The 1,153,433-nt window shown below is 45.9% G+C and overlaps 8 protein-coding genes and 7 long non-coding RNA genes across 38 annotated transcripts; 12 read left to right on the top strand and 3 right to left on the bottom strand.

The window, feature by feature from the left end:
* Positions 1-13,247: 13,247 nt before the first annotated feature.
* On the top strand, positions 13,248-27,030 carry LOC128121544 (uncharacterized). Its single transcript, XR_008222214.1, has 3 exons — positions 13,248-13,342; positions 13,493-13,692; positions 26,478-27,030. It is a non-coding gene; the product is annotated as an uncharacterized LOC128121544 (long non-coding RNA).
* Positions 27,031-131,146: 104,116 nt separating this feature from the next.
* Positions 131,147-141,325, bottom strand: Rpusd4 (RNA pseudouridine synthase D4). The gene is made up of 7 exons (XM_052756256.1): positions 141,092-141,325; positions 140,535-140,700; positions 139,049-139,250; positions 135,341-135,434; positions 135,121-135,265; positions 133,797-133,894; positions 131,147-132,061 (listed from the first exon to the last, which is right to left on the bottom strand). The coding sequence occupies exons 1-7, from the start codon at positions 141,278-141,280 to the stop codon at positions 131,822-131,824; spliced, it is 1,134 nt and encodes a 377-aa protein (XP_052612216.1). The 5' UTR covers positions 141,281-141,325; the 3' UTR covers positions 131,147-131,821.
* A 46-nt stretch (positions 141,326-141,371) lies between these two features.
* Fam118b (family with sequence similarity 118 member B) lies at positions 141,372-192,732 on the top strand. Of its 5 annotated transcripts, none has more exons than XM_052756303.1 (8): positions 141,372-141,462; positions 165,246-165,338; positions 172,046-172,298; positions 184,248-184,475; positions 186,207-186,335; positions 188,051-188,327; positions 191,959-192,018; positions 192,224-192,732. In XM_052756303.1, the coding sequence occupies exons 2-8, from the start codon at positions 165,253-165,255 to the stop codon at positions 192,235-192,237; spliced, it is 1,047 nt and encodes a 348-aa protein (XP_052612263.1). In that variant the 5' UTR covers positions 141,372-141,462; positions 165,246-165,252; the 3' UTR covers positions 192,238-192,732. The 5 variants fall into 5 exon arrangements, with proteins under 5 accessions (XP_052612263.1, XP_052612254.1, XP_052612246.1 ...); XM_052756294.1 differs by having other exon boundaries at positions 186,162-186,335; XM_052756286.1 differs by having other exon boundaries at positions 186,159-186,335; positions 191,962-192,018.
* A 231-nt stretch (positions 192,733-192,963) lies between these two features.
* Srpra (SRP receptor subunit alpha) lies at positions 192,964-198,868 on the bottom strand. Its single transcript, XM_052756214.1, has 14 exons — positions 198,639-198,868; positions 197,975-198,058; positions 197,543-197,706; positions 197,157-197,317; positions 196,738-196,894; positions 196,459-196,612; positions 196,183-196,271; positions 195,960-196,078; positions 195,746-195,832; positions 195,295-195,467; positions 195,001-195,214; positions 194,349-194,512; positions 194,167-194,265; positions 192,964-194,045 (listed from the first exon to the last, which is right to left on the bottom strand). The coding sequence occupies exons 1-14, from the start codon at positions 198,753-198,755 to the stop codon at positions 193,917-193,919; spliced, it is 1,911 nt and encodes a 636-aa protein (XP_052612174.1). The 5' UTR covers positions 198,756-198,868; the 3' UTR covers positions 192,964-193,916.
* Positions 198,869-199,049: 181 nt separating this feature from the next.
* Foxred1 (FAD dependent oxidoreductase domain containing 1) lies at positions 199,050-206,743 on the top strand. Of its 3 annotated transcripts, XM_052756224.1 has the most exons (11): positions 199,051-199,234; positions 199,928-200,148; positions 200,970-201,083; positions 201,345-201,463; positions 202,539-202,633; positions 202,929-203,030; positions 204,121-204,197; positions 205,017-205,177; positions 205,329-205,458; positions 205,641-205,745; positions 205,980-206,743. In XM_052756224.1, the coding sequence occupies exons 1-11, from the start codon at positions 199,150-199,152 to the stop codon at positions 206,232-206,234; spliced, it is 1,464 nt and encodes a 487-aa protein (XP_052612184.1). In that variant the 5' UTR covers positions 199,051-199,149; the 3' UTR covers positions 206,235-206,743. The 3 variants fall into 3 exon arrangements, with proteins under 3 accessions (XP_052612194.1, XP_052612184.1, XP_052612202.1); XM_052756234.1 differs by lacking the exon at positions 199,928-200,148 and having other exon boundaries at positions 199,050-199,234; positions 200,992-201,083; XM_052756242.1 differs by lacking the exon at positions 199,051-199,234 and having other exon boundaries at positions 200,123-200,148; positions 200,992-201,083.
* A 3,328-nt stretch (positions 206,744-210,071) lies between these two features.
* Positions 210,072-225,978, top strand: Tirap (TIR domain containing adaptor protein). 2 transcript variants are annotated; one of them, XM_052756196.1, is made up of 6 exons: positions 210,072-210,184; positions 210,719-210,822; positions 220,419-220,480; positions 220,623-220,769; positions 222,138-222,773; positions 223,349-225,978. In XM_052756196.1, the coding sequence occupies exons 4-6, from the start codon at positions 220,703-220,705 to the stop codon at positions 223,366-223,368; spliced, it is 723 nt and encodes a 240-aa protein (XP_052612156.1). In that variant the 5' UTR covers positions 210,072-210,184; positions 210,719-210,822; positions 220,419-220,480; positions 220,623-220,702; the 3' UTR covers positions 223,369-225,978. The 2 variants fall into 2 exon arrangements, with proteins under 2 accessions (XP_052612156.1, XP_052612164.1); XM_052756204.1 differs by lacking the exon at positions 210,072-210,184 and adding an exon at positions 210,264-210,603.
* A 6,859-nt stretch (positions 225,979-232,837) lies between these two features.
* Positions 232,838-277,293, top strand: Dcps (decapping enzyme, scavenger). The gene is made up of 6 exons (XM_052756184.1): positions 232,838-233,506; positions 234,984-235,158; positions 264,129-264,274; positions 271,211-271,324; positions 275,072-275,182; positions 276,837-277,293. The coding sequence occupies exons 1-6, from the start codon at positions 233,309-233,311 to the stop codon at positions 277,101-277,103; spliced, it is 1,011 nt and encodes a 336-aa protein (XP_052612144.1). The 5' UTR covers positions 232,838-233,308; the 3' UTR covers positions 277,104-277,293.
* A 9,203-nt stretch (positions 277,294-286,496) lies between these two features.
* St3gal4 (ST3 beta-galactoside alpha-2,3-sialyltransferase 4) lies at positions 286,497-327,609 on the top strand. Of its 6 annotated transcripts, none has more exons than XM_052756142.1 (12): positions 286,497-286,684; positions 295,033-295,231; positions 319,709-319,784; positions 320,026-320,125; positions 320,540-320,620; positions 320,776-320,873; positions 321,168-321,228; positions 322,107-322,202; positions 322,312-322,501; positions 323,304-323,447; positions 326,212-326,355; positions 326,659-327,609. In XM_052756142.1, exons 3-12 carry the CDS (start codon positions 319,769-319,771, stop codon positions 326,743-326,745), a joined length of 1,017 nt encoding a protein of 338 aa, XP_052612102.1. In that variant the 5' UTR covers positions 286,497-286,684; positions 295,033-295,231; positions 319,709-319,768; the 3' UTR covers positions 326,746-327,609. The 6 variants fall into 6 exon arrangements, with proteins under 6 accessions (XP_052612102.1, XP_052612115.1, XP_052612108.1 ...); XM_052756155.1 differs by having other exon boundaries at positions 286,498-286,684; positions 320,050-320,125; XM_052756148.1 differs by having other exon boundaries at positions 286,498-286,684; positions 320,050-320,137.
* Positions 327,610-338,097: 10,488 nt separating this feature from the next.
* Positions 338,098-907,888, bottom strand: Kirrel3 (kirre like nephrin family adhesion molecule 3). Of its 6 annotated transcripts, XM_052756044.1 has the most exons (18): positions 907,569-907,888; positions 904,681-905,115; positions 466,379-466,456; positions 436,038-436,187; positions 430,260-430,409; positions 380,792-380,949; positions 370,949-371,099; positions 365,134-365,239; positions 359,460-359,608; positions 357,824-357,951; positions 356,876-357,002; positions 353,608-353,708; positions 350,292-350,490; positions 348,851-348,886; positions 345,442-345,624; positions 344,032-344,141; positions 340,084-340,170; positions 338,098-339,555 (listed from the first exon to the last, which is right to left on the bottom strand). In XM_052756044.1, the coding sequence occupies exons 2-18, from the start codon at positions 904,733-904,735 to the stop codon at positions 339,112-339,114; spliced, it is 2,412 nt and encodes an 803-aa protein (XP_052612004.1). In that variant the 5' UTR covers positions 904,736-905,115; positions 907,569-907,888; the 3' UTR covers positions 338,098-339,111. The 6 variants fall into 6 exon arrangements, with proteins under 6 accessions (XP_052612004.1, XP_052611995.1, XP_052612022.1 ...); XM_052756035.1 differs by lacking the exons at positions 904,681-905,115; positions 907,569-907,888 and adding an exon at positions 730,508-730,846; XM_052756062.1 differs by lacking the exons at positions 904,681-905,115; positions 907,569-907,888 and adding an exon at positions 730,508-730,819 and having other exon boundaries at positions 345,517-345,624.
* On the top strand, positions 371,107-379,590 carry LOC128121418 (uncharacterized). The gene is made up of 5 exons (XR_008222191.1): positions 371,107-375,594; positions 375,954-376,017; positions 377,003-377,122; positions 377,430-377,616; positions 378,500-379,590. It is a non-coding gene; the product is annotated as an uncharacterized LOC128121418 (long non-coding RNA).
* LOC128121402 (uncharacterized) lies at positions 451,929-546,074 on the top strand. 6 transcript variants are annotated; one of them, XR_008222177.1, is made up of 6 exons: positions 451,929-452,346; positions 502,153-502,316; positions 505,409-508,856; positions 528,453-528,802; positions 538,319-538,377; positions 538,913-546,074. It is a non-coding gene; the product is annotated as an uncharacterized LOC128121402 (long non-coding RNA). The 6 variants fall into 6 exon arrangements; XR_008222183.1 differs by lacking the exon at positions 528,453-528,802; XR_008222179.1 differs by lacking the exons at positions 451,929-452,346; positions 502,153-502,316; positions 505,409-508,856 and having other exon boundaries at positions 527,758-528,802; positions 538,913-539,150; positions 542,844-546,074.
* On the top strand, positions 553,136-567,322 carry LOC128121422 (uncharacterized). The gene is made up of 3 exons (XR_008222192.1): positions 553,136-556,651; positions 558,911-560,076; positions 562,863-567,322. It is a non-coding gene; the product is annotated as an uncharacterized LOC128121422 (long non-coding RNA).
* Positions 672,949-699,339, top strand: LOC128121428 (uncharacterized). The gene is made up of 4 exons (XR_008222194.1): positions 672,949-674,098; positions 674,752-675,186; positions 695,258-695,359; positions 697,563-699,339. It is a non-coding gene; the product is annotated as an uncharacterized LOC128121428 (long non-coding RNA).
* LOC128121429 (uncharacterized) lies at positions 882,508-885,958 on the top strand. The gene is made up of 2 exons (XR_008222196.1): positions 882,508-884,863; positions 885,257-885,958. It is a non-coding gene; the product is annotated as an uncharacterized LOC128121429 (long non-coding RNA).
* Positions 907,889-997,373: 89,485 nt separating the features above from the next.
* Positions 997,374-1,013,311, top strand: LOC128121373 (uncharacterized). 2 transcript variants are annotated; one of them, XR_008222160.1, is made up of 4 exons: positions 997,374-998,152; positions 1,000,762-1,000,960; positions 1,008,243-1,008,566; positions 1,009,757-1,013,311. It is a non-coding gene; the product is annotated as an uncharacterized LOC128121373 (long non-coding RNA). The 2 variants fall into 2 exon arrangements; XR_008222159.1 differs by having other exon boundaries at positions 1,008,243-1,013,311.
* Positions 1,013,312-1,153,433: the final 140,122 nt, after the last annotated feature.

Below are 1,153,433 nucleotides of genomic sequence, written 5' to 3'. Positions count from 1 at the left end.
AATGGCCTCGAACCGAAGAACTTCTGCACAGCACAGGAAACAGAATGAAGAGACGATGACCCCACAGTTCGGAGAAACTATTAGCAGCCATACACCTGACAAAGGGCCAGATCCGAAATACATAGGGAATTCAAGGAAATCAAATAATCTGGTTAAAAAATGAAGAAAGAATAACTTAGAAATTTCTCAGAAGAGATATAGATGAGTGACCAACAGAGTAATTTTTTTTTTTAAGTTTTTCAAGACAGAGACAGAGTTTCTCTCCTTGTAGTTTTGGTACCTGTCCTGAATCGGACTCTGTAGACCAGGCTGGCTCTGCCTCCCGAGTGCTGAGATTAAAGGTGAGCACCACTTCCGCCTGGCTCAGAGTAATTTGTTTTTTAAGCTCAATGCCTCTACTTATCAGGTAAATGCTAATGAAACCACAATGAGATATCAACACACAGCTGTTAGAATGCATGTTATCCAGAAGACAAATGTCAATGCTGGCAAGCATGTGAAGAAAAGGAAACCCTTGTGCACTGTTGCTGAGGATGTAAGTTAATACAAAACCATTATGGACATCAGTGTGGAGGCTCCCCATAAAAGCAAAAATACAGTCATTTGTGGGAAAATAGATAGAGCCGGAGATGACCATGTTAATTGTCTAAGCCAAATTCAGGAAGGCAAATGCCATGTTTTCTTTCGTTTGTGGCCTCTGGGGTGGGAAAGATGACATGAAGTGGAACAGGGGTTATTAGAGAAGGGGACCAGATAAAGAGGTAATGGGGCTTAGTATAGTTAAAGAAGTATATTATAGGCATGTATGAAAATGTCAGATGAAAGCCATCATTTTCTACAATTAATTTATACTGATTAAAAGATAGAATTATCACAAAATCTAGCAATTCCACTTAGAGATATGCACATGTGAGCACTTGCACACACACACACACACACACACACACACACACACACATCCACAAGAATTAAAAATCAGCATGCTCAAGAAGCATCTATACTCCATGCTCATTTCAACATTACTTACAACAGTTAAGACATGGAAGTAACATAAATGCCCATCAGTGGAAAGGTGGACAAGAAATCTGTGGCATATGTGCACAACAATACAAGCACACACATACACACACACACACATACACACATGTAAATTTATGGACTTTTGGTGGTGGTGGTGTTTTGAGAAAGAGTCTCACTATGTAGCACTGGCTGTCTTGGAACTCTCTGTGTAAACCAGGCTGCACTGGAGCTCACAGAGATCCACCTATTTCTTCCTCCTAAGGGCTGGGATTAAAGATGTACACTACCACTTCTGGCACAATAGAATTTTTAAAAGAAGGGAATTCTGTCATTTACGATGATGTGGGTGGACAGAAAAATAGACATATGGGATCTAAAAGTCAGAGACAAAATACCTGAAATAATCACCTTATGAAAGAAGGGGGTGATTTTGCCTCATAATCTTGGGGGTTTCAGGGAACCATGTCATTTGGCTCTGTTGTTTTGGGCCAGTGGTGCCAGAGTTGCATCATTGTGTGGAATCGTTTTTCTTGTGGTGGCTGGGAAGCAAAGAGAAAGACAGGGTGGCAGAGGTCCCAACACCCATTTTAAGGGCAGGCCCCCAATGACCTAACTCCTTTCCACTAGGCCCGGCCTCCAAAGGCTCCAACACCTTCACTCCCCACCCCCATAGTGCTAACTGGCTGGTGAGCAATGCCTCTAGTACAGGAGCTTTGGGCATTCTATACCCAAACTACAGCAGTCTGTCTTTCAGGGCTGAAATAAAGTGGGTGTGTCAAATTCCTAGCACAGCCAGGTCTCAGGCAGGTGGCTTCAGTGGAGGAAGAACAGATTCCAGAAGGAAGGAGAACTTAGCCTAAACCAAGAGGCAGGGAGAGAAGTTGGGAGCTTTTCAACAAAGGAGATCTGGGAGGAACAGTAGGAGCCAAAGAGGGCGGGAAAGATGGAGGTGAAGGCTCTGGACCCTGAGTGGCCCTGTAGTTGAAACAAAGGGTCACAAAGAAGCAATTATGAAACAAGTGAGCAAGAAAGGGTGTAGCTGCCCTGCTGAGCTTTGAATTGTGGGTAAGAGTTCAGGAGTATCCTTGGGTTCCTAACCAAAATAATTGATCTTTACGTTTGCACTGCATACTTACGGCTTACGAAACGTTAGTTATTTGTTTCCTTATCTAGCAGGAATGCAAATCCTACTGTCTGCAATTTGATGCCGACTCAGATTAATGTCTTGAGCCTTTAGAACAGCAGTTCTCAACCTGTGGGTTATGACCCCTCTGGGGCTTGCATATCAGGTATATCCTGCATATCAGATATTTACATTATGATTCCTAACAGTAGCAAAATTACAGTTATGGATAATTTTATGGTTGGGGGTCATCACAACATGAGGAATTAAAGGGTTGCAGCGTTAGGAAGGTCGAGTTCCACTGCTTTAGAATATTTGGGGGCTGCAAATAATGGGGGAAATGTGGCAGCTATCAGAGGGTGCCCCATTTAGTGACAGCGAGTATGATCAGAGGTAACTATCACCAAACTGACTCAGTCTGTTAACAGTATACAAACTAAACAGCAATTCCCCATGTTTAGCTCTTGGCCACGACTTTGGGTTTTACTTGATCTTATTTATATAAAGAAAAAAAGCATTTATCAATTTGAAACCGAAAAGGGGGAGGGAAAGTAACCATAAGTCAATTGCTTTATGGCCTTCCTTTTTCTCTCTTTGCTGAAAGTACCAAAGTTCAAAACAACAGCAAAACCCCACAGTAAGTTGGACCCAGAGGGCTAAACAATAACAGAAGTCACTTGTCTCCAATTTGGATAGCTTCCAAATTTATACAACGAAGTTCCCATTAAATATGCAGGAAGTTCTGATTATTTATGATGTAACTTAATATTGACATGTTATTAAGTGACCTGACTCCCCCCGCCCCCCAGTCATCGGAATTCCGTGACTAATGACTACAGAATCCTGACTGCAGAATAACCTTCCTAACAAGGCTAGAAGTTGGCAATCAACAGTTTGCTTCTGCGATCGGCTTCTCCTCCTGCTCCTCCTCCTCCTCCTCTTCCTCCTCCTCCTCCTCCTCCTCTTCCTCCTCCTCTTCCTCCTCCTCCTCCTCTTCCTCCTCCTCCTCCTCCTCTTCCTCCTCCTCCTCCTCCTCTTCCTCCTCCTCCTCCTCCTCCTCCTCCTCCTCCTCCTCCTCCTATCCCTATTCCTTCTTCTTTTCAAAAGGGATTCCAATAGGTTGACTGTATTCTTGCTGTCTTCTACATTTCCTGAACTGTGTGCCGGAGGATTTCACGGAGAGAGGGATTTCTATGGCTTTTTTATGCTGGACAGGCTAAGCTCCGGAGACTCACTGCCTAAACCTATTACACACAGCTCACCTAACGCTGTTATGGGTTTGTAATGCTAGATTAATTCACCCATACAGCAGGTTGGAGAAAATGACTTTCCACATCTCCTTTGCACTAGCAAAGAATGTGCAGATCATTTTACAGGAAAGAGAAAGACAGGTCCCTAACCAAGCCCGGGGCTGAACAGACGCGGATGCCACCTTCCATGTCACTCAGAATGTTCAGCAAAGGAGCCCCTGTCTGAAATATGAAAGAAAGCAAAGGGCCTGAAAGAGAATGGCAAGGAATTGGGCATATTTGCCAAAGATAGGCAGCTAACGAATGAGTTACTTGAGGCTGGATGGTCTCATAGAAAAAGCACCGAGCAGAGAATTGGGAAACCTGTCTGGTATAATGTATTCCTGGCTCCCTCATTATCCTCCTGTCTGCTGTGTGGACTTGGGCCAACCCCTTAGTCTCTGCGGTAGAATTTCCCTTCTTCCCTCCCAAAAAAGAAAATGAGCTACAGTATATCAAGGTCTCTGAGGGGCTGGCATTGTCAGAGAAAATTCCTGCAGCCATAATGGCTCCAGTGTAGGTTGGACCAACGTGATTTTGGATTTTGATATGATGTCTTAGCTCTGCTTAGAGAATTTGATTGTAAGGTCTCCAGGACATCAACCATCTAAGGCAGTTCTGACCCTACTAACCCTGAGGGTAGCAGAGATCTTCCAATGGGCCCACCATTTACTGTACTTCCTCGAGCAAGTTTCTTGTCAGCAAAACAGGAGTAAATACACAGTAGGTTGATAGCATGTTTTGAGGACTGCAGGTGTATCACATGGGTGTATCAGGCACTCCATACACAATTGCTCTGACTACTCACAGCTTGGTCTGAATAATCAGTTTCTTAGTCATTGTGAATACTTCTTAGTTTGGAAGCAAAGAATGTCATTAAAACTAAATTACATCTTGGACAAGTCTCTTTACGTGCTTTGCACTTTGGTGTGCTCGTCTGTGAAATAGTAATGGCCCTCGATAACTGTTGTGGGAACGAAGTGTAAGAATGCTTCTGAATCACTTTGCCCAGATGCAATCAATAATAAAGTAAGACATTAAGAAGTTTATAATCAATAATAAAAATTGCCCAAATTTTACCATTACCACCGTCATCACTTGTGGTTAAAAAAAATTAATACTATGTATGTTTGCTCTATTAGCAATATTTATCCATAGAGGATGTAGATGGTAGTTGTGCAGATTGGATGCGATTGATGCATGGTAAGCATTATTTAAGTGCTGATAAACAAAAGGAACACATATATAAAAAGACAAGGACGCCTCACGAATCTCTACCATCCATTGTGCTTTTACATGACTTAAGCAACTATCTCTTCTTCAGATGTGAGTTAAAAGTACCTACAGATAATATCAATGCCAAGAACCCTTAAAGGAAATAGCCCTCCAAGTCAGGGGCTTGGGTCTTCCCCCAGCAACATTCCCCCAGCCAGCCCATCACTTCCCAGTTTTGTTTCCTCTTCTCCGACCAGCTCCTTGAGCAGCTTGCTTACCAGCAGCCTGCTCCCCAGGAACTTTCAGTCCAGTCATGACTTTCTTGGAGTCCTGTTTTCCTGGAGAAATGGAAGTGTTATGTTGCTAACTTAACACCTCCTTCTCACCATATAGCTTTCCTGGAGGCTGGTGAGAGAATGGACATGTGAGGAGCATGGGCTGTGAGGGGATACTGTGAGAATTTAAGACTCCTCAGGGGCAGAGGTGGAAGACCCAAGAAACTATTGAGGCTATTGATTCCCCAACTCAGTGTCCTCTTCTTTGTGGTTTGAATGTTAGCGTCCCCAGAAATTCATGTTGGTACCTGATACCAATGTGATAGTACTGCGGGGAGCCTTGGAGGAGCTGTGAGGCCTCTACTGTCTCATGAATGGATGAATGGGATTAGTACTCTTACTTAAAAAAAAAAATTCGAGTGATCTTTGTCCTACCACCAAGTAAGGAGGAAGTATAAGGTACCATCTTTGAAGCTGGTATTTCTGTTCGCATTCATGCTAGAGGAAGGGAAGTAAGGAGGAAGACTGTATGTGCATCCACACATACACACACACACACACACACACACACACACACAGTACATATACGTGCACACATGGACTTTAGACACCTAAGGGAAGTTTACAGGAGGTGGTAGAGATTGAGACTAGCCATCCCCTTGCCTCTTCCAATCCCCTCCTCATGATGGTATCATTCCTCATTCCCTTGCATCGATCAGGGGGCTGCTTTAATGAGGGAGTGTTGTGGAGCCAGATTTCTCCAGGAGGGAGCTGTGAATTGGCTATAGGCTTTTCAGCCTGTTTTCTAACTGAGAAGGCTCACATAAAGGAATTTAAGGTAATGAAACTGCTAATGGCTTTACAACTTGATCTGCTAGCATCCAAGGAGATGGACTTCACTGTAGGAGTAAATTCCAGCAGCTGTAGCAGATCCCTGGATGGAGACCTCCTGTCTCTCCACCTTTCAGACCACAGCACTCCTTTGGCACTCTGTGCTGCCTACATTTGAAGGCCATGATACTTTCACAGCTTGCCCTAAAGCCTCCCTAAGGACCAGCAGTGCTCCAGGGCCAGAAGTGAAAGATCCTGACTGTAAGAAAGACCCCAGAGTGGGAGGGGCGGGAGAAGACCTGCCCACATGCTCCTCATTCCTTCTGAGACCCCCACCTGCCTCCCTCGCCTCTGTCCCACTCCTGTGTGGTATTTATTCATTTCATGGATCTGTCAGGAGTTCAACACTGAGCCAATTCGTTCCTCTTGCAGCCAAACTTCTCTTGGCCCCTCACAAAGGGCTTCCACCTTGATTAAAAGGGGCTGTGCCTGAGAAGAATGTGCTCAACATTCTTCCTGGAAGGCAGAGGGGCCTGAACTTTAGAAGGAAGGAGTGGAGGTGGGGGAGTAATGAGCTAAGCCCCAAAGAAACTAAAGACACAAAAGGTTGGGACATGGGACTTCATTCCAGAGTGAGAGGATTTTAATTGTTTACCAACCATCGGGAGCTGTGTCTTGCGGAGAGCATCAGGTCCAGTCTCCTGCCTCTGTAAGTGAGAGTGGCTTAGAGAAGACTGGCTATACTTTGGAAGGCCTTACCTCTTCTCTCTCACGTGTTAGTGTCTGCCTCTCCAGACATACAACACTGATGGTCCTTTCCGAATGCAGAAGTCTGGCTTCATCATCTTTTTTTTTTTTTTTTTTTTTTTTTGGTTTTTCGAGACAGGGTTTCTCTGTGTAGCTTTGCGCCTTTCCTGGTACTCGCTTTGGAGACCAGGCTGGCCTCGAACTCACAGAGATCCGCCTGGCTCTGCCTCCCGAGTGCTGGGATTAAAGGCGTGCGCCACCACCACCCGGCTGGCTTCATCATCTTTAACCCCGGTGTTTCAGAGCCTCTTTAGGATGTTCATCTCATCTGAATTCCTGTCTGTTGGACAGAGGTTTCCAGAAGAGTGACCATTCCTGGCTTCTCTGGCAATATTAGCAGCTGCTGTCTGAAACGTGGCTTTGTGTTTTTCTCCAGTGTCTAGATGGGTTCAGACTGCTACTCTAAGGCTTTCCACAAAATTGCTCAGACAGTCCTACTTCTCAACAAGCTGAGCCCCAAGCCCTAAGAAGGCAACACTCCTTCATATTCTTCATATTCTGTTTTCAACTACCTTTAAAGCCCTGAAACCACCATAGTTTTTGCTTTTGGTCAAATTGCTAGTAATTTTAAGAATAGATTATTCATGGAGCGGAGAGGTAGCAGCTCAAAAGCTAAGAGCACTGTTTGTTCTTTCCCAGGACACACATGTCAACTCACAAACACCTGTAACTCCATTTCCAGGAGAGCTGATGCCCTCTTCTGTTCTCTACAGGCACAAGGCACACATGTGATACACAGACATACATGTAGGCAAAACATCCATACAAATTAAAAAATTATTCATTAAAAAGAAAAATAGAGGCCGGGCGTTGGTGGCACACGCCTTTAATCCCAGCACTCGGGAGGCAGAGCCACACAGATCTCTGTGAGTTCGAGGCTAGCCTGGTCTACAGAGCAAGATCCAGGACAGGCACCAAAACTACACAGAGAAACTCTGTCTTAAAAAACCAAAGAGAGAGAGAGAGAGAAAGAGAGAGAGAGAGAGAGAGAGAGAGAGAGAGAGAGAGGTTTAAAATATATTACCCCATCACCACTTTTTTTAGCAGCCCAATACTCAGACAAGTGTTTATCAAACTTCTCCCTATTTGCCATTAGCGTGACACCTGTAGAAGGCTACAAAACCATCTCTTGCGACACACCTACTCTTTTTGGTAAGGTAAGTACATAACTAGCTAGATAAGTACATAACACTCAGCACTCAGAGGTGGAGGTCTTGTAGATACCTTTGTCACAAAAATGCATAGAGTGAGTGGCAGTAGCTGAACAGGTGTCTTTGCAGAAATATTTTGTGTGTGTGTGTGTGTGTGTGTGTGTGTGTGTGTGTGTGTGTGTGTGTGTGCAAGGCTGCGGTAGCCTTTGTGCAATGTTGTAGTTTTAGCAGAATCTTTTCTTATTCATTCGTTCATTCATTATTTATGGCAGGACACAAGCTACACTGTGCCTGTCAAGGTCAGAGAACAACCTGGAGGAGTCGGTCCTTTCTCTCTGTCATGTGGGCCCTGGAGATTGAACCCGGAGGCCAGGCTTTGCAGCAAGAGCCTTTACCCACTGAACCATTTCTCTGCCTGCCCCCTGAATATTTTTGATAGTTTCTATTATCAAGAAAGGATACATGAAGACCCCCCCACACACCCACTTCATGCTCTCCTGGCTGTTTTGCTAGGGCTTGGCATAAGTGACTCCATTTTGATTCTAATACATTTCAGAACACTCACTGGCTGTGGTGTAGACACAGAAAAAGCTACATGAAGACATTCACAGGAAGGTTGGGATGGACAACCTACAAAGAGAAGCTGAGAAGCGGAGTGCCCATCTTGCCTGTGTTAAAAAAAGGAAAACCATTTTCCTCTCTGCAAAATGTCAATAACAATAGTGCAGAGTAATTGTCTCTGATCCAAAAAGTCCCAAATGACCCAGGAATTCTAAACTTTTTGGTTGCCAGCATGATGCTATGAGTGGATAGTTCCACACCTAACCTCACACGACAGTTCACAATCAAAACACAGGCAAACTGCAGGTTGTGTAACATCGCCTTCAGGCTGTGTATACAACATAGGATCTACATATTTAGACTTGGGTCCCATCGCCAAGATACTTCATTATATATATGCAAATGCCCGAATCCAAAACATGTCAGGTAAGGGGTTCTCACCCTGTACGTGCCCCATAGTTGTTGTGAGTTGTAGAACACTGCCTTGCACCTACTAACTTCAAGTAATTTCTATGCTGGTGTTGGCTGTAGTCTTACTGTTATTGTTCTTGGATGACTTGCTTCATTTCAGGACCCATTAGGGTTGGGGAGAAGGGAGCCTGGCTTATATTATAGTGTCTTAGGTTAGTGACTGAAACACACTGAAAATCTTTGTTCCTGGCCAGGCAGCTCCATGCTCTCATTTCAATCCCACTTATAAATCCTGCAATGGAAAAAACGGAGCTAGCCCTTAGGGAACTCACTATAAGGGCCTGAGACTTGAGCCACGCTCTTTCTAAACCCTCTGGCGGAAGACCTTTGGGCCACCCAGCCCCACCTGGAGGTGGAAGGCAATTAAACGGATGATCTCACCGAGTCCCTTTTGACCGAGGAGAGGGCTGTCTGTGGTCCTGTAAACAGACTCCTATGCATTGCAAACCATGGGCGTTTTTGTGGATTGTTCTTTGTTCAGAAAAAGCCAGAACAGTTTTTGAGAAAGCCTGCAGAATGTTAGAGCTGTCACTTGGAAAGTAACGTAACTCCGTGGCCCCACCGATCAGCAAAGCAAGCAAGGTATATGTCTCCATGAGTCAGGGTTTATTTAATATGCACGAGCCTGGCAGTTTTTGACTGATGAAAATGCTTTGCAAACAGAGCCGGGTCCTGTTTCCCACCCCCTACACTCCTTTTCCCCTGCCAAATGCAGAGTGAGAGCCTGGCAGAGGCAGAGCTAAGTTGGTCGTCTAATGGGATGCTATCTCCCTCTCCGTGTGACAGAAAACATCGATTTTGCAGGGACTGAACAGAAAACTGCAAGGGGCCAAGAACCCTGGGAGCAGGAGGCTCGGCTTCCCCCTCGGTTTGTTGACTTTGCCTTTGTCACCTCCCAAGCCAAGCAGGAGCTCCACCTGAGGCACATGAGGCTGTGCGGCGCTGCTGGGAAGGCCACGGCCATTCGAGATGCTCCAAACCTCCTTAGGGAAACTGCAGGAGCCGTGAAGAAGCCCAGCCAACCTTAAGCAAATGAGGTCAGACTTAGTGGTGACTCCCTTCTGCCTCCGTCCTCTAGCTGTCCATGGAGAGACTTAAGGTCCCGGGGATGGATGTCTCCCAAAGCAGACAACAGCTGGGAGATTCAGTGAGCAGCTAGGAAGAGACAGAGCCCTTTAGCCTGACCTTGATGCTACCTGAAGACAACACATCAAGTCTATGGCTCCATGGAAATCCTGGTTTTAACTCAGTAGGTGGACTGGATGGTTTTTCATGTCAACTTGATACAAGCTAGAGTCATCAGAGGAAGGCCCCTCAGCTGAGGAAATGCCTCCTTGAGATCCAGCTGTAAGGCATTTTCTCATTTGGTGATCAATGGGGGAGGGCCCAGCCTATGGTGGGTGGTGTCATCACTGGGCTGTTGGTCCTGAGTTCTATAAGAAGGTGGCTGAGCAAGTCATGGGAAGCAAGCCAGTAAGCAGCACTCCTCCATGGCCTCTGCATCAGCTCCTGCCTCCAGGACCCTGCCCTGTTTAAGTTCCTGTCCTGACTTCCTTCAGTGATGAACAGCAGTGCTGAAGTATAAACCTAATAAACCCTTTTCTCCCCAATTTGCTTTTGGTTATGGTGTTTCATCACAGCAATAGAAACCCTAAGTCAGTAGGTGACTTTGGGCAAGTCATTTAACTAACCTTCATTGTGCCTTAATTCTTTATCTTCAAATTGGAGCTAAGAACCATACCCACCTCTTGGGGGTATTATTAGAACGAGAATCCAAACCCAATACAAGTGTTAGCTGTTTGACCACTCCTGTTTTTTCCTGTGTGTGCACATTTACCCACAGGCCAAGAGACATCCACGCCACGACTGGGCATTCCCTCTTTTAAGTGTGTGTGTGTGTGTGTGTGTGTGTGTGTGTGTGTGTGTGTGTGTGTGTATACCTGTGTGTCTGTGTGTCTATGTGTGAGTATGTACATGTGAGTCCAGATGCCTGCAAAGACCAGAGGTGTTGGTTCCCTGTCAAATGGAGTTACAGGTTGGTGTGAGTTGCCTGTCACTGGTACTAGGAACTGAAGCAAGGTCCTCTGGAAGAGCAGTACGTGCACTTAACTGCTGAGCCGTCTTTCCAGCCCTCCAGCTTGTCTCTGTCCTGCTTCTTGTGTGGGGCTCCCAGTACCACCTTTGCCCTGTCTATTCTGCTATTAAAACGCAATTACAATCCAAACTCTTCTTGTTGAGCAAAGAGAATTGCCTTCAAGCTGGTCCCAGAGGATTTAGAACTTCAGTACTATAATTCGGCTACAAAAAGGTACAGTCTCTTTATAAGTGTGGTTTTTTTAGAGCATTTATTGATTGCTCATGTATGTTGTTGGGGGGAGGGGAGCACATGCTCTGATGCATGTGTAGAGGTCAAAGGACAATGACAACTTTGTGGCAGTCCAATCTCCTACCATATGGGCTCCATTGATCAGCATCAGGTCACCAGTCTTGGTGGTGAGTGTGTTTACTGGCTAAGCCATCTTAGTAGCTCTTTTAAATCCAACTCAGATCTATTAAGCAGCATTAGGTAAAAACCTGTCAACTCAGCACTATTGTCATTTTTGGACAGAATATTTGTTGTGAAGGCTATAGTGTGCGCGGTAGACTGCTCAGTAGCATCGCTGGCCTCCACCCACCAGATGTGAACAGTACCCATTCCTCCAGTTGTGACAAAAGTTCTCTAAACATTATTCTTAGACTAAGGTTGTCAAATTCAGCAAATAAGAATATATTTCACCGGGCAGCCCTCCTCTGGGGTAAAGTGTCACCCCAGGTCGAGAGCCACTCCTTTCAATGCCTATTCTGTTGATGCTCACTTGCCCACCCCATACCAGTGCAGAGCAACTGTAAGCAGCCCATTCTAAAGGTGAGGAGACTGAATCGTGGCGAGGGGCAGCAGCTTGCACACACTCACCCAGATGGATGACTGATGTCTGCCTCACCCAGATGGATGACTGATGTCTGCCTCTTCATTATCTACTACTACACTAGCTCCAAGTGTCTCCTCTTCTTACGGTACCTTGTATGTTTGTGAACATCTAAGCCACCTTTCCCATCTCATTTTGACCTTTCCATTCTGATGCCCTGGTAATTGGGGCATTGATTACATGAAGGGCCAAGCTAGACATTTTCCTCCAAATCCACCTCACACAGCTCTGTAAGTGTCTCTTGGAGAGAAGGCAAAGAGTAGAGAGGAGGGGGAAAGCAGGGGATGCAGGGTCCCTGCCTCCCAGATCTCTGCAGCCAAACCTGGAGAGACAAAGGACAGCCTGGTGCAGGGACGTTATTTCCCCTGCTCTATCACCCAGCTCAATGGGGTATTCTGGATCCCTGCCCTCTAAAGCTCAGCGGCCTTATTAACAGACCTCAGCTGTGGCCCAAAGCCCTTACCTCACCCGAGAGGGCTCTATTTGCATGATAATGCCCTCTTTGGGAGAATTATTGCTTAATTAAAGAACAGCAATCACTTTAATTAGCATGTCTCCTTGCTCCCTGGTACTTTGCATGGATTCAAATGAGCTGCTCATTAGCCATTGGCACTTGTACAAATCTGGGGCCTCTGGCTGGGAAGGGAGGCTCCCAGGGCAGCAGCCTCAGCCAGGACCTCAGTGGTGGGGAGGCACAGCCTGGCCAAGAGCACAACCCAGGCTTTGTGAGGGGAGCAGCAGACAGGGCCCCAGCCAGTGCCCTTTGGGGCCCAGGAACCCCACACGCTGGGAAAGCCAGGCCCTGGAAGATGGCTTTTGCTAAAGCTCCACAAGGACTTTCTCTTGCCTCTGTCTGCACACTTATGCTGTCCCTCCGGCTTCAGGTCCCCTGCTCTTAGTGTCTAGCTGCCTGACCCATCCTCACCTCCCTACCCTGCCTCTCTCTCACACACACATCTGACTCTGGCTTAATCTCACCTCAGACTCTTCCCATTTGGGGGTTCACTTTTCCGTTCCACCCAACAATGTGGAAACAGCACGTGTGTGTGTGTGTGTGTGTGTGTGTGTGTGTGTGTGTGTGTGTGTGTGTGACCCAAAGACAGCATCTCTCCTTGGGTTAGCTAGCAGCCTTGTAGCTTCACTTTCTGAGATCTATAAAGGTATACAAGAATGACTCTGCACAGATAAGGCCTGAGTGGATTTGCCGAACTCTGAGCCATTGTGGACCCTCACCAGAACTCATCATCCCCAGTTGTTAGAAAATATAGGATGATAATGATAATGGAAGCCGCTGGAAAATGCTGTCTGTGCACTAGCTATGATGTCCACCTAATTATACTCTGGTATTTCTCTCGGTGCTTCTGTCCACTCGCTCAGCAGCCTCTGAGAAGAGTCATGTCTCTTCCATCCACTAGATGTTAGTGTACCTGATCCTTGAAGCTCAGCCTCCTTCCTGTCCCTGTGTTACCATCCATGTAGAAGTGCATGGGTGTGCGCGCACGCGTGCATCCACACACAGAGAGAGAGAGAGAGAGAGAGAGAGAGAGAGAGAGAGAGAGAGAGAGAGCGCGAGCGAGCTGTATCTGGGATTCTTCTATCACTAATGATAAAAGCACACATTTAAAGCAACAAGGTAAGACGGGCCTTAGACTTGCATTCAGATCTGTCTTATAATATCCCGTTTTCATTTTCTGGAACTTTCAATAATTGCTCCATGGCTTTCTGAGCCCTGAGGAGGAAAAACACAGCCTCCCCCTTAAGTCAGCATCTTCTTCTCCTGCAGCCGTGGCAACCCCACCTCCCGTGCCTCCACACTCCCAGCCTGAGCCTGATCAGTGACACTCTCCTATCTATGAAGTCCTCACTTTTGTCGGAATAAGGAGCAGAAGGTAGCTGGGAATGCTGGCTGTGGAGAAAGGAAAAGGAGCGAGTAGTGAAGATTGAGACTCTCATCATCCTGCAGAGAGAGTAACAACAAATCAGGTAAATCCACTTCCTGGCAGGAAGCTGAGCCTGAAAGCAGACGAAGCCACAGCAGTTCAAAGGCAGAGTGACACCCAAACAAGAGGCCAGCCTCTAATCCCCATGGAAAGATGAGAATGGAGCTCTCAGCCCAGGAGGGAGACCGCTGGGCTTTGTTTAATCAGGATTGAAAACACAGACCCATTGAGAGGCTGGGGCTTTGAGGCACAGACCCTGAGGGGCAGTTGCCAAGCTGAAGGCGGCGAAAGCCGCTAGCGTTCACCTCTTTAGTGCTAGGCTTGGCAGTAATGAGGCAAGGGCTGGGACTTTTAACTGACTAGGTCAAAGAGGTTTCCTTATTAGACACACAGCACAGGGCTGGAGGTTGGAACGTGGAAGCTTAGAACAGGATCTTCAGAAAAGATGCGTCCCCTGAAACCTGTTTACCCACCACCACTGAGGTCCCTGCTTGTCACCTCACTCCCAAACCTTCTCTGGCCCGTTCTTCCCACAACTTAGAGAGGAATGTGAGAGACGTGTCCACTCTGTCAGAGAGAACCTGGACGGATAAGAACAACAAACAGGTGGCAGGGGAATGAGCCTGCCCCAGGCTGGTTCATGACCTGCAGGTTAGCGCCTGGGATATGGTAAACAGGGGGGCAGCCCACAGCCCATGGGCAGATACCCTGCAAATGAACTATTCCTCTTTAGGACTGTCCTGTGCAGTGCTGTAGCCCCCAAACTGCCATGGTGCTGAAGGCCCAGGCCCTGAGGGGTTTTTTAAAGCAGTACTTCTCCTGTGCCCTTTAGAGGTTTAGGAGCTAGAACTAAGGAGGAAGGTGGGTGGGAAGGGGAGTCTCCTGTGTCGAGCTCAAACATCACAGCCACAGCGGCATCTTTTTTAATCTGCTCGCTGTGTGTTTCCATATAAGACTTCATTTGAAGAAGCTGTTACGCAACCCAGCAAGTTCAAAAGACACTGCCCTGTGAATAAAAAGATGCTCTAGAGGGAAGGCTCCTGCGTCTCCCTTTCCATCACGTTGCCACTCAGACTTGGCATCCAACCTAATTCACTCCAAGAGGGCCCATTGAGCGCCTCATTTGTATGCCTACTAATTCCACAGAAGCTTTGCAGCAGCTTGCAAAGAGATGTGCACAATGAAATCGGGTCAGTAGAAATGGAGACAAGTAACCAAGCCAGAGCAAACAGACATGATGAGGTGAAGTTGAGAGCAGGGAAGAGAAGCGCACACAGGCAAGCGATAAACGCATTTTTCTCTCTTCTTAGACTCCCAATTGGCCTCTGGGCTTTTCAGAAGACAAATCTCTAGGGAGATGGGGAGGACGGGGAGAGTTAGGAGGGGAGAGAGGAGAGGGGAGGAAGGAGCAAGAGACAGACAGAGGAAAAAAAGAGAAAGCACTCATGTATCTCATTCTTTTTACCTGGGTACAGAAAAAAAAATATGCCAATTTTGGGGATTAGGCTAATTTTTTTTCTAGCTGTACATTTTAGAAGAAAAGTTTCACAATGAACTGAGTGATGGAATTGGCCATGTCTTTGGGTCACTACCTACAGCAACAAGACTCCTGTGGTTTACTGTGGGGTTGCGGGGGGGGGGGGGGGGGAATTAAAGGAATTAACATTAAAAAAAAAAACTCAGTAAAAACATTTCATGTGAGGGAGCAAAATAACAGAACTCAAAAGAGTGGCCTTACGCTGCCTTAGTTCAGTCAAGCATACTCCACCCATCTTAGTTTGGGGTTGCCCCAAAAGCAGGCCTTGGGGAAAAGATAGAGGTATTAGTTGTCTGCTTGGGATCCAACCCCAGTAAATGTGTAGAAGAGTAGACAGTCAAGGTGGAAGAAGAAAACAAGCCCCTACAACAGCGGTATCAGGCTACTTAGTGCTAAGGGAAACCAGTGCCTACTCGTGTTGGGAAATTCTGGGAGTGCCAGAACAGATTCAAGATCAACCCAGGAGAGCAAGCTGGGGTGTTCACATGCCCCATTTCTGTCAGTCTTGGTTGAGAGCTAACCAATTCCACATCAGTCTTTGATGGGGATCCACTTTCATAAGCATTGGTTTGCCGATACTTCCGGTTTACCAATATCTCCAGTTTACCAAGTATGCAGGCCGCACAGGCTCCAGCAGGCAGAGCCGTGTGTGGACCAGAGATGCAGGTGCCTGCAGACAGATGTCACCTAGCATCCTATGAACGAGTGCAGTCCACTGGGAGGCAGGGAGGCAGACAGTATCAACTGAGCTGTTCCGTTCTGGTCACATCAGATATCACTCCACACACTCCTAGCTGTTGCCCAAACTTGCTGAAGTAGAACACTAGGTTCTCTGTGAAACCCATCCATAATTACACCTGGGAGAACCCAGGGAGTGTGTTCACTGGGCAGCCCAGCCAGCCACCCTGTCACGTTCACCGGGCCCTGATAGCTGCCTTAAATAACTTGTCCTAACTTTCAGGTCAATTGCCTCTTCTTCCTGGCATTGGCATCCTCACAGGGTAAAAGCAAAAGAGATCAGCATCATGGTCACCCTTTCCCTCACAGTTCAGACTGTGGAATTCTCACAGTCACTCAGAACATCCCACTGGGTTCCCAGCTAAAATGGAGAAAACGCTTCTCTCCACATACATACAGTCCCGTGTCTCTATAGTGATGGTGGGTTTTGTTTGTTCATGTTGAAGTATGTGTGTGTTAGGGGTGGGGGAGTGTTCTCAGTATGTAGCTCAATACAGTCTCAAATTCTTGGGCTCCAATAAACCCTCTGCCTCAGCCTGAGTAGCTAGGAGTACAGGTGCACACCACCCTGATCAACTGGTCAAGATTTTATTCTTTTTAAAATATTTTATTTATTCTTTGATTCTTTAGTTGATCATGATTTTTTTTTTTTTTTTTTTTTTTTTTTGGTTTTTCGAGACAGGGTTTCTCTGTGTAGCTTTGCACCTTTCCTGGATCTTGCTCTGTAGACCAGGCTGGCCTCGAACTCACAAAGATCCGCCTACCTCTGCCTCTCGAGTGTTGGGATTAAAGGCGTGTGCCACCACTGCCCAGCCTAGTTGATCATGATTTTAATGATCAGCTCTTGATTTTTATGTGACACTTTCTTTCTTCCTTCTTTGGAGGGAACAAACCCAAAGAATATTCTGCACAATATCCTTGCTTCTGTTCAACAAGCTATATTTAGACATACTCTTGCCTCTTCCCCTCTCACAACGCCTTTTGACTACGCTTGGTTTTTTTTTTTTTTGTTTGTTTTTCGAGACAGGGTTTCTCTGTGTAGCTTTGTGCCTTTCCTGGAACTCGCTTTGGAGACCAGGCTGGCCTCGAACTCACAGAGATCCGCCTGGCTCTGCCTCCCGAGTGCTGGGATTAAAGGCGTGCGCCACCACCGCCCGACTACACTTGGGATTGTTTCCTAAAAGAAACCTCAGTCCTTTGTGCAGATTCAGGACTTGCTCCATTTCTGTACCAAGTTTGCTTTGAAATGTCTCAAATACAGTGGTTGATACAACTTAGAATAGAACTGGGCATCTACCTCACATGATAGCAGTTTAAAAATTTGATAAAATGGATAAGTCCCACGTTCTTCAAATAACCTCTCACAAGTACTACTTTTGGTAGCTGCTGATGAACAGATGTATCAATATTATATTCCATTGAGAGATCCTGGGATACTGGTATTCTTTATTGATGAAAGGGAAGAGGTCCGTTTGGAAAGCAGATGAGCAGGCAGCATTTTTGATGATTTTTAGGTAACTGACCAGAACTCTCAGCTGTGTGGAGGCTGTTGCACTTCAGCATGAAGAAAGGCTAGAGAGGTACTTGCAGAGAAAGAAAGAATTTTTCCTGAGGAACTGGTCCATCTTGGTTTTTTGTTGTTGTTATTGTTGTTTTTTCTGAGCAGGGGTGTCTAATAGGGAAATCATGAAAATATAAAAACATAATTAAAGGAATCAGAATGGTCTAACTATGATATCTATATTGTTTTAAAATTTTAAATGTTTATAATGTCACTTTGGTCAGAAAATAATCCCTGTCTACAGTGAATCTTGAGATGTTATCAAAACACAGGTTTTTGCTTGAACATCAGCATCCAGGGGTCTGTACTCTTTTCATATCTATCAAGTCAAGGCCAAATAAGGGATATTAAAACCTCAACCTTAGCCGGGCAGTGGTGGCCCATGCCTTTAATCCCAGCACTCAGGGGACAGAGGCAGGTGGAGCTCTATGAGTTCAAGGCCAGCCTGTTCTACAGAGTGAGTTCCAGGACACCCAGGGCTGTTACACAGAAAACCCTGTCTCGGAAAAAAACAAAACCAAAACAAAACAAAACAGAAAAACAAACAAGCAAGCAAACTCTCAGCCTTGTACTGGATACTGAAAGTAAACAAGAGATCAATAATCGCATGACTTTTGAAAACTCTAACTGCTTCCTAGGTCAAAGCATGGACAAGGAAGACACAACCACAATCTCATTCTATACCATTTGATTTCTGTAACAGGAAAGATACTCCATGTTATCCAATGTGGCCCCCAAAATGGGTAAGGGGAAAGCTAGAGAAAAGTGGTTGAAGGGCTCTGGGGTAGAGCACTGGTGCAGCATGCCCGTGGCCCTGGGTTTGATCCCCAGGACTGAGAAAATAAAGAGCCAGCTGCTTAGCAAGGCCAATTCGTAGCAATTAGTGGAAATATAGTAGTGTGAATAGTTAAATAACAGATTAAATAAAAAGGATGAAGTTTTGGGAACTGGGTACATTGTTGTGGGATATTTATACACTGTGTAAAGATATATTACTGTGATTGATTTAATAAAGAGCTGAAAGGCCAAGAGCCAGGCAAGAGGTATAGGTGGGACTTCCAGGCAGAGAAAAGGAAGTAGGAGATGAATCTAGGCCTGCATCAGACATCAACGAGACATGGAGGGAGTTGGATATACAGAATGAAAGAACTGTAAAAAGCCATGAGACAAAGTATAAATTAATATAAATGAGTTAATTTAAGTTCTGAGAGCTGGTGGGAAAAACCTAAGGTAAGGCTAAGCTTTCATAGTTGATAAGAAATCTCCGTGTCACATTATTTGTGAGCTGGCAGCTGACAACAAAGCCTGCTACAAATGGCACCCAATGTGTGGCACATCATGGAGCCCACTGCTCACAGCCTATGGAGGATCTGCTCTTTTAAGAGGCTCTGCTGTGCAGAAGAGTACTCAAGCAGCATGCAGCCAGTGTAACCACTGACATGTGGTTAGGCTCTCAGGGAACTGAGTGGGAAGAGCCAGATACCAGAGCTATGCAGCAGTAGCCTAGCAGTTTAAGGTTTTCCTCACATGTCAGAGAATGCCACAAGTTTGAGACTACAGGAGCTTAGTAAAGTCAGGTCCTAACTGAGAAAACCTTTGAACAGGTATAGTCTGTTTTAAAATGTGCCTAGATGTTAAAAGAAAAGAAAATGGATAGAGACAGTCACAGAAAAAAAATAGTTTAAAAATTAAAGTTTTTAAAAAAATAATATAAAAGGAATAAGCCACATAAAGATGGGAAATACATAGGGTATCTGGATCCTATATGGTGCTTTGTTGACTTTGAATTTTTTAATGCTAATGTATGAAAAACAACTACTGAGACACATCGGGTTATGGAAACTGCTAAATTAAACCAACCAATATGTTTTTAAAATATCTTAATTTCAAAATAAAGGCCAGAAAATGTGTTAGGGGAGAGGTTATGCCTTTGTTTCCCCAGGAAACAAAAAGTTATGGTTCTCTTCAAAATTAATAAAGGTCAGATTTGACTGGGAGGAACCTCCTGAGGATATTGGCTGCAGACGTGAGGGGAAAAGCCAAGAAAGACTACAGGATGGGTGATATATAAGCTGATCCCTTGACATGGGAACAGCTCTGAGACTAGGTGAGACATGGTAAATCTTGTAGGCTACAGAGTCCTCATGATCTATTATTACATGCCATCCTTTCACATGGCATGGATAGAGATTGGGTTATACAGTCCAAACAGACTTATAAAGTTGACAGATGCCTTTTACCTGCTCAAACATAAAACAAAAGAAATCATCTTTAACTGACTTATGCATACTACACGTTCCATACTTGTGTTAATACAGATATGTATGTTACCTTTAAAAGTTTGTGTGTTTTCAGAAAGAATAAAAGGACCAAACACCAACAAAGACAAGTAACCCAGGTGATCCAGCCTCTCAGAATGCCTCTGCTACAGTTTCCTCAAAATCTACCTCCAGAACATTTTCAAAGCTACTAGCTATGATTGTCCAGCCTCATGTACTACTCCAGCCAGGACTTCAGATAAGCCCTGCCTATTATACAGAGACTGGCAACAAATAATACAGCTAGTTCTCCCAGGACTTGAATATTATCCCAATTTTCGCAGGGTCCCCTAAAGATGTCATTGCCCCCAGATGTAGCATGAATCTTAAAAGGTCTTATTGATAAAAACAAACCTAGTGCCAGTTACCTGAGTGAATGCTGGAAGATCAGAGAAGCAGGACAAGCCACAGCCACCTCACCTTGCCAATTCCTCAGCTGATCCTGTTTCCTCAGACTGGAAGCCTCCAGAATGAATCTCAGCTGAACTGTTGCTCAAAAGCCTAAAAGTTTAAGCAGCTCCAGTTCCTGGTCCTCACGCCTTATATACCTTTCTGCTTCCTGCCATTACTTTCTGAGATTAAAGGCATGTGTCACCATGCCTGGCTGTTTCCAGTGTGGCTTTGAACTCACAGAGATCCAGACAGATCTCTGAGACCTTCGGAATGCTAGGATTAAAGGTGTGTGTGCCACCATTTTCTGGCCTCTGTATCTAGTGGCTGTTCTGTTCTCTGACCCCAGATAAGTTTATTAGGGTGCACAATATTTTGGGGAACACAATATCACCACATCCAGACAACAAAAAACAGTCTAGAGAACACAACACCCACATTCCCAAGAGGTGGGGCAGGTGGCTTTTGGTCATTTGGTGGGTTGTGAATGTTTGCCACCAATGAGGGTGGTTGGTTGCTAATTGTTGCTGGTCATGGTAAGGGAGGAAAATAAGCAAGGGAGGTAGGATTCAGAAATCTCTTTCTCAAAAGAAGGGGAGGGGGGATACAGAAAGGATAGGATAATGGGTAGATTATTGAATCTGCTTTAAACTAAAAAAAACTATTAATCTCAAATAGTTTATATTGGTATGGATTTTGTATATTGACACAAATGTCTAATGTAAGGTTATTTTTGTTATACTATATATGTTTCTATTCTTGTTTAAGGTATTGTATCTATGCAGATCATTTAAAAATGTATATAATTAAGAAAAACAGGTTAGTAGTTAGTCATCTATAATAATCAAACTTGTAGTTATGTTAGGTATGTTTTCAAGGTAAAACAGAGATATATTTTAGATAGATAGGTGGTCTTCAAACACTTCAGAGACCTACAGAATATGACTCTGAGACATGTCTGCTCCTGGCAGCACCAATTTACTTAAAAAAAAAAGATGATGACCATCAGAGAACCTCCATGTGGAGTTAGCCACTGGTCAAGAAACTGCCCTAGCCTCAACTGCTGACAGTTGCTGTCCAAACTGAACAAGCAGGACATGAACGTGACTGTAGCTGGAGTTCTCCTGCCTGGCCCACAGTCAGGACAAATCTCTCTCACCCGCCAGTCCCACAGCCGCTCAAACCCGACCAAGTAAACACAGAGACTTATATTGGTTACAAACTGTATGGCCGTGGCAGACTTCTTGCTAACTGTTCTTACAGCTTAAATTAATCCATTTCCATTAATCTGTACCTTGCCACGTGGCTCATGGCTTACCGGCATCTTCACATGCTGTTTGTCATCGTGGCAGCTGGCAGTGTCTCTCTGACTCAGCCTTCCACTTCCCAGCTTTATTCTCCTCCTTGTCCCGCCTACACTTCCTGCCTAGCCAATGGCCAATCAGTGTTTTATTTATTGACCAATCAGCAACACATTTGCCATACAGAACATCCCACAGCAGGTGACTGCCAAACATTGCCAGGACAAGGTAGGACAGTCCTTCAAAATTTTTGCTTCACAGAAAAGTCTGTCAGATATTCTAGGCCTGTAGGCCAAAGATGGATGCCACAATATTACAGAGGAAACTTTGGTGACTGTCTAGGCAGCCAGCTGCTTCTGTCATTTCTATAGTTTTGGAAGTTGTTTGCTCGGCACTTACTGTTTACTCAGGTAATATTATATCCTTCTTGGGTCTCTGATGGAGTTGAAGATGAGATAGGTATAGTTACAATTTTCACTGTTAACAAATACAAAAAAGAAACTCAAAAAAGAGGTATAAAGTGTATAAGGTTGAGGAAGAAAGTAGATGAATCTAGGCCTGCATCGGACACCAATGAGATATGGAGGGAGTCGAATATAGAGAATGAAAGAAAGGTAAAAAGTCATGAGTCAAAATGTAGATTCATATAAATGGGTTAATTTAAGTTATGAGAGCTAGTGGGACAAGCCTAAGCTAAGGCCAAGCTTTCATGGTTGATAAGAAGTCGCCCTGTCATTATTGGGGAGCTGGCAGCTGACAACAAAGCTTGCTACAGTGCATAGCTCAGTTGGCAGAGTGCTTATGCAACACGCTAACACTCACAAAGCTGTAGGCTGGAATCCCAGCACTGCCTAAGCAGGGTATATTGATACACACCTGTAATCCCAGACTCCAGAAGCAGAGAATGAGAAGGTCCAAAATCTCAAGATCTTCCTCAGCAAAAGGGAGTTTGTGTTTGGCATTATGAAAAGTGTCTGATCTTCCTTTAACTAGAAGAGAATGTCTGAGACTTGATACTCTCTTGAGAGCTGGATCTTGAACTACCTATTGTCTAGTTCTCCACAGCTGGCTAAGACCATGGGAATTTGGTGACAAGCTAAGTAACTCAAATTATAAACCTAATTGATGCATAAAGTCTGAGGTAGCTTAACTCTAGGAAAAGGATGTGAACCTTATGGTACTCTCAACATATAAACCATGTGGTACTCTTATGGTTGTATGGCCTTGGCAAAATCATTTATCCTTTCTTTCATGTGTAAAAAGAGGGTAATAACAACCTTGCAGGTTCGTGTGGACTAGAGCTATTGCATGAACAAAAGGAAGATGGCTGTTTTTGATTCACAGAGCCCAGCAAAGGACATGCTTGTTTTCATCACCGAGTGAGGAGGCCTTTGAATGGAGATGTGATTCCTTTTGATTGACGTGCCCAGAAGTACACTCAGGGGATGTTGGGCCCTGATATGTAATCATGCTCAGAAAGACTTAAGGTTATTAATCAATTTAGCAATTAAGAGGACATTTAGAATTAATTTTCTCCTAGAGTCATCAGAGCACAGCTCTGAGCTAGGTACTCCAGAGAGAATTTTTTAGATTTTTTCTGTGGCTGTGTGTGGCAGTTGACCGGCAGCCTTTCCCTCTGGACATTGTCAAGGCCTAAATAAATCACATCACTCTTTTATGGTCTGCCTTTGCAAATGGAGTTCATTATCTCCAGGGACACCTTCAACATGCCGGAGGGGATATATAAAGCCATTGGACAGAAATGGCTATTTCTAAGGGGATCCTTTTAGTAAAGACCTTCAAGGGAAATTGAAAGTAATCAGTCAAAGGTAGGTTTATCACTCAATCTTAAGATAAGGTATGAAACTATGAAGTAATGTCACACTAATGGTGGGTTTGTTACCTGTAAGTCTGAACTTTAAGCTACCCAGAAGGTTCCTCTTATCTGAGGATAACTGATCCATGAACAGCATTCCTGAAAGTGAATCCACTTAAAATAGGGCCCATATGTACCATAGTAAATACATAAAAGGAAGTGTGGGTTTGGATTTTATGTTGAAAATTAAACCAAAGCAAGTTACTACACAGTATCATCCTTTCCTATCTAAAGCATCGTGTAATTTAGAAGATTCCTGTCTACCCTAGATAGAGTTACTATTGCTGTGATGAAACACCATGACCAAAGCAACTTGGGGAGGACAGGGTTTATTTGGCTTATACTTCCACATCATTGTTCATCATTGAAGGAAGTCAGGGCAGGAACTCAAACAGGGTAGGAACCTGGAGGCAGGAGCTGATGCAGAGGCCACAGAGGATGCTGCTTACTGGCTTGCTCCCCATGGCTTGCTCAGTTTGCTTTCTCACAGAACCCAGGACCACTAGCCCAGGGTGGCACCACACACAATGGGCTGAGCCCTCCCTCATCAATCACTAATTAAGAAAATGTCCTATGGCCAGACCTTATGGAGGCATTTTCTCCTTTCAGATGACTCTAGCTTGTGTCAAGTTCATATAAGACCAGCCAGCACACTGTGTGCCCTTGTTCACCTGTGCCAAGGAAGGCACAGACCCTCCAAACACCCCTTACATTAGCCTGTCTTATGAGTAGTTCAACTTCTTGTCCCCAGTGATCAGTAAGAACAGGATATTTTATTTATTTATTTTTTTATTTATTTTTGTTTTTTTTGAGACAGGGTTTCTCTGTGTAGCAGCTGTCCTGGAACTCACTTTGTAGACCAGGCTGGCCTGGAACTCAGAGATCTGCCTGCCTCTGCCTCTCGAGTGCTGGGATTGAAGGCGTGTGCCACCACCGCCCGGCTAGAACAGCCTATTTTCTTAACCAAATTTCAGTTAAGATTCTCCTTTTTCTCAGGTCTCCAGAGTGTTGCCAACCCTCTGTCCAAGCCAGATCACAGCATCCCAGAGCACAGGCTAGCCCAAGTTAAACCTTTTATTTACAGACACTCAGGAGGCCATATCATCCACCCCAGTTCCTCACACCTGCTCCTTTTAGCACTCCTTGCTCCTCCATAAAAGAAAGGCCCTTTTTGCCCGAAGTGTAAGCCAGTTGCTGCTGTGAGGGTCAGAGCTGTCTCCCTGTCACAGTCACCATTTTCCCCGTGACAACCTTACAACAGTCTTTGGCATAAAGATCTATCTTGGCGTGACCTGATGACATGTCTTTAATCCCAACACAGGGAGACAGAGGCAGGCAGATCTCTGTGAGTTCAAGGCCAGTCAGAGCCACACAATGAGAACCTGTCTTAAAAAAAAAAAAAAAAAAGTTCACTTTTTCCAAATCCACATTTGTTCTTCTTTTAACTGTAGTAATATTCCACAAAAAGTGAGGAGATGGCTCAGTGCGGAGAGTGCCTACTGCAGAAGCATGTGGACCTGAGTTTGGATCCAGAGCACCCACATAAAAGCTGGGTGTGGCAGTAGGTGCCTGTAACCCCAACACTTGTGGGTGAAGGTAAGAAGTTGGAAACATTGGAAAATTAAGAAACAGAAGCCCACCCTGCAACATTTGGACATTGTGATATACTGTAATCCCAGAACTCGGGAGCTGAGGCAGAAGGGTTAGGAGTTCAAGGCCAGCCTGTGCTTCATAGTGAGACCCTGTTAAAAGAGGTGGGAAGGGGGAAGGAAGGAAGGAGGGAGAAAAGTTGAGCAAGCCAGTAAGCAGTGTCTCCCTATGGTCTCTGCTTCGACTTCTGCTTCTGCGCCTGCCTCGGCTTCCTTTTATAGTAAATTGTAACCTGTAAGCAGAAATAAGGCCTTGCCTTTTCAAGTCGCTTTTGGTTATGATGTTTATCACAGCGACAGAAAAGAAAACTAGAACCTACGGTAAATAAGTTGTGTGTGTATATTAAACTCATTTGTTTCGTGAAACATCCAATCAGACCAACATTCTTCAGTCCATGTTCAGTGTGCCCTTTGCTTCCATACCCATAAAAACATGACATACGATGGGAACTCACGACAGAGGAAGCCTGCTCATCCAATGGTCAGAATGAGAGAGAAGAAGGGGCTAGGGTCCCGGTATCCCCTTCAGAAGCACATCCCCATATGACCAGAAGACTTCCACCTTGGCCCCACCTTTGACAGGCCCCACCTCCCAACGCAGCCATGGAGCTTTTAACACATGGGCCCTCTGGGGACACTGATCCAAGTCATTGCACTCTTGGCCTTTGCTGCTTTTTTTTAAAAAATCAGAACCTTTCATTAATGTAGTTTAAGGACACCAAGAGTTCTGCAAATATTGATAAGGAAGACAGTAATCCTTCCAACTCCCACCTCAATACCTACTCCTCCACTCCTCAGGATGACCTACTCAACTCTTTCTAATGAATTCCTTTCCTTCTTCCTCCCTCCCTCCATCCCTTCCTCCCTCCTCCCCTTCCTTCCTTCCTTCCTTCCTTCCTTCCTTCCTTCCTTCCTTCCTTCCTTCCTTCCTTCCTTCCTTCCTTCCTTCCCCCTTCCCACCTCTTTTAACAGGGTCTCACTATGAAGCACAGGCTGGCCTTGAACTCCTAACCCTTTTGCCTCAGCTCCCGAGTTCTGGGATTACAGTATATCACAATGCCCAAATGTTGCAGGGTGGGCTTCTGTTTCTTAATTTTCCAATGTTTCCAATTTCTTAGATTTCCTTATTTTAGGCATTTCTTCGTTTCCCAGGTGGAAAAGGAGGATTTATCACTGCCTCGCCAAAACTCGGGACCTCACCACACACATCTCTTGTCCCTGCTCAGCCTGAAGTTTCCCCAGTATAATTAGATCATAATTCTCATTAGATCAACATTCAATATTTACCTTAACAAGAATACATAAACATACTTCACAGCCAAATACTTCACGATTGTATAGTGATTATTTTTCTTTTCTTGCTAAATTTTCTTCCTAAGGTTGAAAATCATTTTGATTTTGTTTATTTGCTTAGCTTTCTATATACTTGACACTAATATATTCCCAAACTCTCCCTAGGTTGAGTGTGTGATGTGCTCTCAAGTCTCTGAAATGCTGCGATGCCTTCAGTATTGTGGCCATTTCCTTTTCTTGAGGAGACAGCTCTGGATCTTATGGCTGGGCCAGTTTGGGTTGCTGCTCCGAGACCTGCTGCATAGCTCCTGGCTTGAGAGCTCTCCTGCCATCTGACCAGAGTCTTCTTTTCCAGGAACCATGCCTGCCCTCTGATGTGGGCTCTTCTTCCCCACGGACTATGCCTTCTATTTTTCTTTGGTTGAATAGATGGTATCATCACAGTAGCTTCCTGAGACAGAGTCGCAGCAAGACAAAATTTGAGACCACTCATCTCTGAAGACGTTGCCATTCTACGCTCACACTGAATTGAGAGTTTGGGTGAGGAGGGGATTCTGAGTTGGAAGTCGCTGGCCATTCTGACTTCAGTGTTGTTGGAAGGGCTTCTGCTCGTCTCCTTCTTTTGCATGAAACCTGCTTATTTGCTCTGGAATCTCTAGTCTGTTCTCTTCATTACTAATACTAAAATGCCATAGGAATAAACCTTCGTTTTACAGGATTGTTTTTCTTCATTAATTATTCTGGGCATTCAGTGGGTCTTTTTAGCCTAGAAACTCATTTGTTTAAGACTGGGGGTGGGATTTCCTTGGATTATGCATTGATTTATTTTTAATATCTATCTTCTCTATGCTGTTTTGAATTCCTATAATCTATAATTTGAATGCTTTCATGAACAAGTCCAATTCTCTCTCTCTCTCTCTCTCTCTCTCTCTCTCTCTCTCTCTCTCTCTCTCTTTCACACACACACACACACACACACACACACACACACACACACACACACACACTTACAGTGTAGCTGGCCTCAACCTCTCCATCCTCCTGCCCCTGCCTCCTGACACCATGCCACCATGCTTGACCTCTTCCCTTTACCCTGAGTAATTTTTCTTCACCTTGGTTTTCATTTCCACTGATTTAATCTTTTTTTTCTCCTATCATATTTGATTTAGGAAAGCTGTTCTTTTTTTCCCCTGAGAATTCCTTTTTAATAGCATTCCATTCTTGACTTTTAGATGCAATATCACATCTTCTTAAAATTTAACTTTCTTATTGTTGTGGTGTGTGTGTGTGTGTGTGTGTGTGTGTGTGTGTGTGTGTGTGTGTGTGTGCAGGTGCACACGTGTAGAGGTCAAAGGGTGATTTTCAGAAGTCAATTCTCTCCTTTTATCATGGCTTTTTCGGATCCAATTCTGGTCATCAGGCATACTCTGCCTGCCAATCCTTCTCACTGGCCCAATAAGATCATATTTTTGTAAGTATATTGTGTTTGTTTACTTTTCATTGATGTGGTCAAAATCGTGAACACAACTATTTTATAGAGGAAGGTTTTATTCCGTCTTACAGCTTACAGTCCATCATCAAGGGAGGCTAAGGCGGAAACCGAAACAGAGACTGTGAAGAAATGCTGATTATTGGCTTGCTCTCTATGGCTCTTACAGTTTACTTTTTCAAGCAACCCAGAACCACTTGCCAGGGTTAGCACCGCCCACAGTGGTGATTGACCATTGACCATTAATCAAGAAAATGCTCCCTACATACTTGCCTGCAGGCCAACCTTATGGAGACATTTTCTCAATTGATGTTCCCTCTTCCCAGATGACTCTAGCATGTGTCAAGTTGACAAAGAAGTAGCCAGCACGTATGTAAGCTTTCTTCTTCATACCTGGTCTCTGCTTTCTCCAAGATGTTTTTACCTTCTGAGTGGGCCTTGTTTTCATGGTATCAGTGTTTTCAAATGTCTAATGCTACTTGACGGAGTGCTTATAAACAGAACACCAAACTGCCGTGCTGCGGTGCTGACTCCGGTGGGTCTCATCAGTTATTAGTGTCACTGAACTGCAGCCTATCAGGGCCATTTCCTCAAGAAACTCTTAAGGTCATTTGATACAGCCATTTTTATCAAATCTAATCTTTATCAAAAGCTTATCTAGCCTCCTGCTTGTGGAAGGACAAATGTAGCTCTGACTGTTCAGAGGTAGAAGATTCACAGTCTCAGCATTTGCTGTGGAAACTTGCATTAAGTTCCGTATTTTCTCTAAGCCCCATACCTCTGCTTGTGCTTTCTAGCCCATGGTCTAAAATGGCCTCTTTGATCATCGCTAGAGAATGGGGGGATCTAGGTTTGCTAGGAACAAAAGCATGGAGGAGTGAAAGGACCCAAGGGCCACTTGCATTTTGAGAAAACAGTCAACCAATCTTGGTTTTGGTGCTAATTTCCCCTTCTCTTCCTAAAAGTATCCATTTCACTACTTCTTGAGTCTTTGAGGCTTCTGAGACAGAATCCTGAATTCTGAACTTAACAGTCTCAGGCCTGCTAGGTCAGTTTCCACTTGTTAATATGGTTCTTATTAAGTGAGCTTTCTAGCTTCCAGACTTTGGTGACTGCTGTCTCTGTTGTATTTCCTTCTTTTGTTGTTTTAATGGGGTTCCAGGAAGTTAAAGGGCATGTGTACTTTTCGATCTTTAACGAGAAGTTCCAGCCGGTGCTTGAACTTGAACTCCATATTGCCTCCCCAGAAGCAGACCCACACAATAATATATTGCTGATAAACAATTTTGAAGCTTTTATGATCCATTGGACACTATTTTAAGTACATAGGCACTAACCTTATGCCAGGAGGATAGTTTATTGTGAAAGCTTGGTGGCCCATTTGGAACCTTCTCCTGTCCCAGGGAAGCCTGGAGGGGTGTTCTTAATAGTAATGATACTGGGACAGGTTTTTTTGTTTTTTGGGGTTTTTTTTGTTTTTTTCAGTGCTAAGGATCAAATCCAGGACCTTGCCCATGCTACACAGGCACTCTAATGTTAAACACCAACAGAAAACATTCTTGTCTGTGGGAGAGCCTGGAACAGACCACACTCCCAGCTTTTGACTTTGCCTCTATTAGCTGTGCATCTACCCCTAGAAGAGGCAACCACTGAACTGTGTCTCTCGCTTCTCAGGATGCTGTGGAGCCCATGCAGTCAGACGCATGTGAGTTCTCAATATGGAGTTCTCACTGTCTCAGATGGTGAGCATCCAGAGAACAAAAAAGGGGTGTGGGTAGGGGGTTAGGATCAAGAAAGCAGAAGGACCCTCCTCACAAGTCATCTGCATGTCTTGGGGAGAGTGTCCACTCACCCATGTCCGTGCTGGAACCCTGTCTGGCTTGAACCTGTGCAGGCCTCGTGTGTGCTGCCACAGTCTCTGTGAATCCATGTGTGTGTCAGTCTTTTTTTTTTTTTTTTGGTTTTTCGAGACAGGGTTTCTCTGTGTAGCTTTGCGCCTTTCCTGCGACTCACGTGGTAGCCCAGGCTGGCCTCGAACTCACAGAGATCCGCCTGGCTCTGCCTCCCGAGTGCTGGGATTAAAGGCGTGCGCCACCACCGCCCGGCTGTGTGTCAGTCTTGTCGTGTCTCGAAGACACTTTCCTTGGAGTCAGCCACCACCTCTGGCTCTTGCAGTCTTTCCACTTCCTCTGCCACATAGATCCCTGAGCCATGAGAGGAGGGATTTGATGAAGACATCTCACTTAGGACTGAGTGTTCCAAAGCTTCTTACTCCCTGCACATTGTCCAGTGGTGGGTCTCTGTGTTAGTTCCCATCTGCTGCAAGAGGAAGACGCTTCTCTGATGAGGACTGAGCAAGGCACTGATCTTGAGTGCCAGCCCAGTGTGGCCAAGAACAGAAATTTCACCACCCTTTGCAAATAAGGAAACTGAGGCACGGGAATCAGTTAACAGATGCTAAGTCACATGTTTACAATCGAGACTTGGAACTGGTGACTTGGTATGGAGTATTTGCTTTTGACCCAGCCTGGCCTCATTTCCCTCAACCATCTTGTCATCTGTCATTTCAGCCCCTTCTGTCACCAATCCATTGACTTGTTTTCATTCTCATTAGATGCCTTTTCTTTTCTGTGGCCTTCTCTCCTCATTGTTTCACCTTGTTCCTGGCTTCCAGTAGGGTTCTCAAACACTCTAGTACCTGGAGTCTAAGACTTGACTAAGTTGCAGGAAGAGTCCCTCAAGGTGTGATTCCCCCTTAAGGTGTGATTCCCCCTTAAGGTGTGATTCCCCTCAAGGTGTGATACCCCCTCAAGGTGTGATTCCCCCAAGGTGTGATTCCCCTCAAGGTGTGATTCCCCCTCAAGGTGTGATACCCCCTCAAGGTGTGATTCCCCTCAAGGTGTGATTCCCCAAACCACAGTGCTGGAGCACATGCCTCATACCTTGCTGCAGGTCTCATTATAGATATAATAAAGATATAGATATAGATATAATATAGATAGTGGGACAGCCCCCCCTTCTTCCCTTCCCCAATCCTGTTTCCACCATAGCTAAAGCCTCAAAGTCTTCACTTCATATGTTAGCCTGAGACAAACCGAGTGCTGAGCTCAAGACCTGCCGCATCAGCTATGACCCTGTCCAACATGTACTCACTTTGTTCGTCCCTTCAGTAACTTGCCTGTGTTCCCATCTCAGTGACTTGTACCCTTCCATCTGGCAACTGTGGAGCTGGACCCCACTTCACGCTTCCCCTCCTGGGGTAGCCTGCCTCTGGGAGTGTTGTGAGCCAGCTGCCTGTTTTCTCTCACGGCAAACCCCCTGATTTCAGCCCTCCAGCCCTCTCTTTGCAGCCACCACCTTGTCCTTTAGCAGGTTCCTTCCCTTCATTAACTGAGGAATGAGGCTCAGAGGGGCAGAAGAGGTAAGGCCTGATGTTTGGCTCTACTGCAGGCTGCACCACACAGATGTTACTTCGGTTGCTCATCTCTCTAATCCCGCTCTTACACGGTGGGAAACTAAAGCCCAGAATGATGTCTTAAGACACCTGCTGCAAGTGCCATAAGGTCACTGCCAGAAAAAATGTGGGAACTGGAATTTCCCTCACATCTGGTTTCAGAGCAGTTGAGATCAGATCAAAAAGAGATAGAATTCCTGTAAGGGGAGGCTCATGATAAGGAGGCCCAGCAGGACCCAGGAAAAGTCTAATTGCAAAGGTGGTGATGGAATCAGAGTCACATTGGACTAGCTAGATGACGGAAATGCCTGAAGTATTGCTACGTGGGGAGAGGGGTGTGAGCATCTGGTCGTTGGGTCCTTCCATCCATCATTCCCCGTATTTCTGGCCTATCAAAGCCACCATCTCCCTCTGTCTAGTCTCACAGTGCCTGGCAAAAAGCAGTAGAGAGAGGAGGAGTGAGCATGGACCATCCCGGCTGCTGAAGGCTCAGTGTCAGCAGAACCAAAGGGCAAGAAGGAGCCGGGCTAAGCCACCAGCACTCCTACATGGGGCCTTTCCCAACCCCCAGAGAAAATGGTTGTGGCCTCTACAAGGCAACAACGCTAGGAGTCGGCCTGTTCTCTTTTCTTTCCTCGGGGACTCCAGGGCCAGCAAAGGGGAAGGGGCACTGGGTTAGAGACTGGTTTGTATTTCAGACAGAGATTCTAATTGGTTCTGACCTGAGTCTCTTCACTTCTCATTACCTCCTGGAGTCACTGAGTCCCTTTCATGTTTCAAGAGACCAAGTCCTCGCCCCCTCCTGCCAAGGGTCTGGATTAACCTATTCCTGACCCTCAGATATCTGTGTTCCCAAGCCAGCACACGTTTACAGGGTAGGAGTATTGGGAGGTGCCATGGCATCAGCAAAACAGAAAATCAGCACCGAATCTGTTCCCCAACTCCAAACATTGCTTCTTCCTCAATGTGACATGCCCCTGCCACCCCTGGCCTGTATTCCTCTGTGGCCTCCCCACCCCACCCCAGGCTTAGCACTTAGAAGGTCCACTTCCCAGGGTTCTGAAGGTTCCTTCTCTGTGTGTGATTTTATGTGGGTAATTCAGCTTCTTCTTACTGCATGTTCCTTACCCAAAATACATACATTGAACTTTCCTTTCTATTTACACTCATTTTTTAAATAAAAAAGTGACATATGACTGGGCATGGTGGTATACATCTACAATCCCAACACTTGGGAGGCCAAGACAGGAGAATTGTGAGTACAAGGCCACCCTGGCTACATAATGAGACCTTATCTCAAAACAAAACAAACAGAATAAAGAAAAACATACTTTTGGTTTTTAAAAGTTTTAAAAATTATTAAGACTATAAAACCTTTCATACTTATAAAAATGAATTTTAAGTTCATGTATCTATAAGTTATTCTGCATAGACTATTCAGAAGTACGTTTTTTTTTTGTTTGTTTTTTTTTTTTGTTTTTTCGAGACAGGGTTTCTCTGTGTAGCTTTGCGCCTTTCCTGGAACTCACTTGGTAGTCCAGGCTGGCCTCGAACTCACAGAGATCCGCCTGGCTCTGCCTCCCGAGTGCTGGGATTAAAGGCGTGTGCCACCACCGCCCGGCCAGAAGTACGTTTTTAAACTTAATACACTTATGAAGATTTTTCCATCCAGAGGTATATATAGACTTTTCAAAAGCTGCACAGCACTCCCTAAAAGATATCATAATGTTTTCAGCTATCTCCCTGTTGATACACATGTGGGTTTTTTGTCTGAGAGTTCATTACTACACACTGTGCTGGTCAGGTTTTGATAAAAATGAGAGTCACCCGGGGAGAGGGGTCCTCCACTGAGGAACTGCCTCCATCAGATTGGCCAGTAGGCAAGTCTGTGGGGCACCTTCCTGATTAATGATTGACGTGGAGGGCCGAGCCCTCAGTGGGGAGCTGGAGGAGGCGCACTGTTACTCCTGGGTAGTAGTAGGTCCTGGGGTGTATGAAAGCAGGGTGAGCAAGCCAGAGGGAGCAAGCGGGAAGCCCTCTCTAGTCTCTTCTTCGGTTAATTCCCTGTGTTCTACCTTGACTCCCCTCAGTGATGGACCAGGGTTGGCAGGTGTAAGATAAAACGTTTCCTCCCCAAGCTGCTATTGGCCACTGTGTTCGTCACGTCTGGCCAACCGGCCCCCAGCCCCGCTGTGGTGAACTTGCTCTATAGTGGACTCAAATTGGGGTGATTATCCAGCTCATGATACTCTTGGGGGCAATGTCTCAGGAAAACTTTCCTCCTTTTGAATTCCTTAACCTGCAGTCCAGATATTCACTGGGTCATCCTGTTTCCAGGATCACCATGACTGGTCCTGGTGTGAGCCAATGCAGACAGAATCCTTCCCAGGAACATTTGCTCCAAATTCAGTACAAGCAGTCCCCTTTCCTCTCCTCTCCTCTCCTCTCCTCTCCTCTCCTCTCCTCTCCTCTCCTCTCCTCTCCTCTCCTCTCCTCTCCTCTCCTCCCCTCCCTCTCCTCTCCTCTCCTCTCCTCCCCTCCCTCTCCTCTCCTCTCCTCTCCTTTCCCTCCCCTCCCCTCTCCTCTCCTCTCCTTTCCCTCCCCTCCCCTCCCCTTCCCTTCCATTCCTTTCCTTTTCTTTTGAGGAAGAGGCTCACATTGTAGCCCAGGCTAGCCTATAATGCACTATGTAATCTAAGCTGGTCTTGAACTCATGAAATCCTCCTGCCTTTGCCTCCGGAGTGCTGGAATTTCAGGTGTGAGCCACCATGCATCCAGCTTTCTTTTTTCTTTCTTTTTAGACATCTGGGATAACAAAAATCCAGGAGCTGCCAAAGGGCAAGAACACAAAGCCAACAGAGAGAACAGCTGAGGATGGGGCAGTATCTTTATTAAACGAGTTAATTTACATCAGTCTATTTAGGATATGATCTGACTCAAGGCTCCATTTGTGCTAAACAAATGCTCTACCACTAAGCGGTATCCAGGTGCGAATGGTTTGTTTGTTTTGTTATGTAGCCCAGGCAGGCCTGGAATTCACTATATAGCTCAGACTGGCTTCTAACTCATGATCTGCCTCCCAAGGGCTGGGATTATAGGCATGGACCACCACAACTGGGCAGAGTCCGTTTTTTAACCAGAAGTTAACTTATTGTTGAGGTCCCTCTGCTCTAGTGGCCTTTGACCATGGGAGAGATCATGGGATGAGCCCATTCCTTTCCACTATTTAGCTCTTCTCTCCAAATCCTGCCAAAGCCCCTGAACTCTCAGAAGACCAGGGGTCTCGATGAGGGAAGCCCTTCCCTCCACCCTCACTTTGTATGTGGCTCTTCCACACTGTAAAGCTCTCTGAAATCGCACCTGTGGCACTCCATAGCGTATAGCTCTACTGTAATAATAGCTTAGGCTCTTTGAGAAGTGTCACCCGCCAGGAGGTATCATCTATATTTTCTTGTGGCTGTCAAGTGCTTTGGCGACAGCAAACTTTCTTAAAGGAAAAGGTACAGAGTAGAACAGTAGATACACTCAAGTGGTCCACAAAGGTTCCTTAAATACCTCCACATCTCCAAGACCCCTGTTAGAAACTGGGGGTGGAAAGATGGGCAGAGAGTATCTTCCAACCTTCCACTACTGCCCTTCTTGTGGACTTCTTTCACTTCCTTAACCACTGGCATCTCCCCAATTCTGCTCCACCCAAAGGCACAGCATCCTCCAGAGCTTCCATGTGCTACCTGCCATCTTCCTTTCTGCATACAAGGAGGGGAGGGCCCCCACACTTCATAGGGCACTAGTGAGGCTTCAATGAACCAATAGTGCTTTGCAACCTGTAAAGACCAATCATTTTAGTTATACCCAGGAAGAGAAGGCATGCAGGGAGCAGAGAAAAAGGATGGGGAGTAGGCAGGGGAAAGGAGCAATAGGGTAACTGGGAAGGCCGACAGGGCAAGCCCTAATGACTCCAGACTAAGAGGAAGAGATGTGGGGCTCAGGGTAGAAGAGCCAGGAGCTTAGAATGCAGCAAGATTCAGATGCCCATGCCTGGAGTCTGGGCCCCCCAGCTCCACCATTATTCATCTCCCTGGAGGTGGTGGCCTCAGGAGGTTTCTTTGACCTATCCTGAGCAGTGGCTGTCCGCAGCCTGGCAGCCTCTCCTGCATCTGCCTGTCTATCCATCTATACCCCCAGCCCTGAGAACAGAGAGGAGGCTCAGCATGAGTCCGCTTCTTTCCCTGCTGCCTCCTTCTAAGGCTTCCCAGGGTAGAGATAGATAGGCAGGGGATGCTGGCTTCTAAGAGTAATTGTGGGATTGAGGAGGGGCACCACTTGGAGCTCTCTACTCCACACCCCATCACTACCTCAAGGGCCACAGCAGGGCAGGGCGGACTAGACAGCTTGGGGATGTGTGGCTCCCCCAGGGAGGGGCTGGGATATCAAAGTTGGAAGTGCGGGGGCATGTCAGCCCAGCTTTGTGAACTGGACTCCCATCAATGCATGAAAGCCTTGCTCAACAAACCACATTCGCTGCGCTCCCAACCTGCATTCCCAATTGGTCACGGCCTGGCCCCCAGCTGCATTCCTGCGCTAGAGGAGGCAGAGGGCCCTGGCCTCTTTGTTCTTCCCAAATCAGGGCTTAGAACCATGACAGGCTGATCACATTACCCAGCTGAGGTCAGCCCGGCAGGAATGACCCCTCCTCCCCCACATCGCCAAGACAGACACTGGCCCTACCTTACCCCGCTACTTCACCCTACCCTTACCTGTGCTGGCTTTTCCTAACAGTCCAAGTTGGACCCTTACAGAGGAAGAAAAATGCATAAACTACAGCTCTGCCGCTTCATCCAGAGTTAGAAGCCAGGAGTGGTGCCCAGACCCTGATTCCAAGGCTGGTCCAATTTCAGGCCATCTCCAAGGCTTTGCAGCTGCTCTAAAATGGACCCAGCTGCCCTACTGGCTCAGAACTACATACAGCTTACATATAGATAACATGTCAAACCTGAGATCAGTACCAGAAGAAGGACAGCTTTAGTGTTAGCATAGAGAAGATGCTTTCTGTCCTCGGTACCTCACCAGCCCATTTAAGGCACTGCCCTTTTGGCCTTGGAGGGACATCTTCTGACCTGCCTGGTTAGACTGTGGGCTCTGCGAGGTGACCTTGGCTGACTTGATGTACTTCTCTGGATTTCAGTTTCTTCCTCTTCAAAACTATTATAACCATGAAGACTTCTTTAGAAGGTACTCTGCCATAGGTTCCTCAGTTGTCATGGCTACATGACCAAAGAGTAATTGTGGGATTGAGGAGGGGCACCACTTGGAGGTCTCTACTCCACACCCCATCACTACCTCAAGGGCCACAGCAGGGCAGTGCAGACCAGACAGCTTGGAGATGTGTGGCTCTTCCCTCCTCTCTCCCCTCCCATCTCCCCAAATACCTGGCCTCAAAGAAACTTCTCCCTACACACCCTTTCCTGCTTTCTCTGAATTCCTAAAGCTTCAAGAAACGGAGCCAAGCTCTCTGAGACAGCTCTGCTCAAAGCATCCTGTATTATTCTGAAAAGCAGTCCAGGTTGGACACAGGCCCTAGTTAATGATGCAGTGGTTTCGGAGGTTTTGATGGTTTGTTTGTTTGTTTTTCCCAATCGCAATGAACAAGAGGATGGAAAAGCATTAGCCATCAGGAGAACATGACAGGGGACTCCAGGAAGGCTTCTCTGAATAAAGTATACCTGAGCTGAGGCCGAGGGTGCCAGGGGACTGGAGCAAATGGGAAGGAAATAGCCCTTGCCAGAGCCAGAGCCTAAAGTGGGGGTACAGGTGGATGGGGAACCTGAATTGTGTTCTAAGTGAAATCAGAAGCCATTGTGGGGCTTTCAGCAGGAGCATGATAGACACCAGAATCATCGGGCAGAGGAATGGAAGGAAGTCTAGTGGCCAAGAAAGATGCTGATGCTGTGTTGCTGGAGAAAGTCCCTGCTGGAGGGGATGCTTGGCTGAGTCCAGCTTTGCAGGAGCAGCAGGGAGGAGACACACCAGGCACCCAATTGTAAGTGGGGGCTTGGTGGCCTGGCAGCCATGATTGACCTGGTCTTGGATAATCAAGAGACCCAAACACCCTTGGAATGGCCCGTTCTTCTCTGCTGTCAGGGTACTACGTCAGAGATTTCCCACACCCAAGACTCCTTTCTGCTGTGCTCACTCTCAGCTCCCCAAGTTGTGTTAAGAATTGTTGTTTACTAGACAAACCAAATTCATTACATTACTAATGAACTCTGTTGCTTTGTGTTTTATTACTCAGGCCTATGAGAATGTTCGTCTGAGTTGCTGATTGCAGATTAACACTGTTTCCATTTGGAGATGATTAGTTTCCAGCCTAAAACCCTCCAGTGCTATGACGATGCCATCCATTCAGTTAACCAGGGGTGGATAGGCATGCCAAGAGCATCCCACATAGCCTTAGGAGTATGCTAGATCTGTCCCTTCAGGTATCTCTATCCTCACTCTGTGAAGCCAATTCTCCGAACTGTAGGACAGCATGAATAGAGTTTCTCTGCCCTCTTGTTTCCGCTTGGGGTTTGCTAATGGAATTCACTATTAGGAGGAGGAGGGGGTCTGCTCCCTCTCTGATCAGCCACTGGAGCTGCTGTGGCTGTGTCCTTCTAGTAAACACCACAGGGCCTGTCCCTGTGTGTAGCTATAGAAATTGGAGGGTTCTGCCCTGTCCCCGCACCATCCCTTCAAACAGATGCTGCTGCTGATGGTGCGCACTGCCCCTTGCTTCTGTCTGTGAATCCTGTCAACAGCACATCACTGGTTCCTTCTTACACGCTCCTGTTTGAGTGAGCTATCTTTTTGAGAGGGAATGTGACTGGTACAAGAAGTGGAGGAAAGTGTCCTAGATGGCTGGCATTTAAGGGGAAGGGTGAATTGAAGCCAGTCGTTATGATGGTTGATCTTCATCATCAACTTGGCTGCATTTAGCATCACCGTGGAAACACATCCCTGGGTATTTCCAGGAAAAAAAAAAATGGCTGAGGTGGGAAGACCTACCCTGAGTGTGTGCATCTGAGGTCCCAGACTGAACAAAAAAGAGAAAGTGAATGAAGAGCTAGTATTCATCTATCCCTGCTTATGACTGTGGACACATGCCACCAGCTACTAGTGCCAGGCCTTCCCCACCGTGAGGGACTACACCCTCAAACTGTCAGCTACAGCATGCCCTTCCTTCCTAAGTTGCTTTGTTGGGTATTTTGTTATAGTAATGAGAAAGCACATTGCAAAAATTACATGATTCCTGTGGGCTTTGAAAAATAAATATGAAAGTACCTCCCCAATTGTCATCGTTACTACCACAGACAGTCAGAGCCTGGGGATGTCCAAGTTAGGAATCATTAGCTGAAAGGACAAAGAGGCTACACAAACCTCCATGTGGGGGCCTGGGCTTTCCCCTCCCAGCTGGACCCTAAGTAGGAAGAGAGAAGGCGGTAGGGCCCCACTGAAGGCTGGATCCTATCAGTCCCTCTCTGGAGCGCTCCCATGACATGAACGGAACCCCCACGCACCCACCCAGATCCAGCCTCAGAGCCAGGTTGGCTAGAGCCTGGTGGGAATGGTGCCTTGGAAAGGAATGTCCCGAGGTCCACCAGGCAGAGGGGGACAGCTGCCTGAAAGATTGGGTTTCAGGAAAAGCAAGCCTAACTCCTCCTGCCTGCAGGCCTGGGCTTCTGAGGGCCTGGACACCTGCTGGGACCACCCCAGCCCACCCTCTCCCTACCCAGTCGGAGATGGGAAAGAGCAGAGCCGGGAAGTAGGGCTGTCACGCTCCCACCCACCCCATCTAGTCCCTCTCCTTCTCCCTGTCACCTTCAATTAGACAATTCATGTTCATGCTTTTCAGAGCGGGGCCTTCCCACCAGCTGAATTCGGCACCTGCCCATGCCCCGCCTCCCCCTCCCTGCACTCCAGCTTCTGGGGCTTCCTTTTGAGATTGCGTGCTGACCTCACCCTCCTGTCTCTCTGTAGGGAACACACTGTGCTTATCCCTGCCATCTCTCAGCCTCTAAACGCTCTCCTCTTCCCAGCTACCCCCTCGCCTCCTCATTCCTGCTTCCTTAATCCCATTAGCATTTATTACTCATAACCCTAGTGAGAAGGGATCCATTATTATTTGTTATTTAAATAATAACACCAAATACTATTTCTCACTGTGCCCTCTCTGCCTGACTCTCTGGAGTGAGCCAGTCCTCACCATAAACTTCTCAGGCAGGAACCACTATAAGTTCGTCAGTGTCAAGGTAACTGAGACCGTAGGTAACTCTTTAGGCTAAGGAGGGTGGCAGGAAACTGGAATCCAGATTCTTCTGTCTTACCTGCTCCGCCACTGTCCTGTCTTATTCCCCTAGGACGCAGTACATCCCCGAGAGACCTGACACTGTGCTTCCAGTATTCTGCAGGCACTGCCCACCACAGTGATGTGAGCTGTAGTCTTCAGAGAAGCCCCAGTGAGCCACTTAGTGCTTAAATCACATCGTGTCCACACTCTGCTCAAAAGGCGACATCTGTTGTTGCTTGCCTTTTCAAGATATCCAGCAGTCCTGCAAACGGTCTTCAAGACCCTGAGTGATCGGCTACTGATATGCACTCTGTCCATTCTCTGTTCTCCTAGGATCCCACTGGCTCCAAGCTGCTCCCCACACATCCCGGTGTGCCCCAGAGTCTGACCAGCAGGGACTGGCAAAGTCCTGTTCACTAATTGCTTGTCAATGGCCTTACTTCCTGTGGGTGCCACAAGTGCTGCATCATTTCCATACCAACTCTGTCCTTGAGGGAACAGCCTGGGCACTCTCCCTCTCTCCACAGACAGAGCAGCCAAGGCCTCCAGGCAGGCGCCTGCATCTTTCCCTGACTGTGTTCCCCTTCTTTCTTTCTTCTTGTCCTCCTTTACACCAGGCTCCCTATCCCCCTACAGCTGCACGAGCTGCTCCGGCAGTGAACTCAGCCTTTCCCTACCAGGCCTGGGTGGTGCCATTACCTCCCTCCAGACCTCTTGATGTTTGCCCATCCAAGTCCTTGACAGCCTGTTCAAGCTTGCCCGGCCCGGGAGCTTTCTCAGTGTCCTTCCGTCTCTCCACTCCATCAGTCTGTCTGTCTCCTTTGCTGTTCCCCGCGGTATGTGCCACACCCCTCCTCTGTGACTGTGACTTTTCCCCCCTGTTTTAAATTTAACTTTTATTGACTACTATCATGCACACCTGCACACACGATGGGGGTGGGGCACACGCCTCAGCACACGTGTGGCAGTCGGAGGATAACTTTGTGGAGTTGATTCTCGCCTTCCACCTTTATTCGGGTTCCAAGGATTGAACTCGGGTCGTCAGGCTGGGGCAGCAAGCACTTTTACCCGCTGGGGCATCTTGCCTGCTATGACATTTTTCTTACTCAGCCTTTGACATCCCTGTGTTTCAATCTTAGTCTTTGGACTAGGTCTTGTCCATGCTGTGTGCACATAGCAGTTGGTACTCAGTTCCTCCATGTGGGTTTTAAAGAAGTGAGTTCTCTGAGGGGAAAATGAAGGCTGAGAAGAGAAGAGTTGTCCCTTGGGATGAGGCAAAGCCCCAGACTCCCAGGAGAGCTTCCAGGTGCCATCCTGTGGGATTCTTCATTTGGGAGACGCAACACAGAAAAATTTTAGTAGACTTTAACGTGCCCCCATGTCTTTTGCGATTATGTTATGTTGGGGGCAAAAGAAAGATCTAGCCGACTGCAATTTAATCTCAGAAGCCCTTCAAAAGCAAAAAGGACTCTCTAGTCATGGATTGGAAGAACTTCCCGGTCAAGGGTTCTACATTCAGGCATTGGCTTACGGATGGAGAAACACTTGGTGAGGAATGTGGATGGCCTCAGACACTGAGAGCAGCCCTAGCTGAGGGCCAGTAAGGAAACGGAAGCCTCAATCCTGCAGCCACTAGGATTTTAATTTGGCCAAGACCCTGATGAGGCTAAGAAGCAGATATGTTCCCAGACCTTCACAAAGGGAAACAGCATGCTGCGAAGACCACCATTCCTGCTGCAAAACTGAGGAAGGAGCTGGGATCTGCCAGCCTCTCACAGCCTCTGACCCAGGGCCATCGGAGCTCTGCGGTCTGTGTGGATTAGTTACTGCAGTGAGCCTTTTCACCGCGATAGAAGAATGAGGTGATGTGTCTTGAATATCAGAGGGACACACACTAACATAACCATGCACTGCAAATCTATAATTAAAATTTAACTGGGATTTTTATTGTTTTATTTCATGACTCTTGTTGCTTTAAATCTCAAGGAGTAAACTGGATATGGTGGCCTATAATCCCAACACTAGAAAGGCTGAGGCAGGAAGATGGAAGGTCTGAAAACATCATGGGCTACATAACTTGTCTTAGTTAGGGTTTCCTATTGCTGTGAAGAGACACCATGACCACAGCAACTCTTATAAGGAAAACATTTAATTGGGATGTCATCTTGGGTTTCAGAGGTTCAATCCATTATCATCATGATGGGGATCATGGCGACGTGCAGGCAGACATGATGCTGGAGCTGAGAGTGCTACATCTTGCAGGCAACAGGAAGTCAACTGACTGTCACACTGAGTAAAGCTTCAGCAAAAGAGACCTCAAAGCCCGCTCCCACGGTGGCACATTTCCTCCAACAAGGCCACACTTCCTAATAGTGCCATTCCCTTTGGAGGCCATTTTCTTTCAAACTGCCACACAACTCTATCTCAAAATTAGAAAAACAAATCTCAGGGTTTGCAGGGTAGACTAGCTGGGAACTGGAAGCAGGAATCACTTGAATGGCCCCAGCTAGCAGAGTCTCATCATGGACATGGTTTGCATATCCCCTCCAGTGGGGCAAGAAAGCTTCTGAAGCATCCATCCAACACCCCCACACAATCTGGGACAACTTCCCTCTGACATCATAACAGCCTGGGCTATATGAGATTATGTCCCAAAAGAAATAAAATCAAATTATAGCTTTTGTCAATATTAGATCTCTATCCATCACTGTTTTGAAATTACAGTGATATTAGATCTTATCAATAAAGAAACATACAGTACTATCTCACATTTCTTTAATGTTTTGATAACTATTTGATAAAATTGGGGGTTTTTGTAAATCTATTTTTCATTTTGGAGTATGTGTGTGTGTGTCTGTGTGCATGTACATGTGTGAGTGAGTGAGTGAGTGTGTGTGTGTGTGTGTGTGTGTGTGTGTGTGTGTGTGTGTGTGTGTTGCTGGTGATTGAACCCACAGCCTCACATATTTCAAGCAAGCCTTGTACCAAAATGTGTTTTAAAGGGAACATTATTCTGAGAGGGTCTTGTTAAAATTTGGATCTCAAATGTTGTTTGAAATGTTCATGATTTGAAGGCTCGGTCCCCAGTGCTGCTCTGTTCAGAAGTAGGGCTTTTGAGAGGTGACTGGTTGTAGGTGTTGACCCCAGCGATGATGGAGTCACCCAGTGGCATTGACTCCACTTTTCCCGTCTCCCTGGACCTTATCACAGCTGCTCTTTGGCTTCCTGTTCCGGAGCACTGGACAGTGGTATCTCGTGCCCCATATAGCCACAGCTCCCACCCTGGGTCCCACAAAGCCCTGGTTAGCTCTTCTCACTTCCTCTGTCCCCTATTTCAGCCCACAGGATCCCACAACTGCCTACCCACCATCCAGCAAAAAGGATAAAAATATACATCCACCCATGGTAGCAATGTCCTGCTGTTTGTGAGAAACAGGTAGTAACTTGTCGTGCTCAAGGCAAAGAGGAGGGCAGAGCCCACCACTGCCAAAACCCACATTCCCGCGGTGCTCCTGGGTGCGAAGGATTCTCCACCTAGATAATTCCTTGGCTGTCAAGGCCTCAGCAGAGTGGGTCTCCTCCTCTACACCACAGTCCTTCCTGTTCTGGGTCACTGGACAGTTTTAGGGTGTGGATAGAAGGCCAGCCAAAAGCCTGAGTCACTGGACGGGACAGATGAGTCTAGGGTTGTGGTCTCTGTGGGGAGAGCTGAGTCTGGCAGTGGTGGAATGTTCTCATTCCCCTCCAGAGTCATCAATGGCTCACTGTGAGGGAAGCCTGTGCCCTTAGCTTTGGAGTCTTCTGTGACCATCTCAAACTTCACTGCCCCTCTTTGTCCCCCAGGCCCTACCGTGTCCTTCAGAGCACCTATTTTTCCTCCTCACAACCTGTTTCCTCCTCATATAGCCTCCTTCGTCAAACAGAGATTCTGAGGTTCATGGGGAGAGCTGGCTTACCAGGTCACAAAGCAGTGTGAGAACTATAGTCCATCACTTGGACTTGGAGTTGCTGATTCTGGGTGTATCCTTGGCACTAGACAGAGGGATGTCCCAGAAGCTAGGGTGATACAGCCTATGTCTACATAGCCAGGACCAGTGGCCATTCCACACCCGGACTTGGAGACACCAGGGAGGCAAAGCCAGACCCAGTAAGTAACTGCCCTGTGACTCAGTTTCCAGCTAGAGACTCTACCTAACTCCTCCCATTTATAGCTGCCCTGTGTGTTCCCAACCAACCCCAAATATCCCACCCGGCCTCTCTCTGTTCTGAGGACTCAGTGTCTAAGAACCCAGTGTCTGTCCTCAGCGTTCAGCATCTTCCTCCTGCTGTGACCCAGACAAGCTCTGGAATTTTCCTGAGAATAAGAAGCTCATCAGTCTTTGATGAACCTGGAAACTTTTTTCTTAGGAGTGGAGAACTGTATTAAGCACCTTCTGTCAAACACTGTTTCTAGAATTTCCCCATGGAACTTGTCTGTTTTCCACAACAACCTGGTGGAACTGGCTCTGTCTCTAATTAGTGAATTTGTTTGTTTGTTTGTTTATTCTGTATGTGTGCGTCCCCACAAATGTGTGCACTTGAGTAGCATCCTTAGGGACACTGTCATCTCCTTTGAAACCGTCTCTCATTGAAGCTCACCCAGTTAGGCTGGATTGGGTAGCCAGCAAGCCTCGGGGATGCTCCTGTTTCTGCCTCCCCATGCTGGGGTTAGTCCATGTATTTGTTTTAATTCTCATTTTTTTAAAAATTTGGGGACAAGGGCTGGAGAGATGGCTCAGTAGTTAGGAGCACTGGCTGTTCTTCCGGAGGACCTGGGTTCGATTCCTAGCCACCCAACGTGGCAGCTCACAACTGTCTGTAACTCCAGTTTCAAGGGATCTGGCACTCTCACACAGACATACATGCAGGCAAAACATGGATGCACACAAAATAAAAATAAAAACATCTTTAAAAAAATTGGAGAACAAGGTTCTTAGGCTGGTTTTGGACTCACAGTGTTACCAGAGTCTAACCCTGAATCCCTGATCTACCTGCCTCTACATTCCAAGTGCTAGGATTATAGCCTTTTACTACCACATTTAGTTTGGACCTCTATTATAAAGGCACTAATCCTATTCAAGAGAGTTCCACCATCATGGTATAGTCGCATCCCAGAGGCCCACCTCTTAACACTATCAATTGGTAATTAGGTTTTCTTATTTTTTTGTTTAATTTATTTAACTTTATTTTATGTGCATTGGTGTGAAGATATCAGATTCCCTGGAACTGGAGTTACAGACAGTTGTAAGCTGCCATGTGGGTGCTGGGAATTGAACCTGGGTCCTTTGGAAGAGCAGCCAATGCTTTTAACTACTGAGCCATCTCTCCAGCCCCCGGTAATTAGGTTTTCAACACAGGAATTTTAAGGATAGACATGTGGCTATGACACCTTCCAGTATGTCTGGATCCCCACCATACCCCACCTAATTCTCAACAGTCCCTTCTCTTGCTCCCTGTGGCCCCCAGAGCCCATAGGGTCTCTATCCTATTATCTGACCCCATGATCAACGCTGCTTCTGCCCTTCCTGACTGTCTAGCATGCTACTCTGTTCTATCCATTGGGTTGGACATCCTTGAGAAGACACTGTGTCAAAATGCAGATCGATATGCTGGCCAGGGGGGCCATAGAACACCGTTCTCAGGTCCACCCAGGGGCTGCCTAGTCCAGCTTTTCACTTCACACCCCAGGCCTCACCATGCCTTAAACTGGGGTTACAGGAGCTAAGGAGGACAGTTTGTGCCCTGATGTGAGTTCTAGGCACTATTTCCTTTATCTCCCCCTCTTTCTCTGATACGTGCAGGTTATCTGCCCCCATGGTGATCTGGGCTCATCACAATTCCCAGGCCTACCTTGTTCAGGGATAAGTCTGATAAGAACAAATTTGGAAGCTGAAAAGATGTCCCAAGCAGATGCCAGAAGCTTGGTAGACTGTGACTGGCAAGAGCTGTCCGGTCCCGGCTTGAGACAAGAGGTGAGGCAAGACCTGGAGCAGAGATGGCCAGTAGCCATCCTCACCTCCCACGAAGGGGCCTGTTTACATTCTGTCTGCGCGGAGTGCCTTCTCCAGACGGCTGGCCCAGCTCCCTCCCATGCTGTTATTGTCAACACCTTCCCTGTTGCCTGGTGCTTCGTGGAGGGACACCGCTGTCTGACATAGATCTGCCACACCCCAGTGCCTCTTGAGACAGGGCTGAGAAGGATGGGGGCCCCTGGGACAGACCTAAGTTCTTCAGTGCCGGGGCCTTGCCCCCTCCTCTACCCTGAGTCTGAGCCTCTTCCTTGACCTTCCTGAAGTCACTGAGAGGTAGATCCCCATCTACCGATAGGAAGGCAGGATGAAGTATCCAAACCCTTCTGACTGGTTCACCCAAATCCCAAGCCCACTTTTCCCATGAGGCCTTCAGCCCTTCTCCCTGAAGTAGCATGGCTAGGCGAACAAAGGCCTTCCTCCACAAGCAGTCTTCATGTGTCCTGAGGCAGGCTTAATCAAAGGCTTGTCGAGGGAGGGTTTGGGATGGATAGCACGGGCCACTGTCTCTACCCACGACACTATATCTCTCGGAAGCAGCTATTTCCTGAAGGGAGAAAAGGAGAGACCCAGAGAAAGACTGGGGAAAGACAGAGAACGACAAAAAGGGAGAGACGGAAAGACCTGAGCCTGGGAAGACAGACAGACCAAAATGCACCCAGAGGCCCAAATTGACACCACATGGCCACCAAGCTGGACCCCAGGGCCTGGCAAGCAGGGTTTCGTGCTGAGTCAGTTCCCATGGTAACAAACATGCAGGAAATATCCAAGATAACCAGAATAGTGGAAATAACATGTGTTTTGGATAAACTTCCCCTACCCACCCCCTCCCATGTATCCATCACATTTTTTGGGATAAGCTTGGCTTTTCATACAAGGACCTTCTCTGAGTGGCTGGGCCTGGGGAGTTCTAAGGTCATAGGGCAAAAGCCTTTAAAACCCCAAGGGCAGGATACGAAGGTGTATATTCTGTTTGTCCCGCGATGCGTCACTGAGTCTAGATTTGGATACTCAGATGCTTCTCTCCACAGCACAGAGGCCAGGAGGCGTCTGAATTCCTTTCTGAAGTCACAGAGCCAGTCTGACGAGAGGGGGGCAGGGTCACAGAAAACTTCCCTCGGGTCTTCAGGATCTACAACAAAAGCCAGAACTACAGTGAGGCCACAAAGGAGTGCTGATACCTCCACAGAGGTATTTCCGGTTCCCATACTGATAGCGAGGGCATAAATATCCACTGCGAGGGGGGTAGAAACTGGAAAGAGGAAGAGCTAGGCTCTTGGGCAGGGAGAAAACTAAAAAAGGAGAAACTTTAGTCTGGCATCTACCCAGAGAGGTCGCTCTTTGCACCTGATTAGTGGAAAGAGTCTCAGGAAGGAATAGTGATTCCCAGAAGTCACCCAAGGATCTGGGGTGATTGAGGTCACCACAAAAAGCCCATTTAGGAGCCTGTTCCTTCCTGCCCTCTAGACACCGGGTGTTCAGATTCCTCCTGGCGGACTCCACAGAAAGAATGTAAGATCTCAAGCTAGAGGTCCCCATGCCTGGCCGCCTGATCTGGCCCTGTGGCCTCCTGAGGCCTCAGTGCTGGCCTCTGTGCTGGCCCCAGATGGCTGGACTACAGGTCTGGCAAGGCTGTTAGGAGGAGTAAATGCCACAGTGCACGTGGGAGCACTTGGCACATCGCAAAGCTGTGTGTCCAACTTGTTGATTGCTGTCGTGACTCAGGCAGAGAGGAGCGGACAGGCCAAGGGAGCAGGGAGAGGTTGCAGGCAAAGGTTCATGTGAGGAGACTGGGCTTGCTAATGCTATTACACCCAGATTTTCCGATCTAAACACCCAGCTTCAGCCGTGAGTTCCCATCGCGGAAAGTTTCTGTGAAATGATCCGTGATAAAAATGGGTTTGGGAATGATCCACCTGGACGCAGAGGACCTTGCTTGGCTTGGAGCATTCCCCCACAGAATATCAGAACCAAATCATGACCTGAGGAGACATGGTATGGCAGTTGCCTCTGTGGACCCTCATTGCTTACCCTCTCTAGGTAATAGAGGACCACCTTAACTCCTGCACAGGAGAGACCTTTAAATAACTCCTGAGGCCCTAATGATGCTCATGGCACCAGTTCCCTTAGGAACATAGAGCTCTTACCAACCCAGAGCAGATTTCCTTCCTTTTTGGCTGTCAGGAAGAGTGAAATCCACCCCACTCATCTCAACTTCAAAGCCTTTCTTTGGTACCACACAGTGATGGATGATGGTGAAGGCAGAGCCGGCAGGGATAGGTACGGGAAATAAAAGAAAAAAAGAGAAGAAATGGTTCACTTCTTGATGCCTAGCACGCTGTTGACAGCCAAACATGGGGAAGGATTGGCTTGGGGTCAGGAATCCTATTTATCAGACCTGGAACTAGAGTAAGACCCCTAGAGAAGCAGGAGCTGGCAGCCCCTTGCAAGCGACATGCCAAGGAGGCATGCAGAGGAGAAGGCAGGCCAAGGCTGGGCCTGAGCCCCTCAGCCATCCCTGGCTCCAAGGAGGCCAGCAGGAGGGAGCACCACCTCCCTAGCTGGCTGCCTTCTCTAGATCTGCTTTCACTCTCCTCCTCGGTTTTTCCACAGATTCTCTTTGGCCTTAGGGTGATTTTTCCAACATACCATCTAGTTCTATATGGCACCCAAAGAGGCAGCCTCAGCGGCAGAAGGCTGACTGTGTATGTGTGTATGAAAACATGTGTGTGTCAGGGGCAGATAGGTGATGGGGTGAGAGGAGAAAGAATTAGTAGCCTCGATCCCAACCTCAGGTCTTTCTCCAAACATCTACAAGCTAATCAGAGCTAGAGAAGTCTGAAGCCTGTAGGGGTCAAAATGCCTATCTTCCTTCTGGCCTCATAATGCGCTAGTTCTGAAAGGAACAAGAAAAGATGATAGATAACATAAGAGTCTTAACCTCAAAAGTGGAAGTCAGGGGGCTGGAGAGATGGCTCAGGGGTTAGGAGTACTGGCTGTTCTTCCAGAGGCCCTGGGTTCAATTCCCAGCACCCACATGGCAGCTCACAACTGTCTGTAACTCCAGTTCCAGGAGATCTGACACCTTCGCACCAATGCATATAAAATAAAGTTAAATAAATTATTTAAAGAAGGAGAAGGAGAAGGAGGAGGAGGAGGAGGAGGAGGAGGAGGAGGAGGAGGAGGAGGAGGAGGAGGAGAAGGAGAAGAAGAAGAAGAAGAAGAAGAAGAAGAAGAAGAAGAAGAAGAAGAAGAAGAAGAAGAAGAAGAGGAAGAGGAAGAAGAGGAAGAAATGGAAATCAATCTCCCTTCCCTACCACTGGGACCCTAGCCCATGCTCCCTGAAGAGTAAAGGCAGAATGCAGAGGCAAAAAGCCTGCCGGGAAGACATTGGGGTATGGTATTCCATGGCTCCAGGGTAGAGGCACAGTGCTGGCAGCCCTATTTTTTTTTTTCTGTGTGCCAAGGAGCTTTCTCCTGGGGGATTAACAGAGCCCTCCTGCCACCCCATCTGGCTGGTACTGGAGCCAGAACACCACCCTTGGCTGCCAGCCAGCCTGTGTCTGGGAGCCAGTGCTCCCTCAGAGACTAGCAGGCGTGCTGCTGGGGCCTTAGGAAAGGGGGAGGGAGGGAGAGACCTTTGGGGAGTCCCTGGCCCACCCAGCTGAGACAGACTGACTTTGAAACTCAGCCTGTCCTAGCTGCTGACCTGAAGCTGGTTATAACAGGAGAGTCTCTTATTGCTCTGTCTGTCTGTCTGTCTGTCTGTCTGTCTGTCTCTCTCTCTCTCTCTCTCTCTCTCTCTCTCTCTCTCTGTGTGTGTGTGTGTGTGTGTGTGTGTGTGTGTGTGTGTGTGTGTGTGTGTGTCTGTGTCTGTGTGTCTCTCTCTCTGTGTCTGTCTGTCTGTCTCTGTCTCTCCCTCTCTCTGTGTGTGTGTGTCTCTCTCTCTCCCATTCTCCTCCTTCTCCTCCTCCTCTCTCCTGGAGACAGGGAATATACTGCAGATCTATAACCTGGATGACACATTACAAAGACAGTAGGCTCAGTCTTATAAAAACAAAACCAGATCACCAATTAGAAAGGCTGAGCCCGAGCCAAGGGGTGGGAGAGCTCCAGGGCCCAGCATGGCAGGGGACTGAGATGGCAGCAGGATCTGCACTGGCAGGTCCCGTGGGGTACAAAGAAGCTGCTATCTAGCTTCAAACACCCTTTTTTCTTTCTTTCCTCCAGTCCTGAAGGTTAAACCTAGGCTCTGAGGCAAGACTCTGCCGCTGACCTACAGCCTACCCTCTCGGAGTCCTCGGAGTCGTCTTGACACTGTGTAACCAAGGAAACCTTAAAACAGCCTCAGTCTGTAGTTCGGGAATGGGAAGCCCAGTGAGGCTGAGCAACTTGGTGACTGCCAGGCACCGGGTGAGTGGAAACCAGAGGAATTAAGCAGCCAGACAGTCCCCAGGAAAGGAAGACAGGGCAGCCACCTGCGGAGACTAAGAAATTCCACCCTCGTGAGAGAATCTCAGGAACAGAGTAGTTAGAAAGTGAAGAGAGAGAACCAGAGGCTGTCCCAGAAGGGGGCTCTTTCCATCCTCAGGACCAAACACTGAGAGTGGCCCCCAGCAACGCTCCTGCATGTGGTCCCCAAGACAGCCATAGCCTAGACTTGTCTCTCCCCATGTCCTTCTCTGCATTCCCCTAAGTAAGCAAACAGCACTCAGGCTGCACTCTGTTGGCAAACACCTCCAACTTAGCAACCTCTCCCAGAATAAATAAACACTGCCCCTGCACACTTACTCACTCACACTCGGACACACTTGCTCGTGTTCTTAGCTGGAACCTGAGACTGCTCCCTACCCCCATACAGCTCCTTGTTCTCCCCAGCCCCGGCCTCAAACAAGCTAGACTCCAAGCTCTAACTGAGACTGTCGCTTTCTTCCAGGGTGGTGTGACAATCTGGCACCTCTGGTGCAGAATAAGGCTCAGACCCAGGCTTGCTCTCAGAGTCCATGGGCCTGCAGAATGTGACATCTCTCTTCCAAGAACCATTCGTTCTGAAGAGAACACAAGACTAAGACTCTAGACCTTTGGAACATTGCATAAATAAGGGAGTTTGAGATGATATATAACTGGTTCAAATAGAAATCCTGGAGGAAATGCGGCTTTTCCCAAACAAACTTTTAAAGGACAAACAAAATTAAAAACCTCCCAGTTTTACAAAAAGCTTCTCTGTTCTGGTCTTTGGGTCATTTCTCTAGCTGGCTCTCTTTGTGGCTGGTATCTGTGAAAGGGGAGGTGATTCATCAAGATGGAAGATACATTCTTTTCTTTACATAATAGTATTTTTTCCAAGGCTGGGCGGTGGCTCCAGGAGTTCATAGCACATATCACTTTTGCAGAGGACCCAGGTTTGGTTCCCGGCACTCACATGAGGCAGCTTACAACCTCCCTTAAGTTCAATTCCAGGGGACCCAACACTCTGGCACCTGCACACCTCACACACATCCACACACACACATCACATAAATAAAAACTAAATAAAATCTTTAAAATGTTTCAATAAATTTTTTTTGAAAATTTCACACATTCATATAACGTATTTTAACCATAAACACCCACCATTACCTCCCTTCGGTTTCCCCTAATGCTCCACAGCCTCCCAGCTTCATGTCCTCCTCTTTTCATTGTTTATTGATATTTTCCTGACTCCAGTTAGTGCTACTTGTATGTGTGTGGGTGTGGGGCTAATCACACCTCCCAGCCGTCATGTGCCCAAATGAGAGTGCCTCGCTCAGCAACCGTTGACTGCAAGAGGCAGACACCTGAGAGATGAGAGCTAGTTAGGTCTTCTACTTAGCTCTGGAATGACATTTTCAACAAGTCCCCACTGGCATGGGGAGTTTCCCAGGATCTGCTTTTGTCTTCTCTGTGGAAAGGGGTAGCTTCTTGTGACATCCAAATCACCCACTAAGGGCCAGTAGCCTCCCACCAGCGAGTCAGATGGGAATGCCAGCTACTGAGAGCCTGCACTATGGGGCAGCTAACAAGGCAATCACAGCAGGCCAGAGGCCCCGGAGGCTGAGCCCAGGATAGCACACTGATACAGGACCACTGAGCAGGAGTGGTGCTGTCTAATCCGGTGTTGAAGCCCAGAGCACAGAGGAGGATAAGCGGAATGTTTACCGACCAGATAGGCCAGTATTGGGCAGAGCAGTGCATGAGCCGTAGCGTCAGGCATATCTGGTTTCAGAGCTCAGATTTTCTGTTATTAGCTGTGGCTCTGGTGATTTGCTTGTTTCCGTCGCCAAAGTGGAGAAAATGCCCATCTTTTGTGGTCGCTGTGAAGATTAGTAAAAGAACATATATTATGTCCCTAGCACTAGTGCTGTTGTCCTCACAGTGATTGACAGGTGTGGCATAATTTACACACACACACACACACACACACACACCTTTTGTTGTAGGGGAAAAACATATTTTCCAAGTTGAAACAAGATTGTACGTAGCAAAGTACATTACAATAAAATAATTTGCAAAACTGAGGCATTTCCACTTAAAGCAGTTTTATTATCTGGATTAATCTGGCCTCTACATATTTTTGTATTCCAAGCCTTATTTATTAATGATGCCATATTAATATAATATAGCCTACTCATGCCACCCGTGAGGGATTGGTTTCAGGCCCCAAACAGATACGAAACTCTGCAGGTGCTCAAGTCATTTAAAAAATTTGGAGTGGTATTTGCATATAAACTATGCATATCCTCCCATATACTTTAAATCATCTCTAAATTACTTTTAATCACCTAATAAGATGCCAATGCCAGATACATTACTGCTGTACTCTATTATTTACGGAATAGTGACAAGGAAAAAGTAGGTTCCTGTTCAGTGCTGATGCAGCTTTCATCTGAAGTTGGTGAAGCTTTGCACACAGAATCGGTGGACATAAAAGGACAATGTTGTGGTCAAATACAGGTGATCCTCACTGAAGCAATAAAAGCAGAGTGCCATCTTTCTCGTGTTAGTCGATAAAATGTCGCTTGGCTTTTACCTACATTGTACCTTTGCCAGGATGAAAAACTAACAGTGCCCATGCAGGAAGCAGCTGAGCAGGCTTGACACTGAATTGGAAATCAGGTGTGTCACTCAAAGGGCAGGACCAGCGTGAGAGGTGAGGAGACAGAGGGCTCTGTCGCCTTGGACTCTTCAGTGTCTGTTTCCCTCCTAACTGACACTGTGGACCTTGTCTGAGGTCACTTTCCTTCCCTCATTTCTGGCTACATGGCATGTGAGCTGCTGTTCGCATCAGCAAGTATCAGGGTGCATACTCAGCGTGAGGAGACTCAAGCACGGTGTCAGCAGGCTGAGATACTGGGTCCCACAGAAAAGTCAGTTCTGAACTGAATTTGGAGAGCAGGCCTGCTCCCTGGGGCTGGAGACCCAGTCAACTGCTGGCTAACTGAGTGTGAAAAATCAAGCATGGGGACGTGTTGCTGATTACAAATCTGCCTGGGTAGGAACCTGTCACACAGGATTCGCAGCCAGGAGCCAGGTCAAAGAGCTAGGAAGGATCTGAGGAGCCACTTTGAGAAAGAACTGAAGACCAGCTGACCTGAAAATGTTGGCATTTTGCCTAGTTCTGCCTCCACGTCTGAGTTCATGGGTAAAGGTCCGTGAGAGCACTGTATGGGCTGGGCTATGGAAACAGTGTATAAGGCAGCTCCTGCAACATCCACCTAGAACCCCCTATTCCAAATCCGTATCAGAGCAAATGACTGCAAATAACTGAACATCCTCACAGTTAAGGGTTTACAGCCTTTCTGGACCATAGAACATACTCCCAGCACTTGGGAGGCAGAGGCAGGTGGATCTCTGTATGTTTGAGGCCAGCCTGGTCTACAGAGTGAGTTCTAGGACAGCCAGGGCTACATAGAGAAACCCTATCTCAGGGAAAAAAAGAAAAAAGAGTTACCTAGCCAGTCTACGCCTCAGTTTTCTCATCTTTATTATAGGGATAATGACACTTAGCTAATAGGATAATTGTGGTTGTGTGAAGTAAATGGCGTCACAGATGTTAAAGTGCTTAGCATTGGCTTGGCCTTAAGGAAAGCGTACAATAAAAGTTAGGCATTATTACCAATTAAACAGTAATTGACTGTCTATTCTAGTCCACACCCTATGCTTTCTGTTGGAAATGAAAAGATATGAGCACTGCTCTCAAGGAGTTTAGGTCTTAAGGGTTGGGCAGAGGTTCCTGCTTCGAATGAACAGCTATACTAAATTATGATATTTCCACAGTATGGGGCACAGCAGGGGACGTGGGAGAGAGCTTATGCAAGCTTGTCTCGAGAAGTCAGGAACTGCCTCCAGGAGGAGGTAAGGTATGAGCTGAGCCTGGAAAGAAGAATGGGGTTTTTCTGGAAGATGAGTCAAGGAGCGAAAACGAGCCATGGGAGCCTGCTGGGAGTCAGAGTGATGAGCTGCAGAGCGCCTGGACAGCTAGGACGCGTGGAGACAGCGCGATGGCTAATCTTGATTGTCAACTTGACTGGCCTGAGAGACGCCCAGCAAAGTTTTCAAAGCACAGGTCTCCATGTGTCTCTGCAGATGCTTCCTGAGATGATCGTGTGTGGGACAGCATCTGAGGGAGAAGACCCATCCTGAATGTGGAAGGTAGCACCAACCAAAAGGCTGTCCTGGGAGAGAGTAAACTAACAGAAGAAAGCAAGCCTGTCCGCATATCCAAACTCAAATCCTCTTGAGAGGGGGCATCGATTGCCACTGCCACCTCCTGTGACCATCAGACTCTAGCTCCTTCAGTCTGAACATGGACTTGCATCCGTGACTCTCCAAGGCCTTCTAGATACTCAGCCTTGGCCTTGGACAGTATCACTGGCCACTCTTGTTCTGAGGCTTCCGGCTTCTTGGACTGAGTAGCCACTAAGCTTCATCGGCTCTCTAGCCTGCAGGTGGCCATTGTGAACCGATTTGCTGTCATCTTACGTAAACAAATGTAAAAAAAAAAGACTCATAACTCTTTAAAATCACAGGTAGATAATTAGATGGGAACCAAGTCATAAAGGATTTTTTTTTTCTTCTGTGTTGAAGAATTTTCCTCTTTCCTGTGAGTGAAGAGAAGCCACTGAAGAATTTTAAGTAAGGGAGCAGTAGAAGAGTTCTGTGGTAGAAAACTACTACTCAGGCTGCGGTGTATAGAATGGATTGGAAAGGTAAAAACCCACTGGAGGGGGACGAGGCCAGAGACTAGAGCAGTGTCAGGAAGCAAGTGCCTGAGGAAGGAGGCTCGGGGCTGGGCAGAGCAGATGAATGTTTCAGTAGTGAAGCAAGCAAGACATGGTGAATGACTGGGGAGAAGGGGAGAGACTCGGGAAATATTGCCCCCCACTTCTCTCAGATGAGATCTTCACAGAAAGTGTATAAAAGCATATAGGCTAATGTGAGTGAATTTAGGCAATAAAAGGGGTCCTGCCTCGTGAAACCTGTTAAAGGTAGACGTCACATACTGGCTAGGAGTGCAGATCTGGATGTATAGGCTTGAGGAAATAGCTGAGACAGAAAGAAATGTGTCGTGGGAGAAGAGAAAATAGTGTTGGAAAGTCAGGGTCATCTATCAGACATCCCACCCAATGTGTGTGGGTCTAGTGGAGATGAGGAGGCACAAGGAGACTGAAAAGAATCCCCCAAAGTAGCAGGAAAAGCAAATCCAGAAAAGGTGTCCCACCAGGAAGGAAGGCAAGCCAAGAGGGTTGAATGCCACTGACAACTACAAAGACCTAAGACAGCTACTACATTTGTTCCCTGATGATTTTCACTGTTGACGGTGCCAAGCCATGCCAAACCACCGTGAGGGAGACAGGATGAAAGGAGACAACTCAGGTTACTCTTTCGAGAAGCTTGGCTCAGAGGTAAACTGGCTGAAGTGGAAGGAAAGTAATGTTTTTTTGTATGGGAAACTCATCAACATAGGTATATGTTAAGGATAAATGGAGTCTGATGATTCAGGGAAAACCAAACCAAAAAAAAAAAAAAAAAAAAAAAAACCAGAGCAAGTTTCCCCCAGGTAGGATAGCATGACATGTTACCGCTGCCTGACAAGCCATTCCTTAGATTTGACTCCCCCAGGAAATACTGAGACACTGAGATTTTCATGGAGAACTATTAGGGTACCACCCTCTTGGGGGTGCCTTGTGTGAGGGAGCAGCGAGAAGACAGCCTCTGGTGAAGCAATGAAGTCTAGAATAGCTTTGGGTGACAAACAGGAATCACACGATAGAATCACTGTGTCTTCTGGAGACTCCAATAAAGACCAGATGTCATAAAGCTGCGCTGTCACCAGCTTCTAGGCAGAGTTATTTTCCTCAGCAGGGCTCAGCCCCCCAGAAGTAGAGGCAGAAGAAGCTGGGGGAGGGAGAGGTCCTGGCAGGCTTCCTGTCCCGAGGTAGACCTAGGGAGGGACCTGCAGGTCATGCCTCTACTTGAAACTTCCTTTTCATACCTCTCAGGCTTGTTACTTATCGAGCCTTGGCTAATGCAGCCTTCCAAATGGTAAAACAAAACAAAAACAGAGTACACATCCACTCATTCCCAGAATCAAACTTGAGAATGATTTAGAGATGAGTGAGTCAGATACATGTGGACTGAATTTTCCTCTAACTACACACGCCATTAGAAAACCCTAGACTGGGGTTTGGAATTGACGGGTCCCGTTTGGGACACCCAAGTTGCAATAAAGGGAGTAAAATGTGTGTTCATTTTCTGGTGCCAGATCATCACACAAGTTGTGAAAACTTCTGCTAAAGGCTACACAAATTCTTACGACTACAGACTACTGGGACATACTCCTAGGAGGCAAGACTTGGGCACCCAGGTCACAAGCCAAGCCCAAGCTCGCATGGGGCCATCCCAAGGTATGGGCTGGCTTTGCTGTCTTCGTTCACCCTTCCTGTTTAAGTGAGGGGCAGCTTGAGGCCACTAGGAAAATGCCAAAATGACAGTGGGCTTCAGGTAAGTTTAGATTGCTTCTTTAGTTCCCAAAACACAGCTAGATAATGGATGCTTTTCTTGAGCTAACGAGTTTAAGGTGAATGTGAAAGAGAGAGCAACATTACATGTGGAAGAAAATAAAGAATCCAGGGGGCTAGAGAGATGGCTCAGCAGTTAAACACACCGACTGCTCTTGCAGAGGACCAAGTTCAATTGCCAGCACCCACATCAGTCAGTTCACAATGATCTGTAACTCCAGCTCCAGGGGATCTGATGCCTCTGTCTTCCATGGACATCGGCACTCATGTGCACATGCCCACATACGTGCATACACATAAGTAACAACAAATAAATTTAAAAAAAAAATGAAGAGCCAAGATACGTAGTCTTTCATGTGCCTCTGATGTCAAGGAGGTAAACATCATCTTGTTTTCTGTGTCACCCACTGAAAGGTTTGGATTGGATGGCGACAACTAACCTTTCATCTTTGGACCTTCCTCTCCAGGTCTAGGTCATTTAGGCCTCTTCCATGCTCATCTTTCTTCTTCTCAAAAGACATGAGGGCACTGGTGAGCTAAGATGTTGACTTTTTCTTCCGCATCTTACTCAAATTTTGGGCAGTTCTCTAAGCTACCATTAACTTGTCAAGCAGACGTTCATTGACACCCATTTCTTTTCACTACTCTATGTAGACTGGGTGAAGAGACACAGCAATCTCCTACAGAAAAGGAATTCTACCAAGGGCCCAGGGATCAAAGGATTGAACAAAAAATAGGGTTAGGGGCTGGCTACCTGTGAACCCCCCAACTCATCCTAATCTGCCACCTAGTGAAGTCTTTTCCAAGTCTCACTTCCCAAGATATTATCCAAGATAGAAGGAAGGAAAGACCCACATTCTGACCTCATGGCAAGGATGGAGAAGGCCAGGGCAGTGAGGGTTCATGGCAGGTGGCAGTAACTGGCAGCTCTCTACGCCTTGATCTCAAGGCTACATCCTCTCAAAGGAATGATGGAGGGAGCCAGGAAGAGAGCCTTGAAACGGAATGCTGGACCTTTGGGGTTGGATGGAGCTTATTAACAGCTGTCCTGCAGATGGGGAAGAGCATTTAAGTCTTGAGTTTATATTTCTAGAAAAGCTTCCCTCCCCTCCCCATCCCTCTCTGCTCTCTTTCTCTCTCTTGCTGTATTATGGGGTTTTTGTGAGGTTTAGAAAAATAAACAGAATCTAACCATAACTGTCTGGAAGTGCTAAATTACCAAGAAAGACATAACAGATTAGCAGTGCAAATTAAGCCTGGGTAGGAGATGGTCAGGACACTGGGGAGCTGAGAATAGCCCGCAAGAGTAGTGGTTTTGGTTCATCCTCTGGGAGAGGCTGCTTCTGTAGACTGTAGGCTTCATCTGACTGTCTAAGAGTCTTGGACTTAGAAATGGGGGAAGGCTTCACTTGTGCTTGTGAAGATTTGGCCAAGGCCGGGTAGCTCATCCGTTGTTTCCAGGTAAGACTGCCCCTCATTTATCCTGCTGCAGTTGAACCTGACTTCCAATTTAAGAAACCATCCTGGATGAACCTGAAGGCCAGTGTGTTGGTTAGTATAAGCCAGGCACAGGAGGGCGAATACTGCATGAGCTCCCCTGTATGTGAAATATTTGGAAAGTCAAAGTCATAGAAATAGGGAGTGAGATGGCTAACAGTGCCTAGGAGGGGAGGCACTGAGGAGATGCCACCAAAGGACAGTGTTCAAGAGATCAGTTTTAAATCATAGTGATGACCCAAAAAAATATATTATACACTAGAAAACTGCTCTAAGAGTAGATTTCAGGTGCCCTTACCACAGTCCAAACCTGAGGCGATCTATTTACTAAGTACCTCGATCTAGCCATTCTGTAGTGTATACATGTATCAAAGCATCATGTTATATATATACACCAGAAACATGAACAGTTTTTACCTGTCAGTTAAAAAGCAAAGGAAAGGGGGAAGGCTGGCGGGGAGCAGGAGGAGGGATGACAGGGGAATCTGTGGTTGGTACATAAAATGAATTTTAAAAATTTCTTTAAAAAAAAAAAAAAGCAAAGGAAAGAAAAAGAGACAAGTTTCATCTGCCTTCCAGGAACCTATTGGTGGGGACCAAGGGATGAAACTCATAGTTATCTCGGCCTTGAGAAGGAACATAGAACAAAGGTCCGGGCTTTCATTTGACAAATGAATGAACTCAAGCTGGTGAAGAACAAGATCCCTCTGCCAGTGAGCAGCAAAGTTGAGAGCCCAGCTCTCCAGAGTCCCGGGACAAGCGTGTGCCTTCTAAATCAGATACCGACCATCTCTCCAGCTAAGAAGCCAATTCCCGCTTTCTCACTCTTTTCCAGAGAGTCATGGATTTGCATGTATGCCACTAGTCGGCAGCTGCAGCTCCTACAGCTTTAAAGCTCCCATACCTTAATCTTAAGGTCTCTACAGTTCAAGTCCATAGTTTATACTTACTGAGCGCCTGGCATTTGTCAGGCAAAGTGTTAATTACCAATAACTCAAAGGTGAGTACGATACAGACCCCAATCCTCAAGATTACTCACAGCCAGCAAGGAAATGGTTGGGGTTCTTTCTGAACAAACAGTTTGACCCCCTTGGCTAAGCATACCCACCCCCCACATCCATACCCAAATCTTTACAATTCATGCAGGGTGGGTTAGGCAGTATAAGTTACTGGGGTAAGCTGCGCCCTGCAAAGTGCTCCTCTGGCTTCCCGAAGGAAATCGCCTACCTCCTCCCCACTCTAGGCACAAATGCCATGGTTTGAGTATGAAATAACCCTCACAAGCACATGTACTGGGGGCTTGGGTGCCAGCTACTGGTATTTGGGGAAATGAGTGAGTCCCGAGACCTTTGACCTAAATGATGGATTCATTCTTTAATGGATTCATTATATGATAGCATTATTGGGAGGCAATAGAAAATGAGGTAGGGCTTAGTTGGGGTAAGTAATTCACTTGAGACAAGCCCTGGAAAGATGTATCTTGCTCCCTGCCCTTTCTTCTCTCTGCTTCCTGAGTACCATGGGGTGAGCAGCCTCACTACATGCTCTTACCACCACAGTATTCTGCCTTACCTCAGTCCTAACACAATGGATCCAATCAACCATTGACTTAGCCTCTGAAACCACGAGCTGAAACAAATGATTGCTCCCTTTTAAGTTGTTTCCCCTGGGTATTTGTCACCACAACAGAAAGCTAACACAATACCAAAGGGACATTTCTAGTTCCTAACACTGAGGGATGGTTAGCCTGGACTTGAATCAGAGTTCTACCAGCAGGAAGCCAGTAGATAAATTGCCTTGTATTTCTGAGCCTTGGTACCCACTTTACAAAACTCTTGTGAACTCTGATGAAGTTCAAACACAGTCACTAAACTACCCAGCTCCATGCGTGGCTCACCGGAGGCCTCAGTGAATATAACTCACCATCATTGTCTTGAGGGCTCTTTTCAAGTAACCAGGTATCACCTAGAATATGACAGACACACACGTATTGACAGACTGTCATAGCCAATACCCTTCCAGAGCACATAGAAATTGACTTGCCATCTTCTCCTTGCTCAATGTGACTTTCCTCCTCAAGTCTGCCTCAATCAGACCCCTAAGCCTTAGGCAGCAGGACTCCCCTTCCTTCTGGCTCAGCTTCTGTCCCCATTGCCAAGGACAGAACTCTCTGATCTAAGCCACATCTCTGTTTCAGAGTGAGAAGCTGTGTGGGAAATGCAGTCTCTAATGAAAAAAAAAGACTAGTCTGTGACGGAAAAGTTGCAGAACTCTACACTTCTGTCCCTGCGCATCACAGCCCTGGTCTGCCTCTGTTTCTTCATCTGTAATTTGGGAATACCAAAGGTGCCCCTTTCAGGTGTGAGGGTGAGATTGGCAAAGACAAATGAATGTCCCCCCAAAGAGGAGAGCAATACATATATACGACTATTTTTTGTTCTCTTATTTCCTTGACACATCTCAAGTACAAATGGGCCGAGATGGATCAGGAAAGCAGTAGTCTCACTTACTCTTAGTAAGTAGCAGTATTCTATCTCATCTTTTCCAATCCACAAAAGCAAGGTTAGATGCTGTCAAATCACCTCCTTAGTATTTATGCTTGTACCCATAGATTAGCGCTGTTCTCAATCTTGGCCAGGGAAGTGTCTTCCTGCAGTGAGCAGGAAGACAACACAGTGCCTCCCGACTGGCCAAAGTGCTCAGAGTGCATGACTCGGTGCACAGCACTAAAGGGAACATCTTTGTGTTCGTTTGGTTTTGGTCTTTCCTGACAGTGTTTCTCTGCATAACAGCCCTGACTGTCCCGGAACTCTCTTTGTAGACCAGGCTGGCTCTGAACTCACAGAGATCCGCCTGCCTCTGCCTCCCGAGTGCTGGGATTAAAAGTGTGCGCCACCACCACCCAACTGAAAATGGAATATCTTTATCAACCCTGTGCCCCCACTCCCGGGCTCTAGGGACGTCACAGAAGAGGGGGCAGAAAGGAAGAGCTGGAGGATGAGGAGGAGTCCCGTGAAATGCTGTCTTCTGGTCACGCCATAGGCACAACTCATGAACTCACTGTAGCTGTGCTCGGTTACCTGCACAACAACCGCACAGGTGTAAGCCAGCTAGATCCGTCAGCACTCCAGCAGGCAGCCCCAGCTGGACCCAGAGGGTTGCAAACATGAAGAAAACATGTTGGAGGGTGTCCTAGGAGAGTAGGAGGGGTGAGCTGGGAGTGGATATGATCATGATACATTATATAGACGAAGCTGTCAACGAATAAACAAAACATTTTAAAAGGCAAGGTCCTCCTCTTTCCACCTGAGCCGAGGGAGGCGGAAAGTTAAGGGTGGATTCCAGGGCTGAAGCCAAAGCTGCCTTCTCAGCGCGTTGTGGGGAGTGAGTGCTCTTGGCAAGGCTCCCTGTGCAGTGCCGAAGGTGAAATCCATCACCAGTGCCGGGGACTGAGATTAGATAGGGAAAGTAAATCAAGGCTCCCCAGATAAGAAGACACAGCCTGGGGCCTGAAAAATGCAGCTCTCCTGCCAGCTGTCCACTTCTGCAAGCTGCAAAGCAAAGGTTAGGTAGAAAGCAGCTCCAACCCAGGCAGGCCCCCTCCTTGAAAAGCGGGAGGGAGTTCCACTCCTCCCTCTAACCCCAGGCCCATCTGGAAGGAGCAACAGGCATTTTTATTGGACTTTCTCAGCAAACACACACTCGTGTGTGTGTGTGTGTGTGTGTGTGTGTGTGTGTGTGTGTGTGTGTGTGTGTGTGAGAGAGAGAGAGAGAGAGAGAGAGAGAGAGAGAGAGAGAGAGAGAAAGGGGGGAAGAGAAACAGATACACACACGCACACACACAAGGGGGGGAGAGAAAGAGAGCATATCCATTGGCATCAGAGATTAAAAATAAAAGTTTAGGTTCAGGATCAGTCTGAAATCAAATCTTGATTCTAAATGCTTTTTAATTTTTAAATTTTATTTCTCCTCTTCCTCTTCCTTCTCCTCCTTCTTCTCAATGGAAAGGATCAAACCTGGGCCTTTATCAGGACATGGGTGGGTCACACCTGTAATCCTAGCACTTTTGAGGCTTGGGAGGTAGAAGCAGGAGGATCATGAATTTGAGGCCAGCCTTGGCTACGTAACAAGAGAATCTCAAAAACGAAAACAGTAGTCAGGGCCACACCAATGCTAGGCAGATACTCTACCCCAGAGCTATGTCTCCATCTCTTACACTTTATGTATAATCTTTAACCTGCCTCATCATGATGAGCTTTGGTTTCTGATAAGGATAATGTAAATAGTACTTTATGGAACTTTTTTTGAAAACTAAACACGATCATTTCTGTAGAGCACTCAGTAGAGTGGAACACAGAAAGAGCTTGATCCTTTGAACCCAGCTTAGACACAAGACCGACATAGACTGAGAACACAGAAACCTCCTTAGCTTCCTTTTCTTCTCCTTTGTAATGCTCTGAATGCTACTCCCAGCATACAAATCTGCTCACATCAGCCCCTCTTGCTGAACATTATTGAGCAGTAGATCTTTCCTTTGGCCTCTCTTCCTGAGTCATTGTTATGAGTGTTTCTAAATACAAGAATTCTTCCTACCTCCCAAACTGTATGTGAAATGCACACCTGACTGACTGTCTGAGATGGGAGTGATTATAAGAGGCGCTCTGACCAGGAGGATCTGGTTAAGAAGAGGAAGAAGGCTGGGCAGTGGTGGCACACACTTTTAATCCCAGCACTCGGGAGGCAGAGGAGGATCTCTGTGAGTTCGAGGCCAGCCTGGTCTACAGAATGAGATCCAGGCACCAAAACTACACAGAGAAACCCTGCCTCGAAAAACCAAAAAAAGAAAAAAGAAAGAAAAAAAGGGAGGGATCATAAGAGCCACTTGAAGGCCAAGATGCTTTGAGAGAAGAGAAGGGAGTGTCTAGGAAGACAGGGAGGAAAAGCAAAGAATGATACAGGCAGGAAGTACCTCAGATAGAGGGCTCATTGCTGCTTCCAAAAGAGGACCCGCCTATCTCTGCATCCTCCCAGCCTGGCCTTCCTCTTTCCTCTCATTATTATCCACTAAGCCACAAACATGTCCTCTGTCCCTGGGGCTGGAGTGTGATAGAAGACATTTACACTCTGCCTCCTGTTCTAAAGTTGTCCACAGTCTAATTAGAGGAAACAACCCCACCTGGGGGATCTGGGGAGTCGGGGAACCTGCCCTTGTTCTCTAGTTGAGATAGGCCCTAGACAAGTACTGAGGAGCTGGAAAGGGTAGGCCGCAGGGGGGCTGGATTGAGGTGGTAGTGAAGAAAAGCCTGCATGGGAAACCTCATGAAGAATGCTGGGAAGAAGGGAACAGTGCAGGCCAGACCAACAGCCAATGCAGGAGAGCAATCACGTGACCCACCTTCAAGTCTTGGCTTTGCAGCACTTACTAGCTGAGCAACACCGGACAAGTCAGCTCTTTATTTGGGTTTCTCATGTGGGAGAATAAAGCCTCCAAGGTTTGCCCTGAAGCTATGAGATGACAAGGAAGGTTACTTTATGCAAATGCATGGGTTCCAGGGATGGCAATGGGTGTGCTGGAGGGAGGGCCACTGCAAGAAAGAAGACATTTGGAGATGAGAGAAGAAGTTGCTTGGCAAAAATAAGGTGGGTTGAGGGGGGGGGGGTTGAGCCATTTTCCCCCTAGCGTTCCTTCTGCAGCCCACTGGGGCTGGGAACTCTATGAAGAAAGTCAGAGAGAGGCACACGGACTGACACCCTCCCTTAGTGGAAACCAGACAGTGAGAGGCAGACAGCTACGATCAGGGAGTGACAGAACATGAGTGGATATACAAATAGACAAGATTAACTATCCCCATTGTATACACAAGAGGCTTTGCTAACACTCGGCCAATTAGAAAACTAATCTAAACAGCCACCGGCTTCCTGGCTCCTCTCAGAGCACTTCGAAACAGCTGTTCGCCTTGCACTTGCTGCTGGCCCGGCAAGTGCCAAGACTTTGTCTTGGGGCTGGGTCCCCACTTAAGCTTCAAGGGCTCCTCAAGAGCAAGGGATTGTGTCACTTCCGTCCCCTGCATCCCCTCTCGGCTCTGCTGCTGTTACATAGAGTATTCCTCCCCAGGTCGAGGGCTCTGAGTAGCCCAAGCAGAGGAGCCATTACGGCACTTTCCACGTTACTTGGCCATTCATCTGGGAGCCATACAACAAGGCAGAATCCTTTGATGTCTGACAAGTTGGAGTACAAACAACTGGCTGTCTCAGCAATAAGATTCCCCTCCATAAAAGAGGATAATCATGATACGTGATACATGTACATGATAGGGTTAGAACATGCATGTATATGTGCGTATATATATGTTTATATGTACATGTATGTATATGCCTACAGTTCCTGACACTGTAAGTAATCAATGTATGGCATTTCCAATTATCATTATTATTATTAATATACTACTACTCTTTAATGGCCATTATTGCTGACTGCCAGTTACCTGAGAGCCTGAGGAGCAGGTAGCCTCTAAAACAGTCCTTGATTGTCTCTCTCTGGGAACACCTACAACTCATGAGAGTTGCAAACAAGAGATCAACCTGGGCTGCAGAGTGAAAACCTGTCTCCAAAAAATCAGCTCAGTGATAGAATGTGCAAGGCCCTGGGTTCAGTGCACGCGTGCGTGCGTGCGTGCGTGCGTGCGTGCGTGCGCACGCGCGTGTGTGTGTGTGTGTGTGTGTGTGTGTGTGTGTGTGTGTGCACATTATAGTAATTTGCTGCACAAAGATGGAGAACAAATACAAGTTCTTTGTGTTCTTAGCACAGCATATGGCATATAGAATAGAAGTCACATTAAATGGATGGACAAACAGATAGATGGATGAATGAATGAGTGAGCAGTAACAGGAAGAGGCATCCAGCCCAAAGAAAGGTCCAAAGAGCTAGTTCCAAAACAGGGCTCCTTCTTAGTGCCCTCTGTCCTATTCTCATTTTCGACCCCAGATCCCTGCCCCCTGCTTACTGCATTTAGTCATTCTTTGAATTTTTATTTTCCTCCTTGAAAAAAAAGAAAGAAAGAAAGAAAAAAGAAAAAGAAATACAACTCTCTAAAATATCTGATCCGGGTGAACTGGAATGATTTCTGATGGAAAGCAGTCTTGTCCAGAAAGGCTTTACCCACCCTGCTTAGGAATGTGGTTGCTGCAGATATTAAAACAGACCTGCTGGCGTCTGCACTGAGTGCTGAGCCCTGCCAGAAATGACCTCAGCCTGCACAGCAGGCTCTTACCTATGAAAAGCTGCTGCTCTGGGCTGAATCATAACAAAAATCTCCTTCCCTAAACCCTACTCCTTCTAGAGACCTCAGGCTGCACCCTCTACAGCAGTGCCTGAGGGACAGTAGCCCCTGCAGCCTGGAACTCCAAGTCAGGAGTGAGCACCCTCGGACTCAAGAGAACGCTGTGAGGCCCATTGTCTGTGAGTGGCTTTGGTTGAAGGATGTGGGTTCGCAGCTGACAGACCTCCATTTTTCTCCCCTTCTCCTCCCTTAACAGTTCTGAGGGACTTTGTTCTGGTGATGTGTGCTATAAGGGACACCCTCCAGGAAAGGCCAGGACTCTTAAAGTAGAACCGGAGACTAGAAATCCTCATAGTGAAGACTCCTCACCATGAAGCCAAGCTTCCACCCTGGGCCTTGGGTTTCACCCTGCTTCACTCAGTTCCCATTGTCAAGTGTGGACACATCAAAGAGGACGTGGAGATTTGTCTGATACTAAATTTCCTAGCAGAATCTCCACTCTAACATATTCCAGTCTCCGAACCCAACCCATCTCTTTATACTCCCAACAACTATAACAGCTAAGATTTGTCCATCTCGTTCTGTGATGCAAAGCACTTTTACGTTAGTTATTTCTCACAAGAATGCTACAAAATTTTCAGGCCCATTTAGCAAATGAAAATATGGCAGCTCATACTATATCCCCCCCCCCCCCCCATGCTTGTCTTCTGCCCATGTCTTCTTCCATGCTGGCCTCTAGAGAGCTGAGTTGAGTAGACTCATGTGTGTGACTCATGAACTCACATGGAGTGGACTGACAACCGGTCTCTGGAGACCAGGGTTTTAAGTTCTGGGCCTGCTACTAAGAGGATGTGTGCCTTTGAGTGGCTTGCTCCATTTGACTGGCTGGAGAGCAAGAACGGTTCAATTACCGTGAGTACCTTACAGCAGGAAGTGATCGGCATGCAAATGAGATGCGAAGAGGGAGGCAAATGACTACTGCAGATTGGGGAGTCACTTGGGGAAAGAAGCTGGGGTTCTGAGTCCGGAGATGATGCTTAGGGTCCTGCTTTACCCTCCGCTCACTGTGTTACTGAGAAACCCTAGTTTCTCTGAGCTATCACTTTTTCACTCATTATAAGTGATGAAAGGGTTGACGTTGACAAACTGGATGACCTTTGGAGTTGCTTCTCGATCCAAAGCATGGCCCTTTGATTCAGTTTCCTCTTGGGAAAAAGAGAGTTTTCCAACTCAGGGGGCAGTGCTTGGCTATTGCACAATCAATGCCATCTGGAGCTTAAGCAGGAAGTAAGGACCCCTTAGCCAGCTCCTCTGAAGAGGCCAGGAGAACCCTGTGCCTTAACTCTACCTAAACATGCTCCCCCATTCCTGGCTCCTTTCCCTTTCAACAACATGACATTGGGACCTCCTTTAGGTAAGAAGATGAGCTCCCAGTGTCCTGTGTCCTTGACTGTCACCAGCCAGTGATTATTGCCCAAGTCAGTTACACTCCAGACAGACTGGCACTTGGCTGATCTCTTCCGGAAGTCTGGAAGCCTGGGCTGAAGGTTAGTCACAATCCCCAGTGCCCAAGGAGACCCAGGGGAGGTCTGCAGCTGCTCTCAGCTGTCAGTGGAACAATGCAGACCCTGTCAGGTCCCCAGCTGAGCCCTCTTTCAGGGTTGTTCAGATTGCAGTATTAACTGGAGGCCACTCAGCTGCTTCCTGTTCCTTGAGCCTCGGCACAGATGCCTTAGCAAAGATGCTCAGCTAGGTCTTCACCTAACCGGAGCTCCCAGCTTGGGGAATGAAAAGTTTCAGCACCATCTCATAATGTAAAGCCTAATGTCTCCCATTGGAAAGGACCCCAGGGACCCACGGCCTCTATTTTCACACATGTCGGCCAGGCCCAGGGACAAAAGTATAGCTCGGTTTTCAGGAACCTTTAGGAGATAAGTTTATAATTTTTACTATAACAGTAATCTTCTAGCAAGTGTCCCCCATAGTCATACACTTGCTGAAAATATCTGTGCTAGTGAATAGCCTGCACTTCAGCAAGGCATGTCCTGCCTGCCTGTAGAGCTCAGCTGTCCCCAAGCTTAAGTGTCCTCTCCCATCTCCACAGCAAACCCAGTCCTCCCAGTGGCTAGTCTAGTAGTTATTATCAGCCTCTACCCCAGCCCTCCACCTCTCACTAGTGTCTGTCCAACACATACCTGAGAGACCCTCCGGTGTGTAAGGTACATCTCTTCCTTCCCTTTGAACTGTGGTGGGTTCTTGCTTCCTGATTATTGACTATCATGAAGTCCCATCTGGGAGCTAACCCTGTTAGGGCACCCAAGGCCAATTTAGGGATATGTAGGGCGAAACTGACTCCTATTACATAAACCATGTTTCCAAATGATCCAGAGTAGGAATCCTGGTCCTTGCCGCCACCGAGTCCACTCTACTCTCTTCTCTTGCAGGACTGGAGAATGGGCTGTACAATAAGGACCATAGCGAAGTGGCACTCAGATCTGGAGACACGTGGAATGGAGTGGCCAGGCACGGCTGCGAATGGTCAGTGAAAACGAGACATAAGCCGAGAGTCTAGCTCCGTTCTCTGCGGCCTGCAGAGCAGGCTGGTTTCCTTGATGCTTTTCTCAAGTCCTAATGAAAACAAGTTGGAGTTATGGCTGGGGGAGGGGGCGGGGGTGGGGGGACCAGGGGCGCACTGCAGAGTGGAGTTTATAGGGACTTGCATTTTCTTAACAGCTCCCTCTCACTCACACATTCTTCTACATTTTTCCCTTTTATTAATGTGGCATCCTTCCCAGGCCACTTTATGGGACCATGTGTGTTTCCACTTATGCCTTGATTGAGTTTGATCACATCTCTCCCTATGAAGAACCTTAGATCTTACTCACGGCCTTCCCACCTCGCCCTGCAGGGTCTCATCATTTCACTTGCTCCAGGGTTCTTGTGCTCATCTCTTAACTCAGTCCCGAGTACCCCATGGTGTTTCTCACCATGCCTCTGCCTCAGGGTCATACCTCATCCGGACCCTGAATAAGACAACCCAATTTGATGACTCACCCAAATCTGCAATGACTCCTGGAAGCTTGCCCAACAATCAGATCTGCCTCAGAGGATGAAAAGGAAGATTTGCTACAACTGAAGATTTTCAAAGGAATGTGCTTCGAGCCCTGAAGGCCATTGCCAAAGAGCAGCTCTGAGAGAACACAGCTTTCCAAGGGGCCCGCTTTCAAAGGCATGGTATGCGTTTTTGGAAAGTCAAGCTTTGGCGTGCTTATTAAAACAGATATTCGTGGTGCCTGTAGCAACTCTGCACGCCGAGCGTTTCTGTCCTTGTCAGCTCAGTTCCAGGACCCAGGACCGAATCTGCTGCTTCCCTGCTTTCTTCGAGCTCCATTTCCCTTTATCCACCCTTGGTATCTGGGAGGTTGCTCTATTTCACTAAGATATGAAGTGGCAGGCTTGGTGGCAGCCCTGTGATCTTTGAAAACGCCTCTGGGAGCTTCAGTTCCTTCCTCTGTAAAAGGAGGAAAGGAATCCACACTCCTCAGAATGGTAAGAAGTGAGGTTGTGTTTTTTGGAGGCCTGGCATACGGGAGACCCTGGCAAGTGTTAGAAGATCATTACTAACACTAAACAATTAACCACTATCTACTGACATGTTTGTGAATTGCTTTTATTTTCTAATTGCCTACCTTGTTCCCTCTGACCTTCCCCAGAATGTCTGTGGATGGCCTCAGATTCCCCATTCCCTGTTCCAAAGTGAGAGTCCCTGGGCCATTTGGGAAGTGCGGCCCTGGGATCATTTTCCCAGCAGGCTCTGAGAGAGGCATTAACCCCACAAGGCTTGATGTGGGAAGTTTTTACAGGTACTGTTCATCTGGTGGGCAGATGGAGCTTTGTTGCAAGATACACTTCTGTCTTCCAGATGGGAGAGTGCCTGGGAGTCCTGAGCTGGGACTAGCCTATCTCTTCTCGGAGGCAGTATGGGAATATACACGAGTCTGTGACCCCTAGCGTCCTTGAGCCAATGGACAGCTGGCTACGCCTTTGACCCCTGGAACTTATGTCCTGTCAACTGTTTGATAATTTCCTTGGAACCTCCACAGTCTTTCTCAAATATTCTCTCTCTCTCTCTCTCTCTCTCTCTCTCTCTCTCTCTCTCTCTCTCTCTCTTTCTCTCTCTTCCAGGAACAGAACAATGCCAGTCACAGTAGTGATCATGCTGGCTGTTTCCCCATCCGGGTGTGTGTTTCCTGCATTAGAGTGTCTCTCAGGGAGCTGCATCATGACACAGAGGGCTTCTAAAAATAGTGACCCCACAACATTTGAGTATTTTTCCTGAAGGAAGATGGAGTTAAGGAGCAGTTGCTAGTGGCTCCCCTGTCCTCCCTTAGTAACAAGCCATTGGGTAGCATCGATTCCTAATTCTCTACCCCAGAGGCCTGGTCTCTGCCTTAGCAAAGCAGGAACAGTCCTTGCCTCTCATTAGGGATGTCAAGCCTTTCTTGAATTGAGCTTCTTTGGGATCCCGTGCTAAAGTGCTCCCTCTCTCATCTTTGGGATCCCGTGCTAAAGTGCTCCCTCTCTCATCTTTGGGATCCCGTGCTAAAGTGCTCCCTCTCTCATCTTTGGGATCCCGTGCTAAAGTGCTCCCTCTCTCATCTTTGGGATCCCATGCTAAAGTGCTCCCTCTCTCATCTTTGGGATCCCATGCTAAAGTGCTCCCCATCTCATCTTTGGGATCCCGTGCTAAAGTGCTCCCCATCTCATCTTTGGGATCCCGTGCTAAAGTGCTCCCCATCTCATCTTTGGGATCCCGTGCTAAAGTGCTCCCCATCTCATCTTTGGGATCCCGTGCTAAAGTGCTCCCCATCTCATCTTTGGGATCCCGTGCTAAAGTGCTCCCTGTCTTATCACTTCTGGTCAAAGTGCTTTTGGCCACAAGGGGCAGAAGCCTGTTCCCAAGAGCACATATGGAATGCGATCATTGTAACAAGAAAGTAATGTCAAACAAACGAAGTATCACGTTTCAGTGTGGCTTTAAATTAAGTCCTTATTGATCGTGGACGTTTCATTTAGCTCCTTACAACTCAATGACTACAGAATTTGTAGGCCAGGCTGGCCTCGAACTCACAGAGATCTGCTTGCTTCTGCCGAGTGCTGGGACTAAAGGTGCTCGTCACCACTGCCAGGCTTCTCATTCTTAAGAGAGAAAAATGGAATAATTGTTTCTGACCAGCACACTGGCTGGCCATGAGTATCACTCCTAGTTGGAGTAGCTGTGGTTCAGGGTTGGAACACATGGTAAAAGCATGTTTAAGGGGCCGGAGAGACGGCTCAGTGGGTGAAGACCCTTACTATTAACCCTCACAACTTGAGTCTGATCTTCAGAAGCCACATGGTAGAAGGAGTGAGTCAACTCCCACAGGCTGTCCTCTGACCTCCACACAGACATGTGACACACATATAGACATATACATACACACATGCACACATACTAAATAAATAAAAAATAAATGAAATGTGAAAGCATATTTAAGGGGCTGGAAAACTAACTCAGTAGTTAAAAGCCCTGGCTGCTCTTCCAAAGGATCCAGGTTTGATTCTCAGCACCTACGTGGTGGCTCGCAACCATCTATAATTCCAGAGTACCTAACACCCTCTTCTGCTTTCCAGGGATACCAGGAATACATGTGGTGCACAGACATACACGCAGGCAAAACACCCATACTCATAAAACAAAATGAAAATGAAAAGTTATTTAAAAACAAAACATGTTTAAGGTAGGGAAAGCTGCCTCCACAGTGGCACACAAGTGTGATCCCAGCACTTGGGAAGCGGATGCAGAAGGCTCAGGAAATGAAAGACATACACAGTGAGTTTGAAGTCAGCCTGGCTTCCATGAGACCTGGTCTCAAAAATACCCAAACCCAACCATACAAACAGAGATAGCAAAACCTGATAGTGAGAGTGATATATGCTCTGAGTAGCAGCCTGCATGTCTGGTACACCCCCTTGCAGTCCGGGGTTCAGCTGAAGGGACCACTAGCATTCACGCCCAGTGAACAGCCCATCTCGGTGGGCGCCAGGTTGGAGCCCAGATGCTGCCGATGCACAGTCCTACTGAAGCAGCTGCCGTCTCACAGCACTCTGAGGGAAATGGTGACGCTTCTCGAAAGAGTACTTGCAGAGATGTCTTACGAAAAAGAACTTGGAGTTAGAAGCCCAGCTTCTGATCCAGCTCTGGCCTTAACTAACAGAACCCCCCCGGGATTCACTCTTCTTCCTCTAGGTCTCAGATTTTCATAATATAAAAATAGTAAGTTTTTTTGTGGATAATAATTACTAGGATGTTTCCTAAGACTGTATCTTTGTCCTTTCTCGCCTGGTTCACACCCCATGACATCCCAGAAATACACTAGATTGGAGTTGTTTGCCCCATGTATTTGTTTGGGTCTCTGCCAGCTACCTCTCTTTTGTGACAACCCACCCAGCCCCACAATTAGTCCCTGTCAGAGGCTTTACAGCCATCTGAAGGGGGGGGGGGAGGCAGGGTCTTTCTGGGGAGGAGGATGGATCTAAACCTTTGCTCTCCAGCCACACCAGCGAGTGAAGACTGGGCCAAGGGCTCATCTAACTGGGAGGTGTCCAGGTAGATTGGGGAGCATGAAGCAAAAGCCTTGGGCAGGTGAGGACAGTCTGTGGAGCTAGAAAGGGACAGTGGAAAACGTTATGGGTTCCCAGGGGAAGTGGCAGGGGCAGAGGAAATGGTTTGTGCCACTTGGCATGAAATGAATAACCTTGAAGGATGTGCAAAATGCCATGCTAATCGGCACCTGTTCCTTTTGGAACCAGCCACTAGAGGCCATGGCATCTGAGGTTGAATCTGGTTTTGAGGCTTGCCAGGAGAGGAAGTATAATACATTAAGATCCACTCTAGTGTTGAAAGATGCACTGGTCCTAAGTGGGATGCAGAGGAGGAAGGTGACCTCAGCCTCTTTTGCCCTTTCCTGGCCTCAGATGCTCTGCCACACATTCCCAGTCCAATCCCAGGCAGATGGCTGAGAATTCTACAGGGGCCTCTGAGTATACCCTTGGCTAATAGCCACATTCCAGAGCAGCATATGTTTCATCTCAAGCCCACAAGGTTTGTACTTCCAAGTGGAGCCAAAAAGAAAACCTTGGCCCAGGCTGCAAATTTCTTCAGAGAGGTGGGGGTCAGGGAGGCCCTCTGGGAGGCTGGAGCTCTTTTGTTGAGGATATTTGCGTTTATGTGAAGCAAAGTCTCAAATCAGTGATACTCTGATTCCCCAATGCATGCATCCTCAAGTCCTCAAAGAACCTACGTGAATGGATGAGCAGAGCTGCTTGTCCTCACTCTTCTCCAAATGCCTCTCATGGCCCCAGTCCCCACACCCTATGGCTCTGTGGTACCAGTTCCTCACCTTGGCCTGAATTTCTGACCAGTACAAAATCAACAACACACAGCCCAAGGGCTTTAAGTGAGGGGAAAGCGGGGAGGGGGCCCTAGAATCCATCTGCAGGTGCTCTAGGCTCCCTACCCTAAGAGGTGCACTTCTGCCCAGTACCAAGTCTTCATGCCTCAGAGTTGAAACGAAGAGAGAGTGGAGGTAAGAGAAGAGAAGAACAGAAAAGAACAAGTCAGTGCCCGAGGGACTGAGGAGAGCCTGGAAGAGTGGGTCCCTTCTGGTGGGTGGTGATGCAAAGCAGGAATGGTGGGAGTCCTCATCCTCTGGGGTTCTGCTCTGTGGCAAGCTCAGGGATTTCTGACAGCAAAGTAAACTGTGGTGTGCTGAGTTTACCCAGCTCCAATAAGCAGCATTTGGAGTGTTTAATGTTTCCTTCCCACCGAATTGGTTGACAGGCCCTGAGACGCAGCCGGCCCCTTTCTGTCTTTTGGGAAAGAAGGGGATGGGACAGGAGGTAGAGAGCTGTCAGGAAAGCCAGCATCGATGATTCCAGTTCAGTTTGGACGCAAGCTGGAAAGATCTGCTCTCCTAGGCCAGAAGTCCATAAAGATGGAAGAGCCTGAAAGGCAAACCGATGCCTTCATGCCACTCATCCAGGCTGGGCCTGGGCACCCACAGTAGCTCTGACCCTCCACAGAGCACAGCCCAGCACATGGACCCTTCTCCTTGTGCTCTGCATGCCTCCATACAGTGTGTTTCTGTGGATTGATGCAGGGGACAGTCTGACCACAAAACAAATCAGGAAGACCCCAGAACTCAGCACGAAATCACAAAATAAACTCAATCTGGCAGGATGCCCAGTCTAATGTACTGGGGGGTTTTGCACTAAGTGAGGGTGAATGCGTTGAAATGTGGGCGAGAATAGCTACTCCACTTCTGTCCAGGAAGACTCCTGGGAAGAAACTGTTGCTTCTTGATGGCATAGAGGACGAAGCTGAGATGGAAGGACCATCCAATGAAGTCAGGGGAGAAAAGGAGAGGACCTCGGAGGAGTGGGTGCTGTTCAGACAGCTAGGATGGAAAAAAGCAGCCGAGACCAGCTTATGAGGAGAGGAAGGAGAAAGGGGGATTTGAGGATGAGGACCAGGATGAAGAGGGAGAGAACAACAGGGTAATGGCTGCATCAACTGTTGCATCAACTGTTGCCCATGCCCATTGCATGCATGCAAAATCAGAGAACAGTCTGGGACCATAGTACAAGAGCCAGTGACCCTGGGATGAGGAACATCAGGGGTGGTGATGACAACCAGGCAGCATCCAGGCCAATGACCAGAAGATGAGAGCCCTACTAAGTGGTTGGCATGAAGAGGAAAGTGTAAGATGACAACATGATCGATATGTTCCTCTCAAGGTCTGGGAGCAGCAAGGCTAAGGGGGGAAAACTTTTTTTTTATATATTTTGAGGCAAGGCCTTGCTGTGTAGCCTAGACAGGCCCGGAACTCACAGCTATTCCTCTGCCTCAGCATCCCAAGTGCTGGATTTACATCCCAAGTATGTACCACTATGCTCAACTCAAAAACATATTTTTAATCTATTTTTTTAAGTAGGTATTGGGGCTGAAGAGATGGCTCAGCAATTGAGAGTACTTCTGCTTTTGCAGAGGACCTGGGTTCTATTCATAGAACTCACATGGTAGCCCACAAAGACCGGTAACCCCAGTCTCAGGGGATCTAATGGGCTTCTGCACACACATGGTGAACATATACTCATATAGGCAAACACACATATACATTAAAAACAAAAAAACAAAACCAAGCAAAAAAATAGGAGGCATTTGCTGCCTGAGGTTATAGAGGCCAGACAGAATTTAAGGATGCTAGTCAGGGTAATGATGGGGGTGGGCAAGCCTGGAAAGGTGACTGAGGCTGCTAAGATTTTTTGTTCAGTTAATTCAATCATATTGTCCTGGGTTTCAATGTCTTCATCTCTACAAGACAATTTAAAAACAGTCAGGGATCTGGGCATGGTGGCTCAGTGTTTGTGAGCTGAGTCAAGGGGATTTCTGCAAATTTGAGGCCCAGCCTGGGCTACCGAGTGAGATCTTTTCAATAAATAAATAACAATAAAACAGCCAAGGAAGTAACATAGCTTCAATAAGTTCCATGGAGCACGAGGGGTTGCTGGATGCCAGCAGAGTGCCGGGAGAGGCAGAGGGAAGCATGGGAGAAAGGGCACCAGGTGGGGCTCTTTTGCCCACCCCCACTCCAATCGCAGCTGTTGTACTGCTGGCTGTCGTAGCTGACTGTGCACCTGTGCAGCAGTTCCTTGAAGGAAAGACTTACTACTGTGTGTCTATAAAAGGATTGCTTGAAAACCACCAAGGTACGATTTCTCCTGGGAGTCTCCACCAGCTGGGAGAGCCACTCTCCTCCAACGGGACTTGCAGGGAACACATGGAACAAGTTTGGGGCCCAGGTCCCAAGGCAAACATTCCAGCCTGTGGTCAGATCATTGGCTCTTGTGTTTGGCTCAGAAACACGCACGCATGCACGAACACACACACACACACACACACACACACACACACACACACCCCCCTAGCACAAGTATTTGTTGTTCTTCTCATTTGGTTCAGGAATGAGACAAACAGCACCAATGGGGCAGAGCACTTTCCCTGGGGCTAGGCCCAGAGCTGCCTCCATGAGTCAATAATAACACTTGGAATAATAAATAACAAACACCAGCCGCAGTCTTGGGATCTTTCTAAACAGAGCACACAGCTACCCACCATAAGGAAACATTGCTACACAAGCTAAAACCCCATTTAAAAAAAAAAAAAAAAAAAAACTCAAATCCAGGTCAGTTATCTCTAAAAATAAAACCCCACCTTCACCACCCACCCTGGAATCCTTCCAGGCTCCTGGGAAAGCAGAACCTGTTTTCAGCAGAGAGCTAGGTCTGGCCTTTAGGAGATGAGACCACCAGCTTCCTCCCTAGCCGGAGAAAGAGGTCTGTAGCCCAGAGAGAACATGGCCGTTCCCCACACCTTGCAATCTATTCCAGGTTCAGGAACTGTCGACACACACAGCTTTGAACTCCAGTTTTATATCTTCATACTGTTCCCGTCTGTTTATTCTCTACAGTTGTGGAGAAAGAGATTCTTCAGGGAATCTGTAAAGGACTTTGAACTTGTTTAAAAGGGAGGCATAAAAAGGAGCAGAGATTGATCTGCATTCCAAATCCAGAGCGGGCCAGGGAGGAAGCGCGCCCTCTCCTGGAGGAGTCAGTCAATGAGGAGCGCAGGTGGCCTTGGAGCAGTTCTGGGGGTGACGGGGTCAGTGAAACAAGACCAGGTGTGTGTGTGTGTGTGTGTGTGTGTGTGTGTGTGTGTGTGTGTGTGTGTGCATGTGTGGGTGCATGGGTGTGTGCGTGCATGTGTGTGTGTGATGTGTGTGAGCACACATGCCATGCCACAAAAGGAAAACTTTGTGGAGCTGCGTTTCTATTTCTCCCTTTACTTGAAGTCCAGGGATCAAACTCAGCTTGTCAGACTGGCAAGCACCTTTACTCACTGAGCCATCTTACTGGCTCTTTTAATGTTTTAGACTGAATTATCTTTTGAAAAGAACTTGTCCTCAGAGTCTCAGGAGAGACACTCATCAGGTAGAAGCAGCTGACATACCAGAGAACAGACTTATCCCAGGGCTCTGCCACTTCTCCCCGGGGCCCCAGTCACCTGACAAGCAGGAGGCCTCTCAGGGTTTGGGGCTACCATGAGTTGACCACAGAGTGTCAATAACACCACACCCTGTCAGTAACAATATGAGTCCGCTGCTTGACAGACCACTGCCTGTCCAGTGAGTAGGATGGTGTCCTGACGCACAGAATGCCCTGGTCAACATTTGTGGAAGATGGAGAATATAACTAACTACATTGTGTTTATGGGCCTGCTCCTGGGCTGGATGGCCGTGTGGAGCTCACTGTTGGTGGGGAGCATGGCATCAGTGCAGACCTATCCTCAGAGCACAGGGCGGGCGGGCGCTGGCAAGAGTTCGGAGGGAACACTGAGCATGCGTTCTTGTGCCTTCCATCTCCCAGGGCCTTCCAGAGCGTAGAAACCCAAGGCTTGCCCTACTCATCTTCATTCTCGCCCTTGCCTGGTCACTGAGCTGCAATCGAGCCTAGAGACCCTTGGTGGCTTCCCTTCCACTCCCCACTCTGTGCCTTGAGCAAACACTTGGGAGAGCTAGTAAAGAGAGTCCCTGTAGGAAATGGGGACATCTTGAGTGGCCCAGGGAGAGAGGGCCCTGGCCATCTGTGGAAGTGGCTAGTCTCTGCCCCATCCACCTTGAAAAAGATGATAGTATCTACCCTAGGTGCTCGGGCTCCTACTTCAATCCTCTCATCCTGGGCACAGGCCTGTCAAGTTTAGGTCGAGAGAACAGGCCAGGTCCCCTCTGGGAAGTCCAGGGGGGGTGGAGCCGGGCCTGGCTGGGCCTCCAGGTTGGCCTGCCCTAGCCCCAGGGTTTAATAAACTCCGAGAGGGGTTTTCAAAGGCCGCTTGATCTTCCCCATCAGGCAGCTCCTGTCTCCCTTTCAGAGCCGCAGGACTGGAAAGAAAAAACGCTCAATGAACAAGGAGGCCAGAGAAAGCTGAGCCGCGGGGCACCTTCTATGAATTTCTGATGAGCACAAGGCCCTGACTCCTGGGTCCCAGCCCAGTGCAGTCAGGGCTGTTAGTTTAAGTCATTTCGCACGGTTCACTGGCTCTCTGAGGGCAGCTTGTCTCCAGCCCGGGCCTCACTAACAAGCTCTTTTTCCTGAGGGTTTCTCTGAGCAGAGACCTAACAATAGCAGCTTTCAAGGGGCTTGGCCCTCCCCTGGCAGCTTCCCTCCCAGCCCCAGTCTCCTGCCCACCTGACAGGCCGGAGAGCCAAGGCCTGGCCCCAGAAAGGCTTCTACTCTTCTCTCCCTCCCTTCTTTTCTTCCCTCTCTTCTCCCTTCCTTCTCCCCTCCCACCCTTCCTTCCCTCCTTCCCCACTGACCCTGCTCTTCCTTCCTGTGACTCCGGGTGAGCATCCGGGTTCTCCAGAGCTGGCTACTTTTGCACGACACTGTAACCCAGTGGGCAGATGCTCCTGGGGTGCACAGGGCAGCGCCGACCAAGAGCAGCTCAGCCTGACCCTCTACACCTTCTAGACTCCTCAGCTCTCCTGAATTCTAGCAGGTCCTCTTCCCTTAGCCAGGAGGAGGCCTCTGGCTTCCTCCACAGAGGGTCCTCCAAGCCTGGTCAGGTGGATGGAGGAGGGGAAGCTGTCACGGGGCATCAACAGGAGGGTCCCCCGGCACAGGCCATAACCTTAGGCTTCTTCAGTTAAGGGTTCTCTTTGCACATGCTGGCTGCTTGTCCTCTGCTGGCTGCTCTCCTCAGCAGGGTAGTGAGGAGAGCGTCTCTTCTCCTTCCTCCCTCTGGTCTTCTCACCAGGGCCTCAGAAGAGACTCCTGGGCAAGGAGGCTAATGAACCAGCAAGTGGCAGTTGTCCCCATGTTCAGACCAGAACAAGAGCCCAAACGGAACAAGTCCGTACTGAGACAGGACCAAAGCCTCCACTTACCGAGAGCCCATCTTTTATGTCGTCATCTTTTGATGATGACTCTTCATCTAGGGGACTCCGAAAGGCTTTGAGCTGCCATTCCATGATCATTCCAGGGAGGGATTCTAGCTCCTTCCTAAGGCACCTGTTGACAATTAAAGGACCCCTGGCCAGTGACCAAGACTCCATTTCAGGGCCATGGGTCTTTCACCCTTCAAAGGCCAAACTACCTAACTGTCTTGAAAACCTTTTAAAGGAAGCCCTGTTGTATACAGACACCTCATGACACCCAACTGCCCTGCCCTGCTTCCCCCAGACATATTATTACTCCTCATAGGAAAGAGAAACCCAGTGACAAGATGAAGGATGGTAATTGGGGATAGATAGGATGCAGAGCCTAGCTGGGCCCGAGATTACCGTGCCCAGGCAGGGCTGTCCTGTTCTCCTGCATCGCTTCCTCCTGCTGCTCCTACAGGTGCTGTACTCAGTCCAGACCTCTGAACGGGTTTGTCTCTTGCTGTCCTATAGTCCTCTGTTGGACTTCTGAAGCTTGCGGACTCAAGTTCTCCCCCCAGGCCCTCAGCTAAAGCAGGATTTCTGGAATAACACGCAACCTGAGTGCCAGGTGGGAAACAGGCCACCTGACGGCTGAGAATGCCTGTCCTAGTCATTTGCAGAGTACAGCAGCAACTGACAATCTGCCCGTGTGCTCAGTTCAAAACTGCTTTAGATGCTTTCTGGGGCGGGTCACCCAGGACGCTGCTAGAACTTGCACAGGCTCCTGTCAAGTACTTGAGAGAAGTCCTGGCAACTTCCATTCACATCTGTGAATTTCTGTATCTAAGCTGCATTCCTAACCACTTCCCACTACCACCACCATACATAAGAGCTCAAGCCTCAAAGCCGAGCAAGGTGGAAGGTGACATGTCACAGAGTTGGGGCCCGTTGTCATCCCTGAATGTCTCTAAGGCTGGGCTGCTCCTCAGTTTCTTCCACATTCCCCATCTCTTGCAGTCAGATATTTGCATAGCACCAGCAGTGACATTAGCTCTCACCATGGCTTCTCATCCCTGAGACCAAATTTCAACGACCTGCTGTGGCCAGCAGTATACATAGTTCCAGAGTGTATTCCAGGCTGGCTGATATGGATAAAACCCAGTCTCTATTTGGGAAGAGGTTAGTTCCCAGAAGTCAGACTGTAGGTCAGACTAGGCCAGGGAGAAAGTCAGGTCCTGACTTAAAGCTAATCAATTATCCTATCAAACCAGATTTGGGTTCAATTCTTTACTTGGCCTACTGTCAAATGAATGATGGGGAAGCCTAAGACCCCTCTGCCACAAAGAGATAACGCAAGTTTTCCTAGGCAGTGGTGAAAGGGAGTGTCAAGGCATAGTTTAAGATGTGGCTAGTAGGGCAATATGGAGGCAGAGGCGGCTTGACACAGGCGGGGTCAGAGTTTGAACCGCCTAGTATCAGGGGTCATGCATGGACCATGTCAAGTCCTTCCAAGGTAGCCCTGGCTCTGCTGCAGATCAGGGGCCACACCCTTGCCCACCAGGCTTTGGGGAGTAAGTTTTCCACCCAGCATCATCCCGCTGCTGGCATTAAATAGATGCTCTGCCATGCACTGCTGTCCCTCACTCCTTGGTGAGGATAGCAGGGCTGGGCAGGGAAGCTGAGGAGAAGAACAGGATGTGGGTGGAGGGCCTCTCCTCTCCCTCACCCCCTGTAGCCCTGGGCAACTCAGGGGGAGAAGGAGGAAGGGAAGGAAGAAGCCACATCTGGTTTGAGTGAGGCTCCCAGCAGGGAGCGCAGGGTCTTGGACTGGCCCCCTCTTGTTGGGGGAGGGAAGCAGAGGGTACTGGCACAGGCCCTGGCTGGCCCAGGAAAGCAGAGGGAAAAGTGGTCGGGGTTCGGAAAAGGTAAACAAACAGAACGGCTGAGGCGATAATAATGAAGAGAAAGAGTCATTAAAGTGAAGAATGGAGATTGTGTCGCCCCCAAGACAAACAGAAAACAAACGGCCAGTAGATCGTTCTACAGATGTTTTACAGAGCAAAGACAGAGTCAAGATGTGTGGAAGATGCCAGAGCCCGCCAAGACTACTCCAGGAGCAGCTGGTGAGCAGGTGGACAAGGACCTCAGCCAGAAAGCCCTTCACAGTCGAGGGGAGCCAGCCACAGAGGCCACTACAGCCTCAAGCGAGCGGGACCCACTGCTGTGGGTGACACCTGGACAAACGGGGTCATGGAAATAGAGGAAGTACTCTTCCTGGATAAGTTGGGTCTCTGTGTCTGTGCCGACTGCCACTTACAAGAGGGACCCCGGGCATCCCTGTGCTGGTCGACGTCCTTCAGAGAGCCTTACTCATCACTGGTTCTTCGCTGGTTAGTCAATGACTGTGCCCATTTGAGTGACTCTTCACTCAGTCCTCTTTCCTGACACCTCAGCCTCTGATCTTGTTCTCTATCAGCATGAAAGGCAGTAAGGCTCAATGCCTAGGGTCTCATCTTCAATAGTTTACTTTGTGTGTCAGACACCACAATAGACTCCTCTGGGGTCACAAAGATGAGTAAGATACCTTTCTTTCCCCCCACATAATAAGCACTTAAATGCTCTGTTCTGCTGTGTCTTCAAGCTGTATTCCTTACATGTTACTCACAGGAACCCTGGTCAGTCAGAATTATTCCCTCCTTGTTCTTACAGATTAGAAAGACAAGGAAAATTTGGCGCTTTTTCTTTTTCAGTGTGTGAGTGCACAGACGCAATGCGTGTGTGCGTGTGTGTGTGCGTGCGTGCGTGTGCGTGCATGCGTGCGTGCGTGCGTGTGTGTGTGTGTGTGTGTGTGTGTGTGTGTGTGTGTGTGTGTACGTGCATAATTGTATGCGTGCATGCATGGGGGCGGGCAGCCAGAGGACATGTCTACCTCTACCACTCTGACTTACTGCTTTGAGACAGGATCTCTCTCTAAACCTGGAGCTCACTGGTTTTCAGCTAGATTAGTGGCCAGCAAGCCCCAGTGACCTTCCTCTCTCTGCCCTGTCCGCCCGCCACCCCAGCACTGGGGTCACATGTACAGAAGCCATGTCCAGCTTTTCATGTAGCTGCTGGAGATCTGAACTCAGGTCCTTGTGCTCACACAGCAAGCCCTCTTACGCACTCAACTCCTTGATACTTTTTCCATAGTCACCAAACTAGGAGAAGGATACTCTAGCATTCAACCCCAAGCTCATCAGATTCTAAGTCCAGTGCTCTTTTCCCAATACCACAATCATAAGGTGGAGCAGAGTTTGACAACCATGCCCCCAACCCCCCGCCAAAGAATTATGTGCTCTTAAAAGATTCAAGAAACTGTTCCTGTCTCACACCCACCCCTGCTCCCTGCCCCCTTAATTAGAACCAAACTTTGGCTTTCTGTTCTCCATCAGGGAGGAGCTAGTACATCCCATGGCCAGCCAAGTGCCTACAGGTGTCTGAAGAATGTTGATGGCATGAGCTGGGGGGAGGGTACGCATAGACCCCGCTAAAGCATTTGCTTCCCATTAAGTCTCCTGCTCTCTAGACCCTCCTGCCCCCTCCAGCAACTTGCAGCTTTCATGAGCCAATTATCATGCCCAGGTTTCTCTGTCCTTCTGAAGCCACTGACACTGCTAACAAGACACAAATGCTGTAAGATGGGCCCTGATACTCACTGCAGAGCAGGGGTTCCTTTGCCCTAAAGGACCATAGTAGAGAAAAGCAAGGTGGGGTAGTCCAGTTTCAGCTTGGCTCCCAGGAGGGTGTGGCCCCAAAGAGTGATAGTGGATGGGTTTAGGGTTGAACTCAGGATCAGGTAGCTGGCTTGTACCTTGCGCTCACAAGCAGGGCAGAGGGTCCAGATAGGAAGAGCGAAAAGACACAGCATGAAGTAAAGATTCAGGCCAGGAGAGGGTCCCCCAAGCATTTATTAACACACAGGCATCTAGAGTTGAGGTAACTTAATTCAAAACAAATTGTGTTAAAGTCAGACTGGCACCTTATATTTCTTAGGCCTTCCCCCTGCTTTACCACACTCTCTAACTCTTAAAATATTACTTGACTTTCAAGTCTGTTTTCTATGAACTTTCCAGGATATTCCTGGACAAAATTACTCTCTCCTTTTGCTTTGATCCCTTAAAATACTAACTAGTTGTGTCTCTTTAAATCCATATTATATTCCAGATGTATTCTTATATACCCACCTCAAAACTTGCAATGTTTTTTGTTTGTTTGTTTAATCTGAGGATAAATGTTTTCCATCAGTCCTAGGAAGTTAAACGTGACTGTTCCACTATTCTCTACAAGGTTTTTCTTCCACAGTTATTTGCAAATGTAACTTGGATCCTCTTGGTCTATCTAAGCTCCTCTTAGCTTCTCTTCCACATGTTCTCTCTTCATCTCTCTGTGCCGCGATTGATGTAATTTCTTCTGCTCTATCTTTCAGTTCACTAATTCTCTGCTCAACTTCATCTAACCGTCTGTCTGATAGATCCAACGAGCTTTTATGTTGTTACTTTTTTTTTCCCAGAAAGTTCAACCTGGCTCTCTGAAACATTCACTGAGCAAAATTTGTTTCAGTGATTATTGTTTTCATTTCTAGAAAGCTCTAGTTGGCTTTTGTTTATTTATTTTTGCGAATTTACACGCTATCTTTCACCATACTCTTCTGCGTTTCTTTTCTGATCTTTTGAGTTATTTGAAACGGTCATTTTAGTTTCTTTACGATTGTTACTTTATGTCACTGGAATATGAAACCAGTCTGACTTGCCTGCTGACTTCCCCTAGCAGCACGCCATTGCCTTGCGGTTTGTAGTTTCTTTGTTTGAGCAACTTCAAAGGGGATTGTTTTTTGCTGCGAAAATGCTGTTGTTCTAGGGTGCATTCCTTCTGAATAGTTTTACATTTTCTTCTCTTGATACTCTCTGAGTTTGACTTGTCTGGAATCTATTTTTACATTGATTTCTCAGCCTGGAACAGACACTCCAGTCACATATGTTTCAAGCCTGGAGCCTCTATTTCTCACAGAAGACTATATTTTCTATTCAGAGTTCTAGCAAGGACACCACCTTACATTTGTGAGTGTTAGTCCCCTAGTCCTGGTTTCTTGGAGGATTATCCCTTGTGGTGTCTTAGTTTTTGCAAACACTTTAACATTAGCCATCTGCTTTTTATGGACTGGAGATCAAGAACCCTCCCCGTAGTCCCTAGGATCTAGACTACAGTCAAGCTGTCACTCCCAAGGCATCATGGCTTCAGCTGTACAGTTTACCATTCAGTCTCCTGGTTCTATGCCTGTCTACTGGTCACTTTGTTGTGCTTTACACTCTAGTCCGTGAGCTTGTGAACACAAATCAAATGGGCCTGTTTAAATCTCTCTTAGTGCTTAGCAGAGTACAGTGTCACTGCCCACTTTATCTGTCTGCTCAAACACAAAGCATCCACAGACACCCACAGTAACCCTTGAATATCTGCAGAATCCCACAATCCAGGGATTGTGAGAGGTTGTAGATGGAGGGGAGAGGCAGCCTGGGAGGAGTAAGCACAAAAGCAAGGAATAGCTTCCCTGATCTTTTCCACATCATGGTCTCTTAAGATCCAGGGAGGCTGTTGCAGGTCCTAGGAAACATTTGGACTGGGAGCTATACCTGCCTCTAGTCTGATCTCGGATCAGCTAGATGAACTTGGAAAAGACACTTCACTTATCTCAGGCATCAGATACGCACCTGTAAAATGGAGACAGGTTTGGCCCATGAGATGTACAAGATCTCTTCCAAGTCAAACAGCTTTTGGTGCTGCTACTCAAGGACAAATACTGGATATAATTAGCCAGACTTTCTGACTCAAGCGTCTGCCATCTTTTCCCATTCCAAACCACCCAGTGAAGTGTCTTCTTCTCCCTTGTCCTTTCTCTGTCACCTTTGCCTCTCTTGTTTGCCTCTCCCTCTCCCTGGTCTTGGTCCCTGCTCCTTACTGCTCTATGTGCACTTCACTAAGGCCTTGGTCCTGTGACCCTATCTTAAGAAAGATCGATGAGGGCCAGGTAGTGCCTGTGTTTCCTCCAGAGAGTAGATGCAGTGATCCAGCACCTAGGTGCACAGAGGCCCCATCTGCGTCCAGCTTTGGGGGCTGGACTGGAGACCTCGAATCATAAGGAGCCTCTTGAGCCAGATTCAGAAACAATGAATCAAAACCAGCTGGAAGCTGCCCTCTGACCCAGCTAATGACTTGTTTATTGTCAGAGCAGCAGTGCGTCATATAAGGGAATTTCAAAGTGTCACTAATTGGCAGAGGGCCAGTAAATAGCACCGTATAAATCTGAAGGTGCTTCCACTGGATCTGAGGATTGTGGAACAGATAAGAGCAGAACACAGGGAAGAGGTGATCAAGGAGCGTACACCATGTGGCAAATGCCATACCCCGTCAGTGACTGCCACGTCTACCCTGTGTCTTTCCTACCCCCATGGAACTGAGTATCTGCCCCATATCTAGAGAAGAAAGGCAGAACAATATGATGGCTTTAGTTCCACCCTTGGTGACACCATAATGCTATCACCAGTCCCATGGCATACTATGAGAGAAGGGACCCACTCCTTGGAAAAAGTACAACTCAGGATCATGCTGGAATGGACCTAATGGATCAGACAGACATTAAGTGTAAACATGATACATTGTGCAGAAAGTTCTTACTTCAGTGAGTCTCAGTAACAGAGCTTGGGGAACCAGGAGGGAAATACTAACGGGATTAAAGGAGCCCTTCTCAGGCATCTGAGAATAGGAGATGCTCCTCCCTGTCTGTCCCAAGTCCTCGAATCCAGGTGATCTTGCCACCTACTCCTCCATCCACAGTTCCCCACTAAGACAATTTGAAGAGGAGGAAAGGAAGAATAAATGAAAACTGAAGGAAAACACAGCAGGAGGCCAGTTACTCTCCTTTCCTGTCGCCGTGATCAGACACTAGGCAAGAAGCAGCTCGCGGGAGGAGTTTCTTGCCATACAGTCCATCATAGAGGGGAAGAAATGGGGCAGGAGAGGAAGTGACTGGCCACTCTGGTCACGCTGCATTGGCAGTGCAGGAAGAAGGAGGATAGGAAGTGGGTCAGAGCTGTATAAAACCTCAGGGCCTACCCTGAGACCCTCCTGGTGAGTTTTGGCCCCCTAACAGTTCCATGGCCTCCCACAACAGCACCACCACCTGGGGACCACGTGTTCAAACACAAATGTTCCTGTGGGGGACATTTCACAGACAAACTACAACAGAAGGAAAGTCAGTTCAAGTACCATTAACCTGCTTAGAAATGGGTGTTCCCCAAAGGCCTCGTCTATCCCCCTCGGGCTCTATCTCCAGGTACTTCTTTCTGAATGTTCACAGGTAGAGCCAGCACAGGGAGCTTTTGCCTTGGTGTGCAGCTGCAGAGGAGTGGGGCATACATCCAGGAAGGGTTTACAGCGTAGCAAGGAACTCCTAGAGTAGCTTAGCTAATCTCTTGCTGGTGGATTCCTTTATTGCAAATCCCCATTTTACAGGTGGAAACCCGAGGCGCAAAGGAGCAGGGCATATCTGTTCCTCTCTAGGGAGTTTTGAGGTCTAAAAGCATCTTCCTCACTTGCTACTGATGGAGAATGTGTGATGCTCTGGGTGCTTGGCTAGGGCTTCCAGTACCTGCAGATGTGCATGAACTGCTGTCTTGGTCCTAGGTCTTCAGAGCTGGAAGTGGGAAACGGCATCAAATGAATAGGGATATTATAGAGCATGGTAGAGGAAAGGTAGAGTGGCAGGGTGACCAGAAGTTACATGAGCAGAGAGCAGAACAGGGTAAGAGGGTGAGCTCTGATCTGACAGGCACCGGAGAGATTTACAGAAGGGTGGGATGGGAGTGGCACCTTGAGGAAAAGACAGATTTTTTTTTCCTTTTTATTTATTCTTTTGAAGGGTGGGTGGGTCTGTGTTTAAGGCATGGCCTTAAACTCCCAATCCTCCTGTCTCTGCCTCCCGGGTGCTGGGATTACCACGCCCGGCAAAAAGACAAGTGGGAAATGCCCACTAGAAAATCAATAGCAGCCCAAGGACTCTCTTGCCCAGGTGGCTCCAGAGCAGAGGTCACACTTGCTTGCCATACTTACAGCACACAGATGTTGGTGGTTTGAGTCTAGACCACAGGACAGTCATTGAGATAAGACACTTAGACGGAAAGCAGCCATCTGCAGAAATTACTTCAAGGAGATACATAAGACTCCCTTCCAGCTTTGGGCCCTGGAGTCCCAGCTCACCACCTCTTCTCCTCAGTCTTTTACAGTCAAGCACCTTTAGGTCTACCATTAAGCCTGGCAGACTTTAGATCTCTGTATATCTGCTTTATTACTTTCCTAGCTTTAAATTTCTCTATTAGTTAGTTTTATTGTAAGATGATGATACTTTATTGGAACATTTTCCTCTGTACACAATCATCTGGGCGTTCCGCCGTGGCACTGCTGAGGTCATCTGTGATGTTACAAGAGTGGTCCCCAGTATCTCCTTGATGGTTCCAGAAAGTTCTCTGGCTAAAAACTGGTGTTGTGTCTGTCAAGCCGTGTTGACAATCTCACCAAGTGATAGATATTCTCACTGTGTGTGAAGGGTTTCTGTCTTGTTTTGCCTTCCGTGATGAGGGCAGAGGCAGAAGTTTTGGGGATCTGCCTGCTCTGAGTTGTCAGTATCACTGGTTGCCTTGGCAACATCACTGACAACCTTTTTTTGGAGGCAGACCCAGAACTGATCTTGGAGCCAGGGAAGATGTGTCACCAACCTCAGCACTGGGGGTAGCTCAGGGGCACACATGACATTGACATTGCTCTGACTGGCATTAGACCTGGGCAGCATGATAGGCATGGCAGCTGTCAGATGAATCCCAATGCAGGATGATTGGCAGTGCTGTGCCTTGGCCCCTTCCAGCCAAAGCCCAAAGAGAATTGATTAACTAAAAAAAAATATAATCATTGTTTTACGTATTTTGCCTTCATTGTATGTGTGTGTACCACATTCACGCAGTGCCCACAGAGGCCAGAAGACATCAGATGCCCTGGAATAAGAGTTACAGCCTATTCTAAGCAGCCATGTGGGTACTAGGAATTGAACCCCAGTCCTCTGGAAGACCAGACAATGATCTTAACCACTGAGCCATCTTTCCAGCCCCATAATTGTATTTTCTGAGACAAGGATCTCACTGTGTAGTCCAGACTGGCCTCTGACTTGTAATTCTCTTGCCTAAGGCTCCTAAGTGCTAGAGATATAGGTATGGATTACCATGCCTGTCTTAAAATTGGTTTGGTATGACAAAGACATAGATCAAAAATCAAAAGACTATCTGAAAAGCATTCTTCACATCTCTGGCCGCTTAGTCCCTCTTCCTGTGTTCTGTGATTATCAGGGTCCTGCATGTCTTTTCTGAGACTTTCTACTTGTTTTACCTGTTTTTTGAGACAAGGACTCCTGTAACCCAGGCTGGCCTCAAAGTTGCTGTGTAGCTGAGGATTGTCGGGTCCCGAAGAAACTCAGGACTAACTGTGGTACCATTAACACACCAAAGCACATGCTGGCTGCCAGGCTCCCTCAGTACCTGGGGCATCTCTCAGGTCTTCTCACCCCATCCCCTGCCCTAATTGTCTCCAGCCCAGGGGTTTTGCTTCCCTTCCCCCAGCTTTGGAGTCCTATAAAAAGCCTGCCATTACAGCCGCATGCTCTCTTGCCTCCCTTGGCTCTCTCTTGTTCCCCTTGGCCCTCTCTCCTCTCTCTTCTCTTCCTCTCTCATCCTCCCCCAGGCCCAGTTCAGTCTGGACTCCTCCAGAAGCCCCTGGATGTCCCTTTCCCTCATTTTCATTCAGAGATGACCTTGAACTTCTAATCTTTCTGCTTCTGCCTCCTAAGGACTAGAATTGTTAAGTATGTGCCATTATAACCCATTATGCAGTGCTGGAGGACTCAAATGCAGGGTTTCCAGCATGCTAAGCAAGCATGCTACCAACTGAGCTGTAGCCCTAGTCTCCTGCAGGTCTTCTTAACGAAAAATACCTTTCCCCTACAGAAACCAACTTTTTAAAAATTATCTATTTATTTTTTTTGGCTGTTTGCAACTTCCCTGTATAGGAGCAAAGGAGACCAGTCCATCCATAGTTCTTGACCCATACTGAAAAGCAGAATCTTTCTTCAGACTCCACATACAAATCTGCCATGCTCGTCCTCAGGTTAGTTCTGTGCACCCCCTCTTGAAATGTTTGTACTAACTTTATGGCCAGTGTCACTATCATCATGCCCATTTTCCAGATGTACAAACAGAGGCTCAGACACTTTCCCCATCACCCAGCTAGTAGTAGGAGGCAACACCAGGATTTGAAGCTGTGCCTATCTGACTGCACATCGCTGACTCTTAACCACCACACAACTCTTTCTAGAAAGAAATCGAATGCATGCTGAGCTTTACAGAGGAGTGGAGGATCCGCACAAAGAAGAGAATAAAACCCAGTCTCCCACTCACGACACTGAGAAATCTGCCAGCGAAGAACAGTCCAAGTTTCTTCAGAGATTTTTTTTTCCCAACCAGCTCAGAATTGGCATTGAGTCTGAGAGAGGGAAAGAGTTACACCAGGAACCAGAACTCTGTACCCCAGAAATATCTTAGGACAGCCTGAGTTTCTGTGTCTCCCAACGGCAGGTGGCCTGAGGTATCACTGTGCACGGAGGACTGGAGCTGCCTTTCGGGAGACAGGACAGAGAAACTCGCTATCCTGGATCTGACCCATCAGTAGCTGCCATTACGACGCCTTATAAAGGCCTGCAAAACACCCCATGCCCACAGCCTGTGTGAGGGGAGGGGAGGGCCTGTGTGCAGACAAGCTTCCAAGGAGAAGCTTGGCCATCATGCCAGACAGAGATGATTGCTCTAATAAGGGCAGGGGTGACGAGTAGAGCCCTGCCTTGGCCCCAAGCCTAGGGTTAATGAGACTTCCCCAGAAGAAAGTGTCTCTTGGGGAGTGGGGGTGGGGCTGCAGGGGAGACAGATCCGCTGGAAGCTGGCAATGGCCCCGGCTGTTGATCAGGAGACAGAGAAAGAATTCTGCTCCCTGCACCGAGGTCAGACTCCAGGTATCCAGGGGAAGGGCCCAGGAATTTATGAAGTGAGGAGGCAGCGCATTTGACAGGCTATCGGCTGGCCCCTGCCCCAGTGCTGCTGCCCCAGCCCCCTTCCTCTCTGGTTGAAGCGTTCACCTTGGTGGAGCAAGGTTTTCAAGGGACTTCAGGGAAATGATGCACACAGACCTGCAGCGCAGGTCACAGCACTGGCCGGAAAAGGAAGGGACAGTGACAGCTTTGTACTACAGTTCAAATCACCTACCACACACTCCGGGTCGGTCATATGCAGATGTTACCCAGGACTGGACACCCCCTGGGATGGGCGAATGGCCTCCAAAGACAGGAAGTTAGGTCCCAATTTTGTGACCGGAAGGTCGTGAATGAAGAGGTATATTTCCCACATACCACTTCCTCCCTCCCCACACCTTTTTTTTTTTTTTTTTTTTTGGACATTTGAAAGGAAGGTTTATGTATTTGAGTGTATTTGAGTGTGAATGCTTATATGAGTGTGTATGGGTGTATTTGAGTGAGGTGTGTGTCTGAACTAGTGTGTGTGTGTGTGTGTACATGAGAGTGCACAAGTGTGGTGGGTGAGCATGTGAGTATGTAAGTGAGGGATGGGTGGTTAAGTGTGCAGGATCGTGTTTAGGCTACGATACAGGCTGGTAGCACGATAGGCAATATGTGCTTTGCCTTCACACCCCATCATCCTGTCCCCACCCCCAACTTGCACCCCATACTACAGGAACAGGACACTGTAGGAAGAAGGAACCAACCTAGGTGACTGGGTGCGCCTCCTACCTGGAGCCTCTTCTCCCGTCCCCTCCCGCCAGCTCATCAGCAGGAAAGATGCTGACACCCTCCTCCCATCGCAAGCCCCGCCCAAGCTCCCAGTAGCTCTTTGGCCCTTGCCTGACCTCACGGTGCAGAGCTAAGCCCAGGACTCCCCACAGGGCAAATGAAGCTACTGCCAGGGCCTATCCATCAGGCCCAGCACAGCCTCCCTGCTCAGCTGCCCCCACCACACAGAGTCAATGTCTGGGTCCACTGGAAGGGACCCCCATGGTCTATCTGCCGCCACTCCCCTTGGCTGCCCCTCTTTGTGACAGCTCCGGAGTGAGAAAGTGATGACCCCCCCCCCCCACCCTCGGTCTAAGGCTAACAGCCTCCCCCCTCCCACCTGGTGACCTGCTGGGATCCAGGGAGACCAAAGCTTCAGGTCAAAGATGACAAAGGCTGGGCTATTGACTAAGACACAATCACGGGGCAATCTGCATGTTGTTTACATAGCTACTCAATACTGAGATGAGATGAACCCCGCATCCCACTGCAGTGGTCCTGATCTCTCCACGCCTTCCCAAGGCTCCTCCATCTTCTCCAGGCCCTGCAGAGCACAGGGCTGCTTCAGGGCTAAGGTGGCGCAGGTCTGTCCCTGCCAAGGCACAGCCTGTGGAGAACAGCCCAGTGGCCCATCTGCCAGTGGCCTCTGGTCTCCTTAATGTGTTTTCACATCACCCTGAGAAGAGCCAACCCCTCGCCTGCTGCCTCCCTCTTCCTGCCCCCAAACCTGCTGTGTTTGTACAGAACCCCAGAGGACATAATGAGAGGCCCACGTGGCTGCAGCTGGCTGTGTCTGGGCTCCAGCAAGGGTGAAGGGAGGTCAGCAGGGTAGGTCTGGAGAGTGGAGGGAGGGTGGCCCGAGGGCAGAACGCTTGGGGCCCAGCGGTAACAGCTTACACATGATTTCTCCTCTCCACAGTGTTCTCTGCTCCCAGCTTGTGGGCCCCCGAGTCAGAAGCTTCCAGAATGGTAACAAGCTTTAGTTTATACACAAACAGCTGCATTTTCCTACTACTGTTTCCACAAAGGGAGCCCGCCCAGCATCCTCCCTGCCTGCATGGCCTCAGCAGCGGGTTCAAGCTGGGCTCCTGTGAGAGCTGGAGAGAGAGTGTCTGCACAGATAGTGAGAACAAGCAGGCCCCGACCTTCTGAGTCTGTCACTCAGTATCTACGGGGTGTCCCCACTCCTTTAGACTGAAGGGTCTCTTCTCTCTACTATCCCTCATCAGACCCGATTATAAACACAGCGTTTGAGAATGGCCAAGCCAGAGATGAGTCACTTGCAGCCGAGGTTCTCTAGGGCCTCGGTGACCAAAAGAGATATACTGAAGCTAGGCACATCCCTGCCCTTCCCTTGTCCCATCTAGGCCACCTCCCTAGCTCTGCTTTTGGGGGAACCTCTCCCAAGGTAGATGGACTGAAACAGAGCCGCTGTTTGGGGAAGGAGCCCAGAGAAGAGTGGCCTGTAAGAGAGGGAGGAGGAGAGAGAACAGGAGCTAGACCCAGACAACTGTGACAGGGACCTTGGTAGACCACCAGGCTATGACTCAGCCCAAGCCAAACAGGCAAAATCCCAAGCCTGCTCATGAAGGATGGGCCAGGCTAAGGCCTTGTTCTGAAGTGCTAAGAGAATGCCCCGCCCTGCTCACCTGGCTGCCATCAGGTTCCAGGGTGACCCAAAAGAGGAAGGTGACTCTCAAACACAGTAGAACTAAGCTTAGGGCCTGTGGGACCAGAGGATGTGATCGTTGTGGGATATTTTGATCACACTGTGATGCTCCAGACTGTCAATAAAGTTTACCTTTGAATCAGGGGGTGGAGTCAGTGACTAGCTGAATTAGCCACAGAAAAGCCAGCAATTTGGATAGAGAAGATACACAAGAAGGAAGGCGGAGTCGCCAGACAGACGCAGAAGAAGCAGGGTAGGCAGTATGGATATAGAGTAGATTAAATAATGTGGGTCAATTAAGAACTAATCAGGAACAAGCCTAAGCTAAGGCTGAGCTTCCATAATTAATAATAAATTCCCATGTTGTTATTTGTGAGCTGGTGGCCCAAAGAAAAATCCGACTACATGTGCTCTTATCCCTTACCCCTTCCAAGTCTCCTGGTCCTTGTTAGGTTCCTTGAGAAAGAGAGGCAGGAGGGTGCCTGGTAGCAGACCCCCCCAGGGATGCACTGGCCGGAGAAAAGTGTCAGGAAATGGAGGCCCATATCTGACTATCTGTGAACATATCAGTTAATACTGCTGTATGTTAGTGTCTCCTCATGCAAATGGGATAAAGAACTCAACTCTTGAGTACTGGGATGACTCAGCTGACAGAGGTGCTAGTACATGGGCCTATCAATCCGAGTTCATCCCTGGGTCCCATAAGCTGCTGGGAGAGAAGTGACCTCTGACCTCCACATGAGTGCCAAGGCACTTACACACACACTCAAAAATTACAATTTTATTTTAAAGAATTTTTTCTTTTATTTTGAGGTTATAATATAATTACATCTTTTTTCCCTTCCCTCTCCTCTCTCCAAACATTTCCATATGCCCCTCCCTGTAACATTAAACAGACAGAGCAGGTTACATTTAGGAATACATGTATATGCACATATACATGCATATACATATATATCAATACATATACTTATATATGTGTAATAAATTTTAAAAGGCCATGAATTTGAAAAATAAAAGTTTAAAAGTACTCAATCCTTTCAAGTAGTTTAACCCATGTGAAGCAGTTTGAATGGTCTGACCCATACATTAGGTGTCTCAAAATTGGCAGCTTTTGAAACCTCAACAGAGTGGAGCTGGGCACGAGAAGGGGAGCAGAGGCTTGAGGTGGACACACGGTCTGCATACCGCTGGGACTCACCAGGGTGACTTCACAGCCCTCTTCAGCCTTTCTTCAGAACTGAACTCCAGATGAATCAACTCCTCACCACTGCCCATCCTTTACTCCACTCTCTCATTCCCTTCGTTCTGCTTCCCAGCTCATGGGGAAAAGCTTTGGAGGCAAACAAACCTGGCTTCAAACCCAGTTGTACCTGATGCTATCTGTGTGGCCCTGAACTGACTCATAGGTCCTAATTGTCCTGAGTTTTAAAATCCTTGGTTAAGCACCTCTCCCTCCTAATGGGACCTGACAACCAGCAGACACTTAAGTATCAGGGTGCCCTTCCCCACTCTGGGTGACTCAGGACAAGACAGGGGAGTTAGGGCTTCTACGTATTCTGCTTAGATTGAGGGTGATATTAGCCAGGCATGGTGGTATATGCATATAGTTTCAGCACTCAAGGAAGCAGCAGAAAGATGGCAGGTTCAAGACTAACCTGGGCTATATATAGCAAGATCCTGTCTCAACAACTTTCCAAAAAGAAAGAAAGACAGAGAGAGAGAGAGAGAGAGAGAGAGAGAGAGAGAGAGAGAGAATAGAATAGAATAGAATAGAATAGAATAGAATAGAATAGAATAGAATAGAATAGAATAGAATAGAATAGAGAGAGAAAAAAAGCAAAAGCAATAATATCTACGAGGTTGATGGGGAAGAGTATTTCAGCTTTTACTCTAGATGAACCTGGAACCCAGAAATCCCTTGTTCACTCTCCTAAGAGAAGGCCAGGCCCCTGCCTCAGAGAGTGGGGTGGTGCAGATGATGCCCTTCAGGGAGAGAGACTGATGGCACTTTCAGCTTCAGGAAATCAGCATATGGCTAGATCAGCAATCACTGGCTCTCCAGAGGACAGCATTCTCCCAGGTACACAGTCAGCTAGGGCCTTCCACAAAGATCCTTATGATCAAGCTCTCACGGCCTGATCTACACACACACACACACACACACACACACACACACACACACACACGTGCATATACACACACACACACACACGTGCATACACACATACACACACTGCACCAACTGTACACACTGCATGCATTCAGGCACAGAGGCATGTGTACACACACACACAAACACTGCACACACATGTGAACACAATTCACTCACACACATACACACACCACACACACACAAACACACACACACAGCACAACCATGTCTACCTCTAGATATGGCTACAGTGGGCTATGACTGGACAGGTCTCTAAGCCCTTTCGTCCTAACCTTTCCCCTGCAAGGGAACGGAAGCATGAAAGGGTAGCCTGGTGGGAGAACAAACCATGGATTCATTATCTCCCCCACCTCCCAAGGATCTCTGCTCCCTGCACAATTAGAGGTTTCTAATCCCTACTGAAAAGTAAACACGAGCTCTCCCTTGTACACACACACACACACACACACACACACACACACACACACACACACACCCCATCCCCTAATCAGGGCCCTGGTGGCTCTGGCTCCTACTTTTAATACAGATACTCAATTAAAATTTCTTGGAGGGCCCAATAATTGGGTCCTCAAGACAGTGAGGCCCAAAATGTGCAGGTATATCTGGAGAGAGCATCAGGCAGAGAGAGAGAGAGAATGCAGAAGGGCACCCCCAGAATGTCTTCAGATCATCCATAAGAATGTGGAGGCACTCCGCAATATCTGTGTACCCACCAACTCTGACTTCCTCTGAACTGGCTTGAGAGAGAAACCTCCAAAATTGGACTGTGGAAGCTACTGGGAGCTGCTTGTCCTTGCCACCCCAACTTCCTCCAGTCTGCGGCTTTGTGACATCAGCCTGGGTTCACTGAGGGCAGCATTCTCCCCCAGGCACTGAGCCACCAAACCCTGCTGGACCCCTCCAGTCTCAACGTGAAGTGCTGCTGGGCATCACGCACCTTTTCAGAGAACCCCGAAAAGCAGCACTGTCCTGTTCCTGTGGGAAGGCCAGGAGGAAGACGATCTTGTCCAGGTGCCCTCCCTGTAAGAGACAACCTGAGCGTGATCAGCCCCTGGGGCTCTCAGTGGCCTTCCAATTATTCCCACTCCATTGCTTCAAATCAAAGGTGGAGGATGGGGGCTGTCTGGCCTCCAGGCTCAACTCCAAGATTGACCTGCCGAAACACAGGAGAAAGAGACTGTTCCTCATCCAATGCCCAGGAGTCACGTGGCACCATCAGAGACCTTCTCCTACAGACCTGGAGGAAGGAGAAGGTGCAGCGAGGGGAATGGCTAGGGGCTAGCTGTTCCTTCCTCCTCACCTTCTCCTCTTGCTTCCATCTTCAAGAAGTCAGCTTGTCAGTCAGCCTGGGGGTGGGGCAGGAGACCAAGGCAAGAGCCCAGCTGGCCTTCCTAATTAAAAGCCCCAAAGCTCCCTTGACAAATCTTCCTGGTAGTGTGGGGTAGATTCCTTCAGCCCAAAACACTCTTCCCCTGGAGGTCTCTGTTCATGACCTCTAGACACAGGAGAAGGCTGACTAGAAAGGAATGTATGAGAAGAGGGGTCAGGAGCCCCCTCACTTAGAGCTGAAGAGAGAGAACCTCCTGGAAAGCTGGTGGGAACTCACGGGGCTGGCATCCTGAGAGGCCCCACAAGGATGTTAGAGCATCCACTTCAGGAAAGGTGACATGGGGAGATGCCAGCTGAACATCTAGTTTTCCTCCTCCTCATGTAACCTCACAGGCCACAACCTTGGCTACCTGGGAGTGTTCCACAATCTCATCTATTAGACCTTCCCCCAAATGCTGGGCTAGCACCTCTGAACCCAAGTTTCAGAAGGACTTGGGTGCTACCGTCAGCCCAGAGATAGCAAGCCACAGCACCCCAAGCAGGCTGACGACTCAGGCAGGTGAGGACCCAGGGTGCCCAGCACAATCTGAGCTCATCCTGTGGAGGCTGCAAGGAGAGAAAGCAGTTTGGGAGACACTCCTGTGGCAGGGAGCCCAGAGGCAAAAGCTGAGCCAGGAGCTTCCAAGGGAGTCTGGCATTGGTATTTATGAGTCTCTTGTTCCCATTAAAAAAGAAGGGCTCTAGGCCTCAAGTGCTCTGGAGACCAACCTCTGGCCCCAAATACAATGCATAGGGAGGCACTATCCTTTCCCCTCTGGCTAGATGCATGTTACCCAACTCCTATGCTCCTGATGTAGGAGAAAAGATGTACAGAAAAGAAGAAAGATGTATAAAAGAGAAAGGACCATGTTGCCTGGATCTTGAGCCCAGGAAGTAGCCTCAAGTCATTGGAAAGTAGTAGTGAGAACCAGAAGTGCCGTGGTTCTTGTGCTATCTGACTAGGATTGGAAAAGTCACTCGGGAGGACCTTAATGTCTTTTTCGGGGACTTGAATGTCTCTTTTGTTCCAGAAGTAGCCCATCATAACTCACATTAGGCTAGCATTTTCTCTTCTTCTATATGCCCCCACACTATCATTTAGGTCTCCATTAACATATTTCATTAATCCTGACCTGACACCAGATTGTCAGACAGAAGGGGACATGGGAGTGCTGAGCTCTGTGTGATGTCCAGTCACGTGCTGATGGATGCTGCTGCTGCTACTGAGGATGATGTTGATGATGATGGTGATCCTGCTGCACCTACTGTGCTGAGGATGATGATGGTGATAATGATGATGTGTGCTGCTGCTGCTACTGAGGATGATGGTGATGATGATGGTGATGCTGCTGCACCTACTGTGCTGATGGTAATAATGATGATGGGTGCTGCTGCTGCTACTGAGGATGATGATGGTGATAATGATGATGGGTGCTGTTGCTGCTGAGGATGATGGTTGGTGGTTTATTGTGTATTTGTTGGAGATGCTCTCAACTACACATCCTTACTGGAAACAGTCACATGATGACTGGGACTGCAAGAGAAGAACAGAGAAAGACATGAATGATCTACCCCACCAGGAAACAAGCTGTTAGTGGAGGAAGAAGAACAATGCCAGGAGTTCTAGAGCAGACTAAACATTGCCATTTGTGGAAAAGGGGAAAGAAGCAAGAAAGAGAGAGTGTGGCAGTTAGAGGAAGGGCCTTAACAGGTCCCTCACCATGATTCTATTGAATAGAAATGCAAATCTACCAGGGCATGGGAGTTATTACTGGAGATCATTTTCAATGCAATTAAGATGCCAAGAGATGTTGGAAATTTACCTTCTAATCAAAAGGCATGACCAACTACAAAATATTTACAAGAATCCATGGTAAGAGAAAAAAAATGTAAGGAGAGGTATATCAGTGCCCAAGTTCTGCTCTTGACACCTCCACATCTTTGCACACTGTTCTAGTTTGCATTCTGTTACTATAATAAATGTTTACCAAAAGCAGCTTGGGAAGGAAAAGGCTTTCTTGGCTCCACTTTCAGGCCCCAAATCCATCACTGAAGCAAGCCAAGGCAGAAACTCAATGGAGGAACTTGAAGCAGAGATCATGGAGCAACTCACGCACCTTACTGGCTTGCCCTTCAGCTTCTGCTCAGTTAGCTTTCTTACACAGCCCAGGACCGCTGCCCAGAGATGGTACCACCTACAGTGGACTGAACCCTCCCCCATCAATAATCAATTAAGACAGTTCCTCACAGACTTCTTCACAGCCCAAGCTGGTCCAGGCAACTCCTCAGTTGAGGCTCCTTCTTCATGGGTGACTCTTGGTTATGTCAAGTTGACAATAAAGACTAACCAGTACACACATGCATTCCATCTGCCTGGAAGACCCTCTCATCTTGATCTATCTGTTCCCTGCTTCCCACTCCCTGCTGAGTTGGGAGGCCCTCTTCTATGTTCATTGGGTTCTTGAGTGAGTTAGCAAATGCAAGCTCCTTAGATGGAACGTGGGACATAAGGACATATAAGCAACGGTCAGTTGCTGTTATACCATGATATTGTTGCTGATCTATCATGCATTCCCTTCTGAGCCTCTACATGAATTGCATGAGTTGGTGGTCATGTGCTAGTCTATTGCACTCACTGACTGTGAGAACTTGTTTAGCAGCAAACATCCATGGAACACTCTTGTGTACTTACACCCTGATATAGTAAGTGAAGTAGAGGGGCAGTTCAGAGCCTGGTACATGCTAAGTTGAAATGTTGACTGAATGTATTAATGAAAAATGAATGCCTATGCACTTTCGAGATGGCGTATGAACAAAACATGTGCCTGCCACCAGCGGTGGTCATGTTCCCTTGGACATGTGTTCCTTCACCCCTTACACTACTTCAGGCTCTCAGCCAGGAGCCTGTGGTCCACTCTCTTTGGAAGGAGTTCATTTTGCTTTGTTCCAAGGCAGCCAACATCAACAGCAATGTAGAGATGGAAAACAGACCAGGACCAATGAAAGTTGTTCCTTCTCCAGCTGAGGCTCCAACCCGTTTTCAATCTGCTAATGAGACCCAGCTAGAAGTAATCAGGAAGTGTCTAAAATTAGCTGTTTTAATTTGAGCGAGAGGGAAGGGACTGGCTCAGAAGGGGGCACAGGCTCCAGCGGAGAGTAGGGTCCTAGGAGCCTCCGGAAAAAAAAAAATAAACCAGAGAATCATCTGGAGCTCCAGTGCCCAAGAGAACACCCAGAATGAACCAGGGTCCCCATGCCTCAGCACCTGGTCTCAAAATTTAAAATTTCATGGTCTATTTGTCCCAGAGAATCCATTGTGCTTTCATGTTGGGGAGCAGGGGCTGTGGGCTGCCACCTGCAAACCATTAACCAGGGTTGATTATGATTACCACTTTCCAACTTCATTATTTTGGTTCCTATTTCCCACCCCAAGAAACTAAGCATCTAGTAAAGTGTTTCACTGCCCTTGACAAACTTTCTGGCCCCCAGGAATCCCTGTGTCTTCTGAATGTCTAAGGGAAACTCATTATCTTACTCTTCACGTCTCAAGCTCCCTAACATTAACTGAACACCTGTTATGAGCTAGGTCATGAGGTAGGGCTCAGGGATTCACACAAAGAGGAAAAGAACCCTTTCCCTTGTGATTTTATTTAAGGAGCTTAATCTATTATCAGAGAGACAAACATGGAAATCACAAGTGCAAAGTCCTGGCATGAGTGCTCCCTGAGAGGCAACAAACTTCCCAGACCAAAGAGAAAGCTGCCCTTGAACTTGAGATCCACCTACCTCTGCCTCTCCTGTGCTGGGATTATAAACATGTGTCCCCAGATCCTTCACTGGCCTTCCTCTGTCCTTTCCTTGTACTCGTACATGAACAAGTTGTGGTCAAAGAATGCGTCTTTGCGTTCTTTCTCTTCTCGGTTACAGACTTCACATCCTGGGAGTCCAGTGCATGTTTTGCCGTTGGTGATTGCCTAAGAACATGGCGATCTGGCATTGCAGCAGATAATGACCACTCCTTGAAGAATCCACAGAAATAGGCTGAAACTGAGGAGGAAAGGAGGTAGGAAGATGCCTCCTGAGTCAGTTGAGAGTGACCCAGTAAGGCTGTAGGTCTCCTTTAAAATGCTCCATGCAAGGCTGGGGAGTGCTTACCTAGGATGAGCTGCTAGAGTGCTTACCCAGGATGCACAAAGCTCTGGGTTCGATACCCAGTACATAAGCCACATAAGCCAATACTGTGGGGTGAAGGTAGAAGGATCAGAAATTCAAGGTCATCCTGGGCTACACAGTGAATTTAAGGCCAGCCTGGATGACACGGACCCTGTCTCAAAATAATAAACAAACAAATAAATAACAAAAAAAAATTAGAAAAGTTACCATTGGCTACATAGCACATTGAAACTAGTCATGGCTACATAAGATCCTGTCTCAAAAGGAATAAAAAAACGAAAGCTTCAAGCATAGCAAAGTCTTTCCTGTATAATTATCTATTATCTATTATCCTAGGATAATTTAGATATGGTGGTCTGTGAGGACGAGAGATTAGAGAAAACTTGCAAAGGCCTTTGGTGTGAGAAGGCAATGCCCAGATGCTGTGAGAGGAGGATCGTAGGCTTAAGGAGTGCTACCCTTTGGACCTGGGTCCTTGGCTTGGCGTTCACAGCTCTTGTCAGCTAGTTCCTGCTCTCCACTCCCTCAGCCGCATCCCTGCCACCAGGCATATCTCAGTTGTGGCCATTCTGAACATCCCACCATTACCTAGACTCAACAGGTCCTCCACCTCCACATACATTTTAGATGCTGTCCCTCTTCATCTGAGAACTGCTGTCCATCTTCTAAGTCCCAACTTACTTCAGTAAAGTATCTCAACGTTCTCCAGTAGATCCAGGCATGTGGTCCTCTTGGCAACTCTGCATTTCATTTCTATCAGTGTGGTGACACTAGCCAGCTTGTGTTGCTGTGTGAGTAGTAAGAAGAAAACCCTGGATTTTAAAATCCTGGAAGATCTTCAGGGCCCAGCTGAGCTCATATAGCAGATGGAAGTACAATAGGAACACCTACATAACAAGCCCTCCTGGCAGCCCGTGGCTGGATACCTCCCCTGGTCTTCTCCACTGACATCCCTCACTTTGGGCTCTTGCATCCTAATCATCTCTCCCCGCCCACTGCCCCATCCACTCAGCAATCAATGGCACCAAAGAGCTATAAACTAAAACCTAAGGTTTCCCACTGTTTTGACTACCACCACCTAGTCCATGGTTCCCAGCTCTGGATCTATAGCAGATTCACCTGGAGAGTTGCTAAACCATGTCTCCTCTCTTCTTGGGTTCAGGCCACCCCTCTACTTTGGGGCCAAGGCCCTGGCAGTCTGGTCCTCATCACCTCTCCAGCCTTAGCTCTGGCTTCATTTTTCATCCTCCACCATACTGACTTTGTGTCCCTGCCATGATTCGGATGTGGTTTGAATCTGTCCTCTAAAAGTTCATGCATTGGAAACTCACAGATTTGGGTAGAGATGTTGAGAGGTTGTAGATGGGATCTTTAAGAGACAGATTATAGCTGGGAGTGTTGGCATACACCTGTAATCCCAGCATACTGGAGGCTAAAATGGAGGATTTGAATCCTGTGCCAGCCTAAGATACACAGTGAGACCTTTGAGAGAGAGAGAGAGAGAGAGAGAAAGAGAGAGAGAGAGAGAGAGAGAGAGAGAGAGAGAGAGAGAGAGATTTCATTGTTTCATCATGATGTCACCTGTCATGTTGTCATACAGCCAAAAGATGCTCACTAGAGGCCAAGCACATAGGGCTAATCCTGGACTTAGGTTCTGTATTAGTTATGTTTCTATTGTTGTGAAGAGACACCATGCCAAGGCAACTTATGGCGATGGTGCACACCTTTAGTCCCAGCACTTGGGAGGCAGAGGCAGGTGAACCTCTGTGAGTCTGAAGCCATTCTGGTCTATAGAGTGAGTTTCATGGCAGCCAGCTAACTACACAGAGAAACCCTGTCTCAAAAAACAAGAAAGAAAGAAAGAAAGAAAGAAAGAAAGAAAGAAAGAAAGAAAAAGAAAGAAAGAAAGAAAGAAAGAAAGAAAGAAGGAAGGAAGGAAGGAAGGAAGGAAGGAAGGAAAGGAAGGAAGGAAGAGAGAGAGAAAGAAGGAAGGAAAGAAGGACGGAAGGAAGGAAGGAAAGAGTTCATTGGGGGCTTGTTTATAGTTTCAGAGGGTTAATTCATGACCATGATCATGGGAAGTGTGGTGGCAGGCCGTCAGGCATGATGCTGGAGCAGTAGCTGAGGACTTACATCTTGAGACAACAACTACAACGCAAAGAAAGAGAAAGAGGGAATGCTAACAGGGAATGGCATGGGCTTTTGAAACCTCAAAGCCCACCCCAGTAACGCACCTCTTCCAACAAGACCACACCGCCTCCAATTAAGCCACACCCTCTAGTCCTTCTAAAACAGTTTCACCAACTGGGAACCAAATATTCAAATATATGAGCTTTTAGGGACCATTCTTATGCAACTACCAAAGCCTCCAAAACTGTGAACTAAATAAATCTCTTTTCTTTATAAAGTGCCCAGCATCAGGTATCCTGTTATAGCAACAGAAAATGAAATAAGCTATGTTCCATGCTTTCTTCCCTCCTTTGAACCTTCTCAGGTGTCTTTTCTTCTATACAGATTTCTTCCCTTTCTCTCTGCCTAGGCAACTTCTCCTTCCATACCTCCTCCTCCTCCTCTTCCTCTTCCAGGAAAGAAAGGTTAAGAATACACACTCCAGAGCAAAATGGCCCATAACCTGATCCCAACCACATGACTGTAGCTGCTGCAGAGGTGGCTTTGAGCCTATTAACTGCTCTAAGATGAAGTTTCTTCACATGGGGTTGCTACTTAGGGTTCAGCTTCAGAGGTGACTGTTTGTTCCTGGTGCCGGCTACTGTACTCAGCACTTGTGAGGTGCTCAGGGTATATTCTGTGAAAAAAGAACAAATGTCTCTACCTCTGTTCCGAAGATAGACCCCTGCCTGGAGTTCCCTCTAGACTTCTGGGATCTGAGGTATTAGAACCATCCCCAGCTTTCCCAAAACTGGATAATTTATAGCCAAAGAATCGTGACTTCCCCTCCCTACCCCCATTAAAAAAAAAAAAAAAAAAAACACAGAAAGCAAGTTGGACATCAAAAGCCTCTTTAAAACCAACATTTTGATGACTTAAGAGTATATGAATGAGAAACATACGGCTTGAATTTCCTCTACGATACACAAGGGCTCTTTCTGGACTCACTTTCCATTGCTGCCAAGCTAATGATGAGGGTGGAAGTTGCCCAATTCTCACATCATCAACAGATGGCTCCCCATATTTGGAAAAATTTCACGTGGCACAGGAAGAAAACTGCCAGCTCCTCAAGTCAGTCTCATGCCTGGTGGCTCTTTCACTGCCCTCCGTATCTCATCCGGGGTCAAGCGGAAATTCCATAGCCAGCAGCCTGGAGGCCTGAGGAGGTAGGCCCTGTCTTTCTGGGGCTGGCAGTGGGTAAGCAAAAGGAACTTGAGAGTAGGCAAAGATCCTAGGCCAGGATCTAGTCCAAGTTTTCCCACTGACAAAGCCATATAAGCTTTAGTTTCTTTACCAGCAAGGTGGCCTTGCTTGGTCTCTGCTAAAAATGTGCAGATAAATGGAATGGACACTATGCAGTGTCCAGCACAAGACACACAGGCCATATTCCTTGGCCCTAAAAGGGACAGAAACAGGACACAGCTGGGCACTTCACACTGTGTGAGGAACAAAGCAACAGCTGGCTCCTTTTGTCCCTCCTGGTTGGGGTAGTTGGGACTGCGGCAGTGTGATGGCAGGAGAATTCAGGATGCTTGGTCCTTGGTTTTGGTACTGTGGGGAGGAACCCCTGCCCTAGGAACAAAGTTTGACTGATGATGGCAGGACACATTTATTCTCAATGCAGTGGCAGTCCCCCATTTTCCTAAGGCCAGCCCTCACTTTCAAAGTCATTGAGAGTTGGGTGATAATCTTTACAACTGCTTATAATATCTATTTCTTTGTACGCGTTGGGTGATAATCTTTACAACTGCTTATAATATCTATTTCTTTGTACGCGTGCGAGTACACACATGTACTGTGTAAGCATAGGTGTGCCATGGGACACAGGTGCCACAGTGCATGTGTGGTGGGCAGAGGATAACATGAAGGAGTTATCTCTCTTCTTCTACCATGACAATTCTAGATTCAAACTCAGGTCATCAGGCTTGGCAGCAAGGACCTTTACCTGCCTAGCTAAAGGCCCAGGGTGACATCTTTAAAACCTTTCCAACACCCACTTGCTTTAGCAGACAGAGATGCCTCAGAGTCCCAGGAGGACCATGCAGGCAAGTCCTGGGACAGGAAGTGCCCACCTGAGAGAGCAGCGGGTGAAGTCTGTCTGAGTTTCTGTGGCAGAACCAGGCCCGGTGGACACACACCTGACCACTGTGGGTCCAGCTTCCCCTATTAACATTTCTTTGTGATGAATGGGGCCGGCGAGATGGCTCAGCAGTCACAGGAAACTGCTGCCAAGCCTGACGACCCAAGTTCAATCCCTGAAACCCGCATGATGGAAGAAGAGAACCAACCTGTGGGTTGTCCTCCGACTTACGCATACATGCTGTGGCATGTGTGGACACACACACACATACAAACACACACACACACACACACACACACACACACACACACTAAATGAATGTAATAAAAAATATAAAGATGTCATCCAAACTCTCAACCATCCAGTAATGACTTTTAAAGTGAGGGCTGGTCTTGGGAAAACAGAATATATATTTAATATACATTTAATATAGATTAATGTAACATATAAATAATATAAAATTTTTATGATGAATAAACATTGAGCAAGAACGTGAGGATGGGGTGGGGGAAAGTTAGCCCAAATAGATGAGTGGCTTCGGTATGGCACTTGGCCGCTCACTGTCTTTCTTAAGAAAAGGATGGGGATTGCTGCCTCCACCTAGTGCTTTCAGAGTCTGTGCACAGACCACTAAGAGCCTAACCTCAGCTGGATGGGTGGGGCTCAAAGGGCCGCAGAGGAGTGTGGAGTGGTGAGGTCAGCACTGGCAGGTGCTGGGTATACAGAACACACAGGCTGGGGATTTCGGAGCCCCGTTGACAGACAAGCTGACAGTAACTGCAAACTCATTGGGTCGGCTGTTCTTGGTGGGTGGGATCTATGGCCAAATCAGTCGAGATGAAACTGAGTAATATGTAGTAAGTGCTAGGCCCTGTACTTCATCTTTCATCATCTCACACATATGAGCGTGTACGCGCGCGCGCACGCGCACACACACATACACACACATACACACACACACACTATATATATATATATATATATATATATATTATATATATACACACTCATACACACACATGTGTATGCACACACACAGAGTTTTAAAAGAGAGTGAAGAAAGACAGAAGGGTGTTTCTGGGAGAAAAGACCTGGATTTTTATTAAATTATAAGCACAAGAGAGTACTAGTTTTCTTTAGCTGCTGAACCCTCAGGTTGCTGTATGCACAGGAAAGTGGTCTCTGTGAGCCATGACTCAAACCACTCTGGAAAACTGCATTAAGTTCTGGTGTCATATTTTAAGAGGGAGAGACTTGGAGCAGCTAGGGCAGGAGGAGTCCAGCAAAGAAAAAGCGAGCTGCTCAGGGAAGGCTGGAGGCTCTGGTATTTGCAGCCTGAGAGTGTCGCCCTTCATTACAATGAAACACTCGTGAACCGCCAGCACAGTGTCAGGTCATAGTTGATGTGTTGCCACGACAACCAGTTTCAACCAGACACTCTCTGACTTGGGTTTTAACTCCAAGGTGGATTACTTGCCTAATGTGCACAAGGCCCTGGGTCCATTCCCCAGCACTGAGAAAAGAAAGAATAATAACATTAATAACGACAAAAGAGAAGAAACTGTTTTCAAGGTGTTGGTGGGTGCCGTGGTTACCCACCTGGCCTGAGACAGTCCCATCCCCCAACTGTTGGCAATTTCAGTCGGTGGCTCATTCTGGGCCTTGCTGGGAAAGCCCTGACCCAAAGTGGTGCTGCATTCTATACGAAAGAAAAGAGAGGCCCAATGTCCTCGTCACAAACTGAGACCCAGCTCACAATGCCTTGGGGACCATGTTTACAACCATGGCGGATTCTATTTCCCCTCTGCCAAATCCCACCATTTCCATTTTCCTACAAGGATGTCTCATCATCAGTCAGGCTAGTGGCGAGAGGGCTGCACACAAGCAGCAGGCGATCACAGCCCAGCTGGGAGGGCTAGCAATGGGGAGAACAGGGTGTTATAGGTGCAGCTAGGAAAGACACCTAATCCACAGCCAGAGGAATGTCTAAGCCACTTCCCATTGCTATAACACAATGCCTCTAACTGGATAATGTATACAGATTTACAAATATGTTAAAAAAATAAAAATAATAAAAAAAAACATAGCTAGGGCAACTGGAAGAAGGCCCAACAGTTGAGAGCACTGGCTGCTCTTCCAGAGGACCCGGGTTCGATTTCCAGCACCCACATAGTGGCTTACAACTGCCTATGACTGCAGTCTCAGGGGATCTGATATCCTCTTCTGGCCTCGGTGGACACCAAGCGTGCATATGGTGCACAGACACACATGCAGAACAAAACAAGCATACACATTGTGTGTGTGTGTGTGTGTGTGTGTGTGTGTGTGTGTGTGTGTGTGTGTGTGTTGTGTTGTGTTTTTCGAAGTAAGGAAGTACAAAAAAGTTAGCTTCAGCTGCTTCTAGTCAGGGCTTTCTTACATGGAAGACAGGGCTAGAATGCCACCATAGGCTTCTCTTTGGTTTTTTGTTTGTTTGTTTTGTTTTACAAATCTCTAATGCCATTGTGGAGGCCAGACCCTTAGGACCTAATCTAATTACTTTCCAAAGGCTCCACCTCCAGATATATTAACATATGAATTTGGGGATTATTGTTCTGGACACATGAACTTGGGAGGGCACATTTAAAACATAGCAGAGAAGCAATGGGGCTTCTTAGAAGAGGTAAATTGATATGAGACCCAACATGGGGAGCATGGAGTGAACAAGAATTATTTTCAAGATCCAGGTGGTACCACACAAAAAGCTCAAGCTCTTCATTGGGAGCTCAAGGCTGTGCTGACAGGCCTCAGGGAAGGAGTCTGGCTCTGCCTGGGTTCTTGCTGCCCCCTGGATCTCTGCTCAAGACTGCTCAAGGCTACAGGGACAGGCCCCCTGGTTTTCCATTGCTGGACACATCAGAAGTACGTAGGAAGAAGACAGAATCTGCTTTGGAGGGATTCAGTTTTCTTAGCTCCCATCCAAAGTGAATTTGAGCTCAGAGATTAAAAACTTATTCCTTTCCAGGAAATGAAGAGTTCTGCCAGGACCGCCCAGTCGAGAGAATAGGAACAAGATGCCTCGTGCTGTTGACGAACTCCCAACTCTTAGAGCCTCGAGGGAAGGCAGGAAGATGGGCCCGTATCCCAGGCACTCCCATGTTTGTTCTCGGCTGGGCTTCACCCCCAGAGTGTGGGAAGTCCCCGGCAGCTATAGCTTCGGCAGCTAGAAACTGTCCTGTGACTAAAAACTGTCTCAGTCAAGGGCAGAGAATGGGAGTGGTAAGGAGAGGGTACTTTGTTCTAGTCTCTCTTGCAACCAACCGACTGAGTGACTGTCGGTGAGTCTATTCAGATTTCTGCAACTTGTTTTTGTTGTTGTTACTTTGTTGGTGTTCTTTACTTTTACCTTTTCCTGGTGTTGGAGAGCAAACCCGGGGCCTCCCACACCGCCTACCACTCATGCTATTCCCTCAGCCGTGGATCTTGAGGTTTTCTTTTATGCCTTTAATGGTTCGGCTTGTCTTTTCTTTTCTTTTTTTTTTCAAGACAGGATTTCTCTGTGCAGCTTTGGAGCCTGTCCTGGATCTCGTTCTGTAGACCAGGCTGGCCTTGAACTCAGAGATCCGACTGCCTCTGCCTCCTGAGTGCTGGGATTAAAGGCATGCGCCGCCACCACCACCCTGGTTTGTTTTTTAATCCATGTAAGAAATTATTGGGTTTATGACTGGATAGTTTTTTGCATCTAATTATGGTTTCTGAGGAAGGAAATAAGTGAAGTTTACCTATGAGCAGGCTCTTGTGTGATGGCTGAGATCGCTAACTCAGCAAGGCTTCCTTTTCCTGAGGCTCTTGGACACCCAGGGAAGGCAGCAAGATGTCACTTCAGGGCCGTTCTGACGTTTGCCTCTGGATCCAGGCACGGTGAGAGGCAGTCTCCTGGCCAATGGGATGCAGGCAAGTTGGGGCGTGTTCTAGCTGGAGTCTCTTGTCTGAATTCCTCCTTCGAGGTTCTCAGTACAAACTTTCTCTATAGGGACAATATGACATCTGCTCTTTCTGCCGAACCTTTGACGGTGGCAGTCACCTGTGACGGAGTCTGCTGTCCTTCATTAGCCCCAGTCTTAACTCAGGAGTGATTATAGCAGATGAATCAGCAAATATTGACTGAGTGATCACTAACTGCAGGCTTACATACCAAAGAACAGGAATGGTTTCTACTGTGCCGAAAGATGAAGGGAAATGTAGAATATTATCACTTCTCTATTTTAAAATGTTCAATTGATATTTGTTGGCATGCATGACTATGGGCAGGTTGGTGTGCCACGGTGCACATGTGGGGGTCAGAAAACAGTTTTGGAGGGGTGGGTTCTGGGGAATCAAACTCAGGAAAACAGGTTAGTTCAGCAAGTGCCTTTACCCACTGAGCCATCCTGCCAGCCCTACTTTTCTCTGCTGCCTATTACCATAAACCATACCAGATTGGCAGTTCCTGTCTTCCCACGCTAGGACTGGCCAGGCAGTCACATTTCTCTGGACGGCTCAGTAGCTCAGCTACGATAAGACTCTGTCACACAGATGCCACTTAGGCCAGGATACACACTTTCTTATTCTTTCTTTTTTGGGGCACTCCATGAACTGTTTTTATTGTGTTGAAGCAGAATGTCTCACACAGAGCATAACTACAAATGTACAAGTGTGCAAAAGAGGGGTTAGTCTTAGAAACAAACAAGAAGGTATGATTCTTGTTTTCAATGAACATGTCAACACGGCTTGGGTCTTACATGAGTCTGGGCCTGAGATCTACATGATGGGACTGCCTTGCCTATAGATTCAAAATGATGTCACTCTCTACCCCAGTAATCAACACATGGAACTAGGGTGAACATGAATTGTTCAGGGACATGCACAAACCATGTGGAGTAATATGGGAACTGCCTACCTACTGTTGTGCACGTGCCTCAAAGTAACATTTGTTCATCATGTCCCAGCCTCTCTTGATCGGAGGTTAAGCACAACACTGTTAGGCCCTTTGATCCGGGCTTCTCACAAGGATACAACCAAGTTTTTGGCCAGGGTTAGGGTCTCATCTAAGGCTCAAGTGAGGAAGGAGTGTTTGCAGGACTCAATCCCTGGGGACTGCCAGTCTGAGTCAGTCTTCATCATGCCTGTGTGACTCCCAAAAATGCTCACTTCCTTTATCAAAGGGTGAAAACCAAGAGGGCAGAAAAAGTCAGCTAGCAAGGGGTGAACCATACTCTCAGGTAAGCAAAGAAATAACATTCCATCATCTTCGATGTTTTTGTTGTTAAAAGTGAGGTCTGGGGCCCCACTCATACTCAAGAGGGTAAGTGTGTAAAGGTGAATACCAGCAGATGGGGACCATTGAGGGCCACCCTAGAGGCTGTCTGCCACAAGAAAGGAAAGAGAAAGTACCCATTGAGCCTCCGAAGAACGGCACAGGCAAGCACCATGGGTACAAGTGTCCCAGGCCAGGCTGAGTTGGGTATGTGTGCTGGAGTTGAGACCCAAAGTAAACATCTGCTTTGCTTTCTCTCTCTCTCTCTCTCTCTCTCTCTCTCTCTCTCTCTCTCTCTCTCTTCAACTTGACACAAGCTAGGGTTATCTGGGAAAAAAAAAACCTCAGTGTCAAGTGCAAACCCCTCATTCACATAAAGTATGTCTTAACCCACCAAAGGAGCTCCTGAGCCCAGAATGCCCCCAACACATTGGAGATGCTTAAGAAACAAAAGCAAACAGCTGCCTGCTCTCCTGAGGCTCAAAATATAAAAGGGAGTTGTTTTCCGAAGGGAGGGTCCAAAAGAGTTCCAGTGGAAGGGCTTACACTTGCAAGGGTGTGCACGTCAAATGCTGAGGGGAAGAATAACAGACTGTACCAAGCAAAAGGTGGTATGGCCCCGGTATGTGAAAACAAGGAGCACTTACATGTTTATCCGTGGTCTCCTTCATCATCTGGAGTGCTCCTCACATCATGCCAGACAGCAGCTGTAGATATATCTGCCTTATATTTACAACGAAAACCGAGGAGTCTGAGACATACTTGATCAAAGTTATATGGCTTAAGCAGTGCTCTGGGATGGGGATACAGACAGGAAGAGAGAAAGAAGGTGCAAAGAGAAAGGGTGTTTTCCAACAACTGGTGCTGGAACAACTGGACACCCGCTGGCAAACACACAACATTGCCCCCTATTTCATGCCCTATACAAAAATCTACACAAGCTGCATCAAAGTCCTAAATGCCACAGCTAAACCTACAAGGCTCTTCAGTGAACAGTCAGAAGTAAGCAGAAAATTTTGTGGGGTTTTATCTCATGGATAGGATGGAAGCCAGGGCATGAATCTCTCTGACAACATCCCCAAGTCCCTTTGTGATCTTGAACTAAACATTTTCTTAAACACTGAAAGCACCAGCAACAAAAGAAGGGCAGATAAATTGATCACCACAAATATTTAAATCCATTCAATGGGGGATATTCAAGAGAAATGAAGTATTTATGGTGCTACGACATGGATCGGCTTTGAAAACACTCTGCTAAGGGAAAGCAGGTGATTCTGTTTGTAGGAAATGTCTAAAACAAGCTGATCTTTAGGCAAATAAACCTGAAGAAAGTGGGAGGGTTGAAGGTGGTGGTTGCATAATTCTGTGGCTATCCTAAAGTCCACAGGGTTTTTTCAGAGGAAGAAGAAAGAGACGGAGGCAGGTAACTTTCCTAGGACAGCCACTCTTAGCTTGGGGTTCTGAACTCCCCAAAGCAGCACATAAGGGCATCTGTGTGGTTTGGGGTTTTGTTTATTTGTTTGTTTGTTTTCTTTTTAGGACTGCAGCTTTCCTCATACTTCCCAGAGAGTCCAACCACAAATCCAGAATTCCCACCCTCAAGCGGGCCTGGAGGGGCTCTGAAGAGTGGTGGTGATTGGGGGCTGCATCCTCGATGAAGCCCCTTTGAATTTCCCTCCTGGTTTCCCGTAGGTGGGCCAGGCTTCAGGGCCAGATTTCACTTTCTGTCGTCTGTTTAATCTCCACTTGGCTGTGTGGAGTTGGGCTAGCCAGCAGCCCAGACCCTTGTGCTTCCCAGCCCCTTGCCCTCTGTGGCACTCTGCCACTCAGCCTTCTCCCAGATGTGCCTGCATAGACCTTCCTGCCAGGCTCCCCGGAAGTGGATAGCTGTTCTCTTTCCAGCTTTAAAGGGGGAGAGTAGACAGCTAGCTCTAGGGCCCTGGACTCCAGTGTTGGAGTTGGAATGACGCACAAGTAGGATCACAGTTCAGCTGCAGACAGTCTTGCTTTTAAGGCTGCCATCTTTTTTTTTTTTTTTTTTTTTTTTTGGTTTTTCGAGACAGGGTTTCTCTGTGTAGCTTTGTGCCTTTCCTGGAACTCACTTGGTAGCCCAGGCTGGCCTCGAACTCACAGAGATCCGCCTGGCTCTGCCTCCCGAGTGCTGGGATTAAAGGCGTGCGCCACCACCGCCCGGCAAGACTGCCATCTTAGCATGACTGAGGAGTTCAACCCTCATTCTCACAAAAAACACCATGGTGTTAAAGTTCCCTTAACTGTCTCCTCAACCAAAGGGAACGGCCGTGGCCGCACGGGAGCAAGCAGCGCTCAGCGGGCCCTAGCTGGGTTCACTCACTTCCTCAGTAACGGGCTTCATTCTCTTGGAAGCATCAGTAGGACTGTGCTTCTTTCTCTCCAGGCCTCACTTCCTACCTCATCAAAGATCCTCATGGAGGGGGGCCTCAGCCTCAGCCTCCCACTACCTAAAGACAAGGCTAACATTTCTCAATAGTCCTGGCAACACTTAGCCTTCTCTTCCCTGGGCTAAAAAGTCCTGCCCAGATTCTCAACTCTTTTTTCCTCCACCCTCCAAAACATCTCTCTTCCCCTAAAGATGACAAACCACATCTTTAACATTTTATGATGTAAGCCAGGCATGGTAACACACACCGGTAATCCCAACACTGAGGAGGTTGAGGCAGGAGGATCAATGCAAGCTCTCCAGTTTTGGCTACAGAATAAAACCTTATCACACACACACACACACACACACACACACACACACACACACACAGGAAAATAAAAAATCTATTTTATACTTCTAGTGCCTGGTAAAAAGTGGGTGGCCTTGCATTGGTTTGTTTTTTCTTATGTTTTCAAAACAGAGTCTTGCTATGTAGCCTTGGCTGGCCTGGAACTTGATATGCAGACCTGCTTAACCTTGAACTTGTGATAATCCTCTTGCCTCTGCCTCCCAAGTTGCAGATTAAGGTACACCACCATGTCCAGCTAAAAATTCTTCTCAGTAAGCAACTTTTGGATGAATGAAGCCCTGGAATGGTTATGCTGAAGGTGCCAACTTATTGCACAAGACCTCAGACCCTGCAGAGCTTGGACCTCTAGGTGTAGGCAGCCTGAAGCCACACTCTCCACGGAAGTAGGACTAAAGGGCAGTGCTCACTGAAACCCCCATTGAGGGCCAGGCAGGAACTTACGAGGCAGAGGGAAGAGACGTCCCTTTCTGCCTCAGAGCTGCTTGTCTGCCCGTGTGCGGAACCCTTCAGCAAAGCCCGTTTCCTCTGCTCCAACCAGAAAGGAAGCACTCTTTTCTGAAGAGGTATACGATGAAGATGGGGCTGCCTGATTTTAGGTTAAGGGCTCTTCTTATTTTAACATGCCACTGTGAACACCACAGACACCTCCAGTCATAGAGGATTGTCCGTAATCATAGTGTCCATGACTGGCCCCAGGACCACAGTTAGAAGAGAGCGAGATGATGACTTCTTGGTTCACAAACACTGGATCCCTGGATGCTAATGGCTACTATTATATAAGGGGTGTGTGTGTGTGTGTGTGTGTGTGTGTGTGTGTGTGTGTGTGTGTGTGTGTGTGTGTGTTGGGGGTGAGGGGGTAGAGGGGTAGCTATGACATTGTTTGGCAGAACTTTCAGAGTCATGAGGAATTGTTTCCAGATCTCAGTTCTGTTTCCTCTTAGCAAGCTGTTGGCTCTCCATCTCATTTTGCAATTTTGATAATGCTGTTATCACACAGGGTTTGGAGGCTCTGATGGGGATATGTAGTGAAGAGTCAGGAACCAGAACACTCAGGAGGCAAGTGTTGGGTTTTTGCATCCCCAGTTCTCCAGTTAGCCTGAGGCCAATTGGTCTCACTTTAGGGCCCAAGACCATGATTGCTAAGCATGGCTGGTTGAAGAATCACCATGGGAGTTGTTTTCTTAATTACAAATTTCTGGGCTGGGGAGATGGCTCAGCAGGGGCAGTGGTGGCGCACAAGCACAAAGATCTAAGTTCGGATCCCCAGCAAGCACATGAAAAGCTTGGCGTGGAAGTGTGAACCTGTTGCTTCTGCGCTTGGGAGGGCACAGAGACAAGGTGATCTCAGGGGTTTGCTGGCCAGCTAGTCTAGCCAACTGGCAAGCTCAAGATTCAGTCAGAGATCCTGTGTCACACAAGGTGGAGAGCAACAGAGGAAGACACAGACGTCGACCTCTGGTTTCCACGGGCACATGCATGGATGCTTTTATCCATGCTGTCCCACACACACACATACACATTACACATGCACACAACTAAAAGAAAAATAAATGTAAATTTCCAGCACTCAACCTCCAGCCTGTTGATAAGAGGCCTGGGAATTCATGTTTTTGGAAGTCTCCAGGTTTGTGGTCTGCAAGTACCTCCTCTCAAATCCAAAGCAGCCATTTATCTATCAAAAGTCCTGTGAGGGACAAGAGAGGCCCCGGAGATCCACTAACTGCTAGCCCATGTCTCCTCCCCACACTCTCTCCACGCCAGCCCTGGCATCCTGGCCCAGGCTGTGGTGGGTCTCTTCTGAGGGAGGCACCGCTCTTAATGAAAGGCAAGACTGACAGGAGGGGTCAAAGTTCACACAAGCTGCACCACCTTCTGTTTCATTTACGAGTGGCAGTCACCTCATTAAACCCGGTCTCCCTTCACCCCACCCACCCTCACCCCATAGCCCACCCCTCACACCCCTCACCCAGGCCCCTCCTTCCTCAGCTTAGCTGGGCAGCAATACAGAACTGGATTGGCTATTCTGGGGCCCAGAGGCAGAGAGAAGAACTCATGGAGATATTTGCCCACATTTCCTTTGGCAAGCTCACTCCCATGTCCAAACTTTCACAACATCTGGCATAGGGAAGGCACTCAACAGATGTTTGTTAAACTCAAGCATTTATGAATGCATACAAGTGGCACTACAACAGCCATGGCACAACCTGGACCTGGGAATCAGCAAAGACTCCTTCAAGTAGAGTCCTATAAAGCAAGAAAGACACACACATACACATCTGGAGGTGACTGGACTCTGGCGACCTGCTATGTGCCCTGTGCTTATTTCTTTGACCCTTTTGGTCTATGATGAGGAATAACTCACAAGAAAGAACCCAGATTAGCATGGCACATTGTAGCTAGTGGGTGAATGCTGTTCCCCTGAATCCCGAGCATTTAATGGGTACAGAACACCACAGAGTGGGCTTCAGTTCTGGGACTGCATGAAGGCCTCTGTGGCTGGTGAACGACACAGAAAGACCAGGGAGGCCTGAACTGAGACCAGAAAGAGAGATATTAGCCAGGTCAGGCAATGACAGGGTTGGTGCAAAGAAGCCCTTCGTGAGGCCTTGGGCAGGACAGGGGCTGGCATGCCAGCGTGGACTTGGGGAAGGCATACCTGGGTGTCTTCTGTGAGTGACAGGTGAGTGACTGGACCTGAACCAGGGGAAAGTCAAGAGGGGACAGCTGGATGCACATAGCCCCTCCAGAACCTAAGGAAGAACTCCAGGTTGCAGTTAATGTGCAGAGGAAGCTGCAGAGGTGCACAAGGTGGGGATTTTTAATTCCTCCCCCCCTTTTTATTTTGCTCTTCTTTTCTCTTTAATTTTGTTTTATTCGGAGGGGGCTAGGCATGCAGGGACAGAGGGCAGATGTGAAGGGATGGGAGATGAACGGGATCAAGGTACAAAGAAATATCCTCTCCTCCCAAGCCTCCCACACCCACAGCTGGAGAACACCACCTCAGCTCTGCCTCCTGGGGCTCAACACAGGGCTGATGCCAAACTGGAGAGGGCCACTGAGCATTTGCATGCAGGAGGTCCCAGTGGAGGGGCTGCTGAACCAAAGGTGGGGGTGGGGGGTGGTCAGTCTGTCCTTAGAGTCTGTTTATTTATTTGGGGGGAGGCGGGATGGATCAGGAGCTAAAGTGCACACAACCCCATGTAGAATGGAGCTGCAGCATGCTGAGGAAGATGGTACCATTCCCACCATAGTTTCTGCAAAGGGTGTTCTTCAGGCTGGGGCCAATGGGGCAAACGAGTCTCCTAGAGTCCCGGACCAAAGCTCAGCCGAACCACACCACTGTTTGATCAGGGCTGCCAGGTACATGGCCCAGAAGGACATAGAGGCAGGATCCATGTTCCTATCTGGTTGGGGCTCAGCATAAAAAGGTAGCAAGTGTCCTTCCCAATGTTTGAACACCTATTGCAGTTTTTATTTTATTTATTTGTGTGTGTGTGTGTGTGTGTGTGTGTGTGTGTGTGTGTGTGTGTGTGTGTGTTTGTGTGTATCAAGTCATCAGGCTCGGGACCAAGCAGTTTTACTCAGTGAGCCATCTCACTGGCTCCAAGTCACAGACATTTGTTGTCATCTGTTTAACATTGAAGCTTGTTTCTGTTGTCTCTGTTAGCAGCCCTCAATGGCAAGAAGACCCCAAAGTCTTCTCCAGGGTGAGCTAGCTTTCCATAAAAGCTCAGACTCTGGCTCCGGTGAGCATTGAGGGTACACTCTACGTGCAGTCAAGTGTGGTCCCAGGCCTGGGGTCTCACAGCATCCGCACAGGACAGGGATGGAATCCCCTTGCTGAAGAGGTGCACAAAGGTGGCTGTGTTCCTATCCACCCCTCTCCCAGTGGTCCTTCCCAGGCCTGTCAAGCTGTACGTATGGCCTTTTCAGGGATTACTGGGACAAGATACCAGCACTGACAGTTCTTGTCACAGTCCACCCCTGCTTCGTCCATATTAGAAAGGGAAGGACAGCTTAATTCTGTGGCTCAGACACAGGGATGCCTGCCAGATATGGTGAGGCCACACTGACCCGCTGCCCCTCCTCCCCATAGAGAACAAAGGCTCTGGTGTCCCCTCTGCTCTCCTTCTTACTGTGGCTCTCTCTTCCCTCTTCCAAATGAGCACTGATAACAGCTAAATTGTCCAGGGATGAGTGATGCTAGGTTCTTAGGAGGATGGGAAGAAAAACATGACATGTTTAACATAGCAACTTCAGCCCTCCCCCATCCCACCATTCAGAGAAAAGGGGAAAGACTGATGTCAAGTCTTCGAGTAGGGGTTCCCTTAGCCCCAATATTTTGGGCTCTGAACATAAAGGCAGAACCAAAGTGGTTGTTTTGGGTAGTGGTTTCAAACTACCTCCCTGCCCCCAGATATACATCTCAAGGAACTGTGGGACAGTTGGTGACACCGTGTACTTCATTACATCATCGGCTTCCAGAGTGGGGGTCACCCAGGCTCTCCGCCTCCTCAGCTCCATCTTTGGTGGGTGATTCCTATTCTCAGGGCTATCTCCCAAGCTAGCTTGGGTGCTCATCACATATGGTCCCAAATCAAGGATACTGCGTGCCTGCTTGAATCCCAGATTCCACACACACTGGAGGTGGGGTGCGGAGCCCCTTCCCTTTCCTTTGTGTTTCCTCTGCTTCTCCCCCAAAACTAGCAGAGCTGCTCTGCATTCTCCCCAGAACTCTAAAAGGCAGAAGACCCACCCCACCCCAAAGAAGGTAGCCCTGAGACCCCTGTTCTTTCTAGGAAGGTTGGTGGACCACTTCTCCAGATGGACAACAATACAGTGCCTTAGTACACAAGCTCCCATCTCATCCTTCTCATTTCCTAGCAGCAAGACAGAAGACAAACGGTCCAGCTTGTTTTCCCCATCTCCAAAACTTCTCCTTCCTGAACTATGGTGAAGATTCGGGGAGCTCTCACAGATACGGCACACACCACCTGATGTGGCATTTGGTGTAACAGCCCCGGGTGTCATCCACAGCGTGAACCCACAGCCCTGAGAATGGAGGGGCATCCAGGAACCACACAGGAATAGTCAGGACCTTGTATCTGGGGCCCTCTCTGGAAACTGAATGTACACAGAGTCGGGATCTTAGCTGAGCCTAAATATCAAGTCCGGCTCTGTTCTCTGAGATGATGGAATCATGAAGTCCAGGCAGTGGCTGAGGGTATCATTCCTTCTCCCAAATAAGTCATCTCAGCTACCAAACTGAGGGTCCTGGAAATAGAAGGGACTTCAAGGATCATATTATCCAGAGACACAGATCCTAGCCTCCATCTCATCCTCTCACTTGACGGGCAAGGATCTTGAGGCCAAGAGAGGCTGTGGCACAGCCAGCTAGCAGCAGAATGGACATAGAGACCCAGCTGGCTTGTCTCCATGATGGGTATGATGCTCCTTCCTGCTCTAGCCACACACCTCCATCTTTGCTCAGGGCTCTGTCTACTTAGCCCCAAGCTGGGATCTGGAAAGGTAGGAAAGAAGAAGCCTTTGTGGGTTCCTAAGATGGGCTCATCAAAGCAGCACAGGCTGAGAGGAAGGATTCCCAAGTGAATCCAGACCTAGTTCTGCTACATACAGCTATGGCTTTAAGATGTCATTTGGTCCCTCTTTGGCTCTGTGTCTTCCCGCAGTGAAATTGAAAAGGAATAGTAAATTCTTTGCACAGTTACTATTGAGAACTTGAAGCAAGCTAATACATTTAAGATGTTCTGACAGGTAAGGGATGCCAAGTATTGAAATCCCATTCCTATTAATTTTCCAGGTCTTGATGAGTGGGGAAGGCCAGGCTCCACTGTGATCACAGGCCCTATAAGCTTTCTTCCCTTCTTGACTTTTCTTCCTAGATCATAGAAGTAGGTGGACAGGGGAAACTTGGTTTAAATTTTGGGGGGTAGGCAGGGAGGTACCGGAGAGTTAGCAGTTAAGAGTGCATTCTGCTTTTCCAGAAGACTCAAGTTAGGTACCTAGTCAGGTAGCCTGTTAACTCCAGCTCCAGGGGATTTTACATCCTCTCTGGCCTCCATGGGTACCCACACACATGTGACATATACTTGAACACACACACACACACACACACACACACACACACACACACACACACACTCACACAAATATATTTTAAAATGAATAAAAATAAAACTTAAAAATATCAGAGAAACTTCTGGAAATTTCTGTAACCTTAGACAGAGAAAGAGCCAATCTCAATGGCAGTCCCCTCCCCATCTGTCCTTCCTTCTCCCTCCCTACTCTCCTCTATCTACCAGTGAGGGTGGGGGTCCTCTCTAGTTGGTGAGTTTCTTACAACTGCTGGTGTGAAATCAGGCCTAGTTGGTGCCAGTTAAAAGCAGAAGTAAAGGATCCCAGCATCCAAGGCAAGAAAGCACCCAGTCCCCTGCAGCCCCTCCATGCACTGGTCCCCTGCAGCCCCTCCATGCACTGGTCCCCTGCAGCCCCTCCATGTACTGGTCCCCTGCAGCCCCTCCATGCACTGGTCCCCTGCAGCCCCTCCATGCACTGGTCCCCTGCAGCCCCTCCATGCACTGGTCCCCTGCAACCCCTCCATGCACCAGGATTCTCCACTTCCCAGAGAAAATCATCTTCTCTGGCTCTAAAACTTGGGTGTTTCCTGCATGAAATGTTCACCATGTACCACTTAATGTCCACTGTACATGAAATAGGCAGGTGGGTCTAGCCACCATGCACAGGTTGGAGATTTAGAACCAAGAGTCCCACACTGCTGCCTAGTACAATCCCGAGGTTGGGGAGGAGGAAGCTGGTCACAGAGAATCAAAAGATGAAAGGGGTGATGAAGACAGACTGGCGTCTTCCCCAGAAGCCCAGGATGGAAGAGAAGATTGTGTTCAGAATCCCCCCTCACCTCCTGCTCCCTCCCTGACCTTGTGGCTTACATCAAAGTCGGGACCTCTTCCCACAGTCTGAACTGTCCAGGTCATCACTCCTGGCTCCTTGATGCCGCTGACGGACAGATGGTAATAGCTCCCAGAGTGCTGAAGGATGCAGACTTCAGGTCAGGGACAGCCCCTGCCTGGCTCTGTGCTGGGGGAAGCTGCTGGCTTCACTGCTGAGTCTTCTGTCCATTCCCAGGGTGCCCTGGGTCAATCTGGCTAGCTCGTGCTGGGGAAGGGAGTGCGTAGGTAACCCTGAACCTGTAGGTCAAAGGCCACAGATGCAGAAGTTGAGAGGTGCAGAGAGGCCTGAAGAGCGGAGAATTCCTAAGTCCATGTCAGACAGGCATTTGGAGCAACAAAGATCCTGTGGAGAGAAACACCCACTTCCTCTCCCAAACCCCATCCTTGGATCGGGAGCTTCCAAACTCCTCTCCTTCATTTTCTCTCTGCTGTTTACTAACTGATAAACTAATCATTTATCTACACAGCATTAGTCAAAGTCATACTTACCTATCAACTAGTACACCCAATCCGCAGAGAAGGCAGCCTTCAGACAGTAAGCCCTGGTTAACTAGTCAAGAGCTACAGGCAAGGTAACCTTCAGACAGTAAGCCCTGGTTAACTAGTCAAGAGCTACAGACACGATGGGTGATTTAAGCTGCATAGCCGAGCGGCGAGCGGACATTCCTGCTAGGCCTTTTGTTAGTTGAGAACAGCTGGATCAAACTCTCCATGTTTTCATTTCATGAACCTCTTATCACTGAGTCTGAATCAAGTTTTATTTCACATCCTCTTCAGAACCCAAAGCGTGGCCTCTCCCTATGAATTTCACCTCTTCACCATGGAACAGAAAAATCAGGTTCAAGCTAGCTAAAAAACAATAAAGGAATAAGATTCACAACACTGGAGCAGCCAAAGCCAAGTTCATGAGGAGGGTGAGAAAGACAAAGAATGACTTGTGAGGGGATTTGGTATTTGGTTAAAATCTAGTCCCACTTTTGGGGTAGTAGAAAGAAGACCTAGGCAAAATATGGGGCGCCGCTGCCATCTGGTGGTAATACTGGACAATTCACGCCACTTGCTCGCAATGCCAAAGTAACACGAAATCTTGCCCCATGACAATGTTTATATTCAATCCACTGTAACTTTCAAACAAAACAAAGCAAATTTTATCAAAACAACACCACGGGGCAATGAGATTCTTTCAACAAGTGGTTTTAGGATGATCATCTGCCTATTCAGACTGCTGGGCATTATAGACCTAAAGGTACTGAACCTAGAAAAGTCTTAAAACTGTAAGAGCAAATATCTATGGGTTTGACAGCAGAAACTCAAGCGGCTAGTCACATCACACCCAAGAGCAGAGAGAAACAAATGCACCTACACTGCCTGATTGTTTCACTTAGCTTATCCTGTCCTTGATAGTTCAGGGCACCCTACCTAGGGAATCGTGCTGCCCACAGTGGGCTGCCCCTTCCTACATCAACCAACCATCAAGACCATCCCCCACAGACGTGCCCATGGGCCAGTCTGATCCAAGCAATCCCTGAACGGAAGCTCTCTTCTCAGGTGGGTTAGGTCGTGGCAAGTTGATAACTAAAAACTAACCATCACAGATGTTGCTTCTAGGCCACTATGCCCCTCAGTCTTCCAGAACTAGCCTGTCGCAAGAAGAGTGGGGGCCATGAAGGTGATGCTCTTCAGGGGTTGTAGAGTGAAAGATAGAAGTTCGTTTTAATTAAAGAAATTAGATCAAGCCAGTATGAACTTAGTAATTGTGTTGGGTCTTGTTGCCATGATAAAACACCTGACCAGAAGATTTTAAAGGAAAAACATTTATTTTAGCTCACCGTTTCAATCCACAATAACTTGACTCCACAGTTTCTGAGATGAAGCGTCATGGCAGACAATGTGTGGTGGGGCAAAGCTGCTTACTTACTTCATGGCAGACAGAAAAAATATAATTGAGTAGGATGAGGGGCTAGGTTCAAAATCATGCCCAGTGACCTACTTCCCCCGTCAAGACCCCATCCCCTCTTTTTTAAAATCTTATTTATTTTACACCCTGCCTACGGCCTCCCTGCCCTACTCTCCTCCCACTCCCTCCCCTCTTCCACTCCTCCCATTGACCCCCTCATCTGTACTCAGTCAGAAAGGGGCAGGCCTCCCATGGGCATCAGCAAGGCATGGTTTATCAAACTTCGGTAAGATTAAGCACCTCCCCTGTGTATTCAAGCTGGGCAAGGCATTCCATCATGAGAAATAGGTTCCCAAGAGCCAGCCAAAGCACCAGCATGAGCCTGCTCCCATTGTTAGGAGTCCCACAAATAGACTAAACTACACAACTGCTCCTATATGCAGAGGGCCTAGGTTGATCCCATGCAGGCTCCCTGGTCGTTGGTTCCTCGCCCACACCTAATTGCCCATTTGGCTATGAACTCATCAGTGGATTAACCCACTGATAAAGCCAGATCCCTTCCCGAGCTAGTCATCTCTCAGTAACTCTACCAGTTGAGACCAAGTTTTCAAGACACGAGCTTTTGGGGAAGAGAATACACTGCATATCCAAATGGATCTAGGGACAGGTGTAAGAGAAGAGAGTTATCCCCAGGACTCTTGTGACATCGTTTAACCATGGCAGGTGACAGGAGAGGAGGAGCATGACTGAGGTGAAGTGATAAGCAGTCTTCATGATGTGAGGGAGCCAATGGGGAGCTCCCTAAGGGACAGGGCAGATGGCTGTGGAGATCTAGAGCTCAAAGAGACAGAGGTCCCAGCATCAGCACACAGGCGGAGGTTTCCAAGCTTGCCTGTATCTGCAACTCTTGGAAGGAGGCGGGATGTAAAAGTGGAGCTCAGCGGGGTATCCACCTAGAACCCTTCAAGGAGCCTAAACGCAAATCAAATGAGAAGGCACAGCACACATTCTTGAATCAAAGCCAGGAGCCCCTGAGCAGGAGATCTACTTATCAAACGTAAAGGCACATGTGGTTTGAAGTCTGAAATGTGATTTGTGAGCTTAGGTTGGAGCGTGCTCAGGTTGCAAAAATCCTAAATACCCAGGAGGCAAGGTACTGCTCTCAGAGTGGGCATGGGGTGAGCCATCCCCCTCTCCAGCCTCTTGAGAGCAAGAACTTCTAGGAGGCACAAACACACATTTCATATAGCCCTAAGACAAAAGCTCTGCTTGGGCAATGAACTGCCATTTCTCATCATAAGCCTTTCATTTTCACTTTTAATTATGTGCATGTAGAACTTTAAGGGGAAAAAAGAATGAAACAACACCTCCACACACTAATTACATGATTTCACTGCCGATGATCAACATTCTAAGCAGGTGAAGTTCATCTTAGGCATGTCACAAGTTCCTTTGCTGTATAACTCCAGTTTCTCAAACCACACTAACAGGTCCTCTTACTATATCTGCAACAATTACAGATACCACTTTATGCAGACAGACCTGCTGCTTAGCAAGCCAACCCAGTGAGGATAAGAGAAATATTTAATTCCTTTGTTAGTCATAAAACAGAGGGAGAGGGAGAGGGAGAGAGAGAGAGAGAGGAGAGAGAGAGAGAGAGAGAAAGAGAGAGAGAGAGAGAGAGAGAGAGCCATGGCTTTCCCTGCCCCAAACATCTACAACCCGCGGACGAAGAGACACCATGTTTTTAGATGACCCAGAGTTACTGAACCTTTTTTGTTGTTGTTGTTACTAGAAAGGTATCTAATTAACTGAGGACAAGGGGCAAAGGAAAAGACTTATCCAGAATGCCAGCAAAAAGAGAAGATACCAGGGTTAAACAAAGATCATAAAGATCTTATCGCCGATAAAGATCATCTCAGCTCAGTGTGTTTTGTGGCCCTTCTATCCTTAGGTAAACACTGAGGCTTAAGATAAACTCGGTTATTGGAGACTTCTAGTTGTCTCCAGTGGACTATCCTGACGGTTGCTATGCATGTTGTCACAAGGTTATGCTGCCTCCATAAACACCGAAAGCATCTTAATTACCCTTATTTTAGATAGGATAGAAGTAATCCATTGACCTTAGGAGGCAAAAACTTTCCTGCCCTTTAAGGGGCAGAAAAGAGATTAGAAAAGCTAGGACTCCCGGTCCTGGACAGACATTTCCTTAAATGACTAAGATGTCTGCATGCTGAGACAAGCAGCATCTGGCCCAGCGATGAAGGCAGCAAAGCAAGCAGATTCGGTAAGAACGCAGCAATGCCAAGCTTTTAACCACCCTAGGCATCTAGTAGCCATGTGTCTAGATGGGCATTGCTATCAGCCAGAAAGCCTTCTCATCCCTGAAAGGTAACTTAGGCAACCATTGTCATCATAACCCACAGCACACTGACACCTACATCTAGGCTAGTGGGAGACTAACAACGCATTGCTCAGCCACGTGGCCACCAAACTTACCCATTTTACAATCAACTGAAAGCAAGAATAAAGGACGTTTTCTTGATTAATGATGGATGGAGGGGTTCAGCCCCCTGCAGGCTGTGTCACCGCTAGACAGGTGGTCCTGGTTCGCACAAGAGAGCAAGATGAGCAAGTCATGGAAAGGAAGCCTCTAAGAGTCCTTTCTCTGCTCTGTTCCTGCCTCCAGGTTCATGTTGTAGCTTCTCTCACTGATGGACTGTAAGCTACAGGATGAAATAAATCCTTTCCTCCTCAAGTTGCTTTTGGTCACGATGTTTATCATAACAACAAAAGGCAAACTAGAGGAGCTGGAGAGATGGCTGAGTGGTTAAGAGCACTGACCGCTCTTCCAGAGGACCTGGGTTCAAGTCCCTGCACCCACACGGCAGCTCACAACTGTCTGTAACTCCTGTTCCGGGGAACCCGGCAGACATGGCAAAACACCAATGCACATGAAATAAAAATAAATTGCCAGGCATTTATTGTGGTACATGCCTTTAATCCCAACACTCTGGAGGTAGAGGCAGGCGGATCTCTGTGAGTTCGAGGCCAGCCTGGGCTACAGAGTGAGTTCCAAGACAGGCTCCAAAGCTACACAGAAAAACCCTGTCTCGAAAAACCAAAATAAATAAATAAATAAAATTAATTAATTAATTGACTGATTGATTAATTAATTAAAAAAGAAAAAAGAAACCCATCCATGGGATTAAAAAAAAACCTGGAACATACTGTGAGTGAAGACGTTAGATTTTTTTTTTTTTTTAAGATTTATTTATTTTGTATACAGCATGTATGACCAGAAGAGGGCACCAGATCTCATTACAGATGGTTATGAGCCACCATGTGGTTGCTGGGAGTTGAACTCAGGACTTCTGGAAGAGCAGTCAGTGCTCTTAACCTCTGAGCCATCTCTCCAGCCCAAGATGTTAGATTTTTAAATAATTTTTTAAAAAATAAAAGAATAACACTAAACAACAGACTCATGCTCTCTGCCTCCAGCTTCATGTGTTAAACCCTGTGGTGGTCCAAATGAGAAATGTCCCCAGTAGGACAGGTTTGTGTATCTAAACACTTGTTTCCTAGTTGATGGCACTGTTTGGGGAGGCGGTGCAGCTTTGTTGTAGGAAAGTGCATCCCTGGGAGCAGATTTGGAGTGTTCCAGTTTCTCTGCTTCCTGCTCCAGCTGCCTGCTGCAAGGCTGTCCCTGCCAGTATTGTCAAGTCCAAAGGAAACTCCATTTCCTCAAATTCTGGTGGTTAGACAAAACCCAGCATTCCTCAGGAACTGGTGAGGCTGGTTCCCCTCTCCCAAAGGAGCCATTTCCCTTGACACCGCAGAAGTGGCAAATGGCGTGTGCAGTGCCTATTAGCATTCCAAAGTGCACACTGGCCTCCAGGCTCCCTCAGTAGGTCAGGTACCTGTTACATATTTCAGAGTCCTGCTGCCACCCTGGCTCTTCTCACCTCCCACCTTCCCCTGACTTCCCCCAGCTCAGGAGCTTCCCTCCTTCCTTCCTTTCCGAGGTTTACTCTCCTTATAACTCTGCTATTTCAACTGCACTCACTCTTCGCTCTTTCTTATAACTTCTCTTGGTCCTCCCTCTTGGTATTTTCCCTCTCCTTGGCCTTCTCTTTTTCCTGCACTCTTCTTCATCTCTTGCTCTACTCTGTTCCTGTTTCTCTTCCTGGCCAGGCCCAGGTCTGTGGGCCATGTTCAGTCTACAGTTTTCTTTCTCTGTGCTAGAATCTTCAAGATGTCTCTGGCAGTTCTCTCCCTCATACCTACAATAACCACCTTTCCCTCAACCCTACCATGGAGTGGTCATGTCATCAATTTATACAATTAGGAACTCTAAGCCTCTTAAACAGTAAGCTAAATAAACTCTTTCTCCCATAGTCTGCTTTTGGTCATGGTGTTTTATCCCAGCAACAGAAAAGTAACTAATACAAGCCCTAAGTCAAATTGTAACTATATTTGTAGAAAGGATCTTTAAAGGGATAATTATGGTCAAAGATGCCATAAGGACAGTACCTTGATTAATGTGACTGGTGTTTGTGTAGAAAGAGATGTCAGGGACAGACATGGACAAACAGTCAGCCATTTATAAGGCAATGAGAGAAGACTGAAGGGAAACCAGACCTGCCCATACCTGGATCTTGGACTTGTAGCCTCCAGAGCTGTGAGAATTAAATGTGGACTACTGAATCCACCCATCTGTGTTATTCTTCAATGGCAGCTTAAGCTAGTACACTTACTGACCCATGAAAATTACATACACCTTTCATATTCCAGAGTCCACTAATAAAATTTTATTAGAGTACAGCCTCACCTATTTATTTACATTTTGTCTGCTGTTAGTTTCCTTGACAGAGCAATCAAGCAGTTAGTACAAGGACCTGCATAGCCTGCCAAGTCTAAAGTATTTGCTACCTAGTCATTTGCAGAGAATGTCTGTTGACTCTCCTAGTATCTCACTCACTTTGTCAACTTGCAGCATTTGGCATCCAGGGACCCCTTCAAACTTCTCCCCCAGGCTCCACGTCCAACTTCTCTGGGATTCACCACTATAGAACATGTTCCTTGCTTGATGGCTTGATAAGCAGATAAGACTCAACATCTTATCTTCTCCACACATTCAGAGCAGAGTACATCCTCACACCAGATTGCCCCTGGAATTCCTGAAACTACACTCTGACCTGTAACTCACTGCCACACCTTGAACACAGCTGTGCTGCCTAGTCTTTTGTCAACTTGACACAAACTGGAGTCATCTGAAAGAAGGGAACTTCAACTGAGGAAACACCTCCATAAGATCTGGCTGTAAGGCATTTTTTAAATTAGTGATCAGTGGGGAAGGGCCCAGCCCATTGTGGATGGGGCCACCCCTGGGCTGGTGGTCATGGGTTCTATAAGAAAGCAGGCTGAGCAAACCATGCAGAATAAGGCAGTAAGCAGCACTCCTCCATGGTCTCTGCATCAGCTCCTGCCTTCACGTTCCTGCCCTGCTTGAGTTTCTGCCCTCAATGCTTTTGATAATGAACTGTTACATGGAATTTTGAGTGAAATAACCCTTTCCTCTCCAACTTGCTTTTTGGTCATGGTGTTCATTGCAGCAATAGAAACCCTAAGAGAACAGTCCTTTCCTGTGTGGGGTGCTGGTCAGCAATGGTTTCTTTTCTGCTAATGCTTAGCTGGCAATAGTTTCGGATGGACTACATCATCCAATATTTGGTACTTCTTATGGTATGTTTAAATGTTAATCTTAAAGGATAATTCTTAAATATTGTAAGACATTATATCTTAAATATAACTGCTTTTAAAATCCATGCTTTTTAGAGTTGGCCAAGTGATATACTAGACAAAAATCACTTGGTCTTTGTTTTCCCTCTACTCAAAAGCTGCACTTCTACTAGGCTGTTCAGGGTCTCTGGTCATTAAGGCATCCCTGTGACTCAGGCAACAAGGAACAAGACAGCCATTTGGTAGAGAGCATCATGAAGATGTTAACTAACATAGCTTCATGTGGAATGGACACTGTCTTCAGTGGGGACACCCAGTTTTCTAGGGGAGTTTAACAACTCTCAAATTATCAACTTCACTAGCTTGTTATCCGACATTGAAGAACTGAAAACGTCAGAATGCCAGGCATGTTCTGTTACAGATGCACACATGTAACACCAGCACTCAGGAGGCTGAGGTAGGAGGACCATGAGTTTAACACCAGCCTTGGCTATATCGTGAGACCTCATATCAAAAAATCAAAAATTGCTCACACCTTTAATCTCAGCACTTGAGAGGCAAAGGCAGGTAGATACCTGTGAGTTCGAGGCCAGCCTGGTCTACAAAGCAAGTTCCATGACTTTTAGGGATACACAGAGAAACCCTGTCTCAAATAACAAGACATTTACAATTAATTTTCAAAAGCTGACAGAGAATAGCAGTGTAGCATTTCATGGTGATACTGAGCAGGATAGACAATGCAGCTAGCTCTCAGTCCCCCTCTGAGGTTGTACCAGCCTAGGGGACAATCTTCCTGGCCCTCCATTGTTTGAACATCGGGGAGCTAATCACATTTCCCCATTTCTTGAGAAAGCTGCTGAGAACTGTGAACAGTCTCAGGTACTCTCAGCCTGCTAATTATTCAGTTTGCCAAATTAAAGAGTGGGGTCCCCGTTTAGGAGACACCAACAGGACAAATGAGGACACAAATCCAGTCATTTTTTTTCTCTTGTGCCCTGATTACTTCACTCCCTCTTTTCTTCCCAATGAACTTTATTTCTATCATCTGCTCTTCTCCATTTTAAGGACATTCCTGTTCAACGAGTTCCTCAAAGCAGGCATCAACAGTTCCTAAATGTCATTCTTACCACTTTATCTTGAGAAACATGGCATGCTAAACAAGGGGAAAATTCCCCAAATATCTAAGCCTTATATAACAGAATATAGTCACCTAACCTAGGTGGGCTATCACATTCATTGTGAAGAGTAATAGGTAGCAAGAAAACAGGGAAAGGGATTGGAAAGCTGCATTTTCAATCCAGAATTCTTCAGTCCATGTATTCCAAGACTCTCAGTGGATGCTCCAAATCACAGCTTTTGGGGCAAACGAGACGGCTCCGTAAGGGTGCTTGCCACCAAGTCTGACAACCTGAGTTCAGCTCCCAGATCCCAAATGGTGGAAGGAGAGAACTGACTCACCCAAGCTGTCCTCTGCACTCAAGTTCATGCACACTCACACACACAATTTTGTTTGTTTGTTTTTTGAGACAGGGTCTCTCTATGTAGCCTGGAACTCACTATGTAGATCAGGCTTGCCAGCCTGAAACTCACAGAGATCTGACAGCCTATACTTCCTAAGAGCTGGGATTAAAGATGTGTGCCACCATGCCCAGCTTCAGAATTTTTTATGTTAAAGAGAAAGAAACCACAGATACTACCAAACCCCACAAAAACACTTTTTCTTTGCATACCTAAAATTGAGTTTAATCTGCAACCCAAGCACAGTAAGAGATTAATAAAAAGACAATTATAACATACTATAATAGGGTTGGGGATTTAGCTCAGTGGTAGAGGGCTTGCCTAGCAAGTGCAAGGCCCTGGGTTCGGTCCTCAGCTCTGACAAAAAAAAAACAAAAACAAAAAAAAACCCATACTATAATAAAACAAGTGAATGTGGTCTTTTGAAAATGTTACTTGACAAACTCGGTGACAGTCAGACAACTGATCTGATAAAATCTGGTAACTAAGTGGCTACAGTGACTGCTGGGGAGTGGTAGTACATACAACACCAGCATGCTGGCAAAGGGAACATCCACCACCCAGGCAGCATAAGCAGGGTGGTGAGAGTTTCCATCACACTATTCAGAATGATGTATAACATAAAACTCATCAATTGTTTATTTCTAAACATTTCCACATCATCTGTTCAGATTACAGTTACCTATAGGTAACTAAAACCGTGGAAGATGAAACCACAGCTAAGGTGGGGCTACTCCATAGAGAGAGCATACAAAAGCTGTCCTGGAGCCTTTCCCAAGTGAGCTGTCACCCCAACTTTCTTAAACTCAGTCCAAACTATGAGTTGCATCTAGATAAAACAGTGGTTTTTCACCTTCCTAATACTGTGACCCTTTAATACAGTTCCTTATGTAGTAGTGACTCCCAACCATAAAATTATTTTTGTTGCTACTTCCTAACTGTAATTTTGCTACTGTTATGAATCATAATGTAAATATCTGTGTTTTCTGATGATCTCAGGTGACCCCTGTCAAAAGGTTGACCCCCTGAGGGTCGAGATCCATAGGTTGAGAAATATTGATGTAAAAGATTGTTTAAAGACCAAGATAAGAGCTGGTTATATCAACTGACAGGGAGCCCAGTGAAATTCCATCTCTAGGGTACTCAGCATGGCCATCTCCTTCCTGAGAAACAAGAACAGGAGACTTTCCAAACCAAGGACGTATGAAATGGCAGCACCCTTATAACCACAGTCATGAATTAACCAGAGCCGTCCCTACTCTAGAAAACTAAGCACTGCATGCAGCAGAAACGTCAATCCTAACTTTCAGGATGTCTCTCCCTAAGCTTCTAAATCACTCATTTAAACAGATTCAAACTAGTAATCCACAGACCAAATTTAACCTGCAAATATGTGCTTAGCTGCATAAAAGTGTGTATGCAAGTGAATGTGTCCATCTGTGTGTCTATGCATGTATACGCACATCCAGGTGCATGATCGTGTGAAGGCCAGAGGATGACATAGTCTTCCTCAATCATGCTCTACATTTTGAGATAGGGTCTCTCACTGAATCTGGAACTTAACAATGCGACTGAACTGCTTGGCCAGCAAGCCCCAGGGATCCATGAGCACTAGCCCCAGGGATCCTCCTCAGCACTAGCTATGTTACTGTGCCTGCCATTTATGCAGGTGCCGGGGCTTCAACTCAGGGCCCCTTGTTCACACAGCAAGCACTTGACTTGTGCCTTTTCCCAGCCTCACTGAGTGTCTTCCATTTTTTCTTAGCCACTTTACTAAACCAGCATAATCCCTAACTACATTCTAAATATTTGTCCTTATACCCAGAGATAAGTATTCTTACCCCTCATCAAGGAAACTTCTCTTTCCAACAGATGAAAATCATTACAGAAAACCACAACCAATCAGAAGTAGAGTTGTGGAGGGAGTCCCAGTGGATACATCTACAACACAGCTCCTACTCCTAAGGTTCAGGGATTACTGTGGAACACGGGGAGGAAAGACTGCAAAGGCAAGAGGGTCGGGGTGTACTATGAGATCATGTCTCTTAGAAATGTCAGAAACTACATCCATGAAGTCTTAGCACCATGGTTGCCCTAGCATGACCTGAACAAGGATGATACCAGTGGATGTGCTAATGTGGAAGAGAGAAAGCTCACGAGGCTTTAACCCTACACAAAGAACTACAAGCAACTAAGAAATGCTGAGATTGGGAGAAATAGTGGCAAGAGCATTGTAACTCGAATCTTAAGATGGTCTTTTGATAAAAAAAACCTCGTACCAGATATTTGTGCAAATGCTGAAAGATCAGAGAGACAAAGGAACAAGCCACCTCTTACCTCTAGGACTCCTCAGCCAAAAGACTTTAGTTCCTGTCTCCTCATGCCTTACATACCTTTCTCTGCCAACCCATATCATTTTCTGTCTCAACTTTCCTAGTGCTGGGATTAAAGGCATGTGACTCCCAATAATTGAGATTAAGGTGTGTGCCACCACAGCCTGGCTGTTTCTCTCCTAGACTGAGTCAATCTCATGTAGTCTAGGGTGGCTTTGAACTCACAGAGATCCAGACAGACCGCTGCCTCCTCAGTATTAGGATTAAAGGTGTGTGCCTCGTTTCTATGTCTAATTTAGTGGCTTGTTCTGTTCTCTGATCTTCAGGCAAATTTACTAGGGTACACAATATATCACCACAGAGCACACCAATTGGTTATCCAATACCAAATGGTCAGCCCTGAAAACATATATACAAGTAGCATTATATAGACTTAGCAGGTTGTATTTATGTATTTAGGAATGCGCACACACACACACTCTCTCTCTCGTGCAATAACAATTAAAGAAAAAGAGGCCATAAATGTGAAAGACAGTGGGGGTTGTAACCTCAAAAAAATATTTTTTTTAGAATGTTTTTATTTAGTTGGCAACAGGTTGGGAGATTTCACAGAAATATCTAGATTTCCTGGTTCTCTACAAGAAAACAGAAAATCTGCCCACAGGGCAACCATCAGCCGGAGCTAATGTGTGTGCTTGGTCTTTGTCCCAGTCACTGCCTTTCACCCTCCCGGCTTCACTCACTCAGGTTAGCTGCCCACCATTACCTCACCTAAACAACCCTTTCACAGGTTCACAGCATAGCACCCATGTTCTAGCTGACAAAATCCCTGGGTCCCATGATGCATGTTTATCCAAGACATTCTTTCCAAGGGAGCACTCCTGAAGGCTCAGAAGCTTTTCTTCCTGTTGGATGAAGATAGGCCCTGGCCACAGATTCCATCCTTTGGTTCTCCTTTACTGGTCCAATCTGTCTGGTCCTAGGCTCTCTTCCATCTTGGCAAAGAGACCTATCGAGGAGAGACTTCCAGCAGGCTTTCCCACACTACAGCCAAACTGGTAGGAAATACGACTTCATTCTCCATTAAAGTTCTGAAGTGGCCAAGTTTCTTCACCTTATCCCACCTGGCTCTTCTGTAGTTTGTTCCAGATGAGAAGGTAGCAGAATCCATGGACTACAGCAGAGCTCCGGGGCCAAAGTGGACAACAGTTTTCACTGTGCGTCTACACGCTTGGCCTCCTTGTCTCTGCTTTGATCCTGATTTGGCATCTCTAAACCCAGACGGTGCAGAGAACATGCAAAGAAGCGAGGCAGCTTGCAGGCCAGGAGGAGTTCCTCTGTTCTGGAGCCCAGAGCAGGCAGGACGAGCTGCCTAGCATGCAGGTGAAGGGGGATATAGCGGGCCTTTGCCTGCTGCAGCCCCAGCTTCTTCAGTGTGCCAGCAGAAAGCTTCTACAGAAAGCAAAGACAAATCCTTAAGAGCACAGCCAGCTACTGCCTGTCTTTAACTAGACAAGGTGCCTGAACTAACCTCTGCAAGACCCAGTAATGGCTAGCTTGCCTAAGGGGCATGTCTAGGAAAGGCTTAGAACCTCGGTAAGAAAAATACAATCATACCAGAGAAACTCTTATGGGTCCATTTTCTGGCCCTTTAAGAGAATGGGTGCTAATATCAACTAATAAAAAAGACTCCCCCATGGTTCTTTAGATAGCATGAAAGGCAGCTGTTATCATAGCCTCCCAACAATATCCGAAAGTAAACAAATGAACCACTAAGGTTCTGATAGCATATCCTGTGGCTCCATGAAGACAGCAACTACTCTGATGCCTCTAAAAGCTAGAAGCATGTTGCCATGTCTAGAGACAATACTTTGTCATGACCTACTTCAGGGTTTTAACAAAAGAAAAGAATAAAAGGTAAGTTTACCAAAACATCTTTTTTAATCTTCTAAATGCTTTTAACAATGTAATTTCAGAAGCACCCCAAATCACATATACTGCTATTGTTAAGACACTTAAATGTCACATTTCTTCTTTGAACCTTCACTTACTCTAGGGGATGTTCTCTTCCCCAGTGTGTTCTCTCTCTCCCTGTCTCTTGATGCCCATGTTTGTATCTATAGTAAAACCACTTATTAATAAACTCCACTGTTGCTTCAAAACAAACAAAGGAAAGAAAGACGTGCTTGCTGGGCATGGTGGCCCACACCTTTAATCACAGCACTTGGGAGGTACAAGCAGGTAGATCTCTGTGAGTTCAAGACCAGCATGACCTACAGAGGGTTTCTAGGCTACACAGTGAGACCCTGTCTCAAAAAGACCAAGGGGATTCAGCACTGACACAGCAAGGGCAACCCTGTTCATTTGTTTATTATCTCAATAAATATTATCTCCCAAACCATAAAAAAGGGGGGGGGGGGGTTCTCTCTCTTACCTGTAAAGCAGCTGTACACAGAGTTAAACCAATGGTGGTTTGAAAGTGTCCCCCCACAGTGTTGGGCATTTGAACAGTTGATCCATAGTTGATGGTGCTATTTGGGGAGGTTTAGCTGGTACTAGAGGAAGTGTGCCACTGAGGGGCAGACTTTGGGAACTTAAGGTTTTGCCTTACTCCCAGTTTGCTCTTCTGCTTCGTTGCTAGGATCTGAGATATGAGCTCTGAGCACTTACTTCCTGCCACCATGCTGGCTGCTTGCTGCCATGCTTCCCCACCATCATGGGCTCTTATGCCTCTGGAACAGTGGGGAGGGGGTTGGGGGGCACTACCCCCCCCACATTTCCCCAGAGTGTTCTTGAGTGAGAGTAGTAGGAAATATTAGATAGAAGGAGTTAGAGTGTGGAGATAGAAAATACAGAATAGCCTCGAGAGGGCCTGGAACCTATTCCAATGGGCTCCGACTGTCTTTGCCCTAGAGTATTCATAGAAATGCCAAGGGGTGGAGCAAAAGACCCCACCCCCACCCCACCCCCGCCCTCCCAGCACAGCCAAGTGTAGACCATCTCAGACACCTGCACTCAGGCCCATGGTCCTATCATCATCTCTATGCAGACCTGCTGGGTAAAGCCACTGGGAAATCTGAAAATGGGCTCCCACATAACAGTAGCCAAAATAAACTCTTTTATATATAAGTTGCCTTGGTCATGGTGTTTTATCACAGTAACAGAAAACGAATACAACCAGTATTACCTGAGGGGCCAACCTACTCCAGTCTGAGTACTTGTGATCACCAAGGATTGGGCAATCCAACCCAAAAGACAGGTGAACTCGAAGCTGATGTTTTATTCCTTAGGAGAAAAAGGAAAGAAACATTTATGAAAAGCAATAGAAACGATGCTACTGCTGACATCTACTTCAAATCCCATAAATCAAAGCACAGTAAACTAGCAGCACCAAATGCAATAAGGAATAATGGAGGAAACTCTAAGCTAGGCAGTACCGGCCAGCTTATGAAATAAACATACATATTCTGGACAACCATTATCATGGCCTTTATGTCTACAAGTACCCTAACTTTTTATAATTTTACTATATGGTAGTCAACTATTATTTTGTATATTTCTTTCTTTTTTTCTTTTCAGTACTGGGGATTGAACTAAGGGCTTTGTGTATGCCAGACAAGTGCTCTACTACTGGGCTAAGTCCCCAGCTCACATTTCTTAATTTGCTATATATATGTTTCTCACTTGAGCCACTGAAGTTCACAGTGCACAGCTCAGTAGCATCAGTTACATTACACTGTTTTGCAACCATCAACATTATCTATCTCGAACTTCCCATCCTCCCCAACTAAAACCCACTGGCGGAAACAATGGCTTCCCATTCCTCCCCTCTGGCTCCCTTCACCACTAGTTTTTGGCAAGCATCATTCTACTTTCTCTATGAATCAACTACTCTAAGTATATCATGTGAGACAAATCATACAGAATATATCCTTTATATCTAGTTTACTTCACTTAGCATAATGTTTTCAAGGTTCATCCATGTCAGAATTTCATAATTCTTCTAAGGCTAAAAATAGCATTCCCATGTTATTTCTCCATTCATCCATCCTGGGTTACTGCTATGAACATAGGGATGCAATGTCTACTTTAGATTTTTTTTTTAAACTAAAGAAGAGAATTGCTGGATCAAATGCTATCTTTTTTTTTTTTTTTTAAAGAAATGCTTTGTATGTTTTTAAATAAAGCTATTTAAGCTGTGTTCTCCTGAAGCTGGTCACAGTGGCACTTGACTATAATTCTAACACTTGGGAGGCTGGGGCAGGAGGATCACAAGTTCTAGGCAGTGTAGGATACATAGTGTATTATTTCTTCTATTCCTCTACTCCCCACAATCATCCCCATGGAGACCCTCGTTTCAGATCTGCACCAGAAGCACAGACAGGGTCACACAAGGCAGCTGTACCCACAGCCTACACACAATACCAGTGGCTCAGAATAAGGGGAGAATCCAGCACAAGGCCCTGGACAAAGCACGACGGTCACCTCACAGTGGAATGGGGCATCCTCACCAGTGATGGGCTGCAGCTCCACGAGGGCGGAGGAGGGAGTGCTGCTGAGCACCTGGTACTGAGTCACAGCAACATGGGCATTCCGGTTGGCCCGCATCTTTACCATTTTCCCATTGTCCATACGGTAACCCGGAGCCAGTGTCATCTGAAGCCAGAGAAATCAAGACATGATTCCCAAGACAAGACAGAAACCCATGCCTCAGGGAGGCAGCTCACCTACCTTGTGGTGCTGCTGCTGGCCTTGCACTTCCTTCTCCACGATGGGAATGTCCACGACTCCTGCCGAGGGCAAGGGGACACGCACAGTGATGGCCCTGGGGGTGACAATACAGACTGCTGCTTGAGCCAAAAAAATCAGGAAGGGGCTGCTGGGAGTTGGGGGCTTAAGACCTCACCATGGACCATCTTTACTACCATTTTTGCAGCTTCTTGTCTATGTAAAAGAGCTTTAGAATAGGTCACTGAATTATGGCTGTGATTTCATGACTTCTTTGACTAGCAAACAGGTAGGGACAGTCCTGTGAGTTTTTACTATATTCATTCTGTCACTCAGTCACATGTTTGTTCACTCAGCATGAGATAAGAACCCACTACTATTTATTTATTTTACTAACTTTTATTGATTCTTTGTGATTTTCACATCATGCATCCCAATCCCGCCCATCTCTCCAGCCCCCAATCCGCCCTTGCAACCCCCCCACTACTATTTATAATCAAAAGAGAAATGAGATACAAAATCCTTTTATCTTGATTTTCTTTTAATTGTACATATCCATGAAAGATCATTTAATTTTTTCCCAAAGTATTCTACAATCAATACACATGACTTTAGCTTAGAAGATTTCAGTTTAGAAATACCTAGCTCGTTGAGCAGTAGTGGTGCACACCTTTAATCCCAGCACTTGGGAGGCAGAGGCAGGCGGATCTTAGTGAGTTCGAGGCCAGTCTGGTCTATAAAGCTCCAGAACAGTCCTGGCTCCATAGAAACCCTGTCTTGAAAAACAAAACAAACAAGTAAAGAGGAGTATCTAGCTCTCAGGCTAGGCGCTACATCATGAAAATCATATGGGACCGCCCCCAGCTATTCCAGTAGCTCTTAAATTTGACTGTATATTCCAGTTATTTATGGAACTTGTTATGCTTTAGTATGAGAACCAGTTCAGGGCTTCATGCATAATAGATGCCCTAGCTCTGCCACTAAGCTTTTAGAAACTTTAAAAGACACAGATACTAAACCCCCAGCCACCAGACATGAATGAACCACTGTGGGTGGGTCACAGACGTATCGCTTCTCAAAAACAAAAAATATTTTTATTTCTGTATGTCTGTATCTGTCAAACAAGCGCAAATGCCCATAGAGGCCAGAGGCAGGTGATGGATCCCCTGAAGCTTAAGTTACAAGTGGTTGTGAGCTGCCAGTTATGGGTACTGGGATCCAAACTCAGATGTCTGAAAGCAGCAAGTGGTCTAACCCCTGAGCCACCTCTCCAGATCCCATGTAGATTTTGTTTGTTTGTTTGTTTTCTTTTCTTTTGGTTTTTTGAGACAGGGTTTCTCTGTGTCCTGGAACTCACTTTGTAGACCAGTCTGGCCTCGAACTCACAGAGATCTGCTTGTCTCTGCCTCCCAAGTGCTGGGATTAAAGGTGTGTGCTGCCGCCACCCAGCTCCCTATATCTTTTTGTTTGTTTGTTTGTTTGTTTTTTAGGGACAGGGTTTCTCTGTGTAGTTTTGGTGCCTGTCCTGGATCTTGCTCTGTAGACCAGGCTGGCCTCGAACTCACAGAGATCTGCCTGGGTCTGCCTCCTGAGTGCTGGGGTTAAAGGTGTGGGCCACCACCACCTAGCCCCATATCTAGTTTTTAAAGGGCTCCCTTGATCACAAAGTTAGTGCACAATTTCTAAAACAAAAAGGACTACATGTGCAATGCATAGAATAATATTTATAAATCAAATGTAAAATCAAAACCCAATAGGAAAATATCTAAGGAGAAATAGTCTGATCTCAGAAAGCGAAATTCAAATAGAAAATAAACACAAAACCCCTATCTGAGTGGCTTTTTTTTTTTTTTGGTTTTTCGAGACAGGGTTTCTCTGTGTAGCTTTGCGCCTTTCCTGGAACTCACTTGGTAGCCCAGGCTGGCCTCAAACTCACAGAGATCCGCCTGGCTCTGCCTCCCGAGTGCTGGGGTTAAAGGCGTGCGCCACCACCGCCCGGCCCTGAGTGGCTTTTTAAAAATGCTTGGAGTGTACTCAGCACTGCTGGTGAGAGCGGAAACTAACAGCTATTTTGGAGCAGTTTAGGTACTATTAAATTTTTTTTTTTCCTTCGAGACAGGGTTTCTCTGTGTAGTTTTGGTGCCTCTCCTGGATCTCACTCTATAGACCAGGCTGGCCTTGAACTCACAGAGATTCGCCTGCCTCTGCCTCCCGAGTGCTGGGGTTAAAGGCGTGCATCACCACCGCCCGGCCCTATTAAATTTTTAAGCATGAGGCTTGAGAGATAGCTCAGAGGTTAAGAGCATTGTTTGGGCTTGGAGAGGATGTAGGTTCAATTCCTCACACCCACATGGTGACTAACAACTATCTGGAATTCCAGTTCCAGGGGATCCAATGCTTTTTTCTGGCCTCCACAGGCACTGCATGCATGTGGTGCACAGACCAAAATCCCCATATACACATGAAATAAAAATAAATTTCAAAAAAAAAATACTAAAAATTTTTTAACATGCATACCATTCAAATCTGCAATTCTGTTTTTAAAGGAATATACTCTAAAAACAGCGCTAAGGAATAGGGTGTGGTGGTGTACACCTGTGATTTCAGCAGAAGGATCAGAAGTTCAAGGTCAGCCTGGGCTACATGAGACCCTGTCTCAAGAAACAAATCATTGCCCATTGAGATGGCACAGCAGATAAAAATGCTTGCTGCTAACCTTGACAATCTCAGTTTGACCCCTAGTACCCACATAATGGAAGGAGAGAACTGACTCCAAGTTGTCCTCTGACCTCCACAGATGTGCATGCACAAACACACAGAAACACGAATAAATAAACATTTAAAAAACAACAACACAGGGGCTGGAGAGATGGCTTAGAGGTTAAGCGCTCTTGCAGAGGTCCTGAGCTCAATTCCCAGCAACCACATGGTGGCTCACAACCATCTATAATGAGATGATGTCCTCTTCTGTCATGCAGGCATTCATGCAGACAGACACTGTATACATAATAAATAAATAAACCTTTAAAAAAAACAACAACACTGGGTTTAGTGGTTGCAGGCCTTTCTACCCAGCATTTGGGAAGCAGAAGCAGGTATCCCTGTCTATGTAGCAAGTTCCAGGCCAGTCAAAGTTACGAAGTAAAACTTTGTCTCAAAACCAATCAAACAAACAAACAAATAAACAACAGCAGTTGAGGAGATGGCTCAGCTGGCTTCACATGCATGATGATGAGCTCGGAATCCTAGCAGCCATGCTAAGTCCAGTACAGCAGTGCACAACTGCGACCTCAGTGCTCAAGGGGACAGAGACAGGCAGAGCCTGGAGTCTAGCTTTTCAACTAGTCTAACCAATCAGTGAGTTCTAGGTTCAGTGAAACACCTATCTCAATAAAATAAAATAAGAAGTGATAAAGAAGTCTGACATCCTGCTCTGACTTCCACATGTACACACAATCACACACACACATAGATACACACTCGAATCACTATTTTATCCACATGTACACACAAGTGAGCATGCACACAATCACACACACACATAAACATATGAACCATTATTTTATCACTCAATATTCTAAGTATTTAAGCTATTCATATTCTCTTTATATCCTCATGTGTCCTAGTACAATGCCTTCTATTAATAGTTCCTGTAGCACAATGGACAGATAAAAGAGATGTCTTCATTTCTTCCACTAACAGGCCGCCTACCAGTACTTCTTTTCCACCTGGCGGGTTCTAAACAACTCCTGGACTTGATGTGCCATATCCTTCTCCCAGGCCAACACCATTACACCCGTGGTTTCTTTGTCCAGACGGTGGCACAGATGCAAAGGCTCTGCCTTGTGGCCACGAAGCATCTTTGCCAGGATGGGCAGGACATCAGTGATGCAGAGCTGGACTCCAGGGCCACCTATGAAAGAGCCAGAAGCTGGAGTTTTCACTGAGGAACTCTTCTTGAGAGAACACTCCTTACTGCGTAAGTTATCCCCATTTCCTATAGTTGTGCTATGACCACATGGCAGGGATTACTAATATTAATAGGTCCAGAGCTCTCATTAGCTATAAAATGAACTGCAGGTCCCCAGTCCAGATTACTAAGTCAGAACTCGTATTTTAACAAGCATCCCAAGGACTCACAGTAACTAAAGTCTGGGAAACACCGTGGCTTTCTCTTCCGATTCTGTGGGATGGAGAAGCTCTACTGAGGCATTACAGAAGAGAAGTTAAGAGGGGCTCTGAGATCAGACAGCCCTAGATTTTATTCTTTGTACCCTCCATTTGACCTTAGAGAGATCACTATCTTTCCAAGTCTGCTTTGTTATCTAAAAAATATAGATATCTACAAAAAAAAAAAAAAAAAAGTAACCCCAACAACCAAAAACCTCATCACAGAATAGTAAGGCAAGAACCTGCTAGGGAATCAAGAAGGGGGGGAAAAAAGTCACAGACGCATTTAACAATGCCTACTTTATTTCTCTGTACTGCCCACCAAAGAAGCTATTTACTCCAATAAAATTCTTATATTCCCCTTGCAAGTCTTTGAATAAATACGTTCCTTTTTTCTCTCTCTTTTTTCCCTTTTCTTTTCCTTTCCTTTCAAATTCTGATTCACTTCAGCTATCCCCTATCACTACATTTAGCAGAATCAGGACATCCGTTAAGTTCCAGACATATCACTCCCTCCCCCCTCTTATATATTAACTTCCTCTTCCCCAATGTTTTTGTTCTTGTTTCCCTACCTCTCTCAGTTTGAAATGAGGTTTTGCGGTTGCTGAGACAGGTCTGAACACCTGATCCTCCTGCCTCAGCCTCTCCTAGACCTGGCGCCCAGCTCTTCCTCCCACCCCACCCCCCTTTGATGGAGAATAATCATTAAGACTGTCAGCACACAGCGTTTTGTATTCCTCTGCAACAATCTGTGTGGGAGGCTGCACACAACCCACAGTCAGAATTCAGCTTTTGTATTTCTCTGCAATAATCCCTGTGGGAGGCTGCATAAAGCCCACTGTCAGATATTTGGAAGAGGGGATTAGGCACTGGTTTGTGTTAGCAGTAGTCGTATACATGGGATACTACTATACAAAGACTAAATTAATTGAATTCAAGAGGGCCTCGCAGGTAAGGCTTCAGAGATGCCCCTAGTTGTAGTAGGAAGCAGCAGCAGGTTCCTTTCCCTTGCCCACGTGGTTCTTACCGTGGACAGGGAGACCATAGGGTTTATTAATGACCACAAGGTCCTTGTCCTGGTGGAGAATCCCTCGGCTCAGCTCCTTAGCAAGCACATTGGGGTGAACTCGCTGTAGCTGCTGTGTGAATCGCACTAGTTCCTGCACCCTCCGCTGAACAGGGTTTGTAGGGACCTAAGGAGAGAGAAGGGCGGCAAAAGCTTAACGGGGAAGTGAAGCGCTGAGGATGGCCTTAAATGAGATTTAGGTTTCGTGGGGGGGGGGGGGGGGGGGGGGGATGACTGTGTTGTAGAATTAGACCCATGCCTTCCTTTGGGACCATACATCGGTATCCATCTCACCTACACACCCACGCGGTGTTTGGGTCTGAGCCTGGCAGTAGCAAAAGTGCCCACAAAGACACTGTGCCAGCATTGTCCTTTTCTTTCAGTGGTATTCGGACTATCACACTGTGATATCCTCAACACGGACTTACTTGCTGTTACAGAACCTGCCCACGGCACCCCACACCTAAGAAAGCCGTAAGAGCATTGCCTCTTGGGAGTTGTGGTCTTTCCAGGCTCACCGGTATTTTCTTCGTCTTTTGCTCTTGTTTCTGGGCTCGGAGCTTCTCTGCCAACCTCTGAGCACTCAGGGGCCTAGAGGTAGTAGCACTGGAACAAAACGGCTTGGACCTGGGAATGAACAGTCTCCCGGGACGCGAGTTCCTACTCAGGAGCCGGAGACCAGGCGCACCCAACCTGGGCGCCGCCATCTTGCCGAGGGCGGGGTCAGACCGCACGGCACGATGGAGAGCGACCCGAGGCCGGGGGGTGAGGGGCGGGCTCTGCTGGTCACGTGGGCGGGCAGCCCGCAGGTCACGTGGGCAGAGCGCGCTCAGTGCGGCTGCGCCGGCCGGTAGCTGCAGCTGGAGCGGTGGCGTTTGGAGCAGACGCGGTGAGTGTGTGGGGAAGCCAGGCTGGGGCTGGGAGATGCCGGTGCCTCAACGGTTTCCGCGTGGCCCAGCTCCCCGTTCTTGGAGGGCACTGCCCTGGGGACCGTGTCTCGCTTGGGGACGCGACCCCACTCAAAAACACTTCCCCGCCCCCGCGCCCTTTAGAAGAGAAGCCGGAGAGACGCTGGCTCCTCAGCCTTCATCGGCATCTGTCTCGTCCCTCTTAGCAACCGGGTCCTCGGCGGGTCCTCAGAGGGACGTGTCGTGTCCCCTTTTATATTCTTGCCGTTCGCCCTCCCGGAGATTCCCGGATCTCTCGTATTCCAACCTCTCACTTGGCGACTGCCAACCCCTTTGTTTGTAACCAGTTCCTTCTCCCGAGGATGACGGCTCTTTACCTTCATCCAGGACCCCTACCCCATATGACCTACCTCGAGAGAACCACGGTTGTGTTTTTTTTTTTTTTTTCTGACCTTCCTCGGGAGCTCGTTTCTTGGGGTCTACTGTCCCTTCTCTACTCTTCCCAAAGAAAGGGCAGAAAGAACAGAACACAAACCTTTTCCCTTTTGCCTTCTTTAGTTTTTCCTTCCATAGCTTGAAACTGTCCAACCCTCTCCCTTTCCTACAAGGAACTCCCATGTCGGAACTGCAAACCACAGCTTTCCTATCACCAGAGAGCAGCTGGGAATATGAACAGCTATTTGGAATGGTAATTTTGAAAAAACCTTGGGATGCTCATGCCATTTGTTTTGGAAGCTGATGCTAAAAGGATGTCATGAGAACTAGTGACTCTTCTCTGACGAGAGAGGGATTGCATTTCAGTTGGAGAATAAGTAGTTGAATTAGGTTTGGGTCCTTCTTCCTCCAAAAAGGATTAGCAGAGGGAGACCACATTACGTGTGAAACAGTTGAGCAGGTGGATAGCCTACAGAGGACTAGAAGTTGAAGAGTTTAAACTTTATGTGTTAGGTAGTTGAGCGCCTTTGAAACTTCTTGAGAAGTTCCTTGTAAGTGGAATTGTAGATAGGAATCTGATAATGCAGTTCAGGACAGATGGAAAAGAAAAGGGTTTGTAGCTGGAAAACCATTTAGGGTATAGGTGATCATTAATGAGGTCATGTCCCATCCCGTGGTCTTTTTCCCTCTGCTCAGTACTGTCCTTGGAATGTGAATTACAATTTATGCATTCAAGTTGTACCATTGTTGATGAGAGTTACTTGAGGACTTTTTTTTTTTTTTTTTCTAATCCCCAAGCCTGTTGATATAGTAAGCTCACAAATATTTGTATGGCTACAGTGTTTCTGAGTTGGGTTGGATTTTTTTGTCTGTCGATTTGTTTTAAGGGTCTCACGTGGTAGACCAGGCTAGCCTTGAATTCACAGAATTTTGACTCTGCTTCCCTAGTGCTAGGATTAAAGACTATACCTCCACACCCAGCCTGTTTCTGAGCTTTTTATTTGTCAGTTTTTGACATGAAGAAGGAGAGCAGAGAATGGTGGAAAGAAGACTTGTCTGTGTGTCTGTAATAAGATAAGTGGTCTGGATACAGAGTTCCCTGGGAGCAGTTTGGGAAACTATTAGTGGCTCTGTTCCATCTGAACAAGAAATTCACAAGTAGAACACCTATAAAAGTTGAGAAATTCCACTCTAAAAGAATTATTACCCGCCTTTAATCCCAGCACTCGGGAGGCAGAGGCAGGCGGATCTCTGTGAGTTCGAGGCCAGCCTGGGCTACCAAGTGAGAGGCGCAAAGCTACACAGAGAAACCCTGTCTCAAAAAAAAAAAAAGAATTATTACCCTTTCTGATAAGCTGCAGTTGCAGGTTCTAATGTCACTGAACTATTGAGCATCACTTGTTAATCATATAAGGCCCCCTTCCTAAGACATGGGCATCAGGCCTTAAATTCACACCTTTAAGTGAATTTAATTACATACCTGTACCAGGTATAGGACCTTTATGGTTTGGGGAAAGGGGTGGAAGAACCTGTATATGCCTTTCCCTTTCTTGCACTGTTCAAGATTAATGCTTGTTTGTATAGAATTGGCCTTGTGTGGCAGGAAACAAAGCAAGGAAGCAACTCAGATGTCATTGCTAGTGACACAAAGCTGTGTTCTTGGTTTCAGGTTAACTCAAGGCACACTCTATAATGCCTGGAAATAAAGATGCTTTGCTACTCACTGTATTAAAGAAGAGGCTTTTAGGTTTTGTTTTGTTTTTTGCTGAAGAATTTAAAGAATTCAGTTTTTCTGTTTATCTCTACATGTGGTTACAAAAGTTACATTTCCTTAATGCCTCTCCCATGAATCTTGGCATTTCACAATTTAAAATAGAGTTACAGCTGGGCATGGTGGTGCATGCTGTTAGTCCCAGCCCTCAGGAGGCAGAGGCAGGAGGATCTCTGAATTCAAGTCCAGCCTGGTCTACATAGCAAGTTCCTGTACAGCCAGAGCTACATAGAGAGACCTGTCTCAAAAAATAACAACAAAACAAAACAAATAGAGTTACTGTTTATAAACAGTTTATGTGCATACATCCTCTTTCCTTCACATCTGTATTATCTTCTTCCTCTTCCTTATCCAGTCAGAGCTATTTTCAGGCCTTCTCTTTCCTACTTCCTCACCAACTTCATGTTGACTTTTTGATTAGAGACACCTCTTGTCCAAAAGGTTTTCCCAGTCCAAGGGAGGAAATAGAAGGACATTCTGTTACTGGGTCACCATTTTTACAGAGTACAGATCTGTTCAAACATGGCTTATTTATATAACTATATAAAGAACTTGATTGTTGGCTCAGCTTGTACTGATGACCTGAGTCCCACATAGAAGGAGGAGAACTGACTTCTTCCAGGTTGTCCTTTCACCTCCTGAGTTCGTATGCACTTGAGCACATTCAGGCTTGCACACACACACACACACACACACACACACACACACACACACACACATACACATAAATACAATAATTTTAAAAAGTACATAATCTTTTAAAAGAACCTTTTAAAGATGTCTATTCTATAGAAAAGCAAAAAAGTTCCCTTAGTATTTCATAAATATAGATAATAACTAATTAATAAGAAATCTTAAGCAGCATACATGGAAGATTGATTAGTTCACAGAAGGCTAAGTTGTGCTTCCTAAAACAAAGATTTGCCAGTTGCAGATTAACCAGGGATCCTGTTTGCCTGAAGACCAGGAAGTACTTGGATATTATTTTATGATTTTAGGGAGATTAAGAGAAGCAATTAGGAAGAACTCACTGCTGGTTTCCTGGAAAGTGTGGTCTCCAGAGCCAGGCGATCTGGGGACTGGTCCCAGTTTAGTTGCTATGAACTTGACAGGTAATTTGGGTTTTGATTTTTCATCACTTAACAGCTGATCTTTTTTCTACAGCTCTAAGTATCTGTTCTGTGAAGGTTTTCAAATGGCACTTCAGAAAGAGCCTCTCTTTTGACCTTAACAAGTGAAATTTATTTCAGACTTACCTTGAATGTGTTTAGCGGCCTGCACAAAGAATCTAGATTCTGTTCCTCCCGAGTGCCCCACCCCAATTGCATCGACTGAGCTGATGTTTGTATTTGGAGTTTACCTAACTGAATGGTATTGGGGTGATACTTAGGATTTCCCAAGTGGGGGTTGGTGAGATGGCACAGCATGTAATGGTATTTGCCTCAAAAATGTGGAACCTCATAAAGGTGGAAGGAGAAAACCTACACCATGAAGTTGCCTTTTGACCTCCATATGCTTGCTATGGTACATATGCTCCCTCCTCCCCAAATAAATAATTAAAGAAAGAAAAGCTTTCCTGGCCTGGGTGGTGACACACACCTTTAATCCCAGCACTCAGGAGGCAGAGGCAGGTGTATTTCTGTGCATTTGAGGCCAGCCTAGTTGGTCTACCCAGTGAACTCCAGGCTAGCCAGGGCTGCCTCATGGGACCCTGGTTTTTTAAAAAGAGAATCCTATAATGTAGGTTGTGGATAGTAATTATTTTTTCCAAACCACCTTACTTTTTTTAAATTTTTTGAGACAGAATGCTTACCACTATGAAACCCATGCTATCCTAGAATTCACTGTACCTCCCAGACTAGCCTTCAGCTCGTAGCTTCCTGAATCAGTCTTCTCCTGAACGCCAGCATTACAAGCCTGCTGCCACACCCAACCTCAGACAGGCAGTTCCAAGAAATTCCCTTGTTCTGTTGCCTCATACTTTTATCTACCTTTTGACCAATGGTCCAGAAGGTGTAACTTAAATTAGTGCTTCCTGGACTTTGGTGTTTCATGAAGCGTGAATAGTAGCTATGTCACTAGAGAATGCTTGAGATGGGCCATATGAAGCTACTAGCCTCCTTCTGTCTGTCCACAGTTACCAACCTGATAGGTTGAGGAGATAAAATACATCCCTACCCTGATGCCTGACTGCTTTGCACATTCAAGGTCCTTACTGAAAACTGACTGACTTATAGAGGAGTTGTGCCATGGATTGTTTTTCTCAACTTGGTCTTGTTTGTCATGCTTGTGCCCCTGTTAGTTACTCTTGGTTAGTTTCTCTTTACAGGTCGTACTTGTTCTAGTACAGTGGCTTTCTAAAAGTGTACGCATAGCAGTAACCGATAAAGAGATGAAAAGTGGTTTTTGCTGTTACGTTTGACCTTGTGAGACTGTGGGTGTGGTCTTGGTCTGCCTATTTAGAAAAAGTAAAGACTACCTAAAATCAAAGACGTACAAAGAATGGATGTTTCTTTAAATAATTTTATTTTATGCTTTCTGTTATAAAAGTAATAGTTATAGCATGAAAGTACAAAAGTTAGAACAGAGGGAGCATTCATAGTTCTCTTTTCAAGCCATATTAATATCATGGCTTGTCTCCAGTTTTTTATGGACTCTTATTTTTTTCCCCAACTGTGAAAATTTAAATGAGCAAATAGAAGTAAAGTGGGTGTGGTGCATGGCCTGCCATTTTTGTCATCTCAGAACACCAGCGTAGGAGGATGTGAGAGGTTAAAGGTCATCTTCAGCTACACAGGAGAAAAAGGGCAGGAGCAGGGGAGCAAGTGCTAAACTCCCATCTATGGTCAACCAGCTTTGACAGTTAACCAACATGGGACCATTGTCCTCCCATCCCCAGATGGCTCTGGCTGAAACCCCACACATATTTCATCTGAAACTTTGTTGTCTATTTGTTTTTAATACAACCACAATCCATTATCCTTTTTTTGTTTTGTTTTGTTTTTGAGACAGGGTTTCTCTGTAGTTTTGGAGCTTGTCCTGGAACTCACTCTATAGACCATGTGGCCTTGAACTCACAGACGTTCCATGCCTCTGCCTTCTGAGTGCTGGGATTAAAGGTGTACATCACCACCCGGCCCATTATCATATTTTTTTTTTTTTTGTTTTTTGAGACAGGGTTTCTCTGTGTAGCTTTGCGCCTTTCCTGGAACTCACTCGGTAGCCCAGGCTGGCCTTGAACTCACAGAGATCCTCCTGGCTCTGCCTCCCAAGTGCTGGGATTAAAGGCGTGCGCCACCACCGCCCGGCCCCATTATCATATTTTTAAAAAAAGAAGAATTTATTAATGTTGCCAAGCAAGAAACTAGCTCCTTTTAGTTAAAGAGACTCAAGATGCATCCAAGAAGGAGCTGCATATCTTGCAAACACTTGTTTTGTTGCTGATGGGAATCAAATTCAGTGCTTTATGAATGTTAGCAAGCACCTTAAGTCATATGTTTTTTAAAAAATAATTTATTTTTATTTTTATGTATTGGTGTTTTGCCTGTGTGTCAGATGCCCTGGAATTGGAGTTACAGATAGTTGTGAGCTGCCCATGTGAGTGCTAGGATTGAACTCATGTCCCCTGGAAGAGCAGCTAGTGCTCTTAACCACTAAGCATTTTTTAAGCCCAAGTCGTCTGCTTTTAACTAGGGAAACAATATACTTTTCATTAGATCACAGAATGTTGATCCAGAAGAGACTTGTGGCCTGTAAGTCTTGCAGATGATAGAGTGCATGGTGGCTATATAATATAATCTTCCACTTTTTTGGTTTTTGGGTAATTTATTTGTATGTTGAGATCAGGGGCTTGCAGTTAGTCAGGCCTGGGCCTCGTAGTCCCTATGTAACAGGCTATCCTCAGTTTTAGATAGTCCCCTTGCTTTCGCTTCCTGAGTGCTAGGATTTCCCATGCCCAGCTGGTTTTTGTTGTTGTTTTAAACTAGGTCTCACTGCATAGTCCAGACTGTTCTCAAACTCAGTGCCTTAGCCTCCTCAGTGCCAAGAGTACAAGTTTGAGCCATCATGCCTGGATGAGTATTTTATAACATTGGTCTTTACACAAGCTAAACCTGTTCCTATCCATTAAGCTACATCTGCAGCCTTCTTTAGTGTGTGTTTTAAACTTGTTTAAGTGTTAGCTGCTTTAGGGCTACTTGAAGTTTAAATTAATGCATATTAAAGCACTCTTGTAAAGCCTAGCACATTGCCAGTATGTAAAGACTATCAGCTAGTCTCAGCACATAGTATAGGACCAGGTGCACAAATACTTGTCAGATAGTTTGTAAATGAGCTAGGAGCCAAGAAATACAGAACTCAGTCTAATTTTGTCTCTGAGGTTATTTACTTCAAAGTTTTCTGCCTTAAATTTCTCATCCATGGAAGAGGGTAGTGTAAACAACTATATGATACTGAAATTCCTGTGCTTACTTGGAAGTAACAGATTGATATTTAGCAAAGTGAGGAGAGATTGGGAGGGCTCAGTGATGTAGAGAACTTGTTGCTCTTGCAGTGGGCCTGGGTTCAGTCCCTAGCACCCACCTGGTGGTTCATAATCATCCATAACCCCAGTTCACGGGTATCCAGCACCTTCTTCTGACCTCTGCACAACACCAGGCACTCAGGTGGTACACATATATCCATTCTATCAACCACTCATACACACAAAAAGAAAATAGATTGGGGGTTGGGGTCATCATTGACAGCATTTAAGCTCCACACCTTCATTCTTCATTTGTAAAATGAATTAATAATACCTACCTAGTAAGGTTGATAAGCAAGCAAGATAAAGATATGTAGTGTCTAGCATGCAGTAGGTACTCAAATTACTAGTCTGAAATTGTATTAGACTTTTGTGACTATGACCAAATACCTAAATACAGTAGCTTAAAGGTGAAAAGACTTATTTTGTCTCATAGTTCCAGGGTTGAGTCCATCATGGTGGAGGGAGCTTGGTGGAGCTGTTATGTTGACTAGGAAATAAGAAGGAAGGGGCCAGAGCAAGATATAGCTCCCAAGGGCATGCCATCAGTGATGACTTCTAAGTAGGTCTTGTTTCTTACTTTTCTCCACCTCCCATTAATTCTGTTGCACTGTGAATGTATCAAGGGATGGACTCATTGATTAGGTCAGAACACTTACGATCTAGTCGTTTCTGGAAACCCCTCATAGACATACTCAAAAGTGTACTTATTTCTTGGGCCTTTGTTAAATGAATTAAGTTGATACTCAGGATTAATCATCATGCATCACTTCTCATGCAGGGCCTGGCATGTGCTAGGGAAGCGCTCCCCCATGGAGCTACATCCCTAGCCCAGTATTTGCACATTTTCAAAATTGTAAAGAGCTATATATTTTAAGGTATTATGTAAAAATCAAAGTAATCTTATTGGGAAATGAACATACAACATAGTTTCTAGACTATCAACAGAAAAAAAAATTATGGATTTTTAAAACCACTTGGTTGGATAAAAGCCAGATGTTAAGACCCTAATTAAACATGTATTTTCAGCAGGGTTTTCCTATTTGAGTAAGAACAATTAAAGATGTGGCTCATTGTGTATGCTTTAGTTGTTAATGGCTGGCATGTACTGATAAGTTTGACCTGATATCATTGTTATATGTACTATATATATATATATATATATATATATATATATATATATATATAATTATCAATCACTAGTTGGTATTAGCAGAGTTAAACTATTAACTGGTTTAGAGAAATTGATCCACTCAGTTTACCAATCCCAATATATTGGTCCCAACATTTCTGAAACTTGGTAAGAGTTACGGGAAGCACTGAGCATAATGGCTCATGCCTGCTATTCCAGCACTTGGGAGGGTGAGGCAAGAGGATTGCTTTGAGTTCATGGCCAGCCTGGGCTACATAGTGAGACTGTTTCAAGCAAGAAATCAGTCATTAGATCTCTGCTGTAGAGATTCTGATTGGGTGACTTGGAGTCCAGGAAATGGTTTCTTTTTGCTTCCCCAAGCTAATACTTTGTTTATGGATATACCAGACGAAGGTCAGGCTCCTAAAAAAAATGTAAGAAAAGTCATGGCCAATGTTAAATATTGCTACTTGGCCTCTCTGCCGAATAGTGTTGGCTGTAGACACATACAGTCTCTTCCACCTGTGCTCCTCACTGTTTAGGTTGGCCTACACTTCAGTGTTCACCTGCCTGCTGTTAATTTCCCCCAAGTGTGCCAGCATGCTTCTCACATGCTTATCAGTAACATTGTGAGCTCAGCTGGATCACCCTGGCTGTCGGCGCCCTGCCTCTTCCTCCTACCTTCAAAGTTCTTTAGGAACGCTGCCCAGCTGCTGTCCTGGACCTGCTTTTCTCTCACCTCCTTCCTGTGTGGAACCATGTCCTTTTCTGGCTTGTTTCCTTGTTTTATTGAAGCATACACTCCAGGAATTTCCTGAGAAGTATTTGGATGACTTGATTTTGCCTGCCCATTTGGTTCAGCAGCATATAGAAATGAAAGTTTGAAGTAATTCTCCCGTAGAACGTTGAGACATTGCTGTACTGTCTTCAAGAATTGGTTATTGCTCTAGAGACGGCATTCACATCCTTTTCACATAATCTTGTTTCTCCCCTTTCTCCTTCCTTGAAAACTATGAGTGTTGCATGAATCCTCAATGGTCTTACAGTAAAAACCCAGAGCCAGGTATTGGGGTAAATGCTGAAAGATCAGAGAGACAAAGGAACAAGTCACAGCCACTTCTCACCTTGCCAACTCCACTAATCCTCTGACTGAATGCCCCTGAGTCTGCAGTTGAAACCTCTCTAGTTCCTGTCTAGCCATTTCACTTCCTATCTCAACCTTCCTAGTGCTGGGATTAATGGTGTGTGCCACCACTGCCTTGCTCTGTTTCTCTCTTAGACTGGATCAATCTCATGTAGCCCAATGTGGCCTTGAACTCACAAAGGTCCAGATGGATCTCTGCCTCCCAAGTGCTAGGATTAAAGGTGTGTGCCACCACTGCCTGACCTCTGTGTTTAACGCTGTGGCTGGCTCTGTCCTCTGATCTTCAGGCAAGTTTTATTAGAATACAACAAAATATCACCACATATGTGGATGTCCTCTATCCCCTACATTATGCAGTTTCATGGTGGTGTACAATGGGGTGGGGCTTTGCCCAGTGTTCTCGTCATGTTATAGTGGGCTCATTCATACCCTTCAGTTCTAAGGCATTTGCCAGACTCTTCTCCCATCCTTTCTTTGATTCTTTTGTTGCTGTTCTCTCCCTCTCTTCTCCTTCCCTCTCCCCTTATCCTCCTCTCCCCCACATCTCTCTCCCCTCTCTCCTCTTCTCTCTCTATCCCACCCTCCTATCCTCTCTCCTCCCTTTCTCCCCTCCCCTTACCCACTCCCTTCTCTCTCTGTAGCCTAAGCTGGGGAACTCACTAAGTAACTGAGTCTGATCTTGAACTTTTGATCCTCCTTTCCCTCCTAAGTGCTAGGAATTAAAGCGTGTGCTACCATGCCAGAGTTTTAGTCTACTCTTGCTATATGGGTATGATAGGCTGCAGGTGGGTCCATCATAGTTCTTTATAGATTGTTCTCAGAACTTTGCATTAGCTCCATTTCCTACAAGTGATTGGAGGGTTTTCACCGGAAATTCTCTGCCTGATTGTATCCTGCCTCTGATAGGCAATGACATGCTTCTTCTCCAGGCTGGCCTCAGAGCACCTGGTTGAGGTGCCCTCTCTGTTTAAAGTCAGGCCCTGTCTCCTGTTTCCTGGAGCATTTCTTACCTGGCTTATCCTCACTACGACTATGGGCTTCACCAGGGCATGGGGTTTGGTTTTGTTCTGTTCTGTTACCATTGTAGAGAAGGGCCTTGCACTTAATAGGCACTTAGTAATTTGAGAAACAAATGAACTCCTTTATCTTGTGATTTCTTTGCAGGTCTAATGATCCTGGTTGTATTTGACTCAAGTTATTTAAAATTCCATTTTGTTTTTCTCTAAATCTTTGATTTGGGAGGTGGAGAAAATGAAATCGTTTTCTGACTTAGCAGTGGGTGAAGAAAATTGCAGTGAGTAGACTTTATGATAATCCATATATATCTTTAGATCTGCATTAAATTTTCTGTTTCCCATCTCCAAAAATTGATTGAAAGTCCTTAGCTGCTGCAGTCTTCTCCCCTCTGTCTCAGTCTTGGTTTTATAGTTTACAAAATTCTTATCATTTTAATGATAATACTTGAAAAGAAAGTATTAATTGCTTAAGGACGAAAGTCAGGGGAGTGGGCACAATGATATCTGTACATAGCAAAGAAAAACACAAATTATCTGTAAATTTCTTTAACTGTTTTCAGAAGGCCAGTCAGCACAGCCTTTTTAACACTGCCTGAAAAGCTTGAGATTAGAAGTCACTGGCAAGTGCTTCTTATTGTTCCAGAATCCATAGGCGTCTCACCCTTGGGATGGAGGGAGAGAGCTGCCTCAATGGGCTCCCTCTCATCCTGGTGCCTCACAGCCCCAGCCAGCTGGAGCAGTGTACTGCTGCCCTGTCCAGCCACTGCATGGCTTCTTCCTGTAGCTATGGAGATCAAACCCTAGAACTTACACTTTCTAGATAAGTTCTCTATTACTGAGCCATACAGACCTTTCCTCCATTATCTTATAGAAACAAGATTCTTGCTAAATTGCCAGGCTGGCCTTGAACCTGCTTGCTTCTACCTCTGTAGCTGGGATTATAAGTAGGTCCCACCATATCTTGCTCTGTTTAAATTGTATTTGTTCATTTAAGCCAGGGTCTTGTATAAAAAAAACTGGCCTCCACCCTTAAAAACATTACTTACAGCTGAGCAGTGGTGGCACACGTCTTTAATCCCAGCACTTGGGAGGCAGAGGCAGGCAGATCTCTGTGAATTCAAGGCCAGCCTGGTCCACAAAGCGAGTTCCAAGACAGCCAGAGCTGTTACACTAAGAAACTCTGTCTCGAAACACTGCCCACCCACAAAAAACAAAAACAAAAACAAAAAACCAAACCATTACTTACTTTTACATGTATGAGTGTTTTGCTTGTATCTATGGACATCTGTTCACTACATACATGCAGTGCCAGAGGAGGCCAGAAGAGGGTATCAGATCCCCTGGAACTGGAGTTACAGACAGCTATGAGCTGCCACGTGTGTGCTAGGAGTCGATGTGTGTCCTCTGGAAGAGTAGCCAGTGTTCTTGACTGCTGAGCCATCTCTCCAGCCACTCCAGCTTTTGATATTCTGCCTTGGCTTCCTGAGTATTGAGGTTAAGGTGTACACAACCCTGCCCAGCACGGAATGTTTTTAAAAGTTAATTTTGCTAAGATACTGAGGTCAGTGGAGGAAAGCAGGAAGATAGTATGAAAGGGGTTGTAAGAATATGATAGCCTGAAGCAAAGGCACTCTAAGGAAGTAAGTTTTGAATTGGTATGAACATGGAGCCAAGATTATCAGGTGCTTTGCGCTCCTTTTTGAAAACATTATATGTGTATGAGTGTTTTGCCTGTGCGTTTGTGTACCATGTTCATGCCAGATGCCCTCAGAATCAAAAGAAGACATCAGATCTCCTAGAACTGGAGTTATGGATGGTTATGAAGCACCATGTGAGTGCTGGGAACCGAACCTGGGTCTTCTACAGAACAATAAGTACTCTGGCCAGGGAGCCAGTGAGCCAGCCCTCTTGCCTTTTCTGCATAACTACTTCATTATAACTTTATATTTTTTCCTTAATGTCTACACAGGATCTGTTCTCCGAGGTACAGGAGAGGTGCCAACTACCCTCTGTGGCTGCTCACTGCCTGGGAGTCCCTCCCTTGTCTTCACTGGCCTCCCAAGCTCTTTGTTATACAGTGTGTTTGTAGGTTTCCCTAGCCTGCTTTTCTCTCATAATTTTCCCCCTTTGGTTATTTTCACAGGCCACTTTGAGACTGCTGTTGCCTGCTGGGCAAAGCAATGCTTTTGGAGCTGTTTCTTCTGAGCTAAAACTTGGTGGGGTCTATGGAGATGATAATCTCTTTTTTGTGTGTGTGGTGCTTTCAGATTCTTTTTTCTAATCTAAACAATACTTTAGACTCTCAGCTTATTTATATATCACATAAAATACTATTTTTTAAAGTTGATTTTTTGTTTGGTTGGTTTTGGTTTTGGTTTTGGGGGTTAGGGTTTTTCTGTTCAACAGTTCTGTGTGTCCTGGAACTCACTTTATAGAACAGACTGGCCTCCAACTCACAGAGATCCACCTGTCTCTGCCTCCCACGTTCTGGGATAAAAGGTGTGCGCCACCACCACCCAGCTAAAATTGATTCTTATTAGGACAGAAGTCCTGCAGAGATTATCATGGTAGTTGAAGATGGCATGTTTAGTCATATCATTCTTTTGTTCTTAAAGGATTGTTAAAATGGTTTTTACAAAATCAGTACATACTTAGGTTGGTATTTCAGACCAAAAGAAAGAGGCAATTGTCCATAATTTTAACATGTAGAGATTATCTCTGTCATTCAGAGGTCTGTGGCACAGAATAATTTTTAAACTATTTTGACCTTTAGTTTGACATACTGTCTGTCTCCAAGAACCACATGTGTCTAAGTACAGTCTCACTGAACTTGAAAGTTGTGTCTCACGGGCATGAAGCACAGTAGTGACATGGGCCAGGAATCTCTCCAGGTTAATTGGTACTTTAGACCATAAAAATACTGTGGTGGGAAGGGAAAGAAATGTGTGGAGTTAGAGGAGGATTCCTTCAGACCTTGAACCTTGGAGGCTAAAGAGAGGGTGATTGCTCTTTCACTGGGGGATGGAAGGGAAACTAGGAAAAGATGAGAATGGAATTAAGTGCTAGGTGCTTCCAGAGGGAAAGGAAGATAAACAGCAACACAGTCTCAGTGAATTTTGTCTTTAGGATTTCATTTCCTATAAAGGGTTCAATGAGCACATGTTCCTCCTCAGTGTTAGTGTGTGTGTATTCAACCTGCATGAACATGTTACAAGTACTGACTATGGTGTTCTGTCACTAGAGGCTAGACTTTCCCAGGAAATAGCCTATGTCTTATTCATCATTTGAGATATTATCACATGTCATTGTGTCATAACAGGGCTGACTTTGAAGTCAGTGTACTATGTCTACTGTGCTGAGACATTATTGCACTGTCTTAACAAAGTTGACTCTGCAGTCATTGTTCCCTGACTACTGCATAATAGTCAGGTGACTTTTATTTAGCAAGCTTTGTAATCAGTTTCATTGTCTAGGGTATTTGTCATACATAGTGATAACAGAATCTTCTTCAGAGAAGAATGGTATTGAACAAAGTGTAAATGCCATGTAGTGTTTTGGGGAGGTAAACTGGATGCAATAATGGTAATTTTAACACTATGTTTGACATTTAATATATATTTGAACATGAAAATTCAACAACTTATGACTAATAAAATGATTGTTTTGAATCCTACAGGCATATGCAGAATATAATCAGAGGCAGCTACAAACTAGAAATAGACTAAGTTGAGTGCATGTAGCCCTGTTTTATCAAACACATCCGTAGACTGTCAACAAAGTTTTATGTGACCTTATTCTCTCTTCATCAGTTTATCTTCTAGACTTTAACTGTCATAGTAGGTACACAATTGTTGAATCAGCAAATATTTGAACATTTACTCTGTTGCTTAAAACACTGTGTAATAGAAATGGGCCTAGGAACAGATGATAGAACTTCTCCTTATCCCGAAAGAACAGTTATTCTTGTGGGAGAGGCCAATAATTGCAAATGTTAAAAGATACAAATAAGGGGTCAGAGTATATAGCAGAGGCACTTAGAGGAGAAGGGTGGACAGGCAGCCTACTGGTAGCATTGAAACAAGAGGGGCTCCAGAAGAGGAGAGGGGGCTGAATGAAGTGCTGATGGTGGGTGGAGCTATAACCATCATAACCATGATGAGGAATTTAACTTTATTAATCACAGATGAGAAGTCGTGGAATGCTTTTATTTAACCCAGTTTGTTTTGAGATAAGAAACACTAGTTTCTTGTCCCCAAATACTAATACCCCTGAGTCACTTGACAGAAAGAGTTCTACTTTTAAGAATCCACTTTTGGCACTGGAAAGATGGCTTAGAGGTTAAGGGCACTGGCTGCTCTCCCAGAGGTCCTGAGCCCAGTTCCCAACAAACACATGGTGGCTCACAACCATCTGTAATGAGATCTGGTGCCCTCTTCTAGCGTGCAGGCACACATGCAGGCAGAATACTGTATACATAAAAAATAAATAAATCTTAAAAAAAATCCCTCTTGGCTGTGGTGATAACTCAGAGGACAAAGTGTTTGCTGTGTAAGCATGAGGAGCAGTATTAAGCTTCCCAGAGCCCTTGTAAGTCAGACACAGGAAGGTAGTTCAGATCATCAGGTTCGATTTGAATAAAAGTTTGGTGGCCTATACATATAGACGGGGAAGAACATTCTGAGTAAAGACAGACCTCAAGGCTAGAGTGCACAAGCCTGTTTGAGGAATTCTGTAGAGGCTTCAGGGAGGGACTGGATGTGTCAGCTTTCTAGAAATGAGTTTCTCTTGAACTTCAAAAAGTTCATACGTCAAAGTAAATCAGTAGTTAGGGGTGGAACTTCCAGTCCACAAATATTCTACAGATACAATCTTTAAATACCTACACTCATGTCTTAACTTGAAATCTTAACAAAGTAATGCAGTTTAAGTTCACTTCATTGTACAGCTGAACAAACAGGTGTCCTGTAAGTAAATCGGTGGAATTGGATTACATGTGTACAGACCCAGCATTAAAAAAAAAAACAAAAAAAAACAACAAAACAAAAAAGCCCCCAAACTAAAAATTCTACCATTCTAGAATGGGGATGTAGTTCAATGGTAGAGTATGTGCCTGGTGTGCCCAAAGTACTGTTTTTCATCTCCTGTAATTCAGAGAGGGAAGAGTGGATTCGATCATTTCCACTTACAGATTGCCAGATTATAAGGCTAAAGTCTGTTTTAAGGCAAAGATGCTAAGGACACTTGTTGATAAGACAGTGAGAGGGTTAAGATTGGGTTTAGTAAAGGGGAAAACTGCCTTTTGTTTGTTTTTGTTTTTCAAGACAGGGTTTCTCTGTGTAGCCTTGGCTGTCCTGGAACTCACTCTATAGACTAGGCTGTCCTCGAACTCAGAGATCTGCCTGTTTCTGTCTCCCAGGTGTTGGGATTAAAGATGGCTGGGCATATAGCTCATTGGTAGAGCATTTACCTAATATGCATAATCAGGTTTTATCATGTTCCCTGTTCTTTCTAGCTCAGTAGTACCAAATCTCTTAAATGTTTTTATTTGGTGATAAGTATTTTCTGTTTTCATACAGTGAAATTTTCTATGTGCTTCTTAATTTTTAAGTCTTGAATTGGTCACACTATCATCACTGGCCATAGTAGAAAATCGACAGAGCTGTGTGTATCAAGTGTGTTCTGTGCATTGAAGTGCCTTTTTTCAAATGTCCATGCTCTTTATAAAGAACCATGCCCTGTAATCTGCTCAAAGTGATCCTGGGGCGACTCTAGCCATCATGTCCCACAGCTCATCTTTTCTTAATGTTCTGAATTTTGTGTCATGATTATAGTGGCCTTTTGTACTTAGTAAAACTTCTATATGCTTTCTCCATTTATCACTGTTTTCTATTGGAATCCTATTCTGCAAATTGCCATTCATTGTTTCTAGGTTAGTTTGCTGGGAGGTTGGAGCTGAAATAAAATTACTAGAGAATGTTCAGAAACATGGGTCTGAAGCAAAACATTATTCTTTCTACTAATAGCACACACACGCACAAAAAAAAAGGAAAGTGACACATGTTCATATAACTAAAAATTAGAAGGACTCTTGAAATTCAACATACCTTTTCTCTCCCCGAGACAGAACTGTTACAGATACTACCTCCAGCTCTAATAGTTCTCCCACTTTTCTTTCTTGGAGCTAGGGTCTCTCTACGAAGCCCAGCTGGCTGCTACCTCAAGATCCTCTTGCTTACATCTTTGGAATGCTGGGGTTACAGGTCTGTGCCACCATGCCTGGCTACCCTCTTTCCTTAAAAGGACATGTAACAACCTCTTTAACTTCCAGTTCTATTTCCATTTGAAGTAGAGAATTCAAGAGCATAGCATGTAATAGACATTTAAAGCTGCTAAATGAAAACAAAAAATTGTACTCAAATAAGCTTATTAGTAAAACCCTTTGTGTGTTCTAGAAATTGGTTTTTATACAGAGCAAGCCTGTGATAAGTTTCTGACTTATCTGTTATAATTATCATGTTTAATATATATAATATATATATATGAACTCAAATGTAAGTAGTACTGTAATGAGTAAATTGGACTTGATTGTATGTATGCATATGTGCATCTTCCCCCCTCCACCCCTCATGTGCATGCGTGCTTAGGTGCACATGCACATTTGCCCGTACATATGAAGGCCAGAGGTCAACCTCAGATATTTTTCCTCAGGAGCCATCCACCTAGTTTGTTGAGACAGGATCTCTGATTGGCCTTCCTCAGTTGGAATATGCTAGGTTTGCTGGCCAGCAAGCCCCCGGATCACCTGTTTCTGCCTCCCTGGTAATGGGATTACACGTGTGTACCACCGTAGCTGCTTTTTAAAATTGTAGGTTCTGAAGGGTTGAACTAAGGTTCTTGTGCTTGCAAGGCAAGCACTTTATTAACTGAGCTATCAATTTGGCTTTATAGTTAAAAATAATTGATAAAGGAGCTAGAAAGATGGCTCAGTGGTTAAGAGCACTGCTTTCTATTATAGAGGACCTGGGTTCGATTCCCAGCACTCACATGGCAGCTCACAACTATGTGTAACTCCAGTCCCAGGAGATCTGACACCTTCTGGCTTCTGAGAGTAAGCACTCTATATACATGCAGGCAAAGCACCTACATAATTAAAATATGACTGATAAAAAGAACATCCAAGGTCATGATCCTGAAATACCAATATGATTTATTTGGGGCTTGAGTGAAATGACTTACTAGAATTTGGGGTCTTTCAGAAGCCTTGCCACTAATGAGGCTCTTTTCATATTGGATGTGAGTGAGTGTTGGTAAAAGAATAAGTAACATCAAGCTATCATGTTACCAGCAGCAAGTTTTCAAGAAATGAGTTTTATGTAGAGATTATATGACAAAAGTCAAGGGTTTCTGGCATGCTGCTTAAGAATAATGATAGGAGCTAAGATAACCATGGGTAGAGGAAATATTTCAAGTCTGGGTTACAGAGAGCAATCAAATGCCTGCTCACTGGACGTCATTTCTATCTCTGTATGGATCTTAGGAAGACACAGCAAGCTTGCTTTTGTACACGGATAGGAAAAACTGCACTGTACATTGTGGACTGAATTTATCAACTATCCAGGCAAATATTTTATTGAATATGTTCCATTCAACAAGCTTGTAGAATGCTCCTTGGTGGTGCCTTACTTATACTGGGCATCTTTTCATTCCTCCCTTCCCTGACAGCTGCTAAAACATAGATGTGTTGGAATTAGTCCAGTAGCCACAATCAGAGGGGTTTTGGGTTTTTCTCAAAACATAGGATGACTATCGTTTCCCTTAAAAAAAAAAAGTTAACCTTTTTTTGCTGTAGAAGTAAATGTGTTCTTTTTTCCAGTTAATGTTTCATTTTTCATAAACAAAGATAGAGAAGCTTGATGCAAGGAATGTGCCAGTCTTTTATACTAGTTATTTGTAAATCCTTTGCTTTCTGGCAATCCCCCCACCAAAATATTGGACTTTCCCTCCACTTGACTTATTCCATCTGCCCATCTATCACATAGTGTTATTCCAAGTTCCTTGTAGCATGGGGCTTGGCTCAGTTGAGTACTGTGCATATGCTGGAAGCCTGTGAGAATAAGGAGGCAGCTTGAAGACCCAGCTGAATGCTGAGTGCAGGGAAGAGCCAGGGTTTACCCTTTGTGCTGCTTCCAAGATGCTGGGACAGCCAGAGCTCCTAGGATTCTGATGGTTTCAGATCCTGGGTCCGTTATTAAATGTCAACCTATCTATCATCCAGATAACCAGTCCCTTTTCTCTCTACTCTCTATTCCTCATTTCTTTCAGGGTTTTTCTTAGGTTATCTTGAATCCGCCACCTCCAGCTCTGTTTCTACCAAGATGACAGGTTGCAAATTATAAATGCTCTGACTTTCTTTGATTTTTAATTGGGAAGGTCTCATGTGGCCCAGGTTGACCTTGAACTCACTATGTAGCTGAAGCTGGCCTTGAACTCGATCATTCTGTCTCTGTCTCTACCACTCAGGATCAGGGATTACAAGACTGCTAAGTGTTCTATCTCATTTGAAGATTTTGGCCTGAAAGTTTTGTAAATGACATCACTATCACCTTTTTTCAATGTTCAGTCGGCATCTGACTGACTTTGCTATGCTCTGTTAGCCTTGAAGGATTTCTCAGTAACTTAGCAGTCATTGGAGTATTGAGGACACTGCCACAGGTAATGCCACTGTTTACTTGTGTCAGAAAAGTGTTTCCACTTCAACTCTACATAGCTCCTGTATTCTTCCTGGCTCCATGACCTGACTAGGGCAGCAAGGAAATCAAGAAAAGACAGACACACAGAAAGAAAAGCTGGGGTTGGCTGATCTAGGGTCTCTAATGGAGAAGCCAAAACCAGCTCCTCACCCCCAAGCTCAGTGTGTTTACTCTTATACAGCTAAACAGGGAGGAAGAGTTATTCATACAGCTAAACAAGGAGGCAGGTTTAGTTAATCTCAGTAGGAGCCATCTCTGGGAGAGAAGTCTTCAGGCCTTAAATATCTGAAGGTGGAAAGCTATAATGGACATTTTCTGCAAATGCTATTAACTTCGACAGTTAGACCAGAGGAAGGCTTTGCCATTGAGCCTCACCTGGGGAAGGCTTTTCTACTCCTATTGGGGTCCCTGACAGACCCTTGGCATGACTGTACCCATGTCAACAACATACATTCACTCAGGACTTCACTCACTCCTTACACATAGCAAATTCCACTGAAACAGAAGCTGAAATAATCTCATATAGAGAAATTCATGTGTGAACTAACTAGTTGATACATGTTAGGAATGCTGTACCAGATTTCCACACTTACCTTTGAGGCTTTTTAGCAGCACTGCATACTGTTTAGGATAAATGATAAAAGGGAGTCCCCCACTGAAAACAATGCTCTAGAATGAATAAGATATGATTTTTGTAACATATGCACTGGGATATACACTTGGGAGATATCTCATATGAGACATCCTTGACTGAGAGTAAAATATTAGTCTATTGGAAAACAAGATGAGTGGATGACCAGTTGTGATAAGGGCATACAGAATTACTTTTCATTCAGCTTCTCAGTAATAGAACCTAAAACATTCCAGTCAGAGCCTGTTGTGCATGTTTAATTTTCTTAAACTATAGCCGCTGAAATGAGCTTGCAGAAAGGTTCTGTAAAGAAAAGCATCAGAAATTAACCAGTGGTCTGGATGAGAACACAGCAAAGCTGATGATGCAGAGAAATGGCAGAATTAGTCTAGAGTTCTGTTGGTGATCATCAGCAGTGAGAGGTGTGTAACAAATAGTTCTTCCAACTTCCAAACTGAGCAGGCTGCATGAGTGCATGCCTCCACCATGACTAATTATGACATGCCCATTGAGATCTACACAGAGTTATTTTAAGTAAATCTGTTTGCTACAATTTTAGCACTTAAAAAATTAGTTTCGGACTTCAAAAAATATTGTAAGACTGAGAAACTAGTAGTTGGAGAACATTTTAGTTGGTAGTAGTGTTACTGAGAGCATGGCGGGCATTGCAAGGCAGAATGGCTGTGGTTTGAATTCTGGGACTTAAGTACCAACCTTTTGTGTCACAGGTTTCTCATCCATAAAGTAGGCTGATGATGCAGGCTGAGACTCCTTTAAATGAAATATTTGAGACCAGAAATGGTTTGTTTGAGTTTTTTGTTTTTTGTTTGTTTTTAATATTTTTTTTATCACATAATGAGGTATCTTAGAGATGAGACACAAATCTAAAACACAGTATTAATTTATTCTTTATATACATATAGCCTGATGGTGTTGTATACAGTTTTCTTAGTGTTCCTGCATTTTTACTATAACATAATGTCAAGTGTGAAATTTTGTACTTGATAGCATCTTATCAGCGGACCAAATGTTTTAGACTTTAGAACATTTTGGATTTTGGATTTTCAGGTAAGAGATATTCAATCTGTGATACCTAATAATAAGGTTGTAGGAATTAAGTGAGCTAATATTTATAGATTTTTCGTGGCCTGTGATAAGTAGTGATATTTTTTAAATTTGGTTTTGTTGTTGGTTTTTCAAGACAGGGTTTCTCTGTGCAGCTCTGACTGCCCTGGGACTCTTTCTGTAAACCAGGCTGGCCTCAAACTCGGAGATCTGCCTGCCTCTGGCTCTTGAATTCTATTCCAGCACTGCCCAGCAATTTTTAATTTTGCTTTTTGTTTTGTTTTAGGTTTTTTGAGACAAGGTTTCTTTGTGTAGCCCTAACTGTCTTGGAACTCACTCTGTAGACCAGGCTGGCCTCAAACTCTGCTTACCTCTGCCTTTCCACTACTGGGATTAAAGGTATGCATCACCACCACCTGGCCTTTTTTTTTGTTAATTTTTAAACAAAACTGGGTTAGTATTTGAATTGAACACTAAGTTCTGAATATTCCAGGCTTCAAAACTTACATTAAGTTCCATTTACTTTACATTTCTTGGTGCTCAGTGATTAGGCTTAATTTGGTTTTTGTTGTTTTTGGGGGGTGGGGTGGGGAGGGGGTTCAAGACAGGGTTTATCTGTGTAGCCCTAGCTGTCTAGGAACTCGCTTTGTAGACCAGGCTGCCTGGTCTCAGAGATTTGCCTGACTCTGCCTCCCAAGTGCTGAGATTAAAGGTGTGTGCCACCGCGACAGGCTGGGTTTAATTTGTTTAAGTGATGGTTTTACAGAACCGTGTTTATGAGGGCGAGGGGACATAAATATGCTTGCCTTCCCTTAGTGTTACTTTAAATCATATCCCCAAACTGAGAGATTGTGGTATGTATGAAAGAAAAAAAACACTTTTTTTTATCACTGGTTCTCCATAAAACATAAATGTTCGCCGGGTGGTGGTGGCACACGCCTTTAATCCCAGCACTCGGGAGGCAGAGCCAGGCGGATCTCTGTGAGTTCGAGGCCAGCCTGGGCTACCAAGTGAGTTCCAGGAAAGGCGCAAAGCTACACAGAGAAACCCTGTCTCGAAAAACCAAAAAAAAAAAAAACCAAAAACCAAAAAACTTAAATGTTAGACAGAAAATGATTTCTATAAGTTAGAACTTGATGAAAATATTTTAGTGATGATCAAGTCCTGACTGTCAGCAAATAGGAAGCTTTTTAACCTCTAAGTAGTGAAACACACACTTAAGAGAAGGAAGTCTGTCAGTGTATTCTTTGATGTTGCTCATAGATGCCGCAGTAGAGAAAAAAGCTCACCCAAAATGCTAAGCCTTCATCTTCCGAAGGAGCAGAAGGGTTCAGCATTCTTAAAAAAGACTGACACCCAGCTAGCTCACTCCAGTTACTTTATTCAAACATACACAAGGTTAATAGGGGCTGGGAAAGGCTCCAACTATCAATGTCATCTTGCTCTTGCTGCCGGTGAGAGCAGACAACCCACAGAAATCTCAGTCTCTTTTGACTATGGCAAGACATAATCAAAAGTAAGAATCCAGGTCTGCCAGGAGTGTTTTAGGACCAAGGTCAGTGTAGCTGTAAGCTCTCATGTAGCAGCACCAAATACAGAGTCTCCAGAAAGACAGCAGTTCTTCAAGATTTAAACAGTCTGAAAACAATTTCTCAGCCTCTACTGATTAACCCAAACATAACAAAGGCTTTCTGAAACATTCTGCTCAAAACCAGACATAAAGGCTTTACTTTACATATTGCTACAGAGGTGTACTTACTGAGCACCCAGCATTCGCAGAGTGTCTAGGAAAGTTAAATTTGACTTTATTTAGCTGTTTCCTACTTGAAATATTAGAAGAAGCCCCCAGAGATATTCTGTTCTTAGAAAACATGTACTTTTGTTTAAGACTGACTTTATTTTTAAGAATTTACAGTATCCTTTTAACAGTCATAGCAGATATTTAAGTTAAGGCAAGATTTCCAGCTTTGGTGATTGACCTATTTTCCCAGGACCTTGCTTTCTTGTGATCAGAATCAAAGATTTTTCCAGAAAGGTGATCTATGTCCTAACTTTTGTAGCTTTTCTGTTCCCTAGTTCCCTGATGACTATAATATCAAAGAAATGTCATTATGTGAAATGGAATATGGGATAAGGAGCTAAGCCTTCTGTTTACAAGAGAAAATTCTACACATGGCTTTAATAAATGATGAGCTTTCTAATAGTGAAGTCCTGATAGTAACAGTGGGACATAATAACATATCCAGAACTCTGTTATCTTCTACATTGTCAGTGAGATGCTCAGCAGGTACAGGCACTGGCTGCCAAATCTGACAATCCGAGTTTGATCCCTGGGACACAGATGGTGGAGAAGAGACTAGACCCTGAAAGCTATCCTCTGATCCCACACACATCCCGAGACACACCAACATATGCATACTCACACACAACTAAAAAAATAAAATAAAAAAGCCAAGCGGTGGTGTCGCACACCTTTAATCCTAGCACTTGGAAGGTAGAGGTAGGTGGATCTCTGTGAGTTCAAGGCCAGCCTGGTCTACGAGTTCCAGGACAGCTAGGGGTATTACACAGAGAAACCCTGTTTCAAAAAAACAAAACAAAAGTTGCTAATATCAGTCTTTAAATGTTACCAGTATACTAAAGTTTTAAGCAATTAAAATCCGTTGTAGCTCTTTTGTCTGTAGTGACTCTTGTGCTGGGTATCCTAGCAACTGATGTTCATTGTCTTTCACATCTCTTTGCTTAATACCTCTACCACTTACCACGGTGACTTGACTAAAGTCCCCTCCATGTTTAGTAAGAGAGACATGTCTTCAGCCTGTGGGGACAGTTAACAACAAAGAATGTCTAACAGTGAACAAGTGGTGTTGCTCATTGTATTGCCAAGTGTAGGTGGATAATTAAGCACTGTTAGCACACTGATCTGTGGGTTGTTTGATGTCCTCAGTGATTCCTAAGTGTCTTATGTCAGTTCCACAGAGTGATGGCCAGTGACTCGCATGAGTTGTCATAGCTGGGTTTTGGTGGGAGTTGGGGGCAAGGGATTCTCAGAAACAGAAGCAGTATGCCAATATGGGGCACTGATACAATGAGAGTTGTAATTTCAAGACTACTTGTCTTAGACTAATTTCATTCCTTAATCTTGGTTGCTCATTAATTAATGGATTTCTGTTAAGCAGAGGACACCCTATAATACCTTAATGGGTATATGACTTATGAAAATGCTTAATATATGTGCTATTGTAAATGATGTACTTTACAGATCTAATCATGGTACATGATGTTTAATCTATTTTAGAAACTGGATGGCTTCTACAGGGAGCCAGGCCTCTGATATAGACAAGATTTTTGGATTCTTCAATGATGGCGAACCCCCCACCAAAAAGCCCAGGTAAACAAGAGAAAGGGAATCAGAGGAACAGAAAATTACCATTAGTGGGAGATACTTACCCTGAATTATAGGTGTTTTCACTGATTAATATGGCCTTCATTTAAAAGACTAAATTATTTTTACTTTGGATTTAATTTTTTATTAAGGTAAATATATGTACATAAAATTTTTGTTACTTTAAAGCTTATAATATGCTACTCATCAGAGATATTAGTTTTCTATTTTTTCTAATCTTGACATCCGTTTTATTTTTGATGTGAGACAGGGTCTTGCTACATAGCCCAAGCTGGTCTAGAACTTTTTTTTTTTTTTTTTTTGGTTAAATATTCTGTTTTTGTTTGTTTGTTTGTTTTTTGGTTTTTCAAGACAGGGTTTCTCTGTGCAGCTTTGGTGCCTTTCCTGGAACTCACTCTGTAGCACAGGCTGGTCTTGAACTCACAGAGATCTGCCTGGCTCTGCCTCCCGAGTGCTGGGATTAAAGGCGTGTGCCACCACCGCCCAGCTGGTCTAGAAGTCTTGCTTCAGCCTCCCAGATGCCGAGATTGCAGGTATGAAGCTGACAGCACACACTTTAAAGAATTTTTTTTTTTTTTTAGATTTATTTATTTATTGTGTATACAGAAGAGGGCGCCAGATCTCATTACAGATGGTTGTGAGCCACCATGTGGGTGCTGGGAATTGAACTCAGGACCTCTGGAGGAGCAGTCGGTGCTCTTAACCTCTGAGCCATCTCTCCAGCCCAGCACACACTTTAAATGCTATATTCTGCTGCATGCTTTCTAGTAACAGAAGATAAGGACTCCGTTTGCTTTCCTGCATCCTCCCTCTCTGTTGGGGCCCCACAGGTTTCACCCTTATCTCCGATATGTTTATCTGTATTTGATCAACCAGTTTTCAAGATTTACATTATTATGTCTTTATACATGGTATTCGTAAGCTGGGCATGATGCTTTTAATTCCAGCACTCAGGAGATAGAAGCAGAGGCAGGCAGATCTCTGTGAGTTCAAGGCCATCCTGGTCTACATAGCAAGTTCCAGGACAGCCAGAGCTGTGTAATGAGGCCCTGTCTCGAAAAACCAAACAAACCATAAATAGTATTAAAATGTTATGATTTTATTTCCTTTTGTGCATTTTTTTAACCTCCATATTACTGAAGAGTGTCTTGGGTTTTTTTTTATTTTCTGTGTTCCTTTCCTCTTCAGATGCTGACAGGAAAATTAATCTGTCATATGCTGAAAAATGTTGGAAACTTTAAAGTTTAATTGATTCCATGGATTCTTACCTCTGGACTCAACCCTGGGACAGTCAGCTCCTTAGTCTCCTGCATTTTATTTGACCGTGCTCCATTTTGCTGAAGCACACTCTCAGGTGCCTTCCTTAGTAAGAATACATAGGGAAGAATTGTGGAGATACTGAAATGACTTTGTCATGTCCTTACATTTACTTACTGGTATGGCTGAGAATAGAATTTTAGCTAGGAAATATTGTTTTCTTAAAATTTTGACAGTGCCACTCATTTCTCTGGTAACAGAGAAAAGTATTCTTACCAAGATAGACAGTCTGTGGTGATTAGCAGTTGTTTTAGAAATGAATTTAAAAGAGGAAATGGTGATTTGGTCACAATTTCAGAAATTTTGGCTTATGGTCTGTTGGCTCCATTTCTCTTAAGAGTATTGTGAAGTGGATTGCCATTGAAGGACGTGTAGAACAGAGTTGCTCATCTTTTGACTGCTGGAATCAGAGCCAGGGAAGAAGGGTCCAGAAACAAGATACCGTTCTTTCAGGTCTCATCTCTAGTGAGTACCTCCAAGTAGGCCCTGTGACTCATTCTCTACCAGTCTCAGTAATACCTTCTTCACATTACAAACCCATCAGTGGATTAACCCAATGATAAGTTACCTTCCCAAAACCCAGCTCTGAACACTGCTGCTGCCTTGGGAACCAAACCTTTGGTGCTTGAACCTTGCCAGGGGGTGTTCCAGACCCAAATCAAAACACCAGTTTTTGTATTGTGTGATCTCTTTTGTCTTTGCACACTAAAATCTTACAAAAATCACATTATTCTCAGTAACACAAAAAAATTGTACAATACCATATTGTGTGAAACTAAATACTATGATGCCTTCAAGCTACTTCCTGATAACTTCATTTTGAATTATCCTGTGTTAAGCTGATATTATTAAACTCTCATTAAACATTTGTCTTTTGTTCAGATGTCAAACCTTCTGTCATTAGTGTGTTCATGTTTTCTCTCCACCTCCCACCCCCACCCCATCTCTCACTATTTTTAACAAGGTCTTTGTATATAACCCATCCTAAACTCTAGCTCTATCCTCCTGTATCAGCCTCCTGAGTTCTTGGATTACAGGCATGTACCTATGTGCCTGGCTCTGGGTTTTGTGTGTGTGTGTGTGTGTGTGTGTGTGTGTGTGCATGTGTTATTTGTTTCAGTTCTACTTTCTTAAAGGTTTTCTCAGTTTTTCTTATGGGTTTTTAAAAATTGCTGTTACATTTTTAATTTTCTTCAATTTTGTTATTGTTACTGTTTTTGTCTTTTTGAAGACAAGGTGTCACTAGGTAGCTCCAGGCTGGCTTACAAGTGTGATCTTCTTGCCTTAGCCTCCTGAGTGATTGTTTGTATGTACTGCTTATCGTGGGCCTTTTGCAAATGTAAAGTGACCATATAGTTTGTCTATTCATATTTAAGCATGGAAAAGCAGTTAGGAGTCTTATGTGAGTGTGGATATTAGTCAGGGTTCTCTAGATCAGTGGTTCTCAACCTTCCTAATACTAGGACCCTTTTTACAGTTCCTCATGTTCTGGGGACCCCAACTATAAAATTATTTTCATTGTTATTTCATAATTGTAATTTTGCTACTGTTATGAATCGTCATGTAAATATCTGATATAGAGGATATCTGATATGTGACCCCTGTGAAAGGGTCATACAACTCCCGTAGGAGTCACAGCCTACAGGTTGAGAACCACTGCTCTAGAGGAGTAAAACTGATAGAATGAATACGTATTTTTTTTTTTTTTTTTTTTTTTTTTTTTTTTTTTTTTTTGGTTTTTCGAGACAGGGTTTCTCTGTGTAGCTTTGCGCCTTTCCTGGAACTCGCTTTGGAGACCAGGCTGGCCTTGAACTCACAGAGATCCGCCTGGCTCTGCCTCCCGAGTGCTGGGATTAAAGGCGTGCGCCACCACCGCCCGGCGAATACGTATTTTAAAGGGGGGTTATTAGGTTGGCTTACATGGTGTGGTCTGGGTAGTCCAACAGTAGTTCAAGTCACATTGGAGAGGCAGAGAAGCCAGGAGCTTCTCAGCAGTCTCAGTCTGGTGTTGAAGGCCTAAGGGATAGATTGCTGGAAAACCACCGGTCTTCAGTCCACACTGGAGGACAGAAGGAGATGATAATGTCAGTGAAGAACTGAAGCATGGACAGGGTAGATGAACTTGTCAGCAGGATGGGAAGGCAATGCTGACCTCCTTTTTAAAATCTGGCTGCCACCAGGTACCACCTACATTTAGGGTGGATCTTCTCACTTTGAATAATCTGATTAGGAAGATTCCTTACAGGTTTGCCCAGGAGCTTTTCTTTTAGTTGATTCTAGATTCTGTCATATTGGCAACCAAGTATTCATCATCACAATAAGCTAATGAGCTTCCCTCTGAATATTAAGCCTGGAGTAGGTTCAGCAGTTGAGGACCTCTATCCTGTCTAAAGCTGGGGCTTTTCTGCCCCTATTTCCCCAGAGAAATCCTTCCATTTCTTGAATTCGTGGAGAATGGGTAGAGAGAAAAGGTTAAAGCCTAGTGTCTGGGAGGCTTGCCCCAAGGGAGACTGGTTGGAGAAGTCTTAGATTTCATACAGAGATTCTTCCTTAATCCCTCCCACCTGGCACTGTGCACAGTGTTCTCAAATGCAGCGTCCTCTGGCTGACTTTCTGCAGACTTCTAGCTGAGTTTTAGTGCCACCTGCCTGCCCACCTGAACATGTGCCTGAACATTCCTGAGCTTCTACAAAGGGAATTGGGTTTTATCCTGAACTTCTAAAATGATGTTGCCTTCTGATGTCTGTTGTCTGCTCGCTGCTGTCATCTTGTCCTACCCTACTTTTTATACATGCTGTAGCAGGATGTTACAGCTCAGCACTGCTACCATAGCCCGAGGAGTTACACTTTAGAGACCTCCGTACAGGAAGAGCTGCAGAGAAGAATTTCGGGTACACCATTTTAATTTAGTATGGGGACTTGTGGGAGGGGGCTTTATTTGGGGAAAGGACAGTACTCACTCAGTGTAAGCTCCTTGAGAACTGTACTTAGGTGTCTTTACAGTGGCTGGTCATATGAGCCTATGGCTTTTTTTTTTTTTTTTTTTTTTTTGGTTTTTCGAGACAGGGTTTCTCTCTGTAGCTTTGCGCCTTTCCTGGAACTCACTCTGTAGCCCAGGCTGGCCTTGAACTCACAGAGATCCGCCTGGCTCTGCCTCCCGAGTGCTGGGATTAAAGGCGTGTGCCACCACTGCCCGGCTGAGCCTATGGCTTTTTATGTTATATTTCTCAGAGTATAATTTACCACAGGGGTTAAAGATTACATAAAGCTTAAAAATTAGTAAAGTTTGAGCTGAGTAAGGTGGTGCATGCCTATAATTCTCACACTTGTGAGATGGAGGCAGGAGGATCAGGAATTTAAGGACTCTTGGGCTATCTGAGACACTTATCTTAAAAGCACACTCTTGAGCACACACCTCAAGCGCGCGCGCGCGCACACACACACACACACACACACACACACTGAAATGAGCTAATTTTACTTATTTTTCTTCTTATTGAGCTTCCTTTTATAAGTGTGAGGTAGTTTTATGAGGTGTTTTGTCTAGATTTGGGTATGGAAGAGGCATAGTGTTACTATCTAAAGTCAAGATGACAAACCTCCTAATCTTAAGTAAGTATGTAGTTTCGTTTGTTGTTTAAATATCCTTGTTTGACATACCTCTTAGAAAAAACAATATTGGGTCTATAGAGAATCTTGGCTTTGTCACTTGTGACCAGGTTTCTGACACCCAACCATATTCTTCAGTGAAAGGTTTTTTCCCTTCCCATGACCCCCTCATTTTCCCTTTCTATCTTGCCTTAATACTGTCTTTAAAAATAACTACTAGGGCCATCGTGATGGCTCCGCAGGTAATGCTAAGCCTGATGTCCTGAGTCCAGTCCCTGGGATCAACATGGTGAGAAGAGAGAAACAACTCCCCAAATTGTCCTCTGATCTCCACACACAGACACACTAAAAAGAAATGTATGTTTGGGATTTTATAGGTTATTTAGTGATTTAAGTAGAGATCATAATTGCATTTTTTTTCTTTTTTTACTGGAAGCCCTTTTGTGAAAGTATTCAGTGGTTGTGTATATTTGCATGTGTGTTTATATGCCATTCACTACCTTTTTTTTTTTTTTTGGAGACAGGCTTTTCTGTAGCTGGCCTTAAATTTCTAATCCTTCTGTCAGTACCTCCCAAATTCTGGGATTATGGACTTCAGCCTTCACATCCATTTTTTTTTTTTTTTTTTTTTGCAATACAATTCAGTTCTACATATTTTGCCACATCCAATTTTCATTCATCATCTTGATTCTTCTTTTTAAAACACACTCAATTATATGCTTCTAATAGCTGTTAACAATTTTTTTCCCAGTAGACAAGCTATTTTATATACGGGCCCATCTCTAGTTTCTGCGTGTTTCAGGGTTTTCCTATTTGTTAAATGACTGAATGTTGAGACCCGAGTAGGACAGGCAGTTGTAGAGGTTGTCTCCCAAGACTTCAAAGTGTTCTCTTGTTTTTGGGTTTTGTCTAAGTGTTGACATGTTTCTATTCATTGTACTGTTTGGAAAAAGAAGGGTAAGGCAAGTAATGATTGCAATGTAGTCGTAGAGTGAGAAGGAAGGGAAGCTGAAACATGCTTGTCCTCATGCAGTCTCCCAGCAGGACTCTGCTCATCGCCGTGAGAAAGGGCTGTTTGTTGTGAGAAGAAACACCAGGCACTCATGTTCTCAGAAGCCTGCTGAGAACTTTTTTTTTTTTGGCTCAATGATATCTAGAACAAAACCATGTACAGATTTGTCCCCTGGATTTGGCTTTCATGCTGAGTTTTATCTTTGCTTATAAAATCTGGAATCAAGTTTTTTATTGTCTTCCTTATTTTACATTCATATCTCAACAAACAATATCAATTTGTATGAAAATATTTTCTTTTTGAAAACAAACATGTCCTTTTGAAATTACCATTGGCTTGAAGAATAATTTAGTTGGCAGAACTTCAGCTGTAATACATTTGAATCTGTTGTAATATTAGTGGTTTTCTTAGCTGGAGAGGACAATGGAGGAGAAAGTTGGTTTTATGATTGTTTTTCAGGATTCCTGAAATAGTTATTACTTATTCTTCCTGCAAGAACTGGAATAATATTATGGTCTTTCGTTATAAAGTGCACACTTTTAATCCCAGCACCGGGGAGGCAAGGCAGACATCTCTGTGAGTTCAAGGCCAGCCTGGTCTACATAGTGAGTTCTAGGCCAGCTAAGACTGCACAGGGAGCCCCTGTCTCTCCAGCTGTTGAGTAGTGAGAACCCACCACATGTTTGTCAGATGTCTTCAAATGCGCCTGGTGTCTGCTGCATGCTCCAATCCTCTTGGGCCTTTTCCTTTTCAGGAAGCTGCTTCCAAGCTTGAAAACCAAGAAACCTCGAGAACTTGTGCTAGTGATTGGAACAGGCATTAGTGCTGCAGTTGCACCGCAGGTCCCAGCCCTGAAGTCCTGGAAGGGGTTGATTCAGGCCTTGCTGGATGCTGCTATTGATTTTGATCTTCTAGAAGATGAGGAAAGCAAAAAGTTTCAGAAGTGTCTCCATGAAGACAAGAACCTCGTCCATGTTGCCCATGACCTCATTCAGAAACTCTCCCCTGTGAGTAGTCGGCTGTATGCCAAAGTTCCTGAAAACATGATTGGTGTGCTTACTCTAGCAGGAATATTTGTTTATTGCTTGTGTGTTTATAACATTTGGCTCTTAGAGCCTGTTCAGAGTAATTATCCTGGCCCCATTTCTTTTTGTGATATGCTGAGAACTTTGAATGTATGAGGACAAGGCTACTAATACACTTTGGCTATGTTCTGAATTTACTTTTTCTATACTCACTATAAAAGGTGCCCTGATTTCCATGACTTTAAGGAAATATTGGAAAGATTTAAGTTGGGATTTTGTTTTTGTGTTTTGAGAAAGCATCTTGTGCATATCATACTGGCCACAAACTTGAAGTCCTCATGCATCAGCTTCCTGAATGCTAAGAGTATAGGCATATGCCCCTTGCCTAGCTGGAGATAATTCTTTATCATCAAATAGATAAAATGAAACCAATTTTTAGTGTTCTTTTTAGAGGCTGTAACTCAAAATATTCACAAGGAATTTTATCAAATTAAGTTGGATAAAGAACCTAATTGTCTTTCTTGCTTCACCTGAAAAATTATTTGAAAATTAGGATTCAGTTATGCTAGGATTAGTGGTACATGTGTAAAATATTACATCAATGAAAGCAGGGGGATTGTGATTTCCAGGCCAGCCTATGATGAATAACAATTCTGTGGCACACACACACATACACACATACACACACACACCCCACCACCACCACCACCACCACCACCGACAACAACAACAAAAACCCCAAAAATAGGCAGTGGATGTGGCTCAGTTGTTGGACGCTTACCTAGGATGTATATGTCAAGGGCCCTAGGTTTGATCCCCAGCACTATCCCACTGAAAGCTTAGAACATGTTTTGGCTACTGTATTACTTCCAAATACATCTTCAATAAATCCTGATTTGGTTTGTTATTTGAAACAGTCTCATGTAGCTAAGGTCAGCCTAAAGCTCATTGTGTAGCCAAGGATGGCTTAGAATGCCTGATCCTACAGTCACCACCTCTCAGATGTTAGGCTTACAGGCTATGTGTTGCTTGGGATGGAACCACAAGCCTGTACCTGAGCCCACATGTTCCACATTTTAATAATTTAAATGCACCGTGAAAAAGAAATAGGGCACTTACTCCTTAAAAATTAGCTATCAGGGGGCTGGAGAGTTGGCTCAGCAGTTAAGAGCACTGGCTGTTCTTCCAAAGGTCCTGAGTTCAATTCCCAGCAACCACATGGCGGCTCACAACCATCTGTAATGAGATCTGGTGCCCTCTTCTGGCATGCAGGCAGAACACTGCATACATAATTAATTAATCAATCAATCAATCAATCAATCTAAAAAAATCATCCAATTTGAAAAAAATTAGCTATCAGTAATTTTTATCTCTTCTCCCAAGACTATAGAAAGAAATGTTCCTAAAACTTACCATAGACCTTAAGGTTTCATACTCCTCCTTTTAGTTCCTTGTCCTTAATGAGTTTTCAAGAAATCATAAGAAACCAGATATAAGTAGTGCATGCCCATACTTCCCACACTAGGAGACTGAGGCAGGAGAATTGCTACATGTTTCAGGCCAGCTTGGAATAATGAAGAGTTTGAGACCAGCTTGGACTACATAGTGAGGCCCCAACTTAAAAAACAAAAACAAACAAACAAAAAAACACACATGCCAGGTGGTGGTGGCACATGCCTTTAATCCCAGCACTTGGGAGGCAGGTGGAGCTCTGTGAGTTTGAGGCCAGCCTGATCCATGAAGTGAGTTCCAGGACAGCCAAGGTTACACAGAGACACCCTGTCTCAATCAAAAAAACCAAAACAAACAAACAACAAACAAAATAAGAGTTCATGAGATATTTTATTTTAATTCCAGAGCTGTGCCTTTATTATTTTGTGTGTATGGGTCTTTTGTCTACATATGTATATATGTGTACCCTGTATGTTCAGTGTCCTCAGAGGTCAGAAGAGGGAGTTGGATCCTCTGGGACTGGAGTTATAAATGGTTGTGAGCCACTGTGTGGTTGCTGGGGATTGAACCCAGGTCCTCAGGAAGAGCAGACAGTGTTCTTAACCATTGGACCATCTCTCCAGCCCATGAGATTTTTATTCAGTAGGTAAAATTAATTCAAAATGAATCCCGAACCTAATTATCAGAGTTACAATTTTAAAATTCTTAGAAGAAAACAGAACAGAGTTTGGCAGTGATTTAGTCATAAACTGAATAATCTGCTTTTTAGAGGACAATAGGCTTGAATAGACATTTCTCCCAAGAACAATAGATAGATATAAAGGGCTAATAAGAATCCAGGTATGGGGGCTGGAAAGCTATCTTAGCAGTTAAAAGCACTGGCTGCTGTTTCAGAGGATCCAGGTTCAGTTCCCAGCACCCATACCATTTATACCTCCAGCTCTAAGGGTTATGATGCCCTCTTCCAAGGGCACTACACTGCATGCACATGGTACACAGACAAATATGCAGACAAAACACCCATGCACATAAAATAAAATTAAAATCTCAAGAAAAATACTACCTACATTCTTTTTTTTAAGGGTTCCAAATATGATGGTATATGCCTATAATTCCAGCATTAGGGAGAGTGAGGCAAGTGTACTGTGAGTTCAAGGCCATCTCTGGCTACCAAAACCATAACTACTTCACACCCATAGATATGACTAGTATCAAGAAAACAATAACAGGTATTGATGAGGCTGTAGAGAAATTGGAATTCTCGTTGTTTGAGGCAATGTAAAGTGGCTCAGCTGCTTTAGATAATAGCTTTATAACTTCTTGCCATGCATGGTGGCGTACACCTTTAATTTCATCACTTGTGAAGCAGAGGCATGCAGATTTCTGTGAGTTCTAGGCCAGTATGGTCTACATAGGTTAGACAAGATTATATAGTGAGACTTTGTCACCAAGGTGGGGGGGGGCAGGGGATACCAAAACATACAAACAAAACTAATCTATAGCTTCATCACCTTAGATATATACTCAAGAGACCTGAAAGCATGGTGTGGACAAGATGGTTCAGTGGGTAAAGGTACTTGTTGTGCAAGCCTTGCATCCTGGGTTTGATTCCTGGAAAACATGTTAACAGTGGAAGGAGGGAACAAAACCCACAAAGTTGCCCTCTGACCTCTACATGAGTACTGTAGCATATGTGCCCACCTACACAAATCATGCACACTATAATAAAAGCTTCTTAAAAGCATGTTCGTGTAACTCCTGCTCATAGGTGCTAACAGCAGTGTTATTCATAATATCCTAAAAGTGGAAACATGTCAAATCTGTCAACTCATGGCTAGATAAATAAAATATGCTGTATCCATATACTATTATTTAGCCTAAAAAGAGTCCTAGCACATGCTACCACATTGGTGAACATTGAAACCAGCGCTAAGTGAAAGAAGCCATACACAAAGAACATATGATTCATTCATATAAAGTGTTCAGAATAAGCAAATCCACAGAGATAGGAAATAGATTAGTGGATTCCAGGGCTTGGGAAAGAGAAGAATGTGTTGCAAATGTGATAGGCAGAATGTTTCCTTTTGGGGTGATGAACTGTCCTAGAATTAGGTAATAATGGTGGTACCTTATATGGATATACTGAAAACTAGTGAGATAATACACTTTGAAAGTGAATTTTATGGTAAATTACAACCAAAAATTTATATGTATGTAAACATTTAAGTTGAAGGTATAATGAAATTTTAGATTTCTTCTTAAATTTTAAATGCTTTCCAGACTACAAAAAATAGGAAGGAGGCTAGAGAGATGGTTCAGTAGTTAAAAATGCTTGCTGCTCTTGCAAAAACCACAGTTCAGTTTCTAGAACACTTGTCAGACAGCCTGCAACTCCAGTTCCAAGGGATCTATGCCCTCTTCTTGATTCTCGGGCACTCACATACATGCACACATACATACATAGATACATGTACCACAAATAAATAAAAATAACCTTTAATAAATTAGGAGAGAGCTGGGCAGTGGTGGTGCATGCCTTTAATCTCAACACTCAGGAGGCCGAGGCAAGCAGATCTCTGAGTTCAAGGCCAGCCTGGTCTACAGATTGAGTTCCAGAACAGCCAGAGCTGTTATACAGAGAAACCTTGTCTCAACACCCGCCCCGTCCCGCCCCCCCCCCCAAAAAAAAATTAGGGAATCCCTCCAATTTAATTTGTAAGGCAAATATTAGCCAGATAACCAGAGTATATGTGAGCGGGGGCGGGGGGGGGGGGGGGAGGCTGCTGGAGAGAGAATAGGAAGACAGATAGGCAAGAGACAAGGAGGGAAGTGGAGGGCAAAACGTCAAATCAAGTACTTAAAACATCCAGCAAAAACTGAGTGAGGGAAACCCCTTTTAATGCAGCCAGCTGGAGTTTCCAACAGAGGGAGTCCTGGGCAAAGCAAAGTATCTCCTCAGATCCGGCTTCCAAATAAAAGAACATGAAAGAGCATCATCAGGTCAGGCACTGATGCTCATGACATCCTGAAGAAACTGACTGGGGAAGTTGAGGGAGCGTTCCTTCCATGGTTGAGCTTCCATGGGCTGGACTTCCAGCTTCTCTTTCCCACTGCAGATGCTCTTCTATCATGGGATAAACAGTAGGAACTTCTGTTAGAAGTGCCTTATGGCCTAGCTAGTCTCAAGGGCTCTTTTACTGTTCTCTTCCCTATCACGGAGTTATGGAGGTTAGCCTACCTAGCTCAGATCTTGGAGGACAGTTGGAAACAAGCATGCTTGGGTCTGAAATAGGGGAGACCCCGACTCCCAGAACGAGCTGCTCAGTGAGTTCCAACAACATATGACAATTTACCAGTATTGTACACTACTTGCCACTATCTCTTATGAACATTGATGCAAGGATCTTCAAAAGTATATAACTAAACTTAATGCATCATATGAAAAAGAATTTACATAATGAGCATGGGTGAACTTTCCTAGGAATGCAAAATTGATTTAACATGTGAATGTCTGTATAATGTACAAAGAATGTCTATAGCCAGCCAGTAAGAAGTCAGGTGTATATATCTTTTTTTAAAAAAAAATAATTATTTTTATGTACATGAATGTTTTACCTGCATGTATATCTGTGTACCATGTATGTGTGCCTGGTGCCTGCAGAGGCCAGAAGAGGGCATTGGTTCCCCTGGAACTGGAGTTACAGATGGTTGTAAACCATCAAACCTGGGTCCTCTGGAAAAGCAACATGTGCTCTCAACCACTGAGCTATCTTTCTAGCCCAAGGGTCTTTATCTTTTAGGAAACATAATGAAGTATCTATGAGTGAAATTATGTAATACTTTGATATCAGCGCTCAACAGCTCAGTAGAGTTAGGAAAAAGTCATGATACATGGGAGTTTAGGTTAAACAAGATTGGCCATGTGTCATGATTACTGAAATTGGGTGATTGGTATGGGGGGTGCTCATTTATTTATGTATTTGCCTTTTATCGCAGTACTGTGGATTGAACTTTTCACAGTCTAGGCAGGTGCTCTGTTTTTTACTTTTGTATGTTTGGGAAAATAAAATTGTTAGATCATTCAATAGTAACACGGCATGGTTAATTGGTCCCAATTATTGATCCAGTTTCATATAATAGAGAAGTAACATTGTGAATTCAAGGCAGAGAACTTAGCTGTCAGAATCAACAAAACCATGCCATTTCAATGCACTGGAATTCTGGGCAAATCAACTGACTTCTCACCATTTGCTTTTGCACAGTAGACCTGGGATCAGGACGCCTGGGGTCATCGCACTGTCTAGAGCATGATTGGGTGGTTGGATCCACAGCACCAAAGAGAAAAATACAAACAGCTTGTTGTATTACTTACTTCATGGTGTTTTGTGAAGACTAAATGGCACTAGCCACGCTTGAGTGACTTGGAGTTGAAGTTGGAGGGTGGAGCAGCCTAGCCACCTTTTTTCATCAAACATCAATTTTACTTGAAAGAATGAGACGAGTGCTCAAAGTAAATGCAGTAGGAATGTTAATGACCTTGGAGAGGATGTGATCAGGAGTGCTTGATTTGCTCTATGTGGGACTAGAAAGATGAGTTACAGGGTAAAATAAATGATGTAGTATGGGATTTGCGGCACTGTTTGAAGTGAAGGAGGAAAATTCTTAGAGGTTGTGTGGGAGTTTGGCATTTCCTTTTGACTTCTGAACTCCCTGTTTATGTTTTTTTCATTCCTTTGTCTCAGAGAGGCCACTGGTGGGAAATTTAGTTCTAAGACAAAAACTTTGATTTCAAATTAAGGAAATCAACACGGTGACAAAAGCATCTTTCGAAGCCCAGAGTGGTGGCTGACACCTCTAATCCCAGCATTGAGAAGCTAGAGGATCACAAGCCCAATGCTAGCCTGGGCTGGATAGTGAGGCCACGTCTCAAAACAGAATAAACAAGCAGAAATCCTCAGTCTTTAATATTGCTATAGAAAATTTGGTAATTCACAGAACTGGAACTAAAAGATACTAAGCTAAAACAAGTGACTCAAGGAATTTCCAAGTTTTAATTTTTTCATAGAAAAACAAAAAACAAAACCTCATGTTCTTCATCCATGACTAACATGGTCTACCTAGGCCCTTCTACTTGTGCTCATAGTAAGCAGGCTGGTATAGGAATATAGCATGTATGATTGTAAATATGGATGAGCTAAGTACAGTTGGAGTTACAAAACACAACAAAGAACTTCTTTATAAGAAATCACTATATTTATTAAATCTGAAACTTAGTTCTGCTTTTTTTTTCTCTTCTTTTTTTTTTTTTTTTTGAGACAGAGTTTCTCTGTGTAGCCCTGACTGTCCTGAAACTATGTAGACCAGGCTGGCCTCGAACTCAGAGATCCACCTGCCTCTGCCTCCTGAGTGCTAGAATTAAAGGCGTGTACCACCACTGCCCGGCTTAATTCTGCTTTTTTGAAAAAGTGTTGGTGTATACATTGCAAAAATCAAAAGGATGTAGTTATTTATATCTACTGAGATATCTTGCTCCTGCTGGTATATTTGTCTTACCTCCTCTCTGCCCAAGTCACAGTTCACATATTTTTTATGCAGCCTTCCAGCTTTGCAAATGTAAGCAGAAGTATATCTATCTTTCCCTCACTGTTGCCATCTCCAAAATCAAAACTAAGATCCTCTAGTTTGTCTCACCTAGCAGTGTGTTGTTCTCCTGTATAGAATGTAAGTCAGTGTTGTCTATAACAAAATAACCTACTTGGCTTATAAAAAGAAGAGGGGGTAGGAGAAGGTTCCACTCCATGGTCAGTTATTCCAGTTGCTTTGTTCTTGTGGTGAAGCAGTGCATCATGACAGGAGCATGTAGTATAACTTTACAAGACAAAGATTAAAAAGCTGGCCAGGGCCCCAGAGCCACCTTCTAGAATATGCCCCCCAGTGACTCAAGGACTTTTCACTTGGTTCTACAATTTCTTAATGGCACAGCCCATGTTCTCACGCCTTTGGGGGTACATTCAAGATCCAAATGATAAGATATGGTCCTGGGCCATACCAGTCTTCTATATGGGTGTGTAGTCTATTACTATTGGAGATAACAAAGCAGTGATAGCCTTGTATATGTCATTTTATCCAATTGCAGTTATATCTGCAGGGTTCCATCCTAGAAATGGAATAGCTGTGGCATGTTGGGTTGGCTGAATAGACTTGTGGGTTTGATAAAGTAAGGGAGCATCATATTTCTTTAATAGTAAATCTGGTACTAGCATTTATAGTAGTTGACTGCTGTGTGTCGTGAACTCAGTAACTAGAATTAATACTCATCACTGTTTTGGTAGGGAGTAGATTTTTATGTTTTATTTCATATGAGTTTTGCTTGCATGTGTGTATGTATAATTTGTGTGTGCCTGGGGCCTGTGGAGGCCAGAAGAGGGTATCAGATCCCTTGGATCTGGAGTTAGAGATGACTGTCAGCCATTTGGATGCAGGAAACCTAACCTGCATCCTCTGAAAGAACAGCAAGTGCTTTTAATAATTGAGCCATCTCTCCAGCTCCCTTCCACTGTTTTTGATTGGGTTATGCATCTAATTAAGTAGCATTAGAGTCTCCTGTTGACTGCCTGTGTGCCATTAGTGTGATATAATTATGTGATTGTGTAATGAAACTAGATAAACTTCGAAGACTAGGACTTGCATTCTTAGCCAAATGAGTTTCAGATCTATTTACACACCAGGAAAGAATCTTTGCAGCTGCTGACAGCAGGGGGCAGTAAGAACTCTGTGCTGTGCTCTGCTGTGCTGTAGTGCAGCACAGAACCGTGATGGACAGAGCCCAGATAAACCATGGCTTGTATCCAGCGGGCTGAGAGACAGTTTTAACTGTGTTCTAATGTTTTCACTGAGGAAATAGCACTTATTTGGTAAGTATGACCAAAAAATTGGTTATTTTATAAAACACTGTGTCACGTTAGGAAAGGGACACTGAAATGTTTTGTGTGTATCTGCTTAAGAGGTTCCATGGAAACCTAAGTATTTCACTCCTGAGCGACAAGGAAACCTGGAAGGTATAGGGGGCCTGCTTTGAGGGAACCTAAAAGGAGCTCTGTATTCCAAGGAGCTTGAAACTCCTTGGTATGCCCTTGTAGCTAGATGCAGTAACTCATAGCTTGAATGGCAGCCAGGCTTGCTGACTTGCACGAGTAGCCCTAGCCTCTCTGGATGCTGAGGGAGGAGGATCATTTGAGTATAGAAGTTCAAGGGCAGCTTGACAAAAGTAGCAGTTCTTCCTCGGAGCTTATCTAGTGGCTTAACATCAAAGATAGACTAGTTAGTGATCAGGTGTTTGTTAAAACACTTGACCTAGTTACTGTCTCATTTCAAATTTCTTTTGCCCCAGGGGTCACTGTGTCCTTGGTTATAGAACCAACTTCTTATCTGAAGTTGGCATTATATTTCCTCAATCCTCACAGATATTATTCATTCATTGCTTAACAGTGGATATATATCCTGAAAAACGTATTATTAGGCGGTTTACTGCTGTACAAACTTGTAGAGTATACTTCTACAAATCAAGATTACTCTGACATCACTTACATGATACAGTTGTACAGGACCAGCTGTAAATGTGCCATTGTTATGCAGCACAAAATTTATTTACACATGTATCCTGAATGAAGCTAGGGAGGTAGTTAAACCATATGTTAAGTAGCTTATTTCAAATTGATTAGTGGTTAGTAATTTTATTATTATTGTCCTTTTTTTTTTTTTTTTTTTTTTTTTTTTTGAGATAGGGCCTAGAACTCACTATGTAGACCATTCTGGCTTCAAACTCACAGAGATTTGCCTGCTTCTGATTCTTGAGTAGTGGGATTAAAAGTGCGTGCCACTACACCTGGTTCTTTTTCTTTTTTTTTTTTTTTCCCCCCGAGTTTTATTTATTTTTATGTGTGTGTTTTGCTTGCTTGAATGTATATGCACCACATATGTTTCTGGTGTCAGCAAAGGCCAAAAGAGGGAATTGGATCCCCTAGACATAGAGTTACAGGTAGTTGTCAGCTACCCGATGTGGCTGCTGGGAACTGAACTCCACTTTGCTATCTCTCTAGCCCTGTAAACTTTATTTTTAATTGTGTTTATGTGGGTGTGTGTATAGGTGAATGCCAAATGCCTGTGGTGTCCAGGAGAAGTTGCCGAATTCTATGGTTCTAGAGCTCCAGGTAGCTGTGAGCCACCTGGCCTGGGTGCTATGAACCAAACTTGGATCCTCTGCATGAGTAGTGCACAAGCTTAACCTTGGAGGCATCACTTCAGTCCCTGAGTTTAGTATTTTCAATAATTGATAGCTGTGGATATAGTCCAGTCGTACATGTCCAAAGCTCTAGGTTTCATCCCTAACACTGTAAAAACATACAATTGCAAAACACAAGTTTTTAATCATGAAACTTATTTTAAATCTCTTGTTTTGTCATATAATAGATATTCTTCATAGCAAGCCTATAAACAGATCGCTGAATTAGGTCAGGCAAAACAATACAAGAAAGTAATAAATGGTTTTCATAACTCCATAAGCAGCCAAGTACCTGTAATTAGAAAAAGAGATGTTAAATTGGATGTGGCAGTACATACCTGTAACCTAGCACTTGGGAGACTGAGGCTAGAGGATCATGAGTTGGAGGCCAGTGTCAGTCAACTACATAACGAGTTCAAAGCCAGCATGGGCTGCTATTGTTCCCCTGTTCCCTGTTTTCCCTCTGTCTTAGTTGGGGTTTCTCTTGCTATAATTAAAACACCTTGACCAAAAGTAACTTGGGAAGAAAAGGTTTATTTCAGCATACAGCTTGTAGTCCACTGTCCAGGTTAAGTCAGGGCAAAAACTCAAACAGGGCAGGAAACGGCAGCAGAGGCATGGAGGAGGGCTGCTTACTGGATTACTCCTCATGGCTTTATCAGCCTGCTCACTTGCTTGCTGGTTTTGGTGCTTTTTTTTTCCCCCTGGTGGGGGTGTCTTTTTTGTTTTTGAGACAGTCTCTCAATATAGTATTGGCTGTCCTGGAAATCTCTATGTAGAAAACCAGGCTGGCCTTGAATTCAGAGATACTCCTGAGTGCTGAGAGTAAAGGCATGCACCACTATGCCCTAGCCTGCTTTCATATACCACTCAAGACCACCTGCCCCAGGATGTCATCACCACCCACCCACACACACAATGTGGGCTGGGCCCTCCCATATCAATCATTAAGAGAGTGTCACCGTGCAGTGGTGGTGCGCACCTTTAGTCCCAGCACTTAGGAGGCAGAGGCAGGTGGATCTCTGTGAGTTCGAGGCCATCCTGGTCTACAAAGTGAGTTCCAGGACAGCCAGGGCTGTTACACAGAGAAACCTTGTCTCAAAAAACCAAAAAAAAAAAAAAAAAGAAAAAAAAAGAAAAAGAAAAGTGCCCTACAGACTTGCCTGTGGGCATTCTGATGAAGGCTTTTATTCAGTTGTTGTCCTTATTCCCAAATAAGTAGCTCATGTCAAGTTGCCAAAAAAGCAGACTTTAAAAGAACAAAAGAAGGGCGGTGGGGAGATAACACTACACCACCTTGGATCTGAGTGTCACCTTCTTATCAGAGGCCTAATTTGAGGGTAGTTAGTGCTTCACTTTCTACCCTCGTCCTTTAGTCATGATCTGTTAGTCTTATCCATTTTCTTCCTTATATAAAATAACTATTTAGAAGGTGGGCATGGGGGCTGGAGAGATGGCTCAGCGGTTAAGAGCACTGGCTACTCTTCTGAAGGACCCAGGTTCAATCCCAGCACCCACATGGCAGCTCACAACTGTCTGTAACTCCTGTTCTAGGGGATCTGACAACCTCACACAGACACACATGCATATAAAACACCAATGTACATAAAATACAAATAGCCGGGCGGTGGTGGCGCACGCCTTTAATCCCAACACTCGGGAGGCAGAGCCAGGCGGATCTCTGTGAGTTCAAGGCCAGCCTGGACTACCAAGTGAGTTCCAAGAAAGGTGCAAAGCTACACAGAGAAACCCTGTCTTGAAAAACCAAAAATAATAATAATAATAATAATAATAATAAAATAAAAAATAAAATAAAATACAAATAAATAAATGTAAAAACAAGAAGGTGGGCATGATGACACATGTAATCCCAACACTTGGGAGGCAGAGACAGGAACATCACTGAGGACATGAGGCCAGCTTGGACAAAGTGAATTGAATTCTAGGCCAGCCAGCAATCCACAGCATGACCATTTCTCCAGTTTTAAAATGTCTATTTCAAAGGCTTATTATGCTCATGATCACTTACTGTTACTAGGCATTGTGTTTGGCATGTACCATCCTAGTTTCCTTATTACAATGAGAGTGATGATGTTTTAAGTATAAAGTACTCAAAATTTGTAGTTTCTGCACATGAAACAAGTTAACAAAGCACTTACGAAATTTTTTTTTGTCTTTCAAATCTCCCACACATGCAGCGTACCAGTAATGTTCGATCCACATTTTTCAAAGACTGTTTATATGAAGTATTTGATGACCTGGAGTCAAAGATGGAAGATTCTGGGAAACAGCTCCTTCAGTCTGTTCTCCATCTGATGGAAAATGGAGCCCTCGTATTAACTACAAATTTTGATAATCTCCTAGAACTATATGCAGCTGACCAGGGAAAACAGCTTGAATCCCTTGACCTTACTGATGAGAAAAAGGTAAAATGTTAACCAGTAGTCTTCTCTTAGGGTAGGTAGGTTTTATCTTCCTCAGAAAAGCTGCCTTCTGGCCAGTATGTTAGTATTTCTGTAGCAGAAGTGTATTAGTTATTTTTCATGTTGTTGTGACCAAAATATCCAACAGAAACAAGATAAAGGAGGAAAGGTGTGTTGCTCACTATTTCAGGGAGTTTTAGGCCTCACAGTAAGAAGAGCACAGTGGAGAGGCTTTTTGTGGTGGTGAGAGCATGTGGTAGAGACTGTTCACATCATAGCAGAACAAAGAGCAAGAGAGTGGACCAGAATCAGGACCAGGTTATAATCTTCATAAATCTCTCCCCGAGTGGTCTGTTTTACTGGCAAGGTCCCACCTCCCAAAATAGCATCATCATGAGTTGGGGACCAGCACTTAAACCATGAGACTTTGATGGGTATCTCCAGCCCAAACTGTAACAGTGAGAAAGAAAGCTGCTTTCCCTGCTTATATTTTTGGGGTTGGTTGGTTTTTTTAGGTAAAGTCAGTATACAATAAAATACAAAGACTTTAAAGTTATGAGTATTGAAAGTTTTGCCCAGTCGTAAGGGTGAGATTAGTCATTTGAAGAGACTGGAGCAGTGGTTCAGCAGGTCGGCTCTCCAACCATGCTTTGGGACTTTCCAGCCAGTAAGGCAAAAAAGAGAGAAATCCCAACTCACAATTTTAAAAAGAAACATGGGAGTGAGCTGTGACGTGGTTCATTGGGCACTTAACCATCAAGCCCAATGACCTCAGTTCAATTGCCAGGACCTACATGGTGGAAGGAGAGAACTGACTTTTGTAAGTTGTCCTCTGACCTCTACATTACATGTGCACCATGGTGGTACACCGTCCCCCCAAACACACACACACACACACACACACACCACATAAATAAATAAATCTGAAAGATGTTGATGAAGAGATGATTCCTTTAAGGTCATTTGCTCTGCTCTGTGATTTTGTCATTTTCATTGTTTTCTTTCCTTGGAACCTGCCTTTGTGTCCAGATTAGTTAGTGCCCAGCTGAAATAGTCTGAAGAGATAAATGACTCCCCAGTGCCGCAGGCCTGCCTCTGCTAGGGTAGTAGCTGGAATACTACTTGTTTTTGCTGATCTGGGACTCAGATTGGGAATTGAGCCAGGTGTGGTGGTGTATTCCTGTAATCCCAATACTTAGAATGCTGAGGTGAGAGGATTTTAAGTTGAAGGCCAGCCTGGGCTAAATAATAAGCAAAAGAGAGTGAAAATAAAATAAGCTGGGTATAGTGGTACATACCTTTAATACCAGCACTCAGGAGTCAGAAGCAGGTAAATCTCTGAGTTTTGAGGCCAGCCTCGTCTACATAGAGTTTCAGGACAGCCAGGGCTTCATAGAGCGATCCCACGGCAGAGGGAGGGAGGAAGGAAGGATGAATGGGAGGATGATACCAGAGCCATCACCAGAGGAAACTCCTTATTTTTCTGCAAATGGTGACAAATTCTAATTGCTGATAGTGACTTTCAAAGAGAAGTCACTAGATTTGCTGCCATCATTCCTGACAGTCATAACATAGGAACTCGGGCACATCAAGTTTTCGATTCTTGTCCTTATGATACCGTGAAGCTGGACAGTTATATCAGAAGTCTGATCCTCAGGCAGCCTCTTACACCTTGTGACTTTGAAGCAGGTGCTCGCCTTGCCATCCTGGTCGAGCTGTGTATGTATTGTGCAGGTCCTGGAGTGGGCTCAGGAGAAGCGGAAGCTAAGTGTGTTACACATCCATGGGGTCTATACCAATCCTAGTGGCATTGTCCTCCACCCAGCTGGATATCAGAACGTGCTCAGGAACACTGAAGTTATGGTAAGTGGTGCTGATCTAGCTGGGCTCTCGCTCCTGAAGACGTTTCTAAGCATATTCTAAGTATTAACAGGGGAGCATTTACTTCTCATTAATCAAGACAACTAGAAAGTCAGACCTTACTCCCTTGTCTGTTAGCCCTGGGTGTGCATGCCATCCTGGGAAGTGCAGAAATTTTACTTCAGGTGTAAGGTCTTAGGGCAGGTATTTACCTGTGCTTGGTGAACAGCCAGCAGAGGCACGACCTCATTGGCATCACCTTCACATACCAAGAATATATTAGTCTCCTTCTTCATTTGGTTTCTTATTTAGTCAGCTTTTTAAGAAACAGTTATAGTTGGGGCATAGATTATTGAAAGACTGTCCATTTATTCACACTTGACTGTTTACTTGGAAAAATTGAAAAACAAATTGATTAAAATGACAGAATGGAGGTTTTCTTCTTTGGGTCTGTTGATCTTTGGGGTTCAAGTTTTGGACTTGTTCACATATACATGTTTAAACTGGAAATGCTTCTTGGGTCCAGCTCAGTGCTAGAAGTTTTCAGGACAGGGTCACATGGAATCTTTACAGGACGGGGCCAGAGAAAGACCAGGAAATGTAATGCTTTCTGAAGTGTAAGGGCCTTATCCTTCCCTGATATTTACTATAAGTATATCCATTGATACTGAAGCAAAATCATTTCTAATTTGTGTGTGTGTGCTATATGCACAGACACAAATTATATATACACACACAGCAATGTTTTAAGTAGTCAGATTTCTTTGACCATATCTAATGATAGAATTACGTTTTCTGATGATCAGTTTGTAAGGCAAAAATCATTTGAGGGCTGGCAAGATGACCCAGTGGGTACAAAGCACTTGCCTCACAAAGTGAGGAGCTTAGTTCTAGCCCTACCACTGACATAAATGCCAAGGACATTACCATGTGTCTGTAATCCCAACATTTGAAAGGTGGAGACGGAAGGAGACCCTCTGGGTCAGCTGTCTAGTTAAGACTAGCTGAATCTACAAGTTAGGGTTCAAATAAGAGACCTGCCTCAGTATATAAAAAGGATAGCAACATCAGCTTCTAACCTCTACATATTACATGTAACATGCATGTACACATACTCACTCAAAAAATAAAAATTTTGAAGTTGTCAAATTTTTGCAGAAAGTAGAAAGGGGTAAGATACATCAAAGACCCATTGGTTGTCTAATTAACCAAGAACATAACTCTAAAAAGTTAACCCTGCACGACCATTAGACTAGTGCCAATGCAGTGAAACTGTTTCAACAAAACAGAAGGACCAATGAGACAGCTCAGTGGGTTAAACCCTTGTTGTGCAAGCCTTGCAGTCTGACTTCAATCCCTGGAACCATGTAAAGATGGAACAGAGAAAGATGACTTCATGGTTGTCCTCTGATTTCCACATGCATTCTATGGCATGCACCCTCATGTACATACATCATATCCACAAAATAATATATCTTTTTTAAAGAAACAAGAACCTTCAGAAGAATGTCAGTTAAGAAGTGCAATTTTAGACTAAGCATCACATTGTAGTAATAACTAGGAAATCAGACCTTCTTGTAATGTCTTTCCCTCTTCAATCTTCATCAGTGGGTCATTGCAGTTCGCTAAATGTAGCAGTTATGGACTGTTGACTTTTTTGCTTCAGCTGTCTTGTCTGTCTTCTGTGTCATTAATATGTTGTTTTCTTTTCCTTGAAGAGAGAGATTCAGAAACTCTATGAAAACAAGTCATTTCTTTTCTTGGGTTGTGGTTGGACGGTGGATGACACCACTTTCCAGGCCCTGTTCCTGGAGGCTGTCAAGCACAAATCTGACCTAGAACATTTCATGCTGGTTCGAAGAGGAGATGTAGATGAGTTCAAGAAGCTTCGAGAAAACATGCTGGACAAGGGGATTAAGGTCATCTCCTATGGAAATGACTATGCTGATCTTCCGGAATATTTCAAGCGACTGACATGTGAGATCTCCACAAGAGGTAAGGGAAGGTCAAAGAGCAGCAACCCTTTGGCTTTGTGTGTGTGGGTGTGATGAATAAAATCACTACCAAGACAGGGAATGTGTAGTGTCTGACCAGTATGGGAAGAGGAGAAAGTGTCTTCAGGTCACACCAAAGTGCCATTTTGATATTGGGGAAATAATCCTAATATATACCCTTGCAAGTCATCATATACATAGAGAGTAAGAAAAACATGTAAAGATTCTTAGCTTCAGGCTAGCTTTCCTCAGCAGGAAAAAGCACTTGCCACTCGAGCCCGATTACCTGACTCAGTCTCTTAACCTACTGTGGAAAGGAACCTACTCCTGAAAATGGTCCTTTGACCTCCACATATGTACTGTGGCACATGCATGCCCTACACATGTATCATACATACATATAATAAAAAATCTTTGAGGAGCTGGAGAGACAGCTTGTTAAGAACACTTGCTCTTGTTCCAGAGGACCCAAGTTCAGTCAGTGCCAGCAAAACCATGTCAGGAAGCTCACAACTTCCTGTAACTCCAGTTCTAGGAGATCTGACCCCCTCTTCTGGTCTCCATGGGCACACACATATACACACACAAAATCCTAAAGAAAAAAACATTTTTGAAAATGCTTAGTTCAAGTGAGATGCAGTTGAAATTCAGGTTTTACAGTGACTGTTCAGCCTTGGCTAAGTTTATGAGGAAATTTCTTTCATGTATGTATCAAAAATTTCAGGACCTTTTGTTTCAGAAATTCTACTGATAATATTTATCCTGTAAGAAAGTTTCCCTTAAGAAAGTTTCCCTAAAGAAATAATGTGATTGCACACACTGTTGAATTAAAGATCAAAGTGTGACAAACCATAGTGGCACCTACCTATAATCTCTGCACTCAGAAGGCTGTGGCTGGAGGATCAAAAGGTCAAGGCCAGCCTGGGTACATAGCAAGAGCCCAGCTTGAGGTGGGGAAACCTGTGGGACTTGGGGGAGGAATAAGGCCAGGGTATGGTCATTCACTCACTCACCCAATTCTAAAGGAATTTTCTTGCTGTTTGTTACAGATTGTTGCTAAAGAACCTGAGTTTATTGGTTAGTTGATTTTTTTTTTTTTAATTTTGGGTGGTTTTGTCTTTTGTTTTTAGTTTAGTTTGAGACAAGAACTTGCTATGTAGACTAGACTGTCCTCAAACTCAGAGACCTACCTGCCTCTGTCCCCTGAATGCTGGCCTTGAAGTCACTATGTAGTCCAGGTTGGCCTTAAACTCTGAATCATTCTGTCTCAACTTCACAACTATATAAACACACACCTACTATGCCTACCCTGCTTCAAATATCTGCGTGTGTGTGTGTGTGTGTGTGTGTGTGTGTGGTTTTGTTTTGTTTTTTACTTTATGTTTACTGTTGTTTTTGCCTGCATGTGTGTCTGTGTGAGGGTGTCAAGCTCTGGAACTGGAGTTACAGACAGTTGTGAGCTGCCATGTGAGTACTGGGAATTGAACCCCGGTCCTCTGGAAGAGCAACCAGTGTTCTTAACCGCTGAGTCATCTCTCCAGCCTTGCTTCAAACTTTTTAATGAGTATTTCTGTTACCAATTTGAATGTATCTTAGATGACACGTTAAAATACAGGTAATCTAGTATATGTCCCTAAATCTAATTGCAAATAGAATTCTAATTTGAGTTCTGTCATGGCAGTGCTTGGTAGGCTGAAGCAAGTCTGTTGAGAGTTCTGGGCTAAAGTAGACTTGTCTTTTATTTAAAACACTGTTACTATAACTGAACACCAAAGGCTTCATGTACTCTTCCCCTCTCTCCAGAGGCTTAGAAACACTTAGAAAGGCAAATCTTTGAACGTGTCTCTTTTGTGAAATGAGCTGCCATCTTTTTCTTGAGGACAGTTTTTCTGGTGTCCCTCAGTGTGACAAACCTTTAGGCTGTTTGCAACATTGAGTTGAATTTTTCTCTTGCATGTGCTCTGGTTATATAAACTGGAGACACACACTCAAGCTCTACACAGTTAATTTGATCTATACTGGATCCTCTACCAGGAAAAAGTGCTGTGTAAAACAACAGTCTGAACAAGAGTCCCTTCTGTTGCACTCAATTTTATGTTAACCTGAATATTGTAGAGTGGTACAGATAGTTACTAGCTGCCAGGCTCTCTAGAGTACCTTTCCATTTACCAGTCAAGAAGCCATTCTGTGTATTTTTCATTTGTTTTGTTTTTTGAAGACAAGGTTTCTCTTTGTAGCCCTAGCTGTCCTCAAACTCAGAGATGGGCCTGCCTTTTTCTTCCAAGTGCTGGGATTAAAGGCATGCACCACCACCACCACCCAGTCTGTTTATTTTTAAATCAAGGGTTTTCCATATGATCATGGGGCTCTCCACTGGAATTGTCTGTCAGGTAACTTCCAGTCTACCAGTGTAGTTTTTCTTCATTTTGTATGGAATCAAGCCTGTCTTCCATCTATTATGATTTAAGTCTCAGTAGATACATGCTGCTGAGAAGTCATCCAGGGAACAGAAGAGTGTAAAGCATTACTATACCAGCAACTATTTTAGTACAATGTTATTTCAGCTACTTAACCAGTAACTGATTTAACCAAACTGATTTCTGATTTAACCAATACATTTTTTCACAGTTGTAAACAAAGCTTAGTCTTGGACACCTTAAAAATAAAAATAAATAATAAAACCAGAGGTTTTGCTTTATGCTCTGTATTTGCCTGAAAGTAGCTGTGCAGCCCAGGCTGGCCTTGAACTAATGATCCCTCACCCTCCTGAAGCCTGCATCACCATGCCCTGCTTTGTATTTATTAGTACATACATATTGACCACATGAAATATAGTGAAGACTGAGGTACAGAATTTTTAATTCAAATTAGCTGCATGTGTGTACTTGCTGGGAATAGAGTAAGCAGCCACATTTTGTCTATGTAAAATGTTCTGGGGGCTGGAGACACAGCTCAATTGGGTAAGAGCTTAGACTGCTCCAGAGGACCTGGGTTCGATTCCCAGCACCCACATGATGGTTCACAACCATCTGTAACTCTAATTCTAAGGGTTCTGACACCCTCTTCTGACCTCCTCAGGCACCACCTATGCACGTGGTGCAGAAACATATATGCAGGAAAAATATGCAACCTAAAAAATTAAAATAAAAAAATTGTCTACAAGCAGTCTTGCAAAGTCTTTCAGAGTAGTTCACAGCTAGAATTCCAACTACCAGGGAGGCCAGAGCTTAGAAAATCTGGAGCTGTAACCCTAATGTGGTAACAGTGATATCCATTCAGACAAAAACCAATCTTAGTGCAGTAAGGTACCCACTGCTTCTGTTCGGTATTGATAGTCTGAAGGTTACTCTTCCTTATCTTGTGTCATTCCTAAATGTCATCTTTAGTTATTTCTGTGCCCTTAGCTCCCCTTAGTTTTCATTTTTGCCATTAATAGTTTTAGCTTTCCCAGAAACAGCAAGATGGCTGTGGGTAAAGGCATTTGCTGCCAAGTTTGACAACCTGAGTTTCTTGCAATCCACACAGTGAAGAGAACCACCACCCAAAGAGCACACAACACACAAAATGAAAATGTAAAAAAAAAGTTTCTGCTTCTTCACCTAATGCCTCTACCAATGTTCTTCTGTTTTTAGCAGGGATGGCAAGAGAAGGCCAGCTAAATGGCTCATCTGCAGCACACGGTGAAATGAGAGGTATACTACTTCCTATTCAATCTGTCAGCAGAAAAATTTCCTAGAACTTTGAGATTGTGGAGAATCAAAATGTGCCTTTCCTACCTGTTTGAGATTCTCTGAATCTGCTTTCTGAAAACTTAAGACTGACTTAAGTAAGCACCTGCAGCTTTAGATGCATAGACTTGCTTTGTAGAACTTCATTCTCTTCTTTGTTTCCCCATAGGCTGTAGTACATGAGCAAGCTGGAGAAATCACCATTAGACCACACTGTGGGGCCTTCCTGTGGATGTGTTTAACATGCAAACATACAAGAACTCAGCACCGCTCCCAGGAAGTACCAATACCCAGAAGTTGAAGCTTGGGGTAGAATAGGGGTGGCAGTGTTGCACCTTCCCTTCATGCTGGCTGTTTCTTGAAACTCTGCTGCCTGGTCCAGTTTAATACCCAATGACATCAGGACCCAATGTAGCCCCTACCTACCCCAAGGCTGGACATGCTTGTCTACACAGCAGACCAATGTGATGGCTCCTGGCTATGGCTGCAGCTCTGCAGGACTTGGGGAGCAAGAAGTCATGGAGTCAGTGGGCTCTTGTTGCAGTTTTGTACTCTACTTGGTTTTTTCAATTGAGCTTATGGCTTTTTTAAAACATGACTTGAAGCTCTAGTTTTCTAGATCTTTTACAGTGTACAGTATTTTACATAACTGAGCTGTATTAAAAGCCTGTTCATTTACTTGCCAGGGCCCTGGCTCTACTTCGAAGAGTTATCTGTCAAACTTGAAACTTGCAATCTACTTTCATCTTAGGCAAAGTGATCTTTGTTAGGGCAAGCAGTTGTCCAATTCCTCAGAGGACTGTCAGTTCCTATCATGCCCTTCTTGCCAAAAAGAAGCCCAAGAACTACAGCTAGTATGAGTTAACATTTTAGTTTTAAATCCTATATAAAATAATGTAGACCTAAGAGGCAATTTCCTTATGAAATTTATTTTTTTATATAAATTATGTATTTCTCTGGGCAGACAGCCTTCACCTTATTGCACTAGTAGCACATCTGTAACCAAACTACAGGACAAGTCTGAACAAGAGGTTTGTGTTCTTCAACGTAGCACTTGTCTACCAGGCACTGTAGAAGAGGATGAGGAAAAGCCAGGACCTGTTCAGGAGGCGAAGGGTTGAGTGGGGTGGGGTATAGGATGATAACCCTTCTGACAACTGCTTTTCTCCCAGGAAGGTAAACATGCAAAGCTTACATCAGGATTCTGGGAGCAGGGACAAGTTGGAAGGCAACTCAGCTCCCTTTGTTTCTGAGAAGTGGGCACTCACCTTTCACTCATTTGTAACAAGGTCTAACTGATGCTTTGGGGCAACAATCAGGTGTAGAGTTCATCATCAGATTTAGAATTAGCAGCAATTAAGAATGGACCACCATCACTGCCACAGTGAGGTGGCTGTTACCCTGGCACCAGGGACCCGAAAGCTATATTCTAGAGAGAGGTGCCATTAAGACCCAGAGCTGGCTCTGGAAGTAACCCAATAGAGCTGGGACTTCAAACTGCTCTTATCTCAGATGGCTCTGTGATCACACTAGTTAGCAATACTCCAGGTGTTGGGTTTTCCAACCATTGGTCAAAGCTATGATACTGAATCTGTAGGCAGAGTGAAGGAGATGCCTGAGTAGGAAGAGGGAGGCTTGTGGTGATAAGGGTCATCGGGCAGTGATTGTAACATGATTAGGCCCTCCTTGCAGGAGGTAGGGCTGAACATGGAGTAGGGTTAGAGCTGCAAGTCTCCAAAGCTCCCCTCACTCTGCCTTTGTACTACACTGAAAACAAGGTGCTCACATACTCTAAAGCACATTCTTGATAGAGGAATGGGGACTTGGGGCAAGCGGCGATTTGGTATTAGGCAAGAGCCACATTAAGCCTTCATGAGGGCAGCCACCACAGCCTTGGCGTTGAGACTGCGTAGGTCACAGTAGGTCTGGCCAGTGCCCACAAAGACGATGGGTTTGCTTGTAATGTATGTCATAGAAATAGCAGCTCCCACCTGAAGAAGAAAAAAAGGATGGCCAATCAGCTCAAGCCCTGTTTACACTAAATGCCTCAGCTTTCTTTTGTAAAGAAGCCCATTCCTCCTTCCAGTCTCATCCAGTGTCAACCACCTTTACCTTGTCATCAATGGTGTCAAATTTGGTAAGAACAATACCATCGATGAGCCGAGGTGTTTGAGCCATAGAATGGTCAGCCAAGGCTCTGTTGAACTTGACCTGAAAAGGGAAAAAGTAACATAAGGACCCATATTAATTTGCCAAAGTTTAAGTTGTGAAGGGAACTAGGCCCAAGCCCTCACCAGCTGATCCACGGCTTCATTGCCTACTAAGGCCTCCCCCACAAACAGCACCAAGTCAGGTGTATTGACAGTAATGAGTTTGGCCAGGGCAGTCATCAGGGGGGCATTGTCTTGCATGCGGCCAGCTGTGTCCACCAGCACCACATCAAATCCTTGGTTACGTGCTAGAGAGAGAAAAAACAATCAACTCCAAGCACACAACTGTCACTCATACTAGCAGCCAACTTGTGGAGATTTCCTACTCTGGCTATGTGAAAAGCCACTCAACTGTCACTCATTCTCACTGCCAGCTTCTTGAGATGTCCCAGTCTAGCTATTTGAAAAGCCTATCCTGTTTACTTACTTGGACTCTGGATTTAGTTACAAGGTAATGTAATAAAAAACTTGTCCTATTCTTGGCCACACCAAAACCGTGCAGGGAAAGGACATAAGTAGGATAAAGGTGACCACATTCAGGTCTATGGTTAAGATACACTAGCTTTTTTTCCCTTCAACTATACACATTACCACCCAAAAACATCACCCACACAAGTAACTTACCCTGACTTCTCTGGTAACCTTGTAGTAAAAGTTTTATAGTAGCCTAAGTCTGCAAATTCCCAGGGAATACAAAAAAGACACTATAAGACCCCTGGGTCCCCCCACACTGTACCAAAAGCAATGGCTTCCATGGCAATGCCAGCAGCGTCCTTGCCATAGCCTTTTTCAAACAACTGCACCATCGTACGACCACCATGCTTCTCAGGGGGATGGAGGGCAGTCAGACGCCGGGTGTGTGTACGAAGCTGCTCAACAGCCCCAGCCCGAAATGTATCACAGGCAGCAATGAGGACACTGAAGCCATTCTCTAAGAGCCAGAAGGAAATCTGCAAAATAGTTAAGAACACTGTCACTCTAAAGCACAGGGTGAAAAGGTAAAAGCAGCAGGCTGGGGAGCTGAACTCACCTTGGCAAGATTAGTAGACTTCCCCACTCCATTAACACCACAGAAGGTGACAACATAAGGGCGCTGGCGACGTTGGGCATCCATGATATCCCGGAGCATGTCTACGCGACGCTGTGGCTGCAGAATCTGTACCAGAGACTCCTGCAGAGCTTGCTTGACTGTGGAAGTCACGGCTTAAAAGGGTGATGAAGGGATTCAGTCAGAAAACCAAGTATCATACTTGATACCCAACATCTTTCTATCTAAAAGATTTAAGACCATGTAGTTTTTCCCATGAATTCAGATCATACTGTTCTAAGTACTTGATTAGCTCATTTAACTGATCTATTAAGTTCTAAAGGCTGTTAGGGCAATTTAGAAATGAAGGTGTTTGCCAAAAGGCACATACCCAAGAGGTCTGACTATCACCTCTGAAATGCATGTGCACTTTATGACGTGTGCAGATACTTACTGCTGAACGTCCCCATCACTTTCCCTTCCAGCTTGTTGGCAACAGATTCACAGAGCTGGACAGCAATATCTGCAGCCACATTCTTAGCTGAGAAGAGAGGGACAGCTGTGAGTTTTGTGTTAGCAATGATCAACTCTCAGAGTACAGCTTAGAAAATGGTTCTACCCATAATCAACTCTATGCCACATAAGTCAGCCCAGTCCTCCAAACTCACCAATGAGATGATCACGCATCTTGTCTAGCACAGACTCCATGTCTTCGCGACTTAAGCTCTTGGAACCCACAAGGCCCTTCAGCATCCCAAACATGCCACCCAGAGTTCCCTTGGTAGCACTACAAGCACAGAAGGTCAGAAACACACATAAGGTCCACAGACAGAAGTATGGCTCATCAATACTGCAGCCATCCAGCGCACCTCCCACCTGAAATCCTTCTACCTAGGTTTGGTGTTTTGAGTGGCCCCTTCATCATCTGAGCTGCTGCAATCCAGATCTTGAAGCTGCCCCCCAGGCCCAGTTCCTCGAATCTGGAGGACATGGGAAGGAGATGGGATCAGGAACACTAGCAGCTGAGGGAAAAAATCCTATACCCTGTCAACATTGCCTGAGACCTTGAAGAAACTCCAAATATAGTTCGCTCCTCTCAAATCCAGGTGTACCTTCCAACTCTTTCTGGTTAACGGTGACCTTTGCTCTGATCTTTATGCTTCTTACCAAGTTGATATCTTCTGACAGGGTAGCCTCTGGGGTTCCATTGGTGGTGGGAGCACTGTAATCCAAGACTTCCTTGTTAGCACAGCCACCTAGTTCCCACACCCGGGGTGCTTTCTTGCCCTTCTCCTTTGGAATCTCTGACTTTGTAGACTTGCTGCAAAGGACCATATGAGAAAGAGTTATGGTAGAAAAGTAGAAAAGAACATAAGACAAGGCAGTTCCCTGACCTCTAACACAGCTGGGTAAGTCACCAGAGAGACTGACTAACCAAGTGCTCACCTGGATTTGTCCAGACCCTTCCCATGCTTCTGAATGAACTCCTCTCTCTTCCTGCGTATCAGCTCCTCTTTGGAAAGTTCTCCATTCTCAGGTCCCACTGGGAGACCTGACTTTTCTGCAGGGGCTGTTTTGCTGGCAGCCAAAGGGCCATCAGAACCTGTTAAGAGAAACCTCACTGGAGAAAAGGAGAAAAAAAAAACAAAAACAAAACACAAGCCCCAAACACCCAGATGATGACAATCCTTCCAAATCCTTAAGAGCAAACTTGGACCAAACACCTTGGTGACCACAAGGGGACAAGGGGATGACAGGGCGGTGAGCATTTACACTGAGGGAAGCAAGCAATGACAAAAGGAACACCGCAGACCTTTAGCACCATCCTAACCTCCGTGGCCTAGCATGTTCATGCTCAAACACACCTTCCTTTTTGGCCCCCTTTTTTTTGTTGTTTTTTGCTTTTTCCTTGGTCTTTTCCCCCCGTGTTTCAATCATGGACCTCACAGGTTTCTTAGCTTTTTCAGAATCTTCAAATTTCTTCATGGTAGTGGGAGCACGGATCTTACTGCTCTCCTCTGCTTCACTAAAGAGAAAAGAGAATGGTTGGTCTTTCTACCCACATACGAGGGGGAAAAAAACCCCAAAAACCTGACTCCAGAAAAAGGTCTCACATATCAAAGGGATAATCAGAGATGAGCTACAAAATGTGACTGCTATGAACCCATAAGTTAATATTGTTGAGCCACCTGCAGGCAGGGCACTTATCAAACCACAAACATTGATTTTAAAGAGTTGGGAAGCCTCTCACCGAAGAAGCCGCAGGAAGTCATTCTGGAAATCAAAAGTGCCATTCAGTAGACTTAAAGCACTTTGTTGTTGGATCTCTGTGCGGTATTTATCCCGAAACAGCCGATGTACATCATCTATCAATTTGTCTACATAGGTCAGTGTGAGGATCTTCTGAAAGCCAACCTGTTTATGGAAGGAAAGAGGGCCAACAGATCTCCTTACATGTCAGCCCAGAATGGAGGGAGGCCAACTCAACCCAGGCCTCCAGGGATAGGTTTCCTGTCCTGAGAGGTAGCCAAGCTTCCCACCTTGCCCAGAAGTTGCTTTCTTTCTCCCCTCCACATTCCAAATTTTTAATCTATTTATCACATATACAATACAGTTAATTGGGTTCATCAATGGGGATTCTGTTGAGAACATAACTTTTCTTTCTAGAACACCCTCCACTTACCACAAACACCAGCTCAAATTGGTTGTCCAGTTTATACTTGAGTGTGAGGGCCTCATGAGTGAAAGAGTTGTTACCTCCCCGTTCCTGGAAAAAGAGTGTTTCAGTGTTCAGGCTATCCATAGCAAAACCAGACTTTGAACTACGTTCGGGCAATAACCAGGTATTATCCTGGCCTCAGTAAGGGAGTACTGAGACAATTTCTCTCTAGTACCCCACCACGGGAGGAGACACCAAGTTGAGGCAAAGGGTAAAGTTGGGAGAGAGGGCATGACACGTGGGAGCCAGAAGATAAACAATCATACACAAACAAGCAGATCTTCCAGCAGCTGTGAGCCATTTAATGTTCCTAAAAGGTGTTCTCTCATCCACAGTCTCACCCAGCCTCAAAACAACAGAAAACCAAGCTGCCCCGGTTGGATGGAGAGAGTAATAAAGTCCCATCAGAAGCCGGAATACGGATACAGTCCCAGATATGGGAGGTGTGGGGGGGCTTCGTAAAGTTTCGGGATATACTGTGATGCCAGGCAAGGAAGTTGAGTCTAGGTGGCCAGTAAGTGGTCAGTTTGAGGAGGGCAGGGCGGAAGGCGCAGGATGATTACTGGAAGGGGGAACTAAAGACTGGCTCTGAGGGACAGCCCAGAGTTTTGCCCCGCGGGGGTGGTACCTGCAGCAGCACGGAACGAATCAACGCGTTCACGGGCCCGGTGCACGAGTCGCTCACGCCCTGGAAACACCAGAGCACAAGCCCGCCCTTCGAGAAGATGGTGAAGAAGTCGAGCATGACGGAAGCGGGAGAAGACTTGGGGCCGAAGCCGGCGCCGGGAACTCGGGCCGCGTCCGCCGCCGCTTCCTGCTGCGCCAAGCGCGGGACACGTCACACCAGCAGCCCCCGGAAACCGGCTCAGCCGCACTTCCGCTACGAGCCGCCGGGGTCCCGCCCCCTCCCCGCCCAGGGCGCGCGGGACTGACGTTAAAGCAAAGCTGACCAATAGTAGGTGTGGGCGGGGCTCCCGGGAAGCTGGCTCCCTATAGCGTTGGAGGGGTGGGGCCTGAAGGGCACTGCGGGCTAATCGGCACATTCGCGTCAATGCCCGGTGGCGCGGAGCGATGACTAGAGGGCCGGGAGTGGGGCTGAGCGGCACTTCAAGCTGGAAGAAGCCGGGCTCTGTAAGGCCATGCTTCGCAGATTGCTGCGTCTTGGCTTGGGCCCGGGCCTCCCAAACCGGGGGCTACGCACACGCAGAGGAGGCTTTACTCTGGGTAAAGCTGAGGGCAGCAGAGAGTATATTATACAGCGTGATTCTGGGGTACCCATAACCTCCACATATGTGACCTTCAAGGTTTGACACCCTGCCTCATGCTGGCGGGACAGCGAGTTAGCTGGGGAATGGGGTAGGCTTGCCCGCTAAAGATTAAAGAGCCAAGGCAGGTATATGGATCTCAAGGAGGCACTTTCCAGAGGACAATTCCATATAAATGGAAGCTTGCTGGTGGTAATGGATATTAAGGATAAGGGACCATATAAAGTTGACCAGCTTTAGAAGGCTGTGTGGTAATGCAGTATACTAGGAACTCATGTTTCCTGGGCCTGGGATACCTGAGTGGGCTGACTGTGCAGTTGAATATCTGAGAATGGATTCAGGAGGGTGAGGTCTCCAAGAGCTAAATATGTGAGTCATCTAGCATGTCCAGGGAAGTAGAAAGTGTAATTTTAGGAAATCAATCTTTCAGTGCTAGAGGAGGTGCATAATAGTGGGGACTGATGGGGCAAAGACCGATCAGCAAAGTTGTTACAGTACTGCTGCATGTGAGTTGATCTTGTGAGGAAGGATGACATTGGAGATATGCCAACCCACATGTCTATTTAGGCCACCTTTTTCTGTGCCCATCCTCCAACCCCACAGCACGTGGGAAGGAAACCTAAGTCCCTCTAACAGTAACAATGTCCTGCAGACTGGGATGCAAAGCTGTCTGAGTTTAAGAAGAAGATTGAGTGCATCCTGCCTGGAAAGCAATGGGAATTGCTGTACGACACCAGCCACCTGCCCCCAAAACAGTCGGATGTGGTCATCGTAGGAGGTGGGATCCTTGGTCTGTCTGTGGCCTTTTGGCTGAAGAAGCTGGAAAGTAGACGAGGTGCCATCCGGGTGCTGGTGGTGGAACAAGACCACACGGTGAGGTCAGGGAGTAGGGTAGTCATCTTATCAAGGACACAACCTGTAGAAGTTCAAAGGGCAGGGATTGTGCTTTAGACCTTGAGAAATAGTCCCAGGTTCTTCCTCCAAGAAGACCCTTGGCAATAAGATTGTTTTGTTGAGGGAGGGGAGGAGGTCTTGTCACAGTTGTTTAATCTCTTTGGAGGCAGGGTCTCAATATATAGACTAGGCCAGTCTTGAACTCCACATCCTCCTGTTTCAGCCTCTTAAGTGCTGGGATTACAAGTGCACTCCTGCACATTTGCCTAGACTTTTGCTTGTAAAAGCAGATTCTACAGTGATTGTACTTCAGTATGTGAAGGTCTGTCCAAGATAGCTTGTACTTGGGCTACTTATTAGTGCAAACAGCTTCCTCTGCCGCCTTTTAGGCTCTATTGTTTCTGAAGTCTTAGTTGTTCTTGTTTGTGATTGGCTGTTAGCTGCAAATCTCATGTCTGTCTTCATTATAGCCTTCCAGTTTTGTAAACTGTTTTGTAAACTTGTTCCAAAGTTAACCTCCTACCCTTGGACTTCCAGGCCATTACTATTTGGTCTGTTATGTCCAGCCCTGTAAGACAATTGACTTCTGCTCAGTTCATGTGTCATTGATGATTTAGATGATTTAAAACACTGTGTTTATCTTTGAGCTGTGAGTTGGTTGACTTGCATACAGGTTTACACTTACTTGCTCCTTGAGAAAGGATTCCCCTTTAAGTTTAGGTGTGTAACTGAGAGCTTCCATTGCAGGATTCCATTACATATGACATCATGACAGTCTACCTCAGTTTTTCTTTTCACAGTATTCACGGGCTTCCTCCACAGGGCCTTCTGTGGGCGGGATTTGGCAGCAGTTTTCTGTGCCTGAGAATGTCCAACTCTCCCTCTTTTCAATCAACTTTCTACGGAACATAAATGTATGTACCATGAGATTTGAGGGGTTGGGGTAGGGAGCCCTTCTTTAGCATAAAGAACAGAAGCCTAGCTGGCAAGGGGAACCAAGGAGAAATAGTGTTAGAGGCAGCAAGACATTGTGATCCTTGACAGTCTTCCAGTGTTGGTGCCTAGAGAAGGGTTTGTCCTGATCTGGGGCATTGACCCCGAGAGCTATAGTGAGAAGGTCAGGAGGCTCCCCTTTATGCCAGCCTCCTTGGAGAAGAGCTTTTCTTTGTACACAGGAATACCTGGCTGTAGTGGATGCCCCTCTTGTGGACCTCCAGTTCAACCCCTCAGGCTGTCTCTTGCTAGCTTCAGAAAAGGATGCTGCCACCTTGGAAAACAATGTGAAAATGCAAAGGTGGGTATGTAGCACTGCCCTGAGCTGCTTGGCTTTGCATACTTGATGAGCTCCTGTGCCAAGCTAGAAATGGGGAAGCTGAAGGTGATGTCACAGGAGCCTCCTCTCTACTAGCTCATATTATCAGGAAAGATGGACCTATTCAGACCTTCAAGGCCCATGAGGAGTGCTATAACCCAGTTATGAACAGAATGTGGTTCCTACATTTACTAGATCAAAACATACATCCCAAACCTAACAAACCAGAATCTCTAAGGAGTGGCCTGGGGACTGGGCTTCTAACAAGAATCCTAATTTAGGGGTCAGCAAAATTCTTTTTATAAAGGTCAGACAGTAAATATTTTAGGTTTTGCTTGTCATTTTGTCTATGTTACAACCTGTCTGCTCTGCCATTATAGCACAAAAGCAGCCACAGACAAAAAAAATATATAAATAATTGAGTGTGGTCCATATATAAAAGTAAGCAGCAGGTTGACTTCAGCATGTGAGCCCCACATCGGTTAAGGATTGGGCATCTTTGTGATACGTTATGTATAGGCTCTCTTTTGATATGCTATAAATCTCACTAGTGACAACAGATAAATGTTTGCAGGCGCTAACTCATTTAATCAGAACATCCCATTTTACATGTGGGGAAACCGAGGCAAGAAGATCTAGTAAAGCTGGCACTGTGATTCAGTTTAAAATAGACACTAGCTCATAGGAGTGTTTCTTAGCACTTTCATTCCCCAGCCAGTAAGTGTTCCAGAGGAGACACTCATTCTGAGGGACAGGGTTGTACTAAGCAGTAGAGAAGAAGGTATTTACAGGAGTTGATGGAACATGGTTCCTCACCATGTTGTGAAAGGAGATGGAGTAGGCTGGGGCAAGAAGAAGTTGAGAATTCTGAAGGGAGACAGGAGTGTAGAGAAGGAAAGATAAGCTGTCACATTCAGCAGTCAGGAGAAATGGGGCCATTTGGGGTAGAGAGGGCTATCAGTGAGCTGGACTTCCACCTCATGGAGTCGGGGTCCATGTTCCCCCCCTATGAATACTCTCCCTAACACAGTAACTGAGATGCACACATTTCTCTTAGGCAGGAAGGAGCCAAAGTCTGTCTGATGTCTCCTGAGCAGCTACAGAACAAGTTTCCCTGGATAAACATAGAAGGAGTGGCTGTGGCCTCTTATGGTGAGGTTCACCTGCAGAGCACATGGCTTTCTTTCCATGAAGATGGGGAATGAAGAGCTCCTGGGGTTGGAAGTTTCAGTGTGCCTTCTCCACACTGAAGGAGGACCACTTTACTCCTGAGTAACATAGCCTGCCCCAGACCATGCTACTTTTCTAGCCTTCAGCATGACTAGACTCCAGTACAGTTGGTCAAGATGACCTTCCCTGCTTCTAAAGCCCTAAAAAAGTGTGTTGGGTATACAGTAGGAAAAGGAGGGTTCCAGTGCTTCATGAGTTTTCTTTGTCCTTATGTCAGGGATGGAGGATGAAGGTTGGTTTGATGCCCGGTCTTTGCTCCAGGGTCTTCGTCGAAAGGTCCAATCAATGGGAGTCTTACTCTGCCAGGGAGAGGTGACACGTGAGTCCAAAGTCTCATTCCTTCAGCTTATGTCTTGCAGCCAGGACGAGGCCTAGACCAGGCTCTGCCTTTTGGCTCACAGGCTCACAGGATTGATGTAAGGGGCTGTCTTCTGTGAGAGGGCTACTACTAAACTGCTTTCTCCTCGCTACACTGCCCTGTTCTTGTGTGGCCACGTTCATTCAGGTTTCTTGATGTCTGTTCACTTGAGTGTCTGTGGGAAAGCACTTATCCTTCTCATCTTCTTTCCTTGAGAAACCAGTGTTCGTCATGGAGCTAGGAATGTAGCTGTTAGTGGGATGCTTGGCTAGCATGCGTGAAGCACTGTGATCCATCTCCCTCGGTTCTATCCCCGGCATCATAGAAACCAGGCACAGTCATACATTCCTGTAATCTCAGAACTCTGGAGGTGCAGGCAGGAGAATCAGAAGTTTAGTGTTATCCTCCACTACATAGCAAGTCTGAGGCCAGTCTGTGATACGTGAGACCCTTTCTCAAAAGAAACCAGTGTGATTCCCCCATTTCCCTCAAGGGCTTTGTGTGTGTGTACATGTGTCTTATTTACTGTTCTACTGCTTTGAAGAAACACCATGACCAAGGCAACTCTTATAAAAGAAAGAATTTAATTAAGGGCTTGCTTATAGCTTCATTATCAACATGGTGGGGAGCATGGCAACAGGCAGGCAGGCATGGTGCTGGAGAAGTAGCTGAGAGCTATATCCTGATCCACAGGCAGCAGGCAGAAAGAGAGAGAGAGAGAGAGAGAGAGAGAGAGAGAGAGAGAGAGAGAGAGAGAGAGAGAGAGAGAGACACTGGGCCAGTGTGGGCTTTTGAAACTTCAATGCCTATCCTTGGTGACACACCTCCTCTAACAAGGTCACACCTCCGAATCCTTCCCAAACAGTTCATCAACTGAGACTAAGTATGCAAATATATAGCCTATGGGGACCATTCTCATCAAACCCCCACTGTGTGTGTGTGTTGATGGGAGCACTGGGGATAGAATCCAGGGTCTCATGCATGCTAAATATATGCTCTACCACTGAGCTAACCTTTCCTGGAGGGCTTATTTTTATTTTCTTTCCTGCAGGTTTTATCACTTCATCTAGCCAAGCAGAGACCTCAAGTGGGGAACCGGTAGTCTTGAGAAGAATTCACAAAGTCCATGTGAGTCCCAAGTTCCATTGTGCTATTTACTACAGTAGAGGGGCAAGAAGGGTGATAATCTGCCCAGATGTAGGTCTTCTGTCTGCTTCCCAGTTATAACACAAATCCTAAATGGTCTTACAATAAAAACCCAGAGCCAAATATTGGGATAAATGCTGAAAGATCAGAGAGACAAAGGAACAACCCACTGCCACGTGTCACCTCGCCAACTCCACGAATCCTCTGACTCAAAGCCTCTGAGTCCTTAGCCGGAAGGCTTCCAGCAGAAAAAGGGCTTCAGCCAAAAAGGCTCCTCAGCTGAAAAGCTTTAGTTCCTGTCTCCTTACACCTTTTATGCCTTTCTCTGCCCAGCCATATTACTTCTTTCCTAGTGCTGGGATTAAAGGCATGTGTGCTTCCCAAATACTGGTAGCAGAGGCATGAGATCTCAAGTGTTGGGATTAAAGGCATGTGACTCCCAAGTACTGGGATTAAAGGTGTGTGCCACCACTGCCTGGCTCTGTTTCTCTCCTAGACTGAGTCAGTCTCACGTAGTCCAGGGTGGCTTTGAACTCACACAGATCCAAATGGATCTCTGCCTCCTGAGTGCTAGGATTAAAGGTGTGTGCTACCACTGCCTGGCATCTATGTTCTGTTCTCTAATCTTCAGGCAAATTTTATTAGGGTACACAATATGTCACCACACCAGTACTGATAAAGTTAGGCTCAGGAGGAAATAAACATCTCAAGAGTCTATTAGGTTGTGTCATCTGTCATGCCCCCACCACACACACAAACACATGCCCCAGCTTCCTTCCTCTTACCCTCTGTTGCCTATAGGTAAGAATGGACAAGAGCCTGGAGTATCAGCCAGTGGAATGTGCTGTCGTGGTCAATGCCGCAGGAGCCTGGTCTGGGAAAATTGCAGAGCTGGCTGGTATTGGGAAGGGACTGCCTGGTACCCTGCAGGGCACCAAGCTACCTGTGGAGCCAAGGAAAAGGTAGCTACCCTCAGGGCAGCTAAGGAGGATGAGAAAGAAATGATATAAAAGTTTAGGATGTGTTTGTTTGTGTATGTGTGTGGTGTGTGTGTAGTCTGGACAGAGGGTTGGTGTTAGTTCTGCAATGTCTTAACTCCCCTGATCATGACAGGTATGTGCACTTATGGCACTGCCCCCAGGGACCAGGTCTGGAGACACCGTTGGTTGCAGATATCAATGGAGTCTATTTTCGACGGGAAGGATTGGGCAGCAAATATCTAGGTGGCTGTAGCCCCACTGAGGTAAATTAAGTTGCAAAGAGACATAGACAAGATGCCATTAAAGAGGAAAGCCTTTGGGGGGCCCTATGTTGTCATTGAGGTTAGAATTGGGATCCACTGAGGAGATTGATTATAGGAATCAGATCCCAGTTTGCCCTCATATTACAAGCAGTATATAAGCCTTGCCTCTACCTCTCACTTAGGAGGAAGAACCAGACCCAACAAATCTGGAAGTGGACCATGATTTCTTCCAGAACAAAGTATGGCCCCATTTGGTCCAGAGGGTGCCATCTTTTAAGACTCTGGAGGTAACTAACAGAGAATAATTGCTCCTGTTGGGTTTGGGAGTGAAACAGGATGGATGATACTGGAGCATCTTAGTCTCTTTGACCTCTCCCTCTCTTGTTCCCTCCACCTAACAATCGCTAAGGAATCTGTGGGTCCCATCCCATGACCCCTTTAGCAGCTGATCTCTGAGCAAGGCTGTGGGTTGAGCATGGCTGTGGCTTTGCCAAAAACCTCATCATCTTTTGCATCTGCAGGTACAGAGTGCCTGGGCTGGCTATTATGACTATAACACTTTTGACCAGAATGGCGTGGTGGGCCCCCACCCACTAGTTGTCAACATGTACTTTGCTACGGGCTTCAGTGGTCGGGGACTTCAGCATGCACCTGGCATCGGTCGAGCTGTGGCCGAAGTGGTACTGGAGGGCCAGTTCAAGACCATCGACATGAGCCCCTTCCTCTTCACCCGCTTTTACGTAGGAGAGAAGTTACAGGAGTTCAGTATCCTCTGAGCACGAAAACTTCTGTGGGCCTCGCCAGCCCAGGCGTTGTCCTTGCCTCACACTGGCTGTGGTCACTGCCTGAGTCTCCCCAGGACGGTGACACGGCTCCATCCCTTCCCTCACCATCCTCTAAGCCGGGCCACTCTGCCCCAGTGTCTCTGGACAGAGAATGCGCACAGGCACAGAGACCCAGGCCAATGGAGAGTGATGAATGGGACCCCAGGACCGACTGTAGCCCAAGCTGATGCCACCATCCAAAACACTTCGGCTGGCATCCTGGGTCTGGGGCCCAGGACTGGCCTCCTTCCTGGTACAGGAAATGGGTCTCTGACCCTCTGGCCAGAACCCATGCACACAGCATTCTAGGACTGCCTGGACCAAATTTATCGACTCATCTGTTAACCTTGTCTCCAATCAGTATATGTGATTAACCCTTTCCCTCTGCTCTTGTATTCTTTCTGCTTCTCTTCTCAAGGTAGAAGCTTTTGAAGTATTGCCATTAAAAAGGCAGCCTCGTCCTCATGGGAGTGTTTCTTAGATCCCCTGTAGGAGGCATTTTGTTTTCAAGCTAGTATCCCCTGTTCCTGAGTTCTACAGGAACAAATGGTTCTAGAGGGGAGAAATGGGATCATTCATCTAGTCAACTTATAAAGCGCAGCTTCTGGCTCCCAACATTCAGTCTATAGCAGGATTCAAAGTGGCATTCTGACTGGATCATGGAGGGAAAGAAGAGGAGCCAGGGTCTGAAGAGTCACGCTAAGAAGGGTGGCTTTTGTCTCAGCAGAAGCCCAGCAGAAGAGTTTTAAGTAGGGAAGAAACATGATCAAATTTTCCTTTCAAAAATCTCCCTCGGGCTGCCGGGCGGTAGTGGCACACACCTTTAATCCCAGCACTCGGGAGGCAGAGGCAGGTGGATCTCTGTGAGTTCAAGGCCCACCTGGGCTGCAGAGTGAGTTCCAGGAAAGGCACAAAGCTACACAGAGAAACTTGGTCTCCAGAGAGAAAAAAAAAATCGCCCTCTGGCTAAGGGTGGTGGTGGCACATGCCTGTGATCCCAGCATCCAGGAGGCAGAGACAGGAGGATCTCTGTGAGTCTGAGGACAGCCAGAGCTACACAGAGAAACCCTGTCTACAAAACAAAACAAAACGCCCTCTGGCTAAGGGTGCAGCCTGGTGATAGAGTAATTAGCATGTGGATGGCTCTGGGTTTGATCCTCAGAACCAATGCAAAAAGGGATCTGGGGGGAAGTCACTGTGGGTCCCTAGTAGAGAACTAGTTCAGATAGCAAGGCCGGAAACAGGTTCTAGATGAAGGCTGTTGCAGTCCGTATAGCAGATAACAGTCATGATGGGAAACAGAGCAATGTAGTGACATTGACAACATGAAATGGAGTCAACATTTCCCAAGTTTCTGGCTAAACAGCCAAATGGGTACCATGTTTCTTACAGAAATGACACAGGGAAGAACAGCAAAATGAGTAACCTGGTGTGGGATATGCCGAAAGGAAAGTGCCTGTGAGAAGTGTAATGAGTGACTGGACTAATCGGGGTGGGCAGTCTGGGTTGTAGACAGGTGATAACCAGCATCATCAAAGGAGAGTGGGGAGTTTGGGACAAACACACAAAAGCTGGAGGGACCAACTGGCATTTAGAGAAAACTGGATGAATACTGAAGTGACCTGTGAGGCAGGAGAAAATCCAGGAGTGTAGAATCATGAAAACCAAGAAGTAGGCACCAGAATGAAATGCCACATGCCAGCTGGGCTCAGCACCTACCACGTCAGTGGTGACCAGGGAATGCAGTTAAGCGGCAGATGGTTGCAGAAGAGTGAACTTGAGTAGAGCTTCCTGGGAAAATGGCTCCATCCTAAATCCTCTGGAGAGAATGAAAAGTAGAGGTAGACATCACACAGGGACAGACAGGAGAGACGGGCCTGCTGGAAGTGTAAAGTGTGTGGCTTGGGGAGAGCCAGGCCTGAGGCAGTAAGCAAAAGGAAAGCCATCAACAGGCAGTGCTGAAGTATTAGAAGGAGCTTGTCAGGAACCTAGTGGGCAGGCTTTAGCCACCAATGGGACCAGTCGGGCCAGAGAACTGGTTAGCCCTAGATGGTAGATCTTTGGGCCCCATGGTGATTTTGGTACAGCCATCACAGTCTAAGGGTCCAAAGAAATAGGTGCTATAATCATGAATGCCTAAGGAATCCTCTGCTCCTGCAGGACTTGATTTGATCCCATGGGAAAGCCTTTATGGGCATGGGATTACATCTGTCTTCCCCTGCAAACCGAGAGAAGCCAGGCCAAGCCCTCATCTTCGCCCCCAGACCCAACCATCCCAGAGCTTGTCCTGTACTCTGAGTGCCCATCCAAGCATTTCTGCTGGACCCCAAAGGTCCTTCCCTGGCCCCAGGGAGTCTATACTGCAATGAGAGGCAGGGCCAAGGCAAAGGGATTTCTGGGGAGGGCAGAATTCAAAAGGCTTTCCATGGGCTCCAAATGCTGTTCGGGCCCGACAACTTAATTTCAATCCCAAGAACCCAAGTAAAAAAGCATGGTATGGTTACATATGTCAGTAATCTCAGGAGTCAATCTGTCAAGAAGGGAAGTGGAGACAAGAAGTGCCTGGGAGCTAAAGAGCCAGCCAGCTGTAAGTATATAGCATGGTGGAAACGAGAGAGCCTGCCTCAACAAGGTGGCAGAGAACCAACTCCCAAAAGCTGTGCTCTCACCTATACGTATGCAATAGTAATAATGTTTAAGATTTTTATTTTGTCTGTGCGTTTATGCTGTGGGGGCAGAGGAGTGGAGGCCAGAAGAGGGAGTTGGAAAGCTGGAGTTACAGGTAATTGTGAGCCACATAATAAGGATGCTGGGACTCAACTCAGGTCCTCTGGAAGAGCAGAAGATGCTCTTAACCACTCTTCAGCCTCAATTTATTAAAAGGCTTTCCTGGCCAGGCAGAGTGGCCCAAGACTGTAATCCCAGAACTTGGGGGTGGAAGCAGAAGATCAGAAAAGTTCAAGGTCCTTTACATTACAGAGCAAATTGGAGGTTAGCCTAGGCTATTGGAGACCCTCTCTTCAAAAACAAACAAACGAGGAGGAAGAAAGGCTTTCCTAACATGACACAGAAATGAGCCTGGCTAGAAGCACTCTTTTTTTTTTTACAAGCATGGCTGGGCAGGGATGGAAGGAAGAGTAGAGATGTCCTCACCAAGGAGCAAAAGCATTCACCACGTGTGGGCAACTGCTGGGACCCACAGACGACGATGACACAGGACAGCTCTTTCCATAAAGAGAAGAAGAGATGGTCTATTCTTGAGCCATATTTGAGTGACCATGGCCCAGAAACACAGATTTAGGTTACCCCAAATTATATATTCCAATGTGGAAGTCGCTTCACACAGTTTTTGTTGGTTTGTTTTGAGACAGTGTTTCTTTGTGTAGTTTTGGTGCCTGTCCTGGATCTCGCTCTGTAGACCAACTGGCCTCGAACTCACAGAGATCCACCTGGCTCTACCTCGGAACTGCAGTTGAATGCCCATCCGGGAATCCCTGCTTTGAGGGCAAACACTTTTGGCAAGACTGATTCCAGCCTGTGGGCGTCAACATTAAAGGGACCCCCCTCCCGAGGGCTGGCCTGAATCATTTGTACCACTTAACCTACCTTGAGAGACCTTTGGTAAAAATTGCTGGAGGAGTTTTCTCCCCGTTCCCTTGCCTTCAGACGGGACAAACGGGCTCAGGGCTTCACAGTGAGGAGCTTTGGCCTAAGCGTGGAGGCGGCCGGGCGAGCGGGCGGCCGGGCGAGCGCCCCCTAGGGTCGCGCAGGAGAGCGGGCGGGCGGGCGCGGGCAGGAGGGCGGCTGGTGCGGGCAGGAGGGCGGCGACCTAGGAGCTTCCGGAAGCCGGGGAGCGGGCACTTCCCGGGCGAGCCTGCAGCCCGCAGCGCGGGGTCGCGCAGGTAAGCGGGCGGCGGGGCGGTGGGCGGCCGGGCCCCGGGGGTCGGGCCCTTATCCCGGGACACCGCTTCCCTGCCCCGCCCCTTCCAACCCGCGGTCCAGCACTCCCGGGAAAGCCGCCACCTTCCTGTGGCACCCGAGCTGGCGCGGGGCTGTTAGTATGGCAAGGGCTTCAGCAGCCTGGCCCCGTCAGGTGGCTCTCTCCGGCTCCTGGCAATCTCTGCTCTGGTCCCAACCTGGCCCCTGCTCTTGGGTTTGACTCTGTGACACTGTTGTGTAAGAATGTCACCTTATTTAGGGTTAAGAACCTACCGGGCGTTGCTACCACGGTCACTTAATGGGCGTCTACCAGGGACGACTACCGTGCCAAGAACCAAAGGGACACGGGGAGTAGGAACAGTGCGGTCCTTAGGTCCACTGGGTAAGGTAATCTAGACACCCGAGAAGTGCCAACTAGAGAGGGAAGTAGGGAGTACTCCAGCTGACAGACCTACTCGGGAATGACTCAGAGGAAACCTTGTTTGCTTTGTTTTCAGACTGTAAGAAACAATACATAACAAACACATGGAAAAGTGCACAGATCCTGAGTCCTGCCAAACCGCTTTTCACAGGCTTGCTTGTGTAACCTGCATCCAGAACAGTAAGTCTATGTATGCTCATTGATGTATAATACTCTGCAAAAAGATGGACTGTGTATTGTTTATCCGTTTTACTGATGGACATGCTTGTTTTCATCTTTGGCCTATTCTGAGTAGTGTGCCTTTTGTGTGTTTGCTCGGTTCGATTATATAGTGTGCAGCAGCTTTCCAAAATAGTTGTGCTTGGGGCTAGAGCAAAGGCTCAGTGATTAAGAGCACTAGGTGCTCTTCCAGAGAACCCTGGTTCGATCTTCAGCACCTTCATGGTGGCTCTCAAACATCTGTAACTCCAGTTCCAGATGATCCGATACCTTCTTCTGGCCTCTGCCGGCTCCTGCCATGAAAGGGGTACATAGACATACACACAGGCAAAACATCTAGACACATTAACATTTTTTTTAAGTTAAAAAAAAAAAAGTTGTGCTTCCTGGGTACCACCTCAGCACTCAGTGGTGGAGAGGAGAGGAGGTAAGTTGAAGGCCAGCCCGGGTTAGCCCCACACTCCCAGCAGCGGGGTGTGTGCTCCCTCTCTTCTGACTTTATTAGCCAGGGTCCAGCCTGTAGCTGTTCTGCTGACTGCACAGCTTTGATGCCCTGAGGTTTCAATTTGCATTTCTGTGAGGACTGGTAAGCCGAGCATCTTTCTGTCTGCTGGTCATTTGAATATCCTTTCTGTAAAATGACTGTTCAAGTCTTCTCCCCATTTGTGTCTCTTAGCAGTTTATGTGAGTTCTTGAAATATTTGGGATTTAAGGCATTTGTTAGATACGTATTTTTAAACATTTCTCTGTCTCAGTAGATTGCCCTCCTCACTTTCCTAACAATATCTTTGGGGGCAAAAGTCTTCACGTTAATGTTTTCCAATTTATCATTTTCCCCTTATACAGACTGTATTACATTTGAATTTTTTTTAAACAAAATTTTTTTTATTAAGATATTTTCTATTGATTTTACATACCAACCACAGATTCCCCTGTCCTCCCTCCTCCCATCCCCCAGTCCTCCCCCACAATCCATCCCTCATTCCCACCTCCTCCAAGGCAAGGTCTCCCCTGGGGTGTCAGCCAGCCAGGCACACTCAGTTGAGGCAGGTCCAAGCCCCTCCTTCCTGCAGCTGGCTTGGTTTTTTTTTTTTTTTAATGCCAAATGCCGTTTATGGAGGGAGGAGGTCTTAAATAATACAGGCTTACAGCACAGTGGGAGAACCCGGGAGGGCAGAAGTTCGCTACCGATGTTTTACAGTCTTGCATCTAAGCTGTTAACACCCATTATGCAGGATACACAGACAAGGATCTTCCCTTAAGCCTTCAGGAGGGTGGAACCCAGCAGGGAATTAGCATAGGGAGGATATCAAGGTCAAGGTCAGCAAGCAAGGCAACAGTTACCCAAGGGGGGGGGGGCAGGGCCCTACAGGTCCCCCTTTTAATGAAAAATGAGCTTCTGACTTAGGTTGCGGGAGAGTCAGCAGGTCACCTTACCCATCATGGAGACACCTGCCCAGGCCACACAGGCACTCTGTCTTAGGTTGGTGAGCGCCCCCCAGGCATTACCCGTCTCTGAATACTCATTATCATATAGGCTCAATCGTGTGTGAGCTGCAGGGTTAACTGCTGCCAAAGATCTCAAAGTGGCACTGGGCTTGCAATCTGTGCAACACAGAAAAGACCAACAGAAGTCCTAACCCACCCATAGCAAGTAGGCTAAAGGCAACTGAGCCTTCATGTTAATGTTTTCCAATTTATCATTTTTCCCTTATACAGACTGTATCACATTTGAATTTTTTTAAGCCAGACATAATGGTTCTCACCTGTACTTTCAGCACTCAGGAGGATTGCTGTGAATTTGAGACCAACCTGGCCTACATTCTGAGTTCTAGTCCACCCTCTGCAGAGTGAGACCATGTCTCAAATTTTTTTTTTCTTTGTCTACTCCAAAGTCAGAAATCATGTTATGTTTTCCTATAAGATCTTTATTGTCTTGCTAGTCACAGCTATCTCTAATACCCATTTAAAATTTTAGCCCGGCAGTGGTGGCACCCGCCTTTAATCCCAGCACTCGGGAGGCAGAGGCAGGCGGATCTCTGTGAGTTCGAGGCCAGCCTGGGCTACCAAGTGAGTTCCAGGAAAGGCGCAAAGCTACACAGAGAAACCCTGTCTCAAAAAAAAAATAGTTTGTATGTCTTGAGATGTAGATTGAGATTAATATCCCCACAGTACTATCTAAGTAGACCTAACACCATGGATTGCAAAGAGCGCCTTTCTAGGGCTGGTGGTGTAGCTCGGTTTGTAGAATTCTTCCCTGGCATGCACAAAGCCTTGGGTTGGATCCCCAGCGTGGCATAAAACTGGGCTTGGTAGCCCCTGCCAATAATCCCAGCACTTCAGAAGTGGAGGCCAGAGGCTCAGAAGCTCAATGTCATCCATCCTCAGCTACATAACAAGTTGAAGCCGGCCTGGGGGTCAGACAAACCTCATCTCCAAATAAGGAGGAAGAGGAGAGAAGGCCATCATCTTTTTCTACGGAACCTCAGTGTCACCATGGTGGTAAGGTAGGAAACTGCTGAGATGCAGGTCTGTTTAGTGACACTCTGGTTTTATATATATTTATATTTTTCCCTTCCCCGTCAGTCATTCTGCCTTAGCTGCTGTTGCTTTACAGGAAATCCTTACAACTCTGGTAGTACACAAGTCAGCAGTTGTCTTTAAAATCTTAGGTACTTTTCACAACCTTTACCCACAAAGTCTTTTTAAACGTGTATTAAAAGTACTCATTTGGAGCCGGGCGGTGGTGGCGCACGCCTTTAATCCCAGCACTCGGGAGGCAGAGACAGGCGGATCTCCGTGAGTTCGAGGCCAGCCTGGGCTACCAAGTGAGTTCCAGGAAAGGCGCAAAGCTACACAGAGAAACCCTGTCTCGAAAAACAAAAAACAAAAAACAAAAACAAAAAAAAAAAGTACTCATTTGGGGATTTGAGATGTAGCTTAGTGGTAGAGTGCTTAGCATGTGCTGGATTCCATATCTCCAGCACTACTTAAAAAGGGGGGGGGGGACCATTTTTCAGCTCAAGGGGCATCTAATGTCTGAAGACATGTTTTGTTTGTTTGTTCGTTTTGTTTTGTTTTTAGAAACAGGTTTCTCTGTGTAGCCCAGGCTGTCCTGGAACTCGCTTTGTCGACCAGACTGGCCTTGAACTCAGAGATCTGCCTGCCTCTGCCTCCTAAGTGCTGGGATCAAGGGTGTGCACCACCACCTCCTAGCTGGTTTGGTGTTTTAAGACAGGGTTTCCATTCTGCGGTCCTGACTGGTCTGGAACTCACTATGTAGACCACACTGGCCTTAACACACAAACACACACAGAGATGTTCCTGCCTCTGTCTCCTGAATGCTGCTGACACAATCTATGTTGAGTGCCTGCATATTTACACAAAATCCACAGCAAAATAAAAACAAGACAAACACACCATTTAGTTATACATCTATCTATACATGTGTGTATATGTATATATAACATACATATTTGCAGAACAAAGGCAGTATTTTTGAACTCAGAAACTGAAGCATACCAAGGGTCAGTTTGAAAAATCTGGCAATATTAAGTATGCTGTGACTCCTGTTTGGCTGGTAGGGTATGTTTCTATATGACTAAATATAGCTAAGCGTTTATATTTTCCTGCCTTTGAGGAAATCACAATCCTCCTTCCTTAGTCTTCCAAATGCTGAGATTACAGGCATGTGTCACAGTACTCAGAAAAACCTTTAAATTTATAACTAAGTTAAAAGTAGTGGGTGCTTTTATTCATGTGGACACATACTTTTTGACATTTTTATTCTTCAGAACTTATAAATTGTAGTATGGAAAATAGTTTGGAGTTTATCTCACAATCATGAAATTTGATGGGCACTTTTAATTTATTCACTGCCAGACAGGAAAGGAGGCGCATGCATGTAATACCAGCACATGGGATGTGAAGGCAGGAAGATCTGGAGTTCAAAGTCACTCCAGGCTACAGAGTGATTTGGAGGCCAACCTGTACTACCTTAACTCCTCCCACAAAATAAAAATAAAGAAGTAAATAATTTCACTGGTTATAAATATCAGCAATTTGTTTGCTTTTAAAATTAGAAAATATGACGCACGCCTTTAATCCCAGCACTTGGGAGGCAGAGCCGGGTGGATCTCTGTGAGTTCGAGGCCAGCCTGGTCTACAGAGTGAGATCCAGGAAAGGTGCAAAGCTACAAAGAGAAACCTTGTCTCGAAAAACCAAAAATAAATAAATAAATAAAAATTAGAAAATGTATTAGTAGTGGGGGGTTGGGGGTGTGTGCACATGCCACAGTGTGTATGGAGACCAGAGGACAACTTTGTGGAGTCGGTTCTCTTATGTGGAGTCCAAGGATAGAACTCGGGTCACCAGGTTTGTGCAGAAAGCTTTATCACCTGAGCCATCTTGCTGACCCCCCCACACACACTTAGGATCTCAGTATATATCCAGACTTGCCTCAAAATCTCTACGTAGCCCAGGCTAGCCTCAAACTCATGATCTCCCTGCCTCAGCTTTCCTAGTGCTGGGATCATAAGCATACACCACTGTTGTCAGCTTTCAGGTTTTTTGTTTTTGTTGTTTTTTGCACTTGGGATTGACCCTAGAGCTTCATGCATGCCAGGGAAGCACTGTATCACTCACTGAGTTACATTTCCAGCCTTTCACTGCTCATATAAATAAGACCTGATGTGGTGTCACACACCAGTAGCTCTAGCACCTAGGAAGCTGAGGCAGGATCAAAATTTTGTTTTTATGGTTTTTAAAGTTTATTTTTTATTTTGTATGCATTGGGTGTTTTACCTGCATATATGTCTGTGTACCACATATGTACTGGAAGAGTCTAGAGGAGCGTCTTGGATCCCCTAGAGCTGGAGTTATAGATGGTTGTGAGCTACTATGTGGGTGCTGGAAATCAAACCAGGGTTTTCTGGAAAAGCAGCCAGTGCTGTTAACCCTGGAGCTATCTCTCTAGTTCCATGATTGCAAATTTAAAACCAGCATAGACTACATAGCAAGAGTCTGTCTTAAATATTTATGTGTGTACATACATATATATGTATATATATAAGTATATATGTGTATTTTGTGTGTTTATATATGCATATTATATATACATATACACATAAAAATCACATCAAGTATATATATGTGTGTATATATATGTGTGTGTATATATATATATATATATATAGAGAGAGAGAGAGAGAGAGAGAGTTTACCATCTAGGCTAATGCTTCCATGTATCAGAATTTTCTAGAAAAACTCATAAAACTTAGGCTTTCTAAACCACCCAATAAGAATCTCCAGGAGTGTCTTTGTATTTTGCTTTGCTTTTCCCAGGGGGATTGTTTCGTGTGTGTAAATAATAATAAATAATATGTTTTGTTTTGTTGAGGAGGAGTTTTAATTTCTAGCCCAAGCTAGCCTGAGATTCACTATGTAGCCCAGGTTGACTTGAACTAGAAATGATCCTCCTGCCTCAACTTCCTAAATCCCTAATAGGATTATGGGCATGTGCCACCATGCCCATTTCTCATGCTGGTTCTTTTTTGAGGGCGTTCCTTGCTAATTTTCTATTAAATCTATGTCATTCTCTATAAAGTGAGTCTTTGAGGTACATGTCATTCTGCTTTATGCGTGTTTTTAAAAGAAAACGTGACTTCTAATGAGTCCCGGTGAATCAGAGATTAGACAAAGCTGGTGAGTAGACCTTCCAGCTGGAGGGTTGGGTTCACTATCTTATCTGCCTGACGTGTGTGACTTGCTATGTGGTGACTGTCACTCTGCGTCTTAGAAAAGTTAAGTCATGTCTGATTGCGCCCCAGCCTTGGCTGCAAAAGAACTCACAGTGAAAAAGGAAGGTACATGAGGTTTTATTCAGGAAGTGTATGGTTACTGGAACTTATCTGCCATCTTGCACAATTATCCTCACAGATGCTGGTATTTCCCGTGCTTACACTTTTCCATAATGACAGTTAAAGGGCATATCGTACCCCCACCCACCCACCCCTGCTTCCAGTGGGTATGCTATTAAACAGTTGACTTGATGTTCCTCCTGCTCCTTTTCCTTCTTCTCCTGTTCCTCTCCCGCCCTTCCTCCCCTTACCTCCACAATGCTGGCCTCATCTATGCCTGCTGAGCAAGCACTCTACCTCAGTGCTACATCTCCAGCCCTAGTTTTTTTTGTTTGTTTGTTTGTTTTTCTGAAACAATAAAAAAGGCACTTGCCCAAAATCAGGATGTGCTGTGAAAGGGTAAGTTATTTCAAAAAACTTGCTTCCTTCCTTCCTCCTACCCCTCTCTTCACTCTCCTTCCCCTCCTCTTTCCTTTCAGTACTAAGGATCGACGCAGGGCTTGGTATATGTATGCTAAATGCATGGTCTGTCCCTTAGCTACACCTCCAGTCCAGCTTCATAAAACTTTTACATCTCTATGTTCAAGTTGAATATCATATCATGTGATTTTCTTTGTTCCCATATTATTTTTTATGTTATCTTAAACTTCAGAATATTGTTTTAAAAAAAATTAAGTGATTCTCCAGTTTGTATCAAAGGCAAACAATACATTTTCTATTAAAACAGAAATTGAGACAATCTTTAGAGAGTATCAGAGTTGAGTGATCTTATGTGTACTGCCAGAGAGAAAGACATCTTTTTATTTATTATTTTTAAGGTTTATTTTGTTTTAATTTGTGTGCACATGTCTGTGTAAGTGTATGCTACGTATGGGGAGGTGCCCTTGGAGGACAGCTGGCGTGACAGGCAGTTGTGACCCACATGGCAGCTGGGAACCAAACTGGGTTTGTCTTGAAGGAGCAGCAAGCTCTCTTAAGCACGGAGCCATCTCTCCAGCCCCTGGAAGAGGTATCTTGAGTGGTTTCCTGAACGAGTAGAGAGATGGCGGCCCCTGACCAGGAACAGGCTTTCAAAACCTGCCAATGGTCTGAGGCACTGCAGAGACGCCACCTCTCCTAGCTTGTCAGAAACCCAGAGCACATGACGAAGGAAAGGATCCCATCAATACAAACAGTCCACTGAGGGACAGCCCGCTGAGTGTCCTCCTCTGTGGTCTGACTGCTTCTCTCATTCAGCACTCTGACTCCAGAATTCATTCCGCTCCTTTTTGCTCTGTGTTAGTCAGACAAGTACCTTCGAGAGTTACTTACAGGAGGAGTTACTACATAACGCTCCTGGCCTCAGAGCATTGAACTCATTGTAGTGGGAGGGTGTGGTGGAGCAGAACAGTTTGGGTCACGGTAGCTCTGAAGCCAAGAGAATGCAGGAAGGGGACAGGGTAAGATCTAACCCAGGAAGTGGACAGGGCAAGATCTAACCCAGGAAAGGGGCAGGGCAAGATCTAACCGGCAAGGACACACCTCCAGTGACCTGCTTTTCTCAACGTGGCTGCACTTCCACCTGTCCACCCCCCAACCATGTCATCAAATTCTGAATCCATCAAAGGATTGACGCATTCATTACATCAGCGCTCTGTGTTCTCATCATGTCGGGGAGCACCCTCACAAAGCCCCCCCATGGGCTGCCTTCCTAGTCTCTAGGCATTTCTCGTTCTAACCAGGCCAGCAGTTAAGATAGTCGCCACATGGCCTCCGTTGCTGTAGCAGTGTGCATTTCTTGAACTGAGGTACTTGTTCATTAAGGTCCAACACATACTTAAACATTTTTTAAATTTATTTATTTTGTTTTGTTTTTCAAGACAGGTTTTCTCTGTGTAGCTTGCTTTGTAGACCAGGCTGGCCTTGAACTCGGAGATCCACCTGCCTCTGCCTCCCAAGTGCAGGGATTAAAGGCGTGTGCCACCACCACCTGACTTACATTTTTAAAATGTTGAAGCCTCTGACAGTGTGTCTAATTACCAGATTTGCTTCTCTATGAATTCCCAGAGGGAACTTTGTTATGACTTCTACAGATCCAGCAAAAAGCCAGAAAGCAGCCCTGTGGTCATTACTCCAGCTCCTGAACCCAGCTCTCGACCAGTCCTTCAGCTGGAGAATTTCCTCCAGAATGCAGGGCTCCCCTGCAATGGAACAGGCACTGCCCCCACAGAGTCTTCCCCCTAAAACCAAAGCTCAAAGAGCCTCCAGCCTCAGAACCGCTCTGACCTTGTAGTGTGAAGAGAGCACAGCAGTGCATTCCTGGTCCTTCGAGTTTTCATACAAATTCTGAAGCAATTTCATAACCTACCCCCCTAAAATAAATAAAAAAATTAAAATAAACCTTCTGGAATCACAGATAGCACTGAACTAAAGACCAGTTTGGGGAAGATTAACATTGTGATATTGAGTCTTATAAACCAGACACACCCCTCCTGTGCCTAGGGCAGTGGCTCCATGAATAAATGTGCTTGCTGTGCAAACCTGGGGACCCGGGTTCCATCCCCAGAACCTGTGGTGGAAGGAGGAAACCAGCTTCCAAAAGTTGTCGTCTGTCTTCCACAGTGTGCTGTGGAATACCGTGTGCCTGCACATATCACACACACATGCACACGCACACACACTTTAAAAGAATGTAGGACTAAGGGATAAACTCATAAAAGAATTGGGTTTTAAAAGTACTAAGGACTGCCAGGCAGTGCCACCCTTAATCCCAGCACTTGGGAGGCAGAGGCAGGTGGATCTCTGTGAGTTCTAGGCCAGTCTGGTTTACAGATTAAGTTCCAAGGACAGCTAGGGTTACACAGAGAAACCTTGTATCAAAAATAAATAAATAAAATAAAGTAAAAAATAAGTTAAAAAATAAAAAAAGGACTAAGTTCCCTCCCATAGCTAGATTATTTGAGACAAGGCCTCACTCTTTATCTCTAGGTAGCCTGGAACTCACTATGTAGCTAGCCCAAGCTGGCCTGAAATTTGCAGCAGTCCTCCTGTGAGGGCTGGGATTACACGTGTGTACCACCACACCCTCCTGTTCGTTTTCTTTTAAAATAGGATCTCAAAACTGCTGCTGGTGCACATCTGTAATCCCAGCACTCGAGAGGCAGAGGCAGGCGGATCTCTGTGAGTTCGAGGCCAACCTGGTCTACAGAGCAAGATCCAAAGCTATACAGAAAAACCCTGTCTTGAAAAACCCAAACAAACAAACAAACACAAACAAAAGATTAGGGTCTCAATAGATTTCTGAAGCTGATCCACAATGCTTTCTTAACAATTTTTTATACACGAAGTCCTGTTAGTACATTACATAAATTCCTTCATGGTAATGCTGAGTTGCAGTTTCCAGCATCCAGATGGAGACACCAAAGCCTGGAAAGACTGTTGAAGGCCACGGTCAGCATGAGGTGCAAATCCATGAAATCTGTGTGTAGCCGGCAGTCGTCACCATTTTATGACATTGTCTCCCTAGCTGAGGGGTAAGGGCTAGGTGAGTGGGTGGATGGGGTTAGGGGAAGACAGACAGAGGAAATGTAAGACTTGCTTCAAGTACTCCTACTGCTTAGCACTCATCCACCTGTCCAAATGGCCAGTGCTTCTCCCATTTCAGCACGGACACAGGAAGTCCTTCTAAAGAGCTGCCTGTCTTCTCTCTGTTTTCCCAGATCCCAAACGCACTCCTGGCCAAGTGAAGCAGAGAACAGTCACTCTACCAAGTTTGTACCTTGTAAGTCTGGTCACACGTCACAGATCTGGGTCATTTCCCTGGTCCCATGAACCTATGTAGAAACTGCGTCATTAGGGACTAGGAGAAAAGCAGAACTTCCAGGTAGGTAAGCACCACTTTTGTGATTCTCTGTCCCTGGCAGGATGGCTGTTCCATGGCTCTGTCCCCTCCTGCCACTCCCCCGATGCCTGCTCTCCCAGGGTTAGTTTGGAGGCCTGCGCTATGGCTTCCTCATCCTCTGTCCCAGCCTCTCCTGCTCAGTCCAAGAAGCCTCGAGACAAGATAGCTGGTGAGTGGAGCCTGTCTCCTAGTTATGCTCTGGTTCCTGAGAGAATAATCCCCAGTCTGCTGGTGAGGTGAGAAGACTGACTTGTCCCAACTCAGAGGAGAGATGCAGAAAGGCTGGTGTTGGGGACAGAGCTGCCGGTGAGATGCCCCAAAGCGTCGTGGAGAGGGGGGAATAAGGGATACGCAATGGATTCGGCAGGCCTTTGTTTCACATGTTTTCTGGCCTGCTTGGCCTGCAAACCATTGTGCTGAATGCTAAACATGGTGTATCCTGTCATCTGAATCCTTTCCCAGAACTGTTCAAAGAAAGGAAACAAGAACGAAAAAATGAAACAATCCCCAGTACGGCTGTGTTTTAATAATATGGAGTACTTACAATTTATCTTCAGGAACTAAACAAACTCATTTTATAGATGAGGCAATGGAGACCTAGGCCACTTTGCAGAAGGTCATAGAGCAAGCAGTATGGCAGGTCTACAGTCACATCTGGGGCCTGGCACATGGGGCTTCTGAAGTACCAAGCTCTGTGTCACCTGGGAGCTCTAATAGTCCTTGGCCTCTGAACAACAAACAGGACAGATTCCAGTGCCCTGGCCCTTTTTCTTCTTTTATGGTTACTCATTTGTATTAACCCAGGCTGCCTTGAACTTGCCATTGTAGTTGAGGTTGACCCTGAACCTCTGATCCTCTGATTCTATGTCCCAAGTTGTGGGATTACAGGCATATATCACTGTACCCATCTTCCCTGACCCTTTCAATTCTTACCTTATCTAAATTCATCTCCTCTCAGGGCTGCAGCTAGGCCTTGGGCCTGATTAATGCTTATCTGTAGATGTCCACTTACACAGGTAGTTGACTACTCTGGTTGCAGAGCCTTCTGATCAAAGTGGGCTCTGGATAGCAGATACCAAATTTTTCAGAGAGGGTCTCACTATGTAACCCTGGCTGGCCTGGAACTCACTATGTAGACCAGGCTGGCCTTGAACTCTGCCTCCCAGGTGTTGGGATTCAAGGCATGGGCCACCATGCACAGCAAATTTTACTTTATTTTTTTAAAAAAAATCTCACTGTGTTTTTCAGCCTGGCCTTGAACTACCCCTCCTGGGTAGCTAGGCCACAACAAACACTACCTCACCATGGTGACCCCATTAAGGCCGCCTCACTTGGACAGGATTCGGGTTCCCTCGGTATTGGGGAACCTTTAAAGATAGCAGGAACTCTTAGGCAAGACCTGAGGGGTGTGCCCAACAGCAGGGTAGCAGGACAGAGGGTAAAGTGAAGCTGGCAGAGTCCCACCCATTTTCTTTGGGGGAGGGGCTTCAGCTTGCAGGCAGCAAGTCTCAGTCAGCTCTGTGTTTCCTCCCTGTAGACTGGCTCAGGCAGACTCTGTTGAAGAAGCCCAAGAAGATGCCGGTCTCCCGGGAAAGCCACCCCAGTGATGTTTCACAGACAGCCACACAGGACGGTCTCCCATCCCCAAGCTGCAGCTCACCCCCGAGCCGCAGCTCACCTCCTAGCCGCAGCTCACCCCCGAGCCGCAGCTCAGGATTGTCTCCTACCCTGCAACCAACACACATGGACCCCAGCAGCAGCAGTGGCCGCTGGAGCAAAGACTATGATGTCTGCGTATGCCACAGTGAGGAGGACCTGGAGGCCGCCCAGGAGCTGGTCTCCTACTTGGAGAGTAGCAAGGCCAGCCTGCGCTGCTTCCTGCAGCTTCGGGATGCAACTCCAGGTGGCGCCATTGTTTCTGAGCTATGCCAGGCCCTGAGTAGTAGTCACTGCCGCGTGCTACTCATCACCCCAGGCTTCCTTCGGGACCCCTGGTGCAAGTACCAGATGCTGCAGGCCCTGACGGAGGCCCCGGGGGCGGAGGGTTGCACCATCCCCCTGCTATCCGGCCTGACCAGAGCCGCCTACCCGCCGGAACTTCGATTCATGTACTATGTGGACGGCAGAGGCCAGGATGGTGGCTTTTACCAAGTCAAGGAGGCTGTCATACGCTGTAAGATATAGGAGGGCCTGGAGGTGGGGAAGAGTCAGCCAGTGTCTATACAAGGACCTTAGGAGATAGTCTCTGTAGCTCCAGGAATTGAAAGAGCTTCTGGAGAAGACTGGATTTGTAGCCTGGCACCGTCACCCGTTAGCACTTGAGTTACTTGGGCATGTTGCTTAGCCCCTCCGAACCTTGGATTTTTCATTGTTCATTAGGACTCCCTTACTGCAGAATGAGCACCTGTCAGGTGTTCATAATGGGCAGGGCCTAGCACAAACGGAGTCCTCAGTGCACATCAATTAGCAAATGGTGATAGTGATAGTGATAGGTCTGTCTCTGAAACTGGAGCAGAGGTGTGTTCCAGCAGCTGGGCAGACATCGGGGGTGACATCAGCTCAGCACTGCGAAAACGGTAAAAAGGTCAAAAGGAACCAGCTGCGGCCTGTAGTGTATCCCGGGAGGGACATGCTGCAGGGGGCGGGGCGAAAGCATGACAAAACAAGGGGGGAGGACCCGATGGGGAGGAACAGGTGCTGGGTTTGGGGAGAGTGACAAGCCTTGTGATTCTCTTCCGTCCCTTTCAGATCTGGAAACACTAAGTTGACACTGAAGTTGTCACGAGAAAAGCCGGAAATAGCTCACACCAGGTGCTGGATTCCAGTAGCTATGGCAGGAGGCTTCAGGAGCCAGAGCCAGCTGTACTCTGTTCAGGACACGGGATCAGATTGCCACCAGCTTCCATTACTGTGGGCTCCAAAAGAAGATGGGGACCTCCCCCAAGGAGACCAGGAGGAAGATGGGGACTCCCCAAGAAGGGCAGGAGAAAGCCAGGGACTCCCCCAGGAAGGCAACGAGGAAGTCATTGAGTTGCCAAGAGACTGTGATATCAGGAGGGTCAGCAGTATCTTGTCTGCTGCTTCACTGGACAGGAAGCTGACACATAGCTGTCTTCTTCCCCCTAGAATTAGGCACTGGGGTAAACAGGTACCATTCTTCAAGAGGGATGAGCCTGATTGATGAGCTGGAAGTCAATGCTCTTCCCAGTTGCCTAGGGAAGCTGGGAAGAGGTGGCCGGTATCAGGTCCTTCCCACACACTCACACTACTGTAGCTCCTTCCCAGAGATGTCAGCCCACTTCACAAAGCCGGAAGAGAGGCACATCCAGCCTCACACTGGATTTCACTTACTGACAAACGTCATTTGAAATGCAAACCTAGCCGGGCAGTGCTTCTACCCTAGCAGGGTGCAGGGCTCAGCTTCTTCACCTGGACCCTGTGACACATAGGACCTGTCTTTATGTTGAACTGGCAGGAACCAGTGTGTACTCCCAGGAAGGAACAAGGTGTCACCTATATTCTCAATAAGAACAGAAACGTGGTCAACAGCCATTGTCTCCCCTGGTGTGTACCTGGAGCCTCTTCCTTTTACCATGTCCCCTTACTGAAAACAAATTGTTTTTAAATTATGATTTTTTTGGTTACATACAAAATATTCTAAAGGATATGATACCATACTCATGCACCTACCACCTTAATATATAAAATACAATAAGAACTTTGCCAGGCGGTGGTGGCGTGCGCCTTTAATCCCAGCACTCAGGAGGCAGAGGCAGGTGGATCTCTGTGAGTTTGAGGCCAGCCTGGGCTGCAGAGCGAGTTCCAGGAAAGGTACAAAGCTACACAGAGAAACCCTGTCTCGAAAAACCAAAAAAAATAAATAAATAAATAAATAAATAAAATAAAATAAAATAAGAAAACCTTATTCCTAACATGCTTATTTTCTTCGTGTTCTGAATTCCAGGCCCCTCATGTGTCCTAACAAAAATAACCAATATTCTGAATTTTGTCTTGAGCTTTTCTGTATGAAATTTCTGTAGATATATGCATCCCAGCAAAACATTATTTATTTTAATGACTTTATCTTTTATGTGAATTGCATGACGATGCACATTCCCTTTGTGTGACATGTTTGTGAGGTATGTCCACGTCGTTGTGTCACTCATGAGTTTCCTTTTGTTTTGGGTCAGCGTTCTCGGACTGTGGGTCCAACAACCCTTTCACAGGGGTCGCATGTCAGATATTCCGCATGTCACATATTTATGATTCATAACGGTAGCAAAATGACAGTTACGAAGTAGCAATGAAGATAATTTTATGGTTGGGGTTGCCACACCATGAGGAGCTGTATTAAAGGGTCACAGCATTAGGAAGGTGGAGAACCACGGCTCTAAGATCACTTTAAAGGAAATTCCAGGTGCTTTCCCCCTAAACATTGAGTTACAGACCTCTAAATCATGAGGGCTTTTTTTTAAGCACGACAAAGTTACATTTTCACCTTAATGTAAAATGCTGTCTATGAAGCTGTAGTCAGTGCTTTTTGTGTCTTACAAAATCCTCCCTGTGTGGTTATTCCTACCTTCTACATTCAATCTTGAAAAAAAAAAAGTTGGTTATATTTTCTTCCACAGTATTTCTATTCATATTTAGATCTTTACTTCACTTGGGGTTGTTTTTGTTTGTCTCTTGTTTGTTTTCTTTCTGGCTTTTTGAAATGGTCTCTATCCCAAACTGACCACCAACTTGAGATCCCCCTAGCTCAGCCTCCCAAATGTTGGGATTTCAGGCATGATAAGTTACCATGCCTGGCTTGTTCTTAATTTTCAAGTCAGAAATCCAATTCTTTTCTCTCAGTTTCTATCAGTTACTCAGTAATCCATCCTATCCCCACTGATAGCTATTTGTTAGTTTCTGTCTGTCTGTCTTGTCTATGTGGCCCTGGCTGGCTAAGAATTCACTCTGTAGACCAGGCTGGCCTCGAACTCATAGAGATCTGTCTACCTCTGCCTCCCCAGTGCAGTGCTGGGATTAAAGGCGTGCGCCATCAGACGCAGGCTGGTTCTCTAGTCTCCTTCAAGTAGACCCTGTATTAGTGCCAGAGGGTCTTTGAAGAAGCCTTAATGCCCTGTGGGTCAGTTCTTCCTGCTCTTCTTGTTCTTCTAAATCATTCTATCATTTCTTAATTCCTACTTCTCTACCTTGTGTATTCGTACTGTGAGGTGCCCAGGAAAAGTCTATATTTTTATTCGAGTTACACTGAGTTTATGAATTTGACTAGGAAAAGCAGGTACTTTTATGATAAAGCCTTTCTATCCATAAAGGAGAATCTCCACTTATGTCTTTAGATGTATTTCAATAAAGTTGTATAATATTTTTCATATTAATAATCTCATGTTTTATTAGATTTATTCTTTCTCACTTCATTTTCTGCTGCTACTATAAAGAGTGACTTAAAATTATACATACATATGACTATCAATAGCATAGATATAATACGTTAGTTTAACAGTAAGTACCATACTGCATTATTGATTTTAAATGACTATAGATTTTATTTGGTTTCGGTGTACCTCCCGTGCTATTGTGAAGGAATTCATAACAACAGCTATTGGTGAAATTATTAAGGCCACTCCATGTAGTTAAAAGAGAGGTTTATTTAGTGGCGTAACTTACAAATGAAGGGATAGGTAGGTTGCAGGGGCTGGGAAAGATGTAGCGCAGTCCGGCGGTGTTCTCTGGAGAACTCTGCTCGGTCTACCTCCAGCATCCAGGGTCCAGGAACCAAGAGAGGCAGTGCATCCGGATCTCGGGATCTCGGGTCTTCAGGGTCCTCTCTTGGCCCCGCCTTGTAGGCGTGACAGTTACCGAAGCCTCAGTTGGGGTTGGAACTTCCAGATCAAAGCTGGAATGGCTACCCACTACAAGCAACCATTCAGGCATTGATGTCATACTGCTTAAAGGGAATGGGTCAGTCATTTCACCACTAAACTGTGCCTGCTGTGGGTTTTTACAGAGGGGAGGGCAGTATGACATGAGTGCACGTGGCCTTGGCATCCAGAAGGGATCCCTGGGATCCCCTGGAGCTGGACTTACAGGAACTTGCCACATGAGTGATGGGACTGAAGTTGGGTCTTTTGGAAGAGCAGAAAGCACTCTCAATCTCAACCTCCAGGCCAGGTTTCCAGCCCTGCTTTTTGTTTTCCGAGACAAGGTCTTACTCCATAGCTCAAATGAAATAAATGCAACTTATTTTTTTTTAACTTTATGTTTTATTTATTCTAAAGATTCTACAGGCTATTTGACAAAAATTAGGACAATCTGGGCTGTGAAGTTCTTTATTACTAAGCACTACAAAGCAGATTGAACTGGGAGATGGTAGCAGCAGCGCACGCCTTTAATCCCAGCTTTCCAGGAGGCAGAGGCAGGTGGATCTCCATGAGTTTGAGACCAGCCTAGTCTACAAAGCGAGTTCCAGGACAACCATGGGGTTACACAGAGAGACCCTCTAAAAGAAACTTTTAAAAAATTGTACCACCCTTTTGTTGAATAACTATTGCTTTCAAAATCAAGTGGTAGCCAAATCATGTCAGTGGACAAGGACCCTTCCAGTTCCGAGTGTCTACAATTTAAAGCCATGAGGGACAGGTTGAATGAGTGCCTATGGAGTCATCAGTTTCTCCACTTCCTCTTCTTAGGGCAGGCTCAAGTGCTGCAACTGCCCTCCTGGCCCTAACAGAATTGTTCTATATTTGACGGGCACTTAGGTGGGTCTGTCTCCTAAGCAGAAGACTAGAGGACTATTCCAGGGAATCGAAACTGCACAAGAGAAAATTCTCACAGACTTTGATGCTGGTAACGCCAAAGTTGCCCAAGGTGAGGTTTAAAGGGGACTAGCTCTGCTACTGCAATAGTGGCACAAAGCTTGTGGGCGTAACCAACCAATACCTGATTGGATTTAAGTCCCACTCCGTGAGATGGAGTTCAGAGACTTTTTGGACTCAAACACATGGTGATCCTCCTACCTCAACTTCCAAATGCTGGAATTATAGGTTTAATCTGTTATTTCTTACAGATACATTCCCAATTATGGATTTATGAGATTATATTAGTCACTTCCTATTGCTGTGATAAAACACCATGGCCAAAGCAACTTTAGAAGGAAGGGTTTATTTGGGCTTATGGCTACAGAGGGTTCATCACAGCAGGGAAGCTGGCAGCAAACAGGAGGCAGGGAGCAGGATGCTGAAGGCTCACACCTTGAACCACAGGCAGGTAGCAGAGAGCAACTGGGAGTAGGTTGAGGCCTTAAGCTCTCAAAGCCTGCCCTTGGGGACATACTTCCTCAAGCAAGGCCACCCCTCCTAATCCCTCCCAAACAGCTCCATCAACCCGGAGTCGAGTATTCAAATGCCAGAAACTATATTCATTCATATATACATTCCTATATAATTATATATATTTATCATTTAAACTCTCCTATTTGGTGAACCAACCAGGAAATTCTGGGATGTTTCATTTATTTTGGGACCCACAGATAAAACCCTAGAAGAACTGGCAGAAGTCAGCAAGAAAAAAAGAGGGGGGCAAGGTGTGTATTTGTTTGTTTTAGATAGAATCTCACTACCTTGCCCTTAACTGCCCTGAAACTCATGGTGTAGATCAAGCTAGTGTAGCCAGAAGTTTCTCCAGTCCCACCGGCCCCATAGTCCCATACCTGCTTATAAAATAATCACTCAGAGGCTTAATAATAATTACAAACTGTATGGCCTATGGCTTCTTGCTTCTTGCTAGCTAGCTTGTATAACTTAACTCAACCCATTACTATTAATCTATGTATTGCCATGTGTTCCATGACTTTACCTGTGTCCCATTACATGTTGCTCCTCGGACAACGGATTGGCATCTCTGACTCTGTCCTTCTCTCTGTATCTCTGCCTGGATTTCCCACATGGCTGTATGCTTTCTTGCCATAGGTCAAAACAGATTTATTTATTATCTAATGGGAGCCACACATACAGCATACAGAAAGACATCCCACAGCAGGCTAACCTTAGACTTGTGGCTGATCTTCATGCCTCTGCTTCCAGAGTGGTGGGATTACAAGTGTACACCATCATACACAGCTCTGAAAAGTGTAAGAACTCTTACCAAATTTCTAGCTGTAGTACCTCCTTGAGAAGAAGACATCTTGATCTGTTTTCTACACTATAACACAATACCTGAGCCCAGGTCCTTTGTAAAGAAGTTTATTTAGTTTGGTTTTGGAAACTGAAGTCCCAGATCAGGTGGTCATATCTATGCTACCTCTCTGGTGCTAGCCTCTTGACATGGGACATCATAATGACAAGAATACATGGGTATAAGATCTCATGGAAAGACAGACAACTAGAGATTGGGAGGTCAGGCACAGCCTTTTTATAATAATCTTTTCTCATAAGAACTAACTGCAAGAATGAATCTGTAGGAGGGTGTAGTAGAGTTTTTCTTGAGCATGCATGCTCCCCCATGTTTTAACCCCAGACCCACAAAGGAAAAAATACATTAAGTCCTTCCAAGAACAGCGCCAAGGTGACCTTCCAGCCTTCCAGCAGTGTGATGGTTTGGATGGTAATGGCCCCCACAGGCTCATCTATTTTAATACTTGGCCTCCAGTTGGTGGAAAGATTAGGAGGTGTGCCCTTGTTGGAGGAGGTGTGCTCTGGGGTTGGGCTTTGAGGTTTTAAATGATTTTCATCTTTCCCTGTGTCTCTTTCTTTCTTTCATTCTGCCTCATAGGTCTCAAGATATGAGCTCTCAGTTATGGCTCCAGCACCATGTCTGACTTCCTACTGCTGTGCTCCCTGCCACAATGGTCATGAACTTTAACCTCTTGAAACTATAAACCCCAAATAAACTCTTCTGTAAGTTTCCTTGGCTATGCTGTCTTATCACAGGAATAGGAAGTAACTAAGGGAAACAGTGTGCTGGCTAGTTTTATATCTACTTGACACAAGCTGGAGTTACTTTGGAAGAAGGAACTTCAATTGAGAAAATACCCACACCAGATTAGCCTGTAAGCAAGCCTATTGTACATTTTCTTGCTCAATGATTGATGTGAGAGGGCCTAGTCCATTATGGGTGGTGTCAACCCTGGGCTGGTTGTTCTGAGTTCTATAAGAAAGCAGGCTGAGAAAGCTATGAGGAGCAAGCCAGTAAGCAGTACTCCTCCATGGCCTCTGCATCAGCTCCTGTCTTCAGGTTCCTACCCTGCTTGAGTTCCTACCCTGACTTCCCTCAGTGGGTGATGGATTTACCTGGAAGTGTAAGATGAAACAAACCTTTTCCTCTCTAAACTGCTTTTGGTCATGGCGTCTCATCACAGCAATAGAAACCCTAAGACAAGTCAGTTCCACCTTTTGGTGTTTGTATGTTTTCTGTTTTTTTGGTTTTTTGTTTTGTTTTGTATGAGACAGGATCATTCTATGTATCCCAGGCTGACCGTCAACTCATGATTCTCCTGCCTCTGCCTCCCATGTGCTGGAATTACAGGCACATACCACCGTTCCCAGAACTTTGACTCGTTTGAATTTTGTTTGTTTGTTTGTTTGTTTTTTCGAGATAGGGTTTCTCTGTGTAGCTTTGTGCCTTTCCTGGAACTCACTTTGTAGATCAGGCTGGCCTTGAACTCACTGAGATCCGCCTGCCTCTGCCTCCCGAGTGCTGGGATTAAAGGCGTGCACCACCACGGCCCGGCTTTGTTTGAATTATTGATAAACCCCAGCTTGACTTCTAGGAACCCACTGGGCAGCTTATGTTTCTCTGTATTGTCTTACCCAGTGTGCTCCTTCAATTTTCTGTCTAGTGGAGACACACAGAGGTTCTGAGGCCCTAGTGTGCAGGTGGCCAACCAATGGGCTATGACCCTTGGGAATGTGGCCAATAATGTGGGTTACACCCCCTTATTGGATAGCACAGCTCTCTTTTCTTTTTGGCTTGAATGTATATAAATAAAATTTCAAGAGAGATAGCTTGTTGGTTTTGACTAGAAATGAATAAAAACAAAAGTTAAGGAGATGGGTTGGTAGAGCTAATTTTTATCTGCAAGTTTTGAATTTATAGTGTTTCATCCCAGGTATAAAACCATTTTTCTCCAAATAGCTTTTGTACCCATTGAGAGTTGTAAAAGAATGTTCTATCATTATTTTTGCACCCCTGCACACATACAATAAATGAATGAATAAATACCCCAAATACAAATTATTTTAGTGCATGCCTGTACTCATCATATTGGGTTCAGTTTGAAACCAGCCTGTCTCAAAGAACCAAGACACAAATAAAACAAAATCCCCACATTTATCATTGTTCCAGATTTAGAATCATCTCTGAAATAATTTAAGAAACGGCAAGTTTTTTTCTGAGTATATCACTCCATGTTAGTTTAGGAGAAGCAAACTAAAAAAGCTTAATTCACTAGAGGGCACTGTCACAGCTTGCTGTCAAACAGCAGGATACAACAGTGGCCCCATCCAGCTCTTAAAAAGCCCTTCTACTTAGGATTTCTACTCTAGCTGGCTCATGGGTAACACCTAGGATTGTGGTGAGTAAAGAATATCACTTTCTGCCAGGAGCAGGGGCGTCAAGACAGGAATTCACACAAGCTCTACTAATGAAGTTTGATGAGCACTTGACTTGGTTTCTGTCTCTGGAAGTCAGAAGCCTACTCAAGGACTGAGGGTGTATTTCTGTGGCAGAGCACATGCTTAACTGCTCAAGGTCCAATCCCCTTTAAGACATGTGTGCACATACATCTAACAGAAAAGCAGTTTCTGGGAGGGCCATGAACAGAAGACATAGTCCTTGCAGTAGCTCCCTTTTCTGCATGTACTGACTGCTCAAGGTTCAGCCAGTTGTTTACTGTCTGGGACCCCTCACCAACTTAGAGCTACGTGCATGAGTCAAGGACAGAGCCTGGGCCACTGAGAAGCCCCCACAATCAGTATGTGCTAGGCCAGCCAGCTTCCATGGCAGCTCAAGAACAAAGCCTGGGACTTGTCCAGGCCTGCCCCAAAATGGTAACTGTAACCCCCAACTAACACTAGCCAATTAAAAGTTACTAACATGATTGCCACTGGAATAAATCAGTCCTGAGTCTGTTCCTATGTAGTCTATAGACCCCAAGCCCCCCTTGTTTTAAAAACCCTGCCCCATTGCTACTCTGGGTCTCTCCTGCTCTGCTGCTGCATCAAATGGACAGAGTCCAGAGTTAACTTGTAACAATACAAAGACTCTTTGCTTTTGCATCGGATTTGGTCTCTTGGTGGTCTTTGGGGGACTCTGGGTACAACACTGGTATTCAACACATCATGCTCGGCCATTTTCTTTCGTTTTTCTGAGTTGAAAAAAATGTTCAGATTTTTCATAAAAGTAATGTCCTAGAACTGAGTAGGTTTTGTTACTGCCATTGGTCTTGTGGGACATTTTTTTCTGGTCTTCCATACAATTGATAACCTCAGATTGTGGATGCATAAAAGGTGAGGAAGCCTATGGACAAGTGACAACCTGCAAATGATTATACCAGATTCCAGGTCCCCTGATAAGCCCCTCTACTTCTAAAATAGTCATATCCAATTCATGTTCCTATGGAATACTATCCAAAACTCAATCTATTATTAAAACATGGTACACTGTTAGTAACTCAAAAGCAGATTGAAAATTACATCTTGTTAATATTAAAAACTGAAAAAAGTTTGCCACATCCATTACATTGGTCTAAAAAATTAGAAATATTGACAAAAATAACATTCGGCAGACTATCAGTTCTTGACAATATTTGGAGTTGCCAAATTAAAGGGAAGGAAAAATGGGCTAACCAGAACGAATGACCACACAAGACACCTACAAAACCCAGAAACTACAAGTTTTATTACCACTCCTCCAGCTGCAATAAAAGAATAATACAAATCACATCCCAGGGTAGCAGGACAGAATTACAGGCAAACTGGATTTGGAGGGACGAAGCCTTTAGGGTAGAAGGAAGTGATGGAAAGACCCGTACGATCCACCCTGTTAGCTTACTTTTTCTTTTCAACAAAAAAGATATATATATATATATATATATATATATATATATATATATATATATATATATATATATATTTAAAAAAAACTGATGTAAAATTACGAAAGTTGGAGAAAAATGGAAAATGGTCTAAGTACCCACTGTTAAAAATTAACAGCCAAGAAATAAAATGGCTTGCAGATTTATTTTAAAACATTCCTTCCACGCCTACTCGTGAGTAGGGATGTTAATGTAAACCGTCACTATTCCACCCTGTGCGTCCATCATACAGAGCCCAAAGGTGTTTTCAGTTTCCCGCCCTAGGCGCTGGGCAGAGGTGGGCCCTCTTCACTGCCACAAACAGGTAGCCAGCCTCTCTAGGACCTTGCCGCCTTCCTTTCCCTTCCCCACTGCCTGCCCACAGGACCAGGAGCTCAGTGACTCGAACTATATTTGCCCCTCCACAACAGTCATTAGTAAACTCTCCACCCAAGCAGGTGCAAAACCTGCAGAAGCCCAGACGCGAAGCACGCCGGGAAATGGAGTAGCGGCCTTGCCTGCCCGGAGCATGCCGGGAGTTGAAGTCCGGCCCCCTCACAGGCTGTGAGGGAGCGCAAGGGGCGTGGGCAGCGGCTCAGACGTGCAGGCGGGTACGGCTCTTCCCGGGCAGCATGGCGGATACGGCCCCTCAACTCAAAAGAAAGCGCGAACCCGAGGCAGAGGAGGCGGAGACCCCCAGCAGAGACGAGAAGGAAGCAGGCGTTGGCAATGGTGCCTCCGCCCCCGTCCGCTTGCCGTTCTCCGGCTTTAGAGTACAAAAAGTGCTGAGGGAGTCTGCGCGGGACAAAATCATTTTCCTGCACGGGAAGGTACCATTAAGCACCCGGGGGGCGGGGGGGACGCGGGAAAGAGGGAACCAATCTTCGCGTGAGAGCGGAGGGGTTTTTTTTCCACTCCCGGGACTGCCAATCACGTTAGTCGGGGAAGGTGGAGTTACCACCACTGCGCTGCATGGAGCGACGAGGTTGCCCGCGGAAGTCAAGGAATGCACACATCTAGGTCTGATTGCCCCCATTTCTCCTTCCCTACAAATATCCGCCAGTTTTAAAAGCACGTGTTAAATTCCCCACGCCATTCGTCATCATTCATTGTGCGTATAAAGGCGGCAGGACCTCGGCAAATATGTGCTCTGGGCCCTGTCCCTGAAAATGACGAGAAAACTAGGAGATGTGGTCCCTGCTTCCCAGGACTTGAGCCTACGTTGTTAACCCATTCCACACGCTGTGCGCTCCCATGTGTGACAGGGACCCAGGCGTGTGCTTGGGATGTGGAGATGATAAGAGAGTTCCTGGACTGCAAAGCGTGTCTGTGGAGGCAGATAGGCTGCTGGCTCTAACACTGTGTGCTTCGCTGTCTAGCAGCAGAGTTGGAGACCATCCCAAACTACTGAGGCGGCCTAGGCAAGGCAGATGTCAAGGTTTCTCTAGAATGGACTGCCTACAACTTTTGCACTCGTGACTTCATTCTGCAGAGAAAGTTTTACACAACCCTGGGTATACAGGCGTATAAAATAGATATTCAAATCAAACATTTACTGATAATGACTCATAAGGAAATTCTTTTGTTTTGTTTTTTTCAAGACAGCATCTCTGTGTAGCCCTGGTTGCCCTGGGACTCACTGTAGACCAGGTTGGCCTTGAACTCAGATCCACCTGCCTTTGCCTCCCAAGCATTGGAATTAAAGGCGTGTGCCACCACCGCCCAGCCTGGAAATTAATTTTTAAACAATTCTTTGGTGTCTATATAATTTTTATTAAAAGATGTAAACAAATTTGCATGCTAATGAGATGGATTGCTTGCTTATAAAGAATGAGATCTTGGCTGAATATTTACTACTGCTGAATATAGAGCATCTTATTAATTTGTGTGTGTGTGTGTGTGTGTGTGTGTGTTTGAATGTGTGTTCATGTGGAGACCAGAAGTCAACCTCAGGTATTGTTTCTGTCTTGTTTTTTTTTTTTTTGCTTACTTGTGTTGGATTAGGTTTCTCACTGCTGAAGAGCTCACTAATTAGGTTGGGCTGGCTAGCCAGGAGGTCCCAGGGGTCCACTTATCTTTACCTTCCCAGTTTAGGATTTTAAATAGCACAGTCACACCCAGCTTTTTTACATGGGTTCTGGGAATGGAACTCAGGTCTTCATGCTTACATGGAATGCGCTTTACCAAGAAAACAGTTTCCTAGCCCCAAGTGCTGGGATTTCAGAGGCTTTGGAGGCTTCTGCTTGTGGTGTACAGCTTTTCTAGTGGTGGCGTCCGGGGACCCACTGCTGATATCTCTGCCGGCAGGTGAATGAGGACTCTGGGGACACCCATGGAGAAGATGCTGTTGTGATCCTGGAGAAGACGCCGTTTCAGGTAGAACACGTGGCGCAACTCCTAACAGGCAGTCCTGAGCTCAAGTTGCAATTCTCCAATGATATCTACAGCACCTATAACCTGTTTCCTCCAAGGCATCTGAGTGGTGAGCACATAGTGGTTGTATGTGGGGAGAACAGGGTGGTGGGAAACTAAGGGCTCTTTCAAATTTGAAAATTCTAATACAGTAGTTCTAATTGAGAGAGGGAGGGCTTTTCCCTCCAGAGAACCTGGCAATCTCTGAAAACAGTCTTGGTTGTTGGAACTGGATGTGTATGTGCTACTGGCATCTAGTACATGGAGGATAGGCATGCTGTGAGACATCCCACAATTCTTAGGATGGGCTGCCCCAACAAAGAACTACCATGACCACTAAGGTTGATACATACTTCATGGTGCAGTATAACTCAGAGAGACCTGCCTGCTTCTACCTCCCAAGTGCTGGGATTAAAGGTGTGCATCACTATGGCCCAGCAATAAATTCATCTATTAATGAACTTAACTGATAATTCCCAACACTTTCAAAACCCTTACTGTTGTACTAACTCGGGATGTATCATTTTGATACATTTAATCCATGGAACAACACTATTGTGAGAAGACTTTATAGGCGAGGAAAAGCTAAGTAACCAATTCAAAATCACAGAGCAGTAGGTGGCAGGAAAATGAAGTATTTCAGTAGACTGAGATCTCAGCACACTTATACCATGTACTGTTGCAGCGTGCTGCAGACTGCACAGGTCGTCACTTTCCTGAAGAACCCCACTTCCTGGTAAGAGAGGCAAATGTATGATCAAGCAGGATGAACTTGGGTAGGGCAGAAACATATGGGTAACAGAAATTTGTTTTGATTAAAAACATTCGTGTGTGTATGGGTGTACGGGTGTTGGTGTGTATGTCTGTACACCATGTGTATGCAGTGCCCACAGAGGCCAGAGTGTTGGGTCCCCGGGACTGGAGTTACAGAGACTTAAGAGCCTCCATATGGGTGCTAGGAATCAAACCCAAGTCTTCTGGAAAAGAGCAGCCAGTGAATGCTTAAACAGAGCCAGCTCTGAAAGCATTTTTTAATTCACTAAAAAGGCAAACATTCCATGCCCCAATCAAGACATGATGTGTCAAGATTTTTGTAGGCAACACATGAGGGAAAAGGGTTGACCTTAACGGTTCCCAACCAGGAAATTCTAGACTGTGTTTTGCACACATGGTGATTTGGTCACATCCTCGTGTATTCTCATTTGACCCTTGGCATTTAAGAACAGTTTGGCTTGCCAGATATCCTGTCCCAGTGTCTCTTTCGTAGTATTTCCCACAGCTCTATAAATGAAGACTATTGTTCTTTGAAAATACATGTGATCACTTGATGTGAGACAAGCAAACCTTTCAGAGCAGATCCTGCTCTTCACTCAACGATTGCCAGATTCTTTGCTTTAAGTTGATGGAAATGGGCAGCTGTATTTACTTTCTTAAGCGTTGACCTTTAAGTAAATGTGTTCCTTGACACGGGGTAGCAGAAGCATGACGGATGGCACCATAGCCAGGCGTGGCTCACAGAAGCCACCCGACTATAGACGGTGGGCCATTACTTGACTACCATCCTCTTTTCCTCCTCCTCCAGCCTGTCCACGCCCTTTCCCACTCCTAGCAAGAATTCAGTAGGTTCTGTTGCTGGGATCAACCTGCGGCATCCACAGAGCCGCCTTTTGTTGTTGTTGTTGTTGTTGTTGTTGTTGTTGTTGTTGTTTTCCCTTTCAGTAGTACTTCTGTGACACCGCATGTAAGTGGTAGTGATCACTGCCCTCTGCTTTTCTTCCAAGATGAATACTGATAGTGGCAGTTGGTGAGGGCTCCTCCCCACCCAACCCCACATGTTTCTATAACCCTTTCCTCATGATCACCCCTACCTACCTGGGAGCCTGGGATGGGAGCTCTTCTTTCCCTGCTTTGCTAGCACATGTGCCATGTTTTGTGGCTTGCCTTCCCTACCTAAACGTGGCCTAGAGATTTGGAAGTCACAACAGTTGGCTTCAGGGCCTGATCTGTGTTCCTTCCTTGTTTGACTCTTTGTCCTGTCGCTGGTGACTTCATAAATACTGAGCTGGAAGACTCTTGGTAAAGAACCGAAGTAAATGTTCCACGCTTTGAGGCACGGATGGTCTTGAACTCCTCATTCCTTCTCTTCCTCCACCTCTTTAAAAATTAATGTATCACTTCCAGATGCTGGGTGTTCACTCAGGTAGCGGGTCAAATAGAACCTGCAGGCCATAGTTTCTCAGTCCATTTCCCCGGGTTTTGCCATTTGGAATGTGATCTGTGGAACAGTACTCTAAGCACCGCCTAGGAGCTTTTCATGCACAGAATCCCAGACCCTAATGCAGACTACAGAACTGGAGCCTGTGTGCTAGCTAGATTTTCTTCTACAAGTCATATGCACATTATAATTAGAAAGATAATGGTTTTTGCTCTTTGCTGGGGATGCCTGCTTTTATTTCTGAGTCTTTGGCCTCTTCAAGAACTCCCAGCTGGTATTGAAATAAACATCTACTTGTGGTTTGCATTTGAAATTCTCATAGGTACTGCGTAGGTGAAATTCAAGAATACAGTATGTGATCTATTCAGAAGCAGTCAGCACCTATTTAATAGTAGCTACTGTTACTATTTTAGTGTGCTTGGCCCAGTGCTAAGTACCATTGCTTCAGAGTCCAGTAAGATGCCATCTCTGCCCGTAGGTATGTTTAGGGCAGTGGCAAGAGGGCCACGAATTACTGTGAAGAGATAGACAAATGCTGTGGTTCCTTCTACCTGGATGGAGACTGTAGGTAAGAATCCAGCTTTGGGCATAGGCCGTAGTCCTAACTACTGGAAAGCTGAGGCAGAGGCTCAAAAGTTTAAGGTCTGTGTGGGCCATAGAGCAAGTTCAAGACTAGCCTGGACCACTTAGTGAGACCCTATCTCAAAATAAAAGTGAAAGAACACTGAGGTTATAGCTTAGCAGTAGAGCACTTGCACAAGTGTGGGCGGGCCTGAGGTTTAATCCCCTTTACCACACAAAGAAAGAAAAGGAATCAAGTCATGGGCGGTTGAGGAGAAACTCTTCGTATGGGTCTTTGGCGCTTCTGTATCCCCAGTGTTTGACAGTAGTGAACAGTAGCAGTAGGCATGCAGATGGAGCAGCACAGGTACCCTCTTGGTGAGAATTTAGTGCTCCCATCCTTGTTCAGGCCTCAGGTATCAGACTCTTAGCTCAACAAGTGTTAGAGAGCTTGTGTAAGTCAGGATTCCATAGCATTTGATACCAGCCAGTCTTAGATCTTTTGGCCTAGGGTGTCGGAGAAGGTTTGTTTTAATGAACTGACAGTTTTCTGGAACTCTTCCAGCAATCAGAGTCTGCAGTGTTTCTTCTCTGACCCTTGTAGTCCTTTATCCCCTCTCACCCCCTGCCCCTTCTTGCCCTCTCTCTACTTAAAAAAAAAGAAAATGTTTATTTTTATGTACGTGGGTGGGTGTTTGCTTGCATGCATGTCTGTGCGCCACCTGTGGTCAGTGCTCTTGGAGGCCAGAAGATGGCATCGGATTCCTTGGAACTGGAATTACAGGTGGTTGTAGGGACCAAGTGGGAGCTGGGGACAAACCCCGATCCTCAGGAAGAGCACCGAGTCACCTCTCCAGTCCCCTCCTCTCTACGGCTTGTTTCTCTCAGCCTTCTTTTCTTTGTCTGTCCACTCCTGAACTATCCAGCTGCTGCTTCTACTGTGTGGCAGCCAGCCGCCTTGCTGGTTCTGCAGCGCGGCCTGTGGGCTGGTCTGCCGTTGCCAGTCTGCTCCCTCTGTGGTTGCTGCCATGCTGCTGTGTCTGTTGCTTCTCTCCCTGTGTTGCCAGCTCAGCTGCGTTAACAAAAGTAGGCAAGAAAAGACCACTCATGGGAAGACATTTATTGGGTCTAATTGGGCAGAAGAGTGTCCCTTAGCCTGTCTGCTCATATAGCCGAAGAGGGGATGGTGCCTCAATTATGCAAATGAAGGTTTGTGTTTCCCATGAATCATGGCATTGTCCCTTTTGTACCAGTCACAGCCATCCCTCTGCCAGCCCATCAGGATAAATGCTCCTTTTCTAGCCTGGTTATAGGATATCACAGCCCACTGAGGGTTGTGATGGCAAAAAGCCTGGTGCAAACTCTGAAATGGTTGTGGCTGGGACTGTACCTTCAAGAACTGGCGATTGTCTCTCAGTTTGCTTAAGTGAACTGAATTGCTGCTCCTAGCCAGAGAGGGGATGAAAAAAAAAATCACAGCACACCTCACATGCAAATGAAGATTTGTGTTTGTGCCAATTACAAGTATTCCTTTGGCTGGGCCGCTAGAATAAATGCTCTATCTATGGCCTATGGGTAAATGGTTGCAGAGTCCTCTAGAGTTCAGCAAAGCGTGTGATAGCAAAAAGTCTGTTTTAAACCACTTGAAATAGCCAGCGCTAGCTGAGTGAGGCTGCCCATCAGGAACTCTTAGCTGTGATTCTTGTATAGTTTCTTCACTTCATCTATGTAGCTTTTAAAATGGTCAGTGCTGGCTGGCTGTTCGACTGAGAGCCCTTTTGCCTAAGGCAGCCAGGGCAGCAGGAGTCCAGCAACTCACAGTTATGAAATAAGGTTGCCCCATTAACCAGTGACTTGGCTTATTTACAGAAAAATGAACATCAGAGGTAATGCTTACTATAGAGACGTACCAAAATTATTATTAGCACTGACAGTAGTTTTAACAGATTTCAACAGTACAAAGAGAATTAACAAGTGATCTATCCATAGATTCCTTTTTTCTGTGGGACAGGCATTCCATAGCCACAAGGTGGCAGCGTTACCAAAGTATTCCACCCACTCTCCAGCTCCTGGCATCCTAGTCAGGGCCTACCTAGAACCTTGTATGGCCCCTGCCTCTCCGTTCTCAGTTTCAGATTTACAGCTCACCATTGCTACCCCATGTCCCTTACAGTGAAGTTCCTGCAACCTTAGTCCTCTGTGCCCAGTACACAGTTGTATCTTTGAAGTTTTTTTGCTGATCTCTGGCTGCCTCTCCAGCCGTCCTTCCCATAATATCACTTGACTAGGAGAACCCCACCCCTTATTTTCTGAGCTGGTTGCAATCCTGGACTCAGCATAGAGCATGTGTTTGGCTGATTTCTTTTGTTATTTCTTCAATGACTGGTAATGTTTTCCTCTTGTTCAAGTCTGAGAGTGTGCAGTCTCCTCTCTCATTTATTCCCTCCACATTCTCAGCTGACCACAAGGGGCAGTCTCTGGAAGCCACTCATGGTTTCCTTACACCAGGGACACCATGGTGGGAGCATAGGCTTAGGAACTAGGCTTACTTAAGTTCTGTCCCCGTGCTAACACTTTCCTAATGGTACAGGGTAGGAGTAAGTATTGGGTCAGGCAGATTAGGTTTGGAGTCCTGGCTCCAGCCTTGGCCAGTGAAAAGCCTGGGGCATTCTTTGTTCACTTAACAGTTGTGAGGTTCTGCTCTGTCCAGTTGCTCTAGTGGGTGATGCAAACAACGTGTCCGTTCTCTTTTGGAAGGGAAGACAGACAGCAAACAAGTGAACAGTGTCTCAGTTGCCATGGGTCAAGAGCTGCCCAGACTGGGGGCCCTACGGGGCTCTGCAACTAGACGTCATACACGAGCAGAGACCTGATAGTTGAAAAGGAACCAGCTCAGGAAGGATAAGGTGAGAGTGTTCTAGGTTCTGAGCACAGCATGTGGTCTGGAGAAAAAAGAGGAACAGAAAAGAGGCTGTTGTGTTAAAAATGCAGGTGAGGACAGTGGCTGAGACGTGGGGCACAGAGGAAGTTGGTGAAGTGACTTTAGCTGTTTTCTTTGTTAAACGGGATTAGTAACTGAATACATCTCGATGGGACAGTTCTGGGATAGATAAGGAAGTATTTTGCAACAGTTTCTAGTCTCTGTCCTCAGTGAGAGGTACATTTTATGTTATGATTCCGAACATATAAATAAATGTACATGAATATAAGCAGACCAGAAGTTTCACAAGACAAAAGGCCAAAGATAGAGCATTAATTCTAGTGACCTAGCGAGACTTTATAGTGTAATCACCAGTCTTATTTTCTACTTATTTCTAGTCTTACTTGTTTCCTTTTTGAAATGCTGGGTTAATCTCCTTAAAGTGATGTCATAGGTTCCAAACCACTGAGATAAGTCAGTTGTACAAAACTCCTAACACCATGGCGGGCATATGGTACAGATCTAAGAGCGTCACTATCATGTTACCACTTACTGTTTTTCAGCTTTCTCTTATCTGACCCTTGAGAGAGAACACAGGAAGTGTGGCTGGCTCTGGTCATGGCAGGTGGCAAACATGAAGAGCCTGTGGGTCATCCTGTTGGCATCTCACATGGTTGGTCTTCCTGTGCCATCCTGGTAGGGCAAAGCCTGTGTTGGCTTCTCCTGTGTTGACTCCTGCAGACTGATAATGGAGTCTTTCTCTAAGGCCTATGTTCCCTCACCCAGGGAAGAAGCAGGGGAGATAATAGGCAAGAGGTGTGGCTCAGAAATACAGGCTGCCTTTTAAAAGGCCAATTGTTTACCTGTTATAAAGCAGGGTGTGGAATCTCAGGTTTACTGGAGAAGACAGGAGTCTGTGTGTGAGAGGCCAGGCCAGGAAGCAGAGGGATGGGATCCTGGGAATCAACTCTGTTGGTTGCCTGGAACACTCAGTACTTTAGCCACAGGCCAGGTTTTTCTGCTTTGTCTGGAGGGAGGATTTGTTTCCAAGGACCATTTCATTTTTTATTTATTTTTTTGGCTTTTTGAGACAGGGTTTCCCTGTGTAAGAGCCCAATCCTAGAACTCGCTCTGTAGGCCAGGCTGGCCTCAAACTCACAGGGATCCTCCTCCTGCCTTTTTGTCTCCTGAGTGCTGGGATCAAAGGTGTGCGCCACCGTGCCCACCCGGCTCAGGGAAGAGCATTTTAAAAGATTAGCTATTCTCATAAGAGTTTTTCTGGCTGAGCTGTTCGTGGTTTTAAAAAACAAAACAAAACTGGAGTTAGTCAAGGAGCAGTGTCAGTAGCCAAGGTCAATACTTAGTCTGTAGCCAAGGTATCGTCCCAATGTGGACTCTCTGGCAACGGAAATGAACTCTAGCTGCATGTATCCATGGTGGCTAAATCACCAGGTGGGGCAAGAAAGCCAGAAGCACACATGATGTGATTCTGGCCACGTAATCAAGTAGATCTAAACAGCATGCCACTTAGGCAGGCATGCATTTGTAATCAAGTAGATCTAAACAGTATGCCACTTAGGCAGGCATGCATTTGTAATAACACTGTGAGGACAACAAAGAAATGATTAACCCTGAAGTCAAAATGGTGGGGCGAGGCCAGGAAGTTCAGGTAACATTCTGTTCTGAATTGTGGATATTCTTTTTATTTTAGTCTCTATGTGACACGACTCTCTCCCTCTCCCTCTCCCACCTCCCTCACCAGGGATGGGGGTTAGAGTTAGAGGCCAGTCATAGTGAGGCCCTGTCAGAAAAAGAAATTAAGTCACCACCACAAAAACAGCAGTAGCAGCAACAACAACAACAAAAACAATGAAGTTCCTGGGGTTTGTGCTCCTGCTGGCTTCCTTCAAACATTAACGATCAATCTTCAATTATTCAATTTTTTTTGTGGGGGGGGGGGTGGTTTTTCCAGATAGGGTTTCTCTGTGTAGTCCTGGCCATCCTGGAACTCACTTTGTAGACCAGGCTGGCCTCACACTCATAGATCCACCTGCCTCTGCCTCGCAAGTGCTGGGAATAAAGGCATGTGCCACCACTGCCTAGCAATTATTCAGTTCTTTCTTAATTCATTAAGAAAGTAAAATATTGTTGGGCTTGGTGGTGCACGAATTTAATCCCAACATTTGGCAGAGGCAGATGGATCTCTGAGTTCGAGGCCAGCCTGGTCTACAGAGGGGAGTTCCAGGACAGCCAGGGCTACGCAGAGAAACCCTGCCTCAAGAAGAAAGGAAGGAAGGAAGGAAGGAAGAAAGGAAGAAGGAAGGAAGGAAGAAAGAAAGGAAGAAGGAAGGAAAGAAAGAAAAGTATCGATTCCTTTTCCTTGACCCTCATTCCCTGCACTCCCGGTGTATATCTGCCTTTGGAACCCCAAGTGTCTTTAAACCTACCCTTTTTTATGTAAATCGGGTGAAAATATGAGCGTGGGCAGCTTTTCCACCGTCTCTTCTGCCTTCCACTGTCTCTTAACTTTCCTCACTGTCTTTTGAACTTTCATCTTTCTTCACATTGTCAGTGTGTTCTGGTAGATGGTCTTTTCTTGTCTTTGTAACACAAGGGATTGAACCTAGGGCCTCGAGCATGCTAGGCAAGTGCTCGACCACTCAGCTCTCTCTCTGGCTCTGTTGGGTGATCTTCCATGCTTTGTCTCAATGTCGGTTCTAAGTTTCAAACCACTGAACAGTGCCTGCCTTATTTTGGCATATTAATATTTGCTGCATGTCCAAGCAGAGTGCTAGTACTGGAGCTTCTTTCCCACCTGCATAGTGAATATCATAGTGAATATCACTGCCGTGCAGAGTGCCTGTGATAGCCCAGGTCAGTGATTGTCATTTCCTAGGTCCCAGCAGTTCCTCTGAATCCCACTGCTTTTTAGTCTGAGTAATACTTGAACCACTGGTTTTTATCCCCGTTGACTTTTCCACGGTGTTTCTGATTGCCTCTTTTCGATGTGTTTGAAAGAGCACTCTACCTTTTCCTCCCTGCTCTTGAAGTGAGTCACACATTTGGTTTTAGTTTGATAATTCATTCGTGGCCTCTCCTTTCCGTTTGCAGAAAGCTCTTCCCTGCTCCTCCAGTCTGGACAGCGGATGCTGCGGGCATGCTATGTAGCTCTCAACCAGAAACTTCTTTTCACAAATTCCCTAGGTCAGATGGTGTCTTCTACATTCTGTATCTTTTTCTGTCTTGCTTTCCTTTCTTGATTGCTTCCTTGATTAGCTGAAGCAATTATTAAATAAATTCCTCAGAAAGAATATGCGGGAGGTAAATTCTGAAACCTTTGTTTTGTTGTTGCTTTTGGTTGATTTAGTCTAACTGAATTTGTTTTCCCTCAAAACACTAACAGCACTGATCTGTTGACTTCAAGCCATCTGTGTCACTGTTAAGATATCTGATACCAGGGCTGGAGAGATGGCTCAGACGTCCAAGGCCTAGGCTCATAACCAAGAAGACAACGTAGCTGATACCAGCCTGATTCTCATTGATTTGAAGATACCTTGGGTTGGGTTATTTTCATTTTGTTTCCTTCATTGGGTGTATATAATATATTCTCTTGATCTTTGTTATAGGTGGTTGTTTGGCTTTTTTTTTTTTTTTTTGCTCTTTGGGGGGCCCACCACCCAGCTCCCAAATAAAGCACATATGGTGGCTTATTCTTAATTATCAAGGCCTGGCCTTAGCTTGGCTTAGTTTCTTGCCAGCTTTCCTTAACTTATTCCGACTACCTTTTACTTCTGGGCTTTTCCCGTTCTCTAACTTCTGTAAATCTTACTCTTTCTCCATGGCTTGCTGTGTAGCTGGGTGCCTGACCTTCTCTGGCTCCTAGATCTTAGTTAGATCTCTCCTCCCAGATTTCTCCTTTTATATATTCTCTCTGCCTGCCAGCCCCACCTTTCCTTTCTCCTGCCTTGCTATTGGCCAGTTCTTTATTAAACCATCAGGTGTTTTACACAGGCACAGTAACACAGCTTCACAGAGTTAAACAAATGCAACGTAAACAAAAGTCACGCACCTTATAATATTCTAAGGATTTTTTGGTTTTGTTTTTGTTTTTTGTCTATGTCTACATTGAACTTTCTCAACTACTGCTCTGAGTAATCTTAGGCTGTTCAGTTTGAAGTCTTTGGGCATTCTTCTGTATATATATTTTTTTTTCTCCGTACTTTGATGATTTCTTTTCATCCATTTCTTTTAGTTTGACAGCCCCTTTGGTGGTTTGAATAAAATGGCCCCCATAGGCCCATAGGGAGTGGCACTATTAAGGGATGTGGCTTTGTTGGAGGAAGTATGTCAGTGAGGGCAGGCTTTGAGGTCTCAGAAACTCAAGTCAGGCTTAGTGGCTCACAGTCTCTTTCTGCTGCCTGCGGATCAAGATGTAGAATTCAGCTCCTTCTCCAGCACCATATCTGCCTGCATGCCAACATGCTCCCTGCCATGATGATAATGGACTAGACCTCTGAACTGTAAGCCAGCCCCAATTAAATGTTTTCCTTTATTAAAGTTGCCATGGTCATGGGTGTCTCTTCACAGCAATAAAACCCTAATTAAGATACCTCCCCACCACCACCACATTAGACTCAAACTCAGGTTCTTATGTGTGCTATTAATGAGTAGACTTCCAAGATTGAGCACATGTGCCTTTCAGTTGTCTTTCCCCACCTCTTTTCTTACTGTAGTTTAATGCATTGTCTTCACTTTGTCTTCCAGGTGCTCTAATCTAGGTATTAATTTGGCAGTGATACTTTTAAATTCTCTTTCCTCTGGTTCTCCAGTTTCATTCTCCTAGCATCTTGCTCTTGCTTTGTGAAAGCTAAATTGTGTTGGGTTTCTCTGACACACTAATTAGAGTTGTTGTTTTTAAATTATCTCCTGACCCTGAAACCGCTTCATTCCTCTGGGATCTGGTTCCCTTGTTTATCTTGGTCATTCTTCTTCAGGCTTCTGTTTTTCCTCAGTGTCTGGTGATGCACAGTAGCTCATTCATACTCAAGAATGAAGCAGCGTGGATATTCCTGAGAGCTGATGTTTCGGTTGCTAGTACAGTAGTTGATCACTTTCCACAGTGGGCCTCTGCCCTGGGTGGGAGCTACTGTGGTACTGCATGGTTGGGAAAGGGGCTTATGGGCTGCCAGACTAGCTTGAATGGTGCGGTCTGACTTACTGTTAGCTCATGCTCCCCAACGAAGAACAGGCGCTAGAGACCCCTTCTGGCCTCCAAAGCCTGGGGTATTTACTAGCTGGCTCTTTACAGAAGTTTCTCAACTTCTGCTCTAGTCCATTGGTTTAATATTTGGAGGCCCGCCCTCCTGTTTCTACCTAACATTAGCTGCCTTCCCTGGGACATGACAATGATGGAGCCAATTAGTGCACTTGTTCTGCAGGCGGCCCTCAAGTTGATCGCAGTGTTTCGCTTCTTTCCCTTCCTGTCCTCAGGGGTTGTTTCTCAGAACCAGATTCCCTCCTGGATTCTCTGGGCATGTCTGAGGATCACCTCCATGTAGCCTGCTAACTGCCCATGTGGCAGCTTCCTCCTGTGCTGTCTTGTGCATCGACATTCTAACTTCAGGAAATGAATTGGTCCCGTTCCTCCTGCCTCCCACCTTGTTCTTGTCATCATTGTGGCTTTATTCGTTTTACTGCCATTGTGGTGGACCTTTTTGATTTTTAAAGACTATATAGCCTTGGCTGTCCTTGAACTCACAGAGATCCACCTGCCTCTGCCTCTCGAGTGCTAGGATTAAAGTTGAGCAGCACCCCCGCCCCCTCAGCTGTGGTGGGCTCTTTTAATGACCAAAGAGTCACCATTAAATAGGAATTGAGTGTCTCCCATATATGCCTGCATTTGATGGCTGTAGATATCTGTAGCATAGAGCACAAGCAAGTTACCTCATTGAGAGTACACCAGAGAGAACAGGACAGATGGAGACCTCAGCATCTCCCTAACTGTCATGCTCCTGTGTAGTGGGTATAGATGAATGTTAGACATGACCAGTTCCATGGACATCCACCTTTGTTAAAACAATACGTCCCTTTGAGCTAGCATTTCCACTTCTTATATCTGGCTTATATATATGCTCATATGTATGCATACAGGGGTAGAAAATATTCATTGCTGCATCATTTGTGATTAAAAACAAAAAAACACAAGAAAAACAACTTATGACCCTGTGAGATCAGCAAAGCATTGTGTATGCATATTATGGGCTGCTCCACAGTATAACAGTGAAAAGAAAGATCCTTGTGGACCCTGGAAATCTCAGGTGATCACTTGTGCTTAGAGAGAACTAAATATGTGTATGCTCATATTAACATAACTCATAAAAGGTAAGGCTGAGATAATGAACATCTAATGAATATTAGTATTGAAAAGGACTGGGGCAGGCTGGGTGTGGTGGCACAAGCCTTTGATCGCAGCTCTTGGAAAGTGAGTGGATCTCTGTGAGTTTGAGGCAAGCTTGATTTACATAGTGAATGCAGGCCAGGTTAGGATACATAGTGGGACCCTGCCTACTAAATAAATAAATAAATAAATGCATGCAAAGGGAAAGAAAGGGAGTGGGTCTATACCTGACAGTTCTTCGAGACTAGTCATGTGATGCTTGAACACATAGATAATCATGTGATACTTGAACACAGATAATTTTTAGGTTGCTAACTCAACAACTGAGACAAAGGAGAAAAAATAAAAGCCTGTTTCAGGCTTCTGTTGCCTCCTTTGTAGCTTGCCTGTGACTCTGGTCAGGTGGAACCTATCAGTTGACCACTAAGTATTGCATAGCCCCAAACCATGTGTGTTCCAGCTGTGATGATGACCCACGTCTACCTTTAGGGCAGTGATTCTCAACCTTCCTAATGCTGTGACCCTTTAATACAGTTCCTCATGTTGTGGTGACCCCAACCATAAAAATGATTTTTGTTGCTACTTTATAACTGTAATACTGTTACGAATCATAATGTAAATATCTGATAGGGGTCACAACCTATAGAACAGCTGCTCTAGGGTGCGTAATCCGTGAGATGCTAAATTAAGTGAGGTGGTTGCAGAGTGGGCAGCCCTGGAGAAGCCTTTGGCTGGAGTGTTCCTCGGAGGTTCCTGCTGTAGGGATAGGTGTGGGCAGCCTCGCCCAGATGGACTGTGTTTAATGATGTGGAGAGCTGGAGGTAGACAGGGTAGCAATGTTGCTTTATTAATAGGACTGGAAATGAGTTCTACTTAAAAGTGACAGGTTTCTCTTCTGCTCTTCCCTGGTGTGTTCAGAGCGTCTAACCTGAGTGCACCAGGGCCCTCTGGCCTTAGTGGGACAGTGGAAGACAGTAAGCAGAAGGATTCCAAGGTGGGGAAGTCCCTGATACCCAGTTCAAATTCTTGACCCACAATCCGTGCCCCTTCTCCTGATTGTTTGACTCATGTCCCTTCCACTAGCCTCCGACATCAGAGGCATCTCTCTTCAGTACTCTCTTTAAACGTTGGAGAAACCATTGCATTCAGAGCACTTTAGAAATGAATAGATCTAGGGTACTGAGAAGTGGCCACCACAGCAAGAACTGTGTTTTCTTTGTTTGCCTCCCTCACATGGGACAAGGTCCCAAGACTGTGGCAGTCGTAAGGCATGAGTCAGCAGGAAAGTTGGCTTACCCAGTCCAGTGGGTGAAAGCTGATTACCCACAGCCAGTCCCACCCACCACACAGCTTTACACCACTCGTGATGGCAGCTAGTTCTGTTTTCATTCCTCACTCGTACGTCTTAGTAGGTAACAACCTAGAATTCTTAGATCCTCTCTTCGGGATTTATCCTGTGCCTTGGCCTTCTTTCCCACCTAGTGTCCAGGGGTGCTGTGTTGAGAACTGGCACCCATATCCCTCTGAGTGAACCAAGCAAATACTTTGAATACGAAAGTTGAAAGAAGGGCGGTATTTTGGAGTGTTTGGCTCTTGTGGTCTGGTGTACTCAGTCAGCACCAAAAATAGTTTCTTCGTACATATAGGGACGCAGGTGAGTTCTCAGCTCTAAGGCCAGGACTGTCGTTCAACAGTTCATCTCACCGTGGATCAGCTCTCTGACTTACGCTAAAGTGGAGCTTTTCAGAGAGCTCTTTGCTCCACTGTAGCATTCCCTGTGCCCTAAGACTACCACCCCAGCTGGCCATCTGTTCAACTGCCCAATTTGCCTAGGGACACGGAGACCTAGGGGTTTTGTTTTCAGGTGCTGTCACGTGCTCCTTCAGGACTCAAGATGCAGAGGAGTTGGCTACAGTCTTGCTGATGGTCTTGCTAAAGTCAGGGTCTGCCTCCCCTCTGTGCAGTCCCCCTGTGCTTTCACAGAGACAGCTCATTAGCAGGCCCACCCTCAGCCACGTTAATCCTTTATGTGGAGGTCTCTTCAGTCCTCTGCTGAGTGTTTCCAGCATCCTAAAGTGCAGGACAGTGGAACCCACCCAAGCCTGTGACCCACGGCCAGCCTCTACCTCACGCTCTGATCCAGCCAGGGGACATCTACAGGGGAATGTGAATACAGATCCAGCAGGTGGCTCTCCCACCTGCCTCTCCTGAAGGCTTCCTCTAGGAGTCTTGCCACCCAGTGCCTTACTGGGCCTTCTGGGTTGTGCAGGGAGGCTCTTGCAGAGGTAGGCATCACACTGCAGTCATGTTCTGCTCTTGCTTCTCTGCTCTCCCAGGGCCGCATCTGGGTCAAATCAGTGGAAACTGGCTCATCAGAATGAAGGGAAAGCAAAAGCCACCGACAGAGCCATTGAAATGACCTCATCCCGCCGAAGTCCGGGGCTTGGCTGGGGAAGCAGCCTTGTTTGAACATGTGTATAGGAAGGAGAGCAGACTGTCTGTGGTCTGCGTTTTCATGTTCATGTGCTGCAGCGTTTTCCTGGGGATTTGGCTAAGCTTGCCTTGGCAGCGAGTGGCGGGGCAGCTGCTCTTGACTTTCTTCTGGAGAGCTCTGTCTCCCACCTCTGAGAGCAGTTGGGTTTCTGTGTCCAGCTTGGGGACGGGGTGGCTTTATTTGCTGGAGAAGGCCTGGCAGGCGACCCACAAGGTCTTAGCGGTCAAGGCGGAACCATCCTAGTCAGAGCCTCACTAGCCTGCTCATGTGAGCCACAGAGAGGACTCCGGGCTGCTGTTGAGCTGGGGTGCATCAGTGTGACCATCCCACTGCTAGAGCATTCCTGTGGATAATGAGCTGCTGCCAGAGCCCAAGGGCTGGGCACACAACCACTTGGCTCTTCTGCTGAGCCTCTCTGCCCCATGCCTCCATCCTCATGAGCTCACACTAGTGATGGGGAAGGAGTGGAGGGGGCTTGGTGCCACAGATGTTAACAGTGTTCACAGTCGCTGCCATGACCAGTCAGCTAGAGCAGGGTCCTTTCCAGTTCCACTCTGTGTACTCCAGGGCCCATTTCCCAGTCACAGCTGGCTACAGTGTGTGTGCCATACCCTAGAAAGGAGGGGAGTAGGGTTTGGATGTTCTACTTCCCAGGAATCATCACGGTGAGACAGGCACAGTGGTAGTCCTCTCTCCACACTTTGACCAACACCAACCACCCCCTGGTTGCAGTCCGGTCACACTGGCATCTCCTGCCTGATGGTTTTACTGACAGCTGTCTTTGTGTCTAGGAGTTGGGTTGGGACTGTCATGTGTCTCCTATCTGATAGGGCTGCTTTTGGAAAACATGGCCATAGCACAGAGGAGCATGGTCCTATGGGATGAGGGAGATTGTATTGCATAAAGGAGCAGATTCCCTGGGTTCTGACCCTGCAGTCCTTCCACTTGATAGCTGTGTGACCCTGGGCAAATTCCTTAACCTCTCTAGGACTGTTCATTTTTGAAACAGGTCTCACTATATAGCCTAGCCTGCCATGGACCTGGCTGTGCAGCCCAGGACAGCTTTGAACTTGTAGTTCTGCTTCTACCTCCCAAGTCTGGGTTATAGGTGTACACTACCACACCCTACATTTTTTGTTGTTTTGTACTTTTGGTTTATTTCTTTGTTTTTGTGGTGGGTTTTTTTTGGTTTTGTTTTGTTTTTGGGACTGGGTCTTGCTATGTAGCCCAGCTGGCTTTTAATTTGGGGCTGTTTAAAAGGATGGCTTATTTTTCTGTTTCTGATTTTTTAGTATGCATTGGTGTTTTGCCTGCATGTATGTCTGTATGAAGATGTCAGATCCACTGGAACTTGAGTTACAGATAGTTGTGAGCTGCCATGTGGGTGCTGGGAACTGAACCTGGGTACCCTGGAAGAGTAGCAAGTGCTCTTAGCCGCTGAGCCATCTCTCCACCCCCTCCCTCTCTTTTTTCTGTCTTTTGAGGCAGGGTTTCTCTGTGTAGTCCTGACTCCTGGAACTAGCTCTGTAGACCAGGCTGGCCTCAGCTCACAGAGATCTACCTACCCTTGTCTCCCAAATGCTGGGGTAAGTGTGCACCGCCACTGCCCAGCTGGGATGTATTTTTTTCCTTTTTTTTTTTTTCCGTTTTTTTTTTTTTTTTTTTTGAGACATGGTTTCTCTGTGTAGTTTTGGTGCCTGTCCGGATCTCACTCTGTAGACTAGGCTGGCCTCAATCCGCCTAGTTCTGCCTCCTGAGTGTTGGGATTAAAGACATTCGCCACCACCACCTGGTTTTTTTTTTTTTTTTAATATTTATTTATTATGTATATAGTATTCTGTCTGCATGCATGCCTGCATGCCAGAAGAGAGCATCAGATCTCATTATAGATGGTTGTGAGCCACCATATAATTGCTGGCAACTGAACTCAGGACCTCTGGAAGAACAGCTAGTGCTCTTAACTGCTGAGCCATCTCTTCAGCCTTTTCCACTGTATTTTTATATAGTGATTCATATTTATTTTGGAAAACTACAATAATAAAATGATTTTTAATTTTTGTTGTTGGTTTTTTTTGTTTGTTTTGTTTTTGTTTTTTGAGACAAGGTTTCTCGTGTAGCTTTGGAGACTGTCCTGGAACTCACTCTGTAGACTAGGTTTGCCTTGAACTCACAGATATCCACCTGCTTCTGCCTCATGAGTGCTGGGATTAAAGGTGTGTGCCACCACTGGCCAGCTGATTTTTGATTCTATTGAAAGAAGTAAACTGCCAGCAGGTGCTTTCTCAACATGCTGGAGTATATCCTTCCGACTTCTTGGTGCTTATGTGTATGCAGTTGTATGTGCACACACTTAAAGTGCTTTGTAATGCATTTTCTCTTCTTTAGACTGTATTGGTCCAGGTTGGTTCTGTAGGTAGATTGTGGCCTCGCACACCAAAGCACCTGGGTTCCCCATCACCTTCTCTGCTGGGATGCTAGCACACAACAAAGTTGCTGCCTCTCAGGAGCTGTGCATAAGATCGCCTTAAAGGCCTGGCGGTGGAAACAACAGATTTCAAGCTTAGGAAGCAGAGGGAGGAGGAGACACAGACCTAACAGATGTGTGAGCTGCTCGAGCAGCAGAAGCTCATCAGCCTCGGGATGCTCTACTCCAAAACTGAGTGAGTGGGTGGGCAAGAGTGGCCAGAACGTGCCGAGTAAGGCCTCAGTTGAAAAAGATAGACAAAAGTAAGACAAAATTTGGAGGAAACAGAGAACTGTACAGCAAAAAGGAAGTTTCCAAAGCTATTAGTAATGTCAGGAAAAATGGGGATATAGCAAATAATACTGAGAACAGGGTTTTTAATATTTATTTTTATGTGCAGGAATATTTTGTCTATAGTATGTATGTATGCACACCACATGATTGCCTGGTACCTATGGAGGTCAGAAGAGGGAGGGAGTTGGATTCCCGAGAACAGAGTTTTCCAGAACTCAGAAATTAGAATACAGCAGAAACAAAATCTTAAGAAATGGAAGAGCAGATGAAGTGAAGTCATCCCGTCCCTCCATCTCTCTTTGGCCACCTTTTGGTGGTGTTGGTGATTGAACCCAGAACCCTGCACTTGTTAGTGAAGTGTTCAACCACTGAGCAGCCCCAAGAAAAAAATGGGAGAGGAAAGTGAAGAAGTCTGGATGACAAATCCAGGAAAATAAAATGTCCAAGTGAGAATTCCAGAAGAAAAATCAGAGTTTGTTCACGGCTGCTTCCCAGGACTGAAGATGACTTCTAAGATTAAAACCCCCTGTCCTCCCCATAAAAAGAAAGAGCCCAGCAGTTGGCTATTGTGGATAAAAATAAAACTCAGTGCAGTGCCCAGCGATGTGTTTAACACATTGGGAACAGATGGAAACAAACAAGCTGCGTAACAGAATCAGAACGACCTTAGACTCCTCAACAGTAGCCTTAGGACTTTGAATGACTGCTTTCCATCTTAGAATTCTTACTGTTTTAAAACATTTTAAAGTTTAAATTTTAAAAGAAAATTCAGTGTGTGTGTGTGTGTGTGTGTGTGTGTGTGTGTGTGTGTGTGTGTGTGTGTGTCCATGTCTGTGTAAATGAATTCAGGTGCTGGCAGAGGTCAGAGGCATCAGATCCCCTGGAGCTGGAATTACAGGTGGTTGTAAGCTGTCCAACATGGATGCAGGGAATCTAACTCTGGTCCCCCACTAAAGCAGTATATGCTCTTAACCACTGAGCCATTTCTCCAGCTCCCCCAAATTTACTTTATTATTATTATTATTATCACTTCATTTATTTTGTGTATAGGAGAGGGTCGGGTGTGCCACAGCATACATGTAGAGGTCACAGGACAATTTTTGGATTCAGTCTCTCCTTCCACCATGTGGCTTCTGGGGCTCAAACTCATCGTCAGATTTGTCAGCAAGCACCCTTGCCCTCTGAGCCATCTCTACGGCCCTCCATCCTAGAATTCTTTAGCCAAGTTTAGAAGTGCGACAATAGAATAAAAACGTTTTGAGATTCTCCGAGTTGCATGTTTATCTCGTTGCACCATCACTGTGGAAGCAGCTTGAGTGTGTGCTTTTGCCCAGTTGTACTGCATGTGTGGTCCCTGGGCCAGCAGCGTCAACCACCTGGGGACTTGTTAGACATACAGATTCTCTGGCTCTGCCCCAGGCCTCACAAGTCAGGTGGCTGTCCTGCACATGGAGACTTGGTGAGTGAGTTTTTTGGCTGGTAAATGTTCCTTGTTTATGTTTAACATGCTGATGAATATACACAGCTTTATATACAGCAAAAAGAAATATAAACTAAGATTTGTAATTTACAAATTGGATGATTCTATACTCTTAACAGTAGTAACAGGAGGTATTTTAATCCTCTTATCTGGGAAGCTGTTCAGAATACATTTTCTCTTCCCTTGACCAATAGAAATCAGCTTTAAAAACATCAGGCTGGGGTAGGGGTATAACTTAGTGATACAGTGCTTGTCTGGCATGTACGAGAGCTTGGGTTCATTCTCCAGTATAGGAGAACAATAATAAAAATAACTGTCAGATGTGGTGTAATCGCCTGTAATCTCAACACTTAGAAGACAGAGACAGGAGGATTGCTGCAAGATTGAGGCTAGCCTAGCCTCTATAGCAAGTTCTAGATCAGCCAGGGCCATATAGCAAGACTTTTCTCAAAATAACAACAACAATAATATGTTTTTCTGTCAGCTTAGCAGCTGCACATGAATCTGCTGATATTTTAATTATTGTCTGCAGCCTGGCAGGGCTTCAGGTCCTGTGGCCCTGGCTCTGTCTTAGCCCTGATATATAGGTTTAAATTAAGTCTCTATTGGTCTATTTACCAACAAAGACTTGGAAGTCAGATGTGGGGGTGAAAACCTGCTACATCAGAGAAGCCGAGCTGACCTTGCTTTTTGATTGGAGACCAAATCCCCACCCTTTCCTTCCTGTGCATCTTCTCTATCCAAATTGCTGGCTTCTCTATGGTTAATTCCAGTGAGGTAGTCGCTGGCTCCACCCCCTGATTCAAGGTAAACTTTATTGACAGTATAGAGTCTCACAGTATGATCCAAATACCCCACAACTATAATTGTTTACTTTTAGTTAATTTATTTTTGTTTTTCGAGGCAGGGTTTTTCTGTGTAGTTTGTGGTGCCTGTCCTGGCTCTCGCTCTGTAGACCAGACTGGCCTTGAACTCACAGAGATCTGCCTGGCTCTGCCTCCTGAGTGCTGGGATTAACGGCATGCACCACCGCTGCTTGGCTTAATTTTAATTTATATATGCCACTGACTTCATGTATTTTTAAAACAGCGATACTTTAATGGTAAATGCAGCATATATATGATGTAAACTTTGGTGCTAAAAGTTGTTTTGTACCTGGTGTGTTAGTGCACACTTTTAGCTAGCTAGAGGCAGGTGGATCTCTGAGTTCAAGGCCAGCCTGGTCTACAAAGTGGGTTTCAGACCATTCAGAGCTATACAGTGAGACACTTTCTCAAAAAAAGGAAAAAGGTTTTATTAGCCTATGTTAATTAGACAAAATAGTGGGCTTCTTTAGGACACTCTCACACATATGTAATATATTATCTTAGTTAGGGTTTCTGTTGCTGTGATAAAACACCATGAGCAAAAGCAAGTTGGGGAGGAAAGGGTTTATTACACTTCCATAGAACTGTTCATCATCAAAGGAAGTCAGGACAGGAACTCAAACTGGACAGGAACCTGGAGGCAGGAGCTGATGAAGTGGCCATCAAGGGGTGCTACTCACTGACTTGCTCCCCATGACTTGCTCAGCCAACTTTCTTGCAGAACCCAGAACCACCAGCCCAGGCGTGGCACCACCTGGTCCCTCCCCCTTCAATCACTAATTAAGAAAATGCCCTACATCCGGATCTTATGGAGGCATTTTCTTAATTGATGTTCCCTTCTTTCAGATAACTCTAGCTTGTGTCAAGTTGACATAAAACTATCCAGCACGTGTATGTTGATCACAGTCACTCTTATTCTCTTGCTCCTCCTCCCTTCCCTTGGGGAGACATATGTAGTATTTCCTCTCCTCATACAGTCCGAACAACAAGCCAAGGTGCGATTCCCCAGAGTTCACTCTGGGGAACCAGTGAGTTTATTGGGTTTGCTTACAGAGCAGTCAGTGAGGGGTTGCAGGCAGGAGCATGGGTGACTTCAGAGTAGCCACCCTGGAAGGTCTACACTCAACATGCATGAGCACACTCCTTGACTGTGTAGATGGAGACCCTTCCCACTTCCTTTCCTGTCTGTATCCTTTAGTCCCTCCCAGGGACTACCAGGCCATGTGCAGTTAGGGCAGAATTACATGCATACAGCTGGTTGGTAGGATGGCTGGATACTTAGGTAAGGGTCCCATGACTCTCCCTGCTACCTCCTTGGAAGACAGAACTCGACAGTCAACAAGCCCAACTATTATGATTTTTGGTGAGTAGGCCCAACCAAACTCCTAAAGATGGAAGCAGTTTGACTCAGGGGATGGTCCTGTATAATGGTCCCCCTTCCACTTAAATGACTTCTTTAAAAACTTAGATTCCTGAGGTTCTTATCTCCAGATCTTCAAATGTGAGTACATAACATAGAGGAACTGCAGAAACCAGGAAAGTAAAAAGGAACCATTGCTGGGGGGTTGGCAACAGAGATGTTCTCCAGTTCTGTCAGTATCGCTGCAAAAGACGTAAGTTCACCATTTTTTAAAATTGGTTTTTGTTTTATTGAAACAAGGCTTGCTATGGCAACCAAACATGGTCTAGAACTCATGATGATCCTCCTGCTGTAGCTTCCAGAGGAGGCAACTGTGAACTGTGCGTGCGTGCGTGCGTGCGTGCGTGCGTGCGTGCGTGCGTGTGTGTGTGTGTGTGTGTGTGTGTGTGTTTTGCTGGGGATTGAATCCATGGCCTTTTGCATGTTAGGTAAGCACACAACTATAGAGCCACATCACATAGGGGCCTGTTTTAAGCACCACCCCCAGGGTATCATTATGTAACCTTGACTGTCCTGGAAACTCTGTTTAGACCAGGTTGGCCACAAACTCAGAGATCTGCTAACCTTTGTCTCCCAAGTACCAGGATTAAAGGTGTGTAATACGACACCCAGCCCTTAAGATTTGTTTTGTGTTTAATTTTTATTACATTAAAAATTATTTTGTGTATATATTTGTATGTGTGTGGAGGGCACATAAGGAAGTCAGAGACAGCTTTCAGTTGGTTTTCTCCTTCCACCATGTGGGTCCCAGGTACCCTTATTCACAGAGCCATCCCACAGGTCCTTCTTTTTATTTTTTAAATTATGTGACTGTAGGTATGTCTGTGTGGGTTTGTGCACATGAGCATGTGTTGGTAAGTCGAGATGAGGGCGTCAAGTTCTGTGGAGCTGGAGTTACACACTGTTGTGAGTTGTCTGATTATGGGTGCTGAGAGCCAAACTGGTCCTCTGTAAGAACAGAATGTGCTCTTAATTGCTGAGCTCTCTCTAGTCCCCTGCCCCACCCAATTTTATCTTTTTAGTGGCTGAATAATATCCCATTGTATGTGCTTTTAAATTCTGCCTGAGCACTGCATCAGCAAAATAAGGAAATAATACAAAAGAGGAAGATTATCTTTCTAGTGCCCAGTTCCAGACGAAGGGGAAGACAGTACCAGGATGGTAGTACCTTGGCAGAGGCTCCAAGAAGACATATTCATTGCTCATGTTCCTGATGAGTTTTAACATGTCTGAAGATTTATGAAAACAGGAAAGTGAGTTTTGAGATGGCCCTGGGTTTTGGTTTGCTGCGGTTTCCTTGTGATGGATTTGGGGTCTGCATTAGCAGTGAGGATGAGAAGGGGTATGTTTTTCCTATATAATCACTGAGTGACTGTGGGAAATGCAGAGATTGCATATCCTGTTCCCCAGCATTTTTGTTTTGTTTTTCAAGACAGGGATTTTCTGTGTAGCCTTGGCTGTTCTAGAACTTGCTCTGTAGACCAGGCTGGCCTCAAACTCACAGAGATCCGCCTGCCTCTGCCTCCCGAGTGCTGGGATTAAAGGTGTGCGCCACCACTCCTGGCTCCCCATCATATTTTTAACAGGTATTTGTGTGTTTATAGATCATTGACTCTTGACCAAACTCTTGAAGTGATGATCTTAACAGAAAATTAACCAAGTTAAAAAAAGTAATTACTAATTTTGAACATTAGAAATTGTGCTAAGAAGGAAAAACAGTGGTAGCATCGAATATGGAAGTTTATCAGAAACTGATGATGTTGCTTCAGTGAGAAGGGGGCTTGGGAGACGTGTAGCCAGACATGTGTTTGTGTGTGCATATGCACTTGGTAGAGGACCAGTTGGAGAAAAATTTTATCTTCCAGAAAGAGTGGCCAGTGCAGTGATAGCAAACCTCGAAAGTCAAGTAGGAATGAGAAAAGCCAAAAAAAAAAAAATGAGTGGAGTTCCAAGTGGGCCTGTGTGGGGCTAGAGATTGGGGAGCAGGGAGTAGTGAAAAATTGTGAAGCAATCACCATTTGACTCTTCATCAGCCTCTGCAAATGCAGCTTGAGTACAAAATAAAAAGTAAAATTTAACAGAACATGACTTTGTGTGGAGTCCCATGGAATTATTTATTATATTGTGAACATTCAAGGGGTGAGCTTTTGGAGGATTTAAGGCTGTCCTGGTGTGGTCTTTTAAAGGATGCCAGCAGGAGGGCATGGTTGAGGAATTCCTTGTTACTTCTTAAGCTACACAAACAGGAAGGGTTTGGGGTGCGAGAGTTGTGGGGTATTGACCATGCCAAGAAGAGCAGGTGATCCCTCAAGCGAACTTGCCTAGTGGCATTTGCCAGAGAGGGATCCCAAGTAGTTTTGTCTAGTGGCTAGACAAGGCTGCCACTATGGTACCATGGGCCTCAGGACTACTCAAGCTTTAGCATCTGTTTCCTCATATGTAAAATGGGACCATTGTAATTCCCAGTCACTTTGCTTGTGAGAAACAAACGTGTTAATACACTTACTGGCTTAACATGGAGTCTGGTACATCTGTTAGTAACTCAAGCCAAGGTTCTAAAGGATATTGACACCTTTTCTGTTTTGTTAAGCACTTACTTTGAAAAAGTGAAAGGACCACAGTAACAAAAACATCCTAGAGGAAAGTAGTAGAAACCATCAAAGACCTACCTATGTCTCTCTTTGCTTTTCCTCCACTTTAGATACTACAGTGCTGTTCTGGATGCAGGTCTGAAAATTGACAAACTATTCCTTTTAGAAAATCTCACATTTTTAAATTTTATTTTTATTTTAAGGTATGTGTGTGTGCATACGTGTGTGTGTGTGTGTGTGTGTGTGTGTGTGTGTGTGTGTGTGTGTGTGTGCGTGTGTGCGTGCTCTCGTGTGTGCTCGAGAGCATGTGTGGGTACAGGTGCTTGCAGAGGCCAAAGGAGTCAGGTCCCACTGAAGCTGGAGTTAAAGGCACTTGTGAGCCACCAGCTTTGGATGCTAGAAATCGAATGAGCTTGGATCCTCTGGAAGAACATGCCACCGGATTTCACATTTATACAAAGTTATTCCATGCTGTAGGGTCCATTATTAACTGTGCCTATTTCAGTGCTGTGTAAAGCAGGACTTTTGTCCCACACAGAATCCACTGCAACCCCTCAGGTACATCTATTTAGTCTCATCTGGAGCAGTTCCTCAGCCTTTCTGTTTTCTAGCTTTAACATTTTGGATTGTTTTGTTTATTGAGACGGGGTCTCCTATATTGCCCATGCTGGCCTCAAAATCCTGGGCTCAGCCTCCCAAATGATGGGGCTGCAGGCATGCACCATTGCATCCTTAACATGGACCCTTTGGAAGAGTATTAAAGCCACTCTCGATGGGAAATGTTCTTGGGGTTTGATTTGCTGGGGTTTCTTTGTGACTGTGAATTCAGAGTCTGCATTAACAGTCAGGTTGAGGAGAGGGCCTTGTTTTCTTGTGTAATTTTTGGTGACCTGTGGGAGCTGTAGTGATTGTACAGGTGTCTCCTGTTCTCCAGCATATTTTTAATAGGCGTTTGTGTGTTTATCGATCATCAACTCTTGACCAAACTCCCGAAGTTCAGCTGCAGGTGAGACTCTGGAGGTGGTTTGGAGGCTGCCAGTGGAAAACAGCATTGAGAAAGAAACATTGATTTTTTTTTTTTTTTTTAAAAATCAAAGAGACTTTATTCCATTTGGGACACAAATGTCCTTCCAAGGTTTAAAGTCTGAAAAAGCCAAATTCACATGCCAATTTGTGCAGTAATTATTATTGAGTGCTCACTGCTTGCAAGGTTCCAGGAATAAATAGTAAAAATAAATAAGTCAGATCTCTTATTGGACTCTGTTCTCATGGGGAGGTAGACAGGAAACCTGTACAGTAAGTCAGTGGTAGAGGAAGACTAGACCAAGGAGGGTCATGGAATCTGACCAGGCTGTCAAGCTGGCCTGAAACCCAAGGGAGGCAAAGAAGCTTCAGGACTCCTCTGCTGGGAGGATCTGGCTGGCACTGGGAATTGCCACACCATGCTTAGAGAGAGGCATTTGTCAGTGCAGGGTTAGGTGACTGAGCAGAGGCAGAGGAAAGAGGGGTGGATGGAGTGACTGGGCCCTAGCCTCACACTGGCAGGCAAGGCTCCAAGAGGGCGACCTGTGGGGTTCCAGCAGCTTCTGGGGAAGGAAGGTCCCCGCCTCGGGAGTTTCTCAGCACTGAGGTGGGTGGAAGGCAGGTGAGGGCTGGCTAGGTAAGATTCCTGTCTCCCTGCACCCTGGGTGGCTGGGCTGGATTCTTGACAAGCCTGGGCAGACCAGGGCTCGCTCTCAGGAACATCTAGGAGCCCCAGGCTATATGCCCGGGGCTATGTGTCCCCTGCCAGCAGAGTCAGGCTGTTTTCCAGTGTCAAGCTCACCTTGGTTCCAGGATCCCTTCCCAGCTTTCATAGATTTCCCTTGCCAAGGCACAGCTCTCTCCAGTTCAGGCAACTGACAGCACAACAAAACGTGGGTAGACAGACACTGGTGTCCGTCTGTCCCTTCTGTGTGTGTGAGAGAGAGTTCCTAAATGTCTTCTGCCCACTAACTTCTGTAGTTCTCATACCAACACTGCCAGGATGCTGCTGTTATTGTGACCCCCAGGTCATGTGGGTGAGGGGAATTAAGCAACAGAGAGGGTTGGCCACTTGCCCTTGATCACACAGCTAGTGAATGCAGACTCAGGGTTTACACCCTGGCTGCTTGGCCCCAGACCTCTGTTTTCATCCTCTGCCTTGCACTACAGATGTCATGGTATTTTTCCTCGAGGCCCCTGCCAGTTCCAGGGTGGTGCCCTTCAGTCTGTTTCAGGCAGTCTCTTACCTCTTGAAATGTATGTGCTTGGTGTCTAGCCATAGGTCACTAGGGAGTCGGGAAGAGTGAAAAGCAAGAGTCCTTTTTTCCAGAAGATTGTGAGGATTGTGTGCCTTCTTTTCAGGGTCGGGTCCAGAGAATTGGGCTAATGCCTCTGGTGCTCCAGATGACATGCTTTACTTAGTGCCAACTACAGCTAGGAGGCAGCTTTTGTGATCACCCTTTAACAGGCGAAGAATCTGAGCCTCTAGGAGTCGTATGCCCAGACTCACCCAGCAGAAAAGGTGAACCATTTGGCTGCTCTGGTCCCAAACTTGGGTCTCCCCACCATGCCATCTTGCCCCAGAGCTGATGGGATGGGATGCTTTGTGTTCACTAGAAGTCGTCATGTGCTCGGTGTGTTATTGCCTATGTCGACTGACTTGGCTGTAGAAGAATTCGACCACTATCTTGAAAGAACACCCGGTTTTAGGCTAAGATGATGTCTTAGTTAGTTTTTCTTGCTGTGAAGAGACACCACGACCACAGCAATTCTTATAAAGAAAACATTTAATTGGGGTGGCTCACTTACAGTTCAGAGGTTCAGTCCATTATCATCATGGCGGGGAACATGGCAGACATGATGTTCGTGAAGTAGCTAAGAGTCCCACATCTTGCAGGCAACAGGAAGTGGTCTGAAAGTCACACTGAGGGAAGCTTGAGCAAAAGAGACCTCAAAAGTCCACCCCTACATTGACACACTTCCTCTGACAAGACCGCACCTCCTAATAGTGCCACTTCCTATGAACTTATGGGGGCCAGTTACATTCAACCACCACAGGCAGCCTTTGTTCTGGTCTTGCCTCTGCTGTGTCTCTGGCACCACACTGGATGAGCTTGGAGTCCCTGCCACTCTCCTGTCTTATTCACAAAAGTGCAGTAGAACCACCTGCATCCTCAGACCCAGTCAGAAAGTGCAGGCTGCTAGTTCTTAGCTGGGTGCTGATACGAGTGCTGTACGAGTGGTGTTCCCTAGAAGGGCATATCTGAATCCCACATGAGGGGGCATGTGGGTCTCTTCAGAAACATCCAGCTGATTTGGCAACACCTAGGTCACCATTCTTCCCTCCCCTGGCAGTCTTTGTTGAGGCACCAGCTGTGCCAGATGTTATTGACAATAATGGGGAGGACTTAACCTGGTGCTAGGCCAGGGCATTCAAATATAATCTACTAAAGAAAATCACAGGATTTCTTTGAGTTTTGGTTTTTCGATGAGGTTTCTCTGTGTAACAGCCCTGGCTGTCCTGGAACTCACTGTGTAGACCAGACTGGCCTACATAGAAATATGCCTGTCTCTGCCTCCAGAGACTGGATTAAAGGCATGTGCCCTCACACCCGGCTAAGGATTTCTTGCTGATTAAAACTGTTATGACAAAGGCAAGATCTCCACATGTTCGACTCCAGCCTGATCTACATAGTGATGCTCAGGCCAGCCTGGGCTACAAAGTGAGACTATATCAATTAAACAGACACACAAATAGACAAACACTGTGTCTTTGTTAGGGTTGCTATTGCTATGATGAAACACCATGACCAAAAGCAAGTTGAGGAGGAAGTTAATTTGGTTATACTTCCACAGCATTGTTCATCATCAAAGGAAGCCAGGACAGGAACTCAAACAGAGCAGGAACCTAGAGGCAGGAGCTGATGAAGAGGTCATGGAGGGGTGCTGCTTACTGGCTTGCTCCCCATGGCCTGCTCAGCCTGCTTTCTTATAGAACCCAGGACCACCAGCCCAGGGCTGGCACCACCTGGGCCCTCCCCCTTCAATCACTAATTAAGAAAATGCCCTACAGCCAGCTCTTATGGAGGCATTTTCTTAATTGATGTTCCCTTCTTTCAGACAGCTCTAGCTTGTGTCAAGTTGCCATAAAACTCTACAGCCCAGTTGATGCCTTGTCAGCTTGACACACACATCACTGTTAAGCTCTAACTTTTCCTTTCTTAACCATCTCCAAATCATACATTAGTAAAACCACAATATAACATATTTTACAAAATTAAAAATTCCCAGTCTTTACAAATTGAAACACTTTAAAATTAAATCTCTTTTAAAATCCAAAGTCTCTTTTAAAACCTAAAATCTGAAAAATTCCAGAGGATTTTTTGGAAATGTCTGGAGACGTTTGGTTGTTACTGAGGAAGGGGACACTAGCATCCAAGCTGAGGCTGGCCTGAAGTAGACGTGTTGTGTGCGTTGCACCATAGAGCGGTCCAAGCCAAGTAGCGATGGTGTCAACTGAGAAACCTGGATTGAACGTCCAGTGTTTTATATTTTATATTTATTTATTTGTGTGTGTGTGTGTGTGTGTGTGTGTGTGTGTGTGTGTGTGTGTGTGTGTGTGTGTACATACACACCACAGTATATGTATAGAGGTCAGAGACCAACTTGCAAGAGTTGGTTTTCTCCATCTACTATGTGGATCCCAGGGTTTAAACAAGTCATCAGGCTTAGCATCATGTGCCTTTATCCCCTGAGCCATCCCACAAGCACCCCATCCAGCACTTTGGAAGTGTTTCTAAGCAGCAGACATTGTTCTAAGTGTTTCTCGGGTAACTAACTCCATTCTTCTTCCAGTATTGTGCCACAAGAACTGTTGCTATCTTCATTTGGTATATGGGACAGTCAGAGCACACAGAGGTTAAGTAACTGGACCAAATTCCCAACTTGGGGCCACAGTCCCACTCAGAGTGAGTGAGGACAGGCAGAGGCAAGCCTTGAGCCCAGACAGCCTGGCTCCAGAGTCCACATTGAGCCTCTGAGCTACACTGTATTACCCCTCCTTAAGAGAGCCAGTGGGCTTCAAGCCACACTTCCAGCTTTGCATCCAGAAAGCCACATACCTAGACATTTGTGTGTAAGAAGTGAGAAACCTTTGGCCACTCTGCCTAGAACATGGAGGTGGGGGGGGGGGGGTAGATATAATTTCATGAGGAGCCAGTGAGCCATCAGCAAAAGCCTTGTCCTGAGAGGGGTGTGGCTCAGCTCATGAACTTAATGGTCTGCTTTCTAGTTACCCTGTGCTCTGTCATTGTAGATATAAAGACAACTGTGGTGTACCCTGCCACAGAGAAACACCTGCAAAAATACATGCGTCAGGATCTCCGCCTGATCCGAGAGACTGGAGACGACTACAGGAGCATCACTTTACCCCACCTGGAGTCCCAGAGCCTCAGCATCCAGGTGACTAACTGCAGGGACTCAGAATCTCTGGGTCCTGGAGCTGCTTTCTCTTGTTGCGAATACCTGTTGGGGTCATCCCAGAGATAGTGCGCACATACCCTCGGTCTGGGCGGTATATGTGACTGTGAGACTACGAAGAGGAAGTGGACAGAACTCATGAGGCAGAGCCTCCTGGTGTGGGCTGGTTGCCAATTGTTCCGGGATAGTCAGGGCAGGCTTTGTGATCTTGGGCCCTTTATGAGGTACTGATGTTCTCTGAGAAATCCATCCTGCTGGAGAAATCTTACCTGCTCTGCAGTAGCCCTGTATAGTCTGACTGTGTCTTCACAAAGATCTGTGGGTGGGTAAAAGCCTTCTGTTGGGTTGGGTGACCTTGATCCAGCCTCTTATCCCTAGTCTTTCCTGCAAGAGACAAGTCTTAGAGCTAAAACTTCCTTGCCCCTCCTTCCCCTTGCATTTATTCCACAGCAGACTGTACCCTGTCGTCCCCAGTGTGTGTTTGGTGTAGACCTGTGTATACAGGGTGGCAGAGTGCTCTGCCTGAGCCAGAGATGGGATGCTTAGCTCAGAGATCCTGGCAGTTCTTTGGGTTTAGGCCCAGTGCCAGCCAGAGCCTCTGCCTGGAATTGGCCCCATGTGGATACTCACAGTTAAATATGATGAATGCATATTGATGAGTCACTTCCTTGCCCACTCACTGGCATTCACTGGTTCCTTCTCATTATCACTCACTCATGTTTTCTTTGGGCCTATTTTACTACTCTTTCCATACTTGGGGTACATGGTTGAGAGTATTCTTATATGGGAAGCTCACAGCCGTTCCTCAGACGAATGGTGGACACCAGGCTTGAGGGTGCCGTTCTATCAGTTGTAACGGAAAGAAATAAGGAGGGGGGAGACTGTCACTGTTGGAGGAAAGCGGGTCCCCTGGGAGACCATGTGCTGACAACCCTCTTCCCAGTGTATGAGACTGGGAAGTCCAGTCATGACCACCCCGCAGCAGCATTTGCTCACAGTTCCTCTGGCTCAAGATCTTTTATCGTCTCCTCTTTTTTAAAATTTGAGACAAGGTGCCCTAGTTTCATTCAGTTGCTGTGATTAAAATATCCTGATAAAAAGCAACCTGGGGTGGGAGCTATTTTAGCTCACAATTCCAGATTATAGTTCACCACTGTGGGGAAGTCAGTGTCAGGAGCCGAGACACCTGGTCACATCACAGCCGTAGTTAAGAGCAGAGAGAGTGAGTACATGCGTGCTTAGTGCTCAGCTAGCCTTCTCGGCTTTTGCACAGTCCAGGGCTCCAAATCAGTGAATGTTGCTGTCCACATTCAGACTGAATCTTCCCACATCAATTAAATCAATCAGGTGATTCCCTACAGCAGTGGTTCCCAACCTTCCTTATGCTGTGACCCTTTAATACAGTTCCTCATGTTGTGGTGACCCAACCATAAAATCATTTTGTTACTACTTCATAACTGTAATTTTGCCACTGTTATGAATCATAATACAAATATCTGGCATGCAGGATATCTGATGTGTGACCCCTGTGAAAGGGTCATCAAGCACCTTAGGGATCGTGACCTATCATAGGTTGAGAACCACTGCTAGAGGCATGCCCACAACCTGATCTAGGCGAGCCCTCATTGAGACTTTCTCTTTCCAGGTGATTTTGGTTTTGTCAAGTTGACAAAATTAACAATCATGCCGTGGTGGCACACGCCCTTAATCCCAGCACTTAGGCGGCAGAGGCAGGCGATCTCTGTGAGTTCAAGGCCAGCTTGGTCTGTAGGTCGAGTTCCAGGACAGCCGAGACTACACAGAGAAACCCTGTCTCAGAAAAACAAAAACAAAAATGAGCAACAACAACAAAACCTAACCATCGCACAAGGTGTCATATAGCCCAGGTTGGCCTCAGACTCACTGTGTAGCAGAAGATGACCTTGAACTTCAGATCTTCCTGCCTCTGCTGTCCCACTCCCCAGATGCTAGGGTCACAGATGTATATCATCACACTCAGTTTATGTGAGCTACATCCCCAGCCCCTTTCTTTTTAAAAATGTGCTGGCATTTGTTCTGTCTTCTGGGTGGAAAGGAGGTGTCTCTCTACATTCCTAGATAACTTGTGTGTAGGATCCTAGAGGGACCTTCTGGGACATATGTTCTGTGGGGCTGTTTGTATGTATCCAGGATTCAAGAGACGAGGCCCTCGTCTAGCTGATGTGAGTCATGTAACTACCTTACTGTGCACCATTACCAGTTCCACTTGCAAACAAAAGTCATTCAGCAGAACTCCTTTCTTCCAAATCTTGATTGACACAAACTTCTAGTGTAACTGGCAGCAGTCTTTGTATTATTGAGTATCTGCTGTACTCTAGGCCCTGTGCAGGGCTTTAAGGAGACTCCAGCTGACAAGCTCTTGCTAATGTCTGAAGTCTCAGGGAAGATGGCCATGCAGATAGACTGTAGTAATAATGACACAGGCCCACTGGTGGGCTATGTGAGCATAGTTGTGATGCAGTGAAAGGGGCCAGTGTAGACATGGGGTCACATAGATTTAATCCTTCCCCTGAGTTTTAGGAGACATGTAGAACTTGACAAGATGGACAAGGCAGAGGAAAGAACAGGTCCAGAGGCTTGGTATTGGTATGACTGGGCACAGGTTACACGGGGTCAGTGGGATGGCCTTGAGTGACCTAGAGGAGGTCTGTAGACTGTGTTCAGGAGACCAGAAGTTCACAAGTACTGGAGGACATTCTTAAATATAACAGCAGGAGATTCTGGTTTTTATCCACTGTCTGGCCCTTCAAGGACTAAACCTGGTGCATGTGCATTTTATTTTCTTAATATTTTATATTTAGTTTATTTTTTATTTTATTATGTATGTGTGTGCACACATATGTGTGCACCATAGTGTACAGGTGGAAGTCAGAGGACAGCTTGTGGGTTCTGTGGATCAGACTCAGGCCATCAAGCTTGGCTATAAGTGCCTTTATCTATAAGCCATTTTGACAGCCCCACATGTACATTTTAAAAAAATCTATGCTCTTTTTTTTTTGGCATGTGTACAGGTGTCTAGTGTGTGCACATATGTATGTAGATATTCACATCTGTGTGGGTGCACATGTATGTAGATGCAGGTACACATGTCTGCTGCTTGTGGAGGCCAGAGGTCTCCATCATTCTCCACTTTATTTACTGAACTAAGAGAGTGCAGATTCAGCTAGCTTAGCTAGCCAGCTTGCCCTTGGTATCTCCTATCTGTGCCTCCTGAGCACCGATACAGATTGCCACCAGCGGCTTTTTTATGTGGATGCTAGGGATCTGAACTCTGGTTGGCCCTTTTGCTTATGTGGCAGGTGCTTTATCTCCTGAGCCATTCTTCCAGCCCTAAATATCTGTGATGTTTCTAAAGATTTAGATAGTGTGGTCAAGTGTAACAAGTGCAAATGGAGGATGACTAGAGGCCAGCATGGATCCAAAGCAGGGAAAGACAGGATCCACTCAGGAGGAAGCCCCCGCTGGGTTACAAGGCTCAGAGTGGTGCCAGAGAGGAAGGGCTGTGGGGTGACGCCGGTCCTACCAGAGTGGAAAATGGACAGTGGAGCCTTTGTTAACAAGGGCGGGATGTTGACTGTTGCGGGGGGGTGTGGGGGGGGGGGGACGACTTATGTGGAAGACAGCATGTTCAGTTTGGGATTTATCGAGCACGTGCTGGGTGCCAGGAACTGTTGTAGGCATTTTACATGCATTACCTCAATCTCCACACAGGTCTTTTGGAGGCAAGACAGAAAACCAGGCTGTCTGGTTTCAGTTTCTGGGTTCTTAGCAAATGACTTTGTCTGGTTCCTCAAGTTTGAAGTACTTATAACTTCAGTAAAGGTTCAATAAAAGACCGAAAATGGCAATGGTGTGTCCTGACCTGAAGCCTTCAAGATCACCTGGCTAAAAATGTCCATTCAGCTTCTGCATCCGCTGGTGTTTGGATTCTCATTCTCCTGGCCAAAAGCAGTGGGGCATTTTCCTTAACCCCTGAGCCCAGGTTTCCTTGTCTGGAAGTTGTGCCTCACACATCCTCCCAGTTAGGTTTGTGAGAACTAAGAGGCATCCCATTTATCATGTGCCCACCGCTGTTGCCAGCACCGGAAAGGGTTCTGAGTGGAGCTGCCATCACCACACACAGATAGTGCAGGGGAACAGGAAAGAAGTATGCTGTGCAGACACCTGGATGGCATAGGCAGGAGGGAAAGCATGGCCAGAGGAGAGAGGCGGGATGTGTGAGCAGAGTGGAGAATGGAGGGGGAATGGAAAGGGGCCATATGTCCCTTGAGAGGCCCATGGAGGAGAGAGGATGTAGAAGTTGTTGCCAGTGTCACACTGTAGCTCCATGGAGTCTAAACTGCCCACCAGGACTGGCTTTCAAGGGCAGTCCTCCCATTCCCTGACTCTGTGTAATTTGTGTGAGTTCTGTGTGAATTTCGTTCCCTTCTTTCCCTGCCTTTCTTCTCCGGGCTGCTGGCCATGTGACTTCCTGCGGTTGCAGGTTCCTGCCCTTGGCCTGGCCTTTCCCAGGAGGCAGGATGTGCTGTGCCCTGGTTCCTAGGCTTGGAATTACGTGGGCTTGCCTGAACTTCCTCACGCCTGCTTCTTCTTCCTCACCTGCAGACGGGTGATGATGATAGCTGGTTGCTGTGGCCACTCAGCCTCCAACCACCCCTTCCTCATTTTGCCTCCTCCATTAAACTGCCCCATTGCCACCTGTGTACCGTTGCTGTGTCTTGGGCACCTTCTTCATGCAGGTTCTGGGATAGTGCTTTTAAGTGCATGTCCTGGTTAAAATCTTCCCCATGAGCCCCATGCACAGACCTTAGGAGACTGTTTTGGGTAAGAGGGTTCAGTTGTTTGCCCATGGTGGAAGCAAGTCAGAGTGGAGCTGAGGACCTGCTGTCATGCTCCAGAGCTCATGTGTGCTTTGTGACAGTATGTGTTGCTCTCCAGTGGGAGGTGTGTGCCTCTGGGCAAGGGATAGTCCTAGAGGCCAGCTGTGATGTGCACCAGGACTTTCCATGATAGAAGTAGCCCGGGGTCTCCCTCCTTCCTGTTTCTGGGAGGCTTTGGTTAGCTTTGATGGCCCTTTTTCTTCTAGCAGCACATCCCCAAAGATGTCTCTGATGGCAGAAGAAATGCTTCTGGAAGAATCTTGACCCTCAGCCACAGGCATTTGTGAAGAAGCCATCTCCGAGTTGAAGGGCTCTAGCAGACCTGGGCATGGCAAAGATGGCGCTGGCAGGCCTTGCCCTTCCCCTTCCCTCTCCCTTGTGAACCATAGATCACATCCTGAAAGCTAGCCACCAAGGTCTGTTCCCTTATTTGGACACTTTCTCTTGCCAGACTCATTCCTAAGGCTGATTACCAAGGTCCAGCTATCAAAGTATTGAAGTCTAACAATCCAAAGCTCCCTTTTTGGCTGCCCTAATTAACATGCCCAATCAAAACAAACCATCACATCCTAGCCCATCCTAACACAGATCTCTCCTTTTTTTCCTCTTAAAAATCACACACACACACACCTGCAAGGTCATTTGCTCCTGTTTTCTGCCTGAGTCAGAAATCAGCCACTTTGCTTGCTTGCCCTCTCGATAAAGAATCTCTCTGTGAAAATAGATGTTTGGATGTGGTTTGTTCCTAATCCAGGATCTGGGAGGGAACATGCTGCTGTTTGCAAGCTGGTCCCTTTACAAGTGTTCTCCAGACAACTTCCAGGAAGTGGCTCATCCTGGCTTGTTCTAGGGAGGCCCTTTGACTCATTGGTCTGTCCTGCAAATCTCGTGGGGTCTGCAAGCCCTCTGAACTGAAGTGTCTCCTTGAATAATTGTTGGGACCCCAGAAGCCCAGGTATCTCCAGCGGATGTCCTCTACCCTCTGCCCCTATTCCAGCTGGCTACTGACTAGATAGGTACAGACCCCAGGCCAGCCCCCTGCTTTTGGCCTTTGGGGACACTGCCTATGCCAGCACTTCTGAGAGTGGGAAGAGGATTTTCAAGGCCTTGCCTCCTCTATTCGTGAACCTGGAAGTCTTTCTGTCTCGGAGGAGAAAGAAGGAGTAGTGGTTCATTTCACCCCATTGGCTATCAGCCATGTCTTTTGGATGTGGGGCACCCCCGGGTGCAAAGGGCTCTTATAGCTAGGGAAATAGAGATGAACCAGAGGCTCCTGTACTCTTGAGTGCTGTGAACTCGGGAGCCCCTCAGCCTAACCTTCTTGAAGTTTGGTTTCCTCACAAAGACCCCCCACACACACACACTCCCCAAGATGTAACTGTACATCGATGTCCTTGGAGTCTGTTCAGGACTAGGGAAGGGTCCTCCAGAGACTGTCAGCTGCTAATCAGAAGGTAGTAAGAGGGCTGGAAATCCCGTGAGAGTATCATTGAAACCTCCTGTGTCTGTGTGGCTTTCTGTTTTGCTTTGACTTGGGGGGCCCATCAGCAAGGCCTGCGGATACATAGCATTTCCAGCATCTCCAGGCGACAGTTCTCATTGACTCATTGGCCTATAGAACCAAAGGCTTTACTGCACTGTGGCTGGCTGCCATTACAGAAAGAAACCTCTGTGCTCTTGGCCTCCTTGACTGGTCTATGGATATAGTGTCTCCCCTGCTTTGGTAGGCACTGGACCGGTCAGTACAGGGGTAGGGAGGGGGTGTGGCTGTCTATGTTGACCAGGAGAAACCTGAAGGGCCCAACTCCATCTGAGTGACAGAGACCTGTATCACTGGTAACAGTGATAGCTGGGATTCAGCTGTGGTAGAAGTGGAGAGTCTTCCAGAGCCAGTGATTGCACATCCTGAGTTTGTAGCCTTTTATAGTGGGGCTGTTGTTCTTGGAAGGCCCCAGTCAGCTAGAGTGAATTTGTAAACCCTTTCTCTCTCTCCTTCCAGTGGGTGTATAATATTCTTGACAAGAAGGCTGAAGCTGACCGGATTGTTTTTGAGAACCCAGACCCTTCTGATGGCTTTGTCCTCATCCCAGACCTCAAGTGGAACCAGCAGCAGGTAAACACCAGGTGCTGGAGCACTCCGGCCTCTGAGCTCCTGCCTCCGTGCTGCTGGCCTGCCTGCCTGCCTTTGGGGGCCCTGCTCCCTTACAGCACCAATCACTGTTATCCAATAAGGAGTGGCCTGAGCTCCTCCAACTGACAGTGCATAGCTGTCCTGGGCAGCCACTTGGGCTTCCATGGATCAGCTTAAAGCCTTTTCTGACTCTGCTCTTAGCTGAAAGGTAGCGTGGGGGATGCTTGCCTCTATGACTGTAGGCTGTGTGTCCCCTTAGGCAGCCTCACACCTGGAAATTCTGGGTTAAAGCCTCGTTAGTCATGGGAAGTAGGTGTGGACAGGAAGAACTGCCTCATGGGACTCTTGAAGACCAAAGTGCTTGTGACTGCAAGGAGATTACATCCTAGGGATCACAGAGAGACATCAAGATAGACTTGTACACTTCTGTTACGGAAGCCCTGAATGCGCTTGAGCCGGTGGCACAGAGACCAAAAATCATCAGCATCTGGCCCAGGGTTGTCAGGCATCTTTCTGGCCTACCGGCAGAGCCGCCCATTTCCTGTCCTCTTTAAGGTAGGGAAGGCTGTGGACACTGCGCTGGGCCCAGCTACATGGCTGGAACTCCTCGCTGCAGGAGTAGTGGAGGGCCACCTTGAGTGTTACACCTGGCTCCACAGCAAAGGTTGGCCCTTCCTAACCTTTCCTTAGTTGTGTTCACGGGGCCATAGTTTATTCAGTGCCTCAGGTCCTTGACTTGTGACAGCAGTGAACTTCATCGCTCCCTTAGAACTTGGCAGTAGGATGGGTCACAGCTGAGCATCTGACTCTTGTTCTGGGGTCAAAGGAAGAATCAAGGAGATGGAGGATCCTTCCTGGCACCCTTGAGTCTCGCTTGCCTGGTCTCCTGGAAACGTTGTTCTCCTCTTTCTTCTCCTCTCCCTTTCTGCTGAGAATCAAACCTAAGAGGCCAAACACAGTAGGCAAGAGCTCTAGCCATGAGCTGTGTCTCTAGCCTTAGAAGTATGTTTATTGTCCCCAAACAGGTGGCCCTGGTTGTATTAATCTGTTCTTGCTTTCATCCATTCAACAAATATGTAGCCTGTGTCTGGTGTTGCTAGAGGTTATGCCTTGCTAGGTCATGCTCCACCTACTCTTGCTTTGTTTAGTTTATACAATGTCTTGATCTCTAGTCCAAGCTAACCTCAAATTTGTGATTCCCCAGCCTTCATGAGGACTGTGTGCCACCACAGTTCTGTTAAGTTCTTTTTATTAAGAGATTGCCTATATGCCAGGCAGCGGTAGCACACGCCTTTAATCCCACCACTTGGGAGGCAGAAGCAGGTGGTTCTCCATGAGTTCGAGGCCAGCCTGGTCTATAGAGTGAGTTCCAAGTCAGCCAGAGCTATGCAGAGAAACCCTGTCTCAAGGGGAAAAAAAAGAGAGAGATTGCCTATATGTTCTTTTGTGATTCTTTTGTTGTTATTGCATGCCCGTGGTTAAAGTATATCCGATACAAAGGCTGTGAAGGAAGGGTAGGTTCCCTCACTCCACATTCCTCAGAGCCCCTTGTTCAGAAACCACCTCTGTCACCTCATCTTAGCTTCCAGAAGTAATCCTTGTATATCACGACTATAAATATGTATGCATGGACACACAATACATTTGCAGTTCACACAGCTTAAACTTTTTGTCCTAAAGTCCTCAGGCCAGGTATCCTTCCTTTGAGTCCCTAGGGGTTAAGATAAGGCTAATACTCCTGCCATTCCCAGTCTTGCCCTTGGCCAGAAAACTGAGTTTGATTTTTTTTTCCCCATCCTGCTTTATAAAAAGTCTCCCCAGCGTGACCAGTGAGCCACCTTCTGGAGTACCGGTCTGAAGCCTCACCTGTTCTTGTCTAGCCTTTCTCAGCACATTCCTCTGTGCCAGGAGAATCTTTGGCTGCCTGCAGAAAACCTTTCATCATGAGTAATGTCAAAGAATGGTTCCTTCTCCTTCTCGCGCCCAACCTGCGAGCTGACACTCAGCACCAGGCTCCGTGCCTCGTTCCCTGCCAGGAGAGCAGAGAGATACTATTTAGTGTGGCGTTTGGGATTTTTCAACTGAGATCATTTAAAACAAGTGCTCTGTTATTTTGAGTGTCCCGTGACAGTCATATATCCTACAGCCAAAATATATGCTCAAAATCAAGCGCTTGTGTTTCCTGGTTTCCCCTTACTAATGTGAAGGTACATTACCTGGACACAAGACATGCAGGGAGAATCCAGATGGGACTTTTGTAAAGAAAGGCCTAATGAGCACAGCTCAGACAGCAGCTTAGGGGCAGAGCCCCGATTCTTGGAACTCTGTGGGAAGAATGACTGCCATGAAGAGAATGACATACTTGGACACCAGGCATTATATGGATGCTCTCGTTCTCAGTTCTCAAGTTAGGGCTCTCGGGGATTTGGCTGGGTGACTCATGGTCTCCAAATTATCTCCTTGAGGAATCTAGCAGGTCAGACCTCAGGACTAGGGGCCATTGGATTCTTTCTGGACTTCACTCCTCGGCCTGGCACATGGCTGTGATAACCAAGCAAGGCCAAGGTTTGGGGAGCAGGGAGGGTGTGGGAAGGGTTTCCGGGCAGGAGAAAGAGTTCATTTGCTCTCTGGCACAAGATCTTGTTGACACGGGCTCTGTGCTCTGTTGTGACCTCCAGGTTTTCAGCCAGGCACCATTTACAGGAAGGACTGCAGGAAGGGCCTATCTGTGAACCATTGAGATAGGAAAGAGAGAAAGAGCTGACAGTTACTGTGGCACTTGCTGCGGACAGACCCCTGGCCTCCTTTCCTCCATGTGTCCCCCACACCCTTGCGTGCACCTTTGGCTCTACATACATCAGCTGCCTCCCTCTGAGCCTTCACTGTCAGAGTTCTCTCTAGACCCATTGCCCGGCCTTTTCTAGGAGGACTTTCTGGATCACCCAGCTAGCTGGAGTCTCTTCCCTCTTGTGTGTTGGTTCCTTTATGTCATGGGGAAGTAGCTCACCAATAGAGATTGTGAGAGGCATGCAGAAGACCTTGGGTTCTGTTCTCAGTACCACAGGAAGAAAAAAGCTGCCATGCTTTATTTCATACAGTAGAACGACATGGATTAAGTTGTAAATTCTTCAGGACAAAGACTTGTGCTTGCCTCTTTCCGAACTTGCCCATCTCTCCCTGTCAACTTTGTAGAGTATATAGACATTCCCAGATGATGAATTTTGTTGGTGGTTTTTTTTTTTTTTTTGAGAGATGAACTTTCGTTTGTTTCTGGTTTTGTTTCTTTTTCTTCCTTCCTTTTCTTTCTCGATTTTTTTCTACTTTTTTTTTTTTTTTTCCTGGAGCTGAGGACCGAACCCAGGACCTTGCACTTGGTAGGCAAGCGCTCCACCACTGAGCTAAATCCCCAATCCCTTTTTTCTACTTTTTGAGAAAGGGTCTTGTTGTATAGCCCAGACTGGCCTTAATCTCTCAGTCCTTCTGCTTGAGTGCTGGGATTACAGGCATGTACTACCACCCCTACATCTTAAGATGTTTTAACAGGAAGAATACACAGAAATCCTGTTCTTCAGCGGGTCTTGTCGTCCAGGGCAGACAGACACCTATAGTACCTGCTCACTGGTCCTGCTGTAGGGTCTCCTGGATGGGCCTTGTGGGTAGGAGTGCCCTGGCCGGTAGCCTCCCTGCTGAACCTAGCACTGTCCTGTTTCTCTTTTGGTGGCTGCACAGCTTGATGACCTGTACTTGATCGCCATCTGCCATCGCCGGGGTATCAAATCACTTCGGGACCTCACTCCAGAGCACCTGCCACTACTGAGGAACATTCTCCGGGAAGGACAAGTGAGTTGCTTCACAATGCCCAGGCTTCTAGCAGATTCCAGTGTGTCCCCTGGGCCTTTTTCCTCACTCTTCTCAAAGTCCATGTGAATTTCAGTCGTGAACGCTACTAGAACTCACTAGGTTGGGTCACAGGTGGTCCTGCCCGACACTCCAGCTCTTCTTTCATCTACCTTTCCTTGCCCCAGACTTGCCCTCCCCTGCCTTTGTCTGCAGGTCCCCCGTAGGATGCTCCTCTTCCCCACAGATTGGGTCCCTCCCAGCCCAGAGTCACCTGTCTTGTTCATGACAACCACCTTGTGCCAGACGAGTCCCTTGGATATTGGTCCCATGACTTGTATATATGCACATATCTTCTCACCTAGACTGAAGGCAGGCTAATTCTGCAGCACCTGATGTTCCGGAGGTACTTTATCAGGGACACTGCGGGATAGGGAAAGGAGCCATCGGGGCAGGAGAGGGTGAGAGAAGAATGGCTAGAAGCCTGGGTTTGCGGTCCTGACTACCTCAGGGCCTCGAACAGGTCACTTTGTTTGCCTCTGAGGTCCCTGGACCTCAGGATCTGTAGGTTCCTTTGGAAACCACTACTGTACAAGCTGAGCCTTAGCCTTTCTTCTGAACTGTGTCAAGACACCTGTCCTCTCGGGGCCGACAGTCCCGAGGCTGCCTAGCCAGGAAGCCCTCTGCCCTTCAGGACAATACTGAGGTGCTTACTAGATACTGCTTCCTGTACCCCTGTGCCCTACCTGCCTTCTCCCCCCTGGTGCCCTTCTCTGGCTGGCTTTTCCTTTTTGGAGCCACTGGTTTCTCTCAAGAAGTAGCTTTTGGAGACAACCAGTGGCACAGAGGAGTGTTCTCTCGGGGAGGAACTGAGTCTCACTTCCCTGCCCTGGCAGTTTGGGCAGCCTTGTCCTGCCCATCAGCTCCGCTTATCCCAGAAAGCACCCCCCCAGCTCCCCCCACACACACCAGTTCACCCTGCTGCTGTGATTCTCCACTGGTAGCACCAAAGGCAGAGTATGATTTGGTGTTAAATTCTAAGCCCGCAGAGACCTAAGTGGTTTTCTCTTCTGAGGGATCTCTAGGGTTGGTAGGACTCTTTCTGTCTCTGAGTAAGGTGGAGGTGGGAAAGGGAACCGGAGCCAACTTAAGTGCTTTCTTCTTTCACAAGGAGCCCTGCTGAGGTCTTCAAGCCCTTCCTGAAATCTCTCCCTGCATCCTTTCCCTTTCACCAAGTTCTCAGCACAGCCCCATTTCCACATAGCCTCATCCCAAGAGGATGCTTCCTTCTGCCTACTTCAAGATTAATAGGTGCTACAGGTCTCCAGGCCCGGGGCTCTGGGCTGACCTTAGGAGCTGGGACATCCTGGACTACCAAAGGAAGAGGCCCATGTTTTCTGGGGCTTGGAGTGACTGACTGAGAGTCATTTCCATTGGGGGGTGTCTCAGCTTGCCTGTCACCACGTCTTTCAGCTTCTTAGAAGACCAGGATGGAAGGCAGGCGGGGCAGAGAGCTGGCGGGGGAGGGGGGGGGTGTTGTAAGCCCTCCCAGGCCAACTGTAGCAAGGATGTAAGGAGTCCAGTGGGGTTGGTCAGAGGACGGGATGCTGGCTGCCTGGCACCATGATGACCCTTTGCCACTGTCCTTCCTTACCAGGAAGCCATCCGGAAGCGCTACCAGGTGACAGGAGACCAACTGCGTGTGTACCTACACTACCTGCCCTCTTACTATCACCTGCACGTGCACTTCACTGCCCTGGGCTTCGAGGCCCCCGGCTCAGGCGTGGAGCGGGCACACCTGCTGGCTGAAGTCATCGAGAACCTGGAGTGTGACCCCAAGCACTATCAACAGCGCACTCTTACTTTTGCGCTTAGGACCGATGACCCCCTGCTTCAGCTCCTGCAAGGAAGCCAGCGACCCTGAGTTGCTAAGAGTGCCTGAAGAGAGAGGAACTAGTGGGCCGGGCTTGGGGTGGTGTGGGCTGGGTTTTTATCTCCGAGGGATTTTCCTGAAACGTATTTTGTAATTTCTTGGCCTTTTAGCAAAGGTCAAGTGTATGATGTATTTTGTACTGTTGTATTCCTCACAGGAGAATAAAGTACTTTCTTATTGATGAGGACCGATGGTTGTAGCCTGGCAGAGGCAGGGGGTGGAGGGGAGACAAGTGATAGGGAAGGTGAGTGGGCAGAGCTGGTAGGGACATCTTGGGAAGGGTAGAAAGTTTCAGGGTGTCACCACCAGCCAGTGAGTCACAGCCTCTTGGAAGGTTTGAGGACTTCCTCCACCTCCCCATGCTTTCTGTACCTGTCGACTCCCTTGTCCTGAGTCTACACTGCTCGCCTCCAGTTCTACTGCTGTGTTCCTCTCTCGCCAACTCTCCTCTTGGGCACGTTACTCCCACCCATAAAAACCAAATTCAAAACCTTTCCGGAAATAGTCGTGGAGGCTTTAGATGCCACTTCCTTCTTCCCTCCCCAGTAATGAGGTTACACCCTGTGTGTGCGTCAAGGCTGTTGATCAGTGTGATGAGGGGGCTGGGGTTTGATGCCTGGAATGGGGAGCGTTTTCCCGAGAAGCAGATGATGCAAACCCCAGAAGCCTGCCTTTGCTTCTGTTACTTGGTTGGCATGTCCCCGGCCTTGAGTTTGTTATCTAGGAAGGAAGACAAAACAAAGTCATGCCGGGCAGCCAGAAAGTTCAGAACACTTGTCACAGCAAAATGATCTGGTTGCAGTGGAGGGCCCAGGGGCCAGGCTGTGACAGAGCTTTGCTTCACAGAATCTTGAGGCCAGGAACGGACTTCGGGGTGTCAGAGGCTGATGGCCAGTTATGGAGCTGGCAAGAGCCTACCTCAGAAGAGTGACATCTGCTACTGTTGTACAGGGCCACAGAGAGCACCGTGAGGTCACTCTCCAACACAGAGGACAATTGTATCGTGCTGCCAGAGCAGAGCCAGTGTTTGCTGTGGGGTAGGGGAAGGCTAAAGATATGTGCCCTGTTCTGGAAGCTCTCTCCCCAGATGCAGGATGTTGGACTCTTAAGTGACCAGGAGGAAAGAAAGCATGCGGGAGAGGGGTGGCTGTGACTCTGTATCCCTTAGTCTGAGAACCAGGAGGCATGACTCGGCACCCTCAGTGGTGGCCCTGATCCTGTCACTTGCTCCAGGTCCACATTGCCTATGGTGGAGATCCCTTGGACCTTAGTGTCCCTGAGAAAGGGATTCCCTATAAAAAGAGGATTGGAGCAGGTAGTCAGAGCGCCTGAGGCCACTCTAGCCTCCAGCCAGTCCAGGGTAGGCATGACAGCTGCTGCTGTCTTAACCCAGCCTTCTCAGCAGTTCTTCAAGCACCCCAGGTTGAGGTATGTATTCAACCACCGCATGGACTTGCAGTTATTTTGGTGGTAACCAAAGCAGGTGTGTCTGTTACAAGTGTAGGCCAGACCTTTTCATGGCTGCCACACAGATTAGTGGTTTCCTGAACAGAAAGCAAATACTCTGTTGCACAGGGTCATGTGCCAATGCTGAGTGAGGGTTTGTGGAGAGGAGGCTGATGGAGATCTCTTCTTAGAGCTGCTTGCAGTTTGCAGGGCTGCTTCCTGGGTCTCACTTGCTCCTTTTCCAGGTACCAGGGTAGAAAAGTGACCTCCTCTTTGAAAGCAAATGGCACTAAATGTGCCTTGGAGCCTCAGGGGAATGAGACATTGTGGGTGGGAGGTACATTGCAGAGGTGCCAGATGAGGCCTCCCTCCAGATCACACAACACCTCTACCACATCACTCTTCGCTCCTTGCCCCTGCCCCCCATACCAACTGTGCTACCGGTCGGTTCAGGCTCGCACACAGGCTGACTTTTGTGTTACATGCCATAATATCAGTGTGTCTGGCTTGTATGGGGTGGGGTGATGACTAGATATACAACCTGCAGGGAGGGAGCAGCCTGCTTATTCAAGCTAGAGAGGTCAAGGGGTTATAGTTGCAAGGGTAGTAATTAAATCTGGAAAGGCCAGGTATACCTCCCTTGGGCATAGACCTGTGCTCTGGATGACTTTCTGGCTCCCCACTCTTGTTAACCAATCCTGTCTTCCTTTTGGCTTATTCTGCAAGGAGGTACCTGTCTGGGATAGTGGCATATACTTTATTTGCCTGATATCTCAGAGAGGTGCCCTCTAGGCCTCACTACTTAGTTTTCTCATACTGGTCCAGCCTCTGCCTGAGGTCTGGCATGGGTCTTTTCAGAGTCAGCCAGTTCTCGGCACTATCCACCAAAGATAATAGCAGCTCTCCCCCTAGACCCCAGTACCTGACTCCCATCTTCGAGCCCCAATGCCTCATCCCACTGAGGCTCCTCCTGCCAGGCAGCCTGGCTGCAGTCTGGTGGTGTTGAGATCCTAACAATGCCCTTTATGTCTTTATGGGGTAACCTTTACTGACAGACTCTCCTACGCGACTTGTCTGCATATCTTCACGTACTTGGCCTCTTTCCATTCTTGCTGTATCTGTTGGTTTGTTGCCTTTCCTGTTGGACTGAGAGGACCTTGAAGGTGAGAACATCTTCCTATTCTGGCTTCCCAACACCTGGAATTCTGTCTGACTGAGCAAAACAGAGTTTAAGGCAAATCAACACTGTGACAATTGACATTTGCATAGCAAATCATTTCATGGAGCTCTCATCCTCTATTTTACAGAGAAACACTCTTGGTGTCTTGTTACAGGGTGAATGTGAGCCCCAGGAAGCTGAAACTTCTGCCCAAGGGCCTGTAGAAATATGTTCATTAAATTTGGTGAACATAGGGAATGGAGCTGGGCCTGAGTTCCCAGACAAGGGCAGTGTGGAGTGACAACCATCCCTCTGCCTCAGGCTTTCCTCCTCCTGTCACTTCAGAGCTCAATGTCCTGTCTCCTGGGACAAAGCTTCCTGAGCAGGGCGCATTGTGCTTAGCCCTCCCTGACCAACTGCAAATGCCAGTCCTGCTCTTACAGTGAGATCTTCACATGCATGCTGGACAATGGCAGATGCCACCCTTCCCAGATAAATCAGGGACACCTCCACAAGTGGCTTTTAGCCTCCAGTGCTTGGCGGTTTTCTTTCTGGCCTGGTGGGAGATGAGAAGCAAAGGACACATGGCTGCTATTGTTCCTTGGCTTCTCTGTGTATTCCAAAGCTTTCTCATAGAGCAAAACTGTCAGCACAAAGCCAAGAGAAAGATTATATTCAAGCTCCATTTTACATGTCCCTGTTGAATAAAGCGCTCTAAAAATGAGAAACAAATCAAGAAACAACCACACACAAAGTAATATTTGAAACATTTCTCTTGTGATAGTTCCTTACCCAGGGCATTTGAATAGTCTTTACCTACGTGTCCTTGGAAGTTTGATTACAGGACATACACCCTGAGTATCTCAGGTGGTAAAATATTTTTTTGTTTTTGTTTTTTGGTTTTTTGAGACAGGGTTTCTCTGTGTAGCTTTGTGCCTTTCCTGGATCTCGCTCTGTAGACCAGGCTGGCCTCAAACTCACAGAGCTCTCCCTGCCTCTGCCTCCCGAGTGCTGGGATTAAAGGCATGTGCCACCGCCACCCGGCCTCAAGTGGTATAATATTGTCAATACAAATCCTCCTTTATGCTGAGTCACCTTAGATTACTTATAATGTGCAATGTAAACACTTGTTATTCTACTTTGCTTAGAGAATATCAAGAAAAAATCTGTACTTACATATTTTTCATATATACTTTTACATTTTTTAAATTTACTATGTATGAATATGTTTCCTCCATGTATGTCTGTGTACATGTATGTGTTATGCCCATGGAGGTCAGAAGGACGTCAGATCCCCTGGAGCTGTATTTACATATGGTTGTGAGCCACGATGTGAGTACCAGGAATTAAACCTTAGTCCTCTGGAAGAATAGCCAGTGTTCTTAACTTCTGAGCTATCTTTCTAGCCCCATATATATATTTTTTAAACAGTCCAAAAGATTGAACTCATGGCTTCATGCATACTAGGCAACCATTCTGCCATTGAGCTATATCCCAACATTTTCCTCAAAAGAAAGTTGAGGGAAGCCGGGCAGTGGTGGTGCACGCCTTTAATCCCAGCACTCAGGAGGCAGAGCCAGGCAGATCTGTGAGTTCAAGGCCAGCCTGGTCTACAGAGCAAGATCCAGGACAGGTACCAAAACTACACAGAGAAACCCTGTCTCGAAAACAAACCAAAAAAAAAAAAAAAAGAACAGGGGAAGAAGGCAGAATCTGGAAGTTAATGATAACTAATTGATAACTCACTGGCAAGCCACTTGTCTTTGCCTGAGATTACAAATATGTGTCACCATATTCCACATTTCAACATGGGTTCCCTGGATTAAAGTACTTTACCAACTGGACTATCTCTCCAACCCTAATGGGTAATGCTCTGTTCCTCTGGGCTTGGGAAGCAAAGCAATCTGGTGGCTCCAACATAGACTCTGCACCATACACAAGTATACTCGGGAGCAGTTTACATACTGCTCATAAAATAGGGTGACAACCATGCCTACTCCATGTGAGGATTCAATAAAAGGATGGCTGGCTGAGGGGCTGGAGAGGTAACTCTGGTTAAGAGCACTGGCTGCCTTCCAGAGGACCTGGTTTTGATTCCCAGCACTGATAGGGCAGCTCACACCATCTGTAACTGCAGTTCCAAGGGATCCCACACCTTCTTCTGGTCTCTGCAGGCACTTACATGGCATCTGTATGCATAGTTGTTTTTAAAACTATTTTAAGCATAGTAAAATTTTAGCTATTTTTCTGCCATGAAAGTGATCTAGAAGGAAAGATTTGGGGGGCTAGATACTTGCTATAGCCTCTATATGTTAATATTCTAACATCTCAGGGGACAGTATTAGAGACAGGGCCCCTGGGAGGTGATTAGGCCATGACAAACAGCATCCTCAATGCTATTAGTGTTGTACTACCATGCCCAGGTGTTTTTGAGACATGGTCTATAAGCTGGGTTGGCCTATGTCTTAGGGTTTCTATTGTTGTGAAGAAACACCATTTCCACAGCAACTCTTATAAAAGAAAACATTTAATTGAGGTGGCGACTTACAGTTCAGCGGTTCAGTCCGTTATCATCGTGGTGGGGAGCATAGAGGTGTGCAGACAGACATGGTGCTGGACAAGTAGCTGAGAGTCCTACATCTTGCAAGCAACAGGAAGTCAACTGAGACACTGGGCAGTATCCTGAGCATGTATGAGACCTCAAAGCCCACTTCCACAGTGACATACTTCCTTCAACAAGACCACACCTACTCTTAACAAGGCCACACCTCCTAATAGTGCCACTCTCTATGAGATTATGAGGGCCAATTATGTAAATTCAAACTACCACAGCCTAGCACTTCTGATGATCCTCCTGCCTCAGCTTACCCAGCTTAGATTTTTAAGGGGAAAAGTCACAAACTGTGGTTAATTGATTGCGTCCCTAAAAACAGGCAGGGCTACATGCAATGGCTTCTTGGGATTTCTTCCAACCTAAAAGTTCCTGAAATGCATTTTAGCCTTGGCTTCCTGGCAGGTTTCTAATACTACAATAGAGATGTCCCCTGTTACTAAGATCCCTAAGAACAGATCAGCTCCATGGTCCAGCCATATAAATCTGATAAAAATAGGAGCTGAAATACCATCCTGGGGTTGCTATTTTTAAAAGCATCTGAGATGCTGGATTGGGTTTATTTCTTTCTCAAACGGTATCTTGCTGTCCCTTCCTCCAAGTAGGCAGGATGTGAACGTGGCACATGTGAGGGACAGAAGCCGGAAGTCTGGCAGGCACATTTGTCAGGCAGCTGCTTGTCCAGGAGGAGCCTTGGGGACTGAGCTTCCCAGGCCCAGATGCACCTGCCCCTTCTCACACCCTTCCTCCTCTGTCTCCTCCCTCTGTTTGAGAGTCCCATGGTTGTCCCAGCAGTCAGGTGTTCTCCATATCTGCTGTAGGAGAACAGAAAAGGTAAAGGAGGCAAAGGCATGGGGTTGGAGGTGGTACTGCTCACCAGCTGAGTAGGACTCCCTGCTGTTATTCTGAAGGTTGTCTTGGCCCACCTCAGCACAGCTAACCTGAGGAACAGTCCCTCCAGGCCAGACCCAGTTTGTTACCCCCCTGCCTCTTGGTAATCGGCTCGTAGTGTCCTGTCAAGGGTTTGCAGTGGGATTGGTGAGGACCTAGAACCCAGGGTCTAGGATGAAAGAGTACCTGTGTATTAGAATTGCTTCCCTCTCACCAGGTGATTGTGGCACACACCTACTAACCCCAGCACTCGGGAGGCAGAGCCAGGTGGATCTCTGTGAGTTCGAGGCCAGCCTGGTCTACTACAAAACAAGTTCCAGGACTGGCACCAAAATTACACAGAGAAACCCTGCCTTGAAAAAACCAAAAAAAAAAAAAAAAAAAAGAAAAAAGAAAAAGAATTTCTCCCTTCTCTTTCACAAAAGACAAAAGACACAGGGGTTTTTTTTTTTTTTTGGTTTTTTGTTTGTTTGTTTGTTTGTTTGTTTGTTTAGATTACTGGCTCAGCTTCTATCTGTACTGTTAAGAAACTGGACGGGAAGCCTGGCATGGTGGAACACCTGTAATCTTGGTTCTCAGAAGGCTAAGGCAGGAGGATCACAAGTTTGAGGTCAGCCAGGATAGTGAGACTATCTTAAAAAAATGGAGGAAGTGGAAGGGAAATGTCATAAAAACACAGTGACCTAAAGTAGATGATCAGGACTGGGATAGGCTAGGAGGTTGTGGTTTGAATGCATTTTATAAGTTAAAAAGGTATTCTTCTTTGGGGTTAGGGAGAAACCTGGTACGTGGGGAAACTTCTAGGAATCCACAAGGAGGACCCCAGCTAAGACTCCTAGCAATAGCGGAGAGAGTGCCTGAACTGGCCATCTTCTGTAATCAGATTGGTGACTGTCCTAATTGTCATCAGAGAGCCGTTATCCAGTAACTGATGGAGGCAGATGCAGAGATCCACAGCCAAGCATTGGGCCGAGCTTGGGAGTCCTCCTGAAGAAAGGGAGGAGGGATTATATGAGCCAGGGGGTTCACGGTCATGATAGGGGAACCCACAGAGACAGCTGACCTGAGCTCGTGGAGCACATGGACTCTGGACCAACAGTTAGGGAGCCTGCATGAGACGGACCTAGGCCCTCTGCATGTGTGTGACAGTTGCGTAGCTTGGTCTGTTTGTAGGGCTCCTAGCAGTGGGATCAGGCACTTAGCTGGCTTTTGGGAACTTGTTTCCCATGCTGGTTTACTTCACCCAGCCTGGAGACGGAGGAAGAGTGGATAGGGAGGGGGGTAGACCGGAGGTGGGGGGAACTGGAGGAGAGGAGGGAGGGGAAACTGTGGTCCATATGTAAAATAAATGAAAAAAAAAAGTTAACTAAGTAAAATAAAATTTTAAAATGTATTTTTATTAAAAATACTTTTTCAACAAAAAGGTACTCTTTTGCATTTTTTTTTTTCCGAGACAGGGTTTCTCTGTGTAGCCTTGGATGTCCTGGAACTCACTTTGTAGACCAGGCTGGCCTCGAACTTACAGAAATCTGTCTACCTCTGCCTCCAGAGTGCTGGGATTAAAGGTGTGTGCCACCACTGCCTGTTTTTTTTTTTTTTTTTGCATGTTTAATAAGAGCATAATTATACATATCATATTGTGATTTCAGGGCAAGTTCACCTCCATTGCCTCATTCAGTACTAACAACAGCCCTTTGAATAAGCTCAGTTATTTCCATTGATTTTTCTTTTTCCAGTAAGAAAAGGAAAGGTATTTAGTGGCAGAGGCAAGATTGGAACTCAGGTCTCCAGGAGCAAAAAAAAGCCGATTCCTTTAAGCTCAATTTTAATGGCAGAAGGATTTTTCCATGGTCCTTAGCAAGAAGTGTGAACTTGTCTTCGAACCTACTTTGGTGAAGACTGAGCTAAGTTTGGAGGCTGGGCTGTTTCTTGGATCAGCTTGCCACACACATCTATTCACTCAGGGCAGCTGCTGTTTCTCATGGGGCAGTTTTTCCTTTGCAAAATAGGAATCTTCCTTCTTCTTCTTTTTGACTTGCCCAACACAGAAGACATAGGTATTGTGTTCTCTCTTCCCAGCTTAGTTACAGGACATGATATGTAATAAATATTTGTTGAATGAATACGTGACTGACAGGCCAAAGGCACCATTCAAATAAAACTAGGCTTTGGTGCGATGCCAAAGAGCTTCTGCCCGTGCAAGGTATAATTTAGGTGGAAACCGTCACCAATGGAAGAAGCTGGAAGCCGACTCTTCATTTTGTTTCTACAAAGCAGAACTTGTGAACTGGAGGTTTCCATCAGGTAAGACCTCCAGCTTCCCCTGAAGATGACTAAACTGCTACTTCACAGGAACCCTGGGCACTTACTGCCAGTTCTTCATATCTTGAATGTAGTCACATCCTGTGCCGCCTGGTTCTTGAAGGGAGTCCAGCGTTAAGTCTTCTCTCTGCAGCTGGACAGTAAGCTTCCTGAGGACAAGAACTGGACCTGACACTTTCCTTGGGGCCACAGGGTGTTCGTGCTAGAAACTGGGTAACACTGCTGACTCCTGAAAAGGTCAGTCCTGCAGGCGGGGTGGTTTCTGCACTGTTCTTCAGTCCAGGCAATTCTAGAGCCCAAGGAATCAGGGTTAAAGGCTTGACGGGGTTTCCCCTGGAGACAGGATGCCTGGCGCCTTCAGCAAGAACGGAAACTGAGAAGTTATCCGAGGCTAAGGCAGGCTATACAAGGGAGGGTGCAGAGGGGGCAGTTTGGGGCGCCCGGGCCAGCCTGGGACAGAGGAAAGGCCCGCCAATCGGTTTAGGTCAGCTGACTGCCATGAGGGCATGGGGGTATATTGGAAGGACGGACTCCCACTCCTGTAGCTCAGTTACAGTAGAGAGAAAAGGACACTTCTCACCGCGCGGGGACAGCAAAGAAGCCTTTCTTGGGCCTCATTGTTCCCAGGAGAGTGTGGGATCACTACGTTGGGCATACTCATCTTGGCGCCAGTCACAGGCAGCGCTTGCCCTGGGCCTGCCCTCACCCGATCCGGCCTCCCGCACCCGGGCACCCCGGGCGCTTCTCTCCGGACCTCGGAGGCCTCCACACACCAACCGCAGTCGTCTGGGGGCCTCGCGCCCCCGCCCTCCCTCCTGCGCGCGCCCACCCTCCCTCCTGCGCGCCCTCCTTCCACCGCGCCCTCCCTCCCTCGGCGCGCCCTCCCTCCAGCGCCGCGTTCTCGGCAGTCGGCTTCCCGGCCGTGTGCGCAAGCGTGTCCGGCCCCTTCCCCGCCCCCCGCCCGAGCCCCGGCCCCCGCCTCCCCTTCAGGAGGACTTGCCCGCTCCCAGGCCGGCCCCGCTCCCGGGACAGGGACCGGGCCGAGCGGAGCCGCTGCGCCAGTGCTGCCCCGCCAGCACGGGCGCCTAGCGGATCGGAGCTGCGCGCGGATCTACCTCGCCCCGCCCCGCTCCACCCGCAAGGGTGAGTACGCGGCGGCCCGGCTCTGGGGCCCCGCGGCGGCGGAGGGCGGGGAGCGTCGGGGCTGCCGGGGCGGCCGGGGCTCCAGCCTCGCGCCACGGCTTGGGGAGGTGGTCGGGCCCGGCACGTGGACGCCACGCTGCACGGGGTCGATGTGGGGCGGCCACAGCCCTGGGGAGCTGGGTCTTTTTTTTTTTCCTAGACTGGATTTTCGCGGGAAGCCTCATTCGTCTCGCTCTCTTGGAGTGAGCAAACAGGACAATCCTTTGCAAAGTTTCTAACCCCTACCCCTGTCGCTCCTGCGCCCAGGCTGAATAGGTGTCCACCACCTCTAGCATCCTCTGAACTCCAGGACATGTGGGCTGGCTTTGCTAGAGGTGACAAGCTTTGCAGGGTCTGCCTTGTGCTGGAGTTGCAAGGTCGCTGAGCAAAGCCCAAAAGGTGGGCTTGCCAACTGCAGGCTGGTTGTGTCCAAGGAGTCAGCCGAGATATGAGGGCGTCTTTGGGCCTGGGCAGCTGTGCTTCGAAGTTGTCTGGGTGGTGGACTTTGGGAAGGAATAGGACTGAATAGGTTGAGCTAGAGCTGGGGGGGGACAAACCCTTGTCATGTCTGTTCTGGGTGCCTCTCTGAGATCCTTGCTGGCTGGGACCCTGGGCAGACCCTCGATGCCAACGTGTCTGCCATTCCCAGTCCAAAAAAAAAAAAAGGGGTAGACTTTTCTGGTTTATAAGGCCTGATCTGCTGTGTTCTTCATTCTCTGGGCTGGATCCCCAGGACCAGAATTAGAAGGCTAGTACTGCCTGCAGGCTAGGGGTAATTTAGGTTGTCTCTCACAGGGACATGAACCTATACCACAGTGCAGGACCAGTTCTACAGATCTACTTGGCCCCTCCAGGCCTCTACCCAGGAAGTTTTAAATAAACTGATATGTGTAAAGTAAGTACTTTCTTTGGAAAGTCCTGGCGCAGAGGAAGAGTTGTGTATTTGCTATTGAAACGACATCTATAACCTTACTTTCCCAGGCAGTCCGAGAGTGCTGCCTAGAAGGTGCCAGTTACTTAGAGTGTGGGAAATAACTAGACATGTTTTGCTTTGTTGGCAGTTGGCCTGCAAATGCCCTCTGAGAAAGCTGAGGCCACCCACCTTTCCCGAACTTTTTCTGCCTCTGCCCCTCCTCTGAGCACCCCTCATGGCCTATCCTGTTGCATAGGGAGAGCACAGAGAGCACCTTTGGCTGCTTAGTGAAACCCTGCACTCCTTCAGGGCAAGCCAGGAGTTGGGGCCAGCCCCCAAAGACTTCAAGGTGATAGTGGAGATAAAGAGAGGGATGTAGACCGAAGTCATAAAAGTAAATTAGGAACTGGGGGTGTGGCGGAACATTTACCTACAATCCCAGTACTTGGGGGGGCGGGTAGAGAGATAAGGGATGCATTTGTTAAGGTGCTTGGCTGTCTAAACCCGTCAAGTTTGATCCCCTATGCTGTCTAAACTTACCATGGTGGCACATGCCTATAATCCCAGCACTCAGGAGATGGGATGCCAGCACTGGGCAGGTAGATCAGTTCAAGGTCATCTTCTGCTCCATATGTAGTTTGAGGCCAAACGAGGCTGCATGAGACCCTGTCTCAATAATCCCCTTCTGGGGCTAGAGAGATGGTTCAGTGGTTAAGAGCACTGGGTGGTCTTGCAGGGGACCCGGGCTCAATTCTCAGATACCTGTAGAATAGCTAATTCCAGTTCCAGGGGATCTGACACCCTCTTGTGGCTTCTACAGGCACCAGGCATGCATGTAGTGCACATAAATACATGCAGGCAAAACACTCATACACATTTTTTTTTTTCAAAGTTGCCTGCATAGCCTCTAGACTGAAGAGCATCTTGTGGGTCGCTGCTCAGAGAGAGGAAGCCCCCGTGGCACTAGGATTGGAGGCTGGGGGTGAGGAAGCCCCTGGTGCCTTCTAGGCTGTCTTCCCTTCCCTCCCTTGCTCCTTCCCTGCAGCAGTGACTCACCCACGGAGTGCCTTGGCCCCTCTACCCTGCCAGCTGTTTCAGTCTCATAGGATTTCATTTTCCGGGTAGAACTAAGAATCTGCCCATTTCTGGAATTGTCAAAGTTCCTGGGAAGATCCTCCTTTCTTCCCTGGGTAGGGAGGAACAGAGAGGTCGGTCCCACTTCTTAGCACCCTCTTGAGTCATGGCCAGTCAGTCTGCAGTTACTCCACGGGGCTGGCATCTGTCCTTGCTCTGCAGGCTACTCTAGGCCTCTGATCTCTCCTCAAGGTCCCTGCCCCAGGGTTGCCCAGTGAAGTAGAGAACCCTTCCTGTCATAGTGGTCCAGGGTTTGCACCATGCATTGGAGAGAGGACACCGCTCTGCTTCAGATGGTACCAAGCAATTGCAAGCTGTCAGGCTCGGGCTTCGGGAGCGAGGATGGGGCCCTAGGAAGGTCGGAAGGCTGAACCTACAGGTTTTGATCAAAGCAGAGCTGCAGCCACTGGGAGGTAGACATTGGGCGTCGGAGGCAGGGCAGGTGGGGTTCACTCTCCCTTCTCCATTCCCCAGTGGTGAGTCTCGTAGCACCGATGCAGCCTCTTCCCTGCAGTGAGCTGGTGCTGAGTGACAGAGCTCCCCCTTCCCTTTCCTCCGGCCCTCACGACCCTCCTTCTTCCTAAAGACCCCTGACTTTGACGGGAAGTTTTTAGTTTCCACAAGGAAATGGCTAGGATGTGGCTGTAGTCATTAGCCTACACCTCCCTTCATCGGCCTTTCTCAGAGAAGCTTGAGCACATCTGTGTGAGTGTTCAGAGCCCCGCTAGGAGGGGGGACAGTTTCCCTCTTGACACCCCCCTCCCACCTTCTACACCCCTGAGGTGTGTCTGACTAATGCAGGTGGAGGTGGTGGTCACATGCAGCCTCAAAGACTGCTCAAGTCTCAGCCACAGCCCGTTCTGAGATCCACCCAAAGGTTGTGTTGGGCTGTGGCTTTCAGGGTATGGGTGTCCAAAAGCGCAGCTTGTGACCTCCAAAGCTGCTGTGCGGAAGGCTGATATGATTGTCTAGATTCTGAAGCCCTGGGATCTGCTCCAGTCCGGCCAGGAAGGAGGGTGCTGCTGCTAAGAATGAGGTGAGGCATGGGTCTGATTAGATGCTTGGTGAGTGTGAGGATGCCTCAGAGCGGTTGGAGCTTGAGGATATAGTCCTTTCCTCCTGCCTGCAACTTGGCTCAGGCCTGTTCTGGAGTCAGGGGCTCTAGGATCTTGCTTTCGTCTTTGAAGGGAAGCAGCTTGAAGAGTCCAGGGACCAGTTTTGCAAGTGCTGCGCCGAAACACACAGTATTTCTGCTTTGGACCCAAATCTTCCAGGTGTGAGTTCTACGGTAGCTGTGGTGGTGCCGCTTGTACCCATGTCTACCCTGTGTCCTCTCCCACCAGAGCATAATGTCATAATGAAAAGGGACTTAGAGCCAGACATGGTGGCTCTTCCTTGTAATCCTAGTATTTGGGAGGTTGGAGGCAGGAGGACCAGCAAGCTGGAGGCCAGCCTGAATTACATGAGATTTTGACTCAAAAAAATAATTAGGAGGCTGGCGGTGGTGGCGCACGCCTTTGATCCCAGCACTCGGGAGGCAGAGGCAGGCGGATCTCTGTGAGTTTGAGGCCAGCCTGGCCTACAGATCGAGATCCAGGACAGGCACCAAAACAACACAGCTAAACCCTGTCTCGAAAAACAAACAAACAAACAAACAAACAAACAAATTAGGGCTAGCAAGATGCTTCGGTGGGTAAAGCATTTGCTACTTAAGCATGAGGGGCCTGAGTGAGTCCCCTAGACTTGTGGGAGTCCAGACTGGGTAGTGTGCCTCTGTAATTCTAGTACTCTTATAGTGAGGTGGGAGATAGAGACCGGAGAATGGCTGGTAGCTGAAGGGCCACTTAGCTTTGGCATATGCAGTGAACAACAACAAAGAGACCTTGTCTCAAACAAGGTGAAAGGCTGAGATTGTCTTTTGACCTCCACGTATATGCTGTGGTACGTGTCCACAGTGGTGTGTGTACCTGCACATGCTCACGGACACAAACTCACACCAGTTAGTGGAAAACTGTAAACCAGGGAGGGGAGGGGATGCCGCCCAGTACACTCTGTGCCACCTCCTGTAAGCCTCTTTGTAAATGAAGCCCGCTTGTAAATGAAACAGGCTGGGGAAGATGAAAATTACTCTACCAAGGCCACACCACTCATAAACTGTGGAGCGGGGGAGTGACCTGTTTCCAGCGCCCGCACTTTTCAGCCCTGTTTTGTCCACTTCCTAGCTGGAGCTTGTCTTAACCAGTCCCATCAGGGATGGGAAAAGAAAGATGTCAGGGTCACGGTGATTTACTGTCAAAGGGGGAAATACAAACCCGGGCCTCCCTATGCTGCCTGAACTGAAGTCTAGCCCAGAGCTGGGCTTCTCATCCCTTTCAGTGAGGCAGGCAGGCCAGGGCTCTACCCCTCCCTAGCTCCCTCCTTCCCTGCTGGCCCCTCCCAACCCCGCGCCTCTCCGCTTTCCCGCCGGTAATTGCTTCCATCTGCCCCGCCTGCCTGCTCCTTTTCCCTGGAATTGCGGCCGCCGCCCACACGGCTGAAAGTCCTCCTCAGGCAACCGCCGGGACACGTGGGGAAGGGGAGGGGCTCTGCGAGTGTCTGAGCCCGGGAACCCGCCCAGGTCACAGCTCCCGGCAGCGTCTCCTTTACAAAGGATTACCTCTGCCATCCGGTGCTCCGTGATGCCTGGTTCTGGGCTCAGTGCCATAGGGGTACCCCCAAAAGACCCCATCTTTGAGGTCCCTTTGAGGTCGCTGGCCTGGCCCAGGAGGATGGATGCTGGGCATACCCTGGTGTTGGGGATCCTTGGAATTATTGGTGGCACAGCCTGGAGGGCCCTGGAGCTCTGGGAATGGGAAAATAACAGCTACAGTTACTTTGATTCTAAGTGATTGTCACAGAACCCGGGAGAAGAGATGCATATTTTTACCTTGCTATAAAATAAAATGCACAGGCGTGAAGTGCACATTAGCACTCTGTTTATTCCTCTGTCCAAGACTGCACCAGCTGGGCAGGGAGAGAGAAGCCAGCTAGGGACCTTCAGATGGCCACATGCAAAGTTTTAGAAGCATGTGTTTGATGGCCACTGAAGGTCACTGAGACATACCAGTGACCTTGACAGAAGCAAAGGCTGTACAGAGGAGAGGGAGACCGAGAACCAGGAGGTGTGTTCATGGTGTTGAACGGATCTGAACTCCTTTAAGCCCTTTTCCTCCCCGAAGGTTAGAACTTCAAACTCTAGGAACGTGTCTGCCTTGCTCACTGCTGTGTTCTTGTTTGTTGAGACAGGCTCTCACTGTGTAGCCTTACACTATATAGACCAGGCTGGCCTCGAACTCGTAGATCTGCCTGCCTCTGCCTGTGGAGTGCTGGGATTAAATGTGTGAGCCACTGCCCTTGGCTTTCACTGCTATATTCTTATCGCCTGGAATGATGACTAGCAAATAATTGCTTAGTAAACGTTTTTTTTGAGGAGTTAATGGAAAAGTGTAGTTCGGGCTTTCTCGCTTGTCTTTACACTGCCCAGGTCCATCTTGTGTTAGGATAGGCGTTGAGGGTCCTGTATTCAGACACAGGTGGGCAGGAGTCTCCCTAGGAGAACATACCCCATTCTCCACTCCAAGTCCAGCTAGTCACTCCTTTTTAATAACTTTCAGATCTCTGCACAGACTAGTCATAACCTTCACTTCCTGTTCCTGTGTCAACTTCTTGTTATTTGCCCAAGAAGGGCGCCTTGGGGGCTGAGTGCTTAGTTGGGTGGCGTCTGTGGAGTAAGGGGTTTAGTCTCGTTTCTACATACTGGGGTTCCAGGTAAACTCTCCTAAAACTGAGACAGAGGGTTTCTTAGCTTAAAGAAAAAAGTCCCCCCGTCCCAAAGCCCCTGTTCATCTCCACCAAGAGTGTTCCCCTCCTATTCCTGGTAGCATGCCATCCATATGGATCTGTCACCTCTCAGCCTTTGCTCCCACAGTCTTGCCACATGACTTGGTCATCTTGCGTAATGACCATTCTGAATCGCCTTTGTCCTTCAGGTCACCTTGAACCAGTGTTCTGTGAAGGCTCCCTGAGTCCCTCTGCCTCTGCCACTCTGCATCTCACTCCTGTGAGCTTGAGTTCAGAGGGGACCTCTGCGTGTGGGCTGAGCCAAAGGCAGGAGTTGTGAAACCAGGGTATTTGTCTCCCTGGGGACAGGTGGTAGGCTCGCCCAGTTTCCCTCTTTTCCTACCTTCCGCAGCCCTTGTTAGCATTATTTACACCTCCAAGAAATTAACACTCCTTAATGAGATAGCACTTCAGATAACATTCAGTGCCTGGAGTGTAGTACGCTACAAAAGCTGGCTGGCTGGCCTTTTATTCCAGGGAGACTGCCTTTGGGCCCTGGGAGAAGAAGAGCATTGAGCTGGGCAGGAGCTAGGGCCCTATCTGTGCCCTCTGTCCACCCAAGTGAGTTCAGCCAGATCTTGCTTTTGATTTGGTTTTCTAGATTAGAAGTCTGTTGATTGAGGTACAGATACTCATATCTGCCTCACTCAAGCATGGCAACGTACAAGTAAGATAAACATTTCTTCCCCAGGAAGAGACCTCAGAGGTAGGCATTGGTGTTAACTTGCTGGAAGGTCGGGACTTTGTTACCATCCTCTCTCCAGCACTAGCATCCAGCGGGTACCCAGTAAGTGCTCCATATTTCCTTTTGCAAATGATAGAATGGAAGCGCAGAAAGGTCTCAAGAGCATCTCTCCCCAAGGGAGGGAGGGAAGGTGCAGGGCCTAGCCTCAGGTGTGACCCTGATTTTCTCATTCCTGACCCCCCCCCCACACACACACACACACATTCTTGTTCAGCCCATCTGCTTTACATGCTCCCAGTTGTTAAGGCTAATCTCTCCTGGGGCATGGTAGGCCCCTAGGACTTGGTGAGCTAAAATGAATGGTCTGGAAGTGCCCAGTGGCCTGGACTAGACTAGACTGGCCATGTCTATTTGACAGAGCAAGAGCTGAGGGGCTGGAGGAAGAGTGTGCGTTGGTGGAGTGTGGGGACTGTCCTCATCGCCTTGTGGGTTCTTCTGTCCCGATTCATTGCCTCTTCTCTTTCTGGACCCCCCTTTGGCCCCCTCTTTTATCTCTTTCAGCTCTCCAGAGCTCCCAGTCTTGCCTCAGAGGCACCTACTGAAGAGAGCTGACCAGAGTCGGGAGGTTTCTGGCCGGCCTCCTCCTAGGGAGCACACCTTTTGTGTGTATGTGCTTGTAAATGTGTGGGTGAGGGTGTGCATGGGTTACCTGTGTGCAAGAGAGTTTCGGGGCCTGTGTGTGAGCAGAAGCTGGCATGCATTTGTGTGGATCTGCACTCCTTACCTAGGTCATGGTACTTACCAGGGCTTGCTCCTAGTCTAGAGCTTGCTTCTTTGTCCTTGTGACCTTGGCTTTGCACTGAGGCTTTGTTCTCTCTTAGAGACCAGCTGGTTCTTTGCTATGGTCCCACACAGTGGTGACTGATCCTCGGCCACCCATTCAGCTTGCCCAGGGGCCCTGGGGCCAGTGTTTGTCCCGTCTTCCTAAATGGAGGCGTGTAGGGGCTTCCTGCCCAGAGTTTCAATCCTGCCAAGGCAGAGGGAATGGGGAACAGCTGCCTTGGCTGATTGCGGCTCCGTATGGATTTGGTTTGACAACAAAGCTCCCTCTGTGTGTTCTCAGGCCCCTTATGTAACTAGAGTGGGGGCAGGGGAGGTACGGGAGGAGATGGAGACCAGGAGACACCAGGAAGGGGCTTGGGAGACAGGGAAGCTGGTGAGACCACTGAGAGGAAGGCTGAGGGGGAAGAGGGTAGGTTTGGACACCGCAGTCCATTTCCTGCCTCCAGAGGAGGGTAGGGGATGACTTCCAGGTCTAGCACCCTTCCTTTCCATGTTGTCTTCCTCCCCTTGGACCCTTCTCATGGTCAGTGTCAGCTAAGAAAGGGCTCTGGGACCTGTTTGGGAGTGAGGCCAGGTAGGGTTTGGAACCAGGCCTGAGAAGCTGGTCCTTGACCTCACCCTTTAACTGGATAGATTCCTTATAGCCGGGCAGTGGTGGCGCACGCCTTTAATCCCGGCACTCGGGAGGAGGCAGAGGCAGGCGGATCTCCATGAGTTCAAAGCCAGCCTAGTCTACAGAGTGAGTTCCAGAAGAGCCAGGGCTACACAGAGAAACCCTGTCTCAAAAACAAACAAACAAACAAGAAGTGATTCATTTTCTTCCCTGGCCTTTGGGCTTCTGTCTCCTTCTCCTAGACCAGCCCTGCACCATGCCAGGCTGTCCCTCCGGCCCCTTCCCACTCCACTCAGCTTGCTGGCCAACTCCACCTGTGGCCCTGTCCCCTGCAACACCCCGTTCTCTTCTCTACATCACTGTCTCAGCAGCTGTCCAAATCGAGAAGAAAGAAAATATCCTCTCTCGGGAGCAGCTGGACTGATCGACCAGCAAGGCCAGGTGAGCTGGCCAGCGCTAGGTGTGCCCTGGAGTAGGGGTGGGGACCAGAGCTGAGCCTGGGACCTGATCGCTCAATGAACACTAGAAAAGGCCTGGAGAATATGTGGGGTCTCTGGCCTCTCCTGCCTTACAGGGATGCCTACACCCCTATGGGGATTCAGCCTTTTAGAGTATCTCCTGGTCTATTTCTTCTCTGTCCCTCAATTTCTGTGGTTTTTTTTGTTTTTTTTTCTGGTCCCTGTTGTTTATTCTCTTTCTTTACAAACAGCCATTTTTCTGCATCTGGAAAAACGTTGCAAAGGCCATGCACATTCAACCTGTGGGAAAGCATGGTTCCTGAAAGGGTAGGGAGAAGTACTGCTGGCCAAGAAGCCAGTTACCCTGAGCATGTGTTTGGGGCCTAATAGATGGGCGTTTAGTGTATGTTGATCCGTGGCACTGCTGTGGTTGATTTGTGGTCTCTGCCCAGAGGTATTCTGGAGGAAACTTGGGCCTGCTGCCCTAGGGGGAAGTATGGGGGAGGGGGGACGTAGCCTAGATCTGCTGAAGACTCTAGAATCCTCTCCCTAGGCATTGACTGGCTGGAGTCTTATGCTTTAACTGCCTCCTTTTCAGGCCTGGGTGCCGGCATGATCCTGGGAATGCTGAAGCCTCAGACTTGAGCCCACACTCTGTGTGAGCAGGGTGGGTGGGGGGCGAGAGTAGGGGGAGGCAAATGGGGGAAAACCTAGGGGACCTGGGACTTTCTAGGTTTGGTGTTCAGTGAGCTGAGAGGTCAGTCCTTGATATAGATTAGGCACGGATAGAGAGAGGGCTGAATAATCCTGGAGAATGGTGGGCGTCAAGCCAGGAAGAGCCCTCCACTGAACAGCAACCTCTGCCGTGTGCAGGGCTGTGGGCACAGGCTCACCTCTAGTCCTGTAGGGACCCTCCCAAGGAGTCCATCAGTGTGGCCAAAATGCCTCTCCAGGACTTCTGCCCTGTATCTTCCTTCTGTTTATATTCCTGCAGCCACCCCTTTGGTATCCCCCTTCCCGCTGCTTCTGAGGATGACAGGAGGTGCACTTTCCTCTTGAAAGCTGGATTTGGAAAGACAGAGGCAGCAGGATCAGGGATTCCCTTTATCCAACTTTCAAAGGTCCCCAGAGAGCAGATGTAGCCACTCCCTGCTCCTCGAAGCTCTAGGCTCCCTGGCTGTTAGCTCCAGGGACCTTCAGCCAAACAAACAAACAGCAGGAGTCAGGGCTGAAATTGAAGAAACCAGAGAGCAGTGCGCCTGCCACCAAGGCATGGTGGAAGAGAATTCCCTGGCCGATGGGGCCCAGCAGACCTCAGAAGCTGTATGTGGCAGTGGAGTGGGTAGGGGAAGGAATGAGAGCTGTGTTTGTGAGCGCTTGTGTGTGGTGTATGTAGGAGGCCCCTGTGATGCTGTGTGTGTGTGTGTGTGTGTGTGTGTGTGTGTGTGTGTGTGTGTGTGTGTGTGTGTGTTTTTAGTAGTGGCTAGTATGAGAGGTGTGTACAAGTTATTGCCACGCAGGCCAAGTGTAGGTGTTACTGAAGCAAGTTTGAGTGGGGGAGGGGCCACCCGTGCCGCGTGGTTCTTTAATGTGACGGAGCTGTCCGGTGCTCACACAGTCATTTCTACCCTCCCCACAAGGGGCTAGGTGGGTAAGAGATGCCCTGGGTGGTCTCTGAAAACCTGAGTACCAGCCAGCCTGTCGACCCAGAGGATCTGTTGCTCAAGGACTTCAAAGCCTGGTCTTTGTCAGCAGCACCCAGAACATTAGCCATCCTTCCCTGCCCTCATCATCCCCTGCCCTCATCATCTGCTTTTAGGCTGAGGAAAATGTGTGTGTGTGTGTGTGTGTGTGTGTGTGTGTCTGTGTGTGTGTCTGTGTGTCTGCGTGTCTGTGTCCATGTCCAGACAAGCTGATATAGGAAGGGAAGGGCTTGACTTTCCTTCCTCACTCTGCACATCCTTTCTGGGAGGCCCTTGGCTCGAACACCACTGCCCTATCTCTCTCCAGCCTCGCCTTTCAGACTTCCCTGTACCTTTAACCCTGAGTTCTTCCTAGGAATTCAGAAGGGCTCTCCCTATGGATATATAGACTTCCTTGTCCTTGAATTAGGGTTCAAGAACATTCAAGGCCTTTAGTCCACTTAGAGCTGACTAGATATTCTGGGGAGGGGCGGAGGGAGAACGGTCCTACAGAAATGACCAGGATCAGGGGAGGGGCTTCTGACAGCAACCGCTGCTCCCGGGGACTTCCAAATAAGAGCTGGCAGCCAGCAAGAGGTGTGGAGCTCTGAGCGAACCCTTATTCACCTCTGTGGGCATTCTTGGACTACACAGATCTCTATCTTGTATCTGCTTGGAGTCGTAGGTAGCACAGATGGTTCTCAACTTACAAAGGTTTGATTTAAGGTGAAAGGAAAAAGGGAATTATAATGGCATGTGAAGACTTACAAACAAACAAACTTAATGTGTCACACACTGAGAGTTGTGGATTTTGCCCCTTACCAGCCCGGTGATATGCAGGATGGCTGTCTTGTGATGCTGGCAGAGGGCAGCCCCGGGAACCCCGGCCAGCCACATAGTCACAAGATGAACATTGCTGCCCTCCCAGCAGTAGACTGGGTTAAGATAGGATGTTCAGCATATAGAGCGTGGATGTCAGATGCATTTTGGAGCTGCAGTGTTTTTAACTCAGGAGGCTTTTTTGGGGGACATAGCCTCATTGTCAGTCAGGGTACCTCTGCCTGAGCTAGAGAGGGCCATTCAGTGCAGAAGGAGCATTACTCTGGAAGAGGCTGCTTAGTACTGGGTACTGTCTGGAGGGCTGGTGCCTGTACCACCCAGGCTACGAGGGTCTGTCCATGGTCTAGCTGGCTGGTTGCGTAAGCTGGAACCGGCCAAGAGCCTGGGCACTGGCAATCAACTAACTACCAGAGGGACTGCACTTGGAGAGAGAGGAAAGAGTGGGGTGACCTCCCCAGCGCGGGCCCACCCGTCCCTCCGGCAGTAGTGCCTGTGAACCGTGTTGTCAGGTGTGGGTGTGAATGTGGTCCTGGGGTTGTGATCTCAGGCAGGAGGAAATGGACACTCCTCATCATTAAATAAGAATGAAAGAGCAGGAGCACATGAGGTGGTTTAAAAATTAAAAGAAATTACTCACATAAGCTGCAGGATTGTCCCAGGAGTCTTTTAAAATTTAATCCCATGCTGTCACTCCTTTACTAATACCCTGCTGTGACTTTTTATGACATCGAGACAACCCCGCGCTCCTCTGGTGGTCTGTGCAGGGCCTTCGCTCACCTGGTACCCATGGCATCCTTGAGTTGGCTGTCTCTGACCGCCAGAGTCGTATCGGCCTTGTTTCTGTTCTTTACATCTGACTGAGGCGGGGTCCAGAACCTTCGGTCCCTAGCCCGTGTAGATCTCTGGTTAAAACCAGCTTCTGAGAGGGATAGTCCTAACTCGATTGCAGAGGACCTGCCCGGCTATTCTCTGCCCATCACTGCCTTTGGTCAGCGGCTTCACAATATGAGTCATCATTACAGTGCCTTCATTATTTCTCTGCTTGTCATGTCTGTCTCTACTCATGTATAAACTCTCTATATAGGGGCCAGTTGTCTTGTTTATAGCGCTTGACAGTGCCGTGGATGTAGGAAGCTGTGGTCCGAGAGGGCTTCTGTTTCTGCTGTGTGCCCAAACTTGTGGTTGTTTTGTTTTGTTTTGTTTTTTCTCCTAAGACAGAGTTTCTCTGTGTAGCCCTGACTGGCATAGAACTCACTCTGTAAACCATGCTGGCCTTGAACTCAGAGATCCACCTGCCTCTGCCACTCAAATGCTGGAATCAAAGGTGTGTACCACCACCTCCCAGGCCTTGAAGGTATCGCAGTGGGACAGGAGTGTTGTTCTAGACCAGCTCCTCTGAGGAGTAGGTAAGGGAGGTATTGTTCATGACTCTTCTACAGCAACATGTGGGACTCCTCTGTAGGTGACCTTACTGGCCAGCAGCCCTAGAATCAGAGTCATCAGGGCTGGTCAACAGGTGCAGGAGTCAGTTCCTCAGAAACCACTGGTGAGTGTGAGAGTATGAGGAAGTGGTGCTCGAAGGACAAGTAATCATAGCCGCGTTGTCCTTACCAGCTGCTCCCGGGGAGCTCTGGCAAACTCCTGGTCTGTTGACTCCCAGGTCTTTGCAGAAAGTGTTGCTGTCATGTGTGGTATCACTGGCCTATACAGAGTTGTTGCGCACATTAGAAATAACCTCTCCCTCTGGGCATGGCCCAGCTCCAGTACATATGGCCTGCCAAGCAGAGAGAAGGCTGGACACTCCATCCTAGATAGTGTTCGTGTACCCGGTGTGTATTTGTGCTGGTGTCTGTCCTTGGAGTGAGACAAGGAGGAGGAGGAGGAGGAGGAGGAGGAGGAGGAGGAGGAGCAGGAGCAGGAGGAGGAGCAGGAGCAGGAGGAGGTGTTCCATGAGCAAGGCAGGAGCTGCACTCGTGTTCTATGGACTAAGGTCAGCTACTTCCACCTCAGCAATAACCCCGAACGGCCACTGTTCTTTGCCACTTTGAGTCACTCTACCAGACAGAGCTGTGTTTTCATCCTCAGTCACATAGCAGAAGACCTGGTCTGGAGTCTCCTAACCGATAAGTCCAGAATTCAGGTCCAGGTATGTGAGACCCCAACACTGTATTCTTTTGTTGTTGTCGTTTTTGTTTTGTTTTGTTTGTTTGTTTTTCAAGACAGGGTTTCTCTGTACAACAGTCCTGACTGTCCTGGAACTTGCTTTTTAGACCAGGCTGGCCTCGAACTCACAGAACTCCACTTGCCTCTGCTTCCTGAGTGCTGGGATTAAAGGCATCCGCCACCACCACCCGGCTAACACTGTATTCTTAATTATAGTATTTTATTTTCTCTCTCTCTTCTTCCTGCTGAGTTTTTTTTTTTAATTTAAAAGTATATTGTACAGGTTAAAAAGGTCAAACAGCCGATGGGTGTGTGAAAGCAGAGTGTGGTGGTGCACACCTATAATTTTGCAGCCCTTGTAAAAGCTGTCCTCTGTAGCCTGTGCAATGGGAGACCTGCCTTAAACACAGACAGACGGATGGATAGACAGACAGATGGACGGACACACACTCACACACACACTCCACGTACAAGTTTCAACTGGATATACTGGCTCACATCTGTAGTCCTAGAACTGTAGCCCCAGAGGCTGGGGCAGGAGGATTGTGAGTTTGGAGCCACCCCAGACTACACGTAAGATCCTACCTCCACTTAAAGAAAACAACAGCAAAACAACTGGAAAAAAAAAAAACCAAAGCAAGGAATGTGTCTTCCATTCTAAACTCTGGTCTGCTGAGCTGCCGTCTTTCAAGGCGGCCTCTTTCATTGTTTCCTGCATCCTTCCATTTAAATGATCCTTCTGCAGACGTACGTTTGCACACATATGACCCTCTGCTGAAAGTGGATCTGGAGATACCCAGAACACTTCTACCTGCTTCTTGGAATTTAATACTGGACTTGAGGAATCACTTGATGGCAGAACATACAGATTTAGATTCTCTTTCAGCTGCTATCATAGTGTTTGTGATCTCTGGCGCCATACGCATTTAAACAGGTCTGTGTGGCTAGATATTTACATTGTTCCCACTTTTTTCTGATATACGAAGTACTGGGAGGAGTCCAGTGCTGTGGCAAGTACCTATAGTTCCAGCCCCAAAAAGAATGAAGAGAAGGAGTGGCTATACTGATAACAGTGTGGGCAGTACAGTGAAACCTTTCTATAAAAACAATAATAAAATACACATAGATGCCGGGCGGTGGTGGCACACACCTTTAATCTCAGCACTTGGGGAGGCAGAGAGAGGTAGGTGAATCTCTTTGAGTTTGAGGTCAGCCTGGACTACAGAGCGAGCTCTGGGACAGCCAGGGCTGCACAGAGAAACCCTGTCTCCAAACCCCCCCCCCCCACACACACACACACATACACACACACACACACACACACACACACACACACATACACACGATACAGGTGCTCGGTAAGAGTCTTGATAGACAGGTCTCTGTACAAACACAAGACGTCTCTGCAGAGTGAACTTCTGGCAGTGGATTCTTGGGGAACAAGGATGTTGATAGATATTGCTCAATCTCTACCCACAACGTTGACTCTGTTTTCAGTTCCACTGAAGGGGCCCCATTTCCCTTGTACTCCTCCATCACTGTGCACCTCAGACCTCTGTTAGAAAGCAGTGAGAAGATGGTGCCCCAAGCATACTGGAGTTTGGAGTTCTGACTCGGGTGCCGGGGGCTCTAACTCAGAACCTCGTGTATGCTAGACAAGCTCTACCCAGGCTGGGATTTTTACATGCAGATGAGTATCTTCTCATATGTGCTGTTTATAGTCTTCACAGTAGCTGTATGTTCACACCCTTGTTCTACTTCAATTTTATGTTTTATTTTTATGAGGTAGGGTCTCATGTAGCCCAGGCTAACGTCAAAATCACTATGGAGGCAAGAATCACCTTGAACTTCTGATCTGCCTGCTTTCAGTTCTCATGTGCCGAGAGCAGAGATGACGGGCATGAGGCAGCACACCTGGTACATACGGTGGTGAGGACTGAACCTGGGGCTTTGCCCGTGCTGGGCGGACTTCTTCCTACTGAGCCGCATCTCCAGCCCCTTACCTTAAAAACATCACGGACGGGTGTTAACCATCCAAATCATCAAATTAGTAAAAGTGAACATTTTCCCATGTTGTGTCAGACTTTCTTTTCCCTTTAAGAAAGAAAAGGGTGGAGGATTAAAAGGTTGTATGTAGCTCAGTGGTAGAGCACTTACCTAGGATAGAGGAGGACCTAGGTTCAATTCCTTTATACTGCCCGAAAAGAAAGAAAGGGTGAGGTAAGGGCGGGAGGTCAGGAGTGCAAGTCTGTCCTTGGTACATGAGCTCCCATCTAAAAGAAGGAGGAAATGGGGTGAGGGAGAGGAAGAGGGTCAAACTCCACATTAGGTATGAGCCCCAGCATAGGAAGGGAGGGAGGGAGGGAGGAAGGGAGGGAGGGAGGGAGGGAGGGAGGAAGGAAGGGATGGAGGGACAGAGGGAAGCAGGCAGGCAGGCAGGCGAGCGGAAAAGGAAAGCGGGACAGGACATTACAAGTGTAAAACTAAAGATTTACACTTACAATCTTCTATTCTATTCTTCTCATATGTCCAGAATTTAATTTTCCCTTAAAGTTGGGTATACCTCTGTTTTACTCTTTTATTATATGCTCGTAATTTACACACACACACACACACACACACACACACACACACACACACACACACACACAATACAAGCAGTATTGTTTTCTGATCCATACTTTATCTGTTTGTAACACATAAAAGTTAAATTTGAGCTGGGCAATGGTGGCAATTGCCTTTAATCCCAGCACTTGGGAGGCAGAGGCAAGCAGATCTCTGTGAGTTCAAGGCCAGCCTGGTTTACAGAGTGAGTTCCGGGGCAGCCAGGGCTACACAGAGAGACCCTGTCTCAAAAAACCAAAACTGAAAAGAAAAAAAAAAAGGTAAACTTGTAGTTTTAGGTTTATCTAAATTGATCCACATGGATTAATTCCTTTGGTTTAAGTAGTGCTCGGTTGTGTGACTAGACCACAGTTTTCTTAGCCAGCTCCCTGCCTGGTACTAGTTCTCTGTTCTGCTGTTACAGCAGCAGCGTTAAACAAGTGCTCTTGGATGGGGTGTCTGTGTGAAAGGGAGGTTACTCTGGAGTGTACCCAGAACTGGAATTGCTAGATTTGAAGGTGTGCATGGCTTTTCCCTCACTCATACTGTGAAGTGCTCTGCTAAGCCTTTGTATCGGTTTCCGTCTCTTCTACCAGCCAATGACATGTTTGTGTGACAAGATACTGGGATTTAATCTGCATTCGTGGCCACCAAGTACCAGCATGTTTTCAGGTGTATTGGGTATTCCTTCTTATTCCCCTGATTCCCCCAACCCCTCTCTTTTTGAAAATATACGTTCTGGCTGTGTAGCCCAGGCTGGCTTTGAACGTGTGTCTTCTGCTTCAACCAAGTGCTAGAATTACAGGCTAGGATTACAAGCATGTACTGTCAAACCTGTCTCCCTGATTTAGTATGGGAAAATACATACTCATAACATTATATTTTCCATCTTAGTCATTTAAAAATTTTGAAGAGAGAGAGAGAGAGAGAGAGAGAGAGAGAGAGAGAGAGAGAGAGAGAGAGAGAGAGAATGTGTGTGTTCGTTCATGTGGAGTCCAAATGATAGCCTTGGGTCACTTTCAGGAACACCGTCTACCTTTTTTTTCTTTTTTCTTTTTTTTTGAGATTGGACCTGTCATTGGTCTGGAGCTCACCCTGTCATACTTGGCTAGGTGTATACTACCATGTCTACAAGTTAAATTTGCATTTTTAGGTTTATCCAATTGACCCACAATTTTTACATGGATTTTGGGGGTGTGAACTCAGGTTCTTATGGTTCAGGGCAGGTATTTTATGGATTGAGCCATCCTCTTAACTCCTTTCTTACCATAGTTCAAGGGCATTAAGTGCGTTCACAGTATTCAGCCATCGCCGCCATCAAACTGAAGAACTCTTCGCAAAGAAGCAGAAACTTCGGACTCCCTGAACAACTCCTTTTCCCGTTCCCCACCCTGTCCCCTCAACTGCTTTTCTACTTTCCGTCTCTGTGCTTTTGACTGCTGAGTGCCTCCTTTTAAGTAGAATCATATAGTGTGTATCTTTCTGTGACTACATTATTTCACGTAGCATATTGTCCCCAATGTTAATCCGCTGTGCAGCAATTGTCAGAGTTTTCTGGTGTGGCTGAACAATGGCGCATGATACACGGGTACCGAATGTTGCTGATCACTTTCGTTTTTTCCATAGACACTTGGATTGCCTTTACGTTTGGGATCTTGTGACTGACCATTTCTGTTGTAAATGTGGGTGTACACGTATCTCCTGGAGGAGGTCATGGTTTCTCTTTCATTGGGTGCATACCCAGAAGTGGAATTGTTGGATCCGATTTTGCCCTTTGCTTTTCTTTGGTTTGCTGTTTCTTTCCAATGTTTCGGGATTGCTGATACTCGGAGATCACATGCATTGTGTGTGACTCATTTGGAGCCTGAATCTTGAGCACTGTGCACCACCGTGAGGCAGGCAGTGGCTTGGAAAGGTCCCTTCTTGCTCTGGAGCCCGGGGTGCTGCCCTGGAGACACTGGGAACTACTTCCTCAGGCTACCTCCTTCCTGCCTGCTCCACCCCACCAATGTTCCCATGAATCTGGACCAATAGGTGGATCTGTGCTGAGTGCTGGGTGGAGTCTGGGTAGTGGTGTCCCTGTTGGCTCCCGAGGCAGCTGCAGCCTGGTGTGTAGATGCAGGAGTAGACCAGCCACGGAGAGGAAAGGTGAGCACAGGTGTGGGGGTGGGTTAGGAGGTGTGGCTGAGCTCTGCTTCCCTTTTCTGGAGTGGAGAAGGGCTGCTGCATGCCTCGCCAAGTGCTTGCTCTGTACGGGGCCAGCACTGGAGCAGAGGGCTTTAAATGGCATGATGTGTCTTAAGTCTGTGACACCTCTGGGGACTTAGCCTTGGTACTCTCATTTTGTTGTTTGGGGTCTTTATGTAAGGTGTTTTTGCTCGTTTGTTTGTTTGTGTTTTGTTTTGAGACAAAGTCACACTGTGCAGCCCTGACTGTCCTGAAACTTGCTATGTAGATCAGGCTGGCCTTGAACTCTGCCCCCCAAGTGCTGGGATTTTATATGTACACACACACACACACACACACTACCTCACCACTGGCTTTTTGCGGGGTGGAAGGGGGCAGACTCTTATTGTGTATCCTCTGCTTGCCACTGCCTCCCGAGTGCTGGAACTAAAGGTGTGCTTTTTCAGAGGAGGAATCTGAGGCTGAGTTTTTAGTTGATGGCTGCAGAGGCTGAGTTGGAATTTCAGGGTTTTCAGAGTCCATAGCCCTTTTATCTATCTGCAGTCAGGGCTTTGAGCTCCCCCTCAGCTGGGTCCTGGTATCTTGTGCCAAATTGGCCATCTTGAGGCACATGTGAGGAGGAAAGAGAAATAGGGTGCCATTGGGCCCCAATCTTTCCTGGGGCCACCCAGAGTTTGCTGTCTTCAGCTTCTGGTTATGTTCCAGCACTCTGAAACTGGTAGTGGTTGAGTTGAGGGAAAGATGGCAACTGCCATATCTGCAGAAACCACATGTGCCTGGTGATAAAGGTGTCCTTCTGAAAGTAGCCGTTTGGCAGATAGTAGTCTTCCTGCTGGCCCTGAGAGTTGCCAGTGTGAGACTCTAGCAAGCCTCAGCACCTTGGATGCCCAGGTCAGCACAAAAGGGGGTCTGGAATTTTCTATCTTGATGAAACTTTCCGCTCATAGTTTTGTTTTTTGCTTATTTGCTTGAGTGAACAAATGATAATGATTTAGACATTTGTTTATTTTAAAATGTGCCGATTACTTACCATGTACCTGGTATCCATTTGGTGTTTGGGAGGCTGGTCTAGTGGACACTAGAGATAGCATGGTATAACCGCCACATTGGAACTGAAACAGACCGAGGTGATGAGGACGGATGTGGGAGTGAGGAGGCTGCTGGCAGCTGGGTGGCTAGGGGGGCGCTGTGGCAGGAAGGAGAGTGAGCAGGGCGGGGAGTCTGGTCTTTGGTCCTAACCACTGATTCCAGATCCCACATGTACAGCACTGTGGACCCCTGTCCTAACACAGACCCACACATGAAGCTGCCGGCTTTGACTCCTGCCTCTGCATCTACCCAGCTCCATTCTTCTGTGCGCAGGTTGGGGGTGGGAGGCATGCAGCCAAAGTTCTTCTCGATGCGGGAAGGAAGACACGTACAGTGAGGATGAGTCGATGTGCGTAGTGCGAGGACCTTGAACTCCTGTCCGATTCTCCTGTGAGTGCTTTCTCTAAGTGCTAACGTTGCTGGAGTACGCCACCACGCTAGGCCTTGTGTTGTAGATCTGTAACACCAGCATGGAGGAAGCTGAGCAGAAGGATCTATAAGTTCATGGACATCCTGAGTTGCACATAAGGCCCTGCCTCGAACACAGCTCCCCCTGCCCATCCCTAGGAAAAAAAAAAAAAAGAACACAAGGTAAAAATAGTATTTTCAAAACAATTTTTACTCAGCCGGGCGGTGGTTGCGCACGCCTTTAATCCCAGCACTTGGGAGGCAGAGCCAGGTGCATCTCTGAGAATTCGAGGCCAGCCTGGGCTACAGAGTGAGTTTCAGGACAGACACCAAAACTACACAGAGAAACCCTGTCTTGAACTGCCGCCCCTGCCCCCCCCCAAAAAAAACAAACAAACTATTTTTACTATGGAGAGATATCCCAGTAGTTAAGAGTACTAGCTGTTTTTTCCAGAGGACCCAGGTTCAATTCCCAGAACCCATATGCCTGTAACTGCAGTTTCCGAGGATCTGATACTCAATTCTGACCTCAGCAGTTGCCAGGCATCCACATGGTACACAGACACACATGTGAAATAGTCAAGCACATCAAATAAAAACAATAAAAAAAAGAGTTAAGGGTGGGCATGGTGTCACACGCCTTTAATCCCAGAACTCAGAAGGCAGAGGCAGGTGGATCTCTGTGAGGTCAGCCTTGCCTTGTTTCCATAGTGAACTCCACCAGGTCAGCCAAGGTTACACAGTGAGACCCTGTCTACAAAAACATAAAAATGAAAAATAAAAGAGTTTAAGGGTAGTTTTACTCACCTTTCACTCCTGTTTTACATGGCTTCAGTTTCGGGGTTACTGCTTACAATAGATGGCCTGCTGCTGGTGTATCTACTGTTCATGGCCATCCCTGTGCCTCACTTGGGATCATATAGACATGTTTATGGCCATGAGGAAATTGTGGAGGAGGGACTCCACCCTCTTTTTATAGACCAGGGACCCGAGGCTTAGGGAAGCCAGTTCATCCCCAAGTCACACATCTTGCTGGCGGCAGAGGGAGCGATCAGTCCCAATGGCCTGCCCACAAAGCACAGCTCTTGACCAGAAGACACAAGGCCCTCTCCAGATAGCTCCATCTGACCCAAACATGGCTGCCAGGGTGAGTTCTGGGAAAGTTTGCAAAAAAAAAAAAATAGCCACTGGGGCAAGATGTCAAGTGAGAAAAAGGTTGAATGGGGACAGAGAAGAGTCTGTGGGGCAAGATGGCAGTGTCACCTTGAATTGGCCAAGAGGAGAAATCAGAGGCAGGGAGAGCGGTCTTCTCGACTCTGATGTGTTTGAGACATTGGGATTATCAATGACAATGGCACCCCTTCCCAGACATCTCAGATCCCACTCGTTTCTCCTTTTTGAAGCAGAGCGTAGGAAGCCAGCTGTCCTGCTTCCTGGGGGCCCTCAGGGGTGGGCACCACTGTCTTCTGTCACAGATTTGAACTAGAAGAGCTCTTGCAAACTGTCTGGCCTTGTGCTCTTCTATGGAAATAGAGTGGGAGCCATAATCACAAGCCACCCAGAAATGAAAAACTCGGCCGGGCGGTGGTGGCGCACGCCTTTAATCCCAGCACTCGGGAGGCAGAGCCAGGCGGATCTCTGTGAGTTCGAGGCCAGCCTGGTCTCCAAAGCGAGTTCCAGGAAAGGCGCAAAGCTACACAGAGAAACCCTGTCTCGAAAAAACCAAAAAGAAAAAAAAGAAAAACTCAAAACATCTGCCTTAGTCCCTTTCTAAAAAAAAAAAATATATTTGTTTTTGGGGCTAAACAGATGGCTCCAGTGGTTAAGAGTGCTTGATGCAGAGGATCCAGGTTCAGTTTCCAACACCCACATTGGGTAGCTGACTGCTGCTTGCAACTCCACCCAGGGGATCTGACACTCTCTTCTGGGCTCCGCAGGCACCTGCACGCATGCTGTGCACATGCAGGTACATACATACACATATAAAATAAAAAGTGGTGCATGCCTTTGTTCCCAGTACTCGGGAGGCAGAGGCAGGAGGACTGTTGTGAGTTCAGTGCCAGCCTAGTCTACATAGTGAGCCCTCAGACAGCCAGAGCTGTGGAGAGAAACCCTGTCTCAAAAAAAAAAAAATAAATAAAAGTATTATTTTTGTGTGCATGCGTTTGTCACAGTGTACGTGTGGCGGTCAGAGGTCAACTTTTGGGAGTGGATTCTGTTTGTCCGCTATGTCGATCCTGGGGATCAAACCCAGGTCATCAAGCTTGGTGGCAATCGAATTTCCCCACTGAGCTGTCTCTTCCGTCTTTGTTTTGTTTTGAAACAGGGTGTCGTGTTTCCCAGGCTGGCCTCAAACCTGCTGTATAGCTGAGGATAACCTTAAACTCCTGATCATCCCGTCCCGCCTCTGCCTCCCAAGTACTGGGTCACAGTTTGAAAAAGTAAAAATAAAGAGGTGAAGTTAATTTTAATATTGCAATATTATCAAAATATCACAATTTCAGTGTGTAATTACTATAGTTAGGTGATAGTTTACTTTTTAAAAATTGGTATGTCTGTGAAGTCAGCGCATGCTTCTCCTTAGAACCCCCGACAGAGTAGATAGGCCACATAAGTACTTAATCACTTTAAATATTTTTCTGTTTGTTTATTTTCGTGTGTGTGTGTGTGTGTGTGTGTGTGTGTGTGCGCGCGCGCGTGCACATTCATGGAAGCCAGAGGAGAGCTTATTTCAAGAGTTGATTTTTTTTTTTTTTTCCTTCTAGTATATGGGTTCTGGGGATCAAGTTCCGTTGAGCCATCTTGTCACCTGACATAAGTATTTTAAGCCACCTGGGCTTGTTGGTATTGTTTGGCCAGACAAGGGCTACTATAGTCCACTCACTGCTTTCAGATAAGGCACTGGGAGCCAAAGGAAAGAGGGCCTGACTGTGCTGGTGGTGAGCTAGCTCCAGATTGCAGTGTTGTTAGCCTCCTGGGTGGGCAGTATTGGAAGAGAACTGTCCTCAGGAGGCCGTGGCTGGGACAAACCTGGGACAGGTCACTATTGGCAACCGTTTCTCCTTGATGTATCCTGGCCCTGACCTGGCCTCCAGAGTGGCCACTTGGTCACATGGGCTTCAGATTTCTAACGCAGAGAATTCATGGAATTTGGTGTCTGCCCCTCTAGGCAAACACCAGAAGTATAATTTTCAGGAGGCTCCTTGTGATGTCTTGTGACTGGGAAGACATCAAATGGATGATGACTTAGCACTGTTGTCAGTCAAGACACTGTATCATTGGATGATCCGATGCTTCTACCCGGATGTCTTCCAGGGCTGGGATATTAGGATGTGTATGGAGCCCAAGGGTGAGCACCAGAGAGAGCCTTGTGATTACGCTGGGGTCTGCCTCCTTTTCATTTGTGCTTGGGTGGCTTGGAGGATGCCCCACCTACCACAGGTGGCCTTGAAGCATTTGGTCAGTTTCTCTGTCCTCTGCAGTCTCTCAGTGAGCCTGGAAGAACAGTCTCACCACAGGCTTCCTGTGATCGCACTACACAGGGATGGGGACTGACATCCAGCCAGGACACTGCTGGAGGCTGTGCCACAGGTGCCGAAGGGACTCGACCTATGACTGCTATTTTTTCCATTCTTGTACCACCTACATTATGGCAATGATTCCTGATGAATAGATCCATTGTTTAAGATTTAATTATTTATTATGTATACAGGGTTCTGTCTGCATGTTTGCCTGCATGCCAGAATAGGGCGTCAGATCTCATTACAGATGGTTGTGAGCTACCATGTGGTTGCTGGGAATTGAACTCAGGACCTCTGGAAGAGCAGTCAATGCTCTTAATCTCTGAGCCATCTCTCCAGCCCCCAGATTCGTTTGTTAATCTAACAAATTTGTTTTGAGAGAGCTGTGTGCCAGGCACAGTTCTAATTATTGGTGGTACAACAGCAAGCAGAACAATTTTAAAAAATGTTTGCAGGTAGGGGAGCATTAGCTCTGTGGGGGATTGCTGCTGGGAAGTGTGGGGAAAGGTGAATGAAGAGCTAGATGCATAGATATCCAAGCCTGTGTCCGAGACAAAAGCCTTCCTACCTGACATACAGCAAGTGCAGAGGCTGAAGGAAGGTGTATGCCTAGCTTCCCTCACCAAGGCATGGAGGCAGGACACATGAGAGAAGAGTTAGGTAATGAGGAAGAGAGGAACTGGTCATGTGGGTCCCTGGAGCTCGGCAGAGGTGTGGGTCATGTGGGTCTTTGTTGGCATGGGAAGGTAAGCCATCAAATGGGGACCATTGTAAAGCAGAACCAGGGTATTGACCCTTTACTGAGAAGAGCCTATGAGGCTGCATTAATCACATTATATTCAGTCCTGCTTGAATCCACTGTGGGATACTGGCAATAATACTAAGCTAAGAAGAATTACTGCAAGTTAACTGACACCATGGAGACTCACTTTGTGGTGGGAAAGATCCTAATGGAGTTTAGTAGTTACAGTCCAAATATGCTGCTAAGTGTCTCATAGTACACAAGATGCTGCTACAGTGAGTTACCTGACTCCTAAAACCAATGGTGCAGAGGTTGAGAGAACCAGATCCTGCCTTTGGTAACCGTGAATTTCAGTTATTAATAAGAGACATAGAACATCTTTCATAGACACATGGTGGCATGTGCCTATAATCCAGCACTCTGGAGGCTCCAGAAGGGTCAGGAGTTCTAGACCAACCTAGGCTACATAGTGAGTTTAAAGTCAGCCACAGCAAAGTAGTAAGACTGGCTTTATTTTTACTTTTAAATTTTGTTTAATTTCTTAAAAATTAGTTCTTTGAGAACTTATACAATGTATTTTGATCATTTTCACCCTCTTCCCCAAACTCTTCCCAGACCCACTCCTCCTTCCCTACACCAAACTTTGTGTCATTTAAAAAAAAAAATACCCATCACATCCAATTTATACTATCCGCATATTCTTGGATATGTGGCCTTCCACTGGGATGTTGTTGAGTTACCAGGGGCTACAGAAAGAAAAGAAAATGGACTCTTCCTCTCCCAGTAGCTGTCAATTGCCAACAGCTCCATGGCTAGGAGTAGGACTCCATGCCCACCTCACCTCTTGATACCGGGATTTGGTCTGTGTTGATCTTGCACAGGACTTATGCATGCTGTACTGTCTCTCTGAGTTTCTTGTGCACCTTGCCTGATGTATCCTGAAGACATCTTGTCATTTCCTTTGTTTGCTTCTTATCCCCTGTCTACCCACTCTTCTGCAATAATCCCTGGGCCTTGGTAGGAGGGTATGTGATACAGATGTCCCATTTAGGGCTGAGCATTCTGCAACCCTGGTCCTTGACCAGTGTGAGCCTCTGTGCTAACACTGTCTACAGCAAGATTCTCTGATGAGGCCAGCTTTAAAAATCAAGGTCTGGCCGGGCGGTGGTGGCGCACGCCTTTAATCCCAGCACTCGGGAGGCAGAGCCAGGCGGATCTCTGTGAGTTCGAGGCCAGCCTGGTCTCCAAAGCGAGTTCCAGGAAAGGCGCAAAGCTACACAGAGAAACCCTGTCTCGAAAAACCAAAAAAAAAAAAAAAAAAAAAAAAAAAAAAATCAAGGTCTGTAAATGTATCTCAGTGATAAAATTCTTGCCTGGCATATGCGAGGCCTGGGTTTGAACCCCAGAAACGCGCGCGCACACACACACACACACACACACACACACACACACACACACACACACACACAGAGAACGTCTTTAATTTTTTTATTACCACTTTTTTGTCAAACATCTGCTCTATAATAGCTGTGATAATATGGTCCAGAGACACAAAGAAATTCCTGATCAGAAGTTAATTATTTCATGGACAAAAATATAAAAGCTTATAATTCTATAATATGAAGTTACAGTTTGGGATATATAATTCGGGCATTCTAAATCTCCAATTTCAGAGGTCAAAGGATATTGAGCAAGGTATTTAGTAACTATATAACATAAACCAGTAACTATAAGACGTAAGATTCTATGATCTGTTTAGTGCTTGAATCAATGTATAAACAGTAGTTTGTGGGAACAAAGCATAAGTTATTCAGAGATACCTGCAAATATTCATAAGAGAGAGCAGGGCCATTTGAGCTAGGTGTCATAGGAATGGAATTGTCCGGCCATCCAGGTTAAAGAGGGGTGAGGTTATTGTCTTAGTACCTTCATGGCCCTGTAATAGCACACTATAGATGGGGTTGTTTATGATGGATTGAAGTTGTTTGGCTCATGGTGCCAGGGGCTGCCTCATGCCATAGTAGAAGGTGCAAAGGCAATGTGTGGGGATAGCGAGGATTCATTCTCTTGTATTTCACAATGAGGCATCCACTGGCATCCATTCCTTCCATAACTTGACCCATAAGGGAAGGGCTCTCAGGACCTAAACACATCTTAAAGGTCCCACCTCTCAATTTGGATCTTAAAAATCCAAAGTCTAGAGTCTCTGAATCAGGTGTGAGTAGAGACCTAGTCAAGGCAGATTTATCGATTCAGAGACTGTGTGTTTGATTTTGTTTATACTGTATTTTTTCTTCTCTTCATTTCTTCCTCTACTGTATTTTCTTCTCCTTTCTTTCCATGGTTTAATTTATTCCTTAAAAATAGTATTTTGGGCCTGGGTGTGATGGCACATGATTTTAATCCCAGGACTTGGGAGGTAGAGGCAGGTGAGTTATTATGAGTTTGAGGCCAGCCTGGTCCGTGTAGTGAGTTCTGGGCCATCCAGGGGCCACATAGTGAGATCCTGTCTCAAACACACAGTAATAATATTTTGAGTGGAATAGTTAATGATAGGTTTTCTTTCCTAATTTGAATTTGTCTATGCATTTTCCTCTAGCTACCACTGTGGCTGCATACTAAAATGCTTCTGTTGTTTAACTCTGGGATATTTCCTCATTCTCAGAGCAATTCATTTTTGACCCTTGAATTAGTTAGTCACTAGCCTGTGAAATTACACAAGCTACTTCCAAATTAGAATAGTGGAATAGGGCAAGAGGAGAAATCAGTAAAAAAAGAGAGTGGTAACTGGTCCTGGGGAGGTTTAAATCCCTACAAGGAAAACAATTACTCTCCAGAATAATTGTCCTTAACTCCGTCTCGTGTTTCTAGACAGTGGTTAGAGGTGTTGGACCTTGGGACCCTAGACACCCTGCCCCATGATGTTGTTTGGCCTGCAGATTGAAGTCTTACCCTCAGCTCTCAGACTGATACTATGTTCTGGGGGCCCTCTATTCTGGGATCTCAATGGAAGGTTTTGCCCACATGTAGATAGTTCCACGAGGCCTCCTAGGACCCAGCTGTGTTCTGACTTCACAGTTCCGCCGGGCCTTGCCTCTGTAAGAGTTTTCTTTGCTGGCTCCACCTATGTCCTGGCCCTAGGCTGCCGTGACATCCTTTGAAATCCAGGCTGAGGAAGTCATGTCCTATTGCTCTTACATGCTGTACCTACAGAGCCGGCACCCTGTGGGCACTGCCACTGCTTGCCTCCTGCTGCCTTTGAAGGGATGGGCCAAGCTGCTCCAGAGAGTGGGGCCTGAGACAGCAGAAGGCTGCCCAAGAATGTAGGGAGTAAAGGCGTATCACAGCCCTTGGCCGCGAGCCCCAAGGTCTTGCCTCTCTTCTGTTTATTTTCTTCTCTTAAGCTTGGCATTCTGGGTGTGAAATGGGAGGGACCTCAATAGCAGTTTCCAAGGGGCCTTTGGGGTCATTCTCCCATTGTCCTGATGAATAGCCTCAGACCTCATTCTGTCTATACTAATCTTATCAGATGATTACTTGGCCACACCTGCATTTTCCTCCCATGAAACATTTAATTCTCTACAGAGTCCAGGCTGAGAATCCTCCAAATCCCTACGTTCTGTTTCCTTTTAATTATAGATTCCCTTTTAAAATCATGTCTTTATACTCACAGTCTACAGTCAAGCCACACAGCATCCCAGGTGCTTTGTGGCCAAGGTGTTTCTTCCACCAAATATCCTCTTTCATCCTGCTGTCTTCCACAAAGTTTTAGGGCACAGACAATTCAGCCAAGTTGTCAGCCTCCTTATTACCAGGATGGTCTTTTCTCTTTCTAACAACACTTGTATAATCAGAAAGTCCAGACTTTGCCTGCGGTTCTGGTGTGAGCCCTTACCCTAACCTTTGTTCACCCTAACAGTACTTTTCCTAGCCCACACGTACCGATTCTTCTAGCCTCTCCACTCCCCCCAGTTCCAAAGGGAATTCCACATTTTCAGGTATTTGTTACAGCGATAGCCCCACTTATCAAGACTAGATCGTTTTTAGTCTGTTCTGTGCGGCTCTAACCACATTCTGTAGCCAGGATCATGTATAATGAACAAGTTTATTTGGATCATGGTTCTGGAGGGTGTGAAGTCCAAGATGAGGCCTTCTGGCTAGTTCATTGTCAGACCAAAGGCAGAGAGTGGGAGTGGGGGAGAGGGTAAGAGGCTGAATTTGTCTTTTCACACTGGCTCCATTTCCATCTTGAGGAGTCCATTCCCGTGTTAAAGCACACTGAGCATTCATGAGAGCAGAGCTCTCTGCACAAAGTGCTGAGAATTGAACGCTAGCCAAGTTTTCTACTGTGGAGACCTTCCCACCTCTTAAAGGTCCCATCTCCCAATACCACCCCATTCAGGATCAAGTGTGCACCGCATGAACTTTAGGGCTCACATTTAAACCATAGGAGGCGTCCTGAGGCAGACCAACCACCTGGGCAGAGTCGGGGGTGTGGAAGTGGGTGTTCTGTTAGTGTGCTTGGGGTACAGCTACTCAGTGTATCTTCGTTTCTTTTCTGGTTGACGGAACAAACCAGCCGGGACAAGCAATCGAAGCAGGAAGGATCTGTTCTGGCTCACAGTTGGAGGGTCCAGTCCTTCATGGTGGGGAAGGCACAGCAGCCAGGGTGAGAGGTGACTGGTCACACTGCATTCAGACTGGGGAAGCAGAGAGCCCTTGGAGCTGGTTCTCCACTCACTTTCTCCTTTATAGTCAGTCTTGGCCACAGCCGGTGGCATGGTTGGTTGGTTTTCCCAATTAAGCTAATCTGAAAGATCACTCAGACGTGTCCTAGGTGACTCTAGGTCCCGTCAAGTTGACAGTATTAATCCTCACACATACATTGGTGGTATACCTGCTTTTGTAGCTTCCTGGTGACACAGTGCCAACGTTGTGGTCATGAGAGTGACTTTTGAGATGCTTTTGGGACGGAGCACTCTAAGCCAGAGCAAGGTTTGCCGTGTGTCATTTCTCGGCAAGAGGTGGAGTGGGCAGTAAGGAAGTGGAGTGTAGAAGTTTGACCTTTGGAGGAAAGCCTGAAGCAAGGATAGCCTGAGGAGGGGATGAAGCAAACACAGGTGTTTGCAGAGACAGAACAGAAGAGGTAGGAAGGGCAGACGGTGGGGAATTTGGCTGGACCTGATTCTGGGAAGGTGATAGAAGGGGATCCCTCATCCAGGTGGTAGTGTTTGGAGAGAGAAGTGATGGGTGAGTCTAAAGGTGTTAAAAGGGCAGGCTAATCTAGGGTTTTTTGTTTTGTTTTGTTTTGTTTTGTTTTGTTTTTCTTACAGAACTATGAGCCATCATGGATATGGCTCCATGGTAGAACACTTGCTTAGCATGCCAAAGGCCTTGAGTTCAATCCAAACAAAAAAATCCTGAGGGACAGAAATTCAAGAGCTAAAGAGCACAGAACCATTCAGCAAGCCTTGGACTTCAGCCTGCCCCCTACTACACACACACACACACACACACACACACACACACACACACACACACACACACACACACACAGAGTCCTAGACCCTCCCTCTCAGCAGTATCATTAAGCTGAGTCCCGTGGGTAGCTTTAGCCCTTGGGGGATATTGATCAATAGGACTTTTTTGGATAGCAGGTACTGGCTGGTTACCAGCTTCTACAGGGCCATTTCTTCCTATGTCCCTTGTTTGCCATTTTGAGAGTCCCTTGACTATGCTTATCACCTCACTTTAAGCCAGGGACACCTTGGTTCATGGAAGAATACCAAGGATGCAGACAAACTTTGCCTAGCAGGTTGGGTGAATTCTCTTTGGCAGCTGGTTCAGAGGAGAAGCTGCTGAGCCTTGGACTGGGTTGCAGGTTTCCCCTCAACAGATTGTCCTTGTAGCAACCAGTCTAAGAAACCCCGTCCCCCTGGAATATCCAGGGACACAGAACAATCCTCTGGGCTTGGCCCAGCAAGGAAAGGAAATAGGATGTTTAAGTCCTGGGTTGGGCACCTTGGAGAAAACCCTAAGACTAGCCAGGCTGCTCACAACTGTCCTGGTTCTGATTTGGAACAAAGATGCGCCAGTGTAGACCTGCATTGGGAAAGAGGCCAAAGAAGGAGTAGTTGTCTTGTTGTTTGAGTTTGCTCCAAGCTACTTCCCAATGACTGCCAAAGTCTCTTCCCTAAAGGTCAGTGCCAGAGTGTGGCTGAGTAGTTGTCTGTCATTGACTCTGGAACCTGTTCTATGCAGGATTTTCCATTTTGGCGGCATGCCAGAGTCACCGAGAAAGTGGGTCTGTTGTTTTGTTTGTTTGTTTTCCTTTTTACTACTGGTGCCTGACCTCTAACTAATGTGATAAAAGTCACGGAGAGCCAGACCTGGACATCTGGGTATGTTAAACCCCTCAGGGCGCTGTACTGTGTAGCCAGCTTTAACTGGAACGTTCCCCCTTAGGAAAGCTCTGGAGGAAGGAGGGTAGGAGAGGAGGCAGTTGATGAAGAATCCTGGCATGGAATTTTGCAACTCGAAGTGTGGTCCTAACAAGGCCCAAGGGAGCTGGTAAGGGCATAGATCCTCAGGCCTCACTCATACCCTCTGGAGTCAAAATGTGCTCATCAGAGGTTAAGTAGTCGTCTTTGGAGGCTGTCCATCTAATCTGGTGGTTTTCCACTGTGACTGTACATTAGAATCACCTGCTGTGTGTAAGCAAATTCCAGGGCTGGGCTAGACCAACGAGCCGGAATGTCTTCACGTGGAACCCAGACAAACACTCATTAAGAATTTTAAGTGGTTTTATTTTTATATTTATTTCTTTTGTTTGGGGGGGGGGGAGGGAGGGCACTTGTGTATGGAGGTTGGAGGACGACCAGAAGGAGTTGGTTCTCTCCTCCTATCCTGTGCATTGAACACAGGTAGTAGTTCATCAGGCTTGGCCACAAGCACCTTTACCTGCTGAGCGTCTTGCTGCCCCTACAACAGACTGTTCTCCTGTTCATCTGTCATCCAGAACCCCTTCCCTGAGCACTGCTTCTCAAACTTAAATGTAGGACCGTGTTTAGAAAATCTAGATCCTGATTCTGCAGGTCTGCAGGAGGCCCAAGACTCTGCCTGGCTAATAAGGGTCCCTTTGGTGCTTATGTTGCTGAGCTGACAAATGCCTTTTGAGCACCAGGGATTTAGCTATTGATTTACTTCCTATGTTGACAGCCGAAGAGGATGAGAGCCAGAGAAGGACATACGTTCCATGGTCACCTACCATGCCACTCATTTAATGCTTTTAGTTTTTAACTTTTGGTGGTCAGAGTTGGGGCTTATTAAAGATAGTTTAATATAATTTTAAGCATGAAGGCTTAGAGAGAGGTGCTTAGAAAGATAGACCCCCAGAGCATTGGTGTGAGTTTCTCAAAGAAGACTCATCCATTTAATGCTTTTAATGAAGTAATTAATTAGTTAATTTTTGAGACAGGGTCTCACTATGTAGTTCATGGGAGACAGCCATGCAGAAGAAGCTTGTGTGATGAGGAATGACTTGGAGATTGTTGTGGGTAGCAAGGGAAGGTGTGTTCACTTTGAGGAGAACTGTCAAGAATTATTAAGGGTAACTTTAACTAAAATTTAGGATAACAAATCTCACTTTTGGCTAAGTGAGTGTGGTGGCACCTATCTCTTTCACTCACTCACTCACTCACTCACTCACACACTCACTCACATACACTCACTCACACACTCACTCACACACTCAGACACACACTCACACTCACACACACACTCTCACTCACACACTCTCACTCACACACACACTCACTCACACATGAAAGAAAGGAAAGAAGGGGAGAGAAAGAGAACAAAATAAAACAAAAATTAGTCTTTTTCTTTCTTTTGAGGAGGAGCATCTTCAATCCCCTCAGTGTTTTGCAGATGCCTGCTAGTAACTCTACAGAGGAATGAGGAAGTGTCTGGCATGTCTGGGTTCTACCCTATACTCAGTTGTTGGGTTTTGTTTTGTGTTTTGGTGGTTTTTTTTGTTTGTTTGGTCATGGTTCTTGAACTCATAGTGGGATCTGGGGAATGTCTCCTTTTGGGGTCACAGCCTTGACTCCATAATAGGCGTGTATTCAGAATCATAGATTTATGATTGTGATACACGACACTTCCTCCAGATGCTGATCCTGCCTCCAAGAAGTAATCTAAGATGTTTTACTTGGCCTCAGGAGAGCACAAACTAGTGCTTCCTTCACAGTCTGCCATGAGTCATTTGCTCTGTAGGTGAAAATGCATGCCCCAGGACCCATCCAAACTGATCAAGCCCATGTCTGTGGAATGCATGTGCTCAGTGCATGGCTCTGTGATTTTTCTGTTCCTGACCGTTTGAGAAACAGAACAGGATGAAAGCAACATAGACTGGAAGAAGCTGGCACTTGGCATCTATACATCTACCTACGGCTGTTAAGCCACAAAGATTTCTTAGTAGTATGATCTTAGAGGAGTTGGTCTATAGAACAATTTACTGCTTCTGACCTCCCATATTACTTCGCTGGCTTCTGCCCACTGACAAGGGAAGTAACCCTTGACTCCTTGTAAATCCATACCCTTGGGGCTCCCTGACCCCTCCCCTACTGCACCAGCCTTCCTTCCTGAGTTTACCATGTATCTTAGGAGGTGAGGCCTGGGTACTGCCAGAGTCTAGAAGGGCTGGGAAGAGGGTTTCTTGAGGACCTTCACAGTTGCATCCTCATTCCCAGTATCTGTCCCAGTGCATCTGCCTGGCTGAAGTCTGCAGAGATTGCTCATGGGGCCAGAGGCAGCAGTGGCCCCAGATGGGATGAGCTTCAGCTGGACCAAGTGCCAATCAAAATCTGGCATAAGTTAACTTTTGTGTCAGAAATGGTGGATGTACCTACTTGTCCCCCAAACTGATTCTTCCTGAGTCAAAGTGCTGGAGAACCTCATTGGACACTGGTGTCAGTAAGTCTGGCATGGGAACCGAAAGAGGGCTGGGGCCTCAGTTCCACTTCCTGCAGCAGGGCCCCACCAAGATTCCTCACACTGCCCTCTGAGAGCTGAGGAGGAAGATCACCTGGGGCTGGCCGCCCCGTGGCGTGGCTTTGTGCTCCTAGAGGAGGAAAGGGTCAGGCACGGGGTGTGATCTGCTCTAGTGCCTAGGTAGGAGTACAGGTGGAAACTGACTGATACCTGGAACTCCTGCCTCCTAGGTGGCCCGAGGCAGCCGGGATGACACTTCTCCCCAGGAACCCTGCTATCTGCTGAGAAACATGACCAGCAAATCCCGTGAGTGTTGTCCAGGGGCTCCCCCAAGCTGGAGGGTCCAGCAGCCATCCTCAGCAGTGTCTTGGGATTCCCTTAGGGGTCGTAGACAGTCACACTGGGAGCCAGGGATCCTCTTTTCATCCTGAAATACCTGGGTCCCAGCTCCTGGGACAGGAGACGCCAGGGACTGCTGTGCTGGGGGTAGAGGGATGGGCGAAGGAGAAGGTGGCCTGGAGCTGTGCCTTCCTGTCTCTGCCTCCAGCTCCTCTGTGCATGTACCTTGCAGGCTGGAAGTTCCTGGCCATGCTGGCTCTGGTCCTTGTCGCTGTCATGGTGTGGTATTCCATCTCCCGAGAAGATAGGTACGTTGAACTGTGAGTACGCTTTCTGTGTCTTTCCGTTGTTTCTTGTCAGAGATGGGCTGATACAAGGGCAGGGTACCTAGCAAGGCAGGAAGCTTTTGAGACCCTCGACCTGACCTCTCCTCTTTAGCGGCTAGCCCAGAGTTCTTTCATGATTGTGGGTGGGAGGGGTGGGGGTGGGGATCCAGGTGGTTTTTGTGATCTCTCACAGAGGAAATACTGGGGCAGAAAGATCTGCACCCTCCATGGTTTGGGTTCAAAGTGGAACTTGGGTTGAGGAGATGCTAACTCTGTAATCCTTCTCCAGTACCACAGGAGCTCTGTGCCATCACTGGGGAGGTGGACCCTGCCTGGGATGCTGGCCTCAGGGCCTCAGTTGACTGGGCCTCCTGACTCTTCTCTTCCTCTCTCCAGCTTTTATTTTCCCATCACAGAGAAGAAAGAGCCGTGCTCCCAGGGTGAGGCAGAGAGGCAGGCCTCTAAGATTTTCGGCAAGTAAGCACCTGGTGATGGGACAAGGCATGGGGGAATGCGGGATTGAGGGTTTTTTGCCTCATTGCTAACTGGCTGGAGGGTAGCTGAACCTGGAACAACAAAGGCCTGACCTTGTTCAGCCAGACTAATCTCTTTCTCACCCCTACCCTGTGTAGCCATTCTAGGGAAAAGCCCATCTTCCTGCAGCTTAAGGATTATTTCTGGGTAAAGACACCATCGGCCTATGAGTTGCCCTTTGGGACCAAAGGGAGTGGTAAGTTATTGCTCAGCTCAGTGGACTAGCAGCTCACTACCTGTGAGCTGTTGTTCTGCGGGACCAAAGGAAGTGGTAAAATGAGTTATCCTACCCAAGCACGTGGGAAGTTCATATCCTGTTCATGTGAGCCACAACGTTGGACATTGCTGTCCACTGGCTCCAGGCCTGGGTTCTTTTGCCCAGACTCAGGTACCTATGTCAAGGAGAGAATTTCTGGGGAGTGGAGCGGGAGCAGCCCTTTAGAATGCTGATAACCATCGTCTCGGTTTCCTCTATTCATTCTTTCTGTAGAAGACCTTCTTCTCCGGGTGTTGGCCATCACTAGCTATTCTGTCCCTGAGAGCATACAGAGGTAAGGAGGTGTTCATCTCTTTGCAGTCTGGGCACCTTCACCTTTCCCTGCTCCTGTGTCAAATCATCTTGGTTAGTACCGTGCCAACCAGCCTTCGGTCGCTGGTTCACTGTGGCCAGTTTGACACTCCCTAGCCTGCCTGCCTCCAGGAGCTACAGTTATTCTAAAACCACAGCAAGCTGGGCGGTGGTGGTGCATGCCTTTGATCCCAGCACTCGGGAGGCAGAACCAGGTGGATCTCTATGGGTTTGAGGCCCAGTCTGTTCTACAGAGCGAGATCCAGGACAGGCTCCAAAACTACACAGAGAAACCCTGTCTCGAAAAACAAACAAACAAACAAACAAATTATGAAAACCACAGTAACCTAGCCTGAGCATCTAGATGCCAGAGTAGGCAGAAGTATTGCCATGGCAACAGACAGACCTGGGCAACAGGCAAGGGAGCTGTGTCCTAGGGTTTCTCTTCCCCTCCCTTCTCCTCTTCTCTCTATTCGTGCTTTTTTTTTCCCCCTTTATGTAGCCCAGGATGGATTTGAATTCTGCACTTTTCTTCTGACACTTCCTAAGTGCTGAGGTTACAGCTGTGTGCCAGCTTACCCAGCTCTTGTGCCGGGGTTGCCCGTGGTACTCTGTATGCTTCCCTTCCTCTTATTATCTCTTTGCCATGCTGGCTTGTTTGTACTTCCCTTTGATGCCCAAGACCTCAAGGTCGGTAAGACCATTAGCAGGGCCACTTAGCATGCCCGATCCATGCAGATCATCAGGGGCCGAGGAGAACCTAGAAGTGACCTGAGGTGGGCCCCAGGCAGATGCAGAGCAGAGGGAGTTCAGCAGAGCAGGGGCTCCTTCTGGGTTTGACCGCGCCTCTTCCCACGGCAGCCTCGAGTGTCGTCGCTGTGTTGTGGTGGGGAATGGGCACCGGTTGCGGAACAGTTCACTGGGAAGTGTCATCAACAAGTACGATGTGGTCATCAGGTGCGTGACCATCCCTCCTGCTTCTTTTTGGGCCCTGGGTGTCCCAAATGGGGCTGGCGAAAGGCCCGTTTCTACATCTTTAGTAATGGATATTCTTTCCCTGGCCCAGATTGAACAATGCTCCTGTGGCTGGTTATGAGGGAGACGTGGGCTCCAAGACCACCATACGTCTCTTCTACCCTGAGTCGGCCCACTTCGACCCCAAAATGGAAAACAACCCAGACACACTCTTGGTCCTGGTAGCTTTCAAGGCAATGGACTTCCACTGGATTGAGACCATCTTGAGTGATAAGAAGCGGGTAAATTGGGACCGAAGGGAGAGAGAGATGGTTATAGGGATGCTATCCTCGTCAGGGCTTCATGTCCCACAGAGTGCCTTGTGATGACTTGAAAGGGAAGGGACAGGGTGAACCAGGCTCTCCACAGCCAGAGCCTTGGGCCTCTCGCCAAGGGCATTGTTTTATAGGGCTGCTGATAAGCTGCCCTGCGTTATAGCTCAAGAGCCTGTAGGAGTTGGGGTGGCAGCCAGAGGCCCTCTGGGTGGAAGGTTGCCTGGAATAGGAGCACTGTAGGAGTGTGTGAGGAACCCTGGAACAGGGGAGCTGTCCCACAGTCACCTTGGAACAGGCAGTGTTTTTGTGCCGTTCTTGATGGTCCTCACAAAGAGCCTACTCCCTCACTTGGCCATGTGGTTAAAGGCTGAACTGTCTGATCTGGCAGTGTGTAGACAGTCTAAGGCTCACAAAGAGCCTACTCCCTCACTTGGCCATGTGGTTAAAGGCTGAACTGTCTGATCTGGCACTTTTTGCTCAGTGTGTAGACAGTCTAAGGCTCAAGCCCCTTCTTGTATGCATATCTCTGAAACAGGTAGTGGTCAGAACCCCGCACTCTCCACATTACCCTTCCTTCCTCATAAGGGGACCCTTCGACCTCCTTTGGTCTCTCATCTCTGGCACAAGTGTTACCTCAATTCTGCTGCGCGCCTGAGGTATCAACCTTGACTTGGACCCCATCCTCTGCCTGAAGACCACCAGCTGGGTTAGAGTTCAGAAACAGGTCTTTACCTGTTTTCATCTCTCCCTTCTGACCCTGGCCCCATAGGTGCGCAAAGGTTTCTGGAAGCAGCCTCCCCTCATCTGGGATGTCAACCCCAAACAGATTCGGATTCTCAACCCCTTCTTTATGGAGATTGCAGCAGACAAGCTCCTGGGCCTGCCCATACAGCAGCCTCGAAAGATCAAGCAGGTGATGAGAAGCGGTGACAGTGAGACCAAGCTGGGAGGAGATTGGGGTCCCAGGTGGAAAGTGAGGAGGAACTCTTGAGAGGGTGCAGCCTGCACTTGACCTTTGAAGACAGGCTTCGTAGTGTGCTGCCCTGATGGACAGTGTGTACTTTGGAGAACTGAATTGGGGCACTCTGAAAGTAGGAGTGAGCGAAAGGTCTAGATTGGACTTGGGCACTGGACTTTACGATGTTTTTGGCAGGTTCTGGTCAGAGCCTGTAAACTGGGAGCTGCCGGCATACTCACTGGCCCTATCTTTGAGAACAGCCTGAGTCAATGAGGAGTTACTGTTAGACGCTTATCTTGGAACATACTGATTTGATGTCTTGAGTGTCATGGGTATGGCGAACCAGTTTAGGGAGCTGTCACAATTTTGTGAGTCCCAGCTTTGATTTGAGCACTCTGTGTCCTGGTACTTCACAGCTGGCAGGATTTACCCCATAGTGTAGCTTTACAGACAGTTTTTCCATGTGTCTTAGACTTTCTCATGGGGGCATGTGAGACAGCAGAAGGAGGTCACCAGCAGGCATTGGCAGGACTCACGGTCCTTCCACTTACTACGGTTATCAGGCAGGTCTAGGACTGGGGGATTTCAATTGCTTATCTGCATGGTGGGGATAATATTTGTGCTGGCCTCTTAAGTCTATGGCAGGACTTAAGATAACGAAGTTGGAATACAGTGGCTGCTCTAACAGTATCTGTCCCTTGTTGTCTTCCTGTTAGTTTTCTAGAGACAAGCTGGCCTCAAACTCTTGGTAATCCTCCCAAGTGCTGGGGTTACAAGGATGAGCCACTATACCCAGCTAATATTAGCCAGATTTTAAATAAATATGCTTATTCTTGACTGTCTATGTCATGCGTGCGTTGGACGCCTGCAGCGTGACTGCCTAGTGGTGAGCCTGAGTCCATGTGTTTGGAGACTAAGCTGTGCCCTTGCTCTGAACAGATGCTGTGTAGCAGGATAAGCAGTTCTAGGTTTCCTGCTAGATGAAGTGTGCTCTACTTACTTAATACAGAGAATGCCACGAGGAGGGGCAGTGTGGTGACTGTAAGGAGCAGAGCTGCTGAGGAAGTGATGGCCACGTGATTCTGCAGGACCCCAAACTGGATGCGAGAGCACAGGGTGGTTAAAGTGGCAGGGGTGGCCAGGGGAGGTAGTAGATGCCTGTAATCCCAGCCCTTGAGAGTTAGAGGTAGGGTCTCAAAGTTAGCCTCGGCTGCAGAGTAAGTTCAAAGCCAGCCAGGGCTACATGAACTCCTGTCTTAAAAGGCAGCAAGGGTGAAAAAGAAGGCTTACCAAGAAGCAATAAGGGGACCAAGACAATTGAAAGAGATGCTGGGAGAAAATTGGCTTTAAGAGACCTTATGGAGTCCAGGAAGTGACTCTCGGGTGGGCAGGTGACATGTTCTATAAAGCTGGCCGTTGGAGGTTAGCAGGGCAAGTTTTCTGAAGTTTGAATATTAAGTTGACCATTGCTGTGGATAAATTGGGGGTGGAGGGGATAGGATCCTCACAGCAGCCCATAAGGTGGGAAGGCAGGCAAGGTACTGTTGATCCTGCCCTACAGAGGCATATATCATCCCATGAAAGATCCCACAGCCACGAGTGTCAACCTATCAGGTCCCAGGAGAAGGGCAGGTCCCCCTTCCCCTCTTTGAACAAGTTGTTTATTTTTGCAAGCTCCAGTTCCCTCATTTACAAAACGAGGCTAATAATAGTATCTGCACATATGTGTTTGGAAGGGGACTGAAGGAGATGGTGTATTACACAGACAGGATCATGGTGATTGTCACTTTTGTCATCCTGCTTGCCATGATCCTCCCTGGAGACCCAGATCTGTGGAGGTGAATTATCTAGTATGCTGCTGTGTCGGCCAGACTTTCATCCCTGATAGCAGCAACTGACAAATGGACAGATTGATTTTGCTCATGGTCTCAGAGGTTTCAGTCAGTCATGGCAGGGAGGACATGATGGAACTGAGCACTCACATGTGGCATGTGGGAAGCAGAGAGAAAATACCTACAGGTCCCTTACCTACCGGACAGTGGCCACCCACCTTTAGGGTGAGTATTCACTCTTTAGTGAACCCTTACTTCACAGACACCCTTAGAAGTGTACTATAGTAATTTTGTAGGTACGTCTCAATCTAACCAAGTTGACAAGATAACCACAGTAGCCACTAGACATATAACAATTTAAAACTTAGGAACTGAGGGGGTGGCTTAGCAGTTCACGACACTCACTGCTTCTGCAGAGCACCTGGGTTTCCTTATATGCACCCACTTTGGGCAATTCGCCACCACCTGTAACCCTAGTTCCAGGGGACCCAATGCCTTCTTCCAGCCCCTGGAGGCTTCTGCAAGCACATGGTGCCCATAATTCAAGCAGGCGCATACATGTAAAAATAATAAATAGTTAAATCTCTAAATTTAAAACTTAATAATCAGGGGTACAGAACTGCGGTCGAACACTTGCCTAGAATACAGGAGGCCCAGGTTCTAGCTCCTGCACAGCAAAAAAGTTTAGAACTTCATAGAGTAGCAAATCACTTCCTCGGCTGCATTAGCTGCATTCAGGTGCCTGGTTGGTTGGCCATTGCCCCTTTGGACAGCTAAGGTAAAGGATATTTCCATAGCAGAGCACTGAGCCTGAGCGTGTGTGAGGTGGGTGGTGGTGGAGGAGGGGATTGGGACTCCTTCAAATGCCCTCCTACTCTGCCCCTCAGAAGCCAACCACAGGTCTGCTAGCCATCACCTTGGCCCTACACCTCTGCGACTTAGTGCACATCGCTGGCTTCGGCTACCCGGATGCCTACAACAAGAAGCAGACCATCCACTACTACGAACAGATCACACTGAAGTCTATGGCGGTAAGCAGCCCTGCTTGGGAGCCCAGTGAGTCACAACGAGAGGGCTGCTGGGTGAGGGGGAGGTGCGGGGACAGAAAGTGGTTTGGGATATGTTCATTCAGTGTCAGAAGTGGGACCTGGGCATCTGGACACCCCAGCTGGCATCCTCTGCATTTGCCACATGACTTCTGTCTCCTTTCTGAGAGCCCACATAAGGAAGAAAACTCCCAAGAAGTGTGGGACCAGAAAGGGGGGAGGGAGACCTTTCTGAAGACAGAGAGCTACCTGGGGGCCCCTCACTTACTTCCTTGGCTATTTCCACAGGGGTCAGGGCACAATGTCTCCCAAGAGGCTGTAGCCATCAAGCGGATGCTAGAGATGGGAGCTGTCAAGAACCTCACGTACTTCTGACTTGGATGAAAGCTGTAACACGCCAGTTCCCTACTTTGCCATCTGAGTGGCCCCTGTCTCCGGCTTCAGGATGCCTGGTGCCACTACAACTCACTTGAACTCACCCTCAGTGCGGAGGGTGTCCTGGGACTGGCCAGGTCTCAGGAGAGGCTGTATCTCTGGCTCCTCTGGTGGAGCCCAGATCCAGACAGGGTGAACACACTGAGGCTACAGGAGCCTGGCCAAGAGAGGGGGGACTTGCTGCTGTGGCATCCCCTCTCTGCCAGCACAAAGGGGTTTTGATTGTTCTGAGGGCTCCTTTTTTTATTTTGTTTTTTGTTTGTTTGTTTGTTTGTTTGGGGTTTTGTTGTTGTTGCTTGTTTGTTTGTTTGTTCTTTTGTTTTGCTCTGTTTTTGAGACAGGGTCTGACTGTGTAGCCCTGGCTTATCTGGAACTCACTATGTAGACCAGGCTGGCCTTGAACTCACAGAGATCCACCTGCCTCTGCCTCCCAAGTGTTGGGATTAAAGGCGTGTACGAACACGCCTGGCCCCAGCAACAAGAGATTATTTAACATGCTATTTAATTAAGGAGAAGAAAAATGCAATGGGCTGGTCCTGTGGCATTCACAAAAGGGACACAATACAGTGTTCTGCCCACTTTTTAATAAAATTTACAGAAAATTGGCCTGTTAAGGCCCTGACCTAGAGCTGGCCTCCCGGGAGGATGGAGGCAGTGAGTGGGAGGGTGTCCTCCAGAGAGGGGTTGCTACCTCCCAGCGGGCATGGGAAGGGCATTGACAAGGGGGCTCCATCTAGAAGGGGCCTCACCTGAAAAAGAGATTACAAAAGACCAATAAAATATTTTTTTTTTCCTAAAATGGAAGCACTTGTGAGGCTCTGTGTCTTTTCGGGTTGGGGAGAATATGGCTGGGAGTGTGATAGTGTACAGACCTGAGGTTATAGCAGCACAAAGTCATTTCAGCAAAGAATTTGTACTGAGATGGTGCTCAGGTGAGCATTTCCACCCTGGCAGAGGGTATGAGCAAGCAGTGCCCAGATCAGCCCTATCTTCAGACACCCAGCCTGGTGTCTTGCATCCCCAGGGACTAAGGAAGGGAGGAGAGGTACAGGGTGCCAGATGGAGGTGGCAGCATCTCCTCCTCTGTCTTCTCTGGGAATCCCGTGTTTTCAGGACAGGGTGGGGTTAGACAGAGAAAGCTATTTTTCTTCTCAAATTAAGTGGGAATCATAAAACAGAGCTGGCGGAAGGTCCTGTGAGTGCAGCGGTGTGGTTTGCCAAGGCTGGAGTGGGCAGGGCTAGAGGGACTTGGCAAGTCCTGTGAGCTAGTCACTGGACCAGGGAATGAGGCTGTTTCTGTCCCAGGTCCCTTGGATCTTCAGTCCTGCCATTTGCTTGGCTCTCTGGCCTTTATTCTCCACCTTCCAGGCCCTGCTCTGCTGCCAGCTGGGCCTACTGCCACCCCCACAGCTGTTCCTTTACATCTGGAGCCAGGAGGGAGTGTTGGAACTCACAGCTGTGTTCCGCCGGGCTTGCTCAGAAAGAGCTGCAGTCTTGAGGTTTTTGAGACAAGCCAAGCCGGGATGCGATGGATACAGAAAGGCTTGGGAGGGAATGAACAGGATGACACCACCTTGGAACAGTACGGAGAACAGCCAGCCCCATCCAACAGGGCACTCCTGAGGATCAGCTCAAGTAGAGCTGTGTGGTCTGAGGGGATTCTGAAAAGCAGTTGGACCATAGTGTCTGAAGCCTCATTTCTCTCTCACTGGGACAAGCTATCTTACAGGCTTCATCCTGGGAAGACTTTGTAGGGGTGTGTGAGTGCCTCTAGGCATCTATGCTTTGCTTATCCCAAAAAGGGAGTATCCATTTCTCCATCCAAGGCCTTTGAAAATGACTGTCTGCACATATGATCCAGCTGCCCTGGACTGAGGCCACTGCCTGATACTGAACGTGCCTCAACTTGAGCCAGAAGCCAACACACTGGGTCATGCTGCCCCTCCTAACTCCACAAGTTCATGTACATGGGGGAGTTGATAATCTTAGGGTGACATCCAGACCCTCACGATTGCATACACAGCAAAGTGTGTGTCTGGGCATCCACCCAGACCATTCTTTGCTGGGGGTGGGAATGGGCCTAGCTCTCTCCAAACTGTGCAAGCTGAGGCAATACCCGGCAAGGGTCAGGCCTGGGAGGGGAGCTTTGATGTGGAGTTGTTGGATGGAGTTCCTTGGTGTTCTGGGAAAGAAGTTTTCAGCCCAACTTATGTGAAGGGGTTGTCTGCCAGCTTGCCTGGTACTGATTAAACCATGCCCTGAAAAGGCAGCAGGGGGAGAGAGAATGGGGGCACAACTGGGTTTACATCAGGTTGGGCGGGGTAATTCCTGCCAATGCGCTCCGGGCTTCAATCCCAATTCTGGCCTTAAAACCAAAGGACGCGTCCACGTATTTCAGTTACCTGGGGTGACTGAAAAACGGAGATTCCTGGGTCTCGGGGGGTCTGGGGTTCGGAATCAAAATCTTACAAGCAAGTCTGGACTCTAGGAAGATCTCATGGGCCTCTTCTTAACCCTCCGGTCTGGTTTGCAATTAAAACCCATCCTAATCTCCGGTGCCCTTGAGCGGTGTTAAATTAGGCGCACGCGCAGGTTACGCCCCAGGCGGGGTGGGGGTGGGGGCCCGACGGCGCTGAGTCTGTCTAACCCTTCTCGGTGGCTGGGCGGGGCCATCGGGCTGAGTGGGCGGGGCCATCGGGCTGAGTTTCCCCGCCCGCCGCCCTCCAGACCGTTTGCGGGCCACCGCCCAAGTTCGCTGCATCCGGCTGAGCCCTGGGTCCCCCTGTTCTCTCGGGGAGTGGGGAGTCGGGGTATCATCGCTGCTCGGAGCTTTGCCGCGCCCCACGAGGCCCAAGAGAACAGACCGACTGCCGGGGAGCCAAACATGTCTTCACCACTGTGTTAGATTCTACAAACCAAGACCTCCTCCTGGGGTGGGGATAGTGGGGGGAGACTGAGGCCCTACAAACGAAGGGAGGGTCTCCCAGCTTGAGACCACCGTCCTGGGCGACACAGAGTATAGGTCTTTCAGTTAACACCCTTAAATGATGTCTTAAATACTTCAGGGTGTTGGGTTTTTTTTTAATTTTTTTTTTTTTTAAATGGTCTTATTTTAAATGTTTCTGTGAATGGTATGCACATGGGAGGTCAGAAGCGTTGTATCCTCCTGGAGCTGAAGTTACAGGTGGTTGTGAGCTGCCCATCATGGATCCTTGGGAACCGAAATCTGGTCCTCTGGCCCTGCAAGCTCTTAACCGCTGAGCCATCTTTTCAAGTCCCTCCACTTGAGGTTTTGATTAACACTTTCAGAGGACATAAGTATATATCCAATTGCTTTCCTCCTGAGACTGTCTAGTCTGCAAAGAGTTTGAACTTGGAAACAATACTGTCTGCGAGACAGTTAAGTGTAGTGTGCGCACAAAAAGTGGCCCCTCCCTGCCGGATCATTTAATTAGTTAGCTGAAGAAACCTCTGTTTCTCCATCTGGAAAATACCGATTACCCATGCCTGTCTCACAATGAAATCCTAAGGATCTAATGGGAGCACGATTGTAAAGACATTGCGGGGACTGTAAAGCGAGTTATAAATAACGGGATTGTAAAGCAGCCTTCCATAATGGAAAACGCTGGAGAGTGTATGGAACCAGTGAGCTAGATTTGTAGGACCAAATACTTGCCCCCGAACTGAGTTAACCCACTTGGTAGGAAAAGCCTGTCTTGAATCATACCCACATGCTTAAGAGACTGCGTGTTTGTGTGTGTGTGTGTGTGTGTGTGTGTGTGTGTGTGTGTGTGTGTGTGTGTGTAAGGAAGGTTTTGGATAATCAGTGGACTGAGTTCAAACCCACTTTCCAGCAGTGGTTTTTAAGTTAAGAATCCCTGCCGCCTCTAGGGATTCTTGGAGAAAAGTTCGGAGGGTGAAGCCACTCGTTTTTAGTGGTATGTGGAATGTAACAGCAGCTTCCTAAACATGGTTGAGAAGCACAGCTTCATAGTTGACGCACGCTCCTCTAAACCTTCTGATTTTCTTTTTGTAATCTTAATTATAGCTACAGAAAATGATTTGGTAGTTCAAAATCACCTTGGTTCTGTACAGGCTGTGGTTTTAGGAAATTAGATCTGAACTGAAAAGTTGGAGGTGTGTGCAGATGACCCTCAACTAATGAGGATTCCACTGTGAAATCAGGACGCATTCAGTGGAATTTTGATCTTCCTAGCTAATGATGTGTGTGTGTAACAACATTCCCTAGGTGCTGGGCAGGGACAGTGACCCACAGCACATAGAGCCGTTCATGTGGTCATGGGGGGAACCCGTGGTGCTCTACTCTGGGCTGTGTTGTAGCTAGATGTATTATTGCTTTTTTCTTTTCTTGAGGCAGGGCCTTGCTGTATATCCTGGGCTAGCTTTGGTACTCACTCTGTAACCCAGGCTGACCTTGAGCTCATGGCAATCCTCCTGCCTCTTCAGTGCTAGTATTACAAATTGTGTCACCACACCTAGCTTAAATGTATAAATTTAAATTTTTACTTATACTATTTATCACCAACAAAGAAGTGTATCAGGATATAACCCCATTATAAATCAGTGTGTGTGCACTCCATCTACTTTTTTCCCTGTCCCATTCTTTGTCAAAACAAAACAAACAAACAAACAACAACAACAAAAACAAAAACCTTGCTCAGTGTCAGATCCAAAGAAAGTAGGGACAGCTGGTCGGTGGTGGTGCACACCTTTAATCCCAGCACTAGGGAGGCAGAGGCAATCATGGATCTCAGTGAGTTTGAGGCTAGCCTGGTCTACAATGCAAGTTTCAGGACAGCCAGGACTGTTACAAAGAGAAACCCTGTCTCAAAAAACCAGAAAGGAAGAAAAAGAAAGAAAGAAAGAAAGAAAGAAAGAAAGAAAGGAAGGAAGGAAGGAAGGAAGGAAGGAAGGAAGGAAGGAAAAAAGAAAGGAAACAGGGACCAATGGCTGTCTCTGGTGCCCATTAGCACACCAAAGTGCATCGGGTCTCCAGGCTCCCTCAGCATCACAACTACCTTTGGCCCTTGTCTGCTCTTCTCACCCAGCCCTCTACCCTAAACTTCTCCAGGTCACGAGCTTCCCTTTCCCCAGCTTCTCATTCCCATAGAATCCTGCCATTTTGACCATGCACCCTCTTGGTTCTCTCTCTTCAATCTTCCTCTCTTGCCCCCCACTCTTTCGGTCCCCCCACTCTTTCGGTCCTCCACTCTTTCGGTCCCCCCCACTCTTTCGGTCCTCCACTCTTTCGGTCCCCCCCACTCTTTCGGTCCTCCACTCTTTCGGTCCCCCCACTCTTTCGGTCCTCCACTCTTTGCTCTCTCTTATTTTTGTCTCCTCTCTTTCTCTCTGGATCTTCCCTGCCACGACCCCCCCCCCCCCCCATGACCCCATCCATTCTGCTGGCCTTGTTTAGTCTACTACTTTCTCTCCCTGTTCTCTGGCTGTGCTGTGCTTCATATCTACAATAAAAACCTTCCCCTCAATCATACCTTGGAGCAGCCATGTCCTCGATCTTTCGATTTCTGTGCCCAAGAAATAAGCTGACCAGATATGATGGTGTGCGCACGTTTAATTCCAGCACTCTGGAGGCAGAGGCATATGGATCTCTGAGTTCAGGGCCAACATGGTCTACAGAGAAGTTCCAGGACAGTTAGGGCAACAAAGAGATACCCTGTCTGAAAAAACAAAACAATAAATATGGTAGAGGGGTGGGGGAGGGGTATGCAATTCAGTTGGAAGGTGTTTGCCTAGCACACACAAAGCTCTGAGTTAGATTCTCAATACCACACAAATAGAATGTGGTCAACCCACACCTGCAATCCCAGCACTTGGGAAATGATGGCATGATGATCCCAAGTTCGAGGTCATCCTTCGGTACATAACCAGATTGAAGCCAAGCCTAGGTTACATAAAACCGTTTCAAAAAGGAAAGGGGATGAAAAAGCAGAGTTGGAAAATGATCTTGAAGCTCACGCCCCATTTGGGAGGAGCCCAGATGCTTGGAAGCCTCAGCTTCTTCACTTAGAAGGACAGCAGGAAGAACAGTGTTTGGCGGAAGGGTTGGGGAAACTTGAACTCTGGGTGGCAGGTGTTATTGCTTGCTCATATCAGATTCCTGGGGAGGACTGACAGTGTAAAGTATACAGAAGCATGTCTTCCCTCTAGGAAAGATGGGGAGGGTGGAGAGGATGGAGCTGGGTGGAGCTGGGCAGAGAGAATGAGAGGAGGCTCGGATGTCGAAACACCCCTTGAGGACCAAAGTTGCAATTACTGAACGAGGTTGTTCCAGAGCCATCTGTGACTCAGAGACTTCCTAAAACACCGTTTACATCTCCCATGAACTTTAACACTTCACTTGTCTCAAAGTGAGGTTTTCTCTTTGTTAAGCATCGAGCTTCTCTACCTGAGGATGTGAATCTCGGGAGTAGAAGTTGGAGTCTGACGGGGACGCCGGCTCATCCTTCCGCTGTGGATTTGCTGTACTGATGCGGCCCTTGTGTGACAGGCGAGCCAGAGAAACTTTCAGACTAGGTTACCTGGAAATCCCGTTGTCACTCTCACCAACATCACTTCGTCTATACTTGAGTTTTTTCGGAATTTCTCCAAAATTCAGTACCCACTTAGTGTCAAGAATGCAGTTTCTTAGTGCCCAGGCAACACAGCCCTGGTCCTTAAATTTCCATGTAGAAGGGGTGAAGGAGGTGTTTTTAACTTAGTCCCCTTTATATCCTCTTTGCCTAATTGGCAGTGACTCTTGGGGGATGAATCCTTTCCTAAATTCAGCTTCTTACGTGGAATAACATTTTCCTCTTGCTTAACGGGGGACAGATTTCACAGGACTCACATTCTCCCAATGAAGTTGTGGCTTCCGGACTTCATTTTCTAATCTTTTTGGGTGTTAATTCTTTAGAATCACCGTTCCCCCCAACACACACACACACCACCACCACAACCACCACAATTAGAGCATTCTTCGAATGTCCTCATTGCATCCCAAGATATAAGGAATCCTTGCATTCCAAGGATCATAGGGTTTAGGGGCAGCAAAAAGAGATGATTTCGTTTTTTTGTCTGTTGTTCTCCAGTCAGAGAACTCAAGGGAGCCTCTTTCTGATTTTTTTTTCCTTTGAGACAGGGTTTCTCTGTGTAGCTTTGGAGCCTGTCCTGGATCTCACTCTGTAGACCAGGCTGGCCTCGAACTCAGAGATCTGCCTGCCTCTGCCTCCCGAGTGCTGGGATTAAAGGCGTGCGCCATCACTGCCCGGCTTTAAGGGGTCCTCTTGATCAGGGCTCAGGATGTCCCTGCCCTGTGAGTTGAAGAAGAGCACTAGGTACAGGGAGTGACAGGTGGATATTGACAGAGGCACACCTACTGCCAGGCTGGCTAAGGGTATAGCTCAGTGGAGAGTGGAAAAAAAAATCCCCCATAGGGTAGTGGACACATAATGTGTATATAAAATCAAGGTTGTACACTACAGCTCAACAGTGTATCCTGTGAATGATATATGTTCACAAAAGGCTATTTGTTTACTTATTGTTTGTTTTGAAGTTCTGGGGATCAAACCCAGGGCTTTGCATAAGTTAAGTAAGCACCTTGCCACTGAGCTACACCCTTGTCCTCCACAAAGGGCCTTTTAAGGAGAGCTGTGGTAGGATTTAAACTGCAAGGCTTGTGACGAAAGCTTTCAGTGCATGCCAGATCCGGATTAGGCAGGAGGGGAGGTGTCTCAAGGAAGCACAGCAGCTATGGAGGAAAAAATCAATAATCCAGGAGCAAACACCTGCTCATCTGAGAAAATAATCCTTGTCAGTAGAGAAGGGCAACTTGACATTTTCTCCTTTTTCCCTGTTTGTGACCTGGCTAGGAAGACTGAAACACAAGGGATGACCAGAGCCTTCTTTATCTGCAAAGACCAGGGGTGGTTGCAGGTTTTGATGCTAGAACTGCCAATGGCTGGTGTGCAGTTACAGCTTCTAAACCCAACCCAGCTAAGATGCTTCCGAAAGACCTTTGTAAAGCGGAAGGGAAATTTGAGATTTCACATCCTTGTCCATCAGTTTAGGTCTAAATGTTTTTTTTTTTTCCCCTAATAGACAAACTTACAGATCCTTTAAATAATTTATATTTGAATTAAGATTTTTAAAATTTAAGTATCTGGGGTTGGGGATTTAGCTCAGTGGTAGAGCGCTTGCCTAGCAAGCGCAAGGCCCTGGGTTTGGTCCTCAGCTCTGGAAAAAAAAAAAAAAGACAAAATTTAAGTATCTATACAGTTAGTAAGAGTTTGAGAGCAGGGGCGTGGCCAGTGATAGAGTACTTTCCTAGCCTGCTCAAAGCCCTGGGCTTGATCCTTCATACTACAAAAGAAAAAAAAAATAGTAAAAGTTTGTCTTATGGGGAAATTTTGTAAGCAGGATTCTAAGGGCAGAACTTCCCTTCATTTTTTATTTTTTCTTGATGGATGCCATCACAAATCACACATTCCTGGGAAGTTCTAATCAAACTGGTGGATGTGAACCCTTCCGTTTCACTTCCTGCTCCATAATAGCAAATGCCATACCCAGCATATTTTCCTCCTCATCCAGGAAGTGAGGGATGAATTTCCTGTTAACTCTTCTCTGTTCTGAGAAACCATCCAAGGACGATGTCGTTGGGTCTGTCTACATTGTTTGTCGTTTTGGATTCCCGAAACTCAAAGGTGACTTCTAGGCCCGTGCTGTATAATGACTTGTTTCAACAGGCTTCTCAGAAATAGATTCGGCGTGGTGGCATTTTAGCCCTTCACTCGAGAGTACTTCCTTTTCTGTGGAAGTTGAAGGGCAGTGGAAATAACCCCGGCCTTTGCAGACTGATAGCAAGCCTGAGAATTAGAAACTGGGCTCCTGTCCAGTGACTGTGAGCCAATAATGAAGTCCCAGCTATCAGAAAACTGGATCCTGGCCTGGAGTGGGGGGTGATACACAGAGTGTCTTTGTTTCTCAGGGAGTTCGTGGTCTTTCCAGGTCATCTGGGGACTTAAGGTAGAGGATGGAGGCCGGCCTCCTTGATGGAGTTGTGGCTTGTCTTTGTTCAGCCAGCCCTTGAGTGGCATGTGACCTGCACTGTTAGCCACTTCCGCCACTTTGAGTGACTTTGAGCTTGCACGGTGTCATGGATACATCGTGCACTGGCATGTGTGTCCAAATCTTACATTTGCTTATTATCTCTGTGATCTTGAGCAAGTCTTTTGGCTTCTTTCAGCCTCGTTCCCACATATGTAAAAGATGAGGATGCTTTATCAAAGTGTGAGGAGGATTCAGCAAAATGCGAGCGTAGAACACTCATTCGATCCCACAGGAAAACACCTACAGGAGAATTCGGGGCTTCCCACTTCCTCCCCCTCCTACCTTTTCTCTACCTCCACTCCTGTGAGAGTCAGCAAGGTTGGAGACAACTGAGAGATGAACATGTCTGGGCTCCTTCTCAATGCTCCAGAGAACTCCACCCCCACCCCCACCCGCAACCGCAAGTGGAGGGAGCTTCACCTACAGAAAATTGTCCAGTTCACTGTATGCTTTTCTGTCCATGTTGTACTCCCTTGCAAGCACTGTGTACTGGTGACCTGTTTCTTCTGCAATTCTTAATGTGTTTGTGCACGGGAAAGTTGCGCAGCATACAGTCTAGTCTGGTTGTGGTCATCTTGGTGCTGTCATTTCATCCTTTATGATTATCCACATTTTTTTTTCTCTGTGAGTGTCAAGGTCCTAGAGGGTGCTGGGCTCATTCTGTTCCATGGGACAGTTTTCTTTCCTGCTATGGTTATTGTGCCATAATCCCTGATTCCGGAAAGAATGGATACTTCTACCCTATTAGTTCAGTGTGTGTGTGTGTGTGTGTATGTGTGTGTGTGTGTGTGTGTGTGTGTGTGTGTGTGTGTGTGAGAGAGAGAGAGAGAGAGAGAGAGAGAGAGAGAGAGAGAGAGAGAGAGAGGAGAAAGAGAGAGGGGGTGTATAGGGTAAAGTGAGCTATGGTCAGGATTAGGAAGTAGCTTATCCCACCATGTCCAAGTGGGAAAGATCGGGAGAAATTAACAGGCCAATCCTCTTAAGTCACTCCTTTCTTATTCCAGTACATCAAGACAGTTTACATGTAGTCGTGGGCCTTCGTCCTCCATTGGCAAAGGGTAAATGCATATGAGAAGAGGGAAAGCTTTCTGAGATGAACCTAGAGGGGACAGGAATCAACAATCCTGGAATCTATGACAAGCCAAGATGGTACAAGGAGCAGGATGCAGGGCTCCAGTGAATACTTTCATTTCTAATGGGTTTCTAATCCTTCTGGCTTGGGGACTGCAGAGGAAGATATCAAGGAAACCAAGAAAGTTTTGAAGCAATAGGAAATATAACTGAAGCAGAGAGTTACTCTGAGTGGAGTAGCTATGAAGGCTAGGCATAAGATCTAAGGTTAGGATCATTCAAGGAAACTGTGTGTGGAAGGGGCACAGACTTGATGATGAAGGATCTCATGATTGGTAAGGACCTCCAAGAAGGTTGCAGAGAAAGAGTCAAAAGCTGTTGAGGACAATTTGGTTCTTCAGAGTTTCATTTGAACCCCACTCCCTGTACTAGAACACTAATTCATTTATCCATCCTGTCTGCTATGAAGATGTTTAGAAGTTTACTCTGGCCAGGTGGTAGTGGTGCACACCTTTAATCCCAGCACTGGGAGGCAGAGGCAGGTGGATCTCTGAGTTCTAGGCCAGTGTGGTCTACAAAGCAAGTTCCAGGCCAGCCAGGGCTACACGAAGAAACCCTGTCTCAAAAAACCAAAAAAAAAAAAAAAAAAAAAAAAAAGTAACTCTTGTGTGTGTGTATGTGTGTGTGTATGTCCTATACTTGAGTGTTAGAGTGTTGTTGGTGGATAATGGCCTTTCAAGAGGGCCAGCTTCTTATTTCCAAAGTAGAGGAAAATGCCCCTACAGAATATTACTGAGACAAAATTCTAGAAGGATCTGGCCTGTGTCCAGAGTGATGGTATTGACTCACTGCATTTGGCAGAAACCAAGGTTGGCAAGACCTGTTATTTGGCTGATGTCATCCACAGAGAGTCAACCTGTAGGTTCTATTATGGCCATAACCAGCCCCACCAATGACCTTCCCTGCCTGGGAAAAACTGAAGTGAAGAACATCCAAACCCAACCAAACCAACAACACCCCTGGGTTCCCACAATGCACTTGGACTCTTGGGGTCTTCCTGTGGCTCTGCAGGAACAAAAGCACAGGACAGCTTGGTTGGGGGTAACGGCCCTACCATTTATTCTTAAGTGGGGAGTGATGGGAGGGAGAGGTGCAGAAAAACGTTTCCCCTTGCACAGCGAGTCCAGTCCACTGGAGAATGGATAATTGTGCCCTGTGTTCATCAGCTGAAAGAGTCTGTCTCATCCTCCAGCCTGTCCTTCAGGCCCTCAAATCTGCACCTCCCGGGAAGCACTCTGTGGCAACTGCTCACCAAACCCTGGCCAGAGAAGTTCTCACACTCCTTATATCAGCTTGATTGTGCTGCAGGAAGGAAGGGAGAACACGAAGCAGGGGTGAGGGTGAGGGCGAGGGCTTCGCATTGTACAGTCCGGCACAGGGTGTGTTGGGCCAGGTCTTCTCCAGGCATTCACATTCTCCCTCCTTCCCTTCCTCAGCGCTGAGGACACAGGGCTAACGGGCCAGTCCCACCCCCAAGCTCAGAGGCATCAAGTCCAAGAACAGAATATAGACACAAAACACCAGACAAATCGGGGGTGGGCGCCCAGGCCGATGCTCCGCTGGCCAGGGTCATTTCTCAACCCTCAGCCTCTGTGGGATGGGCTATGCACAGTGGGAAAGCTGGGGTCTCTGGAGCAACTCAGCGCTGGGAAAAAGTCCTCCGTTCCCCAAAGCTGTAAGGAATACAGACACCAGGGATGGCTTATGGGCAGCAAGAGAAACTAGGAGAGTGGACGGCAATTTCATAAAAGCAAAGTTCTAGCTGCCACTAGTGCCTGTGAGAGGACAGGGTGGCTGAGGGACCTTTAGGGAAGAGCAAGGGCCAAAGCCCTGAGCACTATGCACTCAGCCGCATCCTCTTTATTTCCCTGCCTGGGAGACAGATTTGTGCTTGATTAGAGCTTCGGAGGAAGGTGGTGGCAGAGGTGCTCGGAGGTCACCCTGGAGGCGGCCAGTCCTAGGGTCCTCTGCAAAGTAGCCCCAGTCCTTGGAGAACGACGATGTGCCCTGTCCTCCCCCCTGGCCCATCCCCGCCGCAGTGCATGATCCTCAGACGTGAGTCTGCATCCGCCGCTGCAGGGGTCGACTGGGGTCGGAGTTCTGGGAAGAGGACTGGGAGTGGTGGGAAGAGGAGGCAGAGGCCTTGCTGGCCTTGTCGAACTGCACATAGCCATCCTGCTTGCCGCTGCTGCTGACACTGCTGTCACACTGCGTGTCCAGGAAGGAGCTGCTGTCGCTGAGGGAGCCCCTCTGAAACTCCCGCTCACAAAGCTCGATGGAAGAGCTGCCCATGCCCAACACGAACCTCTGTCCATAGTCGTAGAGGCGGCCCTGGCCACTCAAGGTGCTGTAGATGTTGGTGAAGGACATGCCTGTGGGCACTCGCTGTTTGCCTGTAGGACGCAGGTCTGGCTGGCAGCTGGACAGGGAGATGGTTGGGGTTGAGTGGTGCTCTTTGAAGGTGTTGACGCTGTAGTAGCCGTTGGTGGGGTCCTGGGTAGGCAAGAACAAGAGGCATTTCACCAGGGAGCCTGCGCTGGCTGTGGCAGGAGGCTGGGCTGACCAGTCCTGCTTTGCACAGGGGAGGCACGGAAGGAGGAAAGGATTGGGGAGGAAGGGTACTGACCAGGATTCAGGACGGGGTAGCATGGCCAGGATGCTAGCAGAGCCTGGCACATGCTCATTTGTCAGGAGGGACCTGGTTTACATCAGGGTGATGCAAGATCATTGGAAAAGCAGCCTTTAACTGTTTTTATGTGTTTGTCCAGAACACGAATACTTATTTTTAAAATCTATTTGTTACAAGGCTGTGGGAGAGGAGAATTGCAGGAACCCAGCCTTAGCTCGGTTTCTTAGTGTCTAGGCAAGAAGAGGAGCTACTTTCAGCCCCGCCCCTTTAGACAGTGACACCCATCCCCAGGCTGGCCTTGAGCCCTTCCATTCTGCTTGCTGTGGTGCTTTGTTTACAAAAGGGATGGGGCCATCATCCCTGTAGTCCAAACCCACTGCGGCTACTCCTACCTTTAGGTTCTGAAACTCCTTCTCTTCTTCTTTGAGGACCTCCAGCTGCTTCAGCACTGAGTCTTGCTGGAATTCGCCCCGGTCCATCTACAACCCAAAAATGGCTACTCAATGCGGAGAAGGTGGGCTCAACTCCATCGCCTCCCAGGAGGAGACGAAGAAATGAGCTCCAAGGATTGCCATATGTGTACCCTGCACAGCCCGGACTGCAGAAAGGCAGGTGGGAGAGTTAGGGTACAATTCCAGACCTCAGTAATATTCTGGGAACCCTCATCCCAGGACAGAGATAGGAGGGGAGGGTGGATGAAGCATTGGTATAATTGTAAAGCTTTGTTTTCTTCCGTTGGACAAGGACATCTTCTCCAGACTTCCCACTTGAATGTTTGTTGAAAAATTATGGCCAGGCCATGCATTAAGGGCCCTGTATATACAGAACAAGATGCAGAAAGACGGAGCTCTGCTCCTCGGGGAAATAGATGTAGATGCACCAGAGGTAAGCAAGTAATCACAGAACATCAACACTGGGTATAGAGCAGGCTCTTTAGGGCAGTCTGTCAACCAGGGCTGGGATGTTGGAAGGAATCCCCACTGAGATGCTGGCAACATAGGTGCTATGGTTTGGATCTGACCTATCCCCCCAAAGACCATGTGGTCAAGGCGTGGTACCCATCATGTGGCACTGTTGGGAGGTAGTGCTTAGTAGAAGGAAGTAAGGCCACTGGAGGTGTGCCCTAGAAGAGACCGCTGGAACCCTGGCCAGCATAAGGTAGACAGTCTTCTCTGAGGCATGCTTTGCTGTGATGTTCTGCCTTTGACATGGGTCTGCCAGCATCAGGACCACATGAACATGGGTTGAAACCATGAGCCAAGAGAAACAGTTCCTCTTTTATTTTTTAATTTAATTAATTAATTTATCTGTGTGTGTGTGTGTGTGTGTGCGTGCGCGCGCACGCGCATGACTGGGATTACTGGTGCATGCCTTTTTCACATGAATTCTGTGAGAACTGAACTCAGGTCCCCATGTTTGTGTGTCAAAACACCATATCAGCTGAGCCATTCCCCCTATCCTGACCCTGATTTTCTCAGTGTCTGTCGTAGCAACAAAAAGCTGACTACCCAGTAGGTCACATCTATTCCTTACAGCAGCAACTCAAATGCACAGGGCAACTGTTTTAACATATGCCAAACAACCTGAGGGAAGAGATCTCGCTCTCTTACAATCCCCACCACACCTGGTTTAGGATCTTGTATGTTGTGGTCACTGGCTAGAATGCTTCTGGCCAGGGTGAGTGCGATGCTTGGTATTCTGAGTAAGTGAGCAGCTCACTGAGAGTAATGACTGGGTGTAAGATCAGGCCAAAGCTTCCACAGCGCAGAGTGAGCGTGTAAAGTGGTCAGGGAGCACAGGGATGCTTCCCGGGACACATACGGTGCACCATCACTCCAGCAGCAGTACTCCAGCTCAGGCTCCCACCCAGCTCTTTGAGTGGGGTGTTTTGTTTGTCTCTCTTGCATCTCTGTCTTGGAGGCCCACAGAATGGGCCAACGTGCTTTCATCCTGTTATTCTCTCACTAATTGCATTCCTTTTTTTTTCTTCATTTTTCCAGTCAATGTTTTGGCTCCATCTAGATTGTTGTTCTTTCTCCCCAGATGTAACAGCTAAGCCTACTTCCCCTTAATGGAGTATTCCCCAGATCATAGGGTATAAGATCTCCCAATGTGGAGGAGGAGGACCAGTGAATGTTTTCCCAAGGGAGAGCCTAGTTACAGAGCCTCAGAAAGTCCCTTCTGCCAAATTACCCCCTCTGCTCATCCCAAAATACTCAGGGACACCTGCCCTCTTCCTGAGGGCTTGACTTTGAGACAAAAGAAATGCCTCCTTGAGAGAGAGCTAAAGGATCCATTAGGCCTGAGGGGTAGACCTGATGAAGCTTAAGGAGCATCGTTCCTTCTCAGGTCTGGGTTGTGGGTTCCCTCCTGTGTGAAGGAACACTCTGCTATGTTGGTATTGTGTTAGGGAGGCCCCAGGGGAGATACAGGACCTTTGCCCTTGACAAGCTGCAGAGTGCTTGGAGAGGTTTCCTTGTCCTCCAGCAGCGGCTGTCAAAGAGGCTCAAGGGGACTGCCGCAGAGGATGCAAGCTCGCCGTTGTGTGAGGAGGGGGCAGCCGAGAAAATCGTGGAGTGGATGACATTTGAACCCCTTCTTATTGCAGGACGTGAAATTCAGCTGACAGGTCAACAGGGTGAGGGGACATGGGTCTCTGATGTATAAAGGACTCCCAGACCAGGAACCACACGTTCTTATGTCTGGAAAAGCCAGATCGGTTTGCCTGAAAGATGGAACTGGGAAGATTGGCAGGTCCCTTGCAGCGAAGGGCGTGATGACGTATTGAGCAGCTGGACTTTATCCAGCAGGCATGGAAGCCACAGAGGGACTTCAGTAGATTGTCACAGGAGCAGATTTACATTTAATATTTTATTTAGTTTGAGACCGAGTCTCATTAACCAGTTCAGGCTGGCCTCAAAGTCACAGAGCTACTACTGTTTGTTTGTAACCTGGGGTTACAGATGTGTGCCGCCAGATGCCAGATCTGTCTTTCAGAAAGACACTTTTTGCAGGGCCCCAGAGGCTGGATTGTGACAAGTGGCCAAAGCCAAGTTCCATGACGGGGTTGCTGCAGTGGTCCAGGGAGCACTGGCAAGACCCCAAAGAAGAACGTGAGCATGGAGGAGAGGTGGTTCATATATCTGAGACATATTTTTGAAGCAGAATGCTGTGAATCTGAAAATCGACTGGCTGAAGAGAGTGTACCAGAGAGAAAAGTCAGTTTCATTCACCAAGCATTCGTGAGCTTCTGCCAGGGATGAATCAGGCAGCAGTTGCTCCCCATCTAGTGGGTGGATTTAGAGCAACACAACAGTTAGCAATTTCTGGGCTCTTGCAGACAGGCCTCTGCATTCCTGGATTCTGCACAGCAGATTCCTCCAACCATACATCAAAAGTATTTAGAGAAAATTGCCTGTACCAAACATGCATATTCTACTCATCATTAATCCTTAAACAATATGGTACAGTAATTGTTTACATTGCATTTATATTACATTACATATTATAAGTAGAGATGATTTATGTCTATGAGAGAATATGGGTGGTTCCTGTGTAAATGTTATATACCGTTTTATACAGGAGACTTGCACATCCTCAGATGTGGGTATCTGGGAATCATGGGATCACATCCTGCACAGATGTACTCAGGCTGTTCCCCCTGAAATCCTGCTGACGACCCTGCATAGTACTGCGGTCACATCCATTTCACAGACTGAGGTTCAGAGAAGCCGGTGTGCTTTATTCCTTGCTCTCTGTCGCTCTTTCCAGATAGTCCCATCACGCATAGTGTGCTCTATGAGCTTCTGGCATAGCTGATTAGGCTTCTGCCCGGACAGGGAGGAGGATTCTGGTCCTTGAAGGGAGGATCAGGAAGAGGAGGTGCCGGCTTGGTATTGCTGGAGAAGCTTTGCATTTACTTCTGGTAGACATCCAGTCCCCAAGAAGGAACCAGTGCTTCTGGAAGGCGCATGTGCGTGCGTGCGTGTGTGCGTGCATGCGTGCATGTGTGTATGAAGGGGGAAGAGAAGAAAAATGCATTGAATATCTATAATGCCCCCCACTCTGTCCTTCTGTGTGTATAAGACTGCATGTAGCCACATGTAAATTTAAGCACAGATTCTTTCCCACCTCTATGGTCAGGATCCAGGTCAGGGACTGCATCACACACATCTATGAATCTCCTATATTACTTCACAGATGCACAAATAAATGCTCATTGGCTGAGTGTATGCTTGGAGCAGGATGGGTTTGCCTGAAAGTGTTGCCTCTCGGCAGTATGGAGAGCATCAAAGAGTTTCTGTTCTCAGAATGGAGTGGGGCACAGACGGCATTCTTACCATCAGCTGCTTGATGGTGGTGTGATCTTCAGCCTCCCGGCCAGAAGCTGGCTCCTTGTGTACAATCTCCACTCGGATATCATTTTTGGCTGACACGACACCTTTGAGATCTGGACATAAGATACGACAGCATAGACAAAAAATTCAGTTCTCGTCCTCAGGCAAGAGACATCAGCTTCCCCACGGCCCCCTGCTGACCCCTCCCCACCCCACTTTAGGATTTACCCTCCCCTCAGACTCTGAATTTGAAGTTTTGAGGGTTCCGCACCCATAGAGCCACTGTAGAGATCTACTTTTGGCTGGATGGGCCTTAAAGGCTAGCCATGCAGACTGCCTAGCTCCTTGGTATAGGTACTTCAGCATCTCCTGTGGTTGGAGAGGTTGTCCTCATCATCCCTTCACCTCACCTACCTAGGCCCTGTCATCCTGAGTCCCCACTCCCTTCAAGAAGTCTTCTCTGTCCTGGATTTGCCACCTGGATTTGAACTCTCCATTTCTAGGACCACAAGTCTTAACGATAAAACGGCCATAAGGTCTCTCGTCCAATCCGGAGCACACAGAGGTCTAGCTTCCCTGAACTACAGGAGCAGCCTGTTTGATAAGTCTTACTGGAATATGCTCTCCTATCATTTCCATGGGGAGGAAGTGAGGGAGGTTGCAAGGCCATCTTGTTGGGTAAGGTTGCTAGCCGGGAGTGGAGAAGATGAGAGAGGAAGCAGTGACCTCCTTCTAACAGTAAAGGACACCAGGTGACTATAATTTGTTCTGGTGACTCAGTGCATTCTGATTGTAGAAGCTCAGAGTTGGTGGGAGTCATAAAAGTCATGCCATCCAACCATCTAATATCACAAATGGGGAAACTGAGGCCTTAAATGTGTGTGACTTGCCCAGGGTCACAGAGTAGAAGATCACACCTCTCCTATCTTCAGCTCAGCTCAGCCATCCTACCTTTCCCTTACACCTGCCCATCACATGTAACTCCAGGACTGAGCCCAGTGCAGAAGCCCTGTGTTCAGACAGTTCTTTAAGAGTGTCTTGACACTAGAACTATATTGCTAATGATGAAAGATCTTTAAAGGTGTGTCTGAAGCAACTCTCCACATGCTTTTGTGCCCTGTGTGGGCGACTTGCTTTTTAGGTTAACATTTCAGTCTGCAGAGCAAGGAGGGTCAAACCACCCCATTCCCTCTGAGATTTTTCTCTCCACCCCAAATAAGAGTGCTATGTGCCCAACCAAAAGCACTAGTGGCCTGTCCTGCTAGATGGAGGCCAGTTGAGTTTGGTTCAGCCTCAGTGGAGTTCCCACTTGCTGCCAGACACCCTCCAGGTGCATAACAGCACATCATACCCATCCCTGCCCCGGGAGCTCACAGCACTGTTATGACCCCTGTTCATTGTACTCCTGCTTACTTGCTCTCCTGGGCAGTCTAAGCCTGGCCTTTTTCTCTGTCCCCCTCCCTGAGATCCCGGGTCTCCCTCCCGTACTTCTCTGGGAACGGGCACAGCAGAAGGCCACAATGGTTGCCATTAGGACGAGGAAGGCCACACCAGCTCCTACGGCCACCCCGATGATGACGGCCATTGGCACAGACTCTGTGGGAAAGAAACAGACAAGGCTGATGAGGGACAAAGAAACCTACTGTCCTGCTAGGATCCTACCCAGTCCCCCAGGTGCAGCCCCTGCCAAGCTGGGGCCAGACCACTGCCATGTGGGCCCCTCTTGGGAATGCCTCGGTCGGGCCTGGGCAGGCACAGACAGTCCAACAAGGGTCAGCTCTGCACAGGAATGTTGAGACTCGGTAGAGGACACAGACTAGGTGGAGAGTAGAGAGGAGCCAGGGGAAGGGGCAGATGCTAGAAGAGACAGTGGAGGGCCGGGGTGGGTGGGTGAAACTGGAGATGCAGGGCGAGGCTAGGCGAATTTAGCTCTCCTCAGCATTAAGGAAGGGATCTGTTATGCATGCAGTGACTGGTGAGTCATAAGTCCATGGCTTTTCTTTGAAAAAAAAAATGGTGATGGTCCCTGCCCTTGTTTATTCAGTTCATTACTTCCTTTTCTGTGGTTCCGGGAGAGTACGTACAGACAACCAACTCGCTCTGAAGCAACTTCCCCTTCCGGCCTGCTGGGAATCAGGACCCATGACCCACATGTCCAAGTGTTGGGACCAGGGAGTCCGATCAGCGTCTTTGCTGCCACAGTGCTCAGGAGAAAGACCCTGTCTTTTTCCTTGACCTTCACATCCAACTCCTTTTTCAAGGCCAGCCCTCCGACAGCCACCACCTGTTCTAGCCCCAAAGGCTCCAGAGTTCCTCACTTTGCTCTTTCCTCTGCCTGTCTGTCTCTGGCTCTTGCCGAACAGGCAAGAATGGTCGGTGATGATGTGGGGGAGGAAGACTTTTTCCAAAAAGCTCTGCCCCTTCTGTGGATGCGAACGAGCCCTGAGCATATGATTTTAGGCCCTGGGTAGTCGACCAGCTCTAGGAAATTCTGAGGCAGAGTGAAATTGGGTAATAATACACCCAAGCCTCTCTTTTGGTAAACACTGAAGTCCAGGGAAGTCAAGTGACTTGTTCAAGGACATGTGTTGCTACTGTGTATGAATCCAGGTCTCCTCATACTACTCCCAAGCCCATCCTGCTCTGTTCTCTGTGTCACATGGTATCCTCCAAAGGTCATGTGCTCCAGACTGCCCAGGCTGCTTGCTCATTGTGCCCACCTGCTCCATCACACCTTCCAAGCAACTTACTCCTCGTCTCTTATCTGTAACATGGAGTAGCAATGGTGTGACTTCAGAGGTTGTTACAGGCTTTCGGTGAAAGAATGTGGGAAAAGGTTTTGGAGCAGAGCCAGGGGCTCAGCTCTCATCAAGGATTTGTCCCAGTTGCTTTGTGTGTGGGGAGGACAGCAGCAGACAAAAGCCTTCACTGAGAGGGAATTCCTGTGAATGCCTGAGCTCCTTCCCCACCCACATTCATCAGTGCAACTTGGATGACCCGCAGAAGGCGAGGTGTTTGTTCAGGAGCTGTGGTTAGAGCATCATTGTTCTTTATTTCTCTTGCTGTTTTGGGAATGAAACTCAGGGTTTCATGCATACTAAGTGAGTACTCTGCTTCCCTGACCCCAGTTTACCCAAAGAGAAGGAAACACTGAAATTCTGGTCCCCAAGCTGCTGCTGTGAAGTGTGTGTGTGTGTGTGTGTCGGGGGGAGAGCACCTATTAGACAGACCTGGTATCTCACCACCCCAGGGTTCACACATGTAGTAGTCTTGGCCACTAATAGGTTCCCTACCTATTAGTGGCCAAGACTACTACAGAGGTGACAGGAGGTGACCAAGAGGAGGTAAGAATGGCAAACCCCAAGGATTGAAAGGGGAGGTATTGGGGTTGGACTCAGAAATCAGGACTGAGGAAAAAAAAAAAAAAGGATGTGATCTCAGTCAAGCTGGCTTTCACAAGCAGATGTTCCTGGTGAAATGTCATTGGTTCTGTGGTTTGCCTTTCTTTGTTTTGTGTTGGATCTAGCACTCCTGAGATTCCTAGTAGGTTTACTAGGGAAAACTCAGGGCTAGTTATCTCAGCTCAGAACCAATACATACTCTCTTAAAACCCCCAGGTTTTCAACGTTTCATCCATGACTCAGAGAGCTGAGGCAGCAGAATGATGGTCACTGCTTATTTGTGTCCATATTTTCTTGAGCTGTTAACAGCAGGGGGTGAGTGCATCCTGGGTAGGCAGTGGCAAAGGAGACGGGATCTGTGCCTCCAGGTGGCATCCCTCTCTAGGTCCCGGTAGGTCTCCTGTCCTGGCCTCTTGAAGTTTGACTTAGGTCATCTTTTAAGGCTACTTCTTTCTGGACAGAGCATTCCTTTGAGAGGGACTGGGGAGGGGTTCCCTTGCTTGGTTCTTTCCATCTAAGGAAGGGGACTGGGCATGAGGGAGTCTTAGGCACTGAAGGAGGAAGGAGTATGGAATAGAGATAGAGAGAGTCAGTGCCTCCACAGGACCTGGACCTCTAGAGAGTCCGAAGACTTCGGTGGCACATAATTACATGCTGCCTCTGGATGGGCCACAGAGGCCTCTGTGGGATGGTTGCCACCTAGATTGGTGCCCTGAGAAGGGCATGTGTGTCCAGGGAGTAGGAGATGTGGGCTCCACATGTAGCTAATTAAAGGAGTGACATGGGCCAGACAACCAGTGTGGGCAGAGAACTGAGACAGAGGACCCTCAGGCCTTAGGCCAGCCCTGCGGAGTAGGATTCACCACATCCTGCTGTTCTCTGGTGTCCTGCCTGGGGGTACCGAGGGGAACGGTTGTCAAGATGGAGCAAATCAACCCATGGAGCTTGATGACCACTTTGCTATGGGAGCCCTGAAGGGGCAGTGTCCAGCAGTCTTGGCTTGATGATGAGGTGATGCTTCCATGGGGGATACAGGGAGCAGGGAAGGTGGGGAGCCAGCAAGCATGGATGAAACAGGTCCCAGGCCCCCAGGGAGCAATGTGGAGCTGGTGATGATGTGAGGAGCAGAGTCAGGGAGGGCCTGGAAGCAGAGGGAGGCCAGGGCAGGGATGGGAACCAGGGCTTCTGAGGACAGGGGTGGGAGAGGAGCAGGAGCTGTGTCCTGGGGAGGAAGGAGCCCTGGGCTGTGGCGTCAGGCAGGTGTCTGGGGTCCCTTCTCCCACTGCTCTGACTTCACTAAGCCCTTGACCTGGGGAGGACAGAGAACTTAGCAGCCTCCCTGCCCCCTTTTGAGGCCCTCCCCTACTAGCCAAGAGTCCCTCCCTCCATCCCCGGGCAGTTCTCATCTGCTCCTTCCGTACCTGCTTCCAGCCCGGCTCCCGACTTCATTTCCGAACCTGTTTGGAAATAAAGCAAGCGTCCACAGCCAGGGCCTGGCTGGCCAGGGTGGGGTAGGACAGGGAATTGGTGGTCATCTGGAGGGGTGATGGGGGGGGGGGGATTCCCTCCTCTGTCAAGTCTCTAGGACTGATTCATACATCCAGATTCCCCCAACTGAACTTGAGCTCATTCAGCCTGACTTGGCCCTCCGGAACAGGGATAGGGTCAGAGAAAAGCCAAACCTGGAGGGGAGGTTTGGGGGGTGGGTGAGTCTACTAAAGGAGGGCACAGGGGTAAGGGCATCAAGGGGAAGACAAAGAGGGTAGGCAACAGGGGACCAGGGAGGTTTGGATGATGTGTGGATGGCATTATGCAAATTATATGCAAAGCGTTATGCAAAGCAGTACCTATTAGGAAGAGGTGTTTGGAGACACTGAGACATTTGATCTGCGGGTGCAATCACGGCCACCTCATGACTGACAGACTGAGGCTTGAGGGGTCTGGCTGGGACCACTCACTGGGCTTCCAACCTTTGAGCAGGAGGCCCAGGCCTGCTGAACACCACCCCTGAACCCCATGGCTGGGCACGTGATGGTAGACAGAAGATCTGCAGCCCATTTCGGGACCTAACGTGCTGCTGCTATGTGCTGAGCGAACTTCTCTGGCCTGGCTCTCCTCTTTCTGGGACTCTCTGTTTGGTAGTCTGAGCCAGAGAACGTTCAATGGAGACTGGAGTTCTAGGGTTTGTTCTGAGATGAGAGCTTGCTGTGTTGGCCAGGCTGGTCTTGAATGTGCGGGCTCAAGGGATCCTGCTACCTCAGCGTACCACGTAACTGAGAGTCCAGGCACACACCACCATGCCCAGCAACAGACCGAGTTCTTAGCTAAGATCAGGAGCTAAGCAATGGGCATATGGGGTCATAGTGACGGGTCATAGTGAGGTGAGCTTACTTCTTTCCTCCTCTCTCTCAAAATCCAGCTGCGCTGTGTTCCAGAATTGGCCAGTGTCTCCTCTAGGGTACAGAGCTCCAGGTGTCTCCTGGAGGTTGCAAGTGCTCTGAGCCCAGCCCCCACCCCCTCACACAGGCAGCGCTGCCCTTCAGCTTCAGCTTTGGTCACAGGCAGCGCTGCCCTTCAGCTTCAGCTTTGGTCCATCCTTGGGCAGAATGTGTGGAAGCCAGGGTCTGTGGAAGCCATTGGGTGTTTATCCCCACCGTGAACCCAGCTCACTCTGAGGTCACCCTTTCCTGAACAGCCTCAGAGGCCACCACTCAGAGTAGTTTTTTTTCTCTTGCTGGGGCGAATGCCCCTTGCTGGAGAAGGTAGCTCTGTGAGACTGTGTGGCACTTAGGAAGAGCACTATGCCTCATCCCTGGATCTGGCCTGCATTCCCCGGTCCCCCGGGCACCCTGGAGTTCTCACCTTGTTCCTTGAGTCGGATGATCTCTGTGTCAGAGCCGAAGCTGTTCCAGGCTGTGCAGTTGTAGATGGTCTGGAAGTCAGCACGCACAATGTTGCTAATGGTCAGCGTGGAGATGACACCCTCCTCGGTGCTCACTGTCTCCACTGTGTAGCGCCCTGAGGTCCCTGATTCCAGCACATTCTCCTTCCAGGACCAGGCCTGCCGGATTGTGCAGGGTTAGGAGAGTCCGTCCCAGGACCATGGTGTCACCCCTCCAAGATGCTGACATAGCTAGGCTTATGTTTACAGTCACTGCCACACTTATCACCAACCTAAACACACGTCACAAATAGAAACAACCCACACGAGCACATTATCATACACGTACATAGACACCACATCAAACATATGTGTCCACACTGATAAGTGTGCATGCACATACCTCACACTACAAACACACCCACACATGCACATTATAAAACACATAGACTCAATACACACATATCAACATGGGCAAGTGTATACATACTATACCACATGCTATGAAAAAATACACATGTGCAACATATCACACGCATGTATGCACATAAGCACACACACACCACAAACATTTTTGTACATGTGCACATGACATAAGCCATGTATTCAGAGGGACTCATATACCATATCACATCACAATGTACATGTGTGTATGTACCACAGTATACATAAATATACATCACACCATATAAACATATGCCACACCACATATGCTCGTCATATCATATCACATACCACATATACAAACATCCATATGTTTTATACATATATCACCAACCACATACTGCACATACATATACTGCAAATACATATACGTATGCATACATCATGACAAACAGTCTCACATCAGACACTGAATTCCATCAAGCATGTACACATAAACATACCACAACACATTGTGTAGTCATACCATATCACGCATACCAAGAACACATATTAATGCAAACACAGACATTCCAACATATACACACACCATTACACATGTGCATCACACATACCACATGCACACATGCATCACAGCATGTAGCACATCGCACACCTATAATGCATGTATACACCTTCTACTGACCATGTACATGCACACCCACACAGGTTGGGGACACCTCCAAGGATATTTCCTTTCCTGAAGGGTACCCTATGTGGCTCTACACTGGAAACATTCACTAGGCAAAGAGTGACCCTTTGTGCAGCAATGTAGCCCTTCACATGGCCACCTGTCTGGGCTTCCCTGCCAGTACTCCCGAGTGCTGAGCCTTGGAGAGATGGTCCACAGTGACTTTACAGATGCTTTAAGGCAGGTTATTACCAGACTGCTCTCCACCTCTCATTGTAACAGGATGACCTTGAACTGCTTACCCCCCTGTTTTCACCTACCACTGTTGAGGTTATGAGTCTGGACCATCTCACCCTTTCTACAGGTTTAGAACTCTGTGCTCCATCAGCTCCATCTCTTTATTTACAGGGATGCCTTTGCATGAACTTTATCACGTTAACCATATACACAACGCTACTCCATGTTCACTGTCAGAAGGCCCAGGTGAGAGCCTGGCTTCCCTTCCTCTGGACCAGATCCTTCCTGGTGTGGGGCTCTTTGTGGAATCCTTGGTTCTGCTCACTCAGGCTAGCACCCCTCACCACTATGGCAACCCCAAAGGTCTCCAGACACTGCCAGATGCCGCTAGGGGACCTAGTGAGAACCACTAGCCTAGAAATAAATAGCCACAAAGAAAAAGATGGCATAACAATGCTCAAGGGTGATTGAAGGGGATGTTTTACAATGGCCATGTGTTATATTTATAATTAAAAAAACTAAAGAGCGGATGGGGAGACATAGGTAATAGTTACTATGTGCAATTATTTGCAATTTTATGTGACTCTTTCCGACAGCAAATGAACCAGATGCCTGAGACAACATTTAACAGCAATAATCCTTTAACAATGTCTTAGTTTACTAGGCAGCATCTCTGGCACACAGAGGCTCTTATTAGAGTAGTGCCCATCTGAGGCAGAGCCTTCCAGCCCTGTCGCTCTGTGGAGCTGGCCTCTGGGCAGTCTTTTAGCAAGACCATCTGTGGTGGTTTGGATGAGAAGGCCTCCATAGGCTCATATGTTTGAATACTTGGTCCACATTGGTGGAACTGTTTGGGAAGGATTAGAAAGTGAGGCTTTGGTGGAGGAGGTGGGTCACCCGGTGGGCTGGATTTGAGGTTTCAGAAAGACCAGTGTCTTTCCCAGTGTGCTTGCTGCCTTCTCAGCTGTTCCCACCACTATGCCCTTGCTCTGCCATCATGGACTCTAACCCTCTGAACTGTAAGCCCAATTAAAAGCTTTCTTTTGTAAGTTACCTTGGTCTTGGTGTTTTGTTGCAGTGATATAAAGGAACTAAGTCACCATCATGGGGCAGAGGATTACTAAAACAACACTTTCCCTCAGAAGTGCTAAAAATGCTCTTTTCTTTGTTTTCATACTGGAGCAGCTACCAGCTTCAGATTGATTGGGGGTGCAAAATCCTCTGTTTGAGAAGATGGCTTAGTGGGTAAGGTTTGCCACATGAGCCTGATGACCTGAGTTGGATCTCCAAAACCTACACAAATATGGAAGGAGAGAACCGACTCCACAACGTTGGCCTCTGGTCTCCATTCATGCACTAGGGCATTTACTCCACCTCCATGTCCTACCCACACAATGATAAGACATCAAACAATTTAAGTCTTTCTTCAACACAAAGCCCATCATGCAGATGATGGAGGGTGTGTGGTCTGCCTTAGAGGCGGAGAGGTTGGAGGAAGAAAAGATAACACAGTGGTCATTTTAGAGGGAACGTTTGGATCTGGAAGACACAGAGTATCCCTGGGCATTAGGAGCAGAAGAGCCTGAAGAGGATGACTCTGGGAGATGTAGGGATGGAGGGCCATAAACTGCACCCAGTTTACAATTTCAGCACACTGGCTTTGAGGCCAGGAAAGAAAAGAAACGGGCTGCCCTTCCCTCTACTGTTTCCACATGCTCCCTGCACTCAGGATACCTAATTCAATCTGAATCATTAATGTTGGCACTTGAAGGCATGAACACCCCCAAGCTTGCCTGTTCTGAGACAGGAGGCTGCCTCCCCCTATTTCGTCTTCAGGTGTATTCTCAAGACACAGATAGGTATCATTTCCCCCTACGGAGGAAAGGGAGGCTCCAGTTCCAGCACCAATTTGCAGGCTGCCCAGGCTTTGGCAGAGGTGCCCCCTGGATCCCGGGAGCAGGTGCACTGCTGGTGCCCTCACCACCATCCCTCCCTGGAGCACTCACGATTCGGTCAGGTGGCGGCGTGCTCCGGATGAAGCACTTGATCTGGCCCTTCTCTCCATGGAGGGCATGCTGGGTCTGTGTGCTGGAGATGATGGGGGGTCCTGTTGGAAAGATGACATCATGTCAGGGAAGCAGGAAGGGCAAAGCCCCAGCTGGCACCCACTTTGGTGGGTTCAGAAGTGTGGTCACCAACCCAAGCCTCCAGCAAACATTAACAGAAGGCCTGTGTGTGCCAGACAGAGTGTGAGGTAGGGGACCTGAAGATAAATTAGGCATTCAGTCATAATCCTTTCCAGGGATCATGATCGAACGCTTCCATGTCAGAATCCCCAAAAGGTATAAATAACTAATAAAAGGTGGCGAGTGTTCATACCACGGGAGCGGTGCAGATAAAGTACTGACTGGCTTCAGAGGAGAGAGAATAATTCTATCTGCAGATGGGGAATGCTTTGCAAAGGAGATGGTGAGCTTGGAAAGGGAGTCAAGGCAGTATGAGAGAAAATTGCAAGGAAGAGCAGAAGGATGCCATCCAGCCTTCCCCATTGCTGGGATTCAAGCCATTTCTCAGTTGTCCAGCAGAGGGCACACTTGCCTAACAAACAGGGTGTCTCTGCTGGGTCAAGAAGGGAAGAAAAGCGTGCTGTTTCTTCACCAAGGGCGGGAATTACCCTGTAAATGGGGAAGTGTACTAGCTGAGCTCATAGTCTTAATCCTATATAGGTCTCAGAAGATCCTGTAGTTTATGTCTTCTTTGTCCCCACATACACACCCAGCCAGGCCAGGTGAAACCACAGCTGCAAACCTGACCCAGTATTATCCCACTCGGGGTGTGTGTGTGTGTGTGTGTGAGAGAGAGAGACAGAGACAGAGACAGAGACAGAGACAGAGACAGTGACAGACAGAGAGACAGAAAGAGACAGTCTCTGAGTAAGAGAGAGAGAGAGAGAGAGAGAGAGAGAGAGAGAGAGAGATCTGTCAGCTTCTGAGGGCCAGTCTCATTTATCACATTGGGCAGCCAAGAAATGGCCATCTGGAGTGAAGCCTGTCTCCTGACACTTCCAGTTAAATACCCCTTATCTACAGGTAACTTCCTGGGCTGGGCAGTTGAGAGACGAGGGTGGGGTTGAGGGTGGGGATGAAAACCTTCCCATGTGTTCCCAGTCCCTGGGGTGATGGTTGGGATTTAGACCACAGAACAGACAGAGGAAAGATGGCTAGGAGCAAGAGATCTGGAGAACAGGCAAAATTATGCCGAGAACAAAACAAAAATTGCTGCAAACATAATTGCTGTTTATTAACCACCTTAATTAAAACAGATTTGCATTTCTATGAGTAGTTCTCAGCCAAGGGGGGAAAAGGTATTGGGAGAGATGGCTTCTGAGTTTAGAATGGAAATAGCTCTGTCTGGTGCACAGGATATGGGTGACTGCAAGGTAAGAGCTTCGCCCTCAGAAGGCTTTAAAGATGGGCTGAATCTTGCTTTCTTCCTCAGAGTTCCTCAGCTCCAAGGAGCCTTTGGCCCCAAGCCACAGCGGCCCTACATTCTGAGGACCCTGGGTAATGCTTTTGCTTTGCAGCTGGGCTGAGGAGTGATGATACCATAAAATCTTTGCCTTTCATTTCCCAGGAACTAGGAATCCCCAAAGGGCTTCACAGGGTTCTAAAAGCTGTCAACAAATACATATGCGTTTATGGGCTTCTTAAAAGAAAACAAAAAACCAGGATAAAGGAAACCAGGCCCAGAGAGCCAATCGGCCATTGGCAGCCATCTTCCCCTTCCTCTGGGTACCCACTTTGAGCCAACTCAGGTTATGGCGGTGCCAATTCATTTCCCAAAGGCCACTGGACTGGCTGTCACCCACAGGAGGGGTTGGCAGAGCTGGAATGTGCATTCTAGACTCCCAGGCCCCTGTCTAGCAGCCTCACCCCACCTCCCCACCTGTTCTCCAATTGCAGGGAGGACAGACAATGCCATCCCTGGTGGAGGCTGGCAGGTCCTCCCCTTGGGTCATTTCATCCAGGCCCCAGTCTCAGTGTGACTAGCAGAAGATAAACCTGGGCAGTTTCCCTCCTTCTGCCGATTCCTTCAGCTCTTCTCCGCCCAGCAACCCAGGAAAGGTGTGCAGGCCGAGAGGAACAAAAGGACAGGATAATCGTTGGCTGGATGCCAGGGCCTAGACTGGAATGTGGGTCCCCCTAAGGTGTGTGTGTGTTCCCTAGACGCAAAGGGAGAGTTCTTTCCCCCCAAAGTCTTTTTAAGTTCCCATTAGGAAACGCCTGGATGTCTTAGAGCAACAATAAAAATGCCAGTCCCCACCTTACACACCCTTTCCTCCCAGACATAAAGATGCTCAGTTACCAGCTCCAGGTTTGGGGACTCTGGTGGGCATGCGTGAATCTGAGGGTTCCTAGCCTCCAGGTCACAGCTGACAATAGGCATGGCAGCTTGGCTCCTCAGCGCCCTCCCCAGAGCGGGCAGTGGGGCGGGCTGCTGAATTCACTGTGGCCTGGCGCGCTGAGTGGAGTGTCAGACGCCCGGTGCGGCAGGAAAAGGCTGCAGCCTGTGTTGCCATGGATATACTGAGGCGCGATCAGATGCTGTTATTTTTAGCCCTGCAGTGCCAATTTATTGGTGGCATCCTGGGGACACACAGGCAAGGCAGGAGGGCTGGGGAGTCTGGGTTCTGCCTGGGATAGGTGATGTGTGAATGCCCTGGGGTCTGGCTAGATTGAGCAGACTGGCCATTCCTCTGCAGCAGTTGCCTCTCTTTGCAGGAGAGGAGAAGAGGAACTTCGGGGCAGGAGCTGGGTAATGGGGACAGCGGAGGGGTGCTGAGGAGGCATCAGGCTGGGCTTGGTTTTCCAGCAAAGGGGGAGAATAGATGATTTTCCATGGGTGGCTTCCCAGGTTGAGACAAAGTCACTTGAGCTCATTTCCAGAACGTGGCTCAAACCCTGCTTTCAGGTCAAGGCCCTAAAGCCTCACACAAAGGCCTGTAACCTCTGACTTTTTTTTTTTTTTTTGGCCAGGATAAAATTTCAGCACCTAATCACTCCTCGACTGAGATCCTTTTGAAGGTATTGAAAAGGAGGAGGGTGTCCACAAACTTACCAGCTTGCCTTTACCTCCACAGACAGATGGAACGGCTATGTTAGGGGCAACAATGCCTAGAGTCAGTGACCACCCATTGGGGACAATGCCTGGTTCTGGGGTCCTTCCCCTTCTTCCCACCCGCCTCCCATCATGGTGTCTGCGTGCGAGCCTTACCATTGACAGTCAAGGTCACCTCTCTCTCCCCAGCTCCTACCCGGGGCACCACAGCCCGGCACACGTACTTCCCAGCGTCCTCCTGGCGGACAGATTTGAGGGTCAGAGTCTTCTCGTTGCTCAGGACCTAGGAGGAGGTGAGGAGGATCAGTCACAGAGCGTGAAAAGGAAGGCTTTCTCCGCCTGGGGTCGATGGCTGACACAGAGGCCAGCATCTCTGGAAACACTAAGGTGACAGTGCCCTTTAGGCTTTGGAGAGGAGACTCCCCCACCCCCACACACATGGGGACCCCCCTTCCAGATGCAGGCCTGTGGGGATAGTGCATGGTAGAAGAAGTGTGAGACCCCCTAACCGAGGACCCACGGCTTCTTCATACGGAAAGAGGGATGCTACCCTCCTGCGACCTCCCAACTGCCCATGGGTAAAATGATCCCACAATTGAATGTGGAGGGTCCTTGAATCCAGGTTTTCAGAGTCATTCTTACTATCCCTTTGGGAGACAGCTGGAGGTATGAATGTAGTCTTGGACACTAGCTATTCCTGCTCCAGCACCGAATACCTGCATGGTATAGGTCAGTTACTATCTCAGAGGCTCATCCATCTGACGGGGGCAAAGACACCACCTGGAACAGCGCTGTAACTGTGAGAGAACATAATAGGCTACCCAAGGTTGGGGCCTTCTGCCTGTCCCCAAAACATCGTGCTAAGACTAAGGGTGAGTTTGTCTAGGGAGAGTTTAGAAGTCTTCCTAGTGCCAGGGCAAACTGCCCTTGGCAGAGTGTGTTCAGAGTGATATGGGTACAGGTAGGCCCCTGAGTTCCCGTTCCTCTTTCTGGGACCCCTTTGGCTTATTACAGAGATTGACTCCCCCCAAAGCCTCCTGCTTGCTCCGCTATCTCTCCCCCAGTTTCTGCCGTAGGACCCCGGAGCCTGGTCTGAAGACTCACCACACCAGAACCCCGTTTCATCCACACGATGGTCAGAGACGGGTTGCCGATCCATGCGCAGCTGAAGACAGCATCCGAGCCCAGGTCTACCAGCAGCGACTGGGGCTCTGAGGTCATCCGGGGACCAACTGCGATGGGGAGGAAAGAGGAGACGGGCTCAGGGATGGGGGAAGCTCTGGGGAGCCTTCTCACTCTCTTCTTCTTTTCACCCACCCCAACTGGAAGAAGGGAGGCGCTGGGTTAGCCACCTCAGTCCACTTCAGCCCACTCCCTGAGGTACGGGAGCAGGACTCCGGAAGTGAGGATGAGACCTCTTCTCTCCAGGCTCAGTTTTTCTCAGGTCCACAGAGCAGGCAGTACCAGCCACAGGATGAATGAACTGAGGCCAATTTCTACCTTGATTTACCTCGCAGTCCCTTCTTTTTGTCCTTGATCTGGCTGGTTTCAGAAAGTTAAGGGAACCTCCTGCTTTAGAAATCTTGGGCATTGGGACCATGACATGAAATGACGTGGCCCAACTGGAGCCCTTCTAGGGTGTCTTCCACCAGGTGCTCTCAGGGTGTCTTCTATCCAGATACCCCAGAACCCCTTCTTAGCCTTCTAGAAGTAGACTAGCTTCTAGTCCCATTTCTGACACCTCTGCTAAGTATATGCGAACCCTTCTCTGCCCTATTCCAACACTCTGGCCTATAGAGCAAGCCTTGCTTCACACAGTGGCTGGGGTATTCAGAAAGCTGCCCAGGAAGGCCTTAGGACACTTTTTTTTTGAGGGGACAAAGCCCGATTTCTGGAATTGGGAGATAGAGATGAGTTTCATGATGTCACAGATAAAGAAAACACATCTGCTGAATCTTTGTGGGATGAAAGAGCCAGGCAATGCCAAGTTTGTGAAAGCGCTTTTAAACCTAATGGGCAGTCTGCGAGCTGATTATGTGTATGGCTATGATATGTATCCCAGGCTGGCTTTGAACTCACTATGTAGCCCTGCCTGGCCTCAAACTCAAGGCAGTCTTCCTGCTTTAGCCTTGTGAGTGCTGGGATCACAGGTGTGTATGTATCCAGTTAGCTAGTCCTCAGACTAGGTTGGCCTCATCTGTTGGGCCACTGGTAAGAAAAGGGGGCTGTCTATGAGTCCCCTCAGTGGGACAGTGCAGTGTATGTGTGTACAAGTGATGGATTTGGTCATTGTCTGGCCTCAGTAAAGTCATGAGTCACCCTGCCACCTACTCACTCTGTGCAGCGGAGTGTCCACATCCCTCATTTTGGTAGTAGGAATAAGGTCTACTTATGGACTGTGTGTTCGTGTCCCCCTCTGAATTATAGGTTGAAACCCTCAGTGTGGACGCATTAGGAGGTAGAGCCCTTGGGGGGTGACTGGGATACAAGGGCTCTAGAACAGTCACGCTGGCTCTTGATTCCTGCTGGTCGGCCCACCCAGTCCATGGGAACTGGTCACTGCACTCTGGGCTGGTACTGCCTCATTTGGGCAGTCAAAGATCTAAGTGGGAGTGGTACTAGGGGATGCTGTAAGCACAAAATGTGGCACACTAGATGGTGGGTGATGAAGCTAGCCACAGTCTCAGACAGACACCACCCACTGCCCACTCCCCAGGGTTTCCCGAGTCCCCACACTCACAGTAGACATCCACTGTGCGGCTGAGGTTGGTGCTGCCCAAGGCATTGGTCACTTCACAGGACACAGGCTCTGAGAAGTATGTGTAGTCCACAGTGGTCCTGTACAGCTCCCCAGATGCCTCTTTGATGATGTGACCTCGTTTGGCCCACCTGCAATGGAGGCCAGAGGTCTATGGGGGGAATCCTTTGGGAAGTTAGACATACCCGTCCTTCAAGAAAATGAGGAGGGGATGGTCTTGTACCCACAACACGGTCATGCAGGTGATTGGCTTTGAGCCATGGTCACCACGCAGTCAAGTAAGTCACTTGACAAGTAAGGCACTCTGGAGGTGACAGTTACCTGGTTGATCACTCCATAGTATCCAGGTCATTCGCTAATTCAACTCTCAGTCACCAGACAGCTTGGCCATACTGCTTTGAGCTCTATCCTGAGCCCTGTCCTGGACCATGTAGGAAAAGTGGGGAGACTGAGTGCATGACATCAGAGGTGAGAGCTAATGATGCATGCCCTATACACGCATGTACATTGCACACACGCGTGTGTGCATCTCCCTACACACACAAGTTTGGTTTCCAGACAAGAAGATGTAGGATGAGGTTACTGAAACCCTACATTATGCTCTCATTTGCCTCTGACCTATCACCTGCCCCGCACAGATCTCTCACGTGCCTCTGTCTTCTTGTAAATCTTTTCAGCCTTCCTTCTAGGGTCGGCACTTGATTTTACTATCCACTCTGCCCTCCACCCCTGGCTTTGTTCCTCTGAGGCCACAGACCCATTAGCCCTGGTCGGGTGGGGACCAGTGGGTAGAAAGTTTCTCTCATGAGCTAGCTGATCAGTACCATATTGAAAGGAAGAGACCAAAAAGCCTCAGGCTTCAGGCTTGGTCTCGGTCCTGGGCTAGTGATCACCATATCAGAGCAGCCACCAGGTGACCGCCATGTGCACAAAGGTGTATGTGAGTGTGTGTGCATGTGCAAAAGCACACGTAATGTATGCACATATGCTCATGAGGGTTTTCATGTGTGGTGTGCAAGTATGAGTACCTGCATGGATGCCTATATGTATATTATGTGTACATGAGGGTTTGCTTGTGTGCAAGTGAGTATGTGCAAGTACATGTGTGTATATGTGTACATGAGGGGGTTTGTATATGAGCAAATTTAAATATGTATACATGTGTGCGTGTGTGTGCATCTGTAAGTGTGAGAATGCACATCTATGTGTGTACGTGAAGGTTTGCCTGTGTGCACTTGTGAGTATGTACTTGTGTGCTTGTGTACATGGAGGAATTTCATGAATATAAATGTGGATATGTACTTGTGTGCTCATATAAGGGGTTTACATGTGTGTAGGTGTATGTGCATGCACACACACATCTGTACATGAGTGTGGGTGAGTAAATGTGTGAAAGTATGAAAATTTACATATGTGTATACATGTGCATGTGAGGGTATGCATGTGTGCAAATATGAGTGCATGTGTGTATGTCTATGTGTATGAGTTTGTTTGTGTATGTGAGGGTTTGCACGTGTGCAGGTGTATGTGCATGTGTGTATGTGTACATGCCTATGAGGGTTTGTATGTGTGAGTATGAATGTATATGTGTGTGTGCTTGTGTACATGTAGATTACAGACCTCTAAAGGAAAAGCATTTACAGCTCCTTGGCTTAAATGTATTGTATACAACATTCATTCTTTGAAAACACAGAATTTCCAGCCAGGCTCCCAGGGATCTGCAGCCTGTCTTGAGGTGTTTCCAGAGCTGGAGAGACCTCTGGCTCCACTGCTGCTTCTCTGCCCTTCCTTCCTCTGCTCCTGGCCCTTTCTTGGTGACACCGACTCTGTCTCCTCCCTCTCTCCACTAGCTCTTCACTCAGTGTGTCCTGTCTAGCCCCTAGAGAGACGGCCACTTCTCTACATCCCAAGGAACACCTAGACTGGCGCCATGTAATTGTTATCTCGAATTAATATCGAGTAACTATTAGGAACACAATTAATAATAACAATTATAGTTTAACAACAGAGCGAACCATAGCTCCCCGAGAGCTTAAGGAGCTTCCCAGCAAACCATTATGAGTTATTCATGAGTCGTTTCAATTCCTAACTTTAATTTAATGACCAGATTTAATAGTCAGGCACGGCCCCTGCCTGAGGTGGATTAATTCCGTTCTAGACACACAGCTGGGGATCAGTGTCCAGCCTCTACTCCTTCCGACCTGTCGGAGGGAGGGCTTATACGTGGTGGGGAGCCTGGTGAGGAGCTGATGGCTGAGAGGAGGGTGGGGAGAGGCCCAGGTAAGCTTTCCTTGCACTTCATACTTATAGCATGTAGCGGGGGCTGGGCCTGTGCCTGTGCCCAGGGGCACTGGTTCAGACGGGCGGGCTGTTTTTCTCTGGGGGACCCTGGAGAAGATGGAACCTTTTTCATTCTCTTTCTGGGACCCTCACTGCGGAGCTTAGGGAAGGTCATACTCCCCAGGATCTGATTGTTGGAACTCCTGGGGCCTGGCAGGCCTGTAGCTCAGTAGTCCAGGGTCTGTGGTTGCACCTTCCAGGCCAGTGGGCATTTCTTTTCACCCAAAGGAACCAAAGAGAAGGAGAATTAGGATATGGCCGGCCATGGTAAGTTTTCCACCTTAGGAAAAATCTGAGCCAGCTCAAAGGAGGGAAGGCAGGAAGGATGCTCTGACTCTCCTGTTTCAGGGTCATGGGAGAAGGAGGGAGTTGTCTATAGGACTGGATTTCAGAAGGCAGAACCCAGGGCTTTTTGGGAAGGGGACAAGAGCCCTCTGCTCATATCTTGACTGTCCAGTCTTTCTTCCCCTCACTTACTGGCTTCACATATCAAACAGCTCTCTGAAGGCCCTTCCAGGAGCACTCAGGCTGAGACTATCTCAGTCCAGTATTGGGCCTCAGGGTTCCAGAACCGAAGAGCAGCTTCCTTCTTACCCTCACATTCCCCGCCACGGCATCTTCACCGTCTTTCCCAGGCCCTCCTTAGACTGCTTTAGCGTAAGCCTTTTCAATCAATGTCTAATTTGGTCTGAACAAATGTAAGAGGATTAATTATTTATATCACAGAATCAAGAGACCCAACATGTCGCAGCGGCAGGTTGGTGTGTCAAACAGCCCTGTACGCTTTATCTGGGGGGATTGTGGTCTTTTATCCCATATCTGTCAGAGACCTTCAGAAGATGAAGCCCAGAACACCTCTTGTTGTGCTTAAGCCTGGTCCTCTAACCCGGGCCCTGGTCCCCGCCGGCAGTGAAGAAGGCAGCTTCCTTGCCCAGTCAGGTCCATCTCAGGGTAGGGTTGAGAGAGGGTGCACGTCTAATTTCAGAGATTACAGCCTCTTAGGTGGACCAAGGAGGAAGCAACCAAGATGAACTAATGGAAGAAGCGAAGATCCCTATAATCTTGTCAATGCCATTTGGGAAAAAATATCAATGTACTTATGTTAAAGATTTGCTTAAGGCATTTCCTCCTGGGTGCTAGTGCTACGTGGGAAATTAAAGTGGGCTGCTGGCAGGACCTTGGTGGAAGGAAGCGGGTAGACAGGAGCCTCAAACCTCTCCTCACCGTAACAGCCCAGGCCAGCCCACCCCAGCTTTCCAACCACTTCCTGGGGGCCAGAAGGGCTCCCCAGGCCTTTTCAGTCCTAGAGCAAGCCCAAGCTGGTGCTGCTATGGTTTTAGAAGCACCCGTTAATCAGAAGGTCCTAAGAATTGGTAGCAAATAAGAGCAGTGGCCATCTGCGGGGAGTCCAACCACTGTTATCCCTCTTTTACACCAGGAGTTCACGTGGGATTCAAATGCTTCAGGGTAAGATAGGAAGGGAGGGAGTCCTATAGGACTCAACGGTCCAGGAAAATTGCATGTTCTCTCCGTGTTCATGTATTAATTTGTTAGCTTGAAGAAACTCAAATTTCAAATCGAAAGAAAAGTTTTAGTAACTGCCACTAGCCGCCATCTTTTCGTCACCTAAATTTGCTAGGTGTTCACATTTGATCACATGTATTTCCTGTGTAGGCTCACACTTTCTCCTTATCCTGGCTGTTCTGTGTCTTTGAGATAGGTGGTCCTGGGAGTCAGCTCTAGCAGCTGGGTATCCTACTGAGGTCAGAAGGCAGGTGGAGGGCTTTGGGCCTTTGAGTGGAGGCTACTGACTATCTGGGGGATGCTGCCACGCTTGCTCAACAGATCCCTAGATCTTCAGGTAACAGGGAGTCTGCCAGTAACATGGAAATGGGGAGTTGAGTGTTCCAGTCTCTAGGGCCCCGTAGGCATTTGGGGGATTGCTGTGATGGTCAATGGACAGGCTGGGGATCATGCTTATGGATGAGAAGGGAGCTGGCATTTGAAGTGTCTCCTGGGTACAGTATACCTGTCTAGGGACCTTGAGTTGAGAGCTGGGGGCTGATAGGAGAGAAGCACAGAGATGGCAGGTGTCATTAGAAGTCCAGAGACTTTTTTCATTCCTTCTGCATCTTCTATCACTTCTGGACAGTGCCAGATCCAGGCCTGACCAGCCTCTGGAACTGACTGGATCACAGGATTCCTGGGAGTGGGAGGCTCCTTGCCTTTGTGGTGGGAATCAGAGAGAGGCTGTCTAATCATCTGGCTTCCAGTGTGGCAAGGGTTAACTCAGGAGGGATGGATAGGGAGGCTATAGGCCTTCCTGATTTCTGGCCCCACTGCTGCTCTATTATCCACTCTACAGGGAGCCAGAGCAGTTCACTGTGTCCACCCTGAGCCTGCCATGACTTCTTCTGTGGCCCATTGCCCTTTCTTCCACCTGCTGGGACGGCTCGGGCTCATGCCTCATGCCTTCCCTCTCCTCCACATCTCTAGTCATTGCCTTCCTTGCCTGGGACCATTAGCATTCATGCCATTTGCAGAAGCTGCTGCTTAATAGCTCATATCCATAGTGGAGGTGATGTCCTGGGCTCTGCCATCAAGCCTGGGCTGGTGGGAAGTGAAGTTCTACAAAACATCGAAAACGGCGAGCATCCCACACCTGTGCTTGGATACCTCTGAGGTCACTTAGTTTCTGGAATGCTGTGTGGTGATATGCACAGGCAGGAAGCTGCCCAGAGGAGCAGCTCCGAAGGTTTGTTTGATCAGTCAGATGCATGTAAGGAATGCCTGGTTTATGTCACGCGATGCACTGCATGCTGAGAGCCATAAGTGACTAAATTGCAGTTCTTGCCTCTGAGAAACTCGGTCAGAAGGCGGAGACAAGCATGTGAAAACCAGTGATGCCTTTATCAGTGCTGTGGATGAGGACTCAGGCTGGAGCGGTGGCTCTGCAGGATTCCGGGGGCCCCTTGGGCTCTGGCCAGCTGTACAGGGCTAAGTACACCGACTTACCCATTCTGCTAGTGGTTTCAACATTTGTCTGAGCCTTGCTCCGTCATTTCAGAAATATAGAATAAACAAGCCATTGAAACAGGAGGGGCATCCCCGGTTCCCTGGCAGAGGGAGTGCATGTGAGCTTGAAGGAAAGAGAGGGTCTGCTTGGCTAGCAGGTGGGGCTGGCATGGGGAGAGGGAGAAGTCTATTTGGACACCTGCTGTGAAGCACATCCTGTGGCCATGTGTGACATCCCACGTGACAGGCATGGGGGTGGAGGAGCCTTAGACCAAGCTGTCTTCGCAGCAGTGATGCTCACCTGTACTGGGTGACAGCTGGGTTGGCCTTTGCAGAGCAGTGGAACGTGACGATGTTGTCCTCCAATACCGGCTGTGGTTCTACCGACAAGTTGACAAGTGGGGGGTCTGCAGGGAGAAGAGATTCACATACAGACTGATGAAGGAATAGGGCAGGAAGACATGGAGGGCAAAGCCAGGGTTCCTACCGCCCAGGGACCATCGTGACGGATCCCCGGAGAGTGAGGGAGGCCTCAGCAGGAGGCTCCTTTGCTCCCTTGAAGTGGCTGCTTCAGGTAGCCTGGGTGCAGGGTGCAGGTCCCTCTGTGACTCAAGGTCTGAACTGAAATGGACATCCATCTCTGGTGCACCGGCTTCCCAGGCCCCAGACACGTGCAGCCTGGCTTCACCTTCCATTCCCGTGAGGAGAGTGGTGGGAAGGGGCACTCGGCCCGCAGTCCACGCTTTCTGTCTGTGACATGTCTGTTTATTATCTCCATGTAAAGGTTGTGGGGCCTCTGGTAACTTGAAAGCGGCATTTACACCTTTTCATCAGTGCCCGTCATCTCTGCTGAATCCGGACTGGTGTCCCCAGGCCCGCAGCAGCCTGAGCTGTTTTCTCATCTGACGTGATAAGAAGCCACGCTCTGAAGTGCTAAACGGTCTGAGGTGGAGGAGACAGAAACCGGGAGCTGGGGGGCCCACAGAGAGACCACGTGGAAGGGTTTGGGTGGGCGTGGCAAACTGGGGGAGGTGAAGACATGAGGACAGACTTGAGGAGGACCACAGGGAGGGACAGCGGACCCAGAGATACAGAGCCAGATGCAGCCGGGAGGAAGGGGAGGGAGACAGGGAGAGACACAGAAAGGCACACAGACATGCCCACTGAGGACTGCAGACAGGTAAGGAGAGGAGAAACCTAGAGGTGGGGGTGGAAGAGGGATAAAGAGTGAGAGGGAGCTGTGCAGACAGACACATACCCAGACAAAGATGCTAGCCTGAAAGCAGGAAAGCCAGGGAGGCCCAGGACATAGAAAATGACAGGGCATTGGAGAGAAAGAGTCCAGAACAGTGAAGACCACAGGAGAAAGGGGGAGAGGGAAGAAGCGGGGGAGAGAGACAGACAGACAGACAGACACACAGACACACACACATAAAGAAAGAGAGAGAGATACAGAAAGACAGGCAGACAGACACACAGAGAGCTAGAGCAAGTGAGAGAGAGATGCAGACAGAGAGACAGAGAGAGAGACAGAGACAGAGACAGACTTGTAGAGAATGGAGGGATTTGGCTAGGACTTGGAAGTCTGTAGCAGATGCAGAGAGGTAGACCTAGGCCCAGGAAATGGCCTTGTGTTGGCCTGGCTTTTCCCTTCTCAGGTGGTCACCCCCTCCAACTCCCCCCTTCCACCCTCCAACTCTCCACCATCCCCCACCAGAGGCTGGCTCATCCTGATGCTGTGCTCCTGTAGATCCCAAGCCTTGGCACAGCACTTCCAAGCTCCTTGGCATCCAAAGTGCAGGGGGGAGAGACAACCAGCTAGGCTGGGTTTTTCCTCACTAGGGCCTGGAAGCATGGCTGGAGTGCAGTTCCAGGCTGAGTTAGAGGGCAGCTAAGTCCCCATGGCCTCACTAGCACCCTGGGCTCCTATCACCTGGGCCTGGGCCTGGCAACGAGGGTCGGGAACCATAAGTTCACAAGGACTTTCTGTGGATCAGCTCAGCCTCAGCCTCAGAAAAAGCATTAAGAAGCCAGTTTCTCAGAGGCTGTGGAGGATATTTGTGAGGGACACCCAGGGAGTGAGACTCTAGCTTGGTGCTCTGGGCATCTGGCTCAGGACTATTGAAGGTCCCCCAGAGTCATGCTTGAGTTGTGGACTGAGATTGGGGGTTGGGACCTTTATCTGCTGGGTCCCTTCTGTGAGCTGCTGCTCACATTGGGTGCTGGGTGAGGGCACAGGGGCTGAGCTGTGTTAATATCAGCAGGGACAGAAAGAACCCCACTTCTGAGCAGCAGGTGGCCACCTGTGCTCAAAGTCTATTCTCCCTACATGTCTTCTAGTTCCAGAAGGGGGACCGTAAACAGGTGGCTCATCTGGTATAGGAGCAGCTGACCTGTGTACCTTCTTATCTGGGGTTACAGGGAATATCATGGTGCTATAGTGTGGGACTTAAGCCTCCTCCAACCCCCGGGGTCATGGGTTAAATGAGTCATGGTCTTCAGAGACATGTTATTGAGGCATAATTGGGAGCTTTGAGAAGGGTGGGGGCAGTGGGAAGTCTAAGAGAGGTCTTGTGGGATCCTAGTTTCTTCCTTTTTCCTTGTTCCCTGACCCTCAAGTGAGCGCTTCTGCTGGAGCACACTCCTTCCACTGATGTGCTATCTTATACCCCCCACCCCACCCCACCCCTGTCCAAAGCAGTGGGGCTCTGATTATGAAGTGGATCATCCCAAACTGTGAACTGAAACCAACTTTCTTTTTCTTTACTATCTCATGTGTTTGCTATAATGGTGGGAAGCTGAGTAATACAGGTAGGTATCTCATCCACCTCCATTTGGGTTTTCAAAGCAAGATTCAAGGGCTCACTGTGGCAAGGGACCACCATGAGGGCTCTCCTCCCACTTCTTAGACTCCTAGCACCTCCCCCTGCAAGTCCTGCAGTGTCTTCCCAGGGGTTTCCCAGCAGCTTCTGAGGCAAGGCTGACTCAGGAATCTCACAGTCCTGTGCAGAGCAGGCTGGCCAAGCTGACCATCCCTCCTGGGAAAGAAGTTTGCCCAGAGGAGTTTGCTAATGGCCGTCAGGACCCCCTGTGCATTGCTAGCCTCACACTGTGAAATCCAGTCCTGGCAGGTGATAGATGATCTCAATGCAACTCTTGTTTGAGATGGTGGTGTCAGTTCAGAAATCTCTAGAAACCCTTTACGGAGCTCACGGGGAGCCTTCCAAAGGCTCATCCTTCATCCGGTGTTTTTTTATAAAGTGATGATCCCTTGGGAAGGAAGAAGATGGAGCTTGTACCTGCTGGAGGACCCTCCTCGGGTCCTCACTTGCTGGATGCTCACTCACACCTGTGCTATCAGTTCACCCTGCAGAAGCTTCTTCTGCTTCTTCCCCTACTTTTTGCAGCACTCTTGGTCCTGAGGGCCTCAGGAGAATAGACCCAGGAGGTTCCATGCCAGTCAGTTCCACTTGCCTCTCTACCCCCAGACCCAGGGATACCATGTCCCTGATTCCATCCCTCTCCTCAGGATGTGTATGATGTGAATTTCTAGGAGTCTGCCAAATTCCAGAGGTATAAATAGTTTATGTCATACCCAACTATTAAACATGATTTTAATCCCACTTGAGATGTCGGATGCATAACTTGCAGGAGGGTGGAACTGAGATCACATTGAACAGATGTTACAGCTGAGAGTCTGTTAGTGTTTCCATCAGCAACCTGTGTGTGTGTGTGTGTGTGTGTGTGTGTGTGTGTGTGTGTGTGTGTGTGTATGTACGTGCACATGTGCATTTTCAGAGGAAGTGTTGGGGGGAAGCAGAGAGAAACTTCATGACTCAGTGATTTTATAGTACATCCATTTGAAACTTGGCAGCTGGACACAGAGTCCAGATGTGGTGAGGCTTTGGGGGTGTTGCGCTTTCTCTCCCATTACTCAATCTGGGGGCTTTGTCTTCCGTTGGGTAACATATAAAGACCAAGGGAAACAAACAACAAATGTGCTTTTGCTGAGTTTGGAGACTTCGTGGTTGACTGAGAAAATGAGCAGGTTTGCAAAGGCGGCTCTGATCCAGCCTGTGGTGTCCACTGCAAACAGTTGGATGCTTACTGAATGAGCAAACGAATCTCAGGAGAACGAAGGGGAGGCGGGGGTGGGGGGGGAGGAGGGCGGCATGGAGAAGGGCTGGGCCTTTGCTTCTTAGGTATGCGTAGACACCTCCCAGCTAGGGGAGATGGAGCTCTGGGTCAAATGCCTGGGGCTGTGATGGCATCTGGGGAAGAGCCACCACACACCTGTCACTGTGGATTTCAACCACAGCATATAATTTAATCAAAATATGCCATGCGTGGCTCTAGGGATTGACACGAATGATGTCATTTAATCCTAACGGCGACCTTAAGAGGTAGGTAGGTGTGATTCCCTTCATGTATTGATGAGGAAACAAAGACCCAAACCAATTCCCTAATGAGGCCAATGAGTAACAGCCAAAGTCAGAACTCAACTAGGGAGAATGTTGGATCCCAGCCACTGTTCTGTACTACCTTGGAAGGATCCCAGCCAGGAAACCTGATGCCTGGGTCTAAGCCTCATGCTGACCTCATTCCTGCATCCTTTCAGGTGCAACCCTGTTATCCATGTAGCCGGGTCAACCAGCTCTCTGTCTGGAGTGCATCTGGAGGAAGGATGTATTTGAATGTATGTGGGATGCTATTATGATGACATTCTTGTCACTAGGTTCCCTCGGGGCAATGGACAGTGGTCTGGAGCAGAAATGTTGTTTCTCTTCCATCTTTCTCTGCCAAGGTCCTGGCTTCTGTCCTGGGGAACCAACTATGTTTACATGGGACTCTGTAGCTGGCATAGCCTCCTGCCTAGGTGGGGCTGTGGGGCAGGAGTACAGCATGCCACAGTGTCACAAATGGCAGCCAGGAAGAACAAGGGACTTAGACACATATTATCTCCCACCCTCATTTCCCCCGGATTTGGCTTGTGTGTGAGAGAGCTCTTAGCTTGGATCGCTCTTAGACTAGGAAGAGACTTTGGATGGCATCGGCAAATCAGACAAGAAATTGGAATTATCAGAGTGAAGTGACAATCTAGAGCCACCCAGTTCATGGTGATGGATCCGTTCTGAATGCTGGACCACACACGGAACTAGCATCTTACCTCCTTTAGCATCTTACCTAGCATCTTACCTCCTTTGTAGAGCTGGGCTTTGCTCTAACCACATCTGTTCACCTGCTGGGTGATGCTAAGACCTAGGGTGGGATCAGGGCCAGGGGATGGAGGAGCATTGCCCTAGATGTTTCTCTCCATCTTCTTTTATCTCCCTAGCCCTAGGCAGGGTAAGAACTCTGCGGCTCCCCACTATCACTGAGTGAGGAATGGAAGGAACCACCTTGGGGTGGGGGCGGGGGTGGGGTTGTTAATAGCAAATGGCAACATAGTGAGAAGTAGAGCCTTCCCCCAAACGCTGTTGTTTGGCCAGGGTGTTCCCACCCTACCCAATACTTAACAAATGTTAAGGGGCTCCTCTGCACTTTAAAGGCTGTCCGTTAGGATTTGTGGCCCTGAGAGAGAACTTCTGCCCTCTGGCTGTAAAAACCGGCTCTGAGACCCCTAAGGCACAGTTCCCATGGACCCCACATCTCTGGAGAGCTGGTAGCACACAGAATTCAGAAGCCCTAACTGAGTCAAGGCTGTTAGAAAATCCCTCAGATTTAGGGGGCTGGAGAGAGGGCTCAGTATTTAGAAAGCACTTGCCATGCCATTACAAGGATGAGATTGGGGATCCTAGCACCCACATACCAGGTGGGCATCCCGCACACACCTGTAACTCCAGCTTCAAAGGGGACAGAGGAATGAGGACTGTTGGAGCTATTAAGCTCCATTAGGCTTCCAGCTTAGCAGAGAAAACGTAAGACCCACGTTCAGGGAGAGAAGCTGCCTCAAAGGAATCGGCAGAGTTGGTAGCAGAGGACACCCGACAACCTCTTTTGGCCTCTGCGCCCATGCAGAAAAAGGCATGTGAACCTGCATATACACACACACATTCACATGGGGCTGGTTCCAACCCTGGGCCTGGCCAGGCCAGACAGAGTCCGTTGGTACTCACGCTGGATGTCTATGGTGACTGAGGTCTCCTTTCCTCCAGGGATGGCTTTGTTGGTGGCTCGGCACACGATACTCTGTCCATTTTCCACGTCTCCAGGCGAGATGAAGAGGGTGCTGACGATGCTCTCACGTTTGCCATCTCGAAGCAGAGTCTGGAGAGAGAGGTGGTAAAGGAATAGAAGGCCTTGTGCTACTGAACTGACATGGCTTGGGACAGAAAGACAGACCGTATGCAGGTCAGAGAAGAGAAGAGAGAGCTGTGGATGGCATGTATTGGTAGGGTTGGCTCGGGCAACTGGGGCTCCCTCCAGTCTCCATGCAGAACTGGGGGAGTTCCCCTACAGCCTGGGCCTGGCTGGGCGCTGGGTGGTGGAAGGAAAAAAGAGCTAGAGAGATTGCCATGGTGTGTGGAAACCAGCCCTGACTTGCAAGCCAAAAGCTCAGTAGTAACCAGGTTTAGCTTAGTGGAAGGCAGGCCTTGGGTAGGTAGGTAGGTAGGTCCTCCTTAAAAACGAACTGGCGTCTGTGTTCTACCCCTGGTGGTGGTGACTCTCCACAGCAAGCAAGAGGACGGGGTGCAGCAGACAGAAGGAAGGAGTCTGTGAACGGGTGACAGAGTTAGGAACACCGAGTTAAGAAGGGGCTCAGGAGGGGACGTTAGCAGTCTCTGTGAGCCCACCTTTGATTATTTCCCCATGTAAGCCTTTGCACCTTCCCAAATCATGGCACTTCCTGATCTCATTACAGCTCCACCACACCACTGCACAGTCGGCCGAGGCCAGTGCTTTCCTTTTGACGAGGGAGGACTCAGGCAATGCTCGTCAAGGTACGACGACACCTTACCAAACTCACTCTCAAGTTAGTGGTAGAAGTAGTACTAGGGTTCTGCAATGGGTTGAACCCCCATCCCCCCACATTCGTGTCTACCCCAGTCTTAGAATGGGCATTCATTTGCCGATTAGTTAGTTAAGGAATTGGAGATGAGACCATCCTGAGTCCCGGAAGTGTTCTTCCCTAGGAAGGAGACAACTTTGGCACAGAAGACAAAGGTTAGGATACTCCTGCTACACACCAAGGAATGCCGGGAGCTAGCCAGGAGCTAGAGAGAGCAGGAGGGCCTCTGCACCGCTGAAGCGGCGCAGCCCGGTTGGCAGCTTGGCTTCAGACCCGTTAGCCTCTAAAACCCCAAGACATGAGCACAAGCCATGGGTCTTCGCTTTTTCTTCTTGGATCCGAGCGCTATCCTGTAACTAGTTCCTCCACTATGGCCGCCACCCCCTTCACTCTTCTGTCCCTTTTTCCAGACCCTTCCCTATCAGTTAGGAGCCCATTAAGATAGGCACACAGAGAAGAGGGATTGTAAGCAGAGGGCCACTGCAGGTGGCACTGGAGTCTGTTTAGACTCAAAGACTTCCCCTCTGGGCAGGAACTTTACATCCTACAGGGAAAGGTGCCAGACGCAGTCAGTCTTGTTTTACCTGGACTGGAGCCAGGGAATAGATGACTACTTACTGAACAGCTCTCGTAAAATAACAATGGCCCTCTATCTCATTGTCAGAATGTATGCAGGGAGGAAACATTATCAGTATTTTGCAAGTAAATGCTGAGTTCAGAGCGAACTCCTGGGCCAAACTGGAACTCAAACTTAGGAGTAGGTACCCCTGAGGACCGATGCTCTGATACGCCTGGCCTGGGCCTGTCCTCAGCTCAGCATAGCCCTTCTTAACTTGGGGCCAAGCTTGTGGCCTCTGGGATGAGTAGAACCTGGTGTGAGCCTAACGTGGCTGCTACTGTAGGTCAAGCCAGTCTATAACAGAAAAGGACAGCAGAGCAGAAGAGCAGCCCCACACTTTCTCCTGGAATTGTAAAACTGGCCAGACTGAGGCTCTGTGGCTTGAAGCCTTCTAGTACTTTCTATCTGGGCAGAAGGGGTGTTGTTCTTAACCATGGGCAGAGGGGCTACCGAGAGGGATGTGGCCTGATCCAGCAGTCCAAGGGCCAGTCTTCGTAGCCCATGGTCTGCAGGGCAACTTCTAGGCCAGAGGCACAACTGGAGGTCCCAGAATAGGGTTAGATGGGGTCTATTTGAGCCCCCAAACCAAAGCCAGCGTGTGGAGGGAGCTGCAGCCGGCACCCTATTACCACATTGGCTTGGGGCTGCTCAGCAGACCTCGCCACCTCTATAAATAGCTAAGCGATAATAAGAACAATTTCCTGGATGAAAATAAGACCTCCGGGTAGGATGCGGGGAGGAGGGGAGGGAAGGAGAGGGGGTAGGGCGAGTATTGTTCTTCTATATCCTTTCCTTTCCTTTTCTGAGGTGCTAACAAGGGACATTTACATAAGTTTGACTCAGCCAAGAACCCCTCCAAGGGATGGACTCTGGGCTTGGTGGGGGGAGTGGGGCTCCGAGGGTGGGGGTGGGAGAGAGCTGGGAGGCCTAGCTCTAATTAGGCCTGCTGACTGCTCTTCCTCCTCCCTAGCCCAGCGTGTTCCTCCGCCTCGGAATGATGATTAATGACATATTTACTGTGTCCAGGCGGGTGCTTTTCTGGGAAATAAAAATTCTGGTTCAAGTTGTTTGTTCCACCTAATTAGAGAAAAAAAAAAAGGAAGATGTGTTCATTAAACAAAAAGGAAAATGAGAAGAAGGCGAGTGTCCCAGGAGTGAACCACCCCTGTAGAAGGCCCGCTGTGAACCTGGCTCTGGCCCGAGGTTCTCAAAGACCCCAGCCAGAGCCTGGGCAGCAGCCCCTTGGAGAAGGGCTGTGTCTGTTGGTCCCTCAGGCAGATCTGCTGACACAGCGGTGGAATGGCAGGACAGGCGAGCCAGAGGCTCCAAGCCCACGGGGTGCAAGGTGGCTGATGGTGCACCTTGGTGGCTCCTTTGGGAGTGCTTCCTGGCAAAGCTCCTTTTTTGCTCCCTTTCCCTTCGCACTGTTCCCTAAATCCCAAAGAAAAAAATGCACCTACATGATTAAGATGTTTCTTTAGCCTCATAGAACCCAGAAGTCTCGCGATCTTTGGATGTCACCAGAATGGGTGTGGGTAATAGCCTTCTTATGCCGGTCCTGTGCATCAGCTCTGGCAAAGTGAGTAAACCGCTATGAGCTTTGCATTGTAGGAAACTAAGATGCATGTCTAACGATCCAGGATGCCCAGGCTGGTTCCAAGAGCAGGACCCTGCTCAGTGCATAGAGTTTTTGCCTATTGTCCCATCGTGTCTCCTTGCTGTCTCTGTAAAAACCCTTTCGTGTACCTGTGCTTCTTAAGATGATGCTCTGAGGATGACAGTCTCCTCCATCTTTTCAGGGCTGACCCTGGATGACGTGTGATTTCCTTCCCAACAACCATTTTGAGTTCTGTATTTTGAATGGGGAGTAGATGCATTCAGGTCCCCCTTGCCCACTGTTCCCCTCCCTCAGCCCCCTTTGAACTTCTTTCTTCTTTTATCGTTTGCTTTATTCCTCTTTTGTAAGTCTTCTCTATCACTTTTCTCACATGCAAATGAGGCCTTGAGACTTGGTGGCCTTGAAGGCATCATCCAAGTGGGACTGGTGTGCTGATTATCAGAGACCGGCTTCCTTGCCTCTTTCTTCCCTATGGCCCTCACCTCTGCTCCTTCTCTTCTCCTCACAGAGTTAGACTCTGGGGACACATCTCAGACACTGAGGCTTTTGCTAGCATGCAAATCAGCCCGGGAGCTGGGGCTGGGAAGTAGATTTTAATGGTGCCACTAATTTCTTGACTCACTCACTACCTCTTTGGAGCTTGGCGGGCACTAACGTGGCATCAGACTCTAGACCCAGGCTTATCAATATGACTTTGATGGCAACCCCTGAGCATCTACAGTGATCCAGCTCATGTTGCTGTACCAACAGAGGTCAGGACTATACAATGTGTAGGCATTGTGAACAGCATTCCTGAAAATCAACTGTCTGCAGAGACTGACTACATTTTAGAATGGTGGAGAGATTCTAGCCCTCTGGAACAGCCACTCCTTGCCCACCTCTGTGTCAGGACTAATATCCTGTGACTAATGGATAAACTTTTAGAATCTATTCACTTAGCTCATTACTAATTTCCACCAACCCCAAAGCTCGGAAAGCATCTTGGGCCTATAGAAAAGCTTCCCCATCTTACTGTACCCACCTCTTTGATGTACCCGCCAATGTATTTTAAACTTGCCTTAATTTATGACTTTCTTTATTTTGTGAAACTATAAAAACTTCATGAAACTGGTTTCATGTTGTAATATGAAATTGGGGGTAACCAAAATTTATGTTCCTGGCCCATGGTGGCTCAAAATAGCTTCAAAATAAACCATCTCTTATTCCCTTTGAGAGGTAAGCTGTGGATTTTGCATTGACAGCGTCACGTGGCCAGGAATGAATGCGCAGGAGCATAGTTTTCCAAGAGTGGATTTCTATCCCACCCCTGCGTACATGTACCCACTTCTGCCTGTGGGTGTTCCCAGGCTTCTGCCCACTAACTGCGTCTAAGGAACTTTCTCACCGGCTCCAGTGACTATGTGAGGCTCCCAGTGCCCATCTGAACAGAACTGGCTCCGGTGCAGCTTCCTGTTTGTGCAGGCAACCTCACCACCTCACTGAGCTGCCCTGAGGTCCTTGAATTGGCATCTATCGGGTGCTGGTTTCTTAGCATCCGCCTGAGAGGTTGGACTGTGGGGGCGGGGTGCACTCTTGGGGCAGTTGCCCAGGGTGGGTGGCAGATCTTTCCAATCCTTCCAGGGCCTCTGGTGAGCAGTAGAAAGCCAGGCTGAGCCCTCAGAGATGGGCAGCCTGAAGGCAATGCAGTTTGTGTGGGTGCCCCAACTCTGGTGCTAAATATGGGCTGCTCATTGATATGCAAACAGCCTGGAGAGGCCTTGAGCAGGCCTGATTGCCTGGCAACAAGGCCTTCTCTCTTCTCCCTCCCCACTCACCTCCCCCACCTGCTGTGCCTTTTTTTTTTTTTTAATCATCTCTCTGTTTCCCCTTTTATAGACACTTGAGGATCCATATAGGCCTCTTGCTATCGGACTGAATAGGAGTTGCATGGATAATACAGGTCTGCACATCTCATTTGCCTGAGACCCCACATCCAGCCTTCTGCCCTAGGGCTAGAAGCAAGTCTTAGGTAGATAAGGTGAGCAGAGGTGGCTAGCACATAACATAGAATAGGTAGAGATTCTGGGCCCCCTGGTTTGACAGAGTGGATGCAGTGTGCTGGAGGGACTGAAGGAGACAATGTGTACCATGGAGAGTGAGGGCCTGGGGGATGTGAGCCAGCATCCCTTTCCTGAGCAAGCACAGGCCCAGTGGAGACCCGGGGGATGGCAGGCTGACAGCCCCTTGGGTAGGCAGGTAGCCCGAAAGTGGAGAAAACAAAGAAGTGGGGATGGAAGGCTGTATCTCCTAAGACAGAAGCATTTCCTATGTGGCCCCGTGCAGGTCAGAGCCTCCTCACCCTCCCTGGGGATGTAGCAGAAGCGGTGGGAAGAGAGGAAAACCTTCGGGCTAAGCCCACACTCATCTTCCGTGTTTATCACCTCTTCCTCCCCCCACACCCCACCCCGCCCTGGGGTTTGTAGATTTGCTGGCACTTCAGATGCATGCCCTGTGACATCCATTCTTGTATCAAGCCCAGAGAAGCAGGAGGAGCAAGGGAGAATCCCAGCTGTCTCCACATGCCCAGGACAGGGTGTCCATGATGTGACACGGAGAGAGGCAGCCCCCCCACCCCCTTTTCCCCCGCCCCAGTCTCGTCTCTCAGCAGACCTGGCAGGCAGTGTCGGAGATGCAACACAGCCAAGTGGCTCACACTCACACCGGGCCATAGGGAGCAGCTCTGCAGTCAGTGCTAGGTAGATAGGGCACACCACCAGCAGCCTCACGCTGCAGCTGCCATGCCTCCCCCACCATAGTGAACTCCACCCTCTAGCTCAGCCAGAGTAAACCCTCCATCTTGAAGCTGCTTCTGTCAGGCATTTTTGTCACAGCAATGAGAAGAATAACTAATACAGAGTCCTCACTCTGTTCCATCCTCCTTACAGGGAACTTGGAAAGAATTACATTTGCTGGGCATGGGGGTGCATGGGCATACCTTGAATCCTAGCACCGGGAAGGCAGAGGCAGGGGCACCTCTCAAGTTCAAGACCAGCCTGGTCTGCAAGGTAAGGGTCAGGCTAGTCAGGGTTGCGGAGTGAGACCCTGTCTCAAAACAAAACAAGCAATTTACATTTATTGGTTTGTTTATGTATTGGGCATGTGCGGGCACACACATGCGGTACCGTGCATGCGGAGGTCGGGGAGACAACGTGTGGGGTATTAGTTCTCTCCTTCTACCATGTGGGTCCTGGAGATGCTTTCACCCGCTGAGCCGTCCCACCAGCTCTGCAAGGAACTTTGGTGTGTGATTTCTTGTGAGTCCTGCAGTAGCCCTAACAAGCGGCCATGATTATCATCATCCCCATTTTGCAGCTGGGGAAACTGAGACAGAGAGATTAAGCCAACATTCTGACATGACAGAAGTCTGGCCTACAGGACTCTATGGCCTGCTGTGTGGACACTGCCACAGCATCTGGAAAATGCAGGTGGCCAGGTGTGAGGACCCAGAGGACCGGTGGTGGTCCCAACAGCTGTGCTTAGTGCAGATTCGGTCTGCCAGGTAGGTGTCTTGGTTGTGTCCCCAGCCATTCCTAGACCTGGGTGCCAATGATGATCTCAGTGTACAGATGGCGCAGATATGGAAAGTTTAGATCACACAGCTAGAGGGTGGTGGTGGCTGGAATCGGCCACCCAGCTTCAGTATCAGTGGCTTTAACCACCACCATGTGACACGGTGGTGACTACTGAAGGCTTTAGGTGCAGCTCTGTCAGGGCTGCTTCCTGGGGGCTTCTCTGTGGGCTGTGTGTGTGTGTACTTGTGTGTTCACGGTCTTCCTCTGATGTTTCTGCCTTTGTAAGTAAGTCAGAAGAACTATTTGGCTTATGACAATTGTCTCTGCAGTTCTGGAGAAGGAATGGCCTGGGCTGAGCGCCTGGGAGGAGACAGGGTGGGGGGTCAGTCTCTAACAGCCCCTCAGCTTGGGCCATACGGCTCCTGTTGGAATCTTTGCCTCTTACATTGAGCTCTAATCCATGAGTTTACAGCTTGTCGCAGCGAGGGCACTTCCTGAGTGTCTCTTCCAGCTCTTTCATGTTCAGAGGAGAAAACTGAGCCCAGGAAACTGTTGCCTGGGGTTACAGAGAGCAGGGACTGGCAGGGCCTGGCTGCCATTCCCTCTTTGACAGTCAGAATAGGGGTGGGCCTGGGCGAGGACAGGCACACAATCTCCTTTCCAGAAAGGCAGTGCGCCAGGCTGTGTGGGTGAGGATGGCCTTCTGGGTAGACTAGCCTGGAATAGGTCTCATAGGGTGACCCTGAACCCCGCCTTTACGAGATGAGGCATGTCCTCTTCTGTATATCCCGGGCAGGTCAGGCTGGCCCAGCTTCAGAGAGACATGGACAGGCACCTCTAACATAGGAACACCCTTCTCTTCCTTCCCAGCTCCCTCTGGATGACCTTGGCCGCTGGGCTATGTGTTTGCCTTTCCTGACATCCTCACAGTGTGGCTCCACCTAGGATGTGAGCGGACAACTTATCTCCCAAGAGGAAGCATTGTTCCTAGGATGGATTCAGGTCCAAGAGAAGCCATTTGTTTGGGGATCTGGCCCCAGGAACTGGGTGGTACGCCAAGCTTTGATCAGCCGCCTTTGGCAGTATAGTCAGTTTGGGACGGGAAGGAGCTGTCCTTACAATAGGAATGGCCTTTCTTCACATCCTCTGCTGATGGAAAAGACATTTCTTCTCTTCTCAGGACCCACGGGGAGGGGCCAGCTGGGGATCAGAACTAAGGAACAAGCATGTGCTTTGATGCTCTCTGAAACCCTGGGTCAGGGTCCTGAAAGATTATGCCCTAACCTCAGAGCCTGGAGGCTGCTTTGCCTGGGGTCCTGATGTAGCCTCCGGTGGTGTTCTTGGAACCCACAGAGACCTGAGCCTGTTCTGGGGGAGGTCAGAAAGAAAACCTAGGTGACAAGAGACCTTGGCTACAGTCCTGGTGCTGCTAGAAGACACCTGAGCAGGACAGACACTTCCCTTCAAAGTCTCAGTTTTCTGTCTCTAGACAAAAGAGCTTGGGCCAATGGCCCTCCAGAGGTCAGGTCTCCTTCATCTTGAAGGCTCTGCAGGATGTAAACCCCGCTTGGGACTGCATAAAAGTCTCCCGGGGAGGCATGTGGCACAGGTTATTTCTGACTGTATTCATAGACAGTGAAGCCAACAGATGAGGAAGCTACTGCCATTGCAGAGATGGTTTGTTATTCATAGTTCCCAGGAGGAGGCGCATGGTCAGCCATGCCACACCAGGAAGCTGGGAGTGGAGGGGGATGAGTGTGATGAACCTTCGCTGTGGTTAGTGGGGAAAGGGATGGGTGAGGCAGGGTAGGGGCCGCACAGCTTTAGGATTGGCTAGCTTGGGTAGCTTTAGTGGGCTCTGGGCTGTAGAGGGATCTGATGTTCCTGATTCCTGGTCCTGGAGATACTGTCTGGACTACAGGAGGGAGAATAAAGGCCCGCATGGGGCTGTGGACTCCGGATAGGCCGAAGCGTGGACAGTAAGTTAACTCTTTCTGGGAACTGGTGAACCGGGGCCGTCTTCGCATCCCAGGATCTTTGAGGCTGCAAGCTTTCAAAATACTATAAAATACAGAAAACAAAGTGAAAGAGCGCCACAGGGGCCAGTTCAGGGTGCTACTGTGTGAGTTCAAGACAAGCAGCCTCATAGGCAGGCCCATCAGGGCACAAAGCGTAGATTAGCCCTTTCTGGTCCCTGTTCTGGCGTCTCATCAGGCAGCCCTGGAAAGCAGGTCAGATTTAACAAATTAAAACACATGATGACCTGTTAACCTTGAACTTCAGATGAACAATGCATAATTTGTTAGTATGAGTACGGTCCATGCAACACTTGGGAGAAACATGCCAAAAATGAACTTACTATATTTTCTGAAAAAAGTCTTGTTCCATTCAGGCTGTTTCAACAACAACAACAACAACAACAACAACAACAACAACACACCACCAAAAACCTACAAGCTGGACAGCAGCAGAACCACAGAGGTTCATTTCTTATAGTCCTGGAGCCTAGAAGCCCAAAATGGGGCAGACTGAAGGAGTGTTGGTGTTGGCCATCCTCTTACAATGTCCGCACATGGTGGAAAGGACAGAGTTCTCTCTTGGGCCCCTTTTATAAGGCCACTAATCCTAATCATGACGGCACCACCATCATGACATAACCACCTTCCAAAGCTCCCTCCTCTTGGATCTTGGGGTTTCAACACAGGAGTTTTGGGGGGTGGCACACAGTTATTCAGAGCATCACATATTAGCGGTGGCAACCTGACCACTTCTGCCTCAATCTCCTCTTTTGACCATATCTTGTTCTAGGGTTTTTACCTATAGTTATCCTGATCAGAGGGTAGGATGGGGAGGCGGGAGAGGGGAGGCGGGAGAGGGGAGGCTAGTGGAAGACACAGTCTGAGAACGAAAGTGACCAATAAAACACACACATACACACACACACACACACACACACACACACACACAGAGAGAGAGAGAGAGAGAGAGAGAGAGAGAGAGAGAGAGAGAGAGAGAGAGAGAGAGAGAATGTGGAACAACAGAAGCACTTCCACGGGAAGAAAGGCAGAGCTGGTCCCCAGGTGCCTGACCCCTCCACTCTTACCTCTCTTTATCCTTTGTCCCACTGCCCACCCCCCATCCCCATCTCTCCCTCAGGCTCACCTTGGAGTAGGTGGCCCCGTTGATGACCTCTCCTTTACGTAGCCAGATGATGGAAGCTGCGGGCTTGGCATTGTCCGCGTGGCAGGTGAGGTTGAGAGGGTCCCCTGCCCGAAGGCTGATCACAGGCCCTCCTAGGATGATGGGGTCATCGGGTGGCACTGTGGGGAGAGGAGCAGAGAGGTCAGGTTGGGGTAGGTCTCTATGTGACATGGCAGAGAATAATGAGCAATAATGGTTATACCTTGATAAAGAGTGTCACCCTCTGTATTCCAATGGTAGTAATAGTAAAACGATATGCTGTTCTTCATGTTGTCACACCAGGAATAAGCATGAGTGAGGACAGGCAGGTGTCCCTAGCCTGTTTCACAGACCTGGAAGCAGTACTTAGCAATTGACATACCAGGGACCACAGGATCTTTATTTAAAAAAAAGAGAAGATTTATTTTTGTTTCTTTTTAAAGATTTATTATTATTATTGGATTTTCAAGACAGGGTTTCTTTGTGTAACCCTAGTTGTCTTGGAACTTGCTCTGTAGACCAGGCTGGCTTCAAACTCACAGAGATCCACCTGCCTCTGCCTCCCCAGTGCTTGGACTAAAGGCGTGAGACACCACGGGCTGACATAAGATTTTATTTTTAGTTGTGTGTGTGTGCATGCGTATGCACTGGAGTGCCAGCACTCACAGAGGCCAGGGGCACTGGATCCCCTGGAGCAGGAGTGACAGGCACTTGTGAGTTGCCTGATATTTGTACTGGGAACCAGGCTCTGGTCTTGGAAGAGTAGTACCCGCTTTTAATAACTGAGCCATTAATCCAGCCCTGACTTTTTTTTTTTCTTTTCTTTTGCCAAGCTTTGTTACATCTCTCACAACAGTCTTGCAGGGAAAAACACTATTTTTATCCCAATTATGTAGACCTGGAATCTGAGGTTCACCAAGGGACTTGTTCAAGGTCATATGGTAAACATATGGTGGATCTGGGGCTGGAAGCTGTGCCTTTGACCCTTGATCAGGCTGGTCCCTCCCTCAGGTGACAGGGGACAGGGCAGGTCTTTAGAGTAGTTCCTGGACCCTGATTCCCACTCAGAAGGAGCCTCCCTTTCCTGACATCTTCCTTCCTTCCTTCCTTCCTTCCTTCCTTCCTTCCTTCCTTCCTTCCTTCCTTCCTTCCTTCCTTTCCTTTCTTTCTTTCTTTCTTTCTTTCTTTCTTTCTTTCTTTCTTTCTTTTTTCCTGCATGTATCAGTGTGGTTAGTGTCTGGTGGCCCTCTTCAGATATCCATAGTGCCAAAGGGGAACGGACATGGGATTGTCCCCTGCACTGTGGAGCAAGGTCCCGGCAGGGCCAACATGGAACTCCACACCTTGAAGCAGCTGCAGAGACACCTGCTGGATCCAATGAACCACGTTTGATTCCCGTGAAGGCCACACTGACAGGGATGACGGTAATCAATTATTATTTATAAAGAGACTCTGGGAAGTCAAGAGTTGACTAAGGACACACGGCTACCTCTGAGGCTGGTGCTTCTGAACATATTTAAGTTTCCCAGGCCTTTACTGCTGCATGGACCAGCCATGGAGGAGGCAGGGCTCCATGGAGACCATCTGACGAGACTGTCCCCTGAGAAACCTCTGTCTTTTCTGATGTAGATCTAGAGGGTCTATTCAGTTAGCCCTAGAGGCTGAAAGGGACTCAGGTACTCCCCTGACACACTAGAGGTGGGAACTTTGCATTTTCTCAGGAATGAAGGACAGGTGGGTGGGCGTGTTATCAGGGTTTGAAGACCTAGTGCAGAGGTCTTTTTATGGGCTTTTAGGGGCAACACACCCCTCCAACCCAACCCTGGGCAAACAAACACCTATGCTTATGGTTTGCTGTGCCTTCCAGCTGCAGAATCTGCTTGCCTTCCTTGTCAGCTCCTGATGTCATCTACTGGACTTCTTTAACAGGCCAGTACCCAAAGCAGCAGGCCTTTAGGTTGGTCACCCCACCTATCCCTGTCTGGTCCCCACAGAAGGTTGACTCAGTTCTAACAGCCCTGCAGAACCATTTCTTGAGGAACCTCAACTTTGTAGGGTTCTGGAGATGGGGTCACTTTTTTACCAGCTCTGGATGCCAAAATGATCCTGGCCCAGGGAGAAAGTTGGCCTTATCTAACCCTTCTATACCCATAGCTCTGAAGCCAGGCCTCTCCAGGAGGCCCCAGAGCTGCCAGGCTGGAGGAGGCAGGCGGGTATGGGCTGGACACCCAAGATAACCAACTGCTTGTGCCCACTGTACCCTCTTATTAGTGCCTGTGGTCTCCTTGGTGTAGGCGTGGCCGGAGAGCAAAGGGGGGTTAATTAGGGCTTTCCATCAATGGGGGTGTGGCTAGCAACTGATGAAAGGGATTTCAGCTTCCTGCACTGGGGGTGGACTGGGCCCCTCCAGCAGTGAGGGCTGGGGCTTGCAGTATTCTGTGGAAATTTGGGTGGTCCTGCTCAGCTCTCAGTATAGGCAGTCTCCTTCTCAGCACTGGGTGCTCAGGAAAGAGGAGCTCACGTTCCTGAGTTGGGCTGAGATGAGACTGACTGGTCCCGGAGCAGAAGGACCACCTGGCCCTCTTGCAATGATGAGTTAAGAGGTGTGATGGCGACAGTCAGAGGCAGTGTCTTCAGGCAGAAAGTGTGAACACTCCCTCTGGTACTGACATGCGTTGGAGCCAGACAGGGGTTGGCCGGCAACCTTCTGGGGAAGTTTCATCAATCCCATTGCCAGGATGCTCTCTGACCAATGAGACCAAAGAGTGTGGAGTTGGTCCCCCAGCATGTGGATGAGTAACCGCATTTGAGTACTCTGGGCTTTTGGCTTAGGTGCATAGAGCTGTTCTATGTTCTGATTAAGGTGTGTGTGTGTGTGTGTGTGTGTGTGTGTGTGTGTGTGTGTGTGTGTTCTTTCTAGAAACTCATACCAGAGGCTCTACACCCCCCTCCCCTCCTGCTTCACCAGTGTTGTGCTTCAGATTGCATTAGCAGGATTGGGGGATGAGGAGAGCTGGGAGGGGAGAGGGGCTGTGTTGTGGGAGTTCTTAGGCACGCACACACATTCACACACACAAACATCCACCCTCAGAATGGGTCCTGATTACATCTTCCCAAATAAGTGGTTATCATGCTGGTTATTCATGTAGCCATGCATTATTGATTGGCCTTCGCCTCGCTGCACACCAGATGGGGGTGGGGGAGGGGTGGGTGGGGTGGGGTGCGGTGGACTCGGAGGGAGGATGTTTGGGGGCCATCGGCTGAATAGAAATCAACACTCGTTCTTGGCAGCTGTAGCTCAGATGGGAGGTGTGTGGTGGGGAGTACTCATTACCTCTCCATTCAGATGGGGGCCCATGGCTGGGGCCATGTGGGGAGGGGAGGAAGTCTCAGAGAAGCCCGGGCCTGGAGATGCATTATTCATACATCCCCTCACAGGATTGGTTATTATCCCGAACCACTATAGAGTTTGGTCTCCTAATTTTTAATCACAAGGAAGGTGGAAGCGTTAGCCTTTTTGTGATTAATCTGGAGATAAAAATAGTTGACTGTTTTGGTGTCCATCGTCACTCTTGTTGTCAGTCAGGAACTACATTTGCATTATCGGGGGGGTGGGGGGTGGGGAGGGGAGGCCTGAGGAAGACCCAGTGGAGCCCAGGCAGAGTCTCTGGTTTTGACCCTGCTTCAGACAGGGCCAGTCAGGGTGAACCTATCTCACCCCGCTGGCTTGAACAGAAGCGGGTAGACCCTCCCAATACAGGTCCCCACCACAGGGGTGGTGGCTCTTCGGAGTTGACCTTCCTGTCAGCCAGGGTGTGGGCAGCACCTAGGGTCTCTCTCTCTGCCATGCCCTTTCTCTGGAACCTGCACTGCCGTGGTCAGCATGGGGCACCCATCTCCCACTCTGTGGGGGTGGGGAGCCCCTGAAAGTCCTCTCTGAACTCTGCTGCGGGTAACAAGGGGGGTTTCTTTGGCGGGTGGGGAGACACAGCACAGTCCAACCCTGCATTGACACAGGAAACTGAACTGAGAAAGAAAGGTGTTGGTCCAAAGTCACCAGGGAGGAAAAAAGAAGGGAAGGGGTGGACTTGGAAGGCGCATCCAGGGAGGTAAAGCTTTGATTTGTTGATAAATTAAGCAATCCCTCTACCCCCCCCACCCCCCCCCCCCACCCCCGTTCAACAAGATTCTGCATCTAGAAGCTGTTGGAAAACACCACCCCTGAGCCTCAAGTTCTCCCTTGGATGGCCATGAGCTTGGAGCTGGAGCTTGTGGCCAAGATTTCTTCTTTTGGAAGGTCAACTCAGTGGAAGGCTGCCTGGGGCTAGGGTTGGAGGACTGTTGCCCCCTTCTGGAGCGGATGTCAGTTCACCGCCTTGGTGTCAAGTTGTGGTGTGATATTTTGTTTGTGTTCTGACAAATAAAGCTTGCCTGGAGACCAGAGAGCGGAGCTAGCCACTAGTTAACACTTGAGGTCTGGAGGTCTGTACCGAGGGGAGACAGGAAGTGACAAGTCAGGGCGGAGGGGCAGCTGCTCCTCTGCTTCTCTGATCTTTCAACTTTTACCCCAATATCTGACTCCTGGTTTTTACAGATAAGACTAATTAGGATTGCGCTTCATCCAGTGATTGTACAGAGCTAAGTTCACTTGACTAATTGGTCTTACCAGCCTGGCCCCCAACCCTCCGAGCGGCCCAGCTACAGTCTTGGGGCAACACTGAGGGTGTTTCTTCCAGAGTCCATTGGTCACCTAAGTGGGCTCCTGGCTGGGTTTCCAGGAATTCCTCAGATACTATGTCAACCCAGATGGTTGGCTCCACAGGCGGCCATCTGGGCACAACTGCCTGTGAGTCAGCAGCATCCACACAGAAGGTTCTGTGTGGCAGCTGGAAGGGTGGGAGGCCGGCCAGCCAATCTTCCTGCCTTCAGCCAGCATGGGGAACTCACAGAACTTAGGCTTTGGGGGACAGAGCTGACCTTTAACGGATCAACAGTGAATTCTCCATCCTATAATGGAAGAAACACTTGAATGGGTCATGTCCTTGTTCTGCCTTGAATCCCCTGGGCTTCCCACTGTATTTGAAACATGACTTGGACTCAGAGTTGCCCACAAACACCTTCACCCACGATCCCTGGTGCTCTCGAGACACCAGTCCACCTATCATTCTTCTTCCCCAGGTCCCTAGCCCATCAGCCCCTCTGCCTAAGGGACCATGAGGGTGCCATTTCAGGGTTACTGCCTCAGAGAGGCTTGCCCTGTCCAACTTGTGTAACAGCTCCACGGCTTTCCATTACACTTTTCACTTTATCTTCTTTGTACTGAAGGGCAAAGGAAGAACAGGAAAGACCTTATTTATCATGGTCCTCCTGGCATTACTATGCCTAGGTCAGTACCCAAATCACAGAGGCCTCCCCATTTACACTTGTTAAATAAGTAATGAAAAATCCCCAGGGGAGGAAGCACAGACATTGGTTTATGAGGTCCATGTTTTTATAGTCTCTCTCTCCTTCCTCTTCCCTTCCTTCCATGAGTGCCCCCGCCCCCCCATGTGTGTTCATTGGGGTATACTTAGGGGAGTGGCGGGCAAAATCCTTCCTTGGTCTGACTGGGTAACTATGGAAGAGCCTCTGTAAAATTCCTAGGAAGGAAGCTGGGGCTGGGGAGACTTAAAGGTAGAAGTGATTTTTAGCCTATCTCCTTGGGGCTGAGCCGTCTTAGCAGGGAAGGGGCAGCAACATGCTTTGCGAGAGAGAAAGCTCAGTGTACGCTCAGCGACACTCTACTGAGAGAGTACAGCTTTGCTGATAGCTGGTACTTCCTATTTCAGGGGTTACCCCAGCCTCTGCCCCAGCAGCTCTGGGGAAACACCAGGGAACAGTTTGGGTCTGTGCCGTGAGTCCCAGTGTTGACTAGAGTTGGAGAAGGGCGGCTGGGGTGTCTGGGGTCAGTTGTCACATCATCAGAATCTTCTTCGTCTTACTCTCAGCTACAGCCTTCTTCCATCTATTCCTTCCTTGTCTGCTTGGTGTCACGAACTGTGGATCCTGCCGTGTGTAATGCCAGACGCAGCTCCTCTCTTGGGGCTGACAGTGAGACTTCAGTCACCTCCAGAGGCTGCATTTCCCCTCATGAGCTTGGTAAAGATCCGGGACATGTGTGCATACCCATATTCGAGGAGCACTGCTCTAGGGGTCCACTAGAGGAAATTACAGACAGACCGATGAGTGCGAAGCAGGAGGGCAAGCCGATGAGAGTGGGTCTGGGGTTCTCAGTCCCTCTGTTGGTGCCTTCTTTCTTAGCTTAGACTGGAGACCAGGCAGACTGTTCACCGTCTATTAAGTGAGAAGGACCTGTTTTAGGGAAGGTCCTCTGCAAATGTCATCTCTTTAGCTGAGGATGTAAGAGTGCTCCAGCTCCTCCTGGGTCCAGGTTGTGCTTACCCAACCTTTGGGACTAACTAAGAGGTCACTCTCTTCAAACAATCTTTCCAGAATCTTCCAGTTGGGCCAAGTAGCTTCCGCCTCTATTCTGTAGTATTCCGGGCATCTTCCTATGTCAACATCTAGCATGTCCTGTAGAAATATCTGCTCCCTCTGCCTCTCCCCTATATGGTAACTTCCCTGGTCCTGGGTCCTCTGTACCTAGCACAGCACATGTAACACAGGACACAGTGTGGCATATGTATTTGCCTGGCTGAACTTGGCATGGACTCATCATTTTATGAGCTTTTTTTTTTTTTTTTTATTGCAGACAAGTTAAACAACCTGATAAATTGAGCCCTCTTATCTGAGAAGTGGGGTAATAAAAATACTTATCCTGTGGGGTTATTAAGATTAGGCTTATGTAATAAAGAATGAGGTGAGGGCTTTGTAAAGAGCTGCCAGGTGATGCCAAGTTTGCTTTGTGGTTATGCAAAAGCCGCTGGCTGTGTCGACTGTTTCTTGTCAACATCGTTTGCGGTAAGACCTCCCTTTTACAGGTAAGGAAACTGAGTTCACGAGGAAAACCGCTTAGGTAAAATCACGCAGCTGAAGGTAACAGAGTCAGAATCCAGATTGAGACTTGGTGGATACTAACTTACGCATATTCTCTAGAGTCTGAGCCTCTCACAGATCTCCTGCAGCTCGGCAACCCGCCTCATCAGCCTCCTGCCCTCCTGCCCTCATCTTGACCCTGTAATTCCCAGGCAGCTTTGGCCTCCGCCTTCTGGCGGTCAGAGCGGGACCCCCCTTCCCCCCCACACCGCCCCCCCTTGCTGCTTTCCTCCAACCTGGATTTCGGAGAGCTCCAGAAAGCACAGGCCAGGCCGGGATTGCGGCTGGTGCTTTAGTGACATCTGCTAAGGGAATGGATGCAGATTTCTGCAGGTCACATCCACTGATTGCTCACTTTTGTGGTTTTTCCCTTCTCAGTCTCGGAGCCACACGCAATGCCAGCTGCCAGTTTCCTCACTTACACAGACGCGCCACCTATTGGCCAACATTCAGAATTGCAGGATATTAAGAGCCCGGACCTGGTTTCTAGGGTGGGTGGGCTTCTAGTGCAATCCAATTAGACAGACCATTTATACTGCACTAGAAAATTTGTATGGAGAACCTACTATGTGCCAAATAACACCAGGGATACAAGGCAGTGGTCCTGGTGGGAGAATCATAAAATAAATAAATAAAAACTCTAATGTTGATAACTATTGAGAAGAAAATGTATTAGCTAGTGGTGGCATACGCCTTAGGAGGCAGAGTCAGGAAGAGCACTGAGCGTTAAAGTTTAGCCTGCTTACAATGAGAGCTTTGAGGAATCTTCTCTCTCTCTCTCTCTCTCTCTCTCTCTCTCTCTCTCTCTCTCTCTCTCTCTCGTGTGTGAGTATTTACCTGCATGTATTTATGTGTACCACATGTGTATGGTGTGTGTAGAGGTCAGGAGGGCATCCGAGCCCCTGGAACTGGAGTTACAGATGGTTGTGAGCCACCACGTCATGGATGGGGACTAAAGCCGGGTCCTCCGCAGGAGCAACAAGTGCTCTTAGCTGCTGAGCCTCCTCTCCAGCCCTCCTCCTTTATATTTTAAGACAGGGTCTCTCACTGAACCTAGAGCTTGCTGTTTAGGATGGAGCCTGTCTGTGGTAGCCCCTCCCCTCAGCTCTGGGGTTACAGACATGCTTCCGCTCCTGGCTTTTTACGTGGGTGCTTGGCATCTGAACTCAGGTCTCCACGCTTGCATAGCAAACCCTTTATCCCACCGAGTTATCTTCCCAGCCTCCTCGGTTTTTTTTTTTTTTTTTTTTTTTTTTGGCTCCCTCCCCAGGTTTGCTCTTGCCAGGCATTTCTCATTCTCCACTTCATGCATTCAAAAGTGTATTCCACTACCATCTTTATGCTGCTAAAATAAATCCCAGACAGGAATCTGAGCTCAGAATCCCCACCCCCAGTAGGGTCTCAGGTAACCCAGGCTGGCTTTGAACTCACTGTGTAAGGAAGGATGACCTTGAACTTCTGATCTTCCTGCATCAAGTGTTGGAATTACAGGGGGTGCTACCACGCCAGGTTTCATCTGGTGCTGGGAAGGGCTTCATGCACTCTAGGCAGGTGCTTCGACCAGCTGAGGCACATCTCTAGCCCCAGTCATGATCTACTTGCCCTTGGCCTTTACAGCTCAGCGCGTCTGAGCCAAACTCCCCATCTCTGCTGTAAGGCCTGCTCCCTCTTCTCTGTATTGTATTTGGGGCAACGGCCCCAACATTCAGTTACAAAGACAGCCGTCTACTTAGAGTCGTCTTTCTGGATTCCACCCTCCTCATTCTGCACGGCTAGACAGCCTGCGTGAGTCTCTGGAACGTCTCTCCACTTTGTCTCTCCTTTTCTACTCCCACGCTCTCTTGCTGGCTCAGGAAGTCACTGTTTCTAGTTTGGATTAAAGTACCTTGTCCTTCCCCAAGACCTCCATCCCACCCTCCAGTCCTCTACACTGCTCCAAAGTGATGATGACAGCAGTCTGCCCCCTCACCCACCCTGCGCTGGAGTATCTGGAAGTAAAATCCTTTATGGGCCCCTCACTGCCATCTGAATGGTTGAAAGTTTTGGCCTCTGCCAACCTCCTCAGTTTTGATTTTCATTTTTTCTTCTTCCCCTTCCTCCTCCCTCTTCCACTTCCTTTTTCTCCTCTTCTTTCTCTCCCTTCCTCTCCTTTTCTTCCTCTTTTTTTTGGGGGGGTGGGGTGGGTGTGTGCTGGGGATTGAACCCAGGGCCTTGCTCATGCTTGGCAAATATTTTACTACTGAGCTATACCTCAGTCTTTCATCATGTCTTATCTTGATGGCTCATACCCTACAACTGTTGGACCAAGTCTGTCTTCCTCAGTTGCCTCTCTGCTTTCTTGGCTAACCTGAAGGCTAGGGTGGGTTCAGATCCTGAGTCCCACAGCCACCAGCTTATAGCCACAAGCAAACCGTTCAGCTTCTCTGTGCTTCGGTTTCCTCATTAGGAAACTGGATTGAACAAAACTAGGGTGCATAGTTGTCAGGACAGAGAGGGATGCTACGTGGGAAGTCGGATGGATGGATGGAATGCTATTGGCTAAGCAGTCTAGGCTCATTCTCCGCAAAGATGATAAGCAGAAAAGCTGGGACTCTGCCCCTTGGAAAAGTAGAGGGCTGACTCCCATTCCATTGCTCTGCCTCATTAGGAGCTGGATAAAGACTGTCGCTCCTCCGGGGTGATGTTACCCTGCCCTGCCACCCTCCTACCTCACATCCTTTGCTTTCCAGAGTGCAACCTCTGAGTGCCACCAGGCTGCAAAGGTGTGAGTGTGAGCTTGTGTGATGTAGAGAGGAGCCCACCCGCACTGTTCCCTCACTGTTTTGGGCTCAGGTACAACACCCCAGATATGGTACCTTAGGGACCGAGGAAATGGCAGAAGTCTGCATGCTGACCTTTTAGCCATTCTGTGTGAAGGCTGGCCATAGAAATTCTGACCTACCTCCCCTATAAGTACACCATGACACCTTCCCCCTAGAGGGTGTTTATCACATCTCAAGGGAAGGAAGGTTACACAGCCCCCCCCCCAAAAAAATCTGAAAATATTTTGCTGAGTCCGCCCAGCTGCTCACCATTAGGTCAAACCCACTTTCCTCCAGTCATAGTTCTACAGGGTGCTCACTCTTTATTGACCCCCCTAAGTAGTTTTCCCTGGTCTTTGGGCCTTCCCGGGTGCTGGGATTAAAGGCGTGCGCCACAACCGCCCCAGCAGCCTGAATGCTTTTGATAGACAAGAAACAGATACAGCATTTTCAGCTGACAAAGCTAATTAACAACCTTGGTGCTATCTGGCTGCCCAGAGTTCTGGGCTCTTGTGTAGCCTCAGAAACAGGCGCCCAGCATCTATTCTCTTTTCACTCCAATCCATCCTATCTCCATGGTGGTCAGGGGAAAGTTCTGGAAGTCAGTCTCTGCCACTCATATGTTCAATGGCTCCTGTGGCTGTAAAAACCAGTCGATTCTCAAGGAGGGCACTTAAGGCTCCCTGAAGCAAGGCCCCCAGGCCTTTCCCTGAGGCCTTAGCTGAACTGGACAGTTCCCTTTTCTCAAGAGTAGCCTGTTTTTGTAACACTCCCTCTCCTGGAGGGTCCTCATCTTGAGTCTACTCTAGCCGGGATCCCATCATCTTCCTCTATCATCCCTAAAGCTACTCTTGGCCTTCTTTCTCTAAGACTTGGGTCACTGCCATAGCAACTGTCAATCTTAGTTCATCATTCTCTCTCCTCCAGCCTCTGCACTACTTCTGGACCAGGTGCCGTCTCCACAGGTTCACATGGCACACTAACATGCCCTCTGTTAGTGCATGTGGCACTGGGTGCTCCTACCATCTGCTGGCTCCCCTGGTCTGTGAGCTGCTTGAAGAGCCTTGGGCACACTTGGCTTTCTGTCCCCAGTTCTTAGAGTGTGACTGGCCTGTGCTTGTTGTCTGTGCCTTGCTCTACTGCATCAGAAGAAACCTCCTTCCTGAGTCTACAAACACCTCAATTTGCCTCTTACTCACATCTTGCACACATGGCACTCATTTCATTGCCGTGACACTGATTTGTGGATTTGTTTCAAGTCCTCTACAGCTCCGGAGTAGAGGTCTTGTCATCTCTTTGTGTTTCTTCGACTACCCAGTGCTTTGCTTTGGATACAGTCACAGGGAAGTAATCATAATGTGAACAATAGCTTCCAGAACAGCAAGAACTCTTCTGGATCCTTTACAAACATCATTTGATTCTCCAAACAAGGATATACATGCGGTAATTAGGCACATCTTAGGGATGAAGAAACCGAGTTAGGAACCAAGTTTCTTGCCTGACACCACACAGCCCATGAGTAGTCAAGTTGGACTGTGCCTTGGTGTAGTGGGTATCCATCCATTCCAGCTTTGATCTGGAAGTTCCAACCCCCACTGAGGCTTTGGTAACTGTCATGCCTACAAGGCAGGGCTGAGAGAGGATGCTGAAGACCCAAGATCTGGATGTGTCAGCTTTCTTGGTTCCTGGACCCTGGATGCTGGAGGTAGACCGAGCAGAGTTCTCTAGAGAACACCACCGGATTGCGCTACACCTTTCCCAGACCCTGTTACCTATCCCTTCACTTGTCCACAAAATAAACCTCCCTTTTAACTACATGGAGTGGCCTTAATAATTTCACCAATACCTTGGGCTCCCAGATTCAGCACAGGATGCCCCAAAATGTAGACTTCAGAAAAGTACTTTTAGTGTTAGTATCCCCACCTGACATTCACATTTAATAGCACACCCTGTATTTTATCTGGCAGTCCTGTAGATGAGTTAATCATACATATGTGATTTAAGTAATATATGTGTCTTTCCCATCTTCTATCCCTCCTTACCCCTATTTAAAAAAAGATTCTATATAAAGAAGATTCAAAGAAAGATGTAAATGGGACATTTTAGGATATGGAATGTGCTATGATTTGTATCTAGAAATTTCTTTTTCAGTTATTATTCATAATCATAAAGTTAACTGTGCAGTCTAATTAGATGGTGTCTTAGTTATTGTTCTGTTGCTGTGAAGAGACACCATGACCAAGGCAACTCATGAAAGAAAGTATTTAATTGAAGGCTTGCTTACAGTTTGAGAGGGTGAGTCCATGACCATCATGGCAGGCAGGCAGGCATGGTGCTGGAACAGTAGCTGAGAGTTTCTATCAATCTGGTCCACAGGCAAGAAGCAGAGAGAGAGAGACTGGACCTGGCATGGACTTTTGAAACTTCAAAGCCCATCCCCAGTGACACACCTTCTCCAACTAGGCCACACTTCCTTCACAAGGCCACACCTCCTAGTCCTTCTCAAATAGTTCCACCAACTGGGATCCAAGCATTCAAATATATGAGCCTATGGGGGCCATTCTCATTCAAACCATCACAGAGGGGAAGGAGGAAAACACAGAACTCAAAGAGCTGCAGTGAGAGCCCAAAGACTATGGGGTACTGTGGGCAGATGGGGTAGAGGAGTGCTCTCCTGAGCTGGAAGAATGGTCTAGTGTTGAGATGCTCACAAGTCACAGTATCAGAGCTGTCCATAGTTAGCACTGGCAAGCATGCTAGTCTTGCTATTCCTGGACCCAAAGCACTCCATGGCTTCCACCATGCTCATGCCGTCTTTCATCAGCCCAAAGATCACGAGATGGTCACCTGACTTCTCAGTTTTGGCAATGCAGGGGTCATTAATGTCTGGGAAGCTTGGATCTGGAATTTTCAAAAGCCCGGGTTTCAAGGAATGGTCCCTCCCTTAGTTGTTACTGGAGGTGGTGGAAATCTGTGGGAGGGTCTCTGGGTTATCAGGGGTCATGTTCTAGAAAAGGGTTGTAGGATCTAGCCTCTTCCTCTTCCTCCTTCATTTCCAGGGCTTGCAGCAAATAGTTTTGCCCCACCATGATGTGTCAACCACCGGTAAAGTGACAGGGCCAATAGACTGTGGACTAAAACCTCTGAAATGGAACCCCAAACAACCCTTTTCTCTTGGATGATGGTTTCCGATGTCTGTCACAGTGACAGTAAGCTGACTATCAGCCAGTCTGTGGCATAGTAGCACAGACATGTCTCCTGGGGGATGAGGGGTAGAGGGGAGGGTAGAGAGAGAGGGAGATATAGGCTTGAGGTGATGCTGTATAGACTGGACCATGGTGTGCTGGAGGCTGAATTTCAGCTCTGCCCCTGTCACAGATGGAGACTCTGGACCAGCAGGCATCTGAAGGCACCTGCAGAGGTTCAGGACACCGGGAAGCCACTTTAGTTTGGACCTTATCCTGTTGGGGGAAGCAAGGGAGGCTGGAGGTGAGGTAGGGAGTCTAACTTGGCTACTGGATCCATCACTCACTGGACAGTTCCCTAGTTGACTGTGCCAGGTGTCTGTCAGAGTCATTACGGTAGCTAATTCACAGGGTTGGCACACTGATTAAGGAGTTGATGCAATGTCTAGAAATGTGCCTTTCCCCAGAGTTTGCCACCATGGTGAGTACTTGTGCATTGGAACTCTTAGTGTTGTTATTGCCTACTCAATAAGTACCTTGCTTCAGTCTTTTCTTCTGTTACTACCTTGTGCTGGCTGGCTAGAGGTCGCAGTCTGCCATGGCCTGGCAGCTTTCCGTAAGCTCTGCAATGTGGAAACTCACTTACTCCCTCCCTCCATCCCTTCCTCCGTCCCTCCCTCCGTCCCCAGCAAAGTTTCCTCTCTGTACTCAGCCTTACTGGAGGATGTCCCTGGGCCTGGAGGACTGACTTTATCTAAAAGCTGTCTCTAAATCAGATGCCTGATTCATCTTTAACTTGACCCTTGGCACAGAGCCCTGCTAAGACTTGTGCTAGGAGTTGTGCTATAGGACCCTGCTGCCACATACCAAGCCTTGTGATAGGAGTGTGCCACTTAATGCAAACCAGGGTTTATCCCCAGGCTCCCCAGTCCTATATATTCCTTACACTCTGGAAAAATTTGAGCTGATTTACCAAAGTCTGTCTCCTGGAGGCCTCTGTCCATCTGTCCATCTGTCCCTGCTCATGGGCTGCGCATAAATCTTTCTGATGTCCCTTCTTCCTCTTTCCCCTCTCGGACTGATGGCCGACAGGCCAAGAGGAAAAGAGGACCTCCACAACCTTGTTCCATGTCCTGGCTCCAGCCTCCCCTCCCACACCAGGACAGAACGGTGGGTACTTGTCCCAGAGCACCCACACAACTTCCACAGCGCTAATAAGGAGGTAGTGGAGGCAGTAGGGGTGTCCAGGGAGCAGGGCCAAGGGAGATAGATACTGTCATGGACAGAGAGTCAACGGTCCCCTGTTTTCCCTTTCAGAGTAGGACAGAGAACAGTCTGTGTATTTTCAATAAAACCTTGAAAGAAGATATGCGCTGTCTGGCGGGGGAGGGGGAGCTGTTTGAGGGTAGATGGGTGTTTTTATTAATTCAGAGCAAGCAAACAAATTATGGGGAGCTTGTGAAGCTGGAGGAGAGAGAAGGGGACTGAGAGGGCTGCACAGCAAACCACAGACAGACCCACAGCCCTTGCTCATGTGTGGGTGACCAGGCGTGTGCCCCGCTCCCGATGGTGGTGGTGGTGGTGTGTGGATGCTGGGTGGGCAGCAAGTGTGGGAATTCCTTTCTGTCCCCTGCGGGGAGGGCTGGCTGCAAAAGTGCAGCATAGAGAGGGTGGGAGAGAGGAAGGGCTTGGGTCGGGAGGGCAAGGAAGAGCAGCAGGCAGCCGGAGCGGTTCCACAGCCCTCTAAACGCTGCTGCAGAAGAGGCTGGCTCCTCTCAGCAGCTTGGCTTCCGTGTGGCCATGGTGGCCTCCCAGGGCTCTGTTTTCTGTCTATTCCTGACCCTGACTTTATTTTAGGGTCTTCTGCTCAGTATGTTGCCAGTCTGATTAGTGTGTGTGTGTGTGTGTGTGTGTGTGTGTGTGTGTGTGTGTGTGTGTGTGTGTGTGTGGCTGCTATGGTGTTAGCACAGACCAGTTTCATCCTCACAGTAACCTCATGTAGTGCATCCTATATAGCAGTATCTTCATTTTACAGATGGGAAAACTGAGGCAGAGACTGGCCAGCTCACTTGTGGCAAGTCGCACTGCTGTCACTGGGAGCCAGAAATCTGGTCTACTCCGAATGGTGGCGCTGAAGGAGCTCCGCACATGAGGACCGCGCTGCACTTTTCTTCAGATGATTTAAAGCCTCGAGGCAGCCATCCCAGCCCCACAAAAGCCAGGCTGAGACCGGAGTCCCCATTGGTCCCATAAATAGAAACCAGAACTGATCTGGTTGGCTTTGCTGCAGGCTCCCACCCAGCACAGCCACCTCCCAAGGAGTGCTGTGGCTTTTAGAGAGGAGGAAAATCAGGCCAGGTGGGGATCTTCCCACCCACAGCCCAGAGCCCTGGAAGCCTTTGCAGAAATCCAAGGGCACAGGAGAAAGGGTCACCTCATTAAAAGGCTTTAACGACAAACACAGCCCTTTGAAAGGGTGACTAGGAACATTGCCTTTTGCATTGTAAACTTGTACTTGAGAAAGGACAGAAGGAGGAGGCGGAGTGACCATGACTGAGGAGGACACAGACACAGTCAGGCACAGAGGAAAATGGCCATGATGGGTGCGGGCCACCCACTCAAGGAAAAGAGATGTGGAGGGAGACGGCCGTAAAACCAATGGCTGTGTGCCATGGAAGGAAGCCACAGAAGCACATTCTCTAGGCCTCCTGCCACAGAAACTCATTTTAGGGAATCCCAGAAAACCGCTTAAATGTACCTTTCAACCTCATGCAAATTTACCAGATTCACCACTTGCCAGAATCCCAAGAAGAAAGAGTCAAAACCTTATCCCTGACGCAAGCCTTTCTCCCTCAAAGTACAAGTCTCTGGATTTGAAAAAGGGTAACAAATGCATTTACAATTCATTATGAGGCAGTGTTTCAGTTCTCATCTCTCGCTTGGCCTGACGTATTTTTGAACTCTCCCAGCCTCCTTGTGTTCCGTGGCAGGAACCCGTATTTCTCTGCGGGGGCTGGTGGGTGCTGTGCCTCATTCTGCCAAGACAGGGTACACTTTATAGGTGGAATGGCCAGCTCTACAGCCTTCTAGGGTGCTGTGACGGGAGACTTCAAAAGGCTGGTAGCTCTTTGAAGTTGCAGGACATCTTTGAACACCAAACTATGTCTGCTTCAGGGTTATCACAGGTTTGACCCCAAGATAGAGGGCAGAAGGTTAGCTGAGAGGGTCTGGGACCAAATCTATACCCTTTCCGCGTATCACTACTCCTGGTTCAGAAGCAAATCCTGATGTGAGTGTAGGAAGCAGAACCAGGATGAGGGACAAGATGGCAGCTAAGAGGTTTCAGTAGATACTTATGTTCAGTAGCCCAGAGAGAAGTCCCATTCTGGGACAGAAAGGTCCAACCTTTGTGCCCTACGGGACCGGCTATGGAGTGAATTTTTTGTCTACAGGAAGAATCCCACATGGAACCACACAGTGGTTGGGTGGGCTCCAACACGTTGGCAGTAGGGGTAATGAGTTCTGTTCTGGGAAGGGAAACCGGGATGGCAGAGCACACAGTCTTGGCCTAGGGTTGGGCTCACAGGGTGGAGGACAGACTCTTCCCTCCCAGTGTACACTTGCTATCCATCACTCTCCAGGTGGGATAGGGGGGGTGTCCTTGCATCTGAATAAGCCCTGGATATGCAGAACTTGTTTACTGGGTGAAGTGAGGAGCCTCTAACCTCCTCCATGGCCACTCCCAACCTGCCTCCATCCCCCTATAGTTAGTATTTCTAGCATTGATGGGGCTAGGCTACCTCAGGGGAACAGGGTTGGGGTTGAGGACAAGGCATAGCCTAACAGGGAAATTTTGCACAAAATCCACCCTCTGGGTCCTTAGTGAGCTCATAGGTAGGTAGAGCCAGCATGTGCCTCCCATGGTGAGGGTGTTAAACAGAGAAAGAGTGGCAGGGCTAGAACATGTCTGCGCTCTGCTGTGGACATGGCCAACTGTCTGCATATGAGGTCGGCTGCTGCTTGAACACCCACTGCTCACTCTGGTCAAGTTAGCTGCTGCTTTTTCAGGGAACTGAGGGACAGGGGAACTCAAGTTAGATGCACAGGTACAGTGGGAGGAGCCATGGAATCACCTGGTGACAATGGCCATGGGTGGCCATATCACATCCACTGGGGATGCCGTGGAGGGCTGGTGGACTGTAGGGTGACAGTGGTAGGTGGGGAGCTTGGCCTACACAGGGAAAATGCTCCCTCCATGTTCCTCATGCTTCTACTGACATTCTGTTTTGTAGTAGTAGATGCTGGCCCTGGGCTGAGCTCATCCCTAGTCATCTCACATCCCAGGAGGGTGGGACTGTTCTAATGATGAGGATAAAAGGGAATAAATCAGAATTAAAACATTATTATTGTTGCATTATTTATTAATCCATATGTGTAGATCAGAGGACAACTTTTGGGAGTTGGCTCTCTCCTTCTACAGTATGGGTCCTGGAGATCAATCTCAGATTATCAGGCTTGGTGGCATTTTTACCTGCTGAACTAGCTCAACAGCCTGGGAAGAGGATTTTAATCTTGCCCTCTTGGTTTCAGGCACAGGTGCCTGTGCATTTGATTTCTCCCCAGTTGGGGCCAAGCAACCTGGGAGTGTGAGGCCCACAAGGTGGAGGGCTCCTGCCTGGTTAGTGGCTTCATGGGTGAGCAGTCCCCTGCTCTGATCCTAATACAGAGTCCCAGACCTTCCTCACGTCTTATGCCACAGCACTCACTTTCTCTGACACCCTGGGGCTTTAGTCTGAACACTAATAGCCCTGGGGGAAGGTGGATCCAGATGGGACCCCAAACTGCTGTCACCCTTCATGATACCAGTTCATACTGGGGAGTAGCTGGGCACAACTGTAAGATGAGCCAGTATTCCTCACATAGCTCAGGCTGTGGGAGGAGCAGGGCACAACTGTAAGATGAGTTGGTGTTCTTTATGTAGCTCAGGCTGAGTTTAAGTTCACTGTGTTGTTGAGATGACCTTGAACTTTCCACCTCTCCTCCTTGAGTGCTATGATTACGGACATGTACCACCACACCACACCCAATTTATATGGCATCGGTGACTGAACCCAGGGCTTCATGCATGGTAGGTAAGTGCTTTACAAACTAAGCTATATCCCTAGCCCCAATATAAGTTTTTTTTCTTTTAAGATTTATTTATTAATTATGTATACAATGTTCTGCATGCAAGTATGACTGCATGCCGGAAGAGGGCGCCAGATCTCATTACAGATGGTTGGGAGCCACCATGTGGGTGCTGGGAATTGAGCTCAGGACCTCTGGAAGAGCAGCCAGTGCTCTTAGCCGCTGAGCCATGTCTCCAGCCCCATAGTTGTTTTAGTTTAAATTCTGAGTCTGAGGAATTGATGACAGTGACCAGAGGATGGTTTCCTCCTGGTTCCCTGTGGCTCTCCTGCCTTCTTGACGACCCTAACCCTAACCCTAACCATCACCCTGGTTCTCATCTGGGAGTTGAGTGCAGTGAGAGCCTCTGGAGCAGGGGACTGGGTAAGGGGCAGGCACGATGGAGGTATTGAAGCAAGAGGGGCATGTGGTACCAGCTAACACAGAGCTGCTTCCGATCTGCTGCCCAGGGGAGTAGGGGTTGGGCGTTCTGGATAATCTCAGGCTCGGCTGCCACTCATGAGTGACACAGAGTCTGCTGATACCTCACTTCGCAGGCTCTTCCTAACCCACCGGCTCCCCACAGCCTCCAACACTCCTCCCCGCCCCATGACCCTGCTTATAGCATCCGAGGCTCTACAGCACTGGGCCCAGTGAACGCATGCAATCTCACCCTGTGAGGGGAGGACCCACAGGGCTGTCTCTTGCAGATTGCAGCCATGCTTTCTAGGCCCTGGAATCAAGCTCGGCAGCCTTTTCTTCTGGGAAGGGCTCTTCCTCCCTGCTCTGACATGTGGACACCTATGTGACTGTCAGGTTTTGTTCAAATGCTTCCTCTGAGCTCCAGTCTGGCACACATGTATATCCTGTGGCTAAGCATGGTGCCCTAGCCATGGGCACAGATGTAGGGGGGCTCCCTCTGCCTCACAACTGCATGGGAGTCACCAATGGCATATCTGTAAGCTTCCAAGAGGGCACCTTTCCTGTTCTGTTTGGACTTCCTGCCCCAGTTGAAGCCTATACTGAGCAGGTGCTTGGCAAGTGCGCGCTGAATAAGTGGCAGAATGGGACGGGGTGGGGCGCAGGAAGAGGCTCCTTCATGTAGGGCAACTGGGGAGGAGAAGCAAGACTTGTAGAAAGGACCCTCTGCAAGAGGCAGAGCCAAGAAACACTCTAGGTCCTGAGTACCTGTTCTGCTCCAGAAGGTTCCCTTAGTTCTATTTTATGTTGGACTCCCAGTCCAATTTGAGAAGTCAGTACCTGAAATCCATAGGGTATTGGTACTTCGAAATGGCTGCAAGCACTTGAATTGCTGTGGGTTTGAAACAGATAGATGGTGTCCCTTGGCTTTGCTGAGACCTTGGATAAGTTCTTAACCTCTCCACTTTCAACTACCCGCTTCTCTGAGGCTCCTGAGCCAGGCCAAACAACTCTTCCTCACAGCTTCTTTCAGCTGTTTCCCCTAGGACTGAGAGTCTAGGCCTTCCCTCTCCCTTTGGTTAGCCACCAACTTGCTCTAGAAAGTGTTCTGCGCATGGTGGACACTCCATAAAAAGAGACGGGATAGCATCGAGTTGCTCTGTGTGCTCTGGGATCAGGATGCATTAGAATACATTCACCGTGCATCTATGGTACTGTCACCACACCAAGCCTGGGATGTAAGGGCTGTGCGTATAGGTCCACATGAAACTGTGCTGCTTGGGAACTGCCTGTGAGCTGCTCTGATGAGGGACCAGTGAGGGGCTCTATGCTGGGTGGTGGGATTGGATATGTCTTTGCTTTTTTTTTTTTTTTTTTCTGTTTTTCAAGACAGGGTTTCTCTGTGTGGTTTTGGTGCCTGTCCTGGAACTCACTCGGTAGCCCAGGCTGGCCTCGAACTCACAGAGATCCGCCTGGCTCTGCCTCCGAGTGCTGGGATTAAAGGTGTGCGCCACCACCGCCCTGGATATGTCTTTAATATCACTGACAGCTCCTGTGTGTTTATGGCCAGAGGCATGGGCAAGCCAACTCTGGTACACAATTGAAAATATCATTTGCATTTCACTTTGGAAATGTGTGTGTGTGTGTGTGTGTGTGTGTGTGTGTGTGTGTGTGTGTGTGAGAGAGAGAGAGAGAGAGAGAGAGAGAGAGAGAGAGAGAGAGAGAGAACTTCCCTTTTCTGAACCTGGTTCAGACTCCCATCATTGATTTGCATTTCTTAGCTGCATTGTTGGCCTGTCCATGAGACAGGTAGCTGTGAATAGACCAGTCAGCTTGTTCTCTACCAGGGTTTTCAGTCCCCAGAAGTCAGGCTGTTCTTAAGGGAGTGGCGAGAGTGCCTTTGACCTTGGCACAGAACTGTAGGAGTGTCAGACTGTTCCTGGCTGCGTGGTCATGGCTAGGTGGATCTGAGCCTGGCTGTGCTGAAAGAAGCCAGAGGATGGATGGACTGCTGGCTGGGCAGGACTGGTGGGCAGGTTCTAGGAGATGGCATATGTAAATGCCCAGTGGGGCATGGTTAGTGCCCATCCTTCCTCTCTTCCTTCTTCCCACCCAGGCAATGGTTGTGCCTTCTAAGGCTCTCCCCAGATGGTGATCCTGGGGTCCAGGAGGCTACACAAAGCCAGAGTAGGCCTTAGGTTCTGCCTGAGCCCAGGGTCAGGAGGAAGTGATCACATGCTATAAAACAAGAGTCATGTGCAGATGCTTCAGAATCCACAGGCCACCTGTCCTGGTGCATTGACAGGTGTCCCCTGGAGAGTGAGGTAGAGCTGTGGATTCTATATCTGTCTGTGTCCATCTTAGAGTGGAGAGGGGGGACACCTCCGATTATCCTGAAACTGAGTCCCAAGGATGGACCTGAGGCTCAGAGCTGGAGGGTCTTGGCTGTGGACAGTCATTTCTAGGAATTTTAGTGTCTGTGCCTGCAAAGTGGGCATGACAGGAAGTGCCATCTGAAGGGATGTGTGGAGTTTTGCAGAACTGCATGAGATGTGGGGGCCAATTGGGAGCATCTCACTTCACTTCCTGCTGGGCAGGCCAAGAGTGAGCTAAGGCCCAGAAGGTTTGGCTGAAGCTTGCTATGGCTCCCTGCTCCCCCAGGGCTGGTCTTTGACCCTCCCACAATGCTCTCTTTCATCAGGTCTTTTGCAGGTAAGGGCAACAAAGGGCACCTGCCTACAGGCATCTCACAGAGAGGCTACTGGTTCCCCAGAGTGGGTCTGGATGTCTATCAGCATGGAAGCCTCTCAGGATTAAATGCAGTTCTATGTATCTCTCCTATTTGGCAGATTTGGGAACTAGCCCAGAGAAGTTGAGTGACGTATCCAAATCCACACAGAAAGTTGTCATCTCACAGGTGGTCCCATGGCATAGATTTTTGGGTTTGAAAGGATGAGTTCAGAATATAGATTTTTATTTTCTTATTTGCCTTCATTGAGCCGAAAGTCGCCCCTGCCCCCAGTCCATGCATGCCTCAGTTCCCTCACATCTCATACAATGCATGAATAACTTACAGATGGACTGTAACTGGCCTTTATAGAGAGAAGATGTTCTTTGTAGAGCCTCCTTATCACTGATAGGGGAGGGAGATGAACTCAGGATGTAGCATAAGAGAGGCAACTTAAACCATAGTAAATACTGTTGGAAACACAGTAGGAGGGAGAGAGGTCCAGCCTCCGTCTTTCTCCCCCAGAACTTATGTTTACCTTTGCTTATTGGGGATGAGTTGGATGTTACACAGTAACGCAACTCTGAGGCAGGGGGTTGGAACTGGTGGCTTCTCAGAGCCCTCTTAGCTCCTGTCTGCTTGTAGGTGCTCATCGGCTTTTCTAGAGTTGCTGCCCTGCTCTGGGTCAGCCTCTGAACTTGGCAAGTTGCCTCTGTTTGTAGAGGAGGAAGGGGTAGAGGTGGGCGGAGGGTGTAGGCTGAGACTGTGGGTGACTCTGCCAGGCAGGTATGTGGAAGAGGCTCCTCTTAACCCCACAGCTGCCTTGGCTCCACTTCAAGCTTCAATTAACAGCCTCCAGACGGGGCTTCCCTGCTAGTGACTTGTGCCTCAGTGCCTGCCAGTGGCGGGCTATCACCATTCTGGTGGCTCTCTGGGGGGCTAGTGGGAGACACTGGCTTCTTCCCTGCTTTCCTGGAGCTCCCCCTGACCTTCTCCGTCACCCTTGCTGGAGAGGTAACCTAGAAGACTGGACAGAGACCTCCATGTAAGACATTGACACTGGCCTTCCAGTAAAGACTGACCAGGACATGTGAGTGCAGGAATGAAGTCAGACACAAAGAAGGACTTCTCAGTGCTGTGGTTTGTGGGTAGCATAACCAACCAGCAAGGGTGACAGGCTTCAGCATCTCCCATGACCCAGAGGCAGCTCAATGGATAGAGGGATTTGTTCAACACACACACACAGTGGGAATCGAAGTCGGAGCCCGAACCACAGGCCCGCATGGTTCCCACAGCCCCTGTGCTCACAGCCTTTAATGCCCCACTTGTACAAACACACTGACTGTCAGCCAGTTGCCAGCCAAGACAGCCTCACCTTTAGGATCCTTTTCTGGTTCAGGCTGTGGGCAGGGGGCCCAACATTTCTGCTCCTACTTGAGGCTTAGATCAAGGAAGCCAGTGAGGCATTTGTCTCAGACACAAAATTTAAGGGCGTGCTCCAAACCTATAGAATGCAGATCAACGTCCTAATGTAAACTTTAAAAACTGTATCACCCCCCCAAAAAAACCCACAAGCAACAAAACAGCATAATTAAACAACAACAGGAAGCTGAAGCTGGTGTAGGTGCTGAAGCTGGACATCTGGGTGGGTGAGACAACCAGACTTTGGGAATGGGGTTAGACAACCATATGGGTTTTGCAATCATATCAGCCTGGAAAGCGGAACTAATTCATTCAATTTTTGCTGTAAACAAAATATTTAAGCTTAAAATAAGTTTGTGCGTCTTAATACATTGGCCTTAAGTGTTTCAATGTTCTTAACACTGCTTTAATGTTCTGGAAAAAAATTACCCATTAAAAAGTATGTAAAAATACGGTGCACAAGGTTTTCCTTTTGCCCCAGGCTCTGGTAGGGCTCAGCTCAGCCTCAAGTGACCCCTCGCTATTTAAATGTTGGATGTCTTGTTCATTGGAGGGTTTTCGCACTCATTTTGATTTTTAAAGATTTGCATTAACAGAGACCATTCTGGTGGATGGGTGGCATATGTTTTTGGCCCCATACATTTTGTGCCTGAGAATGGTGTGGTGCTCTAACATCAGTTATGTTCCAACAGAAGGGAATAAGTAAGAACCTTCTCAGGCACTTGGCCCCTTGGGGCATATGGAGGGGTGTGGTGGAGTCGGGACACTGGAGATGCAGGAATTTGGGTAATAGGGAGGCCCTGGAGTTGCCCTGGAAAGGTGAGTGCTATGCTGGGTTGTGGGGGTTGAGGGAAGAAAGATGGGCTCCCTAGATAGGTGCTGGTTCCCAGCTCATCCATCAGGTCTCCTTTAGGCCGGGAAGGCAGAGAAGAGATGAAGCCCTCTGAGCAAAGGCTTCTAGAGGCCCAGGCCCAGACAGGCTATGTACTGACCAATTCCAGGAGGTATCGAGTACTCATCCCCTCGACACCTCTCCACATTGAACCTTCTCTGAGTCTCACTTCCAGGGCCTTTGCTCTCTCTGGTAGACTCCAGGAAGGCTCATCTTTGAGGCCTGGGTGTTGCTTCCACACAAAGCCCTGACTATTCATTCACCCACAGGCTTCTCTCTCTGACAAGGCGCAGTCCTCTCTACCCCATACTGCTGTGAGCCATGGTGGACTACAACCTGTGTGTGTGTGTGTGTGTGTGTGTGTGTGTGTGTGTGTGTGGGCACACAGGACCAGTGCATGTGGATAAGCATGGCCATGGTGTGTGGATCAAGTGACCACTGTGAGGGTGGATATGTGAGCAGTGTCCATGTGGGTTAGCATGATCACTGCCCGTGTGGGTTAGCAGGTACAGACCGTGGGAGGCTGCATGTGTGGGTGAGCCATCTTGAGGAAGCCCTGAATTCTCCTGGGGTCCATCTGGCTTACACTGGGGACGGTGGCATCATGCTGACAGTATGACACATCAAGTGACCTTGTGTCCTCAGTGTCACTGTTGGGGACTAGATTCCTGTTTCTGTAACATTAGGACTACAAGGAGAGCTCAGAGACCACTTGTGGCCCGTCTCACACAGGCCTCCTTGCTGTGGCTGAAAAGCCACAGGAACACTCACACCCCAGGGCCCGTGTACTGCGGAGTGCCTTTCTGGATCATTCTTTCTCCAAATGTTTGCTTGCCTCCCCTTCGGCTTCCTCAGGTGTTTGACCACGTTACTCAGAAAGGCCGTACCCAATTATCCATCTGAACTGGCACCCCTGCGGGACCCTCTCACCTTGTTTTTCTGTTTGGGGTCATGGCCCTCATAGCAGGCGTTGGCTTCCCTCTCTCTCCTTGTATTGGGTGCAGCTGTGAGGACACTCTCTTCTACTCACTGTTGCGTTCCTTGTGCTGAGGGGCAATGCCATACAGCAGGTGTTTAATACAGGCACCTTAGTTACTAATTTCAGGGTAGTGCCTTTTCCTGTCAGCATGTGGGTGTCTAGAATTCAGTCCCATAGGAACGGTCACATCTCACACTACATCCCACAGTTTCTGATGTGCATCCAGTTATCACTGAAGGCTTCTGATGGCTTTCACATGCATGGTCTTACTTCATGTACCTGGCAGTCCTGAAAGGAGGCTGTTAACACCTTGGAGGCTCACAGTGTGGTACAGGGAGATGCTCAGCCCATGTTCGAGTTATAGCCAGGGCCTGCTTGGAGTGCAGGCCTCCTAGCCAAGCATCACCATCCGGTCCTCCAGGGTGGTCCTGGCAGTCAAAATGATATGTGGTCTTTGGGGCCGGCTTGGGCGGTGGGTTGGGAGGCGGCTGTGCGGATCTGCAGTCTCCCTGAGCTGGGTACTGTTCCAGTTGCCAGCCGTGATGCTGTCACTGCTCCTGATTACTTTCCAATGAAGGATGATTATCATAAAGGACGTTAATCAGGGAGCATGGCGGCTCCCACTTGGGGGTTCTCCAGCCTGGTTTTGTTAGAGCTCAGGGTAGCTCTGTTCATTTCTAACGGGAGGCAGGCAGGAATACCTGTCCTTAACGTACAGTTAAGAAACAGCGCCTTGCCTAGCGGCTGAGATTTCGGCAACTGTGCCAGAACACTGGCTCTATGAACTGATCTGAGTGAAACCAAACAAAGCCAAATTGGACCAAGCCCTGCTTTATGGCGTTTCCAGTTACCCAGGTGTGACTACTCCCTATGGCTAGTCCAGACTACCAACATGGAGGAAAGCCGGGCAGCGACAGATAGACACCGTCAGCACCTATAAGCCATCGCCCCACATGGTGCCAAGGTAACAGCCTCTAATTTCTTTTCAGAATTTTCCAGTTCATAAAGCGTGTTCACATGTTCATGCTCAGCCCTCACCTGTTTCATAGCAACCCTTTCGGATGGGCAGCTGTCATTATGCTCATCCTTTTCAGATGATAAAACTGAGGCGTAGAAAGGCTGTGTGAGGCTGGGGGGTGGGGCAGGTGCAGCTGGTGCAGGTGATCAAGACCCTTCCTGGCTGAGCCTTTCAGTCCTTTCCCCAAGATTTACTGGAGTTTTCCACACAAGGGGCCAGCTTTAGGTTCCAGAGCACACAGGGTATTGCTGTTGAGGCTAAGGTTCCCTTAGTCTGTAGGTGACCAAAGAGATCATTCATTTGTTCAATGATCCTCACTGGGGACTATAGTTGGCTAGGCAACACTGGCCCTTGGAAATATAGAGGACAAAGGATCATGGTCCTTGATTACAGAGGACGCTGTCCAGCTGGGGGACAGATTCCCAGAGTAAGTGTGAAACCACTTAAGTAAGTGTCATAGGGAACAGCAGGCATATGCTCTTCTCGAGGCCAGGGAAGCTGGAAGAGGCAGGCTGAGGCCAGAAGGGTACCTGTGGTGCTGGTGGGTGGGACTAGGTGAGGGAGAGTCGTGTCTCATGTGGAAGAATCTGAGTTAGGTGTAAACACGGAGAGAAGAGGCTGCCAGCCTGGTGCAGGCACTTGGGGCACTGAGGTTGCAGGTGTGGGCAGGTATTGAGGTAGACACACACTCCTGCGGGAGGGGAGATGCTCTGCTTCTATGCTGCCTGGTCCTCAAGGCTCTGCAGGTCCGATGTTTTTGGGGATCCACGATTCTGAGTGTGTCATCTCTGTAAGTTGGTTCCTGAGAACCTGGGAGGCAATATGGGGGTGCTGGTCTGACCAGCCAAGATCATAGTTGAGTGTGGGACCTTTGCATGTTAACTGGCTCCTGGCTAGTTAACTCCTGGCTCCCAGGGCCTAGTAGAGGTTGGGGTGCCTGCCATCTTGGACTTGCTTCTGCCTTCCCCAAGACCCCAGTCACTGAGAGGGCAAGCATGAGGTGTGGGGCTCACAATGTCCATGTTTGTTTTCTGGTGACAAGATGATGTGGATGGGAAGTCACCAAGGCAGATCACATGTTAGAAAGGGCAGAGCTGGGATGGTCATACTCAGAGGGCTGATGGGAGAAGGGCTGAGGTAAAACCCTACTCTGTTCTGCAGGACCTTCTCCTTCACTGGAGCACATGTCTACATTGAGAGAAAACACTGGTTCAGATGCATTACAGACAACTGCTCAAGCTCTGTGGAGTTTGTGAGTGGGAATTGTACATGATCTTTGGAGCCCTAAGCAGCCAAGCAAGACTCAGGTACCCTGTGATGGTTTGAATGAGAGGGCCTCCATCGGTTCATATATTTGAATACTTGGTCCCCAGTTGGTAGAGCTGTTTGGGAAGGATTAGGAGGTGTGGCCTTGTTGGAGGAGATGCATCGTTGAGGGGTGGGCTTTGAGGTTTCACAAGCCCATGCCATTCATTTCCAGTTAATTTTCTCTGCCTCATGGTTGAGTCCAAGGTGTGAGCTCACAGCTATTGCTCCAGCCCCATGCCTTCCTGCCTGCTATCATGCTCTCCGCCATGATGGTCTCTGAAACTGTGAGTCCCAAATGAAATGTTTTCTTTCATGAGTCGCCTTGGTCAGGTGTTTATCACAGCAATAGAAAAGTAACTAAGACATAACCCTAAAGCCACGTGTTGGAGACACTATTCAGCATGGTCCAGACCCTGCCCAGCCACCCCGGCTGTGATTGTGATGTCTCCTAGCATAGGCACCAAACAGGCAAGGAAAATGGGTTTTCGGATGACCCTGGTCCCTTTTGCATGTGACAGCAAGGATACTTCACAGTTAGACTAGGCCAACAGTCTCAGAGTCAGTCAGTCGTCAGTCAGTCAGTTGTCAGTCAGTCTGTTGCCCTGTCTTCCTGCTGTCTGCCTGTCTCTCTCCTGCCTCTCTCTTTCTGGTAAGCTCCTTGTGTGTGCATGCATACATGTGTGTCTTGCTTCTCATTGAAATGGCAGAGGGATTGGCTTTCTGTGTGCCAGCCACCAGTACACAAGTCAAAGACCTTTCTGGAGATCTGGGGGTGGGAGCAAGTAATTTGGCTCTCTCGTATCTGTCAGGACAGTAGCCAACTTGACAACGCAAGAGCCACATGGCCCTGTCCCCAAAGTGGCCAGATCTATCCTTCACGCCTCAGCGATTGCTCAGAGTCTACGCAGAAATCTTTATGGACAGAGATGCTCAGGGTTAGTGAGGTGAGCTGACTTTCCCTGGATGCCAGCAGGCTTCCGGCTTTCCCTCTTTACAGCGAACACTAATGGAAAAGTCCCTTGTTTAATTTACTGGGGAAGCCTCACTGGCATGCACAGGGGGTGTGCCTGCTGGGGCATGGCCCATCTTGACTTGGGTTTCTTGTGTACCTGCTGCCCTTGGAGAGGGGGAAACCCCTTAATGTCCTGGAGTAGGGGCTTATTGCAATTCTTCCTTCAGTTTACCATTCTGTCAGTCTTGGGACTGAACCCAGAGACTGCAAAATGCCTAGATATGGCCTCTGCCCCCAGCGAGCTTGTAGGCCACTGGTATATTTTATATACAGAGCCCTCTCCTCACCCTCCCAGAGACCCTGTAGACAACTGGCTATGGCATCTAGTTCATACTGTCTTCCTTCACACACAAACATAGAAGCTAGGGCTCAGAGAGTGTAAGCCACTTGTCCAATGTCACACAGTGAGTAAGTTTACTTATGTGGTCCATTGTATTGTACTGCTCCTGCCTGGGCTACCTGAGTGATGGTGCCATCACACCTCAAGAGCCTGCGGTGGGTTACAGAAGGAGACCATAAAGAGGAACTGAGCTTCAACCCCCAAATGATGTCATCAGCAGAGACAAAAAGGAAAAAAAAAAAAGAGCCCATCTCCTCTCTCCAAGTTTCTCCTCATTAATTTAATCTAATTTGCTCACAACATTCCTCGGTAAACAGCGGCCTCCCTTTAATAAGCCAAGCTCTTCCCCCCGACCCTGCAATTGTGTTTCTAATCATCCAGTGTATCAGGAAAGACTCGCTGCTAATTGTTGCCAGGCATCACGCTACCCCGTGTGTCAGGTAAGGGATGGCAGAGAAAGATAATTATAATCAGATCTAATTAGTAATTATAACAGATCCCGACTAGAAATTGTTTTCAGTTAAATATTCCCTGAGAGGTGCTAATGGTCTCCGGGGCATGCTGAGTGCCATGGAGCAAGGGGCCTGTGAGGATAGCGCCACCTCATATTTCATCCCCGACCTTCTGGCAAGCGAAGGAGACAGACCCAGAGGAGCAGCTCAGGGAACTGATCTGGTAAGGTGAATGTCCATGTTTTCAGGCCCCACCAGACATGCTTTCTCTCTCTCTAGGCCTGGAGTGAGGTCTTCTCCTCTACAGTGGCCACTGAGTCCCTCCACCAATGCCACTGTACAGGGGCTCAGGACACAGAGGCTTGGGAACTTTGAGAACATCAAAGAAACTGTACATAGCACAACACAGCATGAGGCAATTACCTCTATAGTCACTGCTGGACTCAACCGGGTTAAAAGCATTGCTGTGGACTCCCCGACAAAAACGGAGGGGAGGGCTCTCCCCCACTGTTTAGTGCCTCTTGCTCCAGGACTGCCTCTGTCTTCCGCCTCTAGCAAGCATTTGTAAACTTGGGGCTGTCCTACTTCTGCAGACCAGGATCTAATTAACCAACACTTTCTGCCTTCATATCCAGGCCCTGCTCCCTGTACAGACCCTTCTGGAGACCACTGAATCTCCAGAATGAGGCTTCCTTTAGACAACAGCCATGGCTCCTCACTGCCTGCATGGTTCAGAATCTTTAGCATGGCTCAAGGCCCTTCCCTCTGATTCTCCATCAGGCATCCACTGAACTTCCTCATGTCTCTTTGCCAAACACCCTCAAACACAGTGGTGTTTGCTAGCTGGGCCTTTGTTCATGGCACTATGAAATGTTTTTATCCTCTAGCCATTAAGTCCTTCTCATCCCATTCGGGGAGGGTTCATAAGCCGCTACCTTCCCAAGACTTCCCAGCTTTCCTTAGCAGAAATGATGCATCCTTAGCATTTTGTACGCACAATTCAAGATGCTCTTCAGTCTCCTGTGACATCACATGGTTACATGGCTTCTTCCTCCCCTCAGGAAGAAAGCTCCTAAGGGCACAGAGGGTGTTTGACTCCCTCTGCATCCCTCCATCTCATCTGATACAACGCACGCGGTAGGCATTTAACAAAGACCCGGAGAATGACGGATGAAACATGAGTCAGTGAGAAGCTGCTATCCACCAACTGCATTCTGGCATTGGTGCAAAAGCTTTGGGCCACCTCGGTCTCCTCGGGCCCAGCTCCCAAGCCTGTGTCATCATTGAAGCTATTGGCTTGCTGTGGTATGATTAAATAGGATTTCACTGGAGGAGTCAGGAAAGCTTAAATCCCACCTAAACCGGTCTTGCCAAAGCCATCTGGGCTTTTCAGCACTGAACAAGGCTAGTGCAATGGAGGGGCTACATTTTAAGCTTAATTTGAGTTAATTCGCACTTAAATTTAAGGAGCTATTTGTGGCCCGTGGCTACCGCAGTGGACAGTGCAGCTCAGCTGGTAGCCCTTGGAGAACTCCCTGCTGCAGCCGCATGAAAGGGCTAGACCCCAAGTCTTTTTGGTGACAGGGGAGCCTGGGCACCAGTTAGACCAATGACTCACTTTGCTTTGTTTGAGAACAAAATCCACAGGCTACATTTTTCTTTCTTGCTAATTTTTTTTTCTCCTCTGTGGTGGTGTGGGCATGTTGATCTCATGAGCTCCTTTAACCAGAATGTAAGAGTATCAGGGAACACCCTCCTGGGCTATGTCAGGAGTGTAGGTATATAACTTTACCTCATTTAGAACCTATGGGCTGGTTGTGGCCAGTTCTGTGCATGCGTGTATCTGTTTGAATCTACACACAGACCCCAATTCATAACCTTTTCCTTCTGGCATCTGCTACCTTTGAGGGAAATATCTTTTAACTTTCTCAGATCTGCCTTTTCCTCTGGGCCTTACTTCCTGACCATGAGCCTGTGTCCAGGGCAGGGCGTTTCTAGCACAAAGCTACTATTGGGTCTCAGCAGGAGCCTCCCCTGCTTGTCTCTTCCCTGTGGACTCCTAGGGAACTGCAGAGACTGCAGATGCCAGCTTGGTGGTGAAACTGTGGCGCTAGCCTGGCTCTGGCCCGAGGGTGGATGGCTGGGTATGGTCCTAAAGCTCATGGCTTTCCTTTATCTTTGCATCGGTGGAGGAGACAGGTGGGTCTTAGAGGCTGAGCAGGCTTGTGGTGGGGTGTGAGGGCGACAGGAACAGATAGGCAGATCTGTAGGTACATTTCCAGATGTGTTCTTGTTCGTATCTCCATGCATGGTCCACAAATCACTCTTCCTCCTCCAGGGAAGGTGAAGCCTCACATGAAGCAGGTGGGACCCACTTCTGGGTCCTTCTTACATATATGCTACATGGATTCAGGAAGTTCAGTTCCAAATTCTGGGCTCTTTAAACCAGAACAGCTGTTAGTGGGAAGAAACTCGTGCCTACTCACCCATGACAATTTGATTAATTTGTCCAAATTCCGGTCGTGTTCATACCTCACCTACAACCTCTTTAAAGCCTGCCCTTGCCACCTCCCTGGCACAAGAGGGCACCACTTGTTTCTGCCACCTCTCATTTCTTTTTCCTTCTCTGTTCTCAGTGTATCCCTCACCCACAGCGTAACCCCTCTGAAGGGTGGTTCTCCTTTGGGGTGGATGAGGTCAGGGGTACCGTCTTAACTTGGTGACATGTATGCATCTTATAGGAGAGATGAGCCACGGTGAGGGGTGGGAGGGGACTAGAAGGTCACATTCTGTTAAAAGGACCAGACATTGCATGATGGCTGCCACACAGGCAAACTTGGCAGCCTCTGCCAAGGCTTTGCAAGAGATACCAGAGATCCAAATTTTCACACAAAAGCTCCGGAATTTTTAATGTTGGCAATAATTGTAAAAAACCCCAGTGGCACTCCAGGAGCTAACCAGCCCCGTCTTTGAGCTTGCTCTCGGGCCTGCTAGCTGCCAGCTGCGGCTCATGAAGCTGGGGTCAGCCAATTCAAACAGTCCCCACTCACTCTGAAAGCGAGGCTATGGGTGGGTGACTCAGCTGCAAACCCCTGCTGCCCAGTACAGGATATGCCTGATACCCGACCTGCGTGTCTATGGGAGAGACGGAGTCCTAGAATGTTCAATATGAGCCTGGGGCTGTCTTGATGACCCCCTTCTTGCCCCCTGGCAGGCTGAGATGTGTGCAGGCAGAAGGAGTCATTGCCTCTAGGTGGGCACACCTTGGAGGGAAAGTAATTCAATTAAGCCCTGGTTCCCAGTGAGTGTTAAAACCTTCTCCCCCGGAGAACCGTTTTCTGTTATGGATTTTTAAGACCAGCGACTGGAGAATCAGTCTCCCTTTTTTCCTTTTTGGTGTGGTGTCTCTAGTCACTAAGTAAGTGGGAAATAAAGGATTTGTGAGAAAATAGAACACAGTCAAAAGGTAAATTGTGGGCTTAAAGGCTCCTAAGAGATGGCACAGGGTTGGAAATGTTCCTGGCCTGTCACTGTTGTCTGCTCTGAGCGCAGACGCTCCCTTTCGCACCTCAGAAAGGTAATCTTGCAAACTGATTTCCTTCCATTGCATTTCATTGGCGAACAAGCCAAACAGGCCGTTGCATTACAGTAATAACGTCAACATTTCACTCACCTTTGCCTTAATTATTTTTCTGTCTTGCCAATGGAAGCTGTTTAATAAGATTTATAGGCAGTGAGACGGTGGGGTGAGCGTGTGTGCAGCTTAGATAATCGTCCCAGCTGATCCCTTCCCTCCCCACCGAATTGGTGTCACCAGTATAAACACACGAACTAAAAGCTTTGCAGCACTTAAGTAATAATAATGTCAACATTTCACCTGCTTCCCCTTTAATTATTTTTCTCCCTTGTTCTTGCCACCTGAATCTGTTTAGATAAGATTGCCACATAGATGATAACCAAGGGCTCTCATTCTCATAGGCAGATAAGCGACTGCTTTGCTAAGCCATTGAGCACAAAGGGAGCCGGGCTGGTGACGGGCCTGCTCTTAGATCTTCTAGGAGAGGGTGGGGTTTGGTGCCAGTGGCTCCTGGAGGGACCAGAGGCAATGGAAAAGGATGACAGCAGCTGTACAGGTGACAGGAACACTGAGGTGGGATCCTGGTTGAGGAGGCAGGTGGGCACTAGAAGCTGGAAGAGGAGCCACGTTGGCACACATGCTGTCTCTGCACCCAAGTGGTCTAGGCCAGTGTTTTCTACCTTTCTAATGCGGTGACCCCAGTTCTTCATGTTGTGGTGAGCCCTCCCCCAACAATAAAATTATTTTTATTGCTACTTCATAACTGTAATTTGCTACTGTTACTAATCATAATGTAAATAGTTTTGGAGAGGGAGAGGTTTGCCAAAGGGGTTTCGATCCACAGGTTGAGAACCGCTGGTTTAGGTGGAGGGGTTCTGATTGTGCATCCCATGAGGCATTTTCCCACTACCGTGCACACAGCTCTTGAGCAGATCTGGCTTTATATCTACTTAGCTAGGTGGAGGTGGGGGCAGTAACTCAACCTTTCCAAGTCACACTTTCCCCAAAATGCAGAGGTGGGCTGCTATGGGCTGAATGTCTATGGATCCCTTGAACCTCAACTCATATGATAAAATTCTTCCATCCAAGTACTAATGAGGCTCAACCATGCTTAGCCTCTGAGATCAGATGAGATCTGGCTTATTCAGGGTGGTATGGCCATAGATGCTGAAATTCCAACCCTCACTGAAATAATGTTTACAAATAAGGCATTTCACAAGAAATTTGAGTTAGATGATGTCATAAGAGTAGTACTCTCCCAATGGCATTAGTGTCCCTAATAAAAGAAGAGGGATTCCCTGTCTGTGGGCATGCCCCCAGGAAGGATGAATGGGGACCCAAAGCAAGTGCTCAGTCAACCTGACCCTTGTTGTAGAGTATTATTTTAAGATGCGTTACTTTTGTTTGGGTGGCATTTGTTTAACTCTGTGAAGCTGTGTTACTGTGCCTGTGTAAAACACCTGATGGTCTAATAAAGAACTGGCCAATAGCGAGGCAGGAGAAAGGAAAGGTGGGGCTGGCAGGCAGAGAGGATAAATAGAAGGAGAACTCTGGGAGGAGAAGGGAAGGAGCTAGAGAAGGATGGGGACCCCAGGACCAGCCACCCAGCTACACAGCATGCCATGGAGTAAGAGTAAGATTTACAGAAGTAAGAGAAGAAGGAAAAGCCCAGAGGCAAAAGGTAGATGGGATAATTTGAGTTAAGGAAAGCTGGCTAGAAACAAGCCAAGCTAAAGCTGGGCATTCATAATTAAGAATAAGCCTCTGTGTGATTTATTTGGGAGCTGGGTGGCAGGCCCCCCAAAAGAGCAAAAACAACAACAGACTCTGCTGGGGCTCTGCTCTTAGTATGAAGACCAACTTCAGAACTGTGCAGAAAAAAATAATTAAGCCACTCACAGCCTGGTGTTTGTTACAGCAGCCTGGACTGACCAACACATTGGTCTAGATTCTAGACCAATCGTAGACTCTGAAACAATCATTCTTAAATTTTAAGGGGTGAAAATGTGGAGCCTGTCCCTGAAATGCTCACAAGCATTCTGAATTTTGCATCCCATTTTATGGAGCTTAAAGGCCCGTGGAAGAAACTTGGCAACAGATTAAGTCCCTTTATGTGAATATCAGCTCTTTACCTCCACTGCCGTCCTGATCTCCCGTGATGGTAGCAGCCTCTCCATAGGTCTCTTTCCCTTGTCTCCTACAGTCTGGTCCCAACCCAGTAGTGGGGAGTCTTTTAAAGTGTGTCAGACTCTGTTGCTCCTCTGTTAAGAACCCTTCTGTGACTCTGCTTTTCTCAAGGAGGGATCTGGCTCCAAGATCCACGGCTAACTTTCTGTGGATCCACAGTTCCATAGAGTTGACCAGATCAAATAGAGAAATTGAATTATTAAGGAAAGCCTTCCCATAAAGACAGTCCTGGATTTAGATCACTTTACTGATGAATTCTAGCAACTAGAATATTCCACAGAACATTCCAGGAAATAGAAAAGGGAATCCTTGCAACTCATTCTACAAGACCAGTAAGTATCTGAATCCTAAAGACAGGCGAGGATATTACAAGAAAAGGGAACTCGGGGATGTTGTCCATCACGAGTGTAGACAAAAACCACTCAACAAAGCATCAGCAAACTGACAGCAGCAACATAAACACCACACACAGTGACCCAATAGGATGCTTGAGTTCTGAGAATTTAAGGGTGTTGGGTAGTTGAAATCCAATTAACAGAACATATTAATAGAGTAAGGAATGAACTCCATATGATCATGTCAAGAAAGCAGAAAAGCATGTCACAAGATCTGACACTATTTAAGATAAAGACTCTGAACAGAGTAGTCGGTTGGTACTAAGTTATAATTTGACAGGACAGATAAGTTCTGGTGTCATGTTACACGGTACAGTGACCATGGTTAGCAATGCCATCATATGCATTTTAAGATAGCTAGACCAGGGGATACCAAGGAGTCTCACCACCAAGACATTCTGAATATTTGAGGTGGTGGATAGGCTAATTATCTTGGTTTGATTGCTGCATAACAGACACATGGTTTGAAGTGTCACGTTGTACCCTACGAACACGCACCGCTTTGTATGTCAGTTAAAAATTAAGTAAGAAACCATCTTAACAAAGTAGAACATATGGGTACTTCAAACCGATTCACAGCGTTGATGGAAACCGTTCAGCTGGCGTTGTACAGTGTGGTGAGATGCTTTCCTCTAATCTTGGAAACCGAGCTAGAGTGTGTGCTTACTACTTGTGTTCAGCTTTGGACTGGAAGTTGTGCCTCGTACAAAAGGTACAGTGAGGACAAAAGGCTGCAGAACGGGAAAGAATTAAACAGTCTTTACGTGCAGACAAAATGATTCTGTATGCAGAAATCATATAGAATTCAGAGAAAGACCAATTAGATCAGAAATGAAAAATAGTTAGCAGGGTTATGGGATCCAAGATCCATTCGCAGATGGTCCCAGGCTTACAGTATGATGATTCAACTAATGATATTTTTTTCAATTTATGAAGGTGTGAAAGCAACATGCATCCAGGGCAAAGTGCATTTTGAGTTGTTGTCTTTTCCTGGGTGTGGTCCCACACCCTCATGAGGCTGGGCAGTGAGCCACAGTTTCCAAGCAGCCTCATGGTAATGAAGGTAAGCCTCTGTTGTTCTACAACGCACCATGTGGCTAAGTGAGGATGTTTGGCAGCTCAGGCACGTTAAATGCGCTTCTAGCAGATGAAGGAGTTTATCGACATGTGACTCCATCCATACAAAGCCAACTGTATTTCTATATACTAGCAATGAGCAATTTGAAGATGGGATTAAGAAGGTAATTCAGCAACACCAAAAAGAATAGACTAGTTGGGAATATGTTTGACAAAAAGGCTCTCTTGGATATCAAAATCTATGGGTGCTCATGCCCATTATATGAAATGACATGATAATCATATATATCCTATGTACATCCTCTCATGTCCTGTGTATCCTCTGTAGACCAGTCATGATGCTGGATACAATGTAAATGCCATGTGGACACCCATTACACAGTATTATTTAGGGAATAAGAACAAGGGGAAAAAAACCTATATACAGATGCAATAATTTCAGATACTTTTGTGGAGAGAGAACTCTGAGAGGCAGAGGCTTTTCTGTATTTCTTGTCCTCGCTGGCCTCAGTTGACCCATCTGTAAAATGGGTTATCTCCAGTATCCTAGTGACTGTGTGGGAGAAAGAGCTCAGAGGGTGTGAAAAGTGGTCCTCTGGGTTGGAGCAGAGCCTGCTCTTCTGGGGGAAGGTATGTGACCCTCACCCTTCCTTCTCATCTCCACCACTGAAGCTGTCACCTGGATGATCTCTCAACCTTTCCTGATGTAATTACATGTGGGAAGTTCTTCTTTTATATGAACGCTTATAAACATCCTGATCGCCTTGTGAAAATGCAAGTGTTTTGGAAGTCAGTCTTCTCAGGTTGCAGGGCTCAGCTGTTTATTATTGTGAGAAGCGGGCAGCTGTGTGCGGCTTCCCTGGCCTGTGAACTGATCTCCCAGAAAAACCTGCTCCACATAGTCAGGGCAGCGTCCAAGCTTGAGTGATGGGGCAAGAGAAAGGAAAGCAGCCATGAGCAATCGCAATGGGATGGAAAGTGGATGTGGTAGGCCACCTTGCTTCCAAGGTGCCCTGAGGGACACGGCCTGCCAGGAAGGGCTTTCTGGAGCCTCTAGTTGACCATCCAGTTCAAAACTCTGACTCCTTGGACCCTGAGATGCCATAGGGTTCTGACAGGCTTCTGTAGTTCCCAGAGGCCAAATGGAGACCAGCCCACCGTCCATGATTGTACGTGAGAGACAGGCAGCTGTGACTCTGAGCAGACCTGCAAAGGGCCAGTTCAGATTCTGGCTCTTTAACTTTCTTATGTGAGCTTGGGCATGGTAATGGGCCTCTCTGGTGACATGGGCCTGCCCGATAGAGTTGGCAGGAGGGTAAGTAAATGCTCACATGTGGACTAATGGGGCACTGGCAGACACACAGAGGAACTAACTGGAGTTGTCTTCTTTTTTTTTTTCTTCTCCACTCAGAACCAGCTGATACGCTGCCATTTCTGTGAACAGATGATGCGCCCAATGGCACATATTCAGGGACAGCTTCCTTAGGTCTGGGACTATTAGACTTGGGGATGGAGGTCTGAAGCTAGGTCCCATCCCTGTCCTTATCAGTCAGTTATCTGGTCTGATGACCAGAACTTGTGGGTAAATGCCAGTGTCTAAAGGATGGGTATCTCGCCGGGCGGTGGTGGCGCACGCCTTTAATCCTAGCACTCGGGAGGCAGAGCCAGGCGGATCTCTGTGAGTTCGAGGCCAGCCTGGGCTACCAAGTGAGTCCCAGGTAAAGGCGCAAAGCTACACAGAGAAACCCTGTCTCGAAAAACCAAAAAAAAAAAAAAAAAAAAAAGGATGGGTATCTCAGCTCTGATGAAACTGCTTCCCTGCTGTGACATGTTGTTATGTCTGTACCATCCTGGCATACACCTTTTCTTCCTTGAGTCTCACCTTGCCCTTCACCTAGGTGAGAAGCCCTTCCTGTTCCTTATTAAATCGCATACATGATGACGGTCGAGCTTGGATTCATGTGGACTTCCTCCTGGGAGGAGGCTGTGCTTCACTACCATTGCCTGGACCTTTCGGCATGTTCTCCGGATGCTGAGTTGTTTTTGCCGCTGGTGTGCATGGCGTGAGGTTGATATTAGGAAGGTCATATTAGGCCCCGCCTCCCCTTTTATCAGTCCTTATGCTGACATTCCCATGGCACACCAAGATGTTGTCAACAGGGTTTCAAGCTACCCAGGGTTTGATTGTTAGCCAATGACGTCTACTGTCTGTGACCCCCCTTGTGACAAGGCTACCACCCTGGAGGTAGCACTGTGTCTCTACATTGTCACTGACTTTTGATCTGGGCTAATATTCCCCCTGCAGTGGGAGTTCTCTCTGTGGAGCCATGGCACGCTGTGTTGAGGGGACACTGGCTAGAAAGGAACATCTTGACAACGATTCCAGGTCTTCTCTGTATTGTCCCCTCCCTCAGGACACCAATTCCCGGAGCTCCGTCCCACAATAAAATCATCACAACTGCGGATAAATTTATTTCGTGCCTCTAGAACCAGGCACGTGGGAAACTCAGTGTCTGCTTGAATACTCCAAGAGACAGAGGGCTTACCACTTCACTGAGCTCAGGCTCTCAGTTTTAATTGCTAAGATAAAACACATCCTACCCAGCCTGGTTCCACACTTGAGCTCCATGAAGTGAACCTATTTTCCTTCTTCAAAGATTTGAGAGGGAGCCTCTCCTCCTACAGAGTCTTCTCTGTAGCAACATAAACTTCCCTACTTATTATTTTCCATTTTTTCCATGTGTGTTTGCCTGTGGGCAGGCACACATGTGTATAGGTATATGGACATGTGAGAGTATGTACATATGGAGGCCCGAGGTTGATGCTGGGAATTATTCTAGATCTCTCTGCTCTTCAACCATATTCAATGAGGCAGGGTCTCTCAATCAAACCCAGAGCTCACTGATATGGCTAGTTTTACTAGCCAACTTGTGGGGAATCCCGTCTCTGCTTTCCGAGGCTGGAATTACGGGTGAGATAACACTCTCGCTCAGCATTTACATGGATCCTGGGGATCAGCCTTTGGTCCCCACACCTGCACAGCTAGCATTTAACCATGGAGCCATCTTCCCAGCCCTTATTCCTCTTCTTTTAATTGTGCACACAGCATATGCCTTATGCCTTTACATGCCTGGGCCGAGGTTTGGGTCTGTGTCGATCAGGGTATACTGGCCTCACAATGCTCTTGCAGCTGTTCTTATGTGTCTCCTCTCAGAGTGATGACAATTCTTCTGGTGCCTCTAGGTCAGTGTACCATAGGGAGAATAAATAGCTGAAGGCTGGATATGGAGGGGCACATGAGGGTCAGCTGGGCCTGCTAACGATTCGCAATATTGGTTGTGTGCGCGTGCGTGCACACACACACACTGAAGCAGAATAGAGAATTCCTGGTTGCATCTCCCATCTCTAGAGCCTGTAAGGATGGGATGAGGAAGATAGCTTCAGGGACTACACTGATTCCTGGGAAGCTTGGAAAGGCATAGATACCCACACGCCTATGGCTGGACCAATTGAAGCGATACAGTAGCAGAGCTGTGGCCATCCCCACTCCAGAAGCAGCAAGACTTGTTTTAGTTAAAAAATTTTATGTGTGACTGTTTTGCCTTCATGAATGTATTTCGTGAACTGTGTGTGAGCTTGGTGTCTGTAGAGACCAGAAGAGGGCGCCACATCCCCTGGAACTGGAGCTACACAGGGTTGTAAACTGCCATGGAGGTTTTGGGGACAGCCTAGGACCTCTGCAAGAACCATTATTCTTAACCACTGAGCTTCCTCTCCACTCACAGCATGGCATCTTTCTTTCTTGCATAACATTAATCAGTGGAGACAGGAGAGTTGGTTCAGTTGGTAAAGTATCCTGTGTAGGCTTGAGGACCTGAGATCAAATCTCCAGGAACTACATAAACAGCTGGGCATGAACATCTGTAGCCCCAGCTCTGGGGTGAGAGGATTGGAGGAAGAAACAGGTGGGTCCCTGGAAGCTCATGGTTAGCCAGCCTAATTAAGTTGGTGAGTACATACAAGTTCATATGCACACCTGCTTCCCCCCCCGCGCGCGCCCCCCCCCCCCCCAAATCTATCACTGTCTGGACCTGGCTCCTGGCCACAGGGCATTGCACCCTCTGCCTCTGGGGTTTTCTGGCCTGGTGTGGAGTGGTGAACCCCCATCCCTTAGGCATGGGGCACTGCCCACTTCCCCAGGTTCCCCCTCACCTTGTCTGTGACCTCTATGAGTCTGCTCGTAGAGTGGGATGTGTGGGCTTGTGACTTTGCCTCTAAACCTTTCCCGAAGCCCCACCCTCCCTCAGCCAAGGGAAGGCTTCTGTTCGGCAGTGCTTTCCTTTCTCATTTCATGCTGTAATGGGGATTCATTGCCGGTTTTAAATCCATAATTTGCCATGAAAGCCTCATCTCGGGCCTGGGCTGAGGTCAGAGCAGAGCAGTGATGAGCTATTTTTAGCCCTTAGAGGGCTCCCTGTCCAACTCAGTCTTTTTAGACTTACCCTGGGCTGGCTCAGACAGAGTTCCGAGATTGACATCAGGGATGCCAGGACAGGAAAGGGGCAATTCACTCATGGGTGGCCTGGCATCCCTGCCCCACTCCTGTCTGCATTTCATTTGTCACTGGGGGAATCAATAGAGAAGAGGGCTCACGCTGGTGGAATGACACTCTAACTGTCCCTTTCTTCTCTGGGGCTGACGTGGGGTACCAGTGGATACCTTGGTCAACTCACAAGAAGCTGTCCATTTCCTAAGTCACTGATTCCTTTGATCCACATCCTCATGCTTTTCCAGGTGGACACAGATGATTTAGCTACACTCTTATGGCCTGTGTGTAGGTGCACCTGTGTACCCATGTATACACCAATGCATTAGTTCAGAGACCAAGGTGTCTATGTGTGTGGTTATAGGTGCGAACACAAACCCTTTCAAATGGCTGGTAGCTATCTGGACTTCCTGAACAAGGAGTCTAGCAGGGTACCAGGGCAGAGGTAGCTTTCTTGTTTTTGCATTATGAAGCTTGCCTGGATACTAGAAGCAACCTAGACCAGGGAACTAGCCCCCAAAAAGATAGGGTAGACCAGGGTTTTCTGCAGGCACTTGACACCTGAAGGTTGAGGGAAAGGGGCCTGTGTTGCACACCGAAGCCATGGAGCTGCCAGTCTTCCACTGACTACAGACACCAGAGGATTTGGTCCTGATTTTTGCAGATCTCTAAGGTGTGACACTTGCTGAGTAGGAGAGCGTGCTCAGCATCACTCAGGGTCACGCTTGGCTAAAACAGCAGAAGGACATATTATCCTTGCTCTCAGAAGAGGGACTCAGGGAACAATGCCCTTTGTGTGGACCCCAAACCGAGAGTGGTTATGGGAAAACCACAGGTAAACTGTGGGACGGATTTCCACTTCACCTTTCCAGCTCTTGGTTTTACCAGGGAGAAAGTGGCCAGAGCTGCTGCCAAACACCACAATCCCATAACTCATGCTGGGCAGTGGCAGGGCTGGGGGCAGCAATATGTGATTTTTGAGTCCCAGGCTAGACCCCACCTCTTACATGGGACCTGGAGAGTTGCCACTGCTCTGGGTATGGTGGTATCACTCTTTTTTTTTTTTTTTTGGTTTTTCGAGACAGGGTTTCTCTGTGTAGCTTTGCGCCTTTCCTGGATCTCGAGCTGTAGACCAGGCTGGCCTCGAACTCACAGAGATCCGCCTGCCTCTGCCTCCCGAGTGCTGGGATTAAAGGCGTGCGCCACCACCGCCCGGCTAGTGGTATCACTCTTTAGGACTACATGGGGGATGACCTGGTGGGCCTCAGTTCCCTGGAGATGGAGTGGGGGCACTGGGAGTGGGTGGGTGGGAAGTACTAAGGCTTGTGGGGTCTCAGAGCAGGTGGCTGAGTGCCTTGTGTGTTCAGCAGATCCTAACTGGGCTCCTAAGAATCTCCCTGCCTTCCTGTGTCCTAGTTTTGAAAGCTCGAGAAGCCGAGGGGAGGTCCGTGTGGGATGCTACCTCCAGCTTTAAATAGTGAGCCCCTAGACGGGCAGCGTCAGGCTTCCAGGCCACTGACTTTCCAACTCTTGAAGAGGAGCCTGCCTGCCTCTGCTGTCTGCCCTGTGTGTGGGCAGGGAATGGAAGCCTCAGGTTTGCCTCAACCCCTAATGGCTCCCTAGGCCTCATTCCCTGCTTTGTTTCTCACTTCTCTCCATGACAGATGGCCTAGCGAGGGAGGGGCCCAATGTCCATAGAAATGAAGGATGTCACAGAGTGAAGGAGTCTCTAGAGCGACCCAACTCGGCAGACCAGCTCCGTTGAACCCAGGAGCACCCTCATCTCCCTCGGCCCCCATGAACTGTGGTGCAGATACTCAGGGTGGCGTGGAACTCAACTGGAGATCTCTGAGATCACTGCCCCCCCCCAAAGCCCAAGACTTCAAATTTAGAAGAGAGACACTTTCAGTCAATTTGGCAACTCCATAGATTTTGTTGTGTTCACTTTATCGCCTGAGGGGTAGGTAAGATGACTAAGGCTAGGAAGAAGGGTGTGTGTGGTGGCTAAAGAGAGGGAAGGAGGTGACATTGAGTGTGGTTGGACCATCCAGAAGGGCACAGTAGAGAGGGAAGGACCCGATGTCCTGTGGCATGGACAGGAGATGGGAGATGGGTGGAGCCTGGCTGAGCCTGGCTCCCATATGGAACTTTGGAAGATAAGGATGTTTTTCTCACTCTCCTCTCTCATCTCTGGCCTGTTTGCTGCCCCTATTTGGGGGTGATTGAGGGTAATGAATGTGGCAGGAAACAGACACACAGCCCAAATGAGATACAGCACCTAAGACCAGGCCACAGCCCAGGCTAAACAGGCTTAATAAGAAGATAAGGAATCAATTCTGCTTGTCTTCCCTGCATGTGCCTGGGAGGGGCCTCCGGGAATCCAGCTTCCTGCCTGCTGTCTGTGTAAACAAGGTTCCTGAGGCCAGAAGCTGGTGCTTTGGGAAGGACGGCTGCTGGCTGGTGATTCTGGGCCCTGAACGGTAATATCAGTGATAGAACCAGCTAATATAATGACAGCCATATGCTTTTATGTCTTGCTGTATATCGGGCACTATTTTGAGACATGCTTGCATATGCTGTTTCATTGAATCATTCTTGTCACCATGAAGGCACTGTGGTGATGTCTCCCACTTTATATGCAGGCACAAGAAGTTGAGTAATGTGATCAGGTTACTCTACTGGTAAAGGAGTACAGCCAAGTTCTAAGTGCAGGCAATCTGGCTTCCAGAGTTTGCGCTCTAAACCAACAGAGGCTATGTAGTGCCTCTCTAAGTAGTATCCAACATACCACACAACACAATGCCACCCCATGCCATGCCACACCAGACTACATAACAGAGCACTAGGTACCACCACATCACGTTATACAACTACGTGACACCATACCATACTACTATCCCACATAGCACAATACCATTTGACACTACACCACACAAAACCATACACCGTCATACTACACATTACCATACCACGAAATGCTACACTATACAACACCAACACACACCACCACACCACAAAACACATCACACAACATAATACTCTATCATGTTACAACATCACACCACACAACACTATACCACAATACACTGTATCACACAATACTATGCAACACAATACCGTGTCACAGAATATCACACCATACAACACATAATACCACACCACATAATATTGCTCAACACCACACCGCACAACATCATATAACACCACACCATATACTATTACCCGACACTAAGCCACACAACACCATATCACACATGTCATACAACACCAACCACATGACGCACTTCCATACCATATAACACCATGCCACACTATACCATATAACCCTCATGTGTGCTTGGCACTGCTGTCTGCTTTTACTGTCCTTCCTCTAGTTGTCCCCAAGCCCTGTTGCTTTAATTGCCATGATGGACATTCATTGAGCACCCAGTGTGTACTCCCAGGCCAGGGATGAAGATTGCTAGATGCTCATGACAGACTCCATGGGAGAAGCAGACAGAAAACAGTCACTCTCAACACATCATGCTGTCATGGAGCCCACAGACAGCAGAAGGAACAATAGTCAGGATGTGTGACCTTCAGGAAAGTCTTCCTAGAGGAGGTGATGCCTGAAGCATACCTTGTTAGACGGGCAGGAGTTAGCCAAGGGAAGCGACATGAAGGGTTGTAGGCAGGGCTGGAGGCAGGCTCCGAGGCACCGTGAGTGGAGCAGGTGGTTGGGGCTAATGGGTGGTGTGGTTATGCTTGAGAGAAGGAAGATGGCACACTTCAGGGACCTTGTGGGCCATGGCAGGGATCCTGGGTTCTGTTCTACGGAGACAAATTCTCCTCCACGTCTCCAAAATGCTTCAACTACCTCTGCATCCTCGCCATTTTATGTCAAGTTGCTCAGGGTGGATTGGTCCCAACAGGTACCTAGACTCAGAATCATCTAGAAGCCTGCACTCTTCAGCACCATATTAGCTCTACATCCATGACTGAAGTGCTCACGTTATGCACAGCTCCTCTCCGTACCCATCTATAGTCTGGGAGTTGAGAACTGGGAGCCTGTGCTGGCTAATTTTCATTGCCAACTTGACTGCTTTAGACCCCCCTAGGAATCACACCTCTGGGCATGTGTGTGAGAGTATTTCCAGACAGGATCAACCGAGGAGGAAAGACCCAGCCTGAATGGGGTGGCAGCATCCATGGGATAGGGGACCAGACAATAAACGGAATAAAAGGCAAAAGAGAGCTGAGCATCAGCATTCATCCATCTCTCTACTTCTGACCCACAGTGGGGTATGAGGAAAGTTGGCCAATGACACTTAAGGCTTGGACAGAACTGGTCTCAGCTGCTATACCTTATCCCTTGAGCCCTAGGCTAACATAAATCCTCCGGAAGTTAAGTCGAGTCTGTCTGTGACTTTGTCACAGCAGCGAGAGCAGTGACTAACACAGAGTTGCTGCCCATTCAGTGGGAAAACTAACTAAGGAGTGTATCTGTGTGCCCTCTCTGTGTCGGGGGCTTGGCATCATTGTAAAAGATGCCCTCTTTATCTGAACTGACTTAGCTTCCATCCTAAATAATTCATGTTCAGTTAGGACATCTGATTAATAATGGGATCCTCAAAGACTGCAGAGTCAACATTAGACTGGGTTGGGAGGAAGAGGACCTGGGAAGAGCAGCCGGCGCAAAGCCCTTTTAGTAACTGGTCTGGCATCCAACCCTTCTTCCCCCTTCTGACTTTCCTTCCCCAGCTCTATTGCTCCTTTTCCGTGGCACTTATTACCATGGGACGTGCGAAGGACACAGTTTACTTGCTCAATCTGATTGTCATTTGCCAGCTGTCATTATACCCTGCTAAATGCAAGCTTCACCAGGCCAGGGATGGCTTTATCTTCCACTTACTGAGGAATCTTGAACATCTAGAAATGAAAGGCATTCAGGAAACATGTCTTGATCAAATTTGTGTCCTCTACTTCCTCTTTGGCTCCTCCCAGTTTTTACTACCTGAGTCTTCTGGCATTTGGAAAGATCAAGAGCAATGGCGCCCTATAGACCCTGAGCTCTTGATGTGTGTGTGTGTGTGTGTGTGTGTGTGTGTGTGTGTGTGTGTGTGTATGTGTGTTGGGGGGGTTGTAGTGTTCATCTAAGCTGAGCTGCTGCAGAGATGGCTACAAGTGTGTGAAAACTGGGTATGTAGGGAAGCCTGGCCCAAGGCCTGGTGAGACTTTGTGAGGTGCTGTGCCCATCTTCAAGGTGGGCTGCTGTCTGAGGCATCACGATCAGGTACCTGCTCAGCCTCAGGCATCACTTGGAGCTTGGCTCCAGTGGGGAATGGCCCATTTTCCTAAAATAGTTGATGTGGCATATTGGACTCCTGGCTGGAAATAAGGCCTTTTGGGAGCCGAACAATTCTTAGACATCATTTCTTTAGTCACCACCAAGAAACTGGGATCCAGAGAGGTGGGGTAACGGTGTCAGGGTCACACAGCTGACTTTAAGTCTGAGGCCCTTTCCTCAATAGCAAGACTTCCTGAGTTGATTTGTATCTGGAAAGATCTCTGTTTTGATGTGAGTTGAGTCAAACATAGCCCTTGGCAGCTGGCTGGATTGTTGAGGGAACTCAAGCTGACCACAACCAGGATTACAGCGTCCTTGTCTGGGGGGCTTGGCTTCATAGGCTCAATTCATTCCCCACCTTCCCCTCATCCTCTGGCTCCTGTCTCCTCTGCCTCCCAGGGTAGCGAGAGCTCTGCTCAGTTGCTTCTTGTCTGATTGCTTCTGAGTGCTGGAAACACAACACTAATTAATGTGTCTGTGACTCTAGGCTTGGCTGCCGGTTCGGTCCCCATACCCTCCCCGGAGCCATGCAGGCTTGGAGAGCTGGCCCCCCGGCTTCTTTGAGCACACTGCTGGCAGATGCATATTTTAACAGTGCACATCTGCTGGCTATATAATCTCTCGTATTTGCCCTCCTCACTTGGCGCTTTGATGGAAGACCTCCCGGGGCTCCCCTGTGTTCCAGCCAGAGTGTTTGCTTTGCGATTTTGCCGGAATACCATCTGATTCTGCCCTCACATCTTCTGCAGGTTCTAATCAAGCTCTTACTTTATTTAATTAAAAATCTATCTCAGGCAAATACAGAGTAAATTAGGAAGCTCTCCTATTCCTGGAACACAGGGAAGGCTGCCCTCCTTGGGGAACTGGCCTAGACACTTTCGTGGGCTGAGATGTCACAGCATAGCAGGTGGAGGGTCTTGGTTGGTTGGGAAGGAAATCGGCCTTAATAACCTTAAGAGTCCATAACAGCCATTATATCTGTCTCATCCCCAGACCAGGAGCCCTTTTCAGTGACCAGTTTGGCTTCCAGTTAGGGGTAGTAGGAAGGGATATACACCTGTGGAAACTTAGCCAGGTGGAGTCCTGCTGGACTAGAGGCAATCTACAAGACTGGGAGAGGCCCTCAGACTCCCTGGGGTGGGGAAGAGGGAATTCTTCATCTGCAGAAAACAGCCGAGGCCGGGAATGTGGAGCCTCAAGGCATCAAGGAGGCCTGTGGGCAGAGCCTGCCAGCCTCTTCGTGTCCAAATCCAGTTTACTTAGGAGAATGGCTGATGTAGGAGATGCCAGCTCAAGCTTCCTTTCCTGATGGGGCCTCTATAACCAGTCAGTCTTCCATCTGACCTCTAGGCTTGAATAAACACCTCACCCGTACAAACCCAGGCACAATGCCAGGCCAAGGCCTTGACAGATGCAGAGAGAAGAGTGGATGTCTTTTAGAGGTGACCCCAAAACAAATTTGGGTCTGTTCTGTTCAGATTGAATCCTGAGGCCCTCTTCTGAGAAGCCTGGCTTTTAACCAGGTGGACAGATGACATTCTGCTGGCATTTGGGAGCAGAAGCCTGGGCAAAGAGCGTTGGTCTGGAGCTGGAAACGTGGAATTGATTTTAAATGTTAATCAAGCTGTGTGACCTCTGTCCATGCCTTTGCCTCTCTGAGTCTCTCCATGAGGTTATCAGTAAAGCACCTGGAATAATCTGGAATTTCAATACAGCATACTTTGCTGATTAGCTGAGATAGTAGGGAGCAAGGAGGCTTACGTGGTTGGGCTCCGACGGTGAGTCTTCTATACCTTGAGGACAAGGTGGTGTCCTGCTTTAGTTCCTGCACGGCGTCAGAGCATTCTCTAGCTGCCTCATGGCGGGGTGTGAGGGAGCAGAGGAGGGTTTTCTGAGGACAGGGGCTCTGAAGGCGAACATCCTACAGCATCACTTGGCAGATGTGTTCTGCCGGTTTGCAGTCGACGCCCAAATCAGGAAACATGCCTGGTCCAAGTCTTCCCCATCTCCCCCTCTCAACCCTACAATGAACTGCAGACCCTTTCTCAACTTAGCTCCATCTCAAGGGGGAAAGGAAAGTGGCTACTGCTTGCTGTAGTGTCCTGGTCTGTCCTCTAAAGCACCCCCTGCCTGGCCCCATCCCCCAGCCCACCTATTTCACAGAAAGCATCTTTCCCACGTCTTCCCTGCCAGGAAGAGCAGGCTCCCAGGTTGGAGGTGGGTGAGGTTCCGAAGCTCCCCCTCCCAGCCTCAGCCTAGGCCGAGCTGCAAGCTGCTAAATGGTCCTCTGCGGCCTGTCTGCTGCTGCCCTTGGAATCATGCACCCCTTGTGTTTAGCTGTGTAGATCTGAAGATAACCCGACACGCTCTTAAATATTTCATCTCAGAGCATGAGCAGTGTCCCAGCTGCCGACCCTGTCACCAGAGCCCCATAGCAGCTGCCAGGAGCCTGCCAAGGCCAGGCCGGGGCTTTCCTCACTTGCCTGCCCAGGATTCATCCACATGTGCCTGGCAGAGATGAAACCTTATGGGGCCAGGGAGGTGGAACAAGGAGCTCAGGCAGGGGGATGCTGGTCTAGGCCTTTTGTTTCTCTGAGCCTCAGTTTCTCACCTGGGATAACAATCCCTGATCCAGTCTGGGGGAGCTTTGAGAGCTGCTGGGAGCTTCTCTGCTACTGTGAATGATGATCATTTATGTGCAAACCGTTTTCTCACAGTTCCCATCTCTGGAAAACCTGACCAGAGGAAGGAGGTGACAGGGCCGAACTCTTAATCAAAACTGGGAAGCTTAAGGAGCTACTGAGTAAATCCCCACTGCATCCTCGGGCAGGTCTGTCCCATTGAGGAAGTGGGGACCTCGTCAGGAGGGCTGTCTCAGGGACATTTGAAACAAAGACCAAGGGGGAAAGCAGTTAGAATAAGGTCCTGAAATGAAATCTCATTGGAATGACCAGAGAGAACCAGGATTCCAAGGGAATGCAGGGGTGGGAAAGGTCTGGAACAAGGGTCGTTGGTGATCCCTATGGACACTGAAGTCATGGAGGATCAAACTTGAGGCTCATTCTTTTTTTTTTTTTTTTTTTGAGCTGAGGATCGAACCCAGGGCCTTGCGCTTGCTAGGTAAGTGCTCTACCACTGAGCTAAATCCCCAACCCACGAGGCTCATTCTTAAGAGCGGTCAGGGCGTACAGAGCTTGTCTGGCCCCTTTGGAGGTCAGCTTTGGAGAAAGGGCGTTCAGACTGTGTCATATTCTCCTCTGACTTTGCATTGCCATCGCGGGCCTGGCCTCATTTGCACCACAGAGCACCCAGGAGCCTCCTCTGCTCGCCAGTGTGCAGCCGAACACACTGGCTAGGACACTGACAGGTGGTGGCAGTATGATTTGCTAAGGTGGGGGTCTTTTTCTGTCCCCTGTGGATGGGGAGAAAGAGGAGAGAGCAGAAGCGGGAAGGGCAGATGGGATGATATCCAGTGGAGAGCCTTCCTGCACCAACTTTGTCCAAAGGACCACTCAGTAGCCAAGCCCTTGGTGTTTCCCAGAGTCCTTGTGTAATCCCTGCATGTTTGTATGGCAGTGACTCACCCAGGACTGTGAGGCGTGCAGGGCGGGACCTGATGGCAGCCTGGATGGCCTGGCATTCATACACGGCATCATCCTGCAGTTCAGCCCTCAGGATCTTCAGGTGATGCTCTCCTGACAGGTGGTTTCCTACCACCAGGTACTGGGGGTAACCTGGGGAGAAAGCAGGAAGGTATGAGAGCTCAAAACAGTCCCGGTGCCAATTTCCAGGGCCCTATTTGGAGATGTTGTGACCCTCTTAGATAGTCTGGCTCCCAAAACTCTCTTGAAAAAGGAAATGTCCGTCTAGTGAATTGTGGCTCAGGCAGAAGTCTTCCTGTCTGACGTCTTCCCTTCTGACAAAGAGAGATCTTTCTGGAAGATGGGCTAGGGGATCTAATACCTGTCCTGGACAGAGCAGACCTCAGGTAGCCTTCTGGTGACTGAACACAGGAAACTATTTATATGACAAGACTTCCTCTGAGTGGCTTCCTCACTGCTTCCTTCCTAGTTTACAGGGCCACGCACCCCCCCAAACCCCAAGCTCTTGTTTATTTTTTTAATTCCTTTTCTCTCTTTTCAGTTGTTTTTGTTTCTTTATCTGTGTGTGAACACAGATATGCCACCCACACAGAGGGCAGAGGACAGCTAGTGGGAGTCAGTTCTCTCTTTCTATCATGTCGCTCCCAAGGATTGAACTCAGGTCAGCAGGCATAGCGGCAGGCCCCTTTACCCAATGAACCATTTCCTAGAGCTCGATGTGCTATCAGAGCCCCAACCTTCAGGCTCTTTTTGAGCCTCTTACTTTATGGGTGACTCTCATGTTTTCCCCTGTTCATCTGTGTATTGCTAATTTACTTCACGGGCTAAAATGACCGGGCTTTCAGAGGAAAAGGAGAGAAGTAACACTTCCCTTCCTAGCTCAGTGGGAGCTGGGGTGGTGGGGTGGGCACTGGGGATAAAGAGTCGCAGCAGTGGGAGCCCTCTGGCACTGGCTCAGGTCTTTGATCTCAGTGTAAAGGAGCACAAAAGCAATAGTTTCCCAGGATGTTGGTGTGTGTGTGTGTGTGTGTGTGTGTGTGTGTGTGTGTGTGTGTGTGTGTGTCTGGTGTTGATTCTAAGCTCTAAGGAAAATAGAGACAAAAGTATAGGGCATGCTGAGCAGGCAGACCTGGCTATGGGAAATGCTATCTGTATTCAGTGGAGTTTGCTAAGGAGATGCTAAGAGTTGGGAGGGGAGAGGAGGGTAGAGAGGGAGGGAAAGAGAGGAGAGGAGAGGAGAGGAGAGGAGAGGAGAGGAGAGGAGAGGAGAGAGAGAGAGAGAGAGAGAGAGAGAGAGAGAGAGAGAGAGAGAGACTGACTCTGAGATTCACAAAGAGTGGACCAAGCAAGAGAGAAACAATGAAAAAGGAAGAAGGGATTTACTTGGAAAGGATCAAGGAAACACAGGAAATGGGAATGCCGCCTCACCCTTCAGATGCTGGGCACTGTGCACCTTGAACCATAGTGGCCCCTTTCTGGGCATTCCTACCTCCCGCCGCCAAGCCCCAGGGCCTGATTAAGCACTTAGGAGGCACTCAGGACACTTAGGAATTCGGGGCCTCAGTACACACACACAGGTGATGAATAATAGATAACTAAAAGTTTGAAGATGATGAATCATTCAGTAGTTGCTGTGGCCGGCTGGCTGAATGCAAACGTCGACTCAGCCACAGCCATAGACTGGCCCTTGCTCTCTCTGGGGTCTCGGGCTCGAAGCCTCTTAGAGTGTCCTGTCAGGATGCTATCCTTCTACCCCTTCACCCGAGTTCTGCTTTCCTCTCATCCTTTGCCCCATGGGACTCTGCCCTGGCTCCCATCTCTCCTCGGAGACCACTCTGGCTAAGCTAAGGGTGGTTGAGAGGTGGGGCAGGACTCCCTGGGGGTGACTGCACCAGGACCCATCAGTGCCTACTCCTGGTCAGTGGGGTGGGTAGCCATGGTCTCCCAGAACACCACTCAACAAGTCCTGTGGGCTCTTGTACAACTGAGACCATACTGTCCTCACCATGACACTGAAGGACCTTGACCTCCACAGCTGATTAGGGCCGACCAGAAATGCTGCCAAGGATCAGCTACACCCACGGAGGGCACTGTCCACCTCTCACTCACTTTCCTGCCTTCTGGTGGGCAAAGGCAGTAGGCCCTGGCAGGTGAAGCTGGTTGGGTTTCCAAAGGCTGCTGGCCTCTACGCTGCTGGCCACCCTGCTCTCCAGCACCCCCTTCCACTGCCCCCTACTGTTCTGCAATTAGGTCTGTCTCCCACAGGCATCTTGGATGGAAATGGTGTTTTTCTGTTGTCTTGCAAAGCCATCAGCAGCAGGATCGCACTCTCCCCGAGCTGTGGAAAAACATCAGTGATGGGTTTGTTTGTATTTGCCTAATTAGGCAGCGAGCTGCGATGCTATCTCAAGGATTGGCAGCATCTTTGGAAAACACACACAGGAGCAGAGCAACGGAGGAATTTCTAGTTCCTTCCACGGCATCAGAGACTCAGAGCGTCTAGGCTCTCGTCCTGTCATGTAGGTTCAAACCCCAGTTTATGTCCTCCTCACTCTGTTCTGGTGCTTCAGCTTTGTAAGTTGGGGACGATGCTGGCCTCTCATGGGTGAAGATTAGAACAGGATAATCTATGTAGAATGCCTATTGCATACTGAGTATTCGGCATAGGGTCTCCCTCTGTAGCTAAGGCTGGCTTTGAACTTATGTCAGTTCTACACTAACCTCCCCAAGGGCTGAAATTAAAGGTATCAGCTACCAACGTCCACCCCTATCCTTTATTCATGCTAACTTCAGTACAAACGGCAGGGCTAAGGAGACTGCTTGGCTCAGTGAGTAAAGTGCTTGCTATGCAAGAGTGAGGATCTGAGTTCAGGTCCTTAGCACCCCAAAGCTGGCATGACAGTATTGGGGTAAGGGACAGAGTCCAGTAGATCTCAGGGACTCACGGTCCATGCAGGCCAGCCAACTGGTGAGCTCCAGGTTCAGTGAGAGAACCTGTCTCAAAAATTAGGTAGAGACTGACTGAAGGAGACACCCATCTTTGACCTCTGGCTTCTTCTATAAACACACATGTGGTGGTTTGAATGAAAATGGCCCTCATAGGTTCATAGGGAGTGGCACTATTAGGTGTGGCCTTGTTGGAGTAAGTGTGGTTTTGTTGGAGGAAGTGTATCACTCGGGGTAGGCTTTGAGGTTTCAAATGCTCAAGCCAGGCCCAGTATTACTCTCTCTTCCTGCTGACTGAAGATCCCAATGTGGAACTAACTCTAAGTTACTTCTCCAGCACCATGTCTGTCTGTGTGCCACTCTGCCCCCTGCCACGATGATAATGGACAAAACCTCTGAACCGTAAGCCAGCCCCAATTAACTCTTTTATAAGAGTTGCTGTGGTCATGGTGTCTCTTCACAGCAATAGAAACCATAAGACAACGTTATGGGCACACTCACCTGCACACACATGCATGTATATGTCACACACACACACACACACACACACACACACACACACACACACACACAATGAAAAAAGTACCAATGTTAGGGAGTTAGAGTGGAGGTGTCCATGTTGGAAGGGAGCAGACAGAGTTTCATGGGCCGAGATTAGAAATATAATTGGATCAATTTTTTTCTTACTCTGTTTTTTTTTTTTTTTGTTTTGTTTTCAAGACAGGGTTTCTCTGTGCAGTTTTGGTGCCTGTCCTGGATCTCGCTCTGTAGACCAGGCTGGCCCCGAACTCACAGAGATCCACCTGCCTCTGCCTCCCGAGTGCTGGGATTAAAGGTGTACGCCACCACTGCCTGGCTTTCCTACTCTGTTTATCTTTCAAATAAAAGGGGTGTGTGGAATCCTTTTCTCCCTTTGGACAATCATAGAATCATGAGACATCTGAGAAGTGCTGGTCTTCTTAGGAGAACACCCAAAGACATGTTGACAAACATTTTTCTTCTGGTGTCTCAGTCCTGGTGACCAGAAAGACATTACAGTGTCAACGAGAGACTCATGTTCAGTGCATTGAGGGTGACATGGTTGAAATGGAAGACGGCAGAGCTACAGTAGCGGGAAGTCCTGGGACACTGGCCCTCCGTTTCCCTGCCTTGTACACTCAGCAGATCTTTGTTGAATTCAGGTGTATTCTATTCTGTTCCTTCTGACCAGGCAAACAAGCAATGTTTATGGAGCTTGTGAGAACCTATCATTATTGTCAGGATGGCATTTTGGGAATGGATGATTAAATACAGGGCAGATATTTCTCAGGAGCCTGAGCTTATAGGCTCTTCAGGAGAGAGTCCAGGGCCTGTCTTCCTCGGTGACTGGATCAGGCTGGAGTGGAAGCCAGGCCAGACCATTGGATCAACTTGTCTTCAGCACCCAGCAGGCCCAGATCCTGGATCCCAGAGAACTAGGAATGGAGTTTCAGACCAGAGATGCAGCTGCCTCTGCCTTGATGCCCACTCTATGATCTGTCCCTAGTGACCTGGGACCTCCACTTGGCCGCTGCCCCTGACCAAAGGCTGATGATAATCATTGACCAGCAAGTCCAGACAGTCCCCTTCATCATGGTGTCAGTCCAGGCTCAGAGCTGTCCAGAGCATAAGCAATACTCATTTGGGAAGGTTATAGCATCCTCCATCTCTCCAGGGTACCAGAGCTGAGCATCTCTGAAGTTGGCTGGTTCCCATAACACTTAAACTTTATGGCAGCACAGTATATTTTGGAGATATTCTTGGGTATTTTTATCTATGCTTAGCTGGGCTACAGCATTAGGCCCTATGACTGCTATTGACCATTGCTATAATGTTTCAATATACAGTTTTGGCAAGACATAACTCACATTTTAAAATATTAATTTCCCAGCCCCAGTGTTTCTGAGCGTACTTCGATTTTTATTTTCCTGCAGCTGTACAGCATGAACAAGGTGAAGCTACTTACCAGTTGAATGCATATTTCTCATCCATCCCCCATTCCCAGCCATTCCCAGATGGCTGGAGAGTGACACCCAGATCTGTCCTTCTCAATTCCATCATGCATATCAGCCCAGCAGTCAACCCCTTTCCTACCCATCCCAGGGCAGAGTAATGACAGAACAGGCAAGTGACATGAGGATGGCTGCATTCTTTATGCCCTGGGGAAAGTGTAGGTTGGCGAGGTGTTTAGATGAGCTTCCGGAGGTAGCCATGCAAAATAGTTACCAAATGACATGGCCTGGCACCAACAACCGAGTTGATGTGCCAGTCATTAGCAGCTGTAGGAGGCCGCCACGGTGCAGCTTGCCTGGGTGGCTGAACAAGGCTGGCAGTCAGTGTAAACCCTTCCTGCCTTTTCTTCCCATCCTGAGAGGAATCCGAGGAGAAGCAGGTTTTCTTGTGAGTTTTCAGTTCACTGGCTGTCTCCTTAGGTGGGAAGCTGGATCATGCCTTGATAAATGAGGATTCATATTCGGCCAAGAAACAGGGGCACATGATGTTTGGAAATCAGACTTCATGGGAATCGCATTGGCTTGGAAAAGGATTCTGTGCTAGGTTTAGGACTGACCATAAGAGTTGGGGGGGGGGTCAGTACTCATGTAGCCAGAGGCTCCTGAACTCCTAGGGATCTAGCTCCAGCTCTTGCCTGTCTGGAGAGTTGCAGAGCTGGTTGGGGATTTGAGCCCTGAATGACATTGGAGATGGAATATGGGAGTTCTATAGTGGAGCAGATGGGATGAGGCAGTGTGGGCACCGGGCCTTTGTGTATGAGTGGAGGAATCTGGGAGTACTCACTTGAGAGGTCTCTTCCTACACCCAGAGCCAAGCCGTCTTTGATCCACAGGACGAAGCCATCGTATTCTGGGATGGCACACAGCAGCGTCACCGGTTGTCCTGACACCACCACTTGGTCCTGGGGTTGCTGGCTGAAGGAGTAGACTTGGCCTGGAGAGGGAGAGGCACAGTGGTCAGTCAGCATGGGCAACAGTTCCTGGATGACTCCTTCCACATTGTAGAAGCAGAGCTAGGCTGTCCCGAGGACTCCAGCCTTGTTCTCATCTTTCAGGGGCTGACTCCAGACTCCAGACTCCAGCCCCTCCATCCAACCCTGATGCTGACTTTGGAGATGAACCTCAGCCACCATGGGACATGTACCTTCCTTCTTCTTGGGGGACTCCCACCTAACTCCATTTGCTCAAGAGTGATTATGGATCTAGTTCAACCTGGCAATCCAGGCAATCTGAGTGGCTAGTAGGGCCTTGGTAGGAGCTGGTGGCCATGTCTATGCACAACTTTCTTATTCTATCCTTTCCTGCAGTTGGCTCTTAGAGTCTCCTCCTTGGAAATCACTTGGGAGTCCATGCCTCTCATCCACACCTCAAAGCAAGATGCCACAACCATGGAAGCTATTGGTTCATATTTTATTAAACAAATAGTTTGCTGCACACATGAGATGCCAGGCTCTGTGCTGAGATCTTAAACATCAGCTCATGAATTCTTTCGGTCTGGTCACAGCCTGACCACAGCAGGCACTCTGTCTATGTGGAGCTCGGAGGCTGGCATAAGTAGCGGACAAAGGAGAGTAGTACTGAGCAGACTCAGTACTTCCAATGCTGGGTGTACTGCCTGGTGAACTGTGCTAACAGTAGGATCCCTCAGACAGCTCTGCAGGACTGGGAACTGAGGCGTTTGTCAATGGCTATCTGAGGCAGGTTGGGGGCCATGAACCTGCCTCATTCTGGCTCTGAGGGTTGGTCTCATCTGCTGAGCTAGGCTCCATGCGGGTCCCTAAGCCTTGGCTTGGGGACAGTTACTGAAGAAGGGAAGTAATATGGCCTCCTGGGAGGCCACAGTTGAGTGGACAGTGGGACCTGACAATCTGGGATGACTGTAGCCAGTGCTCCTCATATCGCCTTCTCCTAGAGACTTCTAATGTTTCAGGGCAGAAAAACAATCACCATTTTATGACAAAGAAATCAGGATCAGAGAGGCACAGCAGTCTACCCAGGGTGACACAGATAATGAGTGGCAGAGCTGGGCCCAGGATGGGGTCCACTTGAGTTTTGAGCCTCAGTTTTCCCTACCCCATCCCTGAAGAGACAGTTATTTAATGAAGGGAAAGGAGCCTGAAGCCAGCTGCTGCCTCCTTTCCATAGCACCACAGATGACCTGGACTTGGATTGCTGTCCTACACAGGGCCAAACTATGGGCATCGGGGGAGCTGAGGTGTAAGGGAGGGCATGGGGCCCCTAGAGCAGCAGAGAGTCGGGGCAGCAGGAAGGTCTGGAGTTGGCAGCCTGATGGGATCTTGGCAACATCTCTGAGGAGTCTTATTAAAAATCAGATTGGCTCGGAATTGTGGGAGTAACACATTTTATTATGATTTGAGCTTTACAAATTAGATTACATAGGAGATTTTAATCAGCTCTGGGTAGTGGGTTTCCCCCTTACTCTGTATCTTCAAGTTTTCCGTTGTAATTAGGCTGTTTCTGGCACCAAGACAAGAAAGAGCGAAAAGATGAGACAGAAGAGGGAGAGGACTGAAGGGAGGAGCCATAAAGTAGGGATCCAGAGAGGGAGGAGGGGGGGAGTCCGAGGGGGAGGGGGAGGAGAAGAGGCAGAGGAGAAAAAGAGAGAGGAGATGGGAAAAGGAGGGAGAAGAGAGGAGGAGGGGGGAGAAGGGATGAGAGTGAAGGGAGGAAGAAGAAGGGAGGAGGGAGAAAGGGAGAAGGGAGGAGGGGGAGGGAGGAGGGAGAAGGAAGAAAAGGAAAGAGAGAAGAGGAGGGGAAGGGAGGAGGGAGGAGGAGGAGGAGGAAGAGGACAGGGGGAAGGATGGGGTGGGGAAGAGAAGGGAATGGGGAGAAGGAGAAGGGAAAGGAGAGCAGAGGAGAGGAGGAAGAAGGGAGGAGGAAGAGGATGGAGAGCGGAGGGGAGGAGAGGAAGAAGAGAAGGAAGCAGGGAAGACACCTTTCCTAGGCTTCTATCTCAGCTGTAATCTTTTATGCCGGAATCTTTTTTGCAAGGACAGTCTCAAGGCAGCTGCAGTAGCAGCTGAAGATTGTGTGATCAGAGTTATCAGGTTGTCAGCCAGGGGCTAAAGGGGCTGTAATGAGAAAGCCCTGAAGGAAGTGAGGCCCAGGCTTCCAACATCCGTTATCAGGAGCTTCGGCAGGTGGTGCCTGTCTGTCCATCACACCACACCCCATCCTTCTTACGCTTGGTAGAAGGAATAGGAGATTGTTGAAGATGCTTGGGGCATCCATCCCTCAGGGCAAAGGTGAGTCCTAGATGGTCATCATGGAAATCAGGCCAGTTGGATGGTAGGGAACCCTGGGAGGAGGGGTCAGGGGCAGCACCGGGGAGGTCAACTATGGGTAATCACAAGGCCACACTGGAGGGTTTCTCAGAACCAGGAGTTGGAGCATATACAAGATCCTCCCAGTAACACGTGGAGGGTAAAGCAGGCGAGGCCAGAGAACTGCTTAGGTACGGTTCTGATGGTGGCCACATGGGGCTTTAGTCATCCACTGTTTATGTTTGGACCCACTCGGATTTTCTGTGGAAAGCGTGCTTCTAGGGTGAGAGGGCAAATCATCCAAAGGATGTGATTTGCAAGTTCTTTGGGGGGAGTGGGGTGGGAGCCGAGTATCCCCAACCAACAGTCTTTCTTTTTGGTCCAATTTTAATATTTTCACACTATGGTTAAGTCACTGCAATCACTTTGTCTCTCAGTACCAGGTGTGGGACACAGGACCTCCCAAGCAGCATAGGCTATCGCCGTTGCTCTTAGTTGCCCACTCTAACTAAATGGTAAAACTGGAATATTATGAAGACACAGCATACTTAGGTTATGGAGATCAAGCCAGAACTGAAGTGAGAATGTTGTCTTTACTGGCTACATTTCAGAAAGGGTGTTATTCAGGCTGCAGGAGAGAAGGCATCAATGGAACTATCTAGCGGTGAACCCTGAATGGTACAGTGTTGACTTGCCTGGCGAGAGGTGCCCATTGGTACAATTGGCATGATGGGTATGGGGGCAACCAACTGCCTTCTGATTGGATTTGAGGCCCCCTCCAAAGAAGGAAAATGTACCCCATACTGTAAACCTGGTCAAAAGCTCATGGCAAAGGAGGTCAGAGGCTCTAGGAAGGGAACTACTTAAATGGGCAAGTTGTCAAACTGCCTTCTAAATCTTTATGGTTTGTACCCATAGATTTCAGCCTTGCTTTCAATGTTTGTAAGAGAAGCTTCTGTTCTGCACAGGAGGCAGCTAATACAGATTCATAACTGGTCAGAGTGTGGAGAATAAGTAACTGTTGAGTGTTCACTCATAAATGAGATGTATCTCTATCATCTTCCACCCCCACTCTTCAAGGCTCAGGGAACAGAAAGAGTGGACAGAAAGAATACTAGAGCTGGATGATGGGGCGGAGAGCTGTGCAATGCTATCTTCTGGACCCGGCATGGCCATTGCCCTCATGAGCTCATTGAGGCTACGGTTACCTGCCCAAGACCTGTACAAGAGCAAGTCAATAGAATCAGTCAGCATTCCAGCACACAGCACTAATCGGACTCAGTAGATTATGAGAGAGAGAGAGAGAGAGAGAGAGAGAGAGAGAGAGAGAGAGAGAGAGAGAGAGATGGGGAAAATGAAGGTGGGAAGGGGACATGTTGCGGGATGCCTGAGGAGAGCCAGAGGGGAAAGCTGGGGGGTAGATAGGATCAAGATACGTTTGTATTACCCATGAAATTGTCGAAGAATAAAGAAAAATATTAAAAAATAAATGAAACAACTTTTTTCTTTTAAAGCTGAGAGGCTTTTACGGATGGATCTTAAACTTGGTGAATTAGAAGAGCAGTTGAAAGTTGGAGTGCTACAGTAGATGGAGTGGAGGGAAAACGCATGCTCTTTCACCCTTGGAGCTGATCTTGAGGCCTTCCTGGGAGCTCCGTGTGCAAGGCATAGGTGGGGTCATTTCTAGAGAAGCCCCCTCCCCCACCTCGCTCCCTTTTTCCTTGGCCCTTTTCCTTTCCACCCTAGACAAACTTTCTTCTTTCTCTTTCATCCATTTTGACTGCCAGCCTAGGGGATAGTGCCGCCTGTACTCAGGGTAGCTATTCTCTCCTTAATCTCAGTAAACTCCCACATGGTCTGCTTTACTAACTTCTCACCACCTGCTCAGTCCATCACGTGGTCACCAAGATCAACTGTTGCCGCCGGTTTCCCCAAATCTTGTTGCACACCTACTATCCACCCGATGCTGGGAAAACAAATGAGACCCGTGGTGTATCTCTTGAAGGACAGGAGCACAGCCACCTCTCTGTCCCAGTGCCTGGCACAGCATGTGAACACCAAGTGTCCCTCTGCTAAATGCTTGTAGTTTGTCAGCTCTGGTTTGTTTCCTGAGTTCTGTGTTCACCGTGGGAAAGTAGCTGTCACGTTATAAACTACGGACTGGGTAGATGCTGTGCTGAGCACGCTACACAGAGGGAGAAAGGTTAGAGACAAAGCAGGAAGGGCTGGAGTCACAAGGGATCGGCTTCACAGGAGAGAAAAACCACTGAGCTATTTATGTGAAACCCACTGTATGGCAGGCTTGTGGGGCCGAATGCACACACGGCTCTGTGATGCGTGGCAGCCATCATAACCACACTTTACAGGTGAACTGAGTGCTGTAGCGTGGTTCTTAGACATCTCCAGAAGGTCCAGCTTGATGCTTTTGAAAGGTGGTAGTGGCACCATGAGAGGTGGAGCCTCGTGGGAGGTCTTTAGGTCATTGGTTTTGTGTGTGTGTGTGTGTGTGTGTGTGTGTGTGTGTGTGTGTGTGTGTGTGTGAAAGTGCTTGTGCCATGGTGCATGTGGGGATGCCAGAGGCCCACCACTGATGCCAGTCTTCACTTCTACCAGGTTTGAGAGAGGATCCCCTTATCGCTCACACTGTGGACTCCAGACGAGCTGGCGCCTGAGCTTCCAGGCATTTTTCTGTCTCCCCCTTCCCATCTTGCCATAGGAATAATGCAGATGTGTCCTACAGAGACTGTCTTCATAGGGATTTGAGGATTCAAACTCAGGTCTTAACGCTTAAGTGACAAGTGCTTTTCCCACCGAGGCCTCCCCTCAGCCTGGGCGTGTGTTCATGGAGGGAATTGTGGGGCTCTGCTTTTCTCTCTCTCTCTTGTTTCTCAGCTTGAAGTGAGTAGTTTTGTTCTGCATTGACCTAGAGGCCATAGGACCCCCTGACCAAGCCCCGGAGCCCTCTAAACCATGAGCCAAAACAGCCCTTTTGTTTTCATAAATGGATCGTCTTGGGCCTCTTCGGTATGTCAGAAAGCTGCTGAACATGCAGAGGCTCACCCAAATGAAGGGGTTTGCCCGAGTTCACAACTTTGCACAGTTACCCCAGGTAAACGCAAACTGGAGAATGAGTGCAACCCCGTTCTTTTGACACTACTTCACTGTGGCTGTTGAGCAGAGTGCCTGCACCCAACTGTAATTCTCCATCCAGTACTCATACCACCGACCAGATCACCCAAGGCCCAGGGCCTTTTGGACCACAGGGATTCCCTTGGGGTTTCCCTGACTTCACATCACCTCCTCCTATGGTACATGGACACGTGGCATGCTTGCGAGTACAGAACTGGCCTCTGGTACTCACTTCTTCAGCTGAACCTTTTCCGTTATCTTTATTAACCAACTTGAGTTTTTCTTCCTTTTGGGGTGGGGTCTTGTTACGTAGTCCATATGACTCCTGAACTTGCAATCCTCCTGCATCAGTCTCCTGAGTGCTTGAATAGCAGGTACGTGTCATCACTCCAGTTCCACTTTGGGCTTTGAACAAATTCTTGTTTGCATAGAATGTCTTTCCCATTTCCTTTGGTGTCATGCAACTTCCCTGGATCTTCTTTCCCTCTATACAGGCCCAGGCCCCATTCTGCTCTGAGGGCCACCTGGGAGCTCTGGAAGGGACGGGGCTGCATGTCCTCTTAGGCTCTAGAGTCTCTGATGCTGTGGTCTCTCTGGGTGAGGAGCAGATAAAAAGATGGCCAGTGTCTCCAGGCCCATGCTGACTGGGGTCCTCCCATGCTGCGGTTTGGAGACACCATGGTCGTCATGGATCTCTGCCACACACAGCTGTCAGGCCCAAGTCTTCTGGTCCTTCAGTGTCTTAACTCCCTTGTCACTCACAGGAAAAGGTCTTTGCTCTGAGCTTTCCTGGTGGTAGAAAGAGGAACATGGACCAGGACACAGGGGTTGGGATCGAGACAGGGTTTCTCTGTGTAGCTTTGCGCCTTTCTTGGAACTTGCTTTGGAGACCAGGCTGGCCTTTAACTCACAGAGAGTGCACAGCCCAGGAGATAAAGCCCGGGTGCACACTCTGCCTTGAGCCTGGTCAGAATCGGAGACTATACACCTGCCTCCTGCTGCAGACCCCTCATGCTTGGAGCCCAACTTGGAGGCTCAGGGGTGTATTATCAGTTTCCTCTTTTTTTAACTATCAGGCTGCCCAGTTTGGCTGAGAGAATATAGCCATTGCCGTCAGTGTCCTAGACAGAAAGTGGGTGAGCCTGGGAAGCTTGCTCTTGCTGTTAGAGCCTACGATCTGCAGACGTATATGCATGGGCAGCATCATGCCTGTGGGTGGTGGCACTCAACTAAAATCCTGCCTACCCCTGTCTCTAAACTCAGGACCTCTGTTGGGATTTCCTGAGAGTTCCTGGATGGTCACTTTAGAGTATAAAGGGTCATGCAACCATCTTAGAGAGGTCATATAAAGTTTGTGTGGAGTTTAAAAAAATCCCTGTTTCTAGGGGGCTGGTGAGCTAGCTCAGGGAGTAAAGGTGCTGGCTGTGAAAACCGAACGACCTGAACTTGATGCAAGGAGCCTATATAAAGGTGGGAAGAATTTACTCCGCAAAGTTGTCCTCCAACCTCCTTGTGTGTACCATTATCACACACACACACACACACACACACACACACACACACACACACACACACACACACTCACTGATAATATATACAATAGAGAACCTGTTTAAGATGGGAGTTGGAGGTACAGAGAAGCTTCCTGGAGTGTGTGGTGACAGGGGGATGAAGAGAAGGACAAACTCATTCTGGGACGTGAAGAACTATACCAAACACATGATGGGTGAGGTCCCTGGCTACCTCCCAGAGTACCTGAATATTGTCACCTTCCAGGGCCCAAGTGCTGCACAGTAGAAAGGATATAGCTGCAATCTGGTCCTAGAAGGAACTCTACCCTGTCACTACCTATACAACTGGGGCATGCCCCTTGCCTTCCCTGACCCTCAGTTTCCTGGTGTCCCCAGAAGGGTGGACAGTAATGAAAGTGCTGTGAAGACACAGGCCTTGTACATAAGCCATCCTGTATGCACAGTGTTCCATAAAGGGCTCTTGTCACTCCATCCACACACCCGTGAGCCCAAGACTGTGTAAACCAGCTCCCAAGCAGCTCATGCCGTGAGTGAGCCAAGAATGGAACTCCTACAGCTCTGATGTTGAGCCCCATTAGAAATCTGCAGGTAGAGATCAGAGCTGGGCCCTCCTCGTTCTTCCAGAATATCCCTTCCTGGCTGGCTTTGGAGGCTCCCAGAGCACCTGGCCAGCAGCACAGGAAGGGCTCCAGTGTGGCCATCTGCTCTTATTAGTGACCATTTGGAGGAAGCTTAAGAATACTCATTCCAGGGACAGTTATTGCCAGTTTTCTCTCAGCTCAGAGCACATAGTAAATTGCCTCTTATGAGATTAAAGAAAGCTGTCCTTGTCATGAGAAGCAAGCAAGGGGGAAGAAGAGCAGGATCCAGGAGACTCAGGGAAGGGACTCGTCAGCACCCATGCAGAACGCCAGTTGTGATCTCCACAGATTCAGGTGGTGGGAATGCACTAGCCCACTGATTTTTTTTTTTCGAGACAGGGTTTCTCTGTGTAGCTTTGCGCCTTTCTTGGAACTTGCTTTGGAGACCAGGCTGGCCTTTAACTCACAGAGAGCTGCCTGGCTCTGCCTCCCGAGTGCTGGGATTAAAGGCATGCACCACCACCGCCCGACTGCACTAGCCCACTGATTGACAGACAATCTAATTTTTGTAGAAGACTTAAGTGGGCGACAGTGACTATAGCAGCCTCAGGGCCTGAGGTAGGGGCAGGAGCCACCTCAGTTGGGTGGGGGTGGGGCAAAGGACTATGTTTTCTGCTGGTTGTGGGCTTAGAGCCCGGAGAAAGCATAGGCGTGTGTCTGGAGCTGGAATAAGAAGCTACACAGAATCAGTGTCCAAAGTGAGAAATACAGAAGGCACCACAGGGGGCTGGATTCTGCAGTGGTCCGCAGATGAGGGTAGGGAGGGGATGTCTCCTGGATAGTTGAACATCTAAGCAAAGTTTGGAGGTCAGGATATGGCCAGGGAGTGATAGCACCAGGGTCACATCATTCTAGGCTGCTATCTCCTTACAGCTGGGACATTCCCCTGGGGAAACGGCTTAGTTTCTCGAGCCCTAGTTTCTGTGTTGGAAACTTGTTGAGTTGTTTGAGAGAACAGAACAGGACATTGGGTCTAAAGGACGCAGAACCTTTCCTACCTTCTTTAATGACAGCTATCACTCTCGGTTTGAACTGGTGTGTGGAGTACGTATGGAAGAAAATTATCAGGAGGGGACACTAACCCAGAAGAGAGAGTCACACACACACACACACACACACACACACACACACACACACACACACACACACAGAGAGACAGAGAGACAGAGACAGAGACAGACAGACAGAGACAGACAGACAGACAGACAGACAGACAGACACACATACACAGAGAGAGAGGGACACGCCCAGAGACAGAGAGAGAGTGTTGGGGTGAGACTAGGAGATGGGGGAGGGGCTGAGGGGGGCTGACTGCACCAGCCCTCAAATTTGTGTTGAGATGCTTGCGCTTAATGAGAAGCCATCAGAGCTTTGGGACCCATTTTCTCAGATTCCCATTTTAGGAAGATCACAAGATGGTGGTGGAGGATGGATGGAGAAGGATCATCCAAAGACAGGAAGACGGATCAGGAAGATTGTGCTGTCATAAAGGCTCAGCTAAAGCTGTATTGGTAGAAAGAAGAAAATGGGTTTAACATCCACTTGGAGGCAGGATTGATAGCATTTGGGGGCAGTGGTGGAGGCTGTTGCTATCGGGGATGGTGGAGCCTCTTGTTGTCTTTGGAAGTGAAGCTTGTCTGAGGTGAGTCAGTCTCATGGTAAGCATGTTGATGGGGAGGGCTCTGAATCACTCAAGGAAGGTGTGTTGGGTGTAGTTGGGTCAATGGGTCTGGAAGGGAGAAGAAGGTGTAAAATGATTCATGTTTACTGAGCACTAACTTTGGCCCAGGTAATGTACATGTATGTGTGTGTGAGCATGCACACGTGTGTGTGCATGTGTGCATGTGTGCATGTGTGCATGCGTGTGCGTGTGCGTGTGCGTGTGTGTGTGTGTGTGTGTAGGCATGTGGGGAGCAGAGGGTGACATCAGATATCTTTCTCAATTTCTCTCCACCTTATTTTTGAGACAGCACTCACTAGGGCCTGGGGCTTGCTGAGGAGACGAGGCTGCCTGGCCATTGAGCCCCAGAGATCCTCCTGTCCCTACCTCCCAGTGCTAGGATTGTAAGTGCACGCCATCGGACCTGGATTTTTACATAGATGTTGGGGATTGAACTCAGAGTTCACACTTGCATGGAAGGCTATCTCTCAGACCCTCCTTGCTGCTATTTCTTTAAAATTTCTTTTTAGTGAGCATACAAAACAATGGGTTTCATTATCACACATGAACACACACCCCCCCCCCACACACACCCACACACCCACACACACACACCCACACCCACACCCCTCATAATCATATTCATGCCCCCATTACCATCTCTTCTTCTCCACTCTTCCTGTTAGTCTCCCCTCCTCTAAAGAGGTCTTTCTACTTTCATGTCTTACATAGTATTTGGTGTGGACTGAGAATTTATCTCCAAATATGAAACGTCATATATATTGGTGTGACTATCTAAGTGGGTCAAGGTTCATCTAGTCAGGGCATGCTGGGACCAGCGGTCGGGAATCAGGTATTTAACTCTGGTTAAGGTTCATAGAGGCTTTGAGTTCTGCTGTAATAGCAAGAGGTCATCTAGGTTCATCTTCCTTGGGAGAAAGAGAAACTGGGAGAACTTAGTTGGAGACAGGACCTTTCCCCTACTGTCCCTTCCCTGTGACCTTTACTGGGACAGAGGTTTGAAGGCACTTTCAGCTCCAACATCATCATTTGCAGCCACTGGAAGTTTGGTTCTGATGCACAGGTAAGGAGAAGCTTGTCAGTGTCGTGAACGTTCCAGAAAGGACATGAGGATTTTGTTTGGGTATACACGGGAGTACCCATTGCTCTTCCCAGGAGTGCTTACTCCTCTTCCATTCCCTAATTCCTTGCAGGAGTTAGGGCATCACAGATAGCTTGTGACTCTGACCACCTCACACCCCTGTTCTCAGGACACAATCTGCCAAGGTTGTCCTGGACACTATGAGTCTCTAATGAAGAGCAATCGGGCTGACCAAGGCAGGGTGAGTCCAAAGTCGCTATAAATCCTGTGCCTGCTGATTATCAGAGTTGCAGCTCCAGCCAGAGCCTGCCCTGTGCTCATTAGCAGCAGGAGGGGGACTCCTCCATCGATCCAGCAGAGGCCTGGGTGCCAAGAAGATGCTGATAAGTGCTGCAGCAAATGGGGATCCTCTGTGCCTGTGAAGGAGCCCATCCGTCCCTGTCTGAGGTCACCCATAGAGGATGAGGATGGGCAGAGTGGTACAGGTTTGTAGTGACAGTGGGAAGTGTAGAAGGGAGACATTCTGGCCACGAAGCAGGTTCCTGGATGGTGTCCAGACCTGCTGCTACTTGGCCATGGGTTTCAGGCTGGACTCCTCTGTCTGCATCTCAGATTTTTGTGACTTCAAACATGGAAGAGTGGTGGGCAATAGGAAGGTGGTGCTGAAAGCAGGGTGAGGGTTGTGTTTGTACCCCAGATGGGGATGCAGGCCTCGGCCATGGGCAGAAAGTACATTCATAGTTGCCTCTTAGAGAGCATCAGTTGGGTACCACTGGGCTCAGGTTGAAACTGGGCCGCATATTAGCCTACCCTGTGATGCCTAGCATCTTTCACTCTTTGTGAAGGTCACAGGATGAACACATAAAGCTGTTTCCTGTGCTTGCCCTGAGGACTCTGCTTTGCCACTTCTTAGTTGTGTGCCTTTGGAACTGCCTCTGCCCTTCCTGAAGCTCAGGTTGATCACCTGTAAGATGCAGAAACTAGACCACTTGATAATCAGCCCCCTTCAGGCCCCTTCTTCCAAACCCGGATGCTGCACGCTCTAACTCAAACTCCTACTTTTGCAAGCCCAAAGGATGAAAATCATAAAACTTGAGGCATAAGGAAGTCAAAGGCATCCCTCAGGGACTCTTGGTCTGTTCCGGGGAAGATCTGTGTCCTAAATATGATCTTTTTAAAACAAGCATCTTAAAGTAGTCATTTTATAGTGCTGTAGGCCTTGCCAGTCAGCATGGTTCTAAAACTTTTATATACGGAAGAATTATCCATGGAGCTAATTAGAAATATAGTTTCCTGGACTCAAGTTTAGTGAGGTTGCGATGGTAGATTTGCATGGTGTGTCAAGGAGCCTATGTCTACCAGTTTCCAACAGTTGGGGGACCACGGCTGGGGTGCACCCATATACATAAATAACACTGACCTCAGGGTAGGCACTCTTTCTAGACTCCCAAGATCACTGAAGTCTTGGCCAGCTACCGTCTCTCTCTGAATGTGCCTTGTTTTCCCCAAACTAAACAGAGAAAGCACTGGACAAAGTCAACAGTTTTTCACACACCTTAAACAATTTATGCAATCATATTATTCATGAAATGTCATGTGGTTCTGCAAAGGTAGGGCTAGAGAACCAAGTCCTGCCCTCGGCCCTGCATGGGATCCCAAGGTCTCTGTGTGCAATGCTCAAGGGCTCAGAAGGCCTGGTTCAGTTTAGATTATCTGCAGGGGTTCCGTGAAGGGCAGCTTGACAGGAATGTAAGCACCTTGGATACTGTGTGGCTGGGGCAGACTGGCATTAACTATAAAATGCTTTTGTCTCTCTGCACTAACCTTACACTGAGAACCACAGCTCAAGTCTGGCACTTCCCGAGGTGACTTCTTGAGCTGTTCCCAGCTGCAAGTAAGCCATTCTAGTATATGTCCTCAGTTCCTCCCCTCTCAGAGACTAATACAATAACTTTAAATTTTAAATCAACTTTAAAAAAATCACACTATTCAGTGTGTGTGTGTGTGTGTGTGTGTGTGTGTGTGTGTGTGTGTGTGTGTGTGTGTGTGATATGGGAAGCCGTTCTCCCCCTTTACCATGTGAGTCCCAGGAATTAAACTCTGATAGTCAGGCTTGGCAGCAGGCACCCTTACCCACTGAACGATCTTGCTTCCCCCTGAATACAACCAACTCTTTATAGTTTTTGTTAGTGGAGATGAGCAAGGGTGGGAATAATCCACATGATGGACAACCCGAGCTAATGAACTTACTTTCACTTTGGAATGCATTTTGGTATTCTTGTGTGAATGTGAATGTATTTGATTTTCTGAGAATTTTTAATATATATGTATATATATTTTAAAAAGCCAGACTCACAATCTCATGGTGGGGCTCCCTCCCTGTCTCCTCCTCAGCTGGGTAGAAAGCATCACTTCTGCACTAGTCCAAAGTTAGTGTCAGCCACACTCTCCCGCCCCTTTGCCATGTCTCTGGCTCACACCTTCCCTAGGAGAGACTGGGGATATTAACTGATTCTGCCTTTAAAGGACTTTCATTCCCTTTGGGCCTCATGCAAATAAGAACAGAACAAGAAGCTGTGAAATGTTAGCAGAGGACTTCATTAAGCAATCTTGGTGATAGCATTTGCCAGGAATGGGGACAATTTGCCAACAGATAATTGAGAGCTGACTATATATGTGTCCTAATTAAAAAAGTGATTCTTCTCACTGCCCTGGGATTCTGGGCCCAGTCTTCTGGTTGGCTTAGGATATTAGCCACAGCTAACTTTTGTATACACTTTATGCTTCACAGAGCACCTCTCATATATTATCTTACTTAAGCCATCCTCTCAGTACCCTATGGAGAAGGATCGCTCACCAGCCTCCCAAGTAGAGACTTAAGTGACTGAGGCTCAAGCCAACTGTCCCGCTGTGGTGATGCCCAACCAATTCAGTCTTCTTCCCTCTCACTCTGACTTTCTCTTTTGTCACCGTCAAAGACACAACCTCAAGAGGTTTTTTTTTTTCCTTATTTGTTTCCACCCAAGGAGGCACCAGCCAAGAAAACACAGCTAACTTGTAATGGCTCCCTGTGTCTTTTAAAAGTTCGATGTAGGCATGTGTATAGCGGAGAAGTTTTATGTTAAAAGCATTTAGGAAAAAAGGAGAGGCGATATTCAGACTTCTGGGGGTTAGAGATGGGTTCTTCCTTGCAGAGAGGCTTATGCTGTGTCACTGAGTCTGATGTCTCAGAAGACAGGCTGACTAGATGGAGACGGAATGGGTAGAGACAGAACTCCTAGGATACAGGAACAGGCCCACCTCCAGGCTGGCCATTTCCACTGCAATCCTGAGACACAAAGCCCTTTCTATTTCATAGATGAGGAACCGAACTCAGAGAGGGTAAGTAACTGGCCCAAGGTCATTGATGATGGATAGTGGAACTAGGTTTTGAATTCTTTCATTTCAATACTGGTTTTGTTTACACAGCTGTACTGAGTGCAAAGGGAGTTTCATCCCTGGCTTTCCTCTTTAGAGGGCAGAGACTGAATACAGTGCCCTCTAACTGCTCCAGCTGTGTTCTAAGAACAGATGTGACAATGATAGGCCATCTGCTTTATACCTTCCACATATAGTCCCTGCCCAACTCTAGATCAGGGTAATACTCCCATGTGCCCTTAGGGCTGAGGTGAGCCCCATAAACATTAATTTAGGATGAAAGTTCTCTGCACCCAGGCTAAGGCATGACTATTAAATCTCTTTGTGTGTATGTGTGCCTGTCTAGAGTCCAACATTCAAACTCTTTGTTTTTTTGAGAGCATCACTCACAGACCTGGAGCTCTCAATGGTCAGTAGCTTTCCTGTGTCCACCTTCCCAGTACTTGGATTACAAGTGTTTGATTCCATGCCTGGCTTTTTGACATGTGTTTCAAAATCAACTCAGGTCCTTATGTTTGCATGGCAAGCACTTTTCTAGTTGACGAAATTATCTTCCCAGCTCTCTCTCCCTCTCTCCCTCTCTCTCTCTCTCTCTCTCTCTCTCTCTCTCTCTCTCTCTCTCTCTCTCTCCCTCCCTCCCTCCCTCTCTCTCTGTGTCTGTCCCTTTCAATAGGATCTCATTATGTAGCCCAGACTGTCCTTGAACTCATAACATTCTTGCTTCTGATTTCTGAGTCCTGGGATTACAGGCATGCTCCATCACGCTTGACTTGGAATGGCGACTTCCACTCTCCTCCTTGGCACATCCTTAGATGTAGAAGCTGATCCTCTACAACAGCTTCCTCAGCTCAGGCCTGGTTTGGTGACTGATGACTTCCATTCCCTGCACTGCTGGAGCTGTGGGCCTTTGCAATTGCTACTGCAGTGCTATGATGCTTATTTGTTGCGGGATAACTCAGCGAGGCAGGCTGGTGCCTACCAGAACCCTTCTGCTGGGGCATGGGATCAGGGGCAGCTGTTGGCTGCCATCTTGGGAGAGTGGTCCATGCCTGCCTGCCTTTTAGGACATCTCTATTTTCCAGCTGGAAGGCCTCTGGAGATGCTTATGGCTCCTATAATAGCAAAGTTACTCATGGCTTCACTGGAGAGAGCAGAGCAGCTTTGAAACCTCCTCCCCTAAACACAGCAATATTTGGTAACAGTTGGCGTCTTGGGGAGAGAATTCATGTCTGTAATTAGTTACTGTATATCACCGTGAGTACTCTGCTCAGGATTTACTGGGCAAATACCATTTAACTGCACAATAACTACAGGTCCTTGCTGCTTATTGGGTAATTTACTAAGGCTGGGAGAATGGGGCAGGAGGGATGCTGAATAGGAGGTATTGTAACCCCTTGAATCAAACTTTATGAGTTCAGGTTTGGCAGAGGAGAGGCTGCTCTTCGCCAGCTCTCCTTGCTTTGTTTTGCAGGGTTGGTGGCAGATTGCTTCCTTTCTTTTATTCATTGCAGAAGGACAGGTCTGAGACTGGGCTGTGGGACTGCCCAGGGCCACCTAAGGTTATGGAGGGGTCTTTTGATTGAGAGGGTCTTTGGCTGGAGTCTGCTGCAGAAACCCAGGCTATGCATCCAGCCTGTCATTGACTCCTTCCATGGGGCCCCTTTCTGTATCTGGGCCAGTGGGTGGGGAGGGCAGGGAGCCGTCCTTGGCTGGCAGCATCAACATAATCTCAGTTCTCTCTTCTCTCACAAGTATGCGTGTTGCTTGGGAAGCAGCCATCCCTGGACCTTGGATGGTGTTCCCAGCCCTAATCTGCTTGAGCAAAGTCTGTCTTTGTTTGGCCGTGCACTGTCTAAACTCCTGTAACCTATTTAGGCCACAGAGAGGGGAAGAGACACAATAATGAAAAACCCAACGTGCAACATTGCCTTACGCAATCTAATAAATTACTCCATAGCCGGCTGCCAGCTCAGACTAAGCCCAATATTGCCTGCAGTAATTATTTGGATCAAATGCAGTTTATCTGCTTCATATTTGTGCTTCTGTGCTCAGTGGTAACTTATAAATGTCATTGTGGTGTTTATTCGTTATAATGAAACTTAATGGCATTGGAAGCTAGGAGCAGAGCTGGTGGGGCGGCAGGTTTAAAACAGTTTCTTCATCTCTGGAGAAGGAATGAGCCAAGATAACATGACAGTGCCCTATAGAGAAGAGATTTGCAGAAGCATTGTGTCCTTGTACCATGTGGTGGACGAGAGGGAGCCAGGAGCTCTGAGCTGGCACCAAAGGTCATTTGATTTTGCCTCTGGGGACATCTATCAGGAGCGGGTAAGACTTGGCTGTAGCTAACCTAGCACTCTCCCATCTGTCCTTGTTGTCTTCTGAAGGCTTTTGCGTTGTGGGAGGTATTCAGTTTCCACACACCCAGTAGCTGCTCTAGATAAGCGAGACCCATTGCCCAGGGTCTTGGGAAGCTGAGGGCATGAATTGGGATGGAAATTAGAGGCCCAAATGGCTGCGCTGTAGAGGCCAGATAGCCATGGGAGGCCTGGCAGAAGAGGAGGAGGAGGAGAGGATGAAGCGCGAAGGTGAGAGGTCCTGAAGCACCTGAAGAGTGGTCAGCGGGGCTGGTGGCAGGAAGACGTAAGTCAAGGAAGACCTGGCAGGGTTTGAGAATAAGGCTCACCACTGGCTCTGCAGAAGCACCACAGAAAAGGATGAAACATGTAGCATAGAGCTTGGAGTTCTGTGTGTTCCAGGGCTGGGCTCTGCCATTTACTGGTTGGATGGCTTTGGGGAAGTTATTTTTCTCTCCTGAATTTGATTGCCTCATGTGGACAAGGGAGTTAGTATAGCTATCCCTCAGGACTGGGGTGATCATTAAATAAACTGATGTGTCTAGAGTGATGGACAGGGTGTCTGGCACAGACTAAATGATGAGTCAGTGATCATGGCTGCAGTGATCGGTACACAGTAGATGTTCGCCCAGTGACAGCTGAGTGAATAGGTGCACCGTGTCACCTCCCACTTATGGGCATCACAAAACCCCCTTTTAAACAGCTGAGCTTGGATTTGGCCTTCACAATGCTCGGGGTTGATTTTCTTATTCTCCTTCAATAATGTGGACATGGAGGTCCAGCATGGTTAGGGACTTGCTCAAGGCTCCCCAGCTGCTATGTGAAGGGGAATTGGTTCTCCTACATCTCAGGGCAGAGTGCCCTCTATGAGTCCTCCCATGACAGCCCCTGACTTGACTTGGGAGGCCGAACTCATCCATGCTGACCTGCTGCATTGTACAGAGCCCACACTGACCTCTCCAGGGCTCCCCCAACTGCTTCCTTTTAATATTGCATTTGCCATTCACACATGAAATAGTCCTGTTTCCCCCTGGTAACACATATGTGCAAAGCTCCTACCTCAGGAATAAGGATGAAGAATATGCATCATTGTAATTTTTCCCACAGGCCATCCCTTTCCCAACACTCCTGTTTTGATCTTTGCACAAATGGGATTGAACTGGGGTAGCCACTTGGTACAATAAATTCTATGGAACTTTATACCCTCCCAAAGCACCTGCACAGCCATGTGTGTGTATATATATAATCTTTACAACAAATGCATGCAACTAAGAGGGCTGGTATCATGAATATACCCATTTTGCAGATTAGAAAACATAGATCAAGAGAGATCAAAGACAAGGTTTTATTCCCCATCAAGAACAGGACTAATGTCTAAAAATATTTTTTCTATGTTTGATTCTTAATTAAACATTACCTGGGGAAGTGTTTGCTTCATGCAAATAATAACACACTATCTTATTTGTATAATACTTTACAATTTATGGCATTTACCCATGTTATTTTACTGGTCTTCACAAAGCAGCTATGATTTTTTTCTTGTCTGACAATGCTCACACAACTAGCTAGTGTCAGATATGGGCCTCAAACCACCATTTCCCAGTGTGGATTTCAAGGGAGTACTAGGCTCAATACATCATGTAAAAATGTTTTGAGAACTGTGTTCCCCACTTTTGGTGGCTTATTGTGCCCTTTGGCATGTTAGTTTCCAAGATATTCAATAAGAAAGAGACTTGTTTAATTAGGGACTCTTCAGCCTTTGCCTCCCTTGTCTAAGTATTGAGGCTATATTTTGCAACAAAACAAAACAACCAAACCAGCCTATAAACAGGCTGTGGAAATACTGCTTCAGGGATGAGTGTGGGCCGACATCCCTCCCTGGTGTTTTCAGGTGTAAGGCTGAGAGAGGAGAGTATAGAGGGAGGGATGGGGAAGAGGTTTTCTTCTGTGGACCATCAGAGTCAAAGCCCCTTCCCCAGGATGTGCCTTTCCTTCCCGTGACCCCGGACAGTGTTGCCCAGAGAACTCACTCAATACTAGGCTCAGGCAGTCTAATCTTGATCTAGGGTAAGATCAGAGTAGGGTCTGTGAGTAGTGCATGGTGAGGTGATATGAGGCAGTCGTTCTGAGCAGTGAACACTGCAGCTCTGTTAGTCGCATCTCCCATTCCTGATGATGGGGACACTGCCTCTAAATCACCTACAGGAGTAAGCAGAGTGGGAATGAGAAGCCAAGTTTGCCTCCTGGCCATATGCCTTAGGTTAATGTTTCAGTCTTTCTTGGCCTCAGTTTCTTCATCCTCAAAGTGGGGATAGCAGAACATGGGTGATACAAGAACAGAGAGGGGGAATTTGGGTGGTAGAAATTTTAAGTGGGGATGGGGATGGGAGGATGAGGGGGGAGGGTTGATTAAAACTAAGGATGTATGATAAAGCCATATGGAAATCCATTGATTTGTAAGCTGACTAAAAACCATAAGTTAAAAAACAGTAAGTGTTAGATGGGAGAAATATTGAATGTCTGGGTAATGCTGCTCCAGGAAGCCAAGAGTTGCTAAACAAAAACCCTGGTGCCAGCTGTGAGATGCTCCTTGTAAGTTATTGTCTAGAGAGATCCCAGAGGCCTCCAAACAATACAGGCTCTTTCTTGCCATTCCTCTTGGCTGTCCACCAGAACTAGCTGATAAAACCCCATTGCTGAAAACACACCTTGGTTTCAAGATATAAAGTAAGCAGAAACTGAGCTTCCTTCATGCTAGCTAGCTTCCATAGTCCTAGAACGTGTTGTACAAGATACCAGGGGAGAAAAGACATCAAAGGTTTTGCTCAGCTGTGAATCCTATCAACTATAATACCAACCTGCCAGGCAAGATGTACCAACTGGTACAATATTGGTACATCTATTATGGGGGAAACTAACTACTCTCTAATCAGATTCAAGGCCTGATCCACAAGAGAGAATGCATGTCTGATACTGTAAACCCAGTCAAAACCCCTTGGCCAAGGAGGTCTTAAGTCCAAGGGGTAAAGTTATTAAAGTCATCAGAACACACTTTATACAGTTCTAAGTTCAATAAAAGTTAAAAAAAAGCCAGGCGGATCTCTGTGAGTTCGAGGCCAGCCTGGGCTACCAAGTGAGTTCCAGGAAAGGCACAAAGCTACACAGAGAAACCCTGTCTCGAAAAACCAAAAAAAAAAAAAAAAAAAAAAAAAAAAAAAAAAAAAAAAAAAAGCGGGGATGGGGCTGGAGAGGTGGCTCAGCAGTTGAGGGCTCTTTCTGTTCCTCTAGATTAGTGGTTCTCAACCTTCCTAGTGCTGCAACACTTTAATACAGTTCCTCATGGTGTGGTGACCCCCAGCCATAACATTATTTCATTGCTACTTCATAGCTGTAATTTTGCTACTGTTATGAATCATAATGTAAATATCACATATTTAGGATATCTGATATGTGACCCCAAAAGGGGTCTCAATCCACAGGTTGAGAACCACTGTTCTAGAGGACTGAGGCTCAACCCCCAGCACTCACATGGAGGTTCTCTAGTGCCTTTCCATTTGTAATTCTAGTTTTGGGGGATCTGATGACTTCTTCTGGCTTCTGCAGGCACCAGGAATGCATGTGGTACACAGACATACATGCAGGCAAAACACCCATGCACATGAAATAAGATTTTTCAAAAATGGGACGACACTTTTGATGTGGTGGAGAGGAAATGATACAATCATATAAACGTGGTGTTTTGATCTTACATCCTCATGGGTTAGCTCCGGTCCTTCTCTCTCTTTCTTGAAGTTCCCAGTATTGCAGCAGTCAGAACTGCTGGCTTTACCCACTGCTGTGCCCCAAGAGAACATCCTTTGTACATCTCTTCAGCTCTCTCACCCCACCTTTCTCTGTCACTAGCCACTAGTCTCTCATGGAACCTCAATTTCTGATGGAAGTTACCAGCTCTGTTGGACCACCTTGAATCTCTAGGCTGTACCATTTCAGAAACTGTGGGGGCAGCTTCTTGTCGCCAGTACCTGAGAACTCTGCTGTTGGGGCTCTCTCTTACTTACTTATACCAATCAGGCAAGCAGTCCTGGAAGCTAACACCCCTACCCCTTGTGTGTATGCCCTAAACATCTTCCAACCCATTTCTCTCAAGAGCCAGTGTGTAGATGCTGTGCTCCTTGGGTCTCCTGACTTTGAGTCAGTATTCTACAGCATGTCCCAGAGTTCCCACAAATCTAGGTTCTAGTTGTCCACAGTTGATAGTTGGTAACAGGCTGGTGATACCCTATGTTGCCTCTGTTCTCCCATGCCAATTTTTTAAAGTCACTCTGGTGATACCCTGTGTTGCCTCCATTCTCCTGTGTCAATTTTAAAGTCACTCAGGTACCCTCTTCTCCTGCAGATAAAAAAAATGATCACATTTGAATCCTTAGTTAGGTTGTGTCTCTGGAGTTAACTAGGCAAAATAAGGATATTCCTCCATGCCTCCCACAGCTCTGAGTACACAGTCAGCACCTGATAAATCCCCAAATCAAACATAAATGATCTTTCAGAACAGACCCAAGTGCAGCTATCAGCACAATGAGAGCCGCAGGCTAGCCAGAGTGAGAGATTAAGGGGTGTTGGATGGGAAGCTTGCCTCTTTCTAGGTCCTGAGAGCATCCACAGCCACATGCTCGCACCCACAGTACCTGATTATGGGCCACACCTTGGCAGGTGCAGAAGAACCATGGCATAGCACCCTTCCTCAATGAGAAAAGAGTGGCCTGTGCCATGTTTCAAGATGCTTTTGTGAACAGAGGTTGAGACATGCCTCCCTTTCCTGATAAAAATGGTGGTTATTCCTGGTCCATTTGATTCAGAGGTGGGGAGCTGTTACAGTGCTCTATTTATCCCACACTCAGTATGCAGTTACTGAAACTGTCACCGTGTCCTATATTCCATAGGCTATTATGTGTATTTCAAACCATTATATAAATGGACTTGATTTGGTACTTCTGAATGTCATTAAACTCCTCCCATACCAGTAACAACACCGTTTCCATAGAAACAAATATATTTCAGCAAGGAAGGCCCAGAGAAGCAGCAGATGGAGTAGAGGGGAAAACACAGTACCCCATGGCTGTTTCCAGAGTGCTGGACCTGGCGCTGCGCAATGACCACCTTGCGAAGGTGGTACAAGTGCCTTCAGATTTTTATTGACTTCCCTTCAGTAAAGTCCTGGGTAATTCATCTCACCTCCAAACCTACTCATTCTGCTGTACAGCTCTAAAAACTTTATGGCACTACAGGTCATTAGGCACCTCATTTATTTCCACTCTTCTATGCATTTTCCAGACTCTTGTGGGGCGGGGGGAGGCACTGGAGCGAGGGTCTCAGTATTCAATGAATTCAGTGATGGAGCTTTGAGACTAGATGAGGGATATAGAAAAGAGAGGGGAGAGGAGGCCTCCTCAGGACACAGCACAGGGGGAGACCAATGTCTTGCCAATGGCAGCTGTTTCCCAAGTCACTTGACCCCTTGTTAGGGCAGTTGGAGTGCTAGGATGAAGACTCCTTGGATTGAAGGACTATAATATTTGAAACCTCTTTATAAGAACCAGAACGAAGAGACAGGTGCCCATGGCCTTGATAGAGAGTGTTTCTCTCTCCCTTTCTCTCTTTTGGGTTTTTTTTGAGACAGTGTTTCTCTGTGTAGTTTTGGAGCCTGTCCTGGATCTTGCTCTGTAGACCAGGCTGCCCTCAAACTCACAGAGATCCGCCTACCTCTGCCTCCCGAGTGCTGGCATTAAAGGCGTGAGCCACCACCGCCCAGCTCTCTCTCTCTCTTTTTTTTTAATAGAAGGATTCAGGCATTGGCTGCAATGGCCTCTTTAAGAACAGCAGCCAAGTATCAAATTCTCCGAGAAGCCATCCTTGATACACCTTCCATGGCTTACAGCCTGAATGGAGTCTCCATCTCTGTGGTCACAGCTGATTATTCATACTTGGTGGAGGCAGCTGTGACATTGTACTACAATATTATGTGCTTGATAGCCTTGGGATCAGGGGCCACTGTCACATCTCAGGGGGCTGGCACCGTGCCATGCACAGAGAGCCATTGGATGAATGGTGGCCAGTCCTAAGTGCCCAGATCCACAGTATTCATCAAGTCTTCCCATCCAGTGGAACTTGGCAAGGATGTTGAACCATCAAAAGATGGTGTTGACTACATCCCAGCTTATTAAACTGTGGATCATGACCCCATGGGGGGTTGTTATAGACTGTATGTGGAGGTGATAGAGAATTTGGCATCAGTGAAAGGTTTTTGAGCATCCAATGACCAAAAAAACGGACTTGAAGTCAAACATGCAGTGAATCAGGTGTCTCTGGCGATACCTGTGTCACATCACTCAGAGGCAATGCAGCCTTGGTTCTGAACACAAAGCATGTGCACTATGTACTGCACACTCCGTCACACCACATAGTGTCACAGATGCTTCCTGAAGTCACCTTAGCTCAGTTTTGAGACTACTGAATGATACAAATTGTGGTATTTTTAGTCTGAGTGCAAGGTTTTTGCTCTCGTAGAAACACAAGCCATTTAATTATGGAAGACAAAGGCTTCAATATTTTTCTACTACCATTTCTTTGTGTAAGTATCCAAGTAGTGTATCTTTGGATTGTACTGAATTTGAGTGTTTGATTTTTTTAAAATTTCCATTTAAATTGGTGATTTGAGTTTTATAAAAAAAAAAGTGTGAAATGAACTTTGGGTTGGGATTAGGACAGAATTTCCAACAATTGCTGAAGTGCAGTAAATGTACTTTTGCCGTGTTCTATGATGTGCTTATGCAAAGCAGAATTCTCAGCATTGACAATTTTAAGATCAAAATACTGATCTGAAAACCGTTGGAAATGTTCCACACCCTGCAGCAGCAAATATTTAGTCAAGATTTAATTATTTATGTAAAAATAAACAAGCACACCTATCTCATTAGTGTATAAATTTGCCTTTGTTTTTAATAAGTGGTAAAATTATGTTGTGTATCAAAGATTAAGAAATATTAATTTCTTTATCATTTATCATCAGTAAATGCTTACTTTACGAGCCTATGTACTTGGAGTCATATAAACATAGACATTTATATATCTCTGGAGTCACATAGAATTTTTTTCAGCAAAAGGTGGGCAAGTGAAGAAAGTTTAAGGATCCATCAACTAGATGACCTTTGGCCCCCTTCTGGTCTCACATCTATGATGATCTGCTTCTAAGCCTACCATGACTAGAGCTGGAATTGCATCTAGATTTCTGACTCCCAAACAGTGTTTGACCTTTAGGCTTATGAGTCACAATGCTAAATAAAATACTTTAAACTGAAACAGACATCCAACCAACTGGCATGAAGAATGGCTGATTTTCCCTGCTGGACAGCAGCGTCACTGAGGACAGAGCACATGTCCATCCAGCTCAGAGTTTCTGAGCCTGGCACAGTGCTGGTCTGTGGAGGTGAGGTGGGTGGGGATGACTTCTATATGTTCTCTCATGTCACTGTCTGAACAGCCTCCTTCCTTTTCCCTGGAGGTTCTTGCATCCTGTCTCTTTCAAAGAGTACCCCAACCAGCTTGATTAGGTACTTTCCCCTGACTGATCCTGGGCCCAACTTTCCCGCTGGCTGTGATACTGGGCGAGTCACATACCTTCCCTGGGGGCATTTTTTCTCTTTTCCAGTTGCATGCTCATATTTCCTTTTCACCTAGTCCCAGCATCCTGGGGCCAAAACCAGCCCCTGTCTTTACTCTCACACCATTCTCCATTTTGTGCAAACATTGGAGCTAGGCCCCTGAGACATGACCGACCTAATGGAGGTTACTGACTGGGAGGGCAGGCAGCTATTGGTGAAACAACTGCACTATGAACGTACATTTGTACACGGAAGGTAAGAGTTCTGGAGGGCAAGGGTGTGGTCTACAGGAGTATGTAGTTCACAAACTTGACCTAGCCTGGGGAGAGCAGATCAGTGGACTCAGTGGGAAAAGATATTGATGCTAAGGTTTGGAGGATAAGCAGGAATTAGCATGCAAAGAGGAGGGAGATGGATGGGTTGAGTGTGATGTATGTTCTAAGAGGAGAAACCAAGGACACCGAAGTCCTGTGTAAGAAAGAACAGCCTTCTTGAGGAGAAAGAAAGCCATGTGATTGGAGAACTGGCAGGAATCAGATTAACGTGGAGCCTTATAAAACATGGAAAGGGTTTAAATATTCTTAAAAGCAACAGAGAATCACTGAAATAGTTTCTAGAACATAGTATCAAGTTTTCATTTCGATGCATGGCTTTGGCTATGTGTGAAGATGAAATGGGCAGAGGGTGGTGGTTGGATATGATGAGGAAAGAGAGTGAGAGGTAGATAGGGAGAAAGAGGTAAGGAGGGGGAGAGAGGGATGGAGGGAGAGAGAGAATAGGCATATAGTGGAGAAAGGGAAAGGGAGAGGGAGGGAGGGCAAAGAGGGGGTGCAAATTCAGAAGATCCCCAGAAGGTAAAATCCCCATGATGTGGTGAGATCTTGATAGGAAGGAGAGGGAAGGGGAAATTTACAAAGTGATTTGGCGTGGTCTGCAGCCCAGGAAACCCTCTGGTCTTGGATAAACAGGTCTTCTGTAGGAATGATGGCTGGAGGAATCAGCCTGGGACAAAGCTCTAGAATCTTCCATCAGATTGTGGCAGGAGAATGGAAATAGCTGGTCTCTTGTTCCAAGATGCTGAGTGAATTAAATAACCATCATAAAGTGCCCTGGAAGCCTGGGTCTTGCCATAAATAATAAACAGAGGTGTTATACAAATAACCAGCTTTGTAGCCCCAGTGGAGGAAAACACATCATCAAGAAAAATGAAATAAGAAAAAAATATGTGCCCCAAAGCTCCAACTAACATAATGACAGTATTAGCCAACATCCTGGGAACTGTGGCAGGCACCTCAGGAATGCTCTCAGGAAAATGATTGTGCGCCCTCCGCATGAGCCAAACTGGCCCCAAGGAGCCTCGTGGCAAGAGCTGCCCACACAAATGGGGCTCGCCCTTCCTATGTTCTGGGCTGTGGTCAGAAGTCCCAGGCTACCAACTCCTGCTTCCCATTTGCACTGATAGAAGTACAGTCCATTTGCAGGTTGGGTGGCATCGAAGTCAACCAGGACCTTGATCTTCTCTGCAAGGAGAAAGAAACTCTGAAGTGCTTTGGGGGGCAGATGGCAAAACCACTCAACTTAAAACAGGCTCCTTTGGTGACCAGGGATCCCTTGGTTACCAGAGCATGCAACATTATGGGATGGGCTAGAGAACAAGGTATGGGCAGTGGGTTGAGAGGCGGATTAGAGTTTGCATCATCACAATTTAGAGCCTTGGCTGGTCAGTCTTTGTCCACTTGACATGCGCTAGGGTCACCCAGGAAGGTGAAACTTCAAGTGAAGAATTGCCTCCATCAGCTTGGCCTGTAGACAAGTCTGTGGGGGCATTTTCATGATTAATGATTGATGGGGGAGGGCCCAGCTCACTGTGGGCAGTGCCACCCCTGGGCAGGTGGTCCTGGACTTTTCTTATACATAGGAAAACAGGCTGAGCAAGCCACAGGGATGAGCCAGTAAGCAGCACTCCTCTTGGATGTCCCTGCCTCAGGTTCCTTCCCTGAGCTTCTGCCCTGACTTCTCTCAACTGCTGGGCAAATAAACTTTTTCCTCCCCAAGCTGTTTTTGTTCAGTGTTTTGTCACAGCAACATAAAAGCAAATGGATATAGAGCCTTATGGATGACCTGATCCAAATTATTCAATTTTGTGTTTGCTCCAACTATGGGGCAGCTTTTTTTGTTTTTAACATCTGTTAGGAGATGGTAGATCAGTGTTGTTCTATACTCATTACAGAAAGAGAGAAAGGCTCCCATCCATCGCAAAGGACTTCAGGGCTGCAGAAGACTCTGTGTTCCCATCCTCTATGGCCCCATCTCCTGCATAGGGCTGAGTGGTGAGGACAGGAGCTATGGTAGGCATGCACTTGACCATAGAACCAGAACTAGCATGGTGGTACCCCCAGTGGCTGTGAGCTGGCTTGGGGACCAGGCATCTGGCTTCATCATTCCTGGGTGCTCCAGGAGGCCAGAGTCTTCAGTCATCCCATGGTGCTGTGCTAGTCACGGAGTGGATTTTTCTGGGAAGATGAGACATCTCTGGGAGGCATTGCTGCTTTCCCTTCACTGAACTGAGAGAAGCAGTCACCCACTGGGATTCCGAATGTCCTGGAAGTTTGTTGTCTGCCCCTCTCTGCAGCTCAAGAGGGCACCTCTGTGTAGGAAACTTACTTGTGCTGACCCACTCCAGTATGGGGCCAGGAGCCAGACAGAAGGGGGACCAGGGTTTCCCTACCTCCTCTCTCCTTTAAATACACTCTTTCTTGTTTATCCTTCTCAAGATGGGCCTCACAGAATATCTGGGTCCTATAGGACTTGTGCCCCTCAATCTAGATCTCTCTATAATCTTCTGCCTTTGGATCACCATGGTCAAGGACAGTCTCTCTGACCTTCTCTTCACTCTGCCTGGGTCTCGAGGAGCTTCTAAACCCATAACTGAAGGGAAGCCCAAGACTCTGGGTGCTGCTGAAGATGTGAAGACAACCCTGGTCAGGGTCTCACTATGTAGCCCTGGCTGGCCTGGAACTTGCTATGTAGACCACACTGGCCTAGAACTCACAGAGATCTGACTGCCACTGCCTTCCAAGTTCTGGGTTTAAAGCATGGCAAGCCTAGAGACACATTATGTAAAGAGCTCTGTTTCCTTCTCAAGACTCAACTGATACCCAACTGCAGGAGACTTTTGATAGTCTTCTATTGTGACTCCCAGCCTCTATTAAACATTTACCTAAGTAATTTACCATAAGTGACTCTTCCTATGTGTGAGTCATTGAGATGTATCAAGGATATGGAAAGATGGAAGTGAGATCTTCCCTTCCCCACAGGTGGGGCTCACAGTATGCAAGTAGGAAGTTGATGCACAATCACAAATTGTGATATATACTGCAAAGAAAACAGACTGGTTGGCCAGGTGGAGCATATGGTGAGGGAGAGGGGCTCTGATTTAGGTGAGGTGTGAGCAGGTGGTTTTTGTAGAGATGTTTTTAGTGAGACAAGCTTGTGATTTTACTGTGAGGTCCTTGTGGGCAGGGACTATGTCTTATTCAGTTTAACAGCTCCAGTGCTTACAGTGGAGCCTGACACTTATTATGAAAAATTGGTATCATTTTTATGGTTTTCAATGAATGTTTGATGAATAAATAAACAATCTCTTTCCAACAGTTCCTTTAAAACACTGAGTTCTTAATCACTGGAAGCCAATGATATCAGACAACTCTGACATTTTGGGCCCAGCCCGTCTTTATCCCCTCTATCCTTTTCTGCCCTTATTGGATTTTTGTCTTTAGCCTTATTGGATCCCCAGATTGTTGAGTCCAAACAGGAAAGAACTCTCTCCCCCAACATTTACCAACCCTCCCATTCCTGTAACTGCTACAGATTTTCTCCAAGAAGCTATTAAGCACTCCCAAATAGAGCAACTCTCTCATTGACTATCACATACTTCCTTAAATGATCTTTGAATAGTGTTTTCTTTTTATTGCTTTGTGTAGCTTAACAGCACCAATTGCGATTACTCTAACTTACGACAAGCCCCAGATCTCTAAAGCTCTTGTTCATTCATTATTTTCCTTTTGCTCCTTCTCAAATGTTTGTTATTTTTTGGGGATGTAGTGAGGAGGAGGGGGTGGTGATGGGGAGAAAATAAAATAAAAGGAGATATGAAATTAACAGGGAAACAAATGAAATAGGGGATCACTTCTCCCTGGGTGACAGACACCTTATTAGATGCTGTTAAACAAAACAAATATGCTTTAATACAGCACAAGCAAGGGTTTTATATTTATTCTGAAATAAAACGATCCCCACTTTATCTCTAATGGAAAAAGCAGCTAATTGTCCCAATAGCTCATGAATTCTGGTCACTTAGAGAATAATAATAATAATTTTTTTAAACTATTTTACCAATTGTTCAAATCATACCAAGGTGTGTTGTCTGGCATGGGCCAAAAATTCTGTTGCTTGATTGATGTCATGGCTGCTATTCCTGTTCAATTATTAACATGTAGGAGTTATAATTATTTTGAGTATTGCTATGAGATAATTATAAACCATAAACAGTCCCTGTGTTTGCAGATGCCTTTCTTTTCTGCAAATGGACTGAGGTTTAAGAGACCCAAGCAGAGCATACCTCTTATTTATGAACTTTAGAAGAGAGAAAATGTGCTGCCTGGCACTTGGCAATGCAAGTCTGTCTAACCTGGAAGCAGATGCCTTTCCCCTCTTCCCATTGTGACTTGGACCCTTCCAGAACCAGAACTAATACATTGCACATGACTTGTTCCACCACACTGTGTGCCTCCTCTAGCCTGTCTCCATTTTGTTAGCTGAGACTTGTAATTCATCACTCATCTTGGCTCAGCTTGCTCAGCACCCCTTCCTTCATTTTCTTGGTCACTTAGAAGCAGAGGTCAGACACCTGGAGCCTCAAGATTCAAACGCAGCCCAGTTGCTCGCCCAACCCCTAAAAGCCCAACCTCTATTTCTGTAATGAGCATTTCCAATAAGAAAACGTGTCTATTCAGCACCACGGACAGAGTCATGCTGTCAGTTCTCACAAATTGGAAGTTACTGCCTACCATTCTCTTCTAGGCGGCAGTGTTGAGAACCGAGAGGGTGATGAGAAAGAAAAAAGTCAATGAACAAGACTGATGGCCTTGCCACAAAATATGCAGCCCCAACCCCTGGCTGTGCTCAGTCATGGGGCTCCTACAGATGATAAGTGGCTTCTGGAAGCTGCTATTTTCTTGAACAGGCAAGCAATGAACGTAAGAGATAAGAGCTTCCTGGACTTACTTATGCTGACCTGACTCCTAGCAGACTGTCATCTTGATGGGTTCAGTGACAGGGACCCAGCTAGCCAGGGTTCTGGTCTGGGCCACATACAGAGGCATGAGTGTCATGGATGGTGGGTTGGGAGGAGAGGCAGCTGAATTCAGGGAGAAGGCACCAGGCTGTGTACAGTGTAACTCATGGCCAGATGATAGGAGTGTTTCCTCTCTTTTGCTTGGAGTGGGAAGGAAGCTACAGGAGCTATGAGCCCTGATGGGGGCCAGCTCATGGCAAGCTGGGCTGGTGGGAAGAAGCCATAGCTTCATTTGTCTGACTTTAATGAATAAATGGCACCCCCAGCCATTGTCTATCTGCTTTTGAACCCTGACAAACAGTCTGTGGCATCTGATGAAGAGGGTTATTAGTTGCGTGGAGACAGATGGCCAGGGCTGGAGAGAGGATTGGCTCTTTATTACAGCAAATCCATAAGTGACAGTGATATTCTCACATGCCAGCCCCCATGTCAAAGTCAATATCTTCCCCAAGTCCTCTGGGACACAGGTGATCCTTGGCAGAGATCCAGTGCTTGGGGAAGGCAGAACTGCCCCTGGGTGGGAGACAGAATTCAGTCTGTGGAGTTGGGAAAGTAGGCAGGTCTCTAAGAGAAGGCTCTAGGAATACAATGCTGCCTTATTCTTTATGATTCTCCAGAGTAACCTATAAGGTGCTGTCAGTTCAAAAAGTGAGAATGATTCAAGAGAAGGAGGGAGAACTTTGGATTCAAATGATAACAGAAGCCGGTTTCACTGGCCTGGGTAAGAGGGTAGAAGAGCAAAGGCAGGGAAGAGAGAGAAAGGAGAGAAGCAGGTGACACATGGGGAAGAGAAGGTAGCAAAAGCATCATCATCCCGTGCTTTGGTACCAACTGTTCTCCCCTGTGTAAACAGCACCATGAAGATCAAGCCCCCCACTCTCCTTCCTGAGCTGCCGTGTGATCCTTGTCCAGGTCCCTCTGCACCACAGCTATAGACATACCCTCCCCTCACTGCATGGCCCATAAGGGAAGGGGAGGTTCTCACTGACCTTCATTCATCCTCCGAAACTTGTCCTTGGCCATGTAGCCCAGCACCAGACAGCATCCTCTTTTCTGGAGGCCAAGCTCTGGAAGGAAGACATAGGTGGGTGAGTTGGGAATGGGTCAGGTGTGAGGAGACTTCTTAAGCAGGGATACTTATTTAACAAATGTTTGTTTCTACAGCACTTATGTCCCAGGCATGACTTAAAGTCAATAGTTCTTGCCAGATTTTCACAGCATCGTGTGAGGCATAGAGCATTGTGCTTTCCATTGTCTACAACCTTCATTCACAGATGTATGATGTAAGCAACCTTAACAGGTGCTGGGGGCAGGATTTTGAAGTTAGACTCTAGAATCCATCCTTGTAACTATTGCTCTGGGTTATATGGGCTTTTTATAGTCTAAGGTTGGGGACCATGATCGAAGCACTTTGAGACTGTGGCCAGATTAGCTGAACAAGAACACCTGGTAGTGTCCAGAGTGGGATATCATGACTAGACATAGTGGATAACTCAAGATGAATTGTGAGAGTGGAGAAGACACAGAGATGAGAGGTAGATAGGATGTGTTCAACCTTCTGGAAGGGTGGGATTCTGCACTTGCTGATTCTTGTGTATTCCTATGGGCAGGCACTGTTCAGTGACATCATCTAGAACTTGGGAAGTGTAGACTTAGAGTACAGAGGTCAATGGTGCTGAGACACAAGGACCCATAGCATGATTGACTTTCCCAGAAGAACAAGAAGAAGAGCAACTTTGGGTAGCAAATACCGGATGCTATCTTTTGTAGAGCATTGTGTAAACCAACTTCTATTGTGTGTGAGTATTGGACTTGAGTACATCTGCCTCACTAGAAGGCAAGCTATACACTCTGGTATTTGACTTTTGGTCTTGACTTGTCTTGGGTACTTTAAGAATTCTGAAACAATTTCATATCCACTTTAATATTTGATTCCCACGGCAATGCTTTGTGGGATGTGAATGGGCCATTGCTGTTCACATGACACAGATGGAGGGTGGGTGGAGGCTTGACAATGTTGAGGGACTCTCTTTGACGCTTTTGACTCCTCATCTCTACCTGCTTGTTCAGAAGTTCGACAGATGGGACAGCTGCCCTGCACTGGACAAATGGGCACCTGATATTGTTCTAGAAGGCATATGACTGCAGCCGCACCCCCACAGAAACTTGCCAGGATTCCTGCTACATGGCTGTTTCCACCCATGTTCTCAGAGGAGGAGGCTCCTGCTGAGTAGTGTCACACTTGTCCATGACATGGATGTGTCCTTGGCCTTCCACTGACAGGTATCTTGGCTGTCAGAGAATAGACAGCGTGGGATGATTCTTCCTCCTGTCTCTGCTCAGGATGCTCTGCATCCAGCTGCTGCCACCCGGGTCCAGCCTCTGACAACAGGATGAAAAGGAGCATAGGGCCCCCAAGAACAGATAAGTCGAGCTTAGGGGTTCGTGCCCTAGGGAAAAACAAAGCTTGGCAGGTGGTGGTGGGACATCACAGCCCAGGGAGGTCACCAGCTTTGATCTCCTGATTCTTTAAAGGGATTTATTGACTATCAGTGGAGAGCAGAGAGGCAGATCCGAGGGCGCTGTTTCCAAAGGCTCCCTTCCCTTCCTTCCCCTGCACACTTGCTCACTCATCTGAAGGCGCAGCCGAACCGCCCTCACTTCAAACGGCTTCACATCTCAGGCACCCAAATTGACATGTTAAGTTCTCCCATCCAAGGCCTTGGCCCTTTCTTCAGGGGCTCCTGTTCTGTCGAGGGCCGTGTGGATCAAAGCCCCTTTGATGTTTACTTACTATATTTGTGGATTCCTTCTAATAGCCACCTCCGAAAGGCAGGAATGCAGCATGCAGAGAGGGGGCCAGTGGAAGTACAGGCTGTGAGGGGGCTCCTAGTCCCAGCCAACAACCGCTTTTTGTCTAGGCTTGCATCTAAAGTCCAGGTGCTACCAATAGGAAGACTAAGCCTGACCATTAGAATGACAGAATTGCTGATGGTCCCTATTATGTTTGTCATTGACTTATACCCACCTGAAGCACATCAGTGGTGGCTTCGAATGGAAGAGAGCGTGGACTACTAGATTGAGCCTAGGAGGGACTCTGGGGGTACATTGAGGAAGGAGGGCCAAGGATGCTGGAAGGAACTCTTTCCTCTGTATTCTGGGAAGCTTTCCATACTCTCAGGTGAGCATAAGGGGAACAGTTCTAATGACTGGAGTATGAGTGACCTGTCATATCTGATTGTCCACAGGTTCTGTCTCCATGGTGCAACCTAACTTATTTTATGTGTCGCGTACTAGGATACCTCCCAAGTGAGCGGCAGAGGAGAGACTGAGCACTCATACACTTATTATAAGCAAGAGTCTCTCTGACTATATTTGATTTTTGTAAATGAGCAGGGAAATAATTTTTTTTAAAAAAGCTCTGATTAATAAAAGAAATTGAGGACGAGGTAATTTCTCAATGTATTTGGCTCATTTAATTTGACACGTGTGGGTTAGTCTTAATTATTTAGGCGACTACATTACAAGGCGCTAATAAGCACACTGCAGAAATTTATTAAGTGAGAGGGCTCTCTGGCTGCGTCTTTGCTGAGAAGTGAGGAGAAGCCATCGGGATCCCTTTGAGAACAAGTGAGCTGGAGGACTGCTGAAGTGAGGATTAGCTAGCTTGTCATACGCAAAATTTGAGATGCTCTTTGGAAAGATTGGTGGAGCCAAGCTAGAACTCACCAAATCCATATGTGGCAACCCATAGCAGGGACAGAGTAGATGAGGCAGGGGAATGTGAGTGCCCATCTAGGGAGGAAGAGCATTGTCAGAGATGCTGTCCATATGTAGACCAAGGAGGAAGCAGAAAGTAATCATGTGGGCTTGGGGAGACATCCAAGTAAAACACAAAAATAAAAACAAAAATGAACAAACAAATACTCAAGGCTAATAGGGGAGAATACAATACAATACAACATTACAGAGAGAGCATGAATCTCTGTTTGTGAGGTAGTCCCGCCACCAGCCTGTCCCCTTTCTTGTCTCTGAGATGGATAGTAGAATGAGATCACAGATGTTAGTTTTGGACTTCAAGATATGGGGTCTTCTTCAAGTAGGCTGCTATCTTTGGCTTCATCAGTGGCAGAACCACCCAGATTCCTCAAAGGCCTCATGGGAAAACGAACGAATGGAGCCTTGGCTTAAAAAGACTGTTCATAGCAAAGTTTAAAGTCATTTGTAGTTGGGTTGTAGCACTGTCTGAGGAGGACAAAGGCTTAATCAGTGCTATGTGCACAGAAACAGGTATTAGAACAGGGATGTTTCTTAAGGAGATGGGATGGTTGGCACCCTGGGAACTTTTGGGCTGTGGATTGTGAGCAACAGAAGGATCAGAGTATCCTTTTCCAGCCCTGAGCCCCTACTACCAGGTTCAGTGTCTAGCCCGTGGCAAGTGCTGGGCCAGAGGATGGCTGACTTAAAGGGCAGATTCAGAAATGCTAGTGGTGGGGTGAGCAGTTCTCCCTGACCCAAGTCAAAATGAGCTTAGATGTAGCAGGATGCATTTAGGTTAGGTTGGGATGCTTGTGGAGTGAATGAAACTTGTAATTCATCCAAACATGGAACTGTTTCCCAAGTAGGGAACACTGTGGGGTTTTCTCCAGGGAGGAATAAAAAGGATGGGTTTATAAATGGAGCGGGTTTCTTCAGCTTGCAGGCTGTGGATGGGGCTCTTTCTAGCTTCCGGATCCTTTATTCTCATGACTACTACTAATCATGACATGGCGATGCTGCATCTCATTTGTGGCACACTTATTTTTTTCACAATGCTGTCATATTTACTATCTCATTAGAGGCTCACAGTAGCTTGGCGAAGTAAGCAAGGTAGAAATTATTTCCTCCATTTTGAATTTAGAAACCAAGGCTAAGAGAGCTAAAATGACACTTCAGGGCCAAAGACCTAGCCAGCTGCTGTTGGTTCTCACTCTAGAACTCAGGGCTGGTTTCAGGGTCAGTTCTTAGGGATACCATGACTGTGGATGCTGCAAGTCAAAACAGACCAGAGAATACCAGAGATGAATTGAGTATACCTTTTCCTATTCATATCTCATAATCCCCCCCGCCCCCCACAAAGCCCTCATCCCTGTGTGTGATCTTATGTGGAGACTGGGACTTTGCAGAGGTGGTCAAGTTCAAATGAGGTCATTAGGATTGGCCCTAGTACAATATCACTGGTGTCCTTATAAAAGGGGAAGTTGAAGGAAACATATGAGGGGTAGGGGCTGGAGGGAGGGAGGGAGGGAGGAAGTGAGGGAGAGAGAATGACACATGAACATGAAGATGGCCATTTCTAAGACAGAGGGAGAAAGATCTTTAACAAGCCTTTCCCTATAGTTTTCAGAAGGACTCAAGTCCACTGACGTCTTGATCTTGTGGTCCTAGCCTTTGGTATTTTGAGGAAATGCATTTTTTCAGTGTCAGTTACTCAAGGTGTGATACTTTGTTATAGCAGCGATAGCTAACTCACATAGTCAGGAAGGGGAGGAGCCGGCTTTCTAGTGGGGCGTGGCTATTTCCAGTGTCTGTGATTCTCTTCACCTCCTTCATTTGGTCACAGAGCCACACTTAGAGAAGAGCGTCACGTGACTGCTCACCGGGGCCCAAACGGTGAGAGAGCATTGATCAGAGATGCTGCAATGGGACAGTAGAGTTGATGGGCACAAACCACAATGGGAAAGAGGACAGCAGACAGAAGGCTGCTGAGTGTGCATGTGCCTAGGAGCATTCATAGGCACTCTGGGATGCTGGGAGGAGTTTTCTTTCCACTTGTTATTCCCCATCTAGAGACTACTGAGGCCTCAAGTAACGCTAGCTAGAACAGGGGCAATGGACAGGAAGCAGCTCCTGCCCCTCCCATTTCTGAGGTTCTCCAGAATGTCAGTGGATGGCTGTTTGTAGGAGGACCTCTCTTCTGTTCCCACCTACTTCCTCGTGATGGCTGGATGATATGATGATAAAAGTTCCCGTTCGTGGGTTACTTACTTTTTGGCCATGTTATCACAGTCCCATTCAGTTGCTATCTCATTCAGTTGCTGAAGACTAACCTTTTCTAATGCTTATACCCTGTTGGTTAGATAAGCTAGGGCAGACATTAGGGAAATCAGGATGGAGGCTCCTAAAATGGCTAAGAGGAGAAATACCAGGTTTTCCAGCTGTACTATTCCTGAGAATGTGCCTGAAGGACTCTAAGTCAGCAGACCCAGAGACATCTGCACCCCCAATAGCCAAGTTATAAAATCATCTGGGATGGCCATCACCAGACAACTGAATGAAGAAAATGTGTTACACACATAAAATGGCATTTTATTCAGCCATAAAGAAGAATGACATCATGTCACTTGTGGGAAAAACAAGTTGAGCTGGTGATCATCACATTAAGCGAAGTAAGCTAGACTCAGGAAGACAAATATCACGTTTTCTCTTATGTGCAGAATCGGTACTTAAAAACAAGACAAGAAAGCAGAAGGGGGATTGTTTGGGAAAAGGAGGGTGACTAGAAGTATGGAGGGAGGGTCCAAAAGAGGACAATAAGAATGCAATGAAGGTATGTTATATATGTGTACGAAAACATCAAAACGAAACCCATTACCGTGTACATTAATGTATCCTAGTAAAAAATTGAAAGCAAGAGGTTAGCGCTTTCCCTCCAGAAACTATTTGACTCCAGCATGTTTCTGCAAGTTACCAAACAGAAACTAGAGCATGCCTGGTGGGCAACTGTAAAGATTTCAGGAGCAGAGGGGAGATGAGGGAGGAGAAGAAGGCGGAGGCCAGATCCTGGGGCAGCTGAGGAGCCTCCCTGTGAGGAGCTCCACATTTTCCTGCAGGGTGCAGGGAGCCCTTAGAACGGCTAAGCTGGGGAAGGGAGGCCATCATGCACTGATGAAAGAGGACTTTAACCCAGTGTAAATGATATGGAGAAGAGATGAGCCCAGAGAAGAGTGCAAGCACCTAGGAGAGGCCTGCCATGCTCCAGGTGAGAGACAATGGTTTCCCATCTGCTGCTCCTTCTCGCTCTCTGAACACAGCAGAGATCTGGAAAGAGGTAGAAGGACACAGAGGGTTCTCAAGGGGGACACACAGAGCCTGCAGATCCTTGCCATCTCAACACAGAGAGCAGCAGAATGGCTGAAAATAGCCCCAATTCCCCAGATGGTGCCTCGGACCATATGGAAAAAACGCCAGCTGGACCTGGTTGGAGTTGCTGGGAGGTCCTGATGCTTCTGAATGAGCAGAGCTGGCTGATATTGCGATGGAGCACTCAGCAGTGAACCATCCCATGGGGTCCAGAGCTTCTGTTTCCTTTTTCCATCTATAAATTATACTTCTCCTAATATCTCCCTTGCATGATTTATGAAAAATTCAAAAAGCCAACGCATGATAAAAAGAGGTGGGAATTAAGTAGCTAAAAAGGACAAGTCCAATGAGGCAAATATCAGAGTCAGGACTGGAGGTCAAGGACCCTCTGCTTTCCTAACAGATAGGAAAATGGAAACATGAGAGGAAGAAGGCCCTCATAAAATCCATATGGTGAACTATCAGGTCAGCATGGCAGCCACAAGTCAGATGAACTGGAAAAGCTGAAGGAGTTAGAAAGAGCCTGTCGCAGGAGAAATTTAGGGCCTAGAAGTCCTGGAAACAAGGAGAAAATAGTGAGTCTGAGAAAGGTCCTTGGATGAGACCTTGGAACTAAAGGAATGTTTAGCTCAAGGAAGGATGCAGATATGGCCACAAGTGTCTTTCATTGGAAAGATCAACGGATTGTTATATCAGATTTGGTGTGACCATGAAGGGAGCTGACCATGTTACAGGGCAGTGATGGTGCACTCTGAGCATCAAGTTCCCAAAGGAAAAAGACCCAGATAATAATTTGAGAAGGCGTTTTGATCTGAAGAAATAAACTTTTCATCAGCTATATTCAGCTGAGAGGGTGAAAGTCTTGTGGAGAAAAATCCTACCCTTGTGTCTTGTGTTTGGAAAAATTTTGCATCCATTCTGCTGAACTCCAGCTTCCTACCTCACTTCTACCTGGTACTATTTTCAGTATAATTATTCACATCACACGCAATTATGTTGCTCATAAATCTGCAAAGATCCCTGTTTTCTGATCAACTCCTATAATAAAGAGACCCAAGGAGAAGATTCAGAAAGGTTCGTTCATATTGACTAGTTGCCTGAACCCAGCCCTTTAGGACACATAATAAATGTTTAATAGGCCAATAATACCTGTTTCATAATTTTTGAGTCTCATTGCTTGCTAATCTAAGTTTATTAAGGAACCATAAACTTTACATTGTTGTAAAAACATAATTGTTATTTCATAGCTAATTTAATATGAGTTAATTATATTAGAACCAAGTTTCCCCCCATTCATATTAAGTATCAATTAGTTGTTTTAAACTATTGATTTGTATTTAATTAACTATGCTATTACATACCAATTAAATTCTTACAAGAGAAACTTGGAACAGCTGTGTTCTTACAGTGAGTTTTTCAAAGTAATGGATTGCGTAAAAAGCTTGTGTTGAGCTCCTGTCTTTTAGGAAGCGTCAACACTCAGTGGTGATAATTCCCAGGAAGTTCTGTGTCCACCAGCCCGTCCTCACTTGCTGCTGCAGGAAGCATGGCTTCCTCAGACACCTGCTGATCAAAACCTTGCTGCTTTGCAGCTTTGTACAGGATAACAGTCGCCGACAGTGGCTGGCCTTTGCCTCCTCCTGCCCTCCTGAGTCTGCCTCAGCTGTGCCATTACTAGCTGGCACAGCCCGATCCACAGTCTGGCTGAGGCGGCAGGGTTATTAACCGCTCCTCGCCACCAGCTGTGGGGTCTAGAATAGTCTCTCTTGCTATTGGCCCCACATCCCATGTGCCTACAGGAAATCTGGGTGACCATGTGGTCACCAATCCTTTGGCTCTCCACATCTGTGTTCTGCTGGCCTAAGCCTGTGAATCTTGGGGAAGAAGAAGCTAGCCAACAAACTGCCCAGCTGTAGGCATGGAACTTCGCACATTGTTTTAAAAGTACTTGTTCTTTATTATTATTATTATTATTATTATTATTATGCATGTGTGTGTGCGTGTGTGTGTGTGTGTGTGTGTGTGTGTGTGTGTGTGTGTGTGTGTGTGACACTATGCATGTGGAGATTAGAGATCAACTCCTTGGAGTCAGTTTTCTCCTTCCACTCAGGGATTCAGGACTTAAACTCAGCTCATCATGCATGGTAAGTGTGTTCACCTGCTAGGCCTTCTCACTCGCCTTCTTGTTTTACTCTCTCATGTCATAGAAACAGGCATCATCATGCCTCTTGTGATTTATAAAGAGACCCCCCCACCCCGACCCATACTGGGGATTGAACCCAGGACTTTGCATATCCGGGCAGGGCAATACCCTACCACTGAGCTGTACCTCCAGCCCAGAAACTGACATTTTAGAGGGGCAAGGGGTCTGCCCACAGTCCTGCTGCTGCTGAGCAGAGAGACTTGGCATGATGTTGTCTGGCTGACCCCTCTGAGCCCAGCGTGCGGCACTCCAGTCTCTTCTCTGCAGGACACAACTCCCTGTTGAGTACGAGTTTCAGCCTTATGGCTGCTCTCTGTGAGCATGCCTGGCTCGTGTCACCCCTTTTCTCTGGCACCGTCCCTCTGACACTGCCTGGGGTCCTTCTGTCAACTGATGAACTGCCTAGAATCCCAGCCGGGCTACCATCTGACCCAGAATGTGCCATCTTCGGGTGCTTGCCATCAGTCAAGGCTCTGGGCTGGGAGAGTCCACCATGACCCTCCACATACCGGAATGAGGAGGAGGCATTCTCCTTGGGTTCTGGACACAGCCAAGCCTTGCCTATTTTCATGCTAGCCAAGCCCACCTCCATCAAAATCAAAGTTGCTTGGTGTTAAATGGCTGCAACTAATTAATTTCTGGGCTATTTTGTGTGCACCGTGTCAAACCTCAGAAACTCTATGTGATGTTTCTATCTGATTGAAGAGGAAACCGAGAATCCAAAAGGCTAAGTATTAATAACATCTCCACGGCCAGACAGCCAGTAAGTGTTGATTGGTAAACAAAAACATAATCTCCATTCTTGGGGTTTCTGGTAGAATTTCTGTGGGTGGCATTTAATAGTGTTGGTTGAAGAGATTTGTGGGCAACAGTTTTACCACAGATCCAAGGATTCCTCAGCTTGTCTCTCACTCAGGAAGTCTAATTCCAGTGAGTCATCTGCTCTGTGAGGGACGCAACAGAGAAATAGGATCATGAAAGCTATTCCGGTCCTTCTTCCCCTGGCTTGTTAGCAGTCCTTTTAACCTGTAAGTAGCAGGTGCTGCCAAGGGCCACATATGCCTGGAAGGCTTTGATACTTTTCCTACTGTTTGAATGGGGACAGATGCATGACAGCTGCATGCCCAGCCCCTGGGGAGTCTCAGCCTGGTATATCCTGTCAATCATGGCTGGGAGGCTAGGCGGCAAGAGGGGATTTTCTGTTTTTATTTTTTCTTAATATGACCAACAGTTTTCAAAAAGATAAGCGTAAGGCTCTGTGAAGTCCCACCTCACCTCTAAGCATCCCATTCTATCACCTACAGGTCCCCTGAGGTCCAGATCTTTGGAAAGGCAGAGGTCCCCAGTGATGCTCAAAGATAAACTTGGTTTGTGGATTTAGTCTCACACAGACCAGTGAAGAGATGAGCATCAGCTCCACTGCACAGGTGGAACTCCAGGAAGCTGACTGATTTTCCTGAACTTGCATTTGCGGGATGGAGGACCCAAGATTAAACCCAGGCCTGCTTGGTGGCAGAGCACAGGTCTGGGCCCTTCTCCTGGGATGTAGTGTAAGAATGTGACTATTACTTAGAAGGCCACCCTAGACCCGGGGAAGAAGGGACCAACAGAGTACTGGCTGATGGTTATAGGCATCACTGCTTGGAGATGGAGTGCACAGAGCAGCCTTTGTGGGAGTTCAGGGCCTGGGGAAGAAAAAGTTACTTCAGTGTGTGTGTGTGTGTGTGTGTGTGTGTGTGTGTGTGTGTGTGTGTGTGTGTGCGTGTGTGTGTCTGTGCAGGCAGTGAATAGGGGTGCAGGAGGCATGACAGCACTTTGGCTCCTGCTCAGGGTGGGCTAGCAGCAGGATCATGGCTGTGGCTTGGTGATATGCTTGCAAACCATTTTATTACACATTTATGGTCCAAATAAAATTTGACCATGGAGGACTGAGAGGGTGCCCTAAGAATGTATCTCTGGAGTCAGGCAAAGGATACCCAGCTTTGCCCTCACAATCTCCATCTTCCACCAAACATGGTGGGGGCAGACAGAGGGAAGGAGAAAAGGGTGAAGAAAAACCATCCTAGCAGCTGTAGAGTAGAGGCTTTTAGGGACCTTATGGCAGAAGAGCAGACTAGGTTCCTGCAAGCTGGGGCTGGGGGATATCCTTTACTTTCTGGGGGGAAAAGCAATACAGAAGGGTGATGAGGTCATGCTCTTGTCCCCAGTCACAACCCAGGGAGAGCTGCTGCATTTACAATCTGGGGGCCATGCCTGGCCTTGCAGGGTGGGCCTTATACACTCACATTGCTCACCTCTGCTGGAGAGAAGGGGCAGCTGTGAGGACATAGGGTTCCTACCTTCCTCCTCCTCCTTCTGGTTTGGACTGTCCTCCGGGGCATTCTCATCTGAGCCACCTGGGAGCTGAGGCTAGTCAAGTGTAGAGGTCCAGGGCTTAGGAAGACTCAGCCTCCAGGGCCCAGGCTGTTGCTGATGCCTCCCACTCCATGCCCACCTGGGCAAGGAAAGCAGTCAGCGGCAGGTTGGAATGTACCAAGAAACAGTCAGGGCTCCCCGCTGCCCATCCACTGCTGAAAGGCTCCCCAAGCCCTGCACACTCCATTACAATTCTGTATCTTATAATTAAATTGAATCTGCCAGTTACCTCTCAGCACGGCAGCAATTCAAGCTCATTGGAGGCTTTCTTTGTTTATTTTCCCTTATTTATTTATTTAGTAATTATTTATCCAGCTACCCATGTAGCTGGATGGAGGCTTTAGCTCAATATTTCTTTTGCCTTCTCAAACAGCAACAAAAAAAAAAATCTCTCAGATGTAGATTCCCTTGACAAGATTTCAGGACTGCAGTAGGTCTGGAGGGCAGGGCCACACCGGGACAAGGTTAAAATGAAGGTCACAGGAGAGGCTTTGTTGCCAGGCAAGGTTTCTGCTCTGATGCTACAAGCTTTCTTCTGGTCACCGATGCCTTAGAAGACCTGTTAATTCTAGAAAGATCTACGGAAAGCTCTTGGAGCCCCAGCCAAGGGGCTTCCTCTGGGGTGATGAGACCGCAGTTCAGAAGGTATGGAAACCAGGCTGGGACTGGAAATGATCAGCAACTACCACACAGGGGAGGCCTTGCCCTGGAAGATGGGTCCACTAGCGTGTGTCTCCCTTCAGCTCGTACAGTACCTGGATATATTTGCTGATGTCAGAGAGAGGCCCCACATCTTGTCTGAAGTCTTCCCACTGCTTACAGCAGCATTGTAATTTGAACATCAGGCTTGGAGTAAAACCAAGCCCCTCCATTTCCCTCAGAGCTCCAGATGAAGGCTGAAGGCCCAGCCGCAAAACCTAAGGCTTCTCGTTCCTCTTTAATGGTAACCTTTCAGCAGAGGGGGCCAAGGAGAGCCTGATAGCTTTGATTAAGAACTTGGCTTCAAACAGATCCAGGAGGGTGATTCAGAACAGCCAGACACCACTTAACTGGAATGTGGAAGTTTACTTCCTACAGGGTTGGATCAGCAGGAGGCTGATTGTGAAGGGGCACACCAGGGGCTACACGAGGCTTGCATAGCAATAGCCAGGTCCCAGAAAGGTGACCCTTTTAGGGCTATACCACCTAGCGGATCCACCAGGGCAGAAGATAAGGGAGTGTGTGTGTGTGTGTGTGTGTGTGTGTGTGTGTGTGTGTGTGTGTGTTCGTGCTCACTTGTAACAGTGGGAAGGAATTCCAGGCTGAGCTGACAACTTAGATTTCATTTCCTCAAAGAGATAATGGTATGTCTTCATCTCCCCCACCCTTGCCGTCCTACCGCACAGCCTCATCTCTAGCTCACTTAGACATGGCTGTGTAGGAATGAGTAGTGCCGAAAAGATCTTGGCTGGTGCTGGTGTTTCCCAGGCCTGCTCAGAAGCAGTAGAGCTGTCAAGGCTTACAGTGAGGTGGAAGGCGGGAGGTGGGACCCCCTGCTTCTGTAACCTGTCTGCCCACGTGAAACCACCCAGGATCTGTCTCAGGCCCTGGCCAGGTCACTGAGGACGACCACAGCACAAGGACAGAGACTGGTGGTGTGGGGGGAATTCTAGACTGGCGGGAGTGAGGGAGTCTGGTCTAAGGGGGAGAATCATTCAAGTAGAAGGTCTGCTGAGCAGGAAGCCCTGAGCTGCCTGGCTTATGGCCTACGAGGTAGGGTCTCTTCTAGCACCGGAGGTCAAGAGAAAGAAGCCAGCGTGGGAAGCTTGGGCCACTGACTGCTCCCTGACCTCTGGGACTTCTCACACAGCTGTGATCCTCCAGTGGCCTATTCGCTCCTGACCACTGGTGTCCACCTTCAGTGGTTGTTTTTAATACACAAAATGGAGCAGCCAGTAGGGGTAGCTCATTAGTAAAGACACTTGTTACTAAAAGATGCAAGTTTGACAAGCCAAGTTCTATCTCTGAAGCCCACACAAAGGTAAGGGAGAGGGCTGACTCCACAGAGCTGTCCTCTGACTTTCCTATGCATGCTGTGGTACATGTGCCCACATACTCCCCCCATGCAAACACACACACACAACACACAATAATAATAATAATAATAATAATAATAATAATAATAATAAATTAAAAATATATAAGCAGCCCTGGCAAATATCCAACACAGGGAGCTGAAGGTGAGGTGGGGCATGTACCTATCACTTACCCAAACACACAGAACCAAAGTTGAATACATGAAAAGTGTGCCATAACTGAGAGTTATAAAATAACAGTACACTATTATCAAGAAAGGGCTGTGTGTAAAGTGGGGACCCTAAGCCCAGGGTCCAGAGACTGCTCTCATCCTAAGGCTCAGCACTGTGTACTCAGTGCCCTACTTTCCATGTTAGTGTGAGGCTAAGGCTGGTGGTTTGAAGAACACTCTCACGGCAAGATGGGAAGCAGACAGGAGAATTGGCCAGAAGTCTGAAGATGATCTAGCTTGGAGTACACAATGTAGGAGAAACAATTAAGACTCTGCCTCAAAATAAGACAGAAGGAAGACCCAACTCCTGAAAAGCTGTTTGTTCTATGTAGCATACACATGCCTGCACACACACACACACACACACACACACACACACACACACACACAGAGTAAATAAATGAACAAAATGTGTTACTAGGTACTAGGCACAGGATTCAGACTTTTATATACATCATCTCATTTCCTCTGGACACCAACCCTCTGAAGCAGTACTGTGATGGTTCTGATTGGACAGCTGAGGAAGCTGAGGCTGGGGTAGGTTAAATGTCAGCTTCTCTGTACAACGACTCAGCCAAGGTTTGAATCTGGACCTGCCCTGATATGAGGCCCTGAATTCTGAGTTCTGTTAAATCCTATCCCTTCTCCTGCACGTGGAATTTTGTCACTAGTAGGTCCAAGTCCCTTGTTCACACTATGGGGGTGATGGTGTAGACAACTCTGAGTTCCAGTAAGTAGAAAGGATCCCTGGGTTTTCCTTAAGGGAGTGCTCTGTGGGAGGGAGATAGAGACCGAAGGCTGTTGGAGGGTACAGTGTCTCAGAGCCATTGTCCAGGTCCCTTCTGGCTCCATCTCAGCAAACTCAAATGCAGCACAGGAACTGAAGAATGACTGGTTCCCAGAGGCGGAGTGCTTGGCCCTCCAGCCTGTGCCCCTTCCTCCATTCTCTGTGCTCCTCTCCAGAACCAAATCATCATCCCTGATGACGGCTGAGCTCTGAGCCAGCCTCACTGATGGTACCTCACAGTCCCTTGCTTGGGACAGATACTAGCTTGATTCCTAAGACCTCTGTTGTCCTGAGCTGGGTGACCTGGGGGGATCACCTCATTATTCTGAGCCTCAGTTTCTCCATGTATAGAACAGAGATGGAGCCAGACATGAGACCTATCCTGTGCCCGAGGACTCTACTGAGTTTGCATACTGACGTCATACAAATGTGTCATTTTGCCGAGGGAACTATGGCTTCATAATTCTTGACCAGGGTGATGCCCCTCCCCCACCCAGACATCGATAAAAACATCATAGACAGAGTCATTTTTAAGCAAGAGGACTGTACTCTCCTAGTTCTGTGGGCCAAGACACATCTGATCAAGGCCACGCAGCATCTGGTGAAGTCTAGCTGGTCTCTGGATCATAACCTATTTTCTCTGTTTTCTCAATGATGGAGAGGACAAGCAAGCTGTCTTGGGTCACTTTTATGACACCAATACCATGTACAAGAGCAGTGTGGCCCATTCTCCTAATGCCGTCTTGGGAGTGAGGATATCAATACATGACTTCGGGGAGATAGCACATTCAGACCACAGCACATCTGAACTTCTTAGCCTTTAACCACAACACTCCTCAGCAAACAAACAAACAAACAAACAAACAACAAGCCTACAATCTCTCCACAAGATTCTTCAGGTTCCAAGACCCCTTCAATGACGACTGTAGCTTAAAAAACAAAGTTGGTTAAGGGTACTGAGACTGGAAAGTGTTCCAGCTTTTATTAAAGTAGCATTTCCTGAATGTTAGCGGTACTGCTCGTGGGGAGAGGGAATTTCAGCTTCAGCCTCTGGCCCAGCAGCCCAGATGTGTGCTTCTTCCTTTAGCATTTGTTGGGTCACCGAGCTCTCTCAGGAAGAGGTTCCCAAAGGACAAACAGAACTTCCCCTTCCTTGTGGGAGGAGCTGGGGTCAGGAAGCAAGGGGCTGCCTTGCAGGTATGTCAGATGCTGGTCAGCAGGGCTAGCTCATTTAGGTCGCAGGCTGTTTGTACTAGATTGACCTATGCATTTCTGTATTCCTCTGGTCTTGTGTACGGTCTTGTGTACATATTTGATCTTGGGCATTAGTCTGAAATGTCACTGAATGTTAGAACTGGGAAGGGGCCTTAGAAGTCACTGGTCCAGCGTGGCATAGAGGAGGAAATGAAGCTCAGAGGAAGGGAGGGGTCTGTCTAGAGTCCCCGGGGACAAGAGCCATTTCTTTCCCAACCTGTGAATGCCCAGAATACTGGGAACAAGCATAGCTGCCCATCTTGTCTGCTTTGTTTTGGCCTTTCCCTCTGTCCTCAACCCACAGTGCTGATCACGTGAGTTGTTCTGAGACTGTGTCCCCCCATTCCAGCTCTGTGCTGTTGTCCCCACTTTCCTCCCATGGGCTGTCTGTGCTTCTTGTAAGCCTCATTAAATACATAAGTCAATCCCTCTAGAAACCCCTCTTGGCCTGAGTCCCCTCACCCTTTGCTGTAGATGAGTGGGCTTTCCTTTTGGCAATAGTGTCTCCCTGACAGTTGTATCTTGGTATTGTAGTGGGGTGGGTTTCTGGGCACCCCTCCTCTGGGGATGCCAAACTCTGCCCAGGCTGAAGCATTTGCCTGTAACTCAGCACATCCTCCTATCTTCATGGAAGCATCTCTAGATTACTGTCATACCAAATGCTAGGTAAATAGTTGTTAGACTGCATTGCTCATAGAATAACAAGACAATGATCTGTATGTCTGCAACACAGATGTAGCTTTTCCCCTAATATTTTTGATTCTCATTTGGCGAATCCATGGATGTGAACCCCACAGACATGGAGGGCCGGCTATGCAGACCTCTGCTATGAAAGTCCCCATGGATGTGACCTTGGTCTCACATCTTTGACTCCACCCTTCTGGACTGAGAGGTGGAGACCATCTCCATTGCCTGTGCAGTCTTGTGTTCAGACATAGGGCCAGACACCTGGTAGGCATGCAGTACTTAGACTTGGTGGGGACTCAATGGATATCCCACTCTGACCCTGCAAATTGCCATATGACTTGGCACCGTATGTCCTTTTAGTGTTGTGGGGGCCAAAATGAGGGGTCAGGTCTGAGCACTTCTCTGGTGGTTTGGGAGTGGACCCCACAGAGTCTTGACCTTTTATCCTGCCTGCCACCATCTATCCTTTCACAGAACCATGCCACAGGTCAACCCTGTGGACAGATTGGTCTTGTGTGGCATCCTGCTAGGCATTCAGGTTTTTGTCTGAGTTCTTTCTATTATCCAGTCACTCATGCATTCCTTCAGCACTTGTTGAGAGCTCACTGGGTCAGTTCTGGTTGATCTGGACATTGCAGCGAATAAGCCAGACAAGGCCCTCTTTAGGCAGCATCTCTTAAGCCTTTTTGTACCTGTAACTTAGCGGTAAGAAAAATCTATGAGGCTTGGGCAGGTTTAACATGCCAAGAACTCAGCATCTCCATATGCAAAATGCTTTTACTAAAGACCATCGCCACAGCAGTGTGTGTCACCCAGCTTATGTGTCTGGGACTCGGTACTGCCAGTAGTTTTGGATGCAGGCACACTCATGTGCAGGCTGATTCAGCTGTTCCTTACCTTCTTGGCTACTTTGCTTTTGAGGCACACTGTCCACACCCATGTTAACCAGGACTCAGAGATCTCTAACCCCAGCAGACTATGCTGTAATGGGAATGGATAGAGAAGAGAGCAGCACTCACCCAGGGGCCACTTGGTGCTCAGTGTCTTCCCAGACACCACATTGTTTTCACGCCACACTGCACCCGCTGAGGGAGCCCCCACTCCCTTCTGCTCAGATGGGAAAATTAAGCCTCAGAGAAGCAAGCTTGGGGGGCTTGCTCAGAGCTCCATGGCTAGTGACCTAAGGCATGGCTAAAGACCTATGCTTTTCCTGTGATGGCCTGAATTTTCGGAGGGATACTCCCCACGTTGGTGGGGGCCTGTTGTGAAGGGAAGGAAGAGGCAGACTGTTCCAAACCTTCCTCCACTAAAAGGCCCAGAGGCATGTTTGTCTTGGCAGCACTTCGTATTGACCCAGGGCACGGCGCATGGGTGGAGAATGCAGTTGGGTGGTTTTCTCAGATCAATACACTGAGTGAGACTGGATCTAAGTTCATCAAAATGTCAACCGAAGCAAACTTACTCTCTGGGCTTCTGAACTCAGTCAGGGGGATGGCTAGGGGCAGGGGCAGAATCTGGGGATGCCAGGTCAATTGGGAAGAAGGTCTGGGCATGTCTACTGGATCATTGTAGCGGTCTGTTAACTTAGGGGTGAGGGGACCCTAGCTGGCAAGCAGTGTTCCAGAAACCACTATACACATCATCCTTGCCAGAGCCATTTCAGGTAAAGCAGCTAAGTGAAGACCTTCTGAAGATGGGGAGCTCATTACTTTGCAACCTGTGGTCTTGTCTTTGAATAGCTAAAGTCAAGTTCAACAGAATCTTGAATTCTTCTGCTCTGTAAGAGGAAGGTCTCTTGGCCCCTTGAGCCCTTGAATGCTTGCAGCTCGGGGAAACACACCCTGGCCCTTGGAGACCTTGGCTTTCCACTGTCCTTTAGTGTCTCAGAAAAGAGACATAAGGTGAAAGGGGAGTTTGCTGCCAGAGGAGCCCGACCCACAGCTTTGGAAGGGGAATGGAATGACCCTGTATGTTGGTATGACTTCCCTCCGGGTGGTGTGTCTATAAACGCATAAATGGCGGTATGATGGGAGGTGGGGGAAGAATGTGGAGTTTGGCAAGTCCCTTGTGTGTACATATGTGGTGAGTAGTGAGGGCTGCAGGTGCGTGAGTGTGTGTGCACATGTGTGTGAAGGGGATTTTATGTGTGCACATTACTTATGCAGGCCCCTGGGGAGGGCCCCAGAATCTGTCTCTCTTCCTTGGAGAGCTCTTGGAAGCTGTAAAATGCTGTGTATAGCAGTCAACTTCTGTGCTTCTGACCAAGCCCAAGTTCTTCTGTCTCAAAGACCCACCATGTTCTCGGAGGTATAAAAATTGTCCTTTCATACTACAAGGCTATGGACTTGCTACTTTCAGGTGTGGTGAGACGGCCATATGTCAAGACCATCCACGAGCAGGCTATACCCAGTGAGAGCCTTTCCATTAAGTCTTTTGCTATCGCCACCACAGCCAGAGATTTATACTCACTTGACTTAGGATAACACTGAGGACCATCAAGGTGCCCAGTCATCCAAAGCCACTCAGCCAGAGAGAAATAGGACTGGGTATGAATAAAACCTCAGCTCATCACACTCTGCCCACCTCCACACGTCACCTCCAGGAAGCAACAAGTAAAGAGGTCTCCCTGTCTGAATTTATCAGCAGCTGTGCCAGGCTCTTCCTTACCCTCCAGCCCTCTACGGAACTGGGGGGTGAGCAGGTCATCTAAAACAGGTGGTGGCAGTGTGGGCTTCAGGGTCCCATCACGAACCCTGGGAATTCACTATGGGGGAAGAGGAGTGAGTTTCCAAACACAAGTGAGCATAAAATCCAATTTTCTAAATTCCGTCCGAGGCTCGCGAACTCAGGCTGCCCTGCCAATTAGGACTCTCCCAGGTGCCTAGGATGATAGTTCCTCATTTTCTTCAATCCTCCTGCTTGCTGCCTAGGCATTCATTCCTCCGACTTTCTTATTAGATTTCTTCTCCGCCTTTCCTCAGTGGAGCCTTCAGCATCCCTAGAAACTATCTTTAATTTAACCATTAAGTTCTCCCATGAATGAGGAGGACACGTGGGATTGGGTGGAAAGTAAGAGAAAGAGGAGAATGGGGAAGACAGAGTGGAGGGGTGGAAGAGACAGACCAAGGCACAGAGAGGAGAGCCAGTGTCGTTCTGCCACGAAGGCAGCTCTCAGAGACCCTGTTGTTCTCCACATCTGGATTTGCACTTGGATCTGGGCAGATCTCCCAGGTCATCCTGTTGATCACCATGACCCCCAAATCCCCACCCTGCCCCATGATCCCCCTGCCTCTCTCCAACACTGAGCTAGAATGATCTGCTTATAATGTCTTGTCTTCTCAAGCTGTGAGGTCTTTGAACATAGAAACCAAGCCTTGTGCTTGGCTGGTGTCACTAGGCCTGGTCCACAAGGAGAGTTTAAGATACACATTTGCTGAGTGGTCCAGTCACAGGAGAAACTTAGAGAATAAGGACACACCAGACTCCAATTCTCTTTCCCCAGAGTCCCTAGAATCTGGAAGATAAGATGTGTATGCAAAGGCAATTCAGTCACCATGGCTGCTTTGGCCAGAGTCTTTAGGGAGGAGGTGGGAGGATTGTGGGCCACTTGGACTATTTGGGTGAATGGTAGGTAGAGGGGATACTCTGTTGTAGACAAGAGGAGTGGATGAGTCGTGGTCCAGATAGGACTGGGCCAAAGGTCACCAGATGATACTGGATCTATGCAGGGAAGTCTGGGCAGGCTTAGGCATGCTATGAAAGGCTTTGACATAGAAGCAGGAGCCTGGAATTTCTCCTGCTGGAGAGGGTCCCTAGCTACCTACCCAGGCCTACTCAGGGGTCAGGCAAATCTATTCACCATTCTCTACAGGAATATTCTTCAGGGAGGATGTTGGCATGGCTTCTGTACAAACTGGGCCACAAGTGACCTGGGGATGCTCTAGACTGTCTTCCTTTCTTCCAGGAAGGAAGAGCCAGTCTCCCAGTCTAGACTTCCTGCCTGAGGGAACCTCCTTTTCAGTCTGGTTCTTTCTCTCCAGATCTTCTGATTCTATAGTCACGTGGTTTCACTTGTCCCTCAATGTCCCCTCATTCAGTCTTGGCACATACTTAATAAACAAACATTTCCACTGTGCAAATCTTCTCCCTAGTGTTAAATAGCCATGGATGTGAATACCACACCCTTGTTTATGACTGGCTCAGTCTCAGACTATGCCCACGACAAGTTTATTGGCTGTGAAGGAAGGACAGTGGTCATATGAATGGAAGCTATGAATGAGATAAAGCTGGGACCTGGATTTCCAGGCCATCTATTCTTTGATTAGATTATCAAATGCAATTTTTGCTACAGTTTGAGGCTTTAAAGCTGGTTGCATTATATTTATCTTGAAATGTACATGTATGTGAGTGAGATGTATACATTGAGGAATGACTAAATCAAACTACTGGACAGATCTTTTACCTCACATACTTATGTTTTAGTGGTGAGAACTTTCAAAGCCTACCCTCTTAGCTATTTTCAATTATGTAACATACTGTCGATCAAAAGAGATAGGAATCTCCTCGGAACCAGGAGTTGGCATTGGATCCTGAGTTGGAGACCATTCAGTTAGCATAGTCACTGGGGCTTTGGTGGTAGGGAGAAAGGACCCTGGGGGGTATAAGGTGAGGGTTTTAGAGGGAGACATTCATAAAAACTCAGTCCTGGCCTCACACAGTCCTGGGTGCATGAGGCAGGGAGTAATAATTCCTTGTCACCCATAGGAAACAGGCCTAAGCCACCTCCTCAAGGTCTCACAGCTATACGAAGGGGCTGGAGCCCACACCCACCCAAAGCCAGTGTATTAGTTTTATTTCTGTTGCTGTGGTAAAAGTATCCCGTCAAAAGCAACTTCAGGGGAGAAAGGGTTTATTCGGCTTACAGTTCCAGACCATAGTCCATCACTGTGGGGAAGTCAAGGAAGGAACTGAAGCCTTTAGTCACGTGCACAGTCAGAAGCAGAGAGAAAATGAAACGAAGATGGGAGCTTGTGCTCAGGTACCCTCTGTACTTAGTACAACCCGGGACCCGAGCCCTGGGAATGGGAGCTTGTGCTCAGGTACCCTCTACACTTAGTACAACCCGGGACCCGAGCCCTGGGAATGGGAGCTTGTGCTCAGGTACCCTCTACACTTAGTACAACCCGGGACCCAAGCCCTGGGAATGGGAGCTTGTGCTCAGGTACCCTCTACACTTAGTACAACCCGGGACCCAAGCCCTGGGAATGGAAGCTTGTGCCCAGTGTACCCTCTACACTTAGTACAACCCGGGACCCGAGCCCTGGGAATGGGAGCTTGTGCTCAGGTACCCTCTACACTTAGTACAACCCGGGACCCAAACCCTGGGAATGGAAGCTTGTGCTCAGGTACCCTCTACACTTAGTACAACCCGGGACCCAAACCCTGGGAATGGAAGCTTGTGCTCAGGTACCCTCTACACTTAGTACAACCCAGGACCCAAACCCTGGGAATGGGAGCTTGTGCTCAGGTACCCTCTACACTTAGTACAATCCAGGACCCAAGCCCTGGGAATGGGAGCTTGTGCTCAGGTACCCTCTACACTTAGTACAATCCGGGACCCAAGCCCTGGGAATGGGAGCTTGTGCCCAGTGTACCCTCTACACTTAGTACAACCCGGGACCCAAGCCCTGGGAACGGGAGCTTGTGCCCAGTGTACCCTCTACACTTAGTACAATCCGGGATCCAAGCCCCGGGAATGGTGCTGCCCACAGCGGGCTGAGTCTTCCCACATCAATTACAATTATTAAGGCAATTCCCAAGGACATGCCCACAGGCCGTATGATCTAGATGCTCACACATCAGGACTCTAAGTGGTTCTGCATTGTGTCAGTCTGGCAGCTGAAACCAATCCTCACATTAGGCTCCTTGTGCTGGCTTGGCTTTGGTTTTCCCTGTGTGATTAACACAGGCTGCAGTTTCACCTGCCAAGTAGGTGCACTCCATAGGGCTGTCTTCTCCACTCAGGACAGACCAGGCAGGGCCCCTTCCCACTGCCTCCTGTTTCCCAGGCAGCCTGCATCTGCTCAGCAGCAGCCCGGTGGCTCCTCACTGCCTTCGCTAAGCCCTGGTTTGTGTTTCTGCCTCCTGTGTTTTGCCCGTGTGAGTTGGTATCAGAACTTATTCCCTTGATGCTGGCCCGGAGCAATAATCCAGACACGGTTCAGGGGTTTAGTGAAAATCCTCCTCTATAGCAGAAGAAAGCGAAACCCAGCGAAGTGAGGATTTTAGCAGATGCAGAAGCTGCCCATTTGCCTTCCAAATCCAGATGGCGTGGCCTGAGAAGCCAGTGGATACCTTCTAGGGTAGGGAGAGGAGCTAGAGCTGAATGGAAATCCGTGGGCCTAAATCTCCGAAGGCCTGAGACTCCAGGAACGGGGAAGGCTGATGGCTATTCACAAAACGACTTTTAAAAGGAGGCAATTTGACCTTGTGCCAACCGTACAGCAGGCCAGGGCTTGGTATAGTGTCCCGTACATTTTACTGTTTAGTTCTCACAGCACTGATGTAAGAAGTAGGGTTAGTCTTAACTTTGTGATGAGGCCACTCAGGAAATGATAGAGAAGGACAGAGCTGCTCCCTGCTGATGGGGACATCACTCTCTATTCTTAGCAGAAGGTACCCCCATCTCTACTCTGCCTCAAAACAGTTACATGCATTGTGGGAAATTACTCTGAGGTGGTCAGTCTGCCCCGTGTGCGGCTGGAGCCTCCACCGCCTGACACACTCATCTGCATGTAGTCCCAGTCGCTCCTGCTGTCCTCAGCTGACTGCGGCCTCCGAGCCGAGTGAATTGTGTGGTTGGTTACCAAGGAAAATGTGCTTAGGATCCAGGCTTGCCAACAGCTCTAGAGTAATAGGCTGCCATTCTAAAATGAGGTTTTCCATTTCAGAGTCTCTGAAAGCTCTGCCTTCGCCAAGATGCAGGCTCTCCTTCCCACTCTAGACAGCTGGGATCATGGCCAAGGCCACGCTGCTCACGGAACCCCTCCTCAATCCCACCAAACCAGAGAAGGAAACTTGTGGAAGACTCAGAGCCTTGTGCATGAGTTAGCATACCAGAGCACCTCTCTCTTTTGTATGTGTGAAGATATGAGCTGAGCATACAAAAGGCACCTAGCAAAATGCAATAGTATATGCTGTGGAGTCAGACAGACCCAGGTTCCCAACCCAGCTCCAACACTTACTTAGCTCCTCAGCAAACCTGCTTCTGTCTTGTGACATGGATTAGAGCTGCTAGGGATAAAGTGAGACCAAGCACTAAGTACATGCCTGGCATGCACTGAGGACTCTGTTTAGGTAGGCACTGGCCACTGCACCCATGGCCTGTGGGATCACGACTTACCCTTTGAGTTTTTAGAGTGATAGGTGAAGGCAGGCCAGAGGCTGCCAGGTAGTGAGGCTGCCTTTGCTCCGGGCTGCTTCGGAAGCCGCTAGTGACTGGAGCCTTTTAGAAGGCATTACAGGGCATTGCTTTAATCAATACTATATTATTTCCTCTCTGGCATCTATTCCCATGTTTATTATGTGTAAATAGGGTTTTTTCAAATGATGTGAATGTGTTAGCTTAATGTAGCTGACATTCAGCATGTGCAATCTGGTGGCTGCCCCGGAGGACCTCCAGGAAAATGAAATGATGTATCTGCCACGAAGCCGTCCTCGGGAGCGAAATTTGAGAACTGGAGAACTTGGTGGCAGCAGTCAGGGTACCCTGGGCATGCGTGCAGAAGTGTGGGCTGCGTGCTCCAGCAGGGACAGCTAGCAGTGAACATGAGCCCAGGAGCACAGCTGATTCGGTGGAGAGGGAGGGTGGTTGTGTGGGCCCCAGAAGCTGGGTGCTGGGGCTCGCCCCCGCGCTGCTGCCAGATCTAGTGATGGCCAACATCCATCCCATCACTCTTTTCTTGCTTGTCCCTGGGACCTGACAGCTGCCCTGGCTAACAGCTGCTCCCAGTTCCCTGGGTTCCAGACAGTCTCTTTCTTCTCCAGTGGTCTGAAGACTCATCTTGTTCTTGTTTCCACATTTCACAGACACAGCCCCGCCTTTCCAAACCTTTCAGCTGGGTTCACCTCACATCCTCCTACAGCAGGGTGCTCAGCAGGGAAGGTGCCTCCCTCTCCCCTGGCTCCTCTCTTTCCCAAGGGTTACAGCAGCTATGTTCAAAGGACTTAATTTACATTCCAGGGAAGAGTTTCCCACTGTGACATCCTTCAAGTTGCAGGTCACAGGCCACCTATTTGACATATGGGTCCCAATCCATAAGCCAGGAAACCAGTGACTCAGTACTGTCAGATGTCAGGCACCTTGGAATCCACTGGGGCACACTGAAGAGATGAAGCTGTTCCAAGGCAGTCTGTGGAACTGTATCAACACGATGAGTTTCCATCCACAGTTTTCTTAACAGTGTTTGGAAAGAAAGGACTGGGTAGGAAAACTGCCTGCTTTCCCCCCTTTATGCCAAACGGCCAAAAGGGCCAGAAGGTGGCTGCCTCTGAGAAGTGTGGGAAGAAAGACATCTGTATCTGGAACTTGCCTGTCTGTTTGTCCAGAATGTGTGTCAAACTCTGGGGCTCCATCTCACTAAAAGGTACTCTATAAATCTGAATGGGCGTCATTATCGTTAAGCTCTGTTTGTGAGTCTTAAACCCATTACCCACAACCTGATTGGAGTTGGGCTTTACCTCCTTTCTCTTTCTGAGAGATACAGGGGAGGTGTTTTTCTTGGCAAATAAATATGATATCATGAGCCTTGGCAGCTCTCCAATCTGAGTAATGGCCGTCTGCCTTCCTAATTCCCTGTGCAGCTCCAAGCAGGAACATTATTCTTTACTTCCTCCCCTTACAAACAAACTCTCTATTGGAGAGCATCACTCAGCCGCAGGATCCCTCCCACGACAGGACATGAGGGATGAGCTCAGATTACAGTGCACATTTGGGAAAACACAGCCAGACATTTGGCCCAGAAAAGGCACCTGAGGACTTTGATGACGGTGGCTACTCTTTACGACAGACGCAGAGCCAAAGTCATTAAGGCTCGCTTTGCTCGGCGCTACCATTTGCCTTGCCCAAATCAGCCCAGGATAACTAGGTAACTGGGCAATCCAGCCCGAGCCAGGCGCTCTGCAGGAAGTGTGCGGCTGTACTGTGAAATCTCTCACTGTATGTCCTCTCACTGAGCAAAGCAGGGGCGTGCCGAAGAGTGGAGTGCCCTGCTTGTGTGGGCACTGCTGCCCTGAAGTGTATCCCTCTTGACTCTGGCTGTATTCGTTCTTTACTACATAATTTGAGAGAGGTAGTGGTTATAGTTACTATTATGGGCTTGGACCTGAAACGTCTCCCAGAGGCTTTGAGTTGAACACTCGGTCCCCAGGTCATGGTGTTCCTTTAGGAGGTGGGGCCTAATGGGATGAAGTTAAGTCATGGGGTGTATGTCCTTAAAGTAGATATTAGGCCCCTGCCCCTTTCTCTCTCTCAGTTTCCTGGCTGCCATGAGGTAAGCAACACCTTCTACCATGGACTCCCTGCCATGATGTACTGTCCCACCACAAGCCCCCAAACAAGAAGCCAACTAACCATGGAGTGACTGAAAACGAGGCCAAAATTTGTTTTATTTATTTAGCATGTGTGTGCGTGTGCGTGTGCATGCGTGTGCGTGTGCGTGTGCGTGTGTGTGTGTGTGTGTGTGTGTGTGTGTGTGTGTGTGGTGTGTGAAACTACATGTGCTATGGTGCACAGGTGGACATGAGAAGATAACTTGTAGGAGTTGGTTCTCTCCTACCATAAAGCGTCTGCGGATTGAACTTGGGCCATCAGATTTGGCAGCAAGCACCTTCTCCTATTGAGCTTATTTTCCTTTTAGTGTTTCTCTCAGGTACGGTGACACATCAATGGAAAGTTATCATAGCTTCCTTCCCTTTTATAAAACTGAAAACCAAGGCTCAATGAGATTAATTAGGTAGCTTATTCCAGGCCCAAAATATACAGGGCAGAAGCAGGAGCCGCGCGGTTTCTAAAATGCCTCGAGCCTTACCGTTACTTCTGAGCTGTGGGGTCTTTGGTGTCCCCACCTTGAGGCTGCTATTACAGGCTGGAGTTGTGTCAATAGCTAGGACACGGTGTCACTTCTGACGGCCACTGACCTGCTGGGGACTTGCTGGCAGTCTGCTGAGGCCAGCACCAGGATAAGCTTCCCAAGGAGGGCTGAGGCAGGTGTGTGGCACAGATCCTGGCAGTCCCCGGAGAGGGCAAGTCAGTCTGCATTTATTGGGCACATTACAATAGCTAATAGACTCTATATAACTCTAAAGCACATAGACTCCCTGCCTCAAGGAGGTAGCAGTCTAGTGGGAGAGACCAACCGATGTAACAGTTTGAACATCTACAGTCTGAAAAATCTGAAACCCAAAGTGCTCCAAAGTTGGAAACACTTTTGAACACTACTAGTATGATGTTATAGATGGAAAATTCCACAGCTCTTCTCATGTTATGGGTCATGGTCAAGACAGAGATGCACTAAAATACTGCATAAATTTAGCTAAATCTATATGCAAAGATATGTGTGGAACATGAGTGAGTTTTGTGCTTAGATTTGGTTCTTGTCTATGAGATGTACACAATAAAAAATGGAAAATCTGAAACAGCTATGGTTATAAGTATTTTGGCTAAGGGATACTCAGCCTGCATAATGAAAGGAGTGTTCTAATGACCGGAGGCACAAGCATCATGTTCAATGCAGGGAGAGCCAGCCGCTTTTCAAGCATGCTGTTCTCTCAGTACATTTCCAGGGAGTGTGACATCAAAGAAGCTGGGACCCAAAGAACGGTGGGTGAAAGATGAAGATGGGGCTGTAGAGTATGCTATGCTGAGGACACAGCATGTGCAAAGTCTCTCTCTCTCTCTCTCTCTCTCTCTCTCTCTCTCTCTCTCTCTCTCTCTCTCTCTGACATTAAGCTAAGGTGACACCCACCCAGTGGGAAGCAGAGTTGTAGGGACAGTGGTCATATGTGTAATTGGGAAACTGAAGAGCAGAACAGCCAGTAGACCCACCTGTGGGTCTGATCCAGAGTAGATATTTGTGGAGCCGCCAAGGCCTCAAACCTCCAGCTCTTCCCTGCCCCAACCCTAGAGCCCAGACCATCTTAGTTTTGCTCCAATTCCCTCAGCCTCTGATTGTGCCGGGAGGAGTCAGAGATGTACCAAATCCAAGCCAGAAGCTCCAGCCCAGATCAAAAAAGCACTGTGCGCTTTATCTAACGGAGGGATGGAATCTGTGAGATGTTCATTTAACATATTTCTGCCTTCTGAATGGCTTTTACTTTTCACTAAATTGAAACTGCAGTACAATATATGTGAATGATTAGGTTGTGTAATACATTCCAGCAAATTTAGATTAGGAATGATTATGACTTAAGTAAAATAGTTGAACACAATTCTTATTGCCATCTATCTTTTTCCCTCCTCTTTAAGTGTTCATGAGGCTGATTGAATGCAAGGAATGAAGGACTCCAAGAAGAGCTGGGGCTGGATGGGTGTGGGTGGGTGTGGGTCTGTCTTTGGAGGGCTTTCAAAGGAGAGGGAGACTGTCAGGAAGCCTCAAGGTCTGGGGTGTAGGCAGAAACCCTGAGCTACTGCAAAGCCAACAGAAGACAAGAACTGAGAAAAGGTACCAAGCCATATGACTAAACATAGATAGGAATTATGGGTTAAATTAAGTGTAAGAACTAGTCAGTAATAAGCCTGAGCTAATGGCCAAGCAGTTTTAATTAATATAAGCCTCTATGTGCTTACTTGGGGGACGTGAGTGGGAGAGATTTGTTCTGACTGCCGGCCAGCTGGGACACAGGAAAACTTCTGACTACATCTTTGGTTTGTTGTTCATAAGCTGTGTGACCTGAGACAAGGAACTCAACCTCTCTGGGTCTTAGTTGCTGTGAGTAGAGTAGACTGTGCTGCTCCCGGCTGTGAGCTGGCATGGAGGTGACATGATGTCAGGGATATGAAAACAACATTACAGAGCAACTGAGAGCTTCACAGAAAACTGAACTCCTGGTCAAGTTTTGTCCGTGTGACCTTGGCCTCTGTCACTCAGCCACTCAGAACTCAATCTTTCTACAAAAGTGGGAATAAATGCACTTGGCTATTGTTTTACTGGAGAGTCTTAAATGGGATTTTCTTTTTCAATGCACGAGCCATCTGGGAGGGATGTCTGTCTGACAGAGGTGGGAACAGGTGTCTGGGGGTGTCTACTTTCTTGGAAGAGCAGGCTGGCATAGTCTCGGGGGTGGGGGGGATTGCTGAGACCCAGAATGTGAAGGAGCCCAGGGTGAAATTTTTCTTTCGAGCCCCGTGAAGCACGCATGCCTGCCTGCCCAGGGTTCTCCTGGCTGGCCTATTGTGTTGCCCCCCTGGTGCTGGTCACAGTCTGTACTATGCACCATGCTCTGCCATGCTCTTGTTCTGGTGGTGCATCCCTGAGTCAAAGGTGAGCCAGACAAGGACAGGGAGTTGTCTCACTCAGAGCACAGCCTGGAAGGTCTTGAGATGCCCAGGGAAATACAACGCATGCCAAGTGAATGGCTTTGAGTGAGGCTTGACTTCCGCCCCTTGGGAATAACTGAATATAGTCTGGGGAACCAGGGGAAACCAAAGGCATCAGTCATGCCAGCAGGGAGCTTGCTGCCGGGAGAAAGAGCAGCATTTGGGGTGCGGATCCTGGCACATGCTCTTCAAGGGAGGCGCAGCCCTCAGGAGTTCTTCCAAACCCTGGGGACAGGCACAAGTGCAATTCTCAATCCACTTCCCAACAGCCAGACGAAACGCAGGGCAATCACTGCCACCCCTGAGCCACAGCCTCTCGAGGTGTCAGCCTCCTGTGGCTCTGGCAGGAGACAATATTTCTCTTCTGCTCATCGTGACAACGGGGACAACAAACAACACCATGGCAATGAAGGGCCCTCCAAACCCTCCAGAGCTGAAGGAGGTCGGTCTGGCAGCGGCATCTGCTGGGGAGGGGAGGAGTAATTGTGAGTACCTTCCCCATCCCTGGATGCTACGGTGGGCAGGTGACCCACAGTGTTCCTGGCTGGGGCAGGCAGAAGGGTGGCAACTAGCCACCCACTAGCATGCAGAGCCCCAGGTTCCTATACCAGGCGCCACTCAGTAAGACGGGGAGCTGGCACTCTGCTGGAGCTACCTGCCTCAGACATTTCGCTAAACGCTTCCTTTCCTCTTCATGGCTCCTCCCGGGAAGTAGCTACTCTCCCATTCAACGGAGGAAGTGGCTTCTCAGAGAGGGTGCAGCCACACTTCCCATCCAGACTTGCCTCTGCAGGTTCAGCCAACCACAGCTAAAAGGCACCTTAAAAACCGCACCTCCTCTGAACACATACCAATTTTTGTCTCGTCATTATCCCTTCAGCAATATATTCCAATGCTATTTACGTGATACTTATGTTGTATTAGGTATTATAAGTAAACTAGAGATGATTTCAAGTATGTGGGAAGATGTATGCAGGTTCTGCACAAATTATATGCCCTTCCATCTAAGGGACTTGAGCACCAACCTAGAGGGATCCTGAATCCAACCCTTGACTGGTGGGCAGAGGCATGGCTCATTCCTGACAAAAGAAAGCTGAAGAGACAGACCTAAGCACACCTTCACAGGCACACTGAGTCCTCTATGATGTGTATACCCTTCATGGTGCAGGCCCTACCTTCCAGCCTCAATTTCCCCATGAATGTAGCAGTTATCAAAGCCTGATGGAGGTGTCCTACTCCTCAACCCACTCTATCCTGCCACCTTGCCAGACTTTAACAGCATCCTGGAGCCTGTGCCCTGGGGCTCGAGCTCACCCTGTCCTGACATCTCCCCTGCTGAGTGAGGCTGTATCTCAGTTGTTACTTGGGAGTTCCTTTTTCACTGTGTCTTGTCCGTAGGATGGGGCCCCAACCAGGTGTGACCACAGCAGAACACACCACAGTCCTCGGATGCTGATAGGAACCCCAGGACTGACAGCGGCTCTGGCTTGCACTGCTGAGCATTTACTAAGCTCAGATGGGATCCCAGGAGAGGGGCACTGAGGATTATCTTTCTGCCTTTCTTGTCTCATGTGGTCTTTTGACCTTAACTACTCCAGCGGCCTTCCGCTTTGTCAAGATCCCTCTTTAAACTCCGTTAGTTCTGGAACGGAGTCCAGGGCTAGGGAGATAGCCAGTTGGCGAAGTGCTTGCTGCACAAGCACGGGGACCTGACTCGATCCCCAGAACCCACATTAAAAAGAGCCAAGTGTGGTTGTGTGGTTGCTGCAGGGAGAAAGAGCAGCACGTGGGGGTGTGGATCCTGGCACACGCTCTTCAAGGGAGCCACATCCCTCAAGAGTTTCTCCAAACCCTGGGGACAGCCACAAGTGCAATTCTCTATCTGCTTTCCAACAGCCAGACTAAATGTAGAGCATCCACTGCCACCCCTGAGCCACAGCCTTTCGAGGTGTCAGCCTCCTGTGGCTCTGGCAGGAGGCTCTGGGCGGTGAAGCCAGCTGGATCCCTGATTTTCTCTGGCCAGTCAACTGAGCCCACTCTTCAAGCCTCAGGCCAGTGAGATACCCAGTCTCACAAAAGCAAGGTGAACAGGTTCAGAGGAACCCAGGGTTTCCTCTGATTTCCACATATGTACCTGTATACCTGCGTGCGCGTGCGTGTGCGCGCGCACACACACACACACACACACACACACACACACGCACACGAGAGAGAGAGAGAGAGAGAGAGAGAGAGAGAGAGAGAGAGAGAGAGAGAGACAGAGACAGAGACAGAGACAGAGACAGAGAGACAGAGAGAGAGACAGAGATAGACAGAGACAGACCGACCTATAGTCAGAGAGAGACTCATATCCCAGAAATGGCCAGACAGGTCAAGCAAAGTCTAGGGTGTTACTTCCCTCCATCTGGAATATTCTTTTGCAGTTATAACGGTCTCTGGCCCACTTTCCTACTCCTCACCCCTAGAGCCTCCTAATGGGCTGCTTAGCCAGCCCAACAACATCCCAAGGGCTCCAGAAATGGCTGCAGGGGTCAAACCTCTTGCTAGGCTGTGTCTGCTGGGACTGCATTCAGCTCAGCTATGGCTTACAGTGGCTGCAGTAGAGAGAAGAGAACCTAATATTCAAGCCAGTGGGATCTGGGAGGAGGCAAAGCAGCCAGTGAAGGTCATTGTCATTGTCAAGCTTCCCAATGCCACTGCTCAGGGAGCAATCTGCCCCTATTTCAGCCTCAGTGGGAAGGTGATGGAGGGTATGACAAGGACCTGAACCATACCTCTGCCAACTGCTGTGCTCTTCACAGAGACCGAGCATGCAAAGCTCTTCGTCTTCTGAGATGTCGGGGTATTGCCACCCGGCTGCTCAGGACAGCTCCTTCATGGCAAGAGACCCCGGATTTCCTTCACTATTCTTCCCATTTCCCTCAGCAAAATTGATTTGTCCTGTGTGTCTCATTTTACCCCGTTCCCTTGAGGTCTTGTCTTATTAGTGAGTGATCTAGAGCGCTAATGTGGTATGAAGCTGTTCAAGTCTAACTGGTTTGATGTCAATGACCAGCCACATCCCAAGGGTCTGTTCCTTAACCCAAAGGCATGCATCCAGTGGGGTGAAACTGCATAGACGCTGAAGAGAGGTAGCCTGTGCAGAGTGGGCCCCGTGACTTCCTAGCATCGAGGGTGTTCCCTCGCAGGCTCTCAGTACTTCTCAGGGTTGCTCAGTCAGAGGTTCCCGCAGCAACTCTGCATTTCCCCCAAAGTCCCACTGTTTGTGGGTGGCAGGGCAGGGGAGGAGGAGTCAGGGCTGGTGCTCTTCCTGCACAGCTTACACATCCTGCCCACAGCTCCTCACACCTGGATCTAAGGCCAGCTCAGAGGTGCTGTTAGAGTTTGGGTCCTGAAGGCTCCCCAGAGGCCCATGTGCTGAAGGCCTGGTTCCTGGATTGAGGCACCATTGGTAAATGGTGGACTCTTTAGGAGGAGGGGCCTACTAAGTGGGAGGAAGCTGGTTTAAGAGGAGCATGGCCAAGCTTCCTGGCTGCTGTTGGGTGGGCAAGCCTCCTTTGTCGTGTACTCTTACCACAACCACCAACATGCTCAAAGCAACAGGGCCCAGCCACCATGGATTGAGATCTCTGAAACTGCCACTCACAGTAAGCCTTTCCCCCATTAACTTGGTTATGTAGGTATTTTGTCATAGCAGAAGAACACTGGATAATGTAGATCCTATCACCATGATAAAACTGCTAGAAAGATCCCGTATACTCATAAAGACTTCTATCAAAGGCAGGGGGAGCATGGTGGCAAGGGAACTATCAACATTGCTATGCATCTTTTAGTCACCTAACATGTCCCTGACCACATGTCTTCCTTTTTATATGATAGGGGGCAAAATGGATAGACAAGAGTACTTCTTTTGGTTTGTTTTTTTTTGAGACAGGGTTTCTCTGTGTAGTTCTGGCTGTCCTGAAACTTGTTCTGTAGACCAGGCTGGTTTTAAACTCACAGAGATCTGCCTGCCTTTGCCTCCTGAGTGCTGGGAATAATGGTGTGCACCATCACAGCCCAGCGAGGGTCTTATTTTTAGATTCTGTACTGGAAGAACACAATTCATATCATGATACTTCATATCATAGACAGAAACCAGCATGTGAACATTGTAAATAACCCAGCACCACACACTGCTAACCATTTATTTGTTCTGAGTTAGCCTTTAACCTAGATGTGAACTAGAGTACATCTTGGGAGGAATGGAGGAGTCAGTGACCTTGGGACTGAACATACGTGTAGAGATGCTAATGAGGAAAAGTGGGGGAAGTGATAACAGAGAAACATCAAGGTTGTGAATCTTAGACTCGGGCCAGAGGGACACAACTTAACTTTGGAATTATTGACAGATAGACTTTTTCCCTATTTCTTGTAGAAGGTGCCACCTGGAGATGAGGGAGATAATCTGGGGATGGGTGTTGACCTCCCTCCCCTCAATCCTGTCTTCCCAGATTGCTGGCTCTCTGAATAAAGCACAAATAATAATAATAATAATAATAATAATAATAATAATAATAATAAAGTATGCTCATTGGTGTTTGTGCTGACAGGCAGCATGAGCTCTGGTATTGTGGTGACAACATCAAACTGTAGAATTGACCATCACACTCTATTTTATCAGTGAGAAAACCGAGGAGCAGAAAGGTTAAGCAACTTGCACATGGCCATGAATCTGCAAGTCTTAGAAGTAGTAAAGACAACCGGCATCAGTGTTCATGCCCATTTCCTGTTCCTGGAGTCCATGTGGTCCCATTTCCTCTTGCTGCTCCCTTATCCCAGCCTACCCCTTCTCCAGATGGCGCTACAATGCTATGGGTAGAGCTGCATGCTCTCGGGCCTTCCAGATAGGAGGCCCTAATGTATCCCAGGGCTTGCTCACACACATAGGTAGAAGTAAAATAAAATTCCAGAATCTTATGTAGGGTCCCTTGGGTGGGGCATAGATGCTGTGAAGTCCAGTGATGCTTCAAGCCATTTCGGGTGTTTTTCTCTCATAACACAGTGGAGCAGATGTCATCACTCCCTTCTATGGATGAGAAAACTTGGGAGAAGGCCACACAACTAGGAAGTAGGGGTGGCCGAAATTTGACTGTCAAGTGATTTCCACATTCATCCTACAACATTCCAGGAATGTCAGGGGCCTGAGAGGACAGAGTTTCCTTGAGGAGTCTTGGGTCTAGGACAGGCAGTGATCACCACCCAGAACTGCTTTTTGTGGGTTGACCAGAGCTTCAAAGAGCCTGCTGTGCTGAGTAATGGACCCGGGAAAGGTGAGGGAAGAGAGAGCCCCTTCATTTGGATAAGGGCTGGGGAGGGGGCGGGTAGAAGGGTATGGGAGGCCATGGGGAGGGCGAGAACTTGGCACTCATGCCAGGTAAGCCTTTTTTCTCTGTGCTCTGGGATATGAAGGCTGGAGCCCGGAGTCAGGAAGGAACCTGAGAACAGGACTCAGCTCTGGTAGAAAGTACTGCAGTGTATCACAGGGGCCTGGAGTCACTGTTTTTCCTGGAAGGGAGGTGGCCCCATGATGCTGATGGGAGGATCTCATGTGTCAGCTACACAAGGAATCTTGCACAAAGCGCATCTCTGCTTAAACCCCGGATCCTACCTTTCTGCAGGTGAGCTGCCTGTTGCAATGGCTCTCCCACCCTAGAAAGGCAGGGCTTTGGAGAAGCCCATACTACCAGACACAAAGCATTGGTCAGGCAGCTCTCCAGAGTGTTCCCCTTCAGCTCCCCAGGTAATTGACTAAGACACTGATCACTGCTCGCTTGCTCAGCCATTGTTAACTGGTGACTTGAAATTTACCTTCATTTAGCACTTTTATTGGGAGGCTGCAGGGCGCTGACATTTCTTCTGCTCCCCCTCATTCTGGCTGGTAGCAGCCAGCAGACTCATCTTCCAGGCCAGAACCCTGAGTCCTAAGCTTTAGCCCACCTGGATTCACATGGGGGACCGGGGACCAGGTGGTTGTTCCCTGTGGGGACCAAGGGCGAGGTGGAATACTAAGTAGGTAAGGCAGACTGGCCTGACTCTCTGGGGACAGGACAGGCAATGGTTACTCACTTGTAAAGATCTGTTAAGCACAAACTGCTGGCCTGCTAGTCATCTTTGGAAGCTGGATTGCCCTGAATGCAGGAGGTGATTTAGAAATGAGGGCCTCAGGAAGGCTGGGCAAGCTCAGACTTGGGAGCTGTGGGCCTTGTGCAGTTCCCTAATTTTGAGAGGGATAATAATGTGCATGCAGCATTAGGGAGTGTTGTGTTCAGTTTCCATCCCTTTCAGAGGGTTCTCCAGAGGTACTGTGGCTATGGAGAGCTGAGATACCCACTTCTGAGTGGCAGTTCTTAGACATCCATAAGCCAGTCACCCCCATAATCCTTTGAACTGGCACTCTCACTGTGGGGGAATTGGGGTTATCAGGTGATCTGATGGGGGCTCCCTCTTGCAGGGCAGATCTGGGTCCACACCCCACTCAGAGGGGATGCAGGTGGATGCTGGCGATTAGAAGGCTACACAAAAAGACAGAGAGCTTAGCTGGGCTCTTTCGGTCTTATTGGGCAAAAGAAATTCTGTTCCTCTGCTCTACATTTCTGTATGCTGGCATGGTGGCCTCAACTTGTCACAGGTCTGCTTCCTTCACATCTGCTTGCCAGGAGGGGCTGCAGATGATGTGGGACTTCCTCAGCTGGAAAGGGAGGGAGAAAATGGGGGGAGTATGAGGAATTGGGGAGATGTTGAGGCGGGTGCTGCTCTGGGAGGGAGGCTGTCTTCCATAGCACAGCCGATAGCCCTCAACGGTTGAGGCCAGGCCAGCCCTCTTCCCCTCCAGGCCTCAAAGGCCTGGGGAATGGTCAGTGAAGTGGCCAGTGAGGCCCAGCAGGATGTCGCTAAGGTCAGCCCCGTTCTTTAACACAACCCCAGCCATCTCCTCTTCTCTGTCTAGCCAGCCAGGGTCTCACAGACAGCCACTCGGGTTAGGACACACACAGTTCTAAAAAAAAAACATGTCCATGAAGCCCCAGAGAAGGAAGGAGTCTTTGTTTAGGAGTAGTTTGCTGTTTTCTGCTGGCTGCCCACCTCACACTTCTCAGCCCCTGGTACCCCCAGGAGGAGAAGCATGTTGTCTGACAAAGCTATCTCACAGCTGCGTGGGGGCGCTGGCACCCTTGGGGTTTCCTGGAGAGAAGATCCAAGCCTCTTAGCGCCCTTTATTGAGGAGGCAGTCACCAATTGTGAAGGCAGAGTACCCTCAGCTGTTGTGGTACTGTTTCCCTGCAGCTGTGGGTACAGTGGCAAGGCCTGTGGGCTATCAGCCCGGCTGGAGAGCTCTTCAAATCCACTTCATCGACCTTCTCTTTTCTTTCCAAGGCTCTTTGTTCGCTGGAGTGGTGGGAAGGGCCTGACGGGAAGGGCACCCCTGTGGCCCAATGAGGGAGCTGGAGCCAGCCTCCGGCTGAGCCCCTAGGCAGGGCTGAGTCCCAGACTGGTGGACCCGGAAGAGATCCTGGCAAGAGGAGCAGGGGTTGCTGCAGGTAGGAGGTCCCGTGACTCTGGTCTTGGCCTCCCTCCCTTCTTATTTTGAATCCTAGCCTTTGATTTGAGTGAAACACTTAAAAAACACATAAGGCTTGCTTTATGCAGTTCTTGGAAGGTGACTCAGAATCTGAGAGCTTTGCTCAAGTCCACAGGGCTAGTCAGTGGCAAAGCCAAGGGTACTGTGAGCTGTCCTTTCCAAGGGGACCCACTAGACCATCATTCTTCCACGAAGACCACATTGCCCACATTGCTCACTTTGGACACGTTGAACAGCAAGAGTGATGAGCTCTGAAGCATGTGGGGCCCAGGGACTGGCAGAGATGGGCATGAGCTCCCCATCCTTCCCAACCTCTTGAGCTTGGCAGGCATGGGCACAGAGGCAAAGCTGGTTTTGTGGTTCCCGCAGGAGCAGAAGTCTGGCCATAATCTCTATGCAGTTATAAGCATCCAGGATGGGGAATGGTCTCTGACTGAGTGAGGTTCCTGAGCCCTGTGAATGTGAAGAGGCCTGGCTCATGGAGCTGCCCACAGCAAAGTTGTCTCCTCAGAAGGTGACACTGACCTCAAGCACCTGTCCTGCTGGCCCAACATCCAGGGTTCATGCCCATGAGACCTAGCATGGTCCCCTGCCCACTGCCATACATCTGGCCTGCACTAGATACTCAGTAACTATCAATACTTGGAAAAGTGAAAGGAAGCATAAAAGATGATCACCTGCAGATAAGCCAGAACTCACTGAGGTGGAACCTGAGGCCCAGAGAGATTCAGCAACCTGACCAAGGCCAGGTTAACTAACAACTAGTTAGTAGTCGGGGAGAATGCCATCTTTTGACCCTTCTCTTTCTAAAGGGGAAATAGCGATGTGGTGATGGTGACTCCAGGGCCAAGCAGCTGATGTGACTCCTATGACATTATTTCCATGTTTTATAGTGGCACTGAGGCCACAGTGAGCACATGTGGTTGAAGAAGGTGACAGACTTATCTGGAGGAAAAAGCTCTGTGCTGGCTGGCATGCAGGAATGGGCAGAGGAGTCTCTAGTGTTTTACATTTTCTCTGGAGCATGCGACCCTCCAAGACTACCTGCGTGCCTGCACCCAGCAGTCCTCTCCTGTGTGCCTGCACCCAGCGGTCCTCTCCTGCGTGCCTGCACCCAGTGGTCCTCTCCTGTGTGCCTGCACCCAGTGGTCCTCCTCCCAGGAGGTGCTGAGAGCCACGGCAGTCACACACGAGTAAGGCGCTTCTGCCCACAATGGGCCGCACCCCAGCATGGCAGCGATCGACGGAACCGATTCCTCCTGCCTGATGACACTGTGGCTATTGCTTTGTCCCTGTCCCTGCATCGCAGCACAAAGCAGCACTTGTGCAGTGTGAACACGCCCACCAGGGTGGCAGCATGCGAGGCTGCATGTAGTGCCTCCAGCTGGCCACCACGCTGCACAGTCTTTCCTAGTTCTAGTGTGTGTTTCTTGTGCTGATACAAATGCACCATAAATCACACACACACACACACACACACACACACACACACACACACACACACACACACAATCTGGTGACACCATCCAGACTTGAGTGTAAGATGCCTGTGTGGCAATGAGATTGTTTACTGGCACATTTCTCAGACCACGTACCTAATGGGCACATGTGAGACATGGGGAAAAGCTAGAAACCTTTTGCTCTCTGATCCTCTAGGCTAGTCTGGGGGCCTCTGAGGATTAGTGAGAGAGGCATAAGGAATCGTTAGTGTGATAGGGAAGCAGAGTAAAGCATCACTTGGGCCCTGGGCCTCCACACAGCCACCTGAGGAAAGCCAGGATACATCTTCATTTTGGGTGTGGTGCAGGGGGAGGTGAGGTCCCTCCCAGCCCACACCGTCCCAGTTCCAGCCCTGTTGGAGCCCAGTTCTTGGTGGCCAGGACCTCTCCTGCCAGGAACAGCATGGCTGGCCCTGTGTCCTGGGCCCTGGGCCCTAGCCTGTCTCATCATTATGGCTTCGTAGCTTGGGGACACTAAAGGGCAGAGCTACGAGCCCCTGTAAGCTGACAAGGTTGGGCACACATCAGTGCCAGGGAGTCGTCAAGACCCTCTGAATTAAGAGGCCGAGTTTAGTTTTTAATTAAGCCCCCATGGTCTTTTCCAAAGGTCACTGATGACACCATCTTCTTCAAGGCCAATATGAAAAGACATTCAAAGTCAGGGTTCTGAGACAGGAGCCTTGTAACTCGAAATGTCACAAGAAGGAACTTGGAGACAGAGAAGAGGGAGGCTGGTGGGAAGGACAGCTCTGTCACACTGTGCTGTCTCTCCCTCACATGGGAGCCCCAAACTATTTTGGTCTCAAAGGGCAAGCCCTGGCCTGCTACCATCTATCCTGCCCCCTTTAGCCCCATGTCCCTGGCCCAGAACACAGTGCGTTTCAGCAGGGTGCCGTAGGGAGATCACACAAACCCACGCAACCGTCCTGTTTCTTTGCACGCAATCACTCTACCCATTTCTATAGCTCTTGGTCGGTGTGACCACTTGGTAAAGCAGTGCTGGCTCCAGTGGGGAGCACGGCCATTCTTCACCACAACATCCCATCCTCCCTGGACTCACACTGTGCAAGTCCCGAACAGGCTGTGGGGGAGCAAGAGACTCACACCAACGGAGTTGAGTGCGTGGCATCCCAGGGAGAGCGTACCTGGCCTGCCCAGCTGCTTGAGAGGTTCAGACCTTGGCTGGGGAAAGTTCAGTGTACTCAGTACTTTGTGTTAAGGCCAGGAGGGCTGGGCCATGTGCTGTCCCTGGTAGCCACAGGCTGTTCCAGAATGGAAAGGATTCTGGATTTAGATTTAAGAGATTGAGGTCTTAGGCTGAAGTTTGCTCCCTGTATTATCTTCGAGCTATTAACCACCAGAATATTTATACTGTTGTGACAACACACCTCAATTACCAAAATAGGAATTTCTTAGCCTTGTGAGTGGCTAATGGGGTGTAATAATAACAAAAAAAAATGAGAATAGTAAAATAGGGTGGGCTTCTTTTAGGACAATGAATTCCCCTGAGAAGCTCACCTCTTCTATGCTTTCCTCCCCTTTTGTCTTTCAGCCTAAAACATGGAGCTGACAGCTGGGGCTTCAGCAGTTACTTGACGCCTGCGTGGTTGTAACTAGAGAGTGGAACCTTGTGTCAATAATGGGTTGCCCGGGTACCCCTGGACTTCTTGTCACATGAGAGAAAAGTTAGTCCCTCTCTTGCTTAGCGACTGCCCATTACTTTGGATCCCTATTGTAAATTCTTGAATGTCAAACTGACACAGATTGACTACCCACACTATCATTTACTCTTGAGGGACTTTGGGTAAGGCTCTTAATGTCTTGGCGCTTCAGTTTCTTTAGTATAGCAGGAGTAATATTCCTGATTTGCCCGGCGAGCCCGCTCTTCGGCTTCCCAGAATGTTCTCAGCCCTGTCATGGCTTTTGTGTGTGAGAAGTGGCTGCTTCTCTCTCATTGTCTGGCCAGACCATTGTGCTTGAACTGAGAATGTGCCTGCCTTCCAACTTCAATGGCTTGCTCACGGCTGTTATGAACTCTCCTTGTGGGCTCCCATTTTCTAGAGACACAATAGCTTTTCCTGGCTCGCCCAGGCCTCGCCCCTCCTCACAGGGCGCAGAGCGTCTGTGGTTTCAAGCAGCTGAAAAAGAGGCTTCAAAGAACTCCATATTGGCCTCTGTCAGGTTCTGCCTCACAAAGACGTTTCTGGAATCCTCAAAAGCCTTATTAATCTGCTAAGATGTCCAGGGAGCTGTGCTGGGCCCCTATTTTCAGCGTCTTCCATTGTCTCTGCTGCATTGTCCCTGCTGGGTGTCTTGGCCCCTCGTGGACCAGCACAGAGGCAGGCAAGCCTTGAGCTGCTCTGGCTTTTCTGTCCCCACCTCTTTTCTGCTTCCTTTCCTTCCACACTTCCCGTGGAAAGGTCCCCGTCCTTCTTGGGCTGTTTATTCCTCTCACTCCCTTGCATGGCCTCTCTGCCACCTCTTTCCTCTCCTGGCATTTGCCTGGGTTCAGGTCATGCACACAGAGGCCTGGGGAGAGAACCAGGCTTTTCTTTTGAGTGAAAGCCTCTTCGTGCGGCTGTTGTGAGCCTCTGCAGCCACCTGCCACAGCGTCAAGTTGTCATCTACAGAAGCTGGATTCTCACACCCACACCCAGGGACCTCCGAGGCAGAGCCTTCTCAGGGATTGAAGGGTCCCTGAAAGGGCCCAAAGGCCAGGACTTTTGGGCTGGTTTTTATCTTAGTCTAAAATCTGGATGTGACAAGTGAACCAAGGTCCTGAGGCAAGAACTTCCCCAGAAATCTGCCTCCTGGTTCCACACCCTGGTTCCATGCACAAACCCCTGGGTGGGTCAGCTATCCTTGGCCATAAGTACACATGAGATTAACAGCTTTCAAAGAGAAGAGGTGACCTGGGGCCATGGTTTTAGTGGTTTCATTCTGTGATCATTTGGCTTGTAGCTTTGGACCCAGGGTAGTGCTTCATGGCACAAGGCCCTTTTCAAGGTTGAGAAGTGAACGAGAAAGAGGAGGAGGGTCCCACAGACCCCTGTCAGGGCATGCATCGCCCCCTGTGACCAGAAGACTGACCACTCGGCTCCACCTCTTAAAGATTCCATTACTTTCTCTTGGCAGCCAAGTTATAAGGTCTTTGGGGACATTCAAGGTCCAACTACATGGTTTTCCTCTAACAAGACAGAGCAAAAGTGACAGATGTCACTTCTACCCTGTCTTGGAATTCTCCCTCTCTGGGTCTTGCTTTGGCTGCTTGCATTGACAAGGACAGTGAGTTAGAGACATCTGATATTCAGTGAGCCACGGTGACACCCAGGCCACCAGCATCCACGGTACCAAATCCAGACCTTAGCTACAAGAGCAGGGGTGGAGCTCACCCTGCCCCAGGTAAACCCTGGCTAGCACCACCACTGGTGCATGAGGAGGAAGAAGCGGGACCCCATTAAACCACACTAGATTCTTGGCCCACGTAAGTCTGGAGATATTGAATATGTGTTGTTATAAGCTGATGATTTTAACCCAGCAATAGGTGGGTTTGGGGACTTTATTAGCATAGAAGACATGTGCTTCTGTGTTTTTTCTTCCTATCTGGACTCAGGTTTTTCTTATTTCTCGTGACAACAGCCAGTGGCCAGGACAACTGTCATGGTTTGGATCTAGGATATGCCACCTCCCAAACCCAGGTTCCTATGTTGAAGGCTTGGTCCCCAGAATAGCGCTGTTCAGAGGGGACTAGACAGTGAAGGTTCTGCCTCCGTCAGTGAACCAGTCCGTGGATGGATCACAGCCAGATGGACTACTGGCTGGCAGGAGGAACAGTAGGAGGTGGGGCCTACATGGAGGCAGTCTCCCACTAGGGGCATCATGCCTTTGGAAGGTGCACACTGACCAGCTGTATCCCTCTTTCTGCTTCCTGACCCCGGCAAGGCGAACATCTAGGCTCTGCCAAAGGCTCCCATCATCATGCTCGGCTCAGCACAGGATCCTAGATATGGAACCAAGTGACCACAAACCGAAACCTCCAAAACTAGGAGCCACAAACAAACAAACAGCCCAAACAACAACAACAACAACAACAACAACAACAATAAAACCCCTTGCTCCTTTAAGCTGTTTTCCTTAGGGTTTTGTCAGAGTGTGGGGGAGCTGGCTAAGGGTAGAGAGGTGCACATGTCTGCCCCTGCACATGCGCACTGATGCTTAAGCTCGAGTCCTTTCACTCCTGTAGAGGCTCACAGCCAGAGATAAATGTTAACGGGGCTGAAGCAAGACTCCACTGAGGCAATCAGGTTCTGTTAGGAACCCAAATACAAGAGGGGATTTTGCCAGGATCCGAGGTTCCAGAAGGGGCACGGTTGGCGAGGCCTCGCTTCTGGTAGCAGTCTCAGGCTCTCCTCTATAGCCTGGCTCATGAGATCTGTTTCCATACTGGCATGGCAACGCTTACCCGATCTCCCTTCTACAGATCTCCTGCCTCACAGAGCGCAGCCTCCAGGAGGAAATCACCCAGGAGTTCTGACCCAGCTGGAGCAAAAATCTCCATTCTTGATCCTGCCTCACTTCGTCATCCCTCCCCGGTGCCCCAGTGCTCCCGGAAGCTAAAGCAGTGAGCAAGCTCTGCAATTGAGGAATCAATAAAGCGGTGCATTTACGAACAGCCTCCATGGAAGGGAGGGATTTGACGTCCCTTCCTGCTCTTGTTGACAGTAATAACTGACTGCCTCGCTGGTGTGAGGCAGTATAATTTTAAGACCCTCAGAACAAGGACCAGCAAAGGACTGGTATGGAGACAGAGCAACAGCCAAAGCCCTTGCTTCCATGTGGAGCCTGGGGCCACTGAGGTCCCAGAGGCACTGGCACATGGCTTGGGAGCACCTGCAATTTCATTTTGTTTCTTTCTAAGCGCTGGGGAAGAAAAGCAATTTGTTTGCTCTCATACTCTGAAGATGAACTTCCCGTGCTCAATCAAACGTTATTATCCCAATGTAAGTCAATTTACCTTTGAATTTGAAGGCTATTTTCTTCCTAAATGGCTAATTATGGGAGATAGATGGCTGTAAACAGAACCAGCTCTTTCTTCACTGCTCAGCTGGTTTCTCCCTGGGTGCCTGGGAGAAGGCGGAGAAGAGGCCCCTGACTCCTGCAACCGGTTTAGGCCTCACCGGTCCACGCTTCTGGGTCACTGTGCATTGCCATTCATGTTCCGAGATACTCAGGGGGTGGTGTTTCACGCCACCCACGGCTCCTACAGTGGAGCATTCTGCAGAATTACATTCTCTCTCCCTGGTCCCTGTCTTAAAGGTGCTAGCAGAGGCTCCCTCAGCTAGAGCGCTGCAAGGGTGGGGTGGGAGGGTAGAGGAGGGGTAGGGGGTGCGTGGGAGGGGATGGGGGCAAGCAGCACAAGTTACAGGAGACAAGAGATCTGAGAGGAAGCAGGGTCACCCAAGGCTGTGCTTTGATTCTCCTGGCAAAGCCAGAGACATGAGGCGCTGCAGGGCTTGTGGCCTTTGCTGTAGCATGATCAACACAGGGCTGGAGCGGACGGAATGGCTGAGCTTGTTTACTGAGAGGAGGACCGGCTCCCTCCTTCCTCACAAAGCAAGGGCTGTCCCCAGGAGTGGTTCACGGGGGTCAGCCCTGCAGCACTCCTGCTTGCCTTTTGATCAATTTCAGGCCAAGGAAGGGGACTCGTGGTGTGCAGAGGCCCTCCGCCCCCAACAGGCAGGGTGGCGCCATCAGAGCCTCTGAGGTGTCACCTGTGGTGTGAGGGGTCATCTGCAGGGACCCAGCTTCCCAGTCCTCTTCTGGCCTCCTGTTCTCTGCACTAGGCCAGAGAAGCCCCAATAGAGCCACTTGCCCTGGTCAGGTGCCCCCGGCTTGTGCCTGCCTGTCCTCTGTCACCTCATTAGATCCTCACTACCATCCTCCTGAGACAGAGGAGGGACAGGCCCAGAAAGGTCAAGTGCTGTGTCTGAAGTCACACAGCTATTAAGTGACCAGAGTCCTGTGCCTAGTCTGAGTCCTTTGAACTTCAAAGCCTCTGATTTGGTCATTTGACCCTCGTTCCATCACAGAAAGGATGGGGTGTGTCTCCGTGCTTTGTGTTGAAGACTGGCCATCTCTCTGGACCTTTGTCACTTGGCTCCTGTTCCTCATTTTAACATCAGACGCATGACTTGCATATGCCCATTTGTCCCATTTTGCCGTGCTGCCTGGGAAAGTCTATGGGGCTAGAAGTCATTGGGGCGGCATTCCAGAACAACTTGGGATAAGTTTAAAGCCTTGGTCAAGGTGAACTTGAAGGTACAAAGTGAGAGCAGCCCCTCTCCCTTGGTCATGTCTTCAGGGGTCTCAGAAATCATTGTTGGAGGTATGACAAACCCACAGATAACCTGTATGAGACACCAACTGTGAGCGGTGACTTACAGGGACCTGAACGTACTTCCATGTGCTGGCCTGCACCATGCTGCAGGGGACATGCACTAGTCAGGATTCTCTAAGAACAACGGATCGAGTGAAGACATGCATGCATTCATACATGGAGGACTTATTAGGGTGGCTGACAGGCTGTGGTCCATCTAGTCCAACAATGGCTGTCTCAAGACAGAGGTCAAGAATCAGGTAGCTGTTTAGTCTATAAGGCTGCAGTCTAAGCTAATGTTTGATATACTTTGGAGTACTAAAGAAATCGGGTCTTATACCAAAGAAGGAGTCCCTTAGCAGCAGGATAGATGAACTTGCCAGCAAGAGCCAGGGCAAGCAGGCAAAAAGAAAAAGCTTCATTCCCTCATGTCTTTTTTTTTTTTCTAAATGCAGCCTGAAACCAGAAGTCATGGCCCAGATCTAGGGTGTATTTCCCCCCACCTCAAACAATTCAATTAAGAAAAATCCCTTACAGCTGTGTCCAGCTGTTTGCATTTTAGTTGATTGTAGTCAAGTCAAGACAGCCAGGATTAGCCTTCACAGGAGTTGTCTGCACACTTGAGATTCTCTTACAGACTCCGAGCTGCTGTCACCCACTCCAGGGAGAAGACACGGGGTGGCCCGATTCACTTAGCGCTTTGATTAAAACAAGAAATTCATGTTGAACCCAGATGGCTCATGCCAACTCCAACTACTTCCTGGCATCATTTCACAGGAGCAGCATTGGAGAGAAAGATCTTTGTCCCCTGACAGGTGCCCTGGTTCCTAATGACTTAAGGAACAGTTGGCCCCAAGTCTAAGGAAGGGGCACTGGCCACAGGCCTGGGGGCAACTGGGGATGGAGACAAGGATGGGAGGGGAGAGCAGGCGAGAGGGTCAGCTTCCCACCAAGTGCTGAACTGTAGGGAGCACTAGGGGCCTTGGGCCTTGGGGCCACTGCGGGAGCTGTGCGGCTGAGCCTGAGCATGGTGTTGGCCACTGGGGACATACAGCTGGCTCTGCTGGCTTTTCAGGCTCGGCAGCATGCCAGAGAGCCACACCACTGGCCAGTTTTGCCAGGAGTCACTTTTCCTGGCCCCAGAAGACTGGCAGCTCAGAGCTTGATGAGAATGCGGAAGGAAAGTATGAGAGATCAGAAAGTCGAGAGAGACTCCATATTCATCTAAGGCCATGGCTTTGTCTATGCCCCGCATGGGTTCCCTCCTCAGATTAGTTTCTAGACAAAATCAGCTTGTCTAGGAGGGATAAACAATCTTACCGCCCACCTTTTAGTTGACTCCCTTGCTCCTCTGTTCTCCTTCTCTTCCTCCACATCTTCTTTCTTTCTAGTCACCCATTAACATCTATTGTCACTCCTCAAAAAGCAAGATGCAAGGCAGTGGAACAAGAAAGGTGACTAAGTTATCCCTCTGTCTTTGTGCTGTCTCTGCGGTTGATGCCATGGGCTGTCTGAGCCCAAGATGAGACGCCAGAGTTGACAAGGGTGAGGGCCCGTGTGAGGATGGTCGTGAAGACCTCCAGAAGGTCCGGGGCCTTCTGAAACCAGAGTGGTCACTAAGCCCTGGGTGCCACATGTTCTTGGGTGGCCCCTACCCTTTTCGTTACTGAGAACAAGAGCCATCGCTGTTGGTTCCATACCAAATGCGTGGCTTGCAGAACCCTAGCATGTGCAGAATCCCACTTAGAGACTGGAGAGTCAGATCAGGCCCTGTATTATTACACTAAAGGGCAAAGATTCTGCCAGTGATCTTATAAACGTGTGCTGCAGGCCACATCCAACACTTAACCTAGTGCCGTGGTGACTGTGGTGGTGGCCGAGAATGGCCTCCTCCTACGGCAGACATTGGTGTTTGGATCATAACAAAACAAGAGTTCTTAGAGATGAGGTGAGGCAGGAGGAAACAGCACCAGGCTCACCCTGCAGCATTACTTCCTAACTGTGATGTAGTGTTTACCCTTGCAGCCTCTGCCCCCATCCGAAGAAAGGCAGAGCAGGCCGAGCTGGCTGGCTGGCCAGGAAACTTAGATGGAGCGAATGTGATAGCATGTGTAAAAGCATCTTGCAAACTACGAAGTGGCAGATTTGATCATTGATATTGTTTCCTGCACTTCAGTTAAGTCAGAATTAGTGTATGGCCGGGGTGGCCTCAGACTGTAGTCCCATAGGTCCTCCCAATTCTGGCTTCCTTCTACCCTCTTGCCATGGTTCCTGCACTCCCTGCTTTCTTCACCAAGGGGGTCCCCAGGGGTAACGCTCTCTAATAATGGGTTCCAGTAGGTTGAAAACCTGGGACCCCACCAAGCCACATCTCCAGCCAGCACCTTGTCAGTTGTTGCCAGGCTCCTGGCCAGGTTCAATGCTGCAGTTAATGTCTTCAATCAGGGACTCAGAGGGTGGCTGTACCTTCAAGCACAGGTGAAATAATGGAGTATCCTGGTCTCCTGGCCAGAGACTCCCAGGGTGCACATTCATGGTTCGGAGAGCAATGAAGAGGAGCCCACGGTCACTGGGAGATGGTAGTGAGTGGGGTCTGGGGACTCAGGCTGGGTTCAGTTCATGGGGAATGATGGATGGACTGCTGAAGGCTGGGAGAGAGGCCCAGCCCGCTCTCTATCTCAGAGCATCCAAGGCAGCCTCTGCTCACAGCCCGAGCCGGGCACTCCATTTCTCAGAGACAACTAGTGTGTTTTAATAATGTCTACTTGGGTTAATGAAAGTTGTCGGTTTCACTTAATAAATACATCGCCATTCTTGGCCATATGTCACATCACACTGGGCCTGCTGTGCACGCTTGCCTCACACTGGTGCTAGGGGAGAGGCCAGCAGGGCACACTAGTGAGAGAGAGCTGTGGGAGACATGGCCCCTTAAGGGCAAAGTACAGAGACTGTTAGTATTGTACCTTTTCTCAGGGTTAGATCAGGGGCACAGGCAGAAGGGACATCACTGCTTCTCTGTTCGTGCCTTCAGCATCTCTGGGCGGGACACAGGGAGCTGCCATGTGACCCAAAGGCATATAGATTTCAGATCCTGTTTGACTTCAGAAGGGACCCCAGTTGGCTACTCATTATCTCTGTGATTTTGGGTAACTTCTTTCATCTCTCTGAGCCCCTGTTTCTCTACATGGAACATGGAGAGGGTGTGTTCACCTTCCAGGGCGGTTGGGGGAGCATTCCACAGCAGGAGGCAGATAGAGCTCTCGGAACAGTGTCTAGCAAGTAAGCACTCAAATCAGAATGGGTATCAGGAGTCTTCCTAAGCCACCATTTAGTGTAGTGTGTATAAACATGGGCTCTGTAGCCATGCTGCCTGGGGTTAGACCTCTGCTGGGTGACATTGGGCAAGTCACTTGACTCTTCTGGGCCTTACTTTCCTAATCTGTAAACTATAGGAAACTATATATAAACTCTCTCTCTCTCTCTCTCTCTCTCTCTCTCTCTCTCTCTCTATATATATATATATATATATATATATATATATATATATATAAATATAAACTATAGGATAACACTTATCTCCTAGGGCTGTTGATTAGATTGAACACATTTGGATACAGATAAACTTTAGAGCAAGAATGCAGTAACAACTCAGAAAATGCTAGAAATTACTAATACTCTTGTTAGTTTCACAGGGCCATGGAGTCCAGACATCCTGGGATCTGTGGTTCGTGTCACCACCTTAGGGTGGTCACTGGGTCACATCCCAGATGGCACGACACTTTGTAGGGCCTGGCACCGACCGAGATCTTATACACCGCAGTGGGGGGAGGGAGACAGGGTGGCCTCAGAGCAAGGATGGAGAGAGCCAGTCCGGGTCTCCAGCATCTGTAACTTGGCTCACAGTTGGCAGTGAGGGGAGGGGACTCAGAGCGTGTTTATCATATTTGGCATTTCCTTTGAACTCTTTTGGGGCTTTCAACTTAAACTAACACACACAACATGCTTATTTTTCTCCATGCTTCTCCCCACCCCCACCCTCAGCCACCTTTTATTTTCCAATGTGCAGATTGATCAAGGGCAGGAATGGGTCTAGGGGTGGGGATGCCTGGGGTGTGCAGGAGTAGCAGGTGAAGTAAGCAGCGTTGGCTGCTGCTGGGCCTGGTACTTATACAGATATGTCCTCTCATATGCCTCATTAAACAATTATTCCCTATTCCCTACTGAGAGGAGAGCCTCTCCGGCAGCTGGACTTATCCTGAGATTTTGGAATGGCCAGGGCCTTCCAGGAAGCCATGGAATCTATGAGGCTCACCCATGAGGATGAGTGGGACAGCCTACTCCATGAGCCAGTTCAGTGACAGAGCCGCTGAGATTAGCCACCTTCTCTTTCACGGAGCAGGAAACGGAAGACTGAGGGGCTAGGTACAGACTTTGCCCCAATGCAAAATTGTGGTATGGTTTTGGACAGAAGCATCAGGTTTGATTGGGATGGTCTGTTTTCTGTTGTAGGCATGCCAGCTCTACAGTGGGAGAGGGAGGGCCGGCCTGCCTGAAGAGCAGGGCACAGGCCTCTGGCTGGCCATAGCAGCCTCCTTCCACTGGGGGGAGCAGGCTCTCCACAGGTGGGTTGTCCCCTGGGAGCAGGCTCTCAGCTCCTGCCTAGAGGTGAGCGGTAATCCAGGTTCAAAGAAGTCTTATTGCCGTTCTTAATTGCTAGCTGTTCTTAATTATGTAGGCGTTCAGTGGCTTCTACTGCCCTCAGAGTCCAGACATGACGCTCAGAGACTCTCCCGGCCGGGTTAAAGCAATGCTCCAATTCTGTATCCTTCCTGCCATGGCCTCCTCTGCCAGCCATTAGACAGACTGAGAAACTTCATGACTTGCACCTGGGCTGCTTCCACCCAGGGATCTCCCCCCTCTTCCTATTTGGGTTTAGTCTTGCGGGGTAACAAGGAGAGCAGTGGCCACTGAGTGAGAGCTTGCAGCCCATAGGTGCAGCAAGGCAGGCCTGTCTGACAAGGGGAGGTGGCGTGGCGAGGGTAAAGGGACCTGTCTGGGCATGGTGGCAGCCGCTCAGCCTCAACACAGAGTCCAGTGGCACTCGGAGCCCACGTGAGTGAGCTGTCTCTTGTGAATGGTTCTCAGTCCTGTGTTTCACCAACCCAGGAGTGTGGGTGTGGTATCTCGATTTGTGTACCAATTGCAGAAATTCTGGTGGAGTGAGTGGGGGTGGTGGAGCGTCTCCGTCAGGACTGGAAAGGGAGACAGACCTCAGAGCTGAAAGAAGAGATTAGAGAAACCCCTACAAGGAGCCTCCCACCCACCTGGCAGGCTGTGCAAACAAGACTCCAAAAAAAAAAAACAAAGACTTTGTGAGATCTAATTAGTACAGACCCAACTCCTGACTTCCTGAGCAGGGCTCCTCCTCTGGCCCCAGGCTATCTCTTGAATTAAGCTGCCTAAGATCACCTCATTAAATTCACTAACCTTGCTTTTCTGCTACATTTAGCCTCTGGTGCCCTTCCTCGGTCTGTGGGAGGTGCCTGTCTGGCATTCCTCTAGTGTCTTCCCAGGCAGGTGTAAGTAGGATCGCCCCACCCTGAAGGGCTCCCATAATCATGAAGCTCCTTGCGTTTGAGTGCGGTAAGCACTCTGTGCTAATCCAGCCATCTGGCCAGGCTGCAAAAAGATCTCCCACACCCCACTCCCTACAGTGTAGGGGTTGGGGATGGGGCGGAGAGACTGGTTAGAGGCAAAGTGCTGGGGTCACCTGCCTCCTAGTAATCAGCACCAGCTTGTATTTCCTGGAGCCTCAGACCTAGAGCTTCTGGCATAGGGATGAGACATGCGACATGGAGACCAAGCTGTGCAGGTGTCATGGCCACAGAGAACCCTGCAGCCACGTATTTTGTAGGCAAGGTAGCTCAGAGACTTGCTCTGCATCCTATTAAACAAATGAGTCACACCGTGGGTTGGTGGCAGAAACATTCACTCCAGAGGGCTATTTGTTGTGGAAGGCAATTAGTACCATAGGAGAGTGGGGGAGAGATAACTGGCTGATAGAGCTAACGTTATGGCCAACTTGAACTCTACACAGAGTGGTGCTAAGCTGAGGACCCCTAGCTGACTGTCCACTGACTTGGAGGTGTGTCCTTCCCGCTGAAGACAAATGCCAAGAAGACACGGGGGACAAGGGCAGCTTCTGATGACCAGGTAGAATCAAGAGCCACACCCATGGGGGCCCCAGGCAGCCTCTTCATGAACTCTGCTTACTCTCTGGTCAAGAGGACTGATATGTATCTTCCCCTGGGGCTGGTGGCTGGGTTAACTGGACATTGTTTAGGTGGTAGTTATTGTTTATGATTTCCTTTTGGCTATCCTGAGCGGGCACAACTGAGCAGAGTTGCTCCTTCCTTGGGACGTGGATGAGACATGCTTTTTCAACCTGTCTGAGGCGACTGAAGAGAAGTCAACAAGAATGACTTCATGAAAGGCAGCTGCAGGGACACTCACTGAGTGGGAGAGGGTAACGGGCAAATGTGTCTGGAAGTGGAGCGAAGTGACAGCGTGGTACAAAGCTCCTTTCTGGAGACCTCTGAAATATGCTCATCTACAGAAACCCGAGCACCAGGGGACCTAGAAAGAACTGGGGTAGTGGACCCTGTCCTGGTGGCTGTCAACTTTGGTTGCATGTTGGAATTATCTGCAAGAGCTTTGCAAAACTCTGACCCCCTAGTTCCTGACCAGAAAGGCAGATTTAATTGGTTTGAGGAGTGGCTTTGAGGTGCTGGGCCCCGGGGTGATCCAACATGCAGCCAGGGCCGAAAGCCACCCACACACGGTTCCCCCTCTTCCTGCTGTGGTTCCCCCTCTTCCTGCTGTGGTTCCCATTCTTCCTGCTGTGGTTCCCACGCTTCCTGCTGTGCCAGCCTCTTTGTCGTGTAGCTGGTTAACATCAACTGAACGGTTACTGTATAACAGACACTGAGATAAGAACTTTGTAAAATGGGCTGGAGAGGTGGCTCAGAGGTTAAGAGCACTGACTGCTCTTCCAGAGGTCCTGAGTTCAATTCCCAGCAACCACATGGTGGCTCACAACCATCTATAATGAGATCTGGCGCCCTCTTCTGACCTGCGGTCATACATGCTGTATACATAATAAATAAATAAATCTTAAAAAAAAAAAAAAAAAAAAAAAAAAAAAAAAAAAAGAACTTTGTAAACATAGCTTCATTGAATCCACAGAACAAACCATGTTGTTACAATTTCCAGTTTATCAATGAAGAAACAGACTTCGTGAAGTTACGTAAACTGGCCCAGTTGGAAGGAAACTGGTAACAGAGGCAGGTGTTCAGTTGCGAAGATGGGTCTGACCTACTTACAAAGCCCGTGCTGGTACCCATTAGGCACACTGTCTCCTGCTTCAAAACAGCCTGAGGATGGTGCCCAGAGGTTGGGGTCCTTTTGATGTCCCATCTGTGAGAATATTTTGGTGAACAGTTTCCAAAGCAATGAGGCTCAAGGATGACAATGCAACCTGGCCTGTACCACCTCATGGCACTAAGGAAGGGATAATGACCAAGTTCTGAAGAGTCTTTGCAGACAAGCTGTGGTTTGTAGAGCATTCTGCAAACATATGACCTGGTGCTATGACCAAAGGGGCTGGAGGAGCCAATGATGAGAGTTTGAAGGGGCCATGACCTTGTCCTTGGGGGCTAGCTCTGCAGGTAGTACATGGGAGGATGGAATCTGCTGGGGTGTATCTTTCCTTGGGCTTCTTCAGAAGGCTCACCACTGCCCTCAGAGCAGTTCCCATTTGGCCATTGGAACTGACCTCAGTGGTCTCCTGGACCTGTGCAGGTATGAACAGAGTTGTTTTCTCAGAAAGCCAAGAACACTACCCTGGATGCTGCAGCCTCAGCAGTGTGACTGGGGACCAGCTTTGGAAGTTGGGACTTTTGGATGTACATCTCTAAGACAGAAAGAAGCCAGACACACATGGAGGCCTCTGGACAATCTGTGATGGAGATGGCAGACCCTAGGCCTTATTTATTTATTTTTTTCTGGCTGCCAAGACCACAGTAGCCTCCTACATACTCCCTGATCGTCATGGCTGTCTCTCTCCCATCTGCTGTCTTAGATCTGGCCCAGCTAAGTTAATGTCTGAGTTTGGCTCATTGGCTTAGGCTGCAAACAACTCGGCCCTTCCTCTGCCTGCAGGCTACTGCTGGGTTTTAGAAATCGCTCACTGTTCTGTTCTGGTTCTTCCTCTATGTCCTCAAAGATGTCTCCTGACCCTGGCTCTGTTACACATTCCCAATTCCCATTCTGCTAGTCAACTGTCTGTTGTGGTGACATAATACTGGAAAGAAACAACTTGAAAGGTAGAGAGATTTGTTTGGGTTCCCAGTTTCAGAGCTATTGGCCATGATTATTTGCTATGTGCTTTGAAGGAGAGATTTGAGGCAGAGGGGGCACGGTAGGACAAAACTGCTCCCCTTGTGGCAGCCAGGGAGCAGGGCAAGAGAGAACAAGAGTGAGGATGAGCGTGGAACAGGGAGCAGGAGAGGGAAAGAGAAAGTCTCTGGGGGCGAGACAGACCCTTCAGGGATCTACTTCCTCCAATCAGGCATCACCTCCTAACAGTCAGTTCAGCTGCGAACTTATCAATAAAGTAATCCATCTATGGGGTTAGTGTCCTCATAGTCCAGTCATCTCTCAGTGGCACCACCTGCTGGGGCCGAGATTTCAATACGAATTCTTTTTTCTGTGACACTTAATATTTAAGCGTAATGCTCATCTCACCCAGCCTTTTTCTTCACTACTCTTGTTACTGTTGGATTCACACAACTGGTCTGTGTGGTGGACTATCTCTTCCCACCAGCATCCAGGCTCCCAGGGAGTGAGGAGCATGTCCCTGTGTTCAGAGAGCAGCTGCAGACTTAAGCACCCTGGCATGTAATGAGTGCTTGTGCCCTCAGGATTGGAGTGAGTACATTCCTGTGACAATAGTCTGTGTTGATCCTCTGTCTTATACTCATGTTCTCTGTGCTTCCCCATTATCCAGCTGTGCTAACAACTGTCTGGAACTGGTAAGCTACAGAAAATAAGTGTTTTTTTAGTATAGAGTCTTGCCAGCCTCAAACTAGTCCAAGATGGCTTCAAAATCATGACAATCCTCCTGCTTCAGTCTCCTAAATATCTGTGATTATAGATTGGCACCTACAGGTTAAAATTTTTTTTAAATGAATGAGTGTGTAAGTTGGGGGGGTGGCTTAGTTTTTTATTTTTGTTTATTTTGGATACAAACTTCTTTAGAAGCACATTAAAAATCATGAGATGTCATTGCAGATAACGCACACATACCAATATGCCTCCTTTTGAGGGTTCAAGCACCATCAAAATTGGCCATGCCTTCTGTGATTACAGGTACACACATGCACACGGTATAAGGTTAGACTGTTCTCTAAAACACAGCCCTCCATCTACGTGTTTGTCTTTTCCACACGAATATGGGAAGAGGATAATTTGGCTAATGAGTTCCGATCCATGTTCTGATTTCCATCTGGGATCAGAACATCTAGCAGCCAATCAGTCACCTTAATTTCCCCACCCACTCTGTAATCATCTGATTGATGCACAATTACCTCGCCTGCTTCCACGCACTTCCCCTTTCTCATGTTTCCCATCCAACGCCAGATAACCTTCATTTTTCCCCATTTATTTTGTGTGTATTGGCCACAGTTTGATATAATTATTTTTGCAATCATCTTCTATTAGGTGAAAGAATATTGCAACAGAGAAAGAAGGGAAAAGAAAATAAATGCCTTCCTGACAAGTTCTAATATTTTATGTTCACAAATAATCTCCCAATATCAGAGCAATAATATTATTTTCTCAATGTGCATTTATTAAAATGTAAAGTAGCTCCATCATATTGGGAACTAAAACCCCTGCATTACCTTGGCCAGAAAATATCACTTATTTATTTCAGATTACATTTCTGGAATTTTAATATGGTTGCTCTCCCACCCCCCACTTCTGTAGCCTTTCTCCAGCAGGGGAGTGAACCTGACGAGCTGATTTCTAAAGAGGCATTGCTGAATGCTCAGGGCCTTAATTTGGTTTTAAGAATTGCTTTTGGCTCTTGATTTACGATGAGGTTCTTTTCTGTGTTATTCTTTTGGCTGAAAACTGAATAGAGGTCTCCCTTTGTGGCTGGCATTTTGACACTGCATTTAAAGACAGGGTACAGGGCTGAGGGGGGAGCAGAGAAGACTCAGAAAGGGTGAGTGTAGGGTTGAGGTATAGCTACATGTGTGTGGAATGCAGGAAGCCCTCTGTTCAATCTCTAGTGTATACATACATACATATATACATACACACACACACACACACACACACACACACACACACACACACACGGAATTATTGTGGTAGATTTTAGGGGCTGGAGAAATTAAGTCTATTATGATTTATTTATTTATTTATTTATTTATTTATTTATTTATTTATTTTATTGTATCTAATGGCATACACTTTAGTCTCTAGTTCAAAGTCAGGATATTAATATCAAGGTAACTTAATGTGAAAGATCCTAGACCAGAAGTCAGAAGTCAGGAGGGCTGATCTTTTTTCTCTCTTCCAAGTATTTTGTGACCTTGGAGGAATTGCTGACACTCTTTGGACTGTTTTCTCAAGTGCAAAAGGAAATGTGAAGTGAGAATAGATAGGTTTTAATCCTGGCTGTGCGTTAGAATTCCCCGGAGAGCTTTGAAAACTATACTGAGTCAACGTGAATGGGGGGAGATCTCACAAGGCCCCATCTAAGATGAAGAGCTGCCAGAAAATAATGGCTTCCAAGAGTCTAATTCAGGGATGAACCCCTGAAAGGCTATCCAGTCCTATGTGGCCAGCCCTGAGCAGGTACATATGAGCAATACTAAATGTGCTTAGCAGGTCGTATTTATGTATACACATACACACATATGTGTGTATCAGGAATGATTAAAGATGAAGAGGTCATGAATTTGAGACAGAGTGGAAGAGAATAGGAAGAGTTAGAGGAGGAGAGGGAGGGGATGGAAATGATATAAACACAGTACTCAAGTATGAATTTCTCAACAAAAAACAAATTAAAAAATACAGTGAATGTGGAGCCCTTAGGTCAATGAAGCCAGTATCTCTTAGGGGACAGGTGGATGTGCTTGGGTGTTGGTGTCTATTAAACACACCATTGTGATTCCCTCACTAAATGGGAGCTGAACTAAGTAATATCTCATCAGGCAATGTTGGGGAGATATGTGTGCAAGCAAGTAGGTCTCAATCTCCTGCTAATCTGTAGGTGGCCTTCTATGTCACATGTCTGGGCAGCAGATCTCCTCGTGATATGCCCTTGGCAACTGGACAGGACAGAGCAAGAAATCTTGGGTGTAGGGAGCATTGCTGCATGACTGCTCTACCCATGAAGCATGGCGTTGGCGTTTTCTTTCCTTCCACACATGCGCTGTGATCGCATTATCGCATACCCCAGGGTACACAGTCGAGGGGTAGGAGCAGTTGCTCCAAGGAAATCTTTCATCAAAGTGATGGCATAGCTAAAGGCATAGCAGGGATATTTCTGAGATGGCTCTGCCAATTAGTGGACAGCCGCAAGGAGAACTGGGAAATGGAGGTCTGGGGGAATGGATGGGAGAAAGGCTAGAATGGGCAGGGAGAGACAAGACAAAAATAGGAGGCGGGAGATGCTGGAGGCCATGGTGGTTCCTTTAGAATGGGGCTGGCTGCCTGAAGGTCATGGTGCTCTTTCGCAGCCACAGGAAGGCTTGTCTCGAAAGACAGGCTAGAGTCAGAGGCGGCGATGGCCCTCCTGATTACTGGTTAGACTTACAGGCATCTCAGGCACTCTTTTCCCAGAGGGCCAGCAGGTGGGTGTTGTGGGGATGTTATTAGTCCAAAGAAGGGAGAAGCATGTGAGAATCCCGCTGTTCAACTTGTGTCTGCCATCCCACCTGCAGCTCATAGCAAGCCCGTGAGGTAGGTGGCTGTAATTGCATTTCTATTTCACAGTGAAGAAACTGAGGCTCACAGGTCTTCGGGTGATTAAGTTCAGGGAGCACGTCTTACCCAATCATGCCTTGTAAAATGTATATCCATTTCACTGTTCAGCCATCTCCTCCTCCTCCATCTTTCTTTAGGGCAAGCTGAGTGAGCAGAGGACTCAAGAGCCCACAACTTTGTGGGCTCGCTACTTATCTTCTACGGGGGAGGTCATAGTTCCTGATAGACCTGCTGGCCTGCTAATCTCTGCTCCCGAGGGCAGAAGCAGCTGAGGCTGTGTGAGTTGCAAAGGTGTGCTTTTCACTACACAACCATGGGTTTGGGGGTGGCCACACCCCTGAATGTAGATGACAGACCATGGGGAAGCATTGCTGTTTCTCAGGGCAGGATAGTGCAGAGGTGACCAATAGATTCTCTGCAGAAAGTTGGAGACTGTGTTCTAGGGGTTGGGTGAACTGATATTTGGTAAAAAATGCTCAAGGCCAGATATCCATTTTGATTTGTGCTTTTCAGAATTTGCACTGATCTACTTTCAAAAAGAATTTGAAGAGGCATGCTGTTTTCTCAGGAAAGTAAAAGATGCCCTCTAAATGGTTTCTTGTGTGAGCATTGCTAGCAAATCAGCCTGCTTATCAAATGTGATAGGCTGTGGAACAAATTACAAAAGCCTACCTAAAGAGGCTATTTGTCCAGTCTTTCCCAGGTTTTTGACACTGTGTGGGGTACACTGAACATATGTCTCCACAAATGTTTGCTGCACCTCAGCAAGGCAATGTTATCCTTACTTTTCGGACCTGGACCCTGAGGCCTGGGGAGATTAGCTGACTTCACCAGAGACCCACCATAAACAATCAGTGAACCTAAGATTTGAACCCAGGTTTACCTGACTCCAAAGAGATATATTAGCCGATTTTATTGTTATTATAATACAATACCAGTAAGCTGGTAACTTTTTTTTTTTTAAAGAGACATGCAGATTTTACAGGTTGAAAATCCCATGCAAGATCTGGAAGCCCCTGTAGGTGAGGACCTGCAATAGGGTCATGGCTGGAACTTGTGCAGCTGTGAGGTTACAGTGCAGACAGGAAGCTAGAGAACAATCAGGGACCCAGGCTGCTCTTAAAACAGTCTGCTCTAGCTAGGACCAACATGGGATCCAGTGAGAGATACAATATGTTAGTCAGGTTTTTGTCACTGTGACCAAATACTTCTGAAAAAATAATTTGAAGGATGGAGCACTTATTTTGACTCATTGTTTCAGTCTGTGGTCACAAGGTTCCACTGTTCCTGGATGATAGTAAGGCAGACCATCATGGCGGGCACAGGTGACAGAGCAGAGATGCTTACATCATGGTGGCCAGGAAGGGAGGGTAAGCTATCTCCTTCAAAGACCCCCCTTAGTGACCTATTTCATGGTAACAGTCTCCACCTCCTAATAGCCCCTTCCATTTTGAACTCATCAATGAGTTGACCTGCTTGGTGAAGTTAGCACTGTAATAAACCACTCTGGTCTCAGTAGTGCTACTAGTTGGCGATTAAGCTAAAACACATAAGCCAGGTCCAAACCATAACATGCATTAACCCTAGACCCCTCCTCTTGAAGGTTCTGCCAGCTCCTAAATATTATTTTACAAGGGACCAAGCTCCCATGTATGATATCTTGGGGTATAAACTCAAACCACATACAAATCATAGAGCTGGTGATCTTTCCATCCCGTGACAGAAGCCATGAATATGCAAATAGGAAGGCTACTGTTGAGCTCACCTTACCTCATTAATCTGAAGAACCTTCCCTAGCATCCCTGATAAGAGCCCTAATTTGATGAAACCACCTCAGTGTGGCAGTTATTCTCTTGGGTCCTTTATTTGTCCATGTATAGAATATTTAATAAATGTCTGCTATGTGTCGGGCACTATTCTGGAAGCTGGTAAGCCAGACAATAGCATGACTGTCTTGGATCTTGGTCTCTAGTGGGATAAACAAGCAGTAGGAAATATAACAGCAAATAAGCAGGGGTTGAAGATGCCAGAGAAAAGGAGTTGCTGGTAGAGCATGCCTAGCCATGGGGAGTGCCTTGGACTAAAGGGTCGGGGAAGATCCTGTTGGAGAGCCATCAGCTATGCAGAGCCCTCAACAAGAAGGACAGATGCTCCAGAACTCTGGAGGTGGGAGGAACTGATGCAGAGTAAAGACGACAGCAAGCTTTGAGAGCAGACTTGAGTCTGGCATAGTAGATGGTTGGAGAATCATCGCCTAGGAAAGGCTGAAAGAGAGGTGGGGAGGAGTGTGCAGGGAGGCAGGAGCCAGATGGTAGAGGACTCACCTACCTACCATTGTCGGGGTTTGAATTGACCTTAAGTGGTAGGATGCCATCAGATGGGCTTGAATGAGGAAGTGACGTAATGTGATTAAAATCCTAAAAGTGATGCTATATAGAGGTTGGATTGTGGGAGAAAATTTTAAATATTGGCCTGACTGTTCTGTCTTCTATTGATCAAATCTAGTTCTCATAATGACTTCAACACCAAACCCCAAACCAATCCATACCAAGAGAAACCACAAAATCTTATTTCTGTGACATGTCCATGGAGTTCTTTCTAAACAACTCTTGGTGTTTCTGTGGGTCCATGGATATCTAGACTCATCATCTTAACGGCCTGATCTAGTTTGCCCTGTCCTTAGTACAATGTGGCACCCAGTACTAAACGAACGGCTGTTGTTTTTAAGACAGGCTGGCTTTGTTCTCCTTATATAGTCAGAGTTGGTCTAAAACTTAGGCCTCCTGCCTAAGTCTCCTGCTAAGAATATAGGAGGGAGCCTCCATGTACAGATTTTAAACACATTTTTGATCAGCTCAGGATTCCAAAGGACTGTTAATTCCAAGGATGCTCATTAATGAAGAATATTATACTAAGTTTTTATGAACAGATACTCCCAATGTGGGACTTCTGTGTTCACGGATGCTCCACATACCCCATACACTTCTGTTAATGTCTTCAGTAAACCTTCCTCCTTGTGGATTTTAGTGACGGAAAGTTAAATCAAGGGATTTTCGAGCAGAAGCTACAAATGAGTCCCACACTGGTCCCTTATCCATTCCCTTCCTGTCTGCTTCAAATGCCTTCACAGATCCCTTTATCTCTTCTTCCCACCTCACACCCCACTTAAAATTCCTTCTTTAGCCTCTTATAAATCATCCAAACCCAGAGAAGACAACTGCTGCTTTCTTCTTAGATCAGGAGCTGGTAAGGGAGGCAACCCCAGCTAGGAGGGTGAGACCGCATGCGAGATAGCTGGAGAGCGGAGCAGGGGAGGTTCTTTTTGCTTTTCCTTTTTGGACAATGGCTTTGGGAACTGACCTGTGTCACTGACTTGTAAACTTCCCATGAGTAGGGACAGAACCTGGTAAAGACCTTGAACATAGCTAATGCAAAGGGCAAAGTCATCTGAAAAGAGAATTATTATTCATTTCCCATTGCAGTTAATTTTGGCACCTTCATCAGGGTTTAAATTCTAGTACCATATCATATCAAAGGGAAAAAAGTATTTGATGTACGTGTTAATTACTGCTAAGATGTAGCTACTTAAATCAAGAGTTTAATCTTCATTTGACTATTCAGAGCAGCTCTGGGTGGGGGGTGCAGAGAGCCCCCTTTTGATTTGGGTTATTTAAATAGGTGATGAGAACTTCAAGCAAAATGGCTTCCTATGTTCTAAACCAGCATTTGGATGTCTTGCAATTAGTACCCGGCAGAAGGGAAAACAGCTAAGAAAATCAAGTTCCTCTCGGAATTCCCAAGTCTTTGCCTTTTTTCTGAAGTTGGAAGAAAGTTCTCAGAAACAGTTTCATGTGCTCAAAGGCTTGAGACTCTGTGATAGACTAATAGTAAATGATATCTTAAAAGCATACCAGAGGCTTAAAAATTAGGTCTATGAAGAAAATAATACACAATTATTTAAAAGCACAAATTGTCAAAATGATGCTACTCTGAGATACAGTCTTCATGGGAAACATCTTGGATGAACCCCTAATGCGCCCGTTTTTATACTATGAAACTCTAAAACTCATCGAAATGCCATGTTATTTGCTTAGTGATTAAATCACAGTCGTTTGTTATAGCTTTACAAGAGCGCTGTTTTCTTGCATTTCCAAGATTTTATTGCCTCAGATATAACACTTTGCTCCTAATAATCCCTATTGATTTTATTATATTACCCTATAGTTTTAGATATGCTTCACTGCCATGCACTAGCCTCTTTGTGCTTTACAAAATGAGATATGTTATCATGGTTCTCCAACCTCCTGTAGATAATGATCTTACTCAGGGTAGGTGAAAAATGCTCCTTCCTGGAGTCTGATTTTGGCCCTGTCTGAACACTGCTTTATCCCAGGATGTTTGAGGTGCTGTCAGTAGGTTGAGGGGGACCATGGTGAGTTGCATTTTGAGGAGGCTCCAGAGATTCCATCTGTCTTTCCGTTTTGCTTCCCTCTTTGAGAGGTATGTGGCTCACACAAAGTACTTTGTTTACGGCAATTATTCATATGCTGAACTGGGGCTTGTGGAGAACTCAGTGTTTTCAGAGAAAGTTATGGAGCCTCTGGGTAATGTTTTAATATGTCTTTTCAAGGTGCTTTCTAAATGTTGTTAAAAATGGTGATATATTTTATCAGAGGCTGACTTGACACCCCCATTCTTTAGAGAAAGGTTTTTGGGTCTGTAGGGAGGAGAGTCGACTCTGTGCAGGCGTTGGGAAACGAGTGGGGTCTGGCTTGAGAGGAGAGGAAAGACGGCTCCTGAGAGCCCTCCTGGCTGTTACTGAGGGACACAGAGAACCATGTGTCTTGTTCTAACCAGACTGCAGTTAACTCTTCATTATACTTTAGAGGAGACTAGATTCTTGACAACCGAGGGCTTGAATTCTACAAGAGTGAAATCCAGCAGCTTCCCCGAGTGCTAACTCCACGTCTCACTGTGCTAACTGTCAATGCCGAACGCTTCATCAGCAGTAACTCCTTGGACTGTCACAGTCGATCTCAAAAAGGAGATACTATTTATTTTGATATCAAATCTCGCCATATAGTCTAGGGTTGGCCTTGAACTCTCCGTTCTATGACCTCTGCTTCCCAACTGCAAATATTACATTCCCTGTTGAGGCAGGTACTATTATTAGCTCCATTTTATTTATTTTAGAGTATTTGGTTTTATTATTTAAAATTATATGTATGTATGTGTGTTTCTGTGTGGGTATGTGCACATGGAGCGCAGGTGCCTGCAGAGGCCAGGGGCGGCAGGTCCCCTTGGAGAAGGTGTTACAGAAAGTTATGAGCTGCCTGATGTGGATGCTAGGGGTCTTCTGGAAGAGCAGTGCCTGTTCTTAACCACTGAACAATCTCACCAGCCCCTTAGCTCCATGCCTATCCACTCGGCATGGACACATCAATGATCATGCCTGAGGTCACAATGCTAGTTAGAGATGGTTCAACAATACACCTTCAGCTTCCAGGCTCTAAGTTAATTACTGGTATATTACACTTAGAATTTACAAAGAATTACCCACTAAAAATCACCTGTTTCCCCAACAACCTTGTAGTCCATATTTAGGATAAGAAAACAGAAATAGGCAGTCATTTGTCTAAGGAGACACAGCCCAAACTCTCCCTTTCTTAAATATACCCACACAGTGGAAGATCTATGAACATGTCATGGGAAGGGAAGTCAAATATTGAGGCCGACTGCTTTAAGTAGCAAACTGGTTCCTCCTTGCAGTGTCTGAGACAGGCCCCTGGGGGTCAGTGTTTAAATCAGCATGCAGCCCTTGTCTAGATTATATAAAGGCATGTAGGAATCCTCTTTATCTCTCACCTCTCTGGCATTGCTCTGACTTACTCCCCTGTGCTTGTCCCACTTCACTCTAATTCCAGGTTCTTGGGAGGAAGGGATGATGTACTCTGTCTCGGGTTGAGAAGTACCAGAGACTTTGCGATGGCTGAACGATCCCAAAAGTGCCTGTGTGGATCTCGATGGGGAGGGAAGCCAGTAAGAATGAGGAAATAACACAGGAAGGGCCACAGCTGAGGGGCCTGTAAGGAAGGAGAGGGGGCGCCTAAGCTCAGGGACAGTGTACAAGGATGCCCATTCAGCTCTTTCCTCAAATTAGACAACCCGGTGAGGAGAAAGTCACCGTGGCACATCAAGTTGGAAAACGAGCGCGCACACTGCAAATCTCAAGGAAAGGAACGGATGAAACAGAAAAGCCCTCTTTCCCTGTGCTGACACCTCTGTCAAGCACAGCGTGCCTGTCCTGCCCAGCCCCGCAGGTGCTGCTGGCAGATGCCTTCGCACACTGAGGACGTCCTGGTGAGTGGCTCTCTGGATTCAATTAATGCACAGGCTGGCCAGAGTGGAAGACAGACAGGAGACAGAGGGTCTGAGGAGAGCACCTTCTCCCCGCCATGCTGCTTCCCACCTGGTGACGGACGATGTGGACTTAGCGCTGTGAGATCCCTGGTAAGACAAGTCAGGGTACAAACAAGGACAGTGCCATTTGGATTCAGACCCATGGGAGTAAAGAAGTAGGGCACGGATGTGTTGAACAGGAGGGCCAGAGAGTGAGGTGAAGTTTGTGTGCCCAGGATCATCTGTTCTCTCCCTAAACAGATTATTCTTTTCTCTGATTCCTCCTGGGAGGAAAACAAAACCCAAGGTCTTTCTTAGAACATGAAGCATGAGTCACTCCTGCCAGAAAGATGAAGAAAGTGCCATCAGGTGTTTAAAATGCAATTATGATTGGAAAGGTCAAGAATTAGATTTTATTTTTAGCGGGTAAACAAATGCATGTTTCTACAGTGTGAAAACCCTTTCCCCTTCCCATTCAGGTGGCTTCAGAGTGGCCAGGAACACCCTCCTGGGTTGGTCACCTGACAGATTAAGCTCACCAAGCCCAGGCTACACGTCGTGTAATTCAGCATTAAGTATCTTATTGATTCACTGAAGTGCTGCCATGGATGTTAATGGAGACAAATATTGTGACTGTGATTTTTCAAAGGGCTGAGTAATTCCCAGACATCAATAACATCTGTCATGATGTAATGCAGGGCGACCTTAAGATGCTTGACTTGGGGCCAGTCATGGAGGATGGGGCTGCTGGAAGGAAAAGATGCTGAGATATTGCTAAGTGTGGGGACTTCAGACTCTGCCCTGTTGTAGGAATGGGGCACATTCCCTCCCTCGTTGTCCACAGCTGCAATTGCAACCTAACAGGACCACTGCGATCCTAACCAACCCTGTTCCCACTTGACTGGAGCATGAATGATCCCATAGACTGCTTGTGGGGGGAGCAGGGGACTTGCTTATGGTCGATCATTCAGGTAGCCATGTGCTAGGCTAGAAGTAGGGTCTCAGAATTTCATCCCCAAGCCTGTTCTTGATACTTGTCAGTAAGATTTCTGAAATCCATTTGAATATATGGTTGGGAACAAGTGATATTTTCTTCCAAAAAGCTTCACTAAGACACTCAGGGTCAGTAATTGGAAGGAATCAATTACTCTCACACAAATTCCCCATTTCAGTCAAATTCTGCAGGCTGCCCAATCCTTCCTACCCTTGGATTCATTCTCTATACTGCTGCTCACATTATCTTGCTGCAAGATGAATCTGATCTTGTCACTCCCTAGAATGAAGACCTCCATCAGCCTCTCCATCTCTCCTCAGAATAAACACGTTCCTGGTACATCCTCACCTCCAGTCTGCAGAGTCATGTCTTGTCCCCTTTTTTCCCAGCACCTGGAGCATTACTGCTGTTCCAGGCCTGTGTAAGCTCCTAACATTGCAAATAAGCAATTCCCTATGTTTGGACTATCCTCTCCCTACCTGCTCAGGAAACTCCTACCCATCCATCAAGAGCCAGATCTACCCCACCAGCCCCCAAGAACCACCCCGCTTCTCCTGCAGATAACGAGCAGTTTCTCTGTACGGCTGCAGAACACTGTCCATCTGTTATTGATCACAATGGTTGCCTATGACACTGCATTTTTTTTTTTTTTTAATTTGAACTTCTTTGGTCAAAAATTGTTCCTTCACTTTGGCTTCAGAGGAATTGATCTTTAACTGACTGACAATCTTTCACCCTGCTGGTTAGGCTTCATAATGCTGGGAGGTGCTATGCAGGCTGCTGGGAGAGAAGACATTAATAGTTTTACCCACCACTGGACACTCCATGTTACAGTACTGACCCACCAGCCAAGATGTGCCCACTGATGCAACAGAGGCATGACTGTCCTGAGGTTGGTTACTGGCTGCTTCCTGATTGGATTTGAAGTTTGCCCAACAGGAGGGAATTTCATGCTTATACTGTGGGGAAGTCGTAAGTCCTCAAGCAGAACCTGCCATTGTTATTATTTGTTTTAATGGGCGAGTTGTGAAATTGCCTTCTAAGTATTTCTGTTTATATCGCAGACCTGGGCTACTTGCAACCTTGATCAGAGAAGCTGCTTTTGACAGTGGGCAGCAGTCAATGGAGAGATGCACGACTGTGAAAGTACTGAGAATGGGAAGTCAATGGAGAGATGCACGACTGTGAAAGTACTGAGAATGGGAAGTCAATGGAGAGATGCACGACTGTGAAAGTACTGAGAATAAGAGACAGAGTGCTCCGTCATGAGTGAAACACAACCCCCGGAAAGGGAACACTGAGGGAGAGGAAGCAGAATTTAAGAGCCTGAGGATGGATGGGGAGGAGGGCTATCATCTGGATATGAATGACATGGCCATTGCACTTAGAATCGCATGCACTGGTTGTGATGATCTGCACAAGATCTATGCAAGATCAAGCCAACTCATCCCTGAGTAGATGAGGGAGGTGATCTCTAGGAACCACCCCTGACTGAGTGGCTATTGGCTGCTGGGGTAGGGAAGATCATTCTTCTTTAGGGTGTGGCCACTGGTAGGTTTTACATACCCCAGTAAATGGCCACACACGACACACACACACACACACACACACACACACACACACACACACACACACACACACGCACACTCACACGCATGCACACAGACACAGGTAACACTAACTGAACTTAGTAGATCATCCAAAAAGAAGCTATGAAGTTAGAATGAGAGTGTGTTAAAGGAGATGCAGGCACAGTTGGAGGTTAGAAATGGGGCTACATATGATCCTATTTCATTGTATACATGTCTGAAATTCTCAAAGAATGAAATGGGGCTACATATGATCCTATTTCATTGTATACATGTCTAAAATTCTCAAAGAATGTCTGCGCTCTTGGCACATGCCGGTAGGTGCACTGTAGATAATTTCACATTGACCAGATAAATGGATCTGGAATCAGAAACCTGTTGGGGTGTGAGTTTTTATCAGGGTTTAGGGCAAGCACATTGGCCCTGGGAGATACAGGTTTTTATAGACCTGGGTCTTGAGACCCTCGTGGGATTGAAACTGGGGTCAGAAAAACAGTGCCTCACTTTGGCAGTGTGTTGGATATCTTCCAGGGTGTCTACAGGGCTAGGTGGGCCCTTGCCACCATGCTACTTGAAATTAGTGTCCTCAAGCCACCTTGGGGAACACCATCTGACATTCCAATGGAGGAAGTTGCGCATCCTGTGTTGACAGACACTCAACTTATGAGAAATAGTAACAGCCCAGTGTTCAGTAATGGGCAGGGTGTGTACATGTGCACGTGCCAGCTACAAAGGACACAGGCTGCAAGGATACAGTGGAGTAACATAGACTCATTTGTGCAAAACATTGCTTTTAACTGCCTGGTGTCTTTGGGGAAGCATCAGGAGATAGAAGGAGAAACAGTCTTGGGTGAGGAGACTGGGAGTAGAGGTCACTGAGCAGCCAGTATGAAATCATTTCAGGGTGTTAACAGCTGCCCTGGTGATGCTTCCCCAGGATACAACAGCTATTGATAGGTCCCCTTAAAGGGCAGGCACAAATTTGAACTGTGTGTGTGTGTGTGTGTGTGTGTGTGTGTGTGTGTGTGTGTGTGTGTGATACTTTTGTAGGCAAGAAGCTTTTGAGAAGAACCTTACCTTTGTGTGTGAATACTTTAGTATATTGAGGGGTGAAGAGGAGGGATTTCAGGCTGGGGAATGAGCAAGCAGAGCACTGAGGGGTGTGTGAATGCAACTGTTGAGGGAGGCCAGCCTAGGATACCCAGGACTGCTGGGAGAAGAGGAAGGAGAAACAGCCAAAGCCAGGCTGTGAGCAGCTTCGAAAGCCAAAAAAGCAAGCCTTGTTATCTCCTCCGTGATGCCTCGGGCAGCCTGCTAGCCCAACCTTATTGCTGGGGCAGGCTTCAGGGTGGCCCCTGCTGGGACAACCAATGGTGCCATCTTCACCAAGTCTGAGGCTGTCACCTGGAGATGAGAGCAGGCTTCCCCTTAATTAAGAATGTCATGGCAGCTCCCTGGCTCATGGTGACTGATGCTGCCCATCCGGCTGCCACGTGGCCGATGTGCCTACATGGTACATCATCTCCTAATTAACACATCTTGTCAGGTCCAGCGGCCAGCTTCAGTAAACATGCTCTGAGCAGCTGTCACTGGGACCCTGTGTGGGACCTGATGCCTCATTAGTGCGGAGAACGGCGGTGGCACCAGCAACGGGGGGCAAAGCAGAAGTGCTCTTTATGGGGGTGTTGGTAGGGTAAGAAGGATGCTAGATGCTGAGAAAGAACTGAGGGTCCAGTAGAGGGTTTGGCTTCAAGCACCATAAGCCTTTCTCCTTGAAGACAGGGTGGGTGGCAGCGTGGTTAGGAAAATACCCTGGATCCAGAGGCCGATTCTCATTCTGTCTCTTTCACCACCCAGGAGGCTCAGACTGTTCCAGTGAAACATGGGAGTTGCCTCTACTCACCCTGCCTGGGAGCTCTGCGGAGGGGGTCGTATGGGACAAGAGTTCATGCTATTCTGAGGAGCAACCCCCCCCCCCCCCCCCCCCCCCCCCCCCCGCCAAATGGCATCCCATGGGGATCCAAGGAAAACTCTTGAGCTTGGCTCCACCATGCTGCTTGGGACACAGCTCATTCACACTTCCACACTTTCCCACTGATTTCCTACTTGAGGTGTCTGTCCTCTACCCTCTCTCAGTGGTCCAACTCCTTCCCCTGGGAGGCCCAGCCCGCCTCACTTAAAAAGGGATGTGACAATCCTAAAACATCACCCAAACATCCCTGCTCTCCTCACCCGGACTGGCCTGGCAGTGACTGAGGAAATATATGCCTTAGCTCTTTATCCCCTGGATCTTGAGCTCTGCATGTCTACACTCTGCATCCATGACAATAGGCAGCTGATCAATGTCTGTATATTCCCTTCTCACAGCTTGCACAAGGGTGGTGAACTCAGTTTCTCTCTACAGTTTGCTCCTCCTCAGCAGCTCCTCTATAGGTCTTCCTCTAGGTCTGACCCTGGTCTTTCTTCATGCAGGACTTTTAGCAAAGACACAACATTGTCGTTCTCTCTACCTGCATGCAGGGTGGCTTTTATCTTTCCCCATCTTCCCTACGCCTGTTGGATTTGCTGTGTTTGTCTAGCACAGTCTGCTGCCTGGAGCTGGTCCCTGCTCTCTGCGGCCTCTCCATCACACTGTCCCTGTGCAGGGTCTGTCCTGGGTGAAGTCTGAGCAACTACGGATGCTGTGGAAGCATCTGGCAGCAGCAGGGAGGCCGACTTTTCCAGCCCCTCGGCAGCACCAAACCCACACAATTTGTAAATCTTCGATAATGAGCATTTAAAGGGCACATCCTAATGAAGGGATTCGGGACTGACTGGCCAGGAAATGCAGGCTGAAGATTTTAATTACAATGCTTCTGTGTTTTCAGTTTTCCTGTTCCCTCTCTTTTGCCTACTCCCTCCACCTCCTCTGTGATACACGTCTTACTTCTAGACCAGCAAAAAGCTGGTGTCGTAAGTTTTACCCCCACTAACTTGCTCTTGAGGGGACTGGGAGATTTCCTTCAGCCTGAGAGCTTGGAAGGTTTGCTTTGACAGGCCATGTACCCATGTGGGGAGAGGCAGGCCAGGACTCTGCGGGGGGCCATGCCAAGCAGATGTCCCTCCCTCAGGAAGCGCAGTGGGGGGGTCTGAGAGTGCTCAGTATGAGTGGCAAGCTGCCAGCCTTGGGAGCTTCCTGGGGTGAAGCTCTGGGGTGAGGGCTGGGGACCAGCTGAGGGCCTCCTGGGCCAAATGGGTGTTTCTTGGGCCTCTCATGGTGCCTTTCTCTTCAAGCGGCTAAATGGAGAGTGGGCGTCGAGGCAGCTGCAGGTGCATTGCTTGTGAGGGTGACTGTTCCTTGAAAGTCTCCCACTTGCTCCTCCAGGTCCGTGTCCCCCTCGTCTACACCTCAGGAGGCTGAACTGTGAGGACATTTATACCGTAGGCTTCTGGTGGGATCAGGACAGAGGCTATGGAAGGATGTGGAAGGAAGAGGAGAGTGAGGGGGAACTACGTGGTTTATTGTCTGAGCTCTCACTCGGATGTACCACTCTTACTGCAGCCCATGTTCCCTGTCAAGGTGGCTTCCCTGGGGGATGCTGGACTTCTTCTTTTGACCACTTTCTCTTGTCACCCTGTGGACCTGGAGTGTGAGTGGCTGTATCTATACCTCATGTTATTCCTCACGCACAGCCTCCTAAACACACCTTTATTATAACTCTCCATGTCATTCAGTTTAAGAGTGACCTTTGTCTTCTACCATGACCCCAATAGAACTACTTCAGGCCAGTCTGCCACCACATGTGGCCAGAGGCATTCTGTCAGCGTCAAGGATTCCCTGGATTCCAGCTGGGATGTGGGACAGAGTGCAGTCTTGTGATAAAGGTTTCCTTTTCAGATTTATGACTGAGTTTGGAAAAGTATGAGTGACTTGGTTTCACAGAAGCCGGTAAGAGTCTTTGGGATTACTCAGAGTTCCGTGCAGGAGGAACAGAGCCCCACTGTGCAGCGTGGGTAAGCTGGGAGCGAGGGCTTCTTTCGTTCAAAATGCCTTCACCTGGGCTATGGCGCCATTTTTACTTTATAGATAAGGCCACTGCAGTTGAGTGGCTTGACAGGAGTTTAAGAGGCATAGTCTCTCCAGCTCCATCTTGGGGAGGATTTAAACAGTGTTTTAGAGCACGTGAGGAAATTGCCTCCCTCTTTTTTTATCCTACCATGTTTTTCCTGCCCCTTCTGTGGTAGAAAGTCTTGATTTTGAGACTGAGAGAAGACTGCATTGGGTGAGGTCAGCTATCAGTCAGGCCCCGGGGGCCTTTCTTTCCCCAGGAACCTTGACCTGCAGCAGGCCCTGAGCCTATCAACCAGTTTTGAGAACTGAACGCTGACTGTTTGTACCTCATTCCTGAACTTTCAGAAGGTGCACAGTGGCCAAAAAGCTCACCTTACTTCCAATTGGCCATCTTGCCTGAGGTTTGGTTCAGGTCCCCAAATCCATGCAGGACCAGACTCATTAGGGTTACCATCCCTAGCAGGACCCGAGGGAAGCTCCCTCTCTACCTGACCCTGGGACCAGCTGCACCATGTGCTTGAACCCTCTCCCTCCTGACAGCTCCTCCATCTTCTGCTTTCCATTTCACCTCTGGTGGAAGCCCTGGTCAACTGGGAGAGCCAAACAGTGTCTCCCAAACATGCCCTCCCTCAAGGGTCAGCATCTGCCTCTGCCTGGGTATTCTCTACATCAACACATTAAACAACCTTTATCTCATACACAGAGACTCAGTATTTCCCTTCCGCTCTTCCTTTAGTTGTCTGTGCAATCAGTCACGAATCACTCATTGGCTCAGCTGTTCATTCTATGACTTATGGGGAATTTCTGGGGGCCAGAATTAGCAAATTTCAACCTATTTCATCTTCAAAGACCTCAGCCAGATGTGCTGCATCATTATTGCTATTTTGCACTTGAGTAAATGGAACTGAGGAGGAAGAGTCTGCTTGCCGAGGGTCCTAAGTCACACTGCTGGTAGATGTTGGAGCTGACATTTTACGAATGAACATTTGCAATCACCAGCATCTTGTGATTGGCAACCTGAAACTGCATATGCCGAGTCTGAGGCCCCTGAGATGACTTTACCCCTTTCTCCTGCAGACCGCAAGCCATTGGCTTTGTCCAGAACATAGCGAGCTCTGTGCACATTAGACAGCCAGAGAAAGGAGGAGGGAAGCCACCAATGGAGAAATGTGGGTGGGGCAGGTGGACCAATTCACCCTGACATGATTTGCATCTATAACAGAGGGGACATGTCACACTGTCACAGCTTTCTCCTTTACTGACATAATAACAATCCCCTTCCTTTGTTATCACTTTGTAGTTTTCAAAGCACTTTCAAATCCATTAGCTCATTTTATCCCCACCACAATCTAGCAAGGAGGCAGGAACTGTTGTCTTTACTTTGCAGATGAACAGGCTCGAGAGCTGTGCAATTTATCCCAGGTCCTGGAGCTTGGATGAAAACCTGTATCTCCAATTCCTCACTTATGTGCTGAACCTCAGCATCATTTTCTAGGTAGGAATGGGACAACTCCTCCAGATCAGTAGCTCTGGAAGTCCCAGCCACGCAGACTGCTTGAAGCCATGTTTCTCAGACTTGGGAGATGGTTCAGTGGATAAAACCCTCAATATCACCCATGAAGATTGAAGTTCAGACCCCCCAGAACCCATGCAAAAGCCATCAGGTTGGCAAACACCTGTGATCCCCGCACTCAGGAGGCAGAGATGATATCTCCAGGGCAAGCTGGCTAGCCAGACTCAAAGGAATTGTCAGTCTTCCAGCTTAGGGAAAGACTTCATAAAAAGTGGAAAAGATGGAAGAAGACACCTAATGCTAATTTTGGGCCTACACACACACACACACACACACACACACAACAACAACAACAACAACAACAACAACACACACAACAACAACACGCACACCAGCGCAGTCCCTACCATATATGCCCATACACATGAAAACACACAAATACATGAAATAAATGAATAAATGGACAACTAACTAACTAACTAACTAACTAACTAACTAACTAAATAAATAAATAAATAAATAACTTAGTGGTTCTCATATTTGGCACCAGATTCTTGGACTTTACTGTCAGAAGTACTGACTCAAAACTGCTACATGTTGCCTGTGAGTCCTCTCCCTATCCCCATTTCTCTGTCTCTCTCTATCTCTCTCTGATTCTCCCTCTCTCTATCTCTGTTTCTCTCTCTGTTTATATCTCTCTCTCCATTTCAATCATGGGGTCAAACCCAGGGCCCTGCCTATGCTAGGCAGTTTTCTACCACGATGCTGTGCCCACAGTCTGGAACCTACATTTCTAATGGATTCTGGTGCTGCTGGTCCTGGGGCTGTGCATTTTGAAAAGCTCTGAACTAGGGCCTGGCTTCCTGTCTGCTCTTACTGGGGCTCATATTATCAGCTAGAGTAAGAAATAGAAAGAATTGCCTCCTGTGCGTCTTTCCCAGTGGTGAGGAATTAGTGTGTGCCTTGCCTCCCTCACTGATGCCCGTGTGGTCTACAGAATGGGAAGAAAACCCCGGGCTTTTTAGTTCACATACAAGAGGAAAATGTCCACACATGTGATTATTAATTCATTGTTCAATTAAGTTATGATCTCTAAAATTATCACAATATTTGGCTCGGAGGAAAGCAGCATTGAATAGCTTGTTCCACGTAATGTGTGAATAATGTAACTTTATTACTTTTCTAGCTCACGAGTAATTGTGACTGACACATTGGCAATAACACAGGTCACCTCCCCACCCTCCCCTCTTGTTCTCAGCTTTGAGCATTTCCTCTCTTGTCTCTTTCCTTGCTCACCCCTCCCAGTTAACATCCCCCTTTCTGTGGCAGTTTCTGTTCTATCCTGGCCCAAAAGTAGCTCCAAGGAATAGGCAACGGCGTGAGGAACTATGGGCCAAGCTGTTAGGAGCGCTTGTAAAGCCTTCCCGAACTCATGCTCACACTCCTGTTTCTGACATGTCTCTTGTGTGTGCACTTCCAGCTGACCTGAGAGGCAGATGCTGTTACAGTGTGTGACAAGGTCCATACATTCTGATGAAGGTGAGTGTTTCCGTTTTCTTATTTTCTACCCCCTTTTAGTCCTGAACTCAGCCCACATGCCCCACTGTCCCACTCTAAGAAGTCCTTCACTCTTCTGAGCCCTGGGCACCTAGGCTGCAGAGAGCTGTCATCAGCACCTGGGACAGCTCCTGGGTTTGTTTTCCCTGGAGGCCCCTCAGTGTGGGGAAAAGTGCTGACAAGGCTCCCCCCACCCCGTCCGTACTTATCTCCCTTTGCCCAGCTAGTTGGAATCTAATTTTTTAAATCACTCTTTGGCCGTTCAAATCCAGCTTAAGCATTATCTTGTCTTGCTTTGCATCATCCCTCAGTGTATATTTTTGCACCAGCCAATATGTTTAGTTAGGCAGAACCCGGGTGCTGACAACTTACCCACAGTGTAGCGACGCAGAAGACAGGGAAGACATAAAGGACTGAGATGTTGTTTCATATGATTTAGACATGTTTATTTCACATGGTTTAGTCATGTTCCTGCCGCAATGTTCCTATTCAGACATCATTTCCTGCCTCTTCCCAGCTCTTCAGAAACTGCACTCCATAGGATCAGAACTGCTCTCTGGGGGAATTTCCCCATCCTGTTCTGAGCTCTGGTTTGGTGACCTGGTTTAATTCCCTTCCAAGCTCCAGTGGGAAGTGAAAATGATGACTTCTCTCCAGGTATAGCACTGCAGGCAGACTGAGGGTATGTCTTCTCTACTGCTCTGTCCACACACACTAGAAGCTGTGGAAGAGTAGACCGAGATCCCACTTTAGAGGTAAGGGTACCAAGAGCTGCCAGTTGAATACCTTGTGATGGGCACTTCATGAAGAATATCCCATGCATCCTCCATAACAATCAAATGCAAAATATAGCATTGTCCTCCATCTTATATAGCTGACCAGTGTCAGAGCCAGACACTGTGACTTCCTAACCTGCACTGTTACCATAGCACAGATGACCATTCCCCGGGGACATGTCTACCCTCCCTGCTGATGCCTGGGAAACCTCTAGACACAATTAAGTTGAAGCAGCTGATGGGCTTGGGAGGTGGAGCCAACTTGGGGAGGGGCAGGACCAATCTCCTTGGTTATTCAGGGGAAAGACCACTCCAATTGGAGAGACTGGGAAGGATTGCAAAAGGAAGGAGACTTGACTTTAGTCCCCAGGGTTTAAGGTTTGCTTTTTCCTCAGGGAAAGGATAAACGGAATCTAGCTTCTCTGGCTAGCAGTTCATAGGGTATACCTGGCAAGCAGTGTACTCGGGTGGAACACTGTTCTCACTCTACAAACCCTTTTTACACTTGTCTTCCACCAGCCTGGACCATCTGCTCTATGTTTATAAATAACTGTCTCCTACTACCCAAAATCGCATCCTTGGCTCTAGGCTCTGGGTCTGGGCCTTCTTGGTGGCCTTGCTGGAATTCTTTCCACTCCACTATGCCTCACTGTGTCTCTGGTCTCCTAGAGTGAGAGCTCAACAGAGAGAGCAAGGGGAAAGGTTACCCCTAAAGGAGCACTTCATGGAACTGGGAGTCAGAGTCACTCTGCTCAGTGAGGGAAGCATTCAGATTATGGCTCTTTTCACCCTTAAACTTCCAAACCAGGACTCATTCTGATCTGAGCATGAGAGCAAAGAACACCTTTTGAAGATGAACCTTTGTTTCTCTGCCCAGTAGGTAGGACTTAACCTTGAACTTGTGCCCCAACAAGAAGCCTGCAGTGAGGCTGGGCTTGATAACTCACCTCTAGGCAAGCACAGAAAGGCATGTGCTGCCTTCTGCAGTGGAGGGCCTGTTCTAGAGACACTCACGGGGGATTCTGGTGCTTTTGTCAAAGGAAGGCTCACAGAGAAAATTGCTGCCACAAATATAAGTGAGTGATATACAGGGGGCTTAGACTTGGGGGTTATACTGTGGCTTTAGGGGAGCCGAGGAGAGTCATTGTTTAGAGGACTGAGCGGTTTGGGCACCTCCAGGCTCCCAGCAAAGAAGAATGGGACTATAAAGCTGAATCATTAAGAGTCAGTGGACTAGAGGAAGGGATTGGTTGCATAGGTAAGGCTGGAGAAAATGATTCCTCTAAGACACAAATGTCTTCAATTTAAAGTCTGTTCCCCAAATCCACTCCCCACCCCAGAGTGACAGATGTAGGGATACAACCCAACTCTGTCATTTGCTATTTTTAGGACTTTGGGGGAAATCACATAAAGCTGCATTTCTGCCTCCTTGTTTGTGAAATGGGAGTGGTACACATTCTTCTTAGAAGTGTGAGATAATGGACACTCAGGGTAGACCCAAGGCATGACATGCATCAGGCACACAGTGAGCGTGGACTATTATTACTGCCATTTTTATTTTTTAGCCAATTATCTTTCTTTGCTATGGAGGAAATATCCCTTTCAAAGATTTTGAAGGATGAAATGAGGAGACAGGCTGGTAGCACCCACTGTATAACAGATGCCCGGGGACTGAGTCTGTCTTTTACTCCCTTCTGAGGTGTATTCTCTCGAGGGCTCTTGATGTTAACTCTGGTGGGAAATGGATAGGATGCCGTCAGCTGTATGAGAGCGTTGTCTTCAAGTGAGGCTGACATTATAGAACTCGTGTTGCCTCCTGAATCTGGCAGCTTTCTGACTCATGCTTTCTTCCTGTCTTACTGCCTTCCTATACTACCACTCACTCTGCTTTCTGTACCCACTACCAGGCTAGACTCTTTCATTATCCACTGAGCCCTTGTTTTTCTGCTGCTCTGGTCTGCTCATGGTCTGAGGGGCTGCAATGAGTCCTTTGTACCTCCTCAGAGCAGTAGGAGGTACTGGATTCGAGACTGGGTGCTCTGGCGTTGAATTTGAACCCTGGATCAACTGCTTAATGTGTACTCTTAAGAGAGCTACTTAAGGGACATTTGGCACATCAGTCTAATGAGGGCAACTGTCACAACAGGGCGTTACTGGGAGGTAAAAGCAGGTAGCACACACAAGTACCTAGGAAGATAGATGCATGCTAAGTCCGAGGTTCCTAATGCCCTCCTCCCTCTCTGGTCTTGAAGCCTGCAGAGAGAAGTGGCAGAGGCAGGGTAGATCGTTGCCTCACCTCTTTTATCATCCTCACTCTGCGACCTCGATCCCCTCATTATGCTCTGGAAAACCCATGCTGAAGGAGGTGTCTAGCCAGGAATATCTTTGAAGGTGAAGAACAGACAGAGCTTCCTATTACTGGCATGTTAAGATCTGCTTTCCGTGTGGCCTGAAGTCAGAGTGAGTGGGGGAAATTCAGAAATCAGCAGCACCAGCATTGGTGTACCATGCCAGAGTCTTCTCTTGTCTTCCTGCTCTAAAGGCCATTGTCAGCAGTGTCTGGCCATCCTCTGGCTCCTGGCTTCTTGTTCACCTAGCATGTATCATACTTCTTCCTCTGCACCAGTTCCCAATCTCTGTGCACCCTTCCTTTTCCCAGCTTTCTTCCTGTACAAGCTTCTACCCTTTGTTTGTCCAGAACTCCAACAGGAACACTTAGCTAGCTCATCCCCTTGCAAATTCCACCCATGGGAATTTCCATTCAAAGGAAAAACAATCATATCTAAATCCTGATAAAAATATAATTAGTGTTGTCTAGGCTGATGGAATCATACTTGGAGAGTAAGGGACCTATTTCTCTCTCTTGGGCTGGATGCCTCTGCAGATGGGTCACTTAAAAAATAAAGTGCATGCCTTTAATCTCAGCACTGGAGAGGCAGAAGCAGGCAGATCTCTGAGTTTCAAGACAGACTGGTCTATATAGCAAGTTTAAGGTGAGCCAGGAATACATAATTACACAATGAGACTCTGTCTCAAACTATATAAAAGGGTTAAAATGCAGAAGAGGATTGTCTGTAGCAAAAATTTATTAATACATGACTCCATCTATTTATCCAACCATCTGTTCATCTGTCTATCAATTCATCCAATTACAAATCCATCCATCTTTCCATCTAGTACACACTTATGTAATACCTGCAGTGTGCCAAACCTAGGGATGGCCGTGGGAAGACAGACGAGTAAACAGACAGTCACTGTGCAGTGTGGGCTATGCTAGGAGCACAGGTGCAGCACGAAGAATGGAGTCTGCATCAGTGGGAAGGAAAGGATGGCTTCTTAGAGGAGAGACCCTTGAATTAAAGACCGAGGAACGGAGCAAATTCAACCTTGTTGTTTTCTTTCATTGTTCCATGGATGGGACCAGGGCCAACAAAATAGAGAATCTTAAAAAAAATTATGTGTACATAGTTGTGGGTATGTGCATGTGAGTCAGGTGCCATGGAAGCCAGAAGAAGGCTGTGGGTCCCCTGAAGCTATGGGTGGTTGTGAGCTACCTGACATGGGGGTTGGGACCTGAACTTGGATGCCCTGCAAGAGCAGTGCCCGCTCCTCACTGCCAAGCTGTTTCTCCAGCACAAACTCGGTCACCTTACATCACCTTTGCCTTCTCAGGTTGTCATGGAGTTGGAATGTTTTGGGAGTGAATAGCTCAGAATAAGAAGACAACTTGCTTTTGTTTTGGGGTAGTTTAGTTTTGATTTCTCAGGATCTAAGAACACAGAACGTAAGTTCCTCTTTTTCTAGTTACCTTTCTTTTAAAAAATTGGCACATATTTAATTATACACAGCAATGAGTGCTGTGGGGTGTCTTTCTGTATGCTGTGAATATGTGTTGCTCTGATTGGTTGATAAATAAAGCTGCATTGACCTATGGCAGGGCAGGATAGGGTTAGGCGGTACATTCAAACTGAAGACGAGACTAAGAAGGGTGGAGTTGGGAGAGATGCCAGCCTGCTGCCCAAGGATCAACAAGATGCCAGCAGACCAGTAACGCCATGGCCACATGGCAACATATAGATGAATAGAAATGGTTTGAGTTAAGTTATAAGAGCTATCTAGCAAGAAACCTGACCCATAGGCCATACAGTTTATAAATAATATAAACTGTGTGTTTACCTGGGACCAAGTGGCTGTGGGACAGGGGTGGGAGAGATTTCGTCTGGATCGCAGGGCCGGGCAGGACCAGAGAAACTTCTAGCTACAAATGGGTTTCACTATGGCATGTCTGTATGCGTATATAATGTATTTTAAATCGTATTTCCACCCATTACTTCTGTTCTTTCCCTCCCTCTCCAAATGACCCCCTTCCTTCTCCCAGCCATTCTCTTTCTTGTTTTCATTCTTTTCTTTGCCTTCTTTTTAAAAGTTTAGTGACCCTGGCTGGAGAGATGGCTCAGAGGTTAAGAGGACTCACTGCTCTTCCAGAGGACCCGGTTCAATTCCCAGCATCCACATGGCAGCTCACACCTGTCTGTAATTCCAAGATCTGACACCCTCACACAGACATACACGTAGGCAAAACACCAATGCACATAAAATAAAAATAAATTATCCAAAAAATTTGGTGACCTATTATATTCTACTAGTATTTCTTATAAAAATGTATTTATTTTTATGGTGTGTGTATGTGTGTATGTGTGTGTGTGTGTATTTGTGCACATGCCATGGTGTGTATGTGGAGGTTGGAGGATGGGTTTCTGGAGTCAGTTCCCTCTTTAATCTTTACATGGGTTCTGTGGATTGAACTCAGCTCTTCAGGCCTGTAGAGCTATCTTGTCAGCCCTTATTAGTATTTCTTAAAGGATTCTGGGTAAGGGACTATTTAAATGAGCATGGTTTCCTTACCACCCACTTCCTCTTGACAAGAGTTTCCTGAAACACACCAGAGACTGGACTAGAAGGATCTTGTTCATTTCTAAAGAGCAGAAAGCTTCCAGGGTGCTCTCTTTCATCCCCTCTTGTGTTTGGGGAAGCTCTTGTCTGCCCTCTGGCTACAGTTAGTCATCTTCCTCCTTAGGCCACCCAGAACTCTTGCTGGCTCATTTTCTCTCTTGTTCATGGTGACTAGATTATTTAGAGTCTACACTGGGTCAGCCTGGTCTCACAGAAGCTGCATAGGACACGGCAACTCCATGAATATGAAGTCACATCAACAAAAAAGCTGGGATACTCAGATGCTAGGGCTGCCATTTTGCCTTAGATGGACTGAGGGGATTGCTACATCAGTATATTGTTTCAAGGGCAAGTCTCCCTTCCTTAACATTTACCTGACACATTCTGTTCATATGATGAACAGTGGTCATTATGGATCAGCTTTGGTGAGAAGGACCCCAGTTTGAAGGCATGAAATTAATTTAGTCTAGGAACCTGAGTGAAAAGGTTTCTGCTGTAGGTAGGACCATTATGTGCAGGAATTTTAAGAGCCAAGTGGTGACTGTAGCATCATCCAGTATCCTCACATCCCCGGGGCAGAAGGCCACAGTGTTTGGATAGTGAATAATTCTCATCTCCTTTTCTAGACGATGTAAGTTCTGTTTTATTTGCCAGTGTATCCCCAGGACTTGAGACTAAGCCATTTAATGACTTTTTGCTGCATGAATTAAGATCTACAAGTAATGTGAGAAGAATCACCATTTGTCTTACTGGAATCTCAGCCCTGGGCTGTGTTGACAGAGCTGGTCTCCCCCCCCCCTTTTTTGTGGTAGCTAGCCCCAAATAATCTCAAAGACCAGGCATGTGAAACACATGAGTGCTAATGGATCTGGAGACTTAAGCTCTGGAGGGCCACCTGTCACATAAGATTTGCCTTCAAAGGCCACTTGCTCTGACCTTTCCATAACATTTAAAAAAAAGAAACCTCGGTATTGACCAAATCAGCCCTATCTTCAGTGGAGGTCTAGACAGCTATTTGTACTTCTATTTGAATTTCTTGGTTCTTTTCTTTTTGTACTTCTGGGTAAGCACAGAGGAAAGAAAGTTCTTTTGCTTGACCAAATCTCATTTAAAAATTGTTTGTATTTTTTTAAATGGAACCCAATCCCTTAAGCCTTTAAAAGTAACCTCTGCTGAGCTCAATAAACCATTTCCAATGTGGCAGCTTCTAATCCAGGAGAGCTCAGAAGACAGATGCTAAAGAACCACCAATTGCATCCCAGGACAGTTGCCAAAGTCTCAGGGCTCCACAAGCTGGAGATGCGATCGCTAATCCCGACTCCATTTCTCTGCTAGCTGGCCCAACCGTGCAATTAGCATTCTCCCTGGTGTTGATTTTCTTCAAATATATTGGGCCCATCAATCACCCACTTTCCAACTCGTCTGTCTGGATCAGTCAATTACAAAGTTATTTTTGAGCCACTAGGATTCTTGTGAAATAGACACAAGAAGGAGCTAAACTCATTTCAGGTTTGACCTCTGCGGCTGGGATCTGAGGAGCTTGGTTTGCTTACACTTCATGGCCATCCAATCCGATCTGGCCTGGAGAATAGAAAGGCCACTTGCTTAATTGGGAACACTTTAATACAGATATCCATTAACTTATGCTAAATTACAGTAAAACATCTATGGAGGAACTTGATGTGACATCTGCATGAATACTAAATAACTTCATTACGATCAGCGCTGTGACAATGAATAGGAAATGAACGTGCCCAGGGAAGGCAATTCATCTCCCACCTTCTCAAGTTATTACTGTTTTTTTTTTGTTTTTTTGAGACAGGGTTTCTCTGTGTAGCTTTGCGCCTTTCCTGGAACTCACTTGGTAGCCCAGGCTGGCCTTGAACTCACAGAGATCTGCCTGGCTCTGCCTCCCGAGTGCTGGGATTAAAGGCGTGCGCCACCACCGCCCGGCCAAGTTATTACTGTTTTATTTCCCCCTGCACTGACAAAAAAAAAAAAAACCAAACCCCAAACCAAAAACAACAACAACAACAAAAAAAAACCTTCCCAAATAAGCCCATGTTTTTTTCCCTGTGTTTGTCACTTCCTGTAAGCCACTGAGTGGTTCTGGTAAGTGGCACAAAAGAGTAGTGGGTATCCTGGTGCTCTATTTTGGTTTAGGGAAGAAGGCTGTCAAGACTGACTGAACATCACACACACACACACACACACACACACACACACAGACACACACAGACACACACACACACACACACACACAGAGAGAGAGAGAGAGAGAGAGAGAGAGAGAGAGAGAGAGAGAGAGAGAGAGAGAGAGAGAGAGAGAGAACTGAAGAGTCCTCCAGTGGAACCTGCAAACAGACTGTCAGTTCAGATTAGCAACATGAAAAGCACTCCAGTCTGCTCCCTGTGCACGTTTTGCTACAGATCTGGGGGAAGAATTTGGCCTCTGAATGAAGTCTTCTTTTTCCTCCTGGGTTTCCCATCCCTGGAAAGTATGGCCAGGAGGGTCCAGTGGTCAGATGAATACTCTGTGTGGCATTTAGTCCAAATCCCACGACTTGGGCCCAAAGATACATCTTCTCCTGTGATTTGCCGTTGCTGCACATGGGTTCTCCCTGAGGCTCGGGGTTAGCCACAGGACCTCCAGCTTGAAGGTTATACCTGACTCTGGTAAGGGGAGGTGGAGGCATGGGTGAAAGCTCCACCCCACTCTCTGCCAGTTCAATAGATCTGTTCTGATGTCTCCCAAGTCTACACCCACTCCAGCACTCCCCTGTATCCCAGAACCACAGACCTGCCCCTCACAATCTTCTTCATCTTTATAATGGGACAGTAAAGCTCTCTGTGACTTGGGCCACCTAGAGTTGTCACACCCACATACAATCTGTCACCATAGCCTTGTGGTCTCAAAATATCTTCACTAGCCAGTCACCTCTCAGCACTTCCTTGTAGCTGGAGAGTTTTCTCTCTGGTTCCTCCAAACCCCGGCAGTCCAACAGCCCACTTATAAAATAAACACACAGACGCTTATATTATTTAAACTGTTTGGCCTAATGGCTCAGGTTTCTAGCTTTCTAGTTCTTACATCTTAAATGAACCCATTTCTATAAATCTATACCTTGCCACGTGGCTCGTGGCTTACCGGTATCTTCACATGCTGCTTGTCATGGTGGTGGCTGGCAGTGTCTCCCTCCGCCTTCCTGTTCTCTCAATTCTCCTCTCTTAGTCCTGCCTATACTTCCTGTCTGGCTACTGGCCAATCAGTGTTTTATTTATTGACCAATCAGCAACACATTTGACATACAGACCATCCCACAGCACTTCCTCTAATGTCCCCTTGGCCCCCGCCATCACCACTGGCTCCCCAGAGGGTTGCTATGACCTCCTCCCAGCTCTGAGGCTAGTACAGTCTCTGTCTTAGGCCTTGTTTCAGAAGAGCCACTTGGTATCTGCAAGGTTATTTGTGACTTCACTGAATCAGGGTCAGGGTGTCACATGGACTTTCAGAGATTACGGATCTGCTGATCTGAAGTGAAGGGACGCCTTTGGTTCTAGTGTTCTTTCTTTCTTTCTTTCTTTCTTTCTTTCTTTCTTTCTTTCTTTCTTTCTTTCTTTCTTTCTTTCTTTCTTTCTTTCTTTCTTCCTTCCTTCCTTCCTTCCTTCCTTCCTTCCTTTCTTTCTTTCTTTCTTTCTTTTTTTGAAACAGGGTTTCTCTGTATAATAGTCCTCGCTTTCCTGGAACTCACTTTGTAGACCAGGCTGGCCTCAAACTCACTGAGATCCACAGGCCTCTGCCTCCCCAGTCCTGGGATTAAAGGCGTGTGCCACCACCACCCAGCTGTCTTTGGTTCTAGTTAACAATCAGAAAGGAGAATGTCGTGCTTTCTACTTGGACCACAGGCAAAGAAGGTTCCAGTTGGTAGGGTGTGCCTTACTAAGACATTTGCAAGCTTCATTCAATATGGGCCTCTTGGCTTCCTATGGGGCATCTTAAGGGTCTGCATGATGTCCCACTGACCCTTGCAGCTAGCTCCGTTTCCCTGTTGTGCTCCAGGAGCTTAGCTCTTGTAGCCAGATTCCCACTATATTTGAATAGCATGATGCATTTTCATATTAATGTGTAGGGTATTTGAGAATTCAGAGTGAATCCAGTTCTGCACAGAGCCACGTTCTACCTGCCAACCCCCACCACCACCCTCTTGCTTGGGTGTGAGCGTTCCCGGCCTTTACTTGTACTTCGCAGCAGGAAGGCTCCAGGGGGGCAATCGTCAAAGGACTCTCTCCATCTCACACCGGGAGGAGTGAGATGCACTGAAAAGAAGCGTCCCTCTGAACTGTGCAGAGATGGGCAGGTGTCCTGGGGTGTTCTGGTAGGAGCCTGGTTCTCTACAGTGCTGTTCACAGAGAGAGCCCCGAGGTCTTCCCACCCCCACCCCCATGGAGGGCAGGTCTCTATAACCAAGAGGGTGGCAGGGGGCCCTAACAATCTTGTTAACACATCAAGTAATGGATTCTTGACAGATGCCTTCCTGCCTTCTAGTTCCTTCTTCACACTCCTCTCTCGCTGGTCTCCCTGGGATCAGTGATTAGTTCTCACACTGTTCCCTCTTCTGAGAGCGGCGAGAGGCTCTGTATGTACCAAGGCTTTGTTGTAAATGTCTGGTTGTGCCCACGCCAGGCACTGCATTCCTGTGGGGAACACAATGGGGGTGAAATTGCCTGTCTGTGAACGCGCAACCCAGACTCCAGAAAAGCAAACGCTGCCGGCCCTCCTCTGCCTTCCCAAACAAACGCTCAGGCTAAGAACAGGTTCCATTTTCTTGGGTGACCACCAACTTCAACAGAGTAAACTAAGACCAGGCTGAGAGCAAGCTTTGGACAGTATCCCATGGGAAAGGAGAGGATGGGGGCAGAGTGGAGCTACAGGAAGTCATAATAGAAGAAGGGGTGACTCAGGAGGAATAAAGAGCCATCTGCAGGTAGGGTTCAGGGAAGCCATGTCACTATGACCCATCTAGGCATAAAGTTCACGTGTGAAAAACTCTAAGTTGCATGCCTGATTGAACAGAGTGCACATATTATACCTGTGTATATGTGCATGTTCATGCTTGCAGGTGCACATGTGAGTGTGGGTACACATTGTGTGTGTGTGTGTGTGTGTGTGTGTGTGTGTGTGTGTGTGTGTGTGTAGGTCAGAAGTCAATCTCTGGTACCATTCCTCAGGAGTCATCCACCTTGCCTTTTGAGACAGGGTTTCTCCTTGGAACCCGGGGCTCATCCATTAGGCGAGGCTGGCTGGCTAGTGAGCCCCAGGGATGCACCTGCCTCTGCCTCCCTGCCTCTCTGCTATGGGATTCTAAGCGTGTACCATAAGGCCTGAGTTTTAATGCAGGGTCTGGAAGTTGAACTCAGGTCCTCCTGCTTGGGTAGCAAGAACTTACTGACCTCGGCCCCCAGAGCGAACATGTATCAAGCATCTCCTGTGTGTGAGGTTTTAAGGCAAAGAATTCAAAGGTGAGCAAGACAGGATTTCAGAGTCCATGAATCCTACGATCTGGAATGGTAGGAAGGTAGCTGGCCCCCTCCCTTTCTCTTTCTTTCTTCTCTGCTTTCTCTAGTCCCCCTCTCCTACCACTCTCTTTCCCTCTCCTTTCTTCTTCCTTCCTTTCCATCCAGTACGAAGCGCATTTGCTGTAAGGAAGGTGTCGCCATGGATGGCTCCGGGGCAGCCCAGGAACTGGGCTTGAAAACCGACTCTGCCACTCACTAGCACTGCACACATAGCTTTAATTCCCTCAGTTCTGCAATAAGAATGGGAAGATTTTCTATTTCTCAGGGTTAACACAGGGATTAAAAAGATAATGTATATCAAAGCTCTGCGAGCACAGTAAATGCCTAATGAACAGTCGGTGGAAGAATGAATTGGAAAGTAAAGAAAATGCAAGAGACAGCCGACGAAAGCTCATCATCGGGTGGAGGTTAGGCTGACGTCCGCAGGGAGGATGGCGTTAGAGAAGACCTTGAAGAGTAGGGAGGATTCGCGTGTATAGACGAAGGCTATTTGAACAGAAACAGCTTGAAGGCTGCAATGGGAAAGAGAAAGGCATGCTGATGGAGAGGTGTGTGGAGGGAACAGAGTGGGAGGGATGGGCTGAGGCTCAATCATGGAAGACCCTGACTGCTGCGCCAGGGACAAGGACTGACTCAATGCTGAGCAAGAGCGAATCATTAGAGGCTTCAGACTGGGGTGGAGGAAGGTCAAGGCGGCAATTAAGCTGGTGGGATTGTAGTGGAGAAGAACTGAAGAGGAGGAGGAGGAGGCCAGAGACGCCGATCATCACAGGGAGACCGAGTGAGGCTCATCACAAAGCCGATTGCAGAAGAGAGGAAGGAATGGGGGACAGCCGATACGCATTGGTGACCAAGGAATGCAGAGCATGAGCATCAGTGCTGACCCTGAGCATGGAGGGAAAGAACTGAGGCACCCAGGGTGTCAACCATTGTTCTTGAAACACAAAGAACACGCAGTAGCTTTTAGAGGAAAATAGTCTGTGCTGTGGGTGGCACCTCAGAGACCTTGCAGGACACCCGTGTGCAGGTGCAATGTAGTCGCCCCTAAGCCCATAGTCTAAGATTGAGTCTAAAGCTTGGAGCAAGAATGTGGGACCATCTTCACAGGGTTGGGGATGGAAAGGGTGGGCAAAGACAATTGAGAAAGGGCTAAAGGCTAAAATAACTCTTGATCTATGGAACCAGCATGCTAAATTAAGATGGATCCAGTGAGTAGCAGGGGCTGAGTAGGGCTCTGGAAAATCAAATGGAATGACAAAAAAGGTAAGGAATTCCAAAGTGCAGACATACATGGTCACCTACATGGTCCTAAACTTCAGACTGACGGAAGCCTGCGTGGGGCCTGGGAAACTAGAGGAAAGTGAGAAAATGGAAGGCCAAAGGAGAGCTAGAAAGCAGGCCGGGGGGGCGGGGGCGGCCAGTGAGGACACAGGAAGAGCTTGTCAGGTGGATGTTTAGTCGTTGTGAGTTGAGAGACAGAAGGAATTGAAGAGGTCTGACTCTTGGGAGGTCTGAAGTCACCAGGCATGCAGCAGGTGACAGGCTTGGTTGGGTCAGGGATGCTGAGAGTTAGTGTTCAAAACCTTAAGGGGAATAGCATGGACCCAGAAAACCTGCCGGGGAGAAGAGAAGCGCTATAGAGGACAGAGGTGCTGGGGGAAGGAACCCGCATTGAAGTGAATGTGGAGAGAGCACTAGATAGGACCTGTTGATTCCCTTCCTACTAGACACCTCAAGGAGTTAACATTTCAGATGGAGGGACAAAGACTATCCATTCAACAAATAATTGGTAGATTTCAAAGCTAGCAAATAATACGAGGGCTAAAATGTATGGCGCTGATCCCACACATCACCTGGGTCTGGCGCCTTTGATCCTAACAAATGGCAAACATCCCACGTCCCGTAGAGCACCACTGCAGCCCAGGGAATTAGGAACACATCTCAGAATGGGTGGACTCGTGTGGACTTTGATGGAAGGGATTGGCAAGAAGGAAGAGAGCGTTTTCAGCAACAGGAGAGTGAACACACAAACAGAGCAGGCATGGGCACGGCGTCCTCCTGCTGACGAGGTTGGCGCAGGGTGAATATCATAAAGGAAAAGTTGGGGGAGTACCCAATGGGACAAGAAAGTGCAGGTCTGCAGACTGGACCAAGAATTCAAATGTCAATGGTGTTTTTCCCACCTTGGTTTGCCTGCTGTCATAGGCTCAGACCACTCTCATCATTAGTTATATGTACGTCAAGCATCCTGATCCACGGTACCTGTGCTCATCACTTGTCTTGGAAAAGAGCAATTTAAAGCAGGGAAGGTATAATCTTGCTCACAGTTTTTATAATCTACCGCGGCAGGGAAGTTATGGCAGCAGGAACTTGAAGCAACCGCAACACTGGGTCCCCAGTTAAGAAGCAACGGGGCGGGGGAGGGGAGAGAGAGAGAGAGAGAGAGAGAGAGAGAGAGAGAGAGAGAGAGAGAGAGAGATTGAGAAATACTTTTGCTCAGCTCACTTTCTCCTTTATATTCAGTCTGTGACTCAGCCCGTGGAATGCCAGTGCCCGCGTTTAGAGTGGGTCTTCCCACCTCAATTAACCTAATCTTGGTAATCTCTCACGGATATATCTGGAGATTTGTTTCCATGGTGATCCTAGAGCCCATAAATGACAATGAAGATTAATTATGACAGTCCCGATACTGAATACGTAGCTCTCTCGTGGCACTGACTCCATGATGCTGGTGGCTGGCACCCTGGACTTGTTCTATCTGAGGCAGACAGCTGCTGGTTTCTGCAGCTCCTTCATTCTGTAGGGGATTTTACACATCAGGCAGAGTGAGAGCTTGGTAAGTAAATGTGGTACGATGAGCCCGACGACAACGAACAACCAGGCATGAGTCAGAGGGCACGTGCTGGAACTGGGTTCCAGGGTTGGGCCAGAGCCTCCCACAGCTGACCTGAAATCTCTACGGCCCAAAAGAAATTCTAGATTTCTAAAGAAAACACTGTAGGAAGCTCTCAGAGCCATTGTTAATTAAAAACACTCCCAGTTCTCCAGAGGGCATTGTCTCCCTCATCCTCTCCCCTTGCACCGAATGGCAGATAAGGTGGTGTCTGGACCTCTGCTTGGTTGGACCACATTTAATTAAATGCCTACCCTGACTGCTTCCACACATACCCTGCTTTATTTCCTTTCCTTCCTTCCATGCTAAAGAGGGCCAGGGCTAATACTAATGCATATGCTGTTAAACCTTTTTAATTAACTTCAACTTCTCCCAGAGATTTATGTTTAAACAGTAAATTTTTTGTTGATACTCAAATACATAGGCGGCACTCAGAGTGATGTATGAGCACTCTTGTCCTCAAAATGATTCTTCATGAGTTACCACCAGAGACATTTTCATGAGCCTCTTTTATTAAAATAATAATACTCAGCAAGGCAATAATGCTTTACAACCAGCAGCTAATTAACCCGCCCCACCCCCCACAGGTCAGCATTAGCATCTGCAGGTTAGAGATATGATCACCCAGCGGGCCCCCTCCTACCTTCCAGTCAGCAACTGAACCTGGCTGGGCTTTGTGTTCAGCGTCTATGAGTAATGATTTTCATTTAAAGTGCATCTTTGTTCTTGGACGGTAGCGCCATCTGTTATTACCGTTATTTATTTTGCCCTCGTTTAGTGCCTCCCCTGTACTCGGTATCAGGCTGTCTGATCTGCAGGTGACCTCTCCACCAGATCTTCACCGGCCCTCGGAAAATCCCATGCCTTGGAAGACTCTGGTCTAATGGCAAACTCCATTTATTTTCCTACAACTCTCAATTTGTGCTCCAAGTATTTTTAATCCAAATTACCACTGCCGGTTGTAATTGCAATACTGCAAACGTTTGCCAACACAACCAGTGTCCCTCCGCAAGCTTCTGCCCGGCTCTTCATGTTGAGGCTGCACTTCCCCAGTGAGCCCAGGCAGCTATGCTCTGTGCTGTATCACCGGTGAGCCAATTATTTCAATTTTGGCATCAGATTCAGAAGAGAGTTTAATGATCCTCCATGGTATAAACTGAATTTTTATTCCTACAGCAATTTAGTAATGATGATGGCACTTAAGTACTTAGAATATATTTCTCATCTTCCCACTCTGATAAACAGGGGGCCAGACAACCAGTTCAGTCACTTCTCTGGACTGCCACATTGACACCATTTTGCAGAATTAGGAGGCCAAGCTTACTTACATCCCGCTCTTCTGCCAGGGAATGGGGGAAAAGAATCCCCCAGACTCCACGCCTCTCTGCTGAGGATTCAGGTGGGTGTCAGAATAAGGTCCCAGGACTTACACACTCATGTTAATTAACCCACTTGTTCACTTATTCAACAAATATCTAATGAGTTTCTACGAGGTAAGGAAACTAGGCCCCAGGAGAGAGCTGAGATGTACCAGGCATGTTCTTTTTTCCTCTAATCAAATTCAACTCCAACCCCCCAGCTGGGTTCCAAATGATTTGAGTACTTCATTTATGTTCGCATATGTTTGCTCCAGCCATTCAGCAAACAGTCGGCAGGCACCTTCTAGGTATGAGCTGTTCCTTTGGGAGCTCAATAGTTTACAACAAAGACCTAATCTGTCAGCAGATTCTGTTGGCTCTGCCTCTATCTCTAATTCTGGGATCTGGTCTTTTCTCATCCTCCATGGCTTCTGATCTGGGCCAATCACATAAGCCAGAACCTTCTTATTGATCTCTGTGTATGAGGGAGACTGTGTCAACCAGACTGACTTTTAGGCTGCGATTACCTAAGCGAGAAGATCTGCTGTTAATGTGGACAGTGTAGTCGCATGGGCTTCTGGGAGGAAAAGGAGGAAAAGGGGGAAAGTAAATGAAGCACCAGGAAGCTGAGTCTGCTTTCTGACTCTGGATGCAATGTGACCTCATGCTTCTTCAGCCACAGCTTCCTTCCCTGACAGGATGGGCTATCACTCCTCAGACGGTGAGCCAAATCAAACCCTTCCTTCTGTAAGTTGCTGTTGACGGGTATTTGTCACAATAATGAGAGAAATAACTAACATACCCTACCCTGCTTCTGCTCTTGTCTTCCACTGTCTGTTCTCAACACAGCATAGCCATCTTTTAAAATACAGACTCCGACTGTGCACATCTTCAAAAGGTCCTAGGCCTTTCTGTCTCACTCAGAGGAAAGGCCTGGTTTCGCCTCTCCGTCTTGGTCTCTTTTCTTCTCTCTGTTCACCCTGTCCGAGTCACTCCGATTTCTTTGCTGTTCCTCCGACTCACCAGGCAAGTTCTTACCTCAGGGCCTTTGCTTATCTGTGGCTCTCTCTGTTTGGGGTGTTCTCTCTTCAGTTACACACGTCTTATTCCTTACCATCTCAGGACATGGCCCCATTGTCAGCTTCTCTGGGCTGGCCAGTTCCTTTAAAATGCTTACCTAGTCCTGCTCTGAGTTGCTATATTACTTCCACTGCTTTGCTCTATGGTGCCCTCTGTGTGACATATTACTTCCTTTATTTATGGTATGTCTCTCACCACTAGAATGTAAATTCCACACAAGCATAGGCCTTTCTCTGTTTTATTTACTGTTTACGGCCTAGCCGTAAACAGATATTTAAAAAAAAATTGTTGAATATCTATACATGTATGTAATGAACACATGTACTAAATAGCATTATCATGGCCTCCACAGAATTTACAACGAGGCTGAAGCTTTATCTAGAAATAAGCAGGAGCTGTCATCCAAGAAACCCAGGTATGGTAGTTCAAAAGGTAGAAAATTCTTTTTGCCATCTTGAACGAGCCAGGCAAACAGGGCCCTAGGGTCACAGGTATGTTCTGTTGGGAAAGAGCTGCAATACCTGTGGAAGGGTAACAGAGGTTCCTTGAGGCTCAGTCTATGACTGGACCTAGAAAGACTGGGCGCCTTGTGTGGCGTCTCATGGAAACCTGGTGGCCACGGCAGCTGGCCGTCCTTTGCCTCCTGCCTACGTCTCACTAACCAGCGCCCGTGCAGAATCAGCCCCACGTCCTGCATGGAGCCCCTGCTGAGGCTCTGTGGCTGTAGTCTGCAGATGTCAGTGGCGAACATCTGGGGGAAGGAGAGTCCTGTCATTTCTCCTGACGGATCTCGACAAGAGATGTCAGGTTAGAGCTAGTTATCTGAGTGCCTAACTGGATCCTGAGGATAAATCTCTTAGTTTGGTAGCACTTTACAGTATGTGGCAGCAGTTCATGCATAATTACTTCTGAATTATCTAGGGAATTCATCAGGTTTGATTATAGATGCATAATGAACTTACCAAATTTGAGGGTATTAGGGAGATATTAATTCCATATGAAACCTCACAATTCATTCATGTGCCATTTGTTTTCATTCCTTTTTTATAATAAGCTAATTAGTTTAAATTATTTGTACTTGTACAAGGTCTTGAAACACATATAAGGAATGATTATACTACAGAACCCAATAAATGAGAAGCTTTAGAGACAGCATTAATTGTGATAAAGGGTTCATAAAGCAGTAGATGTTCAATTTTCCCATTTGGGGTGGTAATAATAGGCCTAATCATGACACCTCCATAAAGTCGTGGGAAGTCCCTAATTAACATTTCTGAATTCAGATATTTAAAAGAAGGTGGGAGAAGCCGTTGTGCCAACCGGAAGATGAGGCAGAAAGGGGAGTTCGACCTTGTGCTAAGCAAAGAAGAAAGGAGGAGCCAGGCAGGGCTTGCTAGTCCTGTGCTAGAAGGAAGATGCACACTCAGGCCTTATCGGCTCTGAGGACTCTGTGAGGAAAAACGCCAGGTTCTGAAGGTCATGGGCAAGCCAGGATTTCTGTCCTTCCAAACGGAAGGTGGGCTTTGGGTGGACCCCGGCACCTGCTGGCTGACCCTGTTGTTATTTATGTGGCACTGGCTCGCTCTGGACTGTGAACCTACCTGCAGTCCCTGCGTGTGGTGAGTGCCAGCTCCCTTGTTAGGGCAATGAGGAGGAAGCAAGGCAGTGGAGGCCTCTGGTAAGCTAGAATTCGATGGAAACAGTGGAAGGAGGTGCCCCACCTCGGGCACATTCCTGGTGTTAAGATGGAATTCAATGGTCAAGTGGGTGCCTGGCATGAGGGAGGCTCTGGGCTCAGTCCCTAGCCTGACAAAACTAAGAACGCTCCAGTGCCAAGCAAGTGCTTCAGACATGTGTTTCTTCATTTTCGTAAGGGGTCTCCGGGGTGGCCACGACTGTTATTTCCAAAGGTCAAGGGAATAAGAACAAGAACTCAGTTGTAGTTGCCCACAACTACCCAGTAGTGAGCTAGGCCCTGGCTGTGTCTAATTCTGAAGGTAGCACTGGAGCCCTGTTTTGTACAGCTTCTAGTATGTCCTGCTGTCCCTGAACATCAGGACTGTTGTTATAACCCCCAGCCCTTTTACTACCACAGGGACTCAATGTGCAGCTAGGACCGGCTGGAACTCCCTGTGTAAGCCAGGCTGGCCTTGAACTCACGATCCTAGTGCTTTAATATCTAGAGTGCTGGGGTTTCAGACTCTGTCACTATACCTGGCACTTTTTTGAAATTGTAATCTTGGATTGTCTCTTTTCAGATCCACCAGGACTCTCAAACAGTGGCTTTTCCATTTTCTTCCCTGGGGACCTCCATGGGATGAACGCCAAGGACCAGCTACCTCACTGGTTCCCTATGACTATTAGGAAAAGCCACACAAGGGTTAATGCGTAAAGAAATTCTGCTTTGGATGAGACACCACTTTAATTTATATTTGATTAAAAAAGTCATTCATTCATGCATTCAGCAGCCGGTATTTGTTAAATGTCTCCTCCACTCTTAATTGGGTTTTGTTGAGGTGGTGGGGGGAGGAGAGGAGAGCGAGCAGGTATAATAAAGCTTATGCCAGACACCTTGTTTATAATTTTCTTGTGAAGAATATATGTACACAGCTGAAAAGTTAAGTAAACAAGAGAGTGATTGAATAACCAGGCAACTGAGAGAGGCAGACAGCAAGCTTCCTTCAGCAAAATGGAGCAGGCAGCACTGGGGCCTGCTGGGGGCCATTAGAGCTTCCTAGGAGTGGAACGTGGCGGTTCAGTGAAGGATGGACAGGGATGGGATGGCAGAGGGACCCCCAGCTGGACCCTGTCAGAAAAGCAAGCCCTTGTCCTTCCTTGGTCTATAACTAGCTGTTTGACCTTGGGAAGACATTGTTGCCTCGTGTCTTCACTGCAAGATGGAGAGAAGGATACTTCACAAGGTCTTCCCAGTAGAAAAGTGCCTATGAAATGACTCCAAGTGACATAAAAAAACAATCCAAATGCCACACCCGGTGGCAGAAAGACCGAGGCCACAGGTGCACTTTTTATCAAGGCCAGTCTCTAAGTTCATCCTCGGGAGAGGGTCTTTTCAAAAATCACATGGACCTGAGCCTCGACTCTACAGATGCAGACTTTGAGGAGGTGTAACCAGGACAGCGAGGGAGTACTGTGGGAGAAGCCAGTGAGGTATGATAAGACCAAGGCCAGTCTTGAGGCTCCCCTGATACTGGACCAGAGTATGGTAGGAGCTGGGATTGAGAAAAAGGAGGGACTTCCTGCTTTTCTTGTCTCCTGAGTTATCAGTAGAACATGGCAAGTTGTTCTGCGATAGCCACATTCAGTTGCACCAAATAAATAAAATAAAAGCATGTAACAGCCTCTATGGGATTGCGCAATTCAGGGGAAAGTGATACAGTTTCTTCCTGGAGGGTCACTTCCTTGGGGTAAAGGGCACATTTTAGATACTGTATTATTATTCTCTACCACCTTAAGCTTTGAGCCTGTTACAAACCTACCCTTGGTCACAGTGAGGCGATAGCTCTCTCCATTCCACAGTGTGACACCCTCAAACCTCATCATGAGCCTGTGGTTCTAAACGCTGACCCACTTATTTCTCCTTTGAGATGTCGGACTGTTTTGGATGTCTGCACCCAGTTTCATGAGTCTGCAGAGTGAGGCCTCATGGCTAGGCTGTTTAGTAGGGCAAGGAGGGACTTCTCAACTGGGGACACTGATTTATTGCTAAAAGTTGCTGAGAATGAGTTTTCTTCTTTGTAGCCAGGACTTTCACCAATTCAGTGACAGGATGAAGAATCAACCCCCAGGAGATGGATCTGGGATAGTTAAGCCGAAAGGAATTTTCAATGAGGAACAAGTCCTATTTTTTTCTTCTCCAGGAAGCTGCCTCTAAAGTACTGAAGATGGAGACAGGATTGATTTTTCCAGAAGAACCTCAGCAGAGGAGTTCATGAAGAAATGAGGAGAAACAAGTGTGACTGAGAGTACTCTTCTCCCCCCTCCCCCCCACCGTGCCACATCCTGCCTGTCTGTGGGAGAGTGTTATCCCGGCCATCTCAGAGTCACCATACAGGTGACATGTGAGAGGTCTGAGCTCCTACAACCCTGACATGCCCTGGGCCATGTATATCTAAAAATTTACTCCCTTTCCCTTCCACGATACCTCATATACGTCTTAATTAAAAAAAAAATGCATGTTTTAAGCTTTTTTTTTTTTTCTTAAAAAATTTTAGCCCTTGTCCTTCAGAGCTATCATTAATCTAACGGACAGTAAGTCAGGAGCCTGCAGACATCACTCCTTGTCTTCTTGGCCTGCAGAAGATAGCCAACCTGCCTCATTTTAGGGAGGAGAAAAGGACGTGTGGAAGACTATTCTTAGCTCACTCTGGTCCAGGCTGCACGGAAGGCAGGTGGATCTTGCCCGCCGTGGGCAGATGATGGCAGGCCCATCTATCCATCCCCATTTTGTGCCTTGTGATTTGGCAGCTCTGGGAAGGTTTGTGAGGCAGAGGGAAGGGTGGGATCGGGGCTCAGGGAAGGGGTAGGAAGAGATAAGTGACTTCAGTCAGGATCATTTTTCCTGATGTCAAGCCTCACCCAGGAGAGCTTTCCCTGTTGCCTGCTTTTATCTGGAAAACAATACAAGCAGTATCTCTGAAAATTAGGTCAGGGCTTGTGATGGCAGGGGCTTGCCAAGGTGTGAACTGCCTGAATCCTCGGCGGGCTCGCTCTGCGTTCTGCTCTGACAAATGTTTCCTTTGTTTCCCTGAAAAGTCTGACTTGCCGAAGCGCCTGAGCCTGCTCTTTCTCTTTCTTTTGGTCTCCCCACGGACAACAGAATTTGGAAAGAAAAAAAATTCCCCACTTGTCAAGTTCTCCCTCTTCCTCTGAACTCCTTCTCTGCTGCTATCACTCTGGGGACTGGAAGCCACTTTGAGGAGGGTGTGAACCCTCCTTCTTATCATCTCTTCAGCAGGGTAGGCCGACCTGCACCAGAAGTCTTAGGAAGGCTGTGTGGACCCTGCCAGGGCCAGCAATGTCAGAGGTAAGTCCTGGGCTGGCAATCAGGAGAGTTCCCACAGGCTTGTCATGACCCAAATTCCTTTGAGGCAAAAGCCTGAGTGAAATCTTGCTCCCAAGAGAGCAGTGGTGATCACAACACAGTGCCCTTAGTTTTGAGAACAGTGTGACTTTTCTTACATTGTTGGTGCTGGTCAGGCATCTGATAACACAACTCTTTAACTCTACTGAGTGCGACTGGAGAAGGGGTGACGGGTATTGGAAACTAATAAGAGCTCCCCCATCCCAAGCTCGGAAGGGCTGGTGAACCCACCCCGTCCTGAGTCCGCCATTACCTATACTCTGCAAGGAGGGAAAATTGAGATGTTTCTAGAACGAGAAAACATCAGGTACTCCCAGGAGTGTGTGCAAGGTCAGCGATGCTATCTAGGGAGGTTGGAGGATGTCTGTTGACTCAGTTAGATCTCAGGCTACTTCTCCCACCTGAGCTTTGTTTTGTCCCTTGCAAAATGATTTAAATGAGACAACACAAAGCTGGTGACGTGGTTCAGCAGGTGAAGGCACTAACGGCAAGCCCCACCTCCTGAGTTCGAGTCCTGGCACCCGTGTGGTAAAAGGAGAGACTCGGCTTTTGCTGGTTGTCTTTCCTCTGACTTCCACATGTGCACTATGCACACCTCTATGCACACATGTGCCCATGTGGGCACACACACACACACACACACACACACACACACACACGTGCAAATAAATAATTATAATAAAAAACCCCAAAGACAAAAGACTTTTAAAAAGGACAATATATTGGATAATCAATAAGCCTGCAATAGTTATTAGTTGTGATTGCAGCTGTTTTGTCACGTTTGGTAAAGGCAGTAGAATAGACGACACTACTCTGTGAATGTGTCTCCTCCGAAGTTCAAGTTTACCATTGTAGTAGTATTAACAGGGGTTCTTACCAGGTGATTAGGCCACAAAGGCTGCCCCCTCGTGGGTGGTATTAGGTTCCCTTACAAAGGGGCTTGATGAGGGTGTGCCCTCTTGCACTGTCCTGCTGCCCTGTGAGCACACAGGTTCCTGGGATGCCACAAGACACCATCTTGGAAGCAGAGAGCAACCTTCCCAGACAACCAAGCCTGACACTTGATCTTGGGCTTTTTAGCCTCCAGAAGAGTCAGAAATAAATCTGCTTTATTCTAAATTACTCAGTTGGTGTTAGTTTGCTATAGCAAGATGGAGCAGACTGAGGTAAGTACTATGATCAAAGTCTCCAGAAGCCCAGAATAATGCTTCAAAAGTTTTGGTCTTAAGCCAGGTTTTTTTTGTTTTTAAGATTTGACATGTAGTGACAACATATAACACTGGTGGAAGTGAGGGGGAGAACAATGGGGACAAGTGGCTGGGTCCTAGGCATTCCTGCTCGTCTTCTGCATTGGCTAATTGTTTGTGGAGGCAGTCTGGACTTTAAAAGAACCCCAGGACTCTGAGGAGCCCTGAAAAGTCCCTCAAAGTGAGTGGATCATTTCCCCGAGAGTTAGAGACCAACATAACATGAAGTTGGTGGGCATGCTTCAGTTAAACACACCAATCCAGGAGCATGGGCAAAACCTGCAGGCACAGTGGGCACAGGACTGCAAGGTGTGTGCTGGCAGAAGCCCTGCCCCAGTGGAATGTGCTGTTAGGTAGGGAAGGGCAATGATTTTTCCTTTTCCTATCTGGAAGGAGGCCAGGCAGTGTGGAAATGCTGATGTGCAGACAGGTAGGTGTGAAGTAGAGTAAGGGAGTGAAGACACCAATGGAGAGAGTGAACCCTTCCCAGAGAGGACAGCCTGGGAGGGAGGATCTCCTGGGCTTCCTGTTGGCAGTGTCAGGTGGGCCTGAAGCTCTGATTCCATCCATGCATAGCCATATTGAGTCCTGGGGTGGTCTGACAAGTCCATACCATCTGTCCATTTTACTTCCTATTTGCTTTTGGTGAATGGTCTGGGGAAAAGACAAGGAAATAATTAGACCAGGTTAAGGTTAAACCTGGTAAGGCCATTTGGAGATTCATCTACAAGGTTTTCTGTGAGAACCTATTTGCTGAGGCTCATTCAGCCTTCCTGTGGCTTAGTCAATGTTCTGCTTCTGTTGGAGTCCAGTTAGCTTCTCTTGCCATGGGGTCCCTTCCCAGGAAAGGGCTCTTTGAGAGTTGTGCCTGGAATGCCCAAATTCCAAGTGCAGCCACGTTGTCATGGTAATGCACAAAGTCAGTCATTCCTCTACAGATCGCTGCTTTCCATGGTCCTAAAGGATGTATCTCTCTACTCAGTTGTACACAAAGTATTCCTAACTTTAATGAGATGATTGCCTTACATATTTCAAGACATGGCACCTTTAATTCTCCAGGGAAACACATAGCCTAAACACAACTTCCTAAGCCCCTCCTATGAAAAAATTCAGACTGCTTCAGTCCCGAGGAGAAAGGCTTTCTGTGTTTCTTCTTCATGTCTTAGGGCTGAAGGTGACTCAGGGATGTACCTTGCAATTTTCATGATCCATTGGTGTCTCAGTAATGAATGTTCACCACAGCAGTGCCCTCATTTAGCCTAATAACCTCAGCAAGGTAATATTTGATTTGTGCTAAGTATCTGATTAAACAACATAAAGTATTTAACCTATTGATCTTTTATACCTTGCCAGCCCTGCATTGCTGGATCTACTTTAATTACTGACTTGGAGAGCTCTCCTGAATGGGCTCTGCATCTTGTTAAGCTCCTTCCTTTCCTTTAAGGCTCCCTGTCAACAGCTTCCTCTTCCTGTTGCTTCTAGGCCTTTATCCTGCCTCCTGCTCCTCTACCGCATCAACTTGCTTCTGCTGGAGCCTGGCATTGTGGTGGGCATTCTTTGTGTGGCCACAAATCCTACTGATTATTCTAGAAAATCATTGATCACATCGACAACAAAGTTGCTACTTTGTCTACCATCATCCTTGGAGCACAGAGAGTCATCCCAGTTGACAGCCCTTCCTGAGAGCATGGGTCACAGTTGTTGGATTAACCTTATCCCTCTATCTCACAAGGAGGAGAGGCAAGTGGGCATTCATCAAGAGAACTCACAGGAAGCTATTTGGACTGGCCAATTAGCTAACCACTCTACCCTGAAGTCCTTAGAAAGCTATGGAAAATCAGACTCCCCCCACTTGCCTGCAAAGATAATCATGAATGTTAATAATTAGTTGATTTACATGCTGTCTTTGCTTCAAGAGTCTCAAGCATGCTGGGCTTGTTTATTTTGTTTCTCCTATTTTAAAAATTGTTTCCACCAAGGCTGAGAGAGCTTCTCTGTGGGTTCTTTCAAATTGAGAATAACACCTCATAGGATTAAGAGAATTCAGTCAGGAAATTCATGTGGAATACTTACCATAATTCTTATCACCTAGTAAGTACTCAATAAATAGAAGCTATTATTATTGTATCATTTTAGTCAGCTTGATGACTCATGGGTTGCTTGTGAACTTCTGAATATTTTCAGAGTGAGAAGATGGAACCCTAGCTTGAGTAATTGAGTACTCTGTTCAGGCTCCTGACAACCATCTCATTCCACATATTAGTATCCTTACGTCCCTATTACAAGTCAGTTTTAGACCAAAGATAGTGGACTGGGGAGGTGAAGAGGCACCTAAAAGACAAATGCTTATCTTCATACAGGTCACTGCTCAAAATCATATCGAAGACTAGTCAATGTGATAGTTTTGATGGATAACTTGACATGTGTAGAATCAACAGAAAAGAGTCTCAGTGAAGGATTATTTAGATTAGATTAGCCTGTGGTTGAGTCTTTGGGAGATTATATTGATTATGTTAATTGAGGTGGGAAGATATATCCATTGTGGGTGGCACTATTCCCTTGGCAGGGGATTCTGAACTCTCTAAGAGTAGAGAAAGGGAGCTGAGTACCAGTGGGCATACATGAAGTCATTGCTCTCTGCTGGATGTATTGGGACTAGCTGCTTCAAGTTTTAGCCCCCTTGACTTCTCTGCAATGACTGACTGTAACCTGGAACTGTAAGCCAAATCAACCCTTTCTCTCTTAAGATGCTTTTGTTACACTATTTTGTCATAGCAACAGGAAATAAAAGTAAGACAATCAGAGTGACTGTCTAAACAGAGTGCCTCAAGAGTGATTTCCAAAGGGTGATATGCCATCTAACAAGGCAAATTAAAGGACATACTTCCCTGCCACACTAACTGAACCGGGGTTCTTGTGAGGAAGGTCCAGGCATTTGCAATTAAAATCTATTCTGCTCCATGGTAAGGGTCACATGCCACTAAGTGGTCCTCCAAAGTCATCTCCAAACTTGCAATAACCCCCCAAGAAAGACTGGAGACTGCAAAATATTTACCTTGTAAGAGCATCTAATAAGCTCGACATCCCTGTGATGCTCTGATATTGAGCACAGCAATGGAAGTTTGGGGTCACTACCAAGCTTGCAGAGTGTGGCTTGGACACTTACAGACAGTCCCTCTAGGATCTTGGGCAGATAGCAGGCAGTTGCTAACTCCGGGGGTAATCTGGGAGGAGAGAGGCCAAGGGTGTTCACAGCACTGGTGTAGCAGAGTTTCTCACTCTTTTCATGGCCTCTTTGAATGAAACACTTTCACTCCCTCCTCCTCCCCTTCGTCACTTAGTCTCACTTTCAAATAATGTTATGCCAGCGACTGTAAACCCCGAGGCAGCCCATGGAAGCCATGCCACCGCTGCACATGTTGTGTGTACACATACTTACATATTCCGCACCACTGCCTTTGTTCTTAAGCCAATAAAAGTGATTTTCAGATCATCTGCGGCTTTGGATCCTCTGCACCACTGCTCCCCCCATTAGCATGGCTAATTGAGAACTGACTGTGTGTCTTGGACCATTTCCAAGCAGGGAACCCATTGCCTAGAATGATGTGGGCTCCCCAAGAGAACTGAGCAAATAGAGAGAAATATCAAGTCGGGTGTCCGTTGGAAGAAGAGTACACTTTTAAGGATGATCTGACCAGTCCCAGTCCAGAGAAGCAATCTGGTTTGGCATGTCACATTGATTTCCAAGTCAGTAAACTGTAAAACTGTCCCCCAGCTAGAACATGCAACAACTCAGAGAAAGATGAGGTTTGGCCAGTAAAGGATGAAGCCATCATAAGACCAATAAAAAGATGCAATGTGGTTCTCCTTAGGCTGTATATCAACACCTTCCTGGAGGCTACAAGGGACAGTGCACATAGGCGTATGTTCTGTTTCACTTTGTAGAGTGAGGATGAGATAGAGGTTGGTGGGGAAATTCCCCTCAGTCTCACTATGCAGCTCTGTCTGGCCTGGAGCTTACTATGTAGATCAGGCTGACCAAAACGTCTACAGAAACCTACTCTGTGCAGAAACCCCCATTTAGACATTTTTTTTTTTTTGTCTTAGGACATCATGGTGAAAATACTCAAGTAGATCTCAGACATGCTGAGAAAAAACAAAACCAAAAAACCAAAACCAAGACTCCCAAACAGCAAAATTACCCACAGAAAACAAAACCAAGGAATGGAAACAAAAACAAAAGCAAAAGGAAGCACGAAATTGTAAGCACGTTTTGGATGGTGTCATTTTTCTTATGACATAAGCTCCCAGCTGGCCCCGGCACTGTCTCTTGGAATAAATAGCAAGCTGCGGAGGGTCATGCCTCATGTGGGTTTCTGATAAGTATTGTTTGGTTGTATGCTGTTTATCACAAAGACAATGGATAGTATTGTCAGACAGACTCATGAGCAGCTGCCTTTTGCAAGAAGAATGGGAGAAGTTCCCCAGAACTTGCACAATTCTGCGTTCTGTCCCAAACAATAAGAAGTGAAAAGCCTGGGCTGAGGGCACTGGGAGGCAGAGGCATATTTCTCAGGAGGGCTAGAAAACCCGTGCTCAGGGTTAAACTGTGCAAATGGGGTCTTAGTGTGTGTGCATTCTCTATCAGTCAGAGGTCAGCGGACTCCATTTGTATCTGCCTCCTCATCACTGCTTGAGGACATGAACTGGACCACTGCATGAGGGCTTTGGGTATGGAGCTAGATATGGTAGTTTACGTTGGCTCACATTAGACTCTCCTAGGAGGGCCCTCAAAGCCTAATCTATTCCACTGAAGATTCTGGCTTATGGAACCTGGGTTGTATTATACAGCACCTGGGATATTTTAGGCATAAGGGGAACAAAAGCCACGCCAAAGCCTCTTAGGTGGTGGGGGCGAGACCGGCACCATGAGGCTCCCCTTCAATCTACCAGGATCAAGCCGAGACCGAAGCGGTGTTCTCATCTTTATAGATACCAAGCAGTAGATGGTGGGTTGTGGATGGGAAGGAAAGAGGGAAAGTTGAGAAAAAAGAAGAGAGTTGGGAAGCCTAGGAGTTAAATAAGTTGGATTTCTCCTGAGAGGTTTTTTCATCAGGATCCGAAAGGTGAAGGATATGCTTGCTGGTAGTTTCTGGTGAAAGATGTATGGCTTGTGACAAAGCATTGTTTCTGTTTGCAGTCACCAGGGAGTTGGGTAACTGGTGACTAGCAACTTGGAAGACTCACTGAAAATAAAAAGTGCATACCTGTCTCTAAAAGTCCATTACCATAACAATTGTCCATGACTTTGGGGGAATCTGCATCTTGGCTACAAGAGAAAACAGGAAAATGGAAATTGTGTGTGTGTGTGTAGGGGGTGTTGGTGGTGGTGTTGGAGAACCCCAAAGGCTGTAGTAGTCAGCGGTCTGTTATTGTAACAAAATACTCGAGACAATCAACAGAAGGAAGGAAAAGGTTAGTTTGGCTTACGGTTGTACCTGATGGTGGGAGCGCATGGGGGAAGCCCTCCCCTTCATAGTGGCTGGGAAGCAGAGAGAGGTAAGGAGCATGGAGTTCCCACATCTCCTTCAAGGATGGGTCCCCCTAGGTCCTGGTTCCTGAAGGCTTCACCACCTCTCCGTAGCACTAGACCGGCAACTAAACCATCACCACGTAGTCCTCCGTGGGACACAGCCACACTATGACAAAGGCTGATGGACATTGTGCACTGGTGATGCTGGGGGTGCCGAAGCAGTGTGTGACCTAACAAAGAAGGGAACTGCAGAGCAGATCAGTAAGAAGAGACTGACCGGGTCACCCAAGCTTCCAGCAGGTTCTCGGTATCAGCTGCTAGGTAGAGGATGTCCCTCGGGTCATGTCTTCATTCTCTGCTCCACCCCACCTTTTCTCCTCACATATTTCTAGTCAGACCCACTCCCATGGAAGAGCACATGTCTGCCGTACTGTCCTGGCTGGGCAGGAAACACGTAAAAAACTCAACTATCCTCACTCACAGGATCCACAAGGATGGGATGTGGGGGCCATTCGTCGTGAATGAGGGATGTGGGGAAACTGTCCCTGACATGCTGGGCTTTATGAAGACAGTCACTGGCTGCTGCTTTCCTCCATCCCCTGACGTTCCCCAGGGTGGTTTCGACTACACTGGATAGATGGATCTGCCTATCATGATTAAAACGCCTCCTGGGAGCATATGCTTCCGTGTTTCTGTGGAAGATGCACAAACAGCTGATGGCAGCTTCCCTGAGAAGTGGCACATGACATGCTAAAGCACAGACTCTCAGCCCCTGGATTTTTAGCCTCAGGACCGGCCATTCCCCAGAGCCAGCTTCCCATTCCATCTGAGGAGCAGGAGAGTGGGAGGTTTGCATGCTGCTCTTGGAGCTGCCTGGATTTCTGAGTGGGAAGGCCAGGGGTGAAGAACCAGCTTTTCCCAGAGTGCCACGGTGCTTTCCCCAGTCATAAGCCTAGAGAAGCAGTCTAATCCTGTGGTGTCTAGGGCCTGGCCAGAGGAGGAATGCATATGGCTTGGGGATTGGAGGGAGTTTGCCTGAGTGTGTTTGTGTCTATGCTTCTGAGCCCAGGACCCTGACATCAGGGAAATTAACCAGACTCTGTGTGTTGTGGGGATTGTGCATGGCAACCTAATCAAGGCTTAGTTTTTCATTAAAATTTCCATTAATACTGGGGTTGTTTAGATCAAGTTGAATGAGACTATCCATAATGCACCTTCCATACTCTATTACCATTCTGAGGATCAGAGGGAGGTTGTACATCTCTGCTGGGGCCATTAGCATTCCCCCTGCCCCCTCTCCCTCCCCCGCCATCCTGGTATGGTCTTTCCCAGCAGCTGCTACATAGAATGAACACAGTACAAAGAGGATCACCCAGAAGTCCTCCCACCCTCTTCTATGTGACAGGCAGGGAAGCATGGAAGAGGAGGCAGGCAGAGGTAGGAAGTGAAGCATGAGGAGTTTCATGGGCCAAGGCTTCATCTTCTCAGCATAGAAGTACCCACTCCCGCCTGCGTCTTTCAAAAGAGACTGTTACAGCATTATGGCAGTCTGAGGGGGAGGAAAGACACCAGGTCGTTCATGGGGAAGGAAGGTGCTGATGTGGACAGAGGAATTCAGGCCACACCTCATGGGGACATTTCTATAGCAGAGTCACACAAAGGACTGCCATCTGAATGGTCTTTACTTACATCTCAAGCCATTTTGGGGGGTATTTGGGGGATGGGTGTACTAGTTTCAGGGCTCTTGAAGGCTTGCTCAGTGATGGCTCAGTGAGCTGTTTCTCTTACCATCCTTGACTGTAGCTGCATGACCCTATTGCCTAGGCTATAGACATCTATGCCCTTTGACAGGTCTGTGTGTTGGCTGTATCTTCCTAAATAAAGTTCATGTACAGGAAATTCAGTCTCCAAGATCATGTGTTAACGGTATGTGTGATGATAAGTGTTAAGTATCAACTTGACAAAATCTAGAGTTACCTGGGAAATGACTTCTGGGTGTGCTTGTGGGGGATTATCTTGATTCCATTAAGTGGAGTGGGAAGACACACCTGTTGTAGGCGACATCATTTCCTGGACCCCTGGGTATCCTGAACTACGTAAAGAAGAGAAAATGAACTGAACAGGAAGTCTGCATGTATCCCTCTGCTTCCTGCTTGTGGCCACGATGTGACCAACTGCTACAAGCTCTTGCTGCCTTGAATCCTCTGCCATAATGGGCTGTACTTTGAACTCTGACCTAAAATAGACCCCCCTTTTCCACCGCATAAGTCACCTTATCACAGTAACAGAAAAGCAACTAAGCAGTAGGTAGTGAAAACTAGATGACTCATGAGGGTAGGGCCCCCATGATGGTGTGAGTAGCTTCAGAGAAAGATAAGAGACCACAGCCGGCATGCTTGATCTGTCTTACCCTGTGATGGAAGGACACATGTAAGACGTCTGCCATGTCAGGACACAGTAAGAAGGCCTCTCTGGACCCTGTTGCCCTGCTCTTGGACAAACACCATGCTCTTGAACCTACCGACTTCCAATGCTGTGAGCCAAATAAGTTTCTTTATTTCTTTTTTTGAATTTTAAAGAAACTACTCAGTCTGATACTTTGTTCTGGCAACAGAAAATAGACTAAGATAAACAGGAATACTTCTCCTACTTTGTCTATAGGTAATCCAAGCTTACCATTCAATGGCTAGCTTGAAAATCATTAACCTGCCTCTCCCAGACTGAAATACTTATGATCTTACTGCAGGCTTTTATCCTTCAACATCTCAATATTATATTCTTTATAATATTAGGCTAATTTTTTTATGCTATGGACTTGGATCTTCTATGTTAAGTGAAGGACAAACCATAGAATATTTCCTTATAAAAGCTTTTTGAACTTGTTATAAACTTCCGACCATCTGTTTGAGGTGAGCTTTGTGTTGTTCTTACTGACAAAGCGATGTGTGTGCAGAAAAGCATGTCTGATGCAAATGAAGATCCAACCCCAGCTAGTGCAGTCTGCAGTGGTATTTGTGGGGCGATGCACTAGACACATTCTGTTTGAGCCACACCTGTGTCTTGCTGCCTGCGCCTGCTAGTTTTGAGGAGGAGTTGCTTCTATTAGATTGTCCTGTGAGCCTTTTCATGATAGTAGGAAGGTCCAGCCCACTGCGGGTGTTACCAACCCAAGCAGGTAGTTCAATAAGAGAAAAACAGCAAGCCAGTAAGCAGCATCCTTTCATGGTCTCTGCTTCAAGCTCCTGCCTTGAGTTTCTGCTCTGGCTGCCCTCAATGATATACTGTAACCTGTAAGATGTAATAAACCCTTTCTAGATCTGGCATGCTTGCTCTGTCTCACCTTGTGATGTGCTCTGCCATGTCAGGACACAGTAAGAAAGCCTTACCTGGACCCTAGTTAGTCTTGGTAAGAGCCCATGCTCTTGAACTTACCCACTTCCAAAGTTGCTTTTGGTCAATGCTTTATCACAGCAACCAAGAAACAAGCTAGAACACCATCTAAGAACCCCGGAGTGGGCCTTCACCAGATCAAGTCAGCTCTCACTTGGATCTCAGACTTCCAGCTTTCAGAACTGTGAGAACAAGTTTCTGTTGTTTCCAGGTTACCCAGTGTCCTGGTTTGTCTCTCACTGCTGTGATCAAATACCCTGACAAAATCAATTTAGGGACAAAAAGATCTGTTTTACCGCACAGAATTTGGGTTATAGCCCATCCCCACGGGGGAAATCAAGGCAGCAGACACTTGAAGTAGCTAGTCACATCCAAAGTGAGGACCAGCAGGAGAGGGAAAACGGCATATACACATGCTTGCCCGTACTTAGCCTCCTCTCCTTTTTGTTCCCTTCACAACCCAGTCAGAGAACTCTGCTGCCCACGTTCAGGGTCAGTCTTCCCATCTCATTTAATGCAATTAAGAACACTCCTTCTAAGCCCCGCCACAGGCCAAATCCACATGGACAGTTCCCCATCAAGGCTCTCTTCTCACGTGATTCTGGATTGTGTCAAGTTGAGGATTACAGCTAACCTTTTCACCCAGGGTGAGATTTTTGCTGTTGCTTTTTAGACTCAGCGATATTGATTTTGCATATAAAGGGAGGGTGGCCTCATGGAAAACCTGATTTTTTTGGTTGTAAAAAATCGGCTGTCACTCTCGATCTTTACTGTCCCTCTTTCTTAAATTTGGCTCTCCTGCACTTACTCATTATTTGCTTTTTGGCAAGTTAATTACGTCCATAAATCTTGGCTTTTCCCTCTGCATTACTTTTTTATTATTAACATTGCCTTTGATTGACAAATGAAAATTGTATGTATTTATGAAGTAAAATATGGAAGGGCTAAGTTAAGCTGATTCACATACCCACTGATCTAAAGGATTTTGTTACAGAAACCTAAATCACCCCAAATACATTCTCTAGCCCCATTGACAAAGACCTTGGACCCAGAAACGAGAGTTGGGTTGGCCACCTGCCTCTAGTGTTTAGTCACGTGACCTTGGGAAGGTTTCCTAATCTCTATGCATGTTATTTCCCCATTTATAAAATGGGATTATAATAACCTATCACTTAGGGAGGCTATGAGGATCACAGGAGGCACTCATACTGAGGGTTTAGGGTAGCTGATATCCGTACAATGGAAGTGTAAATTGTTGGAGTCAGAAACCCTGCAGGTATGATCTGGGCACCTTTATTTTGAAAGTGATGCTTGGAAGATTCTGATTTGTGCCCTCAATTCAGAACCACTTCTTCACCGGGGCTCATATATTATAGAAACCAAGGAAACACAGATCAATAATAGATAAGTGTAGTAAGGTCTTGGTTAACCAGCGAGAGCATAGATCTTCAGCATTCAATTCTCATTAGGCTGATTTTTTTCAAGTAATCTCACCAATCTCCTTGCTGATGTAAGAGATAGCTTTGGGTTTCACTTCCTGACCAGGCACCTCCTCTTCCTGTAGAGATTGGATGAGCAGGGAGCACCTGCGAAGCAGGGAGCACCTTTGAAGCAGGGAGAGGGAAGACAGAAGTGGACTCATTACCAACTGTGGAGCCAGTTAGAGGGTCCATCACCCTGGAGCTCTCTGGGGTTGTAGAAATACCTTAGGATTCACAAAGATGGGACAAAAAAAATAAATGACTTTCAAATAATAATCTATTCCTTTCACTTAAATCAATGAAGAAATCAGCTCACTTCTGGGCACAGGAAAATGTGTTAGTAATTTATGTTGCCTGATTTTCAACTCTTCACCAACTCAGATCACTTTCTTGTGCCCTGATATTAATTCTGAGGGTTGAGCACAGCTCTGTTTTCTCTCTGCTGAAGGGCTTGCTTTTACTAGTTTCATTTGTATTGGCAGTGAAGTCTTTCATCAGAGGAACAAAAGACCAAGTTTTTGTCACGGATACATAGATGTGTCCATGTTGCTGGAGAGACAGTGCTTTCTTTGGGTCTGGAATGGGTTAATGTCTGTTGAGAGACTCATGAGGAGCGACAGGTTCTGATGACAGTCACAGGGTCACATCTCCTAGTCCTACAAATTCAGATAGCTATTGTCCCTCTTAGGAAATGCTCAGGTGACTAGGAAACATTTTGAACAAGACACTTCAATTTGCCAATAGCTTTGCATCTTTCTGTCCAATTTATTTCACAGAGAGAGACCACTTTGGGAGGGAAATCAAAAGAACAAAGGTCTGAATGACTCCAGGATGGCGGACAAAGCATCTCAAGGAATAACTTTGAAAGCTGCGAGAGTCACAGTTAGAAAAAAGAACAACCCAGAATGTACCACTAATGAATTCAATCAAAGCGAAGTCCGTTTCTATTCCCTCGAATTCTACACAAACAATTTCTGCTTCATAAGTGTCTCTCGGAACTACTGTACATACACGGCTGGGTATTAAGCGGTTCTACAGACATTTTGGATCAAAACTGCCTGCCTAGGAACGGCTGCTGCAACAGCAATAACGCGGCTTCAGAGAGAGCCAGCGTGCTCGCACACGAGCTCTCGAACATCGCCTCCACGGCTAATGGAGTTTTGCAGAAAGGAATTGCCTGGAAAACAGGGGTTTTTAAGGGTGAACTTTTGACTTGCAATGCAAGGTGAAAGGAAGAATGGCAGAGAATAGAGAGAGATGGGCAGCCTCGGCAGGAGCGGTTCTTCCCCAGAGAGCCGGGCCTGCAACGACTTCTACTTTGCTGTGATGGCCTCTGCAAACAATCGAGCCCTGGCTTCTCTTCCAGAACACTCTCTTAAAAGCCTGCCCAGCTGCATGGGTGTCTGTCTGGGTTCTGAGACTCATTTTGGGGTATCATGGACATTTACAGCTTCCATGGGTGTATGAGGTGCTGTTTCACAGTGACACAAAGATGGTGGTGTTGGAGACACTTCTTTGGAGAGGGTAGTAGCCCTCTGAATGCTGTGCAGGCCCAAGCAGTTGGTGTTTCCTGATTTGGAGCTCCTGTAGCCTGGAAAGAAATGCCATGACTAATCATTCTGGGGCAGGACTGTTGGGCCATACTCTTCTCTCTCTCTGTCTGTCTTCTCTGTCTCTGTCTCTCTCTCTCATATATTACATCCTGACTGCAGTTTTCCCTCCCTCCATTAGTCCTAGTTCCTCCCTTTCCCTACCTTCTCCTCCCACATCCACTCCTCTTCCACTTCTCTTAAAAAAAAAAAAAAGAGCAGCCCTCCCAGGTATATCAACCAAATATGGCATATATAACAGGTTACAATAAAACTGGGTATGAACCCTCATATCAAGGCTGGACAAGGCAACCAGTAGGAGGAAAGGGGTCCCAAGTATAGCAAAAGAGTCAGAGACACCCCCACTCCCATTATTGGTAGTCCCACAAGAACACCAAGCTACACACCCATAAGGTACGTGCAGAGGACCTAGCTCAGACCCATACAGGGTCTGTGTTTATCACTTTAGCCTCTGTGAGGCCCTGTGAACTCACTTAGTTGATTCTGTGGGCTGTGTTCTCATGATGTTCTTGACCACTCTGGCTCCTATAATCCTTCCTCCCCATCTCCCGGGGGGTTCCACAAGCTCTGCCTAATATTTGGCTACGAGTCTCTGCATCTGCTCCCATCAGTTACTGGATGATACTCCTCTGATGATATTTGGACTAGGACTGATCTATGAGTATAACAGACTATCATTAGAAATCATTTCATTGATTCCCCGCCCCCCAAGTCATGTTTGGTTTTATCCTGGGTCTCTGGGCTGTCTTGCTTCTGGTTTCTTGCCATCCAGGCAGTGTCAGGTATGGACTCCCTCTCACGGCATGGGCCTCAAGTTGGACCAGTCATTGGTTGGCCGCTCCCACAAGTTCTGAGCCACCATTACTTCAGGACATCTTGAAGGCAGGACAGATTGTAGGTCAAAGGCTTTGTGGATGGGTTGATGTCCTGGTCCCACTGCTGAGAGCCTTGCTTGGTTATAGAAAATGGCCAGTTAGGGCTCCATATCTCCCATTGCTAGGAGACTTTGCTAAGCTCACTATTGTAGATTCTGGGGAGTTTCCACTTTGCTAAGTTTTTACATTGCCCCCCCCCCCCCAAGTCCCTCAATTCCGGTCGTCTCTTCCAGTACTGTCTCCCTCTGTCCTTCCCACCTGATCCATCCTGCTTCCATTGCCACTCGCCCCCAGTTCACCCACAAAATCTATTCTATATTCTTTTCCCAGGGACAGCCATATGTCCCCCCCCCTTGAGCCCTCCTTGTTACTTAGCCTTTCTGGGTCTGTAGATTATAGCATGATTATCCTTTACTTAACAGCTAATCTACTTATGAATGAGTATATACCATGTTTGTCTTTCTGAGTCTGGGTTACCTCACTCAGATGGTCTTTTCTAGTTCCATCCATTTTGCTGCAAATTTCATGAGGCTGTACTTTTTAGAATCTGGGGCTGTAAGGAATCTGTCTGAAGAACTTGAGAAACGTCTGAGAGGTTGATGACTGAGTCTGAGTCTTGACCTGTTTAGGATGCTGTGACAAAATGTCATAAACAGAGTAGCTTGTAAAAGCAGAACTTGAGTTCTGAGAATTTTGGAGACTGAGAAGTCCAAAACCAAGGAAACAGTGGGATCAGGACTTGGTGAGAACCTACTTCCTCACAGATGGTGACTTGTAGCTGTGACATCACCTGGCGAAAGGGGCAGAACACATCTCTGACATGGACACTGTGATGGCTTAGGTCTAATTTGTTCCCTAAGTAAGGGTCAGTGTGTCAGTGGTTTCATATCCAAGAGGGCACTGTTGGAAAGTGATAGAACATTTAAGAGGTAGGGCTTAGTGGTTGGTCAGTAGGTCATTGGAGACCCTGCCTTTGGAAGAGATTACAATAGTTCATAGGAAAATTTTTGGGGATGCTCACTACAGAGTCAATACAAAGGCCTGTATCTTCTTGTCCAGGGATCATAGCTCCCACATATATTCTTCACACATCATCTACCATGATATGACGTAGCCAAGAGGCCCCTCACCAGAATTGAGCCACTATGCTTTTGAACCCCCCAAACTGTGAGTGCAACAAACCTCTTCTCTTCATAATTATCTTGCCTCATGTATTTTGTAATAGTAATAGAAAGCTGACAAATAATAGCAGCAGTCTTGAAGACTCTTTCCTCGGGACCTAGCTGCCTCCTAATACTTTGCCTCCTACCATTACCTTAGAGGTGAGAAGTGCAACACTAGAGCTTCGGGGAAACATAAGCATTCAGGCCATAGTGCCCTGGCCTGGGAAAGAGGCTGCTCTATGGTCTTCCCCAGAGGGCTTTTTCCTTTAGTGTGATTGAGTATCCAGACCTGGAGATTATTCCTTAAGGGAAAAGGCCAGTATAGTGTGGTGGCCTTTGCTGCTCAATCTCTAATGAGCTGTTGGCAGGTCATTCATTTTTAAAAAACAGTGCAATTGCCCTCAGTAGCTTACCAGGTCTTTTAATAAACTCTCAGTTCCATTTTAACCCCCTGGCCCTTTGACCGCAGCTAAGAATCCCTTCCAGGGTATTTGACTCTTGCACAATTGGGGGTGTGTACTGGGAGAATAAGAAGGGAATTTCCAGGGACAGCCTGACTTCTCATTCCCTAGCACTCCCCATCCCAACTTCTGGAGAAAGTGTTGACAGTGCTCAGCGCTCAGCGAAGCTGCCAGTGTCGACCTTTCAACCTACCCGCCTGTGCTTCCCTTTCTCCAGGATGTGGACCTTCCTCTTGTTTCTTGGGACAGGAATTCCCCCTGGACTGATGAAGGGAGTTGCTGGATCCATTGTACAGATGAAAAGAAAGGGTCTTGAGATCTAAGCTCCCTGCTTGGAGTCCTGCTCTCCCCAGGCTGGCCTTTCTTCTTTTAGTGAGTGACCACCTCTTCTCCCTCTGCAGACTTCTCTCTGCTATTAACACCACCTATTAAACCATGAACACAGTCCCCAGTCCTTGCACATCTTTAGCAAATTCTTGTATTATCGCAGTGGGCATTGAAGGGCTTTGCTAACCATGGGCAGTTAGATTTTTAACTCCTGGTTTGGAAGCAATACATCTTTCCAGCACACAGCTACAGATCTCAGCAGCGCATGCTGAATGCTTGCTCTCCGCGTGGTTCACTCACTCAAGCCCTCCCATGAGTCAGATTGCGCAGCCAGCCAGCAAATGTTGGAGGGCTCCTGGGCTTTCTTCTCTTCTCCATTTATATTTTTCTCCCAAGGTAACGGCATGAAATTCCAAGGCTTCAAATACCACTGAGACACAGATGATTTTTAAAATTATAAATTTGGCCCCGACCTATCCCCTGAGCTCCAGATTTGTGGATTCAACTGTTTTCCTGAATCTTTTTTTTTTTTTTTTTTTTTTTTTTTGTGGATGTCTTATAGCTACTGAAAACTGTAACATGTCCAAAAGACACTGGTAACCCTTAACCTGCTGGGCTGTCTCTCCCAGTCTTCAGTAAGTCAGTGTGTTTAAACACGATCCCTCTAGCTATTCAAGGCCCTTGTCTAAAGTCTCCTGGTGTGTCTATCTTATCTTCTTCCACCATATTCAACAAATCAGCAGGTCCTGTTGCCTCCCTTTCCACCACATACATCCAGAACTGGTTTCTCTTCCTGCCTCCTCTAGGTTAGGTCACCCCCAGTTCTTGTCTTAGTTCCTGATTTAATCTTCCCACAGGTCTCTCTAATAGTTTTCCTGACTTCTTGAAACATTCATGCCCCATATAACTGCCAATGTGATGTTGCAAAAAGCAAACAAACAAACAAACAAACAAACAAACAAACACCCCAGCATTCTACAAGTTCAATGTCTGTTTGTCGTAAAAGCTGTTAAGTGAGTGGCAATAGAAGACTTTCTTTTTTAACTTAATAAAAGGAAAACCCAGAGATAACATCACACGTACAGGCAGGAGGCTAGAGGCTTTTGTGCTAAGGCTGGGAGGAGATGAGGATGTCAGCTCTATTGGGTATGGTGCTGTGAGCCCTAGCTGGTGTAGCCCAAAGGATAAAACGTATACAGATTGGGAGACAAACTAAAGTCATCCTTGCTCACAGATGACGTGACTATTTCTGTGGGACACCCTCCAATACTCCATCACAAATTCTCACTGGAGTCAAGCAGGATACCAAGTGAATATCAGGAGTTAGCTTTTCCATTACTGTGTTTTCTTCAACTTAAATTGTTATTGTCATTATTTTTACTTGGCATTTGTGTGTTTGATGTGTGTGAATGCAGTTGTGCACATGCCACTAGCTGTTTGTGGAGGGATATGAAGGTCAGAGGACAATTTTGGGCAATCAAGTCTCCTCTTTCGAGGTGGTGGCAAAAGCTGAAAACCCCAACGGAGGACATCAAAGCTGTGTGGAATAAATGGAGAAGCATCCATTTTCTTAGATTGGAGGACTCAATCTTGTTACAATGTCAATTATTTTTTCAACTGATCTACAGAGTCAACACAATTGTAATAGAAATCCAGGCAAATTGTTTTAGAGATATTGGCAGAGTAAATATAAATTTTTTTTTATGGAAAGGCAAAGGACCCAGAATAGTAGCAAAATGTTAAGAAATAACCAAGTTGGAAGACTCATATGATCTGATTTCAAGACTCAGTATAAGCTACAGGAACCAAGACAGCATGGTACTTGTGAACTAATAGACAAATAGATGAGTGGGCAGGATGGAGAGCCAAGAATAGATGTACACAGGCAAAGTCAACTGCTTTAAAAAATAGTGGTACAAGGCAATTCAATGGAGCAAAGGCAGTATTGTCAACAAAAATAATTAGCCATGTAAATGTGAAAAAGAAAATATACACAGATTTATATGGCACATGAAAACCTAACTTGTGATAGATTAGAGAGATAAATGTAAAATACAAAACTTGTAAAACTTCCTAAAGAAAGTGTAGGGGAAAGATCTGTTTGACCTTGGGTTTGGGAATGGGTTTTTAACACTGAACCATGATCCATAATACTAGAAACTGTCAACTTAGATTTTATTAAAATAAACAGTCTTCGCTGAAGACACTCTTGAGGGTGTCTATCTTCAGAAAAGGCAGACCACTGACAAAGGGAAAAACACTGATAAATCACGTATTGGTAGAGGGACTTGGGCCCCAAATATACAAAGAACTCTTTAAAGTTCAGGAGTGAGAAAACAAGCTTTCTTATGTGAAAATGAGGAAAAGTCCCAAACATCATTTCTTCAAAGAACACAAACAGATGGCAAAGAAGCATGACAAAAGGTGGTCCCTATCACTTGTCACAAAGAAATGTAAGTTACAAAAGTACAGCGAGATACCCTGACATACATATTACAGTGACTGAAATCCAGACAGCTGGTGGCATTGGCGAGGCAAAGAGTTGTCCTTCCTGCCGATGGGCAGACACCACAGCACAACCATTCTGCAGGCTTGGCATAATCTTACCATGAGGCCAAGCACTCACACCCCTGGGTATCTGCTCAGCTTATTGAAAAGGTCCTGTTGTACTCAACCTCCCTGTGAAGCTTTATCGCAACCATAACTTGTATCTGTCAAAACCAGACAGCAACAAAGATGCCCTCAGCAGGTAACAAAGTTAGATAAATAAGGGTTGGCAAACCCATAGGATGAACTACCAGGAGAAAGAAAAAGAAAAGAGCTAGCGGGTCACAACACGGGTAACTCCATTGCAAATGATAGATGCCAGTCCGCAAAAGACCACATACTGTACAGTTCCATCTGTACCAACCACACTGGGGGAGGTGCAGCTATAGAGAGGTGGCAGTCACTGCCAGGGCCTGGACAGGAGAGGGCTGAGAAGATGAAGAACTGATGTGGTATAGAATAGGATGAACACATGCATGCACACATATACGTATATGGTGCATTTCCTTTATTCTGTGCATAGAGCTAGGAGAACACAAAGGATAATTAGAACAGCCTCATAGTACTTAGGGGCTTCATTATCTAGTTAGAGAAATACAAAACCTATTCCTTTTCTTGATTTATATAATGAGTTCTTCCCTTGACTTGTTACCCCTCCAAAATAACACACTAGCCAACTAGTCCGTCATCCATTTCTCTCACTTCTGTTTGAATAATGCCATAATTTCTTTGTGTTAAGTTTCAAATGTTAAAAAAGCCAATTATTAGTAGTCTGCCCTTTATCAAATTATAGAAAGTAGTGTAATAAGGCAAGAGTCTCCCTGCCCCCTCTGTGGTCTTCCTCATTTTCTGGGGTAAAGAATTTGAGGCTGAAATGGTTCCCTCGGTTGGTCATATACCCACTGATGACCCTATTGAGCTCCAATAGATAATTCCAACCCAATGGCCACACAGGTGGGTCACAAAACCAAACCAAAAGCCACGGATCTGTCCATTGCTTACGTATATAAAATGATCAAAATTAACCAGTTAAGAAAGGGAAGGAAATAATATCTGGCAAGGCAGAAGGGAAAGATGCCACGAAGGCTTGGATAACCATTGAAGCAGATCCGGGCAAGGTAGGCACTCACTTGTAGCCAGCTTGCTGAGACAGAGGACCCGAGGAGAGCAGAAGACCCAGACAAATGAAGTTCAAGGCAACAAGGCCACAGCTGTCAGGGAAGGGCATGGAGTCGATGGGTCAGTGAGAAAGCTGTGCTGTGTGTGCAGAATCCAAGCCAGTCCCTCTCCTATCTGCCTTAGACAGACAGCTTGCAGGCAGAATTTGGGTCTGGCAGACTGCAAGAGAAAAAATTTATGAATAGACCTTTAACTCTGGTCACTTTGCAGCCCAGAGGTTCTGGAAATTAGATTCAGATGGATGGTATTTTGATAGTTTCTCCTGACCAAGGGATTTATGCTGATTCTCAGGGGCCAACAGGGAGGAGGGGGCAGGAAAAGGAAGGACTCTATAATCGCTTCTTCATATGTTTCCAAGACTCGTCTGTGTTTTCATTCATTGCCTGCCATTGGGGTTGGCTCAGAAACTGCAGAAGGAAAAATAAATGGGAGTCCAGAGCCTCACCCATCATGCACACTCTAAGAACTGTCCTGGAGCAAAGCAGAAGAGGTCTAGAATCTCCCCAGTCCAAGGACAGTTCTGGGTGTGTATGGATGGGAGCGGAGATGCTGAAAAAGCCTTCTCCCTGAATTCTTGTTCTGCCCGAGGAAGCATTTAAACAAGCTTAGGACAGTAGGCTGGATTTTCTCCTCGCCCTTAGCTTCTCCCTATCTAATGAAAGCATCTGGAGGTAACTGATCTCAGCATAGCCCTGAAGGCGCTGTCTGTGTAAGGTCTCTGAGAATGAAGCTACTTCTGGCTATGGCTCTGCCACGACCTTTGTGATACCGAGTGAACTCTTAAGCCCCGGGTTGGGCTTGCAGCATCCTGAGTTGTGGACGAGAGAGTTACATGAGAAGGTCACATGGTTCTGCTGGATGTTTCAGAGAGAAGGCAAGAACAAGTTAGGTTTCTTTTGTGGTTGTTGCTGTTATGGTTTTCAGGGCTAGGACCTCATGCACGGTAGGAAAGTACTCTACCACTGAGCTCCACTCCCAGTCCAGAGCAATTCGCTTCTGAGGAGTGTTTTGGGAATTTTGTAGCTCAGAAAAGACTTCAAAGACTTTATCTTCTACCTTTATGTCAGATTTATCCCTGTGTTCGTTTGGGCTGAAATAGCGAAATACCTTAAACTGGGTGATTTATTGCTCACAGTTCTGAAGGCCAAGATCAAGGAGCAAGCAGATTTGGTGTCTGCTAAAGGCTTGCTGCTCATTCATGGTGCCTTTTATGTGTCCTCAAGTGTGAGAAGGAACAAACCCACTCCCTCAGGCCTCCTTCACAGGGGAGCTTATCTCATTTAAGACAGCAGGGAGAGAGAGAGAGAGAGAGACCTAATCACCTCCAAGCGCTCCATTAGCACCATGACATTGGGAGCTGGGTTTCAGTGTATACATTTTAAGAGGACACAAATATTTAGACCAAAACAATCCTCAATTGTATCTCAAGGTGGCTGGAGTTTTGAAGGCATGCAAAGAGATCTCCAGTCAGGTTTTCCAGCCATTCTAAGTACTTATTGAACACATGTGTAAAACCTTGTGCTACTCAGTCCCAATTTCATCGAAGACATTTAGACAAAAAAGTGTCATAGGAAAGGGCTGGAGCCAGCTCAAGTGTGAGGAGGCCTATTGCTTAGCTTACGTAGGAGCCAGAGCTTCCAACACCTGCCAGGTTTTACTCAGAATCAAGGTACTATTGCCCAGTGCACACTCTCTTTCCTACCCTGAAGAATCCATCCTCTGGAACAGATATTTACCTACAAGTCATGCTACTGCTTAAGAACTCATAAAACAGGAGCTATTCATTAATCCTCCAGGTTTTGCTCTAACAGCATCTGAAAGTTAGTAGGGAAGGCCGGTTGGGGGCTTTGCAACTCGCCTTTTCCTGGGGACTGATTTTACCTTTTGCCTAAGAGACGGTCATGGGCAACGGGTTCTAAGGAGCTGATGTGCTCTCTTGGCACACTTGCTCCGTGTCCTGAGCTGGACTGGAATGGAACCATGTCTACACCATTGTTGAGACACTAGAGGAGACAGCATAGTGTGTTTCACCTGGACCTGAAAATGAAAGCCAGCTGACGCGAGTGCCTGTGAATCAGTAAACTCTGTTTGAAATTGACTCTGTTGTGAAAAGGGGGTGCATCTGGTTCTACCGGGCCATTCTTAGGTCAGGGTTTATAAGGGACCATCACCCTGGGGCTCAAATCTGCCCAGGCCCTACTCCACTAGCCTCTTGGATCTTCGGGGGAATGATATCAGCAATCTCCCTGCTGGCTAGGTTTATCTGTTGAACACACCATCCTAGTACCATGGCATTTATTTACACACTAGTCTCATATTATCAAGTCCAACTGAGCCAATGAGCTGACCTTTTATGTTCCCAGTGACTGTTAGAATCTTTAGAAATGGATTTCTGCTGTTCATAGCACTCAGCATGCTTGATCTAATAGGCTGGACCTTCCCTGTTTTGCTCTGTGATTATGCACTGAACATGTTATTAATTAAGGCTCTATTCTATATTTTTAACAGCCTACCATTTCGGACTGAGGCTACAACAAAAACATTTTGCATAGGTCCCTGCATCTGCTTTCACATGAGGGTGAGGGATGGAGTGGGATGCTAGGAAGAGGAGTCTGATATGATAGAGTTGAAGACCGCAGGGAGCAGCGTTAGACAATTCTCTAGCTGGGGGTGGTGGGGACAGAGGAGGTTAATCAGCAAGTAATATAGGGGCATCCCAATGCCTCCCATCTGTCTTTGCCACTACAAAGAACTTGCTTCCTGGATGGCTGGGAGCTGGCCTGGTGGAGATAGGGATTACAAAGAGATGAACTAAGAGGGTCAACTCATGAAAGGTTTTGTAAGCCAAGCGTAGGAGTTTGAACTCTATTCTATGGGCAATGGGAAGCTGTTTGAAGCCGGAAAAGCGATCACTTCAGCAGCTGTATGGGTAATACATTAATGAGGGGAGATTGGAAGCCCAGAGACCACTCAGTAATCCTAGACGTGGAGAGGAGGTAATTCAACAGGCAGAACCAACCCAGCATGTCTGACAGGCTAAAAGAGGAGGTAGTCTTAGCATCCATGCTTTGGGTTTGAACATTGGGAGGTTGATATTATTTATTAACTTATAATTATTTATTAATACACATGAATCCAGCAGGATGAAGAGGTTGGAGGAAGGGAGAGGAAGGCAGGCTAGGTTTGGGACATACTGTATTTGTTAGAATTCCTAGCCACACCCCCAGCTATATCTGGACCACGTGTGTGCAGTCCAGTAGCCAGGCAAGATACTTACTCATTCTATGGCCTTACATCCTACATAATCTGTGTGCTGTGTGATCACATAATCTACATGCAGTGTGGTCACATAATCTATGCGCATGCGTGGCATAGCTATGTAAGCCCATATGTGCATGAGCGGGGACGGGGGAGGGCTATAAAAGCGGGTTCCACCTATTCCTTCCCTCTCTTCCTGCACGGTCATTCCATAGGCCTATGCACACCCTTTCTATTCCCTTTCCTTAATAAACTCTTATAGTGGGTTTTGTTGTGCCTCGTGGCTTCTCTTACATGGTAAACAGCGCCACTTAATAAATAACAGTATTGAAGTGGTTTGTCTAGGAAATTGTGACACTGGAGGGTGACCGCACTAGAGATTATCTACAGGGTGTGTCATCAGGATCAAGCCCAAACCCTCTCAGGTGGGGAAGCACAGACCCATCAGGAGTGCATACCGAAGGAACAGGAGGGGCAGAGAGGCAGCTCTTGTTGGAAAATCGTGCTGCTGATGTCCTGTGGTGAATGCTGTCACAGATGTGCTATGACACAAGGGAAGCATTTTCTTGTCCTCTTCAAGTCTTAGTCCCTTCAGACAACCAATCGGGCTGGTTCTAGAGAATGCCCTCACCAAGGCTGCCATGTTGGTGAGGGCATTCTCTCAGCACCTGTCCCGAACACAGATCAGTACAGCTGCATGTACTGATCTGTGTTCGGGACAGGTGCTGAGAGTTCCCTAAAAGACCAACCTTTAGCAGTCTGGGAAGAGTTAGCAGCCCCTGTGGTACTCAAGGACTTCTGATGTGGCTCTGACTCTCTTTGCCTAGACATGAGTTACCTACCTTACCCAGAGGTGCAGCTGAGCTAGGGCCCAGATGTGCGTTACTGGCCACCAGGTGCTCTGGTATTCATTACTGCAATTTTTTTTTAACACATTTAACATATACTTTTTTTTTTTTTAGACAAGGTCTCAGTAAGCCCAGATTGGCCTGGAACTCGCTATATAACCCAAGCTGGTTTCAAACTCATGAAGATTCCCCTGCTCAGCCTCCCCAAGTCCTGGAATCACAAGTTTGAGCCACCATGCCTAGATCACTTTTTTTTTTTTAATGAGGTGCATTAAGATACAGTTCCTGCAATAACTCACAGGTTTAACATACAATCCAATGGTTTCATGTATATTCGCAAGTACGCACAGTCACTGCCACAGTCAATTTGGGACTTTGTTATTACCTCCCCCAAACCCAGTACCCTTTAGTTACCCCTGTAGACTGGTCTCTGCTGTTGTCTGCACATGGCTTGTCTACTTTGAAACTCATTTGGTGATCCTCTGCGCTGGGCCTGGGGGTGGGGCTAAGAGCGGTGATTAGATCGTTAGAGGGAGGATTGCTCTCTTGTGGTGGGTTAAAAGCATGAGTCCAGCAGGTTGGGTTTCCTCGTGCCCACTAGCCTTCCCACCTTCTGCCATGAATTGAAGCAGGCCAAGGCCCTCTCTGGAGCCTTGCCTTTAGCCTTTACAGCTTCCAGAACCATGAGTCAAATTAACCTCCAGTTTTTATAGACTACTCAGTCTCAAGCATTCTGTTATAGCAAGAGAAAATGAACTAAGACAGCCACCTGAATTCTGGGCAACCACTATCCATTTTCCTGTGCTGGGCATTTCAGTGGAGGAATTCTGTAATACAAGTGGATGTGGTCTCTCATAACTTTTTATAGCTTTTCCTCTGTCTGATCTGAAGACTTTTCTTAGATCTGGAGAAAAGACGCCGGCGGTGTGCAGAGTAATGAGTGCTTTTCAATAATGTCCTAATTCACCTCATTTACAGATGAGAGACGTAAGGTCACAGTGGCTAAATGACATGAAGTAGCTAAGTGACATGTCAAAGGCCCTGGAGTGAGAGGCAGCCCAGGGCAGGGCACCCAGCTCTGTCGGCTTGTGGACATTCATGGATTCTCTTGGGCAAAGTGCTACAGGAGGGATGGCCTGTCACGGGAGGACAAAGACTCAGCGTTTGGCTTGGGCTCCCAGAAGGCGTCCTGTGGGATCTGATGGTCCAGAGCTATGCAGGACTGAGTCTGGGAGCAGCTTCACATTTGCTCGGTGGTCAAAGTCCCTCTTGCCCTACTTCTCTACTGTGTGGACAGCATCTGAGTCCCTAGGCACTTCAGGCTCCAGGGATGTTCTGGACTATACAGTTAAAGGGATTATCACCACTGAGTCCTGCCCAGTCACTGGCCTCACTGTCAGCCCCGGAGACACAGAGCGATAATCTATCACCCGGCTGGCTCCATCTCATGGAGCTTTAGAACGAGTGTGTGTGTGTGTGTGTGTGTAGGGGGGGGGGCACTCTGCCTACCACGGGACTTATCATCTCATTATAAAGGATAAGGCATATTTTTTCAGTATGGTTATATGTGGTAATGAAGCATGCAGAAAACCACACAAGATAGATGGCAGCTCTCACTAGCGAAGCTGAAAACTTGGTTAACTTAATAGTCTATTTATTACATTCACTCTCGGCTTCCAGCACCTGATTCATATCGCCCATCTTCCTCCTTGCTACACAATTAAAACTGGTGCTATGTGATTGCCCAGGCAGACTCTGGCCCAGATGGAGATGGAATCAGAGACTGAGATAAGAGTTTGAGAAGGCCTTTCCTTCCTAGGTTATGAGCTAGAAGGGAGCTCTTGCAGGGTGGATGGGACGGCCTCTAGGGGAATGACCCTACAGAACACAACAGACTCTAGAAGACACCCCCCCACCCCCCGCAGTGACTACCACAGCTCGGAGTGCTATCCATTCCCGGTGCCTTTAGGCGGGAGTGTGGCAATACACATAAATACCGAGGCTGTCAGGGCACAATTAGCAAAAATAGAGGCGGTTAGATGTAACCTCACTTTCCAAGAGGGCACAGAACTGAACTAGACACTCAAAAGCCACGTCCAACTTCCTCTTCTCTTACATGCCTGCTACCAAACAGCTGGCATACTGCCAAGTTATGTTCAATGAAACATACAGAGAAAACTGCTAAGGGATTTCTGGGGGAAATTCTTTGTTTTCTTGGGGTGAGGGGGAAGACAAGGTACCATGCTGGTGCTACCTATTATTGCTCCTTCCTGAGTGCACGGCCTCAAGTTTTGGGAGCTACTTTATGAACATCAGGGTGCAAAGGCAATATGTTCTAAAGCAGTGGTCCTCAACCTGTGGGTCATGACCCCTTTGGGGGTTGAGCGACCCTTCACAGGGGTCACCTAAGACTACCAGAAAACCCAGATATTTATATTACGATCCATAACTGTAGCAAAATTGCTGTTATGAAGTAGCAGGGGAAATAATTTTGTGGTTGTAGTTCACAACAATGTAAGGAACTGTGTTAAAGGGTCACAGCATCAGGAAGGCTGAGAACTACTGACACAGGAACAGGTGGAATCCTAAGACAGAAAGAGTCCAGCTCACTGATTACATCACTTGGCTGGCAGGACAACTCTGAGGCAACCTAACCTTCGGACCTTTTGTTAAGAAACAATACATGGCTTTGTGGTTTAAGCTGTAGCTAGAGGGGCATTCTGTTCCCTGCAACTGAAAAATCACAGCTCCTTTGAAAGTACTACTATTGACTCCATTTTCTAGATGAGGACACAGGTGTGTGTACAAGGTCCTACATCCAGGAAAGAGCAGAGCTTAGGTTCAAATCCAGGTCTCTCTGATGATCAAAAGTGCTTGTCACTAACCACTACTCTCTATGACTTCCTTGATTAAGCCCTGGAGATGCCCAAGAAACAGGTGGAACCTCGGACAGGCTGATTCTTAGAGCTTGGGTGACTTCACAGGACTCAGCATGAACCACGAGCTTTCTCCAAAAGATCCACTGAAGTCAGTTCGGTTTGGTGTGACTGGTGACTGGACACAGAAGACCACTTCCAGCCACAGCTCACTGCTGAGGAGGCCAGACATGACACATGCGTTTACAGGTTGAAACTAATCAAGCTAGCCTAATCTTCCTAGCAATGGGATGGCCACTGACTGAGCTTGCTGTGGGAAGGAAAGGTTCAGGGAGAAAATTCAAGGTTAAAGCCCCCAGACCTGAGCCTCTGGAGCCCACTGGAGTCCCACCTATGGCTCTTACACCCAGGGCAAGAAGCATCTTGGTTCATACATTGGGAAAATTTGACAGATGAAGTGGGCTTTGAAAACTAGGTCTGATTTTTCCAGGGAATATTTTTGTTATTTCTCATTTGGAGAAAATAATCCAGGTGAACAATGGTCCATTGATGGGAAGTTCCTGCCACAATTGGGCCAACTCCTTGAGATTGTCCCCAGTTTCTGGTGTTGGCTAGTATGAGCTTGTTCCATAACAGCTGTTCAGTAAATATCTGTTGCCTTTGTGACCAACCAGGTAACGGAAAAATGACCTCAATGAACATGATTCATCCTTCCACTCCCCAGTGAGAAGGCAAAAACATGCCGACTCTCTTGGAAATATGCCAACCAGAGGTACTTAGTATTCAGGGGCTACTTATAGCCACTATTGATCCTTTCCTATTAGCCTGTTCCATCCACTCTTTCTTAGAAGATACATAGATCTGTAGCATCCAACAGGGGGACTTGGCCACACAGCTAAATTCTCTTTCCTTGCATCCTCCCTGACCCATCAGACCTTTTATTCAGCAGGAGACAGACAATCTTCCCTCCCTGCAACCCCTCTGGGCCAGGAGCTGTCTAGAGAGGAGAAAGAAACCAGAATAAACATATGCGAGAACCGGTGCTTAAACACCCCGTGAAGATTAACTTATCTTCCGTAATTGCCTTAACTAGGGGATTTTTTTTAATGCTTTTCAAAGTTTCTTAAAGGAGGAAAAATATGCAGAGTGAGTTCTGTAGCAGCCAACAGAGAAGATACTCAGAGCAAAGCAAAAAAAAAAAAAAAAAAAAGGTATCAACTGTAAGGAGCCCATAGCTAGGAAAATGTAAGGCACTGATTCTAAGGGATTTAATAAGAATGTAATTTGTATAATTAACCATTCATCAATGTCAATTTCATTAAATGAATGCCAGAAATATTACCTTCAGCAGCACGACCTAACAGGATTGGAATATATTATACGAAAAATGAACACTTAGCGCGCTCTCCCTCCTTGCTCTGTCTGTCACAGCAAGATTTGCGATGCTGAGAAATAATTTAAAGGGTAGTAAATGAATCCAGCTAAGGCAAAGGTGTGCGTTTTGGTAACTAACCCCCGTCATGATATATGAGAGTTCATGTCAAAACGTTTTCCTGCAGCGATGACTAAAGGGACTTAGATCTCCCTCCTGGGTGGCAAAAGGCAAAGAATATTATCAGGAGTTTCCCAAAGATAGCCCCTGTCCCCTGCCTGGATGCTACCGTCTCTTTCTCTGGGTAGGCTTTCTAGGATCCAGAGTCAGAGGGCCTGGGACTTTTGTGTCTAGAATTTGCAGACATTTCCCAGCACTTCCAAGAGCAGCCATGGGCCTGATCCCTTGCCCACCTGTCCAGGAAAAGGGATGATTGATGGTCAGCAGAAATAAATCATTCTGATCTGTATTCATGTTATTGCCTATAGTCACCAGGGGAACATGGTGCATGATGTAGGTGGGCCAATAGAATATTTGTAAAGAGGACTTATTTCCAAGGTTTCACACAGAGAAGGCTGTTTATAGAGATTTATTCATTTCAGTTCACTATGGGGAAAATGGAGGGCTGAGTGGGCAGTAACTTTCCTGGATGCGTGCCCATGGGAATTTATGCACAGGTGTGCACATACTCACACCCACCATATCAGAGTATAACCTGGAGGTCAGTGTTTCAGACTTACGAAGTGTTGTCTGTCACCCATGGTAGGTGCTTGATCAATGCTAGTTTAGTTGATTTTCTTGTCGTGTTAACCCCACACCCATGCTCTTCTGTTTCAGGGGCCTTCAAGGCTAACAATATTGCATTGGTATTCCTGATGAATCTGCTTTCAGAATCCCAAGCCTTGAGAGACAAGAAGTACTTTGCAAGAAAAGCAAATATACCTTAAAAGTACGAAATCATGGAATAGAAATATTTCTCTGTTTTTTTTCTTTTTCTTTTTTTTTTTAACCTCATGCATTCCATTTTGAAAAGTCACATCATCTAGAAAGGAGAAAGATGTATGTGTTTGGGAATCAGAGGCCAGACGTCAAGATTAGGTTACAAGATTCTGAAACATCCTGGCAGCTGTTTCTGGACTTAAAGCTCTATGTTATGTATTATTTGATGCAAAGTAATAAACTGTTCCTCAGACCCGTAGCCACTGAAAAGGTAGGTCATACTGAGGAGGTGGGGAATAAAGAGAACGTCATGGAGCCGGTGGACAGTGTGTCACATCTCTTGAATGCCCCCCTCCCCCCCCATCCTTTCACTTTCTCACGCTTTCTTCCTAGGGTGGAGGGGTGATGCTGGGCAGGCCACTCAGCCTCTCGGCAGGGCAGCGCAGCTTCCTCATCTGTAAAAGGAGCGCCGGTATCTGCTCACAGGGTTGAAACGAGGCGTCAGAGAGATGGGCATCGGGTGTCTCATGAGACATGGGTTAACCAGGGTTCTCTTTAATCTCTCACTACCCTCAGGCCTTCCTCACAAATGACCCAGGATCCCTACGTGCTGAGCCCGTGGTCAGTATTCTAAGAGAGCATAGGAAATCCAGCAAACAGCTTCACCTTAAGAGGCTGTGATGTCACTCTATTAGCCTTTAGGCTGCTGGAATGTTAAGACAGTACAGCAAGGAGAGGTAAAGAATTTAAAGCAAATAGAGCTAAAAAGAGGTTTGCTCGCAGAGAGACCGTAAGACACATGTGGTATGGAATTTGAGGAAATAAATACTAGAGGTCGAATGATTTAAGCAGGATTGAGGGCAGGGAGATGGGAAAAGGTGAGGGTGTGTGTGGAACAACCAAACTAAGAATGTATGAAAAAAAACTGTACAGAAACCTGCTACTTTATAAGCTAACTGAAATATTATTTAGAGAAGATTTTCGATGTAGGTACCCTGCATGGGTGATGCTGCTGTCCTCAGAAACCATCCCAGGGCCAGGTTCTGAATACTTCCTTAGGGGTTGCTCACCAGGGAGTCCCTAGGAACTCCCCAGACAATGCAGGCCATTACCATTGCTCTCGGTTGCTTAACAGAACTAGATCAGAAGACCCTATTGCTGTAGAAACAGACAGAAATACAAAACTGAATTGAGATGAGGTTTCTTCCCGGCTAGCTGGGTTGATAGTGCCAGAAAGTGCTAGGAAGGCTGCTGGAGGAGAGAAAAATCATCAACGGTCTTATCCAGCTGGGACCACTGTGTGCTACAATACCGACATGCAATAGTGGTATGCAAGTTTTGGGAGTAACCACCTGCTTTCTGAGTGTTAGAGGCTCACTCCATGGCTGGGGAGGCCAAAGCCTAAGGGGCAAATTTTCTGTTGTTGTTTTGCTAAGTGAACAGGTAGTCAGATTGCCTTCTAATATCTGTACCCCTGTATTAATGCTACTCTCAGCCTTTGTGGGAAAAACGTCTTTTTTTTGTAGTAGGTACCAGTTAATGCAGAGATTAGTGACTGGTCCGAGTGTTGAGTTGAAGTGACTGTTGGTTGCTCATCCCTAAATGGGAAATCTATCTTAGTTCTTCCAAGGCTCAGGAAGCATCATGGAAGAGGGGACAGGAAGATTGTGGGAGTCAGAGAATGAGGAGGAGAGCTTTGAAAAGCAGTCCGCTGGATATACTGGGCCATTCAATAAAACACACAGCAGTTGTGGCTACCCACACAAGACTTGGCATACATAAAAGAGGCATAAGTGTAGGAAGGGGACTAGTTGGGAAAAGAGGGGTCAGTGGGAGTATGAGGAGGATAAGAGGGTAATGTGGGTGAATATGATCACAAGACATACATAAGAAATTGTCAAAAAAGTGATATGTCGTGTGACAGAACTTGAGTAAGTGGAATAAATGCTGTGACATCTAAAGAGAGCTCCCTGGTGGTCTGGGGCTGTGGAGAGGGGAACCATGGTGCTATAGTGACGTATGCCTGATACATGAGTGCAACTGAAAGTTTTCCTGTGCCCACCCAGCTCCTGCGTCCTTGAGGTCCCGAAGCCGCTCTGACCCAAACGAACATACAGAGGCTTATATTAATTACAAAACTGTATGGCCTATTGGCTCACTAGCTAGATCTTACATCTTAAATTAACCCATTTCTATAAATCCATACTTTGCCACGTGGCTCGTGGCTTACTGGTATCTTTACATCTTGCTTCTCATGGTGGTAGCTGGAGACTCATGGCTCAGCCTTCCTGTTCCCAGAATTCTCCTCACTGCTTATCCTGCCTATACTATATTTCCTGCCTGGCTACTGGCCAATCAGCATTTTATTTATCAACCAAATCAGAGCAATACACGTTCACAGCATACAGAACGACATTCCCATCACATGGGAGCTGGAAGTCAAGGGCTGCTGTCCTCCCCTCTGTGAGGGAAGCACAAGTCTGTGAGGAGCACAAGTCTCCACAAAAGCTCCACTTGACAAAGCTTTGGTGGCTTCCTCCCTCTGGAGGTGAGCCAAACCTGGTACAAATAAGGAGGCTTAAAACACTTGACCAGGCCTCAGACAAGTCTGGGTTTGCCTACCGTTGCTCTCCTGGCATCCTCTTTCACGGGCTGCATCTACAGATCTCCTTCACAGGGTGTGAGAGCAGGAGGCTGAGGTTTGGCTAAGGGCCTCTGAGCCTCTCCAGCTTCATCGGAAGGCAGCTCAGTGTGGTGTGGTCTAACCAGCTGACAGCCGTGGGCTCAGCTGAGCCTGATGCTCCAGTCGGGGAGATGCCAGCCTTGGACAGCTACTCAGAGCCCTGGACCAGGAGGCTCCCTGTACAGGGACATGGGGAAGAGTGTGTGTGCTGTTGTGGAAAGAATGAGGCCAGAATATGCAGACACAGTGCCCATGTCTATCTCTGTCACTGGGCAGCTGAGTGACTCTGGGAAGGGTCCCCAGTTTCTCCCCTCTAAAAGAAGGTGTTGGGCTAGATCAGGGACCCTCAAGGCTGCTTTTTCTTTAAGCAGCAAAACCCTTTTAATAAGTAGCAGCTAAACAAAGAAGATACACAAAAGCACATCAAAGCAGAGAGTCCTGGTTAAACCAATTTGATTGGCTTCCCCTCACTCCCAAAGTCGTCTTAAGTCACCAGTACAGCACTCTAGGGTCTAGGGGATGCTTGGGGAACCATTGAGATCCCTTGTGTAGGTCGTTCTGTGGGGCACTGTGTCACCGCCTGATTCTGATGAATGTCTCTTCCCGGGCCCGTCTGATGTGACCCAGTGATGGCCAAACAAGAGAGAAGTCTTTCGGATTGAATTCATTTCTCTGAGGTGGCCTCTTCTTTTGTTTATGTTTTCCGAGAAGTCATTTATGATGTCAGGGTGACTTATAGTAAACCTGGTAGGTGCTGAAGCTTGTAAAGGCCACCTAATCGCTTTGCTTTGACTGTCATTAGTCATTTTATACAGGTAGAGTGGGTTGTTTGTGTGTGGAGGGGGTAAGGTGTTGGTCTGGCTCATTGCAGCAGCAGCAGCGTGTGGGAGGCTGGGGAAACTGACAATTCAATCCTGACACCAGTGAGCCTCGGCAGGAAGGTCTTCTTCGGGTTGATTTTTCTCCCCTCTCCAAGCCCTCTTCTTCTGGCCCCCTCTTCCTCTTCCTCCTCTAATACTGAAGTGGTGTTAGTCACACACTCCCTGGAGGTGTCGGGATGGAAAGAGCATTTGCTGGAAGGAATACAAAGATGAAGGACACAGGGAAGCTCTTCAAAGTCATGGGCAAACGTGGGCGGGAACCTGGGAGAGGGCCAGAGTAAAAGAGCTTGGGCTGGCATGCTCGGGCACCCAAGAGCAGAACATGGAGCTAACCTTGTACAAGGGCGTGAAGAGGGCAGATGAGTGCTTGGATCACGAAATAGGCACACATAGAGGGTCTCTCTGTATCACCCAGCACTAAAAAGAACATTTTTTTGGAAGTAGTGGGAAAGGAACCCAGTTCCATAAAGTACATTTTGTGTAGGGTGATTTCTGGTGGAGACCTGGGGTAAAGTCCACAAGGAGGGGGTGCAGTCTCTGCCTTTCAAGAGAGGGTGGGTTCCCCAGGACAGCTACACATTCTATCTCCTCATGAGCTGATACACCTGAGTGGGAATGGGGCTTGCCCCCTGTGCCTGAGAGTAGCAACAATAATTAATAATCCATACTTAATGAGATTAAATTAATAATTATTTTAATTGAGACACGTTTTCCTCCTCTCTCCCCCCCTGCCAGGGCAGGCTTGGCGCTTCTCAGGATTACAGTCATAATGGTAACAGATAAACCTTAATTAAAACATTCCAAAATACAATAGCTGATTAAAATGCTGTGACATGTCGTTTCCATCTCATTTTGAGATCTCGCAGATGACGACGAATGCCTCCCAACTGCAGGCAGCAGCTTGGCTGTTCAGCGCTGTTGCCTACACGTCATTCAGTGATGTCCAGAGAAGCCTCACACCTTTTGGGTCAGAGTAAGTCCTCTGGACCTCTCAAACCTCCTGCTTCCTACCAGTCTATCACACAGAACCTGGTGCCTAAGAAAAGCCATGACCACTTCCCTCATGCAGAGGCTGCCTCTGCTTGGTCCCAACCAGACTATATTTTCTGCAATTTGCTTAGTCTCAGGCTACTGTATCCCCATGGAAGGCATTCTGTGCTCTGGCTCCATGGGCACCATGGTAGGAGGCTGAGCAAACCGTGTCCCAGGCTGGCCTCTGATTCTATTGGTTGCTCCTTCTCTTCTGGTCTAGTTACCAGCTGGGTCTCTGTCTCCACTTTGAGCTTCTCGGTCACAGCTCACCCATCTCTGGTGACTTCTGACCCATGGCTCACATCTAGAGGCAGGTTCTTATGCATGGGAAGCTTCCCCAAGGCCATCTCTAGATTTTACTATAGTAAGTCTCTCATTAATCTGGCCATGTATTTTTACTCATTAGTAAACATTAATAGACCATTTCAAACAATGTGTTTGGTTCTGAGCCGTAGAGACAGATACCTTCCCAGTTCTGTAAACCTTATAGACTGGTGGAATGCAATGCAAGATTCACAAAGGATTTCTAAGAGCTAGTATTCTTACAGTTTTTGCTGGCTGGTGTGGACTGCAAGGGTGGGATCTGGCCCAGACTGTTGGAAGGCTGGCAAAATGTAGTTTCCTATGCATGTGACCCAGTGTTGAATTTGGAAAGGTAAGAGGCATTATCCACATGTACCATTATGACATGTCACACTCAGAAGCACAGTGTTACTGGAACTGTAAGAGGATGGCCAGACAGCAGAAGTCAAGAGGTATATTGGGTGGCACAGTGGAGGGGTGGCACAGTGGAGGGGTGGCACAGTGGAGGGGTGGCACAGTGGAGGGGTGGCAAGGGTCAAAGCAATGGTGAGGGCGTCTCTGAGGCAGTGAAAGTTCATGAACTATGACACAGACCAGAAGTGGACTCACTGTTATGTGCCCTCCTGGCTTTCCTGCCAAAGTTTTCAACAGATTTCCCAGAACACACACACACACACACACACACACACACACACACACACACACACACACACATTCGCACAAATATAGGTTCATAACATTCTCCATAACATTCTCCCTACCCCTTAGACTATTTAACATCCCCCAATTTACCTAGCCTGAAGACACTCAAAAATATTTTCATTTTTGGATGATTAAATGCAGAAAACAAGGCAATCTTACCCAGCTGGAATCTTTCCTGTGGAGAATCCACAGAAACACACACCAAAGTCTCCAGGAATTCCCATGGTCCTTTAGAGCTGCTGGTTTCAAAGACAACATGGGGGAAACCGCAGGGTTTTCTCTTAGCTTCCAAGAGGTTTTACTGTTTTCTGAGACATTATCCTGATACCACCGCTCACGTGCTCAGTACCAAGCATGGTTACAGATGTTGGGGGTAAAGGACGAATGCTATGAGGCCCCTGTTATCCGACACTCAAAGCCTATTGGGAAGGCTGGGAAAGCCCAGAGATGATGGCAGCCAGAGTTGAAGGTCATACATGGCAGTGAGCAAGGCCTCCAAGACGTGCTGGTGTGAGAAGGTTCCACAGTCAGCAAGAGAGAACCCCTCCCTACCCACCAGAAACAGAGCCTCTAGAAAAAAGAAAATCAAGATTTTAATACACATAAAAGGTATTCTGGGCACCAGTTAAATTTGAGAGATAAATAATTTTGTTTGTGAAAATGTCAAGGGGAAGGAAATGCATAACTTCCTTCAGAATAACTCCCACCTCTGCAGGCTTGTCAGTACTTTGAGCAGAGAATGATTTGGGTTAAAGATGAATGTAGCCAAAGAGCATGGTGCTATTCCAGCCTTGTAAATCAGTGCAAAGAGATCTTTCTTCCACTTGCCTGCTTGCTCTCCCCAGATGTCCCCTCACCCAGCTCTGACCACAGTCAGATTATCTCTGATGAGCGCATTCAATAACCTTCCCTTTCCATTTGGAACATGATCGCGTGCGTGCTATACATAAGAGGTATTGATTGTGAACGCACTGTTGACGGGAAAACATGCCTCTGTGGACATGTTAGCAAGGGGGAAGGGGAAATAAAATTAAAAAAGGAAAAAAAAAGAGTGGAAATGTACTCATGGCCGCCAGTTAGAAACTGCTCACATATTGGAAGCTAATGATGTTTTGGTTGCCTGTTTCTTTCCTTTATTATGTTTTTTTCCTTTTTTGAGGTTCTAAATGTCAATATTGCATTTGCGGCTGAACAAACTAAAATCATAACAAATATAAAAGGGAGCAAGTAAGCCTCAGCTTCTCTCCAGAGAATGATTGGCACTTTTGAGCCCTGGATTGGTCCGTCCTTTATCTTCACTGCGTCAGCTCATAATTAAACAATAAAGGAATGGATAGTTGCTTGCTCTGAATATCTGCAGCCAGTGTTCTGCGAGGGTGGGGGGGGGCAGGATGCGTTCTCTCAGTCCTGCTGCTTTCCCAGTGTTCTGTGAGGGAGGAGATGTGTGTATCTTACAAACTCTGTTCCTGTCTTTGTCGGTGTTGAGAGACGTGGAGGTGACATGAAGCTGTCACAAGGATTTTTTTGCTCAATAACATCCAGCACTAACTACCCTGAGCTCTCTGGGCCCCAAGGAGCAATGGGAAGATAACGAGAGAGAAAAAGATAAAAGCAAGAAAATGGTTGTAGGGGGCCATGTTTTTCTCTCTACTCCTAATCTTGTTCATGGCTTGGTATATGGATACTGTGTAGATCTGTGTGTGTGTGTGTGTGTGTGTGTGTGTGTGTGTGTGTGTGTGCGCGCGCGCACGCACATGTGTGCACACATGTGTGCACACAAATTCATGCATGTGAATGTATGTAAGAGAGAGTGGGGTGAGAGGAGCTTCCTCATCTTCACCAGGTATAACCTGGCGTTTCTGTGATCTTATGGGAGACATCAACTGTCTGAGGACTACTGTCACAACCACTGGTAAGAGTCTTGGAAACAGCTAAGAAATGGATTTCTCAATGAGCCAACATGTTCTCCCAATGACTCTGAGATTACGTTGTAGAGTAGGAGTGTGCTTTATGCAGCCTTAGGGGAAAAATGAAAGACCCCAGAGGATGATCCTAACTAGGCCATGGAACTCCAGTCTCGAACTCATGAACTGTCACTAATTGTGTGGTGTGTGTGTGTGTGTGTGTGTGTGTGTGTGTGTGTGTGTGTGTGTGTGAGAGAGAGAGAGAGAGAGAGAGAGAGAGAGAGAGAGAGAGAGAGAGAGAGAGATCTCATAGAACAATGAGGGACTTTCCTATGCTGTGAAGGAGGACCAGGTTCCATGCCTTCCAGTTTCCTGTCACCTGGCTCCATCTCACCTTGACACTTTGAAGTAGACATGTCTAATTTTCCTATCCAAATCCAGCTGGGAGATGGGCAGGGACATCTTGTGAGCCAGTTACTCTGATGCCCTCCACTGAAAGCGCCATCTTTGACTATAGCTCCTTCATGTCAGTGCACCCTGTTACCTGCCTGCCTGTCACTGCTCTCTGGCCACCTGGGTGTCAGCAGAAGATCTCGCAGGAGTGACAAGTTAGGACAAAAGCATAATCTGCCAGTCGGTTTTCACATCGCTGCACAGGGACTAGGTGCCGTGATGGGCAAACGAATTCATGTGGGGAGACACTTGCTATTACCTGCAAATGGCAAGAGACACTTTAGAAAGCTAGTTAGTGAGATGCAGGGACAGGTGTGTGAGTGCACAGCCTCCTGTTCGTTCTTATATACCTCCCTTCCCCACCCCCGCCTCACACTGCTTTGCCTTGAGTGGGATCTCCGTCTTGCAGTTTTCCCCAAACGTGGGAAGAAGCTTCGGCCTCATATGTGTGACTGAGATGTTTCCGCAGTCACTCATCATGTGCTGCTTCAGGGGCGTGCCTGCAAAAGGGATGATTTGGACCCGGTATTCAGCACAGTCTGTGTCTGAGGTCACTGGCAGCCGTTGTCTGTATTCCTTGATCCAGGGGTTTGCAGATAACATCCCCCGTCTTTTTACCTTTCAGGAGTAGCTCACACCCCCAGCAGGGAAATTCTTTGAAGTCTAAATGCTTAACCATGTCTTTGCTCCAGGGAATGTTTGAGAGAAATTAGTTCTGAGTAAGGGAGTAGTGGTTTATATATTTTAAAATCTTTTTTTTTTTCTTCATTAGGCTAAGGGCAGTTTCCTTCCTTTTTTGGTGAGTGGACCAGTGGTGGCACTCCCCATCCCTCCACACCCCCATCCCTCCTCTCTCAGCCTAGGATTCCTCTGGATGGGCTGTGGTTGGGAAATGCTACTGGTTTCTGTTTGGGAAAGATAATCATTTCACCTTTCCTTTTGAAAGTTTGCTTTTTAATCATGCGCCTGTGTGCAAGTCTGTGTGTTTGTATGGGCATTGTGAGTGGAGGTGCTCACAGAGGCCTGAAGCATCGGGTATTTCTGGAACTGAACTTACAGGTGGTCGTTAGCAGTTGGATGTGATACTAGGAACTGATCTCAGCCCCTGTGCAAGAGCACACATGCTCTTAACTGTTGAGCCATCTCTCCATTCCCAGTTATTTCATCTCTTATGTTTCAGGGACTTTAAATCTGAGTGCTCTTAGGCAATCTGCAGGCACATCTTAGCTTCAAGAGTCTGCCCCCATCAGCACCTTCTCTGGATATAGATGGACCATATAGTCAGGAAAAGAGAAAGCATGAGACTCTTCAGAGGAATCCCAGAACGAACTAAGGACTGGCTAGAAAGTGGTAACCTGGTGTGGTCATACTTGGACTGTAATACTTGCACTTTGGAGGCTGAGGTAGGAGAATTTCAATATTGAGGCCATCCTAGGTTGCATAGCAAGATCCTGTCTCAAAACCAAACAGATAAACAAAAACAAGCAAACACTCCAACAAGACAGCTTGTGTCTCCACAAAAAGGTATTTCCATTCAGCGTTGAGGAAAGCATCCTATTCGGCTGGCTGCTGTCACGAACACAAGTATATCTTTACAACTGACAGCAATGATTTGGAGATTTTCTGTGAAATCTTGTCATTTCTTTTGGCATCTTTTTATATTATTAAATGAGCTATCCTCTCCTCCTATATATTCTTCACCCTCACTCTTTGTCAGCTATGTGTGTGGCAAGGAAGCCATCTTCATTTGTAACTTGTTTTTCAGTTTCTTTGCAGTGTCTTGATGAGCAGAATTCTTAATTTGGTTAAAGAAACACTCATGGACATTAAACATATGAAGAATATGGCCGGCTTCATAAATAATTAGAGAAAGATGTATCCCGGGCAAACGAGATACTGACTTTGACTGTTTTGTTGTTAAGGAAGAAGCCGGACAACATTAAACACTGGAGAGAATGTGGGTCTCTAGAACCTTCTGTCTGTGCTGGTGGGTGTGTGAAATTGTGCAGCCACCTTGGGGTTGTCTTGTAACACTGAACATCTGAATACTTCATAACTCAGACAATCCATTCCTGGGAATATTTGCAAGGACAACTCTCGCATATGAACATTGGTACACATGTATGAGAATGCTCACATTGGCACGATTTGTAAAAAACAAACCTAATACAAATGCACTCTGACAGGAAAATGGATAACTATATTATGGTGTGTGTATATAACAGAATAATAAACCTCAAACCGAATGAAGAATAGCTACATGAAACAATATGGATTAGCCTTAGTAATAGAATTTGAGTGAAAAAAAAAAAACAAGTCACAAAAGAATACATACTGCATGGCACAAAGTTGAAAACTCAAACCAAAAACCATTTCTTTTCTAAAGAATGTACGGAGGGGGCTGGGCATGGTTGCATATATCTTCACTCCCAGCACTCAGAAGGCAGAGGCAGGAACTCTGTGAGTTCCAGGCCAGTCAAGGATACACAGAGAGACGCTGTTGGGACTCGGGAGACGATGGCTGAGTGTGTGAGAGCATTTGCTGTGCAAGGATGAAGATCTGAGTTATTTTTCTTAATAGCCACATAGAAAGGTAGGTGTGGCCACATGTGTGCCTATAACCACAGTACGGTGGGACAGAGACAAGAGGACTTCTGGAGCTTACTAGTCATCACTGCTCTAGGTTTAATGTGAGACTGTGTGACAAAGGAGTGAGGCAAAAAGTGATAGAACAGGGTATACTATGTCCCCCTCTGGTCTCAGCATGTGTAGATGCATACATCTACACATATATGTATATACGTATCACACACACAATATATATGTATATATGTGTATATATATATATGTAGTAGTAAAACCTTATTTGAAAAAAAATGGAAGCAAGTCGACAATAAATGTAAGATTCAAGAGAGTGCCTGGTTGCTCTGGGTGAGAGGTGAAAGGATGCTGCTCACATTCACGTTGAGGCTTTAGGTTTCTTGTGTGGCGATTTAATGGATAGTTATTACAGTTGTGAAGGAAACACATGCATGAAACGAGAAAAATCAAATAAACCCGATTAAAAACGGGCAAAGGACACTTCTCCAAAGATCATACACAAGTGGCCAACAAGATGTTTGACATCACCAATGGCCGCGTCACAACCACAACAAAGCATGAGCCTTAGAATGACTGTGGCCACAAAACCCAGAGTACAGCCGATGCCGGTAGAGACGTGAGGAAATCGGGATTCTTATGCTGATAGATTGTAAAATTGGGCAGCTATTATGGAAAACAGAATGGAGGTTCCTCCAAAAACTAAGACCCGAATTGTGACAGCATGCAACAATTATTCTCAAAGTCATTAGAACAGGGTGTTGGGGTGATTTTTGTACACCTATGTTCAAAGTAGAATTAGCGTTGGAATCCAAGAAACGGCAGCAATTAGGTGGCCATCGCTGATGAACGCAGAAACAAACATGGCATATACACACAGTGGACTCTCCCCAGCTTTACAAAAACACAGGGGAATCCTCTTGTAATCTAATAACCACTTTGAAACAGAAAATGAGGATGTAACCTCAAGTGCTAAGTTGTGTGACCCTACAACCGAGACCTGTACCGTCCTTGGAGAGAACTCTGCAGAATGACACCTCTGCTGGGATTCTACACTCACTAACCAGTCCTAAGAGGGACAATGAATCAAGGGAAGGGATATCAAATCAAAGGGTGGCCAGATATTCATAGGGGGACAAGATATTGATTGCAGTGACTTTTAGTTTGGGGCAGATTTTAGCTAGGACTTAACATGAGGAGCCAAGTCAGAGTCCCAGAGGAGGAGAGTGTCTGCAGCCTCTGACAGAAGAAAGGGTGACAGTTGCTGGGGGCTACAGGTAGGTTTTTGTTTGTTTTTTGAGACAGGGTTTCTCTGTGTAGTTTTGGTGCCTGTCCTGGATCTCTCTCTGTAGACCAGTGTAGCATGAATCTTAAAGAGTCTTATTAATACAATCAAACCTGAGGCCAGTTATTGGGGTGGATGCTGGAAGATCAGAAAGGCAGAATAAGCCACAGCTACCTCACCTCACCAGTTCCTTAGTTGATCCTGTTTCCTCAGACTGGAAGCCTCTGAGTCCTCATATCCAAATGAATCTCAGCTGAACTGCTGCTAGAAGCCTAAAAAGCTTAACCAGCCAAATGCTGCTAGTTTCTGGTCTCCACGCCTTATATATCTTTCTGTTTTTGCCATCACTCCCTGGGATTAAAGGCTCACTTCTTGGGATTAAAGGCGTGTGTCACCATGCCTGGCTGTTTCCAATGTGGCCTTGAATTCACAGAGATCCAGAGGGATTTCTACCTCTGGATTGCTAGGATTAAAGGTGTGAGTGTTACCATTTTCTAGCCTTTGTATCTAGTGGCTGTTCTGTCTCTGATCCCAGATAAGTTTATTAGGGTGCACAATATTTTGGGGAACACAATACCACCACAGACCAGGCTGGCCTCAAACTCACAGAGATTCTCCTGCCTCTGCCTCCCAAGTGCTGGGATTAAAGGCGTGCGCCACCACTGCCCAGCTGCAGGTAGTTTGAATGTAGACCAATTCCATTGAGAGGTGAAGAATGTATTTAAAAGTCAATAAGAAAGGGTAAAGACCATGCTAGCAGGCTACAGAAGCATGCAAGACATGGAACACTTAAGCCTGTGGTGTGTTGTACACGTGAGCACATGTGTGAGTGCAATAAAGTACACTTGCCTTCCTTCCATAGTCAGAGGAAGGCCGTGAGGACAGTTTCTGTAGCTTTCCACATTAAGGTAAATTGAGGTAGGGGCACTCTTGGTGATCAAGTCCTATCTGACATCCGAAAAAGCATGAGAAGCAGCAGACACTTCACAGCATGCTCTAGCCTGGGATGCACCACACTTCAGGCACCATGCAGCTACATCTTTGCAACTCTAAACATCTGGGCACAGTCTACTCTCCTCCCCACCAAGGTCTTACCTTGTCTTCCTCTCTTTTCTCCCGAGACCCTGGAAACTTAAAGACAGAGGCTTGGGTGCTTGGTGGAAGGAGGAGGCAGGGCCACAGGACTAAGTCACAGGCCGAAGAGATGGAGGAAAGACACTCAGCTCAAAGTTAATACCTGGGCAATTTGGCAGTTGCAGAGGCGATGGGCATGTGGGCTCCATCCCTAAGGGAGCCACATTCACGTCTTCCTTCTCAAAGTCATCAGGCAGTAAAAGAAAATTGCAGGGATAGGGAAATAATGAAAAAGGCTCTTTGTTTTCCCCCCAGTCCGAACTCCTAGCTCATCAAACCTTGGAAATGCTCACTGCAAATGGCTGTTCCTGTTTTATTGCTTATTTATGGGAATCTATTTAAAGTGAATTGCACTTTTCCATTGTATCCTAGCGAGCGGGTGCCAGAGTTGTGTCTCCCCTGGCTGGGGGCTGTCTGGACTGGGGATTCTGTCTGATGGTGTCAGCATCACACTCCGTGGCATGTGAAAGGCAGGAAAGAAAATACAGCCCAAGGAGTAAGGGAAGTGTGGAGAGTGTCGGCTCAAGTCTCCAGCAGCCCTGGCTGGGCTCGGAGATAGCATCACTAGGGACACTCACCAGCTCTTCTGATGAAGAGAAATCTGCACGTGGGAGTGTTTGTGTCTTTTCAACTCTTTGAAGTTTTAATCTGACTCTACACCGAGCAATGCCATCTTGAGTTATTTCCCTAATCTCTCTGAGGCACATTAAAAAAATACATGTAAAAAGTTATCAGTGGAAGACTAATAATAATGATGACATATGAAGGTCTGTTCTATATGTGAAGGTGCTCACTTTATATGGGGTAAACGCTCACGAACCAGAATATTCCCTCCTGCAGTTGGCTCGGACAGAGAATGGAAGAGCTAGGCAGTAGACCCACCCCATTTTCTCCCACGAAATTCAAGGCCACTCCCTCCTTTAGAAGATCAGTTGCACAGCTTCCTGCCCAGTGCTCTGTTCCAGAGTTAAACAAAGCAGAGAAATTTGGCCTGTGTTTCTGTAAATAAAGCTTTATTGGAACACAGCCACACCTGCTTGTTTGTGCACTGTCTGTGGCTGCTTTCAGGGCAGGGACCTTAGAACCCTCAACACCAAAATGTTTACTATGTGGTCCATCTCAGTAGGTCCCCACCTACTCTGGCTCGAGTGCTCCTGGGGAATCTCTCTGTGTGACCAGAGGAATCAAAATCGATAACATGTTAGGGATCTGGGCAACAGGGAAGCAAGTGAATTGTCCACTGCTGCACACTTGGCACCTGAGTTAGAGTGCAGCCAGACTTTAAAAAATATATATCATTTAAATTTGTCTTTCAGAGACACCAAAACTACCAGGATTAGCTTTGGGGCTATGGTTTTTTTTTTTTTAAAGGGAGTGTTGAGAAGTCACATGGCACTCCAGTTTTATCCAGCTGGTCTGACTGGTCAGGTTGGCATTGGTCTCTCCCCATTTCCCATTCCCCAAGTCCCCTCCTTGCACCCCTGGTCCCTGCTCCTGTTTCTCCATACTCTGCTAAATCAGAGACCGATTGCGCCTGCCCCCGGCTAGAATGCTTTAGGAGATAATTTGTTGGCCCCTGTTCTGGGATGCAGAGGCTGAGCCAATGGGGACCTGCCTCTGTGTCTGCATGGGCTCCTTGTCTCTGGGGCTCTGTGGAACTACAACAGTGATTTGGCAGAAGGAACTTGGACTCCCCAGGTGGAGAGCCACACTCTAGGAAGACTCTTTTTTTTTTTTTTTTTTTTTTTTAATTTTGGCTGGGAAAGAGTTTGGTTTTCTCTAATTCATGGTGGGCTCTCAGTTCCCTGGTCATGCTTCCTCCCCGAGCGTCTGGGTTACAAAGGCCTCCATGGCCACGGCTTCCTTCTTGATTAACTTATCCTTTTCTCTTCCTTTGATCCAGTTCCTCCTTCTTGATTCCCTAGAGTAGCTAATGACATCATCAGCCATCCATTTTTTTCTTTTTTAAGGCTGCAACTTCTGAATCATTACCTCCTGCTGGTCCTTCACCCAAATCTCTAATCAGGTACCAAACCTTCCTCCAAACTCCTCCAGCTTCAGATAGGGCACAGCATCCCCTGCCTTACTCTCTGGACTTGCATTGTAGGCTAGTTCCTGGTTGGTAGGCTAGTTCTCATCCGCAATGTGACTTCACTTAGCTGCCAAACATACTGATCACCACACCATAACTGAAAGTCCACGTGAGTGCCTCGTTACCCCAGGACAGTCCAAACCCTGAAGGATGGTTCCTAAGGTGCTTGATGTGTTGCCTCCAGGCATTGATTCCCACTCAGAGCTCTGCCACCCTCCTGCATGCGCTGCTGGCCGGCCAGCTGGTAAGTGCCAGGCTGAGAACATGAGCTACGTTCTGGAATGAGGCTGACCAGTGTTCTTGCCCGGCTCTACATTCCCCTGTTGCTCTCCAGGAAAATGATGCATCTTTTCTGAGCCTCGTGTTCTTCATCTGTGTTGAAGAAGACCACCTGAGGGGCAGGCCCAGGGTTTAATGAGGTGATATAGATACAAGGGCTGATACAAGAAAAAGTCTGCTCAGTGTTGTCTCCTTCCTGAAGTCCTGCTACATGCTGCTGCCTTTGCTCAGAGCCCTTTTCCCTGCCACTGGTCTGACCTCCTCCCACCCTTCTTGAGAACAAATGAACGGCGATACTTTGAAGGTTTCCTCAAAGATCATATGTTAGAAACTTAACCACTAAACTCATATGTCAATGATATTTTGGGGCCTTTGGGGTATAATTGGAATTAATGAGGTCATCGATGTGGGGTCCCCTGTGGGAGGTCAGCTGGGAGACCAGCTCCCACATCTTACCCCAGGTTACTCTTGAGGAGTGAGGGAGAAGAGATTTGGTTAGAAGGATAGAGGGAAGAGAAATAGATAGAAACACAGGATAGCCTCGGGAGGGCCTGGATCCTTATCCAGTGTCTCCTTCGGTCTCTTCTAAAGGGCTATTTATAGGAATGCCAAGGGGTGGAGCAAAAGACCTCCCCCTAGCTCAGCCAAGTGTAGACCCTTCCAATCACCTGGTAACCATGCACATGGTCAAGCAATCCTCTAATGCAGCTCTGCTGGGTGAAGCAAGCTCAGATCTCACTAGGAAACCTCTGTGGGCCTCCACAGCTCCCAGAATGGCATTAGTGGTTTCATGACAAGAGAAATAGAAACTTGAACTAATGGACTGTCTCACCGTCTGATAGACTCCACTTAGTTATGACACAGTAACAAGGCCCTTGCCAAGATGCCAAGACGCCAAGATGCCAAGTGCCATGGCCTTAGACTTTCCAGCATCCAAGGCTATGAGCCAAACAAACCTCTAGTTTTTATAGACTATCTGGTCTCAGATAGTTTGTTATAGTGACAGAAAATGTACTAAGACCGTGTGTTCCTCCTTGGGTGCACACAGAGCAGTGAGCTTACAGCCTTCCTCAGTTCCTTCTTCAACTGCTTGTGTGCGTCTTTATCCAGTGTGTGACAGAAGTCAGGAAGGTGGGATTCTTCTGTTTTCCTAGGCTGAGGCTCTGCCGCACATAGCACCTGCTTTGCAGGCTGACTCAGCAGGGTTGGATCTAGGACCCTGTGCTGTGGCTGTAGCTTGCACAAGCGATTCAGCCTCTCAGAGTCTTTTCTTTCCCCCTGTCTACAGTAGGAGGACACTAATTCCCACTTGCCAAAGCATCCTCCACAGACACTGATTCGGGAAAGCCCTTCAGTGCCATGAGCAACGCTGCTTGTCCTTGGCCTTCCCAGTGTCAAATGCTGCAGCGACACTGGATACCCTCAGCAACTCTCCGCTAAATGCAAGATACATGAACAGTGGTCGTGAATGAGGCCCTAGAATCTAAGAACCTCAGACCCACAGGAGATCAGCTTTAACTCAGATCCAATAACCCAAACCCAGGTAAAACTGGACAGGCAGGGAACACAGGCTCTCACCTCCCACCGCAGGCCACAGGTCCTAAATGGCACCAAAGCACAGTTAGGGAGAAGGAGGAGATGTGGTACAGTGGGTGGCTGTGGTTCACCGCAAGCTGGTGTATGTTCTACAGGAAAGTGAAGGCTGCCAACATAAGGATGCAACAAGAAGAGAGAATGCTAATCACCCTGATCTAATAGTGCACCCTGTACCCCACTAATAATGCACCATTAGCATATGCTAATCAATAACATTTGCAAAAATCATGCCATAGTTAAAAAAAAATAATAAAAAACTTTTCATGCAGGCTCGGGAGTTCTCTCCGTGGCTTCTGAGTGATCCCAGAGCCGTGGTCACCTCTGACGACGGCGCGCCGGCCTGCCCTCTGCTACGAACAAGGGGCTGTAATCTTGCTATGCATTCGAAGATCTTGTTTGGTGAACCTGGGAACAGGAGGAAGGGGAATCAAAGGAAGAAGGGATGGACAGTGAGGGAGGGGAGAGATGTGGGGCGGTTCGGGGAGCGAGCGAGGCCAGTGCCAAGGAGAGGAAGACGGCGGTGTTGGAGAAGTCTGAACAAACGCAAAGTCAAGCACAATAATAATTTGGGCAAAATGGCAAATGGCACAGCTGAGGAGGAAATAGCATTGTGAATGTAAAAACTCCTAAATGGAGCGCAGATGGGAGGGAAAAGTGTAATCTTCTGGAAAAGCCTCTAATTGTCTGCCCACACTAATAATTTCAGCAAACGCTCCCTCTCTCCCTCCTGCGTATAATTACACCATTCCATCTGTCTATCAGCAGGTTTTTTACTGTGCCTCGCTGCTACCACGTTCTCATGCTTGCGGAGAGATGAGGGCTTTCTGAAGATTTAAGAACCCTTCTGACACAGATCCTGAAGAAAAGACACTCTGGAGAGACAAATCCCTCTCCGAGGCCTTCTACGATTCTATTTTAAAAAGTTGTCTCATCTCTTCAAATGCTCTCATTGGGGCCACGGTGGCTGGGTCACAAGCTCTTCTAGCTTAGGCATCCTTTTCTGTGGGCTTGTCAGGGTGGATCATGCTGGAAAGACTAGTGCTCCATGGATGAACTAGGGGTTGGACAGTGGCTTTGTGTCCCCAGGTGGCAGGTTCTGATAGGTCGTCTGGAGTGAGTCTCAGGTGTTTAGCTGGGTTTGGGCTGGGTGATGAGGAAGTGGGAGGGGCCTGGGTGGGAGGGGCCTGGGTGGGAGGGGCCTGGGTGTGCCCATGGCCCAGGCTGTAGCTCAGCTTGCTGACTGGGGAGGGTTCCCCGGTGCCACACTGGCCAGCGTTCTGAGCAGTGTTGAACATTATTGAGCTCAGGCAAACCTTTGGCTCCTTTCCCTACTCTGGCAGTGAGTCCCAGAGAAGACATGCGGCCTGGTCTTGTAGCTCAGTAGGAAAGACTCCATGCTTCCCACCCAACTCACGGATTTTTCCATGTGGAGGAAGAGTGCACACCAGACTCCTGCTGTATAGGCAGGAGTGGCTTTCTCAGGAAGCTTCAGAGGATGTGAGGATGTGCCTATAGGTTACTCCTCAGGCAGATAATCTACCCCCCTTCTAGTAAACTTACTCTAACTAGTTACTGGGAGAGGTTCATAATGGGAGAAAAGGGGAGTAAGGGCCAATTACTTCCAGTGTCTCCTGAAAGCTGAGAGGTGGGGCCGCGGTGAGCATAGTGAGTTGTGAGCTATTTACTAGATTTGGACTGCACCAGGAAAGCATTGCAGGAGGTGATTACGGCATAGCCCGAGCGAGCCTCCACCCAACCTATCCTCACACAGACCAAGAGTACGACTTATCCTCTCCCATGACTGCCAAGCAGATGGAGAAGAGTGCTCGCTTGCATCACAATTCAGTGGACAAATGCTGATAGTGTTCCCCAAAGATGCTGTGAAAGATGAATGCAGCATGCGTCCAACTCTCCAGGGCAGTTCGGTCTAATACGAGTACATTGCAAACCCCATCTGCAATTTAAAATTCTCTAGTAGCCATAGTGAGTAAAGGAAAACACATGAATTTGCTTTATGAATAGGTTTCATTTAAGCTAACATACCCACAACATTAACTCAATATATGATCACTATAAAATTATTCGATATTCTACTATCATTGAGACAATAAGCTTTCAAAATCTGGTATCACTGCAGTATGCCAGTTGGAATGGGATACATGTCCCATGCTCACTGGTTGAGTGTAGCCAGTGGTTCCTCTCTAGACAGTAAAGACTCAGACCTTCTAAAGGAAGGAAAAAAATGCGTTCTTAACTGTAATTTCTAAATGTGCATACTAATTATCATAGTTAAACTCCAGAAAACCACTTGCTAAACACTTTCACATGCATTATCTCATTTAATCCCAGCAATTTTATGAGGTGACAGTTATTGCTGTTTTTTAACAGATAAATAAACATGAGACTCAAGAGCACTGCAGTGGCCTGTGGCTTTAAAGAAGTAAACATGCATGCATGTGTGCATGTGTTCGTGCATGCATGATTACCTATGCATGCACACGAGTGTGCCTGGGGAGGTCAGAGGTCAATCTCAGGGGTTGGCCCAAGGAACTGCCCGCCTTATTTTATGAGACAGGATTTCTTGCTGGGACCTGGAGCTTGCTAAGTAGGTAGGCTAGGCCGATTGGCCAGTGAGCCCCAGGATCTTCCTGTGCCGGTCTCCTCCACACTAGGATAGGAGCATGTGCTATCATGCCTGCTTTTTGCTGTTGTTGTTTTGTTTTTAACATGGATGCTGGGGGATCAAGCCCGGGTCCTCATGCTTCTGTGACGAACACTTGACCGACTGAGCCCCCTCCCCAGCCCCTTCCCTTCTTTCTTAAACATATACGGAGACAGACACCTTTCTGGAATGACTCCAGTGTGGCTCATTGGAGGGGGCATCCCATAGGATGTTGGTGGTGCATTTTTCTATACTTTCTGCATTTTTCTACAGCAGTGGTTCTCAGTCTTCCTAGTGCTGAGACCCTTTAATACAGTTTCTCATGCTGTGGTGACCCCCCAATCATAAAATTATTTTCATTGATACTCCATAGCTGTAATTTTGCTACTGGTATGAATTGTAATGTAAATATTTCATATACAGCATGGTGTTAGTCAACCCTGTGAAAGGCTTGTTCAACACCTAAAGGGATCATGACCCACAGGTTGAGAACCACCGTTTCTCATTTGAGAAGTGTTCTGATCAGAACTGAGTAACCTTTGCTCCATGTGGAGAGGAGCACCGAGTCACTTATCTGCAGAAGAGGCTAAGAGAAGGTGTAGTGGAAAAAGCGGGGCTGGAAAAGGTGACTTAGGCCCTGGTGGTAAGAAGTGCTAGACCCAGAGGGGCAGACATGGACTTTACGAAGTAGCCACTGTGAAGCCACAGCAGACATTCACGTATCAAACATTAACTGAGAACTTGGAATGTGCTGCTGTAATCAGAGCCTTGCTTTAGACCAAGTGACGTCATCTCAGCCACTGGGTGGACTGAGATGGGAGACAAGGGAGAGGCAAGGAAATGGGGAATGCAGGGTGTGCCTAAAGTAGCGATGGAAAAGGAAAGACGGATACAAGAGGTATTAAAAACTCACTGTGACTAGAGGGTGCAGGAAGACGGGAGAAGGTGGGAGGACTGGATGGCTCCAGCTGGGAGGACAGGAAGCAGGCTCACTCTGGGAGCACGGGCAGGGCAGTCCTAGCAGGCATGACTGCTGAGGAGTCCTCCTTGGAAGGACCCCTCCCACTCTCCAGACTCTCCAGGACAGCAGGGGTGGATGTAGTGACATCTTAATATTCCCTTTCCTGTTTTCCACTTCTAGTGTTTAAGAGAAAGCAGTTCCCAAGCCTCCCCTCATGCCAACTGGGAGCCACCTAGCTTTCTGAGGTAGAGTTTATTCCTTCTAGGATCAATGAAAAGACTATCTGGGCTGACTCTAGCCTCCTGCTCTCTACACCTATGCCCTCCTCCTCAGAGTAACACTGGAGGGAAGGAAGGGCTGTATGGATTTGTGGTGGCTCCCTCCGCCTTCCCTGTCTCATTAGCACGGCAGCTAATGTGTTATTTCTAACCCAAGCTCATTACTCATCTGTAGAATGGGGCTGGAACCCCCAGGGCTGCTCTGAAAATCCAAATCAAACAAACTCCTGTATGGGAGAGCCTTCACAGGCTCCATGGTGCCAGGCAAGGTTGTCGTCACCTGCTACACTTTCCTCTGCTTGAATGATCTGAGTCAGAGAAGAACCCTGCTCCATACCTCCTGATTCCTGCTGGTGCTGTGTGCTTTGGGGATTGTACACATGCTGTTCCTTCTTTGGAACCCTCCCTTTACATCTTCCTTGCTGACTTATCCTTTAAGGTCAGCTCCAGTCTCTTGCAAAGACATCATAGATCCTCTTCATTCAGTAGTTAGCCACTCTCTTGAACCTTGCTCTCTTTCATGACGATTTGTTGAAACATTTAATGGTATTGGAACTACTTACATGTCTATAGCTGCCCCTAGACTGTGAGCTCCTCCAGGGCAGGGAACATGCCTCCTTTGCTTATTATTGAGTCATCCATCCCCCCAGTGCTGTCCCCAGTGCATGCCAGTGCTTGGGAATAAATGAAGAGCATCACAAGGAGCCACACACGCAGAAGCATTCATTGCTCACCAGGGGCTGAGCTCACGTTGACATCTTGAGTGCAGTGTCTCACCTTGCTGCAGTTATAATGAGGGGACATTGATTATAGTCATGACCCCTTCAATCCCATCCATCTAATTCAAGGGGTCAGCTGAATAACTCACAGGCTCTTGAGAATATTCCTATCACTGAGAAAGTCCAGTAGGGTGAAGTAAGCACCCCTTGGTCCTTTGGTCACCTAACAGAGTGACCATGACATATGCACTCCCCAAAACTTTTTGGTTTTACTTATTTTTGCCTTTCCTGCAGTCTCCTCCTCCTCCTTGATTTATTTTTATTTATGTGTAAATGTGTGTGTGTGTGTGTGTGTGTGTGTGTGTGTGTGTGTGTGTGTGTGTGTGTGTGAGTGGATGCCATGTCTGTGTGGGTACCCATGGAGATCAGAAGAGGGCATGAGGTCTTCTGGAGTTACAGGTGGTTGTGAGCCACCCAAAATGGGTTTGGGGACCAGATCTTAGCTCTTTCAGAAAGGTAGTAGGCACTTTTAGCTGCTGATTGTCTCTCCAGCCTCCTTCCTTTCATTTTAAGAACACACTGAGCAATAGAGCTGGAAAACCACACCATGTTCCATGCACACCCTCATCCCCCGAACTAACTCTGCCTCTAGCCCCGGATCAGCTGAGCTCCCTCCATGACTGGCCCTCTGCTCCAAGCATACCCGGTGCACATCATTCTCAGAGGGCCGAGAGTGGGCTCAGGAAGTGGACAAACTGGGGCCCAGGCACTGTGTTCTTTGTGGGTTCACCTTGCTCTTCAGTACAGTGGATCTCCCCTGTGAGCCCTTCTGGCCTCACAATGTTGAAGAGGCCTGAGGTACAGTGGCCATAGATCTCTTTGAGCTTTTAGCCTCAGGTGTGTCTTTTATCTTACATACCCTCAGCCCAGCAGCATTGTCAGGCTAATGAGTCCAGTTCCTTTAAACTGGTTAGTGTCTTAGCCCCTCCCAGTTCCTCCTCGCTTTGTGTCTGGCAATGAAGACAAAGCCCAGAATTAAGGTCTCCAGATTCATTTTATTTCATGAGAACCCACAAAAGCCAGCCCAGCAGCCCATTCATCCTAAAATAGCCTCTGAAAGCCTGGGCATACATCAGTGTCCCTTCATGGAGGGACACTGCATTGTCATGAAAGGACCATTTGAACAAGGTAACCACAGTGAAATCATCTCAATGTGTTTCAATCACTTTGCAACATCAAGGTTTGTTTCTCAGGAACACAGTCCTTCTGACAATGAATGAACTGCACAACAGGCATGTGTGTGTGTGTGTGTGTGTGTGTGTGTGTGTGTGTGTGTGTGTGTGTGTATGTGTGTGTGTGTGTGTGTGTGTGTGTGAGAGAGAGAGAGAGAGAGAGAGAGAGAGAGAGAGAGAGACAGAGACAGAGACAGAGACAGAGAGACAGAGAGACAGCGAGAGAGAGTTTTCTGGTACACTCCTAGATAAATCACTGTCCTGGGTGATCAGTCTGTATGCCCATCTCTCAGCAATGATCCCAGGCAGCAACATGGCATGCTGAGCAATACTGAGCTCCTGAGTTTTCTTGGACCTGGTGGGAGAGAGAGTTCGGACTGTTCACCCTGCCGAGAAAGAGCATCTGTGAACAGCAGCAGGGATCTAGTACAGGTGCTGAGAATCAATGGCTTTCTCCTCTAGGACTTAGAGTCCGGAAGCTGTCAGCCTGGGGCCCATCATCCTGAGGCTGATGACACCTTGGAAAGTCACTGTATGTTGGGAACTTACAGAAGTAGCTTCTCCAATGTCCCGAGCAGGAGCTCTTCCAGTATGCTGAGGAGATGGGATGGTAGAGCAGGCCCTTTACTAGAAGAAGGAGATAGAGGCTGAAGGAGATGGGCTGACAGCATCCAGAGCCCATTCCACAGGCAGGCCCTATTTTCATTGCTGAGGTTTGGATAAATTCTTTTCTTTCTATCCATAAAGAGGGGAAATAGATATCCCATGAAGGTGTGTCTTTGTTACAGTTTCTATTGCTGTGAAGAGACACCATAACCACAGCAACTCTTATGAAGGAAAATATCTAATTAGGGTGGCTACAGTTCAGAGATTTAGTCCATTATGGTCATGATGGGGAGGATGGCATCCTGCAGACAGACATGGTGCTAGAGAAGGAGCTGAGAGTTCTTACACCTTGACTCCCAGGCAACAGGAAGTGGTCTGACACACTGGGTGTGGCTTGAGTATATATGAGACCTCAAAGTCAGCCTTCACAGTGACACATTTCCTTCAATAAGGACATACCCACTCCAACCTCTTAATAGTGCCACTCCCTTTGGGGGCTGTTTTCTTTCAAACCACCACAAGGTGCCATAGATGATTGTTAATGGATCTTAAAATGTGATAACACTTACTTGTTAAATGAACAAATGTCTACTTCCTCCCCCACAGATGCTTTCTTCCTTCCAATAAGAATCTCTTTCTTTCCTCCCAGGACCTTCCCCAGACAATGCTGCAATGCCTTCTGGGACATGTGCTAAGTTTGAGAAGTTACAGTCATCTCAGAGACAACAATAAACCACCCCACGATGGTCTCTCAACTTCTTGTGTTCCTCTCAAAGAAATCTTGGAAAGAAGGTGTGTTTCACCACTTTTGTTTAATTTGATATCATCAGCTTACGTGGGCAAACTGAACTATGGTTGATGTCATTCCATCCATTTCAACAAAATATTGCTCCACCAAAGGCTGTTATCACACATTTTTAAAAATAATATTTATTGTTATTTCATGTGCACTCATGTTTTGTCTGCATGTATGTCTGTGTGAAGGTATCAGATTCCCTGAAACTGGAGTTACAGGCAGTTATGAGCTACCAGGTGAGTGCTGGGAACTGAACTTGGGTCCTCTGGAAGAGTAGCCAGTGCTCTTAACCGTTGAGCCATCCCTCCATCCCCTGTTATCACATATTTTAAGATATCATTTTATCTAAAAATATATCATATGAAACTAGGCAAAGTGGCGTATGCTTACAATCCAGCACTAGGGAGACTGAGGTGGAAAGACCATAAATTTAAGGCCAGTCTGGACTGTATACCAAGACCCTGTCATCCTCTTCCATTATATTAATCCCCTTAGATTAGTGTTCTTAGGTCCTGGGTTCTAGGCTTGTCATTAATTTGTGGAGCTTTGAGAAAGTTATTTAGGTCTCACTTTCTTTACATCAGATTAACAATCAACCTCCCCACAGAACTCTCTCTCTCTCTCTCTCTCTCTCTCTCTCTCTCTCTCTCTCTCTCTCTCTCTCTCTCTGTGTGTGTGTGTGTGTGTGTATGTGTGTGTGTGTGTGTGTGTACAGGCGCATGTGTGTGCAGGGGTGCATGCATATGTGCATATATGTATATGCATCTAGCTAGAGGTCAACCTTGGGTGTCACCCACTTTGGTTTTTAAGATAGGTTCTCTTATTGGCCTGGATCTCATTGATTAGTCTGTGGGTGACTGGTGAGCCCCAGGGATCTGTTTGCCTTTGCTTTCTCTGTGCTGAGATTACAAGTAAGTGACAACCCCCTGGCATTTTGTTGACATGGATTTTGGGAGCAAACTTATGTTCTCACGTTTGTGAGGCAATCACTTTGTCTGCTGAGCAATCTCCTCTGTCCTTCTCATATAATGTATAAGCAAAGAGTGACGGCTGTGAGCGTGGGCTTGCTTGGAGCCAGACCCCTAACTTTGGTTTGGGGATCTGCTGTGTCACATTCAGAAACCAGGTAAGGACACTGTCTCATACCCCAGTCCTCATCTGTACACAGAGATAAATAATACCTGCCCCATAGACTTGCTGTGGGAATTCCATCATGGTGCATGCATGTCAGATACTCAAGCATGGGTCTGTCTCACAGCACACTCCATTGATGGTGGAAGAGTACCCTGGTGCTGGGAAGCCAGCTGAAGAAAGTAAAAAACTGAAAACTAGGCAAGAATCTTCCTGTCTCTGTCATCATGTTTCTATGATCACTATGGTCATTACTGCAAATGTCACATGTTTATGCAAAGAACGGTCAGGGTGGCAGCTACACTGCTAAGGCCCAGATGCCCTAGGGACAAGAGTCCCCTCTGAGGCTGAGGTCAGCACTGCGGCTCATTCTCCATCTTTGATTTGATTGTGGCAGAACCTAGAACCGCAGCAGATACAACTTCCTTCTAGAGCAAAGCCCAGACAAAGACACAGGAGACTGCTTTCTGGAGAATACTGGCTCTCTGAAATGGCCTTCAGCCTGCCTCATGCAGCCCTGCCACCAGCCAGGCCATTTTCTGCACATTCCCATGCTGCCAGCCTCGTGCAGGGGCACCACACTGATCTTAGAAGTCAGGGGCTTGGCAAAGTTGAATGTGTCCCACTTGACAAGGAGGCATGTTGTTCCCACGGAAAGTCAGGCAGGACTCTGTGCCATCCTGGGCCGAGCTGTCTCAGGATAGACAAGCCTGTAGGAGACAACACTCCCTAGTCCTGCCTCTTTGTCAAAGCTTGTACCACCTGCAGACTTCTTTTCGTTCGGGTCCTGAAGGATAACAGTTATCCACCCCCCCAAAGACTCTATTTTTCAGAGTGTCAGAGAAGACATTTTAGGTGAATACGGAGCAAATGGGGAGCTGAGTGGATTGCATTTTTTTCCCAAGCTATGAATATCATTCTAGTGTGATGGCTGGCTTAGGGCAAGAGGTGCGATGGCAAGACGACCCAGGAGACCTGGACTCATTCCAGCTTGTCTCTTCCTTCTTGTTTCCTGTCTAGTCCACTTTACAGGCTGGCTGGGCCAGTTGTGTAGGTTGTATATTGTACGACTTCCATTTGCACACACTGTGGGCGAATGGACTCCCTAGAGCTATACTCTACAGCAGCTTTGTTCATAGCGCTATTACAAGACTCAGACTAAATCATCATCGTCATCGTCACCACCACCACCACCACCACCACCATCATCATTATTATCATCACCATCATCGGCATCATCATCACGACCACCACCACCATCAATAACAGCAGCAGCACAGGTTGCTTTCTTCTTATCTTTCATTTTAAAAACAATAGTTTCCTATTACCTTAGTGATCCATCAGCTCATCCTATTCATGCCTTGTGCCTACTATCTCATGGATATTTGGCTTGAGATAGTTCTCTACACACAGGCAGGAAGGGCGGTGGTTTTCACAGGCTGTGGCTAGGTGGGATGTCTGATTCTCTTCTGATACCCGGGCTTCCACGGTAACTCTGACTCTTCCTGTTAGCAAGTTCCTTTTGGCCCTAGTACCTGAGCTAGTGCTTAGGTTTGTCTCAGGAACCACATCAAAACTGAAGACAAGCAGCAAGGCATGGTGGCAAATATCTTTAATCTCAGCACTTCGGAGGCTGAGGCAGGTGGAACTCTGTGAGTTTGAGGCTAGCCTGGTAAACATAGCAAGTTCCAGACCAGGCAGGGCTACGTGGTAGATGCTGTCTCAAAAAATTAAAAGAAAAAAAAAATCAATGACAAAATGAGCCATGAGTTCTCTCAAAGACAGACATCAGGGTTTAAAGCAGGCTACCCTCCAAAGGGAAGCAGTATCATCCAGAGGCATGGGCTGGATGCCAGCCTTCTTTCTGCTGCTGGTCAGTTTCCTAGAAGCCACCAGTCAGTTCCTTGGATGGTGGAAGTACACGATTAGAAGGAAGGGAATTGGGAGGTAAAATCTTCGCACAAGCTCCTCAACCAATCAGGGGCTACGTCCCCATAAAGTAAGATGAAGTCATTAAGAGTTGAAAATTCGTAACCTCTAGAACATCCTAGCTGAGTGCATGCGAAGGTGTCAGCTGTGTCTTCCTGTGGGCCAGTGACATGCTGCCACTGCCCAGCACCAAGAGACAGTACCACAGCACAGATCACAAGCACAGAAAAAGGTAAGAACTTGGCATCCATTTTCTGCTAAGTGAACACTGCTTGGGCAACATAGTAAAGCCAAATAATCCTAGGTAGAACCTTCGTAAGCTGGTGACAGTCTGTTTGTGGGTGGAGAATTTGTGCCTGAGCCACTGAATAAAGCTTGCACTATCTCAATAAATGAGGTTGGTTTTCTTTAAAATACACCTTTCTTTTCTTTTCCATAGGAAGAATACAAACAGCATTAAAATACTAAGTCTTTTTTCATTTTTCATTGGTGCCAAGTTTGGTGTGTGTGTGTGTGTGTATGTGTGTGTGTGTGTGTGTGTGTGTGTGTGTGTATGTGTGTGTGTGTGTGTGTGTGTGTGTGTATGCATGAACATGTGTGCAGACATCTATATGTCTGAGTTTAAACAGAAAGCATCCTGTGGTGGATTATCAATGGCCACAATGTCTCCAAAAGTCACTCCAACTGCTGGAATGTGGAGGATGCAATGTTACCTAAGATTCAAGACAAAACTTAACAGAGTTACTGTTTTGTTTTCGGGTGCTTGGAAACTCCCTCTGGGAATCTGGCTGATACACTGTGAGCATCTATACCGCACACAGACAGAAATGTGAGCTGAGCTACCACCAACAATGATGGCCATATGAGTGAGCCAGCTGGTGCCTTCCAGCCCAGCAGAGCCTCTGGGTAACTGCTGCATCAGGTCACATCACATAGAGTTGATGAACCACACAACTGAACTTAGCCTAGCCACACAGCCTTGGACAGTAGTAAATACTCTTTTGTTTAAAGGTACTATATTTTGGGGTTCGTTATACAGAAATGTTGCAATGCACAGAGTAGATTTGTGGGGAAAATACATTTCTATTGTTGTATCTAGTTCTTTGCAAGGGTGATAGAATGGGTACTGAATAGAGCAGTCCTTGTTTGCTGGAGAGTAAGTGTTACAACTTAGATATGTATTAAACAATGCATATTTAGATATAATTGATATGTATAGTGATGTTTTTCATGACTGTTGTTCCTCTCTTATCCTCTAATGGTGCCACATCATATTGCTGTGGATATCCCTTTGTATAAATAAAATGCTGATTGGCCAGTAGCCAGGCAGGAAGTATAGGCAGGATAAGCAAGGAAGAGAATTCTGGGAACAGGAAGGCTGAGTCAGGAGACACTGCCAGCCACCGCCATGAGTACCAACATGTAAGATACTGGTAAGCCATGGGCCATGTGGCAAGGTATAGATTTATAGAAATGGGTTAATTTAAGATGTAAGAACTAGATAGCTGGAAGCCTGAGCCATTAGGCCAAAAAGTTTAAATAATATAAGAGTCTGTGTGTTTATTTTATAAGTGGGCTACGGGACTGCCGGGGCTTGGTGGGTGCTGGAAAGAAACTCTCCAGCTACATCATATTGCTCTTCCACAAAAGTATAAGGACATGGCTGATTCCCTGTCTCCTCATCTACAAGGGCATTAGGACATAATTATACTTTTCATCTTGTCTAGTAGATAAAAAATATCGCTTATTTTACTTCTCTTCTATGACAATTGAAGTGGTTTGTCTTTTGATATGTTTATAAGAAAATTTCCCCCTTTCTGGGGATTTCCTTTGTCCATTTTCCTAATGGCTTGTAAGAGCTCTTATCTTTATTGAATCTTAAGAATTCTCTTTTCCTTGTTGGGCTGTAATTCTCAGACGTCAAATTAGAAATAAACAAGCTCTTCATCTGCCATTGTGTGATATGGATTGTGGAATTTTTTTTGCATTTGACTGTATGCACATTCACTAACACACAGATGTTTTCATGGAGTACATGACACAATTTTCTTTTCCTCAATTTACAACTTTATTTGTCAAACTTTTATCCAGGTGGGATTTATTTTGCTGTAAGAGCAGAGAAGGAGATCTTGTTCACTTCTTTCCCTCCCTAAATAACCTAGTCTGTTGCTCAAAAGCATTGGTTGTTAATCAACTGGCGCCTCTCTGCTTGGAAACGCTCATTTATCATAGATGGCCTCCTTATATGTATATTTAGGTCTATTACTGTACTCTTCTTTTGTTCCATGGATCAATCTCTTTGTTCAAATGTTTGGACTAAAGTCTGCTTAGATGGGATTCTAGTCTGTGATGTTTCTTTGGGATCCATGAACCTTTGCTATATGCCCTGATTCATTCATTAATTCTTCTTAAAGATTTTTTTTTTTTGAGACAGAATCTCATCATTTGGCCCAGGTTGGCTACCAACTAGAGATCCTTCTGCCTCAGACTCCTGAGTGCGAGGATCACAGGTTTGAGGCAACACAGTGGGTTCTAATGCATTTCAGTTCCAATCTAACCCATCTTTTAATTCCCCTTTCACGCCTCCCTGTACTTCTTTAGAACAACTCTTTCACTGGACCGCTTCTTCTTGACCAAAAGAATTCCTTCTAACCATAGCTCTTAAACTCTTCACCTGATGTGTGGGCCATGCATAATGTGCCCCCCTCTTTCTCTCTCTCTCCCCCTCTCATGAGTTAACTCACCTGCAGAGTCACTTGGGGGCAACAAAGCCAGTGAGTGGAAAGGAAAACAGGAGACTGATAGAACAAGAAGGACAGATTTCCCTGAAGGAGAGGGTTTCCACAGGCCTTGTGCCATCTGATGATTAGGAGAGAAACACTCCCGTCTTCCACCTGCTTTTTGGATGTGAAAGGAACCCTAGCCACGGAGTCAGGAAACCTCCATCTGCCTGGGCTGCTTCTCTTTCCTGCTCAGCAGTTCACAACGTGGTTCTGCAGCTAAAGCAGCCAAAATGAGTGTGTGAAAGCAAGCATGGAAGAAGGCCCAGGAAATCTGAGTAAACAGGATTGGATGACAATGCCCTACTCACCAAAGGCCGTTAGCCAGAAAGTCAGGCCTGTTTAGGAATCCTATTTATTTCCCTTGGAAAATTTGACCACAGACCTGTAACTGTCCTATTTATTTTTTTAAAGGAAATAGCTGGGAAGGTGAGACAGGTAATAGAGTCCTTTATCCATGGACCTCAAACCTTGGACCAGGGCACATGGGACCTGGAGTCCTCATCATCTAGTTAGTACAGGATAATAAACAAGCTGCAGATCCCATTTGGGTTTGCCGTGGTTGGGAGGCAAGTCACAGTGTCCTGAGGAGGCTCTATGCGTGTAGAGCCCGGAGCGGTAGCCTCCGTGTGGCATCCCTCGGTTGATAGACCTTCTCTTTCATGTCTCCAGCAACCTCAGGAGCCTAGCTTGATGTTGAACCCAACCTCCAGAAAGGCCTCACTTATCTTTTTCTTCCTGGCCCCTCCTGTCAAAGGCACCATCCTACCTACTGCACTCTCTCCTGACTTCCTCTTCCCTCCCAGCCAGTGATGACTGAACTCAGGGTTTCTTCTTTCAGGGCATCTCTTGATTCAGTTCCCCTCTTCCATGCTTACGATCCTGACCTGTGTTAATACAGCAGTTTTTGACATGCTATCATGACCATGTGTGTTTTTCTATAACACCACGCTCAGCTAGCTCATCCCTCCTGATCAAGGCAGGAGATTGAGGCTCATGTCGCACTGGGCCACTGCGACATGCTTATGCTCTATGCTTATGTTATTTGATACCATTTGAGGAGTGTTTGATAATCCATAGGCAAAGAAAAAAGAGAAGAAGAAGAAGAAGGAAGGAGAGAAGAGGCGGAGGAAGAGGAAGAGGAGGGTAAGGAGGGGGAGGAGGGAGAGGCTAGGGAAGAGGGGGATGAGGGGGAGGATGTAACACGAATTGTTAAACAGTCTTATTAATAAAAAACCCAGAGCCAGATATTGGGGTGAAAACTGAGATATCAAAGGAATAGGACAAGTCACAGCCAACCTCACCTTACCAACTCCTCAGCCTCCAGAGAGAGCTGCTTCCTGTATAATCCCGCCTGTATACCTTTCTGTGCTCTGCCTTCTTACTTCCTCTTTCTACCCAGCGATATCACTTTCTCTTTCTGCCCAGCTCTATCACTTCCTGTCTGGCTGTACAGACCTCTAGACCTCCATGGTTAACTAGTGCTGGGATTAAAGGCATGTGGCACCACACCTATCTCTGTTCTCAGTGTGGCCTTGAACTCACAGAGATCTGGATGAATCTCTGCCTCCAGAATGTTAGGATTAAAGGTGTGCTACCACTGTCTGGCCTCTATGTCTAATCTAGTGATTGGCTCTGTCCTCTGATTCCCAGACAAGTTTTATTTGTTAGAACACAAATATATTATCACCACAGGAGAAGGAGGAGGAGGAGGAGGAGGAGGAGGAGGAGGAGGAGGAGAAGGAGATGAAGGGTTAAGTGCTCCATTATTGAGCATCTTCTAAACAGCAAGCTTTGTGTTACTCTGCAGGTACCTCACATTCACTATCTGTGACCTTTATAAATACCCTGTGAGGTTGCTGTTGTCAGTCAATTTAGATACATGGGACTCAATGCTCAGAATGCTAGGACATGTCTCTAGGAGTCACAGATACTGAGCATCAGATTTGGGGTTCCAGTCCCTGTGTCCTCCCTACTAAGCCTGTATCCATTCTACTACACTGTGTGTGTGTTAGCCATCTGGTGGCCAGTTGATCTAAGACCTGTCGGCAGCGACAGGGCCCTAGCCACCAGGAGGGGTTTAGAAGCAGTCATGCTCACTGGATTCCTGAGGTTAGACACACAGAACTACAGGAAGCTGGAGAAGTGAGGAACAGATGCATGCCTCAGAATCAATCCTCCCTCCCTCTCTCCCTTCCTCCCTCCCCCTTCATTTCTTCTTTCCTTCCTTCCTTTCCACTGAAGGTTCACACAGTTCCAGAAGTTACTTGAATGGAGAAGCAACTCTGAGATAGTTCAGGATCATTGGAAGAGACATCCACGGTGTGCTGCTATTTCTAATGAGCTAGGAATGCAGTCTTTAAAGCTCCAGTTAACGTGTGTGCAGATGGGAGCTTGGGGGACCATTTCTCTAAATGATGCTCTCCATGAATAACCATCACCCCTCATATCTGGCAGGGAGGGGCCCCTTCTGTGTCCTAATGTGGGAGTTCCTCATCCTGCGTAGACTCAGAGTCCCTGGTGCGCCAAGGGGAAGCAAATTAGTTTCACTTACAATTAGGTGTCTCAAAGAAAGGTTTGATTTCGATTTAATAAGAAAAAAGATTCCAAGTCAAACAGATCACAACTGATTATTAAGACCAGAATTACTAAAGTTGCCAATGCCTATCTTATTTCCAAGTTGCTAAACCTCAATAAATGCCACTTTAATAATTAATTGAACTTTAATTAATGCCTGGCAACAGTGTCAACTCGATAGATCTCACAAGGTTCAGGTTTCGACTGGGCTGCAGGCAGCCAGGAAGATTCATATCAGAGAACAGACGGGATCGCATGGTCTCAGTGCCTCTCTCTGGGGCTAGGAGAGCCCCAGCAACCTCCACTTAGCTGGGGCTTGAGGGGGCCAATTCCCTTTTCCTAGGAAAGAAAGTCTGTGGTCAGTGCTAATGAAGTTAAGCACATCATTGTCAATCACTCTGGCTGTCCAGGCTTCCAAGACAAACCTCAGGAGATTGTGAAGTGAGCTGGAATCCTTAGAGAAAGAAGTCTTGTTCCACCTTTTCATGGACCAAATGGGTGGTTGAGAGATGGACTTTCTACAAAATAATGATCTCCATCCTGCCTGACGTTTGTGCAGGTAACCCACAAGGTTTAAGGAGAATTCTTGATATAATGTATTAAATCAATGGTTTCTGTTTAGTCAAAAGAACTAGTAACAGGTTAGTTGAAAGAGGGAGGAAGTGAGTGAGGAAGATATAATGTAATTAGATATAATATAATTATATATATATGTATACTGAGCTCTATATCCTGCCCATTAGAGTCTGCTTTGGCAGGGGTAGGCTGAGGGGTTTACTTTCATAAGGTAGGGATGTCATGGGCTTGGGAATGTGCATCTTTATCCCCCTGAAATTGCTATGGTAAGCAAAGGCCAGGGTAGCTCACCCTTCCAAGCCCGCAGCCTCTTCTCCAGGTGATGCTAATTCACAATCCTCCATAGGAGCCACTTGGTTAGAAAATGCAAGAGTATTGCTAAGACCATGGTGGCACTGCAGAAATCAAAGGCTGACACTCCAGTGAGAATGCCTCTCTGGTGTTCAGGAAGGCTACTCATGGTGGCGCTGGCCTATATTTTCACAGCGGCATTGGTATCCATGTGCCAGCCATCCTATGGTCAAACCAGTGGTCCTCTTTGGACATGAAAGATGGCAGGAAAGAGGAGAGAAATCGGAGAGCGGCAGTGGATCTCACCCAGGCAGCTTTCTCCCCTGCTGTGTCTCTGACAAGTCAGTTTGTTTGAATGTGAATTATCTGCAATCACAGAAGTGGCGGCATGGCTGGCTGCAGAGAGCCTGAAGGAAGTCTTTCAGATAAGCAAGGAGTGTGCACCTGTGTGGATGTGAGTGTGCACGTGGGGAGGCTGGCCTTATTTACCAAAGCAAATTCCAAGGGCGGGAAACAGGCCTGGGAGGGATGAGTCTCTTTCGGTCCTCTGGTCCTCTCTGCCTGGATGCTGTTATGACAGCACAAGACTAGCATCTTCTCAGTCCCCCCTGCCACCTGGCCACCTCGCCAGCTCTGGGGCTGTAGTCCAGTTGCAGCTTGGTTTCTGCTTGCTAAGGATAAGGAGGGAGAGGAGACCGTGAAGCCCCATGGTCACTACCCTATTCCCGTGCTGGCATCCCCGCAGGTGCTGGTGTGTGAGTATGGTGCCCTGTTCTCCTGGTGTTGGGGAGCCAGTGCCTCTGTTTGATCACTGCAGTAGCTTTTGGGGAGGAGTGAAGATGGGCAGGATCTTTGAATTTGGGACAGTGGATGTCTGAGGTGGGTGACTGCTGAGAGGTTGATGGGGCACAGAAGTAGTATGTGGAGGTAGTATATGCTGATTCCGAACTGCCTTTTCCATCCGCTCCTTCTAGAAAATGTAAGATCTGAGGCCCCGAAGTCCCCCTCCTCCTAGCCGTCAGAGAGAAATCATAGTAGGTGTTCCAGGAGTTTGTGTAGTTGTTTACTGAATGCCTCCTATTCTGTCATGGTGCTAAGAGAGGGGTGCTGGGTGCTAAGTACTCAGTGCTACATGTTGGGTACTAGGTTGTTGGTCAGAGTTTGATAGAAGCAACAGATGGGCAGATAGGTGGCTGTAATGCAGTGTAAAACATAGAAAATCTGGACCGCCCAGGGGTCCACAGGAATTCATGGTTCCTATTCCCAACTGAGAATGGAGGAGTTGGGGTACGATGATAAATGGTCTTGAGTGCCCTCTTTGGAAAGACAAAGGCCTGGAGTGATGTTGGAAATTACAGAAAATGAAATGACTGCACACAATCAACATTCTAACAAACCCATTGGCCAGAGACCCAGGAAGCAGATGCTAACTGGGGGGGGGGGGGGAGGAAGCCCCCCCCCCCAACACTCCTGCCTCCTTCCTGGATTTTTAGGCGGGAGGTACTACATCTGCAGAGGCCTAGAGGCCTGAGAGTGCACTTTGCATTTGAAAGTAAAGGGTAAGTGGAGGAGAGAGTGGTTGGAGCTAAGGGAATTAGCTTAGGGGTGTGTGTATATGTGTGTGTGTGTGTGTGTGTGTGTGTGTGTGTAGCTGTGGGTGAGTGGGCAGGCCTATTGATCAAGGGCCTCTGATGCCATTCGTAGAAGCCAGGCATCCTCATGAAGGCAAAGAGAAAGAGATGAGCCTGGACCGGGTTGTGCTGCTTGTAGCCGTTAGGACGGGAAAGAATCCAGACCCAGTAGGAAGTAGACAGGCTGGGCCTTACTTAGAGACTGAGGGCAGCATGCATGCTGGAGAGGGAGGTAGGCATTAAATAACCAATTACATAATTAGTTTTGCAATTACCACTGTGAGAAGTGGTCTCAAGAAGACTGAAGGGCTGAAGGCCTGTCAGGGGGAACTAACCTGGCTAGGTAGTGAGCGAGGCTTCCTTGAGGTGGTGACATTTGGCTGAGCGCTTTGGAATGGGTGAGCAGGAAATATCCAGGTGACAGACAAGCACGGGGTAGGGGACAGCTCCTGAAAATATGGACACAGGAGGGTGCTTTGGGGCCTAGTAGGTCAATCTGGCTAGAGTAGGCATGGGACAACTGCCGTCTGTGGCCCAGTGCAGCTCTGTCAGGACTAGTCGGTGGAGTTTTATTGACACACAGCCACGCCCATTTTTTTGCATATTTATCTGTACTTTGAGGGTCGGGTCCAGTGGGAGGGGAGGCAAGCACCAAGAACGCCTCCCTTGCTTTATAGATCTTCTCCCTACTTCACCACAAGAAAATGACAGAGGAGAGGAGCCCAAGACAGATCTTCTAGCTGCATAGTTCATAAGATTTATTCCCTGGCTTTGTAGAAAAAGCAGGTTGACTCCAGATTTTAAAGCAGTATGTCTGGGGCACATGACTGGGCTGGGCGCCCATGCCTTGCTGCACGGGCCACCTCTACAAAGCAGGTACCTGTGGTGATTTATTGTGCGAGGAGTGTGGTGTGATGGAGGGGTGTCTCTTTGGCTCTGGAAGCATGCTCAGTTCATGTTCAGGACAGAGGACATGCACTAAAGAGAGTAACTGTCCTGGGAAAGATGCCTCCTCAAATGATGGACAGATGGGTCCATCTTCGGTGGGAAAGACGATGTGTCTGTAAGTTCCCATTGGGAGTTGAGAGCCAGCTGCACTCGGGTACTGGCTCAACTCATCTATCAACTTCATTCCTCCATTTCCGGATCCCTTTCTCCCTCCTCTACATGGTTTCCTAGATTTCTCCTGCAACAAATGACTCACATTTGGATCCCTGTCTCAGAACCTGCTTTGGGCAGAGCCTAAATAAAGGAGTAGGGGTGTCCCCAAGCTGCCCAAGGCAGGACCTGTGTACCAAGTTACACCATGAGAGGGAACCTCCTGGCTGATTAGCAGAGTTTTGTTTGTACGAGTTCCTTCTATCCCTCCCTGGCTTCAAGCCACAGGCCTAAGACTTGAGTTTAATCCCCTTTCAGATTCAAACTCACACACCAGCCCTCTGTGGAACCAAGTGGTTAGGGATTCTCCACTCCTCACAATCATGCCCTCCACAAGCCGATTACCCCTTCACCCCGGAACAATGCCCAGACAGGCAGGCTACTTTCTGTTTTGTCATCAGATAATTCTGTTGCTGTCCTCCTCACAGAGAACTGAGCTGAGAAAGAAAGCGATTGGGAAAGCCAACCCTGGCCTGCTCATCCCATCCCTGTCTGTCTTGTGGGGGGAGGAGAGACACCTATTCAGCATTTCTCAGTCTCCTTCCCAAAGAGCACGGAGCACCATCGGGGCCAGACTGGGCCTATTGGCAGCTTTTGCTTGCACCCACCAGCCTCTGAGGGGTCTCCAAATTAAAATGCACGCCTTAAGTACATACTTGTCTTTCCTGGGGATTGTTGACAGCCGAAGACCACACGGTCTCATCTGTGTGATCTCCAAGAGAGGCCTGATCGGGGCAAATGACTCCAAATGGAGATGAAAAAGCTTTTTACAGTGACAGGGAAGAGCTACTGCAGGCTGCTTGAGAAAATGCAGTGTGGGAACAGGGGGAAACATGGGCCATTGTGCAAATCAAAAACAAGAAGGGAGGGGCTGGAGCATGCAAAGTGATAAAGAAGAGAAGCGGGATGAGAGAAGAAAGAGGAAAAGCTAGGACAGGCAAGGCAAGGCCCGAGATGGGAGGCTGCAAGTGTCAGAGAATGCAAAAGGACTGGAGAGGAGGCGGTGTGTTCAAATACCAGCCCAGGCGAAGGTGGGCGGAGCGACCCGTGCTCTGGTGGGATCCGTGCAGACAAGAGTCCTCTGAAGAACAGGCAGGAAGCCACGGGGTTCGCCCCTCATGGAGAAATGGCCCCTCTCTGACTTAGGCCAGGATGCAAATTATCATCACAGAGTAGCGGCATGTGCCCAATGATAGGTGCTGGGCATTTTGGCAAGAGGCTGGGAATGGAAAAGGGGGATAGGAAGAGAATAGGTGTGTGTGGAAGGCAATTCTAAAAGACAAAGAACAGGGATAGAAGGAAAGGGGCAAGGAAGACCTGAGGGGAAGAGGGAAGAGCTGTGCCGGAGAAGAGGATGGGGTAAGGGCTGGAGAGAGGCAGGGAGAGAAGGGGGAAGGCGGGATGCAGAGAAGAGAGAATTTGAAACTTTAAGCTAAAAACAAAGCAGTGTGGAGGATATGCCAGAAGCTGTGTTATTTTGTTGTCATATTTAATCTTCACACCAGCTCCTCACTGGCACCATTACCCTGGAATGAATTGTTTGGTTGCCTTTTTTGCTAAGATCAAATGCGATAACCTAAAACCGGGCTCGGAGAGTTTCAGTAACTGTCTGGAATCACAACATCAAAGAAATGGGATGATGGAGTTCAAACTCAGTACAAATGAAGGCGTCAGATGACTCAAGAGCGTCCTCCCAAAGTAAACAGGCAGGAGTTTGCTTTCTGGACTCAGGTTCCCATCTAAGCCATGCATGCATGCTGAACAGACTGTGGGGGGGGGGGGGGGGGGGTTATAGCCTGTGTGAATTTGGGCCTCCGACCACCAGGGGGAGCTGGGTCCCCAGCAGAAGTAGGAACCCAGTTTCTCTAAGCACTAGACACTGGAAACCGTAAGTAATTTGCTGGCTTGAATTTTAGAATGTAGGGCACCTGGGGGTGCTCAAGGCAGACTACAGTAGAGGAAGCTGATTCCCATGAGCTGGTTTTCATTTTGTCCTGAACCTCACCTAAATGGGATCCACCCATTATTCAAAGCGGGTCTGTTTTGTTTTCCAGCTTGGGGCTGTGGACCTTTTGTGCTGGAGTTACCTGTCTGTCACCCTTGACAACAGAGGCATGTCTGTTTACTAACACCAATGGGCCTGGGGCCGGCAAAGTGCCTGGTGCATCACAGATGGTCGGAATATTTTTGACAAGTGAATGAGCAAATGGGAAGGCGAAGGCATGCTTGAGCGGGAAGGAATCTTGAGGAGGCATCTGGTCCTACCTAGCATAGCTCAAATCAGCACTGCCAAAGTCACTTCTGGCAGAGCACTCCACAGAGGCCATTTTCTTTGCTCCTCTCTACCTCCCTTTCGGCTTCATTCAAGGCTTCCTGCCCTTCCAGGGTCTTTAGCTAAACTCACTGGCACCTTTTCTTGGAGCTGATGGTTGGAAATTGAACCCCCCCAAAAAAAATAGCCTGAAGAATTTTAATTATTACCTTATAGCTTGGGGATGAGAACAGCCTGCCTTCCAAAGCTGGTGTGTAGACATGTGGTTGGCGTTTATAAACCAAACACTTTGGTAGGCTACCATCCTCAGGGTGCTGCTGTTCTTTAAATGGGTGTGTGAGCCAGCAGTGATAGAATGTTCTAGAAATGAGCGGCACTTCACCCCATAGCTATTGAGTCAGCACATCTGGGAATTATCATTGGGAACTGGTCTTTGCTAATTCTCCTGAGGCTTGGGACTGTTTCCACACCTTCCCTCTGTCCTGCTCAGGACTCTCACACTGATTTTCCTTTTGTTGTCCTGAGGTGGGGTCTAATGTAGACCAGGCTGATAATAACCATAAAGTCTTCAGCCTCCAGTTCATACCTCTGGAGTGGCTGGGATGACATTACTGTGGTGGTATTGTGTTCTCCAAAATATTGTGCACCCTAATAAACTTATCTGGGGTCAGAGACAGAACAGCCACTAGATACAAAGGCTGGAAAATGGTGGCACTCACACCTTTAATCTTAACATTCCAGAGGTAGAAATCCCTCTGGATCTCTGTGAGTTCAAGGCCACATTGGAAACAGCCAGGCATGGTGACACATGCCTTTAATCCCAAGAAGTGAGCCTTTAATCCCAGGGAGTGATGGCAAAAACAGAAAGATATATAAGACGTGAAGACCAGAAACTAGAAGCATTTGGCTGGTTAAGCTTTCAGGCTTTTGAGCAGCAGTTCAGCTGAGATTCATTCTGGATGAGGACTCAGAGGCATTCAGTCTAAGGAAACAGGATCAGCTGAGGAATTGGCAAGGTGAGGTAGCTATGGCTTGTTCTGCCTTTCTGATCTTCCAGCATTCACCCCAATAACTGGCCTCAGGTTTGATTTTATTAATAAGAGCTTTTTAAGATTCCTGCTACACATTATAGACCCGTGTGTCACCCCCATGCCATTTTAAGGGTGTTGAAGAATCAACCCAGGGCCTCAAGTGTGTTAGTCTGGTACTCCACACGCTGAAGTGGATTCCTAGCACCCCATCGTGGCTTTCCTTTCGATGCCAAACCACCTCAGTTTAAGTAGGTTTTGTCTTTCTTGGTGAATTCAGGGTCATTGCCAAAGGAAGAAGTCAGTTTCTACCAATGCTGTTTCTCATTTTGAGCTACAACATAAAACACTTTATTGCGAGTACAAATAACTCAGTTATTTCTGCTGGGCCTCTGCATCTGAACTTAACAGCATGCTGTAATGCCACCCTGTGCTGATGTGTGGCATATCTAATAGCCATCTCTCTTAGAAACAACAGTGTTCAGAAATTAAAAGGGACTTTAGCAGAGAAATAATTAATGTAGATAACCGTCATAAACGCCACAAATGGAACAAATACAGATGGTAGTGAGCCGTGATTGCTAATATGCTAACCTGTTTTGACAGAACTTTAAATTCTTTTCCTCAGGAGGTTCGTGGATGGAAGTTAAAACATCCCTTTCCCTTATGACACAAGATCCCTGTCATTCTGGGTCAGGGAGATCCAGTGATCTCCTACCTGGGTCCCGTAAGATCACAAAAGAGGCAGGTTTGCAAGACCTAGGATGGGGCTGTCTCCCAGGCTGCTTGCCTTGAGGCTGTGTCTGGAGAGTGGTCCACCTCCTGCCTCAGGCTCCTGCAGGCTGGGTGGCCTGAAGCTGCAGCCAGACATCCGCCTCTCTTGTGCTGTAGCTCTGTGGGAAGATTGGAGCTTGCTGTTAGGCTCCACTCAGCAGGAGGCCACTCTTTGAAGATCTTAGCTGCACACAGGTGGGGATTACAGAGCTGCCTCCCAAAGGCTGCACAGACGTGAACATTCATCATGGAAAGATGACTCATCACACTCCCTGGTAGAAAGCCAGGTATGTATGTGTGTGTGTGTGTGTGTGTGGGGGGGGGTGTTGGGGACACTGTCTGCTCCTGGTCCTTTCACTGCAGTTGGCTTTTCAGTAGCCATAAGGAAAAGAAGGCCATTGCAGCATCAGAGGTCCCCAGAGAAACCCTGGAAGTCAAACATGGGGAGGGAAGGCAGAAGGAGCTGGCTTTCATTTCAGCTTATCCCCTACGAGATAAGCCCTGTGATTTACTATATGATTTGGTCTTCACGTGATTATTTGAAGTGGGCATGGTAAGCTGATATTTAAGATAAAGAGCCTGAGAATTCGATAATAACCAACCTTCAAAGTTTACCAGGGGCAGGGGGTGGGGCACGGGTATAACTGCTTGTGGCTCTCTTACGGAGTTTCCTGGGCACTGGGTTACTTCTTGCTGGCCAGGTACTCCCACTGGTATGGCACTGCAGGGGCATCTCTGTCCTAGAGGAGGTCAAATGCCCCTGAGATGCTTAGCCCTACACCTTCCCTCTCCCCAGAGACAGATCTGATCCCTTTCCAGCCGGCATCACTGACATGCTCCATTGTTTCGTCAGCATCTCACAAACAGGCTATAGATCTTTACATGGAGGCGCTGTCCTCCATGCTTGCCTCTGTGCTGTACCTTCTCTGAATTCCCTTTCGTCGAACCCACAAGAGCTGCCCCTCCTCTCCCGGTCTGTTTCATCTGTTGGGTGACTTCCCCTTCAGTCACCCTTCCTTGAGCCCATCCTGCAGGTGTGGTCTCCTTTCCTACTGAAACGGTTCTTTCCAAGCTTGGCTGGGGAGTCTTTCTAATGGGGGGTTCCCTGTGGGCAGACCGCGCAGCCAAAGGCCTCTTCACCATTATGTGCTGGGTCTTAAGTGGCTGCTGCCAGGGTCCATGAGCGGAAAGCTTGGTCCTGAGCTTGCGGTGCCCTTAAGGAAGTGAGAGCTGTAGGAGGCAGTTAGGTCACTTGGGCAGTGTGTGTGTGCGTGTGTGTGTGTGTGTATGTGTGTGTGTGTGTGTGTGTGTGTGTGTGTGTGTGTGTGTGTGAAGAAGATGTAGAATCCTCTTCACTTTCTCTTTGCTTTCCAGTTGCTAGAAGGTGAAAGTCTGCTTTTCCTACTACACACTCCCTGCCATGATAGTCTGCTTTGTCACAGGCACGTGACAGCATGACAGCATGAATGGAAACTGTGAACCAAAATAAACCTCCTCCTAAGTTGTTTCACTCAGGCGTTTTATTAGAGCAGTATCAGTCTGTTACGGTTTGAGCCTAACGAATGGATGCATCTCTTGGTGGATTTGGAATACGATGGCAACGTGTGAGATGGTGAAAAGTAGGAAGTGGGGTCACAGTTGGGGGGAGTTGGGGTAGGTCCTCAGGTGCTAGATCTTGTCATGACTCCTCCCTGAATTCCTTTTCTCAGCTTCCTGGCCACCATGATGGGAACAGCTTTGCCCCCCTCTACCCTTCCACCATGACGGACGGACACTTCAGACCATGAGCTGAAGTAAGTTTTTTCTCTCTTTAAGTTGGTTCTGTCAGTTTTTTGGTCACAGTTACGATAAAGGTAGCAAATATACCAAATAATACTCACATATCAAATAATTCTCCCGTTGGAGCTCCTTCTCTCCACAGCCCACAGGAGAGTGGTGTTTGGACCCACTCTTATCTCACAGTTGGTTCATGCTGCCACTCTTGTTGGCTCTTCCCCATCTTTATTGCTCTGGAATGCCAGAGGATCTCAGGGCTCCCTGTTCTGCCTACCTTGTTATCTTAGTTCCACGGCTTTCAGGACTGTCAACACAACATGCTGATGTAACTCCTGTGCATCTCCATTCACATGTCTCCAAACATCTCAACTGTGATCCGATTTCAACCACTCCTGGTTCCCAGCCTGCATCCTACCCCCCGAGCCTTCCTGCCCGGTCTTGTCAAAGTCATCCCCATCTCAGGCAATAGGAACATTGTTCTACCTCTTGCTCAGGTTACCACTCAGAAGGTATCCTTGACACCCTACCCACCCAACTCCATTCAGTCTTTCATCCAGAGAATGACTGCTTTGAATAATCTCTGCTGCAGGCTGCCACCTGATCCCAAACAGCACCATTCTGCACCAGGGTTGGGGCCCTTAGTCCCTAAGAGGGGCTCTACAGACTGGGTACACATGTACTACATAGGTAGGGCACTTGCTTAGCATGTACAAGACCCCAAGTTTGAATCCCGGCACCGAGGAGGAGGAGGAAGAGGAGGAGCCGTGCTGCTGTTCTTGCCATGTAGAGTTTTCTCAAATCTACAGCCCCAAACAACCTTACAGAATGTAGGATGGAGCCTGTTGTGCTCTGCTGTTCAAACCCACTGACGCTCAGGGTTGAGATGTACTCTTCCATCTCTCTCCTTTCTGCTCCCCTCCCCTCCCCTCCCCTCCGTTCCCTGAGCTGGCCTTGCTGCTTCTCAGATCCACCAAGCAGGCTTCTCCTGGGGATCTTGCCCCTTACTGCTCTTCCTTCCTGCTCTCCTTTTTGTGTTGTCTTGTGTTTTTCAGCCTCACCGCCGTTGTTTGTGGGTTGCTTATCTTGTCCAGCCTGAATGGAAGTTCCCCAAGGGCAGGGACTTTGCTTGTTCTGTCCACTGCTGTACCTCCAGGGTTTAGAACTGACGTGCCAATACCAGGAATATACCAGGCTCCCAATAAGTATTTACTGAGGGCGCTAACTCTCTTAGGAATCATTGACTCAATCACTGGTCTGCCTGGAGGTAGTCACACAGAGGAGGCGCAGAGGCTGGCAGGGTAAGGCTGCATCTTTCTGGTTCCCTCATGATGCCTAGTTGCAACTGCCAACACGGCCCCATATCCCTCCAAGGAAGATTTCAACCCTGCCCTCCTCAGTCCCCAAGGAGACATGGTAGATTGCAGGTTACACATAAAGAAGCAAATAAAAACATTATGGGGCTGGTGAGATGGCTCAGTGGGTAAAGGAGCTTGCTGCCAAGCCTGATGACCTGAGTTCAATTCCTGGAACCTGAAGGTAGAAGAGAACTGAGTCCTACACATTGTCTTACCTCCACTTGCATGCTGTGGGGACAGACAGACAGACAGACAGACAGAGAGACAGAGAGAGTCAGAGATAAAGAGACAGAGAGAGGGAGAGGGAGGAAGGGGAGAGAGAGAGAGAGAGAGAGAGAGAGAGAGAGAGAGAACTAGAAGAAAAAGAAGATTGTGACAAACTGAAAATTACTTGAAACTTAAATCCCAAAGATTTAAATTGGTGTTTACACCCATTCTCTATGCAAGTATAGAAAACCACCACTCAAACAGATACAATTCTAGAATGAAACCGAGTCATCAATAGCTGTGTGAGGACAATAGGCACAGACCAGCGCTGCCCTCTAGAAAATATGATCACCCTGGTAGAGGAGGTAGGGAAGGAGGTTGCTAGGCCTGGGGACATGGAGTGGGTGCGGGAGGGCTAGAGTTGGAGGAGAGAGAGGTCTGGCAGAGAGTAGGGGGAGGAGGAGAGGGAAGCTCCCAGGAGGAACAGCCAAGAAGGATCTGGTATCTCACTCTGGAAGGTTGAACACAGTCTGGGGAAGGGTCTGTGCCACATGCCTGAGAGAGGAAGAGAAATTGGGATTTCTGAGCAAGAAGTTAATTGGGTACCAGCTGAGCTGACAAGGGAGGGGGCCATGAAATGAGGAGAACTTGGGACGGGAGCCAAAGTGCTCTCGGGGACAGACTGAATGGGGAGCATCCTGGGGACTTGGAAAGATCTTCAGGTCTGGGTTGGGATTGGTGTGGTCTTGGTCCTGGGCTCACTGACTTTGACTGTGGGGGTGTACACTGACAGTACTCAGCCTCTGTTCCCATATCTACAAAACAAGGTAAAAATACCTTCCTTAAAAAATCATGATGGATAAGTAAGATAAGCAAGGCAGATACCTAGCACTACATGCACACAGTAGGTGCTTCTCTGGCATCAGATGGAGCCTGCTCCTCCTCAGGACAAGGGTCTGCTGAAGAGGAAGGCTTTGCATTGGATTTGCAGAGAGGAGTGAGAGGATGACCCAGAAGCCTTCGAACTGCACCTTCTTCCAGGGCCTGACGTGAGGTTTATACACCAAAGGGGGTTAGGGACAGGCTTCAGTTTCATAGGCATTGTCTCTGACTTAGGACAGCTAGATACAGCTGATGGGAGGATGCATCTTACAGTGCCAAAGCTTGTTTGGGATCTTGAACTATTTGTGCATGCTTTGGGCCAGGAGAGAATTCTTCCTTGGGAGCCTAGTCGGGGCTCCCTTAGTGTGGAGGGTGAGGCTCCTGATGGTAGGCTGTGGGTTTTCCCTTTCCAGCCTTTCCTTCTATCTATAACACTATCCTATCATCCCGTGCTCCTGCCAAATTGCTTGGAGGGCGGTTTGTTGTCTTCAAGTACCTGCTGCCGTTTTTGTCCTCCATGCCAATTCTCTCTGCCTGGGAACACCCTCTTCCCAGTAGTCACCCTCCTGTTTGCACTTGAACATGGCAGGCTCATCATTCCGGCCTCCGTGGTATAGATTTACTTTTCCTTCTGTCCCAATGGCTCTTCTTGAAGACCCCTGCATGGCTCACTTCCTATAGGAAGCCTCATCTTTTTCCTTACTAAAATTTCCAAGTTCTTCCTCTAACATGTTGTACATTTATTTTCTCTTTAGAACTTCTGACTATTGAGTTGGCAAACTATGACCTGTGGATCAGATCCACCCCACCCTTTGTTTTTGCAAATAAAGTTTTATTGGAACACAGCCATATTTATTTACTTATGTGTTTTGATGGCTGTATTGTGCTCCAAAGGCAAAGCTAAGTAGTTGCATCACAGAAACATATGGTCTATAAAGACTAGAATATTTATTAACTAGCCCTTTCCAGGAAAAGTTACTGATTCTGTTTATTTTTTTTATCACCTCCACCCACTAAAATGTAAGCTCCATCATGACAAAGCTGTTCCCCCTTACTAGAATAACATATTTCTTGATCGTCTAGCTCAGTGGTTCTTAACCTGTGGGTCGTGACTCCTTTGGGGATCGAATATCAGATATCCTGCATAATAGATATTTGCATTATGATTCATAGCAGTAGTAAAATTACAGTTATGAAGTAGCAACAATGGTTGGGGGTCACCACAACATGAGGAACTGTATTAAAGGGTTGCAGCGTTGGGAAGGTTGAGAACCACTGGTCTAGCTAAATAGATCCTTCTGTATCCATGATGTTTTAATGTTCCCTTGCATCGAAGTGATTTCTACACAGAATCTCATTTTCCCCACTAGATGGCAAGCTCCAGGTGTCTCTGCTATCAGGAAGCTGTCCTTTTGTCTCCCAAGAAAACACTGACCCTCCTCTCTGTACCTTTTATAGTCTAGCTGCTCACATCATGGAGGACTGTAGTCTCTGGTACTTGCCGGAACGTGGAGCTGATTGAGATCCACATGGGCATGGCTGATGATTTTGCCATTGCTGTCTCCCACACCTAGTTAAAGCCTGCAGCTCTGGCACGTAGTAGGCCTCTGTGAGCAGAGATGATTTCCTCACTGAAGCCTCCACAGCCTTCCCAATAGAGACATGCCCGTTGGTAGCTGTGGCTAACTGGCAGAGAATGGAGGGCAAAGAGACAGTGTGGAGCCTGAGGAGACTGTCTTGGTAGGAGATGTGTAGAGAGGTCTGGGAATGGCTAGGCAAAGAAGCAGACATGCTAGTCACCCCACTCTGCACATACAGTAACCATTTGTTAAAACAAGCTACTCTTGTCTTCCAACACACGTGCCCTGCAGCATCATAGGCCACCAGAAGCCAGACTTTCCTGCATCTCCTCCTTACTGAGAAAGCATTTCCTGGATGGACCCATCTCCCCGATGCTTTTAAAGCTAAAAGCCCCCAGTGGATCCCAAGTAAAGCAAACAGAATGTTTTCTACCCCTCTGCTTTGTGAGGTTTTGAGAGAAGCAGTTGTCTAATTCATTTATATTCCTGGTACCTAGCCCATGATTCTATCACAGATGCTTAATTAAGTTTTGCTGAGTTACATAAATGACGCGGTCTGAAGAGAGAAAGGAAGGAGGAGAAGGGGTGGGGAGAAAAAGATCTTCGCAGATGCTTGTAGGGACTTGGAACCTGGATAACAAGCCTAACAATCAACAAAATACTTCAAGAGAAGGTAAAAACTATCTTTGTTTTCTCCATGGCTGGGGCTCCTGGGAATTTTCTTCTATTCAAGAGCACAATTGTCAGAAACTAGCCTGATGATCTGATTGCTGTTGTGAAGCTCCATGATGATGAAAGGGGGTGTGGAAAGACCCAGGGCTCACATGATCACAAGAGAAATGCAGAGACCTCTTTTGAGCCTTTGTCTTGCCTGGCTCTGGCACTTTGTGGACATCAGGGCTTCTTCTGGAGATTCAGATGGTCACCACACGCTGCTGCCTCGGCCCCATGGCTCTGCCGCGGTGGTGGCGGGAAGACTGATTCCCGTTGAACCATCTTATTCCTCCTGTCTCCTTGAGGTTAGTTCATTTTCTGTCCACTTTGAGTCAGTACTGTAATACTCTCCACTCTAAGCAAGAGCCCTCCCCTCCTGGTCCAGTACACATGTAAACTCAGGCACCCTTACACATGTGCACACGCAGACTGGTTGTCATAGTTCATTCCTCTTATGGACAAGATGCAGAGTGAATGAGCTAGCAGATGGACACCCTGGAGGTTCTGAGCCGTGTCACTCCTTATCAGGCCTCTCCAAAGATCCCAGCAGCCTCTGGGAGGGGCTGCTGCTGAAATAGGTGGGCGCTACAGCTTTCCAGCTGGAGCAAAACCTTTCTCTCCCCGAGGGATGGAGAAAGCTCCCGAGCTGTTCTGTGAATGGGCTATGCTGGGAATGAATCCAGGGCTACGCTTTAGCTGCCTTCCTTCTGGAGTCTTCTAATTTGTGTATTGAGATTGAAAAGCAGGTCTGAGGACTGCTGATGTGCCAAGAGTCCTTACGACACTTCAAGTAACAAAGGGATCAAGCTTCCCGCATTCCTCTTTGTCATAGAGCAAGGAGTCAATGGGCCCTTCGTTGAATAATATTTACAGTGCCTTCCCTTGGGGTCAGGCACTGCACCAGGTGCCAAGGTAGGCATGTGCATTCCTGCTTTTTCTAGGAAGAGACTGAAGTTCAGGGAGATTGAGGGTCAGTCTAGAAATTTCTTGTATCAGGAGCCAAAGCCCTGTCTTCTTGTGATGGGTTAATGGGCTTTCCGTACTTCCCAGGCTTAGCCACCCTGATTCTTAGGTGAGGAGAGGTCAAGAGAGGGGAGGAAACAGGTGTTGTTTCCTCAGTCTGTGGTAACCACGGAGGCAACAGGCCAGAAGGACCAGGGACAGCGTGTGATCTATGGGAGAGGACAGTGTGGTGCCTGGCATGCCATGAAGAATTAAGCTCAAGGAGATTCTGGAAGCTCCAGAGACTTCACATTCATGTGAGAGATCAAAGACAGGATCTCTGTGCCAGACTGAGCTATCAGACGGGATCAAAGCCAAACAAAAGGCCTCCTTTTGGTGTTCTGTGTGCTGCTGGCTACCTGGCTGAGGCAGGGCACAAAGAAAGCCATCATAATTTGGGAAATGTGCTCCTACTCATCTAGATCCTCCCACCCCCCATCTTACAGCTCACTGTGGCATGTTTGTAAACAAACACCCTACCACATCTATCAGCCTGCCCATGCTTACCCCCAAGCAGGGTGGCCTCTTGTGTCTTTCTAAGTGTGTATATTCATGTTCCACGTCTTTCCTTAGGCCATTCTGGTGGAGACCACCTTGTTCATTGTGAATGGTGGTGTTGTTTTACCCCAGTTGAAGGGTCAGCAGAGTGAGGGGTTGGCTCTTCCCGGCACCTGGTCTAGCCTGTGCTAAGGCGTGGCCAGGGCCTACCTGCAGAGAGCATGGGGGCGGGAGTTCGCATCTGCTGTCAGCTCACTGCGGGGCTTTAGTTAGCTTGCTTTCCTCCTTGAAAACTCAGGCCATCGGTCTCTGTCAGCAGCTGTCACTTCCTCCTTCTCTGGCGGCAAAAGTTGCCAAGAGGATTCACAACCCCACTGCTGGACGCGTCAAAGCAGATAGGCAAAGGGAAGAGAGGGCTGCTCTGGTGCTCAGTGAGGAAGACCCAGGAGACAAGCCAAGAGTTTGTCCTCCCTTGCTTCTTAGCCGCAATACCTTCTAGCCCTAATACCCTAGAGTGGATCTCTGACGCTGTTTGATGGGATCCAGTATGGCACCCACCCTCATATGTTTCCTAAAACCTTGACATTCAGTGATCTAGGAGAGACACTAAATTCAAATCCCTCACCGATCTATGGAAGATCTCTGACGCATGAGTTCTGGAATTTTCTCTCAGAAATGTCCCTGCATTTCTTCTGGGGCTTCTCAGAAGGCTCTCCTATTGGCTTCATGAAAGCATCCAAATTTCTCAAGATGTCTCTTTGTGAGCAGTCTCAGCCCACCTTACTAGCCTCCTCTCCCCACCCCAGACTTCCAGTTTCCTGGCAAGGCCAGGAAGGTGGTGCTGTACACCATCTCCGAGCATGTGCATTTTAGGGTCCCTGTGTCTCAGTTTATGCTGTTATTCCCTGTGACATTCCATGTCCACTTTCCTAGTGTAAAATTCTAACTCACCCTTAGGATCTGGCTCAACGTCCCCTTTCTTCAAAGGTTTTACCTGTCACTCATTCACACGGGGCCGGTAGTTTCAGGTTTCCCTGAGTTGCCTTGTCCTCTGAGACACACTGACCTGAGCACAGTGCACCAGGGCTAATTTAGACATGGCCACCTTCCCCAGACAATGAAGAGATTAGAGCTGTGAATCCTCATAGGCTGTGATGCTTCAGAACTACTCCAGACTTGCTGGCACGATGACAGAAGACATGTATGCTTCTGGATATTTCCCCGAAGAGGCAGCTGCTGGGGCAGCATCTTTCGAGGCTGGACTGGATGCTCACTCCTGGCACATTTCAGGCTGGGGGTTCACACATGGTGGACCAGGTTCTCAGAATCTCAGCCCTCTTCCTCCCCTATGTCCCCTCTGGGAAGGAGCTACTTTCCCCAGATGACTTTGTGGTGGCCTCAACCTAGAAGAGCTTACAGTTTAAAACTAAAACCAGGGGCTGGAGAGATGGCTCAGCGGTTAAGAGCACTGGCTGCTCTTCCAGAGGTCCTGAGTTCAATTCCCAGCAACCACATGGTGGCTCACAACCATCTGTAATGAGATCTGGTGCCCTCTTCTGGCCTGCAGTCGTACACGCAGGCAGAACATTGTATACATAATTGATAAATAAATCTTTAAAAAAAAAAAAAAAAAAAAAAAACTAAAACCAGTGTGTGTAGCTTAAGTTTTCCTGCCTGGCCCATAGTCAGGACAAATCTCTATCACCTGCCAGTCCCACAGCCCATCAGACCCAATCAAGTAAACACAGAGATTTATATTGGTTACAAACTGTATGGCCGTGGCTGACTTCTTGCTAACTGTTCTTACAGCTTAAATTAATCCATTTCCATTAATCTATACCTTGCCACATGGCTCGTGGCTTACCGGCTTCTTCACATGCTGTTTGTCATCGTGGCGGCTGGCAGTGTCTCTCTGACTCAGCCTTCCACTTCCCAGCTTTATTCTCCTCCTTGTCCCGCCTACACTTCCTGCCTAGCCAATGGCCAATCAGTGTTTTATTTATTGACTAATTAGCAACACATTTGCCATACAGAACATCTCACAGCAAGTGTGGACAAGCACGGTAGTCCGTGGGCTTGTTCTAAAATCGGAAGACTTGACATCCATGTAAGTCAGAGGCCTAAAGCTAAGACAGCTTGCCTGTGCTGTGGGCATGGAGCCCACTGGCATTCCTGGCTCCTCAGCTCCCTCTCTCACCCTTTAGGTCTCTGGCCCTCCCTTCCTGGGTGAGCTGTGTATTTCTGGTCCTCTTCCTTCTCATCTCTGTCTGCCTCACCAAGTGGAGAATTCGATTTTCTTTCTTAAGAAAATCAGATTTGACTTGGCTCGATCCATTTTCCCAATTGCTTCTGAGGCAGTAAGTGTCACTGTAAGGATGAAAGGACCACACCACCCAGTGCAGAGAGGCACAGGGACACAGCTGTGCACAGTGACCCAGGAAAGAGACTTCTGCAGGCAGAAGGATGTGGATCTGAAGTCCTGGGTCCCAGAATCCAGTGATGAGAGGACCGCGAGGAAGGGTTTGGGAAGGGGCCACCATGCATGTGAGCATTACTTGCCCATTTCCCACCCACCAGGAGCTGTGGGAGAAATGTCTCTCCGAGAGCATATTGCTAGGTAGGGAACAAAGGGAATCAATATGCAGAAGAGTACACCAGAGTCCCACACAACTGGGATCAGTGATTTTAACTGTCCACTTGATGGGATAAGGATTTATCTAGAAGCACACTGTTGGGTGTGTCTGAGGTGGTCTCCAGAGCCCACTAAATCATGAAGGAATGGATTAATTCCTGATGGATTCCTAATATGATGACATTTTGGGAGTTGGTGAAAGGCAGAAGGTAGGACCCAGGGGGAGGCAATAGATTATGGGAGGGCAGTGTGTCCTTGGGGGTTCTGCCCTACCCTGACCTCTTCCTGTATTCCTTCCTTTGTTTCCTGGCTGCCACAAAATGAACTATCATATTCTGCCACAATGGGCTAAAACCCTAAGCCCATGAGCTAACATAAATTCTCCCCCTAAGTTGTTCTCTCAAGTATTGCAGATACAGTGATGGGAAGGCTAACTTATACAGGCTATGCTATGGTTCAGCTCTGACATGTCCCACCAACTGTGTGGAGAGGTTAGTGCCCTGGTTGGCAGTGTTATTTCCACGGCGGTAGGAGCTTTGGGGGATGGGGCTTAGTGGAAGAATTAGACCACTGTGGGTGTGTCTCTGGTCACTTCCTGACTTTCTTCCGACTCTTCCTGTTGGCTCTCATGAGATGAGTAGCTATGATTCACCACACACTTCCACCATGATGCCCTGCCTCATTACAGGCCCAGGAAAAAAAGAGGAGCAGAAACCCTGGACTGAAACTGCTAAAACTATGAGGCAAAATACATCTGTCTTCCTTTAAACAGTTTCTCCCAGTACTGTGACACCATCGGAAAGTCTACCAGAGGCTGGGGACACCAGGGTCATCGTGTAGCAAGCCCGGGTCACTAGTGGAAAAGTGTGGGTAGCCTACCAGTGACTATCAGACCCATGAAGTGACCAGGACTATAGGAGGCACAGACTTAATGCCTCTTGGTGGCCATGAAGCCGTGGAGGAGTCCCACGAAGATAAAAACACCGAGCCTCCATTATCTCACTTGCAGAATAAGATGAGCATGCTTCACAGGTATTGTAACTATCAATACTCTGGTTCCTGTGTGTTGCATGTGCTTCTATTGGACATGTAGGTTCACATCTCATTTACCCACCAAGTTCAAGAGAGTCACACGCAGCACATTTTCCCTAGTCCCGTGCAGGTTTCTTAGAGCATCTGCTTGCATCTCATTTACTGATGCGCTTCCAGGACTGAGCGTCTTGTCCTGTTTGCCCTCATGGAATTCAGTGGTGTTCACTCACCTGAGCCAAGGTGATGAACATGAGACTGCGGTCCACAAGTGCCCACAGCTGTTGGTTTTCGGGCTAAAGCGATGCCCATGCAAGACTGACAGGAACTTGAACAACCTTGTCACTTTGTGCAGGAGCAGGAGTGAGAGATAAGCTCTGAATGCTTCTCAGTGGAGCAATGGCAGTTCAGGTGTAAGGGGCCGGGGGCCAGTTTAGTGAGTAACTTGATGCCCTAGGATGAAAGATTTGGGACCCTCAGGTCTTTCTGCTTCCTGCATTAATTCCATAGCCCCTCTTCCACCCTCTACTAATTCAAGCAGAGCAGGGCTATAGCTGCTTCCTGAATCCTTCACCCTGAAGGTACTACACCATTTGTAGGATGCTATGTATATTCAGAGAGCAGAGGCTAGACTATGGGGTTTAAAGCATGAGAAGCTAAATGGGCTGTTGGGCAAGGAGCTGTGTGATTGCTGAGGCTATATGGGGTGGGGAGTGGCTTTGGAGGACGGGCATGCTTGCTTGAAGGCCTGGAGTAGACCAAGGCCATGGGAAGCATGTCCTACTGCCAAGAAACAAGAGCTGGGCCCTCTCCCTTCATCTCTGGCAGGGCATCTGTATCCACCCTGAGTGCTGCTAGAATAGGTAGGCAGACCAAAACCACTGTGAGTGGGTCAAAGAAATAACAAGAAAGGAATGGCCTGTTAGAACCTGGCTTTATCTTTCTTGGGAAACAGACTTCTAAGAAACACAGGATTCTGTTTTAATAGTAAATCTCACTCAGGAAAGGGAGGTGGTGTGATGCAGTGTGGAAATCAGGAAAGGGAGGTGGTGTGATGCAGTGTGGAAATCAGGAAAGGGAGGTGGTGTGATGCAGTGTGGAAATCAGGAAAGGGAGGTGGTGTGATGCAGTGTGGAAATCAGGAAAGGGAGGTGGTGTGATGTAGTGTGGAAATCAGGAAAGGGAGGTGGTATGATGCAGTGTGAAAGGGAGGTGGTGTGATACAGTGTGGAAATCAGGAAAGGGAGGTGGTGTGATGCAGTGTGAAAGGGAGGTGGTGTGATGCAGTGTGAAAGGGAGGTGGTGTGATACAGTGTGGAAATCAGGAAAGGGAGGTGGTGTGATGCAGTGTGAAAGGGAGGTGGTGTGATATAGTGTGAAAGGGAGGTGGTGTGATGCAGTGTGAAAGGGAGGTGGTGTGATACAGTGTGGAAATCAGGAAAGGGAGGTGGTGTGATGCAGTGTGAAAGGGAGGTGGTGTGATACAGTGTGGAAATCAGGAAAGGGAGGTGGTGTGATGCAGTGTGAAAGGGAGGTGGTGTGATATAGTGTGAAAGGGAGGTGGTGTGATGCAGTGTGAAAGGGAGGTGGTGTGATACAGTGTGGAAATCAGGAAAGGGAGGTGGTGTGATGCAGTGTGAAAGGGAGGTGGTGTGATGCAGTGTGGAAATCAGGAAAGGGAGGTGGTGTGATGCAGTGTGGAAATCAGGAAAGGGAGGTGGTGTGATACAGTGTGAAAGCGAGGTGGTGTGATGCAGTGTGGAAAGAAAGAACGACTGAAGTCTGACAAGGGATTAGGAGTGTTGGCAGGGGTGCGGGATGTAGCTTGGCAGCAGAGCACATGTCTAGTATGCACAAGGCCCGGGGTTCCATCCCCCAGCTCTGGGGAGAAAAACTGTCAACAGAAGCCCATTTAGGGACACAGTGCAGGAGAGAAAGGAAGTTGTTCTGGCAAATCAACTCCAGCCAGAGCCCCACAGTGCCACATGAGTGAATCAAGGGGTCAATAGGTACTTCTCCTCCATGGCATCAGGGAGCGATTAGCCTTAATGTGCCAGGGGATCATCGGGGTAAACAATGAGGCTGGCAGGTGGGGCAGTAGGGAGCACCCTGGTGTTCTGCTGTTGGGCCCAGGAGACAGACTGTCAGGGGGCCCGCAGGTGGCTGTCCACGAATCCTCTGTGGATACTCACAGGGCCCAGAACACTCCCTTGGGCAGGGATGATGCTGGACACCCAGACCCCAGAGCACACACCTGCTACTTTATGAGCTTCCGGGGTCCCTGTGACCAGAAGCTCAAGGGAGGGGGACCTGGCAAGTTGTGTTTGAATATCGTTTACACTACAGCATGTCTGTCTAGCATTTTTAACCTTTCCAAATCCTTCATGTTCATGAGCCCATCTGCTGCCAAACTATACCTTCTAGGTATCTAGCAGATTCTGTCTCTCCCCCCCCCCCCCCATTCGCTTCCATCCCACTTCTGCAACATTTGGATAGATTCTTCTGGAAGCTGTCTTTTGCCATCTTCTTTCTGGAACACTTCCCCCTGGCTTTCATTTCTCCTGGGTACCTGTGCCAATCCTTCCACCCTTCTTCTGCACAAGCATGGGATGCTGATACCTTGTGTTCTCGCCTCAGCCCTCTTCCTCCTCTTCTAGTCTCCAGAAGGTGTTCCCATCATGCACAAGAATGTTCTTCCATATGGGTCTCTACCTGGCCCTTGGCTCTGGCCTACAGAACTGTACCACTACCAACAGCTTCAGGGGGCTTAGCTTGGAGATTCCAACTGGGGGTGAGTTTTCTCTCCAGAAAGTACTAGCAATGTCCTGTGGCATTTTCCAACACCCTACCTGGATGACTGCTCTACCATCAGGTGGTTGGAGGCAGGGATGCTGCAGGACATCCCGGGAGAGTCCCTTCACAGCTAGGCACCAAGTGTGAAAAGTACTAAGTGACGGACTCCACCTTGAGGCCTAGTTGACCTCCCCAGCCCCAACTTCACTTCTCCCCCAATGCCATATTCCTGCAAGACCAGACACGGCCTAGTTCTCTACATGAATCATGCACTTGCATGCCTCTCGATCCTTTCCCAAGCTGCAAATGACCCTATCTCAGGGTCTACCCCACCATGCCCATGGTTGGCTTCTGACTAGAGCTTACTCAATCTGTCCAGACTCAGCCCAGTAGCCTTTTCCACGTGAAGGCTTCTATTCGCCATGCTTCCGTTCCAGCCTGTCTACCTTCACCTGCCTACTCCTCACATTTCTGAACTCTCCTTGAGGTCACACATGTCACAGTGTTTATCTTTACAGACCCAGGACCTAGGGAAGGAGTAGATACCAAAGGTGGCTCTGGCAAAGCTTATCTTTGCTTCTGGAAAGCCAGAACTAGTGTTCGGCCTTTCACAATGTATACCGTCCTAGCCAGACTGAAAGCAGGAGGCCATAATGGGGTCCCTCTGGCTCCTCATTAGAAGAGAACAAGAACATGCTTGGCTCTGTTGCCTCCTTAAGTGCTTCCATTTATTCACAAGCAGAAAGACAAGAGCCTGGCCCGTAGCATATGCCGGATCAAAACCAGAGAACAAAAGCGATTCTGAAATAAAGGACTGGAAACAGTAGCCACTTTGATGCAGGCAGGTCTTTGAGGGATGGAGCCCCCAGCAGTGAGGAGAAGAAGCTGCCAGAAGGTGAGCAAAATCATTGCAGGCGGGGAGGGGGCTGCGAGCTGCTCTGCAGGCTTCCGGCAGGCACAGCGGTTGGTGTGGGGGGTCTCATTAATCTCCCCTCCTTGCTGCCCAGCCTCGGGCCTTCACAATCTGCTCAATTAGGAGATTTAGGATTCCTACAGGAATGGCAATCTGAGCTGAGATTTGAGAGGGAGGATTAGAAGTGATGGTTAGAATAACAGAATCATTAATAGGAACTTATCAGCACTCTAAGATTTCGTAATTTATATAATATGTAATAAATGAGTGTATTGAGCCCCGGAATGCAGAAATACCCAGATGTTGCCATCAAAATAGCCACGTGTCCTTATGAAGTCCCCCAGGAAAACAAGTTCACAAATGAAGGCAAAATGATGCTGGATAGCCAACCAGACATATGCTCACATCTCCAGAGCTCTTTGGTCAGCTGACTAAGCAACAGCTACTAGACAAGTTAGCACTAACCAGCTTCCTAGCAGCTAGTCCAGGACAGTGCTGACTCAAGGCTGTAGCCTGTAGCTGAGACAGGCAGCCATGAAAGTGAATGTTTTCCTTAAATTACTAGTCTTTCAGGACTTGGGCAGCCCAGTCTTGAGGCAGCATCATCTCCATGCTGGAACCCTTTGGAAAAAAGCCCGGGATGGGGGGCACTAAGGAAGGTGACTCGTGCTGGGATATACTTTATCCAAAGACAGTCTTGAGGTCTGTTCTCAGGGAACTGTAGACGGGAGAGGTAGCATCATCATAGGAACCAAGTGAATCAGAAGGCAGCAGGAACCTGGACCCGACCTTAAGGGACAGCACTTTAGTGTCTCGTTTTAGGCTCCTAGCAGTGTGTTTACCCACTGCAGTCATAGATGTTCCAAGTGACTTTCAGTGAGCTGCCATGCCTAAGGAGGGACCTGCTCTCACTGTGACCACTGAAGAAATGGAGCTTAGGCTTGGCACTACCTTGTAGTCTGAGCATTTGACCTTGGAGGTAAGGAATCCTATGTGTGATTTCTAGCAACTGTGTTGAGATGTCAGTGTGCCCTTTCCATTCTTCACTTTGGGTTTGGGTGCGAACTTTTCTGAAGGTTTTAGGCAAGATGAGAAAGTGTTTGGGGGATGGTGACAGCTAATAGGAAGTTTTTTGTAAGGGGTTCCCCAACTTCTAGGCTTCCACAGATGCCATAGATGAAGAGACCCACAATCATGGCAAGGCCCCTCCTCTGAAGAGCCTTTCATCCTGCACCATATGAGAGCCCCTTTCTAAGCCTGGACACTTAGTCATCATCCCCAGCCCTCCCTCTAGCCCCTGAAGGGATGCAAGTGCTCGGAAGAGCACACCAACGTGCATCTTTGGAAAGATCTGGATTCTTTTCTTCTCCCTCTGAGCTGTCACTTGCTGTAAAAACAATCATTGATATTCAGCCATTATGCTTCCATAATCATTAATATTCTTAAAAGGCTCCTGGAAACACATTTATACAAGGCTACATGATCAGTTCCTGCGTTTACTTTCAATTTAAATAATAGTTTTAGCCAGGGTTTTGATGTGTTGTTTGCTTTAATTACTGTTCTGCCCCTATCTGTATCTTGACACAGTGTCGTTTAATATTTTATGAATTTCCCCTTGTCCCCTTTCCCTCACACATGTGGTTCTAAGGAGCTGATGGTACAATCTTTTTTTTTTTTTTTAAACTTGCACTTTTAACTTTTCTTAGGCTTTCTGTAAACAAGCTGCGGCATGTCTCTTGTTCCCCCCACCCCCGAACCCCTAGCAATAAATGGGAGGGGCAAATAAACCATCAGAAAGCTGCTTTGCCAAACTGGGACAGGGAGGTGGACGTGGTTTGGCTCTGCTGGAGACTCAGAGTGACAGGACAGTGACTTCAGGCCAGACGTGACACAACTTGGAATAAACCAGAGTCCACCTCTCAAAATGAGGTTCATAGCATGGTATTACTAGAGACCTGTGTTCAGGGACCACTGGGTCAACATCTGCATTTTAGCGAGCCCCTCACGTGGTTTGTTTGACTACTGAAGTCTGAGAAGCAGTGCACTAAAGGATCAAGTAGTGTGAAGCAACTAGCTGTCCTATGTAGATCAATTTGTTATTGAACTTGAAGTGACCTTCCTGCCTCAGTTTCCTAAGTACTGGGGTGACAGGTGTGTACCCCCACACTGTGTGTTCCTCCTCCTTCTCCTGCATCTGGTCCCCCTCCTCCTCCTTCCTGCAGTCTCTCCCTATGTAGCTCAGATTGACCTTGAACTCAAGACAATTCTCTTGCCTTCATCTCCCGACTACTGTGGTCTTGAGGCCATTTTTAGATACTGTGATCACTGTCTGCCCCCAACATATCTCCCACTCCGGGTTTTAGTTCATCTACTCATTCAATTAAGAAATCTCATACCTGGTACCACGGGACAGGTAGAGAGAAGGCATTATGATTACATGCAAAAAACAGAGATGAGTCAAAATGCTGAAGCCATGCAGCTGTGGACAACAACGGGTAGGTCAGAGATGTTTTCACTGGAAAGGTGACTTTGGACCTGACTATTGGAGAATGAAAAAGAATTCCTGTAGTAGTTACTATTCTGCTGCTGTGACAAAACACCATGACCAAGGCCACTTAGAGAAGGAACGGTTCATTTGGGCTTGGGGTTCCAGAAGGATGAGAAGTCACCGCCATCATGGTGTGGAGGCTCGGCAGCAAGCAGCAGGTATGGTGGGGGAGCAGGAAGCCGGCGCCTCAGACCACGAACCAAACGCATGAAGCAGAGAACAAGGTAGACGTAGGGCAAGGCCCTCAGGTCTCAAAGCCCCTCTCCTGCCAGTGACACACTTCCTCCAACAAGGCCACACTTCCGAACCCTTCCCAAACGGCTCCACTCACTGAGGGCCAAGCGTTCAAACACATGAGTCAGTGAAGGACATTCTTATTCCAACCAGCACAGTTTGTTTGAGAAGGGACAGTGTTAAGTGGGGCTGGATGGGGTTTGTGGCTGGAATGAGGTTGTCTTCTGATCTGGTTCTGCCTGGCTGTGATGGGGACAGGGCCAACATGCCCTGGCTGGTATGTTTACGGTGCCTGTCACGGGGACCTTCATGGTGGACATTAGAAAGGGAAGGCTCCTGCGGGATAGAGGAGTATATCTTGTCACCTGGGTGTAGAGGAGAGAGGACCATACGGACTCAGTTCAGCCCATGACCATGCCATTGCATGAGCCTTGGCCAAAGTCATGCCATGTTTGCTGTGAAGCTGAGGAGAATATGTAGCAGAGGGAGGTAGTCAGTAGGCTACATCTGCTGAATGTGAAGTTGAGGATGATAAATAAGGAAGGGAATAATGGGAAAGACAGGAGAAGAACAGTCCCAGGGAAGTGCTGCTGAGACCCAGGGTGACAGAGACCTGAGGGACAGTAGACCAGAAAGAGAAGAAGGGAGCGCTTCCACTGGCCGCTCTGTAGCCTCCTCTGTCTACTCTTGGTTGACACTTAATGTAGAAACTCGGCCTGTAGCTGGTGGCAGATCGATACTGCACTGAAGAAGAAAACCTCTCTTGGGGCAGGCCAGAGCAGGGATGCGATCTTAGGAACATGCACCGGGGAGCTGGGGCTTATTGCCTCAGGTAGCTTTAGAAGTAGCAGGCAGCTGTCAGGCCCGAGAAACGGGATCCTGGGAGTAGCGGAAATCGAAACCTGTAACTCAGACTTAAGGACAGATATTATTTCCTTGTCTTTTCCTGTATGAGCTGAAGTCAATTGCCGTTTAGGTAGAGCCAAAGAGAAAAGAAGACATGAACTTGTTGCAAGGGAACAAATCTAGCTAAAAATTCCTTTCTCATCACTTCTTCCTCATATATGGCATTTTATCACGGACAATGGAGGAATGGGTCATCTTAATGGTAAAAGAAAGAGGTATCATTCCTGCTATGAAGGTGTCATATAAATACCTGAGTATTTATGGGATCTTGGCTTGGCTTGGTGATGTGGCTGTGCTCCGAATTGGTCTACCAGTTTTCTTTGCATTTGGCAGTCCTCATGAGCCCTGATGTAGCTTGAGGAGTCTTAAAAAACTGCCTAGCATAGTGCCCAGCACAAAGTACATGTTTCAGGCATCCATTAGTTCCTCTCTTTGCATAGGGATTGCTGCTGGAAACCTTGCATTTGTGTGGATTCAGTCTCAAGAGGGATGGTGGAGAGAGCAGATGGCCAGGGTGTACTTCCATCCAATTCACGGCAATCCCAACACCATAGATGGGGCATTATTCAACATGCCAGAAGTTTTACACACATTCCCTCATTAAGTCCTCCCATCAACTAGGCACAGCCGGCATTATTGTCTCCGCTTTGCAGATAAGCAAACTGAGGCTCGGAGAGATGAAACAACTCGACCCGTTACATAAAACTGAAATGTAAATGCCAGAGCTGGCACTTGTGATGATGGCAGATGACTCAACCCCAGCTGTTCTGGGTGCACATACCACTTTCCAGCTCCAAAAACTGAGAGCTAGGATGACCCCTAAGGATCATCTGGGCCACAGGTTCTCAAATGATGCTCAAGAGGGTTTGACAGTGTGAGAAGAGACTTAGGTTGTCACAACTGCGAACAGAGATAGGAGCACCTGCTACTGGCTTCTTGTGGAGCACCCTGCAAAGCACAGGACAGTCTCTATACTAATGCCACAGTGCTGAGGTCTACACCAATTGCCTGACTCTGTAGAGGAGAAAGCTGAGGTAGGGTTCAGAGCCATGCTTGCTACCAGGGCAGAGCCTGCTAGGGACCATCACACTCTCCCTAGAGCCAACGAGGAGGACTTCAGATGATATACCCTTGTCTGGTGCCAGTGCGCATCAAGTCTAGCCATCTAGCCATCCTGGGAGCCAGAAATTTGTCACATCAGACAGCATTATCTTCAGAGCAGCACTCCATATGGATTTTAGGGTGTGAAAGCTGAGGTTATCTCGGTGTGTTTCCTAATTTTCTCTATGGAAACCAGATAGTATGCTTAGTGAGATGCACTTCTTAAAGGAAAAGTAGAAGCTTCCCCTGGTGGATCTGGCCTTAAGGACACTGGTGGCTATCTGCCCATTGTGCTGGGGCTCAGGTCTTGGGAAAAGGGGTAGGGATGCACCTTCAGTGCAGAGCATGGAGTGCCATTAGCATCTAGATCCAAAGTTCAGAGCAAGTTCTGGTCACTCACTGTGAGCTAAGTGAGGGAAGAACAGAGACAGTTGGCCCTCTACAGCCAGTTATCCAGTGTCCTGTACCACTGTGCAGGCAGCTTGTGAAATCCTGGGGACCAGGACAGCATTGAGAAGAGAGAGAAGGCCACTGGATCACATATGGATTCTTGATACTGTCTCTGGGTCTCCGTTTCCCTACTGGTCCAGTGATGACTGTAATTCTAGTATCTGGAGAAATTAGTTCATTGTGAAAGGAGCCTAGTGCCAAGAGCAAGGACCCATGAACCCTATCATGTTTTAGTTTCTCTGTGGACTATTCAAGGACATCTTTAGACAGGGTACAGATTCAGAACATTAGTCCAAGGCAAGACATTTTACTAATGCAAATTTGGGTGCCATATCCACAGATTTGACCAAACACAAGAAAATATATTTATTTCTTAAAATATTGTACCCATGCATACTTATACTACATTTATAACTGTATGAAACACTGTACAGAATTTAGAGATACATTTAAAGTAGATGCAAAGAAGAGTCCTGTAAATGCTCCACCACTTAATAAAGAATTTAAGCACCCTCAGATTCTGGTAGCTGTAGAGGGAATAAATTCAAGAATCAGCTGTATGCCCAAATCTACCTATATGTGGTAGAGATCAAGTCTGTAAAGTCCGAAGCCATGCCCAGAAACAGCAGCCAATGTCTCTTTCATTGTTTAGAGGACACATCCTGGCATCTCCCTTTAGTTCCACCCACTCTATCTGGTCCTCCAAGCCCATGAGCTCACTCTGTCTTTCTTCTTCCTAGACTCCCAGACTAGGAAGGGGCTTCATGGAGGATGTCACACACGTATCCCTGCCTGTGTCTCCCTGGAACTCACACTGTGGAAGGACGGTCTCCAAGGCAGGGCTTATAGAGAGTGCTAATGGAGTCCTTTGGTATCCAGCCTGAGCCTCTGACTTTTTCCCTAAGAGTGCAACATTGTGGTTCAATATCTGCTGGTTGGTAATTAATAGCACTTAATTTGTAAGTCTGGGGCCTGTTTCTCTTTTGTTAAGAAGTGAGGCTGACAGAGCTACCCTTGTTTTGGCTCCTTTTCCTTCATCATCCTTCCCAGAAATGTCCTGTACTATTTCAACCCTAGCAAGTTTTAGGAACAGAAAGCTAAAAACAGAGGAATGTTCAGTGCTGTAGTTACTCAGGAAAAAAGGGGATTATGGAAACCCAAAATAAACAGTCTCACCTCACTCTCAGGCCAGACTTGTGTCAGACTGGAAACCTCTCAGGCTGTGGGCTCACAGATGCCTGTTGTAAACAAGGCATCTCAATGATAAAGCCATTGTATACTGAGTGCCTACTAGGTTCCAGGACACACAGACACACAGATATACAGACACACAGACACAGACACACACACATGTATGTGTGTTTTATGTATATATATATATATATATATATATATATGTGTGTGTGTGTGTGTGTGTGTGTGTGTGTGTGTGTGTGTATACATATATACATATATATATTTCATTTAATTCTCTTAAGATTGTAACAATCAAAAGGCAGGTAGACATCTCCATTGTTCAAATGAAGAAGCTTGGTTTCAAAAAAACAAAGTCATTTGTCCAAGACCATGAAAATGGGTAGAAAATGGCAGAATGGAAACAAATTCACATGAGGCTAGCTCCAAAGCAGAACTCTTCCCTCAGATTCATCTTAGTGTGGAAAGCATGGATCCTCTAGTGTGAATTACATCTTGTGAAGCGGAGCCATAATAATCTTCGTCTGACCTTGTTTGGGCCTGGTCACGGGCTGGCTTCCTGTTCACCTGCATCATGCTGTGCGTGTCTGCAGACAGGCATCAATGGGACTCACTCATTTTATATAGGGAGAAACTGGGACTCTGGGACGTTAAGGCTTTGGTAGAGTCAGATGATGACAAAGCCATACTCAGTGTGCTGGCTGCATAGGCAGCTCCTGCTAACGAGGACCCACTCCTATGCTCCATACCTGGCTGGATGGTTCCACAGGACAACGTCGTGGCAATGTGTAACTGACACTCGTATTTCCTTCAGGCAGGAGTGTGGCGAAGCAAGCAGCATTCCAAGGTATGTGGCGTGCTTGGCAGGCAATGAATGAATGAGTACTCCTGCCATCAATGTCGGTGGTGGCAGACACCCACACCAGCCATGCAGCGAACGCCGCAGATGAAACAACGTGCATCAGATTTTAAAAACCTCGGGGAGTCTGGGGGCAGGCAAATAAAATGTGCTCCGTTCTGCCAGAGCTGAGGGGATTGGACAAGAAGGAATGCTTAAAATTTTGACACTGCGCTTTGATCAGTTTGACAGGTTTAATATTATAGAAATATTTCATTGTTGCGACCGAGAGGAGGAAATCTAATCGTCCATCCAGGTGAACTACAGATTTGTCTCAATTCACTAGAGGGGATGAGGTGGGGGCGGGGGCACAAAGGAAGCAAAGATGACTTAAAATCCAGCTTCCCTTGCAGTGGTCTGGGCCATGAGTTTATGCGTTTTCCACCTTTCCCTTTTCAAGAAAGTTAAGTCACCGCTTTGTCTTCGAGTTTTTTTTTTTTTCTAAGTTGCATCTGGTTTGTTTTCTCTCCACATCCGTTTTGAGCAGGTAATGAAGACTGCAGAAAGGGATTGCTGCTGTGATTAATGAGAGGAAATGCAGATGGGGCTGCAGAGCAGCAGCCATCTACGGATAATTTTATAAATAGGACCGAAAGAAATTCCAGCGCTCAAGTGTGAAACTCAGCGGCGGCGGTGGCCTCCTTTTCCCTGAAGAAGCCTGGAATCTGGAGAAAGTCCTCATGGACAGGCCAGGCCAGCCTTCAGTGGTCGCTAGGTGTCCTGAGGTTGAGGTGACACCAACACACCCAAATCACAGATCTCTTCCTCCCAGGAAGCACCTTGCTTATTTGCTCTCTGGCAGCATCTTCTTTTGTCTTGGAGGACATTCTTGCATTTGTCTGACCCAGGATCTAAGCCCCTAAAGCTGGTAGGGGAGCACATGGTGTCTCTGTGGAGCAAGGGGAAGCTTAGGGCTTGGTACACACAGCAGGAAAGACCACAAAGACACAGTGCACAAAGATGAGTTCTTACTTCGGCACAGCCAAGGTTCTGATATAATCTTTTTTTTTTTTTTAAATTGGGAGCATAGATGTAATGCTGGCTGGATTTACATTTATTTTAATTAATTAATTACTTAATTAATTAGTGATGCTAGGGATCAAACCTAGGGCCTTGCTCTCACTTGGCAAGTGCTCTGCCACTGAACTACACCTCTAGGCTAGATTTACATTTAAAATGAGGTCATGCTTCTTGGATAAAGAAAACTGAGCAGGAGATACAATTTGCTCCATGAGAATTCCCCAAGGTACAACAAGTGACAGGCTCTTGGACGTGTCATTGGACAGTGCTTACGTTGGAGTGTGGGATTAGACAGAGTGGCAGGCCAGAAATGAGATTTCAGCACAGGATACTCATGTTTACAAGCCCAGGATAGAAAGCTGTGGGAAGCCACCTCCAGTATCACAAGGTAGGTGACTCTTCCCAAGAGCAGGAAGAGGCAGTTGGTATCCAAGATAGAGTGTCCTCTCCACATGTGGGTCTTGTGTCTCTTTTTATGTTTGTGTGACCTGTACCCTTTTCCCCATCCTTGGAACACAGACCCAAGTTCTAGCTCAGATCCCTGCAGTGGTACCGGCACCAGCATAAGCATGTCAGTACGAAGATACATACGATGGCGGCTGGAGAAATCACTTAGTTTGTCAAGTGCTTGCCACGAAGACCTGAGTGTGAGCTCCAGAACCCATGCAGGAAAGCCAGGCCTGGTGGCATGTGCTCATACTCCTAGCACCGGAGAAGTAGAGACAGTCAGATCACTAATAAGTTAATTTAATCAGGCCTTCCTAGCTTATGATTGGCGAATTGCAAGCCAGTGAGAGACCCTGTCTCAAAAAGGTGGACGGTCCCTGAGAAATAATACCTCTGGCCTCCACCCCCACCCCAACATGCATACCCTCCACAGGCCCACATATACGCATATAAAAAACCTTATAATTTTCACAAGACAGCCTTTCTGGTCTTTTCATTCTTTCACTTAATATTTTTTTGTGGTTTTTTTTTCACCAATCCATCCACAGAGACAGCACACCAACCCTTGTAGGAGTTCTAACTTTTGCTTGACACTGAGACCTGCCCCTTGGTATCCTCCCTTAGTGTGTTGAGGGTGACCAATGAAAGAATCATGAATCTTCAAAACAAATAAACACACACACACACACACACACACACACACAAAAAAAAAAAAAAAAAAAAAAAAAAAAACACTCAAGAAAGAGTCCATACTGGATTGTAGGAGAATGGGAACTTTCAGCACATAGTAGAGTCTAGGAGGCAGGTAGAGAAATATTGGTTGAAAAGAAGACTCTCAGCAAGAAATTAAGCATTATATGGCTAGAGATGAGTGGGGAGATGGTGCATGATTCAGATTCTGGGGCTTTGCTCCTGGGGATGCTAAGTCAGTGGGACACAGGGTACCAGGACCTTCTTCTTAGGCAGTTCTAATGTAGCTGATATTTGGGAATTCATGGAGGTCTTGGGTGGCTCCCAAATAAAGATACCAGGAAGTTGTAACATACAGACAGGGTCACATGCCTATCAAGAGGGGAAGAGTTAGATTCCCATTCTATTGTTTTTCTTATTACTTCTAACTTATCAGTTAGAGTTTCCTGATGGAGAATCTCAGGGGTCTGTGGGTGCCAGGGGGTTGAATGGAGGACACTTGGGCTAAGAAGGAAGAGTGACTTTGAACACATGTGAAGCTCTATTTACATCATGCTTTAAATTGAACTTCCCATTCTCCAGCTTCAGCTTCCAGAATGCAACCTTAATCTCCTTCATTTGCATAAGCTTTAAAATAAGCCTTTAGAACAAATGTAAATGGATCTTCAAAGAACAATATTATGATGGGTTCAGTGTAAATGACTCAAAAACATATGGATGGTATTTCTTGAGGATTTCCCAGAGAGTCGCTGTCTGTCTGTATGCAAAGGAACTTCATCACTGAAGCAAGGGAGGTGGGAAAGGGGTATCCATGGGAAGATAACATATCCTACCCTTTCCACTGCCCAGATCCATTTTCATGCTGCACTGAGGTGTACAGATAACATGAAGTGGCCAACACAAATCAGAACTCAGTCTCTGTATCACACTGAACGTGGGCAGTGAGGAGCAGATCTCCTCCCAGGTCACAGGATTCAGGATTGAAAGGAACCAGAGCTTTTCCACATAAGTCCTTCCATCCCAGGGATGAAGAAACAGAAGTTGAGAGAAGGTAAATGACTTTCATCATCACACAGTCAGTATGTGGTGGAACTATGACATCAGTCCAGAGATATCTAACTCCAAATCTTATTTTCTTTTCAATACATTGTCCAGCAGCTAAGAAATCATCAGACACTGGATTCTGGAACTGGGAGGCAAACATTGCTTCAAGGAAAGGCAGCTAGCACCGTATTGATCAACAGCTTTGGGACATCACTGACAAGCTGGTTGCTGGGCAACATGGTTTTTCTCTGAAGAGACAAGAAGGAGATCCCAATGTTGATGGATCTGCATTAAGCAAAACCCAGTAACAAGGCACTTTCAGGTCAAAGACATGGCTTTCGTGGTTTGGAGTTTCTAGGTCAGCTGCCCAGGGGCTGTCTCCTGCTCAGCTTATCTGAGATGAGGTCATCAGTAAAGACCTCCTCAGAGAGAGGAGTCAGGAAAACCAATTTAAGATCCCCTTAGCCAGGGCAGATGGAGATATGGGCTTGTTCCTTGCCCAATGTGGGATTGTATCTTATCTTTCAGCGAGGCTAAAAATCAGAGGAGCTGACTGAAGAAAACCAACCAACTAACAAAACGAAAAACAAAGCCAACACCACAAACCCAGTCAGTGAGATGACGTGGGGGCTGGTGCTGATAACCCTGGACGAGTCACTAGTGTGGCCATGGTGTCTCCAGTTATAGTCTGGTGGGGCTAGACTAGTTTTGTAGTGTCACTTTGTAGACAGGAGCTAGGTAGTTACATAAGAATCAGATCGTAGGACTGGAGGGACGGCTTGGTGAGTAAAGTGTTTGTCTTTCAAGTGTGAGGGTGGTAGTCTGGATCCCCAGAACCCATGTATAAGTAAGATGGGCATGGGCACTTGCCTGTAGCCCTAGCACTCTGGAGGAGGAGCCAGGGCACCATAATTCCATTCAAAGGTATTGCTGCACATCGTGGAGATGTAGGGATGCAGCTGTGAAGATGTACTGCACACAAAACACTCTGCAAAATAACGGCATGCCTGTTTGCAGAAGAGTTCTTGCCTGATGAGCAGTAGGGTCGTATTCTATGCATAAGAGCTCCTCAACATTGGCTTGGAATTCTTCGCTTTCCCACTCACTAGGATGTGTGACCCAATGCAAGCAATTCACCTCACTTCTCATCTGTACTCTGGGCACCTCTCATCCGCAATCATGGGGCCTACTTCATATGATGGTTGTGATCATTACCTAAGCTAACAAGGCTGAGTTGCCCAGCACAGTTTCTGCAGCACGCCATATTTTCCAGTGGAAGATATGTACACGGACTGCAGGGCCCTTTCCGAGGTGTGTGGGGTATATATATATATATATGGATGAAACATAGGGCTGTGTAGCTTCAACTGGGAAGGTTATCCATGGCGGTGAGTACTTTAGTACTTCTGCTTGGCTTCATGAGGAGGAGGTGGCATGAGACTGGGTATTGGTGATGTGTAGAATTTGATAAGCAGGAATGGCAGCAAGTGTTCTGGGAAGCCAAGCGGGGCACAAGACAAGGGACAGAGGATCCAGCAAGGCAGGGCTACGCTTGGGGAGGTGGTAAACAGGCTACTCACGGAGAGGACCCTGGACAGCTGGCCTCTGGGGAAGGGCCCCCAGTGTCAGAGTAAAGATGACTTCAAGGTCTTTGCATATGAAGAGGGATTTTATTTTTAGCGACACTAGCTTCTCTTTTGAAACATGAACACGTTTTGGTAAGTATTCATTGGATGAATCACTAAGCTGTTAAACAGGGGAGCTGCCTTTCTGGAAAGTCCATCTGGAAGTGGTATATAAGCTACATGGAGGGGTGGCCAGAGGCAGGGAGGCCAGAGGGTCTTCTACATTCAAGGTTTTGTGAGTAGAGTAGTCTAGGCTGCTGAATTAGAGGGAGCAGGGAATAGAGGCAAGAATGGGTACACCATGGAGCTTCAGATCTCAGCATACCAATGGGTCAATGGGGCCAAGGAAAGGGACTCACAAGCTCTCTAGGCCCTTCAGTGAGCTGGGGTTCCCTGTTCTGTGCCCCATGGTGCTAGCTAGAGATCCTGTCAAGCAGCAAGCACCTGGCAATATGAGTCCCCTACTTGCCCTCAGAGACTGTATTCCAAGATCTCCAGTAGAGTTCTGAACCCATGGCTCACACAAAAGCTTGTATGTATTATGTTTTCCTACCATATCCCCATCTATGATAAAGTATAATTTATAAATTAGGAAATAAGAGATTAACGATGACAAGGAATAGTAAATAGAAGTTATGGTAATGTACTACAATAACAATTATTTAAAACTTACGAATTACTTCTAGAATGTTTAACATTTGTGACCACAGGTCGGCCAGAGGGAACTGAAACTGTGTGGGACCACAGAGGAAGGAAGGCTCTTCTATTATTATTTGTAATACTCACGTCCACATCACTAGTGTTTTGAGTGTGGCTTTTTGCTAGAATGTTGGCTTTGTGAGGCAGAGACTGCCTGCCCTGTGGTCGGTTATGTCCCAGTCCTGGCTGACTGGAGATGCAAAAAGCTAGGTTTAAAGTACACCAGGTTGGAGGTGGTAAGGCTGTATGGGTGGAAATCCACCAGCAATTGTGTGTTAAGGGATAGAAGTACAGTTTGGAGAGGGAGACCCTGGTCCCCAGTGGGTGTGTCCTTCCATCCATCCCAATAATCTGCCTCTGGCTTTTAACTTGAGAAGGTACAGGGAGCCTCCCTCCAAGCCAGCTTCTCCTCTCCAGGTTTCTCCACCAGAGACTCTCGGAATCGGATCTGTGGCGACTTCCCTGTGATACACAATAGAGCACTGAAATTGCAGTTTCTAAGTGAAGCTTTGTAGTAGATCTTGTTGCAATTCAAAAGAGAGAGAGAGGGGGAAAAAAAGAAGTCTAAACGATTCCCTAGCTCATTAAAAACAGCACTTGGTTCACATTTCAACATCTGAGAAAAAGACAAAATGAAATTTTACAATGTGGCCACATGAACTGAAGCTGGTGAGGCAAGATCAAGATGGGTGTACAAAAGAAGGAAGAAAGAAAAAGAAAGGCAAAGAAGACAAACCGCAGACGGCCCCACCCCCAGAGGACTGGTTGCACATCAGCAAACACTTGGAACAGCCATTTCCAGGGGTTCTTTGTCGATGTCTCCCCGCCCCCATCTCAAATACTTGCCCCGAAACAAGACAAGGCCAAGAGAGATCACGGAGATAATAAAAACAGTATCCAGGGAGGTTGGGTCGGTCTGAGCACCCAGCTTCCCTGTTGTTAACATTGGATGTGGTTTCTCCCACAAGGTTTTATGCGTGGGAGGTTTGATTCCAGTCTGATGATATTAAGAGGTGGTGGGACCTTTAAAAGGTGGGGTCTAGTGGGAAGTCTTAGGTTGTTGGTCATGCTGCCCTCTGAAAGGGTTAAGTAGTTCTCCTGGGATCCTTGAGGCATTTTTTTGAAAGAGTTGCTGGCCCCTCCTAGACCCTGGCTTCCTGTTTTCCTGGGCAATATCTCTTGGTCTCCGTTTCTGTCTTGCCACCTTTTACTTTCTACTCTTCTTTCTTTTCGTCTCTACTCCACTGCCCCCAGTCTCTTATACCCTTGCCATGGCCATGCTGGCATCCATTCACCATGGTGGGATGAGGTCAAAAGAGGCTCTGCTTGGCTTCTTGGTAGCAACGGATGCTGGAGGCTGTACTATTATTCCTTTCCCATGCCACTGTGCTCTTTCCTCCCCATCTTCAAACTCTAAGACTTTTTGGATTGTTTGTTAGAGACAGAGCCTGGCATCAACCTCCCGAGTTCTGGGGTTATAGTTGTGGCCCACTTCTTTGTGAGTATATTTATTTACTGGTAGATCTATCCTCTACCTATTTTTTAAATGTTAGTGACTGTGAAGTCATGACCAGGCCATTTCCCCTAATTTTGTCTATATCCTTTATTTTCCTTCACTAATTTACTAACTCAGTTTGTATGTACGTGTATATGTGCGTGTGAATGACAGAAGTCAACCTGGAGGATCATTCCTTGGGCATCACCCACTTTTTTTTTTTTGAGATGGTGTCTCTTCCAGCCTGAAGCTTATCAAAGTATCCCAGGCTGGCTGACCAGTGAGCCCCAGGGATGCCCCCATCTGCCTCTCCAGTGTACTATAATCATACGTTCATGTCATCACACTTTGGTTTTTATGTGTGTTTTGTGAATTAAACTCAGGTCCTTTACTCGCAAGGCAAACACTTCCCTGTTATCACCCAGCCCTATTCAACAACTAAAACAAACGAACAACAACAACAACAAACAACCTCATCTGTGCCTGGGGTGTTGGCAATATGACCCTGAATGCCAGGTCCTCGCTCTTAACCAGTCTATGGGCTGGTAGAGAAGCAGTTGGAGAAAGCAAATGCAGACCAGGGAGAAAGAGCTGTAGCCCATGTTCTATCTGCAGAGAAGAAAGGGGTTAACTGGGCCTGGTGTTTCAGTACTCTGTTATGTAGGAGTTGGCTGCAGATCCAGACTTCTAAACTCCCATCTCTAGCCAGGAGCGGCCTCTATCTTTCAAGCCACACATTCAAGTAGCAAATGACTTGCTAGGCATTTCTGTTGGCATGTCTGCAGATGCACCATACCAAAGATCTCCAAATCTAAGTACCTCCCATGTCTCCCTAAGCCTCTGCCACTGACACCATTAGCCACCACGACTCCAAGGATCAAGGACTCTTTCTACACTCTCACTCAGCCTTGTCTCAGCAGTTACATCCAGACAGAAGCTCTGCCTCCTTGTATGTGGTTATGAGTCTACCCAAGTCCAGCTTTTTGTGACCTCTAACCTGGAGTATGTCCAGTATCATAGTCACCTCCCAACTCACTGTCTCCACCCTTAGGGTGCTGACATTCCTTCTAGGGAGCTTATTACAAATCTTCACTCTCCAGCTGTGGTAGTTTGAATGTAATTGGCCCCCATAAGCTCACAGGGAGTGGCATTATTAGGAAGTGTGTCTTTGTTGAAGTAGGTGTGGCCTTGTTGGAGGAAGTGTGTCACTGTGGGGGTGGGTTTTGAGGCCTTCTTTGCTCAAGTTTCACTCAGTGTGACACTCAGATCACTTCCTGTTGCCTGTGGGTCAAGATGTAAGGACTCTCAACTCCTTCTCCAGCACCATGTCTGCTGCACACCACCATGTTGTAACATGATGATAATGGACTAAACCTCTGGAAATGTCAGCCACCCCAATGAAATGTTTTTCCTTTATAAGGGTTGCTGTGGTCATGGTGTCTCTTCACAGCAATAGAAACCCTAAGACACAGGCCCCACCCCTAGAGATTCTGGCTCAGGTCAGTGGACCCCAAGGCCAGTGGTATGTAGACCTTTGTTGCATGAATGATGCCTCTCTGCTTTGGTTTACCTGGTTCTGATTACTCTTCACTGTCACAGCATGCTCTGAAGCCCAGACAGGTGCATGCTATTTCTTGGTTTAACAGCTTACAATACTTCTGGACTTCTTACCATGGGCCTTGAAGGCCCAGGGTCAAGCAGCCGGTGTCCTTTGAGCCGTGTAAACCATTGACTTTCCTTCTCTTTCAAGTGAGTGAGCTTATCCCAATGATCTCTGAACTAACTGTCAGCCCTGGTGCTGTGGATTCTAACCCCCCAACTTCTCCCTTCCTTGAACAAGCTTCACTTACAGCATAGAGACTGGAGCCCGATTTCATCCCAAGCCTGTGGGACTCACACCCCTGTTTTTCCTGGTGAGCTCTGACCTGTGACAAGTTACACAATGATTGCACCCTACAGAAGGTTGTTATGTAGAGATTAAAGTGTGTTGGTAAAGCTCTCCGCTCAGGATCTAGCATGTAGCGAGGCCGCAACACTGAGGTAGCCTGATGGTCTCATGTTCTTCCTTACTGGACACTCTAAACCCATTAAGCTATTCAGTCTCACTGTAACTACCTGGATTGCCCCTCTAGGCCAGGAAGCTTCTATTCATCCTTCAAAAGTTTGGTCACGTGATATCGTAAAGCAGCATCTTCTGCAGTTGTAGGTACCTGGCGTGACCTGGAATGCATCATGCCAGTCTGAAGATAGTTTTATTTACTCTGGGACCTCTAAGCCTATTGTGCCTGGTGCAGAGACGCCCTTGGCACACACTGAGCAGATGAAGCAATGGGGTGAGGCTTGCAAGGACTGTTCTGGAAGGAAGTGACGGCAACACCCCTGTGCACCATCTATGCAGATCTGTCTGTCCGTGCAGATGAGACTCTCTATGGCTCCTCCTCAATGGAAAATCGCAGTCATCCAAGCCATTTCTACACAACAGAGGTATCAGGTACCTTCTTTTCCTGTCCCCGAGGACTCTCTGAGGGAGCTTCCATTCATTCAGTGAGCGGTGCTTGGCACAGGGACCCCTATACAAGTCTGTCCCATCACTAACAGCTTCTCTAGGTGTGGAGTTACAGTTCCTTGAATCCCAGGGAGGTTGACTTTTTAAGGTAAAAATGGTTAATCCCACACAAAAAACTGCACTGTTTTGAACAGGGTCTTAGTTTGGGGGACCTAGAGAAAGTTTGGATCCCTCTCACCCTGCCTGGTATGTCCTGGCTTCTGGGCAGGGTGCAGACAATCACCCTGTCTCACCCACTGCCTTTCACCCCCTTTCTCAATAAGCTGCCCAGCATCCTAGTCAGAAGGTCGTGTTTGCCCCAGGAAGCTGTGAAAGCAATAAAAGAACTAAATGTTTTCTAGGTCACCGCCTGATCAAGTCCCCACTTAAACAATAATCTTGCCATTGCATCTGCAAAAACCCAGACTCAGGCCCCAAAAGGTTATTTCATCAATAATTCTTGAGCTTGCCTACGGCGAGAATTATTCCCAGCAGGCATTTTGGGCCATCTCTAAACAGGCTCTGTGGAGGAGAGGCCTCGCTCCTCTCAAGAGCTCAGGCAGCAGTCATTAATATTGTTGGAGGGGGGGTGGGGCAGGAAGGACAGAATGTAGACTGCCTGAGGAGGCAGCAGAGAGGGCTGAGGGGGAGCCTAGGCAGGCTGGCCTGCAGTCTAACAAATGAGGGAAACCTCTCTGTGTTAGCAACTGGATTAAACTGGGCATCTGCACTGTCCAGTGGGCTGATAGAGTGTCACTGACAGAGGAATCCTTGCACAAGATCTAGTCGGAATCTATAGCCTTCAAGTCTTCTGGTCCTTAGCCAGTGAGCTGCTGAAACTGCCCTCTTTGATTTACTCAGTGTATTTACCAAGCAATTTGCAAGAGCAAGTAATTACTCCTCAGGTCATTGACTCCTAGGAGCGAGAACCCTTTAGATCTTATTTGACCTCTGTCTAGCCTTCCCAGGCCGCCTTGGCTGCTGTCCCTATTTGCATTTCATCTCTCTCCTCTGGTCTCCAGGCTGCAGTGGAGGTGACTGCCACCACGTACCCCAGCGCTTGTCCTGGTGCCCTGGGCAGGGCAGCTCCTAGCCTGGAATGCCTTCTCTTGTGTCTTCCATCTTCGGTGCCAAGCTAAGGGTGATAACACCTTGTCCTGAGTCTTTGGGGCCAAGATGAATTCTCTTCCTTCATTTGTACTGTTTGTGCGGAGGTATTTATAGACTGACTGTGTTCCCTCGGAGCTGGATCCTTTCTCGACTCTCTCTGCATTTGGTTCGCTTACTCTCTCCCGATATGACTTATCTGCTAATCCCTAGAACATTTGTTGGTGTTTACGTTTGGCTCGGGTCTTCCTGTACCTTTTCTAAATTGCACTGACTCCCGCTGCTCAGCTTGTCCCGTTCCTCCGTGCCCATAAGGAGAACTCATCTCCTCATTTGTGTGGCTTTTCTCGAGGGAGCCCTGAGCTGAGGAGTGCCAGGAAGATCATGCAAAGGGAGAAGAGGTTACCAGATGGCTCGTGATTACATGACAAGAGCAGATCCAGAGGAAGTGAGATCACTCTGCGAGTGACTTGTTTATCCAAGTACTCTCTTTACTTCACTACCACAGCCCCTTGGAAAAGTCTGTGCTCCCCTCCCCTGCCCCCTTACTGCTCACAAAATGCCAACAGGTATTTCTAATTCATGCCCCTGACACCAGCCTATAAAGGGACAGGAGACATTATTAAGTGGGGGTGTATGTGGGAATTGACTTGTGTTCTGTTTTTTTTTTTTTTTTTTTTTTGACTCCTTGTCAGTGCGTTCGGTCGGGTTGACAGAACTGAAAAGCTTCCAGAATTACACTCATCTATCTGGGCCATAGAGGACCCTGGAGATCACGGATGAAACACATTTTCTACTTGAAGAAACCAAGTCAGGGCCAGATAAAGGAATGAGTACACATTTTGATGCCACACATGCTGGGTTCCAGTGTCCACTTATTTGCTTACCTGCAGTTATCAGTGGCCCTTGAGGAAAGTTCCCCACTGTTTGGGGAACTTTATTTAGTTATTTGGTCCCTCATCTGAAGATCGAACTAACTTGCCATCTCTATTTTGAAGCTTATCATGTTTATTGAAAAAAAAATGAATGGAGTAGATAGGTTCCTGGCACACAGTAGGTACAGAATAAATGATTGTTACTATTGAGGCAAGGACAATGAAGGGATCTGACTAAAGCCACTCCAGCAACCTGGTGGCCAGAACTGTGGCCTTTATTTCTTAGTTCAGGCATTCTGGTATGGTACTTCCTCCTGAGTATCTACCCCAGGGGCCAGAATCTTGTTTCCTGAAAGTACCAGGAAAATATTCATCAGTTAAGACCTACACATCTAGGGACAGTCCTCCATTGCAGGAGCTTGGAGCTTGCCAGGAAGTTTCAAGGGCCCCTAGCCAAAGAACTCTGTTGTTTTCTTTGGAAATAAGGCTCTGTCTGCAGGGTATTGCCTGAGACAATGAGAAGGGTGCATGAATTGGCCATGATAGCAGTGACAGCCCTGCATTTTGGAAGGAGACTGTGCCAGACCGGGGTCATCAGTGCAAGCTGGATTTGAAAACATTCCATGAAATATATATATATATATATATATATATATATATATATATATATATATATATATATATATATAAAAAACTGGAGAAGCACCAAACCTACTTGGGGACATTTACAATTATTGTCCGATTTGAGGGCCTCTGTTTTCATATAGGAAATGGTACAATGTTTCTGCTTTTACAGATAAAGAAGCAGAGCGCAGACCTATCTCATACATCACACAAGCTGACAAACGGCAGCACCAGAACCTGAACCAGGTCCGTCGATGCTCATGTTTCTCCCTAGCCAAGTGTGCTAATAAAACACGTGATGTTGCCACTCTAAAGAGGGCTTGGGTTTGCAGGGAACCTATCTCTTAGGAGATAAGCACATTTATAGATTTTTATAAATCCAATTAAGTTAGCTATCTTAATATGATCTTGTCTAGTTTCTCCATATGGATGTGTACATGTGTGATTTCGACAGGGAAATCAATCTGGATGATTTAGACTAAATATTTTCTATCTTACATCTATTCTGTGGAATTAACCAGAGAATTGATAACACTCTCTCTTCATGTCCATGGTCTACACATGTAATCTGAATGTATCCTGCAGAACCCTTTGGCTGGTATTGGTGTGACCTTTCTTCTCAGCTTGTTCAGTCCACTCCCAAGGTCTTCAGTATCCCATGAAGCGAACTATCTTATTCTGGAAGATCTTCAAGGACAACCTGCTTTAGGACCATCTCCTCCTCCTATAACTCTTCCCAGCCAGAAAGTTCCTATACATAATCAGGATGTCTATTGCTTTGAACAAATCAGTTTTCCTTCTGTTCTGTTCTTGCTGGCAATGGAGAGCAGCTGGGAAGTTTTCGATAGCTCTGTTATGAACTTGAAAGCTGTTTTAAAAACACCACTGCAGCTTCTCTTCCACCAGCCAAATAAACTTGATTCTGCTGGCATTTGTCATAGAGAGAGACGATTGTCTCCACATCTAGCTCTTTGTTGGGAGAGTCACCATCATTTCGGAGGGTGAGATCTTAGTGGGCAAGAATGGCCATTGGTTCAAAAGCTGTGCAGAGTCATTATGCAATGCACGCTGCAGATACTTTCTCATCTCAGATTTCTTCTGAGTGAAAAGCAGAAGATTCCAGTGTTTATCTGGAATTTATGGGAGGAAGAAAGCTAAAGAGGACAATCATGAAAAGATAAAATGGAAGAGAATGGAAAAGAAGAAGAAAAACAACAACGTTAACAGTCCATGCTTCTCAATCTACACTATGTCAACCACAGTACAGAACATTACAGCAAGAGTGTGGTCTACAGGGCAGAAAGACAGCTATAGCCCAACTCTCTCTTGACTATGACCATGGCCCAGTTATTCTGTCTCCTGTGCCTCAGTTGCAAACTCTGTCACTTAGTTATGAAAGTGGAGGAAGACCTGCACTAAGGTTCCCCCAGGCTCTGGGAGCTCCTCAGGACCCTACAGCTTTTATTACTCTCTGTAGCCAAGTAGTGATCACTGGGCTTTGGGTTTTGAAACCATCTTTAGGAGCCTCATCCTTTTGGAATTTTGTAGATTCTTTCTTCCTAGAACAGGAAAGAGAGTTTTAGACCATCGGGGTTAGGCTTATTTGAGTTCAAGGGAATCCTAGATGTTGAGTAGCTGATGAGTTAATTATGTAGTTGTGGAATTAACATCACTACTGTGTTAACAATAATGATGGTATAATAACATTATCGTTTCAGCAGAATGAGATCACTGGGTGCTGAACCTGAAAGCTGACACAGGATTAGAGGATACTTCACTGGTCTTCGTGTCAGAATGACATCTAGCCCTATTGCTGACATTCTAATCACTGCTATTTTCTCCTTCCAAGATTCATATGGGAAAGAAGGTGAATTCCATTTCTCATGGTATAAAAATCCAAATCCATGGATTTTTCTAGCTGTGCTATAGAAAAAAAACTACCTGAAGAGGAGAGTGGGAGAGGGCGCAGCTGGTCCTGTCTGCTTTCTTAAGGATTTGAGGGAGATGGAGTTGTCTTCCTCAAGTCAACACGGACTCAAGGAACAACACACATTTGACAAACTTGCTGTTAGGCCCAAAACAGCCCCCCCCCTGCCCCCCGCAAATGGCTGTGCCACTGACAATGCCCTAAATGACCTTCAGGGCTCAGCTCAGGCTGGACTCTGACCAGGGAAACAGAAGGATTGCTACCTAAACTTAGCCTTCCTCAGAAATCTTGTAAAGCAGGCTTCTGGTTGTCAGGAAAAGCCATTATTTTCCTTATCTGCCCCCTACTGAAAACTATCTCTGGCAAGGGCATCTCATTTCTGATTGACTCAAATAAGACTATAACTATTGTTATCTGTTGATCAGAGTCTCCAGGCTGTTCCAGCTCACCCCCCAACTCCCCCAACCCTCCACCGCCCCCAACCCCTGCCTCAATATGTCCTGCCTTTTGCTGTTCTCACTGACCCTCAACCCAGAGACAACACTGGCAATTTTAATTTGCCAATAAACCTTTCTTTCTACCCACAGAGTAGTCTAGTTTACCCTCACTTGTACCTGCTCTATCTTCACATATGAGTGAAGTCTTGACTTCTTGTAGAAGAAATTTCTCTTTGAAACAGATGGAGACCACTACAGAAAACCACAATCAATCAAAACGCAGAGTTGTGGACCCAGGCACCTAAGACCTAAGACTCAGGGAACATTGAAGAAGAGGAGGCAGAAAGAGGGTAAACCAAATGATAAGGGGGTTCGCTGTAAGGCTGTGTCTCCTAGTCATGCCAGAAGCTACACCCATAATATCTCACAAACATGACTGCCTGGATGAGCTGAATAAGGATGACACAATTATATAAGCCAAAGTGGATGGGGAAAGCCCAGGAGGCCTCAACCCTGTGGAAGGGACTACAGGCAACTAATGAACGCTAAGAGCAGGAGAATTAGTCTTCCTTAGGTAAGAACACACCAATTGGTTATTCAGTACCAAATGGCCAGCCCTGAAAACATACAGACAAATAACATTATACATACATACAGACTGAGCTGGTTATATTTAGGAATATATATGCATGTGCATATACAAATATATATGTAATAACAATTAATAGAAGAAGAGGCCATGAATGTGGAAGAGAACATGGAGGATGTATGGGAGAGTTTGGAGGGAGGCAAGTGAAGGCAGAAAGGTTGTAATTATATTATACTCCCAACAAAAAAGAAAGAAAGAACAAAGCAGACAAAAGAGTTTCCTAAAATACAAAGTACCAACAAGTTCTTGCTTGTCTGTTTTCCATGCCTGAGGATGCCTCTCAAATCAAAGGGGCCTGGATCATAGCTGTCAGAGGCATCCGTGACTTTTGCTACAGCTCACAGCCAGCTGCACCTGCTAGCACCTGCCAGAGCATCCTTTGGTTGTCACCAAAGGATGTGACCTTCTATCCTGCACTGCGGAATGAAGACATCCCCTCCCCTGCATTGCTTAGGAAAAAGCAAGCACACAGAGAAAAGAAGATATAAGAAAATTAAGTAAAAGATAGTTAAAGGGATGTTGGGAGGGTCTCCTCTCCAGCTTCCCAGATGACTGTGTCAAATCCTTGATCCAATAACAATTCAATTTTCTAATGTTTTGGATAGCAGAGACCAGGAATTTTTGTACTGGCTACAAACTAGGAGTATCACTGGGTAAAACAGAGGCTTGAGAACCTGGGTCCTAGGTCAGAGCTCCTGACTCTGATCCAGGTTATGTATATGGAACCAGCTGGATAAATCTTAATGCCACTTGTCTCCCATTTACAAAAGAAGAGTCATCACATCCGGGTACTCACGAGACTCCCTGTGTTTTATTGTTTCCCTGGAAAGAGTGGATAGAAGGGGCCATAGATAATATTTGTCTCAACACTCATAGTAGATATTTATGCTGTCCAATGAGAGAATGTGTGGTGTTAGAAGGGTTTGTGTGCATTCCATGCAAGACAGGGCCTGGGAAATGAGGAGAAGACGCTACCCTGTCACTCTTTATCACTTAGTTAACAATGTAAGATACATGATGGCTGCTAAACAGTTTGGTGGCAGAACATCATAAATGAAGTCTGTTTTCCCTTGAAACTGCATAACCATTTGAATTAATTTAATTTGATATTTCAAATTAAATTAAACTGTAGAATAATCCCCAAGGGAATGCATATTTCATTTGCAATGTCTTTTGATGGAGTATTCCCTGCCAAAAGTTTTGCTCTGCATCTGGCTACAGATCTAAATTTATTGCATTAGCTTTGAGAAGACTTTTAATAGAAAACAAGATTAAAAGAAAACTTGATGGGCAATAAAGATGTTTGGTGCAGAAAGCAGAGTTCTATAGAACTTGCTTCCGTGGCTTCATGCCCTCTGCATCTCTATCCCACCTTCCACTCACACACTGTACAGCTGAGCTGGGTGTTAGCTTGGAGACCTACCTTTCTTTCAACAATGCACATTTACATGTACAGCAAACAGCCAAATGCCCGGTGTCTGCCTGATATATGGCCTAGATGTTGGACCAAACTTTCTTCAGATGCTGGCCCAGAAGGGAATCAGCTTATCTGAGGAGCAAAGGATGGAGAGACAGGAGAAAGGGCAAAGATCGCCTTTCAAGTCGCCATGTAGCCTGGTATGTGAAGCCTCGTCAGGTGGCCATGCTGGGCTCCACCTGAGCTGCCTGCCCCTTCTCAATCCTCTCTCCAAGTGTAACTCTCTATTAAGACTTTGGGGCGCTACGATGGAAGGAGAGAGCTGATGGTGAATCTAGCAGTTTCCTAAAATATAGGTCAGTCCAAATCACCACTTAGGAAATGAGTGGTCTCTTTTTACATGGTAAGACAGTGAGGAAAATTGCACGGAGCAGCTGTCTGCGAGCTGATGCAGTGGGAATAATCTATTTCTTGTTCCTGGTGAGCAAACACACAGCAGGAGAGGCAGATGTGTGGGGCGGGCGTGTGCTGCAAACAAACAGACCTGGCCCTTTAAGGAAACTCTGTGGAAGTTTAAATTGGGCCCAAAGAACCCAGATAAGGGTATCTTAATCAAATATAAAAAAAAAGCATTAGGCTTTAATCTCCAGCACTTTAGTAACCTAGTTTGTTTTAAATCTTGATTGGAAGAGTTACCCTGGCAAGAAAATTAGCAGGAAGTCAATAAGTCTACAGCCCACAGATAGGGCATTAAGTAACCAGAGGAGAATTTATTCCAGTCCAAGGTCTGTGCCTGCCCTCCTCCTGCCACAAACACAAGCCTGCAGGCAGCTCCTGTTGATCCCTTCCGCTAGAGTGGGTGGGGAAGTTCATTACAATTTTAGCCATGAAGCCCCGAAGTGCAGGTAATCATATTTAAAAAGATAAGGAACAGAACAAGAAAGGAGCCCTGCTTCATGAAGAAATTCTAATTTCAGTAGTCATGGGTGGAAAATCAATACTGCTCTCTGATGCAAAATGAGCACTGGGCCTGATAGAACAGCCTCCTCCTCTTGCTTCCTCCACTCTGGAAAGGTCCCCAAATGAATGAATGAATGAATGAATGAATGCAGAAACAGAGAGGAAGGCCTGCAGTACAGAAAGAGTTCACACTGGCAATCTCATCCTCCCAACATGCCTGTGACATCACCCTCTCCTCATCTTATGCCTGTTGAGAATTTCTCCTGGCAAGATCTCATTCCAGCTACCCTTGTCAAAATGTGTCTTCCTGCTGTTTCCATGTAGCTCCTTCCTGTGCCGTGCGGTTGCATCTTTTTCCTAACTCTGTTACCTTCCCCCTGTGTGTGTGTTTGTCATATGCCATTCAGACAGAGAGAGAAGGAAGAGGGAGGAAGGGGAAGGAATGGAAGGAGGGAGGGAGGGAGGGAAGGAGTGAGAGAGAAAGGCAGGGGGGGGGGAGACTAGTGCCAACCTCCAATTTTGTAGTCTTTCATAAAACTATTCCATCACATCTAGTTGTTCCCAGCTGAAGGAAAGGCATCTTCAACTGACTGGCAGTAAGACTAGGGCTCTTTTATACCTTATCATTCATTTAGGGTGACAATTTCAGACACATCAGGAGATTTCTGTTTTAATCACCGATTATGTATTTGGCCAATAAAGCTCATATTGTTAACATTAATATATACATATTTATAACTCAATGGAGCTAGACATAATTAAGTAGAAATGTTCAAATTAACAATGATGATAATCATTCAAAATGAGATTCCCCTGATGTCTTCTAGCAGACGGATCCACCCCCAACCCTGCCATGGAAACTGTGTGCAGCGGTGATGTCTCTCTGCCCACCCCTTATTTAAATAGAAGCACTTTAAAGTGGTCTGCCAGATATAAAAAATGATAACTAGAGAGATAATGAATGTTTGTATTGTATTGTATGGAATGTCAATTGTATTCAGAAACCTTCAGTTATGGGGGAGTTCTTGGAGATGCCAAGGCTCCTGGGGGTTCAAGGACAGGCCATACTCAAGTATGGTGGCTCATCTGGAAGGCTTGCTCTTGAGTTGATTAGGCCAACAACTGACTAAGACCAGGACAGATGTATTATTGTCCAAGCCTATGGAATGCCAGTGGCATAATCTCACATCCCTGGAAGAGAGTGTCACCATCTGCTCATGTTGGCTTCAGCAGCTGAATGCAACAGGCTCCCCCAGGAGGTGGGGGCTGCAGACCCAAAGGCAGAGAGGGAATTAAGGCAACAATAAAACCTTTCCTTTGGGTCAATCTGACGTCTGCCCCTGCCTGCCCTGACTCCCAGTGTTCCAGCGCAGCCAGAGCCTTCCTTGGCTCTGAGCAGCACACATTCCAAATTCAGCTTGGAACACATCCCCTTTTTCCTGCCAAATTCTCTGGTGGCATCCTGTGTTTTTTTTTTTTTTTTTCTCTCTCTCTCCCCAGTTAGATCACAAGCTTCCTAAGGGATATACGTCACCTCCTTTTGCTCCCAAGATGTGAAGAGACTCTGAGTAGATTCTTGGGAAAGACTGGCTCTGTGGATAATCCTCCTCCAGAAACTTGGGCAGGGAAATTGATGGTACTATGGATTGAGTTCATGTTGGACTGAACTTGGTTTCTTGACAGCATCTTCATCGGCACTCAGGACACTGGTTCCTTTGACTTCCTGGCCAGATACATCCACTGAGACTTAGGGGTCTGTCCCATGACAAATGTGGCTCCAGTTCTTCCATTTTGCTATGCCGTGTTACACACATCATTTCTAAACCTCTCCGAAGCCCATGCATTTCAGAGCATTGGCAATCAAGCATAAAGTTCTGGGGCAAGCTGTGAAATCTCTGAAATGAAAATCAATTCCATCTCCATTTCATGGAGACTAATGTGGCATTTACAACATAAACAATCACTTCTGTTGGGGAGGAAAATTAAAAGCTGTGCTACATAAAGGCACAATGTTTAAAGTTCTGCTGGAAATGAGCACTTGGCTTTGAGATGATTACAAAGGGGATGGGGAGAAGAAAGAAAGAAAGAAAAGAAGAAAGAAAAATCCAGCCATAACTGTTCAGAAGTGTGGAGGTTTCATGATGCACATTTCTATGACTTAAAACATTGGTCTCAGCTTAGATCTCCAGGGAAAATCAGAAGCCCTAGGGCTCGTCCTAAGCAGACTGAAACATGGTCAAGGTCTTATGAATGTCATGTCCATCACTTTTCTCAGTGGTCTAAGACACAGGGATTTTTTTCCCTTGAGAAAAGGCTCAAGGTCCCCAAAAAGGGAAACTCCAAAGTTCAAGTCCAAAACAGCTTAGTTCTTAAGAGTCCTTGACCTGACGCCGTTTTTCATCTCATCCTTCCTGTTTCCACATTGGTATAACATGTCCCACCCTCAGATTCTGTGTGCACAATACCACATTTACAAACTGAGATAAAAACTAAAGGCAGGAAAAACCAGAGCCTCTTCCAAGTTAAAAGCCCTGGGATTAAGGTCAGTTTTACAGCTAGCTGAGCCAAGGACTCTAGACAAGGCTCCTGATCTCTGAGGGCTGCTCCTCACCTGCAAAGAGAGATGTTAGGCCACATGATCTCCAAAGGAGACCATCTGTAGGATTTTCATCGTTTTCTTACTCTGCATTAAGACTGCAAACAACCACTCAGTTGGCCTCATTTGCAAGGGTGGTGGAGAAAAGATACAAGCTGTTGCCAATCAGGAGCTGCTCATTTGCATAATGACTGATTCACTAATTAGCCAGAAAGACTTCCAGTACAGCCATACAGGAAGGCAAAGGCTCTCCTGCTGTGACGCTATTTAAGGGAGCCCCTGGCTTTGGCTATTAAGATTCTCAAAGCACTAGCCAGTAACTAACTGACTTTTCTGTGAAACTGCCCCGACAATTAAGAACATTAGCATAAGGGAATCTTTCTCAATTAGCTATTTTTAGAGTGGGCTGGAGACACCACCTTAGTCTTTTAGACATCTTTATAATATTACTATGGTTTTTTGTATTGCCATTGTCACGTCACGTGTACATTTTTTATTCTATTTTTGTTCTGCATCAAGTAATTTGTAGTAATCCTATCACGGGGTAGTAATTTTCACACCATCTGAGGAGAAGTCAGATGAATTTCTGATAAAAGCAGACCTCGTTAAGTCCAACCTGAATGTGGAACACCCAGGGTATAGGTGGTGTACATATACCAGCCAATCATCTCATCACACATCTTGATTTGCCTTGATCAAAGAAGCAATTTGTGTGACATTCCTCCCCTCTCTCCACCAAAGTTGCTAATCACCTTTTCAAGATAGACAGAGAACACTGTACAAATTGCTTGCCATAGCCCCAAAATGCTAATCGCTTACCAACATCTAAATTATGACTTGAGACCTTGCAGGATAAGGTAGGCAAACAGTGTCGGTGCACAGAACTATTATTTACCAGTGTCAAAAATAACTATCTGATTTACATAAATGTGGGCCTAGATGACAACTTCTCTCTCAAACTGCTTCTACAGCAGAAAAAAAGAAACTTCGGCCGGTATGAAGGGAGGCATGTCAGTATTTTTTTTTAACTCTTACAAAATGGAATCGGGCCTGTTGGAATTAGGTCTTTGAGCACTGATTTGGAGAAGAGAAATTCCAAGAAAAACAATTTAGAGTGTGTGTTTTGTAAAATTCTATTTCCTTTGAATTTATCAGTTGCTGTCTTGTGTAAGACGGTGGCCTCCCAAGTGGGTTCTGTGTACCTCAAGCGATTCATTTGGCTTTATGGGGTACAGAGAGAAACCATTGTGTCTTTTAATTCTATCATTCCTGTTTTGTTGATGGTGCTTTTAAAACACACATCTTTAAACTCGTAGTGCATATGTATGCATTGCAGAGAAATGTGTATATCCTGGATGCAGGTTTTTTTTTTTTTATTTTTTATTTTTTCCTATTAGTGGTCAGTGGTAAATGAAAAGTCATTGGAGACATTGTTAGATCATATTTGATCCTGGTAGAGAACATTGTCTGGTTCTAACAAGAATTTTCTAGAGAGACAGCTGTGTCCACAAATATATTACTAGAGGATATTGTTCTATGGCACAAAGGAGCCTGGCTGAAGGTGTTGACATTTTATGTTTCCTTCTATTCAGACAAAGAAATGTACTGTCCTGAAAAACTATGTACTTATCATTATGGTCTTTGAAGGTAAGGAACTACAGATTTTATTTATTTGGGGAGAGAAACAAATTATTTTCAATACATGCTATAATTTATCTATGGATTTAGGCCTTAGTTCCTCAAAGGCCTATGGGATGCAAATTTGGTCCCCAGGTTGGTGGTATGGGGAAGGAAGAGGACTTTGAGGAGATGGGGCCTAATGGGAGAACTTAGGTGTGTGATCCTGAAGGGAACACAGAGAAAGAATAATAGTGTCTCTACAGCCTCCTTCTTCAAGTTGTACACCTCAGGCATTTTGTTACAGTGACAGAAAGCTGATTTGTACAACTGCGATGGGAGGGGGCCTTTTCAGAGGACAATGGCCATGATGGAGAAGCATCTGGAAGCGTACTCGATAAGAAAGTCCCCTGGGCTTGCGATGATCACAAGCCCCTCAGTGCCAACCCTAGCCTAACCCCAGGACTGTGGACATAGACAGAAGGACCCTTGAGATTTCCTGTCCGATCACAGTTCTGTCCTTAACCTCACCAGCCTTCTGTTATTGCCTCCCATTTGTTTAACCACATATATTTATTCAGTATTTAAGACAGCTAAGGCAATTTTGAGGTTTCCATTGCTTCGCTCAGACTCAGATTTGTGGTTCCTCATTCTGCTGCTGAGACATCTTGATCCTCCCACAGGTTTCAAGTGGAGCTGTGACAGGTAGAGCAGAGGTGATAACTCTCCCAGAGGACTCAGTCTCCCTGCACTGTCCATGCTTCAGGCATTTCAGGCTAGGACTGACAGGCACTAGTGTTTGCATTTCTGGAAAACAACAATGAGTAACTCTACTCATTTGGAGAATGTTCTTCATGTTCCATGTTGGGCTTGATGAGAGAGATCCCAAGAAACTCCTGCCTCTGCCCTCGTCCTCCCTCAAGCTGGCCCAGCAGTTGTTGAGACTAGATACAAACTGAAGACTACAGAGAGGTGCCACTGCAGAGGAGGGTGAGCAATGGAGCTTTGATGGGACCTGCTGAGAGCTGGGAGGCCATCGTGACATATGAGGTATCCTGTTTGAAGCAGACTGCCACGATTCCTGTCTCAGCTGTATCTTACCAGCTTTGTGCCCTCAGGTAAGTCATTTCTATTTGTCATTGACTCTCAGTTTTCCCATCAATACAATGGGAATGATAGTGTTTGTTGAGGAGTAAATGAACACTGACTTGAGAATGTCTTGTAAGGGAGTAAATTCTGCACACACATTAGGAATTACTATCAGCAGAGGTCATTCTGGACTAGAACAGCTAGGGGAATCTTTATTTTGCTGCCCGCTTAAAAGTTCTAGAAAGGATACTGTTAAACATCAATGCCAGTGGGAAGAAGTGTTTCTTTGTGCATTCTGCAGTGCTGGGCCATGGGGAGACTATAGGATGAGCATGATGGTGACCCACTTCCTCCAACCCACTTTTTCTTCTGAAGAACCTTCTGGGGTTTGAGTACCTATTTTACCAGTCTGAGAAGAAGGGTAACCCTGGTCAGAAATGGAACTTAGAGGACTGTGGGATCATGAAAGGCCTACAAGAAGAGGGGTATTAATTAGCTATCAGACTCTCGTGCTCTTCCTAAGCAAATGATGTTACTAGATTCCCACACCTCTGTGGCTCACCTTGAGGAACTGGCTCCTCAGGAGAGTTTCATATCCACTGGAGCCTGTGGCACATAGTGAATCACCTCCTGCTAGTGACCAAAGAAGTGTGGTGTCCAGGCTCTGTCTTTGCTGAGAAAGAGCAAGACAACCCCAGTTCTGCTTGCTGCCCCTCACTCCTTCAGTTCACAGTTTGCAGGTGAAAGCTAAATGCAAATACCCTGAAGTGTTAAGATCAGTAAATGAGGATTCAGAAAGATGAACTCAGAGTGGCCCGTAAGGTTGCATTGCTATTCCTTTGGGACACAGTTACTGTTAATCTTAAATCATCTTGTAGAAATGTAATTACTATGTAGCTTCTGTATATCCCCAGATCTTATGAGGTAGACCAGTAGGCTTCATTCAGCCTCTAGGGGCTATGCTCAGTTACTAGGCTGCGTTGGTTTTATCTCAATTTTTATGAAACGCTCTTGGGAGAAGCCTCTCCAAGAAGTTGCTTTCTGCTTTCAATCTCATTTTCTGATAACCATTTCTGAATTTCCTACAACTGAACATGGTCTGGGACTCCTTACTATTCATCTTGGCTTATTTGCCTTTCCTTATGTAGACTCCTCTGTAGTGGGACCACTTAGTTGGAAATGGGGTGTGGGTTGGGCTACAAAGCTGATGTGTAGTGTTCAGTAGAAATAGCGTCTATCAAGCTGGATGTGCAGTGGAGCATGCTTCTGGAGAAGGATGAGACAGGAAGAACTCTTGTGCCAGGAGTCCAGACAGGGAAAAATAGCAAATCCTATGCTAATAAAAAATAGAGGGAGAGACTAAGGAAGGGAAGAAGCAAGGAAGGAATGGAGGGAGGGAATAAAGAAGGAAGGAAAAGGAAGGAAGAAATAGCTATCTTTAATATTTTCCCTTCTCTAGTTCCTACTATGAGACATCGTAGATATTAATAGCATATACGATTGTCCAGAGTAAGTATTGTGTTTCCTAGCCTCCTCTGCAGTGGTGTAAGCGAGTCCTAGCCAAAGGGATGTGTATCAGTAGGGTTGTGTGTAACTTCTTCACTATACCTTTCCCAACTCTTTCTGTCCTCCCCATTGGCTGAAATCTGGGCATGACAATGGGAATCTCAAACATCCATTGTGAATCAGAGATGGAAGTCATGCTTTGCTGCTCATCTCCAGAATTCCTGTGATAGAGTCATGCGTTCTTTTTTGATATGTAGCACGGTTGAGTTTTTGTCAGATCACGCTACATGGAGACCAGGCGGATCTTCTTAGTGAAGGGCCAGAAAATACGGGCTCATGTAATACTCTCTTGTTTCAGCCTTCCCAATGGACTCTTTGTGGCCAAAGACTAAGTGAGATCTGGCCACCACTCCAGGGAGTTTGGGGTCATTTTTCTGCCACACGTTTGACCCTGAGTTTCTCTTTTGGGTTTTATTGCCTTTGGCTGTGCTGTCGTTCTCTGGAGACAGACCTTCAGAGGCCACTCGTGCTCTAGGCTCTGGGGATTCCAGTGTGAGGGCATGACAGGGTGAGTGGAGGAGTGCTGTGCCTGGAGAACTGTCTCGGTTCCAAACTGGGACACATTCCTGTCATTGTCTGGCACAGAGGAGATGGGGCTGCATGGGTTTGCGAGCCAATCCCAGCTCTGTCCCTCAACATCTGTGTCATCTTGAACAACTCTTCTCCCCAAGCCTCATGAGGGATTCAGACTAAATGATTTCTAGAGTGTGGTCCTGTGTTAGCGTTCTACATTGTGGCAAATCTATGACCAGCTTTGTGGCTCTGGTGTCACCTTCGATCCATTAATCAAAAGTCTACATCTGTGCTAAAGGCTAGATGGAATAACTCCACTCACTTCTCATCAAATTCTTGCTAGATCACTCAGCACTGAATGGGAACGGGCTCCTGGAGGTGGGGTAAGGAGGGGGGTGCAGGTGTTGGGAGGTCTTACAGAAGTGTCCGATGACCCATTTCTCTAAGGAGTCTAGAAGTGGGACCGCATGAATCTGTGTGACTAGCATAGTGACTTACTGATGGAATGTCCCCTCTGTGCGAGATCAAAGCAAGGCAAGCGAGGTCACTCAAGAGGTGAGCAAAGGTGGGTGTGGTCGGTGCAAGGCTGTAGCCAGTTTTCTATTATACCGGCTCTATGATTGGGGGGAGTTTCCAAGCTTTGGGGCCATGGTTTCCTGTCTTGTGGAGTAATAGAATGCCCCCCCCCAAGCTCGAAGGTGGGCGGGGGGAACTGTTGTCAAGGCACCTGCACACACTGGGCTCCAGGCACGGAGCAAGCTCCGGCTCCTGTTCCTTCACTCCTCTGACAGCAACTGACTGTCTGATTAAAGACTGCATTTGGTTCCCAGCTGCCAAGCCAGCTCCCCTGCCTTCTGCTCCCTGAGCTGTCCTCCTCTGTTCTCTTTCTCCCTCTAGCTCTCCAGCCCCCTCCCTACCTGCGGCAAAGTTCCCCCACCATTCCGTCTTCACAGAGGGCAAGGAGAGGTGGGGTTATACAGATGCCCAGTGATATTTCAGAAGCTCTAATTAAGGGAAGATTATGCATGCCATTTGAGCTTTAAAAGGGATTCAGCTCACAATGAATAAAATGCTAACGTCTCTCCTGTCTAACCCACTCACCCACATACCCAGGGGCAAAATGAAGCATAACTCAGTTTCTCCAGGAGAAGCTTCGGAAGGCAGGTCCTTCTGGTCAGTGGGCAGACAGTGGCGGTGCCACATTCTTGGCAAATGTCAATTCTGCCATCCATCCCGCCTCTTGCCACCTCTTTGTTAGCTAGATGTAGACAGAGGAAAATGACTGTGTTGTGCTGAGTTCTGCCTCCTGTAGAAGCGTCTGTGTGTTTCTGTTCTGCTCACAGGCAGCAGTGTGAGTTTGGGGCTGGGTGGTCCCTGCGTGACTGCAGAAAAGGATCTTTTCCAGCCCACAGCCTCCTCATCCTGAGTGTGTTCCCCTTCTCTTCATCTGATCTCAGAGGCTAAGCAGGCAGGTCTGGTTTGGGGTGTAATCTTTCACATCCCGGATTTTCATCTCCCAAACAGTTCTCTACTCAAGCCATGGGTCTCTGTGCATGTGATTTATTTTCCCCTCTTGGCTTACTTTAGTACACGCAGAGACATGTATACACACACCTATTCTCCTCCTGCAGGCTCTGCATGCTCGTTTTATGTTATTTCACAGATGAATAGAGCCCTGGCTACTTAGGGAGCGTGCTGTCACTCCGTGGGCCTCTGCAAACAGCGATGTGTTCATTGTTCTACTTCAGTGTTCACAGGAGCAGCTCTGCTGGGCACTAGCTCAGCCCTAAGAGCTCACTCTCTGGGCTTGGATCCTCCTTCATGAACTATCCAAGTCCCAGCCCTAGGAACACTCCCCGCAGCTACTCTAGCTCTGTTCCCTAGGCAAGAGTTCCTTGCTGTGTACGCAAGTGAAGTGAAAGAGGAAACAATGGAGACAGTCCAACAGATTGAGCAAGAGACCACTCCTCAGATAGCAGAGGGTGCTAGAACGATCTGAAACCTTCGAAGAGAGCTATGGCTATAAGAACAGAAGCTGAGACGCTCCGCGTGTCATGGAGGACCCCTGCTCCAACCATATTCACAATTCTGCCAACCCTTTTTATTCCCTAGATATGAGTTTTGCCACCTGTAAAATAGTGGCCTTATCACCAGCAGTCATCCAGGGCTGAAAAGAAGAATCTTGTCAAAATCATTTCCAAGTGTACCTGCAGATAAGGGCCAACCTCTCACCGAAATGCCAGAGAAAGAGAGAGAGAGAGAGAGAGAGAGAGAGAGAGAGAGAGAGAGAGAGCTAGCTATGTGTTCCCTCCCACCAACGGGACTAGCTCCCAGCCGAAAGATGCTGCAGAGGTTACAAAGAAATGACCTATGTCAAAACTTCAACCCTTTCCACACTATCATGGAGACAGGGGCATCTAGATAACACTAGCAACCCTATGGGCTGACCTGCCCAGGTGTCCTCACAGAGTGCATGGCCCGATTTGATTCTGATCTTCCTGGAGATAGCTACTTAGAATACTGTCTCTCAGCAGGTAAGTGCCTCCTTCCCGTGTTTGGCTGCAGAATAAGCAATGCTCTGGAAATTGCCAGGTCACCGTTATTTACTTCCACAGTTACTTTATGGAAAGAAAGCCCTTTCCCTCTTGGTTCCATTAAGAAGGCAATACTGTAATTTCCTATGCCATCTCCCTTTAACGAGGTCAAAGGTCAGGCAAAGGGAGTCAGGCACTCTGAGAAGTGCCCCCCTCTCCCCTGCAGCTGACCTCAGCCAGAAGAGTTAACTATAACTCACTTCTTGGGGGAACTAACTGCTGAAGTTCCTGAAGCCTGGCTGAAAAGTGAGGATGTGATTACTGCCAGGTTCTCTGACCAGACTCAAGTTCACCATTTCTTTTGCCTGCTTTTCATTCTCACCTCCAATCTGCTCCCTGGGGAAGGAGGCACCTCCCTCCTCCTGCTCTGGCCCTCTCAGCAGCCCTAGCTCGGCCCTGCACTGGGAGGAGGGTGCCCTTAACCATGCAAGTTCAGCGCCTCATTTTGGTGTTTCCTCCCGTGGAACCATCCCTCACGCTGTTGTCCGCTCTCCTGGGGAGCATCCAGCATCCACTTCATATGTGACGTTGTGAGTGGGTTAGAACCATCATCTCTGAGGCTGGAGAGCCTAGCAGGAGTCCCCCTCCCCCCACCCTCCCTCACTTCTCCCTCCTGTCTTCCTGGCCCTCGGTTGGCTGAGAACAGTAGGAGCTCATAACAGACAGCATGTCATCCATTCCTGACAGCCTCGGTGCTGTAATATGGGCCTGCCAAACCCATTACGGTAATGACAGCATTGCAGAATTAGAACACTCACTCCTACATAGGGAAGGAAGAAAAAACTGGGGGGTGAGGGGGGGCAGGGCTGGAATTATGGGTTGTTTTGCTTTCTTTCTCATCCCTCTTCCTAAGATGAGGCACTCTCTTCTCTTCTTTCTCTTTTGTTCTGTTAAAAAAAGATAAACAAGCCAGCAAACCAGGTAACCCAAGCCAGATAACACATTTTCAAAAAGGTGACAGTATCACTTGGGTCTTGGGGAGCCATCTAAAAGATCATCATGCTTCCCAGTGGAGCTCAGCATGCCATTCCAATATCATCTCCTCAAATGCAGCATGCACACACCACAGCTCTTTGCTGGGGCTTGGGAAATCTCAACAGGCATGCACAGAATTAACTTTCTGCCTTGGGCTGGGGGATATGGGGTGTTGCAAAACTTAATGATCATCTTTCTGACTGGGGATCATAAAGTACTGTTGATAATTATGATAATTAAAGTGATTTGCCTACAGTAATTAGTCCCTAGGACTCCCTTGTGGAGGCAAGACAAAGAGATTGCTCCATCTTGTATATGGTCCATTCAAGGCACAAAGGACCAAGCAATGGCCCTGTTTGACCATAAGATTCTGGTCCAGGCATTGCACAAGGGACTAGGTGCTGGGTAGGCTGCTTTGTAGGTATTATGCATTCATTGCCAATGGAGAGTCAGTTTAAGGCAACAATAAGATGAGCCAAGCCCAGAGGACACCCCAAACTCCTGCTGAATATGGACACTAAGGAACAACACTGGCAGTGCAAATACTGTTTTGAGGGGTGCCAGATTCAAATGGGGTGAGACTACCAGTGTACAACAGAACACGTAAACAGCCTTCCTCTGCTTTCTCCACTAGACACCTAGTCAGGTCCAAGAGTCAAAGGACTTGGAGAAACTGAAGGTGTTTTCTACCAATCTGACCAGGAGTGATGATAGAGACAGAGTTTATATCATCGATGACCAAGCTGTGAGCGCTGGTGTGAGAAGGCCTGGATGTGGAGAGGCAAGCCATGCAGATCAGCAGAAGCAAGGAGAGGAGTCTCATGGTCTCAGGTCTGAATTTGGGTTCCAGCTGTGTGGCCTGAAGCAGCTGTTTATCCCCTTGGTGTCTTAGTTTTCCCATGGGAGGACAGAGACACTCAGAGCCCAGGGGACTGTGATAACAGCATTATGACATCAACTGCATGTTGTTTCTAGATTTGTTCCTTTACTTTGCTCTGAGCACAGTACCTCACAGAAACAACTTGTGAGAGGAAGGATTTAAGCTGTTTTAGGGTTTCAAGACATCGTGATAGGAAGGGTATGGCTGATCAGCTCATGGTGGCAGCAGTGTGTGGTAGAGGATGTTTACATGATGGTAGACCCAGGAACAGAGAGTGTAGTAGGAAACAGGAGCTGGATATAACATCCAGAAGCCTGCCTCCACTGACTAGCCCCTACCCTACCCAAATAGCACCACCAGCTAGGGAAAAAAACCATCCAAAATGGCCTGTGGGGGCCATTTCAGACTCAAATCAAAATAGTTTCTTCTTTTTACTGATGAAAGGGACTGCCTCAGATATCAGTCAATGGATATCTATGGAGAACCTTCTATACCTTCTATTCAGTGCTAAAGAAGTATGAGAGAGGAAACCTGCCATGTGAATACAGTAAAATAACGGATGCTGAAAGGGTATGTTGAATTCTCTGCAAAAAAAAGTGTTACATGTTACATGGCTGACAATTGGAATGGTGAGATAAAGTTCAGACCTAAGCAAACTGTCGGAAGCCTAGAAAGATAATCACATGCTACTTTGACTGGTGAGAATGAAAATTCCTCTAGTGTCCTCAGTCACAGGATGAAGTCCAAACAATCACAGCATTTTATGTGATTGGCTCCCTGAAGGCCTCTTTATCCATATGACTATACAGTTTCCCATAGCAGACTAACATTCTTTCATTTCATCCTTCTTTCATTCTACCAATCTACCCATCCATTCATCGTCCGTCCATCCATCCATCCATCCATCCATCCATCCATCCATCCATCCACCCATCTATCATCTGTCCATCATCCATCCATCCATCCATCCATCCACCCATCCATCATCTATCCATCCATCCATCCATCCATCATCCATCCATCCATCATCCACTTATCTACCCACTTAGTTCCACAAATATTGAATGCCAGGTGTGTATTAACACTGTTTTCCAGTTTGTAAATGCATTGGCCAGGCTGAGGATATCATGAATGGATGGTTTGAAAGGTGTAGAGGAGACTAGCAGTAGAAAGAGGTATACAAGAGAGGTTTGAGTAGCAAAAAGGACAAGGGAGGAGGTGAAAGAGGGCACTGAGATGGAGAGTGGCTGGAGCTTGGTTGGAGATTAGATACAAGAGTCAGGTTAGGCCCTTGAGGCATGTGACATTTGGGCTGAGACTTGAATATGAGAGCCTGTCCCTCCAAATGGAGGAGTGAGGCTAAGGAAATAGTTCCAGGTGGATGGATAGCAAGTGTGAAGGTCTGGAGGTGGAAACAAGCCTGGTTTCCTTTGGGAACAAAGAGAAGGATGCTGTGGCTGAAGCTGCGGATCCTGGCGACAGGTGGTACAGCATCATATCTGGGCAGAAGGTGGGACTGGATGTAGAGGGCCAGCAAATCTCAAAAGAGTTGAGATTGCTTCCTGTTTGTATGGGATCCAGCAAAGGCTTTCGGCAAGGAAGTCACACGTTATGTTTTACAGCCATTTTTAAAAATCACTGCTTACAGTCTCTAAAATATACATATTTCTGTATGTCTCCATACTGTGGCCCCTGGGACTTCCTTTCCGTACCTTTATCTGCCACTCTGCATAGCCATTGAGTGCCAGCTCATATACTTCTTCCCTTCCTTCCTCACCATTTCTTTAGGTTCTGTCTCCTGCTCCCTCTTCCTTGCTCTGATTCCTCCTACACACCTCTAATAGTGCGTGAAGTCCAAGCTGTTGCCACTACCTGCTTACATGAGTCTCTTCTAGTGAAGGGCCTGGGACATAGTAGGGGCTTAATAAGTTTGATAAGGGTCAGTGGTCAGCCTAGCCTCCATGGAAACAAATCTTGGTGGATGGACAGTATTTTGATAGGTAATAAAGAAAAGCCAGAGTCCCCCAAATCCTGCAATATCTGTTCAAGTCAATGTGAGACATGACTGGAAAGATATTGCCATGGAGAAGGAAAGTCCACATCCCATGTGACCTCATCTTTTCTCCAGAGCAACACAATGAATACAGGCAGTTCAAGGAAATGATAGGCGATGCTTTCCATATGATAGTCATGCATTTTTCATATTTTCATTTGTAATGAAGTATATGGACAGACAGACTTCACAATCCCCTCCTTCCTTCTTTCTTTCCTTCACTTAACAAATTTTAATTAAATGTCTCCTGACTGTCTTGCCTATTGCTAGCCCTGTGAAGAGCATACAAGTAGTATACAAACTCATTATTCCAGAGTCCAAGAGAGAGGGGCAGGAGGGCACAATGGTTTTCAGCTAGAGTTCTGAAATGAGACAATATGGCTTTGAGTATTCACTCTGAGGTGTTGTATTATCTCAGGCAATGGACTTAACTTTTCTGACCTGTCGTTTCCACATTTATGAAACTAGGGTAGTAATATACCAGTCCTTCCTTTTTCCATGGAGAATATAGTCTAATAGTGCTGGTAGATTCACGAATCCACAGGCACGGACTACTGTATGACTTGTAATAAGAATTCTGGCTTCTAGGCAACTAGTAGGTGGGATATGCTGGATAAGGGAATGATTCATGTCCTATGGAAGAGGGGGCAGCCCAGTGTGGAATTTTATCATGTTACTCAACAAAAACACAACTTGAAACTGAAATTGGTTATTTCTGGAATTCCAATTTAATATTGTTTTTAGACTATAGCTGATTTCATGAAATAGAAACTGTGGTGGATTCACAGAGTTCGTTAAAAATATCTTGCCTTAACTCTGTTTAGGGTGAGTCCAGCTTCTTTCTTTCTAAATTCCAGGGCTCCAGAGCTACAATAAAGTATGATTCAACTTGGAACAGTGACCAACTGAACAAGTGGGAAGCCTGTGTTGGGGAGGGGCACCCAGAGCCTCGGGACTTCCTGCCTGCCAAGGGTTCACCTTGCAGCCATCTCTAGACACAAATAGGTTCGACCCATTTCCCTCTTTTCTCTTTTCTTGACCCCAGAAAGATCATACACCGATTTCTCCCTCACCCATTGGCACTGGAAATGCCTTCTGGATGGCCTCCCCCACCAAATACTCCTGCCCCTCCCCAGCCAGTCACTCGCTTTTCTGTCTCTAGAGTGTCGGGAGCTCTTGAGGTCAGTGAGTGGGCTGAGAACTCAGGCGAGGTGTACGGTGGTTCATTTGCATCAGGGGATTCTGAATAGATAATAATCGTCTGCAAATGGCAATTAATGGAATCTTTTAAAATGCCTTGATGGCTAAAAAAAATGGAAGTCAAGGCACATTGTGCCTCTTGTTGCAAGTAATTATGGAGGTGCCTGCTTTGCATAGATTCTGAGTGACCTGATCCTCCCCCCCAGTCATACCGAGCGATAGATGATGCCACAGTTTTCAACCTGTGACCCTTGGGTGTCTTCCTCGGTGACAGCATTTGAGGAAAAAGCCCTTTTCTTAGTTCTACATTACATCCCAAGGCTAGAAAGGGAACAGAAAACCAGCACCGTCTGAGGAAAGAGGAACACGCATTTATTACACACTAAGTCGTGTTAACTGCTTATACAGCCAAGGTTTCAGCTCGTCCTTAAACAGCCTGGCAAGGAAGTTTTATTCCCTCACTTCTTGAAAAATAGATGAGGAAACTGAGGTTTTGAGAGGTTAAATGACTTGCTGGAGGCCAGTTAGCAGAAATGAGATCTGAACTTTGAAGTACATCTTTATGGAGCCCACAATTTTTTCTGCTGGATGATTCTCCTGTGCTTGCTCCGTCACAGTCCTTAAAACTGTCACTCATTATGCACCTCTCTGGTCATCTGCTGGTCTCCTGGTCTGGCCATGCTGCAGTCTCTTCTGAGGCAAGGAGATGCTCTTCCATATTCAGCACTGTGCAGTCAGTGGCGATGCTGATGTCCCAGGGCAGTTAATAAATATTGGCTGAAAGAATAACTGGCTTCCTCCAGCCGAGATGAATCACGGAAGTGCCCAATATAAGACTGTCTGATGATCAACTAACATTTTCATTTTTAAAAACAAACAAAAATGCTGTCATGTGGAGTAATAGATTTGGGGCGGGCTAATCTTTGTCTTGCAAGAGTCTTCCCCTGAGGTGGAGTTTGGGAGCCTGTCTGCACCAAATGCATCAAGAGGAAACAGTACTTTTGCTGTGCTCACAACTATCAGATGTAGTTCAGCTTCCCAGCCCTGTGGTAGAGTGGAGGACTCTGGGGAACAGGGAGGTACTGGGTACTAGTGTCTCCTGCAGACAGAAGCAGAGGCAGTTCAGACTCACTCCTGTGCACCTCTCTGTCATGTGAGTCTCTCTCCTGTACATGGCTCTATCATGTGAGATTCTCTCCTGTGCATGGCTCTATCATGTGAGTCTCTCTTCTGTGCACTGCTCTATCATGTGAGATTCTCTCCTGTGCACCGCTCTATCATGTGAGTCTCTCTCCTGTGCACCGCTCTATCATGTGAGATTCTCTCCTGTGCACAGCTCTATCATGTGAGATTCTCTTCTGTGCACTGCTCTATCATGTGAGATTCTCTCCTGTGCACCGCTCTATCATGTGAGTCTCCCTCCTGTGCACCGCTCTATCATGTGAGATTCTCTCCCGTGCACTGCTCTATCATGTGGGTCTCTCTCCTGTGCATGGATCTATCATGTGAGATTCTCTCCTGCACATGGCTCTATCATGTGAGATTCTCTCCTGTGCACCGCTCTATCATGTGGGTCTCTCTCCTGTGCATGGCTCTATCATGTGAGATTCTCTCCTGTGCATGGCTCTATCATGTGAGATTCTCTCCTGTGCACCACTCTATCATGTGAGATTCTCTCCTGTGCATGGCTCTATCATGTGGGTCTCTCTCCTGTGCATGGCTCTATCATGTGAGATTCTCTCCTGTGCACCACTCTATCATGTGAGATTCTCTCCTGTGCATGGCTCTATCATGTGAGATTCTCTCCTGTGCACCACTCTATCATGTGAGATTCTCTCCTGTGCATGGCTCTATCATGTGGGTCTCTCTCCTGTGCATGGCTCTATCATGTGAGATTCTCTCCTGTGCACCACTCTATCATGTGAGATTCTCTCCTGTGCATGGCTCTATCATGTGAGATTCTCTCCTGTGCACCACTCTATCATGTGAGATTCTCTCCTGTGCATGGCTCTATCATGTGAGATTCTCTCCTGTGCACGGCTGTATCATGTGAGATTCTTTCCTGTGCACCACTCTATCATGTGAGATTCTCTCCTGCGCACTGCTCTATCATGTAAGATTCTCTCCTGCGCATGGTTCTATCATGTGAGATTCTCTCCTGTGCATGGCTCTATCATGTGAGATTCTCTCCTGTGCACGGCTGTATCATGTGAGATTCTTTCCTGTGCACCACTCTATCATGTGAGATTCTCTCCTGTGCACTGCTCTATCATGTGAGATTCTCTCCTGTGCATCGTTCTATCATGTGAGATTCTCTCCTGTGCACCGTTCTATCATGTGGGTCTCTCTCCTGTGCATGGCTCTATCATGTGAGATTCTCTCCTGTGCATGGCTCTATCATGTGAGATTCTCTCCTGTGCACGGCTGTATCATGTGAGATTCTTTCCTGTGCACCACTCTATCATGTGAGATTCTCTCCTGTGCATGGATCTATCATGTGAGATTCTCTCCTGCGCACTGCTCTATCATGTGAGATTCTCTCCCGTGCACTGTTCTACCATGTGGGTCTCTCTCCTGTGCATGGCTCTATTATGTGGGATTCTCTCCTGTGCATGGTTCTATCATGTGAGTCTCTCTCCTGTGCACCGTTCTATCATGTGGGTCTTTCTCCTGTGCACTGCTCTATCATATGAGTCCTGTGTCCTCAGAGACTAGGAGAGGGTGTTGGATCTCCTGGAGCTGGATACAGGTGGTTGTGCGCCACCAAAAATGGGTACTAGGAACAAAATCAGGTCCTCTAGAAGAGCAACATGCAATCTTAGCCTCTGAACCATCTCTCTAGCCAGGTGCTGTTCAGTTTTAGAAAGCAGACATGAACGGTGCTAGAAGGTTTTGATAAAATTGCCAAATGCTGACTAAGGGCAAGTGAAACACACACACAAAAAAATGGCAAGATGTGGGCAGGAAAGTATTATGGGTTGAATATGAAATGTTCCCAAAGGTTTATATATTGAACACATAATTCCTAACTGTGGTGATATTTGTTTGTACTCTTAAATAAAATTTGCCTGAAGATCAGAAGACAGAGCCAGCCACTAGATTAAACATAGAGGTCAGGCAGTGGTGGCACATATCTTTAACCCTAGCACTCGGGAGGCAGGTGAGTTCAAAGCCACCCTGGACTACACAAGATTAATCCAGTCTAAAAGAAAAACAGAGTCAGGCAGTGGTGGCACACACCTTTACTCCCAGTACTTGGGAGACACATGCCTTTAATCTGAGTACTAAGAAGGTAGAGACAGGAAGTGATATGGCTGGGCAGAGAAAGGAGTACAAGGCAGGAGAAGACAGGAGTTCGGAGTCCTTTCGGCTGAGGACTCAGGGGCATCCAGTCTGAGGATTCCTAGAGACAGGATTTTCCCCTTTTGGCTGAGGAGTTGGTGAGGTGAGAAGTGGCTATGGCTTGTTTCCTCTGATCTTTCAGCGTTTACCCCGATATCTGATATCTGGCTTCAGGTTTTTATTATAAGACCAATTAGGATTCGTGTTACACCTAATTAGTGGCTCCAGTTTGGGTGGCTCTGGAGACTTCAGGAGGCGAGGCTTAGGTGAAGGCGGTAGATAATTAGGGTGGTGGGTTCTTAGGAACAGATTGCTTGAGGATGAGTTCCTAGGAGTTCTGAGGACTTGCAGTGTCCTACTTTGAATCACTCAATGAAGTTCACCAGGCTGAGGGCCTTGAACAGAGTGAAGGAGAACAGGAAAGAGCAAAGGTGAATGACAGGATGCTAACTTGTGCTTTTCAAAGTCACTTGTATCCTTTATGGTCCTCTCTCCTCATCATGGCTTCAATGATGAATGCTTTGGGTAGGCCAGACTAGCATCTCAGGATGCAGTCATACTCACACGCACCCTCCTGGGCTGCAGCCATGGTGGTGTAGTCTTACCCTGCCCTGTGTATTTCTAGGTCCCAGGTAGGTATTTCCTGACAGGTTAGAGTTAGGGTTTGTAATATCCATGCCACACACAGAATTCTTATGCTTATAGGTCGACTGGGGGTCCATTTGGTGGAGAAGCTCCTCAGATAAACATTATGAACATTAGGACTCAGACCCTGAGGTGAGGCAGAGAAGTGGACCATGCAAAGATTGAAGGGCTCTGATCTTGGGCAGACATCTAAGGGTCTCATGGCTCTCTGAAAGGTCACTGCACTGAGCAAACCTGTGGCTTGCTACTTTTATGTCTTCTTGGCTGGGTTGTGGAGCCCAGATATTTGGTCAAGCATTCTGAATATTTCTGTGGTGCTGCTTTTGCGTTAGAAGATATGGAAAGCCACCTGTGATGTGGACAGAACAGAACAGAACAGAACAGAACAGAACTCTGACCTTCCCAGAGCAAGAGGGAATTCTGTCAGTCAACAGCCTTCACCTTGGAACTGTGATACCAGTACTTTCCTGAGTCTCAAGACTAGATTTGCCTTGTAAAATTTTAGACTTACTGGTTTCCACTATTGTGTGAGCCACTTCCTTAAAAGTAATCTCTCTCTATAGACATAACAGTGTGCTAATCAGCTTTTCATCCCTGTAAGCAAACAGCTGAGTTAATTAACTTATAAAGGGAAAAGATTTATCTTGACTCATGGTTTCCATGGGTTTTGGCCCTGTGGTGAGGGAGCTCATCATAACATCCTGTTAGGGCAAACTCACACATATGAGCTAGGTAGGGAGCAATGGCAGAGAGCAGAAGGATCCAGGGGCACTCAATCCTCTTTGGGGATACATCTCCAATGAGCTAAAGATCTCCCACTATGGTCCCCATGGTAAGGACCAAGACCTTAACACATGGCTCTTTGGGAGGATGTTTATGATTCAAGTTATGGCACACAGTCAGTTGATTCTGTTTTTCTGGAAATCTCTGGCTAATTCAAGGTTTAAGGATCTGGAGCTGGGTCTAGATAACAGATCATCACAGATGTGGAATTAATGGGTATCATTAATGGTTCTTCTTATATGGGGGAGGGCATGAGCCTCCACCAAAGCTGTGAAAGGCATCAGGCTTCATATGTGTATGCATGTGTTAGTAACTATGTTTGTGTTCTAATTCTATGAGTAACATGGAGGGTGGGACTTACATATCTTACCTATCTCCATTGTCTCAGCCCCTAAGACCAAATGTGGCAGGCAATATCTAGTGAGTGTAGACAAATGGATGACAGGTGAAAAATTCTGTCTCTAAATTATGTGGATACTTCTGGCGACTTTTCCAAAGCTCCAGGCTTTAGAACACATCCTGGGGATCTGGTGAGCTTGTGTACATATCTAATTTCTACCCCCAAGTCAAATACCTTATCAAGAACAAGGACAAGGTTAGGCAAGAATGATGTATTGTCTCTGATGAAAGGAAGAAATGGCAGGAATCCTTGTGGGTAGAGTGAACAGACCCTAAAGTCAGGGAGAAAGAAGAACATGAAGTACCTCTTGGGGGTTGCCAAACCATGGGATGCTTGTTTGTGCATGCTTGTGTATCATTCATGGGCACATTAATGTGAAGAATAAGTATTCACCTCAAGCAATGAAGAAGAAATAGGAAGTAGAGATGGAGGCTGGGGATACAGGACCTGACACTTAACCCTGCATCTGCAGGAAAACAGGCCCCAGGAAAGAGCAACTCATGTACAGGAGAAGGGAGAAAGAACAGTAAGTCTGTTAATGGCCGCCTTAGTTACCCCTAGTGAGTGTCCTAAGTTTGTTCCTTGATCCCCCGTGGAAGTAGAGTGGGGCCTCTGTAGCCTTTTTGAGTGCTGTAGAGACACATCTACAGGGAGGCATAAAGTGGTGTTTGGCTGAACCTCCAGTAAGGACACTATGTATATCCAGGTCCAGCTCAGCACAGCGTGTCGACACACTGTGAAAGTGGTTGGCATGCCAGCAGACAGTGTCGCATACTCCTGTACCCCACTACTGCCTTCACATGGCCTGTGCCTCTCCAGGGTGGAGGCAGAATAAGGGAGTCCTGTCAAGTTATCTCAGTACCATCTGGGAAGAGTCTCCTGTGGACAGCAGAGCCCTTGGGCTGGTGGGTTTCTCCAGCACAGGACTCTCAGGGGCTGACCCATCTTCTGAGCCAATTGGATCTGCATTCTGAATGGAAACCAAGTTGACAGTCTGGCTCCTGCTGGGTCCACTCCCCCAAGCTTCTATTTTTAACACTGATGCTCCTGTCTGCTCCTTAACAAGTCTTGAACATTGGCTGCAAGTTTCTGCACCTCACAGCACTCCAGGATGGACCCCTACAGTAGCCCAGAACTTCTAAACACAGATTGTCTTAATAAAACAACAGAGACACTCAACATGCGGCTGTCCACAAGGCTTCACCTCTCCCAAGCAGCTGGGGAAGCTGTTGAATAAACACCCCCTCCAAACACAGAACAGCGTCCCATTCTTAGACATCAATGCATTCCGCCTCCCTGTTTTTCTGCAAGAGAATATTCAAGCCACGGGAGGCAGCACAAGGAGCTGTGTGCCAGATGCACTCACTTAAGGAGTCCATTGATTTAAAAAATTCAGATAGATGTGCTAGAAGTGGGTTCCCGGCAACAAAATGGAATTCTCCCCAGCCCCACCGAGTTAAGCACCATGTTACATATCTTCCCTGCCAGCATGGACATTTGCAGTACAGTAAACTTTGCTCAGGGAGGCAGGCTGGCAGCTCCTTGATGGGGAGCCGATGCCCACCCCTAGGAGGGAAATGAGTCCTGGGACCGTTCACTGCCCTTCTCTTCCCTAGGCATCTCTGGTCTTTCTTGGCATCCTTCTACCCAGCTTCCCTCATGTAGCCTTTCCAGTGAGTGTGAACAGCTTGGTTTAGGACCAGCTTGGCTCTGTTCACTACTGATATTGCAGCATTTTTGATGCGTGGTAGGTACTAAAAAAATAGCCTTTAATAGAAGAGTGTATTTTGTGTAGCAGGGGCTGGAACTCCTATACATGCTGTAATAATGCTAATGTTTAGTCTAACTCAGATCTTAGAGGTAGATGTGATATTTGTATGAATTAAAAAAAATCATTACAAGATTATTGTGCATATTTGTGAGCTAAAAAAGGGTGGATCTTTTAGTTTGACCGAGAATCTCACCACATAGTCCAGGCAAGCCTTGACATCTCAACTTTCCTGTATTGGTCTCGCCACTGCTTGGATTGAAGGCATGTGTGTGTTGCATGCCTGGCCACAGTATGAAACTATGACTCAGGTATACAATAACAGACAAGGAAACCAAGCTGGGGAAGCAGAGATGGGGATTGGAGTTCCTGGCCACAGCATGAAACTATGACTCAGGTATACAATAACAGACAAGGAAACCAAGCTGGGGAAGCAGAGGTGGGGATTGGGGTTCCTGGCCACAGCGTGAAACTATGACTCAGGTATACAATAACAGACAAGGAAACCAAGCTGGGGAAGCAGAGATGGGGATTGGAGTTCCTGGCCACAGCATGAAACTATGACTCAGGTATACAATAACAGACAAGGAAACCAAGCTGGGGAAGCAGAGATGGGGACTGGAGTTCCTGGCCACAGCATGAAACTATGACTCAGGTATACAATAACAGACAAGGAAACCAAGCTGGGGAAGCGAGATGGGGATTGGAGTTCCTGTCTCCTCACACTAAGCATGGGTTTCTTTCCCATGGCACACTGACAGGGACCCTGCTCTTTTTGCTTAAAGGGTTATGAGAGGATGCCTAGAGACCCCTGACTCCTGGCTCCTGATGGTTGATGCTATGGACAACAGTCACTCCTGTCACTCAGGGCCAGATTATGGACAGTGATCCCAAGCCAGCAACAGGAAGGCTGTGGCAGCTTCCTCTGATCCTCACAAGGAAGTCATGCCTGGCTTGGTTGTACATTGTGACCTTAACTTTGGGGCCTCCCAAAAGAGACTCTGCCAGCTGTCAGAGCCCTGGACTCTAGAAGCTGGACCTGTCCACAGATGACATTCCTCCCGTTACCATTGTAGAGTTGGCTCTGCTTTCTCTCAGGCTTCGTTTCTTCTGTGCCCTGGGAACAGAGTGTGTGTTTCTGATGGAGCCACACACTTGGGGATGAGGTCTGCCTTAAGAAAGTGATGAAACCTCAGCGGACCACAGTTTTCTCTTAGCAGAATAAGAACTTGTAAAGGTGTTTATCAGAGTTGCATGAGATATCTTAGCAAAGGCGTGTTGATGTAGGGTGCTGACTGCAAGAACAGGTCTATAATGGGTCTCACTGGTAGCTGGGCCAACACTTAAGATGAACCAAGGCCCCTTAGTAGTTATGAGTCCTTTTGTGTGACCCAGTGGCAGAGTATCTTCCCAAAGCTCTTAGAAAACACTTTTGTTGAACAAGTCTCTGAGACACAACAAAGATTTGAGGCTGACAGAGGCCAGCTGTCTAAACCTAACAGTGACAGGAGAGAAGAGAGGGCTTGCTTGTGGAATATCTAATTTCTTTCAACAGGTCCTCTCCTTGCTGCCTTCACCCATGGCAGCATCTGCAGATAAGCCCAGGGTAATGAGACTCACAGTCAGCCGGCAGTATCCCAGTATCCATACTCTCTGCCTGTTGAAGCAGAGCTGGAGTCCAGGACCCATTGTCCACAGGGGTTCTCGGAAGATCATGGAGAGTTAGATTGACACCCACAGGTGCTCCATGTGGCTTGTTGAGAGGCAGCAGCACCGTCTTCTAAGAACTACCCTAAGCTTCACATGTTAGGAGAGAAGCAACTTTTTGCATGGGTCCTGAACCTCATGCACAGTTGCACTGCAGCGATGTGCTTCTCAAAACCACAGTGCTACACCTAACTCCTGTGCTGCATGGATCGCGTGCTAACTGATATGGACAGGGTTCCTTCCCGACACCTCAGAGCAAGGACACAGTGACTTCTTGAAGCCCTCAGCACCTAGCACCATACTGCTTCACTGACAGCTGTGGGCAGCTGGAGCCCTCAGGACGTCATCACACATCTATTTCCATGTTCCAATTTTCTGGATAACGACTCAAGCACAGAGATGTTAAGTGACCTTTGCAGGTTACATGGCTGGTGATTATGTCAGCTCTCAACCTGGGGCAACTTTGATCTCCAGGGACATTTGGCAATGTCTAGTGAAATTTCTGATTTCATAGAGATGCTACTGTGAGTTAAGGACAAACAAGGATGCTGCAAACATTCTTTCACATACATAGCACCCCCTCCCAATTATCTGGCCCAAAATGTCAACAGCATTGACATGAAGAAATCTTGGATTGGAGTTAAAGAGAATATATAAAAGAAACCAAGTTGCACGGATCGGAATGGGGTTGTTGCCTCTTGAGCTCAGGCTGTGGTTGAATCTCTACCATGAGGTATTCAGAGGATGGTAACTTAATTGACTGTGATGTTTAGAGGTGGGGCCTGTGGAAGTGATGAGATTAGATAAGGTCACAAGTATTGAACCCTAGGATGGCGCACTGCTGGCACTGGAAAAAGAGAATCCGAGGACACCAAATGTGTCTTGTTTTGCTATGTGATACCCTGTGCCATCTCAGGCCTCTGCCAGCCATGAAGTCCACTACCGCATGAAACTTTGAACCTTGGTCCAGGACTATGAGTCCGTGTAAGCCTCCTTTCTTACTAATTCACTCAGAGTGTGGTATTATGTTACCTGATGGACAGATTTCCTTCCCCATCACCTCAGAGCAACAAAACAAAGTCTTCTGGAACCCCTCAGCACCTAGGATAAGGCTTCGTTAAGAGAGGGGCCCAGAAAACACAGCTTCACTGACAGCTGTGGGCAATTGGAGCCTCTGGGACATCACCACACGTCTACTTCCATGTCCCAGAATTTTCAGTAGGGAAACAGAACACAGACTAACTCAAAGGTTTTGGAAGGTTTGTGCGACCATGGTGGCTCAGATCTGAAGCAGGAATATGGAGTTAATGAAGGCAACAATTGAGAGGAAGCAGGAAAGAGAGCTGGAACCAGGGAGGGAAGGGTCTTATACCTAAATGGCCAAGTTTTGTCCACAGACTACAAAGGTTCCTGAGTAGGGTGACTCCCAGCACATTGCTCTCTTTCCCCATATCATTCTGCCGAATCTCACCACTGTTAGATGGGAATAAGATCCTGCAGCACAGAGCTGCAGCAACCCAAGTCAAGTCAGGTTTTATCTCCTACAGAAGAGGTTAACCATGCACTGGTTAAGGTCTCACCTTGGGCCAGAATTAGACTGCAGATCAGCCTTTCTGGTAGATTGGGAACTCTCTGGGGACACGAGCTAAGATCTGGTCATCCTTGTATCCCCAGTACTTCCCATGAGACACATCCAGTCCAACGCTTGAACGAATGGCATGACGGGAGGCAGCCAACTGCTGGACTGACGGACAGACTCTGTTCCCTTGTTTTCTGGTGTGTAAGAAACATATGCTCATTGTAGAAAAAAAGAAAGAAAAGCTAGAATAAAATAAAATTGTCTCACCCCAGTGATCTCCCTGCCCCATGAAAAATGTATTTAACACCTCATTCCCTCTGCCACTTTTGCTGAGGCTGAGTATTCATGAGATCCTCATGCATATATTTTTTTTCTCTAATTAAAATGAGTTCGTATTATACATGTTGCTTGGCACTCAGCTTCTAATCACTTAAAAATATATTGGAAACTAGTACAGAGGTAGGCCAAGAGATTTGTCTTGAAGTCATGTTTGCATAGCAATCACCCATTTTTATTTAAGCTGCATCTTTGAAGAGGGGCTCCATCGGTGTGAACATCTTTCCATATCTATAAATACACTTCCACTCCATAGCATTTAATGGCTGCAAACCAGACGGCCGTATAGTTGTGCTGTAATGTATTAAAGCCGTCCTCAATTGTTGGAATTTGTATTACGTTTATATTTTACTGTGACAACAGTGCTATGATAAATACCCTTCTAGTGAAATCTTTGCACATATCTCTAATTTTTCCTACTTTGCATCTGTCTAGTTGAAATTGCTGGAGCAAAATAAATGCGTATTTTGCAGTTTTTTGAAAAGTGCAAGCACGTGGCTCTCCAGAATGGTTGTACCAATGAACACCCCACCAGCTGCTGGGGGATGTCTTTCTGTATGCTGTGAATATGTGTTGCTATGATTGGTTAGTAAAGAAGCTGCTCTGGCCTATGGTGAGTCAGGTTATGGTCAGGCAGGAAATCGAGGAGAGAGACAGGAAGGAGAAAGGAGAGCTGGAAGGGATGCCAGCCTACCACCCAAGGAACAACATGCCAGCAGACCAGTAAGCCATGGAACACGTGGAAAACATAGATGAATAGGAATGGGTTAATTTAAGATATAAGAGGTAGCTAGCAAGAGGCCTGCCATAGACCATATAGTTTATAAATAATGTAAGCCTCTGAGTGATTATTTTATAAGTGGCTATAAGACTGTGTGGCCAGGTGGGACTGAAGAAACCTTCTGTCTATAACCAGCAGTGCATTGAGTGCCCATGCTCAAGTTTTCTAAACAAAAACATAAAACTACCTATTTCTACCCCTTCTCATGACCTATGCCTATGACTCCAGCACAAAGAACCTGCCACTGGTTTTGCCATCAGCTAACAGGTGTGTGTAACTCATTTTGCTGTGATGAGCCATACAATTGTTTTCATGCTTCTAAACACACCCACGAGGAAATATAGTTACCACTACCTACCATGGTGCCTGGGATATGGCAGAAACCAGAGCAACGCCTCTACCATCCATACCCGTGATTGCTGCTGGGGTGACAGCCTTTTCCCCTTATCTTGGTAGCTCTCTCCAGCTTGCTGCCTATTGAAAACCAATACACTAATTTATACAAATACCAGAATGATTTATCAAAAATCCAAGATGGAGCATGTCACTTCCTTGCTAAAATACCTTCAGTTGTTCTCTGCCATGGCACACTAAGAAACTAGGAGGCTCCAAGGTCTGTACTGAGACCAACTTTATCTCCTATAGGTCTCAAGTCTTTCATGCTCACCCACGCCCCAGCCAGCACTGCCAGTGGGTGTCCCAGCAAGACCTATTTCTTTATTCCTCTGTCCTTTAGCAAAGGGATACACTTTATCCTGTCCTTGAATATCCCTGAAAATCTTTCCTAATCACCATTTAAAACACACCTCCCACTGCATTGTAGTTATTGTTTGCATAGGAGTCTCCCCTGCCAGACTTTTCTACCTACCTGACTCAAACAATGCAATCCTGTCCTTGAATATCCCTGAAAATCTTTCCTAATCACCATTTAAAACACACCTCCCACTGCATTGTATGTAGTTATTGTTTACATAGGAGTCTCCCCTGCGAGACTCTTTAGAAACAGGACCTTGCATTAGTCCTGTTCATCCTTCTCAATGCCTGGCACCAAGCTTGGCACATAGTAGGTGCTGAGTGAGTGTTTTCTGCATGTCTGAATGAAATGATAATGTCCGCTCTTCTTCCCTGCATCCCTCCTTGCCTTCAACCTGTCCATCCATCTGTAGGGTTCTGTCCATAGTGTTACTATTGGTAATAAAGATGCTAATTTTTATGGTTTTTCATATTCAAGTGATTTCCCACACTACACGAACTAATGGCATACCATTATATTCCCTTCTTAGGATCAAGCAAATTGATTGAACCAAGTACCAGCTCTACATGGGATGGGGAGAACAAGGCAGTACTACATCCCTTCCTGGTGTGGACAAGAAGCCCTGCCTCTGTATGGACGAAAGACCTGTACTTGTGGGACCAGAAAAGGAGTGTGTATGTAGGTGGCAGAATATCAGAGCAGGAGAAGAGAGCAAAGCAGAAGTTCAGGGAGGGCTAGGCAGCAAGGGATCAGATTCAATCAGAAGGAAACAGGGGAGACTGCTTGCCGATATAGTGGAAGGAAATGTGGGAGTCACACCGACCAAGAGCTGGTGTGGGCGTGTGCACAGTGACTGTGTCAAGGAGAGCATCTTTTGCTGAATACGGAGAAGGGCGGTGGAGGAGACAGCCTTAGCTTTTTACTCAACGTAATTAATTACTTTGTGGCTTTAAATAAAAACCAGCTCTTTGAGGGAAAGCCTGACAGGGTTTCTTCTAACTTAATGTTTGCTGAACCATCCCTTCTATCTCACTTACCTGATGTGGAACATATGCTGGGATCAGAGTGACAGAGGATAAATCACCAGCTTTGCTTGGCTTCTTTGAAAAATGAATTTGGGGGCTGAGATTCCTCATCAGTATACATCTTCTCAGAGCAGCTTCCTGACAGGCCAGCAGGCTTGGGGAATGTCCTGTGCAAAGGTAAGCAGGGACTCAGAAGAGCCCAGATGTCTACCTCTGGCAACAGATCCATCACCTCAGAACACAGGACAAGCCACCTGTGTGAAGCTAACGGGTGTGTCTGGGGCTGAGCTGGAGAGCCAGCTGCAATCTAGAGATTAGGATGCAGATGTGGCCCTTCTGAGAATTCAATGAATGCATCCTGGACTTTTAATTAGTGCCAGAAACATGGTAGCTTAATGATGATGCTCAGAGGTCAGAAAGCCTCAAGTCAGAAAGCCTGAGGTAAGTGAGCCTCCCTCAGCTCTGCCATTGGCAGTCTGAGCATGCTTGAGTCTCTTCATCCACAAAATGGGATGAAACAGTCTTGTGTTTCACTTTGCCGTGAGTTTAAATGTTTGCCAGCTCAGTCTGCCATTGCGGCCTCATTCTCACTACTGAATTTCAGGGAGCTCTAAGTTCCAATGTAATGACTGGCCTATGGCAGACACTAAAGAGAAGTTTGCTGTTCCCTCCTGTCTAGAGCTGGCAGTTATGAGTTCCCAGGCTGAAACAGGAGGAAGTACTGGGAAAGCACTTTTGACTCCCGGAGCTTGGGGTCAGGAGAAGAGGGTGGTGTGAGTTGGGTGACATTTCCCGTAAGATGGAGGCTTAGCTATATCAAGTTGCCAGACTCTAAGGGGAGCTGTGGGGAAGAATCAACTCCGTGAGTGCCTTGGCTCCTGACCTTTCAAGTTAATAATGACATGATGTTGAACAAATCGCCTGGTCTCTCTGCACATTAGTTTCCTCATCCCTACAATGGGGAGGTGAACTGGATTGGATAAATTTAAACAATTTTTCTCTTAGCTTTCCTTTTCTGATTACAGAAGTCATGTATACTCATTGTAGAAAGCTTGGAAAACATACACAAACGTCTAAACAAGATCATTCAAACCACCCATTATCCCACCACCCAGAGAAAAACACTGTCAATACTGTGCTACATTCTGCTTCCTTGGTTTATAGTATATTAGAGAGTGAAATCAGACGGTGCATTCAATTCTATGTCATGTTTTTCCTTGCTGGTGTTAAATTACCATCAGCATTGCCGTCGTGTCATTAAAACATTATTTGGGCCTCGTTCGTAAAGTTCCTTCTGATATTAACTTCCCAGAAGAATGGGGTGCCTTTCCTTGCCATTCAAAGCATTAACTATTCTGATAGCATCAGACACCTTGTGGCGTGCCCTCCATCAGTGGCTCTTGAGTCCCTTCTGCCTGTATGACATTCAAGGAAACCAAGGGGCTCCTCAGACCACCAAGCTCACCTACTTGGATTGGGTACGGTGGGGAAGTGGACGTGTTCTGGGAGAGCCATCAGCAAGTGGATATGCTCTTTAAAACTTAAATATTGGAACAACCTGGCATGGGCAGAGGGAGAGGCTAACTAGACACAGATTTTCAAGAGTAGATTACTAAAACTTCTATTGAACTGCCCCCGCCCTGCTATAGATATTCAAAATTTCTTTATTATAAAACAAGATCATTTGATACAAAGTAAAGATCTAAAATGAAAATAATTTGGGGGGAAGTTAACACACTGCTTACAGTTCATGTGAAGGCTGAGATGGAGACAACGATATGAGCTTTGCACATGGCTGACCTCCTTGGGCTCCAAGGAAGAGAACTGGTGCTCCACCTACCTACATGTTGGGATCGAGCTGTAGCCCTGTCCTGACCACTGGCATGCCTGCTGAGGGAATATAAATAGCTTCCGATCATGGCTCTAAAAGACAACCCTGCACAGTTGGTTCTTCAGTCCTCTCTTCTCCTTCTGCTCCCACTGTGGAGGCTACAAGTGCAAAAAACGAGAAAGCTGAACGTGGGGGGGACTTGCCCACATGGCCTCTCGTGTGAGTGAGAAGTAAAGCTTTGCTGTGCAAAGCTCACCGAGACTTTGGTGTCTCATTGTTCCTGTGGCTTAGCCTAGCTTGCTCAGACTGATACAAAGATACCAGTAACTGATAACAGATCCTTTACCGAGAGGAGGATTAGGTTTTAGAGAAGGGGGGGGAAGGAAGCACGGGCCTTGGCGCTTGGATGGATGGACATCGGGGTACTGCTAGGCCCCCATATAGCTAGCACCTTTTGTATAAATCAGAAAAGAGTATTGTCTGCTACGCAGGTGCACAGGAACTGGCCGACTAAGTGGATGTATGGCAGATGGTGGGAGTGGGAAGCTTCAGAGAAGCTAAAGGAGGATGCTAGAGGGATCCATGTGGTAATGGATTGGAGATGGAGACATCAGGATGAACTTATGTTTAGCTGAATATAGATGGGCGGGCGTATTGAGAGGTGGGCGTGCGTGTGAGGGCCAGTGTGCACATATGTAATTCCTTGCTCTGTCTCCTGACAAAGCCTGGAGGCAGCAGCGCTCTTACAGCAACAAGCACTCCCAAATCCCAGACTTTGGTTTCTAATACCTTTCTCTACAAAAAAGGAACCAGGGCTCCTTGAGAAAAGAGTCTGATCTGTGACCATGGCAAGAAGTATCCAAAAAGATCCCAGGGCATCTTACGTACGATGTCAGAAGCACAAGGTGCATGCCTGTGTGAGGAGGTGGCTTGGTTTGTTGCTTAGGTCTCCCCAAGTGAATTACAACCAACCAGGTGACTTGAAACAGCAATTTATCTTCTCACAGTTCTGCAGGCTAGAAAACTAAGATTAAGGTGTCTGGAGAGCCATGCTTCCTCTGAGACCTGTGGGGTGGGATCCTACCCTACCTCATCCTACTTTCGGGTGTTTTTCAGGCAACATTTAGCACTCTGTGGAACTTCCTTGTGGAGGTGAAATCAGTCTGCTGCCTGTCTCTGCCACCATCATCTCCTTCTCCCCCTCTGTGTTACCTCTCTTATGAGGATACCGACGATTTTGGATTAACACCCTATCTTACTCCTCTATGACTAAATCTGAACTAGTTACATCTGTAGCAGACATTTTTCAATTAAATTCATGTTTTGAGGCATTGAGGTTTGGAATTTCAACACTCTGGGTTTGGAGAATCCAATCCAATCCATAATAAGCTCCATAAAAAAGGAATAAAGACCTATGATGATGACATATTCCGAAGGGACACAGAAGTCACTGGTAGAGCTCTCAATGGCTAAAGATGGGATGGTTAAGTGTAAAATAAAGCAGTACTGACTGATAATCCCAACCACAATGGCATGTACCCAGGACTTGGATCTATTTCCTTGGTCTAAATAGATGATTGGGTAAATTATATATATTTTTAAATGAAGGGGCTGGGCCGGAGAGATGGCTCAGCAGTTAAGAGAACTTGCAGCTCTTGCCAAGGACTCCAAGTTAGGTTTCCAGCATCTACATCAAGCTGCTAACAACTGCCTGTAACTTCAGTTCCAGGGGATCTGACGCCCTCTTCTGGCCTCCACAGTCACTGCCCCCCGCCCCAGTACATACACACAAAAAACCTTAAAAAAGGAAAACAATCAGTGCACAAAAGTGCCAAACACTTTGCATAATTACTTTTCCGTTAAAGGAGCAGAGCATGAATTCCTAGTCTGAGCATGGTCACATAATGATTGCCTTCTAAAAAATGCAGTGTGAGAAGTGCGGAGAGCAGACAACTCTACAGTGAAGAAATCAGATGCACACCACCTTGGCTATGAGCTCAAGGTCACCATCAACAGATAAGCATGTGGGTGGCACACATATATGAGGTAATGTGAAGATTTTATGTAAAAACTAACAAATCAAAGTAAGGTGTGGGCTTAAGTTAGTACTAATGCACCAATACTGGGTTTTGAATTGTGACAGATGCTCCATAGCCAGGGAGGGTATTGACAGTAAGGGAAACACCATGTGGGGTGTATGAGAACTCTCTACTATTTTTTCTGCAAATCTGAAGCTATTCTCAAAGACAAAAGTATTTTAAAATGGTACTCCATTTATAAAAGGAAAAGGAAGAGAAGAAGGAGGAAGGAGGAGGAGGAGGAAGAGGAGAGGTGGCGGTGGTGGAAACAGCCTCAAGCTACAATGCATGACTTGGCTACTAGGCTGTCCCCATGTGCCTCCTAGTCTCAACCACCTGCACAACTCTGTGTGGAAGTCCAAAGCCAAGTGGACTCTCTCACCATTTAACCTAAAACTTTTTCTGCATCTGAACTAATTTCTTCTGGAAATAGAAACACAGGCAGTTGCCTTATGAATGGGTTGTCTACAGAGAGAATGCCTGTGTCAGGAGAAACCCCATTCTTTAGCCAGCAGCTTCAGCTTCAGGAGCAGGGCCTTCAGAGCTGGAGAGCACAATGCATGGCTCCTAGCTTCAGGAAAGCCAAGCATCCTCTGGCAATGAAATGTCTTCAAGTCACACATTCCCTCAAGGACACAGCAGGGGGATGATTTACAGCACATTCTTCTGAATTCTCCAGGGAACAGAGAATGGAGGGCACAGGGGGCTGAGGATTATGGTGGTCAGAGGGAGGATGTCTCTCCAAAATCCGGCCCTCAGAGAGCAGCTTTTCATTATTATTTGTGGCCCAGTGATGGTGAGCCAGGTTCTTTTCTGTATGGTAACCTTTCCACATAGCAGAACAAGCGTTTTGAGTTGCATATGGGATTAATTTTCTGCTTTTCACTCTAACAAAGAAATACTATGGTGTGTGTTTTTCTGAGGCTTCCAGCATGGGCAGCATAGAAGAGATCTCATTTGTCCCTCCCTTGTCCATTAAATGTCCACATTCCCCCAAATATTAAAAAATATATATGGTTAGGCTAGACTGTATACTGGAAAGCACTGTTAGGATATATCAATAGCCTAAAATATCCACCCCATTTTTGCTCTATAATTCTGCATTTTGTCAGTCTGTTCTAAAAAAATTAAAAAAAAAAACCCTAACCCAAAGAACAAACAACCACATCCTATAAGCATAACTGCAGAAACAGCCAAAATATTCAACAGCTGAGAAATGGTTAAATAAATCATGGTTCTGAGACTTGATAGAATATTATGGAAGCATTAAAATGATCGTTTATGAGAATGATGTAATCTGGAAATTGCATATGATAACTATACGAAGTGAAAAAATAAAGATAAAAAATGTAAGTAGAGATAATTACTACCCTGTTAAAACATGCATAAGATAAAGACTCATAGGAGAGTCCCCCAAATGCTAACAGTGCTTGCGTTAGACTGCTGGGATCAGGGTGGATTCCTTTTTTCCTTTCTCTGCTTTCCAAATTTTCTCAGATGTGATAATATCACATTATAATCAAAAAATTATTTTTAAGCTGTGTCAAGTCCTGTCTCCCAAAGCATATGAATAGTAGAACAGGGTTCTATTATGTTTGTAGAAAAACATAATAATGGTCATCAATAATAAAAGAACCTTAATAAAAATTAATAACATTAAAAGAAACACAGCCAGAGGAAGAATGGAATGGTGAGCTTTAATGCAGAGAGACACCGCTTCTTCCAGCATCAGGTTTGGGGTCTTTTCCTTATGAAATTGATGGAGGCTTTGTCTGATTAAGAGAACAGGTGGTGGCGCACGCCTTTAATCCCAGCACTCGGGAGGCAGAGCCAGGCGGATCTCTGTGAGTTCGAGGCCAGCCTGGGCTACCAAGTGAGTTCCAGGAAAAGGCACAAAGCTACACAGAGAAACCCTGTCTCGAAAAAACAAAAAAAAAAAAAAAAAAAAAAAAAAAGAGAACAGGTCACCCCAGGCTTGCATGCTGTGCGCACACTGCAGCCAGGTAGCACGTGCCCCACTTAGCTCTCTAACAATGCCCCACTCTAGGTGTTCGTGAGCAGCACCCTGGAGCTCTGGTGAGGCTGGTTCTGGTCCAGCTCAGGGGCACCTTGGAGGAAGCTCTGGTTTGAGTCCCTAATAGTGTTGGAGCTATTGGACAGGTGGCCAGTTGTGGTGGAGATAAAATAGAGCTGAGCTTTTCTAACAAGCAATCAGTGGCCATATGCCTGATGGGGAGTAGGAGGGTGAAGGGAGGGGGGCAATGGCTGTCTCTGGATACCCTCATCTAAGCTAGAGGGAAACCATCACAGGTGATGGAAGATGGTGGGTTTGGTCTTTTGTCTGCTTTAATGCAAGGAAAGGGACAGCACAGGGATGTAGCCGTATTTTCAAGAGGGGTGTGAGCCGAACACAATTTTGTTCAGCCGGGGAGGCTGCTCATAGAAGAGAAAAGCTGAGGGATGAGTGAGACAAAGATGAGGTGTTGGAGCCAATCAGCCTCCAGTTGGGTAGGCATCATCAGCCCCTGCAGTCCCCAGTCCATGACGCTTTGTGTGGTAGTTTGGAACTGCAAAGAAACAACCTTTACCTGGAGGAGTGCGCAATGAGTATTACAGGAAGTAGTAACTTGCAGTGTTTGTTATCCACACAACCGAAATCCTTGCCACATGGTGAAGACAGAAGAATATACTTCATCCCCAAATCAGCATAAACATACCCCAAACACAGAAGAACTTTCCTAATATTGCCTTTCTGCCAAAGCAGAGGAAGTGAGATCTAAAGGTTAGGCAAAGGCTTGGCATCTTTTCCCCCATTTTTGTTTTGTTTTTTTTTTACTAGAGCAAAAAGATGACTGGCTACTTTTGTCCAGGAAAGATTAATTTGGAATGAAAGTAAATGTTCGTTCAGTTCCTCAGTTCTGCGGGAGGGATGGTGCAGCTTGGACAGCTGGTCCCTGGCATTCAGTTGTCTCGATTCTTGTTAATTCTGTCCCCTTCCACTACTCAGTGAAGCACGAATGCTCCGTGCTCAGGTCTTGTGCCCAAGCCCGCCAGGCTTTCAGCCAGAAGTTGGCTTATCAGACAGGAGGCACTCTTGGGCCTCACGCAGTCTTCCAACCGCGGATGTGGGTCCATACCCTTCCACCTCACACGGTCTTCCAACCGTGGACGTGGGTCCATTGCAATGTGTCTTATCCTCTCTCTACTTCCCTTGGTATCCCTTCTGTTTTAATTGCTAAATGTGACCCTGCTAGACAGCTACTGCTATTATTTCTAGTTTTCAGATGAGGACATTTAAGCAGAGAGAGGTCACGGAACTTGCAGCAGCATGAGAAAGTCGGCTCTTAGGCCCGGGAACCCATCCTCTCAGCCGTGACGGCGTCCTGCCCCCCACAGAATGTGATGGAGTTAGGATTCACACAAAAACGGCCAGTGCGCAGTCTGGAAGGATGCTGCTGCTAGCTCCCTCCTTTCTGTGCCCGTGGAAGCTCTCTTCCCAGCTGTTCTGCAAGCCTCCACTCTTGCAGTCCGCCTGGCCTCACTAAGCACTGCATCAAGCTGCTGGTCTAGGGTCTTTCTCACTGTGCTGCTCAGGGAGGGTACGCACATTGCCTTCTACATTTCGGTGGGGTTAGATGCCACTGGCTTTGAGCCTGAGACAGGGCTGTGTTCTTTTTCTCACCTTACGGGTTTGTTTCCTAACAGGAGCTCTGCACATTGGCAGACATTCCCATCAAATGAGTCCGAGTGAATGGGGACACCTTAGGGTGACCTTCCCTGGCAAGACACTTGCGGCGTCAAGGCAGCCTCTGCGAAGTCTGCTTTGAGGAAGGAGAGGAGAACTGTGCTCCTCCAAACTGTGCTCCTCCAAACTGTGCTGTAGTTTCTCTGCCACTTGGGATAAGGCCTTGCTTAGCTTTGCCAGATCCATCATCACCAGTACTCTGTTCTCATTGACCACAAAGGCTGTGAGATTGCTATCTAAGGGTCCGGTTGTTTGGAACTGGAAATGGTCATGGTTCAAACTGGAGTCACCCAGGCAGCTGCATGTCACATCTGCGTCACAAACAAGGAGAAATAACAAACTCGTATGTAGACTTCAGTCCCTAAGCTGTGACCTCCATTTGAAGGAGATCAGCATTCTGAATAACTGTTATCACCAGCAGAGCCATCTATTAAGCCTCTCTAGGGGGGTGAGACTAGGCATCCTATCAGCCAATCCCTGTCAAGGAATACAGACCACAAATGAGGCCACATATTGGGGTACATCTGAGCAGCTGATGAACCCATGCTTCTCCTTCTAGCTCCCATGGCATGCTATAGATACTTCTGCTAGTGCCTGTAGCAAGTTGGAACACATGTATCTGTCTCTTCCATGTGACCATGAGCTCTTCAGGAGCAAAAACTACCCATCGCCAGTGTATTTCCAGTGCCCAGTAGCCCAGGCACATAGTAGGCACTTAACATTGGGTTATTAAATAATGATGGTGTATTTACACCATCGACTCCATGAACCTCCCGTCCTCATTAACTCCTCTTACCCATTTCTCTGGAGCGGTCATCCCTGACCCTACAGATTTGTTCTTGTGGGTCTTGTTCACTCGATTCCTTTCCCCTCTTCTTGAGGTAATGAGGAACTACACTGGATTCTAGGCACACACACAACGAATTGGACAGGCTCCATTCTGCTGTGGGATGTCTTTCTGTATGCTGTGAATATGTGTGGCTCCCATTGGCTCATAAATAAAGCTGTTTTGGCCTATGGCAAGGCAGCTCAGAGGCAGGCTGGGAAATCCAAGCAGAGATACAGTTGCAGAACTGCGGGGCCGGGCAGGACTGGAAAAACTTACCACTACACAGTGCACAACCAAATATCTGTTGTACAAATAGGTGGGACACAAAGTGAGTGGATAACAGAAGGGAAGATCCACTCAAATGTGGAGCCTCCCACGGATGCTGCCACGGATGAGAAGAAAGCTCTTCCCAGATTAGTATGGTGACATTGGTCACAGAAGTCAACACAATACTCAGTTCCTTGATGTATAAAATGAAACTTACTGTTATAAGTTATAACTCAGGATTTTTTAAAATGTGACTAATTTTTATGCATATGGGTGTTTTTGTCTGCCTGTGTGTCTGTGCACCGTGTGCATGGCTCATGCCCACAGAGTCCAGAAGACAGCATGAGATCCTCTGAGACTGGAGTCATATAGAGTTGTGAGCTATTGAACCTGGGTCCTCTGGAAGAGAAGCCAGTGCTTTTAATGACTAAACCATCTCTCTGTCCTTTAGAATTATATCCATCCATCTGTCTCTCTGTCTGTCCATCTGTCTGTCCATCCATCCGTCCATCCATCCATCCGTCCATCCATCCATCCACCCATCTATCTATGTGGGGGTGGGCAAACACAAGTGCCACAATGTACATACGGAGGTCAGAGGATAACTTGTAGGAATCAGTTCTCTCCTTCTACCATGTGGTGCTCTGGGATTGAACTCAGGTCCTGAGGCTTGGCAGCACATGCCTTTATTCACTGGGCCATCTTGTGAGCCTTCATAGAAGTATTCTAAATATCAAACAGCACACTACTAAGTATGGGGTTAGTGCTTGATTCATACTTAAGGGAAAAAAAACACATAAAGCAGTCGTTGCTCGGTTGCCTTTCTCCTGTTACCTTGGCCTATGTTTCCCTCAGCTTTATCCAAACCTGAGCAGCATATGTGAGAACACAGTGAGTCAGGGGGAAAAGTCAGCTCAATTCTGACTTCAGCTTTGCCAAGCTTGAATGAATGGCTGGTACTCAATGGTGAAGACCAGCTGCTGCCTCGAGGGTGGTATTCTTTGCTCCCATCCTCTCTGTTCCTGTGTCTACCTCTGTCATCACCTAGATTTTCTGCAGTCTCCTAGTCCAGCTGAAGAGCCAATGATGGATGGGGATACCACAATCAAGAACAATGCTTCTTGTGTCCTTTTCGACATGGCCTGTGTTCCTCTACAAAATATGAAAAAGAAAATAGACTGAGTGTGTTGGGTGGGAAGGGGGACTTGCAAATAAGAATGCAAACAAGAGTGAGGTCACTTCTTAGGTCATGGAAGAAAAAATAAAAACAACAAGCACCCCTTAAATGGCCTTTTCCCTCGGTTAGGATGGGAAAGGACAAGGCATGTTTGCTAACAAAAGACCAGAAATTGCCTCCTGAGTGCTGCCTGAGTGACTCAGAAAAGCTCTGTGTTTAGGAAGCCTTTCATTGAGAAAAGAGTGCATTCTGGGGGCCTGCACACACAACTGATTGGTATTTGTTGACCTGATGAGATGGGAAATCGCCGTGGTAATAAATCCTGAGAGGAGGGCAGGTGCTACAATAAAAACCACAATTTGTCATCACTGGTCCCAGCCGACACAGCAAGCCACCAAGTCACCAGGCTCTGCTCCTGGGAGCTTCATCTCAGCCTCAGCTTTAAGAAAAGATTAAAAAAAAATCACTTCTGATTTTTAGAGGATTTGCAGAAATTGTACATATCATGCAGATCTGTGGTCCTTTCCTGCCCTTATTCCAGAAGAAATGAGTTTATTGGGTGCTTCTGAAAATGAGGGGCTGCAGCCAACTTTTTCTCCCAAAAGGGAGGCATGGCCACGTCGTGGGGGTATATCTGAGTAGCAGCTGAACTCATGAGTGGTGTGGGCAAAACTGCCCTTATTTCATCCTGACACTATCACCATCCTCATCCTAGAGTGGGAAAATGGAGATTCAGTGTCGTTAATAATTCTTCCCAAGTCACACAGCTGGTCAGTGGCAGAGCCTGGCCGAGAGATGGGCAGTTTGGTGCTATGACCCATGTTCTCGACCATTCTACTCCATCAGACTGTGGGCCTTCCTTCCTTAATGATGCAGTGACTTCTCCAGGCATGAGACCTCATGCTCAGAACCCACACAGCAACACACAGCAGCCCTGTTCATAACAGCTCCCAGGCTGTGTCTGGCTAGTATTATTGCCTGTACTTCACTCTGGCAAAAGGCCTGATGGAAACAACTTGAAGGGAGGAATTGTTTACTTTGTCTCATGGTTTCTGAGAGCCTTGTCTATACTCATTCAACTCTGTGCTTCTTAGCTCCTTGTGAAGCAGAAAAACACGGTGGCTGGAGTGGGTGAAAGAGGGGACTCTTCAATTCATGGGGAACAGGAAACAGAGTATGGAAGAGACTGGGGACCAGGTATAATCTTCAAAGGTGTAACCCCAGTGACCTATTTCCTCCAAGTAGTCCCATCTTCTAGTTTCCCAAACTTCCCCTATAGTGCCACCAACAGGGCACCAAACATTCAGCACCTGAGCCTGTGCATTTCATATTCAAGCCATACCATGACCCACTTGCCCAGTAATAGGAGAACAGGTAAATAAATTATGGTATATGCACACAGCGCTATAAACAACAGCTACTAATGGCAGTCCAAGATAAATCTGAAATACAATACTGAGTGAAATAGACTTTATAACATCTAAGTTTCTTTTCATAAAGTTCCAGAGCAAGCAGAGCTAAAATGCCCTGTCTTAGGATATGCACATGACATAAAAGTATAAAGAAGGTACAAGAGAAGAGGAGAAATAAAAACAGATTCTTGCAGGGTAGAGGAGGGTGACAAGGGTGGGTGGTGTGCACACGTTCCAGTTCTTACATGGGGTTCACACACGGCCACTTGGCTGCTGGCTTTCATCTTGGCTGAGTATATTCTTTTAGAATGTTTCAAATATTACACAGTAAAATTAAGGCGTTCAGTGTCCCACACACGCGAATGGGTATGATTTTAGCTTCGCATCCCTGCCTACCCCAGTACACGAGGTTCATTGACGCGTGAGGCAGTGGCAAAGGACAGGAAGTGGATTTTCAGTGAGGCAGTTAAAGGTTCATCATTCAGTCACAGCAGGTAAAGGATTCTCAAAACTCTTGGGCAGAAAGCCAGAGCCCCAGGGAGTCTCTGTGCGGATGAGGGGCTGGGTGAGGAAGAGTTGACTTGCTCTCTTAGATTCCTCTAAGCTCCTTGGCTAAATCATGAATCTAATGATTCAGGCAGAAAGAAGGAGAAATAGAGGAAGACAGATGGGTAGTGATGGGCATACTGGCCTCAGATGTCACCAGAGAATCCAGAGAAAGGCTCAGAGCCATGGCTAGTGCCAACTGGGTGACATTAGTTTCTAGCAGTCAGATGAACCAGTGAAAGGCCAAGAAAGTCTTTCCTAAGAGGGAGAAGGGAGGAATTTGAGAGATGGCATAGTTTCCCCAGAGACTGAGGGTTAACGATGGGTAATGTGTGAATGATCAAATCAAGCATCATTTACTAGAATGGACAGAAGCCCATTCTGCTCAGGGGCAACAATTCGACTTCCAGACATACACATAGCCTCTCGTCACTCTGTGCCAAGGCCTGGGGCTCAATGGTGGCTTGTTGAAAATCTGGAAATAACATACATATTTTAAAAAATGCATTTAAAATAATGATTGATGGATTGATTTTTGTGTGTGTACACACAAACCTGCCACAGTGCAGACGTGGAGGCCCGAAGACAGCTTTTGTGGAGTCAATTCTCTCCTTCTACCTATGGGTGTGTTCTAGGAATTGATCTCAGGTTGTCAGGTTTGACTGAGAGCGTGTCATCTTGGATTTTTACAGGAGCCACTCCGACCTCCAGTTTCCTCATCTATCCAATGATGCTTTTAGATGGTGACAAAGATCAAAGGAGAGAACACGTGTGCAAAAGTGCCAAACAACCGTAGTGGTAAAAACACGTGGCTCCACACGCGCTGTGTGTTCCCCAAGGCTTTCAAAGCTCAAGGCTAGGGAGGATTGGGACAATGGGAGAGCTACAAACTTGAAAGACAACTGGGAGATTTCTTAAAAGATTAACAGTCTCACCATAGGCCCCTGCAATATCAGTCCTTAGTATTTAAAAGGAGATGAGACCTTACGTCTACTCACACACCGGATGGAAATGCTTATGGCAGCTTTCCCCAGGATTAGTAAAAAACCTGGAATCAACCAAGATGCCCTTCAACAGGAGAATAGATAAACTAACTGTGGTATGTCCATATAGTGAAATATTAGTTGGCAATAAAAAGAAATGAACTACCAAGCTATCAAAGTACACAGAAAAAAAATCTTAAATGTACGGTAGTAAATGAAGTACCAAAATTTCCCAAAGGCAAATAAATGCTCATTGACTTCAACTATGTCACATTCTGGAAAATATTAAACTACAGAAATGGAAAAAGACCTGTGGGTGCCAGAGATTGGACATGGGAAGAAGAGGGACATGAACAGAGGGGCAGAGGGGTTTTTAGATGTTGGTACTGTGATAATGTATAATGTCCTTATCTAGTACACTTGTCCAAACACATGGATTATACAACAAAATGAAAAAACTCGAACGCCAAGTCGGACTTTAATTAATAGTTGTGTTTGTTTAATGATAACATGGTCTTGGCTTGCCAGTGGTAACAAGTGTACCACACTCATGCAAGATGTTAGTTACAGGTGAAATGGGATGAGGAAGCAAAGGGAGAGCGTGTGGGGATCTTCTACAATTTCTGTTCCATTTTCCTATATACCTAAACATACTCAAAGAAACGAAGGCTATTAATTAAAAACGTTAATTACAAAGCTGCTTAAACCACTGGAACCCCGAGAGAGCCAGTTCTTAGGTGGGGGTACATCAGCCACTGCAGACCCGCCCAGCCTCTGTATTGCTGACTCCTTCCCACCCCAGGCAAAGGCTCACACTGGTATTAGGAAAAACATGAATCAGAAATGACAGCACGTTTTTCATGCTGAACTATTATCGTGTCTGGTTACTTCACTTTTCATTCAGCCAATAATAAGGTTCTCTGCTATCCTGTCTTCTTTTAATTAGTTATTTAGACTAACCTTTCACTGGGACACTTCTGTATCCTGGGGGTGGGGAGGACAGACTTTACTTTGTTAACTCATGCAAGCTTCATCCTGAACACACTGCCTTCTCTAGAGCTGATTGGTGGAGCAGCAGGGATGGGGGCCAGATAAAGATTGAGAACAAGCTGATCATACATTAAAAATAAAGGGTTGGAGAGATGGCTTAGTAGGTTAAGTGGTCACCACACAAGCATGAGGACCTGAGTTCAGGTCCCTAGTGCTCACATAAAAAGCCAGGCCTGGTGCTGCCTGCCTGCTACCCCAGCACTGGGGACTTGCTGGCCAGTCAGCCTAGAGTAATTGTTAAGTAAGGTGGATGGGGATGAAGGAAGGCACATGCCATCGGTCTTTAGTTTTTCACATGCTTGAATGTACACACACACACACACACACACACACACACACACACACACACACACACACGACAGAGAATTGGTCAATGGCCATTGAGGATTACTCAGTCTATGTTTGTGCACTAGCTTTCTGGTTCCAGCCTGGGCTGAGTCAGGACCTCAAGGTTGGTGATTGTCCTGGATGGAAAGATTGAATTCTGTTGTTCCTGTCCCAGTGCCCACTATGTGGGTATCACTGAATCTATGGGAAGATTGAGGATGCAGAAAAGGCATCCCAGCCATGGGTGGCGAGGCTGGCTTTGCCTTAAGCAGAGTGGGTTGCAGAAGCAGTGCCATCTGCTTCCCCCAGCATCTCCTGAGGAGCCCTGTGGTTCTCCTCCTCCATTGCCTGCAGCACCAGAGGACACTCATTGGTTAAGAAGGGCTCTGGAGAGGCTGGGGCAGCCACACCTCCTGCCAAGTAGCATGGTCCTCCCCTGCCTGCTCTGAGCGTGGTTGCAATTTAGAGCATGCAAATATGAGGACTTTGCCTCATATTGGGGTGACCTAGCATGGAGCAGGAGGGTAGGAAAGATAACCTTCTAGGTTGGACAAGCAAGGCAGATTCTCCCAAATTCTCTGGATGCTTTTCAGGGTTGGGTCCTCTAGAAAAGGATGGAGGAACATCATCTGACTTGGGTGTTTTGAGATTTATTACTTTGTAAAGTGTGTGTGTGTGTGTGTGTGTGTGTGTGTGTGTGTGTGTGTGTGTGTGTGTGTGTGTGTTTGAGTACCCATGTGAGTGCAGGTACCTAGACAGGTCAGAAGAGGGTGTTGGGTACCCAGGACGAGGTGTTACAGATGGCCTTGAGTGGCCGAGTATGGGTGCTAGGAATCAAGTTCAGATTCCCTGTAAGAGCAGCAAGAGCTCTTAACAGCTGAATTATCTCTCCAGCCACAGACATCTGACTTCCTGAAGCATACATCTATGAGCACTGGAGTTATCAGAGCAGAGGTCTGGGGGTGTTACTTAAACTTTCTGACCCTTCTGCCGTGGAATTTAGGGGCTTCAGTATTGTTCGGGAAATAGGAAACTGGGTTCTGAATATTGAGTTAATTTCAGTCTCGTCTTTGCCTTCGCCAGGTGGTGACTTGAGCAAGGCTCGGTTTCTCATATGTAAAACAGACTAACAATCATAACCTTATTTCTTGGCACTGTGGTGAGTATCACATGTACTCAGCTCTCAGCACATCTGGCACAGAGAATTATCTTGTCCTCCTAGATTTGCTGACATGGCTGTGCGTGGTTGGAAGAATCTGCTGCTCAGTGTTTGGGATTCCCCTAAACTACTATCTGCAGACACCACATGCCTCCACTGCCCATGAGGCCGAGCTCACCATCCCTCCACTCTCTATTGACCCCCAGAAGCAGGCCTGATGGGCACTCCAGTTTTATTAGTGGCTTACTGGGGAGCTTAGTTCTCATCTATCCAGTGGCCTGTGGCAGCTGGGCCTAGGCGACTCGATGCTGAGGGCCGTGTCAGCATCAGCATCCATGCACCATCAGCATCAGGTTGAGGCATCCCAGGAAAGCGCAGAATCATATGGTTGAAAAGAACTGTAATTGTAATGGAAATTCAAATCACTCCACTGAACCTGTTTTCTGCATTCACATTTTGTCCTTGTAAATCAGAAGCACCGGGAGCAATTTATTTCTAAACATCAACAATTCGGAATTGGAAGGAAAATGAAATAATTGCATTCTGACTCGCTCAAAATAATTCACCCACATGTACTCGCCAATCTGAGGCCTATGGACACTGCAAAGTAATGCCTGGGGCTGTTTATTTCAACTCTCATGAGCACCTGGACAGGAGGAGAAAGGGTAATATTTTGGAGCCAGGTGGATTTCTGTTCTTCCACTGTGAGAATCTGATGACGGTGCAAAGTGATGGCTCATTGCACCCACCATAGCCTGATGGAGGAAAAGGACTTCCCTGGGCACTCAGACCTGGGCAGGCATCTGCACAACCTGCTCTGCTTCTCTGACTACCAGGGTGTGCTGGAGAGACCCCGGGTGGTCCACCTTTAAGGCCTCAAATCCATAGCTCTCTTCTCTTCCATAGCATGCCAGCTCCTCCCTTTCTCGCCTATCTCCTGGGCCAGGACCTTCCCATCCTGCTGATTCCTAAGCTGCTCGTGGATGTTCAGAGTACTTGCTTTTAGCCTTGCTCAGGGCTTGGTGTCTAAAAGGCAGCAGAGATAGAAGCAGAGGCAACCAAGGTCCTAAGAAAGCATGCCTTGGAAACAAATCTGGAATTGGGCAGTTCCTTAAAAGAGCTGAAGGGAGCATCATGTTCAGGAAAGTGGAGGATGATAGACTCATCATGCACTGGAACCACTGGTCCGTCTATGGTGGCCTGGGCTCAGAGGGAATGTGCAAAGTTGTTAAAACACAGAATCTCTAAATACTCCACTGCTGTCCTTCTCTCTTTAAGTTCCTCCTGGTTCTTTGTTCTAACTGATCAAGCATGATAATGTCTGGAGATACCAAAGTGGGATGGCTCCTGCCTAAAAAGCACCTTTTGATCAGGAGGCAAGATACTATAAAACCAAAGAATATAAAGCACACGCCTTTAATCACAGTACCTGGGTGACAGAGGCAGAAAGACCTCTGTGAGCTCAAGGCCAGACTAGTCTACACAGGGAGTTCCTGACCAGCAAGAGCCCCACAGCGAGACCTTGTTAAAAAATAGTAAATAATAATAATAATAATAATAAATTTGGGTTTGAGATTTAAAGCCAGACTCAAGTCTTTGGAGGTTTTGTGATTTTTTTTAAAAATTCATTTTGTGCCTCAGTTTCTCTATCTGCAAAATGAAGATTAGAGTAGGTCCTTCCACAGAGGAAGCATGTAAAGACTTACAGGAAAGTAGTTTATGAACTTCATAGTGTGTGTCATGTGTGCCTGTGCATGGCTGTATGGATATGTGCTGGTATGTATGTACAGATGTGTGTGAATATGCACTGTATGTGTTTATATGCACATACACCTGTATATGTAGACGTGTCTCTGAGGAGGAGATCGAAAGGTATGACCTTGTCATCTGTCTGCAGGATTTCTCTAGGGTGTTTGTGGATTGTGTTGGAAAAACAAAGTTGCCAATAGCCCCACAAGGGGTTAGAAGGAGTTGTGGTGAAATTAACCAATGCAGTAAACTAATGGAGAACATGGAGCTGCTTTGGAAAGAGAGTGGAGCCAGGAGAAAGGGAGCGGCCGGAGGATGAAGGGGAGAGCCAGGAGGAGAGCAGTTGGGCTAATTTCCAGGAGAGTAGTGGGACACTGGAAGGCTGGATGTAAGTCTACTATGCAGCAAGTCCAAAGCAGAGGCACCTAACAGTACAGAGACACAGCTAGACAGCAGTGGCTGGGGTCCTGGGGATGGCTTTAAGGAGCTGTGATAGCAAGACCAGCTGCTGTCACAAGACATCGGAGGAGTTTGAACTAGTAACAGTCTGGCCCCGTCCTGTCCAAGGAGGCAAGAATGAGCGTGATTCTAAGTTCTAGCTGCAATCCACTTCTAACCAGATCTCAGGGGGCCGTGGCTGGCTGGGTGTGAGGTGGGTCATTTATGAAGACAGGCCCGGTCCCATTAGAAGTTCCTAAGAGATCTTAGAGAAGCGACCTAGACGAGTAGAAAACTCGTGAAGTTAGGTCACTTAGAATCTGATGCAGCGCCTTCATCTTGTGCTTCCTGAACTTGTGGGCAGTCCCAGGTCCACCTGTGCAAGCTCTGGGGACAGACTCGCTGCCATAACCCAGGTGGGAAGCTGGGAACTAGAGAAACAGAAGCTTGTTAAGGCCTATGTACAAGTGATACCAGTGGCAGGGATGCAGGTCTCTGGGGAGGGGTTCCTCCCTCAATTAAGATTCAGCTGCAGGGGAATATCGGCAACATGATGCCTCCTATATAGAACACAAAAAAGTGCTAGGATTCTCAAATATCTAAGATGTGCTCCGCACCCCCCCTTTCTGCCTGCAAACAGAATTTGTGGTTCCTCAACCTTCAGGTTCACCTTAGGAATAATGAGCCCCAGGCACCTTCGCAGTCACATTAGTGACTAAGACACAAACACTCTTTTTCCTAGCATAAATACAGCTCAGAGGCCAGGCAGGAACTCCACTTTCTAACAGAACAGGGCTATTCATTTCTTGGACAATGAGGGAGAGAGTAAGAAGCCCAGGTATCATTAGGTGGTGGGTGCAGCTGGGCTTGGGTAATGGGGATGCAGAGCAGGGTGACTGTTTCCAAACCACAGCTTTAGGATGCTCTGGTTAATAGGAGGCCTGCTGGCTGGGTATGTTATGTGTGGCTGGTGAGGGCAGGGATTTTCAGAATACTGGGCACTAATTTCACAGCTAATATCTCTTGTGCATGCATGCCCACAGATCTGATATTTGCAAAAATTCAATCCCATTGGGCTTTCTGATTTTTGGGAAAACCTTGATTAGCTCGAGTGCTTGAAAAGTATGTAAATTTATGGTTAACTAAGTGTACTCTGCATAATTGAGGATTAACTAGAAACTCCGCCCCTCTTACATTTCAATTTTTATAGAAAATATTCTTTAAATACACTACCTTTCTCTTCTAAGAATTACAGTTAATGGATGATTTCAGAGTCTTCAGGGATACCAGACAGATCATTTTCATGGAGTCATTTACTCCAACATTTTTCCAGTTGCTACTGAAAACTGAACACCTTGCAAGTGATACAGTGCTGCAGCCTTGGGACATCCATGAATGTGGACAGTATAGCATCTGTGCACAGATCCCAAGCCAAGTTCCTGTAATTGTAGGATAATTCTGTGTGGGGGTAACCATCCCTGAGTCCCTAATACATGAAAGCCAGATGAGAGACATTCCGACTGAAATCAGAGCCATGTTAGAGCGGGGATGTAGTGCAGAGACTACGGTCCTCAGCAAGGGACCCCGTCGAACCTCATTACTGAGTCACTCATGCACTGAGAGATCCTGCCTAGCACCGTATCCCCTGGCCTGCTTCTTTCTTTGTAAGTTGAAACCAGAACAACACATGCCCTGCAAAGTGGGAAAGGAGAAGTGAGGAAGAGACACACGTGTGCCCACCTGTCAGGAAATCAATTCTTAGTTACTCTTTGTTTAAAATAAAATTTGAGGGTTGGGGCTGTAGCTCAGTGGCAGAATGCTTGCTTTGTATGTATGAAGCTCTAGATTTTGTCCCTAGCAACACACACACACACACACACACACACACACACACACACACACTGCATACATTTAAAGTGAAATGCTGAATTTTTTCCCCCTAGGAGCAAATATTTTAACTCTCTCACTTCAACACACCTCAAATGCCAATCCAGGGTGCCAAAAACAGATTCCACCTATTTCAAGGGCAGATGATACTGCCCGCGCTTGCTCATGGGCACACAGTGTGGAGGAATAGCAATGGGACCACACATACTCACATTGGTAATGTCATGGGTCATTTCCTCTGGCTGCTGCCTAGAGGTTCTCTCTTTGCCTTGACCATATCTCAATGGGAGAAGTGAGCCAAGGACTGACTGCCTCATATCCCACAGGTAAGTGGGCTGTGGCTGTGGCAAATGGGAGCAGAAGCTGGGCAAGAGCAGCCTAGCAACATGACAGCTCCTCTCTCACAGGGAGTGGGGAAAGGAGGAGGAGCTGTATTCCCTGGGTGCTTCCTAAATGGATAGTGCAGCGTTATCTAATTGATTCCTTCATTCATTAATCCAGAAACGCTTGATATGTGAAAATTAAGTGCCAGCCCATGGTGCCAGGTGCTCTATAGAATGGAAAGACCCAGAAGGACATACTTGGCTCCCCGAGGAGCCCAGTCTGAGCTTCCAAGACAAACTAGCCAAGTGCAGCGTGTGCTCCTAACAGAGCACCGTGCATGGGACCTCGAGAGAGGGTGTCATGCATCACTGCTGTTCAGAGGCCTGTGTGAAGGCTTTACAGGGGTGGATACAGTGTGGTGGATACTGATACTGACGTCATCAGTACAATTTAAGACCACAGCTTCTTGCAGAAGTCTAGGGGAATGGAAACCCCATTGTTCTCCCTGGAGACAGGCCTAGGTCCATGAGTACCAAGTTAGGAAAGGCTGTGTTCTCCTAAAGGATTGGTAGCATCCTTATAAACCCCACTAATTTTCATAGTTTCCTGTAAATCACTCAATCCACAGATTAGGAGCAGAGAATAAATAAGAGGAGGCTGCCCAATCAAGATGGCTAACTTTCTAGACTCAGCCCTGGAGTAGTTGCTGGCAGCCAGCAGGCCATCTCTTGGATAGACTCTGGGGCTTTGACCAAGTGTCCTTAACGAGTTTTTGTTCACTTCGTTGGAGATATCAGCCAGATACCCTCAAGAGTAAGGAGCTCCACAGGGGTCTGGGGTATTGCTGTCACACATATGGCTTTATCCGTCGTCAAGGGGGTGGTAATAGAAGCCAACTGTAGAAGGGCCCTTTGTGGTAGGACACAGAGAAGTGGTGCCTAGAAGGTCATCCAGACTCAGGAGGGAAGAAGTGGTGTGTGGATAGGTGGGCGTGCCCGCTTGTGTTTGCTAATATGTTTTTAAATATGTGTATAGCATGTTTGCTTGGCAGCCTCCTTCTCTGCTTCTTTCTCTCTCTGTCTGCATCCCCCACCTGTGTGTGTGTGTGTGTGTGTGTGTGTGTGTGTGTGTGTGTGTGTGTGTGTGTGTGTGGTTGTATTTCAATAAGGGCATGTGAGGTACAATTTACATCCTAGTCAATAGCCAGTAACATGGTAGGAAATAAACTTGCTAAAACCAAGAAACCTGTGACCACTGAGGTCTTAATCAGAGAAGGAAATTATAGTTTAGGAGTGTGTGATTTCTCTACTTGCTGTCAAGAATCCCTGAGTTGTGTGCAGAGCAAAAGTCTACAAATGACCTTTTCCTGGCAGAGGCGAGGGAGGAGAAGCCCATTATGGAGCATAAGCCAATTGACTTTGTACAAATCAGGGGCAATTTTCCTCCTTAAATACATAAGGGTAGAAGGGAAGTGTCTGCAAACGGACAGATGCTCTCCTATGGCCAAGCTCCTCTTATTTGCGGGAGATAAAGGATAACAATCCTGTTACCGGCTTATAGGATGATGGCAGAAGGCAGGGCTGAAATCGATTCCCCAAATGGGTTTTTGGTTGGAGAGTTGGAGATGGCATTTGGGTAAATACCTCTTGAAGAGAACATTTTTAATAATAATAAAAATGCAAGAAACTATGAAACATACCTCCTCATTCTAATTTCTCATTTCTTTTTGTTTTAAAAAATTCATGGGCATTTGTAGGCTGAAAAAAAAAACCATAAAAATCTAGATGGATCACATTTTCAGCAACATTTACTAACAGAAATAGAAAAGTCATAGGTATATAATAATCTCTTTTTCCCAGGACAGGGCTCACAGCCTGAAAATGCTAGATTCCCAGGAGCAGATGAACAACGCCAAAATCCTACTATGAGGGCTGGGTTTTCAGATTTAGGAAGGTTTTTGATAGGTTTCATGCTCAACAAAATTAGTCAAAGATCACCTTCAGTGGCGATCTGTTCAGCCTTGATGAGCCTCATGAAGAATAAAAACACGAATGCTATTCACTGTGTGTGTGTGTGTGTGTGTGTGTGTGTGTGTGTGTGTGTGTGTGTGTGTGTGTGTGTACTCAGGGTGACTGCATGATCACCAAGTTCCATGTTTCTAGGGATGAAGATCGGAGTGGAGGAGGTTGATAGGCAGTTGCTTGTGAGAGAGGTGATTAGGATTCAAAACAATTGGCTGATTACTCAAGGAAATCAATTCACAAACTCTGAGGCACTTTAGTAGGTGGGGACTGATCTGCCATGAAGGAGCTTCCAGTATGCATGTGCATATTCACACGGTAATGCATTTGGATACCGTCTGTATTTAGGCCCATGCTTTCCAAAATAAATGCATTAAACAGTGTCCTGATAACAAGTGTTTAAAAAGCTGTAAAATGACAAGTTTTTAAAAATCAGGTCTCACTGAATGTCAGGAGATAGACTATTGCCTAGTAGCACGTACGAACAGGGGTGTCTAGAGAGATGAGATTGCTGAAAGTCCTGCTGAGTAGGTTCATGGTTCTGTCTCATCCTCCTCACAGGTCCTAGGGCACCTGTCTGGACAGCTCCTCACTAGCATTGTCCTGTCTCATCTGAGCAGAACATTCAGTGAAGTAGAGTGTCCCTTCAGAAGAAGAAAGCCTTGATCTGAGCGCATCCCGTGTCTAAGTTGCCATTCATTAATTAATGAACAAATTAGAGAATACTTCCTCAGTCTGTCAACTTGTCCCTTGAAGAATATTCATTTCCAGGGCGATTGAGAGTCTCTACATTCAAAATGTGAAACTGATACTAAATATTCATTTAGATGTAAATAAAAAAGGAAAGGAGGAAGAGGGGGAGAATCAATACTTTTAAGCATAGGAGGGAGGGAAGAAATAGAGGAAGGGGAAGAGGGAGAGAGAGAAAGGAGAAAGAAAGGGTCAGATGAAGAAGGAAGGGAGGGAGGAAGAGTTATGTGTGTCCTCTAGCTTCTCCCGTACAAGTCCCCATTCTATTTAAGGGCCTCGGGTGGGAGCTGATCCTAGAACCAGCGGCTGCCCTGGTCCTCCAATGTCCACCCTCTCTCTCCTTGCCTGGTGCTGTCTGCGTTCTGACTGTCCTCTGTTGTGCTGTGACCCAGTCTCCTTCCTTCAGTGACAGCAAATCATTTAAAAAACCCACACCTAGCCTGTCACACCTCAGTTAAACGCCCGAGGAGTCGCCAGCCTGGCATTTGTACAAGCATCCAGACTTTGAATTGGAATTCGAGTTCGAACTGCAAAAAGACAAGAAGAGAAGCTGGGAATCAATAAGATGAAAGGCTAGCTAAGGTCTTCAGGGACAGCAATTGTCTCGATTTTGTAGCCTTGATGAGCCTCGTGGAGATAATAAAAACATGAATGATACTCTCCCTCGTGTACTCACAATAATAATACGAGTACTAATAGTGATGGTAATAAAAGGAATATATTGCCTCCACACCCCATCCTTTGCCTTGTATTGCCCCTCAGTAGCCTTGGGGCCATGGACTAGCAGCCTCTTATTCCTGCAGAGCTGTCTGTGGGTGGAGTTGGCTGGAAGAAGAGTTAGTCTTCTCGAGCCCTAGGAGTCTATAATTCCAGAGCAGGGAGCTCACAAAGTTTTTTAAGTTATAAAAGTCTTTGATTCTGCCAGCTATGGCAGCTCCTTGTAACGCTCACTCCTCACGGACTGTCGAGGAATGCTTAATACTAGAGCGCCTAGCGATATTGTGTGTTTTCTCTCCTCAGCTCCTTACAATTGGTTATGGACTAGAAGACCATTCCTATGTAGGGATGGGGTGTGAACCATGCTGTTTCCTACTGCAGGGTGACACCGATCCTGAGAAGTTAACTTCTGCTTTCCAAGGCCACAGGCATGTTTGTGATGGGATATGGCCGGGAAGCCAGGTGTGCTGACTGCCCCAGACAGGGTGGCCTGCTGTAAAAGTCTCATCTTTTCTGGTCTGCTGCCTCCCAGTGAGAAAGACCTACACATCTTATGTGCAAAAGGAATTTATTCACAGGAAGATGCTAGATGTAGTACAGGGACTGAGTGAGTGAGAGGCCTAGTCACATACTTGGAGAAAGATATCAGGGAAAAGGCTCTTTCTGGCAAATGAGATTCTGTAGGCACTGATGGTCTAACCTGTCCCTTAGCTTCTAGTGACAGAGACATCATCAGTTACGAATTTAGCCATTCTATTACACAGATAACTATTAACATTTAAAGCGGTCTCAATGTGGAGAGGTAAAAATGTCACCTCGAATCCCTCAGTGATGTCCATGCTGATGTGAAACTCAGGCTTTGCCTATTCATAGTCATACAGAGCCATGTCTAGGTGCCCAATTATTCTGTATTCATTCCCATCATCATGTCTTTGAGTGTGTCCCTTCTACCTGGGATGTTTTTCCTCCTCACCGTTCACCTGGATTCTGCAAAACTGTCTTTTATTCCATTTCTATACAGCTTTTGGGATCATTTCCTGAATGCTTGGCATGGTGGTTGACTCCCTGGTCAGCACTGGATAAATGTAGAAGGAAGGTATGCCCCAACTGGTGAGGCCTGGGAACATGGAGGAATCACTTCCACCTAGCTGCTCTCTTGCTGGCAATCAGCTAGACCAGGACCCACAGGGAGGAGAACAATTGTGGGTAGCTTGGAGAACCTGCCGCCTCCTGAGTCTAGAAGCGAAGGGAAAGCAGCATCAGTGTAGTAAAACATCCCTACAGGGGAAGTCATTAGCAAAGAACACTTAGTTAAAAATTAAAGGCCTTAAGTTCTTTGTCTAGAGGCCCCGTGACCTGCTTTTGGCAAGCTGTGAGAGCTTTTGAAAAGTCACTCCGGTGCCTCCATCCTTTCCCCAGAGCAGCGTCCACCTGCTCATTCTGTGTTGAGGGGCTCTGCTAGGTGTAGTGGGAGTTACTGATGTCCTAAGATACAGGCATTTTCTGGGATGTTTTTCCCCAGTGACCTCCTGAGGAAGCAGACTCCATGGGCTCTCTGCAATGCTGTAGAGGGGATTTCATGTCCTTAGCCTTATAAATCAATTTTAATTGTGACAACAGAAACATCAGCAGCAAAACGGAGCCAAATGGGCTGGGACCCTTTTCTGCACTCTCTAACTAGCTCAAATTAAATGCTGAATTGTATTTTGGGGTCTGAGTTTTGTCATGCAAACGAAGAAAAACAACTTGCTTTCCAATTTCCACATGCAAATAGAGAGGGAATTGTTGAGACGGAGAACATATTTTGCCATCTCAGTGGTTCTAGGAAAGATAAGGCGCTCTTGAAAAAAAAAAGTTCTGCAATTTGTCAGCTGGCAGCTTATTAAATACCCAAAACAAATGTTTATATAGCATTAGAGGGACACTGTCAAGGTCGGGAGGTTCCGAAATGGACCAATTCTCCGTTATTCATAACCGTTTGAAAAATCTCTTGTTTTTCCTTCCCCCCAAACAAATAGGTCTATTCTGTTTCCTCTGCCTTAGGAAAAAAAAAAACAGGCAAAATGCCAGCTCTCCTGTACAGGCCTCGGATAATAAACTTGAATGCATGGCCAGTTGTTCGGCAGTCATGTGCAGTCTACAATAACAAAGTCGCACAACCTGGAGCCTTCGGCTTCAGCCGAACTTTCATTAAGAGGTGCTGGAGGACAAGACGTTTGTGGTCCTGCAAACAAGCCCTGGCTCATATGTGCTAGGAGCAAATTGAAAAACAGAGTATCTTCCATGTGTTGTGATGGTGGGGAGGGTGGCATTTCCAAACCACAGACAAGTCTTATTGTCAGGTGAGGCCCTAATCCAATCTCATGACCACTCCACAGGCAATGCATGCTGGGAAGCACAGAGGAGAGGCAAACAAGGCGCTCTGCATGCCCATGAAGGTCCTATAGTTTAGTGGGCCCGTGGAAGGGTGCTTAAATAGTTGTAGTGCCTGTAGAATAATTAGGATTGGAAGTTCCACACCGATGCTAAGAGAAAAAGCAGGAAGTAAAACATGAGATGGTACTAACCCTTGAGTTTAGACCAATGACCTCATGGTAAGGTAATCTTAATTCGGAGATTGCTTATTAACCAATTGTAAGATTCAATTCCTCTGTGTTAACTGAAAAAATTAAGAGGCTCACTAGAGATCACCAGAGGCTTGGAAGTCAAGGACAAATACCCTGGCTGGCTCCTATGCCATATAAGGTTTTGCTATTTTTCCACCTACAGGGAACAGCTACGTCCCTCCAAGATCCAAGTGACAAGCTTACATGGAATAGAGACAAAGCGCTTTGATATAGTCTCCCAGGCCTGGTGTACCCCCCTCCCCTCCTCCCACTTCTGGTGTATCCCCCCTCCCTTCCTTACAACCTCTGGGATCTCTTCTCACATCCAGTTTACTTGAGATGCTCTGAATTTTGGCAAAGAAGTTTTTCCTGGGGCTCTAGGGGTTTAGGTGTGAAAAAGTTCTCCTCCTGTGATGACATGTCAGTCCCTCAGCTTGTTTCATAGCTAGAAATAGATTTCTGTCATTCTTAATAACAGTCCCGTTTGGTTTGGGAAGGGCAGTGTGTGGAGTCACTGGCCACACAAGGCATCAAAGTGGCGGAGTGAGGGATGATGGGAGGGGGAGAGCTGTCAGCTCCTCGCTCGCACTAGACTAAAAGCATGTAATTCACAACTTCTGTAAGCTTGGGAAGTTATCATTTGAAAGTTGTTGCTCTAGAGTGCCTTGACAGTCTAACAATGCAAAATAAATCTTCCATTCACGCCTCTCCAGCAAGCACGGATTCCAGGAATATGCAGCAACAGCGGAAAACAGTGATAAGTTTCTTGTTATGTCCTGGAAACTTCCAGAGCCTCCACACTGTGCTGATTACCATATATTGGATTTCTGCAGAGCTAGGGGACTTTGGGGGAGGCCTTCTTTCTGGACAAGACTTTAAAAATATTTTTTATAACCCCCCCCCCCCCCCACCAAATCCCACCAGTCTCTCCAGAATCCTTGATTTCTGCCCGTTCCAATCTGCACCATTTCCTCTCATTAGGATAAGTAGCTTGCAAACATTCTTAATGTGGGAGAAAGGAGAAACCCTAAACGCTGGAAGCTTGTCTGTGCTCCGGCCTACACCTGGGCATCACTAGTGTTTCAGAGGCCAGCAGTGTGTTGACAAGTGGAGAAATTGACTCCCAAGGAAAGGCTCAGGAATGGCTCATAAAATGGACATCTGTTTAGAGGAGTAGCTGAACGAGATGAAGACCTCATGGGCTACTGAGTCTGGAACACAGAATTAATCAGGGATGCTGAGCAGAGAGGGCAACTTCCACCTTCCGTCCAAGTCCTGGCTGCATCTCTGAGAATGTGATGACTGTTCGAAGGTTGTCTTAAGCCCTACAAGCCCCTTGCTCTCCCCGCGACAGCTGTGCTGCTGCTGTGCATCTGGACGTTGTGGGGGAAGAGGTGGCACACTAATGAGCCATGAGGACCATCTGACAAACCCCATCTGCTCCATTCTATCGGCCACCCAGGCTCTCTGCCTGTCCTGGCTGCTCCTCAGGGCACCTGATGCTCCCTGCCCAGCCAGTGCAGAGAGAGTTGCAATTCTTATTCTAAGCTCTGGCTACAGCCAAACTCTTGAGCCGCCAGCCAGCAACTGTATGGCTGTTGCCATGTGTCAACTCACATTGTCTTCTTCCTTCTGTTCGGGGAAATCCTATCTTCACCAGGGCTTTTTTGGAACTCTCTCCCTCCTCCCATCCACTTTCTCTAGGGAAACTCTGACCAGATGACATTGCTGTGGAGCCACAAAGTCCTGGTCGTGTTGTTGTGGCCTCTAAGATCCAAGCGGATAGGGAACTGCATCTGGTTGTTGGTTGCCATGTAACTTAAAACCTCACATGAGTCGACGAACAGAGACGTGCGTGTGTGTGTGTGTGTGTGTGTGTGTGTGTGTGTGTGTGTGTGTGCCAGAGACAGTGACAGGCACAGCTATGCTTTCTCTCATAGCACGACCTTAGCAGTGTGCTTCCAAAAGAAATCAGATTCAGACTTCCAAATGTTCCTTTGCATGGCTAGCTTCAGTCTGAGCCCATGCCTCCCACTACCCTGGATGGAAGTGTACATCTTCTACCACCAGTGGTCAATATGAGCAGGTGGGCTCTTTTTAGGGTTTCAGAACCTCCAAACCTGATTCACAACCAAGGTATTTATCTTCATGCTCAGACCTAATAGTTTCTGTTCAGTAAAGAAACCTCATGCTACCACTTAACCTATTCTTTCTATTGTGAGTATAAGAAATGGAAAGTTAGAGGCCTGTGTTCACCCTCCTGAGGAAGTTTGGGGGCATTTGTGACAATTTTGTATATGTAGCATTTGTATATGTAGCAGGCCTTTGCTAAAGGTGCTTGCTAAGTGTGGCTGATGCTACCTGGAAGAGTGTGTGTGTGTGTGTGTGTGTGTGTGTGTGTGTGTGTGTGTGTGTGGTGTGTGTGTTCTCCAAGCTGACCATTCTGGCTTGGCAGACAAATCTCCTTTCAGTTTTTACCCAGAATCTAACAGTGCTTCCTGTTCAATTCAAACCCCACCCATCAGTGACTATTGCCCAGGGGATAGAATTATGTACACTAAGAATGTTTCTACTAGGAAGGTAAGGACACACACACACACACACACACACACACACACACACACACACACACACACACACTCAGAGAGAGAGAGAGAGAGTCATTATTCTGCATTTTCAGTACTCACAAGGTTCCTGGCACAAAGAAGACACATTTCATAGATGCAAACAATGATTTTCAGACCAGGTTCCCACCTGTGGATTTCGGTCACAAGGTGTATTAGGCTTAGTAATTAGGCTTTTTTAGACTGCCTTGCCTTTGGGTCTCCATTTTCAAAGTACTAAGCTGGGAGCTGAGGTCTCTTCCTTGGAATGAGCAGCTTGTCACTGCCACTGAGGTGCAGGCTAAGGCAGTGGGTCACTATGTTTCAGACAAGTCAGACAATGGTCCCATTCTGGTCTGGACAATGCCTCTCCATTTCGCATTGAGTTAATTGAGAATGTCTAAAGAAGGGGACTGTCAGAGGACCTTGGACTGCAGCTCACAGCCCTGGTGGGATGGCATTGCAGAACATAATGAGTAATGCCCATTTCTCCATGTCCTTAGCCATGGCTTATGACATGTCAGGCACTGTTTTCCCCAGTTCAGACCTAGAAACCGACTTCCATCATTGACATCAGACCCACTCCTTATAATAATGTCCAGGCTTTTTTTGAGGGGGGGGTGAGGTGGGGGTGATAGAAACTGCATGAAAATAATCCAGCCACTTGTTTGAGGTGAAAATAACTTGACTCAAGGACTGTGCCTTCAGATACCTGGGACCCGTGAAGATGAAGGCATCTGCAGCCTTGTTTCCCTTTGTGACTGAGGCATTAACAAGGCTCTGGGATTCACTTCAGAATCATTAAAAACACGTTCATTAGTACAAAGCACCTGGTACCACCTGTGTGAGAGAAGCAAATAAATTGGTGGAACTGGGGCCCTCGCAGCTTGGTGCACCTAGGGTAGTTCCTCATTTATCTCCTTATCACAATCCATACTGCCGAGATGATTTTTTTTATTAAGAAGTTATAAATATTCTGGACCAAAATATTATCTCGAGATTTTTGTCCACCCAATGTGCACAGCAGGTAGACAAACTTATCCAAAGAATGATTGAAGAATGAATTCCCTTTTTGGAAGCATGGTACCTTCCTAATCACCCTGTCTACCATTAACCCTTTAGTTACTTAGACCCATGAATAGAGTCAACTGGTGTGGTGTATAAAGATGATGAAGTTCAAGCAAAGAGACCTCTATTCTTAGTAAGTAGTAGGGCACTTACCTTAAAGCTATTTATTCAGAATCTACACGGGGATTCCTTTTAGCCCCTCTCCTGTAACTATGCCCCCAATTTAGAGGATTCATCATCAATATAGAACCACTTACATTCTTTTGGCCATAAGGCCTTAAGAAAAATAAAGTTGGGGCTGGAGAGATGGCTTAGTGGTTAAGAGCACTGGCTGCTCTTCCGGAGGACACTGGTTCAATTTCTAGCACTGTCATGGTAGCTCATAACTCTGTTAACTTCAGCCCCGGGGGAATCTGATGCCCTCTTCTGGCCTCCATGGGCACAGCAGGCATGCGGTACATAAACATAAATGCAAGCAAAATACTCATACAGTTGTTGTTGTTGTTTTTTAAAGAAAAATGAAGCCCACTCTTACGACGTTGGCTTACCTCGAAACAGGTAACATGAAGCTCCTGGCTTAAACACGTCTTACTATTCCCTAGGTTCATTATGAGTTTATAACCATACCTACCTGCAGCCAACTTCCAGCAGTCAATGATGGGACATCTGTGGTACAACTCAGCCTTGGGGGGTGACTGGGGTGGAGAGGAAAGGTTATGGAAATGAACAGTTAGCTTTTCTGGGCCCTAGACCTGTTTTCCAATGGGGTTCATCTTGTAAGGTTGATGAGGGAATGGAAGGGACAGCTCTGAAACCACATGCTACTTGGCACAGGAAAGGCACTCCACAAATGGCAGCTATTATTTTTATTATGAGATGTGCTTGCTTGCTTGCTTTTCTTCCCAAGACAGCTCTTATTGACTCTTAATAAACCAAAACCACACAACTGCAGACTTTCAACTGGCTTAGTAGATGCCTCAGAAAACCCATACCTGAGCTCATCCACCATAGACAAGGAATTGGTGTGTACTTTGAATCTTACTGACCAGATGACTTCTTTCTTATTATATGTCTGTTTTCCACATGCCAAAGCTCATTCTAGAGATGATTATTGAGTTTTCAACGTTTATACAAAAACAACACATACTGTACAGAGATAATTGCCCATTGGAGTTGTAAGAAGGAATCAGTTTTCTATAAATATAGAATATGCAAATTATTACTAGTGTTACATGTTAAAATTAGAAAGTAGGTAAATAGCAAATAAGAACAGCATTTATTCTTTATAATTCAAATGCATGCTAGCTCAATTATCCTATAAGTGTGTAGAGAGTAGGCAAATTGGTTTTTCCCTTGTGGAGAAGATTTCTCTCTTGAGTGTCTAGTCATTTTGGTCAAGGGTGAGTGGGGACACCGTGGGCAGGGTCACAATGTGCAGGACTGCTTAGTGGGAGCAGTGTGGGTTTTATGTCTTTGTGCTCTGGATTCTGTCTCAATTCTGAAGGGAGTGCATTAGAAGGTTTAGAATGTTAAAGCTAGGCAGTTTCTGAGGAAACCAGGGTCCTGGCTAGCTTGTAGTGCAGCCATCCAAAAGTCCATTTTAGAACCCCTCAGGTCAAATTTCAAGGTGAGAGCAGAGCACATCTCTCAAGTGCTCACAAAGTCCCTGGGGTGCTGGTCATCTCCTCCTTCCAGCCTTCCTCTCTCTCTGCCCCTGTGGAGAGGTCAGTGGCCCCAAGGAAAGTAGAATCAGAGACCCATCTCTCCTCCAAAGTCTGCCCCCTTTGTTCTAACAGCCTAAAGATGCTCTGGGAGCTGTGGGATGCTCACCACAATCAATAATTGTCCAGGAAACAAACTCAGGGAAGGGAAATGAGTGATTTATTGAAAAGGCCCTCTGAAATGGCCCAAGCAAGGCAGTCCTTCTAACCACAGGCACAACACCCAAGGGAAACAGTGGACAGCGCCTCTTTAAACAAATGAACATCCCTTGGTACAGTCAAACGCATTTAAAGGGATCATGATTCTGCATGAGAGGGACAGCCTGTTGCACTAAAAACAGGAGTAAGGTAAAGAGTATAGAACGTGTGTGTGTGTGTGTGTGTGTGTGTGTGTGTGTGTGTGTGTGTGTGTGCCACATACGGAAGAACTAACTCTAATGAAATTAACAGGAATGAGGAAAAAACAAAACCAAAACCAAAAATGAAGCAGCTAGACCAGGGATTCCTACTGCATGGAACATCTTTTCAGGATCAGAGGAAGCAGAGGGGATGACCAGTTCTCACTGTACCGCAGATGTTCCCTTTTGCATCTGTCAACTGAACAGGATGGAAATGAGGATCTTCCTGAGTTTGATGGGTTTTCAAAGCTGGAGAACGCGGCATGCTGAGGGTAGTGGTGCTGGCAGTTAACAAATGCCAGTGGCATGGTGACTCAGCTAGCATAGGACCCAAGCATTGCAGAGAGTCGAGGGCTTCAGGCCTGCAAGGGCAGCCATGGCTCTCCCTGACTACTCAAGCACTCATCCTATGGAAACCTGGTCCAGTGGCTGATAAGATAAAAAGGTCAATTATTGAATCTACTTTTAAAAAGGAACTACTTGTTTTACAGAGGATAAGTAACGAAAATTTTTTGTCTGAGTTTATCAAATGTTACTGGACTGGACATTGTTAATATATATAATGGAGTTTTTCGTCTGAATCTGTCAAATGTTAATGGACTAGACATTGTTAATGTAATTCTTGACTGTAACCTTCATTTATTATTTTAGACAAAAAAAGGGGAAATGTGGTTGATATATTGTGCACCCCAATAAACTTATCTGGGGTCAGAGAACAGAATAGCCACTAGATATAGAGGTCAGAAAATTGTGGCACACATACCTTTAATCCTAGCACTCCAGAGGCAGAGATCCGTCTGGATCTCTGTGAGTTTAAGGCTACACTGGAAACAGCCAGCCATAGTAACAAGAGCCTTTAATCCCAGGAAGTGATGGCAGGAAGCAGAAAGGTATAAAAGGCATCAAAAACAGGAACTAGTCAGTTAAGCTTTCAGGCTTTCGACAAACAGTTCAGCTGAGATCCATTTGGATGAGGACACAGAGGCTTCCAGTCTGAGGAAACAGGATCAGCTGAGGAACTGGCGAGGTGAAGTGGCTGTGACTTGTTCTGCTTCTCTGATCTTCCAGCATTGACCCCAGTACCTGGCTCCAGGTTTGATTTTATTAATAAGACCTTTGAAGATTCCTGCTACAAGTGATCCTGCCCAGGATGAGTGCTTTGTGTTTGCATCCTTCTGGCCTCAATGACAGCAGCACTCATGTAATGATGTAGTGAAGAACAGTCAAACGCAAGCCAGGTCTCAGATGAACCAGCAGATTCCACTGAGCTCCTCGGCCTCATTTGTGCCAATGCCTCCAGAAAGTGAGACACTGGGGATAATAGAGCCACAGCTGAACAACTGCAGGCAACTCTGGATGTCCCAGTGCCATCTGGATGTAAGGCCAGAAGAGGTCACAATGGGGACTCATTGTAACCCACAGGTGAGAGGCTCCCAGAGTCCTGATTCCAGACCTTGGCATCCCCGCGGCTTGCCTCTGGGTATCTCCCACACAGTGCCTCCGCTGAATCAGTTGGCTTTCAAATCAGTGGCCCTGGAAAAAAGCAGAGGCCCAAGAGTCCTCACTGATTAAGGACAGTCACTGAGCGCCACAGAAGTGTGGATCAATCTTGATTAGAGTCTCAGGAACCGTTGGAGGAAGTCTCATCTTAGCAGACACCAGCGCGGCGCTGCTCTCTGGTGCTCAGAGCATCTGTCAGAGATCAGCCTGAGGCACATCTAAATGGCTAGGGCCAGGGACACCGCACATCCAGGGGAGCTGCCAGCCGTGTACCAGATGAAGTGTTTTCATAGGCGGTTGAAGAAAAGGCACAGATTATAGACCAGCTCTGTGAAATCACATGTGGTTCATCAAAAGGGCAAGAAAGTGATATGGGACAAGGAACAGAGAAGAAAGGATGTATTTTAGGGAGGCAGGATGGCAGAGAACGAGCAGCCCAATAGGCGTTAGAAGAATGTAGAAGAATCCTGAATCCTGTCTCTGCCATTACTAGCTGTGTGGCCGGTTCTCGAATCTCTCCAAGCTGCAGTTTCTTCGCCTAATTAAGATAACATCTCTTCCACAGAGTTGTTGCATGTAGTAAATAAAAGCATATTCACGCTATGTTTAGAGTGCTGCCGTAGGGTTTCAATGAAATGTGAGCCACTCCTCTGTACTATGTGTGCTGTTTAAAGTGGAAATTATGTAGTTGCCCTGTGTGTTGGAAGGAAGGGACTTTAGAGTCATCCCAAGTCTCTGGAAGTACTATGGAGAAGTAAGTCCCCATTGATTGACAGTTATGCCATTGGAAACACTGCCTTCTGCCAATTATGTGGACTCTATATGAAGTTCTTTGTTGATTTCAGGTCTGCTTCTGTCTGGAGTCTATCACTTGTTCTCCAGCTTCCAGGTTCTGTTGGGATTCTTGTAGCCGTTCGGCCTCCTTAGATAGGACATATATTAGACAGCATCCCCTCTATACCCACTGGGTATATAATACCTTGCCCATGACAACCCAAAGCCCTATTGAATTGAATTAGATAGAGCTGGTGGCCAGGATACTGGGAATAATGCCTGGGAATGAAGATGAAAGATGAGTACATGGTGAGGACCCATAAGTAGCTTTAGGTATCTAGACCCTACCAGACCTAGGGAAGGAGGAAAATGAGAGGACAGAGAGGCAGCACTCCAGAGACACAACATCAACAAGGGATGCCCTGGATGCTGACAGTCTGGGGTGCTGGACCAGATGGCCAAGTTCAGCCCTGTCCTCCAGGGAGCCTTGCAGATAGTAAGCTTCTATTCCTCTAGAGGTCTCAAACTTTCTCAGAAGGGCTCCAAGCTAGGTGCTGCTCATGGAAACATGGAAAAAGAGGGCGGGGAAACAGGGAGCAGTCACCTGACATCACTCCACCCTCCTAACAAAGACAAAATAATACAAATATTAATTTCTAAGGCATAACGTGCTGTGGAAGTGTGAGTGGTCAGGCCCTTTATGCAGAGGCTGTCTTCCTGCTGTTTGTCACAACAGAGCTGCTAGATTATTCTTCCACTGGCCTCCAAATCACCAGTGGCAGTCACTCCTTTCTGGAGCTCCTCAGCAGACCTCTTCCCACAGTGACAGCAGCATGGGGTCCCTTGGTGGAGCTGGGTCAGCCTGTGGAAGATGGACCAGAGGATGCAGGCATCCTCACATTTCCAGCTGGGCATAGGATAAAGGACCAAGCCTAGGCCTGTGAGAAGGAATTTACCTTTAGACAACCTGTCAATGCACATGAAGTGTTTGGGAAATTCAGAACCAACTTGGAGCTGGACCCTGCATATGGTGGAGGCCCAGAACACCTGGGATCCAACCGATCATGGCAAATTAAATTGGTCATCTTATTACCAGATTCAGATGTATTGCAAGTGCTTGTAATACTTCTCATGTAGTCTTTCATTCATTCATGCAGCATTTTTCAAACACCTCTCACTGTAGGAAGCCTCCTTTCAGGTGCGGGAGAGAGGGACAGCCATGGTTGAGATGACCCCAAAGCCCTTCCCCTCTCATTTCATTCCTGTGATTGCTTTCTTTATGAGGTGGATTAGTCCATGGTTAGAGTCACCACAAGCAGAGGAGGCAGGTGTTCTGAGTTTCAGTTTACCTCAGGATTAAACTGGCTGTAGATGCTAGTTACGTTCCTTAGTTTTCTGAAGGAAGCTTTATAGTAACATTTAAAAACATAGGTAGATATGCTGGTATACACCTGCAATACCAGCCCTCAGGAGGCTGAGACAGGAGGAGCTCGAGGTTAGGGCCAGGTGAGAACCATAGGTCTCTGGCCTATCTAGTCTTATTGTTCTTGGTCACCAGAGCAGTGTCAGAACTGGGTTCCATCTCACGGGGTGGGCCTTAAATCCAATCACATAGTGGCTGGTTACTCCCACAAGCTTTGTGCCGCTGCCGCCCTAGCACATCTTGCAGGCAGGCCACCATTATAGATTGAAGGGTTTGTAGCTGGGTTGCTGTTTACTTTTCTCCTTTGGTAATGTGCAGAGTACCTTCCACTACCATGGGCACTAGTCAGTATGAGGAAGGCTCTAGGTAGACACTAGCCTGCTGAGTAGACTGGGCTGGTTAGGGGAACTTGAGTCTGGCTTGTATCACTTCATCTGCATACCTATCAAGAAGATCCAGGGCTTCTGAAGTGTTTCCAGGGGCAACATCTGAAAGGTGGAGGGAGGCAGGACATCCTCACGGCCACTACCCACTACATCTTACAGGTCAAAGCAGTCAGATTCTGCCCAAACTCAGGGCTCTCCAATAACCCTAGCTCTTCATGGAAGGCGTGTCAGAGGGCCTGTGACTGCTGACTAGAAATGACGACCTCAGGAGTGAGACACCAAGACTCAGTTGTCGATCCTGGCTCACAGCATGCCTCCATCCAACCATTCAGCCCACGGTTCCTGAGTGTCTACTGTCTAGTAAGTACTCTGCCAAGTGCTTCCATTTGAATACTCTGTAACAAAAGCACCATGCTCCATCTAAGCCAGTGGTTTTCAACCTTCCTATGCTGTAACTTTTTAATATAGTTCCTCGTGTTGTGGTGACCCCCAACCATAAAACTATCTTCATTGCTACTTTGTAACTGTAATTTTGCTATGATTCATAATGTAAATATCTAATGTATGACCCCAAAGGGTCATGACTCACAGGTTGAGAACCTTTGATCTAAGCCAAGGTCTAGAGGATACTGGGACAGCTGAAATGGCTTCTTCAGCTTCAGACATTGCTCTGCACACAGGCACAGGGACCCCAGGCTTGTACCTCCACTCCCCAACTCGGAGCTGACAGAAAATCCTATATAGGATGTAGGCTGGCTTGACATCTGTGTCTAGGGAAGACCCAGGGCACTTTGCATTTTTTTTTTTCTTATTCATCTATTTATTTTATATCCCGGCTGCAGCCCGCCCCCATGCTCCCCTCCCAGTCTCTCTCCCCATGCCCCCTACCACCCTCAATCCTCTCTTCTTCTATCTCCATTTAGGAAAGGGCACATCTCCTATGAGTATCAGTAAAACATGGCATATCAAGTAGCAGTAAGACTAAGGACCTCCCCATGTATTAAGGCTGGGCAAGGTGACCCAGTACAAGGAATAGGGTCCCAAAAGCCAGTAAAGGAGTCAGAGACAGCCTCTGTTCCCACTGTTAGGAGTCCTACAAGAGGATTAAGCTACACAACTGTAACATATGTGCAGAGTGCCTAGGTCAGTCCAATGCAGGTTCCCTGGTTGTCAGTTCAGTCTCTGCAAGCCTCTGTGAGCCCAGGTTAGCTGATTGTGTGAGCCTTCCTGTGGTGTCCTTGACCCTTCTGACTCCTACACTCCTTTTTCCTCCTCCTCCACAGGATTCTTGATCTCCACCTAAGGTTTGGCTCTCTGCATTCTCTGTGGGTCTCTGCATCTGTTTCTATTAGTTGCTGGGTGGCATCTGTCTGATGATAATTGGGCCAGACATCAATTTGGTCACAGGAGACCACCAGTTCAGGCTACTTATCCACTGTTGCTAGGAGTCTAGTCTGGGATCCTCTCCATAGACTCCTGGGAGATTCCCCTGTGCCAGGCTTCCACCCAACCCCCAAAGACCTTCCCCAGGAGTCCCCTCTGTGTCCCTCCCAACCTGATCGCTCATATTCCCATCCCCTCCTACCCTCAGTCCATTCACGAAATCTCTTCTATTTCCTCTTCCCCAGGAGATCTGGGTGTTCCCCCACGACCTCTCCTTGTTTCCTAGTCTCTGAACCCAGGGCACTTTGAATGAGTTCAGAATAGACCCTTGATGAGCTCGGGTGTTCAAAGTGCTTTAAGCAGCTCAGATAGCGGAACCTTGGCTAGTCAGTTGCCTTGGTGGGTTCCTGCCACAGACAGAATGTTGTGTCACTGCTGGTACAAGACTGATGTCTTAGACACACAGGGGCCGATCAGTCTCCGGGGTTCTAGCTGTCATCTTACCAGCTGGGATTAATTAATTTTTGGGGGTATAAAGGAACTTTAACAAGAGACAGGAAAAAAAGAAAAGAAAAGAAAGACAAAAGAATCCCAAGCAACCTGACAAGACTGAAAAGAGAGAGAAGCAACCCTGTTGCTGAATTGGCCCAGATGAAGCACGGGGCAAAGGCTGGCAACTGTATCTGGAAAGGGCCAGGCACCTGCTGCCAGGCTGGCTCCCAGAGGGCAAGAAGGAGGAAATGATGGACTGGGGGTGGGGGGCAGCAGTCAGGGACCAGGACCAGGTATAGGGCAGGACCTATGAGCTGGAACTACCTGTAGATTTTTCTGGACTCTTTAGCATCTCTCGAAAGAAGATTAGCTTGATGCTGATTAAAGCTGAAAACCCCCACCCGCTCAGTATGCTGAGTGCCTGACTCTAGGGTTCCTGAACAAATTGTTTTCCCTTTTCATGCCGATCCTTGTGAACTCTGGCTCAGCCTGGGTTGCCCATGGGGACATGGATGGAATCGGAAGCCCAGGTTTCCTCTTGGCACCTAGCTGTCAGAGCCATCCCTAAGCATCCCAGCAGGAGGGAGACAAAAAAGCCATCTCATCCTTGGAGCTGGTGTCTGAATGTGCAAATGAGCTGGAGAGTCCTCAGCCTGGGATGAATCCAAAAACAGGTCCAGGGAGGACCTGCCTCTCCTAGTGTTTTCTGTAAGCTTGTGTCTACCACTGCTCCGTGAGGCAGTTAGGCATTAAGTTACCAGAGATTTGTAAGGCAGTCACTAGAGTTCAGAGAGTGTCAGCAACCTGCCTACAGTCACACGGGTAGCCGTGAACATAGTTTCCAGTCTGCCCAGCAGAGTGCCTACAAACAATATGTGTTGCCTAGAGCAACAAAAGCGTTCCTGGATTAAAAGAATGTCCCTCGCCTGGTGGTGATGGCGCACACCTTTAATCCCAGCACCTGGAAAGCAGAGGCAGGCAGATCTCCGTGAGTTGGAGGCCAGTCTGGTCTACAGAGTGAGTTCCAAGACAACCAGAGCTACACAGAGAAACCCCGTTTCAAAAAACAAAAACAAAAACCAAAACAAAGCAAAAGGGTCCCTCAAACTTATGCTTAGAAGGCAGGGAAGATGGTTCAGTTGGGAAAGTGCTAGTCTTGCAAGCATGAGAACCTAAGTTTGATTCTCAGAATCCATGTGTAATAAATAAACAAACAAACAAAAGCCCAGTATGGTGGAGAGTGCTTGTAATTCCATAACAGGGGAGGCAGAGACAGGTAGCTCCCTGGGGCTCACTAACCAGCCAATCTTGCATACTTGCTGAGTTCCAGATTGATGAGAAACATGCTCTCAAAGGAAAGAGAGAGAGAGAGAGCAAGCCTTGAAGAACCACACCTGAGGCTGTCCTCTCCTCCACACACATGCCCTGGCACTTTGGTGACTCTGGGGACCATTTTGTGTGTAATGCTTTAAGATGTAAAGCAAAATATATTTAAGCATAACAGAAAGCAAGGACACTGAAATACAATTGAAAAAATATTTAAGGTTGTGGCGAGGTAAGGCACTTGCTTTCATGATTAATCTAACACGCGAGCAATATTCCCCACGGCTCTAAGAACTACTACAATTCCGAGTGGTGAGGTGATAACTGATATTTTGAGATTCCTGCAAAAACAGCAAGGAAATGTGAAAATACCTGTGATTTTAATAGGTGGCAAAGTCACAAGTAATTGTTGTCACTATTGGTTCTGTTGTGTATCTTATTATTAAAGGGAATACTGAGCTCCTCAAGGGAATACTAAGTTTTTTTCTTTTTTTCCCCCCAAGTTTCTTGACTCTCTTGAATTCCTCCACATCAACTCACAAAGGGAAGATGTGCCCTACAGGGCACAGAGGGGGAAGAAACTTTCTCAGGGTTGCACAGGGATACTGGATTGATCCAGGTAATCAGCTTTTCCTCCTGTCTCCTGGATCCTGCAGCCCCATTCAGGAATTTTAGTTTTCACCAAGAATCTTCCCTTTGGGTTCTTCCCAGTTGGGTTTAGTTTTTTTTTCTAATTGCGTTCCCTCTTATAGCTTTTGGGTGGCCTGGAGAGTACTGGTCCCTTCCCTGGGCCTGATGAGCTCCTAGTCACCTTTTAGACACTCTCCTTGAACAGACGTCACCTGTGGAATTCACCCACAGCTCTGGGCACCTCATTTATCATTTATCATTTGTCATTGTGGCAAGTGAGTCTCTATTTCTGTGTGACTATTGACATTGGTTGCTCTAGCTAGATCGTGAATGCATGATGCAGCTCTCTGTCTCCTTTGCTCACCTCTGCATCCCTACCACCTCTTTGCTTGGTACAGTGCAGATGCTCAGTGTCTGCAGAATGGGTAAATAAGACTGGGTTCATTGTAGCCTAGAGATGGAGTCTACTTCCTCATTATGCTGACTGACTTCCTTGACCCCCCTGTTTCCCCTGCTATCCTCTAACCACTCATTAGCGAGATTCTTTACTGCTGTTTATTAAATGGGTCCCTTTGTCTCTCTGGCCTTTGGATCATCATTCTTTCTCTCCTCTGAATCTCCTCCAATTTTTTCAAACGCTATTTCTACTTTGAACTTCCAGGACTGGATGTTCTGGGAAATATCTGTTGGATGTGTCAGGAGACGGTGTGAAGCACAAAGGCTGGATCACTTCCAAAGCCATGTGTCTGGTCTGCCGCAAGGTGGAAGCCTACAGGGTTTGCACCAATCCCACTGCTCCTCCCCTCCTTTAGGAAGAAGCTGAGAGACAGGAAGCAAATGTTTAGACTGGCAACCGACAGGTGTCTATCCCAATGTCTACGATGCTTCTCAAGGACATCTCATTTATGACCCTTTCCTCCAGCAAAGGAAGACATTTGGCTTCAGCTTCCATGCTGTTAAACTGAAATTTGAGCTTCTTAGTGAGGTTCACCTCATCTCACTCTGTAGGCATTATTATGATGAGCCTAGAGGGGGGTTCCTTGGTCTGTTTATGGAGTGCTCCCCACCCCAGCTACCTTTAGCCTAGTCTTTATTTCTCTGCTCTCTTGTTTGATATTTAGATCAATAATGCAGAAGAGCAAAGTACCATCCGGCCATCTGAGTTCCCAGATATTAAGGACTCACTGAAGCCCTTCCAGGATGAAGGCATTTTATTGGATTCTTTGCTTTGAGCAATTTGGCTTGCTTTAGAGGGTTGCCTCTTGGAGGGTGATGAAAATAGTAATGCGCTTTAGAGGAGCTTCATTTAAACCAGCTTTGAAACTCATTCTAAAGGGTGTCTAATACATCAGGGTGTGGCCGCAGCACTCCATAGGAAGGCACTTTCCCAAGTAGCGTTGGAGCTGAGAACCCTGGTGTGGTGTGTATGCTTGCTTTTCTTTACACCTGAATAAACTAAGGTGATGCGTGTATGGGATGGAACACTTCATGTGACAGCTGCCTCAACTGTCTTCTGTCTGTGTGAACTGCCCCTAAGGCTGAGCTGGTCCTGCTTCGTCATATTCTCATCAGCGCACGGGACAGCAAAGGTTTGTGTGGTGAAAAGAGGAATTACACCAACTAGGGTTCAATCTTAGCTGCTCTGTGACCTCCAGGGAGTAATATTCCTTATGTTTTCTGTCCTAGTTTCTCCTCTGTAAATGCAGATACTATTACTCCCCTCAAAGGATTACTATGGGCATTAAATGAAAGAAGCAATGAGAAACATTTCGTACCGCACTAAATACAGCAGTAAACACTCATTTACTTGAAGCAATTTTAAGCATCCAATGCTTCATTGCAGATTCTGGCTTGCTACACAGTATACTGTGTGCAGTTACATACAGAGTCCCAGCTGATCTCAGCACCTACCCCATAGAATGGACACGGTTTGCACACTTGGGCCAAGGAGGTGCTGGCAAGGTGAGGAGGTGAAGTGGAAGAGGTGGTGGCTGGGAGAGCCATCACATAAGGCAGGTCTTCTGGCCTCAGCAGGGGTGGCTTTTTTTTTTTTTTTTTTTTTTTTTTTTTTACCTAGAACTTTGCTTGCTCTTCTCTACATGGGGACCTTGGAGGTCATTGCACAAGGGTGCTGTGTTTTCTAGGATGTGGTAGTTCAACACAGAATGGGATCCAGGCAGCGATCATAAAGAACAGGGAGTACTGGGGAGACAAATGGGTACTGAAGATGTGGTCTTCAGGGAAGCATCGGTCTCAGGTGCCACCTACCCTTAATGACCTGGTCTGTTAGTGATGTCTGCTCACATGCTGCACCTTGGCAGACAGGGAGTGTAGGCACTCTCAAGAACATCCCAGCAGAGGCAGCCTCTGACGGTTTGAAACGGTCCCCATTTAGATATCTATGTTCTGAGCATTTCGTTTTATTTCTTTAGATTTAGTTTTTAAGAGCAGACAGAACGATGTGGTGCCTCTGAGAGTTGTGGTGGGGAGAGGCAGTGGACTGGGAGGAGTTTGCTAGAAATAGACATGAAAGGGATGGGAGCGAGAGGGAGAATGGACAGGCAGGCAGGAGAAATGTCACTGAGGTGACTGCTGTGATTCCTCTGGACCTCCCAGGAAACATTCAGAATGCCTCCAGATTCATCCTCCGGTGACAGGAAGCTGGAGGGTTACATCCAGGTTCCTTGTCTCCCAGGGGCTGAGGTGGCTTTCCTGCAGTGGTCGCTCTCTGCCAGAGCTCAATTTGAAGGCAGTGGGAGCTTCCATAGAGTCGGCCAAGCCTCTGAGACAGGAAACAGTAAGGTGGAGACAGGAGGCAGTCTGAGCTCTATGGTCCAGCCCAGCTTGGGCTAAGTTGGAAGTGGATGCATGGGAGATGTCATAGGGTACTGACTGCAAAGCCAAGCCAAGAGGGATGTTCTGCCCCTCAGGGGAAAAAACAAACAAACAAATAAACAAAGAAAAAACACAGAACAAAAGTCACATGACATGAAACAGATATGAAAGGGTGTGTGAGCCACCCATGAGTTAATAGCTTTTGCTAATCACTCCTGTTTGATTAAAAAGAGCTGGCTTAACTTTTTTAGACAATATTCCCTCAGCTAGATTCAACAGGCCAGAAGGATCCAGCTCAGGGGTTGGGGCTGCTGTTAAGAGCACTTGCTGCTCTTCTAGAAGACTCAAGTTCATTTCTCAGTACATTATATTGGGTGGCCCACAACTTTAGATCTGACACCCACTTCTGACCTCTAAGGACACTGTGCACACTTGGTGTACATACATACACATAGGTACATACACATAAAATGATAAATAAATAATATCAAAATCACAATCTAGCTCAGAGGTAGGAACTGTTTGTCTACAAGATGTAATTGCAAAGCTCTTGGGGTGCTTCGAACTACTTTCTCATTGGCTGCACAATCTTTTAAAGTGCTTAGATTGTATATCCACTCCAGACATTGGGATCGTCCACTTGTTAACTTTCGCACTTATTCATTAACAAAGGAACTGGGCATGGGGTGAAGATGGTGTAAATAAAGGGAATAGAAATAGGAACTGATCTTCTTAGAGAGTATCTATTGTCATTACAGATGGACTAGACACACGTGAAGAACTTTACCATAGATTAACAATTGAATTAAATACTAAATCAAGTCAACTGACTTAGACCGACCGGTGCAATGGGAAACTGGAAGGTTCCGGAAGGCTGGAGTTGCCAAGAAAGGCTGTAGGGCAGAAGTGAGTTTTGACCTGATCCTTGAAAGGTTTCTATTGTTTCTGGTTTGCCTCTCTAAGTTCACAAATATTTCTATCTCATTTTGCTTGTTTGTTTAGCCATACAAACCCTCTCAAGGCACAAATGAAAAAGAAGGCCAAGAGCGTAGCAATGACGGCCACGTTATGATCTCAAATATTTAAAAGAAAGAAACCAAATCAACCTGGACCCAGTGGCAATCAAACTGCTGGCTTGCCTGGAAGTTGTTCACGAATTACCAACAGCTGCTAATAACTCCGAGCTGATATTTATCTTAGGTATATTTTACAAGATGAATTCTGTCACCAGCACGGGCAGCTTCTCACCAAGTCCCACCAGCAGCTGCAAATATTCATTAATAATATTTTGTTTGGGTTCCCACTTGCCACTTTCTATCGTCCTCCTTCAGAAGCATGAGCTGAATCATTACCAAGTGGTACTCACAAAGGCAACTTGGAAACTTTAAATGAAAACAGATGTTGAGAGATGCCATTATCCCAGGCACGTTACAATAAATAGCATTAACGGTTCTAAGTGACAGGTTTCCGGATTGGACTGCAAGGAGCTCGCATTTACAATTAAATGAGGGTCTGATCCTTTGCATCCCTGGATTCTACAGGTGGCTTGGTGGTGACAGTCCTTTCTTAGTGTTTCAATTTTAGTGCGGCTGTGAAGAGCGAGCTAGGCAGGAATTGGACGGGCAAGCATTTAGAAAGGTGTTAGTGCCAGAAGCACTCTTTGTCTAACTGTCTGGATGCAAAACTAACCTAGCATAGCACCTGAATGTGTGAGCTCTCGAAATGATTTCTTCTCAAACTGCACATTTCCTATGCCAAGTAGCAGCATTGTTGTTTATGTCACTGATGTCTGGATCCCCAGTCTCCATACATTTTGTCATCCCTGGTTCTTTATTAAGGAAATGGGAGGAATAACCATGTTATGATAACCAGAATGTTGCTTAATAGATGGTCTACATATGCCTTCATATATTAGAGGACCACTTTGGATGTGATTGCCCAGGTGTTACAGATGCTGAACCCTAGCACATTAGTTAGGAGCACAGACTTTGGGGAAGTTGAATCCTGGACGCAGCCACTGTCCCTTATTCACTGTCCTGCCTGAAGTGAACTGTTACTTGTGATTGTGCCTCTTTGTCTGTGTTGGTGAGACCTGAGCCGTGTTGTTGCCTTTTTGGTTCCTGGGTGAGAATCCAAGCCCTGACAGGAGAATTACTGGTAGTTCTTGCTGTAGGCACAATTTCGAGGTCACCAACATTCCACCTATGAACTCCTGCAAGCTCACCTTCACCAAGGAGCTATTCTGGGAGGAGGGTGATGGACACAAACATGCTGGTGAATTAAGCTCGAGTATGGCTGTTTTGGAGGATTTGGTCAACAACTGTTAAACTTTGATCTCTCTCACTCTTGTTCTCTTTCTCCATCCTTTCCTTCCTCCTTTCTTCCCCCTCCCTGCCTGTCAGCCACCTGTGCTAGCCAGCTGACTTTTTACACAGCCTGGATGTGTTCTTCCAAACCATGTTCTTCAAGTAAATATTCATAGTCCATTCTGAGGGCACCAAGACACCTTTGAAACAATAAACACAAGCCTTCTTGGTTGATTCAGTTATTATGAACTGTATCCCCAAATCACTTCTACCTTAAACTTACAAGTTGGCAAGGGGCTACACAAAAAAACAGAAACATTTGTTTTTTTTCTTTCTTGGCTGTTTTTGAAGTGTTGTGGGCCTGTAGTATTTACTGGGATGATTCTAATCCCCTCCCTCCTATTAACACACTGATTTTAGTTGTAAATCGATTTGAGGTGGTAGCTTGACATTGAGATGACCAAAGAACCAGTGATGAGCTCATCTTATGGCTGGGCATCTGAAAATACCTTTTGATCTGTAAAACATGGTTAGAAACTGGACAACAAACAGTTATTAAAGCATCTATCTATCTATCTATCTATCTATCTATCTATCTATCAATCATCTATCATCAATGTATATATAATCTATCATCTAGCCATGCCCACATTTTGTATATGCTTGTGTGTATACAGAGTGTGTGTATGTGTGTGTATATATCTCTGTGTTTGTGTGTGTGTGTGTGTGTGTGTGTGTGTGTGTGTGTGTGTGTGTATGTGTGTATGTGTGTAGGACAGAGGATAGTCTGAGTGTCTTCCTCTTTTACTTTTCCTCTTATTTTTTGTTGTTTTGGTTTTTTTGGTTTTTCGAGACAGGGTTTCTCTGTGTAGCTTTGCGCCTTTCCTGGGACTCACTTGGTAGTCCAGGCTGGCCTCGAACTCACAGAGATCCGCCTGGCTCTGCCTCCCGAGTGCTGGGATTAAAGGCATGCGCCACCACCGCCCGGCTTTTCCTCTTATTTTTTGACTCAAGGTCTCTTCACTGAACTTAGAGCTCCCTACTTTAGCCAGTGACTGCAGAAATCCCCCTTTCTCCTCATTCTTCTCCCCCAGTGTAGGCATTACAGGTTTTTCACCATACCCAGCTTTTATGTGGGTGTAGGGGATCTGAACCTGAGGGCTTCATGCTTGCAGAGGAAGCGCTTTACCCACTGCGTGATCTGCCCAGTCCCATGTCTCATGTTTTGACATTGCCACACACCATTATTACCTGCAGTTCACACTCTTGGAACCTAGCAACCATGTTACCAAAAAGTCACCCCAAACGAAATCTCACAGTGCTTTAGAATTTGCAATGTAGCATTAGACCACAGTCGCACTTGTCTCCAGCCACACACAGTCTACAAGCCAAAGGTTGGATATAGCCAACTGTTCAAGTAATTTCTCTTTATGTCATTGTATGTCATGGACTTCATACTACTTATGCCCTGGACTCTCTGAAAAATTCAACATTATTTCCCTATCCAGCATTTCTGCACCTTTTAAAATGAAGAAATTAGCTATCTATCCCATGTGAAAGTCCGAATAGACCAATGGGGTCACGTTATCCCTTGCTCTGTGGCATGCATAAATGAGTCATCCCTGGTGCATACACTGTGAGTGGACGCCTCTCCTTTCAGCTCAGTGTTGTGCTGAATGTGTGTGACCAGTACTTGCTAATATAAGGCCAAGGGTCAGAATATGTTTAGTTTGAAAAAGAAGCTCTCACAATGAGTACATGTGTGGGAGACAAATGTTACGGACAAAATAAACAAATGTGAAAATTGTCATTGTTTTAAGTAAACCTGTTCCCTGAAGGAGACTCCTAGGAAGAAGGGCATGTAAGCAGCTTGCTTCCAAGGCTGCAAAGATTCTCCTCCAGAAGGTGTGCAGAAGGAGTATCATGACAGTGGGTGCCTTGAACATTCAAAACTGCTTTGAGACAAAGTGCTCCATCCATCCTTGAGTACAAGTAAATGTGAGGCGCCACAGTGTTGCTCTTGCAAATGCATGCTCTCTGGGGGGCTTCAAAGTCCTCTCCTCCCAGAGGTGGCACTGAGCAAGCCCGCTGAGCACAACTTAATGAGCAGAGTGGATTCTGAAAGGGTCTACATGGCCCAGGAGGTGGCCCTGTGAACAGAAAGCCGAATCCTTTGTGATCTGGACTCCTTCCCTCTGCTCTTATTCTTCAAGGACCTAACAGAGCATGATTCTGTGTTTCTGTTTGGTGCACAGACAGTGTATTCCTTTTACTGTGGATTTGTTCAAGCAGACCTCACTGTGGTGTGGCTCCTGCTAAGTTAAAATAATGGCAAAGCTTTGCAGTGAAGCAATCCTAGGCCGAGTCCCCCGTTTCAGGCTGCCATGCTGCCTTTAAATCAACAGAATGTGCCGGTGTACGGCCGTCCATGGACTCTTCTCACTGCTGTTATCCTCATAATAGGATCATTCGAGTTCTCTTATCTAGTCTCCTAGATGCTCCGTTCCAACTATTTCAAACACAAGTGATTTGTCACACAGCGGCACCCTCCCTGCTGCAAATGGCACAGCCAGCTTGCTTTAATGGGGTCCTATCTTTTCCCTTTCCTCAAGTAAGTGCTTTATTTACAGAGGTAATGACCCCCTTGGAAGGATGGGCAGGCACACCCACATATTACAAAACCACGCACACAAAGGTAAGTTGAAACAACTTAGGGCCCGGGATCCAGGGAGAGTTAGTTGGTGGACCAGTTTTCCCACTGTGGGTCTGTGTGAGCAGCATCCCGTTGGCAGAGAGAGACCTGTGTGTGGATGTTTCTAGCACCATAGTGTGTGCTGTAGTAGCTAACTGTGTGCCTCCCTGTGCACTCGTGTGTGGCCCCCATTTAATAACCACCCTCTGAATAGCAGCAGCCTTCTACTCGGAGAGCCCCCGGAATGGGAGTCGTGAGGGTGTTTCCTCCCACAGAAGAAACATGCAAATTGAAGTTGCTTTGTGATGACAGCTGGTGACAGGAGAACACGAGGGGGGGAATGTCTGCCCTTGCACCTTTAGCCCCGAGCCCCACTTGTCTCCAGGTGGAAGGACAGGCTGCTGACACATGGGGCTTCCTGTAGTTGTCCAGCAAACCCTGATTTGAAGTCATACAAAGACAGCCCCGTCTTTGAGTCTCACATTTCTCTTTGCTCATTGTTTTTACAGGTCTGATTAGGTCTTACCTGCCTGAAAATGAGATTTGGCCTAGATCTGCCTCCAGAGCTGTGAGGAAGAATTAACACCCTGCTGCTTCTTAAGGCTTTATTCCACTGAAAGTCTGCTTTCTCTCCCAGTATCTGGAGCTACACTTTCTTTGTAATTTAAAATCGTGTGTGTATGTGAATGTCTGGGTGTGTGTGTGTGGTGGGTGGGGTGGGGGGCAGGGGCAGGACAGAGGTCAACATTAGCTAGACATTCTTCCTCGGTTGCCTTGTCTTTTGAGACAGGATCTCTCACTGAACCTCAATTTCACCTATTTGGCCAGCCAGACTAGCCGGTGAGCTGCAGGAACCCTGTCTCCGCCTCTGCAGAGCTGGAATTATAGGTGCGTATTACCATGCCTGGCTTTTGATAAAGGCGGCCAGACGGGTCTGGGGAGGGGGTCTGAACTCAGGTCCTCATGCTTCCACAGCAAACCCCTTTATTGACTGAGTCATTGCCCCAGTCCCTTTCCTGGCAATTTCCAAAGTATTCAATGTCTGTGCCTTTAAATGTATTCACCTAAATACACCAGTGTTCAGGAGAAAGTTTGTCTTCTATTCACTCTTATTTCTACTATGTAATTATGCACGCCACCAGAGATAATACATGCCAACCTTACACCTCCTGCAATACAGACAGGATTTACACAGTGAATGGGAGCTAGCTCCCTCTAATTCCAGGGCCTCATTCTAGGGCCTTGAGATCCCAGCTCTTGACCTGCAAATAACAGGCTGGGAACAGACATCACTAAAATTCACATGGGCCCAGAAACTAGGTGGGTTTTGATTTGATTTGTTAGTTACTTTGTTTTGAAAAAGGGTCTCCCTCTGTAGCCCAGGATGGCCTGGAACTCACTATACAGCCCTGGCTAGACTTATACTCGTGACAATTCTTTTGCATCTGTTTCAGTAGGGCTGGGACTATAGGTGTGAACTCTTAGACCTGCTTTTTGATTTCCTTTGAGAATTTACCTTTTAAATGAGTGCAGCTACCAGAATGGGTCAAAACCAGGGTGAAACTACTAATTAGATAATGGTTTACCCAGTAACCTGGCTGGGAATAATGGAGATTTCTTTCTTTTTTAGAAGTCCCAAGAATCTTCTCTACCAGGCTCTGGCCTTTTGGTGGGAGAAAGAACAATTAAGAGATACTGTAGATCATCTTAGTCATTTGCTGCTGAGAAAAGTTAAAAATGACATCACTCAGGAGCATCAGAACACCGTTGCTAAGCATTGGAGTATTAAGAACACTGTTACTAAGTGTTACTTTGAGATGCTGCTGGTTTGAAACTCTGCCATCTTCTAGTATTGCCCGCTCCCATGTTGTAAAGAAGAGAATTCTTATGACTAGGGTCTCAGCAACCACATCCTTGCAGGTCTTCCTCATTGGCCTGGTGCTGGTCATGTCAGCCTGCTTGGTCATGTGCACAGCTGGTGGGGTGGGTCCTAGTCTACTCCTCCATTGCAGTCCACAGCTGGCGCATAATTAGAAGTTCAGGGTCAGCAAATCATTGCTTCTTTGTGAGGGAGCCTCCCACTGAGCAGGCTCAGAGCATCGCAGCTCCGCCCCATGACAACAAGCAGGGGAACAGGTGCATCTGTTGTCTTTGATGGTGGTTGCCCTGCTACTTCCCTCCTTCCCATCGTTTTGTTTGAAAATTTGTTTCTACTACAGTGGAGTTTCCCTTACCAGAGTCCTGTCTGATTACTCTTCACTGAGCTTCATTCTCCTATGGATTTATCTTTAATAATGTCACTACCCAGAGATAACAACAACACAAACAACAACAACAACAATAACAAAGGAATGGCTGCCTGGAGGTCTATACCTCTTCGGTTTGAAAATAATTTTCTCTGATTGCTACCACTGGCATGGTCACACATTTTTAAAAATTATTTATTCTTTGAGAATACCATACATGCATGCAATGGATTGGGATCATACCCATGCCCTGCTCCTTCCTCCAACTCCTTCCAGACCTTCCCCTGGTATGTCTCCCTGCCAACTTCATGTCCTCACTTCTTTAAAAAATAACCCACTGAGTGGATTCACATTGACTCTATGCATATATGTGTAGGGCCATCATCTTCTGGAGCTTGGGTAACCTACAGGGGTCCACACTCTTTGAGAAAACTGACTCTCCCCCAGCAGTCATTAACTACCTCAGCTAGAGATGGGACCCCTCCCCATCTTTGACCACTGGTAGAGCCAAGCAGTTTATAGGCACATAAGAAATTTTAAATCTGTAAAATCTCCGACTTGGATGCAAGGGTGAAATTGCATTAACGTAAACTAAATGTCAGCCAGAAAGGAAAAGAAAGGCAGCTAGGGAGAGCCAAGCCTTTCATAATTTAAGGGGGGTGGTTTCCATCAAGAAGAAAAATTCAGCCTAATAAAATAAATAAATAACTAATAAATGCCTACTATGTGCTTGACTCTACAGTTACTCAGTACTGGAAGCAGCAGAAGAGGAACTCAGATGTGATCCCCAGTGCCTCAAATTTTATAATACAGTTGATGCCAACAGGCATAGATCAGCGCCATGGAGACCCAGTCAAGGGCACAGATTCTGCCTCAAGGGATGTATAGCATAGGCAGGGTATAGAGGAGGGTGATATAAAGAATTTAACCTTGTCCCCAAAGGGATCTGGCCTGTGCCGTTGTCACTGTTGGTGTCTCTAGTTCAGCAGTTCTCAACCTGTGGGTTGTGACTTTAGTGGGAGGTCAAATGACCCTTTCACAGGGGTCACCTAAGACCTCTGGAAAACACAGATACTTACATTACAATCCCTAAGAGTAGCAAAATTACAGTTACGAAGTAGCAATGAAAATAATTTTATGGTTGGAGGTCACCACAACATGGCAAAATGGATTAAAGCATTAGGAAGGTTGAGAACCACTGCTCTAGTGTCATTGGTCCATACACCTTGGCTTATATTTGGAGAGTTCAGGATGTGATTTAGGGTCAGGGTAGGGGTTGTAGGATATTGCTAACCTGGGGACTAAGACAGCATGGGTGGTCAGTCAGTCCATCAACCCCACACACTTCCACGGGGAATCCTCATTTAAAACTGTGTGTCCAGGTCCAGATGTGCTCTCTGGCTGGCAGCAGTCTTTGAGTATTATCACACAAAAAAAAGCCAGGGAAGGGACAGGAAGAGGACCATCAAGGCTTTGTGTTCTGTCCTGCAGACTGCTCTGGAGGCCCTTCTTCCCTTGGCCAATTTTAATCTTTCCTCTGTTACACACTCTAACTATGAGTATGACCCCTTTCAGGGGTCTTGAGGGTACTAGGAAACTGTTGTACTTAAGGCTTCGAGACCTTTTCTGGACTTGTACTTGATGTCAGAAGTGGATTTTTCTCTATACAGTTTAATTCACACAAGGATAAATGAGTGTTTGTTAGGGAAAGAAGAAAGGTGCTGTGGGGGATAACTATTAAATCTGGTATCTTGAATGTTCTTGCCTGGTATAAGTCCTGACTCCAACAAATCCTGGATAAATAGCCTTTGTTTTCCCTACCAGGATTCTAAGGCATATGATAAGAATCTGAGCCTAGCAGACAGGGGGCAGATAACGGACTGCCTGAACTTAAGTTAAACCAAACAATTCAAAAAGTCTTTACTTTATTGACAATCTAGTTAAAGATGCCTGTCTGAGGCACCTCCAGGATGGAGTTGTTTTTCTTTTTTTCACTGAATGAAAGGACGTGGTAACAAAAAGACAGCATTTGCCTCTCTGTGTGTTTGACTTGTAGAGAGAGAGGAAATGCCATTTTCCCCCTGACCTCCTCAAGGCAGAGTCAGTGGATGCAAGGGTTCTGACCTCCGTGTGTACAAGGTGGATATCCTCTGGGGAATGAGGCATGGCAGTGTTGTGTGATGAGATGTGAGATCACATCCTCTGGGAAGCCCCTTCTAAATGGTGGTCATGGAGATCGAATCTGTGTTGTTCCAGCATCCTGTGCACACCTTTGTTGCAGACATTACCTGCATGCTGTGCTCAGATGACATCTGAGATTCTCCCACTGTTGGAGGCAGAGTGGCCTTTGCTTTGGTATTCTGGGCACTTTAAACACTGATGGAGCTGCCTATCTTCAGGAAATGCACTATGGTTTGGAATGAGTACACAGAACAATAGCTTGGGAGTAGTGTGGTGTAGAGGAAAGGGGATTGGCAGTAAAAACCCACTTGAGTTCAAATCAAGTCTCAGTCTTTAGCGGGTGTGTGTCCTTGGATGACAACTTTGCCTAAAGCCCAGTTAACTCAACTGTGAAGTGAGTTTAATGTAACCAACCAACCTTGTAAGGTGTAATATCCGTGAAAACACTTACTCTGTGTCTGATGCTCAGTAAATATTAATTCCTTTCTTTTTCCTTGAGTGCAAAAAAAAGAACACTTCTGAACATTGCCAAGATAATATTTCAAAAATTGGGATTCAAATCGATGAGGCTGCCATATCTGGGTGCTTGTAGGTTCAGCCGGAATCAAGTCTAAGGTGCTGATTGACTGGATTCTCTACCATGCATCACTTCCAGGAATACCACAGGGAGCTAGATACCAGGTCCAGATCTGAAGGATCTGTACTTCCACACTGTTCCAAGCCTACTGATCACTGAGCAACTCACTCTGGTGTAAAACTATCAACTGGGGGGATGCTGGCTCCATGTGCTCTAACCTGACCACAGGCAGGCTAGCCGAGTAAACTTACAAAGGCGGCAGGGATCCAGCAAAGGTTATTCATGGCAACCTCTGACCATCAACGGAGATTTTATCAAAACACAGTGCTACCTCTCACATGGGAAGCTGTGTTGATTGACTACAGGGCAGCTACTCGCTTTGCATTCCTATCAACTTGCAGGCTGTAGCCAGGAATACATTCTGTCTCCTGACACTCCTGAAGCAGGCAACAACTGCCATTTGTAGAAATATGTTTAGGGTATAATCTGCAGTTAAGTGCACAGTTGATTTATCATTATCTTAGGTTATTTAGAATCTGTTATTTATGTTACTAATCTTGTCCCCAGATCTCTAAGTCATTGCCCACGATTCCTCCAACAAATAATAATAATAAAAAATCCCACTCAACATTATGTTTGGACATCATCTGACTGAAAGGTAGTAAGATAGAGCAGCTCCAATGATTGAAATGAAGGAGAAAGATGGTTAATATAATAGAGGTTTCTACTGGGCATGCTTTAAATCAATGTGCACAAGCAATTTAAACAACCCATCCTGTCATTGTGTTTAAAACACATTGATTTCTCTCTTTCTTTTCCCCTTTGTGGTTGATAACTCTTAGGTTGTTTTTTACCCTTTCTGTGGATTTCCATGGCAAGCCCAAGGAAAAGAAACTTCAAGATGCTTGGCTTTAATCACCTGTGTGACACACTGCTTCTTTTAAAATTTTTCTAATAAATCAAGGGGAAAAACAAATCTCTGCCATCATGCCACATTTGACAAATTGAAATTAGATTGCACCAGCTCTGGAGAAATGCAGATGACTTGCTTTGATATTTCTTCCCTGTTAGTAGTTAGCAGGTACAAGAGGTTGTATAAGGGTTATATTTTCGAAGAATCCCCTCTGATCAAAATTTGTGATTTCAAACCCCAAACCTGTATTCAGTGGGAGTGGGAGTTTAGGGGATAAAAATAAAAATGGATAGTTTTTGCAAACATACACAGCACACACACACACACACACACACACACACACACACACACACACACACACACACTTCTCTTTAACTCTAAAATTATTATCTTGGAGAGTGGTGAATGGGATTTTTTTCTAGCTGTGAATTTTGGTGTTATCAGCTGTCAGGTTGGAAAAATGTATAGTGGTAATAAAGGGGGAAATATATGATCCATAAATAAAGAAAAACGGGACTTGTTTGGCATTATAAAGTTTTAATGCCTTTAGGTAGCAAGGACTCAAAACAAATCCTTTTCTTTAAGCCTCACAGTCTTCTGCAGTCCTGCTCCAAAGCCTATAAACGGTGCTCCCTGTGGGCTAGAGAGACTGTATATCAAAAACAAAAAGGCATGGCCTTAGTCCTCTCTGGGCTCTTGCCACTTAGTTTTTCCTTGTTTGTAGAAGGTCAAGGTGAAGAGCACGTCAGACTCAGAAGCGTACAGAAAATCACCGTGGCTTCTATTTCCAAGAATTTCCCCTTGCTCCCCGCAAACAGTGATGATTAAGACTGTGGGTATTTGCTGACCACATCCCATATGCTCTGGGCCGGGGCAGGGTGCTGTAAAGCAGGGAGGGACTGACCCAGACTCGTTCTCCCTTGAAGCGAAGGTACTTGGCTGTAGCAGGCTGCTAAAGTGGTCTAGAACAGTCTCCCCACCCACCAAGTGAACAGTGTTGAGTGGCAGAGTGACTAATTGAACATGTGTGTCAGCTTGACATTAATTAGCTTGGGGAGTGCAACGGGCACCGGAAGGCTTGGTTTGTTTGTTCAAAGACTTGAGGAAGAGAAGGGATTGATAGAAAACAGTGGAGGAAACGGCTCCTCAATGGATACACAGAAGGAAAAACAACACTGGTTCCAAAGGCAGTTCTTCAACAGCCCTTTGTATTATTCCATACATTTTATTTTTAATGAGAAATTTGTCATGGGTTAAGAAGATGGTGATGAGTCAGCATATCACAGGTACACACTCCCAGGCTATTGCGCGAAGGTCTTTGCTCTGGTGAAAATGTGTTATCTCCCCAAAACATCCAGGCGCTTTCCACTGCTGTCGCAGTACAATTTGCAAGCCTTGGTGATGTTTTATGTATTACACTACTTATACGCCAAAATGTACATGCATGCTCCTGCAAATTTAGGTAAATTATGAATAAATTAAATCTTATCTAAATAAACAAGTGTCTTTTTGAACCAAAATGCAAGCTGTCATGAATATTTAAGTGGACAAGAATGAACCCTCTTCCTGCTATGTTTCTTCCAGAGTGCATTCTGCATTCTTGATTTCAGGAAAGAAATTGAACACGGCTAGAGAAGCAAAATTGACTCCTCACCAGGGACATGAACACTGAGAAATCCGGCTTGGAAGAGTGATACGTTTAAAAAAGATCCATTATGGAGATTAAATTATATGGGTGTCTACTGACACGGGAAATCGCTGCCTTTTCACTCAATTGTGGAGGCACAGAGCTTGAGGGAAGTTATCAGTTTTATCATTCTTTGAGTGGAAGCAGACAGTTTATACAAGTTGCAATTCTAGAATGTACTGAAATGCAGACCAGCTTCTTACTGCTTTATATATGGTGATTTAGCTCCTAGCACTATAAATAAATACCCCAGACAAGCAACTTATAAAAAGAAAAGGTCTGTTATGGTGCACAGCTTGGAGGTTTCAGTCCATGGTTGATTGGCACCTGCTGCTTTTCAGCCTGCAGGGGGTGGAGGCAACACATTGTAATGGTGTCATGGCTTCCTTCCTTTTGCTGTGATAAAACATTCCGACTAAAAGCAACTTTGGGGAAGAAAGGACTTATTTGACTTATACTTCCAGGTCATAGTCCGTCATTGACGGAAGTCAGGATAGAACTCAAGAAGGAACTGGAAGCAGAATCATGAAGGAATGCTGCTTGCTAGCTCACTGTCTGGTGCACTGAGGCTCATGTTCATCTGGCTCTCTTATATAGCCCAGAACCACTTTTCCAGAGAGTGGTGAGGCCCACAGTGGGTGGAACTCTTATGTAAGTCCTCGTATGTCAGTTAACAATTGAGACATTCTCTTACAGACGTGCTCGTAGGCCAATCGATAAAGACAATCACTCAGTTGAGACTCTTTTCAGGGGTATTCTAGGCTCTGTCAAATTGACAATGCTAACTAGAACAGGTACAGAGCGTGTGATGGAGCAAAATCACTCACTTCATGGCTGAGCAATGAAAGAGAGGAAGGGTTTGGAGTTCTACTATTCCTTAAAGTGGCGTATTCCCAATGACCTGAAGATCACTTAGCAGCCCTGCCTCATCACTCCTGCTAGGCTCACCCTGGGGTCCAAGACTTAGTCACATGGATCCTCGAATGACCCTTAAGATTCAAGCTATAGTGTACAGTTTCTATCAGAATCTTCAGGCATAAAGATTGGCTCGTCCTGGTCTAAACTTTCCAGAACATTCCAGCTCTCAGTGTCAAATTGGAAAATCTCAGTTAATCTTTGAAAACCACATTTCTGCACAACAATGTTATTTTTCCATTATTCAAAGATCAACAATAACAAACAACAAAAAGAAACAACAGGGTATCTGAGCTGAAGAGCAGATACGGTTGGAGTTAGAAAAGAACAGGTTTCCCCCAGGCCCTGCTTTCACACCAATGTGTTCTTATATGTTCTGTTCCCTCCGTGTAGAGAGCCCTCACCTCCTGCTTAGTTCACTAAGACAACTCAAACTGTCTTCCCTGAAGAGTCTGTTCTTTCCAGAACCAGCTGTGCTCGCCTTCTTGGAAGCCAATGAGGACAAGGCTTATGTCCTCTTCTTTGCCATGTCTCTCCACCTAGCATAGTCCCGGGATGAAGAATCATTCAGAACAGAACCCTTCTTATACCTACAGTAACTACACAAATCTTTCTGTGCTAGCTGGTAGACTACCATACAGCTGTGTTTCACCCCACCCCCACCCCCCGCCCACCGCTGCCCATCTGTGGCTTCACTTTCTACAGTTACCTATAATCAACCACAGTCCAAAAATATTAAAGGGGAAGTTATAGACATAAAATTCATACCCTTAAGGATGTTTATAGTACATTGCTACAATTGGTCTATTATATTTTTATTAATATAATCTCTTACTATACCTAATTGATAAATGAAGCTTTATCATGGATATGTAGGAACAAACATATAGAAAGTTTGGTATTATTCATGGCTTCAGATTTCTGTGAGACATCTGAAAATGTATCCTCAAAAGATAAAGAGGAACCACTGTAATTCACTGTTTGTTTCCATGTAAGTCTGGTTTGCCAGACAACTGGGCCCTCAAAGGCAAAAGGTCCTATTGATCTTGTGTTCCCAGTACCAAGTGACATAATTATTTGATGAATGTTTATTTATTGAAAGAAATCTTTGCCCAATACATTGCAGTTGATTGTAGCAACAAACCCGAGACTCATTAGCTCCTGCATACCTAGTCTGTCATCTTTGTCCTTTAGAGCTGTGTTCAGGTCTAGGCTTCCTTCTTCATTCTCAATGGCAGTAGTCTTCCTAAATTTTCCCCAGCTAGCTCCAGTAGTTTTATTCTTATATCCATGCACACACTGGCTGTTTTTTTTCCCTACTTAGGTCCTACAAAAAAGACAAAGGATGTATATGTCTTTGGGTTGTAATAAGGAAGAATAAAGAACCACCTTCCTCTTTTTATTCCCAGCTCTGGACCAGTCCTAGGCAGCCTCTGAATTCAGTGAAGATAGGGTGGCATGAGGAATGTCTGGGTGTGTCCAGGCTCCATCAAGCTCTAGAGAAAGGAAGAAGTAGACCTAGGGAGGAAAGACAGGGCTCTCCAGAGAAGTGGGGTTCAGAGTATGAGGACACCTGCTGAGGTTTCCTGGATGAGATTGGTTGCTTTTTTGGAGGGTAAAATATACCAGAAGTTGTCCCTAGTCTCTATCCAGGACAAGGGACTGAGATAGTGTGGCTAACATACCACACTATGTCAAGTCCAGTCTATGCCTGCTGCCTGGAACTTTTTGCTCAGTCAGCTGTGTATAACTTTTTTTTTTCTCTTTTAAGACAGGTTTTCATGTAGTACAGAATGTCCCCAAACTCACTCTATATTTGAGGTTGACTTTGAACTTCTGATCCTTCTACCCATGCCTCCTGTCTTCTGGGATTACAGGAGTTCACCACCATGCCCATTTTATGTAGTGCTGGAGAACTGAACCCAGGGCTTCATGCATAGTAGGCAGACGCTCTACCAACTGAGCTACATTCCCGGCACTAAGCTGTATCCTAGCTGTGCGCGAACTTCTAAAGAACATTTATGAACTCGCTTTAGGATCTAATTATCTTAGCAATAAAAGAAACGCTAATTGAATGAAGTGCATGGATTCCATAATACACTTTATTTCCATGTACACTGTTCTAAATGGAGAAAGCCAAAATTCTGCACCCTCCCTTGTAATTAGTACTTAGTATCAGAAGATCAGATTATATTAAAGTTCTCTGTCTTCTTTTCACAATGAATCTCCTAATATCTGCTGAGGATTCCCCTCATTTGGACCACACCCTGCAATCCAGTGCTAGTTTGGAACAGATGGTCCCCACCTTGTTAGGTAGAGGAATCTTTGGATTTTCATGGGCAGATATAGCTCTGGCTTTCCTACAACAAGGCTTCAAAACTCCTTCCTATTCAGGTAAAGAGATGTTGGAGACACAATTAGAGGTTATGAGGAGCAAGTTACCACTATGAGTGAGGAGGACACATCTATTTTCAGATTCAGGACTAACATATCCCAGAGGGCCAGTCTCCCCTTGGCCTCATCATAGACAGAACACTGGACCACAAGTGTGGCTCAGTACGATATTCTCTCAGTCAGATTTAAAGTTGACCTCTCTATCAAGAGAGAATGTGGGTCAAGTTCAGAAGGACCAAGCATCACAGATTTGTTTTTTCTATCTGCAAATGCAAGCCCTTTGCTTGGTGCTGGGAAGACCCAGAGAGCTCCGAGTTCATCTGATCCTGGACTCCCTGCCTAACTGCACACAAGCCAGAGCTGAGCCAAGGGGCTGGCCCATGTTTCTGTAGAGTAGTACCCTTGTTCTCTCCTGCCCTTTAGGACAATATCCTGCATGATCAGAGCAGCAAAAGGTGTCACAGAACTGCTCTCTGGGAGGAAGACATGGTTTCTGAGCAAGACAAAAACAAGAAGAAACACTAATGGAAAACCCACTGGTGCAGTTCAAACTGTGTCTCCATCAGCATGAAAGGCAAGCGCGCAGGTCCAGGGATGGGCTTTGATCCTGTCTCCAAGTTAAAGGGAATTTGGAAGAAGTCCAGCTGTAAAGGTGTTTGTGAATTACTTATAGCGAGAGAGATTTCATGGCAGGTGTTGGGATGGGGAAGCTTGCTCAGTCTCCTGTGTGTTCTAACAAGAAGAAATGCCAGCTCTAAAGTCCTGCATTTGAGGTCAATCTACCCAGTCTCGTCCCCAGATGCTTTTCCAGCCTGCTCAACTGTCTATCAGCCAATGGGCACAACATCACAACTGGAGTGTTGAGAATTAGAGAGCAGGACTGGTAAAGGCATGGGGTTTCTGGGACAGCCTGTTCTGCTTGGGTCTTCCTATCCGCCATATCTCTCCAGACAGGTGAACCACCAAGGGGACAAAAGGACAGATTTGGAACTCCCTTACAATATTGCCTAGTCACTGACCAATGGGAAGCATGAAAGGGCAAACTGTCATGTGGTGTTGGAGATGGTAGAAGGATACCAAAAGCTGGAGGAGACAGAGACAGTGGGGCCTGGGAAGTGGGCCATACCGGAGTTAAGGCCATCTTGATGTATGCTCTGCTTTTCAATTCATACCTCCATCAAAGACCTGGAGCCCGAGGGCTGAGGCACACAGTCATCAATGGATCGTGCAACCAGCTGTGAGGTCCATCCATTACCAGGAGACTGACAACCCACCCACAGCCTGTCTCAGAACTTTACTTAATAAATCAAAGCTGACAACTCCTCCCAAATTGATATGAAAAGGCTTTTTAGTGACCACGACCTGCATACATTTTATTCATTTCACTTTCTAAAATAAGAGGTGAATATCAACCACAAACAATCCATTATTGTCAGGGAGTGACGGCACATCTTTCTTTAGCCAGCAGACAAAGGGGAGGCCCCTGAAATCTGGCACAGCTTGGGTCTAGGTTGTCAGGAGTCGCACAGCATGTGACACAGATCCAGCAGCCATGATCTGTACAGACCTTGGAGTTTCGGCAAATGTTTCAGTCTCATCCCATTGTCTCGCTTGAGCTGCCCAACCACCTGTCAAGTGGTTTTTATTATCTCTTCTTTTCTGAAGAGGAAGTAGAAGCAGAGAGGAAATAGAAGAAGAGAGGATAAACCTGGAGCTCTGTACATGTGGCCCTCACTGGTCCAGGAAGTACTATGCAGAAAAGTCTGCACACACACACGCCCCCCCCCCCCCCCCACTGCCCTCACCCCAGCATCCTATGCACCTGATGGATGATGAACACTAGTGAGCCTCCTAGGGAACATACTTTAATTGCCAGGTATTAATCTGGGGTAGAGGATGGACACAGTCAAGCTTGTCTTCAGTGATGATCCCAAGCCCTCCTCTTACACCCTACTGCTTTGGGGTCGGTGACCTCACATTTTACATAGTGACCACGGAGCTAGCTCATCAGAAAATCCAAGGGGTAAGGGGTTAGCATGAATGGTTGTTTCTTGGTTGTCATTTCAGGGACACTCTGGCCAGGAACTTCAGAAGATGGTGTCGCAGCCCAAGTTCATCACCCAAACAATAGGGAGGTCTCAACTGGTTGAAATGCCATGTCTGGTGATATGGTCCGAGATGAGTCCTGTCAATGCAGGAGATCTGAGGGGCATGGACTAGGCACTGGGGGCAGAGACTCCCAGGACTGACTGGGAACAATGCCCATCTGGATAGGAGATTCACATCCAAAGCAGGCTGAAGGAGTAGTCTGACCAGAAGCTGAGAGGACAAGGTGGACCCTTGAGCCACAGAAAGACTGCGAAGGAAAACCTTAAACAGAATGGAGTCAAATGCAGAGTACCACCAGCTGCCAGCTTTGGAGACAGTGAGTGAGGTCAGCCTACACTGGTCTGACTGGCCATGCTCTGAAGGTGATGTGGCCTTGGGCTGCTTTGGGTAGGGGTTCCCGGGTTGAGGAGAAAGGTTCTGCACAGAGATGGTTTTCATCATTTTGCTAGTGTCCAGCCACACACAGTCCAGAGTGCTGGTGCGTACACATGGTGTTTTAAGATGCTCTATTGAAGGGAATGGGTGGTTTGGTTGTCTGAGTGTTGGAGTCACCGGGCTGTGGTGCTATAAACATGATGCTGGTAGTCACTGGAAGAAATCTGGACCAAACATCAGAGTATCACTTACAAGCCACTGGGTCTAAAAGGGTAGTTAGTATGATGGGAGGTAAATGTTCACTTTCCTTTTTGCGGGTTTGTGTGTGTGTGTGTGTGTGTGTGTGTGTGTGTGTGTGTGTGTGTGTGTGTGTGTGTGTGTGTGGTTGTAGGCCACATGGTGTATTTGAGACAGAGCACCCTGAATGTCCTACATTTGGCCCCAGACTGCATCCTTCCCTCACACCAGGCCCAAGGTGCCTTTATGCAGGCCACTTGCCCTATCTCCCCAGGGTATTCTCTCTCCTGTTCAGACTGCAGGATGCGAATTGTGGACTCAGGTCCCTAGTGAGAGCAATGAAGACATCCTGGCAGGGAGGCAAGCTCTTTATTTGCTCATTTTTGATGGGACAGCACAAAGCTGGATCATTTCTCTGGGCTCCCTTGGGGCCATCAAAGTCCACATGGGCAGGTGGCTCCAATAAACAGGCTGGGAAGTTCAGCTGCTTCAGCAAGGCAGGGCCTCGGAGCAGGCCTTGGCCTCTTGCAGTGTGGAGGTTGGGGCTGATGGGGCCCTGTGCAGAGCCACTCTGAGGCTGCCTCCTTGACTCAGCCCAACAGCTTCCCACTTGCCACAGTTACATGCAGAACAGCTCTTCAGAGAAAAGGAAAAGAATCACCCTTGGGCTTGTTGCATTCAGAAAATCACAGTTTTAATCTTTTAAATCTCAGCTCTGCTATTTATTACCTGTCTAGCCTGAGACCAATCTTCAAATCGCTTTTAAACCCACCTGCAGGAAACCTTGATTTGCATGGTCAGAAAAAAGAAAAGTAGTGATTCCTGAGTACCCAATCTGTGCCGGACAGCACGGAGTGTGTGTGTGTGTGTGTGTGTGTGTGTGTGTGTGTGTGTGTGTGTGTCTATCTGTCTGTCTTCCCAGTACTCACCACAACTAGGAACTCATGTTTTGAGATAAGCCATTAGGTAGGGTGACCCAGCTTTTGTGACACCAAAGCTTGTGCTCTCTCCATTGAATGTGACCCGAGAGAGGCATTGTGAGCAAGCGACAGCAAAGAAGCAAATTAGACATTTCAAATCCCTGCCCAAATTTAAGGTGCTGTGTCCGAGCTCTAAATATCCACCGTGCTTTCTTCTCAGAGGAAATGGAGGCATGGAGTCCCCCAACCTCACAGCAGCACACTCAGCCCTGGCTCCTTTGCTTCTCTCTCTCTCTCTCTCTCTGCCCAGTTCTGCAAGACACAGGATTCTCTGAGCAGAAGCCGTGTGGTCCTCAGCTGGACTGAAGGTACAGGGAACAGAAGCTTGCGCCCCAATCCTCCGCCAGGTGCCCCTGTGAATGGAGGCAGGAGCACCACGGACTGGGAGGGGTGCTACTCCTGCAGACAATAAAGCTCACTGACAAGAACTTCGTGTAGCTCAAGTTGAGATTTTTCTAGCTGAAAAAAACAACAACAGCAAACAAATGCGAAAGAGTGCTTTTTCCCCAACACTATCCGTTTCAGTCAAACGATGTACATTGTAGGACCTGTAAAAGATGCGAAGATGCTTAAATTACCCTCCCTCTATGTATGTGCACTGTTCCTTCAGCTTCTCTCAATCCTTCCACTCAGCTTCTTGAAGAATTAAGGTTTGGTCCTTTCAAATGTAAATGAAGCAATTTGCAAAATACATATTTTGGCACATAGGCAACTTGGCTTTCCAAACAAACTGGAGTTTATTGATTCCGTGAACTGCCATCTCATGGAGCTATCTCATGGCCGTAATTTGAGTCTCTAATAGGCGGAGAATGTTTTTGTTTATAATAAGCAGCAGGCACACTCAGCTTTTATCACACCCACTCCTCATTTCTGAGTCTTAAATGAGTTAAAAAAAAAAAAGTGATGTTAGTCTTAATATGCTTTTCATAGGTTTACTTTCCCAAATGTCATTTTTACTGTTTTGTTGATTTTATTTATTATTAATACAATGTTCGATACCATAAAAGAAATGAAAACATAAAAAGCATCCACCCACAGCTTCACTTGTTGAAGACATCTCCCTGCCCCTTTGCCAAGTCTTTGTCACCATGCATATGCTTTCTGGAGTTGCAACAATGGTGTAAAAAAATTCTACAAAAAACTTCAAAATTATTTTATGCAAATTTCAATCAACATTTTCTTGACTATCTTTTATGAACTCTAGACCTGTCTTGAGGGAATTTTTTTTCTATTTCGTAGGAAAATACAACAACACTTTTATATTTCAGGGACAAAGGCCGTATCCACAGTCTTTCGTTTTTTAATTTCCCAAAAGATTTATTTTTCTTTTGAAAGATGTGTGCAGGTATGTGCATGTGGGTGTGGGTGACCTCAGAGACCAGGAGAAGGTGTTGGCTGGTCTGGAGCTAGAGTTACAGGTGATCATGAGTCACCTGATGAGGGAGCTGGAAATCAAGTGTGGGACCTCTGAAGGAGCAGCAAGTGCTCTTGGCTGCTGAGCCTTCTCCCCAAACCTTTTCTCAGTGAGACCAAAAATGAAAACATGGTGACTGGCCTTCAAGGTCAATTAACCAACCTTCTGCATCAGTGAAAGCTGTACCTGACTCTCCCCGTCTCACAGACACCACCTTCGCTCACACACATTTCCTCCTAAATCACTCAAGGAAAAGCGCTCTTCATGCCACATGGTGGTCTTTCCTACCAGGAGAAATTTCCACTAACGTGTGGCCCCAACTTATGTCACTGGTTTCCTTTTCAAAAATATTACTTCTATTTTGTCTTTAATTCTTGATAATTATTTTCGATGGAGCTAGGTAAGTACTTGTGCATACAATTTCTTACTTTAATAATGTTTCATCGTGCAGGGCATTGGTGTTTCATGCAGCCACATTGCTGACAACTGTTGATCTTTCTCAACTGAAATTGCACTTGATAAAGGATAACCCGGCCACACACATATCTCCTCTCCCCAGCACCTGGCAACCATACTCCTACTTTCTGTCACAATGGATTTGATTACTCTAGGTACTTCACAGAGACAGAATCATTTCTGTTTGTTCTTTTACTTCTGGCATAGTATCCTCGAGGTTCATCTGTGTTAGAATGCCTATGTCGTCAGAATTCTCTTCTATTTTAAGACCAAGTAATATTCCATGGTATGGAACATTTGCTTTTCCATTCATCTAGCCGCAGACACAGAAGTTGCTTTCACCTTTTAGCAATTGTGAATAACATTGCTAAAAACAAGAGTATACACACATCTGTCTGAATCCCTGCTTTCAATTCTTTGGGGTAAATATGTAGAAGTGGGATTGTAGAGTGATATGGTAATTCTATGTTTAGGCTTTTGAGGGACTGCCACACTGTTTTCCATAGTGGCTGCATCATTTCACATTCCCGACAACACTGCACAAGAGTTCCAAGCTCCCCTCTGTTCTGATTTCCATTTCTCTTTATCGCCACTCAGAAGAACTGGCTGTCATGCTCATTAAAACAAGCGATGGAGATTCATCTTTGTCGCTAAGTAATGTCCGTGTTGTAAACAAGGAGTGTGAGGCACAGGGATGTTCAGCCAGGGCCCGAGGGCCTGAAGCAGGGTGGCAGCAGGCTTCATCCTCCCTGGCAGCCTGATGAGGAGCCTGGATACATTATCATCATCACAGAGTGCTACAGCAGCTCTTGGGGAAAATGGCTCTCAGACTGCAGCCTTACTTTCCAAATTCACTGTTCAACAGCTTAGAGCTGTTTTACGGCCAGTAGCATTATGCCCAGTCATTTGGGAGAGACATGGGGAGGTCCAAGCTCATGCTCCCCTGTCAGGCCTACCACCGGTCCTTTCAGCTTGGGGCTCCAATCTCTTTAGTTTCTCTAGCCGCTATTGGGTACAGGCACTCCATACCTCTGGGTGATGGCCTATGCTCTCTCTCCTCTCAGCATCACTGCTGTGTATTCTCTGAGCTCCTCCATTGGGGTTTTTCAGTTGATTGAGCCTGGTCTGGGCTTTTGGGGCAGGAGGCATATTCAGGAAGAGTCAGAACTGGAAGATCTGCATTGTCCCCAAACATCCCCTTAATGAGCACCCAAGACTCCCACCTCCCATTTATCTTGTACCTGATAGGTCCCGAGGCTTGTTTGGGTTAAACTTCTTCAGATGTTCCATGATAAAGGGTGCCAAAGATGCTTGTATTTTGGGGGATACTTTATGGATCACCTATGTCTAGGAAGGTCACAATACACTTTAATTCAGTGAGGGTTCTGGGAAATTCTGCACCAATGAAACTTGCTTCATTTTATTTAGGCCCTGCTGTCCAACAAGATCTCTGTTAAAATGCAAAGCACAGCTAGCATAGGAATTATGAAGCAAAGCAAGCATCTATCTCCTCAGGACTTGGCTTCTGCATCTAAATGTAGGAATTGGAAACAAGTGAAAACAAGATGGCCTTTCAATTTTTTTCTCACAGTATTTAATTAAACTACTTGATCTTTCTAAGCCTTGGTGTTTTAAAGTATCGTTTTTACTTGCTCATGATAGAGAAATCAAAAAGCATAAAGAGAAATAGAAAAACCACCCACAATCCCAATACCCAGAGATTATCATTATTATCATACCAAGTATTTTACAATAATAGGTTAAGTATATATGCATATATCATGATGTTTTTATAAAATGGTGAAAGATAGGATTTTATATTTAGATTTCTCTCTACTTAACATCACATAAGAATTTGGCTTCTGAACTGAGTGGGGGCTGTCTACAACAGTGGTTCTCAACCTTCCTAATGCTGTGACCCTTTAACCCAGTTCCTCACTTGGTGGTAACCTCCAACCTTAAAATTATTTTCATTGCTACCTCATAACTGTAATTTTGCTACTGTTGTGAATTGTAATGTAAGTATTTGATATGCAGGATATCTGATATACAATCCCTACGAAAGGGTCAGTCACCCCAAAGGGGTTGCAACCCACAGATTGAGAATTGTTGGTCTATAGGAATCAAAGAAGCTGCTGATCGCCCTGGATTGGGAACTGAAGGGAGGTGACATTTTCGAGCATCTGCATAGGATCATTGGCACTTGGGACTGTGTTTTATTCACATAGCAGCTTTATGGTAGACATGTTAGTACTAGCCTTACACCGAGGAGGCGGAGCCATGTGGGACTACTGGATAGAGGGAGGGGCTGTGTTCCACCCACCCCTGCATCTCTTCTGTCCTTGATCCCAATGCTTTGCTGCTTGTGGTACACTCCTGAGACTGTGGCTTTGCTTTTCCTCCCTAGCTTGCAGAGGATGAGACATGCTTGGGAGTTTATTTAGTCAAGGACTGGCATGGGAGGATGAATATTTGCTGAAAGTCAGATAAACTCCAGGGTGTAATTTACATTCCAGAGCTGCCCTATGGGATCAAGCTGAGCCTGGGGCTTGGTTCAGAAACAGAAGCTTGCCTGACTCCTTCCAGGCTTCTATTCCGCTTCTTTTCCTTCTCTCTGTTTCTCCTAGAACCCTGTTTCTGCCTGTTTTGGTTGTTCAAGGTCAACATCTGGTTCAACGCTTTGTAATAGTTTCTCTTAAAAGGAGAAGCCTCATTTCCAAGTTCCCCAGACCTCAGAGTCAGCGGGTTTCCATCATGGCTCCTTGCTGGGTTACAAGGGAGGTAGCAGGTACACTTAGGAGGAGATTCTCCTGGCTGCTGGCACGAGGCTGGGCCAGTTAGCGGACTGGAACATGACTAAGAGGGTAGACTAGGCTGTACACAGCACAAAGAGGGCTTCCAGAAGGACCCAAAGGGTGTTTCTTCTGTTCCCCCACATACATCTCAGTGAAATTAACCCACGCTGGTACCCAGACAGCCGAAGGCCACAACACTCATTTGACGATGAAGAAAACAGCAGACAGACAACTCTAACACACTGGCACCCAGCCAGGACGCCACTTACCACACAAACCACCCTGCCAGACATGCCAGGAGCTTTGTGAACGAAAGCCAGATAAATATGACTGGCGGTACATTCTGAGAAGCGACTGGGTCCATTTCAGCTCGTAAGCCATGCAGAGAAACACCCAAACATTTATATAGTGGAGCTTTTCTCTCATTAACCTTGAAGGACAACACACATCCTGTGGAAGGCTGCTCTACAGTCTGTGGTCACAAGACTGGGCTCCGTGAAGCAATAGGACTTCAGAGCAGACATTAGCACTGCCAAGTGCACTTCCCTCTTAGTACACTACAGATCCATCATGAATGTTGGAAAGAGGGATGCGGGAGGGGCAGGAGGATGGGACGATGTGGCAAGGTGGTACATCTTGCTTGCTACTAGGTACTGTTTATTATTAGCCAAGGAGAGTAATGTTAGTTCTAAGCTCTTAAGCATCTAGCAATCTCTCTGTCTCTCTGTCTCTGTTTCTCTCATACACACACATACACACATATACACACACACAGTATGAATCCTCATAAGTCATCTATAAGACCGACTTGAATTTTGGATATGCTGGGGGTGAGCAGCAATGAGTCAGTTTGTGTATGTGTGTGTGTGTGTTTCCTTTGTGCAGATGTGTGTATATATGTATATGGGCACACATATGTAAAAATACATGTGTTAGATGTGTGTATGTATGCCTGTGGAAGACAGAGTTAGAAGTCCATGACTTCCTCAACCCCCAGCTCCTTGGAAGAACAAAGGCTAGGCCAGGGACTCCTGATGGCTGCTCTTGCTCCTTACAGAGCCAACCTCAACTGCAGTGTGGCCGCTTCTGCCTTCTGCGCCATCTCCCCCTCCTTATATCAGCCCCACCCTCGTCGCATAGCTCCAATCTGATCTATTCTTCTGAGTTTCTTCCTTGGTTCCTGCCTGCTTTGCTTCACCATGGTAGCTGTACTGGCCCTGTCACTGTCTGAAAGGCACAACCAAAAGTCAGGTGTGTTTGTGTGCCCCTTTATCTGTCCCAACGGTCTCCACACCCAGCTTCACAGACACTTTGGAGAAATCATAATGGGGCACACCTTTTAAAAAAAATAATTGATTCCTCTTTCACACATTCCATCCTGACTGTGGTTTCCCTTCCCTCCACTCCTCCCAGCTCACTCCCACCTCCCGCTCCCCCAGATCCATGCCTCCTCTATCTCCCTTCAGAAAAGAGCAAGCCTCTCAGTACCATCAACCAAACATGTTATAACATGTCAAAATAAAAACTAGGCACAAATCCTCATAGAAAGGCTAGTAGAGGCACCCCAGTAGGAGAAAGGGCCCCAAGAACAGGCAAAAGAGTCAGAGACACCTCCACTCACACTGTTAGGAGTCCCCTAAGAACACCCAGCTAAATAATCATAATGTATATGCAGAGGACCTAGAGTAAACCCATGCAGGTGCCAAGATTGTCGCTACAGCTCTGTGAGCCCCTATGAGCCCCACTCAGTTGATTCTGTGGGATGTGTTCTCACAGTGACCTCTGTTCTCGTGATGAACCCTCTGGCTCCTACAATCCTTCCTCCCCCTCTTCTGCAGAGTTCCCCGAGCTCTACCTGATGTTTAGCTGGGGACACTTTTGATTAATAGTGTAATTTGAGAGAATTTACAAAGTGAAATAAAGAGAGCAAGAAGGTGAGGGTTTCTTTTTAATGTGAGCATATATGATCTGCCAGTTGGTTGGTGCTGGGAATACAGAAAAAATCTCACCCACTAATCTGGAATATTTGAAGGTATGGGAAGTAAATTATGACTGTGTAATGACAGTACAGCTTGATAAAATGTAATAAAGGGTAGGCAATGTGTCTGGGAGCACAGAAAAAGGCACCTTAATGTATGCTTCAGGTATAGGTGCTGGGGGGAAGCTATGGAAGTGAGGTCATTGAAGAGTCTTAAGTGAACGGCAGGAAGGAATTTGCTGAGGGGAGAAGAGTGTTTGGGGCAGGACAAGAACAGGAACTGAGGGAGGGACCACAGTTCATCTTCATCTAGGGGACACGCCTCTGGGCTTGTGGGTGGGGAAATGTTTCTAGAGCGGTATCACTGAGGAGGAAGAAGCACTCTTGTGTGTGTGTGTGTGTGTGTGTGTGTGTGTGTTTGTTTTTTTTGTTTATTTTGTTTTTCAAGACAGGGTTGGAAGACACACTCTTAATGTAAGTGATACTATTTCATGGGCTTCAGAACTGAGGTTGAATAAAATTGGAAAGGAGGAGAAAATAAGGCAAGAGCAGCAGCATCCCTCCCTCTCCATTTCCTGACTGTGGACCAGATGTCTCACACCCCTGTCCCCACAGCTGAGACTGCTGTAACTACACGACAGACTGTGATTTCGAACCATGAGCCAAAAAGGAAACAACTTTTCCTTCAATTACTTTTTGTAAGAGAATATGTCACAACAAGAAGACTTAGAAGTTTTCCTGGGTGTGTTCAGACAGCAAGCTGAGGGGTGACAGTACAGTCAGGTGACCAAGGTCTTTGGATCCGGTGTCTAGGCAAGAGGATGGCCTGATGAGATGTGCATCTTTGTGATTCCACCTAACAGTGGAGATGGAGAATGGATAGAAAAGCTGATGAAGTCTCCTGCACTGGTCCAAGAGATAGAGGATGAGACTCTCTGTGATCCTGAGAAAGGAGGCAGAGCTGCAGATGCTGAATGGCATCTGGAGAGCCTTTAAAAGCCGAGTGATCACAGGCTTGATTTTTTTTTAATTGTAGTTTGACAAAAAGTTACCTCCTTCACTGTCATGTCATAGGTTCATCTTCTCCCATCTTAAAGGCTTTTTCTTCTACAAAGCCTTCCCTAGTGCTCCCAGTACAAACCAGTTTTCCTCCCCTGCTTCCTGCTTTATGCTCCCTGCTCAATCTGTCTTTTTGTCTCTGCAGTTCCTGGGCTTATGTTGTTTAGAATATTCACGTTCTGTGCTCTCAACATGGTTAAATGAAAGAGCAGTGTTCTGGAAGTTTGAGATTTTGTTTTCTACCAAGGACACGGTAGTTAGTAATTCCATTGCCCTGGGAAAATTATTTTCCCTCTTTTGGAGTCTTGGGTACATTGCTTTTGGGAATGTACTCACTAAGGCTGTAGTCTGCACCATAGAGACATTCAGGTAATAGCAGGAAGATGAGACAGCCCAGAGTTAGCACCAGGATGCTGCCTGTGAGAAGATGGAAGAAGAAATGTGGTAGCAATTTGGGAACTCAGGAGCCAAAGCCACTCTGGAGGGCCTTCAGTCCAACCAAGTGACATAGCTACTATCTTAGAGGTTACCTGGGGTTACCCAGAGCTGACCAGAAGGAACACAGGTTTCTTCAGCTCACATCTACCCTTTATGTTCCAAGCCCTGATGGTATCTCTCACTGGTCAAACTTACACAGAAGCCAGTTAGCAAGGAATTCTGGGAGGTGTAGTTTGCAGCAAAAGCATGGGGAACGGCTCTGAATGTGCAAACAGGCAAAAGGTCAATATAAGAAAATTGTGTATACACACACACACACACACACACACACACACACACACACACACTCAGAGGGAGAGAGAGAGACAGAGAGAGACAGACAGAGATACAGAGACAGAGACACACAGACAGACAGACACATACAGTGAGACAAACAGACAGACAAACACACATAGAGAGCCAGAGACAGAGAGACAGAGACACAAGAGCTGCTAGGCCTGTTTTTCATAGATATCAATGAGAACTGAATGCAATAATATGGGAGAAAGACTTTATAAGTCACAAATTTCTAACCAAATATAAGCTGATGGATCTGAGTCTTGGCTGGAAGTCAAAGACGTTCAAGTTTTCCTGTCTCCCTGCCTGGATCTGGAGTGTAGGAATATCTCTAGAGCCAGAACACAGGGCATTGCCCATCCAACAGGCTGTTACCAATGTCTGGGAACTGGTGGAGCACAGCAGGTGACCTCTCCTCCAGATGAACTCAAGCCACTTGCCTCAAAGCCTTCAGTATCAGGCTAGTCTTGTTTACATGGACACAAAGGGCACATTGGGCTTTGGAAGGAGATCCACTCTTTCTGGGAGTGAGTCCCCCTGAGGAATGAAGCCACAGACCAATGGTGAGGTTCCATACTACCCAGATGATGGAGAGAGAGGTTGTAGGAGACACCTGCAGGTGTCTGGAGCAGCTGCTCTACCCCAGCATCGGCCTGGGCACTTCACATGCTTTATTCGCTTCTGACAACAGAGGAGAGGCTTGGGTAATGGGGCTGGTGCAGTTGAACCCTCTCGTCTCTTCAGCCCCATTAACCCACATCCACCCAAATGGATTCTCAGCCAGTCCCATTAAGACATCCTGTCAGAACCATCCCACGTCATTTGCAGAGTGAAGTGAATATCAATAAAATTGTAATGAGTAATTTTCCCAGCTTCACTGACTCTTACTGGAAATTAAGCCAGCCCTCTGCAGTGCGTATTGACAAAACCTCCATCCCCCCTGGGAGTGGCCTTTCTTCCACTGAATAAATCTGAACCCATCTGGGCAGACACCTGGTATACTAATGTAACATGCATGGGCACGTGGGCAGCACTCTGCCTCTTTGAGCAGCCAATGAAAGACTCAATGCTTTCTCCGGAAGGTAATGGAGCTAACACTATGCAGAGGCATAGCTCCTGGTTTCCCCAGCTCCTGCTGGTCACTCCTGTCTTCTACTCAACTCCACTGGGCCTCATTATTCTACGGATAATGTTGAAGGTCCCTTCAGTTCTGGCCTTCCATGATATCCAAAGACAGACTAGGGACAGAGGAACCAAGCTGCCGGAGTGATCTATGTGACAGGGTACACCCATGAGGCCTGTCTGTACCACTAGGTACTCAAAAGACAGACAGAGTGGGAGCTTTGCTGGGGTCCATTAGCTGTGGCTTTCTGACCAAGGACAGCCCAAGTATCACACTTGGCTCAGTGGCTGTGACAGGCAGCACCGGGAAACCGGGAAACCGGAGCTGTGAATGACAAGGTGCTAATTCAAGGCTTAGGAAGTGTGATGGTTAGGGACTGGCCCACCATATTCTGTTCTCTCCTCTGCTCTGAAAGCCTGTCAACAACTCCTGTGGACAGCTGCTGCTGCAGCCTGGCTGACATGGGAATGTTTCTACAGCACCTGGGCTGCTGTTTTGGAACTGACTACCTGGGGGAGAGTGAGGGGACCGCTCAATCCGCCATTCTATGCTGGGCTTCCAGAAGCTTTCTGCTGCCTGGAAAGAAAGAGGGCAGCCAAAGTTGTTTTTGTCAGAAGTGTGTGTGTATGCACGTAAGTAAACATATATATATATATATATATATATATACACGCATCTGCCTTTGTACGCATGTACAGGTATATACCTGCATGTGCACTGATTTTGTGTGTGCGCGCACATGTGCACGCTATGTAGTTAGGGAAAAGAAGAGAAACAGAACCAGTGAGGCTCAGATTCTTGAAGACACTTGAAATGATATGTACCAGCTCCCATGAGACCCTGAAAGTCCTCTCCTATGCCTCTTTCCTCACACTCTGTCTTGCTGAAGCTCCTGGGGGCAAAAAGTGGCTTCAGGTTCACCAGTTGCCAAAGCTTTCCTGGAGTCAGGGACAGAGAACAAGTTCTATTATGTGACTGTACTTGTGGCAGCCTGCTGATGGCCAAGCTGGCTTGTATGGTTTGGCTGAAGAGAAGGTCTGATGAGAGAGCACACGGTACAGTTTATAAAAGCCCTCTTTGTATCTGTTTCTCCAGTGAAATCAAGCAAGTGGGTTATTGTTCTCACTTGAAGGAACTAAGCCCTGTTGTATGATATTTATCGTGTTCTGACAAATAAAGCTTGCTTGGAGTCAGAGGGCGGAGCTAGCCACAGCCGACTGGAATTAGCCACAGACATTTTGGAGGACTGTAGGACACGAAGTAGTAAGGCGGGTCAGAGAGGGATCTCGGCTTTTTGAGAGGAAGGAATGAACAGGTAGGAGAGGACTGGTGCCTTCTCTGCTTCTCTGATCCTTCAGGTTCTTACCCCAATATCTGACTCCTAAATTTTTATTGACAAAGAATAATTAGATTAATGCTTCAAAGCCCTAACTAGGAATTTGCTCAAACCTCGTCTCCTGTATCACCCCAGGGTCTGTCTCTGTTTCTCTGTCATCTCTGTCTCTGTCTCTGTCTCTTTCTCCTCATCAGAGAAGACATGCATACTCCTGCATCAACATGCAAAGCCTAGTACCCAGCTCATATGGTCCCACTCCACCCTCGCCCCCCACCCCCCACACAGGTGCATGAAATCAGGATACAACCAGACGTGGTTGGGACAAGGCTCAGGGAGTTACGTGCTTTGCCTCCAGTACTGAGGCCACTCCAGCTCCTGCCAGTTCCCTGGATTCCAAAGCAGTTTTCTCTGCTGCCCCCAGGCCACATTGCTAAATATATCCCTGTATGAACCCATTTACCATCTGTAGCTAAAATGCTTCTTGACTGCTCTGAGCCAAGATTAGAAGTCGTTCTAAACGTCAATGATTATTTCATCGGCTAAAAGCAAATTGATCAAGCCTGTCCTCCCTGCAGACCAAGGAGGCTCTCAGTCTATTTGTAGCTCAGTCTGATATGTGAGAAGCGGCAGCTCTGAGTGGAAGCTGCCTGCTGCTTTCTGTAGCGATGCCGTTCGCCAAGCGGTCATTGATGTGTTTTGTCTGTGATCAGGAGATACTGTGGAATAGATCAGGGAGGCTTCTTCCAGCCAACTTGGGCTATTACTGTAACAGCCCCTGTGCTCCCATACCCTGAAGGACTCCTCTTCAGGATTCCCTTGGGTGGGAGCTGCTGCGAGATAGTTCATCGTGGGAGTCTTTCACACCATCACCACAGTGGACAGCCCGCAAAGAGAAGATCAAACTGAAGCTGACCCTTAAGAACCATGCAGAAGTACTCCCAACTGTGCAGGGCCCCGAGGGTTCAGCACAGATTTTGTTGTTACTAATGAAGTTCAAGAATGAGAGCATAGACATTGGTAGAAGAAAGTGCATAAAGAAGTTAAAAACATAAAGATAAAATAAAAAAACGGATGGCGAGATGGCTGGGCAGGTGAGGTGCCTGTTTTCAAGTCTGGTTACCCGAGTTCGACCCCCAGGACTCAGAGGGTGGAAGGAGAGAACCAGCTCCTACTAGTCATCCTCTGGTCTTTATGTCATGTGGGCACTCTTCCTATACATACGAGCACACACAAAATAAATAATTAAAATGTTAAAAAAAAAGAATTCCAGAAAATGTTTTACTTTCTAAAATGCGTCAGTAGAAAAAAACCCCAAAACTTAAGGTTGAAAGATAAGAAAGGCTTATCTATGTTTTAAAATATTTTTCTTCCTCTTTTTTAATTTTAACTTTGTTTTTTTCTTTCTGATCTCAACTCCTCACCTCTGCTGAGTTTCTAGCTGTCTCCTCTGAGTTGAATAAAACAGTAGCCAGCCCAGTAGACAGCCCATGACTACAGGGAAAGCTCCCAATGCACAGGGAAGGGATTTTTTATTTCATACATCATTTAAAGAACGCTGCACTGATTTACCAATGTCAGCCCGTCTTTGAGCACAAAGAGAGAAGAGAGAGAAATATGCATGCCCCGTTGTACACCAGGACCTAGGAGGGCGGTGGGGAAGAAGGCAGGCTGGGTTTTCCTCATTCCCTAAACGCTCCTGAGAGACCAGACTGCCCAGCACTAAGGGAGAAAGAGAATGGGAGGAAAGTGTTTGAATCTCTCAGAGAGATCTGGTTTCCCTTTCCACCTGTCGGGACTTGATCAGGCAGACGCTCTCCTCAGAGCCTGTGAGGTCTTTTTCTGCCCAGGTCTCTGCACTTAGATCCAGTCTAAGGCTTGATAAGATTTGCCTTCTCAAATCCCTACCGTTATCATGCCATGCCCCACTTAAATGCTAAGAAGCCCTTTACCAAGGCAGGTTCAATTGTTTCTTACCAGCCATGCCAGGCCTTTAGGACCTGTGTTCTGGACTCTTCCTGATTACCTGTACTTCTCATGGTCCAGGTGACTTGAGGTACCATACTCTATCCCCATTAGCCATCAAGCTTCCTGCATGGCCTTGTCCCTGCCTGGAATGTGTGGCTCCTTTGTCCCACTCCAATACCTTTTCATGAATCTATTGAACACTCACGACACCTGTTTTACCCTCTGTGACCAAGCTGCCAGCCTTTCCCACTTATTTATACAGCTCTTGAGCCAGCAACGGGTATAAAAGAGATAACAAACAATAAAATTACTAGACAATGATGCTAATAAGTTTCACAAGGTGACCACTGAGTGGTTTATACATAGTACCTCTTTTTACTCTCTCAATGACCCCACCAGGATGAGCAATTAGTATTTCCATGCGAAGGAAACACATGGAGGCTTAATATGTTTAAGGTAATTATTTAAAGCTCCACCCAGGCTGGGGATGTAGCTCAGTAGCAAAGAACATTCATAAGTGTGCATGAGTCACTGGGTTCAACTCCTATTTCTGTGGGAGGGGGTTGGTACTACAAATGGATATAAATATACTGCCAGAATCTGAACTCGGACATTCTGCCCTGATCTCTCCCTCTCCCTCTCCCTCTCCCTCTCCCTCTCCCTCTCCCTCCCTCCCTCCCTCCCTCCCTTCCTCCCTCCCTTCCCCCCTCTCTCTCTGTCTCTCTCTCTCTCTCTCTCTCCTACTCTCCCTTTCCCTCCCTCTCTCTTCCCCTCCCCCCCTCTCTCTCATTCTCTCTTCTTCCCCCTTTCTCTCTCACTCTCTCTCTTTCTCTCTCTTCTCCTCTCTCTCTCCTTTATGATCCTTTAACCACTATTTTTTACTGCCTCTCAGTCCAGTATTACTTCTAAGGTAATTGATTTTTAGGTTTCAGTTTAGTTCCGCAATAAAACTGTGGACTCCCCAAGGAGGCCACGCATGTCTTATATATCTGCATCCCCTGCAGCACCTAACCTCAGAGCTAGACAGGCGATAGGCATTCAATATAAACTTGATCATCCATTGATTGCTCAGACAGCTCCCAGACTTGGGCTCTGCACTCTCTTCTCATTACAGAAAGGCCTAAGTTATATAGCTCTGGAGGAAGACTGGAGCTGGGGGTGGGCGAGCATAACCATTTCCTCATTAGGGGAATGTCATTCTGCACCACTTCAAATAAACCACCTGGATGAATGCTAAGCATGTACTATTGCAGGCCATGCATGGGGCTTGGAAAAAATCCTGTTTGTCACGGAGGTAACAAGGCTCCAGCTGGAAGAAGACACAAGAGGACTGAAGCAAAGCAGTCCCGGATGAAGATAGGGCATGAGAGGAGGAGCAGGAGAGGGCTCTGCAGGGGGATGAGGGTCACCAGTGAGGCTGAACAGAGCTTCAGGAGAAGGGCTGATGGGGCTTTGAGACGAGCAGCAGAGAGAAAAGGGGGTACACAGTATGAAGGAAGAATTGGCCCCTTATTTATGGTTTTCACTTTGTAGTGGCTGTATCATGCAGGAATGGGGCGATTCGGTCTTCACTGTACTCATGATGGCTCCTAGGCTGTGCTGTCCACACAGTCTTTCTTAGGATTCGCCAGGAAGTACCATTTGATAAAGGATATGAGTACAACGTGTTCTGGGATGTTAGACATAAGCAGGGGCTACTCATCAATTGTCTTGGACTCTTTTGGTGTCTTTTGGTGGAGAAGGGTTCAACTCTGCTCTCTCTGCACTGCTACCACAGAACACCAGAAGCTGGGTGACTTATACATAACAATGTGTTTCTCATCTTTCTGGAGGCCATGGAGTCCAAGAGCAAGGCAGATTTGGTGTTCAGTGAGGGTTTGGCTCCTCGTTCACATACAGGTGTCCTCACATGATGAGAAGTAGTGAAGGAACCATAAAAGGTGTCTTTTTACAAAGGTGTTAATCCCATTTACTAGGGTTCCACCTTCATGACCCAATCACCTCCTCAAAGCCCTGCCTCTCAGTACTATCACCTCAAGGGTTAGGTTTGAACACAGGGCTTTGGGGAAGCAGAGCATCCAGCCTCAACATAACATGGGCACACAGCCTTTTGCATCTCACCCAGAAAGCTGCTCTGGTAAACATGGGCAACTCTCTCTCCCTCGGGGTTATTTTTCTATTAGGAAAGAGCAGAAGTTCTGGGGAGTTAACTTCTCAGAGCTGCCCCCAGCTAATGACAGATACGGATGACAGATGAACACTGCTTCCTCGCCCCTTGGTGGGACATGTCTCTGAGGTCTGTCTGTTCTGAGCAGAGTTAAGCCTTGCTTCCAGATAGTGGCTTGCTGACAATGATCTCGCCATTGGTTGGCTGCCTTCACCCTCTGTTCTCCTTCTCACTCTCCTGCAGTGTGTCCAGGAATCACCCTGTATGAATTTCTTGCCACTGGAGTCACAGGGTCTGTTTCTAGAGGCAGGGACAAGCATAGGACATTGCTATCTATTAGTTGTAAGGATAGGTATATTTGTTAATAGTTAAGTTTGCCCAATTTTGTCCAGCTCAAGTACAGTAAATCAGTCCATGTACTCCCAGTGTCTTACATGTTCACCTGCTGAGAATGGACTGGATTCCCCTCATGGTACACTCCTCAGGGTGTTTGGATTATCTACCTCCTTTCTTCTACTCTCTTCCATCCAGTATCATAAAGCTGTGGAAATCAAGGGCTATGTCACACGGGGCTGTTACTGTAAATCCCTTGCACTGGTGTTAAGTAAGTCCTCTTGAACATGACTCTCTCCACCCAAAGGCAAGCTAGTCCCTATATCTTCCACTACTTTCCAGGCAACAAAAAGGAGTTTCCAAAGTTATAGTGCTTCTTTAGGGTTCCGTGAAGGGTTCACTGCTTTATTTGCTCTTCAGGCAGTCTCCCGAGTATCCCTTCTGGAACCCACTGCAAACACTCCTTAATAGAGCTTGAGGCTCAGTAGGTCTTTGTACAGCCGGGCACCTCCCTTGAAAACTGGGCTGAGGGCAGTTGACTAATGAGCAGGGGCAAGTGTGGAGCCAATATGTAACACAGGTGGGCTATGCACCAGGGAAGGACTCTGGTCTGTGATGCATGGCCACAGTCCATGATCTTTCTGCCACAGTTTCATGCTCTGCTGCTCTGGATCTCCTTTGCCATTCGGCAGCATCATGACCCCCCCGAGAAACCTCCCCCAAATGCTGGGCTGTCTGTGCCACACACTCAATTGTTGATCCATAAGGTAGCTGGCTACAGTGGAGGGCATAATTACTGGATGGAGCACCTGAGCCAAGCTGATTTCTAGTGCTGAGGCCAGCTGGAGTCCCCATCCAGGCAAATGATTGCTACTCAGAGATGGCTGGGTCACAACCAAACTGCTACCCAGATCCGTGGGGCTCTCCTTGAGGTTTCCATTTTGGACTTTAGGGATGCCAGTCTCTTGGAAGGCAAATGTTTTGTGATAAATCAGAAGCCACATTGGAAGAGGCAAATGACTTAGTAGAGTACGGGCTCCTGGCCAGTCCATGTCACCATAGCCTTGGCGGGCCCTCCTGGCTCCAATCAACCTGCGTGGTGCCAGGCTTGGCAGGCCCCAAACTGGATGGACAGATGCTCCCTCCAAACCACCCACCTATTTGCATAGATCATCTGAGAAGGTGGCATCGATCAGGTGTGTGGGAACTCCAAGAGGCCTCAAGGTCTGCTCACCCCCTGCCACCCCAGGGGAGGAGCGCTGCTACCCGAGCACATGGTGGAACACGCTCTGAAACATCCCTATTTTCCAAAGTCCATGTTCAGTGGAGGCCTTGGCACACTGCTCACTAAACGAGAAAGTCTGCAGTGAACAAAGGCAGGCTGGCTGCCATCACACTGCATGGTGCCACACCATACATGTGCTGGGAACTGGGAAAGATATTCTCCGCACAGGGAAAGGTTGGACCAGAACTGTTCTACTTGGCCTCAAGCAGCAACAAGCTCAGTTCTCCAAACAGGAAGGCAACTCAGACCCTGGAAGCTGGCCTAGCATGGACTCTGGAGCCAGGGGCAGACTTCAAGAGCATCCACGAAGCCCTATTTGATAAAAGAAGCAGATGATGTCTAAAACCAACCAAATGGACTCTTTCAAATCAATCCATCCCTGAAGCAGCTGTGTGCTGCCACTCAGGGAATGCTGAGCACTGCGTTGTCTACATTGACTCCCAGGTTTGGGCTGCATGATCTTAGGGGAGACAAAGGAGCAAAGGTAGGCATTTTCTCTGACCATTTGTAAATGACCCCAGCAAAGGGCTGGAGAGATGGCTTAGTGGTTAAGAGCACTGATTGCTCTTCCAGAGCACCCACATGGCAGCTCACAACTGTCTGTAACTCCAGTTTCAGGGGACCTGACACACATGGCAAAACACCAATGCACACCAAATACAAATAAATAAAATAAAATTAAGAAAAAAAAAATGACCCCAGCAGATTCAGAGTTCAGCCTGGTCAGAATGGAAGCCAGTTCTGACTTCATCACGCATGTTCCTCAAAGGCCTGGATGGTGGAAACATGGATGGAGAAGGACTCCCTGAGTCCACCTTTGAGGAGTTTGCCCCCCTGGACACTTGCTATCAGGGAGCAGAAGAGGAAACGTGGCCTGTAGTCATGTAGTCCACTGGGTCGGGCGGCCCAGACTCGCAGTCCCTGCTGTACACTTTGCACAGAGAGGAGCTACACAGATACACTTTCTCTAAGGAAGTTCAGGTCTTGACACCTTTGAGCAAAGCTCAAGGTGCCCAGCTTTCTTTGGCTTCCTCCCATCCCACGCTCCCCCGCCCAGACAAGTCTGGGTTCCGTTTTCATGAGTACGGGCCCTGGTGTTGCCAGTATTGAATAGGAATGACAATGTCATTTGGATATGGTCTGCTCTGAATTCTCTTGATGTACTGTACATACTGGGATGATACAACATTTGAAAGTAAGCCCTCTTCCCAGGCAGGCCTCTTATGCACCTTAGGTGAGGCCCAGAGTTCATTGGCTCATGCCCAGGTTTTAAGCAGCCCAGAGGTCATACCTGCCTCCTGTGACTAACTGAATGGGAAACTAAAAGCAGCTTATTCTGAGGATGGTTATGCACTCCCACGAGTAAATTAACAAATCTCCCCCAGAACCCATAACAGATACATCTTTGTTCAGCCAAAGAACTTAGGTATAAATTGTAGCTTTTTAGGACGTCTCTGTCAAAAGTGTAATATATCACAGAATAGCGGATACAAGTTCAAAAGTACATATAATAATATAATTAAGATAGCTTGACAAGAATGTATTTTAAAAGTATAAAATACCTGCAGGTATAATAGCTTCATAAAGTCTGTCAGATTTACTTCTGCTGTGAAGAAATTTAAAATGTTTTACTTTAATGTGATGCAAATGAAGGCTGAGTTATGCATATAACACACTCCTTAAAAAATAGGTAGTGGGAAAAGAATAAAAGTCAGATTCAGGCCAAACAAGACATTCAAGTTTGCAGGCAACTGGATAATAGATCAAGCAAACAGATTAGGGAGTGACGCTGAGCTGTTTGTCGAAAACACCAATTTCACATTTCCCTCCCTTGCTGGCTGCAGGAAAAGTACCTGTTTTTATTCAAAATTAATGATTCCCTCTGTACATTTTTCTTTTTGCTCAAAAGATCCAAACGTAATTCTTTTTATAGGCAAAAGCAATTTTAATATAATTACCAGCTCATAGAAAATTATTTTTCAATATGCTAAAATCTTAGGAGAGGAGTGAGCCCCACAGAGCACCAAGGCCTCCAGGACACCTCTCCAGGCTCAAGGACCTGCTCCCTGGAGGGATAGGAATCAAGAGAACCCTTCTACCCAGTCTCACCCACACATCAAGCAGCAGTCTCTAACGTGGCTACCTGGGTGACCAAAACACAGTGCTACCTCAAGCAGAGAAGCAGGAGCGGTCTCTCTAGGATAAATGAACATGTGCTCTGAAATAGTAAGATTAATTCAATAAGCAATGCCACCCATTGGGCAACCCAGATCACCTCCCCACCTCCACCTCCCCAGCTAAAGACAATTTTCTTAAGGATTCTCACCTCTTAGCCTGGTGCTCATGCAGTTAAAATTAATCTAATGATGTCTATGTCTCTGCACTGCCCCATCCTCTTCCTGTGAAGATCTGATGTTGCAAGGTGATAGGAGGTTGCCTATCCCCAAACGTTACTGCCTGATTAATATTTTCCAGATACTCTCCCCATCCCCTCTTTTCTACCTCTTTTTCCCATCCCTCCCTCCCTGTCTCCCTTTTTCCCTTCCCCCTCCTTTTCTCCCCTCTCCTTCTCTCCCCCTTCCTTCCCTTCCCCTCTCTCCTTCCTCCCCCCTCTCTCCCTCCCTCCTTTCCCCACTCCTTTCCTTTGCTTTTGGCAGTTCTAAGCACTGAAACTAGGGCCTCATAAATGGGAGGCAAACAATTTACCACTGAACTACAAACCTGGTCCTCGTTCTTATCTACTTCCTCTCAATGGGCGTGAATCTCAAACGGGATTTTAAGATGAAATCATAGTCTGGCTTTCTCAGCCCCTTGAAACGTCTCTGACCTTGGGCATGGCTTAGAGGCCAGGGTGGAGAGTGAGGTTCAAGGTTCTCTTTATTTGGATGCAAGAGAAAACCCTGGTTTCTGGGTAAGTGCTGCCAAAGCATGAACATCGCAGGATGGAATGGGGAAGACCTGCAAGAAGAGGACAGGAGGACAAGCCCATACTGCAAAGCCCATCGCAAGCCTCAACAGAGCTGGTGCCCATGTCGATGATGATGACACCCGCAAAATTTTCAAAGTAAATGTACTTTTCACCGTTAGCACGCTCATTTGCATTCCACTCCATTTGGATACTGAATGTCGCCTAGATGCTTTCTTTTCAGGGTAGGTCTGCGTGATGGCAAACAAACAGTTTGGGAAGGAATTAGCCATATGGGCTTGGGCATTATTTTCTTAATGTGGGAACTGGGTCAGCCCTACAAAATGTTTCCTCAAATACTTCAACTGGCACATTTTCTTTCCAAGAGGGGAGGTTTGCATCTCAGTTGGCTGTGCTTAGAATCATAGCAGTGTAGCTTCCAGACTCCAGAGGCTCAGAAAATGCTAAGGAGGGAGCAGACTGGAAATCCCCAGAGCAACCTGCCTCCTCGTCTTATAGCAAGGTCATATGGCCAACCGTACTTCCTGTGCCTCTCTGCTTCTCAACTGCTTAATGACAAATACATTTCAATCAGCCAATCAATTAATCAATCCACGTATTATTCAGTGTACCTTCTCTGTGTGACCCTGTGTCCATGCCATAGGACCATGGGCTCGTTGGCTGTGCCTTCTGTTTTTCAATTAGAGCGACAAAGTGGAGAAGCACCAAGGGGTGCTATCACTCTTCTCCTCTAGCAACTAATGGAAGACTTAATATTGGGGATGATGCTGCCAGGAGGGTCACAAGTGAGGGACAACAACGTACGAAACAGACCTTTCTCAGGGCAAACCATTGTTTTTGTGATTTGTTTAAACGAAACCAAGTGACTCTTAAAACTCTAATTCACATCAGCTATCTCTCACTGTTCTCTCTGGAGTTGTGGCAATAATTTTAATGGCAGCAGAAGGCATTCGACATTGGAGGTGAGCGAGGCAGAGGAGTCTGGCTTTTATCAGATAATTAAGATGCTGCCAAAGTCAAGTCTTTATCAACATTAGACTAAAAATAAGCTCTTTCCATGCAAGGGCCTTTTCACGGAGTGTTCAGAGTGGCGGTGCTCTGGGTGGGGCTTAGCCTAAAATAAATAAATAAATAAATAAATAAATAAATAAATAAATAAATAAATAAATAATAAATAAAACGTTCCTTGCTTTTCAACTTTTATTGGCAATCCATTCTCATTACGCCTGATACATTTGTCTTCATAATATGTACTTCACAATTACAATATCAAAGAGTTTGTATCTACATAATAAAAATGATCTATAGAACAGTGCAAGGAAAACATAATAGCACAGTGTGATCATTAATGAAATGAATACTTTGAGAGAAAGCATGGCATCCCAGGAGAGGGCTTGTGCCTATATCGTAAGACGTTAGGAACAGGCAAAGGCTTGGAAGTGAAACAAATTAAATCTCGGGCTCCCCAGAGGGAGTGAGAGCAGCATGGCCCTGCCTGACTTTGGTGATGGGAGGGGCACACGGGGTGTGAGAGGTGACCTCACGTTGGAAACGATCACTTCAAAGTGCATTTGTTCTTCTGTCTACCCTTCAGAACTTTCTGCCTCAGTACTTGTTTAACAAGCAACTGAAATCAGGCTCGGGATTTTCTCTCAGTAATAAGCACTGGCAGGTTCTTCCTATGGACCACGACGTGCTACAAGTGGGCCTTGAGAGAGAGGCCATGTGATAAGAAGGATACCTCTTGCATGTCAAGATCACTGGGACTCAGTTTCCAAGGCTAAGGTCATTGACCAGAGGAAATAAAAATGCAGGAGAAGTCATCAAAATGGTCAAAGCTGAGGGGATAATTTAAGTTTCATAACATTCTGAGAAACAAGCGTGTAGCTGGGCACTTTAGACACTGTAGCATCCTTGTTCACTCATGTCCTACAGCCCCTGCGGCAGTGCTTAGCTCCCAGTACATGTGTGGCAAATATATTTTTAAGGATAATGTTTTAGAAATGAACAAATTCTTCATGAAGCCCAAATATCATAATTGATACTTGTAACAGGAGATCACAGAAGACTTCAAGATGGACTCACAAGGATGTGATGAAATAGAACCATATTAATGTCCCCAAGAAAAAAGGAAAGGAGAACTAGGAAGAGGTGGCAGCTGCTGAGTGTGCATGAGCATAAAAGTTGTGGCGCTGGGCCAAGGCAGGCCTGGGGACCCCTTGCTGGGCACATTGGAGGCCTGGCAGATGTTTTGAATGAGAAGAGGGGAAGTCAAGCAGATGTCCAGCTCTGTTAAGAGACCGTTGACTGAGAAGGAGTATGCTCATGCTTTTTAGTTGACAGAAAGTGGCATGGATCCACTGGTGAGAAAAGTCCTCGGTCCTGGACAGTCAGCCAAGAGCGAGATGACTCCTGGGACTGAGCTCAGACAGGAAAATTGGGTTTTCTCTGCACAGGCTTCAGGAGCTTCTGATGGGCGATGTCATTCTGTATGCTATGGATATGTGTTGCTCTGATTGGTTGATAAATAAAGCTGTTTGGCCAATGGTGAGGCAGAATAAGGTTAGGCGGGACATTACAACTAGAGACAGAAAGACAGAGATGTGGTGGTATTATGTTCCCCAAAATATTTTGCACTCTAAAAAACTTATCTGGGGTCAGAGAACAGAGCAGCCACAATATTAAATATAGAGGTTAGGCAGTGGTAGCACACGCCTTTAATCCTAGCATTCCAGAGGCAGAGATCCACCTAGATCTCTGTGAGTTCAAGGCCACACTAGAAACAGCCAAGTATGGTGACTCATGCTTTTAATCCCAGGAAGTAATGGCAGGAGGCAGAAAGGTATTTAAGGCGTGAGGACAAGGAACTATAGCCTGGTTAAGCTTTTAGGCTTTTGAGCAGCACAGTTCAGCTGAGAGGCTTCTAGTCTGAGGAAACAGGATCACTTGAGGAATTGGCGAGGTGAGGAAGCTGTGGCTTGTTCTGTTTCTCTGATCTTCCAGCATTCACGCCAGTACCTGGTTCCAGGTTTGTTTTTATTAATAAGAACTTTTAAGATTCATGCTATACAGAGAAGAGGAGGTGATGCTAGCTGCCGCCATGAGAAGCTAGATGTAAAGTACTGGTAAGCCACAAGCTGTGTGGCAAAGTATAGATTTGTAGAAATGGGTTAATTCAAGATGTAAGAGCTAGCTAGCAAGAAGACTGAGCCATTAGGCCATATAGTTTGAAAATAATATAAGCCTCTGTGTGTTTATTTGGGTCTGAGCAGCTACAGGACTGGGCGGGACACAGGAAAACTTTCAGCTACTAGCTTCCTGTTCCTATTGCATGTTCAAGTCACAGATGAGTGTAAATGGACAGGGTGTGCCCAGCTCACATGGTCTGTGAAACTCAAGTAGCCCATAGGGAGGACCACATTCCCTACAATGGAAAGCAGGACCACATACTATTGGCAGAGATGCAGTCAGATATGGCCTGAGGCAGTTTGGTTATTGGTGAGCATCATAGACTGCACGTGTGCTTAGTTATGGTGATGATGTCACCAAGTCATAATATTATGGACCATGGTTGAGTATGCAGCTTGTAGTGGCCTACCAGAACTGTGTTATGCCGTGATGACCTTCATTCCCCTCCTTGCCTGTCCTTCCACACGCACCTGCATGCACACACTCTCTTCCCTATAAAATGAAGTCAGTTATATTTAGAGCTAAAATAATTTCTGCATCTATTGATTTAGATGTAAGCCCTCTTTTTTGACTTATTTAGAAAATCAGCCCCATTTGTCAAATGTATTTGGCTAGGGTAACTCATCTGTATGCAAGTAAAACTCTGAACACAGAGAGAGAATTCAGTTGAGCTGCCACTAAAGTATCTCCAGGTACAGAATGGTATACAAAGCCACAGAAGTGACAGGAACAATACAACACAGAAGTGACACCGAGTGGCATGCAATAACAGAGAACTCTTGAGTCTATCACTCACGCTCATCCACACAGAGAAGAACAGCCTATCTGTGCAAAGGGAAGAGAGTACTACAGAGAGCCCCCTCTGGCTTTCACCTTACACAGCTGCCACGCTTCTCATTTCACTCTTGGTGGGCCTTCGTCCCAAGCAGTGGAAATGACTTGTGTAAGGTCTCGGGTGAAGTCTCTGGGGACTTGGAGTTCTGACCTGTCATTTTCCATTGCCCATAAGATCCTCCTTTTCATAGACAGACAGACAAGTAGGCATGTGAGTGGGAACGGACACATTAAAAATGCGTGTTCTCTAGGTGCTGTTCATTTATAGACAATTTTTCTGTCTTCAGAATGATTATTCCATGGGTGCATCCAAAACTCCCTGTAGGCTGTTTAAACTTTACTACAGGGTTGTAAACTGAGGAGAGTTAGAATTCCCCTGTAGCTAGTAAAATAGGGTACAGTGAAAGAATTGTATTACAGGTAAATAATGGTGTTTCACATTACCTCCTGCCCCTATATATATAGCTAATGGGTAGACAGTTGATAGACAGATAGATGACTAGTAGCTAGATAGCATTACATTGCATTTATAAGCCAGATGTCCAGTACTTTCACTCCTGGGGAAGAGAGCATCTGCTGACTATTTTCCCCTAAAACTGCATTAAAACTTTCTTTTGTAAGAAAAACGAGAGAAAAAAATCAATAGAGCATGAAAGGACATGAAAAATGCATTTTAACCCATATTTTTTCTAACAGAGCAATTTTTAAAGCTCTTAAAAATGAGAGTGAGAGAGCAAAAGAGAGAGAGAGAGAGAGCCAATGTGATTCTGAGAACACATACAACCCTGAATCAGGAGCAAAGGATAAAAAGAAGAATAATGAAGATCTAAAGATCTGACCTAGTAATTTGAAATACAGGAGAAAAATGGCATCATCCTTGAGCACCTCTGGGGCTGCAGGTCAAGGGGTACTTTAAATGTGATGGGGAACAAATTTTGTTTTTGGATAGTTCAGCATATATTCGTTTTAAAGCTTTTAAGTCTCCCAAGTCGGCAAAATTGGTGTTCAGGAACCAAGTGTCCCCACGTGGACCTTGCTGCCCTTCTTGGGTCTCCTTAGATGAGAAATAGGAGGGTAAAGAAAGCCAGACATCCCTTGCAGGGCTCAGGTGAAGAGAAAACCAGGGAAAGAGTGCAGGTTAAATGCGATATTAAAGACGATCTCTCCTAATCAGTGTGTCTTTCTTCCTTGCAGCTAAGCAATCTTTGTCAATTACAGGACATTACTCTGCGGGCCAACTGGCAATTACAATGGTATCTTTTTTTTTTCCCCCAGCACTGACAGCAAAAGGAGAAACTATTCTGAGTCCAGCTACAAGTGAAGAGGTAAACTGGAGCTTGCTCCAGAGGTAGCATGCAGACAGGAACCTATAACCAGGATGCAGATGCCATAGGCAGCTGTTATGCAAAGGAGCGCCTGTTCTCAGAGCTGATGTGTTTATTTAGACTAGTGCTAAAGCTGAGTTAATGCCAATTTCCAGGGAGGATTAATATACACTAACGTGGAATTATTGAACCGTTATACACATCTGGAAATACATGTTTTAACTCCGCCTGCTCCCCACCCCGGCTGCCAGCTGTATTGAAGAAGCAGCTGATGTGGTTGCCATTGCTCCTAGGGCCCTGCTGAATAGATGACATTCAGGCCCTCTGACTCAGTTCATGGTCCTTACCCCTGGCCAGCCTTTCATTCCTCCTCTTTATCCTTGCTTCCAGGTAAGTTTCCCACTTTCATGTTCAAGTTCAGGCTGTGATTTCTTCAATTTATCCTAATTCTCTCCATGCAGCTATGAGGTCTCCCACAAGAACAGAAATGACAAGGCATTTGCCTCCACTTTTGCGGTTCAGCCATTTGACCTCTGTGCCCCACTGAGAGGGTCATTTGAGAGAATAGCCTTTTGGTAAAGAGAATGCTTAGAGAAATGGTGAAGGACATCTCAAGGACTCCATAGCCCTACATCACCATGTCCTGTTTGTGGAATAGACAGTGGTTCCTTCTCTGCCTATCTCAGTTACTGAAGAAGGAAAATTTAGTGCCTATGGAGAAGCCTTATGAACTATTGTGAGCACAATCCAGCCACCCTTTGCTCTCTATCCCTCCTATCTGCCTATTCTTTCTGGAATAGAGATGAACCCAAATATTCACATTATCATTAAGCACACTAGAAAGGCTTGCCTGCTTGACCCGGGCTGCCGCTGTCAAGGTTTGCTCATCAATAATTACAAAGCCCCTAGAAATTCAAAATGCCCTCCCAACAAAAGCCATAAAAATGTAAGCTGTCATTGGAGATTCCGTTGGCTACTGCCCAGCCCCCATTACCTTCTACTTCCTAGATACCCAGCTGTTCAGAAGGCTCTCACCGAGAAAACGTCAGTCAAATCACCCCTTCGTTCATCTCTGGTTCCCAAGTACCCTGCAATCATTTGTGCTTTTCTCCAGAAGGCTCTTTCAGTGGCACATCAGAAGAGCTCTTTAAACGCTAACAAGAACCAATATTTTAGATTCTACTGCGAGGAGCTTCAGCTCGTCACTTTATTGTAAAATTAGATGTCACTGTGAAAAGCATGGATATAAATATAAGAGCAAAAGCCCCTTTCCTTAATGTAGAAACCAAGGTAACAATATCCTATTTTTCCATGTCGTCAGAAGTCTTCTTTTTTTTTGATAGCTCAGCCAATATAATGCACTGCATATTTACGCTTAGCATTAAATAACTATTATGCAAAAGTACTCCACCGTAATATCTAAGTATATTTATGGAAAGCTAAATTATATTGCCAAGTTTATTTTAGACCAAAGAAGCCCCTGGGAAGGGATATTGTGTATTTTAAAGAGTAAATGTAAACTATTAAATAGAGAGAGCTTTTGTGGAGTGTAACACATTCTACGTAGGTAAATCACAGCGCAATTACACAGTAAACTTTTCTTTGATGAAGCACTGAAGTGATGACATGTAATTACTTTTCCAATGCTGCACCGTGTGTTTATCAAAATGTTAATGCAAGCATAATAACAGGCTGTATGTTTGCGCCGAGAATGTCAGAGCCATCCAGCTGTCAATCACATCTGAAAATAAAATCGCAAATAAGCAGGCAGCTTGATAACAGGAGTGACAGCCAATACTCACTCAGCTGACAAGTACTTTGCTCTCCTCCACCAATCACCACGTCACTGTAATATACCTAATAGGAGGGGTATATCCTTTTGTAGCTGGAGGGGAACCAAGTGCCTTGGATGGGCTGAACTTGGTGTGTGGTTTCCCCTCCCTCTTCCTATGTTCTGCTAATGGGGCCTTCCTCAGGGGCCAGGTGGCCCCACCCCATTTCCTTTATCTGTTCTTGTTTGCTCTTCTAGAGTAACACCCCCATAAAAACCTATAAAGCCGTAAATGAGCTAGCGTTAGGAGACTTACACTCAGACCAGATCTTTTGGCCAATCAGCCTCCTCCGGTCCCTTAGCAGCAGATTCTACTGTGCTTTGCTGGGTTGTGGTCATGGAGGTGAGAAGCCCTAGGCTAGCACTGTTACAGTCTCCTGAATGGGTTTTGTATAAAGCTGTTAGTACAACTTAAAAAACAAAAAGTCCAGAGTAAACAAACAACCCCCATCCCCAAACAGGAGTCTGATTTGGAAGAAAAGCTACCCAAATTGTAAATGGAGTCAGGATGAACGAATCAGTGCTTGGAGGACAGAAGGTCCATGCAGGAGCTTTCCTGGGGTGAAGAAGTTCCCTGGCAATGTCATTTCCTATGATCATTTCCTGTCCTCTGGCTCATCTAGGAAATGAGCTCTTTGACTCTGGAAACTTTGTGTTTTGCCCCAACTCACGCTCTCTTGACTTTCTCTGAGGACACTTTTCACTGAAGGAGCCTTTCAACTGTATCTACAATTTGCCACGCATTTGTTAAAGTGTGAGCAGGTGCACACATTATTCTCCCTTAGATTCTGACTGCAGAACTTTTCAGTGTGGGGCCCGTTTTGGAGTTTTGCTTAGTATACACTGGACTTATTAGTTGGGACTAAATTCATCATTAGATCCCCCTCTCTGCATAGTTCACGCCCAGGTTAGCTGAACTTATAGTGTGAATCACACTTACTTATTTGCCCTTTGGTATTATCCAATTCTGGAATGGCTTGTTCAACTTTCCCTTTGCATAAATATATAACTGTAACCATGGTGGGTGCTCTGCGACTTGATAGGAAAAGACTTGGAGACAGCTCAATCGAAAGCAGAAGGTAGGGAGATATTCTCTCCCTAAATCCATTGCTCTTCTACAATCTTATTTCTATGATATTCATGCTTTCCGGTGATGCCAACAAATGTTAAAAAGGCAACAGGCAATCATTGACATTCTTGGCTGTCCAAAGCATAGCAAAGAGTTGATTTGGGGTGATTACAGTGAGTGGAGGGAATTTCTCTACTGCACTGATAAATGGGTGCCTGTTGAGTGCCAGCCTTCCACTCTGTAGTAAGTGTAAAACTCACCCAAGAGTTAAACAAGAAACTTTGCAGTGTCTGGTTCATAGACTATGAGTTCAGAGATCGTGACTTCCGTCAACTTGACCCACTGGACAGTCAGTGACAGCATAGTTCAGATAAGAAGCCAGTGTCTAGACATTGAAAGGTTGCAGGCTGATTGCCAGTGCTCCAATTTCTATGGGGATGCATGATACTACCATTAAAGTGATACTATGGTTATATTTTACCTTGCCCCTATTACTCCAAAGAGGTTAAGTCAGATAAAAAACCTAGGGACAAATTCTATGACAACTGAGCAGATAGGAGTACCATGCTGTGTCTCTTTTCCAGATTGGAAAAACAAATAGGTGGAGGCCTTTTCGGAATAGGTTTGAGCATGAGTAGGGTCACGGAAATGATCACAATGACCCTGGCACTTTAGAACTGGTGAAATATCCTGTGCGATGATAAGATGTAGGTAAGAGGAGAGTGGAGCAGCTTGGGAAGGCAATTGGGAGACCATCAGATGAGGTAAGAGTGAGTTCTTTAGGGACTCCAGCATTTACAGCTTGTTCCCTGCCTCTCCTCTCACTTCCTGCCACCTCTCTGCCCTACATCCTTATCTAGTTGAGGTCTACACATGCAGGACTTTGGTTCCAAAGTCCATGACTAACTACTATGATAATTTTCATGATCTATCCATGTCATCATCTCTATTTGAAATATCCTTTACTCTCTTTACCCACACTTGCTTCAAGTTTTCCAAAAGTTATTTTTCTAAGCCTGGTGATGGAGGCACACAACTTTAATCTCAGCATTTGGGAGACAGAGACAGGAATATCTCTGAGTTTGAGGCCAGCCTGGTCTATAGAGTGAGTTCCAGGACAGCCAGGGCTACACAGAGAGACCCTGTTTCAAAAAACAAAATATAAACAAACAAAAATGAACACCCCCAAAACAAATAAACAAAAAGTTCTATTTCTGTGGCATTTCTCTCAATGCTTTAAGAAGAATTCGCTGCTCTTGCCTTGATGCTTTCATAGCACCTTTATTTTAGCTTTTCCTTCCACACGGATATGTTCTCCTCTTCCCCAGTCACACCATGGGGCTCTTGTGGACAAGATTGAAACTCTTAAGTCTAAGATGGGCTAGATGATAGATTCATGAAAAGGGATAAAAACGTCTCAATTGAGTTAAATATACACAATTAGAAAGCAGGTTATATAGAAGAATGATGTATTTATTGAGAGTCACCATTAGAAAGCAGAGCTGAAGACACAGCCTTTGAATTAACACAAAGAATTTCAGGATCATTGAAGCAGTTCAGCAATGGAAGGCTTTGGAAGCCATGAGCTTCAATTATAGCAGAATGAAAGTGGAGGATACCTGACTCCCTGGGGACAAATAGCTTCAATGATCTTTAGGCTATGTTAGCACTTCAGGACTCTATGAATCACTAGCTATTCATGAATGAATAAATAACCTTGTTTAAATCTACTAGTTAGATAAAGTTCTCTGGTACCATGGTTTCTCAGTGTATGTAAAATTCACTTGTGGAAGTCCATCCACAGAAAGACTGCTCATTATGTGGAGGTGGTCACTGGGAGGGAATGCCTCAGTCTCACCACATGAGAACCTCCAGATTTAGCAGCTCTAGGACTATTATTGAAGACACATGCTCTAGAATATGTCAATGGATCCTAAACTCAATGCGTTTTGCTTCATATGATGTAAAGTTGACTCAATGTGTAGATGTTTCTCCATACGTATATGTGAACAAATTGTGATTTGGGTTCAAAGTTCAAGAGCAGGGAGCCAATGAAGACAAATTGGTGAAGGACTGTCCTAGGAAATGCTCTTAGAGGGTGCTGACAAATGCTGGGCCTATCTATGACAGGCATGTGAACCAAAAGTGATGTAGGTCTCACATCTCTGCAGTCTAAGACAGCATAGCACTCAGCAAGGTCATATAACAGATGTACAAGCAAGAAAGGTCTGTGACTCAGGAGATGAATTAACCAAACCTCTAGATGACATATTTTGAGGACTCTTTTTAAAGAAATGAGATAAGGAGACTTACCAAGATTGTGGGAGAGCTCAAAGGCAATGACATCACCTCTTGGGAGAGTCTAATGAGGAGGAAAAGGTCAAGACATCTGGAAATGCAAAGCAGCCATACTTAGCACAGAGGAGAAATGGGGGTAGTAGGTGTCTGAGAAATCTAGCCAGTGCTTTCTTGGCAATGAGGTACCTTCACATTATACAGTGAACACATGGCAGTGTTTTCCAAGTTTCAGATCATTTGGATTTGAGAATTTAACTCAACCTTTTGTGAGTAAATGATGGGTGAAAAGGAAATGTGCTAAAATGCTCCTGTACTATTTTTACGTTTGAAACCTTTCTGCAAATTTAAAGTTAGTAGAGTGCCCACAGATTCATCTTGGACAGTGGAAGGAAATAGGGTGGTTGCAAAGGCTGCCAGATGGGAGGAGAATTGGGTGCCAATAGATAACTATGGATACTATACTTCTTCATTCTTAGATAAGCTGTACTTTACTTTTACATGTCAACAATGAGAGAAATCCCAAATGCAGAGGTATATAAAATCTGAAAAGATCATGGTCAAGTTTAACTCAATCCCAAACATAGCAATCTGGTGGAAACATAAGGAGTCGCAGTGTGGTGGCTTCTTCTACAGTATGTGTTGGCTTCATGATGAGCACAGCTTTTCTGAAGAAAGAAGCATGGTGGTATGGAAATGTAGAGTGTTCAAGAGATGGCTACTCTGAGAAATGTTCAGGCATAGACTTATCAAGAGTATTGAATTTCCAGGAAAGACGGCATACTTTTAGATCATGCTAGAATCTCAGAATCTCATGGATCTATTTAAGTTTTGTCTGCGTTGTTTGGGAACACCGATGATCATATTAATCGTTATCACCATCCTTGCCAACCTCATTATCATTATCACCATCAAAACTGTTCCAACTGAGAAAAAGCCAGCAGCAGTGAATCTGCCTTGCAGTTTTCTTGCAGGAAGTTCTTAGGTGGTAACTAGGAGTTTCCTCGTTTGTGAATAAGAGGATATGAGCTGCTTTGAGGATAGCAGAGGGCAGCAGCTGGCATGGGTACTACCTCAGGTTGCAGGTCTTAGGTAAACTTGTGCTGTCTAATTCTAAGGTTCTCTGAGCTTTCAAGAGTTGTCATTTTTCAATTAGATGACAAACACTTCATCTGAAAAATGTGTGGTTCAGGCTAAGTCCCGCTTCTACTCCGGTCTGAATTTACTGATGATGGGTTATTGAAACTAATCGGCAAAAACGAAAAGTGGGACTAAGGCAAAGTTTCTTTTCTTCCATGCTCCATCTGTTTCTCAATTTAACCTCATGTTCTCTTGCTTGCCTGCCCTTATCTTGCTCAAAACCCCAACTGGGTACCATCTCCCCTGCCTGCATCCTGCTATGCTCTGCCTGCAGCAGGCTCATGCTAGTCTTAGTAAAAATGCTAAGTGGCTTTGACCCATGAACAGCTTTCAGATGATGGTGCCAATCCAGTTCCAGGGGAGGGAGCCAGATGCGAACAATGCAGAAACATGTTGGAGTTCAGCTATGGACGAAATGTGCCAATCCAGCGTGTTATTCCCTCTATCACGATGATGCTGGGCTCATTAATGTCTATTTCCAGCAGCCCCATTCTGCCCCTCAGAATGGCCCCGAGATCTGGCCATACAGACATTTCATTAACTAGTTTGATTAGCACTGCCTTGGTCCTCACGCTAACCAGTACCAATGAAAGACATCCGATACAGTGAGCTCCACTCTGCTCACTGAAGACCAACTTCTTCAAGGGAAGGTCTCCTGCTTGAAAACAAAGCCATGTTTCGGTACTACATTCCCAAACAGGTGTTGGATAATTCAGTAATTAGTATGCACATCTAACTCCATGCAGCCTCTGTTGATCTCTCAATTATAGTTAGCTGGGTCCTCTGAAGTTGGAAGTAGTTAATTAGAGCATTATCGAACAGTTGGGACAGAGAATCAAGTTCTGCAATCTACCAACAACTTGGTCCCATGGCCTAAGTATTGGGCTGGTCCTGGATCTAGGATGCCAGAGTGCAGGGTGACCTGGTGTCAAGAGGGTTGGTTTGCCTTTCGAGTGACAGCTGGAAGGAGGTTGATTTTATAGGCAGAGAATAATGGTCACATTCTTTAGCCTGTCCCACTCCTGACAGGAAAATTCACATACTAATGGTAATCAGTTTTAGAAATGTCTCCTCGGGGGCAAAAAGAAACCTTCAATATTCAAGAAAAAAAAAAGGATAATGGTTCTGAATGGGAGGAGGAAAGTCAAAACCTAAGTTTGTCACACAAGTTAAAGATCAGCCCCCTTGCCTCACGTTGCTTCACCTTGACTGCCCTCCCAGAAGGGTGGAAAAAGCAGAACGGACTCGGGGAGGGCGCAGGTAGGAATCCATGCAAGGTGAAGTGCATATGAGATTATGGAAGGCAATTTGGAAATGATAGCCTATGAATAATTAAGCCATAATGTCACTGGCAACATCTCAAACTCATAATTGCCCAGGTTCCATTCTGAACATAGCTCCTGAGGACTGGGGCAAGTAAGCATTCATCACTTTAAGACTAATAGACAAGCATGTCTTGCTGGGGGATGATGGGGAGATGCTTTGGGGATTGGAGACCAAGATGTGTTATGGTTACGGTCACGGTCAGTAAGCTTTCCCAGGGGATCCTGACCAAATTTAGCTCCTGTGTTGTTCTTCCCCCAAATTCACGAAGTCAGAAAGGTCACTGCTCTTCCTTGGCTAGCTAATGTTTCCTGTAATACATCTAACACTGGTAGTATGGATTGGGAGAAACAGAGATAGGGATGGGAGTGTGGATTCCATGAGTGGATTTTCATTTCCCAGCTTTTCTGCCCCACTCTACCAGGGTTCTCAACATGCCCAGGAATTTAAAGACAACACATGTGGCTGATGTAATGTTTGTAATTAACCAAATACAGACCAGGGAATCAGTACAGTGGGGAGAAGCCAGCATTTGCAAGATCCAGTCTCTTCCTATGAGATGAGTTTATGTACTGGAGGTACCAGAGGTGTGGGTACTGGGGATGGAAGGAGAGTTCTGTGAAGGAAGAAGGTAGGATGGGAATAGTTGTGAGGGAAGGCTTTACCTCTATTTCTCTATTTACAGAAAGATCTAGGCTACCAGGGATCCTAGCAGAACCTACCTCATGCATTGCACAGAACCAAGGTGAGAAGCTCATAACGTAATTCCACAAAAAGCACTTGAAATCTATAAAGGGGCATGTAACACACATTCAGTGCACTCTGGATAAGGCAGGTGTGTGATCAAGAGGGCTGAATTGATTGCCAGGAAGCTCAGAAGAAAATTCCAAGACTTCTTTGAAGACTTGTGACGGTCACAAAGGCTGGTATCAGACCACTCACAGTGCATAGCCCTGGGGACCGGGAGTGTCTTTGAAGTGAGGGAGCTCAGTCTGTTATTCCACCTCAGGCCCGTTCTGCTGTGCTATGGATTTAAAGGGCTCTTTCCAGATTTTTCCTACGGCAGGGAAAAAAATTACAGGCGAGCATGCTCAGAGTTCTGGGTCTTCTGTTTTGATTGCCCCACGTGGTATTCTCTCTCTCTCTCTCTCTCTCTCTCTCTCTCTCTCTCTCTCTCTCTCTCTCTCTCTCTCTCTCTCTCATCCTAGAAGGACCTACCGCATTTTGTAATTCCATTTACTGGACAAACTGGACACCACTATGTCCAGTTTATGCAGGACTGAGACTCAAACCCAGGGTTCCCTCTGTGCATACTAGGCAAGCCCTCTCGTTCTACTAACTGAGCTCCATATGCAGGCCAGCAAGGTGTGTGATTTTTTTCATACACAATATTTTCCATGTGAAGATATTTCTCTCCCTCTCTCTTTCTCTAATCCTTCTTAGAGCCTGAGCTATAGGCCCCAAGTCAGGTACCAGACAACATATTCTTTGTCTCCCTGATAATAAGACATGTTGCCTAGGCTTTCTTCAGGACATCACATCCTAGGATGTCCTGTTTCAGGATTCTATGGGTACCAAGAAGATGTTCAATAAAGAGATAAGTAGATTGTGGTGCCAGCTGAGGTTCACTAAATATCCCTCAGTTCAAGTCCATAGACATGAGTCCAAGCACAATTGCAAGGTACAACTGAGACCCTAGGAAAATAGCCATCTCTTCTTACACATCCACAAAGATGACAGAGATGGTGTCCATGGGTGGATTCTTGAGTGTACACCTGTACCGTGCATCTTGTTTTCTTGTATTGTTGTTTATAACATCTGCATGGGGGTAAGCAGAGAAGGCTTTGTCATGCTGTATAACGTGAGCAGTTTGGGTATACATACTCTCTGGAAACCATCACCACAATTAGCCCAGTGAGCACGACCAAACTTTCAAAGCTTTCGCATACCCACTTCGGGGTCCTCTCCTTTACCTTCCTCAGCTCTTTCACTGTGGAAATCGATCTGCTTCCTCTCTCTGAAGACTGGTTTGCTCTTTCTAGTGCTTTCCATAAGTGGCACCACAAAGTACGAACTCCTTTTTGTCTGGCTTCTGTCATTTAACATATGTCTCTGAGGATGCCTCTACCTGACAGCATCTGCAACTCATTGCCTTCGACTGCTGAGGAGTAACCCACCCTCTGAATGCACCAAGGTTTGGTTTCAACTGATGTCTGATTTTTTTAAAGACTGTTTCTTATAGAAAAGGAAAAGAAAAAAAAAGGTCAATTCTTTCTCTTTCTTCTCCGCTTAAAATTGTAAATCATTACAAACAAGTCTCATTTCTCGAATATTTCCTGCTTAAATGGACAAACAGCTAAGGCTGCATCACACTCTTGTGCCTGGCATTGGGAAGACCCTCTTAAAGGGGCTTATTGGAACCTGTACGTCAAGCTGGCAGTTCTGCACTTGTATACAGGGACAGCTCACAATGGCATAAACAATAGAAAACTTGGGAAAAATTATGAGAGCAATTTAGAAGTGCATAATTAGATATCTTTTGCAGGGTGTTTGGGAAATTAAATTAGCTCTGTTTTTTGAACGAATGTTTGTGGGATCATTTTATAAAAAATATTGCTGCAACTGATTATTTTTCTAATATTCTTGCCTTCCTTCCCTGCATATCCAAGGAAGTGGCACTTTTAGCCCTTAGCTGTGGCAGCCAATCATAGCTCCTAATTGCATTCACTGCATAAATTGTCTGTGTCATGAATAATAAAATTAGTTTAAATAAACCCTCAGCCACAATCACAAATAAATCTCTGGTAGAGGACCCCACATCTTTTCATTCTTGGGGAAAGGGTCAGTGTAATCTCGGTAGTTAAATTCTTGAATTAAAATGAAGTTAGAATCATTGGAGGGGAGGAAAGAGGGGGAGGGAGGAGAAAACTGAGGTAGGAGAGAGAAGAGAAAGAGTTGTGCTGGGCAGGTTCACAAAAGAGACCTGGCTTGCCCTCAGCAGCCTCCAGAGAGTGCTACCCTTGGACCCTTCAGCCCTGACCAAGAATGGCAGTCAGCCCAAGGCTTCATTGCCATCATGGAGTCTATGGGTTAGCATGGATCCATGCCTCATGTCTGGCAGTACTTCTCCATGCTCCCTGGCTTCATATTACCTCTCTTGTGACAGGCAATTGGCTTCTGGAAATACCACATGGTGGTCTGACGCAATGACTGTCCTCCAATGTTGGTACAGCTCCTTACTGGATCCCATCAAGAACTTTGCTGTTCAGCACCAGTACCTAGGTTTCTCTCTCCCTCTCTCCTGGTGCTCAGAGGCACCTTGAAAGGGAGCCTACCTCTGTGGGACACAGTGACTACACATTTCATCCAAAGACTTTGGGGGCCAGTGGTTCACAGTGATGACTTATTTTGTCTGCATTTCTCTTCTTTTGCTGGCCCTGCTCAAAACCCCTGCCTTCCTTGAACTCTTCCAAAGCTGTTGTGGTGAGAGTCACTAATGATTCCAACTGTTGCACTAACTGTCACCAGCCTGGAAGACACTCTCTTGCCAAAGATAACCCTGTCTCCACAGCATCCTACTGACTAGTGTCCTCAGTATCACATCCATTTGGGTCACGTGATTTTCCCAAACACAGCTGGCTTCTTTGAGCCCTCCCCGCCAAGTTCCCTGATAAAAGTCCCAGCCAAGGCTGACTCTAGCCCTTCCTGTCCCTGTATATTTTGAGCCCACTCTGCTGACTTTATTTAATGAGATTTATTGTTTGTGCTTAGTAATTTTCAAAGGCCCATCACCCTCTTTGAGTTTGTCCTTAGATCTCCAGCCTGCCAGCGAGGTGGGTGTTTGAAGCTGCCATCATTAATTCAGCTCCGAGCTTCTGCGTTTAACGGCACATGGGTTTGAAGTGTACATAAGCCAGGGTGGAAACATCTGAGAAAGCATCCCAAGACGCTACAAATCATAAAGGGTGATTAGGAAATAGCACGGCTCTCTATCTTCTCATGACATAGAACTTTATTCCTTATATCAAAAAGATTCCAGGATATCAAAATATCACTGTCTGACTCTGATAATGACTTCCCAGAGTTTCAGACATTGGGGCAGCAAAGATTTAATTTTAATTATCTGCAGCTCCCCCCCCCCCCCCCAGTATTTTAAAGGACAGAGGAGTTGGGAGGAAGGGCAGGAGAGAAGCAAGAGGAAGAGAAAAGGAGAGGGGAAGTGGATAGAGCTTCTTGCTAGTCATTCCTCTGTCAAGCAGCAAAAAGCCTGTTGTAAAGGAGTCTAGTGGCCAGCGAAATGCACAGGGCTCAGGGGCTGGCTCAGACAGTCAAGTGTGATGACCTGAGTTCAATCCCCAGAACTGGCATGTAGAAAGCCTGGTAGTAAGTACTTCTAATCCCAGCACTGGGGCAGCGGAAGTGGATCTAGCTAGTGAGATCCGACACTGCTTGGCAAGCTTCAGGCCAGTGCCTCACAAAACAAGGTGGACAGCACCTGACATTGACCTCTGGCTGCATGTGCACGTGTGTACCTGTGCATCGGCCCCCACGTATGTATGCATACACATGCATGAGAAAGGAGACGGGGAGGAACACACAGACTTTAATCACCTAGAAGCTGCTTAACTTTCAAAATCCAGCCCTGACCGGCAGAGCCAGAGAAGAGTGGCTGCCAGGTGTGCCATCCCTAGAGCCTGGGCATCGGGGCAGGCTATAATGAAGGGGTGGCAACCGCATCATCTGACCTTCCCATCCCTGCAAGGTGTCTGTGATCCTCTGATTAACACTGCAGAGGAACAGGACCATTGGAATCCAGCATAAGAAAATGAGTATTACGTACGAAAATCTGCAAAAATTAGGTCAGAGTTTGATGCCTGCTGTTATGAATTCTAAGCCATCACAGCGCTGGGAGTGGCTGGCTCGTTTTTATTTTATTTTATTTTATTATCATTTATTTTGCATACCGATCAGAGTTTCCCCTCTCTCCTCTCCTTCTGTACCCCCTCCCCTCCCATCTACCCCCCACCCCATCCATTCCTCCTTGGTCTCCGTTCAGAAAGGGGCAGACCTCCCATGGGAGTCAACAAAGCATGGCACATCAAGTTGAGGCAGGACCAAGCTCCTCCCCTGCATCAAGGCTAGGTGAGGTAATCCAGCATGGGGAACAGGTCCCCCAAAGCCAGCTAAACTTTGGTCTGGACGAAGGAGGCCTGAATTTTGGTCTTGGCCTAGTGTGCTCTTTCAGCTCTAGGGAAGATACACAGGTCCCTTGTACTCCATGGCCTCTTGGTGATCTTCGAGCAGTTTTCAGTAGTGGAAGTGTCTTGCTTTTCCCAAAAGCAGGGGTGGATTCAATATGTAAAGTGCTGGCTTTGTCTCCTTCCTGCTCTCCTGTGGCACCTGAGGGAGTGGGGAGGACCTGCAGTCCTCTCCGATCCCAGCATGAGTCCAAAGCTCTCCGCTGACTTCAGGGCTGCTCCTGGTTATAGAATTTTATGGCTTGATTTTAATCTGTACCATTTGGGGTCTACACAGTTGGGGTCCTGAGAGTGATATGGCCTTTTTGTTTCCCCTCAAAGCATCACCTATTCTTTATCTTTAAGAAGGAAAAAAAATGACAACTTTGAGAAAATGATTTCCTTTTATACCCTTATCACAAATGCTGAGCACAACTGGGAGTAAAGCATGTTCTGTGGGGTGTGTGTGTGTGTGTGTGTGTGTGTGTGTGTGTGTGTGTGTGTGTACATGCGCGCCCGCGCGCCTGTGTGTACTGGTAGTGAGTGGGTGTGGCTGGTCGGCTCAACCTTTCAGTTGTTGATTTTTGTCTTCAGAAGCAAGTACAGAGAGCACACCCTAGCTTTGAGTTCTGTCCACAGCGCTTTGGCTACAACAACACTGAGATGGGACAAGACAGCTTCTACATTTCCTTCCAATGCCAAGGCAGTGCATGCCGCTCACGGGACGCCCTCAGGCATGAACAAAAGACAGACATGGGTAGCGCTTATCTGGTGAACAAATCTGCTTGCTCCTGGCCACACCTCGCTGCAGAGCTGTGCTGGGATAATGCCGAAGATTCTAATTGTCTGTGGTATCCATACCCCTGAGCAGCTGTTCTCAGGCTGGGCTTGGGTTTGGGCGCTACGGTAATTTTCCCCCATTGTCTGACATGCCTGCATTCACATTCAAGAAGGGTAGGAGAAAAATGGTGTTCTCAGGAGAAAATTCCAGCATTTAGCATTCATGCAAATAAACACACTGACTGCCCAGCCCCCCACCCCATGCTCAAACCACTCACAACAGCTCAGATAAACACCTTTTCAAAAGGCTCTTTTGAAATTTCACGATCTCTAAAAAATAGTGATGGGGTGATGTCAGAGGCTTCAAATATCCATCATGCATTGATTCATCCAGGCTCAGTGCTAGGCAGCAATTAGTAAAGGTAATACAAATTAGGCTCTACAATGTAATATGTGTTCTTCTAAACTTAAGTCATAGCATTTTAAGTTCCTAATGACTGCAAGGTCATTTTGCTATTCTTCATGGTGGCAGGGGTTCTAATGAATGCATTTGGTATGCATTGGGATGTCCCTGATTCCTCTTGGGGCTCGTTAGCATTTAGTGGGGACACGTCACTTAATTTGTTGCTCAGCTCACGCCCTAACAGTGAACCAGACACCTGAAAGCCCAGAAGTTTTAGACTAGGAGATGCCAGTCAATCTTCTGTGCGGCCCAGCTATCCGGATTACCAAGGGGAACCATTGGTTTGCCTTTGACTTAGAAGCCCCACATCCCCTTTGTTGAATCTGCTATTTGTTCCACCTCCATCTCCTACTTCCAAATATACTTAAATGTGCTCATTCCCACTTAAAAAAAAGACAGTCTGCTTTGTTGTGTGCCCTGGTTTCCTTTCTATTGCTGTGAGAAAACACCGACCAAATGCAACTTAGGGAGACTAGGGTTCATTTCAGCTTACAGTTATAACCCATCACTAAGGGAAACCAGGGTGGAACTCAGTGCAGGAACTTAGGGCAGGAACCTGGAGGCAAGAATTGGACCAGAGAAGGTAGAGGAAAGCTGCTTACTGCCTTGCTTTTCATGGCTTTCTTAGATCACCCAGGACCAACTGCCCAGGGGCAGCATTGCCCCAAGTGGGCCGGGCCACCATATCAATAATTAATCAAGAAAATGCCCTGCAGACTTGCTTCTGGGCAATCCGAAGGAGGCGTTTTCTCAGCTGAATGTCCTCTCCCCAGATAATTCTAGCTTGTGTCAAGTTGACAGAAACTAGCTAGCACAGCATGTGCCCCCCCACCCACCCAAGTTCATGTGTTAGAAAGTTAAATCATCAGATCCGTGAGGCAGTAGTATTTGGAGGCTGAGCTTTGGGGAAGTTGTGAGGGTGAGATGAAGTCATGAGTGTGGAGCCCTATGGTGGCGTTATTGGCCTTCCAGAGAGGAGAGACTGGAGCTTATCTGCTGCCCCTATCTCACCATGCTTTGTCCTGTGCCCAACTATGACGCAGCAACCAGATGTCAGTGCCAGGATTTCCTGTGTTCTAGAACTTTGAGGTAAGTAAGCATGTAGTTTTTTGTTTGTTTGTTTTTAAAGGATTCAGTCTGTGGTGTTTCGTTATAGAAACAGAACTCTGATTATTGTTACTAAAGTGTGTATTTTCTGAATATCTAAAATAACCATAGGCTTTAATCTTTAATCTTACTGACAACATATTGTGGTTATTTTGCTGGAGTCAGTTTTTTTTTTTCTTCCTTAGACTGTAAGCTGCCAGGAGACAGATTGCAAATCCATACGTTTTTCTATAAAATGTCTAACGTGGATGATGTGTGACTCTGTTACTCAGTACTTTATGTGGGCTGTCCTACAGGCTATCTGCAGTGCGATGATGGGTCTGAGGATTTCAAGACTCGAGCACCTGAAGCAGATGGCTCCCTTAGTGCAGCTGGAAAACACGGCTTTGTTGGATGATGTAGGTTAAGTTCAAGAATCAGGCTTCCCGCCTTCCTTCTAAAGGACCAAAGAGAAGAAATGAATGGGATGGACAGACGGGCAGACAGACAGCATCTCCCTACACACACACACACACACACACACACACACACACACAGAGAGAGAGAGAGAGAGAGAGAGAGAGAGAGAGAGAGTGCCAAGTGGTCTGTGACTGTCCACCCGTTCTGAACTGCGAACTGAACAATGTTTTGGGACTAGCAAAGGCTAAGAAGAACACTGAATAAGCATTGAGTAAGTGCTGAATAAGACAGGCATCGTCCTAGCCCTTCGTGCTTGTGGGACAATGTGAGAAAACAAGAGAAAGCAGCTAACTGTCTGGCTGACTTTTATTTTAAATCTGTTATACATAATGAAGACATCCAGGGTGCATGAGTGACTAGTTTATTCTCTTTACTCTCAAGGATCAGGGGATTTCTTGAGGCAGTGATAGGTCAGCTCTGGGGAGTATGAATGACTAGATAGCCAGAAGAGAGAAGGCTGATTTTGGGTGAAGAGTAGCATGTAGAGTGTCTCAAAGCAAGAAGAACAAAGGCTAATAGACCAAGAGAGGGTGGTGCTGGATGTATCTGGCCAGCCAGGCAGGGGCTGGACCTTAGTAGTTCTCTGTGCACATCATAGTGTGCCATCTCTGTCTTTGGTCTTGGGAAATAACTAGAAACTCTTGAGAGGGAGAGCAACATGAACATTTATACATTTCTTCTGCCACTGACATTTTCTTGACCAGGGTCAGGATAGAGCTCTTGAACTCCAGGTACCACTATTGACATCACCGTAGCTGCCCAAAGTGGTGGATAAAAACATTATTAGGGATGTGCTCAGGCTTTCCCAAGAGTCTGCAAAGTGTGGGGCTTCAGAATCCTCCCCCAAACCAAGAGACTATTGGGAAAAGACTGAGCACTCTACCCCTCCTTCCCTCCCTCCCTCCCTCCCTCCATCCCTCCCTCCCTCCCTCCCTCCGTCCCTTCCTCTTCCCCTCCCTCCCTCCCCTCCTGGGCTGGGAATGGAACCCAAGGCCTCATACATGCTAAGCATGTGCTGAGCTCCACTCCATCCCCAAACCTGACTACCTCTAGGAAGAGAGACTCTCCATTCCAAAGGTTGTAGCCCATGACTGTTCCTAGTGCTGGCTTTCATGAGGCTTGCCCTCTTATAGAAAGCTTCCTTCTTGTCAAGGGAGGAAGAAAGGGAAGAAAACAAAAACAGAGTTCACTTGAGTGGTCCCCATTTCCACCACCTGTTTGCTCTCTAGAACCCTCTTCTCAGCCCTTATCCAAGCGTATTCCTACCTTCTTATTTAGTATTTACGGATCTGCCCCCAGTGGCACATAATTATGTGCTCTACCCAAGCAATTTCCAATGAATGCTCTCTAACAAGCCCTCTGAATTATTCTCCCACCCCCTTCAAGAGAACTGAATACAAAAACATGTACTGTGGGATGGTCTGTATGTCAAATGTGTTGCTGATTGGTCAATAAATAAATCACTGATTGGCCATTGGCTAGGCAGGAAGTATAGGCGGGACAAGGAGGAGAATAGAGCTGGGAAGTGGAAGGCTGAGGGGGAGACACTGCCAGCCGCCATCAGGACAAGGAAGATGTAAAGTACCGGTAAGCCACAAGCCACGTGGCAAGGTATAGATTAATAGAAATGGATTAATTTAAGCTGTAAGAACAGTTAACAAGAAGCCTGCCACGGCCATACAGTTTGTAACCAATATAAGTCTCGGTGTTTACTTGATCGGGTTTGAGCGGCTTGGGACTGGCGGGTGAGAGAGATTTGCCCTGACTGTGGGCCAGGCAGGAAAACTCTAGCAACAAATGGCGCCCAACGTGGGGCAAGAGTTTCCACCTAAAACCTGAAAAAAAAGATTCTAAAACGGAGCTAAAAACAGCTTCCTAATTGTCTCTCTCAAATGAGCGACAGCTGCCGGTTTGAGCTACTGGCGAGTTGCTGGCGTGCGCGCTCAACCTACAGTATGGCGGGAATGAGGCCTCTGCAAGTGGCACATTAAGCTGTGTGGTGAATTTAGCCTTTGCTAGTACAAAACAAAACAAAAAAAAAAAAAAAAAAAGAGGTTTCTGGGCTACACACTGCTTTGATAAAAGCGTAGACCCACTATTTCTGAAACTTGATGGTTCCCAGAGCTGGCGGAACCGCCATGTTGGGAAGCTAAAATGGGCGGAGCCAGCAGCCACAGTGCCGTTTCAGGCTTAAAAGGCTGCAATTTAAAGCAACAGGTTTACAATAAGACAGATTCAGATGTAATAGTGTAAAATATGTGTAAAATATACATAGGCTTGAAAGAGACAAAAAAGGTGATATATACAGTTATATAAACAAATACATGGTTTTAAAAAATAAAGTCTTTAAAGAGACAGTAAAATTAATATAAAAAATAAGCCACGTAGAGATGACTATTACACAGAGAGTCTGGATTGTGTTGTCTTTGGGATTCTTAACTACAGAGAGATGTTTGATTGTAAAGGAAACTGAGTTAAACCAGTACGTATATTTTAAAGATACTTTGACTTCAAAATTTGGATGTAAGGATATGTTGCTTTGGAAAAGAGTCTCTTTTGTTTCCACAGAAAGCAAGAGGCTATGGATTTGTTCCAGAGTAAGATACATCAGGTTTGACCAGCCAAGACCCCCTGAAAGGTCTCCGATGACACCATGGCCCAGATGATCCAACATCCAGAACCGTTTCAAAACAACTGGCTCAGATGATACAGCCTCACGGACTACTCCATGATCCTAAAATTTTCTTTGTTTCCCCAGAAGATACAGCGCCCCCCTCCAGCAGGAAGTAGTAAGAGAAGCTACGCCCAAATTCCCAAATATACCAAGCTGACTTTAGAGATGTGTAAAGGTTAAAACCTTCCTTTTTAAGAAAAGAAAAGGGGAAGTACTGTGGGATGGTCTGTATGTCAAATGTGTTGCTGATTGGTCAATAAATAAATCACTGATTGGCCATTGGCTAGGCAGGAAGTATAGGCGGGACAAGGAGGAGAATAGAGCTGGGAAGTGGAAGGCTGAGGGGGAGACACTGCCAGCCGCCATCAGGACAAGGAAGATGTAAAGTACCGGTAAGCCACAAGCCACGTGGCAAGGTATAGATTAATAGAAATGGATTAATTTAAGCTGTAAGAACAGTTAACAAGAAGCCTGCCACGGCCATACAGTTTGTAACCAATATAAGTCTCGGTGTTTACTTGATCGGGTTTGAGCGGCTTGGGACTGGCGGGTGAGAGAGATTTGCCCTGACTGTGGGCCAGGCAGGAAAACTCTAGCAACAACATGAAAGAGAGGCATTAGTCACAGGTCCCAGAATGCTCAAGAATGGAGTTACAAGTCTGGCTATTCAAAGTGTTTGTAGAGTGTTGGGTTACGGCCTCTGGAGCTGGTGGGTGTCACCAGCAGCAGAGTCACCTCCCGAACCTCCTGTTTACTGCTGTCCAGAGCCTGGTACAAAACGCAATCTGTCAGGAGCCACGACGGCCATATGACCCAGCTGGCCCCATTGAGCTGGCTGCCTCAGACCCCAGGCAATAAACAGGACTTGCAGTCACACTTAAGATGACATAAAGAGAAGAAACTGCAGTGGCTTTGTCACTAGAGCGAATGGCACATTCACACAGCCAGATAATACAGAAATAAAGTGCATTTGTAATAGTCAACAAAAGGATTATCCCCCATTCATTTCAAAGCACCCTTCATCCCACTCAGGGATTACATTTCTCTTTACTTATCTTGCAAATAGTTTTTTTAATTCCCATTCTCCCCAAAGAGTGCATGTGTGGCTTTTGGCAAATATAAAATGTAGTTGGACCTCTGAGAGGCAAGGCCTCATTCATCCAAGGCAAGGCATTCTCAAAGGCCATGTGAGCCTCCTAATCCACTGTTAGGCAGCTGTATACCTAAGAAACTAACCCTAGACTATCTGAGGCAGGATGTCCTCTTTGCTGGTTTCTGAAGACGAAAAGATACTCAAGAAATTGCAGACTGGGTGAGCCAATCTACATCAATGAGGGGCTTCTGATCTCCCAGCATTAGGCTCTGGCCTGTGAGACGTGTTTTGTGGCTCTCTTCATCTGCCTGTTTCCCGTGTCCTATGAAGATCCCTGGCAAGCACACTTTAGAAAGAATTCTCATCTCTACTGGGAATACGAAATGTAACCAAATCTGAAAGCAGGTGGAACCAAAGGTGTTCTAGAGAATGGAATGGTATAGATGCTCTGGACAGCTACCTGGAGAATGGGGCGACTGTCCAATGGACTTGAGTGTCCCCCATCTAGGGCACAGGTGCTGTGGGATGGTCTGTATGTCAAGTGTGTTGCTGATTGGTCAATAAATAAATCACTGATTGGCCAGTGGCCAGGCAGGAAGTATAGGCGGGACAAGGAGGAGAATAAAGCTGGGAAGTGGAAGGCTGAGTCAGAGACACTGCCAGCCACCACGATGACAAACAGCATGTGAAGATGCTGGTAAGCCACGAACCACCTGGCAAGGTATAGATTTATAGAAATGGATTAATTTAAGCTGTAAGAACAGTTAGCAAGAAGCCTGCCACGGCCATACAGTTTGTAACCAATATAAGTCTCTGTGTTTACTTGGTTGGGTCTGAGTGGCTGTGGAACTGGCAGGTAAGAGAGATTTGCCCTGACTGTGGGCCAGGCAGGAAAACTCAAGCTACACACAGGAGACTGAGTAAGCTGGATAGGGACTTCACTTCCGGAGAGGTCCAGACTGCTCAGTCCTCCCACTAGAGGTAGCAAGGTCATAGCCTGCTCTATGCCAGTCTCGGGCATGTGGGCATTTACTCTCACTATGGGTTTCATTTCTAGAACTACTTATGTCTTATCTAAGCAGTTCCTCCTTTGTTCTTTACATCTCAACCTCCAGTCACATGTAAGCACATGTTATACATGCAGTGGACACTTTAATAGCCATGGCCATTTTTTTGTTTGATATATTTCTCTCCTTTTTTGGTTGTTGTTGTTACTCACAGACTTTACAGTGTCAAAGGATCCCAAGAGGCTGGAGGATAAATGTAGCAGGTATGGATGATGCTCTTCAAGTACATTTACAGTGCTGAGCTAAGCAGTCTTGAGCATGCTCTCTGGGCCTCTTTGTACCATGTTCTTTCTACCAGCCATGTCAAAATAAGGGGAGAAAGGGTTCATGAACATGGGCTGTAAATGACTGCACAGCTAAAGCAAACCCTGGTGTCCAGTTGGATGGGGAAAACATGCATCCCCCTCTGCCCACATTGAGAAAAGCGCAGGACCATCATGGTGAGTGGAGTCTGCTGAGTGCTTTTCACAGCTTAGAAGATGTCTCATGATGAAGAGACAAGTCTTGGAAAGTGAGAGGACACAATTTAGCAGGAGCTTTATGTTAAGGATTCAAACCTTCCTAGATAATTAAAAGGTAGGGTTGAAGAAATGGCTCTTCAACCATAGGGCCTGCTGTCCAACATGAGGATCTGTGTTCATATATCTAACACCCATGTAAAAAAGCCACACACAGAGCTATGTATCCATTATCCCAGGGCTGGGGGCAGGAAAAGAGCAAGACAGGTGGATCACTGAAGCTCACTGGCCAACGACTTTAGCTGGATCAATAAGTTCAGTGAGAGACCCTGTCTCAAAATAAGGTGGAAGGTGTCAGAGGAGGATAACAACATTGGCCTCCGGCATCCATGCACATGTATCCACATGTGTGTGCATCCACACATGTGCATGCTTATGAACATGTACATATACAACAGACATCCACAGACACGTAGTAGTCACAATGGGGTGTGCCATTCAGTTGGACTCCTGCCTAGTCCATCATGAGCTTTGTACCTTGATCATTTAATTCTCAGATCCCTAAACCTTCTTCCCCTCAATGGGCAAGAGAAAGCTGCTCCTACAGAGAGTTAAACCCACAGCCTCCTCCTGTTTGGATATGGCAGGGCCATTAGAGTATTTTTATTTCTCCTCTCTCTATGTTGCACAATACCACATCAAAAATACATTTGCAGCGGAGCTTATTTTCTGAAGACGGATAATTTGGTTAAATCTCTTCCACTTTGATTTCATCTCCAGTTTCGGACGAGCGGCAGTACAGCATGCAGCAGCAAAAGCCCATTTTATTCTCATGAAAAAGAATTTAATGACCCTCTGATATAAAATTGATCCTCTGATAAGATGGCACTTGTGGGCGACTTTGTCAGAAACGTTAAGCCAAGTGAGTCTGCACAGACGTGCTGATGCAGGGTAGCTCGCAGTGCAGCTGGGCCTGGAGGAAACTGCAGTTTCACCTCTGCTGCTGGGGCTTGTGAGTGGGTGCTCAGATTCTCACCATGGGTCCAATACCACTGAGCCACTGAATTCCCTTAGACTCTCTGCAATCACTGTGTGGTTGGGGCTCATGTGGGCTATGGGGTCACCACCTTATCTATGTGGTTACTTTAATCCAGGCATTCCCAGGTAATGTGTGCCCTGATTCCAGTCCTTGAGGTCACTGCTTCCTGTCATATGGACAGTTGAGAATAAAGAGTTAGGATAAAAGTTATTGGCAAGGGGTGGGGGTGGGGAATGAAAATGGCAGTGAACTCTGCTCTGTGCCAATTAGGTTAGGGAGGATTGGAAAGTGGGAAGCACCCAGGACTGGTGAGTTTGGGGGAAACTGGAATCCCGTGAACCAGTGTTGAGAATGTAAACTGGTCAGCCATTTTCCAGTATGTCAGGCAATGCTTAAAAGAACTGTGTGTGGAACTATCCTTAGACACAGCAATGGCTCTCATCAGGTGGTATGAGTGCTAGGATTCTCACACAGGTCCACAGGGATGGGGAGAATTGAAGCCACCTAGAGATCTATCAAATGGAATGGATAAATAAAACTCCGAGGACGCAGTAATTAGAAACAATGATCAGGGTGGATGTCTAACAATGTGAGGGCTTCTTGAGAATTCTTAAGGGGAAGAGTAATCAGGGCTGTATCTGCAGCACAGTATCACTTAAGTGAATTGAAAAAAATTCACATAAATGATACATATATGTCATGTATCATATATCAATGTATTAATGATACATGGCATATATATGTATGTATTATATATATCAATGATAATATACATATCTGCAAAAGCAGATGTCAAACATATTAAATATATTACCTGTGGATAAAGAAGGGGAATGAGAACGAGGACTAGAGATAAAAGTGGGACATACATCTTTTATAAATGTGAAAGTGATGATGTGCCATCAGCTGAAAAATATGACTAATCTGGTTCTTTCCAGTTTATATTCAACTTAAAAGAATAGCACATAATTCAAAGCATACAGTAAATGCCAAGGTAAGTGGTGATTCCAATGGTTATGGTCCAACTTTTTTCCCTCATTTCAACTGTCCTCTAACCTCTCTTGTCTGATCAGTAGGAAAGCTATAAGATGGGGAGCTGTAAAGACAGAGCAGGCAATCTCTCCATCCTAGAGGGCCCTGTATTTGCAGCTTCCAAAGGCTAATTGAAGGTAGAGGCCAGTTAGCTAATCACAAGTAAATAACTTGCAGAATGGAGGGGGCTTGTCAAAAACCAAGCCAAACCGAACACAGAACCAGGAGATAGAGCATGTGTCCCACTCTTACAAAGTGGAAATACACCCCCATCTGTGTGATTTAGGAAGCAACTGACTTTCAGACTGGAGAATGATGAATATCAGGAGTACTGGACTAAAACAGGAGCCCACTTGCTCCTTTATAGCCTTTCATTCCCTGTAGACATGCAGATTGCTTAGAAGAAGTGAATGGAGGGCCTCAAAGTCATTTGCACTTGCAAAATATGACCCAGTAACCGTTAAACACGAGATCTCTGATAACAGCAGTATTTACAAAAAGGGTCACCTATCCTACTTGACAGAGGCAAGAAGGAGCTGAAAGGCAGATATGGGACTCTGATTAGCTTCCAGTTCCTGGAATTATAATAGGGTCCACTTTTCTTTTCCATTTGAGCTGTGTGTAGCAATGCTGCAGAAGACTTCTTCAGGGCTGCATCACTGATGGGACTTTGGAAGTCATGCAACTTGTCAGAGCAGACAAATCCAAGGATAGGTTCCAGAAGCAGCTGCGGTAAAAGGTACTATCAAGGGAAAGGGATGATTTGGCCTAGGGAGGTTGATTTAGCCTAGGTCTTGGGAAGCAGCTGCCCTGAACTTTGACAACAGCTGAATATACCATTTTGTTTACAAGTGGTCCCCAAGTTTTGAATGCCTAGCGGTTGAGTTTTATGTATTAGACCTGGGATGGGCAGTCAAAAGTGTGGGGATTAGGCAAGTTAGTGGAGATCCCTCAGCTATGGCATGTCCTTGGAGACTTATTCAGTGTCAGATCTCCTGCCAGACCAGCAATACTCTTCAGTTAGCTGGTGTGGAAAGCAACAAGTCCTCTTTTCTGTTAGTTACTTGGTGTTTGATGTCTTGTAAAAAATGTAGCTGGTTGATAGGTTACATTCTTTCCTCTTCAAGTTAGCTATTTTGCATTAGAGATAACCTATCCTTTGATCCTGGAAGCTCACGGTCAGTGTGAAAACACACAGCTTGTATTCATCTTACAGCAAGCTGTAGAATACTGGAATAGATTCCTGGTGTTCTAGATCCTTGTGTTCTAGATGCATAAACTCACATCACCATAGACTCACTCATCACCATAGACTCACATCACCATAAACTCACTCATCACCATAGACTCACATCACCATAGACTCACTCATCACCATAGACTCACTTATCACCATAGACTCACCCACCATAGACTCACTCATCACCATAGACTCACATCACCATAGACTCACTCATCACCATAGACTCACTTATCACCATAGACTCACCCACCATAGACTCACTCATCACCATAGACTCACTCATCAAACATAGACTCACATCATCATAGACTCACTCATCACCATAGACTCACTCATCACCATAGACTCACTCATCACCATAGATTCACTCATCACCATAGACTCACTCATCAACATAGACTCACTCACCATAGACTCACTCATCACCAGAGACTCACTCATCACCATAGACTCACTCATCACCATAGACTCACTCACCATAGACTCACTCATCAACACTGACCAAGAAAAGTGGGTTCAATGGAGTTCCTAACTATTAAAAAATTCCTCAACTTCATTTGAGAGATGGAAGCAAGAAGCATGGGAAGAAGAAGGACAAGAAGAAGAAAGAAAAGGAAAAGAAGAAAGCTATGTTATTAAAGACAGCCCAACAGGAATGCTATTTATTTTCTAATGAATTACTTCCTTCCTCAAAGGGTTAAACAAAAAAGTAATTAAACAATGATTTCTTTATAAGTGCTGGACTTCTGAGGCCTGTTTTCTCTGTTGGAAAAAAAATAGATTTAAGATAATGGCCCTATTTTCCTCAGAATAAATTAAGCTCAGAGATAAAGAATTCCATTACTAGTGCCTTTCAGCAAAGCCCAGGCATCCTTTAAAGTCAAACTTTAAAGTATAATGTGCCGTGATCTTGTTGAAATCTTTCCTGTAATGATATTTAACTGATGGGCAAGGTATCAATGGTTCAGGCAAGATATTGATTGTATATATTCAGGGCTGTGGGGTTCTTCGAGGGCGTTCCTTTTGAAGGAAAGCATTGCACCTGTTTAAAAACATGTTCAAAAACAGTTGCAAGTTAGTTAAAATAACCATCTTTTGATTTTTTTAGCTAAGGGGAGAAGGGAGGAGATGGAGGGAAGATAGGACCATATTAGAGACTTAAAGTAGGTATCAGTAAAGACCAAAACATGGTAGCAAATGCTGGGCTCTGGGACAGTGTCTCTAATCAGCTCATGTACCTGCTTCAAGCTTCAACTGTTTTTAAGTTCAACTCTTGTCCTTATCCTTTTCTGTGGGAAGTGCTGACAAAGACACCAACCATCTTTATCCTTGCAGCAAGAAGTTGTACCCTTTTCCTTGGGGAGCAGGGGCTACTTTAAGAGGAAACAGTTACTTGGTAGTCTAAAAAAAATTCTGCACAGTCTCGGCAAATCTATGCCCATTCTCTCAGGAGGGTAATGCAGAGAGCCGGAGGGAGCACATAGACTATTCGATTAGTAAGGAAGGAAGATATTGACTGGAGAAAACACAGGCAAAGGTTGATGGGATGGTGGTGGTCCTTCTGGGAAACTCTTACAGGAGCCAGGAACTCTTGATTGCCCATCAGTGATTTGAATCATTTTCTGTGTTAGCTTTCTGCCACTAACAAAATACCTGAGATGGTCAGCTTTAAAGGAGGCAAGGTCTATAGTGGCTCAGGATGTCAGATATTTCAACTGTGATTACTTGGCCCTGTCTCTCTGGACTCATGGCAAGGTAGCATGCCATAGTAGGGAGCAAGTGGGAAAGCCAAACTGCTCAAAATTGTAGCAGAAGGTGAAAGAACAGAGAGAAAGGAGCCAAGGTCTCCCTTACGAAGAGCAGATTGCCAATGACCTAACTTACTCCCCTAGATCCTGCCTCAGGAAGATTCTGCCACTTCCTATTAATGCCACAACTCAAGACCAAGCCTTCAACAACCATTCTTTGGGAAGCATTTTAGATATAAATTATAACACTATTCTATTTATGTCCCAACTTGGATGTATAAGTCACCTGTGTAATGCTGACACAATGTTGTGTTGGGAAATGGTAATTCATCTCCCCTATATGGTTATAACCATCGTGAGAGAAGAGATTGAAAACTTCCTTTGCTTACTTGATATATCTCATCAAATCCATGCTTCTGAGGATCCTCAGGACAGATACTTCAAAAACATGTTTTCTACTTTTAGACAGGAAATGGCCAATGCATTTCCCTGGAATTGATGTCATACAAGAATTTTCAACTAAAATGATACCAGTGTTTTCCAGGTGGCTTTGGCAACAGTCACACTGTAATATCTCAGCAACAGTCAGTGGACCATGTGGCTTCATTCTTCTGAACATCACCCTTCAGTCAGAAAGACGTTTCACGTATTACTCTAGTAATGTCTGTCACCTGAAGCGTATAAGGGCTTTGGTCTCATGTGATTGTCAGCTGGCCTAGGTAGGGGTTCCAACTTTCACACTGACAGAAAAACACCTATTGCAGGAAAGAAGTCTGGGTAATTTATAAAAAAAAAAGAACTAGTACTTGGCCAGACAGAATGTACGTTTGTGTCTGTTGTAGAGGGCTTTCCAGTGTTTATAACTTCTGGGTTTCATGCAGTCTGATTCTTTTTGTTGAATTAATTTAGCTATTTGAAATACATATATGCACATACATTTATATGTGTGCATGTATAAAGGTTATACTTTTGTGACTTAAAATATTATATTTAGGAATATATATGTATATATATATACATATATGCGTGCAATAATAATTAGTGAAAAAAGAGGCCTTGGGTTTGAAGTAGAGTTGGGAGAGGTATATGAAAGAATTTTGAGGGAGAAAAAGGAATGGAGGAATGTTTTAATTATAATCTCAAAAATTAAAAACATACGCTTCTTGTGTAACTCATTTGAGAATTTGTGGGATGGAATTTGAAAGAATGCACTCATAAGGAGGCCTTGTTGGTGTAGGAAACTGGTTAACAGACATGGTTTGGCTCTTTCTCTGTGAGCAGGGGCCAGTTTCCACGGGTTCAAAGGGAGTGGGTATACTACTCCCCACTCCGTCTATAGCCCATTGCAGTGATGAGCAGCAGAGCCAGCAACTACAAGTATGTCGAGGAGTGGGTAGGATGTGAGGACTCAGCTTCCTTCCAATTTTTGGAATAGAGAAGCCTCATTTGTTCATGGCTATGATCATGGAAGGAACACCATCTATTGTATATTCTATCCCCCCCTCCATCCGTATCTTAATCATATCCCCCTCTGAGGCTCTGTGAATGTGCCCTTTTCTTTTGGGAAGGTCTTTTCTTTAAATAAAAAAGAAATCCAGTTGGCAAAATACTGCCTTCCAATGTCTTTGCCTATATTTAATCTCATTACTTCATCCAAACTATATTTTTTAAAGGAAGCCCAGGGCCTTAGGACCTTGTGAAATAAGAAAAAAAAAAGTATCATTCCTTTGTAACATATTGTACCTGCCTGTTGTTTTCTTGCTTGTCTAATTATTTCAAAAAGAATAGCTGTATTAAGGCACTCTCTTGTCAGCAAATATGCTTTTGATTTAAGAAATTATTATAGAAAAATGCTGGAAGCTGTGTAGTCATTTTTGCTATATTTGGAGGGAAAATAATATCCTTCTGCAATTACCACTTCATGTGAAGTTTTGGGACTCACAGTCTTCCTTCTTTTTGTTCTCTACTGTTTTAAAATAAGTTTTTCTACCCCACCCCCCAGGTTAACAATACAGAGATCAGAGGTTCACAATTATTAAAAAGAGGCCACTTCAATTCAACTCTCCATAGATACAGTGTCTGCGGCAATGTTTAATTAGAGATTAAAATGGAGGAATTGAATAATTGAGGTTGCTAATGAATTTGAGAACTCAGCAAAGCAAGGAGAGCTGGGCATTTTTCTGACTTGGCTTGCCCTGCTCTACTCCCTTTTCTCATTTCCCACTATTATCACATTTCTGGCCTTGACTGCTGAGTTTATTACTACCCATAACCCTGGCTTAAGTGGAAACAAAAAAGCTGTAGCCTCTTTGCAGAGCTCCTGGAGATGGTCAGTCTACTGGATTTATGACATGTTCTGAAGCCTGCAATTGCAGGAGGCTGGCCATGATGAAAATGAGATCTGCTAAGGCCGCCAACGCTTTCTGTAATCACCTTAATAGGTCAACATAACAATGGATGTAGCTGGCTGGAAAAATAAGAAGATGGTCCTAAATCAAAGAAAATGCAGCACACTGAAAGTCCTACCACTTCTCCCTGTAGGAATGTGGGTTATTTGGGTACTGCGCTTGGTAGGCTCACATTAGCTCCAGAGACCCAACAATGAAAACAGCTCCTTCGATTATTCTGGAACAGGCTTGCCTTTGGTAGAGTCACATGTCAAAGTCAGCCTGGGGCTAACTCTCAAGTAGGATCTCCGCATAGCGAGGAAGCTCCACTTCGAGACCCCGAAGGTTCTTTCCAACTCAAAAGCGTTATGATTTTTGGAAAGATGGCACAGAGCAAACTGCCTTGTTCTAAGAGGACCGTTTCCTTTGAAGCCTCCTGTTAACACAAAGGTAAAGTTTTTAGGACTATTTTTACCACCTGGACACTGTACTTCAGATGATCCATTTCAAGCTTCGTTTGGCACAAAATCTTGATGCTATAAATCCACATTCAAGGTAAATGTCTGTGTTTTTTATGTCCCAGAGCCCCCGTACTTGTGATTATTTGCTCTCATGGTTGCTGGTTAAATTGTGTCTTGATATTTACTCCATGGCCCACTCCAAGCAGACTGATCACTAGTCAGGGTATGGCAGCCATTAAAGGGGATTTCCTCCAGGGCAGAAGTAACACAGCTTACGTGCAGCCATGGCATCTCTTATGAATAAGAGGTCATTGCTAATAGCATTTTCTTAAAACTTCTTAGCCACACTTCTCAGCTCGACTGCTGCTGATTTTAAATATAAGTTTTTGACAGCAGGAAAGGAAATAATCTGTTTTATAATATTCTTCTTACTTCGCCAAGAAAATAATCTGTCTCCTGCTACTGTTCAACACAGCTACAGCCTGGGGTAAGGAGGTCAAGGAAGGAGATATGCAGAATGTACATATTTAATCTTGTCTCATCTAGTTGCAGCCTGCTCCACTAAACGTTTGTAGCATTCTCTTTGTGTCCACAAACATCAACACGGTTCCTTAGAGACAGCAGACCCCAGAGAATAGAAGAAACTGTGAGATGTTCTTTGAAGGTGTGTATCTAGGACAGCCCCAAGGAAAATAGATGATAAATAACTGACTGTAGATGATGATGGGGATGACAGAGAACCAGTGGGTGGTAAAATGGTCCTTCTTCGGATGTGTGGCTATGCTGTGGAGGAGGAGGCAGCTGGGGGAGACTGAAAGGTGCCCCTATTTGACACAAAAGGCAATATTATACTTGGTGTCTGTATAGTACAATGAAAAGTACTAATGCCATCAAAGGAGGCTCAGATGCCATTTGGCTTCATCTGAAGAAGACATGTAGGCTTGATTCACAGGCTTCTGTTCTCGAAGGTAGGGCTTGTCTCGAATCCAGTCCACTGCCATGCACAGGCAGAGAGGTAAGGATTCATGTGCATTAGCAAAAGATACAGTCCTATAGCAGCTTGAAGTCAGGGTTATTGATTGACAGGCCTCTGGGAGACAGTGGGGGAAACCCCGCATCCTATTGATTTATTCAGAAAATCTGGGATGTGAGCAAACCTGTGTAACTGCAATGCACCTGTCTGGCAGAGGGACCTCCAGTACGTTAAGATGTCTCAGAACGTCCTTCTCATCAAGATTCTAAGATCATGAGCTAATTACATTCACTGTTCATTGCTCAGGGCCTGTTCCATGCGTGATCTGCGAGCACATCCAGAGCCGCATTCTAACCACTGGACTGGCGTGTGATTTGGCTTGCTAAAAGGTGTCTCACCCATCTTTTCATCTGTCTATTCAGGAACCCGCTACAGAATACCAGAGGGGCATACGAGCTGAAGTTTTCACCAGACCCAACAGCCTGACGACAGTCCTGTCGGATTCCCACCAATCTGTGCTAACAGTGAACAAAGCAGCACACTAGGAAAGGCTACAGTGGGGGTGTGGCCCTGAACCGCTCCAGGGGCGACTTCAACCAGAGTCACCATGTGAAAGCCCCCGGTGCTGCAGAGCAACATGGCAGCGCCTGCGCACGGGGGATGAGACCAGAGCGAGGCAGGGCTGCTCTGCTTCGGGTTTGTCTACAAAGTTGTCAGCGCAGGTCTCCGGGTCAAAAATCATTTTATCTTCTGAAGCAGATGCTTTATAGAACAAAATGCCAGGCTGACTTCAAGGGTAGGAGGTGCGCAGAGCCCTGGGCTGCCATTGCTTGGCAGCGGCTGCAGCTCAGCCTGCTGCTCTCTGAATCCTTCCCTGAGATCCAGGCTCCCTTTTCTCCCCATGCACCCCACTGCCTTTGAAGATCTTCTGACTGAGTTCCCTTTTTGCCTGCTGACCACTCAAGAGGCAGCACATTCAAAGCGGTATCTCCCAGTCACTGAAATCAAAGTTCCCCTGCCTTGTGCGGCTTCGGAGGCCCTTTCCTCCATGGCTCGTTTAGTGACAAGGTAGCAAATGAAGAGGAAGACATTCAGTCTTTTGTCAGGAAGGGGAAACTGAGGCATAAGAAAAGGAAGCGTAGGTACTCCCTGGCTTGCAATGGACTTGTGCTAGATAAACCTATCATAATTTGGAGCTGCTGTAAATTGAAGATGCCTTTATCACACCTGACCCACTATGCATCCCAGATGGGCGGCATAGCATGCTGCGGCGTTGATGACGCCCCATCATAATAGTGGCGGTGACTGGGAGCTGTGGCTTCCTCCCATTGTCTATCATCTCCAGAGAGGGTCACACTATATAACACCATCCCCTAGGAAGGCCGGAATTCAAAATTCAGCATATTGTTCTTACTGAACTCCTATCTTATCTGTCCCATTGTAAAGCTGGATAATTGTAAGCTGTGCCATCATAAATTACAAGATGACTCCCAGAGAGACATATATGAGCCAAGACCAGATGGCAAGGGTGTGAAGTGCTAGCTCACCACCTCTCCTGACCAGCATTGTGTGTGTATGCTTGCATGTGTGCGTTGTATATACATGTTTGGGTGGTTACAAGTACATATACATGCAGGTATGCTTGCATTTAGGTGCATGTGGAGGCCAAAGGTTAATATCCGGTGCCTCCCTCGTTTTTTTTTTTTTTGTTTGTTTTTTGTTTTTTTTGAGGCAGGTTCTCTCACTGAAGGTGGAGGTCACTGATATGGCTAGAACGGGTGACCAATGATCTCCTGAGAGCTATCTATCTCTCTTTCCCAATGTTGGGATTACAGACTGCATTGTCCCAACTGACTTTTGTGGGAGTGCCAGGAATTTGAACTCAGGTCCTCATGCTTTTGTGGCAGGCACCACTGACTGAATAATTTCCCCAGCCCATTAAAAAGTAATTTTAATCTCTACTCTTCAGGTAAGTGGGTGGGGTTTCTGCGGCCAAAAAGCAGTTATTTTTCTCAGACTTCATTTATGTTCATGTTGTTCAGCATGTAAGGGAGAAAGCATACTTCCTAGGAATCAGCAATAGTAATAAAACCAGAAGATGTGACTCTTAGGTGTCATAAAACAATTTACAAAAGTTTGCAGTCCCTTTAGGTCCCCAACACTCTCCTCTGCAGCCCAAAGTTCCAGGTTATCCTAAACTTCCTTGTGGAACATCTACTGTCCTCCATTATGGATTGTTTCACCTTTTGGGGTTCATAAGCTGGAGTTAGACTAGTTTGACTGAATCTCCAATTTTTGCCTTCTGAATCTTTTTATTTAGCAGAAGATCATGAAGAAAGCTCATTGTATAAACATTCAAAGACAGAAGGGAAGCAAACCCAGGAAGGGATGCTCAGCTTCCTTATTTTGTCTTGCAAGATTACCCCTGTTGTGCACATCAGCTCACACAATGCCACACAATGAACCTAACAAACAGCGTCAGTATTGCCCATGTTCCAGCATTTGGATTTCTAAAGGAGACGGTCAAATCTCAAGCTACCCTTCTTCCACATGGAAATGGCCCCACTGATGGAACACTGTGAGTGCCATCAAGTTCCACGTGACTTCCATATTCCTGGTGGAGACATCCTACACACTGCCCAGCCTGCTAGAAGGATGGGTCTGTAGTTTATCAAATAATCATCTGTGTCAAATATAGTTATGATTACTTTCATCAAAGGGTATCATAGTTTCCTCAACACTTTATGATGGTTGTGATAGAGAGGAAATTGAAAGGCAAGATCATTTCCCACAGCACATAACAGTGAACTCTAAGAAAAAAAAAGATGTCCTGCAGATGCGGGGCTAGCCAGGAAGCCTCTGACTGGAAAGGCAGCTGGAAAACCCAGGAGAACTTCAGTGAAAAAACTAAAGGGGGCGGTGGGTGGGGGGAAGCAGAGCGGAGCTTCTCTGAAGTTTGTTCAGTAAGCATTCTGTGACCTACCGCAGTAGGGCTCAGAGCTAGTCTGGAGCTGCAGACCCGAGCATACCTCTCCCTTGATCTAGCAGGGAAGATGCACAGGTCTCCTAAGTAGAAAATAAGATGGAAGTGACGGTGACACACACAAAGCTAGCAGGTCTGGCTCCTGTTGCCCTTCACTCTCCTCTCTCCCACCTGTCCCAACCACACAGCGCTAAGTTTGATGACCACTTCCAGATCCCATCCTCCGGGGTACTAGGGTACCCTCTTCCAGATCCCACTCTTTGGGGTACTAGAGTACCCTCTTCTACATCCCACCTCCGGGGTACTAGGGGACCCTCTTCCAGATCCTACCCTCCAGGGTACTAGGGTACCCTCTTCCAGATCCCACCCTCCAGGGTACTAGGGTACCCTCTTGTCCTTTCCTTAGACCGTCCTTTCTCTACGATCTGTGCAGTGTGCTCCTGAGTTTCCTGAGATCTTTACTGCATGTCTTCTTCTCAACGACGTCTTCCACGACTACCTTACATGAAATCACACCCACCGTCCACAAGCCCACAAAGCCCCTTCCTTGCTTCCCTCTCCCTCATAGCCTTATCAATATGGGACAGATAATACACTACGATTTCGTTTATGATTCCGAAGGGAAGCATCCTGTTTGCTTTTCTTCCTGCTGTATCTCCAGCATGTGTATGCATTTTGGTTGTTATTGTTTTGCTTTGCCATGCTGGGGATTGAACCCAGGGCCTCACTCATGCATCACAAGGGAGATGAGCACTGTGAAGATATAGGGGCATAGAGGAAAGGGGATTTCAGGTGTATTTCCCATAGGATATAGTTATGGTGATATTATGTTCCCCAAAATATTGTGTACCCTAATAAACTTATCTGGGGTCAGAGAACAGAACAACCACCAGATATAGAGGCCAGAAAATGGTGGCACACACTCCTTTGATCCTAGCATTCCAGAGGCAGAGATCCATCTGGATCTCTGTGAGTTCAAGGCCACACTGGAAACAGCCAGGTGTGGTAACAAGAGCCTTTAATCCCAGGAAGTGAGGGCAGAAAGCAGAAAGATATATAAGGCGTGAAAACCAGGAACTAGCCTGGTTAAGCTTTTAGACTTTTGAGCAGCAGTTCAGCTGAGATCCATTTGGATGGATTCAGCTTCCAGTCTGAGGAAACAGGATCAGCTGAGGAATTGGCAAGGTGAGGAAGCTGTGGCTTGTTCTGTTTCTCTGATCTTCCAGCGTTCACCCCAATACCTGGCTTCAGGTTTGATTTTATTAATAAGAACTTTTAAGATTTGTGCTACATATAGTAACAGGAATGTGACCAAGGAAACAGCATGTGTGTGGAGATGTGGCTGTGGAATCCAGTGTGAACTTTTTCACTAGCCTGGTATTTTCTTTAGTCAAAAGGACAAGGATTCATTGAAGTGAGTCTTGTAACTTTTCTTTGCTTCTGGCGTAGTGCCTGGTAGCCCCGGTGCTGAAAGAATGGATGTAATAACCTGCTCCTTCTGGGCATGCTCAGCATTGACTCTTAGAATATGGCTCTGATGAGGAAATGGTGTTAGGAACTCAGAACATGCACCACATCCTGCACCCCAGAGGTAAGCTGCAATGGAGAGCGGGCTCCCCCAAGGTGTCACAGCAGCACCACTCTCCAATATCTGTCACATTTTTAGCTGGTCAGAAGTCTCCTGGAAAACCTAGCAGAAGACAGGGACATGCCCTTTGTCCTCGATAAACCCGGGAGATGCATCTTGACCTCAGTAGTGACCTTTTGCTATTACCATCTCAGTATTCATGGAAATGGCTGTGCAAGGGGCCAAAACATCACCATTATAAAATACTTGGTTAAAGTATGGATTAATCCCAGGGAGAGTGTTATGCAAGATTCAGATATATGGTCTGTGATATGGATAGGATATATTTTTTTATTGCAATAATAAGTTTCTCAAGTCCTAATGGACCCTGTATTAACTGAAGATGACAGGCAGCGAGGGATGGAAAGCCTGCAATTTGCTAAGGGTGCATAGCAGTTCCAGAGGTTGTAAAAGATAAAGCATTTCAAAGTCATTAAAATCCATCGAAATTGTCTGTCTAAACTGAGAGCAACAAACCCAACTGAGCCCTGTGTGTATCTGCAGATTACCTTCCCCTGCAGCATTCTAGCTCTCCTAGGCTCCGTCTTGTACTCCTCAAAGGCACAGGGCTATGAAGAATCCAATCCCAGACCTTCCTGGAGGAGGTGAGTTTGAGTAACTGAGTCAGGGGTTGGAGCGTGTAGCTATGTGATAAATACACAATCCATCAGATGAAAGCAGACTTGGTGTATGAGAGGCACGGCTCAGCCAAAGGACGCTGGCTGTAGCACTGAAGAGTCTATCCCGGGAACTGGGGAATCATAAGGCCCTTTTGGTGCTGGGGGCTGGCAAGCAGAAAAGCCTTTAAATCATCGCCTTGTGCATTGTAGTTAGTGTCTATGGGCCACACAAGGCATGGTCAGACCCGTGAGTCACCAGGCCGTGTTAATGAAAACTCTGGTTACTATTTACAAAGAGCTTTCAAAGACCCAGATGCTGTGTTGAGAGACTTTCATAAACCAACTCATTAACTCTTAGAACAGTCCCGTGAAGTAAATCGTCATATCCCCATTTCGTGGATAAGGAAATTGGGGGGAGTTTCGCAGTCTCTCAAAGACTGAAAAACCTGATAGCTGGCAAGACAGCTGGGGTAGCCGGAGTCCAAGTTCAATAAACCAATCCATTTGATGTGTTTTCCGTAGCAGGCTCCTCTTCCCAGGAAACAGGGTGTTTATTCCAATTGTGTGCAGTGAATTCTCAACATTCAGGTCTCGTGAAGCCCGTAGAGGGAGCACTGTTGAGAACCCTTGCTAGTGAGAGCAGAGGGGCCCAAAGGTAACTCTGGACTAAGCCTTAGGCTTAGCAATGAGCAAGAAAGAAAGATGTGTTCTATTTGTCAGGAGGAAGAGTGAACTTCATTTGCACTCTGCCCTGGGCTAATGACGTTTCTGCATTATATCTTTTCTGGGAAAGCAAGTGTCTCTAAACAGACGGAGATGGGGCAGGAGGGTACGGGAGGTGGGAAGCAACAGAAAACGTGGCGCTCCAAGGGATGACAGAAGGAGAGAGGGTGGTGCTGGTGGCGACAGTATGACAATTCTGTGTTCCAGGCATGGCCCATCTAAACAGGAGACACCAAGTGGGAAGGAGGCTTGCAAAGAAAAGGCCGTCGCCATACCGAGAGTCTTTGAAAATGGCATTGTTGTCAAACTCAGAAAACAGTTTCCCACCCTGAATAAAACACTGACATTTGTCTAATTAAAAAAAAAAAAAAAACTAATAGAGATTTTTGCAGACAGAGCGAAGCCGCCAGTGCATCTGCTAGTAAAGTCTCCATATGGCCCAATCCAATGTGTACTCTGCCGCAGAGACGGAGCAGGGACTTTGTGTTAAAACTGCCCAGCCATTAAATTACCACCGTGGCCTTGTGGTGACTGGCAGTCAGAGAAGTGGAGGCTCAGCTCGGCTTTCTGTGTTACCCCTTTTCAATCTCCCTAAGAAGAGTGATCTAAGTGTTCAGGAGCCTCAGCGAGTGTCAGGGGTAGGAGGGGAGAGTGGGAGAGAGGAGGGATGTTTGGAAAAGGTGCTCCTCTTCTGGACCAGGGTGGGTGGTGGGTATGTTAATCATATCTGAGACCATTCAGTAGGAACTAATACTAGGCTCTCCTGAGTGGCCACCAATCCCACATGCATAGCAATAGAGTGGTAAAACCCAACATTTGGGCCTGTGACAAGAGCTGGCCAAGTCTAGAGGTCTAGATGAAATGAAGCAAGAGCCGTCCAAAGGCCAAACCTCTTTCTGCAGGATAACATACACAAGTAAAAGGCAACACGGACACCTTCCCTGGGAGAGAATAACGGCTCCCCATCTCATCCCTGGCAAACTAGCCTGGGGGCTACCTGTACCACATCTGCCCTGAGCTCATCCTTATCCCCACCCACTCCTTCCCTTTACATCTGCCACTTCCCTTTTTCCTGGCTCACACTCCTCCAGCAGATCCAGGTAAAGGGCCCAGCACTTTGATAACCCAGTCGGAGCCCCTTTCATACTGGGCACCAATCAAGAATACACTGTAGATGCATGCAAAACAAGCAACACTCCCTGTGTGTGAGGCAGAAAGAGCCCATCTTTTCTCTTATCTTGTAATAAGATGCTGGTGAACACGGGAAGGAAGAACTTTGCCTTTCTCTAAGGACCTGCCACACTATGTAGCTGTCCATTCTCTTTCTGGGGGTCTTTGTCTCCAACCTGAGGTACTAGAAAGCAACCTGCTCTGTCCACTTAATTAACATATTCTCCCTCCTTCCCACTGGCATGGTAAGTCAAGTGTAAATGGGGGTGGGAGGGGACTTGTGATAATGGATCCTGTGACGAGCGTCCCTGGGCACTCTGACTATTCATTATCATAATTAGAGATGCTATTTTATTCTCATGACATAAGATGAGGTGATGAATCATGACATCTGGGTGCACCAGTCACTCAAAAAACCAAGAGAAGGGTGCCCCAGGGAGCCACAAGCTCACCTAAAGAGGCTCTCAGCCACGGACATATAGTTAACACCTGTTAGACAGTGAAGTATTAGAATGCAACTCTGGCCTTAACCACCTCTTAGTGTTAGTATTAACTTAGCTTAGTATTCTGCTACTGTCCAAGGCAGCTTACTGAATGGGTCTGATGGGTTTTGGGGCTATCCAATCTCCCTTGGTGATTGTTTCATAATAGGCTGAGTGACCCTATTCACACTAAAAGAATGTAAGAGAGGGTGGCTGAAAGGTGCCTGGTACTTAGCTTACCTTTCATAAAGAGAATGAGAAGCTACGGATTTTCTCCCATTAAATGTAAACCCAGACACACCTTGCCTAAATTGCTGTTGGCCACTACCTTATGGCCATGAAAGAGATTATCCTGGAGAAAGAGGAACTCCACCAAGGACGAGGGGCTGAGACAAGGAGAAAAAATGCCTACCTTGAACCATGCCTAAATCTGGACTTCTGGTTCTGTGAGCCAACACAGTTCCTCATTGCCCTAGCCAATCAGAGTCTGTTCTGTGATTGAAGGCTCAACAAAAGCTTTCTGTAAAATGTAGAAGCTCCTCCCGAGTCTGCTTGGGGAGAGGCCACCATGCAGGAGCTGACTGCAGAACAGTAGAAGTGGCCTGGCAGAATGGAGAGCATTTGGGTTGTGAGGTCCAAACAGAAGACCACTCTATGCAGGTCACACCTTATGGATGTCCTTTAGGGGGCAGTCATGTCTAGGCTGCGTGGCTGACACCAAGGACATTCACACTGTTTAAGGGTTGTACCATGAATCAAGAGTATTGTGGTGGACCATATCTTGTTCCTGACTACTGGTTGGTATTGGGCATTGCTTTACATCTCTCTTTGGCCAGTAGGTTATGGAAGAATGTGGTGCATGTCACATATGAACAGGTTCTTGGAGCACGAATGCCTGATTTGGCTTGGTCAATTTCTGTTCATTATGAGGAAAGAATATGCCAGATAGATGTGCTCTGCAACCAGGTAGCTCATGTGAAAAGGCATATGGATGAGGATTACATGTGGTCCATCACTCATTTGGGACACAAGTGAGATGGAAATAGTTTGTGTTGTAGGCCGTTGAGATTCTAACAAGTCTACACCAAGGATGATAGCGTGTCTATAACACTGCAGGGAGATTTGGGAGATGAAGAATGATGAGGATGGCTTCTGCTCTGATTTTGTAGTCACATTGCAAGAAAGAATTATAGAGGCTATTAGAACTTGGAAATACAGCATACACAGAGACTGTAGGGGCCACTAGAACTCAATGGGAGGAGGACAGCAGCTACAATGACCTCCAAGAACAGAGAACCTCTAGAAGGTGGTGGATAAGGTTAAGAAGAGGGGCCTTCCTTGCAAGTGCCTAGGTGGCCCATGAATTCCACTCCACTCTTTCTTCTGCCTGCCAGAGGCAGAGATGCTGAGACACTCACGTCCATGTTTGAATGAAAATATCCATGTGTACAAATTATCACTTTACAATTAATTATGCAGAGTAAGTAATACACATAAGACCTCAATATTGTGACAGCTTGGAAATTTACTGTTTTCCTACTGAATGCGCGACAAGTTTTGCCAAATGTATGTTGAGAAGTAACACAAGATTAGACAATTAATACTTTAATTTTGTATATTCACAGCACATCTGCGGGTCAATGTAAACATCACCAGAAACTCCGCATAGTATTACTAGACACCCTCCTAAGGCTGACCTTAAAAATCAATGCTCCTTAATTAGGCCTTTCCTTCCTCTATTGCCTTTAGGGAGAAGGGATTGTTATGAAAAAGACATGATTACTCCATGCCGGAGTTCACCAGGCATCTCAAATGATTTAAGTTTGAAAAAAAAAAAATGTAGCAGATTTCCTTGCTGGACTCTTCCTCCAGAATCTGTAAGCACCATGTGGCTATCAAGGGGGAATTCTATCAGTATGTTTCTGATTCCTTTACATTTAAATCATTAAAAGATCTTTGAGGGTTTTGAAGTCCAAGAACTCTCCTGAGTCACTCCTTTTTCCCCCAGCATATTTCTCATTTCTTTTCCCCAAAATTAGGAAATTGAATTTTAGCTCTAGCTCCAAAAGGGATTTACAAAAAAATAGAAAAGAAATAGAAAAAAAAATAGAAAAGCCATGATAGTGGCTAAGGATTAAAACTCTAATTCTAAGAATGTGTCCTGGCTCTCCCAACCTGATAAATGCTTGCCTGTTCTCTTTGGGCCAGTATCTCAGATGATAGAGATCTGGCCTAGGGGCCCAGGAGCTACATACCAGACTTGATTCTTTGCAGTACACATTTTTTTTTTTTCTAGCAAGCTACAACCACCGAGTCATTTGAAGAAGGTAGAACCAAAGTACTAGAAGGTGAGTGAGGCCTGGAGTAGCATTCATCCATGTCATCTACCCTCATCCAGACAAACCCAGCTTCAGGCTCTTTCTACCTCAGCTTCTGGTAGCTGGCACTATTTATGTTTAACATAGCCGATTTTACTTGTCGGCAAGAAAAGGCCAGATTTTCTTATTCTTTTGACAGATCTGAACCTGAGACTGATAAGTCATATCACCATTTGCAGACACAAGGGCTCATGTGCACACACACACACACACACACACACACACACACACACACACACACACACACACCCCTAGATCTAGGCTCTCCAGCATCAGGGTCTCATTTGCGTTCTGCATGCTTTGTCCCCAGACCAGTGTTTAGCACAGGATGTGTAATATTTATTGAGTGAATAAATGAAGTAACAATAGTCTAATGGTATCTAAATTATATTTAATCTTCTTGCAGTACTTCCATACCTACTCATTAATAGTTTTGTTTTTTAAAGCTTATTTTATGTATACAAGCATTTTGCCAGCATCTATGTCTGTACAGTACTAGAGTGCTTGGTGCCATCAGAGGCCCAGAAGGGAGTGTTAGATCCCCTGTGACTGGAGTTATAGATGGTTATGAGTCTTCATGTGGGAGCTAGGATTTAACCCAGTTCTCTAGAAGAACAACCAGTGCTCTTAACCAATGAGCCATCTCTCTAGTCCCACAAATTAATAGTTTTCTAATCATACGCTGTAACAAAGATAGAGGGATCCTTGGTTGACTTTTAAGGTCAATGAGGCCCATTGTAAAACATAAAATGTTATGGCTGGTCAGTGGTAAAACTAGAGATTTCGAATTGCCTGATTTTCAATGAATGCTATTTTCATACGAATCAGTGTTTCTGGAAGTTTAGCGTGCAGTAACGCTTCACCCTCTAGGTGTAGATTCAGTAGATTCAGTTTCAATAATCTGCATTCTGTAAAGCTCCCAGGAGACTTTGAAACCATGGACCACATTGAGAAACAATCATTAAGCTCATTATTTACCAGGTGTGGAACAAAGGTGTATAAGAGAGGCAGACATGTCTTAAAGTCTCTGAGACAGTGACTAGAGCACAAAACTAAGCTCACTAGTGTAGAAAGACAGACTGTGTGGTGTAATTACAGAAGAAGTTGTTCACTAAAAGCAAAACAGCTCTGGGCATGGTGGTGTTTAATCCCAGCACTTGAGAGGCAGAGGGAAGCAGATTTCTGAGTTGGAGGCCAGCCTGGTCTACATAGTAAGTTCCAGGAAAGCCAGGGTTACATAGTGAGACCCTGTTTCAAACAAACAAACAAACAAACTATGGAAAACAGCTGTGGATGTGGCTCCATGTGGGAGGATCCTGGGTTCAACTCCCACTGCCACCAAGAAGAAAAAGAAGGCTTAAGAGAAAGAGGCAGAGGAAGAAGAAAAAAAGGAAGGAAAGGGGGAAGGTAGGGAGGAGGAGGAGAAGATGAGGACGAGGAGGAGAGGAGGGATGATGGAGATGATGTCAGGCAAAATTTCTGTGAATAAATGTTACCATGCACTAGGATACTGTAAACTGAGGATATTTCAACTTGGAATGAACATCACCTAGAACTTTCCTGAATGAGTTCAGGCTTGTAATGGAGATTTTGAAGCTGCTGAGGACATCAGAAGGGAGCTGGACCAAATTCCCCATTTTTACACCTCTATAAAGCAAACGAAGGTTTAAAGATATGCCTGACCCAGAGACCCAGGTTCTCCTTACATTTGATCTTCCAGCTGCAAGCCATAATCAAAGAGAGGCAGGACTCCCAGCCTACTTCTCCTGTAGCAAGTGTGGTCCTCCTGTACACTGAAACAGATATCATTCAGTGGCAAAAGAGGAAAAATTCTGACAGACACTTCATAAGAATGGACCATGAAAGTAATTTTGTGAAGTCAAATAAGGACCAATCTATGAATCCACATCCATGCAATGCAACATCTAGAATAGCCAAATTTATAAAAACAGAAAAGAAGTGAGTTCTTACCAAGAGCCACCAAAGAGTTATTATTTAGTGGGAACAGAAGTTCTGTTTGGGATGTTGAGACTGTTCCGGTACTAGAGAGCAGTGGAGGTTGTACAAGCTTGTGTGTCTAATTAATGCCACTGAGTTGTGCACTTGAAATTATGACAGTGTGATGTTTTATACATTTCATCATAATAAAAACATAAAGTGACAAACCTGTGAATCAGAAAATCTTTCCAAATTTCGTCGCCCCTCAACACACATCCTACCTCCTGTACCGTCCTGTGCAGCCACAAGCTGGGTGAGAACAGGACCAATGGCCTCCTGCAGTCCAACTTCTGCCAGGTTTCTGGTGGCTATTGTAACTACTGGTGGCCACAGATATTCTTGTTTGTTCCTCCACACCTATTTCCCAGCTTTGGGGATGGACCTCATCACAGGGGAGAACATTCTGGGGAATTTGGTAGATTACTGAGAGTCTTGCCCTTCTTGCCCAGCTGTGCCTGGCACAGGTGTCTGGCAGTGCATCTGATAAAGGCTCGACTCCTATTTCTCTTGATGTGTGATTACACAGCTTACGGTGACAGGGCAGAATTTAGATCCTGTGACTCATCTCTCCAAGCCGGGCTTCTGTAAGACTCCACGATCATCCCTGGCATGTTTATTGCTTCCTGGGAAACTAGTTTTGTGCGTTCTCAGAATTATGAGGCTGGCACATCATGATGTATGCTTCTCAGAGGGAAGAGAGGCCGGGCACAGTGGATGAAGGACACACGACTTGAGTGAGTGAGATGAATGTTGGGAACACCAATAAAATGTTTATCATTCACTTGCTCATCATGGTGCTCCCTCCTCTGCCTGTGTCCAGTTGGACTCAGTAGCATCCTGGATGCTGGGGAGAGCCAGTGAATCACAAGTAAGCAAATAAACATGATTTAACAGTAGAAGACAAGAATTTGCCACACCGCAAAACTTCCCCCTTCATTTATTTTGACAATTTGGTGTCTAATATTTACGATGGTGCTTTAGACTGTTCAAGGAGTTTTAGTGTAGGGAAGTCTTTGTGAACTGAGCTGCTTATTCTCTGACAAGGTGATGAGTGTGCTCACAGAGAACAGAGTGAGCGTCAGATTTCAGTTAACTGGCGAAAGTCTTCTATTTCTACGTAAGTATTCTTTACAGTCATCACCAATGACTTGTGGCATATGTTAGGTACATTGACACAGAGAATTAAAATGATAATTTCTATGCCTCCTGGGAGTTTATAAGATAAAGGTTGCTGATAAATACAGAGGGCATTCCATTCTTCATCCTTATGCCAATGCAGACATTACTAATTGAGTATCACTTTGCAGAATCTTTTTGTGCACTGGATACCAGGCAGCCATGATCAGTGGATTACAGTGTGTACAAGGACTCCTACTCTGTGCACATTACAGGGAGCGAGGGACGAGCTTGTAAGATATTCTTCCCACACCAAGGGAAGGGGGTGGGTGGATGGGTGCTAGGATCAAAGGAAAAGGGTTTTTCTGCTTTCGAGGTGGTTAACACAGAGGTTGTTTAGAGACTTAAGGCCTTTTATTGCTTTCTTAAATCTGATTTCTCAGTGTGGGATCTCTTGTGCTATGAGTGGGTGAGAGCCCTGTGGTAGGTGGGGCCTTCATTAACAGCCTTGCCCCTAAGAAAGAAAAATGCTGGGTCCCTTGGTTAAAATCTGATCATAGCCACATATTCTCTTCACTTCCCCTTTTCTGAAGTTCCTGTTGAGTAATTAAAATCCCTTCTGTTAAATGAGCGTGGTCGGCTCAATAAGCCAAGGGCAAGTTTATAGATCTGGAGGATGGAAACTACTTTAAAGCCTGGCGGTGCTGGCCATGGTGAGGAATAACAATGAGAATAATTGATAACGAGGTCCTTGATGTGGACGCACCACCCAAGGCTTGCCACACATCTGTGGCGAGCCTGCTTCTCCAGCTAGAGAACGCAGTGCTGGGACCAAGCTCTCTGGTCACACAAGCTGCTGAGGCCAAGGACGTGCCTGTTTTTCATGTTGCCAGTTGGGTCTCTTGAGCACACAGCCAGTTGAGTGAGGCCTTTGTGGTCTGGAAGAGAAGCCCTTTTCCTGACAGAAGCATGGCTGCAGAGGCATGTGCGACTTTCAGGCTAGGTGCAGACAAGTTTTTGAGTTGATGCATTCAAACTGCAGGAGTGGTAGCTGGAGCAGGCACGGGGTAGGTAGAAGATGCGTGGGACTGGCCTAAGCTGACAGTGGCACATGCTACCACAGTATGGATAGAAGAGATATACCTTCGTTTGACTTCCAACTTACACATAAGAGGACTATCATTAATCTAAGTGCCGTTTATTGAGCCATTACTACATGCACGGCATTTTGCTAAATGTGTTTATAATGATATAATTTAATTTTGTCATTTAATTCTATCATTTAATCTTCACACCAACCCCACAGAGCACTTACCGTCCTCCCTCCTGTATGGAGCAAAGATTTCAAAAATTAAATAGTTTTCCCAGAGTTAAACAGATAGTAAGCAGGTAGGTTAGGAATGGGGGCATCCCCTCCCAAGATCATTCTCCTAATTGACCTTGCCATTGATCTGCCCCCCTGTAACCGACTCCATCTGTAGGATGCCCCGACTTCCTCGCCACTGCAAGCTGCATCTGACCTTCCATGAGAGGCAGTGGTCACATGAAGACAAACGCCCAACACTGTCACGGTACCATCAAATCAACACCCTGCTGAGCAAGAGGCGGCCCTAAACTTGCTGGGTTGTAAAGCTTCCCCCATGGCACTGTGCTCTGTGGTCCATTTGATGTGGGTTTGGGCTTGCAGATGAAACAGTCCAATGACAGGCTGCTGCCTCTGCTCAGTTTTGTTTTTCTGGAGGGGGCCCTTTTCTCTGAAAACTTCCATTCAGAAGTGCTAATATTCTATGCTCACCACTCACCGACTCTTCTGACTGTTATCGGCTGTTTCCTAAATTCTGTTTTAAGGGAGATCTGTTCTCCGATCACATTTAAAGCGCCTCTATTTGGCTCCTTGACTTTCTCCCTGTCCTGTAGACAGACTTTTGTACATTCACCTTCTTACCAATCAGTATGGAACTTATGGTCTATCATTTCATCTTAGGAACACCCCCCCTCCACTAATACCACATACACCAAATTCTTACCTAGGTACCCCATCACATACACAGACACACAGACACATAGACATACAGACACACAGACACACAGACACACACACACACAGACACACAGACACACAAATCCTCACCTAGGCAATCCCTTTGACACACCAACATACCACACACATACATATACATGAAATCCTCATGTAGGCAACATCCCCCCCCCCCACATACCAAATCCTTCCCTAGGCAATCCCCCACCACCATACATACCCCAGATTCTTGCCTAGGCAATCCTCCCTGCACCATACACAAAAGTCCAGGGTGCTTCATGACCTGCTTCTCTAATTCTGGGATGAGCAGAGGTGTTGGACAGAATTACCCCAGTATTCAGTTGGCCCTGTGATGGCTAGCTTTAAACGTCAGTGTGACTGGGCTAAGGGATGCTGAGATAGTTGGTAAAGCATCACTAATGGGATGTCTTTGAGGATGATTTGGGAAGAGACTGGCATTTAGATCTGTGAATTGAATCGGGAAGGTTTGCCCTCAATGTGGGTGGGCATCATCCAATTAACTGAGCCCACAGAGAGCAAATGACAGAGAAAAAAGCAATTCTGTCCCTCTAGAGCTGGGGTGCCCTGTGCTTGCCCTTGGACATACAGTTTCTCCAGCCTTTGGACTCTGGGATGTGCACAGTTGTCTCTCAGCTTCTTAGGCCTGTGGTCTCAGGATGAGGATTACATTACTGGTCCTTTCTAGATCTGCCATCACTGGGCTGAGCCACACCACTGTCTCCCCTGACCCCCAGATCACAGAAAGTCTATCATAAAACTTCTCCATCCTTATAACCACACAAGCCAATTCTCCTAATAAGACCCACTTCAGGGCTTCCCAGCTGTATATCCTGTCGATTCCATTCCTATAGAAACCCTTACAATCTGAGTTCTATTTGTCCTATCCATTTTCAGCCTCTCCACTCTACTTCATGCTCATGGCTCAATCCACGGTTAAATCCAGAGCTGCAGCTGGCTTTCTTGATGGCAGGGTCCCAAGGTAGGTAGTGGAATGATCATATGGCAAGAGAAAGGGAGCATGAGTGTCTCTTAGAGGCCCCTCTCTTCTTGTGAAGCCACCTTATTTAATCACAAGGTTCTACCCTAAGGACTTGAATTCTATCTACAGAACTCTTTCTTTAGCACTTTTAGGGGCATTGTTCTTACCATTTTACCCTTTCATTTTCTTAATAGGATTAGTTATTGAAAAAAAATAGTAGCAATGACAGCAGTAACAGCAAAGTCTGCCTTTTGTCCATATTCCTCTGTGGCTACTTCTTTGTTTTCTCCTCTTAAACTTCCTGAAAGCATCGTTTATAGTGTATATTCATTTCTCAGACCCCACTCCGCCCACCTCCCAGAGCATTCTAGTGCCGATGTCTGCCCATCCTCCTAAATGACACTCTGAGGTTGCTAGTGACCTTGTAACTGTATGGCCTAGTGTACTGGTCAGCCTACCCATCACCAGAGTCCTCTGCTCACTACACACTGTTCTTCCATAGCAGCATGCTCTCTTGGCTTGCCTGCTTCTCTGTAGGCCTCTCACTTTGCCTTTTGTATCCATCCTCACTTGCCTTTTTTCCCTGCATCCCTTACAGGTTTGGCTCAGAACCTTCCCTTAATCCCAGGAGAGGTTTCTCTCTTGGGTCACAGTGCACACATCTGCATGTTTCCTGGACACACACATGTAGAAGCTCTGCAGTAGATTCTTATTTAGTGCATCAAATGGGGGTGAGGAGTCCATTTCTTTTCACCTCAAAACTTCAGTCTCTCATTTGATCATCAGCGGGAGCAGTTCCTTCAGTTCCCCATTTGTTCCAACTGACGCATACAGCATAGTCCCTAATTCCCCTTTCCCTCATCCCCTGGGATCAACCCATCGCAAAACTCTTTTTATTTGACCGCTAAAGGTTGTTCCTCACTCTCTGTGTAGCACCTGGATGGTGCCTTGTTCAAGGATGCTAATAAACGGGTGTCTTGGATTGACTGATCAGGGACCTCTTGACCTGGTTTCCTCCATCCCCTGTTTCCTAGTTAAAGACACTGTCATCTCCCACTTGACTGAGTCTACCCACCTGGTTGTCCTGGACAAGCCATTTTGAACTGGTCACTCCCCATACTACAGAGAGAGTAAAGCAATCTTTAAAACAAATTAGCTTCTCACTGTCCTGCTTACACCAAGCCTCAGAAAACCTCCTTCACACACTTGTTGTAGTGCAAGACATTCATTAAGTGCTCAAGAATGTTTGTTCAACAAAACAAAAAATGATTGGAATCTAAACTAAAGAGGATTTCCATGCATGCAGGAGGCTAAATGCCCATTAGCTCTGGTCACCATTGTGTGTGTCCACTTGCAATTAGGGTGTATTTGACTTCACACATTAGACCTGTGCCGACTGCTTGTCTGCATCTGTTGGCTCCCTTCCAGAAACCAGCTGGAGAGCAGGATTTACTTAAAGGCAGGAATCCTGGGTGATATAAAAGAAGAATTACAGATAAGGAGTACTTTAGCTCCATTAAAATGCCTGCTTTCTACGCAAATAGAGTGACCCCCATGACCACTCAACCTGTCTGGCCTCTGCTGTTGTTCACCTGTGCTGACTAACATAATCAGTTGTCTGCTGTGGGATGATATTGGGTCACTGACACCCTCCACCCCCCCCCCCCCCCCCCCGCCCAGTATTCTTCTGATTGGCTTCTCTGTGGTTGAGGATGAAGTTGTTCAGTAGAGTGATTCACATCTCTATGGTATGTCTATTCATTATGAGATCATCTCTCTCTGTCTCTGTCTCTCTCTCTCTCTCTGAATGAGTGTGTCTGTGGGTGATATGGTGGAAAGGAGTAAAACAAAGATACCTGAGAGCCAATCCCTTAGAGCAAAGGAAAAAGGAGGCACCCTTGCCCTAGAGAGAGGTGTGTTCTTTTGCTCAACAGTTTGGGGAGCAGCTTACAGACTCCTGCAAAGCTTTGCTAAGGGATCGGTAGATAAACTCCTGTTCTGTAGCTTCACTGTCCCTCACCACATATATTCACTGCATGGTCTCTGACCATTCCCTAGGCTGCTGGAGGCCCTGGGATCTAATCTTCAAGCATCCTGACTGAGTGAGAATGGCAAACAGGACATGGGGGCTCTCCTGACCAGCAGCTCTTGCCATGCCAGTGACCTGAGTCTGGGAACTAACAATGGATGGAGAGCTCTCCCACACTGCACACCAGGAGTCCCACAAGCTGCCTGCAGAAGACTGGCGATTCATGGATTAAGTAGAAACTGCTGTCAGTTTCCAGCCGAGCTTAGTACAAGGCTGAACAGGAGAGCTGATTTCAGGGACAGGTAGCTCATTGAGACCCACCTGCCCTCTCCTCCCAACGTGATTTCTTGCTCCCTGTGGCTGCCAGTCACAAAGCTGCATTGTTCACTAAGCTAATGCTAACAACCTCTGGGGACATGGGTACCTGGGCAAGGTGAGGGCATTGTGAATACCCTCTGTTGCCTCCCCCAGCCTCCAACTGCCTGTGCTTAGCCATTCTCTAGGCCAGAGGCCAAGAGGTCAAGTGTCTCCTCTGGGCCCTGCTGCAGCAGCATCCTCAGGAAGGCGGCCTTCCTTCTCCTGGAAGATACTCCTTCCTCCCCCTTCTACCTGCAATGCTCAGGAAACAGGGCTTGTTGCTGGAGTGAAATTTGCAGCAGATATGCACAGGTGAGCTGATATTACAAACTATTTGGATCTTGAAAGATAGGATCAATTAAAATGGATCCTTCTACTCGTCAGGCATGTCTGGATGCATAACATGACCTATCCACCACAGTGACTTGGTCAAGTGTAGAAACACTCATCCCTCACTGTCCTTCATACGACTTTGCTTTTTGTGTACCCATGGACTTCCTGTTCAGATTGTCACATGAGGCCTAGGCCCACTTTTCCAGGAGTGAAGACTGCTGGTCAGAGATGCATCCTGTCTTGCATCCGAAATGTGTGACTACAGCTATGGGGGGGGGGGGGGGGCGGCGACAGGCAATTGTCTGTGAATGGTGACATTGAGTATCCTAACTTAGTATACCCTCTGTGGTGGTTTGAGTGAAAATGGCCCCCACTGGCTTGCTGTGGGGTGTCCTGTATGTTGTGAATATATGTTGCTATGATTGATTGATAAATAAAATGCTGATTGACCAGTAGTCAGTCAGGAAGTATAGGATAGGCGGGACAGAGAAGAGAGGCTGGGAGGTGGCCTGGGGGAGACACCAGCCTGCGGTCCAGGGAGCAGCATGTAAAGGCAACAGGTAAAGCCATGGAACACATACTGACATATAGATTAACAGAAATGGGCTGAGTTTAAGTATAAGAGCTAGACAATGGTAGGCCTGAGCTAATGACAGAGCAGTTTAATTAATATGAGCTTCTGAGTGATTATTTTATAAGCGGTTGTGGGGTCTGTGGGGCTGGGCAGGACTGGAGAAAACTCCAGCTACACCGGCTCATAGATTTGAATGCTTGGTCACCAGGGGTGGCACTATTTGAAAAGATTAGGAAGTATGGCCTTGTTGGAGTGTGTCACTGGGGGAAGACTTTGAAGTTTCAAAAGCCCACACCAAGCCCAGAGTCTCTCTCTTCCTGCTGCCTGTGGATCCAGATGTAGAACTCTCAGCTGCTTCTCCAGTACCACGTCTGCCTGCACACTGCCATGATGACAATGGACTAAACCTCTGAAACTGGAAGCAAGCCCCAATTAAATGCTTCCCATTGTAAGAGTTGATGTGGTCATGGTATCTCTTCACAGCAATAAAATACTGACTAAGACAACCCCACATCTCAGTGACACACAATGAGACCTAGAAAGGGTATTTTCTTTTTGGTTTTTTGAGACAGGGTTTCTCTTTATAGTTTTGGTGCCTGTCTTGGATCGCGCTCTGTAGACCAGGCTGGCCTCAAACTCACAGAGATCCGCCTGACTCTGCCTCCCAAGTGCTGGGATTAAAGGTGTGCACCACCGCTACCTGGCTGAAAGAGTATTTTCTTATCATGTGACCATCACTGTGCTGCTTTGGAGCCATGCCAGTCTTTTTTTGTGCTCTCCTTCCTAGGCCCTGCCAAGGTATACAACAGTGCTCAGGGGGAGCACGGAAAGGGTCCTCTGAACAGCTGTGGTAGGTAGGGGACTTCCATACTCTCTCTATCTTGGTAGAAGACTCCGGACTGCACCATGGCGATCCCTATGACTTGTTATCAGACTGCCCGATAGGGTGACCAAAGCCGCCTGGCATCACCACAAACTCTCCAGCACAGCATTTCTTTTCCCATTCTGTGGTTGGGATGCTATGCACAGCCAAGCCTGGTGGAAACCTCAGCTATTTGGGCAGCTCCAGAATACTAAAGAGGGTGGGGAGAAAATGAAAGGAAAAGGAGAGAGACGTCTTGGTCAGAAGTTTTTCTAATCGCTATGGATTTCCCCTCGTTTTAGTGGATTTGAGAGAGGGTGTAGGGAAAGGAAGGGGGGAAATCAAAAGAGGATTATTACCATGAGCTGCTCTTCTTTTTCATCCTGAGCTGTGACAGCAGCTCCCTGCTTGCCCTATCTGCATGCTAAAGGCTGGGGGAAAGAGGCCTGCAAAGTATTGACAATTGGGCTGAGATTACAAGTTCCTTGCATCTTGAAAGATAGAATCAATTAAAATGGAGCCTTCCACTCACCGAGTAAATTAGCTTCTAGAGAAAACATCTGCCCTTCCCGGCAGTGTCTGGAAAATACTAAAGGTAGCTGGAGTGGGGGTGAAAGCGTCTAACTGTAGCACACAGACTGAGTGGGAAAGCATTGTGCACACACAGATGCACACACACTGTGTACCTGGTACACATCGCTGACTCAGTAGACACTAGCTCAAGTTATCACAACACATGGACATGCTCATACATGTGTATGTATGTATGCACTACCTTACCCACACACCATTCCACATCCCTTCCTAGTTTGCAATACTAGATGTGAAACATGTCAGTCAGGCTTCTAAGAGATCCTGCCAGGCTTGCAATTTCCTTTCCCCATTTATCATAAAAATAACACACTTTAACAAATGAAAAGAATGAAAGGTCTGCTTTAACCATTACTCCTTGGGAGCACAAGAAAATGTGGACATGACCTTTACTGAAGCCACCTAACTGCAGAGTGGAAACCAACCAGGGCTCAAGTACTTGCACCCTCCCCCTTGCCCCCTTCTCCTGAGCTTCCAGCCACATCCATGTATGAGCCAAGCGCTTCATCTAAGTGGGACCCTCATGTGTTCTCAAAATCTCAGAGTAGCTGTTCGTGGGATGTGTGACCTTGGAGAAACCATCTTCCAAGAAGATTGTCCAGGCAGGATTTCTAGCACTCCAGATCCCCAAGACACATGGGGTGAGGGGTGGGGGGCTGTGCTACATGGGGATCTGTAGTTTACAACAGACTTTGGTGAAGTCTGGGAGATTTTCTATTTATAATCAGAGAATGTAGGCAAGGAAAGAGATAAAACGACTATTTGCTGAGTTCCTTCATCCTCCCCTATGCTGGACAGAGCTTCAAAGGTGGAGCTTCTCAAGGGTTTCAGGAGCTGTTGAGTGCAATGATGCATGGACACTGATACGTGCTACAGTCAAGGTGTTTTCAACAGAGCCCACAGAAGGGAGTGTCACTCTGCATAAAAATGTCTGTGACCTTGAGGATGGACAAATGATTGCTCAGCAGAGAAGAATGGGGATGGATCCCAGCAGAGTGGAGATGAGGGACAATCCCACCCACAGAACATAGTGGCATTTCTTTGGCTGAATACCTGATTTGGTTGGGTAAGGATGACCAGAAAAGAGGATGGAAAAGTTGGGGGAGGGATCTGATTTCCTGGGGTTTGAAATGCTTCCTAATTTTTCCTAGGCAATGGGAGTTTGTAGGAAGACCACAGGGTGGGAATGCCCTGATGTGGGCTGGGCTGTGGGAGATGGCTCAGAAATCAGGCACACTGCCCTCTGGTTCTGCCTTTGACAGCTCAGGAACTGTGGCTGGACAAAGGATGGAAGATGAGACATCAACAGAGGTGACATTGTGAGGAGAGGGAGACCTAGGCTTCCTTAGTGGGATCCTTCAGGCTCTGGGAAAGCCTTAAACAAAAGCCAAGGAAGTCAGAGTGGCACGTGACCTAGTTTTGCAGCCAGAGAGACAGCATTCTGCTGGGGAAGCTGGTGGCACACTGAGTCAGCCAGGCCTAAAGAGCAAAATGCCAGTCTGCCTGGAGGCCCAGTGGGTCCCTAGTTCCTGGAGAATCTATTAACAGCATCTAGTTTCCCCTCACCAGACTGCACGGTTGCCTAAGAGCGATTCCATACTAAACATAACTCAGGCCCAGAAAGTGGTCCTCGGTGCTTTCTTTTTTATCCTCGACTTTCAGCCTGGCTTAAGTAACAGCACAGGACACACACAAAGAAGCAAGATGAGAGCTTGTAATTGCATCAGAGGGCTGTGAGGGAGCCACCCCACCCCCACCCCACCAACTCCTAACTACACTTGAGGGAAGAGGAGGGAGGGGCGTGTAATTTGTTCATTTCTTGCATTTTATGGAACACTTCACTTTGCTTTCAGCGTAATTATTGTTGTACTTTTCCTGTTCCCCATTTGCTGTGTTAAAAAAAAAGTCCTTCATTCCCCCCTGCACACTTTTCTTAATGCATTAAAATTAATAACTCGTAACAGTGACCTAATTTGCTTTGAGTACTGTAACTCAGGGGGGTTTGTTTTTGTTTTAGTTGTGTGGGTTTTTTTTTTCCTCCCTCCTAGATCTGCCAAACCCTTGACACGTTACTGTGGCAACAGGCACAACTTGGTGAGTTCATGAATGAGCCCCTTTGTGCTCACAGAGCCCTCTCCTCCACCATTATTTGAGACGTGCATGTTTCTCCTTGCCAAGGGAGCCTTGTGCTTGGTGTGTTGGAATGGGGCTGCTTTGGGCGTGGTCCCTAAGCCCACACCCTCCTGCCCTAGAGTAGCATCTGCTGCAGGACCTCCTCACCTTTCCTAATCCCCTTAAAGTTCTGCAGCAAGGACACTTCCCTGCCTGTAAAGATTCTCCACCTTAAAATTTGCCTCTATGGCTAATCTGTTTTTCTGGACTCCAGTACTCTACCCTTCCCTTCCATGACCTTAGACCTTAACTAAGGATGTTGGCTGTGGATCAAAGCTGGCTCATCCCTCGGCCATCACCTCCATCTAGCCTTCGGCCATTCTCTGCAAGAGCCTTCTCATCTTCTCCCTGTGCTCTTCCTGGTCCCTCGAACACATTGTATACGATGGCAATCAGCAGTCATACTCCATCCCTTCATCAAGGGCCCCTCCTTAGAACTATGTCAGAATCGTGCACACACACTGTTAGCCTATTCAGGATCTGCAGGCACATCATCTTGCTTCACCATCTAACCAGCACTCTATGCCTTTCCCCCCCAGCCATCTTGACAATACTATGCCTTGGATGTTTTTCTCCAAGCTTGGCATGGTTTATTCCCTCTGCCAATCTCTGTGTTCACACATGGAGAAGACAGATACCTACTCTCAGAAATACGTATGGGGGTTGATCACCCTACCCTTGAGCTCCAACAACTCTCAGAGCTTGGCCCATCATGAGCCTATGTCACCCGATTATGTGAATATAAATCATATCTGTTTCCCCAGGTTGTCAGCAAGTTCATGGAAGGAAGGGGTCACTTCTGGTCACTACTATGTCTCTGACACCTGGCATAGAGCCTGCCTACCACAGTGTCTTTCTATCACAAATCCTGTCTATCATTACGCCTGCCTATCAGGACGAATGAATGAGTGAACTAATAATAAATAGACTGGAATCCATTACTGACCTTTCTTTTTCTCCTTCCCTCCCTTCTTCACCTTTTCCCTTACTCCTTCTTTCCCTCCTTTCTCTTCCATATCTTCTTCCTTCTCCCTTCCTTTTGTCAATCACTTCCCAAGCATTCAGTTACATGAAAGAGAAGGAGGTACACAGAAAGACAGGATCAAGATTTGCTTTCCATAGCTATATGGAGAAGGAAATCTATCACCCCTTCCACAGACAGCAAGAAAAGAAAAGGAATTAAGACTGTATCAAAAGGCTTGGTATTGATTCTAAAAATAATGGCTGATGTCAAAGTGACTTGAGTCTATTTCTATGTCCTGGCTGAGATCTGGCACCCCCTCTGCCTCTGTCTGACCTCCCAGGACCATGATGATGGAACCAGCCCTCCCTGGCTTGATACTTCAATTCTGGTTTTACATGGTCTCATGCCTGTTTGTCTCCAACAAGCAAGGACATGCATGTGGGGGTGCAGGGCAGCTTCCTGGGTCTCATCTGGGAGCAGTCAAGCAGGCCAACTTGAGAAGCCCTATTTCAAGGCTGATTTAGAGTGATGCATTTTAAAGCCTTGCTTAGCTGCACACAGACTCCCTGCAACCTTCCTGTCCTTACAGAGGTTTTCAGTCCACCAGGAAAAGCTGAGACTCAAGGCAAGGAACCTAACAAGCACCAGGCTTGTGCCTAGGGCAGTCCCTGCTACAGCTAAACCAGCAGGCTGCTCCCACCAGGACTGCATGTATGCTCTGAGCTCTTTCCCTGTGTGTGGACAGAATCCTAAGTAAGGGCAAAGGCCTGCGTATTTAATTTCCCTGTAAGTGAATGGCTTCTGTGCATTAGAAAAAAAGAACCCAAAACACTCAAACTACGAATTTGTAATTGCTTGAGATTTCACCTCCTGGTCACATTTCTCTTCCTATGGAGTTATTAAAACCCACACGATATGGTCTAAGAATTTATTAATAGTCAACATAAACAGATAATAGCTCACATAGCCTTAACAGCCATTGCATATTAAGTAATGAGGAGTTATTTAAAAGGCGCCTCAGTGGAGAGCAGAGGACTTGTTAAATGTGGAGTTACTGTGGTGGCGCAAGTGCTCACACACATACACGAGGCTGCCCTATGTCACCATGACCCCATTTTCGTTGCAACGAGTGGGTAGGTTGTCCCTGCTTAAGAGAAAAGCATCCAGATTAATGGGAAGAGAATAGCCCTTTTCTTCACAGAGCAGAGGAAAAATTGGGGGCAGTTCAACCGCTCTGAAAGGCAGCCAGCCTCTCTTGTCTCCTTGTCAAGGTGCCTCAAGTCTGAGCATGCCTCTCGCATGCTGTTCTTTCTCCTCATTCTCCGGAAAATGAATCAGTGAACTCAAACTCATTGCAGCCCAGTGGGGACTCCATGGTCCCTTTGGTCATCCCAGCCCCAATTTGCAAGGCCTTCCTTCTTAGAGTGATCACATTATCTGCTCTAGGGACCCTCCCTCCACTCTTTCAGAGTGTCTTATAACATCTCAAATTCAATAAGAGATGCCTAGCAACCAGATTGGAAGGCAGATAGAAGAAAAATTGTCTTTATTTGTAGACAATCCTATATGGGAAGAAGAAAAAAACCCTAAGGAATCTACAAAAACATCACTAGAACTAATAAATAAGTTCAGTAAGTTTTCAAGGTATAAGGCAATATGCAAAATAGAATTTCGATTCCAAATACAAGCAATGATCCCAAAGAGAAATTAAGAAAATGACTCCATTCACGATAACATAGAAATAACAAAAGACTAGAGATAAACTTAACAAAAGAAGTGTAATTTTTTTGTACTTCCCTCTAAAGAAATTTGTTGGGAGAAATTAAAGTAACTCTAAATAAACAGAGACAATGAACAGGGATTTAGGAAGACTGAAAAATGCCAAGATGGCAGTTTTTCCTAAATTATCTTTGGATTAAATACAAGTCCTATCAAAATCTCAGTCCCTGAGAAAATTGGTTCTTAGAAGTTGACAATCTAAGATTTATATAAAAATGCAAAGAGCCCAGAACAGCTAAGTGAACAAAAACTGAAAAAGAGTTAGGTTGGAAGACTTACATTGACTGGTTTTAAAACATGCTATAAAGCTATATTAATCTGCGCAGTGTGGTACTGGCATTATTATAGACATATAGGCCAATGAGACAGAACCAACAACTCAGAAATAAACTCCTGGGTTTATAGTACTTGTGGTCAATTGATTTTTAAAGAATGTGCTAAGGCAAGTAAAGGAAGAATGGTCTTCTCAACACTTGATGGTAAATCTAAATATTTGCATGGGAATAAATGAATTTATATCTAGTCTCAAAGTACATCCACAGATGAACCAAAAACTGATATTGACAAAAATTTAAGAGCTAACATTATAAACATTATAAAGGAAAACCATTGTGTACTTGAGGCTTTTAATTCATACTAGAAACATAAACATAAAAGAACATATCAAGAATTTTGATGCTATCAGGATTAAAATCATTTGCACTCAAAAAGACTTGTATTAAGAAAATGAAAAGACAAATCCCACTCTGGGAGATCATTTTGTAAATTCTATCCTTGATGAATAGCATGTCCAGAGCTTATAAAGAGTTATTGAAAGTCAACAATAAGAAAGTCAGAAACCCAATTTAAAACTGGGCAAAAGTCAAGAGAATGAGAAGGTAAGCCACAACATGAGAAAAAATATTTACCAAAGTCAGATCTGATGTAGGATTACTATCCAAAATAGACAAAGAACTCGTACAACTTAGCAATAAGATCACAAACCACTTAATGACAAATAGGCCTAGTGATTTATCTTAAAGGACACCTCACCAAAGAAAATCAACAGAGGGCTGTTAAGCATAAGAAAAGATCTCAACATCAAAAGCCAAGAAAGGAATTATAAAATAGGCCATCAGATGCTGCTATGCAGCTCCCAGATGATGAACGTCTAGAACACCATCAACAGAGAATGCCCACAGGTAAGACAGCGGAGGTTCTCCCTCCCTGATGCTGAGGATGCAGAGAGCCATCTCTTGGGGATTAGTTATAGAAGACACAGCCATTGTGCTCATTGGCATTTACCTAAGTGAGGTTAAAATATATGTCTACAGGAAGATCTGTACGTGGTTGCTTAGAGTGATGTTATTCATAATTGCCAATACTTGGAAACAACTAAGATGTCCTTGATAAATGGTTTATCCAGACAATGTAGTATTATTCAGTGCTAAAGCCACCCCCAAACCAAAAGCAACCCCTCAAAACAAAGCAGATCTATCAAGCCATAAAAACAAGGGTGAAGCTGAAGTACATGTTAGTAAGTGAAGAAAGTCAATCTAAAGAGGTTGCGTACTATATGACTGAAACTATAAGACGTTCTGGAAAAGGCAAATCTATGGTGACTGTAAAAACAATAGTGTTTGCTGGGGGTTGTGGGAGGAAAGGATGAATAGACAGCATACAGAGGCTTCAGGGCAGAGACACTGCTTTGTAGGCTACTGTAATGGCGGGTACCTGTCCTTTATGTGCTTTCCTGACATACAGGATGTACACAGCATCGAGAATGAGTGAATCTTAGTACAAATAGGAGACTCTGGGCACTGCCAGCATGCAGGTTGGGCAAAGACATGGGGAATTTTGTTGTGAATGTAAAGCTGTTCTAAAAAGTTAAATCTACTTAATTAAATATGTATGTATGATACATGTATGTGTGTATGAGAAAGAGAGGGAGAGGAAGGGTGAGAGAGAGGGAGGTGTGTGTGTGTGTGTGTGTGTGTGTGTGTGTGTGTGTGTGTGGTGTAAAGCAGGTATACCATAGAGCCAGTGTACAGGTCAGAAGAAGACTTTGGGTGTCTATCTTCAGGCTGGCTGTTTTATAAGCTTCCAAAAATTCTCCTGTCTGTACCTCCTATATCACTGTAGAAGCTTTGGGGTTACAGATGTGTGCTGTTAGCTCCTGCTTTATGTGAGTCCTGGGGACTCAAGCTCAGGTCCTCATGCTTGTGAAATAAACACTGTACCTCTGGGGTCATCTCTCCAGCCCCCAACTCTACTTTGAAACAAGCAGAAGTCTTGAAAAGACTCTTCTCTAAGGAAGATATGTCAACTGAATAGGCCCATGGAAAAGGGTCAACATCATTAGTCACCAAGGAAATAAAGTTGAAACTGCAAGTTAAATTTCATGTCCAACAAAATGGCTGCAATCCCAAGGAGCCTTTGGTAAGGATATGAAGTAAATGGAATGATAAGTGTTGCTGGAACATTGCAGGTAGGAATACAAAATGCTGATGGAGAGGATCAAAATGGTCTGGCAGTTCCCAAAAGTGTTAAGTATAAAGTTGTCCTACGATCCAGCAATTCTACTTCCAGACATCTACACACGAGAAATGAAAACATGCATCTCCACCAAGATAGGGTCATAAATGCTCACAGCATAAGGGAAGTAATATGTGAAAAGCTGAAATGTTCTCCAGCTGGTAAAAGATAAATAAAACGGGGGTGAATCTATGTAACAGATACTTGTCTGCCATCAAAAGTAACAAACTATGGTTATCTGCTAAAACAAGGACAAACCCTCAAATCACTTCATGTGAAAGAAGCCAGATGCGAAGGACCACATAATGTACAACCCCATTGGGATGAAGTGTCTAGAAAAGACAACCCCATCGAGGTAGAAAACAGACCTGTCCTTTGCAGCAAAGCCTAAGAATGGGGGCTGCCCTCAAATTGGCATAAAGGACCATTTGGGAGAGATGAGATTGTTCTAAAATTGGATTGTAGTGATAGTCACACAATGGTGTACATTTACTAAGCAGTGAATTTCGTGGTACATAAATTATACCTCAATAAAGCTGTTAAAAAATAGCAGATGCTTATTAAGGATGTCAGAAGGCTACATGAATGGGGAGGGCACACATTAAGGACTACCTATCATTAACTTAACATAATCCCATTACTGGTGAATGAGTCTTTCAGGAATACTTCCTGCTGTTCATAGAGTTTCTCTGTGTTTATCTAGGATATAGCCTCACAGTTATATCAAGCAGAGACAATTGAATCCACCAAGCTCAATCCAAGCATCATCTCTCTAGCAGAATGAAACAGGATAACCCCCAGCTTAGCCTGCAAGAGGATAGGACCTGTCAGCTGGTGCTAAAGCTACCATCGCCTTCCAAATGCCTTCCATTTATCTCAGTGTGGGTTAAAAGGCCTGAACAATATAGTCATCACTTGCCACTTGACTGGCCTTTCCTTTGTGCAGGGTTTGGGTGAGGATAACAACTTACTTTTGTAAAGCACTTACAAAGCGCTTTAACACACACCAGCGCATGTATCCTCATAGCAACTCCATCAGTACAAGTGTCAGACAGTGTTGGCGGACAGCCTCTGCAGTCGTCTCTGTCCTGGTCAAGATGATGTAAGCGAAGATTTGCCATGTGGGCCATGGGAAAGTTTGTGGGTTCATAGAGCTACAAAGAGGCAGACACTCTGAATCTGACTCTTCCTCTTCCTCCACATCTAGAACAAGGATGACACCTTCAAAGAAGAGTATTCCTACTGGGACATCAGGGAGCAGTGATAGGTGAGAAAGGCTGAAACACACCTGACACCATCAAGGGGATGTGGGTCCTGATGCTGAGCCCTGCTGTGCTGACTAAAGTGGCAGCTCCCTGGCATCTATGCTAAGTGAGACAAATGGATCTTGGCATGTTGAAGCCATCTTGGTTGGGCTTTCTGTACATTATTGCCAAACCTACACATAACTGGTAAGACAGAAAATATTAATCATATATCTAACAGATGCAAAGACTAAGTCTGAAAAATTATGCAGCCCAACCAAGGTCAGGCTACCAGCAAGAGGGAAAGCAGGGAAGAGTAGCCAGGTTTCTGTGCCTAATAATAGAAGTAACAGCAGCAACAGCAAAAGCCAGCGACTGAGCATGGAGTGCCAGGCCTCTGATCCCATGAGGCGCTTGACTTTCCTCTGTCCTCAAATTTTTGCCGTTCTCCAGGTGAGGCATTCTCCTCATCCTTTGGTTAGATGAAAACACTGAGACCAAGAAAGGTCAAGTCTGTTGGTGAAGGTCCCAGGGACTGCAATTCTAAATGGACACATGCCTGGAGTGCCATGAGAGAATTAAGGGATGAAACATGTCTCCTAGCATAGTCACTTGCTGCTCTATGTCTCCACTGACTAGAAATATGGTACAGGAAATAGGGTTACCATAATGGGATTCACATTAGCTAGCCAAGCTCAAATGTTCGCATGTGTGTTTATAGCCGTTATCATCCTATAAGCTGCAGAAGGGAAGTTTCTAGATACAGTGGTCTTTTTTGCTCTTTTAAAAAAAAAATCACCTTTGTATCTCTACATCTTCCAGAAAGCCCACACTTACTACAGGAGGTAGGGAATTAGTAACTGGAGAGTCTGCTTCTTTCTGGAGATAGGGTTAAAAATCAAACACCACTTCTCAGCAGACTTGGTGCAAGGACAGCAGTTTGGACCTAGAACAAGCAAAAGGAGAAGAAAGGGAGACTCCAGGTAGAGATCAGAGACCAGTGGCTGCCGGGACAGAGGCTGCAGTTTGAGAAGGAAGCACTAGGTACCAGGCCTCAGGTGCAGATGCGACGGTAGTTCTGGGAGACTAAGGGCAACCTTGGTGGTTTGGAGTTACTGGTGTTGTCGTCGTAGGGTCTGTGTGAGTTGGGCTAGACTTACCGGAGAGTGGTATAAAACTATCCAAGGGACTTGAGGATGCTAATTACAACATGCCATCTCTTCCCAAGAAGCTGCCTCTCCCTCTGAGATGGGCAGCAACATCATTCATCTCTATTGGACCCAAATGAGTTGTTCAACCATTAAGAACTTAATTGGTTTTTCTTTCTGGGTTCCATGCCCCCCAACAATGACTGAATAATTGATTCACTTATATTGGGACATCCAAACTGATGGATGAGGCTTTCAGAGGGTCATGGATTTCTAAGCTAGGGAGAAGACGTGTCTCAGTGCCTTCTACAACATCTGGCTGGTACACTCAGTGGCAAACCTATTCTCCCAGGTTTCCATGCACAGGATGTCTCTTGATCATAGTAGGTGCTCTGCTTCCTTCAAGAGGCAGTGTCGTCTGTCAGGCAGGTAGGATTTCTTCCTTTGTGATGAGACAAGCAGTGAACTGGGCTTGGAGGGGAGCATGCCAGCGCCTTTATGAGGTATGTGCCACTTTCACTCCCTCAGCATCACTGTTCACAGTCAAATTTGCCCCGAATCCTTCCAAATGGTGCTATCTCCCTGCACACAATTGATTCAGCATTTCTACCTTACAGGAAACTGAGATCTCCGCACATGTTATCACTCTGAAGGCAATGCTCACAGCCACATTATCGTCCTATACTCCTGAGAGGCAGTCTCCCTCCCCAGGGTCACTAATAGCAGTGTGAATAGCTATAAATCTAAGGGTGTTAGGGAGAAATTATTAGGCAAAAGTCTGAAGAGTGGGAAATCAGATTCGGCTCTTGGAGCATCATCTTTGGCTTCTCAACACCTTCCCGCTGCCTCTACCAACCTCCAACTCTTTCAAGCGGGAAGCTTCCCACCTTGACTCTCCAGGTGGCAAACTCTCAGCTTCTCAAATAGATGACTGTTGCCTAGCTCCCCAGGCCATGCTGCAGCCTTAATTCTGGTCGGTCAGAATGTCCCGGCACACCTGCATATTGCCTCCTAGAGCAGTGTGGGATGTATGACAAGCTAGTGTTGCTCTATCAAAAGCAACCTAACTCATTTAAGACTGAGGGCATGTACTGTTTAAATCATTTCTCTTAGATTAGAAAAACAATAGTTGTTTCTTTTCCCTCTTATTTCAGCAGGGTTCCAGATAATAAAAAGATTTATAATTAAGCCAGTAGATTTACTTTTGCTATGCCATCCTAGATTATGAAAAAGTATAATTATATGCAATTAAAAAATGAACAGTATTTCTTACCCGAGTGAAGCTTTAAAAGTCATTATGAATCCATTAGCTCAGCGGACCTTACAAATGGCCTTCACTATTCCGGACTTCATTTAAATTTACAGCTGAGAGAAGGAACTTTTCTCCATTTCTATGTAGGGTATGTGTGTGAGTGTGCATGTGTACTCACAAGCGTACGCACTGTTACTGTTGTCTTCTATAAGTGACCAGACATTCATGTGACATTCCAAGGTATGCTCTTGGTACTGAACTTGTCATAGCCACTCCAACTCTGTGGCTTTGGGTGGCTTGCTTTCAGAACCTGCCACTCACTGCTACCTTAGCCTGCCTCTGCCTCTTTGCTCCTGTAAAGTAGTGACTGGGTTACTTAGTACCACTCACACCAGAGGAGGTCATTATAGTTATGAAACTGTTTGGGTTCTGGCTCCTTCCTCTCCCCCAGCCCCTTCAGCTCCACTTGTGCCAGTGAATTCATGTGTGTCTGTGTTACTGAAAAGTCAGCTTTCAGTTAGTGGCCTCATTTATCCAGATAATTGCCTAGCTTGATGGAAGCCTGATCTTCTTGCTATCAGGATCAATTGATCTAGATAATTCGAACACTGCTCATGAGTCTTCTCAATTGAGCCTTCGTGTATGACAAGAAGTTGTAATTACTGAACGTTTCATCTGCATGAAAAGAATGAATCTTGTCCATACATCCCTTCTCCACTGTCCCTTGTCCCCTGGAATCATCCTCAGAGTCCTCTCTGGCAATAGTGCAGGAATCATAGTAAAGCAAGCAAGCAGATGGACACCACTACAAGAGCTTTCACCAGACTGGTCAGGGCTATTTCCTTCTCTGCAGCCTCATTGTGTTTGCCTGATAGCATCAAAGCCTCCAGGGATTGCTGTAATTAGGGCCAATATCAGAATCATCTGGGAAGCAGCTAAAATACCATATAAACAGAATCGGAAATTCTGGAAGCAGAGTTTTCAAAAATATGCATTTAAATTCTGTCTCTAGATCCAGGTGTGGAATTTAGGCCAGTAATCCCAGCCCTGGGCTCCGGGGTGGGGAGAACAGAGGTGGAAGTGATCCGCTTCCTCATTCTGGGTTCATCTGGAGCATCCTAGACTACAGAATGAGACTCGGCCAGCCTGGCATGGAGCATATCGCTTTAGCCCAGACCGTGGGCTCATGGAAGGAAATCAGAGAAGGATCCTTTCTCCTCTGTCATTCTTTCTTAGATCTTAGACATAAGCATGGGCCATCAAAGCTCTCAGGAGCAGAACCAGATACTTCTGACTCTTACAGTCTTCTCTGAGATAGCTGGCCCCACATCAGTTGATGTTACCAGAGCAGGAGAGGTGGCCTCCCAGGCACCTATCTCTGTTAATGTGAGCTTAATCATTAAGTGGACACAAGACTCTTTTCTTGGTTAGTTTCCAGCTTTTAGATATTCTATTTCCAATGAACACTTCATTCATTGGAAGCCATCAACAAATTCCTTAAAAATTAAAATGCTGCAATCCTCCAAAGTGAAATTCAAAGAGGTGATAAGTGGGCCAAGGGGAAAAGACACAGGACTATATTCAGGAGAACCAAACTTTAACACCAGCTTTACCACAACCCTGTGGCATGGCCTTGAAGAAGTACTGCGGTTTTCTGGCCTTCAATTGCTAAGAAAGGTTTAGTCGGGTCACACTTAAGCTCCCAACTGGCTCAAATACTCTGAATAATAGCACGCTCCAATGGAGTTCAGTACATGTTTTCCTATTGAGTAATATGCTTGTACTGTGGGTCACTAAAGAGCTTTGTAACTGTGATCAATTTATTCATTTTTCAGCCTTGATTTTCATTTTAGTTGGAATCGTAAGATTCTCAAGCCTATACTGGAGTAAGGATCAAGTGAGAAATGCATCCTATACTCCCAGCATCATGCCTGGTACATAGTAAGTCAGGGACATTTAACATAATGTCATCATCATCATCATCATCATCATCATCATCATCATCATCATCTCTTGTGTCCCATGGGCCCAATTTTCACTAGCCACATGTCTCAAAATGATCACAACAACCAGCAAGCAAAAAAATCAGGTCATTATCCCAAGCCCAGATTCAGAAAACTGGGGTTCCCTTCTGAGAAAGCCCCACCCTCTAGCCAGATCTGTACTCCAAGCTGGAGAGGGTCACTCAGACATTGTGGCATGGCATTCATCCGAGGTGTCACTGTGTTGAAGGGGGTACTGTGTATTCTTTTAATAAATGAAGTCCTTGAGTATAATGGGATCCCAGAGGTCTGAATGCTCTGACCTTCATCCTGTACTCACTGTCTGGCACTCTGTGGACATTTTCCTTTTAGAGTCCCCCTTGAGTCCAAGGCTTGCAGAAGATGATTTTCCCTTTAAGGCTGCTGTTTGATGCAATTTCATTTTCTTCTCTAAGTACCTCAAAGCCATGCTGTTTGTAAACTCTCCTTACCATGGCTACAAAGCTTGGCTCATTAACATGCAGGCAGTAAAGTAAGGCAGGATCTCTAATTTGTTATGTTAAAGGAGGCAATATAGCTGTGGAGAATAGCATTAAAAGACCTTAGTTAGAGATATGACTTCCACCCCCAACCCACTTGCAGACCAAGTCTCTTGGGACCAAACTCTGCTCCTGAGCTCAGGCTAGCACAGATTTCAGTGATGGATGTTCTTTCTGGGGTGGGAGGACCCAGTGCCGGTCTGGTTACCCACTCCGTTTGGGGTCTCAGAATTATTTTCTGATGCTTCTCCGTCTTGAACAGCTTCCACGCTCAAACATTCCTCTTCATCCTTTCTTGCCTTTCACTAACTGACTTATAGCTAAAACTCTGTTGGTGTTGGGGAGTGTGGCTGAGTACATTAGGAAGGAACCATCTCTACTTGGGATGCATGGCTCCGAGAACGAATCACAGCTTTCCTCTACCTACCTGCCTACAATGTGATGTCCTTATTACCCACATCTTCGGAAGAAGACTCCCATTTTGCACTGTAGAAACAGAATAGCCTAGACACAGTTGAATTTGCCTATGAGAAGCATTCAGGCATACTTACATCATATCATGGAGTACCAGTGAAGGGCGGACGTCTCAGGGCACGATTAAGTCATCAGAGACAGAGATAAATGGATAGTAATGCATTCATATCAAGCCCATCACAGAGTATGTCATCTGGAGAGGAGAACAGGGGAAAGGGCAGGACTTCAAGGTCACTGGACTCAGAATGACAGATGCAGGAGTCAAGGGCAAGCATATGCTATAAGAAAAGCATTAAGGGATGATCTCCCATAAGTGATGGAAGGTCACACATGCTCCCTATGTCCCCTTATTTTCAATACCATCTGATTTGAATACATTAGAACAAAGTAAAGGAGCAGCTAGTCTCAAGGTTTGGGGCTCCCCGTTATTTGATTCAAAGTGGTAGGGTCTCAATTGAGGTGAGAGGGTGGGAACTTTATCCCGGGCTTGCTGTGAAGAAATGGACACTCAAGGTTGCCTGGCTGAAGGCGAGAGGGTGGGGATAGGTTCCTGGCTGCTGACACTGAGTGTGGGCTTCCCAAGCTCTTGGCTACTAAAGGTCTGCTTTTCTGTCCTACGTGCGAACTCAAGCCAAGACATGCAGCCTGCAGTCTGAGACTTGAGCTGAGATCCACAGTGGGCACTCACTCCACACCCTGCAGCCCCTTCCCAATACCTGTGGACTTGGAGATCACACTGCCTCCCGTGGCTCCTCTCTCAGTCTAGGCGAGAACTGAGTCTAGCGAATTGAATTCCCTCTTCCATGGCTCCTGGGGCTGCTAATTCATAGTTGCATTAGCTTTCATTTGGATAACAGCATGGGGGATTGTCAGATATTGGCTCTGACCAAATTTAATCTGCAGGCTGTGCTCTGCCCTCTTTTCACTTGCCTTTTATTCAAGACCCTAATGAAGAGATTTATCGGATTGGTTTACCCCAGTCCTATCTGGAATGAATCGCTCCTGTGCCGCACGTGTCTACCTCTCGGCTGTCCACTCCAATCAAGAGCCGTGGCCCACGCAACTCTCTCAGTTCTGAAACAAATTGAATCTCACTGACAGACTCTATCTGCCTTGAGTTCTCCAGCATGCTTCGCTTTGGGTTTGCTTCGGCAATGACAAAACTGCTTTGACGTGTGCAGAGATTCCCAGCCTGTATTCTTGCCCCTACCCTCATCCCCACCCCGCTCTGCTGTCCACTGTGGTTCTTGCAATGGCAAAACCATCGCCATCTTTCTCAGGTGTCCTGGCACCTGTGGCTGGATGCCGAGCTGCCTATAAGCAGCAGTCACCACAAGTGTGCCAGATGGCTCTGTCACAAAGGAGGAAATACCTCCATCTAACAGAGTGTGGATGGTCTGGAAGCTTCTTTCGTACCCTCCTTCCAGGTCCCACATCACTGCTTTTCAAAGATGCCATTCTCCCTTCCCCCGTCTCCACAAGGTCCCTAGAAGAATGTGGCCTGGAGCATTTGAATCTGCACCTGCAATTTAGCAAATCTTTAGAGATGTCCCTCCAGGCTGTGAGCAAACAGATCTCAGGTTTCCCATGGTGCCTTTAGGGGATGTTGCTAAACTACCTCTACCCTAATGGCCTCATTAGAGCCAACAAATGTTCTCTCTTCCACATAGGTTCCTGTGCTTTGCTTCAGGTTTCCTTGGGATGGCGGGAAAACATCCCAGGTGGGCCACCACGTCATGATGTGACAACCTACACAGGTTGATGACCACGCAGTCTGTATTCCAAGCCTCTGTTAGTACTTCAAGAATCACCTTGTTGGGATTAATAACTGCAATTCATGGCTGTATTCACTACTCATGGCCTGTTAAGGTCTCTTTAGTTAATCCTTCATTGGTTTGTTTATCCATTTATCAAATAATTAACCATGAAGCAAGCCCTCTCTGGTAAGAGCTGCTGAGCCAAGGTCTGGGTGAGGCAGGATGGATGCAGGTTTCCAGGTATCTTTCTTTTTTCATTCACAATTTTGTTTTGTCTCTTTCCCACTGTTATTCTGTCCTGTTGCTTACATACACATATACACCCCATTCCCTTTGGTCAACATATTACAGAACCCATAGTCATCAGAGCTACCATGTCCTTCCCTAGTGACGCTGACCACATGTGCTCGCACACACCTTTAATCCCAGTAGAGGCATGTGTGCTGTGGGATGTTCTGTATGGCAAATGTGTTGCTCTGATTGGTTGGTAAATAAAACACTGATTGGCCAGTAGTCAGGCAGGAGGAAGTGTAGGCAGGACAAGGAGGAGAATAAAGTTGAGAAGTGGAAGGCTGAGTCAGAGAAACACTGCCAGCCGCCACGATGACAAACAGCATGTGAAGATGCCAGTAAGCCACGAGCCACGTGGCAGGGTATAGATTTGTAGAAATGGATTAATTTAAATTGTAAGAACAGTTAGCAAGAAGCCTGCCACGACCATACAGTTTGTAACCAATATAAGTCTCTGTCTTTACTTGGTTGGGTCTGAGCAGCTGTGGGACTGGCGGGTGAGAGAGATTTGTCCTGACTGTGGGCCAGGCAGGAAAACTCTAGCTACACAGGTGGATTTCCGTGAGTTCGAGGCCAGCCTGGTCTGCATAGTGAGTTCTAGCACTGCCAGTGCTATGCAGGGAAACCCTGTCTTAAAAGTTCCAGGAAAGGCACAAAGCTACACAGAGAAACCCTGTCTCAAAAAACAAAAAAACAAAAAAACAAACAAACAAAAAAGAGCAAAACCAGCCAGACATGGTAGTGGTGGTGGCCCCCTTCCACCTTCTGTCTGGCACTGCCATGAGCCCTTCCTACAGCCAATGGTATCTATTAGTCCCCCGGAAGTTGGATACTGGGAAATTCAGATGGTTACAAGCCATAACCATAACTGCTGAGTTTCCAAGCTGACACAGAATTTTAGGATAGGTGTTTTAACCACCCAATGATAACTTTGAGCATAGATGTCAGAAAACGAGTTGTAATTCATAGCCTGAAGACCCCTGAAACTGCAAAATGAGTGGGTACAGTCTAGATTGTGGCACCAAGGCTTTGAACTAGCTGGCCACCTTTGTATACAGAAAGGGAGAGTTTGGCTGATCCAACATGTCACCAAATTGGGGGTTTCAAGACCCGGGCTACACATTTGTTTGGTATTCATGGGCTGGATCATCTTGCTGAAAGTACTTAACCTTTCTGGATCCAGCTTCTTCATTAATAAAATTTCATTCTGCCTTACTTATTTATACAAGGTCATAAAGGGGTTAATGGGTGTGTCAACATAATCTACAACTAGAGTAATACACTCAACAAGTTTTCCCCCCCACACTAAAATTCTGTGAATGAATTGATTCATTTACTTGACACACCTTGAGAACATGTTTTATGTCAGTCACTATGATAAAGGGGTCATAAATATGCCCCAATATCTATGACAGGAAGGACATTACTTAGATAATAAGATTAAATGGCTGCAGAAATCAGGTGATTAGATATTTTAATACTAAAGGTAATAATAATAACTGCTATTATTAATTTTATACTGCCTATATTACCAGTAAATACATAAAATGTCTTATATGGGGTTTTTCAATTTATCCTTACAAATTAACCATATAAGGTAAATGCCATCACACACACACACACACACACACACACACACACACACACACACACACTGGTCAATTAGTATTTCCTGTTGACTAGAATATGGGGGTTTTAATGATGGTATAGCAACTTGTGTATCACACTATCAGGTACAGAAAGGCTAAATGACCTCTTAGTCATCTAGCTAGCAAGTGGGAGAAAGAACCTGAAAGCCAGTCTGCCAGACACTAGAGCCCAATCACATCTGCCAATTCTCAGACACCACAGCTTGGTTGCATGGTCCATGGTCTTCCTGCCAGCCAAAGCTAGTATTTCTAAATCAATAGCTCATTCATTTCTCAAGTCCTTTTCCTACTCAGCTTCTCCCATTCATAGGCCAGCCTTCCCCACAGAGGTCCTATTCCCCTTGGAATGGGCATTTGTGTTCTCTGTGCTTGCTGGTTCTCATTTTTTTGATGGCCATCTTGAACACAGCTATTTTCTTCTTGTCTTCCACTTCTGTGCTCTCCTTCACCTTTGCTACAACTCTGCCAAATATCCAAGAATTGGATAAACTGAAGAACTCTACTATAGTGGGATTTGAGAGGAACAAACTGTGAACTAGCAGGGGCAAGGAGATTGATTGCTCACCGAGTAACGTGCTTGCAGTTTCAGCAGGAGGACCTGAGTTCGGATCCCCAGCACCCAGGTGAAAAGGCCTCCATGGCAGCACACATCTGTAACCCCAGTCCTGGGGCTGGATTGGAGACAGGCAGATCTCTAGCGGTCTCTGGTCAGTTAGTTGAGCCAAGAATTCTAGGTTCAATAAAAGTTTTTTTTTTTTTTTTCTCAAAAGCTAAGATGGAGAATGACTGACTGAGGAAGATAGTCAGTGTTCCTCTGGTTTTCACAAGCACAAGGACACACATCTGTCTATACACCAGCACACACACACATGCGTATACTATGTGAATACATGCATACAGCATACACATACATAGAGTGTATACACACAACAGCAACAAAACCCTGTGGACTCCTTTACATCTATTAGCCACTTGTATAGAACCTAGAATGGAAGTAGAGACAGAGAAGCTGGAAATGTGAATATCTTGGCAGATTTTGAAATTCCCCAGCTACTTGTGATCTTAAATTCACATTTGATTTGTCAGGGCAGCCTTAAAGGAAAAGACTGGATTATAATGAGTCAAGTTACATATGCGCACACATCAGGCATACACAGCTTCCAAGTTGAGTCCTGGATCTGACTGTGACATATCATGTAGGAGACACTGTAGTCAGCGTTGGAGGGTGGGTCTCCGCAGCTGCTACAGACTGAATGGGATCAGAGAAGAATTAGACTGTTTTCATGGACCCAGGAAATCTAGAATGCTAATGTCTCAGAGCACAGCACCGCTCACGTGAGGGCTCTGATTAGTTCTTCAGAACAGTTTGAGCTCTGCACTATCTTTTCTCGGTCTACTTGGGCAAACTCCCAGAAACTGTGTGACTATGTACATCCGGAGGCATGGTGCTGGCTTGGGCCATGAACTAGCCCTCACATACCACTGCCCCAAAAACTTTGAGATGCTTTTTGATTCAACATGGCTCTGTGTTCCTTGAGAGTTGGCCCAGATATCCCGAGTGCCGCTTGGCTGTCCCTAAACTCCAACACAGCTCATTATTTCATAAGAGGTGTTAAGTATGAATTGTTCATTAAAACACATATTATTGGATGCTTAACTACCGTGTAATTGATTTTCTATCCACTTCCTAGTGGTTAAACCTCAATAAATGCTTTTTGTAATCAACTTAAAGTACAATACCTACCACGCTTGATATCTTTCTCCTATGATTTAATAAGAAACCAATTCTATGTTATTGAAATTATACTTGATAGTAAAAAAAAAAAAGAAAAAAGGTCAAGTTTCAAGATCAGAATGAAGTAAAGGCTCCCTTAATGTATGAACCCATCCTCCTTTATGGAGGGAGATTAGTGCAATTGAGAACCCCAAAGTTCCCAGTCCTGTCCCAACCACAGAAATTAGCCAGGGTCCAGGAAAGTTGAGCACTAGGCTGAAAGTTAGAAGACAGGAGAATGCAAATACCATGTCGAGATCCTGGATCCCAGTGTGGTGTGCTAAGGGGTGGGCTAGCTCCTCCCTAGGGCTGAGAGAAGAAGACAGCTCTGCAGGTCTCAGGTTTCCCAAGACATGGGAAACGATTAACCAAGAAAACATAGTTGATGGAAACACACATTTGACAGACCAGTGGAATTCAGTTTCCCTCCTCTGTGTTTTCCCTGTTCTTCTCCATCTTTTTCCCCAGACCCCTAAAACTCCCACCTGCTCTGGCAGTCTGCCTTGTCTGAATGGGAGGAAAAGGCGACTGGGCTAGGGCCACAGGTTAGTCCAACAGCATCAAGCCAGAGAGGAGAAAAATTCAGGAGTCTTGTGGAAGAGGGTGAGAGGGGAGGCACCTCCAGGTGCTCATCAAAATCTCTGAAGTACTCACTCCATCCCAAGTGTTTCAAGCACACACATACATGCCTCACAAGACAGATGGGGCCGAATGAAGAATATGTCAAATAATACATGTAAGACTTCCAGGAAAGTGCCTGGCACACAGCAAGGGCCAATGCTGTTGGTTATTCTTTGTTGTCTATATTAACATTTATCATTCTCCAACAGACCTTCGACCTACTAAATGATCCTCTACTAGTGCATGTGAAGAGGAATCCCGTACATTTATTTATCTACTCATTATTCATTTAAACAGGTTCCTAGATATGAATGGGTTGGACCTATAGGAATTTTTGGTGAGCTCTAGATTCATAGTCCAGTGTCTCCATGAGCATAATGAGTTCCCTGGGCACCATGGATTAGAAATCTTTGTGAGATGGTGAGTCTTCCACAGGGAAAGCTACCAAGAATCTGCAGAATGGCCTTTATTGGAACTGCTGTAGAGGGAGTGGTGCGCTTTATTGAAGTCTTTGGTTCCTTCTAGTTCTTAAATTTTAGTATTCTGATTCTTCTGGAACACTGAAATGGTGTTGCTCTTCCCGTGGAGTGACAGAAAGGTGCAAGTCTGACTGAGAGAACCCCAGGATGCATAGTTTTTTCCTGGGCTCTCGCAGGCAGAGATCAAAGGCTGAGTACCTCCCCATTCAGTCTCTGACAAAAGAGAGAGAGATTGCTATAGCAGAGTGCTGTTGTCAGACAAATAGGGATCCTCTTCTAAAAGGGCATTTTCTTCTGCATGGTGAGTAGGAAGCCTGCTGTATCTAGGACACATTCCTAAAATAAAATTCGGTGGCCACCAAGTGACTCAATGTAGCAGCCTTCAGTCTCCAAGAGAGGAAGGCTGCTAAGAATGGCAGGAACCACCCACAGATGGTCTGGATACCAGTTGCATCAACAGATGCATACACAACATAGCCCTTTCCTTTAGAGCAACCAGCCAAGCTCACATCGAGTTCTCCACTGTGTACGTTCAAAGCAAAATACAGAATCCAAGAAAATCTGCATGTCAGTGTGTTTGGGGTCCAAGATAGTTCAGGCAATGGGCCCATGAGGAATGGAAGGCATCTGGCCACAATTCTCGTCCTAAGCATTTGATTATTTCTCAGCTTTAAAATATAAAAGGGTGCCTAATGTCCATAACAATGCTGGTCTCCATTATTTGCACTGTTTGGTGGTTAAGGTATTTTAGAATTTGGCCTCATTTATTTACCTAATTCAGAACTCATAAATGGTCCAGCTCAGACCAGGCTTGCCTCCTCACTATGATTTTCTCATCACTCATTCTTGTTTCTGCCTTCAGGCCCTTACTCATGCTTGTCATAATTCAAGACACTTTCCCTTTCCTAATATACATAGAAGATACAGCCTTCTGCAAGGCACAGCTGGGCACACTTTGGCCAAGCAAGGCTGCTCCACGCTACCATGCCACTCTCATTCACCCCCTCTTTTTCTCCCCCCACTTTCCTCCCATCTCATCTCACAGAAAGAGGGTTGGGTGGGGGAACCATGAATCTTGCCTGCATGCTTGTCTTAGGAATTCTGGGATGCTAGGGTGTTCTATCAAGAATCTCATTTGTATTCAGCACTCAAACTTCTTTACCTAAAGGATGACTAAAGAGATTGAAAGTCAGGTCTACTTAGGAACAAAGACTGACCTTCACAAAGGAAGGGGAATTGACAATATTAGCCCAGTTAGAGCAAAGATTCATGGCCCAGGAGGCCAGAGAACTTTCCCAAGTAGGAGAAAATTCAAAGGTACATTCCTAGTTCAGAAAAAAAAGTTTCTTGGTGTGGGTAACAGAGAGAAATGTTCACAAGTTTTGAACCAAACTGAACTGGAAAAGTTCTCTTAGTTGTGTGTTTGTCCGTTTTCTATCACTGTAACAAACACCTGTGAGAAACTTGTGAAGAAAAGGTGTAAACTGGCTCATGCTTTAGAAGTTGTAGTCTAAGGTTGGGTGGACACATTGCTTCTAGGCCTCTGAGGAGAGTGCTGGCTGGTACGGCGGGCAAGTATGGCAGAAAAAACAAATATAAAAACTGTCCACCACATTGCCCCCAAATCAAAAGTGTGTAGGGAAGGAGCTCTGGGTTATATAATCTCTGTCAAAAGCCTTCTTCCAATGACCCCTTCCTATGATCCTCTGCTTAAATATTCTACTACATCCCAATAAAACCTCCTCGGGGACCACACTTTTAACGTGTGGGTATTTGAGGGACATTCAAGATCCAAATGTTAGCATCTCTCTGGGAGCAGATTGCCGGCTGCTTACCACAGATGTAAAACGCCCAATGCAAGGACCATCTTGGAGGAGGGGAGTCACACGTGCCCTTTACTTTCGGTCAAAACAGAAAAGAGCTGAGACTGAAAACAGAGGTGGAGCATCAAGAGGGATGGTCTGGGTGTTCAGTAATGACTTTCCATAGTTCTGAATTCTCCCTGACGAGAACATAAGCTGCAGAGGGGCAGCAACCATGTTTTGCGTTTTCTAGTTTATTGTCCGTAGCATCTGGCTCAGTGAAGGACACACAGTAGATACAGAGCGACTTCTTACTGAGCAGTGTGAGTGCCGAGCCTCCAGGAAGCCATGGGACCAGCTGCCTCTGGAAGTTGGATGTCGATCTGTTTAGAATTGAGACAGGACAGTAGATTATCCTGAAGAGTATGAAAACAGGTGAGGGAGACTAGGATGTGAGGCAGAGGCCCCAGTGTGAAACCCATGCTTGTATCCCTCTCCTCACAGAATGACCAACTGCCCTCTAGGGTCAGGCATTATGTCAAAACAGCTGCACAATCATGGGCCAGTGGGACACTGGAGTCAATGTAACCGAAAGGAGAGACAAACCTCCTAGCCACAGATCCCCTAGTTCAGCCGCTCCTGCACAGAGCCACGGAGACTGGCTGCAGTTCCCTGATGTTCTTGGCATGCTGCTGCAATCTTGAACATTGAGCTTATGTGGAAGAAAGAAGTAGTTGACCAAGGAAAGGGAAGGAAGTGTGGAAATTATGCTTCAAACCAGGTCAACCATGAATAAACATTGCTGGAACAAATACATGCTTACAAATATATCTGATATATCCTGGGAGTGGTTGGGGAAGTAAAGGAAATATAAGGATTTGACTAAATGGAGTTTTCTTTGTGAATTATTTCATCTTTGAGTGTGTATGTGTTTATATGTGTGTTTACATCTCTCTTCATGCAACTGTGTATGTTGTTGAGGCCCAAGATTAACACTGGGTGTCTTTCTCCACTGCTTTCCACCTTGTATTTTGAGACAGAGTCTCCCTCACTGGACCTAGAGCTTAATGTTTCAGCTGGAGTGACTGGCTAGCAAGCCACAGGAATCCTCCTGTCCCTGTCTCCCCGGGACTGGGGTCACAGACAATACACTGCCATCCCCAACTTTAATGTAAGTGCTAAGAATCCAACTCAAGTCTTCAAGATGGAGTACAAAGTGCTTTACTGACTGAGTCATTTGCCCAGCGCTGTGTTTATGACTTAAACATGTTGACAGTAAAATCCAGAAAAGAAGATGAAAGATTTAAGTGTGAGCATGTCACAATGAAACTCACAATTTTGTGCAATTACAAGTGTGGGCCAGATATAATACACAACCACCCTACACCACCCTACAGAGAGAGAGAGAGAGAGAGAGAGAGAGAGAGAGAGAGAGAGAGAGAGAGCAAGTACACAAGTATGATGGTGAGATAAAAAGGGCTGATTGCTGGCAGCAAATAAACAAATTGACCTACAGTTCTTCACAAGAGTAATCCTTACACATTTAAACCACACACTAGTAAGCAGAAGTGTGTGTGTGTGTGTGTGTGTGTGTGTGTGTGTGTGTGTGTGTGTGTGTGTGATTTCTGCCTCTCCAAGGTCTCTCAAATGGCTTTTCTGATATACTGTTTTTATATAAATTCTGCAGTGACTTTTCCCTGGTGTTATTAGATGTTTGGGTTTCTCCGCCTGCCACAGGCTTATTTATGTTATCCTGATTTAGATCTTTTCTTGTCCCCTTTTCTTCTTGCTGGGGCTGGTTTCACAGTGCACTCTGTGAATGGCACAGCAGCAAGGCACACGTTTGCCAGGTAGTGCGCTTGTGTGCATGTGTGTGCACGCAGGGCTTTGGACATGGGTATTTCATGTCCAGTTAGTTCCATGAGCTTCCAAATGAGGGCGTTGTGAGGTATTGAGGACATCCCTAAAGGCATGGGAGGCTGTGGAGTCAGCAATGGTCCACTGATTAGAGAGAAATTCCAGGCAGTTCCCATTTGGCCTCAAAAATGAATAAATAAATAAAGCCTGTTTTGGATTTGACATTTTATTTTATAGTCACATTAGAGTTGAGTTCAGACTGATTTTGTGCTATTATTGTTGATTATTTATCACTTCAATGGAGAATTTATTGATTTACTTAATATTCATTGCTGATAACATGAAAGATCTGTAAATTACAAATTGTCTGGGGGCTCCGAGATGTTTAATTATGCCCTGCCTTCGTAGACATCCAACTCCCGCCCCATGTCCTCCTCCAGCTTATAGATGGGATGGGATGACAGATCGCACAGCCCTGCTTGTCTATGACCCAGGCCTCAAGTCAACCTTTACAAACCTTAAAAACAGCATGGTTTGATTCACAGTGTTGTCTTCCATCCAAGGCAGAGCCCTTAAAGGTCCTTTACTAGACCTTGGCAGGCAGTTATCTTAACAGTCACAGTATATTGAGGATCGACCATGGCGGGCTCCACCTCTGCAGATGCCCTGGCTTACCCCTGAAGGACTGACTACCTTTGTTCTGTCCACTCTTGTCATTGAAGGCCTACCTTTCTCTCCTGGAGTGCTCACTTACTATCAGAGAAGGAGCAACTCTTAGGTCACAGAATCGAAAATAAGAATGAACAAAAATGGGTTGTGTAGGACAAAGTTCCGTGTCCCTCTCCCTTTCATTGGCATACCTAAGTGTTGGCTAACACTTTAACACAGCTGAAGCCAAGAGATTGGTAAAAATTAGTGGGGACTGGGCCTCTCCTGCATTGGCTGTGCTTGAGGACATGTGTATCTATCTGAAGGGGACTGTCTTTTGCACATGGTCTTCTTATTGCAGTTGGTTTGAAGCACGAATCAGGGGAAGGGGCCAGCAGGGTGATGTGGTAATGGAGGAGATAGAAAAGTGAAAAGCAAGTTGCTTTAACCCCTGAAGAAAGCATTGCTCTAGCAAATAGCAGTGGCTTTGAAAGCAATTGACAGAAAGCTGGCTTAATCCTTGTTCTGGAGATACTTACAGCTGCCTGCAGTTTTTAATTAATACACTGGGCTCCCTAACAAAGGGAAGGAGGCTGGAGTGCATTAACAGATTGACTTTGCTGAGCCAGGGAAGGCTCTGGAGGAAGCGCCCTGGATGCCTCTAGACCCAGTGGCTGCACCGGCCCTCCCTCTCCATCACACCGGAGTCCTAGGAGAGACTCATCTGGCCCCAGAGGAATGGCAAGTCACCCTATAGTTTGGGTAGGATAATATCTGAGTACAATACATTCTCCGATACATTTCATTTCACTCCACTCCCAATCATTCCTTCTTCACATCATTTGTTCCCCAGGCTACATATCAGCAACTCTTAGGCACCCAAGCAGATTGGCTCTTGGACTCCCACAATGCTTGCATCTCATACGAAATGCTAGTGTTCATTTATAGACTATAAACACCCCCACACCCACTCAGAATCATGACTAGGCCACTGATAATACCTAATACAATCTAAATCTTAGTGAAACGATTATATTATATTGTTTATGGGATAATGACCAAAAGGAAAACATCCATACATATTCATTACAGATAGAATTGTTTTCTCACAAATGTTTTCTAGCCATGGTTGGCTGAATCCATGGATGCAGAAACAAAGGTAAGGCAGTGGTGACAGGGACTCTACGCAGTGACTAAAGCAAGGAACTTGATTTAAGCCATAACCCTGAGTTAGGTGCTTTAGCAAGGTGTAAGGACAAAGATGACATACACTCCCAGAATGCTTCACTCTCCTGAAGGAATCCACCAGGGCTGCTCTTCTGGACAGTGGCGCTGGGCTTCACTACCAGATGCTGTCCTGATTAGTAGGAGCTGCAGAAATATTGGTTCTTAAATATTTTGAATATGGCCACAGATGTATGAACTGAGTAAGTGCACAGCTAAATGTGAATGGGAAACACTTTATAAAGAAAAGGACCAAGGAGCTCTGAGACCATACGGCCAGCAGAAACTCCCATCAAAGCCTACCTGTTGTACACTCAGGCTTACTCTCTGCTGTCCAGGGCTGTGTGCAGCCACCAGTGTGCAAGTCTGTGTCTCACTCTTCCCTAGACTCTGCTGCAGTCCCTGGTCCCTCTTGCTCACTCACTCATTCATTTGCTCACTCAAATTTATGAGCACTTGCTAAAAGCCAGGAATGGAATGGTGCATGGGGACATAAAGCCTTCCTGGCTCCATCCCACTCCTGCGCTGACTGCTGGATCATCCCAGAGATTGGCTACAATTCCTCCCCCTTTTCCCCCTTCCGGAGTGGCAGGATCTTTCTCTTTCAGTTAGGGAATCTGATGTCAGAGTCATCCATCTGACAACGTCTCTCCTCGTCTGAAACTCCCTGTCTCCTCATATCTTCATCAGTCCGTTTCCACATGTCTAAGCATTTTAATGGCATATGGTTCCAGGGGGGAATTCTCCAAATGAGAGAAAATTAGCAACTGTGCTTATTGGGCTAAAGAAAACGACTGGAGGGGAAGTTTTCTTTAAAAATACTCACAAGAAGCAGCAGCCCAAAGAGATGTGACTGCAATAAAAATGATGATTTTTGTTCGGGACCAGAGCAGGGGTAGATTATCAACTGCATTTTCTTTCCCCTGGAATGCGTCACAGTCATTAATTTGTTTAATTTATTTTTCGCCTCTTCCGTGGTGAAGCAACCCAATCCACTGTCGGCCTACCCATCAGAACAAATTACACTTTGGAAATATCCGAGTGCTTCAATTTTCCATTAAATATAATAAGAAATCACAAAGCACTGTTCTGGTCCAACGACCTCTCACCAAGGATCTACAAGCACTTTTTATAACTGCTGCCAGGCACTTTCAGTTGTTCCTGTCTTGGTGACAGAAAAACAGAAAAACAGGCCCAGGACCACCCAGCGCTGCAAGAATTTGTAATCATGTGCATGCTTCTCAGGTATTTTCTTGACATATGAATGGACAGTGCCACATGCTGTCAGTTTTTGTTTCTTGGGGGTGTTAGGGACCAAACCCAGGGCTTTGTGAATGCCAAGCAAGCATTCTACCTACCACTTCCTCAATCCCACAAAGTTTTCGTAGAAGGAACCAGAGTCACCCTTTTTGTGGCATGTCCCTCCTGGGCCTCAGTCAAAACATGCTGGAGCACATGTCAAACAAACACTGACTAACAGATTCACATAACTCAGTCCCATGAAGACAGATGTTACTCATGCTTCACGGACATTGGTCTTCCACCTTCTGGCCTCAGTTACTTATTATGAAGCTGGACATCTCATCTTTCTTCTTCCTCTGGTGGTCCTGCTGCTTAGAATCATCCATTGCTTAGGTTGTGAAAAGTGCTCACTACTGCACATCCATCTGTCCTAAGGAACATTGCTAATTGATGATTACATTCCATTTTCAGGATGTTATCTTACTTGTGCAGATTTGAAATTGCAATGTCCAGAGGTTACACATAGAGTATATATGGTTCTTTCAAATCAGAGATTAATTGTCAAGTATTAATATTTAATTTTTTTATCAAACATTGCCAGGGGAAGGTGAGAACTCAGACTGGGCCTACCTGATGCTCAGCATACTTAAGAATAGAGCCTCTAGCCTTACCAGCTTTGCCATTTCCCAGCCTAAAGAAGAGCTCAGGCTGCAAAGAAAGGCTGGGCCATTGACAATTTCGTAAGTTCTTGGATAAAAGATATCTCTAAGAAACAGAAAACCTAATTGGCTCTGGTGTGGGCAGGGGCCTGCTGGCTGAGGGTGTTGACTTCTACCAGGACAGGAAGGAGATCTCAAGCCAAGCTGCCTTAATCTATGCCCATGAGGACCTGGTATCATTAGATCAATATACAGAGACCTGGGTTTGGTATCAGCCATTATTGCTTTCCAGAAAACCATCTCAAAGAATTTCAGATTCCTTCCTTGTTCAATGGGTATTGTCACGAATCTCAGGGTCTGCCCTCCCACTCAGCAATGGTACTATTCACTAGTGTGTGACTTTGCAGTGCCCAGGACAGATGAAGACTGGGGACCTTTTATTCTCACCCAGGTCTTGCATCTTCTTATGGTCTCATGTGGCTCAACACTGTGGCTTTGTTGGTACATCTCAAAAACCAGCTGGCAGGAGACAGTGTATGGAGCACATGGTGCTAGGCACTCAGTAAATGCTAGCTGATGCCTTCTAGTGGCTGCAGCTTGGGATTTAAAAAAACAATGAAATCAAGAGACATCTGGGAGTGTGACTAGGAAAGAATAATTGTGCGATCGTGAACATTGATCAAACACAAAGAAAGCTGAGAGAAGAAGTGGGCTGTTCCCAGGGGAAACCAGATCCTAAATTAGTTTCCACGGCCTGGCTCTCCACTGAGATACTATCCATCTGACTCTGGGAAGCATCTGTAGGAATCTCTTCCATCTGTCCCCACCTCCCATCTCCTGGCTCAATGGATCCTTCTCCCCTGCTCTTAAAAGTGATGGCATTTAACAAGGGTTCACAGACAGGATCCTGAGATTTGCTTAGCCATAGTTGGCACTTATCAGTCCCCATTCCTACTCCAAAGGCTGGTCCATTCTCTCTCCCACTTTATCCATGGACTTACCTAATTTTTTCCATCAAACTTGATAGTAATAGACAGTTCACTGTGAACACATACAGGGGCTCTTCCACAGTTTTTCTGCTCCATCATGTTAGAACACAAATACAACTGCACACACACACACACACACACACACACACACACACACACACACACATTCAAAACTTCTCTATGAAAGGGAGGATAAGATGGTTTGGATGGTTATCCATACAAGTGAGACGTTTCTTCTATTTTCTTTTACCTCCTTCTGCATCTCTTCTTTCTCCTCTGGCCCGGCTAGTGGTGCTTAGTTTTATGTGTCAACTTGAATAGGCCACAGATATCTAGATAGACTAGCGTTTGAATAAGATTAACATTTGAATCAGTAAACTGAAGGAGATTGTCTTCTCTAGTATGAATGAACTGTGTCCAAACAAGTGAAGGCTTGGGTGGGGCAAAAAGACAGAGCTCTCCCTCCCAATCCTTCCTTGTCTTCATTCAGATGGAAGGCCTCCTGTCTGGCTGCCTGGAGCATGGAGTCTGAGCTCTCCGTGACTATAAACATCAGCTGTTCTTGAGGTTCAAGTGGAGGCTCAGAGAAGAGAACTGTACCATCAGCTCTCCTGGGTCTCTAGTTTGCAGTTATGCAGGGTTTGGGATCTTTTAGCCTCTACAATCACATGAGTCAAATCCTTATCTCTAACTTCTATCTATCACCTATCTATCTATCTATCTATCTATCTATCTATCTATCTATCTATCTATCAACATGACAATCTATCTTATATACCCCCTCTGTCTTACACACACACACACACACACACACACACACACACACACACACACACACACACACCTTATTGGTTCCATTTATCTGGATATTTCTAATGAATATACTCCTAAATGTTTTTTTTTTTTTTTTTTTGGTTTTTCGAGACAGGGTTTCTCTGTGTAGCTTTGCGCCTTTCCTGAAACTCGCTTTGGAGTCCAGGCTGGCCTCGAACTCACAGAGATCCGCCTGGCTCTGCCTCCCGAGTGCTGGGATTAAAGGCGTGCGCCACCACTGCCCGGCTAATGTTATTTTTTAATTGTAGCTTGCTCTTGGAATTTTTCTCTTCACTCTTCACTCTGTACTTGAGTAATGTCGCTGGCCCTTGTGACTCTCACAACCTTCTTATCTTCTTGGGTGTGAGCCTTTTGCATTTGACAGCTGAGGCATCCCTCCAGCCATCCAATAATCACTCTTATGTCACACAACCCCAAACCTTTCTCATTAGTTCCAGATCACCTCAGAGATGCCAATCTTATAGTCAACCGTTATCTTGGGTCCCCTCCTTGGGTATCTCAGAAGTCTTCCTCATTCTTCTTGTCTGAAGAAGACAATGATATCATCAATATCCAATTGCTTCTTATTACCATCCCAGAAGAGAATGTCCCACCTCCTACTCAGGTACCAGTGTTTGGCCATTCCTCCTGCTATTGCTAAGCCTTCTGGAGTTCTAGCACAGATGACCCCATACCACCACCACCACTTGTGACTTGTCTCAAGCCCACACCTTCCCTACTACATTCACTCTCACAGCCTTAGGCTATTCTTGACTTTCTCCTGTGGGTGTTAAACGTCTAGGTTGGCAGAGGCCTGCCTGTTGAGGTCTGTTTCTACATTAGTTCTGCATAGTAATGAGCAGGTTTTTCAATGCCTCACTTACAGTGAAATACTTAATAAGTAAACAGCAAATACTTAATAAATAGCTGCTTTCTGAAGGAGTGAATTGATGAATGAATGACTTTGCTTGGAAGTCTGTGGATTGTCAGGAAGGAGGCAGAGCCTATAAGGAAACCTTAGACTGACTCGGGAGACTAGAAACAGAAAGAGAAGTTAATTTGCTTTTTAAAGAAATAAACAAAAGGCAAATTCTCTTTGATTAAATTTGAAGTGAGGAAAACAGAAACAAACAAGTTTCTACAGAGCAGGGTAGCTAACATCTAACGACCCCCTGTGGGCCAGGATGAACTGTTGTAAGAGGTTCCTATGGGTGTGTTTGTCTGTTTTTGTTTTGTTTTGTTTGTTTGTTGGTTTCAGAAATCCAGCCAAGGACTGAGGCAAGCCCAGTCTTTCTAAAGAGTCCTGTGGGTATACTTAAGCCCTTCACTGTCTGATTGCTACCTGGGATCTCAAGGCTTTGGGTCAAAGGAACAGAACAGAGCAAAACTCCTGAAGCTCAATTAATCTAAGTCATCAAGATAGATTTGATGGGAATCGTGGTTCCAGGCAGCTGCCAACAGTCCAGGCCTGAACTGCTGAGCTGGCTATGGGTTGGAAAGGATTCTTCCCACAATGCCCTGCAAAATGTGCACAGAAAGCTGATGATGGAGGAAAAGTTCAGACAGAATGGACCCAACTTGAGTGTCACTCCAGAGCCAGCCCCTTCCTTTTCATCTTTCCAGTGTATTTGTTTTCCTGAACTGTTTGGAAATATCTAAACAAATGAAAAATGGTTTTTTGATGGCTTGAATCGCTGATAGTGCTGATAAAATAATAGGAAGTTGTTGGAGACAGCCAGCTTTCTAACAGTTTCCTGAAATAAATAAAGTGCTAGTCTTCTCTTCATCATCCTTCACCAAACAGAAACACACACACACACACACACACACACACACACACACACACACACACACACACACTATCCTTGAGAATTTAGATGCACTACTGCTTGCAAATGGGCCCATTAAAAGCAGATAAATCAATGGGAACTGCATAAAAAAGTCTCATTTATCATAAGCTGTGTTGGACAGGGTTTTGAGTTTTACATACATTTATTCTAGAAATCTGTTTATCTGTGCAACATTTCTAAGCAGAATGTTTTGTGATGAACCATTCTTTCTACTAGAATCTATATGGAGAGCAATTAAATTCAAACCCCAAAGACAAAACATGATGAACGCAGCAGCTGTGTTATTGATTTGGCATTTCCCAACTGTCCTTGTCCCTCTTCTTCTCCATACGTCTCCCAAGGTGGGTAGTACCCATTACTGGGTACAAGTTTCTTCAACTAGTATAACCTCTCCAATAGCCACAAATGGTATGTTTCTTATAGTATGTTTGCAGAGAGCTGGAAGTGACTCACATGGGCCATTTCCCAACTTGACCTTGTGCATATGAAAATAGAATTTATAACATTGTGAGTATGTAGAGAAATAGAAAAAATGAGCAAGCTACTTAACTATGTCTATATAATATAGGATGTTCCCTCAGAACTAGGGTCCTGACTATATCTTTTTGGATTCTCAACTCTTAGTGAGTATGCTGGACAGTGATAGGATTCTAGAGAGAGAAGAATTTCATTTGTGCAAAAGGAAACTAATGCATTTCAAGGTCACACAGACAGTAGTTTCTCAATAACTATTCAATGGACAAACACTTATCAAGTGATGCAATCTGGGCCTCTACAACAGCAGAACCCTTTGGCCATTTGTGGTTTGGAACCAGGCATGGTCTAGCTATGAAGAACATTATTGATGGCCCCCAGGGTGGCCAGATCTGGTTTCTACAGACACAAGTCAGGCAGCGCTTCCTTCTTGACTCTGTCCAATTTGACAGTTCTCTTAGCCTTGTAGTTTTACTGGCCTACTTTGGTTTTACACTATGGAGAGCAGAAAGAACCTCGAGAAAGCGTGAAAAAAATGTAGGAACATAGGATGAGAAATTCTCTTAGAAGCACTATGATAGTCTCGCTTCAGCATTTCTGCACGGATGCCTAGGGATACACCCTGCAACTTTGCCCCATTGGCATGCCACAGCTGTGTCACAACTCCTGTAAATAAGGGTTTATTGGAACAGAGTTAAGGGACAGCTCACTATCAAGGCTGCACAGATGAGGAAGACCCTGAGATCCCGTGGAAATGTTGACTTTTTGTCAAGGTCAATACAGGTTTATTGACTCAAGAGGTAAATATTGATGGAAGCTCAGGAGGTCAATATTTGCCCCCAAGGCAAAGGAATCTTCACAGTGACCCCTAAACTGAAATCTGTATACAGTAGACTCAGTTCCAAAATGAATTCGCTCTGACATGGATTAAGATATCATTTGGTTAGACTGTCTAGGGCATTGGAAAGCAATATTAATATATGCACTACATGTTCCAAGTGCTTTCCAAACCCTCATTAAAGTGCATCTCCCTCTGCCAGATGTGTAAAAGTATTGCTCTCCCCACTCAACAGCTGGATCCTGGAAGTCAAGAAAAGGTTAATAATTTTACCCAGGCCACAGAGGCACAGCATAAGACATAAAGATGCTTTGGGGTAGGTCTCAGGGAAGCCAGCAAAGATCTACTAGGAGAGTGCCTTGATTAAATTCTCTGGCAAAACAATGAGCCCACTTGATTGAGTTACTTTAGTTAATTTATTTCCCATTGTCAACAATCCCACTTGGGCTGGTCAACTCTATTGATTATTCAGAGGGATAATTTGAGTATTCACACATCATAAATTTTACTTTTAGACATTAGCACTCAACTCTTAAGTGGTAGTAGATCAATGGTGAGGTCAAAGTCCCTGGGAGGACACTGTTGCTGGTCCATTGCTCTGTTTGAACAACAGTTACTAGATTCCAATTCTTAGGAATTCCTTGTCTTTTACTGTGGAGTCCTGGAGTGCTGAGACTTGGAAACATTTTGAAGTAAAAACACTCAAGTCGTTCACAGTTGGATGTGTCGATGCAATTATGCTTTCTTAAGTCTACCCAAGTTTCTGTTGTTTTCTCTATTGGAGAGGACAGAGCCCTGGACAATGAAAATATCAGCTGCTCAATGGTCTTATTTCCTTCTGACTTCAGAATACATTACTTTCCCATGTATCATGCTGGTCTCATTATGTTTTTCTCTGGATATTTAATATTAGGAAATAATGAGCAATTCCAGAGAAATAGCAAACAATAGGAGGGAAGGGGGAAAGAATTGGATGTATGCTAGATATTAAGCCAGGAACTGAGATGTGTGGTTTATGAAATTCACATTCGAGTCTTGAGTTGATAGGACTCACCTTTTAGAATTTGAGAATCTTAAAAATTATTTCAACAGACTTTAAATCTGAAGGAGCAATCTTAATATCATGGCTATCAGGTTCGCTTTCAAAAGAAACAATTTGACTTGGAGAGATGTTAAGTGCAGAGCCAATGCCAGAATCTGAAAAGGGGACTTAGGAGTCCTGACCCATGCTACTTTGGTAAGACCTAGTTTTATTCTACAGTAGGATTTCTGGCTTGCATTTGTTGCCTAGGGAAGCAAGTGATGCCAATACCACTTGAAATAGATACAAAAGGGTAATCTGACTGACAATATGGCATGGTCAAATGAACGTGTTTACGGGGTTTAATATTTAATAATATAAAATGAAAAAGCCAGGAAGCATGCTGGAGATGAAAGATCTGTATCAAGTCAGGATTTCTGCACCTGTCAGTGCAGTGTGTGTCTCCAGGGAACCTGAATAAGCGAGGCACTTTTCTGCAGAAATTGTTATCTTGGGCGTATTGATTGTATGTGCAACATTCAGCCTGTCAGCTTCACCTGCCTGTCTTTATTTATTTATTTTTTTATTGTCTACACTGTGGGAATCCTCCAAACCTTCATATACCTTTGGCCTTCACAACACTTGAGGCTGAGTGACTGTGGAGGAGGAGACCCCAATGATGCACCCAATGGGAGAGCTCAGTCTCTCCCAAATGGCAGCTCAGTGGCTTTAAGGTACACTGGTGAAGGGGGCTATTCTCCATGGTCCTGCATTCACTGAGTCTAGAGACAAGTTTCAGATCCTTCTCCTTATCTGCTTTGCTGACATACTGACAGATGTGCTCTGTGGCAGGTTACATAAGCTGTGGTGTGCCTCACCTTTCCCATCTGTAAAATAGGGACATACATATTTTACAGAACTGTGAGGAAGACTGAGATAACAAATGGGAAGTGATCAGCTTATGTTCTGGATAGAAGAATCCTCAAATAGTGATAGCTGTGGTTATTAATGAATGCTGGGCACCAAAATCTGTTTAGCTAATGGCAAGATCTGGCTTGAAACTTCAGAATTCTTGAGCTATAAGATTATTGAGAAATCCATCTTCTCCATCACCTGCCTTCTCAGACAGCTAACAACTTCATTACTATTTTATAAAAGTTATTTTATTTTATTGTGTATATAGATGTCTTGCCTTTGTGTGTGTGTGTGTGTGTGTGTGTGTGTGTGTGTGTGTGTGTGTGTGTGTGTGTGTCTGTGTCTGTGTGTCTGTGTGTCTGTGTGCTTGGTGCCTGTAGAGGCCAGAAAAGGGCATGGGGATCCCCTGCAACTGAGATGGTTATGAGTCACCATGTGGAGTTAGAAACCAAATCGAGGTTGTCTGGAAGAGCAACCAGTGCTCCTAACTGATGAGAATTCTGGCTAGCCCTAAACTTTTTGTTTATAAGTAATAATAATAATAATTTGTATTTATTGTGCACAATGTACTACTTTGATGCAGTAAAAAGACCAGAAAAGATGATGAAATGTGAACCTGGAGCCCATACTTTATACAAGCCAACAGTAACAGAGTAGCTTGGATATCCCAAGTCCCTGGAGGGGAGGCTGAGCCCCTCATCCAGACTTGTCTTTTGTGTCTGTAGAATATACCCTCTCTTTTAGCTTTTCCTCTGCAGCATGCCTTTCCTCTGTGCTCTTTGGCCATGTGCAAAGGTAGTTCTACCTATCTCTCTAGGGAGCTAGAGAACACTGTGCTACCAAGGTCAAAGTCACCAGGCTGCTTTCCAGGAGCAGGGCAGCCTTGTACTTCAGGGGCCATCTTGCAACAATAGCCATGATAAAAACCTCACCTTCCAAATGTCCTTTCCCAAGCTTTAAAATCTTCTACATTTTATATGATCTTCATGGCAACCTGGTGAAATGCCATCAGGGCAGTGAGTACCCAGCTAGGGTCGTATCCTCAGAATGAGAAAATGTCCGCTTACACCCATGCATATTACACAGCACACAAACATGACAGGGATTCTCACCTGGGGACACTTAACCCCATGGGGCATTTTTGTGTGTCATAACCGAGGAGGGAGTGGGGCATTCCTGTCATGTAGTGGGAGAGGTCAAATAGGCTGCCTCTCCCACACCTTTCATGCCAGAACTGGCCTGCCCATGTCAACAGTGCTTGGGCTGGGAAGCCCTATGCCACTCTTATGATAAGAAGATATATAAGAGAATCAGATCACTAAGCTGTCGCCCCAGTCCTGTTTTCCTACTTATGCTACTCACCCAACCTGCCACCCCTCAAGACACGTCCCAGGAGTTTGCAAAAGGACTTTGGGATACTCTGCAGAAAGTTAACAGCTACATGTAGAATGTGGAATCTTTTGTAAAGCTGCTGGTAAAGTTATTTTTGTGTTTTAAATTAGTTTGGGAGTTGGCGCTCCTCTTTACATAATTACAAGCTGACAAACACGAGTCTGTATTTTTTTTAATTAACAGATATTTGTATTCAAGTTCTCCAAATTACATACCGCAGCTTGCACATTACAGGACAGCTGCCATACTCCAGATGTGGGCAATAACCAGAGCAGGGTAATGGCAAACACGAAAGGAAGAGAGTGGGAAACAGCAGCAGAAGAAGTTCATGTGTCTGGTTGGAGATGGGCAATTTCGGTTGATGGGTTTGGGCTGTCTGCAGAGATGAGAACCTTAGGTTCTCCCAAATTTTCTTCTCAGTTTGAACATGTGGGAGGAAGCCGCCTGGGTCATTCACCGCTGCCATCAAAAGCTCACCAGCGCCTTGTAAAAGCAGATTACAGATGAAATGGGGCACATATAAACGTTAACAGTGTGCTGGAGAAACTATTCAGATTGCTGCTGTTTACAAGCACCCCATCGAACTCGTAAAGCCCCTCCCAAAGAAAGCTTCTCTCAGATGAAGCCATGGCAAGATTCATTTATTTAGCCCATCAATTACACTGCCTGCGCCCCACCCCTCGTCATGTGTTCCTGGAGTGGGCTCTCAAAGGAGCCTACAAACCAGGAACTGTACACACACAGTAGGAATGTCATGATAGAAATGGGAGTCATTTCTCAGAAAAGGCGGGGGGGGGGGGGGGGGTTGCTCAGGTGACCCAAGGCACTTTCAGTGAAAAAAAAAAGGTTGGGGGTCAAGAGGCAAGGAGTAGGGAGTTGTTAATTTCATTCATTACCCCATAAACATGCACTAAATGTCTTCCATGGCCACAGAGTATGATAAAGGTCAGGGTTTCAGGTCTGTGGCTTTTCCATGAAAGGCGAGTCTCTGTGGGGAGAACGTCTGGGCAGGTCTGTGTGGTGCGGCAGGTACGAAGGTAGAGGCAAATGTCCGATAGTAGAGCAACTCCAGGGGAAGGAGAGAAAAATACAGAAAACAGGGGTTGGGGGGAGGGAGTAGCAAAGCATGGAGAACCGGGTAGGTATTACCAGGGGGATGGAGACAAGGGTACTGTCAGGATAGAGGCTAGGATGTAACAATGGTTTGTTTAGGGCAAATCAAGTGGGCTCATAGTAATTAATACAAGAAATGTCCACAAGGGCATGTTCCAGAACAATGAGGCCAGGTAAGAAAGACCTACTGGGTAATAGTTTTTTAATTAAAAAGTTTTTTTTTATTCATTTTACATACCAACCACAGATCCCCCTTTCTTCCATTCTCCTGCTGCCCCCCTACTTCCCCCCCCCCCTCCAACCCATCCTTATTCCCTCCTCCAAAAGGGTAAGTCCTCCCATGGGAGGACAGCTAAGCCTGGTACATTCAGTTGAGGCAGGACCTAGCCCCTTCCCCCTACATCAAGGGTGAGCAAGGTGTCTGATCATTGGTAATGGGATCCAGAAAGTCAGCTCATACACCAGGGGATAGATCCTGCTCACACTGCCAGGGGCCCCTCAAACAGACCAAGCTACACAACTGTCTCCCATATGCAGAGGGCCTAGTCCAGTCCCATGCAGGTTCCACAGCTGTCAGTCTAAAGTTCATGAGTTCCTGCGGGCTTGGTTCAGTTGTCTCTGTAGATTTCCCCATCATGATCTTGACCCCCCTTGCTCATATAATCCCCCTTCCCTCTCTTCGACTTGGCTTCTGGAGCTCAGCCTGGTGCTTGGTTATGGATCTCTGCATCTGTTTCTATCAGTTACTGGATGAAGGCTCTATAATGACAGCTAGGGTATTCACCAATCTGATGACCAGGGTAGGCCAGTTCAGGCACCTCCTCCACTATTGCTAGTAGTCTAATCTGGGATCGTCCTTGTGGATGCCTGGGAATTTCTCTAGCACCAGGTTTCTTTCTTACTCCATAATGTCTCCCTCTTTCAAGATAATTCTTTCACCTATGAGTAATTTGAAAAGCAGCTTCATGAGCTGAGATGAGCAGGCAGTCTAGGGCCTCTCAGTATTTGCTCCTCCCTCCTCTGCCTTCTCCATACTACATGCCATCACAAGGTGCTGGGTCTGACGCACGCTGACGGTCAGGGCAGGCAATTCCAGCAAAGCCAATAGGATAGCCCAGCAGTTTCCTATTGACGTGATCAATGTGCGACTCCACCTGAGTGAAGATAACACGATTCGAACAAAAATGCTCGGCAGAATTAATCTTTTACCCACCCTGCCCCCTCACCCCCAACCTGGCACAGAATGGCCAAGCTGCTCCAAGTTGGCACTGCCACCTACAGGTGTAACTGCAAAATATGGTCTCCCTGACACCACCTAAATCCCTTCAGGAAAATTCCCTCTTCAAGATTTTCAACATTCTTAAGATAATTCTACTCCAGATACTCTCTCTGCTCCAGCTACTCCAGCTGCTCCAGCTGCTCCCACCACACCAGCTACTCCTTTTTACCACTCCCACACCCTGTTTACTCCTCTTAATGTGACTGAGGGTTGTGGGGGATCTGCTGACTTTGCCTCTCTTCTGGTCTCCTTACTGGACAGTACTCTGACTGTTACCGACAGGTGAGTATGTTACAGAATACAGGTTACAGAATACAGCTCTATCAGCTAGTCGGAAGCTGTAGGTTTGGAACAAAATCAAACATAAAGTAGCCAGTAGTAAAAAACTGTGTCCTTCCTTCTTTTCTAAAGCACATAGTCACTCCCCTAGAGTTTAGAAAAGCTTGCGGTGGTGGTACAAACACGCTGTCATTTAAATAAACAGGATTTTTACTAGGTATCAAGTTACAGAAAAGTTTGATTTTTTTTCCTTTGCCCATTCAATTAATTACTTAATTGTCACCAAGTTCACTGATAGTGTGACCGGACCACTTTCTCCGACATGTAAAACGATAAACAGAGACTATTCTGGCCACACCCTCAGCTGCACAACAACTGCACGAACTGGCAAAGGGACCCAGCTTATCTCAGAGCACTGCTGCCAGGAGAACCATGTTTTCTGCATTTCAAACGGCAACCAAGGAGCTGTGGGACTTTGCAAGTGAGGATCTGATGTGGTTCATTGGCCACCAGATGCCCATGGATTGAGGGAACTACAGTCAGAAATGCCTGGTGTTCCTGTGGTCTCTGATGTTGCTTCCAGTCTGGGGAGGTCACCTCTCTGACCATGGTGGCAAAGGGCTTGGGTGGATGTGGAATTTGACACATTAATTAAATGCCACTTTTTAATTTCCCTTTTGTTTGTTACCTATCCCACACAGCATGGCGGCATTTGTCTCCCTTAGTGGCTCCTTATTGTCATCTTCCTTCACAAAGCAGATTTTTCTTTAGGTGGTTTTTGACTATTTGTGAATGGAAAAGATTATTTACACTTCTTGTGAGATCAATTCCAGAAGCAAAACTGAATAAACATTAGGAAGTTCAGTGTTTGGAAGGCTAAACCGTTAGTGGGAAATCATTAAGATACGTGTCTGATTCTTGAATGCAGAGGGGAGGCTGAGGCAGCTTCTAGTGCCTCAGTTTCCCTAGCTATAACCTTAGAATACTGGCCTCTATCTAAAAGATGGCAATCACTACAAATTGCTTGGAAATTCTCAAGCGATAACAATTAGGTGTGAAAATGAGACATGCAGAAGTTGCTGGGAACCGGACGGGATTGTATGCTCTGTTCTGGGTTCTCTTTCCCAGGCTGTCATTTGACCTTTGACATCATCGGGTCCTTTTCTTACTGAGGTTCACAACCATAACAGATCATACAGCCATAGGAGGCAGGTTATTCAGAAAGGAACCAGAGAAACTCTGCTTGGGGCTTGTAAGGGAGAACACTTGTCACATGTCAACATGCCTAACCAGGATGAGCAAAGTATACCAGGACTATCCTCAGTGTCTTTACTTAATTAATTAGCTAATTAATTAATGCTGTATAGGGTATGTGCATGTTCATATGTGTACAGGGGTTTGTGTGCATGTGTGTGTGCGTGTGTGTGTGTGTGTGTGTGTGTGTGCATGTATGTATGTATGTATGTATGTATGTATGTATGTATGTGTGTGTGCAGGCCAGAGGACAATCTTGGAAGTTATTCTTCAGATGCTGTTCACTCTTTTTGTTATATTTTTGAAACAGAGTTTCTCAGTGGCCTAGAACTTGCTAAGCTGCCTAGTTTAGCTGGACAGGAAGCTTCAGGAATCTTCCTCTCTCCATCTCCACACTGACATTTTAAGTATGCACTGCCCCACCTGGAAATTTTTACATAGATTCTGGACAAATACTTGAGCAGTTAAAGTATCTCCTGAGTCCTCATCACCTGTTTTTAAGGATTCTAATGACCCACTTTAAGGAATTTCCAAACACGCTGGCTGCAGGTGATTTGGGCTGAGTACCTGCTACAGACAACATGGCCAGCCACTGAATTTGGTTGAGGTCAGGGAAAAACCTGAGATTCAATCATCCCAACCCAGACAGATTAATGGTGATGTAGTTCAACAGCCCCGCCTTCTGCTTGTAGTCACAGTCACCGCTGCAGAAATGGCACAAAAGTGACACGGAAATTTCTCTTTCCCAAAGGGCTTCTCCCATTTGGGCAGTTGAGAACTCTAACTGAGATGGTGGGCATGATGCTTTGGCACTTTTTTTTTTTTAAACTGAAAAATACTCCAGGTAGAATAGATATGCACCTCCTCCCCAGATCGGGACTGTGCAGAAAGTCTGACACAAGGAAGACAAGTGTCCTGTCCCCACCAAGGTCCTTTAAAGATGCTAAGTCCTCCAAGTGTGCTAGTGGTGAACCTTCATTATTCCTCTTGACTATTCAACAGTAATGATTCTTCTGAAGCTTGGGAGAAACCCTCTAGTCTGTCGGTCTTGGTGGGATGCAAGCTCCTCTCTGCTCTATGTAGAAACTGTCCTTTTCCTCCATTAATCTATCCCACTTCCCAGCCACATCCATGGGAACATGCGATGCTAAGAAGAGAGAGTAGTCACAGTATCACTCTTAGCAGTACTGGTGGCTAAGACAAGACCACTGCCTGAGTCAGCTGACAGAAACTGGCCTCCTGACAACTGTTTCGGATACCGTTAAATTACCCCAGAACTTGGTCCCTCAGCTCTTCTAGGAACTCTGTGGTCTGCCCCATATTCACTTCTCCTTATACCAACCAGGTGGCTTCTGTTGCTTGCCATCAAGCTCGCTGGATGACATCGTGTCACCCACCTGAGAGCATCCATGTACCTCATGCATACACCGCTTCTCTTCTCACTGTGTATATTCTCTCCTCACCTCAAGCGATATTGTGGTGCAGAGCTACAAACAACTACAAGGACTCAAGAAAATAGCCTCTTTTTCCTTTTCCTCCATCATCCACATAAAAACTGACAGAAGAGAAGGAGCAATACTCTGCTCTGATTGTGTTGATAGCCTTAAATTCTACTTGCCCTTTCACTGAAGCAGGACGTTGGCCAAAGTCAATGGGAATTATATTTGTATAACCAAAGGCATGGCTCAACGCAGACAGAGTGGAGAACAATTTAGCATACAACTTATAACTTATTCCACTGCCAAATCTAAGTTTTGAAAAAGAATAAATAAAGAGGACAGAAATTGAATACTGGGGTCAATCTGCATCTTAGTCACAGACCTCTGAGCGGCAGGCTGAATGTCCTATGGCATACAGCTCTGCTCATTTTCGTGGTAGAGGAATCTTGTTAGGGTTTCAGGGTCACTGAGATTGTCTGTCTCACATTGCCATGTTCTAACTGAGCCAGCTAACACGGACCTAGCCTCAGGTGCCACCATACAGTTATACAGAACTGCACAGGGAACTTGACCTTCCTCCTGGATAGTCGGAGTGAGGGGGTCAGCAGAAACTAGCCACTGGATAGACAAGATCAGGAACTTCGATGTGATGAAGGGATCAGGCTGCTGCTTAACTCCCTGCTCAATGCTTGGATGTAGACCCCTGTCTGTCATAAACTACTCCGTGGTGGCCTTGAGGAAGTCATTTAAACTCTCTGGTCTTAGGGGAATTTTCTGGAAATGAAGCTATTGACATTAGTGTGTTGTGAAATGGTGTGGACTTAGGAGGTAGAGGGCTTGAGCTAAAAACCCCAGCGTTTGCCATTTATGAGCGTCTATGACTGTGGGCTAATGACTAGTAGCATTTTTGTTTAAACATCTGTAAATAAGAACTGACACTTTTTCAGAGTTTAGAAGAATTAACACATATACAAAGTTTGTGCTGCCGCATCTGACGAGGAGGGCCCCAATGCACGCTGGTTTCCCCCTTTCATTCATTTACTAGCTTGGATACTTATGGATCATCCCATTGCACTCGGCTGCATTCAAAGCCTTAGGAACACAGCGACATATGGGACAACGTCCCACCCTGAGCTACTCTCACGTGTCTCCTAACTAGAAGAATGAGACTCATGAACTTCTGGGGGTCAGGACAGTCAGACGCTGCTTCCTGCCTGTGCAAGGTGGGTGCTTAACACACATGTGCGGCTGGATTAAATGGCAGACAGTGTGACACACTGCAGGTGCAGCGTCTATCAGTAAAACCTAAACAGAGCTGGGTCAGGCGCCTCCTCCTACACGATCATCTCCTTGTGTTCTGATGTTCGGTCCATGTTCTTTTCTGTAGCACTCACTCATCTCCATTATTCCATTCCTATCTATGCCTCTTTGGCTCTCTTACCTCTAGGCTATAGTCGAAGAAGTTTTCAATATATTTGTGTGTCTTCGGCTGAGTTTTAAGAATGTGTAATGTCTGGGAGGTCACCTTCACTGAACCTCTCTTCCAGAAAGTAAGCTCCTTTTTGCCGTCTCTGCCATCTTATTATCCAATCTCCCCAAGAAGACGGATGGCATGGATGGCAGGCTGGATGCCTAACCAGGCGGCCTGCAGTAGCTTTAGGAAGTCTTTGTGCTTATCGGTTTCTCTCTCTGACCTTGTACTTTCGCCAGACCGCCTTCCGCTGACTACCTACTGTGTTCTGCACACACAGTGCATTCAGAATTAAGGGGGATCGAAGCAAGAATGCAGCACTCCTAACCTCTAATAACGAATGATCAAGTTCAGGACTTGTGGATGAGGAGTCTGTCCTCTCAGCCACACAGGGAGTCAAGGTTTAGATCATTGGACAGCTTTGCCGCTTTCCTCTGAACCAGTGTTTCTAAGTGCACAGTCCTGGCACCATTGATATCAGAATCCCTGAGATGTTTCTTCCAGAACAATTTTCTGGGTTCCTCCTAGAATTAATGTCTCAGGCCCTCGATAGTTGCAAGGACTGAGGTCCCTGGAATCTTCACGTTAAACCAACACCCCACGTGGTTCTTCTGCACATCCTCAAAATCAGTGGGGAGGAGGCGTATGTCCTGTCTTTGCTGTTGAATGAGTCCCCAGTTCTTCCATCCTCTGCATATGAAGTAATTCCCAGGTTGCCCACATTTGAAAATGGCTCTTAAGATGTTACTCTTGGAGTGGAGCAAAGCCACTCCAGATGTGGGCACATCAGCAGAGAGCACCACAAACTGTGAGCCTCTTCAGTATGAATGCGCTATCTGCTATAGAGGAAGCCAAACAGGGCATTGTGTGTAACGATGCCACACTGCTGGCTTGTGTTAAGATTTCAACAGAATGACTTCACCATCAGGACTCTGAAATACACTTGACAGGAGATGTATTTATCAGATTTGAGAGCAGCACAATATCACAAAGGGGAAGTAGATTATGAAAGTCTAATGCTATGTTTTTCTTTATGAGATGATGTTCTCATGTCTTGTGAGTCCAAGGTAACCTCCAGCACTCACAGATGATTTTCTGAGTAGTTAGGACCCATCAAACTCTTAGAGACTCCTTCTCTAGAACTGTATGTGAACTTCACCTGTCTGCTATCTCTAGCGTCTACTGCCCTCTAGTTACTTTTGTTTTTGTTTTCGAGATATGCTGTGTCTCAGTAGAGCCCTGGATGTCCTGGAACTTGCTCTGTAGACCAGGCTGACCTCTAACTCAGAGATCTGCCTGCCTCTGCCTCCTGAGTGCTGGGACTACAGGCATGCACCACCATGCCCGGCTTTAGTTACTTTTTCTTAAAAGAAAACATTACAACATCACAGCATTTTTTTCAGATTCTCTAATTCCAAGATCATGTCTTAAAATTGCTTCAGAATCCTGGAAGCTAATTTCATCAGGTCTAGTACTCAGATTTGTTGTCCTAATTAAAAACATTTCTAGTTTGAAAATATTTATTATTGTTGTTGTTACTGTGTGTGTGTGTGTGTGTGTGTGTAATTTGTGTGTGAGTGTGAGTGTGCCAAGCATATTCTCACTCAACTACAAAAAGCATTTGTAGGAAAAACAAAACAAAACAAAACAACAACAACAACAAAAACCCCAAAAAACCAAAAACCAAAAACCAAAAACCAGCAGCAAAGGAGGTGATTAGAAGCTCTCAGCAAGCGGCTTGCCTTGAGGGAGGACTGCCTTTTTTCTTCTTTCTTGAAGCCTAACAATTTCCCTTTCATCACTTCCCATGATTCTCCCTTTCCCTTTTTTCTTTCTTCTGCTAGCCTCAGCTCATTCTGCTTCTTTGTGTCACTGGGCACCATAGTCACAGGCACCTGCTCCTCTTTTGTCCTCGTCTGTTGTTAGGTACCCTGTCTCTCATCTTTTGTGTCTTCACACCTGAGCTCCTGGGGATCTGTGCAGCCATTTTGGTTTCTTCAGAGGCCACACTCCTACCTTCTGCATCAGAATAATTTATATGGTGCCATCTTCACAGGCTTTATTTTTTGAAGCTGCTATATTGCTAAAGCAGTTTTCCTTATATATCTCCCATTTTTTTGCTTTGTCCTTTTTTGTGTGGACTTCAGGGATCCTCCTAAAGCTAGGACAGGTAGCTGACCATACTCAGTGCCTTTTTTTTTCAAGTCCTTAGAATTATTATGTGTTTTCTAAGGGTCTCTTTATATTTATTCATTTATCCCTATATTCTTTCAATACACATCTCTCCAATGTCTATTAAATGCCTGTCAAGTTTGTGGAGAGATTTACGCCTTGTTGGCACAGTGCCTGGCACATATTGGGTGTTCAATAAATATTTGTTGAAAAGTGAAAAAGAGTTAGACTTAAGCCCAGAGTAACAGGGTCTTTCATTGATTTTTCCCCCCAACTTTCCAAGTCATCAAGCTGCCTGTAAGGCAATTAAAAAATATGTCAGGAATTCTACGTTAACAGGATGAGCCTTCCAGCCTGCATTCACAGAGCCTAGGCCCTCCCTGCTGGAACTTGCTCCTGGGGCCAAATGATTCTTTGGATTACAACAGAGCAGCCACCATCGGTCTAGGACACAATCAGAGAGAAATCAGTTCAATTCCCGTGTGTGTGTGTGTGTGTGTGTGTGCATTCAGTTTCTACCCATGATGCATCCCATCCTGTGGGATTTCCATACGAGGACCATGCTGCTCTGGTATGTTTATGGACAAATATTTTTGCCAACACTATGGCCTTCTCAGAAGTGCCTCCTACCAACTCAGACATCAAGTCCAGGTAACTGCAGTTGACAGTGCAGCATTTGACTTTCATACTACATTAATTTATTATTATTCACCATGTGTAGGCAATAAATCATGCAATTCTTTCAGGCAATTGCTTCTGATCGTCTTCTTCAACACTTTCTTGGAAGGTTACATATATATCTTCCTCTACTCATGTGTGTGTCATAATTTGTCCTGTAAGGTGGGCATGTTTTTCTTCCCCCTTTTCGAAATCCACTTTAAATCACTATTAGTTAGGATCCTTTTATCCTTATCTATGTGATCTCTGGAAACAACACACATTCATTCTTTTATTCCCTTTGGTCCTTTGCAACAATGATCCTCGAAAGAGAAGCCTGCTGGCGACCTTGCAAGGCTTTCTGCCCCATCTATCCAGGACATGATTACTTTCCCAGGAAGCTCCCTGACTTTGGGTTCTTCGCACAATGCATTAAATCCTGGTGCTGCCAATGACCTTCTGGTCCCTTAGTAGAGACATACTAAACTCATTCTCTCCTGTTCCATTCTCTCCTGCTTCCAGACTCCAGCAGATGATATCCCATATGCTCCTTCTATGCTCCCACACCCCACCACTTGCCCACTTGCTCAGCTAACTTCAGTTTATCCTTGAAGCTTTACCTCACAAAGATGCTCACCTGAAGAGCTCTTGCCGTCACCCATGCTGTCTGCCCCCACAGAAGTAACTCCACACATCGTCCCTGTCCCTTAGTGCCTGCCTTTCTTGAATTGCTAACTTGCTTATTGGGTTATGTCCTGTGCTTCTGGGTACACCATGCCATGGTTACCTTTCAGAAGGTCTGGTAAACTTTCTTGAACATACAAAGCAAACAACAGATTGGCAGAGGTGGGAAACACAATTTCACAGTGTGAGGAGGGGCAAGTGAACAATGTTCCAACAAGACTGCAATCCTCACAGCCAGTCAAAAGCACAAACTCTCAGAAAAGTAGCTATTAAGAACACAAAGTCTGAATTTTCCAGTCACAAAAGACCCGTGTATAACCATTCTTTATCACCCAGCAAACACTCTCTTTCTGTCCCATTGTCAATGGCCCACAGACCACATCTGCCCTTGGACAGAGTAGGAAGAAAGAAAGGGAGAGAGAAATGAATAGAAATGAGAGTATGAGTTTCCATTTATTTATTTATTTTACATATAAATCAGCTAATCTGTTTAACATTCATATTAAAGTTGTAATCACCTTTGCACACATTAAAATACAAACCAGCACAAGTAATAGGCCTTAAGAACAACATTACAATAGCTATTAGCATATAACAGCTACCTTATCAACTTACAACATCCCTATAAAATAATAACTGCATCCAGGATTGATTCGCAGGAAATTCATTCTCCCGGAGCACTGAAGCCTGACTGGGAGTCTGGGGAAGGTGAGAGTCGGACTGCTCTTGGCTGACTCAGAACAGCCCTGGGGGCTTGGAAGAGCTTGACTGGAGACAGAAGGCTCACACTTTAATTTTTCCTCTATTATCTAAATGTGGGGCAAATAAATTAACCTCATTGAGACTCCAGTTCCTCTGCTACAAAAAGGATTTAAGGACGTTTTCACCAGAGTAAGAAAGTATCTGAGAGGCTAGCAGTTGCTTAGCGATGCTGGTGTATTTCCAAGGCTGTCAGGTGCTACAGGGGGTAGGCTGGTTAATCTTGATTGCCAACTTGACAGGATTTAGAATCACCATGGAAACATAGCTCTGGGTATGTCTGCAAGAGATTTCTCCAGATTAGGTTAGTTGAGGTGGGAAGACTTACTCTAAATATGAGTCACCATTCCACGGGCTAGGGTCATGAACCGAATAGCACAAAGGAGCAAGGGCATTGAGCAGCAGCATTCGTCATGGCGTCCTTCGGACTGTAGAGACAACGTGACCAGCCGCCTGCAGAGCCTGATACTATCTATGACTTCCCCACCACCATGGACTGCACCTTTGAACTGTGATCCAAATTAAACCCTTTCTTCCCTAGGTTGCTGTATTCAGGTATTTTTTTTTTTTTATCACGACAAAGAGTACAGTAAATGATACAGGGACCAAGAGCCGCACAGAGAGGATGCTGCTGAGAACTGGAGGAGCCGCACACAGTACTGGAACAATCTGCTCATGTGTTTACTCCTTCATCACCGTTGAGCACTGTCAGAGATGATGGGAGCTACAATCAACGGTAAAACAGGGTTCTCTCCTTAGAGGGCTCTCTGTTGAGTTGGAGAGGCATCCCATCAAGTAAACAACAAGCTGGATGGAACTGAACACGTGATGCAGGAGAATAGATTCAACACATTCAGGGAGAATGAAGAACAGAGAGACGGAACGGGAATCAGGAGATAGCTTCATGGAAGATGTGGTATCTAAGGAGAGCCAGTGCTTCACCAAATGATGAGGAAAAGCTATCTGGGGCTGAAGGGATTGCATAAACAAAGACATTGCACATAGAACATGTGGGGAGCAACACATTTCTTATTTTTCTTTTCTAGGGACAGAGTTTGGAGAGCAAGGAAGGAGGCAGAGCTGCTGGAAGCCGTTGATGCTAGAGGTGGGGGACCTTCCATGTGGGATGAAGTTGTGATCTGAGGTTCCCCACGTGGGCCTCTGTGTGGAAGGCAAAGGGTAGAAAGTGAACTTCCTAAGAGAATGTCAACTCTGGCATATGTTCTAGGAAGACACAAATAGTGGAGGGTGACCATGGTCATGGATGACTTTGGGTGAAATGGAGACTGGATGAGACGCTGTAGCAGTTTGGGAAGAGAGACGCCTGTTTGGGCAATGGAAGAAAACATGAAAAGACCCAGAGAAACGGGTGTCACAATAGAGGGATGGCTGCATATGGTAGATGAGAGAGACTCTCATACAAGAGCTGAGTGTCAGGAATATGATGATGTCCCCTGGCAGAATTAGGACAATGGGGAAAGAAATCAGGAGTTTGGTTTTCAGAATACTACAATGAAGTCATCAAGATGCATACAAGAGAGCATCATAGAGCAGGAAACAGAATGGACTCCGGTAAGTATTTGTTGTTCCTCTTAAAATTTTCTGCCAGAGTATTGTTAGGAATGTGAAGTTGGGACTAGACAAAAGTCAGTTAGGTTAAGATAGCATAATTTAGGGGTTGCCAAGAAATTAAAACTTTTAGAAATGAGTGTGGCATATTTAGCTCTCTATGGGTTACCATTAACACTATTTAAATTATTACATAGTACTATATACTTCTATGATTGGCTTAACATTTTTTATGCTGACTTTAATATTTGAAGTCTGGTACCACAGGCCCACATCTTGGAATGACCTATTACCCAGATTATATATTTTTTTTTAACAAAGGGAGAAGAAAATGGCCAGTTGAATTACAGTGGTAGCCTTATTTTTACGAGCCATCCTCTCTTATTTATTCTTCAGGTTTAGCCCTTGACTGAAGCAGGCCACTGAATAATGCTGCCATGTTGCCGTGACATAGCACAGACATAGACTGACTTTCTATGGGAACTTCCTGGCCTTCAGACCCACTGGAAGCATACAGCCTAATGGCCATCTTCAGTTGGAAAGCAGCAAAGAAAGGTCATGTGTGTCCTCGATGTAGGCAGAAGAGGGTGTACCTTTAGGGCCACTGAGGAAAGGCTCTCTGAAAAGAACTTGTCCTCTACCACCCAGCTCCCTGAGGGGAGAGCAGTGAAACTTGTCTGGAAAATAGCTTGCCTTTTACAGTGCTGTTAAACCTGTGTGTCTGAATGTCTAAGGCCTCAAGGCTCACATTCTCCAGGGCCTTTTCTCAATGGCCCCTTCAGTGTGGCAGAAGTCCAGGACTGGGGAGCTGGGGTGCCCTCCAGCTCCACTCCAGAGGCAGTCTGTCCTCAGGGTGCCTCCCAGCCCTGTGCCTGCAGGCCTCTGGTGGCAGTGCTGGAGGACAGATCTGAGCTTCTGCCTGGCACATTCCCTTGCTGGGGACTCTGCCAGGGATGGCAGCCTTTAAACGCCTCATTAATATTCAAATCTATTCAAGTCATTTCAATTTGAATTCTATGCATATTATCAGATAGAACAAAATGCAAATATATACAAATTCATCCATATGAAGAAATAAATAGGGGAAGCTGTGCATAATGGGATTATAATCATTCTCAGAGTTTGTCTCTCTCCTTTAATTCCCCAAGCCCCAAGGCCTGGAGTTGTTCCTGATGTTCCCACCTGGGACTGTTTAGGGCACAGGTGCTTTAAGGGATGAACCCTTTATTTAAAGACGTTATAGTGAGGTACTGGTTGGTTCTCTCTCTGGCTCTTCAGGTAGAGTAGGAGGGGCTATAGGTAGGTGAGGGCAAACTTTGGGAATTTCAGGAGCTGCCTTAGCCAGAGTTGATCCCTCTGGCCCTTGGCAAGGCATCCTGAATTGACCTGCAAATGTCTGGAGAAGGGGTTTCATGGTCCCAAACCTCCCCAAGAGTTTTGATGCACCTGTTGGACACCTGGATGGGGAGAGCTAAACTCTCAACTTTCTCTAATATTCTCCAGTGAGAAACAGGTTTCATGAAAACCTTACGGGACATTGACTGAATTCAAAGAACAAAATGATCCTGGGTGACATCTGAGGGTCGCCTCTGCTCCATCAAGGGTAAAGACAGGCAAACAAACCCATCCTCCGGTTCTCAACCTTCACATCCATGCCGTTTCCTGCTTCCTTTCCCCAGACCCTCAGTCAAAAGTCAAATGTTCAGGCACAAGCCAGGGGAGAAAAATGCAAGTGTAGCCTGTGAACCTGCCCTATCTGTAGCAGATCCAATACAGAAAACCACAGCGGGCATCTGTCCTTTTTCTCGCACGGTTGTTGCTGCTGAATCTCTATTTCATTTCAATTACTCCAAAGACAGGAGGAGGCCCCCGCTCTATGGTGTTTTAAAGGGGAGTTCTCTTGCTCTATGCTAATGAAGACCAAGTCAATTGCTATTAAGAACCATTTAGTGCGATTTAACTACAGAATCTAATAGATGCGCCCCTAATCTCTCCCCTACGGAACCCAACGATAGCAGCGACTCCATTGAATAACGCAGGCGTAATTTATGTCAATTCATAGTATAATAACCATTTCATACTGAGCAACCTTTATTTAATAATCCCCAAGTATTTTATTTATAGATATAAATGACAGAGTAGGGGTGTCATTCTCTCTGCATTACAGAGAGGGAGACTGAGGCAGAGTTCCCACATGGGCAGGATGTTTTTCCTGAGTGGAAGAGTCCACCAGCTGTACGTCATTAGTCCCTGTAGTAGGCAGAAGAACGGACCCCAAAGATGCCCATGTCTAATCCCTGAATAGCTTACCTCATGTGATCTAGAGAAAGTTGCCGTGATTGTATCAAACCTGTTGGGGCTGATAGAAACGTAAGGTTCCTTGTAAGAGAAAGGCACAGGGGTGAGAGGCAGGAGTGATGGATGATGTGAAATGCAAGCTGGAAGTTGGGATGATGGGAGGAAGGGCTGTGGGCCAAGGAATGCAGATAGTCTCCTGGAAAAATCAGGAAATGGGATTTTTTTTTTTTTTCATTCTCTGCAGCACCCAGAAGGAGCCCTGCCAACACCTGGACTCTAGCCCCACAGGCTAGACTGCTCCCCTCTGGAAATGTCAGATAGTAATTTGTGTCTTTTTAAGCCAGTAACTTTTCAAAGTCTTGCTAAGGCAGGGAAAGAAAGGAAACTGAAACCACTACTGTACGTCTTTTCTCAGCTGGGCTTCCTCTTCTCAAGTGGGGTATTCGGCAAATATTATGAGTAACTTTTTCTCACTTCCCCTGGAGATCATGAGCTACTGCTGCTGTTTGAGAAGCACGGGAAATAATTTAATTCTTTCCAGACAATGGATGCCTTGGATGCTTTTAGATCATTAGGAAGTTGGCTTTGACAAACCTCCTCACCTTTCCCTTAAGGCCCGCCCCCCACGCTTCCCCTAAGGCCACATAGAATCTAGCCTCAAAAGAGGCTAATACACTGAACAGGTCGATGCTGATCTTAGGCTCCAGCTCAACTTAACATCTGGAAACATGGAAAGAGAGGGTACCAAACACTTCTCTTCTGATGAGAGCCCTTCACCGTGTGTCAAATCACCACCCCCAAAGTATTTTCTGAGAGCCCCAAAAACTATTTGAGGCAGGCAAGAGAGAAGCACTGATTCTATTTACTCAGGAGAGTCAGACCCAGAGTCCTCCTGGCCATTGGTGCAGAGCCAACATTATATGCTTGGAGAATGGGGTTTTGAACTGGGAGCATTAGAACTTCAGGAAGTTTTTTGCCAGTTGACAGACTGACACTACATAGAAACTGTGTATGACAGGGAGAGCCATGGCCTGATGCTCACTGAAAGCTTGCCCAGGGAGGAGTTTCCTGGCACTTCTTGCTTGATATTGGTGTTAATTTTTTATACAATGGATGTGGTGATTTGAATGAAAATGGCCCCCAAAGGGAGTGGCACTACTAGGAGGTGTGGCCTTGTTGAAGTAGGTGTGGCTTTGTTGGAGGAAGTGTGCCACTGTGGGGATGGGCTTTGAGGTCTCATTTGCTCAAGGTTCACTCAGGGTGACACTCAATCCACTTCCTGTTGCCTTCTGATCAAGATGTAGCCAGCCCCATGTCTACTTGGATGCAGCCATGCTCCCTGCCGTGATAACAACGGATTGAACCTCTGAAAATGAAAGCCACTCCAATTAAATGTTTTTCCTTTGTAAGAGCTGTCGTGGTCATGGTATCTCTTCACAGCAATAGAAACCCTGAAACAATGGCCTACAATGTTCTCTGCATTTTGCCTCATTTCTAACACCCAGCTATAGTCAAGAATGACTCTCCACAGCCTACAGTATGCACGGACCCTTGTGCCTTGATGGACATCAACAATGAATACTGTTACCAAGAATCTTGATGGGACTTAGGCTCATGTTTCCTTTCTGCTCACAGTGAGGAACTCGGTCCATCACTTCTATGTAATGACACAGGAAATGCCCTGGGTTCCTAGTTCCCCAAGCACCTTTGAGTACACCATCCTATGTGAAGGAACCCAGAGAGGAGACCTAGAGGAAGTGTGCTGGAGGACCATGCATGGGACTCAGGTTTGGAGCCCCTAGATTTTCATGGAAACTGTCACACTTATTACCTTGTGTGGCCTCAGAGAGGCCACAGAATAACTTAGGCTCATTTTCCTTACCTCTTAGAGCAAGAATGAATGTTTGTTTGGGGACAAAGAACACAATCAGTGTGTTCATGATCTAGAGAATGTATATACCGTATGAATGCAAGAAGGAATTAGAGTATTACCACCCATCCCCAGGGAGTACTTGGTGTTCCACAGGTACTGCAGGTGCACAAGGCGTTAACAGTGATGAGGGGCAGGGACTCCATCAAGGCACTTCCATGGACTGGTAAATGAAATATGGCATGGAGGGCAGGCATTGTCTGTGGTGATGGACATGTGGTGGTATGTGAGATTCATTTCCTGTCTGGGAAATATTGGCTGAGTGCCTCCTATGCATCCTAGCCCAACAAAGGCATAACCCACGGAAGTCTAGAAGATTGGCCTTCTCTTCGAGGGCTTCAGAAGGGAAGTCAGGAAGGAAACAATTCACTTGTCACATACAAGTTCCCTTAGTGGGTTCCACAGAGGGCGATGGGAGGGAGGAAGACATTTACTTGAACTTATGGGAACCAAGGTGTCGAAAACGTCCATCCTGGTGGAGGGAGCTGCGTGCTCAGGGCGGGAGTTGGCCAGAGCTCCCTGGAGGAGGGGGGCACTACAGAGGAGAGGAACAAGGAAGCAACAGGACTTCAGTAGCTCTGAGTGGCTGTCCTGGAGAAACGTGCGGGAGTGGGGGAGGGGAGTCAGGCAATCCCAGCTTAATTCTGATAAACTCTGGGAGTCCAGAACTCCATCCTGAATGACTTTGCCCCCAAAAGGTGTTGGGGTGCCAGCCAAGGGACACCAGGCATCTGCGCAGAAGCCACACCCCTTGTGTGTCTTTATGTCTCCACACCTGACTATGGGACCTTCCAAACTTTGAGTATAAGGAGTACCTCATGGTCCCTCGTGGATCAGGAGAAGTGATACTGTAATTTTTTAACACTGTAGTCTGAAGAGATGGAGGCCAAACTGTCTCTCACATGTGCCTGCTCACTCTTTCTCCTGTCTACCAGCCTCTCTCAGCCATCCCGGAATGTTTTTCTCAGCTTTCAGTCACTGTGACAAATACTTGAAATAATTAATTTATAATGGGAAAGGATTCAGTTCACAGTTATTTTTTTTTGGGGGGGGGGGAGGTCCTGTCCATGACTGAGCAAACCCTTTGTTTTGGGGTCTGGAGCAAGGCAGCACATCATGACAGGGGATTGACGATAGACCAAATCCACTCACCTCCACACTAGGAAGTAAAAGGGAGCAGAGAGCGGCCGGCCGTCATCCTGTGATCTCCTTTCAAGACCCCCAAGAGACCCAAAAGCCTCCTACCAGACAATTCTTAAAGGTCACCCTAGCACCCTGTAGCAGTGCCCTGGAGACTCTGACTTTAAGACACGAGTCTTTGCGAGGCGGTCAAAATCCACTGCAGTGTGGGATAAGAGTGCCTTTGAGCGCCACTGGCTCCCCTCACCCTCCTGGTGGCTGCTGGATTCAGCAGCCCAGGCATGTGGCTTCCCTTTGGTGATTTGGATTGAAGAAAGAGGCCCCAGAGGCCTAGTGATGAGAACATCTTTTTTTTTATGAATTGAAAAATAAAATGACAGTAAGCAGCTAGCAGATCCCAGTTCACAATGAAATGAATATCAATGTCGGTGGTGGTATTGACCTTGAAGATTTTTTTTTCTAAAAAATAGAACAAGAACTCTCGTGGTGGATTATGATAGACATTCTGAATCTCTTCACCATACAAAGCAGAAAATCTCCCTTTATGGACCTGGGCATCTCTAGTGTACAGTGCTGAGTTTAAATAAACATTCTAAAGTGCAGGTGAAGAAAATCTATGCCTGCTCTGCGCTGCATTCTTCCCTGTCAGCATAGATCGTCGCACGGCTTCCCTGGTTCTACGGAGGTCGGGCAGGCCTGAAAGTCACACTGAGAGGAAGGGTTCTTGGTTCTTCTAAGTCGTAAGGAAGGCAGCAAAGCTAAAGACAGCCTGGTGTCAGTGCCATGTCCCCAGTCCTCTGGGCTTGATCTCATTGTACGTTTGGGTTTCTGAGACTCAAGACTGGGTGTAATTCTTGGTTCCATTCTCTCCAGCTGCAAATCACCCGAGGGTAATGTAATATGAGAACCATTAGCGGTCGCTCCCTTGAGTCACCTTAAATCCTCTGGTTAGAAACATCTCTCAAACCTCTGTGGGCTCAATGTCAGCAGTGTTCATGTGAAGGCCAGTGAGGGAAGAAGGTGCAGAAGCCAGATTCAGAGCAATAGGGAAGCATCCTCAAGTGTATCCAGATCAGCTCTGTGTGTGTGTGTGTGTGTGTGTGTGTGTGTGTGTGTGTGTGTCGTGCGCGCGCGCGCGCGCCGCGAGCGCGCGCATGCGCGTGCACGTTGTTAAGGCCTAGCCTGCTAGGACAAGCCCCAGAGTCTCTGATTTAGAAGGTCTGAGGCCTAAGAGCTCTTTCTTCTACCCATGGGATGTTGCTACTGATGGACTAGCTGACCTGCAGACTACATGTTGAAATGCACTATGATAGAGAAGCTGGGAGCCCTAAGAAGGCCTTAATAGTCTCCTGATAATATGACAAAGTTCCTAGCTATCTATATACAGAGGGATATCTATAAACAGAGGGATATGTGACCAACCCCCTCCCCAATTCCCTTTTTCTCTGCAGTTGTGAATGAGCAAAGCTAATAGATTTCATATCAGCTCAAAGTCAACAGCAGGAGAGAAAGGGATAATCTAACTGAAACATAAATAAATAGCAGTACAAAAATTTTAAACATTTTCCTTGGCATGAATTTGCTGTATTCATCTTAGAACATCTTCTGATTATGAGAAAGAAATGTAGGTTTCATATTATTTTAGCAGGAGACCAGGAGAAGAAAGTAATAAAGGTTTCTGAATGGTATTTGATTCTGACCAGCTCTAACAGTTATTTTTGCTTATAATGGCATAGCTTTCTATCTGTGCATTCCACTGCCCCAGTTTGGTGAAGAGAAAATGCAAAGCAGAACTTGAGCCCGGAGAAGGGGCATCCATGTGGATTTGGAGCCCTGGCAACCGTCAGCTGACAGTGAAGCCCTGATAGGATCCGTGTGGTCCAGGGAAGGGCTCTGGCTGCTGGATAAGTAGACGGAATTTGATGTCTTCCATGCCAACGTCTATCTGCCATGCATTCTTCCTCTGTGTGCCTCTGATTCTATCTTCCAGGTGCTTTTAAACTTTCAAGGAACTTTCATGTTTTGCTAGTTTATCACAAGTGTCTATCTTAAGCCAATACTAAGATTTTAAGCATGGCCTAGGCAGAAACGTGCCACCTTCCAAAGTGATTTCTGATACCAGGTAAGCTGTCTACTGAAGCCAAAGCGAGGAGAATCAGAAGCTGAACGGCATTCAGGCTCTCCTGCGTTCCAAGACTCTTGTTTTATTTCTTCTTAATGACCATTATTAATCATTTCAGAACCATGTAGTCTCCTGACATTTTTACTATTCCAGACTTGACGAGAGAGGGAGAGAGAGAGAGAGAGAGAGAGAGAGAGAGAGAGAGAGAGAGACAGAGAGAGAGAGAGAGACAGAGAGGAGAGAGAGAGAGAGAGAGAGAGAGAGAGAAGAGAGAGAGAGACAGGAGAGAGAGAGACAGAGAGAGAGAGAGAGAGAGAGAGAGAGAGAGAGAGAGAGAGAGAAGAAAGAAAAAAAGAGGAGGGTTTGATGTCCTGAAATGCCTTTTTATATAGAATAGTTCCATTCTCACGACCTATGGCTAACAGGAGTCTAACCTCTTCTTGAGCCAAATGGGACTTAATTTCTTAAAATCTACTGAGAGAAAGCTAGGTGGGATAGATTCTTGCTAAGAAGTAAGAGTTAGACTTTCCAAACATTAAGCTAAACAGGAACTAACTGGTGGAGGGGAAGAGCCATGTGGGAAGCTCCTCAGATCGTCTTCAGCCTTTGTGTTGGGGAAGAGGTTTCCTTCTACTTCCTCAGCTCTTCCACCCCTTGTGGAAGTTACAAAGGAGACTCACGGGCCCCACTAGGCTTTCTGGCTCGCCGACACCCACACAGCTGCCCAGGCACCACCATGACTGGTATTCTTTCCCAACAGCCTGGCAGAAAGGGCTCTTGGGGTCTTGCACACAGGAACTTTGTTGCCAGTTTGCCATCCTGTCCCTTGCCAGTTGTGTGACCTTTAGGCAAAGCCTCAGTTGTTCTTATTGGCAAATGGGTCTAGTCATCCCCGCTTCATTCTGTTGTTATGGGGCTAAGAAGAAGATGTGTGCAAGGCTCAACAAAGGACCTGTCCCCAGACTCAAGGACACCTTTGCACAGCTGGCTGGCCCAGTTGATTCAGTAGTTACAGGTTCCAGGGCTCCACAAAACCCTAGACAGCAGCATCCCGAGGCCATTACTAGTCTGGCTGGTTTTCCCCACTGTTCTTCTCTTCCCAGTCCACCTTTCTAGGGCGAAATCTAAGGCACCAGTAGAGACCTTGCTTGTGGAAAGAGTGGTAGGTGACCAAACTGGGGGGCCCAGGAAGACAGTAGGGCCAAAATCATGTGCCTTATTGGTACAGCAAGGCTTAATTTAGGAGGGGGTCCCTAATATTTTTATCAGGTTCTCAAACTATATATGCAATGATTAGAATGCTCTGTGTTCTGGAGTAAGGCTTTGAATTTTTTTCTGTAAAGCACTTTTTGCTTTGACATGAGATGTTTAGAGCTTCTCTGCCATTCACCGGTAGATTTCCCAGTTCACCAAAGACTAAATATCTCCCCCCTAACTCTACTGCCTCTTATCCCTGGAAACAGTGGTTGTGAAGACACATTGAGCAGGCAGCCACTCACCTTATTCCAGGGAAACCAGCAAGGGACTATGATGGTGAGCCAGTTGAGGGGTACGGCTTGGGTTTAGGCAAACGACACAGAAACCCACTAACAGACTAAATTTATGGGATGGTCATATAATATCTGATGGCTTTGGGCAGCACCAGTGGCCAATGCTACCAGCAACTTGGGCCACACAGTCCAGGCAAGATTGTGGTATGTCCCTAACAGGGGCCCCTTCCTCCCTTCATCCCACCTCCACAACTTCAATTGATGTTGCCTGGACCAACTCTGAGGGGATGAGATACATGTCATAACTCTGAGGGGCAAGTTGACATATTGGAGATTAATAGAAAGAACAATGTCAAGGGGTTCATGGGGCCTTCAACACTCCCTCACCATCCGTTCTGCAGAGCACAGGACAACCACTTCTAGCACCTGGCACTGATATCTTGTTTCCTTGCCTGGAAGGACTCCCCATTAAACAGCTGCAGTTGGTGGCAAGTTTCCTCTAACAGTGCCATTAGAATTTAGTATCTCTTCCCAGAGGTGAAAACAGAATTCACCTCAACAGTCTGCTCAGGACATGGGGATAAGGATGCCTCCTTGCAGCACGGGAATAGTGCATCAGCACTGATTATTGGATGTGAAGCAGTTGGCACCCTGGGGAAGGGAGGGTACAGGACTGACTGGCTTGGGGAGTGTGCTGGCTAGGGGAAGGCAGAGCTTCTGTGGTCAGCCCCCTCTTGGAGAGGACTTCAGTACATTCAGGAGAAGCATCAACCCTCACTGCAGGAAAATGCTGGTGAACTGAGATTGCTCACTCCCCTTTGTGCTGCTCTTCTAAATCCCTTTGATCATTATTAATTGAACCCACCTAGCTCTCGTCTCCCTGTGTAGGAATTCCTCTGAACATTCTACCTTCACAACCCAGTGGGCCCCAGAAAGCAGAGCCCAGCCTTTCCCTGGAAGGGAGAAAAGGCTATTGGAAACGTTGTCTCACCCTCCTCCTCCTTTGTCGGAACTCCTTGCCTCCTGCTAGGCTTCCAGGCCCCAGCTTCAGGCCACCCTGCTGTGCTGAAAACCACTGGGCATCCCTCTGCAGTCTGCTCTGGGCTCACTCCTGGGCTTTGCAAGCGCGGCTGCTGCCACCATCAGGCTGACTTCGGGACTGCAATCTTCGACATCAATCTGATTCCCCAAACATTTTGCCAACTGCGGTCTCCACAGTTGCCCCTCACATATGCTCAGCACCCCGTGTAAGAAAATGGCTCCAGAAGCCGGCTTTCTGAAGAGTTGCAGTTCAACGAAAACACGGAGTGAACTCCTGCATCTACAACTGAGGCACGGAAATAACAATATAGGGAACAGAGCCACTGGGGGATTAAGTGGTGGTTTCTCCTCGATCATTAGGGCAGCAAGGCAGCAGAAGATGGGAATCTTCTTGTATAGCACTCCGATGCAAACTTAACTTTCTGTCCCCGAACGCTTGCTTGCCCAAAGAGCCAGCTAAACCCCAGTGTGACTCCGAAGCTGTCATAGCTCCTAGCATTGCCAAGGGTGACAGGTGGACTGTCACACTGCACCAGAGTGGAGTCACCTGTGACATTTGCAGGTGACTGACAGAAATGGGCACTGACACGCATTGAAGAGCAGAAGGGCACAATGGTTTCTTGCCGAAGCTCAGGAGCTTGGCAGGGGATGCTTCTCTTGGCAGTGTCCCTGGTGACCCGGTGAGCACTCAAGGAAGAATGGCTTTAACTAAACGTTAAGCTTACCTGTGACTACAGCCTGGGTGCCTCAACATCTTTATGTGCACTGACACCCCAGCTTCTGTCTTACCTTCCCCCTTTTCATTAGTCTTTGTATTTCAGCTGATAGTTTTGCATTTGTTCAGAGACTTCTAGGTACCCCACAGTGTGCTAGACCCCAGATTGATAAAAGGTCAGGTATGCTAACCAACCGATTCTGAAAAATCCCTCAGTTCCTTGATTTACAGCTATGTAAAGGTGGGAATGGGGATGGGGCAGAGACAAAAGGAGTTACACACTTAACTTCTTGATTCCTTATCAGTCCTGCCCCTTCCCAGGCCCCAGTGGCCTTTTGGGTAAAAGGTGAATTTCAGAAATGTGACAGACCAACTCAGTAAGCGTCTGGAATCATAAAGAGAACTACAGGACTGGGTCACCTTTCTGAAGGTCAGCTCTGGGCCTCAGCTCCCTGCTCTTCATAAGGAACAGCTAAAATCCTTTTTTTATGCTTGGACATGGGTGATTAGCATGAATTATGTGGACATGCAGGGGATGGAGCTTAGTTGCATAGCATTTGTGTGATGGGGCCCTGGATTCTATCTCCAGAGCCGAGAGGGGTGGTGGGTTGGGGTGGGTGGGGGTGGGTGAGAACATGCTTTTTCTTCCATTCCAGCGACTGATATTTTCAGGCATAGTTTATGTGGGTGACCTAAAGCAGCTGGAAGCCACCAGTTTCTTTGAGAAGCATCAACCCACACAAAACAGTGAACCGGTTTGGAAAGAACTTTGGTCAGACATCACCTCTCTGGGAATCTGAGAGTATCCAACCTGCCTGCATCGGTATTGTGATAAAATGAGGTATTGTTTGTGCAAATTGTGCTTTACAATTTCTGAAGATTTGCGTAGATGCTAATTATCATAGTTGTCATGATGAAAACAGTTATTGCTACTACTGTTATCAACAATGGCCAAAGGAATTTGCTGGGTACCAAAGAGATCTAGAGTGCATGGTCTACCTACCAGAAGCACTATCCAAAACAACCAGTTGTTACTGAGAGGATCCTGGGAACTGTAGAGTTGGATGCCTTGACTTGTCACCTCGTCCATTCTCATCCCCTTTCTTATAAGTTGGTGCCTACATTCCTGATGACCTGAATTCTTTCTGAGAACACTTGCAGCAGAGTCTTGCTCCAAAGGCCAGCCTCAGGCAGGACACTCAGATATCTACTGCTTAGCAAACGTCACTGACTACTTCTTATAGGACAGGTGAGGGCTTTGTCCTCCATCGAGCTTCCTGCCAGCTGCCATCAGTTGCTGAAGAGAACAGGCCCCAGAAGACACAGGTAAATCTGATGCTATTCTCTACTCTTGAATGCAAGGTTCCTTGGCAGGAGAGACTTGTGAGGCATTTCTAACGTCTCAGTAGAGCCATCTAACTTGTAACCTCATTTTCTCCAAAACCAGTACAGTTTACTTCCTCTGGAGAACAAGAAAGGCTTTGCCAGAAAAATGTCCCCAGGCATCTTGCTCCCCACTCCCTTTCTGGTTGACTCTTCCTCTCAGTATGGTTATCCCTCTGACCCTGTAGCCTTCAGGTGGCTTCAGAAAGAGTCAGCTACCATTAAATCCTCATGCCATCCAATCACCCACGACCCAGGTGTCCTCAGCATTCCATGCCTCCGGGGTTTTGAGTTCTCTTCAACATCCCTTCTCTGACTTCTCTTGCAGTGTGTGTGTGTGTGTGTGTGTGTGTGTGTGTGTGTGTGTGTGTGTGTGTGTGTGTGTGTGACCACCAGTTAATTAGGTTCCTCATTGTTACTCTGTTGCCCACTTTTCCATACCTGAGCATACCAGCCATAAAGGAAGAGGAGCTAGAAAGAGGTAAGTGTACTCCACTCAATTCTACAAGCTTTCAGCCTCATGTGAAGCATAGGGAATACCAAGAATAACAAGTGAATCCCCAAAGCTCTGATTTGGAGAAGACTATAGACCCTAAGCTAATAACCATCTTTTTAAGATGCTGACTTCCTTCTGTCAGTCTACCCTTAAAAAGAGTTATCATGTTTTTCACAACTATGAGCCAGCCAGCTTTGCCCTTCCCAAGGTTCTTCTCACACTTCAAACACACCCATTTCAGCCCCTGCTGCTGCTGAGAATGTCACATTCTAGTCTATCCAGCTTCTTGTCTGTGCACACTCCCAGGTACAGCCTGGACTACTTGCTTCACACTTTATCCGGAGCATTCCTACACATCCTTAAGGAGCAAATAAATGTCACATCTCCTCTGGACACCCTTTTCTGAAGCCCTGAGCAGTCCCTGCTGTTTTTTTTTTTTTTGAGCACCATTCTCTTAACCTCTGAGCCATCTCTCCAGCCCCTTGAGCACCATTCTGAGCACTTTTGTGAAAGTGTTGGCTTCCTGTCCAGAAATATGGCTTCACCTATCTCCATAGCAACCTCTGACACCACATCTACCACACAGTAGGCCTGCAACAAGTACTATCCGAGTGGCCAATAGATGAGTTCCATGTCACAAAATACTATTTACTCACAAAATAAGGAGAAATCAACTTTGCCCACTGAGACATCCAACTCTAGGGCGCTCCTGGGTGTGTGTGTGTGGGGGGGATGTGGAGGGTGGAAGCCATGTGTGCTTATTTTCACTGTAAGGCTAGCCTCTTATGTTTAATTGCCATCATGCCAGCATCAGCTGGAAAGAACCTGAACTTGCAACAGCTGTCCAGTGCTTTTCCTTAAGGGGGAGGACCACCTCGACTATTCAGCCTGATGTGGCTAAGACAGACTCATGCACACTCTGGTGGTTTTTAGTTTCAGCCGTTCAAAACCCAGAATTAGGCAAATTTGCTTGACCTTGCCATTAGAGACATAGGCATGTCTGTGTGTACATGTGTGTGTGTGTGGGGAGTGTAGGGGGGATGGAAAGGCTTCTAGGTTGCCAGGAGAAACCTCTCATGGTATGTAGGAAGTGTCTGCATAGCCACAGTCTTAGCCGGTCTTCCCAGGAAGGACTTAGATGATTGTCTACCTCCCACTCAGCACAGCCCACATGGGCCCCAACAAAAGAACTATGTGAGGCACAAGATCCACCCATACTGGCCACTCTACCAGAGCCTAAGTTTGTTACCAAGTGTACCCAGAGAATGCTGACATTTATTTAATCCTCATAGTGGTGTTGACTGTGTACTCACTGAAACACTGTATGCTTACGGAAGGTATTTGTTTCCAAGCAGCTTATGCTAAATTGCCATGATATAAAGGAAACACTTATCCAATATTGACATTTACTGACTTCTGGAAGTATACAGCCAGAATACTCATTTTTTTTTTTTTAACCTCTGGGAGAGGAGAAGGGGGCAAGGATAAGCATGGTGCTTGGTGCTAAGCTCCGAAGAGCAGAAAGTGAAGGAAAGCTGCTATCTTCACCAAGCCTTCCTGTGACCTTTCACTCTACAGCACAGAGTGGGGGTGGGGGGTGGGGTGGGGTCAAAGCTCTGTCATGCTTAATACTGAAACTCTGGCAGAAAGCGGGGCACATTATCCCTTATGTGCCTGGGAGAGAAGCCATTTCATGATCTAGAAGGTAAGTACAGTCTCATTGGATGTGCACACCTAACTGGGTAAATTCTGATTGTCCCTCAGGAAAAGAAAATGCCACACAGTGGCGTATGGAACGGTGCTCTGTGCCCGTGAAGTCGGCTCTCACTTCATTCCTTTCACTGGAAATACAGTCCTCTTCTATTTGCCAGGCAGGTGATAACACAGGCACGGGGCACTGGCTGGTACTTTGCTCCGCCTGGCTTGTAGACAGAAGTGATGGCCCTCTCAGCTCCACGGAATGGACAGCCCCCAGCAAAGCAGCCCCAGGTGAACCCTAGGGCTCTAAGGATTCTGGGATATTCATTGGCTTTAAGGGAAAACTGGAGCTCCCAGGGCTGCGAGAACCACCATGGAAGTGATGATTTCTTCCATGGCGAATCAAGCATGGATCAAGGCATGTTCATGATCTCACCCACCTCCTCTTCTGTAGGCTTATAACACGGCTAGGAACGGGCACAGGTCACTTTCAGGGCCTCTCTGTCTCTTGAATGCCCCTAACTTTAAAGATATCCTAACTGTTTTTCCACCAGGAAATCATCTCAACATCTTTTAAGGATAAGGACTGGTTGCAGCTGAGATCATGTGCATGCCCACCTCACTCTTCACACCATCCCCATCTCCGTTAAGACCCTAAAAAAAAAGTATTCTTGGCCTTTCGCTCCACTCCTCTATCAAAGGCAATTTTATTTTTCTCGTTCCTGTTTCCAAAACAGTTTATCTTTTTTATCTCCTTGGAAGAAAAGTACTCCACAAATCAAAGGTATCATTAGTATTGTTATTATTTTGCTATTGAAATCTCTTGAATTCACTCTGGATTATTCATGTGCTTTTTTTGGGTCTGCAGTATAATACTGCCTAAATCACCCCCACTGGGCTAAACAAAAATGAAAAATTGCATCTTCAGGCCTAATCCCTGGCTCCACCCCATCTCCTGCTGGCCTTGGCGTCTACCAACAGAGGCACACACACCAGGCAGGGCTGCTCCTTGGTACTATGCCTAGCTTACTGCTGCTATTCTGAGCCAGATCTTCCTTCCTGTACCCATGGCATCCTTTCAGTGCCATGCTCCGATGCAGACCCCACCCACACCCTTGTGCCCCTGGGGAGCTTCTTTTTCATCTTCAATAGCTCTGAGGGCTCCCTGTTGGGCAGCAGTCACTGAAGCCATCCACACCCCCTACAGGCATGCCCCATTCCCCCACCCCAGAAAGGTTAGCCAAAGGAGTGGTCCCACATCCTTGGCAGTGGTGCTCTGACTTTCCAAGATAAAAGAAGTGATTCTTCCTCCCCTGGATATCATGCTGCTGGGGTGCCAGCAGCAGGGGTGGAGGCTCATACTCATCACTTGCTTCATCGTACTATGACATTTCTGGGTGAGGACAAGTACTCCTTAGTGTTTGTTCACTCCCATTTCCTTTTTCTGATCCTCCTCTGCCTGAACCCCCTCCCCCACCTTTATTTTTTGGGGAGGGGGGCCTCAGACATGTTAGTGCTTTTTACCCAAGCTCCTCCTCTTCTCTCCCTTCCCCAAGAGAGCTCTTGGCAAAGCTTCTTGTAGCGGCCCCTCTCCTCCATGCTTCCTGTCACCCCCATGGCTCTACACCACGGCCAGTTCTCTCCACTCACTCTGTTCACCCTCTGTTTGCAGCTCTTCTGTTTCCTTGGAGATTCAGGTTGTCTTGCAACTCTGCCATCCAATGGCTACCTGGTTCTTCTTCTGATGTGCCCAGACAACCAAGAAAGCAAGGTCTTTTAAGGAAATGGATCCTAGATTGGTCTTCAGCTGGGGGATGCCAACTCACAGGTAAAATGTGAGTTTTCTTTTTACTCTAAGTGTTCAGAACATCAAGGAGCACAGGCAAAGGCCAACACACCTCTGGGTCAGGCAGAGTTGGAATCCTGCGGACACCCTATCACTGCGCAGGGCAGGACACTCTGGGAATGCCATTGCATGGGGGAAAACATTTTCCTAGAGTATGTGCAGTGGAAGCCACCGGGTCTCTCCCACGGCATGTTGCCTAAACTGACTGAGAACTTAAGAAGCAAGAGAAGCAGGGAGTCTCAGTCCTGCTGAGACCCTATTCCTTCAAAGTTACCTAAGATGTGCGTGTGCAGGGTAGATGGAATGAGGCTGGAAGATGAAGGAGGGCGTAGAAGGAAATAGTTGTGGTGAACTGAAAGGATAACGGGGAAAAATGTAGCAAGTTCTGAGTTTATGGATGACAAGGGAATCAATTCTTCTTCACCCAGGGGCAGAACATACCGTTTCTCTGCAGGAGGTAAATTGTGCTGTGACATTATCCTTCTCTATACAAAGCAAGACCATCCTGACAGCTGAGGGGAGAGGCATCTACAGCAAGAGAGAAACCCACCAACAGCATATGCTGGCAGAGCGGGAACAGAGGACTGTCCCTTTCTACTGCCACCTTAAGAAAGAAATACATGGCATCAATCTACATAAGAAGCCCAAACTTTAAGAGAAAGAGGAAGAACATTACCGACATTAACTAAATGTTAGTTTCCGCCCTCTCTCAGGGGTTGCGGAACACAGTAAAGGTGAATGATAGTTAACAAATGAGGAGGGAAATGATGGTTGAGATGTACTTTAGGAATTGACCCACATGCTAATGAAAGCCTCACAACATTGGGGCGTGCCCTGGATCCTGGGAACAAGGGTGTGAGAACTGCATCCCCAGAACTCCAAGAAGACCACAGGGGTTCCCACTGGGAGAAGTGTTGGGTAGCAGATGGCTATGTCAGCAGCATGCCAGATAAGGCCGTAAGGAGCCCCCTGACTCCTTGTTCTCTCTGAGTGAAGTCCTGACCCTTTATGCACTTCTGCAGGAAAGCATCCAGAGTGTAGGAGGCAGGGTCCAGGAAAGTTGTTCTCTGCGTGCCAATTGTGGTTGCAACCTCACTCGTGGGTTAGGAAATCACAGCGGGAGCCATCTAGAACCTCATGGGCCAGTCCTTCCATGTCCTGTTGGAAGGAGAACTGCACTATTTCATAATTTGACCAGGATATGACAGTAGGTGCAGTGTGTCACTAGGAGATATATATTCAGAGTCAAACAGGATCTTCTGGGGGGATTTACAATACTCCTAACAACGCTCATAGTTTTGAAAAGTCCATTAGGGCCAGAGAGATGGCTCCGTGGGTAAACATGCTTGCCACCAAGCGTGATGAACTCAGTTTCACCCCCAGGATCTACATGGTGGAAAGAGAGAACCAGCTCGGCAAGTTGTCCGCTGCCCTCTGCACATACACCGCTGTATACCGCTGCCCAAGAGCAGGCACACACAAATAAACAGACAAATGTAGTATGAAAGAAAATGTAAGTGTTCTGGAATCAAGTCAAAAGATCTTGATATCACATTACAATGAACCAATCAAACATCTTCCCTCTTTACTGCTATGGTAATGCTCCTATATCCATGACTCCTAGTGTTCGGAGCAGGAGGATACTCAGATTGCCTAGGTCCACTTTATTCTGAGGATCTTCTTGAGGATGCTTTGGAATTCCATGGACTATACCCTCACTGTTGGGCATTGCAAGGCAAGCTCAGAAGACCAAGAATAAGGAGATGATACAAATTGCATGGGGCTGTGGTTTCTTTCTACTGCCTTCAGGGCTAAGAATGGACAAAACAAAGCATTTACCCTCAGTAGGTAAATATTTAAAGATTCATATGAGGCAGTCAAGAAATAGTTTGGTCCTGAGAAAGGAATAAGCACAGTAGAAAATACATTCTGTAATGATTCAGACAGGCAGGGAAGCACTTAGACACCATAGGCTTCTTATGCCAATCTGAGGAAGTACTGATCAAGCTTCTAAAAATACAAAAGACTGACAAAAACTTGCCTGAGTTTCATGCAGTTGTGTGTGTGTGTGTGTGTGTGTGTGTGTGTGTGCGCGCGCGCGCGCGCGCATGATGTAAGGTCCCTTCTCTTCTCAAGAATTCTACAGGAAACTTCCCAAGTGAATTAGTTAAGAGGCAAAGGAGAATGGCAATCAGTGTACATGTGTATGTGTATGGAGTGTTCATATGCAAGCATGCATACATCCCAGTGGCGCTATAACCAAACGTGTGTCTCTGTATCAGGATTCTGGGATGGCTCTTATTCATCCAACCTGAAAACTTGTGGAAAGGCTATTATTTATCTTCATGCTGCTATAGGGAGTCCTGGGGAGAGGCACACAACCATATGAATGTGAGCATAAACTCATTATAAATCTACAAAGTCAATGCTTTACACATACTTCTAGGGGGAAATGCCTTACATATACGTCTAGGGGGAGGGGTCCCTCGAGTTAAATCACGAAGGATGACTGCCAAGTTTGACCTGCATGAAAAGAGGGGAAATCTACAGTGACAACAGGGATCAGGGAAAGAGAGAAGGAAGCCTGGTTTGACTTCTGTTTGGCTTCTCCTGATGAGAGAAGCAAGGAATACATGCTGTTTGCTTGCAAAGGCAGCCACCCATGGTGATGTTCTGCTTTCTCAAAAACTTTTACCCTTCATTTAATCAACAGATGGACGTTCTCTGTTGTGGATTTTTCTGAGAGTCCTGTCCCTCCAAGAGCTGGGCTGGCTGGCACAAATGCTGCCTCAGATGGCAGAGGCGGCATTGGCATTCCAAAAGAGTGGGAAGGAACCGGTTTACTTGGCCCCTTCCGTCTCAATTCCACAGGTGACTGTTGATGCCTTTAGCTAAGCAGGCACTCAGTTCTTCTCTCCCTCCACCACGACCAGCCCCATGACTCTCAGTGCCCAGGAGCCCAGAGGTAACAAAGTTCTTTCTGGAGAGTCCACCTGCTAGGCTGCAGAAAGGAAGCAATCAGCACCAAGGGCGAAATTCCATTTCCTACACAGAATCCAGTGCTCAGTAGGATTCAGAATTCAGTCTTGCTCAGGGAAACGGGTGACATTCAATGAAACTCTTTGCAAGCTTTCTTTCCCCAGTCACGGCAAATACCCGCCTCAGTACGTTCCGTAATCGCATCCCTTTCTGCAACTGTGCAAACCTCGCACATTTGCTTTAAACACACTGGGGCAAGTTAGACCTATTGGAGCTGAAATCTCCACCTACGCCAGGCTCCCTTTCTCCAACCTGGCTGTGAAGGCGAGCAGGCTCCTAGAAGTTCCCAATGGCCTAGCCACAGGATACTACCTAATTAACATACCGGGTGCATAAAGAACTCATCTGCATCGGAGAGTTTGAGTTGGACATGGACAAGAGAGAGGAGAAAAGTGCAGCCTCCTCGGTCCTCCCAGCCCCTTCCTTCCGTAGGGAAACCAACAGTACCATTTTGTTGCATTTTCAAAAGCAAAGAAGCGACGCTACTGACAGCCTCTGGGCCGGCTCGGAGACCCGCAGCCAGTGCGAGCTCCCGAGCCTGCCCACCTCCCAGCCCTCAGCCTCCCGCGCCCTCCGCCGCCGCCGCCGACTTTGCTCCAACTCCGGCGCGCCCTGTTCCTACCTTGACTGAAGAGGAAGAAGCAGAGGAAGAGCAAATCCAGCTGGAAAGGTCTCATTCCTCAGCGCGCGGGCAGCCGGCGGGGCAACTTGGGCGTGCAGTTAGTTCTCTTCAAGCGCGGCGGCTGGGCTCGCGGTGCTCAGCCTCCGCCGCCGGTCCTCCCGGGTTCGCGCCGACCATCTATCTGTCCGTCCGTCCGTCCCTTCTCCGGTCCTCTTCGGTCTCGTCGTGTCTCCGGGTATCTGCAGGCAGTCGAAACCAAATGCTTGTTCTCAGCCGCCTCGGGAAGCCAAGATCCTCAGCAATGTCCCCACTCGGAGCAGATCCATTCTCTGGCTCTTGGCATCCCAGGCACACGGCTTCCTCTGGCGGGCTCCTCCCACAGAGAGCGAGCGAGCGAGCGAGTGACGAGTGACAGAAGGGCTCCTTTCACAGAAGCTGGGGCGGGGGGAAGAGGGAGGGGAAACAGGTCATAATTAAAGAGGAAACACTTTGCAAAGGGGAACGCTTTGCAAAACGAGAGGGTTGCAGAAAGCCCGTGCTTTCCTTCTTTTCCCTAAACAGGGGATATTCAGCTTTTGTTACCATATTGACCAGAACGCATAGTGAGCACCGAGCGGAGCTGTGACTTTTTGTTCACACGATGTAATGTTGTTAAACGGGAGTGAAGTTACCAATGATTAGACTCATGCACATGCATCAAAATGTGCCTGCCTTGCTGTTGCTCTAGGAACCGGCAACTTGGCTAAAGGGGAGTAGGGAGAGGCCAGGAGGTGTATGTCTTTCCCCAGAAAGGACTTGGGCAAGGTGTGTGCCAGGAGGCTAGGGAGTTGAAGAGATAAGCACACTTTGCATCTGGGGGACTTTCCTGGTGTGTGTGTGTGTGTGTGTGTGTGTGTGTGTGTGTGTGTGTGTGTGTGTTTAGTGGTGGTAGTGGTGTGTGTGTGTGGGGGGGGGGGATTGGTAAGGCTCTAAGTGTTTGGATCTTAGTTTGCTTTGCATTGCTCCTAGACAACAAAATGCAGGAGCAAGAGCAAACGCAGGCAGGTTTGTGACAGATACCTATTTATTATTATTATCCCAGTCTGTGCCTTTCCTAACAAGGACAGGGAGCAGTCCGTCTTTGCATTTGGAGCCTCTCCCCTAATGAGCACTCCATCACTCTAAGCATGCCTTTTCTCCAAAAGGTGCTGTGAGTCTGATTGCGAAGGAGAGGCCAAGGTCACAGGCAACCGTTTCTTGAGAACCTGCAAGTCTTTTACCTGTCATGAAACTCACACTCAACTCAAACTCCATTTCCTCCAGGATATCGACATGAATTTATCTAGGGCTGTTTACTTGATAGACATTTAGGCATGCCTAGAATAAGCAGGCCATGGGGGGAAGTAAAATAGCCCATGCCTCCAGGAGCTTATAATCCGAAGTGGAAGTGGAGTACACGCAAGGCACAGACCATAAGTATCTTACAAAGCAACACATAAAAATATGTAGTGTTATATAGAGTAGGTGAAGGGGGACTGAAGGCAGAGAAGAGGAAAATGAAAGATGCTCTCTCAATGTGTGCCATTCAACATTCAATTATAAAATCAATCATTACTTTCTGCAGTCCTTGGACCTTAGGGAGTCCTTTTAGGAATCTCTTACCCTTCCATCTGTATTACAGATATGGGGAGTGCGGGGGGGGGGGGGGGGCTTTGCTGACAGCAAGGCACATTCCAACTCTGAGTTTCCATGTGGATGTTAACTCAAAAACACGTATCTTAGAATTTATGAACATCAAAGAAAGAAGCAAGAGCACGGCATAAAGTTTGTACTGATAGGGGCCGACACCTGGTAGTTGACATCGGAGATCTACAAATTAGTAGGTGTAAGCTTTGTTGACTTTTCCATTCTTAACATAATAGTTTATTTAACCACATCTCTTAGAGGTCGTTAAACATATCAAAGGGAAATCTCTAAGAAAGCGTGTGTGTGTGTGTGTGTGTGTGTGTGTGCACATGTGCGTGTGAGTGTGGGGGTAGGTGGGGGGGAGGATGCTGAATAGCAGGAGCAACACCATCAGCTAAATTAGCAAGGCACAGGAGCAACATTAGCGTGGCCTTGGTCCATTAGCTTGGCACGAGAGATAATGCAATAAAACACAAGAGGTAAATCAGAAACACACAAAAGATGAATAATAATCCCAAGCAGTATATGAAGGGTGAAAACTTGGTATGTATAGTGCTGTACATCAGTAGTCTGTTTCCACTAAATATTCAGGGCCAGGGGAGATGAAAGGTCTGCGTCCCGCTTCAAAGGCCAAACCATGCAGCGAACGAAGCTGTTAGGATGTAGAAGGAATGTACCTGCCCAGGCAGCATCTGATATTTTAACTAAAGATTTATCCTCTCAGCTGTTGGTTAATTTTCATTGCAAGCTTCTAAATGGCCCGCGGCCCAGGTTTGCTCAGTTCAGCCCCTCTGGGGGAAACATTACAAAAACAGAGTCATGGGGCCGGTGAAGTGTGCAATACACGGCCGGTCATCAGACACACATAGCAGTGTATGCACATCACACTGGCAAGGAAGGCTTACTCTTGGGAAGAGAGGGGTGGGAGTCCAAGGTTGGGAGGACCATGTTTTGCTTTCGCGCTAGTCCCCAAGATCTGCCTCATGATCCCCAAGCTGGTTCCGGACCTCCTCTTTTCTCAACCGATCGGGTCTGTTCACCCCCCTCTCCCCCTTCATTCCCTCCTGAAGCCTCCGGTCTCCCGCAGATAGAAAAAAGACTTGGATTAAGTAATGAGCTGCCTGCCTCTAAAAGGACCAGGAGGCGTTTCAACCCTGAGTGCCGGAAAACCAACGGCAATCTTCCGCGGCCACCACGTGGGGCAGAGAGAACGCAAGCGGTACCTGCAGGACCCACAGGCTGTCGGGCTCTGGCGCCGGCCCCGACGGCGGCCCCCGCCATCTCCGCCCACGCGGGCTGGCGGCCTCACCTCCTCCCGGGGCTCGGTTAACCTCCGGGCGATGCAGAATGGCCTGCTCGCAGTTCGCTGCGAGGGAGGAGGGAGGCAGGCAGCGAGAGGACGGCTCCACCTGATGGAGAAGCGTGGAGAGTCCTTAGACTCAGAGTGCGGGTCCACGGGAGGCAGGGAGAACGAGCACCATCCCTGCAGGCAACCTCACCATCTGAGGGGGTGACACGCAGGAGATGGGGTCTCAGAGCACACAGCCTAAGGAGCTAGAAGCTATCAAGAGACAGCAGAAAACCAGCAACTTGGGAAGCTGCCCAAATTCAGCTTTCAATGCACATGCATACTCCAGGTCTTCTTGGCGTCCACTGTGCAAGGCTCGGTCCCTCACCAGCAGGTGGCACCCTCTCCAGCCTTTCTTCTCCAGGCTTATAGCCTGGGAGGGGGACTTCATTAGACCCCTTCCCCAGGCCTTTAGGGCCAAGCGCTCTGTCATTTGAAGTCCCCACCTACCCCACCACCTCCACTTACTCTCCTGCAAGGCAAGCAGGCAGGAGATCTCCCAGAGAGCCCCAGGCAGCTGGGTGCCCACAGAGAATCATATCTAGCCCCTGGTTGTGCTAATTGCTGCCCGCTGCCCAAGAAGTTGCAGAAGGACCAAGCCCCATCGGGTAGCTTCCAATTCCTGCTCTCTGGCAGTGAGCATGTCCTCAAGTTTTTTTTTGCTTTCTTCCTTTCTTTCTTTCTTTCTTTCTTTCTTTCTTTCTTTCTTTCTTTCTTTCTTTCTTTCTTTCTTTCTTTCTTTCTTTCTTTCTTTCTTTCTTTTTCTTTCTTTCTGAAATTAAAGGAGAGTACTACTGTCCTGAGCAGGCTGGCCGTCAAGCACACCCTACAGATGCAGGCTTATTCTGGCCCCAGTACTCACCATTCAATGACTTTCGTGGCTCTCAGTCCACTATCAATAACATTTATGATTGCCTGGTTTTTCTGCAAAGGCTCGTTTGGAGTTTTTAAGATCATTAAGAAATAGTAAACCAATCCCTCTTCTTGGAAAGTTTGTCCTTTACTTGGGAGAGAGAGATACATAGGTGCACATCCACGGAAAACCATACAACACCTCACTGGCTTTTTAATCAGACAGGAATTGCCCTGAAGGTCCTCTATCACAGACCATCCTTTCTAGATGGGATCAGGGTAACTTGCCTGAGGCCTTGCAGGAAGCCGCAGAACTGAAGAATGCCAGGACAGGGCATCTTCTAGCCCAGAGCCTCTGCTGTTCTGTCCTTCTGGCTCCCAAACAGCACACACTGTCTTGATATGCCCATGTGTACCCTTAGGACCCCCTAAGGGGAAGGAGTGGCTTCTTTATGAGCCGACAGTCAGCACTGGCACAGAATTCCCAGCTTATGAGTTCTTTGTGGTAGTTGTGCAGATACATTATAAATCACATCCTCCTTTTGATTTTTACACGTTCTGCCTGTTCTGGTGGAAACCTTCTTGCTTAGAGAGTTAACACATTTTGAATTGGTCCCTACTGGGAGTTCAGAGCAAGCTGACTCTCCATGCCTAGTGAAGTTAATAAGGGCTGGAAACTACACACACTCCCAGAAACCAAATGGTTTGCAGAGGCCCTCTCTGGGTGGCAGCCATCTGACCTGGGCAGGGACAATCTTCTAGCCTATTTCTTTTTCATTTCTCTGAGCCCCATTTTTTGCTCACATCAATGTAGGTGGATTATAAGACCTTAACCCCTGTTCACTGTGGTTGGTCTCTCTGTTTGCAATGGAGCCTGCCTGAGGAACCAGATGTTTAGCTTTGTAGAGCATCTTCCAGAGCACAGGGTGTCTGCCTCCCTGATTCATCCAGGATTAGGTCCAGGTGGGTGTGTCATGGTCTACCTCTGGCATGGCCTCTAGCCTGGACACTGCTAACTGCTGTACATATTTGATGAACGTGGGTATGTCTCCTTGATTTATAAAATGACTTATCTGAGTCCACAGATCTTTGAGATCCCCCTCAAACCTAAAACCCTTCTGTTTTTGAGAAGCCACAGGTCTCGACACAGAGAGATTTACAGCGGTCTCTCCAATGCTAGCAGCATTAGGGTAGATTCTTTTCAAGGGTCCATCCCTGAGAAATCGGCAGCAACCGTGAAGTCTCCCGGGACCCCTCTGATTTCATGCCTTTCAACTTGCCCTCCCTGCCTCTTAGTCCTTCTACCCTGGGCCCACAACTTGCTTTTTGTGTTACCCTATCACCTTATTTCCCCCCTAACCATGCTCACATGAAGTCTAGGCTCTGGATTCCAGAATAGCTTTTCTTCACCATAAATCCTATCATTATGCTGAATGCAAACCCTTTATTAACACAAGAGAATGATGACATCTGTGTGGCTGATGGGAGAAAAGTTTCCTTTAAAGTCTGTGAAGACCACAGCACTTTGTATTTGATCTTAACATGAATCCCGCTTTACTGCAAAAATATATTTTCTCTGATACCCCGGCGGCTCCATGAGTGTAGGAAAAGTGTCACTCTAGTGGCTTGTGTCTCTGCTCTCATTCTGGTAGGCAGGAAACACCAAACGCACTGTTGAATGAATAACAAAGCTTTACCTAGTGGCCCACATCTTGCTTCCTGTTTTCTAAATCCAATTTAACTTCATCCTCACTCTGTTATTAGACCATTGTCAAACATCTGGCATGTGCCTGCCACGCTCTGGCTGTATTTTACGGGGATGGGTAATGAATTGAGCCTATATATAGTTTGTGGAATGTGGAACACACTTTAAGATGCATGGCACTATAGAAATGAAAGATATTTTTATCTCTCTTCAGCATCATTCTGCACAAGAATATGATTCTCTCGCGGCGCTGTTTAAGAACAATAGACCTGTTTAGCCTTGACACAGTCATGCATTCAGGGCACTGGGTATTCAGTCCACATGGGAGAGGCATTATCTCTCTCTGCAAAGGCCCAAAGAGTATACACTTTACAGGGAAGAAAAGATAGAGGGTGTAACAAAAGGAGGTGGTGGTGCCTCGTGCTTTCTCTCATTGCTAGCTGAGTACACAGGCCACGACCTGTACCCAAGCTCCAGGGACAGCAGTGAGGAAAAGCCTCAGCATCCTTATTCAGAGCTTGGAACAGGTCTGGTGTCATTTTGGAATATGCTGTGTGCTCTTTTTGTGTATATGAACAGGTTAATTATGTAGAAAATATTGGAAGACAAAATGAAATTCCTGTTAGATGACTAATTTTTGGTATTCAAAGTCAGAGAAATTACACTGAATTTATTCTTTTTTCTCTATTATTTTCATTCCCCCCCCCCCCCCCCCCCCGCCACCTAAGCCTATGTTATAAACTAGTCAATTGTCATGCAGCTAAGGGAATAGCTGCATTTCACATGAAGCTCCCATGAGCTTTCTTACAATAACAAACCTCTTTCTCTTTTTTGTTTCACACACACACACACACACACACACACACACACACACACACACACTTTTTTCTTCCTTCCTTCCTTCCCTCCCTCCCTCCCTTCCTCCCTCCTTCCTTTTTTCCATCTTCACATAGTAAAATGAAATGATATACTTCTGTGGTGATATTTCATTTGTATGTTAATAAATAAAGTTTGCCTGGAGATCAGAGGAAATAACAAGCCATTTTAAGTAAACAAAAAGTCAGGCAGTGGTAACACATGCCTTTAATCTGATCACTTATCAGGCCTCTGTGTGTTCAAGACCACACTAGGGAACAGAGCCAAGTATGGTGACACACACCTTTAATCCCAGTACCAACCATAGAGACCTGGAGGTCTGTACAGATGGCCAGTGACAAGAAAGTGAGGTAGCTGGGCTAAGAACAATGAGAGGGCAGAACAGCAAGGCAATGAAGGTGTGGGTAGACAGGAAGTAACTCGCTTTGGAAGCTGCAGTGTGCTGAGGTAAGGTTAGCTGGTGGCTATTCCTATTTCCCTGATCTCTAAGGCTTTCACCCCTATATTTGGCTCCATGTTTTTTATTTAATAAGACCACTTAGAAATTCGTCTGTATACTTCCTTATACAAGATATAGAAATTACAATGTGCAAAGTTGCATGAGTTTATGCAAATATAAAACTTTGAAAACACATACACACACACACACACCACTTTACTGTTTACATGCTAGCAATGAACGTCCTTTTCCAACATTCCAAACTCCTCAACACAAGGCCCAACTTCTTTCATGTCTATCTCCTTGTAGTGCAGTCCCCAGACAAACATGCCCCCTCCCTGTCTAACCTGCTGTTCTACCACAAAAGTCTGTTGGAAATTCATTTCTGTAATATCTCCACATGTTTAAAAATGCAGAAAATAGCCATCATAGTCTGCTTAGGAGGCCATAACAATATTCTTCAGACTGATGACTTAAACAACAGGAAATTCTTCCCTCACAGTTCTGAAGGGCTGAAAGTTCGATATCAAAGCGCCAACATGGTCAGGCTCTGGTAAATGTCTCTTTCCTGCACTGCAGCTAGCCTTTTATTGTTGCACGCTCACTTCTCACTAGGCCTTTCTCTGGATTTGGGACATTCTTTCTTCTCATGGTGCCACTAATCCTACTGTTTTGTTACCTGTACCTTATAGTTCCTTTTAATCTTTATTGCTACCCAAAGGTTCTATCTCTAAATACAGTAATATTTATCATAAATATTTGAGGGGAGATAATTCTGTCCATCATGTCCTTAAAACTAAGCCTATATTTTTAGATCACGTTGTAGTTGTATAGGACAGGTCAAGCCAACATGCCTTTCTGGTCTCAGCATCATTCTCATTTGAATTTTAATCATACCAAATCACTTCACTGATTCCAGTCAGCAATGAACTCATCCACACTGTACAGTCATACTGTTTCTTCTTCCTGGGACACTCTCTCCCCATCACTTTATTAGATCCCTCTAACAAATGGCAGATGTTCCTTTTTCAAGAACCAGGAGGAACGCTGTACTAGTCAACTTTCTGTTATTGTAATAAAACCCCAAGATCATCAATTTATAAAGAGAAAGGAATTATTCTGGCTCACAGTTTTGGAGGCTCTGCTCTGTGATCAAAGGTTGCATCGTTTTAGACCAGTGGCGAGCAGCACATCATGGCAAAAATGCTCACCTCATGAGTCAGGAAACAAAGAGAAAGAAAGAAGGAGAGACAAGGTCCCTTATAAAAGCATATCCCCATGACTCAGTGACCCACCGCTCAAAGGTTCCACCAGCTCTCATTAGCACCATGTGCTGGAGACCAAACCTTTACCACATGGGCTATTGTGAGACATTCATCCAAAACACAGCAAATGCCACGTGTGTGTGTGTGTGTGTGTGTGTGTGTTTGCTTTTTTGCTTCTTCTCCTTGGCCAAAAATGAATAGCTTCTTTGTAGAAACTATCTTTTATGGAGATTATAGTATAATTATACCATTTTCCCTTTCCTTTCTTCCCTCTAATCTCTCCCGTATACACCTTCTTATTTGTTTTTCAAATCCATGCTCTGTTTTTCATTGTTATTACATATATGTATGTATAACTAAGTACATAAATACAGCCTGCTCAGTTTATATCTTACTTGTATGTATGTTATGAAGAACTTCTTCATCTAGGTTTCTTTAGTACCCTTACAATCACTTGTTACACAGCTGTTATGTTACAATTGTATTTATTTATTTTCAAAACTAGATGTGAGATCTTCAAGGCTTAAGACCATTTCTTTTGGCTGTATATTTGCATATCCCAGAGTATATAAAACTTAACATCTGGCATATGGTAATTGTTTGCTAGGTGGTATGAAAGGAAGTAAAATTCAGTTAAAACTCCTAGTGTCCTTTGTATACCCACCCCATTGGATACCTGTGCTTTGGAATTCTCTTTGTTCATCACCCAGTGGCTTTAGACCCAACTGGAGCCAGAGAAATCCACCTTCATCTTCTGGAACAAGATACACCTGAAGGTAAGAGAGAAAAATTTCTGACTACTTTTGAACCCAACCTGAGTCTCAGGCAAATGTGGGAGGCAAAGCCATCAGTCTGTATAAATCACCACCTAACTCTAGCACTCGCATAAAAAGAGTTAGAATCTCTGGCTATTCATATTGCTTAACCACACATCCCCAAACCAGCTCAGAAGCTGTCACACTCTATAACAATTATGCAGACATAGGTTCAAAGTAAATGAGGAAAACCAACATTAATTTTCCCTACACTAGAACCAATTTGAATAGAGTTGATGGTTCAGTGTTTTCCTGAAGTCTGTGTCTCTTCTTCATCCTTTCAGCTGCTGACTGGCTGAGATTAGAAGTAGGCAGTAGCACTAGACAATTCCCCCTGCATCTTGCTTTTCTGTGGCAGCTCAGTACAGCTCCACTTGATTTTGACTTTTTTTATCATATAAAAATAGAGGGTAAATATAATACAGTGAATCTCAACATGAAGTCCTTGGGCTACAGCATCTGCATCCCTGTGTTGTGCTTTGAATACGGGATGCTCCCCCTCAGGCTTGTGTTTTCTTATCCTGGTCCCCAGTTTGCAGTACCATTTGGGAGAGGGGCTTTAAGAAGCAAAGCTTTGCTCAAGGAAATAGGTCACTGGAGGCATGCCTATAAAGGGCATGTCTTATCCTGGCCCCCTCTTGCTGCCCCGAGAGAGCAGCTCCGCTCTGCTAATGCCCTTGTACCATGTTGTTAGGCCTCATTGTAGCTCAGAAACAATGGAGTTGGCGAGCATGGACTTAGACCCCTGAAACTGTAATTCCAAATAAACCTTTCCTGCTTAGTTATTGCTCTCAGGTGTTTGTCACAGGGACAGAAACAAAAACAAAACCAAACATCCCTGGCTAACACCTGGAGCACTTGTTGCAATATAAACCTTGAAGCCCTGCCCTAACCTGCCATGATCTGTGTTTTAACAATCTGATGTCTGTGTTTTAACAATCCTTTCAGTTAATTCTGATGCATTAGGGACCTATTGCTGTGAGCACTTCTGTGTACATCACCCGGTACAGTGAAGCTAGATCTAAACCAATTTTACCCATCTTCCTTGTTTCCCTCCATCCCATTGGATTGTTCTTAAGCAAATTCAATTCAGCTATCACATGCTTTCACCCACAAGTAACCTCCCATGCATTCAAGGTTTTTGATACAGGTAAAACAATACTTTATTGTGTACATTTGTTAATTCTGGGCCAGAATCCATAGACCCTTTATCCTTAGATGATCCATTCTTAGAATATACTCAACAGTTTTAAAATGATAGTTTATGGTCAAAAAGTCAGCTCAATTAGGTAAGGCAGAAAAACATGCTTTTATTTGTGAAGATTAAGAATTTATTACCTAGCCAGGTGGTGGCTCATGCCTTTAATCCCAGCACTCTGGGAAGGGAGGCAGAGGCAGGTGGATCTCAGAGTTCAAGGCCAGTCCGGTCTACAGTGCAACTTCCAGGACAGTTAGGGCTATGCAGAGAAACCCTGCCCCCCAAAAGAAAACAAATTATTGCCTAGAGATGGATGGATGTCTGATCATTATGGTGGATATCTCAGTCAGTTTGGGGTGTTATTACAGAATGCCATAGACAAGTGCCTTAAACAAGAGAAATATATTTCTCACAGTTCAGGAGACCAGCCCTATGTTCATGTTCAACATCAAAATGCTTGTATAGCTGGTGTCTGTGTGACCTTGCTTCCTGACGTGACATTGGATATGTTCTCACTAGTCCCATTCACAAGCTTTCCATACTCACGACTTACTTACTTCCTATGGGTAAGGTCCTATGTCCTACTATCGTCCAATTGGAGATTAGAATTTCAATGAGATTTCTTTTGGATGGGGAGAACACAAATACTCAGTCCACACTGAGGAGGGAAATACATACACATCAAATAACTGGGTCCCATTGGAATGAAGTATGTCTTTTGCTTGGAAGAGACTGAATCAGGGGGGTTGATGAAAGTGCTGTGGAATGTGACTCAGTTGTTTTGCCAGGATTCTGATATACTCCCAATATATAGCCACGTTCCTTCCACCTAGCCTTTGTTTTGATATGTTTGCTTGTATGAAATTTGGCTAAAGGTAAGTCAAAAACCACAACCTTGAGTAGTTGTTATTTGACGAAGAGGTGCCAACCCATTACTGTGCTTTCATCAGCCACATGCTCTGTTTCCCCAGTGGACACCTCACCATAGGGCTGTGTTGTCTGGTCTCCCCAAGTCCTGCTATGCCTGTGGGTTTTTATTAGATGCTGAGAAACTCAAGTGAACATTTGATCCCCTCTTCAGATGTCTGTGGCATAAACTGACACTTGCATGGTGCATGATTTGATAGCAATATCTGCAAAGTGTCAGAAAGGGGAGGGGATCGATACACTTAATTTACTTGGAATAATTCATTGCCTAACTGGAGTTTTCAGTGAGGGCAGACAAATTCTACTCTAAACTAACTCACCCACCTGGCCTGGGAGGAAGGCAGTGAATCCATCTTTCCAATGAGATGTAAAGCTGAGTTTCTTGCTCTCACTAATGGCTCCTGTGCCTTTCTTGAGATGGGATGCTCATTCAGTCAGCCATTTTTCAAAGGAGGGATGTGTGCTATTGACTGAAGGCTCCCATCTTACTCCCGCCAGAGCCAGCTGCTCTTGCTCTCTGCTCTTATAGAGGGGTGTGATGCTTGCTCAGAGGTTGTTGGTTGGGGAGGTTCATGACACCTCAAGAGGCAGGAAAAGTACAGAGAATCTTTCTGTGATGGGAATGGGTGGTGATTTTTCTTTCCTTTTCAGGCTGAAGCAGTAGCAAAGCTGTTTTTCAGGGGACTGGAAGTTGGAAATAAGGAATAATTGCTCATGGCAGTGAAAGGGATCTTTGGAGTGGCCTACTAAGGTCAAGGAGTCCCTTTCAGATAAATACTCAAGAGACTATCGTGGCGTTTAAATGGCTGTGCAGTGATTTCTCAGCTTCCTGTCTCAAAGATCTGATGCTCACACATCTGGGCAAAATGATTTGAAGTAGAGTCTGGCATATGGTAGCAATGGTCACCTGAGAGATTTTAGCTTTTGAGTAAGAATCCACTGGAGGCTTCTACCTTAATAAGACACAACCAGCTCTGATAAATGCTTAATATTGGCCAGTGGCATTGTGTTGGCAGGGGACAGGAAGGGGACCAAAGCTAGACATTCCATTTGAAGAGGCTAAAGAAGCCTAGGGCAGGGAGTCCTGTAATTATAAGGTGCCTTCAAATAACTATGCTATTACCATCTAATTAAGAAGTGCCACTTTCTGCTCTAACTGCCTGAAACTCAGAGATGGCCTTGCCAAAGACTCCAGGGAGTTTTGGATGCTCCCTGAAGTTGGGGAAGAGTTCATGGCAAGAAAACAGTGGACTCTAGACAGTTCCTTGGAGAACAGCCTGGAATGTTTGGGAGAGAGTGGCCATTCTTTATCATCAAACTTTTTACCTTTGTGGGTTTCCTTAGAATTATCTGCAATAAAAGATGAAAGAATTCCTCTTGCTTGTCAGAAGGTTGTTAAATAAATCAAGATGTGGTGTGTGTGTGTGTGTGTGTGTGTGTGTGTGTGTGTGTGTGTGTGAAGATTTTTAATCGCCTGCTCAAAACAGGGAAACTCATCAACAGATGTTTGTTGTGAGCTTCCTTTTAAATACATCACAGGCGATGCAGAGGGTTACAACTGTTAGACTACTTGCCCACATCTTATTCTTGGGGTATGGTGACATGTGCCAACAATCTGAGCACTTGGAAGGTGGAGGCAGGAGGATGAGAGGTTGAAGGTCATCCTCAGCTACATGGCAAGTTTGAGGTTATCCTTGGCTATGTAAGATCCTGTCACCTAAATAAATAAATAATAAAGAAAGAGAAGAAAAGGAACCAAGATGTACAGGCTGCTGTCCCGAGGTACCTTCCAATCCAGTATGAAGCTATAAAAACGGAGGCATTATTTGATTTGGCCGCTATTTATGCCTTCATTCAAATGTTCCGGCTATAAATATTTATGGAGCACCTGAGCACCAAATTTGCATCCGGCACTATGTGTGGCCACTAGCAATACAGAAATGTAAACAGTACACATGTGTCCTTAGAGATCTGTCTGGAGGAGGTAAAAGGAGAGGCTTCAGCAGGAAGCCAAAAAGGATCCCGGGAGGCAGGTCCTCTGGCAAGCAAGCACTTAGCTGTTTCTGAGGGGTCCCCGGCTGGACCTTTGAAGCAGGAAAGGATGGGATTCAAGCCTGAGCTTGTCCCCCCTGAGTTCGAGACCCTGGTACCCTTTGCCCTCTCATTCTCCCGGAGCACAGTGATAAAGCAGAGTGGGAGAGGCATCATGTAACTGAGGAGATTAATTCCTAATTTTGATTTCCTTTGAAGCGTTTTTACTTGCCTGAGTCAAATTTGCTGTGGAAGATGATTCATTACCATCTATTTTAAATCATGATCAGGAAGCACAATGACACCCCAAAATGACAGGGAATGTATTTCAAGAGAAGAAATCTTATTTTTTTTAAAACTTTCTTTTTGGAATAATTGTTTTTTTCCCCTTGTAGAATCTGCTGGAAAGAAACGATCTAAAAACATTGTTGAGGAATTTACTACCAGTGATAGACTCCACATAATATTTTTATATAAGCAAAATGTAAAGATACTTTCACTTCTTAAAAAAACAAATATTATGGGAGCATATTGATTACAATGGGCATGTCTGTTTTAAACCTACCCTCGGCCTACATGCAACCGCAGAGAAAACCACTACTAGTAATTGGGTATGGACCTTTCTAGTCTTTTGCTAGGCATTTTTACATACACATGAAAATAAGTGCCTATACACACTCACATAAAGAGAGTCACCCATAATAGGTATTATTTTGCAATTATATCTTCTTTGAATTTAACAATACACCTCATAGATTTTCCCAATGATATTCTGCTTTAATATGCCTGGAGGAAACAGAAATTGAAGGATTCATTTCCTTTTGTGTTCTGCTTTCCCAGGGAAGGCTACCTTCTTCCATCCATATCTGATCCAGTCTCCCAACGAAGCAGTAATTGCTAGCTAGGTCAGGGGAAGGGGGCAGGGAAGAGAAGGTGAAGGTATAGGAGATAATACAAGCCACAAAAGGTCTCCAGGTTTTAAAATCTAGCCCAAATACAGGGAATAGAAACTGGACTGAAAATTAAGTTTTGAAACTTTTAGATGAACAATAATTGCCTGGCCTTGGGGAGTAAGATAGTCTTGATCTCAAACTGGGGAGTCCATATTTGTTGATTGTTCTCTTCGTGCAAAAAAATGTGCAAGTGCTTGAGTGCCAGTCTTCCCAGCATGCCCCTCTACTGAGGGAAGAAAAGAAAAAAGACAGGAAGGGAGGCAGGCTTAGGGGGACCCAGAAGGAGAAGGAGATAGGGGGAGAAAGGGGAAGGTGGCTTTGGAGGAGGGATTGAGGGGGAGAAGGAAAGGCCTCTATCATTGGCAGGCATGCAGTGAGTTTCAGGTATCTCTCTTATGTAATGATTGGAGACTCCATTTTCTCAGCCATGCAGAGGAAGAAAAAAAAATGACTTCTCAGGAGTTTGTCCTAAGCTCCTGTGCTCTCCATACTCAAACCTATCCTCTGTGGAGAAGGCTGAGTCTGGGGAAGCATTCTAATTTATTTGGTTGTAGACTCAATTAACCAGAGAACTTGATGCACTGGGTCCTGACATCTTGTCCCTTCCTTATCTCTCAAAACATAAGCAATCAACTTTATAGAAGCATTGATTTTATATCGGTAAAGGAGATTAATTCTTGAATGCACAAAATATAAAACATCTTGGTGTGGGGACTGGGGAGATAGTTCACGGGTAGTGGCACTCGCTGCCAAGTCTGATGACTTGAATTTGATTCCTAGCACCCTTATGGTAGAAGGATAGATCCAACTTCCCAAAGTTGTCCTCAGATCTCAGATGTCCACATACTTGCTATGGTACACACACACACACACACACACACACACACACACACACACACACACACAGAGAGAGAGAGAGAGAGAGAGAGAGAGAGAGAGAGAGAGAGAGAGAGATTCATACATACATGAATGTGGTTTAAATTTTTTCTTAGTGCAGCTGGAGGAACAAGTAGAATATCTAAGTATTGGTGAAGATTCACCAAGTCCTGGAGAGCACAGGGGAAATGCCACCCAGGGCTTCTAGGGATGCTATCAGAGAGAATACACTTGGGGAACAGCTGGAATAGGATGGTGGTCTTTGCATGCGGAAGAAATTCAGTGTTGATGTCGTGTAGTGACTTTGGCAGAGAGGTCAGGGTGACTCCTGGCCTAAAATAAGGTGCCCTTGGCACTTGGGGCCTGGAGGGATAGTAGTTCATCTGTGAAGGGCACTTACTGCTCTTGCAGAAGACAGAAGTTGAGTTCCCAGCACCCATTATGGCAGCTCACAACTGCCTGTAATTACAGTTCTAGGGGATCTGATACCACCTCCTGACCTCTGTAGCCTCATGCATACATGGGGCACACACACATATACATAAAATACAAGTAACTAATTATTAAAGATAAGGTGCTCTCAGATGGGACTTTAAATGAAATTTCATAAAATGACTCTTTAGAGCAGTGGTTCTCAACATGTGGGTCGAGACTCCTTTGCAGCGGGGTCAAACAACCTTTTCACAGGGGTGGCCTAAGACCGTAAGAAAACATAGGTATTTACATTTTCATTCATAACAGTAGCAAAATTACAGTTATGAAGTTCCAACAAAAAATAATTTTATGGTTGGTAGTTACCACAGCATGAGGAGGAATTGTATTAAAGTGTCAGGCCATTAGGAAGGTTGAGGGCCACTGCTGTAGAGGGTCTGTGTAGAGTTAAAGAAACCAGTGGCGGGTGATGTGAACACTATCAGGGGTGCAGAATCAAAGGTAAGCTGTTATCACTCTATGTGATAGAGTGATGAGTATGAAAGGGAGGGACCAGAGTTACTGAGCCTCGTAAGGACAGGTCCACTGCGATGTGACCACCAGCAGGAAAGGCATATGTAGGCGACCCTTCCTTCTCTTCCCAGTACGCCCATCTCTCCTGGTGCCTCTTGATGGCTGAATCCAAGGAGAAGGCAGGGAGGAAAGTAACCTGAAGCTGAATTCTGGAGAGCCAGCACCTGAGGGCACAGAGGAAAAGGAGGAAGGTGAAAGAATGAGATTTAGTGGTGATGGTGGGGCAGACCGGATACTAACCATTTTGAGTGGAGATTCAGACTGGAGGGTAGGGTTGGTCAGGGTGGAGAACTCTGGCCAACTTTCATGAAGTTAGGGATCAAATAAAAAGGGCAAAAAAAGTGCTTTATGTTTTATCCAGTGTCACAGGAGCCTGGAGGGTACAGAGAAAGCCACCCGTCACCGAATCTTCAGAGCCCTGATCCTTTGTATAGAGCACAGGCTGATACAGAATTCCAGAGACGAGGCTCCTGCCCCTGAGGATAAAGCTAGACTACTCCAGGGAGATGGGGAATGTCAGCATTTTTACTGACACACAGGAGGATGTGCATTTTGATACATTATCTGCCATATAAGCAAAGCAGAGAGGAATGATTGCAATTACAAGCACTTAAGCATTTACTCTGGCATGCAGAGCTTTCAACTTTGTCCTGGATACAGCGACAGACACACTGTGGTCCTTGCTTTTTCTTCTGGAGCTTATTGTTCAGAATGAGTCACGTATGGCGGGGGATTATAATTCTAAGTGGGATCCGATTAGTGACCAACAGAGGCAAATGCAACATGTGCCAGGAGAACAGCCAAGATGGAAGGTGATTCTGACTGTGAACATTAAAGAAAACAGATAAAAATGTCAGAAGTGGAGGGCAGTGATGTGACCGCAGGGAAGTGGAGATTCATATGTAGGTCATGTGTGGGAGGCTACGGAGAAGCTGAGATGCAAGGAAATGGCTGGGCGCTGTGAGAATGGGACTCGAAAAATCAGTTGAGGTTGGACCACAGAGTACTGAAGTCTGAGCTGTCTGGGACTGAGACAGCCGGTTCAATATTTTCCTCTTCTTCATCCTTATTGCGATTGTTTGAAGAAATGTTCTCTAAAGGCCGATGTGTTGAAGTCTTGGCGGTGGGGTGTCATTATGAAAAATCCTTAGGCTGTTGCGACAGTGTCCTTGAAGAGGATTATGGGAAATTTTGGTCTTTTCCTCTTTTCTTCCTGGCTCATGAAGTGAATGGTTTTGCACTACCAGGCACTCCTGCTATGCTGGGCTATATTACTCCAAGCCCTAAACAATGAAGTCAGCTAACTACAGACTATAACCATCAAAAGTGTGAGTTAAATAACCATTATCTCTTTGAAAGTGGGCTGTCTTAAGCATTGTCCAGAAGACCGAGTAACACACTAACAAAGGCCACATTTTCTTTTCAGAGTGGTATAATTTTTACAAAAATCGTGACCTTCCTCAGGTACGTTTACAGCTGCAGGTGCTTCATGTGACCTCATCCTCACCTACAGCATGTAGGTAGATACTTACGAGGTGAGGTTTCTTGGAAAGTTATTGTATGAGTAATAGAGACTCAGTTGCACATACCCTGTGCCTCTAGCTCTTGTCTCCATCTTCCTGGGTGGAATGTGAAGCTTGATTAAGAGCAGACATCTTGTGTCCTTGGGAGGGGAGGAAAGGAAGGAGAAAGAAGCAGGGTGAAGGACTTCCTGGAACAGCTGCTCCTGTCTTGCAGTCTTTTCTCCTTGACTTTCTGTTTCAGGAGAAAAAGAAACCCATAGTCATCTTTTCTTGAAATTAAACTGTATAGACTGGTCTGTGAATGAATGCTGGAGTGTATGTTGCATATGTTGGAGGAGTCACTGGAACCTGAGAAGTGACAGAGTGGACCTGACATGCATGGATTATACCTCTAATGTGGATCTATCTTTAGACTGAATAGTCTGGCGTTGGAGCATCTGGCTACTCCTAGTTTCTCTTTCCCCAGGCTTGGGCAGGTGAATCCAGGGCCTCACTTAGCATCCTCATGCTGAAAACATGGTTTTTGTAGGAGGTCTCAGAAGGACCATCCAACTCCATGGTCTTGACTTGACCAATGTATTAGAAAGGTGGTAGGTGGAAATATAGGGGCTGGTTATAAAGTGAGAGCACAGAGCGAGCCAGCCAGCCACATGGTTATTCTGCCTGGAAAGGCAGAAAACAGTGAGGTGAACCAGGAGAGTGTGGATGTAGGAAACAAAGCTGGTTGTGAAATCAATGGGTCTCTCAAATCAATTGAATGGAAGCTGTGTTATATAGAGAAGTCGTAGTTGACTGACTCAAAAGGTGAATAAAACACAAAGAATGTCAAAAGACTGATTCTTCTCCAATATTACAAAAATTTAAAATAGATTTTTTTTTCATAAGATGCAGAAATAGTGTGTGGCCTTATTTCACACTCTTGGCAAGTCGGAGATGCAGAGGGCAACAATAACAAAAATAACTTTGATTCATGTCACACGTCCATTCCCCACCCCCTCCAAGAACCCAAGGCAAGTTTATATCGTTGTTACAAGTTTGTCATTGCTGTGCCTTTGCACGAAGAAGTGAGGCCAGTGTCTTCTCTCCAGAGTGACAGAGAGACTGTTGCCTGAAAGAGCAGGCAATCTGCCGATGGTGCCAAGACCAGGCAGGACAAGGTAGAGCTGGCACTAGAAAATAAGCCAGTCTCACCCCCGACCTGGGGATCCTCTGGAACCATGAGATGTGAGAAAAGCTAAGATTTGAGTGTTCCCTTGTTACATACTAATGATTCTGAATGAATATTCTAATTAATTCTCTCTACCTCTTCCTTTGTTTTGATACATCAGATTTCTCTCTGGAATTGGACCTTAAAGCTCTTGTCTTACGTACCCAAAGCTTTAAATTCCTACACGGAGAACACGAACAAGGCTCCCTGCCTCAGTTCCCCACACTGATGGGGTACTATGGAGGTAGTGTTTTTCTGGCTTACTCTTCTGGTTTGCCTACCTGCTGATTTCGCTTATTCAGAAAGGTCAGCTCTCTATTTCGAATTGTTTTTTAACCTACGTTGCACTGCACTTCAATCTCATACACAATCCTTCCCCTAGATTTCTCTTACAAACAATAGGGCTGAAGTGGTATATTTTAATCCCAAAATGGCATCGGAAAGCGTTCTGCAATGCCGCCAAGCCAGCACTTTCAGAAGCATCTGACGATATTAATTTCAGTCTATTTCCTGAGGTTTGCAGGAAACTCAAATGTAGAAAGCGCTGTGGCAAAAAATTAAAGCTTCATGGGGGAAAAAAAGCAAGATTGACAGGAAGCCGGGGCTTCAATAGGACAGCTTGCAGCAAGTAGAGCTGTCCTCTTTTTCTGCATATCAACATATGTGTTGAGAAAAAGAGCTCCCTCTTCCCCTTGCTTCTCTGGGATCAGGAATGGCCTTGTCTATATGCTGTAGGTATGTAACCACTCTGACAGACGAACATAGGGAGACACGCTGGGGCCAGACATCTATAAAAACGCACTTCCTTTCAATTTTCATCAACTTGAAAGAATCTAAAAAGATGTTATGATCGGTTAGTTTTATAACCTATGCTTATTTTAGAGGGCCTTGATGTCCCTACTTCCCGAATGTTTTAAATTTAACTCTTTTGGGAAAGAAATTTTCTCCAAAACATCCACATTCACAGGTGGTTCAGAAGGACTTCTACCTCTGAGCAACTGTCTTTGGTCTTGAAAGAATCTTTCTGTGTCTGGTTATTTTGCTTTAGATGATGGAGCAGGTGTCCTCGGCTGCTCGGAGCCAGCCTTCCCCTGCTGTACTCTGTCTGAGGGTCTCTTCCTGTTTCTCACCAGTAGACAGACGCCGCTCTGCTTGGCACAGGCAAGATTTTTAGTATTTTCACTGGTAGGCTGTACACCCTCTTTGAAATGGCCAGAAACAGTTCACAAGTATGTCATTGATGGGTCACTTCCGAAGCCTGTGAGGGTGGGAGGTGGAGAGGGACAAGAACTGCATCTTCCAAAGATAAAACAATCCAGCTGCTTCCTCCACAGTGACATGGTTTTAAAAGTAAGACTCCTATCTTCTCCAGCTGTCTCTGCTTGTTGCTACAAGATGGCTGAGGGCTACATGCCAGATCCTGGAAACGCTTGTGGGTCTGCAGTTTTGTGCAGAAAAGAGGACACCTTGGAGTTCAAGGAAAGATTGGATTCCTGGGAAAGCGTGCGAGGAAACCTGGGTCCCACAAAGGTGGACTCTCTGAGGGACCCACCTCCATGCAGGTGAGTCTGAAAAGCAATCAGAAGGAATCTACTGGGGAAGGAGACAGGTGGAAAGTGCCCAGGCTGTGAGGCTGGGCTCTGCTCTGGTCTTCCTGTGTTGCTGGCCAAATGACACTTACTTTTCTTTTCTTTCAAATTTGTAGGTGCAAGACATGCCCAAATGGCACTGTGGATGGTGTTAGGCCTGCTATGATTTGTTGTTCTTGGGACTAGGTGAGAAGATGAGGGGGTGAGAAAACAGTTTTAGCTCACACCTTGAGGCAAGTTTTAACAGAGACAAGGAATCAAATTCAGCAAACACCTGAGCCTGTAGGTAGCTCCTTTAAGGATCTGACATATTCACTCCCTCTGTTAAACATCCCGCTATCAATGAGGCCAGGCCAGTTTCTCTTATGATCTCCAAGGGATGGCAGAGGAACAGACTGTGAGAGGTTAAGGGATTTTCTGAAGAAAGTCAGGATGTGATGGCCACTGCAACCCATTCTCAGGGAAGTGCATGGTCAGTGGACAATCATTCTGTGAACTTTGCTTCTTCTTGCTATTTTTAAACTGGAAGTCAGGATGTGTAGAGAAGGGTAACCACTGGGTTGGGTCTGTTAAGTGGATAATAGGATTAGAACAAGACTTTGCGAAAGCCACTTGGATGCTATGGCCTTTGTGCTTCTGTGGTGTGTGCCCAGACTATGTTGATGCAGTAAATCTGAATCCTAATAGTGTCTTGTAAGCTTCAGTGACCTGTGAGATGCAGCAAAGGCTCAGGTTTCTCAGAGGGTTCTAGGCACAAGTGTTGTAGAGGGACGGAGGAGTGGTTGAATAGTTTTTATTGTTTTACTTTTTGGAGGAATGAAGTCTCTGGAGAGGGCATTCTCGTGAGAGATCTCCAATGTCCAAGACTACTGAGTTGTATGAAGATGAGCCCAGTCCCTCGTCCATGGTCTGTAGCATTTAGTCCTGGCTTGATGGCTCTTGGCACAGATGTTAAAGGCCATGAGGAGAGGGACAATAGGAAGCTGTTTGAGGAGATGAAAAGTAGGCGTGGGTTTGGCCCATTGATCTGACAATAGACAGTTTTTTTATAATTCGACTCCTATAATGTCAGATACACAAAGACATTCCCTCCGTCATGAGCATAGTAAGTACAATTTGGGAGTGTTCGTGGTGGGGGTAAGACAAGGAGTAAGGACAGGGGGAGAAAATTGAGGTTCAAAGTACAGAGAAGTAGCTCTCAAGATTCTGAACACCTTGTGACTGTGGTTAATGACAATACATTGTGTGCTAAGATAATTGACTTTCAGTGTTTTCACCACAGAAAATTGATAAGCATATGATGTAATGCCTATGCTAATTAGCTTAAGTCAGCCACATTACAAATGTATGTATTTCAAAGCAGCTGGCTATATACCATAAATATATGCAATTTTATTTGTCAACTAAGAATAAAAATTAAAGTCCCATTATCTTCTTTATGTAATCAGCTCCCAGAAAACTGCCATTTTCATAAAATGTCATAAGAAAGAACAGGAAAAATATCTCAAAATGGAAATTGAACTGTTTTGCAAAATGTAAGCAGAATATATAATGATGTCATATTTTTATAATATTTATTTTTGTCATCATATAAATAAATGTACACTTTAAAGAAATTGAAACCCCCTCCACAAAGAAAGCTCACTAGGAAGATAGTTGAAAATAATATAATGTAACTGCTTGGAATGTTAATCTGTCCTAATATTTTCCTATGTGAAGTTTTCAGTATGATTAGTTAAGAAATGATTTTGGTATATGCTATTACCTCTGCTGTTAAGTATTCTGCAGAAAAAAAGAAAAGAGTCTGTATATCCAAAAGCTAGTATTTTTTCAAGCTCAATTTCCCAGTGATGATTTGGAGCCCTCTCTTCTACTTTGACCAATAACTTGGAGCCATTGCTTCCGTGAGTCCCCATCCTATTAAGGAGCCTGGGGTCCCCTCCTCGTTTGAACTGGGCTTCAGATGCTCCGGTCGTTTGCATTTCTCCATCTTCCTTGGCTACTGTTAAGGGATCTGAGGGCAAATGGCAAGCCTAGGAGGGGACCGGTGTGGCCCGACTGGTGATTGACTGCCCTGAGCTTCGCCATCTCCCACGATGACTTGCTGCTGTTTGGACCCAGGGAAAATCATTTTAAAAGCTGAAACCCTTTGAAGTAACAAGTGGCTGCAGTTTTTTTTTTTTCTCTTCTCATTTCAGGCATGCTGAGTTTTACTTCACAGTGGTTGCAGAGGGGCCTCTCCATCATAAGGCTGGAAGCCTTCTATACTTAAGGGATATTTCATAGATTTCCTGAAAGCAAAAGAGGAAAAGGAAGGGTACAAATTTGATGTTTTCCCGGTGCTTGACCTTTGAGGCACATGCCAGGGCTGTGCTTTCCCAGAGCCTCTTCCCGTTTGCTTTCCTGTTGCTGCAATAAAACACTCTGACCAGAAGCAACCTGGGTAGGAAAGGGTTTCTTTGACTTACATTTCCAGGTCACAACCCATCACTGAGGGAAGACAGAGCAGGAACTCAAGCAGGAACTAAAATAGAAACTATCGAAACACACTACTTATACTGTCTCACTGGCTTGCTCATGGACCTATGCTCAGCTTAGCTTTCTTAGTCCACAGTCTGGGAATGGCACCACCCACATCAATCTTCAGTTAAGATAATGCCCCATTGACATGTTCACTGACCAACCTGGTCTAGGCAATTCTTTACTTGAGGATCTCCTCTTCCCAGGTGACTACAGGTGTGTCAAGCTGACAGCTGAAGCTAACTAGGACAGGGCCATTTCTTGCAGCTCTGGACTTCCCTCCTCAATGCCCCTCCTTTATCATTCTATTGTGTGACTTACAAAACCTTACTCCTTCATTACATGGGCTTGGAATTCCCATGCCAACTCCAAGTGTCTTTTCCCTTTCCTCTACGGTCCCATCTGTCCCATTGTAGGTGAGGGCAGCACCGGGTACCATCTTGCACAGATCCTGTGAATAAAGACCAAAGTAAAAGGGGGAGAGATTATCTGTGGGAACAGCCACTTCATGGTTGGGGAACACAGTTGCCTGACTTCACTGGAGAGACACTAATTTCTATCTGCCTATGGCTATTTACATTTAAATTAATTGCAATTAAATAAAATTCACAACACTCAGTCACACTAGCCACTGGCTAAGTGCCCAGTGGCCACATCTGGCTAGTGAGGACCATACTGGGTAGGTAGATTGTGTAGTCTATTTTGTAGACCGTTTCCATCATCACAGAAAGTCCTATTGGGCAATAGGACTATTTTCTTCACACAATTAGGTTGAAGCTTGTGCTGACAGGGTTAGTGGCGGACAGTCAGGGTTTGTCTCTTATGAGTAACAGTCACAGGGATGGCCAAACCTTGGTTTGATAACAATAGTATCTTTGAGTGGAGTGAGTCAGAAATAACAGAACTAACGACAGTGCTGCCTATGTCTCTAAGTACCAGTGGTACTGAAGTCTGTTTGGAAATAAATGGCAGTCTGGCCCAGCTGTTGTGGACTGCACTGTGTCCTCCAAGTACCTGTGTTGAGGTCCTGTTGTCTAATGTGACTGCATTTGAGATGAAGCTTGTAAAATGTAGTAAAGGTTAAATGAGGCCCCAAGAGTGGGGCTTAGAGACAAAGGGACTCCAGAGAGCTCTCCCTTCCTACTTCGTTCCTTCTCTCCTTGGGTGCAATAAGAGGGTAGGATGTGAACACAGGGAGATGGTAGCTGGCTGGCTGTTAGCCAGGAAGAGAGCCCTCTTCCAGAAACTACTCATGCTGGCACCCTTATATATGACTTCCAGGGGATATGCTGGTTTCTGTGGTTTAACAGCACGTAGTTTATGGTATTTTGTTATAGCCACCCGAGCAGACTAATACAAGGAACTTGTATCTGCTGCTACTAATACAGCTGGTGTTTGTGTAACATTTTATATGATGGTTTTATGCATCTTGAATTCTTTAAAAAAAAAAGCCCTAAGGCTGTTATCAATTCTCTGATTTTTACAGATGAAAAAGGGAAGTCTGAAAGCACTCAGTTAATCAGAGATCATGATGATACCAGAACTCAGAGCTCCCAAGCATAAGTTCCAGGCCTGTCTCCACATTGCTTTAGAGTCCCTGTATTGCTTGGTTCAGACTGAGACTGGAAACTCTGAACGCAAGGCCTTATCCCTGGATACTCTCACACTGGAGTCCGTCCAATAGAAACTGAGAGTTCAGAAACAAGGAAATCAATATTTCACACTCAACCAAAGAGTTGTTCCCAGATTTTAGGGAACATTTTTCTACAAACGCATTTTAAAAACAAAATGAGAAAAGAGCAATTGGAAAAGGACGTGAAAAGAAATCTAGAAGGGATTCAAACAGCCAAGAAATTATTTTTAAATGTGAAAATTTGTTGGTAAAAAAGAAAATGCATGTTAAAACAAAGAAAGGTCATTTGCATTACTTTCCAATTAGAAACAACACTTAAAAGTCTTGGAATATCAAGTGCTGAGGAGGAGAACAGGAACCCTGACAAGCTGGGGGTAGGAGCATGCATTGAGGTGGAGACGACCTCATCAGTATCTACTGAGGTCAACATCTACATACTATACTCCAGGGGCTGACTTTCAGATGGGCAGTCTAAGACAATATTGCACTTGTATCTTATCAAGGATGATCAGAGATGTTCACTGCAGTCCTATTACTGATCACAAAAATTAGATAAAAGCTAAAAGTCCATCAGCAAATTAATGGAGCAAATATAGTTCTTTCATATAAAGAATTACTCATTAGCAGTTTAATCAAATGAGCTTGACTTAAATGCATCAATATAAACACATCTCAAGATCATGATACTGAGTGAAAAGGGCAAATTTGGAAATATATATATGTAAAACACTTAAGACCAAATCACTATTACATATTTTTGTGAACACATAAATAGTAAAAACTAAATTATATAGATATATAAAAAAGTTCTTTTCAGGGTTGCATGAACCAGGGAGAAGGCAGCTGGCTGGCTCTGAGCCAAGATATGAGCCCTTTTCTAGAAACTAATCATTCTGGCATCCTTCCATTTGTCTTCCAGCTGATGAGCTGATTGTTGTTTAACACTATCTAGTTTGTGGGATTTTGTTATAGCCACCTGAGAAGACTTCAAGGTGGTAATTAGCTTTGAAGAAAAGTAAGCAGTAAATGGTACAGGGGAGGGGGAGGGCTTGATTACATTTTCCATGTGTGTGTGTGTGTGTGTGTGTGTGTGTGTGTTCATGTGTACTCATCCATATATGTGCCAGAGGTAGATGTCAGGTACCTTCCTATACTGCTCTCCATTTTACTTTGTGAGACTGTCACTCAACCTGGAGTTCACTGGTTTCAAAACTGGCTAGCCAGTGAGCCCTAGGGGACTTCCTGTCTCTGCCTCCCAGTCCTGACTTTTTACCTAAGTGCTCAACGTAGGTCCTCATGCCATCTCTCCAATTCATCAATTATGTTAAGGAAAATTATTTAATTACTTTCCAAAATTGATGGAAAAAGGGCTCTTGACATACAAAGTCCAGGCAGCAAAAGGGTCTTTGTTGAATCATTTCGGTATTTTTATCTGTACCTAATATATATGAAGATCTTAAACCGTTTTGCCAGGCCAGTATTGCACTGACCATGTAGTATCCAAAGCCAGATTCTAGCATGTGGGCAGGAAGAAGTACTCAGAAAAACTGCCTTCCTGATAGTTCCAGCAGGTGGAGGGCGGGCTGGGGGATGATATTCTAGCTGGGATCAGGCACCATGAACACACTGAGCTAAACAGCTAGGCAGCAGGGAGTCTGAGATCTTAACTTACAAAGGTGTAGAAAGGCTGGGAGCCCCCCGCCACGGCCCTGGATAGAAGTCACCACATGACTTATGATTTGGCTTTAATACTCATTTAGCATGTTGAAAAGCAGACCCCAAACTTCGAATTTAAAATGAACTTTTAAAAGCAATTAATGTGAAACTCGAGCAATTATATTCTTGGGTCTAAGAGAACTCTGTATTGCTGAAAGTGGTGTGCTTGTGTTACTGGGAGAAAAAGAATAAAAAATGTAATTAGTGTTCTCTATGAATCACGCTGCTGACATACACCTTTTCCTTTTAGAAGCAAGCACCCGAGACACCCTTCCCATTGAACACCTTCCTCCTTCCCTGTTGCTTCCCTTCTCCCCACTCTAATTTCTAGATTCCTTCAAGCTCTCAGAAATTTTGTGTGATGTCCAACACTTCAGTTATCTTCCTAGCATATGTCTCTTCTAAGTATTTTCTGAGTGTCAACTGACAGCGACTCAGTGACACCCAGTAAGCACCCACTATGTGTGAGATGCTGTCTCACTATTTTACTGAGCTAGACTTTAGTGAGATTTTATCTTTCTCTGTTCCAGTGGGTGCTATCATTGATATTACCCTCCTCAACAGATTGAGAAATCTGAACCCCAGAAAGGTCAAATGTCTAGTTGCCTTGATACTTAAAGTCCTGGGTTCTAACTCATGATCAGTCAGTTATGAATTACATGATTGTAGCTAGAGTTTTCCTGCCTGGCCCACACTCAGGACAAATCTCTCTCACCTGCCAGTCCCACAGCCGCTCAGACCCGACCAAGTAAACACAGAGACTTATACTGGTTACAAACTGTATAAGCAGGCTTCTTGCTAACTGTTCTTACAGTTTAAATCAATCCATTTCTATAAATCTATACCTTGCCACATGGCTCGTGGCTTACTGGCATCTTCACATGCTGTTTCTCAGCGTGGCGGCTGGCAGTGTCTCTCTGACTCAGCCTTCCACTTCCCAGCTTTATTCTCCTCCTTGTCCCGCCTATACTTCCTGCCTAGCCAACGGCCAATCAGTGATTTATTTATTGACCAATCAGCAACACACTTGCCATACAGAACATCCCACAGCACATGATCCTGGGTGGATTACTTCATCAATCAGCATCTTAGTTTTCTCATCTCTGAAAGGAAGGGAAAAGAACATATTTAAATTTCCCCTTAATTCTTATGACATGAAGGAAGAGAAGAGACAGTTTATAGCATGTTCACCATCTTCCTTTCTCTTTTCTCTGTAGGTAATGATTTGAGGGATGAGTTGACCAATTGAGGAAAAAAGAATCAGAGAACCAAATATTTCAGAGTCAATCAAATGTTCTAATGTGCAGTCCTCATACCTGGCTCCTAGCTCCTGCAGTATGGCGCAATTGGAAGTCAGCCTATTTATTACAGTTTCCAAATGCCTATCAAGCACATACAAAAAAAAAATCAAAGCCAAAAAAAGACCCCATTCACTTTCAGAAGTTGAAAAGCAATGTCTTAAACTATGGCACCTGTATGACTCTGAAGGTTCTTACCTCAGAAGTGAAATGACCTTCTGTAAGACAGGCTCATGGACTCCTTTTTCTTTCAAGAGATTTGAGCAGTGTCAAGCTGCTATCAAGACTGCAGCTGAGCAATCCAGAGCCTGGGACAAATGCAGTTTAGACCTGAAGACAAGGTATCTGTTTGCTTCAGTGGTGACTCTAGATTAGGTCCTGAAAGGTAAGTGCAATCTGGACATCCTATCAGATGGTGGTGTTTCTGTGGGTGAGAGTTATAACTCCAAGATCCAGTGGATTTTGATAAGGGCTCGTGATATGGACATGAGACTCACTCAAATGAAGGAGGGAGAATAGAATAGAGAGCACAGGGATGGTCTGTGATGAGAAAGCACACGAGCTTGTCAATAGGCAGTAGAGAGAATGGCAGTTTAAGAGAAGAAATGCTGACCTGTGGCTGCTCATTCAGAATTCTAGTTCTCACAGTTACAGTTCTTGGCAGATCGTTTGACTCCTAGACTGTAGCTCCCCATCTATAGTATTTGCCTCATACTGCTGTCATGAGGCATAAATAAGAAAAGCCCTACATCTTTTTGCATACAACACTCAGTAAAAGCTTGCTACTGTTGGCCTGGGGTTAGGGATCATGAACATTGTGTTCAGAGAAAGCTAATGAAGGTTTAGAACATGGTAATGGTGTTTTGGGGGCACTGGCAAGATGCAATTGAGTTTTGATGGAGTCAGGAGAATAGTTGGGAGGTCATTATGATGATCTGGGGATGAAGTAATTGGGTCATGGCTTGGGATGATGTTAATGAGAATAAGAGGGAAAGAGTAAAAGTGATAGACATTTCAGAATTAAAAACTTTAATGAGTGAAAAGGACAAAAGGGAGGCATGAGTCAAAAGGGATGGGGAGTTGTTGGACGTGCCTACTCTAGTAAGCACCTATTGAATCCATGTAGGAACTGGTTTAGGGGTTAGTTTACTGATGGTGAGGGTAGGGTAGGCCACCCAAGTGGACACGTTCCGTGGCCATTAGAGCTGGCCACCCACTAAGGAAAACTAACTACATTTCTTATTTGAAAGTCCAGCCTGTGGTTCTTACATGTTATTTGCCTACTACTTACATTTCCACCTGTCTCAGACATTGTGTCATTGTTTATTAAGTATTTTACTTTAATTTGACTTAAACTGATTTGATTGCTTCATCTAAGCTATACTATCTCTCAGGCTTTATGTGATAGATTTTCTCCAATACATATTAAAACGGAGTCGTAACTATTAAAATAGAAATACTCAGCCATGTACCTTCTAAAATCATCCCCAATACCACCATTGTTATACATGTATCTTGTGAAGCAGGAATAAAAATGAAAAATAAAGCTACATGGAGCCCTGATTTTTCTCATGGAAACAGAATAACGAGACCAGGAAGCTAAAGGAAGGGAGAAAAGGAATCAGAGGATGAAAGGAAAAGGAGTCAAGGAGAACCATGAAGGCATATTGTCACTTGAATATATAGGGGCAGGGTGAGAGGGGTCATTGTGAGAACCATACTATCTAGAATTAGATGACCAAGGTAGGTAGTGAGGTGGGTCACACTCGGCTTGTGTTTTGAAAGTAAGCCAGCACACACACATGGCTTGCTGATGGATGTGATGTAGGATGACAGGGATAAAGAAGAGAAAACAAAGCACTGTGCTTTGAGCCTGAGCAAGAGGAATGTTAAGCTTGGGTATTAACAGAGTGTAGACAACTGGAGACTGTCCAAATTGGGAGTAAGTGGAAGATCAGGATTCCAAGTTCTTCCAGTTTGTGATATGATCATTTATTTGTTTATTTGACTATTTCTTGTGAGACAAGTTCTCACTCAACCCAGACTCGACTTAGCCTTGGATGGAGAATGACCTTGAATCTGATTCTCCTGCCTCTGCCTCCTGAGTTCTGGGATTACAGGCATGAGTCGCCACATCGAGTTTCATGAAGGTTTGGGGACTGAATCCAGGTCTTTGTGCATGCTAAGCCAACACTCTATCAGCTGAGCTACATCCCAAGCCCATATTTGAATTATCTTTGAGAATGGATTTGTTGTGAAGAGTAAGAGCTCAAGTCTAGGTAGAAAATAAAATTTGGGTGTTGTCAAAATATAGATTACTATACCTAAACTAAATGTCATCATTGTGACAGTAGCAATTGACTTGGTGATTTAATACAAGCAATGTGTTCCACATCCAGGTATTCTTAGCTTATAGGTTCAGGATTTTTATTTCCTGTTTATGCTGTGTATCTACATGCATTGCCTGTGACTCTGGGCCCACTTTTCTCACTCAAAAACCCAGTATGAGGAAGCAGGCAGTAGGAAAGGAGAATTCTGGAAAGTTGATATCCACCATGGTATAATTCAGCTCAGAAGAGACACATCCACTCCTACTCACAAAATCATTGAGCACATCTAGTCTGGTAACCCCAAGCAAGTACAAAAGCATCAAGAAGTATAGGTATCTGGGTCTCACCATGTTCTTGGAAGCCAACGAACAGGTGCCTTTGAACTATGGAGCAGCAGTGGTGAGCACAATCACCAGGGGTTGAGGGAAGGCAACTGCACACTCAGAGATGGAGGAGGAGCACGGGGGACATTCCGTTTTGGGGAGTCAAAGAAGCTCTTGTGCTTGAGTTGAGAAGTTTCAGAGAACGGGAAGAGTTGGGAGGGTAAAGGAAGTTGTCAAGGTGAATCCCACTGTTGAGTGAAAGAAGGCAGCCATCTGAACAATAGCTTCAGCTGGCTTTTATTTATTTGAAGGGAAACCAGACAAGTTCAAGCTATGCTGATAGAAATTAGGGCAGCTGATACCTTTGGAAGGAGAAGGCCAGCTTACAGGGAAGGGGAACAGATGGACTTGTGGGGTAAATGGGTGTATTCCATTTGGGGAAACTGAACTATGTATCTATCATGTACGTCTACCTCAAGAAGATTTTAAAAAGTAAAGACAGGGAGGAAAAGTCATAAGATGCATTTTAGCTTCCAGGTAAGGCAAAGTTGGTTTACTTGGCTGGAGAGACACGTGACCTACTTGCTTTTTAATTGCCAGTTGCTTCTTTCTCTGCCAGAATGTCTGGTTCCAGCCAGGAGAATAAATATTTGTATAAATAGGATGCATATCATTTTGATGTGATTGGCAGTTTAATTAGGTACATGTCCTTTCACTGCTATTGTAATTAGATTGCTGGAAAATCCAGAAATTCCAGGTTGTTACATTTGTCTCCTGATTGCTAGGTTGTTTTTTTTTTTTTTTTTTTTATAAACCTATTTATTGTGCTTATGAACATTCTGGTGGTCTTGGCACGGGGGAGGCTGCACACTCACTGCAGCTAATCTTGTTATGTTTACAAGGAAATTGCAATGCTAAACAAGAGGTGAAATGGGAAAGAATTGCCCTTAAATGCTCTACCTTTCCCACTGAGTGTCAGTTAGTAGTGAAATAGGGCTCTTAGACCATTAAAAACCAGCCTTGAATTTAAAAGCACCAGCAAAAAAGCAAGCAAAAGTCCTTGCCAATTTACAAGGCAATCTCTCTCTCTCTCTCTCTCTCTCTCTCTCTCTCTCTGTGAGTGAGTGTGTGTGTGTGTGTGTGTGTGTGTGTGTGTGTGTGTGTGTGTGTGTGTGTGTATGTGTGTGTCCTCTTATACTGCAGCCAATTTACAGTGATATCATAGCTCTGTTGCTAGGAAGGAACACAGCCCAGAGCCAGTAAGACTTGTCCAACAAGGGTTAGCACAGAAGCAGAAGAAATACTGGGGACCATCTGATCCATGTCTGTGTCAGGACGGGATTGTAAAGTGTTTGCTCAGGAAGGCAAGCCACTGGAGTCAGACAGGTAGAGATGAGGGTTTAGTCCCCTTCCGTGACTCACACTGACCCTTTTGGATTCAGCTTGTGGTCTCAGGGAGTTAATTTTAGCTTTGTATATTTAGGATTGAGGCAATGTTTTTCTCTCTCTTCCCTTTAAAAATAATTTACATTTACTCTTTTACATTTTTAATTATGGCAGATAATTAGAATCCCTTTTCCTCCCAGAGTAAATGAGAAGGTGTTTGGGTGTAAGTAGGTATGCATTTTTGAAATTTTTATGAAGATTTCAGCTCAAATCTACATACTTTATAAATATATGGCTCTTAGATGTTAGTTACAATATATTACTTCTAATACAAAAGATAAATGTGGGAAGGCATATATATTAAATCAAAAAATCTTTGGAGAAGATCACACATGGAAGAAATCATCACAAATTCTGAGATACTGTCTATGCCATCTGAACCTAATTTTCATCTTGCCCTAGATTTCTAGAACACTCCTTTCCAGGTCACCTTCAGCGCTGTCGTAGGAATGAAGGCAATCACTTCTGTCCATGGAAGATCTCTGGGTGTTCCTTACACATCTGCACTTTGCTTGGCCAGTGACTGGAGGTGGGACTGCTATGGATCAAGGTATCATGGGTAGTTAAGAAGTCATTGTATTCTTTGAAGCTACCTATGACAAGAATTTGGACAAAAACACTAGGACACTTGGAAACAAGAGGACACTTTGAAAGTTGTTTAGCAGAAAAGCCAATAATATCCTGTGGAGAGATAGCCTTAGCTTAAGTATCTCCAGCTCACCTTACAACCTCTGAAATATCTGTTGCCCACTCTTCCTCTGCGACTCCCAATCCTGCCACAATATTACCCAGAAAGTCAAAAGCCACAACCAGTCTCTTCAAACCTGGAAGTTTTCTCAGACACTTGCTAGAAGGCGAGTTGAACAACCTGGAACGTTTCTGTTTCTTCCCATCTGCTCTTGAGCCTTTGGCTGGCAGCTGCTAACTAGCTGGAGCATCATTTAAATCCTTTCCTGCAGAACATCTTGAGCTCTGACTCTGCCTTACTTTACAGAATTCCATTTATATGCCTGAAGACACACTAGCACAGGATGTATTTTGAATGTATCTTTACAAAACAGGTAGCTGAAGAGGGCATGGGAAGATACTAATGGATTTATTTATTTATTTTAATCACAAAGAAAACAGTCCAGATAAATACATCTTAAGTGTCATTGTTAGGACTCTTAGGGTTACAAAAACTGGGGGTGGGGAGACCTTAAATTAATGAGACTACAAGGAGGATTTATTTGTTTGTGTAGCACAGAGCAGAACATACATGGCTTGATACAGTGAGGTCATGATGTAAGATACAGTCTCTGTTTCCTATCACTCTTCTCCAGGATGGCTTCATCCTTAGCTTCTGTTGGTCAGTCAGGGTGGTAGGCAGTCATTTCATGCCTAACTACACACCTGGACTTCATCCCCATAGGCAAAACAGAGTCAGGAAGATTTGGTACTCCAAAGATGGCCAGGACTGGGAGTAACATTGTTTCCCTAAGGAAATTTCAAGTTCAGATGCCCAGAGGGAGGATGGATGACAAGCAGGTAAAGATAAGCAACATCTGCTTTTATTAACCAATTCAAAAATTCTGGAAGGAGCAGGAGACCTGAGTAATTGATTCTTCATTTGTAAGCCACTCAGCAGCTATCTCGGTGATAGAGACAGGACACCCAAACACTAAATATTTGTAGGATGAGGAAATGAAGAGAAGAGTGTGTGAATACAGTGTGCTCTTCCTGCCAACATTGCTGTCTGACTTCTGGAATCTCAGAGACACCGTTGCCCAGGAGTCATGTGGCTCTGTGTGCATCCCCCATGTATTCCGAGGTACTCTTAGAGAATGATAGTCACATGCTGTCTGAGGACATTTTGGTCAACTATGGACCACATATACAATCAAAGTCCTGTAAGATTGTTGCACTACTGGTGACATCATAGTAGCTCCTTTGTTTACTTAAGTGTACTCTGTGATGTGCACACAATGACAAGATCAACCAATAAACATAGTCTTCAGAACAGGTCTGTCATCAAGCAATGAATGACTGTCATAGAGGGCTCGGTTCTGCTTGTCTCTTTACTCCTCTGTACCTCTTCTGCTAGACTCAAAAGCCTGTGAGGACAGGGGCTGTGTCTTTTCCTCTTTAAATCTTAAGGATCCAACACAGCAATGGCGCAAAATCTGTCCTCAGTAATTATTTGTTGTGTGCACGCATGAATAAATAACTAAATTAACGATCAATTGAGAGGTAGCTCTCGTGAGCCCTTCAGAATACCATTTTTCTCCTATCTCATTGCTTTCACTTAATCAATATACTGTAACAGTTATTCTCAGACTTGTTTGCACATTGGAATCACCTGAGGGATTGTCTTTACAAAGCCCAAGACACAGCCCAGGCTGATTAAATCACAATATTTTGTGGACTAGACATCAATGATTTTTCTAAGCTCTACAGGTGACTCTGGTGCACAGATAATGTTGGAGAGCAGTGCTTTGTAGCCTTACTCTGAAATACAGTGAAATAAAAGTGATGTCATGGTGGCTCTCCTGATAGGTGCCACAGGGAACAGAAGTGTCCACCATGCACCTTCTGTGAGCCAGCAGGCAGTGTCATGAGCTTTTCTACCCAAATTTCAAGTATGTCTCTATGAGTATGGAAAAGTGTCATGCTCTAGAATTTCTGCACGTGGCTCTCTTAGTTATCTGTTTCCCTTTATTTACATTGGTACAGGAGAGGAAGCTGGACTATTATTGTAGTAACCACCAAATTGGAGGCCTTTGCTTAGAGGCATTGGCATATTTAAAGATCAGTGATGGTCAGTTCGGAGTGAATGTAGTCAGAACTGGTCTCTCAAATTGTCCTCAGCACAGAGGGTGCTGGCCTATAACCTAGTCAAAACTGTTCTCATTGCTTTAACAAAATGCCTGACAAAGTCACTTTAAGGAAGGAAGGTTCATGTTGGTTCACAGCTCCGTGGAATACAGGCCCTCATGGGGGTGCCAGTGGCTCTAACTGTGGCAGCCAGGAGCATGAAGCAGATGGTCACATCCACAGTCAGGAAGTAGAGAGAGGTGAATGTTGATATTCAGCTCACTTTCTTTTCTTTTCTTTTTTCATTCAATCTGATACCCTGGTCCATGGTATGGTGCCAACCCATGGTGGCTCCTCCCTCTTCAACTAAACTGCCCTGGAAATGTTCTAACAGACAAACTCAGAGAAGTGTAGGTGGTGGATGATTCTTACATCCAGTCAGGTTTACAATGGAGATTAACCATCACAGTCAGTTTTAAAACTTCTGTTACCAATGAATCTTTAGAAACCATGTGTTCAGTCTTATGGCATTGAATCACTATCATTCAAAATACAGTGCTGGGTTTCCACTAGAAAGTTTTTGGAGAATGCAGATTTTCAGGCTCCTGCTGTGGAATAATCCTTTTGTACACTGTGAAGATGTATTGCTCTCATTGTTAATAAAGAGCTGACTGACCAATAGCTAGGCAGTAAGAGATTAGGTGGGAAAGCCAGACTCTGAGGATGCTGGGAAGAAGGACAAAGTCACCAGCCAGACACAAAGGAAGCAAGAGATGAATATGACATGTTGAAAAAGGGTACTGTCACATGGTAGAGCATAGATAAGAAATATGGGTTAATTTAAGTTGCAAGAGCTAGTTAATAACAAGGCTAAGCTATTGTCTGAACATTTATAATGAATAAAGAGTTTCCATGTGGTTATTTGGGAGCTAGCTGGTGGGGCAGAGCTCACCCATGGTCCTGATTACCAACCCCCTCAACAGGCTCCCGCAGATCCACTGATTCAGGATCCGCCCATTATGAAAACCTTGGTTGTCATGATTGCACCTTTAAGCTAAAAAGCATGGCCTTAGACCAGCAGTTCTCAAGCTGTGGGTTGAGGCCCCCACAGAGGTTGCATATCAGATATTTACATTACAATACATAACAGTAGCAAAACTGCAGTCATGAAGCAGCAAAGAAATAATTTTTATGATTGGGGGGTCAATATAACATGAGGAACTGTATTAAAATGTTGAAGCAGTAGGAAGGTTGAGAATCACTGCCTTTGACCACCTTGATGTGGAGAAAAAGTATTCTTATAGATTAGAGAAATTCTAAAATATCTTTTGATTTGGTGGTATCTTGATTGCTTCGTGTCTCTACTAAAAAATGTCCCAATATCCAAATCCTATTGCTTGTAAAAAAAAAAAAAAAGTATTTCCATCTTTAGGGCTTTTTAAACAGTAATTGCCCTTGTGTTTGTGTTTTGATGACTGGGTCTCTGCATTTACCCCGGGGATTCTCAGATCTTGATTTCTGGTTTCTTCACACTAGGAGTTGCAGAGACTCAGCAGGTGACTGCAGCGGAAGGGCCATGCCTTTCTTACCCTTCTGATATTTGCACTGTAAGGGTTCCCTGCATAGATGAGAGGGAAAAAATCAAATAAAAACATAATAAATGCTTGTCTGCTCTCAGATGGAGGGGCTGAAGCAATCAGGACCAAGGAACAGAAATGCAGTTGGCTAGCTTTGTAAAAGAGGGGATAGGAGGTCAGAGGTTAGAGGTCAAGCTTTTAGAGCCCAAACCCTGGTGGAGTGGAAAGGGAAGATGGGAACGGCAGAGTGAGAGTGATGTTCAGAGAGGGGAAGATGGGATGGGTGTTGAGTGACAAGCAAGGATTTCCCAGTGCTTGACTACGGAGCTCAGGGGAGGAAACGCCCAGCATTTATGGGTATTGCCTATAGATCATGAGCAAGGGCAGTGAGGAAAGTCTGATCACAGGAGAAGCAGGCTACTGTAGCAGGTTGGTCGGATGATATGATGGGGTGTTCTGTAATAAAACGTGAGATTTCTGCATTTAGCATTTAATCTGGATTTAGTTCTAAAGCTCAGTAGGCATGCATGAGTCAGCTCAGGCTGTCTTGGTGAACACGGCAGACTGGTTCACCTAAAGAACAAGAATTTATTTTCTCACAATTGCATGAGTTAGAAGTCCAAAATAAAGATGCCGCTGGGTTTGGCCTCTTTCGTGGCTTCTCTCCTTGGCTTACAGATGGCTGCTGTGTCACCATGTCAACACAGGCCGTTTCCCCTGCACTGTGGAAGCCTGCGTCCTCATCTGTTCTTTTCAGTTTTATTCCAATGTGCATTAGACAGTGTAATTACACATTCATTCATTCGTTTTTGTATGTACGTGTGTGTGTGTGTGTGTGTGTGTGTGTGTGTGTGTGTGTGTGTGTGTGTGTGTGTGATGCCATAGAATACAGTAAAGGTCAGAGGAAGACTTATGAGAGTCCTGCTCTTTCAACATAGGGGTCCCAGGAAATAAATACAGGTCTTCAAGATTGGTGGCTGGAGTCTTTACCTGCCTCATGAGCCATCTTACTGAACCCCTAATCTCCCATTCTTGTGAAACAGTCATCAGCGTGGAATAAGGACTACCCCATTTGAATTCATGTTTCAACTTTAATCGCCCCATTAAAAGCCTTATCTAAACATATAATCACATTCTGAGATAGCAGCAGTTAGGACGTCAACATACAGATGTGGATGGATATAATTCAGTCTGGAACAATGTGTAAATACCAAATTAGAGTTACAAGAAAGAAGGGAGGGATGAAAGCCATTGCTTAAGTAGAATCTGTGGCACATGGCTATAATTCTAGCAGAGGCTGAAGACAGGGAGCTAGCCAAGGCTGGACAGCAAGACTCTTCTGTCTCAAAAACAAGCTTACCCACAGTGGTGGTGACTACCTGCAATCCTGGTACTCAAGAAGGTTAAGGCAAGAGGCTGTTGAGCACTGGTGGCCAGCCTGGGCTACAGTGAGCTCAAGGCATGCCTTGTGCTACCTAGTGAGACTTTGTTTCACATACAAACAAGCAAGCAAACAAACAACAAACAAATTTAGTTCAATCTTTTAAAAAATTTAATAACAACAGATAATAATTTTACAATTTCACATGTGTGAAATTATGTATGAGAACATGTATTCTGACTGTTCTCGCCTCCCACTTTTCTAACCATCCCCACTCTTCATAAATCCCTCTCTCAGCTTGTCTATTCATTTTTTTCTGTGACCCATCAAGATTAATCAGGACCGTGGGTTTTTCACTATCCATTGGAGCCCAGTGAGCTCATCAGAGGATATACAACTAAAGACAGCCATTTCCCCTTACCCAGCACCTTTTTTTTTTTTTTCAAGCAAGGAATGTGAAACCACCCGAAGTGGAGGAATTTGTTATTGGCACAAAGGTCATCAGTGATCCTGCTGAGACTAGACCTGAGGGCATTCCTGCAGCTCACCACTCCAGGGGCCTCCCCCCTCCCCCAATCTGGCCCTCCCAGCAGCCACCTTCAGAACCCGCAGGCAGCACTTCCTACACTTAAAAGTACGCACCAGTCCCATGGGATCCTGTTAGATACAGATTAGGATCCATTAGGCCTGAGGTAGGCTAGTGGTTTTGCAGTTTCAGATGTTCCCAGATGTTACTTCTGCTGTTGCTATGAGAAAAGTATTTAACGTGTGAGTCTCTCTCACCTGAGTGCTTGTTGGAAAGGCAACAATTCTCACCTGGAGCTCCAAACTTTCTGAAACCCTTGGTCTGGTGGTAGAGCCCGGTGTCTGAATTTATGAGTCTTTAGGATGCTTCTGTTGCAAATTTACCTTTTCTGTTCTAGAAAATGGTCGTTCACTTTGCTCTGTCTCAGAATCACCAGATGGATTGGAAATTGCAGACCAACTGAACCTATAGTTCTAGTACTGCATGTGTGCACATTTGGATGTGATGAGGAGGGCGTTGAAATAGCTCTATTTTCTAAAAGGACGCTCCCGATAATGTCGCTAAACAGCTAGATTTGAGAGGTACTATTGCCCATCTCCTCAAACCCTCTAGGTTGAAATCAATCATTGCAAAATGTCCCATTTATATCCACCTGTCCCGCAAGCACGTTCCCAGCTGAAAGAGCTTCCTTTTCCCCTCCTTCACTCTTTCTCTCCTTCATTCCCATGTCCCCAACCATCTTCTTCCAACTGAGTTATTCTGGACTTCAGATAACACCAGCCATTCCCAGAATGTCACTGAGCTGAATTTCATTATGTCCCAACACATTTGCTTGGCAAGTCTGTGATGTGCTGTGGCTCACCTTTATGTTAAATGAGTTCTCAGACACCTGTGCTATTAATAGCTTGGCCTTTTGTGTTACCTCCACCCTTCACTGTACTCAGCAACCCCTCCTCATTTCCACATGTACCGCAGCTTTGGATTTGAGGCTGGGGTAAATTATGTTTAGGCTAAGTTGCTTATACTCCGTACAGTGGGACTCATCATATCAATGACAGAGATAATGTTAGAATGGTACATATTGAAAAGATTGCTAATACTCAGTGTTGGTGAGGTTTGAGGGAAGCCTTCACTCTTACGGACCACCAGAAGCATGAACTGATAGAGTGTATTTGTAGCACTTGGCAATGTTTAATAAATACCTGCTTTTTGGCTCAGTAGTTTTATTTCTAGCAGTTTATCTTGCAGAAACCCCATGCAACACATAACGGTAGATGGGAAAGAATAGGTATAGCTCTATTGTTTATAGTGCCAGAACTGGAAAGGCCTACAATATCTATTATTAAAAGAGTGGGCAAATGAATTGTGGTGTGCTCGTACAAGGTTACAGAAGTATGAGTATGTTACAGAAATACTAGATGAAGCTGGCCAGCTGAGTTCAGAGTTCCACAACACGGCTTTTCCAGAAAAACCGTGTTAGGGAGACTTTCTTTGCTATCAAATTGGGGCTCCCAGAAAGAGCCAGGTGATCGCAGTAGCTGCTTCATGGCCTTTTATGACATACTCTTGGAAGTTATAGCATCCTTTCTACATTGCTACACGGGTCGGCTTAGTCAGAAGCTTGCTTACATTCAGGGGGAAGGATATAAACTCCACCCTTCGGAGAGAGGTGTCAAGAGTTTGTGACCATGTTTTATAGCCATCTTACAGATTGTATTTCTAAAAAGTTGGAGGTAAAGGAGGAAGACCCCACTTTTTACTTTATAACCGTCCACATTGTTTAGCTTATTCTTTAAAATGCTTCCATTGCATTGGAGAGTTCAAGAAGGATAAAATAAAAGGAATTCAATCAAGGGGGAGGGCAGAGCGCAATTTGTAAATGGAAGAAGGGATAAGAAAGAGGAAGAAAGGCAGGGGCAGGAAGAGTAGGGTGGGGGCACGAGGGGAGGGGACTGGGTGGGATGGATTGGTGAGCAGAAGGGAACAGAAGGTGAGCAGAAGTTTGGCTCCTTCTTTGCCTTCCTTTGCCTTCTGCTGACTGCCCATTGCCTGCTGGGCATCCTTTAAGAGGCTTCTTGTGGGAGCTTCCCAGTCCTGCTCCTCCCCTGTCTCCCGTGCTCTTGATCTCATGAGGCCTGCAGGCAGCAGTTACCAGCCTGAATACCTGTTACCTGAGGAGAATTCTAGCTCTTCCTGGAAACTGTCCTTAAAGGTTAACATAATGTTTTGCTAGTTCTCTTTATTCCCACATTGTCTTACACATGTCTTACAGTGGACAGTGAGTATTCCATAGATGTTCTTAAGGTGAAAAAAAAAAAATCCTGTATCTAATAAATCCTTAGAACTGTTTTCTGTGGTCTAGGCAATGCCCTCAATGAGTGGCTCATTTACTGTCTCATCACATTCTTGTGAAGAAGGCACTCCCATTAACTCCCTTTCACAGATGATGACATTGGTATAGAAAGAGGTGGAGGAGCCGGGCGGTGGTGCCGCACGCCTTTAATCCCAGCACTCGAGAGGCAGAGCCAGGCGGATCTCTGTGAGTTCGAGGCCAGTCTGGGCTACCAAGTGAGTTCCAGGAAAGGCGCAAAGCTATACAGAGAAACCCTGTCTCGAAAAACCAAAAAAAAAAAAAAAAAAAAAAAAGAAAGAGGTGGAGGAAAAAGGTCAGAAACCTAGCAGATAGCAGAGCTTGGAACTAACCCAAGGAGCTTGGCTTTGGCTGTCCTGGCACTTCCCTTTATCTGTGCACACTATCATAACGGAGTTCTTGGTTTTCCCATATAAGAGACAAAAAGAATGTTTTACTGTGTTCTGTAAAATGCATCAGCGACCTGACAGCATTGACATTCCATATACAAGCCACTCTCTGTGTGGACATTAGCAGAGGAGGGAGACTAGCCATCGGACTGACTGATAGAGACTTAGTCATTTAATCTTGATTTCTTCACTGGCTTCAGCTTAGACCAGACAGAGCCTAGAAGTGGTAAAGCCCCCAAAATCATGATCAGTGGTCTATTTGGTCTACAGGAAGATTATTGCAAAAGAGAAAATGCCTGAAGAAATCACTACAATAAGGGATTCCATGCTCAGAAAAGGCTAGAATGTGGGCTGTGGGTGAGAACTAATTTGAAAATGAATATCTATGGGTTCAACGTGGGCCAATCCTATCATTGCAAACTCCAAAATACCAAGGTCATGCATTTATTTCTACCAATGAGCTACAGCCGCTGCTTTGGCAAGCTCTTGTTGTTTGACACAAGAGCCCAGCATTTTAGCCTTTGTTATCATGGCCAGCATTAAAATAGAGGGAGGACCTGGAGCAAGCTGCCATCTGACAATGTGCTCCAAAGCTGGAAGGAAGTAGGATGGCCAGACAGGTTCACTGGATCTAATTAAGGGAGGAAGATGGGATTGGTGTGATGGGGAAGTGCAGTAGAAGGTGCATGGCATGAAGTTTTACTTCCACTTTGCCAACAGGTCACAGAGATAGGCTGTAAAAACCCCAGAGCGTTGAATATTAGCCCTCTTGCTTCCTTGCTTATTGCTTTTTTATCATCTAAACAACTTGGTGCTAATTTCTAACATTCAACATTTATGGACTTCCAGGAACTCATAAATGTCACATCAGGCTGCCTCCTGGTGAATTTTTAATCAAGGGGGAGAATTTCAGCTACAAATAGACCAAGAATCAAGAGGCCCAATATTGATCGGTCAAAGTGGCACTTACGAACTTGAGGTTGAAGCAGTTTGGATAAAAGGCTGCTGGGCTTTCTATGGCTCCAGAGACATCTTTTTTCCCCATCAAGTCCAGGTGAATATCAGACATCCCCTCCTAGTTATTGAGCAGGAGGGGCAAGTCCAATGAGGTCAACTGGCTGCCCATATTCACAGCTACAAATAGGAGAAGAGGAGCTGCACCTCAAGGGCCCATGGCAAATACTGTTTCAGAAATGCTCTAGATGTCTCTAACCAATCCCAAGCAAGTGGCAGCTTCTTCCCCACTCAGTGTAGCACGGCTTGGATGGGATGGGCCAGGCCCAGCTGCTCCACTGCAGCCCTAGCTAGGGTCTGGCCTCTGAGGCCTTGAATTGTCCTCTCGGAGATACAGAGTGATGCTTGTTATGTCAGGGCTCACTCAGCCCATGAATGATGTCTCTCCCTAATACCAAGCCATGAATCATTGGTCTGTGGTACTGTAAAATTAACATGCACCGCTATAAATAACTCATCTGTAATGGGCTGTCGTTGATGGCTTTTTGGAAAGGTTTGACTCAGGAGTAAGGGTTTTAATGACTGTAATTGAAATTAGATGAAAAGCATCAGTATTGGGCTTTTTTCTGACCCTCGAGAGGACAAATTCCATCATATGTCAAAACAATTATGCTGTGTCAAACCTGAGGGACAGGATGTCGTGGCACCTCTCCTCCAGCACCTTCAACTGCTGTCTCCTGAGATGTCCCTGGTGAGTGACAGGGCACAGGCTGGCAGCTCCTTGGTGCTGTTTCTTCACAATGGGCTGTGGCATCAGAGAAAAGCAACCCCACCCAACTCCCAGGTGGAAGCTATTATCAGCAGAAAGAGCCATTATTATCAATAGCAAGGATGGTCCTTTGTACATTGGAATACGCTTTAAACAGCTTTCACTTCCATTATGCCGTTCAGTCCTCAACCGAGTCCCAGGAGGGTAGGTCAGATACAGTATTGTTACTATCGTTCTCAGGTGAATGAGAGGATGAGTACTGAGGGAGCTAAGTGACTTGGCCAAGGTCACACCGCAGTGGGTGATAAGCAGAAATCTGGAGTCTGTGATACAGAAGTCTACACCCAGTGCCTCCTCACTGTGGAATGGTGGTTGGTGTCAGGTATCTTCCCTCCTAGCTAGCCAGCATCCTTTGGGCTGCCATGAAACCAGAACTCTCCCAGGGAGTTCTCGCTGCTCTATCTTTTGGGACTTTCGGGACAGTTTAGGGAAAATGTAAGAGTTGGGCCCTTTTCGCCAACTGATTCTGAGGCTAAACAGCTTTTTCTAGAGCAATCCGAGTTGTGAGAGACATTCTGAGGCTGTTGGTGAAGAGCATTTGAAACAGGAGAGTCAGTGCTTCAGTAGTGTATTTTCATTTTGCTTCTGGTACAGCCAAGCACTTCAAGAGTTTCATCTCAGCTGATGCTGGCTGTTAGGAGGGGGTCAGACGCTCACAAGAAAAGCCCCAGGATCAAGACTCAAGGCCCTCCAGGATGCTCATTTTCCAAAGTCCAACCACCCCAGGCTTCCCTAAATTGAGAGCCAGTCCCACATAGAGACTGGGTTCTAGGAGGGGTAGGCTGTGAAGTTACTGTCAAGCCATTGCGCTCTGTGGTAGCTGCTGCTGGCCTTGCTCTCAGGAGACACAAAACCTTAGAAGCAGTAGAGAGCATATGTTTCAGCCATTATGTTCTGAACCTCCAGGCCCCAGACAATTAGACGCAGGAGCTGAGCCCAAGTGTGTGCCTCCAGCCCTAATATCTTCTCCAACTGAGCTTGCGCCGGTCTGGTGGAGGTTTGCAAATGAACACACAGCATACCTTTGTTCCTGCAGCATGTCACCATTCCCCACCTGGAGACAGCTCCGTAATCCTCCTGTGCAAAAATAACAAGGCCCACATAGGATTGCGTACATGGTCTAATTACACGTAACAAAACATCTCCTCTCAGGAGAGAAGGAGTGTTCGGTAGTAAATTAAGAGATGCAAAACCACCGTGAGCCGTGCTGATTAATCCAGCTCTCTAGCAATGGGGAAGGATCCTTGAGAAATGGGTTTGCAGTTTGATGATAATTATAGGCCCGCTATGGAGGCTTTTCATGTGCACTGGCTTTTGTGTCAAGGGGAGGGAGTGTGGCTGGATTGGAGAGCGCTGAGCCGATTCAGTAAGTGCTGTGTTGACTGGATGGAAGCTCCAAACCTGCTAATGCTTAGTAAATGGGCAAGGAACCAAGGAGTCCACCTGCCTCAGCTCCCGCCACCTCCTGCCCTGGGCTCACAAAGTTGCACCTGTTGAAGCCCTTCTGCAGCTCCGCTGGTATGATCAGTGCCTGTACTTGACTCTCCTCACCTCTTTCAGCATCCAACCAGCAGAGCCATCCTGGGCTCCGGTCCACAGGGACCTTATTGATTAAAGGGAAGATAGAACAAACACTTTAGAAAAACAGAAAAGCATGCGTACACAGCATTACAATTATAGCTGGGGGGAAGGGAGTGTGATGGGGGAGATGATACGTGTGTGAACATGCACAGAGCTGTATGGTAAATACATAGTGCTTAAACTTTTAAATAAATGCTGTTTGCGGGTTTTTTTCCCCTGCCTCTTCTTAGCAGACAGCTGACTTTCTGAGCCTCTGTTTTAAAATCCGCAGCTGGGCTAGCAAGTGTTTTACCTCTGTCTGCTCATAAAAACAATAGTGTAGAAATGTCTTCAAAATTAGGAACTATTGGGCAAGCATCATTTGTACTGCTCTTAGCTGTGTCTAGCACTTAGCAAGGTATCTACTAAATCTGCTAGTTGATGGATCAGCAGACAGATGCTATGGAATGAAAACAGAGTCATTTCAACATTTGGAAAACTCAAGGGCTATTTACTATAAATCATGGACATTTATGGAGCCAGCAAGATGCCTCAGTGAGTAAAGGCACTTGCCACCAAGTCTGATGACTTGAGTTTGATTCCTGGAGTGTAAATGGTGGAAAAAGAAAGACCGGAAAGAACAGATTTCCACAGACTCTCCTCTGACCTGTGCGTTTCCCCCTCACCTCCCCCCCCCCCATACACACAGGTACACACACGAATATACATAAAAGAATAAATGTAAACAATTAAATCATGGAGTTGTAGTTGGATTTTTAAATAAAAGAGAATGTACCTATGCAAGGAAAAGCAGAAGGATGTTTTTCACTATAGAGAAGAGGAAATCTGAGGAGTGGTTTATTTCCCTGGCTAGACTCTTAAAATCACAGTTAAAGCAAATAACATAAAGGATGGAGAAATGAGGATTAATGAGAAGGCAGAGGTTGGATGCTGGGGTAGAGATTTTCCTTCAGGAAATATATGGTAGCCTCACATACATGCAAAGAGGGATGTTTACAATGGTGGGATCCACACAAAGATGAGCATGCATGCCAGGCTGGTGTCTATGCAAAGCCAGTCTTTCATGTAAGGATAGACATACATGCAAAGTTGGGCATGCATACAAAGTGAGCATCCACAAGATAGGCATCTGTGCAATGGGCATTCATGTTAAGATGATATCCACATAAAGATGTGCATTTATGAAAGGCTGGAAATGTATACAAATATGGGAAACTATGAAAAGATGGACATCTGTGTAAGGTTGACCATCAGTTCAAGAGTGGGCATACATGCAAATGTGGATATCCATGCAAAGTTGGGCATCTATGTAAGGATGAACATGTCCACAAAATAGGCATTCATGCAACAATGATATCCACACAAAAGCATCCAGGCAAAGTTGAGCATTCCTGCAAAAATAGCTATCTGTGAAAGTGTATGTTCATACTGAGATCCACATAAAAATGGACATTTATGCAATACTGGCCATGAATTTAAAGATGGGCAGATACAAATTTGGGCAACCATGCAAGGATGTGCATCAATGCAAAAGTGAGCTTTCCTGCAAGAATAGATATCCATGCAAAGATGGACATTCACTAAAGAATTGGCACCCCTGCAAAGGTGAGCATTAATGTTGGGATTAGAATTCATGCTAGGATCAACACTGATGCAAAGATGGGTACCCATACACGTGTGATCACCTGGCTAACGATGAGCATCCCTGTACAACTAGGGATCTAGATGAGGCTAGGAATACTTGCAAACCAAGAGACATACAGATGCAAGTGGTGAACAGACAGAAGGAACACACTCACGTCAAGCTCCGATAGGAAATCTCAAGTCCCAGAATCTCTTATTGTGGTGTGGTCAAAACTGCGCAGTAGTGAAAAGGGAGTGGGATGAAAATCACGAGCTTGATCGATGCCATTTCCTAATGAAACACTGAAGGGCCCCATCCCAATCAAGCACTGCAGGATATCAAGGAATGGAGTCATTCAAGGACATCAGTCCTAAAGCGGTACCCACCCCCCACCAGAACCAAAGCAGCATGTGACCTTTCCAGGGGAGCTGCACTCTCCTACTTTTAACATGTGCACCTCTAGAGTCTATGATATGTGGAGATGAGAGGGGAAAAAAACCACATTTCCACTACAATAGAGGGAACTTCTGTTAGAAGGGAGCTGTGTTTTGAATGTTTTAATACACAGAAATTGACACCCATCTACTTCCCTATTCAAAAGCCCTCTCTCTGGAATAGCATAACAATGCTTTCCCCTCTATATTTTTCTTGCATGCTGCCAGGAGAGCTGCTGTTGCAAAGCAAAATCCTTCTGTTGCCTTCCTTTATTTTTACCTCCCCCCCGCCCTGCTTTGCAAATCCTTCTTTTTCTAAAAGATTAAAGTGCAGTAGAAACTGCTAAGTGACTAAGAAATGGACCCTTCTGAGTCACCACATCTGCCCCTCCCATGTGTCTTTGAGTCATAGCTGTTAACATTTCTTGACATAATTCTGTTCTTCTTTTGATTTTTTTTCTTCCACTAGTACAACTTAAGGCACCATTGTCGAGTGTCTGGGGGATGGGCTGGTTCACCCCAAGCATGAACACCCTTACCATCATGGCTTCCTGTCGGAGCAGCTCATGAACACAACAGGGCATTTTAACTTCTTATTCAGGCTTTGGCATCCCTTTGTTTCTGCTGTCAGGCCATTTTGGGGAAATCACTTCTCCTCTTAGCGTGCTTCTTGTGTTCCAAATGGCCATTTGTACAAGGTGACCATTCACTTCCTGAGTACCTTCCTTGTGGTACAGAGGAGAGAGTGGGTGTTCAGATCCAGATTCTGGCTAAGATCTTTGGGAAAGCTGCTTTGCTCCTTCAGCTTTTCATTTACACAATATGATAAACATAATAAACCTGGAAGAGGATGTGATAATAATTCCAATGATGGGTACATGTGTGCCCTAGAAGTCTTTCCAGGGAGATGAATTAATATTCCTTCTCTTTTGTTTTTAGCTCCTCCCTCTCGTTGTCTCCCTGCTCCCGCTCCAGCCTGCCCAGGATCAATATCTATGAAACTGACAACAGCAATTGCCTTTATTTATTTATTTTATTTTATGTAGGGAGGCATGGGAACGCCACAGTGCATGTGTGGAGGTCAGAGAACAACTTGAAGGAGTTGGTTCTCTCCTTCTACTGTGTGGGTTTCAGGGATGAACTCAGGCCCTTTGGCTTGGAGGCATACACCTTTACTCGATGAGCCCCCTGGGAAGTGCCTGGTTGCTTCTAGAGAGGGTATTATGGTTTTGCTTTTCATCATATAATTTTTCATTTGAAGCCAGTTAGCATGCATTGATTAAAAAAAGCAAGCAAAACATGTTGGGTGTGGTGGTACATGATTTTACTTTCAGGACTTCAGAGCTACAACAGGAGGATCAGGAGACCAATGCTAGTCTCAGCTATGAAATGAATTGAAGGCTTGCCTGGACCACATGACACTGACTCAGAGCAAAATAAAACAAAATTAAGCAAAACACACAAGCTTAGAAATTCTGAATTCCTCATTTCTGGTCCTCTTTCCCTCCACTGTTTTTCTTTCACAGTTTGGCAGTTCATATTGAACATGTACAGAAAGAAAATTCTGTGTGTTTTGGGTTCTGTTTTGACATGCCCAATATTGATCGTAGAACTCATTTGGTGTAGAATGCTTCTGAATTGAAGAGGCTCTAGGTCATAGACGGACTTCAAATGCTAACGGCTTGGTTGGATACCTGCACAGGCATTTGGAAAGGGCTAAAATAATGTCACAACCTGACTCCAAAATAACATTAAATGGACCAGAGAGTTAAATAAAAATGTAAGCTTATGTACAAACAAAATAAACAATAGGAAACAAAAATCCTGCACACAGGTAGTAGAAGAAAATAAGACCCAGATTTAATATGAGAAAACACAGATTATCATTTCTTTTGCTTTGTTGTTTTTTTTTTACTTTAAAAATTATTTTCTGAGAACTTCATACATGTATAGAATATATCATAATCATATCTGCCCACCCATTTCCCCTTCCAACTCCCCATACTTCCCAATTCTTCTAAATTTGAAACTGATAAAAATCCAGCCCTTTGGAAAACACAGTGAGGAAAATCACAAAATCGAAACCCAAGTGACGAATTTGGAGAAAGCATGTAGTATCCTTACAAAGGTTGCTAGCTTCTTAAAACAGTCATTAAAGACTCAATAAATTAAAGCACCCAAACCTGAAGAATTAGGAGCAAAAAAAAAAAAAGCCATAGGCACTTCACAGAAAAATGCATGCCAATGGCCTAAAACAACACATAAATTATAACTGCTCACGAAATGCAAACTAAAACTGAACTTTAGATACCCCTTTTCACCTGCTGGGTTGGCAGAATTCAGCTTTCATGAGGTTACAGAGGAATAGGCGCCCCTAGAAATCATTTGGTAAGTAGAATAGCCACTCTCCATGGAGGAAAATATCTAGCAAAATTATGCATTTCTCCTGGGAATCTTGCAATTTTCCTTGATGAGATTTACTCTGAGATAGGACTCCACAGATGTGAACTACTTACGACAGTTTTTTTTTTTTTAAATTGAGACATTATTTACTGTAACAAAACATTGGCATCAGCTTAAATTCCCTCTATAACAGATCTGCTGAAGAAGTTTTGGTACATTCTCACAACAGCATGCACACAATGTAAAAATGAATGAGGAAGCTCTGTGAATTGATATGCAATGATTTCTAGCAAGTGTTATTAAGGGCAAACAGCAAGGTGTGAAAGAATACAGGTAGCGTGCTACATTTTTTTGTGGAAGAAATAAAGAAACATACCTCCTGACATGTATTTATTTGCTTATTTTTATACATACACACATAAAGGTGGTAAGCATGACTCGGAAGCTGTTGGAAGGCTTGTCTACTGGGGGTGTGTAGGAGTAGGGCAATAGGGATGGGATGGTGGTGAGACTTCTCTGAGGAGACCTTTTAATATACTTCTGTCTTAAAAGTCATATGACTGTTTTATGCATGGTAGAATAAAATTAAACCAAATCAGGGGCAACGAATACAAAACAGATCTTAAAGCTGCACACCAGATGAAATGGAAGAAGCCAACCACGTGTTAAATTTACAGCACAACTCCATGGAAAATAACTAACTGCAAAACCTTGTGAATGCAGGATTCTGACTGTGCATCCTTCGTGAGGGATAGTGTAAGGAAAACTACCTGAAAAAACTACTTGTTAAAAGAAGTCAGGAGCTGGCTGGAAGGAGTTTCCACTGGCTAAATTTGAGATAATGTGAGCAGCGAAAAGTATAGTAATGACAACAGATTATAAAACAATGAAAAAAGTGAGAGTTAAAGTGATATTAGAAATGTAAAAGTGTGTAATTCAGGCCAGGTCTGTAGTCCAGTTAATCCTATCATGCCTATGTCAATTTCCTGGTTTCATATTGTTTTCTGTAAAAGCCAGGTGTTGTGGACACTTTCCCTTGTTAACTTTGCAATGCTTTGTGGGTCTGTTATCAATTCAAGATAAAATAAAAATATTAATGAAACAGAGTGTAAGTGAGTGTAAGGTGGGGTGGTATTCTTTATAGAATGTCATTTTCTACATATGGAAATATACTGTTAGAAACATCACCATTTGCAATCACATTGCAATAGCTGACTCAGTTGATAAAGATCACCAGTTGATGATAACAGCACTGGGAGAAAGCTCTTAGGGAAGGGATAGTCCTGTCATCTCACCCTGCAGATTACTGAAGAAAATAATTATTTCATAATTTCTGGATACTGTCTCTTCAACGGATCATAGAGATGTACCAATGTGGAAACAAAACGGTATTTGGAACTTCCTGATATACTGGTATGGAAGATGCCATTGAGGCAATACTTACACAAGAAGTATGCAGTTGAAACCCATGAAGAAATAAAAAAAAACTAGCCCCAAATTCAGAACTATCAGCTCCATGAAAGACCAAAAAGAAGCCAAAATGTATTAAAGGCTTGCATGAGCATGCTCTTATGCAATCCAGTACTGTGTACAATAAATAGTTCCTAATAAGAAAGGAAAACATGAGTTGGAGAGATGACTCAGTCATTAAGAGCACATACTGCTCTTCCAGCAGACCTAAGTTCAGTTCCCAGCAGCCACCACGTTGGGGAGCCTATAACTGCTTGTCACTCCAGCTCCAGGGGATTCCTATACCTCCGTCTTCAAGGGTTCATACACAAATATGGAGGTACCCATGTGCAGAGACACATGATTAAAAATAATAAAAAATGAATCTCTTAAAAATAAAAATAAAACTCGAGCAAAGGAACAACTTAAAATCCAACAGATTCTTTTAGATTAAAGACACTAATGAGAATGACAATTGTATGCAGTAGATGATTTTTTATTGGACCCTGGATCAAACAGTGCTACAAAGAACATTATTAATGCGCTTGGGAAAATTTGCATATGAACAATACATTAGATAATATTATTGTGTTAGTATCATGGGAGCTAAGAAGCCTGAGAATACAAAATCATTGTGCTTATGTGGAATAATGATTTCCTTAGAAAAAAGCATAGTGAATATTTCAGGGGTGAAGTGTCAAGATATCCACGACTCATTTTTAAATCGTTTGGTGGAGGAGGAATCTTAGGCACACAGGGTAGCATTTTAGCAATCAGGATGAAAGAAAAGTATGAGACTTTCCACTCCATTGCATTTTTATTTTTACCTTTTTATGGATTTGATTTTTTTAAGTAAAATCTTGGGGAAAATATAAAAATTTGAAATCACTTCATCTATAAATTATTTCTTCCTCCTAAATCCAAGTTGGAATTCCTCCTCTTAGATCTCATGCCTCCTTTTTGATCGCAGCAGAACACAGCTGTTGTTACTTGAAGCCTAATGGTGCAGTGGTGCCAGGGTCTACAAAATCAACAGAGAGGGCTTGCCACACAGTGTCACCTCAGGACTGCATTGCTACACCAGTAGGATTGTTAGTGGAAACTACTCGGCTTGCTTACGAACCTAAGAGCGTGTCTCAGAGCGTCCGCATGCAGGTTGCTGAGCCTTCGTGATTACAGAGTGGGTACCTGCATCTCTGCAGTGAAAGGACGTAAAGGTGTGTTGCTGCTCAACAGCTGGAGCAGCCTTGCCCACCCTTAAACCAGGCTGAAAATAGACTTGGTTATTATTATTATTTTGTTTACAAGGAGAAAGGATCCTTAATATTTCTTTTTTATTTCTTATTATTTAAAGCAATTTTTAAATTTAAATGTATTTTGATCATATTCTTTCCCTCCCCCAAGTCCTTCCAGATCCCCTCCCCATCCTTCCCCGTACAACTTTAAGTTCTTTCTCGAAAAACCAAAAACCTAACACAACACACAACAAAATCCCCCCAAACTAAGAACACCTTCCAAAAGACAAAACACCAAACTGTAACCAAATACACACACACACACACACACACACACACACACACACACACACACACACACTGTGGAGTTCATTATATGTTGGTCAACTACTGAATATCAGACCTATGGTTTGGTTGGTATACCCAGTGTTGCTCTGCTGGAGAAAACTGATTTTCCCTCTCCCAGCAGGTATATGTGACAGTTGAGTTGTTAACCTTTACCCTAGTGGCTGAATATTAATTGACTAACTAACTAACTAATTAATTAATTATTCCATTCATTTGAAAAGTATTTAACAAAATAAAATGTAATAAGATAAAACACAAACTATCACACTGACGTTGGACCAAAACCAATAGAAGGGAAGAGCCCAAGAGAAGGCATAAGAATCAGAGACCCACTCGTTTGCACACTCGTTTGCACACTCAGTAGTCCCTTAGAAACACTACACTGGAAGCATCGTGTAGATGCAGCAGACCTGGTGCAGAGGGTTCGTTATTTTCAAGAGTTAGGTTCACACTGGTTACTTTTGGGTGGATCCATCATAACTGTGGAATAGTCAATTAATAATCCACAACTGTTCAAAAAGCCAATAATCCACCCATTTAGCAAATATACTTTTCTTTTGCTGTGAAAAAACCAAAAACAATATCAAGGAGGAAACAGTTTACTTAGCCTACAGGTTACAGTCTGAGGCAGGAACGTGGAGGCAGGAACTGAACCAGAGAGGGTGAAGGAATGCTGTTTACTGGCCTGCTTCTGCTTGGTATCTTCATTATACAATCTAAGACTATCTGCCCATGCCTGGCACTGCCCACAGTGAATTAGGCCCTCCCTTGTCAACTAGCAGTCAAGAAAATACCCCATAGATATGTCTACAGGGTAATCTAATGGAGGCAATCCCTCAGTTGAGGTTCCCTTTCTCCAAGTGTGTCAAGCTGACAGCCAAGAACAGGCATCACATATGTGCCAGATGCTTGCTTTGTCATTGGGGCTGTAGGGCCGGTTCCAGTGAAGAGCAATGCTGTGTATTTGGGAAGCTCTGACTGCTGGGGGTGGGTGGTTAGGCAACAGCATGAGTCCATGATGGTGACCATCCTACTGCAGCACCAAGGTCTGGTGCACATAACCTGGACTGGGAGGCGAATCATGGAAAGAAACTCCTTGGTAGGAGAAACGTGTTTCAGTTATAAATTTGTTTCACTTTGTTTCCAGAGTTGAACATAAATGAGGAACCAGGGCGGACAGTAGGGGATGTGTGGAGGGTGAGTTTTCTGAAAGCTGTCTTACGTTACTTCGATTCCTTTTTCTTCTTCGTCTCATTAATAGGATTACAGAGACCATTCCATCCTTGTTTGCCTGGCACTCTCCTGACTTTTGCATTACAAGTCCCAAGTCCTAGAAAAAAACCAAGTCCAGGGCAGACAGTTGCTCATCCTGTGACCCTCTGCCCTCCATCCTAGCTTCTTCAGCTGTGAAGGATTCTCCACGAAGAAGAAGTCAGGTGAAACTCTTGCCCTGAAAGTCTGAAGTGGTTGCAGAGAAAAGAGCGGGGGAAAGGGGGGAAGCCTTCCATACAGATCAGATCCAGAAAACAAGTTCAGAGCCAGAGTGGCCATTCTTTCCTGCCACTGTCCACTCTTTCTGCGGTGTCCTTTCCTCTCTACCAATCTCCCTGAATTACAGTGTTCGGACTAGTTTTATGTGAACTTGACATACGCTAGAGACGTTGTAGAAGGAACTCAGTTGAGAGAATGCTGCCACCAGATTGCCCTGTGGGCAAGTCTGTGGTGCGTTTTCCTGATTGATGATTGATGTAGTATGGCCCAGATTACCTCTGGCAGTGCTGTTCCTGGATTGGTGGTGTTGGGTACCAAGTAAGCCATGGGGAGCAAGCCAGTAAGCAGTACTCTTCCACGACTTTTGCATCAGATCTTACATCCAGGATCCTGCCTTGCATCCCTTCCATAACTTCCTTGGATGGTGGATTATAAGCTGTAAGGGGAAGCAGACCCTTTCTTCCCCAAGTTGCTTTTAGTCATGATGTTTTATCACAGTAATAGAAACCCTGACTAAGACACATGGCCATGCTCCAGGCCCAGGTGAAATCTTCTTTTGTCTTTTAAAGCTCTTCCCATCTGTTCCACAGGAAAACCATACTCCCCTAGCCAAATGAACTAGTTCTTATTGTCTGTGTGCACACACAGAGCAGACAATAGGAATTACAACCAGAATTATTTTAGAAATAGGAAATGCCTTCAAGAATGCAGAGGAAAACTGAAGGTTTATTCATGCACAAATTCATTCATTTTTTTTTTTTTTTGGTTGTTCATAACAGAGTGTCAAGAGCTCTGCCAGACATTGGAGTAACCAGGTTAGATTATCTTGACCTTGAGCCCACCTACCCACCTCCTACCAGGTAAGAGAGGCAGACACATGAGTAGCTAGCCTGGTAAGATGTACCATGGCAGGCCAGTAGTACCTCTTCAGCACCTTGAGAGTGGCAGACACAGACTAGGCACTTCAGAGTCACAAAGCCCTGTTCTCAATTTGACGTCAGAGGCAGATCCCCAAACACATGATTTTTAATACCATACAATAAAAGTGCTGGGAAAATGTACACCCAGGGTCTTTGAGGACATAGATGAGGGACACTGAGCAAGGCTGTGGGGTGAGTCAGGGTTCTGGAAGACCTAGCTCCCAGATGACCAGTTGGAGGTCTGGAAAAAAAGAGGCTGAAGACATGGGGGACAGAAAGACTGGTGCACTGCAGGTGAATTTAGCAGAGCCAGTCGGTAGGGCTTCACGGTTGGATATACGTGCAGGGTGCATGCATTTTTATTTTTCTGCGTCTTCTAGGAAGTACTGTACAGTATGCCCCTTGGTCTCCATTTAGCATCTGTCCACTGAAGGAGTTAGGCAGAATCTAACTCAGAGCTGATTATCCAAGGGATCTTATAACTGAGCTTTCCTGAAGTATATTCCTGCCAAAAGCACTACAATAAAAGGGTAGATAAACAGTGTTTCCCCAAATTGAGATGTTACTAAGCCATGATGTGTGTGTGTGTGTGTGTGTGTGTGTGTGTGTGTGTGTCCCCAAATGTGAATTAGAAAATAGAACATATTTTAGGAAATACTGCACAGAATTTTCTTGAGAAGAGTATGATATGAAGGAAACAAGAGAGTCCACATAGAGAGAGTATTTTCTTTATGCCTGGTTCCTACCCCATCCACTTAACAATGATCAAGGAATAAAATCGAGTTAAAATGCACTAGAACATGCCTCTCTATTCAGCATGTTTTGTACACACACACACACACACACACACACACACACACACACACACACACACACACACACAGAGATTTATTGTGTTTTGTCCTCTGTGATGGATTCGTCTGGGTTCTCTATATTCAAGTTATAAATCCTTGTAGTTAGGGCTGCTGTGGACCCCTGCACAAGGCTTTAAATATACCTTGACGTTGACCTCCAGGGATACAGCCTCAGCGGCCTGGTTAGGAGGCGGAGGAGCAAGACACAGCCTTGATGTGGATTTCCCTACCCATTTTCTGGAATTTCTCAGAGCCAGAACATGGAACAGAGAGACAAGCTCCCCTTCTGCTTTTACATCTGGACCAGAGACTTCCCGAAAAACCTCTCAGTCTGCTCTCAGCAGCTTGCCTCCCTGTACACCTGCCTGGAGCCATGTCAACACCTCCGGGGGAGCGCCACTATAGAAGGAAGGCTGGTGCAGGCCCATGGCACCAGAGAAGGGAGCAAGAAGTCAGGGTCGGGGTGAGGGCAGAAGACTGGCTTTGGAGGCTCCAGTGGGAGACTTCTCTTGGCTCTTGGAAGCAGAACACGTAGATTATTAAGGTACTTCTGTCTCGTGTGTATCTTGGGACACTGTATCAAGAACTCAGACTCCATCTGGGGCTCAAGGGAGGCCAAGGTTCACAGAATGTCTTTCCACCACATCTTTAATCACAGCACCACCTACAAAGCGCAGGCACCTGACTAACTGTGGAATGAATGGTTGCTGTGTGGAGGTGCTGGCTATGCACCTGCGTCATTTTGCTAGGTGACACTGACTTTGCTTTAAAGCAGAGGGAATCTTAAGTCCTCAAGGCTGGTCAGCTGTGGAGCCAGGATTTATTTCCAGGGTTGTCTGGGGAACTTGTTTTCAGCGTGCCACAAAGTCCCTGTCAACAGCGGGCTGTATGTGGTGGCCCTAGGCTCTTGGTAAACTGCTTGATACACACGAGTAGAGACCATGCCTTCTTGTTGCTTCACTATCTCGTGCCTACGAAACATCACTGATCTTTTCATTTCTTTTCACATAAATCAAGTCGAATGTCTCCACGAGTCTTTAGAATTAGGGGAGAATGAGACTCAGGCTGCAGGCATGAAGGTCCTGTTAAAAACTCCCGGAGTTCTTCTGCAGACCCTGCCAGGGCTCACTGCCAGATAAACAGCCTCTCAGATTTCTTACATGTTATGAGGCATTGCAGATGACTCTGTATAATCAAATATGCCATTCCACATCTCATTTGTAATTTCACAATTTAGCTCTCCGCGCCATTTAAGCACATATAGAGCCTCCAGAGAAATCCTTATTTTTTGGCTGAAGCTTTTATATGTAAGCTTTGTGCTGATTTGGGTCTTTGCTGTGTCTAATAAGATTCTTGTGAAGTTTTCTCACAACGAAAGGCTTTATAAAATTTAAGGAAGCATGGAAATAAAGCCCTGGCCGGTTACAAATCAAGGTAGGTCTGGGAAGCATCAGCCAGGAGCCCGGATGAAAGGCTGGATGACTGTCTCCCTGTCTTTTCTTTTGCATCTGATGTAACTGGCTCTCCGAAGAATGGTACCATTGTTCCACAATTATGCAGTATTTGGTAATTTACAAGCATTCTATATGTTGTATTTGACTTGAACCTACAACTACTCAGTAAAGCACATGATTACTCTCGTCTTACTGATGAGGAAACTGGGATTTGGAGAGGTTAAGTGGCTTACCCTATCCAAATCCATGAGGCTGATCATAACTAATTAACTGATGAATTTCAAGGCTGAGAACCAACAGCGAACTTCTGGTTGGAATTCCATGTCATCTGCTAATCCAGTTGCCTTCCACTAGACAGTACTCTGGATAACTATTTTTCAGTGAGATGAGGACTGGTAGATTTATTTAGTTCTTGAGTCCAGCCATCTCTCTTCATCTCCACTACTCTCCTCCCAGGGTAATGCGTAGCTGTTTGAACCATTCCCTGAAGCACCGCCCTTAGTGAGGCAGCGGTAGCTGTTACACCTGCCTATGACCTTGAGGTACCTGCCCCTGGGGCGAGGCCACCAGGGACCCTTAAGACCTGGGATGCATGTATGCCCCCTCTCTCAGCTACCTTGTGGTTTTGGATGCTGAGATCTTGCACCAAGCCATTCAGCATGGGACACAGCTCAGTTTTCCTGGACCCTATGATATATCTCCCATGGTGGTGAGTTTACCCCCAAATAAATTCCTTTGATCATTAAATAGACTCTGTGGATTAATCCCAATATTTGGTGCCCAACATGGTACAAACTCCAAAGACCTGGGTGGCCTCTGCCCTCAGCCTCCATGGCTACTGTGGCACACTTCCCACACTTTCCTGTCTCTTTTAAATTTTCTTCTCCACTCACAGAGTCTGCTCCCCTCTGCTCCCTGCCACCTCACAGCTTTCTCCCTTCCAGCTCACCTCAGCCCACTGAGTACCTCAGTTCCAGCTGCCTGCTATGTTAGCCTGAGGAAAAGCTTTGGTGGCTAAACCTTAGTGTGTTGAAGTGTCGGTCAAGCCTGACCCAGCTTTTTACTTCGATAAAGGGGGACCCATAGCTTACCCACTTCAGCCCATAATCACAGGGGTACCTCTTCCTCTCTCCCCGGCTACATTTTGGCACCCAACATGGTAGCAAGAATTTCCACTCAAAAACCTGAGAAAGCTTTAAAAAGGGGTTCTAAAATGGAGCCAAGAGCAGCTTCCTAATTCATGTCCCTTATGGTGGGCTGCTATATAGAGATGCGTCCCCTGGCCGCATGACTCCTGTGGTCTCTGATGGGCTGGGCCACAATACAAAGAGGCTCCTCCTAGCCACTACCTGTGGGCTTGGGAGCATAGCCATAGACTTAAAAACACAGTCACACTGCTTAATACTGCCTCTGAGAGTTGGGGAGCTAAGCATGACTGGGTGCGGTGCCTGCACCATGCTGAGAAGCTGTGATGGGAGGAGTCAGCAGCCCAAGCCACCACTTCAGTCCTAACCATACTGCAATTTCAAGCAATGGTCAGAAAAGGACTATAGATACACAAAAGACAGTTTCAGATGGAATAAACCTCTAAATGGTTTACAATATATATAAAAAATACATAGGCTTGAGAGAGAGAAAAAAAGATATAGTCATAAAAATAAAATAAAATCTTAAAAATAAAATTATATATACATATAATAAGCCACATAAAGATAGATATTGCACAGACTGTCTGAATTATATTGTCTTTGGGATTTTTAACTACAGAAAGACATTTGATTGTAAAGGCTACTAAGTTAAACATATATATATATATATTTTGAAGCTATCTTGACTTTGAAACCTGGATCTAAGGTTATGTTGCTTTGGAAAGGAAGCTCTGCTTTTGTTTCCATAGGAATCAAGAGGCTATGGATTTGTTCCAGGTTAAGATGGATCAGATTTGATCAAGCGAGACCTCTTAAACCTTAACAGATGGTAACTATCAACAAAGGTTATTAGAAGTCCTGGGAAGACAAAGCTGGTCTTCCCAGGACTTGACTATTATCTCGAATTTTCTCAGGATCTCCATAAGATTGCCAGTGCTCCCAATCAGCAGGAAGTATACTAGAACACTAAGCTCACATTCCCAAAAAATGGATTATGGATGTTTGTCTTTGTTTAGGTTTTTTTGTTATGAATTATTATTGGTCATAGTCAATTTCTTTCTAAAAGAAAAAAGGGAGGATATGATATAGAAATGTAGGATATAGAAATGATAGAATAAAAGGGTAGATTATTGAATCTCCCTTTAAAAAGCAACAACTTGTTTGAAATATTTTACACTGCTATGGATTTTAGTTTATTGATACAAATTTAAAGTTAATTTTGTTATACTGTATGTATATTTTTACTCATTTAAGGTATTATGTTTATACAACTCATTTAAAATTATAGTCATGTTAGTTAAGTTTTCTAGGTATACATAGATATATTTCAATTAGGTAGGTAATCTTCAAACACTTCAAAGACCTACAGAATATGGCATTTAAAATGTTTTTAAAACTTAGACTTTCTGGACAATGAGACACGTATGCTCCTGGCAGCACCAATTTACTTCAAAGAGAAAGATGGGCATTGAAGACACTCCATATAGAGTTTATCTTCTTCTTGGCAAAACTGGCTGTTTGGGCAAGGAACTGCTTGTGCCTGGACTGCTTGATAATACGTTGTATAAACTGGACATACAAGACCAATAGGAAAATGACCATTAAATTTTGCCTAAACAAGGGAAGATGGTCTTTCAAATATTCCTGTTTCTGAAAATGGTCTGTCAGATATTCTAGGCCTGTAGCCAAATTGGATGCCCCAATGGTGCTGAGAAACTTTAGGTGACTTTCCAGGCTGCCAGCTGTCTCTGTCTATTCTCAAAAGATTTCTGAAAGCTGCTTTCGTGCATTTCCCATTTTCTCAGGTATTATTATATTCCTTCTCAAGTTTTTGATGGGGTTGAAGACTAACAGTTATAGTTACAATCTCCTCTTATCTTGTCTAGAACATACTGAGTACTAGATTCAGATTTTTCAGGATAGGACAGCTTTTGGAATAATCTAATGTACCGTTTACCTATGTTCTGGACATCTCTGGATTTTAGTATGTGTCTCTTGTTTGATGTTGTTCTTGTTGGTGGTAGTTCCATTTATTTATGTCATTAGCCTTTATTTCTCCTTGATAATCATTCCTATTGTACACAGTTTTGTATTAGGTTAGAACTTTCTCATTTAGACAAAAGGGGGAGATGTAATGGGTAGCTGTTTCAGCCATGCCCTGAAGCATGCCCCTAGTGAGGCAACTGTAGCTGTTACATTTGCCTATGACCTTGAGGTACCCCTGAGGCATGGCTACTAGGGACTCTCAAGTCCTGGGATGCACATATGCCCCCTCCCTTGACTACCTTGTGGTTTTGGATGCTGAGATCTTGGACCAAGCCATTCAGCGTGGGACATAGCTCAGCTTTTCTATGATACATCTCTCATGGTTGTGAGTTTACCCCCAAATAAATTCCTTTGATCATTAAATAGACTCAGTGGATTAATCTCAATATCCCAGCCATTGTTCTCTCTCACTTGGATCGCTTTCAATCTTGGGAAATCCCAGTGTATAAGAATCAGCCAAGACAGACTGAAGGTGCTGAGAAAGCAAAGAATGACAGACAAACACAAATACATACAGTGTAATTTATAATGGATGGAACGGTAGATGAAAACATGTCTTGAATGGTAACAAGGCAAGAGGATCCCTTTCCCCCAAGGCAGGAGGAAGGGGCTTCTATGCTAAGCCAGATAGCACTGAGTCATAGCTACCATAATGCACCTCAGTTTCCTCAGAAACTACTAAACTGTAGAGCACACATCAAGACACATCTGGTCACGAGTCCAGTACTAAGTACCAGTTCAGCTGACTATTTGTTGATTTTGTTGACTGGATATGATTTGGAATGCATTCTGGGATCATCTGCAGGGCCAGACAGTGGTCACGATGAAGATGGCTACAATCATATCAGCCTGGATTTCTACAGCCACAACCTTAAGCCAGTTGTCTCTCTTTCTGGTTTTGCTTGTCTTGGGTCTAATCTCCATACTGCATTAAAAAGATTTCCTTGAATGAAAAACTTTACCATGATCCTCCTCTGCTTTAAGACACTTTACTTGTTCCAAGGATCTTCAGATAATACCCAAACTCCCTAGGGTGTCCTCCAAGATCTGTATGAGCTAAGACTGTTGATTTTCCCCCTCTGTCACTTGCCATCCCTACCCTCTGAAATCCAGCCCCTTTCTTCCACCAAACTCAGCTTGGGATCTTTTCCCTCTTCCTATGATCCATTGACAATTTCTTCCTCCTTCTTGCTTTTTAGCGCTTATGTTTCATAATTTGGGTTCATAGCAACCAGTTACAAAAATCTATTTATAACATTACTATTGTCAGTTGTAATAACCTTTATGTTTACAACATGACCTGGAGTTCATAAAATTTGGACATTATCTCCAATTATATAGTGTGATAGTTGTGATGGACAAGGGTCAGTTTTATTAATGAAGTCTTCAAGACTTGGAGATGCTAAGACACTCAAACCACTTTCTTGTCATGAACAAGTGGTAGACTTGGAAGAAATCCTGTTTGGAACTCTCATATTTAAGTGTGCACAAAATCATGTAGACTATATGCATTTTTTTCCTATAAAGTATTTTGATATTTAGGTTAAGGTTCTGAGGAAACTGGTTCATTGTAGGGACTAGAAAGACTTCAGGAGAAGTGTTCCCAGGCAGATGAGAGAGAGGCAAAGAGAAAGTAGAAAAACAATCCCCTTGAACCACCAGCACAAGGGCTCATTAAGCCTTTCTAAACAATCTTTTATTGCTCCTGTCTCCCCAATGGACCAGAAATAAGTCAGAGGGGATTTGTGTGGTAAACTTCCACCTGCAGGGACCCTATCCCTGGAGAGAAAAAAAAAAAATCACTGATGGGTGGAGTTTGCTGTTGACTGCTGAGTCATGGGGGCAGTTCTTTCTCAGAGTAATTGGAACTGTCACTCTCCTGGGGAAAATATTAGTGTTGCCTAAATGATGTGAGTGCCAAGGCTAATGTGGCTCTAGTTAAAACTCCCAACATGCTAACTGCCTGTCCAGACAGACTTAATCATTCATTCCTTCATTGCTTTCTCATGCCACTTACTTAGCAACAAACAGTAACATTCTGTAGGAAGTCAAGGAAGACTGGTCAAGGAAGTAGCCCTAGAGGTGGTTAATGGTAGGTAAGTCACTATAAAAGAGGAGGAGCTAGCATGTAACTTGTGTTCTGTAGCCAGAAGTTTTCCTGTGCTCGCCTGGCACCAAAGTCCCACAGCCACTTATAAAATTTCTATGTCCCTCCTGGTCCTTAGTCGCTCAAACCCAAGTAAGCACACAGAGGCTTATATTAATTATAACTTCTTGGCCATTAGCTCAGGCTTATTACTGACTAGATCTTACATCTAAATTAACCCATAATTCTTACTTATGTTTAGCCACATAGCTTGGTAGCTTTTCTCAGTTCTGCCTTGTTATCTTGCTTCCTCTGTGTCTGGTTGGCAACTCCTGACTCAGTCTTCCTCTTCCCAGAATTCTCCTTGTCTGCTTATCCTGCTTATTCTTCCTGACTGTCTACTGGCCAATCAGCATTTTATTTATCAACCAATCAGAGCAACACACATTCACAGCATACAGAGCGGCATTCCACAGCAGTGTTCCATCACCAGTACTGAAAAAAACAGAAGGTGGCATTTTGTTTAGCTGTAAGGAGAAATTTACAGTTGGTTTTGAGCACTTGCTGCTCTTGCAGATAAATAACTTAGGTCTGGTTCCCAGCATCCACATGATAGGTCAGAGACACCAGCAACTGCAGTTTTGGGTCATCTAACTTCTTCTTTAGCCTTCTAAGGTAATAAGCAGGTATACAGTGCAACATATGTACATGTACACACACACACACACACACACACACACACACACACACACACACACACCCAGCAAACAAACAAACAAAAACAAATCTTTAATAAAAAGAAACAAACATTAAATTTACAAAAAATGGATGGAGTTGGAAGGTCAGAACCCAGACTCAGAAAAACAAAATTCACAAGTTCTCTCTCCTATGCAGATCCCAGCTTTCAGTGTTTATATGTGTGTATGTAAATGGGGTGAGTGTGGGAACAGGCTAGGAACTAGAAAAGGGCAAAGAGATGGAAAAAAAGAGGTGTTGAAGATGGAGAGAGCAACAGGATACAAGAGACCTGAAAGTGGAAAGGATGTAATGAGGGCAGGGGATATAGGAGGAGCTAGGGGCTTGGGAAAGAAGAGAGAAGAAGAATATCACCAAAAAAAAAAATTTTGTTTCAAAATTGCAGAATGGAATCTAATAAAGTATATGCTAATTGAATTTTAAATAAATTTTAATAAATTAAATTTTAATAAAATTTTGTTTTTTAAATAAAAATTTAATTTGATTACTAAAAAAGAGGAAATGGACCTAAATTTGGGGAAGACTCTGTATGAAGAGGCAGAAGTGATCAAAAGTGAGTTCTTTGATCCACAGAAATTCACAATAAAGAACCTTTAGGACTTAAAAACTGCTGGAGCTGGGAGATGTTGGGATACAGGAGGGAAGAGACTAAGACCATTCCTAGGTGTCTGGCTGTAGCTTCTTAGTAGATGACTATGTTGCTTCCTGAGGTTTCATGGGACTCAAAGGAAGCTCTTTCCTTCTTTCTTTCCTCTGTCCACTTTCTTCTTTCAGGCTGACAGTCAGCATTCTTCAGAATTTGAGGGATTTGAGGCGTCTTTGGGTATATGAACCTGGAACATCTACGGTACAGATTTGGGGGCCCTCAGAACACATGGCCACTGACACTGTGGATTTGATGGGATCATGAGGGAGAGTGTAACAAGAAAAGAGTCTTACCTGAAGCAGCTGATGATGCGTGCTCATTCTAAAGTTAGAAATAGACACAGGAGAAAGTGAATTTCCATAGTTGTAATTGGGAAGGCAATGGGGTGTGTTGAATACAAAAGGGGGGAAACAAGGACAAAACCAAAAGAAGTGGTAACTCTGAGACAGAAGGAGCTAGTTAAGAGTATGAGAAGAGGAGCAGACCAGGTGAGGGCTAGAGAATTGTGGATGGAGTGACTTAGCCCATTGTCTTTGGAGAAGCTCTCTCCAGTATTGAGAGATCTTGCCTGGTGATGTCTGGTGCTTGTCTGAAAGCAGCCATGGCCCCTTGAAGAGCATAGAGCTGGTTAGGCAGTTACTCCAGAGTTACCTGGGAATCCTTGTGAAGCTATCTTAAAAAGAAAGTGCCTTTTGATGAGCACCTTGGACCCTACCCTCCTTCTTCCAACTTCTCTGGGATGTTTCTGACAGCCATTTGGTGGTATTGGAGAGGAAAGAAGCTTATGATTTTTTTGGTACCTCTTTTTGAGAGGCTACTTGAAGGGCAAAGTCATGACAAGTTGACCATAGAGTTAAGAGTCACTCACTGTTTATAGCCTGTGTACAGTTCATGTGCCTCTTGGAAATGAGTCCATTCCCCTATCTGATGTTGCATGACTATCTCATTAATCAGGGTGTCTGACTTTAAAGTTCCTCTAAGGTTTAGACTCATGACCTTTCAAGGTGCAGAGATCAGCAGTTCTGAAAGGTGCAGGGTTTCCCACACAGGGTCCCTAAATGCATTCTTAGTCCTGCTTTAACAAACACACCTCCGGGCTGCTTAACTCAATAAAAGTTCACTTGCCAACAAAAAGTTCATGGATGCCAACAAAAGGAAAGTGTGACCCACAGATCAGCAGCATTGATATTGCCTGGGAGCTAGATAGAACTTACTCTCTAGACCCACCCCAGACAAGAGCATCGGCAACTATATTTAGCAACCCCCCCCATCCCGCCCCACTAAGGGACATTTAGGCACATTACTATTTGAGCACCACTACCCGGTATCCTTGTGATGGATAAACAAGATGGTTTTCCAGAATCAGGCTCATGAATTAGAAGTTAAAGAAGCAAAGGGAGGCAGTCTGTCCTGCTGTGAATCGCTGAATTATGTAGAACCTTGTAGTCTATTCTTGAAACCCAAACACAGATGCCAAGGGCTTGGGCTACTGGAGCTAGCTTTAGCTCTTGACTAGGGCCCTGTTCAGCTAGGCTGTCCTCCTGTGCCTGGTTCCTGGGCGACAGATGCCAGGGCTGCTGATTTCTGTTTCGTAGCTGGCATGTTTTCCAGCCAGCACTGCCTGGACCTGAGGGTGGGAAGAGGGGCGGGGGGCGGGTGGGGGGACTAATCCAGGAACTAAGTTCTGTTATCAGAAGCAAAAATCCAGCACTTTTTTCCCCCCACATGGCCCCCCAAAGAGATAACGTTAATGGGGTGATTACTCACCCTTTATTTTTCTAGTCTTGGTAAACTGTTTTGTTCACCCCCACACCTATGTTCAAGGTTAATGCTGTGTTATTTTCTCCCCGCAGGCCTGTACTGAGTACCACAGGGAATGGCATTTAGCAACGCCAGGCAGGAGAGGCAGAGAGAGCAGCCTTAACTCTGCATGGAAATTGGCTGAGTTGGAGGGAAGGAGATGTGTGTTTTTATGGTGTTAACTGTGAAGAAGGGAAAAGCAGCAGGTGCCCAGGGTGCCAGCGCGGCTCCTTCTCAGGAGCCTGGAACACCAAGGCTGCTATGGGAGCCTGGAACATAGAGACTGCTACAGGGCTGCTTTCCTGCTGTGGAGAGTATACTTGAAGCAGTGTGGCAGGGAGAAGACATCTTGCCTTAGAGGGATGGGGGCACTTGGGAAACAGAGTGACTGTGTGTGGGATTTGGGCTGAACAAAAGGGGTGAGGGAGATGCTTCTTAGATAGGTTTTTACTTGAATTGAGATAGTTGGCTGTGCTCCAACCTCTAGTCCTCCTCCCTGGGTAGGACTGTGCTAAGCACCCCTGCCTGCACCCCACGGGCCATGGAAATCAGAAACAAGCCCTGCAGAGAAAGAAAGAGCTGGCCATGAGTGCATCACAAATCTGAGTTATTTTTCCCAGTCAAAACTACACCTTCCCTCCCATTAATAGGCTCGTGTTTTCCTACTCAATATTCAATCTCCCTTCTCTACTAACGAACCCCACTTGATCTTGGGTAGGAAGACACCCAGGCAGAAGGTGCAGCTTGATGGTCTCCTTTGCAAGTCAGCCACAAGGAATCATCAGGCGTGACTGCCAGGAAAGCCATTGATGGGCAGACAGCCGAGGTCTCTCTCCGTATGCCCATCTGTCTACATGCCTGTCTGTCTGTCCACCTGTGTGTATGTGTGTGAGCGCACGCGCGTGTATTCCTCAGGTGGTTAGTAACAGAACTGTACAATGGCTACAGTGGAATATTGAACAGTCCGGAGGACAGCTGAATCTGTCTCTTCGGAATTCCTGTCTACAAAGCCATTTTCTTGAGTCTTTTGTGTATGCAGTGGCCCTCAAGTCTCAGGGACATACATGCCTTCTCTCTGCTTTCCACATTAGGTTGGCAGGCGAGTCCCTCGGCTTTCCAAGTCAACTCGGGAGGCTCAGTAGTTTAACCCACTAACACTTGGTTATTCACACCTCACATCCCGTGCAGAAGGAATGAGTCTGCTGCCACCTTTCTGGGGCACAATAGCCTATGCTCCCTGTGTCTGGACCTCCACTGAGTAAAATTCATGCACAGGGTCACCCAGCAGGCACAGGATGAGATAACTGAGCAGGAAGAACACAGGGTAGCTTGTCCAGGGCCAGGCTCCATCGAAATGGACGCTGCTTTCTTCAAGGTGTATCTCCGGAACTCAGTTGCAGGGCTGCAAAGGCACTGGAAAGCGAGTCTGCACATGTGCTTGGGGCAAAGGAACCAGTTCTGGTGAGTGTATCTGAATTTGCAGAACAAAAATAGAGAAAGAAAGAGAAGGAAAGAAGGAAATGGAAGAAGGGAAAAGGGAGGGGAAGGCAAGGCAAAAGAAGGGGAAGAGAAGAGAAGAGAGAAGGGAAGGGGAGGGGAGGGGAGATGAGGAAAAGGAAAGGAAGGAGAGGAGAGGGAAGGGGAGGGAAGGGGAGGGGAGGGAAAGACTAGCAAGTGTTCATACTTCCTGGAGATAGAGATCGTGTTTTCTAAGACCCAGACCCTGCCAGGGAGTGGAAGCACAGAACCAGTACTGCCTGATACTGGATGGGTTTGTGTGTCACCAGCCTCTATCTCTTCCTCACTGGACACCTGCTGTGCTCAGCTCGCTGAGACACTGTCCACAGGGAGCTTTCTGTGGCAGCCAGTGTACATCCACAGCCCCACCTGAGGCCAGGCCTAGAGAAGCTGATCCCTCTGCTCAAGGTGCCTGGCTCAGGAGTCAGACAGCCCCAACTTGAAGCGGAATTCTTTCCCTGGTTGACCTTGAGCAGACAGACAGCAGACAGACAGCTTTCCTCTCCTGAAATTTGACTCGCTGTTTTCTGATCTGTAATGCAGACATAATCTCCCCCCCCCCCCCCCCGCCCTAGAAGTTACATAAAGCACTAGCCCTGAGCAGAGCAGAGGCTCAGTAATTGCCAGCTGTTACTTCCACCTACCTGGGCCTCTCTTTAATTGGCTCTGTTGTCTGAGAGCATGCTTCCTGGCCGCTCAACCCACAGCCTCATCGGCCCCTCTGCTTTCATTTCTTCTGTATCTGCTTCACACCGGCACCTCTGCTCTCTGGACCTGCCAGACCCATGCACAACGTGATGCCTTTGTACATGGTGTTCTCTGTATTCCTAGTGGGGTCTCTATTGCCAACCATAGATTAAGCCAAGTGGAGTTTCCCCACCTGGGGGACTATTCTGTGCATTGTAAGATGCTGAAGACCACCTCTGACCTTTGTCTACTAGAAGCTAGTACTCACTTGCCCATGGTCACATCAACCAAACCATCTCTGTACGTTGCCAAATGCCCCATGGTGGTAAAATTTCCCAGGGTGAGTACCGTTATTCTTATGTGCTTCTCTCTCTTCTGTCTCTAGTGAACTCCTACATATACTTCAGCGCCCACTGGCAATGTCAGTTCCCACTGGAAAGCCTTCCCACCTTCTCCAGCAAGAATCAAAGGCTCAGTGCTCTGTGTTTGCTTTCACGGTACTTTGCCTTTGTGTGGCACTTCCTCCCGTATCACAATCTTCGTGCCCACACACCTGCTGATGTCTTTGTTGTTCTTTTTAACCCCCAGCTTCCAAGTCAGTGTCCAGCATAACCGTAGCTAGCATAGCTGTAACTCTTTAGAGAGATAAATAGGGGCCAGGGAGCCAGGCAGTTGGTAAAATGCCTGTTCCACAAGCACACGGACCTGAGTTCAGTCTCCAGCACCCACATAAAGAGCTGTGCACAGTAGCTGGTTCTAGCATTGGGGAGGCGGAGGCAGGATGATCCCTGAGGCTCCACTGGCCAGCTGGACTAGACAAATTGGTGAGCTCTGGCTCTCAGTGAGAGACTCTTTTTCAAAAAACAAGTGGGGGGCTCCTGAAGAACATAGGGAAGGTTGGCCTCCAGCACTTACACACACATATGCCACACACACACACACACACACACACACACACACACACACACACATATACTATACACACACTTGCCACACACACACACTCCACACACACATACACCACACATACACTATACACATACATATACTATACATACACACACGGTATACACACACTATACATACATATATACCACACACACATACACTATACACACACATACACCACACACACGTACACCACAGACATATACACTATACACATACTATACATACATATACACCACACACACATTATACACTCAATATACACACATACACCATACATACACATACACTCTACACACACATGCCACACACACACACGTATACCATACACACACACACTATACACAGACACCATACACACACACCACATACACATTATACACACATACCATACACACACACTATACACACACACTGTACACACACCACACAGACACACACACACACACACACACACACACACACACACACACACACACACCCCACAGTGGAAATTTAGAAAATGCTAAATGAGTAGATCAATGAGTGTGGACTGAACATAAATTCATTCCTTAAAGATGGATCACGGAGTAAGACTGATCCGATTGCTGGACCACCAACCGAAAGTGAAGCGAGGGCTGCTGAGGTTTGGCTGACCAGAGCAGCTGCTGGACGAGGTCAAACGACCCACCTGACACATGTCTATTGCAGGTATCCAGGGAGGGGTCTAGTCTGGCTTTTGACTGCATGTTGTCATGACAACACTCTCCCTCCCTGCTTCCTGCCTGTCCCAGTTGGACTTGCTGTTTCTCCACAGGTACTATGATGCCACCTCAGGGCCTTTGAATGGCCGACAAGACCCATCATTCCACTCAGACTCCTGGTCAGATAAGACCCTTTGTCTTCCAGATCTATAATCAAATCCACTCCTTACTCTCTACCAGTCATTCAACCCTGCTTTTATTTATAGCATTAAATATTTGTCTGCTTATCTAACTCCTGATCTCACTGGAGTCCCACGGGGAGGGAGATCTTTGTTTCTGTTTTAGTCACTGCTATATCTTCATGCCAAAAGTAATGCACACAGTCGGCGCTCAACACGTGTTTGCCGAATGAATAAGTGGATGAACAGATGGAGTTTGTCGTGAACAGGCCTTGAAATGTGGATGGGAGAGTGGTAGGAAAGGTGAGCGTGGACCTTTTCAATATGGGGAGACTCTAGCTCTCAAGGTCCATGGGGCACTAGGACTCCTGCCTCAAACGGTGGCAGGCAGCAGGGAAGGCAGAAGGGTTTACATTTGTCCTGCCACTTCTTTTGGGGTAGTTGTGTTAGGAAGAGTAATTGTAAACCATCAAGCGCCATGGAGACACTTATTAATACCAGGACTGCTCTGAGTAGCAGCCGGCAGTTCTGATGCTTGTCCAAAGCACTTGGTTTCCTGGAGCCCAAATCCCAGTCCTCGGTACACAGTGATTCAGTGCCCTCTGTCAGAGCATCTCAAAGCATGTCACCAGCCGTCACCCGGCTGGCATCCTTGGGAGGAGGTGGCACTGAGCAGCAGGCACTTGGTCAGTTTGCTCCTGAGTGACTAGTCCTTGGACACACACGGCCTTTTCAGCTTCCTGGTGGTTCTTTTGCTTTGGTGTTTGCAGTGCCCATTTTCTCTTAATGGTCAGGGGTATTGGGAGGGGGTGCTTCTTCTGGCTCCTCCTATGGTAACTCTCTGCTCACCCAGCCGTCATGGAGGCTCACAGCTCCGTTAGGATGTGGAAGGAGGTGCTGGGATGCAGGCAGCCCTTGTGTTGCCAAGAGGACCAGCCATAGCTGCTGCCTGCCTCCCTTTCCTTAGATGCAGCGGCTCAGGTAGGTGCAGAAGGGATGCTTTGGATGCTCCCCTACTCCCATGCAGTTCTTCTTGGGGATCTACCCCGAGTTTCTCCATTTACAGGCAGGCCATGTTCTCAAAGTGACATGGCAGGAGAGCTGTAGATAGAAGGGAAAAGGACCAGCTATACTCACGGGATGGCAAAAATAGGATCCTTTCAGGACAGTGGTGAGTCATGCAGGCCTCACACATTTTTCCCTAAGGAAGGGAGCAAGATTAATTCACACAGACGCTGGAATCAGCAGAAATCTTCAGGTACCTGAGTCATTCCCTGAGGAGGCTGGCTTCTTCTAAGGCAAGCACTGTTTTCTTGCTATGATGGCCTAGGATCTAGAAAAATATTTCCATTCACAAAAGTACTGTAGCACCTTGAAATGGGGGTCCTACTCTATTTTCTATTGCTAGAATAACAAAATGTCAGGGGTTAGACACTTTCTAAAGCAGAATGGCTTAGTCTACAGAGCTAGAGTGAAGAGCAAGATGCCGGTGTGTGCTTGGTTATGGTGAGGGCCTTCTGGCACCATCACAACATGGCTGACGGCATTGTGGTAGGAGTAAGTGAAATCCTGGAAGCCAGGGGATTTGGGGCCAGGTCCACTTCTTTTTGTTGCTATTAATAATTGACCATCACAGAAACTAACTTGGATTTTGTGAGAACTCTTATCAATCTATTCTGAAAGGGTTGCCCCATTAACTGACTTGTCTCCCACTAGGCTCCACCTCTTTTTTTATTTATTTAAAAGTTTTTTTTTCCATTTTGCATACCAACCACAGTTCCCCCTCCCTCCACTCCTCCCACTCACCCACCAACCTTACCCCTACCCCACCCCCACCCGCTTCTCAGAGAGTGTATGACCTCCCCCATGGGGTGTCAACTAAGTCTGGCATATCAAGTTGAGGCAGGGCCAAGCCCCTCCCCACCGTATCAAGGCTGAGTAAGGTATCCCTCTATAGGGAACAGGTTCCAAAAAGCCAGTTCATGCACTAGGGATAAATCCTGGTCCCATTGCCAATAGCATCACAAACTGACCAAACCACCCAACTGTCACCCACATTCAGGGGGTCTAGTTTGGTCTCATGCAGGTTCCCCAGCTGTTAGTCCAGTCACTGAGCTTCAACCAGCTCGGGTCAGCTGTCTCTGTTGGTGTCCCCATCATGATCTTGACCCTTTTGCTCATATAATCCCTCCTCCCTCTCTTCGACTGGACTCTGGGGGAGCTCCACCCAGTGCTTAGCTGGGGATCTCTGCATCTGCTTCCATTAGTTACTGGATGAAGGTTCTGTGATGACAATTAGGGTAGTCATCGATCTGATTACAGGGGAAGGCCAGTTCAGGGACCCTTTCCACTATTGCTTAGAGTCTTAGCTGAGTTCATCCTTATGGGTTCCTGGGAATTTCCCTAGTGCCAGGTTTCTCCCTAACCCCATAAAGGCTCCCTCTATCAAGATATCTCTTTCCCTGCTCTCCTTCTCTGTCCCTTCCCCAACTGGACCATTCCATTCCCTCATGTTCTCTTGCCACCTCCCCTTATCTCTCCGCCCCCTGCCATGTTCCCAATTTACTCAGGAGATTTTATCTATTTCCTCTTCCTAGGGGGATCCATGCATGTCTCTCTTAGGGTCCTCCTTGTTACCTAGCTTCTCTGAGGTTGTGGATTGTAGCCTGGTTATCCTTTGCTTTATGTCTAATATCCACTTATGAGTGAGTGTATACCATGTTTGTCTTTCTGGGTTTGGGTTACCTCACTCAGGATGGTTTTGTTCTAGTTCTACCCATTGGCCTGCAAATTTCATGATGTCGTTGTTTTTCACAGCTGAGAAATACTTCATTGTGTAAATGTACCACATTTTCTTTATCCATTCTTTGGTTGAGGGGCATCTAGGTTGTTTCCAGGTTCTGGCTATTATGAATAATGCTGCTATGAACATAGGTTGAGCAAATGTCCTTGAGGTATGAATGTTAATCCTTTAGGTATATGCCCAAGAGTGATATTGCTGGATCATGAGGTAGATTGACTCCCAGTTTTAGGCCCTGCCTCTTAAGGTTTCTACTAATTCTCAAAACTGCCACACTAGGGACCAATTTTCTAATGCATGTTCCTCTTAGTAATGAACTTAACCTTAGCCACTCCGTAACTATGGGCACATCTTACCAGTCATATCCACCCTAAGCAAGTGTGGACCACTTCACTGGTAGAGTTAGGGAGCTGTGTCGCCACATTACTCAGCAACAGCTCTGAAGCTAATCATTGCTTTGGCCCAAGACTAGGTCCCATCACCTCTAGGGTCACCAGCCACTGAGCATCTCTGTGTCCATCGGACACTCAGCCCAGATCAGAGGAGTTAAAGGTGAGCTGCAGACAATGTAATCAGTTTAGGGAAGCAGCCTGGGTTGAAGTCAGTGGGCAGCTGCTTCTGCGCAGGCCCTGGGGCATGCTTGCTGGACAGCACAGGCTGGGATGTGGGCACTGATGCAATCTGGATCCTCACTTTGCCTTAAACTGTAGAGGCCAGAGAATTCCAGAAGGAGAAGGATGGGCTAATATGCAAAGAAGACTCCAAGAGAGGTATGGAGGGTTTCCTGGGCAGGTGGGTTATCGGGCTTGTGCAGTGGGCCTCCCTATTCTGTACCCAGCCCGGTCTTCTTTGTCCTCTGGCTGGCCCCTTTCAACCTGCACACAATCCATGGCCCTGTCCTCCCCAGCCCCTCTACCTGCTCCAAAGCTCTCTCCCGCTATGCCTTTTGATGACTTCTCCTTAGTTGCCACGAAGAAGTGCTCGTATCAGCAAACAGATGGCGGCTGAGGCATGTAGCATAAAATATATTTATCAAGGCAAACAGCTGTAGCCCATTTCATTCTGCAGATTTCTATTAAAAGTTCTCCAGAGCTCCAGGCGCTTCGAGGCAGCAACCTGAGTGCAGACCAGGAGGCATGGCTTTGTGTGGCTCTTCTCCCCATTTCTTTCTTCCCAGGCCAAAGAGAAAGTGGCTGTCCCGGCATTCTTCTTGGCCGCCTCTCATTAAAAGACCACAATTGCACTGGCAGCCTGGCCTCTCCCATGTGCGTGTATTTTCAGGGGCCGTGATGAACAATGGTGATGGGATGGCTATGACAGGGCCACTGCTGAGTGCTGGGCAGGGCTTTGAGCAGAAAGATGTTTGGTTGGAGGAGATTCTGAGGAATCCCCTGTCCCTAGCTCTCTTCTCACTCTCTTTCTTGTGGGGTTTTTGGGGTTGCTGTGGTGCCCCGCACGGTGGCTTCAAAGAGCTCTGACCCAAGTGTTGGGCTACTGTGTGGGATTTATTCCAGGCTCCGCTATGCATTTACTTTGACCTTGGGTGGAGCCACTTCATCAGTCTGGACTGTGTCTACTCTTGGAAAGGGTGATACTGGATTAAAAAAGCAAGCTCAGTCTCTTTTGGGGTTAGGAAGGTAACACAGATGTGAAATGGTCAGGTGTAAACCAGACTAAGGTACCTAATGTGTGCCTTTTCTGAAGGTACCTAATATGTACCTTTTCTGAAGTTTCCTAATGTGCGCCTTTTCTGAAGGTACCTAATGTGCGCCTTTTCTGAAGGTACCTAATGTGTGCCTTTTCTGAAGGTACCTAATGTGCGCCTTTTCTGAAGGTACCTAATGTGTGCCTTTTCTGAAGGTACCTAATGTGCGCCTTTTCTGAAGGTACCTAATGTGTGCCTTTTCTGAAGGTACCTAATGTGTTCCTTTTCTGAAGGTTCCTAATATGCGCCTTTTCTGAAGGTACCTAATGTGTGCCTTTTCTGAAGGTTCCTAATGTGTGCCTTTTCTGAAGGTACCAAATGTGTGCCTTTTCTGAAGGTACCTAGTGTGTGCTTTTCTGAAGGCAAGTGTGCTTGGTCTTAGTACAGGAACTTGTAAAAAGTGTGGGGGTTCAACAGAAACCTCTAGTTTGAGGCCTTAGAGATGGAATGTCTGCTAATACTGCACCTGGCTCTAATTCCTGCAGTAACCATGAATGTATACAGGGTGAGGTGGAAATTCATGGAAAGCAATGCCCACCACACAGTGCCCAATGGGAAACTGCTGGCTTCTGCATTCTTCCAAGGGTAAAGAAATAAACACCTGGAGGACTTAGATGTCCTGTGTGTTACTGAAGGGACTTCTCATCACCATGGGAAGTCCTGTGGTCTGCTGACAAGCTTGTGGGGTACTGTGCCCCTTCATAACTCAGAGACCCATCTTACGTTATTTAACCAAACTTCCTTTACATCTTCATTAGGTTAATTTAATTATGCCTTTCTGGCATCTCAGTTTCCCCCACCACAAACTGGCAGTACAAACAGTACTGAGTCCAGAGAGTCGTTGTGAGGATTAAATGATTGGGTCTGAATAATTAATCCTGAATCATGCCTTATGTAGAGTAAGCATTCAATAAATGCTAATTGCTCTTTATGGAGATGACCTTCCCACTTTGGTATATTGGCACAGGGCAGGAGAAGCATGTTATGGTGGAGGGGGTTTGTGGTGCTGATGTTTACAAATCGCTGGCATGTGTCACAAGGCCGATCTCCTCCACTGAGCACATTGTCACATGGCTTTTGCTTGCAGCCAAGATGGCAACACTGAAAATTCTTCCCATGGATGATACTCTTTTACATGCATCATCTAATTGGATCCCTCAGAGGGAAAGAGGCGAGCGGAGCCTTCTTTGTTTCACAAAGGCAGAAGTATGACTTCAAGGGGGTTATATAATTTGTTCAAAGTCACCCAGCTGGCAAGTGTTCATGTCTAAGATATTCAATTCCCTTGACAGTGGTCTTTCTGCTTGGTGGAGTTATTTTTCCTCATGGGAAATGGTTGCTTGTGATTGTGGATAATCAACACACTCCAGCCAGGATAACTGTTGAGTTTTGGACTTCCTCAATTTACTCCAACTATAACTTCAGGTGTTTGCTTTAACACTGATTTCTGGGACAGGATCCAAACTTCCTAAATCAGAATTTCCAGAAGAAAGACCCTGTAGTTTGTATATTTCCCAAGGATTCTGGATAATTCTGATGATCAGGACGAGCTGGGGAATGCTGGCCCAGAGAACCTAACTTTGCACTCAGATCTTATATTAGCTGCTTTAGGGACATCTAATGTCAGGAGAAGGCTGGGCAAACTGTGGTGGCTAGTTCACAGGACTAAAAATTTGTCAACAGGTACACATTTACAAACAAGGCACCTTGTCCAGTCTTGCATGGTGGGCCAGCAATGCCTTCTGGGAAAATAAGAGGTAGCCAATGATGGGAGCCTTGGAGCGTTTAGGGACTTCAGACCACTAATGCAGCTTGCTCAACTGTCCTACTGCCAAAGTTAAAATGCTAACGCCAGGTGAGGGTGTTATTTCTCATTGTCAGTTAGATCCTGTTCAGTCCAACACAGCAATCAGCCTTAAGCTAATACTGGTCAATGAAATTCTTTGGGAACATCCAAAGACGATGGGGTAAAATGCAAAAAGCTTGAAGTAGAGAGCTTGTGCCCAGCCTCAGGAAGCCTTCACTTCAGGGGGTGAGATTGATAGCTGGATACAAGCCTGGGAGATGTAATTCAGGACAATAACAATCCCGTAATCATAGTACTGCAGGTTACATTTGGCTCTTCAGTTAAGTCTTATTGACGCTTTTTGTGGAAATCTCTGCTCTCGCCCTGACCTGCCCAGATGCTTTCAGCTTCTTCCCTTTGGCTTCGTGCTGTGTGCCTGGCAAGCTCTCCTCCAACCTCTATCTCTGTCTTGGAGTTAAATTCACAAAAGTCCTCCCTAGTAATGCTAGTCCCAGTTCTTTCCAGACAGCCCCAGCCTCTGATACTTCTATAAGTTCTTTGCTCCCATATGTTTCATAGTGTTATGTATTCTTTCCCCATTACCTTACTGGGATCTTCGTGGCTCAAAGCCAGGACCTATAGATTTCAGCACAGAATTCACTGGCAGGATGTAGTAGACAACCATATAGTAGAACAGGAACTTGTTTGTGGAGAACAGGTTTTGAGGCCCAGGCTCTGATCCTTGAAGGGGTCTGACTCCACTGGACACGAGGTCAGATGACATCAACCTCAAGGGGGAGTGGTGTATTTTTGCCAGCTTTGAGTCTATGCATCACAGAGTTTGGAACTGTTGCTAGGAATTCATCCTTCCCTCGCTCTTAGATCTGCTTTATTACCACCTTGACTCCATTCTTAGGTAGGATGCCTTTTGCGGTGGAGGACAGAAGCAGTGTTCCGAATCCCTGGGCTTATGCCCACCTGCTCAGACATCTCAAAGGAAAAGGAACTCCTTTCCTAGAAATACTGACACAAATTCAAGGCCAACTACTGGTTGTGAATTTGATTAGCTACTTCTGAATTGAAAGGTCATGAGCCCCTACTTGAACCAGGGAGAGGGAACAGGTGTAGACTCTCATGCAGAAGAGAAAGCAGGAGGATGTTAAGCAGTCACAAACAGCAGATGCCCAAGCCAGGGTTGTTTAACTTTTCCTGGGAAAATACTCCACCACCAAATTATGTTCTTTAACACTGATTTCATTTCTGATGCTAAACAGGCATTGTACAAAAAAAAAATGCATGCATTAATCATAAGATAAGTCATTCCCAAAGCTTGTGAAGAGCTCAGGGCAGCTTGTCTATGGAATACACACCTCAACTCACAACCCATGAAAATTTATCCTAAAGGAGTCATCGAGATGTGCGTAAGGAGTCAAGGATGTTAATTGCAACAACATCTATCGAAGAAGAGTAACAAATTCTAAAATAGCAAATGACTATCCCAAATAGAGCATGGGTTAGTCACCTTGTAGTGTAGTCATTAAAAATGATGTTCCTGGAGTATACTTGATATAGAAAAATGTGCAGGGAGTTATGCTATGATGTTAAACAGAAATGCAAAGCATTTATATGTTGCAATCCCAAATTTGTGTGAATATACATAGCTTTAGTAAAGGCTGGGAAGAAACACTCAGAAATGTTAAAAGTTCTGGGAGTGGTAAAATTACCAATGAATTTTTCCTGCCTTTATATTTTTCTGTTTCCCAAATATTTTCCCCTAAGAATGGTATTATTTCAAAACACATTTTGTAGTTTTTATATGCATGCTTCTGCATCTGGGCAACTAGAAACACATTGCATTGAATTTATGGTGATTGCAAAGTGGGATGGTCCCATCTTCTTCGGGGCTGAGACCAGAACAGACTCCGAAAGAAACTTCAAGGCTTGCACGTCCAGGCTAGGCAAGAGAATACCCCAGCTTCCATTTCTCATAGCATGGGGCTCTGTTCCTTCTGTGTGGTGAAGGGGCATCCTGGCTGCTGACTCAAGCTGCAGGACAGGTAGACAAGGAGAGAGAGAGAGAGAGAGAGAGAGAGAGAGAGAGAGAGAGAGAGAGAGAGAGAGAGAGAATCATTCCCCCTCAGAGGACTGCAATAAAGGAGCATATGTATCAACTAAAAAAATTCCTTGGCAACAAAAGCTTTTTAATTGAACACAGTCTCTTCAGCCAACTTATGTAAATTCTATCCCAATTTTGGGCGTCTATTTTGAGCACAGAGAAAAGCGGTATGAATCTTGCCCTAAAATTGTGCTCAACAGAAGGGGTGACGCCATATGGATGCCATGCTATGGGAGCCTGTCACCTGCTAACGGCTATGAGAAATTACAGGTTCTAATCGCTTTCCTGCTGGCTAAGGAGACCTAGTGGGTGGGAACACTTAGGGCATCAAAGTATGAAGTGACAGGCGAATACTCTCCTGGGGTCTTGTGGCCACAGGTGTGCCAGGAATAACAGGATGAGAGGAGAGGGGGGCAGTCAGCTTTGGGTAGGAGAAGTGCTGGCTCTTTTCACTGGAGGAGAGGGAGCAGAGTTCCTTCTTAGGCCACTGTAACCTGGCACTTCGGGTTCAGCAATTACCCTAGCTAGGAGACAGCAGGACCCTTTTGGTGAGTGTAACGGCCTACGTAATTTTCTCTCAGAGAAGCTGAAGTAGGAGAGGGATGTACTCACCACCACACTGTGTCTGTCAGATGGGGACACGGGGGGGGGGGGGAGGGGGGGAAAGGATACAGTGTAACACAAGGTCTGTGCCTGTCAGACAGGGACATGGGGGCAGAGATACAGTGTAACGCAAGGGTTGTAGCACTTCCCCATCACCCCTAAGTTTCAGGAGGCTGAGCTTTGTCACATGGCCACTACTTCCTGCCGTGGGATCTGTAAGCCAGAGAGCAAGTTGTGACTGGGAGGGATACAGGTTGCTAGGTTTAACACTCTAGGTTGCTTCTAATAAATCTGGAGACCTTTTTCTAGAGAGGGTTTTTACCATAGATGAAACGATTGTTAAATACAATTCAGGAAAAGATGCAGACACATTTCCTACTTGCTTTCTCTGCATACCCCTACTCTAGTTCACTCTAGTTCACAGGCCAAAGTCATAGGCCAGTTCAATTTCTGGAGTTTGGCCTTTTCCTTTCCTTGGTCCTAATGTAGTGCTAAAAGCTTTGTTGGCTTGGACACACAGACTCAGGATGGAGCGAGTTGTAGAATACATGAAGATGGGGCCCACTGTTGCCTGTTTTAAAAGTACTATTTCAGAGAGGACAGAGCCCATGTCCCTAGGGCCTGGCAGAGTACCAAGCACAAAACCAAGGGTGACAGATCTGATTTAATAAATGTTTCCACGGTTTCTCTGGGTCCTGTCTGCAGTTGCTTGATAGAATAGAGCACAAGAGGCCAGTGTGACTGGCTGAGGACAGCGGTGGGTATAAGCATTCAAGCAACAGCCTAGGAAGCAAGAGTGCTTGACACACAGCAAGTGATGGACTAAGTCAGTCATTCCAGAGATGTGGGGTGCTTGCCGATTTAGCTTCATTTTCTTTGCCTCACTGAAGAGCATTTGGGTTCTATGGGGAAGATTTGCTATCTAAACAGCCTACCTGGTGCAGGACACATACTATCTTCCCTCTCTCTCCTTCTCTCCCTTCCTTCTCTCATCCCCCCCTCTCCCTTTCTCCACCTCTCCTTCCTCCTGTCTCTATCCCCCTCCATTCCTCCTTTCTTTATTTCCTCCCTTCCATTACCATCTGTATTCATTGCACACTTACTGTTCTCTAGGGACCAAGAATGTGACTCGGAATAGAGGAAGAATGGGTGAGAAACCCTGACTTGAAGGAAGTTACAGGAAAGAGACAAGCGCATCAAAAGGAATGTTAGATTGACATAGGAGGTACTATGAAGATCCGTCAAGGAACTTCTACATCAGATTACAAGGCTGAGAAATAGTTAGGGGTTCTGTAATGGCTGTAATGGTTCTGTAATGTTATGAGTGTGTCTGTGTGTGAGAGAGCACATGTGCATGTGTGTTTGCACAAGTGTGTATGAAGACACAAGCAGAGACAGAAAAAGCCACACTGACTATGGGAAGTACTAACTCACTCAATACAATCTTGGGGCAGGTGCCACCTACTAGACAAGTCATCTGTGACACTTCTTGTTTCCAATGATGTTTAAATGAAAACCCAAGAGATGGGTGGGGAGCACTTTCCACAGTTCCTGCCTCAATGCTTTTTCTCTTTCTTAGTTTTTAAAAGGAGTTGGTTTTTTGGTTTAAATTGTGTGTATCTGTGTATGGGTTTGTGCATGTGAATGCAATGACCTCTCAAGCCAGAAGAGGGCATCTAATTCTCGTGGAGCTGGAATTGTGAGCCCCCATTGGTGCTGGGAACTGAACTTGGGTCCACTGTAAGAAGAGTATGCCCTCTTAATGGTGCAGCTATCTCTACAGCCTATATCCTTCTTTTTAAAACCACCACCACCATCATGCCACCACCACACCACCACCACCACATCACCATCACACCATCACACCACCACCACCACCACTGTCACACCACCACCACCATCATGCCACCACCATCACCACCACCATCACACCACTACCACCACCACTGTCACACCACCACCACCATCATTCCACCACCACCACCATCACCACTACCACCACTACCACCACCACCACCACCACCACCATACCACCACCAACCACCACCATCACCACTATCACCACCACCACCATACTACCATCACCATATCACCACCACCACCACCACCTCCAATAACAACGACAACAGCAGCAGCAGCAGCAACAGGTTGGTCCTGTGTGGTCCTGGCTGGCCTGCATCTTACAATCATCCTGTCTCCACCTGTCCAATGCTAGGATTCCAGGTGTACACCAACTCACCTGGATTGCTATTGTATCTTACACACAGTTCAATTCAATGAACAGTTAAGGTTAAATAGACACTTTATTGAGCCACAAAGAAATACATTCTCTTTTGGTTTTATCTGTTTGTTTGAGACAGGGTCTCACTACGTAGCTTTGGCTAGCATGGACTCACTGTGTAGACCAGGCTGGCCTGGAACTCATAGAGATCTACTTGCCTCTGCCCCCTGAGTGCTGGGATTAATGATGGGTGCCACCACACTCTAGCAAGCTATACATGCTTAAGTAGAGAACAATGTGTGAAAAGTAAAAATGTGAAAACTGAAAAATATAGTGGAGAATAAGGGACGCTTTTAGAAGTTGGGATAGTTGCAAAAAGGGTTTTAAGGGATGAATAGGAGTTTATTCTAGGGCAAGAGGGAAGGACACAGCAGGTAAAGGAATTGATCCACATGGAATAACCAGGGCATTTCCAGAGAATGGATGAGAAGATGGAGTGGCAATTGTTGGGGATGAAAAGGTTGTCAGCAATGGAATAACATTTTAAACAAATTACCCACAGTGAGGAGCCACCAGCTGCATATTTCTATTATCAGACTCATCCAACTGTATTGTAAGCTATCTACATTTGTCTCCCTGCAGGATCATGAGCTCTTTGGATGAAGAGATGTCTCCTATTATTCTTTTTACCCCTGGTGCCTGGCAAACACTATGTACTCAATATCTGCTGAATGATGATTAGGATCCATTCCCTGAGGAGCCTGGACTTCGCTGAGGCCACGTTGCACCCTCCACTCTGGAGTCTTTCCCTGGGGGATGCCAGGAGAATGTTCTTGAGTCTGATGAAAAGGAGGCCAGGGTAAGACACTGGCTTCTGAGGGAGGCATATTCCTATTGTCAACTCAGCAGTAAAATCTTAGGGGGTGCCAATTTGGGGAGATTGAGGGAGGTGATGGGGTCATGCTCTCAATGTTATTTTATCCCAGATGAGGATAACTTTGCTGAAAGGGCTAGTTTGGAGGTGTATCTGGACTGAAATGGCTATGTGAGCAAATGGGTCTGTGGCCTGGCTAAAAGCAGCTTCTCGGGAGACATAATGGGGTTAAAATAAAAGGAGGTGGGTTGTCAGTCTTAGGGACCAGCTTTGACACTAAGAACTATGGGAACTGGAGGGAGGACCCACCACCACCACCTTGCAGGCAGGAGAAGTGGCCATTGAATTTCTAGCCTCGTACTTTGAAAAGTGGGGATTTGAGAGACTGCTGTCCCCCCCTCCCCCCTCCCACATACACACCAGGACAATTTTCTCTGCTATGGAGAAGGTCTTCTGGACACTTGAGGTTTCTGCCCAAAGAGATGAAGTTCCTGAAAGGCAAGGAGGAAGCAGTTTCTCAGCCACTCACAAGTTGTCAGTGCCCTGGTAGTTCTTGGTGGATGCCCCTCAAATGCTTATTGGGTTGAAGAAATGAAATAGCAACTGAAGCTTGTGTACAGCTTACTGGGTATCATATCAGATGCTGTCTGAGAGCTTTCTCTATCTTGATCCATTTAGGTTCCACAGCAAGTCCACGAGCTAGGCGCTACAGTGCATGAGTGGTGGAAATGAAGCTCACTGAGCATCTCTGGACCCTGTGTTGTGATGTGTCCGCCCCTAGGGCTTTCTCTTGGGTTCTGACAGGGTAGCCTATGGTGGAAATATCACTGTTATGGTTGTTTTCCGATTCATGCTGTGTGCTAAGCAGGGCGGGTTATCTACCAGTCTGCTCTGGAGTTTATGGCTGTCATGCACACAACTGCAACCAAGTCAAGCAAGTCTCAGTTTCCCAGTGGCATGATATACAGTAAACATCACTGCTTTCCTTGAAAGCGAGGCCCTCTCTGAGCTGAGCTCTGGGGCTGAGTGCATGCTGAAGCTAGAGTCTCAGAGGAGGGCAGGGTACCCTAGACAGTTAGTTCGAGCACAGCTGCGATGGCCACTGGGGAATGGTCTCTTAGTAGCGTTATTGGCTGGCAGCTAACTGAGAGTCTCAGTTCTCTCCTGGGCTAACTACTCCAGGACATGTGCCTCCCTAGGCCTGGTGGGCAGCAGCAAGGCTGACATCTGCTCAGGGTGTTGGGAAACTGCAGGCTTTGCATCTTCTCAAGAGTGCGGCAGAGCCTAAGGAGGCTTGGACCACCTTTGTTTGACATGAGTTCTTTCTCTCTGCAGCTGACCTCAGCACCCTGACCTCACTCAGCAGGACTGCAGTGGTGCACCCAGATACTGTCAAAATCCTGCCCAAGCAAGGAAGCTGTGCGCTCCCAAAGAGCTGGCAACGCAGGGCCATGTTTGCTCTAGGGTGCGCTGGTTGTCTTATTTCACAGGTGGCACAGAGGTTGAAAGACAGATGGGTTCGCAAGATGATTTGTTCTGAAAACTTTAAACCAGGGAAGGAGAATCAGGGAACTGGCTGGGACAGCACCATGTCACCATGCTGTAGCTAACTCCCTGTTTGTTGCTTATTTCAAGTTGCCATTTTGCTTCCCCCTAAAAAAACTAATGTCTTTAGCAGTTGACTTTATTTGGGCATCACTGCCCTCGGTGACCAGTGTGGAGAAAACTTGAAGGACCCAGAAGTCTGTGATTTTCTGTAAAGGAAGTCACTTTACCTTGGGTTTGCCAGAGAGTGGGGTCTCTCTTCTCTAGGGCTCTTGATGACATGGAAGGATAGAGGCTTGTGGACCAGCCATTTCCTGTGGGGTAGCCCTGGACAATTGAGTTTGTTCCTGACCTTAGGGTCTTTGTAAAATGTCAAGCACACCTGCTATGTCACTTTTCTTTAGTTTAAACAACAACAACAACAACAGCCAAGGAACTGGTATGAGAACTAAGCTAGGACGTTTCCATGTATGGTCTTAGTGTACCCTCACAATCTTTAATAAAATTAATAAGACAGGCCTGATTATAAGCTCCAGTGCAGAAGCCCGTGGTTTCAAGAGCTTACAGTTCAGAGCTGGGTCTTAGAGAGGCTGCCTTCCAACTCTGCTCTGCCCTTTTGGCTCTAGGGTTCAGCTTTGAGTGACCAGAGAGACAGATCTCAGCAAAGGGGGTGGTGATAGCCTGTGATTGGACTCTTAAGAACTTGGGAAGGCTCACTTGTCTCTGAATGGAAGAGCAGAGACATCTCCTGGGAAGAGAGGTCTCTGTGACTTGGGTGAGCTGCAGTAGCTTCCCAGTGGCAGAAGGCCTTATGTTGAATGATACTCCAGACACCCAGACATAAGATGTGTTTAAAAGACTAGATGTGGATTAGGTCATTGTAGTTTGAGGACCTACAGATTGTTGTGTGTGACTGAGTGGGCATGGGGTAAGGGCTACTAGGAGAAATAGCCCAGAGTCTGACCTCAACGTCTGCTATAGGGGCACTCTAGATCCTAAGGCAATAGGGAGCTACGGATATTTTTAGCAGGGAGTGACATCATTAGATTTGAGTTTTAGAAAAATCACTGCCTGTCTCATAAGATTTCTGCAGGAAACAGGCTCAGCCGACTCATAAAACCGTTACAGATTGTAGCTAAGCACAAAGTCAAAATAGCACACACGACAGCTAATTAAAAGTGGCTCCAAAGTCCCCACTTGAATGTTTCTGTCTCTGTTACCTGAGACCCCGTCCCATTTCCTGGCCTCATAGTAGAGTCAATGCCCAATCTGAGTGCCACTTTTGGAGCTCTGGGCTGGACTGGGGCAGAACACGACAGAGGGAACCAGGTAGTTGCTGCTCATATCTCCTGGCTTCTCTGTTCTGGACTTAGGAGAGCCTGATGTTCTGCCCTGCAGGCAAGGACTTCTTTTGTCTGGGATCCCATCCATTCTGGGGAGACTTCTCTGCTGGCCTACTTGCTGAAGGTAGATATGCATCTCTGCCTAATTGAATTCTCATCTTTTCAAAAGTATATTTTTGTGCTGTTGCCTAGAGGCATTCAGGTAATGGGTGCATTTTTAATAAAGCCAATAAGTAAATAACTGTATCCTCTCCCTGGGAAATCTAGAGGGACTCATATGCTATTGTACATTGAAACAGGCATGCCAGGAATGAGGATAGGAAACCTTTACACACTCAGACTTCCGGATTGATTCTAACGGTTGTACTCAGGACAGAAGAAGCTGTCACCAAACGCAGGCATGAGTCACCTGTGGAACACACAGCACTGGGACTTTCCTATCCTCAGACACCTGTGGGTTCACACGCTGGCAGCTAACCCCCTCTAGTGTTGATTTAAATAAATATTTGCCACGAGAGGACAGACCCACAGGTGTGGGTGGTAAATCTTTGAGTGGATTCTGTTCCCTGTTCATCCCCTGTGCCTCAAACACACAGGGATGTGACCAGAGCTCTAGAGATTTTTTGATTTGGGGTTCCAAGATGACATCATCATAGCTTTGGTCATCTGCTCCTGATTATTCTGCTATACTCAAGGTGTCTGTGTGTGTCCTCAGACTCTGCCTCCCATTCTTCCCACACTGTGATACTAGTGATGCTGATTCTTGTCACCACACTTGATTCTGCCATTCATTTTCCTAGATTCCTTCTACTTCCTCTCCATTTCTTCATGTTCCAGGTCAGTTTTCCTCTTCTCTTTGTCTCACGCTCCAATAAGCTCTCTTGCCTTCAAATCCTCTAGCATTTAGGGCACTGACATCTTAAATTTGTCACATGCCACCTAGGCATGTATGCTTTTACTTGCCTTTTCTTGTGTGTGTGTGTGTGTGTGTGTGTGTGTGTGTGTGTGATGTGTATGTTTGCATGTATGCATGTTGGGGGAGGAAGGTGCATGAGCATGCGTTTGTGTAAGTGTGGAGGTCAGAGGTCAATGTCACATACCTTCTTCCATCACTCTCCTTTTACTGTTTTGTGACACATTCTCTTATAGATTCAGCCAACCCCAGGGAGTCTGCCTGCCTCTGTCTTCCCAGCACTAGGATTTCAGGCCTGTGCTGTTGTGCCTGGGTTTTCACATGGAGATGGGCACGCAGGCCTCCATCCTTGCACAGCAAACACATTACTCACTGAGGCATCTCCCAACCCCTGCCTCCCTGTGTCGGCCTCCCAGCCTGGATTTAGCTTTGTAAGGCTGCAATAAGATCTCTGTGGGTGAGATGTTGACAGGAGTTTCACACATAGGAGATGCCTAACCTCATCTATCATAGGAACTTGTGGCCCGCGGCAACCTGAATTGTTAACCCTTGCCATAGAGCAGCACTGTATCGAAGGGTTGCTTCTCTCTCTTCGTGTTCGACCTCTTGCTGTCCTTAGTCACCCTAAATCCAATACTTTCTACCAGCTTCCCAGAAAATTCTTAGATACCAGCACAGCCAAACAAATGTAAGCTTTCTGCCTTGGCTGACAGGTTCCAGTCTAGTCTGAGCCCTATCTTAGAGCTGGGCTTGTAGTGTCAGCGACACTGAGGGCTTGATTTCAGAGCTATGCCCTTGTTCCTTGTTTACACTAAACCCAGCCTCTTGTGTGAAATCACGGGAAGTGAACCCAGCCCTAACAAACAGACAAGCTCTCCTTAGGGAGAAACTCACAGGGCCTGGCACCTCATCAAACAGCTTGGATCCGTTTTGTAAATGTGAGTGTTGAGGCAGTCTGATCTCAGGGTTGTAGAAGCCAAGGGACCCAGTTTCACAAGCAGGGAAGAGCTCACTGTTCCTTTCTGGACCCTAAACTTTTACCCCTCGTGTTTTGCTAAAGGGAGTAGGTTAATTCCAAGTGACAGAAATATGCTTTGGGGCTGGGTTTATAGCTTGGCACAGGGCACTTACCTCACACGTTCAAGGGCAGGGGTTCTACCCTTAGCTCTGGAAAAAAAAAAGCCCGACATGTTTGAAAGAAAAGGTGCAGATTTTAGAATTAGTTTCAGATGAGCCCTGTTGGAGCCCTTCCAGAACTTTCCACTAAAACCCTTGGAAATGTGTTGGCTATGGCTGTAGAAGCAAATGCATGTGTTCTTGGAGTTCTTGTCTAATTTGCCCTCTTTCCTTCCCCCTCTCTTCGGGCCTGTGCCCTCTCTGCCACTTCAGCTCCATCTCATTCCTGGCCCAGACATAACTGCGTCCCTCTGGACTCCCTCCTCTCCCTCCACACAAGAACAGAAGTTCTGCAGGGTCCCTTTGCCTGCAGAACTTCCTCTGTTGAATCCCAAAGAAAATGCCTGGGCGGATGGAAAGTGATTTATAATCCAGAATGCGGCTTCTTTCATGGCTGGTTCCGGTTTCCTGCCTCAGGAATCGCTTTGCATATTAGCACTACATTGATGACATTCAAAACAGGTGCACCTGCCTATAACACAGCTGCCTCGGCCCACTGAAAGCGGCAAGCCGAGACCCTGGGTGCGTGAACCCTCCCTCCGATAAGCTTCAGAGCAGGTAAAATCATCATTAAAGGAAAATTGACTTGTAAGGATGTGCAAAATTCTAGTCACCGCATCTAACCACAAAGAAAAGTGAGGCGGAAGCGGCCAAGGGAGTCTTCTTTAAAAACGCATTCAGCAGAACAACAGCAAGGAAATTGCCATCTCAAGAGAGGGGTATGACAACACAGCTTTCAGATACCAAGAAGGCAGACAGTATTCTCCCACACGAGGGGGTCCCAGCCTAGAGTGGGTACCTAGGAGGGATCATGGTCCCGAAGGGCATTTCCAGAGAGGTGTGGATGGGGATAAGATCATGCTTTCAAAATACAGGAGGAGTGGGAGTTCATGTTGGGGAACAAAATGAACCCCAAGAAGCCCTGGGGCATCTGGCTTGAAGCTGGCACAGCTGCCATTAGATCCCTCACGAATTAGGGACCTGAGGGGTAAGTTCTAACATTCCCTCTGTTTAAGACACAATGACTAAAACAGTTTCACAAAACGGGTTATACCTCTTTTTGGCCCCATGTGGCTCAAATATGCAATCCCGGCCTCAGTTTTTAATCCCTATGCTACCATCTGCTGAGCACTCAAAATGTGTCAGCAGCTGAGCACAGCTCTTAGTGTGTCTTCACCCAGAATTCAACAGGTATAGAGATGTACCTCATCTGGCTAACAAATGCTTAAACTGAAGATCTGGGCAGCAGTTACCTGTCCTCAGTCAGACAGCTGGTGGAAAGAGGCAAAATCAGGATATGAACATTAGCTGCCAATCCTAAAAGGGCTTAGCTCCTCCTGCCTTTATATTTTATCAAAGTAACATGAAACTTACTTCAGAACCATGACTGGCCCGGGAATAGTGCATAGGCAGAGCCTCCTGCTCAGCCCCCACCATGAACTGCAGAGGGATATTGCAAAAAGTGCAATATCTATAGGAAGGGAGTCGGGCAGAAGCAATCTTGGGAACTAAAGATGCCAAGGGTCTTCACTAGCCAGAGATTGAGACAAGGGAGAGCACAGCTCAAGCAGTTGGGCAAAAACTGAGTTGTAGCTTAGAAAATGTGTCAGGCCCCAGGCTAGGGGCTGCAAAAGCATTCATACACAAAGAAATGCATGGTATACAGCACAGAGCCCCAAAGATCTTACCTTACAAGAGACAACAAGACATCTATATGCATGAAAAAGATACTGTCAGTTCATTGGTGAACCAGAGGGACTTCCCCAGCAACCTTGGGGAGGGAGGCAGAACTTCTTGTGGACTGGGGTCCTCAGGGCGCCATCATAGAGAGGTAGGACTTATGAAGTCCCTCACATGGATACCATCTTTAGGGTCATTATGCTTCCTAAAGTAAGCCAGGTGCAGAAAATCAGTCATTATATTTTACCACTTACATGTGGGGTATAAAAAGTAGATTTAGGGGCTGAGATGAGCGACTGCCAGAAGTCAGGAGAACAAGTGGGGAGAGAGGGATGGGGAATGGTTGGGCAGTGGGCTACTACTGTCACATAGGAATTCAGCTGTGCTATGACCAGGGTGACAACAGATAGTGACATTGTGTTGTGTACTTCAAAAGAGCTATGAAAAAGAATTTTGGATGTTTTTACTACAAAGAAATGATAGATGCTTGAGAAGAGAGGCTTACTGTGACCAGAGCATAAAACAATGTACATATGTCTGGAGCCATCATTCTATGCTCCATAAGTGGATAAAATTTTCATGTGTCAACTAAAATATTAAAAAAAAAAAAAAAAAGCAATAGGCTTAGGAGCCTGATCTGGAGCCTTCTCTAGTAACAGACTTGCCCATCCATTGTCACTGGAGAAATTGGTTGTGAACCTGACCTCCAGGTGAAGATGCTTTCCCAAGTCTACCAAGATTTCTGTTGACCTGCTCATGCCACTAGGCAGACTTTCCCCTCCTCTGTCCAGCCTTGTAATTACATCTGTGTGGGGTCTGAGGTCTGAAGGTTCTTTAGCATCCCTTTCCATAGTTCTTCCCCCATCCCAAGCTTGTAAGGTGCACAGACAGCATTTCAGCACAGCAGACAAAGAGAGTGAGGTAGGAAGCCTGGCTCCTGGGATTACTCCTGCCAGCCTGCACAGCCCCTTCCCCGCCATGTCTCCGCATGAGATCACATTGGCCTCTTTGCCCACCTCTTGGGTGCTGATTGCAATCCTGAAGCCAGATGGAACCTGAGTCAGGCTCTCAGGTGACACATTAGCTGAGGTGACAGATCTGGGATGGGGGCAATGGAACACACAAGGTGCTTCTTTCCACAGGCAGCTGCCACAGTGGTTCTAAAGCCCACGTGCGCATATGGGGAGCCTCCGGGGGAACATTCAAGGCTTTAACAAAAGAGCTGGAGTAGATTCGCTTTACCAGCAATCCCCATCTTAATTAGTGTCATTTGCAGAGAGGGCCCGCTGCACCCTGGCTTCCGCTCCAGCCTCAATTGAAGTCCTGGGAGGCTGGGAGGCAACTCATCCCTGTAGGCTGAGTCTGCCCTGCTTCGGGAAAAAAAAATGTAATTTTGTTTTAAAAACCTTGGGGAAGTCTTAGGTATCTCTGATGGAGAGAAAAACAAAGAGAAGATGGTCTTCAAGACACTTCCTCTTTTGTGCTGAGGCCCAGCGGCACTAATTACACAGATTAGAAGGTATTTCTTTTTAAATCATCTTCCACACACATCTGGCCTCTCTCCCTGGCATTGGCTGGTCTCCTGTTCACCATCTTGACAAATAGTCAGACTGGGGACCCTCCCAGACTCACCCATCACCCTTCACTGTGGTCTCTTGGGACCCACTCAATCCAGCTACCCTTCTTCCCCCTGACCCTCTTCCCTGGGGATGAATGTGGCATTTTAGACTCTTCCAAAGGAAAAGAACAAGACAATAGCAGTTGGGGACAGAGAGGGAGAGTCTCATGAAAACCACCTGAAAATAGTGCTAATCACCTTTGCCTTTTAAAGGCAAGCCCCATGCCAACATCGTTCTGAGTGGCAGATTTCACATTTAGATCCTGCAGAAACTTCAAGTTAGAACATGCATTGGTTCCCAATTTTAGAATGAAGAAATGGAGTCAGTGAGAAGTTAAGTAATATGTCTCAGGACCACAGGTGGTGGCGACAGACCTGGGATTTCTCAGGGCTGCCTCCTGGGCTGGTTGACGTCCTCTGGGCCTATGGCTCTTGGTGTGATTTGTCTTGACAATATGGACCTCATTCCCATCCTACTTCTGATCTTCTCTGGCCGTCACCACTTCCCTCTTTGAGCAGCGTCCTCATCTGCCTGATGACGGGATCTTGCCCTTGCCCTCGCCTGGAATCAGCATTTTTCTACCTTCTTTTGTTCTCGGGCTCTGGAGGGTAGTCCCTTGTGGGAAGTTTAGAAGAGTGATGGTGTCAGAGTAGAGTATAGCAACCTTCCTCACTGGAAATACATGCAGGAGGATGTGGGGCTGCCGGCCAAGTGACAGAATCCCACCACAGTCCCATGGACCTACTGCTGCTAAGATCCAGTCGCTAAAAGTGAATGTAAAGCAAATTGCAGCGGAACACTCCCACATTAATCCAGCTCCTGTTGTTCATGGTACTGATGGGAACCCTTCCAAATAATGTGTGCCTTTTAGCAGAGAGCATATGTTTAATGGGTGAGGTCAAAGGTGAGCCTCATCTGTGAATTTCGGATGCTGATGAATCCCAGAGAGTGTTAGGAATCCTGAAAATCATCCCAGCCTTGGCTAGGCTGACGCCTTGGTCCTCCCAGATGAGCCGATGCTACACCTGGATGCAGGAGCATCAAGGAGGGTGAGGGACTCTTTCCTGCCTCATCACAGCATGCCACTTAGTCCCATGCCCCATCTTCCTGCGTTTCTGGAGGACACAACCTCCACACCTGTACATCCCCCTCTCTCCTCCACTCTGAGCAACTTCCTACAGAGCACCTGAGTGCTGCCTCTCTACCTAGTCAGAGAAGAAAGCTGAGACCATGTAATTATGACATCCTGGGGGTAATTTTAACTATAAGTCATTATTCTAAAACAACCAATGTAATTCCCATTTGCCAGCACAAAGAGATGATTCTCACTAGCCTGAACTCACTGTCAAACATGCCAGGAGAAATAAAAAGGTGCTAATGCAATATAGCCCAGAAATAGAAAATAAGATTAGAGGCAACACTCAAGATTCCAGGCTGCAGCGTTGGGGGGTGTAGCTCAGGGTTTAGTTAGCAGGGGAACTGTCAGACTAAAGCCTCTGAGGTCATTAACACCGGAACCTTCATTAAAGCAAGTGGATAAAATTAAAGGTTGTTTGGTGAGGGTTTAATTTTTCCTGGAGGTTTGTAATCTCTGCAGAGCAGTTAGGGCTGGCTTGGGGTCCAAGGTACAAGCTTTAGAGTGGAGATCACGGTACTGGAGTCCTGGCTTCTCGGAGCCCACTGAGGACAGGCTGCATGAGGGGAGCCTGCTCAGCACTGAGGTCTCTGAAAGTAGTTAACTGAGTCCTCTTGGCTTGATTTGGCCTCCTTTGAGATGGTCTCATAGTGACTCCACAGCCTTAGCAATAATTGCCCAGTGAGACAACGGTGTAGAGGGAGGGGTGCTATGTAGCCGATAGCCTTCTGAGGACATTGAGGTTCTGAGGTCAGGGCAAGGTCTCAGAGTAGGTCCAAGGATGTTGAGGAAATAAATCATAGGGACATGCTTGGTTCTGGCAAAACTGGTAGCAGTCAATGATCATCTTATGGGACTCCTCACTGTTGCCTTAGGGATCTCCCCATCACCATATTCCTGTTGTACTTTCTTTGTGTCATCTGGCTGTCACAGACTATAAATTGCCTCCATGGGGAGCGTTAATTTGAGTTCAGAGGTGTTAAACCCTGGTCTCACAAATGTATGCAGTTGTTGAAAGGCATTTTTGAAGCTAGAAAGGACATACAATCCCAAAGGAATCTGCTTTTGATGATGGAATGCAGTTGGCATGTGTGGTTAACGAGGAAGGACCAGAGAACAGGCCTCTGCAGTACACCCCAATACCAAAGTGTGGGGGCAGAGGCCAGGACACCTGGGATCTAGTCTTCACCCTGTTTGAGAATGCTGAGTGAAAAGCTCTTCTTTCTCAGGCATCCCAACATCCAAAGCAGAGCCCAGAGGAAGGATGCTTGTCCAGGCTCTTAACCTAGGAGGAAATGAAGATTGAGATGAAGTGTGTTGAGATTGTGTGTGTGTGTGTGTGTGTGTGTGTGTGTGTGTGTGTGTGTGTGTGTATGTGTGTGTGTGTAACCTTTGTTTTGAAACAAGGCTTCTCACTGGCCTAGAACTTACCAAGCAGAATAGGCTGACTTGCCAGCCAGCCTCAGGAACCCACCTCTCACCTACCCAGTTCTTGGCTTACAAGCTCAAGCCACCACGCCTGGCCTTTTTTATGTGGTTCTGGGGTTCTAGTTCAAGCCTTCATGCTTTCAACACAAGCCCTTGTCCACTTGTTCTCCTGCCAAGGCCCTGCAGGTTGAGACCTTGAAGAAAAATAAAACCTGGGAGTGATGGCACAAATTAGATTCTCTGGGTAATAAATCCTCGAGGATTGCTAAGGTCCTTTTGTGGAGACATGGCTTCACTAACACCAAAAGAGCCCAAGCTATGAGTCTTCTCTGGGCCTCTTTATCTGGAGGCAGGGAGCGGCTGGTTTCCAGAGAGTGGGTGTTGGATTTTTGCACAGATGTAGCATCAGTAGCCTGAGGAGGGGATAAAGTCTTGTCAGGGTCACTGAGTTGACCATTTGGTGGCATTTCCTCTGGCTCCTCATATGTCTAGGAACCAAAAACCACTCCACCCTAGCTGGGATCCATGTGTGACATCTGTTCTTGAGCTTAATGGTTCAAACAGTGTCCTGTCAAAGAGCGAATTCGTTATTGGATGTTTTGGACAAGCTTTCAAAGTCAGTACCAATAGATAGGGGTTCCGAAGCTGAGTGATCCCAAACTGGCGGCACTGGGCACACCTGTGAACCAGTTCAAATGCAGAAGCCCAGGCCCACCCCACACTTGAAAAGTGGGACTCTGACTTCCCATACATTCTCGGGTGATGTTTTTGCATAAGCCAGGGAACACTGGCCCGGGGCCCTGGTTTGGGTGTAACAGAGATGGATGCCTGTCTGGGGATCTCTTGGGCCCCAGTTAGCTTCTTCCGTGGATGTGAAATAATAGCGTCTCTACTGTGGCCCACCGCAGAGCTTGGAAGATCAAATGACACGCTGGATGGGAAAGCACTCCTAGAGGCAGGCACGTGACTCAGGGGGAGTGTGTGGCATTTCAGGCTCACTGGCAGCTGGCCCAGCCCCACCCTGTTACCTAGGGAGTGAGCTTCATCTGCACAACCAAATTAATCTATTCCTCTGCTAGCTCTCCTACACCCTCTTTGAAACAACATCAATTTGGGTTGCTTTCATCCAGACGGCAAAGAACATTTGAATTCACATTACTGCCTTTAGTGAGAAAGAATCTCTCTTTTTTGCCTCCATTAAAAAAAATTTTTTTTTTTGATACACATTTGCCGTGGTGCCTGGGACCTGGTGCAGAGAAGATTAGCATGGTGCTCAGCCACTGGCCATGCCTCCGAGGAGCAAAGCTTTCTGTTTATCTCTGAGAAGCAGACGTTTTGGATTTTATCCCTGGGGGAATTTATCAGGGCGCCCTGAATTCGTTCATTCATTCATTCTCATATTCCTCTTGGCCTCAAACACACACACACACACACACACACATGCACGCACACACACACACATACACACACACACACACACACACACACACACACACACACACACGGGGAGAGAGGGGGAGACAGAGAGAGAGAGAGAGAGAGAGAGAGAGAGAGAGAGAGAGAGAGAGAGAGAGATCTACATATCATCCATGTCAATACTGGTTGCTGTGCATCTAGGAAGATGGTGTGTGTGTATGTGTGTGTGTGTGTGTGTGTGTGTGTGTGTGTGTGTGTGTGTGTGTGTGAACCATTTTGGGATTGTCTGCAGTTTTATTTTCTCCACTCTAAGCATATTCTTGGGTGGTATTTCTTAATTCCACCAGTGGCAGCCTGGGTTGGTCCTGGTCCTCATTTTCATATCATCTACTATACATGGATTTCTTTTGGTCTCAGCAGCCCTTTCCTGTGGCCAGACATTTTCAGAGCAACATCAGACAGGTATGTATACTCAGGGTGTTTTCAAGAACTCAGAGAGGTAGAAGAAGTCACTGATCAGGTGTTCAAAGCATTCATTTTACTGTCTTTTTCAGCATGGGTGCACGTGAGCATGCAATTGGAAACACATGGGTCTTACTCCAATCACGTTGTAAGCGAATGGGTTAACTTCTATAGTAAATGTGTAAGTGTACGTATGGCTTTTCTGAAACTGTGACAAAAATAAGTGAATTGTCTCCGGTATTTTGTCGTCATAACTGAGAGCTGGCTAACATAAGAAGAGTCTGAATGTAGATGGTGGTGAGAGTAAAAAAAAAAAAAATCATGAAGTCGATATCATGACAGTCACAGTGAACCTATTGCAAGAAGGAAGGAGGGGGATGAATATTTGGGGACAGGGCCATAGAAGTACCACAGCATATGGGGAGGATAATATGCTGGGAAGTTCCTTTTATTTAATGGGATGTGGGAGGAATTTTGTTTGTATATGATGTTGGGGATGGTCCTTGGATTCTTTTTCATGCTAGGAGAGCACCCCTCTAACCATGGGCTATCTCAAGTTGACAATACCAGTGTGAACGTCTAGATAGAGATATTCAAGCAAGATATTGGCTATCTGTAAGTAGTACTTGGGAATGATCACATGACTCAAGTTAAACTTGATGGCCATATTTATAGAGAGGTAGTTGACGTCTTCTAAGTGAATGCATTATGGGGAACATACAGAGAAAAGGCTAATGAGCTGGTGGGATGATAACTGTCTATGTTCAGTAAGACAGAAACAAGGAAGGAGAACAAGGAGACACCTGCGTATTGTCAGCAGCTGGTGTCAGTGCGCGCACTTATCATTTAGATGGAATGACACAGACCTAGACTGCTAGTACACAAAATTCCTCATAGATGGGAGAAAACAAAGGAAAGAGAGAGTGTGGGCCTCGGTAGTCAAGGGCAGAAGTGGGACATCAATAGAATCAAGTACGGAGCGACCAGCCAGGCACAAGCAGGGCTGGTCGCTGGCTTTGTGTCGGGGAGTGGAACGTTCATACGGACACAGGCATGTGAGCACATACACACACATGCACTTGATTCTCATCTAGGTGCTTGGAGGAGCAGAAATTATAGAAGCAGAAGACATGAAAGAAATTCAATAAAGACATTTATATAGAGACAGTAAGAACAGAATCATCATGCATCAGAAGAGATGGATATTGAACTAAATGTTTTCTTGGTTTTTGCATTGATTAATTGAACCCTTAAGTTGGAATCTGAACCTGGACTTCTCAGCTGTTTGTTTCACTTCAGGGCTGTGGTCTTTCAGAGGGTGGAGGAATTACTGGGTCCCAGACTTGCTCCAGTTCTCTCTCATGGCAATGAGAGCCTTTCAGCAGTTAGGGTCTTGCTTACAAAATTTAATTTGGTCAGAAAGCTGGTCAGGATTTTTAGTTTGCTCCCTAGACTAAATGGTGGAAATGTCACTCAGTTGCTAATTTGAATTATTCCCTTTCATAGTGGGTATTCACTCCACCCATTTTTTTCCTAGGTCAGAAATCTCCTTATCTAAACTTAACTCGCATTGAATATGGAGAGGATCTACCTATAACCCAGGCAGAGGCACATCACTAGCAACAAATGTATCAAGAGGCTTAATTCTCAATAATGCCCATCACTCTTCTCCCATGGTAGCCAGTAGGATTCACTTCTCTTTCAGAGTCTCGTTTTCTTAATGCTTAATTAACATGACATTCTCAGAGCCAGACCCTGAAGAGGATGTAACTCCAGTCAGTACCCAAATGCCAATGCTTCAAAGACTGCAGGATATGGGGGGAGAGGAAGAGCATCAGGTTGACCTATGGTCATGTGTACTTTGTACCCACTGTTGTTATTTTTCAGTTTGCATGACTTATTGGGCTCATACTCCTCCACATCTGCTGCAGACACTTCCTCCTTCCTTCCTCCTTGTCCTCCTTCTTTCTTTCCTTAATTACAGAACATGTTAGACCTTCTGCTCCCGATTCTTATTCCAGTTCATAGAAAAACTAAATTCAAAGAATCGTGGGTTCTGCCCCTCCCCAGTGGCTTTTTGAGGAATTCTCAGCTGATTTCCCTTGTGGCAGCCAGCAAGGGGGTGGGGAGTGTACATATAGAGAATGAAAACAGGCTTTTATTTACAAGGTATGGCACAGGTACAGTATTTCACAGCCGGCTGACTGGTAATAGGATTCTTCTATCAAAAGCTCCTTTTCTGGATCCCAAACTGATGAGCAGATGCAAATGCTGCAACCGCATGCAGATGACAGCAAGCCATAGCCATCCATGCCCGTCATCGCTAGATGGTGGGTGCGCACAGACATGTGGACATGATTTTCATTAAGATGCAAACATGTTGCTGTTACTGCTGCATTCACTTCTGCATAGTTGGGAATCCTTTATTTTGCAGTTTCAAAAGACAGCCAGGCAGGGGTGAGTTCATAGAATGACAGGAGTGTCTAAAGGAGCAAACAGCAATAACAGGAGAGTTGGAAGTCAAGGGTTAGCATCCCAGGAGACACTAGGCCCCATCAAAAGGGAAGGGGTGCCCGCCATTCCAGCCATCCTTCTCTTTTGTGTTTCAGCCATCTCCTACAAGTGTCTGATTCTCTAGGACTGGCATGGATTTCTCCCATGACTTTGAGCCACCCCATCTGACATCTCAAACTTCAGTCCTGTGATGTTTAGACGAAGGTGATCTCCACTACTTCCTGCCCTCCTTAGAGAGGCAAAGCACCAGAAGTCAGGCCTGGTCGCAGCTTCTATGCCCAGAGATGCCAAGAGGTGAGGTCTGATTGGCACTTGCCCTTCTGGAAAGCTCTGGGCTGGTGCCCATGACATTACCTTTTCCTGTGCTTTCCCTTTTCCTCTGGGGAGGCTCCAGACTTGGGCTTGGGGTATCGACGACTTCAAGGACCAGTAAGTGAACCAGGGGCCTGCTGCAGAGACTCAGCTTCTTGTTCAGCCTTCATCTAGGCTGGTTGGCCATCCCTCTGTTCCAGAGTGGGAAGAGTGAAATTTCTGGCTTAGTATCATCAGCAAGATTCTCAGGTGCAGGGACTGAGTCTCCACGAGATTCTGTCTTGTATGGCTATCATCCAATTCTCACAGAGCTTAGTCTGAGGACTTCTCAAAGGACGGTTCCTTCTTTTCTTCTGTCTCTTCTTCCCCAAATCATTGCTCTCTTACCATGGTCTACTTTTCTCAGGACAAAGAGAGCACCTGAGACTGGGAAGACAGAGATATCAGGGCCAATACATTGCTGTCAAGATAACTTATTTTGACTGAAGGCTTATTCTTATCCAGATTTTGCATGTGTGTGTGTGTGTGTGTGTGTGTGTGTGTGTGTGTGTGTGTGTGTGTGTGTGTGTGTGTGTTGTTTACCCCTGACCAGTTTGCTCCTGGGTTGTCTGGAGTAAAACACAATTTGTATGAAAAAGTGCTCAATAGTGCTTATCACCAGGGAAGTGCAAGTCAAATCTTGATGGGATATTGCCTTGGACCTGTTAGAGTGGCTTGACCAAAAAGACATGAGGTGAGAAACGCTTGTGCGGGAACTTTATACACTGTGGGTGGGGTTATAAATTGCCACAGCTGTCATGGAAAACAGGATATTCTTCAAAAAAAAAACCATAACTAATATTTAGACTCACATATATGTATGTACAAAAGAAACAAAATCAGTACCTGAAAGGAGTGTCTGTACCCTCAAGTTTATTGAAGCTCTTTCACAATAACAAAGGTACAGAAAAATCTGTGTCTGTTCAAATATGAATAAATAAAGGAATTGTCTCTCTATATAATAGGATGTTGTCCAATCTTGAAAAGAAGAAACTCTTTCCATTTATCATGACACTGATGAACCTGGAGAATATTGAGTTAAAGTAATAACCAGACACAGAAAGACAAGAACTGTTATACAGGACTTCACTTATATGGAATCTAATTTAAAAAAATCAAACTTTGAGGGTCTTAAGAGATAGCTCAGTGGTTCAGAGCACTTGCTGCCCTTCCAAAGGACCTGGGTTTAATTCCCAGTACACATACACTGGATCACAACCATCTATAGCTCTGGTTAGAGGATCCGATGCCTTCTTCAGGCACTCAAGTGGGTCATAGACATACATACATGCAAAACATCCATATACATAAAATAAGTGATTAAAAAAACTTACAGAAGTAGAAAACAAATGATGGTTTTAGTGGATGAAGCATGGTAGATGTAGGGAGATGCTGGGCAAAAGACATACACAGTTGGTTATAATAGGGGAAGGTCCAGAGGATTGATGTAGATATTGAGGAGCAGTAATGAATATGCTAATTAGCTTAATTTTTTAAATCATTACACAAGGTATGTACAAATGAAATCATCATTTTGTATACCTGCAATATTTTCAATCTTTACTTGATGATGAAATATTTTAAGATTGGAAAAGGAAGAAGTGGAACTGGAGAGGTGGCTTGGCTGTTAAGAACACTTGCTGCTATGACGGAGATCCAGAGTTGGAATCCCAACACCTATGTTGGGTGGTTAACAACCACCTGTAATTTCAGCTCCAGGGGATCTGATGCCCTCTTCTGGCCTCCTTAGGGATGAGAACTCACATATATAGACCTAGACAGGAGCATACATACACATAATTTTAAAAAGAAGATAAACAAGAAATAAAGAGAAACAAGATAAACCAGACCAAGAAAAGCCAATTTCTTAAACAGTTGATGTCTGACTAGGATTTCTAAACCTCCTTGGAGTCTCTTTGACTTTTAGTTTATTTCCTCCTTTTGATCTACCTATAATGCTTCACAGATCTCCAAAACATCTGGCACCCTGCCTGTTGCATCTAGCAGTGGCCACCAGTTCAAAATGAGTCATTATTGGTATGTGTGCAATCTACGTTAATTCAATTATTAGTAGAAGTAAGTACAGACTCTTGACTGAGAGACATCAGTTTCACTTATCATTATGAGAGTCAGACCAAGGCCATTCGCATCTTCTAGGAGAGATGAACACAGATCAAACAGGCTGACCAGTGGACAAGAAAGGACTCCCAGACTCTGTGGCACTTTTCACAGAGCAGTTTGAGGGAAGCGGGGTCACAGAGAAAGATCTTCTCAATGGGAACGATTTAGGCTCAGCAAAAGAATGAGTTGCTAAGAGGTTGCATCTCAGGGATGTGGTCCCTCAAGCCTTGTGTAAAGAGTGTCTGCAAGGCCAGTGGTGACATAGACAAGTGAGTTTCCATGGAAGGGCTAGAGTAGGCAGCTTTTGCATTTCTTTTCCATATTTGGAAGTCTAAATGAAGCAGCCACAAACCCTCCTTTCCAAGAACAGAAGAGCCTGAAATGTCTCCCTGGGGCCACCATACACATTCCGTAACAAGGCCCAGAGATTCCTTATTCCCAAAGCCAAGGGTTAGGGTGTTTTCTAATATGAACCCAGAAAAACCATTTTCCAGACATGAACCAAAAACTAGAGCTGAGGAGCCAAGTGCCATACTGGGAAGGCAGAGGAGCCTCACCTTCCATTAGCATTGCATTCCAAACTGAGAAATCAATGTGCCCAACCGCAAGGGAAAGCAATTAGTCTTTGTTCCCACAGGTTCTCAAAGAATGGCTTAAAGAAGCCCAAATAAACATTTTCAGAAAATAGAGCAAATTTGTATTACTTAACCCAAGGAATGCAAACAAGTGTAATTAAAGTGAATACCCATAAATAAAGTAAATACATTACTTGGGAAATGAATTAATTAGTGTTTAATTACTATCAATTACTAAAATCACTGCAGAATTACTTGTAGAATGGATTGAATCTCTTGCTCCTATTAATAATTTCCATTGCTAATTGTATGCAATTGTATTTTCTTTTCTTTGGGTGCATCTCAGCAGAGCTAATGGGAGGAAGGAACAGCACAGTGAACAATGACAGGAACGTTTTTTCTTTGTTCAGGAAAAAAACAAAAGTGCTTTGAAAAATATCTGCCTACTTGTCAAAAGCCTGTGCAGGTGAGGAAGACACTCAGGAAGAAGAGATGTTCCATTAGCACAAGGGGACCCAGGTCACTTGCTGGTGGCATCTGGTATTGTGGCAGGGCCTACTGGCTGTGCATGCATGCGTGTGTGTGTGTGTGTGTGTGTGTGTGTGTGTGTGTGTGTGTGTGCAGAGAGAAGAGAGGTAAGTCTTGGCAAGTTTAGTAAGCATATCTTACAGAATCCACATACAGATTGTCAGATGGGTGTCTACCCATTGGTGTTGGAAGGTGAAGGAGTATGTTGATATTCATCATCAGGAGGATGGGAAGATCATATTCATCATCAGGAGGATGGGAAGATCATCTGTGCCTTCTTAATGGAGAGAACTTGACTGGTGTGATGATGGGAATGGACTAGGAGCTAGAAGGACCAAATGGGGGCCAAACCTTGAACACACAAGTTTTTTGGAGATACGTCATATCCAAACCATAACTCTGGTGTACTGATTGATTCCAATGTTAATGTTTATGGAGATACCTTCACATACATACATATAGAAATAATGTGTCATCAGATCTCTGGGCAGCCTGTAGACTGGCCAGATAGACACACAAAGAACCTAAAATAATTGAACTCACAGAAGCAGAGGATAGAATGGTAGATGCCAGGGTCTGAGGCTGGGAAAAATGAGAAAAATGTAATTTCTGTGGATCTGAGGTAGAGTCTGGAGTCTATAACCAGTAATGCTGTATTTGGGACTAGAACGATGGCTCAGTTGGTAAAGTAATTGCCATGGAAGCATAGTTCCTGAGTTTGAACACCAGCATGTATGTATGGGCCAGACACGAACATGTGCACTTGTAATCCCAGCACTGGGGAGGCAGAGGCAGGAGGATTCTTTGCCAGCAAGTCCAAGTTAGTAATCTCTAGGTTCAGTGAAAAATCCCTATCTGTAGCTGGTTGTTTTTTATTTACTTTTAGCTCTTTGGACGCCCACCACCCAACTTCCAAAGAAATCACACAGAAGAGGCTTATTCTTATTTATAAATGCCCAGCCTTAGCTTGGCTTGTTTCTAGCCAGCTTTTCTTAACCTAAATTAACCTCTGGGCTCCTCATCTTTTTCTATTTCTGTGTACCTTTTTTTTTTACTTCTTATTCTGTGGCTTACTGTGTAACTGGGTGCCTGGCCCCTGGAGTCCTCTTTTCCTTCTTTTCTTGTTCCTTCTCCTCCTTTCTAATGGTCTTCTCCTTCTATTTATCCTTTCTGCCTGCCAGCCCCACCTATTTCTCTCTCCTGCCTCGCTAATGGCCATTGAGCTCTTTATTAGACCAATCAGGTGTTTTAGACAGGCAAAGTTACACAGCTTCACAGAGTTAAACAAATGCAACATAAAAGAATGAAACACATCTTTGCATCATTAAACAAATGTTCCACAGCATAAACAAATGTAACACATCTTAAAATAATATTCTACAACATTTATCTTAAAAGTAAAATAGTGATTAAAGAAGATGTTCGATGTCAGCTTCTGGCCTCCACATGCATCTGTTGTAACACACACACACACACACACACACACACACACACACACACACACACACACACCAATGCTATACTGTTCGTTTGATATTTGTTCACACATTGGATTTTAAAGGTCCTTATCATACCCATATCACCACAGGTGAGAAGGTAACTGTGGTGATATTTTATTTGTGCTAAAATGTGGTGATATTTTATTTGTGCTTTAATAAATAAAGTTTGCCTGGAGATCAGAGGAAATTTCAAGCCATTTCAAGTAAACAAAGAAGTCAGGCAGTGGTAGCACACAACTTTAATCCTATCACTTAGCAGGCAGGATCTCTGTGTGTTCAAGGCCATACTAGGGAACAGAACCAAGCATAGTGACACACGCCTTTAATCTCAGTACCAACCATAGAGTTCTGGAGGCCTGTACAGACATGAAGTGACAGAGCTGGCCAGGAAGAGGAAGTGATGTAGTTAGACAGAGAGCAAATCAGATGGCAGAACAGCAGGCAATAAAGGTGTGGGTAGACAGGAAGTAGCTCGCATTTGGAAGCTGCAGAGTTAGGGAGGTGAGGTTGGCTGGTGGCTTTCCCCATTTCCCTGATCTCTCTAAGGCTTTCACTGCTATATTTGGCTCCGTGTTTTTTATTTAATAAGACCATTTAGAAATTCATCTACAGGTAACTGTGTGTAAGGATTGGTGTTTTGGTAAACTTGATGGTGGGAATCATTTTTACACCATACATGTAGATATAAACATGTATTTACTTGACATGTGTGTAAATCAAATTTATCATGCCACAGGATTTGAATATATACAAGTTTTACTTTTCTATTGTATTTCAATATAGCTGGTGTAAAATACCACAAAGACAGACAGGGATGAACCTGGAGGAACAAGGCCTCCCACCGCTGCACACTGTTCCAAGCTCATTCACACATTAGTATGCATCTTGTATTCCCTTCCTGGTGACCACTTCCCTAGTAATGGGCCCAGCTAGGTGGCACAATGTTCAACTATGGAAAGGAAACATCATATTTGCTTTATAGCATCAAAGCAGGGTCTGAGGGTGAAATTAAAAGGGTAAGCTGAATGGATGAATGCTTTGTTTGGTCAAGACAAAAGAAAACAGTCAGCACAATATTATCTCTGTTTACAGGGATGTTTATATTAGGGCAGTATTGTCTTCTTCCTATAAGACTCTTCTATCACTGTTTAACCCACCTGCCCCCTATCTTCCTGGAGTGCTGTTGGTAGGCTCTTACTTTGCAGAAAGTGTCAGGACCTAAGAGGATGGCTCTTAGCATCAGGTTCTTCCCCTAGAGTCATCTGCTCTTGACTAGCTCACTGGACTATGAGCATTGTCCTGGGGCAGTCATGGTGACTCACTCACACCCCATGGCTTTGGAACTGGTTCAGAATGAATCGACATCCTCTCCAGAAGGAATGCCACCCACCCTGGCTGCACACCTCTCAGCATTCATTGCACAATTGGCTAAGGGGAGGCCTTCTGGAAGCTGGACCGTGAGCACCATGTTGCCAATGGGCAACTCCATTCTAAATGTAAGCCAGAGTGACTAACACTTTCCTTTCCAAAGCGTCTTTGTCTCCGGCGGCTTTCTTACCTTTCAAGGCACTGACCATGATTCCAGGCTTTATCCTGTGGCTGAGTTCTGTGAGACGTGAATGTAGCTCTCCTCTTGAGTCAGGTCTGTGTTCCCTGGGACTTGGGGCCTCATTGTTAGGTCAGTGACTCCACTTACACCTTGAATGTTTAAGAGCGCTGGAATCTGTGAAGGTGTGACAGCGGAGGGGCACATGCCCTGCCTTCAAGAGCACAGCTGAGTGGGTCCTGACATGGGGTGGAAAATGGCCCCTTGGCCTTTTGGAAGAGACTAAACAGGTGTGAAGGGAAAGCTCAGGGAGGCTTCCAAGAGGAAGCAACCCTGAAAGGGTCCTGAAGATAAGAGGGAGGAGGGACTCATGAATCTTGGCCATCACATGAGTGACAATCAGTGAGGGGTAAGTCACTTGAGATCTCACAAAGCAGAGAAGAGTTTGTTGGAATCTAGGCTGGAGCCAGGCTCAGTGGGACTCTAAGGACAACTGGCCAACAATATACACTCCTCACTCATGTGTCCCTTTCCTGGACTCCTGATGAATCCCTGAGCACCTGTACCAAAGGGGAAGGTGGCCTGGCCACCTGGGCTGGACTCTTGACACTTCTTTAACCTGTGGTGTGACCCTAGGCACAGCTGGGCCTCAGCTCATTGAATGACATATCAAATACCAGTCTCTTGACTCTGTAATGATTCAGAAAGAAACAAAGGATTTTCTTTGAGAGAGAGAGAGAGAGAGAGAAAGAGAGAGAGAGAGAGAGAGAGAGAGAGAGAGAGAGAGAGAGAGATTAGCATAGTGCCTAGTTCATAATAATTATTCAATAAATGATAGATAATATCATTATTGTGGATGCTAAGCCTCATTTTTTTTCTCTCTCAGTTGATTGTTATTAAGGCAGGCTAATGTGTTGCCTGATGAGGCATTGCCCTTCGTTGTATTTGCATTTCAGATGGAGATACTTGAAGAAGAGAATTTATGTGCCCTGAGGAGAACAGCCATCTTCTTCCCAGCCCTGAGTGAGAACAAAGATTGGATAATCTCTTGCCAAGGGTTACCTGAAGGGAGGTAGAGATGTTGCTAAGGAATGTGACACTGCATGGAGCCAGCACTGAGTGACTTGCCACCTGAAGAAGAGCCCACAAGATGCCAGGGTAAGATTCCTGAAAACACCAGCTCTCCTCTTCACTGCTGCCCTCTCACTGTGATGACACAGAAAGAAAATGAGCGCCAGCAAGACACTACGCTCTGTCCTTTGAATGTCACAGCCCTAGAGGTAAGCGGACTCGCCCTTAAGTGTCCAACAAACATTGGTAGCCAAGAACCTCATCTAAATCCTCCTCTTACTCAACACCCCCTCACTGGGGAGACCTTTTACCTTCCATAAATGGGAGACCAGCCGGGCTCATTACTTCTCATTTGCTGGAGTTGGCAATTTAATCCTAACCTAACCAGGGCCTGAAGGCTCCCCATTCCCTGGCAAAGCCCCACTAGGGATGATCAAGTTTCACTGGGTATAATAAAACAAAGCTGGTGCTGAGTCAGGTCCTAGACGCCCGGCCTGTAAATCGTCACCCTGGCTCCTCAGCTGGAGATGTTATCAGCCCCACAGCCTTCTCTCTCATGCCTCTACTACTGTTCACAGAACCCTGTCTACTAAGGAGGTGACTCTAGTTATGCATTCTCCTCCAGACTTCAAATCCAGCTGGCTCTGGGTCCCCAGTCAAAACATCTATGGGCTGCAGGGAGTCCACATTAAATCTGGGTCTATGGGCTGCGTACAGCCCACATAGGCAGATCTGCTACTCTCAACACAGATTGCTCCTGACTGCATCTTCTGGTTAGGGCTGAGGAGAGTCAAGGTGAAAACCAGGACATGGGGAGGAATTGTGTCTAAGTGTTCTCTGAGATGAGACACAGCCCCAAGAGGCAAGTGTAAGGACAGTGCAACCCATTCTTTCCAGACCTCTAGCTTCAAAGAGTGTGTTCAATAAAGGCTGCTGGGTAGCATAACACAGAGAGCCAATCAGTGGGATCCTCAGAATCTAGTATTTAGCAAATGTCAGGCATAGAAAAGATAAGATTGACAGTTGTGAAGAACCTCCAGACTCACAATCAATATGTAGCTTTTTAGGCTCAGTTTGATCTAATAGATGCTACATCCTAAAGCCAATCACTTTCCTCTCTGAACAAAAGCTTTACCTTCATCCAGGGATTCCCAGGTGCTGAACAGGGTGATGTTGGGAAGTTAGGGACTAGGACCGGAGTCTCCACTTTACCTCTGGTTTCTGAGTCTGTTTCCATTCCTTTATACTGGGGATCTGGGTTTGGGGCTGGACCCCTTGACTAGATTTTCCTTACAGCCCTTCCCAGTTTAAACTTTTATCAGACCTCTAGGAGGCAGAGATGCCAAGCACTGTATCTGAGAAGCCAGGGATGGAAAATGTGTCTTTGTTTTGGTTCTAGGGCCGATCCAGCAGAAGGTCTTTTGTCCCTGTCTATAAGCCGGATCAGCAAAGCTGCCAGGACTTTTTGATAGAACGTGGGGAAGCGGCTCTCAAGAGTCACCTTGTAATGACGGTGGCAGCAGGAGGGATAGCTCTTTTTTTTTTTTTTTAACCTCCTGAGATTTCTGACACCTGGATTCTACCTTCCACCCACATCTGCTTATCTGCCTGTGTTCAGAAGGTGCCTGGGAACTCTCACTCTGCTGGCAGAGAGCCAGCTTCCAACCTTAGCTTTGGCAAGCCTTGTGACCTTGGGCCACTCAGTCCCCGCCTAGTGGGTTTGCTCTGGGTTAGGATGGCAGGAAACAGGAACTCCAGGAGTCTGCTTTGTAAATATTAACTTTAGGTTCAGCAGGGCAATGTCATGCCCTTGTGAGGCAAGAAGTTTCCAGAAGGCAAGTCTTCCTTTAATCCCCCATATGTCTGCATTGATCTATCCACGGGGTCAGCCCAGCACAAATGCCTGACTAACTAAATGAGTCAACTCAGTGGGTTGGTCCACTGATCCAAGAGAAGGGCTTCCGACATCTGTCTCAAGGTGTAGATGATGCATGTGAAAAGCACCCTTGGAAACATCCAGTTCTCCGCAAAAATCAGTCTCAGAAGTTCCATTTACCCTGGCGCTTGCTCTCTATTTCTCCCCTTCCCCACCTAGAACTGTGGGTGGCACAGAACCTGAACTTGCCTTGGTCCTCTGAGAGCGAGAAAGACACACAGCCACTGTAGACACCTTAAGAGGACCTCATCTACTTCCCCTTCCCAGACATGGAGGGCAGCTTCTGCACAGACCATCAAATCCTGGGTCACCTTTAGCCCTCCAGTCCTAAACGGAGTGACAGAACTTACAAAGGTATCTTCAGGAGGGGAGAGGAGACCAAGGTTCTGCTCCCTTCTGTTCCTGGAGACTCTTCTGACTTGTCCCAATGATAAAATTAAAAAGAATCCACAGAATACAAAATGATAATCTCATGGTTCTTCCTTGCCTGCCTGCAGGTCTATTCCAGGTGCCAGTGGTGACAGAGACAAAGGCATAGCTCCACATTGTCACTGCCAGCTGAGGAGTACCCTTACTCTTTTAGGTACCTAATCACAGGTAAAATCAGATCCCGGGCTTTGATGGAGAATGGCTTTTAGGGAAGGCCAGTATGAAGAGGAGTTGGGGTTTGTTAAGGATATCTTAGATTTCTAAGCACAAGACTTACAAGAAGGAAGACGCTTAGGAAACTGTAAGACATACCAGGAGTGTGAGTGTGAGCTCACACTTGTCCTTAGAGTAGCCATGTTTAGGATTTTGGTGGGGTTTGAAGTCCTTATCTTCAAAGGGTTGCTAAGGAACCTAAATGAGATCAGGGTCCTGAGAGGCACCTGATAGGATCCCAGTTGAGACAGTAAAACTCTGGGTCCAGGGGATGAAGGGAGATAGGGTATTTTCCCTGTAGACAAAGTTAATAGTCTTTGAGAGACCAGGAGTTGGAAGCTTCCCTGGTAGGCATACAGATAGGGAGAATGAGCATGACTAGGTAACAAAGGTGGTAAACTTCCAAGATGACCTACTTCTTCCTCACCCTCTTGAACTGAGATGAAAGATTGGCCTCTTAAGGCAAAGGCCAGCAGCCCCTCTTGCCTGATGGACCTCCTCAGCAAGGTCTGATCAGGACAGGTTGCATAATAATTGTAGGTAATCAACCATCCTATCTTTCTTCAAACTGACTTATTCTAAATTAGGAGAAGAAAACTCTTCAGAGGCTTAAGTCTTAGCCCTTCAGAAAAGACTGGATATTTTGGATTCTGAGTCCCCATCTGCTTTACAGAGGATCTTTTTCTCTGTGTGGCTGCTGCGTGTGTGTGTTTCCTCTCTCCAGTAAACACCTTTCCTCAACTACTGATTCTGTGTGCTTCTGTTTGTGGTGTTTGGGATTTCTCCAGGCTACCTTTCATGCTCAAAATTTGCCTGCCTTTTAACTCCTTAACTGGCAGAGAAAATGAGTCTAATCAGGACCCCTAGACTGTATCAGTCTTGTTTGTGAGCCACAAAATGTCTGGGCGAAGGAATAGGGCTCCAACCAAGATTGTGTACATCCAGGCCTTATGCTTGTTTTATTGCTATGTGAACATTAAATGTCCATATGAGAAAGGAATATATTTGATGAGAACCTTCACAGCAAATGTTAATTGTACAGAATTCCTACTTCTCAGTTGGTTTCAACCAATGGGCTTCAACCAGACTTGGTAATGAGGAGCCCCTTTCCCTTCCCCTGTACCTATAATTTCCCATCTTCCTCTCTTGTCTCACAGGCAGCTGTGCCTCCTTGTTACTGGACATCAGCACCTTTCTCTTTAATTCCACTGAAAAATGGTCAGTTTTTTACAAGGCCTCACCAGGAGGTCAGGGCAAGGATGGTCACGTTTTTGCGGCTATCCCAAATGGACTCATCACCGACAGTCACCTGACAGACAGAATTTCCCATGTGGAAGACTGTGACACCAGTGAAAGTTTCTAAGACCTGTGCAGCAAAGCCAGGGTCTAGCATTAGAGTTTTCAAAGATCTGAATAAAGACCTTCCCTATGGGACAAATGCGATGAACTTGTCTTGTTGAAGGCCACCGTTAGCTCTGGTGAATGGTCCACAGTGGGAAACAACCACCCAGCCCTCCTGGTGAGCCTTTCATCTCTCTGGAAGCCGTGGTGGGTGCTAGTCAGGATCCTTCCTCCCAACCTCACTCTTCTCACAGTCAGCTCTCTCCGTGTGCCCTTCACTCACCCTTCACCTTTACTGCATCCAGCCGACCATCAGACCTTCAGAGGCGTTTGCAGGGCTGCCCCTGCCCCAGGGAATGCAGGTAGCTGCATACCAGATCCTAAAGTAATTACCAGAACAAACCAAGCTGGTGGTCCATCAGTAGGCCTTGGGCAGAGACATCTGCCCCTTGACCCACCCAGGGGCCTACCAGAAATAGAAACAGAGTTAATGAGAAGGCACATTCCTTGGTCCTTTTCGTGCTGACCAGGCAACATGCAGTGAAGATCTTAATAAGAGAAGCCCACCTGACTCAATTCTGCTCATAGCAGCAGAGCAGCTGCTTGGAAGGAAAAGCATCTTCCTGCAGGTTAGTGTTTCCTTCCCTCTCCCTTGCTCTTTTCGACGACAGCAAGGATAAGCGTGGAGGTACTTTCTATCCCCAGAAGTCAAGTGGGAGCCATCCATCAGAGACAGGACCTGCCTGCGACAAAAATGGAAAATCATAAAACTGCCATGAAAGCATATTTTCAGAGCTCCTGGGCTTCTTTTTCAAGCTCCTCCCACTCCTCCATGGATCCCATCACTCTTCTGACCTGCTGGCTCCCTCTCCCCTCTCCGCCATCCCCCCCCCCCCCACACACACTTTGAGTCTTCTTCTCTTTTCCTTAGTGAAGAAATGACCAGTTGTGGACATGTAAAAATCTCTCCCCCACCACACACACACACTTCAAGTCTTCTTTCCTTTTCCTTAGTGAAGAAATGTTTAGTGAACATTTGAAAATAAAAACGATTTATTTCATTATTTATGTGTATATGTTTGTCTTTGTGTGGGTATGTTCACATGAATGGGGCCCCCAATGGGGTCCAGAAAAGAGTGTCAGATACCCTGGGGCTTAAGTTTCAGGCAGTCAAGAGTCACCTGCAATGAGTGGTAGGAATGGAACTCAGGTCATCTGGATGAGTGACTAGTACCCTTAATGGCTACTTGCCTGTGAGCTTCTTTAAGCCAGGAAATTTCCTAACTCCCTTGATCAATGGGGCAGTCCCTGAAACTAGTTCATGCTTGGCAGCTGCTGTGTTTGAAATATTGGTCAAGGGATGAGACTCTCTTCCTGAATCCTCTATCCTGTCACATCTGGATATAAATGAAAAACAGCAGTTTATAGCTTTGCCCCCTTTCCTGGGACATCTGTATTAAAAAAAAAAAAAGTCAAAATGACATAGAAAAGAGTTTTATTAAATTGAATAGTAGAAGCCCAGATGGTAGCAAGTGGTCCTTTCCTTCCAGTAGGGGATGTTCTCCATCCCCAAAGCCAAATCATAGAAGCCCATGGCCTACTAGGGCCACGGGAATTGGGTGGGTGGGGGGTGGAGTGTAGCCCTTTGCGTTCACAGAGAGCAGCTGTCAATTTTAATGCATCTAAGGCCTTCTCCTAAAGGGGCTGAGGGTGGGGTGTTGAAAAGCCCTTGCCCTATTCTATGCTTCCTGAAATCATTCCATTTAAATGCAGATTGGGAGCCTTCCTTCCCCTAAGTGGTCACACAGAAGACAGAGCAAAGTTGAAATGATAATTTCCTTAAGAAGAAAGGGAACAGTTCAGTTCATTTCCCCATGGCATCAACTGTCACTCTCTCTTTATGGCAGCACGCCTCACCTTCTCTGATTCCCCCACTCCACCCCTTAGAGGGCCTTTCTGATCTACAGTCACCCCGGTTTTTGCATTGGTAGACTCCTTTAATTATGCAAATCCCTCCAGCAGCTAGTATCTTGTAGTTTAAGTAGGAAGAATCCTACATGAGGGCCTGTGATTGTATCTGCTTCCTCCTGTCTATTTCCTCACCAGAGCCAGGCTCTTTTATACTAAGCCCGAGGTGAGATGAAAAACCACTGTTGCTGAGAAATTAACAGGAGGGGGCCAAGATCATTAAAAGGAAGACCTTTCCCAACTTTTGATTTTCAAAAGAAATTTGAAAATCTCTCTACTCTGAACAGCTGGCCAAGGCAGAGAAAATTGCTCCCAGAACAATGCCAGAACTTGTCCTGATTGCCTCATTCAGGACCCTTGGGGCTGTGTCTTGAATCTCAGGATCTGGACATACACAAGGAGTTGGCTAGTTTCCTCTGACTGTTTGCACAGCATTTCAGTTCTCCTTGGGCAGTCTGTCCCCAGGTCTGCCAGGGTGGAATCAGAAGCCTGAAGCAGGGGGAACTCTTGGCTGAAACAACCCAGTGGCTTGTCACACTGTAATGTGAGAGCTGGATGGGTGTCCCTGGCCAGAGTGGGACTGGAGTAGCTTTGATATTGGTGTCTGCTGCCAACCCCCCTCCTCTGGAAGGAATGATAATTCATTTCTTGGGAAATTCAAACCAACGCCTTGCCCAGAGACCACTTCACCTCAAGATCTTTCTCCTAAGCCCTAAGGTCTCTGACTCCCTCTGCAGGAAAGAGGTCAGAGATCTAAGAGAGCACAAAAATAAACCCACCTCATTCCCATTTACCTCTATCCCAGTGGCTTCAGACTCTGCTTGGGAGCATGACACTGAAGACAGAAATAGCTTCAAGAAGACTTCAGACAAGTTCACGGACAATAGACTGAAAAATGGCTACAGAAGAGCAAGTTAGGAAGATTCACAGCTCCATCTTTCGATGAGTCAGTTGAAAGAATACAGCAGAATGGGTATCAGGATGCTAGGACTCCAGGCATGGGTTAACCATGGGTTGCTTTTCTGATCTTAACACATTACTTTGCATTTCTGGGTCTTGGCTTCTGGTCACTAAAGTTCTGATAAATGTGGTTTTTCATCTACACAACTCTCTGTGTCTCTGTCTCTATCTTTGTCTCTGTCTCTATCTCTCTCTGTCTTTGTCTCTCTGTCTCTGTCTCTGTCTCTCTCACTCTGTGTGTGTGTGTGTGTGTGTGTGTGTGTGTGTGTGTGTGTGTGTGTGTGTGTGTATGTGTGCAGAATACCAAATTGCTATCTACTTCTTCCCTACAAAGGTCTGAAAAAACTAGGGAATGGATGAAGGCTTGCTGTCTGTGTGTCTTCCCTTACTGCAGACCTGTTCTTTATTTCTTCTCCTTTTCTTCATCTACAAATCCAACCACTAGATTCGTGAACTGCAGAAGAGAGTAAAGGGGCTCTGAAATGTTTATTTAGGCAGTGCCAATGTATCAAAAAAACATTTGACTATAGATCTTGTGAAGCTCATTGGAAGGGTGTAATGAAAACAAAAATCAGATACTGAATCATCCAGGGACATGCAAAGGGCTGCTCTCATTTCAGTCTTTTGTTCTCGTCCTATCTCAGGAAAGGAAAGTAGATAGAAAATCAGAGCAAGAAGGGGATGCTCCTGGAGAGAGCAAAGGAGGCAATGATGAACGTGATGAACACAAGATCCCAAGTCAGAGGTGAGTGAAACCAAAGAGCAAGTATCCAACAAAATGGAGTATCAGCAGGTAGCAGCAAATATCATGGATGCAGACCTTCTTGGGACCGAATCTCTAAAACAACGGTAAGGAGAAAGATTAATAAAAAAGAAAAAAAGAGAGTGGTAACGAAGGGGCTGCAAGCCCACACCAAACTCTCCTGCTGCACTGTTTTTTTTTTTTTCCTGAAGGAAAAACAACCAAAACAACCATGACAAACCTGACCCAATAGGCCATTGGGAGATTGCTAAATGTCTGTGTTGAGTGCTCGACTCAAATCTATACTTTCCAGGCATTCTACGTGTTTTCTGCCAGGCATCTTGCATACTTTCCTTAGGTCAATTCTGTCTGAAGACCTGTGTTCTAGATTTCAGAGTCTGATCTCATGGGAAGAGACTGGGACTTAGATTAGACCCATCTGCCCTTAAATCAAATCCCCTGTTGGCCATCTTGATTTGACAAAGTAACAGTAGTAACGTTGTCAGCATTGAAGGCTTGCTATGGGCATTAAGTTGAGCCACAGGTGTGGATAGGTTTAAAGCATAAAGGCTACCCACCAAACCTGGATAGCCTTCTCTCCCCAAACCAGACCTCATGGCCGAGGTAAGACAGGAGCAAGAGGCACTAAGATGACCACTGTATCTGAATTTGCTGGAATCCAAACCTCTCTGCCTCTATCCTGGTCTCCAGTGTGCTGATTGCTTCTTGTGTGATTGGGATCTGTAGTCTCCAAGTACTTTTGGTATGTATATACGATAAGGGAAGATTAAAGGTGACTTCTGACTTCCCTAAAATAGCCAGAGTTCTTGAAAGTTTTAATGCAGCGTGAGTTCCCAGATGTACTCTCTTATCACAAAAATGAGTGTTTCTCAAGAGACTGAGGGTAGCTATCCCAATATTACTCAGATCCACATCCTCCCAGGCCCTCAGGCATCAGGACAAACACTGCTATTCACAGAATGCAGGACCATGTCAGCACCCATACTCCCCTCCAAAGGCTCCTCACTTCCTGTTTTCATTGCCTTCTTTGGAGGTGGCAGGCTTGAGCAGCCGAGCAGCCGGCAGAAACATAAGCAGAGGAGCTGGTACACTTCCGCTTTCCTGAGCAATGCCCAGAGTGTCTGCTGCCCAGTGTGTCTGCCGGGCTTTGTTCTAGGTTCTTAGCCTCACAATGCAGAGCAGTCTCTTCCCTGGAGAGGTGGAAAGGTTACCTGATGTTTGAAATTCGGTGATACATTTTATAAGAGGTCTTCTGTTGTTTGTGTTAATAGTTTTCTTTTTGTTTAACAATGGCTTATTGATTTTTCCTCAGTTAAATTGTAAACACATCAAAATCTATGTTCTATATACAGCCTGCTTCACTACAACTTGATGAATATTTCCCATTGTGTGAGTGTTTATTCTGGCTTCTCTCCTTTTTGTCTCTTGATAGGAAAATTTCTTTAAATTACTTCATAGGAGTGTTGTTTGTTTGCTTTGCTCTTTTCTTTACCACAGCTTTACATTTTAGGATATGCTTATTAGTTCTGTTAACACAGATCCTATGTCTGTGGGTAGTATATGTTCTTTATCTGTATTGTGTTATGTATTTGTCTGTAGCTAGAGTTTTCCTGCCTGGCCCACAGTCAGGACAAATCTCTCTCACCTGCCAGTCCCACAGCCACTCAAACCCGACCAAGTAAACACAGAGACTTATATTGGTTACAAACTGTATGGCCGTGGCAGGCTTCTTGCTAACTGTTTTTACAGCTTAAATTAATCCATTTCCATTAATCTATACCTTGCCACATGGCTCATGGCTTACTGGCATCTTCACATGCGGCTTGTCATGGTGGCGGCTGGCAGTGTCTCTCTGACTCAGCCTTCCACTTCCCAGCTTTATTCTCCTCCTTGTCCCACCTACACTTCCTGCCTAGCCAATGGCCAATCAGTGTTATATTTATTGACTAATTAGCAACACACTTGACAAACAGACCATCCCACAGCACTTCCCCCCCTTTTTTTTTTCAAAAAGGAAGGTTTTAACCTTAACAAAGTAAAATTACATATAATTTGGGAATTTGGGCGTAGCTTCTCTTACTACTTCCTGCTGGAGGGGGATGCTGTATCTTATGGGGACACAAAGAAAATTTTAGGATTATGGAATAGTCCGTGAGGCTGTATCATCTGAGCCAATTGCCTTGAAACCATTCTGGATGTTGGATCATCTGGGCCATGGTGTCACCAGAGACCTTTCAGGGGGTCTTGGCTGGTCAAACCTGATGTATCTTAATCTGGAACAAATCCATAGCCTCTGGCTTTCTGTGGAAACAAAAGAGACTCTTTTCTGTTGCTAGAGTTTTCCTGCCTGGCCCACAGTCAGGACAAATCTCTCTCACCTGCCAGTCCCAAGCCGCTCAAACCCGATCAAGTAAACACAGACACTTATATTGGTTTCAAACTGTATGGCCGTGGCAGGCTTCTTGTTAACTGTTCTTACAGCTTAAATTAATCCATTTCTATTAATCTATACCTTGCCACGTGGCTTGTGGCTTACCGGTACTTTACATCTTCCTTGTCCTGATGGCGGCTGGCAGTGTCTCCTCCACTCAGCCTTCCACTTCCCAGCTCTATTCTCCTCCTTGTCCCGCCTACACTTCCTGCCTGGCCACGGGCCAATCAGTGATTTATTCATTGACCAATCAGCAACACATTTGACATATAGACCATCCCACATCACTTCCCCTTTTCTTTTTTTAAAAAGGAAGGTTTTAACCTTTACACATCTCCAAAGTCAGCTTGGTATATTTGGGAATTTGGGCGTAGCTTCTCTTACTACTTCCTGCTGGAGGGGGGCGCTGTATCTTCTGGGGAAACAAAGAAAATTTTAGGATCATGGAGTAGTCCGTGAGGCTGTATCATCTGAGTCAGTTGCCTTGAAATGGTTCTGGATGTTGGATCATCTGAGCCATGGTGTCATCGGAGACCTTTCAGGGGGTCTTGACTGGTCAAACCTGATGTATCTTACTCTGGAACAAATCCATAGCCTCTTGCTTTCTGTGGAAACAAAAGAGACTCTTTTCCAAAGCAACATATCCTTACATCCAAATTTTGAAGTTAAAGTATCTTTAAAATATACATACTAGTTTAACTCAGCTTCCTTTACAATCAAATATCTCTCTGTAGTTAAGAATCCCAAAGACAACACAATCCAGACTCTCTGTGTAATAGTCATCTCTACGTGGCTTATTTTTTATATTAATTTTACTGTCTCTTTAAAGACTTTATTTTTTAAAACCATGTATTTGTTTATATACTGTATATATCACCTTTTTTTTTGTCTCTTTGAAGCCTACGTATATTTTACACACATTGTAAACTATTACATCTGAATCTGTCTTATTGTGAATCTGTTGCTTTAAGCTGCAGCAGCTGTGGCTGCTGGCTCTGCCCACCTCAGCTTCCCAACATGGCGGCGGTATGCTTACCGCCAGCTCTGGGAGCCATCGTGGGTCTATGCTTTTATCCAAGCAGCATGTAGCCCAGAAACCTCTTTTTTTTTGTTTTGTACTAGCAAAGGCTAAATCCACAACGTAGCTTAATGTGGCACTTGCAGAGGCCTCATTCCCGCCATACTGCAGGTCGAGCGCGCACGCCAGCAACCCACCAGTAGCTCAAACCAGCAGCTGCCGCTCATTTGAGAGAGACAATTAGGAAGCTTTTTTAGTTCCGTTTTAGAATCTTTTCTCAGTTTTTAGGTGGAAACTCTTGCCCCACGTTGGACGCCATTTGTAGCTAGAGTTTTCCTGCCTGGCCCACAGTCAGGACAAATCTCTCTCACCTGCCAGTCCCACAGCCACTCAGACCCAACCAAGTAAACACAGAGACTTATATTGGTTACAAACTGTATGGCCGTGGCAGGCTTCTTGCTAACTGTTCTTACAGCTTAAATTAATCCATTTCCATTAATCTATACCTTGCCACGTGGCTCGTGGCTTACCGGCATCTCCACATGCTGTTTGTCATCATGGCGGCTGGCAGTGTCTCTCTCACTCAGCCTTCCACTTCCCAGCTTTATCCTCCTCCTTGTCCCGCCTACACTTCCTGCCTAGCCAATGGCCAATCAGTGTTTTATTTATTGGCTAATCAGCAACACACTTGACATACAGACCATCCCACAGCGTTTGTCCATTTGTCCCACTGTACACAGAGCCGTTCCTAGTCAGCTATTAAGAGGCCCAGAAAATTATCTCACGGATTTCTTAGTAACAACAGCAGTTGCCTTTATAAAAGGAGCCCAAGAAGCAGTCTTCTGGCCACAGGTTGGAGGAGGAAGACATTACAAATGGGCACTGAGGCATAGAGGATGCTAAGAGAAAATTGAAGAGCCCCTGGGGCTACTTTCTTGGTCCCTGGCCCTTTCCACAGAAGCGTCTTGGGAGTAAGAATGTGTGAAAACTTGATCATCACTGATGTTTGTGGATGGCAGTTTTTTTTTTTTTAAATTATTGCTATTTTATGAGGGGTGGCAGATACCAAGAGACACAGTGGAAAGATTGCTAAGGGCCTCTGAATGTAAGCACCTACCAAACGTCCACATGAAATATAGGCAGGTACATGAAAACACAACTAGTTTTTTTCTGTAAAATTTCTAGAAATTTCTTTTGAATGCAGAGAGAGGTCCTCAGAAATGGAAAGAAAAGAACTTTTGTTTTCTTGACATAGATTCTTGTTTTTCTTAACTCCATGGCACAGACTGAGTTAGTTGAACTTAAACAAATGAGGCAAAGTGAGCTGAAGTAATGTCTTCCATAGGGGTTGAAAGAACTAGATATGTTATAAAAACACCTTGCTCAGATGTGGTGTACAGAAGTGTTTGGTTGTGGCTAATGGTGTTAGTATTTCCCAATTGTATATTTCCTACAGTGCACTCAAGTTGTACAGAGGATTTGTTGAGTCTGACATATAAATGCTAGCAAAACAATGCCCAGACTCCTGGAAGGGAACCCTCCGTCCACTAGGTCCTTGGTCTTCCCTTCATTTGCTGTTCCCACCCTGTCCTGTCTGCAGCCTTCCTCTGTGTCCCACTGTCTACGCAGTGATCCCAGGAGAGTAGAAGAGCTTGTCACCAAGGCTGGTGATCTGAGTTCCATTACAAGATCCACTAAATGGAAGGAGAGAGTAGACTCCTGAAAGGCTGGCCTCTAGTGCTTCGTCTGTGCCCTGGCATGCCTGCACGTGTGCATGTACACATGTGCACAAACACACACAGATAAATAAATAAGTGCATGCTAGAGAGAGAGAGAGAGAGAGAGAGAGAGAGAGAGAGAGAGAGAGAGAGAGAGAAGAGGACACAATAAAGATCCAAACCCACAGTTGGTGGAGGGGCCAATGGCCCCCTATCTTCCTCAGACTTTTCTTTTTTCCAATGACATCTACTCACATACCATGGAATCTCTCTATTTCCTCTCTTTTAAACATTCTGTAGAACATGAATCAAAATAAGAAAGCAGGGACAGTCAATAACAAACTATCTGAAGACTGGAAGACTGGCTGGGACACCCTGGTCCTCCAGGCTGTTTGACTGGCCATGCTGTTTAAATTCTATCTCGAACCCACTGTAGTGAATAAATTGAATTGCTGAGGAAGAAAAAAAATGACACATTTCTTTTGCTGTGGAAGCATCTAAAAGGCACTTTCCTGAGTTTTAGATTCTGGTCATGCAGCCAAAAGCTCTTCTTATCTGCTTTTATATGTATTTTTTTTAAAACATCTTATGATTAGGTTTGATCTTCTTAAAGCCTTTGATTAAATAGTCTTTGCACTTTCCAATGTGCAGGTTCATCATTTTCGATGGGAAGATGTCTTGATGCCTCACATGGGCTTTAGAATGGAAATGTTATTTTCACCCTTCGGCCATAATGGGCTTTCTCTCACCATCATCATTATTATTATTTTATTTTTTGACAGAGAGACAGGGGGGAACGCCTCTCCCCGCCCAGCTGGGCCATTGGGGCTCCTCTCCGAAACCTTGAGGTGAGAGGCCTAGGGCAACGGGGAGGCGCGTGCTCCACCTTTGCGGCTCGGTTTGATCCTGGGGCTCATTAATGGAAAAACCGTGGCAATCAATTTCTGGAGAAGATGGGTGCCCTCCCTACCACAGGCCACTGTCTGCCCACTCCAGAACATCATGGGTGCAACCTGCCTCTCTGATGGGTCACCAGTCATTCCCAGGACTTATGTTTGTCCTTGTAAAGTTTGGGCTTGTGGACTCTAAGGGAGATCAAATCTTAAGAACATATTTTAGAAAAAAGCATTCATAAAGTCTTCGTGCTCAAAAAGAAGTCAGAGCAGAGTCCTAGAGAGCGGCTGCACACTTTCAGCGGTTTATTCGTGACATTGAAAAGAGGACCACAATTGTTTCCTACCAGGGCTGGTTTGGGGCCAGGAGCACAAAGGGCTCAATAGCAATTATTGTCCATCTCCCAACTGTGATGAGCATAGTTGTGTATGGCCCTATTTCTTCCCCTATTCCTTTGCATGTGTTTGTATAGTGCTTTATATCTTGGCCAAAAGTCTTTAATACTCAAGAAAAATGGCCATATCTTTCATTCCCTCTGATATTTTATGGAGAAGAATTTGAGGCACTTAGTAGGGATTTTGTCCATACTCACCAACCAGTGAAATGGTTGCTTGCCAAGGATTCTTTGAGCATGTTGTCCCTGGACTCACTTACGTTTTACTTGGACACAGTTTGTTTGTTGATGTTTAATGCCCATGAGATAGTTTGAAGTCCCCTCTCTCCCACTTTGAGAAGTAGACAGTGATTTCCACATCGATGACTTGCTGGAGTTTTGGGAAATCACTGGCACTTCCTCTTAGAAACAGTTTGTGCCTGTGTTCTTTGCTTTTAGCTTGAAATTCTATTGTCCAAAGTTAGGAAGCAAGGGTCAGAAATAATGACGGAAAGGTCAAGCAGAGTGTGTTGAATCTCAGATAATTAAGAGACCCAAGTATGAGGAATTTTGCTCATCTCCATCAATTGCAGGGTGCTTATTTTTCTGTAAGCCTTCCTTTGTGATTGGCTAGGCAAGTATGGTTCTTGTTTTAACCTGAAACAATTGTCTCATAACAGGAGCTCATTTGGTTGTGGTGCTTAGAAGAAGCCTAATGATCTAATGATCTGTTCTCCTGATAGCCATGTGTTCACTGGATACAGCCTTGTTCTCTGAACTTTGTCTCTCATCTTCAATTATGGACTTAGAGCAAAGTCAGGCTCCTGAGCCTGGCAGCTTGATTTTCCAATTGTTAAGTGTGTGTACACAATGATACAGTCCCTGGCAGATACATTGACTTACTGGTTGGACTACTTGTTTTTCCCATTTGGAGGTTTCAGACATGACTTGAGGCTTAGAGAAGGTTAAGAACATTGGTTTACCAATTCTTGCTTGGAAAGCATAGATTGTAATAACAGCCCCTAGGATAATTCAATGCATAGTTTGGACGTGTGTGAGTGTGTGTGTGTGTGTGTTAGATTGCAGGTTTTGAAACCATGCCATGCCATGGCTTTGTACCTTGGCTACATCTCATAGCACATTCCAGCTGTTCAGAGCCAGGCTTTGAAAAGATGACTGATTTAAATGCTGACTGTGCACTAGACAGGCATGAGTTCTGTGTAATTAACAAAGAAAAGGACCCTTCCCTGCTTTTCTCACTGTTCTTATTTTTCCCCAAACTATGTCTTTTTTTCCCATAGAAAAGGGAAATATGCAGAGAAGCAATTAATTATAATTATATACATGCTAGAGTATGAGAGAACTAGTCACAAAGAATTTTCAAGTCCCCCAGATTGTCCAATAAAAACTACCCAACAACGTCATAATTTTGGGAGGAAGTTAAATTTTTTATAGGGTTCGGTGATAAGAAAATTCACTAAAAGCGAGAGATCTTAATCACTGTGCTGTCACTTTGCAAAATAATTGTGGAATTAGGAATAATTATACTCTAAAGGAGGAAATGAAACAATCTGCCTTATGATCTTTTAAAATAGAATTATGATTTTGGTTTGCACCATAAATCAAAAGGAAGCAAAGCACAGACTTGTGGGTAAGACGATGACTTGGGGTCTGAGAAACTTAGTTTAATGATTCAAATGCTTCACGCTGGGGCATGACTTGCTTCATTACAGGAAGCTGTTCCCAGGAGAACAGGCAGAATTTTGTAGACAGAAATGTATAAGAGCCAAGTAACTCAAGGGTGGGGAACAGGTCCTCCAGAGAGTTCTATGGCCTTTACCAAGAATCAGAAATATTACTAAGGATAATATGTTATGCCATTGATACACTTTCCTGGAAAGATTTCCACATCTGTGGCAATTAAATCATAGGCTCAGACAGTACAAGATGATGAGCTGTGGTTAGAACAGTGGTTGTTTTGAGGGTCCTTGTGTCTAGACATAAAAAGTTCAATTTGTTTTTATACTGTGAAAATGACAAAACAAATATTATGAGGATTATGTCTGGGGGAAAAAAATCTCATCTCTAGTAATTCCAGCAGCCATGGAGAGAAAATGAGGGTGATTTAGAAACTTGCATCTGCTCCACTCACACTAAGATAATGTTTTGAGGCATCTCTCTCAAGCATGGTTCTGACTTTTGGTGGTGACAGTGGCGAGGCTTGGAACTGTAATCTGGGCAGCAGACTAAGAGTGAAATGTGGACGGTGGAGAGGTGGTCTGTTGACTGAAAGCATGGCAAGAAATAAAGCAATAGGAATATAGACATTCAGGGAATAATAGCTGAGTAGTACTAAGAATGCGTTATGTCAACAGTAATGACAAAGGAAGAGTTCAGTGCTTGCATTTCCAGTGCAGGATAAGAGACAGATCCAGGTCCTCGTTTTGACTCAGAACAACCTTCTCAGTTGGATTTCACTTCTGCCTAAAGATTATTTTGGAAAGAGCTATTATTATCCATGATTTATCACGCTGCACTAGGGGGAACTCGTACTTTCCACAGAGACAATTATTGAATTTTCACTGGAGGTTCTTAAAGGAGCCAAGATCTGTTCTGAGGGTTCAAGTGTTGGGGGGATGTTCCAATAAGTGGGTGGGAGCTAGCACCAAAGGATAAAAGTACTATGAGCCCATGCTGTGCTGCTATTCCTCAGATTCTTCCTTTATAAATTGAACAATCTCCTCATGCTTATGGAAGGACTGGAGACAGGCTCACACTTAGGATGAGTGCCGTGCAGGAAGTCTTCTCAACAGATGCCCCTATTCTCCAGGATTCACAGGCTTCAATACTGTCTGGAGCATCGTTTAAATGGAAATAAGTTAAGCTTTGCTAGGGGTGGGGGTTTAGGGTTTGAGAGGTGTGCGGGACGGAGACACCAGGGCAAACTTCAGGAATTAGAGTCTCCATGTGCTTACGTATGCCTTGAAGAAGCCCAGTGGTGCAGTTTTGTTTGGGTTGAGGTCATTTGCACTTCTGAAAAAGACAAGTCATTGTTAATATTAGCAATGAACTTTGAGACTCTAAAGGAATAAAACACAGAGCTATGCCTAAGCAACAACTGTGGAAATCAACACTGATAAATTCCATATTAAATCTAAAGAGTTATGTCAGCAGATAACAACATGTAAGACAGCTAATAACTAGCCACAAATATGGATGATATATTATTTAAAACATTTATTAAGCTTTAACAATAGCCAAATAATTTTTTGTTAAACAGTTGTTAAATGGAAGCTCTGCATACATTAATCAACTGATATTTATAATTCAGAACGTATCTCATTACATCCAAATGGGTGTGTGTCTATGCTTCCAAAACAAACTTAGAGATTTAGAATGAGCCAGAGTTCATTTTTGCCAAGTCTAGATGTGTAAAGATTACTGTGTCTGCCAGCTGGGTAGCCAGACAACAGAGTGGACTTGTCTAATGAGGAACAATCACTGAAGCATCAATTTTTCCCTTTCATAGGACAATTAGAGATTCTGTATGTGGGTGTGTTTTAAATTCTAATTTGATTTTGCACATTGTTCTGCAAGCAAGTTAATTCTTTGAAGCCCTTTTAGATGGTGCAAATTCCCCATAAAATATAAATAGGGTTATTGCTGTTTTATCAGTCATGCAAATAATCCAAGATCCGTTTATTTATCTGTTCACATAATTCAGGCATAAATGGCATATAATTACTCATTTGATGCCTTCAATCTGATTTACTAGGCTGGATTTTAAATAGGACTTTTAATTTCTTGACAATTGCTTTCTTATACTATTTTTCTCCTCTTTCAAGTTTGCCTGTCAAAATCCTTCCTCATCTTCTTCCAGCACAGCTCAAAGGTTACTTCTGTGCTCTCTTATTTAGGTATAATAGTATAAAAACACCAGTTTCTGCTTTTGTCTTTCATTGCTGTTGTTTTGTATTAGGGAATTGAAACTAAATATACTGAGGATAAATAGACAGACAGATGATAGATAGATAGATAGATAGATAGATAGATAGATAGATAGATAGATAGATAGATAGATAGATGTAGACAGTAGAAAGAAAGGAAGGAAGGAAGGAAGGAAGGAAGGAAGGAAGGAAGGAAGGATGGAAGGAAGGAAGGGAGAGAGTTCTTGGTAATGGGTGCATGGCTATCCAGTTATCCTTAGGAAAGAAGTGCCTCAAGAGAGAAAATGGCCTCAGAAGGTGACTCAAATAAATGTGTGACCAAATAAACTCAGGCAAAGGCAATACATTCACAACAAAGGAACTGAATGTGGCAACTGTCCTCTTTCTTCCCAAGGCCTGTGGTTTGATTGGCTGTAATTGTGTGGGGGAAGTGCTTTTACATTCTGCTTTGCAAATATTCAACAATTAAGGAGGAAAACATCTGCCGCTCACCATATGGGGCAGCAAGGTCTGCTTGTGACTGATGCTGGGCAGCCTCTCAGTTCAGGCTCGCTCCCAGGAACAGCAGTGAGTGAGCCACCTTGGGACTGCCGAATCCAGGTCAGGAGACTCCATAGAGTTTGATCCTCCTCTGAACAATTAGCCACCAAACAGTACACGCTTGACTTTGTCCAATTAGTCCATAAGACATCAGAGATTACACCGTGGGGTTGGGAGGGGGTCAGTTTTAAGTTGGAGGTTTGGATAGCAAAACCTTGAATTCAGAGTGAGTAGTGTTTGGGGAAGCCCCTGACAGCCAACTGTCAGGGAATTGGTATGCTGGATTTCAGGTCTACCTTCTTGCTAATTCCACCCTAGAATCACTTTGGGGCCTTGGAATCTGCTATCTGGCCTGACACTGTCTCACAGGCTCCTCCTGTGAAATCTTTCACTGTGGCAATTTACATCCCTGTCCATTAGTGATTCCATCGTCTTCTTTTTATCCATATCAGGCTGGCAGAAAATAACTTAAGCTGGATTCGGTCTCTTCACAATGTGACCACTTCCAACCATCAGAAGATGTCACTCAGTGTGGTGAAACATGCAGAAGCTGTCAAGTCCCCTCCGCTTTATCTCTAAAATGTTTCACTCTAAAATGTTTCGGCCCCAGCTTGTTAGCTGCCACCTCCTCCGTTCAGGACAGATTGCTTCTTGTTGCGATTAATGAGATACCTTTGCCTGCTCTCCCATTTCCTAAGTCCCCAGGCTCCAATCCAGTCCTCACATTTCTGTCAAGCTTCTTCCTAAAGGCCACCATGGTCTCTGGTCACCTCCAGTGCCTCTTAGTCTGGCTTGTTGCTGCCCCATGCTGTTGGGCATGCTCTTTCTACTACTCTCCTGATCTCCCTGCCTGTCCACTGGAGCCAGCCCACTCAGCCCTCTCTTGCATACTCCTGGCCTTGTTTGTCTCCTGGTTGTTCTATACCTGTTTCATGGGATCTTCTTGTCTGTGTATCAATAATCATACACCATTTGATCTGTCTAACTATACCTCTGCTAACACCTTTCCAGACGCCTCCTAACTAGGATACTTACCATCTGTTGCTAGCTTCTATGACATGCTGGATGTAGCTGGATCTGAGATTCTCTGGTGTGTCTGGTGAGGTTTTTCTGCTCCAGTGTTTCCCAGAATGTCTTCTTTTTTTTTCAGTTCTTTTATTAGTTCTTTGAGAATTTCATACAATGTGTTTTGATCATTTTCACCCCCTAATTCTCCCAGATCCATCTTTCCTTCCATATCCACCCAACTTTGTGCCCTCTTTTCTTTCTTTTCTTCCTTTTCCTTCCTCCTTTCCTTTCCTTTCCTTTCCTTTCCTTTCCTTTTCCTTCCTTCCTTTTCTTTTTTTCTTATTAATCAAGAATAGTTTATGGTGCCCATAATCTCAGAATGTCTTCTTAGATCACCAGACCTGAGGTAACATGCTAGTTCTACAAGCTAGGACAGCATTGCACATTTTTTTCTTCTCTCTGAGCATCTCTGCACAGCATATCATCACAAAAATGTATTGTCAGGAAACCTGTGCACAAAACCTCATGTTTCTGAAATGTATTGGTCTACACAATACCTATTCCCTCTAACACCTACTGACTAGAATTTCACAGCAAGAACTCAACTTCAGAAATTTGCAAGTTCTTTGAGAGTGGGGAGTCTCTCATCTTTGACTTCTTCAGTGTTTTGAGCATGTGACTGTATGTAGTTGGCACCAGTAAATATAAGGTGGAATAATTTTGATTGCTATCATGCACTATATGGGATCCCTAAGAATAGATTTCCTAATTCTAATTGTGAGATTTTTTTTTGTTGTTGTCAACTTGAAGTAATTTTAAATTTCTATCCTTTGTTCTAGGGTGTGTTTTCTATATTTAGACAGTTGTGAAGTTAAAATAGTTGTCAGCGGTATATTGAAAACAGCCAAGAGAAGAGCTGGGGCAAAGGAGTAACATGAGAAGACGACTAAAACATATCCTAGATCACTGGGATGACCTGATGTTTTTCTGGTCCAGTGATTGACATCAATGGTTACTGTTTCCAGAGCAAGCAGTGATGGTGTGAAGTTGGAGTGGTGTGGTGTACATGTTATTTCACTTTGTTATTCAAAACCCAACAAGATGGGCATTGATACTCTTATTTACTTACTTTTTTTTTTTTTGTTTCTGCACTGGAGATTAACCCAGAGCCCTGAATATAGTAGGTAGATGCTCTGCCACTGACTTAAACCTCCAGTCCATACTAAACTGAGGCTTTAGTAAGGAGACCCAAGGTCATAGAATTAGAGGTAGAGCCTGTTCCACCTCCCAAATCCACATTACTTTAAAAATATTTTATTTCTCTCTCTCTCTCTCTATACACACACACACACACACACACACACACACACACACACACACACACACACACGTGGGTGCTTGTAGGAACCAAAAGATGGCACTGGATCCTCTGGAGGTAGAAGTTATAGGTGATTTGAATTGCCCTGTGTAGATGCTGGGAATTGAACTCAGGTCTTCTGAAAGATACAAGAATTATTAACCTATTAAGTGGCCAGCTCTCCAGTCCTCCCAAGCCCACATTCTTACCCACCATGCTAGGCTCGCTGCCTGGACTGATCATGGGAACTGGTATTCATCTGTGCCCTGGCATCATTCTTCATTGTTTCTCTGTGCAATTGAAGCCAATTTCCCATGGGGTTACTGACATATATTCTGTTGGTGTAACAAGGCACTTTCCACCTTAAACATTTTAGGTAAATGTCCCACTTCTTCTTTTTACAGCTACTTGGTAAGATAGTGGAGAATGGTTAAAAATTGAACACACAGTGCAGGTACAGTCCTTGCAATGAGGTATATGTCTATGTCCCTCTCAAGTTTGAATATAGAAACTTAACTCCCTATTGGATGTTAAGGAGGGCTCTTGAGAGGTGATTAGGGCACAGAGATGGGGCCAATACAAATGGGGTTAGTTCCCTTATAAAGTAGATTCTGTATTTCTTCTACTGTGTGAAGACACTGAGGAGGTACCTTCAGGGACCGACCAGACACTGAACCTATCAGCATTTTGATGTTGGCCTTCTGGCCTCTAGACTGAGAAATGAACCTCCCACCCCTCCCCCAGTGTTGGAGGTTGAACTCAGGGCTTTGGGCACCCTTTGCAAGTGCTTCACCACAGAGCCATCCACCTAGCCAGAAGAACGGATTTCTGTTTTCTATAAGCAACCTAGCCTATGGAATTTTGTTATAACAGCTTGATAGACTAGATCTGTCCTATTCCTGGGATTGAAACTTAAACACAGTTAAATTACACACCATCAGAGTAGTCTAAAATCCATACATTGATCCTTAGAGAAGGTGAAAGGTTCATGATATCTGAAATGTATACAATTCAGAAGATCCCTCCTACAATACAATGAATGCAAAAATCACTAACAAAATTAGCTAGCAGGCCTAGGAATAGGTTTTTTTTTTAACGTTTTTTGTTTTTTGATTTTTTTTTAACCAGAGAGAGAGGTACTGAAGCCTTAAGATTTATTAGCCTTTTAGTGCATTCACCTCTGTCTGCCCCAAATACAAAGTCCAACGCTGGGGACTCTGTTGAGCTTTAAGAAGCAGAAGACCCTTTCCCTGTCTGGAGTGAATTCGTGTTCCTATGCAAACATGGTTTGAGGACAGTTACAGAGCTAAAGTCAGGTCTGTGGATGATCAATAGTCTCCCTAATCCCCACCTCTTAAGGTTTGATGAATATAATAGCTGGCATTTATTCAGCAACTTGTATGTGTAAATACTATGTACATGTGGGGTTCTCCTTTAATCCCCCAGTAATAGCAGGGGACATATAGTATTGACCTCACTCTTTGAACAAGGAACCTGGGTCTTTAAGCTACTAGAAAACTGACTTTCAAATAGACAGGGTTTAATACAGTTCAAAAGAACCCTGCTTATTTCCCTCTGGGACACAGCACCTTGAATCAGGCAAGGGGTATGAACACATTCTATAAATGCTAAATTGTGGGATTTTTAAAAAATATTGTCTATCAAAATGTGGCATCCTGAATATAATTCCAGACTCTCAAAGTGGCTGCAGACTGAGGGAAGGATCACCAGTCATGAATTGGCATCTTTGTATAAAGTAGGGTTCCCCCAAGTTTAGATAGTGTCCAGCCCACACAGTGGGGTTTCTCAAATACAGCTTACCTAAAGTTTCTTCTGATTCAGTGGGTCTGGATCTGGCCCGGGAATCTGAATTTCTGATTACTTTCCAAATGAAGCTGATGCTGGCCAGGATCCATCTGGGAATCACAGGTGTAGGGGTTGAAAGCAGAGCCTGGGGTGGGAAGTCTGCTCCACCCTTGCCAAATCTAGGAAATTGTTCAAGTCTCAGCGTTGTCATTTGCAAATCATAAATTGAGATTTATGAAGTTTAGAAAGCTACAAATAATATACCCCAAGTAGCCCTTATCCCATTTCTGGGAGCGTGAGCTCCAGGTGCCTGCTGGATATCCTGTTCCCAGTTGACCCACTCTTCATCCTGCAAGGAGCTTTATTCTCAAAACCTGGAAGCATTCAAGAGATAATGCTGAGGATGAGCCTTTCAAAATTCATAATTTCATTTCAATGAAAAGGGCCTGAGGCGTGTGGTATCAACCAGTCAGGGTCCCACCAGGAAATAGATCTGATACCAAAACCTTTTACAAGGAAGGGCTTATTTACAAAGAGACTCTTTTCAAAGTGTGGGTAGTTGGGGAACCAGAAGGTTGGTCCAGCAACCTGCAATTTAATAGTCATTTAACCAATACCTTCCTAGATGGAAGGGGCGAGGAAGAAGTAGCTATGCTATCTGGTGAGAAAGCATTCTGTAGAGTGGGCCACCTGCAAAGAAGTAGAGATCTTTGATTAAAGGACACAACAAGCTCTAGCTTAGTTGTCAGAAAGAGAACCTGGAGAATTACTCTCCCAACCTGTAAGAGTTTGGAATGACTGAATCTGCAAGTCAGAAGGCATGGGGACCAAGGATGAACTCAACTTACGTGTTGATGTGGCTCATTATGTGGTTTACAGGCAAGGAAGTAGACCAACCTGAGTCTAAGGAACAGTGCCAACAATTTCATGATGGGTAGGTATCAAGCCCAAGTAGTCTCATTCTAGAATCAGGCTCTGAGCTAGCACATTGGGGAACATCTCCAGAGAGAAAGAGAAGAAAACGAAACACATTCTCAGTCAGCATTAGAATAAATAAATACCTAGAATAGTGGATATTGCGAAGATTTTGGGTTTAGGGCTTCTGTGACTTCATCTGTCCTTTTAACTTTAAGAACAAAAGGAAACAACCTTCTGTGTTTATTATAATTACAGGCCAGTAAAATATGAATAGGGTAATTGATAATGTCAGTTACAATAGGACATAAAATGATGAGTGATTTTTCTTTTTTATTTTCTTCGTTTTCTGAGGTTCTTTAATATGGCCAGACTGAACTTACACCTTTTAGCATAAAAGCAATCAAATAAAAATTTTAAAATAAAGTAATATGAAGGGTGAACTAGACAATCTCCAAGTTCCCTTGAATGTTTTATGAGCCTACAATCTTGATGTCAATCTCTCTATCTCTCCTCTTTTAATATTAAAGCAATCCTACAAATATGAATAAAGACCCATGGAATGCATGTCAAACGTGCAGGACTCTGACGTGACAAAAACTCTGGTGGTAGAAGTGAAATGAACGAAGTATGGAGAAGCTGCTAGGCTTCCGTGGAGGGGTAGTTGTGTAACTGTACCCTCTGTCTGCATGTGATCATTTTCTGTAACATTTTCATGACCTTCGAAAAGATCATGGAGGTTTAGCAGGGGTCTGCACAAATGAATACAGGCAGATAACATGCTCTGGAACATCCCTGGCAGTATGCTGGAGCATTCCTCACACTATAGTTGGAATGCCCTGGAGTAGAGATCTTCCTCCTAGATGGGCATCTATGTAAATGGCTTAGAAGGAAAATCCTGAGAGGTCAGAGCATGGTATTTCAGAGACGCTCTTCACATAGGTCACAGGACCCCTACAGGCATTAGGTTATCTTATATGGAAGTAGGTTACAGAAAACCAGTGCCTCTCCCCAGAAACAGCAGATTGCTTGGGAAAGACTAGATGGGGTCAGGTCTCTGCATTTCTGATTGTAATTCCAAATGATGAAATTCCACACATAGAAATTAGGCTAGCAAAAGACTATGGCCTCTCGATGCAGGTGGGGTGCCTGCTCCTTCATGTTCTTACTTGAACAAGTGATGGTCAGGTGACTGGGCTCTGTTCTCTGCATGGGGATGAGCTAATCCAGAAAATGAACTTTCTACTCAGCATCACTTCAGGGTAACACCCAGTCAGGAATATTGAAGATTTCCCATCAGACCTTCTAACTTGAAATTAGTTTTTCCTTTTTTATGCTCTTCTTAAAGCTACCTTGAAAAATCTGCTGGGAACCTCTCTTGTTCACTAATGGAAAGTGACCAAGAGATATGAGATACGTGCTCAAGGAATACTTGAGATCATAGTTATGTTCTGTAGCAAGTTCTGTTTAGGGTGCAATTCTGAAAGGACTGTGACACTTTCCATTATTCAGGGTGGTCATTATCTTCACTGATGAAATTGATTTATTTGTTTTCTGGTTTGATAATTTCGTATGTAACATATAATGTGCTTTGGTCAAATCCAAGTCTCTCCCTCCCACCCCCAACTTCCCTACAGGTCCTCTTACTTTTCCCTCACTATTTCACATGCTCTAAAAAAAAATCTATTAAGTCTACTTAGTGCTACCTATTTGTGCATGGGTGTATGACCATATGCAGCAGCATGGGTAGCTTTCAGAGGTCTCATTCCTAGAGAAAAATAAATTCTTCCTCCCCCAGAAGCTATCAGTTATCTATAGTCCCTCAGCTAGGGGTGGGACTTCCTGAGCCCCTTCCCACCTTCCATTTTGGTATTTTGGTTGGCTTGATCTTGTGGTAGGTCTTGTGAATGTCATCATAGCTTCTGGGACCTCATGTGTGCAATAGTCTGTCATGTCCGGCAGACAGGGTTTTGCTGCAAATGTCCACTCCAACTTTTACAATAGCCTGCTCTTCAGCCCTGATCCCTGAGCTGTGGGAGGTTGAGGTGTCATATAAATGTCCCATTTAGAGCTGAGCACTCCACAGTCTTGTTTTCTGCATGTGAACCAGTGGTAGGTCTCTGTATTAATTGCTACACATGTAAAAAAGAACCTTCTCTGATGAGGGTTGAGAGTTCTACAGATGATCTCTGGGTATGAAGATAAGAACTTAGGGGGCAATCCATTACTAAGGAATAGCATTTCTTAGCAATCTTCTGGAAGATCCTGACAACTTCCAGGCTGGACTCCACCCTAGGAGTCTGATCAGCTTCCAAAGGCCATCCTGAAGCTTACCTTTCCTTCCTATCCTGCCCTGCTGTCTGCGGTGACTTCTCATGGCCAGGCCGTGGTCTTTTCTCTGGGGAATGTACATTGCTGCCTGCAAAAGCTCACTCAGAGTGAGCTCTGGCCAGGTGTATAACTCCCAGGAGAGTTCCAAAACTACAGAAAAACAGGAATGTAAAAGTTAATAACTTCCTTATTTGAAAGCTAAACCTTTCTAAACCTATCATGGTGTGTTTTTCCTCATGGAGGATTAACAGCCTGACAAGGTTGAACTTTGAAAGAAAAGCTATTTGTGACTTATGGGGAAGCTGGGGGAAAAAGGTCTTGACTTTTTAAAAGCAAAACAAAACAAATACCCCAGCACTCCAAAACATGTTCATTTTTCTCAGACCTGTAACTCACAAAGGGCACCTCCACTTTGGCTGGAACTTTCAAAATGACCCTCCTCTGAATGAGAGGGAGGTGTGAGCAAGTGGTGTCTCCGAAGAATTGGCCTGGGAATATTTATAAGGGTTGAACACAAAGGTCCTTAGGGGAATTGCTCTCAAAGCCTAAAGCCATGGTGCTGTTTTGGGCAATTCATTCCTTTATTTCTGACATCTCAGGGCAATTATAATGATATTCTACAGACTCTGGCCACTCTACTTCCAAATTCCTGAGAATTTACATGAAGGGTTGGTCTTAAGCTTACTCATATAGGGACCTTAAAGCATATTAACAAGATGATTCAGAAAGTGAGCTTTAGGATGTGAGCTTTGGAGTCTCTGTGTCCTAGGGTCACTAGCTGTATACCTCTGCCTAGGTGGCCTTTCTAAGTCTCAGTCCCCTGATTTTTAAATAGGTCAATCATTAAGCCCTGTTATAAGGCTCAAATGAGACAGCCTTAATAAGTGTCTGATAAAAGTGAGCTAATGCTATGTCAATAATAATAACCAGGATTTGAAATTGGTTTGGGATCAACAACGAAACACTGGGTATGTAGTGTTTGTTGATGTTACAGCAGTTCTCACAGGAGTTCTCATTCAATGGTTATTAAAGGCAGTGTTTTAGTTACTTTTGTATTACTGTGAAGAAATACCATGGCCAAGGCAACTTATAAAAGAAAGAGTTTATTGGGATTTGCTATTCCAGGAGGTTAACGTCCATGACCATCATGGTGGGGAGCACGGCAGCAGGCTTACTGGAGCAGTAGCTGAGAACTTAGTCTTGAGATACAACCATGAGGCAGAGAGAGAAGCATGGGCCTGTCATGGACATTTGAAACCTCAAAGTCCCCAATGGCACACCTTCTCCAACAAGGTCATACCTCCTAATCCTTCCCAAACAGTTCTACCAACTAAAGACCAAAAATTCAAGCATACTTGCCTATGGGGGTCATTCTCATTCAAATTACCACACCCAGATTTTCTTATTCATTGTATTAAAAAAACCAGAGGAAATTTATCCAAATTTTAATGATTCATGAATTTATTACTTCAGATTTTAAAGAATGTTTAATTTGCTAACCTATTTCCTCTAGTCTCTTGGTATTTTGTAACTTTGGGGTATCCCAAAGTGCTGGAGAGGGGGGGTTGAAACAAATTCAATTTGTGGTCATTGTTTTCAGCATTCTGAAATAGAATTATTATTCATCAAGATGAGCAAAGCAACTTTACAGCAAGGAGGGTAAGAGGAAGAAGCAATGTGAGCAGCCGGATGAGTTCAACCCATAGCAGATGGTGCAAGGGAGCATTCGGCTGGAATATGAGAAAAAGACTGTGGTCAGGTCAGGGTAGGTGGTTTGGTTAGAATTTGTCCACCTAAAAATTAAGTAGGCTTCTGGAGACAAATGCCGTGAGAAGGGGTATTGCTGCCCATCTAACAGGGATGACTCGCAGTGGGGAGAGAACATGAATACTTGATTATGGCCTATGTCTACAATTCATGGTCAGTCCCACTCTGGTCTTTATAGGGGAAATAATATCAGATAACCTTGAGTTCAATTGAGGGGTGAAATGTAATCAGCTGCAAGGAAATCGTGGTGGGAACAGGAAAATTGTGAGATTTTAAGTTAATTGCACTCTAAACAGTCAGGCACCATAGCTAGCATATTTCTTTTTATCCAAAGTGCTTGAAATAGTTTCATGAAAGTCAGTAGCATATCATCATTTGGGCACTTTCTGAATTTTAGATTTTTTTTTTTAAATGAAGTTTTTTTTTTTTCTTTTCAGTTGCTTGAGATCTGAGTAACAACATCAGATTGACTTAGCGAGTACTCTCTAAATGCCAGACTGCATTGCATTCATTGGTCACAGATAAAAAAAAGTATGGATTGTGGCAAGACTAATTTTTTATTGTTTATTTGGGACTATTTCCATGGTTGATTTGATATTTGTTCATCTAAGATCACCTTATGCGTTGAATTTTCTTTTTTTATCTGTATTATTTGTGAATTTTTCTTAGTTTATAGACACATGTGCTCACATATAAATGTATGCAGTTGGTGTATACTAGAATACAATGTAAATGTACAGTATTTCTCACTGGGAGAAAAGAAGTTTGATTTCCTTTGTTTAACAGGAATATTTAAGACTGACATTTGGAGCGATGGTTGAGTGTGTAAGGGTGCATACTGCTTGCCCAGGGGACCCAAGTTCAGTTCTAAATGCCCACATGGGGAGGATGTCATCAGTCTACAACTCCAATTCTAGTGGATCCAACATCCTCTTCTGGCCTCTGTGGGTGTTGCACTCATATACACACATGAAAACACGTAATTAAAAATAAATCTTTAAAAAAAGAATACCTAAAAAATACTTATGAGTCACTCAGCTGGGAGTGTAAATCAATGGCATTACTGAATATGCACTTATCCTCCATGAGGCCCTGGCTTTAGTCACCAACACCTTAAAAAAATCAAATTATCATTAGTTTGTAAAAACAGAAATCCAATTCTCAAAAACAGTCTGTATTGTTTAAACAATGCCAACATAGCCTGTTTACACTTCTGCTGTGTGTATTTGTTGGGTCCACTGCTGGGCTGCTTACACGAACCTCCTCTTCGAAATCGAAAGAAAGCCAATATTCTAAGGCTCCTGTAACTCAGTGGGTCTCCAGTGATTTTAAAAAAACAGTGCCCCAGGTGATGTTAACCATAGTTAGGGCAGGATATCACCAGGGCAGGGCACAGAAACCTTGTTATGTGCCTTTAAAATTTCCCTTAAACCCGATTGAAGAATGTCCAACTAAAGAAGATTCAGTTCTAAAAATGGTGCCTTGTACAGATGTACGGAGCAAACTGAAAGGTGGAGGACTTGGGACCAGGAGCAGGGTTCCCGTCAATCCCAGAATTCTCTGCCACCCACCTGATGTCTCCACCCTTGACAGATCTCTTCCTGTTTTACTGTAGAAAACAAGTCTCCAGCTGGTTGTGTTTTGGAAGATTTGTATTTTTTCATAAGTTTTGTGAGAAACATGGATGAAGACCAGAGAATATGAAAGGGCATAAAACGGCCATCTGTCCAGTCAGTGCTGTGGGCAAGGTGGGGGAAGCCTCACAGTGGAACACCAGAAAACCTCAACGAGGCTGTGGGTGACCCAGCTATGACCTTTTGCATTGCTAAGCCTACACGCTTTTTCTTCCTTCAGCACGCACACAAAAATCTTTCAAATTTATTTATGCGTAGTATGTGGATCTTGTGGATGTGCGACAGCATGTGTTCAGGTGCTGACGGAGGCCAGAAGAAGGTGTTCGGTCCCGTGGAACTAGAACTTTAGATACTTGTGAGCTTCTGGAGATGGGCGCTGGAGCCAGACTTCTGTCCTCTGCGGACTCAGCAAATGCTCTCAGCTTCTGAGCCTTCTCTTCAGCCTCTAGCAGACCCTTCCTTGCAAAAGTCCAACATGGACTATTTCAGGCTTTCAGGTTTTTCTTGTATCCATTTCCCGTCTCTTCTCTTCCTTCCTCTTCTCCTGCTCATGCTTTCCTCCCCTTTTCTTCCTCCTTCCCTTCCCTCCCCCCATTTCCTTTGTTTGTTTCCACCTGTATGGTGGAAGTCACCCAGATAGATCAAAACAAACCTCACTAATCACATACCTAGTAAATCTATATACATATAAGAAAACCAACAACACTCTAATAAATCCTGACTTACTGCTTATATGCAGTTCTTCTTAAAAAACAAACAAACAAACAAACAAACAAACAAACAAGTGTCTCCTTTGCAATACATCCAATTGGCATGAGATGCCAGTAAACAAACAAACAAACAAATAAACAAACAAACAAAAAGAAACCACTAACCCCATAGCAAACAAAATTTCCCCAAAGCAAAATCTCCCCCATTCTCTTCCTGTATTGTCCCTCCAGCTTGTGAGGGAGATAGAAAGTGAACAATGAGTGATGCTGAACACTTTGAAGGACAGGAGAACACATAATAATGTGCTTGGGTGCTGGGGAGAAGTCAGGAAGAGGAGAGAGAGAGAGAGAGAGAGAGAGAGAGAGAGAGAGAGAGAGAGAGAGAGAGAGAGAGAGAGAGAGAGAGAGAGAGAGAAAGATGGAAGGGTTTGCATACAGGCAGCTAGGGCTTCAGTTATCCTTATTTCTTCTGTCATTCATTTATTCAGGAAATACTTGCACACTGCATAGCAGTGAGCAAATCATCACAGGGTGACTTTCAATGCCAGGGTGGCAGGCCAATAGACATTTTGATATTTCCTCAAATACCATGAAGGAGATGTGTATGCCATACTGAGAGCTTGGAACACAGAAACCAAGTTGAGACTACAGGATTAGGGGGCTTCAAATGAGGTTAAAATTGAGCAAATAATGGTCTTTGGATAATAGAAGCCAGATTTTCCACAGTCAGAGAAAGATGTTCAGAGTTAGCAGCAAAGATAGGGGGAAAAAAAAACCCACAAAAACCTAGAAGCCCTAAGGTGCTGGACTCACACCATGCATAAGAGACACTACTGTTCCTTGTGCAGATGTAGATACATGTATGTATACCCACATTGTAGGTGGATACAGCTCTCTGGGTGAGCATGGGTTACCTTTTGCTATTGTTTGGATCTGAAACATCCCTCAAAGTCCCCTGTGTTAAAGGCTAGGTCCCAGCTTGGTTCTACTGGGAAGTCTCAGATCATTGGAGTATGCCAGTAATGGGCAAAGATGGGCATCCAATCCTTTTTCCTCTCTCTTTCTTTTGTGTCCTGGCCAGGAGGTGAACCTCTCTACTCTATGTACTCCTTATGTGAGGTGCTACAATGCCCCCCCCAAAAAAACAAAGCCAACCACTCAAAGACAGAAACCTCTGATACTATGAGCCCAAACCAAACCTTTTCTCTTTATATCACCTGATTACCTAGATATTTTCTCAGTGATGGAAAGCTAACTAATAGTTTCCAGTATACTTCCTAGTCGAATCTGTTTTCATGGCTTAGAAACCAGGACAGTTCAGCACCAAGGAGTGCATTCAGCACCCAGCTCATTTTCTGTGTATCACATTCCTGAAGGAACCAGAGTTCTTTGGAGAACTGTGTACAGACAAACCTGGGAAATTGAAGCTCGGAGCATGTTGTAGTGTTAGAATGCCAAGAAGTGCTAAATAATGTATAAAAGAGGAGAGGAAGGGTAAAAGCAGAAGCAGAGAGAGAAATGGAAACATATCAAAAGGACACAGGCATCAGCTTGAAAGTGCCCCCAATAGCTGTAATGGAAATACACTGAGCAAGAAGAGTAAAGCCCATTCATTAGTAGCCCATATTGATAGAAATGAATGGAAGGTAGAGACAAGTATTCCTTTCAGAAGAATTGTGCATAGTGTATACAGATACCCTCCACAGGAGTGCTAACCCAATCCTTTCAAGTGTGGATTGGACCTAGAGATGAGCTGTAAAGAACATGGAAAGGGAACAGTTGTAACTTACACTGTAGAAAGGTTGGAAGTGATACATTGCCAGCTCAGGTGATAATCTCTGACAGAATCTGGTAGAAGTCCTGGTGACACCATGTATGTCTTCACAATGAGGAGAGGGCTTTCCCCCTCCTGAAATATTTATCCCCAAATCTACAACTCTAATGTAATTATGAGAATAAAATGAAAAAACCCACAGGATAAATCCAAACTGAGGGAAACTCTTCAAAATATCTGGTCAGTATTCCTTAAAATGGTTAACATCATGAAAACTGGGCAAAGGAAGAGAAATGTACAGGTTGGAGGAGACCAAAGAACTAGGGCAACTGAATGTAGGGCGGTATCTTCAACAGAAAAGAATATGAATGAGAAATCTGGGGAAACAGGAGCACAGTCTATGACTTAGTTACTGGTGTGTGTGTGAACCCCCAACAGATGACTAAAGAGAAGCATTTTAGGATGGATTTCTATTGCCCACACTGCCTAGCAAAGGGAAATGGACTGCTACCTGATTATCAAGGGGCCAAACACCCTGTGCTCTATTTAACAGGGAACAGGCTGTGTTGAATCCTCTTCCCTTGGATAGAGAAGAGGCATGCTGCTCCTTAGAATACTGAACCTGCTTCATACAAGAGAGGACAAGTCCCCTGGCCAAGCTCAGATGGTTACCAAACTACACAGAGAAAGACACAAAATGTCCACGTGTCTGAGTGGTTTCTGAAACTATGCAGCTAGAAGGGAGGTATTCTAGCCCATGAGCAGTTATGGCCAGCTCTACTGCATTAGTCCTTTCTATTGTTTGATTTGTCTTTTTCTGAATGAGAATACAGTTCTTATGGGGCAAGAAAAATAAAGAAACAAACAAACACCATGCTCACAGCCTGGGATCCCCTTTGCTTTAGAGAAACTGTTGCTCCAGACCATACCCCAGACTTGGCTTTGGCAAGTTGATCACCATGTACATTTTTCAAGATCAGTGATTATCTCCCTAGTCTTAGTAAAATGCAGAAAGGATATGCATACCCTACGTTCTTTATAATTAACGGTGCACTGGGTGAAATTGGAACCCTAAAATGATAGGAACCTGGTTTAGGGTTATAGAGAGGTTATCCAAATAAACAAGGACTAGATTTCCTGAGTGTCTAATCCTTCCATTTTCCTATCCCCAACTCTACCTTTCTTGGAATTTCTAGGGAAGAATTTTCCATTTCTCTTGAGGTTTCTATGAGTTGCTTATCCCAGTGGCTTTTCAAAGATGTATGTTCAATAGGAAGAGATTATATATTTCAAGGCTCCAGCCCCTTGGTAGTGCTCCCTGGATGTTAAATGCTATTAGTGGCAACAGTAACAATAATGATAATAGTGGTGGTGGTGGCGATAATGATGATGGTGATAATGATGCCCACAGAGCGTTGTTGCAAAACCATCACCATTATTATTATCACATTTGCCACAGCACAAAAGTGATTGCAAGTACTGCAGCCCAGAAAGACCCCTATTCTCTTCCTACTCTGAAGCACCAGAGAGAAATGTAACAAAAAGTTGTTGAAAGGAACCCCACCATGTGGTCCCACATCACAACACAGAGTGACTGAGCTCTAAAAGCCATGCTTCTCGGCAAATCTCCACTGTCACTGTGTCTTCAAGGCCATGTAAGACGTGGCCATTTGAGAAGCTCTTCAGACTAGAGGGCAATAATAAAGGAAGGAAATGGCCACGTCAGGAAAAGGATAGAGATGCTAGATGCTAGGCTGGGGCCTGACAATAACCAGTGGATTTTCAACAATAACAACTTGTTTAGTCAGAGTGCTCCAAGGCATATGATAATAACAAGCAACTAATGCTCTATGTCCACCATGTGCCAGTGGGAACTCTGGTACATTCATCCTCTTGCCCAGAACTGAGTGGATGAAGGTCTACATCTGGCTCCTGACCACATCACTGGATTTGACTTCAGCAAGTTGAGCCACTCTGTAGAATTTCTTTAGATCAATGAAAAGATTTGAATATCTTATGTGACTTACACTTAATAATCCATTGGAGAAATTGGGACCTCTCTAGATGACAAGATAAGGGTGAGGAGATATCAATAAGAGGACATTGGCATGTAAACATCATCTGCAGTGTACATGCAGCACCTCTGTATGTAAGTGACTGGGCAAAACAAATTACCTGTCTGGACTGGCTTCATGTGGTAGCTGTGACAAGTGGACTCAGCTTTGGTCTTCCCTTCTCTGTCTCGTTTCCTGCACGTGCTGGAGAACTGACTGCTTGACTTCCGGTGACTCTGTGCCTAGTTCAAGCTCTAGAGAAATGAGATGAAGAAAGAAGTCGTGTGGGGAAGCTTGAGGAAGTGATGTTTCCCCGCTTGTCCTTATGCTCTAATTCTGAACACGCACATCACACCTGAGAGGCAGCGGCCACCTTGAGGATCACCTGGGGACAAGAAGTCCGAAGGAGTGGTAGAGATGCTGACATCAGTGACTTCAAACTGAGCTAAGGTCAACAGCCACTTATCCGTGCATTTCCTGTGTTCTGACACAAGGAAACCCATTTATTCTGCTCCTTGCTGTAGAGAGCATTCTAGTTGTGGAGTCAGCTGGCATTTAGAGGTTTCAAGGCTCTTATGGCACAGAGAAGAAAATTTAGACCCATCAAGTTAAATAACACACCCAATACTAAGAAAAATTAACAGAAATGTCTGAGTAGGGATTTTAAACCTTGAGATTCTTTGATGGATCTCTTTTCTTCTTTTTTGGTCTCTGGGTCCAAACCAACTCTGGCCTCAACAGGTCACCCTCATATCTCACCTAATATTTTCATTTCCCCTTGCATTCCTAACCTCTTGAACCATCATAACTCTCTTCCTTATCCCTTATACTTCCCCCATCTGGTTTACAAAATCTACCTAAAGAAGAAATGCCACCCTCTGATGAACCAGCCAAGCCATAAATCCCCACCAGGTAAATGTAATTAATAAGTTTCCATGGTAATCTTATGGGTCTTCTGGGTTCAAGTTGCTGCTGTCAAGGACAAGGTGGAAAGACATCTGAAGCTAGCATGTTGAAGTATGGCTCATGTCACCATGGTGTGCGCAGAGGACCATAATTGATTTCCAATGGCAGACAGTGCTTAACCTGGCTGTGTGCAGACTAAGGCGTGGAACAAGGAGAAAGGAAGCCTAGTTGCAGCTCCCACTTAAAAACTTCTTGAAGTCTAAATTAATTTGGTCCCATCTCACTTACAGGGAAAGTATCTATTTCACTTGCAGCTAACGTGAGCGTTTGTTTAACCTCTTGGGGGATAGGCTAGAGCTACACATAGACCTTTGCACGAAGTGGTGCGGTTATCCAATTTCCCTCTAATTGCTCTAACAAGGATGAATTAGGACTTTCATCAGCAGGCCTGAGTGATCAGTTTGGAGTCAGCCATGGGCAGTGAAGCCAGTTATTAAACAAAACTACAGTGTTAACTCCTAATAATACACAGTGAGGGCAAATTAAGCAGAAGACAAATATACCATTCTGGTGACACTGGAGAATACGTCCCCTTGACTATATATTTTAAAATAATGCTATTATTAGTGCTGTCGAAATTCATTTCTAAGGCATAATAGGAAAGTAAATGTTCACTTGGGCTTTCTATGTGGTTAAAAAGAAACCATTTGACAAGGGCATACTGTATGCTGTTTGAACAGTCAGTGAGATGGGGTTCCATTTTGATACGTTAATTATGCTCACACTATCATGTCAGGAGTACTCAGAAAAGTAAGGGACACCATATTCCTGTGATAGGATCATTGTTGCCTAAGGAGGACTGGGGCTGCCACCAATATTGTTGCCTTTGCTCAGGATGTTACATTCTTACTCAAAGCAGCATACAATAAAAGACTTCTGTTTCCACCCATTTTTTTTCCCAGTCACACTACCCTGGCACTGACTCCCTCTCTGAAGTCTAAGTTACAGCAGACATGCTGACTCTGGAAAGAGAGGGCTATTGAAAATGCATTTTGAGTTGAAGAAATTGATCATATATCATGGGAGTGGGCAAAGGGAGAGAGAACTATTCTCGTGTCTCATCAAAACCTCAGAAACCCATTCTGGTAGAACCTCGTTAATTTGCACTAAAGGCTGGGATCGACTTGACTAATTACTGAGCTGCGTGCATGAGAGTGAACGGGAACACACACAATTTAGAAAGCTAGGACTGTGCATCAAACAAATGGACTTTATTGTACAATTAAAAACCTACTTGAAAACTGGCTGGAATGAAATCCAATCGTGGAGTAAGTACTTTAATAATAACACTTTGCAGATTGCGGGCTGATGACAAGCATTGGACCTTTGGGATGCAGCATCCTGGCATGCCCAGTTGTTGAATCCCTGCTCACTGTCCAGTGATGACTTGCCTCTTCTGGCCTCCTCCATGTGTGCCCATTGAGGGAAAGCAGATATGTGACTCTCTTTCCACTCCACCTATGCTACAGTTCTCACGTAGAGAGAGATCCTTGTACTTGGCCAAGTCAATCGCATGCTGGAGGACCATCCTTAGAGCATTCGCTTTCCTTTCCCATTTCTTCTTGTTTATAGTCCCAGAGGAATCTGGATTATAGTTGTTTGTCTGTTTCACACACACCTGCTGGCCATTCACCACCTGAATCCACAAGTGGGTATTTGGATGCTGCAGCAAGTCCTGCCGCAGAGGCAGTTATGACGTGGCCAGCAGAGGATTAGCGCTTTAGGTGGAGGAAAGCAGCATGGGCAGATGAAAATCTTAAGTAGCAAATATCTTGTTTTCATCTCCGGAACTCTGGTTCTAAAGGCCACTGGCAATTCTCTTGCTAGTACTGATGTGTTGCAATTTCAGTGGATTATTTTCCTCTGAATTTTGCAACCAGATTTCAGCAATGGCTGTTTGCTTTCCCTTCCATTCTTCCCCACCTCCTGCCATATGTACCCACATACTGAGCTAGGGGAGTACAGAGCTACACTCCCTTATGAACGTAGTCATTTACTTGGCCGTGTCTGTTTGCTTGTGTGTTGTGCTCTTAGATAACTTCCAGAGCTATGCTGAGTCAAGGACAGGCAATGGATGGCATGCTTCAGCTCCTTGAGAAGTATAGCTTCCACTAGATCTCCTAGAAGGTCAAGCTCCTCGGGGAGCTAACAACCTGCAGGTGGACAGAGTGAAGGAGAGCTATGCCTTAGTACGGCTGTGCAGTGCAGAGTGTTTACTTTTTTCCTACGATCTTTGGACTTGATCTTGTGCCATATTCTGCCAAATGTCATGGGTTGCGACAGAACAGAGGCCTTAGATCTGTTGCATGCCTTGCTATGACCTCTTGATGCCATGACCTCTTCACCACAGGAAGAAACGGCTCCAGGAAGTTGCTGCCTCTTCAGCCTAGGTTCCGGGGCACCAGCTGCTTGTCATCCTGACAAATGAAGAAAATCACTGTTGTGAGCCGCTGGAAATCTGGACATGGTTAATGTATACCATCAGAAACTTCAAACATGCTTGTTATACAGCCAATAACTCTAACATCTAACTGCTTAAGAAGACTCTTAAATAAATGAGATGGATATACCTTGCCCTTAAAGGAAATTCCAGATGGGCTAGGAAAATAAAGCAAACTTAATAGCAGAAATAAGAAAAAGAACAGGGGAATGCTCAAGATAAGTGATATTGGTGGGAAGTCACCTGCAGTTGGGGGTTGGGACCGAGAGGAAGAAAGAACAGAAGAGAAGCCATTGTGGTAGGATTGGCATCTGAGCTGCTCTTGAAGCTCCATGGTTCTTTATTCTCATGGAAGGATACCTTATGGAAAGGCAAGGAGTGGTTCCCAAGTGGGGGAAATAGCATTCATAGGGATAAAGCATTGCTGGATACACACCAACAAATTCAAGAGGTCATGGTCACTTACACTCCTTTATGTATAAATGCACGCCCCCTTTACCATCGACTTAGATTTCCTAAATAATCTCCCAAGTGTGATTCCAAATCTTGTTGTAATGGAGAAGTGGGAGAGACAGAGAAACTGAACTCATTTTATCATTAAAGAGAAGTACATTTCTCTTTCCACTCTGTTCAGTACATGGTATATGAAATTCATCTCAGAAAGCCCCAGAGATGACTCTATTGACTGTCCTTTAAATAGAATTAAGATTGACTCAAGATGTATCTGCAAATCTATTGAATTACGTAGTCCACAATTGAGCTGCTGCTGGTCTTGCATGGGGAAATTAAACAGAGGAGGGGGAAGAGATACAGAGGGCCTGCCACTGGCTGTTGGAGTTTCTTGGAGAGGGGATGGAGGGAGCAGGCTATGTCAAATGTGTATCTTATATCATGCCATAAGGGATTAGCTGATTTGCTGACCTAAGGGGACTAGTTAGTAGTTCTTCATTAATCAAGGAAAGTGCAAACCTTGCTCTTGATTTGTCTTGTCAGACTTTTAGAAGGTGGCTGAGTTTAGAATGGAACTCTCCACTCTCCACTTGTGTCCTTGCAATCTTGGCCATGTTCTCTGTCCTTACCAACACTGGAAACAAACAGCAAAGTGATGTGTCTGTCACCACTCATTAACTTTGTCTGGTCCTACTTTTCTTACTTCCTCTCAGTTGGTTAGTACCAACAAGCAGCACTGAATTCACTCTTAGTGCTGGTTATGATGCTAGGCCTTGGGGTTGCCAGCCACAGCAGATGCTAGCTGAGAAACACACAGCTTCCTGGGTTAGAGCCAAGCCTGGCCTTCCATGCCACGCTAGGATAGTGGTGCAACTCAACCCTATTAAAGGAGGTCCACCCTGTTCCTTCTCTAGACTGAGAACATAGTGGAAATGTGATAGGTGTGCCCTACACACATAGGGCAATCCTATCCTGAGATGGATGAGGGTATTTCCTTTCCTTCGTTGTCAGATAACAGCTCTTAGCTGTCTTCTGCATCTATCCTTGATATTCAAAGCAACAGTGAGACTATGTATGGTATGGATGGGGCTACTTACAGTTCATTTGTGGTGATGTTGGGAGGTGGTGGAACCTTTAGGAGATAGAACCTACTAGAAAATCATTGGCACACTGCCCTCAGAAGGAATTACTAGTTGTTATGTGACCTTGAATTAGTTCTTGAGACAGAGTTGCTATAGAATGATCTTGGCCCCATCTCAAATTTTTTTCTTCCTTTGTTCCTCACTATGGAATCTCTTTGTCTTATGCTATGATGCCATCTGGCATGATGATGATCATAGAGGTAAGGAGACCCTCATTATAATCAAGCAAATACCAATGGCATACACTTAGGCCTCTAAAATTGTGAACTAAATAAATGTCCCTCCTCCCTCTCCCCTCCACCCTTCCTCCCCTCCCTTCTCTTCTCCTCCCCCTTGCTTCTCTTCTTTCCTCCTCTCTCCCCTCCCCTTTCTCTCAGTTCTCCTCCCCTCCCGTCCCCACACCCTTCCCTTTATCTCTCTTCTGCTTTCTTCTCCCTCCATTCCCATGTCTTCCTTTTCTCTCCTCTCCTCTTTTCTCCCCTCCCTCTCCTTTTGAGTCAGGGACTCACTTTATTGATACCTCCACCCCAGCCTTGAATTTATGATCCTCCTTCTTCAATCTGCCTCTGTGCTATAAATATTAGGAGTATAGACATGTGTCGCCACCCCTGGCTAAGCTCTTCTCTTTAGAAATATTTTGTTGTACCTATGAAAGCCAGACTAATAATGCACATATTAAACAAAGATTGAGATGGGATGAGAAAGTACAATCTGTGTAGCTTTTGCCTGCAAAGCAGCAACTATGTATTCTCTGGGCTTCCTATTTGTAGAGTGGAGTGCTTCGCCAGTGTGGCTCCATTTAAACCTCCTCCCACACCACAACACCCACAGACTTCTCTCCTTAATTTGTTCCTTCAACTCAACAAATATTTATGGAGTGTCTACTATAGGTCAGGCACTGTTCCAGGCATTGGGAATAAAACAGTGAGCATTTGTAACCACAGCCTTGTCCTCTGGAAGGTGAAGACAGTAAGTGAGATATGGAAGAAACAATCGTGGCAAACAGATCACTTGCCATCTCGTCGACAGCGCTGCCCCAATTTAGACAGGAATAGGTAGAAACCCAGATAGTGTTAACCTGTACTTTTCGCTTTTGGTTCCAAAAAGAACTTAACTGGATTAGATTTCCCTCAAAGGATTTTGTTGGATAATTCTTCACGCCAAAGGTTTTCAGTATTTTAAATTATTTCCATTGTGGGTCCAGGTGTGCTGTGGTGACCAAGTATTCTACTTTTCACAGGTCTGAGAGAGTTCAAGGACATGGAATGCTCAGTTCTAAAAGTGCCACTCCTGGAGAGTTGGGTTAACACTAACATGATGTGTGATGTGTGTGCATGCACAAACCCATAAGCCCATGCATATGTATGTCTTCATGCATGAACTGGGTAGAATCTATTTCCTTATATGGGACATAGTAGGTAGGAATACTAAACCTGCTACTTGTATCCATGTCTCTGATTCCTGATTGGTACCTGAAGTTGGTGTATAAGAGCACACATACCCTGTAGACCACTTGGGAGAGCATCTATACAGCATGTATGTTGGTGGGGATTGAGTTTGATCTGCACTCACAGTGGATGAGTGTGCTACGCAGAACACGCAGCAGTATAAGCCACAAGCCTTCCCCATCGTTTTCTATAAATTCCAATTGAATGGAATTTCTATGGGAGCTTTGAGCCTGACGCTAAACAGTTTAGCTCTCTTTGTGCCACACTAATCTACTGTACTTGATTGCAAATGGGCTGCCATTAGCCTTGTTGTTAGAGCTGGGGAATCCGTGTAATTGCTGAGTAACTTTTTTTAAACTTTTGAATGGCTTGCATGAATGTGTGGCTGGCTGTTCGGCGCCCATCTATCTATAGGCTGTCTAATGGGTTCCAATGGGAATGTGCACAGCATACCTTGTGCCTGGCAACCTGCAAACTCATCAGTGCTTCGGGCATGAGTGGCATTTTAAAGGACCTTTACCATGAGTAGAATTAGCATGCACTGTCCCTCCGGAGCCTGTTAGCTTTTCGATTCTGACCCCCATGGTGGAAAATAAATACATGTAATTTAGTTGAGAAAAAATGTCTTTAGGGCGTTTTTGCTACTCTTGGATTTGCTCTACAGGACACTTTAAGAAAACTCAAGTCCCCAAATGGAAGTGGCCAAAACTAATCTAGGTCACTCTCATCCAAAAGGATAGGAATTTATAGCAGTGCTGTCTGCTGTCCTCTGCCAGGACACTTGGCCCCTGGCTCCCTGTCACTCAGCTCCCACAGTCTTCATTCTTGGCTGATATCTTCCTGTATGGTCAAGAATCTGCAGCTGGTTTTACCCGGTGAGTGATGAATACACTCGGCCAAGATCAACCAATGCAGGAAGATGCCGAATTACAAAAAATCAATTCACATCCAAGAAAGACAGGAGCAGGCACAACGGCTTCATGAGACTGGGATTTACCGGCACCTTTTAGGTTTAGTTCGAACTCCACTTTGGTTTCTGTCTCCAGATGTGTCACCCTCCTCTAAGTACCTAAAGTGGTTATGCTACTTATTGGGCACACTGTCATAGTATTTTGCTGCGTGCTAACTTTCTTTGAACTCCTATTAAGCACTTAAAATAATTTAATTCAGCAGGGCATGGTGGCACACGCCTCAAATCCCAGCAACCGGGAGGCAGAGACAAGTGGATTTGTATGAGATCAAGGCCAATCTGGTCTACATAGTCAATTTCAGGCCAGCCAAGGCTACACTGCTAGACCTTGCCTCAAAACTACTACTACTACTACTACTATTACTACTACTACTACTTCTACTACTATTACTACTACTACTTCTACTACTTATTATTATTATTTATGCTTATATAATGCTCTTATATAAAATGTATAATATAACATTTATTATTTAATTCTTAGAATCTGTGCCAGAGAGATTCACAAATTGTTTGCTCCTGGCTTTACTCCCAGTCTTTTAGAGAACCAAGGTCACCCCATGAATTACAGACTCCAGGATGAAATGTGCTGGATCTCACCTTCCATTTTCTTGAATGCTAAAATAACAGAGGTGAGGGGAAATAACGGATTGCAGATGTTTTGGAATTTCTTCCTTACCCTGGGACAAATCCTTTTCTGAATATATTTACATTACAAATTTCCATGACATTAAGGGAGAAAGTATAAGTTATCACCAAGCTGTGATTGTATAGAATCCTTGTTATCTCAGAATTCATTAGCATAGTCACCAGAATTGGGCATATACAAGTCTCTGAGAATTTGCACAAATTATACTGAAGTGGTCTTCCTTGGCTTACTATTTTATTTTTATGTATTTTTATCAATAATTTTATTACTTTCCCCCTCCAAACCCCTTTGCCCCATCTGGCCTTTAATGGAGGGAAACAGAGCTAAGCTTACAATGCATCCAGATTTATATCCAAATACAATCTAGTTGCATTTGGAGCCCTAGAGAGTCAGTCAAGGCTATTATTGGCTGCCAGGATTTTTAGAAAATACATAAATCTCCTTTGTGCCATAAATACATTTCTGCATTCATAGCTGAGAGAGAGAGAGAGAGAGACCTCATTATACCACATCCTGAGAGAGAGAGAAGCACATCTCATTCCGAGTGACAGGTGACATGTTCTCTAGAAACATGTAAAAAGATTGCAAGCTAATTTAATTCCTGTCTCATTTTTAACCATGGTTAGAATAATTGTAGCTATACAAATGGCTCTTGGTAACCTAGAATACGGGGGTTTTGAGTGAGGTTATGTCTAAAACCTGGGGAGACTTTGTGACCGACCATACCTTGGTTGCAGAGCATGTGACAGCATGCCCTTGTTTGTATGGCTTACTGATTTGTGGATGGAAGTTTTCGTAGAAGTAAATGAGAGCTGGTTCTGTCAAACTAAACTTGTCCAACATGGGTGTTCTCAACCACTATGTATATAAAAACTGTCTCGGGAGGTCTGAAAATTACAGAGCCACTTGGGCCCCATGGACTAAGACTTAAGTGGTCTCTGTAGGGTCCTGCCCTGGTATTTGTTTAGTGTTCCCCACACAATTCTGATGAGTATCAAGATCAGGAGCTGATATCCAGGAAGAGTGAAGCTCCCACATTTTCTGTGCACTCAAATCATCTGGAGGAACCGCACCAACAGACTGTGAAGTACTGGCTGTGCCTGAGGACTGGGGACCAAGTGCTGCTGCTGTAGGTCTGTGTCCAGGCTTCGAGAGCCACTGATGTGGTGGGTTAGAGTTTGAAGGCAGCTATTCGGATGAGAATTTGGGCTGAATTATAAATCATCTTGCTGATTCTTTGCTTTTTCACTGTAAGTTATGTCAACCTATTCTATTAGCAATAACTCTAAGAAAATAATGAGTCATTTTCCTAAAAATGGACCTTCTGGAACATGCCTTCCCACTCTCAATAGCAAAACAAAACCTCAACCTCCGAAATGTCTCCATTTGGTTATGAATTGGAAAATGATGGTGACAAATCTTGTTCCCTGGGGAACGTGTGTACATAAAGTTCTGACAAAGAAATACACTGCTGAAATGCCATATTCAGAATCTTTCCGACTTCACCGGAACTGAAGAGAAAAACATTGTCAGAGACAGGGGTAAATTCCTTTGCATTCTGCCCAAATCCTTGGCATCCAGGAGTCAGCAGCAGGGAGAACTCTATCTAGAAGATGGAGCCTTCTATGTGTCTGTCTTCTTCATTCTGGGCGTTTGCTTCTCTGCCATTCCTTGTTTGAATCTGTGCATCAGAGTCATGAGAGTCAGGGGAAGAGCTATTTCATATCTTAGGGCCTCTTAATACCTGTTCAAAGTCCCTCTAGCACTCTTAATGTTGCCTAGCAGCAAGGTCCTCCAATAATAGACACCCTTTAAGCTCAAAATCATAGCCCTGATCAATGTGGTAATGCTTTCAGAAGTGCAGTCTAGGGGCTATGACTCAGGGATATTTTGGAATGAAGTAGGCCCCTCTCTACCTACACTTACCGAAAGGAATTAAACACAAGAGTGAGAAGCTTGCATTTGCAAATCATTATGGGGTAACTGGGAACAGATTCCCAATTTAAAATACATTGATTATATTTGAGTTTCTTGACCTACTTTGCACTAGGGGTCATAAAATTCATAGCAAGGAGGGTATAATCTTAGATATTGAAATTATGCTCATTGTGCTCATCTGAGGTTCTCCCACATCTATTCAAGGAACAGGAACACGGGCTTGGAATATCTGAGCAGATCGGGGTTGGATGACTCAGAGCTGAAATCAAAGTGATCATTAGTCATCAATTAACAGCAGTGGATGGTCAGGAAACACAGGAAGGATCTTCCAAACAGCTCTTCACTGTCACTGTGCATTCACTCTACCTGAGGACTTTGTTAAAATACAAATTCTCCACCTCTCTGGTCACGTGGATGCTAAGCTGGTGGCTTATGATTTGAGAACTTGAGAGCTGTAATTTACCGTAAGGGGTGAGAGGTCTATGTGGCCAAGAGACTGAGATTAACTTGAGTCTGAATCTCCTTTGGGGTCATCCTATGGGTGCGTAGATTCCTATAATTTTTCAGTCATGTGTACCTTAACTCACTGATGATATCCCAAAGGGACTGTTTTTGGAGAATATGCCATGCCATTGCTGCACACCCCACTAGGTCTGCTGGTGACTGTGGCCAGTAGGTATGGCTAGAGCTGGAATGTGTGGGATGGACTCTGTAGACTTCTCCACCCTCATCGGCATGTGAGATCCTTCACCCTGTCCACCAGAGCCAGAGGTGACTGGAAGAAGAATGGTGGTTTAGTTTTCTAGAACTCAGGAGAGTCTGGAAATGCTGAACTCAAAACAAACATACTTTATTCAACAGTTTGGTAAATTCATTTTCTTACACTAATGGTTTAATGTTTTTAAATACTGAGAACATCAGATACGTAGTCTCCTCTTGAGTTAAGTCCCACAATATTTATAGGCAAAGCAATATCTGGCTGATATAATTTGTGGTGTTTGTGTGTGTGTGTGTGTGTGTGTGTGTGTGTGTGTGTGTGTGTGTGTGTGTGTGTGTATGCAGTTTACATATATTAGCTGGTATTTTTCCAACTCAAGAAAGCCTATCAATTCAGAGAAGCATATAAGTACAGTTGGTATTTTCTGACCTGAACACACACATCATCTATTTGGTTGAAAATAAGTTCCAATTTTTAGTTCTGTTCAAAATCATCATTATAACAAGTACATAAGTCTCTTTTCCAAGTCACTGTTCCAAAATGACAGGCCCCCTTTGAACCTCATTCTTCATTAACTTTATTAGGAAATTTGATTTATGTGTAGGCACAACACAAATCCATTAAAACAACTTCAAAGGGAAAAACAAATCCAGATTCTCTTTATTTTCCAGGGAAGGCACATGAGCATGTGTGTGCCAAGGAGTGGGGGGAGACAGAGATAGAGAGAGAGACAGAAAGCCAGGAGAGAGAGACAGAGACAGAGAGACAGAAATACCGAGAGAGAGGGACACACACACACACACACACACACACACACAGACAGACAGAGAGACACAGAGAGAGACAGAATCTTTATTGGTGTATTAGGAAATAGAACAGTATCAAAGGACTCCTGTGGTCTGTTACCTGTCTTTGCAAAACTAAGCACATTTTCATGATAAATAAGAGGGGACTAACAAACTTATTAGCAGGGCAGAGGCCCACTGGAAAACATCAGTGGTCCATGTTGAGATACACCTCTAACCCTTAGGGATATGCCTTGGTCATCTTTGGTACACACACCTACTTATGACTACTCTGCAAGCAGTTATTTGGTAGCTTGAAAGTTAAGCTAGAAGCACAAGAGAATCACCACATCACTACCCCATTTGGGTTCTTGTAAACATGGCAGAATTTTTGCTTCATTTAGACTTCATAGTAAGTCAGTAAAGCAGCAACACATCAGTGCCACGTGATGAGCACCACCCTTGCTTGTGATCTCAGTGTATCCGGGAATTGGTGAGGATTGCATCACTCACCTCAGCAGGATTTTGGGAGCTGGAATTGTGAGTTCACTCAGGAAACAGACTCAGATAGGACTTTCTGGTAGGAAACCTCCAGGGAACATACCCCAGATAGAGTACTTCTGATGGAGTATATGCACATGAAGTACCTTTAGGCAGTGTACTGGTTAGTTTCAACTGTTAATTGTAAATAACCTAGAGTTACCTTGGAAGAGGGAATCTCAACTGAAGAATTGCTCCCATCAGATTGGCTTCTGGGAAATGTCCGTGGGGCATTGTCTTGATTGCTAATTGATGGAGGAAGGCCCAATCTACTGTGGGGGGTATCATTAGTAGACAGGTGGTTCTATAATAAAGGCAGCTGAACATAAGCCAGGAAGCAAGCCATTAAACAGCATTCCTCCAAGATTCCTGCTTCAGTTCTGGCCCAAGTGTAAGCCAAATATACCCTTCTCCCCTGAGTTGCCTTTGGTCATGGTGTTTATCACTGCAACAGATCAAACTAGAGCAGGTAGTATACCTTGAGTAGAGAATGTTAGAGTGCTTCAAAGAGAGCACCTTCAGGTAGAGCATTTCAGGGAATACCTTCAGGTAGACTATCTTAGAGTACTGAGGGCAGAGTACTTTACTGCAGGCAAAGTGTTTTCAGGTGGATACCTCATGCTGTGTACACCAGGCAGAATACCTCCAAGCAGAGGACCTTACAAGGCTCGGCCTCCCTTTCCCCAGTCTAAGAAGGCAAGCTCCTTGATAACAGGGACTACTTCCTACTTTTCTACCCTGAAGACTGTATTAGGCTCAATAAATACTCACAGAATTGAGTTGAATTGAGAGGAGAATTTGTTTCTACTTTTCTGCTCTGGGCTTACTGACAGAACTAATGCTTCTAAATTCCTCTGAGATCATTCTTTCTAAAGGCAGTTCCCAGGAGGGAATCAATGACTCCAGTCCCTGTGGGGAATTGATGATTTCCAAAGGATTTCTAGGACCGAGAGCTATCCTGCTTCATTGACATTCTATTGTGTATTATGCAAGACTATGTGTGAGAGAGGCCTTGTCAAAAGCAAATAAATCCTAAATGGAAGATAAGCAGATTAAAAAAGAAAACTCTCGTACAATGGCTACACAATAGGTTATAATTGCTTCGACTATGAAATACCGACCGCCCCTCCCCTGCCTCTAAATATAGCAGCTTTGCTCTTCTAGTTTGTGCTCCTACAGCTACGGCCTGTGCTACCTATCCTTGCAAAGTCTGCAATTCCTTTACAATCTACAAAAATGAATAAATAATTAGCTTATCAGAGTGGATTTGGGGAGCCCAAATACCAGAAGCTGTCCAGCTTAGTGTCAAGGCTTACAGAAGCCATTATTTACTTTCTAATTGCAAGTGTTCATTAATCAGAAGGAGTGTTAGACATAACTAATGAGCATCGCTGTGCCAATGCGTACCCATGATGATTGGCCCTGAATATCTGTGAGTCTCAGGTCTTTGCTGGTTTATTTATATTATATAGTGTTGATGGTTACTCAGACAGGACTAGTTAGCAGTTTGATATAAGTCTTTAATTGACATATTTAAGTAGAACATCTGGGAATATATAGAGGACATTATTAATCTAGAATGGTTGTTATGCACATGCTGTCATTCTGCATAATTTTGGTCCTTTTCCCTCTCTCTTCCTTACACAGTTTGATACATGAAAAATTCAGGCCAAAACAGTTTAGGATAAATTCCAATATATTAAAATAAAATCTGGCTCCAGAATTCCATCCACCACCACCACCACCACCCCCCCCCCCGCCCCATATTTTAGCTGTGTAATTTTGTTTAGCCTCATCTTTAGTTTTCCAATCTCACAAGGAGAAGAATAACAAGATCAAGTTTATACAATCATTTAAAGAAGATAGATATAAAATACATAGGGTGATGAAGTATTTTGCAAACTTTGGTACAGTGATAAAAAAGATGTCAGGTTATTGTTGTAAAATGACATTAGTCAGCCAAGTGTGGCTTCAAAAGTCTTTGATATCACTGAAGACAGGCTCCAAGTACACAGAACCTGGCTTGGGTCAGGAATTCATGTGATCTGGTTTATTTGGGGGTTTGAAAACCCAGCCAACTTCTGTCGCTAATTGGTTGATATCATTGTGCTATGAAGTTTCACACTTTCATAACATTTCTGGCAGGATAGTTCCCCTGAATCTGATCAGAATCATTTAGAGGATGTACACACAAAAATGTAAATTGCTTCCAGTGTTTTTTTTTTTAAACCCTCACATTTATTCAAACCTTTGAAGTGACTATTTCTAATAAAAGATGGTTCCCTTGGGAAAGCGTGAAGTTTGAAAGTTTAGTTTTGTTTGAATTATTTGTATGCAGAAGTCCCTATGGGCAAAAAAGAAAATAGCTATTTTCTTGCTTGTTATTAGAGGAGAAGAGAGTATATTTTCCACAAATCAAAAATAACCGATTATACAGAACACATTTATCCAGGTTTGGTCAACTCCAAGGCTTAGCAATCTCTTTAAGCTTCTAGACAAGAAGGGACCACACATCATTGATATTATAAAATCCTTGAGGGTATGGGGTCATTATAAACATCTCTATGCTTGCTCCATAATATTAACTGGCACCAACAATCATAATGATGACAGCCATTAAGTGGCATTGTTAAGAAGAAGGCTGCAAAGTTGCTCTGTGTGACACTGGATGGGGAACCAGGCTCAAAATTCTTCGCTGAATTTATCTAAACATTAAGGCAAAAGTTAAATGGAAGAGAGGTTACAGAGTTTGCTTAGCTTAAATTGTCAGTGGGTGAAGGATGAATTCATTAGTTAACTACTTGATTAGAAAATTCTGTGGAGGATCAAACTCATTGAAGAACAAAGCCGGACGTGTGAATATTTTGAATTTACAACCTCAATAAATATCTGTTGACTGAATTAATTAGTGAATAAATGCCCACTGTTCTCCATAGCTCATGGTTTTTGTCTCTGTTCTCTTGCTACCTCTGAAATCACCAGTTAATAATCAAATTAAGGACACCACCAAATGTCAAAAGTGTCCTGTTCGTTCATGAATGTGTATGCCTCCCAATGGAACCTCCCGGGTGACTTCCTTGTGACAGGGCTCTTGGTAAGCTGCTGGAATACATGAGCATACCTGTTTACATTCTCCTGTGGAGGTGACACTGGGGGACACGGACAGAATCTAATTGATAGAAACAAGGTCATAGCATAGGACTACTGAGGAGTGAAACTCCAGCTGCAGGGAATAAGGTGAAGGACAGGGCAGGTGAAGACGGATGTTATGGATGTTAAGGAGGTGCAAGGAAATGGACCCAATGGAAACTAGATGGGAAAATAATTACCCATAACTTGAAAATGGATGCAGACCTCTTCTGAGAGGTCAGTGTCAGCTGAGGACGCTTCTGTGACCTCTGAGCCTCTGTTACACACTAGAAGGTCTGTCTCCTGCTCATCATGCAGTAGCTATGAAGATGTAAAATTGGTAAACAGCTAGTGGGTTACTGTCTGGTTCCCGAGGAAGGAGGGCTGGTGTATTTCTCAGCTTAGGTTTAAATCACACTGACAGTGGATTCTGCTTTGGGAAGCCACAGACCGTTTACAGGATATCTAAAGTCACAGGCTGTACTTAACTGGATTGTGAGTGGCTTCCTCTCTTTTGGGGGGGTCTCAGTAATCCATCCCCTTTTCCCTGGCATTGGCACACTTCACATGACTCAGGTATTCTTGTAGAAAGCTGTCATACACACAGGGCTCTTCTTTTTGTCTTCGCTTAGAGACCAGATCTTCAATTGTTCTGGGTTTTCAAGAACTGAACACTCTCTGAGGATCAATAGTGTGACCTTTGTCTAAGTCAGAGTTAGTGCCTTAGTTTGCTCCATGCAGATAACAGCTTTACTGACTTTATTTTTTAACTTAAACAGTATTTTTAAAAAATTATTATTGAATGAAACGAAGACGGAAAAACAATAACCAACCTTCCAGATGGGGCTGCCACAGCTATTATGACAGCGCTTCAAGCAGAAGATGCCGAGCCCTGGTGACTATTTACCTTTTGAAGTTTCTATGCTTAAAAGGTACGTTTCCTTTCACTGTTAATAATTAAAGTAAATTCCAAATGCATAATACAGGCTCTTCAAATAAGCACACCCAGAGAGGGTTTTAAAAACTTTTCTTGATGACATCATTTCTCCCCTTTCCCTCTCAGTATTCTGTGGAGCCCTCTAATCTTTATATTAGAAAACAGTGCTCTTTAAGATTCAGGACTTGCCAACAGTTGGGTAAGATGTAATAAAGGCCCTTGTTGTAATAGCACCCCGCTGACACGGAGAGGGATCTGAAAGGAATGGAGAGAATTAAAGTCTCACGGCTGCAAGTTTTATATGCTTCTCTGGAAGTCGAATACAGTACCAGGGACTTATTGTTGCTTGCGATTGTCTTGGAAAGAAAGACAAAGTTCTAAGGTTTATTGTCTAGGGGCAAGAGGGAAAAGATAAAAACACGTGGAACCCGATTTCAGCTATGCAAATTAAACATCTGATCTCCTTGTCATCGCTGTTACTATCTGTTGATAAAATAGCTTTTGAAATAGAAAAAGAGAAAGAGATGAAAGAAAACTACAGCCCAAGCCCTGGGTTTTCTCTCTCAAAAGATGAATTTCAGGGTGCCATCTTGGGACTGTAGTAACCAGATGACTCTGCCTTGCTGCTTGATTTACATGGAAAGGGTTTTGTCCTGTTTTGTCCTGCTCTTTGCTGTCTTCTGGTGCTCCAGTTAGGTGACAGAAGGGAAACCTTCACATTCTTTTTTTAGGGGTTTATAAGAAGGAACTGAGCAGATGAAATGTGGCTCAGCATCTTTCTTTCCAAGTGGAGTCTTCTTTCTGATTTTATACTAATGGCAGTCTACTATTTTACCCTACTAGATGCCTTTATCATCAAGCACCCACCATGTGCATTTTTTGCATTATCCTTTAGATTTCCATATTCGATATTTATGAGAGACCATGAGTTTTTCCTGGGTGAAGCGTCGCCCCCTCTACCCGTGCCACCTCTGTTTCTGTCATTTCTCCTATCCCTACCCTCAGAGGGTTTTCCCCCCATTTGTTTTTTCGAGACAGGGTTTCTCTGTGTAGTTTTGATGCCTGTTCTGGATCTCGCTCTGTAGACCAGGCTGGCCTCGAACTCACAGAGATCCACCTGCCTCTGCCTCCCGAGTGCTGGGATTAAAGGCGTACGCCACTACCGCCTGGGGTGCTCACTTTCAGAGTTTTAAGGAAGGATTTACTAAACCTGCTACCACTTCCTCTCTCATCTTGAATTTCTCCTCTTGTAGTTGGTCCTGAACACCCTACCATCCTCTCTTTCTCTCTGCTGTGTAAACCAATTCCCTAATTATATGGGTGCATCATGGTTTTTTAGAACTTTTATGGCTGAGTTTCTTTTCTTGTTGCTGTTATAAAATACTCTCAACTTAGGGGAGAAAATGTTTATTCTGGCCCATAGTTCTAGGTTACAGTCCACCAGGGTTGGGAGTCCCAGTGGCAGGAGTTTTAGAGATCTGGTCACGTTGCTTCTTCAGTTAAAGAAAAGAAGCAGAGAAAGACCAATGTTTGCACTCTGTTCATTGTTCTCCTGCTTACACAACCCAAGATCCCTAGGAATGGATGCCACCCATAGTGGGCAATCTTCCCACCTCAACTGACCTAATCAAGACAGCCCCACAGGCATTCCCAGAAACTGATCTCTTAGGTGCTACTCAATTCTGCCTGTCTGAAATTAACACTAACTATTGCATTATGGCACAAATTTTCACCCCCCACACACTTTTTTTTAAACCAAAATATCAGTGATTAAGCCAAATAAAATATAAAAATACAGAAGTGTTCTATTTAGAGAATTTGGAGAGGTCAATTCAGGGAAACCTTTGGTAGTCTTTACTCTAAACTGCCTCTTAAAATTATTTTTTAATTAGAATTTTAGATTAGGATACAAAGTGATAGATTTCATTATTCCATATTCACATATCATTATGCATATATCATGACATCTTTTACTGTCTTTTTTTCATAAATATTTACCCTTTTGATGTTGGAGATTGAGCTATGAGCCTTGAGTCTACACATGACCTACAAGGCTTTGTCTTCTGTTGACCCCTTAAAAATGGTCACTATAATTTTTTTTGATACAGTTGCTCAAGATGCCTCAGTAAGAAGTATTACCCAGCCTTGGGTAGAGCATAGTGTGTTATTTAGGTTTTGTAGTCCATACTCCAAACCTATTTCCATGCACTGATGTATATACAAATAACTACTGAAAATGTAAGAACCATTCTGAACTCATGGCCCATTCAAAAATAGGCCATAGCTTGCCAGGCCTTGGGAGGATAATTCTCATCTTCACTAGAGCACAAGAGACTGGTGTAGCCCACCTCTGAACTCCTACTTCTTTTATTATGACAAGCTGGTGAGTGAAGTTCACAGGCTTTGGGAAGACTCACTGTTACTTTTGCCTAATGAGTTTGAACAAATTAGATAGACTTTCTGTACCTCAGTGTTATCATCTGCAAGAAAGAGTTGACAGTAGACACCTAGGTGTGCTACAGGTGTGATCGGGGTTGGCAGTGCCTGGTAGGTGAGTATTGGATAAAATGTATGTTTTACAGTCCTATTAAAATACTCTTCCTCTGTCAGTTCTCTTCCCCAAGGGCTTTGTTCATGGTTTTCTCCTTTTCTCACTTCCCTCTGCTTTTCAGATTCTAGAACCAGAAATGAGTAATCCCTCCCACCTATCCGATTAGTAGGTAGAAGCATGAACTAGACAGATGAACATCAGCAGGCTGCCCACTTTGCCTGACAACCTCTCGGAGGAGGGTCTTCACCTGGAGTTAGCATTCAGGGAGAACCTTTGCAACCAGTGGACATTTCTGCAGAGCAAGTAAGAATTTGAAAGGGGAGTGCCTGCCACAGCTTCTCTGGACACATATGTGCAGGAGTGTGGGCCATTGCTAGTGCTTACACTCTGGTTGCAGGCAGAGCATTCATGCACAGGTCCACTGAGTAGGATCCCTTCCAGCTTAATGTTCCCTGAGGGCTATGAGGCTGACAGCTAGAGCCAAGTGGTACTGCTTCTGAAGGGAACACTGGGCACCTATGAAGAACCTGGTAAGAGGAGTTTGATGCTGGTGAGGATCCCTTCCATCCAGAGGAGCAGTCCTGAGTGGAGAGGCTAGGAGGGCCTTCTGAGCATTGAACATTTCTTTCTGCTTGCAAAGTCGACCCGAAAAGCTTCCTTGGGGCTCCTGAGAGAATCTATCAGGAGTTCTCCAGATGTCTAGAGCTTGGGGAAAACAAGGTTTAGTGTTTCATTTCTGCATGAGGAGGAGTAAAGTACAAGGAGGCTCTTGGGAGCGACCTCCCACCTCCCAACACAAAGAACTGTTCTTGGATCCCAAATGTGGGCTGTATGGGGAGGCAGCCTAGAAATGCTTACGGGAGAATTGCTTGGATTTCTGCAGACCTGGGAGGCCATGACAGCATAGCTGTTGCTGCTACCAAGAGAGATGTAGTTAGTAAGCTCAGCAGGAACTTTCAAAACCAGAACTTGACAAACTAAACCAGTGAAGAGTCTGTCCAGTAGTTTTGCACATGTTACCTGGAGGTTGTCTGTGGTGTGGCAACTGTATTTCCCTGAAAAACCGTGTTTCCCTTCTCCTCCTGGAGAGGCACAGGGTGCAGGAGAGGAGAGTCGATGGATGGAGAGTAAGAAGGATGTTCCCATGCCCTTCTCTTCCTCCTGCCTTCTAACCTAGGGTGTTCACACTTCAGTCTGAGGAACATCTTAAGGTAGGATGAAGTCAAAGTTACAATGATTACAGTGGACTGGCTATTTTCTGAATCAAGGCTACTCTGAAACTTTCTTGAAACTTTAGTCCAGAGATGGAGATGATTAATTGCGGGTGATTTTGTAAGGACAGTGGGAGAATGGACTCTGTAACTCCTTTCATTGCAGTTTAGCAAATCCAGTTTATTTAATAAAAATAATTACACATGTAAGACTATTGATGAAATGGATATACTAAGAACAAAATCAGTCAATTCATGATGTGATATGGTGTGTGTATGTGTGTGTGTGTGGGGTGTTTGGGGAGAGAGAGATTAGTTCTAGAATTATAGATGCTGTGTGATCCTTAGGCCTTCCAAATGGTCTAACCATTCTGAGCCTAAGTGAGTCTCTTTATTTGGTAATGAACACAATTCTGGCAGAGTCCTGAAACAGTTGATTTTAACGCTTGCAGAGCATTCACTAATGATTTGTAAGGACAGTAGAGAGTCAACAGACATGAGATATCAGCAAGATCACTTCCCAGACACTTCCACTCACTTGTACACCTTCAGTCTAGGTGAACTTTCTCTCTTTCCTACACCTCTGCCAACATCCACAGTGAAGGGAACAGAATAAACCTTGCTTACCTCCTCATTGTCTAAAACTGTTGAAAATTTAGTATTCAAGGAACACATGTCCCATGAGTGACCCAAAGGAGGAAGAAACACAGGTTCTGCTCTCAAGAGCTCATTACCAAGTGAAACAAGCAAACAAAACAACAGCAAAACAGCTGTAAGAGAGTCTAGTGAAAATACCAGCCGAGTCCTGACCCAAAGGAGGGCTCTTCCATCCAGCCCTGGTTAGTGTGAGATGGAGAATTCAAGATTCCTACAGCGATCAGTGAGTGTCACAGAGGTATCTCTTTGTTCAGCTACTTATTCGTTCGCTCATTCATTCTACAAATATTTGAGTGGCTAGCCTGTGTTTGGAGTCTGTTTGCCACATGTCATAACTGAACAAGCCACAGACTCATTGCTTCTTGGAATTCCAGCACCTCTTGCTCAAAGATGTATGTAGTTAAGACACTCAGCCTGGGAAAACGCTGCTCAGTAAGGTGGGATGTAAGTTCACGGTGAAGTTCAGGCTTCTTGGCACACTTGGGTCTGCAAGGAAAAGACTGGGAGGGATCAAGGCCCGAATCAGCCACAGGTGACTGATTATATGACCAGCAGCCCACACTGGTCTGCAAGTTGTCCACCCTAGGGTCAAGGTCACACCAACATTAAAACCTAAACCTAAATGACATTGCAGGAAATCAATCAAACCAGGGCAGAGCTATGACCTGAGCAAATTGTCTGACAATTTTTCAGGGAAAACGTTCCCCCTCTCTTCTTGCCTTTGTTTCCTCTGAGAGATATTTGGTGCACTTTCTAAAAGTGCTGACGGATGACCAGCCAGGCGGCAGGGCTGGGTGTCTGGGCTGTCAATATGCAAGCCATCTGTCTGTCAAGCTGTCAGCCCTGGTGAAGGTACTGCAGGAGTATGTCTGGACTGGATCGAAGGCCTAATGTGCACAGTGGCCTGTCTGCAGCTGGTGGGCAGTGGGAATAATTGCCCTCAGCAATCACCAGAGCAGATGACCTTGATCACTTTAACTTTCCTTCCTGTCCTGTCAAATGGCTCATAGCCTTCCTCTGTTGAACTCCACCCCTCTACCCTGGAGCACACTGGCTCAAGCCATTTGAATGTCTACTCTGTCTGCAGCCACCTAGCTGTGGGGCCTTTGGTTTAAACAGTCTTTTGTCCTGAAAAAAGAACATAGCTTTCAGGTCAAGGTTTCAGATATTTTTATGACCCCAGGCCATTGACCTTTAGGCATAGCACAAGCCTATTTTACCTATTGAGGCAGCTAGATAGACCATTTCTCTGCTGTTTTATATGCATTTCAGGGAAATGTGTATTTATTGACTAGTCTTTGAGAATAGAGTATCTGGCAAATTTTATTGTTTAAAAGATGCATTATCAAAGAAATGAAGAAAGATCTGTGATCAAGTATGAAACTTGCTATCTTAGGAAACTAGAGAAAAAAAGACTAAGTTAAACAAGTTAAATATTAGTTTGTTAGCAGTTAGCAGTTTCTTATAAAATTAAATATGTACTTGTCATAAAACTGAAAAAAAAGATGCATTATCCTTCATAAACTGGCATCTACACTGGGAAACAAAGAAGCAAGTATTTTGTTTGTTATTAAATAAGAAGGCTGTGGGCTAGTTACCAGATGATTATTGTCTGATGAGTTCTGAAGTTCCTAGACACTTCCATTCACAAAGTCTGGGTCCTACAATCTTTCTAGCTTCTGTGCCAGAAGCTTGGGATCTTCCTCCTTCTCTTCTTTTAATGTGGACACAGATTTGGAATGTGTGGGAAAGGGAGTGAAATCATGATAAATGGGAAAAAGATGAATTGAATTCTAAGTTTCTCCCCACACCGAAACTTGTTACTACCCTAGACACTTATTATTAACACTAGCCCTTTCTAGTGTTAATAATAAACTCTAGTTGTTTAAAGATGAAAATTTGAACTATTCAGCCTATGAATAGTACTATCCTACTTTGCTATTTAAAAGAAAAATCATCTAATCACTTACATTTTTTAAAAAATTTATTTATTTTTATTTTATGTGTGTTAGTGCTTACCTGCATGCATGTCTATGCACCAAATGCCTGCAGTGTCCAAGGAGGTCAGAGGACAGCCTTGGATACCATGGAACCAAAGGGACAGTCAGCTGTGAGCCTCCATATGGCTGCAGGGAGCCAAACTCTGTAGAAGTCCTCTGCAGAAGCAGGAAGTACTCTTAACTACTGAGCCATCTCTTCAGCCCATCCAATCACATGTGTACTTATTCCTTCAGCTTCTCATTAGTTTAGGCAAAAAAGCATGCGCAAATATATGTTTTTTTATTTTTGTTTAAACTCAAATAATGGAGGCTGTTACAGATGGAAAGCAGTGAGGTTGGAAACTCCAGCAAATTCTCAGCTTTTCTTTTGGAGGCAGTATTAAGAGCGCAGTTCTTAGTCTGGTGGACACATGCCCTCAGGCCCTCTAGGAAGATCCATCTGTGAAATATTTCATCCAAATACACTTCACTTTTGAGTAGTAAGGGGTATCAAGGTAAAGATCGCTTAAGTAACTGCAACAAAGCCCCCGGATCCTCAAGCAATTGTCAAGAATGCAGTTGTCAATATAAGTCTCTAGCAGGTGATGCTGGGGATGAAGCCAGCTAAGTCTCAGGCCTGGGCTTCAGAAAGAGTATTTGCTTCAACTCAGATTTGACAAAAGAAAAACAATTCTTCATGAGCCTTTCAAAGGTAATGGACTTGAATTGAGGATCGGGTGATGGATTGTGAGAAAAGAGGAGCAAACGAAGTTATTACCTTTCTTACAACCCAGCAGAATGTGATGGATGCTGGAAAGGTCAGAAGGACCCAACTGGAAAAGTTCATTCAGGTCAGGCGCATTTACTCTGGGCTTGGTCTACAGTGGAACAATGCCACCTCAAAACCAATGCAGAGAATGGAATGAGGCTGTCTGAATTTTTAGGCAGAAAAATGAATCAATTCTCAATATAGAACTGAATAGTTTGGAGAGCTTGAGGAAATAAAAGATGTGCAGGGTGACGGGGGTGTTGAATGCCATGGAGAAAGGGGTTATGTCCAAATAGAAGGGTCCCTGATGTCAAAGTATCTGTGCCCCCAGCTCTTTGGCTACAGATTTTTCCCACCAGTTAAAGTAAAAGGAATAAGAGTGAAACCCAGAGGGTAAGAGGCTCATGTTGCTGGGATGTTGAGCAGGTAAGACCCATTGCCACAGGAAGTGATGAAGCATTTGAGGACATGCTGCTCTTCTAAGGACAGCTAAATGTATTCTTAGAGGCAGTTTCACAGTAAGAACTGGATCCTTAACAACCCTGTGCTCTATTCTTTAGTGAATATTTATATCTATATGCTTCCCTATTTCTTCTAATTTTCAGTCACGAGACATTTATCAAATCTTAGATTTCACAAGGCATGGTTTGTCTCATATTGCTGTTAATAGCCTGCAGATTAGCATCAGACTTTATAGGCCTCCAAACAAACCCTGCAGAGGCTTTCCCCTAGGAAAATCGTTCTACACTTCTGAGGCTTTCCATTTCCTGGCCCAATGACCCCAAGGAAACCTTTATTAACTGGAGACCCAGTTGATGAACACACTCTTAGTGGCATTTGTTGGCTCCAGTCGTCTAAGATCCTGAAGTTCCAAGTCCAAGTAGATTAATGACCTCAACGTAAATCCAGTCACACTGAACCTGATAGGAGAGAAAGTAGGAAGTAGCCTTGAAGGCATTGGCACAGGATACTACTTCCTGAATATAACACCAGTAGCAGAGACACTAAGATCAACAATTAATAAATGGGACCTTTTGAAACTGAGAAGCTCCTGTAAGGCAAAGGACATGGTCAATAAGAAAAGATCTTCACCAGTCCCACATCTGACAGAGGGCTGATCTCCAAAATATACAAAAACTCAAGAAACTAGACATCAAAATACCAAATAATCCAATTTAAAAATGGAATACAGAGCTAAACAGATAATTCTCAACAGAAGAATCTCAAATGGCCAAAAGACAATTAAGGAATTGCTCAACATCCTTAGTCATCAGGGAAATGCAAATCAAAATGACTCTGAGCTACCATCTTACACCTGTCAGAATGGCTAAGATCAAAAACACTGTCAGAGAGGACGTGGAGCAAGGGGAACACTCCTCCACTGTTGTTGGGAATGCAAACTTGTACAGCCATTTTGGAAATTTGTGTGGCAGTTCCTCAGAAAATTCGGACTCAATCTACCTCAAGACCCACAGACATCACTCTTGGGCATATACTCAAAGGATGCTCAATCATACCACAAGGACAGTTGCTTAAGTATGTTCATAGCAGCATTATTCATAATAGCCAGAACCTGGAAACAACCTAGTTGTCCCTTAACCAAAGAATGGATAAAGACATTTACACAATGGAGAACTACTTAGTGGTTAAAAAAAAACCATTGACATCATAAAATTTGTAGGCAAATGGATGGAACTAGAAAAAAATTATCCTGAGTGAGATAACCCAGACCCAGAAAGATAAACATGGTGTCTACTCACTCATAGGTGGATATTAGATGTATAGCAAAGGATAACCAGGCTACAATCCACTGCCCTAGAGAAACTAGGTAACAAGAAGAACCCTAAGAGGGATGCATGGATCACCCTGGGAAGAGGAAATAGATGAGATCTCCTGAGTAAACTGGGGGTGGGAGGGTAGAGAGGAAGGAATGGGGGATGGGAACATGAGGGATTGGGATGGTCAAGTTGGGGGAGGGACAGAGAGGGACAACAAAAGAAATCTCTTGATAGAAGGAGTCATTATGGGGTTAGGGAGAAACCTGGTACCAGGGAAACTCCCAGGAATCCATAAAGGATGACCCCAGCTAAGACTCCTTGCAATAGTGTAGAGGGTACCTGAACTGGCCTTCTCCTGTAATCAAATTGATGACTACCCTAATTGTCATCATAGAACCTTCATCCATTAACTGGAAGCAGATGCGGAGATCGACAGCCAAGCACTGGGTAGTGCTCCAAGAGTCTAGTTGAAGAGATGGAGGATGGATTATATAAGCAAGGGGAGGTCAAGATCATGACAGGGAAACCCACAGAGACAGCAGACCTGAGCTCCTGGGAGCTCAGGACTCTAGACTGACAACCAGAGAGCCTGCATGGGACCAACCTAGGCCCTCTGCATGTGAGTGACAGTTGTATAGCTTGGTCTGTTTGTGGGGGCCCCTCACAGTGGGACCAGGATCTGTCCCCAGCACATGAGCTGGCTTTTTGGAACCTATTCCCTATGGTGGGATGCCTTGCTCAGCCTTGATGCAGGGAGGAGAGATTTATTGTTGTCCACAACTTGATATGCCATGCTTTGTTGCCTCCCACAGGAAGCTTTACCCTTTCTGAGGAGTGGATGGGGGCGGGGGGAGTAGAAGGGAGGTAGGGAGAGGGAATGGGAGGAGAGGAGGGAGGGGAAACTGCGGTTGGTATGTGAAATCAATTAAAAAATTAAAACGAAATGATGCTGGAGTTCAAATTCTTGCCCAGAAGCCACTGTGTGGCACTTTCCTTTCCCACAGCAGCCTCACTGCCAGTTGTTGCCTCCATCTGGCCCGCCCAGTGACAGGGGCTCGTCCTTTTGGACATATGCATGTCTTCCTAGACAAACTTCGGACATCTTTCTGAGAAGTAATCAGTAGCGGCATCCCTCCTTCATCCCAGAGTGACTAATTGACCTTCTGCATTGGCCCACCTTGGCTCTTATGACCTAGGTTCTCCATCCTTCTAGGCCTGTAACAGGACACCTGGTTCTCTAAAGCTCCCATTTATTTCCTTGGTGGCTGCTCAGCCTCCATGATGAGACACAGGGCTCCACACACCAGCAGCAAGCAGCCATCTGCCATTGGCCATCCACAGGCAGGGGCAGAGTTCAGAATTATTGGGATTTCTCAGAGCAGCCATTGGGGAGGTTGTTGAGCCCTTTTCTCCCATCTGAGAATCCTAGAGGTCTAGACAGCTTCTCAGCAAATAAATACTTTGTTCATTCTCCCCACAAACAGGCCTGCTTCTTGACTCACCTCTGGATGTAAGGGACCCTTTTCTTTACTCTCCCTGGCAGGCTGCAGATCTTTCTTTCTCTGGGCTTGGAAACCAGCCAAAACATCTCACTTTTCACCTTTCTTGCCATTTGTGCTAAAATAGACGGGAGGAAAGGTTGGCATTTTAACCTTCCTTCTGCTCCTACTTCTCTTTCTTAAGCTTGGAGGTGAAGAGGCTGAGTGATTGAACATAGCCCTTGGGCATCTTCATCTTAACAGCAGGGATAAAAAGAAGAGCCCAGCCAGAGCAGAGGCTGGTCCGAGCCTGGTAAGGATGAGCCATAGAGGAGTCTGGGAGCCATCCCAAAGCCAGGCATAGTACTCCATGAGGTCTCATTTGCATCTCAATAATCTTTGCTATTTTGAGGATTTCTAGACCTTACTGTTAAATTGCTCATTGTACACTATATATAACCTGGGTTGGGTTTTCTCTGGATTTGTTGAAAGTTGAAGTGGAGCATCTTATGTTGGTTCTACAGCCTCTATTCCTTGGAAAGGCATTGCTTCATTCTCAGGTTGTTGTGTGCTTTTTGGGAGTGGAAGCTCACTCACAGAAGTGCAAAGAGCCCAGTCACAAGTGTGCAGTTCAAAGGAAGGGTGCTCAGGACTGTCTTGTGTGGAAACCTGTGGGTAGAGTAATTTTTCTCCCTGTAAAATGGGCATGATAAATTATATCTATACAAAGTGATTGAAAGAATATTCTAGGACATCATTCTGCCTGTTCCCTATATGCATGAACCATTCCCACTGCAAACCAGGGCAGGGATAAAGTAACTGTTTGGTGAAGAACTCGCCAGCATCTAACACTGGTGCAGGGTATTAGGACAGTTGGGAGGAAGCAGGAGGCTGTAGAGCTGCTGACTCTACTCATGATGTCTTAACTTCCTGGCCTGGGACTCACTTTGTTTACCCCCTCAGAAGCTGAGGGAGTCCTCCCTTTCTACATTGTGAGAATTTCTGACCACCATGTTGCCTTAGAGTACCTTGACATCTTTATTTAATCTATGCAACACATAAGAGAATAGAAACTTGGCTAATCAGAACGATAGGAGCAAAGAAAATCATGACAGTCTGCACTGTAGCCCAATAACTAGCAAGTCTGGTCTTAGATGAAAATCTAAATTCAAAATTTAGGTGACATGGGCTCATGGCTCAGTAGAAACAAAAGCACATTAGAAATCATTTAGTCTCACCAAGGCACATGCCTGTAATCCCAGCACTCAAGTGGTGCAGGCTACCTGGGCTGCATAGGGAGATGTTATTGCATACATACACAAATAATCCAGATGCTCATTTATGTTTATAAAACATGACCCAGAAAAGTTTGTCTCTGTCATTTTGTCTCTATACTCCCTTAACTTTGAGTCCCCTATATCTTTTCCTGCAAGAGTCTTGTTGTTTTTTTTTTTTCCCATTCCATCCAGGCAAAAGCCGTATGGTCAAGAGGTTTTGTACTTGAAAGGAACAGTGTGAAGGGAAAGAACTTCTTCACAAAAGATCTTTGATCTTTTATGTGGAATTTTGATTTCAGTGATAGAGATATTTAGACAGAGGGTCTTTCCAGGTGTGCTGAAAATTTTCAATCTTTTTTTATTTCATGAAAGATGAGCTATGGTGATCCAATTTAATAGTATTAATATCACACAGTGTAAAATAAACTTATGGGACATTGACTAGAGCCTACCATTGATTTAATGCTTTAAATGTTTACCTTATTTAGTAAATCACAGCAGCAAAGTGGTGTGAATGAAATGCTTTAATTGTCTTTATTTAAAGATGAAGGGTTCAAGACACAACACTAGTCTTGTGTATAGACTCTGCCAAGCTCTGTCCTGAGAGTTACCGCAGCTACCAGGAGGGCTCAGGTGCAGCCCTCGTCTTCACAGAACATGCCATCCCGTAAGGGAACAGGAGACCAGGAAACAAGTCATTATCCCAGCATTGAACTGATCCCATCTTAGGGTCAAGGAAGTTTTGAGGGGTGTGTGTTAATTGAGAAAGAGAGGCCACAAGTGCAGCCATTCTTCTTTCAAGCACCACTCAACATAGATTGAACACACTATCACTCATCTCATTCCAGGCCAGGCTAGCAAGGGCATTCAACTACATTGTCAGGAGAGGTGAGAGGGCAGAGCAGTGGATGTGGAGTCGGGCGGGCATTCTGCTTTGTTCTACTCCTGCCTCCCACCTCCAACACTGCGTGTTCTGATTTCTAGTTCCTATTAAGTTTACAAGACTTTCCCTGGAAGTCTGCCTTTGTTATCATCAGCCCAGGCCTTGGTATTGCAAGGAGAGAAAGCCATTGTGACTCTCAGAGCACTGAAAACCCTCTCTCTTTTGAGGCTTGTTTCTTTCCATTCCTTGCAATTATATATGGAGAATGTGGACAGCTTTAAGTCAGACTCTATCACATTGTCAGCACTCAGGGCTTCCCCCTAGGGGAGACCCCAGCTGGTCTCTCATTGACTTCCTGGAGCTCTGCAGGACTCTGTGATCCAAGGCACCCTCACTTCCCTTTCTATCACTGTGACTTTGGGGTTTTGTGCTGATTCAATTTGCTTCCTTCTGGGAACTTTGCAGAGGCCTGGAGTCCCCATTTATTATAATTTTGCATTTTGTTATTTATCCTCAGAAGCCTTTGGATATGAGCAGCTGTAGATTAACATGCATTGTGTCTGCAATGTCAGGCATCAACATTTTTAAGAACTGATCAGGATTTGCTGTGTACTGGTCTCAACAGGTGAGGATGAAAGGGAGTGTCCTGTGGTCACAGCAAATATATTTCCTTGGTTTTCCAGTTCCCAGTTGGAAGCAAGCAAGGGTTTGTCGAGGATGTATTCCCTGGCCCAGGGTGTGTTCCTTTTTGTGTTTAGCCCCTCAGAAAGAATAGTTCCCTCTTCTGGGTTCAGCATTTATTCTGTTCCTTTAAATGGGCAATTTGAACAAAACCTGGTGTCTTAAACTGATCAACAAACTTGATAAAAAAAAAAAAAAAGAGTCAGAATGCCTCCTGCTCTGGTTAGTTTTTGTCAACTTGACATAAGCTAGAGTCGCCTGGGAGAAGGGAAACTCAATTGAGAAGATGCCTCTATCAGATTGGGCTGTAGGCAAGTCTGTGGAGCATTTTCCTGATTAATGAATGATGTGGAAAGGCCCAGCCCCACTGTGGGCAGTACCACCCCGAGGCAGGTGGCCCTGGTTGTACAGAAAAGCAAGCAGACTGAGCCATGAAGAGCAAGCCCGTCAGCAACATTCCTCTATGGTTTCCTGCCTCTGCTCTTGCTTGAGTTCCTGCTCTGACTTCCCTAAATGATGGACTGTGACTGGGGCATGTAATCCAATTAAACCCTTCCCTCCCCAAATTACAGTTGATCATGCTGTTTATTACAGGAATGAGAGACAAACTAGAGCATCTCCTGAAAGGATGTGCTGCAAATCCTGGGAAATTCTGGAAGGACAGTGAGGGAGTCTGGTCACCACAAGTGAACTACTTTGTTCTTGGTCTTACCCCACAGTGTCTCTAGTAACAGAGCCACAGTGCCCAAGTGTCTCAGCCTGACCAGGATTTCACAACAGAAAGCAATGTGGCTTGATGCTCAGTGAGCAGGAGACACACTGAGCAAAGGGGCTCCTTGTTAGCTTCAGCTCTCCACATGACATAGTCCAGGCTTATCTGAGGGACTCTCACCTGGGGGGTTGGCTCCATGAGACTGGGCTGTGGACATCTCTGTAGAGATTTTCCTGATTATTAGCTGATGAAGGAGGGCCTACCTCACTGTGGGCAGTGCCATCCCCAGGCAAGTGGGTGTAGAGTGTATAAGAAATATCACGGAGCAAGAGCCTGGGACCAAGCCAGCAATCACCCTTCTTCCATGGTTCCTGCCTTTGCTCTGGCTTGAGTTCCTGCCTCGACTTCTCTTAGCAATGAATGGCAATCACTTGTAAAATAAAATAAGCCCTTTCCTCACAAGTTACTTTTGGTCTTAGTGTTTAACACAGCAACAGAAACCAAACCAGCACACTGAGTGAGCTTCCGGTGTGAGCAAAGGAGACAAAGCTGAATTCGAGTTCTTGACTTCTTGAGTTCGCGTACAGCTTTGCCCTTTCTTTCCTGCGCTGTTCCTCAGCTCAGCACAGCAGATATGGTTTTCTGCTTTCTTTGTTTTAACTTATTTGTAATATGTGAAGACCTCAGCACATTCCAGGAAAAGTTGGGCAGACTTGGGTATTATCATCCCATCCTGAAGAGGCCAGAGCTCAGGGTACTTCGGCAAGAATGGAAAGATGAAAGGAAGCCTGGAAGGAGAGAGTCAGAGCAGAGCCCCACCGTTGATGCAGTCACAGACTTTGCCTTGCTCATATGGCTGATTGACCTCTGAAGTACACATGCACAGGGGTGTGTGTTGCTCAGTGGTAGAGTACTTGCCTGATACACACAAAACCCTGGATTTGATACTCATCATTCACAATCAAAATAAAACACACTGTAACAAACAGACAGGGTAAAACAACAGAGATACACACACACAGCTTTCTAACAGCCCAATGACCATATAACAAAGTGAGCAGAGATGCTGGATGCTTCCTACCAAAAGTACATTGAGCTTACAGTGTGTCCAGTTAAGTTAATGCTCACTAAAATAAAATGTAATCCATTGTAGAAACTCCAGCACTGTGTCTGGAGGTTCTAGTCTCCTGTGTAGTATTTAAAGACAATGTTAACTTAGTAGTTAACAACAACAACAACAAACAACAAAAAGCAAAAAATCAAAAAACACCTAGGAAATGTGTTGCAACCTGTATTTAAGACAGGAAACAATAAGTAGAACCAGAGACTGAGGCTGGATTGTCCAGGTAAGGACTTGAAAGCAGCTACTGTGGCTTATGAAATAATAAAATAAACTTGTACCAATGGACAAGGAAGGGATTTCAACAGATAAATAGAAATGAGGAAGGAATCAAATAGAATGTCTAGCATTAATTCCACAGTTTTTTTTTTTTTTTGGATTTTTCAAGACAGGATTTCTCTGTGTAGTTTTGGAGGCTGTCCTGGAACTCACTCTGTAGCCCAGCCTGGCCTCCAACTCACAGAGATCTGCCTGCTTCTGCCTCCTGAGTGCTGGGATTAGAGGCATGTGCCACCACCGCCTGCCTGGCTTCCACAGAATTTTAAAACAAACTATTTTTGATAAACTTAATAACATATTAGTTATAATAAATGAAAGATGAAAGAAGTATTCTGTTTAAAAATACAACAATAAAAGCTCTCCATGTTGAATACCAGAGAAAAATTTTTTCCAAAAGAAAAAAGGTTCAGACACATGTGAGCTGATAGCAAAAGTCTAACACATACTTGATGAGAGTCTCAGAAAAGGGAGGAGATGGTGAATGTGGAAAGAAAGTTGTGGGATGACGAAGTACTGAGGGAATATGTGTTATTAACATGAACACACCCATGCCAAAGACCCTAAGTCCTCAGACATGTGGGAATTGGCAAAGCCTTTCCAGGGTCTGGCTTAGGGAATTGGCAAAGGCTTCCTCTGGTCTGAGCACAAAAATTGACAACTTATACAGAAACTATCAACCACACCTTCTTCCTCCAGGAAGACTGCAGCCTGTGACTGCTCCTCTCCAGAGACCTCCCACTGGTTAAATCTGCCTCCTGGTTTAGCTGTATACCATGACCCTGCCTCCTTATTCTGCTGTATAAAATGAACCTGCTGAGGTTGTGGGTTGCTGTTGTTGGTGCATCCCCATCAGAGTGCATGGCCCACCTGATCCCTGTATGTCTGTCCTTTCTTCATTCCCATTCCCATGTTGCCCCAGTCAGGTTTCTAAGTCCACTGATGGGTGATGTTGCTCTGTATGCTGTGAATGTGTTACTCCAACTGTTTGATAAATAAAATGCTGATTGGCAAGTAGCCAGGCAGGAAGTATAGGTAGGGTGAGCAGATGAGGAGAATTCTGGGAAGAGGAAGGGCCGAGTCATGAGTCACCAGTCGGACACAGAGGAAGCAAGATGTGAAGGAAGAACTGAGTAAAGGTATCAAGCCACATGGCTAAACATAAATAAGAATTATGGGTAATTTAAGAGTAAGAGCTAGTCAATAGTCAGCTTGAGCTAATGGCCATACAGTTTGTAAATAATATAAGCCTCTACGTGTTTACTTGGGTCCAAGTGGCTGCAGGACTGGTAGGTGAGAGAGATTTGTCCTGACTGCGGACCAGGTGGGACACAGAAAACTTCAGCTGCAGCCCACATCTTGCAGGACTTAGTGGAAAGTGATTTAAATAAACAAAGAATAAAGTAATTTTCACATTTGGTAAAACACAAATTCATAAATTCTGAAAGCTCTGAAAACCCTGTGGAGAACAGTGACCAAGAAAATTACATAGGGCAAGTCCAAGTATTGAAAAACACAGGTTGAGCCTTGAAAATGGCTAGAGGAAAATGACAGCAGAGTTGGGGACAGTGACAAGGTAAATGCAAAGTTGTCACTGGGAACAGTGGGTCCCAGAAAGCTGAGGACTGGCATCTTAAAGTGCTGAGGCAAAACCCACCAGCTGGAATTGTGCTAAAAGCAGCTTCTAAAATAAAGACAAAACAAGGAGACAAATGACCACCTGGTCTGCACGGCAAGAAATACGAAATGAAATTCTTTCAGGCTGTAAGAGAATTATTTCAGGGAAATTTGGGTTTTTAAGAAGGAACAAGCACCATAAGAAATTGTAAACACATGAACATATAGAAAAGTTTGATGTCAGGGGCTGGGGAGACGGCTGAGTGGAGGAAGTGCTTGCCTGTGTATAAGTGTACAAGCCTGAGAACCTGAGTTTAGACCTCCAGAATGATGAGGTGGAGGCAGGCAGATCAGGAAGCACCTTGATGATCCAGTCTAGCCCAATAGTGAGTTTTGGATTGAAGTGAGAGACTCTACCTCAAAGAATAAGGTGAAGAATGAGAGAGGAAAACAGTAAATATTGACTTCTAGCCTTTGCACATCCACCCATCCACACACACACACACACTCACACAAATATACATACAACACACACATACACACTAAAATAAATAAACTAATGTTTGATATTTGTCTATACAGTTACTATCTAAGCCAAAATGTAATGTTGTATTAGAGTTTATAATTGGTAACTATACCATGTATGTGGCAGCCAAAGCAAGGGTTTGTGAATAGATTAATATAATTGCTAAATTCTTACATTTTATTTGATGTGGTCTGGTGCTAACTCTAAGCATACCATGAAAAATGAAAGGTAAATAGTAATCCCAAAATGACCAAAAATGAGCAGTGTTACCGTAATAGCAAGAAGTCAAGGGTCTGAGGATGTAGCTTAGTGTGAGAACACATATGTAGCATGTGTCATGCCCTAGATTTGGTCCCCTTAAGAAAAAGGAAATAAGAGACAGAAGTATGAACTGGAAGAATGACACTAAAATAATGGACTTAAATCCAGTTTATTGGCCCTGCACTAAATATAAGTAGACTATAAAAGATGGGGATAGCATGAAAGGAAGTAGATGGTAAAGGTATAACATGAGAAGGGAAGTCACAGGAAGGTTGCCCTGGCCCCACTAATGCCAGATACAGAGAGTTTCAGTATGAGAGTGTTCAGAGAGATGAAACAACACATTCTACAATAATAAAAGGGCCTATTCACACACAGTACAATTCACAACAAGTTTAAAAGCCATTAGCAGAAACTGGAGCTTTAAAAGATAAATATAGTATGAGTAGAATTACAAGAAGAAAGAAAAATGCATAATTTTCATCGTAATTTTACCCCTCTCCTCTCAGTTACTATAGAATTACTTAAAAAAAAAATAAAATTGCCAAAGAGTCAGAATATCTGAACAATACAGTCACCCACCTTGATGTAATTAATATTCACAGACTTTATGCCCAACAACTGTGGAGAACATTCTTTCCAAGCTCAGATGACATGTTCCCCAAGATAGACCATATGTTGGGCTATAAATCAAGCCTCAGTAATTTAAAAGGATTGAAATTATACAGATCATGTTCTCTGATTACAGTGGAATTAAATTATAAATAAGTAATAAGCTGTCTGGAAAACTTGACAATTTGAAAATTAAGCAATGTACTTCTAAATAATCGTGGTCAGGGGTGAAATCACTGAAAACTGTTAAAAAACATAACTCAGTGTAATGAAAATAAAATATGTTAAACTTGTTTTCTGTTAAAGCAGTGATCAGAAAGAAATTTATAACATGAAAATGCCTTTGATAGCAAATAAATAAATTAATGTTTGATATTTTTCTATACAGTTACTATCTAAGCCAAAATATAACGTTGTATTAGAGTTTATAATTGATATCTATGCCATGTATGTGGCAGCCAAAGCAAGAGTTTGTGAATAGATTAATATAATTGCTAAATACAGGGATGTTTGGCATTAGTAGTCTATGGCCACCTTGAAGAAGCTAGACAAAACCAAGAGAACCCAAAATAAGCAGAAGGAAGAAATAGATAAGAGCAGAACTTACCAAAAACAGAAAGTTGACCAAAGCAAGATGAACAGAACCCCACGCTGGTTTGATAAAGAAAGCTAACAAAACTGGGAGGCTTCTGGGAGATGTTTGTAGCACCAGGAATAATAATGGAACCACGATAGTCATATGTTATATTCATACACAAGATACTATGCTGTATTATGAACAGCTCAGTGTCAGTATATTCAACAAGTTAGTTGGCATAAATGCTTTGGAAGATGTAATTTCCCACCCTGGTATAAGATGGGGTATGAAATCATGCCTGCCTTGTATATCTATTGACTACAGAAGTTAAATCATTACCTCCTGGAGAAAACTCCAGGCCCAGATTGCTTCACTGATAATTTCTCTCAGCATTTAAGAAAATAATAACGTAAATCTTTACAAACTCTTCCAGGAAATAACATATAAGTTTCATTGATAAAAGGTAAGTTTGATTGTGTGCTGATTAACCAAGTGCCAAGCTAAGATTTTCACATTTATTATCCTATGCTTCAGGAAGATCATATTTCCTTTCCATTTTATAGGTGTGGAAAGAGGCTTGGAGGAGATTCTACTCCATGATGCACAGCCAGTAAACAGAACAGTCCAGAGAAAAAACAGGGCATGCTGTTTGCCCTTTGTCTTCCCATTATGCTCAACTGTGTACGATATAATAATATATTGTCTGGCACACACCATCCAGTGCATATTGTGGTGTGACTGAACAAGAAACATGAATGAATTATTAGTAAGTAAATACTTTTTCTCCTGAGTTAAAATGAGACGGTCCCCGGATCGTTTACACCCAGTGATTACTTCGGGCTGGGTTGCCTTTTGTGCCTACCTCTTCCTTCTTGGAAGTCTGATGTCATTTCTAGTCTTCTTGGCCTGTTGTTCCTTGTGCTAAACATGCTCTTTGTGCTTCTGTCTAGTGATGCTCAGACTTAAGAATGCCCCCTGGCATGTGGGGTTGCCTGACTCCTTGTGTTTCCACATCCTTGATTCATTTCTCATATGGTGAAAGCCAAAATTAAGAGTGCTAAGGCTGGGTGTGGTGATGCACATCTGCAGTCTCAGAGTTTGAGGTCATCTTGAACTACCTTTAGAGTTCAAGGTTAACTTTGTTTACATGATGTGACCCTGTCAGAACAACAAACAACCAAGAATCTTACCTAGTTATGGAGTTCTATCTTGGGCAGGGTGTTTGTGTCATGGTAACAGTGAGTGCTTCTATTCAAAACTGTGTCATTTGAGGTACAAAGGTGACGGAAACAGAGCTCTTGCTAAACTTGTTGGAAACATATCATGTCACGTAAGATTAGAAACATGCCATTTGCTAGAAGAAGAGATGTCTCCACGTAATTGCTTCTAACTGCTTTTTGAGGCCCTTGCTCCTCCTGGGGCCTGAGGACATGCAGGTACAGCTTATTTACTCTGTGTTTCTGTGACAGCCACAAAGATGCCAAGTCAGAGAGGAAAAGGCTGGAAGTTGATGAGCTAAGGAGACATTACTGGACGCAGAGAAACCAGGTTCCTGGCTGGTGAAACACTTACTTAGTTAAACCATATCCACAAACAGGCAGTACTTGGAGTGGCCTTCAAGTGCTTTTAGTGTCTAAACTTTTCTTGGTGGGGGGTTGCAGGATGGAGTAAGGGGCAGAGTGATGCTTTCTTTTTCTTTGTTTCTATTGAGGAAATTTTTTACATATCATGAAATTCACTTACCTTTACAATTCAACAGTTTTTTATACGTTTATCTGCTTGGCACCTCTCAGCAACATTCCACTTTAATAACACCCTCTTTTGATAAAGGCTCTTGTGCCCATTTATAGTCAATTCCCTTGCTCACCTCTGCCCCAAGCAGCTGCTGATCCATTTTCTGCCTCTATAGATTTATACATCTATCTGAAACATTTAATACAAATAGAATAATGCAGTGTGTGGTGTTTTGGTATTTAGTGTCTTTTACCTCACAAGTTTCATTTATGTCATAGAATGTATCCATACTCCACTCTTTGCTACTGCGTGGTATTCCACATTATGAAAATACCATGTTTTATCCATCCGTTTAGTATTTCTTAAAATTTGGGGCATTTATTTTCACATTTGGTTAAGTAATTTTGAATCATTTTTTACACTGAAATTTAGCTTCTCATTTAGTCCCAGGCTGCATAGATAATTGGATACAAATGCATTTTTTTTTAAAAAAGGGTTTTATATATACCAAGCTGGCTTTGAACTCATTATTTAGTTGAGGATGGCCTTGAATTTATAATCCTCCTTTCTCCCCACCCACAAGTGCTGGGATTATAAGTGTGCGCTACCATGGCCAACTAAATTATTAATTTAAATGTAAGTGGCTATGTAATCAATTAGAGAAGTCATCTCCCAGAGATAAAAGTACTTATTCACAATATATGTTGAGTATAACATGCACATATTAGAACTTGATGTGTACTAAATGCTATTTGATAAACCAATACACTTAGCACAGAGATAGTCCTCATCCTTACAGTACTTCTGCTCTGTTTGGAAGAGACAAACAAATAATAAGCAAAGAGAGAAGGGAGGGAAAAAAGGAGAGAGGAAAGAAGGGAGGGAGAGAGGGGTAAGTACCATGGAGATAATGAAGTGATGGGTACGTGGATGGCTACTGTACATTTAAAGAGGTCAAGAGAACCTCTTTGGAGCCATATTGTTTCAACTGAAGTTTCGATACTGTAACAGGGGTAGCCTGTCACAACTGGACAGCACATGGGGCATGGGGCATTTAGTGCAAAGGGCCTACAGCAAGAGTTTGAGTGTCTCCTTGGTAGAACAAGAGTGGGGTGTCTCCTCACCCCCGACCCGAAGCTAAGGGCTGAAACGTAAAGAATGGATGGAAATGGACAGCAGTAAGGGGGGAGGAGCAGAGCAAACTCATCTGTAAACAGCATCAGGAACTTGGGGTGTGTGTGTGTGTGTGTGTGTGTGTGTGTGTGTGTGTGTGTGTGTGTACTGGAGAGCAGCATGATTTTTCTCTAGTTAAATTTTCTAAGGCTTTTTCAAAAATCCTTAATTTTGGTTAACTCACTCACTACCACTCCCCAGCCTCATCCCCACTCAATCTTTTAACCCACAATATACTCCATATCTCACATGTATTCTACTATCTGGTCAGTTCTGTCTTAGTTGGGTGCTGGGATAATAGGCTTCTTACAGCCTTTCATACATCCTTCCTTTGTGTTATCCTCCCTACCATCTGATTTTCCTCATATTCATGACCTTCTCTGCTTATGTCTGTCTCCTTTGTACTCCAGTGTACTACCTCTCTACTTACCTACAATTTATTATCCCCTCTCCCATGATTACCCCACATGGGTAGACAATGCTACTCCCAGAACACATGGGTATTAAATTAAAATAATAGAGCAAGGCATGGCCAGGAAGGCCCTAAAGGTCTCTAAAGCAACACAGGGCATTGCCATTTCCCTTGGCTACCCACCATAAGTACATGGTAAGACCCTATTGCAGAGTCTGCCACATACTTTGGCAGCAGGACAGAGAAACACCAATCTCAAACCAACTAAGAAACTCTCCCTACTGGTGCTATGTGGGCTGCTGGGGAAAAACACACCATTATTCTCACCTACTGCTAGAAGCTGCATGCTGCCCCACTGATCTGTCAGGCAAGATGTGTCCATTGGTGGAATAGTGGCATGACTGTTAGGGGGCAATAACCAGTTTTGATTGAATTTGAGACTGATGAGCAGGAGACAATTTCATGCGTGGTACAGTAATTCTGGCCAAAAGCCCAGGCTGGGGATGTAATAGACCTGCTACTCTTACTTTACTCAACAATCATGCTGTCAAAATTCCTCTAAGCATTTTTCTTTACACTGTAGACTTCTGTCTGCAGTACGCAGCAGTCAATGCAAACATACATAAATGCTGAGAATAGAGACTTAGTATCCAATCCTCAATATTATCTCCCTCTTCATGGCTTAGGGAACATCTAAGAAGAGGAGGTAGAAAGAATGGAATAGGTGGATGAGAAGTGCTGAGAAATGAGGTTTTCTTGACATGGCATGGTTATCATACTCATAAATTTATGGCAGTTGTGGTTATCTCCATAAGATCTGCGCAAGAGTAAGCAGCCTGAATTCTGCACGGTTGGGGAAGGTGCTCTTTAGACCCCACCCCTTGCTGAGGAGCTATTGGTAGTTGATAGGTGCTGATGGGGTGGGGGAGAATCATTCTTTATTGGGGGTGTTCTTCCTATTAGGATTCCCATGCTCCAGCTGATGGTCCCTTGCCTATGAACACACAGGCCGTAGTAACTGGACTTAATGGGCTATAAAAACAAGAGGACATGAAGTTTGTCAGGAAGAGTGCAGGGGAAATTGTAGTGGGAAGATGTGGGGGTCTAGATGTGATCATATTTCACTGAATATATGTATAAAATTCTCAAGAATAAAGAGCAAGTATAATAAAAATGATAGTAATAAAAATATTCTATCCTTAGCTTTCCGTGGTAGGAATGGACTGTGGGAGGTGGGAATGACACAGGAAGCCTGGAGAGGAGCCACTCACTGGGGAGAGGTGAGGGGGGCCTGAGCATGCTAAAATTTCATGTGAGCTTGGAGAAAATGAGGGAGAACATGTGTGTCAGCTTTCCCTGGATGAAAGAACTAAGTCTAACTTGTTTTAAGGATTAGACAGTAGGGCAGAGACTGGTTCCATGTATTTTGATGGGGAGGACTGGGGTGAACCGGAGATTTCTACATGGGAAAATACAGGGCAGAGATTTGTGTTTAAGATGGCTATTGGACACACTCAAGACGATATCTGGTAGGCAGTGGAGACTCACAGTCTGAACTTCTAGGAAGAGGGCAAGGTTATAGAGACAGCTAGAGAATCATGGGACTCACCTGGAAGAGAAGGCAGATGTTGGAAGTAAATGGGGAGCTGTGAGGAGTTGCTTCTACCATGCCCTTTCCTCAACAGAACTTACTCACAGGAAGTCACAGAGCCCTCCTCAGTCTCATGGTCCTGGGCATAGCACTGTCCCCAGAAAAAGCCAATGATTGGATTGATTCTTTCACTCTTTGAGGCAGTTGGCCATTTGCTTCAGAGTCTATTGGTAGGTAATTTAAGTTCTGGGGGAATGTATCAGGCCCAGGTGAGGCCTAACATCCCATTCCCTCAAGTAAGGATGATCATTGCCTGCACATTGCAACCCATGCCATGGTCACAGCCGGGTCACTCATCTGGATGATGAAGTCAATGCAGAGATGATCTCACCTCACCTAACCATCCTCTGTGCTTTTATTGACCTGAAAATCTGCTTCCCTCAGTGATATGTCTGCCACGGTAATCTAAAGATGACACAAATTTAACTTTGAACTTCTTTTTGTTCAGTGTTTTGTATGACTGGGGGCTGACCCAGTGCCTTGCATGGGTGTCACTCATTTTTAAGCGTGTTGATCAGAGGTTCACACAGACATTGTGTAGCCACTACCACCTCCATCTTTGTAATGTTTTAAAAACCATTTTCAAGGTTTAACTTCCTATTATATGTATGAACTTTTGTCTGTCTGTATGTGTATATACCATGTTCATGCCTGATGCCTGAGTACAGGGCATCAGAAACCCGAGAACTGGAGTTACATATGAATGTAAGCTGCCAAGTGTGTGCTAAAACTGAACCTGGATCCTCTGCAAGAGTAGCCAGTGCTCTTAAATGCGGAGCCATCTCTCCAGTCCCCAGGATGTCTTTCTGGATCCATCCCTGTTAGAAACATGTTTGTGTTAAAAAAGGAATAGATTGCCATTCCAAGGATGTGTCTGGACAAGGTAAAACTCGCTCCTGATGAAGAGGACCACTGTTCCCTGAAACGAAGGCGCAAGCACACAGAAAGAGGAAGCATCTTGGATTTTATTCTAACTCAGGTCTGACCTCATAGTGTTTCTCCATTGGCTAGCTAAAAAATGATGCAAAGGAAACAAAGTGGGAAAAGTTCTGGTGTTTTAATTCAGAATGCATCAGGGCATTTTTTGTAAACAGAGGTTTTATTAGGTGTGTGTGGGAGATTAAAATATGTATATAAAAGTTTTACAAGGTGGGAGATATGAAAAGATTTGAATTTCTGGTCTTAAACACAAGTTTTATAGTATTTGATGGAAAAAAAAAAGAAGAACCTGAAGTCTCCTTCCCCTACTTCACGTCTTTTCTTTTTTTCTCCCAATAACCCACTAGGTCTAATTAGTGTTGCTCATATGCATATGGGTGTGCAGTCATCTACTGGAATGCAGTCAACCTATCAGGGGACACTTCTCCTAAAGAAAATGGCTTTTGGGCCTCTACCAGCCACTCACTGTCAATAACTCCTCAGCAGGGGGTGGCAGCTGTATGGCCCTTTTCCTTCCCTGCTAGAGTGCTGATTGGCTGGCTACTGGGTACATCTTATACAGGCAACCACTGCTGCTTTTAGTTCATGAGTACAATGGTTCTGTCATGTCCACAAGACATGTTTCCCTGACCACAGATAAACTTCATAGTTTGGCCAAGTCTGAGTCTTTGTGCTTATCATCATCTGGTACACAAAGAAACTTCTCTGACTAAGGCCAGGGAGTTTATAAACCCTAGAGACGAAGCTTCTATTATTTTGCTATATAAGAAACATAGCATCAAACTTCCTTCAAAGTACATATTTCTGTATCTACACATTAGGACAGCTGTCAGTCCGAAATGTTATCTTCCTGAACTGGAACTCTGAACCAATGAGCATTGGCTCCAGTCTCCTCTATTAGCCTTTGGCTATAACCATTCTCTCACTGTCTGCATCGGACCTCACATAAATCGGATCACACAGAGCTTGTCTTTTGATGACTGGCTTATTTCACGAGCTTCTGTGAGCGATGTTTGTCCACCCTGTGGCATGAGTGTCTGTCACGATTTCTTTCACTTTTCTCTCTGCTCATTTAACAAGCTCTGCTTATGACTCTCGTTGAGAGTTTATACTCTGGGGCCAGAATGCCAAGCTCCACTCCTGCTCTTTCATTCACTAGCTGTGTGACCTTGAGCAAGTAGTTTGGGCCCCATTCCTTCCCTGTAACTAGCTATTACAGTAGCAGTCATTTCCAGAGTTTATCATCACATAGAATAATTAAATTTATGCAGCAATCATAGAACAATACCGTTAATAGAGAAAAAAGGAAGTTGTTATTCTTATTTATCAGATACTTTAACAAGGTCCATCAAAGATTAAAATAACCATCAAACATAAACATTTCCTCATAAAGATTACAACTTGGGAAAGAAAATACATTGTTTAAATATAGCAACAAGACACATAAGAAAATGATTTAAAAAATGGAAGAGATGTATGTACGAGGTCAACATCACCTACCAAAACAGGGTGTTCATTGTTATTGTTGGGAATTTTGTACAATGTATTTGGAGCATAATCACAATGTCCCATCCCCTTACCACCTTCTCTGCCCTCCCATCCCTTCCCATCTAATTCGGAGATGACTCTTCACTTTCTTTTCTTCTTCTTCCCCCATCATGTCCAGTTTGTGCTGCCCAGCTTGTCTTTGGGTTGAGCCCACCCCGTCCCTGATATGGTCAGCCTTTCAGGTGTCACCTCATTTAAAGAAACTGATTCTGCTCCTCACAGCAGTTAACAAATGACAGTGCTCCTCAGCTTGTGGTGGGATTCCATGCCTACCTTCTCTCCTCTAGGCTGTGATTTTGTTTGGCTAAATCTCATACAGGTCTTGTGTATTCCACACAACTGCTATGAAATCATGTGTCTATCTGCCTTGTGTCTGGAGAATATTATTTCCTTGATATTGGCAGCCACCTCTGGCTCTTACAGTCTTTGTGCCCCTCCTTCTGAGAAGATCGCTGAGCCTTTGGGGGGAGGGGTGTGATATGAATATACAATTTAGTGCTAAGCACAGGGATTTTTTTTTTAAGTTGGACTTTAAAGCTTTAGAGTAAGGTGATAGAGAAGGAAATCCAAGCAGAGAAGATTGAAGAGTAAGAAGAAATAGCTGCATAGTCTATTTATATCTGTAGAGAAAATTATATTTGAGCCAAATATTGTGGTATAGTATTCGCCAGGCTCAGGGGGTTGATTCCTAACATGCACATGTGCGTGCACTCACATACATGCACACATGTACATGCACACATGTACACACACACATACACACATACACACACACACACACACACACACACACACACACACACACACACACACATCCTCAGTGCCTGACACTCACCTCCTGCCATACTTATAGATTGAGCACTAAGGGACTCTCTTTCCTCATAACATTTGCTGTCTGATCATGCATTCTGACATAGAACTCCTGTGTCCCCTGGCATTTCCTGCATTCTGTGGCATCTTCTGTTTTAGCTGGTGATTCTTGGTGGCTCCTGAATGGATTCAGGTGGTAACTGGCTTCCAGAGAAGCCAATCAGTAACTAAAGGGCTGCAAGTTCTACTCTTACCCTTGGCTCCAGGAAGGAAAGAGGGACCAGAGAACAGTGCTGTAATTAATTGTGCATGAGGTTATGAGCGGCCGCAAGCATTCAAATGAACCCAATTTAGAGACGTGATTGGACAGCGGGATAGCTGAGGTTCCTGGGGGTGGTACACCAGGAGAAGGCCTGGAAGCCCCTCATATCTTCTTCTGCACTGTTCCCTATCTTCATAACATCGTTTATAATAAGTCAACAAGTTTAAACATTTTCCTCAGTTCTGTGAGCTGTCCCCCAAAGTCATCAAACACAGGAGGAGGCTGTGGAACATCTCATTTACAGCTGGCTGTTCAGAAGTATAGGTGAAGCTTGCTGCTTTTGATGGACATCTAGTATGTGTGTGGTCTGTGAGCTTAAAGCCTCTATCTATGGGGTCTCGCACTATTTGCAGGTTGGTGGTATGAATACAGAATTGAATTATTGGACCAGGGAACTGGTCAGTGTGAGAAAAGCTCCAGACATGTTTTGATGACCCGAGGTGAAGTACTTGGAATTGAGTGTGAACAGAGAAGAAAAGCAGTTGGGCTTTCCTGTTATACAGAATGGCAGGAGGAAAAGGTAGGAGAGGAAGTATCGCTCAGGGTGCAGTGCAGTTAGACAGGACAACTAGGGAAAGTTCAACGTTATGGCTTAGTAAGGGGGCCTGAGTGAAACCATCAAAGGATGATGCAACACATTCGGGCAAATGACAAAGAGGAGTCAAAGTCACCTCTCGGCTAAGTGGGCGAGATGAGTGAACAACTAGTGCACATTGGCTCTACAGGGAGGAGCTTAAGGGTGGGGACTCCCTCAGAAGGCTAGATGTTTCCATGGGGGTACCAATGATCATGACTGTCTAGAACCCACACATATATACTGTTTCTATAGTGTATACTACAAGCAGGTGATACCCTCAGCTCTGTCTATGAACATATGAGTACTTCTGAATCATGGCTTGTATTTCTCTGTCTAGAATCTAATTATTCGTGGGGTTCTTGAAGCAATTCTAGTGGCAGTGATGGGAGAGAGTGGTTCTGTATTAGATTATGAAATACCCCCTTGTGTTAGGTCTGCAATATTTGACTCAGGAATATTTGAACCCCTGAGGAGGATGGAATGAAGGACAGCAGCTCGCACTGAAAATTAAAAACTGGTAGGAGCTGCACATTCGTTCTCAGACCTTGGAGCCATCTGTCTAACGTCCCCATCTCATATCACAGGGTCCCACTTCATGCCCACCCATGCCCTACCTTGCAGAAGACATCTAGTGAACTTTGATGTTGGATTGCCACTGTGGCTTCGCTCAGCTGTATCTTCCCAGAGCTATAGGGATGAGGGCCTCCTTCAAAGGTGCCATGGAGCCTTTAGGTTTTGCAGCTGCATACTGAGCCCAAAATTGTAGGAGTTCAGTAGATCTTCTTCCCTGTGCAGTCTCTGGCTGTCAAAAGCAGTGCCATTTGATGTCCCAGTTTGAGAATCACTGTTGTCACCTTGGTCCCAAAACAGCTTGATCTCCACCTGTGCTATGTCACCGTCATTGTTAATACGAGTAATCTTCATGCCATTGCAAGGCAGGTGCCCCTCAGCTCATTTTCTCTTTTTCAAAGTTTGCCAGGGCCCTTCAAATCCATACGCGGAAGCACCACTGAGGCTTAGTTTTTTACAGCGACTCTTAGCGCCTGCTACTCTACCAGCCATGATACCAAGAAGGGGCTAGAGTGGTGCAAACTATTCAGTCTGTCTAAATGAATATGATTTAATAATTATCTACCAAAGTGTCCTTAAGAGCCCTACCTACAGTTTAGTCTTCTGTTGTTGATAGGGAGTAGAGAAGAGAGAGGAAAATTTGGGAATACCACACACCTACACAAAGGGGAATTTTCAGCACAACTGAGAAATCCACTCTGAGCAGAGGAAGTCAGGAGGGGAACAGTTCAAGCTAAGTTTGGGAAAGTAATTCTAGACCAGCACTAAAAGCCCTTTAAATGCCAAGAACTTGTGTCCTTACTACCAGCTTCAGCAGGGAATGGATTTCCATAGCTCATTTTCTGTTACTATAACAAAATATTGAATACTGGGTAAGTTTTAATGGGTGGAAATGCACTTGGCTTATGGTTTTGGAGGCTAAGATGTATGAGAGCTTTTGGCCAGAGCTGTCTTGCTCTTTCTGTAGTGTGTGAGACAGATCAAGTGTGTTACCTCTTGTTACTCTTCCTATCCTTAGAAGGAAAATAATGTCCTGGTGCCCCTCCTGTGACCTCATATGTGACTGATCACCTCCCCAAGGCCTGGTCTACAAACACTGTTAACCATATGACTTTGGAGATTAGGTTTCTAACACTGGAACTTTAGGGGACACATTCGGTCTCTTTCATGCATGGTGAAGGCTTTTGAAGTAACATTGTCAAAGGTGCTGCTTTGAACCATCAGTATGGCATCTCCGTGGCTGTGGGGGAGAAATGGAGTGTTAGCAGATATGGCAGAGACCTTTGCTGGAATCATGATTTGTAGGGGTTGGTGGGTACTTGATAGTTTAGAAGAAAGATCATAGAGAAGCTGACTTAGAGGAAGGATTGACCAGCATTGGAAATAGATTGGCTATAACTGGCAACGAGAGGAAAGAGTCATGACAACTGCTACGTTCACCAGAAAGGGGGTGGGGTGGGAGCTTGTGTGTCCTGTGCAGTGTCCTGTGCAGACCAAGATGGCTGTTAGCACTCTCATTAGGAAGAAAACTGAAGTCTTTACTAGACCAAGTTAATACAGTTTGATGGGAAATTCCTACCAGGCTAATTTGATTTTCCTATCACATTATTAAGATATTAAAGAAAATGATTAATAATAGAAAATCCTATAATATGAAAGAAATCTCAGCTTAGAGGAAACATTCAAGCAATGATATTAATCCCTTGATATGGAGATGACATCTTTTCTAGAACTGAGTGCACATATTCAAACATGGGCTATTAATATTTGACATGCCAATTGCAAGGCTCGAAGCCTATGCTCTGAGTGTGTGAGGACGGCAAGACATCCTAGACATTTTTCTAGTTTAGGAGGGCCATATGTTCACTGACATTTACTGGGTCTCCGGCAAGGTCTTTTAGTTTTAAAAGTTAATGGGCCTTTGAGAGCAGACCTTCCTTCTTTTTCTACACTGTTGATGTTGAAAAATAACAGTAGCAACAATATCAGTGACAGAGCTTGTTGACTCTCACCATGCTGGGCACTGTGTTAGGTAATTTCTCACTTAATCCTCCCACACCTTTCTTAATGCAGCCACTGTTAGTAGTTCCATTTTATACCTCACAAAGTTGAGGTACACAGTTGTGGATTCCAAACACACTCGTCCATGTGCAAATACCTTGAATAGTAACGAATGAAAGCACTTTACTAGAGTGAAAACCAGTGGTCTTCTTAACACTCTGCAAGGCAGCAAGTTCTTTCTAGCGAGATTTGGAGAAGGACCACACTGGCCGCATAGTGGGCTCTAATGAGGATTTCTCATTATTGCCATTTGGTTTGCTCCTTATTAAATTTAACAATAATGTCCAATTAATTCCATGTCCATTAAAATTTTGAAATAATGATTTCAAAGAATAAATATAAGTGGGTTGCACGGGATACTTCAAAATTGAACAGAAGAGAATTTTGTGATTTAATTGCTTCGAGCTTCTAATGAGGAGAGATCATGAGAATATGTCAGGCTGTAAGAGTGAAGTGTCACCACGCTCAAAGGGATGCATAGTGCCTAGAAGCTCAAACCGTCTACATTTGAGTGAAGTGTGGGATATGGCATTGATCAAGCCTTGTTAAACAGAGATCAGAGAGGAGGAGGGATTCTTGTATGTGTACATGTACATTCATGACTATACGGGTGTGCATGCGTGTTTAGGAGCCAGAGGTCAACAGTCAGAGGTAGACAACAATATCTTTGTCTGTCATCTCGACCTTATTCTTTGAAACAAGGTCCTCACTGAATCTCAGGTTTGCTTTTTCAGCTAGGAGGGCTGGCCTGCAAGATCTTAGCATCCTCTTGTCTCTGCCGCCCAGTGCTGAGTTTACCTGCACCTGGCTTTTTAAGTGAATTCTGGGACTAAATTCAGATTCTTGTACTTAGCAGTCTTTTATTGACTGAACCATTTCCCCAGCCCTGTGGTATGTTTTTGAAGACTCAAATTTACCATGCAAGGACTGATTCCATACAGAGTGTAGCTGATCAAACTCTACTGATTCTCTTGCTGTCAATTCCTCAATATATGCCTATGTTCAAAAGTAAAATAAGAGAATTAAAGATTCATTTTATATCTCTTATATCCATGAACAGAGTGCATACTTTCCCCTCTCTCTCTAAAATGAATACTGTAGCTTTTTCAGAAAAGCTTTTGTAGAAAAGGCCCTGCTTTTTCATTTGCTTTGCTTCTCATTGCCATCATTTATATCTCTGCTCTACATTTTTTTTTTTAACATCAACTGGATTTCTTGATGTTGTAGCTCATGTATTCTATTTTGCTTGCAATGGCCCATGTGTATCATACACCATTTGGACTGTCATAGGCTCAGTGCTCTTCAGCTGAAGTGAGTTGTTTAAAAGAAAAGCTGCTGGGAAAGCAGGCCCTCTTCTTACTCAGAGGGAACTGCAATGTGCCAGGCTAGAGAAAGTACTAGAGAAATACAAAGGAAGCCGAGCGATCACAGGAGTGCTGGCTCTGGCTGCAGTCCAAGTTGAATAATTGCATCCTGTCTATGGAAAGCCCCCTGCAGTTCCAATCAGATAAGATGCTCAGCTCCATTTCTTTCCTAAAGTCTTTACACTGATGAGTAGAGGCTGCATGTAAGCAGTAGGTCACTGATAAATAGAGGCTGCATGTAAGCAGTGGGTCACTGATGAGCAGAGGCTGTATGTAAGGAGTGGGTCACTGATGAGCAGAGGCTGCATGTAAGCAGTGGGTCACTGATGAGCAGAGGCTGCATGTAAGGAGTGGATAAAGGACAAGACAGCTGAAGAAGTGACCGAGAACCTCAGCAATTCCCTTCAGCTCCCTCCTTCCCCACCTCCAAAGTTATACATCATCCCTAGAAGGGAGAGAAGAAAATCAGGGGTAAAGATCCTTGAGGAAATCAAGTTTTTGGTTAAACAATCTCCATTCCTATAAGAGATGCTAGTACAGTTATCTGGTGAACCCTGACCCATGTAGACACATATTACATGTTTGAAATTCAAGGCCTCCCACCAATTGACGTTTACCTAAATTATTTAGACACCTCATCTTGTTCTGGTCACAACGTGGCTCTCAAAGAGATTGAAGACAGGAGATGGGAAGTTGGACTACCCCTCCCCCACAGTTTCCCCATAACACTTAGGTCCATTAAGACCAAGATCCTCAATGATTTCCTCTTCTTGGCCTATAATGAAGTCAAATTGACTCTGATTGTCATCAATAATTAATGAGTCCGACGGTTCTCAGCCTCTCCAGGCCATTTGGCAGATGGCATCGTCAATTTACTATTGTGCCTGCCATTCTGGAAGCTTCTCAAAGTGGTTTATGTTGTGAAATCTAGTTGCAAAAGGTTTTGCACTTTGGGTGATCTCTGGGTTTTGACATTCTCTGTGATGTTTTCATCCTGTGACTAAAGAAGAAGAATAGGTAACTTTTGTTGCCAGCTCTGCTGCAAGGCAAATAAAACAACAACAACAACAACAACACAAGTCTGTGCATTTAGAGCCGATGAGAAAATACGTTGGTAAAGATAAGTGGCACTTTGGGAAGGCACCAAGCACTCAGTGACCCCATATCAAAAAGAAAGATTTGTTCTTAAGGTTGAGACCTGTCTAAGGAACATTATTTGGGCAAACTTTGAAATTTCATAAGCTTAAAATAAATTCCGGTTTTGGAGTTCAGGTTAAGATAAATGGCTCAAGAATTAGCGAGGGTAGATCAAATCCAGGTAAATATTTGAAATCAAAATAGCACATGAGTGATGTGTCTGTCTGTCTCCGTGTGTGTGTATGTGTGTGCAGACACATATGTCTCTCTGTGTATGCACATCTGTGTATGTTTGTACTTGCTTTTGTGTGTATATTTCTATGTATATGTGTACACTCCCTCTGTGCGTATGCATTTCCTCAGGGAAGATCTTCATCACATCTTTTATCATCAGGAAAGGCATACTAGGGCTGGGATTCTATGTAACTTCTTAAATTGAATATGAGAGGAAGTGTGGGTACGGTAAGGTGCTCAATGGAATTCACCGAACATGCATTTATATGAAACAAAAGGCTTGTCCTACACACAAGGAATTTTAAAGATAAATCCTAGGTCCATATAACAAACCAATGTTACCTTCCCTAAGTTGTTTAGAAAAATACCAAAGAATATTACCTAAACGTTTTTGTTTGTAGCTATTATAGTCCAAAACATGAGCTAAAACTGCTCCTTAAAATTATGCACATTTTTTATTGAAATGCTTAAAAATATCTTTCAGGGACAGGGTTTTTTTTTTTTTAATGCAGGTCTACTAATGTCATTTCTGTGTACAGATCCCATCTCTGAAGAACAGGGTAAGTCCTAGTGTCTCAGATATTTCTCCTTATGCCCAGAGCTCTTGTTTAACTTTGCCAATAGTTGGCTTCCCACAAAGAGGCTGAATTAAATGGCAGGTCCTGACTTTGTAAGAGACCTCCTTTATGACTATGTTTTTCTACTGCAGTGGCTTCTGGTGCAGTTCAGAACGTCTGCAAGGTTTGTCAAGCTTAACCTTTCATTTTAGGGGGATATCTTTGTTTACTTTTGCTGAAGCAAGGTCCCTTGGTGTACCTCTTTTAATACAGTTGCACTCCCAGAGAAGCAGACAGAAGCCCTCTTCAACATAGAATGGGACCAAGAAGGCTTGTTTGCTAAGACTACCAGCTTCAAGTCCATAAAAATCTACAAACAAGTATAAGTGAGCTATGTTCATCCTTTCCATAGTTGAGAACTTGGTAATGAATGATTGTGTCTGGGTAGAAGTTGTGTCTTTCAGAAGAGCCGTGGGCACATCAAAGGATGTGTTGTGCACAAAAAACATTTCAGGGATTCCCATCCTTGTTTATGACCAGGTATCTTGTTCCAGCCAGAATACACACACACACACACACACACACACACACACACACACACACACACACACACTCACACACGCACACACATATATATATCCTGATATATATATATCTTCTGATAAATATATTCATATATCTTCTGATATATATATTTATATATCTTCTGATATATATTCATATATCTTCTGGTATATATATATCTTCTGATATATATATATGTATATATATATATACATATCATCATATATTTATATTTCACATAACTCCCATCAGGGCCTTGATATGCTAACTTTATCAATTGCATACTGGTAGAAACAACTGACTGAACCTCCCTCAGGTTACCAAGCATGACTCCTTTAAGGGCATGCAGAAGTTCATTGCCTATAGATTGTAGCTGTCAGGTGACTGAGTTAGGACATCATGTGAGTTATGAATGTGGGCACCTCCTTCTTCTGTCTTCTGCAGCATGGCCACTAACATGAAATTCCAGATCAAACTGTCTATATGGAGTGATAATGTTGTCAGTAAGCTGAGAGAATGAAGGCATTATGATTTAGGCATGCTATCCTAGGGATGAAATAAATCATATGCTCATGGGTCCTCTATAGGTTTTCTGTCCCTACATTTATTTATCTTCTTGAGAGCACAGCACCATCGATAAAGTAAAACTTGAAAAACAAGCATATAGCTTTTCTTAGTCATTGTTCAAAATTGCTTTTTATTTTTCTTTAATTATGAACATATTACTTAATGTTAAAACTAAAAGACCAGAATATTAAAATCAATCATAACCTTACAGTCTAGAAATAATGAATATCAATGTTTTGGAGTAATAGTATTTAGTCATTAGTATTAGTTTTGAAGTATGTACATTTATAACACAAATAATTGGATTCAAACTGTAAAGACAATTTAGTGTCTTCTATCTTTGAAGGCAATAATACAACAGGAACATTTTGTCAGGTTATTCTAACTTATTAGCAAAATCATTGTTAAGGGCTGCAGGGGAGGGGATTTATTATAGGACAGAAGCATTTTTTATTTAGTCCTAGTAATCTTGAGAGGTAGAAAAAGTGGCTATTGTTGGAATGAAGTAGGTAGTTCCAGAGTGTGTGAGAAGTGTGGGGAGCAGATGAAATCACGAGTGAATGTATATTGCTGACATGGGCACAGTCATGTCAAGGACCCCAATACCTCAGACCCATGGGAATAGCAATGCTTCTCCTTAGGCCAGGCTCAGGGGGATTTGGTCCAATGATTGACCAGTATATGCATAAACTAGCATCCCAAGCTTCCTCCTCCTGAGTGACTGTAACTGAAAACTGCTCTCCTACAGAGATCTCCCACAGAGACTTGCTAATCCCTTCTCTTTGTGCTGCTGTGCATACAAAATGCACCAAATTTGGAATTTTGGGGTTTTGTAGTAGGTGCCCTACATCAATGCAAGCTCAACCCATAGGATCTCAGTTTTTCTGTATGTGTGTCTGTTATTTCTTCATTCCCACATCACCCTAGTCAGATTTCCAGGACCAAGCCATGCAGGATGTGGCAGAGGACAGAAATTCACTAAATATATTAACTCTCTACCCCATGCAAAGTCATCTGTTGATTCTGGGCCAGTCAGGAAACACTCCTCAAAATAGAGTTCAGAAGTGATGACGGTGGCTCAAAGTCACCCCTCATTCATTTAATCTTCACAGATGTTATAAGTAGGTGCCATTTTGATGTCCATTTTATAGATAAGGCTCAACAGAGTTTAAGCATCTGTGTGTAATTAGCTGTTTAAGTCACTCAGTGACAGGTGTTTTTTTCTCTCCCAGCACAGTGTTTTCCTATACATCCTCCTGTCTCAGAATCCACAGGCCTCGCTCTACTGGTATTCCCTGAATGGGGAGTTGATTTGTAATTTTCTGCTTGCCTTTCATTTTTGGCTGCCTCTGGCTACTGGGCTGCATTGAGGGGGAATGGCTGTCTCCCATTTCCTTTGGTCTTCATTCACACCATCCTTCTTGTGTTCTCAGTTCCTGGTTGCTCCTTCTAAAAGTTCACAGCACCAAGGAATGGCCAGTGGATGGTAGGAGGGGATGGAGAATGATGGCTGTGAAGGGAACTGGCTTAGAAGGGCAAGGGTGATGATAGAGGGGCGGGATGATAGAAGGAGGAAAATGAGCATTGGGGATGGGAGAAGCTGGGCAGCCAAATAGCAGAAATAAAAACACTAAGAAAAAGACTGATGTGGGGGTGGAGAGGTGGCTGGCAAAGAGGGATAATGAGAAAGAGGAAGAGGCTGCTTTGAGCTACCTCAGCATTCTGAGCCGTGGGTTATTTTGTTGTTATATTTTAATGGGCTTTGGCTCTTTTTCCTTCTCTCTCATTGCATTAGTGGCACCATTCAGATGAGAGAGGGGAAAAAAAAATTGTAATAGTCAATTTAGGGAGAAAAGAAACCACACACACAGAGAAAAATTACCAGACGCCAGCACAAAGATGCAAACACTCACCTTTTCATGTGGGCCTCTCTGCCAGCTAGACCAGAGATGAGACCCAAGTCTCCTTAAAGATCAGGCTCAGTGCAACAGGAGATGGGAACCCAATTGCAAGGTCTAGGGAAGGAGCAGAAGTGAGGAGGCAGAGGCCAAGGAAGACATAAAACATCCTTTTAGATTGAAGAAGCCGGTTACAGCTGGCTTCTTACCAGCCTTCAGCTTCCCATAAGAAGAGCTGCTGTGGGTTAGAGCAGGTGGGAAAGGAGCTGGGAAGGCAGAATGCCACTTACTAATCAGCCCAGGGTGGTCTTACCATTGGAATTTTGGGTGGTAGTCACTACTTTCTCCACCCTGCTGTCTCTGCTGTTAATGTTGCCATCATCTTTTTGTCTCCCCTGAAGGATACTTTCAATAACTGCTAAGCAATCTGATGCATCTCTTAAGATGCCTTGTATCTGTGAGAGGTCAGAATCCAACCACCAAAACCACACACACACACACACACACACACACACACACACACACACACACATGCAATGAACATTTTGAAGGATGCCCAGGCCCAAGAGGGTAATGTGCTCTGCTTTATGTTAAAGTGTAGCTCTCTGCAAATAAATCAACAGAGAGTAAAGCAGAACCATCAGCTTTATTTTTAGATGTAATAGTTTATGGACACACAATGTTATCAATCTTATTGTTATAATCTGCCATCAATGTGTGCATGATGATAATGATGATGCTAAGTTGTATGTCTCAGTTCTCTGACTGTGCCAGAGATTCTCCTAAACATGTTCCAGACAATATTCTATTTATTTTTCACAATTGTCCTATGAGTTATATGCTCTAGGTGCCATTGTTTCATGAGTGCCTCAGTGAAGTCTTAGAAATGGTAGCGACTCAGTTTTTAGGTAATACTGGAAACCATTAGTGACAAGATCTAAAGCATGTTAAAGGGCAGTTTGGTATAATGTGCAGTGTGGTGGTCAGGAACAGAAATGTAGAAGTGATAAAGGAAGTGAGAACTTACAGTAACTTGAATCAAGGTGGAAGCAGTATAGTGGTTGATGAAAAGTGCTCCCAATCTCAATAGGTCGATGGTAAATAAAATTCTGGTTGATTTTCTGTAAGGTAAGAAGGAAACAGGAAGTCATGGATAGAAACCTGGATAAGATAAAGTCATCTTATTGTTGTGTAATATTAGTTTAAGATGTGTTCCATTTGTTTATGCTGTGGAATATTTGTTTAATGATGCAAAGAGGTGTTGCATTTTTTTATGTTGCATTTGTCTAACTCTGTAAAGTTGTGTTACTTTGCCTGTCTAAAACACCTGATTGGTCTAATGAAGAGCTGAATGGCCAATAGCTAGGCAGGAGAGAGAAACAGGTAGGGCTGCCAAGCAGAGAATAAATAGGAGAAGAAGAGGGAGGAGCAAGAAAAGGAGGAGATGAGGACTCCAAAAGCCAGCTACCCAGCCACCCAGTCAGCCATGGAGAAGGAAGGGAGGAAAGACACATAGAATAACAAAAGGTAAAAAGCCCAGAGGACGGGGCTGGAGAGATGGCTCAGAGGTTAAGAGCACTGACTGCTCTTCCAGAGGTCCTGAGTTCAATTCCCAGCAACCACATGGTGGCTCACAACCACCTATAATGAGATCTGGTGCCCTCTTCTGGCCGGCAAGGACACATGTAGGCAGAATACTGTGTACATAATAAATAAATAAATCTTTAAAAAAAAAAAAAAAAAAAAAGCCCAGAGGACAAACAAAGTTAAAGAAAAATGGGATAATTTAAGTTAGAAAATCTGGCTAGAAATAAGCCAAGCTAAGTCCTGACATTCACAAGTAAGAAAAGTCTGCATGTATTAATTTGGGAGCTGGCTGGTGAGCCCCCAAAAGAGAAAAACAAAACAATATCTTATATTTTTATTGTGAGCAGAACAACTTTGAGGAGGATGATGAAGATGTTAGCTCTGGACATATTAAATGAAGGTGTTTATAAAATATCCAGAATGTTGCATTTAGTGTCTATGTCTGGTCTAGCTATATAGACTTTGAAGTCATCACGTTAGATTAGGTTACTAAGGGAGACTAGGGAGAACCAAAGACAAAATTCTGAGTCTTCAAACATTCAAATATTTAGAAGTCAAGGGTCTGAAGAGGAGACAGAGAAGAAGACCAAAGAAGACCCACCACTGAGGTCGAAGAACATCAACAATGTCGAGTCCTTGAAGTCAGTGAAGAAAGTGTATCAATGGAGAAGATGTGATTGCCTCTAAAGAATGCTGCTAAGATCTCACATTGTAAGTTGGATTCAACCAACTACTAATCACTATTCATCTTGACAAGAGCAGTTTTATTAGAGCTGGGCAGAAGATGTGAAAGCCTGATACAAGAAGGAATAGAAGAAAGAATTGGAGACAGGAAACATAAGCCATTCTTTCAGAGAATGATAGTCTAAAAAGTATTCAAAGGGAACAGTAAATTGAGAGAAATGCGGGTATGAAGTTTTCCTGTTAAATAGGAAAAGTTATACTATGCCCAGTGTCCATGGAGTATTCCAGTAGAAGAGAAGAGTGAAGAAGAGTGGAGAGAATTTCCATTGAGATGTCCTGGAGTTGGGACAGGTACTGAAGTTTGGTAGTATGTAAAGAGCTGCTTTGGGCTTCTACTACACCAGCTTACCAATGGTTGACAGAAAGGAGTCAGTAATGAGGGCTAAGATGTGGATAGACACAGGTTATGAAAGTTCTCTGGTCTCTTTTTGAGAAATAGAAACCAAGTTTTTCAACTAAGAATAAGGAATGAAAATGAATTGCTAGAGAATAAGTTATAATGTTAACTTATCTTACAACTTTTATTTCCGTATTTAATAGTGCGTAATAGAAAACCATACCAAACTTAGTGTTTCTCTGTCTACAACAGCATCAGTCAAAACTTCTGTTTTTTTCATACTCCAAGCAGTTCTCCAGTGGACACTTATGAAGTGTCCTGCACACTGATTCAATCCTGGTACTATTTGCTTAAAGTTAGAGTCAGAGCCCACAACTTAGGGCCTCAATGACATAGCACATCATCTCACTTTACAGATGCCAGTCATTAACCTGGGGCTTTTCAGTTAACAGAGTGGCTGGAAATTGGAGGAACCCACGATCCTTGTGGATTATAACAACTGGATCAGGTTCTGCCATTTGCTGAAATGGTTCTAAAAACTCAAAGGATCTTGACTTACTTTAGCAGCTTATTGTAAAAGACATTCCAAAAGATACAGATGAAAGGCAAAAATGGAAGCGATACATTGGGCAAAACAGGGATGGAGTGGGGAGTGGTATGCAGTTTGCAAACTCTCAAGAGAATGACCTCTATGCTCCTCTACCTGTTCAGCACCCAGGAAGCTCTCCAAACTATGTCCTTTTTTAACTTTTTAGTTTACTTTACAGAGGCTTCATAATGTAGACATGATTGGTGAAATCATTGGCCATTGACGAACAACTCAACTTTAATCCCTGTCTGCCTCCAGGGTCACATGACTGAAATCATCAATGTTTTAATGACATGGTTAGTTCTGTTGGTACCCTGCCTCCATTCTGAGGCTGTCCAGAAGCCCTCACCATCAGTTATTTCATTAGCATACAAGAAGTCACATTATCCCTTTAGAGATTCCTAAGCTTTTTAAGAGATGTATGCCAGGAATGAAGCGAAGAACAAGATGTGTTTTTCTTATAAATCACAAATCTCACAGACACTAATTATTTTATGGCATAGAATATACCATGGAAAATAAGTGTGATGATCTTCCTGTTTAGTCAGATGCATTTTGGACTCTTCCCCACTGGGAAGCATATGCAGCTGACATATTGTGTTGCCTTTCACTGCGTGCCATTGGCTTCTTATAGGACACAAGTGTGAAGCCTATAGGTTTGATTGCATCATAGGAGGGCACCAAAAGCTACTGCTGCAAAATACTCTTAGGGCAAAGGGCCTCTGGGGTCTGGGCATGGGAACTGTATAGCATTTGCCTGGTTCTCGCTCTTTAAAAAAAAAATGAGGTTTTTTTTTTTTGTCCATTTTGAATTGGGTATTTCCTATTTAAGAGTCCTGTGGATTTCACGATGGTGAGTGTGAAACACAGCTTAAACAGAGATGTAAAAGGCTGCATAGAAAAGGGAAAACTGAGAACACAAATGTATTTCAAGGAGACGCTGCTGGGAGCAGCTGCTACTGCATTTTAAAGAGCCACTTATTTTAATTGAGGGGGCAATAGGATAATAATACTGTGCAATAATGATGTGTCGTTGTATGAGACACTTGGAGACCTCCCCATGCATGATGCAATGTAGTCCCACATGGTTCCCAAACTGAGCCAGGTGGATCTGCCTCCGTTTTGCTAAGTGAGTGGAAATAGCTCATGGAGTTAGCATGCCTTGCCCAAGAATATTTTGAGAGATACCTGCCTCTGGACTTCAGAAATAGCCATGGAAATGAATGACCATGTAGGTCTAAAGGCTGTTGAGTGATCCTTCACTTCAGAGGGCAGAAGTAGTCAGGAGAGCACTCAGCTATGCATGTAAATCTGTTTCTAAGGAATAGGTTAATGGAGCGGAGAAATACCAGAGACCTGGACAAGTGTAGAGTCTTCTGAAAGTGACATTGAACATGGATCTCAAGCAAGAAGACAGCTTAAAAATGTAAGACCATAGAATTTGAGGCGAGCAAAAGTAGCCTCTAAGGTAACTTAACTTAGGACTGGATCATACCCCTTTTAGCTCTTTGGAATCTGTTTCCAAAGCAATTTCTCTCAGGTATGGTCTCTAAGAGGCTGCTAGCATGTGGACAAATCAATGCAGGCAACTAGGTGAATGGGCAGAGAAAGAGTGGGAGGTGGTTAATTCAGGGGACAGATCCTCAAAGTCATCATCTTGGTCCAACAGTGCAAAACTGAGTTCTTCTCTGACAAGGTGAATTCAGAGCTTTATCAATAGCAAAATGACTTCCTTCCCAAATTATCTAAGACAAATGCTTCTCTAATGTTAATCTGTGTATGAATCACTCGGGGCCTTTGTTAAAATGCAGATTCTGATTCAGTGGGTCTGGAGTCAACTTCAGGACTCTGTGTTTTTGTGAGCAAGCAGGTGAATATGATGTGCTTGAAGACCACACGGTGAGGGCTGGAGGAGAAGCAATTGCCTAGCTCTCCACTGTTGTGTTAACTCAATTTCCTCCCCTACTGATTGTTTGGTTGTACATTATCTTCTCTCAAGGAGAATTCATTTGCATGAGGTATTTTTAGCTGCAAGGGTCCTCTTGATGAAGCATTAAGTAGGAACAGTTCCTTTTTCCAAGGGATCACATTGGTTTCCAGGGATCACATCCCCCCAGCCTTTTACCAGCCTCATACCAGCCTCATACCACCTCATGGTGGCATGACCTTTCTTCTCCCGAAGGTCATAAGCTCTCTCTGTCCCTCAGGTTTTCAAGTATAGGAATGAGATGAGTAACCCTTGCCCTATTTACGAGACAGAGTGATGGTGATCATATTAGTTGATGGATGTAAGACTGCATTATAAACTGCAAAATACATCTTTCAAAGACAATAACCTTACCCTCCTGCTATTGGTAGCCAGTATTGAAAGTTGAGGCCCCATCTTGCAAGAAAGCGTTGGTGAATTTGTGATGGTACTGCATTGGTACTGTGTGATGCCAACATTAGGCAGAATACTTGTCACTGTGTGCTGGCATGCTTGTGTTCCCTTAGTTACCAGGCTCATTTCTCTCCACCCCTCCTCTTCCCCCTCCCTCTCCCATCCTGACCTCTGTTGTTCTGACCTTTCTCTGTGAGCTCACAGTACATCACAACCTCACACCCACACTCAGGGAAGGTTAGATTGTATTGAATGATTCCTGCTGGGCAAGCTATCATGTTTGAATCCTGTTTAGTGCTTCTCATATGTGTTTCCTGAAGATGTCAGAATATTAAGCATCATTTGCATTTCTGAGATGAGCGCTTACATCATTGGCCCTGGTTCCCACAGCTAGTGAGCAGGTTCATAGAACTCAGTGTACCTGGCTTCTAAGCCTGCCTGGATTTCACTATGACAAGCTGTTACCTCTCCTTCATGCTCTGAGACTGTCTCTATGGCATTCTGGTGATGGAAATAGTGACAAAGCATTTGAGGATAGATGGTCCAGTTGTGAAGGTATGGGGTTGCTCACCTCCATATCATGAGGCTTCAATTTGAGCAACAAGAGCAGGCCTCCCGCTTTTCTGGAAGGGGACTCCATTCAGTGACAGAAGGAGAGCAGTGGGTCCCCTTAGGGGATTGCACCAGCTGTCACTTACAAGAAAAAGAAGAGCCAATATCAGGTGTGAGAGAGGTGACCTCCTCTCCTGCATAGGAAAGAAGAGACTGAAGAACAAACCATGAGGAGGAGTTGAGGGAAGTCCATGTAAATGGGATTCCTTGGGGAAGGCCAGGGTGGTCAGAGCTGCTCTGAGTATTTATCTTCCTAAGAGTGGTCTCCATCCTCACCAGGATATCTGTATTTGTTAGTCACATTGCATTTGTCTTTCTCCTGCAAGCGTGCTTTGTGGGATGTGTTTTATTCACAGTAATTCTCCCAAGTGTTATTTCCGTGATTTATTGCCCCGTGGCGTTTATCTCACCCTCCCAGTTTTACCTTTTCTTCAACTATGGTCTAACATTTTAGAGTTTGACTTTCTGTATTCATAGACGAGGAAATTTATCTTCTTTTCACATTTATTCCAGTATTTGTCTTGTCCCAAAATGTTTCATTCTCAGAATTTATCTCTCTTATTTGGAAAATATGTCTCAGAATATAGTCTTTTCTTTTCCCTGCTCAGTCTTTATTTGTTTAATATTTTACATCTTTCCTGTGTTTTCTGAACTTAGGCTTTCTAGAGGGGCATTCTCTTGGGTAGAAAAGTCTGAGCTGTTTGCAGCAGAGGCAGGCTTGCTACAAATGGCATTACGTTGTGCCTGCCTCAATTTTTCAGTCCATACAAATGGGGGATATTAAGCCCAAGAGATAAAGGGTGATCTCTGCTTTGTCTCAGAATACCTCTCAGAGTGGGCAAGAATGAATATTTAGTTTGAAGGCAGTAAAAGGGACATTCTGCTAAGGACACAGTCCCGTTTTTCATTTTTTCTTATCAGCTTTGTAAGGAGGGCAGGTCTGCTTGAGTCATGTTTCTCTAATTTTCTTTTTGACAGATCTAGATGGCTGCAGCTTCCTCAGCAGTGACTGCAGTTAAAACATGAGCATTCTCCTAGCTTTTAATGAGCATGCACATATATGTGCTGGAATCGCTGTTTTATCAAAAGTGATGGTAATACCAATTACAGACAGTAACATTTCAATATCTAAATCCATAGTTGGTGGGCATATCTACATATCTTTTCTCCTTTGATATTCATGCAAGCCATGCAAGTGAGAATTGTTGTTCCATTTTCTAGTGGGAAACTGAGACTCAAGGAGATTAACAGGGCCGTGTGTATCAGAGTGGTCAAGGGCTTGCCTAAGCATTCGTGAGACCCTGGGTTCATCCCCCAACACCACACAGACACATAAGAGTGGGGTTAAGTGATAACTAATAAGCATAAAAATGAGCACCGGGATGGAGTTATTTAATGCCCAGTTTTGTGTCCTTTCCAGTATCACAAGGTCTTTAGTATTGGATATGCAGTTACGACTCATTTCCCATTCATTAGCCTTTCTCATGTACACCTTTTTCTATTCCTTCATCTATTTTTAGCTTCCATTTGCCCCTGGCTATACACTCTAGCCTAGCAACTTTCCCTAATGCCCATGACGGCCAAGATGGCTGCAGTGGGTGGATGGTAGCTGTTACTACTTTCTAACAGCATTAATTTCCAAACTCTTTTCATACTCTCCAATCTAAAATGCTGCTTTCCTTCCTGGTTGTCTGGAGCAGGGATTCTTAGCTTTTTTCCACTCCTAATCCCTTTTTACTCAAGAAATTTTTGCATGACCATGGGTATTCAGGTATACAAAATAAACATGTAAATAAAATACTGATAACAAGCCTTAAAGAATTTTATTCTAAGACAATTATTTAGTATGCATATAATTGTACCATTTATGAATGATGTAAACACATTTGCATACTAATGAGATTGTTTTACTTATGTTTTTATTCCTTTTTAAACTTTAAAAAATTATTTTTTTTTCTTTTGGGATAGGGTCTCACTTGGCTAGCCTGAAACTAGCTATGTAGAGCAGGCTAGCTTTGAACTCACAGAAATCTGCCTCCTTCTGCTTTCCAAGTGTTAGGCTTAAAGGTGTGTTACCATGTCCCATCAATACTTGTTTATTTTTATATAAATCTTGGCTTAATGTCTGACATTGCAGGATGTACACCTTCTTTAATATTTTTCAATGTTGATAAATATTTTATTTTATTTATTTATTTTACTTTATGTGTATGAGTTCTTTGCCTGATGTATATATGTGCACTGTGTGTGTGTGTGTGTGTGTGTGTGTGTGTGTGTGTGTGTGTGCATATGTGTGGTGCCCCCAGAGGCCAGTAAAAGGCATTATATTCACTGAACTGAAGTTATAGGTTATGAGCTGCTGTGTGGATGCTGAGAACTGAATCTGGGTCCTCTCCAAGACCAAGGAATGCTCTTAATTGCTGAAGCATCTCTCCACCCCTGATATTTGGACTTTATAATTTGAAGCACATTGTTTCAATACATATGTTCTCTCTAACTCCTCCTCTCCCCTCCTCACATGTCTCCTCTCAACTTCAAGTCTTCTTCTTCTTCTTCTTCTTCTTCTTCTTCTTCTTCTTCTTCTTCTTCTTCTTGTCTTCGTCTTCTTCTCCTTCTTCTTCTTCTTTAATTGATTAAGTCCAGTTGTTGTGGCTTATATGTACACTGGTATTGGTGATCCACTGGAACATGGGAAACCCCAGAGGCTACTTACTTATTAAAAAAATCCCTCCCCCCCAAACCAAAAAGCCCCAAAACCAATTCTCCCTTCTCCAACAACTATCTTCTGCCAATATCTCCTCAGTAAGGGTGGGCTTCGAGGTCATCTACCCATCTATGTTAAGATTTTGGCTGGCTTGGTCTTGTGTAGTACATGAGTGCAATAAACATGCCCTGTCCAAAAGACAGCATTTATGACTGTCATTTCATGGAGAAGCCTCCATCTTTCAGCTCTTGGATACTTTTGGCCTCCTCTTCAGGGATGTTCCCTGAGCCTGGGTGGGGATAGAGGTAATATTAGATGTCCTGTTTAAGGCTGACCTCTCAGTTCTCAATCTCAGCATCCTGACTGGTTATGCATCTCTCCATTAACTGCTGTCCATTACAAAATAAGTTTCTCTGACCAAGGCTGAAAACAGCCCAGGTTTACGGGTATAAACATAAATATTTGGATGTTAATTTGACAACATGATCATTCTAATACCTGAAATAATTCAAAACTGTGGGAAAAGATGTAAAATGTCATTTGCTGCTATTCGTTCACTTTAGTTAAAAGGACAAGGGGGCTGGAGAGACAGCTCAGCAGTTAAGAGCGCGTACTGCTCTACGGAAGATCAAGGTTCAATTCCTAGCACCCAAGTCAGGTAGCTCACAAAAGCCGGTAACTCCAGGACCAGGGGCATCCGACACCTCTGGCATGGCAGGTAGTAGCACTCATGCAGACAAACTCACACATAGAATTAAAAATGATAAAATAAATCTTAGAAAAAAAACAAGTTTCTTGATACCCAAGGTGTGCAGTGGGTTCTTCGAAATTGAGGATTGGCAGGTGGGAATTAAACAAGGGTGGGCTTTGGCGGGTAATATAGATGTCAGATCTTATATGAGTCAAACTCTTTTGTTTCCTAAGGAATTCAATTTCAACAAGCTTGGGCAGTATGGGAAAGCCACTTGGCCATTATGAGACTATGGATATCACATGCCAAAGACTAGATGCTGACTGGGCTCTTCCTTTCATCATGTTCCTTTATGAATGTCACTTCCAATTTTTCATACTAGCTTTCTCCATGAGGCCAGAGCCATGGCCATGGGCACTGCTAATGTTCGTGTCTCCTTATCTTCACTGCCAGACTTGAAGAGAATCTTTCCTTAAATTAATTTCTAAAGGCCCCAAAGAAAGATTCTGATTGGCTTGACTTGGGTCACATCATCAACTCTGTGGCCCTGAGCATTCAAGAGCACACTCATCCAAGGGTGGAGTTTCCAAGTAGTCCCATCAGAGGAGCAGAAAAAACTGCAGGAAAAAAAAACAACTTCCCTCCACAACACATAAGAAGGAAAAAAGTTCCTTTGTTTACTGAATGGACTATTCTAGTTAGGATGGAAAAAATCATTAACAATGAAGAAAATGTTTTGTAATAGCAAATTCTTTTCTTTCCTAGTTAGCCCCACTGTAAGCATGAAGCACTTTGTTGTAACAGATGATAAAACTCAAATCAATAACTGCCAAGGCTCCATCATATTGCAATATTATTTCCTATACTCAAGACTCTTTTCTCCAAGGCTGTTGAGCTCTTTAAGCACAAAAAGCAATTATATCTTTGATTCTGCGGCCAACTCCAGCACTAGAGTGCAGTAGAAAAATTTCCCTAATCATGTGAATAGGGAAGAGAAAAAGCAAGAGAAGAGAAAGGATCCTTGCGTGCACATTTCTTATCACCCAGTGGTGAGATATGATCTGTGATACAAACAGATCTGATGATCCATGATACAAACATATGCAGCTCAAGGCAGAAGAATCAGGGCCAAATGGGATTCCAAAAACACCTCTCTGTTGCTCAGAAGAAGTGGTTTAGATTAAGGTTCACAAGGAAGTCCACCTTTCAGTCTTTCCACAGAAACACTACCCAGCAACCTCCAAAGAGGAAATGGCATTCAGATGATAGCTAACAGGTGGGAGGGTGAATGTTATCCTACTTATTAGAGGGCATTATCCCTTCATGACTTATAAAAGAAAAAAAACTGCATGAGTTCAGAAGGTCTAATGAAGGTCTTCTTCCAACTCCTCTTCATGTTGTAGAATATTATTTTAAGGCATATCACTTTTGTTTATGTTGTATTTGTTTAAGTTTAACTCTGTGAAGCTGTGTTACTTTGCCTATCTAAAACACCTGATGGTCTAATAAAGAGCTGAATGGCCAATAGCAAGGCAGGAGAAAGGATAGGCATGGCTGGCAGGCAGAAAGAGGATAAATAGAAGGAGAAATCTGGAGAAAAGAAGCAGCAAGAAGTAGCCAGAGAAAGAGGAGGACTCCAGGGGCCAGCCACCCAACTATACAGCAAGTCATGGAGTAAGAGTAAGACTTACAGAAGTATGAGAATGGGAAAAGCCCAGAGGCAAAAGGTAGATGGGATAAGTTAAGGAAAGCTGGCTAGAAATGAGCCAAGCTAAGGCTGGACATGCATAAGTAAGAATAAGCCTCCATGTGTGATTTATCTGGGATCTGGGTGGTGGGCCCCCTCAAAAGAGTATTTAAACAAACAACAACACCTTCATAGAAAGATTTCCTTCACATAGTTTTTTATATATTTTATAAGGAACAACCTTTTAATTAATATTTAGGAATATGATTTTAAACTCAAATAGTCTTTGGAATAGAATAAAGGAGTTTACAATAAAGACTAGGCTAATTGTGACTGATGGAAAAAGAGGTGTAAAATAGAAGTGTCAGGTGCTGTGGACCAAAAGGAGATCATGGAGAATGCTGTTATATCCTCTTCTTCAGAAAAGCAAAGGAGGGGAAAACTGAGACAGCTCTGATCTGGGTTCTTGCAATTTCAACTGGCCTGACAACACACAAAAACACTCCTCTGAATGTCTGGACCTTTTGCTAGAAATTAAAATAAGCAAATATTAGCAAGCAATATGACTCATTTTTAGTATGTCAGAGTTTCAAGAGATACTACTTAGGTAGGGGTTGGACTTTACACTAAACCCTAAGCCCTGCCATATTGGTGAGGATTAGCCTTTTAGTGAAAACAAAAATCAGGTCATTAGGAGTACATTTTGGCTTAGTGTATCTCTTATCACAATAATGTTACATAACAAATTCAGAGGCATAAAAATAAACTTGCATCATTGTTCACAGGTACATGGTGTGATGCTTAATTTTTTGCATCAATTTGTCTAGGCTACAATGCCCAGTTGTTTAGTTAAATGTCAGTCTAGATGTCACAGTAAAGGTTTTGTTTATAGATGTGATTATCATGTATAATCATTAGATTTTAAATACATCAGCCTCCATAATATAAGTTGGCTTCATCATTTGAAATCATTTGAAGGCTGTAAGAACAAACACTGATTCTGTAGGATTCTATTTCAAGACAATAATATTAGAAACTTTGTCTGTGTTCTCTACCTTCTAACTTATCATGTTAATGTTATATATGTCAGCCCCCTAAATTGAGTGAATTGATTCCTTTAAACTCCTGTGTGTGCATGCATAGTCTAGATGATATTGTATATATACACATGTATGGCATGTAGGAATATCCACCTAATACACATGGTTAAATGGGCCATTCTGTGGGTTTCAGCTGAAACTCTTCCCCCACCTTGCAACTCCACTGGGCATGATCATGGACCCGAGGAACGCATGCCTATGGCTGGTCTCTTTGGCCTCAGAAGCTGGTTCAAAATTATTCTCAGGGCAGAAAAGGTAGGAATGTCTCCTTGTAAAGCAAGCCAATGAGTAGATGACCCCCTGAAAACTTGATGTTTAACCAGCATGTAGAAGTCTCACCATAGTCAAAAAGGTCACTTCAGGGCCAAAGAATAGACAGTGGATTCCACCTTTTAATGGGAAAAGTGATGAAATTACATTGCAAAAGGTGTGGATCCAAAGAGATTATTCATTGTGGCTATTAACGAAGTCAATGTAAGACCTTTGCAAATCAGGCCAGCCAAGTCTTAACCACACTGCTGTTGTGAAGAACGCAACCTAACCCAACAGCTACTAACACTACTGCTTGACCAGGGCATGTGGCTGGCCTCTGAACTTTCCTGAGTATTATTTGCAGTGAAGCTATTAAAAAAAAAGGAGTGTCATCCTGTCAAATGGTCTGCAAATTAACAATGTATTGATTAGATAGCTTTGTTTTGAAGCAGCTCTCAGGTTACAAAAGATTTTTACATTCATTGTCGGCTTTAATAACAACTGAGACCAGGGATATACTGAGTATATAAATGGTACTAAAGAAAAAAGTGAAAAGGAGAGGGAGGGGCGAGGCAAACAGAGAGCTGGGGCTTGGAAGTATTTCAGCCTAGAGACAAATGCTAGAATGAGTACATGTATGGGGAGTTCTGTGAACCTGGGGACAAGTCTGAAATGGATTGGACATGGCTAGAGAGTAGAGGAAGATGACAGACGATCTAAGGAGGAACATGTGGCATCAACTCCTACAACAAGCAAAACAATATCTCCCGAAGATGAATGCCAGGAAGACAGTCTTTGCAGGTGTAAGCAAAAGTATATTAAATGTGGATATGTTTTTCTTTGTTTTGAATATATTTCTTTCTATACTTTCCTGTTTCTTAGAAAAATGGAGCAATGGCCAGAGAACAAACGGGAGTATAATACTCAAGAGAGGAGAGGGAAAGGGCTCCTCTGCAAATGACTCCATCAGGCCACCAGGAAGATGAGGCTGTGGGGTCAGTTGGGAGTGATCTGAGCCACATGGGTCCAGAGTCACATCAGAGCTCCAGTCAACCTGTGAGTTTGGCGACACCTGAGGAAAGGAAGGCAAAACCTGGCCTGTGATAGTCCCAGCCAAGGTGCTCTCTGAAGTGACAGGAGGTTTTGTGTTCAGACTTTGAGCATCACTGCCCTTGCTGGCTTGATGATGGAACTCACTAACCGCTGTCCCCAGAATAAGGTCAAGAGTTAAAAATGTGCCCAGGATGGTTCTGTCTGATCACAGCATGTGCACACTTCCAATTGCTCAGGGACATAAGGGCCTCTGAGTGACATTTGTTAAACATCAGCAGGGTCTCTAACAGAGTCCCCATCCCTATGAAAGCTCAGGTCCCAGCCCTGAGAAACCTTCAAGGTAGAGAGTAAAATGGGAGGGAGGCTCTGAGCAGCACAGTTGCCATGAAGTCAAGCCAGACTTCCACAGTTACTGTGAACAGTCTAAGGACAGATGCTTTACCATCTCCTTGGAAACTCACCAGCAGTCGGGAGCCAAAGAGAACCCTAGATTGTAGCCTCTTAAACTGTGGGTTGTGACCCCATGTATCATGGAGGTCATAAATATGGCAACAGTAAAAGTTCATTGAATGCACAGTGACCAAAAATTAATTCAAAATCAAATGTGTGATAAATTGTAGGTGGGTCTGGCAGAGCTTGCCCATAGTTTACACGTGATTTTATTATAGAATGGGTTCTTAGCACACTGTCTGAGCATTTTGTACTGCATTATTTTGCGCTGCATTTGCTATCATGCCATTGGACACTGCCTGCAATGTCTCAGCTTAGCTTAGATACTGCTGTGTGCTATGAAGTCCTCTGCACTTATGGAAACATAGTAGTTACTGATGGAAATAAATACTTATAAATATTTCTGTATTGTTGTTCCTCATCACGGAAGCCCCAAATTAGCTTATCTTTGGTTTGGATTGTGTTAGATTATTTTTTTATTATTTTAAAAGTCTCTGTTTGAGTTGGTGATTTGAATTTCCCCCAAAACATTGTTAAATGACTTTTGGCTAGTGATTAGACTATCTGGACACAGAGAACAGCAAGCACAGGATGACTTCACTGGCATTGGGAACGAGAGGGAAAAACGTAAGCAATACTGATAAAAAGCATATTTAAACAATGATATAACAACATTGTAAATCAGCTTGTCTACTTTAACTGCCATTCCTTCTTCAGAACCATGGAGCAACTTTTAATAACTTAGGTGTCCTGATTTGTGCATTATATGCAATACATTAAGAACTTATTGGAGCATAAATATAGTTTCACCATTATTCTCTAACCCTCAAAAATCACTGAATTATGAATATTTGCTTAATTCTATTTCAGGTATGGTCATGTATAAAGAAATACATGGTATGATTTTTATCTGCCATATTTCTTCCCATAGCATTGGAAAGATCAGACATGCACTAAAAATAAAGAAATTTGAAAGGCAGGTTAAACTACAAGGTAACAGGTTTTACCTGTAAAAGTGTTGAGAAGAGTGGTCCAGCAAGGCTAATGGGGGATGAACTAGAAGAGTAGAATTTTGTTAGTCAGAAGGCAAGGGAAACATTGAATGAATAGGACATCAAAAGAGGATTAAAAGTATCTTCAAACAAATGGAAAAGAAATCATACCTGAAAAAGAGAAACACTTTAAAAAAAATTTAAAACCCTAAGTTGTTGGGTGAGTGGAAAAGAAACAAAGAAGAAAAGAGTTTACAGTAGTGAATTCTTTCCTCCTATAGTTAGTTCCATTATAGGGATGAAACAACTTCTTATAAAAGATGATAAAACTCAAATCAATATCCATCTTAAGCAATCACATTGTGCTGTAATTTCCTATGCATAAGACTCTCTTCCCTCATGACAACTGAGTTTTTTCAAGTGGAATTTCATTATGTCTTTATTCCTGAGGCCAACTTGAGGAGTAGAATATGCTGAAAATTTTTCTCAGATGTATAAACAGGGAAGAGAGAACTTTGTAGGCAAGTTGCTTACTATCTAGTAAAAATCAGGCATGGTACACAGAAGGCCAGCTTGAGGCAGAAGAATAGGGTCCAAATGGAATTGCAAAAGCATCTCTCTGCGGCTTGGGAGAAGTGATTTATTCTTCTGTAGAGAATCATATCAAGCTTCATAAGGAACCCAACCTTTGAGCATTCCCATGGAAACTCAGTCTGGGAACCCCCAAAAAGGAGATGATGTTCAAATCATAAACAGCAAGCAGGAGGGGGCACCATGCTGTAGCTTGAGATTACCAAAAGACAGTGGCTCTTAAAAGAACAAACAAAACTGATGAATGCTAACTAAGAAAAACAGATAAGCTTAATAAAATCAGAAATGGAAGAAGTGGCAGTATATTGGAAGCCTCAGAAATATAAAGGATCATGAGGGATTGTTATGGATAATTATAAACCCATAAATTGGATAACTAAGGAAATAACATTCCTAGAAACATGCAACTGACCACAAATGAATCAAAATCAAATAGAAACAGACCAATAAACAGACAGGGAAACCGAACAGAAATTAAAGACCCCTTGAGAAAGAAAAGTGCAGGACTAGACAGCTGCATGGCTGAATTCTACCATTCAGAGAACATGTAATTCAGTTACAAACAAGCAAATAAACAAAAACCAAGAATGTGTTCAAAGTAATTTGATGAAGTCAACTTTACATTGACAAAAGAAAAGTTCAGGCCAATATCTGTGATGTCCACAGATGAAAACTCCTTAGTCAATACAAATAAACCAAATTTGACCACACACCCAAAAGATGGTACATGATGAGCAATTGGGATCCACCCCTGGGATACAAGACTAGTTTCATTTGCAACTTAATCATGATGATTGTTAGAAAATGAAAGAAAAGGACTACATGACCATCTCAATAGACATAGGTTCAGCAAGATCCATCCTTTTGTGATAATGTGCCCACAATACAGGCAGGGAAAGAAATTTTATCAACAGAAAAAAATCACTTGTTGGAAAGCCATAGATAATAGGATAGGAAGTTAGAAAAAATCAAAAGTTTATTTTTTGTCTATTCTAAAGTGTACTATAATGGTAATCAAGCAAGAATACTGGGAAATATAGGAAAGACTGGGGATATACTAAGGAAGTAAAAGGAATTCATATTAGAAAGGAAGAAAAATATCATGCCTGTTTTTGAATGGCAGGATCCTATGTGTGGAAAATGCTAAAGACTATATAGACCAACACACACACACACACACACACACACACACACACACACACACACACACACTGTTGGAAACTAATAAATAATCACAGTTAATTATAGGGTAGAAAAGCAACATACAAATATTAGTCAAAGTTTCTTTACTTCAACAATTGTCTTAAAACAAAATTAAGAACATAATTTACTCAATGACAGCGTGAGATTAGCTGGGTCCTAGAAAGAAACCAAGGTCTGTACACTGAGAGGAAGAAACAGTGATGGAAATAACTGGAGAATATACAACGAAGTGGAAAGCTGTTTTCAGACTAGTGTATCAGATGGTGGCTACTTCTTAAATATCTTTACTACCAAATGAAATAAACAGATTCAGTGTAATCTCTATCAAAATTCCAATGTAATTTTTCATAAGAACCCCACAGTTCTAAAATTCATATGGAACTACAACATACCTCACACAAAGAAATCACGAGAGGAACAATGGGGGCACACTACTGTTGATGTTAAGTTCTGTTAACAAGCTTAGCTGTAGTAATTAGAGCAGTGCAGTATTGGCAGACATACTGCTAATAAATGGTGGGAAACACAGAAGGGAGCCAGAATTAACTCTAACGATATATGATCCTTTAAAATTTGAAGGTAGCCAAGAATGAAAAAGGGTAGTATCTTTAATAAGTGATTTAAGGAAAACTATATATCTGTATGTAAAGTATACAACTGGGCCCTTACATTACACAGAAAAATGAACTGAAAATGAATTAGAGACCTGAAACAATAAAACTTTATAAGAAACTTGACATTGGCCTTGGGAGACATGTATTGTGAATGCAACAGCTAAAGCAAAGATTCACCAACAGCAATAAACACAAACACCAATAGCATAAAACTTAAAGTAGTGGAAACAATAAAATGAAAAACCAAGCCTGAATATTGAGAAAATGTTTTCGAACTATGTATTTGATAAGGGCTTAACAATCAAAACATGTAGTGAATTCATACAACTCAATACCAAAAATATTTTTAAATAGACAAGAGTCTCAAATAAGCACACAAAAACATACTAACAGCTAGCCAGTGCATGAGAAGTGCTCAAGGTTCATCATCAGGGAAATGCAAACTGGTATCACTGTGAGCAACCAACTCTCTTCTGTTAGGGTGGTTATTTTGGAGAAGAGAGGGACAATAACTATGTATGCAGAAGGGAGAGAAATGTAAACCTTTGTACATTGCCTGTGGGAATGTAACTCAATGTTATACCAATGACTGTGAGGGACAAAATGACTCAACAAGAGGGAAATCATGGCAGGCACAGGAAACCTGGTCAACTACCTAGGACTTGTAAAGTCATGGATCTTGAAGGACAACCCACCACCACTTCACTAAACGGGCACAGTTCCTAACAACATTCTAAATATTTGTTCTTATTTCTACAGGTAACTGAAGTTTTCATCAAGAAAAATTTTCTTTGCAACAGACTGAGACCACTACAGAAAACCACAACCATCAAAATGCAGGGTTGTAGAGCCCAGTCCCAACTGACATGTCTCCAACACAATGTTCTATATCTAAAGCTCAAAGGACATTTCAGAAGAGGGGGCAGGAATACTGTAAAGGTCAGTGAAACAGGAATACTAGAAATGTCAGAGAAGCTACCTCCATGAAGTCTCAGGAACATGGCTGCCTAAACATGATCTAAACAAGGATGCCACCAATGGACATGTTAACATGGAAGAGAGAGAGCTTATGAGGTCTCAACTCTAGACAACGAACTACAGGCAGCTAAAGAATTCTGAGAGCAAAGAAATAGTCTTCTCTAGGAAAGAGCACATCAATTGGCTATCTAACAACAAATGGTCAGTCCTGAAAACATACATACAAGTAACATTATATAGACTGAGCAAGTTGTATTTATATATTTAGAAATACCTCCGCCACACAGATATATCATCAATTAAAGAAAAGAAGGCCATGACTTTGAAAGAGAGCAAAGAGAGGTACATGGATGGATTTGGAGTGAAGAAAGGGAGGGGGAAAATTATATAATTATATTATAATCTCAAAAATATTTAAAAAGGACTGTGAAGGAAAATAAAAATGAGGTTTACTTAAAAAAAATAATAAGCATAGAATTACCTCATGACCTGACAATCTCTCTTCTGGGTTTATAGCCCAGGAAAATGATATCAATTCTTTAAAGAGAAGCCTTCAGTCCTGTGTTCATTGCAATACAATTTGCAATAGCCAAGCCATGGAAAAAAAGTGTCTGTTGATGGATGAATCGATAAAGGAACCATTGTGTGTACGCACAATGGAATGTTGTTCAGCTTGTACAGAGAAAAGAGAGTCCACCATTTGCAATGAACTTGGAGGATATTTTGCTGAGTGAAATAAGCCAGACACAGAAAGAATACATGACCTTACTTGCATGCCAATTACCAAAAAATGTCAAGCACATGGGAGCAGAGAGTAGTCCAGTACTTGACAAGGCTCAGGGGTGGGAGATGAGAGTGATAGGCGATGCTGGTACATGGGTACAAACTGTCAACTGTGAAATGAATGAATCCTGGGGAATCTAGTGACTAGCACGTAAATGTAGCTAATAAAAATGTATCCTTGAAATTTAGGTTAAGAATAGATTTAGTATGCTCATCACACATAAAAATAACAGGATGAGGTGCCAGATGTGTTAATTAGCTTGATGGTGGTAATCACCTCACAATGTGAGTCTACATACATATATCAAAACATTAAGCTATACACATTGTGTATACATGGTATATATAATTTTCGTTGATTATACTGCAGTAAAAGCGTAAAAAAAACTGATAGAGAGGAATTGGCTTTTTATACTGAGACCAATGTGTCTATGACATGGGTTTGTCTATGACATGCTTGGTGATATAAGACTAATTTGGTTAGAGCAAGTGTAGTACTTGGTTAACAGTTCACTGGGTACTTGTGTTAGTGAGGATGGTTTGGGTCAGCTTATTGAGTTTTAAGGGCCAGAGTGTGGCATTAGAGGTTACAGTTTATGAAAAATAGCTTTTGCTCTACACCACAACTAACTGTTCATTTCTGAGGGATTAAACATGGGAAAGCAGGCTTACGGGCTTGTGGTATGTGTAGAGGAGGGCAATCAAACAGACACTATAGTGAACTACCATGCTTTAACATTCCATACATTCATGGGTGATTCTTGTGTATCACCCTAGTGAGCTGCTGAAAGCACACAGAGATCTAGCAAGCATACAGCTATTTCAGAACTGGGATATGACTGCGTCATAGTTCACCTGGGTTCCGATAACAAAATGCTGTAGGCTGCATAGCTTATAAATCACAGAAGTTCTCCCAAGGTGCTTTAGTCTGGCAGTCTGAGATTAGGGCACAAGCAGAGTATGTTTCTGGGAGGGCTTGTTTCCTGGTTTGTTGATGTTGTCTTCTTGCCACGCCCCCACATGGTGGTGGGACACAAAGTTCTCTTTGGCTTCTTTGAGTGCTGATTGCCTTTCCAAGGTGCCTATTCTCACGATCTGATTACCTCCAAACACCATCACTTTAAGAATGGGGATTTAAATGAATGAATGTGGAGGGGCTGTCAACAAGCAGGCCACAGTACCATGCAAACCAAACCTCTAGTGATCTGTTAGAATGAAACATGAATAGAAAGATCATTTGAATAACTCTAATGTACTATATTTCAAAACAATGTTCCCATTCTGTCTGAAGTCAGTTAAGATGATTCTTCTGATCTCTTCCTAATTCCTCTTTCTATGATAATGTTGGACCCCAGGGTGGATCCTTCCATTCATCCAATTCTTCTCCAGCCACTTCTGGGTTTCAGTTGCTCAGAAAAGCAGGCGGGGCCCTCCTTTCTCTTCCCTTTAGATTCAGTTTAAATTATTCATTTGCCTAACTGTTTTTTTTTCTTCCTAGGTGGTACCAAGGTAATTCTCAGACCTGCCAACATTGGAATGATCACACGTTCTTAATCAGTGGAGTCCAAATTGAAGGTCTTGATGCTTCATTAGAAGCTGTATCCCCTGTGATTTGCTTAGCACCTCCGAGCTGCTTAGTGTTCTCTGTTTGGAAACAAGACTCCCACATGTACCCAAACTTCTTCACTCAAGAGGCTGAACCTGAGTCTGAATTGACACTTTTGGATTTAAATCCCAACTCCCTGGAGATCAAGGGTCTCTGCTTTGTTGGCTGTGGGCTGGGTGCCAGGATTAGGCAGCCGATCTGGATGTATGGTATGGCAGCTGCTGCTATGGAAACGTGTTCTGTGCTTGAATATCAGTTCTCAACTGGTGGTGACATTTTGGGAGGTTATAGAACCTTTAGAAGGTGAGGCCAGATGGTGTGGGTTACTTGCTGCTGGGTTTTGAGGGCCATACCCCGACTCTGCTACTGGCCCAAACCCCTGCTTCTTTCTGGCTTTAATAAGATATGAACAAGAAGCCTGCTGCTGTACCTCCAGCCTCATGGTGGACTCTATCCCCTTTAGCTGAATTTCTCCTTCTTTTGCTTGCTTCTTGTCAGGTATTTGGTTACAGTGATGAAAAATGTAAGTGATACAGAACCAAAGACTCAATGTAAATGGACTAAGGGGCTTCATCAGGGATGGTGGTGGGCTTTGAGCAAACAGGAGTTGAAAGGATAAATCCATGTGAGACCAGACAGTGGCAAATTTGTTCAAGGTGGACTTGTTCAGTTAGTGTTTGCAAATCAGTCATGACCAGCAGAGTCAGAGGGTAAGTCAGCGGAGGCCAGGAAAATGTGGCTTGCTGGCCCTATAAAGAGAGACATCATGGTGAAGGTCAGCTGTGGCCTCCCTTGGGCTGGTCTGGAGCCTTTCTGAAGTCCTTGTGTTCTTAAAACAGTTGCTTTGGTCTTTTCTCCTTTGTTTGTGTGAAACAAAGGTTCTTTGCCTTATTTCATAAACTCATACAGAAGTGGTCAAATAAAAACATTCCCTCCAGCAACTGTACAGGACTCTGCTTCGCTCATTCTAGAAGTTTTCTGCATGTGTACTGGGCTAGAGATAATCTTGCTGCAAGTCCCAGGAGAGACTCAGCACCCCCTCATAGCATGAATTTGCTGGCTGCCATCATTGGCGTTTTTCAACTAGTTGCTTGGGTACAGACTCCCACTCTGAGTCCCGTCTGTCCTTTTAGGACTTTCCGCTTATATTTCGTTCTTAAACTTTTCACCCTCATTAAATTATGCTCCGATTTTTTGGCAAAGCCCTGTCCCTAGGGGGAATTCTTTAAAAGTCCCACATTGAGTTAAAATAAAATCCGTCTTTTACAATTACAGCAGTAGCAGACCTTCCCTGTATTGAAAGTCCCTGAGTCCACACAGCCTTACCTAGCCCATGGATGCTTCCGTTTGATACCCAAAATTATCTTTTACTGAAAACACCAGGGAGGCTGGATTCTAACTAGTATGTTCTTTTAAATTCGCTTCACTTCTTGGACAGAATCAGCTCATTATAAATCCATTCCTTGCCCTTCATTTGAAGGCAAGAGGGACCGGCCACGCTTCCTGAACCAAAGCTGCTACATCCTTTCAGCCCTTTGAGCTTCAGATGTCCTGTCTTGCATTTCTACCTACACCTGCCAGGATGGAGAGAAAGGACCTGGTCCAGGATGACAAAGCTTTCCAACAAGGAGCTCCGAATACCTTCCACTTTCACCTTTATTCTTTTTCCATCTAGTAACCTTGATCTAGCCACAGTATTGGCCAAGTTTATCTTTTGCTATTGATTGCATTTTTGTAACACACACACACACACACACACACACACACACACACACACACACACACATACACCTAGTGTGGTGTAGACATTACCGATGGATTGCGGCTATAACAATATTTTGCTAGGTCATAAAGCCACTGGAAATGTATATAACTGCTAAGACTATGAAGAAATTGGAGACGAGCTAGGCTTGCAGTGCATTGGAGCAGAGTTGGGTTAGAGGCTGGAGGTCTGTGTTGCTGAGGCTTCTCTTGCTGGCAACACTTTGGTCCCTGCTGGTGTCTGCTCAACTTGAAATGATCTCTTGTTCCTTCTGAGGCTCCAGCAGATCTCTCTGGAGCTAGGAATATGACAAGGGGGTTGGAAGCAGAGCTAAATTCCTTCATTCAAATATTCATTCATTCATTCATTCATTCACTCAAATGTTTCTGAAGCCCTGTTTGCTGCCTTACTGCAACCCCTTCTGGCCTAATAGGAAAAGGAAACAGATTTTTAATATAATGTGAAAATAGGGACACTATTTTTAAAAAATGCCCATGAAAGGCACTGAACACAGGGCAACATTCTAGAATACAGATGGGCTCAGGGACAAGAAATATTTCACAGAGAAGATAGGATGATTCACCCCGCCACACACACAACACCATGCTTGAATTGTACTTTGGGGGCGAATGGGAGTTTGCAACATGGAATTAGTTGATTGGCCATCAATATGCCTAATAGCTAGGAGTGGGTGCCCAGCATTGAAATGCAAAGATCAGAGTCTTAAACCTGTATGTACTTATCGCTAAATAATTTGGGGTTTGTGTTAAAATGTAGATTCTTTCCTCTGGTTCTGGGATGAGGCTTGAGAGACTAGCCTTTCAATAAATCTCTGGTTAAAGAATTATTCTGTTATCTTGTATGTCTCTTAGTAAAAATAAAACACTCATGTGTCTTTATAAAACAATCTTTAGAAATAATACTAATTCTCAACATAAACAAAAATCGCAAGAATAACATGAGAAACCATTGAATGTTCCAAGTCAATGTTTCATGAAAACTCAAATTCACCCATTGTTTCTCTTCCACCCTCTGCATCCCATTGCACCTTTTCTACATAGCCATGTAGGACATTTTCCAGGAAAACTGTTTAGAATTGATCTCATCTGTATCCTGCCACACCTAAAGTCTTCAGGGAAGAGGATACCATATTTGTTAGGATCAAAAAGCCAGCACTGAAAGCCGTTGGCTAGTGAGCAGACCACATGTAAACATTTTCATTCCAATCATGCCTTTTGTAGCACTTTCCCCACTCCTTGGTCTAGGATCCAGGCCAAGGTCAAGATTTGCATTTGTGTCTCTGAGTTTTCTTTAATTTGGAAAGGTTGCTTGGCTGTTTACGCTTTTCTTGACCTTGACCATTTTGAGTAGTACAGTGCAGTGATTATATAGAATGTCCTATTTGAGATGGTCTGATGCTTCCTATTAATTAGATTCAGGTATGTACTGTTGGCAGGGCTATCAGAGAGGTAGTATTGTGACCCGGACCACGTCTTGAGTCTCAAGGATGCAGGCTGTGCACCAATACTGGCCACTAGCGTCTCAATCAAGTACTCTTGCTGCCAGGAGCTCTGCGTGCCTCAGAACTATAAGGGCACTCTGGCTGGGAAGGACATGTGGAATTCCAGATTCACCTAGAAACTCTGGATGATAAATCTTCCCTCTTTCAGCTGGGCCTTTGTAGTTTGTCCGTGTTATGCGTGGTTGTCCCTCACATCACACACGTGTCTGGTTTTGGGCTGTCTCTTCACTTTCTCTAGTCCTGGCCGTATTTTCAGGATGGAAACTGAAATCTGGACTTCTGTAGGGTCTGCCTGGCTTCTTAAAGTTCCAAGGACTGTGTTCCACTGGCTGCACTTGTCACCTCCGGTGCCCTTGTCCCCCTCCTGCACTTTTCTTCCTTCCTCAAGTCCCTTCCAAGTCGTTTGGATACTCTGATGTCTGAGAAGCCTTACCTAGATTTTAAGTTGAGGAAGTTCAGTGTTGATGCGGAGCGAGAGGGGAGAAGAGGATATTAAGATTTGTCGACAGGTGCAAATTGCAATTGGGCAGGAGGAAGAAGTTTTCACATTCTACTACCCAGTAGGGTGCAACAATCAGCAAGAGTACAGCTTGCATTCCAGAATAGCCAGAAGAGGAATTTCAAATATTTTTACCACAAAGAAATGGTGCTGTGTTTGAGGTGATGGGTATGATAATTACTCTGATTTGATCATTGCACAAGATGAACAGGTATCAAAGTAGGAGATTTTACTACTTTAGGTAGTAAATTACACCTCCATTTAGTGTATACAATGATTATATGTCAAATAAATAAATTAATAGCATCTTTTGAAAAGATCATTCCAGTTAACAACAGAGACATGCATTCTGGAAGAAATCTTTAATGTCAGCCAGTTCTGCTGAGAACAAGCAGATAGGACCCAGGGAGAAATGGCAGGCAAGGCCTGAGAGACAGTGGCTTCCACTTTTCACAGGGAGGCTCCAGCACCTTCGGAGTACAGGATCTTAACAGGATGCTTCCTTCTCTGAGCTTCAGCCTTTCCATAGGTAAAACGGAACCATACTGTGACCTACCTGGCATGTTTGTAAACCTCAAGCAGACTGCTCATTTGTAGACTATCTGATTCAGTGGTGTGACCTGGGGGGATTCCTTGCAGGAATTCTGGCTTGGTGCTGGATCAAGGCCAGTGATGCTTTTCCTATTTGGGGCCAGGATCAGTCTCATAGGCTGGGTCAACTCTGAACCTGAAGATGGTGACCAAGTGGCCCCAGCCTCTTAGGTCTGCGCACTCAGAGTCTTGGAAATAAACCAACCAATATGAGACAATCAGAGCCTCTGGGCCCAGGGGATCAAAGCTGAGCAGTGCACATTCCAGGAGCAATGTGAGGCAGGGACAGGGTTGACAGAAGCTATCTTTCCATGTGATGATTTCTTATGAGAATCGCAGATAGCTGTCAATCTGTTGTGAGAGAAAACTTCCCACAATGACCGAAAGAGAAGCGCCAAGGAAAACAATCCTGATCAAAGCCCGGATCCCTTTTTCACCAGTGTTTCCTCTGCTACACACCCAAAGGCATTTTGTAAAATAGCAGCCGCAGCCGCAGAAAGGAGGATGTGTTAATAGGATACGGTTTGGGTGTCATCGGCTTGTTTCCTGAACGAGCCTCGCATTGAGACAGACATCAAAATGGAGAGTGGAGAGGCATTCACTCACATGTAGCCACTTGATGGAGAGACGGAGAAAAATGAAATGCTTTAGTGGCCTGGATGCTACAACTCTTGACATGAACATTTTTAGCTCCCTTTAGCTCTCTCAAACTAATGGGGTTATAAAATCATTTTGCAAGGATGACACCATTAGCGAACAAGTTCTGCTCTGCCTCGAAACGTGAAACATATCAATTAGCAAATATTTACTGAGTGTCCACCATATACCAACATTGGGCTAGGCATGAAAGGATGGTGGAAACTAATATAAAGTGTGTTGACGTTAGCAAAAATCACAGCATGGGATACTGTGCTGGTATATTTCAGTCCTTCCTGCATTTGATCCAGACTGCTGTCATAGTTTGATTTCTCTTGCTGTGATAAAACACTGACCAAAACCAGCCCGGGGAGGGAAGGGTTTGCTTTACACTTCCATGTGACAGTCAGTCATTGAGGGACGTGAGGGCAGGAATTGAAGCAGAGAACATGGAGGAATGCTGCCTGGTGCCTTGCCATCGCTGGCTTGTTCAAGTACATTTCTTGTACAACTCAGGACCAGTTACCTAGAGATGATGCCACTCACGGGGCTTGGGAACTTTTACATCAATCGGCAGTCAAGAAGATGCTTCACCGACATGGCCACGGGCCAATCTGATGGAGGCCATTCCTCAGTTAAGGTTCCCTCTCCCCAGATACGTCAAGGTGAAGACTATAGCTAAGTATGACAGTTGCTAACCCAAATTCCTAAAGAGAAAATAGGAAACAAAGGGGGAGAGAATTAGTCATTCTCATAAAGTGTGTATAACACTGTGTGTGTGTGTGTGTGTGTGTGTGTGTGTGCGCGTGTGCGCACGCGCACATGTGTGGTGGTACCTGAGGAGTTCAGAAGAAGACATAGGATTCCCTGGAGTTAGAGTTACAGGCAGTTGTGAGTTGTCTGATGTGGGTTCTGGAAACCAAACTTAAGTCCTCTGGAGCTGCAGGAGTTCTTAGCCATCGAGTCATCTCTCTGCACCCTGGTACATTTTTTTTTTTTAACTCATCTGCCTTTTCCTTATACAGTGAAGCATTAGACAAGAGACAGTGCACACACTGAAAAGACAAAAGAGTCAAAATAGTGTATGATAAACACGAAAAATGATTGTTTTTCCAGATTGGAGTTAGTCCATTTGACAGAAGGTGAGACCGGAACAGAGGTGTTTTCAACACCGCAAGGGGGTTTGTTTTTTAAAGAGGAGAACTCCAGCACATTGATGCCTGTCACTGAAGCCTCCTCATTAACCCTTGGCACTGAAAAAATAAAACTATGGCTGCTTTGCAGGGGGATCTGTCTGCTTTCTGGCTGTCTGTGTCCTGCACAGATGGTGTCTAGGGTATTTAGTGTGGCTTCCCTTAGCTACAGTTTGGAACAAGCCAAAAACATCATTCATTGTAGGTGTCCCACCGCCTGCCAGGGTTCCTCGAGGTGCTGATGCAAAGCAGTCAAACATGGCTGGGGCATACCGTCTGCGTCATTTCGATGTGGATGGAAATGCTGAGAGGATGGGGAACAGACTGCTGGGAGATTGATGTGTGCAGCCAGCCCTGCACAGAAAGGGATGGCCACCCTGCTGTCCTTCTCTCCTCCCTGCTCCTGACAAGTGTTCTGAGCCGTTTGGGGAGGCATTGAGTGAGTGTGTCTGGGTTGATTCAGGGAGGGGCAAGGCTCGGAGATGCAATGTTTCCCTCCTGAAGGAACAGGAGAGGTAGGTTGAGGAGTGCTGGCAGACACAAACCACCTTCTGATGAATTCATCACTGAGAATCCTACTCCTGTTCCCTAGAAGAAGGAAGAGTCAGGAGGAAGGAAGGAGCTAGACAGCAGACAAAGAGGGTTCATCTGTGTCCAGAGCACTTTGAAATAATAAGATCCGAGCAGGTTCACTGGATCCTGTCCATTTCCATTTCACGCTCTTGGAGGCTGAAGACAGACTGATGAGTTTGGCTGGCAGGGTTGTTTCTTCTTTTCCTTGGCTTACTCTCTGACGTTGTTCTTCCTCCTGCAATGGTGGGGCATGGTCTGAAGGAGACTGGCTTGGGAAAGCAACACACCAGGGCTTCACTTCCTTCCTTAACCATGGAGAAAGTTCATTTGGGCAACTGCGGCTTCTCTTTCTTCCTCCTGGCCTTTGTTATACCTTCCTGATGCCTTTTTCAAGGACACAAGTACAGATGGCTCCTTCTAGGGGTTTCACTGAGTCACATCAGACAGTGCCAGGGGAGGTCTGACTCCAGTGCCTGAATCTCAGTCTTACCTTGGGAATGATTTGCCTTGTCTCCCAAGCTACCTGAAATCTTGCAGTGTGCCCTGTGGAGTACACTCAGGTCACCTGATCCTCTATGACCAGAGGTTATTGATAACCTGATCGCCTTTTAGAATCCAGCCAACTTTGACTCCCCAGGCAAGGAGAAATGGAATAATAACCAGAGGGAAAAAGAACCTCTGGGTTTTCTTCAGTCATAGCATTTGAGAGGACTCAGCATGCAATTGTGCTCTAAATTTGGTTACTACACCAGAGCCTGGGCAATACTAATGAAGCAGCAAACTACTGGAATGCAAGGCATGGTGCTAGAAGCACGGGTCTGCTGCAGGGAGAGTACAGTGGGGCCTGGGATAGGAATAGGGATATCCAAGGCTCAGTTTATCATCTCTAGGCATCAGGCCACAGGTCTCACAATGACCTGGGGGAACAAAGCTCTTCCCAGACCTGCAGAAGATGGAGATGTAGCCTGTGAATACATCTGCATACTTGGGAAAGGGATAGGAGAGGTCTCTACAGTTTCCATTGACGGAGGGGCTGCCACAAGGCAGGATTTACCCTCGCCATGTTCCCTTCACCCTAATTTTGCATATGATACAGTTTGAGCTCCTAAGCACCAAGCAATTTTTACCCAAAGCCATCCAGCTTGCAGCTGCACAGGAGTGATTCTAGCCTGTCTAACTTCCAAGCTTGCATGTTTATCTTTCTTTAGCAGACTATAGTACAACTTCAGCTTGAGATTGTTGGGTCCTTGTCAGTAAGTGAGTGAAGAGTTTCATGTAAAGAACATTCTGTCTTTCTGCCTCTTATAAGCTGAGAGAGAAAATCGTTTTTACTTTCTTCATGTTTTTCTTCATGCTAGTTTTCTTTCGGTGTGAATGACAGGGTGAATTAATTAATTAAACAATTAAACATGTATTTTTTTGGCTCCTACTATTTCCCGTTCGCTTGGATAGATGCTGGCACTATCAGGTAAAAGATGACAAAGTGCTATTTGGGAAAAGGAAATAACAAATTCACAAAAGCATTGAAAATAGAATTGAAAAATACGAGTCTAGCTTATGGGTAACACTATTTAACAGAGTAAAACAAAAGAGGGAACTACTATAGATAACAGGGCAAGGGAAAACAAGTCATAGTGAATGTCCAGGAAGCTAGGTCAAGGTCCCTAGGATGAGAAGCAGTCAAGCAGTGGCAAATTATGTCAGAAGGAATGCTTCACAGGAGCATTAAGTACGAAGCCCTGAGGTGGAAAAGCACTAATCATGTTTAAGCTATAAAAGAAGGGCCAAGAACTTGAGGCCTGAGGATCTAGATGAAGAGGTGCTTTGCTTCCTTTGAAAGAGAAGCTGATCAGGTGGGCTGCCATTGGCTGTGCATGAAGGTTGAACTCAGCTGTGGTAAGAGCAACAGGGAGTGACGAAGGATGTACAGTAGAGGAAGTGGTACATGCTGCTTGAACTTTGACAATTGTGTTGTTGGCAGAAAAGCATGCCCTGGGCCCAAATCTTAAAATGTAACTTGTTTTGATGTTTTTCAAGACAGAGTTTCTCTGTGTAGCCCTGGTTGTCCTGGAACTCACTCTGTAGATCAGGCTGGCCTTGAACTTACAGAGATCTGCCTGTTTCTGCCTCCCAAGTGCTTGCTGGTATTAAAGGTGTGTGCCACCACTGCCCAGTTCAAAATGTTACAATTTATTGGTGAAAAGGTCTACTTATTCTTACCCTGTAGGAATTCAGCTGCTCTGCCAAGTTAGTGTATGCTCTTCTGAATATATATATATAATATATATATATATATTATATATATATAATGGATATGGTAAATACATGTATGTTTATAGGCGTAGGCTGAATAATGACATTTTGGTCAGTGATGGACCACATATACATGGTGCTCTCAGTAAGACTATTCTGTAGTGTCAATGTAGCCATCTCTTGTGTAAATATACCCTGCTGATTTCACTTAGTGGTGAAATGACTTAAGGACACATTTCCCAGAACACAGCTTCATCATTAAGCAACACATGATACTATGTGTGTGTTGATACCATTAATTAATTAACATGGTTTATGTAGGTTTTCCCATCCTTTCCCTTTCCTTTTATAAGCATCTTTCAGGTCATGGTATAGAATATAGGCAGTGTCTCTGTGTGTATCTCAACAGTCAGTTGAACACACTGCCAATAATGTCACTCCTGGGGGCAGATCACCTGGGTTTTAATCCTGTCCCATTTGACGTTGGGTAACTTGGCCTTTCCGTACCTCGATTAACTCATCCAGTTAATTAGATTGGCAAGAGTGCCACCTCATAGTATTTCTCTGAGAACGAAATGATGATGAAAATCAGTACCCAGAAGCACTTGGACCAATGTGACATGGCTGCACTCCTGTTGGTGATGGACACACAGTGAATTATGGTCCACTGTTTGTCAGCTGGTGCATTCCCAGTGTTTGCTGGGAATTCAGCTATGAGCATCATATACATACCATTTCTATTCTATGGGAGTATGTTTGTAGAAAAAAATAACCAAGAATGAAATTTTAGGGTCCAGAAGGGGCATACTTAATTTCAGTAGATGTCATCAAATTCTTTCATAGATGATTTTTCAATTTACAAGTTCACTCCCAATCTGTATCTTCAAGCTTTTTGCTCTAAGCTTACCAGATAGGTAAACAGTGGTATCTGATTGTAATTTTATTTTCCATTTCCCTTAATTTGATTGAGTTTAAACATCATTTTTATATTAAAAGTTATTGCATTTCCATCTGTGTAAACTCTGTGCTTATTTCCTTTCATATTGTTGACACTTTTCTATTTAATTGTATTGTATTAGTTTAGCAGGGCAGAGTGTGGGTTCTGAGGGAGGGTCTAGTTAGGATCACAGTTCTGCCTGTTACTACCTTTGTGACCATGGCAGGCTAATAAATCCCTCTGTGCCTTTGTTTCCATTGGATAGCATAGTCTATATGTTACACCTTGTTGTGAGATTTGAATAAATGATGGGAAGCTGATTAGAAGCAGAATATGTCTAGCCCATAGACAAAAGTCTGATCCTCAGTGTGATGGGATAAGGCCAGAGAGCAAGGAAATCATGATCATGGTAACAGTAGGGCCACAGTTCTCAAGATTTGGTTCTACAACTTCCAACCCAGGAAAGAGAGGCAAACATGCTCCTGTATGCAACTGTGTAGCACCTGCTGCAGATGGTTCTTGTCCTAATTGTCCATAGCAACAGCATCCAGTTGGAGCACTCCTGAGCCTTCCTGTATTTCATGTGTGAAGCGTTCCCACTTTTGTATTCATAGTTGATTGTCTGCCTGACACAAAGGATGGTGGCTGACTCATGCTACAGCAGACTCTGAGGAAATGGCTTGCTCTCATTTGGGTGGACTTTATTTATCCCTGTAATTAGTGATTGGAAAAGCTTAGAAGACAATTTGGCAAGTGGCAAACACTCAGTCCCACAGCCGGTGGTGGTGGTGCTTGCCTGTGATTTGTGGTGATTTGAACAGTTTTCATATCTAGAATACAAGGTCCTTGAAAGCAAACATTGCTGCTGATGGTAGACTTTGAACTCTTCCAGACCCATGCCTTGCATGGAGTATGAATATCTAGATTGAGGGGGAAGATAAATCATGCCTGAATTTCAGGCAGGACTAGTTGTCCAGGTGATAGACACATTGTGGTTTAAAGCTTCAATCTCAAACCTTCCCATGAGCCCCAGGGGAGAATTAGATAGAATCAGGACCAATGGGTCCATTTATGCTGAAGTAGGAGCAGAAACAATTGCTGAAAATGGTTGACAGATTGTAAGACATTATAAATCTGAAATGTGAGACCACTGGCAAATAATGAATACCTTTAGTTTCTTCCAAAATAGATTAGGAAATAGTATTTAACAGAAGTGTGGGGAGATTATTATGCAATAAAGTCCTGAAAAAGTCCTTTTGTGGGTGTTCAATTCATCTGGTGACATAAGCAGGCAGCTGCTTAACAAGCATTTATCTTCACATGATCTCACTTGCCAGTCACAGCAGTATGGAGATGAGTAGCATCAGGGGCTGCTCAAGGGCACTGGACTAGTGTTCCAAGAAGGAGCCATGTGTTTATCTCAGCCTTGTCCTTCTGAATTATATGTGTAGTCTCCAAACCTGCATTGCTTCGTAGATTAGTGTGTCTATGCATATTTATACATCCTTTGGGCACTCAAGACTCTTATAGACAAAATATAAAGGCTGATGATATCCATCGGCTTCTCGGGGGCCAGAATCTGCTGAGCTGAGAGAGAGTCCAGTGCCCATGTGGACTCACCATGCTCTCTGTTCTTGCTTGTGTGATTCAATCTCCACTTACTGTTGCCATTTCCCCCTAGGCCTTTGGGCATTACAAGACATAGCAGCTGTGGCCATCTAGTTCATGCCACTAATTAAATGGAATTTATGTTTCAAATTTGGAAATGGCTATCTTCTTGCCAAGGCACCATAGCTATCTGAAATCAAGCAATCGAGCTCATGGTGTTTCAGAAACCCTTCTCTGGCCAGATACTCCTCATTCTATTCCAATCAGCCTTTATTGATCAAGTGTTGCATGCCAAGGATACACAGACCAGACTTCTTTGCCAAATCACCCCCATAAATGTTTCCTGAACACCCAGAAAGTATGAGGCCATGATCTGTGTTTATGGATGGAGAATAAAAGGAGAGATGGCTAAGGAAATTCAGAATCTATAGGAAGTGGTGCCTGGATTTACATGAACCCAATGAAAAGTGAGACTCTGGTTTCTGGCAGGTCAAGAAAGACTTAAGGGAAGTTAAGAAATGCCTAGGATTCTCAACCTTTATTCATCCTGCAAGAATGTTAACACAGAGGTTCCAGAGCAACTCAGTGGTAGAATGTTTGCCTCCGTCATATGTACATGGGCCCCTGGGCTCAATGCCCTAGCATTGAAAGCAAAATACAACAAAAACCTCAGAACTTTAATGGGAACAAGGACAGTGAACATCAGATTATGTTTCTTCCACTTGCCCTTGAACCCGAGTACCATTTCAAAGAACCCATACGGAGGAAGTTGGGTTGTTCAAAGCTCAGAGTCTAGAATCTTCCCAACTTTCCCCCTCAGTATCACACCCCCCCCACTTATACCACACCTTAAATTTTTTAGTCATCTTATTTTCCTCTCCTCAACTATCCAGTCTGCAGGTCGTTGGAACCATCTTCTGGCTCATAGGCAACTATTCAACTCTCGACTGGTGAAGGTAGACCCATTTTTTTTTCTGGGTGTCCACCCTCTGCAAGGAGACTTGCTGTGTGAACTTGACATGTGGGGTGAGGAACGAACTCATGGGCCCCCTTCTCTCTTGATACCTTCTCTCTCTCAGTGCTGCCCCATGCTGTCTGCTTCTGTGAATATCTGCAGGATTTTAAATAGAATCCAGTGGGAATAGCTTTTTTTTAAAGGGAAGTTGAAAGCACTCCCCTCAGCCGGCCCTTGGTCTACATCAAAGCCAAGTGTCTGCTCAGCAGGAGTCTCCTCCAGTCCTGTTCTGGTCGGAATTAACCACGAATGTCTTTTCATTAAGTAGTAGTTAAAAGCCTCATTTCTGAAAGAGAGTGGGGAAACAAAGAAGATAAAGAAGAAAGGAAATAAAGGAGTTTGAAATTTTTCTTCAGAGACTACCTAAGTCTAAAATCATGAGAGTGCTTTCCTAAAATCACAAGGCTGGAAGGACAAGGAAGGGGTGAAGCAGGCAATATGTGTAGTCCTTAATGGTGCCTCTCAAGGTGTATAACTTAGTTAAAATGCTTATTCTTCTGAATCCTAGTCAATCAGACTTTGGGTAAGGTTTTTTTTTTTTTTTTTTTCCTGGACATGTCTGAGCCTCCGTTTTGTAATCTACTAAACAAGGGTAATGACTGTAGCTGTTGCAAAGGTTTACTGGGTGCATTCAGTGAAACAAGCGCTATAAAGAACGCAGGACGGTGGGGACAGATAGCAAGCCTTTCATCATCACGGTCATCATCGTCATTTCTATTCATTTCTTCTGTGTTTGCTCCACCGTCTTTGCTATTTTCTGTTTTCAGTTCCATCAGGGCATAAAAGGAGATCTAATGTGGTTGTGTGTGTCAGGGAGGGTCTGATCTAAAAGGGGAGATAAAAACCATACAGAAACCCATAAGTACAAGACGGAAAACCAGGCTGCAGCAAGAAATAGACATGATGCAATGACAGACCGAAGCAGCGAAGCTTTAATTTTGAATGAGAGGTGCACACTTGCAAGAAAGTCTGGGGGAAGTGAGATGTTTGGTCTGGGTTTTGTTGGATAAATAGGACTTGAAGGAACAAAGAGAAAAAGTCATCCCATAGGGAGAAATCTGTGTGATTCAATCCTTGGAAAAATCAGGGCAAACTGAGGGAAAATCAAGTAAGTCAGTTTGGACTGGATACAGGCTGTTTATGGAGGAAACAGAGTAGGAGAGAGTAGAAAGACAGGTCGGGATCCAATCACAGGATCATTTTTAATAAGCATACTCTCATCAAAGGTCTTTGTCATTTTGCACAGGTCCTTGGAGCCAGAGACCATTGACAGTTGTCTACTGTTTCTTGTGTCTGAGAGAGTCATGCTAAAGCCCTGAGGTGTGAATTCAATGACTGACCCCTGCTAAGGCTCCACACAGGAGGAAAGCCATTGTGTAAGGTGTCCTAGGGACCACTGAACAGATGCCATCCAGTCCAGCATCCTCTACTGAGACACAGAGTGACCACCCGAGCATCCGTCCAGTCATCCTGCTTCTTCCCTTTCTTTTTGGCTTGCTTTTTATAGGATTTATGTGTAAAGAAAATTAGGGCACTTGCCTTTGGTTTTAGGGGGGAATATGATAAAGGACAGAAAAATAAAGTTTATAGAGCTCTTGTAAAGTGTCTTACCAGCTTTCTTGTATTACAATTCATTTAATTTGAGTGATTCCTCAAGTGTGCATTATGTCTCAGCTTTTCTGACGATGAGATGAGACTGGCATTCAGAAAAGGAGCCTTCTGACTTTCCCATAGAGTTGCATGCAAGCAGTGGGCAAGGGCTGATTTGCATGGGATATGCAGTAATACAAAGCCTAAGTCCACTTCACCCTGAGGCACTGGGCTCTTTGATGAGTTACTGAAATTGTTTAACTAGTTAAATGGATTATCTAATTGTCCAAGAATATGACCAATAGCAGAGGGGGCCATTGCTTGGTCATTTTCCAGCTTAGGGCTTATTACCAATGATGTTTATCATTAGGTTGTAGTGCCTCAGATGTGTTGAATAAATATTAGTAGCAGCAGTGAATCTTAGTCTCTGAAGCCTTGAAAGGTGGTGTGCTGCAATGGTAAGTACATTGACGATGATGTAAAATCTAGAGGTTGAAGCCATTGGCTTTACTACTGCTTCTTACAATGGGGGAGAGAACTCTCACTTATCTTTGACATGCTGTTCTGCAAAATAAATACATATTTACTTAGATTCACCTACTACTTAGTGTGGTAGGTAGTCTGAGGATTAAATGGGTTAATGCCCTTGAAGGAGTCTTTTCCAAGCTCCAGGTCCGTACAGGTTCAGGTGTGGCCTGCAGCTCTAAAGGAGGAAACTGTGAAGAAAACAAATGCATGTTTTCGTATAAACGAAAGCCAGAGGGTTGTTATTATACACAAGGAATCATCAGCTTGATACCAAGGAAGTCTCAAGTCCAAGATGTGACATAGTTCCTTACTGGTTTTTTTTTTCCCTCCCTGTTGAAAAATTGATCACATTCTTTTCCCCCTGACATTTCCTCTAAATCAAGTTGTCAGGAAGGTGTGATTTCTTCCAGGTGTGTGTATGAAAATGGATAGGTTGCTTTTTCCTTGGGGTCATTAGCACTTCCCTATTTTCTGGATCCCTGGTTTGCTGAAAGCAACAATGGATAACACTCACAGCCAGAATGACTGGCTGAACGTGATCCCTGCCTCTGCCACCATTTGTTCCCTTCCTTCCCCGAGAATGTTCAGTGACTTTTCCAGAGACCCATGGCATAGGTTTTTCTACGAAATATCTTAATTTTTTGATCTGAAGGTTAAGGTTCTGGGGAGATGGCTCAGGTTTTAAGTGCTTGCTGTACAACCATGAGGATCTGAGTTCAAAATCCTGTGCCCGCAGTAACAAACCAGGTGTGACCTTCTGTGTCTCTGTTACCCTAGCCTGTCAGGGATAGAGATGGGAAGATCACTTGTGGCTGGCTGCTTGCCAGCCAGCCAGGAGAGAAAAAAAAAAGTCTGGACAACTCTGGAAATCAGTACTCACTCAAATTCCGGAGAGTGTGGTTAAATATAAACTTAGTAACTATTTTGTTCAGTCTTGCTACCTTACAGGTCAGGAATTCCATTCTCAACCATTCATGAATCCATCTACTCATCTACCTACCTACCCATAAACTATTTACTCATTAATTCTGCCGGTGTGTGGTGATTCCCTCATATATGACAGGCACAGCAATAAAATCTTAATGAGTTGGCAGACACCTCGATGATATTTGACTAATTTTTACTGAGCCTTCTCTATGTAAGTGTGTGTGTGTGTGTGTGTGTGTGTGTGTGTGTGTGTGTGTGTGTGTGTGTGTGTTTATGGAGAGAGAGAGAGAGAGAGAGAGAGAGAGAGAGAGAGAGAGAGAGAGAGAGAGTGAGTCCAGGACCTTGTGGGTTCTAGGAAAGTGCTTTAGCATTAAGCTATATTCCTAACTTGCTATTGGTTAATTTTAAACAGTCCTAATAATTATGTTTTTGTACTCTATATAATTCAGGGTCACTTTTTCATGCATTATTCATCTGATTATCATGAATATATGAGAGGTAGGTACTATTACCATTTTGTTTTCTCAGATGGTAAATCAGAAGCCTAGGGAGATTAAGTAGCCTGCCAAATATCACACAATTAGTAGCAGAGTTAGCATTGAAATCCAGCCCTCACTCTAAGGCTACACTTAGAGTGTTGCACGATGAAGCTAATGGTTCCGAGAAGAGAAATGACTGACCATGAGGTCATGGAACAGTTTATTATAAGAGGTAGAGTCTTCTGAAGCAAATTATCTTGTGTGTGAATATGGATAAGTGTGTTTATGTGTTTTCTTTCAACCTTCTTTAATCTGCTAAGAAATTTTGCACTTAGTATCTCGCTAATGTCAGAACTATTTTTTTCCTCTTTAAATAACTTGTTGAACTATTCAGAGTATGGTCTTGAGTTTGGGGGAGTAAAGTCTAAAAACCATTGAGCTGACAATGCAGAACTTGTCAACATTTCTGTAAGGAAGTCATACAAGACAAGAAAATCATTTGAAGAGTTTAAGAGGACAAATGTGATAACATCCTGAACAAAATGATAACCCTAGAAGACACAGTTCCATCAACATCTGCTCAAACATAAACCAAATCATTAATCCATTAATTTTCAATTCCTCAAGGAAAAAACAGCGTGGTTTACAAAAAAAATACTCACCTAGAGCTGAGGTTCTCCGACTTAAGTATGCTTATGAATCATGTGCTGACTATGGCTCTGTAGTCACTAGGGAAGAGGTTGGCTGCTAGACTGCCTTTCTAAGGTCCTTCCATGGGTGACACTTTGAGTAGTAAGGCTTCTGAACAAATATAGATCCTTGGTATGATTCTAGAGGAAATATGCAAAGTTGCTAACCTCAATAGGTTTTCTTATTTTTAACTATTGAGACAATCTGGACAAAATCCTTGCATCTGGATGAACCATCCTCTGAAGACAATTCTGAATAAGTGGTTATTGCCAACTCACAGCAGACCAGAGACATATTCCAAATGGCATTTAAGAGAAAGATGCTTGGAGATAATCTAGTCATGGCAAGCTCCATGTGAACAGTGAGAAAACCTGAACACCATCCTAACATGTATCTGATTGCTAAGAAAGATGGGGCAAAGTAGGAAATGAACTTGACTAGTTAAAACTGTGGCAAAACTCCAAATACAACAGGACACAGCAGTATCTTCACAGCTAAAATATGAACAGACACTATTTTTTTATGAATAGACACTATTGACATAGGGGGCATGGAATGAATAGAAAAGCAAGGCCACCTTACAAGCTGCAGATGAATCAGCAACAAGGTTACCACAGTGGGATGGAAAGACTAGGACCAATATACTGTAAAGCTTTAAAGTCATGTTTCCACAAGAGCTTGGCCTACGCTATTAAAATTTTATATAGAGTATTTTAAAGGAAATATAGAAAAATTGGAGAAGATTTTAAAAAATGGCAGCATTCTTCGAGTCAGAGAAATTTCCTGCATCCCTGGCAAGTCCTCAGCACTTCTTTCTTTCCTCAGATGTTTTATTCCCATCTTCTTGTCATTTACAACATGACATAAAACCGTGCTGTGGTAAGACATCTATCCAGTGGGAGCCGCTGTTAAACTCACAGGCTTCCCTGTAAACAGGTTTGAAATTCAGGTTGTATAACTAGTAAGTTCCCTACTTGGACAGTTGTGATGTAATTTGTTGACTCTACTAAAAGGTAACATTGATATTTGTAGAGTTACATCATTACAAGCCGACTCATGGAGTTGGTCCAGCCTTTCCAACAAACTGAGGCTGGGAGCAAATGCCACCTAGTCAGGGGCATTTGACATTTGCTTAGGACTTTTTTTTTGTTTGTTTGTAAAATGCATCAGTGAAGAGAGGTACATGGGGATTTATATGGCATGCCAAAAGTCATGAAAAACTTTAGGGCCTGTAGTAATCTTGTTTAAGCTTATTTTCGTTCTGTTCTGAGGTTGTTGCTGGGAACCTTGGAGCCATGAATGGCCTTCCAGGCAAAGCTTAATGGCTGAGTTAATTTAACTTGGTTTAAGGCAGCAGCTGTGAACTCCATCCCCGATACATCCAGGGAGCCTTATAGTCCTATCCTGGCCTAAAATTTCCCTCCATGGATAAAACTAGATAGTTAGAGTGGTACCCTTTATGCAAATAGCATATTCATTTGATGAAGAAAATCATGTATTTGGTCATCATGGGAAAGAATACTCGTTGGGCTTTGGATCTTCAGCTGGAGGAACATGTGTGTACCCAAATATCTCTAACATCTTTCTCTCTTCTTAACAGCCAATCAGGAAACAGTGTTTGCTTTCCAAGGGGAAACATCAAGTGTCTGTTGACAGATCTACCTCCAGGGGTCACACAGTTGTTTCATTAGGTTTTGAAGGACATCTAAAAAGCTGGTTATATATGAGTTTCAGATATTTCTGGTCCTGAAAGACAGGAGGCATGGAGACTGGATAAACAGGAAAATGAGGAATCTGATTTGTTGTCAGTAAGTCATCCACTGAGCCAGGAGCTTTTTCTTTCTCTTCTCATTTAGTTCTCAGGATCCAGGTGAATCTGGGTATCACTCTCTTGATCTTATTGTAAGAACGTTGAGACACACAGAAGCTAGAAATTGCACAAGCTCCTGTCATGACTAAGTGTACACTTTCATCTGGTCTTTTCCTTTCTCCCTCTGTCCCTCTCCTCCTTCCTCTCTCCTCTCCTCAGCCCACCCCACTTCCTTCCTTCTAGTATGGACTCCTAGAATACACCAGCCTATATTATTGGTGTGAATCAGAAGAAAATGCAAACACACCTCACACTTAGGAAGCCTGGGATCTACAGCCAAAGAGAAGTAACGCTGTGTTATTTCCAAGGTCTATTACAGACACTATTTACCTCTTGCCTTAGTGGGATGTTCTGCAAGTGTTCTATTTTTATAGATTCTCTCACCAACCAAGTAGCCATCTTACAGACAATCCAGCTTTTTCTGCCCCTGAGCTGGCCCCCTTTGTCCTTCAAGCCCAGGGTGCCACATGGCTTCTCACTGACTATACTAATTTTACTTCATTTTTGTTACTGTGCTCTCTTTGGTAAATAGCCCCTTCATTAAATTCATCTTAGGAAAAATCTTCTACACCTGCAACTGTTTCTCTGGGGATCCTGATTTATGTACTCTTGGACCTCTAATATGGATGACTTATTTTTATTACAGGGTAGTTTTGTATGGACAGACATATTAAGGGATGCTAGCCTTGCAGCCCTAAAACTGGAATGACAATAGTAACGCATCACCAAGAATACATGAAGCCAAAAACCAATACAATTAGTAACACACATTTGTACAGTGTCCTGAGTTATTTGCCTAAACTAAATTGCAGTTGTGTGTGGGCTGCTGACTGTCACACTGTGGGCTCCTTTGTGTTTGGCACATGTTTGCTACCATGTGCAGAGTGGTGACTCAACGTTTCCACCTTGTCTTTCTGTTGAATCTACTGAGAAATTGTCATTCAAATAGTGAACACTGAGGTCATTTGACCTTCGCACTGAAAGAAAGCATAATTCATGTATTTACTCAACCTATATTTGTTCCTCATTAGTTTTCTGGATTAGAGCAGCACAACCTGTCATTGGCTGTCATTGCTGTAAATATAAACACGAACCCCAGTCCTGTAACTGCCTGGTGGTGTTTTGTATAAGGTGACCATTCAGGAAACCAGGAGCATGTTTCTGTTAATTTACATATCTGAAAGTAAAGACAGAAATTCAAAGCATCTCTAAAATAATATGATCAAATGTCAGGACCACTAAGTGTCAGGTATCTAAGTGTAAGTGAGATTCCACTGAAAGCCAGTAAGCATGGGGACCTGGGCAGGTAGAGGAGGCAGGAGGTAGAGGACCGGTCAGAAAAGCATCCAGCCCAAGACTGGTTCCTGTGAACCTCGGCTAGAATTTAAAGATGTGATTGAGGCAAAATACTTATGACTTCTTGTTCTTCCTTTCAACCTACCTGAGTTAATCAGACCACATCCTTACCCCCTTCCTAAGAGAGTATGGGTCCTGCACACAAGGATAGAGGGAGTAAGAGCTGGCATCATTGTATAGTCAGACTTAACCCTGTGAAGATGGAAAATTATAGACCAAAAGGTAATGAGAGAAATCATATATATTCATATATATGAGAGGGGGATGGATAACAGGAGACAAGAACATGGGTTTAAAAGTTGACACCCTGGTTGGTCTCAGCTACTATATCTTAGCAGTAATGGTCACTCTTGAGCATTCATTTCTTTTATTTATAAGATGGAGAGGACTACTGAGCTACAGGGTCTTTAAGATGTATCTACAGCTCTATCATCTAAGGTCCAACAATAGCAACAACACTAATAGATTACATGAGTTTTGAGTGTTGTCACATGGACATATTTGGAAATTCTTTCTACAACTTAACCTTCAAATTGGTTCCTAAACAAACAACAGCATTAGTCTTGGGTCTTCTGACAGAGTCTCCTTAGTGTGGTATGGTTCCTCTGTCCCAGGAAACTTTTAGGCAGCACAGAGAACGCCACTTAGAGCAAAATAAGGAACCCAAACAACAGTGGAGGTGGAAGGTATGGAGCTCTAAAAGAGCCCTAAAGCTCCCCAGATTCCCACTGCCTAGAAGGAAGTCACAGGAGGAAAGGCAAACCTGCTTTTCCTAATGGCCAGTTCATTTGGTGACTATGCTAGAGAGTGTCACTCACTGTCCCTGTTCTCCTTTTTTAGAAACCAGACACATGCTAGCGAAATCACTTCTTGTTTTGTCCATTCTCTGCCTCCCCAAAGGGAGAGAAGCAGCCAAGCCAGGCATCCAGGAACGGAGGCCAACCAATTACTATTTGTAGATTTAGGATGCAGGGATCAGTTCAGCAATGTTCTTTCCTCTCAGTGTGGGCTTCTTTTGAATGTAGGGGGAGTGAGCACTTTTGTTTCCTATCACTTCAAGGCAGACACACCAACAAATCATGCAGACATAGGGTAAAACCCAGGATGCTTTATTTTGACCTCCACAGCAACCCTCACTGCACCAAGGAGTCTATCCAGAACCTTGCATTGTGGAGTAAGAGGCTAATGGCCCAGCTTAACAAGTGGAAACTCAGTCCTTACTTTGGGAAGTGGATTCTGTGGGTCTCCGTTGGTTAGGTCTCTAGAGGGAAAGAGATAAATTGTGAGATTAGGAGATGTTGAGCCTTTAACACTTGTCACTGTCAACTTGGATCAATGTCATCACCGACTTTTCACTGACAAGTGTACTTGCTACTGCAGTGGACTGAGTAGACATCTGAACATCTCTGCAGCATCCTGGTACACAAACATCACCTCTCCACAGTTTGCCTGAGCCCCCATGCCCTGGCCATTGGTGCTGCATACTGACAGGTGCTACAGTGCTTGGACTAGCTCAGCATCGTTAACTGTTCACTGTGACCTCTTCCTGGACAAAAGAGATCTATGAGTACTGAGCCCGATCTGCTCCTGGATGGAGAGCCAGCAATTATCATTCTCCAGGTGGCTCTAAACCTTTTCTTTGCTTTTAGGGGCAAAAAGAAACTAACTACAGTGTTAAGCTCATTAAATCTACCCCATGTGGTACAGGCATGTGTCACAGATCCTTACATACCTGCTTTCAGAGAGTAAATACCTTTCTGCTCTGCAGGGCTTAGATGTAATTAGCTATCTCCATGACCCTACATAGGTGTTGTCCTGGTCTAGTATGTCCCAACTCTTGTTGCTGACATGGGCCATGTGATCCATTTCCCAGCCATTCTCATGCCCATGCCCCACTGCCTGTCAGCAGGTAGAGATTAAATTGTGCTTTTCCAAATTAGAAAAGCATTCTTGAGTGCTGTGAATCCTGGTTCCTGGATTTTAAAGTTGTTTTCTTGTGGTCTAACCCAGCTCTTATAGACACATATAAATTCAGGACATTCTGTAAAGTCCCCCCATCTTAATTGCTGGGGTCAGATACCTCCTTTCAGTAATGTCAAATCTCAAACTCTTCAGGACATAGTTTTCAAAGTCTCCATATAGCCGGTATTCAGGTTGATTTCTTTTCTTTTTATAACTTTCTTCTTCCCCTGTCTTAACAATTATAATATCAGAAGTAATCATTATTAAAATTGTTCCTAAAATTTTAATATGTAATAATATATTTCTATATCTCTCTCTTTGTCCATCCATCCATCCATCCATCCATCCATCCATCCATCCATCCAGCATCTATTTGTTCACTACCTATCAACTATTCACCTGCTTTGGTTTATATACCTATACACATATTCACATCCACATACACATAGAAACAAACATACAAACATTCTAAAAACCCCATTTTCAGGTTTCAAAGCTCCAAAGTTCATCTTTCAGATTTGAGATCCTGAAAACCTACTACTATCATTCTGCTAAAAGAACACATTAATAAAATGACTCCTGACGACACAAGGCTGTATCCATAGACCAGTGTCTCACTCAAACCTCCTCCTCAGATAAACTACTTGTTCCAGTGGATGGTAATACACAAAGAGACCCACAACTGGACAATGTACAGAGAGTAAGAGACTTTAGAGCACTCTGCCCTAAATGGGATGTCTTTATCAAACCCCTCACCTCAAGGCTTAGAGATAAATGTGGAAGAGGAGACAGAAAGATTTAAGAACCAGAGATGGTGGATAACTCCAAGAAAACAGTGTATTCCATACTCAGTAGGGCTGATGCACATAAACTCACAAGGACTAAGATATGCATAGGTTTAAACCATAAAAAAATCCCAGCACTGAGAAGGGGAACTGAATTCAAAGTCCCACCCCTAACTAAGAAGCTCGTTGTAGTTGATACCTGCTGTGGAAGGGAAAATCGGTTTTCTTCAGTGGAGTGTCACTGGGTATATCAACCACATTCCAGGACAGGCTTAATGCTCAGGAATAGTGGCTAACACAAATTTAGATTCCACTTTATTTTGTTTTGTTTAGTCTTGGTATTTTTTGTCTTAATGGTTTTCTTTCATTTTTAGTCTGTTTTGATTTTAATTTTTTGTTGTTTGCATTTTTCCTTTTTGAGAGAGAGAGAGACAGATACACACACACACACACACACACACACACACACACACACACACAGAGAGAGAGAGAGAGAGAGAGAGAGAGAGAGAGAGAGAGAGAGAGAGAGAGAGAACATTAAGTTGGGTGGGTAGGGAAGTGAAAGGATCTGGGAGAAGTTGGGGGAAAGGAAAGAATATGATCGGAATACATGGCATATTTTTTTTTAATTAAAAGAAAGATTAATAGCCCCATGAGCTGAAAGCTATGGAGCTTGTCCCCATACCTTTCACAGAGGTTTTGGTGTGTCCCATGAAACACCTTAATATTGGAGGAGCAGAACTCAAGAATTTAACTACTAACCATTAACTCAGGGAGAGTTGTGGAAGAGACAGGTAGGGCCTAGGCCTGATGTCCATAAACCACTCACCAGAAGCTAACTTCTGTGTACCCTAAGAAGAAGTTTTCCATATAGTTCCTATAGGCTTGGCCAGTGTGGGAGGCTACTCTGAACCCATCTTATTATCCCTACTTTTCCTACCTGCCAATCATGAGTGCTACAGAAGGCAGGGGAGGGGGGCAGCAGGCAAATAATGTGCTTGCTGATAAGGTTGTATTGGCAGATATAAAACATAAACTAAAGAGCTTTGATTTATGTAAGATATGCCTTGAAAACTTCAAATTATTAGGTTCGGGCATACTACTGAGATGGAAATAAACACTTGGTTTCAGTTCTTTTCATAAGCTATTGGAAGAGTTTGTAACCACATAAACATTTCTGGGAGGAGGCTGCTGTAGCATATGCAAGACTGCACTAGAAGCTGTGCACTGGACCCAGGGGCAAGTATTAGAACCTCATCTGTGCCACCATCCTAGCCTATTCCTCATCAGTTAAGTGGATATTGTGAAGCCTGCCCTCTTTACTTCAGAGAAATGTCATAAGATCAAGTGGAAGGACATATTCAAAAGCCTTCTGTAAATTTTAAAGTGCTTTGCAAATATCCCTGGTTTCCAGAATATCATATTAATACAGAGTTTTTCAACCTATTGATATTTTGGGCCAGATAATTCTGTTCAGGGAAGGAGAACTTCTCTGTGTATTATTGGATTTAGAAGACCATCTCTGGCCTCAACCAACCAGATGCCAGTAACATCTCCACTGTGATAACCAAAAGCATCTCCAGTCATTGAAAAGGTCCCTTTGGGGATACAGTTGATAAGCACTATATGAGTTCAATGTAGCTTCCAAGGCATTGGATGAAATAGGAGACATTTTAGGAGATTGGTCTTCTAGGACATATTTTGCTTATGAGGCTTTATTAGTCAGGTTCTCTAGAGAAATAGAACTTATAGAATGAATCTCTATATATACCAAAAGGGAATTTATTATAATGTGGTCCAGCTAATCCAACAATGGCTGCCTATGAATGGAAGGGTCAATTCAGTACTTGTTCAGTTCTTGAGGCTGGATGTCTTATCTGGTCTTCAGTATATGCTGGAATCCCAAAGAAGTAGGTTCTAATGCCAGTGAAGGAATGGACTTGCCAGCCAGGAGAAAACAAGCAGAGAGAGAGAGAGAGAGAGAGAGAGAGAGAGAGAGAGAGAGAGAGAGAGAGGGCTTTCTTCTTCCATGTCTTTTATACAGGCTGCTAGGAGAAGATATGGTGTAGATTAGAGATGGATCTGTCTTCCCCCCCATCAAAAGATCTTGATTAAAGGTTTATCTTCCCACATAAAGGATCTGGATTAGAAGGGGTCTTTACACTTCAAATGATTTAATTAAGAAAAAATACTGCACAGGTGTGCCCAATCATTTGCGTTTTAGTTAATTCCAGGTGTACTAAAGTTCACGCCTTGTCAACTTGACACACAATCATATCTCCTTATGTCATATTTAATTTCCAAATGAAGACAATAACCAGATCACACCTAAACACCTAAACATGATATAACTATCCCACATTCAATTGCAAATGTATTTTATATTTAACCAGGTCACAACTATGCCTAACATGGTATAACTATCCCTCATACAATCACAAATACATTATACATTTAGAATAGGTGGCAATGTCCCCTGAAGTTAGTGTCTCAAACTTAAATATGATAACCATTGATAATCTCTTAATTGATGTTACATCAGATGATAAGAATTGATGAAAGTAAACATAAATATCTGTATAAACACATTCTTAACAAAATACATCAGAGACAGAAGCACTCGTTTCAGGTATAATCCTCATTTCTGCAACTGATTGCATGGTCTTAGCTAGTATTTGTCACTACCTTCCCCTATTACCCATTCTGTATTTCCTCCAACCTCAGCAAGCACCTCAGCAGGTCTTGGCTGAGACCCATACCCTCATTTCTGACAGGTCAGTGCCCTTTGTCATCCTGCCTGGATTAGGTTGTTTTAGTTTCCCATTGACTTTAATCACAGGACATAGTAGCACCAAGAGATGCCCTAAAGGATACCCTGTACTCTAGACATAATCTTTCTTACCTCCATTGTGCAGTAGTAATCCAATTTCCCCATAGTAATTTGGATCACCTCTCCTAACACTTATTTCTTTCTTAGGCTGTTGGGGATCCGAAGCCCAAAGTAGACAGGTAGATTTCTGAATTTATAGTTCAATGGAATGTTTGTTATGGCTTCTGGCAGGAGCTTTCATTCATCTGGAACCAAAAGTTCTAGGCCAGTAGAATTTAAGGTCATGGGAATAGGAAGCAAAAGTTTTCCTTGTGGGTATTTAGGGGTGATAGTGTGTGGAACTATTCCCTTTTCTACCCCTTGATTCCTGGACATGTGGATCCTGGCTATGGGAAAAACAGTACCATATACTGAATGCTCATTCAAAGCATATACTGCCTTCTGGAGAACTCTGCCCTAGCCCTGCAGGCTTCTGTCACCTAATTTGAGCAGTAACTGTGTAGTCAAAAGGCCATTTCATCTTTCTATCAAGCCATCTACTTTAGGATGGTGAGGAACACAGTAAGACCAATGAATTCAATGATCATGGACCCACCAACTCACTTCTCTGACTCTAAGTTGAGTTCTTGGTCAGAAGCAATGCTGTGTGGAATATGATGATGGTGAATAAGGTATTTTGTAAGTTCATGGATGTTGGTTTTGGCAAAAGCATTATGTGCAGGAAAGGCAAATCCAAAACTAGAATATATATCTACTCCAGTAAGGACAAAACACTGTCCTTTTTAAGGAGGAAGTGGTCCAATGTAGTCAAACTGCCACCAGGTCACTGACTGGTCACCCCAGGGAATGGTATCATATTTGGATCTCAGTGTTGGTTTCTGTTGTTGGCAAATCTGGCACTTAGCAGTAGTTGTAGCCAGGTCAGCCTTGGTGAGTGGAAGTCCATGTTGTTGAGTCCAGGCATAACTTCCATCTCTGCCACTATGGCCACTTTGTTCCTGGGCCTACTAAAAAGTGACAGAAAGGAATATGGAAAGAGGCTGCCTGTCCATAGCATGGGCTGTTTTATCTACTTGATTACTGAACTCTTCAATTGAAGTCACCTTTTGATGACCATTTGCATGGGACACAAGTATCTTCACATCCTCCCATTTGGAGAGATCTATCCATATATATCTTCCCCAGATGTCTTTCTCACCAATTTTCCAATCATGCTCTTTCCAAGTTCCTGACCATCCAGCTAATTCATTGGCTACAACCCATGAGTCAGTGAACAATCACACGTCTGGTCATTTATCCTTCCATAAAAATTAATGACCATGTGCACTGCCCAAAGTTCTGCCTACTGTGAAGAATTCCCTTCACTAGTGTCTTTCAGGGTTGTCCCAGAAAGGGGTTATAATGCTTCAGCTGTCCACATCTTGGTGGTGCCTGCATAACACGCAGAACCATCAGTAAACTTGGCCCTAGTTTTCCCTTCTTTAGTCAACCAATCATAGGGCACACCCCATGAGACTCTAGGTGCAATCATAGGGCACACCCCATGAGGCTCTAGGTGCATGCTTGGCATCAGACTGCATTGTCGAAGGAGTAGAAACCAAAGGAATTTGGCCAACTTCTTCATGTAACTTGCTTGGACCCTCAGGACCTGCTTGGGCTCCATCCCATATATACCACTTTCATTTGATAATAGAGTTCTCTTGTGTATATCTTACGTTATGACTTATTGGGTCAGATAACTCCCAGCTCATGATGGGCAGCTCAGGTCACATAGTAACTTTGTGGCCTACTGTCAAAGGTTCAGTTTCCACTAAGGCACAATAGCAGGCCAGTAGCTGTCTCTAAACGGGAGAATAGTTGTCTGCAGATAATGATAGAGCCTTGCTCCAAAATTCCAAATGTCTTTCCTATGACTCGTTTATAATAGTCTGTCAAAGGCTCCAAACAGCATCCCTATCTGCCACTGACACCTCAAATACCGTTGGATCTGCTGGATTATACTGTCCAAGTGGTAAATCAGCCTTTGTAGCAGCCTGGACCTATTGAAAAGCCTTCTCCTGTTCCAGGCCCCACACAAAGCTAGCAGATTTCTAAATCCCTTAGTATTTGGGCTAGAATAACACACCCAAGTTAGGAATGTGCTGTCTCCAGAATCCAAATAGGCCCAATATTTTGCTTATTTCCTGGTGGTGGGAGGTGCCAGCTGCAATAACTTATCCTTCACCTTAGAAGGACTATATCTGCATGTCTCACACCACTGTACACCTAAGAATTTCACTGTGGTGGAAAGTCCTTGAAGTTTGGTTTGAATTTTCCCCATCTTTTGATGCATATATGTGTTACCATAAGTCCAAAGCGGTAACTACTTTCTGCTCACTTGGTCCAATCAACATAATGCCATCAATATAGTGAATAAATGTAATACTTTGTGGAAGAGAAAGATATTCAAAATCCCTTTTAACTAAGTTATGAAACAGGGATAGAGAGGATATCCTTGAGGTAAACTGTAAAGGTATCCCATTGGCCTTGCCAACTGAAGGCAAATTGTTTCTGGTGGTCCTTATGGATATGTACTAAAAAAGGCATTTGCTAGATCAATAGTTGCATGCCATGTACCCAGGAGATATGTTAATCTGCTCAAGGAAAGACATCACATCTGGTACATCAGCTGCAATTGGAGTAACTACTCAATTGAGTTTTCAACAGTCATCTGTCATTCTCCATGATCCATGTCTTCTGCACTGGCTAGAAAGGAGAGTTAAAGGGAAATGTGGTAGGAACCACACCACCCCTGCATTTTCAAGCTTTTGATGGTGGCATTATTTCTGTAGTTCCTCCATGGATGCATTATTGGTTTTGAGTCACCATTTTCCTTGGTAGAGGAAACTGTAAAGGCTTCCATTTAGTCTTTCCAATCATAATAGTTCTAATTCCACAGGTCAGAGAACCAATGTGAGAATTCTGCCAATTTCTAATTATTTCCATCCCAATTATATATTCTAGGGCTGGGGAAACAACCACAGGATGAGTTCCCCACTAGACCATCTGTGAGTTGGACTTCTGCCACAACTCCATTAATCAACTGACCTTTGTAAGCCTCTACTTTAACTGGAGAACTACAATGTTTCTTGGGATCTCCCAGAATCAGACTCAATTCAGAACCAGTATCCAATAGACTGCACAAAGTCTGACTGTTTCCTTTCCCTCAGTGCACAGTTACCTTTATAAAAGGCTGTAGGTCCTTTTGGAGAAGGAAGAGCTACTAGTAAAACGTTTATGTATTTTATCAAGGTCCCCCATCAGGGGAACCTGGCTGTCTCTTCGTTCAAGGACTTCGAGGTCTGCAAACTGGCTCAAGTCTGGAAATTGGTTCATGGGCCAAGATTCCCTTTTGCCATGATCCAATATATTCTTTCCTTGCATGTGTATGAGAAATTTTCCACTTAAACAAATCAAACAAAAAAATCAGTAGGCTTCTTATCTATTCCATGCCTGGAAACACCATGATTGATTAGCCAGTACCAAAGTTCCATATGAGTCATGCCACCATAAAATTCACTTTGCCTATGCTGACCATTATGGGTCAGGCCATTATGGACATTGCTTTGTCTATGCTTCCCATTATAATAACTATGATCACCTTTCATTTGGCGATTCAGTGTTGCCACTTGTTCCCTGGTACTTAGGGGCCCTGTTAAACCCGTTGTGTTTAATTCATCCAACTGAACAACAATGTCTACAAACCTAAGGTCTAGCATAAGAGAAAGGGCAACAACAAAGCTCTTCAAATGTGCTGGTGCTGCTTTCACCATTTTTCATCTTGCAGGATTAGTGAAGGGCCTGTCTTCTGGGCCTTTGATTGTGGAGGATTAGGTTTACACAGTGTACCCATCCTAGCATTGCAATTTCCCTGAGCCTTAAAATCCCTTCATGAACACTAAGCCAAGGGATATCAGGCATCTCCAACTCCTTTTCAGTTGGCCATCTTTTGACAAATGCTTCAGCCAACCATTTGAACAAACTTTTGACACTTTTTAAACTGTGAGAGTATCCATATGAAACATGGAATCTCCAGAGGGCCCATATCAGTAAACTCAGCCTGATCTAGTTTTATGTTCCTTCTACCATTGTCCACATTATTCACATCTATTCCCTCACATATTCCCCAGACTTCTGCTTGAATGAATTTGCAAACTCATTAAGTTCTTTAGTAGAGTAGGGCACCTCCTCGTGGACTACACTTTCTACCTCCCTTCTAAGAGCCTGCTTAGCCTTAAGTCTGGTTTTAGGTTTAGAAGCAATTATTGGTGGGCCCTGAGGAAAATTAGTATTGTCTTTCTGGTATCTCCTTCAGAGAAAGTCATTGCTGGTTTAGCAGACAATGAAGGATTAATTTCTTCAGTCAAAGGTGAAAAGGACAATATTCCATGTGTCAGGGTGTAAGCAAATCTCCTGTTGAGGGTTGAAAGACTACTTCCTCAGGTGAGATATACCCTTAGCCTTGTTAGCTTCTCTAGGGTCCTCCCACACATCCCCATCCCTAGTTACAAAAATTACATCCCAAGTTATAGGATCCCATTCTTGATCAATTAATGCCCTTACTTTAACTGCTGACATCCTTTGAGGCTAGAGCTTGAATTTTTGCTGTAATTCAGCTCACCTTATAATGGGTGCTTCAGTTTGATTTTCCAAAACAAACTCTGTGGTTACTGGAGAGAAGATTCTTTTCCAGAGCACACTTAGAAACCCTTAGACTGTTTATGTGAAAATGGAGCCAGAGAGTGTCATCACTGAGATGCTAGAAGTTGGTTTATTTTTTATCACAGAGCTCATTCCTTTCCTTTGTCAGTTTATCCAGAGATGCTAGGAGCAACTGGCCATCATTTGCATTTTCCTTATTTTTCCACAAAATGTCAAATTTTATGTATAGAGTCACCAAATCCATTGCTTCTCACAATTGGTGAATCAGGATAATCAAATACATTTGTCTTTTTAAGGTTGTAAAATAGTTCACACCATGGGCTTTCAGTATTTCCTGATCTTCCAGAAAAGGCTTCAGTAACTGTTGGTGGCAAATTGGAAAAGCCTATTCCCGATACTTAACAATCATGACCATGTTGGAGGGCCAGTGGAAGAAGAGATGGGTGTTTGTCTTAATGGGACAGAAGTCATACCAGACCTGCAAAAGCCAAGCCAAATTGGAGCTGGAGACTTGTCAAATAAAACTTGTAGTAATAAAAAAAAAATCTTGCCCAAAGAGTTGGTGAGAGAAAGGAATTTTCCAGTAAAAATAATAGAAAGCAAGTTAAAAACTTATCTGGCCTCATTAAATTTCTTAAGTGACTGAGAAATGTGGTGATTATGTAAAGCACAGCACAAAAAGCACCATAGAATTTTAAGATCAAAGCAGATTCTTCAATTTGCAAGTCTATGTGGCAGACAGGTGAGCCTATTGTGCTCATAGAAGGGACCCTGTTAATGTATTCCACAAAGTGAACAGCTCCCAGGGTCCTAGGGAATTTTGTCTCCAGGTGCAAATGAATTTCACTGAGTGGTAGTGAGGAAAGCAGAGAAAAGGCTGGAGTGACGACAATCACAGAGCTGTGAGTTTAAGTCTTCCTCCCCTACCAAGCAGCAGTGACCTTGGTATGTTGCTTATACTCCTGAACACCAGTCTGGAGATTGAGAATAATGATTCCTTCAAATAGAAAGATGATTCCAATATATTACCACCTGTAGAATAGCATCCTAAATGTCTAGTTCAGTCATAGCAATGTTGTTGATAATTATACAACTACTATTGATAGTAGTAATTGGAAAAGTTATTGAGTAACTTGTTGCAAATGTCCTACTTTTAACGTGGGCAAGACTTTTCATTAGTTCCAAAGAACAACTGTACAGGATGATACAGTCTTGGGGACTTGACATGCAGAGTCTAAGTGTCTGAGTTAGGTATGTTTTCTCTGCCAATTAAATCATTAAAAGACAGAGAAAATTCAAAGTGCAACAGGCAGCAGTAGAGAAATCTCAAACACCACAGACAGAATCAGCAGTTAAAGAAGCACATTTATTGGGTGTGAGGAACATACACACGCAACAGACACTCAGAAAAAAAAGACCCCTTGGCAAAGCAGAGGTGGGACCCAGAAAGCTCAAAAATCTAGTCTCTTTTTGAGGTCTAGGGGATTTAAAGCCTCTGAACAGTCTTCCTCCCCTACTTTAGGGTTGGTCAGTTTGAAGACAGATAGGATGCTCGATTGGTCCACAACTGCTGTGTGACATCTCCTGATCAGCCTTGAAATTGTTGAGTGAGTCTATCAGCTGGGGGGCAAAAAGCTGCCAGGCTTTTGTCTCAAGTGACGAGGTTGAGGAAGAAGTAGGCTATCTTGGAAGTTCACCACCTTTATTACCCGCCATGCTCCTTCTCCCTATCTGACTGCCTACCAGGGAGTCTGTCTAACTCCTGGTCTCTTAAAGATGAGTTTATAGTAACTTTTCAAAAGAGGAAATAGAGGCTTAAATAAAACTTTGATAGCTATGAGGAGATATATCAGTACATAAGAGTGCTTGCTATGCTAGCATAAGGACCTGAGTTTAAATCCCCAGAACACATATAAAAAGTTGGGTGAGCTTACTGTGATCATATACATCTGTAACTCCAGAAATGTATGGTATAGAGACAGGAGGATTACTGATGTATACCACACATGAATACACTAGACTCACACACATTCTCTCTCTCTCTCTCTCTCTCTCTCTCTCTCTCTCTTTCACACACACACACACACACACACACACACACACACATCATTACTAACCATATTCTAAATATTTATCCTTATGCTCACAGAAACTTTTCTTTGCAACAGAGACCATTACAGAAAACCACAACAGACCAAGTTGCAGAGAACAAGTGATCGTGGGTACCCAGCCCCAACTCACACATCTACAACACAACTCCTGGACCTAAGGTTGAAAGAACATATCAGAAGAGAAGTCAGAAAGATGGTAAGAGCCAGTGGAACAGGATATCTGCTGAGAGATTGCATCTCCTAGATGTCTGGGAAGTTGCACCCATGAAGTCTCAACAACAAGGCTGCCTAAACAAGACCAGATCAAGGACAACACCAACAGACATGGAATGTTGCTGGAGTTTTCTCCAGTCCTGCCCGGGGCCTGTGGTCAGGACAAATCTCTCTCACCTGCCAGTCCTGTAGCCACTTGGACCCAAGTAAACACACAGAGACTTACATTACTTATAAACTGTATGGTCGTGGCAGGCTTCTTGTTATCTAGTTCTTATGTCTTAAATTAACCCATTTTTATTCATCTATAAGTTGCCACGTGGCTTGTGGCTTACTGGTTCTTTCACATCATGCTTCCTCTGTCTCTGTCTGGCGACTCCTGACTCAGCCTTCCTGTTCCCAGAATTCTCTTCTCTGCTTATCCCTCCTATACTATACTTCCTGCCTGGCTATGGGCCAATCAGTGTTTTATTTATCAATCAGAGCAACACATTCACAGCATCCCCAGCAATGGAAAGAAGGAATCTCATGGGCTCCCAACCCTAGACAAAGAACTACAGGCAATTAAGAACTACTGAGAACAGGACAAAATAGCCTTCTCCAGGGATTAACCCCACCAGTTAGTTTTCCAATACCAAGAGGTGAGTCCTGAAATCATAATATATGAATAATATTATGTGGATTGAGCATATTATGTCTATACATTTAGGAAAAAATATATGTAGCAGCAATTAAGGAAAAAGAAGCCAGAGGCCATGAATTTGAGAGAAAGTGAGGGGGTAGGGTATATGGGAGAGACTGGAGGGAGGAAAGGGGAAGAGAAGGATGATGTAATTATATTTTAATTTCAAAAAATTAAAAAAAGGAAAAACTGAAATTAATTTCCTGCTCAAGGAAACACACAAGCAAGCAGTGGGGCCAGAATTCAAAGCTGCATCTTCTATTTCTCACAGCCCAACTTTTTACCTGGTTTCCAAAGTATTTTAACAAGGACTTGCTACTTACATATCTGCTATAAATTCTTATTTTCTATGCATGTACACTCTTTAATCATCCTCTTTAAAAGAGGTGTTGATACAGAAACTAAGGATGCCCACCAACTCACATTTTCTTTACAGGGTTATGGAAACAACACATAGTCCTTCAGTGTAAATTATGCTTCAATTTCTGAATTTTGATTTTCCCTGGGATGTTGATGCGTAGAATGATGTCTCCTGGGATGCTGGACAGCAGAAGTGAGTGCAGCTCCAGTCAGCCATGTAATCACAGGCATAAACAGCTTAGTTTTTATGGGTCAATGTGTTTCCAGCATGTTTTGACACACATACTCAGTAAATTACACGAGAAATCCAAAATCGACATAAAATAATCTTTGTGCTTATATTAATTTGCTCCTATGTTACTGGAATATAACATTTAGACCAAAAGCAACTTGAGAGGGAAAGGGTTCATTTGGCTTACAGGTTACAGATCTTCATCAAGAGAAGTCAGGGTAGAAACTCAAAGTAGGAACCTGGCTGCAGGAGCTGAAGCAGACAGAGGTCATGGAAGGAACATTGTTTACTGCCTTGCTCAGCTTGTGTTTTCATAAAACCCAGGCCCACTTGCTGGAGTGCCACTACCCACAGTGAGCTGGGTCCTCCCACACCAATCGTCAATCAAGAAAATTCCCTACAGATATGTTCACAGCCCAATCTGATGGAAACAATTTCTCAAATGAGGTGTCTGCTTCCCGGTGACTCCAATTTGTGTCAAGTTGACAAAACTAACCATGTGGTCAGATGACTCTTCATAGCTATAGGCCAATGTAAGTTTCCATGCATATTTAAGGTAGGCTGAGGTAAGCCTTGATATTTGAGAGTTGGCTACATTAAATCCAAATTTCCAGTATTTTCAGTGTATGGGGTCTTAACCTTATTGTAAGCCAAGGGCCATCTGTGTTATTATGTAATTAGGGATGGTTACTCATTTTAAGAAAAAAGAAAAAGAGATAGAGTTTTTCAGACACACCTCCAGCCATTGGTCAGAAACGGCCAATGCCATGTGTCTTGTACATGTCGGGTACTTGGCTTCGCATTCTTGCCTTTATTCTACAGATATCTAGCATGTTTCCATCTGTGCTTCTCCAGCAACTTCCTGGCATTCAATACTCTCTGCTCTTCCTCAAGTCCTGCTTCTAGAAGCTGCTAGAAAAGAATATGATCCTTCTTTATGTCAGAGGGAGAAAGGATGTCTGTGCAAGCTTGCTGTGCACCCCTCTCTCACAGGTACACTTGCAATTTATAAAAGTCATTTAAGTCACAAATGTAATGAAAAGTAGGCCAGTGAAGTATGGGTTTCCTTATCAGTCCTGCCTCAGAGATCTTTCTGTGTATCCTATGCTCAACATAAAACACAGCTCTCAGCCCAGCAAGATAGATAGCTCCGGGGGAAAGGCTTGCTGCCAGCAAGGCTGTAGACCTGAGTTCCAGCCTCAGGACCACACAGTGGAAGAAGAGAATCAACTTCTGCCTTGCACTGTCGTCTAACAACCACATGCTCAGGGTTGTACATGTGTGCGCGCGCGTACGCGTGTGTGTGTGCGCGCGCACACACACACAAAAATAAGCATAATTTAAAAGCCACAGCTCTTACTTTATAGGAAATAGTTGCAAGTTTATTCTGAGCCAAATATGAGTGACCACGGACTGGATATAAAGGGTTTGGGCTACCCGGAATAACTCATTTCAATATGGGAGCAGTTGCAGTTATATGAACTTTTATAAAAAGGAAAGTCACACATCAATGTCACTCTAGCACCTCCCATGATCACTCACCACTGGGAGGCAGCAGGGGATGATGATTCAATCCCAGAATGATCCAGGGATCTTCCTCTCCTAAGGGCAATATTATCAGCTGCACTGTCACAGTCATCCTACATCTAGCTGTCACTATAATGCTCTGTTTGTTTTGAGGCCATGCCTACTAAGGCTGAGAATTCTCTAGTTCACAACAGCACCTTCTGACTCATGATGGCCAAGGCTATCTCACACCTATAGAAAATAAGTTTTCCCTACCAGGCTTCATTTGAAGGGGATAGAAGTAAGAGACAGAATTCGAAAACTTCATCTATTTGGAGAGGAAACTGGAGATTGTAGCTTTTCACTGCTAATGGCACTGACTAAAACTATCTCAAAGTTAGACAGACTCAATGCCTCTTCACCTTTCTTTAGATCCCCTATATGGGTGTGAAGGGAAGCAGACCCAGTGAGTGGTGGGGAGGAGAGTAATGTAGCCTCTCTTGTAATATAAGCTTGCTCTGTAACTTTTGCCTCAACCTCATATACAGGTATGCCTGTATAGAGTTGGCAGGTTAACTTTACATCATAATTTTCTACACATCCCTATAAATAATTTCAATGTTAAGAAGATAGTTAAAATTGAGGTGCAAAGTACCACAATTTTAGGAGTGTTTGGCAAAACATATGTGTTTTCTATTGCACAGGATTTCTCAGAGCCAGTATTGTATAAATATGCACTCTACGAATTCAATGCATTATTCACCATTGACTTTCCTAAATGGATGCGCCATCTTTCCTGGAGCGTCAGACACACCTTGGCAAATGCTATCTGCAGCTGCAAGTGGAGAACGGGGCTTTGTGATCCTTAAAATTGGCAAGCCATTGAAAGAGGATTGGAACTCTACTAATGGAAAGAAAGTCATGCAAGAATTAGCTAAATTGCCTCCACTTAGCATGAGGGAAAGATTGAAACTAATAGCTTTTTTGTTGTAGTGTTCTGATATAGAAAAGGCATATTTGTATAGACACTGGAATTTATAGTGTAGAGATTTGTTGTAGCTTTGAATTAAATAAACTTGTGTTCACAATGTGCACTCATAGATGTATATACATGTTGGTGTGAGGTTTCCTGGTGATAAGGGGGTCAATTTTTGTTTTCTACTAGTCTTTGCTACTTAATGATCTGTGTGGATCTTAAGTTTTGGTTTTTTCTTCTTCTTAATGTCTGGGGAATTTTCCCATGACCTTAGTGTATAAGCACAGGCCACTCAAGGAGCTCATAGGAGTCATGGACTTCCTTTTGTGCAAGCATGCGCCACTGTTTCTTCTCAGAGTTGCATTTTCTGCTGATGCTGCCTAATAGGAGAGCTTGTTCTGCTCCGCTGTGTATAAATGCCACTGGAGTAGGAAGACAATGGCTCTGGGGCAACACCTGGACTGTGCTCAGAGGCTTGAGGGTTGGCCAGGAGGGGACTGAACCTTGGTGAACTCTCCCAGAGCCCCAGGGTTAGCACAGCCTCCTTGTGACAGTTGCCTGCAGCCAGAGACCAGTGTCCTTCAGAGTTGATTTTTTTCTCCCATCACAAAACTTCCTTTTCTTGCACTAAATCCTCCCTACCCCTCACCCTGA

Source organism: Peromyscus californicus, unplaced genomic scaffold (genome assembly GCF_007827085.1).
Source record: "Peromyscus californicus insignis strain IS unplaced genomic scaffold, ASM782708v3 Scaffold_11__1_contigs__length_118956290, whole genome shotgun sequence".
Taxonomy (NCBI): domain Eukaryota; kingdom Metazoa; phylum Chordata; class Mammalia; order Rodentia; family Cricetidae; genus Peromyscus; species Peromyscus californicus.
Note: the sequence above shows the minus strand (reverse complement) of the source record. Positions and strands in the feature narration are given on the sequence as shown.

Coding starts and splice junctions, on each gene's coding strand:
- Kirrel3 (XM_052756035.1), bottom strand. CDS start 730,586: ATGGCTGGCTGTTTCCAGTGTAGCCTTAAACTCACAGAGATCCAGACG. Junction 380,950..430,259: donor TGCACGCCTCACAGTCCTGG/GTGAGTCACTGC, acceptor CTCTCCCCACAG/TGCCACCCGATGACCCCATC. Junction 357,952..359,459: donor CCGCACAGTGGATGTCTACT/GTGAGTGTGGGG, acceptor TCCCCATCGCAG/TTGGTCCCCGGATGACCTCA.
- Rpusd4 (XM_052756256.1), bottom strand. CDS start 141,280: ATGGCGGCGCCCAGGTTGGGTGCGCCTGGTCTCCGGCTCCTGAGTAGG. Junction 135,266..135,340: donor GCCAGCAGCAGCACCACAAG/GTAGGTGAGCTG, acceptor CTCTGGCTTCAG/ATGACACTGGCTCCGGGTTA. Junction 133,895..135,120: donor GGAGCTGCAGCCCATCACTG/GTGAGGATGCCC, acceptor TTTTCTCCTAAG/GAATAAAACATCAGCTTCGA.
- Foxred1 (XM_052756224.1), top strand. CDS start 199,150: ATGCTTCGCAGATTGCTGCGTCTTGGCTTGGGCCCGGGCCTCCCAAAC. Junction 201,084..201,344: donor ACTTTCTACGGAACATAAAT/GTATGTACCATG, acceptor CTTTGTACACAG/GAATACCTGGCTGTAGTGGA. Junction 204,198..205,016: donor GAAGAATTCACAAAGTCCAT/GTGAGTCCCAAG, acceptor TGTTGCCTATAG/GTAAGAATGGACAAGAGCCT.
- Srpra (XM_052756214.1), bottom strand. CDS start 198,755: ATGCTCGACTTCTTCACCATCTTCTCGAAGGGCGGGCTTGTGCTCTGG. Junction 196,895..197,156: donor AAAGGGGGCCAAAAAGGAAG/GTGTGTTTGAGC, acceptor TTCTCTTAACAG/GTTCTGATGGCCCTTTGGCT. Junction 195,833..195,959: donor GATGCGTGATCATCTCATTG/GTGAGTTTGGAG, acceptor CTCTCTTCTCAG/CTAAGAATGTGGCTGCAGAT.
- Fam118b (XM_052756268.1), top strand. CDS start 165,253: ATGGCTTCTACAGGGAGCCAGGCCTCTGATATAGACAAGATTTTTGGA. Junction 172,299..184,247: donor TCATTCAGAAACTCTCCCCT/GTGAGTAGTCGG, acceptor CCACACATGCAG/CGTACCAGTAATGTTCGATC. Junction 188,328..191,958: donor ATGTGAGATCTCCACAAGAG/GTAAGGGAAGGT, acceptor TTCTGTTTTTAG/CAGGGATGGCAAGAGAAGGC.
- Dcps (XM_052756184.1), top strand. CDS start 233,309: ATGGCGGATACGGCCCCTCAACTCAAAAGAAAGCGCGAACCCGAGGCA. Junction 235,159..264,128: donor TCCTCCAAGGCATCTGAGTG/GTGAGCACATAG, acceptor CTGTCATTGTAG/ATATAAAGACAACTGTGGTG. Junction 271,325..275,071: donor TCAAGTGGAACCAGCAGCAG/GTAAACACCAGG, acceptor GTGGCTGCACAG/CTTGATGACCTGTACTTGAT.
- Tirap (XM_052756196.1), top strand. CDS start 220,703: ATGGCTTCCTCATCCTCTGTCCCAGCCTCTCCTGCTCAGTCCAAGAAG. Junction 220,770..222,137: donor GCCTCGAGACAAGATAGCTG/GTGAGTGGAGCC, acceptor TCCTCCCTGTAG/ACTGGCTCAGGCAGACTCTG. Junction 222,774..223,348: donor CAAGGAGGCTGTCATACGCT/GTAAGATATAGG, acceptor CGTCCCTTTCAG/ATCTGGAAACACTAAGTTGA.
- St3gal4 (XM_052756141.1), top strand. Junction 322,203..322,311: donor AAGTACGATGTGGTCATCAG/GTGCGTGACCAT, acceptor TCCCTGGCCCAG/ATTGAACAATGCTCCTGTGG. Junction 322,502..323,303: donor TCTTGAGTGATAAGAAGCGG/GTAAATTGGGAC, acceptor CTGGCCCCATAG/GTGCGCAAAGGTTTCTGGAA.